This window comes from Amblyomma americanum, chromosome 1 (genome assembly GCF_052857255.1).
Source record: "Amblyomma americanum isolate KBUSLIRL-KWMA chromosome 1, ASM5285725v1, whole genome shotgun sequence".
In the NCBI taxonomy this organism is placed as follows: domain Eukaryota; kingdom Metazoa; phylum Arthropoda; class Arachnida; order Ixodida; family Ixodidae; genus Amblyomma; species Amblyomma americanum.
The window spans coordinates 328,130,626-329,145,014 of NC_135497.1; the positions used below are offsets into that span (position 1 = coordinate 328,130,626).

At 47.5% G+C, this 1,014,389-nt stretch overlaps 6 protein-coding genes, 1 non-coding gene and 5 pseudogenes across 9 annotated transcripts; 4 read left to right on the forward strand and 8 right to left on the reverse strand.

Annotated features, from left to right (window-relative positions):
• Positions 1-26,532: 26,532 nt before the first annotated feature.
• LOC144120713 (protein argonaute-4-like) lies at positions 26,533-34,111 on the forward strand. The gene is made up of 4 exons (XM_077653372.1): positions 26,533-26,616; positions 30,162-32,201; positions 32,677-32,904; positions 33,800-34,111. The coding sequence occupies exons 1-4, from the start codon at positions 26,533-26,535 to the stop codon at positions 34,109-34,111; spliced, it is 2,664 nt and encodes an 887-aa protein (XP_077509498.1).
• Positions 34,112-73,796: 39,685 nt separating this feature from the next.
• On the reverse strand, positions 73,797-80,576 carry LOC144120722 (uncharacterized; annotated as a pseudogene).
• Positions 80,577-120,316: 39,740 nt separating this feature from the next.
• On the reverse strand, positions 120,317-206,404 carry LOC144120729 (sodium-coupled monocarboxylate transporter 1-like). Its single transcript, XM_077653393.1, has 14 exons — positions 206,358-206,404; positions 205,667-206,050; positions 203,062-203,127; positions 202,016-202,067; positions 201,488-201,555; positions 199,971-200,134; positions 198,700-198,840; positions 148,947-149,076; positions 146,326-146,414; positions 143,923-144,032; positions 142,336-142,403; positions 126,940-127,026; positions 125,783-125,940; positions 120,317-120,380 (listed from the first exon to the last, which is right to left on the reverse strand). The coding sequence occupies exons 2-14, from the start codon at positions 206,030-206,032 to the stop codon at positions 120,317-120,319; spliced, it is 1,563 nt and encodes a 520-aa protein (XP_077509519.1). The 5' UTR covers positions 206,033-206,050; positions 206,358-206,404.
• Positions 152,544-155,274, reverse strand: LOC144116463 (uncharacterized). The gene is made up of 4 exons (XM_077651192.1): positions 155,084-155,274; positions 154,244-154,302; positions 153,673-153,890; positions 152,544-153,399 (listed from the first exon to the last, which is right to left on the reverse strand). Exons 1-4 carry the CDS (start codon positions 155,272-155,274, stop codon positions 153,277-153,279), a joined length of 591 nt encoding a protein of 196 aa, XP_077507318.1. The 3' UTR covers positions 152,544-153,276.
• On the forward strand, positions 158,100-167,587 carry LOC144116464 (protein argonaute-4-like). The gene is made up of 5 exons (XM_077651193.1): positions 158,100-158,171; positions 159,574-159,854; positions 163,638-165,677; positions 166,153-166,380; positions 167,276-167,587. Exons 1-5 carry the CDS (start codon positions 158,129-158,131, stop codon positions 167,585-167,587), a joined length of 2,904 nt encoding a protein of 967 aa, XP_077507319.1. The 5' UTR covers positions 158,100-158,128.
• Positions 206,405-238,565: 32,161 nt separating the features above from the next.
• On the forward strand, positions 238,566-291,574 carry LOC144115482 (polycystin-2-like). Of its 2 annotated transcripts, none has more exons than XM_077649883.1 (16): positions 238,566-238,968; positions 247,370-247,483; positions 248,726-248,856; positions 249,639-249,889; positions 251,842-252,066; positions 257,459-257,621; positions 258,727-258,792; positions 259,268-259,498; positions 263,898-264,019; positions 265,293-265,413; positions 267,308-267,406; positions 272,727-272,857; positions 274,490-274,723; positions 280,779-280,926; positions 281,468-281,572; positions 289,740-291,284. In XM_077649883.1, the coding sequence occupies exons 1-16, from the start codon at positions 238,725-238,727 to the stop codon at positions 289,758-289,760; spliced, it is 2,406 nt and encodes an 801-aa protein (XP_077506009.1). In that variant the 5' UTR covers positions 238,566-238,724; the 3' UTR covers positions 289,761-291,284. The 2 variants fall into 2 exon arrangements, with proteins under 2 accessions (XP_077506009.1, XP_077506010.1); XM_077649884.1 differs by lacking the exon at positions 238,566-238,968 and adding an exon at positions 246,521-246,822 and having other exon boundaries at positions 289,740-291,574.
• A 20,046-nt stretch (positions 291,575-311,620) lies between these two features.
• Positions 311,621-318,544, reverse strand: LOC144120739 (uncharacterized; annotated as a pseudogene).
• Positions 318,545-319,316: 772 nt separating this feature from the next.
• On the reverse strand, positions 319,317-319,884 carry LOC144120747 (translin pseudogene; annotated as a pseudogene).
• A 19,625-nt stretch (positions 319,885-339,509) lies between these two features.
• TRNAS-CGA (transfer RNA serine (anticodon CGA)) lies at positions 339,510-339,582 on the forward strand. The gene has a single exon. It is a non-coding gene; the product is annotated as a tRNA-Ser (tRNA).
• A 2,450-nt stretch (positions 339,583-342,032) lies between these two features.
• On the reverse strand, positions 342,033-946,536 carry SLO2 (slowpoke 2). Of its 2 annotated transcripts, none has more exons than XM_077649885.1 (28): positions 946,301-946,536; positions 499,352-499,431; positions 436,944-437,118; positions 435,330-435,378; positions 419,347-419,406; positions 405,020-405,094; positions 402,311-402,394; positions 401,455-401,549; positions 400,360-400,708; positions 399,057-399,193; positions 394,391-394,454; positions 393,903-394,011; positions 389,925-390,033; positions 384,479-384,628; positions 382,840-383,057; positions 381,754-381,970; positions 380,037-380,142; positions 378,736-378,908; positions 377,500-377,571; positions 377,273-377,407; positions 374,967-375,096; positions 367,311-367,412; positions 364,654-364,737; positions 363,695-363,826; positions 354,580-354,697; positions 353,522-353,606; positions 350,986-351,220; positions 342,033-348,929 (listed from the first exon to the last, which is right to left on the reverse strand). In XM_077649885.1, the coding sequence occupies exons 1-28, from the start codon at positions 946,399-946,401 to the stop codon at positions 348,861-348,863; spliced, it is 3,513 nt and encodes a 1,170-aa protein (XP_077506011.1). In that variant the 5' UTR covers positions 946,402-946,536; the 3' UTR covers positions 342,033-348,860. The 2 variants fall into 2 exon arrangements, with proteins under 2 accessions (XP_077506011.1, XP_077506012.1); XM_077649886.1 differs by lacking the exon at positions 946,301-946,536 and adding an exon at positions 505,767-505,897 and having other exon boundaries at positions 350,983-351,220.
• On the reverse strand, positions 585,397-586,163 carry LOC144116465 (uncharacterized; annotated as a pseudogene).
• On the reverse strand, positions 763,431-795,110 carry LOC144116466 (uncharacterized; annotated as a pseudogene).
• Positions 946,537-1,014,389: the final 67,853 nt, after the last annotated feature.

The following is a 1,014,389-nucleotide window of genomic DNA, read 5'->3' on the forward strand; positions in this document are numbered from 1 at the left end:
ATGCCCTACTGCATTTCACAGCTGTCGGCAGTCAAAAAGATGTCATGTAGTTTTTGCTGTGGACGACACATTAGCAGGCCCCGGCTTCTTCACCGCTTCTGGGGATGAGTGATATTGCTTCCTTACTAGTAGACATTTCTGGACTTCCATCTGAAACCTGTAAAATCCAGGAAGTTGACTGATTCTCAGCAGAACTTAAAAAAGAAAGCTCAATAGACTAGGCGCATTATACTATAATTTGGGTAAGAATGTCGCAGAGACACCACTGAGAAGCTACGACTGTAAAGGAAGAAACAACAAAGAAATAACCGCATGAAAATGGCATAGGTTTGGGGATCATAATCATGGTGAGCGAGTTGTAACTCGCAATCGAATCATGACCTGAGTCATGAGTGAGTTCGGACTCTCAGATATTGGTCCGAGTTGTGAATGATTCCGAATTCACATTCTGAGTCATGTGTCCGGGCTCAGACTCAGATCATGGTCAGTGTTTTCTTGATGACGGTGTGCGCTTAGTTCTTTTTTCTCCTGGTTTGCTGACAATGGAGGGGAGGAAAAATTTGCTGCCGCAACCAAGGTTGCTTGAGGGCGAGGCACCTGTGGGCGACCGAAGTAGAGGATTCTCCGGAAGCAAGGAAAATGGCGTTTTTGTCCCTTTCAGGTGTTTTTGTCTCTTTCCCTTTGCTAGTTTACTCGGGTGCAGGTGCGGTGATTAGCCATGTTGGGATGTGTTGGAACCTATGACCGAGTTCCATCATGTCACTGCACAGGGGTGGTCCCTTGTCACGTGTCTCAGACTGAAGGTTTATTTCCACTACGAGGTGTTGTGAAGAAAGCCATGGTATTGCAAAGAAAGCTAAGGAAAAAGCTGTACAAACAGCTTGAGATGTTCAAACTTGAGAGGTTGGCTCGGGGGCATGCCACTTGGGCGCTTCTATTAAGCCCGTGTGTGTCTTGAGTCGAAACCACTGAGTGAGCCCAATTGAGTTGCGAGTTGATATGAGTGAACTCAAATGGGTTGTGAGTTGAAGTGAGTTGTGAATTCTAACGAGTGGCTGATCCTGAATTAATTGTGAGCTGGAGTGAGTACAAATGAGTTGTGAGCCTAAATGAGCTTGATTTCTTGACTTGGGCCTGTGTGACTCTCCGTTTGAGTGTGTCCATAGTTTGAGCAAACTTTTGTGAGTGAGTCTAAGTGGGCACTTGTGATTTTGGCGAGGTATCTTGCATGTGAGATACGCGAAGATGGTGTGTGTTAATCAGCACGCAAGTTCTGCCGTAGTTCTCATTGGTTTTTTTTAGGCAAACACGGGCTCAATCCTAGCCATGGCAGTTGCATTTCGATGGAGGCGACATCCTAGAGGCCCCTGCACTGTGCGATGTCAGTGCATGTTAAAGAACCACAGGTGCATAGTTGAAATTATCGGGAGCCAGTTACTATGGTGGCTCTCATAGCCTGGGTCGCTCTGGGACGTTAAACCCCATAAGCCATAGACTGTAAACCAAACAAAAACAGTTCGCTTTCGGCATATCTTTATTTATTTATTTATTCAAAATACCTTACAGGGCCCAGAAGGGCATTGAGTAAGGGGGGCAAAACAATAGATTAAGCAAATAGGAAGAATAAATTAAAAACAACGCGTGATACAAGGCAAAAATTAAACACAATTATAAATATACAGGGCAAAACGTAACTAAAAGACATACATCACCGCGAGCAACAAAAATTAAAATCTCTTCTGCGTCCCAGTTTACTGGTTTGTTACGATAAATAAAAAGCTCTCTCGTGCTCTGCTGTGACTAGTCAAGATATTAGCAATGGCAGTAAGTACTACAATGACCTCGGCAAATGTTCTCTCATGTGAACTTTGTATCTCTCGTACTCGAAAACATCCGAAATTTACACACCAGTCAGAGGGACCTTTAGACAGGTTGCACAAAAGGATTTTGTGAATATATTTGCAAGAATGTCAGTATTTCACACAACCATACTTCACAGCATACAACCCGGACTGAGAGCAAAGCCTACCATAATATGACCGCATTCCAAACGAACGTGCTCAGTGCCGCACCATATCGGGTGTGGTGGTCATGAGCATAAGGAGAGACGCAAGAACTGTACCTATGTGGATACTTGAACCACGCTGTGATAAACAGAGTGAAAGAAGTGACGAAATGGTGAAAGAATTGCTATAGTGGAGGGTTCCGGACTGATCTCTGCCATTGGGGGTTATTCATAGTGCAGTGGCATTGCAAAGCACATGTGCATTTTTGCATTTCGACAGAGGATGAAGCTCTAAGGTAAGAGATGCTTATGAGCATCTCTCTAGAAAAAAGCCTAACTTGCGCCCAGACACGAAGGACTTGTTTGCTGGACAGTTGAAGGCTTTTGTGGACCCCTCTTCACCCTCCTGGAAATTTAGCAAACACTCATCTGGTGGTTCAGACTTTCTCTTCATTACTTCTTGCATGCTTCCTTTTGCATTGCATTCCTGCAAGAAAAACCAAAAACACATCCGCGCTAGGCGAAGCAGTAGGTCATTTATACAAAGAAACTGCCATTATTCAGGTTTTTGTAATAGCACGATTCCAGCAGAGCGTTATGGCATAGCTGCAGTGCATACACCTCTTACGCCAGCCGCCAAAAGCACAAGGGACGCCTAGCACGCTGCCCAACTTGGAGGGCAGAAGCGAGCGAAGGCGGCGGTATGTCCAACAGCCAAAGGACCTGGCCAATACCCAAGTGCAGCTGCCGCTATGAGTTGTCGCAGAATGTGCTACAGCTTTCCTGCCATGCACTGCCACTTGCACTTGCACTCTCGACGACGAGGTAGACAAATTTTTTTAGTGAGGATACACAGTGAAAAAAGTCGTTTTTGCCTGCATTCATGAGGCAAAGCTTTTCATGAAGCTTTGTTCATTACAATGTGCAGCAAGGATAGAGGCGCTTCTGATCAGTTCATTCACGCATGATATGCAAATGAGGATTTAGGGAGGCAAGAGGAATGTATATGGATGCCATCTGTTCGTCATGGGTGGCGAAGACTTGTTATGAGCTGAATCAGAATGTGCGCATTAATTATGACATTTCATACGTATGACGGCAAATATTTCTGTGATGGCAATATCTATATTTCTGAAGTCATATTTCTGTGACTATTTCGGATAGGGTCTGTATTACTGGTAGTAATCCGACGGAAGTTATGACATTATAAAGGCTGTCCTGCGTATTGTCTGACGGTATGTTAAGGGTTGGTCAAAAGTCCCCAGGCCACACGGTCTGCATTTGAACAGAAGGGTGCGGAATTTAGGGCGTCTATGAACCTCCTCACCAAGGTTCTCAGGAGTGAGATTGAAACTTCACCACTCCCTCCAGGTAGTTAGGGCTTTGGAGGTGTCGTAAACGCCCCACTACAAGGCAGAAAGGTGGACACTGGGGGCTGTGGTCTGAGGGCTTTTGACAAGCTCTGTACATATCTGTACCCTTGTAAAAATGATCAAAGTATTAACTGCAGTTGTTTTAATCACTTCTGGAATCAAACAGAAACAATTATGCATGGCTATTCGCAATTTACACAAGTCTATAGAACTTCAGAGAAAGCTCAGCTCTAGGTAACAGTGCATTTGTACAAAAAACCGTTGTGTGGCAGGAGTGAAATCTGCTGTTGGTTCAGTGCGCACAGCAAAAAGATCTGCATGATGAAGGAGTGGCAGGGGTCCGCACCTGTGACCAAGCTCATTGTGCCCATGATAGATAAAATGATGACGTGCACCAACGTCAAGTGCCGAACCGCACTGCGTGGCATACGTGGTCCGTAAGGAAAATGATGCCAGGCTTCGACAAAGAAGGTTACGCAACACTTTCACCACCACGTATGATATGCATACGACAGCTGTTATGTGGCACCGCGCACAGACGTGTAGCAGACTAGGTGAGCACACATCATGCAGATAAGGCATTGTGAATGACGCTCAGTCGACGATCGCCCACACACAAGAAACGGCTAAAGAGAAACGCTGTTGAAAGTTGAGAGTACTTTCTGTTGGTGTCCTAACCTACAGGTGGTGACTTATGCCTCTAGTGCCTTGTGATTGTTAAAGTGCGCCGAGACTGGCTCTCACTGAATGTCCTTGGCAGTCGACTTGGCAAACACAAGGTCGCTCTGCAACACAGCGCGTTTTAGTTGCCATTCCACAGCGCGGGTGGACATTTAATTATGACAGCGGAGTCCTCGATTGCGCGGGGCAGCTGCGAGGCAGCTGTGCCGACGTCAACGTAGCGCCTCTGTCAGCCGACACAACTGAATGAGCGATTGGCATTGCTGTCCCTTTCAATTCTAGCATTTATTTTTGTTTCTGTTAACGCGCTTCGATATAACTCCTGGTGGTGAGTGTTCCTTGCACAATGAGTTAACGTTCGCTGAAACGCCGTCTACTGCTTAGGCATGCCTTAAATACGTGACATGAAGGGTTTACTTCTCAATGCTGGTGTACGCTATTACATTATCTGGATATTTTTCTTCGCCATAAAATAGAATAAAAACTATGGAATATGCCACAATCAAGAACTAAATTTGTCATTTGTCAGTACCATTGCAATACAAAATCGCATTTACATGACCTTCCGTAAAATATGTTAGAGAATAGGTTTTGATCATTTGTACATGCCATCAGAAACTTGCGACTGATGTAATTATTTATCCTCCTATCATGCTGCAAGCAGAGGAAATGCATATCTGAAAGAGTTGAAAAGAATACTTTACGCGCATGGACATGCGTTTGAAACGTCCGTTATCTATGCACTAGGTAAACTGCCAAGGACAGAACCTATCAATGGCTTTTTGCGGTTGTACAGAAGCGGCACTTCATAGCCTATAGTTAAGCTCAAATTCTTAATGGGGTAATTTACAGTATCGGTGAATACGCGCGAAGAAAAGTTTAGCAGGGAAGGCACCTAAAAGCAGCTCCCATGCACAGATAATGACACAAAATGCATACAATGAACAGAGTGAATAAATTTGCAAAGTGCTGTGGCGAATGATGACAAAGTTCTGACCAAGTGAAATAGAGAGTGACAATTACTGTTCTTTTTATCCGCGTTTTATCTGTTTTAAAAACAACAAATGTAGGTGGATGTTATTGGTTTTTTTTTTTTTTGAAGCGTGAAATGCTTTTAGCTCCCATTCTCGACAAATTAAGGCGAACATCATCCGTTAACCGCGGCGAACCTGAGGCCGAACTTTCCGAACTCTTCCGTGAGAACGGTAGCCAGCAGCAAAAAACCTCAAAACTGAGTGGCCTGCGAACCAGCGCCTGCGCCAACAGAGCAGCTTTGTTTTCCGACGTCCTCATCGGCTATCGCCGCAGCCTCTCGCGTGTTGTTGTTGGCCTCTATGTACTAAGTGATAGTCGTTGTTGTTGTTGTTGTTAGCCTATCAAAAGATGGCACATACCCACACTGGGGGATCGACCAAGAATCGGGTGGCTATTCACCTGAACGCAGTTAAAAAACGGAAAAGCACGTGGGAGCGCAACACCGGTGAATTCTTCGTCATGAACAGAAAAGGGATGAGAGTTTTGATTTCAAAATTATAAGAATAATAAAGAGAGGGATTAAATAATAATGATTTAGTCAAAATGTAATAATTGATAGAAAAGTTTGGAACACTTAGCAAGGCAGTCGGTGAGATTCTATTAGGAAATTTAGAACAGCGGTACAAACAGATCTGTGGCTGAACCCAAATGTGGTGGCACCAAACAATAGCAAGAAGCGGACTGCTCAAACTAAGGCCAAGATGCTGAAAGGGCTCCTCCTGCAACCTTTTTCTCAGAGAGTTGAATCGGCGACAATACAGCCAAAAATGTTCTGTAGATTCAGGCTCACGGCAAAATGCACAAAGGGGAGAGAGCGCCAAACCCGACTTGTGTAAATAGAAATTTAGAGGGGGGATGCGGCAGCGCAGCCTCGTCAGTGATACTTCAAGCTGCCGAGAGCAACAAATTTTCCTGTTCCAATAATATTTAAGGTGCTCATAATCCGCCGATGTTAAAAGTGATGTGTCTTGCATGCTTAAAAACGCACGTAGCCGAAATCTAGATGCTGTAATATAGGCTGTAGCCGGGATGATTGGCAACACGGGGCCGCTGAGGGAAGCCTTTGCGAGATTGTCAGCAATCTCATTTACTGTCACACTGCTGTGACCGGGAACCCATACTAAATGAACAAGGCTCAAATGCGGAGGAAGTAGGGATAAGAAAGTTGTTAAAATGGGACTGTCAACATGTGCAGCGAGGGACGAACACAAAGATAAAGAATCAGTAATTACTGCAACTGCTGTAATAGAGGGGTCTAGCTTGCGTAGAGCAAGTACAACTGCTAGAAACTCTGCTTGAAAAATAGGGGTGAAATCTGGAAGGCGCAGTGAAAAGGACCAGTCTAAATGCGAGCAAAATATTCCCACACCTGCCTTTTCATTGCATTGCGATGCGTCAGTGGCTATTGCTGTATCTGCAGGTAGGGTCCTCAGATGATCTTCTAGAAGACCATTCAGAATACTCGGTGGCAAAAGTTTTGCATTTTTTGGGAATATGTCATCGAAAACAATGTGGATAGCGGGCCCATTGCGAAGCGCAGGAAGGATATCATAAATGTTTACATCTAAAGGCTGAAGTAATCTTTGCACAAACACTACCTGAGGGGAATTGAAACGAGACCAGGGGACACCAAAAAAGGAGGTCGGCTGAGAACAGAAAATGCTTTGTGAACGATGGAAATGGGATTCATAGATCCTGAGGTAAGTTTGCACAGTTAAAAATTGAAGTCGTGATAAGAGAGATGGAATGCGGGCTTCAAGGTACAGCACATTGATAGACACAAATTTTGGAAGGCCGAGGCACATGCGAAGTGCTTCCCTCTCTAAAAGGACGAGAGGGCGAAGTTTATATGTAGCCGAGCCTGAAAACAACACTGATCCAAATTCTAAAATTGGCCTGACATACACACTGTAGATCATTAATAGCGCATCTTTGCGCATGCCATACCGGTGATAGCATAATCTCCGTAACATGCCCACGGCACGAGCCCCTTTCGCCGCGACATGGTCAATGTGAGGTCGCCAGGTGAGTTTGTTGTCATAAATGACCCCTAGGTATTTTAGGGATTGAACCTGCGGTATTATTTTTAACTGGCAAGTGAGAGAGACCACTACAGGAGTGAATAGAGGGAAAACAAGAGTGGCGCACTTGCCAACATTTAACTTCAGGTGTAATGCGCTCAACCAGGGCTCAAGTGTATTCAAATATGACTGCAACAGGCCATACAGAGAATGTATATCCGGCGCAGCAGCAAAAAACGCAGTGTCGTCTGCATAGACGTAAGTGCGTACATGGTGGTGGAGAGGAATTGAGCTCAACAGAATATTAAAGAGCACAGGAGAAAGCACAGCTCCTTGCGGTACACCTCGCGTTTGTCTGTACCTCTCTGAATGAACACCATTATGGACGCAAAAGAATTCCCTGTTATAAAGAAATGCAGATATCCATGCAACTATATAATCTGGAAATTGAAGAGACTGTAGCCTATGTATCAGAATGGAGTGTTCTACACTGTCGTAAGGTTTAGCGACGCCTAACGTAACCAAAGCCGCGACGAGGCGTTGACGACGAGCAAGGAGAATTCTGCTCTCAAGATCAGCACGTACATTCCATATCGAACACCGTGGCCGGAAACCGAGTTGGCACGGGCTGAGTATAGTTTTGCGGTCCACAATGGCTGACACCCGAATTAGTAACCCCCTTTCTATCAACTTTACCACGTTTGATGTTAAAAAAATTGGCCTAATATTATCCAATTCATAGCCTCCACCCTGATTTTTAAGTAAAGGGATCACCTTGGTCAGCTTCCACTCGGAAGGTATCCAAGCGTGTTTGAGAGAGTAGTTTATTAGGTGCAATAAGGAGTTGGGAGACTCTTCAAATAGAATCTTGAGCATCTTTGTAGTAACACCATCAGGACCAGGAGCAGCAGCTGGCAATCTCTGGACAACTTGTGAAAGCTCTGATAAATTTACTTGTGAGGCATTATCATTTGGCACGACTGGTGTAAACAACAATGGTCGCAAAGGTAGTAAAGACGAGAACCGCTTTTGCAGGCCTGTGGCAATTAATTCAACCGCCTGGATAGCTTCTTCAGGTGACATAACTAATGACTGAAAATTATGAGAGGACATGAGCTGTTTCCGAGACCGTAGAAAACCGAATAGTGCACGTCGGTTGCCCGCCTTTGAAAGATAATCGAAGTGTTCTGAGTCATATTTTTCCTTCGCGCGAGAAACTGTGCGTTTAAAGGTGGCTGCAATAAATTTATAATCACTCCAGTTATTCGGGCATTGGTTATGAAGAAGCTTTTTCCATGCTGCCTTCCTCCGCCTGTAATCTCTTGTACAGTCCGCATTCCACCAGTTAAAATTCCCTTTTGTTGGCCCCACGTACCAGGAACTCCGACTTTACGGCTTTCCTCTATAGCCAGACATATGCTTGCTGACTGGTGGACTTCGGCGATGCTAGACACTGAAGCAAGGGCAAAGCGCAACGCCGTCTGAAATCTGTCATAATTTACATGTGACCGCAACTGAGAAGACGCCGGAGTAACACGACAAATGATATCAAAATAAATAGGTATATGGTCACTTGAGGTGCCGCATATCAACAGTCGACCAATTCGTTACGCCAATTGCAGGACTAATGAACGTGAGATCTAAAACATATTGAGTGTGTGAGCGAAGATAAGTGGCCGATCCTGAATTTGAACACATCAGGTGGTGATCAGAAACCCAGTCCCAAAGGCGCTGGCCGCATGTATAATTAGTCCTAAAACCCCACGACACATGGTGAGAATTGAAGTCCCCAGCCACGAGAACTGGGTTTTTACAGTTAGCATGTTGTAAATCGTTGTCTTCCTCTTCTTTCATCCGTTCGTGCTCAGAGCGGATATAGTGCTGCCGCGCGTAGCTGCGCCATTGAACTGGCTGCGTCAAGAGATCGAAAGGCCGCACTGCGCGCTATTGCGCGCCAAACAATTGAGGGACGCTGAGTTGAGGGCGCTGCCCATCACGAAAAGCAGAAGCGACTGAACGCGGCGGCACTCAAAGCTCCAAAAGCAGCGAAGCCAGCAGAACACACTGTTCAGTTACGAACAGCGTCTGATGGCAGATGCTGCTCAAGCAAGAAAAAGAGCTACAGGCAGATTATGCGCGCTTTAAGCGGGCGAGGTCAGAGGCATGTTCAGCAGTCAGTGACCCTGCCCATACTATAGTGTGCGCGTGTTCTTTTCGCGCTACCTTTCACCATTCATCAACAAAGCTACACTAAAACACGCAAACAACATGCAGTTTTTTTCTTCCATCGGTACGCAAAAATGTATTTCTATGCGGTCGGGCAGATGAGTTCAGTAAAAAGCATTGAAGCACAAGAGGGCATGTACATATGTGTTCCGTCCTCCGGATGCATACCAGCTGACTGACTAGCGAGGCACCGCGGTCTTTTTTTTCCCCGCGAATCTGTATCCCACAAACTTCGGCCATGACTGCACGATCGGCGTGGCAGCGCGAAATGTCCGAAGCAGGAAGATGGCCGCTGCATAATAATAATAATAAAAAAATATGAGATAACTGCGGCACCCGCATTGGAGGAATGCGTCACCATTGACGCCTCCTCGACCCTCTTTGCATGAATTAAGTTCCATCATTGCACAGTTTCAGTTTTCAAACTTGGCGCCACGCTTCGTTTTCAAATTTGGCGCTACGCTTCGCTCCGCCCACACTTCCGGCTTTTCAAATTTGTTACGTTTTAGCTCCGCCTATCTCCGGTGTTTTCAAATTCGGGGCCACTTTTGCTCCGGCCTCGCCCACTTTTTTGACATTTTTGGCTCTAATTAATTAATTACCCCGCATGCACCTCATAATTTCCGCCGCGACATTTTTTGATGCTCTATCTAATCCAACGATTCTTTTTCTTATAACTCAGTTCCTTCGAACGTTATCGTGATGACAAGCTCGTGATGATACGAAACCGCGAACATACAGTCACACAATGCTTACACATTAAAAAACGCGCAGAACAAGCTTTCACAGGTGATCACGTAGTGCTTAGGTGAAATGTGAGGTAAGGGCCATGTTTCTACAGGAAACAAACGCATTAATTGCCATCGATTCCAGGCTTCAGTGCCTACATGTCTCCTTCAATGATAGACCGTCGTGTACAAACTGCTGCTCCCCCGGGAAAAGGAGGGGGTGTATGTGGACTCACGTTTTCCGCATGTACGCCTTGCTCTCGAAAACTGGTGCACGTCGTATCAAGAGGTAGTGGCAGTGGCTGCGAAATTTAGGAAGGGAACCGTTGTGGTCGTTTTATTTTACGTTAGACCAGCCGGTGGTACTTCCTCCCGTATTAATCTTGGCTGGTTTATAAGTGTCCGTCGGCAGTATCCCGGGTGTCCGATTTTAGTCGGAGGTGACTTTAACGCCCCTCACCAGGATTGGGGGTACCCCACTTCGAGCCAGCCGCCGCGGTGGCTGAGTGGTTATGGCGCACGGCTGCCGGCCCTAAAGACGCGGGTTCGATCCCGGCCGCGGCGGTTGAATTTCGATGGAGACGAAATTCTAGACGCCCGTGTGCTCTGCGATGTCAGTGCACGTAAAAGAACCCCAGGTGGTCGAAATTTCCGGAGCCCTTCACTACGGCGTCCCTCATAGCCTGAGTCGCTTTGGGACGTTCAACTCCCATAAACCAAACCACTTCGAGCCCTCGTGGCAGGCGTGTACGGGACGCCTTCACGGACGCCCAATTTGTGCTGCTCAACCATCCTGGGACAGCAACGTACACGACCAGTGCGTCAAACTCGCAGTTCTTCCTATGCTGCAGACTTGAGGTCGTGGTCGGGTCCGGGTACTCCCTCCTGGCACATGGAGACAGACTGCTGGGGAAGTGATCATCACCCTATCATCATCGGTCTTCACACCTCACATTTCCAACATTTACGCTACAAATGTTCTGTGATCAACTGGTACAGTTTTCGCTCCTGTCTGGACAATCTCTCCTCAGATTCTTCGCCAAATCCTTGTTGAGCGCATACAAACAGCGATCAACAGTTCTACGACTACCACCTGGACTGATGTTGGTCGACCGGCACCAGACCTCGGCCTTCTTAGCTTGTGGGCGGCACGCCGTCAAGCCGAGCTGGCTGCTGCGCGAGACCCTTCTTCGTCGCAGGCACGTGCGCGATTGCACTATCTTACAGCTAAGGCACGGAAATATGAACGCGACCTCTCTCGACGGCAGTGGCATGCGTGGTGCGAACAGTTTTCTGCAAAATCTTCGAATGCCTCTCTCTGGCGAACATTCCGTACAATGGAACGTATGGCTGGATGGCGTCGTGCTCGAGAGCTGGAAATCCGCTGTCGTGATTCCTATTCCGAAACCAGGAAAGCCTCCGACGGACCTTGCAAACTTGCGACCTATTTCCGTAACTCCTACGCTGTGCAAGCTGGCGGAGAAAATGCTAGCCACACGATTGTCATGGTGGCTAGCTAGAGCAGCACGGTTTTTATCACCCCGCACAAATCGGCTTTTGTCCATATATTGGTACAGAGGACGGGTTGGCTGTCTTGGCATCTGCAGTGTTGTCATCTACCCGCAGCCGCAATGTGCGTACCGTTTTACCAATGGACGTTGAAAACGGATATGACATCAGTCATGCAGCCATTCTGAACTCTATTGTCATGCTTCATCTCCCTCTGAGAGTGCGTAGTTTTGTCCAATCATTTTTGGAAGGCAGAAAATGTGCAATACGCCTCAGCGGCGAAGCGGTCGGATCATTTGTTCCTCTCTGCGGCGTGCCCCAGAGATCAGTATTGTCACCGACGTTATTTAATATTGATTTCATCCTGTTGGTTTGGCGCTTACATGACATCCGTGACATAAAATTTCTTCAGTACGCTGACGACATCACGGTGTGCAGTACTCACCCAAGATCTCCGTACTCAGGAGGCTGGCCTTCTGCCTTGGATGTTACCTGTAATTACGCATCATCCATCGGACTTCAGCAATCCGTGCATAAAACAACATACAAGTCTGTCGCCAACCGCCGGGAACGCCGTTAACTTGCTGCAAGTCCAATCCGTCTTTGTCTATCAGGCACCCCACTACAAGAAAGTCCGAGTAAAAATCCTTGGCTTAATGATTCACCAATCAGGATCAGCGACTGCATGGCTTTCTCAGGTAAAAAGGCAAGCTATTCAGACTTTGGGTTAGATTAGAAGAATTGCTCCTAAAATGGGCGGCGCAGGTTCGTTCGTTGCAACGCCAATTGGTGAGGGCAGTTCCGCAGTCACGTATTGTTTGTCAAGCCCAGTTTCAACATGCTACAAGGGCCCAATGGGATCGCCTTGAAGCCGTGAACCGAGAGGCTATGAGGACCATTACGTGCCTTCCACGCATCACACTGGTCATAGCTTTACAAGAGAATGCGCAGCTCAATACGATTGATGAGCTGGTACAGCAGCGCCGTGATGCGCGCAGCCTTAAGGCCAGTCTATCGCACTCCACGCATGCACTGAGCACTTATGCAACGTCACACATCATTCCTCAGCCGCCAACGCCAGTTCTTCCCCCATGGAAGTTTGTACAGCTCAGCGACAACAAGCCAACAGATAATCGCCAGCCAACATCTGCTAATTCGGCATCGTTGCTTTTCCAGAAATTTGAGGAACAAGGTGCTTGCCTGGCTGAAGGATCCATTGTTGTCTACGTAGACTCAAGCATGCAAGCCTGCGAAGCAACAACAGCAATTTACTGCCCGTGCAGACCTTCCCTGAATCAAACCTCTAGGTTTCAGCTTACGGGACCCCCTTCGTCCTTTTGTGCTGAGCTCGTTGCAGTTCAGGAAGAACTCTGCTCCGTGGCCGGCATAACTATGCTCCCTGCGGCCCGCGTTGACATCCGCACTGACGCCCTTCAAGTTGTCCGGTTGCTACGACGTGTTAGCCGCTGTCCAACGATATGTCAGGACATCCACCGGCTCGTGGCACGCATCCCGCAGCCAGTACGTATTGAGTGGGTCCCACGGGATCTTCTGACCTATCAAAGCCAGGCAGATTTAGCGACCCGCCTTGCGAATCCAAACTCATCACTGCCTCGGCTCCTTCATTTGAACAATTTTACCCTCCTTTCATCAAGAAAGGGACTCCTCCGGCGCCGCACACGTGCTCTCATACCTCCGTGTGCGGTAACCCTCCCCCGCGGTCTTACCCGTGCAGAGGAGGTTGCGCTTAGTAGGATCCGGGTCGGGCCGGGTTGCCCTCACACCTGCCGTCACTCGGAAGTGGCCTCAGTACCGAGATTTGTTTCCTCGGCCAGGGTATCCGATATGCAAACACGAGGACATTGAAGCCGACATTCATCACTTACTGTGGGACTGCCCAGCTCTCAAGCCTACAAGGATCCGGCACCTGAAGGTAGCGGGTCTTTCACCAAGCAACCCTACTTCATACATTGCCTGGACACAGTGACCGTACCATCGTTCCCTACTGGACTTCATCAAATCAGTTAGCCTTTTTCCATTCAGTTAATCACTGATTCATATTTCATCACACCTTCACCCATTATTGATGCCCTGTGGCAATAAATTTCGCTTTAAAAAAATGTGGGGTCCATCGTGCAGCAGACCAATTCATTTCGTTGAGAAGAAAAAAGTTTTGAATAGTTAGCGTTTTGAAGTACCATATACATGTGAAGGGTCTTTGTCCCGTAATGTCCCTTGGTACCCCGGCTTAGTTTTTTTAGGTTTTGACTAAAATTACGCCTTTGATTAAAATATGTGACTCCAAGCTTCGTGAAGGCAAGCCACAGAGTGACTAGCATCATCGCCACTCTCCTCACTAGCTCGTGCACTCCAGCGCGTGGCGCATGCCATCGTCGCGAGGAGAACACTGACGTGTGTCTTCCTTATCACGCCAGCTCTTCTCAGCCACGTCACTTGTACGAGATCACGCCATGGCAAGGGCGCTGCTCCCCGCGGTGTTCTTCCAGAAGTGCGGCACCGTTCTCGCTCGTCTGTGGGAGTCCTGCGCCATGGAGACCCTACTCCGGCTCGTGTGGAAGCTCTGCTGGAAGATCAGCGTCGTCATAAAGTCCAGTATTGCGTTTTCGCGATGCCAGCGGGACAGCTGCTTAGCTGCCGCAGAGATGGATGCAGAAGTCGAGCGTTCGTCGCCGGCAGACAACTGTATGACCACGGAGGATGAGTCAACAGCGCGATCCAACGACCTGGGGCCCCGGGACATGACTTTGGTGCCCGCCGCACAACAGCACAGCGAGCTGGCCATCTGGAAGAACTACTACATGAAGGTGAGGACCACAGTCGAACGCGAGGACAGGCTTGGAACGGTGCGCGAAAGCCCGGAGGAGTGCCTAGCAGTCAACGAGGCCAGGAATACACGGCGACACCACTTCTCGTCAGTCAGACCGCTAGGAAGAGGCACGGATCTCCCCAAGGAATCCGGTGGTCCGATAAAACGGGTAACAACAGACACATCTTACGTCGGTCCTTCCGAAGGCGGGGACGTCGGTGACTATGCGACCAAGCGTGACTGCAGGAAAACTCCTACTGAGCTTCTTCGAGACAAAGAGACTTTGCGCCCGTTCCAAGTGGTTCAGGGGTACAAGAAGAGAGATACTTCACTGCCGCCCAAAGTCGGGAAGCCGTCTGGACCGCAAGTGGAGGCGGCGTGTGTTGCTCGCAAGGCGACGTCACTTGAGTCACGAACCAATAGGTGTCCGTCCAGTGGTCCAGCCAAGCTTAAGGAACCCAAGGCGTCTTCCCGTCGCAGGAGCCGCGCGGGACTAAAGCCGAGACCTGTAGATGGTAAGGTCTCAGTGTTAGGTGCTGAAACGCAAGCACGGAGGCCAGTCGTTGCAGTGAAAACGCCTACTTCGAGCCCAGGCACTTCAAAACGGAACACTAAGTTGCCACGAAGAAGCAGCAGGAAAGGGGAAACGAAGAACGACCCGCTAGCAAATACTCACTCCGAAAGAAAGCCCGGACTGCGCCGGTCTTCCGAACAGCAGAGTCGTCCCGGCTTTACGCTGGCGGAAAAACGACAGCGTTCTTCAAGAGGTGAGTGCCTTCTGGAATCGCCTCCTCCTCCAGCTAGATCGTCGAGGGCCGGATATTCAGGAAGACGGGCTAGCAACAGAAACAAGAAAGCAAAAACTAGGTCCAGACCCCCATACCGCAACGTACAGAAATCATGCGAGTCCACTGATGACGGTTCCGTAAATGAGCCGAGCACTAGGAGTGAAAAACCGCTGCGTCAAAGGCACCCAAAACGACGGGATCGGTCGCAGGCTAGCGGATACCATTGGGTGAGCCGCGATACGGCGAATTTGCCAAGCAGTAACTCACGAAACGTAGAAGCAAAGACCACACGTGGCACGGGATCACAACGGACAGCGCCAGGCGCCAAGACAACCGAGGCCAACAAACCGGGACCTGCGTCCGAGGCAGTCCCGCGGAGGCGTTGTGACCGACGATTTAGAAGAAAAATCAGCCAACCACGTCGCGGACCGACCACTAAACGGCTTACTGGGAAATCTCAAGATAATTCTTCTGTTCTGCCGGGTGTTGTTGAAGAACCTCAGTCTCTGACAAGTCAACCTTCTGCTCAGAAGCCTTTGGCGGTGCGCAAGGATACCGAGGGACACGAAGACAGTTCACAGCCATCGAGGACTTTCAGGGTCACCCCTCTCGCTTCTAGCATGCCGAGCTGCTCCACGTCCGAGTGTTCGACAAGCCTCGATGCACAGGATCACAAAGCCATTGTCAGAAAACAATGCCAGCGCAGCCGGAATTCGAAGTATTCGAAGCACGTGCAGGAATCCTGGGAGCAGTGGTGTAAGGAGCGTGAAAAGACTTTCCGAAACGATCCCGTAAACGCTACTGCCTCAAATTCTTTGGCTAATGGCAGGGAAGCTTCACTGGCTACAACGAAGAAAGCCACCGGGTCTTCGCTCGCTTCCGCGGCTTCCATGGCGACCTGTGCTTCGGGAACCGGTGGACTGGCTCGTGCCGTCAACGATAAGCTCCCCAAAGAGCCTGTTGCAAGCACAAGTCTTGCGGCATCAACCCAGCGAACCTTGATGCGGCCGTGCCCAGAGAATGCCTCCTGCAGCTACTCTGGAACCCTCTCCTCCTGTAGCTGGCCCGTGTCCCAGTCGTCCAGCTGCTTCGAAGCGCTGCCCTGCAGCTGCTTCGTGGCTGTGTCCTGCAGCTGCTGTACGGACCTCTCACGAAGCTGCTTCGGACTGCATGGCGTCAGCCAAAAGAACAGGAACATTGCACTCGTCGAGAACAATGAAGTGGCGGTTATCCTGGACCTGTCCGGTCGTAATGGCCCATCATTCTGGCCCTTTTGCCGAAAGTTACACTAGGAGAAGAAAGAGGAGCGGTCATTGAGCGGTGCTACTCATGCCGCATGGAAGGAGATGCTTTATAGTACCAGTGTTCCTGCGTTTTCGGAAGTTCTGCATCCTGAGGAGAAAACGCAGCGCCACCGGTTAATAAAACACTCTTTGTTCAGGAACCTTGTTTGATGAGTACTGCTTCGCTACGAAAGGTGCACGCACAATCCGAAAAAAACCTTAGTACACTGCGCTGTTCATGGGTGCCTGTGAGTTCAGGATGGATGTGCAGAGGCAGTTAGTTATCGGGGAAATGAGCGAGAGGGTCGGGCGTCAGGTGGGAAAGCGGCGACCAAGGCTTAAGAGTTTCAACACTTGTTTGGAGAGAAGAGTCTTTCTACACCAATGGAGCTTGCACAGCGCCGCCGCCACCGTCGGGCAGGCGTCATTCTCACAGCCGGTTTTTCCCTTGCTACGTCTCCTCCATCGCGCCGCCAGCTGACGGAGGGGGGCGTTTGTGGACCGGCTACTCCCCGAAATCGGGCGGCCGGCGCCGCTTGGTCCTGCTCTACGTGTCAGTCGAGCGGGGGTGACGGAGCCCCACGGAGAACGCGCCAGTCACAGCGCGAGCTCGCCTCACGTGATCCACGGCTTACTTGCTGTGAGCGAGAGATGGCGCCGGCGAGCGTCGCGGCTTCGGCGGCGACGCGCGGGTGCGCGGACCCCATGTGGGCACGAAGAAAAAAAGCTTTTTTTTTCTCTCTCTCTCTCTCTCGCCTGATGCACACCGGTCTTGCGCCACGAAATGCGCCAGCTGCCTAGGAACAGAAAGCGGATGGTGGTTTTATTTCATTGGTCATTATACCAGGTGCTCCAGATAAACGAGTCTCCAACCGAGTTTTGTGTTTGCACTGGGCGCGATATATGCGATAACTGAATTTTCATATGGGGCGCTCAAGTAGGACCACAGCTATGCAGCCGTGGTGCTACTTTACTACAGCTATTACGAATCCCGCGAGTTTTCTTTTACATTTCTTAAATGAAGCTGTACAGACGGTACCTTGCCAAAAACACTTCAGCCGGCTGTTTTTCAAGGTGACCAACAACATTTGAAATGAACCTTTTTTCCGAAGCCAATATTTAAATAGCTAGCGAGTTAAATTAAACTAATTAACCAGCTATGCAATACAAAAAAGTACTGCAGAATATGCCACACTACCCTCAACATAACCGAGTTTGTGTTAAGCGCCCAGTACACCGTCCTTTTTAAAAACTTGGCCAGATTTTGCTGACACCTGGTATATGTACATATACGGGAAGAAAGAGGTGTAATGCAGAGAATAACCAGAAACCATACCAAAGACAAAACATTAGAAGAAAGGCGCAAGCAACCGGCCATGGGTAGACCACTTTTTGCCGCTCCCTGCTATGAAACCGTGTTCAACAGTTGCTAGCTTTTGAGGGACTCGAATTGTTTTATAGCTTTATTCTTGAATGGTTTATGAAGGCGAATCTCGCAAGTTCCAGGGAACCAATGTTTCTATATTGATAACAAAGTTCAGTATCTCCCAAGACATCTTCGATTTCGCTGACTGGCCAGAATAATGTGAGTGCAGTTCCCATGTCTGTACCGATTTAATACTTGCTATAATCGTACTCGTTAGTTTTAGCGCCTTACACGCGGGGTGTTTTGCAGTAAACTGTGGAGTTGCGCATAGTTTTTTAAAAGCGAGATTTATTGCATCAGGGCATCAATGATGGGCGAAGGTGTTAATGAAAGATGCAGTAATGATTAAATCAATGGGAAAATGCTAGCTGAGTTAATGAAGTCCGGTACGGGAGTAAAAAAAATAGGAGGGCGCTTAAGCTTCGTCTTTAATAGTGTTCCTGTATATGATCCCGCAGGGAGCAGAGTTGCGCGAAGGTCCGCCATTTTGTTCCAAGCTGTGCGGGAAAGCAGCTCCTCGAGCGCACAGGCGCTGGGATCATGACGGGGCTGGCGTTGTAGAGCAGTTCGCTTTTTTTTTGAAAAGCTTACAAACTGCGCTTGATTGCGGGCATCCTTATTTCCCTTTAATGTATCAGTGCTCAGAGATCGATGCTAAGCCCATCATACTTCGTTGAAAAAAATGTCGGAAAATAATCTGATTTGCCGAAAATGCATGACAGAAAGATCGCGGAATGACAGCGATAGCTCGCAGTACGGACAAAATGGGGCAGAAATGCTTGGAAATGAAAAACCTGCGTGAGTTGTGCGATGAAGAGAAGTGTGGTATTGCATCTCCCTGCAGAACCACATTGAAATACATTATTCTATAGGGTTGCGACCGCCGATGTTGCACGAAGCTTGTGAAACCACGCTGCATACGATGTGAATGCGGGCAGTCTAAAGCGATGCATTTTGCACGCAAGTATATCTAACCAACCAAAGGCACGGATATCGCAAACTCGCGCGCTTATCTTTCACAAAATATACGTATCATTTGTTGCTCTGACTTCTAGCCCTCCATTGCATTTTTCCTATGCCATGGTCATCTTTTCAAGCCAAACTCATCACGTGCCGTACTTCTTTAATATCCAAAAATTAGAGAAGCCTGCCTTAAGTCACTGTAGCTGAATTGTGGCATACGAGTTTCCAATGATCTCGAAAAGTGATGTGTATCTCTTTCTGGTGCTGTTATTTGCTCGTTTTTCCCTAAGCACTATTGCGTTTTCTCTTGACCTACTTGAATTATATGTACCTTCACTGCATTCTGAAATATCTTTGTTTTGGACTGCTTCATGCTTTTACTCCAGGAAAAATAATTATCTGAATATCCAGTTTTGCTTTCATGTATTTCATGCTATTTTTGTTCCCCCTCCTCCAGTGTTGACACCCTTGTCAGTAGAACCTTAAGGGTAATCTTAAATAAAATAGTTAAATAGCCTAGGCAAAGCTTGATCACGGCGTAAAAAGCTTTGCCGCTTTCAGTAAGGTTCTTGCAGTTTGGCGCACTGCACCCCGTCATAGTTGGAGGCTGCAGTCACTGCACACTATCAAAATGTATACAACTGGAGCGCACGTAAAAGGCGGGATCACACCGCAGCCGACCGCACCGGACGCGTACGATCACGATGGCAATCGAGAGGGTACTGGGGCTTGCGAGGAACCGGCATTGCGCCTGGAAAGTCGGCTCCTCCACTCCCAAATGGAACAATCGTCGTCAGCAGCATCACGTGACGGCCGCTTAGCGAATGGCGTCAAGAGCGGCGTGAGGAAAACAGTCGCGCAACTCTGCTCCCGGCGGGAGCATATACAGGAACACTAGTCTTTAAGAGTGAGACGCGACAGCGTGTCGCAGCGTTGCCGAGGTGTACACGGAACGCCATTGCCCGTTCGGCGCGACGCGTAGCCCATTGGACAATTTAAGGAAAGGACGCCTGTGTCACATATCTCGGCGGATACCTGAACCGGGCGGAAAGGGAAGGAAAATGAAATGAACAATTGCTTTTAAGGAAAGGAAATGAGGCTTGTCACATTTCTCGCTGGACATCCGGATCGCGCCGCAAGGGAACAAAAAATCGATCGATCAATCATTCAATCAATAAATGATCAATCAATCCATCAATCAATCAATCAATTCTTAACGCTGTCGCGTTAAAATCTCTTCCCTTACGGCGCGGCGCGGTTCAGGTGTCCACCGAGATGCGCCATTTTTCGCTCACGACCAAAGACATGACCGATGCCGACGACACCGACTTTTCTGCGACACGAGCTCGTTCGTTAACGCTGTCGCGTTAAAAAGTATTGACGTAGAGCCTCGTGGGAGCAGCGAGCGCCCACCCAGACTGGAGGAGAAGGAGGTAAACTTTATTAAAGAAGAGGTCTTAGGCGCGGGTGGGGTGACGTTCCCCTCCCCGCGGTGGGCTCCTCTTCTAGGCCGGACGCCAGGTGGCCGACAGACGATGTCGTTGAGCGACTTCTTCGGCCCGCTCCGTGTCTCGGAGTTGAACCTCCGGGTCCGAGCTGAGCAGCGCGGCCTCCCACTGCGATTGGGTAGAGAGCTGCAGACTGTTCGACGGCTTCTCTTGATTACATGAGTATAGGATGTGTGGTGTGTCTGCCTTATGGTGTCCACAGAGAGAATAGACGGGGCTAAACTGCTCTGAGAACCATATAGAGTACATGTATGGATTAAAGAAAGTGTCTGGAGCTGCCGCCAGCTGACTTGTTGTTACTGTAGAAGCTTGGGCAAGTTGATGTGACATGGTTTTTTCAGCAGCGCAGGGGACAAAGGACGTGACAAGTGTCTGCGCATCAGCGCCCTGTCTGTGCACTTGTCACGTCCTTTGTCCCCTGCGCTGCTGAAAAAACCATGACTTGTGTTTTACTTAGAGATTTATGTGGTTCTGGGAAGATTTGTCTTTCTTTCTTGAAGTGGGTAGTAATTTCTTTGTAGGTCGTAACTCGTTCCTTGGCCGACCTGAGCTCGCGGTATCGCACCTCCCGGTTAACTACGCATACTCGGGCAAATTGGTGCGCCGCCTCGTTTTCAGGATGGCCCAAATGGGCGGGACCCAGATCATGCAATGTGATCTGGTGGGTATTGGAGATTTTTTTGTAATATTTTGATGGCTGCGGAGTGGGCCCTTCCTTTGGCAAAATTTCGAATTGCGGTTTTATAGAATCGCTGATACCCGCCGCGGTGGCTCAATGGTTAGGCGCTCGGCTACTGATCCGGAGTTCCCGGGTTCGAACCCGACCGCAGCGGCTGCGTTTTTATGGAAGCAAAACGCCAAGGCGCCCCTGTGCTGTGCGATGTCAGTGCACGTTAAAGATCCCCAGGTGGTTGAAATTATTCCGGAGCCCTCCACTACGACACCTCTCCCTTCCTTTCTTCTTTAACTCTCTCCTTTATTCCTTCCCTTACGGCGCGGTTCAGGTGTCCAACGATATATGAGACAGATACTGTGCTATTTACTTTCCCCAAAAAACCAATTATTATTATAGAGTCGCTGATGATTTATTTAGCAGTGGTGGAGGTAATGGCTAAAGCTATGGCAGCTTCTTCGGCCTCCTCCGGAAATTTTGTTTTATCGACTGTTTCCGATGCGAGGGGAGAACCTCGATGATCGACAACTGCTAGAGAAAAAGCGTCTCTGTCCGCATGTTCAGCCTCGTGCACATGCGCCGTGGCTTGAAAATCTTTCATGAAGTTTTTCTGCCCTAGCCTTTCTTCTGTCCGTATCGTAGTGTGGATGCATGTTTTCGGGCAGAGGATGGGCTATTAAGTGTTCGTGCGCGTGTCTTGGAATTGGCAAGGTGTGTGCGCGAATTCCTTCATATTGTATTCCTGCCTTCTTTAGGATGAAACGTCCCGTTTCATTGCCTGATAGTTTTTCGTATTGTGCGGTGAGGTGTGCTTCCATCATTTCCGCTGAGGTGTTATAAATTCCTAACTGTAGTCGTGTTTCATTTGGCGTATGACGGGGGAGGTTGAGCGCAATTTTGTAGGATTGTCTAATTAGAGCATTCAGGTCGTCTCTTTCTGTGACTGTGAGGGTGACGTATGGTTTAGAGTAGATGACTCTGCTAAGAACGAAGGCTTGGATTAGTTTCCTGGTCTCGGCTTCTTTAACTCCTCCTCGCCTATTCGCGATGCGTCTGATGAGGAGGGAAAGTTTGTTGACGGTGTTTCTCAGCTTTTTAATTAGTGTGTCGTTTTTTTTTTGTTTGACTGTATCAGCATTCTCAATATTCTGTGTTTCCACTTCTGTGATGGCTGCCCCTTCCACGTATATTTTGATCTCAGGCGCTTTATTTCTTTGACGCTTTGGGTGTAGGATGAGGACTTTGAATGGTCCGTGACCCGCCACGAACAGTGTCCGACTTCATCAAGGAGGCAATGGGTATCGAGCGCTCTCTGCAGGAACGAGGCGCCCACTACGGACGTCAGGCTACTGTAGCAGCCGCTTCCCAGTGCACGCCTACGTCGCTGCCCGCCGAGGATCTTCGGGAGCTTGTAAGAAGCCTTGTGCGCGAGGAACTGGCGAAACTTCGCTTTGAAGCTCAACAGGCCAGCGTCGCTGCCGTAACGGACGTGGTCCGCGAATAAATCCGACGAGTTGTGCAGCCGCCCCCAGCTCCACACCCGGCGCCCTCCGTTTGACGTACAGCGAGGTGCTACGAAGTCCCGGGCCAGCGATGCGAGCCTTTCCCCCCGTCTCTCCTGTGCCATACCTGCAGGAGCCAGTCGCAACTGTACCCTCCGTGCAGCAGGAGTTCAGGCCACCCGTGAGCAAAGCGCACGTTTCGCGTACGCCAAACAATCGGCCGCTCTGTTACCTCTGCGGGGAGCCCGGCCACATCCTCCGCCACTGCCCTTACCGCAGAATGGGTTTAAGGGGTTTTTCACCTGACGCACCTCGACCACGCTACGGTGAAAGACCACGGGATATCGAACAGTACTTGGCTGATAACGTGCAATATTCGACCTCGAAGCGACGCCAGTCCCGATCGCCATCCCCAAGGCGGTTCTCTTCGCCCGGCCGCCCGTCATCCTCTGGCCAGTTCAGAGGCACGTCCCCACGTCGGGAAAACTGAAGACGGCGTCCTCCGGCGGTAGGGCTGCCGCTACAGGACCGAGTCAAGAGCCTCCACCCGATGATTCGCCGCGACGCTCCGACCGACGACGACCTGAACCGACGACCTCGACGACGCGCACCGACCGACTGGTCTCCGCCGAAATGCCGGTATCCGCCGACAACCACGACGTTACCGCACTCGTGGATACCGGCGCCGATTTTTCTGTAATGAGCAGACGGTTAGCCACGGCCTTCAGGAAGTTTCTGACCCCTTGGTCTGGGCCGCAGATCCGGACAGCTGGTGGCCACGTGGTAACTCCGATCGGTGTCTGCAATTCGCGAATCCAGATCCGCGGTGTTACTTTCCCTGGCTGCTTTGCTGTGTTACCCGAGTGCTCCAAAGACCTCATGCTCGGTTTGGATTTCCTTCAGGAGTACGGTGCCCTTATCAACCTCCAGGAGCTAATAGTGTCGTCGTCCACCCAAGGCACTGTCGACGACGATACCGAGCCACGCAGGGCTAAGTTATGCGTCTGTGACGACCACGTATTGATCCCGTTCAGAGCCAGCATGTTTGTTACCGTCGAGTGTGATAACAGCCCCAGCACTCGTGGCATCGCTGAAACCAACATCTCACTGCTTCTGGGTCGGTAAGTCTGTGTAGCTCGCGGAATTATTGAATTGAACTGTGGGCGAACCGAACTTTTAGTGACCAATTTTGGTTCTGAACCCCACTGTTTGAGTGGCAAAACAGCATAGCGTATTTCGAAGAACTTAGCGAATTCGCGGGACAGCGAGTGCTGTCCCGCGAATTCTCAGAGAACACGGTCTTTGAAGGACTGTTCTACAGCCCCGCCGCTTACACGTATGTACAGTTTATGCAATTAGTAACCAGAATACATGGTTTGCCTCTTAGTTGAACATTTGAGAACTTCTCTCATCCCGAAAGCTCTAAATCGCTGTAAGGTAAGGACAGCCCTAGTCTTCACCGTTTAAGACTTGATCTTTACGGAGGCTGTAAGAGCTCTAATATATAGGAGCGAGAAGCAGGCCATGCAGCCTAGCTATTTTGGCAGAGACTATACGTACCCTCGCTTGTTCCCCTTGGTTATAAGCTTTAATCGCAGCTTATGAAGACGTTTCCCTCCTCCACCCGCCGTGACGCCATAAGCGAAAGTGCGGAGCCACACGGGACCGCGCCGGCCGGCCACTACGTTTGCAAGACTTAACCGCGATCCGAGCGCTAACCGTTCCAACCTCACTTCTTCTTACTTGACCAAATTATACCTCCGAGACGAAGACGACGAAGCGCATACCGCGAGCTGGTGGCACGACCGCGCGCGGTCGGCCCTGCTCCGCTCGCTCCCTCGTCTGTGATGTCATCAGCGCGGGTTCTACACTGGCTCGCTCCCCCATTGGCCCGGCCCTGCGGCCGCGCCCATCCGGGCCGGAGGTTAGGCGCGAGGCACGTTCCGCCGAGCTCGGGCCAGAAAGGGCTCCTTCATCGGCCGGCCGGTCGCTGCGACATCGCTGCTCGAGTGCCCTGCCCCCCCCCCCCCCCCCCCCCCCCGGCCAGCTGTCCAGGGGTCCGCCTTCACGTCGCAAACCGGGCCTCCCTCAAACGCTTCTTGAGGCCAATGGAGTCCGCCCCGCGGTCGCAACGACGAAGCTGCGGAACAGGTGAGCGCTTTCCTTGGCCCGCCATTGCCTGTGATAGAGCGCAGCGCTCCGGCGGAGCCTATCGCGCAGGCGCTTTCCATGGCTCGCCGTGGCCTCCGTGGTAGAGCACAGCGCCCCGCCGGGGCCTACCGCGGAGGTCACGGGTCAGCCATCCGAATCGCTGGCTGTAGGGAAACCCCTCTGACTGGGTGGCTTAGGATGACGCCACGACCGCAGACTGTCACCACGCCGCCCGGTCCGTTTGGTACGGCGTGGCGGGCTCTGGGCGTGGCGAAGTCATGATGTCCCGCGCGCGATGCCGCTTTTAGCTTGAGTGGCGATTCGCTTTGGACCGAAGCTGATTAGGTCTTCGGTTTTCGCGATGCCGATGTTCTTCCGCGAGATTTCTTCAGCGGAAATGAAAATTGCAGATGGCGTTTTTTCTTTCGCCACTAATTCTTGGTCGGCTTGCAGGAACGCACTAGGCCTAACCCCTAGGTTTGTGCTTCTGGCTTGTCGCGCGACGCGTACGCGATTACACCTTGCCTAGAGGCGCATGATCCTTGTTTGGTCGCGGTGAAGCGATCAGCTTTGCCGTGCACTTTTTCGTTTAAATTCGCGTCTTTGCCGCTGCTCCTGTGCGAGCCCGCTACAATGGGTGTAAAGGGAGTAGCAAGTCCTGTTATTTGCGCTCGAATGTAGCCGAGGTAGCAGTTATTCCGACGCGTCGGATGGTGTTAATTGACGCATATTGGTTTTTGGATATAGAGCATCTCGAATCGCCGAGTGGGTTGGTTCACAATGGCTGTGTCGACTAGTCTTGCCTCCTTGCCATACATTAACCACTGCGGGGCGTGTCGCCCGATACTTCCGATCAGGACCCTGCTACCTTGCTCTCAAAGCCATAATTCGTTCGATAGGCTTACCTCATGGATTATCTCAATCAGTTTCAACAACCTTCTCTCGCCTTTCCCCGATTTTTATTTGGTTTTCAGAAAAATATTCATCTCAAGCCAAAGTGCGCTTTGACCGAATGCAAGATCTAGTGTATTTCCGATGTGTCTCTTCAAGCCCACAGCGACAGGATTTGAGGGCGCAGGCTCCTTTGTCAAGCCATGCAAACCTAGCAATCCGAGCACCCTGCCGGGGCATAGCTTCTACTTATTTTGAGAAACGGCTGCGTAATCATCCTACAGCAGGAGTCGAACCCACCACCTCCAAATCCAAGGCGGGTGCTCTACAGAAGGCGGGATTATCATGGCTTCAGCGACGTAACATATACATAGCCCATTCTTGCAGGTGCGCAATAGTGAATCGCCTGTTAGTGCTCGGAGCTGTTCGGTCACGCCATGTTGGCAAAACTGGTCACGCATCGGTAAGCCTTGTCGATATCGTTGACGCTAACTCCTTCCCTTTGGTCTAGGGCGGCCTACTGGACGCTCGCCGGGCGCCCCATCGGCGCTTTCGTTCGCGCAAGCCGTGCAGCAGCGGGTGGTCAGAGCAGCCCCACCCCAGATTCTCTCCAGCACTGCCGCCGGAACAGCCGTCATCACCCGCGCAGAGGGAACCAACGGCAACGGGGCTCACACTGTGGCGCCCACCGAAGGCGTGCCCACCACCTCGACTTCGCCGACGGCCGCGCCCGTGCAGGCCCGCAATGGTGTCGGCAACACCAAGTCGCAGAATGACGAGGTCAGCATTCAGGTGAGCGGCGGCTGCTCCTGCGTGCCCCCACGGACGTGTCTGAACCCTGTGGATGGGTGTGGGCGGCAATGCCGTCGTAGCATGCCAGCAGATAGTTTGCCAGACCGCGTACCGCTACCGCGCATGCGCAGTTCGCCCTGAGTTCGCCAGATGGCGCCACATTCTCGTCAACAGCGCGCCTGCCTGGGCACGTTTGCGGCTCTTGATAGTTGCCAGACTGCAAGCCATGGCTTGGTGAGTGGTGTTTTCAGTGACCGTGCATGCACCGTACTGCATCGAGCTTCCATAGATTCCATCTCAGGTTGCACAGATTGCGCCCAAGGCGCGTCTCAAAAAAAATTCAAGCGCAGGCGTTACGCTGCGCAGCAAGCGAAAGTGAATCTTTGTTAGCAGCTACCGCTGCCTTTTCACGTGGGTGCATTTCCCATGAGGCTTTCCATTATACGTTTTATGACTAGGCTTCAGAAATGTCACGTGATGCTAACTCTATTAACGCCCCTCAGCGGACAAAGGTAGCGCACAATCCCCTCTCTTCTGAGGCAGATTGCTGGTCACTGGCCAGTCAAAAGATGAAAAGACGTTTCGGGAGCACTACGGCTCCCTTGTTCACTATGAAGCAATCGGCGCACGGATACGTTCTTTTGTAGCACCCAGTAGCGTTTTTAAGGATTTAGCATAGATAGGATGTAGAGTTACGTCGTTCCTGTTTAATGTGTTAGACGATGTCTCTATGATAAGGGACTCAAGATTCTGCCGTGCTGATGTGTTCTTTTCTGTTGTCAATATCTTTACTTGATCCCAGTTAAGCTCGTGGCCGGATTCTTGCACGTGCTCGGCGATGGCGTTAGATGCTGCTTTCTTGTTTAGGACGTCGTTCTGGTGCTCTCTCAGGCGTCTCCTGAAGTCCTTTGTTTCACCGATATATATTGATGAGCAACCGGCGCAGTCAATCTCATACACAACACCTGGAAATCTCTCACGAGGGAGCTTGTCCTTCACAATCACCAGTTATGTTGGCAACTTGCCAGCGGGGACGTGCGCGATGTTGACGCCATGCTTGCGGAAAATACGAGCAAGCACTTCGCTAATTCCCGCTACGTATGGGACAGCAGCTCGTTTTTCTTTTGGTTTTTCTGTGCTCTCGCGTCTGTGTCTACCTCCGAAGAACGCGATAGCAAAAAACCAAAAGAAAAACGAGCTTGTCCCATACGTAGCGGGAATTAGCGAAGCGCTTGCTCGTATTTTCCGCAAGCATGGCGTCAACATCGCGCACGTCCCCGCTGGCAAGGTGCGAACAGAACTGGTGAATGTGAAGGACAAGCTCCCTCGTGAAAGATTTCCAGGTGTTGTGTATGAGATTGACTGCGCCGATTGCTCATCAATATATATCGGTGAAACAAAGGACTTCAGGAGACGCCTGAGAGAGCACCAGAATGACGTCCGAAACCAGAAAGTAGCATCTATCGCCATCGCAGAGCATGTGCAAGAATCCGGCCACGAGATTAGCTGGGATCAAATAAAGATATTGACAACAGAAAAGAACACATCAGCACGGCAGAATCTTAAGTCACCTATTTTACAGACATCGTCTAACACATTAAACAGGAACGACGGAACTCTGCATCCTATCTATGCTGAATCATTAAAAACGCTACTGGGTGCTACAAAAGGACGGATCCGTGCGCCGATTGTTTCATAGTGAACAAGGGAGCCGTAGTGCTCCCGAAACGTCTTTTCATCTTTTGACTTTGGCCAGTGACCAGCAATCTGCATCACCATGATTCCTGACCAGACGGTATGCCGTCAAACCCTCGACTACATCCCTCTCTTCTGCTTTGCGGCTCCTCTTCGCTTGTCGACTTTGGCTCCTACGCGATGCTAAACCTGAGCACTCCCCGGAATAATCGCGCTACGTATGACATCGGTGCTTGCATGCGCCGCTCGCGTTTTTTGGCACCGCGAGGGAAGAGAAAGGAAGAAATGGCGTGAAAGTACGTGACGGCGTCCCACCATTGGGAGGGCCTGATGTCGAGAGTATGGACAGTATTGGAGGTGAGCGGCGTGCTTCAGAAGTTAATGGTGGAAATTATTCCAGAGACCTCCACTACGGCACCTCTTTCTCTTTTTCCCTCCCACCTTCCTCCCTTCTTTTACGGCGCAGTTCCGGTGTCCCCCGGCACATGCGATTCAGTAAGTGCAGTCCCGCCTTATATCATGTGAAGGTACCTTTGGGGAAACCCATATTTTCGCGACGTATGAGAGACAATTACTGCGCCATTACCTTTCATCAAAAAACCAATTTTCAATTTTTTCTTCCGAGGTTCGCTTTATTTTCAGCTCATTGAGGGGATTCAGATACAACGTGGAGAATGATTATACACGTCTTTACATTCCTTGATCGGCACTCGGCGTTGCCTATGCAGCTACTTGACGAACGCCACTTGATGGCTTCAACGAAGTACGGAAATTGGAATGTGGTTGTGTAAAAGCACTACGGGCTCGCTTAATGTGCTCGCCGAAATTTTTATTGTGTATTTTTGCTTGCGAATGATTGCGCACATTATGAAACAAGAAAATCTTTGTGAATGTGGCGTCCGCATTTTTTCATGCAGGAAACTCGAAATTTCGCAACAAACGCGTCCCTTTCCACCCTTGCTTGCTCTTAGGAGAGAATACACTAGGAAACCTGACACGAGTAGTTAGTTAAATTCCTAAAACAAGGAAATGTGACCAGGAAATTGGTTTTTAAAAGAAGTTGTCCGCCAGCACACCAGTGAGATCTTACCAACCCTGTCCATGATAGCCTCAGCTGCTTATGCGCCATTAAGTGAAACAAACAGACACGCACACAATTAGTTAAAATGAATCACCACGTGAAATCTTGATTTCTGCAACAGTTCAGTGTAAGTTTCAGTTAATTAAAACGACAAAGCAGAGTTCATACTGCAGTTATTGTGTGCAGACCAAAGGCACAGTGCCAAAAATTTGGCGCCTTCACTCCATCAAAGAAGGCTTGGTGCTCTCGCTGGCGTGTGTTAGAGTGCTTCGAGTGACGCTGCAAACTTGAGGTTGCCTACAGCTGTCACTTTTCCCCGCAGGAATCTCTGAAATTTGAATTTTTCGCATTTCTCTCGTAATTCGAGGTATTTTACAAGTAAAAGATAAGAAGGCGTACTGCTATCGATTAAGAGCTCACTGGAATGGGTTCCGTGCTAGTAGTCCACAGGCGAAAAAGTATCACCGAAACAAAATCGCGAGTTCTCATCCGCGGCGTGGAGACGCGAAAATCTGACCAATGCACTCCATTCACTCTCCTTACTTTACCGAGATAATTTTGAGCTCTCCATATCAACAGCGTGACGCGCAAGTCAGATCGTCAGTGTGGAGGAGTTGACTTTTGACTTTTATCGATTAACCAATGTATGGAGGAGTTTACTTTTAGACAGCTAACGCAGAGGTCAGGCGTAGTTTACGCGCGGAATTTGTGCGTAATTCAACCGCCTAACCGACAATTCTGGACAAAATATCTGCCGTCGGCAGGCTTGCATGTTTTCATTTATGTTCTTGCTACCGTCAAAAGCGTTCCTCATTGTTTTTCTATGGCAGTCTGAACAGCGTGATGCCAGCTAGTAAAGAAAAAATCGGACTATGACCATTACCTTCAATATTTCCATAAGAGTATCTTAAAATTTTCAAATTTTGTCCAAGAATGTTGGACACGAGTTGTGCGCTGTCGGAATTTAAACCTTAGCCGCGGGCTGCCCCGGCGCGCTCTGCAGGAAATCGAGCGGACATTGCCGTCTCACTTCCCGCGCCGGCCTACTCAAGGCAAACTGGGCCGGCCGATCCAGTTGACCGCCAACCACTTCAGCGTTGAGATCCCTTCCGGTAACGTTTTCCACTACGACGTGGAGATATGCTCAGAGTCGCGCAAGGAGACCAACAAAGTGCCCGAGAAGCGCAAGTACCGCTGCATCAGCACCAAGATCAACCGCCTGGTCATCGAGTTGCTCGTCAAGAAGTACCGGGTCGACCTGAGTGGCTGCATGCCCGCCTTCGACGGCCGCAAGAACTTGTACACGCGCCGTGAGCTCAATTTCCGTGAGCGCACCTTCACGGTCGACTTCGAGGAGGACCAGCGGATTCAGAAGTTCATCGTGAAGATCCAGTACGCGGCCACCGTGAATCTGGACGCGCTACAGGCGGTCTTCGACAGACGCGTCAGCCATGTTCCTCAGGAGGTCCTCCAAGCCGTGGACATCGTGCTGCGGCACGGACCGTCGATAAAACTCACGCCCGTCGGGCGGTCCTTCTTCAGGCCGCCGGCCCCAGGCGAATACAACACCCTTGGAGGTGGCCGCGAAGTCTGGTTCGGCTACTACACTAGCGTTCGACCTGCTCAGTGGAAGCCCATGCTCAACGTCGACATTTCGGCCACCGCCTTCTACGAGCCTCTACCCGTGACCGACTTCATGTGCAAACTGTTCAGCGATTGCCGGCGCGAGATGTCGGCCGGAGACTTCAAGAACCTGCGCGACTTCCAGAACGTTCGTCTCAACAAGGAGCTCAAGGGTTTGCGCGTCAAGGTCACCCACCTTCCATACCCTCGCAAGTACAAGGTAATTCGCGTCACCAAGGAACCAGCCAAGAAGCTCTACTTCGAAATGGAAGACGGCACCCGTTGCTCGGTGGCCGACTACTTCCAAAACCGTTACGACCGCCTCAAGTACCCGAACCTGCCCTGCATCCAAACCGGCAGCGAAAACCACCCGGTCTACCTCCCGCTGGAGGTCTGCGTGATCGTCGAAGGGCAGCACTGCAAGAAGAAACTGGACGAGAACCAGACGTCCGAGATGATCAAGCGTACGGCCCAGCCACCGGCCAAGCGCTTCAACGAGATCCGCCAGTCGGTGCGGGATCTGGTCAGCAGCAGCGACCAGTGCCTGCGCGAGTTCGGCATCAAAATCAGCACCGAGCCGACACAGCTCAAGGGCAGGGTGCTCGATCCGCCGTCGCTGGTCTTCGAGAACAACAACATCGGCAAGCCCCGCGAGGGCACCTGGGAACTGCGGGGCCGTCACTTCTACAAGTCGGCCACGCTGACCCGCTGGACGCTGCTCAACCTGAGCCAGTTCGCGCAGCGAGACAGCCTCGACAACTTCGTCAAGATGCTCATCCGCGTCGGCCAGGAACTGGGCATGAGCATCGAGCAGCCGCTGGATGTCACCACGACTGACACGAACCGCAAGCCCGTGCGGAATATCCTGCTCGAGGAGCAGCGCAAGACCGCCAACCTCGAGATGGTCATCATCGTGCTTGCCAAGAACACGAGCTACGCCGATATCAAGCAGGTAGCCGAGACCGAGATCGGGCTGCGCACGCAGTGCGTAATGGACAACAACGTGATCAAGAAGTGCAACGCCGCGCTCATCACCAACCTCTGTCAGAAGATGAACGCCAAGCTGGGCGGCATCAACAACAGCCTGCTGCCCAAGGAGAAGCCGAAAATCTTCCAGAAGCCGGTTATCATCATCGGCGCGGACGTGACTCACCCGGCGCCTGGGGACAAGCTGAGGCCGTCCATCGCGGCGTGCGTTGGTAGCTTGGATGCCATTCCGTACAAGTTCCACGCCTCCGTTCGCGTCCAGATGGCAGACTCCGCTGCCACTTCGCGCCTGGAGATCATCAAGGACCTCAAGGACATGATGAAAGACACGCTGAAGGCATTTTATCATGCTACCAGGCACAAGCCAGAGCGCATTATCTTTTACCGGGACGGAGTGAGCGAGGGGCAGTTCATGGAGGTCCGCAACCGCGAGGTAAGTTTCGAATGCAAAATGATTTATCCCCGCATCTTTTTGTGGGTTGGTTATGATTGAAAGGGGCAGCAGCATATCGTCTCGCGGATTCTACATCGAACATCATCGACCGCGGTAACTGGCGGGTCTCAATGTAGATAAAACACCACACCACAGCGCTGGACACCACAGCGCTGGTGTTCATCGTACCCGTCTTGCACTGTTGCATTTTTAGCTGTCATGAATTACCTGCAAGCCCGATCAGAGAAGCTTCCAAGTTACTGTGGATTCTACCAGTTTTCCATATACGATAAGAATTTACTCACAGCGCCATTACCTTCTCCTAACTTTGTTCGAAAGACGACGGTTCGTTGCTGTTGGACTGTGCACGAAATGGTGTTGTCCTGCCCATCCCTTGTGTCAAGCTCCAGAAGCAGTGTTTAATCCATTAGGCGACCAGTTCAGGGCTACAACTTGGCCGTGATCTTGTTTCCAGGTGAGCGCCATCCGACTGGCGTGCCAGGAGCTTTCCCCGAACGAGACGTACGAGCCGGCGCTGACATTCATCGTGGTCCAGAAGCGTCACCACACGCGTTTCATGCCCGCCAATGACCGGGACGGGGTTGGCAAGTGCCGCAACGTGCCGCCCGGCACCACCGTAGACTCTGTTGTCACGCACCCGCTCGACTTCGACTTCTACCTCTGCAGCCATTTCGGCATTCAGGTGCACAGTAATGGAATGCAGTCTGGGGCCCAGTAGTCGGTACTTGGGTCGCAGAAACTCCCTAATGACGCAGAAGCGAACTGAACGTGCTCCGAACTTTTCAGTGCAACATTAAGCAGACCACTATAGAGGCAGTGACAGGGAGTTTGGGCGCATCTTACACATTATAAAGCACAGGATGACTGTTAGCTGTGGGCCCGAATAGCAACTGCGCATGGGCCTACTTTGATATTTCATTGTGCAACTGCCAGTAAAGGGTTCCCGCAAAATGGGATCTGTTTGGTTTATGGAGGTTTAACGTCCCAAAGCGACTCAGACTATGAGAGATGCCGTAGTGAAGGGCTTCGGAAATTTCGACCACTTGGGGCTCTTTAACGTGCACTGAGATTGCGCAGTACACGGGCTTCTCGAATTTCGCCTCCATCGTCGAAATTCGTCCGCCACAGCCGGGAACGGGATGTGTCCCAAAAAGGGGGCCACAGGATAGTAACAAACTTTTAAGGCACCCAAATTCATCATCATCATGATTATTATCAGCCTAACTATGCCCAGTGCAGGGAAAAGGCCTCTCCTATGTCTCTACAGTTACCCTGTCCTTTGAAAGCTGCGGCCATCGTATCCCGGCAAACTTGCCAATCTCATCCGCCCACCTAGCTTTCTGCCGCCCCTTGCTACGCCTCCCTTTTCTTGGAATCAACTCCGTTGCCCTTAAAGACCAGCGGTTGTCTTCCAATTCGCATTACATACCCAGCCCAAGCCCATCTCTTCCTCTTGATTCCTAAGCTAAGACTGCCTAAGTGTTGGCGGGGATGTGACGCGAGGTCTGTCGTCTACAACCAGGAGATCATGCTGCGATTCCGTGGGTTGAACCGGCCCCGTGGTGTCTGTGGTGCAGGGCACGAGCAGGCCGTCGCACTACTACATTTTGTGGGACGACTCGAGCTTTACTGCGGACGACGTGCAGTATCTGAGCTACTACCTCTGTCACACGTACGCCCGCTGCACGCGGAGCGTTAGCATCCCGGCGCCCGTTTACTATGCTCATCTGGCCGCGTACCGGGCCAAGAAGCACCTGATGAGCAAGGTGGATGTGTCAAGCTCGAGCAGCGACTCGTCTGGGGGCAGCGCCGACGCCGTCTCAACCCGTCAGTATGCGGAGGCTGTCAAGGTGCTCGAGTCCCTCAAGACTGGCATGTACTTCGTGTGAGGACCAACACTGCTGGGTGAGCGATGTTCAGTACACTGAGCTGTCATGACGTCATTGTACCATACTAAAGTATGGCATGGTGGGTGTGTAGCGTACCAAAGCGGCTCATGGGATATGGGGTATTGTTGTGAAGGGCTCCGCATTGGACTTGAACACCTGCTGGTTCCATAGCGTGCACTGCGATCGCATGGCACACGGCGGTCTTCCCATAGCCACTGTGTCACCACGGCGGGTCAGTTATAGGAGCTATGTAGGCTATGTGCATAAGAACAAACGTCTCGCCATGAGGGCTCATTGACAAAAAACTGCGCTATACAGTGCCGCTAAGGAACTTGTCTCCGGCAAAAAAAAAAAAACGCGGAACCTAAGGCATGGACAGGCTGGTTGCCCAAAGTTAATGCCATCAAAGCTCCTCCATATCCCCAGCATTCTGGCCCATGCGCCTCAAGAAACCGGTCGCGCCATCTCGCGACAGCCGGCGGCGCGTAACTCAATGGCGATGAAAAAATAAAAATTAATACCTCGTCGCGCATAAGTTAGAGAATAGCTGTCTCGCCAAGATGTTAAATGCTTCTTAAAGTTTCTTTTAGTAGAGTTTCATAATTATAGCTTACATGCTGCGTTTACCATACGCAATAAGCTACGATAGCATGGAGTTTATGACGAAGTCCTGAAAAATACCCCACTTCACTTTATCGTTCACCAAAGCTCTAAATTACAATATATCGACAAGCTCATTGGAGCTTCAGGAAGCGTAATGTCCTACCTTGAAAGAAGTATAAAGTATTTTACATTTGAATGAAGCAAAAGATTTCCTACGCTGTTGCTCTCTCATGCATCCTCAGCATTGGCAAGAAACGTGTGGCGCCCTCTCTTGGTGTGTTGGCAAGGCGCACGTCCCCGCTGCAGTGTCCCTGCTTTGGTAGTTTGCTTTGTGAGGTTGAGCCGTGCTGTACGAATGCGCACTTTTATCAAAAGTGCCCCCATCGGAGTGAGGCTATGACCATGGGCTGCTACATAAAATGCTACAAGAAAGCGCGTGCCTTCTATGAGGTATACAAAGAAAACTATAAGGAGAATCTTTTGCTTGACAGGTATATTTTTTATTAAGCGCGTACAGTGACCACACGGGCATAGGTGACAGTGGAATTGCGTGCGCATTAACAGTGCAAAGCAATGAAACTTCAAGGTACTTTGTTCAAGCAGTGAAATGCGTAATTCCCAGACGCTAATACTTAGAGCTCACTCACCGATACTTGTATATGGGTCTTGCATTGTGCGTTGGAAATATTAAAATAGTGAATTAATGACTACATTTTAACAATCATATTATTAGGCTCAATAGCAGATAGCTCTTCGAAAGTTTTGTCGATGTGGTGGAAGAGCAGCACGGATGCGTTGAAGTGAATGTCGTAAGTGCCAGGCGGCAAACCTGATGCTGCGTTTTATGGCAGTAGGTGATTTGTCCAATGTAACAATTAGCAGTGTGGTAGCTCGCAACATTTTTTTCTAGGTTGGTAAAGTGAATCTCGTGATTCGATCGTTCGCCGTCGATAAGGGCTTTGCCACTGCTGTAATCGATGCTAGTTTCGGCAGTTATATGTCAACCGCTAACGAACACTTCATAGAATGGCATGCTGGGAACTATTCTGAAGAGTGTGCCATCTCTTCGGCATGCAAGTAAATACGCCGTTACACAAAGCAGCAATTAAGAGTCAAACGTGAATTAAATGTTCTTGATTATGATTTAAATTTGGTGAAGAATGAGCGGAAGATACTGTCGGATAACACGAGGTTTCAATGCTTACTGCGTTTCTCCAGCGCGGCTGCTGGGCGCTGCACCCAGCCTGCTTGTGCAATGTGGCGGTCACATGATTAATTAGCGACAGGGCGTTACATGAGCGCGGCCCTGAATATGCAGTGAATTTACCGTGTTGCGAATATGTGCAACAGCACCTACAGGCACTCTCGGACGAGTGGCGCGAACATATTCATTTTTTTTTGCATATGAGGTGTAAACCTACCCCCACCTTTTTTTTTGCTGTCGCTCTCCTGTGTACTTCTCGGTATCCTCTCTCTTTGCCTTTAATTCCGCCGGTTGCAGTTCCGGTACTTGAGCGATTAGATAACAATTGCCGGGCCAGCGACATTTTTAGCGTCCTTTTTGTATTTTCGTCGGTTGTTGTTGCCTCTCAAGCGATTGGCAAACTACTACTTCTTCGACGTGTGGCTCCGGGGGGGGGGGGGGGGGGGGGGGGGTTGTTCACAGACCGCGGTTGTAAGAAGAGGGCGCCGTTTCCAGGGATCGATTAACATCCTCCCGCGACTTTTAAATTTGCCTTGATTGGTTTCCACAGCCTACGACACCTAGCACTCGAAGCAGGGTATTTTCCATACCACGCCTTCGGCCTTTTCTGTCGGATGACTGTCTTTGAAGGGGCAGAGGAGGCGTCCGATAATGGTGGCCGTCTTGTGCATAGTTTGCATCCCTTGCTTCTGAGAATACTGGCCAAGGTTCGGCTGACACCTTTTGCGTACGAACTGCATGCGCGTTTTGCCACTGGCGTGTCCTAAGCGTAAGCATATAGAGTTGTTTGTATTGCTTCCTTTTCGGTTTTGGATGATATATCGAGTAAGAATCTTGGGTATCCATTTCTTAGAAATGTTTTCTTTTGTTAATAGTGCAGTGTTTTCTTCAACACAAGGTTAGGTGACGACCATTTTCCGAGCACTTCAACTCAAAGAACCAAGCGCCAGGTTTCGAGCAAACTTGTGCCCATTGGGAAACCAATGGGTACACGGCGGCACTGGGGAACGAATCACACACCCTCCTCGAGCAGCCTGCTTAAAGCGATAAGTCATTGCTGTTTGTCGCGGATTTTAAAACAAATAGCAAGAATTGGGAAACCGTCTTAACCAAAACTTGCTTGAATTTCACCCTTTTTTTTGGCAGTGTTCCTCCCACAAAGGCTACGAGAACAATACCCACTGCTCGCAGCATTAAAACGGATGAAGAGGAGGAGGGGCGGTAACGTGAAGGGCCAAAGATGTGAGCAGATGCATAGGTAGGGAAAAATTCTTTTTCAAGAGCTACACGGGCAGCCGGTTGCAGGTTGGTAAGGGGGAGGAAAGAAAGGACAGTGGGGTTGCGGTCTCCTGCTGTGCCTTTCTTCTTCTTCTTCTTCACCCCAGGTATATGGAACATACCCCACGGGGGGATTGGTCAAGGTGTAGTAGAATAACAAAGAAGTTTCCATGGAAGATGACGACAAAGTGTAGCCCCAATCGTGAATTTTGAAAAATCAATGAATAAAAACAACAGAACAATATTGACAGTTAAATAACAGTCAGCATTTTGGTGAGAAGAGAAGAGCTCGTAGTACTTTAAAAGAGTTAGCACATCAACCTACCAGTTGCGATTATGTAATCGTGGAGAAACCCACAATAGAACCCAATGCAAATCCCTTGGCGTTCGCACCAAACGATAATAATACTGGCAAAGATAAAGGGAGCCCTAACCTGGAGAGAGGGACCTCCAGGTAAATCTTTCTCTGAAGTGCGAACCTTGGGCAGTAGAGGAGAAAATGGTCTAAAGATTCAACTTTCCCACATGCGTCACATAGGTTCGTCGGTGTCAACCCACACCTGCGTAGATATAAATTCAAACTTGGAATCCTGCATCGCAACCGCGTCATTGTTACCTCACACAGCCTGGATTTAGACGAACGGACGTTCCAATTATGTGCTAAGGGCTGATAGTCAGTGGTATTTAGTAAGGGATCTCGTAACCTGGCTGATATATGTAGGAACCGCTGAAACCTGGAAATCGCCAGCAGGCTGAAATTCGGGACGGGATGTGTCACTGACCCGTCAAGAGCCGACCATGCTAAGTAATCAGCCACCTCATTTGAATGAATACCAGCATGGCCAGGGACCCAGACAAAAAGGACCACCTTCAAAATGCTTGGGACAATAATCGCAGGATACGGCGCAAAAAATCTTCTTGTGAAGTGTCAAGGGAGACTAACACCGACAAACAATCAGCGAGAATAATAACATGAGACACATGGCATGGAATTTTGTGAAGGGCCATTCCAAGAGCCAAAAATTCCGCAAAGAATATAGGAATATAATCTGGGATGCGGACAGAATAGCTCCATGCCAAATCCTGCGAAAAGATGCCAACTGCAGCTTTCTGGCAGTTGACGGAGGCATCGGTAGCAAGCACCGTATGATGGGGGTATTCCTCTATGTGATCCGAGAGAATACCGTTTAAAATGTTTGCGGGCATGCGTTTCGCATGAGATGGGAAGATGTGGTCGAAATGGAATTCCACTGCTGCCGGCGTGCCATCAATCCACTGCAAAGAACTGAGATCAACACCAATCGGTGTTAAAAGGTTCTGCGTTAACATAAGTTCTGGCATTTGATACCGTGGCCAATGATGAGAAAAGAATAAGGCCGGATGAGACACAAAAATAGGAGTACTGACATCAGACACTGGGTCCATCGACCTGAGGAAAGTTAGCACCGTGAGTATTTGAAAACGGGAAGTTAGATCAGGGATACGGGCTTCCAGATAAAGCAGGACGTTTGAAACTGATTTTGGGAGACCAAGGCAGAGGCGGAGAGCGCGCCTTTCCAGTAAGATTAAGGGTTGAATCTTGTAGCTTGCGCTACCAGAGAACAGAATGCAACCAAATTCAAGTATAGGTCTTACGTAGGCTTTGTACAGTAACAATAACGTGTCGCGGCGCATCCCAAACTTTTTATTGGCGATTCCTGTCAGCCGGCCTAGTTCTTTACATGAAGGCTCCAATCTAATGCTGGGTGATAAGTAACACCCAGATATTTTACGGATTCCACATGTGGAATCTGGAGAGAGCGATGGACTAATGAAATGTGCAAAGGCCTGTCTGGAGGAAATACCAAAACTCCTCATTTGTCTACATTCAGGGATAAATTAATACCCTGCAACCATTTTGGGTGGAAAAAACAGCGCGAAAGGGACGGAAGACAAAAAAGAAGGAAACTACACGGACGAGCGCTTCTTCTTTGTCTTCCGTCCCTTTCGCGCTGTTTTTTTCCCCCCAAAATGAACGCATACCAACTCGCCCAACTTTCCATTCTACTACCCTGCAACCATACTCCAAAAGCATCCAAATATCCCTGCAGAATGTGGTAAAGGGAGTGGATATCCCTGGCCGAGGCGAAAAAAGCTGTCATCTGCATACACAAAAACTGTTATATCAGGACGAATGGGGATGTCACTGAACAAAATATTAAAATGCAGAGGGGATAGCTCCTATCCTTGCGGCACACCTCTTGATTGATAATATGTATTTGAACATAGGGTTCCCTCGGCGCAGTAAAAGAATCTGTCCTTCAGAAATTCAGATATCCACGCATAAATGTAGGTTGGAGGATGTAACTGAGCAAGTCTGCTAAGTAAAATAGTATGCTCTACACTGTCATAGGCCTTTGCTACATCAAGAGTGACCAAAGCTGAAACTTCTCTTCTGCGTAGCGAGAGCCGGATCCTGCTCTCTAGATCCACATGCGCGGACCATATAGAGCATCCACGACGAAAGCCAATTTGGGCTGAGCTGAGACCGTTGATGTCATGAACATGTTTTGTGAGGCGACTGTGCACTATTCTTTCTATTAATTTGACTAAATTTGAAGTCAATGCAATTGGCCGAATATTATCCAAGACGTATCCTTTTCCTACATCTTTCATTAATAAAATAATTTTCGCCGTCTTCCAAATGCTTGGAATCCATGCATTTTCCAGAGAAGCATTGGTCATATCTAAGAGGGCGCTTGTAAACTCCTCGGCTAAAATTTTAATATCAACAGTGACACCATCTGGTCCAGGAGCTGCAGGATGCAACATTGCCAGGACTGAGAGGAGCTCTGATGCGTCAACCTCGGTATAATCCGAAGAGGGTGAAATTATGCACAAAGGGACGTTTCTCTGCGTCTGGAAGCGTAACGCCAATCCCTGAGCAATACACTCCAGGCTCTCCTGAGCCTTTTGTGGTGATAACACTGTTGAACTAGTGAGAAGAGGGACGGCAGAACTCTTGTTACGTTCCATGAATCTATACAGGGATTTCCGATGACGAGGATTTGAAAGATGTGTGTTTAAATTTTGGTTGTACTCCTCCTTGGCTTTTGCAATTGTTCTCTTGAAAGATGCAGAGAAGAATTTGTAATTTAACCAATTAGCCGGACTCTGGTTGCAGGACAGCCTCTTCCAGGCCGCTTTTCTGCGACGATAGGCCTTCTCACATTCTTCTGTCCACCAAGGAGACGGCTGTTTATTAGAGGCTGCTGCGGGCACAGCGAATATTGAGTGGTCTATTGCATTTTGCAAAAATGAAACCGTCTGCTGAGCTCTGTCATCCCGGCTTGTATTAACTATAGAAGCAAGTGAGGCGGACATCAGATTTTTATAAATTTTGTGGTTGACAAATTTATGGGTTACACAACTAGTTTTAAGAGGAGATAACCGGATAGTGAAAGTTATGGGAAAGTGATCACTAGACGTACCCGAATCCTCTGTCGACCAATCAGTCGCATCTAGCCTACCTGCAGATAATGTTAAGTCAATGGCTGAGCGAGCAACCCCTCGCATAAAGGTTATTTCTCTAGAATTGCAGCACCGTACAGCATTTGCAGACAGCCACGACCAGAGAAGCTGGCCGCAGGAATCAGTGCGACTTCCCCAGTAACTATGGTGAGAATTAAAATCTCCTGCGATGAGTGCACTGTTTGTGCCAGTCACCAAGCTGTCTAAACAGTCTGTCCTGTGTACACCTAAAGGAAAATAGACATTAGCAATTGTAATATCAGCACAATGCGGAAATGAAAGTTTGATCGCTAAAAGCTCACAGTCAGGGAGAAGAATTTTCTTAGAGATACATGCGTGATGACATAAATTTTTAGATATCATGGTTAGCAGTCCACCTCCCCTGCCAACATTTCGATCTGACCTGAAAACTCGAAAGTTTCTCATTGAAAATGATTTATACGGTGATAACCACGTTTCTTGTAAAAGTACAATATCAGGCTTATGCTTGTGAATAAGTATGTCTAGATCTGGAAGAGAAGACAAGACGGAACGGCAATTCCATTGTAACACTTTGATACCTGCCATGATTATTGACCAATTGAAGAGGCCGAAAAAGCCTCTTTAAGGATATCAACATGGGGATGAAGTTTGGGTGGTCCAGTTTTAGCTTTCACCTGTGGATAACTAGAATTAGATGATGAGGAAGCACGGCGCTTCTGCGTAGGGCACGACATTTTCGACATCTGTTGTGCAGATGTCACTGCGACATTCACTGCTAGGAACAGAGATGTGAGGTGGGGCCTGGGGATCATCAGAAGGTGATGTAGAGCGGCTAGCACTAGCTGCAGAAGCTGAAACAGATGCAGACGTTGCTGCCAGGACGGGTGTTGATGGTGACGCAGACTGAACTGCAACAAACTGAGCCAACACCTCAGAGAAAGTGTTTAGCATTCGCTCAACCACATTATTAAGAGCTTTTCTACTGTGGTCACAATTGAGGCAGCCAAGTTGAACTCAATGTCCCCAACAGAAGCGCGCACACGACTAGCATATGAATCTTTTTTCCTGTTAAGAACAGCGTAAGGATCGGCTCTTGAGAACCGCTTCTCTTTGATAATGTCCAACAAGCTACGCTCTTCACTAAGTTTTGCGCTGTTGGCACCATCAGCCGAGTGATTGTTGCTGCAGAGGCAACAATGAGGCTGCTCTGAGGTGCAGTTATCAGCAGAATGACCTTGTCCACATAAACGGCAGCGGGACTCCGACTTGCATGCTTTGCCGCTATGCCCGAACCGCCAACAGTTGGTGCATTGAAGAGGGCGGGGTTCAAGAGGGTCCACATGGTATACAATCGGCCAGATTTTTAGTTCAGCAGGGCAGGAAGAGCCAGCAAAAGTTGTTATTACCGACTCAGTAGCAACGCGCGAGCCGTTTACCTCTCTACTGCAGCGGTAGACTGAAAGGACCCCAACGCCTGCATCCTGATATTCCTGTAGAATTTCTTGCGGGGACGATGCTGGGTCGACACCTCTTACAACACCCTTGACACATGCAAGCTGTTCGGGAATGAATGCTTTCACCGGCAGCGAGCTGAAAATTGTGCACTTAAGCAAGTCTGCAACACAAACGATGTCCGAGGACTTGCACACAATTTTTCGACGGCCAAATGGACGCACTTCATAGATCTGCAGGTATTGGGCAGTCAATGATCTTAGCTCCTGTTGAATTAGTTTTGGGGATTTCATTTTGATCGCACCCTCACCGATTGGGACGATAGCCACGGGAACCGCATGAATGCCATTTTTGTGGAAGGACTAAAGTGGCAGCCTTTGGGCTGGCAAGCTGGCAAACCAAGCTGCCGACCCTCCACCTGGGGAGGTCAACGACATCTCTCAGCAAAACGCGCTCTCAGGTTCACATGAACTGCGTCTTAAACTACGCCTTGGCCAAAACCCCCCAACGTAGTACGGGCTCACCAAGGATGATCAAGCCGGAACCACCAGAAGATGAAGAAAACAGCAGCGGCCAGCAAGAACACGTCAGCACGTCTGTTCTAACTTCTTCTTCTTCTCCTCAAGTAATATGGCACACGGTCTTCTTCTTCTTCTTCTTCTTCTTCTTCTTCTTCTTCTTCTTCTTCTTCTTCTTCTTCTTCTTCTTCTTCTTCTTCTTCTTCTTCTTCTTCTTCTTCTTCTTCTTCTTCTTCTTCTTCTTCTCACTGCTGTGCATTTGCTTGCCTTTCTTTTTCTTCCTCCTTTTACTTTTCCTCGAATCGTGGAGCTCAGACCGTGGTTGCTTTTTCAATGAAAAAATTGAAAACAACATTTTGACAGATTTGCCTGTCTAAGTTGGGTTTAAAGACTTATAAAACTGCTAGTCTGCAACCAAAACTGGTATTTTAGGACGCAGAATGTTCGGCTGCGGCGGTGTTGCAGTTGTCTAATGCAGTAACCAGCAAAACTGATGTGTTCTCGCCGTCCCAGGTTCGAGACTCACTCGCGGCCGGTAAACATTTCCTATTATTTTATTTTAGGTCAAGTAAATTTCAGACGTACAGACAGGCCACGTCAAAATCCAAAATTGAAGCCGGAGCGCCAGAATAAAAAATGCGACCCCGTAAGCCCGCGGTTGTTCTACCAGCTTGTGGAGGCAGCGGTTGGTACCAATGCGGCCGCTCGATGGAACCGCATCATCGAGTGGCCGTGGTTCTCATCTGCTCACTCACTGAAAAAGGCGGCACGCTGAAAGGCTTTTGCTTAGAGCCTTTACTTCGTTCCTTGTCATGCAACGTGAGCGCACTGTGCTTTTATGGCCTGTGTACAGTACAAAATAAAACCAACCATCGTGAACGGGCGACACCTTTCCGCGGCCCCGTGATTGGTGAAAGCTTCAAAAACCACGTGTTTTCGGCTTGTGTGGCAAAAAACGAGTCAAATAGAGCACAACTGTCCAACTGTCCAAAGCTGGCTCAGCATTGCATTTAACGTCGGATGAATGAAATTCATCGAACAAATATACGGGAGGTGAAGAAAGCCGCCAAACGATTTCATTAATATTGACATGAAGATTCTTCCAAAGTCGGCAAAACATAGCAAACGTTAGGAAACTATATTCTGCTAAGCGATAATTCGAAACGCTTGGCAATTTCCAGGCTACTGCTGACAAGAAAAATCTGCAGAGATTGTTTACATCCCAGTCATTGCGAAAGCACGGATTTGTGCTACGTAGAACACGACAATGAGCGGGCAGTGCCGCGGTACGGAGCGGATAGAAGTTGACGAAGACGACGCTCTGCAATGTACAGAGCAAGAGTGCGGTGGAATTTAATGCGAGGCATGTTCGGCTGCGCAGATAACCTCAGTTGTAGCATCACAGGCTACAACTTAGGACGTTTATGACCGAACAGACTTTCTGCAGGACTGGTTTCAGCTGTTGAGCCGGTGTCTATATTTGCCGCCGTTTTAGTTGTGTTGCCTTTTGTCAAGCTAGTGCTGTGCAGCTACTAGCCGAGTGCTTAGTAAATAATCTGTATATAGCCCCTTTCTATACATACATAACCTCGTGCAGTAAGTGCCATGTTGAAAAAAAAGCTGCGATCTATATCCAGGTATTCTTGCGCAGCGGCCGTTGTTCGTGTCTCCGCGGGCTCGACTCCCATTCATTGATATTTCTTATTTCCTTCCGCTTTTTTTCTATGCTCGGGAAGGAGTGGACATACATTGGGAAGAGACGATCTTTCTAGGCTCTGCACCTCCGGATTAGTGCTTTCGCAGATATACATGCCGACGGAATAATTTTAGACAGCCCAAAGGAAGGCTCAAAGTAAGAATTTGTAGAAATCCGCGTATCGGGCATGGCTACGACTTGATGTGAGAAAGTATCTATAGCGTCACGCATGATTTATCGAAACGAACTGCTGACGTAGCGATAACATTTCGAGGACAGTTGGTAATTCAGGAAGAGCTCTGTTGGGATTCCAGCCACAAGTTTAAAACCTGGACCCAAGACTAGGTTCTCTGAGTTCGTTTTACTGAACTCACAAAGGAAATTATTCAGTGATCCTAAACATCTTCACAAAAACAGCGCGTACGAAAGTACGGATGGCAAGAACACGCTGTATGCTATGATCCCGTCACTAAAGTTGTTTGAAAGTACACAGACATACTATCGGCTAGCAAAGGACAAAAGAACAACGTAAATTCGACAGCGGCACAATGAAACACGAGTAAAACTTAAAAAAACTCATTTCCGGCAAAGGTTATCGCGACTGCGGCTTTCAAAACCGCTAATAGATTTCTGTGCTAGGACAGGCTTAGTTAAGCTTATTTCTGGGCGCTGTACACAGTGACACTGAAAGGCACGTACGAAAGGTGCCACTGTTCCCTAGTCAAAGGAGATTCGGCCATGTCCGGGAAATCAGCGTCGAATGCGCAGCAAAGCTGTCTGCATTGCTGGAAGGGAGGCAATTTTCAATTCTTAGAAAATAAGAATGCTTGGCCGCGTCGCGCACATGTGCATGTGCATGGAAGAACAGCTCTATTCCTTCCCCAAGGGCACGCCAGAAGCGGAAAAGTGCATTCCATACGCGAAAGGCGTGAGCGAGGCGCTGGCTCGCATTCTCGGTAAAGAAGGGGTACTTACAACGCACAAACCGACTACCACCATCGGACGCTTCTCCCCCCCCACCCCCCCCCCCCCCCCCCAAAAGACCATCACCCAAAAGAAAGGGCCCAAGGCGTTGTATAGAAAATCCCCTGCTCGGTCTGCCTGGCTTCGTGCTTAGGGGAAACGAAGAACTTCGCCGAAATAATGAGGCAACACAAACCGGAGGTTTGACAAATTAACCGTCAGCGCAGCGCTGCGGCCGAACACTGCGAGGCATGCGACCACCGAATTGACTTTGACGGCACTATTGTACTGGACACCGAAGCTAACCAACGAAGGAGGCTTCTACTCTAGTCGTGGCACATCCAACAGACACGGAAGAATGTTAATAGCTCACAGGAGACACTTCCCTCTTCTTACATCCATGGTTTGCGGATGGTGCCCCCCCCCTCCCCTCCCTCGTCATGGCTCTAACCATGACGCAGTTTGTGAGGTGTGAACACTGTACCCTCGAGAGAGCTGGGATTCTTGCTCTGTGAATTCCGCACAGTGGAAGAAGAGACTGCAACGCATAACGAGGCACTATTAAACGGGAGAACAGTGGTGGCGGAAGAGCGTTCCCGAACCGGCTCCGGGGGAAAGCAGTTCTGAACATTTTTAGCATACCGTAGACGTACTACCGGAGACGTATACCGGTTTACCGGACCCCTCCTGCGCATGCGCAGTGGCATTGTTGGGGTGATGGGCAGCCACTGCGAGTGCGCAGCCGGCCTTCCGGTAAATCGGTATACGTCTCCGGTTGCACATCTACGGTATGCTTTGCAGTCTTTCAACGTCACGTTGTTTAGACCGGTGGAAAGTTTTTGCGGAAAGCACATGTGTGCTCGGAACCGCTCTGGGCGTTGTGTGAACAAGGATGCAGACTTGATATCTTGTTAGGTGAAGATTTTTGCTAGAAAATGATGTCTTTTCGCAAAAATGAAAAGTATTGGCCGGGTCGCGTGTGTGTACACGGGTTGACTCATCCCCACGTGCAGGTGTTTAACAGAGCGGTTTCCTGGCTAGCAAAACTAGGAAGTGTGTTTCCGTGCATATCCGCCATCACCCAAAATACCCCTTTTCCTCGGCTCCTGCACCGTTTAAATACGGCAGGACCTAACTGTCTTGCTACTGTCTGTCATCAGCTGTATCTGGTTGGCCAGTTCCCTGGGTCCATTGACTTTATTCTGCTGAAGTTTTGATGTATCACCTGGTCGAGAGAGTCATTACCAAAACGGTAAGTAACAAGCTTCCCAAGCTATTTATGTAAGCACCTGGGTCCATGTTGTGTTTTGTGTTTGCGTGTCCTGATTACGCAATTGAGGGTGGTGGATGTGGTTTTTAGTGCGAAAGCAAATGTATTATTAATTCCCGAAGGTTATGCAAGACAAGAAAGCTAATTTACCGAAGCTTTAAGAGTTAATATGCATAGGTCCGTCTAATGCAGAAATATAGCAGTGGCCTACGGCTGGTCATATTTCTGAAGTGCGTAATTAACAAGCAGCGCTATCTCTTTTCTTTACATAATTTGATCTCATCATTTTCAACATAAGTGTAGACCAAGTGAGAACTTTATTTACATATGTACACATGCCAAGGTTAGCGGATACATTGCCATTCACAAGTATACAATATGCTAAGCATGTAAGGCGAGCGAAAAGTATGAGTAACTAACAGGAATTGCTCGTGGGCGATGTAAAACGGTATAGCATACCTATTGACAGAAGACTGAAGCGACAATACTTAAAAAAAAAGAAACCTGCAGCTCTTTCGCTTTGACGAAAACAACTGAAGTTTACATTCCCATGTGGAGGAATAAAAATTACCGCATAACAATATGTTTGTATAGAAAAGATGACAACCTAAACCTTTCAAGTGCCGAATATTTGCAGAGTGCGCGGTTAATTGTTTCCTCAAGCTTTCCTAGGATTAGCTGAGCGACTCTGTTTACCAGGTGTTACAGGGAAGAAATTTTTAAAGGTATGCTTTTTGGCTTTAAGATGTGACTTTTTCGGCACAGTATTACTACTGTTGGGCACCAGAAAACCGGTGAATTGTTTTAGTAGTAAGCTGGTTAACTAGATTTTAATAATTAACTTTTAACGATTGGTGTAAGGCGCTTAGTTGCAATCATAGATTTGTAGCCGGTCGTTAGTAATAGCCATACAAGTCTTTTATAATTTCGAAACATGGCTGTCTTTGGCGCTCTGCCTCGACAAAATTTGGGTTTTTTGACTAGTTACGTGCACCGGAAAGGTTTCTTTGTCTGCATGCTTTCGAAAGCGCATGTATTTTGGTGCTAATTGGTTCTTGGCGGTAAGTGGTTTTTTATTAATATAATAGTAAAAAGGAATGAAAAGATTTTTGCTAGCCCCGGCATCTGCCATCGATACTGAAGCACCTGAGCTGGGGCAGCGGAAATAAAGGATAGTAGACAGAAGGGAGAAATGAAACGAAAGAGGAGAGGGGACAGGAAGAGAGGATAGGGGGATAAGTAATATATACAAACTATTTACACAATAAGAAATGTGCTATTTGGTTCTTGAAGATTGGTTTTCGAGGAAAGGAAATGACGCAGTAACTGTCTCGCCTATCTCGGCGGACACCCGAACCGCACCGTAAGGGAAGAGATGAAGAGAGTAAAAGAAGAAAGCAACAAAGTGGCGCCGTTGTGGAGAACTCCGGAATAATTTCGACCAACTGGGGATCTTCAAAGTGGACTGATATTGCACAGCACATGGGTGCCTTTTGCGTTTCACCTCCATAGAACCGCAGTGGCTGCGGTTGAGTGCCAACGCGGGTACTCCAGCTCAGTAGACAAGCACCTTAACCACTGGGTTATCGCACAGTGTGGCCAAATTTTGTCGAGCCACTGCGATGAGGGTAATCGCGTTTTCGAAATTACTATCGGTTACTTACCGGTTAACTACTGAATAACTAACGGTTAACTACCGGAGCGATTACGCCGTTGCCTCACGTTTAACCTTGAACGTCTTTGCAGCACCGCAGCCATAGCAAGGAATCACGTGACTTCGCCGCGCAGCCAAGCCTAGTCTTTGCCGTCGTTGCGCAGGGGCTCCGCAGCTGCGGAGCGGCTGCTTCCGGACCACGTGATTTAGCCGAGCCTCAGCTGGATAAACAAAAAATTAGTTGTGGTTCAACTACTCCTGAACATTGTTAGAGAGCGAGAGCTGTGACGTGTTGTGCAAGTAGATGCGGCTTGGCGTCTGTAGCATTGATTGCGTTCCGCTCGCTGGATAGGCAGCGCGCCCACCCTGGCAGGTGGCAGGTAAATTAATGGTTGATCGCGAGAGGTTGGTCGCCCAATGAACGCTGTGGCCTATTGCTGCAGTGCCGCGTGTCTCCCAACGCGTTATGAGCGCTAATGCATGCGGCCCACATCTCTCGCCACCGCCACGTACCTCAAAGCGCGATTGAGGCGTCCACTGACCCAGGTGGCCAGTTATATGCGCCCTTCCTTTCCACAAAATCATCGGAGTCTAGAACGTTGTCAGCGCCAACGCTAATGAACACAATGAATGCCGACAGCTTTCGCTTTGTTAGTTTATACGAGAGCCCAGGAAAATGCAAAGCTTTTTGTTTTGCCTTTTTTATTCATGTTTGAAATAATGTCGCTAGCTAAAATATATATAAGCTGGGAGGAATACACATTTTAAAGGCGTCTTGAGCCCCGCCGCGGTGGCTCAGTGGTTAGGGCGCTCGACTACTGATCCGGAGTTCCCGGGTTCGAACCCGACCGCGGCGGCTGTGTTTTTATGGGGGAAAAACGTTAAGGCGCCCGTGTGCTGTGCGATGTCAGTGCACGTTAAAGATCCCCAGGCGGTCGAAATTATTGCGGAGCCCTCCACTACGGCACCTCTTCTTCCTTTCTTCTTTCACTCCCTCCTTTATCTCTTCCCTTACGGCGCGGTTCAGGTGTCCAACGATATATGAGACAGATACTGCGCCATTTCCTTCCCCCACAAAAAAAGCAATTATTAAAGGTGTCTTGATCAGGTTTTCTTTAGGTTTTTTCAGGTTTTCATTGACGAACATGTATCACAGAAATTAGTGGTTTGGGAAATTTGGACAGTAGGAGCTCCAAAACACAGCAGTCAGGGACACTTCTTATAACAAAATGCCTCCGTAACTATTTGTATACCGCCAGTTTTGAGTACTCGATTTCCAAACTTAGCGATGATTCCAAAGACAACGCATTTTTCATATATGTATTTTTTCACGCTGAGCGGGCAGTCTGAGTTAGGTAGATAGCGCGCGGTCAAGATTTTGAGCAAAGCCTCCCAGTAACTGAAGAAGGCATACATTTTGTCACAAATGGATATGTTAACATTTGCATAAATTACCGTTCAATTTCATTGTCTCTCATTTCGTAGCGACATGTCTTTCCTTTGTCTTTTCTTTGGTTCACTTGTGCTTCGCTTTTTCGTTCCTCGGCGTGTGTGAGTTTTCTTGCGCTAAGTGTTTCACCATGCCATCTTTGGCTTCTTTCTTACAGAGCAAGGGATACCTTCTTAAACGGAAAGGATATTCCAAGTGGCATTGCTCCGTTGAACCAAGAAAAAGTCTGAACGGCGCCTGTCTCCGGGAATTTAAGCACCCAAGCAAGTCATCACCACAACGACTGGAAGCTGCTGCTGAGGAAGTCATTTACGCTGTGCAAAAGAAACTTTCCAACAGCCGTCGGTCCAGCGGGCTTGTCAAGGTGAACATATACCTGGACATCTTTAGATGGGTTTTCAGTAGGAAAGGAAGACGGCTAGAAAGGGTTTGGATTCTGTGCAGTGATCATGATCGAGGCAGACTTCTCGAAGCTGAATTTTCTCTTTGGGTGGCATACTCGATTAGTACGTGGAAAATAACGAGAGACCTGAGCGAGAAACGAAACTTGCAGTGCAGTGGCGATTGAGTTTCCAGTGCGGGTGAAGGCTACTGTGACACGACAGAAAGCTTGCAAGCTCTTTCCAAACGGCTATCCTGTGGAAAGTCTGCAAATGTTCCTTGTGTCGAAGGTTGTTGCAGGCAGAACCTAACCCACAGAAATGTCCTGATTTATGTTTTAGTGAGTCCTCCGCCTTTCAAATCTGTGTTTCCAGCGCATACGTTTTGCAACTTTGTTTTTGTTTTTTTATATAGTATTGATTCTTGCATTTCAATTTGTGTTGTTTAGTATTTCTTTTAAAAATGAGCTCGGGAGCTTTGCGCTTAGAGATTTCTGAATGTGGCATTTCATTTACATTGACAAATCAAACAGTTCTGAAAATCTCTAGCAACAAAACGCTTTTGGAGAAATCGTATTTTGAGACAATAAACTCTTTGACTCCACATAGCATGCCCAGCTCAGAGAGTTTAAAGGTTTGTTGAGACAAGATCTAGAAGCTTCTGCACCCCGGTAGCCACTCAGCACCGAAATATTAAAGGCAGAGCAAAAGAGGGGCTCTTTAAAAAAAGAGCCATTTAAACATTCCATTTGATAAGGAAAGTTCTGTCCAAAATCCAAATAACAATATCAAGGACACGATTATTCAAGCGTTACAATAAGAAATGAAGCTAATGGAGGGTGTATCAGAGCGGTCTCTTTCAGAGCTGCGTAAGTCCATTCAAGATTTTGAGGAAAAATGCCTTCAGCTGCAAGACGAAAATAAAAGCCTGTCATCACAGGCAAAACAGCCGCTTGCTCAACAACCGCGGAAAAAGGGTCGGGGAAGGTTCGAAAAGCACCGATAGAAGAAAGCTGCATTCTGCAGGATGTGTGATAGTTCAAGTGCTAGAAGAAATTTTAGAAAGCTATGGGTTGAACTTATGCCTGTTGGTTGTAGAAGACCTTCAAGGGCTACTGCACAAAATAATTTTTCTGACATTGACGGCATCTGTGTAGAGCGAAATATCAAAAATAATACCGCAGTAATGGTAAAACTGACTATCGGAATCCATCTTCCCCCGAGAAGAAAAGCGTCCGTGCAATCACCGCGCTCTGAAAGAACCACTTTGTAAGCAATGTTCTTTGGGAAAAAATGTCTTCAACTGTCCCTAATTTACCCTCGCTCCGTGTCATCAACTCGTACATGCAAAAACTAGACGAAAGCACTGCTGTGTAAATTTAAAACCCCAGGAGAGGTAACTGGCGCTCAGGTGTCTTTTGTGCACGAACTGGAAATCCGTTGGGGAGAACGCAGTCAAAAGAGGTACGACAGGAGAAGAGCTCAGGTCGCAGTCAATTTTGGTTACAGTAGAAGGAGATGGCTGTGTTGTCAGCAAACGAACAAGCTGGACAACTCTTTTGCTGTCAATCATACTCAATCAATCAATCATACAGCCATACTTTTCAACGCCTGCTCGCAGTCGTCGCAGTTTCTGACAACTATTTTCAGATTACACAAAGTCTGAAGGATTTGATTGACGAAGTTACCAGTGTTGTGAAAAGGGGCAGTGTCATCTTGGAGGGACAGGAAGTTCCTGCCTTAGTCTGTGTGGGCTCCGATCTAAAATTCTTGCTCATAGTTCAAGGAATGCAGTCAGCGTCTTCTAGGCACCCATGTCCTTTCTATCGTGCAAACATAAAGGAACGAAGCAGAGCTGGGGCGAACACAGAGCTTAATCAGCCGCCTCTTCTGCGCACTCTAAAAAAAACGAGAGAGGACGGCCTTGCTGAAGAATACGGAATGAAAGTAGTTCCCTTATTCAACATTGAACCTGCGTTCGTGGTTCCAGATATTTTAACACATGCGCATTAGAGTCGTTAATCGTCTGGTTGATGGATTGATTGTTGAAGCAATGGACAAAGACAACCGCGATACAGTTACGAACTTAAACACCAAGGGCACTCACGTAGAAGTGATTGTGCAGGCAATTAACAGCTGTGGTAGGACGAAAGAAAAGGAAAAAAATTACCGGCATTCAAGGAGACTCCTGCGAGCGCCTGCTCGAAATGCTGCCAGAGAGGCTCCTTGGAAAACTCAGCCCGGAAACAGAAAAGAAAATCATCTCACTTTGGAAAATGCTTAGTCGCGTTTTTGATCATATTGAGCATAACATGAGCGGCGAATGCATCGAGCAAGAAACGACAAAATTTCATAAAACCTACTTAGAACTTGGAGAACTAGGGCATACGGGTTACGGGGCTGAGAGAATGACGCCATATATGCATATTCTTTTCTGTCATGCCTCAAAGAAGCATAAAGAATTCAAGTGTTTGGGGTGGCGTTCCAGCGAAGGCATTGAGAAAAAGAATATTCTGAAACAATGGCATCATGCAAAATCCAATAAATGGAATGCTGCTGCCGCCGACGCACTGAAGCTGGCAAAATGCCTTGAGAATAGCGCACACGTAACAATAAGTCGCGCGTACAAAAAACACGGTCGTTTATACTGGGTTGAAGGTATGATTTTAAGAGAGTCGCACAAATAGGGCTCGAATCGCTCCCGAAATGGAGCACGAGGATACACCTCCCGCTTGCATCGAGGATATGGACGCGGTTGAACTGCGGACCTAACTGAAAGCCGCTGGCATTTCAACGAAACTAAAATCAGTTCCCAAACTGCGTGAGATGCTTCGCAAAGAAAGAGAAAAGCGATGTGTTCAGCAGCCGACTTGACTTCTAATGGCAAAAAGTTCCCTTGCCTGTTCGCGACGTTCCACAAGTCTGTATGCCTGTTTTCGCTTTTTTAAGGAAATATTGACCAAAAATTTTTGTACTGCAGTATGTGCACACTTGCAGCTTGTTACGGTTCACTACGTCTCTTCACTCAGTGCTAAAACTCGCAGTATCGCTTGCACGACTAAGCGAATGTGAAATTCTTTGTTTATGCTTATATATAGTAACTTATATGTGCACTAAATGTTCTTCGTTCTTCTCCATATTTGTGATAATCTGTCTCGATGTGCAATATATTCCCGCTGTATGTGTATTGATGTATGAGATGTTTATACTTTTTCTATATTGTCACGCTGTGTTGTTTTGTGTTCTTTGTGTTTCATGAAAATTAGGCCACGTATGTTTTATAATTAGTGCAGTGCAAGTTTGAAATGCCACCGGAGTGCACATATGGCTGCCCATGTTCCCTCCTAAACAGCGCGGTTCATGTGGCTGACCTGATTGTAGCGCGGCTATTGCACCTCTCCTTTCCTCACAACCAACCTAGTGATGTGTGGCAGTTGCAAGTGGTACACGTCTATGTAAAAAGTGTAAAGTTTTGTCATACTTAATATTTACTACTGACACTTTCAGAAGCTGGTTCAGTGCATGAGTGATATTGTGTATTTCTAGGAAACTGTCGAAATGTATCATTTAGACTTTTTCTGCGCCATGATGTGATGCGAAAATAAATGTATTCTGTTATGTCAAGTTCCCTTTTGAATTTTTTGGACGAGTTTTTGTAGCGATAGCTACATTATGGTGGCATTTCGTCCCTTCAGCGTGGCGGCGCCGTGGCAGTGGCGGCGCCGACACCCTGTGGCTGCGCCGCCATGCTCTCACGTGGTTGGACACGTGGTGCGGACAGCTGCCGGCGGCGCGGCGCCGTGGCTTATCACGTGGTTCGTCACGTGGTTGGTCACGTGACCAAATTTCACTCGGCCAGCTGTAGAGCTATAGCTAGAGCTGTAGCTATCGCGTCACTCCAGGTTTAAGCAAAGCTAAACCACCGCCTATATTTTTCTTGCAACTAGCTGGCACAAAAGGACAGGAACAAAGAAGTGAGCAAAACGCTCAACAGGTTAGGAAATTTGGTAGGCTGTAGAGCCACGTTTAGGGTGCTGTTGCTAGTGCAGGGAACATGAATAAGTGCCATACGCATTGCTACATTTAATTTTCGCTATTTTCAACTTCTCTCCGCAACTGAATGTGGCCCCCTTTTGGATATTCTCATTTGCGACCATATTCTATTTGAGAGCCTGCATCCGCAAATGGGTGCCGTCGATCGCACCGACGACGCAAGGAAAGCCGGCGACCGCGTAGAAGCCGCCTTGGGCTTCCCGCAGTTGGATAGGCGACGGCCAGCTGGAAAGAAAACGGGGGTGTTCATCTTCCGTTTCACACCGATGTCATGCGCGGGCTTGCACACACTCGATCGCACGCGCACATATTAAGGGAGTCACATTTATAATGATATTAATCTCACCTGACCATCACACAGCCTCGCACGGTGTCGGCTCGAAAGAACAGAATCAAGAAATATGCTCTTGAACACCAAAACATTCACGGCCAGCGATAACTATACACACTGCTTGCGATCCTTTCGCGTGAAAAAGAACGCATTTGAGACGTCGGACGTGCGGCAGCTGATGCTCAAGCCGCGCAACTGGTTAAAATTCATGCGAGAATACGCAGAGCCAAAGAAAGCAAGCGGCAGTAACAACATAGAGGGAAAGATAGAAGGCTGGAGACAGGCTTACCAGATCCAATCTTTGCTGCGGCGGACGAGGGCGTCAGCAACTCGGCGTACTGTGCGGCTTGCTGTAGATTCGTGGGCGCCGATCACACCTCCGGCAGTAATCCAGGAAACAGCCGGAGGCAAAAACTTCAGTGCCAGCATCAGCTGCAGCTCGGTGCACAAAGCGCCGCTCCGAACGCTCCAACGCGTCGAGGGCTCGATCTTGGAGCGAAGAAGCTTGGCTTGGCTCGGCGAGAAATGCCTTCACGCCCGAGCCGTAAGCGGCGCTGCAGCTGCTCCTTGCTGAATGTGTCAAGCCGATCTGTCCCGTCACTAAATACGCGTTCGCGGTGCAACAGCCGATCGGCGAGCAACTCGAGGCGGATCAACCGCACAGCAGCCATGTTGGAGAAGACTGCAATATTTTTCGTTGAGACTGCCCGAAGCAGGCTAGGTTTCCTGCCTATTGAAAGCTTCACTTCCTGCCTTGTTGCAGGCTAGTTTCTTTCGTGCAAGCAACTTTTCGGCTAGGGAAGATACTCCAATGAGCTGCGATTGCGTCTGAAGTTTAGAGTAAGACTGGACTAACGAGTTTTGTGCAAGCGGGCCCTGGTATTTTTGTTGTCGGCGTCGGCGCCATGAGAGAAAAAAAAAAAACTCACGGGCATGGCTCTGGCAGGTGGTTTCAAGGGAGCAACGTGTTGGAGGCTGGTGGGCCACCTAGGTGACGTTAAGGGGTACGCTATCACGTCATACCTTTAAGGCGGATATTGCGTCCCTCCAATTTTTCCTAGCACTGAATGCATAAAATCCGCGAGTATTAGAACATGTAACATCTGTCCTGGGCTAATTTGATCATGTACAGATCACGAGAATATCTTTCGACGTAGTTGTGTGCAGCCTTCGTGTGCATGTCTTATGTTATTCGTATGTTCCCACTAATGTTTTGTTACCGCTTTAGTTGGCGATGCTCCCTGCGCGGGAAGCTGTGTTGTCAGCGTGCAAGCTGGCAATTTGAATCAGTGGCATAACTCTATGCTTGCATGTTTTTTTTTTCAGGTCTTCAGCAGCAGGGCTTACTGGTGGCACCCTTTCTTCTTTCATTTTTGTGTGCAGTGGCATTCAAGGATACTTGATGCTCTTTGTTGTTTTTGTTTGAACTTTGAAATAAAGTGACTTCTGCTTGTTGCATCACTGCGTTGTTTTATTCTCAAATTAATGACAGTAAATGAAATGACTCCAGTTCGGGTGAGCGATAGCGACAGGGAGTAACAGTATGTAAATAATGGAGTAATTATTCAGCATCCTCTGTAGCCATATGGCTGCTCTTGTGTGGATGATAATAGGCAAATTGCCTAGACAGCTACTACGCCATTTCCTTTCCTCAAAACCAACCTTACTACACCGTTCCTACAAACTCCGTTCTCTTCCCCCCCCCCTTTCCCTGCTGTCCTGCTAGCAGTCTAGGTTAGCTCTGAACACCGGATGTTTCTTCATAAATAGCGGGGTTCCTTGGTTTCATTACTTCCTTTTTACCCGGAAGGATGCGCATGGGCGGATACTAATGTGCGATTAAACCTCCAAAACCTTACTCCACCTTTGGGAATTGGGCCTGCAACTATGTACAACCTCTGTCAAGACTGTTGCTTTTCAGCAGTTTACAAAGGTCTGTTGTAGCACAAGTCCACACAATGTGTGCTGCTCCCGCTTCCTCCAGGTAAGTGATCTACGTGCACAATATTGCTACGTGGCCCGAAGTCTATAGGCAGGCAGACGGACGACCGGAGCACAGGGCACAGAGAACACTGAGCGGATAGCGCGCACACACCCGGCAATTCCTCCACGTCGTCTTTACGAAGATTATCCGTTGCGCGGACTCCCGGTCGAAAAGGCACCGTCCCGGTGTACATCAGTGCAGTGAATGGGATTGCGAGACATATCACAATATCAGGCTCATGCTGAGAGGACCTGGCACCGAGGAAGGCCGGAACGATCTCATAAGTGTCTGCGGTGACTTGGCGCAGCACACGGTACGGTCCGATATAGCAGGACAGAAGTTTTTCAGAGAGCCCCAAGCGGCGAGATGGCGAGGGAGCCAGGGGAGAAGGAGACCACACGGTGAGAACGGTTGTAGACTTCCTGCTGAGAGCTCTGGGAAGCGAGTAGCCGGGAAGCGAGTAGCAGTAGAAGTGGGAAGCAGCGTCTCCAGAGGCAGTAGGGGCTCGCGGCAGTACAAAAGATAAAAAGGGGAGCAGCCGGCAGTGTCATGGCGGGAGAATTTTACGCGAAGGTCACATAGGGTAGAGCGATATCCAAGTCGCGGTAGTCCGGAGAAACGTACATAGCCAACATTTTGGTGAGTGCGGTTGAGGCGTTCTGTGAGGCCGTTTGTCTGCGGGTGGTAGGCAGTGATGAGCTTATGTTCTGTAGTGCACGGCCGAAGAATGTCCGCGACAACTCTGGACATGAAGCATCCGCCTCGGTCGGTAAGAAGTTGACGGGGAGCACCATAATGTAGGATGCGGTCAGTCAAAAGAAAATCGGCAACATCAATAGCAGTACTGGTGGGAAGTACCCGCGTGATTGCGTAACGAGTAGTGTGTCTGTGGCAACAGCTACCCATCTGTTACCCGAGGTGGATTGCAGAAACGTTCCCAAAAGGTCTAAGCCGAGGCGTTCGAATGGTTTGGGTGGGACGTCAATCGGCAGAAGCAGACCGGCCGACAGAGTGGTGGGGCGTTTCCGGCGCTGGCACTCCTCGCAGGCAGCAACATAGGGGCGTACACAGAGGTACAGAGGTAGAGGCGGGGCCAAAAGAATCGACGACTCACGCGGTAGTAAGTACTGGAGACACCCAAGTGGCCAGCAGTGGGAAGATCATGCAGCTCTCGGAGGACAGCAGTGCGGAGGTGTTTGGGCACAACGAGGAGGAGGCCAGGGCCTGCTTGATTAAGGCTCCTACGGTATAAAACTCCATCACGGAGCACAAAGCGGCACTTCGGAGGGTCTAATAAGGTGGTATGGAGGTGGTCGATAATTTAGCGCAGCACCGCAGCGTGGCGCTGTTCTTCGGCCATGTTGGCGAGGGCAGAGAGAGAGAGCACAGGGCGTCCTCGCTGTCAGTGCCAGGATTGTCACACGGGCGAACAGGGTAACGGGAAAGGCAGTCAGCATCGGCGTGCAAGCGACCAGACTTGTAGAATACAAAGTAATCGTACTGCTGCAGGCTCAGTGCTCAACGACCTAGCCGTCCTGTAGGGTCTTTCAGGGAAGAGACACAGCACAACGCATGGTGGTCAGTGACAACTGTAAAGTAGCGGCCGTATAAATATGGGCGGAATTTCCCAACCGCCCACACAAGGGCTAAGCACTCACGTTCCGTAATTGAGTAATTGCGCTCCGGGGCAGAGAGGAGGCGGCTGGCGTAGGGGATGACACGGTGCTGTCCGGATTGCCTCTGAGAGAGGATAGCGCCGATGCCGTAGCCCCTAGCGTCAGTGCGGACTTCAGTGGGAGCGGTCACACCGAAGTGTGCCAGAACTGGCGTGGTAGTAAGCTTCAATATCAGGGTGGAAAACGCTTGTACTTGGTCGGGACCCCAGATGAAGGTGGCGTCCTTTTTCAGGACGTCGGTGAGGCAGCTAGCGATGTCGGCGAGGCCTTCAACAATTTGACGAAAGTAGGAGCACAGCCCTAAGAGGCTTCGGACGTCGTTACAGGAACGTGGCTGGGGAAAGTCTGACGGCTCGGTTCTTATCAGGGTCAGGATGGACCCCGTGTGGTCGACCACATAACCCAAGATGGCGAGCTGACGGCGCGCGAAACTGCACTTAGACGAGTTGAGGTGCAGGCCGGAACTTGACGGAAGAGGGAAATGATTTGGGAAAGGTCAGCGAGATGAGAGGAAAACGTCGGCGAAAAGACAATGACTCATCGAGATAGCACAGGCAGGTGGACCACTTAAAGCCTTGCAAAATGGCACCCATCATGCGTTCGAATGTTGCTGACGCGTTGCATAATCCGAAAGGCATAACTTTAAATTGATAAATGCCATCAGGGGTCACAAAGGCGGTCTTCTCTCGGTCCTGCTCATTTACAACAATTTACCAGAAGCCCAAACGAAGATCTATGGATAAGAAGAATTTGGCACCATGGAGCCAATCAAGTGCGTCATCGATGCGCGTCGGGAGGTACACGTCCTTTATAGTGATTTTATTCAAGTGGCGATAATCAATTGAAAAACTCCTTCTTCTTGACAAGTAACTTCCGCATTGATTACCTGACGCCCGGCGTGAGAGACCCGGTAGGGGCAGCAGCGGATGGGAGGGGCATCACCGGTTTCAATGCGGTGCCTGACGGCGAGAGTTTGACCCAGCGTGGTGTTGTTCACATGAAAATCAAAAAATATTCGAAAAATACTCGATAAGGGCACGAAGCTGGGCAGTTTGGTCGGGACGGAGGTCGGTAGCCATCATTGTCGTGAAGGCGTCTGTCGACAGAGGATCCTGCCGGCGCGTGGCGGCGGTGTCTTGAACAGGGGTGGCGGCCAACGTAGCGACGTGGCAAGGAGCGATAGGGGATAGCGTAGCCACGCAGATGCCGGACGGGAGCACTTAAGAAGAGACGCCGAAGTTGAGGAAATGCAGCGAGAGGGCGTTGTCTAAGACGATGGCGATGGTATGAGGTAGGGCATCGTTACGGGTCAGCAAGAGGTCAAGATTGGGACTGGGCGAGGTGGGGTCAGTGGAACGAAAGAGGCGGTTCGGGATGACAGGCGAGAGTATTTGGCCCTGAACAGTCGTAGTGATACAACGAATGGTTCTGAATCCAGCAGTGGAAGTTGGAGGTCTAGGACACCCCCCGATCAGTCAATAAGGGCGGAATGTTCAGTCAAAAAATCCAAGCCGAGGATAAGGTCATGCGCACCAGTGGTCAGCACGGTGAACTGAACCGGTACACTCTGGACGGCAATAGTAACGCGCACGGTACACATACCGTCCACAGCAGGCGTGACGCCATCCGCAATACGCACACGGGACATGCCAGGCGTGAGGACTTTGCGGAGGCGACGGCGGAGGGCAGCACTCATCGCTGATACATGGGCACTGGTGTCAATCAGGGCGCGCACAGTAACACGGTCGATAGTGACGTCCATGAGATTAGGTCGAGTGGTCGATAGACGATTTGTGTATTGTATGGTATTGTATTGTATTGGGATTCTATATGGCGCATAAGCTACTCAGGCTATCATGCGCCAAACACATGGTAGGATTTATTTCAAGCATTGGTTGTCCTCAGTGAAAGTCCTTGTCCGGACAGGGACTCCAAGGAGACCAACTAATCAAATGTAGACCTCAGCCGCCTTCTCAGGTCTGAGAAAATGAATGAGGTGTATCGTAAAATGCGTCAAAGCATAGGGTAAGGATTTTTAGAAATAATAGTTATGTGATATTATATGTTATTTAAAATCGCTGCTTCTTTCAGAAAACTAAAAACACATGAAATTCTTACAGATGAATTATCTCCTAAAAGTAAATTGGGGTGGAAGGGAATGCGTTCATTGTAAAATACGGTAAAATATTTTTTTTCTTTGCCGTTCGAGTTGTGTGCACGAGAATAGGATGTGATTTATTGTGAGCTCATCTCCACATTTCTACAATAAAGGTCTGTCTTGTTTTGTCATTAGAAAGTTGTGTTAGGTTTGCGTGTCCATTACGGAGACGGCAAAAATAACTTCGATGAAAATGTTTTTGCTTTGAGCATGACTTCCATTCTTCTATTAAGGGATTTACTAAGTGTAGCTTATTATTTCTATCAGTGTTCCATTGAGACTGTCATACCTGATTTTACACTGTACCAGCTTCATGCCATCTTTGTATCGAATGTTCACGTTATTTCTTTGTTCCGAGCTTTTGCAGCACATGCATCCGCCTTCTCATTGCCTGTGATTCCGATGTAGCTTGACACCCAGCAAAATTTTTGTCTTCTCCCTGTGTTCTAGCTCTTCTTATGATATGAATGATGTCACCGATTAGTGGTCTAACTGTGTTTTTATGGTGAAGTGAGGTGAGTACGCTCAGAGAATCAGTGTAAATGATGCTATTCACAATGTGCTCATTTATAATTTTTTCTACAGCTCACAGACTGCGTAACACACTGCCTTGAAAATTGATGCGTACTCAGGCAGCCGTACTGTTTTTCTCAATTATTTTAAACCGCAGAACTTGCGACGTAGTGTGGAGATTTTGATCCATCAGTATAAAATGCTGTATATTCCCTGTATTTTTCGTTTACGGTTAAGTATTCTTGTAATATTGCCACAGTACCAAGCAATCCAGTGGCGCCATACCGCGGCCGAACTGTTTTAGATGGGACTTGTCATGCCTTGCGAACTCGAAGGGCTAGGGGATTCGTCTTCTTCCTCGCTCGAGATCCCTGCTGTCTTGCAATCCCAGCACGTCGAATTAAACCTGGTTTGAGTGCTTCGCCCGTTTGTCGGTGACATATTTGATGGAACCGCTGGGTAACGGTCCATGTACGCTGACCTCGAGGACGCTCTTGACGTCAGTTCTCAACGCGTGTCTACAACACCAGTCCACAAGGCGAGCCGCCGCCTGCGAGGTCTACAGCCAGAGTTCGAACAACTCGCAAGACCAGCAAGGGCCATGACGTCCGCTACGGCTAGCCAGACAAGTCCGCATTCCGGGAATGCCCCGCCGTTCGTCCTTCACACGCCTCGGTCGCCCCCATCATTCCACGGTAAGAGGTTTGAAGACGTCGAAGACTGGTTGGCCAGCTTTGATCGTGTGGCGGGCTTCAACGAGAGGGACGGCGAGCGCAAATTGCGGAACGTGCACTTCGCACTACAGGACTCGGCCAAGACGTGGTATGAGAACCACGAAGCTTCCTTCACTAACCGGGAGATCTTTCGCCGAGAGCTCTTAGCCACGTTCAACACCAGCGAACGAAAAAAGGCTGAAATCGCACTGCGCTCAAGATCACAGCAGCCGAATGAGAGGGTCGCGATGTTCATAGAGGACATGACGCGACTGTTGAATCGGGCCGACCCGGCTATGCACGAAGCCCAGAAGGTACGCCACTTCATGCGTGGCGTAAAAGAGCAGCTATTTGCCGGAATGGTCCGTGACCCGCCACGAACAGTGTCCGACTTCACCAAGGAGGCAATGGGTATCGAGCGCTCTCTGCAGTAACGAGGCGCCCACTACGGACGTCAGGCTACTGTAGCAGCCGCTTCCCAGTACACGCCTACGTCGCTGCCCGCCGAGGATCTTCGGGAGCTTGTAAGAAGCCTTATGCGCGAAGAACTGGCGAAACTTTGCTTTGAAGCTCCACAGGTCAGCGCCGCTGCCGTAACGGACGTGGTCCGCGAATAAATCCGACGAGTTGTGCAGCCACCCCCAGCTCCACACCCGGCGCCCTCCGTTATGACGTACAGCGAGGTGCTACGAAGTCCCGGGCCAGTGATGCGAGCCTTTTTCCCCGTCGCTCCTGTGCCATACCTGCAGGAGCCAGTCGCAACTGTACCCTCCGTGCAGCAGGAGTTCAGGCCACCCGTGAGCAAAGCGCACGTTTGGCGTACGCCAAACAATCGGCCGCTCTGTTACCTCTGCGGGGAGCCCGGCCACATCCGCCGCCACTGCCCTTACCGCAGAATGGGTTTAAGGGGTATTTCACCTGACGCACCTCGACCACGCTACGGTGAAAGACCACGTGATATCGAGCAGTACTTGGCTGATAACGTGCAATCTTCGACCTCGAAGCTACGCCAGTCCCGATCGCCATCCCTCCCCAAGGCGGTTCTCTTCGCCCGGCCGCCCATCATCCTCTGGCCAGTTCAGAGGCACGTCCCCACGTCGGGAAAACTGAAGACGGCGTCCTCCGCGGGTAGGGCTGCCGCTACAGGACCGAGTCAAGAGCCTCCAACCGGTGATCCGCCGCGATGCTCCGACCGACAACGACCTGAACCGACGACCTCGACGACGCGCTCCGACCGACTGGTCTCCGCCGAAATGCCGGTATCCGCCGACAACCACGACGTTACCGCACTCGTGGATACCGGCGCCGATTTTTCTGTAATGAGCAGACGGTTAGCCACGGCCTTGAGGAAGGTTCTGACTTCTTGGTCTGGGCCGCAGATCCGGACAGCTGGTGGCCACGTAGTAACTCCGATCGGTGTCTGCACTTCGCGAATCCAGATCCGCGGTGTTACTTTCCCTGGCTGCTTTGCTGTGTTACCCGAGTGCTCCAAAGACCTCATACTCGTTTTGGATTTCCTTCAGGAGTACGGTGCCCTTATCAACCTCCAGGAGCTAATTGTGTCGTTTTCCATCCAAGGCCCTGTCGACGACGATACCGAGCCACGCAGGGCTAAGTTATGCGTCTGTGACGACGACGTATTGATCCCGTCCAGAGCCAGCATGTTTGTTACCGTCGAGTGTGATCACAGCCCCAGCACTCGTGGCATCGCTGAAACCAACATCTCACTGCTTCTGTGTGTAGCTCGCGGAATTATTGAATTGAACTGTGGGCGAACCGAACATTTAGTGACCAATTTTGGTTCTGAACCCCAGTGTTTGCCTGGCAAAACAGCTATAGCGTATTTCGAAGAACTTAGCGAATTCGCGGGACAGCACTCGCTGTCCGAAATCCCGGCATCAGTGGAGGCACCGACCACTCCCATAAAAACCGACGTGAACCCGAACCTCCCGTCTAATCAGAAAGGCTGCCTCGAGAGCATTATCGAATCTTTACGCGACTGTTTTGCCTCGACCTCGAAGGTTGGGCAGACTCCGCTAATGAAGCACCGCATTATAGTTGACGCAAACCAACGACCGTTATGCCAGCCGCCTTATCAGATCTCTTCGAAGGAACGGGATGCCATTCGCCGCCAAGTTCAAGAAATGCTCCAAGACGACGTGATACAACCGTCGACGAACCCGTGGGCGTCGCTTCTAGTAGCAAAGAAAGATGGAACCATACGGTTCTGTGTTGATTACAGGCGTCTGAACAACGTCACCATAAAAGACGTTTATCCTCTGCCACGCATTGATGACTCCCTGGACTGGTTACGCCACGCCACGTACTTCTCGTCTCTAGATTTACGCAGTGGCTATTGGCAAATCGAGGTGGACGAATGCGACCGGGAAAAGACCGCCTTTATTACACCGGATGGTCTGTACGAATTCCAGGTACTTCCTTTCGGCCTGTGCTCGGCTCCTGCTACCTTTCAGCGGATGATGGACACCGTGCTTGCCGATCTAAAATGGAAGTCCTGCGTAGTGTGCCTAGATGACGTTGTCATCTTCTCCGCCACGTTCGAAGAGCACCTGAGGCGCCTGCGCGCTGTGTTCGCACCAGTTCGTTCGGCCGGTATTTCCCTTAAGTCCGAAAAGTGTCACTTCGCCTTCCAGGAGTTGAAGTTTCTCGGCCACAACGTGAGCGCTAAGGGAGTCAGCCCTGAACCCGATAAGGCAGCCGCCGTCGCTGCTTTTCCCGTGCAAACCGATAAGCGCAGCAGTGTGCGCCGCTTTCTGTGTCTCTGCGCCTATTATCGGCGTTTTGTGCCGAACTTCTCCCAGATCGCTGAGCCCCTCACCCGCCTCACGAAAGATGCCGAATCGTTCCTCTGGGGCCAGGAGCAACAACAGGCCTTCGAAGACCTCCGTACTCGTCTCCAGAGTACGCCCATCCTTGACCACTTCGATGAATCAGCCGACATTGAACTGCACACCGACGCCAGCAACATCGGCCTCGGTGCGGTCCTTGTGCAGTGGCTGGATAGTATCAAACGTGTCATCGCATACGAAAGCCGCACTTCTTCACGCTCGGAGGCGAACTATTCCACTACTGAAAAAGAATGCCTGGCAATTCTGTGGGCAGTGACCAAATTTCGCCCGTATTTATACGGCCGCCCTTATAGAGTCGTCAGTGATAACCATTCGCTTTGTTGGCTGGCGAACCTCGAAGACCCCTCGGGACGGCTTGCACGCTGGAGCCTTCGCCTTCAAGAGTTCGATGTCACCATCGTTTATAAGTCCGGTAGGAAGCACAGTGATGCCGACTGTCTGTCTCGTGCTCCTATCGAGGATAACCGAGTTTATCCCGACGACGATTCTATTTCTCTCTGCGCCATCTCTACGTCCATCCTCACGCAACACCAAATGGACGACATTGAACTACGGCCTCTCATTGAGTATCTTGAAAGAAGCGCTGCGTCGCCCCCGCAAATCTTCTCACGTGGACTGTCATCATTCTGTTTTTGCGATGGCGTTCTGTATACGAAAAAACTACAACCCGACAGAAGCTGCCTATCTACTCGTCGTACCTGCGGCATTGCGCGACGAAGTCCTGCAGGCGTGCCACGATGACCCATCTTCTGGTCACCTGGGTTTTTCCCGCACTTTGGCGCGGATACTCCAAAAGTACTACTGGCCCAGGGTTGCTGCAATTGTCCAGCGTTACGTCAGAACTTGCCGCGAGTGCCAACGTCGCAAGACGCCGCCGACTATGCCAGCCAGACTACTGCAGCCTATTGATCCGCCTCAAGTCCCCTTCCACCAAGTCGGCATGGACTTACTCGGCCCATTTTCTGAGTCCTCGCTGGGTAACCGTTACATTGTGGTCGCCACCGACTACCTCAGCCGGTACTGTGAAACTTAAGCTCTCCCTCGTGGTACCGCTGACGAAATTGCGAACTTTTTCGTTCAAAATATTGTGCTTCGTCACGGTGCACCCGCCATCGTTTTAACTGACAGAGGAACGGCCTTCACCTCGGCCCTTACGCAGGAGGTTATGCGCCTGAGCGGCAACAGTCACCGCAAGACAACCGCTTACCACCCTCAAACGAACGAACGGCTCAACAAGACAATCGCCAACATGATTTCCATGTATGTTGACGCAAACCACCGCAACTGGGACGCCATTATCCCTTACGTCACATTTGCCTATAACACTGCTCTACACGCTTCCCTCCATTTCGTTTAGCGCATGGTCGCGAAACCACAACCATGCTGGACGCCATGCTGCTCCCGACTAGTAGTACCTCATCTGTTATGGGTGCTGCCCAATTCTTTCGTCACGCCGAGGCCGCCCGGCAACTCGCCCGACAGCGCATCTGGCACCAGCAAGCCCTCGACGCTCGCCGCTATAACCTCCACCACCGAGCTGTTAGTTACCAGCCCGGCGAACAAGTCTGGGTTTGGAGCCCAATACGCATGCGTGGGTGCTCCGAAAAGCTTCTACGTCGATATTTTGGCCTCTACGAGGTACTCCGCCAAGTCAGTGAGGTGAACTATGAGGTTCTTTCAACAGGATAGATAAGCGGGCGAGTTGGTGATACATAATGCAAAAAAACAGCGCGAACAGACGGGGACTAGACTGTGTATTCTTCGTCTAGTCCCCGTCTGTTCGCGCTGTTTTTTTGAATGAGGTTCTTTCCCAGGGTACAGTTCGCTCCTCTAGACGGCCGACCACCGAAGTCGTCCATGTCGCACGGAAGGAGCCGTACCATCCCGCTAGCTCTTCAGGCGTGTCTACACCAGCCGCCGGAACATTCGCCGTCCCTTGCCTTCCTGCTTCTCATTGTTGCGGCACCGAGTCGTTGCCCTTCAGAGAGGGGCAGTAATGCCACAGTACCCAGCAATCCAGTGGCGCCATACCACGGCCGAACTGTTTTAGATGGGACTTGCCATGCCTTGCGCACTCGAGGGGATAGGGTATTCGTCTTCTTCCTTGCTCGAGCTCCCTGCTGTCTTGCACTCCCAGCACGTCTAATTAAACCTCGTTTGATTGCTTCGCCCGTTTGTCGGTGACAATATATGCTCATGTGGTGTTTCTCTTTGAAAAGGATTTATAAGGTGATAACCACGTTTCTTGTAAAAGCACAACATAGGTTTATGTTTGCGAATAGGTAATTCTGGATCTGGAAGAGAAGAAAATATGGAGCGGCAATTTTATTGTAACACTTTTATACCTGCCATGATTATTGACCAATTGAAGAGGCATAAATCGCCTCTTTAAGGATATCAACATGGGGAAGAAGTTTGGGTGGTCCTTTTTTAGCTTTCATCTGTCCAGAACTAGATTTAGATGGTGACGAGGAAGCATGGCGCTTCTGCGTAGCGCACTACATTTCGACATCTGTTGTGCAGATGTCGGTGCGACACGCAATGCTAGGAACAGAGATGTTAGGTGAGACCTGGGGAGCATCAGGAGGTTATATTGAGCGGGTAGCATTAGCTGCACAAGCTGAAACAGATGCAGGCGTTGCTGCCAGAATGGATGTTGATGGTGTCACAGATTGAACTGCAACAAACTGAGCCAACGCCTCAGAAAAAGTGTTTAACATTCCGGCAACCACATTATTAAGGGCTTTTTCTACTGAGGTCACAATTGAGGCAGTCAAGTTGGATTCAATGTTCCCAACAGAAGCGCGCACACGGCTAGCGTATGAGTCTTTTTTCCTGTTAAGAACAGCGTAAGCATCGGCTCTTGAGCACCGCTTCTCTTTGATAATATCCAACAAGCTACGCTCTTCACTACGTTTTGCGCAGTAGGCATCATCAGCTGAGTGGATGTTGCTGCAGAGGCAACAATGACGCTGCTATGAGGTGCAATTATCAGCAGAATGACCTTCTCGACATAAACGGCAGCGTGTCTCCGACTTCCATGCTTTGCCGCTATGTCCGAACCGCCAGCAGTTGGTGCATTGAAGAGGGCGGGGATGTAGAGTGTCCACATTGTAGACAATCGGCCAAATTTTTAGTTCATCAGGCAGGGAAAAGCCAGAAAAAGTTGTTATTACAGACTCAGTTGCAACATGCGAGCCGTTTACCTCTCTACTGCAGCGGTAGACTGAAAGGACCCCACCTCCTACATCCTGTATTTCTTCTAGAATTTCTTGCGGAGAAGGTGCTTGGTCAATACCACGTACAATACCCTTGACACATGCAAGCTGTTCGGGAATGAATGCTTTAACCGGTAGTGAGCTGAAAATTTTGCACTGAAGCAAGTCTGCAACACAAGCGATGTCCGAGTACTTGCACACCATGCCTCTACCGCCAAATAATAATAATAATTAATAATTGGTTTTTGGGGAAAGGAAATGGCGCAGTACCTGTCTCATATATCTTTGGACACCTGAACCGCGCCGTAAGGGAAGGGATAAAGGAGGGAGTGAAAGAAGATGATGCACTTCAGAGATCTGCAGATAGTGGGCTGTCAATGATCTTAGCTATTGTTGAATTAGTTGGGGGTTTTCATTTTGATCGCACCCTCACCGATTGGGACGACAGCCACGGCAATTGCATCAATGCTATTTTTTAAGGACTCAAGCGGCAGGCTTTGGGCTGGCAAGCTGGCAAACCAAGCTGTCAACCCTCCACCTGGAGAGGTCAACGACATCTCTCAGCAAAAACACGCCCTCAGGTTCGCATGAACTGCATCTTATCCTACGCCTTGGCCAAAACCGCCAACGTAGTACGGCCTCACCAATGATGAACAAGTCGGAACCACCAGGAGAAGCAGAGAACAGCAGCAGCCAGCAAGGACCTGTCCCCTTTGCGAACCTGCAAGAGCGTTACAATCACCGAGGATGTTGTTGTTTCTTCAAATACGATGGCACATACCCACGGTGGTGGATTGGCCAGGGTTTGGTGCAGATCCAAACACGAAAAATCTCATCCAGGTTTATCTCAAGCGGCTCATAAATAGGACTCTGAGAGAAAAAGAAAATCAAGAATTTTGAGAGAGCTTGAGGAATTTGGAATGAAAATCAAGGAAACAAAGCGGTGCGAGTAGAATAACTAAATTTTACGAATTGATCAAAAGAAACTAATTTTGAGAGGAAAGTAAAGGCATCGAGAAGTTAACACAAAAATCTCCCGGTTTCAATGATATACTTGTGAAGAAGCTGACACACCTGCCTAATGGCATGCCCTTTGACGGTTCCACCTAACGGGAGGAGGACGGAAAGAGTAAACGGCAACCTTAATTGAGCGAGAGGATTTTGCAAAAACTGAATTCTCTGCCGTGCAAACCGCCGGCAACACAGGATGAAATGATCTATCGTTTCAACGTCCCCGAATGACACATAGAATCGACGGCGTGAACCCAGAACGGCCTAAATATAGATGAAGGCAAGGAATCCTACAGCGCAACAGTGTCATGGAAACCTCACATTGTCTTGATGCGCAGGAACGTATGTTCTATGGGAATTTCAAATGTTCGAAATGCGCTGTACCAAGGATGGGCTCAGGTAATGGTGTATTAGGTAAAGTTCATAACGGGACGTGGCCAGAAGGGTGAGGTTCGTAACGACATGGGCAAATGGCCCATTGATGGCTGATTTCGCTAAGAAATCGGGCATCGAATTTGAAGTAACGCCACAGTGCCCTAGGATCCACTGAAAGCGCACCTCTAGGACATGACGTGGCACAAAGTACATTAGGAATCGGTACAGGAGACTAGTTGCCGAACTTTCTAGTGCAGCCAAGACTGAGAGGCAGTCCGAGATAATGATAACTTGAGAAATATTGCGGGGAACTTTTTGAAGGGCCGAACCAATAGCGAGAAATTCAGAAGCGAAAATTGGTGTGTAATCAGGGGTCCGGAGAGAATAACTCCAATCTAGTGTGTGGGAATAAACGCTTACTGCTGCCTTTTCGCCTTGTTGAGAGGCATCTGTGAAAATTGCAGCATGGCTCGAATACTGAAACAGATATTCCTCCAGGAGACCGTTTAGCACATTGGCAGATAAGTGCTTTGCATATAGCGGCTGCGTATGGTCGAAGCAAACAGCTTGGTGCAGCCTGAAAACTGCTGACGCATTGCACAGACCTAAGCGAGACTGCCATCCTGGGCAAAAGGTGGTCAGTAAACACAAATTGAGGCAGTTTGTAAAGCGGCCAATGTTTATCTATAAACAAAGCTGGGTTAGTAAAAAAAACTGGAGGAGCCACTCCAGGCATTGCCTCAAGTCCCCGGAAGAAGGTGCGCACTGTAAGAAGCTGGAAGCGAGAGTTCAAGTCCCGTATGCGAGCTTCCAGAAAGAGGACACAACTCGCCACTGATTTTGGTAAACCCAGACAAAGCTGTAGAGCGCGCCTCTTCAAAAGAACCAGAGGTTGGATTTTGTATTTAGGACAACCGGAGAACAGAACGTAACCGAACCCCAGAATTGGTCTTGCGTAAGTCTTATAGAGAAATAAGGGAGCGTCTCTGCGCATTCCGAATTTCTTATTGCTGATTCGCCTCAGGCGACAAAGAGCTCGCTCACCTTTGATGATTATAGTTCTGATATGAGGTCGCCAGTCTAGATGAGGGTAGTAAATTACACCTAGGTACTTTAAGGACTCAACTGGAGGGATTTGGGCGCCACAATACTGTAGACAGATATAAAGAGGAGACGCTGGAGGAAAAACGAGAACGAAATATTTGTTCACGATGAGAATTAAATGAGACTAAATTAAATGAGGCCTGCAAAAGCTAGTAAAGCAAGTGAATGTCTCTAGCAGAAGCAAAACAGGCGATGTCGTCCGCATACACTTACACTTTGACGTCACCTTGAATTGGTATATCCCGCAAAGTATATTAAAAATAAAAGGAGACAGTACCGAACCCTGAGGCACGCCCTTAGTCCGTGAAAAAGTCTCGTAAGTAAAGGAACCGTCAGAACAGAAGAAACGCATATCTTTTAGGAATTCCTGAACCCATGCAAGAATATAAAACGGCGGCCGAATTTCGTCAAGCTTGTTCAATATTATTGAATGCTCTAGGCTGTCATATGCTTTAGCGATATCCAAAGTGGCTAAAGCCGCGACCTCTTCCTTCTTCATTGCAATCCTAATTCTTCTTTCCAAATCTAAATGTGCGATTCAAATCGAGCACCCCGACGAAACCCCATCTGAGAAGCACTGAAGGCTTCTATTGCAAGGACGTGATCTGTAAGACGGCTGTGAACAATGCGTTCAATAAGTTTAACTAAATTAGGCAAGAGGGAAATCGGCCGAATATTATCAAATACAAAACCCTTTGTTGTATTTTTGAGAAGTAAGATTATTTTCGCAATTTTCCATCCAGGAGAGTGCCAAGCTGTCTTCAGGGACATATTAACCATATGCAATACATCCGAGGTAAATTCATCCGCAATAGACTTCAACATACCGATAGAGATCCCATCGCATCCGGGAGCTGGAGGTTTGAGGCCAGGAGCAATGGAAAATAATTCAGAGGGCGCAATCGCAATAAAGTCTGCGCGCGGAGGGGGTAGGACGAATGGAACCACCAACCGCGCTTGAAAGCGCAGAGCAAGGCCTTGTGCTGTCTGGTCAAGTTGTTTTTTTGCATCCTGGGGTGGTAACACCACTGACTCTATAACATGAGAGGACGGCGTATTATGGTTTCGTTCCATGAATCGGTATAAAGCTTTGCGCTTATTTGGGCTTGATAGATAGCTGTTCAAATTCGCATCGTACTCCTCCTTCTCCTTACCAATGGTCCTTTTAAATGCAGAAGCGAAAAATTAGTAATTTATCCAATTCCGCGGGCAGTGGCTATGACCGAGGGTTTTCCAGGCAGCTTTTCTAAGTCGATATGCACTCTCACACTTATCAATCCACCCCAGGGAGGGTTGCTTGTTTTTGACCGTAGACTGCACCGTGAACACGCAATAGAGAACTTGGTTAGCGCGATCCAAGTTAACAGATGATGCAGTGAAGGTGAAAGAGGACTGCACAAGTTTTTTAAAAGTGTGCGGTTTACGAATTTTTGTGGGGAAGCAGTCACACTGAGGGGAGAAGCTGCTATTGTGAAAGATATCGGAAAGTGATCACCGGAAGTACCACACTCCACTGTAGACCACGAATAAACCCCGTTCACTGCTAATGTTAAGTTTGTGGAGAAGCAGTCGCCCTGAGGGGAGAAGCTGCTATTGTGAAAGATATCGGAAAGTTTTCACTGGAAGTACCACAATCCACTATAGAAAACGAATAAACCCCGTTAATAACTAATGTTAAGTCAATGACAGACCGAGAAAAGGAACGCAAGAAAGTAACTCCTGGACTTTTGCAGCAACGCACGTCCCTTGCCGACATCCATGACCAAATAAGCTGCCCAGCTGCCCACATGCATCAGTACGAAAACCCCAAATTGCGTGATGAAAATTGAAATCACCAGCAAACACCCCTCTATTGTTAGACCGCAAAAGATCATTTAATGATCTGTGCTTTGACACCTGAAGGAACGTAAACATTAGCAACGGTAAGGGGAGTACACTGTGGAACTGCGATATCAACAGCCAACAATTCGCAGTCAGGTCTTTGAATTTGATGTGACACATGCACCCGATGAACAAATTTAGAAGAAATTAATGTTAGCAAGCCACCACCCCGGCCGCAATTGCGATCGGCTCGGAATACCCGGAACTTTTTGAGAGATAATGACCTAATAGGAGTAAGCCAAGTTTCTTGAAGTAAGATTATGTCTGTGTCAAATTGTGAGACAAGGTTCTGTAAAGCGTGAAACGAAGATACGTCTGAACGGCAATTCCACTGTAGTACTTTTAACCTCGCCATTGTTACTGTAAAAGCAGAGAGGCTGTGACAGCCTCCTTTAACACATCAGTTTTATGTGGATTACTGGGGGAACCTTTCTTGCTTTTGTTGTTTGGGAGGGCAGACTTCGACGGAGAGGAAGGAGCTCGACGCTTCTGGGAAGGATTCGCCATCTCGACGTCCGTAGTGCAAACGGTAAAAAGGCTTGTATCCCCGGCGCCACGTACAGGCACAGACTAGGACGCAGCAGGAATAGGAGCCAGGGGAGAGACACCAGGGAGGCTATGGGAAGGACATAGTTCATAGAACTGGAAGGCCAGCAGTTGAATGAGCAACGTGACTTGAAATGCCCTGGGATAGAGCTTCAGTGAATGTAGTCAGCATACGGTCCACAATAACTGCAAGCGCCTTCTCGACAGCTGGCACCACAAACTTTCTCAGCAACCCCTGTGCCTCAGAACCAAATGACCTTGCAAGACCCGCATAAAATTGCCTCTTCCGGTCTAATTGTGCATAAGCATCAGCTCTAGAGCACCTTCTCTGTTAAATGATGTCCAGAACATTCTGCTCATCTGAACGTTTGGGACAGCCAGCATCATCAGCCGGATGAATGCCGCCACAGAGCATGCAAATAGGACCCTCAGATGAGCAGAGGTCTGCGGAATGGTTCTACCCGCATAGTCGGCAACGCGTCGCAGATTTGCAAGCTTTGCTGCTATGACTTAAGCGCCAGCTGTTCCTGCATTGCAACGGACGAGGATATAGCGGGTCGACTCGGTACACTATGGGCCAAACCTTAAGCTCAGACGGGCATGAAGATCCTGCAAACGTTGCAGTCACTGACTCTGTCGGCACATGTGAGCCATTAGCATCTCTGGTGCAGCGGTAAACTGATAACACGCCGATACCAGCGTCCTGAAAGTCGTCAAGTAGTTCCTGAGGAGAGGCCTATGGGTCCACGTCGCGGATGATCTCTTTTGAACATGCCAGTTGCTCTAGAATAAAATGATTTAGTGGAAATGATGCGAAGGATGTGCAGCGCAGAAACTCCGACACGCACTGCACATCCGAGGATCGGCACAGAATGCCCCTACGGCCGAAAGGGCGCACTTCAGAGATTTCCAGGTGGCGGCTGGTAACAGCCTTCAACTGCTCCTGGATAATTTTAAATTTTTTTCAATTTTAGGGCCCCGTCTCCAATGGGTACAAGCGCCACTGGGATGTCACTGACGCCATTTCGACCGAAAGAATCCAAGGGCAAACTTTGGGCCGGCAGGCTATCGAACCAGGGAGCCGGACCCCCACCCGGGGAAGCTAAATATATTGCACGAGGCCTAGGGGGACATTGACCAATACATTGACTTTGACATTGAGGAATAAAAAACACCTGGCCAAACTCCCAACACGTGCAACGGCCTCACCGTGTCACCGTAGAAGAAAGAAGGGAGCCCTGAAGAGGCAACAAGATCTGCCACGGTGGGCAGATTGTGAAGACGTCAGTAGGTCACATGACCTGTCACGTGACACCACGTGAAACCTGTCACATGACTGAACTGACTCTGCCCCGTTGAAAACCTAGCGTAGTGAAGCTTTCGCTAAAAAAAACTCTGATGACAATGCCGACAGATGGTCGCACCGGGGTCCTTATATTCATGTAACAAGAAGCACGGGCCCTCTTTTAATAAATAATAAATCCGAGGAGAAATGAATCCAGCAATGACTGCTTAGGAACAGCCATGCACAAACCACGTCGATGCAAGCACACGGTATACTTTGACCTGTAGGCCTCAAGGATATGCACAATTGTACTTTCGAGCCTCATAAGTGCAGAAGCAGAAGTGTAACTGAAGAATACTCTCGGAATTCGCTCCCTAAGGATGTCGCAGAGGATGTCCGCCAACAGTCTGCGGACAACGGTTTGAGAAGCGGCGCCGTATTGGCATTGACCGGAAGCACCTAGTTGTCGCACCTGTTCCATGTAGTTCAGGGGTAGGACGGTGCCCCCGCAGAAGTTGTGCGTGTTCTCGAGGCAAAGCAGCGAAATCCTGGGGCAGTAGTGGAAGTCCCTGTATCTGACGCGGGGCTTCAGGTCCTCCAGAAGGAGGCGGCTGTCCTTCTGATGGGTACATCCCAGCTATGAACCCCCGCCACCTGTGGGGAGAAACTCTTTCTAATAAAGCGACTCACAATCCGAGCTACAGTGGCGACGTGGTTATATTGAAGTGCAACAGGCGGGGGGATCTGCTCCAGCAGGTATGTACGGTAATGCATTGGTCAAGTGGCCTTCTTCGGTTTGTCCCCCTTGATTAAGTTCTGAATATCTCACTTAACTGCTGGAGCGTCCAAGGGTGCTCAATTGTCAAAAGGTGATGAAGCGAGGACGGTGAGGAGGGTACATCTAAAAAGAAGAGCTCAAGTCCATAAAATAAAGGGGACACCTAGTTTCATTGTTGTGTGTTGGCAATGTGTTAGCGCTAGCAGCTGTTGATGCTTTACGGTATCGATGCCACTTCCGCTCTGATGACGTCACTTCCCTATAGCCAGTCTGAACGCTCCCGTCTGGTGACGTCATCTTCTTCCTCCCAATGGGAATGCTCCGGTCTGGGGACGTCGGTTCTTTCCAGCAAAAGGGAGAATTTTACAACCCAAGACGAATGTTGGCCCTGGCTTCTAATGCTACCAACACTAAAACATTGTCCTGGGAACCGTCTTAGACTAGCACTTACACGAGGAGGATATAATCCGCCGCTTCCGACAGCACTGCTTTACATATTCAAAACGCATCCGCTTTTGACCTATATAATGGCCATCAAAATGCTTGCCCGTAGAAGAAAAATACGCTCAAGACGTGCACACACATACACGAGCGAACACGGTGTGGATTACAAGGTAGCGACTCGGCGACACTACACCAAAGGGAGCGGTGCAGTCCTACATTTTGACTCTGAAGATACTAGTCTCTGCTATCAGAGCCATTATTGTTATTGTTATTGGTCATTTACACTGTAAACACGTATACGTCTGTATACACGGGAGTCAAAAGGGAGTAAGCACTCTAGTTCGCTCCCTTTTGTGCAAGGGAGTGCGCTAGAGAATTGCTTACTCTCTTTTTGCTCCTTTCTGTTTGAAGTGTGGGGCACCGAAATAGACACCGAGAGAAGGCAAGCGTAGCAGAGGGCGGCAGAAGGTCAGGTGGGTGAATGAGAATAAGAAGTCTGCCGGGATAAGGGGGCCACAGGCAGCACAGTACAGGGTTATTCATTGGGATAAAGGTAAGGCCCTTGTCTTGCAGTGGGCGTAGTTAGTCTGATGATGATGATGATGATGATGATGATGATGATGATGCTTCGAGCGCCCCTTGCACATGCATGTGCCGCGCCTCCTTGCTCATTGATAAAGATGCGCGAGACGTCGCCCACCAGAATCTCTTGTCTCCGCTGGTCGCAGTGGGCCATCGAAATGGCCTCGGAATGAACGAGAAGGGCACAGGGTAAAACGCGCTGGCGTTCAATAAAACACACCATGCCAATTATTTCTCTGCCTAACTCTTGTTGAACAATCAGCTCGACTGAGTGAAACTACTAGTTTTACATTGGACGTCATTTTTTGCAGCAGCAATGCGGGTGACGGCAAGCTCCAAGGAGATCAGCCAAACCCGCTCACCACTCAGTTTTGCGATCCGGGCTATTTTTGTCCTGCTAAATGGCATTAAAGCGTGCCCACTCAAAAGATATTCTCCAAGGTTTTGTCATTCAAGATTGGTAGAAAAGTAAAAATGATTTTTTTCAATTTTAGCTTACCCCGCTTATGGATCGGACCCCTTTTTTGGCCTAGATAATTTATTAAAAAATGCTGTTATACCCTTTTTGGTACTTATTGTATGGGCCGCAACTTCAATATTCCCTCCTGCATTTTAAAAACAAAAGTGCGGCCCTTACACCAGTTTATGCGACATGTACTGCAGTTCTTGAACTGTTCCTTTTGCAGTGCCTTCGTTTTTTTACTGGTTGAGGAAGTTACTCTTTCTCCCCCCCCCCACCCTTTGCTCACACTCATCAACATGTGACACATTGATAGACTTGTGTAGAGGGACATTGACTTCGTCATCTACAAATTAACGGAGCGCGACGCGGACCAAGCGAACAGGCCGGGAACCAGGAATCAACTGTATTTATTCTACGCCGCACGTGGCCCCACGTAGCCAGCGCGAGCGCTATGTTACGAGCCGAGGCGGCGTAGCGCTGCTGACGATGATAGTGCCGCTACAGGCCACCCCTCCCCCCCCCCCCCCCCCGGCGGAGAGGAAGGAGAATGGCAGTCAACAGCCCGGCACCCATGAGACATGCTTGCTGACGGTGCGGACAGAGTCAGTGGAAGGAGTGAGGCTTCAGATTTCGTGGTGGAGGGTGGAAAGAGAAATTTCGTTCATAAACTGTTCCCCGCTCAAAAATGCCTTTGTCCACAATTTTTGGGTATGAATACTGGGTGACGCTTGAAGTGTGTCACAGCAAGAGCCTGTGTATTTGTTCCATGAAGGAAGGATTCGTTTTAACGAGTGTTTTCGTCCTGTTTCTCGCTGACATTGTACAGAGTACGTGAATTTCGTGTTTTGCTTCCCCCGAGAGGCCGCTTGCGAAGAGGCACGTCTTTGTACCTGCACCCGCGCAGCTGGTGGAGAGCTTCGACTTAGAGAGAGATGCGAGTTCTGCGTTAAGGTAAATTAGTTAAGGTGAATTCCAAAGATCGGCTTCCTGTGCCTTAATATGTATTTTTTTGAAGCGAAAAGCTTCACTTCTGTAGGTAAAGCAGTCGTCGCGTAGGCCGGAGAATGACCTTCAACTACCTTCAGCCCAACCACGTTAGCCGTGTATGACCATATGTGGTACAGTTACGGCGTCAAACCCTTGACCATTGACCTTTAGTTGACCTTTAACTTCTGACCTTGAAATGACCTCTAATTTTTGATCTTGGCCTTTGGCATTGGGTGACCTTTGGGATGACCTTTGACCTTAAGAACATCCAATAGTGGGATGTGAGGTCACGTGATGACATCCGATAGGGGTGTCGTAAGACCCCGTGATACCACGTCATAGCCACGTGGTCGTGTGGTACATAGAACGGCTGTCGCGAGCGGGCAGCGGAGTCGCCATGAACGAGCCTCAGACGCTTAGCAAGCGTCCTTGCTTTTCGCTGAATTCCAGGCTTAGCTAAGTTAAGCCACTGCCAATTTTGTTTTCTCGGGGATGGAGAACGCAAGCCTGTGTGTTCGATTCGAAGCAAGGAAGTAAGGTTCCTTTGTCAGTTCAGACCGACTCGCTTCGAGTCTACCAGCGAAGCATGCCCATCGTGCAGCCAAAGATACGAATGCTATTTCATACCCCTGAAAAAAAAAGTAATAGCCGTTGCAAAACCAGCTCCAGAATTCGCCACTACACAAAGGGGAAGGCATAAATCTAATGCGCGTATCAACGTCAGCGACCCAATTGACAGCATTAGTATAAATAGATTGAAAAGCTTACACAACAGCACTTAAAGGGACACTGAGGAGAACTCTATCATTTTTTTTTGTTAGCAAAATCTGATTCCTCGGCATTTCATGGCATTGTTGCCGCTTGTCCGGGCGCGAAAGACGCATTTATTTGAAAGAAGTTTGAATTCGAAGACGAAGAAGTTTTTCCCGCCGCTCTGATTCAAACTCAGGGAACTCTTATGACGCCACGGCAACTCTTATGACGTCTCAGAACGGAGTGACGTGACACGTGACGTAAACGCAGACTCCGTGATTTCTGACGGCTAGCGGTGCGGTGCGCAACCTTCCTTTGCCAGCCTCAGAGATTCACGACTTCCATGAAGTAAGGAAAATTCCTCCAAGGTGGCGCCTCTTGTCCTAGGAAGTCATCACGCTTGTACTTGCGAGATTGGCCTGTGGCGGCGATACCTGTATTTTGGTTCTTGCTATTTTCTACATTACAAGAGCTTTGTTTTCAGTAAGAGTGGCGTTTTTGTGATCAGGAGCTGCTATTCTATCGATACAAGCCAACTTCAATTTCTCCTCAGTGTCCCTTTAATCCTGCGCTTTACAGGGCAGCGTGTATGTCTGGCTGTCTCGAATTGAACACTCAATAGCATCTGCCTAAAGCCCATGGAAGATAACGCGATACTTATAGTCGATGAACTTTCATAGTATAGACCTTGTCGCAACCCTCAGATCAAGCTTTATTTTGGGATGTGGGGAAAGCGGGAGATCCCCTCGTACCTCAACTCTTTCCTGTTTTACCAGCAAATGTTCGCAATTTCCTCGCCCAGCCCGTTTTATTGCTACCGCATTGAATGGTTGATTTAATAGCGAGGTAATTTCGGTCGAATTTTTTTCTTGCTGTTTAAAAAAAAGCTCGGCCACCGCTTAACATACCCTTAAGAGTATAATGCGAAAGCATTGTAGATCCCTCCCATGCAAGTACTCTTTCCCCTTCACAGATCATGGGGTGTCCTCATACCACTACTGGCGGAGTGCTGTGGCGGTTAATGAAACCCAGGCTGCTCTTCCAAGGCTCCCATCAGGCTCATTGTCGCACCAATAGTTCTCCAGGGCGCTGTTTATCCCTCGACCAATGTACTGATGCGCAGTGCCTCGGTGGGCAGGCAGCATGTGCATTGAATTCATTTGAATTAATTTCATGGTCACCTTCCATGGTGGCTAGGTTGCCACCTGCCCAGCATGGCAGGTTTACGACCTGTTTTTTCGTTACCCGGACGGACGGACGTACGCCGGTTTTACTCGAGAACAGGACAGGGCCTCTAATGCCATCGCATTAGTATTTTACCCCGCTGCGTTTCACCCTGCTTACCGTAAACGGTTGGGTCCTCCTTGTAGACATCGTCCCCCACCTCAGCGTCTCTCATAGCCTGACGCATCTCGGGTGTCCGCTTGGTCAGTGTCCGACCGCAGGTCCACTACGTGCGGATTGTCCAGGGCTACCGTGTCTGCAACGACCAGCATAAGCCATTGAATTAGCTGGGACCGTCACTAAATTGTTTTTCAGTCGTTTCCCACTCGCTGCGGCGTAAGCACTCTTAAAGGGACACTGAGGAGAAATTGAAGTTGACTTGTATCGATAGAATAGCAGTTCCTGATCACAAAAACGCCACTCTTACTGAAAACAAAGCTCTTGTAATGTAGAAAATAGCAAGAACCAAAATACAGGTATCGCCGCCACAGGCCAATCTCGCAAGTACAAGCGTGATGACTTCCTAGGACAAGAGGCGCCACCTTGGAGGAATTTTCCTTACTTCATGGAAGTCGTGAATCTCTGAGGCTGGCAAAGGAAGGTTGCGCACCGCACCGCTAGCCGTCAGAAATCACGGAGCCTGCGTTTACGTCACGTGTCACGTCACTCCGTTCTGAGACGTCATAAGAGTTGCCGTGGCGTCATAAGAGTTTCCTGAGTTTGAATCAGAGCGGCGGGAAAAACTTCTTCGTCTTCGAATTCAAACTGCTTTCAAATAAATGCATATTTCGCGCCCGGACAAGCGGCAACGAAGCCATGAAATGCCGAACTATCAGATTTTGCTAACAAAAAAAATTGATAGAGCCCTCCTCAGTGTCCCTTTAAACGACCCAAACCATGTCCCCACGACTTGACTAGACCCTTACCTGTTTGGGCACAGTGTCGCCATATGTGTGCATAACCCGTTTCGCGTCGGTTTTGGTTACTGCTAGGATATCCTCAGCATCAGCAGCAGCGGTAGCATCGACCTGACTATGCCCACTGCAGGGCAAAGGCCTCTCTCATATCTCTGCAATTAACTTGATCATGCGCCAGCTGTGGCACATCACATCCACTTCGACGCGTAAGAATTAACAGCTCTGTACGGCCATCCGTATGTTAAATCAACTAACATACCTGCTGCTCGTATATAATGTGCCGCTAATGGCTGGAGCTTTTGAAAAAGTTAGGCAGGGTTTAACCACGGTTATACCCAAGCTCGAGCGATAGCATTTTGGCAATGGCCCGGGCAAAACTTGGGGGTTAACATCGTGTCGGGCACGGTCAGTTATGGTTGGACATAGATTTTGGTCTAAATCGGCCAAGGTCAAATTTCGGGGATGGCGCGGGCCGTATTTTTGGAAATGACCCGGGCCAAATTTGGAGGTCACTATCGGGTCGGGCATGCTAAATTATGGTTGGACATCGATTTTGGTCCAAATCGGCCAAGGTCAATTTCTGGGGTGGCGCGGGCGAAAATTTTGGAAATTACCCGAACCAAATTCATTGGTCGCCATCGTGTCGGGCACGGTCAGTTATGGTTGGACATAGATTTTGGTCCAAATCGGCCAAGGTCAACTTGTCAAAGCCATTCTGTTGCTATGTTGTGCTTCTCAAGGTTAAACCAAGGTCAAATCAGCCACGGAACGGTGAGCGACTTTTGCATTGAGTAGAGCTACTGCACTAAAAGCAGCCACACACACTGTATTGTTCACAGTGTCGAGAGTGTCCCACCCGTGCTGCACGAGCGAGGGTGCACGAGATGCACTGCGCAAGCCCCTTCCCGCAGCTCGCTGCCGATGCTCACAGGATGTTCTACATAGCGGTAAAAAAAAGTGAAAGCGGAAGGTGAGGCGTCCGCTCATTCGCATTGTTCATTTGCTCCGGTTGCCGCTCGCCAACATCCGAATTGTCTTTGCTTCCCACAATGACCACCGGGAATATAAGCAGCCTCCAGCAGCCGCCCCTGCGGGGCACGACACCGCATTCAGAATGGTGCACTCACCTCGCCTCTTCTTCCAGGTCAGTTACCTAAACGCTTGCCGTTGCGTTAGATCCAGCAATCGTTGTTTCTTTGCGGTGTCGTGCCCTGAGCTGTTGTGTGATGTGCTAGGATTGCTTGACGGCAAAGCCGCTCACGGCGTTAGTAACCTGCTCTTGATGCTCTGCGGCGACGTGGAGACAAACCCTGGTCCCAACCCCGGAAACGAGGATGTACTGTCAACTGTGCTCGCTACGGTACAAAGAATAGAATGAGGTCAAAACGACATTCGGAGCGAATTGACTGCGCTTAAGCACTGGCGTGCCTGTGTTGACGTCGAGCTGAAGCAACTATCTGAAAGGATTCGCACAGTCGAAGTTGATATGGCGGAACGTAAGATTGAGCAGGTTTCGGCAGCATCCGAGTCCGGACCGAATATGTCAGGTACTATTGGCGCACAGCTTCGAAAAATCGAATCGAGGTGTGAAGACGCGGAAAACAGACTTAGGCGATCCAATCTGCTGTTTTTTGGCATTCCGGACGAGATGTCTGAAACATGGTCGACAGCAGAAAATAAAGTTATAAATCTCTGTTCCGAAAAACTAGGGGTTAATCTTCAATCTACACAAATTGAAAGATCGCATCGTCTAGGGCAGTTTCAGACTGAGAAATGCAGGCCAATCATAGTAAAACTTACATATTTTAAGGATAAACAACTTATTCTCGAAAACGGAAAGAAGTTTAAAGACACCGATTATGCAGTGCGTGAGGACTTTTCACTACAAACGCGGCTCGCCAGGAAAAAGCTCTTGGAATTTGCCAAATCTAAAAAAACGGCCTACAAGCTCAGCGTAGACGAACTGCGCATGGGTGATTCAGTATACATGTACGACTCTGACACTGACCAAGTAATAGAAGTCTCACGATAGCTAAGATGCCGAAGCAATGCACGTGTTACCAAAAACCCGATCCAGTCGCCTATAGATAGCATTCCAAGCCCACCTCTCCATTTGACATTCACTAACATACGCAGCCTTCTTCCTAAACGCACCGAACTCTGCTCATATCTTGATAATAGCAACTGTAATATACTACTTCTAACGGAAACGTGGTTGCGTCCAGATATCGCTGACGAGGAACTTCTGCCTGATAGCAACGGATTTCAAATTTACCGAAAAGACAGAATAAGCAAAAGGGGCGGCGGAGTATTAATTGCAGTTAATAATAACATTTTGTCTTTCCTTGTGGATATTCCATGTGAACTGGAAATCATATGGGTAGCAATAGCATCCCGCCTCGGTAACACTGTCTTAGGCATCTGCTACAGGCCCCCGGACTCCCCTGCCTCGTTTGTCGCTGACCTACATGACAATATCACGGCTATTCGAACCAGATTTCCTAAATCTGACATTTTCTTGTTCGGGGATTTTAATTACCCAGACATTGATTGGCTGAACCTATGTTCACATTCATCTGCCTCTAATGAGTTCATGCAGCTAACACTCGACTTTTCTTTTGTTCAACTAGTCAATGCTCCAACACGCGATGCTAATATTTTAGACCTTATTTTATCATCTGCTCCCGAGAGGGTTAGTGATATATCTTATAATGACGGGTTCAGTGATCATCAGCTTCTTCAGTTATCGATTAATGCCCCTTATTACTCACGCCGCACCCAACCAAAACAGATTCTAAATTACAGGAAGGCTGACTTTGACGCTATTAATCGTTGTCTCGAGCATTTCTCCGAAATTTTTGTGCGTGATTTTTCATCCCGGTCTGTTAACGAAAACTGGACTTTGTTCAAAGAAAAAATAGCGAAACTGGTGCGCAAACACATTCCGAGAATAACATTACGGGTCAACATATCTAAACCTTGGTATAACAATTCCTTACGAGCATTGAAAAACAAGAAAAAACGTCTTTTCAGAGCCGCGAAATGATTGCGCACTGATTCTGCGCATGCTGAGCACAGACTGTGTGAAGCATCATACTGCCATGCCATCCGGAAGGCCAAACATAAATTTTTATCACAGGACCTTCAATCGCTCATAAAAAAGAACCCCGCAAAATTTTGGAAAACAATTTCCCCGTCACGCACGTCGGACACCATTTCATTGCTTGATGAAAACAAATGTCCAATACCCCAAGAGAACTGTCCAGTCACGTTTAATGACTACTTCACATCAGTATTCACTACCGAAGACTATTCCAACCTACCTCAACCCCAAGAACTCAATTACCCATTCATGACTACAATAGATATAACAGCAGAAGGCGTAGCGTCTCTAATTAACAGTCTTAAGGTATCAACTTCCTCAGGGGTAGACGGAATAAATACAAAAATTCTCAAACACACCATACATCCCTCTAGTATCATTCTGTGTCTTATTTTCAGGCAATCTTTAGCAACCGGCGAAATTCCTTATGACTGGAAGATTGGCAAAATAATCCCTGTTTACAAATCTGGCGACAAAAACACAGTTAGTAACTACCGCCCCATATCACTAACGAGTATTCCATGTAAGTTACTTGAACACATCGTTGCATCTAACGTCGCGCGCCATCTCGAGAACAATGATTTCTTTTTCCCACGCCAGCACGGATTCAGAAAAGGGTTTTCCTGTGATACACAACTAATTGAACTTACCAGTGATTTATTCAAGAACATGGTTGAAAACTACCAGACTGACTGCATATTCATTGACTTTTCCAGAGCATTTGACCGTGTTGCCCATTGTCGCCTTATAGCTAAAATATCGTCGCTTAATTTAGACTCGCTAACTGTCTCCTGGATCCGGAACTTTATATCTTTTCGTAAGCAGTTCACGGTAAGAAACAACTTTTCATCACCCCTTAGTGACGTCCCTTCTGGCGTCCCTCAGGGAAGTGTTCTCGGTCCCTTATTATTTTCAATTTTCATAAATGACCTGCCATCGCATCTTACATCATCGGTCCGACTGTTCGCCGATGACTGCATAATTTATCGCCAAATCCGTTCAACCACTGACCATGCAATTCTTCAGCAGGACCTTGAATGTGTAACTAACTGGTGCACATCATGGCAAATGACACTTAATGCTGACAAATGTAAAATCATGACAGTTAGCCGGAAGCATTCAAACTCGCTATTCACTTATTCCCTTAACAGTGTCACACTATCCCGCACGTCTTCCTATAAATACCTTGGCGTTTATCTGACTTCAAATCTTTCTTGGGCGGAACATATTCAATGCATAACTGCTAAAGCATCGCGCACGCTTGGATACCTGATAAGAAATCTTCATAGCGCACCTGTTTCTACCCGCAAGCTAGCATACTTAACATTTGTCCGTCCCCAACTCGAATATGCATCAGCCATCTGGTCACCACATCAGGCTTATTTAATTCATTCACTCGAAGCAATTCAGAACCGTGCAGCGCGTTTTATTTCTCACGACTACAACCGTCATTCCAGCGTAACAAGCATCAAGTTATCTTTATCGCTAACAAGTTTACAGACACGTAGGGATATCGCACTTCTTTGCTTACTACAGAAACTAATATACAGTCGTCACGCGTCCACACTGCCACTTACACGCCCAATGCGCACTTCACGTCGCCTACATAATAATCTTAGCTTCCAACGTCTATTCGGCCGAACACTCGCGTTTAATTCTTCTGCTTTGCCACGTGCTATCAAGTGTTGGAATGGCCTTCCGGATTGCACTGCTACCATACGTGACCCATTAATCTTCAAAAACGAATTGACCACCTTCATGCATCCATGATATTGTACATAAATTGTTTTCGTATGTGTTGTCAAATCCATGCAGTGCCACTATTTGTTTGCTGTTTTTCCTCTGTGTCAATATATTACGGTTTTTTTTTCATGTACGGTGTAATCATTGTTTGCAGTCCAATGTATTTAATATTGTTTATTTTTGTTCTTTCCACTTTGTACCATCTTTTGTCTGCTAAATATTGTAACCCCTCCCCTCACACAATGTTCCAAGTGTGGAACCTGTGAGGTATTTGTATAAATAAATAAATAAATAAATAAATAAATAAATCCCAACATTCACCTTCTACGAAGCAAAAGTTTCGATTTTTTAGTTCATCAGAGAAACTAATTTAAGATTTGATGTAATTGCCGCGCGGAATATTCTCGTCTTTTAACAGAGTATACTGAGGGGCCAGTTGGTAAGACATGTTATAAACAAAAACGTAGGATATGGACGGGACGTAGAAGGACAGGACCGTCCTGTCTTCGCCCTTCTATAGACGTCCCGCCCATATGCTACGTTTTTGTTTATAATATTCACGTCTGTAGTAAAAAAAAAACTCATCTCTATCATTGCATCCTCAAAAAGACTAGCAGATCTTCTTCTAGAAAGATTGCTTATCATCACTCAATGTCTACCGCTGGCACCGTTGAACCGTGGTGACGTCAATATCGCACATGTAAAAAAACTTGGTACAGAAGAGCCTCTACGTATGCAATAATATTTCGATGCGTATACAAGCTTGCAAAAAGTGTTTCTCAAAGCATATAAAAAGCTGAGAGGGAAGAAAAGGAGTGTTCAGCGAGGTATAAATAAATTCCCCATACTTCGGCTTCTTCAGCCGTTCCTATCATGCTGCTTCTTCTTCAAACCACACAGATGAGTGGAAATGCCAGAACAGTGATGCCGATAGCAACAGGGATCCAGGAAGACAGACAGACGATAAAAGTGGCTGCGGTTCAACTCAGCTGAGCCAGGATATACAGAGCGAAAGCTTTGTTCACCGTGGTTAGACACGGTGTAGCCTTGGTCCATCTTTAATGTTTCAAGACTTCAGCGAGAGCAAATTGTTTCAGCGAGAGCAGATCACGTTAAGCGTCACGTTCCACAAGTGCAAAAGCGAGCTTCCGGGAACGGCGGTCGACGCGACAGCGGCGGTGACTGCCAAGCGCAAAGCGAATCACATGACAAATCACGAAAACATCTTCGACGGAAGTCCGTCTGGTTGGGTTCTTGAGATAGCGGAGAGAAAACAGACGCCCACCAATATTTTTAACTTTACCCAAGTCACCCCTGAAGAAGGGACCGAGTTGGTCTCGATACGTTGGGTAAAGTTAAAAGCATTGGTTGGAGTCAGTTTTCTCTCAACTATGACACATCGCATGCCACAACTGGCGAGGAGGAGCGGCCGAGCAGCAGCCAACACAGCGGCGGGCGTGACTGCCAAGGACGCAGAGGAGGAAGATGTAGACGAATAACAAGATGAAGACTGAGGCAGATTAAATTAGATTAAATTGGTTTTTGGTGAAAGGAAATGGCACAGTATCTGTCTCACATATCGCCGGACACCTGAACCGCGCCATAAAGGAAAGGATAAAGGAGCGCGTGAGAGAATAAAGGAAGAAAGAGGTGCCGTAGTGGAGGGCTCCGGAATGATTTCGACCACCTGGGGGTCTTTAACGCGCACTGATATCGCACAGCACATGGGCGCCTTTGCGTTTCGCCTCCGTCGGAAAGCAGCCACCGCGGTCGGGTTCGAACCCGGGAACTCCGGATGAGTAGCCGAGCGCCCTAATCACTGAGCCACCGCAGCGGGTACCTGCCACGCGCGATTTTGCACACGCGACGCGCCTCCCGTTAGAGGTCAAATCTAAGAGCCAGACGAACTTCAGGCTCTGCATGGGAGCAGTATAGCTTTTCGGTCTAAAACGTTATTAGCTGATTGGGAAGGGCAGGGCCCCTCATAACACAGCACGTCAGCCCCGCCGGATGGCCAAGAGCTTATGCGCCATCCCTGGAGCCATCTGCTCAAGTGATCTGATACCTGTTCGAGTGGACTTGGTGGCACCGACCAGAGACCAATGCTCAAATTCTTTGTCTTTGTTGTACAGGTTGTTCTGTGGCCGTCCAGCCTGATCACCAGCACGGAGGCACATGACCTGCTGGAAGGCAGTTTATCGGCGGATGCGGCAAAGCAGCTGCTTTTCCAAAAAGATGCGTGTAATCTGCGCTACATCGAAGCAAGCCCGGAGCGCCACTATCACCGTGCTGTTGCTGGGACTTGAACGGAACCACGCCTACCCGGGAATATAACCAGAATCCCGCCAGCTGGATACTTCATTCGACTTGGTGGCACCGACTAGAGACCAATGCTCAAATTCTTCGTCTTTGTTGTACAGGTTGGTGGCAAATACTCTGTTTCCTCAGTGAGAGACAATGATGTAACCCTGATGGTGCTACCAGGTCCACAATTTCTCCTTAGTATGCTTTGTGATTGTTATAGTGTCATTGGGCTTTTACTGCTGACATCGGGTGACATTGAACTCAACCCAGGCCCCAACTCTGACTCTGATTCTGACGGTCAACCTAGCAATGAACTACTGAAAAAGATTCTGAAAGAACAAGCAAAAACCAAGAAAACTTTGAGGGAACTAGTTACAAACCTAAAACACGTCGAGAAAACGGTCGATAATATGAGGCTGAGAATTGAAACAATTGAAAACGATTTGGGTAGGCTGAAGAAATGCGATGAAAGAATTGATGAAAGTGAAAGACTATTCAGGAGTACGAACAAACACATTCAAGGTATAACTGCAAAATAGATGATTTAGAAAACCGTAGTAGGCGCAACAACTTAGTGACTTAGTGATTTACGGTGTGATCGAGAAACCGGAGGAGGATGCTAAATCACTTGAGGAACACGTTAAGCAAGAAATATTCAAACACAAGCTGGGCATGGAAGTAGAATCTGTCGAAAGAATTCACAGGATAGGTAATCCTAAGAGCAAAAAAAACCACGTCCAGTCATAGTTCGGCTCTTCAATTTTGCAGAGAAAACGGATATTATGTCAAGCTGTTTCAAACTAAAAGGTTCTAAAATTTCCATATCTGAAGATTTTTCAAAAAGGGTACGAGACTTACGCGCTAAGCTATGGCGCTCATCGGAACTCGAGAGGGCGGCTGGGGCGAAGGTGTCGCTTTCCTTTGACAAGCTAAAGGTCAATGGCAAGGTTTTCATTTGGGACGAAACACAACAAACCAGGGTCGACAAAACCAGAAGGACCGATGATGCAAGGCAAACCCAACCAATTTCCTCTCCAGGAACAGCAAACTCGAGCAGCAATCATATCTGACCAACCAAAACCAAAACACGAAGAATCCTTTCATTTAATGCTAGAAGTATAGCAAATAAATTAGGTCACCTTGAGCAGCTAATTCTGGGGCACCATCCTCACATTATAATTATAACGGAAACATGGTTACAAGCAGGGGTACGTGATTCCGAAGTTGTCCCATTAACATATAAATTGCTACGTAAAGATAGAGGATCACGAGGGGGAGGAGTAGCTATAGCAATTAAAAGCAACATAAAATATTCAGTCCTGAAGGGTATCGATGACCACGAAAGTGTATGGTGCAAAATAACATATTCCGGTAAAAGCATATTACTGGGAGGCGTGTATCAACCGCCAAACGCCCCTCCAGATTATCTTGAAAAAATGTACGATTACCGGTCCCAGCACACTAATTCAAGATCTAAGTTGATTTTATCGGGTGACTTTAATCTGCCAGGGATAAATTGGGCGGACTTTTCACATGACGGAAAAAATGCCCAAAGCGCGGAAACACTTTTATTTACTGCATTTGGGTTTTCTTTAGATCAGCTGGTTGCCGATAACACCCGAGTTCTATCGTCCTCCTCTTCACTTCTTGGTTTAATGTTCGTTAGCAGTACACTTCCAGGGTGTTCAGTGCGTATCTAAGATGGCATATCTGACCACAAATTGCTAGTACTATCATGTCCCATATCAGTCACCTGCAAAAAAAAAAGAAAACACCGCCTACCTTTGTCAAGGACTATGAGCGTGCAGATGATCCTGCAATTTTAAATGCACTTGAGTGCAGCTTTGCCGAATTCAGCGGATTGACGGATGTGCGTGAACTGTGGTCTTGTTTCAAGAACATTGTACATACTTGCGAAAAGAGATACGTTCCGCTCCGAAAAAAACGTATAAACAGAGAGTACTCGTGGATAACGCGTGAGATAATTCAAATTAAAAGAAAAATAAAACGACGGCGAAAAAAGGGAAAGGAGAACGAAATTGCAAGCGTTGTTAACTGTTTACAGAGCAATGTCCGAGATGCAAAATCTCGTTTCTTTGATTTGACGCTGCCTTCCTTCATGGCCCACAACCATCATAAGTTTTGGCGGTACTTATCTGAGGACCAGTCAACTGGTTCCATCATTACAGATTTCAGTGACACCACAAGTAAACCTGATGCTATTGCAAATAAATTCAATAAGTTTTTCCAGTCCGTTTTCACCCGAACAGCCTCCCACGCTTCGCTACCCGCTTACACAATCAAGCAACCCATGACAGAACTAGCCATTAGTGAAGTCGGAATCCTTTCTCTTTTAAAAAACTTGACACAAAAAAATCTCCGGGTCCAGATTCCATCTCAAACACATTTTTAGCCCGATACGCTGAATGGGTGTCCAAATACCTGCATATAATTTATACAAGATCCTTAAAAACACTCGTAATCCCAGATCACTGGCGCTGTGCCAAAATAATTCCTATACACAAATCGGGTTCTAAAACTGAACTGAATAACTATAGTCCAATATCGCTAATAAGTACAAGCTGCAAAATGATGGAACACGTTATTTTTAAAGCCATAGTTTCATATCTAGAAAATAATAATCTAATTTACGAAAAACAACATGGTTTCAGAACAGGGCTTTCAACAGTAACGCAGCTTGCTGAAATTACTCATGACATCGCTAACACAATTAATGAAGGCAACCAGATAGATGCAATATTCTTAGATTTCTCTAAAGCGTTTGATGTTGTTCCTCACGATTACCTTAAAACAAAATAACTATCTTTTGGAATTGATTGTAACATTGTGTCTTGGATTTCTTGCTATTTACAGAACAGAAAATAATGTGTTAAAATAGGTGAATACGTCTCGCAGAACCTGGATGTGTATTCGTGTGTACCCCAGGGATCAGTTCTTGCGCCTCTTTTGTTTCTCATTTACATAAATGATATTAATTCCTGTGTTAGTTCATCGATCCAGCTTCGTCTTTTTGCAGACGACTGTGTCGTATACATAGCTGCAAAAAAATTAGAAGATCAAATTCTCCTTAACAATTTTTTAGAATCAATCCACACTTGGTGTAAGACCTGGGGAATGAAACTTAACGCGAAAAAGACCAAAAGCATCACATTCACTAATAAGAAGCAGCCTCTAAGATTTACATACACACTTGGCGACACACAGGTCAAAAAATATGATCAGGTGAAATATCTAGGACTCATCCTAACATCCAACCTGCGTTGGGAACCCTACATCAAATCAATTTGCTCTCAAGCTGAAGGTAAATTAAATTATTTAAGGAGAAAGCTGCGTAACACGCCGGCCCATATTAAACTCAGTGCCTATAAAACTCTCATCAGACCTACCCGAGAATATGCGGATATAGTCTGGAGCCCCCATCAAAAAATTTTAATCAACAAATTAGAGCGCATCCAAAAACTAGCAGTAAGGTTTGTATACTCAAAGTATTCTCGCCAGACTACCGCTACCAGTCTAATAATTCAATCAAATTTGCAAAGCCTGTCACAGGGAAGAATCATTTCAAGATTAAAGTTTTTGTTCCAGCTTCTTCACGGCCACTTCAAAATAACAAATTCACAATACTTAAACCCTCCTTTCGAACACTCGTCTAGAACTAACCATAGTAAAACAGTCCGTCAACCAGTCAGCCGTGTAAATATCCACAAGTACTCCCTGTTTCCAGATGCTATATCCTATTGGAATAAACTGCCTGAAGATGCGGTGAAGTGTACGTCCGTGAAATTATTTGTTAATTATATTGATAAAATTGACTTTTCTGTTTATTATTCTTTATTATTTTTGTGTTTAGATCACAGAAGATCTGTATTTTTGTGTTTGATCACATTGATGCCTTGTTAACACTCCTGCATGGGCCCGAAAAGGGCCTGCAGTATGCTGAAATAATTATAAATAAATAATAACCGAGGTGGGGACGATTTCATTTGATTTAGCCATGGTTTAACGCCATAGAATGGTACATACGTGTGACCGGACGTGGGGGCCGAATTAACGGAGGTCCAATTAACGAGATTTTTTCTGTTCTTGCGAACTTGCAGTGTTTATATTTGAAACTTCTCATTCAATCAGCTTTTGTTTTCTGTGATGACAAGAAGAATAAATGGCAGTGACCCATCCACGTCTAACTGACGGTGCCAATTTTCAATTTTCTATCTCTCTGGCACATGGGATGGTGCATCTTTATATTGCCCATGAAGATCATACTTACGGCGTTCGAAATCCGTTTCAGTGGAAGCCTTAGCGTTTCGATAGAGGCGAAACGCTAAGGCGCCCGTGTGCTGTGCGATGTCGGTGCACGTTAAAGATCCCCAGGTGGTCGAAATTATTCAGGAGCCCCTCCACTACGGCACCTCTCTCTTCCTTTCTCCTTTCGCCCCCTCCTTTGTGCCTTTTTTACGGTGCAGTTCACGTGTCCGCCGATATGTGAGACAGATACTGCGCCATTTTCTTTCCCTATATTAATAATAATAATAATAATAATAATAATAATAATAATAATAATAATAATAATAATAATAATAATAATAATAATAATAATAATAATAATAATAATTGGTTTTGGGGGAAAGGAAATGGCGCAGTATCTGTCTCATATATCGTTGGACACCTGAACCGCGCCGTAAGGGAAGGGTAAAGGAGAGAGTGAAAGAAGAAAGGAAGAGAGAGGTGCTGTAGTGGAGGGCTCCGGAATAATTTCGACCACCTGGGGATCTTTAACGTGCACTGACATCGCACAGCACACGGGCGCCTATAAACCAATTTTCATTTTCATTTCTTTATACGACCACAAAAAAAATTGCGGCATGTGAAGCTGATGCGCCAGTGTTACTGAGCCCGCCGAGTAGATTTGCGGGCGCAAGTCAGCCCAATAAAGAGTTCATACGAGGGCTACACCTACCTGCCAGTTCATTTGTTGCCTGCGGCATTGTCACCACCACGTGACATTATAGCATTGACAGCAATAGCATTGGTTGATGACTGCCGGACATGTTAAACTCAATGTTAATTTCTCACTTTTCTGCATAACTGCGTTCTTGCTCCTATGCTTATTTAATGTATCGTTGCGACAGCAACTTAATTTGGTTATTTTACCATGTGGTGTCCTATGTCTGCACTAAAGTTTGCTTTTCACTTCTTCAGAACTGTCAGCAGTCTCATAAGGATCATGACGTCTGTTTACAGCGCAAAAATCGCATCCAGGCTCTAACAGTGTACAGCAAATCAAGGACTTCCTGCAGCTGTTATCACGCTGGGAAACGCATGCAAATGGTGCAGGATTCAAAAGTTTGTCCACAGCAGTTGGCTTTAAGGTCACACTTTCTACCACCCTCGAACTATTGGACTTCCCGAGTACACAGGGCTTTAACTATTTAATGACATCGCGCTTGAGCCAGGACCAATTGGAGAACTTTTTCGGTATCGTTAGGCAGTCCTGTGGATCTAACGATCACCCTAAACCAACCCAATTTTTTATTGTAGTGAATTGTCTTTCGTTTTACAATCTAGCGAGCGTAGTGAGATCAGGCAACGCCGACAGCAATGAGCCACTTAGTTCCTTGCTGGACGCATATGATGCCAATACTGCAGAGGAAGACATTGGCAAACTCATAGAGTCCGGCAATCTCTCATTGGCTGAAGGCGAACTACTCCAAATATCTCCAGATCACAGCGGTTATGTTACTGAAAACAGCGATGACCGGCTAATACACTACATGGCGGGTTATGTAGCGCGCAAGTTCACTGCACCTAGTGACTGTGTCGAATGCAAAAACTTGCTTCTACAGGCGCCAAATCAGGAAAGACAAGACAGTGAGTTTATTGCAATTTGTGACCAAGGAGGGTTGCTCTACCCGTCCCGTGGGCTTTTTTTTTTTTTGACGGTGAGAAGGCTGGAAAACCTTTACACAACTTTTTTTAGTCAGGAAAAGCTGTGCAGTAACAGCATAGTAGATGTTATGGTGCTGGGCAAATCTCAGATTTCATGTGGTGTAGAGTGCAGCCAGCACGCAGAAGCGCTCACTGCCAGCACTGTCATGTTTTATGTTTTGACAAGGCTGTATTTTTATGTTAAAGCAATCAATGAGTCGCGAGAAGCTCGCAGGAAAAAGAAGCTTCATGCTAAGATGGGCAAGTGTTCATAGTGGCGCGGCTAAATGTACTGTGCAAACAAGAAAACACGGCATTCCTTTGAGAAATTCAAGAATATGTTTCACACTGTGCATAGTTGGCGCGCTGCAATAAAGGAGTGCTTTATTTTATAAAAAGTTATTTTGCCTTGTCTTGCATTCATCAGCCTTTATACATCGGCGGCAATTGACCCTTCGTTTTGAAGAGAAAACAAATGCATGCATCGGAACAACAACTAAAACAGGGGCATGCATACCCCACTTAAAGTTATCGCATTCTCATATAGTTCGTGGTACACACAACGCTCTCTAAGTGAAGCGTTTTTTTTTTATTCCAATTTCTTGTTGCCCCGTCCCTCTACTAAAACATTTCCGATAGCTCAAGCTGGAGTACGCTCGGCCACGTTTGCCGACAGCTTCGAGTTGGCCGCTGGATAACCCCGATGATCGATAGAATGTTTACCCCTCTCCCTTTACTCAGCCTTTCCTAAGGGCGGCGATAATACTGCTATGCACTAACGTTGAAATATGGGAGCCTTACCTGCAAAAGAGCACGATCAGCGTTGCGAAGCATTAACGGGGCCGCTCGTCCGCACCACCGCGCTACCGGCTGCTGGCTACTACTACATCTAATTCTCTTGATTCGCCGAGAATATCTGTGTGCAGCTTCACCTATTTGTAGGTCCTGTTTTAAAAGACAGAGCCTTGTTTATTTCTCCGACGATTCTATGCACAGCGCGCAGCCACGCCGCGGCGCGCCGCATTTCATACAGCCCACGCTCTGGTGGCGCCATCTGGTATCGTCGACACAAGTCGCCTCACCGGCGGCCGCTCCCTGAACCCACTACCCATATTCTAGATCACTGTAGCAGGGGTGCATCACGTGACCACTACACCAGTGATCACATGACTATAAACCTAGACAGCTATCACTGAATCTCGCAATACATAGTCGCAACCGTGCAGTGAGGTTTTTTATTTTATTTTTCAACTCTGTTTCATTGCAGGTGTTCATCACGGTGTCTGTTTATTCGTTCGCGTCGTGTAATCTGTAACTGCTGTCACACTCCTGTATGTCCTAGTGGCAGTCATTGAGCTGCGATGATCCTGTTCCAAACAGCTACCCAATTCATGTAGTACAACACTTCCCTGCGCTAAGTGACTGGGAGAGAGCAGATTGCTTTAGCGTACAAATGCCTGTTAATGGTTACTGTACTGCGGTAACAGCTGGAAATAGCAAGTCACATGCCGGATGTATGGTGTGTACCCAGCTTATACAAGTTTGCACTCGATGATTAGCTTCTTTGTACAGTTACTGTAGAATTCGCGGACGCGGACTACACCACTGCAGCAGCCACACATCCACATTTTAAGTTGGCGTGGCTCCAGGACGAGAAACTTCACCATAAACAAATGGCAGCTTTCCACTCCTGTTACCAGGGTCATTTCAGAGGTGATGAGTCTGAAGATCAAGCCACTGCACCGCCCACAACTGACGCTGATGACAGTTTGTTCAAAATAAAGAGGGCACGACCACATGACGCAATGAACGATGACTTTCGCCAGCGGATGAAGAACGAAGTAGGTGATTGTACAGCTTTTGAGTTGTAATCAAGGGTGAAAAAGTCATTTATGATGTAGAACCCTGAGTTGCCCTCATTTGCCTCTGCAGAGAGGCTGTTCAGCATGGCGAAGAACACCCGTTCTTCAAAGCAGGGCAAAATTTCCGATGGCCATTTTGAAGCTCAGTTGTTCTTGCAATAAAGAAATATGAAATGCTTGACAGCTGTAACCGGAGTACTTCTTTAACACAGACTAAGATAGACAGGTGCTCCAGTTCAGGCTTGCTGCAATGCAATCAGCAGGCACGATTTTGCTACACGAATGCCCAGTGCACGTCGGGCACTAAGCTTTCAGCTTTGCACAGTACTCTTTCCTTCCGCTATCCTTCGCTCACTGTTGCGGCTATGTACACATTTTCCCTATTTCGCTGTTCACCTTGCAAAAATAACCTCATCGATGCTCCACGTTTCGACAATGCTATGAAACGAAATGCTGTTTTGATCAGTGGTTGTGCCGTTGCAAGCGGTGTGCTAGAGCGGCACTGTGAAGCAGATGACAACCACGACGCACGCGTGTGCCTGCAGAATAAGAGGGAGAGAGTTTCCAGCACCAATGACCCTGGAACCGGTGGAGCTGCAGTGCAGTGGGAGTTTTCTACCCGCGCCAATGCCAAATCTAAGCACCGCCAATCAGATGGCCCACTGAGGTTTCACCAGTGTGGTAAAGATCATGTCCTGTTATCAGCCAAACAGGCGCTCCTTTCTATGTTATTCCGTGGTCAGAAACCAAAGGTAATTTAAAAGTAATTGCTATACTTTTATGAAGTAATTGTAACGTAATTAAATTACATTTATGAGATTTGTGAGGAAGTAATTGTCAATATAATCTGATCAAAAAATTCGTCATGTATGCCGCATTTGTTGAGCTACCATTACAGGGTATTATCCGCTAAGGTATGAGGACACTCGTGAAGGAAGAATGTTTTTTTTGTAATAAACATTAATTAGTAATATTAATAAAATAGTAAATATAAGTCAATTTACTATTTCTAATTTATAGGCATACCATGTTGATGTCATCAGTGAGTATATTTTGTTTTTAATTTTTAAACATGATGTTTTACTTTGAAATGTGCTAAATTTGCCTCTAAGTCAACAGTGATAACACGGAAACGTACCATTGTTAGCCATATTGCTTCGGAATTTATGCGGGTCTATCTATTACCTGTGCAGTGAACTCGAATAAAGAGCCTGTGATGAGTTTTCAGGCAGTTATCACAAGAAAATTAAACGCATACACAAAAACTGGCTTTTCACAAGCATGATCGTTCAGATAACAGGCTACAACATAAAAAATATTAGCGGATTTCGGTAATCCTTGTTCATTGGTCCCTTGATACATAATTAATGAGCGTACAAAGTTTGAAATTTTCACTGAGTGCAGCTCTATCCATATTGGAAAAACACAACAAAGAACTTCATTTCTAGAAAAACAAGATTTAAACAGATGCGTTATAGACACAAGCATGTTGCAGGTAACAATGTAGCCTGTAAATTTTGAACACCACAAGACCGAATCATAGTTTTTTTCGTAAAAGGTAGAGGTGTGTTTTTGGCTACAAAAAGTTTAAAAATTCATACCATTTTTTAAGGCAGAGAGAAAGAAGTTCTCTCTCCCTCTTCAAAAAATGATAGTTTGCATTTTTATATTTTTGGTAACCTCAAACGCCCTTATAACTTTTGCCAAAAAAGTGCAAAATAGCATTTTTTAAGAAAACTGGCATTTCAGGAGTGTCCTCATACCTCAGGGAGAATAATGGTTATGAATTTGAATTCGAATTTGGTGCATATAGTTGCATTTTGAGTCAACACAGGGAAGAATCTCGGAAGGTAACTTGGAAGCATGTTTTTGCTTGTTGGCTTCATTAGTAAGTCATAACATGAATAAGTTTGCTTCTTTGCGAGGAGTTTGTAGTTCTGGCCTATGCAACTCTGATTTTTGCTGGGCTTCTTGGGTATTTGAAGGTAATTTGGCTTGGGATTAGTTTTATAAAATGTCTTGCAATCAAGTATAGCCACTTTAATGCAACTTAGACCAAAGGCGAAATATTTCGTAATGCTTTATGCTTTTGGGACTCTAAAATCCACTAGGAAAGCCCTTTAATGCCAGATATTTGAACTGCCTGTATATGTTGGCAAGTTAAAGCTGCCTGTGCCCTTGGCAAGTGGAGGCGGTGCTGAGCAGATGTAATTTGCACCACAAAAACATTTGAATTCAGTAGTGGGCACCAAAAGGTAACGGCAACTTGGGAGTCAGATGAGATGCTTAAAAGGCTCTGACTTTGTAATTGCTATTAAATAACTGTAAAGGAAGGCCACAGAATTACTCTCCACAACTACACAAGATATGTCCCAACAGGATGTCGTAAAGGAAGGCGGAGCTATCTGAAGAAACCATTTTTTGCATTGTCACTTTGTTAACAGAGTACTGAACAGGTGGGTGTCTAAATGCAGTCAAAGTGTACCACGCGGCGTGCCAAGGATAAAGGAGTAAAATGCAACAAATGCAAGGGACGTAAAAGATGCAAAAAGGAAGACGACGGACGTACGCGCGAGCCGCATGGCCATCGCCTGGTGGACGCTCCTGGCTGGAGTAGTTGACCTCGGACTGCTGTTGGCCCTGCTCCCGTTAAGAAGCTTCTCCGAATTAAACCCATCTTACACTTAGCGCAGGTGCCGGGTAATATGGTCTCGCCCTGGAACTCCGCAACCGAACGCTACCCCCTACCGCGATGCCTTCGGATGCAAACCACTAAACCGTACAAGTGAGCCCGGCCGCCGTCGTCTGTGCTGGTTCTCTCCGCCAGAAAGACGCCGCAATCTTCAGCGGCACGGACGACCATGATGTTGAGGATTGGCTCACATCGTATGAGCGAGTGAGCGCATACAACAAGTGGGACGTGGAAACCAAACTGAACAATGTGATTTGCTATCTGACGGGCGTGGCGAATATGTATCGAAACCACGAGGCGGACGTTACAACATGATCCATTTTCAAAGCAAACTCCTCAGAGGTATTCGGCCTTCCGGCTGTCAGAAAACTCCGTGCCGATCAGCGCTTGTGTGCGCGGCCGCCGCAGGTAGGAGAGACCTTCACGAGTTACATCGAGGATGTTGTCGATCTGTGCAAGAGGGTGAACGCGCAGATGTCCGAAGCCGACAAGATCAGGCATACTCTCAAGGGCAATGATGACGATGCCTTTCATATGTTGTTTGCGCGAGACCTTCGCATCGTCGCGGAAGTCGTAACCCTGTGTCAGAGCTTCGACGTGTAGCGGCGCTGAAGATGAAGCTGGGAAAGCGACCTGAAACGCGCAACACAGAACGCTTTGGGCAACTGGCCTGGCCAGCGACGTCAACAGCCCGCTCCGCCGGCTCACCAGCTGCGGCTACCGGGACTTCAATAAATGTGGTCTTCCCACCACATCTGGTGACACTGGACGACAGCTTCGACGCACGCAACGCCGCTCCCACCGGCTCGGCGCTCCTGCCCGTTCTGTCCCTCCACTTGGCCTTGCCGCTGCACGCCCACTGTTCGCACCCGGCCTTCGGCAGTTTCTTTTCTCCTCGCCACCATGCATGCGCCTATCATCACATCCGGTGAGCTTCTCCCGCCGTATCAACGCTCCTTCCTTCCTCGGGTGCCGGGCCTGCCCGCGTTTTATGCCAGGGACCCCGTTTTGTGGCTGGCGTTGCTGGACTCGCACTTTCATGTCAACAACGTGTCCAGCCAGCTGCTGCGCTATCAGCACGCCAGCCGCGAACTCCCACCCGGTCCCCTGGCACAGCTGCGGTTGCAGCCTCCTGGCCCCGACATATACGCCGATTTCAAGAAGGGCCTGACGGGGTATTTTGGCTTGGAGCTCCCGCCGCCTCTTTGCGCTCATCTTCCCGACTCATAGGCTGCGGCTCCACTCGACCCACCACCTCTGGCCACATTCCCTACCCGAGCTGTTTCGGCTTTCCCCCCGCTCGCTCCTGCGTCGGCGCCCCTTCCCACACCGGTCTCTCCGCTATCGCCGCCACCGCATGTACCCCCACCCACGGTTCGGCAAGTGCCACGTGAGCGCGCGTCGGCCTCTTGCCCATCTTCACACCCAGCTGCCTCGTACTACATCCCGGTCTCTCCCAAGTTTGCTGCAACGGCCCCTACGGACGGCCATACACCTGCGAGCTCCCGTCCCTGGGCGCCTCCTGCCCAGCCCTGCTTCCCAGCTGCGGCACCTGACCTTGGGCCATCACCGGCAGCACCCTCGCTCGACCCGGGCCCAGACTCCCTTCTAGTCCCAAGTTCCCTGCTCCTTGAAGCCCAACCACAGTGAGCCCAACTGTCCTTCCTGTCGCGAGGCGCGCATGCAAGTCACACCGGAGCCTTGTCGCGCAAAACGCGCCACCCGAACCGCCTGCCACGGCTCCTTTCCCACTTGGTGCCTTCCCACGTGACTGTCCCTCTGTGACAGACGAGACGGCCACCGAAAGTGGTGGAATGCTTACGACGCATTACAGCGGGCTCCATCCACCACCTGCTATGGACTCGGCACTACCTCATCCTTCCGATTCCGATAGCTACGCCCCGGACTTGCGTCCTCTGCCCCAAGCCACATGTCCCAATGCCACAGTGAGTTCGTTTTTGCAGACAGCCGGTGCACCCCGTCGACCATTTTGACCACTTCCTACACGGCAGGCCAGGCCCCACGAAGCAGATCTCCAGCCCCGTGTCGTGCGCCATCGTTTTACCGTCGGCAGTGGGCGAGGCATCCCCTTCTCTTCTATTGCTGCGGTTTCCGCAAGCCATACGTTCGTCTCCACTCACGGGACCAGCGCACATCACATACCGTCCGTAAATCCCGCCCGCCCGATCAGCTACTTCTGCGGTTTGCCAGTTCATGTGGCGCGGCTGTGCCGTCGACGCATGAACGTCTCACGAACACCTCCTGAAGTTCCCGGTTACTGGTCCCAGCGTCAGTACCCACCTCCTGCTGAGCCGCCCCTAAGCCGTTCTCTGTCTCCTGAGCGCACTGCTTTATCTGGACGCCGTTCGCCTTCTCCACGTCGGCGCTCCATCTCTTCGATGGGACGGCGTCCCTCGACCCCTCAAGAGGAAAACTACGCGCCGCAGTTCCTGAGGCGAGAACTGGGCAGTCGTCGAAATTTCAAAGTCCTCGTTTGTCTGCCACTAATTTAATTGAAGTATTTGTAGAGGGCGTATCTGTGTTGGCGCTTGTCGACACCGATGCTGCGGTTTCTCTCATGGATGCAGCGCTTAGCCGCGCTCTTTGAGGAAAGTGAAGACGCCCCTTTCTAGCCTGTCGTTACGAACTGCAAGTGCGCACCTCATCCAGCCGTTAGCAGCGTGTGCTGCTCGAGTAGTCATAGAAGACATTTTATATTTGGTTGAGTTCATCTTTCTGCCCTCATGTTCGCATTCGATCATCTAGGGCTGGCACTTGCTATCGCTCCACGATGCGGTCATCGACTGTACTCGGGCTCAAGTAGCCCTCTCTACATTGCCGAATCCCGTGCCAGAGACTGAAATTTGTGGCGCTCCTGTTTCTGCCAAAGCTTTTGTCGCCGACAGTACCGATTTTCCTGCGTGCTCTTCCGTGATTGTGCCCTCTGTCCTGTGCTTGTGTTCGCGATGTCAGTGTCATCTTCACGCCGTCTCCTACTTTTCTACGCCGCCATTGTCTGCCGCTGCCTTATGCCCTGCTCACTTTCTCCGCCGGCCTAACCGCACTATGGGTCTTCAACCCGTTTTCAAGCCCCTTCGCTTTGCGCCGCGGGGAATGCGTCGGCACCGTGCAGCTCTTTGATTCTGTTTTCAAACACCCCGACGCTGCCGCAGAATCAGCGCCGGTCACCATGGACGCTCTCAGCTCACCTACTCCTGCGTACGCCCCGTTGTTGACCCACCTACTCCTTCGCTCTATAGACGCCACTCTTCCTCCAACTCAGCGCACCCAGCTTCTTGCGCTTCTTGAGGAGTTTCGCTCCTCCTTCGTTTGCCACTAACGCGTTTTGGGGCGCACGTCGACAGTCGAGCATCGCATTGAAACCAGCGCCGATGCCCCTCTGCGACAGTGCCCATATCGTGTTTCCGCCAGTGAGCGACGAGTTATTGAAGAACAGGTAGACACCATGCTTCGGAGCGGCGTTATTAAGCCTTCCACCAGCCCCTGGGCCTCCCCGGTTGCCCTAGTCAAGAAGAAGGATGGCTCCGTTGGATTTTGCGTCGATTGCCACCGCATTAATAATATCAAACGCAAAGACGACTACCCTCTGTCTCGTATTTATGATGCTCTAGACTGTCTACAAGGCGAGGAGCTCTTTTCTTCTCTTGATTGGCCCTCTAGTTATTGGCGAGTGCCAATGGCAGCTGCAGATCGTACCGAAACCGCGTTTGTGACCCCAGACGGCCTCTGCGAGTTTACCGTCATGTCTTTCGGCCTCTGTAACGCTCCTGCTACTTTCGAGCGAATGATGGATACCGTTTTGCGTGGCCTCAAGTGGAAGACGTGCCTGTGTTACCTGGACGATATCGTTACCTTTTCACCCGGCTTTCAAACGCATCTATGTCGCCTGAAGCACGCCTTGACATGCCACACAAACGCAGGCCTGCAGTTGAACTTAAAAAATGCAACTTTGCTGCCCGTGAACTGCCAATTTTAGGTCACGTTGTGTCGAAAGACGGTGCACGCCCTGATCACGCGAAACTTCGTGCCGTGACTGAATTTCCCAAACTTTCCACCAGTAAGGAACTTCCTTACTGTGCAGCTTCCACCAGTGCAGCTTCCTAGGGCTCTGCTCTTATTTTAGGCATTTCATTCGCAACTTTGCCTCAATTGCTGCCCCTTTGACTCAGCTACTCGGCATTGATTTATACGGGCCCCTCCCGTACACTGCTTCTGTCAAACGATGGATCATTATTGCCGTCGATCACCTCACGAGGTATGCTGAAACCGACGCGCTCTCTGCTGCCACGGCACAGGATGTGGCGTCCTTTGTTCTGCGTCGGTTCATCCTTCGCCACGGTGCCCCTCGAGAACTCCTAAGCGACAGAGGCCATGTCTTCCTATCTGATGTCATCAAAGCACTGCTCCGTGAGTGCAACGTCATCCATCGGACTTCCACCGCTTACCACCCTCAGAACAACGGCCTCACTGAACGCTTTAACTGCACTCTGGGGGACATGCTGGCAATGTACGTCGGTTCGAACCACACGAACTGAGACCTTATTCTCCCGTATATTACGTTCGCGTACATTACTGCTACTCAGTCTACAGCAGCATTTTTTCTTTTTTCCTCCTTTATGGCCGACACCCCTCCGTTCCCATTGATACTTTTCTGCCCTACCACCCTGACGCATCTGAGTGCACTACCATTTCCGAAGCACAAAGGCACAGCTAAGGCTGCCGCCAGACCGCCCGGTCACTCACGACAGCTACCCAGTCCCTTCAAAAAATCCGCCAAGATGAAGATCAACCTTCCCAGCATTTCTCGCCCGGCTCTCTTGTCTGGCTGTGGATACCTCCCCGTACTCCGGGTAACTACCGGAAACTGCTCGCTAAATATCAAGTGCCCTATCGCATCTTGTACCAAACATCTCCAGTCAGCTATATTGTTGAGCCCCTTACGTCGTCAACCGATCTCAGACGCCGCGGCCGTAAGGCTGTAAATATCTCGCGCCTCAAGAGATACTACGACCCCGCTGTCTTATCCGCGCCTTAAGTCGCCAGGATGGATCTTTTTCTGTTCGGGGGCCATTCTAAGGAAGACGACCGGCATACGCGCGAAACGCATGGCCATCGCAAGGTGCACGCTCCTGGCTGGACTAGCTGACCTCAGACTGCTGTTGGCCCTGCTCTAGTTTAGAAGCTTATCCGAATAAACCACCATCTTACACATGACAAAATCAAGAGCGAGCCATAAAAGCCAGCCAAAGTAAAGCGAAATTATTTGGCAAAAACTATCAAGCAACTGCGTGTGGCAAAAGGGAAAAACATAATCCTAAGAGCGTGGGAATGTTGTGCCATTTGCGCCAACCTGCGCTAACCTGCGCCATTTCATTAAACCTGCTGCGCGCTGGTACAAATCCATGATTTTTGATGAAATTGCGCCAATGCTGCACCAAAATGCCATTTCAGAAACCAAGAACTATGGCACATCCGAGGTGGCACAGGTAACCTCTGAAATACGCAGGCATCAGTCTGGTTTCTTCTCTCAATTTATGACGAGAAAGATGAACTACAGAGTCCAAATCCGCCCCGTTTCACTTGTTAGTCTTTTACCGCCTACTGTGAGTATACGGCATCCATACATTTTGCACATCTGCCTCGACGACGCTGCCAACATTGTCCGAAACGAAAACGAAAAGTGCATATTAAAAAAAAACGCTTTTGAAGAACCTTATGTAGTGCTTGCCCGACACCATCCCCTCTCCCACAGGGTAAATGTTTGCCCACGAGTAAGGTTTCGCACGTGTTACGGCTGATACCTCTATTACACCGGACCTCATTCATGCTCGCTGTAACCCCGGACCAGCACTAATTTTTCCTCAACTGCAAGGTTTCTGTGAAATCTGTTTGGCTTTCCTTTGTAGCTTTATGGCTGTGCTTGGGTGGATGCAGTGAGTAATTGCTTTGGTCTGTTAGCACAGGTAAAATACTTAATTGAAACTTTCGGGGTAGAAAGTCAGTTCGCTTAAATAGGAGTTCATATTGTATTACTTACAATGACGGGGCGGACATACCGCGACCACACTGTACGCTCATGATCTCGAGCTTGTGCCATGTGAGCTTGTGAATTATAAATTCACCATGGTGGCTCAGTGGTTAGCGTACCTTGCTACTGAACCGGGGTACCCGGGTTCAATCCTAGCCGTGGTCACTACATATTAGTGTATGCGAAACTCAAAGGCGCCCGTGAGTTGTGCGGTGTCATTGCACGCTAAGGAACCCCGGGTGGTCTAAATTACTCCGGAGCCATGCACTGCAGCGTCCCACATGGCCTATTCGTCTTCGGTATGTTAAACCCCAGAATTAACAACTTGAATTATAGTCTCAGTTCAAGAAAATCATCCGAACGTAGCCTCTTCATTAGAAATACGATATTGTTTTTTTCGTAGTAAAGCTCGAATCTCTTTGTGGGTGTGTTGCTAATCGTCCAACAGCAGAACACGTTTTTATTGCTCGGGAAATTGTATTTAAATGTTTTTCCGCCACTCAGTCCAAACTCATCCCCTATACTCCGTTATCATTGTTCTAAGGACTTGGTGTTGTACGCGTAACCTTTGAGATCTGTGCTCAAAAAACTGACGATGCACTGTTTAGTTTCGAAATCATCTGGTGGTGTCTACACCTGTTTTTCATTTTTTTTTTGCCTCTTCCATCTTGTAAGAGCTCTGTTCTCAGTGAAATAATTTGTCGTTAGAACAATGCAATCTGTTGATACAGGCCAAATTCTCAGTCCTCAATGTCCCTTTAATAAAATATAATGAGAAGTAGTGAAGCGCGTGGTATACGCCGGACAATTGCGAGACTATGAGCGGACGAATATGGCGCTGTTGTTTGAGTCAAAGGCCATGCATGTGCGACAAAATGCTTCGTCACGAGAGGCACGGTCACACTGGGGTGCAGGAAATTACCTGTGTTATACGGTGTAGTTATGGTGGCTTTGGTGGCTACCATAGCAGGAGCACTCTATGCAGCCTCATAATGCTACGAAATCAAAGTGCCCGTGCTCATCCCGGAACAATCACTGTGACCCATGCTGTGACTGGTGGTGCCCTCTTTATTAATTGTGACTTTCCGTAACCGATCTCATTCCATCAGTGCAGGTTTGAGGGTGCAAGTTAAAATTGTGGCGGGAGAGTGAACTGTCGTCTGACACTTTTTAAATCTCGCAGGCATTATTTTAAGCTTGAATAAAAAAGCGCTAAATTTAAACTGGACAAATCTGAAATGGTCATTTGTCAAATTTCTGTACAGCTTTCAGAAATAAAGTTTGGCACCAGCCTTAATGACACAAAGGTTAGCTAATTTATCTTTCTTGGGCATTTTGGTAAGTTAGGTGCATTGAAAAATATGCGGACCTGGACAAGACGACTGCCTACAACGCTCCAGTATTGATTCAGATCTGCAGGCAGTGCGTTGTCGTTTTTTAAACATTGGCCTCATTTAGGTGAAACATCCTATATAGGTAATCGCATTTCTGCCTTATATCTCAGTTTGGGGCTCTTGCTACTGAACACGAAAAAGCAGCTCCTAATGGAATTTTCGCCTGTTACAAAGCCTGCTTCAAAATGTTCTTGGCCATTGCATTCAGCTTACGAAGTTCATTGCACCAGACCATCAGGGCGATGTCTGTCAGTTTTTCTGACTGTTCTTTTCAGCGCTTGCACCGTCTCTTCTATCCTTTAGCCTCGTCTTTCTGTGCTACTTTACTACGTAAAGCGCTCGAGCACTTCATTATAACAAAACAAAACCCATGTAACGGAAGTGTTCCTGATCGCGCTGATAATGCGATGAAGGCAGCAACCTCCATTCTTTCCGCTTCGGCTCAGACGACACCACTACCCATAGAATTTTCATCGGCCAGAAAACAAGATATCCGAATTTCACCGCGTAAACCTTTGGACATAAGCGTTAACCGACATATTGCACGTAGTAGAGATTTTTGTGTACTTGAAAAACCTCCAATTTCCCCGATATTTCGGGATATGCGAGTTCGAGTTAACTATATATAGGTCTGTTTATTGTAATGACAGCTTCAAGGTGCAGATTTCGTAGTGATTGGGCAAATGGATGGGGCCAAAACTGCGAATTTTCAATTTGGATTAGGGTTGTTCCAAGTGGCGCACATTCGGTCTGACATGCAAAGGCTAGCTGTGCAATGTCTTGCGGAGAGGAGAGCAAAGCGGCGAATCGAATTTCCGCGGTCTTTCTGTGGTAGTGCGACAGTATTCTTATACTGCCAGACAAAAAACTGCTGAGCGCTACCTTAATATAATGGCCCTGCACGGTAAAAATCCCCAGAAGGGTTATTATAGTGACGTGCACATACGATGTATCACTCTATCGTTGTAGTTTGGTCCGAGGAATTCAAACATCAACGTCAAACATCAACATTGCAAGCGTCAACATTGCCGAAGTCACAGAATCAATTTTATGCAGAACAATAATTGAATGGAGTTGACCTCAATGTCCCTTTAAGCGCAGAAGGGAGGGTCTGTGAGAGTTTACGGTATGATTGTAAACGAATGTTTCTGCAGCGAACAATGTCATGACATGCCGCATCGATTCTGCTATGGTAACGTTCACATCAGGACATCCTGATTCAAGAGTGAGTGAAATCCGCTGCCGCAGCCCACATTCGAGCGGAGACCATCAGTACGAAACCAACTTCTTCCGACGGAAAAACTGGTCGCTCGCTGCAAGGCGGGACTGCACCAGACGATGCAGTGAATTTCTCCCTGTTTGCAAACAATATGACGTCAGGTGAGCGCGTAGTCGAATGGGCGCGCCGGCTTGGTTCTCAATACCGTCATTTTCGGTCCACTCTCTCTGCTGTGCGGAGTGTCGCGGAACTGTCCAACAATGTGTATTTTCTGCATTAGCGATATTTAGATAAGACGCAACACTCCAGTACCCAGACCAGTATGCAATTTCCAGTTGGAAAAATTGCCTCAAGCTGGAAAAGTGACCCCAGCCATTTGCCACTGCGGGTGCGCCGGAGGGGTCTGGCAAACTGGTATACGCCTCCGGTGTGCTAAAAGCCTCTGTTATTGTGTACCTATATAACAGCCTGGCCCATAGAGTGCGCCGGCACTGAAATCCTACCAATGGCTTGAAATGTATAGGACCTTGCAGTGGTAGGGCAAGTTTGTAACAGGGCTATTTCAGACCTCGGCATCGAGTACTGGTTTCTAAAGGCCTTTCACAAAAGTGACTGTCGAACCCTACAAAGTGTGGGCGCTCGTGAGCTAAGACAGCAGCGTACGCATGAGTGCCATGCTTGGCTGGGCGATTGCCTCTGTCAGTTACGATCATTTCAATAGAAATGTTTGCCTCATATGATGACGTTCTGTTTGACAAACACGTGATATCGCGGCTAGAGTGTATACTATCCACGTTAATGTAATGGGGACAGAAAACGCGATACGCATCGGCAGAAGAATGTCTATGTGAAATAACGGGCTAAGTAAGCGCGGTTTATATCGGATCGCATAATTTTCATGCAGAGCGTACTAATGTTCAAGAATGCAGCCGAAAGGCAGCTGAAAGTGCTGCCTTTCGCAATAAAATTGCTGCGGCGCAACACTGAGCCCCTCTCCAGAAATGGTGTAGCTGTCGCAGCCTTGAACTTTGGACTCGGCATTGAAGCACTCCAGTTAACCGCAAGGGGCTTTAGTTAACCGCTTTCCAGCGTGCCGCCGAACGGGCGAAGCTGCACTTGTGTTACACCGACGCTCGCATGCGCCCGAAGCATGGCATGTCAGCTAATAGCTTGATAGCTTGTGGTAAGCAAGAATTTGTGCGACGAGAAGGCTTCATGGTCAAGCACGAAGAACAAGTCTATGCTTGGTTTCCTCCTTTGCCGCGTATCAGAGGTTCTTAATCGTTGGTCTGTCTGTTTTCAAAAACATTGCCAGGAATCCGGGACAGCGGCCAGACAGTGCCACTAAGCCTAGAGGCCTATAATGCTTCAATAGGACGCGATTCGGTTATTCTCTTTCTTTCTTACGCTACGGATGACGTCACCGCGCTGTTATTTAATGTCCAAAACCATGTGCCGCGTGGTGGCAGCCAAGGGAACCAGAAGCGCTGGTTCCTAATTCCTGCTAATGAGCATAGAAAGCGAAACGGGCGAAACACGTTGCGCCGTCAGCCGCCGTAGGGCCCCACTGTTGCGCTTGAGGCCGAAAAACGCAACTCGTGCTTCAGGCTCGTTTGCATAAACGTTCTAGCGGCGGCAACGGAAGGGGGGGGGGGGTGTTCGCGGGAGGGGCCCTTGTCGGGACTTTACAGTATCATTTCATTTTGATTTACTTTTGTGTTCCGGGCTTTTCGCATCACCTTCTCTCTCTATTTAAAGGGGCGTGTGTTTCTTATTTATCAACACTTAGGAGTGTGTAGTTGGTCGAAAATAGCACTGCTGAATCACAGCATTTACTCGTATGTCATGGTATAGTGCGTGAGGCTAAGTCCTAGCGTACGCCACTTTGCTGACGATTGCGTTATGAGTTGGCAGTTAACCCCGCCGACGTGCTTACCCTATACCATGGCCGCTTGATAAGCAATGCTTTGCATCAGGCGGCCGTGCCTATAAAAGCCTGCTTTGAGCAACTGAATGAGCCATGCCTGTTGTAAATAGAAATTAACAAAAAAAACGCTTATCACATTTTGCACACTGTAACGTTGGCATTTCATGTTTTTGCAACTTCTGTTATGAGGCCAGTCATTCGTTTGCTAAGGTAATAATCAAAACTCGGGTCTGCGATACGCATGTGTTAGGTGGCACGCATGAAGACTTTCAGCAGCTGCAGTGTCGACTTTATAAGCATGGAAAAATGCAGTCCTGCCTTATGTAATGACAGCAAGAAATAATTGGGCCCCTGTAGTTGAGGAGTTTTCCGTAAGCTCAGTTGTTCTGCACTAAAGTTTTCACCCCTAATAGGCTTTTATTTTTTAGGCTACGAGGAGCTCCAGGAGGCGGATCATCAGGAGCGGGAAATATTCGAGTGCTTTGAAAGAACTTGCGCTGGAGTCTTATTTGAGCGCAGTCGGACACCGAAGGACCCCCCGCTTCAACCTTCCCTGTGCAGCTGTCACGCCTGTGGACTCGCGGAGTCTCCCGAAGACCAACAACAGCATAGAAGTATGGCAGTCTTATCGCTGCATGAACTCAAACACGAGCAGGCCCCGAAAGGGCTGCGTATGCGAATACTGCCAGGCGCCAGCAAGGCGTCCTGGAAATCTGCACGCTGCTCACGTCCTGATTTGCATATGAGATGCGACTTGCATTGCGCCACTTGATGAGTGGGCCTTGGAATTGCAGCCCTGTTAATGTGGGCAGTAAGTGTCGACCACAGAATAAATATTCTCTACTGCTGGTTCTTTGTGCTTGTTCTGGATTGAGGTATGCCTGGGTTTCTCTGGTCCAGCTGCTGGCTCACTAACACTACAGCTGCAATTTACAATAAACAGTTCCCGGAAAAGAATAATGTGCGAGTTTGGCATGCCTCGGAGCCCACGGCGTTGCTTTGGCTCATAGAAATGCATCAACAAATCCGACAGCCTATACTGTTAATGATAAAGAATTAGCACGTGTCAGCCTCTGGTACGTAGGAAGGGCAACATGAGGCGCTGTAGTCACGCATGCGGACCAGTCCCTGGATTGCTATGTCGTTCTCATTACTGTAGCCGAGCGGAAGTCTGTAGACAAGAGCCGTCCGCAAAGCGCTCTATCATGCATGTGACCTAGCACCCAGGGGCGGATTTATGGGTCACTGTTAGAGGAGGCTGTCCCGTTTGCTGCCATGCATTTCTTTGTCTCTTTTTTTTTGTCGAAAAATGGGGAAAATTTCTGGCCGGGGTGCGGAAAAAGACAGTGACTCCCCCGCCCTTGCGGGCAGCTCCTCAAAGAATAAATTTTTGCACCTGACCACCAATGGACCCCTTCCTCTAAAGCTGTGAAATGGGAACGGCTAAGGCTGCTATTCTGTACTAGAGTTCCTATACCAGCTATCACCACCACGTGTGCAGACATTGCATCTGCGACCGTCGATAACTTTTCCTATTTCTCTGGCCTCATAAACCTGTGAATTACTCAATCCTTTGTAGTCTCTTTTGAAGCACCCACGTAGCAAAGCGCACAATATTTATTTGAAAGGCGGGGACCGGACATGGACAATCTTCCTCCTTGTGTGTAACAATTCTGTCGTCATACTGAAATCTCAGTACAGGTGGTGTACAGAAGCGGACATTCTGTACACCGTCAAGGGGCAAAAGTAAATCTATGCAGAACACGCATAGCGCCCGTAATAGTGCCTGTCATTCAGAACAGGCACTGGGCCAAATGATGCTAGGCATTATCCATGCAATGGAAATTTGCGTAAATTTGAATCCCTTGCAGTACCTCCAGTGCGGGTGCACAATTTCGTGCACCACAAAGTTCAACATCGGTAGTGCGCTACACTCAAAGTACAGACAGCAAAGGCGTTGCTGTCCGCTTTTGCAGTACCACTGGCTCGCTGCGGGCTGTCTATCAAATGGAATAGTCAATATCTATGACCACCTTCCAATACGAACATACAGGCTATAGGGAAGAAAAAGGTTATTAATTGATTTTGGATAACTAGGAGATTGATGGTGACAGTTTCCCTCTCACTTTCCATCCACTCGGTCCTAACATGCGTGCAGAAACAACAGATACGTATGCATAAAGAATGAAGACGTTGCGAAAAACGAGCTTTATTTGATACAATAACGCTTAGTGGAGATCGGTGCTTGCACTTTACTTCAGACGAGTGCACCTGGAAGTTCCCATTTATATTACAAACACCTTGCACATATATTCGTCTCAGGGGGCAGCGGTCACAGGTGCTGGCAGGTATGCCGGTGATCTTACCAAACTACCTAATGTGTATGTTGCCTATAGGCAGGCAGCATCTGGCGAACGAACGCCTGGGAGCTCGTGGTGTAGAAATCACTGGTGTCGTGCGTTTCTGCACGGCAGCCAGCACCATTGCTCCTACAAGGTTGTGCATGCGAAGCGCTCAATCAGTGCCACCTTCTAGTCTGCATTGAGCAGGCGTGAAAATGGGCGACATATTTCTTAGATTGTTTCTATTAGCCCGATCAGTCCACATGTGAACGCCGAAGGCGAAGATTGGAATAACTAAAATAGTTGCAAAGCTTATAGACCGCAGTCGTCTCTTGGTGCACAAATGCGCCTATAATCTACATAGATGAATTCCTTATGGCCAAGGGTACTGAAACTCCGCATGCCCTACTGCATTTCACAGCTGTCGGCAGTCAAAAAGATGTCATGTAGTTTTTGCTGTGGACGACACATTAGCAGGCCCCGGCTTCTTCACCGCTTCTGGGGATGAGTGATATTGCTTCCTTACTAGTATACATTTCTGGACTTCCATCTGAAACCTGTAAAATCCAGGAAGTTGACTGATTCTCAGCAGAACTTAAAAAAGAAAGCTCAATAGACTAGGCGCATTATACTATAATTTGGGTAAGAATGTCGCAGAGACACCACTGAGAAGCTACGACTGTAAAGGAAAAAACAACAAAGAAATAACCGCATGAAAATGGCATAGGTTTGGATATCATAATCATGGTGAGCGAGTTGGAACTCGCAAGCGGATCATGATCTGAGTCATGAGTGAGTTCGGTCTCTCATTCAGATATTGGTCCGAGTTGTGAACGATTCTGAACTCGCATTCCGAGTCGTGTGTCCGGGCTCAGACTCAGATCATGGTCTGTGTTTTCTCGACGATGGTGTGCCTTTAATTCTTTTTTCTCCTCGCTTGCTGACAGTGGAGGGGAGGAACAATTTGCTGCCTCGGCCAAGGAGGCTTGAGGGCGAGGCACCTGTGGGCGACCGAAGAAGAGGATTCTACGGAAGCAATGAAAACGGCGTTTTTGTCCTTTTCCGGCGTTTTTGACCCTCTCCCTTTGCTAGTTTACTCGGGTGCAGGTGCGGTTATTAGCCATGTGGGGATGTGTTGGAACCTTTGACTGAGTTCCACCATGTCACTGCGTGGGGGTGGTCCCTTGTCGCGTGTCTCAGACTGAAGGTTTATTTCCACTACGAGGTGTTGCGAAGAAAGCCAAGGAAAAAGCTGTACAAGCAACTTGAGATGTTCAATCTTGAGAGGTTGGCTCGGGGGCATGCCACTTGGGCGCTTCTATTAAGCCCATGTGTGTCTTGAGTCGAAACCACTGAGTGAGCCCAATTGAGTCGCGAGTTGATATGAGTGAGCTCAGATGGGTTGTGAGTCGAAGTGAGTTGTGAATTGTAATGAGCGGCTGACTCTAAATGAATCGTGAGGTGGAGTGAGTACAAATGAGTTGTGAGCCTAAATGAGCTCGATTTCTTGACTTGGGCCTGTGTGAATCTCCGTTTGAGTGTGTCCATAGGTTGAGCAAACTTTTGTGAGTGAGCCTAAGTAGGCACTTGCGATTTTGTCGAGGTATCTCGCATGGGAGGTACGCGAAGATGATGCGTGTTAATCAGCACGCAAGTTCTGTCGTACTCCACATTGTTTTTTTTTAGCCAAACACGGGTTCAATCCTAGCCGTGGCAGTTGCATTTCGATGGAGGCGACATCGTAGAGGCCCGTGCACTGTGCGATGTCAGTGCATGTTAAAGAACCGCAGGTGCATAGTTGAAATTATCGAGAGCCCTTTACTACGGTGGCTCTCATAGCCTGAGTCGCTCTGGGACGTTAAACGCCGTACGCCACAGACCGTAAACCAAACAAAAGCAGCTCGCTTTCGGCTTCTCACTTCGGCGTCTCAGTTTACTGGATTGTTACGATAAAAAAAGCTCGCTCGGGCTCTGCTGTGACCTGGTGCGACTAGTCAAGATATGAGCAATGGCAGTAAATACTACTATAACCCCAGCAAATTTTCTCTCGTATGAACTTTGTATCTCTCGTACTCGAAAACATCCAAAATTTACACAACAGTCAGACGGACCTATAGACAAGCTGCACAAACGAATTTCGTGAGTATATTTGCATGAATCTCAGTATTTCACTCAACCGTACTTCACAGCTTACAACCCGGACTCGGAGCAAAGCCTGCCATAATATGACCGCATTCCAAACTCAGTACCGCACCATATCGGGTGTGGTGGTGATGAGCATGAGGAAAGGAGAGACGAAAGAACTGTACCGAGGAGGATACTTGAACCACGCCGTGATAAAAATAGTGAAGGAAGTGATGAAATGGTGAAAGAAATGCCGTATTGGAGGGTTCCGGACTCATATCTACCATTGGGGGTTATTTAACGTGCAGTGACATCACAAAGCACATCTGCATTTTTGCATTTCGACAAAGGATTAAGGTCTAGGTTAAGAGATGCTTACCAGCATCTTTCTAGAAAGAAGCCCAACTTGCGCCCAGACACGAAGGACTTGTTTGCTGGACAGCTGAAGGCTTTTGTCGACCTCTCTTCGCCCTCCTGGAAATTTAGCAAATACTCATCTGAGGATATAGACGTTCTTTTCATTATATCTTGCGCGCTTTCAATTGCATTGCGCTCATACGAGAAGAAAGCAAAAACACATCCGCACTAGGCGAAGCAGTAGGTCATTTATACAAAGAAACTGCTATTATTCAGGTGTGCGTAATAGCACAATTCCAACAGAGCGTTTTGTCATAGCTGCAGGGTATACACCTCTAGCGCCAGCCGCCAAAAGAGCATGCGCAAATGGCAGCTGATGGTAGCGGTGTCTGGTAACGCTATGCAGAAAGGCTCCTTTGAAGTATTTGTATAGCCGCAAGGGACGCCTAGCGCGCTGCCCAACTTGGAGGGCAGAAGCGACCGAAGCCGGTGGCATGTCCAACAGCCAAAGGACCTTGGCAATACCCAAGTGCAGCTGTCTCTATGAGTCGTCGCAGAATGTGCTACAGCTTTCCTGCAATGCACTGCCTGCTTGCACTTACACTCTCGACGACGAGGTAGACAGTTTTTTTGTTAGTGAGGATGCATAGTGAAAAAAGTCGTTTGTGTCTGAATTCATGAGGCGAAGCTTTTCATGAAGCTTTGTACATTAAAATGCTCAGCAAGGAGAGAGGCGCTTCTGATCAGTTCGTTCACGCATAATATACAAATTAGGATTTAGGGAGGCAAAAGGAATATATATGGACGCCATCCATTCGTCATGGGTGGTGAAGACTCCTTATGAACTGAATCAGAATGTGCGCGTTAATTATAACGTTTCACACATTTGACGGCAAATATTTCAGTGATCGCAATACCTATATTTTTGAAGTTATAATTCTATAAATATTTCAGATAAGGCTGCTGTATTACTGGTAGTAATCCGACGGAAGTTATTATGACATTATAAAGGCTGTGCTGCGTATTGTCTGGTGGTATGTTAAGGGTTTGTCAAAAGTCCCCAGGCCACACGGTCTGCATTTTAACAGAAGAGTCGGGAATTTGGGGCGTCTGTGAACCTCCTCACCAAGGTTCACAGGAGTGAGGATGAAACTTCACCACTCCCTCCAGATAGTTGGGGATTTGGGGGTGTCGTAAACGGCTCCCTACAAGGCAGAAAAGTGGACACTGGGGGCTGTGGTCTGAGGGCTCTTGACCATGGAGCCCTGTGCATATCTGTACCCTTGTAAAAATTATCAATGTATTTGCCGCGGTTGTTATAAAGACTTCTGGGATTAAACACAAACAATTATGCGAGGATATTCGCAATTTACACAAGTCTATTGAACTTCGGAGAAAGCTCAGCTCTGGGTAACACTGCATTTATACAAAAAACGTTGTCTGGCAGCAGTGAACTCTGCCGTTGGCTCAGTGCGCACCGCGAAAAGAGCTGCATGATGCAGGAGTGGCAGTGGTCCGTACCTGTGGCCAAGCTGACGACCAGCCCAGTAGCAATGGTAAATAGGACGCTGAACACGCTCATCCAGTTGGCGCTGATGCGGTAGAAGGGGAATACATCCAGCCTGCGAACAGAACACCTTTTATAAAACTGAAGTAAGGATTGAAGACTGCACACAGTATGGCGCGTTCGAGCTCATTGTGTCCGTGACAGATAAAATAGCGACGTGCACCAACGTCCAGTGCAGAACCGCACTGCGTGGCATACGTGGTCATTACGGAAAGTGACGCCAGGCTTCGACAAAGAAGGTTACGCAACACTTTCACCACCACGTACGATATGCAGACGACATCTGTTATATGGCATCGTGCACAGACGTTGTGTAGCAGACTAGGTGAGCACACATCATGCAGATAAGGCATTGAGAATGACGCTCAGTCGACGATCGCCCACACACAAGAAACGGCTAAAGAGAGACGCCGTTGAAAGTTCGGAGTACTTTCTGTTGGTGTCCTAACCTACAGGTGGTGACTTATGCCTCTAGTGCTTTGTGATTGTTAAAGTGCGCCGAGACTGGCTCTCACTGAATGTCCTTGGCAGTCGACTTGGCAAACACAAGGTCGCTCTGCAACACAGCGCGTCTTAGTTGCCATTTTACAGCGTGGGTGGACATTTAATTATGACGGCGGAGTCCTCGATTGCGCGGGGCAGCTGCGAGGCAGCTGTGCCGACGTCAACGTAACGCCTCTGTCAGCCGACACAACTGAATGAGCGATTGGCATTGCTGTCCCTTTCAATTCTAGCATTTATTTTTGTTTCTGTTAACGCGCTTCGATATAACTCCTGGTGGTGAGTGTTCCTTGCACAATGAGTTAACGTTCACTGAAACGCCGTCTACTGCTTAGGCATGCCTTAAATACGTGACATGAAGGGTTTACTTCTCAATGCTGGTGTACGCTATTACATTATCTGGATATTTTTCTTCGCCATAAAATAGAATAAAAACTAAGCAATATGCCACAATCAAGAACTAAATTTGTCACTACCACTGCAATACAAAATGCGCATTTTATGACCTTCCATAAAATATGTTAGAAAATAGGTTTTGTTCATTTGTACACGTCGTTAGAAACACGCGACTGATGTAATTATTTATCCTCTCATCATGCTGTAGCAGAGGAAATGCATATCTGAAAGAGTTTAAAACATTACTTCACACGCATGGACATGCGTTGAAACGTCCGTAGTATAAGCATTAGGTAAACTGTCAAGAACAAAACCTATCAATTTCTTTTTGCGGTTGTACAGAAGCCGCCCTTCATAGCCTATAGTTAAGCTCAAATTCTTAATGGGGTAATTTACAGTATCGGTGAATACGCTCGAAGGAAAGTTTAGCAGGGAAGGCACCTTAAAAGCAGCATTCATGCACAAATAATGACACAAAATGCGTGCTATGAACAGACTGAATAAAGGCGCAAGTTGCTATGGCTAATGATGGCAAAGTTCTGACCGAGTGAAATTGAAAGAATTTAAAAATATATTGTCAATTACTGTACTTTTAACCGCGTTTTACCGGTTTTAACAAATGTATGTGTTATTGTTTTTTTTTTTTTGAAGCATGAAATGCTTTTAGCTCCCATTCTCGGCAAATTAAGGCGAACATCGTCCGTAAACCGCAGCGAACCCTAAGCCGAACTTTCCGAACTTATCCGAAAACTTCCGTACTCTTCCGTCAGAACGGTAGCCAGTAGAAAAAACTTCGTAACTGAACAGGATGCGAACCAGCGCCTGCGCCAACAGAGAAGCTTTGTTTTCCGATGTCCTCGTCGGCTATCGCCGGAGCCTCTCGCATGTTGTTGTTGGCCTCTGTGTACTAAGTGATAGTCATCCGCGCTGCATGTTGTAAATCGTCGTCTTCCTCTTCTTTCATCCGTTCGTGCTGGGAGGGGATGTAGTGCTGCCGTGCGTGGCGTCGCCATTGAGCTGGCTGCGTCAAGAGATCGAAAGGTTGCACAACGTCACCAATGGCAGCTTTTTGTAGCCGCACATAAAGGTGAGAAAAAGGCCAGGGCGGCCAAACGTGCCGCTGATGCCGATGAAGAGAGGGCGAGCACTATTGCGCGCCAAACAGTGAAAGGAGTGAGGGACGCTGAGTTGAGGGCGTTACCCATCACGAAAAGCACAAGCGACTGAACGCGGCGGCACTCAAAGCTCCAAAAGCACCGAAGGCAGCAGAACACACTGTTCAGTTACGAACAGCGTCTGATGGCAGATGCAGCTCAAGCAAGAAAAAGAGCTACAGGCAGATTATGCGCGCTATAAGCGGGCGAGGTCAGGGGCATGTTCAGGAGTCAGTGACCCTGCCCATACTATAGTGTGCGCGTGTTCTTTTCGCGCTACCTTTCACCATTCATCAACAAAGCTACACTAAAACACGCAAACAACATGCAGTTTTTTTCTTCCATCGGTACGCAAAAATGTATTTCTATGCGGTCGGGCAGATGAGTTCAGTAAAAAGCATTGAAGCACAAGGGGACATGTACATATGTGCTCCGTCCTCCGGATGCATACCAGCTGACTGACTAGCGAGGCACCGCGGTCTTTTTTTCCCCCGCGAATCTGTATCCCACAAACTTCGGCCATGACTGCACGATCGGCGTGGCAGCGCGAAATGTCCGAAGCAGGAAGATGGCCGCTGCATAATAATAATAATAAAAAAAATATGAGATAACTGCGGCACCCGCATTGGAGGAATGCGTCACCACTGACGCCTCCTCGACCCTCTTTGCCTGAATTAATTTCCATCATTGCACAGTTTCAGTTTTCATACTTGGCGCCACGCTTCGTTTTCAAATTTGGCGCTACGCTTCGCTCCGTCCACACTTCCGGCTTTTCAAATTTGTTACGTTTTAGCTCCGTCTACCTCCAGTGTTTTCAAATTCAGGGCCACTTTTGCTCCGGCCTCGCCCACTTTTTGGACATTTTTGGCTCTAATTAATTAATTACCCCACATGCAACTCATGATTTCCCCTGCGAGATATTTTGATGCTCTATCAATGCAACCATTCTTTTTCTCATAACTCAATTCTTTCGACCTTACCGTGATGACAAGCTTGTGACGGTACGAAACCGCAAACATAGCCATACAATGCTTACGCATTAAAAACGAGCAGAACCAGCTTTCACAGGTGATCACGTAGTGATTAGGTGAAATGTGAGGTCTTTCGTGAGCAGACCAATTCATTTCGATAAGAATAAAACACGTGAATGGTTAGCGTTCTGAAGTGCCGTGTATATGTGCAGGGGTTTTGTCCCGTAATGTTCCTTGGTACCTCAGCTAGTTTTTTTTAGGTGTTCACTAAAATTATGCCTTTGATTAAAATATGTTTGACTCCAAGCTTCGTAGAGGCAAGCCACAAAGTGACGAGAATCATCGCCACTCTCCTCACTAGCTCGTGCACTCTAGCGCGTGGCGCATGCCATCGTCGCGAGGAGAACACTGACGTGTGTATTCGTGCTCACGCCAGCTCTTCTCAGCTCTTCTCACTTGTACGAGATCACGCCATGGCAAGGGCGCTGCGCCCCGCGGTGTTCTGCCAGATGTGCGGCACCATTCTCGCTCATCTGTTGGAGTCCTGCGCCATGGAGACCCTACTCCGACTCGTGTGGAAGCTCTGCTGGAAGATCAGCGTCGTCATAAAGGCCAGTATTGCGTTTTCGCTATGCCAGCGGGACAGCTGCTTAGCTTCCGCAGAGATGGATGTAGAAGTCGAGCGTTCGTCGCCGGCAGACAACTGTATGACCACGAAGGATGAGTCAACACCGCGAGCCAACGACCTGGGGCCCCGGGACAGGACTTTGGTGCCCGCCGCACAACAGCACAGCGAGCTGGCCGTCTGGAAGAACTACTACATCAAGGTGAGGACCACAGTCGAACGCGAGGACAGGTGTGGAACGGTGCGCGAAAGCCCGGATGAGTGCCTAGCAGTCAACGAGGCCAGGAATACACGGCGACACCACTTCTCGTCAGCCAGACCGCTGGAGAGAGGCACGGATCTCCCCAAGGAATCCGGTGGTCCGATAAAACGGCTAACAACAGACACGTCTTACGCCGGTCCTTCCGAAGGCGGGGACGTCGGTGACTATGCGACCAAGCGCGACTGCACGAAAAACTCCTACTGAGCTTCATCGAGACTAAGGAACTTTGCTCCCATTCCAAGCGGATCAGGTGTGCAAGAGGAGAGATGCTTCACTGCCGCCAAAAGTCGAGAAGCCGTCTGGACCGCAAGCGGAGGCGGCGTGTGTTGCTCGCAAGGAGACGTCACTTGAGTCACGAACCAATAGGTGTCCGTCCAGTGGTCCAACCAAGCTTAAGGAACCCAAGGCGTCTTCCCGTCGCAGGAGCCGCGCGGGACAAAGCCGAGACCTGTCGATGGTAAGGTCTCAGTGTTAAGTGCTGAAACGCAAGCACGGAGGCCAGTCGCTTCAGTGAAAACGCCTACTTCGAGCTCAGGCACTTCAAAACTAAACACTAAGTTGCCACGAAGAAGCAGTAGGAAAGTGGAAAGGAAGAACGACCGAGTACCAAATACTCATTCCGAAAGAAAGCCCGTACTGCGCCGGTCTTCTGAACAGCAGAGTCGTCCCGGCTTTATGCTGGTGGAAAAACGACAGCGTTCTTCAAGGTGTGAGTGCCTTCTGGAATCGCCTCCTCCACCAGCTAAATCGTCGAGGGCCGGATATTCAGGAAGACGGGCTAGCAACCAAAACAAGAAAGCAAACACTAGGTCCAGACCCCCATACCTCAACGTACAGAAATCATGCGAGTCCAGTGATGACGACGGTTCCGTAAATGAGCCGAGCACTAGGAGTGAAAAACCGCTGCGTCGAAGGCACCCAAAACGACGGGATCGGTCACAGGCTAGCGGATACCATTGGGTGAGCCGCGATACGGCGAATTTGCCAAGCAGTAACTCACGAAGCGTAGAAGCAAAGACCACACGTGGCACGGGATCACAACGGACAGTGCCGGGCGCCAAAACAACCGAGACCAACAAACCGGGACCTGCGTCCGAGGCAGTTCCGCGGAGGCGTTCTGACCAACGCGTTTGAAGAAAACTCAGACAACCACCTTACGGACCGACCACTAACGGCTTACTGGGAAATCTCAAAATAATTCTTCCGTTCTGCCGGGTGTGGTTGAAGAACCTCGGTCTGGGACAAGTCCACCTTCTGCTCAGAAGCCTTTGGCGGTGCGCAAGGATACCGAGAAACACGAAGACTGTTCACAGCCATCGAGCACTTTCAGGGTCACCCTTCTCGCTTCTAGCATGCCGAGCTGCTCCACGTCCGAGTGTTCGACAAGCCTCGATGCACAGGCTCACAAAGCTATTGTCACCATTGTGAGAAAACAATGCCAGCGCAGCCGGAATTCGAAGTATTCGAAGCTCGTGCAGGAATCCTGGGAGCAGTGGTGTAAGGAGCGTGAAAAGACTTTCCGAAACGATCCCGTAAACTCTACAGCCTTAAATTCTTTGGCTAATGGCAGGGAAGCTTCACTGGCTACAACGAAGGAAGCCACCGGGTCTTCGCTCGCTTCCGCTGCTTCCATGGCGACCTGTGCTTCGGGAACCGGTGGACTGGCTCGTGCCGTCAACGATAAGCTCCCCAAAGAGCCTGTTGCAAGCACGTATTGCGGCATCAACCCAGCGAACCTTGATGCGGCCGTGCCCAGAGAATGCCTCCTGCAGCTACTCTGGAACCCTCTCCTCCTGTAGCTGACCCGTGTCCCAGTCGTTCAGCTGCTTCGAAGCGCTGCCCTATAGCTGCTTCGTGGCCGTGTCCTGCAGATGCTGGACGGTCCTCTCACGAAGCTGCTTCGGACTGCATGGCGTCAGCCAGAAGAACAGGAGCATTGCATTTGTCAAGAACAATGAAGTAGCGGTTATCCTGGACCTTTTCGGTCGTCATGGCCCATGATTCTGGCCCTTTTGCCGAAAGTTACACTAAGAGAAGGAAGAGGAGTGGTCATTGAGCGGTGTCACTCATGTCGCATGGAAGGAGATGCTTTATAGTACCAGTGTTTCTGCATTTTCGGACGTTCTTTATACTGAGGAGAAAACGCAGCGCTATCGGTTAATTAAGCACTCTGTTCAGCAACCTTGTTTAATGAGTACTCCTTCACTACGAAAGGTGCACGCAAAGTTCGAAAAAACATTAGTACACTGCGCTGTTCGTGGATGCCAGTGAGTTCAGGAAGGACGTGCAGAGGCAGTTATTGGAGAAGTGAGCGAGAGGGTCGGGCTTCAGGTGGGAGAATGGCGACCAAGGCTTAAGAGTTTAAACATTTGTTTGTGAATAAACAAGAGTTTTTCTACACGAAGAGAGCTTGCATAGTACGCCGCCACCATACGGCAGGCCTCATTCACACAGCCTGTTTTTTTCTTGCTACGTCGCGCCGGCAGCTGACGGAGGGGGGCGTTTAGGAAACGGCTACTCCCCGAAATCGGGCGGCCGGCGCCGCTGGGCCCTGCTCTACGTTTCCGTCGAGCGGGGGCGACAGAGCCCCGCCCCACGGAGAACGCGCAAGTCACAGCGCGACCTCGCCTCACGTGACCCACGGTTTACTTGCAGTGAGCGAGAGATGGCGCTGGCGAGCGTCGCGGCTTCTGCGGCGGCGGTGACGCGCGGGTGCGTGGGTGCGCGGGCACCATGCGGGCGAGAAGAAAAAAGTTTTTCTCTCTCTCTCGTGTGAGCACATCCTCTCTCTCGCCCTATCTGCCTCCTCTTTCTGCCTCTTTGCCTTCCTGATAGAGACGCATCGCCTCTTCCTTGCTTAACCCTAGCTTGAGCGCCTGTTCTAACGTTTTTACCAAATCCATACTTTCTGCCGTCGAGAGATCGGAAAAATCCGAGACAAAACAAGAAAAGAAACAAGGAAATGAATCCTGGCATAGGCTCGCCACCCATCTTTGTCACGGATCTCCCCGGAGATCACTCGGACCGAAAGAATGAACTAGGCGACAGGTGTAACCACACAGACGCACATTTAATACACCCTACGTGACACAAACACTAACACACAAAACTAACAAAACTTACACAAAACACAAAGACTATCAATACACACGACCCGGAAACACTGCCACTAGCGTCTACTACTAAGTCGGCGTTCGTGCTCATGGTTGGTTCGGTGCGGATGTGGCGTTGCATGGGTCCAGTAGCCGGCGTCGAGGTGGCGTTCGAGGTGCTCAGGCTGGCGCCGCTGGCGTCGTTGCTGGCGGTGTCGTTGGCTGCGCCGTACAAGCTCTTGGCCCAAGCGCCAGTGGAGGTGATGCCGGTGTTGTTGGCATTGGGGGCACCACCCGGATGGGTGGCAACAGTGCTGGAGACACACCTGGCCGTAGCAGGTGGTAGCGTCCTCCGTTGACTCCCCGGAACGTGCTCAGGAACGGCTGGAAGTGCACGGTGTGAACCCGTAGAACTCGAGCTCACCGGAGCAGTAGCCGGCGTTGCTCTCTTCCAGCCAAAGTGTCCCTGACCAGCTAGAGCCTCCGCTTCTCCGTTTTTCCCCCGTGCCTCGCTCTCCCTCGCGCTTTTATAGCATTGGCGTTAGTCCATGTGATGGTGATGACGATGATGATGTCCTGAGGCTGAAGTAACGTCAGTCCGCGTAATCTTTGTCGTCGTCCTCTTCTTCTCTTCTCCACCAATCATCTCTTCCCACCTCACCGCATACTTAATCTTCTTGATTCTTCGGTTATCCCACGTCATCCTTATAGCCATCCTCGTCGTCTTCATCAAACCTCTCTCTTTCATACTCCTATTTCTCTATATTATATGTGACAAAGCGATCATTTTACTATAGCATTAATCAGTGCTGCTAGCGATGGGCCACGTTAGGAACACTCGAGCGTGGTGGAGATGCTGGAGATTATTAAGGCAGAGGGAATTATAGTCCTTGATAGCCTTTTGAAAAACAAAGCCTAGCTATACACAACAAAAAAAAGGCCGGCACCGTCTGGACGACGTCGAAGTAACGAGCGTTAGCTGTTTGGTTTACTAGACGAAGAAGGGAAAAAGAACCCGCAGCTCGTATCGAGAAACGGAATTTAGTACCCTTTGAAACGGGGTGGACTGCCACCGTGCTTGGCTAGGCGTCCACGCACGCCGCCTAGCGCCATCTGTGAGAGAAATTATGATGCACGTCTACCTGTTGTTCATTACACCTCCTCAAGATATGTCCCAAACGGAATTTGCTTCGCTTGGGGGTCAAGGTGGGCCTAGAATTCGGCTTGTGTTGCGATATGGTAAGGCTTCAATTAGTAATTGCATGTATACAATGTATACCTATTATTTAATTGTGGTTTTATTTTTATTTTTATACCACAATTCATAGGGTTCTATTTGCCTACAAATTCGGTTCACAAATGTCCCCAGATGGGTGCGCCTTGTTGTCGGAGCGCATATATATATATATATATATATATATATATATAGCCCGTAATGGGACAGTTTTGCTACCCGTTATAGGGTATTTGTTGGTGAAGGAGGAAATCGATGGGAGGGCACAACCAATTTTCATGGCCGCCATCTTGGATTCGAGAAACCCAAACTATGCCAACATTTCGTCCCCTGACGACATAATCACATAGTTCCACCTCTATCCACCATATTGGACCGTGACGTCGTCATTGGCACGTGGTAGGTGGTTGTTTCTACAATGCAATTGTAGATGGCGCTAGAAGCCTCAATGCGAGATGTGCTGTTGTCTAGTTGCTGCCGCAGATGGCACTGTCATCTCAGTGTGGTAGCAGACCCCACTAAATCTCGAAACGTGATGAGTACGGGCTAACGCTCTTTAAAAAACAGCAGTTGCTAACCATGAGCCATGGCTTGCCCGGTCATGGATTGCTCCGCTTCCTAGTCATGACAGCAAATGAAATCAGCTTTTAAATGCTTGTCTAACTTGTATCCGAAGTGGGGCGTATGTCGGAGGATATGCTCCGTTCTTTCGAGCTGGGCGTGCTCCAAGCGCGCCGCCTGAGGTAAACACGGTCAGCTGAATGGTTAATTGCAGACATCTCTTTTTAGGTGTGTGCGCTCCTGGGCGAAGCTATTCTTAAACCGCAGTCACGAAGCCGGCCAAGACCACAGCGGAAGTTAAAGCCGCCCAATGGTTAATCGGGAGCGAAGGCAATGTCGACCATGGTTAATCCCTTCGGTCACGGTGTCACCATGTGTATACATAACTTGCTTTGTGTGAGTTTCGGTTGGTGTTGGGTAATAACAGGCTGCGATGAATGCATTTGGAACCTTTTACAAACCCCGTGGTATCATATTAAGCCAGGCATGTGAAATGGGCGCACAAAACTTCTTTCATATGGAGGCCTCTGCGTTTTACGTAAGCGCTGATATGGTTACGGATAGTGCCTGTTTTTGTTTGTTTGTTTTTGTTAGGAATGCTTCAGCGCTTTAAAATGCTTAAAGCTAGCTTAACTGTTTCACCAAAAATTATGTGGAGTCACGTTGTGGGCGTAAGAAGAAGCGGCAGAAATTGTCATCAGACCCACCGTCGTGGCTCTGTGGTTAGGGTGCTCGGCTACTGAGCCGGAGTTCCCGGGTTCCAACCCGACCGCGGCGGCCGCGCTTTCACAGAGGCGAAACGCTAAGGCGTCCATGTGCTGTGTGATGCCAGTGCACGTTAATGATCTCCAGGTGGTCGAAATTATTCCGGAGCCCTCCACAAGGCTCTGCTTTCTCTCTATCTTCTTTCTCTCCCACATTCCTCCCTTTCCTTACGGCGCGGTTCGGGTGTCCACCGAGATGTGAGACAATTACTGCGCCATTTCGCGTCCTCAGAAACCAATTTTAAAACCAAAAACCAATTGTTAAAGGTTGATTTCTTTTTCGTGCAATCATGGCGTGTTTCTAAAAATAAACCTGAAGATTTGCAAGCTTTCTACCTACTGGGTAATATCTGGTGAGTGAAAGGGTTACATTGAGCTCATGCGAGCATTTCAGGGTCGGTTGAACAGCACCTACTTTCGAGCACGGAATAACCGCCATCATAAAATGCTTAATACGCTGGAGATCTATGATGCATGCTTTAGTGCAAACGACTGGTTATTCGAGTTTACGTTACACGTGTCGACTGAGCAGAATTATCGGAAGTTGATTATACTGTTTAGTAATCCTAGTCGCAGCAGTTTTACTGGCGGAAGGCTGAACGTGCTGCTTAAAAATTTAAACCAGAATAACTCATCTTCCAGTAATTAGCGGAAGCATTACACCGTTTTTTTCTGTATACGTTTTTGGTGCGACTCAAACAGCGCTCTTTTGATTAACCATTTTGCAACTGCGGCAACGCAGCGTGTGAAAACGCAGCTTCTGACGAAAAGTGTCTGAACGCCGACATTCATAGAGAGCTGAATAATGACATGTACTGCGCAGCAAACTCATAGACAATTAAAGGTAGCAAATTGAGAGGCTCGTGGGGGCATACGCATTAAAGAAGCCGGCAGTCATCGAAACCAAGGGAAGTAGAGGGGAATTCCATTATTCTTATGTTTCCTCAGTGGGGAAAATTAGCTATGTAATTATCTTAGAAGATAATTTAACACAGGGCAGAAGAAAAGACAACTACACGCCGACGATGGGAGCCGAACCGAAGACCTCTGCATGAGGCGTGTAGCGTTCTCCCAAATGACCAACGGCGGCTGTCTGTGCTGCTTTTGGGTGAATTTTGATTCGCTTGACTACAAACCTTCACAGCCCTTCTGCCGACCATAGCGGCGGACGTGGATCGTCTTGTGATTAAGTGACCGAAAAGGGTGGGCGGCGTGGGAGCCGTCTTGTTCAATATACATATATGGCCTTCAAAGCTGCCAGAGATGCGCGCGGATGTTCGATAGTCAATTAGGTGTGCGTGCTGCGGAGTGTAAGCGTCGTCGACTAAAAAAACTTAAATAGCAACGCGCACTTTCCCTGTGCAAAATTTTCAGTCTTCATACGTTCCACCTTGCTGCTATAAAGAGAAAAAGCAGGAACACACTGCATACTTTTCCTTCCGCCGCTGACTTCTAACGGTATGAAAGTCATTGGGCCGGTTTCATCAGCTGCGACGACAGGAATTTCTTTGGCTCCCACCAACTCAATACGGACTGTGAGCACTTCACGCGCGCCTGCTCTTCGGAGTAGCGCCGGTCGCTTATGGATGCGCCCCCCCCCCCCCCCTGTCCGCATCTTCAACGTCCTGACTAAGGGAGCATGCGACGTATACGCACCTGACGTGGCGCAATGCACTGGTGGATACTGCCGTGACGTTGGCCAGACAGCCGTCGATGCTCACATCCATCCTGGGCGGCTCGATGCCGGAAAAGCTCCGGCCCACGGAGTGCCACAGCAGCAGCGCCAGTGACACCAGTGTCGAACTAGCAGCACCCTGGAGGCAGCGCGCAAGCAGGATCATCACTGAGGGATAAACGTTGAAGCAGGATCCACATACGTTGAACTGTTGATGTTGCACGCATGCGGTTTCGGCTAGTTTAGAGGGGAGCCCGCAATCGATCACTAAAATACCGTTGCTGGTACTACAACTTTCATCACACCTGCGCCCATTGATGCCCCGCGGCTATAAATCTCGTTTAAAAAAAAGCTTTCGTTAGGTAGTAATTACTCACTAGCATGCACCATTTGGGACTCCCCTTTATACGTTGACCAAATCGTATTGCATGTCGAGTCACTCGCTGAAAACTCCCCGTGCTGTTCAGACAATTCTGTAACCAGAGCCGAAACGTTATTAGACCCTGAAACTACCAAAACACGTCTGAGGCTCGACCGGTTTCTGCAGTGACCGCCAGTAGCGATATACTGTGCTGTGCGAATACATTTGGACGGAAACGATTCTTGTTGTCTCCGCAACGCTGAAGCGCCAGATGATTTCAACAGTATGGTGACTCTGAGATAACAAGCTCAGCTCAGGAAGATAACCTCTCTAACTTCAGTTATTAAGCATCAACTAAACAAACGTTACGAATAAATGCGCATTAAAAAATTTCATGAAAACCTGTTTAGAGATGAATGGGAGGCTATTCAAGCTTGTTTTCGTTTTCATACTCAAGGAAAACGCGTCGCCATCTCTCAGAAGTTGCCTTATAGAAACCACAACAACACCTGAAGAGTCATTTGCGCGTTTGCGTGAGTTTTAGGCGCTCGCGTGATTAATAGCAAGAATTGTAATCAATACATCGAAAAAACAAACCATTCCGTAAGTTTCTTACTTAAAATGAAGCGCTCTTGTAGGCAGGACCGTGTTAGCACGCATTTAGAGAAGCCCAACGTACCAGACACTTTTACAAACTGTCACCGATCAACAACAATCGTTTAGTTTCATCGCAGGACTCTCAACTGCTTTCCCTTTTAGCTACCTTTGAGCACGTACCTTTGTGTTAGACCACGGAAACAAAAGTGCCAGGAGGAAAAGTCCGCACAATGGACCTGATATGCTGTTACATATGACCATGGTCACCTGTAAAAAAAAATGCCGGAAAGCCTCGTCGTTAATGGTGGTTCTATAATGCATGAAATTTTCACCAGGAACCCCGAGGCGTCAAAGAAAGCCATAGCCACCACTCTAGTGTACCTTGCTCATGTGGGAACATCATCACAGTTTATCAGTCATGGCGTACAAATCACCTCCAGAATGGGTCGTTTAAGAAGCACACCTTGAGCTCCCTGGGAGTAGCCTCCGTCCATGCTCGAGCGGGTTTCAAAACAACCTGCCTGTCGGCCTTTAGTTCTTTCCGTGCGCCCAAGCCTATGGCCACTCCTTATACGAGCCTTCTTGAACACAAGAGGTGTTTAGTGAAATGTAAGTGATGTAACAGTTTTTAGGTTTAATGTTGACTTCTTTAAATTCGATTGCCTTCGACATAAAGCACGGCTTTCTTATGCGCACAGTAGCACGTGGAGCATTCACGTAGGTGCTATATGCATGCGGTTATTCAGCATTTCCCGTGGATTCCTGCCGCCGTCATTAGATTTCTTTGAATGTTTTGTTGATTTCATTATGTAAACTTTTTTCATGGGTGCACTTAGCTTCAGTCAGCTGCGTTATCTTCCACTGCACAGAAAATGAGTTGCTAAAAATGCTTCGTTTTTCATTTTCTACTTGAATTTAAATTTTCCTACTTTTCTTACTTTTACTTGTGACTCGCTTTAACCGCTCCTTCTTTCTCCTCTCCCCTTGGAAGCTACTGGCTCTTGGGGGTCAATAGTTCGTCAATGTGGCCCGCGTGGCGCAATGAGTTCGGAACCGCTGGTGTAGAAGGGTTCAAGTGAAGCTCTGACCATGACTCGCAGCAAGCAGACTGTGAGTTTGTGATATGAAAGTATACTATAAACTGCTCCCCCAGAAGGCAGAAAATAAGAAAATCGGTGTTTGCCAACAACACCAACACCAATGACGGCAGCAACAGCTGCAGCAGCAACCACACCAACAGCAACAATAACAATTCTTTAACATGACAGTTAATTTTTGAGGATGAGTGACTGATCGATCGATGTTGGTGACCGACAGATCGATGGTGTTGATCTTGAAGTCTTCTGATGGTTCGGTGATCCGGCGACACGTTGCGGAACAGACTGGACAACTTCTTCGGGACACCAGCTCTTTATTGTACGGGCGCTCACAGGCGACCTGCCCTCCGATCTCCAATCTCCCGTTCGCGCCAAAAACTCGCCCTTAAATCCCTTCGCCCAGCATTCTGGGGACCCTTTTTGTAACCAATAGGAAATGCGCTTCTCGGAGCCAATCAGGAGAATTTCGTTCAAACTGAAGGAGCCAATAGCACGCCGATGCTCACGTTGTTGTCGCGCGGGCACCGCGCGAATTCCGCGAAGACGTTGCACATCTCCGCTTGGTTACAGCACAGAGACACAAAATCACTAAAAACGCCAGCGGAAGCTCAGGGAAACCGAACACCCAGTCCGAACCACGCACACTGCCCTGGTCGCGCTCCCCAATTCTGCTGCCTGCTCCGAGGCGTCCGGCCCGTCCCGCGGCCGGTTCGCCGTTGAAAGCAATAAATTTACACGCGACCCCCTCTCGAAACCCCAGGGGTCCGCGCGTCGGCCGCGTCTTGCGGCCCGAGTGCGACTTTACCAGGACGGGCCTCCTCACTGCCGGTTAACTGTAGTTGCCGCCATCTGCCGCGTTTGTCTCAAAACAAACCCATTTCGGCGGCGCCTGGATGGCGGCTTCTCGAGGAGCCCCAAAAACAGCTAACACACATCAACCAAGGGGGCCAAGTCACCGGCTTCGGGGTGCGCGCGCGATCGGTCCCTGAGCAACAGCTCGAGAACTTAACTCCTCCTTACCGAGAATGTTGTGCGTACACTCGCTGTACGCACAACACAAAGCGCGTTACACCAATGGAAAAGTGCGAAGGGACGTACGAACCAAAATATACTAAAAAGCACATCGATAATACACACAACTACCACATCTAACAAAAGCAACTTAAGTCTTAACAATGGTCCCGATAGTTTTCGTACAAACATATACACGCAAATTGCAACACACACTTTCAACGCATTCGTACAGTGCGATGAAGAAATATGTCAGGGCATTGAATCGCGGTTCCAACTTAACCCCGTTTAACTTGAAGCATACCAATGCAGTGAATTACACCGACATGTCACACCAAACGAGGAATAATGAATCAGAGCCAATCACGCGCACACACACATCAAGGCAGGGCCCTGTCCTGCAAGCACTCAGTCCGCCATGTCGGTCGCTACCACACATGAGTTAGCTCTTGCACTTGAGTACCATGCTGCAACAAGGGCACCCCTTTCTCTTTCTTTCAGCTTCCAATGTCGCTATCCAGCCTCGAAAGAGCATCTGAACTGGAGGACATAACTGTCCAGCCGCTTTCTCTCTTTAACCTTAGCTGCGCCCATCCATTTGGGTTGCGTGTTACTGTGCTGGCCTGTATCCAGGACTACTTCCCCATTGGTGAACTCTTGTACGGACGCGGCGTTTTCGCTGTCCTCGTGAAGCGCGGTTTCACTCTCTGCCCTTATCGTTCTATCAGCCAACTCAAAAGCGTCCTTCTGCACTCTGCTCAGCCCCTCGAAAACATCGGGGGTCAGTAACGCGTCTACTCCCTCAGCCAGCTCATCTGTAACGGCACAGAGTTTGAAAGTTTGCGGGTTCGAGCTGCCGTCTCTCGTGACCAAACTCAGGGGAACATACATGAGATCAGCCGGGACCGTGTGGCTGAACGCGCCGCGCAGTCGCACCTTTCCCGCGCCTTGCGCTTTGACGTTATCGGAGACAACCTCCTTCCTCAGTACCGTTATGTCTGCACCTGAGTCCAGGCAAGCCTTGAACGGGCGCACACCAGAGATCAGCTCCACCCAAGTTAGTCTGGAGTCCTGCGCTGGCTCACTTGCCCCGATCTCTGTCTCCGCCTCCAGCTCACATGCGGCCCTCGCTGTTAATATCGACGACAGCTGCGGCTCCCCGCCTGACTCCTGACCAGCCACTCCCTTTGATCTAGTCTGCGGACAGTTCCGCCGCATATGACCGAAGTCCCCGCTGCCAAAGCATTTCACCGCAGGTCGGCGTTCGTTTTTTTGCTCGCCGCCCCATGTCTGGCAGCCTGCCTCTCGTGGCTGGCCATAAACTTCATTCGGCGCGTCCATCGTTCTCCGGCAGTGCACGACTCTGCTCTCCTCAAACCTTTCTGCAAGCTGAGCAATCTTTGTGGGCTTAAACCACTCTCCTGTTTCGTGTTGCAGAACATATGCGCGCAGCTCGTCTGACATCATCTGTTTGGCGCGGTCCGCGACCAACAACTGGCTCAAATCCTCTAGCGTCGCGACATTTCGGCTACGCAGGTAATAATCCAACAAAATTTCCCAGCTTAGTCACGAACTGACCCAAGCTTTCCTTGCCCTTACGGTATGCATAGAGCCTGCGCTTGTACTCTTCGGGGGTTAGTTTCAGCTCGGTGAGCACCAGCTCTCTGATCTCTGTATAAGGGAGCACCCGATCGTCCGACTTGTTGGCGACCAGAGTGCGGCTCTTCTCATTTAGAAAAGGAAGTATTACCTGGCCAGAAATGCTATCAGGGATTGAACAGCTCCGGAGCATACTTTCCGCTGTCTTAAACCATGCAGGCACAAGTTCATCAGATTTGGGCATCGGTGCGAGGACTGCCCTCAGGTCATCCGCGTACTGCCCTAATTTTGTCCTACCGCCTCGACCTGCACCCTCGATGGTTCTAGCTTCAATTTCGAGTCGCTTCAACTCGACCTCCAGTCTCAGCCTCTCTATCTCCAGCTCTCGTTCCCTGACTCGCATAGCAGCGTCACTGCTGCCCGTGGCTGCTCTGCCCTGCCCCTCCTCCGGAGCGCGCTGCTCTTCCGAGTTAGATACGTTCTGCGGGCTTCCAGCCCCTGATTCCAATCCCCCAGATTCATCTGCCCGTTGAGATTGCGACCGTGTGGTGACCGACATGATTGACCCGTAGCAAGCAGGAAGAGGGCCCACCTGAATTCCTCCGTCGCTGTCGTCCCGCGTCGACCCTGAAGGATGGTGCCCCGCTTGGACCGCACAGGGTGCCGGTACGAACCGGCTCAGTAGTCACCTCGCGCTGTCACCTGGAAGTGTTCTTATAGACGCGTCCCTTACTGTCTCGGACGCCTGCACCGAAGGGATGTTGTCTCGCCGCAGCCGCAGACGCCGCCTCGTCCTTTCCAACGGCTGCAGCACTCTCTTGCTCGGAGACCTCTCGTTGCTTCGCAGATTTGCACCAGTCTTCGTCCAAGACTCTCCTCAACTGCCGTCACCTCTTCGACTCCAAAAGCTCCAGAGCCTTCGCACCAGGATGTCGCCTCTCTTCGCTAACAACAGCCTCCGAGGCCCGTCACCAGGAGCTCGCCTGCTTCCTCCGCAACGGCGCCCACTTCTCGCGATGATCAGCCGCAGCGCCGGGGCCTCTCACGAGGGTGTCGCCCTCCGCTGGTGTCCCATTGTGCCCGTGTCCGTGTCAGCTCCGCAGAAAGCCGCCGGAATCATCCTGTCGACTGCGCCAGTTAATTTTGATGATGATGATGACTGATCGATCGATGTTGGTGACCGACAGATCGATGGTGTTGATCTTGAAGTCTTCTGATGGTTCGGTGATCCGGCGACACGTTGCGGAACAGACTGGACAACTTCTTCGGGACACCAGCTCTTTATTGTACGGGCGCTCACAGGCGACCTGCCCTCCGATCTCCAATCTCCCGTTCGCGCCAAAAACTCGCCCTTAAATCCCTTCGCCCAGCATTCTGGGGACCCTTTTTGTAACCAATAGGAAATGCGCTTCTCGGAGCCAATCAGGAGAATTTCGTTCAAACTGAAGGAGCCAATAGCACGCCGATGCTCACGTTGTTGTCGCGCGGGCACCGCGCGAATTCCGCGAAGACGTTGCACATCTCCGCTTGGTTACAGCACAGAGACACAAAATCACTAAAAACGCCAGCGGAAGCTCAGGGAAACCGAACACCCAGTCCGAACCACGCACACTGCCCTGGTCGCGCTCCCCAATTCTGCTGCCTGCTCCGAGGCGTGCGGCCCGTCCCGCGGCCGGTTCGCCGTTGAAAGCAATAAATTTACACGCGACCCTCTCTCGAAACCACAGGGGTCCGCGCGTCGGCCGCGTCTTGCGGCCCGAGTGCGACTTTACCAGGACGGGCCTCCTCACTGCCGGTTAACCGTCGTTGCCGCCATCTGCCGCGTTTGTCTCAAAACAAACCCATTTCGGCGGCGCCTGGATGGCGGCTTCTCGAGGAGCCCCAAAAACAGCTAACACACATCAACCAAGGGGGCCAAGCCACCGGCTTCGGGGTGCGCGCGCGATCGGTCCCTGAGCAACAGCTCGAGAACTTAACTATGACCATTGGAGACAGGCATATGCAGTCGCCAATGTAACACACGATTACGCGTGCTCCAAAAAAAATGTCGCATATTCAGAACTCGATTTGCGGCAATGAAAATCCAAGTTGCGAGGAGTGCAGGGGAAGGGTAAGGGCCTTTAATTTACTTATTTAGAATATGAGAACGCAACAACCGCCTGCTTCGAAGACTATACGTATATTAATACCGCCTTGCATGGCGCACCTGTAAGCTCCTGGGGGAAGTACCTTGTACGACGAAAAAGCATTCGTTGAGTCAAACAACGCTGATGACTGATTGCACTTGTCACCTGAAGTCTCCACTGACTTGCTCGAGTGCTATCCAGACTGGATCGAACAAGTTTTGGCGAAGCAATGAAACCACGAAATTATGGCATGCAGTCCATAGACAGCTTTCGCTAAAAGCAGCATTTTTCAGAGGGAGTGGTTTATTTGAGAGCAATGTAGAGAGGTCGGCCTGAAGGATCGTCATCTGGCCTGCTACCCTGAAGCGAAGAAAGGAGGTTAAGATGGGTGACGAAGTGGACAAAAGAGATATGTGAATATATGCAAGCACATCAAGAACGCGCTTCAGAAGTGTGAGTCGAGACCACTGTTGTACAAGAAAAGCAGGAGTGATTGTGTAGAATGAAGAGATTTCAAAATCTGCGGCCAAACATCCAGTAGAAAGCCCTCCGAGAATGGCCTTCTCTCGAAACGCGCCAAGGAAGCGCCCGACGCTAGTCTTTGGTGCGCACACAGAGGGCATGCTGCAAGTACCCCCATTTTCAATAGCTTAGAGCCCAGGGGGTTTGCTTCTGGGCGTGTGGCTTGCAATGTATCCTTGGGGATAATTTTGACCAACTGGGGTTCTTTAGCGTGCACGGACGTGGCACAGTACACAGGCCTCTAGTATTTCGCCTCCATTGAAATGCGACCGCCGCGGCCATGATTGACCCCCTCGTCTTTCGAGTCAGCAGCCGAGCACCATAACCACTGAGCCCGGGGCTCTGACTCCGGGTGCTGGTGCTGCTGCCACCTCCACTGCGGCTGCTACTTCCGCTGCGGCTGCTGCTGGATCCGCGGTCCAGGGACGGGAAGGAGCTCGAGTGGTCCTTCCTTTGGGTGGATGCTGGGTCGTCGCAGGTCCGGGATTTATATCTTGACTGGTGCTTCGATGTTTTCGCTTGGGGCCGTTGAAATCGTTTCTTGCAGCTGTTATCGCCTGTGCGGTGCCCTCCTCCGCAGACAATGCAAATTGGGTCGCATATTTCTTACTTTAGGTGCTGGTTGCCGCAGTACGGGCACCGTTGTAGCGGTGGCTCCGGACTTTCGTCACTTTTGTGTCCGACTCTTCTGCAGTTCTTGCACGCCTCTACTTTTGGAATGAAGGGGTAGACTGGGTACAGGACTCCGAAGTATACGATGCTATCTGGAAGTTCGTCTGCATCGATGTGGAGCAGAAGGGACTTTGATGTTCTTCCCATGGTTCTTGCTTGTATGATCTCAGGGTTTCTTTTACGGAATTCTGTCATCATTTCTGTCAACAGGTGTGCTGGGCGGGAGTGGCCTCTCACGGAAAGGGGACGGAGCTGCAGTCATTAGTCTAAACTCGATCTGGCACTCCACCACATTCAAACGCTCACAGACCGAATCAAACACTTGGAACAAGAAAATAGTAAACTAAAAGCACCTGCCAAGTCTAAGGACTCTCCTCCAAAACTGCTCCCAATGCCGGAAGTCACAGAAGTGGAAACTACTGTGAGCGCATCAGTCGAAACACCAGTAAGCGTAGTAAGGAAGGAAGAAACACCTCGCAAAAAACGAGCAGTAGCTGACATAAGAAATCCCTCATTGGAGGATAGAGTCCCAAAATTCGAACAAAAAGTGGAAGAGCACAGCCAGAAACTCGATAACCTACCACAAGGAGTTGACAATTTAACACAAGGACTCGAAAAACGCATACAGGATGTAGATCACAACTTCGGAGTAATCGGCACCGTTTTACAGGAAAATTTACGTCGGCTTCCCCCGTCAGCTCAATCGGCGCCAATCGATCTGTCCCAGCTAATTGGCCAATCCTAAAACAATAAAAATTTGGCAGTGGAACTGCAGGTCTATGCGCAACAAAAAAAACAGATCTGCAGTTGCATATTCAATCGCGATCCGAAAAACCTGACGCAATAGCGATCCAAGAAACCAGAATGTCTCAACTAAGACTGACAGGGTACCAGGCAGTTCTGCCATGTCACATCGTAGGACAGCCTTCAACCACTACGATGGTACATAGAAACCTTACCGTGGTTAACCACGAGATTGAATACGTAAAGCTCGACTGTATATTTATCGAAATTCTACCTAGTGAAAGAAACTCCTCTTTGTTCACACTGAACGCATACAGCCACCCCAGGGCACAGGCTGCACCAGCGAAAACCGCTATACTCAAAGCCTTAGAAATCGCAGGCCAAAGCCAAACCCTAATTGTGGGAGACTTCAACGCTCAACACGTGCAATGGGGACACGCAACAACATCCATGCAGGAAAGACACGGCCCTGATGGATTTTATGAAGCAAAGAAGGCCAACCCAAAACACGGACCCCAAGCTACCTATCAGGATAGGCAACAGCGAGAACAGGGACACGTGCCCAGACCTCACGATAGGCAAAAATTTCCCAGACATAAGCTGGAGCAACACCAGACAAAATATAGGAAGGGGCCATTATATCATGACGTTTAAAATCGCCATTGGCAATCTCAAACCCAAACCCAGAAAAGACAGAAACATCGACTGGGACAAATATAGGATGATCCGCGACCAAAATCAGGAACCGATTACAGACCTAAAACGGTGGATACAAACCCTCCTATCGGATGTGGGAAAGGCCGCTAAAGAACTAGTACTTGACCTAGGCGTAAATACGATTGACAGCTGACTTACGCACACGTGGGAGGCAAGGCAAAGACTGGAAAAAGGATGACTTAAGCAAAAATGCAACAAAAACTTAGAAACTGGATAGTCATACTCGCGGAAGAAATTCACCAACACTTTGTAGAACTCACGAGACAGCAGTGGAACCATATCTGCGAAATGTAAATGGCAATCTAGGCACGACAGAGACCTAGAATCTTCTGCGGCGTCTCCTTGATCCGGAATCGAACAAAGCTACAACTCAAAAGGAAATCACCAAATTTTTAAACATAGGCCCAGGCACGGATCAAGATATTATAAACACGCTAAAGCAGAAGTACTTCTGCACAACCCGAGAGGCGAAGTCCCTCCCCGATTATAAAGGACAACCTAACCCCCTTCTGGACGCTGACATAACAATGGCGGAAATCAAAGCAGCCCTCCTTAAGATACGCAGGACATCCGCTCCGGGAGAGGACGGCATTAACAATAAGACCCTCAGAAACCTAGACGACGCTTCTATCACAGCCCTCACGGACTTTGCGAACGAGTGTTAGAGGGAGGGAAAACTCCCAGCGTCTTGGAAACATGCCATCGTTAAATTCATCCCAAAACCGGGCAAAAAGCTCGCGCTCGAAAACCTAAGACCTATTTCCCTTTCTTCTTGCATAGAAAAACTGTAGAGCACGTCATACTAAAGAAGTACTTTGATTTGGGCTAGTTGGTTCATATCTTGAAAGAAGTTAGGACGGCGCTAAAACGACAAAGACAAAGAGGCACGAACACAACAGGACGGGCGCCAACTTGCAACTGAAGTTTATTGCACCAAACCCCTACATTTTATGCATCAACTGAGCCGTATCACAACAAGCTTATCACACAACAAAACGCAATTTCTTCAATAGTCAGAACATCGGAAGTAGGCGCTACTTTTACAGTCCAGAGACGCCTTCTGCACTATCCACTTGATAACAGCATTATTCTTACTTTATAAGTCCCCAGATTAAATGATTGCGCAACCCACATGAAAGCAATTGATCATCCAAATGATACACACACGCTTGGGCAAGGCAACCAGCGCGCAAACTCAACAATCGTGATTTAACACAAAGAGAAAATGAAAGAATGACCAACAACAAACGCGGAAAATTTGGTGGACATGAAAACTTAAACCTTCGGGGGAACCTCCCAGCGTCAATGTACTATAATTATCGTCAAAAATTAAAAACCTTTGAGAAAACCTCCCAGCGTCAAAGTGCTACAATATTGGTTTCTACACAAACGTCTTTTCGGTCGATAAAACACATCGATGAAAAACAATGTATGCAGAAAACTTGCAAACGTTGAAACCTAAAGACAGCCTTCGAGAAACGCCACCTCAGCGTCACTAATTGAAATGGACGGCCTACTAACGCATGCGCTTCCCGCTTTCTTAATAAAAAATGCCTCCACAACTTCTCGCTCAAATCTGTCTTTACCGCTCTTCAAAAAAGTTGTTTTGCTCAGATCCGGACTACACCCCTTGCACGTCTTGCAGTGATCTGCAAGGAAACTTCCATGATGTTGGCGCACATTCCGCAAGTGTTCACTGGCACGTTCATTAAAACAGCGACCGGTTTGCCCTATGTAAACTAAACCGCAGCTTAGAGGAATCTGATATACAACTTGTGATCTGCATTTCGTGAACAGTTTTTGATGTTTAATAGGGCAACCCGGTCGTTTCTTATCCGGTTTTGACATTGTGCAAATCTTTGACAACTTTGATGGGGCCGAGAACACAACCTGCACCTGATGTTTGCTTGCGACTTTTTTTTTATATACCATGGGACACCTTATGCATGTACGGAATCACAGGGACCAATTTTTTTGCTTCCGGAAGTTTCTCATCACAAGGCCGCTTGAATTTCTGGATTAACATTTCAGAAACAGCCAAAATCAAATGGGGCGGGTAACCCGCTTCGTGCAACCTCTGAATTTGGGCGCGAAAGCTCATAGACATCGTGTGATGGCACGACTTTCTTAAGGCATTCTGAAGGGAATTAGCGATTATTGCTCTTTTTACAAGTTTAGAATGAGCACTATCAAACGGTAACAGCCCTTTCTTAGATCTGGGATTGTACGCCCAGCATAGGTGATCCTCCATAAAAACCAATCTAACGTCTAAAAACTGCAGCTCGCGATTCACTGGTAACTCCCACGTGAACTTGAGGCCCTGGCTGTTACTGGTGAAGACTGATAACACACTTCCTGCCGCCGAAGCTACATCGGACTCATGACCATTCTTCATGATAACCAAAAAATCGTCCACGTATCTAAAAATGGATACTACACGTGGATCTCTAAGTTGAACTTTGATTTGATTCCCAACAGCTGACAAGAAAATATCACAGAGTACAGGTGCCACTGAAGACCCTATGCATACACCTTTTTTCTGGACAAAGAAGCTACCTTCAAATGAAATGGCTGTCGAGCCTAAGTAGAATTCTAACAAGGCTACAAAACTATCACTGCTAATGCCAGCTGCATTTTGAAACTGGACGTTTTGCCCTCCCTCGAGTACATGGGTTTCTCCATCGATATTGAAGATTTATATTACTCTGTTCCTCATCACGGACTTCTAAGCGCGGTCAGAGATAAGATCATAACAACAGGTGAAGTTCAGTTTCAAAATGCAGCTGGCATTAGCAGTGATAGTTTTGTAGCCTTGTTAGAATTCTACTTAGGCTCGACAGCCATTTCATTTGAAGGTAGCTTCTTTGTCCAGAAAAAAGGGGTATGCATAGGGTCTTCAGTGGCACCTGTACTCTGTGATATTTTCTTGTCAGCTGTTGGGAATCAAATCAAAGTTCAACTTAGAGATCCACGTGTAGTATCCATTTTTAGATACGTGGACGATTTTTTGGTTATCATGAAGAATGGTCATGAGTCCGATGTAGCTTCGGCGGCAGGAAGTGTGTTATCAGTCTTCACCAGTAACAGCCAGGGCCTCAAGTTCACGTGGGAGTTACCAGTGAATCGCGAGCTGCAGTTTTTAGACGTTAGATTGGTTTTTATGGAGGATCACCTATGCTGGGCGTACAATCCCAGATCTAAGAAAGGGCTGTTACCGTTTGATAGTGCTCATTCTAAACTTGTAAAAAGAGCAATAATCGCTAATTCCCTTCAGAATGCCTTAAGAAAGTCGTGCCATCACACGATGTCTATGAGCTTTCGCGCCCAAATTCAGAGGTTGCACGAAGCGGGTTACCCGCCCCATTTGATTTTGGCTGTTTCTGAAATGTTAATCCAGAAATTCAAGCGGCCTTGTGATGAGAAACTTCCGGAAGCAAAAAAATTGGTCCCTGTGATTCCGTACATGCATAAGGTGTCCCATGGTATAAAAAAAAAAAGTCGCAAGCAAACATCAGGTGCAGGTTGTGTTCTCGGCCCCATCAAAGTTGTCAAAGATTTGCACAATGTCAAAACCGGATAAGAAACGACCGGGTTGCCCTATTAAACATCAAAAACTGTTCACGAAATGCAGATCACAAGTTGTATATCAGATTCCTCTAAGCTGCGGTTTAGTTTACATAGGGCAAACCGGTCGCTGTTTTAATGAACGTGCCAGTGAACACTTGCGGAATGTGCGCCAACATCATGGAAGTTTCCTTGCAGATCACTGCAAGACGTGCAAGGGGTGTAGTCCGGATCTGAGCAAAACAACTTTTTTGAAGAGCGGTAAAGACAGATTTGAGCGAGAAGTTGTGGAGGCATTTTTTATTAAGAAAGCGGGAAGCGCATGCGTTAGTAGGCCGTCCATTTCAATTAGTGACGCTGAGGTGGCGTTTCTCGAAGGCTGTCTTTAGGTTTCAACGTTTGCAAGTTTTCTGCATACATTGTTTTTCATCGATGTGTTTTATCGACCGAAAAGACGTTTGTGTAGAAACCAATATTGTAGCACTTTGACGCTGGGAGGTTTTCTCAAAGGTTTTTAATTTTTGACGATAAGTATAGAACATTGACGCTGGGAGGTTCCCCCGAAGGTTTAAGTTTTCATGTCCACCAAATTTTCCGCGTTTGTTGTTGGTCATTCTTTCATTTTCTCTTTGTGTTAAATCACGATTGTTGAGTTTGCGCGCTGGTTGCCTTGCCCAAGCGTGTGTGTATCATTTGGATGATCAATTGCTTTCATGTGGGTTGCGCAATCATTTAATCTGGGGACTTATAAAGTAAGAATAATGCTGTTATCAAGTGGATAGTGCAGAAGGCGTCTCTGGACTGTAAAAGTAGCGCCTACTTCCGATGTTCTGACTATTGAAGAAATTGCGTTTTGTTGTGTGATAAGCTTGTTGTGATACGGCTCAGTTGATGCATAAAATGTAGGGGTTTGGTGCAATAAACTTCAGTTGCAAGTTGGCGCCCGTCCTGTTGTGTTCGTGCCTCTTTGTCTTTGTCGTTTTAGCGCCGTCCTAACTTCTTTCAAGACGTCATACTAGACAGACTGCAGTCCCACAAGCACAGAGAGAATTTATATCCAAACACTATGGTAGGCTTTAGACCACATTTATCAACATAGGATAGAATACTCAGACTAGCAAACGAAGTTCTATCTCAGGAGCAAGAAAGGAGCACAAGGGCACTTCCAGCTCTAGATTTAACCAAAGCATTTGATAACGTCAAACGCAAAGCAATCCTAGGTTCTCTTTCACCATTGAATGTAGGCGAAATAACGTTTAACTGCATCAAGGGCTTTCTCTCTGATAGAATGGCTAAAATTCAAATTGGCACAATCAAATCTCACACCTTAAGTTTAGGAAACAGAGGAACTCCACAAGGATCTGTCCTGTCCCCCTTCTTATTCAATATAACCCTCATCAAAATGGCACATGAACTCGCCAAAATCCCAGACCTAGAACTCTTTGTACGCGGACGATATCACCTTTTGGACCACCAAAGGGAGTATCGGCACGATACAAGATACGCTACAACAAGCGGCAGATGTAGTAGTACAGGAGGCACAAACCGCGGGACGTGAGTGTTACCCCCAAAATCTGAAGTCCTCATCCTAACCCAAATCGTCAAAGAAAGAATAAAGCGCCTGAGATCCAAATATATGCGGAAGGGGCAGCCATCGTAGAAGTCGAAACACTAAGAATATTAGGAATGCTGATACAGTCAAACCAAAAAAAGCGAGACACTAATGAACAAACTGAGAAACACCATCAACCAACTTTCCCTCCTCATCACACGCATCGCGAATAGGCGAAGAGGAGTTAAAGAAGCCGAGACCAGGAAACTAATCCAAGCCTTCGTTCTTAGCAGAGTCATCTACTCTACACCATACGTCACCCTCGCTGTCAGAGAAAGAGATGACCTGGATTCTCTAACTAGACAATCCTACAAAATTGCGCTCAACCTCCCCCGTCATACGCCAAATGAAACACTACTACAGTTAGGAATTCATAACATCTTAGCGGAAATGATGGAAACACACCTCACCGCTCAATAAAAAAGACTATCAGGCACTGAAACGGGACGTTTCATCCTACAGAAGGCAGGAATACAATATGAAGGAGTGCATGCACACACCTTGCCGATTCCAGGACATGTGCACGAATACTTAATAGTCCATCCTCTGCCCAAACACATGCATCCACACTACGATACGGACGGAAGAAAGGCTATGGCGGAAAAACTTCACGAAAGATTTACTGTTCAGAAAGACAGGGCGCATGTGGACTTGGCAGAACATGCTGACAGACACGCCTTTTCTCTGGCAGTTGTCGATCATCGAGGTTTTCCCCTTGCATCGGCGACAATCGATAAAACAAAATTTCCGGTGGAGGCAGAGGAAGCTGCCATAGCTTTAGCCGTTGCCTTCACCACTGCCAAATACATCATCAGCCACTGTAAAACCGCAATTCGAAATTTTGCCAAAGGAAGGGCCCACTCCGCAGCCATCAAAATATTACAAAAAATATCCAATGCCCGCCAGATCACAATGATCTGAGTCCCCGCCCATTCGGGCCATCCTAGAAACGAGGCGGCGCACCAATTTGCCCGAGTATTCGTAGTTAACCGGGAGGTGCGCTACCCCGAGCTCAGGTCGGCCAAGGAGCGAGTTACGACCTACAAAGAAATTACTATCCACTTCAAGAAAGACAAATCTTCCCAGAACCACATAGATCTATAAGTAAAACACAAGTCAGCTGGCGGCAGCTCCAAGCAGACACTTTCTTTAATCCGTTCTCTAAATGGTTCCCAGAGCAGTTTAGCCAGGTCTGTTCTCTCTGTGGACACCATAAGGCAGACACACCACACATCCTATACTCATGTAATCAAGACAAGCCGTTGAACAGTCTGCCGCTCTCTTCGCAATCGCAGTGGGAGGCCGCGCTGCTCAACTCGGAACCGTGGGTTCAACTCCGTGTCACGGTACCGGCCGAAGAAGTCGTTCGGCCACCTGGCGTCCGGCCTAGAACAGGAGCCCACCGCGGGGAGGGGAACGTCACCCCAACCCGCGCCTAAGACCTCTTCTTTAACAAAGTTTACCTCCTCCTCCACTGAGCCACCTCGGCGGCTCGAGGGAAAAAGTTAATGCCGTTCAAATGGCAGCGCCAAAGAATGCGCACAAAGTTTCAACATTGATAATTTCTTTCCAGCAGCAGTACACGCTGCAAACGGATTAAGCTGAACTTATCGTTTTGAATAACTGCGCCTCTGGTCACACATGCCGCCATATTCTCAGCACCGCTAGAGCGACACCACCACATCATTCAAGAAATGAAGTGGCTGCAGAAGGCGATGTCTTCCTGACAATGGGCGCACTTCTTCCGAAAAAAAAACAAACAGGCGCAGGTAATCTAGGCGTCATGTTTCTTGGTTTCTCCTTTTTAACCAACTATATATCTTTAAGTGCACCCAAAGCCTAGAGAAGTCGCTGAAATTCATGAGAATTATTTTTACAACATGTTTAAGATTATCACATACATCGCGCTTACCCTTGCAGCTGTTCCCATGTACGGCAGTAGAGTTGCAAACCCGGTCATCATCACGCCGCTCGCAATGGCTGGAAGTAGAATGAAGTATTTTGTTGTACAGCCGTTGTCAAAAACATGCAGCCTACCGTGCTTGCTTCTTGGTCTTGAAGTGTGGTCATTTTGCGTATTCAGCGCTCCAAATCTCATTTCGTTCAGGTGAGATGAACTCTGGTACTCACCCCTGCCAACCTTGGAACTTCCAGCGGCAACAGAGAGCTCCCCTACACGGCTTTGAAGGAAACCCTTTCGACTGAATATTTTTTTACGAAGAGTGTACACTGTATAGCCTTACCGCAAGACAGGAAGATGGACGGTGAAGTCTCTGTTCTCCTTTTGTTTTCGCAGTCAGGGCAGTCACCACTTTATTGCAGAGTTCAGTTAAGGTTCTAGTTCTTCATTTTATCTAAGTCAACCCAACTTGTATTTACCCCCCCCCCCCAGCTACCCGGATTTCGTTTTGCTGAGTTGGTGTATTTCTTTGTCACAGTTTTGCAGGTCTACCGGTCTAATCCTCTTTCAACCATCCTGCCTGGAGAACAGATCTTCAAGTTTACATTCCCCATCCCACCATCCTTCCCACATCACATCCTCCTCCCGAACTCATGCTAAATAGTTATAGTAAGTGACCAACAGTTTACGATAGGCAGCGAGGTATTGTAGTGGTAAGAAGCTACATCTACTATAGAGCAAATGGTGACCGCACATCCGGACCCCGAGAGTGGAATAGCTGAAAGGAGAAGAATGGGGTGGAACGCATTTTGGAGGCAGGTATTCTCAGGTGAACAGCAGCTTACCAGTATCTCAACATTTGACACCTGTGTCTTGACATTACTTCTATATGAAGCAGAAACTTGGAGCCTCAGGAAAAGGTTAAAAACTAAATTGTGGACAGCGCAGCAAGCTGCAGAAAAGAAATTTACCAGGGAAACGTTAAGAGACATGAGAGCACAATGGGTCAGCGATCAGACGTGACGTGACGATACCCTAGTTGAAATCTAGAGCAAAGAATAGACATGTGCACGGCATGTAATGCAGAGAGTAGGTAACCGATGGTCACTTAGGAAAATAGAATAACAGAGTGGATTCCATGAGGAGGTAAACACAGCAGGGGGAGCAGAAAGTCAAGTTGGTGGATGAGATTGGGAAGTTTGAGGAGGTATTGGGTGGTCGGAGCTGGCACAGGGCACATTTAACGGAGTGAAATGGGAGATGCCCTTGCGCCACAGTGGAAGTTACGAGAGCTGATAATAATGATGGATATGACAAATGCCCGACCGACATGATTTGGACTTGTGACTGATAGATCGCTACGCCGGAGCTCCTGCAGTAACCTTTGAACTAAAACAAGCTCTGTAACAGGACGCCAAGCAACAGACTCTGTTACGTCGGCTACAGGTCGCAAGTTCCCTTTGCGAGACCGCACACGTTCACGTCCCTTGAAGGTCTGCCTTGCATAGGAAGAAGCATATCATGTCATGTCGGTCTATGGGGCCAGTGCGTCGTGCTCTTTCGCCGGACGTGCAAATGCAGGCTTCCGTGCGCACGTACCTATGATGGAGATGACGTAACTCGGTCGTTTTTTTGCTTTGGAGAAGTAAGGCGTCACCACATCGACGTAGAATACAGCAGAGTGGGAGTTTATGATGGAGGACACGGTGCTGGAAAATAAAGGAAGTCATTAATCGCGAAGCAAAAGAGATGGGTTTCGCACTCATGTCTCTTTGAACTCAGCAGTTAAGCATATATTCTGCTCGCAGACTGGCATTGGTTATAGCAGATTTTTAACTGCCGTGCTCGAAAACTCGAATTTTACTCGAAGGGAGTGCGCGATGGGGAAAGGCCACGTTTCGACGCATGGCGAGATGCGCATAGCCACTTCATTACGTAAGTGCATGCACCCGCCAATTGAGGTAGCTCATTGGCTGTGTCGATTGGCTGCTGAGCCTAAGTTGGGAGGATCGAACCTCAACCGCGGTGGCCCCAATTCGGAGGCAGCGATATTCCAAAGCGCCCGTGTGATGTGCGATGTCAGTGCACGCTAAGCAACGCCAGATGGTCTAGATCAGAAGGAGCCCTCCACTAAAGCATCCCTCATAGCTTAGGGGCGTTAAAATCCATGTTCGGTGCCAGTGCGACTTAAGTGAATGTTTTTAATAACATGCGCATGGACGAAAGAAGAAGAGTGCACGGCAGCTTCTAGGTTAGAGCTTGAGTTCGCGTCTCAATCAGTCGCCAATTATTGGTATATGCGCTTCGCGCGGTAAACGGTAAAAGCTCAGTATCCCGACTCCGGTGTCCAGATGTCACTTCCAAGCCGTAAAACGAAGATCTCGCATTTGTGCGATTGACTCTTGGAGTTTATGGATGCGTATTCGTGCACCCGCCAATGCTTGCATGGTGAATGCGCGCACACAGACAGTGTTGAGAGCTGAAAATTCGAGCCATTTGGAGTTCGTTAATAAGTGTAGAAATTCTGTGGACAAGCAAATTTGAATCTCGCCTTCGTGACAAACACGGTATGCGGAATTGGGGACCGAACTCGCGTTCTTGTTTTCAGCGCCTCAGTGCGCTCGCCGACTACCTTTGCCCGCAGGGCCGGTGCCTAACGCACGCTGATCGTGACCGCGGCGGCTCGACCTCTGGCCTGCACATGCGCGACATTTCAGGTAACTGAGAAGCAGATGGTGACCGCAATGCATTCGGGGACAGTCTTTTAAAATAGAATTCCTGCGTAAATATACGTCGAGGTAGGCGATGGCATGTAGCTGCGTAATTCATGTCACAGCTGAACTGGAATGTAATTCCCTCTTGCGGAAGGCACATGAGCCATTGCAACGTTTGTAACTCTCTCGCAGTCAGAGTTTTTCTCATTGTGCCTTGCGTATTTTATGAACTGTACGATCCTCCCCTTCGTACATCGAACGAGGCATACTTTCTTGTGGATTCGAATGCGTTACAAGGGACGAATTAAAGTGTGGAGAAGCGTCAGGATAGGCGCTGTATTTTCGTTTTCCTTCGACCTTTGTGCATCGTTAGCCGTTGTGATTGTTCGGAACACTGCGGCTACTTCGAAGTAGAAACCCTCGTCGGAACGTAGTGGAAAACATACGCCAAAGTTGAGCTGAAGTTTAACTTGCAATTTACTGTGAAAGCAACCCGGAATCCAGTGTCCGGAGCTGCTGGTGAACTTGACCAAGCGACGCATAAAAAATACGCAGTACAGCTGCACATCAAAGGAGGCCCTCCAGTCAATGGCGTCCCGATTGTAATGCGTCGCGATTGATCCCATTTCACGGAGGCACCTGTCGTTCATGTGCGGTGTCACGCTAAGGGATCAACCGCTACGTCATGACAAACGCTCGACGCCATTGGCCGGCAGGGCCTCCTTGAGGGGCCTCTGCCGCTTCGTTCTTGAGTTGTATCCGACTACAGTTGAAACGCATTGATCTGTTTTTATTTTTAGGTTTTTACAAGTGATCAGTAAATAAACTCATGTTATCTATTCCTCTAAGCCGAGCGCGAAAAAACAAAGGAAGCAGTCTTTTTTCTACAATGATACTAGTGGTCTGGGCCCACAGATGCATAACATGGCGGGAATATTAGCGAAAAATTCTCGCGCAACTTTTTTTCCCGCGAAGTGTAGTTCAAGAAAAACAGCGATTTATACCAACGCAACAAGGCTTAATTGGGACCATGAAAGGCAGCACCGAAGCTGCAGTTGTTGCACTCTACGTCGCTTCGTTTTGATACACGTCTGCCGGTAAGGTGCGTTGTGTGGTGATGCGGCATAGACGCTGGATGAGTACCATGAGCCCTCCGAAACACACCCTTTTCTCATTAACCAGGCTGTCCCTTTGTAACTCCACTGCAGCTTCGGGATGTTAAACCCCACACCCCACACCAAACGCCCACGCTCACTATATATACTCGAAAAGCAATGGCAGCACATACCTCATGGAGGCGCCGACGACGCCAGCAAGGAAGACACCGCGCATTCCTGGCAATATAGAAAGATTCTCGTTGATGTAGTAGGGCACAATCTAGAGAAACGCACCACAAAAGAGGCTCATGCCAGCAGAAGTACTTGCAGAAGCACTCGTTTAGCGCGTTTTTTTTTTCACACGCTGCTATCGCTGCATGCATGCTTCAGCCAGGTGAGACGAGATTACGGCGAGCACATTTTTTTTATCTTCACAAGGTTAGCATCCAGTATTGACATTGTGTACACACTGGCAAATAAATGTCCCCATATTGCGATAGCGATTAAAATAGCTGGGTTTAGTGATGACCTTGGCGCGCAGCCTGAAATTTAAGGGCGCACCTCAATGCGCACGGAAGCCTTACAATCAGCGATGCTCAATTCACAAGGGTAGCTACTTGGGCGTGTCGGTAGCAGTGATCCATGGTATGGGAGTGTAGCGCAAAACGGGACAAGGGACAAAGAAAGACGCACACAACACAGGCGCTAACTTCCGACTGACAGAAACCTGAGGCGACCAAGACGAATGTGACCCGTGAAAGCAAACAGACTCATGCGCCCGGAAAAAAAGAATGAAAATCAGTAGAACGAGGAACTACAGACATGTACGAATCAGCGATTGTTTGAGAAGGCCAGCTGTCTTTTGGACAAGGAGATAGACGGCTTGCTGGCACAGTTATCTTCCAATAAGCGATACGCGCTGCTTCAATAATTCCACGTGTTAACTGATCCCGGTGTCTGGCCGCGGTCCAGCACTTATCCAAAAATGGCAGACGACCACACTCCTTAAACTGCAAAGTCAGATTACTACCAGTTATAGTTCTCAAGTTGTTTTTCTGTTCACGAAGCCTCTCATTCAATCAACGACCAGATTGACCGACATACCACTTGCCCCAAGAAAATGGGATGTCTTAAACAATGCCTTCAGTACATTTCACGAATTTTTTCCTGTGAGTGATGGTGCACTGCAGCTTTTGGGGGCGTTTATCTGCGTGGGCAAAGTTTTTTTTTTTTTTGGCTAGCGCACTTAGTTTTTCAGAGGCTGAAAAAACCACGCGAACATTCGCTTTCGTCCCAATTTTCTTGAGATTGTGGGACAGGTAATGAATGTATGGAATGACGGCAATTATGTCTTTCTTTCTGAAGGCAAAGACGGTAGTTGATCTTCCTGGCGCTTCTTCTTCAGTAAGCCGGCAGCGACAGAAACACAGATATCAGCTGGGTAGCCTGCTTCATAAAACCTTGCAGGTTGTCCGTGAAAGCTCAGGCTGATGAGGTGAGGGCATGGCTTTTCTTGGGCATTTTTCAAGCAAAAATTAATAATCCCTTGCTTTACGTGTTTCGAATGTGCAGATGTGTAGGGCAGTAGAAGTTTGTTAGCGCGAGGTGAATAGCTCCAACACAAGTGGTTGTCCAGGATTTTAAAACGGATATGACGCAAGCGGATCTCGTTGTCAGTAGGCATTTCGTTAGTCAATAGCAGCGGTGAAAAAACACTTTTGTACATTAGCTAAAATACTGGATTCAACGTGCTCTAAGCACGATGGCGTACGCTCAACCAGAAAAAGGAAATCCTCAACAGCACGAGCACGAAAGACTCTCACCACAAGTGGGCTGGTAAGCCGCTTTTGGAGGCTCCTGTCAAGGTGTGCCACATGCAGGTCACTAAGTGCAAGGGCCAAACAGGAACCAATGCATATTCCCTGTTTCTGAATGTGCGCAGCGCCTTGCCAATTTATGAAGGTGGAGCGGAGATAAAAGTGCAACAATTCCGAAAAATTGCTGATCGACAAACCGGATTCATTCTGAAATGACAGCGCCGAAATGATGAATGGAATCTTCGACTACGGTAAGCAGGTTATGATGGGGCAAGGGGTAATGAAGATCCTTCACAGCGATGGAGAGACCAAGAAGGCTCTTGTCAGAAAGCGATTTCACAGCAGTTAACACTTCGGAACTGCGTACTAGAAATGGGTCATTTATCGTCAAGAAATTTGGTGTTTCTTTTAGAAACACACCTCGGTGCACCTTGAGTAGAAGAAACAACCTTGTGCCATGGCGGTCTTTCGCCGCAGATGCCCTTGCGCCATAAAAATCCATCATCAGAAACACAGCGATAGATTTCTCCCAAGTGTCCTGTTCGGAAATGATTACCCTTAAGGGTACGCCAGCCTTATGTGTTTTTGCGCTGAAAAACACTTCTAAGAAGAGGCGCTTACTACATGCTACGTGCCTCAGGCTATATGCTTAGAGCGCTTTGAAATCAGATTTTTTTTTTTGCGACCGCCAGCTTTTGCTCGCTGGTCCACAATCAGCGCTGCATTTTTCATCTGTGCATTGTGCTCCTTTAAAACTTTCCACACTTTAAATTGAAAAAGGTCCTGAAAAGTAATAATATTTTCGAAATTTTTAACGTTGGTACAATTCTATTGTGCAGAATTGACTACCGTCATTACACAATAATTCAAGTGCTAACATTCAAGTTTGTTCTTCAAATACTAGACGCAATGAGTGACCATGCGCGAAACTAACGGAATTTAAACTGCGTGACTGACGTCATTTCCGGCATTCTAGAAGTCATAAGACTACTCACCTGGTCGTACCTCGGGATGGCTCCGGCCAAACGTGGGTCGCAGTCCCTGTACCAGTAGATGATGGACATCGCCATGACTCCCACCACCAGCAGGAAGATGGCTCCAAGGGCGCACCCTCTGTACGCCACACTGTACGCCAAGAGTATTTCTAGACAAAGAGTGGCAAGCGTGCTGCCGACGCCAATGAACGTGTTCTGGTTCGCTAACAGCACATATTTTCATCAATACTGTACCAAGCGCTAAATTGAACAAAAAAATGGCTTCTTGCTCCGGGCCACGAAGGAACTCTATATAGAAGTGGAAACTCCGCTGTCTGCAGCGACCAGAAAAGGTCACAAGCCCGCGGAGCCACTATCAATGCTGGCGGCGCCTGACGGCCTGGAAAGAAACACACTGAAATACAACGTCATGGCGTGCACGCTGAACCAAACACCCGTGTCGTCTGCTTGTCGTCTGCTTGCGCTGCATTTTTTTTTTCGCAGTGGCTTCTACGAAGCGCCGTATGGAGCCGCCACAGCATGCGACCCCGTCGGCGCATACAATTGTGACTATCTGCCAGGGCCCGGATTACGGAACTAGCTCCGACCGCTCTACAATTGAGAGCGCTCTAAAATTCCCGCTCCTATTGGTCACCGGCGCCATTTTGAAAAGTTGCGTCACGGGAAGCTGCAATGGCGTCACGGACAAGAAAAAACGCATGACGTTGCACACCTAACTATGCCCGCGGTTTTAGACTGTTTTTTGCGACCGCTTAGAGTCGGTCTAAAGTGTTTTAGAGGGAAAATGGCGGCGGCGGCGGCGTCTGCTATTTATTTGTGGCGGAGGCGGCAACGTCGGCGCCAGCAACGACGAAGGACGGTGCACGAGGACGCGTATGACTTGCCGGACGAGCTGTTCCGTCGGTTATTTCGACTCGATAAGGAGAACTTGCAGACCAACTGCGAGGCGTACGGACGAGCGCTTTGTCGGTGCGGCGGCAGGTGCTGTGCGCTCTCCGTTTTTTTGCCTCCGGGGCTTTCATGTGTGTGTCGGCAACGAGCAGACCGTCGGCCTCGCACAACCGACGGTGAGCAAGTGCGTGCGGCGTGTGGCTGAGGCCATCTGCAAAGTCGGCGCACAGAAGGGATGGGTGCGTTTCCCGGCGCACCCCGAGGAAAAAGCGGCAGCGAAGGCGACCTTCCTTCCCCGCGGCACCATCCCCGGCGTCGTCGGCTGCGTCGACGGCACGCTGATTGCCATAAAAGCGCCGCGGGGTGACCCAGCAAACCGGGCAGCATTCTGGAGCCGCAAAGGATACTACGCGATGAACACCATGATCGTGAGTAGTCTGGTTTTCTGACCGCATGTGTTCGAAAGCCGCGACCTCGACAATGGAAGTTCACGTCCAAGATTGTCTGCCTGTGAAATTTCTCGCAGATCTGCGACGCAAACATGAAGATCCTTGCGGTCGACCCTCGCTGCCCGGGGTCTTGTCACGATGCCTTCTCTTGGCGCTACTCACGGCTGCGTCGGAAGGTGGAGCACGGGCTGCTGGAGGATGGAGAGTTTCTTCTGGGTAAGCAGCCTATTGATCATCGGGCCACTTCGACAGCACGTATTAAGCTGCAGCAGTGGCTCATACCTAAATGAGGCGGGTTATAACATAGATGACATGCAACAGTATGATGTATCGTATTTATTTTTGTGTATTTACTGTTACTGCTGGTTCAGGGGCACAAGAAACATTGTTATAAAGTGAATCGTATTTCAAGCGTAAAACACCAAGGCCAAATATGTGTGCACATCGTTATTGTCGTGTAGGATATCACAGTACATCATTAACCTAGAAGGCTGTGCTTACAGAGGTACCCCTTAGTCATGGATCTTCTGCATGCCTATGAATTCTGGTTCAGTATACTGGTTTTGAGCTGCTTGGTATGAATCATTTATTACATAGGCAACAACACACTTCACTGCAAATTTTGGTCGTGCAGGAGACAGTGGATATCCACTGGAGCCGTGGCTGCTCACACCAGTGTCAGGGCATCCTGGTGCAAATACTGCAGAAGGGCAGTACAACGCAGCACATGCCTTAATGCGATGTGCTGTGGAACGCTGCATGGGTGTTTTGAAAAGCCTCTTCCGGTGCCTTCAAAGGTACCGGACACTCCACTACGAGCCGGAGCGGGCGGTGGTCATATTTGCAGCATGTGCTGCGTTGCACAACATCTGTCTTGAAGAAGCCCTGGCAGCAGACGAAGACGACACTACTGATGACCCTGACAACAATGGGCCACTTCTGCTTGCCGGGTACTTGGCGGGGACAGGATCCCGCATGGCCTACCTGCGTGGTAGAGCCATGCGAGACCGTATTATTGGCCTCTTTGGCACAACCCGTTCGCAGAGGCAAGCACACCTGCAGATGGTGCGGCGACAGCAGCAGCGGCAACAGCAGCACCACCGGCAGTAAGCCCTACACCATCTGGCAGCTGTGGCTGCAATGACTCACCGTGCTGGCATGGCGAGTTGTCGCAGCCACTCTTGCTACGGGGCAGTGCCATTGCCCTGTATTAGTGCGTGAGCCCCTGTGTGATATGATGCCCTTGGCCACTGGTAGCCACATTCCAGCATTTGTAAATTACTTTTTCTTACATGTGCTTGAAAGCCTCCAGTGGCAAGATATGAAGTGCACACACCAACTGCTGCTCCGCCGACAGTGGTCACCAGTATGCCTTTCAGTGCATCAGCAAGCTTGTCGCACAGCTGCTGCACTTTCTCCTTCTCAAGTCGAAATACACTCCGAAACAGCTCGTCCAACAAGTGAAATGCATCCTTGTACAGCGTTTTTCGCCGTTGCTTACGTCGACCTGCCCATTTAGGCAAACAGTTGCTTGCGGTAAATATGTGTTTGATGAATGTGCACGAGGGAAAAGTGTGCTGTGGAGACTGCTAGGCACCAGTAAAGCGTTTTTTTTTTGCACCACGTTTATTCATTGGTCAAAATGATTTTTTTCGCCACAGCTGTTCATACTAGTTTCCCAACTGTAACACACAGCAGGGAAACAAATGCATGCAGCATCAACAGTGATTTGCATATGCCTTGTCGAGTGCTGCGCAGAGATTGCACAAGAACAGTTGTATCTTACACTGTGGCCAAACGGTCGAGTTGGCTGTACATTTTTAAGGCGAACAGTGCGAAAGACACAGCCGGAAAGCAGAGGAAACACAGGATGAGCGCTCGTCCTATGTTTTCTTTGCTTTCCGTCTAAGTCTTACGCGCTGTTTGCCCTTAAAAAAAACTTCATCTTGACTGCCAGCTTGAATGCTAATAATCACAGGTTTGGCATGTTGTGCATACTTGTAGGCCCGATGTAGCCCTGGTTTGCACTTTGCTGAAACACATTACATAACTGGTGGAATGCACAGCAAGTGCTAGACAAGACATTGCTCTTCGTAGATTTTACTGGACCAAAAAACCATGTTACGTATACAAGACACACGAGTATCACAGACGATGATGCCAACATGGCTGCATTTTAAGTTGTAAAGGGACCCACAAACGAGAGCCATTAACATTGTTGCATCACACATTTAAAGGTGGAGCTCAAGCGTCCCCCAATTTTTTTTTTTGCCTGCATTCAACACTAGTTCAGAAGTGACTTTGGACGAATGCTGGCAAGCCTCATTTTTCCTCGGGTCTATTGAGGATAGAACATGTTACAATGCACACAATGGACACTATACGGAAAAGCAGGAAAAGTAATGCGAAAAAAAAACAACTCAGGAACATGCGAACAAACTTAACAGGCACAAAATCGAAGTGTTCAAAATGTATCCAGAATCCCCATATTATGATGCCCTTCATAACTACAGTCACTTCGGAACAACTTTGCCCCACATATTGCACTTGCCCACATATTGCAATGAAAGAAAACAAGCACTAGAAATTGCACCTTGTGCACCTGCCACAGCTGCAGGTAAACATTTGAAAGGAATGGAAAATAAAAGAGTATAGGAGGCTTTCACACCTGGCAGAACTTAAATTACATAACTGGAAGAAAATAAACAGTGTGAAGCATCCTAGCTGCAGAGCTTACAAGAAATAAAAAAATGATGGTATGGCACATGGCAGAGATGATCTTGAATAAATACAGAAACCTGACAGAGAAGCAAACAATGTAAATAAATATAAACACATAAAACGGAAATTTTAACAAGCAAACTAAAAATAGTTCAAGGAGTCTGCACATGGCAGAGAAGTAAATAATGTTCTTGAATAAATATAAACATATGAAGCTGTTCTTTCATAAATATAAAAACACGCAAATAATGCAAATAAATATGAACAATTCAATGTGGTGCAGGTGGCACAAGCTGCTTTTGTAAGATTAGCGTCGGTAGGTTCACGTTCCGGATGAGCAGCTCTTGCTGCCCATTTGACGCCTGCACAGCATCTGCCACCTCCCGTATGGCCTGCATATAAAAATACATCCAATTACAAATTATTACTGACAACCAATTTTGAGATCTCGCTTAAGCTTTATGCAAAATTTCAGGGGCTGAGATATTTTTGACAAAGTATGGTTGTAGAAGACTCGTGTCAGTTTCATAAACTCAGCTGTCCCAACCACCTCCCACAAGAGGCGTCAAAACAGAAGTAGAGGTGCTCAAAAGAGAATACTGATATTTATGCTTCAGGTGACGGCTTCGACTCTGCAAAGTGCAGTGTGCGCAGCGAGTACACACCTCCAGCATGCTCTGCTGAAAAGCAGCGTCCTGGCGGTTCCGGGCCTCAGTAAGGGAATCCAAATGATGCGATTCATACAGCGTCTGGTGCAGCACCTCATTGGCCCCATCGTCTCGCCGTCGCTTCCCAAGAAGGCTAGGCGTGGCGCGCGATGAGGGCTGCAGTGGGGGCTCTGGTGTGTGCTGCTGTGAGGGATGCGGCGAGGGCACCGGTGTAGCTGTCGGGAAAGAAAATGTGCTCATCACGTGGTGGAATACGCAAAACATTTGGTACAATGTGTTAGAGGACTTGCCATAAATATACAGGACAGCAATCTTGGGCAGCATTGTTATAGCATATTTCATGTGCACATTTGCTAGACTGCTAGGAGATATCACAGCCTCGCTGCAAGGGAAATAAACATTCTGCACTGCGTGGCAAAGCCAGAGAGAGATAGTTTTGTGTATACTGTAGAATCACTGCAGTATTTTGGCTACTGCTGCAAATGCTGCCAGAGAGTATAGTGCTATTACTTTCAAGCAGCTGCCAGAAAGGGTAGTATGGAGCTTGAATAACGGCAAGCCAACTCACGGTCTGTGGGGCTCAGTGTGTCTTGTCGACAACTTGCTGAGGCTCCCCGTTCATCTCCTCTGTTGTAACAGGGTAAAAGGCGCGGCTGATTGGTACTGGCAAACCATGAAACTAAAAGAGCACTAGCAAAAGAGAAGCAATCAATAATGCTCAACCACTTGTCTATGCATTCCTGCACCTCCTCCGAGACTAAAAAACACCACAAATGGAATAAACAGTGCTAGCAAGGCGCAAGGCACAGACATCATGTTTTTAAACGGCCGATCCCTTGTTGTTGAGAATCGACGCAAGCTGGTTCCACACCTCACCTTTTCAACAGCTCTGTATGAGTTTGTTAGGTCGGCAGAAGCCCGAGCCAAGAGCGGATGGCTCTCGATAAACTCTATTATGATTAGCTCTTGCTCGCTCGGCATTCTTCGTGTTGGCGCCATTTCGAGACTATAATTCCCGCTTAGAGAATTGCAGCAGCGAACACAGCGGGCAAAACAAACAGGCAATAGTTTCTGTTCCGCTTTTCGAAAGCAGGAAAACACCTTTGCTCTGAGTTGGGGCTAATATGTTTTTACAGGAACATATGCGTGTGCTGCGCTGCAGCAACTTATAGCACAGCCAAGAATGACCGAAAACAAGCAAGGTTGTTAGCGTGCGCCCAACCGCCTTGCTTGGTTCTTGCTCCTTCCCAACTGAATCATTTGTGCCAGACGTTTATGAATCCAAAAAAGTTGATTGTATCCAACAAGCCGTGCTTCGTGGACGTCTTGTATTTGCTAAAGCAAAAGAAACAGAACCCCAATCTTATGCTTGGCATGTGGCATCTTTAAACCAATCACACAGGTTTACCTCAAATTGTCTTCGTCGATTTTCGGGCCCGACGTTGCGTGCAGGTTCCTTTCTGGAGGCCCGTGACCTTCACTGACTTCGATAATTGTTATCCGCGCACTCTGGACAACCAAATAGAACCCTGATTTCAGACGACGCGTAAAAAAGCAGGAACTAGCCGTGGGATCAGCTGTTTTCTTGAAGGCCGCCATGTTCACTGTTTACATCTGCCAGCGCGCCCTCATGACAACAAAACTTACCCACGAAAGCAGTTATTTGCAAAACTGAATGTCCTTGTTTTGCTTCATGGCTGTGAGACTGAAATACACTTTTATGAAAGAATAAAAGAATGTTTATTTTATTCACTGCGTGTTCTTATAAAAAAGTTAGCATACGGCCCCTTGCCGTGCAAATAGGCCTCTTGTCCTGCAAATAAACTCTTCCGGGGCGGCACCCTAATAGCCATAGATTTATTCCGCGTTCCGTCACGCGTTGACGTCACGCCTTGTCGTCATGCTGTCGTCATTTTGACGTAACGCTCTACAACTTTAGAGCGAGTTCCGTAATTCGGGCCCTGGCTATGCCCGAAGCCCAGAAGGTATGCCACTTAATGCGTGGCGTAAAAGAGCAGCTATTTGCCGGAATGGTCCGTGACCCGCCACGAACAGTGTCTGACTTCACCAAGGAGGCAATGGGTATCGAGCGCTCTCTGCAGGAACGAGGCGCCCACTACGGACGTCAGGCTACTGTAGCAGCCGCTTCCCAGTGCACGCCTACGTCGCTGCCCGCCGAGGATCTTCGGGAGCTTGTAAGAAGCCTTGTGCGCGAGGAACTGGCGAAACTTCGCTTTGCAGCTCCACAGGTCAGCGTCGCTGCCGTAACGGACGTGGTCCGCGAATAAATCCGACGAGTTGTGCAGCCACCCCCAGCTCCACACCTGGCGCCCTCCGTTTGACGTACAGCGAGGTGCTACGAAGTCCCGGGCCAGAGATGCGAGCCTTTCCCCCCGTCTCTCCTGTGCCATACCTGCAGGAGCCAGTCGCAACTGTACCCTCCGTGCAGCAGGAGTTCAGGCCACCCGTGAGCAAAGCGCACGTTTGGCGTACGCCAAACAATCGGCCGCTCTGTTACCTCTGCGGGGAGCCCGGCCACATCCTCCGCCACTGCCCTTACCGCAGAATGGGTTTAAGGGGTTTTTCACCTGACGCACCTCGACCACGCTACGGTGAAAGACCACGGGATATCGAACAGTACTTGGCTGATAACGTGCAATATTCGACCTCGAAGCGACGCCAGTCCCGGTCGCCATCCCCAAGGCGGTTCTCTTCGCCCGGCCGCCCGTCATCCTCTGGCCAGTTCAGAGGCACGTCCCCACGTCGGGAAAACTGAAGACGGCGTCCTCCGGCGGTAGGGCTGCCGCTACAGGACCGAGTCAAGAGCCTCCACCCGATGATTCGCCGCGACGCTCCGACCGACGACGACCTGAACCGACGACCTCGACGACGCGCACCGACCGAGTGGTCTCCGCCGAAATGCCGGTATCCGCCGACAACCACGACGTTACCGCACTCGTGGATACCGGCGCCGATTTTTCTGTAATGAGCAGACGGTTAGCCACGGCCTTCCGGAAGTTTCTGACCCCTTGGTCTGGGCCGCAGATCCGGACAGCTGGTGGCCACGTGGTAACTCCGATCGGTGTCTGCAATTCGCGAATCCAGATCCGCGGTGTTACTTTCCCTGGCTGCTTTGCTGTGTTACCCGAGTGCTCCAAAGACCTCATGCTCGGTTTGGATTTCCTTCAGGAGTACAGTGCCCTTATCAACCTCCAGGAGCTAATAGTGTCGTCGTCCACCCAAGGCACTGTCGACGACGATACCGAGCCACGCAGGGCTAAGTTATGCGTCTGTGACGACCACGTATTGATCCCGTTCAGAGCCAGCATGTTTGTTACCGTCGAGTGTGATAACAGCCCCAGCACTCGTGGCATCGCTGAAACCAACATCTCACTGCTTCTGGGTCGGTAAGTCTGTGTAGCTCGCGGAATTATTGAATTGAACTGTGGGCGAACTGAACTTTTAGTGACCAATTTTGGTACTGAACCCCAGTGTTTGCCTGGGCGTATTTCGAAGAACTATAGCGTATTTCGAAGAACTTAGCGAATTCGCGGGACAGCACTCGCTGTCTCGCGAATTCTCAGAGAACACGGTCTTTGAGGCACTGTTCTACAGCCCCGCCGCTTACACGTATGTACAGTTTATGTAATTAGTAACCAGAATACATGGTTTGCCTCTTAGTTGAACATTTGAGAACTTCTCTCATCCCGAAAGCTCTAAATCGCTGTAAGGTAAGGACAGCCCTGGTCTTCACCGTTTAAGACTTGATCTTTACGGAAGCTGTAAGAGCTCTAATATATAGGAGCGAGAAGCAGGCCATGCAGCCTAGCTATTTTGGCAGAGACTATACGTACCCTCGCGCCCCTTGGAGAGGAAAGAGAATCCCAAACGGACAAACTTCCAAGTCAAACTCGCTTGTTCCCCTTGGTTATAAGCTTCTAATCGCAGCTTATGAAGACGTTTCCCTCCTCCACCCGCCGTGACGCCATAAGCGAAAGTGCGGAGCCACACGGGACCGCGCCGGCCGGCCACTACGTTTGCAAGACATAACCGCGATCCGAGCGCTAACCGTTCCAACCTCACTTCTTCTTACTTGACCAAATTATACCTCCGAGACGAAGACGACGAAGCGCATACCGCGAGCTGGTGGCACGACCGCGCGCGGTCGGCCCTGCACCGCTCGCTCCCTCGTCTGTGATGTCATCAGCGCGGGTTCTACACTGGCTCGCTCCCCCATTGGCCCGGCCCTGCGGCCGCGCCCATCCCGGCCGGAGGTTAGGCGCGAGGCACGTTCCGCCGAGCTCGGGCCAGAAAGGGCGGCTTCATCGGCCGGCCGGTCGCTGCGACATCGCTGCTCGAGTGCCCTGTCCCCCCCCCCCCCCCCCCTGCCAGCTGTCCAGGGGTCCGCCTTCACGTCGCAAACCGGGCCTCCCTCAAACGCTCCTTGAGGCCAATGGAGTCCACCCCGCGGTCGCAACGACGAAGCTGCGGAACAGGTGAGCGCTTTCCTTGGCCCGCCATTGCCTGTGATAGAGCGCAGCGCTCCGGCGGAGCCTATCGCGCAGGCGCTTTCCATGGCTCGCCGTGGCCTCCGTGGTAGAGCACAGCGCCCCGCCGGGGCCTACCGCGGAGGTCACGGGTCAGCCATCCGAATCGCTGGCTGTAGGGAAACCCCTCTGACTGGGTGGCTTAGGATGACGCCACGACCGCAGACTGTCACCACGCCGCCCGGTCCGTTTGGTACGGCGTGGCGGGCTCTGGGCGTGGCGAAGTCATGATGTCCCGTGCGCGATGCCGCTTTTAGCTTGAGTGGCGATTCGCTTTGGACCGAAGCTGATCAGGTCTTCGGTTTTCGCGATGCCGATGTTCTTCCGCGAGATTTCTTCAGCGGAAATCAAAATTGCAGATGGCGTTTTTTCTTTCGCCACTAATTCTTGGTCGGCTTGCGGGAACGCACTAGGCCTAACCCCTAGGTTTGTGCTACTGGCCTGTCGCGCGACGCGTTCGCGATTACATCTTGCCTAGAGGCGCATGATCCTTGTTTGATCGAGGTGAAGCGACGAGCTTTGCCGTGCACTTTTTCGTTTAAATTCGCGTCTTTGCCGCTGCTGCTGTGCGAGCCCGCTATAATGGGTGTAAAGGGAGTAGCAAGTCCTGTTATTTGCGCTCGAATGTAGCCGAGGTAGCAGTTATTCCGACGCGTCGGATGGTGTTAATTGACGCATATTGGTTTTTGGATACAGAGCGTCTCGAATCCCCGAGTGGGTTGGTTCACAATGGCTGTGTCGACTAGTCTTGCCTCCTTGCCATACATTAACCACTGCGGGGCGTGTCGCCCGATACTTCCGATCAGGACCCTGCTACCTTGCTCTCAAAGCCATAATTCGTTCGATAGGCTTACCTCATGGATTATCTCAATCAGTTTCAACAACCTTCTCTCGCCTTTCCCCGATTTTTATTTGGTTTTCAGAAAAATATTCATCTCAAGCCAAAGTGCGCTTTGACCGAATGCAAGATCTAGTGTATTTCCGATGTGTCTCTTCAAGCCGACAGTGACAGGATTTGAGGGCGCAGGCTCCTTTGTCAAGCCATGCAAACCTAGCAATCCGAGCACCCTGCCGGGGCATAGCTTCTACTTATTTTGAGAAACGGCTGCGTAATCATCCTACAGCAGGAGTCGAACCCACCACCTCCAAATCCAAGGCGGGTGCTCTACAGAAGGCGGGATTATCATGGCTTCAGCGACGTAACATATACATAGCCCATTCTTGCAGGTGCGCAATAGTGAATCGCCTGTTAGTGCTCGGAGCTGTTCGGTCACGCCATGTTGGCAGAACTGGTCACGCATCGGTAAGCCTTGTCGATATCGTTGACGCTAACTCCTTCCCTTTGGTATAGGGCGGCCTACTGGACGCTCGCCGGGCGCCCCATCGGCGCTTTCGTTCGCGCAAGCCGTGCAGCAGCGGGTGGTCAGAGCGGCCCCACCCCAGATTCTCTCCAGCACTGCCGCCGGAACAGCCGTCATCACCCGCGCAGAGGGAACCAACGGCAACGGGGCTCACACTGTGGCGCCCACCAAAGGCGTGCCCACCACCTCGACTTCGCCGACGGCCGCGCCCGTGCAGGCCCGCAATGGTGTCGGCAACACCAAGTCGCAGAATGACGAGGTCAGCATTCAGGTGAGCGGCGGCTGCTGCTGCGTGCCCCCACGGACGTGTCTGAACCCTGTGGATGGGTGTGGGCGGCAATGCCGTCGTAGCATGCCAGCAGATAGTTTGCCAGACCGTGTACCGCTACCGCGTATGCGGAGTTCGCCCTGAGTTCGCCAGATGGCGCCATATTCTCGTCAACAGCGCGCCTGCCTGGGCACGTTTGCGGCTCTTGATAGTTGCCAGACTGCAAGCCATGGCTTGGTGAGTGGTGTTTCAGTGACCGTGCATGCACCGTACTGCATCGAGGTTCCATAGATTCCATCTCAGGTTGCACAGATTGCGCCCAAGGCGCGTCTCAAAAAAAATTCAAGCGCAGGCGTTACGCTGCGCAGCAAGCGAAAGTGAATCTTTGTTAGCAGCTACCGCTGCCTTTTCACGTGGGTGCATTTCCCATGAGCCTTTCCATTATACGTTTTATGACTAGGCTTCAGAAATGTCACGTGATGCTAACTCTATTAATGCCCCTCAGCGGACAAAGGTAGCGCACAATCCCCTCTCTTCTGAGGCAGATTGCTGGTCACTGGCCAGTCAAAAGATAAAAAGACGTTTCGGGAGCACTACGGCTCCCTTGTTCACTATGAAGCAATCGGCGCACGGATACGTTCTTTTGTAGCACCCAGTAGCGTTTTTAAGGATTTAGCATAGATAGGATGTAGAGTTACGTCGTTCCTGTTTAATGTGTTAGACGATGTCTCTATGATAAGGGACTCAAGATTCTGCCGTGCTGATGTGTTCTTTTCTGTTGTCAATATCTTTACTTGATCCCAGTTAAGCTCGTGGCCGGATTCTTGCACGTGCTCGGCGATGGCGTTAGATGCTGCTTTCTTGTTTAGGACGTCGTTCTGGTGCTCTCTCAGGCGTCTCCTGAAGTCCTTTGTTTCACCGATATATATTGATGAGCAACCGGCGCAGTCAATCTCATACACAACACCTGGAAATCTCTCACGAGGGAGCTTGCCCTTCACAATCACCAGTTATGTTGGCAACTTGCCAGTGGGGACGTCCGCGATGTTGACGCCATGCTTGCGGAAAATACGAGCAAGCGCTTCGCTAATTCGCGCTACGTATGGGACAGCAGCTCGTTTTTCTTTTGGTTTTTCTGTGCTCTCGCGTCTGTGTCTACCTCCGAAGAACGCGATAGCAAAAAACCAAAAGAAAAACGAGCTTGTCCCATACGTAGCGGGAATTAGCGAAGCGCTTGCTCGTATTTTCCGCAAGCATGGCGTCAACATCGCGCACGTCCCCGCTGGCAAGGTGCGAACAGAACTGGTGAATGTGAATGACAAGCTCCCTCGTGAAAGATTTCCAGGTGTTGTGTATGAGATTGACTGCGCCGATTGCTCATCAATATATATCGGTGAAACAAAGGACTTCAGGAGACGCCTAAGAGAACACCAGAATGACGTCCGAAACCAGAAAGTAGCATCTATCGCCATCGCAGAGCATGCGCAAGAATCCGGCCACGAGATTAGCTGGGATCAAATAAAGATATTGACAACAGAAAAGAACACATCAGCACGGCAGAATCTTAAGTCCCTTATCATAGAGACATCGTCTAACACATTAAACAGGAACGACGGAACTCTGCATCCTATCTATGCTGAATCATTAAAAACGCTACTGGGTGCTACAAAAGGACGGATCCGTGCGCCGATTGTTTCATAGTGAACAAGGGAGCCGTAGTGCTCCCGAAACGTCTTTTCATCTTTTGACTTTGGCCAGTGACCAGCAATCTGCATCACCATGATTCCTGACCAGACGGTATGCCGTCAAACCCTCGACTACATCCCTCTCTTCTGCTTTGCGGCTCCTCTTCGCTTATCGACTTTGGCTCCTTCTACGCGATGCTAAACCTGAGCACTCCCCGGAATAAACGCGCTACGTATGACATCGGTGCTTGCATGCGCCGCTCACGTTTTTTGGCACCGCGAGGGAAGAGAAAGGAAGAAATGGCGTGAAAGTACGTGACGGCGTCCCACCATTGGGAGGGCCTGATGTCGAGAGTATAGACAGTATTGGAGGTGAGCGGCGTGCTTCAGAAGTTAATGGTGGAAATTATTCCAGAGACCTCCACTACGGCACCTCTTTCTCTTTTTCCCTCCCACCTTCCTCCCTTCTTTTACGGCGCAGTTCCGGTGTCCCCCGGCACATGCGATTCAGTAAGCGCAGTCCCGCCTTATATCATGTGAAGGTACCTTTGGGGAAACTCATATTTTCGCGACGTATGAGAGACAATTACTGCGCCATTACCTTTCATCAAAAAACCAATTTTCAATTTTTTCTTCCGAGGTTCGCTTTATTTTCAGCTCATTGAGGGGATTCAGATACAACGTGGAGAATGATTATACACGTCTTTACATTCCTTGATCGGCACTCTCGGCGTTGCCTATGCAGCTACTTGACGAACGCCACTTGATGGCTTCAACGAAGTACGGAAATTGGAATGTGGTTGTGTAAAAGCACTACGGGCTCGCTTAATGTGCTCGCCGAAATTTTTATTGTGTATTTTTGCTTGCGAATGATTGCGCACATTATGAAACAAGAAAATCTTTGTGAATGTGGCGTCCGCATTTTTTCATGCAGGAAACTCGAAATTTCGCAACAAACGCGTCCCTTTCCACCCTTGCTTGCTCTTAGGAGAGAATACACTAGGAAACCTGACACGAGTAGTTAGTTAAATTCCTAAAACAAGGAAATGTGACCAGGAAATTGGTTTTTAAAAGAAGTTGTCCGCCAGCGCACCAGTGAGATCTTACCAACCCCGTCCATGATAGCCTCAGCTGCTTATGCGCCATTAAGTGAAACAAACAGACACGCACACAATTAGTTAAAATGAATCACCACGTGAAATCTTGATTTCTGCAACAGTTCAGTGTAAGTTTCAGTTAATTAAAACGACAAAGCAGAGTTCATACTGCAGTTATTGTGTGCAGACCAAAGGCACAGTGCCAAAAATTTGGCGCCTTCACTCCCTCAAAGAAGGCTTGGTCCTCTCGCTGGCGTGTGTTAGAGTGTTTCGAGTGACGCTGCAAACTTGAGGTTGCCTACAGCTGTCACTTTTCCCCGCAGGAATCTCTGAAATTTGAATTTTTCGCATTTCTCTCGTAATTCGAGGTATTTTACAAGTAAAAGATAAGAAGGCGTACTGCTATCGATTAAGAGCTCACTGGAATGGGTTCCGTGCTAGTAGTCCACAGGCGAAAAAGTATCACCGAAACAAAATCGCGAGTTCTCATCCGCGGCGTGGAGACGTGAAAATCTGACCAATGCACTCCATTCACTCTCCTTACTTTACCGAGATAATTTTGAGCTCTCCATATCAACAGCGTGACGCGCAAGTCAGATCGTCAGTGTGGAGGAGTTGACTTTTGACTTTTATCGATTAACCGATGTATGGAGGAGTTTACTTTTAGACAGCTAACGCAGAGGTCAGGCGTAGTTTACGCGCGGAATTTGTGCGTAATTCAACCGCCTAACCGACAATTCTGGACAAAATATCTGCCGTCGGCAGGCTTGCATGTTTTCATTTATGTTCTTGCTACCGTCAAAAGCGTTCCCCATTGTTTTTCTATGGCAGTCTGAACAGCGTGATGCCAGCTAGTAAAGAAAAAATCGGACTATGACCATTACCTTCAATATTTCCATAAGAGTATCTTATAATTTTCAAATTTTGTCCAAGAATGTTGGACAAGAGTTGTGCGCTGTCGGAATTTAAACCTTAGCCGCGGGCTGCCCCGGCGCGCTCTGCAGGAAATCGAGCGGACATTGCCGTCTCACTTCCCGCGCCGGCCTACTCAAGGCAAACTGGGCCGGCCGATCCAGTTGACCGCCAACCACTTCAGCGTTGAGATCCCTTCCGGTAACGTTTTCCACTACGACGTGGAGATATGCTCAGAGTCGCGCAAGGAGACCAACAAAGTGCCCGAGAAGCGCAAGTACCGCTGCATCAGCACCAAGATCAACCGCCTGGTCATCGAGTTGCTCGTCAAGAAGTACCGGGTCGACCTGAGTGGCTGCATGCCCGCCTTCGACGGCCGCAAGAACTTGTACACGCGCCGTGAGCTCAATTTCCGTGAGCGCACCTTCACGGTCGACTTCGAGGAGGACCAGCGGATTCAGAAGTTCATCGTGAAGATCCAGTACGCGGCCACCGTGAATCTGGACGCGCTACAGGCGGTCTTCGACAGACGCGTCAGCCATGTTCCTCAGGAGGTCCTCCAAGCCGTGGACATCGTGCTGCGGCACGGACCGTCGATAAAACTCACGCCCGTCGGGCGGTCCTTCTTCAGGCCGCCGGCCCCAGGCGAATACAACACCCTTGGAGGTGGCCGCGAAGTCTGGTTCGGCTACTACACTAGCGTTCGACCTGCTCAGTGGAAGCCCATGCTCAACGTCGACATTTCGGCCACCGCCTTCTACGAGCCTCTACCCGTGACCGACTTCATGTGCAAACTGTTCAGCGATTGCCGGCGCGAGATGTCGGCCGGAGACTTCAAGAACCTGCGCGACTTCCAGAACGTTTGTCTCAACAAGGAGCTCAAGGGTTTGCGCGTCAAGGTCACCCACCTTCCATACCCTCGCAAGTACAAGGTAATTCGCGTCACCAAGGAACCAGCCAAGAAGCTCTACTTCAAAATGGAAGACGGCACCCGTTGCTCGGTGGCCGACTACTTCCAAAACCGTTACGACCGCCTCAAGTACCCGAACCTGCCCTGCATCCAAACCGGCAGCGAAAACCACCCGGTCTACCTTCCGCTGGAGGTCTGCGTGATCGTCGAAGGGCAGCACTGCAAGAAGAAACTGGACGAGAACCAGACGTCCGAGATGATCAAGCGTACGGCCCAGCCACCGGCCAAGCGCTTCAACGAGATCCGCCAGTCGGTGCGGGATCTGGTCAGCAGCAGCGACCAGTGCCTGCGCGAGTTCGGCATCAAAATCAGCACCGAGCCGACACAGCTCAAGGGCAGGGTGCTCGATCCGCCGTCGCTGGTCTTCGAGAACAACAACATCGGCAAGCCCCGCGAGGGCACCTGGGAACTGCGGGGCCGTCACTTCTACAAGTCGGCCACGCTGACCCGCTGGACGCTGCTCAACCTGAGCCAGTTCGCGCAGCGAGACAGCCTCGACAACTTCGTCAAGATGCTCATCCGCGTCGGCCAGGAACTGGGCATGAGCATCGAGCAGCCGCTGGACGTCACCACGACTGACACGAACCGCAAGCCCGTGCGGAATATCCTGCTCGAGGAGCAGCGCAAGACCGCCAACCTCGAGATGGTCATCATCGTGCTTGCCAAGAACACGAGCTACGCCGATATCAAGCAGGTAGCCGAGACCGAGATCGGGCTGCGCACGCAGTGCGTAATGGACAACAGCGTGATCAAGAAGTGCAACGCCGCGCTCATCACCAACCTCTGTCAGAAGATGAACGCCAAGCTGGGCGGCATCAACAACAGCCTGCTGCCCAAGGAGAAGCCGAAAATCTTCCAGAAGCCGGTTATCATCATCGGCGCGGACGTGACTCACCCGGCGCCTGGGGACAAGCTGAGGCCGTCCATCGCGGCGTGCGTTGGTAGCTTGGATGCCATTCCGTACAAGTTCCACGCCTCCGTTCGCGTCCAGATGGCAGACTCCGCTGCCACTTCGCGCCTGGAGATCATCAAGGACCTCAAGGACATGATGAAAGACACGCTGAAGGCATTTTATCATGCTACCAGGCACAAGCCAGAGCGCATTATCTTCTACCGGGACGGAGTGAGCGAGGGGCAGTTCATGGAGGTCCGCAACCGCGAGGTAAGTTTCGAATGCAAAATGATTTATCCCCGCATCTTTTTGTGGGTTGGTTATGATTGAAAGGGGCAGCAGCATATCGTCTCGCGGATTCTACATCGAACATCATCGACCGCGGTAACTGGCGGGTCTCAATGTAGATAAAACACCACACCACAGCGCTGGACACCACAGCGCTGGTGTTCATCGTACCCGTCTTGCACTGTTGCATTTTTAGCTGTCATGAATTACCTGCAAGCCCGATCAGAGAAGCTTCCAAGTTACTGTGGATTCTACCAGTTTTCCATATACGATAAGAATTTACTCACAGCGCCATTACCTTCTCCTAACTTTGTTCGAAAGACGACGGTTCGTAGCTGTTGGACTGTGCACGAAATGGTGTTGTCCTGCCCATCCCTTGTGTCAAGCTCCAGAAGCAGTGTTTAATCCATTAGGCGACCAGTTCAGGGCTACAACTTGGCCGTGATCTTGTTTCCAGGTGAGCGCCATCCGACTGGCGTGCCAGGAGCTTTCCCCGAACGAGACGTACAAGCCGGCGCTGACATTCATCGTGGTCCAGAAGCGTCACCACACGCGTTTCATGCCCGCCAATGACCGGGACGGGGTTGGCAAGTGCCGCAACGTGCCGCCCGGCACCACCGTAGACTCTGTTGTCACGCACCCGCTCGACTTCGACTTCTACCTCTGCAGCCATTTCGGCATTCAGGTGCACAGTAATGGAATGCAGTCTGGGGCCCAGTAGTCGGTACTTGGGTCGCAGAAACTCCCTAATGACGCAGAAGCGAACTGAACGTGCTCCGAACTTTTCAGTGCAACATTAAGCAGACCACTATAGAGGCAGTGACAGGGAGTTTGGGCGCATCTTACACATTATAAAGCACAGGATGACTGTTAGCTGTGGGCCCGAATAGCAACTGCGCATGGGCCTACTTTGATATTTCATTGTGCAACAGCCAGTAAAGGGTTCCCGCAAAATGGGATCTGTTTGGTTTATGGAGGTTTAACGTCCCAAAGCGACTCAGACTATGAGAGATGCCGTAGTGAAGGGCTCCGGAAATTTCGACCACTTGGGGCTCTTTAACGTGCACTGAGATTGCGCAGTACACGGGCTTCTCGAATTTCGCCTCCATCGTCGAAATTCGTCCGCCACAGCCGGGAACGGGATGTGTCCCAAAAAAGGGGCCACAGGATAGTAACAAACTTTTAAGGCACCCAAATTCATCATCATCATGAATATTATCAGCCTAACTATGCCCAGTGCAGGGAAAAGGCCTCTCCTATGTCTCTACAGTTACCCTGTCCTTTGAAAGCTGCGGCCATCGTATCCCGGCAAACTTGCCAATCTCATCCGCCCACCTAGCTTTCTGCCGCCCCTTGCTACGCCTCCCTTTTCTTGGAATCAACTCCGTTGCCCTTAAGGACCAGCGGTTGTCTTCCAATTCGCATTACATACCCAGCCCAAGCCTATCTCTTCCTCTTGATTCCTAAGTTAAGACTGCCTAAGTGTTGGCGGGGATGTGACGCGAGGTCTGTCGTCTACAACCAGGAGATCATGCTGCGATTCCGTGGGTTGAACCGGCCCCGTGGTGTCTGTGGTGCAGGGCACGAGCAGGCCGTCGCACTACTACATTTTGTGGGACGACTCGAGCTTTACTGCGGACGAGGTGCAGTATCTGAGCTACCACCTCTGTCACACGTACGCCCGCTGCACACGGAGCGTTAGCATCCCGGCGCCCGTTTACTATGCTCATTTGGCCGCGTACCGGGCCAAGAAGCACCTGATGAGCAAGGTGGATGTGTCAAGCTCGAGCAGCGACTCGTCTGGGGGCAGCGCCGACGCCGTCTCACCCCGTCAGTATGCGGAGGCTGTCAAGGTGCTCGAGTCCCTCAAGACTGGCATGTACTTCGTGTGAGGACCAACACTGCTGGGTGAGCGATGTTCAGTACACTGAGCTGTCATGACGTCATTGTACCATACTAAAGTATGGCATGGTGGGTGTGTAGCGTACCAAAGCGGCTCATGGGATATGGGGTATTGTTGTGAAGGGCTCCGCATTGGGCTTGAACACCTGCTGGTTCCATAGCGTGCACTGCGATCGCATGGCACACGGCGGTCTTCCCATAGCCACTGTGCCACCACGGCGGGTCAGTTATAGGAGCTATGTAGGCTATGTGCATAAGAACAAACGTCTCGCCATGAGGGCTCATTGACAAAAAACTGCGCTATACAGTGCCGCTAAGGAACTTGTCTCCGGCAAAAAAAAAAACGCGGAACCTAAGGCATGGACAGGCTGGTTGCCCAAAGTTAATGCCATCAAAGCTCCTCCATATCCCCAGCATTCTGGCCCATGCGCCTCAAGAAACCGGTCGCGCCATCTCGCGACAGCCGGCGGCGCGTAACTCAATGGCGATGAAAAAATAAAAATTAATACCTCGTCGCGCATAAGTTAGAGAATAGCTGTCTCGCCAAGATGTTAAATGCTTCTTAAAGTTTCTTTTAGTAGAGTTTCATAATTATAGCTTACATGCTGCGTTTACCATGCGCAATAAGCTACGATAGCATGGAGTTCATGACGAAGTCCTGAAAAATACCCCACTTCACTTTATCGTTCACCACAGCTCTAATTTACAATATATCGACAAGCTCTATGGAGCTTCAGGAAGCGTAATGTCCTACCTTAAAAGATGTATAAAGTATTTTACATTTGAATGAAGCAAAAGATTTCCTACGCTGTTTCTCTCATGCATCCTCAGCATTGTCAAGAAACGTGTGGCGCCCTCTCTTGGTGTGTTGGCAAGGCGCACGTCCCCGCTGCAGTGTCCCTGCTTTGGTAGTTTGCTTTGTGAGGTTGAGCCGTGCTGTACGAATGCGCACTTTTATCAAAAGTGCCCCCATCGGAGTGAGGCTATTACCATGGGCTGCTACATAAAATGCTACAAGAAAGCGCGTGCCTTCTATGAGGTATACAAAGAAAACTATAAGGAGAATCTTTTGCTCGACAGGTACATTTTTTATTAAGCGCGTACAGTGACCACACGGGCATAAGTGATAGTGGAATTGCGTGCGCATTAACAGTGCAAAGCAATAAAACTTCAAGGTACTTTGTTCAAGCAGTGAAATGCGTAATTCCCAGACGCTAATACTTAGAGCTCACTCACCGATACTTGTATATGGGTCTTGCATTGTGCGTTGAAAATATTAAAATAGTGAATTAATGTCTACATTTTAACAATCATATTATTAGGCTCAATAGCAGATAGCTCTTCGAAAGTTTTGTCGATGTGGTGGAAGAGCAGCACGGATGCGTTGAAGTGAATGTCGTAAGTGCCAGGCGGCAAACCTGATGCTGCGTTTTATGGCAGTAGGTGATTTGTCCAATGTAACAATTAGCAGTGTGGTAGCTCGCAACATTTTTTTCTAGGTTGGTAAAGTGAATCTCGTGATTCGATCGTTCGCCGTCGATAAGGGCTTTGCCACTGCTGTAATCGATGCTAGTTTCGGAAGTTATATGTCAACCGCTAACGAACACTTCATAGAATGGCATGCTGGGAACTATTCTGAAGAGTATGCCATCTCTTCGGCATGCAAGTAAATACGCCGTTACACAGAGCAGCAATTAAGAGTCAAACGTTAATTAAATGTTCTTGATTATGATTTAAATTTGGTGAAGAATGAGCGGAAGATACTGTCGGATAACACGAGGTTTCAATGCTTACTGCGTTTCTCCAGCGCGGCTGCTGGGCGCTCCACCCAGCCTGCTTGTGCAATGTGGCGGTCACATGATTAATTAGCGACAGGGCGTTACATGAGCGCGGCCCTGAATATGCAGTGAATTTACCGTGTTGCGAATATGTGCAACAGCACCTACAGGCACTCTCGGACGAGTGGCGCGAACATATTCATTTTTTTTTTTTGCATATGAGGTGCAAACCTACTCCCACCTTTTTTTTTGCTGTCGCTCTCCTGTGTACTTCTCGGTATCCGCTCTCTTTGCCTTTAATTCCGCCGGTTGCAGTTCCGGTACTTGAGCGATTAGATAACAATTGCCGGGCCAGCAACGTTTTTAGCGTCCTTTTTGTATTTTCGTCGGTTGTTGTTGCCTCTCAAGCGATTGGCAAACTGCTACTTCTTCGACGTGGCTCGGAGCCGGGGGGGGGGGGGGGGGGGGGGGGGGGGGTTGCACAGACCGCGGTTTTAAGAAGAGGGCGCCGTTTCCAGGGATCGATTAACATCCTCCCGCGACTTTTAAATTTGCCTTGATTGGTTTCCACAGCCTACGACACCTAGCACTCGAAGCAGGGTATTTTCCATACCACGCCTTCGGCCTTTTCTGTCGGATAACTGTCTTTGAAGGGGCAGAGGAGGCGTCCGATAATGGTGGCCGTCTTGTGCATAGTTTGCATCCCTTGCTTTCTGAGAATACTGGCCAAGGTTTCGCTGACACCTTTTGCGTACGAACTGCATGCGCGTTTTTGCCACTGGCGTGTCCTAAGCGTAAGCATATAGAGTTGTTTGTATTGCTTCCTTTTCGGTTTTGGATGATATATCGAGTAAAGAATCTTGGGTATCCATTTCTTAGAAATGTTTTCTTTTGTTAATAGTGCAGTGTTTTCTTCAACACAAGGTTAGGTGAACGACCATTTTCCGAGCACTTCAACTCAAAGAAACCAAGCGCCAGGTTTCGAGCAAACTTGTGCCCATTGAAACCAATGGGTACACGGCGGCACTGGGGAACGAATCACACACCCTCCTCGAGCAGCATGCTTAAAGCGATAAGTCATTGCTGTTGTCGCGGATTTTAAAACAAATAGCAAGAATTGGGAACCGTCTTAACCAAAACTTGCTTGAATTTCACCCTTTTTTTGGCAGTGTTCCTCCCACAAAGGCTACGAGAATACCCACTGCTCGCAGCATTTAAAACGGATGAAGAGGAGGAGGGGCGGTAACGTGAAGGGCTAAAAATGTGAGCAGATGCATAGGTAGGGACAAATTCTTTTTCAAGAGCTACACGGGCAGCCGGTTGCAGGTTGGTAAGGGGGAGGAAAGAAAGGACAGTGGTTAGGGGTCTCCTGCTGTGCCTTTCTTCTTCTTCTTCTTCACCCCAGGTATATGGAACATACCCACACGGGGGGATTGGCCAAGGTGTAGTAGAATAAACAAAGAAGTTTCCATGGAAGATGACGACAAAAGTGTAGCCCCCAATCGTGAATTTTGAAAAATCAATGAATAAAAACAACAGAATATTGACAGTTAAATAACAGTCAGCATTTTGGTGAGAAGAGAAGAGCTCGTAGAACTTTAAAAGAGATAGCACATCAACCTACCAGTTGCAATTATGTAATCGTGGAGAAACCCACAAATAGAACCCAATGCGAATCCCTTGGCGTTCGCACCAAACGATAATAATACTGGCAAAGATAAAGGGAGCCCTAACCTGGAGAGAGGGACCTCCAGGTAAATCTTTCTCTGAAGTGCGAACCTTGGGCAGTAGAGGAGAAAATGGTCTAAAGATTCAACTTTCCCACATGCGTCACATAGGTTCGTCCGTGTCAACCCACACCTGCATAGATATAAATTCAAACTTGGAATCCTGCACCGCAACCGCGTCATTGTTACCTCACACAGCCTGTATTTACACGAACGGACGTTCCAATTATGTGCTAAGGGCTGATAGTCCAGTGGTATTTAGTAAGGGATCTCGTAACCTGGCTGATATGTGTAGGAACCGCCTGAAACCTGGAAATCGCCAGCAGGCTGAAATTCGGGACGGGATGTGTCACTGACCCGTCAAGAGCCAACCATGATAAGTAATCAGCCACCTCATTTGAATGAATACCAGCATGGCCAGGGACCCAGACAAAAAGGACCACCTTCAAAATGCTTGGGACAATAATCGCAGGATACGGCGCAAAAAATCTTCTTGTGAAGTGTCAAGGGAGACTAACACCGACAAACAATCAGCGAGAATAATAACATGAGACACATGGCATGAAATTTTGTGAAGGGCCATTCCAAGAGCCAAAAATTCCGCAAAGAATATAGGAATATAATCTGGGATGCGGACAGAATAGCTCCATGCCAAATCCTGCGAAAAGATGCCAACTGCAGCTTTCTGGCAGTTGACGGAGGCATCGGTAGCAAGCACCGTATGATGGGGGTATTCCTCTATGTGATCCGAGAGAATACCGTTTAAAATGTTTGCGGGCATGCGTTTCGCATGAGATGGGAAGATGTGGTCGAAATGGAATTCCACTGCTGCCGGCGTGTCATCAACCCACTGCAAAGAACTGAGATCAACACCAATCGGTGTTAAAAGGTTCTGCGTTAACATAATTTGTGGCATTTGATACCGTGGCCAATGATGAGAAAAGAATAAGGCCGGCTGAGACACAAAAATAGGAGTACTGACATCAGACACTGGGTCCCATCGACCTGAGGAAAGTTCGCACCGTGAGTATTTGAAAACGGGAAGTTAGATCAGGGATACGGGCTTCCAGATAAAGCAGGGCGTTTGAAACTGATTTTGGGAGACCAAGGCAGAGGCGGAGAGCGCGCCTTTCCAGTAAGATTAAGGGTTGAATCTTGTAGCTTGCGCTACCAGAGAACAGAATGCAACCAAATTCAAGTATAGGTCTTACGTAGGCTTTGTACAGTAACAATAACGTGTCGCGGCGCATCCCAAACATTTTATTGGCGAGTCCTGTCAGCCGGCCTAGTTCTTTATATGAAGGCTCCAATGTAATGCTGGGTGATAAGTAACACCCAGATATTTTACGGATTCCTCTTGTGGAATCTGGAGAGAGTGATGGACTAATGAAATGTGCAAAGGCCTGTCTGGAGGAAATACCAAAACTCCGCATTTGTCTACATTCAGGGATAAATTAATACCCTGCAACCATACTCCAAAAGCATCCAAATATCCCTGCAGAATGTGGTAAAGGGAGTGGATATCCCTGGCCGAGGCGAAAAAAGCTATGTCATCTGCATACACAAAAACTGTTATATCAGGACGAATGGGGATGCCACTGACCAAAATATTAAAAAGCAGAGGGGATAGCACCTATCCTTGCGGCACACCTCTTGATTGATAATATGTATTTGAACATAGGGTTCCCTCGGCGCAGTAAAAGAATCTGTCCTTCAGAAATTCAGATAATCCACGCATAAATGTAGGTTGGAGGATGTAACTGAGCAAGTCTTTTAAGTAAAATAGTATGCTCTACACTGTCATAGGCCTTTGCTACATCAAGAGTGACCAAAGCTGAAACTTCTCTTCTGCGTAGCGAGAGCCGGATCCTGCTCTCTAGATCCACATGCGCGGACCATATAGAGCATTCACGACGAAAGCCAATCTGGGCTGAGCTGAGACCGTTGATGTCATGAACATGTTTTGTGAGGCGACTGTGCACTATTCTTTCTATTAATTTGACTAAATTTGAAGTCAATGCAATTGGCCGAATATTATCCAAGACGTATCCTTTTCCTACATCTTTCATTAATAAAATAATTTTCGCCGTCTTCCAAATGCTTGGAATCCATGCATTTTCCAGAGAAGCATTGGTCATATCTAAGAGGGCGCTTGTAAACTCCTCGGCTAAAATTTTAATCATATCAACAGTGACACCATCTGGTCCATGAGCTGCAGGATGCAACATTGCCAGGACTGAGAGGAGCTCTGATGCGTCAACCTCGGTATAATCCGAAGAGGGTGAAATTAAGCACAAAGGGACGTTTCTCTGCGTCTGGAAGCGTAACGCCAATCCCTGAGCAATACACTCCAGGCTCTCCTGAGCCTTTTGTGGTGATAACACTGTTGAACAAGTGAGAAGAGGGACGGCAGAACTCTTGTTACGTTCCATGAATCTATACAGGGCTTTCCGATGACGAGGATTTGAAAGATATGTGTTTAAATTTTGGTTGTACTCCTCCTTGGCTTTTTCAATTGTTCTCTTGAAAGATGCAGAGAAGAATTTGTAATTTAACCAATTAGCCCGACTCTGGTTGCAGGACAGCCTCTTCCAGGCCGCTTTTCTGCGACGATAGGCCTTCTCACATTCTTCTGTCCACCAAGGAGACGGCTGTTTATTAGAGGCTGCTGCGGGCACAGCGAATATTGAGTGGTCTATTGCATTTTGCAAAAATGAAACCGTCTGCTGAGCTCTGTCATCCCAGCTTGTATTAACTATAGAAGCAAGTGAGGCGGACATCAGATTTTTATAAATTTTGTGGTTGACAAATTTATGGCTTACACAACTAGTTTTAAGAGGAGATAACCGGATAGTGAAAGTTAGAGGAAAGTGATCACTAGACGTACCCGAATCCTCTGTCGACCAATCAGTCGCATCTAGCCTACCTGCAGATAATGTTAAGTCAATGGCTGAGCGAGCAACCCCTCGCGTAAAGGTTATTTCTCTAGAATTGCAGCAGCGTACAGCATTTGCAGACAGCCACGACCAGAGAAGCTGGCCGCAGGAATCAGAGCGACTTCCCCAGTCACTATGGTGAGAATTAAAATCTCCTGCGATGACTGCACTGTTTGTGCCAGTCACCAAGCTGTCTAAACAGTTTGTCCTGTGTACACCTAAAGGAAAATAGACGTTAGCAATTGTAATATCAGCACAATGCGGAAATGAAAGTTTGATCGCTAAAAGCTCACAGTCAGGGAGAAGAATTTTCTTAGAGATAGATGCGTGATGACATAAATTTTTAGATATCATGATTAGCAGTCCACCTCCCCTGCCAACATTTCAATCTGACCTGAAAACTCGAAAGTTTCTCATTGAAAATGATTTATACGGTGATAACCACGTTTCTTGTAAAAGTACAATATCAGGCTTATGCTTGTGAATAAGTATGTCTAGATCTGGAAGAGAAGACAAGACTGAACGGCAATTCCATTGTAACACTTTGATACCTGCCATGATTATTGACCAATTGAAGAGGCCGAAACCGCCTCTTTAAGGATATCAACATGGGGATGAAGTTTGGGTGGTCCCTTTTTAGCTTTCATCTGTGGAGAACTAGAATTAGATGATGAGGAAGCACGGCGCTTCTGCGTAGGGCACGACATTTTCGACTTCTGTTGTGCAGATGTCACTGCGACATTCACTGCTAGGAACAGAGATGTGAGGTGGGGCCTGGGGATCATCAGAAGGTGATGTAGAGCGGCTAGCACTAGCTGCATAAGCTGAAACAGATGCAGACGTTGCTGCCAGGACGGGTGTTGATGGTGACGCAGACTGAACTGCAACAAACTGAGCCAACACCTCAGAGAAAGTGTTTAGCATTCGCTCAACCACATTATTAAGAGCTTTTCTACTGTGGTCACAATTGAGGCAGCCAAGTTGAACTCAATGTTCCCAACCGAAGCGCGCACACGACTAGCATATGAATCTTTTTTTCCTGTTAAGAACAGCGTAAGGATCGGCTCTTGAGAACCGCTTCTCTTTGATAATGTCCAACAAGCTACGCTCTTCACTAAGTTTTGCGCAGTTGGCATCATCAGCTGAGTGATTGTTGCTGCAGAGGCAACAATGAGGCTGCTCTGAGGTGCAGTTATCAGCAGAATAACCTTGTCCACATAAACGGCAGCGGGACTCCGACTTGCATGCTTTGCCGCTATGCCCGAACCGCCAACAGTTGGTGCATTGAAGAGGGCGGGGTTCAAGAGGGTCCACATGGTATACAATCGGCCAGATATTTAGTTCAGCAGGGCAGGAAGAGCCAGCAAAAGTTGTTATTACCGACTCAGTAGCAACGCGCGAGCCGTTTACCTCTCTACTGCAGCGGTAGACTGAAAGGACCCCAACGCCTGCATCCTGAAATTCCTGTAGAATTTCTAGCGGGGACGATGCTGGGTCGACACCTCTTACAACACCCTTGACACATGCAAGCTGTTCGGGAATGAATGCTTTCACCGGCAGCGAGCTGAAAATTGTGCACTTAAGCAAGTCTGCAACACAAACGATGTCCGAGGACTTGCACACAATTTTTCGACGGCCAAATGGACGCACTTCAGAGATCTGCAGGTATTGGGCAGTCAATGATCTTAGCTCCTGTTGAATTAGTTTTGGGGATTTCATTTTGATCGCACCCTCACCGATTGGGACGATAGCCACGGGAATCACATCAATGCCATTTTTGTGGAAGGACTAAAGTGGCAGCCTTTGGGCTGGCAAGCTGGCAAACCAAGCTGCCGACCCTCCACCTGGGGAGGTCAACGACATCTCTCAGCAAAACGCGCTCTCAGGTTCACATGAACTGCGTCTTAAACTACGCCTTGGCCAAAACCCCCCATTGTAGTACGGGCTCACCAAGGATGAACAAGCCGGAACCACCAGAAGATGAAGAAAACAGCAGCGGCCAGCAAGAACACGTCAGCACGTCTGTTCTAACTTCTTCTTCTTCTCCTCAAGTAATATGGCACACGGTCTTCTTCTTTTTCTTCTTCTTCTTCTTCTTCTTCTTCTTCTTCTTCTTCTTCTTCTTCTTCTTCTTCTTCTTCTTCTTCTTCTTCTTCTTCTTCTTCTTCTTCTTCTTCTTCTTCTTCTTCTTCTTCTTCTTCTTCTTCTTCTTCTTCTTCTTCTTCTCACTGCTGTGCCTTTGCTTGCCTTTCTTTTTCTTCCTCCTTTTACTTTTCCTCGAATCGTGGAGCTCAGACCGTGGTTGCTTTTTCAATGAAAAATTGAAAACAACATTTTGACAGATTTGCCTGTCTGGTTGGGTTTAAAGACTTATAAAACTGCTAGTCTGCAACCAAAACTGGTATTTTAGGACGCAGAATGTTCGGCTGCGGCAGTGTTGCAGTTGTCTAATGCAGTAACCAGCAAAACTGATGTGTTCTCGCCGTCCCAGGTTCGAGACTCACTCGCGGCCGTAAAACATTTCCTATTATTTTATTTCAGGTCAAGTAAATTTTAGACGTACAGACAGGCCACGTCAAAATCCAAAATTGAAGCCTGAGCGCCAGAATAAAAAATGCGACCCCGTAAGCCCGCGGTTGTTCTACCAGCTTGTGGAGGCAGCGGTTGGTACCAATGCGGCCGCTCGATGGAACCGCATCATCGAGTGGCCGTGGTTCTCATCTGCTCACTCACTGAAAAAGACGGCACGCTGAAAGGCTTTTCCTTACAGCCTTTACTTCGTTCCTTGTCATGCAACGTGACCGCACTGTGTTGTTATGGCCTGTGTACAGTACAAAATAAAACCAACCATCGTGAACGGGCGACACCTTTCCGCGGCCCCGTGATTGGTGAAAGCTTCAAAAACCACGTGTTTTCGGCTTGTGTGGCAAAAAACGAGTCAAATAGAGCACAACTGTCCAACTGTCCAAAGCTGGCTCAGCATTGCATTTAACGTCGGAGGAATGAAATTCATCGAACAAATATACGGGAGGTGAAGAAAGCCGCCAAACGATTTCATTAATATTGACATGAAGATTCTTCCAAAGTCGGCAAAACATAGCAAACGTTAGGAAACTATATTCTGCTAAGCGATAATTCGAAACGCCTGGCGATTTCCAGGCTACTGCTGACAAGAAAAATCTGCAGAGATTGTTTAATCCTAGTCATTGCGAAAGCACGGATTTGTGCTACGTAGAACACGACAATGAGCGGGCAGTGCCGCGGGACGGAGCGGATAGAAGTTGACGAAGACGACGCTCTGCAATGTACAGAGCAAGAGTGCGGTGGAATTTAATACGAGGCATGTTCGGCTGCGCAGATAACCTCAGTTGTAGCATCACAGGCTACATCTTAGGACGTTTATGACCTAACAAATTTTCTGCAGGACTGGTTTCAGCTGTTGAGCCGGTGTCTATATTTGCCGCCGTTTTAGTTGTGTTGCCTTTTGTCAAGCTAGTGCTGTGCAGCTACTAGCTGAGTGCTTAGTAAATAATCTGTATATAGCCCCTTTCTATACATACATAACCTCGTGCAGTAAGTGCCATGTTGAAAAAAAAGCTGCGATCTATATCCAAGTAGTCTTGCGCAGCGGCCTTTGTTCGCGTCTCCGCGGGCTCGACTCCCATTCTTTGATATTTCTTATTTCCTTCCGCTTTTTTTCTATGCTCGGGAAGGAGTGGACATACATTGGGAAGAGACGATCTTTCTAGGCTCTGCACCTCCGGATTAGTGCTTTCGCAGATATACATGCCGACGGAATAATTTTAGACAGCCCAAAGGAAGGCTCAAAGTAAGAATTTGTAGAAATCCGCGTATCGGGCATGGCTACGACTTGATGTGAGAAAGTATCCATAGCGTCACGCATGATGTTATCGAAACGAACTGCTGACGTAGCGATAACATTTCGAGGACATTTGGTAATTCAGGAAGAGCTCTGTTGGGATTCCAGCCACAAGTTTAAAACCTGGACCCAAGACTTGGTTCTCTGAGTTCGTTTTACTGAACTCACAAAGGAAATTATTCAGTGATCCTAAACATCTTCACAAAAACAGCGCGTACGAAAGTACGGATGGCAAGAACACGCTGTATGCTATGATCCCGTCACTAAAGTTGTTTGAAAGTACACAGACATACTATCGGCTAGCAAAGGACAAAAGAACAACGTAAATTCGACAGCGGCACAATGAAACACGAGTAAAACTTAAAAAAACTCATTTCCGGCAAAGGTTATCGCGACTGCGGCTTTCAAAACCGCTAATGGATTTCTGTGCTAGGACAGGCTTAGTTAAGCTTATTTCTGGGCGCTGTACACAGTGACACTGAAAGGCACGTACGAAAGGTGCCACTGTTCCCTAGTCAAAGGAGATTCGGCCATGTCCGGGAAATCAGCGTCGAATGCGCAGCAAAGCTGTCTGCATTGCTGGAAGGGAGGCAATTTTCAATTCTTAGAAAATAAGAATGCTTGGCCGCGTCGCGCACATGTGCATGTGCATGGAAGAACAGCTCTATTCCTTCCCCAAGGGCACGCCAGAAGCGGAAAAGTGCATTCCATACGCGAAAGGCGTGAGCGAGGCGCTGGCTCGCATTCTCGGTAAAGAAGGGGTACTTACAACGCACAAACCGACTACCACCATCGGACGCTTCTCCCCCCCCCCCCCCCCCCCCCACCCCAAAAGCCCATCACCCAAAAGAAAGGGCCCGAGGCGTTGTATAGAAAATCCCCTGCTCGGTCTGCCTGGCTTCGTGCTTAGGGGAAACGAAGAACTTCGCCGAAATAATGAGGCAACACAAACCGGAGGTTTGACAAATTAACCGTCAGCGCAGCGCTGCGGCCGAACACTGCGAGGCATGCGACCACCGAATTGACTTTGACGGCACTATTGAACTGGACACCGAATCTAACCCACGAAGGAGGCTTCTACTCTAGTCGTGGCACATCCAACAGACACGGAAGAATGTTAATAGCTCACAGGAGACACTTCTCTCTTCTTACATCCATGGTTTGCGGATGGTGCCCCCCCCCCTCCCCTCCCTCGTCATGGCTCTAACCATGACGCAGTTTGTGAGGTGTGAACACTGTACCCTCGAGAGAGCTGGGATTCTTGCTCTGTGAATTCCGCACAGTGGAAGAAGAGACTGCAACGCATAACGAGGCACTATTAAACGGGAGAACAGTGGTGGCGGAAGAGCGTTCCCGAACCGGCTCCGGGGGGAAAGCAGTTCTGAACATTTTTAGCATACCGTAGACGTACTACCGGAGACGTATACCGGTTTACCGGACCCCTCCTGCGCATGCGCAGTGGCAATGTTGGGGTGATGGGCAGCCACTGCGCGTGCGCAGCCGGCCTTCCGGTAAATCGGTATACGTCTCCGGTTGCACATCTACGGTATGCTTTGCAGTCTTTCAACGTCACGTTGTTTATACCGGTGGAAAGTTTTTGCGGAAAGCACATGTGTGCTCGGAACCGCTCTGGGCGTTGTGTGAACAAGGATACAGACTTGATATCTTGTTAGGTGAAGATTTTTGCTAGAAAATGACGTCTTTTCGCAAAAATGAAAAGTATTGGCCGGGTCGCGTGTGTGTACACGGGTTGACTCATCCCCACGTGCAGGTGTTTAACAGAGCGGTTTCCTGGCTAGCAAAACTAGGAAGTGTGTTTCCGTGCATATCCGCCATCACCCCAAAAAACCCCTTTTCCTCGGCTCCTGCACCGTTTAAATACGGCAGGACCTAACTGTCTCGCTACTGTCTGTCATCAGCTGTATCTGGTTGGCCAGTTCCCTGGGTCCATTGACTTTCTTCTGCTAAAGTTTTGATGTATCACCTGGTCGAGAGAGTCATTGCCAAAACGGTAAGTAACAAGCTTCCCAAGCTATTTATGTAAGCACCTGGGTCCATGTTGTGTTTTGTGCTTGTTTGCGTGTCCTGATTACACAACTGAGGGCGGTGGATGTGGTTTTTAGTGCGAAAGCAAATGTATTATTAATTCCCGAAGGTTATGCAAGACAAGAAAGCTAATTTACCGAAGCTTTAAGAGTTAATATGCATAGGTCCGTCTAATGCAGAAATAAAGCAGTGGCCTACGGCTGTTCATAATATTTCTGAAGTGCGTAATTAACAAGCAGCGCTATCTCTTTTCTTTACATAATTTGATCTCATCATTTTCAACATAAGTGTAGACCAAGTGAGAACTTTATTTACATATGTACACATGCCAAGGTTAGCGGATACATTGCCATTCACAAGTATACATTATGCTAAGCATGTAAGGCGAGCGAAAAGTATCTTTGAGTAACTAACAGGAATTGCTCGTGGGCGATGTAAAACGGTATAGCATACCTATTGACAGAAAAGTGAAGCGGCAATACTTAAAAAAAAGAAACCTGCAGCTCTTTCGCTTTGACGAAAACAACTGAAGTTTACATTCCCATGTGGAGGAATAAAAATTACCGCATGACAATATGTTTGTATAGAAAAGATGACAACCTAAACCTTTCAAGTGCCGAATATTTGCAGAGTGCGCGGTTAATTGTTTCCTCAAGCTTTCCTAGGATTATCTGAGCGACTCTGTTTACCAGGTGTTACAGGGAAGAAATTTTTAAAGGTATGCTTTTTGGCTTTAAGATGTGACTTTTTCGGCACAGTATTACTACTGTTGGGCACCAGAAAACCGGTGAATTGTTTTAGTAGTAAGCTGGTTAACTAGATTTTAATAATTAACTTTTAACGATTGGTGTAAGGCGCTTAGTTGCAATCATAGATTTGTAGCCGGTCGTTAGTAATAGCCATGCAAGTCTTTTATAATTTCGAAACATGGCTGTCTTTGGCGCTCTGCCTCGACAAAATTTGGTTTTTTTGACTAGTTACGTGCACCGGAAAGGTTTCTTTCCCTGCATGCTTTCGAAAGCGCATGTATTTTGGTGCTAATTGGTTCTTGGCGGTATGGTTTTTTTATTAATATAATAGTAAAAAGGAATGAAAAGATTTTTGCTAGCCCCGGCATCTGCCATCGATACTGAAGCACCTGAGCTGGGGCAGCGGAAATAAAGGATAGTAGACAGAAGGGAGAAATGAAACGAAAGAGGAGAGCGGACAGGAAGAGAGGATAGGGGGATAAGTAATATATACAAACTATTTACACAATAAGAAATGTGCTATTTGGTTCTTGAAGATTGGTTTTTGAGGAAAGGAAATGACGCAGTAACTGTCTCGCCTATCTCGGCGGACACCCGAACCGCACCGTAAAGGAAGAGATGAAGAGAGTAAAAGAAGAAAGGAACAAAGTGGCGCCGTTGTGGAGGGCTCCGGAATAATTTCGACCAACTGGGGATCTTCAAAGCCGACTGATATTGCACAGCACATGGGTGCCTTTTGCGTTTCACCTCCATAGAACCACAGTGGCTGCGGTTGAGTGCCAACGCGGGTACTCCAGCTCAGTAGACAAGCACCTTAACCACTGGGCCATCGCACGGTGTGGCCAAATTTTGTCGAGCCACTGCGATGAGGGTAATCGCGTTTTCGAAATTCTAAAAGTTGATACGGATATTAGTAACCAAGAGCTACATATCTCTATTTGCAACTAGGCGCCTAACTTATAGGTCAATAGTTAACTTCAGAATTAGTAAACCAGCTTACTATCGGTTACCTACCGGTTAACTACTGAGTAACTAACGGTTAACTACCGGAGCGATTACGCCGTTGCCTCACGTTTGACCTTGAACGTCTTTGCAGCGCCGCAGCCATAGCAAGGAATCACGTGACTTCGCCGCGCCGCCAAGCCTAGTCTTTGCCGTCGTTGCGCAGGGGCTCCGCAGCTGCGGAGCGGCTGCTTCCGGACCACGTGATTTAGCCGAGCCTCAGCTGGATAAACAAAAATTAGTTGTGGTTCAACTACTCCTGAACATTGTTAGAGAGCGAGAGCTGTGACGTGTCGTGCAAGTAGATGCGGCTTGGCGTCTGTAGCGTTGATTGCGTTCCGCACGCTGGATAGGCAGCGCGCCCACCCTGGCAGGTGGCAGGTAAATTAATGGTTGATCGCGAGAGGTTGGCCGCCCAATGAATGCTGTGGCCTATTGCTGCAGTGCCGCGTGTCTCCCACAACGTTGTGAGCGCTAATGCATGCGGCCCACATCTCTCGCCACCGCCACGTACCTCAAAGCGCGATTGAGGCGTCCACTGACCCAGGTGGCCAGTTATATGCGCCCTTCCTTTCCACAAAATCATCGGAGTCTAGAACGTTGTTAGCGCCAACGCCAATGAACACAATGAATGCCGACAGCTTTCGCTTTGTTAGTTTATAAGAGAGCCCAGGAAAATGCAAAGCTGTTTGTTTTGCCTTTATTTATTCATGTTTGAAATAATGTCGCTAGCTAAAATATATATAAGCTGCGAGGAATACACCCGCCGCGGTGGCTCAGTGGTTAGGGCGCTCGACTACTGATCCGGAGTTCCCGGGTTCGAACCCGACCGCGGCGGCTGCGTTTTTATGGGGGAAAAACGTTAAGGCGCCCGTGTGCTGTACGATGTCAGTGCACGTTAAAGATCCCCAGGCGGTCGAAATTATTCCGGAGCCCTCCACTACGGCACCTCTTCTTCCTTTCTTCTTTCACTCCTTCCTTTATCTCTTCCCTTACGGCGCGGTTCAGGTGTCCAACGATATACGAGACAGATACTGCGCCATTTCCTCCCCCCCCCCAAAAAAAACAATTAATAAAGGCGTCTTGATCAGGTTTTCTTTAGGTTTTTTCAGGTTTTCATTGACGAACATGTATCACAGAAATTAGTGGTTTGGGAAATTTGGACAGTAGGAGGTCCAAAACGCAGCAGTCAGGGACACTTCCTATAACAAAATGCCTCCGTAACTATTTGTATACCGCCAGTTTTGAGTACTCGATTTCCAAACTTAGCGATGATTCCAAAGACAACGCATTTTTCATAAATGTATTTTTTCACGCTGAGCGGGCAGTCTGAGTTAGGTAGATAGCGCACGGTCAAGATTTTGAGCAAAGCCTCCCAGTAACTGAAGAAGGCATACATTTCGTCACAAATGGATATGTTAACATTTGCATAAATTACCGTTCAATTTCATTGTCTCTCATTTCGTAGCGACACGTCTTTCCTTTGTCTTTTCTTTGGTTCACTTGTGCTTCGCTTTTTCGTTCCTCGGCGTGTGCGAGTTTTCTTGCGCTAAGTGTTTCACCATGCCATCTTTGGCTTCTTTCTTACAGAGCAAGGGATACCTTGGAAAGGATATTCCAAGTGGCATTGCTCCGTTGAACCAAGAAAAAATCTGAACGGCGCCTGTCTCCGGGAATTTAAGCCCCCAAGCAAGTCATCACCACAACTACTGGTAGCTGCTGCTGAGGAAGTCATTTACGCTGTGCAAAAGAAACTTTCAAACAGCCGTCGGTCCAGCGGGCTTGTCAAGGTGAACATATACCTGGACATCTTTAGATGGGTTTTCAGTAGGAAAGGAAGACGGCTAGAGAGGGTTTGGATTCTTTGCAGTGATCATGATCGAGGCAGACTTATCGAAGCTGAATTTTCCCTTTGGGTGGTATACTCGATTAGTACGTGGAAAATAACGAGAGACCTGAGCGAGAAACGAAACTTGCAGTGCAGTGGCGATTGAGTTTCCAGTGCGGGTGAAGGCTACTGTGACACGAAAGAAAGCTTGCAAGCTCTTTCCAAACGGCTATCCTGTGGAAAGTCTGCAAATGTTCCTTGTGTCGAAGGTTGTTGCAGGCAGAACCTAACCCACAGAAATGTCCTGATTTATGTTTTAGTGAGTCCTCCGCCTTTCAAATCTACGTTTCCAGCGCATACGTTTTGCAACTTTGTTTTCGTTTTTTTATATAGTATTGATTCTTGCATTTCAATTTGTGTTGTTTAGTATTACTTTAAAAAATGAGCTCGGGAGCTTTGCGCTTAGAGATTTCTGAATGTGGCATTTCATTTACATTGACAAATCAAACAGTTCTGAAAATCTCTAGCAACAAAACTCTTTTGGAGAAATCGTATTTTGAGACAATAAACTCTTTGATTCCACATGGCATGCCCAGCTCAGAGAGTTTAAAGGTTTGTTGAGACAAGATCTAGAAGCTTCTGCACCTCGGTAGACACTCAGCACCGAAATATTAGAGGCAGAGCAAAAGAGGGGCTCCTTAAAAAAGGAGCCATTTAAACATTCCATTTGATAAGGAAAGTTCTGTTCAAAATCCAAATAACAATATCAAGGACACGATTATTCAAGCTTTACAATAAGAAATGAAGCTAATGGAGGGTGTATCAGAGCGGTCTCTTTCAGAGCTGCGTAAGTCCATTCAAGATTTTGAGGAAAAATGCCTTCAGCTGCAAGACGAAAATAAAAGCCTGTCATCACAGGCAAAAACTGCCGCTTGCTCAACAACCGCGGAAAAAGGGTCGGGGAAGGTTCGAAAAGCACAGATAGAATAAAGCTGCATTCTGCAGGAAGTGTGATAGTTCAAGTGCTAGAAGAAATTTTAGAAAGCTATGGGTTGAACTTATGCCTGTTGGTTGTAGAAGACCTTCAAGGGCTACTGCACAAAATAATTTTTCTGACATTGACGGCATCTGTGTAGCGCGAAATATCAAAACTAATACCGCAGTAATGGTAAAACTGACTATCGGAATCTATCTTCCCCCGAGAAGAAAAGCGTCCGTGCAATCACCGCGCTCTGAAAGAACCACTTTGTAAGCAATGTTTTTTGGGAAAAAATGTCTTCAACTGTCCCTAATTTACCCTCGCTCCGTGTCATCAACTCGTACATGCAAAAACTAGACGAAAGCACTGCTGTGTAAATTTAAAACCCCAGGAGAGGTAACTGGCGCTCAGGTGTCTTTTGTGCACGAACTGGAAATCCGTTGGGGAGTACGCAGTCATAAGAGGTACGACAGGAGAAGGGCTCAGGTCGCAGTCAATTTTGGTTACAATAGAAGGAGATGGCTGTGTTGTCAGCAAACGAACAAGCTGGACAACTCTTTTCTCCTGATTGACAGCAGCAGGCTGCTGTCAATCATACTCAATCATCAATCAATCATACAGCCATACTTTTCAACGCCTGCTCGCAGTCGTCGCAGTTTCTGACAACTATTTTCAGATTACAAAAAGTCTGTAAGATTTGATTGACGAAGTTACCAGTGTTGTGAAAAGGGGCAGTGTCAGCTTGGAGGGACAGGAAGTTCCTGCCTTAGTCTGGGCTCCGATCTAAAACTCTTTCTCATAGTTCAAGGAATGCAGTCAGCGTCTTCTAGGCACCCATGTCCTTACTATCGTGCAAACTTAAAGGAACGAAGCAGAGCTGGGGCGAACACAGAGCTTAATAAGCCGCCTCTTCTGCGCACTCTAAAAAATATGAGAGAGGACGGCCTTGCTAAAGAACACGGAATGAAAGTAGTTCCCTTATTCAACATTGAACCTGCGTTTGTGGTTTCAGATATTTTAACACATGCGCATTAGAGTCGTTAATCGTCTGGTTGATGGATTGATTGTTGAAGCAATGGACAAAGACAACCGCGATAAAGTTACGAACTTAAACACCAAGGGCACTCACGTAGAAGCGATTGTGCAGGCAATTAACAGCGGTGGTATAAAATTTGAACTGTGGTAGGACGAAAGAAAAGGAAAAAATTACCTCATTCAAGGAGACTCCTGCGAGCGCCTGCTCGAAATGCTGCCAGAGAGGCTCCTTGGAAAACTCAGCCCGGAAACAGAAAAGAAAATCATCTCACTTTGGAAAATGCTTAGTCGCGTTTTTGATCATATTGAGCATAACACGAGCGGCGAAAGCATCGAGCAAGAAACGACAAAAATTCATAAAACCTACTTAGAACTTGGAGAACTAGGGCATACGGTTTACGGGGCTGAGAGAATGACGTCATATATGCATATTCTTTCCTGTCATGCCTCAAAGAAGCATAAAGAATTCAAGTGTTTGGGGTGGCTTTCCAGCGAAGGCATTGAGAAAAAGAATGATATTCTGAAACAATTGCATCATGCAAAATCCAATAAATGGAATGCTGCTGCCGCCGACGCACTGAAGCTGGCAAAATGCCTTGAGAATAGCGCACACGTAACAATAAGTCGCGCGTACAAAAAACACGGTCGTTTATACTGGGTTGAAGGTATGATTTTAAGAGAGTCGCACAAATAGGGCTCGAAGCGCTCCCGAAACGGAGCACGAGGATACACCTCCCGCTTGCATCGAGGATATGGACGCGGTTGAACTGCGGACCTAACTGAAAGCCGCTGGCGTTTCAACGAAACTAAAATCAGTTCCCAAACTGCGTGAGATGCTTCGCAAAGAAAGAGAAAAGCGATGTGTTCAGCAGCCGACTTGACTTCTAATGGCAAAAAGTTCCCTTGCCTGTTCGCGACGTTCCACAAGTCTGTATGCCTGTTTTCACTTTTTTAAGGAAATATTGACCAAAAATTTTTGTACTGCAGTATGTGCACACTTGCAGCTTGTTACGGTTCACTACGTCTCTTCACTCAGTGCTAAAACTCGCAGTATCGCTTGCACGACTAAGCGAAGGTGAAATTCTTTGTTTATGCTTATATATAGTAACTTATATGTGCACTAAATATTCTTCGTTCTTCGCCATATTTGTGATAATCTGTCTCGATGTGCAATATATACCCGCTGTATGTGTATTGATGTATGAGATGTTTATACTTTTTTCTATATTGTCACGCTGTGTTGTTTTGTGTTCTTTGTGTTTCATGAAAATTAGGCCACCTGTGTTTTATAATTAGTGCAGTGCACGTTTGAAATGCCACCGGAGTGCACATATGGCTGCCCATGTTCCCTCCTAAACAGCGCGGTTCATGTGGCTGACCTGATTGTAGCGCGGCTATTGCACCTCTCCTTTCCTCACAACCAACCTAGTGATGTGTGGCAGTTGCAAGTGGTACACGTCTGTGTAAAAAGTGTAAAGTTTTGTCATACTTAATATTTACTACTGACACTTTCAGAAGCTGGTTCAGTGCATGAGTGATATTGTGTATTTCTAGGAAACGGTCGAAATGTATCATTTAGACTTTTTCTGCGCCATGATGTGATGCGATAATAAATGTATTCAGTTATGTCAAGTAAAGTTCCCTTTTGAATTTTTTCGACGAGTTTTTGTAGCGACAGCTACATTACGGTGGCATTTCGTCCCTTCAGCGTGGCGGCGCCGCCATGCTCTCACGTGGTTGGACACGTGGTGCGGACAGCTGCCGGCGGCGCGGCGCCGTGGCTTATCACGTGGTTCGTCACGTGGTTGGTCACGTGACCAAGTTTCACTCGGCCAGCTGTAGAGCTATAGCTAGAGCTGTAGCTATCGCGTCACTCCAGGTTTAAGCAAAGCTAAACCACCGCCAATATTTTTCTTGCAACTAGCTGGCACAAAAGGACAGGAACAAAGAATTGAGCAAAACGCTCAACAGGTTAGGAAATTTGGTAGGCTGTAGAGCCATGTTTAGGGTGCTGTTGCTAGTGCCGGGAACATGAATAAGTGCCATACGCATTGCTACATTTATTTTCGCTATTTTCAACTTCTCTCCGCAACTTAATGTGGCCCCCTTTTGGAGATTCTCATTTGCGACCGTGTTCTATTTGAGAGCCTGCATCCGCAAATGGGTGCCGTCGATCGCACAGACGACGCAAGGAAAGCCGGCGACCGCGTAGAAGCCGCCTTGGGCTTCCCACAGTTGGCTAGGCGACGGCCAGCTGGAAAGAAAACGGGGGTGGTCATCTTCCGTTTCACGCCGATGTCATGCGCGGGCTTGCACACACTCGATCGCACGCGCACATATTAAGGGAGTCACATTTATAATGATATTAATCTCACCTGACCATCACACAGCTTCGCACGGTGTCGACTCGAAAGAACAGAATCAAGAAATATGCTCTTGAACACCAAAACATTCACGGCCAGCGATAACTATACACACTGCTTGCGATCCTTTCGCGTGAAAAAGAACGCATTTGAGACGTCGGACGTGCGGCAGCTGATGTTCAAGTCGCGCAACTGGTTAAAATGCATGCGAGAATACGCAGAGCCAAAGAAAGCAAGCGGCAGTAACAACATAGAGGGAAAGATAGAAGGCTGGAGACAGGCTTACCAGATCCAATCTTTGCTGCGGCGGACGAGGGCGACAGCAACTCGGCGTACTGTGCGGCTTGCAGTAGATTTGTGGGCGCCGATCACACCTCCGGCAGTAATCCGGGAAACAGCCGGAAATTCTCTTCGGCATATTAGAACACGTAAATGTAGGTTCGGTGATATTGGAAAGCGTTAAAATGTCATATGCCGAGAGTTTCACGAGCCTTATTGTCAACAAGTGTGTCACAACACCCTTTCAAGTGACGACATCGGTGAGGCAAGGATGCCCACTATCTCTTGTGTTGTTTGCGATATACTTGGAACCGTTTTGATTGAAGGTTATTCAAAATGAACAACTGAGGGGTTTCCGCCTGATGGCGAGTGAATGTAAACTCTTAGTTTACGCTGATGATGTAGCAGTTTTTTGTACAGACAGGGTCAGCATCAACGAAACAGGGAGCATTGTTAACAAGTTTTGTAAAACGTCAGGAAACAGTGTGAGTTGGGGTAAATACTTGGGTTTTTGGCACGGGCGCTGGGAGACCAACCCTTTATCGTTCGAAAACGTGCAATAGACAGAATCACTAGGAAACTATTTAGGGTTACCTATTGAACATTACAAGGACGCTACGAAATATTGGAATTGCGAAAGTGACAGAGCGAGCGAGAGCACCATAACTGGAGAGGAAGAGAGTTGTCAGTGTTTGCTCGGGCGACAGAATGCAACTTGTTTATAATTGCGAAAATTTAGCATGTGCTGCAAGTTATGTGCATGAAACGTGTAAATGTTCAAAAACTGCACAGAGTTCTCGCAGTTTTTGTGTGGGGCTCTACATGGGAGCGAACGAGTCGTACCAATTTGTTCCAATCGGTGAAAGAGGGAGGTGTGCGGATTTCCTATTTGTTTTTGAGACAGGTCGTCCCCAGATTTATGTTTCTGCGGTACTAAAGTGACCCTTGCTTAAGAAGCGTTATACAAGATAGGCTGCGTGAACTATTTAATAATAATAATTGGTTTCTGGGGAAAGGAAATGGCGCAGTATCCAATTTCGTTGTGTCGACGAGTGACGTAAGAAGCACTTGCGTTCGCGATTTCCTATTTGAGGTTGTTGCTGCTTTTCAGATTTGAAAGCTCATTTTTCTTTACAATTTTTGTGTACTGTCTCTAAGAAGCAATTGTACAAGGATATCAGTGCCAGCATCAGTTGCAGCTCGGTGCACAAAGCGCCGCTCCGAACGCTCCGACGCGTCGAGGGCTCGATCTTGGAGCGAAGAAGCTTGGCTTGGCTCGGCGAGAAATGCCTTCACGCCCGAGCCGTAAGCGGCGCTGCAGCTGCTCCTTGCTGAATGTGTCAAGCCGATCTGTCCCGTCACTAAATACGCGTTCGCGGTGCAACAGCCGATCGGCGAGCAACTCGAGGCGGATCAAACGCACGGCAGCCATGTTGGAGAAGACTGGCAATATTTTTCGTTGAGACTGCCCGAAGCCGGCTAGGTTTCCTGCCTATTGAAAGCTTCACTTCCCGCCTTGTTGCAGGCTAGTTTCTTTCGTGCAAGCAACTTTTCGGCTAGGGAAGATAGACTCCAATGAGCGTGATTGAGTCTGAAGTTGAGAGTTAGACTGGACTAACGAGTTTTGTGCAAGCGGGCCCTGGTATTTGCGTTGTCGGCGTCGGCGCCATGAGAGAAAAAAACTCACGGGCATGGCTCTGGCAGGTGGTCTCAAGGGAGCAACGTGTTGGAGGCTGGTGGGCCACCTACGTGACGTTAAGGGGTACGCTATCGCGTCATACCTTTAAGGCGGATATTGTTTCCCTCCAATTTTTCTCAGCACTGAATGCATAAAATCCGCGAGTATTAAAACATGTAACATCTGTCCTGGGCTAATTTGATCATGTACAGATCACGAGAATGTCTTTCGACGTAGTTGTGTGCAGCCTTCGTGCGCATGTCTTATGTTATTCGTATGTTCGCACTAATGTTTTGTGACCGCTTTAGTTGGCGATGCTCCCTGCGCGGGAAGCTGTGTTGTCAGCGTGCAAGCTGGCAATTTGAATCAGTGGCATAACTCTATGCTTGCATGTTTTTTTTTCAGGTCTTCAGCAGCAGGGCTTACTGGTGGCACCCTTTCTTCTTTCATTTTTGTGTGCAGTGGCATTCAAGGGTACTTGATGCTCTTTGTTGTTTTTGTTTGAACTTTGAAATAAAGTGACTTCTGCTTGTTGCATCACTGCGTTGTTTTATTCTCAAATTAATGACAGTAAATGAAATGACTCCAGTTCGGGTGAGCGATAGCGACAGGGAGTAACAGTATGTAAATAATGGAGTAATTATTCAGCATCCTCTGTAGCCATATGGCTGCTCTTGTGTGGATGATAATAGGCAAATTGCCTAGACAGCTACTACGCCATTTCCTTTCCTCAAAACCAACCTTACTACACCGTTCCTACAAACTCCGTTCTCTTCCCCCCTTTCCCTGCTGTCCTGCTAGCAGTCTAGGTTAGCTCTGAACACCGGATGTTTCTTCATAAATAGCGGGGTTCCTTGGTTTCATTACTTCCTTTTTACCCGGAAGGCTGCGCTTGGGTGGATACTAATGTGCGATTAAACCTCCAAAACCTTACTCCACCTTTGGGAATTGGGCCTGCAACTATGTACAACCTCTGTCAAGACTGTTGCTTTTCAGCAGTTTACAAAGGTCTGTTGTAGCACAAGTCCACACAATGTGTGCTGCTCCCGCTTCCTCCAGGTAAGTGATCTACGTGCACAATATTGCTACGTGGCCCGAAGTCTATAGGCAGGCAGACGGACGACCGGAGCACAGGGCACAGAGAACACTGAGCAGATAGCGCGCGCACACCGGACACTTCCTCCACGTCGTCTTTACGAAGATTATCCGTTGCGCGGCCTCCCGGTCGAAAAGGCACCATCCCGGTGTACATCAGGGCAGTGAATGGGATTGCGAGACATATCGCAATATCAGGCTCATGCTGAGAGGACCTTGCACCGAGGAAGGCCGGAGCGATCTCATAAGTGTCTGCGGTGACTTGGCGCAGCACACGGTACGGTCCGATATAGCAGGACAGAAGTTTTTCAGAGCCCCACGCGGCGAGATTGCGAGGGAGCCATGGGAGAAGGAGACCACACGGTGAGGGCGGTTGTAGACTTCCTGCTTAGAGCTCTGGGAAGCGAGTAGCCGGGAAGCGAGTAGCAGTAGAAGTGGGAAGCAGCGTCTCCAGAGGCAGTAGGGGCTCGCGGCCGTACAAAAGATAAAAAGGGGAGCAGCCGGCAGTGTCATGGCGGGAGAATTGTAGGCGAAGGTCACATAGGGTAGAGCAATATCCAAGTCGCGGTAGTCCGGAGAAACGTACATAGCCAACATTTTGGTGAGTGTGGTTGAGGCGTTCTGTGAGGCCGTTTGTCTGCGGGTGGTAGGCAGTGGTGAGCTTATGTTTTGTAGTGCACGGCCGAAGAATGTCCGCGACAACTCTGGACATGAAGCATCCGCCTCGGTCGGTAAGAAGTTGACGGGGAGCACCATAATTTAGGATGCGGTCAGTCAAAAGAAATTCGGCAACATCAATAGCAGTACTGGTAGGAAGTGCCCGCGTGATTGCGTAACGAGTAGTGTGTCTGTGGCAACAGCTACCCATCTGATCTCCTAGGTGGATTGCAGAAATGTTCCCAAAAGGTCTAAGCCGAGGCGTTGGAATGGTTCGGGTGGGACGTCAATCGGCAGAAGCAGACCGGCCGACAGAGTGGTGGGGCGTTTCCGGCGCTGGCACTCCTCGCAGACAGCAACATAGGGGCGTACACAGAGGTAGAGGCGGGGCCAAAAGAATCGACGACGCACGCGGTCTTAAGTACGGGAGACACCCAAGTGGCCAGCAGTGGGGAGATCATGCAGCTCTCGGAGGACAGCAGTGCGGAGGTGTTTGGGCACAACGAGGAGGAGGTCAGGGGCAGCTTGGTTAAGGCTCCTACGGTATAAAACTCCATCACAGAGCACAAAGCGGCTCTTCGGAGAATCGAGAATCTAATAGGGTGGTATGGAGGTGTTCGATAATTTAGCGCAGCACGGCATCGTGGCGCTGTTCTTCGGCCATGTTTGCGAGGGCAGAGAGAGAGCACAGGGCGTCCTCGCTGTCAGTGCCAGGATTGCCACACAGGCGAACAGGGTAACGGGAAAGGCAGTCAGCATCGGCGTGCAAGCGACCAGACTTGTAGAATACAGAGTAATCGTACTGCTGCAGGCTCAGTGCCCACCGACCTAGCCGTCCTGTAGGGTCTTTCAAGGAAGAGTCCCAGCACAACGCATGGTGGTCAGTGACAACTGTAAAGTAGCGGCCGTATAAATATGGGCGGAATTTCCCAACCGCCCAGACAATGGCTAAGCACTCACGTTCCGTAATTGAGTAATTGCGCTCCGGGGCAGAGAGGAGGCAGCTGTCGTAGGTGATGACACGGTGCTGTCCGGATTGCCTCTGAGAGAGGATAACGCCGATGCCGTAGCCCCTAGCGTCAGTGCGGACTTCAGTGGGAGCGGTCACACCGAAGTGTGCCAGAACTGGTGTGGTAGTAAGCTTCAATATCAGGGTGGAAAACGCTTGTACTTGGTCGGGACCCCAGATGAAGGTGGCGTCCTTTTTCAGGACGTCCGTGAGGCGGCTAGCGATGTCGGCGAAGCCTTCGACAATTTGACGAAAGTAGGAGCACAGCCCTAAGAGACTTCAGACGTCGTTACAGGAACGTGGCTGGGGAAAGTCTGACGGCTCGGTTCTTATCAGGGTCAGGGTGGACCCCCGTGATGTCGACCACATAACCCAAGATGGCGAGCTGACGGCGCGCGAAACGGCACTTAGACGAGTTGAGGTGCAGGCCGGAACTTGACGAAAGAAGGAAATGATTTGGGAAAGGTCAGCGAGGTGAGAGGAAAACGTGGGTGACAAGTCAATGACTCATCGAGATAGCACAGGCAGGTGGACCACTTAAAGTCGTGCAAAAGGGCATCCATCATGCGTTCGAATGTTGCTGACCCGTTGCATAATCCGAAAGGCAAAACTTTAAATTGATAAATGTCATCAGGGGTCACAAAGGCGGTCTTCTCACGGTCCTGGTCATCTACAACAATTTCCCAGTAGCCCGAGCGAAGATCTATGGATGAGAAGAATTTGGCACCATGGAGGCAATCAAGTGCGTCATCGATGCGTGGCGGGGGGTACACGTCTTTTATAGTGATTTTATTCAAGTGGCGATAATCAATGGGAAAACTCCAGGAGCCGTCCTTCTTCTTGACAAGTACGACGGGTGAGGCCCAGGGACTGTGTTATGGTTCGATAATGTTTTTCCCTAGCATTTTAGTAACTTCCACATTGATTAACTGACGCCCGGCGTGAGAGACCCGGTAGGGGCGGCGGCGGATGGGAGGGGCATCGCCGGTTTCAATGCGGTGCCTGACGGCGAGAGTTTGACCCAGCGTGGTGTTGTTCACATGAAAATCAAAAATATCCGAAAAACACTCGAGAAGGGCACGAAGCTGGGCAGTTTGGTCGGGACGGAGGTCTGTAGCCATCATGGTCGTGAAGGCGTCTGTCGACAGAGGAGACTGCCGGCGCGTGGCGGCGGTGTCTTGAACAGGGGTGGCGGGAAGAGACGCCGAAGTTGAGGAAATGCAGCGAGAGGGCGTTGTTGGCTTAGACGATGGCGATAGTATGAGGTAGGGCAACGTTACGGGTAAGCAAGAGGTCAAGATTGGGAGCAACGAGATAGTCGCCATCAGTAACTGGGCGAGGTGGGGTCAGTGGAACGAAAGAGGCGGTTCGGGATGACAGGCGAAAGTATTTGGCACTGAACAGTAGCAGTGATACATCGACTGGTTCTGAATCCAGCAGTGGAAGTTCGAGGTGTAGGAAACCCTCCGAGCAGTCAATAAAGGCGGAATGTTCAGTCAAAAAATCCAAGCCGAGGATAAGGTCATGCGCACCAGTGGTCAGCACGGTGAACTGAGCCGGTACACTCTGGCCGGCAATAGTAACGCGCACGGTACATACCGTCCACAGCAGGCGTGACGCCATCCGCGATACGCACACCGGACATGCCAGGCGTGAGGACTTTGCGGAGGCGACGGCGGAGGGCAGCACTCATTACTGATACATGGGCACCGGTGTCAGTCAGGGCGCGCACAGTAACACGGTCGATAGTGACGTCCAGGAGATTAGGTCGAGGGGTCGAGAGACGATTTGTGTATTGTATGGTATTGTAGTGTATTGGGATTCTATGTGGCGCATAAGCTACTCAGGCTATCATGCGCCAAACACATGGTATAATGTATGTCAAGAATTGGGTGTCCTCAGTGAAAGTCCTTGTCCGGACAAGGACTCCGAGGAGCCCAACTAATCAAATGCAGACCTCAGCCGCCTTCTCAGGCCTGAGAAAATGAATGAGGTGTATCGTAAATTGCATCAAAGCATAGGGTAAGAATTTTTAGAAATAATAGTTCTGTGATATTATATTTTGTTTAAAATCGCTGCGTCTTTCAGAAAACTCAAAACAGATGAAATTCTTACAGATGGATTATCTCCTAAATGTAAATTGGGGTGGAAGGGAATGTGTTCATTGTAAAATACTGTAAAATATTTTTTTCCTTTGCCGTTCGAGTAGTGTGCACGAGAATAGGATGTGATTTATTGTGAGCTCATCTCCACATTTCTCACATAAAGGTGTGTCTTGTTTTGTCATTAGAAAGTTATGTTAGGTGTGTGTGTCCATTACAGAGACGGCATAAAATAACTTCGATGAAACGTTTTTGCTGTGAGCATGACTTCCATTCTTCTATTAAGGGTTTTACTAAGTGTAACTTATTATTTCTTTCAGTGTTCCATTGGGACTGTCATACCTGATTTTACACTGTACCAGCTTCATGCCATCTTTGTATGGAATGTTCACGTTCTTTATTTCTTTGTTCCGAGCTTTTGCAGCACATGCATCCGCCTTCTCATCGCCTGTGATTCCGATGTGGCTTGACACCCAGCAAAATTTTGTCTTGTCCCTGTGTTTTAGCTCTTCTTATGTTATGAATGATGTCACCGATTAGTGGTCTAACTGTATTTTTATGGTGAAGTGAGGTGAGTACGCTCAGAGAATCAGTGTAAATGATGCTATTCAGAATGTGCTCATTTATAATTTTTTCTACAGCTCAGAGACTGCGTAACACTCTGCCTTGAAAATGGATGCGTACTCAGGCAGCCGTACTGTTTTTCTCAATTATTTTGAACCGCAGCACTTGCGACGTAGTGTAGAGATTTTGATCCATCAGTATAAAATGCTGTATATTCCCTTTATTCTTCGTTTACGGTTAAGTATTCTTGTAATATTGCCACAGTACCAAGCAATCCAGTGGCGCCATACCGCGGCCGAACTGTTTTAGATGGGATTTTTGTCATGCCTTGCTCACTCGAAGGCCTAGGGGATTCGTCTTCTTCCTCGTTCGAGCTCCCTGCTGTCTTGCACTCCCAGCACGTCTAATTAAACCTGGTTTGAGTGCTTCGCCCGTTTGTCAGTGACATATTTGGTGGAACCGCTGGGTAACGGTCCATGTACGCTGACCTCGAGGACACTCTTGACGTCAGTTCTCAACGCGTGGCTACAACACCAGTCCACAAGGCGAGCCGCCGCCTGCGAGGCCTACACCCAGAGTTCGGACAACTCGCAAGAACAGCAAGGGCCATGACGTCCGCTACGGCTAGCCAGACAAGTCAGCATTCCGGCAATGCCCCGCCGTTTGTCCTTCACACACTTCGGTCGCCCCCATCATTCCACGGTGAGAGGTTTGAGGACTTCGAAGACTGGTTGGCCAGCTTTGACCGAGTGGCGGGTTTCAATGAGTGGGACGGCGAGCGCAAGCTGCGCAACGTCTACTTTGCGCTGTAGGACTCGGCCAAAACGTGGTTTGAGAACCACGAAACTTCCTTTGCCACCTGGGAGGCTTTTCGTCGAGAGCTCCTAGCGACATTTACCAGCTGCGAAAGAAAAGAGAAGGCTGAAATCGCCCTGCGCTTAAGATTTACAGCAGCCGAATGAGAGCGTCGCGATGTTCATAGAGGACATGACGCGACTGTTCAATCGGGCCGACCTGGTCGCCTGCGCTCGCTCGCGCTGACGGGAGTTTCACCTCCGATATAGTCTTGCTCCGTGCTCCGGGCGTACCTGCTGCAGGCAGCAAATAGACGTAGAAAGGAGGACTGGTCAGGCATCTAGGGCATCGTATCCTGCGTAAAATTAAATGTCTGCTGTTGCTTAATTTGATGACTGCAAAAACACGTGGAGCAGGACTCCGCGCCACGAAGCAACACCGTGCAATGTGCACGCTATAGTCGGATACAACGGTGAAGCTCCGCCCACATTCAGGACCACCGTACAGAATTCCTCCACGCCAAAAAAGGAGTCCGTTGTTAAAACTTTTCTTCTTGCCTAAACCAGAAGCTAATCACAAGAAAAAATTATAACCTCTTGAATTATGAAACCTGGGTTGTTTAATAAAGTCAAACATTAAAAAGCTGATTTCGTTTACTGTTGTGATTGGCTAGCGAAGTAATACAGGACGCTGCGGACCGTGGCCCAGTGTTAACAACTCTTGTTTTTTTTTTTTAAGTTGTATCCTACTATAGGCGGTGTGCATAGCCACTACTCCATGGCATCAAAGTTGCCTAAATGTATGTCTAACGGATGGGATAAGCTACAGTGTAAAAAAAAAGATTTGAATGTAGCTGATGCGTTTGGGGTTCCCGAACCTGTGCCCATGCGTGCGGTGTTTTTTTGTGTCTAAATTTGTTCGAAGGACCACATTTTGCAACGTTTTATTTCGTTTTCATTTAACTTGCTCCTCTGCCATTAGTCACTACTCTTGGTGACGTGGGCCACACTGGTCGCGGCAGAAACACGCCTACAATGCCACCGACTTGCATATACGCGCCCCACGCACAGGCGGACCGACGCTGACGCATAGAGGAGCATGATGACGCACTTGATGTGCCCGACTAGCTTCCCAGGCGCTACTATAGTGCTCGCGAGCTACTTCCGCCTTTGTAAAGAACCGACGCAGTGGTTGTGCGACGAATTGACGAAGAGTAGCCTCTGTAACACGGCAGGGCTGGATGCGTCGAGAGCTAGCGGCGGCGCCGCCACCACACCGGTCGTAACTGTGATCGCTCGTTTGATTCCTCACCTCTTGGTGCTTTCCTTGTGCTCATCGACGCCACCAAACGAAAGGAAATCGAAACTAAATGTTAAAAATGTCGCCCCTGACCTCTGCAGTGCATCAGTTTCACTCGCACTTGCGTTTGTACTAATGTGACTAATTTTTTGAATGCTTTATGGGCGTATAACTGAACATTCCTTAAAAATCGAAGGCTCTATGTTTCTGTATCCGTCCAGGCAATTTTTTCGCCGTAATTTCCTCCCCGTGTTGAAAGCTTCAGCTATGGCACCTATGAAGCCGCTCTCTGAATAGAAAGGAGTAAAAGGGAGTAAGCTGTCCTCTAGCGCCCTCCCTTTTATGAAAGGGAGTGAACTAGAGAGCAACTTACTCTCTTTTTACTCCCATATATGCACATTCACGTTTATATTGAAAGGGGGCATTCGCTTCAGCGAGCTGACGCATGAGAGATATACATGAAAGAAATTGCGCAGGGACGCAAGGAAGAAACACAATCAAATTAATTGTGCATGCGCTTCTTTATTGCGTGCCCTCGTACAGCTGCGCTTCTTCTTCTATACGTCCATGATATGCAGAATCAAAAACGCAGCTCGAGAAAACGCCAAGCAATATTCCGGCGTCGTGTGTCTTGATCGTGGCCATTATCTGTTCCAAGACCGGGCGGAGATTCACTCAGCTCTCTTAGCGCGCGGGTGCTTCGAGATGGGTCTGCGAGTTCCGCGCCGGCTGCCATGATTGGTTCAGTGCCTCGCTTGTTACCAGTTGCTAGCCAGCAGTGCTCGGGCCCTTAAGGCAAGTGTTGCGGAGGCGGACTGAAATTATGTGAGTTTTGCATCCGCGGCTCGACTTACGCTTGTGCAAGCGTGACAGTCAAGGTGATTTAAGCATTCCCGGGAAACATAAACGTCCTCCACGACGGCCTATCATGCCTGATTGACTATTTCTACCCGACAAGAATGGAAAATACTTGCGTGCCCAAGCCAAGACTGCGCTCTGTGAGGTGCGCCGTGGTGGAGGACTTTTTTGCGAACACCATGCGCTTGACCATCTAAATGAGTGCGGGGCGAAACCCGCGAACCTGCGCTCAGCACCCACACGCCAAGGCCACTGAGCCAGGGAGGCCGGTATCACACATCACTGAATCCGCATGCGTACCATACCCGTCAATCGCCTTCCCGGTGTGTACAATAGCGAAAAGTGCGCTCCTCTTCTAAAACACTGAGACTGCCCCGGCGTCTTTCCGCGTAAATAAGCTGTTTTATCGCATACTCAGAAAATGAGGGGGGGGCATAGCGTACCTTTGAGCGTCCCGGAGACTCCTGGCGGAGAGATATCGCTGCGCTACGATTTGGTCGAAGCCGTATCGAACGAAGAACAAGGGCAGAAGGCCTAACGTGGCTGCCCAGATGGTCTCGTCATTTGACAAGTCGAAGTCAGTCCTGTAATCGTGCAGAAGAGGCACATAAAAGTTTGCTTCTTTCAATCTGCGTGCCGCTGAGCTCCGTGACGTTCGTGGCTGTATGACATGCTGTGTCGGCTCACCACAGCAATGGGTATTAATGTGGGCGGACTCTGAAGCGCCGCCCGCGTAAGTAGATCAGTCGGCAGAAGAACAGGTAGTTTGATCTCTTTTCTAAGTGCGCGACCGACGTATGCAGCTTGATAGTTTGATTCTACTCTCTTTTTAATTAGGGCTGGAATTTTCCCCCGCACCCGGATGCAAGGCTCCTGTTCATGTGTTTAAAAGTTACAACGCAACGTGATGAAATAACAATATACCTTGCCAATTGTAGTAGATTTTCTTTTTTTATCGTGACATGTTAATAAAAGAACTCAAGGCCCGAAAATCATGAAAATGGCGACAAAAAGAGCCGCAGTAGTGCCGTCACACTCGGTCGACCCAATCACGGTGGAATAATTTATGAGCTCACTCTAGGCGGCGCGAATTCAACAGCTGTGGCGAGAAATGTGAATTTATGCATTCAAGCGCGGGTTTCTCATTTCGAAAAACAAACGGACAAGGAGTTGCGATGCACCCAGTTAGCTGCTCGACTGCGCTAAGAATGAAATTCTCAGTAGTTGAGTATGTTATCTCCTTTCAAGTGAAATGTTATTTAGCACTGGTCGTTGGAGAAGAGCGGGCATTTCTTAGTTTCGACGCGGCCGAAAAGTATAGTGCTCTCTGCTTCGCTTGTTCCGCCTGGTTCGCTTTTTTTGTTTGCCATGTATGGTTTAATCTGCGATGTGAAATTGTGTATGGTGTTATTGCTTTTGTATTTCACGAGCTAGTCTCTATTGCTGTGTCATCATATGTATCCGAAACTAGTTGATTGTGCGTTACCTTTTTCCCCATTCAATTCTGTTTACATTGGCCAATTATCTTTGTTTAACATATCTCGTTGTCCTTTTTGTACGCTTATGCGAATGTCTCTACCAAAAATCTGCAGTCTTCTACCCACTCCTGTAAAAATCCCTGAAAAAGGGATTGACAGTATTATCAAATAAATAATAAATAAATAAAGGAAACTGCTTCAGTGTACGTCCAGGGCTCATTCGAAAGCCGTCTTACCGGAATATGAATCTCCTGAAGTCAAAATCCCAGATGGGTCGGCGCCGAAGCGGGTCTTCTTCGTTGTAACAGTCATAGACGACCTTCGCCACGACTGCCACTGGCGAGGCAAACATTACGAGTCCCTGGACAGTGTCCGCCCACACGACGCCACGAATCTTGCCCTTTAATGGAAGCGCGCGCTGGACGTTCTGATCGTATATCGATGCTATGGCACCACACGAAACATTGTTTTTTTTTTAATAAATATGTTCGTTTGCTGCTTCAGAGCAGCTCATCCAGACGAAGTTGGCTCCAGTATGAAGGTCTCAAACGGACGAAGTACTAAAGGAAAGTCTTGTCACGCGCGTTACAGGTTACAACAGCTTTTCCAACGCTGGAGACCATGCATGCAGTGCGTCTTGATAGCCTCTACAACGTTCATAGATATTCAATAGAATATCAGTAGCTCTGTACTGACATACCATTCGAAGGTCTGTAAATGCCTTTCAAAAGGGAGCCCTATTCTTTTCTGTAGCGTGTGACGGTTGAGGGCGTCCCGTGTCAAAAATCGCACAACGTGCGCGTCTAAATTCACAGAAATCTTGCACGAGTATGTCGTGACTTCATGTCACCAGCCTGCAAGAATCACTTCTTTCTATACACGCTACCGAGCTCATTGTACGATCTACATACAGCACGCAGCTTGCGGTCAGAACTCACTTCACGAAGCGACCCCGGCTCTAATGAAAATTATTCGACTTAGCTGCGAATGGAAGGCTTAGGGTTCCCTGCAGCGTCTCCACATACTTGGTGATATATGCATCGAGGTTAATTCGTTTGCTGTAGGACGCGAACCTACTGCCGACGTGTTGTACGGGTCATACTGAGCCCTGTAGCATGCGACTTTGAGCAAAGCATTGTGAGGACGAAAGTCGTGCACCATTGGAAATATAGGCCTCGCCATTATGATTCTGTGTCGCTCAACATGTTGCCGAGAGACCCAACTGAGGCATCTGCACACAGCCGTCAACTCTGCGGTGTACAGCGAACACGTCTACTGCATCAATGACGACAATCGGCCGCTTTGTACCACAGCGGACGGCGCCATGCCATTTACTCCTACCTCGGCGCGCGGGCTGTGCCCAGTGTCATGGCTGGAGTCCGTGACTGTCATGCGCCGTTTAAAATAATATGTCTTGCAGATACTGTCTCAAATCACGGCGCTTAGGGCCCTAACCACGCTCGTACCTACGCAGACACGAAAAACGAATCAAGCTTACCGCTCGTCAAATGTTCAAGCGTTTGACGAGCTCAGCACCTTCAGAGCGCCAAGACCACGACTTGAAATTCTGACAGCACATGCTCGCAGAGCCTGCTATTGTCTCAAGTGGCATTGCGGGCTGTGCAAACCGATGAAAGCATTAACAGACGAACAGCAAAACTACGAAGTATATCCATTGAAACGTGACATTGAAGACGCCGACCCCAAAAAGTTTGCGGATTGTGAACGAGGCACTTGAGAAAACGGCGCTCACCAGCACTGTGTACGCAGTTCCCGCGAGGCCGATGACCAAGTTCCACATAATAAAATTCGCACCAAGTACTGGAAGAAAGCAGGAAACGCAAAACGTTTGAGGGTTTGGCGAAGTGGTGGAAGCACACAAAAAGGAAGAAGTTTCAAAAAACACTTTAGTGCAGGTCCCCATAAAACGAAAGCTCGCAAGAAGTCAATAAAAGAAAAAAAAACTGAAACCAAATTGGTCATACAATAAACATTGGCTGAATAATGTACAGAACAATGTCTTTCTGTGTATTAGCTACACATTAATAATCTTTTACGACTCAGAGTCATCCGCTGTTTCCAATCCACAAAATATTATGGCCATATGGAAACATTGGTGCCCATATGTTCTCTAGCTGGTGGAATCGTCGCAGTTGGAAGAAAAGCCGACACATTACCTTTTTTTTTAAATCTTCAGTGATCCTTACTGCATTCGCGCTGACATTTTTGATCTAACGTGAGCTTCGAGTAGAAAATGAAAAGCGAAGAAAACAAAACGTACTTGTTGAAAGGGCGAGAGAACAGGTGCATATAGAGAGTCCACCAAATATCACCTGCGGAACAAAAATATAAAGATTTAAAATGCTGTAGAATATATGAGTTGGACAGTTAGTTTCCCAGTTTTTATTCATGGCAGCGAAAACGTCCAGCGGTTTAATGAATGAGTAAATGGTCTGTTAATTTAATTTAATTTTAATACCCTAAACACCCACCGGGGGTATTACATAAGGGTGGGTACAAAAACTCAATTTGAACAAGTTTTATGCTAAAAAAAAGGTCGATTACAGCTTCGGCGAATGTGGATGGGCATGTGATGGTAGCGATGTCCTTGGAGAGAGTCATTGATATCTTGATTTCCCACCAAGGAAGCGTCTTTAATTTTTCGCAGATTTAAGGCGCTTCTGTGGGGTTTTAGAGCCCCCCCCCCTTTCCAGAAAAACAACAACAAAAAACAAAAACATGCTTCGACCTCATGCCATCGCTACATTTTTATGAATTAGATACGAATTTGCGACATCAGAGGCACTAGTTCACAAAAACGGCGTCGCTCTTGTCACACAATTCTTCATCTTTCAATCTATGTAGGTTCTCTACAGACAAACAACTGCTCACCAATAACTTCAGCAACCTGTGCACAAGTTTGTGGAACAGTTAGCTCTTCAGCGTTGTCGCCAGGCTAGAAAACTAGGCTGGTTGCGTGGCAGTGTTGTGAAACAAGGGATACAAAGATACACATAAGTGGCACACGTGATGATAAAAACTGTGCAATTACTTCACGCTAACTGGAATTCGGCAAGTTCAACCAGTGTCTCGTCCATTGCGCGCCCTCAGATGCGCATAGAGCATAATATGTAGATGTAAACTTCAACTACTGTTCACTCCACAATGTCTGAGTCGCACGTGATTTGCCTCTTAAAACATACGGCTTATTTTCATTCTTACATAATGTTCATCCCTTCGCTTGTTTTGTATCCCTTTCCTGTGTAGGATCGTATTTTGGCGATGTTCCATAACGCAGCCATCTCACGAAATCCGCTGTCAACTTACGCTGAGAAAGAAGTAAATGACGCAGGCCGTGACCCCGAGTCCATCGTTGTAGCGCATGCGGAGGTACTGCACGCGCAATGGGAAAGACCAAGAGAATTAGCTCAACACTGCGTGATCAGAGTTCATCCAAAATACTAAATTGGTACGAACAGAGACAAGAGAACCATGAGTATAATCATACATTACCGCTGTTAAAAACATTATTTTCACATAAAGCTTGCATCGCGTTCTTTGGGCGAAACGACAGGCGATGGTGAGAGGATATACGTATAGCGCCTTAGTCCAAAGGGGCACCTGCTGACGCCAGCCAAAGCTTGTGCCAGCGCCAACAGATTCTGCTGCGGGTACACCTTATGTAGAACTCACTTAACACGTAGTACTGCTGGGTGAGTTGATTTGATTTTTTTTTTACTTAATGGAGCCAGAAAGAAACGGCAGACAGAGAAGAACACAAAGAGAAATTCACATAGGTGCAAGCGTTCCTAAGGCAATGTCGGTAGCCAAAAACAGTCAAGACCATTTATGGCCGTAAAATAAAACAAAACAAAAAAACTTTCGCCGCGAACTTATACAGCAGGGTAGATGTGTAGGCCAGTTGGTGAGACATGAAGGAGCTCTGTCCCGTGTCCGCTGCGGTGTCTAGCTCCTTTATACAGCAGACTTCCTCAGCTGCCCGCCGGCTGATTCGAAAGAGGCCCGACCAAACTGGCTGCCTCAGTTACCGCGCCGGCGTTGGTGGCGCTGAACGCGGAAGTTGGGTGTTGTTTATGACCGTATAGGTTTTCTGGATGTTTACCGCTTATTACGAGCATCAAGAACTAAACTGCCAGTTCGCACCCTATCCACCATGGCACCGCATGTATGGCGATCAGCTGCCTTTTTGCCTGACCTCAATGGGCAGATTGTGACAAACTCAAGCTCCGAACAGCCTCCAGCCTTCCCTGACAACAGTGCCTGCATGACAGCCTCCGACACAAATGAGCCGCGCCACAACGTAGACGCCAGAAAAGAGGGCGCCTTCTAAATCGATAACTGTGGCTGTGAAGACTTGCGGCAAGTATAGCGAATGATTATAATTATTTCTATTTTGCAATGATCAGGAAAGGAAAGGCGCAGTAAACTCTCGGTAAACACCTCAGACGCGCGTCGTAAGAGAAGGGGTAAAGGAGGCAATGAAAAGGGATTGAGAGAAAGTAGCGCGACTGCGTATCACGCGCGGTCTATAATGCATGAGTGGGTGGGTCCAACCGACTCGTGCTCGGCACTCGCCTGCGCACTACAGGCGCCCCCTGCGGAGACAGCCGAAGGCTGCACAGAAAGCAGGCATGCTGAGCCCGCCTACTTCACCACTCGCCGCTGATCTCGAGCTCGGTTACAGACGCCCCGAAGCCAGCACGTCTATAGGAGGCGCGGAACTACCAGTGCTGACGTCACCTATAGTCGGATTATTGTTCTCTACTCGCCTCCTCCGCCGCGCTCTGCGCGCAGCAGAGGGCGAAGCGACAGCGCAATTTTAGTCGCCAATTACGACGCTGTTATAAATGGAATCACTAAGAAGGTTTTCCTCCGTGGATTTATAAGGTTCATATGTATACGGACGCCCTCGGCTTCTCGAATTCGAAATAATTCTGAAACTTCCCTGAGGTGGAGCATTCACCACCGATATGCAGTGAAGGCTTGATGTGACCCCAAACCTCGCCAGCTGGCCTTAAGTGTCGTAAAGAGCAATGAAAGCTATCAATGCATGCAGTATGGCTTTATTTCCAGTGCTGTGACTGAGAAGCTGTGCACAGTTGTTAACGAACGTACTGCCGGCTGACTTAATAGCAAAAAACCCAGCCCTGCATTTACAGCCAGTGTGCAGAGCTGGAATCGTGCCCATGCATTGCTCTTGCTGAATGTATTGGACTAAACGGGTACTAAAAGGAATCACTAGTCCAGGCTATATATTATGACATCAGTGTGCTCAGATAAGCATGTAACTTTGTCCGACGAAAGAGCTTTAATATACGAGTTGCGCAGCGGTGGCCGAGGCGAATCGTGACAGGGGACAGCAAATTGGCTGCCTTCCATTGTGGCGGGGCCGGGTGATGGAACCGACAATCGCACTGCCTCTCGACGAGGAGCCATCCGCAAATGCCAGCGGGTGATCGAGCCCTTGGAGCAGGACGGCTCTCGTGCACTGTGTGACAGCGCACTTCGAGCTCGTTCAGCGCGCGGAAAACACTTTCGCTGGGAAGCTACGCTGCTACGCAAACTGGAGCGTCTGCAGCTTTCTTTGACGCTCTGTACAAAATATCTAATCGATAACTTTTTGTATCTCTAGCTTATTAAATTTGAATGACATTTATATTAATATTTGAATCATTAAAAAACAACAACAAAAACAGACGCTTGTTCTAAACCGTCGTTAAGAATTGCGCTCTAATAGTTTCATACTGCATCAGCGGCGTGTAATAATTTTATCGTAAATACCTGGTTGACCGTTACGTGGCGCATACTGCACGCATGCCGAACCTAACTGGCACTCGTTTTCCTGCACTCCGTTGCACTGCGGAGCAGGGGTGCTGCAAGCAGAAGGAGGCGGCAAGAGAAAGGGTCTCACCTGGAAGACCGACGTGAGACGCAGGCCGTACACCACCGGCACGAAAGCGTGTGCCATTATGGGCGCCACCATGGCCTTGGAGACGGCACCCCATACGACATGCAGGCCGTACACGTAGAAGTGCGCCGTGAAGCTCACCACCGACGTGGACGTCACAGCCGACGCGAACATGGACACAGCCAAAGGGATCGCGTACAAACGGCGGCTGCCCAGAAACGCCTCTTCCTGGTCATTGTCCTGGCTCGTCGCCGCCTCAGCCTTCGGCCGTCGTCCAAAGAATGTGGCAGCCAGACCGACGCCTATCCCCAGCGCACTGATGGAGCCCACGGTGAGGTAGTCCGCAACGTACAGCGGAGGAGCCGCCATTCCTTTCCGGGGGAATTCCTGCGCAGAATTCCGACCAGCAAAAAGCAGCCCTTTATCGTTGGGTTTTGGCACGACGAACCACCTCCAACGGCTTCTTTAAGAAAAAAAACTAAGAGAAAATACTTGAGAGCAGTGAAGGGGGACAATTAAAGGAGAAAAGAATGTGAAAGAAAGGACACCCGAAAAACAAAGCAAGTGAGAGCACGAGCTCCTCCCTTTTACGGACCGATTTATAACGATCAGGGCGACTGTTCACGCTTGAAAGGAAACAGGCAGTAAGAGATTTCAGAGCGAAGATCCAGCGAGGCAGGCATGCCGAACTCACTCTCGTATTCGGCTGGCGAGCATGTGCTGAATTTGCGATGTTGTCGAGTGCCGCTCTTGCAGTGAGCTCGCGCGAAACACCGCGCTCTGGGCTGCCGGAAGTTCAATTCAGTTAACCAGACACCACCGCTTTTCTTTTTCCTTTTGGCTGTGTATAAAATGTCGAATATACATGTTCTGTACGCAGTCCTCTATATGTGCGCGCGTCTGTCTGCTGTCGGGAACAGAGGGTCCCGCAGGGTGTGATCCCGCGCGGATGGATGAGTGTGCAACTGACAGCTGCTTGTTCAGCGAACTTATAGCGAAGCGCGGAGCTGTAGTGTACTCCGCGTATAGGAACACTTCTAATAGGAGTGACTGCAGGTGGTGTGGAGAGAACCATTAATACTGCACCCCTTATAGACACATTGAAACCAATACACGGTTTTGAGCGTACACGTGTGATATCTGCGGTGTATCCGAGCTGTCTGAAGAGCTCTGATGAGAAATACAATACAATATAAAAATGCTGCTGGCGCAACCTGCAACATTTTTTTATGAAAAGAAAGAAAACAAGCGAGTCGGTACTCCTCAAGCGGATCGAAAAGAGAAGATTAAGAACATTATACCGGTATGCATGAGCACACTTACGGGTTTCATTTGCCGATGATTAACATTTTGCTTACGAAACTTCAGCAACTGTACTAGTGGAATTAGCGCGCAGTAAAATAATGACCTAAGAAAGGCGCTATTGAACGCCAGTACGAGTAAAATGCATTTTAAGCTTCCGTCTTCGACGCCGATGCAGCCACTGTGTCGAAAATTATAGACACAGACACGGTGATCGATTTTTAAAGGAATTCGGTTCTTCATCAAAATCATTTGCCAAATGTACCGAGAAGCAGGGCGTTTGACTGCTTTTCGTTCATCACTTTGTGACTGAAATTATTTGCTGGCTTGTGTGTTCTGGTGCTGTTTTACCAGCACAATATATTTGACTGGCCATGACGATGATTTCCTTAGTGCTTGGAAAACTTGCAATAAATGTTGTACCTCGTCGTATTGCAACACACTGCCTATCGTGAAGGCTCTCTCATGCCATGAATGTGGTCGGTGTGTACAACCCGTGCAAATTCAGTAGAGGTAGAGTTACTGTATAAATACCTTGCACAGTTACTACCTTCTACAGTACAGCAAGTACGTTAGGTACCATACGAAGTAACTCTATGTAGAGGCGCCAGTGATAGCCGCTTGACGCCCGTTTTCGAAGGTATTCTCAGCGAGTAGCTGCATGTCGCTTTTCGTCTGGCGCTGGAGGATGCATGGTCCAAGCTCACGGCAGCAATCTTTCGCATCTTCATAAGCTTGCCGTTTACTGCTACAACAGGAGCAAATATCGTGTTGCCTTCTTACAAGTGCTGTCGTTGCAACAGTTCCGGAGAACGTAGTGTTCATACGGGTCAGGTGCCTCCCGCAGATTATAGGTACCCAGGTAAACCTCGTGCTCCAATCAGGGTATTGTTACTTCGCACGAAAATAAAAAGTGCCTTGAAAAGCGCCTCCAAAATATGCACTACTGTAATGTACAAGATAACTTTTGACAGCCATGCAGTGAACTTGCTACCTATAGCAGTTTACGCGCGAGTGGCCGCGAAAATTTGAGACGATTTACGGTGACAGAACGATCACAAAATACACTTTCTGATATCATGAAAAGAAACGTGGGTGTTAAAACATGACGCACCAAAGCGAAATTCAGTTTTTAAAAAATTCCTGCCTCCAGTCGTGTTTCCGGTTGGAAGAGTAAAATCGCGTCTCCGTAAAATTGTGTCTCCCGGCATTTCCTGTCAGTGTTCTAACATTCAATCACCAACCAATCATTGCTGGGCATGCCTTGAGGCAGCTTGTAGCAATATAAAAAGATAAAAAAGAATTCATGAAGTGATAAAGACGCTGAAACATCCTGCGGCGCGTTCGCTGCTTTTCCACGGTGCCTACACCATCGAGCTGCGGTGATTCCTCCGTGCGCTGTCGTCATGTGTTATCACTACTGTGTCCTCATGCGGTATCAGTACGCCCCATCAAAACGTTTAAAAGCTTCCAGGAAAGCGTTTTGTTTTACTGGATGTGGATTGTATCGTTTACTTTATACTCCGTCACTGTTCAATCGTGGCTGACTGGCTCCCATTCCCAAGGAGCGATGACCTCGGCGAAACAGCAAACATCCGTTTGGAGAGGATACAGGTCATGAGCCCATAAGTGGCGAACAAAGTCGCAATGTCGCCTAATTGTACAAACTGCGATTTCTGGCGAGATTTTCAAAAGCGTGTATGGCAGCTTTCCTGGTGGACATTTCCACCTTGCGCCATCAGTCGACTGCAAGTAACGCGCACTGCGTAACTCAAAGGGAATATTTTTACTCATGTAAGTTAGAGAAAACTAAAGAAAGCACGGCGGGATGGTGCGCGAAGACGTCTGTGTACTGATGGCCTGCCCTTCGTCACCTATACAGTGCTTCCCGCGCTCGAACCTGCTGCAGTTCTGGAGGCCACCATATATGAAATTAACAGCGTGTAGGAAACGTTCAATATTCTCGCGGCAATTTTGGTTTTCAGCGCTACGCAGCGCACGGCGGCAGTGGGGCAAACTAGGAGTGCTTGCCCAGATTTTCTGGGCTTGGTTTTTTAGGTAGCGAGGAGCACGGCTATTCATCCGCCAGAAAGGACGTGGGCGGAATACGAGGTTCTCAAGAGGGCACGTCATATTTAGGGTGCAACCTCTATGCACAGTTCATATAAAGGCTATCGACAATTAAGGTATGCACGGAAGGGGCCAGAGTTAAACAGTGGTGTTGTCCTTTGCGGTGTTATTGAAGAGTTGTTCAAAGGCTTCTTCTTCGATGGGCAGGAAGAATACGGATGAGGTTCAGGTAAGAGTGGATTCACGACAAACTGAGGCTGCGTTATACGTGAAGATTTGTTTAGTTTTCGTTTCATTTCATTCCCTATCATTGGTCGCTGTTCCCGGTGACGTAGCCCATGGGGGATGACATCACACTGGTTGGTGACGGAAATACGCCTATGATGCCACTTCCTTTCATAAACGCGCCACATCAACGCCCTCTGCCGTGCCGCGCTGGTGGAGCTGCGCCGACGAGTGACGGAGCTCGAGGGCTCGTATGACACAAGTGTGACGCGCCTGACGAGCTGCGTGGCGGCTGTGCGACAAAACGGCGGAGAGTGGTTCCTATGGCTCGGCCGCACTGCATGGAGGCGGCGCTTGCAGGGTGGCTAGCGGTGGCACCGCGACCACACCGGTCGTGCTCGTGATTAATCACTTTCTCCTCCACCTCCTGTTGCTTTTGTCACGACTGACCTCACAATTAAATGAAATGAAAACTAAATGAGTCGTAACGGTGATTACGCTTACTTACATGAACATCAGGCTGTGCAGGCACGGGTAGCTCCAACATGAATGGGTGTAGTCAGTTTGCTCACAAGAACGAAATGTGTTGTTGCTTCTGGGCTGATATTGAAAATGTTTCATGGGCGTTGTCCGGGCGGAGGAAAAAAATATACACAAACAAACGAAAAATCGTGCTTTTCATTCATACCAAAGGTGTAATCATTGGCTGAATAAGGATAACGTTTTTCCTTTCATGTTGCGCCTGCCTGTAGATAGAACTTGGGGTACATAAAAATTACCGAGAAACTGACGTGAGTGCGTCCGACCCCCCTACGCCGTCTCTATCGTGATTGTCCGTTCGGTCTTGCAGCGTCTTTCCCTCGCCGAGAAATGGAGAGGGAGGGTCCAAAGGCATCCGCCCCTCCTGGCGTCCGCGCAGAGCACCGCCACAGCCCTCGGTGATACATGGTGTTTGTTGCATTACTGGCCGACTGTATAAAGTCTGTTTCCAACTGGGACTTGAAATGTGCGTTTTGTTAACTATAATGTTAGGTTTTCAGGACGCGGCCACCGACTGCCATCTTTACTAGGTTACGTGTAGAATACGGTATCTTGAGCCTGTGCCGCAGGTTATTAGCGAGTTATTTGCAGAAGCCCTTCATAATAAGAGCTTTACGAATTTCGGTTCCAAGTATAATGAGGTAGTTAAGCGTAAATCCTTTTCTCAAGCGCGGCGCTGCTACGAATCGAAGTCCTCCTTTCACATGAGCTTACAATTTACCATCATTTCGTGACTTCAGCACACTCAGCTCGCAAACGATATAAGTCGACAGCTTACGAGGTCTGAGGAATTCTTTCCAAGCTTTAACAAGGACACAACAGCAAGTAGCTTCCACGTTTCAAGCATGTACTTACTCGACGCGAAGATTTTGTAGCATAGTGCAGTGTGTACCGTCATAGCCTAGAGATGTTGATTTACATTTCCCGTCAGTTTTCCTCAGTTCGAAAAGTAAGAATGGACAGCCGTAACGCTCGTATCCAAATCCCAAGGAGACGGGATTCTGAAGAATAATTGCTATGGGAGCGTAGCGTGCTGGGGCGACACAAAGAAAACACGCGAGCGCACGGCGCCTACGCTCTCCGCTACTAGAATTTATTTTCATCGCTCTTTCACCTAGGTGGTCATAAAAAGACGCTAGAATGGTCCATTATTTTATCATAGACGACTCTAGCGTATCACCAGCTAGGTACAAGCGTGACGAGTATAAATTCGAACAGCAGAGCGCGTAGGCGTTGATATTTCTCTGTATAACGAGAGTGCGTTGGCTACTTCCGTCGGGGCTGCAGGGGTTCCAGCCCCAAGCTCACTGCGCATGACGTGGTCAGACATCGAATACTGTTGCGGTGCCGCGCCTTTGCGCACCACATCGGTGCAATTACTGTACTGTGTTATGAAGAACTGCTTTTTGGCTCCGTGAAAATAATCATTTCTTTTTACATTGGATTCTGGGACGTTATTTTGTTTCTTCCAGGTCGGGCATGGCCACGAATAAGCCGGCTGCACACAACAGCAGTTGACACGGTCCGGTGCAGCGCAACATTTCTCGAAATCATGGCCGCGCGGAGCGCATTTCGCACAAGTCGGCCGGCATCGGCAGCTCTGGGAGCCATGAGAACAGTTGTACAATAGCGCAGAGCTTTTATGTACTTTACCAGGCACTTAAAAGGCTTTAAAAAAACAGCTTTGCAAGCATTGACGAAAAAAAAAAGTGCATTCTTCTCTCTTCGAGCAACCAAAATGTGGGCAGCGTGAGCCTTCTGTGTAGGGCCCGGCTGTAATTATGCCTGTCACCTGCGTGCATGAAGGCTTCTCGGCCTGGCCACAGCAACTGAACCGAGACTAACTCCTCAAGCAAACATTTGCCATCTGGCGTGTATTCGGAAAGCTTCCTGATGGCATATCCATCTTTTGATATCCATATTTTTACCTACTGGACTGAATTTGACAAGGGTGCACTTCGCACCAATCCAGTCTGCTTCGCTGCCCACCATGGTCGAATACAATAACAGGAAAGGTGGCCGCCTTCACGAAGCGCAACGATCGGCACGAGCAAATGGTTCTTATTCGCGACAGCCGTGCGTTACTGGTTGGTCGGCAGTGAATGCCATCTTTGATAAATGTTTGGTTGGAGCGTGCGCCTTCACGAAAGCATTCATCCCTGCTGTTAAATGCCTTCGACGTTAGTTGTGCATTTAACGCCACATGCGCTGAAACCACGATACATTACTCGTTAACAAAAAATGAGCTCGGATAAAAGGAATGGTGACGCGTAGAGGTACTTGTAATAATGAGATGTGTGAGTGTACTGTCCTGACATGCAAGGTATACCGCCAACGTGGCATCGCGGATGAACGAAATAGCGAAAGAATCGAAACTTTAGAATCAAGCCAGCAAAACCTGCAGCTGACGGAGATAAAATAGCGTCTCTTTCCATTTTCATTTACAGCATAGCGGTTGTCGCACGTCAAAAGAGAAAACGAATCGCGCTTTTATTCATGTTACTGTGCGTAAGCGACTCCAAGGGTTAAATAGCAATCTGCTCTACGCAGCGGGGATAAAAACTGAAGTGTGGTCGCTACAGTGACTGCTGTAAGCAGCTGCCGCAAGTAGGGTTGTCTTTTACTGCTGTACAATCTAAATAATTATTTCGTGCAGTTTAAGCCTTTTCGACCACCGGCAATACCCGATAATGCTTCGTTCGCAAAGTTCGATAAATAATCAAAAGAAACCGCTAATCGAGCTATGTTTTGAATTTATATTTCTGCTGAGCATTTCCTCAGGGCTGCCTTCTCGGGCTGTGTACTGCAGCTCCCTTCTATGAGCAGGATGTGCAGCGCGCGCGCGCGCGCGCACGCACGCACGCACGCACACACACACACACACACACACACACACACACACACACACACACACACACACACACACACACACACACACACACACACACACACACACACACACACACACACACACACACACACACACACGCACGCACGCACACACACACACACACACACACACACACACACACACACAAAGATGGTGCTAACAAAATAGACTAACCACAGAACCGAGCACTGCTACGGTTGTCCGTCACGTTTACGTGTTTCTTCATTTCTTCGTTTATATGTTCTTGTCGCAATTAAAAAAAAATATTAACAGATAACGCGCACGTGTGAGCAGGGGGAGCGCGAACCCTCGAACCGTTTCGCTCCTGTCGCGCGAGGCGTCGCTGCGTTCAATATATTCTTACTTTCATGCTTGAGTTCACGGTGGATTCTCATCTGAGCACACAATACTGTGGAGGGGCCATTTTCGATTATGTGTTGCACTCACGTGCATGGCAGCCCTGTGAATAGCAATGGCGTGTCATGACAGCCTCTCGATTTGCGCCATTCCGAATCTAATGCGGGAGGCAGATAGGGATTGGCTTGACATCAGAAGGCGTGCCTTTCGCTGGTGTGCGTGTTCGTTAGACGCACGTATACGTCATGCTCCGGACTGCTTCTGCAGGTAATCGTTGCATTCGCATCATATGCTCTAAACACAAGTACGCCTGTATGGGAGTAAAAAAAAAGAGCAAGATGTCATCTAGCGCATTCCCTTTTATAAAAGGGACATCTTACTCCCTTTTTACTCTTTTATGTATAGTGTGTGCCCTTCAGCTAGCAACCATCAGTGTTATCGCCTTGTATCCATTGGTGAGTTTCTCCCATCCACGTGGCTTTTTATTGAGCCAGAGTGCGCTTTAGAGTGCGCTCATGAGACCTAGGCACTGCATGCGTTGTGATGGTAGATGCCCAATTGCGGTGTATCCCGATATTATAAGTGGATGCTCTGTCTGCTTGGGGCTTTTGTTTATTGTCTTTTCAGACGCTCTTTTCAGACGCTGGACGCTTGAGGACGTAATATTACTAGAAGAAATTTGACGTCGTAGACAATAGCTGATGCTGCTTTATACAAGACAAGGAAATGATAGAGCATATTCGTATTCAGTGTATAGCTTTCCAGCCCCTAGTACTTCAGTCCATGAGGAAAACCCGGATATTCGTGATGCTCAGATGAAAAGCACGGTGTAATCACTCTTCTGATAGTGGGGATAAGTGAAAAGAAGACTATTGACCTGTGAAGGAGAGCGACGGAGTAGTTTAGATACGGAGAGATAAAAACTGGCAGCAAGGACTCTAAGTAACATTAGCAGTTACACTTATTAGCTTGGTGACGACTGTCGCCGTCCTGATACAAAGGTGTTGGCAAAATACCTGTCTATCTACCTGTCAGCTAGGATTTGTAATTCGACATCGCAGACCACGACTTCGAATCCGAGATTACATACCGCCTCACCGGGCCAGTCGCGCTATCAACTAATGGCGGCTATAGAGGTTAGTTCGCAGGCTGAGGCTAAAGTAATCAACAGCTCGACGCAGAAGCGAGGTTACTGCGGCGTGTTCAGGGAATCACCCAGGCCTCGACCTACTTCGAAATGAGATCCGCAAGTGCGAGCAGAGGCACCTGTGTATGTGACTGGAAGAGCATTGTTTCCTCTCACCTTCGATGCACGCACGTTCGTTCGCGCAAAACCGAGGCGACTAGCTACGGTTCTTAACTGCCGGCTTTTTCGAGAACGCCGTATACACTTTAATGAAAGGGCGGATTTATGGGCGCCCTGGGGACCAGTTCCATTTGAACCATGTATTTCCGGGACTTTTTCATTTAAAAAAATGGGGCTCAGCATGGTTTTCCTATGTGAAATTTCATGCTTGCGGTTTGGGAGAACAACGCCGTCAGCCTCGTGCCTTTAAACCCACCCCTGCTTCAATTACGATGCTTGTTCGAAGGCAGTCGTTGAGAATAATTGAGTTTTGTTGGACTCAGACCTCTCATTCGGGTGGTATGCTCAGTGACCTTTTCGCCATCTGCGCGCTGCCTTTGCGTTCACCTCCTGGCGTTGAGCTGACTGAATTTAATTTCTCTTTTAGAGGTGTTCGCTGAAAGCCGGAACTGTAGTCGAATTCAGAAAGCTTTTCAGCTGGTTTTATGAGTGGCCCTCAGCGTACGCTGGCCAGTCGCGACAGCTGAAGATGCGGTAGCCAGTTCTCGGGGCAGTCACAAATCGGCCATAAGTGCTGAAAGCTTTGTGAATCTCATTGAGCAGCGGAACTTCATTTCTGCAGTGTGCTATCGTGGCGCCATTTTTTTAATTGGTTTTTGGGGAAAGGAAATGGCGCAGTATCGGTCTCGTATATCTTTGGACACCTGAACAGCGCTGTAAGGGAAGGGATAAAGGAGGGAGTGAAAGAAAGGAAGAAGAGGTGCCGTAGTGGAGGGCTCCGGAATAATTTCGACCACCTGGGGATTTTTAACGTGCACTGACATCGCACAGCACACGGGCGCCTTAGCGTTTTTCCTCCATAAAAACGCAGCCGCCGCGGTCGGGTTCGAACCCGGGAACTCCGGATCAGTAGTCGAGCGCCCTAACCACTGAGCCACCGCGGCGGGGCCGTGGCGCCATTCCTGCACCGGGATGTGGGTGGAAGCGTACCTGCTGCAAAAAGTTAGCGTGACCTTTACTCGCGTTCGCGCATTCTGCATATACAGCATTCTCTGGCAACAAAGGTTCGTGCACGCTGTAGTGTTTTAAAGAATCTCACTGTATTTGAAAGCAGCACCCCGCTAAAGTTCTGATAGACAGTCCATGCCAGGAATATCAATGCACTGTCCATGAACTGTCTACTGAAATTTCTGTACGGGACAGTGCATGATTGACCAGGTCACTCCGCCAGCATCAGTGCATGGACTAATTAATCCGACGAATTTTCACGCGGAAGTCAGATTAGGCTCGAGACGTGGGGATTATTAGAATCACAGAAAGTTTGCGAGAAGATTGTACCTTGTCACTTAACAGCGCCGAGGGTGAGGCGTACACTTACGTGCTTCATAATTCGTTGAGCTGGCCACAATTCGATCATTGTAGCTCAAAACAGTCTAAAACCCTCCATACTACTGAGGTTGAAAACAACGACACGCAGCCATTGCAATGTCCCTGTTTCGGTTCATCGTTCTCAGCGACATATGCAGAGTCGTCAACAGTTGAAACGCGACGCCCCAATATTTCGTCTGGTTTAATGTCCCGAAGCTGTACCTGGTCTATGAAAGACATCGTTGAGAGGCTCATGATTAATTTAGTCCGCCTGGGGCTCCTGAGGGACACTGAGGAGAAATTGAAGTTGGCTTGTATCGATAGAATAGCAGCTCCTGATCACAAAAACGCCACTCTTACTGAAAACAAAGCTCTTGTAATGTAGAAAATAGCAAGAACCAAAATACAGGTGTCGCCGCCACAGGCCAATCTCGCAAGTACAAGCGTGATGACTTCCTAGGACAAGAGGCGCCACCTTGGAGGAATTTTCCTTACTTCATGAAAACTACGAATCTCTGAGGCTGGCAAAGGAAGGTTGCGCACCGCACCGCTAGCCGTCAGAAATCACGGAGTCTGCGTTTACGTCACGTATCACGTCACTCCGTTCTGAGACGTCATAAGAGTTGCCGTGGCGTCATAAGAGTTCCCTGAGTTTGAATCAGAGCGGCGGGAAAAACGTTTTCATCTTCGAATCCAAATTGATTTGAAATAAATGCATATTTCGCGCCCGGACAAGCGGCAACAAAGCCATGAAATGCCAAACTATCAGATTCTGCTAACAAAAAAAATGATAGAGTTCTCCTCAATGTCCCTTTAACGTGTCCTGACATCGCGCAGAGCACGGGCGTTTTTGTATTTCCCCTCATTCGGAATGCAGCGACCTCGAGTCTGCGGCACTATACCGGTGCACATTTGGCGCCGTGCGTGTGATGTCTGCTGGGAAGGTATATCAGCCGACTCGCATGTTTCAGGGCGCCTCCCAAATCATATAAATCTTCATTGATTACAAGTCTTCCTGTCACGTGGTTTACTACTCAGCCGTGTAGTCGGAAGCTTAAATAGGCACTGAGGACAAATTGAAGTTGGCCTGTATTACCGTGTCTAATCACAAAAAGAGCACTGTCACTGAGAACGGAGCTTTTATACGCTAGAAAAGAAAAAAAAAACGAAATACAGGTGTCGCCCTCACTGGCCGCTTTCGCAAGTAGACTGCGGTACGTCGACAAATTTTTTCCTTCGCGGATCCCAGAGCCTAGGTTGAACCGCCATTCACTTCGAAACGGTGAATCACGGAGTCATTTTTGGTGTAGTAGTCACAAGTTTCAGTCGAGTGGCAGGAAAATATTTAAGCACAATTTTCACAGCAATAAATACGTCTTTCGCTGCCGGATAAAAGTCAGCACACTCCGAGAGAGCCATAAAATTAACTTTTACTCGCAGAAAAATGGGATGGTTTTGTCCTCAGCATTCCTTTAATTTATGGTACTTCTGAAGCTCCAGACATCTTGGGAGTGGGGATAATCCTGTTCCTCCCATTTTAAGAATGAAGACTTGTGACGGAGGCAGTATACGCTCCACCACGGCGCATAATTCGGCTATTTCGTTGTAGCGGAAAGAAAGCGCACAAGACAGGCAGGCTGTCTGGCACAGAACGCGAAACTTTACACTGCGCGCACCTGTGCGTATACTGGAGAATGTTGGGGTCGCTCAACCGGCCAGTGGGAAGATTACACAGCAACTGTTAACGGATCAGCTGCAGGCATAGTTAGCATCTGTTTACATATGCATGCACTAGAAAACGCATTCGCCGCATTCGTTGCGCTGAAAGAATCGAACTACTACCCAGAAATTCTGCACAAGCGCATTTTTTTTTCCAACGGGGAGTTGTTTATTAGCGCAATTTCTTCGCATATCGCAAGATTGCCCCGTAACAATCAATATGTCCCTCCTCGGGACACTCTTAAACGCTCGAAGCGAGCGAAGGACATACTTTAAACACAAGATTTTGCTACGCATCGGAAGGTTAGACCATTCCCATCAATATGTTTACGTCAGTATTTTGCAGTATTCCGCAGTTGCCTCACAGTTAAAAGCGACGTCCAAGAGAGTTGGACTTGCATATAGTGGAATGATCGTGCACAAAAGCAGCAGCGTGTCCCATGACTTGCAGAGACGTCTTTATCAGTGTTGTACCAGGCACTAGGCATCCACCGGGAAAGCATATTAAGCGTTGATTCAACGAATGCTTTTCACTCCAAGGTTCTGAACAGGGTGTGTTTGCTGCGGGAGCCGCGGTTTAACGCCGCTTTCTGCTGCGGCAACGGGCACGGAGATAGGAGCTCGCTCCCGTCAGCGTCGCGCCGATGGAAACAGCTGCGGGCTGTCCGGACCCGTGGCGGTATAGGAAGCCCAAGTGCGCTCCGCGATGATGCCACAGCGCGAATTTCATTTCGTGCCGCTGATATTCCTGGGATGCATGCTTACGCCTTCCAGCTAGAATGCGGGCTCGATCGCTCACATATGATTGAGTGGTGCAAGCAGTCGTTCTCACGGGACGGATAAATTTTTCCTGTTGTGATTGTCAGTTACTCTCCAATACTTGCATCAACCCGTCAAAGCTTTCCATTTGTGCAATAAGCTTCAAACTGCAGCACTGGGCGCCGCGCAGCGTCGCTGAAATCGCTATTTTTGACCTTATGCATTCCGGGGGTTTCACCTTAGATGTTCTGAAATATTTAGGAATAGGCTTTTTGAGTTAGAAGAACGCTTTCTTCGGCATAGCATTGTCAATGGTGTAGTGCATCAGAATACAGCTAAGACATTGTAACTAGTAGTCTGGTTAACTAATATTCAATAGTTACCCTTTTAACTATGACTGTTAGTCTCCTTATTAATTGAGAGGCGTGTTGCCCACCGTAAGTAATTCCATATCAGTTTGTAGAATTTCGAAAACGCCGTTACCCTCGGCGCTGTGGCCCAACAAATTTTGGCTATTTCGACGAGTTACATGCACTGGAGGGGTTGCTCTGCCGGTAAGCTTTCCGAAAGCGCATGTATTTTGGCGCGATGCAGGCAAAACTTGTTGGACCACTTCGAAATTCTAATAACTGATATGGATATTAATTACGGTGGGCTGCACGCCTCTCAATAAATAAGAAGACTGACAGTAATAGTTAAACGGGTAACTATTTAATATTAGTTACACTTGAGCAAAGTGGAAGCTTGGGCTAGTTGGTAAGTGAATGTTTGGAGGAGGCTTAGCGCGAGAGAAACAAGGACATAAGCGGAACATGAGAGGGAAGGGATGAGGGGACCAAATCAATATTAGTTAACCAGCCTACTAGTTAGCGAGTCTTAGCTGTATTCTGACGCGTACACCGCTCACAATGCTATGCCGAAAACAGCGCTGTTCTAAGTCACAAAGCCTATCGTTAAAAACAGTAAAACGTCTTAGTCGAAACGCCCGGTATATTATGCACATCCTACCATGCCCTAGCAGCTGAAACGGTGCTGTAGCGTCGCTTGATAACATTGTTTAACTTTTTTGTTTTTCTTCGTACTTTATTAATTTTGTTTTCAGTGCAGTGTGTATTTTGCAGTGCAAAATACTATCGGGCACAAATGTCTCCAGGACACGGGAGCGGCAACCGAAGCTGCTAGCTCATTTTTTTAGACTGTGGCTCGAGTCCACACTTTCGGAGGTAGAAGCTGAAATTGTACGCTGCAATACGTGGTAGTTAAATGAGGTGGTCGCTGGTAAACACGGCACCAATGCACCTAGATCACTACTCGTGCGTCCTGGATACTTGTCTGTGTAGCACGGCGATAAGGGATTCTACAAAGAGCGTGTTTCAGAACCCGCATGCTCATGTCCTTGCTGTCCCGACTGTTTGGGATCTGAAGGGCCGTCGTTAGATAAAACAAAAGAGAGTGCAAAAAGGACAGGGCATAGGATTAAGTCTGATCCACAGTTCGCTTCGGGGGCACTTACACAAATAGAAACATATTAAAGACAGGGCACGCACTGTCGTAAGAAATGCTCGCCACTCTCCTCGCTCTAATCTTTCAATCGATGGGCTCTCTCTGCATTCTCCGCCATGAAACACTGTAGACAACGGTACATCTAATTTGTCTCTGAGACTTTAGCTGTCTTCGAACTTCTGGTGTACTGTAAGATACATAAGCAAGCTTTGCGAAGCACGGGCAACACGCGCAAATAGCGCCCCCCCCCCCCCCTTACCCCCGGCATGCCTGAGGTGTTCACAATTTTTATTCTATTTTTATTTTGACTTCTTTCCTTGAGATACGCTCGCAGGTGTGCTTTTCCTCTTTGACCGTATTCTCTAAGCTTTCCATTTTAAAATTGCTATTTCGCGTCCGTCTGGTCCTCTGTCATTGGTCACTCAGATATACCCGCGGCTTTCACGTGACCCTGGAAAGCGACCCGACCATTGGCTGGAAGGCGACCGGACCTCACCGTTGGCTGCATATCGCAACCAGCGGCAGCCAGTGGTCAGGTCCTGTCGCCTGGTGCTGACAGAGTGTCTTCGATGCACCTCAGCAGTGGCTACATGCATATCTCAGTCAAATGGCAGCCAATGGTGAGGCCCGGTCACCAGTCACGCAATGACCGGGTCGCTTTCCACAGACACTTGAAAGCCGCGGGTATATCTGAATGACCAATGACAGAGGACAAGACGGCCGCGAAATGGCCATTTTAAAATGGATAGCATATAGAATACGGCCCCAGTTTGCTTTCTATGATGCAGCACGCAATATGTGGGGCGCATTTTGGCTAGCTACAGATTTACGAACAGCACCTTTTCAAAACCAAATTGAATACGAATAGTGCAGCTATAAACCGAATCGAACACGAATCGAATAATGATAAAAGCGAATCGAATATTCGCACCAACATTCAAAATAACTCATGGAGTTATAGCAGCAGCTGTCAAAAGACGCAGCTTATCTTCTCTAGGAGGTACGATACACAAAGTCAGTGTATGACCTTCACGTACCAAGCATAACACCACGCTTCATGTACTACGCATTGTACCACGCATGACCTCTGTTACCTTCATGTACCGGAGTAGTAAAATTACTTTTTGCCACTGATGACGACAGTGAACATATTAACGCCACGTCTCAGTAGATGAGAAAGGCGAGAGCTATGAGCTGTGGCGTCCTATAGACCGGGCATCAAGGGAGGACTTACAAAACCTGCCTGAACCCTGCCACGTCGTCCAGCCTTGGACGCCATGTATGAGCATTATGAGCGCTGTCTCACGAATGGACCGCGTCGCGGCGCTGAAACCTCCGCCTCGCCCAGACCGATCGGAGCCGTTTGCTGTGCGGCGCACCGATTTGCGAAACAGCCATCGAAGAAAACTTTACGGCATGCCTCATTCGAACTTCCTGCCAGTTATTCGAAAACTATTCGAAAACTTGCGAACATATTCAATGAGTTTCGAATAATTCGGAATATGCACTGTTTGATTCGTTCAGCAAATCGAATAGGATAATATTCGACTCGCTATTAAAAAATTTTGAATATCAGCACACCATTAAGGCTATAGTCGCCGCAGCTCCACTAATTCACAACTACTGGCAATACCGTAGCGCAACATATGCCAATTAAAAGGGGAGACAGAAACGGGCCAAGAAAAGTTTCTTGGGCGGGAGCGAGAACTTAAGGTAATGCTTAGTTGTCGTAGTTTACCACTCCGTTCTTTATATGATGAATGCAGATGAGGGCAGTTTTTCTACTCTAAGTTTCATCATGGAAGAAGCGCCAGCTTACTACTACTCTGTCTTGCGCACGAAGAAAAAAGCTTAGTAAAACCGTGGTATAGTACTTGTATAACGTCATAAGAGCTTCTTTGATTACGGAGGAAGTGATAACATTATAAGACTGCTTTACCGTGTTCTTTATCTCAGTTGACCTCGTTCTACTCAAGCTGTTGGTTTCAGTGTCGTGACCAAAGAATTGCAAAACGCGGCGCATATCCACTCATGATTCTGCACTGCACACCACGACTGTTGCCCGCATGCTCGCAGTTCCATGCTCGAGTCAGCGTCGGTGCCACTGTACCGTGGCGGCCCCTGCAGGTGCGGTGACGCACGGCGCGCATGCCCCTGCGTCAGCGGCGCAGCGGTGAGTCGCAGAGCGCGCACTTGACCTTCAACTCGCCGCTGCCCACTCACTCAGCGTTTCCTCCGGAAAGCGCTCGGCGAGTGAGGCCCTGGTCCGTGCAGGTACGGAGCGCGCATGCCGATGCGCGGAGCCCAGACCTCCGCCCACGCTCGGCCACGGGCCGGCTACCGCGGGGCGCGTTACGCTCCGCCGACCGCTTTGTCCGGCGACTACTTGCATGGCTGCTGCCGCTGTCCCGGCAGTAGCAGCGCATGCAGCACGGAAGGTGCACTGCGCAACGTCGGAGTGGCAGTGTGACGGTCAAATGACGCGGGATCACCGCAATCCTTATTTGAGAAAGTTTAACCGCAGAAGTAACGATTGCCCTTTCGCTCTCGCAGAATTAATACCTCGTGCAGGCTAGAACAGCGTCATGAGGTGCGAGGGCTGTAACGGGGGTAGTTTTTTTTTCCCTAAGGTAGTACCGACCTTGCCCCCATTAGTTCAATTTCCTTTTTTAATCTGGAAGCCTGCTCAGATAGTTACATGGAGCGGCAAGGCGCATTTTTTTTTTTTGCCTGTAATAGCTACTTTCATCAGTCCGAATTCAAGTTCAGGTCTCTTTGCAGCTGAAACTATGCTGAAACTAGCAGCAACAAGACCATTTGAGAAACGCTCTTTGCCCTCCTTCAAACCCCTTTTAGTCTCAAGGCAAGCTTCCACTTCCGCATGGGATCCCACAGTTCCCAGTAGAAGCTATAGACCACGGAACACAATATTGTACGAAATGCTTTCAGTCGCTTGTCTACACGCTATCCTAGCTCTTTTATCCTTGCGCGTAATGAAAGCTGTGACGCTTAAAAGCTGTTTTTGTAGCTCCTAGTAAAAGTTAAGCCAGAGAACAGTGGTTGCCTCTTTGCAATAAACGCTATCCTCGCTTGCCCACGTCCCTCTATATAGTTGTTGTGCTCGTGCGCGATGCCAGCTGCGCTGATCAGAATTTGTTTGACCTTCTCTGTAAATGGAGCACAGAACAGCGGCTTGCATTGAACGCTATTCCTCGTTTTCCTATTCCACTCATAAAGCCGCCGTGTTTGTCCGAAATGAAAATTTTTTCTTTTTAATTACAGTGCGCGCCGAGATCCTGCAAGTCTAGAATGACCACAGAAATGCTTAAAATGTCGATGGTGATTAAAGTGGGAAATTGTTCCTAAAAAACAAAACAGCAGCATAAAAGTTTTGAAGAATTTTTTATTTATTAAGACCTTTCTTTTACAACTGCTTTATGGAATGAAACTATTTTATGTCCCTACAGCGATGCTAGTGCTAATCGCTGTAAAAGTAAAAAATGTGCGAAAAATGCATAGTAGACCAGTTTCAAGAAAAATGTTTTTTTTTTCAGCTCATTTTTGAACAAACACAAAGAATGCCCAATTTTGCACCCTCCTCCGAATTCTCAAAAATCTAAACCAGAAAACGAAGGGCCCTATGTATACTGTCAATGTCAATATGAAGGTGACGACTTTTTGTGAGCCGATAAAACCAATAAATTATTTTGTGCTACGACGACCACTTACTCTTCGAAAAAGCTGGCGCTGTGAGGAGCCAAAGGACCAGCTATATGCATATATCTTTTGTTCGGCCTTCTTGCAAATATGGATCGCAGAAGAGGACTTGATGTGAGTAGGTTAAGCCTAAAGTGATCCCCTTTATATCGATTATGACGGTACGTTACGACCTTCCAGTCTGCCGAAAATTGCGCCATTCCAACGTAGTCCTCTGCAAAAACAGTAGACTCTTCATTTCTGAATGTTGTCTTTTGTCGTCAGGCATGAACAACTGGCACTAGGCAAAGTACGGTTGGAAGCCACCAGAGTTGGTGCTCCCCTGCTCCGCATGTCCACAGGTTGTTGCGGGACGGTATATACAATCTGAGGCCCGACAGCCACTATCGACGTCTTAGACGATTCCTTCTCGGTTCCTTTCCAGCCGCGTTGCCAGCCTTCCTTTCTAGACTTTCTTCTATCACCCTGCGTTTACGGTACATCCCGGTTCATTCCGCTTCTGTGAACCTTTGTTACAAAACACTAACCGCAAAATGTTGAATCCAATATTCAGTCACTGTTGCACGAGCACAGATTAGAGTGCAACTAAAGCGAAGAGGAAGTACATCGGAAGGAAAGTGTAGGTATAAAAGACTAACACGTGCTCAATATGGTATCTGTATTTAAAGAAATTCTTAGCCCTGGCATTCATTCACTATTTTGCAGCGTACCGACATCTCGGAGGCTCCGTTTTATTGTGCTGCCAATTTTCTTACAGCAACCATCATATACGTAACCCTTTTCTGCGCGTATAGGTAAAAAATAATCACTCGTTTAATTTTAAGCTCTGCCTGCCTTCCGAATTGTGGTGTCGCTGGGAATAAACAAAGTCAACATAAGTTTACATTTCTTTTATCGCCCAAAGGTCAACACTGCAGTAAGGACGAATGAACATCAAACTTGTATCGGTCGTGTCCTTTCCTACGCAGACTATTGCAGTTATTGACGTGGCTTCAGGTTAGGTCAAGTTACGCTTCGTGCTCTTTTCTTTTTCTTGGGTAAGGGATTCCGCTAATCGTGACATGAACACGCATTCTAAATGTTCTTCAATCTTAGTGCTTTCCATAGTGGCGAGAAGTTACATTGTAGCTTTCTCTATACATAGGAGAGATGTTGGAAGACTTCTGCAGGGGAGCCGCCGCGGTGGCTGAGTGGTTGTGGCACTCGGCTGCCGGCCCGAAAGACGCGGGTTCGATCCCGGCCGCGGCGGTCGAATTTCGATGGAGGCGAAATTCTAGAGGCCCGTGTGCTGTGCGATGTCAGTGCACGTTAAAGAACCCCAGGTGGTCGAAATTTCCGGAGCCCTTCACTACGGCGTCTCTCATAGCCTGAGTCGCTTTGGGACGTTAAACACCCATAAACCATAAACCATAAACCAAACCAAACTTCTGCAGGGAGTAGACATATAAGTCTGCGAGTACAAAACGCCATCGTTTCGCTCCCAAGTTTATCATCCACACCCAGCATGCAAACTGGTGAGGCTTTGCTATGTAATAAAACATATTTTCCACGGTGTTTGTTTGTTGTATTGACACTTTTACATGCACGTCAGGAATGATCAACTTACAATCGCTTATGTGGAAGCGTGAGAATATGTTGCCTCTAATGATTAAAAACACTGCAAACGCTTCCGATACCTGGTTGTGTCATGCTTCCTCTAGGAACTTGCGAATTTAAGTTTGAAATCACCTAAAGCTACCTAGTTTTTTTTTTCTTGTGAAAGGAAAGCTGTAGCGTGAAGCATGCGGAGGATTTTATGGCTATAAACATGCTCAATTTGCGCATGTGCTGCGTAGCAGGTCGTGATGCACTTTACGCTTTACGTCTTCCAACCCCAGCAGCTTCAGTCATACTTTTATTCCTCAAACATTCTACGGTACACCGTGCAGTTATGTCGCCTATTCCCAAGATAGCCAGCAGTTTTAACCAATGAATCGAGACAGTCGGTATAATATGCTGGTTTGATGGCGATAAGTAATGATGGGCGGATTTAGCTGACCTTGCTGCCATGATGTGTGAGCTCCAATCAAATATTGCATGCGTTGTCGATAAAACATTTCACTTGCTCGGGCACGTCATATTATAATCTCAAGCGTTGACTGAAGACGCGAGATTCCGAGGGAACCTGTTTTGCCGGGTGGAGAAATGCTAATGGGCAAAAGGTGAGGTTAAGGACCGAAAAACGTCCTTGACCTCCTCTACACAGTGAAAGAACGAGGGGTTCAAAACTATCCTTCACTGCATACACAGGCGGCAGGGGACGATAAATTTGGAATGAAGCACATGTGCTCGAGTCTGTACATCCGCTGTCGCTGCCATTCAACAAAGTAGTATTCCTAACAGCAGCGTCAAGTGACACCTTGTACCCAATGGGAACGAAAGCATAACAGAGCGATGCACCGCATCCGCTCTTCTTATCAGGGGATGGAGCACTACACCTGCCGCCGTTTTTCTGCACACGCTCGTAGTAAAAACAAATGCAGATGCAACGCCGTTACCTGGGACCAAGTTTGTTTTTTTCGTCTTCTTCAAAAGGGACGCAGTAGTAACTAAAATTTTGCAATATTTTGCCCGCGGCAAGAAACCGGGCAACAATATGGGCCAGTTTATTGACGGCGATGGCGGTGGAACTAGCGCGAGCTGCAGAAGGGAAAAAAAAAAGTTGAGGCATCATGAACGCTGTGCTTGATCTGTGCGCAAGGCTGGTCCTATATTTGTCATGTTTTTTCCTTTCCCGGCTACAGCGTCTCTTCATGAACACATGGCTGTTCTGCATAGCCTTCACCGCGGAGCGGCTGGTAGCAGACTCGTGTCGACGATGGAAGCATCACTCTTGGTTCATAAGTCTAATAGAATCCCCCAAAGGTAGAGCAGATTTCTAATAACGGAGTAATTAATCATTAGCATCCACCGTAGGGGATGCCGCGAAACCTCGGCGGGGCATAGAGAAGACAAGCACTGTTTTGTCTATGCCCCGGCAATGTTGCGCTGTTTCCCTACAGTGGAGCAATACCAACTCGCCCAAGTTTCAGCTTTACTCATTGCTATCCACCCTGCGCAGCCGTACAGCTTTCACAGACACTTCGCAGTTTAAGGAAAATTCCCCCAAACTTATCGGGCCGACACCGTTCCCGCTTCGAATTGTTGATCAGCTCTGCCTCGCCCTGCCGTCTGTTAGCTAACCCGGCTAGCTCATTTGGTAGAGCGACTACCCCTGATAGGCGGTGGTCCTGGGTTCCATCCACGCACCAGGATGAATTTTTCTTCAACTGCGAAGTTTCTGAGAAAGCTGCACAGCTTTCCTGTGCAACTGCACGGCTGCTCTTGGATCGATGTCAATGAGCAATTAGCGTATTGGTGTGCGAACAGCATTTTTCGAAACCGAATCGAGCACGAATAATGCAGCTTCACTACCGAATAAAATACGGATACTGTAAGTAAACACTGAATCGAATACGAATTGAATAGTGACAGGACCCATTCGAATACGAATCCAATATTTTTTACGAATTTTCGTACAAGTAGCGAACATAGGTACAAAGCCATAAATCGCTTGAATCAGCGAGGCGCCAGCTGGGGCGCTGAGGCGTAGTGTTGTATACCTGACGGAGTTATAGCTGTAGCTGTTAAAATGCGCAACATTGATATCCAATTAGGGAGTACGCAGCACGAAGTTCGGTTTTAACTCTATGACCTTCATCGCACAAGTACAGGAAAATTACCTTTTGCTGCGGATGACGACGACGAATTAACCAGCAGCCACATCTCGGTAGACCAGAGGGGCGGCAGCTACTTATGCGCCAGCATTTGCCACCTCAGCGATCGGGCATCAAGGCGGAATTTGCTAAACCTACCCGAGGCCTGCCGCGTTGCCCAATCTCGAAGACCGTACGCCTCAGTATTACGGGCGTTCCCGCAAGAGTAGACCGCGTCGCGGCTCTCTACGCCCATCCTGCGCAGACCGATCGCCACATGCTGTGAGGCGTCGGAGTGGGCCCTGTTCTTGATACCGTCATCCAAAGAATTACGGCATGCCATACTCGAAGTTTGTGCCAATTATTCGAAAACTATTCGAGAACTTGAAAACATATTCCATTCATTTCGGATAATTTTGAACCCACACTGTTTGATTCGTTCAACGAATCGAATGGGATATTAGATTTGCTATTCAAAATTCAGAATATACGCCCACTCCTAGTAATTACTTGCGTATACTATCGCTTCTGGTTATTGTAAAGTTCCATGATGCCGAACTGGAAGGAAGGAGATGTCACGTGTCATGAGTATGGCTTCAGCCCGACTTTTTCTCACTTCATTGCTGGTGTTTTTCTATGGAATACAAAAATTACTTTCGCATTATGCTATAGGTTCACGCCACGGCCATGATCACGTGTTGCAAGCTTAGCAACAAGTGACATCACCACGCGTGCTGACCAGTAAGCACCTGCGAATCGATGAACATTTGTGTACGACGGCCCCGTAACGACTTAGGTCTCAGCGTAACCTTGCTGAGACCCCCGGCACTTTCTGGAGACTGAGAAAAAGTGGAGTCGCGGTGCTTGCTCGGTGTAATTCGGGATGATTCCAAATGATCCTTACGGCCTTACAGGTGGCTACTGGTAGCCTCCTCTGGAAAGCCCGTTTTCCATCTCGGGCTTTGAAACATGTCTGAAACATTCTGTTTTACAGCGAGTCACGCCACGTTTTAGGATGTACCGTTAATAAGTTAACAGGCATTGTCTTGCGCCTCCATTGTTGCGCAACAGCTGAGCTCGTACGTTACACTGAGTTGGATGACTCTGTTCGTCCGCAGACAGTTTTCTTGACACATCGGTGGCCCAGTGGTTAGTCGTTCGGCTGCTGAGCCCAAGGTCGATGGATTAAAGACCGGCCAGGATGAGCACGTTTCTATGGACGCGAAATGCATAAGACGCCCGTGTGCTGGGGCTATGTGAGAGCATGTTAAACAACCCTAGGGGGTTGAAATTAATCCGAAGCCCTCCACTAAGGCTCCTCTTTCTCCCTTCTTTATCTCACTCTCTCGTGTATCCTCTGTCTCAGGGTAAAGTTAAGGTGTTCACCGAGTGAGACAGTTACTGCGCCTTTCCTTTCCTTGCAATTCCCCATTAATTCGCCAGAGCATTACCAGCCACTATTTTACAACTTGTCGTTTCACGGCTCCCAACCACTCGCTGACAGCAAGGTAGCGTTCAGGTCGAACGAACGCATCGATAGTGGATCACCGCGCATTTGACAGTCTAATTGTACAGTTCGACTGGTAATCGCTGTTTTGTTTTGTCGTGAGCTGTGTATGCATTTCAGCAAAAACGTACGCGCATAGTTAGAACTGGGCAAAGAACGAACCACGATGGGCTAAATAAATATATAATTGACGAAATTGCATATATTGGCTGACTTTGGAAACGTTGCAAGCGGTCGTCACGGATCATCGGTCTTCGTATTGAGCATAGAACAGCAATAGAAAAGTCGCGCTTGCACGCTTAAAGCGCAGCTACTTTCAAGAACAGTTTAGACAAAGCTCCTGAAACTCTGCATGAGCCTAGTAATTATATGGTTTATGGTTTATGGAGGCGTAAGGTCCCAAAGCGACTGAGGCTAGTCATTATATGAACCAGTTTCGCGGCAAACAGGATTCGAATAGTCCCCCTTACAGATTCATTTACAGGTGATCCGACAGCCGTTGCAAGAGCTTTTAACAATCACTTCGCGCACGTTGCAATCGTTTCGTCGGGCTCTATGCTAAAGTCGTGTTCGTTACGTCACTCGATTCCAGCGTCGGCGTTTTCGCCCAGATTACCACCCAGTGAACTGCAGCGGTCAATTCATGGTTTTAAATGAAATAAGCCTGCGGGTATAGACGCTACATTAGCCGCTATGTTACCAAAGAAAACAAAAAAAAAAGAAAACAATAAAAACTGTCATGTCCTCATGGATGTAGTCATTTTTATGCTCAACTAATCTAGATAGAGGCTCCATCTCTGAACCGCTGTAAACAGCTGTCATAAGGCCACTTTTCAAGGGAGGAAAGAAAAAGCGTTGTAGAGAACTACGGGCCAATTTCCAGTCGCCCTATCCTGGCACAAATTCTGGAGAGGTTTCTGCTAAAATGCTTACCGCTTTTGTCAACAAATTTTCTATCCTATCGGATAGGCAGCATGTTTTCATTCTGGGGAGGGGCACAACAGACCTTCTGAAAGGGTCTCCGACCATCTCTATGATGCATTTTAACTGAATCTATTTAGCTGTGCGCTCTTTTTTAGATATTTCTATAGCTTTTGCCTCGGTCAACCAAGAGCTGTTATTCTGTTGATGTACTGGTGCAGAAGCGCTTCGGGTCAACCTTCTCGGCCCAGCTGCGATGTCACAATTAAACACTCTGCAAGCGGTCAATAAATTGAAGGAAATCGACTTAAAATCTCATACTTATTGCGATCCGAGATGGAAAGAATTAAAGATACATTTCTTTTTCATTTTTATAGAAAATCACAAATTTTGCTACCTTTCGGCAGACTGGCGTACCAGAACATGCCTGAAGTTTTTTAAAAACTCTATAGGGCTTGTTGAAACCGTGCATTTTTTACTGCTTAATATTTATCAAGAAAGGAAAAGAATTCGTTAGTGGGAGCCTCATATCAACTCTTCTCTCAAACAATATTCCAGTTACCTTTGGTTCTTTATTTTTTTCCCTTCATCTTCACGTTTCGAAATTCTGACCAGCTCATTTTATTCGTCTGGTGCTTCGGCGATGTACTGTAATGAAATCAGCCTATAACGTACTCGGATACAGCAAATTTTGTCCTATACCGAATACCCACAGCTGTATGCAATATAAGACACTGCTTATTTCAGACTGTAAATTCAATATATTCAACTCGCATGGGTGTCGGCTACATCAGAAATGCGACTCCTTACATTCCTTATGAAACGCGATCTCTTATTTCACGATGATTTAGCACCGGCGACAGCGTCCGCAAGTTTTTTGACGAGGCAGACGCTCTCCTCGGCCTTTGTTGTGCCCTTTACTAACGCTTCTTTGGGCCTCATCAGCCTTTCAAGTACCACTCACGGAATCGTGCGCATGCGCTGGATCTTGCAGGAAAGCCATGTAGTTCGCAAAACTTTCTTTACTGAACGTTACACTTGGTGCACGAAGTTTTGCTTGAGTGCGACGTCATGCATGATGCAAAAAATTCGTACAAGCGTCTACCCGCCAGACGTCCGGCTTCCTCGGGGATGTGCGCTTGGAAGAAGAGGCTCCGCAAACCCCGCTGCGCCTTTTCTGGTCAGACCCAGTTCCGAGCACCTCAGCCTGCAAAGGTGATTCTTGTTAGCGTGTTCACACAGGGCTTCTCGCTGCGAGTTGAACGCGTCGAGAGCGCTATCCTATTAGAGGGCCAAACCCCAGCCGTGCTAACTACGTACTTAATGTGAAACGGGGCCACACCGATCGCAAGAAACGGCTGCCTTCTAGGCTTGTTGCGCATTTATTCTTTCTTTCTATTTATTTTCCACTGGAGTTTAGACGAACGTTTGAACAACGTACAATTAAGAGGGGTCCTTATAAGTTCGCGGGCCGCATCAAACACATTTGCGCACATTGTCCAGTAATTTGTGGGAACCTAGTTTCAGTGTGTTAGTAAAGCTAACACGACCTCATTGAGCTGCCTGCAACTACTGGTTACAGTGATTATTAGTATGAAGTTCCATCTTAAGACCACTTGAACGCTTCCAAAAAATTCATAGGGACACCGACTTACCTAATGTGTTGCCGATTCCATAGCATTAGAAGCTGTGGATGCCCTCACATCGAGTTTTGTGACATTATATCATGGTTGTGTTTTCGGACCCATGAACTTCTGTCTGCACAAAGACATCTGTTCGGCTCATCTAGCTGGTGGTTAGGTGTTGCCCCAAACGTGTCTAGAGGTGGCGACACGAATGCAATGAGCATACACAGAAATGTATAGTGGTCCCTTCCCTCCAGCCAATGAATGAATTTTATGAACATCACATTTTTTTTCCCCCGATGAAGGTTCGGATGCCAATTTCGAAAAAAAGGGCAGCCAATCAGATAATCTGACGCGATGATCCAGCGTAATCAGTGGTGATTTTTTCTTGATTCGGAGTTTAGACGAACGTTTGAACAACGTACAATTAAGAGGGGTCCTTATAAGTTCGCGGGCCGCATCAAACACATTTGCGCACATTGTCCAGTAATTTGTGGGAACCTAGTTTCAGTGTGTTAGTAAAGCTAACACGACCTCATTGAGCTGCCTGCAACTACTGGTTACAGTGATTATTAGTATGAAGTTCCATCTTAAGACCACTTGAACGCTTCCAAAAAATTCATAGGGACACCGACTTACCTAATGTGTTGCCGATTCCATAGCATTAGAAGCTGTGGATGCCCTCACATCGAGTTTTGTGACATTATATCATGGTTGTGTTTTCGGACCCATGAACTTCTGTCTGCACAAAGACATCTGTTCGGCTCATCTAGCTGGTGGTTAGGTGTTGCCCCAAACGTGTCTAGAGGTGGCGACACGAATGCAATGAGCATACACAGAAATGTATAGTGGTCCCTTCCCTCCAGCCAATGAATGAATTTTATGAACATCACATTTTTTTTCCCCCGATGAAGGTTCGGATGCCAATTTAGAAAAAAAGGGCAGCCAATCAGATAATCTGACGCGATGATCCAGCGTAATCAGTGGTGATTTTTTCTTGATTCTTGCGAGAGAGACGTTATCCAAGCCTTTTGCGCTTTCTGTACTTGTCTCGCGGAGCCCCGGCTCTATCGCTATCTCCTCTGGAGAGTGCCAGTGGGTGAGTGGGCAGCTGCCTACCTAGGGGGATGGGGTGGGGAGGTGGCTGGTGGGTGATGACGGGTGGTGGTGCTGGAAGGCAGGTGTCCCTGCGTCTTTTAATTCGATTTTGCCGTCGGTTTTTAGTTCTGCTGCGTGGGCTCTTAGCGGGTGGAGGCCTTGTGTAGGGATGAAGTAGATGGGTTGGTGGTAGGTGGCGTTTGGGGGCGGGGGGGGGGGGGGGGGAGGTGCTGTGGCTGGGGAGGGGATACAGTAGTACTGGTTACGCAGTAAAAAAAAAATAACAGGACGTAGATTCAACGCAAAAAATAATAACAACAGCAATAGGTGCCCATTGGCAACTGCCATTCTGGGAATGTGCGAATTACCGGACGTCCCTTCCAGGTACTCTAGCTCGCGGCCATGCAGCAGGACCTTATGGACAGCCCCATTCCTAAGCGCCAAGAGTAGGCGGATCCAAATAACAGGTAAATGATTCCCTTGTAGCGGCCAGCTAAAACCGCATTTTCCTCCCCCTCCTCTTCCCCCTTTCATTCCGGCAACCGGGACGACGCTGTCGCACTTTTTGTGGATTTTTAGGCGCCAGCGTCGACACGGCTTTGCCATGGACTTCACGTCTGCCGCAATCGCGCCTAATCTACTCCGGACCGCGGACTCACGGTCGACTCGCGCGCGCTGCTTGGCTTGCCATGCACCCTGGGCCGATCCATTAGCGGAAATGGTGCAGCCAGCGGACCCTGCGGGCGCCTGCTTCACTGCGACGGACTGTTAGTTTGCCGCACTCGTTGTCTTTCAGGTGGAACGGTCACCTTGGTGCCGCTGGTGTTGCTGCGCTGGCCGCGTGGCAGCGGTGGCCCTTGGCTGCGCGACCGTGTTGCGTTTCGCCGATCCGCTCAGGCTCGCTCTTTCGACCGCAGTCACCCCCCCCCCCTTCTAATTGCCCTCCCCTCGTCCTGCCTGCCTTCACGCCGCAGCCTGGCTTCTATTCCTTGGTCCGAGTGTACACGGAGATCGTACGTGCGTCTACACCTCATTTCACGCGCAGTTAAAATGAAACGAACAAAAATGTACATGAGGCCAACGTATGCGCCGCTAGACGCGATTTGGAAGGGTATATTGGCTTTGCTTTTTCCACGAGGTTGGCTCACGTCTCATCTCTGTAGGTGAAAGCGCTTAATAATTTGTTTTAATTTTCTGAGCTTGAACTGGGTCACGCTGCCCCGTTAGTTGTTCTCGCCTTAGTGAATGAGGCACCGCCGCCATTGTGTCACAGGAAGCACAACGATCTTCCGGCGAGTCTTTTCCTGTTACGTGGCCGGTGTGTGCTGCAGCGGACGATGTTCGCAGCGATATGAATCTTTCAACGAGGGCCGCTGAGGCCATAAGCTTGATCCCATTAGGTGTAATAACATTGACCAGGACGAATCAGTTTTGTACTCTTTTCCCGTTTTGTCACACAGATGGGCAACACAGTGCATGTTTGGTTGAAAAAGAGACAGAGAGCGAGGAGAAAGAGGGAGAAGATTAGAGAATAACAAAACTGCGCGAAGAAAGCGAGCACAAAGCGAGACACAAGTACAAACGCACGCGATGGCGCATTCGTGTATGCACCTGTGTACTTACAATGTGTGTCGCTTTGTCCTCGCTTTCTTCGCGCAGTTTTCTTAATCCACCTCCGTGAACCAATAAGCCAGTCAATTTTTTCTGATTGAGAAGACTCTCTCAGTGAAGAGGTATTTCACCTGTGTCGTACCATCGAATCACGGGACACCGTATTCTATAGAACTCATAGCGCAAAGCGTCGCCTTCGTTTGCAACACTGATTCGCCGGGGGCAGATTTAACGAGGTGGGGAGGATTTGTGACTCCCTCTCTCCCCTAAGCGAAATTTTACATAAGAAAACCATGCTGAGCCCCATATTTCGACGAAAAAAGTCCAAGAAATGCATGGTTCAAATGGGGCCACCACTCACCCCCAGCCGCTCCCTCCAGGAGTGACCCATAAATCCACCCCTGTGGTTTTCAGTCTATCGGATACATATAGTGTATTTCTTATCGAGTTCCACATTCGATATCTGCTGATACTGGCGCTACTATCTAGTCTGTAGTAATGCCTGCTGCGAAGCGTTCTTTTTTCTTTTTTTGAAGTTAGACATATTTATCTTTTTTTTTTACTTTCTACGACTGTATACCTCACGAAAAAGTTTAGCACACTCACGACGAATGACAAGGTAGACAAGGCAACACGTACAGGCGCTTACTCGAAAATGGGCGTTTATTGCAAAAACGCTGAATATAAAGGCAAAGATACAAAACACCCAAACCAAAACAGGCCTTCACACAGGCGCATAGGAGGTCAAGCAGGTGCATTTGCTTCGTGAGTCGTGAGTGCGCTAAACTTCTTCGTGATGCATTACAAACTAGCTCAAATGTCGATCCTTCGACTGTATACCTCTATCAAAACATAACGCAATGCCATTTGGTTATAGCATGTGATGCCAAACAGGCTGCGTACAGGACTAAGATATAAACGCCACTAACTTTTTCTCAATTGCGTACCCGCACTATTCGACATCATGCACAATCAACTCGCAAGGTTAAAAATTTATACGTAGCCAAATTTTTGGTAAGGCTGAAGCTGCAGCTGCTTTATTTCACACTAACTAGCCCAACTACTTTTCTTGTGCAGCTTGTAATATTTTACTAGAAATCCAAAAATATCCATCCTCCAAGTGCCGCGCCGCACAAACCAGCTGGACAAGCGATAGCCTGGCATCATGTCCTTCGTTCTCGACCGATCTAGTGATGGTATATATACCTAGGACGCAAGTTGATTGGCTGTGTAATGCGAGAGCATTTAGGCCATCTCACAAACAATTTTCCGTGTTCTCTGTCGCGAAATTCCCTGATTGTTCGAGAGAGGGCCCGTGACCTTGTGACGTCGTCACAACCTGCCGACCGGGACAGGTGGCAGCCTGCCCACCGGATTGTGAGCAAGCTGCCAACCGTGGCAGGTGGCAGTTAAATTATGAACGGTCGAGAGAAGTCACGTGACCTTGCGTCGTCATCTCAACCTGGCCACTACGGCACGTGGCGACCTGCTCACCGGGTTGTGAGCTACCTGTCCGTCATGAAACGTGGCAATGAAATTAATTAAAATAAATTCAATGCAGTCGTCGCCTGCCCACCGTGGAGCTGCGCACGAGCCTTACGGGAGTTCGGGAACGGCAACCTAGGTCGAGGCCTCACAAGCCACACCGGTGGCTGCAACTGTTTGAAACAGCCAACTGCCGGGACAGTGGCGTATCGCTTAACCGCTGCACCACTGCGCCAGTAATGGTATGAGGACCCGCTGTGACCTATGAATGCGATTTAGAGGGTCGGGACGTCATCAACACCACGTGACCACCAGTGGACCAATCATAGGGCACCTCAAAACTTGGAAGTTGGCCCACCCCCACAGATACCAAACGACCTTCAAAATTTTAGAAGTAGGCCTAACCCAGAAAATAGACTAAGGTAAATTAGTAGGTCGGATAAGTATAATCCCATATGATAATCCAATTGAAGGTACTCGAACATTTAAAGTACACTTTGGCAGTTGCAACGTGTGAGATGCTGAGCCTCTATATGCTATAGTCAACGAGGTCTACAAATTCAGACTTTCTGGACGCTCTAGGAATCTTCTTTTATTTGTCAGAAACGATGCTGGGGGATTTTAAATTATTTTTAAAATTATTTCATCTGGATCCTAATTTTGGTGCGCAAAAAAAAGAATTCGCCAAGAGCTCCTTCAGGAACAGGGAGCTAAAGGCGAGGATGGGGACGAATCGTCTCGAGCGCTAACGTGCAGTTCGAATGGTAGTCAGTGAGGCAAGTGTATTTTTTAGCTAAATATTCTCTAATGTTCCAGTAAAAACAATGGTTCAGAACAGAAGAGCGGTATTAGGTCAAGGTGTGTACAGACTACGTGCTGTGATGCGACGCGACAGGATTTTTACACTCTCCGGTCTAAAGGGATTAATTTTTTTTCTCCCCGGAGATGTCTGTGCTGTTGCAGCGTCAAATTTAGGAAGTGTGAAGTTTTGTCCGGTATTAGGCCATAATCTGTGACTGAAGGAGTTGAGTGTTGTGTTCCCAGCGAAAGGAACATAGAAGAACTGCGTACTGCACCACCAGCGCGTCCCAAACTTACCCTGGGGTGCGAAACTTGAACCTCCGACGCTTGTATAAACGCCGGGCGGCCCTGCGCATTTCAAGCTCGCCGCTGGATGCGCCTAATGCGCGCTGCTTAGAACACTCCTTAGAGATTCTGTCAGCATATGTGAGCTTCTGAAGTTGAGGTTACAACTACATACCCGCGGCACTATATATCCTTACGTCACTGCTGGCAATCTCTTCGCTATTACGACGCTTCAGGAAAATGTTGAATCAAAATCTTTCTGTTACTTCAAAGCTTTCTGTCACTTCATGAAGAGACTATATCGGTCCTGAGTTCTCGGTCGATGTGGCTACACCACTTAGCATTTGGAGTTTCAAATACTGAAACAGCTGTCGAAAATAAATTATGCTGTCGGCGCTGGCTGTAATGCAGCGAGAGCGAAACTGCCCCTTTTTTTTTTACTGATTTGGGTGAAAATATGGGATCGAATTTTTGGTAAGAACTCCGTAAAAAGGGAAGCAAATGTGGTTTTAGGTTTTACATCTGACTATTGCACATGGAGAGATTTATTTACGCTTCGTTTTCGTGGGGCACTTCGCTGGCTAAAATTTTCTTCAAAACCAGATTTTGGCGTTTTGTATGAGTGGCACATATACTCTTGAACGCTGCAGGCGGGTGAAAACAGACGTCTATTGAAGGCTGTCACCACTGAGCCACCACGGAAAATTATAAGTTGGCTCCTGCTTATGCACAAGCAGCCATGATTCCCACGGTTTTAATCTTCCTTTTTTCGAGCAGCAACTTTAGATATTCTCACTCATTGCAATGAATAATTCTAAATCATCATGCGCCACCCACTACAAAACGTAATATACGAATGCTTTTCACAATGGTAGTTTTTCAAGAGTTTAAAATTAGCTATAGAAAACAAGATGTGTGGTTGTTACATAAAGCCTCAATGGCTCGAATACGGTAACAGCACCAAGATTTTATAGCAGCAGCAGCAGTCAGTGGATCGGTTATTAATGTGAGTTTTGTCCACGTTTCCGCACCATTTTTGCCCTCACAGAGCACATTTCTCGGATAATTTTGTTCGGCAACACGCCATAGCTTTGCATGAAGATACTTAACTTTAAAAAAAGGAGGGAAGGGGGATTTTTTTCGCGCGTATATTGGATGTTTAATACTAATAAACGTCCAAGGTTAATATAACTTCAAGTTTAATTGAAGATTTATATTTGCACACCAAAAAGCTACACTAATAAACTAAAATCTATCTATAGTGGGCCTTGGAAGTCGATAATTCTGATGCATTAAACTATGCCGGAAAGTGTTGCACAATTTTCCTGAGAAAAAACAACAAACCTGGCAATAAATATGACATACGGCAGCTATAAGGTGCCAGTTTCTTCCACTTAATTCTTCAATTGATGAAGTTCTTATTATTGCTTTTAAATGTGCTTTTAATAGTATAGTAAGTGCTTCCAAATTTTTAAGTGTGCATAAAATTTAATCTCACAGACCTCATTCTAAATATTAAATTTCAAGATCGTAACTCTGCTTGCATCAGTCACGAGAATGAAAACGTATCCTTAAAAAGCAACAGCCTTCGAAACAAGAAGGAACTGTGCCTGAACAGGACATTTCATTATTTCCATATGCTTGAAGGCAGGCTGGCGATGTACTTTGGGAATAAATTATTTTTTCTCTTTGTTTCTCTTATCTTGCTTGTCTCAAGACAAGTTCGTTCGGAGATCTCGAGGCACGGGTTACCTACCCTTGTTTGGCCGACAGTAATCTACTTGCTAGTGCTACGCAGCCATGTACGCAGCCGACGCCAGTGCATTTCTAACGAAAAGAAACCACGAAGCGCAAGTTGACCTTCCCCCTCACTCAGCCATGGAAACAACAAAAACAAGCTAGAACGTGCGGCAAACACTCTCACTCTGACTAAATTGTCCTCGGCCGTGATCCCACTCCTAACAAATACCGCCAACCGCCCTCTCGAATGACGTCATCGCGGTCCGAGCCAATCGCTAGGCGAGGTCAGCCAACCTCGAAGGAGCGCATGTCGGCCGCTCTCTACCGCTACGCGTTGGTTTTCTGTCGCAGTACTCTGCTGCTCCTCGGACTCGACACGAGTTGCGCGCCGAGAGTTGCAGTTTCTACGTACGAAACGCGGATCGCCTTCCGTTCAAGCGCCCAGTATTGCAGCGTTACAGAAGCGTCCACAGCTGTCAGCAGCGCTTTGAACGGGGTATGAGCAACCCGGCAAGTAACCTAACCGACTCTCGGCCGAACAGCGGACGGAGACCACGCAGCTCGGTCAGACCTACCAGTGCCGGCCGTCCGGCCTGGAACACGGCGCAGCTTACGCGCGAAGAGTCGCGAGACCTGGAAGCCTTCGGCGCGAACGACCAGTTCGAAATCGTCGACGACAGCGAAGTCGTTACCGTTCCCGAGCAGAAAGGATGCCTCGCAAGCTGCCTGAGAGGGCTTCGGGGTGAGTATATATGTTCCGCTGTTGTCGCTGCCCGCACGCGCGGCCAAGAAGCAAATTGTCGTTCGCTTCTTGGCCCCCGTGCACTGTCTTTCACACGCTGAGAGGCCAAGACAGCAACACTTTTGTGCGAACCGCGAAACGGACGCCCACCGCGCGGTTAGAACAGGCGCGTCGAGCCTGGGACACACCCGCAGTCGCTGATTGGCCTGAATGCAATTTCGGTGCCGACGGCGCGGCGTGACGTCATTTAGCGCGGGTTTTGAATTTGGAAAGCAGCACTGATGCATAGCGCTTGCGAGGAGTTTCGATCATAAGTAGCTGCTGTGCATATGCCGCTTGGTAGAGCACTTACCGGTCTATGCTTGTTAGCTAATGTGCGCTTACTCTGCTGGCACGTTGGAGTCGAACAAAGGATCCTGATGGGGTTACACTGGAAATCATACAATCACCTAGTTTAGAGCGGTAGCAATATTTCGAAAAAAAGCTTTATTTTCTTCGTTCAGCATGGGTTTATTGCGAAAAGTCCCTTGAACGCAAGCGCTTGTCTCGTCCCATGTGTGATAGGCCAAAATGTTGACGCTCAGGACTGCATTTGTGGCAATCTGGGAGTACTGCCACATATATATTGGCTTGCGTGCTTCACAAAAGGCACAATACTTGCGCCATAGAAGGCGGTCTTTATTAATAATTGCCTGCATTTGTACTAAACGCCTCCAGTGCACTAAACGAAGGCCGGAATCGGTAGGCGGCCGGGAAACTTGTGGAAATGGTGTACTTAGCCCATGTTGAAAACGTAGTCAGTTTTCCTTTAGGCCGTTCGAACGGTTCAGAAGAGCATGGTGCAAGGAGTCGCTCCTTCTTCAGGCGCATCCCAGTGTCTTCGTTGATGGAAGAAAACGTAGTGGATTTTTGCGGGCAAAACTCAGAGTTGTAGGCTGCGAGGCAGACCGCTGTGTAGGCCTCTAGGATAATTTCGACTCTTTGTGGTTTTTTTAAGGTGCAGCGAAATCTCAGGGTACGAACGTTTTGCATTTCTCCGCCGTATACATGCGTCCACCACCGCTAGGGTCTACCCTGTGGCTTGTGCTCAGTAGCAGACGGTCGTATTCACTAAAATACCGCGGCGGGTGGAAAATTAAGTGACCCCTTTGGCTACAAGGTGCGAACAAAAATAAAGCTTGGCCTCTGGTGCGAGCCTCTACCAGAAATCGAGCTTTATTTTTCCTTCGGGTGCGATTTAGGTCACGTGGGGTTGGTGGCAGGATTATTGGCGGCGGCGGTGTATTTCGAGACGAAGAAAAGAGGAGGGGAAAACACTTTGGAGCCAGTGACCGCAGCCACTCGAGACGTCGGGAGCAGCCTTTATGTTGTTGACTCCCTCCTTGCATTCTCGGCCCAGTCAGGCCACCGTTCGGTGAGACTGAGACTGCTGAGCAAGTGAGCTTTCCTGGCAAGTGAGGGGAATTATGTTTTGCCAACAGAGGGGCCTGCCTCATGACTCTTCTTGTTACTCCCACCCTGGCCACTCGTGTCGCTTGAAAGGGCAAAGCACTGCCCGGGAATCTCAACTACCTCCGACACAGAGATTCATCCGTTTTTGGCTTCAGCAAAGAAGCCATGGGAAATTCCCTAACTGGTAGAGGGAACTGTAGCTTTTCCTCGTATAGGCGCACGCCTGAACGGTACTGTACGGCTGCAAGCGGCCTCCGAACGATTTTCTCGTGTGGACCTGAAGCTTATGCGGAGCGGCTGCAACACTTTAGGATATTAGAAGTGCCACTGGTTCGTATAATTTTGCAGCCACGATTCATAGTTTTAGGGCGCACACGCGCGAACTTCGCAACTCGACTGCGCAGTAAAAGTATCAGATCGTCTACTAGACGCCTTAATGCACAAACTGGCGAGATTTTCAAAATATCACTGCGCGGTTTGCGGAGCAAGTGTGATGACTATATACCTGGCAATTCGACACTTCCAGATCCGCGCTATTCAACAAAAAATGCCACAAAAGAAACTCCATAATGTCACTCAAAATCACGGCTCTTCTCGTAACCGCAGCTACACTTCCTCGATTAAACTCTGCTACTTTCATCACATGCAGCTTCTGCATGCCTACCCGAAGTGTTCGCACTGCCATGCGTTTTGGCTGCATATTGCCTGAAACTTGCAGGCTTCACGAGTGGAAACTATATACGACCTTTGCCCATTTGTTCAACTGAAAAAAAAAATATCACAGGCCATAGTTATGTTTCCTATGATAATGTTCTTTATAGGCTGACCGTTAAATGTCCAAAACTATTACTTAGTCTTTTTTCAGGGTCGTTTTAGGATGTACTGTCTTTCTTTAAAGCGATGTTTATTTCCCGAGGTCGGTCAAAGAAATGGGGATGGCGATATATGAATGAAAAAAGACTTGCAGCTCTAATGCACTCCAGAAGAGACCGATGGTGCCGTCCCTGCGTCCAAGCAGTATAGAACCTAGCACTGTCTGGCGATCGAAGGACCCGCTGCGGCCAGGTGCCAGATTCTGGTCGGTTTCAACGCGCGTTGAGGTAGAGGCTTCCGGATCAGTTTGAATTACCCGCGGTTCTGTCATATGCACCGAAATTTGGGACACACGGGAGTTGTTGCATTTCGCTCAGTAGCTACAGTAGCTGAACCGTCCTAGCCGTTGAGACCCCTCGGCGAGTTGAGAACAAACGTTAAAAAAACAACCCAAAAGGAACACGTTTGCGCAGTGATGGTATGGTTCGAGCGGAGATATTTAAGAAAAATATATATGCGAATATTAAGGAACTGTTTGTTCACACTAAATCTGAAAAACGGTGCAGTTATAAAGCTGTACTACGACAAAGAAATGCCTGCACTTCAGTAATATTCGAGAGTCATCTGCTAAAGTGCAGTAAAGTACGATCGCACGTAACCTTAGCAAAAACACCGCGGTTTGGTTTTATGGTTTTAAAATCAAAGCATCAACCATAATCATAAACCATAAAACCAAAACACGATCATACGAATTTCTTTGCGTCGCATAGAATGCATTGCCAACGCCCAAAATTCATTCCATCCTAAGGAAACTGAAATAGGAATGCGAATGCAAATGAGCTCCATATATCCTTGTTTGGTTCATGGTAAACAAGTCCACAATGCTCTGAGGCTAGACCATATCGTCAGCCGGTTTAGCGGCGTTCGCGGAATCTAAAATTCACTCGACGTCATCATCAACGTCACCAGTTTGAATCGAGTGGCAGAAGTAAAATATTTCATTTTCAACTCCAAATTTTTCAGCTATAAGTGAGTATACTTCACTGCCGAACACACAACACAGTCACAAAAGGCCTAACAGTCGACATTCACCGAGATAAAAAAATGCATGGAGTTGCCCTCAAGCAGTGTCCCTGCAAATGTTCTTACTCAGTGTGACCGTGGTTGTCTGAGCAGCGGATAGGAGCTCGAGCGCCAGAGACTGCATCATGATACAGTCCGGCGGCTCGGCTGTTCATATTACTGCCCGGCACAGGCGTTAATCAACGGGAAACGCAATGTTTTATACGTACTTGTAGAATTGGTGTCAGTGCTTGGCACAAAATTCTCATCACCCCGAAATTCGCATCAACCGTGATCACACCATCGAGATTTGCATATAGGTTGCAGAGTTCGTATGCCATATATGGGCTTATATGTCTGAATTTTGATTATGATTTGATTTCTTAACGGTATACATATATGGACAGCTTGGACAAAGAGTGCCATGACTAACGAGTTTGGTCCGCACAAGGTGGAGTCAAAGACCCCCCTCCCCCCATTTTTTTTTTTTCAAGCATTTCACCCCCAGAGAAAGCTAGGCACCAGGCCGTTGAAAAATCGATGGCTATACACGGGGGCACTCGTGACTGGACCCCACATTTCCCACATACGAGGAGGGTGCTCAAACGCGTCCTCGAGTTCTGCCCTCTGTTATCACCAGACGCGAGTGTAGGGGAAATCGGGCGCTTTCTTTTATGTTGTTTTTCGCACGATACTACGAGCAACTGATCTATTTTTTTTTTTCTCTTTTAAAACATTTTGAAATGGGATCATATTTTTCGGTCATATCTAAATCGACAATAAATGTCACTTATCGGTTCAGGAACATAAATTACTTTGCCGTGACGTGCGTTTCTGAGCTAATCGAGGCATGTCGTGAGGCTAGGCAGTATACTGACAAACTGTACCAGGAAAAGCAGACAGCGACAGGCGCTCGCTTACACCTGAAAACAATTTATTTCCAAAGCGCAATAATGAAACTCCGGTCAGGACAGAGCAAGAGGGAAAAACACGATTGCTTTGTTCTGCCAAATTACTTCGCTCTAACGGAAGGGATAGATAATTGTAAACTATACATAGAAGCAGTATTTTTAATTTCTTTAGTTATATTTTTTCTTCTGCATTGCTATCAGTCGTGCACATGCCTAACCGCTCACATCCGGAGCACCTCTTCAAAAATGTTTAGCACGTCCGGTCTTCGTACACAATTCCACATGTCTATTAATCCGCAAATATTTTCGTAATTTAATCTTCCGCTTATATAACACTAAATGCTGGCCGCGCAGCATTATCTTGGCTCAGAGCAGAGCGAAATGCGCGTGCACGGGCACTCTTCCTTCGTAAGAAAACAGCAAAAAGAAACGTATTGTGATGAATTTGAGAGCCCCGTGATCTGGCACTCTCCAGATCGGTCATTCTGGCCAGTGTATTGCCAAATTTTACAGCAAAAGGTGTAATAAATTTGTACAAGCCATATAGTAAGAGCCATTCAGGGGGTACAGACGGCAGACATGTAACGCGTTACGTGTTATTTAGGTGGACACCACCGCCACCTCACAGCGCGACTGAGGTGTCCACTGACCCTGTGAGCCAGTAATACGCAATTCCTTTCCAAAAACCAACGGAGGGTTTAGGCTGCAAATAAGAAAATTGGTTTTGGGGGAAAGGAAATGGCGCAGTATCTGTCTCGCATATCGGCGGACATCTCAACCGCGCCGTAAGGTAAGGGATAAAGGAGTGTGTGAAAGAAGAAAGGAAGAAAGAGGTGCCGTAGTGGAGGGCTCCGGAATAATTTCGACCACCTAGTGATCTTTATCGTGCGCTGACATCGCACAGCACACGGGCGCCTTTTCTGTTTCACCTCCGTTGAAACGTGGCCGCCGCGGCCGGGTTCAACACTGGGACTAATTTGCTTCGTGCAAGCGGGCCCCGGAGTCATTAGAGAGTTTTAGTTTCACGTACGTAGAAGCTTCACGTACGTAGAGCTCTTACGGGTGACCAGTGCGCATGCGCAGAACGCAAAGGGTATGCGCGAGTCTCACGTACGTACGTGAGATTCGGATTTTTACGTTGCGGTCTTTGCGTTGCTTGCGTACGTAGCGTTGACAAACATGGCGGCACCCTGCCCGCCGCTTCACGGCGATAACAGCTTCGTCGCTAATCCCTCGAGGCGATATGGTGTTCTAAACTGCTGTATTCGGCTTCGATTTGCCCATTCTTACCCTCGCATAAGGTTTCAAGCGACAAATAGCTTTTGTTTTTCAGACAGAAGGGCGATTTTTCAGCTGCTAAGCCTGACGAAGCAGCGTTGGTCGTCGTCATAGCAACGGTCTCGCTATGAATGACTTCGCTTAATGACTTGTCTTGGATGATTTTGGCTACAACCAGTGTCTGTGTTTCTTAGTAGATGGCGCTAGGCGTAACGCGCGGCGTGTTTGGCGTACGTGTAACTATAAGGGTTTCAAACCACCTCTGTGCACGCTACGTAGACCTCTCACGTTTGCGTACGTGAACCCTCTACGTACGTGAAACTAGAACTCTCTATTGAACTGCGCCGGGAACGGGATCGAACCTCAGATCGCAAGCGGAAGAAGGCCGAGTATGCACTTGAGCGTAGAGAAACAGGCCAACGAGACGCCCAACCGGGGAGTCGCATGTGAAACATCAAAACAGGCCTGCCTCTCCTGCAGACCTCTCGGCCGCCAGTCAGATTTCGCCCATTAATGCACTAAGCCGATAAGCTTAGGTCTTCTATTTTTTTGTTTGTTTGCTTGACCAGGCTCCTGACGTATGACTCCAATACCCATATCCACCTTAGTAGCCGCGCTTATATGAATGTGACACTCAGCGCGTCGCATCTATGCAAACGGGAGCGATGCGCTAGGGGAACGCGTCGTGGTAATGCGCCAGACGGGGGTAGTCCGAGCACGGTAAATCGAATTTCGCAGTGCATGTGAGTGCTGGCGCATCGCTCCTTACCTTGGAAATTCAAAATCGCGTCTCCCCCCCCCCCCCCCCCCCAAATCCTCAGAAAAGAAAGGCAAAGAAAATAATCCGGTGCTAAACACATCGCGACCTGTAACACGACTGTAAACAGAATTATCCAGATTACCATTAGCGTCATAGAATTTGTTAGAAGCGGAACCTTTGGCTATCAATGTAAAAAGGGGCGTACAAGTGAGACACCTCAGAACAGAAAGAAAGTGAGAGATTAAAAATATAAACTCAAAAGAGCGGCAGCAGAAGTCACGCACGCAAGCGTTAATTACGGGTAAGCAGCGGACACTCAGGGATACAAGAAATAAAACAGTAGAAGTGTACAATGCAGCGTCATAGCGGAATTCAGTTAATTAAGAAATGGGAAAACATGATAGATTTAGCACATCTCATTTCGGTAATTTCATGCAGAGCTGCGCGCTGGAGCATGCAAAGGCGCACGTACGAGGTCCGAGAGAAAATAGTTGTATCACGTGGAATTAGAAAATGAAAGCACTTTTGCGCGCCCCTTTTAACCGGGGAATTTTTGGTGGTTGGCTTGACAATAACCGCGCTAACGTGAAAGAGAATTAGCGCACATGGTTAATTTGCAGCATTACTGTGGCGAATTGTATTTTTGGCATAGTGAAGTCAAGAACTATGTACCGCAGAAGAGTTAACTGTTGGGCTAGTTGCTGCTGTGGATTTAAGGTCATAATGCCACAGTGCCATATGGTCAAGGAATTAAGACGGGCAGAAGAAGGAGCAGGAAGGTCGGAACACAGCGTTGTGTTTCGTCCTTTCTGCTCCTCCTTTTGGCTCTGTTCTTTCAGGATAATCTGGATCTGAGCTAGTTGGATCACATTTCACTTAAAATTGTAGCCAACAAGGGACAGCACACGGTAAGCCTCGTGTTATCGTGCCTCCATGCTGTGTGCTGTCCCTTGTTTTCTATTCTTTCGCCGTCTGTAACAGCCTCTTGTAACAGACACCTTTTCGACCAGTCCGGATTTTTTCATCACGCCGGCAGCAACGCCAACACCGGCTTTCCTGCGACACGGAGCCTTTACGCTTTCGCTTTAAAAAAATTGAATTCGTTATTTCTGACATTTTGTACTGCATATCGCCAGCTAGCGAGCGTACTGAACGCGGCTCCTGAGCGCCAGAAGTGATTTCCGAACTTTCGATTTCGGTTTTAGCTCGCACACTGCCCGCTATCGAATGCAGCGCTGCCTGGCGGGCACGTGAGCAACTGCGCGCGCTGCCTGGCGCTGCCGCACGCGAGCTAATGGCCGCGCAAGGATGAATTAAATTCGTGTCTCGGTTTTGCGCACAACCTGGATGCCTCGCTTGAATCAATCCGAATAGCTAGTTATGACGTGTCGTAAAAGTTTGTGGGTGTGGGACCCGGACTGGAAAGGAAAGCCTTGGAGGTCATCTGTTGAACGTGTACACTAAGTTGTGCATCGTCACAGGGGTGATTTCAGTATGATGGCCAAAAGCATGGTCAAAAGCATGTTAACTTGTTTGCGGCGTGATGTCCTGGCGATACCCCTTGAAACTGGAGATCTGGTAAAGTACTGGATTACGGAATTTTTTATATTGTTCGCAAAGGCAGCTTTAATGTAGAGTAGCAGCTGAAACAGGCGCCGTAGGAAGGACGAAAAAACGTGGTGGGCGAATAATTAGAAGTAACGAGTACCTGCCTTGTTTTTACATCTTGGCTTGCCTGTAGGACTCGTACTTAATTATGAAGAGACAGATGCCGAAGCCACTAGTTAGAGCATATCCACTCAAAAACAAGGTATTGTGGAGGAGCAGCCATTCTAACTGCCACGACGTATGCTTGAACTATTTTTGAAACAAGCATTGAGTAAGATGCAACATACTTCACTCAAGCACATAGTGGCTGTGTGGTCTTGTGTATGTTGCCAGTAAAAGGAGAGACTGCAATTTATGTATATGTGATGGCAGGATTGCAGCAGCAAGACAATGGAGAGCAACCCTCGGAAGTGGCTGCAGTCCAGAATTTGCTGTAATATCGTTAGCATGCAAATGCATGACTTATTTTTTTTAGATGAACACTGGTAATTTCGACTTCTCTGAATGTGTTTTGCAGGACTGTGGTCCACCCGTCAACTGGGCGGGGCCAAAGCAGACCGAGAGTGGTACATTCGAACGACCCTGCGAGAACTGTTGATTTATGTGGTCTTCCTGGTAGTGCTCTGCATACGTAAGTTGCAGACTTTTTTGCGTCTTGATTATTGTAGACAATATGTTGGAAAATAAGGGATGTTCAAGATTATTTTCATTTGACATAAACACCCGTTTGGTGAAAATTTTTAGAAATATACTGGATACCTTATGTTAGCTAACCATTGTTAATGATGCATTTGATGGTGCCAGTTTAATATACACATTCTTAAATGCATGTTGATGTAATTTTGTGGAGAATTAGGAGCTCTAAGCATTGCTTGAAAGGAGGCTGTTTGTTATGGAACCTTTTTTCATTTATCTGACATGTTTATATTGTGGTAGAGACACTCAAATATGAAAGTAATGATCTTGTATAATTCTGCTGAGGAGCTTGTTTTTTATGTCCAAAATATGTTCAAATGTGTAAAGTTTTAGTCTGCACTTAAAAGTGTTACTCAGGATGCACCGTGCAATATTGGCAGCTTTCAGAGTGTAATGGCCAAAAAATAAATGTTAGATCGAATGTCAAATGCTAAATGCTGTTTCAAAAATAATTGAGTTGTCAGGGGACTCTGTAATGCCAAACGGCCCTGAAGGTATTAATAAATGAAATGAAAAGGAACCCATTTGTTTCTACCACCTTGCGCTGAGAAAAAAAAGAAACAAAAATAAAGCCAACTCATGACAATTTAAACTAGTGATCAAAGTACTTTAGAACAAGTTGGACCTTTTTTAATTTTTGCTTTAGTATTTTGCTGATATCACAATATGCTTATCTACTGATGTTCTATGTTGTGATCTCAAGTTGCCACGTGTCAACATCGGAAGTCACGTGTGAGTTTGAGTGATGTGGCTAACAATTCCAAATAAAAGGGGTTTAAGTTTGTGAGGCCGTATACTAGTAGACATTGTACAGTTGACATCAGTATAATCGTTTGACAAAATTAAATGTACGTTAGTGCCCTTGTATAGATTTACATGAGTGAAAACTGCGACACTCCGACCAAAGTTGCATGAGAGAACAAGTGATTCGGCACCAACTGAAAAAGGTGCTGAGTTGATGCTGACACGTCGTTTCTTTCATGAGACTTTGGTAGGAGTGTCAGAGTTTTTTCTCTCAAATTTTCCTCTCGACCAGGCAGATATTTGCTGAAATGTTCACATTCGAAATTTTACATGTAGCATAAGCGTTCTGGTTTCTAACTTTGGCTGACTAGCAGATGCCAGCCACAACCTCAATACTGTTGTTGAACATCTGTTGTATCGTTGCTGTATGCAGTGACATTTGGGATGATGAGCCCAACCATGTACTACCAAACAAAAGTTATGAGCGACCTCTTTTTGGATTCCACCTTCAAGGACAATACCAGCAACCTGAGAGGCTCCACTAGCCTTGACAATTTCTGGTCGGTACGTATACATGGTTCCCACTTAATTCATGTTCCACTGTATGGAAGTCACCTCATGGGCAGTTTGTGCCAAAAGTAAGGAGCACACTGTGTGCTATTGAATGCGGAAGCAGTGTGTGTTGTAGGGCTCATGTAACACTCCTTGTGTCCTGAAGCCCTTAGTGTGGTGTGAACTGCTTTAAAACTGCAGACTATTTAAGCACCAGGACTGCTACAGAAGACTCATTGCATAACATGATGTCAGCTCCTGTCCAGGCTCTTTGATTTTGGCATTGGCTGCATGAAAAGAATGAACTTTTGCCCGTCGCACAAAGGAAGGGGAATGGGGAAAGGGAAGACATAAAAGGCAGGCATACTGAAGAAACTGATGATGCAGTGAGTTTTTGTTATGAAAGCAACAATACTGGTTGCAAAGGATGCCTTAACAGAAAGTCCTGTGATCTAGTCAAAGAGCATTGTTCATATGTCTGGTCTGAACCCCTTTACTGTCAGAAGCGTGGCAGTTTTGTAACGATTCTTGTGCCTGGCTTGCTACTTCTTTTTCCGGTGGGATAAATACTTGAAAAGGGGGCCACCTGATCTGCCAGACCAAATCATTGGTTGACACAGAGCATATCATGGGAACCTTGGTTAAAAATTCCTTAATGTGCACATATCCGGTGTACATTATAATCAAGATGTGCATCACCACTTGATGTCACTGACAGAAGGTCTCTGTGTAATGTTAATTTTACCATTCTTTCAAGACACTTTCATTTTCTGTTGGTCTTCTCTTGGATGCAGTTCGTCGAGGATGTGATGTTGGGTGCTCTCTACTGGGAGAACTGGTACAACAACCAAAGCACCCTAGCAGATGATCGCAACATCCTCTACGAGAATCGCTTGCTGGGCAGTCCCCGCATTCGTCAGTTGCGGGTTCGCAATGACTCGTGCAATGTTCACTCGGACTTCAAGAAAGCCATCACCCAGTGCTTCGACAGCTACTCCCCACACTTTGAGGAGAAGGGCCCCTTTGGACTCATGAACGGCTCTGCGTACGTCTTTCTATATACTAGTTTTACCACTTCTGCCCTGTACTTAGCTTCTCTCTCCTGCTGTGTGCATGTGAGATCAGAGAACTTGGGTTAGCTGCCCTAGGGATTACTTTTCAGGTTGAAAAGCACTAGGAACAACTCGGTTTTAAACATTTTTTTTTTGTTTGCAAACTTTCAAACACATGATGTGACTTACTGGAAGAGTTGTGGAGAGAGAGGGCCTCACTGTCTTTGTTTTGTTTTTTTGTTCTTGTGATGCCTGTGAGCGTTTTCTGCAGCCATTCTGAATGGCTCAGGATGAGGTGCATTTGCTGCAGTCTGTGGTAGACAAGCAAATTTATCCCCTAGGTTAGTCCAATATACTGAGGAGAATTACTTAAGGTGGAGCAGATTTCATTCAAGGCAGTATTGCTCATTAGTTGCATGGTTATGCTCAGGCGGGTGTTAATTTGTTTTTACTACTTTAATTGAAGACCTTAGATTTAACGAATGGGTAAATTTGATGAATATCGCCAGCTCCCAAGACATTCAAGATGATGTTTTAGAAATCCTATTTATTAGGAATGTTATGCTATGTCATATGGAAACTGAAAATTTTGTATGTAGTGAAAAGACTTTTTGTGGTTCACTTTTAAGTTTTTGATCTGCCTTGCATTTTTTACACTTCTCCAGGCTTATGAAAGGCATTTTTACATCACTGTTTAATGCCATTTTTGTTGACAGAAACTTTGTTGACAGCTCAGGTAGAATTCAATCTGTTGTTCTTTAGCATGAAGTGCATAATGATGCTGTACAGCCCCTTTAGTGGTAACTTAACTCTGTGGTTGCATGGCCTATTCATAGTAGCCATGCGGAGCATTATACACAAGTGTGTACATGTTGGCTCACTACAGATGCTTTGCAACTACTTTTCACAGCACTTGTCATGTTTGTCTCTGGTCTTCGATCTGCTGCGACTGCTTACTACAACAGACATCACACGTCTGTGATGCAGAGGCCGCTTCTTTCCACAGAAAATAATGCAGCTATTTGCACATTGGTTGCTTGGGCAGTTTGTCCTACTTTCCTTCCTAATTCATTGGTAGCGGTAAAATGTACAACTTAAAGAATAACGCAGAAGAAAGCCCCGTGTTTTTTTATCTTTTGCAATAGTTGAGCCATATTAAAGGACAGTTCCCTTGCAGATACTGTATACTGCTAGCTGAGTGAAATGAACCTCCAGTAAGTTCTGTTGTTAGGATCGTTAGATCTTGGTGCCTTTTGTGTAGGAAAATGAGGACAGTCCTGTTTTTAAAGACAAAGCTAGCAAATTGCCATTTGTGCTGCCCATTTTAAATATTGCTGCTTTATTGCCAGGTCGTGCTGTAGCCACTGCTGTTGTGTAGAGTCTTGGCTGATATCTTGTTTTATTCCCAATTATGTCATTGTAATTACTGTTTTCAGCCCGTTTGTGCACGTATATCATTTATTTTAGACCGTTTCCCTTTCTGCTGTGCTTAGTAGCTGTCCGAACAATCATTAATCAGGCTGGCCTCTGAGGTTTTTTTCCGTAAATCCCCTCTCTTTGCTGATAATCAAAAAGACAAGGTGATTCAGAATATACCAACATGTCTAATAATAAAATTTCTTTGCTGTAATTTAATAATACATAGGTGTGTAAGTGCCTGCAAGGTTTCTGAGTGTGTGGGTTTCAAATGACCTTGCTTAATTTATTCTGCCCTCACGTTACCCACCTCGTATTCTTATTAACAGTGCTGAAGAAGCAAACTGAAAACAGCATGAGGGCTTTCTTGCTCATTGTGCTTTCATGCCAATAATATTGACCATGAACTTGTCCATTTAGCTATTCTAGACACCGCGTGCTTCATGCATGCCTAGGAGATGTGAGTTCAGAATGCAACCTAGTTTGAGTGAGACTCATGGGTCTTTATTGCCTATCTTTTTCTTCTCAGCTGGACCTACCACACTGAAAAGGAGCTTAAGGGTGCAGACCACTGGGGCCTGCTGTCATCTTACAGTGGGGCAGGCTACTATGCTGACCTGGGCATTACAAAGGAAGCAGCAACGCAAGTCATGGCTGACCTCAAGGAGAACCTCTGGATTGGCCGTGCCACACGGGCCGTCTTTCTTGACTTTACTGTCTACAATGCAAATGTCAATCTCTTCTGTGTTATCAAGTAGGTGGCTCTAAATTTGTTTTCTGTATACCGGAAATTCCTGGGATTTTTCTTGTTTGAAGTTTGGGCCTTGGGTTGATTTTAAGTGATGCATTGCCCTTTTACTATGTGGGTTCTTCTCAGAGCATATTAAATGTGTTAGTATTTGTAGCCTCCATAGCGATACTGCCTTAGTGATGTTAATTGGATATGAACAGATTAGATACTCTCCAAGGTGGTCAGTAAAGAACAGGTTTTCTGGATTTTTGTTGGGGTCAAAATATTCGTAGAATTGTCTAATATCAGTATTGAAAGAACAAAATGTGTTTGCATTGGTAATTGACGGCGTGTCCTCTCGTGTGTGCCAGTTTCTAAAGACTGGCTAGTTATTACAAAAGCTTGGTCCGAGCTAGTTGGTCCATCACCAACATAAGGCGAGTATAATACGGTGGACATTAAGGAAGACACAAAAGTAGACGGGGACGAGTGCTATAGCGCCTGTCCGTTCTACTTCCGTGCCTTCATCCAATGTCTTTATTGCGCTCTCCTTACGTTAATGGCTAGTTATTTGGTCTGGCATATTGAAAGCATAATTTCTTTTTCTTAGCAGCTTGCTTGCCAAGCAATATATAATTGCTTACCTAGGAGCAGCAACGATAGACATGGAGCAGGCTCACTTTGTGCATGAGCTAAGGTTTTATTTGAAAGCACTGACTGTTAATAATATTTGCATGCATAGTGGATGCCACTTCATGGTGTAAAATAATGTTATGTCTAAAATTTTCCCCAACGGTCACCACTTTACTTTCAGTTAGAATTTATTAGCCCCTTTTTAGGTAAAGCGGACTTGTCAATACGGCTTAGGTTTATTAGGCAGTTGTCTGTATCATACCATGTAACATTTCTATGATGGTGTAACTTCGGAAATGGCTATGAGTATTTAGGTTCTGCAGGGGGGGAAGATGGGGAGAATGTTTGCATATTACCCTATAATCATGGTATAATGCAATTTATTTTAATTTTTAATTCTAATTTTAAGTACAGGTGGAGAAGTTGTGAAACAAAAATGCTGCCAGTGTACTGTGTAGGGTCAGGTGGTCTGCCTTGGCCAGACTGAAAACAGCACAGGAGGCAGAGACAATGACCACTCAGGGCAGCACTCTTGTGATCACTGTCTCTGCCTCCTGCGCTGTTTTCAGTATAACCATAAGGGTGTTGCTCTTAAAGAAGTGTGAACGCCAAACTTTTTCTTGCGTATTTTCTTCTTTGAAATAATGCTTTAGACATTAGTATACACGGATCACCCTGTCGTATTCCCCCATGACCACTAAGTAATTTATAATTGCATTTGTTGATGCTGTTTTGGTTCCGCTTTCAACAGCTGAATGATGGCTGTTGCGTGTAAGGTATGTTTAGGTCACTTAAGACGTGAAAAAAATGGTCATATGCAGTTGAGCCTGGATATATCACATCTGGAGGTTTCGAATTATTATCTGTATCAAACACGCAGATTGCCATCTTGAAAATCCTGTGTAAAAGTATAGGAAAGTCCCGTTGTATATTGAAGTGAAATTTCAATGGTTATTCGATATATCGTACTACGCTGCGCGTTCCTAGACGAGTCGGCTGCCTGGCCTTGGGCGTGTGTTGGCAGCGCTAGCACTGTAAAACTGCGTGACAACGTAAAAGTAGGGTGCACTTGAGGGCAATCTTTGGTCTCTTGTACTCAATCTCCGCGCCACACCTCTGTCATGCTGTAGAGCTGACCTAACTATAGCCTAGCAGTGACCCTCGCCTGGAGTGCTTTCCTGCCGAAGGTGTTGTGGAATCCAACTGTACCGTAATTTTAATGGGGTTATTCTATTTGTAATGTATTGGTAACAGAATTAGACATTTTATGATACGCAGTGGCTACTTCCAAAGCACCATCGGCAGCGACTTCATTGCGAAGCAGGCTAGACCTAGCAACGCATAGAGAGTGATGTTCTGCCAGCCCGCTGGCAGGTGGCGCGTTGCTGCAAGAAGCATGTCACTAGCGTGGATGCATTGTATTGCAAAAGGGTACTTGTGTGGGCTAGTCAGTACATTTCGCAGGAAAAGGTACAGCACAAAATTAGCCAGGGCTAAAATAGCGGACAGACAAAGGCGCTGACTTACGACTGACGATTTTATTGCTATGATGGCGCAATAAATAGGAGAACCTAAGCACGACCAACACGTGGCATTGCATCGCTGATTGACTATCTGATTGAGTATGTCGACTAAAGGAAAGAGGTAAAACCAGCACTAGTCACTTAGCCGCTAAGTTAATCAATTTCTTTTTGAGTGAGCGCAAGAGATGGTTTGCTCACGCACTTGTCTTGCTTTTGATGAATCAGGAACGCTTCAACTATTTCCTGCATGTTCTGGTCTCTATGCTTGTACAAAATGATTGTCCTGCTGAAAGATGGGGTGCATTTGCACTCAAGCCAATGTAAAGCAAAATTGGTTTTGGGGGGTGGTTTCAAGGAGTGTTCATGTTCTCTTAAAGGGACACTGAGGAGAAATTGAAGTTGGCTTGTATCGATAGAATAGCAGCTCCTGATCACAAAAACGCCATTCTTACTGAAAACAAAGCTCTTGTAATGTAGAAAATAGCAAGAACCAAAATACAGGTGTCACCGCCACAGGCCAATCTCGCAAGTACAAGCGTAATGACTTCCTAGGACAAGAGGCGCCACCTTGAAAGAATTTTCCTTAATTCATGGAAACCACGAATCTCTGAGGCTAGCAAAGGAAGGTTGCGCACCGCACCGCTAGCTGTCAGAAATCACGGAGTCTGCGTTTACGTCAAGTATCACGTCACTCCGTTCTGAGACGTCATAAGAGTTCCCTGAGTTTGAATCAGAGCGGCGGGAAAAACTTTTTCATCTTCGAATCCAAATTTCTTTGCAATAAATGCATCTTTCGCGCCCGGACAAGCGGCAACAAAGCCGTGAAATGCCGAACTATCAGATTTTGCTAACAAAAAAAAAATGATAGAGTTCTCCTCAGTGTCCCTTTAAGTGGTCATTCACACATCTCTCTGTTTGTCCGATGTAGCATAGTCCATAGGATAGCTCAGTTTTGTACACTACATTTTTTCAGCGTGGCACATAAGGAAATTCATGGTTCTTCTCACATTCGACAGGTGGCAGTCTTTCACATTTGATTCTCTTGCAAAGATGCTGCAATTTTTTAGGAGCAGAAAAGCCGACTCGTACACCGGCTTTCCCTGCTATTGTTTTCATGTTGTGCGATACCTTATGTACATAAGGTATCGCACATGTACATAAGGTATTACCGCAAAAATGCGGCTCTGCACATCTTTACGGGAGGCACTTTTTGTTCTTGGTTGGAAGTCGGCAAACATCTTTTCCGCCACTGCGCGCATGATGTGTTCTGGAAAACTGGCCATTCCCAGCCTCATTATCTGGCTTTTGAAGCTAGCTTGCATTTGATGGCAGCATGATCAAGATACAGCATGTTTCAAGGCGGCTGTCACGATACCTCGTTGAACTAGTTTGGAGTGTGAGGATGAGTAGGGTAAAAACCCCATTTGCGCTCGAGGTGCGTAACGGCAGCACAGCTCTTCATTGCTCGTTAGTATCTGTAGATGCAGAAAACGAATCGCATCTTGATCAGGAACTTCCATCGTTAGTTGGAACGGGTCAGACCGTACTTGAGCAGGGAGAAAATATCATTGGCTTGATTTGCATTGCTGTAGTCATTCTTATTAAAAATCATCAGAAAATTATTGATGTAACGAAAAGCATGTACCACTTAAGACCCAGGTAAGGACTCTTGTAGTCTTTGGTCTAAGCTTGCTAGTGGGCAGTCGCTGAGGAAAGGGGTTAGCCCAGAGCCTATACAGATGCCCTCCTTCTGGAGGAAATGTCTGGCGTTGAAGGAAACGACGATAGAGTGTAGGTATAGGTCTAGGAGTTTGAGAAGGCTGTTCACGTCGATGCCACATTGATTTTGGAATTTCGTGATGCCATACTCGTCAATTGTTCGAACCACAACACTGTGCAGTGCGTCCTGAGGAATGGAATAGTACATGCCCTTAATGTCGACGGACAAGGCGCTGACATTTTTTAGTCGGTGCTCCTTAAAGAAATAGAGCACGACTGCTGGGCTACGCACTAGGAAAGGTTCCTTGATTGTTTGCTCTGAGAGACACGTTTGAAGATAGGAGCCAAGGGCAAGCTGCTAAATGCCCTTTTCGCTAACAGTGACCCGACACGGACATTCCTTCTTATGGGTTTTTGCTGAGAAGAAACGTGCAGGGTTAAGGCCGAGCTTTTGTTCACAGCAGCCGCAAGCTTGTCCAGGCCGAGCCTCTCACACTTTTGCAGCGCTTCCTTTTTTACCGTTTTCAGTCGAAACTTTCTTACTGGGAGGAAGTTTTCATTGATGGGATCTTGGGCTTTCTTGTGGTAAACTGCCAATGGTAGGGCAGCAAAGCCTCCTTCTTTGTCTGGCAAAAGTAGCTTGAGGTCTGCTTTCTTTAGAGAACCGGTTAGCTTGTGTAAATCCAAGCGGTTTTTGCTTACCGTAGTGGTGGGAAAAGATTCAACTGAGTCTTGAATGTGCTGTGCAATGTCTGTCTTATCCTTTGCTCTTGATACTGTCGTCCTCGCCATGGCAAGTAACTCAGGCTTGCTGGGTGTAAGCGCTGAGCAGAACTTTGGTCCGAGTTCAAGTACTTTCAGGTCATCCGCGTGGATGTCTGGGTTCCCTATCATATGAAGTACGTCCCTATCCTATGAAGTGCGATCTGTATTACCGCGAGTGTCACGTGACATGCGATCGAACGATGAGGGTGGAAGCTGTGCAACAACTCTCTAATGCTACCAATGGCAACAAGTCTGCCAGAGCTGAGGCCATCGTTAAGCTATTTAGCAGACAAGGGAAGGGAAATAAGGGGTTCATTATGACACACATATGAAGGAAGCCAACAGTGAACGAAAGCAAGCAGCATAGAGAATGTTACTATTTTAATTTGTAATGTTGATCAGTAGGAGATTAATATACTAGTGTAATTATTTTATCACTGCAAGATAACTGATTAGAAAGCAGAAGAAAAAACAACCACGTGCTGCTGGTGGGATTCGAAGCGAAAAGTGGCATTGAAACATATCTGACAGTGCACTTCCGAGTGTAATTTTTTTCAAAACTGCAATTTTATGTGCAACATTGTAGTCCGGCGGCATTGCAATCAGTCAACATGGCAGTAATTTAGGTCCATGAAATTAACTTTTGATTGAAATAGTGTTAGCTATAATTGTTTTTTTTAGTTACTGTGCATGGCATAGCTAAATTAATTTTGTGTGATTTGTGAGCATAACTGTGCTCTGGCGTGATTGAAGCTTTTGTATATATATGTGTGCAGGTTGGTGTTTGAGTTTCCTGCCACAGGAGGCATGATTCCATCTTGGAGTTTCCGCACAGTCAAGCTGCTGCGATATGTTTCAGTCAGTGACTACTTCATCATGGCTTGCGAGTTCTTCTTCACCCTTTTCATTCTTTACTACATTGTCGAAGAAGTGCTTGAGGTGAGCGTATTTCAAGAATACATCGTACAGTTTATTTTCTACTGCTTAAGAGAGTATTTACGTGAGTTGAGATCATGTGCTCAGAGCTGTGTTAGATTACTTTGGAAGTTGTTAATATATGAAGTAGCCTCAATGATTTAAAGTAATAAGGAAAGCCAACATGAATAGAAGGAAAGAAAATATATGAGCCAACATATCTGACTAATATTCATACATGTCGTGTTGTGCTTTCTCTATCCTTACTGTGACCTATACTCCGTTTCATACATCATGTGCAACGCTGTCAAAGCTAGCACTCCTCTTTGCGCTGCCTGCATCCGCGGCCAAAAAGTAGTGCGCTCTTGTTGTGAGTGAAACGTAGTGAATGCTTTGCCTGCAGCCTTACTACATGACACATTTGTCATGAGCTTGGTTAAATGCACTCTTACTGCTGACAACACGCTGTCGCTTTTTAGTGCCTTAGAGCACTTGGCCACAGAACAGGCGCAGAGTAACACGGCTCTTTTTATTTTTCCACGCGGTCTACTTCCGTACCTTTCACAGCGTTGCACCTGATGTATGAAACGGAGTATAGATTGTGGGAACTTATTGCCACTTATACCTTGGCCGCCGCGGTGGCAGAGTGGTTACGGCGCTCGGCTGCTGGCCCGCAAGACACGGGTTCGATCCCGGCCGTGGCGGTCGAATTTCGATGGAGGCGAAATTCTAGAGGCCCATGTACTGTGCGATGTCAGTGCACGTTAAAGAACCCCAGGTGGTCGAAATTTCCGGAGCCCTTCTCTACGGCGTCTTTCATAGCCGGAGTCGCTTTGGGACGTTAAACCACCATAAACTAAACTAAACTTACACCTTGGGTCTCGAAAGACATGATGGCAAGAACTCATTGTGCCATTTGTGTACAGTGAAAGGTGCATTTTGTGAAATGCAGTTGGAGCTTTTCAGCAGAGCACTGCCATGTTTCTTTGGCTGCAGACTGGGCTCGACCAGAAATAATTTTGTCGCATCTGCAATGTTAGGCATTAATCAGTTTCTTTTGTGAGCACTATGCAGTATGTTTTCAGTCTCTTTATAATTACATTTCACATCCTTTCTTTCATGTCTTTAGATCAAGAGCAACAGGACTAGCTACTTCAAGTCCGTGTGGAACATCCTTGACATTCTTGTCATTTTGGTAAGCCTTTGGCAGAATGCTTTATTTTTCCAACAGTGTCTGGTTGCCTGCTCTGCATGAATATCCCTGTCATGTGTAGATCAAAGCTTACATGCTCTTGCAGTGCGAGTGCTTTTAAAAAGAGAATTTATTGAAACAAAATAATTATGTTTGCGGTGTTTTCCTGAATTTTGCCAAAGAATAAATACTTGTATTTTTCAAGCATTCAGTGCATCACATTGAAATGAGCACTCATAGTACCATCGCCTTGTGCACTGTCAGCAGTGGTGTAACCATACTGTTATGCTGATTAATTGTCGTGTGGTGGATTGCTAAGTGGTCAGATCACATAATTATATTCTAGTACAAAAGCATTTGCTTGCAGTCATGCGGATCAGCACAGCCTGTAAAACCCTTGTGGCATTGTTAATATTTATTGTCACTAAATTAAATATAAGTGACTTAGTTGGAACATCTATTTGCATCTCCTTTTTAGATCTCTCTGGTGTGCATTGGGTTCAGCATATATCGCACCGTTATGGTAAACAAACTCCTGGCGGGCCTGCTGGACAAGCCAGATGAGTTTGCAGACTTTGGTCGTCTCGGCTTCTACCAGACGCAGTTCAACAATGCCGTAGCGCTGGCAGTTTTCTTTGCTTGGATTAAGGTCTTCAAGTACATCAGCTTTAACAAGACCATGACACAGCTGTCCTCCACACTCTCTAGGGTGGGTGCAGTGTTTTTTTTTTCTTTTTTTTTTTAACAGGCCCACAACTTCTAACATGCTCTGTACTGAATTGAAATGCTTCTTTCTCAGCTGCTCATCATATTAAATGCCCAGACTTCATCTTTCCTTCCTTAATATTGAATGATCTTCAGTCATCAAACTGTGGGTGATATATATTTATATATAATAAGGCATTCTAGTGTTCACTATGTAGTATAGCGGCAGCAAATAACTTGGACCTTAGACACCCCATTACAATCAAGTGACGACAGCATTGTGTGTCTTATTATAGAGTACTATCAGTACTTTTATGCAATACTATCTGTTTTAGAGGAGTTAAGAAGCTAGTGATGTTACAAAATGCTGGTGAGATGTAAAATAACCCCAACTTTGGGTACACTGTTAAGTAGGTACCTTTCTAATTTATGTTCATTTTTGTTTTGAAAGCCGCTCTTTTAGCATCTCAAGCTGCCTAAAAATAAATGCATAAAAGCATGCTTTCTCTTTCAATTTCCTGGATTTATGGCTCATGAATGTTTTAATTTCTTGGGGATGTGAGGTAAAGAGATGACTTAGTGCATTAAACACTAACATAGGTTTAATGCAGCAAAAAAACGTGCTTTCCGGTGAACACCATCACAATAAGAACAGACTGAATGTGAGACAAATTGTCTAATACACGTTCAGTTGTTGCCAGCATCCTGAGAACGAGCGAATATACTTCCATGTTTGGAAACATCATCTATATGTGAAATGCAACTTCAAATTCAAATTGAAATTATCTTTTATTTCAACACCAGGTGCAGTCATGGTCAAAAGTTTTCAGGCCAAAGGCCTTTCTCTTGAGCCTCATAATGGAGCCGTCGCGGCACCATTTAAGACCAAAAGCCTGGGCCTTGAAGTGCTAGGAGAAGGTTTCTACTCGCGGTAAAGAAGCTTGCTGCTTGACGTGTGCTTTGAATGCCATGTATAGCAAAGTGTTTAAGGGACATCATTCCACTACAAGTGAACATTGTGGCCTGAAGACTTTTGATGGGGGGGTGTACATAGATTCTGAGGGCCACAAACTAACAACTTGCATAGACCCATAGCATCAAGCTACCACTTTTACACCTTTTAAAGTACTCTGTAATTGTTTCAAGTCCTTAATATAGTTTGCCAAATTCACTCCCACATCTCTACTAGACTCTCAGATTATATGACATTTTATCAACTACCTTGCCTAGTGTTGAGCACTTTTCAAGAAGAGCTGATTGGCTTGTCTACCTATGGCAAACATGCCAATAGTACTGATAGTACTCTATAATAAGACATACAAGGCTGTCATCACTTGATTGTAATGGGATGTCTGAGGTCCAAGTGACTATATTTGCTGCAGCTCTGCTGCATAGTGAACACTAGAATGCCTTACTGTATAATATTGCTCACAGTTGGATGACTGAAGATGGATGAAGAGTATTCAATATTAAGGAAGGAAAGATGAAGCCTGAGCATTTTATACAGTCAAACCTGGATATAACGAAATTGAAAAAAGTTCGCAATTTTTCGTTATATCCAGGTTTTCGTTACATGCAGTTTTGGGTTAAGACTGGTAAGGATTATGCCAAAACGAAATAAAAATTCGACAGATATCAATTCAAGTGAACTCGCCATTCAAAGAATTTATTTAATAGAGAAAAACTGCGTAATTTTCACTTGCTGTTTTTGCCCGATCGAAGCCACTACTCGGCGCTCCAAGGAAACTAAGGCATCCATGGCTGCTTCATTGTCCTGCGAGCCGACGAAATGGCGCAGAACGTCCACCGCGTCCATCAGTTCCCTCGCGGTGGGAACAGCACAAAACGTATCAGGCTCTGACGAACCGTCACCTTCAAGGCTATCTTTAACGGTTTCGACAAGTGCCGCATCAGTCATCTCTTCCGTAGCCACGGCGCCGTTGTCCACGAACAAAAAGTCGCACAGCTCGACACCGTCGGGCACCCCACCGTTCATGCGTAGTTCATCCCACGCTTCTGCGACCTCGGATGGGCTTGAAGGTTCGTCTTCAGTGACTGTAGCTTGAATGGCCTTATTTGCCTGAGCCTTGGCGAAGCAATTGGCGATCACTTGTGATCCGACCTCTTGCCACGACGCAGCAAGCATTTCGATTGCTTGGTAGATATCCACTTTCGTTGGCCGTTCAAGTCGGATGTCTAGGAGCATCTTTTGTATCAATCGACGGCGGTAACAGCATTTAAAGCTGTTAATAACCCCTTTGTCTAAGGGTTGTACCAGAGAAGTGCAGTTAGGTGGCAAATACTGCAGCTCGACGTTCGAAAGCTGTAGGCCTTCCACATGGTGCGCGGAGCAGTTGTCAAGCAGCAAACAAATGCTGCGACCTTCTCGCTTGACATCTTGGTTGAGCTCCTTCAGCCAGTCGGAAAAAATTGCCCGCGACATCCAAGCTTTGGAGTTTGCCACATATTTTACTGGCATCCGCCTTGTTCCTTTAAAACATCTGGGCCGGGCATTGCGGCCAATAACCAATGGGATTCGCTTGTCGCTGCCATCAGTGTTGGCGCAAAGCAAAACCGTCACACGGAGTTTACTTTGCTTTCCACCGCGGCAGTCTTCTCCTTTTAGTGACAACGTGCGGCTCGGTAACATTTAATAAAACAGGGCCGTCTCATCAGCATTATAAATGTCGGCAGCTTCATAGCGGCTGAAAATGCCGGGAAGCTTCTCGGTCACCCATGAGGTAGCAGCATCACTTTTCCGACGACACCATGCCGGCTTTTAAATCCTTGTAGCCAGCCGTTACTCGCTTTGAAGTCGTCGTGGCCCAGGATGCAAGCAAAATCTATGGCTTTCTGCTGCAAAATCGCGCCACTTATGGGCACGTTTTGTGCTCGTCTGTCCAAAAAGCATGCAAACACGGCGTTGCCCACATCAGCATACGTCTACGTCTCCAGTCTTTTCTTCTGGGCACTTGTGCCCGACTCCATCGCACTGCGGATGCTTTGTTCTGCAGCAAGAATGGTTGACAGGGAGCTGGCTGGTATATTGAAGCGGGCAGCGACATCCTTCTTTTTTTTGCCGGCGGCAACCGCATTCAAAATCGAGAGCTTATCTACAAGCGACAAAACTTTGCGTTTTTTCACAGCGGAACTCATCGCAACGAACCGACACCGTAAACACACACCAGCACACGCACGTCAACACGCTGACGAAGGCGGCTTACCATAACTGCGCCGCAACACCACGAAGAATTTGTCATAGTAGTGCCACCTAGTGTCAAGCTACAAAATGAAAGCTTAAAAGTTGCTACGCTTGCCACGGAGCGGCGATAGCGGCGCTCAACATCATCATTATCACCGAGGTCTGCTTGTTTGCTGCGATTGCAAGCGTTCTGCTCGCGGTCTACTTTATCTTTTAATATAAAAACTTACTTAAACAATATTCATTAAAGTTGCGCACTGCCCGGTCAAATTTCGGGCAAAACATTACAAGATACAGCTCGATGATCAGAGCCACGAATTCGTTACATCAAGGTCAACTGCCGCAACGAGTTCGTTACATGGAGGTCGCCTATACATGGGCTTCAATGGGGGATGTGTTGGGGAATTGAGAAATTTCGTAAAATCCAGGAATTCGTTACATAGAGGTTCGTTACATAGAGGTTCAACTGTAGTGTTTGTACTGTCTTGCAGTGGTTCACTGCAACCACTACTGTTGTATTATTTTGTGGACAAACATGGTGGTAGACCATTGTTCAGTTTAACCTATTTTTTTTGATGAAATCAGCACTGGAACTGAATGTATTGTAGCTGAATTATTTGGAATGATAAAATATTTATCCTCAGTGATTGCATTTGCTTTTGGATTTAAATTTGTCTTCTAGTGGTGGTCTGAATGCTACTGTAAGTTGCATTCTATGGCGACGTACGAGCTTCCAGTGAATAACAGGCAGATCAAAATTTCTGAAGTGTGTTATATCATAACCCAGTGCACTATGCATGGCAAGCAGCAATGCAAATTGTAGTATTGCAAATGTAGAATTAATTTAAAATTAATTGGGCACTTGTGAAACCTGGAGGCTCTAAGGCATCATTTGCTTCATTGGGAAGAGAAAGCGATGTGAATTGTCACCTTGGTCATTAGTCAATATGGGAGAAGCAGCTGGAAAGGTGGTGGCATTTCATGCTTTGCAGCACATTTGTGAGTCACATGTGACTGGTTGGGCAAGACTTTCAAACAGTATTTGCCTGCATTGTTAGAGACCCACTTTGACACCCGTGCTGTTTTTATGAACTTCATTCACCCAGTAGTACTCAGCTCTTGACTTTAAAGTTTACTTTGTTTTTTTCATCACTGACATTTTGACCAACACAACTTTTTATCGCCATTTTCTACTTTACAGTGTTCAAAGGATGTAGCTGGCTTCAGCATCATGTTCTTCATTGTGTTTTTTGCCTTTGCCCAATTGGGCTATCTTCTTTTTGGCACCCAAATCCAAGGCTTCAGCTCTTTTGTGAATGCTGTGTGAGTAGAATTTTTCCTCCGCATGCATTGTTTAAATCAGTGTGCCTGTTTTCTGGCATTGATATTTTTGTTTTTTTCTTGCTTAGCAAGCCAGCAGAATTGCTCTTCAGAACTAGCGATAAATTTGTTTTTGTGCTAAATGTCTGATTACATCAGTTTGGAAGAAGAGAACACTGTGGTTTGTGCTCAACATTATGCTTAGCAATGAGTTTGTACTATTGTCCCTGTTTCAAAGACCCGCTCATTTTTTTAATTTGTAGTGTAGCAAACGAAGTTTCAAATATTTTTGAATAACTACTTCTAAACATACTTTGTTGCTGCATGTACAGTCTTGTTCAAAACTCTCCAGGCTGCATGCAGTGTTTGGTATCGATACATGTAGTAGAGCACTAAGGCACATCTGAAGCTCGCGACTTCTGGAAGACAAGAACTTTCTCCCACGCTCTTCTCGGGCTTTGAAGCTTCAGGTCATAAAAGTAATCCCTGTGGCTCAAAGATTTTTTACTGAAGCTGTACATACTGTACAGACTTATTTGTTTCTAAGCTATGCAATAAGTATGCTTTGTCGCTATATAAAACCACACCCTTAGCTGAAGTAGCACCAGTCAGTGCAAGGATAAACTTGGGTATAAATTTAACAGATGCTTATCAAGCAATTAAATATCACTGCTTATAAACCTGACACATAAGCTCAGAACAAGGAAACAAGATGATTTTTGTCACACTTAAGTGGTGATGTTTGCATTTAATGATGTGATGACTGTCCAACCCTATCATTTTGTCTTATTGAACCTGTGCCAATCTGTGCTGATAGGTAATGTAGAGAAAGAAAAAAGTACTGTAACATTTAATTAGGTCGTGTGCAACTCTGGAAGTGATTGGAAGCTTTACTATGAAACTACCTCCATGTTCATTGTGTAAAGTAGAGGACACCAGGAACGGACTTATATTTATATTGATTTAGGTAGCATAAGCTTTCATCAGCATTCTGTTTTAGTACATACTACTGCCTTATGTCAGGTCTGTCACCTTGATGGAGGGGGAAAAAATTGCTTTTGTTATGCTATATCTTTGCATTATCTCTTTTGAAAGCCCCCCATGGAATAAATACATGTATTTTGATTTTTCTGATGCTTTAAGTTAAGTGAAGGCCATAAATTTTCTGCTAATGTAACTTTCATATCTCATTCAGCTTATAGCTGAAGCATGAGCATGTCTGAACTTCATCTGAATAGCCTTGGCTGAATTTTTTGTTTTTGAATTGGTCAAACAGATTCACGTTGCTCCGTCTTATCCTGGGTGATTTTGACTTTGAAGAGATGGAAGCTGCCAACAGGGTTTTGGGTCCCATTTATTTCCTCAGCTATGTCTTCTTTGTCTTCTTCGTGCTCTTGGTACGTATTTTCTCATTTTGGAGCTTGAGTTTATTTGCTTTGTCTGCCAGTAAGAACTGCTGATTTCTCATGACAGTTGTGTGTGTGCTTTTCTTAGTGCAAGTTGAATTCAAACTATGGCTGTGGAATTTTCCTGACATTAGAGGCGGCATGTGCATTGACCAACTGCTTGAAATTGATTCCTGTAGGGTGCCTTTACAAGTTATACCCATTTTTTTATTAACAGTTCTGTTGATACTAGGTATTGTTTCAGAAGCATGTGCTCAGGTTTTTCGGTTTGACGTTGAGAGAAAAGTATATAACAGCACAATCTTACCGGTACTCACCTACGGGGCAGAAACGTTGAGGCTAACGAAAAGGGTTCACTTAAGTTAAGGACAGTGCAGCAAGCTATGGAAAGAAAAGTGATAGGCGTAATGTTAAGAGACACGAAGAGGGCAGAGTGGGGGAGGGATCAAACACTAGTTAATGACAGCCTAGTCGAAATCAAGAAGAAGAAATGGGCTTGGGCAGGGCATGTAATGCGAAGGCAAGATAACGAGTGGCTCTCAAGGGTAACGGAGTGGATAACAAGGGAAGTGAAGCTTTATAGGGGGCGGCAGAAAGTTAGTTGGGCGCATGAGATTAAAAAGTTTGCAGCGATAGGGTGGCCGCGGCTGGTGCAGGACGGTTGATTGGAGAGATATATGGGAAAGGTCTTTGTCTTGCAGTGGGCGTAGTCAGGCTGATGGTGATGTTTTAAAAAGTGGTGGCTCATCTTGCATGAGGAAAAATGATTCAATTTGAAGGTAACCTGACACTCTTGGGAGTACCCTCTTAGAACGGAGGTTCTCAAACTAGGTTCCATGGAATCCTTGGATTCCTTAGAGTGCTTTGTGTGTTCCTCCAGCCCCTAGATGTGTGCTTCAGCTCTCCCCTTTCCCTTTACCCACTTTATTTTTGGACTATTCATACTGTACTGGCTTATAGCAGACTTTGCCACTCTACAGCCACTCATTATTAATTGAATTTGGGCTCTTTTTTTAGAGGCCGTGCATCTGCATGCCCATTTTTATGTGCATGTTAGGCAGGAAGAGACTGCAGCCAAGGCACATTGCGTTCCTCAGCATTTTTGAAAAGCCGTTGGAGATTTTCCGAGGCTAACAAGATCGAGAATCACTGTTTTAGGGCTACATTACTAAGGCAGTTGTCTAAGATCAGTCAAGATTTTAACCGCAGTAGACGTGAGAAAAGCTTGGCAAATTGTAGAATGCCACCAAAAACTCCCCAAAGGGCATTGTTTTCTGGTATGGGTGATTCAATCAGAACGTGAAAAAACTTTCATGTAGTAGAACAAAAAATCAAGCTGTCTATTACATGAGCACGGAGTTTAAAGATCCTGCGCATTGTGGAACAGCGTTGAACTTCATAATTGCTTTGTTGGCGTCAACACATATACCATGTATATTGTTGTCTATGTTTTCATCAGCGGTTGAAGGATCATTGTTTTCATGTGGTATACTCCAGGGAAGCAAGTGATACAGCAAGCACCAAGTATAAAGTTCATATAAACACTGTTGTCGACAGTTTCTGTGCTTAGTCACTTGCAATATCTGGGCTATACTGTTGATGCATTCATAATACTAGAGTCTTGTTTCTTTCCCAGTGAATAAGACACAGCTACATTGTGTATCTTAGTTGGAGCCAATGTGTACTAATTGTGATTTTGTGGAAGGTCAAGTTTGTTTACTCTTTACTTAGTTGTAACTGGGGTTGCTCACAGGTCACAGGCTATAAATTTCTTCACTGGGAAAGCATATGAATCATAATGCTTTAATGAGGCTAGACTATGTGACTGCCGACAGTGTTCAGCTTTGCTTCATTACTTCACCACTGCATATCTTTTTGTCTGCAGAACATGTTCTTGGCTATCATTAACGACACCTATGCAGAAGTGAAATCGGAGATTTCTCAACAGAAGAATGAATTTGAGCTTGTGGATTACTTCAAAAAGGTAAATCTCCCAGTCTTTTTCATGCCCTTTTCTTCTTGCCGTCTGCTTTAATGCAGATCTAATGTGCTGCTTTCCTTAAATAGTTTTTTGTTGCCATATATCTTTTGTGCCTCAACTGAATTGGAATAGGCTACACATCCATGTTCTAGAGGGATGAGGAACATATAGCTGGTTGACAGCTGAGGCGTTTTTCTATTGCTATGTGTGGTACTTGTTGGCACTGTTACAATGACAGATGCCTGTGAAATATTCTACAATAGAACCTCATTAATTCAAAGCCCATTGGACTGGTAAAATAATCAGATTAATTGAGTGTTTGAATTAGTATCAGAAATCGAAGCAGAATTAAAAAAAGCAAGCGTGAAATATTGTTCTACCGCTTGCAGCATTTTCAGTTGCCATTGTACTCAGCAAAGCCGTGATCGATGTTTAAGGATTAATTCCTCCTACTGCGGGAGCTTGGTTTGCACTTGTGGTTGCCGTGCCACCCCTGTTTCGACGTCTGCAGAGCATGGTGCTACACCTCTCTCGGTGTAACTCAATTACCAGCAAAGTTTTTCGCCGTTTGCCGGCGCTTTTCTACTCTGACGTTCTCAGCGCACCCAAAGGCTGTAGCCAAGGTCAGATACGTCAAGTTAGTGGTGCGGCGCATGCACAGAAGGGCAGCTGTAAGTTGAAAAGTAATGACAGGAAAAGCCTGCATGTGCGGTCCATCTTTAGGTCCATCTGTCCAATCCAGGTGTGGCGTGGTGTATTTTGTATTGACAAGTTCGGCACAGCACGCAGCGCGTACAAAATGGAAACAATGGCCTGTGCCGGTAGTGGCACGGTTTGAGCACGTCTCACACTGCTGGATGACAGTCAGGTACCACTGAACTGCAGATGGTCGCTTTGTCAGGCATGATGTCACCGTGCCAAGCGCTAAGTCGATGTGCTGCTGCTGTCTGAGCGACATGTTTCTCGAAGCATCGAGGAGTCCTATTAAGTGTCACACAGCTTAATTCGGGCTCGCGCATCTATTATAAACGGCAGGACATGGCGTTACCAGTCCAACTCAGGTGTTCTCGATTTTGAGGCAAACTCTGCTGTTCGTACATAGCACCCCATGTTTTCGGATTACCTTGCTGCTGCTAGCTCCCAGTTCAAATTATCCGGTAAAATTTGCAAAATACAGGACCGCAGAAATCCTACGAATCATGTGTGTCACGGGTTCGGTGATCATGCGAGGTCATCACCGAGTCATGATAATAAGGGGGTGGCCGTTCGATGCCCGGTGTAGTTGGTAAGCAAACGCGGTGAATGAGACAGAGGCGCGTTAAAAGGTAACATCAACAACGCAACGTTTATAGAATCGATATTAGGAATGCGGCAGCTTTTACAGGAGAGGTATGGAAATTTTACAAAACAGTTACCACGGACTGCGGAAAAACACACATCGCATTAAATACACCGAATTAAGTTATACATATCAATAAGAGATTGTCTGCAGAGATCACGACGAAGGAGCGAGTCCAATTAGCGACAATTGAAAAGAAAGTTCAGAAGGGGAGCGAACATACAGTTGACCGGGGAGCGCGACGCCAGTCTATCCACAAAGACGCAGGCTAGGCGGCTACAAGGATGCTGTGCGGCGGCTCGGGGTCTCGGGAGTGTGTGGCGGCGGCTTTCCCTCCGCGGGGCGCTCTGAAGCTCGTGCCCATTCGGCCCCTTCTTAAAGGCTTAGGTCGTTAGCGGACGAAGCACTTGGTGTTCAAAAAAAAAAACACGCCAAAAAACGCACCGAGTAGTTCACACACAAAAAGAGTCGCGTAGGCACCCACACTTTAACACTGTATGGCTGCCATCTTGAAGTAGGAAAAAATTTACGCATACACAAAAGCAGCTCAAGACTTTGGCAGTACAGTAATCCCTCGTTATACGAAATCGTTTTACTCAAAATATCGTTTTATTCGAAATTTCTTCCGGTCCCGACCCAAACGCATGTATTTTAGGTCGCATTACTTGAAGCGCACAAAGAGCTTGACCAGCTTAGAGCGAAGTGGCGAGCGGAGGCATCGCCGCCGCGGCGGTGACACTTTTGCGCATGCAGTGTCAAATTAATACAGCCGACAAATTAGTCTCAGGCAGGCACAGAACAGGCCATAAAAGTATCAAACCTACGACCGATGACCTGCCTAGTAACGAGTAAGCGAGTGCCCCCAGCTGTTTACAGCGGATGCGAACGGAAGCGCGCCTGAACCGGTCGCAATCGCGTCGCTGGCGTCCCCCGTGATAGAATTCAAATGAAAATAAAATTTTCTTGACGCTTTGCGATGCCGGAAATCCGAGCTCTCTTGGATGCCGAAAAGTGGCCAAAAGACCGCGGGCAGACTTGCGACGTAGCATTCCATTTTACCGCTGTAAAGAGCATTTCTGGTGCTGAAACGTGCCAAAAAGCACAAAAGAAGTGTCCTTCCAATTATGAGCCCATTCACGCTTGCGAGTAGCAAGCGAGGTGAGCTTTCGGCAACGAACTTAGCTGCTCCCTGGCTGTCGTAGTCGTCACAAAGCCTAACCGTTTCACATCGGCCAAAGGAGACGAAATTCTCGAAAGCGTGCGAACAACGTCATTCATGAGAGTTTTCGCTTCAAACGAGAAGGCAACCTGCAGGTCGCCCTTGCAAGTGTGAACAACGGTGTTGTCGGAGGAGCTACGTTAAAGGCGCATTTATAGTCCGACGTGTTCAGCGCGCGGGCGCGTGTCGCTCGCAGTCAGTCGCGCTACGCCAGTTTCGCTGCGCCGGCCGAAGCACCACCCCCTCTATACTTCGATGCGCCCAGACGCCGCACGCCGCTTTGAAGCATGCGCAGAACGACCGCCGCCTCACGCGCCAATCGTCGACACGCGGGCAGTTTGAATTCCGTTCGTGCCTTTTTCTGCGTGGCCTCATTCGTTTCGTTCCATCCACGGCATTGCGGCCACTATATGAAACATGGCTAGGGTGTTATCTGCGTGACAGAAACTTGCTCTCGTGTTACTAGTCCACCGCTTGCGGTGAAAGCACAGGCGCTCGATGTATGTGTGAAAGATCGCTCTCTCCACGGGAACAACTCACCCGTGGAGAGACCGGTGCTTCGCCTTCTGTTGCCAAGCATTCTCATTGCCCTGGTGGTCTCTGAAATCCAGCCGTTTGGTGTCGTATACACAAGGGTGTTGTTTGATGGCTTCGATAAACTGTTCCACATCGATATCCGGCACAATTTCAATATTTGGGCAGCTCGCGCCACTCGCGCCGCTCGCACTGGCATCCGCCATTATTCTCCGCGTGATGCATTGTGGGTCGACGCGGTCGGCGGCGCCGGCGCGCAATTTGAGCAGGAGCCAAATCTGTGCCGGGCCCATCGGGGCACGCTGGCAGCCGCCAGTTACGTTGACCGCTGCAGTGCGTCAAACTATAGACGGATCTGTTTCACCAACACAGCATGCGCGCGCGCGCGCGCTCGCTTGCGTTACGTTGGACTATATTCACGCCTTAACAAATCGGGAAGACGACTTTGGGGAAGCCGGTCTAGAAATCTGCTTGCCGCTCGTCATAATCGGCCTACATCGCAATAAAACACCGCCCCTAGCTTCGTTGCACTTTTGACGGTGCAAATAGATCGATAACTTGCCGAAAACACGAAAAATCTGAGCGTCGCCAGCGGCGAGTCAGGCTGTCGACATGGAGGGTCAACGCAACCACGGTGTTTCTCCGGCGATTTTCTTGAGCCGGCCATGCTTGATTCGCGCCATCCGACTAGACAAACAGTTTAAATGCGTGGTAGGGTCATTGAATTTTGTTCCTAGACATCTGTCAATGGCGCAAACGCGATGCTGTGCGAACACTGACACTTGAACCTTAGAATTAGCACAGTGTTGTTGACAACGGTGCACCGAAAAACTCAATTGCAAACTTCACAGCTGTACACATCGGAAAAAAAAACTGCCGAGTAATCATGCGAAGCCCCTAATTGCAAAATCATTCAGTTTTCACGATCGCGCTGCGTACCTACAATGAGCGGCTAATCGTTTTCTGAGCACAACAAACGGAACCTCAGACTCGAGCCACGGCATTTCCGTGACCCCCCCCCGCATGAAAGTGGCCACTACCTTCGAAATACCCCAAAATACCACCATAAAAGCGGCCACTGCCTTCGTGATTCGAAATACCCCGAAGGTTGAATGCATGGGCGCGGTGACCGCAACCTCGTGCAGTGCTTGTTCAGATTAGAGCAGGGGTTGCACGCGCCCGGTAAGAATTTGAAACAGCCAAAGCTCACTGCCTTTTTTTGCACCTGAGTAAAGTTTTGCTTCACTGAATACATTTTATTTTTGACTTCCTCGCCGTTGTGGCGCAATTAAAGCTCTACTGCTTTAGGTTTTCTCGGGTGGTCGTTTATATCGAATTACCGCTTATAACGAATTTTTTCGCTGTCCCGCTGACTTCGTTATAACGAGGGATTACTTTAGTAGGGGTGACTTTGAGCTGCGAAAAAATACGAGATAGATGGAACAAGCAGCACGTACGCCCCTACATGTGCAGGGCGAAGGGGTTGCACCACTAGAAGAAACTACAACCGAAACAGCGTGCACGTATTCGTTTTCTTCCATAGACATATAGAGGCTACATCGACATACTATGTTTAACGAAACGCGGACACACCAGTTTTATATAAACATAAGTGAATTAAAAGATGCCGCCCCTTCTGTAACAATGTGGGATTTTGAATTAACTGAGATCGGATTATTGAGGTGTTACTGTATAAACATGCCTTAAGTTCGAAGAACTGCTAATATAATGAAACCTCAATTCAAATTCCCAGCAGGGGCGGCTGTATTTCAATTGAGGCGAAATATTAAAGCACCTGCATGCTGCGCGATGTCAGTGCACATTAAAAGAACCCCAAATGGTGGAGATTAGCCCGAAGCCCTACACTACGGTGTCCCTCATAGCCCATGTGCCGTTTCGAGACGTAGAACCCAAAAATTTACAATTCGTTTCAAATTTTTGGATAACTTGAATTGATTATCACAATCTTGCCTAGGTGCATAAAGCATTATTTGTTAAAAATTTTATTAATATGCAAATTGGTTTCACTACTATCAGTTTGAACTGTAGGCTTGCAAAGAACTTGCATGCTGGTGGTTGCATTCTCAGCCTAGTGAAAACAAACCTTGCAGCCATAATACAGCAACTTGGCATGGGACTTCTAAATGCTGAAGGTTTGAAAAGTTTGAAATAAACTTCTAAAGGCTTGCTAGTTTGGAGAAGTGGGAATGTATGGTGCTGCTTCTTTTCAGGGTTACAACAACATTCTGGGCAAACTTGGCAAACGTGATCAAATTGTGGACATCCAGAATGCACTCAAAATGGCTGACACTAACCATGACAACAAGCTGACCTTTGATGAAGTCCGCAAGACCCTCAAAGCGTAAGTTTCTTAAATCACTCGTTCATTAAGGTGGCTACTAGTTGAGCCTTGGCGTCTGCTGTTTTCAGTAGTCTATTAGAATCCATGTGAACTGATGGGAAGTAGAAAGAGTTGACAGAAAAGATAGGGAACAGTAGCTGCTGCAAGTTCTGTTTGCGATGCATAGCTAAGTAAAGTAAATTTAGGCTTCTGTGAGGGAGACAGGTGGTGAAGGCACTCTTGAGTGTACTGTGCATGTTGCATGGCAAAAATGTGTGCTGGTGGAGCACATCAGAGTTGTTGTGTTATTCTGTAATTAATGGCTTAGTGGCTTAAGTAGATAACCCTGCACTGCACATTTATATAAATGCATAAAAATAGAAAAACAGGGCAGCATTTTTTAGGTAGTGGTTTAACATTTCAATGGTGTCTGGAAGGTTTAGCTAAAAGATTCAGGGCCCCTGTACAAAAAAAAAAAGAAAAATTATTTGTACTTCTCCAGCGGTTGCCTAGTGAGTGCCTCTCTGAATTTCTACATGCTCGTTAGGTAGGAGAGTCATATACTATTCTTCCTGTTAACTCTCCCAGTATGATAGTATGATAAGGCTGAAGACCTGTGAGCTTTTAGGCGGGTCTTTTTTGAAGGGGATGTGAAATGGTGCACATAAAAGAAAAACTGCTTGTGCAAAAACTTCATGACACATATAGTGCTGTGCAGTGTTTGTATTTTTATGCATATGTTAGAGGCTTTGTAGATGCGTACAAAAAGGGGGTTCTCCTCTGTACTAGCCACCTTCAACATGACAAAATGCACCATGGCCAATTTTGAAGCAGCCAATAGAAGGGGAAAGACAGCCACTGCTCGTTATGCTAACGGGCCTCTTTAAAACTGTGACAGATTGAAATGGGCTATCAGCTTAGTTCATTCATCACTGCTTTCAATTTTTTTTTCCAATGTGCCCAGGTTTGTAATAACCAAGTGTGATTAATAGAAAGGACTAATACATCTGCTAAAATCTGAGGCTATCTTCTTCTGCTACTCTCAATATTATCTGTAACACTAGTCAGGACTTGTAGTATAGTCCAAAATATTACAACTTTGAAGGGAATGACTTCTTTTCATGCAATATCCGACAAAAAAAAAAGTAGTATTGGTGATGTTATTGTTTGTTGTTGCTGTTCACTTTGCAGCGTGACATGCATGTTTCAATTCACTTGTGCCCCACTTGCATATTGAGCACTTTGTTTCTCGCCTTACATTGGTGGTCTGATTTGTTGGACAAAGCAGATTTAAGCCGCCGTGAAGGCTCAGTGGTTATGGCACTCGGCTGCTTACCCGAAAGACGCGGGTAGGACCCCGGCCGCGGCGGTCGCATTTCGATGGAGGCGAAATGCTAGAGGCCTGTGTACTTAGCGCTGTCGAACCCCAGGTGGTCGAAATTACCAGAACCCTCCACTACAGCGTTCCTCATAGCCTGAGTGGCTTTGGGGCATTGAAATCGATAAACCATAAACCAGACAAAACAGATTCACTGTGATTGTAATGCAACGTGAGAATTTTGTACACAGCACTTGAAGACTGCAGCGCGGTACTGTGTATCCGAGTCGTGAACTGTGCAAAAATAAAACATTGATTCCTGGGTCCACGTGCAGGCAGAACTTCAGCGACATGGAGATTGAGATGCTTTTCTCCAAGTACGATGTGGATGGCAATCGTGAGCTGAACGAGCAGGAAACAAAGGAGATGATGGCACACCTCGAGGGACAGAAGGTTTTGCTCGACGAAGAGATACAACGCGAGAAGACCTCGGGCAATGACAATGGTGGCGGTGGAGGTGGCAATGGTGGCGGTGGTGAGGGTGGTGTCTCTCCTGACGAATTCAACATGTAAGTGCTGGTGGTTTTAGCATGCGAGCCAAAATGTTAAGCTACCTTAATATTTTAGCTGTTCATGACTCTATTCTTGTATTAGTGGGTCCCAAGTTTAGTGATGAAACTGTGTGGAAGCTGCGTGCATGTGATACTTTCTGATGTTGCTTGCAAACGAGTCACTACAAGAGGTAGTCTTTGAAAACAAAGTATTTAAAGTCCAAAATGTGTTAAAATGAATGAGATGTGATGTGAATGTGGACCATCTAGCATCATATATCGAGGAACGTTTGCAGCTTTTTTTTAGTGCCATTTCCTTTGCAAGATGTTAGATTCAAGCTTTGCATATGTCCTTTTTTAAGTTTCAGAATAATAACCATTGAACGCTGATTAGTACTGGGAGAGCTTTTAACAGTTTTTTTAGTGTGATCATTCAATTCTTGTAAAATATTTTCTGTTGCCCAAAGTTTTTGGCAAAAATTACTGGCCATGAATTCTGCTGCCCTACCTTTCATTTCTTCAAGTTCATTGACAAGTTGCATTCTCCCTAGATGCAGAGGTTGGAGTATGTTTGAAGTAGTGGTGTTAACTGGAATCCCTAAGTATTTCTGTATTCTTAAGTGTTAATTTGACAAAAAAACCTTATCTAATCTTGACAGGTCATTTAACATAATGGAAACAGGTTTGCATAGGTTGCCTAAGTATGCAGAGAAATGTGCACTTTCAGCCACGTTATAAACATGAGCAGGTTGTATATACAGTCGATGACCGAAAATTCGGATGCCTGATTTTTCGGACATGCTTGATTATTCTGACTTTTTCGCGGCACCACGACACGGCCCATAGAGCCAACGTATAAGAGCGCCTGAAATTTCGGATGCACCGCAACTGACTGCTTGATTTTTCTGACCTCTTTCACACTTGCCGCCAATACCCAAGCCGCCATATAATGTGTACAGTGGAACCTCATTCATTCAAACTTGAGGAGAGATCGAAGACTTGATCAATCAAAACGAAATTCAAGCTTAAAAGGAGCCTCTTAACTTGCGATGCTGAAATTCTGCGCGAGTCGGCACATTGCGCCTGCGTGGTTTCAAATTTGTACTGTTCTTTAATGTCTTCCGCTGCACGAACTTGAACAGTAGTCAGAGTTCGCGGAACTCATCTGTGCCAAGCCTTTCGTCTCGAATACGGGGAGAGGTAGCAGCAAAGCGCATGGGAGGCGTACGGTTTCCCGGAGACGGCGAGCACAGGACGAAATGGTGGGGCATTTGAAAGCGAGGCCAGCGTATCGGCTGCAAAACGCACTGCAACCCTGACTTTTCTATCGTAAAACCGTAAACAGCTGGCGTTTCGATGACAGGCAAGACTCCTCTCAATATACGCAAGCCACTTCAGAGTGCATATTGCCAGATATGATGCCGATTTTGGCTCTAGTCGCTAGGCCTAATGACGAAGGCCAACGCCGACGGAGTGCTTGCTTTGGCTGTTTTTCAATTCTTATTGTTTCGCCATCTTTGCCTTCTCGTTCCGGGCTCATCGTACTGCGGGCACAGCGCAGTTTCCGCACCGGCGTGTTCACTTCCCCATTGAGACTTTGTCCCAACCCATGTATTCATCGACGACACACCGAGGGCAGCACAGCTAGGCTGAGCTTGTGAAAGCAGTCGCCGCTCGTTGCCTGTGCTCATGTCATGCGGCGAAATTTAGTCATGAGGAGTTTTAGAATGTGTGCAATACAACTGACCTCCTCCTCCGGCATATTGATAATAAGTTTTCAATTTTTTCGGTGAAATTTGATTTTGCGGACTGCATGATTTTTCAGTCGTTTTCGCGGTCCCTAGAGAGTCCGAAAAATTGGTCGTCGACTGTATATTTGAGTACCTATCAAAACCAGCTTTTTTTTTTTTCATTATTGATTTAAGCTGACGCTGCTCAAGTGAAGACTCTGACATCTCACTATGGTGTGCACACCTGTCAGGAACAATTACATGAAGGGATAGCCTTTTCAGGCCTTTTGAGGTCAGGAACTTGCGTGTAACAGCTGACAGGTTGCTTTCTGTCGCCAAGTTAAAAGTATAGCATAGACCGCTTAACGCATGCCGCGGGAATGGGGAAAATCTGCATGATAAGCAGTACTGCACTGTAACCAAAACGCAGCTTTTTCCATGCATTCGTGCTTTCAGAATGGCCAGCGTACCTTTCGAAGTGCATCTCACAACGCATCAGATGCACAACACTGCAGTCACAGGCAACAAAGAATTTTATTTGACCTTTTTGCTGAAGCGTCGTAGTGAATGAAAGGACGATATTGTATTAGTCTGGCGCTGCGATTGAACTGCGTTCCTAATGGCTTCATCTTCAAAAACAGTGAGGCACTTCAGTGCTTGCTCGCTAAGGTTTCTCTGAGCGCAGTGTTGCAACAGTCGAGCGCATCTTTGCATGAAGTTTCTGCTGCACTTTCACTCACTTTGTCGGACTCATCCTCGGATAGAGGCTCATTGCAACCGCGCACCGCTGCCATGATGTCTTCATCTCTGGCGGTTACTTCACACACAACGCCGTCAGGGTCGACAACGACGAGCTTATCTTGTGCCAGTCCTTGAAACGCTGAATCCAACCGTTCAATGGGTTGAAACCATCATGCCCCAAAATGTTTGCAAGGCACCTGGCCTTGTCTTGCAATATCGAGCCACTCACAGGAACGCTCTGGGTCCGGACCTCGCGAAACCGTTCAAACAAAGCGGCGACATTCTCGTATTTTCACGCATGAATCCGCTTCCTTGCAAGCGACGTGGAGTCTTCCTGCAGCTGTTGTTGCAACTTGTCTATGCTCTTTCAAATGGTGGACACAGTAGTATCGGCGACACCATACTTTTTGCCACCGTAGCCTTTTTCAAACCGCTCTCGACGTCCCTCACAATGCTCTGGTTGGTTTCGAGAGTTTGCCGTTTCCTGGCTTTTGGAGGCGCAGACGCCTTCGGAACTGAAGACAGCCAAGGCTAGTAGACTTGCCTACATTGTCAACTTTTCGCTACATGCAACGACACATATCGTGCTCATAGGCTCAGGCGTGACAAGAGGCTTCCGCATGCACGCGTGGTGCGAGCAGCGCTTGCAGTGTCATGTCATGGGCTCGCCTCCGCTCCAGCATGCTCTAGTCTGGCCGTGCCATCACGTGCTTTCAAGTTTCGCCCAATCAGTGTGCCCAACGGAGGCGCATCGGAGAGTGAGAGAAAAAATGCCTGCTTTGCGACTTGTTTTTTTTTCCATCTCCTCTCCCGCCTTCAGCCTTGCCTTGAACCATGCTGACTACACTCCCCCACCCTGCCTGTTGCCCCCTTCTTGCACAATCTGGGAAGCACGCTCCTCGCGCCCACTTGTACCCACGGGCCCGCGCCAGTTCGCGGGCTGCCAGGTTTTTCTGAAACCGCACTATACGCGGCCTCCAGTTGCCGCGTTAAGCGGTATGCCAATACATTGAATTCTATGGGAAGTGAAGCGGTTGTCACAAAAAGTCGCTTATAATGCAGTCTTGCATTATAAGCCATTACGTTATAAATGTTCAGAGCTGTACTTGAGTAGAAAGCAGTTGGTTGTTGTCAGAGTGGTCCACTGCATTATTCGAAGTTAGAAGAGTTTAGTTAACCTGGTCCCATTCAGAACACATCCCAGTAGGGTTGGTCCTAGAACCAGTTCCAGCTGCAAAAATAGTTTTCTGGCTGTTGTGACCCATGTAATGTGTCTTGTATGTGGCATGCTGGTGTAGTCATTTACTTTCTGCATTATTGAATGCCAATTTTTTTTTCATGCAGTTCTCAACTTGCAGTTGTCTAGTTCACTTTCAGTATACATATACACTTCTGTCATTCGAAATGAGCTCAAATTAATTTTACCTAATTATTGGATTTTCTACAGTCCAAAATTTGTAATACTGTAAATTATACTGGTTAATTTATACAGCCAGGCTGCTCTTGACAGAATAAATTTTTACGTCTGTGCTTAGATATGCACTAATTAGGCATTTAAGCAGTCATCTGATTGACACACCCTCATGCAGACAGCATGATGATGTGTGAAGGAAATTTGTGAACACATTGTATGAATGTTTGACACCCGCTTAACCAAAATCCTGGTGACCGGGATTAATGCGAATGCTGAAAGCTCACACAGGCTTCCCTTGTAGCAGTAGTTGCTGTTACTTACTTAGTAAACACATTTTGTTGAGCACCACAGCTGTGTTGAGTGCAATGATGGCGGTTCCAAAGGGCTGTGTGCTGTTGACTTAGTAATGGAAAAGACACTAGGTGCCTTGAAACTACAAGATTGGAAAATCCCACATCGATGACTTTTTCGGGTAATTGTGTGGCACATAAATAATGGTGCAGTTCATATGTAATGATGTTCTACGCATACTTATTCTACTTTGCTTTTTTTTCCATTTCATTTTTGATAATTCACAAACTCATCCACTTGAATATTTCTTACTACCTGACATAGTTCAGATTATATACAAGCAAGATTCTACTCTGTTGTCTATACTTGTGCTTTTATGAGCTGAAAATGAAACCAGAAATTGGTGCTTATGCTTCAAATGTTTTGTTAGCAATGTTTCATTAGTGGCTTGAGAACCATGAGTGTTACCTGTGGTTCAAGATATTTACCTGCAAAGATCACATATTGAAATGTCTGCCGCCGTGTTGGCTCAGTAGTTATGGCACTCGGCTGCTGACCCGAAAGACACGGGTTCGATCTTGGCTGCAGGGGTCGAATTTTGATGGAGGCGAAATTCTAGAGGCCCGCGTACTGTGTGATGTCACTGCATGGTAAAGAACCCTAGGTGGTCGAAATTTCCAGAGTCCTTCAGTACGGCGTCCCTCATAGCCTGAGCCACTTTGGGACGTTAAACCCCCATAAACCTATTGAAATGTCTGTATAGTCTATTTATACTGTAAAGTATCTAACTAAGCCAGGGGTGCCTATTACAGTGGTTGACTTTTAATTAGATTGGTTAACAGTTGTATCTTGCCAGTACTATTCACCTATTGGGCCAAAACTGTGAGACTAATGTAAAGGCTTAAAATCAGGTGAGGACAGTACAGCAAGCTGCAGTAAATAAAATGATAGAGGTAAGGTTAAGAGGCTGATGAAAAGATTGCATTGTAGATTAGAGAGCATCCCAGCAGAACTTATGAGTGGCAATGAACTTGGATGGGACTTTTAATGAAGAATAGGTACATAGTCAGCAGTCTGTTAGTGTAACAGAGTGAATTCTAAGGTTTTAGAAATTTGCTGGGATAGGGTAGCTGCAGCTACAGAGGAGAGGGATGATTGGAGCTTAGTGGGGGAGGCCTTTGTCCTGCAGTGAATGCAACCTGGCTGATGATTTCGGTGGTGATGACAACAATGGTCCCAGCTGAGCTGGTGTCACAATGGGTCCAAGTAGGAGTCCAACTGGTCTTAGTAAAAGCAGAAACAGTTTCAGGTGGAAATATTGCTTCAGGCGCCCACTTTCTGGGATCGCATGGCGCCCGGAAGACTCTTGACTGGCCCCAGCTGGAAATACAAACTGTGCAATTTCACTCTAACTAATTGTTTCGGCTGAAACTGTACAATACCCATTCATTCTTTAAGGGTTTTAATGTCCAGTTAGCATGCAGGTGGTCCTAGATGAAATCATTGTACCTCTAGTTTTTCTCCATCAGAAAGTACTGCTTGCATCTGCTGCCAACACAGTTGGGTGTAAGTACCACTTGGTTCTCAGCATAGGACCAGCTGCTTTCCAGTAGCCGTAGTTTAGTTGAAACCAGTTGGATTACCATTTGAAGACATTCGCCTGGGTAGTACCTGTGGATTTCCAGTAGCAGGTACCTGCAGATTTTAGTTGTAAACAGCAGATTCCATTTGACCCCTTTTGAAGCCAGTTAAATTCCCAGTTGAAGGTTTGCACCTGGTTTGCACTTTAAAGTGGTACTACTTGTTAGGTTATGTGCACGCTACTGACTCAGTGGCTATGTTTCTGCATGTGTGCTCAGTTCCCACATAGGTTGATGCTTGTTTGCATTCTGTGCAGTCTGACCCGGCGTGTGGACCGTATGGAGCATTCCATTGGCAGCATTGTGTCCAAGATTGATGCAGTGCTGGTCAAAATGGAAGCTATGGAGAAAGCAAAAGCCAGTCGGCGGGACAACATGAGCAAGATACTTGACACCATTTCAGAGGTGAGTCGGAGAAGTCCTTGAGCCTATACAGACTTACATGTCTATGCAGATTTGTGATGAATGGGAGCATATTTGTCTTAAGGAACCTCAAGCGTTGAAAACTTTATTCTTTTGCTGGAGCCTGAAAAGGACAAATTTTAAGTAGAGGTTTTTGCCACGGGCACATTTGACAAGAATTTACTGAGGCATTTGCACATACCAGCTGGCCAACACGTGGTCTTGACGTGATAAGTGGTAGTGTGCCTGAATTCCTTCACTTTTGTGACAGTGGTTAATCTGCATTTGTTTTCTAGTAGGTTGAACTCAAGTTTTATCATTATGAGCATTGTTTTAAAGTAATGCAGCACTATTTCAAGCATGCTCAGAGATTAGACTGTGGCCATTATAATCTGCATTCTGTGTCTTTTTTAAGCTTTTATGCTTGCTGCTATTGGAAGTGTTGCCTACTCTATGGACTAAATCGTGCCTTCATGGTGTTGCAGTGGTGCCATGTTATCATATTACTAACTAGGGGCTGTGGTTTCATTGCTTGGCAATGCAGAATGAAGGCTTGGATGAGAAGGGAAAGCGTCAGCAGATGGAGAAACTGGTCCGTGAAGAGCTCCAGCATTGGGACTCTGACGCCTCACTGCACACCCCGCGAAGGGTGAGCATTGCCTTGTGGATGTGAAGTGATGTCAGACAACTGTTTTTTTTTTTCTTCTTTCTGTTCTTTCTGGTAATCCTGGATTTGATTGTCTTCTATATGTTAACGTAGTGTGTCTGCAAACACATTCCTTTCCTGCGACACTTTTAAACTGTGTTTTAAACCTGACGAAATCTATTTGTTTGGCTCACATAGTATTTGCTGATTTGATTACGGTGCAGTTCCACTAGCATGCTACAAGTTTTAAGAATCGTGCAGGCTAGTAAGTGCACATGATGTCAAACAGTGGCACACAGTGTAAGCAGTGAACATAAAGCACTGTACCTGGAACAACCTGAAAGTGCCACATAGGTTAGCTGGTTGAGATGGAGATGTGTCTGAAGCCTAACATTTGTGGGGGTGACATTGGGGAGATAAGTACTTTCTCCCCACTCAATCGCGGCTGACACGGTTCAAAGCCGCCCGGACCCCACCCCGTGATCGCGTACGCTACCGAGCGCTCGCCGACCACGGCGGGCCTTGCTCTGGGGGAACAAAGGAACGACACATTGGCTGACACAAACAGGCATTTATTGCTACAGAAACAATAACGCCAGCTAGCAACAAGGTACGCTAATGAATCAAGGACGTCCGACTCACCAGCAAGGTTCCGAGCGAATGTTCGCCCGCGCTAGGGCAAGGGATATAAACTCCGCAGGCCGGACGGGACGAGTACGGGAGCCTGTCTCCCCGTCGCTTCTTCGCCCCGTCGGCGAAGAGCGGAGACCCGAGCGACGCGTCCGATCAGGGTGATTATCCCGGCCCAAGAGACCCCATCTCCCGCGGGCAGGCTTCAGCAGTCTCCCGCGCAGCGACGCTGGCGCCCTCTCTTGCCAGTTAATGTAACTGACAAGGGAATCCGCTCAGCCTCGAGGCGAGACCGCCGCTGCACGGTGCCTCGCGGGAAAGCAAACTCAGGGGGCTGCAGGGCAGGTCCCCACATCCCCCCAACCTTAAATAGACCCACGCGCCTGAAAGTACATGCTATGGAGGAGTCTCCTGGTCTTCATGTCTTTGAGGCACGTCTTGCAGCGGAGGTCACGCCGACAGCGTCCACGCAGACTTCCGCGGTATTCCGAAGGCGGCGTGAAGGTCTCCGCTGGGACGACTCGTATGGCCCGCGGACTACCGTGTCCGCAGGCCCGCGAATCGAAGGCCGGTGGGAAAACTGCAGGCCAGGATCCTGCAGTAGTCGCCAGGGCAGCAGCAGCCGGAGGTGACTGCTGACTGGTCTCGCCACAGCTGCCCCGGATGGATGCGGCGAACAGGATACAGGCCGCTCCGTCGCAGCAGGTGGCAGCGAGACGATGTGCACCGGTCAGCAAGCCTGGGTGGCTCCACCGGATCTGCAAAATTGTCGAAACGCTCTCGGCGTGCCTTTAACGTAGGTCACGGGAGGGGAAACGGCATCCGCAAGGGCCTCGTGGCACAATGCCTAACTCGCTAGCAAAACGCGTCGGCGGCTGTGCAAACACAAAGTTCGAGTGAACAAGCCCTTTCTTGAGTTGAACGAGACTGCTCAGTTCGTGCGAGGTTGCAAAAAAAACGGACGGGCAGCAAAGTGCGCCCCCTCTCAACGTCACGGTCCGGTGGTCATGTCTCTTTTAATGTGGTGCAGGCAGCTCCGAAAAGCCTCAGGCCTAACGACCACTCCGACAACGACCGTGACCACAACAAAGACCCGAAACGGGTTTTGTGCGCGCAGCCGCGAGGAGACATCAGCTTTGTGGGGTGGTCCTACCCCGCTCACTGCACAAAGCAGCTTCTGAGCGGTCGGCGCCCACCGTATCGGACGGTGTCGGAGCGCCCGGTGCCGAGCTGCAATACCAGCGAGCTCGTAGCGGCACCCGTGGCCCCAGGCCACCCGGCTCCCGGAGCCGCGACTCCCAGAGTCGAAAAAGAGATAGTAGAGAAAATATATACAGAAACTCGGACCACCCACGCGGCTTCCGTACTCACTCGCTTCGGGCTCGGCGACTCCGCGGGCGCTAGGCCTCGAACTCCCTCGATGCGGACCAAGTCATTCTCACGAAGAAACTCCAGGGAAAAAAAATGTGCTGAGCATGTCGAAAAGTTCAAACATGCTGCAGCGCAATACACCTCGCACTCAAGAAAGCATGCCGCAGGTCCTAGCGATCAAAATTCACTCTAGGCCTAGCACTTGTCAAGTCCGGACAAAGAGCGTTCCTCGAACCGAACCGACAGTCGTCCAATGTTCCAAGAGCAGGCCCCACGTTGGGCTGCCAGATGTTGGGGGTGACATTGGGGAGATAAGTACTTTCTCCCCACTCAATCGCGGCTGACACGGTTCAAAGCCGCCCGGACCCCACCCCGTGATCGCGTACGCTACCGAGCGCTCGCCGACCACGGCGGGCCTTGCTCTGGGGGAACAAAGGAACGACACATTGGCTGACACAAACAGGCATTTATTGCTACAGAAACAATAACGCCAGCTAGCAACAAGGTACGCTAATGAATCAAGGACGTCCGACTCACCAGCAAGGTTCCGAGCGAATGTTCGCCCGCGCTAGGGCAAGGGATATAAACTCCGCAGGCCGGACGGGACGAGTACGGGAGCCTGTCTCCCCGTCGCTTCTTCGCCCCGTCGGCGAAGAGCGGAGACCCGAGCGACGCGTCCGATCAGGGTGATTATCCCGGCCCAAGAGACCCCATCTCCCGCGGGCAGGCTTCAGCAGTCTCCCGCGCAGCGACGCTGGCGCCCTCTCTTGCCAGTTAATGTAACTGACAAGGGAATCCGCTCAGCCTCGAGGCGAGACCGCCGCTGCACGGTGCCTCGCGGGAAAGCAAACTCAGGGGGCTGCAGGGCAGGTCCCCACACATTTGAGCAGCACTTGTGCCAATGTAATGAAGGCAAGTTGGTACAGTAGAAGCCCTCTATAGTAAAGTAACTTGGACAAGCAAGAATCTGTACTATATCAGTTGTCGGTGTTGGCATGGCTCTGAGAATGCTCTCTGGCTACTTACTAAACTCAAAGCGTTAGTTTATACAGTCGAGCCCACATATAACGGCCCCACTTAGGACAAACTTTCGCTTATAACGAACGAGACCAGCACGACCGTCAAAATATACATTGTTTCAATGGCACAAAATCACACATATAGTGAATGTCATTAAGCCCTGCTGATCGGTTACAGCAAACGGATGGCGTAAACCCGGCGCCGCGATGCGAGACAACCTGCCTCCGACCCCTTTGTACGCCGATTGCCTTCCCGCCCTTCCTTGCATCTCCGCTTCCTTCCCCTCATTCTCTTGCAAATCCGCGCGTGGCCTCCGCGGTAAACCGCGCCACCGCCTGTGCCGATTCGTGGAGGCCACGCTCCGTGAAGCAGGCCTTCCGTAGTAGCCAAGAGGTGGCTGCACAGACGCTCACGGACGCCCCTCATTAGTCTCTCCGCTGGCGCTGTGTGTCTGTATCTTTAGCTTGACTGGCTTGATTGCCGCCTGTGTGCGTTGCACGTCTACCCCATCGCGTGCTTTTGTCACTCTTGCTGCGGTGCGGACATTTCGTTGGCTTCGTTCAAATCTCGGGCCCTGGTTGTAATTCAGGATGGCGGACGGGAGCACCATGCCCATTTCCATTGTATCCAGCGGTAGAGATGATGAAAGTGGCCTGGGCGGAGGTGACGGCCACCGGCGAGCGTAACTGCTTCCGCAAGGCTGGCTTCATTGACACAGTGTCTGATGCCGAGCCTAATGCTTCGGAAGATGCCCGGCGGCGATTTGTGGCAGCGCGTCGTCGAGGCCGACATGAAAGGGCATGACATTAGTTGGAATGATTTTATTTCTGTCAACATGACGGCACTGACACCGCGGAATCGTGCACGGACGAGGGTATCGTTTCTGAATTGCGGGACGAGAGTGACGTGAAGGAATCAGATGAGGATGAAACTTCTGAGCCAGCACCCATAAGCGCGCCTGTAGCGATGGGCCACATAGAGAGCCTCAGGCAACTTGTCTATGCCAAGGGCCTCGGCGAAGAGCACGCTCCTGCTTTAAATAAACTGGAAACCTCCCTCATCGGATCTGCGCTGCAAAAACAGACGTCCATCACGGACTTTTTCCGAAAGCAAAAATTCTGTCTTTTGACAAACATTCTGTCTTTTGACAAAGCTGTGGTCCACTTACTACAAACTTGGGGATAAAACAAACGGTCGCCGCGTGATGCTCATGTTCGTTATAAGCGAGCTCGACTGTACAAGGAACATTCAGAAATTTCCATCCTGCTCTTATTGACCCTTTATGTAATGATTATTTACAGTTATCACATTTTATGTTATCACATTTTTTATTTCGTTTATGTCTTGTGGAAGCAGCGCCTTTGCATGAGCACAGCATGGCTACGAATATGCTGTATAAACGCGTGTAAGGCCCGCACATTTTTTCCAGATTCGGGGGCCAAATCTCTGAGTGTGGCCCACACACGCAATTTTTGAAAGAAAAAAAATGTTTTCATGTAAAAACACACCAATCTGGATTGCGCGGCATTTATTTACCGTGCAGTCATCATCACTCACCGAGTCTTCAGACTCCGAGCTGGTGCTATGTTCTGGTAAATGTTCACCCCACAAGAAGTCGTCTTCAATCCCATCTAAACTGTTTGAAATCCCGGTCTACTCCGGGTTAAAATGTCGGTTCACACGGAATTCTATGCGGACAAAATCCATCCAAGCACGGCGGCTGCTTCGCGCTGATGCTTCCTACACTCTCACTCCGGCGCTGCCCTCTTAAACGCGAACCACGTTTGAGACGGTTTTGCGTTGTCGTTTCCTATATTGCTAGTCCATACATCGGTCGGGTACATTTCGACACACGGCTGCGCTTTTCAAGCATACGTGCCGATGGTCATTCTGTGTGCATGTAAGCCAGCTCATAAATTGAGCACAAGAACTTATTTACAAAACGACCGACTACTACGTGAAAAATGTACCCTTAATCATCTTTCAGAGTTGCGACTGCCCTTTTTATGCGATTAGGCTCTGCAATGAGACCTTGCTTCCATTCGGTAAACTCGCCTCACTACTCGGATATGTCTAACTTTACCGGCGCATTTACTTGAAGGATGCCGCATGTACGTAGACCTCCTGGCTTAGAATTAAAATGTTCTGAACAGCTCGGAAGAGGCTTGTAATGGTGGAAGAGAAATAAGCTCAAGCTCAATTTCACTGCTTGAAACTTTATTAAGGTGCATCTTCATTGCACAAATTTCTTTCTTCTCTTTTTGTCGGAAAATTGTGGCTCTAATAACTTTCTTCCTTAAGTATCTTGCTTTTGAACGAAACCTTTGTTCAGGTTTGGTCCAGTCCTTTCCTTTCTTTTCGCGGTTTCGCTTCTCTGGCTCACGGAGATTCTTCCTTGTGCTTTTGCATGGTGGGCACAAGCTTTGCTGAGAGAGCCCAAAGCACTTTGTACTCCTCCACAAGTTGTGGCTCTTGAGAACAGTTGTTACAGCCGCAATTGACGGAAATAAACTACAAGGACAATCCGTGCACACATTTATGTTGTCAGCATAGTTTTGAAAGGATGACACTTTTTCAAGCTTGAGAGCTGTAGCTGGTTTCCCGAACCACTTAGGTGTATATACACATGAAGGAACAAGCTTTCCCCTTGAGCTGACAGCAACAGTGAAGTCTTTCTTCACAACCACTGCCCTCTCAATCACAATGATACCGCTGCTTACAGCAATTTTGAAGAAAATAACTTCTTCGGTCACCAGCTCCACATTCCAGGACTCAAACTTTGAGCTCCCTTAGAACGCAGAAATCCAAATTGGTTCATTTTACCACAATTCTGGTTCGAAAGAGGTCCCAGTTTCATCGGGAATGACATTTTCGCTGTTTACGCAGCACACACTGTCATCACACTCAGACAGGCGAACATCGATCGTGATTCACTGTATCCGTTTCAGAAGTTTCCTTCCAGAGTTCGATGCCTTGGGCTTTGAGAGGTGCACAGGAATATTTGGGAAAATTCGTGGCACCGTGCCTTGCTTAACCATCCTCATGGAATTCGAACACTGCTGCCGTTAATAATGTGCTCGTAGTAAGTGATGGGGTCCTCAGGTTCAAAATGTACATCGCAAATGTACGTCTTTGATGTTACCTTGAAGGCTTTTGCGGAATGTCAGCTGCCCACGCCCTGAGCACTTCGGGGTCATTGGAAAATTTGAAGAAATGCTGCATATTGCAAATGTTTTCTTCGGAAGCATATATATCCACTTCAGCAGCTCGGTGCGCTGCACGTTGGCATGTTGATAACACGTCAAGCTTTGCTACAGCACAACGACACGTGATCGTCACGTCACATTCCTATAAAGCAACACAGAAAGACACAATGAGAGTGAAATAACTATTTTGAACGCACACCAGCGATCGACACCAAAAAGACACACAGCAAACAAAGCACTGAACTCGGCTGGTGCGGTGGTAGCGGGCGACAGCCACTGTCCACACCAATCTCAAGGCAACGCCAGTGCCACTGCTCGGCTAGGATACGAGTTAGGGCCGCCTCTGACGCGGAGTTTTTCAACTGACCTAATCTAAAAACTTAGTTTGACAGCCACAACACAACAAAGTCGGACCTGGCGATACCGATGCCGATACGGATAGTGGAAATACAGTAGCGGAAGTTCACGGCAGAGGAAAATGATGGTGGTGGTGACACACGGCTTCTGGTGCCATCCACGGGTGGCACCTGGAAGCTCTTGTGTCCATGCATTTCGAAGGCTATTCTTGTGTGGGTCCTGGAAAGTTTGGGTGTGGCCCTTATATGGTTCTTTTTTTAAAATATTTCCTTTGGGAAAACGGGGTGCAGCCCTTACATCGGTGCGGCCCTTACATGTGTTTATATGGTAACATCAGTCTGATTCCATGTAGAAACCAAATCTTTGCGTCAACACGGCATCATCTTCTGCATCCACAGCGACATTTAAGAGGCAGTGGTTAAGAAACGTGCGCGACAATCAGGCACAGCAAAACTGCCCATGCAGTGCCGCAGCTCCCACCTGCTTCACGCTGCTATGCTGTGAAGGTTCACCTTTTTCTTCCCTTCCCTACTCCTCACTGCACTTTTACTAGTTTCTCTTTTTCAGTGTCCTGTGCCGCCTTCTTTCTACATACTTAGCCGCCGTCCTGCACCACCTTCTTTCTGCGTTCAATGCCAGCTTTACTTTTTTTTTTTCTGTGCGTGCCGCGCGCTTTGCCTCAAAGCCCCAAGACCTTTCAAAAGTTGCCTTCTCCTCGCGCTTCAGCTTTGTGGTGAAGCCATCTTGAAATAGTGCTGTTTTATTGTCTTCAGTATCTGTTTGCCTCCGTATGTCGGCCTCGTGATCATAGACTTCGCGCATGTTGCGATGTCATCATTCTGCAGGAGGTACGTCGCAATGGCGAGGCTCTCTTTTCTATAGCCGTTTCTTGTAAAAAAATCTACTACAAACGAAAAAAAAGTGTACAGTCGTCTATAGAAGGCAAAATGGGACCATAGTTTCACTTTACCATATCTGAGTTTATTATAGTGGGATTCTAGTGTACAGGGGCGATGGAAAGAAACACGAACTGAGCGGAGCTCGCTGTTTGCATTTCTTTTCATCACGGTTTTACTTCGGTAGTAGCGAAAGGATGCTAGAGTCGTCCCTGATGCATTCTAGGACAGCTCTTAAGTCTTTTTTTGCCACCCAAGCAAAAGTGCGAAAAAAAATAATTCCAACAGCGGAGCATGCAGGCGCCGCATTGTTCGTGTTTCTTTCCATTGCGATAGTACATTGCCATGAGAGTGTTTCATTATATGCGCTCAGTCAGGTTGTCTGGCAGAGAAGCTCTTATCTAAGGCATGTTTACTGTTTGCAGTGCAGTCCACATGGCCCACACTGTATAGCGTCCATGTGTTAACAAATGCAGACCACTGTATCCAGTTTTGGATGTCATCACGAAAAGTTATTTGCTGTTAGTCAGCAATAAATGCTTCTTTGTTGTGATTAACTGGGAACAGCTGTTTGGTAATTGTGGTGTGGGCCTTTTGTTTATGCAACATAATGCTGAAATTTCATGTCTTTTTAAAACCTGGTTTACCAGTGGGTAATGTGTTGATTGAACCGTTTGTGCACTTTCTTAGGAGAGGAGCAACACACCTTGAGGCTGCACTGCTGACTGCGGGCTGAGCAGCCGTGAGAGATGGCAAGAGGGATCTGCCTTTCGCAGGGTGATGTGCTTGCACTTGCACGAAGCGTCAACCTTACAGGCTTTGTTGAGACAGATTCTTGTATGTTGTGCTGGAACAACAACATTGTCCTCTGTCACCGCCAGCAATTGTATAACTCCAATGCACTGCTATATTGCCTCTGCACAGCCTCAAGAGGCAGCAGCGTTGTTGTTAGTATTTATTTGTTAATCATCTTGTTGGCTAAAAAGAATGCTGGTTTTGACTCGTGTTCGCTGTTTTGATGAGCACATGAAGTGAACTGTGTTGGCACACTGACAAAGCTTGCAAATGGGATGCATCGTTCAACTCGACTTTTGTCTGTGTGTATAGTTTCTGAAATTTATTTGGCTTTGCTCATGGCTCACCTATTTGTGCAGCCACACTGTGTGCGTGCATGGGCTGAAGGAGCCCCTTGGCTCCCACGTAACTGAGGCTTACACAGGTGGCACTCCGCAGTGTGGTTTCAGCCTGCATTGTGAATTAGTCTTGACTGTAGTGCACCTCTCATGTGATTTAGGTGGATGAGTGAAGGTGCATCACATGGCAGCTGAAGTGCCCTTTGTGATGAAGACTTTCAGCTTCAAGTGCAGTAGATAAGTCTAGAGTACTTTTCCAGCACCATTGACAGTTCTAGAACATGGCGGTTGGCTGTAGTGCATAGGCTTACATGCTCATTTAGATGCCACAGTTGCAAACTCAGAATGATTGTTCACCATTCCATTGCTTGAGTTGCCAGTGGTCAGCCGAGTACATTCTTGGATGTATGCTGGTTTGCCACAGGAAGAGGCTGAAAGATTAGGCAATCTCACCACGTGCTAAGCTTTTGCCCCATGTTTCCTCACAGATGCAATCGCATCCAGTACTGATGTAAGCAAAATTTAAAGGCATGATTACGGAGGAAGTCTGTGTAAAGAAAATTGAACCCCACTATGAAGTGAAGCTAGACTGACATATAGCTTTTCGAGAGTGCAAAATGCTGTAGATTGCTTTTCTTTATTTTTTTCTGGGGGTGGGGGAGGGGCTTTCTTTTTTGCTCTGCATTACTTGTTGCAGTTTGGGAATATTTCACTGGCAGGAAATTTCATGAGATTAGCACAGCTTTCACTGAAGTTGGCCTTTAAGAATGTAAATTAAATTGTTGTCTCAGCAGGTGGCTCTCAGCAGGTGGCTCTGCATGCTTGAAGCTAGATGACCTCAGCAATAATAGTATGTTATAAACAGCTGCAATGAACTGCCTTTTCCACTGGTATGCTGCATTTGTGCAAGGAAGCGCGGAGAAGGGACAGAATGCAACTGGTATCTAGATGGACTTGAGCAAGTGTACGCGCAGCACTGCTTGTTTTGGTTTTACAGATATGGAGACTCGTAGAAAAGCAATTGCAACAGTTAAAGTTTCACTGAATTGTCACACAGTGGCGACAGCAGGCAGGCAAGGGTGAACGCAGGCACACTTCACTGAAAAAAAAAGAAGAAATGACATGTATATTTGCGTGAAATTGTGTCCCCTAAAAGAAAAAAAACAGCTCAGCAGTGGCGATAGCAGCACATGCACTTGGCAGGACAGAATGCCCACTGTTCTCAGCTTCACTCAGTTTAAAGTTGGCAGTGAACCTTCCAGCTATGGTGTTTAAAACAACCACAAGTTTCAAACTTAGAAGAAAGTGCCACGTTTTACCATTGCTGTTCCTGGGTGCCCTGGTTACGTCTTTCGTAGCAAAGAAAGTGATAAGGGCTATTCCACTGGCGATGAACAAAGAATTAAGAAAAACAAACGCTTTGCAGCAGTATGATGTGAACAAAGCCATTCAGATAGCCATTGATTCTTCATTTGATCTCCATTTCAGGCATGTTAGTGACAGCTTTGTTATCCTAGCATGAGCACTCCTGAACACTTTTAGTGAATTTGGAAGGGAGGCATGTTGCTTTTGTGTTCAAATTTTACATGTGTGACTGTTCAGGCCACTTATAGGGCCAGTGGCTATCAAAATTAAGCCATTTACTGCATGAAGATTTTGCAAGAAGAGGGCATTGTTATTCTTCTTTGTGGTCAGACGCCGCGGTGACTCTGTGGTTGTGGTGCTCTGCTGCTGGCTTGAAAAACGCGGGTTTGATCCTGGCTGCGGCAGTTGAATTTCGATGGAGGTGAAATTCTAGAGACCCGTGTACTGTGTGATGTCAGTGCACACTTAAAGGGATCCAGAAAGGTGGTCTCAATAAAGGTGCGATATGTCTGGGATGTTAAAAGACGATGGTTCATAATTATTCTCCAGCAAGAATTATTTTAATGCGTTTTGTGGAAGCTGAGTTATATGCAGACAAAATTTGAACTTCCGCGTCTTCGCGCCTTTCCCTCTCCTCTCGCACGCCAAAACGGCGGCGCTCCTCCGCCGGCCGCACTAACTCTGCCCCTCCCCAACCTCCGCTGGCTGCGGTGCGCGTGGAGTGGCCGCGGTAGCGCGTGACGTTTGCAAGAATTTGGCGCTGTGAACCAATGATAACCCCCGGCTGCTGACGTCATTTGCAAGACGTGACGTCGTCTGCCAGGTTTTCACGCGGAAGCCCGGCACCGCGCGTCGCGGCGAGGTGCAAAAGCCGGAATTTAAAAAAAATTATTGTAAATTTCCCGCTCGCTTTTGAGGTCTCGTATGCGGCATGGACGCTCGGTGGCCTGTACTCTACATAGTGCAAGCATTTTAAAACCAAGCTCAAACACCCCTTTCTGTGGCCCTCTCAGAACCCTAGGAGGTCGAAATTATCCGGAGCCCTTCACTCTGGCGTCCGTCATTGCTAGGGGTTGGACTTTTTGGTTTTTATTTCTTGAAAATTCGGCGGACTTTTTTCAGTTTTTATTTCAAGATGCTGCATTCGTTTTTTTTCTGTGAATATTATTTTCGACGATTGAAATATTGACTTTTTTTGGTGACTTAATGTAGCAATTCTGTGTGGTCAAGTCATTTGAAGTCTATCTCTCTATTTTTGTCACCCTGAACAGTTTATTTACCAGTACTTAATGTGCAGACGGTAGTACTTGGAGCTATGCTTGAAGAAAAAATACCTACCCTCATTAAAAGATTAACTCAAGAGATAGCCGGCAAATAAAAACGGGAGCAGAAGTTTACTTCTAAGAACTACGTTGGCATGTTATCATTGAGTTGTCACGCTGCATTGAGTGGGAGGGCGGGGCATCCTGTGGTCTTTGTGTTGATGGCAGCAATGGAACTGTTGTGCAATCATCGCGGTAACCAAAACATACTTTTTCGTGATGCCCATTTGCGGTTTCGTGTCAGTGTCTCACATGCATTTGATTAACGTAATTAACCGACTATCTGCTCTAAGCAGGAGATGATAGTGAAGAAACAGTGCTTAGCTGAAAGACGGCGAGGAGGTGATGCTTCCCGGTCTGCAGAGGCGTGTAAGCTAATGGAACAGTGCCTCAAATCGCACAACTGCACTGTTTATCTTATAATACCGTCATCGCATCATGCCCCTGGCTTCCCTACCTAGTCCGTTTTCAACTTTAAGTGAGTGTAACTCGCATTCAGCAGCCAGCTAGCTATGCCTCGCAAGCCAAAAGTACTATTTTTAATAGTGACCTTTTTTGTTAAAGCCGAATTTCAAAAAGTTAATTCGGCGTACTATTATCTTTTTTTCCCAATTTAAACCAGAATGTCCAACCCCTACTCATAGGCTTGGTTGCTTTGGGACATTAAACCCTTTAAAACCAATCTTCTTTGTGGTCATGGGTGTTTAACTCATTTTGTGGTCGTTGTAGGAACTATTTTTAAAATTCCAGATGTCAGGATGAAGCTCACTGCCATGTTGAAATGCTTAGTTAAAAAATTTATTTGGGTCACTCTTCTATGTTACTTGGTCTTTCGTCGACAGTTTTACTCTGTATGGAAGTGCTCAAGGTAATCTCCTGAATTGTGGATGAGTTGCTCCTCATATTTTTCTGCTATTCTGCAGAAAAAAAAACAGAAGTGTAAAACAGAAGCCGTGGCCTAGTGGTTTGGGCGCCCGTCTCGGCTGCGGGAGGTGGTCGGTTCGAAACCCACCGCCGGACACCCACCGGTAAAAATGGGTAAAAGCGTCCCCCGGCCTGGCGTCCGGCTTTCTTTAGGGGTGTCCGCTTGGGAGAAGCTCGCAGGCGAACGGCGAGGGGCGAACGAAGCCCCAGTGTCGGAAGAGCTCAGTTCCTGCTAAAGGTGGTGTCGCGGCCAACGTGGCTCGAACCTTCATCACCTGCAGCAGCAGTCATACAAAACACAGTCATGTAAAACAGAAGTGTTGAAGATGTTGCCACAATTGGCCGCAGCACTGAGTTACTGGCCAACGTGGTGCAGTGCTCCTTTCTGTAAACGTATAGTTCAAACCAAAGCTGGGAAAAGACATGCAATGGACAAGTCCTCAAGAGATGGCACTGTGTTTTCAGTAAGAAAGGCAAGGAAAAAGGCTTGGCAGCTGTTACCCGACCTTTGACCACGAGAGCTGTACTCTGGTATCAGATGGGACCCAACTAATGATTGTAAAGGTGTAAGAATGAATACATTGTAACTGTTGAGTACTGGCAAGGGCTCAGCATACACTTTTCTGCACTACAAGCTATGATAATTTTGCATCAAGGAATTTGATGTGCCCCTCCTCGTGTGTTGCTCGTAAGAAATAACACATAGAGAAGGATTAAGAAAGGCCAGCACGGCTTTCAAGGGGCCTTATTTTTAATAGGTGTGTATGATTATTACAATGCAAAGCATAAAAAGGATGGAAATAACAAGACCGAGACTTGCTGCATGTGGCTGGCCCCGCTTTGGCATGCTAATTCAAGACATGCTCAGTGCCATGAATTCGGTCATTGTTGTGAAGTAGTACAAACTTGTCACTCAGTTCTTAATTTCTTGGCTGGAAAACAGCTTTTCACATCAAATGATGTTGCAATAATTTTGAGACGCCTAGTTGTTTGACTGCACTAAAGAAGTGAAGTATTGATGAATTGGTTTCATGGTAGTTTCCTTGAATTTTCTTTCATTTGGCATTTATTTGGCCTAAGTGTGAGAGGTGTTCACTTCATGTGAGTTTTCCATGCACTTTACTTTCCATGGTCAAATTCGGATATGACTTTTCACTGAATAGCACCATGGTGCTATGCTTTAGCAGTTTTCTTGTGCTAAGTGATGCTGACCAGTAGGTGAGATGAAATGAAAATTATGCATCTCTCTGGCCTATATTGGATGCCTTGTCCCCTCCCTAGATCTACCTGTGCAAACGTCTGTCTCCCTGTGGCATTCTCCCTCATTTTGTGACCTTATGGCAGCCTTGGTAGTTCAAGCCATTTGCATGGAGCAGCTCTACTTGTTTTTCTCTCTGCTTTTTGCAGGTGCATTGCAGGCACACGACATAGAGCCGTTTTACTCGATGCAGGCCCCTTCAGTAAACATACCTGCGTGAATGTGAGGAAGGCGCATGTGTCAAAAGCTAGCTGCCACATCATTGGGTACAAAACATTCTCAAACCACCAGGATGTCAGGTCTGAAGTGGGTACAGTGATGGTGACTTACAGGGATGGCTTGCCATTGCACATCACATTAGTTTGGTTGGCAAAGTGACATTGTTAGTGGCACAACCACCAGCTGCCAGCACATATTATGTTAGCAGTCTCTGGAAATGCTGCTGTATATGGTATGTGTTCCCTCTAGACTGAATGTTCTCCACAGAGGTCATGAGGTGCATTTTGAACTCAAGGCTAAAGGCATCCTCTTGGGCAAACTGTGCATACGATTGGGCTAGCTGTCTATCAGTGCGCACACGTCAGCTATTGGATTGTACAAGCTGTCTGTGCTGGCGTGCTGCCAGACTTGACTGTAAAGCTGCTAATCATGAATGGCAGCCAAGCAGGCCTGTACGAATGGCTATTGCATTTCACAATAATTTAGTTTTGCCAAAGGACCTTTTTTTTTTTGACCGGTTCATTTTCTTGCTCGGATGACTTTTTCACGGTTTACTGTCTTTTTGAAGCTGCCTATCTAAAAATGTGGTTATTCTATTGTGGCCTTTCATTTTCGAGAACTTAGGCAGTTGTGTATGACCTTGTTAACATAATTTTTAGTTTGTGATGTTGGTCCTGGCCATAGCCATATTCTGACAGAAGCAAAAACTCAAAAAGCCGGTGTATTTATATTTTGGCGGGTATTATCATTTGCATGGTTTACATCGTTTGTCTGCATGATAATTTTATATGATATTTACACGGTAGTTACATATTTTTTTTTCATGAAATGACAGAATAATAGATTTAAGGAACTGACAATGAAAAGCAGTGCAGTGCGACTGTTCTTTCTGCAACACTCTGATCGTGTTTCGTAAATGTTTATGTTATATATTCCATTCGTCATGAACGCTTGCCTGTGCTAAGACATACTTGCTGCTTTTTGGCTGATATGTTTAGTAAGGTTAATGTTAGCAGTCTGCGAGTCTGGTTGAACCAGTTTTGTGGCCTGCACAAGTGCTTTAACAGCGCATGTACGTTTATTCAGCAACATTACCCTGGAATGTTATCAGGAAGTTTCTCAAAGGACTGCTGAAAAAAAAAGAGTTGCTGGTGTTTGCAATGATAATAAGAAGGATGGTCTTTCTAATGAGATGTGAAAATAAGATCATTTGGTACATATTACGAGGTAGCCAAAATTTGTAATCACGGTGCCTCAACTGCTCACATGAATGTTTATTGCGGTCTTTGATGGCTGTGCCAGTGACCATTTTAGGTATTTCGTGTTATACTGGAAGTATATGAAGTCATTTGATTGGAATGTAACCATATTTTTCACAGGCTTCTTTGGTATAGGTTTGGACAGAAGTAGACAGATATAAACATAGCATACTGAGACACTCTAGGTTCAGTTGTACATTGCTTAGGGGAAATATCAAGGGTAGGGGGGGGGGTGTTCATAGGGTGACAGTACAACCAACATGGTCTCGCTTATAGACACCATGGTTCGTAATTATTGCTAGGACAGGTTGGAGTGCAGTTTAAGCAGTGGAATCACACTGCCCTTACTGCTGTCCACACCTATATGCTTTTCATGATATTATATGCCTTTAAATTGAACAGCATGCTATCAGGCAGCAAAAATTGGCTGAAATAGACAAGAAGCATAAACAGGAATGGGTGTCAGCAGTCGGCTTTTATGTTAAAGAATTCATTATGTGCTGTACCAGGAAGGTGTGGTCAGCTGTATGGGGTTTTGAATTATTAATCTTGCTGTTTGTTCACAGCCAACGAGTAATACGAGAGATATGCTGTGGTAGTGCTGCTGGCAACAAAGCAGTCGAAGTGAAAAGTGTAGTTCTAGTTGCATCAGTGTAACTAAATGAAGCCTGTGCTGCAAAATACTCATGCGGTATCAGCGCACGTTAGTGATGTTCCATTCAGTGAATCTTTTTTTTTTTTCCTGGGAATATAATGGGTATAGTTTGGAAAAAAGGGAATTTTTACAGAGTTTTGGAGAATTTTATAACCAAAATTTGCTTCTTTTTCTAAATTGACAGAATTTCAACCTACTGCAATGAAAAAGCCTGAATAGGGAGTGTTTGGTTATCACTGTCCTTCGTTAAAGAACCTCAGGTGGTCTAATCTAATCTGGAGCCGTCCACTGTGGTGTCCCTTATAGCCCGTGTTGCTTTGGGACATTAAACTTAACAATTCACAGTTCACTTGTTTAGACCTTGATATGCTCCTAAAGTCAAAATGGGAGGCTTGGTGTGTTCTGCCAGTGAATTTGCTGAACCACATGTTCATGCGAGGTCCTCAACTTTTGATAAATTATATATGGAGCACATGAAATGCTTGACTGAGGCAAACAGCTGGGTCTTCTACTGTTGCCCTTGCAGTAAACGAGCAGAATGAAATATCAGAAGAGAGGTTGCCAGCCATTAAGTAACTTTCTGTCTCTCTCCGCTTAGCTGGTTGTACCTTTTTGTATAATGGTTATGTTTTACAGTGGCTGCCTGTAGTTGTAGATTTGTTGCTGTTGTCGTTGTAGATATGGAATGAAATGTTTATTTTGCATTGTTACTCTTTTATTACCAAAGGACTTTCACGATGCTGTGATCATTGTATTGCGGGACTCTTGTAGCCTCATGGCAGTTGTTTAATAGTGCAGAATGCTTCAAAGTAATATTGTAGCAACATGCACTGAAAAATGCTAGTCAACCACGCACAAACGCTGTCGCCCAAAAATATAGCTCAAACTTGCATCCCCTGTACATAGAGCTGATTTGATAGTCATATGTGCAAACATTTTACACCAGCTGTACATGTAGATATGTCAATATGGCACATCACTTACAATAAAGTGGCTCTTCACTGCAAACCTTCTATTGTTTTCTTTACTTTTTCTTTTTTGTCTGCTGTAGACTTGCAACCATCAATGATTTGTAGAACACCATACGACTAGCGCTAGCCCAAAAGCTTTGTTCTGCCATTTTTGTATCTTAGAACTCCAGAGAAATTCAAGAGCACAAACCTCGCAGCCATGCTCAATTGGAAGACATTCTTTTCATCAACATGATTTAAGGCTACACATCTTTGGTAATGCATAAAGCTCTTTATGAGGATATGTTTGTTTTCTGTAATTTCCATGTCATCAACTTGGGTATGAGTAGGGTTTGGAGTTTCCTAATTACGCTGTACTCTCTTATGGTGAACTCTGCTAAATTTTTGAAAAACAAGTCATATGGTTTGGGGATGTTGTTTAGTTTCCCATCAATGCAATGAAAGAAGAGGGTGTGGCTAACAAATCATTCAGTTTAATGCATTTGTTAATGCAAACTCTTGCAGTGCTGAATGAGTATGTTTTGGTGAGTTTATATGTGTGGGTGTTCTCAAAAGCCACAAAAAACGATGCTAAATTGAATGTAGCATGTAATGTTAAGGGGCACATTCTTCTGTTTAGGTGCAGTAACAGTAGGTGCATGAAGGTTGTGACCAATGTTTTAACAGATGTGCGCATGCCCTCTTGTATGTCATAATAGCTATTAGGTAATTTTCAGAAGACTAAACAGTCCATAGCAAATACAGTAAAACCTCGATAATTCTAAATCCCGAGTGATTCGAAGAATTTATGGGGTTCGTAATTTGTCATGAAAATCTGATCGAGTAATTCAAAGCGGCGGACTGCACCACAAAGATCTGGGGTGCTATGCGGGAATGCCCGATCCCGATTTTGCCGCAAATCGGTGAAGTGGTGGCGCCTCGGAGCCGCGAAGCGGCTCTACAGAGCAATGCTGAATTGCCGATGCTTGACATGCGAAGCATCCCAGCCTGAGTACTCCTATCACAGAAACCAGTCCGTGGTGCGGTTTGCGGACTGCCCTAGCACGCCTGCAGAGAAGACTTGCTTCGCTGCAACGGAGCCATAGATACAGGTTTCAAAGTAACGGGCTCTCGGCTGTTAATTTGTCCAGGCACGGCCGGACTGGAGGTAGCAGTGTGCGCGCTCGTCGCTATGCAGCCGTGGTTAAGGCAACGCAGAGGCAACATCTAGCGGGGTCGCTTGCTTTTGAGCATCTCCCACCTAGGGCCTAGCAGTGTATAGCTCCGTGCCCGTGACAGGTTGACTGTGTGCAATGCCGGCGTGCGCTGTTTCTTGAAGCGGTGCGCTGTGGTTACAGGGTTAGGTTACAGGCACTTTTTAGTACGTTAAGTACCGTCTCGAATAAATCGACCATCGTTGAGCACAACCATCCCAAATTGGGGAAGTGACCTATACGCGAAGCCAACCTATTTGTTGGGTCTTAGGTTTTAAACAAGCGGCAGGTAGTACGCTTCCTGTGCCGGTGCCCGTTCCAGGCAGGACGCATGGGGCTTCAAGGCCTTCGATTTAAGCATGGAGGAACGAAAGAATTAAGAAGGAGCCATTATGTCACATTTTTTTAAGCCGGACGTGCGGGCTCGCTACCTCCCCTTCCCCCCTAGTTGGCTGCCATCTCAATGATCTCATCATGTTTTCGCATGCGCAGCAGACATTGAAGCAGATGACACCGTTGCGCCCAACATTACTATTGCCTGCGCCATCTGCCAAAGGCATGGCCGTTGCGAAAACATGACTTCCCGCTCATTTTTTGTCTGCAGCTCGGATAGTGAGGGCCTCTGCTAAGCTTTCCTTCCGTCATGGATTTAAGGCATGTAGGGCGTGTCCAAAGCCTTTTTTATGTTAACCAAAAGATGGCAGCAGGGGTACAAAATTACCATTTTGATGCCATTTTCGGAACAAAATGGGTACATTAGGGGATTAATGGGTTGGACTGCTGTGCCAGTCTACACCAAAACCAGGAGAGCCAGCATCAAGTTCTGACTACACTGTTTACCAGTGAGGATCTTTGGCTTAGCAATGATTCAGCTGTATCTATATTTGTTGAACAAATGGGGTGGAATTCTGGTTGCTGTAGGTTTCATGGTTGTGAGACACCTCAGAGCTCACTGAAAAGTGAACAATTAAATGTACCATTTTGCTGCTTCATCATTGTAACTGCAATATATTTAGCATGCTGCAAAAGAAGAGCAGTCATACTGTCGTGTCTGGCTTTCTGTCAAAGCATGTGGTAGGCGTTTTTCCCGTGCGTAGGTTCCCACAGTAAAATGGAGACACTAATGCAGCTGGAGTGGCTGGAAATGTTTCCTTTTCACTTGTAGCTGTAAGCGGAAGAAATTCAAGTTGGAGCTAGCTGGAAGCGTTAATTTTCCAGCTAGACACGATTTCCGGTTCCATAATTCAGCTGGAAATGACATTTTCCAGCTGGAAGCAGAATATTTCCGGACAGGATTGTTTTCATCAGGAAAGGTGCTATTTCCGGTTTAAGACTGCAGCTTGAAATGGAAGCATTTTAGAGCGTTAGCTCCTATTAGCTCGTTGCTCAGTTTCGCGCCGTCGTCGGCGTTCGCAGTGCCGTCTGCCACCTGCATCGGTTGGCGGGCAGCCAAGTGCAGAGAGGGAAATCCCCATCTCCACTTTTACGGGATATGAGGGAGAGGCGTAGAGAGAGAGGGAGATAGCAGGGAGGTGACGGGTAGCCTTGGCGGGCGCACTCCTCGGCTGCGGGAGGTGGTTGGCTCGAAACCTACTGCAGAATATCGCTGCAGTCCTGAGCAATTCCGGATTCGTATCCGACTGTTTGACTTTACGAGAAGAAAAGACAGAACATGTGTGTGAACAATTATTTCCTGTCGCACCTCTGCTCACGTCTAAACATTCGCGTTACGCACTTGTAACTGTCCTCTGATTTTTTTTTTTCCATCAAGCTATTCGCTCACCTTTTTGTCCGTTCCATCACAAGAAGGGGCAATAATCGGGGGTTTTAATAGAGCACTTCATGTTCTCAGATCTCCCCGAAAGCCCGGCACCGGAGAGGTCCGCTTGACGGCCTGGCCAAAAATTGCGGTGTTCCGTCGGGCCCAAGCTGGTCTCGGGGCCATACATAGATGAGCCTGTGTCGGGCTCCTGATACCTCATGGTCAGGCCAAGTGGAGTATACTTGGGGAATTCTAGAGCCGAATCAAGCGACAAAGATGAAAGAGAGCTAATGATCTGGGCAAGCAAGAAAGCTACTTGGTATTTTTTTTTTTGTAGTTTCATGGCGTGGGCTGGTTGTCCTGTTCCTGCGCAGTGGAAACTGCAAACACTGTCAATTCAATGGGTTTTCCTTCCTGTTACCCAAAACGGTTTGGAAAAAAGGGTTCTAATCCTGCATTTTAAAATTTACTTGTTCCCGGCGGTGTGAAATCCAAATTCGCGCACTTATCAACGTGATTCTATTAAAGAAAACATTTTCCTGATGTTTCACATTATACCTCCTAATTTATTCAATACTTGTCCCTTCTGTCAACCGCCGTTTCATCAAACTGCTTGCGAATTCATGTCTCTTAAAGCGGCATTTCTCCCGTCTGCATTGCACTTCGCCATTTTTGCTCGCTTTCTTGCCCATCAGATTCGTCTATATTTTTATTCGCTAAAACTTTCGGCGAGTCGGCCTTCGATGTTCAAGAGACCTTAAATTCGGGCCCGCGGCTCACGAGTCCACAATTAAACTGAACGCCAGTGCGCTTTATTGGCCATATCGTTTTCCATCGGATGAGGCCCAAACCGTTGCAGAGATCACGTGCTCTCTTCTTTATCACGGCGATGTCTAGCGACTAATTCGTTTGGCTTGATTTTTTTTACCTTTTCCGGCTTTTTAGGCAAACAACGCGGTAGTTTTGTTTTTCCGTTTCATTCCAATAAGTGGTGCAGGCAGGGGCATAATATTTTCCATTCTTTAGGTTGCTCAACCTACTGACTGTTTCATTCCAATGTCGGATACACTGCCCACCATTCCAAGGTAGACATCTGCGTGGCACCTTTTGCGATCGTTGCACAGTGAGCGGTTGTGCTGCTGCCGGATCCGACCCTCAAGTCGAGTTTATCGGGCTAGCTGGGCTGAGAATCGAGACAATTTGGCGGCCCCGGGCCGCGCTCGGGCCTTGAGCCTCCACCAGCGGCGCTGGTGACAACTATCGAAAAGCGATATGTGGTCCTGGGAAAGTGGACATCCCAAAGTTCCATTTGAATACAACGCCGTTCAATTGCATCTCTAAATAAAAAAGGGGCAAAACTTAACACTTTATTACGAGACTTTATTAACAAAGCGAACTCGCAGCTTTTGCTGAAGGTATACACTACACCTAGCAGTGATTTCTTCGTTCCAGGCGAATTTAGCATCCTTCATGTCGCGACTGGGACTTTTTATGCCATCTACCGAACGCAGTAAATAATAATTCACGAAATATTTTGCCACTTGTAATAATATCGATTTTTCGCTCTGATTTTCAAAAGTCATATTCATCTTCGAAGCAGAAAGTGATTCTGCTTCCCCTCGGGCGTTTATTTGACAAATCGTGGCCCCCATTTCGATGTTACACTTTCGAATCTTATGACATTTTCTACGAAATTTTGCACCTGCCCGTGAAAAATAGCCGTTGGTGTTTTACTTTAAAATACTAAAGAATTCGCCTTTCTTGGGGCATAGATATGCTACTTAACGCGGAAAAATATTGATTGCGAATATAAGCAGCCAGCGCAGCGTTGACTGAAAGTGTTCAATTCGTGAGCGGGCACTGTGCTTCTCAGCGGGTGACGAAGGGGCCGGTCGCAAGCGGAGCGCTGTCAGTGTGTGTGGTACGTGTATTGAGCATGGCTACGCGGGGGAATTCCCTCCCGGGAACTTGAGCAGTGTGCTGGTCAAAGCCGAGGCAGCCATCCGCACCTGCAGGGGACATGGGCTTGCATTGATGCGATTGAGGAAAGCGCGAAATTGGTTTCGACAAATGCAGGAGGAGCATGAATGGCGACAGACAGGAAGTGTTCTTGGTCGCGCAAAAAGTATTGATCTACAACCGAGGAAGTATCGAGTGCATTGTCACACAATAGGATCGAGGCATCAGCGACCTTGCGTGTCGATCCGCGCGGGGAAATTCTCGTTCTCTCTTTAATGAGCCAAGCGCAAGGAGATGCGTGCATGCGGTACTTCTCATATATCTTAAGCATTTGTGCCAGAAGGCCCGAGCATCAAGCTGTACGGCACTCGGCGACGGCAGAATCAGCACTCGCCTCGTCTGCCGTAAGTGGCAACTTGTGGCCACATATATGCCCGCCCAGATGCCTCGAGCAATGTGCTCGTGAGGGCTTTTAATAGGGGACATGTTTCAATCAGTCAAGCATATCCGCCTTTCCACTGCGCAGAACACAATGAAGACCGTACGCTCTTGTATCGCGCTCAACTAACACCTCGCCACACACGTTCAGCACATGCATAGTATATGCGCGCGTCTGAGCGCGTACTCGGTCCCATCTGTGATCTGCGGCCGCTCTCGTGATAGGCCTCGGACACCATCGCAATATCAGCCGGGCGCAAGAAGTTACCAGCCGAAATATGTTGTGAATCAGAACTACGCGACCGTAATATGAAGCGAGCATTTGTGCTTCCGAGGTGGTGAGTCGATAGAACTGCGATCACACACACGTGCGCAAAACAAACAGCGATAACTACCGCAAAAGGCGCCATTGCAGGCGACGCAGACGATATGCACCGCGGTCTAGTCGAAAAAAGCGCCTGCGTCGCGCAAAACATTGCATGAAGAACTGGCGGTCCTTCTAGTCCATAATAAAAATGGCCGCGCACGCTCTCCGCTACCATACCACCCCTCCGTCGTCAGCTAGTTGCCCGAGCGCTGCCAGCCCAAAAGCGTCCTGGCGAGTCTGGCTTCTGCTGGCAGCCCGAAACCACCCAGCCAGAGCAAAAAATTGTGGCTCCAATCCACGCTGTGAAGGTGGTTGGACAGCGAAGCTATGCTGTTTGCATTCAATTTTTAGCCTGGCGTTTTTTGCTGACCACAACCACATGAAAACGCTACCGTAATCTTTACAGGGAAGCACACGCGGGGAGTAGCAACGTACTTCGCACTGAACGCGTAGTTGTAATTGTCAGTGCCGCTCGTAGTAAATATTCGTTCCCTTACGGTGCGGTTTGGGTGTCCACCAAGATATGTGGAACAGGCGCCATTTCCTTTCCTTAAATTGCCCTACGTACGGGCCTGGCGTCGCGCCGGGCGGACGATGGCATTCCGCGGGCCCCTTGACAACGCTGCAATGCGCTGTCGCGTCCCGCTCTTAAAGACGGAGCAGTGTTGTTTTTTTTTTTTGAAGTCTTTAAGCTGATTTCGTTCTTTTATTTTTATTAATATTCATTTTTTACACTTTATTTTTCTACATTACGACTCCTTTATGATTCGTCTTTAAGAGCGGGACGCGACAACGTGTTGCAGCATTGCCAAGGAGTCCACGGAATGCAATCGTCTGTTCGACCCGCCGCGGTGGCTCAGTGGTTAGGGCGCTCCGCTACCGATCCGGAGCTCCCGGTTTCGAACACGACCGCGGCGGCTGCGTTTTTATGGAAGAAAACCGGTAAGGCGCCCGTGCGCTGTGCGATGTCAGTGCACGGTAAAGATCCCCAGGTGGTAGAAATTATTTCGGAGCCCTCCACTACGGCACCTTTTTCTTCCTTTCTTCTTTCAGTCCCTCCTTTATCCCTTCCCCTACGGCGCGGTTCAGGTGTCCGCCGATATATGAGACAGATACTGCGCCATTTCCTTTCCCCAAAAACCAATTATTATTATTATTATTATTATTATTATTATTATTATTATTATTATTATTATTATTATTATTATTATTATTATTATTATTATTATTATTATACGTATATCCTGGCATAACCGAGCTAAGCCACTGCCAATTTTCTCTCTCTCGCTCTCTAGTCACTACTGCACATGCGCCACTACAGTATTTCCCGCTCAATTTAATCCAAACGCCAGAATATTTAATCTGAGTGCCACAGAAATTAATCCAAGCGCCAAAGCATTTAATCCAAACGCCAGTGAATTTATTCCTCATGCATTCTCACACTGGACCCCTCAAACTTAAAACGCGGTCTACAAATCCCAGACGCGTTATCGATGAGTTGTTACTGACGAAGCATTAGACACCCAATGAGCAAGTAATAATAGCGACTTTTTTTAATCATGACAAATAAGGGCCGGGTATTTATACCACCAACCACATTAACCGAAGTACAGGGTGAGTGCGAAGCATATTGCAGATATGCATCGGCGGTGTCCTGCAACTCGCATCATCATGTCACACCTTTGTTATCCTGATAAGATGAGCGACTCACTATAAGGTTATGACTAAAATAAACTCTTTGTGATCAGCCGATAGTCCACTCACATGACTTCGCATCACTTGCAGCCCACTGCAGGGTTGCCATAACGTCCCGTCATGATGAAAGTAGGCTCCGTGTGACGTCACAATTTGTAATGACGCAACGAAAGCGTTTAGAGTTAGTGATAGCGATAACATTGCAATAGCGACTTGATGTGATGCATGATACTGCAAGTCGCGTGAGACCGGAGAGTGGACTCAACGAAATAGCTGTGTGCAAATGATAGCCGTATTGTCCAGGGAAATCCGATACCAATGTTGTTGGATCGCGAAAGTGCCTCCCCTTTCCTGAAAGTCACGTGACTTTATAAGCCGGGAAGAATTGCACATCTTTGAGCAGTTTATTACTGTGACGTAGGAACACAGTGAATGTGCTAGCTAAAGGTGTGTCGAAGTGATAGCGTCATTACATTCGACATAACGTTTCGTTCCATACCCCTCATGACGTTGGTTGAGAATGTGGGACGTCAGGTTGTAAGTGATGCGAAGCCATGTCAGTGGACTATCGGCTGATCACTGGGAGTTTATCTTAGACATAACCTTAGAGTGAGTCGCTCATCTTATCAGGATAACAAAGGTGTGGCATGATGATGCGAGTTGCAGGACACCGCCGATGCATATCTGCAATATGCTTCGCGCTCACCCTGTACTTCGGTTGATGTGGTGGGTGGCATAAATACCCGGCCCTTATTTGTTATGATTAAAAAAGTTTTTATTATTACTTGCTCACTGGGTGTCTAATGCTTCGTCAGTAACAACTCATCGATAACGCGTCTGGGATTTGTAGACCGCGTTTTAAGTTTGAGGGGCCCAGTGTGAGAATGCATGAGGATTAAATTCGCTGGCGTTTTGATTAAATGCTTTGGCGCTTGGATTAATTTCTGTGGCACCTGGATTAAATTGAATGGCACTCAGATTAAATATTCTGGCGTTTGGATTAAATTGAGCGGGAAATACTGTAGTAGCACCGAGCCACAAGTGGTCTTCCGCTGCACAGTGCCTCACCTTTCCTCAAAATACATCTTTCAATTTTCAGTTTTTCTTTCTTCTTTCCCTCCCTTCTTTATCCCTTCCTTTACGGTGTGGTTCGGGTGTCCACCGAGATATGTGAGACGGTTACTGTGCCATTTCCTTTCCTCAAAAACCAAACAAAACAAGTGAGCCGACGGCGTTCATAGAGTTCATTGGCGTTGACAACTTTGCAAAGACCGTTCATTTTCACGAAAGGAAAGGCGCACACCGGCTCCGTGGGCCAGTCGGGACCCCAATCTCGCTTTCGCTTTGTATATCCCCCCCGCCGCGGTGGCTCAGTGGTTAGGGCGCTCGACTACTGATCCGGAGTTCCCGGGTTCGAACCCGACCGCGGCGGCTGCGTTTTTATGGAGGAAAAACGCTAAGGCGCCCGTGTGCTGCGCGATGTCAGTGCACGTTAAAGATCCCCAGGTGGTCGAAATTATTCCGGAGCCCTCCACTACGGACCTATTCGTTCCTATCTTCTTTCACTCCCTCCTTTATCCCTTCCCTTACGGCGCGGTTCAGGTGTCCAACGATATGAGACAGATACTGCGCCATTTCCATTCCACCAAAAACCAATTATTATTATTATTATTTGTATATCCTGGATTAGCTGGGCTAATCCACATTAATTTTTTTAAAAGAGTGACATGGCATGAGAGTGATGCTGGGTTTAAGATGCCGTGTAAAATATCCTTCGTTATAATACAGTTTCCCGACCTCTGAAACATATGCACCATTCGGATATGGCTACGTACAGTTTCGCTAAAGCCGTCTCGTTAAAACTGCGCTTTTCATGCCTTCCTTCTGAAACACCGTTCAAAGACTGATTCCGGTTCTTAAGCTCTCCCTAAATTCATCTGTGTAGTCGTGTAAAATGAGTCAACTACGCACAGGTAACATCGACTTAGGTAACAGCGTATAACTTTTAATTGACTTTATTTATGAACGCATCTAGAAAATAAAAAAAACGAAACATATAACCGCGAGCTGTCAAAGAGCATCTCCTCTTGCTGGTGTACGCTAAGGCAAAATAAAATTAATTCCGATTAAAAGAAAGGTGCAGCAACTGACACTCTCTGTGGACACCTCAATCGCGCCTTCAGGGAATGGCTTAAGGAGGGAGTGGATGGTAAATGGGGGAGAAAATTTTTTGCCCCCTTGAGCTGGGAAGGACCCTCAATACAGGGCTGGAAGAACTTTTTTTGGCCCCCTTGAGCTGGGAGGGACCCTCACTACAGGGCTTTCCTGTAGTGAGGGTCCCTCCCAACTCAAAGCCCTTTAGTGAGGGACCCTCCCAGCTCAAGGGGGCAAAAAAAGTTCTCCCCCCTCCCTTTTTACCACCCACTCCCTCCTTAAGCCATTCCCTTTGGCGCGATTGAGGTCGTAACTTTGAGTTCGGTTGGATCACTCCACTTACCAAATTCTGCCGTCCCCCTGCGCATTTGCCAAAGTTCGCAGGGGGGCGGCGCCCGGGAGGGATAAGGTCTCAGTCAAACTGTTGGCAAACCTTCCGATCGGGCATACGAAACCCTACGTGAATATATCAACGCCATTTGGACCGGAGACACTTCGTTGTCACCGGATTGGAAGACATCTTTGGTAACCTTTATCCCGAAGGCGGGGAAACAGATAAACACAGACAATCTTCGGCCCATCTCCCTCACTTCATTCGTTGGGAGGAGGAGGAGGAAAAAACATTTATTCAGAGCACAAAAACTGGGTGGGTTCAGTACGAGAACCCATTGGTCGCCATCATAATCCGGCCCCTCTCAACCAGCAATTTCTGGTCGAGTGGGCTGTGGCTATGAAGGGTTGCCTCCCAGCACTCATGAGTCGGATCGGGATTGCTGTCCAAGTCTGAGTTTTCTTGACAGTCCCAAACCGCGTGAAAGAGTGTACCAACTGCTCCACAGAAGGGGCAGGACGAATTGTAGGTTTCTGGGTACCATTTACTCATTAGGTAAGGAAACTGATGAAAACGATGGTCCGTGACCGCCTCTCAGAATATCTCGTGAGCAAGAACACCTTCGCCGACACCATTTTCGGCTTCCGACCTCATAAGTCCGCACAAGACATCCTTTTACAGCTTCATCGCGAGGTTCTCGAACCCATATAACACCCACAAAATAACAAGATAGTCCTAGCGCTCGATCTGAAGGGTGCGTTTGACAACGTTAAACACGGCGTCGTATTAAAACATCTTAGCGAGACCAACAGCGGTCCTCGTACATTCAACTACATCAAACATTTCTTAACAGACCGCTTGGCCTATATATGCATACAAGAGACCGAGTGCGGCCTGTTTGAGATGGGAACGTGGGGCACACCATAATAATAATAATTCGTTTTTGGTTAAAGGAAATGGCGCAGTCTGTCTCATATATCGTTGGACACCTGAGCCGCGCCGTTAGGGAAGTGATTAAGGAGGAGTGAAAGAAGAAAGGTGCCGCAGTGGAGGGCTCCGGAATAATTTCGACCACCTGGGGAACTTTAACGTGCACTGACATCGCACAACACATGAGCGCCTTAGCGTTTTGCCTCCATAAAAATGCAGCCGCCACGGTCGGGTTCGAGCCCGGGAACTCCGGATCAGTAGCCGAGCGCCCTAACCACTGAGCCACCGCGGCGGGTACGCGGGGCACACCATGCACAAGGCGCTGTGTTGTCCTCGCTTCTCTCTAATATTGCCACGATGCACCTCCCGGCACAGCTGGCGGGTGTCGGCGGTGTTCAGCATGCACTGTACGCCGGTGACATCACCATCTGGGCTACTACGGGAAACAGGAGAGATGGAGGAATGCCTGCAAGCAGCGGCGAGCATAGTAGACCACTATGCTACGTACTGCGGCCTCCAGTGCTCCCCGTCCATGTCTGAATTTGTGCATATTCGACATTTTCCGAAATGCGAAATCTTCGTTCAGCTTTACCCCCGCCGCGGTGGCTCAGTGGTTAGGGCGCTCGACTACTGATCCGGAGTTCCCGGGTTCGAACCCGACCGCGGGGGCTGCGTTTTTATGGAGGAAAAACGCTAAGGCGCCCGTGTGCTGTGCGATGTCAGTGCACGTTAAAGATCCCCAGGTGGTCGAAATTATTCCGGAGCCTTCCACTACGGCACCTCTCTCTTCCTTCTTTCACTCCCTCCTTTACCCTTCCCTTACGGCGCGGTTCAGGTGTCCAACGATATATGAGACAGATACTGCGCCATTTCCTTTCCCCCCAAAACCAATTATTATTCAGCTTTCTCTCTCCAGCGGCCTCATCCGTGAAGCGCAGGAGCTCCGAATACTCGGTCTCTTCATTAATAAGCATCGCAAGGCACACACAACCCTTGCCAAAGTCCGCAAAGTCGGCGACTATGTGGGCCGGATGGTTCGCCACGTTTCCAACAAGCGAGGAGGGTTGCGAAGTAAGGATGCGGTGCGGCTCGCCCATGCCTTCGTAACTAGTCGATCGAGTAGTGTACTCGACTCCTTACCTCCGCTTACGGAAACATGACTGAAGATTCCTTGGAGGTTGTACTCCGCAAAATTTTCAAGAGAGCCTTCAACCTCCCGATCTCCATTTCCAACGTGCGACTACTCGCGTTGGTGGTGGTGAAAACTTTAATGGACACAGGAGAGTTTAGGACACGCAGGTCCTTGGGCCCCCGCACGGCCCCACTGCACTAAAACGTTCGTGTCCCGGAGGCTCGACGCTGGCAGCCCGGCTTGTGGCGATGGTTTGCTTGGCTGGGTCCTCGGAGCGCAGTAGGGTCTCCCAAGCCACCCAAGTGGTAAGGTGCTCCAGGCCCCGCGGGGGAGGATCCGTCGGGCAGAGGAAAACGATATGATCGAAAGTGGCTTTGGGGTGGTGGCAGAGGGTAAATGAGAGATTTGTGTGGACTTGGTGATAGCGCGAGCGTATATATATAAGGGGAGGGTAAGGTGCGTGTTTGGATCAAGCCGCCTCCAAAGTGTCTGGTGATAATTGTCGAGGGAGGGATGGGGTGGGTTGTAGTGCCGACGCTCAGCTTTGCAGGCCTGCGTCAGTTCACTGAATGAATGCATGTGCTCCCGTGAGAACCCCAGATCGGAGGCCGCCGGTGCCCGGTTGAGAGAACCTCGGGCTAAAGTGTTGGTAGCCTCGTTTCCGGGATTCCCGGAGTGGGCAGGCACCCATATGAGCTCCATGTGGCGGGGCGGGTGTGCGGCGAGGGAGTTCAGTATGCGAAATGCAGGGAGGTGAACTCTCCCGCGCGCAAAATTTAGTATGGCAGTTTTAGAGTCTGATAGTATATACCGGGCCTCCGTGCGCGTGATGCCTAGGGCAATGGCGGCCTCTTCAGCCTCCTCCGAAGTGGCAGTGGGGGATATGTGAAGGGTGGCAATCGGTAGGAGGGCGGGGTTCGTGATGGCTACAACCGCGTCCTCGCATGTGCATGCAGCATCCACCTACACGGCATACGGTTCCGTGCCATAGTGTTCGTGGAGCGCCCGTGCGCGAGCTCTGCGGCGGGGTTCCTAGCATGTTTTTGGCATGAGGTTTAATAAGTAGTTCGCAGTGAATGTGGTGGGGGACCTGGAGCTGTGTGGGATGCGTGGCTGGTATCTTGATACCGAGGGTGTGTAGGATGTGTCTGCCGGTGGTGGTTCTCGCGAGACGTATGTTTTGTGTCGGTCGGTGGGCCTCGATAAGCTCACCTCTCGTGTGACGCATCTCGTTAACCAATACACGCGTCTCGCCCAGACCGTGTCCGGTCTCCGCCTCTTGGGACGGTTACATATCAAACATGACAGTTATGCGATGGAATGGGTTCGAGTGCCTCAACTAAGTTCCCTCTATAATTTTAAAGGTAGAGACAACTGCCGCGCGCGCCACCTAGAAAGTTCCTGTGTAGCAGACTAAACCATGGCCCGCGGGAACCTATCTTCACATGTGAGGGAACAAAACGTTCCGGTACCTTAGTCCTTTGAAAAGCGAAAAAAAAAGAGACCGAGGTAGAAAGAACATGTCTTTCCTTCAATTTCAAATGCGTACTAAAATAAAAACACGAGAGAGGATGAATGCTCCGTAGCCTGCATTCCGGATGTTTCGGTCTTGTTTGTTTGCGCTTTTCGAAATAAGTTACACTTTTAAGACTAAAATTAGCTTCAAAGAATTTTGAAAAAGCGAAGAATATTGATTTCGTAGCATTTTAGACAATAGTCGAAGTCTCTGACGTGGGGCAACACAGTCGCAGCCGAAGACGACTCGAGACGAGTTTGTTTTGTGTTATCCGCCGTGGCAGTTGGGTGCGTTTGGTTTCGTTGCTCTGTGACTCTTTTTTTTTTTTGCGTATACGTGTGGTGGATACACATTGCGGTTACTATGAACGAAAAGTTTACGTAAAAAAGAAGTCTTATAGACACCTGCACTGGAAAACTTGCTACATAACTTCGCTGATCCTCGCGGAAAGTAAACAACGTCGCCAGTGCGTGTGTGTGCAAATGAGTGTCAACAGTGCTTCTTGCCGTTCACTGTATGGCGTATTGCGGTTGTTACCCAACCATTAGACTGTTTTTCAGCCCCTGTGTTCAACTGTGCAACTATCGCGAAATTTTACATCGGCCGTATGGACCGTGCCATGGAGTATTCTTGCTGCTAACACGATCTAATCGCGCGGCTCAGCAACTGAGTGAAACTTCATCAGCGTGACCTTTTTGTTTGTTTGCTCGTGTGTGTGTGTGCGTGCAAGTGACCGGCGGTATTACAGTTTTCTTTTTATGATTAGTAACTTGGCAGCAACGATTTCAATGCTTTTATTGATTGAAATATTGTCACAATTTTTATATTTTGTAGCTGTGACTATAGAATAATTGTTTTTTAAACAGAGTAATGTAGGCACCTTATAATAAGTTTATTGACATGCGCAGTGCACAAAATACAGTTAGGAGATCCTGCCAAGTGCATGGACAGAAAATTCTGCATACAATAAAGATTTCTGCTGAAATAAACAAGTTCATGTAAAGCAAACAGTTCAAATTGTCAAACTCTTACAGTAGTAAGGCAAAGTCCATATTTCTGATACATTAGACTTATGAGCAAGTCAAAAAAAATGGTAGAGGTTTAACATAGGGCAGAGCACATAGTAGGGCATACGAAAGCACGCCTTTCCTTTTCTAAACTTCCTCCTTTTTATTTATTTTTTTCTAATGAATATACAGTGCAATTCATGAGGCCACCTCCTAAAGGGGTCATAACACCATGACAGAGACGCACATCTTCCCTTTCTTCGACTTCCTCCTTTTTGTCCCACTAAAGGACATAGCAGAAGTTGTTGCCAGTGGCCACGTGACAGAGATAACACGGGTAGTGCTTTCACATCAAAATTAGCAGTGAGGAATCGCAGTGCACTACCTGATGCTACTGGCAGCAACATGCATTCCAATGCTTCTGCTGCCACATTTCTGGGAGCTTTGAACTTTTTCTAGGAGGATAAGGCATCTTTTTTTTTTTTTTAAGAGGATTGAAATTCTGGTTTTCAAAAATGTTGCAAGCAGTGCATCTGATATGCCATGGCATGTAGGGAAACAACTGCCTATGTGCAGAGCAGTTTGAATGCTACTTTGGAGCTTAGATGTAGACAGCCTGTTTGTTATTAAGCCATCCTCATTCAAGCGTACATAACTTTCAGCAGTCACTATCAACTGCAAAACAGCTGATGAGGGGACTGTTAGTGCCGACTTCTCTTTGTTGTAGCACTTCAGCATGGTTAGCTTGTTGCCCTCGGCTGAGCTGCTTATTGCTTCAAGACAGGCTTGGCAACTGTTTACCTTCTTGATTTGTGCGACAACATACCCTGCAAGGTACTCGACAGATTCATGTTCCAAATTTTCAATGTCAAGCAGGTCAGATGGACGGGCAAAATACATCTTGTTTTCGTCTGGTTTCTCCTCCTCCATGCCAGTTAACAAAAAGCAGTCCTCTTCAGCATAGCTGCCGTCCTTACTTGGCCGCAGAAACTGAGACATTGTAGCAGCTCGAAGTGTACACTTTAATTCAAAAACATGGGGCACAGTGTTTTTGCACCAAGTGTCGAGAAAAGATTCTCAAGGGCGTCTTGGCTAAACCTGCTTAGAAGCAGGAACTTGAAGTTGTAGTTCTCAAGAAACAGGGCTTGCAGATGTAACACGGATGATGTTGCTAGGGTGTTGCTAGGGTGGCTTCCAAACAATTTTTCTTTCATCATCACTAATAGAAATTTTCTTGAAAAGTGCAATTGTTTCCTCGAAATACTGAAGAGCCTTTCCATACTCAATATTATCAAAATGGCTCAGTGCCAGTTTTGTTGTTCTTGAAGTCATCAGACGGAACAATCGAAGCACCATCTCAATAAACCATGCAGTTGTTAAGGCTGACTTATCCACTGATCCTTTCTCTACAAGCAAGCGTAACGCAGCAGCGGTGTCACTGTTCATGAGGCTGAAAGCTGGCCCTACCTTCATTTTGTCATAATGGCTTGGACCTACTGAAGAAGCCTTAAGGTGAGGCGCTAGCTTTAGCTCTGCATTGGCGTCAATTTCGATCAATGTCTTGATAGGCTCGATTGACACTACATTTCCTGGCAAATTGTTTTTTTTTTTCACTAATTCTTCAGGCAGATATACCTTCTGGCCTTTTGTTAAGTGGCTCCTCAGGTTCTTAAGGAGATGAGGAATGTCAGCCATGAAAAAAAGCTGCCTAGATGCGTCACATGGGTGGGGACATGAGGTTTTAGGCTTGCTGTGTTTGCCTACGACTATACCGAATAATTTCCAAATGGCTTGGTTTCCTCCTCCCATGTCTGTGACTATGACATCTACTTTTTGAGAAATTTCCTCACATGCTTTTATGATGTCAATGATTATGTCCTTAACTGTTTTGGCATGGAATGAATTCCCAGTAAAGTGGTAAGCAACTGTTTGCTTCCTGCGGGTTGTGATGCCCCCGATCATAAACACCAGCCCATGAGTGGCCAGGCATTCAAGTGGCAGTGTTCCATTTGCAAGCGGGATAGTGGGGGCTCCAAGCACTCTACCTAAAGATGGGCTGTACACCAAGCCTGGTGTAAGCTGCATTTCATCCAGCATTAAAGTGGCATGCCGCTCTTCAGGTGACATGAGGCTGCCCTGTGAGAAGGAAAGGATTAGTGAGTGTGAACAGAGCTACTCTAATAGTGACATAGGTGAGTGATCATGAGCATGTGCCTATTTACGTTACCTTAAGTGCAAGTGACTCCATGATCTCCTGCAGCAAATCTGGTGCAAACTTGTACCCTTCCAGGTGACGGTTTAGAGTGCGTTCTGTTGGCTGAGGTTGGCCAAGCTCCCTGACCGCTTCATAGCCACGTGCTCCACAGGAAAGTCTCACTTTCAGTGCCTTTATAATGGTCTTCTTGGTCCATCGTGTTCCCTTGATTGTTGCCATTTTTAGACATTTAACCTGGTACTCATTCAGATAATTAGTCAGGCCGGCAACGAGGTGCTTATTTGCTTTTAGTGCCTGCAACCGCTGCTTTTGAGTAAGTCGAAGCCTTCGTCGTGTCGCCTGGAGTTCAGCTTCAAGCTACGCTATTCTCTTTTGCAGGGCTTCTTGTATCAGTTGGGCTGCAAGAGCGAACCAAAATTTGATGCAGAGCAGCTGTATACAGCGTTCGAAATAATACGTTGCTGACAGTGAATGAACTTATATGAAAGAAAAGAGAATGCATATAGAAGCGTACTGGACAAGTTGCAGTATTCATGGATGTTATTTTCGGACCGTGCTCTTCACATAGTTTACTTCCCTCACTTTGCACTAATGTCTGACAATCAGGGTTGTTAAAATGTAGTGATGATTACATCAGAAAGGAAATGTTTTGACTGCAGGATAATAACTTGCCAGAGAAAAAAAAAAGCTTGTGTCGCCTTGCATACTTCAGTATGCAAAAAGCAGTGGATGATTGAACACTGCAAAAATCGAAGAAGAATATTTAACTCGCCAGTTTCCATACTTTCTTGTGGGAAAGCGACACCCATCTCTGTGGCTGATTGCACGTCAGAAGTACCTGCGAGAACACGGCAATATAACAACCCGCATTATAGCGGTGCATTAGTATTTCATATAGAGAAAATAAATACAGGATGTCAAATGCTTTGGCCCACACTCAACTGCAGCCTCTGTGCTTGGATGGCCTGTGGATACAGGTGCATGAAACATGCGAGTTTGCAGCATACACTGGACGAGAAAAAAATTAAGTACAGAATATATATTTTGCCTATCTCTGTGCTCTCTGTACACATGCTTCATCTGCATGTGAACACAAGAAGAGCATGAAGACAAAAATGCTAACAGGAAAAATTGTGAGAGTACATGTAAGAAAGCTTACTAATTTCAGTGTCCACAGGTGGAGATCTGATGTCCACCTGTATGTTTGCCTCGACTATAGTGGTGTCTGCGCAGGATGCATGAAAACCATGAAACATAACAACTGAAGAATAGAACTGAAGAATAGTTTGTACAGTGAGTTTGGCTTGAAGGCTATAAGTTCTATTCAAAAATTTGACCCAATGAACACCATGTGATACATACCAGCACTATCCACTCTTATTCTTCTGGGGGGTGGCTTTCGCGGCTTGGCAGCTGGTCGGTGCAAAAAGATGTTTGGCGTCGCAAATGCTTTAGCTTTTTTTGGCCGGTATAATAATTGGCTCGAACTGATCTTCCAGGAAGTGGTCCTGCAGCAGAAGTGAAAACGACTTCTAAGTTTGCTAGCAGTAGTATCCCATTCGGATTTTGGCCAGATCTGTATTTCACATACATTCACAGCACACATGTGCTAAACTGCAAGCCTCTCGGGCTATGCTCGAGATATCGGCGCCTTCTTCGACTTTAACGCGCGATCGAATCAGTCCACAGACGAGAGCACTCCGTCACGATCTCGTGCGAGGCAAAATTAAAACCCGGCCCTTCACAATGCTAGCGCATTTTATTCGCATTGGATTACTCACAGCAATTTTGCGTCGATTTTTTAAAATTTTTTATTGCGCATGGAAACACAGCTGTCAAAAAACGCCAAAAGTGGAAATGAATGCTGAAATTTATTTGTATTATCTCAATAAACGGAATTCGCATATTTGTTAGCGACTTTTTCGCGCTCCCGTAACGCCTTACTTCCACGCTATATAATACCCCTGTCACACGGACACAGTAAAGGTACTTTGAACTAATGCTCCATTACTCTAAGGACGAACGCGCGCTGCCACACGGACGCGCCAAAGGACACCTAGCTCAAAGGAGCTTCGAAACAAGGCAGCTCGAGTTCGTCCTTTGAGGCTTCAAGGGAGTACTCTCTCTCCCAGCGAGTTAACAGCATAAATAAATTGAGAAAAGAAACGTTCAATTTTAATTTTATAAATTCACTTCATAAGATTAGTGGCGTTTTAAAATATAAGATCATTTGTTTTGCGGCAGTCTCACCACGCCATACTCTCGTTCCAGATATACGAGCGTCACGGTAGCCACGGCTCAGTGTGGCCAGCACTGTGATGTTATGCTCTGTACTTAGAAAATCATGCCATTATTGCAGTTAAAATGGCGTTGCTTTAACATAATACGGTTATAAAACTAATTTACTAAAAAAAATGTGACATTTCTGTATTTACATGTGCAGTGAGGTTTGCAATTTTAATAACGCTTTTCGCCGATGAGGGCGCTAAAAACTTCTTGCGAAGGTCGTTCCGCGACCGTGTAGCACGGACGAACTCCCTTGAAGTAGTGCTCCTTTGGGAGCGTAAAGGAGCATTAGTTCAAAGTGCCTTTAGGGTGCCCGTGTGACCGGGGTATAAGACTGCGTGAGATACGTTAGAATGCAGTGGTATTCACGGTGGACTTTGGTCCTCAACACGTGCGCGCGCGAAATACTGTCGCAGCTCGGCACGCGCACGTGTAACCTCTCTCGAACCTCTGTGTCGCGAACATTGCTTACCTCGCATAGTCGGGCAGTTGCCGATGGTTCAAAGCCTTTCCGGCCGATCTGTGTAGCCACACTTTTCTTCTAGCCAAGTTTTGCTTCCCGCGCGGGATGCAAAATAATTTCTTGCCGTCATTGTCCGGACTTGGCACCCAACCGCACAGCAGCAAGGCATTATGGCTTTTCCAGAGCCTAATTTGCACAGCATTGTGCGTGTACTCCTATCTCGATCTTTCAGCGAAAAAAAAACGAATTCTTTGAAGAGAGAAGATTACGGGCCGTTGGCAGAACAGGCGATGTCGCTGCAGCCCTAAGCTACTGCACGTGAGCTCTCCGCCCGCGCGCGGGAACTTTCATGGCGGCGGAAGGGCGGAGCAAGGTCACGTGCTGCAAGTGAGCCTATCACTGACGTTGGCGGCGGGATCAAAGCCTTTCTTTACTTCTATATTATTGAGGGACTTTAGCCTCAACTATGGAGACGCGCCCTCTATGTTCGACCCCTTCCGACTAAGATGAACAAGGAGGACCATAATGGCCGGCGCCAGGCGTGGGCGGATGCCCTGCACCGCCACTATAGCTCAAAGGAACAAGTCTTCTACGTCGACATCGCAGGCCCCTACCACTCCAGGGTGGAATGGTACATGGCTGCAGTCATACACGAGGGAATACAGGTGGATGGCCTCTCGTTCAGAGCGCCCAGCTCAACTCATGCGGAGGAGGTAGCGATCGCCCTCGCAGCCTCCCATCCCGACTCTAAATTCATCCTCACATACTCTCGCGGAGCCTGTCGTAACTTAGAGTTCGGTTGGATCACTCCACTTGCTCACCAAATTCTTCGCCACAATACTCGCGACAGCGATCCAACTCATCGCTCAATGATATGGGTCCCCGGGCACCAAGGCATGCCAGGTAACGAAGCCGAGGCAGCCCGCGCACTCACCGGGCATCAGGCGTTCCTTGGGAGGACCTTAACCCAGATCACAGCCTTCTTCTTTCTTTTAAAGATATTGCTGAGCACTATCGTGCCGAACACCGGTGGTACCCGGTTCCTATGAAGGGACCGGGTAAAGCTGGCGAACGAACTCTCCTTAGGCTTTTTACAAACACCCTGCTCTGCCCGGCGGTTCTCAAGCACTTTGATTCTTCTTTTGACGGCCGCTGCTCATTCTGTGGGCAGGTGGCCGGCACCTTTCACATGGTTTGGGCGTGCAGACAAAATCCTTCTCTTCCCCATCACCCCTTCCCCTACCCGAGAGGACTGGAAGGCAGCTCTGCTCAGCTGCCAGGAACTATCGGCCCAGCAGGCTCTGGTTAGGCGGACCTGCGCAGCGGTCAGGACTAACGGGGTCCCGGGATGAGGGACTCCGCCCTGTATTGTAAGGGGCGCGACCCACTAGGGGCCTCTCCCTGAGCATCTCTCTGTATATATAGCTAAATAAATGCTTTTCACCTCAACAGGGTCCTATACGGCTCTGCTGTCAGATGGAGAGGCTAAGAAAGCAGTAGGCGTTGGTTTGGAGCAGTTGAAATGATGCGGGCTGAAACAAGCGGCGCGCGCGCGCTTAGTGAAGCCAGCTGAGTAAGGGGATGAGCGCGCACGTTCGTACGATTTAGGTCGACATGTGGCCGAGACAGGAAATACGCCATTCGAGAGCTTGTATTGTAAGTTATACATTGCTCGCGACAACGCCAAGAGTTAAAGTGCACTCAAAGGCACTGCTACGAACAAGCAACAAGGGATGGAACGGTGCCAAGTTTGGTAAGATAAAAGGCCGTATTAATTGCAAGCTCCAGATCCAGGTGGAAGCCCTTGTCTTGATCTACGCACAAGCCCAGCACATCAGCCACCTGATCACGTTGCACGAGACGCTCTTCCTCCAGGTAGATGCTGAGGGCCACCAGGAAGCATAGCCTCTGGGTCACAAACCGCCAGTGGTCATGGAACCTGTAGTACTGCCTCGCTGGAATTTTGGACTTCAGCACTTGGTACTGGTCTCGGACGGTGACGAACTGTGCCTTGCTCTTCTCACACACCTCAGGGATGGTCGTAATGCCTGTCTGCTGGTGGATGGCTTGCAGCAGGGTGAGAATGCCACGAGCTGTCTGTTCCAGATCACGCACAGCCAGGCGGATCTCCTCACGGAAGTCTTGCTCATTGTCCAAGTACTCCTGGAACGAAAGGAACACGTCGCTCACGGACTGAGACATTTTAGACTAACGTGCTGAGATTATCTACGAGAATATGCGAGTGAAGCACAGGCAAACTTCTGACCGGCAGACGAAACGCAAACAGCATGCGAAACACGACGCTAACGGCGCTGCTCAAGCTAAAAATGTCTACAGCATTGGAGGTGCCCTATACCACGCGAGGTCAAAGAAACTGACACAGTACAGTGCCTGGTCTAGGGGCCGGCCGGCAGGGAACAGCTATTGGGTCGTAATAGTAGGCGGCCGAGGGGACAACGTGGCAGCCGGCGAAGAGACTGTTGATTCGGTCGTGGATGATACCACTTAAGGGGCCGCGGTGTCAATACCTGTTACGTGGTTCTTCGGTAGTGGGTTGAACCACCAGTGTTGACGAAGTGACGAAGGTGGTAGGAGTACTCCCAGGCATAGTGACGGGCTCCGGAACAGGCATCAAGGTCTCAGCGCTTGTAACCTCTACTGTAGAGGCGAAAGTACTAGGTTGAATTGAGGCTACTTCGGTGGGAGGCAGGGAAGAAGCTGTAATTTCGGTACTGGAGGACGTAGGGGCAGACCGCGTAAGGGATTCCGTGAAGGAGACAGAAGTGGCACTTGTGGTGGCAATAGGAGCCAACGTAGTGTCCGCCATCGGGAAGAAGGTACCAGACCTGGTCGACATGACGTCGGTGGGAAGCACAGAAGCAGACATCGTAAGGGCGGTGTTTGCAGACGGAGGTGCAGACTGCGGAACGGACCCCGTGAACGATATAACAGCAGCGCTTGTGGTGTCAAAAGCAGTAGCTGTGGCTTCGTCCGCGGTCGTGAAGATGGTGCCATACTTGAACGAGACGGCTTCGGTGGGAGGAAGAGTCGGAGTAGGAGTAGGCGACAGGCTGCATCGTTAACACTGCAGGGGAGGTGTTGTCGAGAGGAACAGTTGTGACGCTGGCGGCCGTTCGACCTACATGAAAAACGGGTGTGTCTGCAGAAAAGGAAGCAGTGGAAGAGTCGAAGCTTGGGACCGTGGCGCCGAGGTTGAGCCGGAATCCCAGCAGTGCTAGTCAGGACCTGCACAGGCACGGCAACCGTAGTAGCTTGGCTGGAAGGAGTTGCTGCAGAGGTCGGAGATGGGCTTGATGTGGTGACTGCAGGGCGAGAAGCCGTGGTGGTGGCGACTACGGTTGTCCGAGAGCTAAGGGGCACTGGCTGGCGTTGGCGCTTCTCCAGGGCCAAGATGTTCTCGTGCAAGATATTCGTACGGGAGGATACAGATTGCTTAGGGTGGTGCACACTGTGGCCGTTATTGGAATGGGAGGTACGGTTGAGCCAGACGGAAGCGTTGTGCAGGAGGCGACTAAGGGGCTGACTACCGTGCAAACGACGGTTTCAATCGACGAAGTGATGTTGTTCAAGACATGGGGCACGAGAGAACCAGAGTGGGATGAGCCTGGAGCGGTAGCATGAGCAGGAAGAACGAGGACGACGCTGCAGGCCTTGACAGGCACAAAATCCACGTTGGCTGCAACGGGAAAAACTGCAGCAGAGGATGCCGAGGGATGCTGCTGCTGATGGTTGTGCTGGTGCTCGCGGCCATGGCTGGCGTGATGCTGCTGGCCTGGTAAGACGTGTCCTCGACCCTGGTGATGGCCGTGTCCATGGACATGATGGCATGATCACCGAGAGGGTTGGGGAATGGCAGTAAGTGGTCGTGGTGGCCATTATCCTGGCAGCTCTGGGAATGGCTTGCGTGGACTGCTGCATGGTTGTGGTCATGATGGCTAAGCGTTAAACCGTAGGTTAGGGCTTTGAGGTTCTGCGCTTCTACCGCAAGCACGCAGACGGCCAGCACCACTGCTGACGCGTATTTCGGGGTATAAGGACGGTTGATCCTGCGAAACACACCGGACATAAACGTTATTCCATCGCAAAAATTTAGCAAAAAAAAAAAACACTCCAACACGAACGGCAAAGCATACAATTCAGTGCACGCACCTTGCTGCTGTCACGCGCTTTCCAGGACTGGCGCTCGCTTGTCCTCCGGCGGGTAATTTTATAGTGGAGGACGGGCTAATCGCTAAGCTCCTATTGGTTGATCAAAAAAGCAGTACCAACCGGAGAGCGAAGCCGTAACTTGCCGTCACGTTTAAAACAAGGACTCGCCAAATTCAAAGGCAGACAAAAACCACGCGATAAAAAAAGTAAAATGTACGTTCTACATAGGGCGCTTCAAAGTGTGAAGAAGTCATGTTTTTCAGCTGTTAAAAAGGAAGTTCGTGCCAAGGAAGATGATGCACGCGTCGCAATGCAACATAGCGACACGTTTCTGAGGTTTCTCTATTCAATGCCGCAACGATAGGCGCCTTGTACATAAGCCTAATCTCTTGTGGAAGAGCCTGCTAGATAATTTCAAGATGACGAAGGATGTTGAACCTCAGCCGCTCACGAATTTTAGACCACAGATGCTTAAGCGTGGTCACTGATCCCACCTTACTATGGAGCAAATTTTCAGCATTTCCGTAGTCTTCAACAACATGGAGCGAGAAAATGCTATATATAGCCAGGCATCTCACGTCATAGAATGCACATTGCAGAATGAATGACAGATGATGCTTCTATTTGACGCAGTGCTTATAATGATAAATTTCATATCAGTATAACTTGGTGTCAAACGTTCGATGTCGCAAGAGGAGAATGGCGAATCAGTCGGGTTTCTCTTTTGCAGGGGTACTTACAAGATCAGCCTCCTAGATGGTTTTGTACAAAGTGGCTCGCCCACGTCCTTCATGAAACATATTTGATTGGGGAGTGCGAACTGTACTTTTTCGAAAGCGAATCGAATGTGAACAGTGTAGCTCAAAATCTGATGGAATACGAATCTAACTGTGATAGAACCGAAGCGGATGCGAATCGAATATTTAACAAATATTTGGTACTAGCGCGAACATTTATAAAAGCAATAATTACGCGACGCCGCTAAGCGCTACAGGCAGCGCTGCTGTACGGCGCTATAGCATGCGCAGTTGTAACTAGAGCCGTAAAAAAGATGCAACACTTATATCCGTAAGAAACAAGCAACGCGAAGTTAGTTCCGCTACGCGCATTTGATTATGACGCGGTAGTTAACACATACAACCTGTGGCAAAAGTGCACACACCATTCAGCCTATGGCAGTAGCTAACTGCGGGCTAAGCGGTGGGTTCTGTGGCACCTGCAGGATGAGCGGCCGAGAGCTCTGCACTATACAGAGTTTTAATCGGCCGTGGGGGCTCAGCGGTTAGGGCACTCGGCTGCTGAGCCCGAGGGCGCGGGTTCAATACCGGCCGCGGCGCCCGCGTTTTGATGGAAGCGAAATGCAAGGCGCCCGTGTACTCTGCGGTGTCAGTGCAAATTGGTCGAAATTTATCGGAAGAGCTCCACTGCAGCACCTTTTTTCCCTCTTCCTTCTTTCTCTTCCTTCCTTCCCTCACGGCGCGGATGAGGTGCCCACCGTGAAGAGGAACAGTTACTGCGCCATTTCTTTTCCTGAAAACCAATTTTCTCTGCAGAGCTTTGGAGCTCCGCGGTTTCAACAGTAGCCTTCATACATACCAGAGTCACCTTTGGTTACGCTGTAAGGTCCTGCGTACTTTGGACGAAGGATGCACAAGCACTGCGTGCGAGACAAAGATGCTTGCCGAGCATTAATTTTTGTTTCATCGTGAAAACGGAAACTTTTCAACTCACCGTTCAAATGTTACGCGCAAATCTCAAAGCTGCAGTCGAAATGAGGTAATTATACATGGTGTCCCAGCTAGGTTGGGCCAAGGGTAAAAGAATGACAGGCGCTTGCTTAATTCAATGGTACGGCGAGTGGTCAGCTCTTATGGTCGGATACAATTCAAGGCTGGAGTGGCGATTGCTCCTAAAAGGTGGCCGTCCCGCCAACGGAGTGGACGGGTTCTATGGCGTCATAATTAATCACCTAGTGCAACATCGCAGGTCGACACATTTGGCTGGAGGGTATCTTTTGAGGGGTACATACTATTATTTTCTGGAGTTGTATCCGACTATAGCTGGCTCGCGACGCAGTGCATAACGAGTTTGGTAATTGCGAGGGGTGCGTCCGTGGATAACCATTAAACGACGAGAATGCGTATTGTGTTCGACAACCGCGTTTACTGCCTCTGAGTCGTTTCCGTTTCTTGCACCGTGATGATGCTTGCTTTGCGGTCATAGAAATGCGTACTTATGTGCGTAATCGCTTTTACGCGACACTGCCTTCTGAAAACCAGATCGATGCACGTGTTTCGTGGTGTCGGCCGTGCCGGATAGGTTGGGGTCTTGTTGCGTGTGCGCTCCCCACCGGATGACAGCGATGGTAGCATGAGTTCACATGATCGCGGGCGAGCCTGTGCCGTGACTGCGCATGGGACACTGCCGACACCGACGGATACGCCAAAAGGGGTAAACTACAAGATAGCTAGTGCTGTAAAAAAACTGCTGGTGGTTTAGCTCTGGTTAACTCTAGTCGAAAGCAAAAAGCAGCATCTCCCTGGCTACGCTTGTGGTCGAGCGACTGGTGATTTCCACACACACACACACACACACACACACACACACACACACACACACACACACACACACACACACACACACACACACACACACACACACACACACACACACACACACACACACACGCACACGCACACGCACACGCGCACGCGCACGCGCACGCGCACACACACACACACACACACACACACACACACACACACACACACACACACACACACACACACACACACACACACACACACACACACACACACACACACGCACGCACACAGTAGCAGGATTTTTTCTGATTTCTTCGAAACGACAATAGAGGCGCTCACACAAGAGAGCGTACATTTAATATAGCTTCGGTGATATTGTCACTAAGTGGTGACTGCACTCCGGAGACAAGAAAGGCTGCGAAAATTGTGTCTAAACAAAACTCTATTTTGTCTGTCTTGCGCCCACAATGGACTGAGTTACTCGGCGGCGTCGTAGCAACAAGCGTGCTCGGCGGTCGTCGAACCGAATGCCCACCGCCGTCGGTCGTGCTAAATTTAATGCTGATAGCGAACTTTCGAGATATAGTGAGCAAAGTTACTGCAACATTCCGGAACAACGTAGAATCAGCTCTGCCTGGCTGCCATCAATCAAGATAAATCTAGTCGCGTCTTGCGTCGCAAACAAAGCGATAAAGTGGTGTGGCGGCAGGTTTGAAAAAGGAACAAACACTGCAAATATTCGTGGCAATATTTACAATTGTATTATTGCTTGTTGCATGCGCATATATGGAACCAAATCCACTCCCACGTGATGTGGTAGGTAAAAATCCCCAGGTGGTCAAAATTATTCCGGAGCCCTCTACTACGGCACCTCTTTCTTCTTTTCTCCTCTTATTCCCTCCTTCATCCTTCTCCTTACGGTGCGGTCCAGGTGTCCGCCGATATGTGAGACAGATACTGCGCCCTTTACTTTCCTCAAAAACCATTTTTTTTATTCCGGAGCCGTCCACTACGGCACCTCTTTCTTCCTTTCTTCTCTTAATCCCTCCTTTATCCCTTCTCTTACGGCACGATGCAGGTGTCCGCCGATATGTGAGACAGATACAGCGCCATTTCCTTTCCCTGAGTCGAACAGGTATTCGTGGGAAGAGTTTCTGAACGCTGCCAGGGCGGAACTTGCCCAAGTGAGCTGATTTGTTCGGTGTGCTTCTGTAAGAACCAAGTTGTTCGGTGCGGTTCTGTAAAGCCATAACAGGCGTAAGGACCAGTATAAGAGCTTGTGAGACGCCGATCTGGAAATGACCAGAACCATCCGGTGTTAAAACAATAAGCGAAGCAGCAGCATCACGTGATATCTGACCCTTGTGGCCGTCAGAAGCTCAGGCCAGGTTGTTACGGATGTGATGTCTTGGTTGTATTTCACTTATTCTGTGCAATTTCTGCATTAACAACCAAACTATATACAACTGTAGACGAGCCACTTTGCTGGTGAAGCACCTTCATGCGAGCGACGCACCTACGCGCGAGGGTCCGCTTTCATCGCCAGAGCGTATCGCGTTCCCCGCCGCAGCGCTCCGAGGCGTGCGCTCTCCGCGATATTATTCGGATATAAATAAAGCACTTGTGATACGCCTGCCATGCCGGCTGGTCATCCCTCCTCGTGGTCCATGCGAGGCGGCACGCTGAATGCCCTCGTTTTTTTTTTTTCTTCTCTTGGCTGCCCCGCACCAAAGCGGATCTGTTTGAACTTCGAAAGCGAAAACGATCTCGTTTATTGCATACCATCGGCCGAATGTCACTCGGTATCTTCATTAGCTTGAGCCCTAAAAATGTACGACAGTGAACGACGGCAAACTGGAGTGGTTATCTGGCCGTAAGTGTCGTGCCGTACCAGGTGCCGTGCTCTGCGGTGAAGAGGCGCTACGAGACGACGTAACTTGCGGCGCAGGAGCTCAACTTAAAAAATTATTTTCTCGCTTAAATAAAAAAGTACCTCAATAAAATTTTCAGAAATGAAAGGCAATAAACTTTTCGACGTAACCAGCTATTGTATGTATTTTCACTTACAACACCTCATGGCGAGTTTTTGGCTTATATAATTATAATTGCTTTTGGGGGAAAGGAAATGGCGCAGTATCTGTCTCATATATCGTTGGACACCTGAACCGCGCCGTACGGGAAGGGATAAAGGAGGGAGTGAAAGAGGAAAGGAAGAAGAGGTGCCGTAGTGGAGGGCTTCGGAATAATTTCGACCACCTGGGGATCTTTAACGTGCACTGACATCGCACAGCACACGGGCGCCTTAGCGTTTTTCCTCCATAAAAACGCAGCCGCCGCGGTCGGGTTCGAACCCGGGGACTCCGGATCAGTAGTCGAGCGCCCTAACCACTGAGCATCCGCGGCGGGTCGAGTTTTTGGCTTAAAATGCACTTTTTGCAACATTGGTATTTTTTTTACTTCCCTATACGCAGTTTCGTCACCTGTAACATTTGTTATAGGTACTCGACATCAAGAACAAATAAACGGCTATTTCCGAATTTCCAAGAGCAATTTGATATTTACAACAAAAAAGTACAAAAACGGTATATGTTTATACTTTTTGTCGATTAAAAAAAATATTTACGCCGTATAAAGCTGCATGCTCTGAATTAAATACAAAGCCAGAATCTGTGCAAATCCCAATGAAAAACAGTGTTCTCTAAAAATTTGATTTTTTTATTAATTATTGAGCGCTGCCTGGTTTCTTGCCTTTTCTAAATATTCAAACTGCCCTCACCTCACGAATAAATTTTTTTCGGCAAAAATATTTCAGCGTTTGATTATGCACATTATGATAAGCTTCCATGACTTTTCTTTTGACAAATTGGGAGGAGCCCTGCTCAGAGCGCAAACTATGAGACTCCGAGGCACGCCAACAGGCCGGGCGCTACTGAAAAGGATGAGGGTGGATACACAAGGTCACATGGACAGGTGCCAGGACGTCCCAGACGGAATCAGGGGAATACTTAGGGTAGCCCCCCTGCCTAGGAATATGGATCCGAACCTGCACGAGGGCAGACGGAAAGCGAGAGCCGAGTATGTGGAACGGGGACTGGCCCAACTGGAAAGCACAGTCTATACGGATGCGTCACTGTACCTAGCCGGGAGGAAACGCACGGCCGCAGCGGTGGTGGTCAATCACAAGGGAGACCTGGTTACATGCGCAGCAGCCGGGGTTGCGGATGCAATAGAGGCTGAGGAGATCGCCATAGCCTTGGCGGTAGCTAATGGGTCCAGGGAGAACAAATCCCTAAATATACTTGCTGACTCGAAGGAGGCATGCAGAAACTGCATTAGAGGGAGAATAGGTAGCGTGGCCCTAAACATACTCAGAAAGGTAAAATGCTTGGATAGAAAACACATACACAACCTGATATGGATACCCGGGCACGCAGGCATTAAGGGGAACGAGAAGGCGCACGGCCTCGCTCGCGAGTTGAGTTTCCGAGCGGGGCAACCGGACGACTTCTACACCCAGGCCTGCGACGGGGGGTACGCGGAGCACTTGGGCCTATACAGGGGCATGAGATATAGGTACCCACCGCCACACAGGGCGCTAACAAAGGAGGAGGCGACCGGGTGGCGCAGGCTGCAGACGGGTGTTTTTCCCAACCTACACCTACTGAACAAGATGTTTCCAACACAGTACAGAGCCACATGCCCTTGGTGCGGGGCGGTGCCGACACTCTACCACATCACGTGGGAGTGTGCGCGAAACAGAACATTCCACCAACACGAACACCCGAGTGCGGAGCAATGGGAGAGCCGGCTCGTCAGCAGCGAGCTCACAGTCCAAAGGACCCTGGTGCAGCACGCTTGTGAGGCAGCGCGGCTCAGCGGAGCCCCATGGAATAGGGGCCCGACCTTGCGAGGACAGGACCCGGGACCGCCTGAGACGAGGACGACGGGGGTCCTGCAGCCGCGAATTCCTTAAAAGATCCAATAAAATTTGCTTACCTTACCTTGACAAATTGTAGATGCTCGTTTGTAGATGCTCGTTGTAGATGTAGATGCTCGTTGTAGATGGGACGTTTGGCGTGAAATGAACCTTTGAGGAAAGGAATAACATATAACTGGCTCCCTGGGTAAGTGGACGCCTCAATCGCGCTTTCAGGTACGTGGCAGCGGTGATAATAATAATAATAATTGGTTTTTGGTGGAAAGGAAATGGCGCAGTATCTGTCTCATATATCGTTGGACACCTGAACCGCGCCGTAAGGGAAGGGATAAAGGAAGGGGTGAAAGAAGAAAGAGAGAAATAGGTGCCGTAGTGGAGGGCTCCGGAATATTTTCGACCACCTGGGGATCTTTAACGTGATAATAATAATAATAATAATTGGTTTTTGGGGAAAGGAAATGGCGCAGTATCTGTCTCATATATCTTTGGACACCTGAACCGCGCCGTAAGGGAAGGGATAAAGGGGGGAGTGAAAGAAGAAAGGAAGAATAGGTGCCGTAGTGGAGGGCTCCGGAATAATTTCGACCACCTGGGGATCTTTAACGTGCACTGACATCGCACAGCACACGGGCGCCTTAGCGTTTTTCCTCCATAAAAACGCAGCCGCCGCGGTCGGGTTCGAACCCGGGAACTCCGGATCAGTAGTCGAGCGCCCTAACCACTAGGCACCGCGGCGGGTTAGCAGCGGTGAGAAAGATGAAAATGAAAATTGGTTTTTGGGGAAAGGAAATGGCACAGTATATGTCTCACATATCAGCTGACACCTGAACCGCGCCGTAAGGGAAGGTATAAAGGAGTGAGTGAAAGAAGAAAGGAAGAAAGAGGTGCCGTGGTGGAGGGCTCCGGAATAATTTCGACCACCCGGTGATCTTTAACGTGCACTGACATCACCCAGAACGCAGGCCCCTTAGCGTTTCGCCTCCATAAAAACGCAGCCGCCGCGGTCGGGTTCGAACCCGGGAACTCCGGATCAGTAGCCGAGCGCCGTAACCACTGAGCAACCTCTCGCGATCAACCATTAATTTAACTGCCACCTGCCAGGGTGGCAGGGTGGGCGCGCTGCCTATCCAATGTGAGGAACGCACTCAGCGTTACAGATGCCAAGCCGCGTCTGCTTGGCTAGGTCACGTGGTCAGGCAACTGCCGCTCTGCGGCTGTGGGGCCCCGGCGCAGCGACGGCGAAGACTCGGCTCGGTGGCGCGTCGAACTCACGCGATGCGTTGCTATGGCAGCGGCACAGCAAGGACGTTCAAGGCCAAACGTGCGGCGACGGCGAAATCGCTCCGACGAAAGCAGGAAAAGCTTTCACTTCTAAAATCCTGTCCTGGTTACGCAGTTGCTTCGCGCGAGTCGTCCAAAAACTCTCAGGGCTTCGCTCTCTTCTTTCAGTGCGAGGGCAAAAAAGTTCTGAATAAACACTTCGGTACCGGAACGTAAGTTCTGCCGTCGAATAAACTGCGCACCAAAAGCAGAGTTTGTTCCCACGAAGCTGGACATGGTACACGAGCGTCCACTAATTCAGGCAGGACACGCCCCGGCGCCCGGCACGATAGCAGAACAGACTACCCTCGAACACATACTGTGGGAATGCTCTGCGGCCTCAGTGCTATTCGTCAGCGAGTTCTTCGTCACCTCCCGAAAGAACATCGACCGCAATTTTTCCGTAGACCAAACATATCACGGAAAGAGCTCCGAAGCGCAAAGTGATGCTGTACACCCTTGTGGACTTAGTTCGGAAGGCGCAACTCCGGCGTTTCATTTAGCCCCAACGCTCTACCGCCAAGGTGAAATAAATAAGAACCACGTGCCTCAGAACTTTGTGAAGTCCGTCAAGAGAGAACAAAGGTATTTTGTCCCAATTACACGCTTTAAGGATTATTCTGATGCTATACAACTTTCAAACGAAACTTTTCGCCTAGCTACAGCGGTTTTAAGTTAAACCAAAATAAAAAGTGCATAAAAGAAAAAAAATGCGCTTGCTTTCTCAAGATAAACACCCGCAATGCTGGTTCAGTTTAATTATCACTACCTGCCCCTGTTTTCGTTCGACCCTTGGTTCAAATAGCTGGGAAACCACGTATGCAGTTGGAGTACTACGACCTGGTAAGACGTGCATCATTTATTACTGCTTACGTACGCTTTCCTCTTCCTGAACTGCTAGAATTCAACGTGGAGGTCTACCGTAGAGTCATCGCGCATACTTCTCCGTTATACACGTCAAACACGGCAATGTTCCGACCCTTTGAATTTCTTGCAAGAGAAGCCACGGAGTCAAGTGAGGGTTGATCTCGTGGCACCGATGGTGCCACTATGTGCACTCCCCCAAAGTTTGTCTTTTGCTGGACGTGCAGTGTGCCAGCTCACGACAGCATTGTCACAACCACCGTGTCATACTGCAGTGACCCAGCATCCTTGTATGTGTTACTCCGGCTGGTCGAAGTGGATGAATTGGAGCACTATCACGCCGTATGTCACGATGGCGCCTAGTACACGGAACACGAAACCGCGCGTCAGCACGAACACCTTCCAGGCTGTCAGCCGGGCATACGGTCTCGAGAAGCGAGACAGCAACGAAAGCGCCCGCAGCTGGTACTCGGATGATTCGGTGTCCTCTGCGTCCAGCGTCAGTATCTCGACCTCGGGTAGGGCTAGCGCTGCCTCCTCGTTCACTGCTGCTGCTGACGTCGAGAAGAGGACAAAAAAGGCCATGCCGAAGCCGAACCTAATGTAGACCGCCCAGCGCCTGAACCAGTGCACGCGGTGCGCCGGGCTTGAGAAGTTGTTGAGATTGTGGTCGAAGAAGTTGTACAGATTGTTACAGATGTCCGCCACGCAGGCAACGCAGATCCAGAAGACCATGGGCGAGAAGACTTCTTCAAAACGTGCGGTCGCTTGGGCCAACCGCGAGTGCAAGCGCTGCACGCGACGTAGTTCTTCGCTGACAAACCCGCCGCAGTGGTTTACGCAGCGATGGCGGTGCCATTGGAGGGACAGCCGAAAATCCAGCATCCGGGCCTTGAAAAGTGCGCAGAATACGGCGTACAGCATTGCCGCCTTGAAGATGTACAGGTCTGCGCTGATGGCGTACACGACCGATTCGGCGGCCCACAGGAAGTCCGCTGCCGCTGGCTCCAGCCGACTGGCATTCAGGCCGAACCACATCTCGGCGAAATACGCTTCGCGTGCCTTGACGGTCATGTCTGGCAGAAAGCTGTGGGCGGCAGCGAAGAGAATGTTGCAAAGCGAGAATACTTGGACTATCCGTCGGAGCGCATTTATTTTCCATGGCCGCAGGCTAGGAGGACCCAACTGCGGAAGACCGCGATAAAGGGAAGCCAACTGGCACTTCGTTGCTGCCATCTGGGCGTCACGTTGGATCGTCAGCGCCGCGACAACGACGCTGCACCCGGTGCGCAGGCACGCGAGTGCCCGGCGTATGGAGGAGTGCTCCTTGCGTTTGAGGACGGAGAGGAAAAACAAAGCAGCGTGGTATACCAGGACAATCGTCAGCAGGCAAGTTACCGCGTACGCCTTTACTTTTCGTTTGCACCGATGGAAGGGGCGCTCGGACGTCAATCGCCGCATCGTGCAGGAGTTGCAGGTCACGGACTTCAGCAACGACTCAACGCTAGGCGGCAGCGCAGGCCGTCCCTCGATGTCGGGGAAAATTTTCGCTGCTCGCTGCCTCATGTAACTGCTGTCGAAGCCACTTGCTTCTCGCTTATCCGGCTTGCATCTCCTCGTATTCGAGGTCAGCTTCAGTTTTATAGAAGCACATGACGAAAGCGGCGCTGCATGCTGCTGCCTACGGAAGGCCTGATTGTAGTCTAAGAACGCACGGATTCTAAGCTTTGCCGGCAGCTGGGGCAATGCGTTATTGTTGCCCGAGCTTGCTTTCGTGACCTGGCAGTCAGCCCATAGCTGACAAGGGGGTGGAGCAGCCGTAATGACATGCGTTGCAAACAGGGCAGGTCGATGCCGATAATTTATTAACACTGCCGACTCGTATTGATTAGTCCGTGTGAGACGAGAACAGTGGTAGCTTCGGTCAAGGTAAGTTGCCAGGCCTGCGATGATTGCAGAGTAGCTCCGTACGCGGAGGGCTGTTAGCTTCGTACAATAATAAAAAAGGATACCGGCTGCTCTTTCTTACAGAGTACGTGATGTTTAGACCAGCTGGACGTGTTGATGTGAGGTAAAGGCCAGAAAAATCATGATGTTGGGCAAGCTTGTGCCAGATGAATGCCAAATGCAACTGGGTGGTACTGACGTATGACAAGAAGAGGAAACGGAACTTTCGGTACTGCCCCTTGCTTAATAGAGTAATGAGGGTGCCGCACAGCGCAGCATTAACAACTTGCAGGCCTGCCACAATACCTTTAAGCATACGCATTGTCACACAAAGATAAGGAATGGAGGGGCTCGTTATGGACACACATATCAAGAACGCCAACAGTCACTGAAACCGAGGTAAACAGAGTAATTGTTTTTCCTTCTCATTTTTTCATTTGTGGTGTTTCACCTGAAAGATAAATGATTGGAAAGTAGAAAAAATAACAGCCACATGCCGCCGGTGGTGTCCGAACCTACGACCTCCGCATGTCGCGCGCGGTGCTCTACAAATTGAGCTACGGCGACTGCTATCCAAACTGCTACTTTCGAGGGTATTTATCTTGCATGCAACCTAAGCTTGAGAGTGTTCACTAGCGCCACCCACGAAGTTTTTTTTTACCCATGAAATGCTTTTAGCTACCGTTCTCGGCAAACTCAGGCGAACGTCATTCGCGGCCAGCGGCGGACCAGAAGGAGAACATGAAGCAAACTTTCCCAGTGCACCATGGGGGAAAGAAAGAATGCCATGCAGTGCACCGGGAGTGGGAGCGCACAGTGCGGCCTTTTGAAGGCTTCTTTATCAAGGCGAAGATTTAGTTGCCAGTAGCAACGCTGTAACACTGTGTGTGCTGCTGCGCTTCCATTTTGTGATCAGTCCTTACTCGAACAGAAGTGCTCTGCAGTGTGGTGTCTGGAGAATTCGGCTAGCACCATCTACACACACACACACACACACACACACACACACACACACACACACACACACACACACACACACACACACACACACACACACACACACACACACACACACACACACACACACACACACACACACACACACACACACACACACACACACACACACACACACACACACACACACACACACACACACACGCGCGCGCGCGCACGCACGCACGCACGCACGCGCACACGCACACACACACACACACACACACACACACACACACACACACACACACACACACACACACACACACACACACACACACACACACACACACACACACACACACACACACACACACGCACGCGCGCACACACACACACACACACACACACACACACACACGCACGCACACGCACACGCACACGCACACACACGCACACACGCACGCACGTGTGTGTCGTGGGTCGGAGGTCGTGGGTTCGGATCCCACCGGCGGCATGGTTGTTTTTTCTGCTGCTTTATAAGTAATTTTCTTTAAGCGATAGATTAATCTAAGTGTTATTATCCCACTGTTAAGCACAACACATATAAAAAATTAAAACCTTTCCCTATGCACCTTGGTTTCGGTGACTGTTGGCTCCCTTCATAAAGTTTGTCAAACGAGCCCATTTCCTTTACCTTGTCTGCTAATAGCTTAACGGGTGTCGGTTCTGGCAGTGTTGATGCAGTGTTCTGGCAGTGTTGATGCCATAGGTAGCATAAGAGGGCTCTCGCACAGTTTCCGCCCTCGCCGTTAGATGACGTTCCACGTCACACTCGCGGTATTACAGGACGTGCTACGTCCGCCGCTATGGACGAGGGTGGCGCTGGTGAACACTTAGGCGACATGAATGCACACATAGAAGACCTGGATGGGTACACGGATTCGACAGGAAGCATGCTGCAGGACATGTGTGACAGGCATGATTTAGTTGTATGCAACAGCACCGAGAAGTGCGAAGGGCTCATAACATGGGAGGCGGGGAGTCTGCACTCGACGATAGATTATGCACTAATGTCACAGAGGATGTATAACAGATTAGGGGTAATGAGCATAGATGAAGATGGTTCCAGAAGTCTAGGTAGTGACCACAAGCGTATCAAGTTGAGCTTCAGAAGAAAAAACAATGTAGGACTGAATCAAGATAAACAATCAGGGGGACATTTTTACTCAGAAAAGCAATTGGAAGTAGCAGCCAAACAAATCGAGAAAGTAATTTTTGAGGATAGTGAAACAGAATGGACTTATACCAAATTAACTCGATTACTGGAGCTAGAGCTAGCTAAGGTGCGAGTAAAGCTAAAAGAGAAAAGATGCAAACCCAAGAGTTGGTGGGATGAGGAGGTCAAGAGGGCAATAGAAAAGCGCAAGGAAGCATCCAGGGAACACAGATATTCCAAAAAAAGGGGGGAACCAAAACCCGAAGTAGACAGAAAATGGGATACCTTCATAAAGTGTAGAAGGGACGCATCCTATTTGATTAATGAGAAAATTAGAAGAAAGGGTGCCCAATGGATGTCAAAAGTAAATAAAAAGGATAGAAAAGCAGCCCAAAAATTCTGGAAACATCTAAATGCAATGAGTAATAAAACTAGGCTAGAACAAAGGCTTATTGTTACAGATGAGGGTATTCGACTAGAAGGGGATGAAGCAATAAAACACATAGGAACAAGGATGACGGAAAAATTTTCAGCAAAGCACGTGGTACATAATTTATCGAAGGAGGATAGACCGGTTACAGCAATAGCTTCACTTGAGCAAGGAGAGTGGGAAAGGGCAGAGAAGAAGGTTCCTAGTGGCACATCAACAGGACCAGATGGTATCCCGATTATGTTGATAAAGAAGTTAGGACCAAAATCCAAGCAAACATTAATACAGGTAGTGAATAAAATGATAGTGGATGAGAAAGTTCCCGATGAATGGCGATTAAGTAGAATGAACTTGATATATAAGGAAAAGGGGGACAAAGCAGACGTAAGTAACTATCGCCCCATAACAGTGACATCTGTGGTTTACAGGGTGGTGATGCAAATTATAAAGGATAGACTGCAGGCTTGGGTGGAGAACGAGGGGGTGTTAGGGGAACTACAGAATGGGTTCCGGAAACAAAGGAGGTTGGAGGACAATCTATTTTCATTGACACAGTGTATAGAAATTGCGGAAAAGGAACATAGGCCCTTATTGCTAGCATTTCTGGATATTAGGGGAGCCTATGACAACGTTACTCAGGAGCATTTGTGGGACATATTGGGCACATTGGATGTGGAAAATGGAGTAATTAATCTTTTAAAAGATATATATATAGAGGTAACAGAGTGCTCATAAAATGGGAAAAAAAATGTATCAGGGCCTGTAGAGATACAGCGGGGGCTTAGACAAGGATGTTCTCTGTCCCCTTTGTTGTTCATGTTGTACCTGCAAGGTTTGGAGGCCAAGCTAGAGGGGAGCGGACTAGGTTTCAACCTATCTTTTTCAAGCAAGGGGAATTGATTAAACAGACATTACCGGGACTAATATTTGCGGACGATATAGTGATAATGGCTGACAACAAGGAAGACCTGCAGAAGTTGTTAGACATATGCAGTACAGAGGGAGATAGATTAGGCTTCAAGTATAGTAAGGAAAAATCTGCAGTCATGACATTTAATGAAGAGAGCGGCGAGCATAGAATACAGGAGTTCGTGCTAAAAGTAATGAATGAGTACAAGTATCTTGGGGTGTGGATAAATAACAGTGTTGAGTATCTGACAGAGCATGAAAAATATGTAATGAATAAAGCTAGTAGGAATGCAGCTGTTATGAAAAATAGGGCACTGTGGAATTACAATAGGTAATGAGGTGGTAAGAGGAATCTGGAAAGGGGTGATGGTCCCTAGCCTGACCTTCGGGAATGCGGTCCTGTGTATGAGGCCAGATGTTCAAGCAAGGCTGGAAATTAGGCAACGGGGAGTAGGGAGGTTAGCTTTGGGAGCACATGGCAATACACAAAATCAGGGGGTACAGGGTGATATGGGATGGGCGTCTTTCGAGAGCAGAGAGGCTAGCAGTAAGATAGCATTTGAGGAACGATTGAGAAGGATGGAGGAAAAGCGGTGGGCTAGGAAAGTTTTCAGATACCTGTATATAAAGAATGTTGACACGAAATGGAGAAAGCGAACTAGAAAATTGACAAGCAAATATCTGGACAGCAGTAAGGGGGCAAATCAGCAATTATCGGTTAAGAAAAAGGTTAAAGGAACAGAGAGAGCTTTGTGGAAAACAGGGATGCTGACGAAATCGGCACTAGAAACATACCGGACCTTTAAACAGGAAATTGTCAAAGAAAATATCTATGATAATTGTAGGGGAAGTTCTTTGTTGTTTGAGGCCAGGACTGGAGTTTTGCGGACTAAGACGTATAGAGTCAGGTACCAGGAGATAGACACTTTGTGCATTGCGTGCGGAGAGGAGGAGGAAACAGCTGAACACTTGATACTTTTCTGTAAAGGGCTTCACCCTACAGTGGAAGGCAGCGGGGCTGACTTACCCAAGGCATTGGGGTTTAGGGATAGTGAAGGGAAAGTGGATTTTAAGAGGTTAGAAGTAACCAAGCGAAGGTTATCTGATTGGTGGCTAAAAGCAAGATAGGAGTAAAATTTCACAAGACATGGCTAGGTGGCTTGAGCCACCGACCGATGTAAAGGGTTCAGCCGTATCCATCCATCCATCCATCCATCCATCCATCCATCCATCCATCCATCCATCCATCCATCCATCCATCCATCCATCCATCCATCCATCCATCCATCCATCCATCCATCCATCCATCCATCCATCCATCCATCCATCCATCCATCCATCCATCCATCCATCCATCCATCCATCCATCCATCCATCCATCCATCCATCCATCCATCCATCCATCCATCCATCCATCCATCCATCCATCCATCCATCCATCCATCCATCCATCCATCCATCCATCCATCCATCCATCCATCCATCCATCCATCCATCCATCCATCCATCCATCCATCCATCCATCCATCCATCCATCCATCCATCCATCCATCCATCCATCCATCCATCCATCCATCCATCCATCCATCCATCCATCCATCCATCCATCCATCCATCCATCCATCCATCCATCCATCCATCCATCCATCCATCCATCCATCCATCCATCCATCCATCCATCCATCCATCCATCCATCCATCCATCCATCCATCCATCCATCCATCCATCCATCCATCCATCCATCCATCCATCCATCCATCCATCCATCCATCCATCCATCCATCCATCCATCCATCCATCCATCCATCCATCCATCCATCCATCCATCCATCCATCCATCCATCCATCCATCCATCCATCCATCCATCCATCCATCCATCCATCCATCCATCCATCCATCCATCCATCCATCCATCCATCCATCCATCCATCCATCCATCCATCCATCCATCCATCCATCCATCCATCCATCCATCCATCCATCCATCCATCCATCCATCCATCCATCCATCCATCCATCCATCCATCCATCCATCCATCCATCCATCCATCCATCCAAGGTTTGCTTGCACCAAACAAACATAAATACCCACGAGAGCAGCAGATTGCACAGCCGTCGCCGTAACTCAGTTGGTAGAGCACCGGGCGCGATATTCGGAGGTCGTGGGTTCGGATCCCACCGGCGGCATGGTTGTTTTCTCTGCTACTTTACAAGTAATTTTCTTTAAGCGATAGATTAATCCAAGTATTATTATCCCACTGTTAAGCACAACACATATAAAAAAAAATAAAACATTCCCCTATGCACCTTGGTTACGGTGATTTGGCTCTCTTCATAAAGTTTGTCAAACGAGCCCCTCATTACATTTACTTTGAAACGAGCCCCTCATTACATTTACTTTGTCTGCTCTCTCTCTCTCTCTCTCTCTCTCTCTATATATATATATATATATATATATATATATATATATATATATATATATATATATATATATATATATATATATATATATATATATATATATATATATATATATATATATATATATATATATATATATATATATATATAGACAAGGGATATGAAATTCTTCGCGGCCACTGATTAAAAGTATAGTAAGTTGGGGAAGTCACATTGAAAAACGTAACGAGTTTATTCAACGTTTCGACCAGGGACTGGTCTTTGTGAAGAATGATCATACAGTACATGGACGCGTCTTATAGCATGAGACACAGAGGGCTTATAAAGAAAAGAAATAAAGAAAAAAAGGCGGGGGGGGGGGAGAGTGGAACACAGCATATACATCTACCTCATGTTGGGGAAGAAAGGCGCCACGTCGCGTACGCACGAACTTACTGCACACACACGAGGTATAAGAGCGATGCCGGGCTGGGTTGGCACGCGGTTACTTCGAAAAAAAAAAGAGAGAAAAGCAATAACAAATAAAGAAAAACGTGGTGGGGGCTTACTTAAAGAAGGGAAGTGTCCGCCAATTTTGGGCGTCTGTACGCCTCTGGCCACGTTTGTGTGGCCCCGTGCGACTCTAAAAGATGGCCCAAGGAGGCAGCACAGGTTGAGACTGCCCACATGGTGACAAGTGAGCCGCTAAAACCAGATGAGGTTTCCATACGAGGACCACATGGAAAGGCTTGCTTACAGGAAAACAAAAAAAAAATAATGCACAGAGAAAATTGCAGAGCAATGGCCGAGAGAAAGAGAAAAAAACATGGTTGTTTTTTCTGCTGTTTTGTAAGTAAATTTCTTTAAACCGATTGATTGGCACTAAAATGTAAAAAAAATTGAAACATTCCCCTGTGCACCTTGGTTTCATGACAGTTGGCTTCCTTCATATGTTTGTCAAACGAGCCCCTCATTTCCTTTACCTTGTCTGCTAATAGCTTAACGGGGGTCTCGGTTCTGGCAGTCTTCATGCCATAGGTAGCATAAGAGGGTTCTCGCACAGTTTCCGCCCTCACCGTTAGATGACGTTCTACGTCACACTCGTGGTATTTATTACAGGACGTGCTACGTCCACCGCTATGGACGAGAATGGCGCTGGTGAACACTCTCAAGGTTCGCTTACACGCAAGACATTAATACCCACGAGAGCAGCAGATTGGACAGTCGTCGCCGTAGCTCAGTTGGTAGAGCACCGGACGCGATATTCGGAGGTCGTGGGTTCGGATCCCACCGGCGACATGTTTGTTTTTTCTGCTTTCTTGTAATTTTCTTTAAACCGACTGATTGGCACTAAAATTTTAAAAAATAGAAACATTCGAATGTTTCTATTTTTTTTAAATTTTAGTGCCAATCAATCCCCCGTGCACCTTGGTTTCGTGACAGTGCTACTTCAGAACTTCAGAGCATTTCATGTTTACATCAGCTCTCGACGAGCAGCAGCAGCGGAGTTGCTTTGTGCCAGCGTGGCGCCAAGTGCCTATATTTGTCATAACCCAGCGGCTGCTTGCGATGTCGTGCTGTGACACTTTTTAGCACCAATTAGCTGCCCATCCACTGTCAGTGCCAGTACGTATCGCTTCCCATGGACTATGTCTCGTGCATGCCTCGGCATTTCCTAATCACAACAGGAAACGAACTCGATATCCTCGCTGTTCAGCGAATGCACCACAGTGCTGGGAATTGGAGTACCGCACGGGATCGGGGCCATCCCAGCCTGCGGGCCGGGCCGGGAGAGCAAATGCTTTGTCTGTGTCGGAACGAGCTTGAAGCTGCGGGCCCGTGCCCGGCTTTTAATATATTATTGCAGCTTGCACAAAAGGCATTGTAGCAGAGACACGCCTGAAAAAAAGGGCCATAATGTGCGCTGGGAGTAAAGATTTCTCAATGCTTATTTACTTACAGTTTGTGGTGTATGCTATAATTGCATTTTGTTCACGAGAGAAAATTACAATAGTGCTTTTTTTTTTCTTGCCATGCTGGCCGGAACGTGTCGGAGATGAAATAATCCCGGCTGTACAATCTGCACAGAGAGTTCTTTGTTGATGCGGAATTAAGGAAAGTTTAACTACGTCATATGTAGCGTAGATCGAGTTTAATAAGTGTCACTCACAGTGCAATGTGCAAGTAACTTCGGGCGCGCACACTCGGGCGCGTTGAATGATACTAGGCAACATAAACGGCACTTTTCAGTGACTGAGTAGTGGCAGCGAAAAACTGCTCTCGCAGGTTCTAAACCGCAAAATCCAACAGCGGGGCGTTATTCTATACACGGGGGGAGCTTTTAGTATTACATTGTAATGCCGGACACACGTCTAATTGGTACGAGTGCGTTCGCCTACTAACACAGCACTATTGGCTTAAGCTTTTTAAGCTCTCAGTAAGCACGCATTGTCACTTCTATCAAATGGCGCTCTGTATATGCTCGGTTTTCTGTTACCGTTCGCGGCTGGACATTTCAAGCCTCATGGAATCCGCTGGTGAAGGACCTTAAATCGACTGCTCGAAGGGCAGCGGTTTCTTCTAATATCGTCTTCGATTGTGTATTTTCATCTCCCAAAAACACCTGTACGTTATCAGAAACGCCTTTGAGAAAGAATATATTGTCTCAGGCCACTTCGGGTCTTTCAACTTACGGAGTAAACGGGAGGTTTTGCTTATCTTATCGTCTCCATTGAAACGCGGCCAGTGCGGCGAGGAATTCAACCCACGAAAGTATTAATAAGAAAAAAAAGGTCACTGTTATGTCTTCGAGAGCGTTTTGATATTTAGACATCACGGGCTGTAAAAAAGTACTCTCGGTAAACATCTAGAGGTAACGCAAAGTAGTTTATTACACGTGTACGCAACCCTTTACATTTGGCTCTCGTAATGTCGGACCTACTCGGAGACGAGGTCACTGTTCTAAAAGACGAGCTGGCGAACCCGCCTCATATCTGCGGATAGAGTTCAGACATCCTCCACATGGTTTGGAACTGCTCCGAGCAACGTACAGTTCACAGGAACTCAGCCATGGGCAGTGGGAGGCGAAGCTGGCCCACACAGAGCTCCCCCTCCAGCGCCAGCTTATCGGTCAGGCCTGGAGGGCCGTATTCGCCAATGGTCTCCCGGAACTTGGTGAACCACCCGCGTAATTACTCTATACTTATAAAATTTATTCTCTCTCTCTCTCTTTTTGTGTTTAGCAAACATGCTGTGTGTTTAGTAAACAGTCGTAATCATGTCAGTTCATTCACATTTTCCTTCGGAAGTTCGTGGCTGCGCCAGCAGGCGTCAAACGCATGTGTGCCTTGTGTTTCCATTTGTGTTTCTGGAGGTACGTTTGTACTGTGCTGGACACCGAAGCCATACGGGAGCAGCGCTTTTCAAGTGTGCTTCGCTTCAAGATTCTTAACTGACCACGCGTGTTGCCGACTGAAGAGATCCCGGTTTGACCGGGCCAGTACAGAGCCGCTTCTCTTGCGGAGCACTCATGATCCTGGGAGTACTCATGTGACCTACTGCCTCGTCCCTACTGGCTCGCTCCGCTCTTAAGACTTCACAGTTTGCCAGGTTACGATGAGACAAGGCACACGGCAGGCGCATGGGTATCGATCCAAGCCGGCACCACGTGCCTCTGAAAGGAGGCGCCAGCATGAAATAACAAACAGACCAAAGACTACGGATAAGGTGTATCAAAATGTTTTATTTTACACATGGAAACATGATACACAGTCAGTACATGATATGATAATATCTCTCAATCTCACTCTATCAGAGGATGGCCAAAAATAGTCATTTAGGTAGCACAAGGCAAATATCGACACATGCGTGGTGAAAAATGTAGCGCGCAAAGCGCAGGGCCTGCAGTTCTCAGACTCTCACGTACGGGAGTACATGCATCCTACGCGTACGTACGCACACACCGAGCTCAGAAGAACAAACGATCAACTGCGTGTCCATCACATACATTAGCTAAACTTTCTCAGAAACCTCTGGTCTGTCAGTACATCTCTACTCTCAAGGTCAAAAAAAATTACACGGCGCGTGTTTAGAACATGTATACCATCTCGTCCAAATAGTGAACTAAAATCACCCATTAACTACAGTGCGGTGTCCTGCAGAGAAGAGCAAACCTAAAAGCACAGCATACAACAGCAGTCACGGCGTAAAACTGCGTGTAGCCAGTCCAAACACCACCTCTTTAATAGAATCGGGCGTAACCGCTCCTCGCTCGCCGGCTAACCTATCTAAGAATGGCGAGGCTCACGTGTGTAACGATATCGCAATGGCGGCAATCGCCCAGATAGCGATTATTAATTTGGAGCGCGGATTCTGTCTGGATGTGGTGGCCTATACAAATAATTTATTGGCCTTTTTCAGAATTTATATGGGCAAATTATGTCATCATCAGCCGCATGGAATGTTGCATGAGATATCACGCTCGTACTTACACAAGATAAAATAAACCTTCAAGGGTTCACCCTCAGCAGAAATAGCAGAATTAACATTTACGGGTAAGGGGTAGCTAAAACGAGTATCAAGTAAAAGACGAACAGGCAGATAAACCGCAGGCAATGAAGAAAAGCCTAGATTCGTCTCGATATCACAGGTCTCCAACCAAGCCTGCAACCGATCGACCAATAAACGAGTAGCGACTGGTTGCTACTAATATGAGCTTAGTTGTCAACTATGCTCCCCAATGAAGTTAAATAGCGACACAACAGGTGGGGGGAAGTGAGGGGCAGGGTGGATGCGTTGAGGTAGCTGACAAATTCCTAAAATAAATAGGCTAATAGATAAACTACAAGGTAGAGACCGTGAAAAGACATTCAGTCATAATAAAACGATGCTAGGAAGGACTAAAACTTGAGTAATGTTTCTTTTCGCATCAGCGTCCCAGCCGTGTGACTTGATGTGGTATTATGTAACTTGCGTAACGCCATGGTTGTGACGCTTCATTTTCCACGTTGAGCTCTCTTTTGCAAGTGCAAATTGCGACGCCACTCCTTGCACGTAGAGCGCAACGCGAAGACATTTTGGCTCAAGAGTTTGTGAATACCAAAAGCTCAACACGAACTATTCCAAGTAGGTCAGACCGAAGTTATAAGCGAAGGCAAAAAAAATGGCGTGTACGTTAAACCTGCTATCACAATGAACATACTACCTGGTGTGCCCGGAAAGCTGTCTAAGCTAATTTGTGCTTTGCGACAGTATTTTTAGTCATGACCGACTTTGTCGGCGAAGAGCAATGGTGAAGCCACAGCTACGTGAGCACCATACTGCTATACGTGTGTGCCTTGTCTGTCCGCAAGGCTACGTTGAAGCCTTAACTCCGACCGGACGCCCTCAGACTTAGCTTACTTCCGTTTTTTTTTTAGTTTTCATTGAGCGGAGCTAAGGGTCGAGGCATCAAAGAGGGGCTCTAAAATTCTCTAACTTATTTCTGCGTCCTCCTTTCGGTCGATATGGGAAATAACAATTCCTCCCTTATAAACCCGGATCTCGTTCGTTGCCTAAGCTTAATGTTAACCCGAAAAAGGACTTCAAAAGAATTCACAACATACGCAATCAAATAGAAGTGCGGCGAGTTGCGAATAAGCCCTTTAAAAGTATGCAGAGGCACATGCCAGAGGAAATAGGGAGATCGTGGTCTTGAATTGAAAAATCGTTAATCTGCATCTTCTCGGCTGAAAAAAAAAAACTGCCTTGTTTCGACAAATGCCGCGGAAATAATAAATGCTTTCCGAACAAAACAAGAAAAAGAAAAGGATGAACACTGATAATAATAAAAGCTGCAACGTTGTGTCATGGTGGAATCATTGAAGGTAGAATTCGCTTGAATACTTCCAGAGGTGGTCGTTCAGCGACTGATGTGGACTGGTGTTCTTGTATGCTGTGAAGCTTTGCTGATCGCGCAAGTATCGTGTGTTTGTGCTACCAGTTGCAGACAGATGCACAGTAGGCAAGAAGGAAGATTGGATTCTTAAGCAAAGCTCGAACAAGGGAAGGTCGGGAACTAAACCTCAGTTTGCTGGCCAACTTTTCGACAAGACGACATGTCTTCTAAACTGTTGATCTTTGCACTCTGATGCATAAATCTCGGCTTAAGTTCACATGTTTCAATAAAGGACGCTTCAAAATGGTTACTAACGCGTTGCTTACGACACGATCTCTATACTTTTTTTTTGTACCCGCATTCAGTGATGGTCTGCGATGAGGCGCACCTCTGTATGTTGGAGTCAAAACTGCCCTTTCCAACAGCTCCGGCAGGTGTGACTACCAAATGGAGGCGCCATAGTAATAATCAGGCAACAGCGGCGTAACACATGCCAGGTGACGTGTGTTATACCGGAGGAAAGTCAACAACGGCAAGCAGGCCCTCAGTGAGCACTTCGTCGTGTGTCGCAGCACACAGGACCACGCTTTTGCCTTATACGTCGAAGAGTTCAGGAACGGGCGAGAGCTGGCTCATTACCCCAAAAGAAATTGTCATAATAGGCAGGCGTTCGGTCCCAGCGTGGCGAACACTCCTGGAAAAGACCGTGGCTGACGTTCTCAGACTGAACCATCGGATGCACAACAAAATGTACGCCGGTACATAGCGACGAGATTCACGCCAGTGCCCGGTCACTAACGTCACCTCAGCATGCAGTTAGCCCAGTGCGTTAATAGTGTACAAGTTGATAGACGTTACCTCGAAAGGAAGTATGCGGGCCATAAAAGTTTAAAAACGACGTCATGCTACGAGTGTGTCCGTAAATGGATGTGTGAAGATCGGTAGTTACCCTAACGTACACGCCATCTACGGTGCGCATAAATGTCAAAGTGACGTCCGCGGGGAGAAACCCTGCATCTCGGAGTCATTTGTGAGAACAAAGATAAACACGTTTTCTCTGACTTGAAGAATGAATAAACACGCGGGGTGGTTGAAGAACACATCCATGGTTTTGACTATCGTCTACTGATGCGTACCGTAGTCTTGAAGAACGTCTTAGAGTACACGTAAGAAAAAAAAACATCGGGGACTGCTGCCTCGTGCAGACGTATGGCGTTGTAAGGACGAGGAGGAGGATACGGTGGAGATTCACGTTGGAAGGAAAGGCGCGGAGGTGACGGAGACGAGATGAAAAAACAACAACTAATAATGCTACGGGGGTTTGGGGGGGTTTGGCAGTCGGTGTGTTTCTATGTGATAACAAGAAAAAACCTTGCGAGCGCGTGCCATGATGATGCCATTAGAAAGAGTGCTGTGCGGGAAGTGGCGCTGCGCACTAGAGCGCTAGACGCTTTGTTCCAAGGCTCACGCTCCGCATCTGGTCCGGAATAGAAGGGTGAATATTTCATGAGAGCGATGCACGAAGATTATTTGTACGGATAAGTGTTTTGTCTAAAGTGACGAAAAGCAAGTCACTAAGCCGAAGTCGACAACTTGCCGGCTCGCTCTATATATAGTCTTGAGAACTGGTTGCCCATTCGGTCACAGAGAGGGGGGGCAAATTAATAATTTGGATGAGTTTCAAGTGGAATGGAGGATCTCGTGTGTGGAATGGAATGGAAGATGAAGGGAATTGAAATTCGCCGTAGCGGGTGCATGCCATTAGGTGCTGTCTGTCCTATGACATGGTAACGCGTGCGCGGGAACCTCTCACTGAGTACTGTACTGAAAAATTTAGGCTAAGTGAAGTAATGGAAGGAACTGATAGAAACGACTCTTTCACGAATGCATACGCACTGTTTTAGGCTTGCTTTGACAGTGGCATGCTGAGCAACTCAGGATCTGACGAAAAGTGAGAAGGAGGCAAAAAAATGTCCCAAAGAACGGTCACTGCAGTAAGAGACTCAACACTCAACTCCCAAGAATTTTTTTTCTAGCAGTAGCACTTGCTGACGCCGCGAAAAAAATAGCAAGTTTTTTTTCCTTTTTGTAGTTCTCAAGCGGTTGGTGAAAACATTTCTGCAGTTTCTTCAGGGAAACTGTAAGACACCCCCACATATTTATATCCCGGAAAGGGAAAACGTATTTGTGTGACGCGCTAATATGAATAAACAGCTTCAAAGCCTTTTCACAGACAAACGGGTTAATTGCAATACAACATGCAGCGGATTTCTTAGTGGCTGCTCTCTCGAAGTAATCATTTACGTGACGTAACACGCACACATTGACGTTGCGACAGCGCAATATACACAGTGTGTAGGAAGCAGAATGTACATGCTTTTGTGCTGGGACTGTCCACGAAAGATGAACGTTCGGGCAAAGAGCTTTTTTTTTCCCTTTTCTTTTACAGCACGACTACAGCTACCATGGCTTCTTACGAACAGTGTAAACAAGGAGCCGAAACACAACGCGAGCACAAGACGCAACAACAACTACGGACTTGTCACTACACGTTTCGCTCCGGCAAGCACCGAAAAACTGTATCACTTACACAAGGCAGGCTGAGAGACTCTATCGAAAGATGCAAAGGCTGTGTGTGCGTAACATATCCTCTCATTCACTCGCTAAGTACTTGTCACATCACTATAGTTTCCTTTCTTTCTCACAAGCCATATATCACAAAGGCGCCGTCCATTTATAGCGCAACACAAGTAGCTGCGGCAAGAAAGAAGGAAAGAAAAAAAATGCGGCGCACAGTCGTGGTTTGCGTCGCTGGTAAAAAGGGGTGAAATCGTCGGCTTCGCGAGAGATGTCGCTGGTGCTCGCGTTCGGCAAAGAACGACTTATTCGAACTCGAGCAACGGCTTCGAGTAGTGCAGCGCAAGCTTCAAGACGGGAGTATTCACGCGGCGTGCAAAGGAAGCTTGCCGCCAAAATTGAGCACACGAGGAGCCGATCTATGATTTCGAGTGGTTGGCTTCGCATCAGGAGTCAAGGTGTCAAGATGGTGTCGGGGGTATTCGCGGATATCGGTATGGCTACCGTTACTGAGCGCAGCGCGCACTGCGAATGCCCCGAGATTAGAATACGACCCCGTCCCTTCGTTTCGGCAATTATTTTCATTCCATTCTGCCGTGCCATTCTCTCGGAGAGAAAAGGTAAGCTATCCCAACTACTCGGATCTCACATTTAGCGAAGCCGTTGCTGTGAAGGCGCTCACGGAAGATATATACCGTGCGCAGCGTTGGTTGCCGTTTTCCGCAGCTCGCGCTAACTTTAAAAATTAAGCCTGGCTGCCGCAAACGAAACGCAACTGCCGGAAATCATGCTTTGTGCGTCAGGTTGTGACTGAAGCTAATGAAATTCGACAAAAATATTGCGGCGTTTCGTAACAGAGTGTAGACTGTGGCGGCGTAAAAACTAAAATGCCACTCAAACAAATAAGGACACGCACAACACAATGTGAGTATAATAATTCGGTCAATACTTGCTTATTTCTGCGCAAGCGTAGACTGAATAAATTGTTTCTCTGGAAACAAGATTCCCTAAGTATTCTGCGACGTCGGTTATACGCAAAGTACGCTTCTCGATTCGTCTGAACATGTAAAATTTCAAGTCGCTTCTTATACTAACTCATGTCTGTCCACATATTTGTATCTGTCAACGGTGCTTCAGTCATGCGTTCATTAAAGCCGTAGGTCCTTTGTTAATACTCCAATGCTTAAATCTAGAGCGCGAAAATTATCTGCAGCCAGCATTGAAATTCTACTCAGTGAATTTAAGATGAAAGGCGCAAAGGCCGCTTTCGCACTTGTCGGCTTTAAGTAGATGGCCTCTGTGACTTAACTCCGAAGCGTGCCGGGTACACACAAAGCTACCAACGTTACCGTACATGCTGAAGCTCGCTGGTTAGGAAAAAAAAAAGCTGCGTTGTTCCACTGAAAGTCGTAAGGACATAGAACAGTGGGTCTTGGAGGTGGTCAGGCGCGCCTTGCTTTTCACGATGCGATAATATCGAACCTGCGACATCGAGCAAGTCTTCGCCTATGGTCTGCCGTCTCGAAGCGCCTGCTCCGTGGAGGATGCGCTGCGTCCCTGGTGAGTGAGGATACTGCTCTGGTTAACAGCCGCAGGGCTCCGGTTACCGCGGACGACGGAACAAAACAGAGCCAGTCGGCGGAAACAGATACGGATGCGGAACAAAATGCCTTCAAGAAGGTTGAGTTCGGCTGACGCGTACGGGTCCGGCTTCACGCTAGAACCGTGCACTTGCCGCATAGGTCCGAATGACAGCGCACGCAGCAGATCCGCAGGGTGCCGCAAAGCACGAAAGCTTAATCCGTAGCGGCTTCTCGGGGCTTGTATGCATTGCTTCTCGTGCGCATGCGTGTGTCCTGGAATGAAAGGTTTGCGCTCGACTGCGAGTCTCAGCGGCAGACAGGTGAGCGACGCCGGCGCTCTTGAGGGAGGCAGGCACATCACGCCCTGTGGCGCAGTCGGTGCACGCATGCACGGGATGGGATGCGCTTGGGCCCGCGCGCACGCCTGAGCTTGTGGTTCAGCCGAGGCGTGTGCAAGCATGCGCGAATCCTGCGACGAGGGTTGAAGCTCTTCAGTTGACCCTGTGGCGTGCCCTCCATGCCAGAGGGAACCTCAGCTGGCGTCATACGATCGTCCCCTGACCGGTCGATGAGGGAGTCGCGGCCGTCACGTGGACACTGCACTCGGACTGCTGAAAGAGATAAAGCGCGAGGAAGGGACATCAGCGCGGGAACAACGACATGCCGAATAGAGAACTCCGATAATTCCGCCCGCGCGTTGTGCCCACCTTAAAAGCAGCACCAGCCAGATGCGTTGTGCAAAAATTGACCGAGGAAATGTTGTCCGGAGTCGTCTCACATGGTTCAGATTGTTCATCTTCTAAGCACGGAACCAGTTAGGATTACCTAACAAGTTCTTTAGCAGACAAGGGAAGGGGAAAAGGGGCTCGTTTAGCGATACTTGACAGAAGCCAACAGTTCCCGAAACCAAGGAGCATATAGGGGGTTTTATTTTTAATTTGTGGCGTTCATCAATGGGATATTATTGGGTGATTATTTTAAAGATAGTTGAGTAGAAATCAGAAGAAAAAACAACCACATGCCGCAGATGGTGTTCATCAACCTTCCAATAATGAACACCACAAATTAAAAAGAAAAATTCCCTATAAGCTCCTTGGTTTCGGGGACTGTTGGCTTCAGTCATGCATGTAATATAACAAGCCCCTCTTTTCCCTTTCCTTGTCGGCTCAGTGGCTAATGAGGGCCTCGGTTCTAGCAGCCTTGAAGCCGTAGATAGCATAAGAGGGTTCTTGCACAGCTTGCGCCCTCACCTTTCGATCACGTTCCTACAGGGCACTCCGGTAATACAGGACGTACTAGGTCCGCCGCTATTGACGACGGTGGCGCTGGTGAACACTATCAAGGTTCCACTACACATAAATGCCCCCGAAAGCAGAAGATTGGACAGCCGTCGCAGTAGCTCAGTTGCCAGAGCACAATAAGCTCTTCAGTCAATGGGGATGAAAGAGGAGCTTTGTGTCATGCGTCGACATCTTTGATTACCACTGCTGTCTCATGAGCAGTCGGTATGAAGCAAAATATGTTATGGTACAATGAATACCTACAGGAGACCAAACCTCTTCGTGGTTCATGACGGCCCATATATTGCAGCCTTGTGGCTAAAACGACACATAAGAGAAAGAAAAGAGACGAGTAAGCTGTATACACATCGGGTTCCTACATGATACCATAGTCTGCTGATACCCACTCGTCTTTCGTCGCATATTGTGCCTTGCGTCCTAGCCTTCTGGTGCACCCGCAAATGCACCACTCTGCGTACCTTATCCGCTGCCAGGTGAGCAGAACTCATCGCATTTAACCGAAACGTGCGAAATTATTAGAGCCGCTGTGATTACAAATTGCACTAAGAAAGGGTTGGGGCTGGTGGGATAAGCTGCGCACAAGTTGTATGCGCATTCCACTGAAATTTGAAGAGGTTTCATTTCGTAAACAGGCAGAGGGCCTATGCATTCCATGCGTGACAAAATCTGTGAGCTCCATTTCAGGCTGTTTTTGAAATTCTTATCTGCCATGACAAAGAGAGACCACGCGCAGAAAGGGGTGTAACGACGGTGAAGGGCAAACTGGGTTAAAGATCTTTTCGAAAGGCGGTAGTTCTCATATATAATAAGTAAGCAGTGAGCGTATCTTACAGTATACCTTAGCCTTCTACTTAAGTGACTCCGGCAGTGACGTAGGGTGAACGATACCTACGAGCAGTGATCTTAGAAGCATGTATTTCCTCTCTAAAGATGTAAAAGCATTTACTGCACTTTTCTCTAAAGTCTTCGACAATCCCTTGTTCTCAGGCGTTTTTGCATTTAAGCTTCATATAAATTCGGCAGTTGCGGCCGGGATTCCAACCCGCAGCATCGAGCTCGGCCCTCAAACACCGAAGCCCCTAAGTCACCGTGCTGGGTGAAAAGTAGGCAAGTTTGAGGCATGACCCACTCTTCATTTCAAATTGTTTATCCCTTCAACTTCCCGCTGTTCTTTTGAACATCGATGTCGCGATCCTATCGTGAAGTGACTGGCTTCGAACCAGGGAGCTAGGGGGCGAAGTTTGAATCGCTAGCGACAGAAAGCCGAATGTTCCTTTCACGCCGTGCACATTAACGGCGCACGCAAGCAGGGGCGCCCGTCAAAAGGGCAGGCATATACAACATGGAGGGAGAGGCATACAACCACCTCGATCGCTGTCTCCTGCGGCGGCTTGGGCGGGGTGAGGCCGCCGTTCTCCTGGACGGGCAGCGAGTCCGCCTTGTGCGCGCCGAAGTTGAGGCGGAACGAGGGCGTCTTAGAGCGGCCGCTGCCGCGCGACGACGGGTTCTCCCGGCGGCTGGGCCGCGGCGTCTTGATGCGCACTGAGCCGTGCTTGAGGAAGATGCGCTTGCCCGAGATGGGGCTCGGCCGGATGAGGAAGCTGCGCACACGACGATGTCCGCCAAGGAATAGATTACGACGATGACAAATGGAGGGGCAGGAAATTGCCCTCCAAGCTCAAAATGGGTACGGCGGGAATATCGGCACCACTCATTCGTCACGATTAGCATGCAGGGAGACAAACTGTGGCTGATTCCCCCTTGCCGCTGGTCTCCAGGGGAGTAATGGTTACTGTTATGGTGGCGGCAACGCACTTCCCTAAGGACTAACCTCTGCAGCGCACTTAGTCCTTTCTGGCTTAAAGTGTAAGCCGCAATGTAATCGGGCTCACTCCCTCACGCTGGAGGAAAACTATGGTGGAATTTAAGGCTGCCAGAAGAGAGATATAGGAAAGGCAGCGAACGTACTATACGTAGGAACAACGTAGGGACGTAGGAAGACGGTATCGCCGTTCTTGACAAGCACTCCGTACCTCACTGCACTGACTTTCGTTCTCTCCATTTCGCCACCGGCACGGATCGCGACATTAAACGCGGAGTAGAGCACCGACATGAGCACTTGAGCCTATTTAACGCTTAATTGCGGACAAAAAGAAAAGGCAGTGAGGACGATGGCAAACTAAAACCAGGTGCCCGAGAAATGAGGACATAACAAACTACTCCATCCCCCTCTGCTACCTCGAACAGTGCTGCTGATTGGCGCCACGATACAACCTCGGACAGTGGTAGGTCGCACGAGACGAGCAGCGTGCGTACACATCGCACATACTTACTCGTGCAGGTCCTCACTTTATTCTGAACTGCGCAGTCAGCAAGCGTTTGCGCTTGAAAGGTACCTAGTTAGCGTCCTTCGCAATGGCGTGGCAATCCCCTCCAGACAGTGACATGCTGCTTCAATGCCTAATTGCGCAGCGCCTGTGGCGATTGAGAACTGCCGTTTTTAAATGCGGCCGTAAAACTTCAAGGAAGAGAAGAGGGAGGTAAAAGGGACGCACAGTAGACGTTGCGATACAGTAGACATGTAATCAGAACAGTAGACAGTGTAGGAATGCACTTAAGGAATGTACAGTCATGGACAAAAGTTTAAAGGATGCGGATATGAGGGGGAAAGTGGTAGGGGTTTAATGTAGTTAAACCGAGCAGACTTGCGGAAGCCTGTGTTCATTCCCACTTAAGCTCCGCCTTAAGGGTATGGCGCGATAGCTTTAGTGGGTTAATTCCCAGGTATGCAGAATTGCTCATTCTCTACTTAACATTCATATATTGGCGAGCCCTCATACCACTACCAGCGCAGTGGCGTAGCGGTTAAGTGATGCACCACTGCACTGGCAGATGGCCACTGCACTGGCAGGTGGGTGTTCCTGTCAGAGCCACCGGTGGGACTTCCGCGATCCATGTTGCTCTTCCCGAGCAACCTCTCGCGACCAATGACTTACCGAACCAATCTTAACTTACTCGAGCTTCCTCCCATTGGCTGCAGCTTGCGCGACGCTCCTCCGAACTTACCCGAGTAAGCTAGGGTTAGTTCTGAGCACTGGACAAGACAAGATGACAAAATTCTTTCTCGGGGTTGGTACGCCTGGAGTAGTGCTTTCGCACTAAAAAATTCTTTATTGGCTCGCTAACCAGTCAGCTGCTATACGACGACACCAAGGAGCACGCATATCCCCTCATGCATCTATGCTTTTCATTCAGCTGCTTTGCTTGACCGCGGAGAATTTTTTCCCCCGTTAAGTCGCATCCCATAAACTTTTGTGCATAACCGTACCGAATAGGAAAACAAAGTAGTACAGTCGTCCACAGACCTCTCTAGAGCACTCGAACTCCGTGCCGTCTGCGCTCCGCAGCGCGCAGAGCGACGTCTAGCGGCAGCGCCCGGTTCGAGATAGCGCATGTCTGATGCCAGACGATACTCAAAGATGCGCTATCTCTAACCAGGTGTTGCCGGTAGAGCTCACTCTGCGCGCAGCGAAGTGCAGATGACACGGAGTTCGAGCGCTCTAGACAGGCCTGTGGACGACTGTACTTCATTTTCCCGGGGAACATCATTCTTCGTTGAATACAAGTGGCTACATCGGTGAGGCGGACCCGCAGTTTACGCTCTCGATAATTCTGATGAGCCATACCCTTTTCTGCGCACCCATAAGCATATACAACGTTATATGGACAAATGTGGCTACCCGATACGCCAAGTGATCTTTGCATGTTTGATTCCAGAAAAAGAGAAAGCTATGGACACAGACGTGCTTTGGAAGCCTCGAAAATCTTTTTAGGCAAGTATTTTCTCAGGTTCACAACGCTTCTAAGGCTCGTGCACCCGTAAGACTGTAGAGACGACTTACATGATGTCACCCTCCTCGAGCGGCAGGTCACAGTTTGGGTTGATTATCACGTACGACAAACTGTGCCGCTTGTCCGATACCTCATCTGGAAGAGAGAGCCAGTGTCGACACAAGAATAAAGTTCACTTGTCAAACGCACAACACATGTTCCGCGACGCGCTGGCTTCACGTTGCGCAGTGCGCATGAAAAGTTCACTCTGCGCATTTGGCTGAAGAAATTTGCCCTTGGAGCTTCAAGAAAGTTTCTTGCTAAGTGACATAAGGGGGCACGCAGATAGTGATTTTCCTTTTGATCACAGAGATTTTGTCGATTTCTTGAAAGCATATAAGTTCATCTGCTCTAATAGATATGCATAAAAGGGCTACCGCACATTAAGCAGAATGCGTATGAAAATTTCACCCTTACACTTCTACTTTCATATCAGGACGCTGTAACGAACTGTCCTTGCTACAATTAACCAGGCTGCATGGCTTGCTTGTGACTCATACAGTGCAGCCCTTACGGCCTCCCGAAAGATCAAATTGTCTAAAAAAGTGAATGTGAGGTTCTCCTTACTTTACAGAGATTTGGAACTTAGGCGTTGGGGGGGGGGGGGGGGGATTAGTGCTCCAGTATACTACTGAGATGCAAACCATGCAGCCTGGTAACGTATGGCAAGGGCGGTACGTACACCACGCGCAGAAAATAAACGGAACATGGTTCTTTAATAAACGGAACATGGTTCTTTTATCAAGGTGCGCCGGCAAGTGGCTGTTTACTAAATTTAGCTGGTGCACTGTGCCTATCCGTCACTTCTTGCGTCCACCATTTACTCACCAACGTGCACCACAATCCTGAATTCCCACTACTTCGGACTCCAGCTCAGAGAAATCACAAAACCGCGTTGCATTTAACTTTCACTCAACTCGCGATGGTCGGCAATCATAAATAATGGCACACGTGCTGCTTTCTTGTACACTCAGCCAAACAAAGTATAGCACAGACATATGTGGAGCATTTCAGCTCATGCGGGCGCACAACCGTAATCAGTGAGCGTGGCTGGCAGCGGCACACTCACCGTAATCCTGAACGGGCAGACCCAGATCCTGCATGCGCGTGCGCACCAGCGTGCTGATTTCCTGGCGCTCGATGTTCTCGTTGAACGTGGCCTTGTCGTCCAGGAGGTCCAGAGAGACCTGCCCCCGAAGAGGAGGACCCCCGCTTTAGACAGGGCAGTGCGCGTGCTGGGATAACAAGCGGAAACCCCCGACGCGAAGCTCGCGTGCAAGCTCCAAAGGTCGTTAACGGTTTCGAGCTACAAATAAGGCCTCCATATTTTGAAGCGCGCGCCTAACGCGGTAGCTTAATCAGTTTAAAGGAAAGAGTGAAGAACGAACGAGCTAAGAATTCAGATAAAAGGCCTGAAACGAAGCACGTCGTTTATGGTTATGTTTAGACAGAGGTTAACGAAACGTGCGCTGGCTGAGGAGCCACGGCCGAACACGGAATGAGACGCGAGCTGGCAATGTAGAGCACATACAACGAGAAAAATGCTGCGAACAGACAATGACGACAAAAAAAAAGACAACACAAGCGCTTGTGTTGTCTTCTTCTATCGTCCTTTTCTGTTGCGATGCTTTTCCCCGCTGTAAAATAACCCAATAGCCCAAGTTGCTATTCTTACGCGATAGAATACTCACTGTGAAACTCAAAGCGGACGCAATGTCCGGCGTTAACAGCCGGCGTTCACGCGCCGGACGCAAGTAGTTGCCGTACTCGATGTGCTGGTTACGCCAGATGCCTGATGGTATCCCTTTATTCGATTTGATATCGAGCGGGAAACTTTGACCCGCTTTTTCACATTTTCACCACGTTTTTAGGGCGCCGTTGAACGGCCTCAGTGATACGGTACGAAGTGAAGTGTATGTCTGGTTAGAAACCGCCTCGGGGTACTCGGCACCAGGTAAGGCACCCGTACAAGTCGACCATTTCATGTCGACCTAATAAAGTAATGCCAAGAAGGACGCTTGCATTACTTCCATGAACGCGGCAAGATAAATAAGTAAATGATATAAACTTTGCGCCTGACATGAAGTCAACATTTGTAGGAAAATGTCGTGTGATCCGACTTGCAAGCAAACGGACGTGCGCGCATGCAACGCACAGGTATCAAGGACAATGTGCAGGTGACGCTGCAGAGCCTTTATGCACAAGAGAAAAGAACAATACAAACGGTTCAAATAGTCCGTAGAAATTTTAGTCAGTGCATCAAGAAAATAGGCCTACTGATAACTTATTTCTTGCACATGCAGTTTATCTATCGTAATAAAGACACAAAGAACAAATACAGCGACTCCGCAGTTAGGAAATGTATGTACACTGCACCCTTGCAGTGTGGTTCTAGGGGACTGTTATAGCCCTGCGTTACCGGTGCGACATGCACTGCCTCAATGAAGTTAGAATGCAGCACAACCTCAGCGTATTCTCCCGGCGCCAGCGCGATTCCATGTGCACCAGGTTCAGCCCCTACGTGTCACTTTCAAGACGCCAGGTAAAATTTCGGAGTACACTTCCTAGGGAAGCAAACGGGGTTCACCTGCGTTTCTAGCGGGCTTCACCGGTGCAGCTGAAATCTACGAAACAAGATAATCACCCCACAGAAGCAATTTTTATTCTCTTAACCCTGCAATATGCTACACGTATCATCCATGTGAAACGTGTATAAATTTCATTTCTGAGTCGCATAACTACATGAATTGCCAACATTTTTGCAGAAACAGTCTACACTAACATATTTATCAAAGAATGGTCAAAGCGCCAGCGGCCAGAGAGGCAGGTGGCTTAACGAAAGATGAAATCATGCAAAAGCTGACTCTAATGGCAAAAGGGGGCGAGCATTACTGCGACCGTATAATGCTGCGCTGACATGGGTGGAGCAGCTTTAAATATGTCTGTTCCGTATGCGCGTGCGCATTTGCCCGCAGCGGTGGTGATAGTAGTGGCTTTTATTAAAAAAAACATAATAAACAAGAAACGGAAAAAAATGGGTGTCGACTGCTATCTAGCCGGCTGATATATAAAAAGAAGACTGCGGCGAAGATAGGAAAGGCCAACGGAGTTGGAAGGGATAACGAGAAAGGAAAGGGGAAACTAATATATACAACTATGCACAGTATGTGCCATACTTGGAGGGAAGATGAGAAATGATGAAATCGCGGGGAAAAGTAGTCTTCACTGCGAAGCAGGAGCGCGGCTTCAGGCTCCTCCTCTTGAGCTCTCGCGCCCTCTTTGTTTGTCGCTTCGCGGTGATGCCTACTTTTTTCAGCGTACAGACAGAGCCCGTTTAACCCTTTCTCGCGTTTCCTCTAGGCGTGACACATACCGTATAAGGTCACATTCACACACCGCGTACTAATTAAGAAAAAGTAACACCGCTCGCGCACCTGGTGGTCTCGAGACCAGGAGTGTCAGGTGGCGCCCGCCACCTCATGATGCACAAGTTCTGACGGTTCACAACTTGAAGGAGGGGTCAGTCACTTTTGTTGCCGATGTTATTTGGGTAGACCCTTTACCCAGAAGCATGACTCAGGCTAGTTGTAAAATGCACATGAAAGTACGCAGGTGAAACATTTTGTTTTGTTTGCAGGCGCTGCTCGCGTTTCAATCCGGTTTGACTGTACAGCGGCGATGAAAAGAAATGCGAACAGAGCAGAGCCCGTGCGATACGCTGTTCGCATTTATTTTCTCCACGCTTTTACTTCGGTGGTAGCAAAATGGCGCTAGAGTCGTCCGTGATCATTCTAGGACTACACCGAATATTATTAAAGCCCAAACTGCCAGCGTGGGGCTCGAATGCTCACTCGAAACATCAGCCTACGCTGCTGTTATCAACAACGTGAGGAGGGCGGCTAATGCCTACCGCTCTCTCATTACTTTGAAAATTGACAACCTTCATATTCCACGTCAGACACATATTCGCATCCTTCGATACATCTGGCAACAGGTTGGCAAAATCACGGTATGGACATCAACAGTCGTACGACAAATAAATAACCTGCTCCACATGCTCAAACGTATTACCCGTACCAGCCATGGACTGGACACGAGCTCCACAAGATTGTCGAATCAACCATGTTCTCACGTGTCATGTACGCTTACCCATACTTCCACCGAACGAAAACTCAGCAAATTTGAAACAGCTGTCCGCAAATGATTACGCACGAAGCTAGGTGTCTCGTAATACGAAGCTATCTCATACAACAAATCGCCTTGCGCAACACGCTAAAGGAGAAGGCTGCCGCGCATGGTGAAGTACAGCACCAGCGCTTGGCCACCTCCCGCCATGGCCGTGCTGCACAAGAAACACGGACACAGCACATCGCACCCCCGATTTCTGACCGCCGTGGGACCATCTATCTCGCGTCGCCATCCACAACATGGGCCCGGCACGCCGAGAAGCAAGAGCATGCGACCTCAAGACCCCATCACATGGCACCTACTGCAGAAGCAACCTTTGCTGACTCCAACACTACAACTTCGTCAATAGGTCCCCGCTTTCAGGAAGTCAGTCATCACACTGGCGTTCCCGATCCGACCTCAGCTGAAGTACAAGCAATCGCAGAAGCGATCCTTCACCACCCCCGCCAAACTAATCCCTTCACAGTGCGCACGGACAGCCAGAACGCCCTCCATGACATACTCCCGGGATATATCCACGCCCTGCTAAGCACCTACCTTCACCAACACTCTAACCTGCACGTCCTTTTGGAATGGGTCTCCGGTCAAAAGGGAATAGAAGGGAACGAACGGGCACATGTCTCCATGCAACCCTGCCCCTTGGCAGGATGGTAACAACCCCAAAGATGAGCAAACCGTGTCCCGAAAACATCGAAGAGAAAGAATGAAAGAACTACGACACCCCCGTCGTCTCCCCCCCCCTCCCTCTTCTTCCAAATCTTACTCGCCGCGAGTCTATTTCTTTTATGAAACAAGCACAAACAAATTATCTACCATGTCACCTATACAACCACCACATACTCAAGCAAGCCGCCGCGTTGGCTCAGTGGTTATGGTGCTCGGCTGCTGACCCTAAAGACGCGGGTTCGATCCTGGCCGCGGCGGTCGAATTTCGATGGAGGCGAAATTCTAAAGGTCCGTGTGCTGTGTGATGTCAGTGCACGTTAAAGAACCCCAGGTGGTCGAAATTTCCGGAGCTCTTCACTACGGCGCCATTCATAGCCTAAGCCGCTTTGTAACATTAAACCTCCATAAACCATAAACATACTCAAGCGCTCTGGCCGCCCCCCGCCGTCAGGTTATGTGGCGCCTGCTCTGACAACACACCCACACACATATTGGACCTGCCCATGTGCCCCACAGTCACCACACTACCTCCAGCGCAGATTCCTATATACCCACCCTATCCTTGCGAGAGCTCTTCCTGCTGCACTCGGCCCAATATGCTATGCTGTGGCCACTGCTCGTTGCCCATATCAGCCACGCGTTGGCCGACATTGGCTCTGACTCTCCGCCTTGAGACGGTGGCCCGAGCCAGGGTCGGAAAATAAATGTTTCTCTCTCTCTCTCTCTAACGTCTTTTTCTTACCAGGACGGTAAATAATGGGCGATAATAAGAAAAAAATACGAACAATGGAGCGCGTATAGGCGCCGCGTTATTCGCATTTATTTTCATTGCGATTGCACACACCGCATATAAAAGCTGCGCAGGTGTCGTGGCCTGCAGTTTTATCGCCCTTAGGCATTGAAAATTAAGAAGTAATAAAATCAGCTAAATTCAGTTATGCTCTAGTAATCTTTTCCTTAATATATCTCTAAGTTTTTTTACATTTGTGCAATTCAAGTACCATTGGTGAAGAAATCCTGGGAGTCTATAACTTTTATGAACAAAGTGTTTTAAAAGGGTGCGTGCCCTTACAAAATTTCTTTAGGCACTCTACAGACTGTCTATAGACTTCTGTCTATAAAGTTTGTAGACTCTCTATTGACAATCCCTGGAGAACAGTCTATAGGCAATATAAATGATGATGGATTTTTGTGGCGCAAGGGCATCTGTGGCCAGAGAGAACCATGACACAAAGCTTTTTCTTTTTACTCGAGGTGGGGTCACAGACACATTTCCCAAGCATTTCACCCTAAAGAAGCTGAGCACAAGGCCAGGGGAAAGCTTGTACCCACTATATCACCGGTGGGTACCCGGCGGCACTCGGGATCGAACCCCGCACCTCCCGCATGCGAGGCGGATGCTCAAACGGCTAGGCCACCGCTGCGGTCTGCAATAAAAATCCTATAGACAGTCTATAGACAAGCTATAGATTTATGGCCATACACTTTTAGTAAACTTTTGTCTACAGACAGTCTATAGACTATGAATAGACAAAAGAGATATCTATAGGAAGGAAATACAGTTTATGAGAAGTCTATAGACTGTCTATAGACCGCTTTTGTAAGGGCGATTTGCGGCGTTCTATGTCACTGCGAGTTATAACTGACAATAGTTTGTCGCGGACACATCTTTCCTCCTGCTAAGCTGTTGAAGCCCGTTCAAAAAAGCCGCGAAGGTCGTTGGGTAGGTGCGCTTTAATGGTTAGCTACGAATGCGCACATAAGCGACCGTGAGATACCGGCATGCTACTTGGGTAATGGACATTATAGTCTCCACCCCTTTCTTAACACATGCAAAGCCGGTGAGTAAAGAAGGAGGATAACAAAACTGACATCTGCCCCGTATCCTACGGTGCGGTCAGTTTATTCATGTCGTGTCGCGTTTCCTTTGTGGTAAGACAGGCTCCGACGAATCGCACACAACATGGATCAGGTCTTGTGCCATACAGTGTGCCTTCCCCCCGCGAAAGGAAGCGTACCTTACCGTTGTACGTTAAAAATTGACCAACAAGCACATTACAGTACGCCTTTTTTTGCCGACGACCAACACCGTGCAAGCTTGGCGCGTCCATATTTTGCGTTTCTGTCATATCATGGAAACATACCCAGTACATCCCGACACTACCTTAACAAGCATTCCATGGAGTTTCAAGCATTATAAAAGGAATAAAAAATTATTATTCGATCGGACTACCTTTTGCATGCCATTACTTTTTGTACTTGCCCTCTGCTACTACAGCTTGCCTGTGCCCATGTCTGGAAAAAACTGCTCGACACTCGGCGATCGAGAGTAGATGGTGTGCAGAGTGGTACAGGTTGGCTTTTCACACGGGGCGATGTGTTCTTCGACAATCTTTTATTTTAGATTGAAAATGAGAGAAGTCTTTGCAAGTCGACTGCACACTGCTGTCTTTCATCAGGTCCAAAATGCAACCTGGTATTACGACAAGCTGACTGGAGTACGCCTGTTTACGTTATCCTTTGGTGACATCACGAGACACTGAATGATACTACAGCTCCTGTTCTGAAAAAAAAAAAACTGACAGAACATTACCCAAGGATAAGTCAGGCAAGTTACCAACGCGCAACCAGATGCGGGGTGCTGATGTGCGTGCTGTGAATGAGTGGTGGTGTATCTGGTGGGAGAGGTGTAACTGTCACACATGCGGCACTCTTGGGGCCTTGTGAGGTGTTAAATTCGTTGAAGAAGGTGCTTCAGTGGATACCCCGGAGTGAAAAGGATGTGCTTGTGAAGTATAGCGCCCAAATGCAGGGTGAACTCATCAATCTCGCCAGTGGCAAAAGCTTCGTCATAGTTATTTCGTCTAGAGAGAACGCGACAGTGAGTGTTTGCTCTACTGTGCGGCTGGTGAAGATGGCTCATAGCAACGCACAGATAAACGCGCGAACTCAGCGGAGTAGTGCCCACACTTCCACATAGCGGATAAGGTAAGGCTGCGTGGTCAGAAAAAGGTAGGATGCCTATCTTCGTAAGTCGCGTCCTGTGCTTCCACCTAAATATGTGCGCGGTTTGTTTCACATTTACTGCAAAGCAAGAAATATACGAGTTTCACTTCTTGTCTAGGGTCAAGCGCCACTCAGATTCACACGAAACACTGTGGACAACGTGTTAGGGCTCAGCACCTGCCTTATTCCCGGTTTCACTAGGGTCAAGCTTTATCCAAGAGACCTAACTGCACAGCCTCATGAGAACGAAAAAACAAACATTTTGGCTAGGAATGCTGCATAGGCCCTGCGCACACGGACTTGGCAATTTCAGGCGGGGTTCGCTTATCCACTGGCGAAGAAGGAGGAGTCGCGAGCGCGTCGTGCTAGCCGCAGCGACGTGGTCGTCCCGTGAGGTCCATGCGGTGCACGACGCCGCCGTGCGAATGCATGCTGGCGGTCGCGTGATTCTTGCGCGGAGTTCCGACCGGTGCCTGAGTGCGGCGAGCGCGCTCACCTCCTCTGCCGAATGGACGAGTATGGGCGGAGGGTACTGGGGCAGGTAGGGCTTTCGCCGCACCGAACCGCCCCCCAGGAGCGGGTGGATCTCGTCGGGGCAGACACAGGGCAACCCCGCCGCGACCCCCGGCGCGCCGGCCGGATACGAAGTGCGGGGGTCGAAAGGTCGACGCAACTGCGGGCTGCCCTTGGACGCTGATTCGCCCTGGCAACACAACGCCGTTCACGCCCCTTCCGAGAGCGCCCAAGAGCGCGCGCGTGCCCGCGGAAGCACCTGGCGGGCCGGGCCAACTTAATCGCTGCTGGCCTGGGCAACACGCTTGCCTGTCGCAATCAAGTAGGCTGCGGATACAATTCCACACGCCCGTACGCAAGGGTTTACGGGCATGGTTCATAGCTTTGGACGCATTTCGTGCGCTTTATTCAGCGTCATTTGTTATGGATACTTATCAGTCTTTCTTCAGGGAAAAGGTATAGTATACTGAGTACCGCTACCGTGTATACTTGCTGTGCAAGTCCAGTGACTGTACGCCTGGGCACACGTAGGGGTTTTTAACAATTACCAGACGCTTTGTTGCCTAACTAGCGGCGTCTCTACCACGTGAAGCCCTACGTCAAATGCGCAAGTGAATTGCGTAAACGGATTTACTCGCATCCATCAGTACACAAGAAAGCTTTCATGTTAAAATATTAAGAAGTGACAGCTGTGGGCAATGTCTTAACAACAATATTTTGTGTAACTTAAGAAAGGGACAGGGGACTTTGGGATGTACCAGCACATTCTCTGCATGACACTGTGCCCTGTACTCCCCTCATCTAGGAATTTTACTCCGCAGCCCATTGTAGCTGACAATTAGGTCGCAAATCAAAAAGCGTCAGAGCAGTCGCATGTCAAAGATAAGGAGCTACAGATTTCGCAGGAACATAAAAATTTGACGAAGGTGACTCGCGCTGTGGCTTCATCAGAGCCCTGTGCGGGCGACGTTTTTATTTTTTACGCATGTAAAACCAACCTGAGCAAAACAAAACTTCAACATTATTTAGTTGGCCTAGCCGGCGATAGTGTTTTCTTGGATCGACTGCCCAGCGCACTGACGTGTGTCTAAGAAACCGGTCTCTAAAGCTGTGTTGAAAATAAAACCTAAAATGAGCATTCATCTCGTTTGTTCCATACGCACATACTGGTACGTCTTGCTTCAACGCCATTTGTTTGGTAAACTGGCATTTTAGGTCAAAATCTTACGGTTCGTGTCTGTTTTCCGTCTTAATAGACATGTTTTATGCGTGCCGCTTTATGGTTTCTTGAAAAAAAAAATCACTTGGAATTCATATTAAAGGGGCCCAGCTGTCATTAACAAAGGAAACGCTTCGTGCAGAAGACGGACAAATACAACTGCAATAATCACAACGGAAATTGGCGCATGCAAAGTACGAACTAGCGCTCTACAGAAAAAAAGAAAGAAAAGAGCTAGCTATCAGCGCAAGCGAAAAGCGTCAGATGAGCTTGCAATGGAAAAGTTAAAATGCACAGAAGGCAGACGAAACGTGACAGCAAAGGTAGAGCACACCTACAGTACAAATATCTGACGCGATCACTGTTGGCAAGGCAGCTGGCAAAATAAAAAGAAGGTATAAAAACTCCTTACGATACGGCTGCTGCGTTTTAGCTTTAACAGACGGCGAAGTTACGCCAACCTGGAAAACTTCGAGTCCATTTTCGCTTATATACAAGCGCTTCCGCCAGCTAAGCTGAGAAACTTTGTTGGCATTGATATCTGGGAAAACTGACTGAATGGGAAACAAAACGCATACTGAGCGGTACCCACCGTTGATCCTTCGGGGTTTGTCGTGCTTTGTGTCCTGTAGATTCCAATGGGAATCTCGCACGTGGTTGAGCAAAGCTTCTGGTACAGGCGTCCGTACGTCCTTATCCACAGGTCGTCTTTAGTAATTCGCATCTAAGGATGACAGACACGATGATCTCTCTAAGCCGACGGCCCAGCAACGCAACGTCTAATTTGTTCTCGAAATGGAGGCGGCAACATTTTTCAGCACAGGTAACAAAAAAAAAAAGAATATCAGAATACAACATATAGGCAACACATGAAGTCACAATTTTTGTGTGCAACAGTAAGCACTATGCATCGGCTCTATGATCATGCACGTTATTTCTGTCTCAGAGCTGCATTAGGCACAAAAGGTGAAATTGACGGCACAAAGATGTGTTTATGAACGTCGCCATTACCACTGGATGACAGGCAACCCTTTGCCTTCGGTCGTTACACGCATCTAACTTATGCTTTTGATTTTGTGTACAAAAGTGCACTCATTGTGTGATTATCGATCACTGAAAGATATGAGATTCGAAACAAGTTTCATTTAGCGCAATTCACAGCTTTACCTCCTTACATTCACGCTCCACCTCGGGCTACCGTTAAATGCAAAGAGCACGTGTGTGCAACTCAAGCTGTTTCTGCTCGCACGTACGTGCACGGCGCGTTAGAGTTCGTGCACATACGTAAGCTTGTTAGGGCTGTAGACGAGCAGACAGCGCAGCGTCCTTAACAAAGACCATAGCGGCAACAACCTATCAACTATTGCAAGATGGTGCGGGTGTAGGGGATGCCTCAACCACCCAGGTATAGTAGCGTGTTAACGCCGGAGAGTACAACGCTAGTTACGACGAGGCAGCAGCTCTGACACAACACCGCCACGTTCTAACTCGAAAAATATGAGAAAGCTTGCACAGCAGGTCATTCTGAACATCGCGGGAATGTGGACGTACCGAAGATAAAAATCCTGATCCCGGAGCTTGGTCAACGCCCAGCAGAAGACGCACAAAGGTTATCACATAGTCTTTGACAAATGCCTGTGGAACAGAGAAAAAGTGGGCATAAAACGTCACAGTCAGCGTCTCAGTTGAGTTCTGCCACGCTGGAGCACGTGGTAACATCGACAGAAAAAGTTTTCGGGATGCGAGTTCTTAGGAAAAAAAAATATTGTAGCGCTACCTAGGCCACTCAGTCGCATGGTATTATTACCAGAGTATGGAACATGCACGTCCTCTCATACTCTCAGGCATTTCAGGCGATTGCCTTACGTGAGTGCAATGAAATAATTTTTTATCCCCACACCCGCACCCCGTAAAGTTTTGCTGCTGATGGTACATGTAGTATGTTGCTATTAATATCAACCTAACGAACTTAGTGCTGCACAAAGTTGCTAGCAGACAATGAACTACAAGCTCTCGACGCAAGATTTTAGACTTATTGATCACGCTCAGAATACGTTTCGGACAGATTCTAACGATAGTGAACTCTCAGGAAAAGGAGGTGAGAGAGAGAAAAAAAAAAGACGTGTGTGCGCTGCTGAGCGAGTGCAAAGGTTATTGAACTATGACGTACAAATTACGTGCACATTCAGACTAGAAGCACCATGAACATAAATTTCTGATAATTTGGTAACTATCAAAGAGGCGACCGAACAAGAATGATATGAGGACCGCTGGTTAACATACCGGTCGATGTGTCGATCGGGTGACCGTGGTCGCAAATGATCAGCCAAGAATGAATTTTTCATGCTAAGTTTCTCGTGTGTTGTCTGACATTTTCAGCGTTTTCGCTGGGCACAGAGCGAAATGGATACCAGACACAAGCGCAACTAGCGTGCAACATTCTGGCCCATGCGGCCGTCCAACGCTGCAGCACAGCTCCGCCCAAGTTAGGCGTTGTCGGAGAAAGCTAGCTATTTGATGCAACTTAGCTTTGCTTAGCATTTTACTGGAAAGTCAGCGTCGCAGTTGAAGTTGGTGCACAAAATATACTATGATCCCTGAGCAATATCTCACTGTTAATCCGGCAGCGCTTGCTTATGGGCCAGTTGATTGTTTGGCAGTTTGCTGACTAGTTAATCTGAATAGTAAGAATCATTTTTCTGACAGTGTTGTGCATATGTTTAGCTGCAGCTGATTATAGTAAAAAGAAGGAAGACGTTACAAAATATCATGCCAGTTTTGCTCTCAAACGAAAGTGAAAGATCTATGTAGCTTGTACACAAATAACGTGGCTCATTGAATTATTACATGGTGTTTTGTTTCCAGTAATATATTTGGTTTGGTTTGTTTTTCGGGGTTTAACGTCCCAAAGCGACTCAGGCTATGAGAGACGCCGTAGTGAAGGGCTTCGGAAATTTCGATCACCTGGGGTTCTTTAACGTGCACTGACATCGCACAGTACACGGGCCTCTAGAATTTCGCCTCCATCGAAATTCGACCGCCACGGCCGGGATCGAACCCGCGTCTTTCGGGCCGGCAAGTCCGTTTCCGGCTGTGTGCTCGGTCAAGAAATAAGTTATGCGGTTACCTTCCCTGTGCAATGTAGTCCCCGAGGCGCCTTAGATACTATACATAGTGCTCTACTGCAGCATTTTCACTACTGTGTCGTGTTGTGTCCTTCCGCCAAACACAGTACGTAAGCATCTAGCTATACTCGGGCATAATTTTCTGCGGGCACATAGTATAAGCTACCAGGGCCAGGCGAAAACTTCCAGACTTGCGTCGTTGGCTCGTGAGCGCGGGATAACAGCGCACTTGTGGGCGATGCCACCTGACTTTCGTGGTGTACACCAGGTAGCGACCGAAAGTTTTTCCCGAGTAATACAAGATAGCAGTCGACTGACCCGTATTGTGCCTTGCGGACATCTAATGCAAAAGTAAACACACGCGAACAAGCATGGATAATAAATAAGTGAAAGTAGGCTTCTTCTTGAAAAGAAATTTGCTTATTACTCAGCACAGTCTGCTGCAACCTCGTGTAGAAGCTTGCGCAGTATGACAAAGCCGATATCTTTTCATGTTGGCATGCTAAAGTGATGAAGCCTCTCAAAATTTGTGCCTCGTCTCGGAATTTAACGTCACTTTCTTATAGGCGTAATTCCTACGCCTGCAGTTTACATATATACACAGACAGCAGCTCCACCTTGAATTATCTTTTCTTTTCTGATAGCCTTGGGCGACCACTCCTCTTGGGCGAAACCATTAACTCGCCCTTGCTCATAGCTTGCTATTGGGAAATTTTTCGAATGCCCCAGGAATTTAACACCACTACCACAATAGTAACACCACTACCACAATCCTAAAGCTTACCCCCAAATTGGAAACCAGGTATTCTTATAATCACGCGACGGCCGGCAAGACAGCAAGGAGTTTCCACACATTGTCGCAGCACTCTGGCAGTTGAGGTGCCCGGGCACAAGAGAGGGAAGAACAGACGAAAAAAAATTATAAAGGCCGCTGGTAGGCCCCTCCAACTAAACCAAAACAAAACAAAAATAAATAGAAGAGAGGAAAGGGGCTGAGCACACCCGCATACGCAAACATGTGCGACTTATGCAACGCCCATAAAGACATTTGAAAAGTGCGTTATCGCCCGCACCAGCACGTACCTGATACAGGAGTGTGTCCAGCATGCTCGCGCTGAACACATTGCCGGCGGCGAATGGGAGTCGAAACATGTACGAAATGTGCGAACCACGATCCCTCTCTCTCTGCATGGTATTCGGGGAAGGGAGATAATACGGAGAAAAGAAAGTGCATTGAAAACCTCCGGCAGTCAGCGGCAATCGCGGATAAGAAGCGTGCTGCACGATATTTGCATGTGCGTGTTCAGGGATCAGTGCCGACACATTGGCGCCTGACAGTGAACATCTTGCAGCCTATTATTACAGTGTTTCTACCTTATGTCGCCTGATGTTTGGCACGCACAAGACCTAGTGTGTACACGTAAAAGCAAGCTCACAACACAATTACGTTATTACCAGCCCCGCACGCTGGCACTGCAAAAAAAAAAACAACATTCACACTGTCGCATTCTTCGTTGCATGTCAAATGCGGAAAATGTGCACACGATAACGCACTAGAGACTACGCGAGATGTTAGGCTGCACAGAATAGTTTAACCAAGAAAACGGTTGCTGGTAATAACGCGAACCATGACATAAAATGGCTGTACAAACACTGGCATACTTGCATGGCTGGCAGTTTCTCTCATGGTGTCTGACGACGTTGCTTAGCGTCTGTTAAGCAGAAAGGAGCGAAAATTTGCCAAAATAGAGGCAGCAGAGAGAGAAAAAAGGTAAAAAATGACGAAATATTACGTTTGTCGCCGGAAGGCATGAGAAAGATTTAAAAGAAAAAAGTAGCAGGCTTTCAAAGCGCTAGTAGCATTCAAGAAGCAGTCTGTTAAAAACAAGAGTGCGGCGTCTTTCCCGGCCTCCCTGCGCAACAAACGCCTCTGCTCAGCAAAAACGTTCTAATAAAAATTATGCGCTGCAAGCAGCAAGGGCGATAATAAGGCTCCAACTTCGAAGCCGCGGTGGCCACTGCGTTAGCTGCCAGCCACATACGCTAACTAAAACGCTCTGCCAACTAAACAAAACTATCGCGCGGTCAGCCGCACATGAGAATAATTACGCACATGCACGGGAACAATACACAAATACCTAGCAGAGCGTGTGCAGCCAAATTTGAAAGCATGCAGCAGCACGTGGCACCTTCCATTGGCGTCGGAGGGAATGCATGAGAAGACATTTACGGGGTTTAAAAAAATGTATATTAAGGCACTAGAAGAAATTTTTTTCTTATGTGACGCCTGAAAAGAAAAAAAATGGCCTCGTTCGAATACGTCCGCTGCTTCAGCTACCTAAACAGAACGCATATTTTGGAGTGTTTTGTATTTAGAGGTCCACTGGCACGGGCCTTCTAGCACTTTTTGCAAGCGAGGCTCCAAAATGTGCAAAACCCCTCTCTGTGTAAACATGTTTATCTTTAGGAGCGCGAAGGCAGATTCTACTTGGTTTGGTTTAGGGGGTTTAACGTCCCAAAACAACTCAGGCTATAATGGACGTCATAGTGGAGGGCTCCGAACAATTTCGACCACCTGAGATTCTTCAACGTGCACTGACATCGCACAGTACGCTGGCCTTTAGCATTTCGCCTTCGTCGAAATGCAACCTCCGCGGCCAGGATTGAACCCGCGTCTTTAGGGTCAGGAGCCGAGCACCATAACCACTGAGCCACCGCGGCGGCTGAGATACGACTTCGGTCTTCATTCAGAGTGAGCTGTCGAAAGAGTTCCTGCAAAGCTGCCGCAGTACTACATTAGCGATCTGTTAAAACCTATAGTCAAGTCATGCATGTCTAATTACACGCGCTGCTTTAAAGGAACTGTAATTCCCAACCTGAAGTGAGTTTGTAGGGAAAGTAAGTAGAAACACAAAAAGCACGAAAAAAAAAAAGTCAGGACGGTTGCCACTGCGTGAACCAAGATTCAACGACAGCTGGCAACGTATTTATATATTACGATATGCTGAACAAAATATGAAAGCGACCTCACGTTTTTATAGTTCCAGAGCGCGCTTTTTAGCTTTCCATACATACTCGTCGTTCGACTAGCTCCCTTCTCCAGACCGCCGCTCTGTGCGCGCGGCGCCACCGAAAACCCGCTCCTCGGGCAGCGCGGTTCCGCAGCTGATGGACCGTGCTACCTTCCTCCGTTCTCGCCATACCATCCCTCCTCTTAATACGGTAACGCAGCTCCGTTTACGCATTCCTCCATACTCCTTTCATGCCTCCTCCTCCTTCCAGGGTAAGTACCCTCTGAGTGGTTCCCATGACGACCACCCTCCACAAGCCACCTTGCGCCGTTGCCACATCCTCCTCCGTCTAAGGTAACTGCCGTTCGGACGGTCCCCGTGGTAACCACCCTCCAGTTACGCCTTCCAAAGCTCTCGCCATACCCTCACCTTTCCACCTCACCTTCCTTCCACCGAGTAGTTCCCATGGTAACGTATCCACCATTTGCGCTCACGACTACGACATACTAATACTGCTACTGCGACTACTCGAAACCCGGGAACTTAACAGCTGTCACTCTAAAACTGGATAAACTAGGAAACGGTCCAAGTAAACAATGGGCGTGAGCCGGCGGAAGCGGCGGCGGCTGCTTCAAGCTGACGCTTTGTATGTTCCCACTCCAGCGCGGCCTCCGAGCACGAACCTCGCCCGAGACGGTAGTTTCGGAACTAGGTTCGCCCACCACGCGTTGTCGCCGGCGCCGCTCTCCCTGCTGCGAGGCCCGCGTCGCGCGCCGTTCCTCGGTCTGGCTACGTAGCCGATGAGCTTCACACTCGGCGGCGAGCACAACTGGCCCTTGTCAACGGCAAACCTCGCGAGAAAGAGCGCGACGAGCATCATTTTCTGTTATTTTGTATTGACTTTAAGCCCAGAAAAGCTCGGCCGGTCTGGGTTCCCTCTTTCTTCCATTTACGGTTTCTTTTGATCTTTCTCTTGAGAGGGCTAATAAAAGGACAGCTGCTGCGATATCCGCGCGCGCTGATTTTTTTGGTTTGTTATTTGGTTTCTCCGGACACCCGCTCCGGGAATCTTGGCGAGATTCTCACCAAGCACTTCGCTTCTGAGCTGCAGCCGCTCGGGGGTAGAGAGAAACACAGAACCGATTAGACCGGCTCACGGGGACGGTGGCATTCGCGGCTCTAATACAGAGCAGCGGGCGGCATCGTTGCCTTGATCTCTTCTTTCAAGCTCTCTGTGGGCAACAGCATGCCTCTATTTCCTCCCCCTACTTCTTCCTTTCTTTCTCCCATCGTCACCCTTTAATTGGTTACTTCGTCTTTCTCTCTTTGTCGCTTCGATCGGTGGTCTTAGACGGGCTTCATCCACGCGACGGGTCGAGGTGGGCTCCATATAAAGGCTCACACCGTAAAACGAACTACTCTGTATATTGGAGCTGTCTGACATAATTATATCTGAAAAATAAAATTCGAGGCATCAAAAGCGTGAAACCGACCACGGAATGAAGCTCCTGGTTGTGTCGTCACAGCCGGATAGCCCAGTCATGGCAGGCGCCCCTAAATCGCCACATTTAACTTCACAATTCCGTCGTTATGGTGATAAATACACGTTTGTTTATTCATTGTGCGTCTTTCTGAAAAAAAAAAAGAAAACGGCTTTCGGCGTCCAACAAAACGATAGCGGAAAGCAAATGCAAGGGTCCGCAACTATTCGGCACTGGAGAAATGCTGCCGAGTTGTGTTTCATGACGTATAAGTGGCTGCCACTATCATGCGCAAAGCATAAGGTAAATATGTCTGTTTTTTGGAGTAGGGGGAATAATTGTCCATCATGTTGCAGTTAGCTTTAGAAATTTGTTTCTTTTTGTTCGGTATCTACCACCGCATTTTCTTCGAGAATCAAGACGGGATTGAAAAGAATGTGCTTTTCATAATAATGCGCCATATAATTTTGTATTGTGAATGCCAATGGATTCAGTTCGCACTGAAAACTATACATCTTGACATATTTGACTGTCTGGTTGGGTTTCAAGACTGCCCAGGGACTTCGTTCTCTAACACAAAGAAAGCTCGCCATTGACATCCTCCTCGCTGTGCGACAACGTGACACACAGCCTTAACCCCCTCCCTCACGCCTTTCGCATCCAGCTTTCGTTCTTTTGTAGCGAGGGCTACACTGGGCTACCCGTCGAGCATCTCGCGGTACATGGGAGAGGTAAGTTGTGCGCATGCGCCGTTACCGTGGCAACCGAAGAGGAGCAGTAGGTGCGAAACGCGCTTCGCCATCGCCGCGGCCGCGCGCTTCGTCGCCGCCTCGCCGCACGTCGCTCTATCACCCGAACCACGCTTCGCATGCGCAGCATTGCGTATAAAGAAGGAATCGGAGAAAGGATCGCCCAGCTACCGTCTCTCCTACCGCTTAGGAGAGACGGTAGCTCGGCGATCCCTTCTCCAGCGGCTCTGCAAGAGATATGAGTCGAAGGCTTACTTGGCACTCAATACTCTTAGTTCTTTAGGCATTAATGTCCGAAGGCAAAGGAAACGGTTGAAACCCCCCGGGTCTTTTCCGACCCTCGACTGTAAGGTCACAATTCCCCATGTGAGCGCAAAGCGCAGCTCTCCTTTGGCAGCAACGCGTTCGCTTGTACTGGAATACTTGGAAACAGAGTATGCCTGCCATCTTCAAATTTTCACGGATGGTTCTGTGGACAAGGTCAAACAAGCTAGCGCAGCGGCTTTTTACATTCCTTCTTTGTACTGTAAGTGGTCCGTACGCTGTACTGCTGTCGTATCCTCCACAACGGCTGAAAGTGTTGCTATTGAGGCGGCTTTACGGAAGTTAGGGTCTTGTCCGGCTCAACCTGTTGTCATCTAACTGATTCAAAATCTGCCCTTCAGAGGTTAGAGCGCGGATTCCCTACTGACGCCTTGTCTCTAAGCTCTCTGCGCCTGGTGCAGAACTTGCACAGCAGATGCTTTACTCTACATTTCCAGTGGGTGCCCTCTCACATAGGAGTCAACGGTAATGAGGTGGCAGACAGCCTCGCCCATAAAGCTCTCTCAAGGATTCCGTCAAAAAAAGTACCTCAAGATGGGAAAAGTCTCTGCAGGAAAACGGTGCTCGATCACTTTAGTACCCTGTGGAGTGCGTCCCACAAGCCATGTGTGACCAAGGGACTGAGAAGATCTCAGGCAACCCTTCTACATCGAACTCGCACGGCCTCTGCTCGCACTCCTGCATGGATGCATAAGACCGGCATAGCATCGTCTCCGCTCTGCTCTTTATGTGGTGTGTGCGGGGATATCGAACATTATATTATGTACTGCCCAGAGTACAACGCGGAAAGGCATGTGATGTTCGCTTCCTTCAAGAAGACAGGAACCCGTCACAGCACAGTGCAGGACATTGTCTACCCGAGTGGAAACCAGACATGCAGAAGGGAGGCTGCACACCTTCTTTTAACATTTCTGGAGAACACGGATCTTGTTTTTAAATGGTGACAGCAGGAACGGGCTATGGCCTACTGTGATTGAATGTGTGCGTAGATGGTGTCTTCCGGAGTGGACTACTTTATACTGTAAGTGAATGTGTGTATGGAGTGTGGCACTACAATGGCCTATGTTCTACTGTGACTGAATATGTGCATAGATGGTGACTTCTGGAGTGGACTGTGATGTGAACTGTGTGGATTGATTGTGTGCATAGATGGTGACTGTGGGAGAGAATGTGTGCTATTATAAGAGACTGTGCGCTTAGCGGGGTAGATGCGGCATTGTTAATATCGAAGGGACGCTGCGGTGGAGCAATTGCCGGCAGACAAAGCAAGGCTAACCCCACCTGTAGCATTCAGCACCTCAACCTCAACCCTTGCGTATAAAAGGCGGAGATGTAATGGGCGGCTGTATCACAACGTTTGACATGCATGCACAGAAGAGCATTGCGTATAAAAGGCGGAGATGTAATGGGCGGCTGTATCACAACGTTTGACATGCATGCACATAAGGAGAGTCCAGGCGCTGCTAAATGGTGGTATAGACAAGAGAAGATTAACTATTCTAATCCTGAGGTTGTCGCCTGGCACTTGGCTACTCAACAATGAGACAATGGGCGTAAGAAGGCGAAGAGAGAGAAGCGGAGACGCCCGAACAGAGAGGAACGGCTTGCCAAACGGAGATGCCAGACTGCCGAGCGTAATAGACGGCTCATAGCCTCCGAGATGGAGCCCAATGTCTTTCATTGATAAACATACAGTGACCACAACAAGCTCAGCCAGGGAAACATACCTCTCGCTACGTATATCCTGGCATAGCCGAGCTAAGGCACTGCCCATCTTTTGACCTCCTGCGCCTCTCCATGCATACTTAACGACGCTAGCTACTGGCCCCAGTCACCCCTTATGAAGGAGCCGAGCCGGCTTCGAAACGTTGGGTTTCAAATTAAAAGTTTTTGATTGGAGATGTGTAGAGCTTATTACAAGTTCAGCTCATAATTCCTCGAACCAAAAAGGTTATAAAAAAAACTGCAGAGACCCAGATGGGCAAAAGCAGCGTTAGGGCACATGAAACAGCTGGCGTAGTGCGCTGGAGGTTCTTGAACAGGAAAGAGAACAGCTGAACTTGAAAAATAAAAATTTAGAACGTATACCTGCAGTGAAGTGGGTGCCAACCGTAAGGAGATAAAAAAAGAAGTCGGCATATTTTTTTCGCGAAAGGCTGTTTTTGTGACGGACGCAGTGGTGACGGGCACGGTGATGGAGGGATGACTGCAGTGACTTATCAGCGTGTTCATGCATCGCGATTACCACACGAGCGCTGTAAATCTTGCATGCCCTGTAGTAGCCATCTACAGGAGCGCTAGAATCGCTTCTTCATGCACAAACATTCTGAATCAGGCGTTTGCACAAACCTGCAAGTTGGCGTCCGCAAGTGACGTTGCAGCTAATGATTCAGACATGTTAGTGATTGTGTATGACGACTTGTATGGTTACTGGTGAATGATATCGCATCAGAGGTATGACAATGTAGTTTTGCAGCCTTTATTGTTCACTCCTTAATCATCTACTGTTTGTATACTTTTGCAAAAAAAGACGTACTTACATGACAGTTGTCCGACTTTTTTTTTCGGCAGTAATATCTACTTGTTCTTGCTTGCGTGGAGGCCTCTGATACATGTTCCAAAACACCTAAAAGTCAGGGCCGCAGAGGTTTTGACTTTGGTGTTTGCCGCGAAATATTTCCCCCTGTCGCAAGATACTTGCAGCAGCGCGGACAATTCTTCACAGGTTAAAGATAGTCGTATACTGATTGCTTGCCTTTTTGGACTGATTGGCCGATGCGTTCATTCACTGACTGATCGGCAGAGTGACTGATCGGATAAGCGGAGGCTAAGCAGACGATTTAAGAAGCATACCACGACACGGGCTTGGTCTCTTCGGGCGTTTTCTGAGCTATGAAATGCAATCTCAGTTCAAAGCTGCTTTTTTCTTTTCAGGTGTCATTATTAGTGTCATGAAAAGGCATATACCTATGTTGCGCTGGGACAATAGCTGCGAGACAGTTTAGCGCTAAGCCGAGACAAAGCAGGCGGTAAGATCACGTTCCAGATGCAGGAGTAATGCGAGGGGCAGCGGGCGCAGTCATTGGGCGCCGTCTCTGTCGCGTCACTGCCGCCGGTGTTTTGAGGCCGAATGGAAGGCGCCAGCCACGTAAGCATAGGAGCCGGCCACATTACCTGGTTGAGCAGGCTCACCTTCTCCATCTTGGAAAGGTGGAGCGCGTACGTGTCGAACGCCCTGAACTGCATGAATCGCATGTTGCTGCTTTGACTCAGCTCGGTGATGATGCGCACACTCGGGAAGAATCTGGCCCAGAGAGAAAAGGGAGAACACACATCAGTGGGCAAACGAGCGAAGGAACGACTTCACTGCTGTAATATCCCGCGACGCTTTTTTATTATTTGTTTACTGATAGTGCCATTCTAGGAAGGGATTCTCGCAGGGTGAGCATACAGAAATCAAGAGGCAAGTACAACATTCAGAAAAACAAAACGAAGACCACAAATGATTAAAAAACGAATCAGCAATAGAGAAAAAATCAATGAACTCAGTACTACAAAACAGTAGCCATGACAAACTAACAAGAACACAGCAAATCTTGAGCGAATAAATTAATACTGAATGAAGTAATACTGTCAGCGCACGCAGTGGCAGAACCGGCTAGAGGAAGGTAGCTTGCGATGTAAAATAACGCATGCTATAGACCGTGTGCCCCAGCTAAAACAAACGAAGATCTTAAAAAAGGCGGAATGTCCCAGGCGAGTAAAACCAATTCGATGCCGTTGAGACTCGCACAGCGTAGTCAGCAGTATTTTTTTTTTATTCTGGAAAGTTTATTACTTGGTAAAGAGTAACTAGCCAACTATTTTAAAATGCTGGTGTCAGGAATCGAGGGAAAAACAGCCGGCTGAAATGTTTGCACCAAGATGTTTGCACCTGAAATGTTTGCACCGCAAAATAAAAAAGCTGCCCCGTGACAGCGGTCTTACTTCAGGGTTCCAAGACGCGTCTCTGGGAACAAGGTCCGCGCTTTCCTTCGCGGCGCTGTCCCCGACGGCACTTCGCGCGTGCACAGGGCGAGAGACATGCGGAGCAGCTGTCACGTGGAAGCTTTTGTATTTCACGGGCTTTCTTTTACTGCCGGTGAATAAAAGCTGAGTAAATGGTACCCTGATGCAAACAATTTAGCCAGCTGTCTTTAAACACGATGTACGACTTGTGAACTTACACTATTCTTGGCGCCCATATTTAAAGAGTTGGCCAATTAATATTTACTCCTTAATTATTTTTGGGGAACAAAAAAAATGCAGGAGACTAGGACACCCCGTCCTTTTTAAAATCAAACGCGGCGCGCCAAGTAAGGTGAAATATGTATAATGCAACTAATTCGAAATCGTTAAAAATGTCATCTGTCTGCCATAAAGTCAGACAAAGTAGGGCGAATTGGCGTAAATTTCAAGCAACAAGATTCCGCAAAAAGAGAAAGCGTCAACATTGAACGCGTCGAATGGAAAAGCATCATCCTAAAAGCGCATTCTGCTTTTGCAGTTCACCCGCCGCGGTGGCTCAGTGGTTGGGGCGCTCGGCTACTGATCCGGAGTTCCCGGGTTCGAACCCGACAGCGGCGGCTGCGTTTCGATGGAGGCGAAACGCAAAAGGCGCCCGTGTGCTGCGCGATGAGAGTGCACATTAAAGATCCCCAGCTGGTCGAAATTACTCTGGAGCCCTCCACTACGGCACCTCTTTCTTCTTTCACTCCCTCCTTTATCCCTTCCCTTACGGCGCGGTTCAGGTGTCCAACGATATATGAGACAGATACTGCGCCATTTCATTTCCCCAAAAACCAATTATTATTATTAAGCCCGAACGAGGAGGGGAGGGGCAGCTTTTGTCAAAAGCACAGAGCCCAAAAGGGTTTGCTGCGCGGCCATGCTGTGCACATCGTCATGCATTGGCAAATATCTTCAAATTAGGAGGAACGTTCGTCTTTGCTACTCCGAAAAATAAGGCTGCCACGGATGCTACAAGAGAGCCCCACTAGACGGCTTGGAAGCGAATCCCTTGGGCTGTTTACTTTTGACAAAGGCTGTACGCACGAAGACTCAAATGTAGAAGGGCACATGGTCTATAGAACTTAATGATGTGGTGTGTGTTGACTTACGTGTGTGAAGCGGTTACGCTAGGTGGCACCTAACCATGCCAACTATATGATACGCAAAATGCTAGGTAATGTAATACGCGCTGGATAATTCTAAACACTCAGCAGCTTGTTTAAAGAACAAACTCAGCTCGGCCTATTCCATTTACGCGCTCGTAGCTAAAATTTATGCCCCGGCCGTGCCTGGTCTAGTCGGCCGCCTATTCAGATGACGCTGTGGTGGCTGCTTTATTCAAGGGACAATGCCTGCAGCGCTCTGGCGACGACCGTTTGAGTCCTAGAACGCACTCGTGCCGTCAAAGTGCACATCCAGAGTGGCCTTACTTGAACATAGTCTGTACTGCGACGATGGTGTTGCAGTCTGCCAGGTAGTCTTCTTCGGCTGAGTTGGTTGATTCCTTGTTGACTACAACGACGCTGTCGGCCAGGTTGATGCCTGCTCGTAGCAGGTCGTCCAGGCTGAAAGGGGCAACGTGGATCGTTTCAGCGTGATTTCTAACGCTATATATATATATATATATATATATATATATAAGAGCAGATTCACTTACTCGTCTATAGAACCCTGCATCCAGTACACCAAGGGGAAACATGAAATGGCATCTAGAAACGCCGCGTGAGGTCTGAAAAGGAAACATTGCGAAGAAAGTTACGATATGCGATATGCTCTAAAGTTGTAGCATGTTTACGAAAAAAACGAAACAAAAGTTCCCTAAAATGAAGTCCAAGCAAGCAAGGAAGTGAACTTATCTGCATGTACAAGCGGCTACACTCTTTAGCAGGGTTACTTGCAGTTTCCTGCTAAAAGTGGACACACATCTGACGTTGTTGGAACATCGTATTCATAAAAAATAGCTTTTTTATTCTTCAGAAGTTCCGTAGTGTGTAGCTTTTGAATTTAAGTAGTCCAGGTCACAGCCTTCTAGAATTTCGTTGCACGTTATGTCAACAATGAGTAAGAAACAAAAAAAAAACGATTATGGTGAATTACCAGTGGGCTTTGCAATATTTCAAATTTTCAGCCCTTCGGAGCACGCGTAGAATTCGAAGTAATTAAGCATGCAGCAAACCGAAATAATTTCAAAGCCCCAAAAATAAAGCAACTGCCGCTTGTCGTTCCCGCAGTCTGCAGTGCTAATTTCAGGGTCTCTCACCGCCTTAGCGAATACGGCCATGATTGCCTACAGGCAGCCTATGCAGTCATTATGGCGCTATTCAAGGAACAGTAGAGCTGGTTTGAGAGTCTTCTCGAACGGCGCTCGTCAAGACAAGGATTCGCGTCTAGCTAATTAGACACTTGAAGACAGCGGCGTACAGCATTTGCCTGTAAAAAGACGGCACGCGAAATCATCCCAAGTGGTCATTTAGAGCGCCCTGCTTTATCATGACTTTTTGGTTTATTTAAGTCAAAGCCATCGCCGTTTTCGTAAGACTTGAGAACACTTGCAATCGCCAGCTTGAATTTTCCTGCCGACGAAGCTTGAATTTTTGAGCGGCAGCGTCGCGCGTACTAATCACTAGGTTCACTTTCTTCGCGAAAGACCGACCGCGTCTTCGTTTCACGCCATGTTTGCTGCGTAAGTAATTGAATGACTTTTCGTCGGCGTGAAGAATGACAAAAACCTGCATTGAATGTTTCAGAGAAGAGCACTCGATTCTCGTACAGTCTCTCCTGAGACTGAGAGCTCTTTGCCGTCGGATTAAGTCCGCGCAGTGACGCTCAACATTTTTAGGCTCCCGATAAGGAAATGAAAGACAGAGAAGAGGAGAGAGAGTCAAGTAGTTACTTCTTCTCCAGGAGTAGCACGATGGGCCTTAGGCTGTTGGGGCTGTGGAAGTGTGCGCGCAGGGGCACAATGAAGTTGTAGATGCCCTTGCTGGCGAAGTCTGCTGCCAGGATAACGCATCGGTTGGGCCAGTTGTACTGCTTCGCGTTGTGGAACTCGCAGTGGTCGCATTGCTGCGCGGCAACAGAGGACACGCCAGTCGGAAAATCGCAACGTGGATGACACAGACAATATCCCTTGAAACAACGCTGTCGCCCAGAACGCAACTGGAGCAGACTTCACAGCGAAATAAAGAGCGAGCTGCGTAATGCTTGCCAGCGACATAGCTTTTCTTTGTCAGGGAAACGTGTACACACGCTCAGCCGATCCCTGCTACGATCATACTAGAGAACGTTAAATCGTGTAATTCTTGTCTGTTTTGCAGAGAATTACAGACGCAGTTTTGCTTTGATGTTGCCTATGTCGCTGGTCCGAAACTCGCGGATCAAGATGGCGAAGCGAGCAGCATGAAATGCTTTCAGAAACCTTGGCACTCAGTGCTAACTGCCTATTAATAAAACTTCAATAGAGCTTTTGTAGAGCTTTTGTTCGTGCGGTTAATGAAGAGTAGCGTTACTGAAAATTCTATTACCAAAGGAAAAACGGCAGCTGAAAGCGACCGTTTAGAACGTGTACGTAGGTATATCTATCAGGTTGGATCCCGGCCGCGGCGGTTGAATTTCGATGGAGGCGAAATTCTAGAAGCCCGTGAACTGTCCGATGCCAATGCACGTGAAAGAGCCCCAGTTGGTCGAAATTTCTGGAGCTCTCCACTACGGCGTTCTTCGTAGCCTGCGTCGCCTGGGACGCTAAACACCCATAAACCATAAGCCAAACTAAGCGTTTTTCCTCCATAAAAACGCTAAGGCGCCCGTGTGCTGTGCGATGTCAGTGCACGTTAAAGACCCCCAGGTGGTCGAAATTATACCGAAGACCTCCACTACGACACGTCTTCTTCCTTTCTTCTTTCACTCCCTCCTTTATCCCTTCCCTTACGGCGTGGTTCAGGTGTCCAACGATATATGAGACACATACTGCGCCATTTCCTTTCCCCAAAAAACCAATTATTATTATTATTATTATTATTATTATTATTATTATTATTATTATTATTATTATTATTATTATCATTATTATTAGGTATATTTATGCACCGAGGTACATGATATGCAATACGGAGAGTACATATGAAATGTGGAAAGTGCGCCACAGTGCATATAATACTGAGTACTGAGACTTTGCAGCGTAAGACGAGCACTTGCCTGGGCAAGCTGCATGCAGCAGAGTGGTTTCTTGTCTCTAAGCAAGTAGCAAAGCTTGGGGCTGACGCCAATGTACGGAGTCACAGGAGGGAACCCTTTCACAATCCTGCAAAGAGAGCGGCATTGCCATTTCAGTACAGCGGTTACCCAAGGCAGTCTTCCTTGCGTGTTCTCCTTCTCTAAGCGCACAAAGAATCCTATCGTATTAAAACAGCAAACTGATGAAATTAGACGCTAGACTCTTTCATGTAATTTCCGATTAAACCGCTTAAAAATCGCTGACACTCAGGTTAGTTGGTACGGATACATGACGCGTATAAATGCGCAAATACAACACAAGCGCGAAGCTCGTCTTCTGTCGCATTTGTGCACTAAAAAAAAACTACTAGCAAATAACGAATGCCATTAATTCTCTGTAGTGCACTTTACTTTTTCTGCACGAAGTCCAGAGTTCACTTGACCAGAAATCGCCTTGCGGAGGCGACAGAGCTCTCACTCTATTATAACCCGCAGACAACTGCAATGGATGCTTTGACGGGGTAGAATTAGTTCTTTATTATGTCAACCATGCTTCCTCTTTCCGCCCGCATTTGAATACATGCTGACATTCCCAGCGAAGCTGGCAGTCCACGTGCCACAATCAGCAAACCACCGGAACCAGCAGCTTTATCACTCGCTTGGAAAAAAAAAAACATTTGAGCGATAAGTGGTTGTTGCATACAATCGCAGATTCTCACCTACATCCAATTTTCCAGCCCATTCAGTTGGCTATAAGCTTTCTGACGTTAGCGATAGTGTTCAGATCTCTCCGCGTTTAGGTAATGTTCTCGAGTGGCGATTTGCGGAGCAAATCGAGTGGCATCCGAGAGCCCCTGCTGTGTTCGGAATACGGTGCTCATATCTGCGAGTCTTCTATGTCCAAGTGGCGGCCCTTGTGCACGAGCGTTATCTCTGAAAGCCAGCTCCTTGCTCCGCAGCTAATCGCGGGAGTGCCCTTGGTAAGCCTGGCAAAGTCTGTTTAATAATTGGCTTTGATGAGCTGTAGACGATACATAAAAGAAGAGCCTTTCACGGATCTTCTTCGGATGCTTTCACGCGTCACGAATGAGCGGTAGTGCGTCGACGTGTCTGACATAATATGCGCTTTTGCATTGGCTACACAGGAAAGGCAAAAATCTGCAGGGAACACTTACGATCCGCCTTAAGGCTATGATGCGATAGCGTTAATGGGTTAATGCCCATATATGCGGAATAGTCTATTGCTAACTTTACATTCATAAACACCTGGGAGTCCTCATATCACTCCTGGCGCAGGGATTAAGCGATGCGCCACTGCCCTGCGATGACAGGTGCTGCCACCGTGAAGACTATGAGACCCAGGTTGCTCTTCCCGAGAAACCTCTGGCGGCCAATCATCAAATTAACTGCCATCTGCCACGTTGGCCAGTTCGCTCACAATCCAGTGGACAGGTTGTGATGGCGTCACACGGTCACGTGGCCTAGGTGGGCCACCTGCCGCCTAGGTTGCTTCTCTGGGATTCTTCGTGGATTTTTCGTTCACAACCAAACGATGCCTGCCTTTCTGCGGCACACGGGGCCCTTAACGCCGCCGCGTGAAAATACGGAGAGAGCTTGTGCCACCCTCTCGCATAATGGCGGCACAAGCAGTGAGTACGGCGGCACCGCCCTCCAGGGGGCAGTCGTTGTCCTCACTCACTCGGACTCCTCGGCGGGCGTGTTCCAGGAGTTCTCGAGGTACTTTTCTTCCTCGATGCCGAGTGCGTCGTCCTCGCTGTCCAGCTGCGTGCCCTCGTCGCTCTGGCCGAGGTCAGGCACGGGCGCGATGCTGGGCCGCCGGCCACGCGCCTCTTCGGGCTTCGGAACCTCCAGGTGCTGCTTGCGGCTACGGAAGTCGAACCGTGACTTGCCGCTCTCTGCGACGGCGAGGAGGAACATAAACGGAAATAGCGCTGCTGTTTGGGATGCGAACTGCCGGACAAATTCACTGTACAAGATAATCGAACGCCCGACAACGGCCGCTGGTAGCCACGATGAGCGATGCGGCTTGGACGCCAATTCTCTACAGTGGGGTGAAAATCGGAATTGCGCTTGGTCCTAATAAAATTAAATAACCCATTCAGCCTTTCTCTCATCCACAGCCAAGTGCGGCTGTTTATTTTGTTATGAACAGACTTTTTTCTTACGAAAAACCTCGTAGATCGTTCTCTAATACCGTGTCGGTTTCCTTTTGCACAGAGCAAATGAGCCAACACCGTAACAATGAAAAATATGAGTAGTGATTCCTAGTATGGAAGATTACATGTAATTTCTTGATTTCAGGGCCTGCACTACCCTGTTATGGGCAAATCGAGAGCACCGCTGAAGCTGAGGGTGAAACTGCGCACGTCTTACTCGAGGATCGGAGAGCGCGTTTCATTTTCATTGTCATTTCGAGAAACGAGAGACAAAATTGGCAGAAAGATTTGAAGTCCTCTAGTTTATCGGCAAAAATGACAAGAAGTTCACGCCTCCCACTTGAGAAAAAAAAACGTCAAAAGTAAGCAACAAATAACTTTAACAACGGCGCATAGTGAAGGTAACAGGAAAATGCGCACGACAAAAAGTGAATTAGTTTTTCTCTCCAGCTGCAGCCTGGTACCGACAGCAGTTATGCCCGTGTCCTCACAGAGAGTTGATTGACGTTGGCTTTTTGCCTGGCGAGTGACTGTCATGCACAAATGTCTGAAGTGGACTGAGTGTTCCCCAGAAGGAGGTGGCCAAGGGTTAGCGTCTGCATAAGGACCTGTCTTGGCCTTGGCATCGGCGGCGGCTTTGTCTGCGGCCTCCTGTGGCTTGGCGTCATCCCCGGCGGCCGGAAGGAAGGCGCTGTTCTCTTCCTTGGTGATGTTCATGTAGAAGCAGATGTCCGATCCCTTCATGATGTAGGCCGGCCCCGGGTTCAGTAGCACGGGCCACTGGCCGTGCACGTCCGTCTGCACCCCCACCAGGGCCACCCCGTACCTGCGAGAGGCGGACGCAGTAATGGGACCAGGAGTCGACAGCTATGCCCGCTTCTCTCTGAGACATGGGACCCTAATGGGGCACAGTGTGGTACGATACAGATCCAGCAAGTCGGTAGTGGATTATGCAGCTCCAGTGGTCGTACCGTGACGAGCAAAGTGCTAAGAAGAACAGCCAGGTACAGCGCTACAACTGTACAGTGAGAACTAGAAGGAATTTTTCCAAGAGCAAGCAGCTAAGCACCTCTATTTGCTAACCTTTCGGTTTGTTCAAGCAGAATGACATTCTTCCGTACTAGTTGGCGTGATTCCATTCGTGGGGCCAGCTTGAACATTGGGATGTAGGAAGACACGCAGAACACATTGTTGACTTCCAACTTTAATGAAAAATGTTCAAGCTGGCCCCACAAATAAAAGTCAACGTGAGAGAGGTCCGTGCTTGGCTGCATGCAAAACGCCGAAATTAGTCGTCGCCCCTTGTTTCTGCATGGTGCTGAGATCGACCATGCGCGGTGTGTCAGGGGCTGTGGCGATTGGCTGCTCGGACTGGGCCACGGCTTAGATTTCCGGCCCCGGTGGCTGCCTATTGATAGCGAGAAAATGCAAATGTGCCCGTGCGCTAAGATTTTGGCCCACATTAATGAACCACAGGTGATTTAAATTAATCCGCAACCCTCCAATACTGCGTCTTCCATAGCCGACAATGTTGTTCTGGCTCGTAAAACTCCATTATTTAATTATGGAGACTGAGGACACACTGAGTTTGTTTTATTGCCATGATTTCAGTTAGAGGCTATGGGTTTGCGTTAAGAGTTCCGAGAGCCGAATACCACTGACGTCGTAACAACTTGATTGCAGCGCTGATACCTTCCAGAAACTTCCAGACAGGACTGTGTGACGGGCTTTCTCCGCATGTGCTGATGCAGGTGATGTTATCCCAAAGCAGTGTCTTGCGTCCGGTCACACCACAGCTTGCGAGCGAGCATCACCGGCTTGTGCAATGCCGGAAAGTGCTCGACCGGTATGCGTGCTCGCTAGACACCGTTCACGTTAGCGCTCGAGCCAAAGGGAAAGTTTTGCTGCGCGCTTGACACGAGTAATCAATAATATACCGAGTACCTTTGAGCGTAACATAGCCAGCACTAGAAAGCAGAGGATAGCAAATTTGCGCAGCGCCCTTCGTGGCGTTCTTTCATGCGAAGCGCCGACCCAGATTTTATGTTTGTCAGGCGCAGCCGCAGCATGCGGTCTTCCGAAACCCAAGAGCAACCGCGAGGCGCCGCCATCAGCTGCTCTTTCAAGCCTGTGGCTAGAAGAAACGTCGAGCGGTCGCTCTATGGAGCCAACTGCGCTCACATGCGGGAGGCAATGGCTGGAAGAGAAATGAAAATAAAAACGAAAGCAAAGCACACGCGCGCTTACTTTCTGTGCGAGTGGAAGGATGCGTAGGTGAAGCTCTTTCCCTCGTACTCGCCGAAGAAGCGGCTGTCGGCCAGCCGGATGTGGTAGATCTCGTTGCCCGAGCACTTTCCGTACAGCCGGTGCCACTCTTCGGCCGACGTCTGGCCCTCCCTGCGACGGGGCATTCAGGGAGGAAGACGCAGCTGAGGAGAAAGTGCAGCGCGTTCGCCGAGCGCTGGAGTAGCACGGGAACTGCTACCGCGTTATGGAACTGTCGGCTGCGCCAAGTTACGACGGAAAAGGGAAACAAGTAAAAAGAAAACGGGAAGGGCCTGGTGGCCTATGTTGCGAAAGAATTCTTGATGTCACTATGAGTCCGGAAACTTTAGAAAGGCTTAAAGTGGTATAAACTGTTGGACGCTGTCTCTGTTACAGGGTGCTGCCTCTGTTTGACACAGTTAAGCACCGCTGACAACTCTAACAATATGGCCATGCTACCTGCACTGCAAATGCTGATTAATGTGCACGCTTTGCGCTTGTAGACTACTGTTACTTTGTCGATTGCAGCTGCAGTTGTCTTTATAGTTGCATTAAAAACTATATTTTGACGCTGCGCAACGCAGCGCTTGAATGTCTCTCTAACATGACGTCTAGTACGACCAAAACAGATCAAAACAATTCGCGCGAACTGCAGGGCGTTTGGCCGCGGAATACTCTTAATCTACCCATATTATCCCTTTCTTAACGGTATGCCCCTCACCTACCGTTCTCTGTATAACCTTAATATTTCCTGTCCATAGCTTCGTGCTCCTGCTCACTGCTTTCTGATCGGTCACAATATACAGCCGAAACCGAAAGCGCCTAGAGATATTTTATCAGCCAGAGATTATGCAAGCCGACATTTCATTTCACCCAGTACAGCCACTCGTGCATCCTCCAGTAATCTTGCTCCAGTTGGACGCAAATGCATCAAAACTCAGTTCTCGTAGAACCTATCTGCGACCACTAATGCTGTAAGAGTCTCACAGAACAGGTCTGCGGCGAAACAACAGCACACAATTTACGTACCGGAAAACAGCTCCAGCAAAACACGGGACCATCTGCAGCGGTAAAATTATGTTTGTACGCTGGTAACAACCTGTGCGTGCTTTTTAACAACAGCAGCACCGAAGATTATCCGTCAGTGGTTTTTGAAAGGAAGCCAACAATTTGCAAGAGCTTTCGTTGACTGTTTAATTTCCGGGAGCGTACGAATTCGTTGCGGTGGCTTACAAGGTTGGGCAGTCGTCCTCTGAGAAGGACGTGCTTGTCGGAGAGGACTGGTTTATTTTTCTTTCGCATTATGTTGCGCAGAGTCGTCTGAATTGTCATGTGTTTACGATGTTTGCAGTTAATTCATCGTCTTTCTGGTGGAGAGTAAGGCCTTGGCCATGCATTAGCTTCTTCATGAGGCGCTTGGTTCGTTTCATAAAAACTTTTTGCGCGAGTCATTGAAAACAGCCGGGTCCCATGAAAAGAAAACTTTTTTTTTATTGAGCGAAAAATGAAAAAAATCGTTTCAACCTTTGCAGCCTCCTACCCGATGCACACTCGCTGTCAGACGCGCGCGCAGCTGTGCATGACGCTGCGCTTTTCGCTTGGTCCACTTAACCGCTGCGAGTCCATCCACCGCACGTTGTGACGCAACAAAAGCCTTCCCTCCTCCTCCCCCTTCATACACTTGGTTTATCCCAAATTACAAGGGCGGCAAGTAACTCAGAGCGACACGAAGAAAAAATGAGAAGGAAAAGAAATACGTTTAGGCTTGTTGCGTAAAACGCGAAATCCAGCGAGAGCTGGCGTAAACGATGTCAGTTTCTTTAAATCTCTGCTCCTTGCACCTCCTCCTTGCTGTTCTTTCTACGGTCCCGGTGTTCACCCACTGTAAGTCTGCTGCCGACCTTTCTTTTAACCTCCTTATAAGCCCTACGCAGACGCGCACTTTCCGGCTTCAGCAGGACAAGGACACTCGATCGTACGTTGAGCTGTGCTATGAATTACGCGTGAAGCGTCCACAGCGCAGACAGGCGATGCTGATATCGCTGAGTTTGCAGCATTGCGCTGCCTGGCGTAAACGTCAATTTTTTTTTTGTTATACAGGCGATTACATAACCCGCTGTCGACACGCGACCAACCTTGCACCGCGAGCGACGCCAGCGCCATCCATCGGACGCAGTGTGCAACGGAGCGAGGTGACCTGCGTGTTAGGGGTGGTCACGTGACTGCGCGGATACAGCTACAAGTCGGCAACCGCTGAAGATGTTCGCTATAGAGCGAAAGAAGAACCAGAGAGTTGCTGCAATTATACTGCAACAGTGCTTATTTGTGTGTGCGTGTGAAGGATCTTAGTGGAACACTGAGGAAACACTGAAGTTTGCCTATACTGCTTACCTTTTTGTAATGATAGAGGCAACTCTCAGTGCAACCGGGAGCCTCTGCAAGCCAGAAATGGCGAAATCGCCACCACAGGTAGTTTTCAAAGGCAAACAGCTGTGACATCGAGAGTAGATTTATTTGAGGGTCCCGGAGGCTAGACCATACCGTTCGCCCTTCCCTGGTTAGAATTTACGGAGTCCCTGGCGCAGCCAACGTCGACGGGAGCTGTACCGTCTCGTGATGTGTGTTATTGTGTCCGTTCGTAAAAAGTCGCCGTGAATTTCTTCTCATTCGAACGCACTTTACCAACTAGCCCCGCAACGTGTCAAGAGAAGACGTAATAATGTTTGCATGGTTTGTGCTTGCGAAAAATGAAAAGGAAAGATGCAATACAGGAGTAGCATATTGCCGTACGACGCCGAAACCTATTAAAACCCCCTCTAGACTGCTAGTCATCGTCAGTGTACCTAGTTAGACAAGTAACCTCTCGGGCACAGAATACCTCGTGTAGCTGCTGTGCATAGGTTTTGAGTTCGCAAGCGGACAACGTTCGGGTAACGCAAAACACGTCTGCTCACCACGCGTACGTGTCATCCCACCGACGTCGAGCGAGCGCCTTTCGATGTTGGAATTACTTCGAACAACTGCCGCATGTGTTCCGGTCGCGGTTCTTTTCCCACCAGCGAAGACTCGGAGTGCCTATTTCGTGCTGCCTGCCAGCCAGAACAGCGGCGAAGAGAAGATCTCGCGAGCATACGACGCAACCTTTCGTGGCTCCTTATGCAACGCTTTGCGATAATACAGGACGAGCACAAAGATGTAAACACGAAGGAAAGGCTCGAAGTTTTTTGACAGGAAGCTTCCGGTATTTCAGGTAAGCAGGAAGCTCGGTAAGCAGTGTCAAGTGTGCTGTACCAGAAACGGGGTTGAAGCCTTCGGCGTTCTGGAAGCGGCCTAGAGAGGGCCACTAGCGGAGAAAAATATACGCAGTCGAAGCTATTATTGCCACTCGCTACGGCAGGCACGAAATCCGCCTCGACTGTGGCGTATTCCCCTTGAAAACAGTGTTCGCGTAATTTATGTATGCCAGCATTTTGACTGCTAGCGCACTGCTGCTCGCAACGGCCGCACAGAAGCGTTTCAGTTTTTTCTTCCGCGGGCCCGAACGAGAGCGTAACGCCTGAGGCTAATCTTGCAGCACAAATGTTATTTTATAAGCATTACAAATGGACGTTGCCCGTACCCATCAGGGCGTGTGTCCATTTCTGAGACTACAATAATAATAATAATTGGTTTTGGGGGAATGGAAATGGCGCAGTATCTGTCTCATATATCGTTGGACACCTGAACCGCGCCGTAAAAGAAGGGATAAAGGAGGGAGTGAAAGGAAGGAAGAAAGAAAGAGGTGCCGTAGTGGAGGGCTCCGGAATAATTTTGACCACCTGGGGATCTTTAACGTGCACTGACATCGCACAGCACGCGGGCACCTTTTGCGTTTCGCCTCCATCGAAACGCAGCCGCCGCGGTCGGGTTCGAACCCGGGAACTCCGGATCAGTAGCCGAGTGCGCTAACCACTAAGCCACCGCGGCGGGTAACTCTATGACTACAAGGAACAATCATTAAGTATTAATGGCTAATAAAACGTGTATTGAATCGGATATGTGTTCTCAAGCGTGGAACGTGCTTCCCGGCTATCGCCAACGGCCTCAACGTAGATGGACAGATACATTTTGCATTGTCCTGGGACCTTTTGCTTACATTTCATTATCGTTAAATAATTAACGAGAAAATGAATTCTGCACGTGTCACATGTCTTTCTCTGGCACTTTTTTTTAAATTTCTTTGCAGCATGAAGGAAACGAGCACAACTGGAAGTGCAGCATCCCGCGGTATAGTTTAATATGACATTAATCTGGTCGTTAAGGAAGGCTTACTTTCGCAAGGCTTTTGCAAGGTTAACAAAGAATGATGTCTCTCTGGGACTATAATGGTAGTGAGGCAACTAGAGCTAAGAATAATGAAAAATCAAGTACAAAGGTTAAAATACAACCGAGCAGAAATTGTTCAGAGTAGGATCTTCAGAGTAGAAATTAGAATCTTCCACTGCGATTTCTTCCTTACTGACGTCACCACAGAATACAAGTGTTTCGACCACGACACGCTAAACGCAGCTCAAACTAGGATGGAGAAAAAAAAATGACGCAAACGTAGAAGAGTGCGTATACGTATTTTTGGTTGGTCTTTAAGTTCTGCTGTGGTAAGCCTGCAATAATGAACAAAGTCGCCAAAGAAAATACGCAATTTCAGCCACCGAAATACCCGATATTTGCTGAAGTAGTTACAAAAAGCAACAAAAAAAGCGAACTTTATTTCAGCCCATAAGCTGGCGAAGGTTTATAACTGTTGATTACATCAGCTTTGATGGTCACTGTCTAGAGGTCCACAGAGTGATGACCAAGTGCATATGCGTTCTATATTAGTTGCCACTGGTACCCGTAAACAGAGCTTTGAACCTTTAACGTAAGCTTTCCTCTCTCACATATACAAGGTGTGTCAACGAAGATTTTCTGCAATTTTTAAAAACAGGCTTTTTTAGTTAGGCGAGCGCTTTTTCGGCATAGCATTGTCAGCGGAGCATGAGGCTGAACCATCTATAGACGTAAACAATTTCTGTTTCTTGCGCGGCGAAAGCGTTTGTTGTCAACTGCTGACTTCCTTCGCTGAATACACGAAGCGCCGGCTGGGCCAGAAGCAGGGCCTTCTGGCCTACTCGTTGAGATTTCTGAACAATTTGTCCGGCCCGCGTTTGTTAAAAAACTTTCGAATGAGGCGCTTGCGCGCGGCTTAAATTCCTACGAGATGTACAGTGTTTTCGCAGGCCCTCAGCGTTAACTGGAACTGCAGTATGCCGTATGTTCTTGGAGGATGCCTTTTCGACATACAGTGCCAAATAGAGAGAAATGAAAACTTCAAGAAAGTAGGGCTCCATCTTCGGAGGTCTCCTCCCCCTCCTTCCCTCAAAATGCGAGCTTGAGAGAGGAGCGCACTCACTGTCCGCGCGACGTGTGCAGCAGGAGCGTGACCAGCGTGGAGGCACCGGGACAGAGGCAGTTGTTGGCCAGCAGGGCGTACTTGAACTCGTCCTCACACACCACATGTTCTGCACGGCGAGGGAAAGGGAATAAAAATTGGCGGTGGGTTAGCTCTGGCTACAGCTGGCCAAGTGGAACTTGGTCACGTGACCAACCACGTGACGAACCACGTGATCAGCCACGGCGCCGCGCCGCCGGCAGCTGCTCCGCACCACGTGACCAGCCACGTGAGAGCGTGGCGGCGCCGCCACGCTGAAGGCTCGAAACGCTAGCGTAATGTAGCTATCGCTACAAAAAAAGGGGGGGGGTGGCAAGTTAGGCTATTCGTGCACACTAGGGGACTGCACTATCGCGCACCCACTTCTGTAGGCGCATTCTCGTCATCAGATACTTTTAGTCGGGCGTACAAAGAAAACAATGGTGCAGGGAGCGCTGCAGTACTCAACCAGTTCCGACTGCACTCGGCTTCTCTACGCGGAGGAATGCAAGCAGAGAGATGACAACATGACGGGGGTAAGGAAAGAGAGATCGCAGGGGCACGCTCAAGTGAAGAGAATCAGCTCATATATCATTGTAAGAAAGCGTGTATTGCAAGCCAGTATGGGAATGCGTGATCCAAAACCTGCAATAAGGGAAAATAATTGCGGGAATATTATATACAGTTCCTTATTATTTTTTCCCTCTGCAGACATTTCTTTCACCGCTATGGCGCCCTTGCTTTCCTTCACCACATGGCATTGCAGCTTTTGTTCCAAGTTTTCCGGCATTATGATTGCCACTGCTTGCGGAGTACAGATCGCCACTCACTAGACCTATAACTAGAAGAGCCAAGCAGTATGTTATAATTTAATCAGTCATAATAGGACCAGTCGCATGAGGTGCATAGCAGCCGATCAAAATGTAAGCTGATGCTGTAAAAAATTAAAAATGAACAGATTATTCATTAAAATTTGATTTATTTACCTTACTACAGATCAGCACTACGGTTTGCGTTCTTTTTTTTGCTTCGAACGTCGTTATACCCTCCGTGCCTGGCGGCTGGCGAAGGGGAATTAATTAGTCGTCCGCATAACGCTTTTATTGCATTTCGCGCTTCCGGTTTTACGTGCCTAGAGTTTGGACTTCGTACAGCGAACGGAATAACATGGCATTCTGGTGCGGTCGCTTTTTTTTTCTTCAAAAATACAACGTACGGAGAACAAAGCCCTAAGAAGATTCTTGTTATTCCTAGCCGCGGTCGAAACATACGCGACATTTACAACGGATAATTTTGAAAAAAATATGAATTAGATTGGCCAAGGGACAGTTCGCTTTCGCCTGTCAAGGTTAAAGGTTCGTTTATTGCATGTTTAGGGTACAAGATTAGAAACACACTGGAATACAGTAGGAGGTCCCAAAGTCAGAGACTGTGGACGGGACCTTCTGTGAGAAAAATTGTAAAAAAGAATATACAGACAGCAGATGCAAAAATTTTGAAGTTGCTGGCATCAGTAAAGAGCAATGAGTGATATACGAGAAAGAATGCAAACACTTATTTGAATGAAAAATGATTAAACACCTAATAGCGTAGAGAACAACACAAAACACAAATCATAGAATGATATAAATGACAAAAGTAGTACCATTTACCATGTGAAATACTATACTATATATACTGTTATGCGACTTCAGACGCTCCATAAACCTGAAGAGAACAGTGGGGTCTTTAAGTTGAACAAGGTTGGGAGTCTGCGTGAACCTCCCTGGTTCCGGTCTATCGGGGCGTTTCCCGCGACGCTCTTTAAAGGGGCTCTGAGACACCTTCCGAGGAAAGCACATCCTCTCGCTTAATCACTGCATTGTGTTGTCATGAACACCTGAGCCAAGTAATACACTTCTACACGCAGCAGAGGACCCACAATCACGTGTGAGAAAGTTTGTAAGCCATTTACGGCGACTCTTTCAAGCTCGCATCCTCCTCCGTCGCTCGCATCTACGTACATGTTGAGAGGTGGCTACTGGTTAGACTATTTTAGCCGACAGGCAGCTACCATGGCCGCGGCCAATAAACAGCGTAGCTTCCGCGGATCATGAAGCTCTTTCCCGGTGGTGGATCCGGCGGATGAACGTCGATCTTTCAGAGTGCAAAAACTGACGAGAGGAGAGGGAAAGGCGAGAAGATGCTGAAATTCAAATTTTGACTACAGGTAACTCAGCTTCCACAAAGCGCGTCAAAAAAAATTCTTGCTGGGGGATATTCGTGAAGCGGCGTCCTTTAACATCACAGGCATACCGAAACTTTACTAGAGCCTCTTTCAGAATCCGTTTACGTAATATGCGTAGTAATCACTGATGAACCAGTGTACGTTGTAGTAACATGCGGAAATGGTCCTGAATCGACAGTACACAACGGCATAGAGAAGCTGTGTTAGGTGGTCATATACAAGGTGTTTCACCTAAGACTGTACACAATTTTTAAAAATAAGCTTTTTGATTTAGAAGAGGGCTATTTTTGGTATAGCATTTTCAGCGGTGGAGTGCATCAGAATGCAGCTAAGACGTGCTATAACTGGCAGGCTGGTCAAACTAATATAGAATAGTTAATTTTTGAAATATTACTATTAGGCTCCTTAAATATTGAAAGGCGCGTAGCCCACTATGATCAATATCCATATCAGGTTTTAGAACTTCGAAAACGCGGTTACTCTCCGCGCTGTGGTTAAACGAATTTTGGCTATTTCGACAAGTTAGCGTGCACTGGAGAGGTTGCTTTGCCTCCAAGCTTCTCGAAAGCGCATGCGTTTGGGCGCGCTGCAGCCAAAATTTGTTGGGCCACAGCGCCGAAGGGAACCACGTTTTGGTAGTTCTAAAAAAATGATATGGACATTACTTACAGTGGGCTAGACATCTCTCACTAATTAAGAAGCCTAACAGGAATAGTTACAAAGTTAACAAATCAATATTAGTTAACCAGCCTGCTAGTTAGCCCGTCTTAGCTGTATTCTGATGTACGACACCGCTAACAATGCTGTGGAGAAAAAAGGGCTTTCTTAACTCAAAAAGCCTATTTTTTAAAATTGAGTAAAATCTTAAGTGAAATACCTTGTATATGTAGTTCTCTTCCCATCACAGTGTCCCTCAAACTACTAGCATGTCAGTGTGCTCAGGCGGCTTTCAGCCTTCGTTCCTTCTGTACAAATTTCTGAACTTGACGTAACTAAGTGCTGATATTCATTCACAAAGTCAGTTTCACAAGAAAAATGCACTTTGGTGGTGAACGGCGCTATAGTTTGAGCTGTGCACACTGCCTGTGTCAGTCTACTCGCGTCCTGTGGTCCTGCACTCGGCTTTCGCAGTGCGAATCACTGACTTCCTGAAAAATCTTCATGGTTAGAGGCCGCTTTTACTTACCACATTTTGCACTTATTAAGTATCCACTTTCTTTAATTGCACAAGAACATGGCGTCAATAGGCTTAGCATTTTGAGGGATTAGCGAGTCGGACTGGCTACGAGAAAACTTAAGACACATGGCAGACTGGAGAGACGAAGCGTGCACTCAGAAATGATTCATTTCGCGCAAAATGTTTCATGCACGAACGACCATTTTCTGTGCAATAAATTCGGTGGTAGTACGCCGTCCGTCTGTCCAGTCGTTTATGTGTCCTCGTTTATTCGTAGCTGGATTGGCACGTTATACTTCTTCAAAACCATCTCTTTTTTTTAGCGCTGCTGACGTTTTCAGGTCGTCACCACGTTCGCGATGCAGGAACTAAACTAACGCCATTCTTCACGTCATTTTGCGCCGTAGTAGAGCTTATAGGAGTCCAGCTGCTCGAGCGGAAGAAAAATAAAGTACTACATAATGAAATATTGAAATACGCTCTCTGGCTACAGAGTGACATATGCGCATGCGCACACAGTCGTGCAAGACTGCGAAACACTGACGCTCGCACTTACCCGCAAAGGCCACGTGCACTTTGTTTTCTGGACGGAATATTTGAATGTACTGGGGAACATTGGGTGCGAAGTCGCGTACGGCCCAGGATCGCAGGATGGTGTGCTGGTCCTGAAAAAAAAGGCGGCAGCGCAATAACCTCATCGCCGTCGTCTTCATAATAATAATCATCAATTTAGTTCTGAACATCATCTTTACGAACGCCGTCATGAGCCACCGTATATCTCGCTACGTACGCTTGGTTAAGCATGCGCAAAACCTTGAATTAGTCTTGAGCGCCGTGCACTGGAATATTTCCGTCAATTTACGCGAAGAGCTTATTCCTGCATCCGCTACTTTAGTATTGAAACTTATATAGTTCAACGGTTGGCGCACACACAGCTCCAGAAATGAACGAAATACGCGTGCACTTCCATAGTCGCTCGGCAAACACACGCTCCAGGACATAACGGCAGCGAGCAGGGGGAAATGAAAAATACTCTTCGCTTACGGCGGCTGCGAGGTCGGCGTAATTTCGGGCTGCCAGCATGAAACACGCCTCAGCTGCGTTCATTCTGCGTGAAGGGAGAGGGGGAAAGGGAGCGGAGCAGAAACAAGGCAGAGTGTGAGCATGGCCCTCCATGGGGCTAACGCTCAGCAAAGACAGCATAGCGCAAGCCTCATTTCTCTGGAAGTTTGCGCTGCGAGATTCCCGGTGAGGCGAAATAAGGAGAAAAACAGGCATTTTTTTTATTTCATTGTTGTCAGGGACGTCGTAAAAAGAAAACAGAAACACGCAGGGAGCGAGATTGCCCGCAAACGCATCAACTCCATATGGCGGTGTAGAGCAGGGAAGCAAACGCACACTGGCGCGCAACAATGTGTCTTATTCGTTTTGTTTTTCTTTCAATGCGGTTTTGCTGTGCGGTAGATGTTAGCAGGAAAAAACAAGTCGCTCAGTCGTCTATGTAGCCCGAAAAATCAAGCGTAAGAAGAAAACAAAAAGCTTAAAGGGCACGTGCACAGAATTTCTCGCACAAGCGCCGTCGGCTTCCTCTCGCTAACTGCTTGCTAACGCTCGCATAAGCAAACAGTGAGTACAGGTGGCACTCTGCTGAAGCTAACGTGAGGATGATAGCATGCAGCATGAAGGAAACGAGATAGCGTTCTTTAAGATTATTCGTAGACAATATTCCGAGCACTTCGCAAGTCTACTGCTGCCATATTTTGACTGTCGTAGTTACCTCGACTGAAGCAGTACTATAACTTACAGATTAGAAGCACTGACTCTTGGCCATTCGCTAAAGGCGTCTTGGTAAACTAAGCGAAAGTGTAAGTTATATTGCGGACCCGATGTGGGAACTTATGGAAGTACTAAAAACAACACCGCGTAATAGAGCGCTTCGCTCAATCGCATATGGCAAAGCCGGCAGCATACGTTAGGGGCTTGAAGGCAAAAGAAAAATCGCTAAAATGAGCACCCCTCTCGCAACTACGTCTCAACCATAAAGAAACTGTAAACACAGATCATCAACATGCCATATCTTAGTGTAGCTGAAAAGATAAGGCCGACAAAGAGGCAGTTAAACTAATATATTTGTAACGGCTACTTACACCATTTACACGCTACGACTGGGCTAGCTGCTTGTGGCGACATCATATGGGCTTTTTTTTTATACCGTTTATATGCCGTTTGTTTGAGGTTTCACATATTGCTATCTAATATAGCACTGAAAAAAGCACTCGAAAAATACCAAAACATTTTATGATGTTCTAAGTGTTGTTGCTTTTTGCAGCGTACGATGCCTCGCCAGTCAAGAGAATTGTCAGCACTCGTAGTACGAAGATGTGTACACGGTGGCTCGCCACGGATAATTGACGTTTACCCCATTTGCTTTTTAATAGATTTAGGTTTTTGCTGAAGCTGCATATGCAGCGTTCTTAAAAGGCAATCTTTGCGTTTAATGTCCGTTGAAATAAAATATGTGGCGCTGTATATTCATTCCAACCCCTTCATGTCTTTTGCACCGCAGCCATATTAGTCTGATGATGTTTTAACGGCCGGATCAAAAAGCGCTGCTGCCTCATTCGACAACCGAATATTTCAGTGCTTAGCTGCTCTTTACATTTAGCACAGGCGAAAATTCAGCTTGAGGCCGTTATCTTATACTATTTCATTTGTGTTGTGCCCAGACATGAACAGCGCAGTTCAAGCAGCGATCTTGAGGCTGATTACGTGGCTGATATTCGAGCGTGAAAAGCGTATTTTTCGCTGAGCTAGTTTTGTCACCGCTGAACAGCGCAATTCACAGCCTAGCTAGCTGAACTAAAAGTACCCATGTGCAGTCGCATGCTAAGTATACAATCTGCAGCGCCTCTTCGCAGACGGCGTTGTTCGTCCGACTGGCGCAAACATAAAACGAATAATTGAAGTTTTTTTGTCACGAGGTTCTTTTCTGCATTCAGTCACTTTGTCATGAGATTTCGTGATTTCAGATCCCGAAACTAGTTGGTAAATAGATGGTTTATGGTTTACGGGGGTTTAACTTCCCAAAGCGACTCAGGCCAAGGGAGACGCCGTAGTGAAGCGCTCCGGAAATTTCGACCTCGTGGGGTTCTTTAACGGGCACTGACATCGCACAGTACACGGGCCTCTAGAATTTCGCCTCCATCGAAATTCGACCCCCGCGGCCCGGATCGAACCCTTGTGTTTCGGGCCAGCAGCCGAGCAACATAACCACTCAGCCACGTTCGGTAAATAGAAGCTTTTCGCACTTGTATCCTGCAAATGTTACATAGCACGAGGAAAGATTAATGGATGCACGAAATTAATATTAAGGATTTCAAAAGTGCACAATCATCATGTCTTTGTGAGAGCGGACGGAACTCTTTAATAGCACCCCATCTTACTTTGACCCATGAGTGCCGCTATGTACGAATGTTTTTTTTTGTCTTCTGATACAGCACAAAATGTTTTTTTTCTTCTGTTCCTCGGGTTGTAGGCCGTTTCATTTCATTTCGTTTTGCACCTAGCATAGTAAGCGCTATCATCTGGCCCGAAGTTGGCAGCAATGAGGTTTCTACTTCCAAGTCTACCGAAATGCCAGGGGCACGCTAGAGAAAGAGAAAAGTAATGTTTGCAATAACTCTATGAATAGCTAAACTTAACAAGATGGCCTCGTAAATGAAGACAGTGGTGTCTCTTCTAGCCGTGTTTGCTACCCTGGGCCTGATTATTTTTATTGCCTGTATTTTCATAATGCACTCACTACAAAACTTAAGCACGCAGTGCTTTTGGGTGGCCACATGATTCATAATTATTTGCTTCACAGTGGAAAATAAATACTTGAGAACTTCTGCATACGTGTTTATAAAAGGAGTTTTTCATTCAGCTCTAAGACCATGCGTTCAAAAAAAACTGTGTGGACCCAGACCCAGTAGCTCGTGCGGGGTTCTAAAGATCGCATTGTGGCTTTCATTGAAGTCAGATTCAAGTGTGCAAGTTGGTAGTGTCACCATTAGAAAATTTAAAACATTTATTTTCTTTTTCATTTCGACGAAAGATTCCTTAAATGAATTTAATGGGGTTTCACGCATGACACAAGGCCTGTGGTGAGGATAAGCAGAAGCATCACCTTGAAATTGTTGGCTGTATGCACCTATTAAGGTTTACCCTTCCCGGCGCAGACATATTACCACTGGGTTGTGGTAGCTGCGTTCTGATTGGCGGATTTTACAGGTGCGGCTTCCTGGGCAGGCGCGCACAGTCAGGAAAGCACGCGAACCCATGCAAGTTGTTAACAATGAAAATGTCTACAGGCACCGATGGTAGCTGCAGAGATGGACGGAGAATTGCAGCCAGGGCTCACGGACTCAAGCAGAAACAAAAAAAAATGCTTAGGTTTCATCGCCATATGAATGGGCATTTGCTTTGCATGTATTCTGCTCGAACCAATGTCGCGGGTCCTCTGATTTGCGCGAGCTTGACTGACATCACACATCCGCCATCCATGATTTGCATTGGATGCATCCCTCGCCAGACGTCCTGAGCGGTACTGCTGGTTTAAAATAATGGTCGACTGGTACTGTCATGATGTTTCTGTGTATATCCAATCAGCACATCTCTCGCAAAGAAAAAGGTGTTTTTGCCAAGGTATGCAACAAATTTTTGTCCCGTAAACTGCTTGAGGCATGTGCTAAGGCCGTTTGGAGGTGACAGTTATTTCAATGGCCCACATGCAGGGGATGTAACGTGTGATGTGCATTGTTGGCATATCGGTGTACTGACTGAAATCGCGTCAGTAGTGAATGAAAATCGCGTCATGCGCCCTTCATGCAAAGTTCAAGTCCTTTGCATTAAACGCAATGCAAGTTGAGAGGCGCGTGGGGACTAGAAATAGATTGTTTGCGCCAATGCATACCAGTATGCGTTAACTTATTCTGTGTCGCCTGCTAATGCAGGTTGAATTCTCACGAACAATCTGTGGCAAGACTGACCACGCCGCCATTAGACCAAGTTTTACGCGATTGCGTGAACACGCAGCCTCACAGGCCTCACAGGCCCCACTTTTCCGTATCGATCGAAGGCATCAACTATAGGGCGCCAGGCGGTTTCTGTAGATAAGGAGCGTCCAAGTTAGGAGCACCTCCTGTCCTTGTAATCGAAAAAAAAACCTCCACTGGTGTCCTAAAATCCAGTATACTTTCTTCTTGAAATGTGGTCGTAGCGCTTGATGACGCAGTTGCATGTTTATAGCATAGCATCGCACGCTCCACTTTTTGGCGGCGGCTGACCGATCCAGAGAAAGCAAAAATGCGAAGGTACTGGCTAGCCAAAAGGTTCCGATGATGTGAAAGGAGGCAGTTGACATAAATATACCCGGAGAGCAAAAGTACGACGCATTGCATAGGTTTCTGACGGGTTTGATATATAAAGGGCAAATTTATTCATAATCTTCGCTCGCTCGATTTCAAGCAGTGTAAAGTACAAGGGCCCTAGCCGGCACTGAATGGGTTACGCGCATTAAGAGCGCCATGCACAGAGGTGGACGCCTCGGTGACGTGCGGTCTGTCGAATCGTCGCTAATATTACCCCTCTCGCTCACCCTTCAAGGCCAAAATAGAAGAGAAAGAGGAAACACGTGCTTTTGAGCCAGCCTTTATAGAAGTAACCGTACCTGGCCCTGGTGAGGTCGGTGTCCTTGAGTGCAGAGCCCTGGATGTAGATGACCCTTTGCGCCCACATGGGAATCTGAAGAATCATCTTCATCGTCGCGTCCACTTCGCACGGCGATAGAAGTACGACGTAGTAGTCCTGCGGGGACACAGTGCGCGCAGTTCAACTTCGTAACGCAAGTAGGGTCTACGAAAGCACGCGATGAAATTCCTGGAATGCGACTGGAGGGGCACATCTGCCAGCTCCCTGTCGCATTTGCAAGAAATGCTACCAGAAGTTCAGAGACATCGAAATTATCGGAAGAAGGAAAGCACAACTTGAAAGGGAAATTGTCGAGGCAGTCGCCATCCTGCGTTTGGAACAGGGTGAATGAGCAGCCCGCCTTCCCTTACCATACTGCAAGAAGAATGGCTCTTTTCACGTGACAGTCTGTTTTCGGCTATCATTCCTCCGATGTATAGGTTGTCATGTACATATTCTTGGACAATTTTTCTCGGAATTTCATTCACATTTTCACCCTCACTTATGGCTGTTTTGCCGGTGCACACGCGCATTTGATCTATAAAAGCCGCTGTGTCGGTTCAATAAACGTTCAGTTGCTAGTACCACCTTTTCCTGTCTTTGCCTCAATCTCCTGTATTTTGCTGTTATTTCACTGCTATTAAGGAGGGTCGCAGGAGACATGCAGTGCTGGTTGTGCCTGAGAAGCATGTAATAAGTTACAGGAATAATTTTTTTTTCGTAGCCGGCACTTCCCTCGTCACGGTGGCGAGATCAGGCGGCGATGGCGCCCCTCCATCGAAGAAAGGAATGATTAGAGTCAGTGGCAAATCTATAACGCAGACATTATGAGTATATGGCGCTCAATAGAGAGGGCAGCAAAGCCCAAAACAAACAGCCGGAAGTTATAAGCTGCAAAAGCAGTGCTTCCGGCATTCCTAGTGTCCACTGACATCTTGCGGGACTGCACCGGGGCAGAGCGTAGTGCCCTCGCCTCTCGACCTTGCAGACTGTGAAAGAAACGGAGCGATGACCAAGCCAGCGCCACGGGTAAGACGTCCTTCTCAGACACGTCCTGTCCCCACCAGATGAAAGGCAATACTTGAAGCGCGCTGCCTTAGATGCATTGGCACTGAGTGACGGCCGCTTGTTTTACTGAATGAAGGTGGTTTAAAATGGAATGCGTGACAGTGTGCGGGTCACTGGCGTGCATGCTTTTGTGCAGTCTCGAATCACGCACGATCCACCACGGCGCAAAACGCATCAAAAAGAACGTGCCCTCGTCATCCCTTCCCCATTCGTACCTGTAGGAGCGGGTGCGCGTAGAACTCGTTGAGGAAGTCCATGACAGTGTCGGCGCGCAGCGTGGTGGAGCAGACCACCACGTGGCGCTCGCTCTGGGCGCGGTGCATGCTGTAGGTGCCGCCCAGTTTCTGGCGCTCCATCCAGGTGTAGGCGAGCTGCTCGAACTGCGTCGGCAGCACGATGAGCGCCGCGCAGATCATGCCCACCATGAACAGCTGCGAGGGCCACACGTCCGGCTTGAAGTCACCGTAGCCCACCGTGGATAGCGTCACAACGACGAAGTAGAAGCTCTCGAACAGGTCCACGTGCTCCACACCCGCCCGCTGGAAGTGCTGGAACCCACAGACGCTGCGACCAGGCAAAACGACTCGGGTAACTACACTGGGTGGACTCTTGCATCGCACTGAGGCAAGTGTGGATGCGGCTACGAGCCACAGCCCTTAAAAATGGTCTATTGAGGCTGGACAGTCTATAGACTGCTTATAGACTCTATTGCCTTCCTACAGATATTCCTTTTTTGTCTATTCATAGTCTACAGACTGTCTATAGATAAAAGTCTACTAAAAGGGCATGGCCATAAATCGATAGATTGTCTATAGGATTTGTATTGCCTATAGACTTTTCTCTAGGGTTTGTCTATAGAGAGTCTATAGTCTTTATAGACAGAAGTTTATGGACAGTTTATAGACTACCTAAATAATTTTTTGTAAGGAAGAAGTAGCCACATGATAGAGGCATTGATGTAAAGATCATTTAATACCACCGAATAAAATGTTTTTTTTTCTTTAACACCCCGCGACAGCCTCTTCGGGCGCCCTGAAAAGATTATGAGCCTAGGGGACATCGTTTCGCCGCGACGGCTCCCCGTATTACAAGAGACCATGAATCACTGGGTGACTGCGTAGAATATGTGTCATATTTTAGCTGGTGGCGTTATTCAGGCGAGAAAATAAATTGTCCCACAGGCGCTTTGAAAAAACAGCTGACAACAGCTGATGCGACTGCTTCCATGTAAAAGCCGAGTAGTTGACTGCCTGCTCAAAGAAATGGCAAGCCGATAATGGAAGCATGTGCAAACAGCAGCAGTCGCTCACCTGGTAAATATGAGGCAGAGTAAGGTGGCTGTGAGGATAAGCAGCCGCTGTGAGAGTGCGGACTGGGACTTCTGAAGGGCTCGATGTAAATCGTTCTGCAAAAGAAGTTCATGAACGATGTAACTTCCACGCACAAGGCTCGTCAAGGCATTAGGAAAAACTCTTCGCTGGTGGTCAACGCAAAAATACAAACGAAGCGCATTTGCGGGAAACGAAGCGCATTTGCGGGAAACACGCGACGTGCACCTCTCCTGGGTACTTTTAAGCTATATTTTCTCAACGTCTACCGAAGATCAAGTGGGTTCGGAAAGAATCCAGCGTGAAGCAAGCGGTGCGCGCACTCATAGTCCATTTTTCTACTTTCACAGAAAACACGACAAAAAAAAAGAAAACTGCAGGTAAAATTTTTTTGAACGAAACTGAACTAAATTTTCATCCACCTACGCCAAAACTCAGGTAGTGAAGATTGCCGGATTGCTCATCGGATCACTGTACAATCCTGCGTTGTCAGATGCTAAAGCGTGAACACGTACGTCGTAACTAGTTCACTAAAATTATCACTAATTATTATCAGTGCAATTAGCAGTACGATAACAGAACCTTAAGTGCGTTGTTGGTGGCATTCGCACTTGGTACCTGTGAACAAGGACAAAACTTTCATGCACAAGAGGACAATGACGCGAATGTTGGCGTCTACGATGCCGCGGTTGTTGTTTTCTTCGCGGCAATAAATGTAGTTAGCTACACGATTTGAAAGACGAATTATGGTTATTTGCTCCGCTATCCCTCACATATGCAGCCGATTAGTAATACATGAAGTTTTGTTTAAGAAAAGGCAAAATTTTGGTATACTTACAAACATGTTCTCGAGTACAAACTTCGCAAGCCAACAGTTAAGAAACACTGGTATAAATACATTCCGTAAAGGTGCATAAAATATCTGGAAGAAAAGAGCAAAAAGATATGCGATGAGAAAGAGAACTCTCCAAACAAAAAAGGCTAACTATAAAAAAACTACAGAGTTCCATAAATGTCCGCTCCTCTAACAGCAGTTATGAAAGAGTAATACGCAGAAATAAAAAAAAATAAGTTTTTTTATTTAGCTACCAGTATTTACCGAGAAAAGATGTTACTAACCCCCGTTTCATGTAGCCATAAAAGACCGCAACGCTTTAACTGAGCTAAACAATTAAATTATCGTTATTAAACTACGGTTGCATACCGTCCATTTTGTACGCACACAATAGGCCACGAAAGCATGTCGGACAATAAAAAATTTTCACATGGGCCACGCTTATGAAGCGAAACCATACTTCGAAAGAGGATTTTCACAAGTTGAAAATTATTACGAGCTTTCCGCAGCCCTTCTGGACAGGGCTTACAAGAAAAACGTCTAAAATTATATCCTCCTCCCCCTCTTTGTCTCGTCTCTTAGGGTGACACTTAAGCTACGCCTTAAGGGTATGACGCGACAGTGCTATTGATTATTTGCTGTTTTCTTTCTTAGTTTCGACCTCTAGATAACTACGCACACTCATTAGCATACATCAGTAGGCATACTAGACCACGTGATACGCCACAAGACACACAATCTCTCCCTTTTAACCAAGTTGAACGAACGTGCCTCAGTGGCCTATCAATAAACAAAAAAAATACCTCAGTGGCCTAGGTTTTATCGTGTGTGACTCTCAACTCAAGGCTCACGGGTTCGATTTTCAACTAATTGCCATGATTTTCTTTTCCACGTAATTAATTTACTTTACATCATTATATATCACAATAACATTTCAGCCATGACGCGACCTCATAGTTACACTTTGCCTACAGTTTTAATCATTTGCATTTCACAGCTCAACGTGTGATGTCATAACCCTCTCGATCAATCCTGAATTATTGTGACAACGCGCATGGATTTTCCTTCGTACGCCTGCTCTAACGCTGTCGCGTTAATAGCGCGTCGGCAAGCGTGGTGTATGGGTTGGTCACTCTGATGAAGTAATGAATGTGCACGAGTTTGAATTAATGTATAGCTTGCTCCGTGACATGCGTCGAGCGCAGTACTTCCAAGCGATACCTAAACGGTAAGCATCCATGCATTCAAAGGGCCTCGTGTCGTTTCGAAAGCATCCATAGGCAGAAGCCAAATACGCACTCACTCTGTGGGCCAGTGCCAGAGCGAGGGCGCCTTTGACTAGAAGGCGGCGATTTTTCTTGAGGAGTGAACGGGTGTTCTAGTATTTGAATCAGTCAGAAGTCACATACGCCGCGTCTCATCTGCCTTCGTCTCAGCATGTCGTGGTAGGAACGCCTCAAAAGCGCTGGTCAGACAGGTGCAGCTGAGGAGACCACGGCGTAGTGAGGACGGCTGTACTACGCAGATTGCGACGATGGAGAAAGCTCTGTTCGGCCTGACCTACAATCACGTCCGAAATCGCGTGTTCACCTACTGCGAATCGTAAAATAATAAATGAAAATAAAAATTGATTTTGTGGGAAGGAAAGGGCGAGTAACTGTCTCAGTTCTCGGTAGCGGCCGGGATTGAGCTCGCGTCCTCAGGCTCAGCGGCCAAGCGTCCTAACCACTGAGTCAACGCGGGTGGGTGCTCAACATAGTATATTCAGTCCACAGTGACAAATCGCAAGTAAAACAGCTGTGGCACTAAAACAGAAAAAGCTGCGAAGACGGCAGGAAATTGCGAATAATCGCGTAGCCGGGCTACACTGCAAGCGTAGCTGCACAACTGCAAAATTGGTAGAGGGTAAAGGAAAGAAAGAGTGCCGGATTGTGTCTGAATGCAAGATTTCTCATGACAACCGGCTCACTAAGATAGCGGTGGCGGCCATGAAGCTTAGTCTGCTTGAATTCACTGCAAGACTGAGCAGTGCATTTACTTTGGAGGGGAGTGCCATTTTTCACCCCGGAGGTTGAGACAAAATGGGACATTTTGAAATTTGGAATGTCGTAAAATCTTTTTGTTCCCATCCAGGCGGCATTTCCATATTCACTAAGATCGATGTCAGGATGACAGCAAATAATTTGGAATACCTGCTTGCTGATGTTTGTTTAACACAAAAAGAAGGCGATCTCTTGCATATATGCGTCGCGTTTATTCCCTGCTTCACCCGTTTACAACGTTTCAAAGTGAGGGCGCTACAAAGTCGCGCAACGGCAGTCCCTCCGTGAAGGCCAGCACTCGTATAGAGTGTAGAGCTCGGCACCACAAGGTTTTTGTTAAGCCTTGGGGGCAAAGTTCGTAGACGGCATAGCTTCCTGAACCATTGCACACCCGGCATGACACCCGGCATTTCCTTCAGTGATACTGGAAAGGCGCTTTTAGCGCAAAAGCCATCAATGCATTGTGCGAACTGTCAATAAAAAAAAAAGAACCAAGGCTTACTTTTACAGGCTACATTTGACTTTGTAACACGTAAAATGCTCTGGTAGCTGGTTCGTGGTCTTCTCTAGCGTGTTCCACTTCAGCAGTGGAATAAACATGAGACCAACTATGCGCGCGAAATCACATGCTATACAAAGCAGGAATCGAAAGCGAAAAGTTGTTACTTACAGTGACTATAAATGGTACATTGTTGACAATCTCCAGAAGGAAGCGGAAAGACAGGAGTTGTCTCCAAATATTTCCCTGCAAAGGAAACGAAGAGCCGAGGTGAAGGTTTAGAATCGGCAAGTTACACTGAGGCAAGGAAATTAATGAGCCGATGGCGTTCGTATTAATGCAGCTTAAGAGCATTCAAAATTTCGGCTTCGTAAGATGCTTGAACGCGCACGAAAGACTTAGTACGCGAGCGTTTCTGCATTTCAAGTCCACCGAAAATCGGTCACACCGCGACCGGGCTCGAACTCGAGGCCTCGCGCTCTGTAGCAGAATGCAACAGCCACTAAGTCACCGCGGAGGGATACAGCTCCAGCTTCTCCGCACATACCAGGAAGCTTCAGTTAAGCACGTCAGAGCTATTCCGGCTTCATAGCGCCGGTCTCTGGCTTCTGTTAAAAGCATTTTCTTTCTAGAGTCCGTTCAATTCGTCCTGAATTGTTAACGAAGAGACAATAATAATAATAATATTTTCAGTGCCATTTCTTTTTTCATGACCAGATTTTCTACCACACCTAAACATATAGAGTGCTTGTCTGTGGATATCCAGGTCAGCAGGGACGAACCGCGAAAACATGCGCTACACAAAGATAAAATCAGAACAACAAGACCCAACGTGGGTGTAAATCAAGATGTGGATACAATGTGTACAAAAAAAGTAAAAGCACGAGAATGGTGATTTCACAACGCTAGCAGTCAACACAGAAATGACATAAATACAGCAGTGCACATCGAACTTGGACTGCCATGACGAACGATTTTCTTTTCGAGCCAAAGCTTAGCAAAACATTCAGCGTTTTACATTAAGTACACTTTATGAATGAAGGCACCAATTCCTGAACACTTTTTAACTTCTTCGATGCTACCAAATTTCATGTATTCCTTGCATAGTTTGTTAAAAAGATATGGAACAGACTAGTTTCGTTGAAATATCATATCTTTGTATCTCTCACAATGTTTTTCTTTTAATAACCGATATTATGAATTCACTGTTATACGAGCGCATTATCGAAATGCCAGTACAACGCAGGCATACAGTTGACAGAAATTTAGCTAGGATATTTCTGTCATTATATTTCCTGTGTGAGCTTCGCACAATTTTGTTCCATATACTATACTTTTACATATTCTATATAGACTAAGCGAGTACCTCACAACGTGATTGCATGTTTGCCCCACCACCCAACTGTAAATATAGCAGCTACTGTTCTCAACCTCATGCATATATGCATAAAAAGTTCTTCCGAACTCAAAAATTCGTAAATATATAAACTAAAATATTTAACAATTGAGGTATAAGCGAGACGAGGGCATGCTATGGAGGAAGAGATTCCAGTCATGTTTGTTCTGTTAGTGTAGGCTTCTATACACATAACTGTGGTTTTATTTCGATTTTAAAAATAAGGTTTCTGGACATATTTCTCGGCAACAAGGTTAATATGTTATTTAAGACCGTCTCTGTTTTTCCGATGGCGTATTTGTATGACGTACTTTTCCGCAAGAATTAGCACACTGTCATCAACACACTGAAACAGGCGCGATGACAGTGTAATGACATTTAGGTAATCTGTATAAATGGTAAGGAGAAGTGAGGCAATAGCATAGCCTTGCGCCACTCCACAGTCTACTGGCATTGCACAGCTTGCTGCATTTCCACCTCTTACCGAATGATATCTATCTCTAAAATAATGTTGAAACGAATCCACAAATCCTCTTCGAAATGTCATTGCTCATAGCTTTTTCAGGAGTATTCTGTGGTAAACTGCACAAAAGGCCCTAGACATGGCCAGAAATAGTGCTATAGCAATTTCGTCTGTATAAATAGCAGTACTAACAACATCACTGACGTTTTCTAGGAGAGTTGCAGTGATTTTACCTTTACTAAATCCAAACTGTAACTTACAGATTAGCGAATGTTTTTCACAAAAGCTCATAATAGCATGTGACTTGTGCCTTTCCATTCTATCTGTAAGAGCTGACGAAGCTACTATTGGCCTGTAGTATTAACTGATCATATAATTTACACTTTCGTTTAGCATGGAAAATCTTCTGGAATTAAATGTGGCATTTATAATGCGAAGAAGAGCGGACCCAATTTCGTTGCTGTTAGCTCACAGGTCGTAAGGCCTTATACGATCATAAGCTGATGGTTTATTATCCCGGAGAGTCGAAATCATGTTGAAGAGTTATCTGTCTGATTTCAGGCAAGACTGCTGAGTTTAAAATCCTCGGTAAGGATAAATACACAGTTATTTGTGCCTTTAATTTAGTATACAAGGTTTTATGGTACAATGAGAAAAGCAGTGTTAAATCTTTCGCACGGCACCAGTGAACCGTGCACAACTAGTTGGGAGACCCTTTTGCACTGAGCTCTCTGAATTCTTGTCGATCTTACGCCTCATTCTTTCATTCAGGTAGAACAAAGTCGTTGCAGTTCCTACCGCATGATTCATTTTAAGGCGAAAGCCTTCAATGGCTCATACTCGCTCGTCTGGTGTAAGGCTCGCTGTCTTCCACGAATAACGCGTCAACTAATCAGGATGGCAGAAAACGAATGGTAGCATCAGATAGAGGGGAAAAAATGTAACCCCTACGCCAGATTGGAAGACTATAGAGCGTTTAGTTCATTATTTATAGCCAATCATAGCGCAAATAAAACAAAGAAAACAACAAAATGCGTCGATATAATAATAATAATAATAATAATAATAATAATAATAATAATAATAATAATAATAATAATAATAATAATAATAATAATAATAATAATAATAATAATAATAATAATAATAATAATAATAATAATAATAATAATAATAATAATAATAATAATAATAATAATTTATTATTATTATTATTATTATTATTATTATTATTAATTGGTTTTGGGGGAAAGGAAATGGCGCAGTATCTGTCTCATATATCGTTGGACACCTGAACCGCGCCGTAAGGGAAAGGATAAAGGAGGGAGTGAAAGAAGAAAGGAAAAAGAGGTGCCGTAGTGGAGGGCATGTCGTCGATATAGCGCGGACGTCGCTTTAGCGACGGGAGAGGGTGACGTCACACGCAAGAACGTCATGGTAACGGCGCGCGCGCTGGTGGCGCCACCTGCGCGCCACCACCAGAGAAGCCAGAGAAGAAGGCCAGAGAAGCAGACCGCAAGCGCCAACAACGTCGTCTAGAACGGAAGTGTGGCAAGGTAGAAGCCTTCGGGAGAGCCACTGGTATGGGAACCTGCGAAGCTAGAATTGCAGACGGTAAGGCCAAAAGCTTTACGCCTTGCCGCGCTTTAGATTGGCAAAGTGCTCCCGTAATTTCGTTTTAGAAATATTCTCGTATTGCTAATTTTATATCTGCCGCTACTTGATTGCGGAGCATATGAAACTGCTTCTAAATAACATAAGCGTTTTGCTTTTACAATATTATGATGACTACTATTTCTTCGTTTTTGCAGTAAGCTTGGACTGAATCGGCAATCCAACAGTTAACAAATATAGTGACCGCCCTTCCTCTGCTAACTTGCCCACAGAAGTACAGACACTTCACTCTTCTCAAGTATTAATGCACGCAGATGACGCCGCTCTTATAGTTACTGGTGAATCTCTCCCCGTTATTCAAACCACATTAATGAGTGGACTGAAAATCTTGTCTTCCTGGCGCTTAGAAAACCGCTCGGCGCTAAACATAGCCAAAACTCATGGGAGCTCAATAATAAAGCCGGTTTCTTAATTTCAATATTTGAGGGGTTATCTTTGCCATTTCTATTGGAAAGAACAAATCAACAACGTACGCAAAAAATTAGCTTTCGGTTGCCACACCCTCATTAGGGCGAGATATTACTTTAATTACGATATGTATTACGCTCCATCAACTTCACATTACGCCATTCACATATCAGTTACTGTTGTGAACTGTGGGAATAAGCATACAAAACCTACTTATCGCCTTTATTCCGCCTCCAAAAACGGGCATTAACCGTGATAACTTCTGATTTCGATGATTCTAGCAGCAATATTTTTTGTTAATCATGTGCTATCGTTCTTATCCTTGCGCAACTATAAAAGTTCAATTTTGATAAACAACATAATAAACACTAATTTTCCCCTCCCATTAAGCCTCTTCGTTCTACCTTTTCGCAGCACAAGGCAAGCATCTAACTCTAATTTTAACCTCCCAAAAATAGCAGTGTATATGGTAAACGCCTGATGGAGTTCAGTGGAGAAAAAAAAAATGGAATGAATTGCCGATCGAGGTAAAAGTGGCCAGAAACTTTAAACTGACCTGTAAATTGTATTACAAGTCTAATCAAGTTTTGCCTGAAACTCTCGCTTTGAGAATTCTGCTTTGATACCTTGTTCTTTTATTTGTGTTTTATATATTTGCTGTGTAATATTTATGACAGTGTTATTACCCGGCTGCTCAATGGCAACGAAGTGCGTTGCCATTGGGCGGCCGTGGTTATTCTATGTGCTTGCATCGTTTTTTGTTTATTTTGGAGTCTCTTATACTTTTTTCATTTTCGTTGTGCATTTTGTAAAAGCGTACTATTAATTTGGCACTGTTGCGTGTACATTATCATTTATTTTTTCAGCCCTTTACTCTCTGCGACTGAACCTGTTAGTAAGTTTTGCACTGGACCGGCCAATATAGCCTTTCAATTTATCGGTCCAAACAGCGTTGTACATGTTTCTTGTTTTGACGCAATAAAGTTTCTCCTAAACAAAGAACAGGGATGACAGCCGGACAGCTTGCGTGTCTCACACTTGTGTTTAGCAGTATTATTCTCAGCCAAGATGAGTAGATCTGCATCTTGCTGAAACTCGGATGGTGATAATAACAATTATAACTGTTACTAAATTTACTAAATTTTACGGCGCAAAGGCAGCCTTAGCCAAAGAGCGCCATGGCACAAGGTATTTTTGCCTCCACAAGGTGGGGTCAAAGACCCATTTCACAAGCATTTCATCCCAGATAAGCCGCGCACCGAGCCAGGAGAAAGGTTGTGCCCATTGCACCACCGGTGGGTACCCAGTGGCACCGGGGATTGAACCCCACGCTTCCCGCATGCAGAGGTGGATGCTCCAACCGCTAGGCCACCACTGCGATACCTGAATCTCGGAGAAGTGAACAGCAGTGAATGATATATTGACTTGCATGAATTGAATGTATATGAATACCAGGATTAATGCTGGTCTAGTTGTAACCCTGCTATTTCACGACGATGGCCCAACTATTTAGGCGCCATTAAATCGTTTTTGTAGTCTAGAGTTTCATTCATTCATTCATTCATTCATTCATTCATTCATTCATTCATTCATTCATTCATTCATTCATTCATTCATTCATTCATTCATTCAACCATTCATTCATTCTCTTCCAACTCTTCAATAATCATCGCAAGGCACTTTAGAGCGCTTTAGGACTCCCACAGGACGGCCCCGTGCACCTGGAGCATGTTCTTGGACCCTGCAGGGATGCGGCTTCGGGTGCGCGCGGGACAAAAGCATTATTAGTTTTCCTTAGATACACGGGTTTGGTGGACATTCTTTGAGAATCATGTGTTTGTATGTATGCTTGTGAGTGCGTGAGTGTGCTTGATTTCACCATTCACCCTTCCTTTTTCCTTTCCCTCTCTTTTTCACCCTCCTCTCCTCTAATCTTCTCTTCTTTCACCCTCGCCTGGAGTAGCATGCCAGACCAAAAAGCAGGAAGACCTCCCCTGCTTCATTAAAATCTCTCTCCTCATTCATTCATTCATTCATTCATTCATTCAATATCTTTCTTACGTTCTTTCTTTGTCGGTGCTGACAAATATTGTTACGAACATCTGCGCCTCATAATAAAAGAAGCCTGAAGTGTGCATTGTCGTCATTTTCATTCCAAAAAGAATGTTGACTAAACGAAGTGACTTTTACATGCGCCTCATTGCCAGTGAGTTTGTTTTATATACTTCCGGAAATCCGCACCTTGGACGTGGCAAACAGCTTTCTGAGCAATCTTAGAGACAGCTCGCATATGATGCTGAATTGAATCTGATGCTTCAGCCGGGAATGCATATCCACGCCAGTATGCAAACAATGAATAAATACGGATCAGTTTTCCGTGCTTTCCTCACGGAATCACACCCGTCCCGTTAAAGCGGCTTTAGAACCGTGGGGAGGAAGAAGTGGTCAATCGTAGCTGTGAGGCATGTGCTCCACGGTGAAAAGGTTTTCTTCCTTAGGGAACTCTGCACCGTCAGGTTGCGGCTCGAGCTGTATTCCGGCGTCAGTTTCATAGCACTGATTCCCCGCTCAACCCTGAGCTAAACGACCTGGTATGGGTTAGATTTATGGACGCAAGCAGTTTCCAAAACTGAGTTTGGGATTCCTGCAATCCGTAGTACGAAGGGGGAGGCCTAGTGAGAATGTCAATAACTTTTAGAAACACGCTCTCCACCTCCCTTCTTGGTTTTTATTGCACTAGAGCGCGCCAATAAGACCGAATTCACTGCTAGTGTTGATTGTGAATTCTCAGAGGACTGAAGGAGTGCGTCGATTACCTGGTTTAACAATTTGTTGCCACAGACGTACGTACAAGCTACAACCTACAGCTTGCTCCAACGTAATCAGGGGCCGAATGCGCAAAGCTCGCCGCACTCTGGGATTAGCCGGTGTGTATTTGCTATCGTGCGCGGAGCGCAATACAAATTCTCAATATGAACGAAATTATTTGACCACGTGCGAAATTATTTGACCACTTGGCCCGTGATTTGCGGCAGTGAATTGTAGGTTCCCCATCGATGCCAACAAGCGGATAGATTATTAACAAACGTATGTTCTATTTTAAAGCACCGAGTCACGTTATAAGCGCGAGTACTTCATGCGTTACGATCACGGACATGAAGCTCATGCTTCACACACAGCCCGCTGACCTAACATCGCGATGCAGTGTACCAACATACGCGTAAAATTTATGGCCCTCAATTCAAAGAAAACTTTGGCCCTCTTGCCCCTTGCCTTGGACGTGCGCTCCTCCAACAAACTTCATTCGGGTCTCCATCCAATTTCGCGTTTCTTTCCCACGGACACTTCCATCTCGCGAATGCACTCAATCTTGAGCGCTTCAATTTTCTCTATTCCGGAAAAGAGCAGCCGAGCACAGCGGATGCTGTACCGCGGCAGCAGCCATACCATAGGGGTTGCAAACAAAAGACTTTCCTCGCGCTTCTCTCGGCTTCGGGGAAATACGCCAGTCCCCGTCGGGCTGCTTTGATCTTTACGTGCTTGTTCTCGGGGACGTGCGCGCTTATAATCTAGGAGTGCGAGCCGGTCGAGAAATTTAATTAAACGAGAACTTATTTCAGAGAGATAAAACGCCACGAACAAGAGCCAGGGCATGAAATGACACGCGTATTTTGCTGTAACACGGCGGATGCTGCGCATGGTCTTTCAGCAGATTTATAGGGGCGAAATAAGCCTCGAGATGAATATAGTCTTTTTAAATTAGGTTTCACTGACCTTTCTATGCGCCTAAACTGTTCGTTACACTTCGCGGCTCGAGCTTTACGAGGGCTCTTCGCTGTACGCATTTAATTACCTTGCAGCGAAAGTGCTTCAAAGGTGGCGTATTTCTCGCACAATTTTAGTACATTCCCCCCACCCACTCTTCCTCTGTGCTGATTGTACTCCCACGTCGCAGTGCCGGGGTGCTCTTTGGGCCTTGCCTTGCTTCGGTGCGAATGCTTGAGATATCGGAGTTGATGAGAAACTAAGAGGTTCTGTGTCTAGCTGCCCGCTTAGTTGCTCTCTGCTTTGAGTTTTCTGTCGCCATAGCAAAAACAAGGCGTGAGCAGCTGCCCGGTTGTGACAAATGACAGTCCTTATGCTGTGCATATACACTTACACGACGTGACATTATTCCGAGGGTAGTGCAGACATTCCTTTTTACCTTACGGTTCATGCCTCTCAATTAATTAACCGCTCTGCGTGCTAGTTCCAAGATCCGCCCTGCCATAAGCGCATTCAATTAGAAGTAAGGTGACAAAAAAGCTGACGTAGTCATGATGAAAAGTGCTCTAGCTAGACTGTTCCCTGAAGACTCTTCTGAAGTAGACAGGGAAATATTCAAGCCTCATTTGTCAAACGGGCCAATGGACCTTGCTAATGCGTCATACTGTGTTGCGTGCACTAACGACAAAATTCCAAGCGAGAAATTACGCTGCGACACGGTGCGTTACACTGCCAATCAGCACAGGTATCTGGTCTGCTCCCGAAAACTGGCAAATACACTACAGTTCAACGCTTGCGCCGATTGGAGTTCGGTGGCCCGCCGGCTGGACAAGACACCCCGGGTCGGAAGAGCTGCCGTCGAAAGAACACGGCTCCTAGTAGTCTCTGCCCATTCGCCTACGCCCAGCTACCAGTCGCATAAGCGTGTGCGTCAGCTTTCATAAATACTCTGGCGGCCCACTTGCGTGTAATTTTCTTCACGCTTCACAAATAACACCTAGGCAGCGCATTTTGTCCGAGACAGCCCCCTGATTTGCAGAAACCTAAGCCACTGCGGCAGTTCCAGTTCGATGGGTGACGTTTAGTGGTCATTCACCGCGTCTCAGTCGACCAAGAAGACATAAAACGAACGAGCGTGAGCAGTGCGATCAATAAAATTAGCTAAACAAACAACATCGTGAAAACGAAGACATTATTCGGGAAAAATAAAGAGATAGCGATAAAACGAGGAGGTAAAGTAAGAAAGCACACAAGCTCAGTGCGCGAGGAACCGCGTCCGCGGCCAAATGGTCAGGCGATGAAAAAGTGGGGGGGAGGCGACACATGCAGCTCGGCGGTGAAAACCTGGCGTCGCCATGAATTTAGCGGAAGTCACGAACATGGGCTGATGGCATCTTGTGGAGACAGCCTGCGCTGAAGAGGATAAATGACCAGCCAAAAATGGCGTCCGTTCATGCACGACGCGTGACGACACCATTCGTTACCGCCCACCGATAGGCTCCATATTTTTTTTTTCGTTGCGTCCCTGCGCTGCACGGATCCCGCACGTCATGCGCACAGCATGGCTGTCTGGCGAGGCCGCGGCGCACGGGAAGAGACGCCTCGAGCGCGCGTCCAACCACTTAGCGGCGCACTGGCACGTCTGGCACGGAGTCGGAACGTCAGGCGAACGCCGTGACGCTGTCGTGACGGGCCGTCTCTCTCTATTCCACCCATGGCAGTGGATAGCAGCGGCCATGGAAACGTCGGAAGCTGAAGCGGCAGCCAGCGAAGTAAGCCGCGTAGGCGGTCCAGCTGGTTAACATTGCACCGAACAGCGCTGAACTAGGGCATAATTAAAACAAATGCACAAAACTCTCTTGAGTGCACCAGTACCTACTTTAGCTGATTAAATTTCCTCTTCTTCTCAGACAATTTTTGTTTTTGTTTTATGGGGTTTAACGTCCCAGGGCGACTCTGGCTATGGCTATGCACCGTTGTGCAGGGCTCCGGATAATTTAGACCACCTGGGGTTCTTTGACGTGCAATGACATCGCACAGCACACGGTCCGCTAGCATCTCGCCTCCATCGAAATGCGATCGCCGTGGTTGGGAATGAACCCGAATCTTTCGGGTCAGTAGCCGGGCGCCGTAACCACTGAGCTACCGAGCCGGCTCATCTGCGGTTGGATTTTGTGTCAGTGGCGAAGGCACATGAAAAGCATCAAATATGTAATTAGAATGTAGTAACAACATCAGCACTAGCAATATCCAAAACACCGTAAGAGGAAGAACAGCAGCTGAAATAGACGCTGGAGAAGAAGCAACGTAGCTATAGATTTGACAGTCACAGCATCTGAGCAAATGATTCATCGGTTTCCCGATGTGCACGGCACCTTGGTAACCGCAAGCGTTCCGTATCTTCTTGTTTTGACGACTCCCCGTTTTTTTTTCCTCGTCGCCGACGCTTCCAACGAAACAATTCGCACTAGCACAAATTGTTTGACACGAACTGTCCATTTGTTGTGGCGCAGTATGAACCATGAGAGCCTGGTAGCTATACTGCGTGGGCACTGATTTTCTTCCATGGGTGACAGTGACAAAACGTTGCTCGCGTGTCCAATCTCGCGGTCTGCAATTCATTCTTTTTATTTTAGTTGTGCAGCGCTAACACCGTATCAATTTCTTTCTTTCTGTAGGGGTTTCTGGTCTAGTTAGAAAGTTTAGAGCGATTGCCCAGCCCACTGAGCGTAGCCGCGCTTTTTTGAATGCTTGTTTAGGGCTTCATTAAAGCTGCCGCTAGTAATCCTTGCAGAACATTAAAGAAGGCAATCTCTCATCACGCACGCAGCATACAAAAGTAAGGTAGAGCTCTATGTAATCCCTGCACCCGAAATTTCGACCAGTGCCAGCAGCAATGCGAGCCCTTTGTAACAAGAATGACTGAAGGGTAATTACGGCGGCTTACCTCGCTAAGCTGAATGAGTGAACCGGCGAAACACGGCAGTTTTTCGGAGAGAAGCTCAGACAACGGACGGCGTATTTCTCTTGCCTATATAAATCTACAGGCATATACGGTGGAGCTCACTCGCTTTAGTTAGCTTAGCAGCGGCGGGATCCAAGCACACGCTAATGAGCGGAATAATGGAAGGAGAGCAGAGTTACGGGGCAGAGTTGAACGCACACGTAGCTCTGTCTGGTTTTGATCAGTTTGGTGCTGATGTCCGGGTTAGCACACAAATTCTTGCCGATCGGGTATGCAGTTAGATTGATCCTTTCCCGACAGGTGCGAGAAGGTGGCCAACTCAAAGTGGTACATGGTTGTGCAGCTGACGGATATGCTGTGGTACAGTTGCACTTGTAAATCTGGGAACTCTGTTGTTGCCCTTACCTTGAATAGCGATATTCTTCATGTGGTGCAACTAATCTGGATGCTCAAATTTAATCCCAGCCTTCCCTCGTGGCGCTTCACTAGATTCACATGAATGCTTCAGTGCATTCACAAGCATCCATAGTATGGCATCAAGCGACAGGCAAATGTTTACTAGGTATTTCTTGATCATTTGAGGTTGTGAGTTGTGCACGTGCTTGCTGAAAAACCCACTTAATGGGGCATTTGTCACAATAATGCACCAGCTTGCACTTCACAGACCATCAAAATGTTTTTCAAGTACGGTTGCGCAAACGAAATGATCACAAGAGACAGGGCTGGTGCAAGTCGTGCCCTGTCTTGTTTTTTTTTTTCATAAAATGCCAATTGTAGCGCTTTCACATCCATTATAAAGTCCAGGCCGGACTTCATGAACATAAATTTTTTTTCCAGGTAAGCATAAGCAATATTCAGAGAGAGAGAGAGACAGGTTAACAGCGGCCAATGCACCAAAGTCACTCCAATGGCTGCCAACACGATTACAGATTAAGACCAGTAAGGCTTCCAAAAATTATGGACTGGCTGGAAACACTGTCAGCACTTTCAAGGGCTATTAGAGGGACATGACGTAAAATAGCGTTTTTGAAAAGTACTGTTTTATGAATAATTCTCATTACTTTCCCTACACACCTAGCAATATTCAACGCTGTTTCTATTACTTAGGCGCAATGAAAACGGCTGTCTCAGACGCCAACTAAAAACTTAGCCTAGTGTTCAGCTTGCCCTGTCAGCCATAACATGGGCGGAACCTACAAGTGAATTTATTCTGCCTGGGACCTTGTTCATTATGAACAAGGCCCCCATGCGTAATCATTTTTACTTAGCTCGTCGGCGTCTGCGTTCTTTGCGATGTAAAGGCTTAAGGAGATAGGTGCTTACGCACACTGCTTATACTAAGACAAACTTACACCTTTTAGCGCTCGTCTAGTGCCTTCTTGTCCCGTCTTTCTGAGCAAAATTTCTCTCTTAATGCGTATCAACTAGCCCAACCTTCACTTTTCTTGCACTCAATATTTATATACATCCCCAGGAGTTCATCTAAACGTCAATGAACTTCGCACTAAAAGCCTACACAATCCGAAAGTACCCTATCAACGTAAAGACCCCGTTTCTAGGAATGAAACCGCTCAAAGAAATGTTTCGTTAATAGTTATCGTTACGCTCTAATCCGGCTATTGATTATGCGTCGCATCTCAGTACTCGTGCGGACGGAAAACAAAAACCTGGCTTGGAGCAAACGTGGCGCTGTGTTTTAGGTAAAAATAAGCTAAAAGCTACATAAGCAGATAGGCATCACCCTTCACACAAAAGCATGCTGAGCGGGTGACTCGAAAACTTGCCCAGGGTTCCGCAAGAATGAGAAATGCTGTTTTAAACCTCTGAAAGTGACAGGACACTCAGTCAAGCCTGTGGGCACCCTCCCACTGAAAATTGTTCAAGAAGGCACCGAGAAGCACGGTGTAAAAGTGCGCTACAAAGAAGAAGCGACAGAAATAAATAAATGAACAAGAAGTTTTCCGGGATGCAAAATCACTGGGGAGAGCCCGCGATAGCAACCACTTCTTTTCATAAACCTCCCATGGCAGAATGCCTCAATATTTACTGCGAACTATATCGGCCGAGAAAAGGTGTATTTTAGTGACCCGCAGCATTTTTCTTGTCACGAGATGGCGCTAAGCCTCAAGATTCTAGAAGATGCTTTCACGCCAGAGCTGTACATCGCGGCTCTCTAACGTTCTAGAGGCTCACGTTTTTTTTTCCTGCTCCATGAAAAATCTGCGCATTTCTGTTTAGTGACATCGGCGAACAGAATTCCGAAGGGAGGTTTTCGTTTTCTTTATTTACATGAACATATAAGGGGAGGTTGGTGCCTGACAACGGCTCCGGTTTCTTCTTTTAGCAGCGAAGAAAAAAAATGACCCAAGAGAGGTTCTTGGAAAGCTGTAGATGCACCGCCTGAATGTAGTGGCGCTAGGGTAAAAATGCGGGCACAAAGGCGCTGTCACGAGGCGTAAAAGCCGGATTTGCGATTGCACAAGGGGCTCATTGCTCAATTCAGCGGCTGTGTCCCTCGCTCAAGACGCCAGGAACACACGGCGTTGCTCAACAGTTGCTCGTGCAATTTGCTGGTGAAATCACTTTTTTTTTCAGTGCATGTTGAACGGTAAACCCAAGTATATGAATAAACTGTCAGACTCAATTTTTCCTCTCTCTCCCTCTTTCTATTGTTACTCCTTTTGAAGCTGGTACTGCGGGGAATAATTAAAAGTTAATCCTTAGGTTTCAAGCAATAATTAATCCAATTAACTGCTGCAGGGCCTCCCTCGGAGTGAGCGCCATTTTCATGAATGAGGAAATGATGTAAAGTATGGTATGAAATCTCATTCCGACGTGGTACAGCTCACAAGCCCTTCCCTGCGCCTGCTTTTAAGATCGCAGCTTTAAGTTACGAGTATCTTTCGGTTCCTTTCTTTTTTTTTCGTTCTTTCTTGCTACTCAATCTTCTCTGTGAGCTTTTTTTGATCCAATTTTTCACCTCTTATAACCTTCATGAGTCGATAATCTGAACTACGACTGCGATACTCGCCATTATATTTCCCGCTATCTGATGTAGGCGTTGTTTAAAACGTGGATTTAAAGCAATATAAATCGCTGTGCATGGCTCAGCAAAAAGTTGATTTGTTTTTAACGAAGGCACACTGTTTCAACGCCATCATTAATCTACTGTATTCGGCTTTTAATCTTTTCATTTCCTTACCCTAGTTCCCTGGCTGTCTATTTTTTCTGCCGTTTAATCCAGTTAAATTTCTTTTAACTCCCTGTCTCTTTCTACCGTTTTATAGAGCCACTGCAGGCGAGCTATCTAAACAGTCATTGCACAGTGTTTTCTGTTTCTTTAGTTCAACCCTTTAATGATGCGCAGGGGTAGACGACATTTGTAAATGTGTACTGAAAATACCGCATAACCGAGCGGCATGGACAATGGGGCCAGCTCGTGTATATATTCCCGTTCGGTGATGCGAAGAGACGCCGTGGCCAATTTATTTTTGATTACGCCGAGTGTCAAAAAAAGAAAATCAAGATCTTGTAATTCACCTCTGTTTTAAACCAGGAGCAAGGCATATACAGAAGGTGTAAAAACGGTCAGCGAGTGAACACCGTGACGCCATACACGCTGCAGCATTATTCGTCGCCTGGCATATAGCTTACCATACTTGGAACTGAATGAACGTCTCGGTTCTTGCCAGTGGAATTCAGATTAGCTGGTATTGTCACCCAGAACTGAGACCAATCGCATCGTGCTTTTATTCGTGGGTTTCAGAGGACTTTGTATCACAACTCACGCGAGGGCAGAAAAGGGAAGGATTGAAACTCCAACTTACCTTGTAGGTAAGGTATACAACCAGACAGGCCTCGGAGAAACTTATAATAGCCAGGATAGTCTGAAAGCGAGACAGAGAAAGAAGACGAGGCTTGAAAAAGTTGTAATATATACGCATAGTTCAGGCACACACTAAAAAGGTAAAACACAAGGGGTATTTATATAAGAGATGATGCATTTCTATCGTTTATTCTTGCGAAAACTTGTGTATTTATGAGAATATAAGAGAGGGTAACCTTGTCACCTTGCTGATGTGCGCTGTGCTCACGGAAAAGTTAATATGTTGTAAAAATATCGTACAGTGCGATGTAAAGTTGAAGGTGACTTTTCACCCGCTGGAAGTCATTACCAGCGGTTTCGATAGGGTGGAAGCTCAAGTGTCCAACCAAGAAATTTAGCTGAAACTTCCATTCATTCTTTTTTTGCGCTTGAACGTGAGCTTCAAGCACAGACTGTGAAAAACTACGAAAAAAACAGACTTTTTTAAAAAATATTCGACCGCAGCCCTCTCACTAGGGGGCCGTGGTCTCAGCTCCACAGCCCCAGCTGCGAGCTGTGATAAGCCATGATCGGCGATAAGCCATGAGCCATGACAAACTGGCGTTTGCATCAAGGCTATTCGTAGACCAGCAAATGAAACATGCTGTACAACTTGGTCAACCTCGTAGCGAAATCCGTGGCCTGGATTGCCTTCGCTGCAAGAACACGCTTGACGTTTCTTGATTGCATTAGAGCTCTATAGTCGTTCAAGAAGCTGCAACAAACCTGGCCAGCAGCAGTGACTCGGCGCTGGCGAAAAGCTAAGTCGGTGCTGCAACATCTTCGCTCGCCGAGGTCTTGTCAGAAAGTACGAATATTTTCAACAGCTTGTTTCTCGCGAAATTAGAGGCTGCAAATAGGCATGTTCTCTTGGAAGTGGGCATACGCTGATCTCACAACGGGAAGAAGCACACATTTGCTGGAACGTGCTGTAAAAATTGACTGTGCCGGATGGACGCACGAAGAAAACAATGCTGGTCACATAACAGACGTTTTCTCGAATATTTTTGTTTGTCGACTGTACAAAGCAAACGTGTCAAATGCGCACTTCAGAGAGATCATATTTGCGACTGTCCTTTAATAGGATTTATTACGCTCGGCTTGCGAAGCTAGGGCACACCAATCCTGTGAACTGTAAGCAAGCGACCACAAGCGTAATTACCTTAACTGCGCACTGCGCTTGCAAAATGTTAAGTGCACCGTGTCTGTCCTTAAAGACGGGTGAAAGTACTGCAAGGCACCAGCCACCGTCCAGTTTGACAAAAAGTACAAGGGACTCTCCTTCGAACCGCATTTGCACTGCCCAGTCATGCCTTCAACTATTCAGCGACTTAGAGGGCTATGGGCGGTGACGGCAACTCATGCAATAAAAAAATTGCTTCCACTGCAGAACGCACTGCGGTACATTCTGCAGTATAGAAATGGTCTTGGACTAATAGAAATGCTCCTAGATGAAAAATCGAAGAACAGATATATTGTTTCTATTCCTGAATATATATTATGAAAGTAAACTTAAGACGAAAACACTTGCACTGCCGACTATAAGCTCGTGATCATCTGAACTGACTGTGCTTTATGAACAAGAATATGCTCACGCACACGTACGAACATACTTCACTATACTCTATAGCAGCTACAGAAGCAAGCCAATATTTTCAAACACGCGATCAAGAGAGGAGTTCATAATTAAATTCTTTTCGAAGACTTAGGAACTATAATATGCACAATATATTTTACGAGCACGATAATATTCATGAAGTGACTCTTCTCTACAAGCAGGCATAATTCAGGCAGTGATGTAATAGCTCTGCTCTCGAGCCGACATTCCGATCTTTCATTCAGCAATAACGCAACGTGACGTGGCGTAGCGGCACATTCATTTCATTCATTTCATTTCATTTATTAAGTCCTCAAAGGCCCCATTTAAGGGGTATTACATGAGGGGTGATGATGATAAATCCAGGCGCTAAGCTAAGGCGGAGCTGGACGCGAAGAAAAGAAAAGGAGGATGTGCTGTCAGACATGTATCACCGTATGTCACGTGCAAAGTGGGCACAGTGTACAAGATCCCCATGTCGTGCGGAAAAGTGCACATAGGCCAGAGTGGTCGTTGTTTGAATGTGCGGCTGATGGAGCATGCCGGAGATTTGCAAAAAGGTAACACTTCAAACAATATGGTTCTTCATTGTCGTGACTGCAGCAAGCGCAAGAAGAAGTGTTCTCCCCTTTTTTCCAAAACATGTGTTCTTTTTCGTCACCGAGGTCGTGTAACGCGGGAGATAGTTGAAGCCTATCGTATCGCGGAAACGGGGCATACATGTGTTAGTGACCCCTCAGTTGGCTTGTCTGATGGGGAGATAAGTTTTTTGAAAGAGCGACTGAAAACCGCGTGTTAATTTTTTCCCTGCTCATCGGTCGGCATGTGGCGTGCGATTACTCTGGGTTTGTTTTGGTTTTTGTAGTATATATATAGAAGCCTCTGAATAAAAATTCTTGTAGTTGCGAGTAAGCGCTGTGTCCCCTCTGTGTCGTTGTTTGTGAGCGCCTGGATTTATCATCATGAACGTACATCGACAAGCTCAGTTTTCTGCCCTGTTGCAACTGCACATGTCATTGTTGAGAAACAATGACATATGCTCCTATCAGAAACAAGCATATATCATTGTCGGGAAATGCTTTTCCCCTCTGCAATGTGCTCTGTACCTTGATAGTATAATAAATTAACAAATAAAAAGCAAAAGTGGATATTCAGATAAAACAGTTAACGGTAATAAATAATATAGTATTTACCACCATTCTGATCCCCACTTCTCGTCTTTTATGCTTATCATTAAACCTCTATGAGCCTATGCAGGTCTTTAGAACCATTAGGCAACATTCATGGCTTTACGTGACTTCGTGGTACAAGAACTGTAATCATCATTATCTAAAGTATTCCAAATCGTCTGATGACGGGTCGGAATTTTGGGCGCCATTTTTGCTTCCATCACGCTAAGATTTTCTCAGACGACGGCTTGAGTGCTCGACGATTCCTGGTTGTACTGAGGGGAATCCTCGCGATTAAGCTGCGATGAGGAATCTTGGAGGCTTAATAACGGGCTTTCTAGGCGCCAACAAAGCAATAATCTCCAGCCATATTGTCGCCCGAAGTTGTGTAGATTTGCTGCTTTCTTCATCGTACTACTAACATACCCGGTTACTTCTGTGGAAAAAACGCAATGCTTTTATGCGCCACATCACGCCAAATCTTGACTAAACTTGCCATAAAAGAAGTAATGATGCCGACGTAAAGAAACAAATGAAGTGGTGCACTCTCTGGCTATGCACGATGATAGGTGTCGCTGTTAATGACAATGCTGTTGTAATGGTATTAGTATGCTGTTATGCGGACATAACGACGGTAGTGTCTAATGATGTACTTACGCCGGACCGCAGCAGTCGCTTTTAAACAAATGCACGTGTCATTTGCGATGGAGAAGACGGAGATTAGCACTACCGAAGCGGACGGGCCTGAGACAAAAATTAAAAGGAGGGTCCTTCATTCATTGGAAGTGTCATTACAAGTCATCGTCATTTACCAGGACCGTGAGTCCAGCCGCATACAACTGCGGATTTGCGTGTGCTGTCCAGCGATTGGGAGCTTGAGTAGTGCAGGCCAAACATATTCTGTAGGCCAGCGACCACACTGCATAAGGGCCACTCGGACAAACATGAAGCTATTAGTTGAAGCGCTGCACTTTCAATCAGCGCGAAAAGCGCTGATGGTTTTGTTACCGGGCATAATAGTAGAATAACTGGCTCACAGAGACAGAGAGGCTTATTTAGATAGAAAGGCAGGGAGGTCGGCCTGGCGAATTATAATTTGGCCGGCTACTCTGAACACCGAAGAGGCGAGGGAAGAGAGTGGTGATGGGTGACGATGTGGACAGAAGAGAGACGCAAATATATACGGCCACATCAGGACGCGCCTAATTACAATCACGAGTCGAGACTCGTGTTGCGCAATAAACGAAAGAGCGACTGCTCAGCCTGGAGAACATTCCTTGTTTCCGGCCCAGCGCCCATTACAAGGTCCTCCGTGAGTGGCCTGTTTTCGAAACTGGGCATAGAGCGATCACGTGGTTCATTGTCTTAGTGATGGGATGGATAAGAGCAGTCTGAAGAGTCTGCGAGTTCAACTAAATGCAGGTACCATCGCACGAAAGCAACGCCCGATTTCAGACTGTAGGAGGCTTGCCTGCATGGTTACGCTGAATGCCACGCGCAATGGTAAAAGTCATGGTCGGATCCAAGCTTCGAAGACGTCTATGTCGAGTGCCTGGTTGCGCCCAGTGTCCCGCTTTCGCACTTCTTTCACAACCGGAAGGAAGGCAAGTGGCGTGCGTTTTTGAAAACGGCACTACTGTTCGTACGCCATTCCCGCGATTGGGAATTGAGTAGTGCAGGCCAAATATATTCTGTAGGCGAGCGACCGCGCTCCATAAGACTGCTCCAAACACAATCCCAACGCATGGCTGCGGTTTGCTTTTCTTGGGTCGCGAAGAGGCTCGATGGCGCAACTCTGAGTTGCTTCTTTTCGTTTCGGGGGTAAAATGATGCATGCACGCTTCGTCACACGTCACGACTGATTGCCGCAGAGCGTCACGCTCCGTACTCACTGCGGTGACGGCGATTTTACGAACGTGCAGTGCGGTTCATTTGTGCCCGGCTTCCGTACTTCACCCTACTGTTCGCATTATTCGTGCACTCGTGCCCGTGACAGAGCTTCTTCCCCATACTGTGCCGCCAATCTCTACATTTCAGGCGGTTTCATGTTTCTCTTCGCAAGAAATGGTATCCCACTGCACTGTTCCTACAGATACGCAGCTTTCCGCCATGTATCTTTATTCTACCGCGCGGACGCATGATTCTAGCGAAGGAGAAGAGTACATTCTCTGGAAGTTATACCGTGCTCCACGTGTGAAAAAGTCTAGGTCAAACTTAAACGACCTAATAGTCCCTATATTTTGACCAGGTTGTAAGAATATGCTGTGTTTAGTCCAGCGACTGGTGCCGTCGATTTTTTTTTCAGTGCGCCTGAAATATGTAATCTTACTCAAGGTTTAGCCATCCCACACTGTGGGTTGATGAAAAGATGTGGGAGAGAAAAGCCTGAAGGTATGTGGAATCATGACAACTTACATCCGTTGAAAAGCTGCTGTCAGAACGGTCGTCGGGAAGCATTGGCAGTGAAGAGCGACAGCTTGGGCTAGTTGGTTCACTGATTAAAAAGGGCAAAAGCAGCGCAACGAACAAATCAGAGCGTGTGTTGTCTTTCTTTCTGTCGTTTTTGTGCTTTGCGCTGCTTTGCCTCTTATTCTACAGTGGGTGACGCTCAATACGCTCATAGTTGTTCGTACGATAAATAGGCTGATGCCAAGAAGGCACGAACTACCTCAGTTGTGTCTTAGGATGAACACCGTAGAAATCATACGTACATCTTTAGTACCTGCGCTTGAACGCTTTGCAATGTGCGAAAGCAGGAATGAAGGCTTGTATTAGTACTGTGGGGCTGTACCGATTGTAGCTTATGGAAAGCGTTTGGTATAGCCGGAGTAAGGAGCACTCGGACTGACTCCATTTGATGTTTGCAACTTAGAGAAGAACTTGGCTAGAATTAACAAGTATTTTTTTTAACACATTAACATGATTTGACCGTGAAAGACCGCGGTCAATGACGATACATAAAAATCTGCTGGGTGACATGAAATCGAATTTCCGTCGACCGTTATAGGGTAGCGGCAGAGGAATTCTCGTGTGACTACAACCACAACACACTCTCAACTGGCTAAGCGCAATCCCCGGCTATGTAGGTACCCTGATGCATATAGGTAACACCGCCTGTTGCAGTATTGCACGCATTTACGAACGTGTGGCACCAGAATCATGGATGCAGATGATGTCGTCAGCATATGCACTGATGTCGACATTATCCGGAAGTTCATCCGCAACTCCAATGAAGGCAACGTTAACTAAGGTTGTAATAAGGACTGCTCCCTGTGGAAAACCATCGCAAAACTTGTGACAGCTAGCCTCGCAATCAGCCGTCTATATGTAAACTGGGCGGCCACTCAGGCCGCTGACAATCCCCAGGTAGAGCCGGCCACAAACGCCTAAGTCGTCAAGGGAGACAAGAATCACGTCAAGCCTCGAGGACGCTGCCGTAAGCAACTCTGATGCCCAAGAAGACGGCCGCTACAATCCGTCGAATACTTTTTTTTTCAACAATTGATGCCGATGACAATGCCGATGACACTGTTAGTCGAAGAACGTCGGCGCCGAAACCAGTCATCACGCCCGCAGGAAGGTCACTCATTTTTGAGAACCCCTGAAGTCTCGCTAGCACCATTTCCTCCACTCCACGACGTTGTCAACGCAGCTGGATAAAGCTACTGGTTGACAAGAGGCAACCTTGTAAGGGGCATTCCTTGATTTAAAAGGGCGACCGAACGCTGATGTTCCAGTGCTCTGAAACAATACGCGAAAACCAGGTGTTTTTGAAATACGAGAGTAGCACCTTTCGAGCCCCTACACCCAAGTGAAATTGCGTCAAGTACGAAACCCGATCATTATACCAGGAGCAGATGAGCGCTTGATGTGGTAAGTGTGGCGCCTAATTTGGGCAGTGCAGAGAGAAAGTCGATGCGCTCACCTGACAAAGTTAACGCATATGTATTCGGAGAGGGTGATACAGATTGAGCTGAGCTCAAGGTTCCCTTGCAAAAATCTTCAGCAACCTGTACTTCAGGGTAGTGTGGGCAAAATGCCTGCACACCAAAGGGTGCATTGCTTAAGGAGTATAAAACGCACGTTTCTAACAGTTGGCCAAATTCGAGAGAGCGGCTTGCAGAGATTCAAGGAAGAGCAGAGCGTTCTCTGGCGCTGTCTTCCTAACTTCTGGAGGTGGTGTTTTGTTTGGCTTTGTGCTCGACATAGAGGGCGAGGTCGCATGTAGACTTCGTTTGTTCTCTCGTACTTTCAGCACGCCGACGAACCCATCGAAGCCTTTCGATCTATACATCGATGCAAGTCCCCAGCCTAGGCACATCTATAAGCTTTGTTGTCTCGTGCACAGAAGATGTGACCAGATCCTCTGAGTTAGATTGTGAGTTTATGCCTGCACAGGACGCGTCCATGGATCTCCTGAGTCTGTGCACCGTAAACGAGGCAAAGCAGGGGGGGGGGGGGGGTGAGCCATTTGACCCGCACATATGGTGCAATGCGGTCACTCCATGCGTTCCTACATCAAAACATCAGCTATCAGAGGAGAGGAGATTTTTTACAAAAAGGCGCCAGATCTAGACAGCCGCTACAGGATGTGTCATGGAGACAGGTATGGGAAGCATCGCTGACTGTGATTAAATCTAGACTGTGCATGAAATAGGCCAGGTCTCTTCTTCGATTGATCATCATAGCACTTTCCCTTAGAGGGTGATAGAGACTGACGTCACCAACAATGATGTGAGGATCCGTAAAATGTTGAATCACCGAAGAAAAGCTGGAACGATCAATGTCTGCACTGAGAGGAATGCAGCCGCCAGTGACAGAAAATATGTCCTCTGTGCGAATTCAGCGACAAGCAAGTGTAATGGTTATAGCGGTATCATGTGGTATTAGCTCCCGGCAGACGTGTGCTATGTCATGTGTATGCACATTAACGCTATTCATAATTAGCAGCGCAAAAAACGAGGACAAAAGCGAACGAGGAGACACAACACAAGCGCAGACTATCAACTGAATTTTTATTTACAGAAAGGAAGCTTTATAGGTGTAAGAAAACACAAGAAACAACAAAAGGAAACACAACAACCGATTTCCACGCGTGCAAAAAAAAAAACAATGACATTTCATTCCTGCGTGATATAGGAACACAACAGCAACAGGAAAACGAAAGCAATCGCATCAGGCCAACCCCCCGTACTGTCTGCTCGCACTCAAGAAACTGCGCAGAAAAGGAACTTTCTTATCCTGCAGTCTGACCGACGGTGATGCGGCACGCGCCTCTTTTTTAATCAAGTAAGCTTCTATCAGCTCCCAGCATACTTTATCACTGTGCCTGAACAAGATACTTGTCCTGTCCAGGTGAGGAAAGCAATCTTTCCAACCCCTACAGTGCATTGCAAGGTTGGAGGACACAGCACCTTTTAATGATCTGCGGTGTTCGGCTAGACGCTCATTGATACATCGACCAGTCTGGCCGATGTAATTCTTACCACATGAAAGCGGAACACGATGCACAACACCTGGGTCACAATTTGTGAGTCTCTTTCTGTGGGCTATCGTGCAATTACTCTTTGCGCGGTCACCACCATGCTCAAGCTTTTTGCGCGCAGCACTGCACACACCACCGAGCTTGTTCTTCGCGGTGAAAACAACTTGCTGCGCTTGTGTTTTGTCTTCTCGTTCGCTTTTGTCCTCGTTTTTTGCGCTGCTAAGTATGAATACACACCAACTTGCCCAAGCGCTTACGTACGTTATACGCAAACTTTTAGTGGGAGGTTACATTGAAATTAGCATGAGCACTTTTATTTTACCGTGTGTCAAACCGAACGCAACGATAGCGCTGGCCGCAGTGGCGTCCTCTGGTGTTAAAATGTGAAAATATTTTGCGACACATTTTTCGCACTTAGCCAACGTTATATAAGTCGTAGCGCGCAGATAGCCAGTTCATCACCAGTTCAGTCGAACCAGGGCCTAATTTCTTTTAGGTAATTGAACCGAGCAAGGTTTTAGAAACGTCATGTTGAGGCCTTTCGGACCCTTCTGCCTACCGCCGAAACAATTGGTTTGGCAAGTCTATGACTACCTTGTCGTAAAAATCCAAAACTCAGCCAATCCACAGCCGGCGGTGTCTTGTTAGGGTTAATAACGGCGGAATCGTTGCACCGAATCGAAAATTAGGCAAGTCTATCCCTCATTCGTTATGCTGTTGGCGAGGGGAGGCAACGCGAAGACCACGTGTGCCATTTAAAGGCAATGAAAATGCCTAAAAACCCAATAGCATTGACAAATTCTCTCCGAAGCGGGTGACATGGGTGCCGCCATCTTGACAACGCTATTTTACCTAGCGTACGCAAGAGCACGCACGCTAAATTCGTTAAACAGCGTACGTAACGCGCACGTAAGTTAAAGCTAGATTTGGAACAGCGTTTGGCGCATGCGCGGTACGAAGCACGCTAATTTATAGCGTACGCTGTGCCTTTGCGTATGTCTGCGTACGCTATACTAGAACTCTCTTTTGTCTGTGTAGCGCGAGCTTCTGAGAACCATGTGACTTCGGCGAGAGCCGCCCCACAATATATGCGTTGTACGTGCACGCGTCCTTGACACGCCTTAGCCAGTTTCTTCGATTCTGTTTAATATGCAATTCATCAGACGTGCCCTGGGAGTGCAGAAGGTTAACGCGTTCTTTCGTAAAGGGTCCATCTTCATTCAGTAGATTTTCTCTAGTAATTAATGAGAATATCGTGTTCGCGCGCTGTGCTGTACCATTGGAAGAATCGCGGTTCAGGGACCCTTTTATTACGAATAGAGTCTCTTCCCAAGAAAGGGACCTCGGGTTCAGGATCGACCTTGAGTTTGCTCGACTAATATTTGGTGCCGTTGACCCGTGCAGCGGACAGACGATAAGCGCGGGGGACTCCGCTGGGGCCTGTCGGCGCTTCGGGACTCATGAGGCCGATGTCGTTGCAAACAAAGGACCGCACTCTGAAGGCGCAGCACGTGAGGCCGCATTCCAGTGTGGCAAGTCTCCGTCGGCGCTCGATAACGGCTCCTTCGAGGGCGGTCTGCCTCGCCAATGGCCAACTACCTCTTGACAACTTCTCTCGGTGACAGCAGTGACGTGAAGCAACTCACAAGCTGTCTCTGAAGTTGCCTGAGCTCACGTTATAAGGAGCTACAAAGGAAGCGAGATTGCCTTCCTCATGCCCGCAGACCAAACCCGCTGAATTTCAACAAGCCAACGTAACATAACGCTCAACTAGGTAATTAAATTATCACTGCAAAAAACGATAAACTGCATCACTTAGGGCATCGTAGAAAGTGAAAGGCATAGGGACTTGCCAAAGAACACTCGATTTTATTGCAAATGATGATTAAAATTGATCGCATTGATATGAGAATTATTCGAATGCTGAGATAAGGTACTGAAAATTTTCTATGTCTTCTGATCACCTAAACCCCGATAGAAAATTAATTTTAGTGCGAACGAACTTCTAGCCACACTCTCCGGGTTTCAGCAGTGTGTGTCTGTGTGTGTGAAGCCTTTAGTGAAAGTGGCTGACTCGGTTTGCGGAAACCTCAATCGCGCTGTGAGTAGGCGGTGGCGTCCACCTACAAATTGAGGAAGTTATGCGCCTTTAAATGCCTCAAAACCAGCGGAAGCTTTAGACTCCGTTGATTTTGAGAAAAGGAAACGCGCATAACTGGCTCCCTGGGTCAGTGGACACCTCAATAGCGCTTTCAGGTACGTGGCGGTGGTGTTCAGTTGCAAAAACCGTGGTTTCGCACAATATGTCGTGCTTAGCAATGCTAAACCACCAGCCATTTTTTTAATGGTGAACATATTATGTGAAATTTGAGAAATTGCGGCCCGCGAATTTAAAATGAGGCTCAACATCAGATATAAATTCTATTACGAGCAGACACTACAAAAGGAAGTCGAAATAACGCAATCAAACGGACGCACCATGTCAGAACGCAGGCACTTGATGCAGAAGCCTGCATTTCACGAAGCTAGCCGTTGCGCGTTGCGCCTTCAGCCACCTGAGAACTATCCAGCGAATAAAAGGCTAGGACGTCTGAGCACTATCTTAAAGAATGGGCCGATTCTTTTGAGACATAATCTGCCTGAAGGCTCGCCCTAAAGTCGTAGGACAGGATGTCGACCTTGAATAGAGGCTGCAAATATAGCACCAGCTGTTCGAAGCCAAACTGGATCGCTACTACTGGAAATGGAAGCAGAATCGTGTTACAGCACAGCAGCACGGAAGAGCTAATGAGTGTAAGTCTTTGTCGCCACTGAAGGTCACTGAGGTACCACACTCGAGGTGACGCAAAACACCTACAGGACACAGCAGGCAGCGTAGCGTAGAAAGAAATAACTGAGAAGCACACGAACGCACATAATGGGTAGCAGACAAGAGCAAAGCGTACCCGCCCACGGTTAGAAAAAGTAGCCAAGTAAGCGTAACTCTTCCCACCGTGACAGCCGCACTAGCATTACACAAGCGGGAGGCTGTGGACGATTTGTAGCCGTCAGTGTGATACTCACGAACCATTAAGCTTGTTTAAATCGTTCCTACGCCCGAGAGTGCCTTTTATGATTTCCCGGTATTGTCTGGACTCACCAAGTTTTGTTTCGAACTAGCTTGCGTTTTTGTACTTGGTAATCTCCTGTTTTTAGCGACCACTACATTTTTACCTCTTTGTCAGAACAAAGCACGAACGTTCCGCCATTTATTGTAAAACAAAAAAAAGGAAAGATTAACATCCAGATAAAAAAGGAGGAAGGAAAACTTAATTGCAGCTCTGCAAGACAAACCAAATGGTACGATTTTAGGCCGACTGCCCATTTTATCTAAGGCGCGCTCTGCCGTAAAGCAGAACGCGTTTTCCAGTAGGAGGGATAAGACTCGGACTAGACTTGCGAGAGCAGACGGCAGCTGCGGCGTTCAGTACTTCTGCCCATTAGCGCCTTTTGTGGGTTAGTGTGTGTTTTACTCGAGCGGAAAGGAAGCTGGAAGGGGGTGAAAAATATAGCTGGGAAGGCAGCGAGCTCTGGCAGCGCCGACCTCCGCCTTTTTGGCAACGAGAGGTAGACGACACCGCAAGGCGGTCCACAGAACCAGCTTCTCTTCTGTTTTTAGGCTCTAAAAGTTTTGATTTCTTACACTTTCACCAGTAATATGTTGAGGAAGTCTGTAGCGTAATATAACAACGAAAGCAAATGTGCTTGGCGATCAGTGTTAGTCGGGAATAAGTATCTCGTTCGCGGCGAATTGATGTCGTGAAATTGGCAAACTTAGTGCTTTTTGAGGAAAGGAAATGGCGCAGTATCTGTCTCACTTCTTGGTGGACGCTTCAAACGCGCCGAAAGGCAAGATACGAAGGTGAAAGTGAAAGAAGAGAAGAAAGAGGTGCCGTAGTGGAGGGATCCGGAATAATTTCGACCACCTGAGGATCTCTAATGTGCACTGACATCGCACAGCACATGGGCGCCTTAGCGTTTTGCCTCCATAAAAACACAGCCGCCACGGTCGAGTTCGAACCTGGGAACTCCGGATCAGTAGCCGAGCGCCCTAACCACTGAGCCACCGCGGCGGTAGGGTGGCTAGACTGCCACCCTAGCGGCGGGTAGAAAGAGAAAACTGAGAATTGAAAGTTGGATTTTGAGGAAAGGCGCGGCGCTGCGGGCGCTGCGCAGCGGCGGAACACCTATGGCTCGGTGCTACTAGTAGTGACTAGGGAGCGAGAGAGAGAGAGAGAAATATCGGCGGCGAGGCGCGCGTTGTGACGTCATGTACCTCATCGGAGTACCGCCACGGCGAAATCGCTAGTTTGCGGGCAGTAAAGCTTTTGCTTTAGAAGGCATTAAAAGACAAGGGGGAGGGGTAAACTAGCGTTTCCTTTATTTTATCCAAGCTGACTACAACCAACTTCTCATGCCCACGAAACACCGACCTTGCATCGCAGACTCGTCGCATTCCAGGATAGAGTCGCACTTTTGGAGATTAAACTACCACAACAAAACACCATCGCATATTACGACCCTTGTAGTGCGATATCCCTCATTGCTCCAGCAGCGGTGCGTAACTAAGTACAGTTTCTTGAGTCAGTCTCGCAGCAAATGTTGCAGTAGTTGCTAATATATAAACTGTGTACGTAGAACCAGTTGTTTATACATGAACACATCCAAAAACGCATCCCATTATTTCCATGGCACTCGCCTAAGTGCCGTCCGCCATGCAGGCGAACCTCCAGCCCTGCGGTGAACACTGGAATGTCCTGAACGGCGTTACGCGGCTTTTCTGTGCAGTTCTTGTAAGCCATGAGGTGAACTCGCCATCGTACATGAAATACAGGACAACCGAGGTTTAGGCGGCACACAGCACTGCTTGCGTCAAACGGTCAAATTTCTTGCAGTCGTGCCTCCGGAGAAGGACGCTAATCAACGCTAACAACACATCGAAAAGGAATTACGAATACCAGACGTACGCTTTACTTCTGCTTTTGTAATTTAGGGCTGTGCCAAGACACTTGCAAAGTTTCTCGCAAAGGTTTACAGCCATTAGTTTGCATCCTTTACACGTTGGCGGCTTTAATTATTTTCAGATGCCTGCCGCTCACCAGCCCCCTATGTTGGAATCCTTTGCAGCCGGCGTTTTTTTTTTTGTCTCCTCATGAGTGTGTGCACCAGCAATCCTGCAGGCAACGGCACCAATGTGCTCGAGGATTTTTTCGCGATACGCATGTCTAGTTGAATTCTCCCTCTGTACTCCGTGCTACTGACAAGTATCAATTGTGGCGTTCATAATGCAGTGGCAAAGCGTCGAGCCACCTTCAGTCGTGCCACGCAGTAATTTTATTTCTCTTTGCTCCGTGAGAACATCAAAGTTTCTGACTTCGACATTTGTCTGATTTACCCATACATATATTCTCCCGCAAACTGCTCTTTTAAGACGAATAAGTTACACTACAGACAGGGTGTAAGACCATAAACGCTGCAACCTGAAATTAGGGAAGAAATCCGACAGCAAAAGCAGCTAAAATGAGCCCGCAACTGCAGATCGGTGTGGTAACCAATGGATAGGCAAAAATGACCGAGCCATCCCGTCGACAGCATTTTAAACGACAACGAAGAGGGAATCTGGGCAGAGCGCCATAATAAATTTTCGAAGCCATTATTCGGAGAACCACGCTTACCTCGCTGCTCACTAAGTCGGCCCGGACTCCATCCGAAGTGCGCTGCTACCTGCTTCAATTTCGCAACAGAATCGCCTAAATATAGACGCGCCCTACCGAGTACCTGACTCATCTTGTCGCGCACCTCCGCGTATCCTCTGAGCTTCCTGGCATAAATGCGGGTAGGCCCAAATTTGTCGAGACTCAAGTCCCCCACTTTTTTCTTTTTCTCCACTCCCCTTTCAGCTCGGCGGTACGGAATGACTCCAGCCATCAGGCACAGTGCAAGTGTGTTAGCGCACCGGATTAGATAAACGGAGCGAGTCGCGGCCGTCTATAATAGAACTGGTGGCGCCCGACTGGACGGAAGTTCTATTATGCGCTTCTGTTCTATTACAGAAGTTGTGCGATGCTTTTTTCAATCTATTGTGCTTCTTTGTGGCCCACGCGTGTACTGCAGATAGTCCCGTTCAGGACTGAAATAGGAACGAAATAGGAGGCGAAGGTGAGAGGCGGAGAGACAGAGAGGAAAAAAAGGAAGGCAAGAAAAAGGTAGAGCCAATAGCTGTAGTTTCCGGATAAAGCAACACGTGAGCGCAAAAAATGGCGATCACGAGCGTCAGCGCCAGCCCATGCGTAGGCCGGCCCCAGTCGGGGGCCCGATTGCATCCGAAATTTGCGCAGCTCGTCCAAGCAGGAAATTAAGCTCTCCGCGCTCGCGGTTTTGCGAGGCTAATTCATCCGCGCGCGCGCGGCGGCGCCCTAGCTCGCCCATTTCGTCCTTGCATCTTCCGCGGGCGATCCGATTAATAGTGCAGGGAGTGAGGCTCAGCACCCGTCACAGAAGCAAGTCCAAGAAGCAGTAAGCCGGCGCCATTCTTCGCACTATTCAGGAAATGCCATGACAAAAAAAAATATTGTAAAGGCTTCGCACCACTCACTTGCCAGTCGTGTACTGGACATAACATACAATGGTTATCACCTAAAGGAAAAATTATACCTGGCCTAAAAATGCTATGCAGTGAGCAAAAAAAAAAAGAGAAAGGAAGATAGACAGAAAGAAAGAGAGAAATGAAAGAAGTAATGAAGGTCGAAGCTAAAGAGACAAGGAATGAAATGCATAGAAAGGAAGGAAGAAAAGAAGAAACTCGGTGACAGAGTTCGCAGAGCGGATGCGCTGAAATCAGCGCTTGGGCCCGATATGCAAGCGAAGTTCATCTCAGTACTCGGTGCGACGAATGAACCATCTTGAAAAGCAGGGCTATCGTCGTCGCTGCAAAAGTTATTGGCAAGACCGGCCGTGTACGGTAACGAATGGCCAGGGTATACATAGTGAGTTTGTCAGCATTTTTTTTTCCGCAGTGTGTATATACGTAGCCGGTTCTGGTTTGATCCATGCCGTCTCGTAGCTCCAGTAGATTCAAAGCTAACGAGCACAGCGGCCGCTTCTCCATTTTCCTTTACCATTACCAGTAGTTAGACACACTGCATGGGCGCCGTGAACAATCGGCGTATTTTGACTCCATTTTCCTTATCCTCCCCACAGGTCGCCTGTAGGAATGAGTGCGCGTGATAAAAACAACAGTAAAAATGCTGCGTTCCTCAGTCGATGTCACACAGAAGGCCGCGAAGAAAGGCCAGTCGCCTATTTTCGTCGTTTTCTTAGACTTCACGCTTCTGCGTGTCACGCCCGCGAGACGCTGGCTTCCAACCCGCGTAGAAACGCCCTTTTCAATATCAAGTTTCCTAGTGCCTAATTACGCGCGTGTAAAGCAAAATAATTACGCGTAAGCCTCTAAGGTCCACGCCCACCTTTGTTTTTATAATTCGCGTGCGGCGCTTGGCACGAACAGCAAAATATATCCATTCAGCGGCCCATTTACGCCCATCTGTGCACAGAAGATTACCACGAAATTAATAAGAACACAAAAATGGCGAACCACGTTGAAGAAATAAAAAAGCATACGCGGAAAGGACGTGCAGCAGTAATATGATACCCACCTGGATGCACCAAAGCGCGAAGGGACGCTCCACCCAAAATATGGCATCCCTGAAAGAAAGAGGGCAATAAAAGATATAGAACGGAGACCAGCGATAATCAGAATTTCTGCATTTTTGCAGCCACCAGGACAGACAAATACTAGAAAAAGTTGGCGGCCATTTTAGGGTACTATGAAAGGCGTGCTGCGAGCGTTGACAGGCGAGCGTTAAAAGGAACGAAGAGCAATTCAAAAATGAAGTGGTTGACTTCCATGCCCAATGAGCTAGTTACTCCGGCATTTTTTTTTGTTTCCAGGGCACATGCATACCTTTTGTACCTCGGTCATCAAGAGGAAAAGTTGGATACCACAAAGAAGGTAACAAAACTTATCGGGCTGCTTCGTCGCTATAAAACGGAAGCGTAACGACGCACAGGTTTGTGACACACCGACAAGAGATAAGTGAAAAGCAAGATAAGCGCTAACTCGCCAGTGATTTATACGCGTCTATAGGTACGAGGCTGACGTGCATTTCCTCCACACTTACTTTGCTGCCAATTCCCTCAGGTCCGAATATCAAGACAGAGGGCCACTGCTTTCCATAAATATTCATTCTCTCTAGTTTCTAGGCCGAAGCATGAACAAAATACGCGTACAGTCGCGGAAAGAATAATATGGACCACGCTTCGGCGTTGCGACTTATTCGTTGCGTTGCATAATGGAAATAGAATGGTTTGCTGTCTTTGTGCGGAAGCGCACAAGCGGCATTTGTTTGCGTAAGAATCAAGCTTCCATTCATTTTGGCTATGTAGCGCGCTATATGAGTCTGACCGCCGAAGCACGGTCCAAATTATTCTGTGCGCGACTACACTGTACTACTCAGGGATTTTCGTTGTGTTTGGCGCATGATAGCCTCAGTCGCGCATGCGCCCCACCCCACACCCCTTATTTTAAAAAAACAAAAACAAAAAATATAACCATTTGTGCTACACAGGAGACAAAGATTAAAAATAGAGCTGAGATGAATTTGCGAAAGTTTCACCGTCATCGTCTTCTCATCTGAAGCAGCGGCTCTCATACGCGGGCAGTGCAATGCGCACTGAAATAAAATCACAAGAAAAAATTATAAGCTCTAGAATTTTGATATCTGGCTTGCTTTATATAGTCAAATATTAAAAAATATGATTTCGTTTACTATAGTGAATGGCCAGCGGAAAAACACAGTACGCCGCAGACCGTGGCCCAGTGTTAGCCACTGCTGTTTTTTTTTTAAGTTCTGTCCTACTATAGTGCTGACGCTCAGTGTTCTGGCTGAAATCTTTCTTTTCTTCCTGGTATGTTGAGCGCATTTAATTCTACAGGTCACTGACGCATTTCATTGTCATCGGAGACCTCGCGCGGTTTAGTGCATCGACGGCGCAATTTGTGCCCTAGTGCTGACGTGCAAGGAACTCGCGACCGAAGGCAGACTACGCAACCCGTTTCGCGAGACTACTGACAAGAACGCCAAGGATGGGGCCGTCGTGTTTTACCATCATTCCCCTAGATACACTCTACACTCTGCTTATTCGCTACCACCAAGACCGGAGAAAAAAGGCAACGGGTGATCACAAGAAGAGGCACAATGGCGGCGTACCAGTTGATGGCGCCGTTCCGCACGGCCTCGTCGGTGTAACGCGAGCGGTTCTCGAAAGGCAGGGGGCACTGGTAGCAGGTGGCATACCGCGGGCCTCTGTCCAGTGCCACCCGGCCGACGTAGAGCAGGCAGGCCACGATCTTCACCACGAGCCGGATCACCCGGATGCGGAGGCCTGCGGGAATGAGTCGAAGAAAGGTGCACGCACAGAACTAAGAATGAGCTACGCATTTTCCATTGAGTACTGGAGTTCGCATGCAGCAGGCAGTCACCGCGCTGCCGCAGGTAGGTCATGAAGCAAGTGCAGCCACAGGTCTGAGAACAGGCGTTTATTTTTGAAGCGATAAGCTTCACTACGCCAGCTTTTCGAGACGTCAGCGGGGCCGCAAGTTTGACCTTGAATGTAGCTAGATGTCAAACCATGGGCATAACTGGTGGTAGTAAGGTTCGACACATGACGTCAGCTACAGCAGCGACACCAGCGGCTATTACACCATCTATCTAAACTTTGACTTTGGCTTTGACTTTCGTCAAGCGGGAAAGCGTCTGCTGGCATCGCATGCGCAGGTCGTGAAAGTGGGTTCTGCATCAAACGCCGGTGCACTTTGATGCGTTCAGTGGAACGCTAGGTGTGATTAATGCGATACCTGCCGTAGAGAGCGGCAGATGTGCGCTCCGTCACCGCTTTGGGGAGAGGAGGAAAGGAGGCATCCCAAGCATGCTGCCTACTCCGTCCGTGTGGTCACACACCTTGACCGAGCGGAGCAGGAAAGTGTTTACTCGAATTGCATGCGCAGGTCATCAAAGTGGGTTCTACATAAAACGCCGGTGCACTTTGATGTCTTCAGACTAACGCTAGGTTTGTTCGATGCGACGCCTGCCGTGGAGACCGCCAGTCACTCGACCCCAAACGCAGCGAGGGAGATGGAGCTTTTCGCTTTCGACCAGGGTTAACCCTAGCTAAACCACCAGCAATTTTTTCTTTCTTTAATACGAGAAGCTCATACATATTTTTGTTTTATTTTATTTATCACATACTGAGGACCAAATACGGTTCAAACAGGAGCGGTAAAACACAGAGTATGAAACAAAAACTGCTGCTTCGAAAAAATGGCATTTCTGCGTACAAAATAGATACTAAAAAATGCACAACGCATACGTATAAAAAACCAAATGGGATGCAGTCACGCATAAAGAACCGACAACACGACAACGTCGACAACAGCGCATTATGGGCAACGCCAACTGGCGGTTGAAATCAGTCATGGGGGCAAGCAGTAGAGAATCGTGCGGCATAATAATAACAATAATTGGTTTTTGGAGAAAGGAAATGACGCAGTATCTGTCTCATATATCGTTGGACACCTGAACCGCGCCGTAAGAGAAAGGGATAAAGGAGGAAGTGAAAGAAGAAAGAGGTGCCGTAGTGGAGGGCTCCGGAATAATTTCGACCACCTGGGGATCTTTAACGTGCACGGACATCGCACAGCACACGGGCGCCTTAGCGTTTTGCCTCCATAAAAACGCAGCCGCCGCGTTCGGGTTCGAACCCGGGAACTCCGGATCAGTAGCCGAGCGCCCTAACCACTGAGCCACCGCGGCGGGTGAAACGTGCGGGAGTTACAGTCTGTGATCGTCTTAGGGAAAATGAATATTATAGATATTCTTACGAGTAAAAATAAGTTCAATATAGGCAGTGTTCTGCTTATGACAGTGATACAGTATACAGTGGTAAGCCGGCAGGTTCATTTTACAAATGAAAATGAAAATTCGCTTTTGAGCAAAGGAAATGGCGCAGTAACTGTCTCACATATCTCGGTGGACACCAGAACCGCGCCGTAAAGGAAGGGAGGAAGGTGGGAGCGAAAGAAGAAAGGAAGAATGAGGTGACGTAGGAATAATTTTGACCACCTGGAGATCTTTAACGTTCATTGATATTGCACAGCACACGTGCGCCTTTGCGTTTCACCTCCATCTACACGCGGCCGCCGCGGTCGGGCTCGATCGAGCAGGGGTACTCCGGCTTAGTAGCCGAGCGTCCTAACCACTCAGCCACAACGTTTTCCTTTTCATAAAATGGAAATAACTACTATGAGGGTCGCTACGAAAGGTTTAATAGGGTTTACGTTGCGAATACTTTTATCACTTACGAGAAATGCGGTCGAAAACGGACCACATTTCTGATTCATCCGAGAAGTTCCAATGTGCCCTGCCTGTTGCTGGTCGTGGCAGGACTGCGTTTACTGTTTGTAGCGAGACTGACATCCACTCGCCGTCTATAAAACAGCTGCAAAACACCACAGTCGTGGGATGCTTCAGTATGATTTTACAAGGCATTCAAGCGAGCCTGAAATCTTGGAGTGTTTTGAAGTGGGCATTCCGGAACCTTTGTTCATATCCACGCGACAATTTTTCATTAGTGTCGAGGGTCTAAGACAGACGAAAGTTTACTGACAGACAAGGGGTAGGAAGTGGGTACTCGGCGTCGTATTGAAAACGTCCCTGGTGTAAAAGAAATCGCGCGCGAAAACAATCCAGTTTTTTGAGGAATCGGCTAAAAAGATACAACGCTCTTCCTCGGGATGCGTTCCGCGCATTAGGTAGAAAAGAAAAAAAATTCGAAAAGCAGCTCACTTCACGTACTGAGGTGTCAGACATTGATATACATCCATTCGACGCAGAAGCACGCGCGCGCGCACACATACACACACATACACACACACGCACGCACGCACGCACGCACACGCGCACACACACGCGCACGCACACACACACGCACACGCACAAGCACACACGCGCGCACACACGCGCGCGCACACACACGCGCACACACACGCGCACACACACGCGCACACACACGCACGCACACGCGCACACACACACACACACACACACACACACACACACACACACACACACACACACACACACACACACACACACACACACACACACACACACACACACACACACACACACACACACGCGCGCGCGCGCGCGCACGCACGCTCGCACACAGACACACGCACGCACACGCACACGCGCACACGCGCGCGCACACACACAGAGCGTGGGGCTGGTTCGGCACCAAGGACAGTAACCTGGGTATTTTGTAGGGATAATCCTGTTTAAAATGTGAAGATTTAGAAATGTGTTAGTTTGTATTTTCCAGTATATGGCGTCAGAAGAAGACAGTTGTTTGTCTGGTGGTGAGAAACGTGTATTTTTTCTAGCCTAAGGTGTTCTAGCTTGCCACCGTGTTGTCCTACAGAAGGGGGGGGGGGGGTATCCGCCCAGTTTGTGAGAGCTCGGGCTAGATCATTCGCTACCTCCTTTCCAACTAGGTCTTCGTGTCCAGCTGTCCATGTTAATCTGAGCGAGTGACGAGCCTACTTAATGGTGTGCTGGCTCTATCGTGGGGTTTTCCAGCAAGGTAGTCACGGCAGGCTTGTTGGGAGTCCGTTACAACGTGCGATGACTTCACCCGCTGGTCTTGGGTCTTGATGGTAACGACTATAGTAAGTGATTCCACTTTCACAGGATCCTTGCCTTATATTGAAGCCCTGATAATTGGCCTCAAAGAGAGGAGAACGCGAGAAGTTTGAACCTGCATACTATCTCGGTCTTGACATTGACAGCGATGACGGCGACGATGATGAACGAAGCGGTAACGCACCGGCGTCGAAAGGTGAACTTGCGTAATATGTTCGGAACAGTGCTAGTCAGGTGTTTAGGGGAATCCTCCAAGGTGGAGCAGATTTGTAATAAGGGAGTAATTACTCATGGACATCTACCAGAGCGCAGCCATACGGCTACAAAGGAAAGAAGCTCCGCACCAGGGAGAATTTTTCTTTAACTGCGAGGTTTCTGAGAAAGCTGTATAACTTTAATTTGTACCCGTATGGCTGCGCTCGGGTGAGCGTCAATTAGTAATTACTCCCTAATTACATGTACAGAACAAATGCTTGTGTGGGCGCAGTGTGACAAACTGCCAAAAAGGGAGAAATTCAAAGAATACGAATCTCCCCTGCAAGAAGCGCCTTCACGGTACGAATATTTAAAAATTCCTGCGACGACCCAATATTCGAGACCATCGCGTTACAAGCTTTTACTCCGCGCAAAAAGCTGGGCATTGCGAGCCCCGAATGCAAATTGCCTTGTCACTCTTCAAAGCAGACGTGTTGAAATAGCGCATTGTTTTCCTGCTTCCTACACGCCGGTTTCCAAGAGAAATAGCGCTTCCATTTCAAAGCACTCCTGATTTGCGCACGGAAAAGATCGTGCACTGTGCACACGGTGCAAGCTGTGCGTGATTTCATTGTCGCGTATTCGATGTCAGGAGTGAGGCACTATATGCAAGAACTACTTTTTACGAGCAATGAAACTTTAATGGAATCCTTTCGACCGCGGATTTCACACTTAGTCTCACGGCTTCTTTTTAGAATCATTGCATAAATTTATAACGAAAAGGCAGAATGCGAGAACATTTAAAGTGCTTAGTCATACTAGGTTGCAGAATGAAAATGAGTAACGGCTCTGACTACGAGGAATGACTATGAATGCTTTGTACAAAGATGAAGTTTTTTGCGAAGCGCTCAGTCAGGCTACGTTAAGTGCTGAGTCATGCGTCACGGCAATGACTACGCGCGATGACTACGATGCTTGTAAAGTGCCGAGTCATGCTACGTTGCAGAATGACTATGGGTCATGAGTCATGGCTATAACTACGAGGCATGACTACGCATTTTCTGCACAAACTCTATACACCTTACATAACGTTACTTGCAAAGTGTTCAGTCATGCTACGTTGCAGAACTGCTGAATCATGACTTTAATAGGTCATAATACGTTACGTTCATAATTAATGGCTATATCCTCGCCCATTAACAGATCAAAAGATCCTCGGTCCGTGGCCACAGCAGTCGACTGCCCTCAAAGCATACAAGGCACTCTTTGCCTACTTGAGAGCGACTCGATTGAGTGACAAATTGTGACAGCGTTGTGCGTGTGTGTGTTATGCCTTTTTCTCTTCTCTCTTCCTGCTTTTAGTCCCCTAATCCCTCTTCCCCAGTGCAGGGTAGCCAACCGGAACCCCTTTCTGGTTAACATCCCTGCCTTTCCCTCCTCCTCTTTATCTATCTATCTAATGGCTATATACATGTTCGCCTACATGCGTTGGGACATCGCACACCGGCGTACTGCATCATACGAATTTCGTGCCACGTACGACGACGAACGCCGGATTTTTGGGCTAACGGGACATACCTGTAATACTTTCGCATTAATAACATTCCAAACTCTCAATTGCCGCTAATGAGCATGTTATCTACCGAGGAATATTTTGCTATCACTTTCATCGCTCATTTATCCTTTGATGAAAACCTTTGTGCCAAACTACCGAACGCTTCTTTCCTGTGTGAAGCTTGTCAGTAGTGGTGATTTAGGAACAGCTGTAAACGGAGCAAATTTGGTCGGTTTATGTATGCTAGGCTCTTGTGCTCGTTGGAGTTCTTCCCATTAAAGGGGTACAGACACGAAGTACGTGGGTGTCCGTTTTTTTTTTGCCTTGAAATAGGCCTACGGATCTAGCCATATTGAAAATGAGCTCAAAACAGCAGTACTCAACGTTAGTAATTTAGTACGAACGATTTTGTACCGGCAGGTTCGGTCCCCGTCGGCGCCACCTCTAGAGTGCATCTTCACGTCGCGGTCGATCCGCCAACCTGCCCTACCACGTTCTGGTGAAGTTGGCGTCGCCGGCAAGCACTGGTTGTTACTGAGAATGACCACTAAGTGCGGTGACATCAAAATAATTGAAACAAGTGCACTTTGACATCACTCGATTCGGGTGGAAGTGACATGCGACTGCTCGGACGGCATTCAAAATGATTTAAAAATTCGTACCACTCAACGGCTGCGACTGAAACTTGCTTGCTACAAGGCCTCTCCTTACGCCTATAAAATAAATAGTATCATTTGCATTCGAAGTTTTGCGTCTATACCCCTTTAACAAACTACTGCCTGGATATTTTGATGTCCTTCCCGGGGGTGCGCCTAGAAGCAACTACCTGTTTCAAGAGCTCGAATATAATGAAAAATTGTGCACGCACAAAAATCAAAGGAAACAAATACATAACCACAAAAAACATTTGACTTATTTCTGAGAATACAGTTAAGATACCACGGATAACGCAAGCAGTTATCACGAGCGTACGAAACATTGCGAGTCAGTATAGACTAAGGCATTTCGCAGCGCCAGGTAGCGTTAGCAGGATTGTACGTACGCGTTCGCAGTGAAGTCTAAATTTGTCTAAATCGAAAGCGAATGAGCATGCTGGGAAGAGAAAATCGTCACAGCGCTAAAAAACGACCCTCAAGAGCAACGTGTGGTGGCACAGCCCATGAGCGCAGAGGTGGCACGAAGCGCAGGAATATCGAGGTTTAATGTTAAATATGTTGCATGTATGCAGCATATACGAAGCCAGCTGTACCAACGTACTGCATGGTGAGGAGCGTTGCACAACACTTAACGGCTCACACTTCAATGAAAACAGCGGAAATCACTCATACATGAACGCATCCCTCCCCCTCCACCCTCCCCACCCCCCTCCCGCACACACACACACTTACACACACTTTTGTTTCGCTAAGTTTAAGCTAGGTCGCGCGTGGCCCCTGATGCTCTATGCGAAGCATCTATAGAGCCTGACGGCCGCAGGAAGTGAAGTGCGATTTCTTCACTAGCCTTAAAGGGCCACAGAAAGGAGTGTTTGAGCTTGGCTTTAAAATGCTTGTACTATGTAGAGTACAGGCCACCGAGCGTCCATGCCGCGTACGAGACCTCAGAAGCGAGCGGGAAATTTACAATACATTTTTTAAAATTCCCGCTTTCGCACCTCGCGGCGACGCGCGGTGCCGGGCTTTCGCACGAAAACCTGGCAGACGACGTCACGTCTTGCAGACGACGTCAGTAGCCGGGGGTTATCATTAGCTTTATTCGATTCAGAGCTGGCTCATGGCACCATGTCCTGAAAAAGTGTCGCTGGTGCCAGCGCAGTGCAGCACCAGTTCTGTGGTGCAGGTGCAGCGCGTCAGCAGCGCCGCACCTTATGTGCGACAATTTTCAATCGAGCGCGTGCAGGCAGCTCTTGTCGTCTGCTCGCCGTGGAGGTGTTAAGTGGTGCAGTTCTCGCGTGTTTATTGTGCGCGGCCGCTTTCATGCATAACGAGACTTGCGTCGTCTATGGAGTTGGTCATGGTCGACGATGGGGACACCACACAGTTCATGTTGTGGAGTAGTTCTACTCTTACGACAGTGAATACCAGGAAACCAACTCCGTGCTTTCCTTAATTGCCGCAACTCACGTGTTTGGACCGATTGCGGCCGAATTCCGAAGTACTGTGAAAGCATGGTTGCAATTGCTCCTTCAATTTCCCATTCATAAGTCTCTTCAGACTATCTAGAGAGTCGTTCGAAGAACTTTGGGCGCGCTTCAACGCCCTGCATATTTTCCGGCGCCTATAGGGGGGCGCCCACAAATTACCGTCGAGAGCCCGCCTCGCTCATTTAGCTCTTTATAAGCAGTTTAAAAGCTACCTCGCTGCTTTGCGTGAGCCCCGGCATCCCCGTAGCCGCAGCATAATTAATGTCCAGGCAGCGGCGAACCAGCAGCATCTGCCTGCATACTAGTGCAGCAGGCAGAGGTACCGCCGCCGGCAAAACACGCCCGCGATTCGCCCTTCCCGTATTTTTCGAACAGCCCACTGATCATGCATCGTTGCGCCGTCTGCAAAAAAAAATGTCGTGTGAACTCGCACGCACACGGACGGCTATGTGTTACAAGTAGCAGGTACAACAAAAAACACAGAAAGTTACCTGCTGTCGCGTATATTTCAGCGTCATTTTCTAGCAAAATGGCATAGGACCCGTCGAAGAAAGTGAAGACCTCCCTCAATTCACCTTCAATACTTACGAGCATGTTAACGTCGTCTGCGCGTCGTCTGCTCAAAGCTGTCTGCACATGCACAACTTTCCTGCACCTCCTTCGCGGATGGTGCCAAGGTTCCTTGCACCACAGCGACCCCCCGGCTGCACCCAAATCAATCGCGGACAGTGGTGCAGGGGCGCTGTCAATCGAGGGCTTTGGTGCAGCGCACCGTGAACCGGTGCCGGCGGGGCGGAGTAGTAGTAGTAGAAAACATTTATTCCAAAAAGGTAGGAATAAATGTTTTCTACTACTACTACTCCGCGTGGTTCTCCGGCGGTGCGGAGAACCACGGCTGAATCGAACAAAGCTGCAGGCTCACAGCGCCAAATTCTTTCAGACGTCACGCGCCACCGCTGCCGCTGCCACTCCGCGCGCGCCGCAGCCGGCGGATGTAGGGAAGGGGCTGAGTGTGTGGGGCCGGCGGATGAGCGCCGCTGTTTTGGCTTGCGAGAGCAGAAGGAAAGGCGCGAAGACGCGGAAGTTCAAATTTTGTCTGCATATAACTCAGCTTCTATAAAATGCAATAAAATAATTCTTGCTGGGGGATAATTATGAACCGTCTTCTTTTAACATCCCAGAAATATTGCACGTTTAATGAGACACCCTTTCTGCGTCCCTTTAAGCTTCACCAACTCGCCCAGTTTTCTGTTCCGCTGAACTACAATATCATGTGACACGCAACAACATTCAAATCAAATTATCGCCTGATACCCTAAAGCCTGCGTACTGCGATAGGTGCAATTACAACAAGTTCTTACCATACATACATTAGCAGAAAACCCACGTGCAATCAGCACGCAAGCAGGAGAAGCTCCGCTGGTGCTTCTCAGGAGCAATCTCCAGCGGTGTAGCATTCGCTGTTCAAATCAGTGAATCCGAGAGGTGTCTTGGAAGCGGGTGAGGGATGTCACTTAAAGCGGGGCTTATAAGTGTTAAGAATAGGCTGTTCCATCCGAGCTTGAATGCTACTCACCAGGAGAAACGTGTCAGGCACGCAGGTCCCCCCTTTTTGCCTACATGTCTCAAAATGCGTTTCATCTAAGCGTACTTTCACGATTCATCCATCGTTATTCACTACACGCAAACGATTCAAATTGAGCGATTACCTAAAGTAAACTTGTATTACAAACGAAAGAATGAAATCATGACGTGGATGACTGTGTTATGCAGAGCGATTTGCTGGGACATGCGCGATCTGCCCTCCACTAATCACCCTAGACGTCAGAAAAGCCAAAATGTGACCTGTGATGTTGCCACGAAAATAAGAAGAATGTCGCGACTTGATGCAACTTTACTCGCCACAAATACACGCAAGCGATTCCATGTTACTACGAGTGTACTGTGCAGTCACGCCTAGGGAAAAATGCGCAGTCAGGACAATATCATGCAGATATGACGTCTCCGGCTGATACAAGCTATAACAAATTAGTCCTGGAGGTCTGCTGAACGATACGTCAGTAGTTTCGAACAAATGAGAAATTCAAAAGAAGACGCCGCGGAGAAGTGTTGATTTCTTAATTTCATTGCAAAGAAAAACTTAATTTCAGTGAAGATTGCCTAGACGGCACTCCGCGATTTCTCGTAGTAAGAGGCCCGCAGCAAAGCACACAGTGATTGCCTTTGGAATCAGAGGGTGGAGAGCGTTTAAGCGCAGCACAAGGCTACCTGCGTATATTCTATGGATATTGAAAATTGGAACAACACCAAGCCAAGCAAGTTCACGGAGAATGTGCATAGATTGTGGGGTGACCATGATTTTGCCGAATAAACGCAACTCTTGACCTTGAGGCAACTTTGTGGCAAGCAAACAATCCGGTCACATTGTGGCTTCGAAGGCTTTGCCTGTTTGTGCTTTTCCCGGCGCACTAAGGCACACTGCGGATTTTAGATACGCCATTTTCTCAGCAGTGAGATAAAAGAAAAGGGAACCAGACTATATTGTTTTTGAGGTTTAAAGTTTCTTTTAAAATTTGCTTTCAAATAAAATAGTTTTGGTAGAAAAACAGACTGCCGCTTAATAATTTGCGTTTCGAAGCATAGATCACGTGCCATACCGCGCCGTTAATATTTTAATAGCCTGATCGTAATTATAGTTGCCGTGCAGAATCCGTTAAGAACCGGAACAACCGGCAACCCTCGCGGCAGCGGTAGCATAGAGAAACTTTCGGTAAACTGGTCGACTGGCATAGCCTAAACCAAATTACCGCCTAGGTAGAGTCGCGGAGAGAGGAATATGGACCACGGTTCGGCGGTCATAGTCCTCTGATGCGTTACCTAGCTAAAGTAATTAACATTTGATACATATGGAAGTAATGATAATTTTTTCTCTTCCACATCAATGCAGCAAACATTTATATTTGTGCTACGAAACGGGACAGAAGATTTTGAAAGCGGAAGCTTGCCCCGTAATATTCTGTCCGCCACTGTGCTTTAGGCTCACGCACACATGTCTTATACTGTGCGGTGTATGTACTTACAGCCAATTCTTCCTATCTCAACTATTTCAAACTTTTCATTTGAGCCGTCACGGCCTTGTTCATGTGTTCCTTCGGCGCGAGATTGATCGGGACTTTTCTTTCCTAATACCCTCCTTCTCATGTCTTGAAGCACTGCTCACGGAGGTGGAGGCGAAATGCAAACGACGCCCTCGCGCTTTGCGATGTCAGTGCACGTTGGAAAACCCTGCAGGTGGTCAAAATTGATCCCCAGAGCAAGGCAGTTACTACACCTTTCCTTCTCTTTTAAACTCGTCTTTCAGAAGCGGCCGACAGTACTGTGAATTTCACAGACATACTGCTGAATGACACTAAACGCTAGCCAAGGCCTGCGTCGAACTCTCGACACCGTTGTTGATAAAAGTTTCTGCGTCTCATAATGCGAGAGCACTGGTTCGCTTTGACTGCCATGACTTTCCAAATTGTTCGCGCATTACGGCAGGTACTGCGCATGCAACCAGTACTACAACTCGTGTCTTGAGAGGTGACACAGGCAGTACACCGGTGGTTTGGCTCCAGAGGCATTTGCAGTCGAATGATCAAAATGTTTCATGTTGGCATTTTTTAATTGGATACTAATGTTACGTATCTTCTCCGTTTCGAGTACTGGCCTCCTTCGTGTCATTGTCAAAATAAACTATTTGAAGTGAATAGCGTCACTACGCTAGTCAGCACCGCGTTTTGCGCTAGCCGGCGTATGTCGGAGCTCGACTGACGTCACGCACGGCGCAGGGGGCCGCCGCCGACTCCGTCGCCTGACGTTTCCCCCGCTGCCGCGCGTGACGTAACGCACGGTGCAGGTGGCTACTGTCGCACGATATGCGTCATCGTTTGACGTTCGCCACAAGCGCGTGTTTATCGCGGAGGCCGACTATATAACCGCTTGCCAGAAAATAGGCGTGCGCATCCAACATGGAAGGAGAAGAGAGCGATACTACCGATACAGAAGTGCTACCACATGAGTTGGCTGAAAAGGAGCGAAGAAATGAAATGCTGAAAGCTCAACGAGCGCCCGAGACACCCGAACAACGAGAAGAACGTCTCGCTAAACGAGGCAGCAAAGCATAACCATAAGCTAAACCATAAGCATCACCGAACCTTTTCGCTTCGAGATATCCAGGCTTAACCTTAGTTAAGCCCCAGCCAATTTTTTTCAAACAGAGAAGTGCGCCTGTCAGTGTTTACCTCTCACCCTTTTAATCTAGAACCCGCTGCGTGATAGCTCAGCGGCTTTCACTTGGTGGAGGTGCCGCGATCCTCCCCACCAACATGCTGCAGGCGATTTCTGCAGTAGTATTACAATCAGAACCTGTCGCGAACTAAGCGTTCTTCAGTCGCCGGTGACGAATAGTTGCATCTGTTTACTACCTTACAGAGTTCTCATAACCACTTCTCAATATTTCGCTTACCGATACGCCAATTGCATAATGATTTTCAAGAAATCAAGAATTAAAAACAAGAAAGTTTGCGGAGAAGCTGCTTTAATTCACTGCAGGTGGCAATAACTTTGCTTTCTTGTCTGAACGCTTCAGAGCTATCTCTTCGGGGTGATTCGACTTGTTGGTTTCCGCCACAAATGTTGCCACAGATGACTGCCCCCCGCCACCCCCTCTCATACCCACGCGCGCACGCACGCACACACGCGCACACACGCGCGCACACGCACGCACACGCACGCACGCACGCGCATACGATGGCGGCAAGGTTAGGTTGATGAAAAATAAAGGAGCGGTAATTGTGTGAGGGAGCGCAAAATTATATAATTTGTTTTTGGGGAAAGGAAATGACGCAGTATCTGTCTCATATATCGTTGGACCCCTCAACCGCGCCGTAAGGGAATGGATAAAGGAGGGAGCGAAAGAAGAAAGGAAGAAAGAGGTGCCGTAGTGGAGGGCTCCGGAATAATTTCGACCACCTTGGGATCTTTAATGTGCACTGACATGTAAAGTTTGAAGGATGCTTCTTTCCCGCCACCGGTTGGACCGGTATTGCACTGCCTCCGGGATCGGCCTTGTCTTTAGCGCGTCTTTACTATCCTGTCTTTCTGTCCCATCTTTCAACTCTCCTACTATCTGCACGTGGTAGCGATTGTGGCTCGGCTTGAGCCGGTGAGCAGGCCTGTGCACTTTCCTTTCTTTCTTCCTGGCAGTAACAGACAGACATCGCACAACACACGGGCGCCTTAGCGTTTCACCTCCATCGAAACGCAGCCGCCTATCGAGGCGAAACGATAAGGCGCCTAAAATTGTCTTTTGACGAAAGGAAAGGTGAAGTAACTGTCTCATTTTTCGGTGGACCCTGAGAGCCCCATGAAAAAGATTTGTTTTTAGTAAAGGAAATGACGCAGTAATCGTCTCACATATATCGGTGGACACTCGAACCACGCCGTAAGGGAGGGGATAAACGAGGAAGTGGAAGAAGAATGGAAGAAAGCGGTGCCATAAGTGGAGGTCTCGACCACCTGGGGAATGGATGAAGAAGGGAGTGAAAGATGGCCGAGAGAAAGAGAAGTAAGTGTAGGTACATAAAAAGGTTGTGAGGATGGGAAAGACATGCAAAATCTGCACCATCTTTCTCAACTTCTTGCCGGAGAGTTGTGAGGAAGGGAAAGGCATGCAAAATCTGCCCCATCTTTCTCAACTTTTTGCGGGAGAGTGGGAACTACGAGCGCGTGGAGTTGGCTTTTAGGCCTGTGTGATTGCGCAGCGAGCGCGTGAGAGCAGCGAACTTATGCACGACGTGGCCTCGCGCCCATAGCTTCCATTCTAGGTCAAGAAATTATGAGATGGAATGCAGGGCGTGTGCTGGTAGGTAAAACACACGTGCGCGGAACATGCTTTCGTTAATACCATACATGCCTGCACACTGCAGAGCAGTTAATTTTCGGACAAAACTGTTATTCTGTAGGGAAGAAGCTAACGAACACTTGGAATGCTGCGCCTCATCGCCAGTGCGCGAGACTAGCGCTGAAGCTGTTGCCGTCCGCAGGCTGTTCTGTCCCGCTCCGCCTTAACTGCTGCCTATGTTTGTCGCCGCGCCCGGTCAATAAATACCCTCTTCACTGTGCAGAGTGTGGTCGGCTGTAGATTCTGAGCGTTGCTGCTACGCAGCGATAGGCTGGAAAGAGTGGTCGTCACCTTGCAGATGTATCAACATAATTTAGACTCATTAATATTACGGCGGCACTAGTGTCGACGATCGCAGCGTGCAAGAAATTTCAACGATGGCGGCAATAACGTTCGAGAGAGAAAGACGATGACCTTGATATTCAGAAGAATACGCAGTCTATGCCTCGAGAACGTCGGCGCATGCGCAAGATGGAGCCATGGAGTGGCAACGAGATGAAGGAGAGTGACAAGACGGGAAGGCCTGACGATCAGAAGTCGCTGGTGGTGGGCCCATGAGTGCCCGGAACTGGGCTATTCATAAGCTGTCTCTAGTGGTGCCGGGACGAACATGGCCATGTGGCATCAACAATGGCGTGCGACGTGCCCGGGGATGCAGCGTACGAAAGAAATCTGGCGGTTGTCCGGTGCGCGCCATGGAGCTGGGTGCTAAGCCGCACATCGAGCAAAAGTCGTGCGTGGCGAGCGCACCACGGGCGAAGCAAATGAATGCGCCAGTGAGGGGACTCGGCGAGCCACGGCTTCGGCATAGGTGCGGGGCGCCGCCATGAACTCGGTGCGTCATGAAGTCGTCGGCACAACTAAGATGCGCAGCAGCGCCTGGGGCAGGTGGAGTTATATATGACGGCCTCAGAAATATAGGAATGGGCCAGTGACAGGAGATAATGGATGGCCGGAAGGTATAGAGCTTCCGAGAACTTTCACTGGATTTCGTGCCTTAGTTCCGAAGCAAGCAATGATGTTGACGCCGGGGTCCAGGGCAGCACAGACAGCTGGCGGGCTACCTCCTCACGCACAAACTTCTAGATTTTTGCAGGGAGGCAAGTACTCGCTCTCTGTGTTCAGTCCTGCAAACGATGCTTAAGCCGGACGGCGAAGCAAAGCACGCTGCTTGAGCATGCAGCTCGTCAAAGCTCTGGCAGAGTAGGTAGACGGTCACGATGCAAGGTCTTAGCAAGAAGGGCGAGGAGCACGTTGCAGGCGCCATCTTCGATTCCCTTCAAGACATGTGCCGGATGTTACCTTCTTCCGCCAATATCGTGCTTCTAGTGGTCGCCACCTACCAGGTGAGTAGTGACGCCTGGTGGGCGAAAGAAAAGCCGTGTAAATCACTGGCAGTTCTGTTCTGGAGCCCTGTTGTTGGTCTCGCATTCTCGACTGTCCGTCGTGTGCCACTCATGAGCGGAACGCGACTCCGTGTCAGATGTGGCAGCAATCTGTAACGCTTGAGTCTTGAAGCAGCTATCAACGACCGTCAATGGCAGGATGATCCTCGAAGCAAGTGCCCAATTGGTTCAGCGGCTAGGTCTAATTTTGCATCCAAGGGACGCGTTCGAATTCTAGAACCCCGCAAGCTGGTCCTCGTAGGAGTCGCGCTTTGATGAATATGGCACCGTCTCCGGACTACAAAAAAGATTCGCAGAACGTCAAAGTACGAATTCTTTACTGCATGGGCCCGGACTCTCGCCTGCTCCTAGACAGTTTTTGGGGCGAAAAGCTCTACTCCCATGCTGAGCCTGAAGATCATCTAGCTCTTGGATTTGACCTCTAACGGGAGGCGCGCCGTATGTACAAAATCGCGCGTGGAAGGCGCCTAGATCTTTTTCTTCATCGATGCCATAGCTGCGCTCTTCCATGGCAGTCACGTCTGCCGCTGCGCCAACCGCCGCTCTGGACGCTCGCTTTTGCACTTGAGGCACGTGATGAATCACGTGATTTACTCTCGTTGAAGTCTTGAAAAAATAAATACGAACCTGGCTGAGGTGAGTTGACCGACAGCCTCTTTTCTTCACTCGATGCAGCCTCGTTAACGCTGTTGTCAATCGATTCTCCTCAAGCATACTTTCGAGGAAGCTTGAACATAGGCTCGTCGGTCCAAGGAGGAGGAATACTACTGCAGAAATCGCCTGCAGCATGTAGGTGATGAAAATCTCGGCACCTCCTTCAAGTGAAAGCCGCTGAGCCACCAAGCAGCGGGTGCTTGATTAAAAGGAAGCTGAAGCACTTTTCGAAAAAATTGAGTTCCATGCGGCATTTTATAGTTTTTACTCCGCTGAAAAAGAATATCGCATTCGAAAGGGGCGGAAATAAACGCAAAAAGCTGTTTTTTGGAAGAAAACGGGCACCAGCGTCTCAGGGCGCCGAGCGAACGCCGCGAATGGCCGGGATCGTCGTGACGTCATCCACGGGGATCTCCGGCCAGTACCGACTGTGTTGCTGCGTAGCGCGTTGGTTCGGCTGGCTTGAGAACAGCGTTTTGCAAACTATGGATCCGTCGTTCACCAAAGTGCGGGCCGAAAAGCAGCAAACAAACCAGGACGACCGCAGACTACCCGTCAATGCGTCACTTCCGCCAGTTCCGTCCCCCCATTCGGCGCTTCCGGAAGATACCCGCCGCGGTGGCTCAGTGGTTAGGGCGCTTGACTACTGATCCGGAGTTCCCGGGTTCGAACCCGACCGCGGCGGCTGCGTTTTTATGGAGGAAAAACGCTAAGGCGCCCGTGTGCTGTGCGATGTCAGTGCACGTTAAAGATCCCCAGGTGGTCGAAATTATTCCGGAGCCCTCCACTACGGCACCTCTCTCTTCCTTTCTTCTTTCACTCCCTCCTTTATCCCTTCCCTTACGGCACGGTTCAGGTGTCCAACGATATATGAGACAGATACTGCGCCACTTCCTTTCCCCCAAAACCAATTATTATTATTATTATTATTATTATTATTATTATTATTATTATTATTATTATTATTATTATTATTATTATTATTATTATTATTATTATTATTATTCCGGAAGCGAAGAGGGCGTGTTCGGAGGCGGGTTTTCAACAAGTGATTGCGCCTCATTTTGAGAACAGAATCGAGAAAAAATTTACACACATGATTTTCAAAGTTCCTTCTTCCCAACCACAGCGTTTCATGCAATTTGAAAACCGTTTCAGCTTCCCTTTAAGAACATTAGGTAGGCACTGAAAGGCGCACCTCTGTCTTTGGAAGAAGTTTATTTTGACGATTACACGAAGGAGACCAGGGACCGTATTACAGAACGATCACAAACCCGGTCAAAAATTATTGACAGTGACGTCAAAATGACGAAACGATAAAACGTCGCCGCTTGACACGAGGGCGGCTTTCCGAGAGCATTTATTTGCACGGCGAGGGACAATCACTTAATTTTTGTAAAAAACACTTAAGAAATACGCAGCGATCAAAATAACTAATATTTTATTTTGCCATGAAATTGATTTAAAGTTGGGTGGTGGTGGTAAACTTTAATAACAAATTACGAGACACTTTGGCAAACAAAGTGCTGAGAGGCGAAAGCCTTTGCTTGGCTTGCTGCTATTGCGAATGATTGCGAGTGATAGCTTACTGTGCGCGAGCGCTGGATTGCGATTGAAGTACGCGACAACTGTTTCTGAGTGTGCTAATGCTTCATTGAAGCGCATGTGTCGCTGGAGGCACCTACTCTTTGGTGACTTCTGTGGTGTTCATTGCTTCGATGTCGTCTTCTGGGAAGGTCTCTGCCTGGCGTTCATGGCCGGTGAAGGTCATGCTTGAATGGGTCGACGTCTAGGATTGCTGCTTTGTGATCGCTGAAGAGTAGTGATAAGTAGTCGAGATCGTTTACGGTGCCGTATGTTTGGAAGACTAAGTCGAAGCAGCTGGCATACTTGGTCCTTGCCTTGCTTGGCGTGGTGACTAACTTCAGTGCAAGTGAGTATTGCATTGCTTGCAGGAAGTCTTGGGTCTTTGCTTTTTTTTTCTCCGACACTCAATCACACACACCGCAGCACCTGTCAATCAATGCCAGATTTTCAGAAAGTGCCACTGCTTGTCACACGTCACACCTTTCACGTGGCTATATCGATACCCAAATTATAAATCTTTTGGGAGTATTAAGTGTTAATTACAATTAATTACGCATTTTCATCTAATTTGACGCAAATCCGACGTTTTCCCGACCGTTATGTGAAAATTTTCACTATGCCGTGACTACTTCTGGTGGATGTGACGTCACACCGTTGCCGTGGCTATATCGACGTCTGCGCTATTTCGACGCAATTTCGACATTTTTGTCTGCAATTAGTTAAACTAATTACTCTACAGTTATGAAACTCGGCTTCTAGGTTCATTTTTTACTCCTCAATCTGAAGCAACCATTGTTTTCTGAAATCTTTTTTAGTTCCCGAGTTACACGCGGGACACCCTCTGCGAACAGGCGACAGTATGAGCCATTACATGCTTTCGCTTTAAAGCCGTATCTTAGGCTATTCTTGGGTTGGTTATTTGTCTGTTGAAGTGGCCGGCAGTCGGTGACGCCCGGCGACTTCCAAAGCTCAGCCCATCAGCTGCTTTTGGACATCTGGGTAGGAGCTGGACACCGGGACCTCCCATCACTGGAGGTCAGTGAGTTGCCACTGTGATGTGGGCTGGAAGTCAGAGCATATGTAGAGTATGCGATGGAAATCAGCTCTTGGGGCTGAACATATGAGATAAGAGCTCTGGGTTCATTAGTGATAAATGGGCGGGGGAGAGAAAGGTGCGAGATTGTAGCTGGCGCTACGTCACCTGCTCTAATTTAGTGAGTGATTCGTGAGGCGGAGGACAGTGGAATTGTTGCTCCCTGTAGTGGAGTGAAATCTCGTGGTATGTGATCAATCTATTTCGGGCGCTCCCTGGCTCGGAGAATTGCCCTGCTCGGTTAACGTACGCTCGACGGTGTCATGGGCGGCTTCGTTGCCTGGATGGCCCGCGTGCGCGTGGACCCATATGAGTTGAATGGGCCTATTGGGGGGCTGGGATGAATTGAGAATTTTATGGCGACGGCATGCGTCCGCCCTTTGTCAAAGTTTCTGATCGTGGTTTTTGAGTCACTAAATACGAGTGTGGCAGTGGTGGTGGAAATCGCAAGGGCTACTGCAGCTTCTCCAGCTTCTAGAGATATGTACGTTAGGAGCTATACAGCTGCTAGTGGTGGAAGATTGTGGATGATAGCGCTAATGGCAAAGGCCGGTTGAGTGGTGTATGGAGCTTCATCTACGTAGACAGCCTGCGTGTTGGTGATAACGTTTGTGTAGTGATTGTGCTCTTGCTGCGCGTCGAGCTTGGTGGTGGACTGGGCGCATGTTTTTCGGGAGTGGATGAAGTGTTAGAAGCGGTGGCCCCGTGGTGGGGTATATAAATCGAAGAGTGTTGGTTGGGTTAAGGCCTAAATTGTTAACGATGCAGCCTGTGTGGGTGGAGGAAAGGTGGTCAAGTTGTGCCGTACGGTGAGCTTCTGTAAGCATGGCTAGTGTGCTATGTATGCCCATGAGTAAGACCCGTTCGTTGGAGGTGTGTCGAGGGAGGTTGAGTGCGGTCTTGTATGCCTAGCGAATCATGGCGTTGATTTTTTCTTCTGCTCTCGTGAGGAAGAGATATGGGAGCGAGTATACTGTGCAACTGACGACGAATACTTGAACTAGGCGACGGAGGTCATGCTCTGTCATGCCCGTGTGTCGGTTGGCAATTCGTCGTATGAGCCGCATGGTCTGATAGAGGATGTTTGTGCATTTGGTTATAGTGGCGGTGTTCTTACCGTTGCTCTGGAGTAGGATGCCTAGGATCGTACCTTTTCCATCTCTGGGTTGGGTGCCGTCCAACGTGAATAGTATTGGAGGCGGAGGGGGGGGGGGGGGGACCTAGGTCCGTCCTACATCAAGGTGGTCGAAGAATGAGCAACTCGGATTTGGTAGGGGAGCAGGCCAGGCCGACGTTTGCAGCATGCGCTGCTAACAGGTCGGCACCGGCCTGCAATGTTTTTTCTATGGCTCCGGCATTTTCTGTGGTTGTCCACAGTGTAATCTCGTCGGCAAAGGAGTGCGACAGATTACTTACTGCGTTCAACGCCTTGGCCATGGGAATGAGTGTTATGTTGAACAGCAGCGGCGAGAGGACTTACCCTTGCGGGGTGCCTCAGCTGCCGAGCGCATAGGTGGGGAGGAGAGAGACCCGAAGCAGATTTCTGCTGTGTGGTGTCTTAGAAAAGCTGAGATATATTTGAAGGAGCGCGGGCCGGTTCCTAGTGCCGAGAGCGCTTATAGGAGGGCGGAGTGGTTAACGTTGTCAAAAGGTTTGGTTAGGTCCAAAACTAGTATTCCTCGCGTGCGTTTTGCATTTCGGCACTGGAGGGCCTCTTCCAAGATCTGAAGCATAACGTCCTTTGTGGACAGGTGACTGCGGAAGCTAATTATCGTGTGGGGGACTAGGTCGTGGTTGTCCATATGGTATTGTAGGCGTTCCAGGACCATATTTTAAAACAGTTTGCCTAGACAGGATGTGAGCGAGATTGGTCGTAGCTTACTTAGATCTAGAGGTTTGCCTGGTTTCGGAATAAATATTACACGGGCGTGCGTCTAATGGGCTGATAGAGCTCCAGCTTGCCAGCACTTGTTGAAGAGGTCTGTTATGGCCTGCACGGAGCGCTCGTCCAGATTCCTGAGAAACTTGTTCTTGATTTTGTCTGCCCCCGGGGCCGAAGTGGTGTGTAGTTTCTGCATAACGGCTTCAAGTTCCCATCTGGAAATGTCCTCATCTAGTGTGGGATTGAGGCCGCCGGTGTAAGTAGGGATCGGGGTACGTGGAGTTGTGGTAAAGTATTGTACTTTTAGGGCGGTTAACAAGACGTCATCCTGTAGACGGAGCTTGTGTAGTATGTATTTGACATTTTTCCTTTGCATTTTTTTGTGTCTCATGATTCAAGCAACCATCGAAGAAATGGCCACGTGTGTTTGAGGCCGTGGTTGCCGCTCATAAGATCGCACAACTTTCCCCATTGCTGGTGTCCCATTCGGCTCGCATGTGCTTCAGTCTCCTTTACGAGCGCAGCTATGCGCCGCTTGGGTGGCCCATTTTGTTTGTGAGCGAGCAACCTTTTTTGAAGGCTGGCATGCGCTTCCCAAAGATGTAGTAGGCGACTGTCTGCCATCTCTGCATTTGCGGTGTCAGGGATTGTGGACGTGGCCTCAGCCACGTCCTTTGTGAGGGTTTGTGTCCAGGTGTCCATATCTGTGATGGTGTCTGGGACGTCTCGTCGGATTAGACGGAACTTGTCCCAGCCCACCACCTCGTCGTTTTCTAACCTGGGCTAAGGTTCTGAGGTTGATTCAGTGCTGAGTATATAGTGATCACTACCGAACGAGTGCTGCGTGTTTGTCCAATGACTGTTGGGGAAGTGTTTTGAAACGGTTAGGTCCGGACTGGTGTTGCGTTGAATATTTGTTCCGAGCCTTGTGGGTTGGTCTAGGTCGTTGAGCAGGGATAAGTCTTGTTGTAGATGAAAGTACTAACCGAGGTGCCTTTACTTCAGTTTTTACGCTACCCCCGACTGGTGCAGTTGGCGTTAAAGTCACCAATTATCATTAAGGATTAGTGCGCACTGGTGATGAGTGCCTTGCGCGTTGCTGCAATGAGAGCTGGCGGAGGGACTTTTGGCGGGCTGTATGTGTTTAATATGAAGAGGCTGCTGCCCTTGCGTATGCGGGGTAAGAGTTCTACTAGGAGGCCGTCTATGTCATCAAGCTCTAAAGCTTGCTCAATTGCGGTAAATTTACGGTGGACCAGTGTCGCCACTCGTGTTCGTGACAGCACGGTGGTTGACTCAAATGCATCTACGTTGTGCAGCCATGTTGGGGGCGACTGATGGGTCTATGAGATTTGGGCTGTTTTTGCTGGGTGATGAATGTTCCTTATATGTGGGGCTGGATTTGAGCCGTTGAGGCTTCATGTGCGCCTTGGCAATGTTCGAGGGCAATAAGCCGGCCTGCAATGCTTGCCATCCGTTCTGCAGCATGAGTGCGTAGGGCGTTCACGTTTTGTTCGATGCCTTGAATTATCGAGGTTAGCTGAGTGAGCTTGGTGATGTCTACCGAGTTGTGGGAGTCATTTTCGGCTCGCGCCTTGCGCTTAAGGTTGCGGGTAGGTGACACAGCGCGTGAGGAGGAGGTGGAGGCACGGGAAGATGTGGGTTGCTTAGGTGTGATACTTTATACTGGGCTGGCGAGGACCGAATTCTTCGTAGGCTGTTCTCTCTTGAAAAGTAGCTGTAATTGTTGGCGGAGCTCTGCAATATCTAAGCTCTAGTGTCACAGTTGTGCTCTAAGCTCTTCATTCTCTTTAGCGAGCGAGGGAGGTCCCGGGAGTGGCGGGAAGGAGGAGGACCGGCTCCTGTGCTGGCTTTTCCATGAGGCGGGCCTGGACTTGGTTCTGAAGATGCCCCAAAGGCGGCTGCGTGATGACCGGGAATGCCGAGCCGTACGTGTTCTCGGTGGATGAAGACGCGGCAGGGTCGCCTGTGGTGGTAGCTTTGGTGTTGGATTTCAGGTTGCCAGCCCGATCGAACCGGACATTGCATTTTTTATCCCGTGAAGTGATAGCCACCGCACAGAATAGATTTGGAGTCGCACGCTGGAGTTGAAGTTGCCGGACGGGTGTCGCCGCACCTGTGACATCGGTTGCTGACAACTTGCGGGCAGGCGTCCGATCGAGGGCCCGGTCTCAAGCAGTTAAAACAGGCCTCTACCTTGGCTTTGAAGGTGTGGCAGTTATACACGGCTCCGAACAAGTTGAGCCGCTGGGGAACCTCCTTGGTTTTGATGAAGGTGATCAGGATTGATTTAGTGTGGCCTAAAGAGCGCGTGCGTCTGCTATTGTGTAGGATCGTCTATGATTTAGTGCGACGAGGTTGTTGAATATGTTGTAGATTGCGTTTTAGAGAATATCATGTGCGGCACCGTCGGGCGCGGTGATGCAAGCCTTTACCGGGAATTGCTTGCCTTTGAGTTGGAACGTTTGCTGCCGCACGTAGTTTTTGGCACGCACCTCGGCAGGGGTGCTGATCGTGAATGAGTTCTTATGTGGGCTAACTCTGAGTCGGTCGTGCTGCCGGGCGTCATGGTGGTTGAGCTTCACAGCCGCGCACACAATAGGCACCAGGGCGCCGCCATTAACATTGTCTAAGATCCAATCTGCCACCACGTCTGAAAATTACTTCCGTAGCCGGGAGTTTTGGTAGTGGAGCATGATGGTTAGGTTTTTGAGGAATGGTCTGGCCTTGATTGGGCGACGCCGACGTGGCCGGGCCGGGCCGGCGGGTGGGGGAACTTGGGCGGCCTGCTTCAGAGCCGGATTCGAAGCGGCTTGGTTGGGGAAGACATTGCTGGCTTGGATTGCTCTCAACCAACGCGGGTTGTTAGCGAAGTGCTCGGGGTTGATTTCGTCGCCTTCTACGCCGTAAACAATCATTGCTGAGGTGAATACAGAGGCGAGGCGAGTCTAGACGCGCCGGTGGCCGTAGGCCTAACCGGCGGCAGCACTGGCGGGGGACCTTGTTGTGCTAGGATCAACGCGAGGCCTAGTGTTCCGTACTTGGTGCGGAGCGGTAGTGTCCTTCTCGGGCAAAAAATGGTCAGAATTACACAGAAAATGGTGGGAACGGGTGCCGAACACCTTCGCTGATCGATAATGGGTGGTATCAGTCCATTTCACGTCGAAGATCCGCCGTCCCGAGTGAAAATCCACGGAGCCGAGGTGAGGAGCGTCCGCTGGCTTCCCCGGCCACGCGGCGTCTGAAATCAAGCTACTCTACTGTTGACCTAAGTGCGGAGAAAATTTTGAACGAAGGCCGTGAAGGCTACGTGTCTGCCGAGCAAACTTGCAACGGGCGCTTGGTACGCAATTGACGACGATAACTTGTTGAAGTTGACGAAGGGTGGTGTTTCAGTATTTGATCCGTTTTTGATCGCTCCGTAATAACATTATATAGTGTCTAAACCAGAAATGCCAACATACGCCAAACCCCGAAAACTATACAGCAATGGAGTGCTCTACTGCCATTGGAGCCAAGTCACTGGTTTACTGGCTCTCCGTCGCCACCTTGCAGGACGCGAGATGTAGTACTGGTTGCATGCGCAGTATTTCCACGAATGCGCGAACAATTTTTAAAAATCCTACAGTCAATGCGAACCAGTGCGCTCTCATTATGAAGGCGACCAAGGCATTTTATCATCAATGATGTCGACAGTTCGATGAAGGCCTTGGTGGGCGTTAAGTGTCATTCAGCGGTATGCCTTTGCGCATCGCAGTGTTCTCCGCCCCTTCTAGAGGGCGAAGTTACGAGAGAAGGAAAGGGACAGTAACTGCGTCTCTCTGGATGCAGTCCGGAACTGCGTCTTGAAAAAATAACAGTAATAATTGTTTTTTTTGGGAAAGGAAATGGCGCAGTATCTGTCTCATATATCGGTGGACACCTGAACCGCGCCGTAAGGGAAGGGATAAAGGAGGGAATGAAAGAAGAAAGGAAGAAAGAGGTGCCGTAGTGGAGGGCTCCGGAATAATTTCGACCACCTGGGGATCTATAACGTGCACTGACATCGCACAGCACACAAGCGCCTTAGCGTTTTGGCTGTATAAAAACGCAGACGCCGCCGTCGGGTTCGACCCGGGAACTCCGCATCGGTAGCCGAGCGCTCTAACCACTGAGCCACCGCGGCGGGTCGCCTTGAAAATTGAAAATGAATTTTCGCGGTGGCTCAGTGGTGAAGGCACTCGGCTACTGATCCGGAGTTCCCGGTTAAAGAAAGGGAGGGGTAAAGGAGGCAGTGAAAGACGAAAGAAAAAAGAGGTGCCGTAGTGGAGGACTCCGGAATAATTTCGACAACCTGGGGGTCCTTGACGTGCACTGAAATCGCGCAGGCGGAGTGCTTGACTTTAAGCACTCTGGCACGGGTCGGCCCGTAATTGCACTGCCTCCGGAATCGGCCCGGAGCATAGTAGCGTACGCATTTTCTATCTCTGCTCTCCTATCCTTGCCCCGCCGCGGTGGCTCAGTGGTTAGGGCGCTCGACTACTGATCCGGAGTTCCCGGGTTCGAACCCGACCGCGGCGGCTGCGTTTTTATGGAGGAAAAAACGCTAAGGCGCCCGTGTGCTGTGCGATGTCAGTGCACGTTAAAGATCCCCAGGTGGTCTAAATTATTCCGAAGCCCTCCACTACGGCACCTCTTCTTCCTTTCCTCTTTCACTCCCTCCTTTATCCCTTCCCTTACGGCGCGGTTCAGGTGTCCAACGATATATGAGACAGATACTGCGCCATTACCTTTCCCCCAAAACCAATTATTATTATTATTACTCCTATCCTATAACTCTCCGGCTATGAGCACGCGGCAGCGAGCGTGGTTCGGCTTGAGTCTGTAGGCAGGCCCGAGCACTTTCCTTTTCTTTCTTATTATCACCAACATCAGCAGCAGCAGCTGCACAGTACACGGGTGCCTTAGCGTTTCGCCTTCATCAAAACGCAGCCGCTACGGTAGGATTCGAGCCGATTCCTCGAACACACGGGCTTGACGTCCCGTCTGTTCTCCGTCAGGTAGTTACACGCAGTGACCGAACGCTCCGCGAGTTCTACCTTGAACGATTAATAACTGGACGCCCCACTCCAGTTGTAACCTACACAGTGCTGTGCGCGTGTGTGATTTAATTCCTCTTAAATGAACTAATCACGCGCACAACCTGGACACATTACTTATTGTGTAAATAGTTTGTACATATTACTTCTCGCCCTGTCCTCTATTCCTGTCCCCTCACCTCTTTCATTTCATTTCTCCATTCTGCCTGCTGTCCTTTATTTCCACTGCCCCAGCTCAGGTGCTTCAGTATCGATGGCAGATGCCGGGGCTAGCAAAAATCTTTTCCTTCCTTTTTACTATTATTTTTAATAAAACCACTACCACCACCACTCCGAATCAGTGGGCGACCGCCTTAACCACTGAGCCACCGCGAAGAGCCACTTTCGTCTTGAAAATTGAAAATGGCTTTTCGCGGTGGGCCCTGCCGCGGTGGCTCAGTGGTTAGGGCGCTCGACTACTGATCCGGAGGTTCCCGGGTTCGAACCCAACCGCGGCGGCTGCGTTTTTATTAAGGAAAAACGCTAAGGCGCCCGTGTGTTGTGCGATGTCAGTGCACGTTAAAGATCCCCAGGTGGTCGAAATAATTCCGGAGCCCTCCACTAAGGCACCTATTCTTCCTTTCTTTCACTCCCTCCTTTATCCTTCCCCTTACGGCGCGGTTCAGGTGTCCAAAGATATATGAGACATACTGCGCCATTTCCTTTCCCCCAAAAAAACCAATTATTATTATTATTATTTTTCGCGGTGGCTCAGTGGTTAAGGCGCTCGGCTTCTGGTACGGAGTTACCGGGTTCGAACCCGACCGTGGCGGTTGCGTTTCGATGGAGGCGAAACACTAAGGGACCCGTGAGTTGTGCGATTTCAGTACACGTTAAAGATCCCCAGCTGGTCGAAATTATTTCGGAGCCCTCCACTACGGCACCTCTTTCTTCCTTTCTTCTTTCACTCCCTCCTTTATTCCTTCCCTTACGGCGCGGTTCAGGTGTCCACAGATATGTGATACATGTACTACGCCACTTCTTTTCCATCAAAACCAATTTGATTTTATTTTTGAGGAAAACCCGCCGCGGTGGCTCAGTGGTTAGCGCGATGGGCTAGTGATTCGCAGTTCCCGGGTTCGAACTCAACCGCGGCGGCTGCGTTTCGATGGAAGTGAAACGCTAAGGCGCCCGTGTGCTGTGCGATGCCAGTGAACGTTAAAGATCCACATGTGGTCGAAATCATTCCGGATTCCTCCACTACTGCACCTATATCGGTGGCTATATTGATACCCAAATTATACATCTTTAGGGGGTCTTAAGTGTTAATAAGCTTAATTACACATTTTCCCCGTTTAATCTGACGTAAATCCGATGTTTTTCCGACCGTTATGTGAAAATTTTCACTACGCCTTGACGACTTCCAGTAGATGTTACGTCACACCGTTTCCGTGGCTATATCCATACCGAAATTATACATATTCTGGGGATCTTAAGTATTAATTACGCTTAATTACCTATTTTTCATCTAGTCTGACGCAAATCCGACGTTCTACCGATCATACTTTGACTATTTTCACTGTGCCGTGACGACTTCTGGTGGATGTGACGTCACAATGTTCCCGTGGCTATATTGACGTCTGCGCTATTTCGAAGCAATTTCAACATTTTTGTATATAATTAATTAACTAACTACTCTACAGTCATGAAACTCGACTTCCAGATTTATTTTTTACTCCTCTATCTGAAGCACCCATTTTTTCTGCTATATTTTTTAGTTCTCGAGTTACACGCGGGACACCCTCTGCGAACAGACGACAGTATGAGCCATTACAGGCTTTCGCTTTAAAGCCGTATCTTAGGCTATTCTTGGGTTGGTTATTGGTCTCGTGAAGTGGCCGGCAGTCGGTGACGCCCGGCGACTTCCAAAGCTCAGCCCATCAGCTGCTTTTGGACATCTGGGTAGGAGCTGGACACCGGGACCTCCCATCACTGGAGGTCAGTGAGTTGCCACTGTGATGTGGGCTGGAAGTCAGAGCATATGTAGGGTATGTAATGGAAATCAGCTCTTGGGGCTGAACATATGAGATAAGAGCTCTGGGTTCATTAGTGATAAATGGGCGGGGGAGAGAAAGGTGCGAGATTGTAGCTGGCGCTACGTCACCTGCTCTAATTTAGTGAGTGATTCGTGAGGCGGAGGACAGTGGAATTGTTGCTCCCTGTAGTGGAGTGAAATCTCGTGGTATGTGATCAATCTATTTCGGGCGCTCCCTGGCTCGGAGAATTGCCCTGCTCGGTTAACGTACGCTCGACGGTGTCATGGGCGGCTTCGTTGCCTGGATGGCCCGCGTGCGCGGGGACCCATATGAGTTGAATGGGCCTATTGGGGGGCTGAGATGACTTGAGAATTTCATGAGCGACGGCATGCATCCGCCCTTTGTCAAAGTTTCTAATCGTGATTTTTGAGTCACTAAATACGAGTGTGGCAGTGGTGCAGAAGATCGCAAGGGCAATTGCAGCTTCGCCGGCTTCTAGCGATGTGTACGTTAGAAGCTATACAGCTGCTAGTGGTGAAAGACTGTGGCTGATAGCGCTAATGGCAAAGGCCGGTTGAGTGGTGTATGCCGCTGCATCTACGTAGACAGACTGCGTGTGTTGGTGATAACGTTTGTGGGGCTCTAACTGCGCGTCAAGCTTGGTGGTGGACTGGGCGCATGTTTTTCGGGAGTGGATGAACTGTTGGAAGCTTTTTGGTGGCCCCGGGGGTGGGGTACGTAAGTCTAAGAGTGTTGGTTGGGTTAAGGCCTAAATTGTTAACGATGCTGCAAACTGTGGGGGTGGAGGAAAGACGTTCAAGTTGTGCCGTACGGTGAGCTTCTGTAAGCACGGCTAGTGTGATATGTATGACCATGAGTAAGACCCGTTCGTTGGAGGTGTGTCGAGGGAGGTTGAGTGCGGTCTTGTATGCCTGGCGAATCACGGCGTTGATTTTTTCTTCTGCTCTCATGAGGAAGAGATATGGGAGCGAGTATACTCTGCAGCTCACGAGGAATGCTTGAACTAGGCGACGGAGGTCATGCTCTGTCATGCCCCTGTGTCTGTTGGCAATTCTTCGTATGAGCAGCATGTTCTGATAGAGGGTGTTTGTGAGTTTGGTTATCGTGGCGGTGTTCTTACCGTTGCTCTGGAGTGGGATGCCTAGGATCGGACCTTTTCCACCTCTGGCATGGGGTGCCATCCAACGCGAGTAGTATTGGAGGCGGGGGGGGGGGGGGTGGCTAGGTCCGTCCGACATCTACGTGGTCGAAAAATGAGCAACTCGGATTTGGTAGGGGAGCAGGCCGGGCCGACGTTTGCAGCATGCGCTGACACCAGGTCGGCACCGGCCTGCAATGTTTCTTCTATGGCTCCGGCATTTCCTGTGGTTGTCCACAGTGTAATATCGTAGGCAAAGGTGTGCGACAGATTACTTACTGCGTTCAACGCCTTAGCCATGGGAGTGAGTTATTTTGAAGAGCAGCGGCGAGATGACTTACCCTTGCGGGGTGCCTCAGCCTCCGAGTGCACAGGTTGGGGAGGAGAGACCCGAAGCAGATTTCTGCTGTGTGGTGTCTTAGAAAAGCTGCGGGCCGGTTCCTAGTGCCGCGAGCGCTTATAGGATGGCGGAGTGGTTAACGTTGTCAACGGGTTTGGTTTGGTCCAAAACTAGTATTCCTCGCGTGCGTTTTGCATTTCGGCACTGGAGGGCCAATATTTTAAAACAGTTTGCCTAGACAGGATGTGAGCGAGATTGGTCGTAGGTTATTTGGATCTAGAGGCTTGCCTGGTTTCGGAATAAATGTTATACGGGCGTGCGTCTATTGGGCTGATAGCGCTCCAGCTTGCCAGCGCTTGTTGAAGAGGTCTGTTATGGCTTGCAGGGAGCGCTCTTCCAGATTCCTGAGCATCTTGTTCTTGATTTTGTCTGCCCCGGGGCCGAAGTGGTGTGTAGTTTCTCCATGGCGGCTTCAAGTTCCCATCTGGAAATCTCCTTATCTAGTGTAGGTTCGAGGCCGCCGGTGTGCGCGTAGGAGACCTTTCTGCGTCGGCGTAGTGTCGTTTGTTTCTGAGCACGTGTGATGGAACAGCAAACGTCTGAGTGCTAGTGTGGAGCAGCGTCTGTGTTGTTTTCAGAGGTCTTCAGAGGGAGACTCCGAGCGATTTGTCCAACAGGTAAGGCGATGGCGTTCCGTGGACTCCCTGGCAGCGCTGCAACACGCTGTCGCGTTCCACTCTTAAAGGCGAAGCTTAAGCGTCCTCCGATTTTTTCATACTTTTTTCTTTATTTTCAATTTCGTCATCCTATTCTGCGTTTACGTACCCTGGCATCGCCCCGATGTACTCGTCATGGGCACGCCTTGCTATGGGCGGACTGGCGAATATCGAGAATCGGGCCCAGCCGCGGCCGAAATCGGCCGACACGTGACCTGGCACGCAGTAACAGAACGATAAGGCTCAGCCATCTCACATGTTGATATATCCAATTTCATAATCAGTATGAGCAACCTACAGCTCTAAGGCCGTGGAATGCGCATAAAATGGGGCATATTTTTGGTATCCAAGCCCGTCATTAGCGGGTTTCATTGTGTCTCTGCCCCATATTTAGTGACAACTCTGGCGGTCTATTGGGGGTTACGCATTCTCTGCATGTTCTGGCCTCTGTCCTGATCATTTGTCCGAAATTACACTGCCAGCTTTGTTTATATGGATTTTCAAAGTATCTGCTGTGAGCAGGCAAAACATACTGCTTTTTTTCTGCGCATAACAAATGAATTATGCACTCTAGGTGTAATCCTGGGTATGCACGGGGAAAACTTCGGCAGCCACAGTGAAATTTGGACGCATTAAACCGAGCCTCATTGGCCCAGGTGTAGGGTAAGAATGCCAAATACTAGCGCTTTGTAGAAATCCAAGTTTCACCCAAAGGGAGTCATGCTTCTTTTGGGGCGTTTTCACTACCCACCATTCCCACAACACAGCGCCAAGGAAAAGGACATAAACAAGGAAAACCACACACGATTATAATAAGAAGGCATCTATACGTTAAGAAAAGAGAACTTCATATGGGACGTAATTATTGCAATCTCGAATTAGAGCTTTTGAACCAATTTCCACAACTGATTGATAGTGCATCGGGTGTCGATTACTCTCTACTTAAAAAAAATTCGAGTAAAAAGTCTTTCTTTAGAGGGTGTAAAATGACTTCGGTTTTTAACCGTTCTCATTTGTTTTAGTGTTTTGCTCATGCTGCCGTGTTTCTTCTTACAGTGTGATTATATGTCTCTTGTTCTTGCATTTTTGATAGTGTAGTAATTTTACTGCCGATGCAATGTTATCTTTCTCTTGAGAACACTTCCCTGTGTATACTGCAGTACCTATCATTTTAGTGCATACCATATAGTGCAATTATTACATTACGTCGCCAGTTTCTTTTCTTTACGCGGTGAGATTCACAGTGTAATTTATGTATTCTCCTCTACAATGGCCTAGTAAAGCAACTGGAGTTCATCTGTTTCTCGCCAAAAAGCGAGGCCTTGTCAGGCATAATTCAAACGCTTTTTCCCTCGTCTATCTTACTAGAATGGTTCACTTGTAACCTTCCTTATTCATTATTTGTACCTGTATTCTGCCAAAAATAAATACAAACAAATATAGCCACCGCAGTGGCTCAGTGGCTATGGTGCTCGGCTGCTGAACCGAAAGACGCGGGTTCGATACCGGCCGCAGCGCTAGCCTTTCGATGGAGGTGAAATACTGCAATAGAGGCCCGTGAACTGCGTGATATCAGTGCACGTTAAAGAACCCCGGGTGGTCAAAATTATCCGGAGCCGTTCAATACGGCATTCTTGATAGCATGAGTCGCTTTGGGACGTTAAACCCCATAAACCCACAAATAAGAATACAAGCGCACTCTGCACACAGCAGTTTTTCTGTGTGTCTCTTCTTGAATTTTGCGCTGTGCTGTGACCATGCAGCACTAACTCGCCCGTCAGCTCACCCTTGCATAGCCTCCCATGCCAGTGGGTTCTTTGCTTACTCGCTCTGGCGGGCTTTGGCACTCAGCCAAGAGCAAGCCATCTTAGCGCGCGCTGCAGCGCAGTGCTGTTCTCCGTATACTACGCGTCTTCTTCGCTCGCCCTCACGCGTACAGAACGTGGCGCGACATCATATCTCGCACTCTCGATGGTGCCCCTCCTCCTGCTCCATAGGCATCTGTCGGGGACGCGGCGCGTGGCCCCTTTCCATTCGTTTTCCGCAAGCGCATGCAGGCCGCCTCGCCATATCGACCACGCCGGTGCGTCGCACTCGTATACTGGAGAGAGGCCCCGCACTCGGATGTGCACGCGAATGAAGTGGAAACGAACGGGACGCCTTAAACGGCGTCGCATCGACCGCGGCGACGGAGTTTTTGTCATTAGGCACGGGGCGCTTATGGGAGCGATCTCCAAACGGGGTCCGCCGCAGCCGACCTTCGCACCAGGCGCACGGGACGCGCTAACTTCTCGGGGCTTTTATTGCGGGAGTCGGAGATGCGCGGAAAAATAAGGGGAGGGAGGGCCACTGCGACATTCTTCGTGGTTTCTGAGCGCTCTGGAAACGGCGATTAAGCGGGAAGTCCACCTAGCGAAGATGGGAGGCGAGTGGTAGAAGAATAAGTATAGGTTCATCTGAAGAGTACACATATAATCCGTTACTACATCTGGAGACCGCGGTGGATGCGCTTGAGCGAGGGTTATTGACGGGAACTAGACGATGCCATATCATTTCCAGCCCAAAAGGGGCTGCGTGGCGGTCTGCTACTTTGCTCGTCGTCTCGGAGCCGACGGCGTCATCGCAAGCCCTCCCGGTCTCGCTCGCGTTTTGCAACAGGAATATTCATTGCGCGCAAATTTGTGTCCAAACTTCGGCTGCACTGAGCGTAAGGCTCCCTCTTCGTCTTCTTTTTCTTCGAAACGGAACCCGAAGCGAGCCCTCCAAAACGGTTGCGTGGAGCTCGCTACAAAAGAGTTATCAACGAGTGAAGAATTATCAACTTTTTTTTTTTACAAAATGCATTGCTCTTACCTAGTTTTGAACTGTACAAATGAAGCACTTTCATACGTTTGCGTGTTTTACCTTTTTGCGATTTTCTTTTTTGATGTTTAGAAATTCTCAAGTTTCTTAAATGTCTTTTTCTTGTCGTTTAGACTCTTCAATTATTAGAAAGATTTCGCGGTTTTATGCGATATATATCACACTTTCGTTATGTTTCAATTATATTTCCAATTATATTTCCAAACATGAGACTGAACTAGCTTCGGCTATTGACCCAACTATTACTTGCACGAGTTGTACGTCTGTTGAAATTATTTGGTGAAGGTGATGACGATACCAAAAAAAATTATTTCGCTAACAATTAAGCAAAAATCGCGCGCATTGCCTTTGCCGAGGTGTGTCTGGAGAACGCTAGTTTCTTCGTAACCTTAAGTACGGAGTTGCCGTATTATGAACCGTGTAGAAAAATGGCACAAACTCTTATTGTGATGCGTCAGTTTACAGCAACCTTGAATTTCTTTTTTTTTTTCTGCGCGACATAAAATGCATCTTCCTGGTCGATCCGGTGCAAAGCGGCATATTCATTTCTCGCTTCCGAGGAGGTTATTCCGCTGGCGGCTATGCTTGTCTCGCTACACCACAAGGCTTTGGCACTTTTGCACTGCAAAACTACATGTTCTCAGTTCAGCGTGTCACGACAGATGGCCGCAAAGCCAATAGCATTTCAACGCGAAGTGGCCACAGGCCGCCGCTGATGCGGAACTGCAGTTTCTGGCGCCAAACCCTTAGCGGAAAATAAACGAGGGATTCTCGAGCAACAGCCTATTTAATTTTTTTTAGTGACGCGCGAACCTTACAAAAATGGAGCATCGTGATAAAAACCATCATGAAATTCAACTACTGGCAGCTGCTCCTACGCAGAGTACGGCTCAGTTCCGACGTAATTGGGGCGCTGCCGTGGATTCAAATTCTGAGCTTCAGTGGGGTCGTTTTGGACTTCGCAGCTTATTCAGCTCGTCCCAGGTCAGCGCTTTTGATAGTCATTCGGTCGAAAGTATTTGTATTGTGCTTGGTCTCACTGTTCGCTCGTCCTCACCTTCGTTAGTTCCCGCATATCCTGCACGTGAAGTCATGTTCACAAAAGTAGCGCTTCGCACTCTGATGCTTCCGTTGAGGAATGAAAATCTGCTCACCTGCAAAGTGAAATGCTAACATCACCGAGGTAACCGTGAAGAACATTTGCTCCTTGTATATATTCAGCGGACTGCTCTGACACGTCCGTGTACATTGAGTTGAGGCGCGGTGTTTGAACGTCGAACGGCACTTTGGCTTTTGCAAAAAGCTGCGTACAGCCATCCTGTACAGTGCTACGCCTGCCACACACAAAGCATAACCATGGTTTAACCTCCCGTTGTGGATCTAAACATGTCCTTCGTTCGATGCCCTTTGGTGACTTAATCCAAGTGCAGCAAGGACATTGTGTGGCCCCGAGCGGTCAAATGTGTTCAGTTAGTCAATTTAAATTACGCGCTTGTTCTGGTGGCATGTGTGGCTTAGTGTCCCGATGCTGTGCATGGGCTAAAGAGGCACCGCACTGAAGGACTCTGAATTAATTTCGACCCCCTGGGTTTCTTTGATCTGCACTGCCATCGTACAGTACAAGGAGTGCGAACAGTGGTAAGCCAATGAAACGAAAACACTCATTTCAATCGATACAGTTTTGCATTGTAAAGAAACGGTGATGGATGTGAAGGGCGACGTAGATAACGATACGACTTCCCCGCAATTCCCCCCCCCCCCCACCCCCCGCACCCTGCAATACCTTGACTGGCTCGAATATAACAGTTTCAAAAGGTTTTTCCGCTGTCACGAAAATAGAAGCACGGCTGTCACCGACCAATGTTACATCGATGAGCCTACGCACGGCGAAAGCAGTTCAGCGTTGTTTTTGCCGCGGCGGTTCTGTGCCTATGGCGCTCGGCTGCTGAGCCCAAGGACGCGGCATCGAATCCCAGCAGCCGCTGGCGCGTTTCGGTGGAGGCGAAATGCAGAAACGTCCATGTGCTGCAGGGTATTAGCGTATCATTAAGAAACCAAGATGGTCTTAGTTAATTCAAAGTCTTCAACAATGGCGTCCCTCATAGGCCACATTAACCTTTGGGACGTTATTTGTAGGTGGTAAGAAACGACTGTGCACGTACTTTGTCCGTACCTTTGCTTGACAAAGAGTGTCTTGGAACCAGCATTCCGCCGCTTGGACTTACATCCTCTAAAACAGGTGGCAACTCATGTAAGCGTAGCCTCAACCATCGCATTTCGAGAGCGCCAAGGCACTCCTCAAATTCTGAAGAGCCTACAGTCTGTATACAGCGCCAGACTGTAGACACACTGTGGGCGTCGTCTTTTGTCTTTATGGACAATGACACGCTCCATACAACGAACTGAACTTTCCTGCGCTCTTCTCTTTTGCTCCTTTTATCCCCCTCGTCAGGCGTAGAGTTGCCAACTGGGCATTGCCTGGTTTCGCGCCCTGCTTTTATTTTCTTTTGTTTCTCGCTCTCTCTCCCTTTCTATTCGTTCGCAGCTCCAGCTTCTCATGACTGGAACAATGCACCTACTGCCTGACGTGGTATCAGCAAGGGGTCACGACCTTTTCCGTGTGCTCGCACGAATATTTTATCCATGTTGTACTTAACTGTTTTGTTTCAATTTAACGCATTTTGTTCTTTCATCTGCCTTTCTGTAACGCTTTTCCGAAAGAGGTTGTAATGCAGTGACGAATTGTGGCCAAAAGGGTGCCTTTTGAAGCTACAGCCGTGGCTCGTCTGCAGTATTCGGAAAGAGAACAAAGAAATGGCTCTGAATATCGTGAATATTTATGGCGCGACGACATATCTGGCCGAAGAGCACCACGGCCACATGGTGTTTTTCGTCTGCACAAGGTGTGGCGAAAGCCCATTTCCCAAGCATTTCACTCTAGATAATCCGAGTAGCAGCCAAGGGAAAACCTTGTACCCATTGTATCACTTGTGTGTGCGCCCGGCGGCACTGTGTATGGAACCCCGCATCTCTCGCACGCTAGGCGGATGTTCAGATTACTAGGCTACCACTGCGGTCGATACCAAAATGAAGCGGCGCGCCGAAGCGAAACGTTGTTATTATACGATGTCGAACAATTTGATAGCAATGAATAGAAGCTGGAGCTAGGGCTACAAAATCGGGAGCCGAAATGTCAAAGTTCTTCGCGCTTCATAACAGTCCCTGAATATCCGGAACCTTTATCATCCAATCACGAAAAACTAATCTGATCGGGCGAAGCGAAGACCAGAAATTACTGGTGGCTGCGCGCAGACACTAGGATACGAACCAGTGATGAGATGATGATAAGGAATTTTTATGGCGCAAGGGCATCTGCGGCCAAAGAGCGCCATGGCACAAGGTTTTTTCTTTCACTCAAGGCGGGGTCGAAGACCCGTTTCCCAAGCATTTCACCCTAAATAAGCCGAGCACCAGGCGAGGGGAAAGCTTGTACCCATTGTATCACCGCTGGGTACTCTGCGGCACTGGGGATCTAACCCCGCACTTCCCGCATGGGAGGTGGATTCTCAGCTGCCGTGGCCAGTGCCTAACGCCCCCTGCTAGTGTTTCTCTCGTTATTGGTTCACATTCACGTAGATGTCCGGCGCCTCCGGCAGTTGTTGGTCGTAGCTCCGTCATTGCGCTATATCCGCGACTGCACTCCAGGCTAATACGATGGCCGTAGTCCAGCCACTCATCGCTCTTAATTAAGTGAAAACAACTTTTAGAATGCATCCTCTCAAGCGCTTGAGTCAACTGTATAGCTTCCAACTCCATTTCAACAAAACTGTGAGACACAGAACAAAGGGGCATTGGCATCAAGTTGCTCGCTGCATGTAACGGAGATGTTCTCACGTGCATTGCGCTTCCTGTAAACAATATTCGTCCTTAATAAAGTCTTTTTAACGCTTCCTGCTCTTCTTTTTCTTATGTAGGCCTATGCTCAACTTATACTGTAAAGCAGCGCTCCCTAGACGCCAACAATTAGAGCGGGGAAACAAAGGCAGCCCGGCCAAGATAGAGGCAGTTGCTCTTTGGAGCGTCATGCTTGCCGAGTAAACAATGCACTGATCTATTACTCCTCGCGAACATGTGGCAAGCTAAGCCGGCGGTCGCACTTTTCCACATTAAAAGGTTATTGTCTTGCAGCGGTTGCGCTTATTCAAGATTTGTTACTTCTGCTGGACTGCAGGCGTTATCGCTTCAACATAAAGCATCTCCAGCGAGCAGTGAGTACGGGCCAACGACAGGGTTTCGCAAATTAAAAAATATATACTTTTTAAACTCTTTTCTCAGCGTTATCAATGCAGCCGGTAAAGGAATAGAATGGTTAAGCGGCAAACGAAGGGAGCTTTTCTGGCAAGAAGGCTTATTAGTTGCTGCACGCGCCGCCGCGGTGGCTCAGTGGTTATGGCGCTCGGCTGCCGGCCCGAAAGACGCGGGTTCGATCCCGGCCGCGGCGGTCGAATTTCGGTGGAGACGAAATTCTAGAGCCCCGTGTACTGTGCGATGTCAGTGAACATTAAAGAACCTCAGGTGATCGAAATTTCCAGAACCCTTCACTACGGCGTCCCGCATAGTCTAAGTTGCTTTTTTACGTCACCCCCCCCCCCCCCCCCAGAAAAAAAATCTGTAGGCTCAGCTCTCTACAGCACAGCAAGTTTTGTATCACAGTGACTAGTCATACCTCTGATATCGTCAGGATGCGCCAGATAGCGTAGCGGAAGATAAGGGCAGAATATAGTGGAAGAGAAAAAAAATTCCTGGTGGTTTAGCTCTGGTTAAGCTTGGTCGAAAGCGAAAAGCTGCATCTCTCTGTCTACGTTTGTGGCTGAGTGACTGGCGGTTTCCATAAATAGCCATACTGACACACACTCAGTAGTAGGAGTTTTCTTTATCTGTTAAACATCTTGCTTTCTTCCAAATGACATTAAAGACGCCCACACAAGACAGTATATGATAATTGGTTTTTGGCGAAACGAAATGGCGCAGTATCTGTCACACATCTCGGCGGACACCTGAACCGCGCCCTGCTAAGGGAGGGAAAAAGGAGGTAGTGAAAGAAGACAGGAAGAAAGAGGCGCCGTAGCGGGGGCTCCGGAATAATTTCGACGACCTGTGAGACAGGCGTCATTTCCTTTCCATAAAACGAAGTTTATTTCGCGTTTTTTCCCTTACGGCCGTGGTTCGGGTATCCACCGAGATATGTGAGACAGGAGTAATTTCTCATGGTTTGACCCCTACCTACATTCAAGGTGAAACTTGTGGCCACACTGACCTCCAGCTACATTCAAGGTAAAACTTGCGGTTCGCTGACGGCTCGAAAAGCTGGCGTAGTGAAGCTTTTCGCTCCAAAAAAAAAAATCGTAATACCAGTTCTGGTTTGTTGGCGCCTGCTCTATATGTTTCAGTTCCGCGTGTGTGCCAACATATCCTGTGACGCAGCCGCTCACTTCCTGCTCTCATTTTGACCATCGGCTTGGTGGCTCATGAGGTTCGTAGTTAGGTTTTAAAGCATTGCTCTCACATTATTGAGTCAGCTAGTCATTCACTGCAGTATACGTGTACCGCTAAAGAAAAAAAAATGGCCGTGGTTTAGCTCGGGTTAACCTTATTTGAATTGCGAAAGCTTCGTTTCCTCGGCACTTAGTCTACGCAGCATCTCATTCCGACGCTTATGGAGTCGTGCGGCGCGCTCTTCTGGCGTCTCTTGACCCTTGAGCGCTTTGTCTCTTCCTCGCTTCGTTCTGTCGTTGTTGTCCGTCTCTTTCGCACTCTCCATAACGACTACAATACGCTGTGGCGAAGTGCATATATATATATATATATATATATATATATATATATATATATATATATATATATATATATATATATATATATATATATATATATATAGCCGGCGATGCCGCTCTCGAATATCGCGATATTCGGAGGTCGTTGGTTCGGATCCCACCGGCGGCATGGTTGTTTTTTCTGCTGCTTTATAAGTAATTTTCTTTAAGCGATAGATTAATCTAAGTATTATTATCCAACTGATCAGCACTACACAATTAAAAAAAAAAACAAAAAATTAAATATTCCTCTATATACACCTTGGTTTCGGTGACTGTTGGCTTCCTTCATAAGTTTGTCAAACGAGCCCCTCATTTCCTTTACCTTGTCTGCTATTAGCTTAACGAGGGCCTCGGTTCTGGCAGTCTTGATGCCATAGGTAGCATAAAAGCGCTCTCTCACAGTTCCACTCTCGGCGTTAGATGACGTTCCACATCATACTCGCGGTAATACAGGATGTGCTACGCCCATCGTTATGGACGAGGGTGGCGCTGGTGTACGCTCTCAAGGTTCGCTTACACCTAGTAAACATAAATACCCACGAAAGCAGCAGATTGGACAGCCGTCGCCGTAGCTCAGTCGGTAGAGCACCGGACGCGATATTCGGAGGTCGTGGGTTTGGATCCCACCGGCGGTATGGTTGTTTTTTCTGCTGCTTTATAAGTAATTTTCTTTAAGCGATAGATTAATCTAAGTATTATTATCCAACTGATCAGCAGTACGCATTAAAAAAAACAAAAAAATTAAACATTCCCCTATGCACCTTGGTTTCGGTGACTGTTGGCTTCCTTCATAAGTTTGTCAAACGAGCCCCTCATTTCCTTTACCTTGTCTGCTATTAGCTTAACGAGGGCCTCGGTTCTGGCAGTCTTGATGCCATAGGTAGCATAAAAGCGCTCTCTCACAGTTCCACTCTCGGCGTTAGATGACGTTCCACATCATACTCGCGGTAATACAGGATGTGCTACGCCCATCGTTATGGACGAGGGTGGCGCTGGTGTACGCTCTCAAGGTTCGCTTACACCTAGTAAACATAAATACCCACGAAAGCAGCAGATTGGACAGCCGTCGCCGTAGCTCAGTCGGTAGAGCACCGGACGCGATATTCGGAGGTCGTGGGTTTGGATCCCACCGGCGGTATGGTTGTTTTTTCTGCTGCTTTATAAGTAATTTTCTTTAAGCGATAGATTAATCTAAGTATTATTATCCAACTGATCAGCAGTACGCATTAAAAAAAACAAAAAAATTAAACATTCCCCTATGCACCTTGGTTTCGGTGACTGTTGGCTTCCTTCATAAGTTTGTCAAACGAGCCCCTCATTTCCTTTACCTTGTCTGCTATTAGCTTAACAAGGGCCTCGGTTCTGGCAGTCTTCATGCCATAGGTAGCATAAGAGGGCTCTCTCACAGTTCCACTCTCGCCGTTAGATGACGTTCCACATCATACTCGCGGTAATACAGGACGTGCTACGTCCGCCGTTATGGACGAGGGTGGCGCTGGTGAACGCTCTCAAGGTTCGCTTACACCTAGTAAACATAAATACCCACGAGAGCAGCAGATTGGACAGCCGTCGCCGCAGCTCAGTTGGTAGAGCACCGGACGCGATATTCGGAGGTCGTGGGGTCGGATCCCACCGGCGGCATGGTTGTTTTTTCTGCTGCTTTATAAGTAATTTTCTATCAGCGATAGATTAATCTAAGTATTATTATCCCACTGTTAAGCACTACACATAAAAAAATTAAACATTCCCCTATGCACCTTGGTTTCGGTGACTGTGAGCTCCCTTCATAAGTATATATATATATATATATATATATATATATATATATATATATATATATATATATATATATATATATATATATATATATATATATATATATATATATATATATATATATATATATATATATACAACACGACGACGGCGCCATCTGTTGGGGTGCGGCTGCGGTGTTGCTAGGCAACGGCGACTCAAGGTCAGGTCACGGGCATACGGCGAGGCATACGCTATTCACTAATGCCAGACGTTCCGGGCGTCGAAGCAGTCTGGTGTAAGGTTCAGCTAAGTCAGAGCTCTGCCTGCGTTGGCGCTGTGTACAGACCCCCAAACGCAGAGGCTTCCAATTTTGAGCCGCTTCTTGAGTATATCCAGAGGTACATGCTGGGAAGCGCTGCAATAATGGCAGGTGACTTCAACCTTCCAGACGTAAATTGGAACTTGTTAAGCCCGTCCACGGCAATAAACAACCTTCTGGTAAACTTTTTATTTACTCTGAATCTAACACAAGTTGTTTCCAAGGCTACTCGGGTGCAGGGTACTTCAAGCTCTATACTGGATCTTATTTTCCTAAGCGACCATTTTCTGAAGGAAAAGGTTAGTGTGAATATTTTTGATGGTGTTTCTGATCATATTATAGTTATGTGCACACTATTGTATCCAGCACGGTTTCGCCAGAGTGGCTCTACAAAGCGTGTGTATGCCTTTAACAAAGCTGATGATGCAGCTATCATGACATACCTTGCACACGAATACTTCGATTTCCACAAGCTATGCACAGAAGGCTCTGCAGAAATCGATGAAATATGGCTGTAGTTGAAAAATCATGTACTGCACTGTATGAGGCAGTCTGTTCCCCTAATAAAAAGGACCACAAGAAAGCACAATCCATGGATAACTCGCAAAGTAATTCACTTAAAACGTAGAATTAAAATGTTGAGAAAATCCAACAAATAAAGCCCTCTCAGACTACTGCTAAAAGGTTAATAAAATGAACAAATAACTGAAGGAAGAGATAAAAGAAGCAAAGCAGCACTTCTGTAAAACAACTATTAGCAACTTTATCAACGAATCGCCCCACAAATTCTGGCGCTATAATGGTGACAAAGAAAACCCTCGAAACCATTTGCCATCTTACGAAAAAAAAAAACAGGTGGTTGCGTTTAACGCATTTTTCCAATCCGTATTTACACTAGTCAATGATATTACGCATCCTTTTAGGCAAGAAAACAGAGAACAATATAGTGTATTGGATGCCCCAGTCGTAACTGAAGAAGGAATACTACCATTGTTGTTAAACCTAGATGACAAAAAGCGCAGTGGTCCGGACGAAATTCCAAATGTCCCCTTGAAACGTTATGCCGAACCCATGAGTAAGTACATATGCCGTGTGTTCAATAAGTTCATATGCGAGAGCTGCCACCCAGCGGAATGGAAAGTTGCAAGAATAATACCAGTTCACAAATCAGGTGATAAGACTTGCCAGTCAAATTACAGGCCTATTTCTCTTACGTGCACGTCCTGTAAAGTTTCAGAACACATTATCCTAAAATAAACAACAGAGTTTATTGAAACAAATAACATTCTCCATCCAACACCATGGCTTCAGGCGTGGTCTGTCTACTGTTACATAACTTGCCGAGACTTTACATGACTTCGCAAAAGCAATAAACGAACAAATGCAAACAGATGTCATCTTCTTAGACTTCTCAAAGGCCTTCGACCGGGTCTGCTACGCCAAACTGCTACAGAAGCTAAGTCATATATTAGGGGGTGGATGAGTAGTCCAATGGATAGCCAATTATTTAACCGGCCGTCGCCAGTTCGTGCAACTCGGCGACCCCACTTCAGATACTGTCCCGGTACTTTCCGGTGTACCACAGGGCTCTGTTTTAGCCCCAATTCTCTTCCTTCTCTTTATAAATGACATTGCAGACCATGTAGAAGCGAAACTGCTACAGAAGCTAAGTCATATATTAGGGGGTGGGTCAGTAGTCAAATGGATTGTCAATTATTTAACCGGCCATCGCCAGTCCGTGCAACTCGGTGACCCCACTTCAGATACTGTCCAGGTACTTTCCGGTGTACCATAGGGCTCTGTTTTAGCCCCAATTTTCTTCCTTCTCTTTAAAAATGACATTGCTGACCATGTAAAAGCGAAACTGCTACAGAAGCTAAGTCATATATTAGGGGGTGGGTCAGTAGTCCAATGGATTGCCAATTATTTAACCGACCGTCGCCAGTCCGTGCAACTCGGCGACCCCACTTCAGATACTGTCCAGGTACTTTCCGGTGTACCATAGGGCTCTGTTTTAGCCCCAATTTTCTTCCTTCTCTTTATAAATAACATTGCTGACCATGTAGAAGCGAAACTGCTACCGAAGCTAAGTCATATATTAGGGGGTGGGTCAGTAGTCCAATGGAGTGACAATTATTTAACCGACCGTCGCCAGTCCGTGCAACTCGGCGACCCCACTTCAGATACTGTCCAGGTACTTTCCGGTGTACCATAGGGCTCTGTTTTAGCCCCAATTCTCTTCCTTCTCTTTATAAATGACATTGCTGACCATGTAGAAGCGAAACTGCTACAGAAGCTAAGTCATATATTAGGGGGTGGGTCAGTAGCCCAATGGATTGCCAAATATTTAACCGACCGTCGCCAGTCCGTGTAACTCGGCGACCCCTCTTCAGATACTGTCCAGGTACTTTCCGGTGTACCATATGGCTGTTTTAACCCCAATTCTCTTCCTTCTCTTTATAAATGACATTGCTGACCATGTAGAAGCGAAACTGCTACAGAAGCTGTCATATATTAGGGGGTGGGTCAGTAGCCCAATGGATTGCCCATTATTTAACCGACCGTCGCCAGTCCGTGTAACTCGGCGACCCCTCTTCAGATACTGTCCAGGTACTTTCCGGTGTACCATATGGCTGTTTTAGCCCCAATTCTCTTCCTTCTCTTTATAAATGACATTGCTGACCATGTAGAAGCGAAACTGCTACAGAAGCTAAGTCATATATTAGGGGGTGGGTCAGTAGTCAAATGTATCGCCAATTATTTAACCGACCGTCGCCAGTCCGTGCAACTCGGCGACCCCACTTCAGATACTGTCCAGGTACTTTCCGGTGTACCATAGGGCTCTGTTCTAGCCCCAATTCTCTTCCTTCTCTTTATAGATGACATTGCTGACCATGTAGAAGCGAAACTGAGGTTGTACGCAGATGATTGCGTACTATATAGAGAAATAAAAAGCCGAGAAGATCAAATAAGCTTAAACAATGATTTTGGAAAGATAGCAGAATGGTGATCGAAGTGGCCAATGGCTCTTAACTTAGACAAAACAGTTTCAACAACTATAACGAAAAAGAAATTCAAACTTAGCTTTCCTTACGGCTATAGCAGCTCTGCACTCAAGACAGCCACCGAGCAGAAATATTTAGATATCATTATATCAGACAATATGGGGTGGACAGCTCACGTAGATCACGTAACAAACGAAACAAAGCGGAAGCTCAGGTTTCTGAAACGAGCGCTGCGGTATTGTACGAAAGAAGCCAAACTTTTGGCGAATACAACTATCATTCGCCCAATACTAGAATACGCAAGCCTGGTTCCCGTTCACGCAAGATAACATAGCTACGATTGAAGCTGTCCAGCGAAAGAGTGTGCGCTTTATCTGGAACAGATATAGGCGCACCGATTCTCCGACGCTGATGCTATCTGAGACTGGGCTTGACACGCTAACTAGTCGCGCGACGCTTCACCGTCTGAAGTTTCTGTACATGATTTTACATAACAAATTAAAGTTGGTTCCGCTACGTGCATTACCCTGAACACTTCCAGGGAAACGCGTCACAAAAACGAACTCACCATACAAGAATATTTCTGCGCAAATAATACCTTTGTGTTCTCTTTTTTTTTCCGCGAGCTGTGCGCAAGTGGAACTCTCTTGATGATTCAGTGATTGCACAGCCAACTATTGATAAATTTCTGGCTCTAGCTGGCAAAAGTGTATTGTCAGGAAAAAAACTAATTTTTATTTACTTTTTGTACCATTTTGGGGGGTTTTCCATGTTTTTGTATTTCAATGTATTTGTATATTCCATATATTAATATTGTATTTCTTGCGATCATGTTTTAATGGAAAAGGAGACGATTACTTGTGGGTTATCTTTGCATTGCCTCTTCGAATGCCTATTTTTATTGTCCCCATAATATTTACTGTACTTTTTGCATACTCGAAATAGTGTTTATGCCTCGTCGACTGTTTGCCTGCGGCCAGAACCCACTCCTGTAAAAATCCATGAAACAGGGAATGGCAGTATTGATAAACAAATAAATAAATATTTTTTAAGTGGTGGACGTTTGGGATGATGAGGCTTGCATGCAGTTTTTAATTATTCGCAGGGTTTTGTGCTGCAATGAAATTAAACTAATATAATTTTGAGTGGCTGTAGTTCCGAATGCGCAGTAAGAGAACCGAGAGTAAAACAGGGTATAATACATGTTTTTAAAATCAGAGCGGAACGTCGTTTTTAATATTATAGAGACAGCAAACTGCCTGGCTTAGCGACCCTGCTAGCATATCCGTCATCAGCAAGTCCGAGCTTACTAAGTTATTCTCCGTTAAATTTTATCCACAAGTCTTCCCAATCCAGTTCTCTGAATACCTCCTTTAAACACGCGGTGAATAGTGCTGGAGAGATCGCGCCTCTGCCTGGCACCCTTCCTGATTGGGATATCTTCCCTGTCGATAGCTATGTTCGCTGTACAGCCGCTATAGATACTAGTGCGAACGCACTCATACGCTCAACAAGAATCTTGTCACTGTACGTAGTACGTTCCCCGTACGTACGTACGTATGTACGTACGTACGTACGATATTGTATCGCTGCCTAGCAGCGATAGTTACTAGCCAAGTTTACCCAAGTTACTCGGATAGTCAGTCGGGTCAGTTCGGAGGAGCGTCGCGCCAGCCGCGCGAGAGGTTGCTCGGGAGCAGCAACACGGCCGGGTCGCACAATTCCTACCGGTGGCTGTGATGGAAACAGCCACCTGTCAGTGCAGTGGCGCATCGCTTAAGCGCTGCGCCACAGCTCCGGTATGGGTATGAGGACTCGCCACGATCTATGAACGCTATGTAGAGAATGAGCAATCCTGCATAATGACCAATTCTGCATGTATGGGCATTAACCCACTAAAGATATCACGCCATGCCCATTAGGAGGAGCTTGAGTGTCCCCTCCAATTCAAGAATGAAGACCTGCTTTCGCACGTCTGGTCGGTTTAACTACATTAATTCCCAATTAATTGAACGCGACAGCGTTAAAGGCCCCGTTACGCAGAAAATCCGGTGTTGGCATTGTCGGCGCTGTGAGCAAAAAATTACGAGCACGACTCTGGCAGGTGGTCCCCAGAGAGCAACCTAGGAGGCAGGTGGGTCACCTATAGGTCCCGTGACCTTGCGGCGTCATCACAAGCTGTCCAGCGTATGGCGAGCAAACTGCCCACCGTGCAAGTTGAAGTTAAATTAATGATTGGTCGCTAGGGATGAGCAACCTGGGCCGCGCAAGGCTCACCTCTCGGAGCACCTGACGTCGCAGGGCCACCGCTTAATCGCTGCACCACAGCGCCAGGAAAGGAATGATGACTCTAAGGGATCTATGGATGCATAGCCGAGAATGACCAATACCGCATATATGGGTATCAACCCACGAAAGCTATCGCGTCATACCCTTAAGGCGGAGCTTAAGTGCATCCTCCCGTTTTTTTCCCGATACCTTTACTTATGCCCATTCTACACCCTGATTACGCAATGCTTGCCCGACTGCTCAGGTTTCCACTGAGTCAAATGCTTTCTCTCGTAAACTGTAAGCGTCATTGTTATTTCTTAAACACCTCAATGGACGCGGACAGTGACAAAAGTACACACACGGCACTGACTTTCAACATTTCCATCTGTCGCTCATCAAGCCATGTATACATGCAAGCTTGTGCAATAAACGTAGCTGAAAGTCAGCGCCGTGTGTACTCTTGTCACTGTCCGCGGCCTTTCAGCCGTTTTAAGATATGAAGAATCATCTAGCCTCTACACTTGTAAGTTAGTAATGTTATTATTATTATTATTATTAAGGTTATTTTCTGCGCATTTCTCTATCACATCACTCATGGTGTGAATATGGCATAGTCGCCTTTACGAAAGCTTGCCTGGTCCTTTGTTTCCCTGAATTCTATCAGGTTGCTCCAAATATGTTAGGGACTAGCTCAGTAAACACCTAGAAACAGACAATAAGCTGATTGGTCTCTAATTTTCCAAGATCTTCCAAGATCCCGGCAAGAGGCCGTGAGGCATGCGTGTACTGTGTGGCACGTTCTCCTAGCACAATATACCCACCGTCCTTCAATAGATCTGCAGTTACTTGACCCTGACCAGCCATTTCACCCCCTTTGCATTGCTTGTAAGACATTCATTACGTCCGCTTTAGTTACCGGCGGGACGTCGAACTCCTTGGCATCACTGTTGCCGCCAGTAGCGGCAAGATTGTCGAGGTAAAAAAAAAAGTTGACAATGGCCGGCGTATTTGTCCATCATTCGAACATTCTGCTAGTTTTTCCAAATCAAAGTTTACTGCCACACCTTCGCAACGACGTGAAAGCACTAACCAAAACATTATCTCGCCGTATCCCTGCCTGCACAAATGTATGAACATCGCACACGGTGACCAGTTCAATAAAGTGTGAAAACGTTGCGTCTGGGGCCAATGTTTTCACTGCTGTACGGTGCAAAGCAAAGGCAGTGTTTGAAAGCAACTTCAGCCGTGCCATAAGCAACAGAAATCATGCCAAACGGGAACTGAAGTAAATGTTTACATGACAGGAGTGAGCATGTCAAAGGGGAAAGCTAGCGCTACTACTGCATGGTACAAAGCGCCGCAAACAAAGAACTAGCCCAATAAATTGTGTCATAGGTGTTATCTTTCATTGAGCCTTTTCGAAAAGGTTACGCTTGTGCAAATATATTTTTAAAGACAACGTTGTCGACGCTTCGCGGCATTCAGAGGGGACACTTAACCACCAAACGTTTGCGGTCAACTCTGCGGCAAATCTTTGTTTGTTTGTTTGTTTGCTTTTGGTTTTGTTAACCAGTGTCTTCAGGTTACAGAGGATGAATCGAAATGTGTTAGCAGAGAAGGATGTCCGAAAGTCAAACTGCCGCGCGGAACTCTTGCTATGAAGTTCTTGAATAACAAAGAACAATGGTGACAAGTCAAAGGAGCTGATGGGTACCACTTTCTCGCGAACATCGCTTGCACAACTGATTATGAATTTGTCCACCATTGTTGTTCAGTTATTCTGCTTGTGCTATTGTGAGTTGTGGTTCTGAAAATAATGTTACTTGCACTTAATCTGCAGTATTTAGTCAATATTTTATTTTTCCGCATTTGGGATTTCACTTTTTGTGTAATGTACGTATTCCCATGCACTGTCCTTGCCGTTTCTTTTTGTAACTTTTCATTGTTTTGTTTGCTTCTTGCGTTCCCGTAAGGAAAGCTGCGGCGCTTGAGAACACGAGAAATAAATAACTACTAGGAGCGAAGAGTAAACTCAAATTATTTCACAAGCAACACAGTGTTCATTGTGAGCACTATACACGTTAAATGTGTGTCTTAATTAAACGTTTGTTTCATAGTTCGTCGTAGAACTCGGCTCTATACTTTTATCTACGAAGAGAACTACACACCGCTGTGAAAACCACTGTTTCTCTCGTCCACTACTTACTAAAAGAAAGAACAAAACGGAACAGTGATTAGAAAAATAAAACCAATACAGCAGCGTATACCCCGCAGTCAGTACACACTTTTGCGTCGCATTCCGGGCGAGCACCAGTGAGCTGAAAGGGCGCTGTTGTAAGCTAATGCTCGTACATTAGTGGTGCCTTTTATTTACTTGAAGTACTTTATTCGGCAAACTCATTGCTCATAAAAATTCGCATCTGTTTCAAGCTGGGACGGCGTCACCGACACTAAAACAGGCCACGTTAGAATTTCTGCACAACACGCATGGACACTGAATGCGGGCCCATGCAGATGGCTGGAATAGCTAAACCAGCTCTTCAGTTACAGTGGGCGTGTAGGCAAGCTGCACCGAAATCACGGTGAAGAAAGCCTGGCAGATGCCTTCTAAACAGATCACGCTACTCTTCGTGCAGCCATTGAGCTAATTAACCAAGAGCACCCTCAACAATGACTCGGGAGCAGCCCTCTAAGGTCTACAAGCTGCCTTGCATCGCGGATTCCACGAAGTGGTCTTTGAAATCTGAGAACTGCATGCTGTCGTCTAATCACAGACATACTATACCAATGGCTGATACGAAACTGAGGCAGCGCAGTAAACAACCCTGCAAACGAAGCCACCCGATCTGCCTGTATAGAGAGTCTACGTACACCCGTCCCTATTTCAAAAGTGGACGTAGCCGGCGGGCTTCGCACTCTTGCTCGGAAGCTCACGTTGGCTACGTGGAACCACGCGGAGTTTCCTGTTTCATATCAGTGTTTTTCCCGATCCTGACGAACTACGCTGTCTTCCGCGAGGTGTATCCCTCCAAGTGGAGGAACCTTGCTGCGTACTGTGTGGTTCGAAGTTTCTGTAACAAACCTTTATTCATTGCTCACCGGTGAGGCCGACTGACCAACCTGTGGCGCCTCTGACTGCGACAAGACAATCTAATCTTTCTTGAGTGTAAGACATGCATTTATCGTCAAATCAAAAGCACTCTATTGCGCGCTCAGCCGCCCCTAAACACTTCCGCTGACGTTGAAGAGAATCCCCTGAATCTGGCCCCAGCGGTAGTCAGTCCTGAACGTTTTCCAGGCACTTTTCCACCTCCTAGGATGCCCTGTCACTCCACAAGTATAGCGACAGTGCCGTATGCGTCTTCCGTGCGTCATTTCCGCACAGGCGCGGACAGAAGTAAATGCAACACGTGAGTGGTAGTCCCGATAAGCTGGGATCCGAGCACCTTGCCGGGTCGGGAAGATAAGCGACCACGGTGCGTTCGCGCGCTCTCCTAAAAAGCCTGCCCTCCCAGTGCCCCATGCGTCTTGATTGTGATGAACCAGATGAACCTTACACGCCAACAGTGCATGATCAAAGGCAAAGGGCGACACCTTGAAATATACGGCGCTACTGCAGCTTGACAGTTTCTTCGTGCACATAGTTATGCAAAATATAGTTACTAGTCAGTCGCGTTGCCATAGAATCGCCCACCTTTCTTCGCGTGGGCATGTCTACACGAAATGGAGCTAAGTGTCATTAAAAGAAATGCAGCCAGCGCGCACGAAGCCAGGTGCGTCACCGTTCGAAAAGCCGCTGCATCATTCGCATGGGAGAAATTCAGGCATGCGGTGGTGCCCTGACAGGATCATCGCTAGTTTGGGACGCCTAAGTTGCATTTCTTCCATGCTCGGCTAGATGGCGCTGGGATACAGTTTAGTCATCGCTTGCGTGCTCCGTTTACTTCTGTACGCACCTATACGTCATCCATCTCTTATATGTTTCCTTTTTATTTATTCGTTCCCTTCTCTCTACGCAGAATAGCAAAAAATATTTTTCCTTTAGTTAGCGTCCCAGCCTACTTTTGTCTTTTTGCCTCTGGGCTGATGTCCATGCCGCGCGAGGGTCAACTGTTGTTTTTGCAATGCTGAAATGAAATAATGTGCGCGGATTTTAATGCAGTCAACCGAAAGGCGTATTTTAGTAAAAAGGTGTATTGTGGCACTGCTCCATTACTGTTTATTACTACTAAATTTGTGTCTTAGAACAATTATGTTGCTCCCAAACACTCGTCGGACGTCAGCAAAAGTTAGGAACGCCAGCGTCAATAAAAATACACATTTCAAGCCTTGGTGGTTCTGTGAATGTACACACAAAAGTTCACAGCTGTATGTCCAACGATTGTTCCCTAACAAGTTTTCTTCATGCTCCCTGCTACGGACCTCTGGGCCTACATAAACATGCAACAATGTTTAATGGCGTATATTTAGATAAATAAGTGCGCGACAAAACGCGTATTTAATTAGATCTCATGGAAAAGTAGGGGAGACTTTGGAGCTGTTTGTCAGCTTGGAGCAGAAATGTGGTTCAGAGAAATCAGCTCACTTGGAAGGCTGCTCAGAGCGCCCCATAGTTAAACATTTCTTGAAAATCTGACTACCTGGAAGCACAGTGAGTATTCTCTTACTACCAGTGGCACATAAGAACTTCGGAAAAGATAAATTTGCATTGCTATGTGCGCTGGAGCTGACGAGAATATAAATGAAATTCGTGTCGATGAAAACAAACCAAGCTCGCAGCCTGCTTGGTGAAATGCTCGTTTCAAATAATCATCACCAGGCCAGCTACAAGGTACACGGTAGGGCAGAGCTACAGGATATGATTTCGTTCATTTCGTTCATGCAATTCGTTCATTTTCCTGTTGTTTTCCACATAGTATCATTTCTTCACAACTTCAAAAAAGCTGTCAGTTGAACATAACAAATTTTAAGGAATATTGCTGCTCAAGCAATGCGAGAAAAATATCGCAATCGTATATATCAAACAAATATTCAAATCATATCGCTTATGAGTGGGTATGACAAGTGTTTGTGCTTGAGATAAAGTAGAGTACTACAGAACTTATCGGCTCGCAAAACGATTGATACAAAACGAGACGTTCTGTGTCATTTTTATTCGTTTTTTGCAAAAGTAAGCCTGGTTCTTGTTACCACGTCTGCAGGCGCCGTTTTGCACGGCTGATTTTAGATACAGGGTTCAAGAACGGTGAGACTACACGAGGCTTGTGCACGCACAAATTTCCGTTTCTTCAGAATTTTTAAACAAGCCGCTGTGTTCCCGATTGCGCAACCTGACTGGGTTAGTTCTGTAGATGGCATGCTTGTTACAAAACCTACCGCAACTGGATTTATTACGCATGCCGTTCGAAAATTCCCTAGAAACGTGAAATCTTTCCTTTAAGTGGACAAAACCATAATATCCCTACATTAAACGATAAAATATGCAGGTTACCAACACTGCTGGGGAAACACGTGACTTAGGTCAAGGCAAAGGAAATGGCATTGTTTTCAACCGGCTACCAGCTCGCTGCTGTCTACCTGCTAACGACGAGCTCGGCTAAACTTCGCAGCCAGCTTATTGAGCAGTATGCAGAGGAAAAAAAACTTAATTGGGACCAGTAATAACACCCTGAGGAAAGCACCGCTTAAGGCCCGTTGTTGATCTGCCGGGGCCGTTGAAGCCAAGCACTCCAGGAGGAAGGTGGAAGGTAAGGGAAATAAGAGGAAGTAATGGCAGCGTTACATGAGTATGGGGCGAGTTGATAACATTGTGCTCTGCAGTGGTTAACAAGAACGGACACTGCTAGAGAACAAAGTTTTATTCTCTAACAGTTCAGCTGAGCGGAACACCCTCCGATCTGCGTGTCGCTCGGAGGTGAAAATCGCGATGCCACATTTTGTAACGATTATTTTTTCTAATCCATTCCTTCGTCCCTCTTTCAACACTCGCTACAGCCTCTAACGTCAGGACTAGCGGATGGCTCGCTAAGGCACGTCTTTAGCTGAGGTATATCGAAGGCGGCCGCGAACAATGGCGGTGGTGCGAAAGAAAGTGTCGGTAAGAGAGTTGGCGCGAAAGGCGACTCCTGGAAATTTGGGATTACCCTTTCAGTGGCGCACAAAGCCACTCGGCTGTCGCTGCAGTTTACGAGGGTGACAGGATTTGCTACTCGTTTACACTCTCAACGTGCACTTTCGTACCTCTCTCTGTCTCTTCTACTCTGTCTCCTCTCTCCCTTTGTTCTCTTTTTCCCTCTTCAGGCCCTTCAACTCTACTTAACTTTGGTCAGGTCCCTTGCCTTTGCTTTTCCGCTTTCTACTTTGCTTACAAAGAGCCATCAGTAAATCTTGATTCATCGTGGCAACAGTAGTTATGGTAACGTAACTACCAACAAGAAACTGGGCAGCCCCTCTCGAAATCGAACCGTGATCACGCGAAAGGGGGATTTGGTTAGTTGCATCGTTGCCGAAGCATCCGTCGCAGAGGCTAGTTACAGTGGTTTTCGCGCTCAGTGAATGGCGTGCGTGGTTTCGATACCGAGCCCCTTCCTCGTATTGAGCGAGGACGAACTTCTCTGTTTTTTCAGCCATGAGCGCGCCTGCCCGCTTGCAGCGGTAACCTGTTCCAGAGCGTTGAGGCTCGATGAAACGCAGCCGCACTGGCGGGCTCTTTTTTTGCCCTCGGTGCCACGCTAGAGGGCAGCTGGCACACTGCTTCGGCCTAGCTGCGATGCTCTGACCGCAGTCGATGTTCGCACCGAGAGAGGGAGAGATGGGCGAACGCGCAAAGACGGACGAAAAGCAGTTGGTGAATGTCGCAAACAGCGAACGCCGCATGCACTCAGCACGCGTCGATCGATTCAACGATTGTTGCTGCATCGATTGAGCGCCGGGGGGAGGGGGGGGGGGATGACGAAAAGGGACGGCGTCTCAGCGGCGAACGACGGCCCATGCGTCGATCCCATCACCGCGAAGAGGCCGACGCGGCGCGGAACGCAGGCCGCATTCCTGGCATCGTTTGTACTTTATTTCGTCTTTTTTTTTGTGTGCGGAGAGAAAGCTCCTACCTGCTAAGTACATATTCAGTTTCCTGACGAATTCTCAATATGGGACAGAGAGCAAGATAGGCTGAGAGGATCACACTTTCTTCATTGGACATTTTGTTCCGGTATCGACAAACCAGCTTGAGCATTAACGTTTCCTGTGTACTTTGCAAGTGATCTTGCCCTTACATGTCGTCGCAAAGAATATAAAGTAACGTGGGTCCATGCTGAGAAAAAGGTGCTTAAACTTTTGGCAAACACATGGCACATAATTGCAAACAGATACATGAACCCAAAGTTGGTCATTTGTAGCGGGACGGAAGATGCGCAGAACACGGAGCGCACACTGAAAAAATTCTAGTGGCTCCTAATAGTTAGTTATATCCTCTAATTCGTGCGCGATAAACCGGTAGAAGTGATAACCGACAGCTTTTTTTCATGGAATGGGAAAACGAACGAAGGCAAAGGCCATGCCGGACACATTTGCGACACACGATTAGAAGAAAATTTGCGTTCATGAAAGTCAAATGCGACGAAGGTAAACCTGCTGATGCAGGGAGAAAGAAGGAAAGGCGAACTATGGACTGCAGAAATACGAACTGCCTCTGAAGTCGATGTTTTTTCGGCCGCACCTTTAACAGGTGCAAGACAATTGTGCGTTGAGCTATCATGTGCACTTTACGCCGACAGTAGAATAAAAAGCTCTAGGAGGGGTGCGAGGATGGTATCCATTCGTGCAAAATACACATAAAATTGCGACAAAATGCAACTGGGTTACGTTAATTGCTGCTACATGCCATGCTTTACAAGCTTCAAACAACTTCCGAATTTGCAAATTAGTAATTTTTCTATTACCTTGCGAGTCTTTTTCTAAGGAACTATCGTAAAGGGACATCAGTAAAACTTGTTAGCAACCTGCTTTTGCGCTCTTCTATGGCGACGAACCACAAGAACGCCCGTGCACAGGGCGATGTCAGCTCACGTTAAAGAACCCCATGTGATCGAAATAAATACGGAGCCATACACGACCGCATGTCTGATACCCCACGTGTAACACAACAGCTTGAGGTTTTACCCAAACCTCGAAGCTCCCAGTCATTACCTAGTCGTTACCCCGCACAAACTCACCCCCTTGCACACTTACCTACCCCGAGGCAATCGTCAATGCCTACACAAGACATCTCTGTTGAAACCAAAGGCGCTTTTGCTAACCAACTGACTGTATTAGCAGTGTAGTCAAGTAGCAGAAAAAGTTCATGTTTCTTCTTTGGACTTTTTCGCTTTTTATATTCGAGCTCTTACTCTAAAAGCACGTATTTCTTCCAAGTCCGTACCATTCTATATATTAACGGCGCTAGTTTTTCCTGTCGTTTTAGTCATTTCTTTCGGTGCGCGTAGGCCAAGCTTGAAGCGACGCACATAGCCTGTGCCCCAATCCACTCCCGAGCGAGATGAATAGAACAAACAGGCTCGAGTTGTTGAAGCCAGGCCCGCTGATGAACAATTTATGGGGTTTATGAGCCACTGGAGTAATGGCGATTTTGCTCTCATGATGCAGGTGCAAGTATACGCCCGCTGTTTTCTTAAAGGGCCTAAATTTTTAGTGCGGGTTTTCGTGTTTGTAATGATGCGTAATACATTCTTATAGATGGTTTAACACTTGGTATGCTCCTATGACCGATAAATAATTTATAATCGCATTTCTTCCTCGTGCTGTTTCGGATTCGGTTTCAACAGCCGAATGAGCACTCTGATGTCGAAGTGCATTTACAGGTCACGTGAGAGATGAAAAACGTCCATATAATCGCCGCTTCCACATTCGTTGTCATTCCGACTCTTGAGGAAGGCTGGCTTCACCACTGAAGTAAATTAAAACTGTAACGCAGCGATTATATGGACTTTTTTCATGTCTCACGTGACACAAAAGCACTCCGACGTCACAGCTATAGTTCGGCTGTTGAAACCGAAACCGAAACAGCACGAAAGAAAAAATTCGACTATAAATTATTTAGCGGTCCTAGGCGAATACCACATGGTGATTCATGCGTAGTAGTGTCTTACGCATCATTGTAGAGAAGAAAATATGCCACCAAAATTAGGTGTCAAAGTTCTTTTAGCCCAAGACTCCTCAAGACTGGACGCGCACGCAAGAAGTGCACGCGGTTTTCGCATCAATTCTTAGGAGGATTATGGCCCGAGCGGCATGTTCCGACAAACTTTGTTTGCCCGCAGTTTTGAGCTTACTTTTTAGCAGAATCTGTGAGCCGATGTAGGTCAATTGCAAGGGGCATGTAATTTTCACCGTGTTACAGTGGGAGGGTTTAATCCCTCGATATATTTTTATTGCGAATGCGCGCGAAGCGAGCTCATAAAGCACGCCGCTGTATGGCGCAGTCCTCACTGGAGAAGGGATGTGATGACCGCCGGCCACGGCACGCCGCCGCCCACCGGTACCGATAAGGCTGCTCCACAAGCAACGACATGGACGCCCTGTTTATCTGCAAATAAAGTGTCCGCAAGCATGTGCTTACGCCGGTGTTTGCATTATGCAAACACCGAAAAAGGCCACTGACCGTAAAGGCAGACGTTGCCCTTTAACGTTGAAGGCAGCAGCGGCACCCCACAGGGGTCAGTCCTCTCGCCGCTGCTCTTCAATATAACACTAATTCCCATGGCCAAGGCGTTAAACGCAGTACCTAATCTCTCGCACTCCTTCTATGCCGACGACATTAAACTGCGGCCAACCACAGGAAATGCAGGAGTGCCGGAGCCATAGAAAAAATATTGCAGGCCGGTGCCGACCTGGTGGCAGCGCATGCTGCAACCGTCGGCCTGGCCTGCTCCCCTACCAAATCCGAGTTACTCATTCTTCGACCACCTAGATGTAGGACGGACCTAGCCCCCCCGCCTCCAATACTGCTCACGTTGGACGGCACCCCCATCCCAGAAGTGGAAAAGGTCCGAATCCTAGGCATACTACTCCAGAGCAACGGCAAGAACACCGCCACGATAACCAAACTCCCAAACACTCTCTATCAGACCATGCGGCTCATACGACGAATTGCCAACCGACACAGGGGCATGAGAGAGCATGACCTCCGTCGCCTAGTTCAAGCATTCGTCGCCAGCCGCATAGTATACTCTCTCCCATATCTCTTCCTCACGAGAGCGGAAGAAGAGAAAATCAACGCCCTGATTCGCCAGGCATACAAGACCGCACTCAACCTCCCTCGACACACCTCCAACGAACGGGTCTTACTCATGGGCGTACATAACACACCAGCCGAGCTTACAGAAACTCACCGGACGGCGCAGCCTGAACGTCTCTCCTCCACCCCTACAGGCCGCAGCATCATTAAGAACCTAGTTCTTAACCCAACCAACACTCTCCGGCCTACATACCCCACCCCCGGGGCCACCCAAAAGCTTCTGACAGTACACCCACTCCCCAAAAAACATGCACTCAGTCCACCACCAAGCTCGACGCGCAGCAAGAGCCCAGGAACTACACAAACGTTATAACCAACACATGCAGGCTGTCTATGTAGATGCAGCTCCATACACCACTCAGCCGGCCTTTGTTATTTCCCAATCGGCCACAATCTTTCACCTCTAGCAGCTGAATCGGTCCTAACGCACACCTCGCAAGAAGCCGAAAAAGCTGCAACTGCCCTTGCGATCTCCTGCACCACTGCCACACTCGTATTTAATGACTCAAAAACCACGATCAGAAACTTTGCCAAAGAGCGGACGCATGCCGTCGCCCATAAAATTCTCAATTCATCCCAGCCCCCCAATAGGCCCTTTCAACTCATATGGGTCCACGCGCACGCGGGCCATCCAGGCAACGAAGCCGCCCATGACACCGTCGAGCGTACGTTAACCGAGCAGGGCAAGCCTCCGAGCCAGGGAGCGCCCGTGACAGATTGATCACATAACACGAGATTTCACTCCACTACAGGGAGCAACAACTCCACTATCCTCCGCCTCACAAATCACTCACTAAATTAGAGCAGGTGACGTAGCGCCAGCTACAATCTCGCACCTTTTTCTTCCCCGCCCATTTATCACTAATGAACCCAGAGCTGTTCTCTCCAGAGTGTACCCTATGCGGAGCCCCAAGAGCTGATTTCCATCACATACTATACATATGCTCTGAGTTCCTGCCGCCATCAGAGTGGCAACTCACTGACCTCGAGCGATGGGAGGTCCGGTGTCCAGCTCCGACCCAGCTGTCCAAAAGCAGCTGGTGGGCTGGGCTTTGGAAGTCGCCGGACGTCACCGACTGACGGCCACTTCACGCGACCAAGAGCCAACCCAAGAATAGTTTAAGATATGGCTCAATATTTATTAAAGTTTACCACCACCATGAAAGGCGGCGGCAAAGAGAGTGCCAGGAATGTTGTTCAAGGTCACGTGATACGCAGACAGACGAGGCCCTATTGCGAGAGGCCGCGGTGGAGGAACGGGTACAACGACCAGAGAGCTACGCAGGCGTCAACTTCGCAAGCAGTTTCCATCGCCGCTTCGTCAATTAGCCGTTACATTTGTGCACACCGCGCTGTGATTGCGGTGGGAAGACTCCGTTACGTCTACAAGCCCGTTTTTGGCGTAGTTTTACGTGAAGCGAGACACTAAGTTGTCGCAAAGAAAGGTACGGAAGCAGCTAATAATTAGCAGCTCATGAATGCTCATGCAGAATATAGCTTAACAAAGTGAAATCTTTGTAGCCTAAGATCTATGGCGTATTCTAGTACTGAAAAAAATTTCATGTTCAACTACTGTTATTTACGTGTTTAATTTTCCTTCATCTCAGCGCATACCTCGGTAAGCATATTCTGCAAGGCAAAGGTCTGGACTAAACACAGTATTCGTTAGGTTACTTCGTGCCTATCCGGATTAATGTACACTTAAGGCCACTAAGAAAAACTCATTACTCAACTCAAAACTCTACAGCAATCACTTTTTTCTTAATTAAGCAGGCTTCCAATATAACTGTACTTAGCTTCGTGCTTCCCTTTCCACAGACTCGTGTGACGTTTAACTATAACTAAGTTGCGGCATTTTTGCTATGTTCAGCTAGGTGACCAGCACCCACTGAATTTTACACTACCTCACGTTACTTCCGCAACCCTTCGTTCAAACACCTGCCATTTCGGCCGGCGCAGAATTCTTCACAGGACAAACCTCGTAAACCACTCCTCTTTTGCATGCTGTTAAACGATTGGCGGGTTTCGTTTTGTACCCAGGCTGTTCTCTTTCACACTTCAGAGCTGGGCACATTTGTGCTAGCTTGTTAGATGCTGAAAAAAACAGATGGGTACCCCTCGCTTTTCGGTCGCTTTATAAAGCTGGTGCATTGCATTATGTATGTAGGCTATGACCGCCGACACTAAAGCATCGGTCCCATGTACTCGCGTCTTCCAGACTTGACCTCATGCACGATGTTTTCCATAAGAGATGCAATGTATGTGCAAGCGTACACTCGTGCATACGAGCGTGCATCTACAGGCATGTTGTTTTGACCGCAGTTTCCAGGCTCTGTGGCGCATGCCCGACAGTTATGTTTAAAATGTCAGTTTATCATTTTCTAGCTATAACGAAGTAATGGCCAAATCACAAAATATATCCTTGTTTGGGTAAGGAGACTGTATGCAACACTGTGCTACTTTTGTCCGGTTAGGTCGCTCGAGATTTCCTCCTTAAACTTCGGCCGCATTTATTGTTGAACACTGCAAAGGAGCATACGAAATTTACCGCCTCGAATCAGCCCTCAATTAAGCTATAAGATGTGCAAAAGAGCCAATATTGGTCGGTGTGGGACTACGTGGGTATAGGTTCGGCCCTCCGCTACAGTTAAATCTAACAGCCTGAAATCTCCCACAACTGAAATTATCCTCGAGATTTTTACGTGTTGAAACCTTCTCGAGAATCATTTCAGTAAGTGTGGTTGGAAGTGCTACATCATTCAAATTTTACGTGTCATAGCTACGTTCCCGATACGATGCACGCCGTAATTAGAGGGCTCCGTATTAATTTATGCCGCCTGGGGTACTTTGACGCGCAGTCAAATGTCAGCACACACCGGACTGTTTGAGATTGGGCCAGTTAGATGACGTCGTCTTGAGAAGCCAACTTTAAAGTGTCCCTGAATTACGTTTCCTATAATCTAACTTCTCTTTAAATACGCTCTCAATCTCCAGCGGTGCGCTGGATCTTTCTGCCTTTCTGTCCGTTCCTCTTGAACATCAAGAATACGTTAAGACTGACTCGCCAGGACACTTCAGCACATCAGGCTTTTTCGCGTTTGCTCTCTATCGAAATGCAGCAGCCGTGGATGGGAATCTAACCTGCGACTCTATGCTGGACAAGATACAGTACGCTAAAGCCACTGACTCATTGTGCCGGGTATTTGGTGTGAGTGAACGAGAGGGAGAAAAAAAAAGAGGAGTAGAGGAAGGGAAGGGGGACTCCAGGACTCCAGCTCTATTAGCTTAGCTTCTCTGCCGGGGGAAGGGTGATAAAAAAACGTACAGGTGAAGGAGGGAAGAGAGCAAACACAAAGCACGAATGTATGAGTGGGTGCAGGTAGAGGGTGGGCATCAGAGAGAGAGCGTTGCCAGGGTGGAATGCTTCTTTGAACACCCCCTCAAAAGACTACGTTAAAAAACTGTTACCTTAGGAGGGTTATTCAGCGCTATCCGCAGTCTTGCCCCCCTGGAGCCTTCGCATTACCCCTCCCATGCACCTCGCAAACACCCTTCCCCTTACTCGGTTCCTTCGCGGCTAGGGAGCAACTAAATGTTGTCATGCTTAGCAACAGCATCCAAGCGAGTACGGCTCAAAGAAGGATAACAACTCACGCAATAAGGGGAAAAAGATAAAGTACAGTGGCAAGAACCTCAGGGATCATACGGAGGCAGGGCCATCCAATCCCTTGAAAAACCATACATTCAACGCGAAACATAATCCCCGCAGCGATTTTTCTTTCGCTAAGCCTACTGCGGCCTACAGGAGGGAACTGCCGTGCGTAATCCGGTGCCGGATTCCTGATACGCAGGGAGCTCATCCACGGCGAGGCACACCAATGCGAAGAAGTCGATGCTTGTCAGCCCGCATTAGCGTGGCAACTTGCTACCGTTCTGTATGGATCATTAGCAGGCGCAGTCGCGTCTATATCGGGACGTGTCTCACTGAAACGACCTTCTGAAAGGGCTCTTTGAAAGGGCGGTCTGAAAGCCAGTGGCGAAAGGCCGCACTACCGATGGGAACTCGTGCGCAAAAATGCGCAGAAAGCAGACTTTCGCAAGCCGTGCACATGGGAAAAGAGAGGGCTGGCAATCGCGCTTTTATAATACACCTGAGTTCCTCCAGTGATAGGATGTCATGAATAGGGTGCAGCTTTCCGGGAAAACACCGCAGACACCTTATATGTAATGATGAATTTCGTGTCTCGCGTTCCTCGGACCGAGTTTATCAGGGGATGCTGCGGTACGTGCTCCTAAAGCTAACGAAAGCGTACTCTTATAATTTTACTATGGTGCGGTTTGCGTTGGGGCTAGTACGGATGGGTTCCTCCTGACCGTTAGTAAGCAGACACGGAGGCTTAGACGCAAGTATAAGAAGCCTCAGTAACTTTACGTTGCTGACGGATATGGAGCCACGCTAAGCGCTGGCAGCAGGAGTCGCCATCGCGAGTACCGCGAATAAAAAATGGCTGGCGCTCAACGTGGCTTGAACCTAGTTATAGGAGCGAAAGCTCTGTGAAGCATAGTCTCCGTTGCCTCAAATAAAATGTCAAGATCAAGGGTCGAGGTCAAGATCAGGTACCCAATGGTCATAGGCACATGATGACGTGGTCATACTACCATAGCTTGGGCCATACCATCACGCAGTTAAGTTCAGTTTGACCTTGTTAGGCATTGAAGGTCACTGTCGTTGTGGTGCCCACTGTCCCAAATAAAATGTCAGGGTCAAGGATTAAGATCAGGTACCAAATGGTCATAGTCATATGATCACGATACAGCCTTAGCTTGAGCCGTAACCATGCAGTTAAGGTCGGTTTGACCTTGTGAGGCATTGAAGGTCATTGTCTCATCCACATCGAAATCGGACGTTGCAATCGGAGGAGTGGAGCTGTGGCTCTAAATAAACTGCAGAGAATGTTTACTACATTGAAATCAGTGCGAAAGCGCGGATTTTGGCTACGTAGAAGAGGGCGATGAGCGTGCAGTGCCGCGGGACGGATGCTCTCGCGCTAGGCCAGCTGCGAACAGACTATGGAACAGACAACGGACGATTTTGCTCGGGGCTGTTACCCACTGGATTGTGCTCACCCACTAGTATGAGCACAGAGGCTAAGGTTACGGTTGAGGCTGCTGCAGTTGCAAATTGCTGGTGAGACTAGCTAGCCTTGCGACGTCCCACGTGACAAGATGCCCCGAAAGCCTCCTGCGCACTCGGGTGCCTACTGCACAAAGTGCACGTTGCACAAGCGTGCCGTCGAAACATGACTGATCCTCATTAATATGTTTCAATGCCATAGGGCACTGCTACGGTATGCAGCAGTGCTCTTTGGCGAAACTTACTGTGCACAAGCGGCTGTGGACGCTAGACGCAAGAGCTTACGAATGCGTTTTGCTTGCGAGCACCCCATGATACAGCTTTTGTTGCCTTTATACTCCATGCATACACCCATCTCGCAATCGGGCATTCAGGAAGGTTTCTAGCATGGCCATTTTTTGGTCCGGATGTATCTGCATCACACATTTCGGTCAGACAGCGATATATCCGGTCCATATTCTCAGCCTGGTGTCCTGCTAACATTCAGTTGCTAAGTCCAGCACTGGACCGCGTGGGTAGTGAACTACCCGCATGCGTGTGCTCGAATAGATGTTGCTCGAGCGGAAAAGCGTGCAGTTCTACGGGGCTTCAGAATGAACTAACCCAATGACAGCAATCGTGTATGAACGCGATGGCGGTAACGAAAGGACGTCTACATAGCAGTGGTAGTGCGAGGCGATTATGTGGAACCAGAATGTGAAACTGCAGTGCGACTAGGCATTCAAAGAAAAAACTTTTGGCTGCTTTCCTATCTTTTTTTTCTGTTCAGTAATGCTCTACTAATATATTTTTAGGACCAGGACCATCACTGAGTTACCTTGACGGTAATAATATGACCATCATTTAAATTTCGCTATTATAGTACGACAGGAGCTTCGCTGAAGCTCCTTACGCGAACAAAAAATTGGCTCTTGCTAGCATCAGAATGCGCCTCCGTTCACTGCTGGCACGTGGTTTCGCCTTGCTACGGACGGGCAAGATTTGCGACGGAAAACGTGCTTGACATGTTTGAGCTCATAGAAGCTCGTCTGCTGCTTGTTTGACCTGCCCTCAGTACTCGCACCAGCCATCTATGCCTCGCAGAAAACAATGCGCCACGGCCATACCGAGCGTGCTATAAAAAGTAAGTCGGACATAATTTACTGCATCAAGTTGCGTTTATGCAAACAAATTACAACAAAAAAGAGAAACAAAGGGCAAGAGAGGACACACATATGACGATTAACAACGTCTCCTCCATATATGTTTCCTCCATTGTCCTTTGTCCCTATTTTTGAGCTAATCTATTTACGCTAATTATGCAACACCAACTAGCCAGAAAGCATGCCCTTCTGATGTTGCGCTTCAGGCCCTATGTCGTGCACAGCACGTTCATTCCTCCAACTGCCTTATTCACACCGCCCAGACCTGCTCTTAGCTGGCATATTTTCTTCACAGCTCAAACGAAGTAACCGGCGTAAGACCAATCTTTAACAAGGCCAGTTGTGAGGGTGAAGAGAAAGGAAAAGGATGGCTTAGGCTCTGCAATAAAATATTCTACAAACAAAGTGAGATTGGGATGAAAAAAAAAACAGAACACGAAAGCAAGCAAGCGCAAACTGTAAAGACTCACTTGATCGCTGGTTCTTGATAAAATAGAGGTGAAGCCGCTCCTTTAGTGTGTTCTCGTTCACGTAGAACTCTACCCGAACCCTGTGAAGAAATAAACGAAAATACGAACAGTTAGCAGCTCGTTTATCTTCTTCAAGACACACAATAGTCTACCAGCGGTTTGGAGAGCAAAGTACACAGGTACAGGAAAGTTGAGCGAGAACGCCGCTTCGTGCCATCAGCTTTTTTTTTTTCTCAGGAAGCTCTGAATTGTTGCTGTCCTCTACTCTCGTTTAGAAAGGCACAAAGTTATTTCGCGGTTTCTGCACGAAGGAAGAAACCAGCACACAAAAGCACACACACACACACAAAATGAACAGGCAAGGAGTTGAAACCTTGACCATTTTCTGCTGCTCAGGACAGCAATTAGACAGTTTCTCTAAAGCGCCTAATAGATACACAATCAGCGCTACTTAAAATAAGCTCGCTATTACGCTCACAATTCTCCGCTGGTTTGCTTAGCATTGATGACAAGGGCCCTTCAATTTAATGCTTGGATGCGACTTCATTTTGTAAGAAAACAAGAAGTTTCTTGTCTTCCTTCTTTCGTGGCGCCGTTGTTCAACAATGCCGTGCAAGTTTCTCATCTGCACTACTTGCAAAGAGATGTCCTCGACAGCGTTTCCGTGCTTCGAGTATCCGTGATAGGCGCCAAATTAATCAGCTAGCTTTTTTTCTTCGCAAAGTAAAGGGGAAAAGTTCAGCATTTCCTGGCACACTGTTATGCTGTTGTTTAAAGTCATTATAAATATTGAATGGTATTGTTGGTTTTTAGACGTCGCGCATGAAAATCTCTTCAGCCAATCATATGACCTAATACTCAATTAACAGGGCTAAATTATTCGATGCGCAGTCGTAGCATGCACTGTTTACCATTGCAAACTGCCAACACTGACACTTCGGTATTCCATGGGCTGCTCTAAAAATTTCGCAACTACACTCGCCTCGTAGCTTAACTATGTGCGCGGAATAACTTCACCATGAGTAAAGGGCTCGGGAGAACCACTGTTTAGACTGGCGACCAAATGCAGCGCCGCCAAAACGTCGGCTGCATTCGAGAAAGAAGTGCCGACGTGAATGACAGGTGACAAGCAAGCACCACAAGCGCGCTCAGTGTGAAAAGTCCAGAGGGAGCGGCCTTCTACTGCAGGCCCGGAAAAAACAGCCGCTGCCCGAAGCAGGTGCCAAGTGTTTCGTGGCGATCATCAGCGTCTTGATATGAGGCTTAGAATGCCGTGCGGTTAAAATCAATTCAGCGAGTACGATATTTCCCATCGGGTCCCGGATCATACTTGTATTTTCCGAACGTCAGATATCGAACGGTCCGAACGGCTCTTATTATGCTATCTTTATCACTTCCCAAACGCCCACGACTGAGAGTGAAGCTCCGCTCTTTTCATTTCGTATCGTTAAACGAAAACTCTGATTTTTAGGAGGGCAGGACGAGGCACGTGGAGTTCAGTTTCGAGCAGTTCGGCTTTGCGAAATGCACAAAAGCTCGTTTCATCCTGGGTTTGTGGCCCGTTGAGTGTTGCAGCCTAGTAGGTGACACTGCCATTGCTCAGAGGAACGACCTACGCAAAGGGTGAAAAAAAAAAGGAGGCAACCTGACGCTTTAGGAAATGAACCACGGAGCACAGCAGAAAATAGCTCCGATGCACGATGTTTACCGCAGTTTTCGTGGGTATTTATTTTGTAAACAATATTTCAAACGGCACGCCGCATCAAAACAGACATTCCTTGCTGTTGGAGCCCGCCGCGGTGGCTCAGTGGTTAGGGCGCTCGACTACTGATCCGGAGTTCCCGGGTTCGAACCCGACCGCGGCGGCTGCGTTTTTATGGAGGAAAGACGCAAAGGCGCCCGTGTGCTGTGCGATGTCAGTGCACGTTAAAGATCCCCAGGTGGTCGAAATTATTCCGGAGCCCTCCACTACGGCACCTTTTCTTCCTTTCTTCTTTCACTCCCTCCTTTATCCCTTCCCTTACGGCGCGGTTCAGGTGTCCAACGATATATGAGATAGATACTGCGCCATTTCCTTTCCCCAAAAAACCAATTATTATTATTATTATTATTATTATTCCTTGCTGTTTGTTCGACGAACTCTCTCGCGCGTGGTCCATGTAGATGCTGCGTGGCATACACGTGCAAAGCAGACATGGACAAGAAAAGCTAAACACACGCATGCAGCGCAGACATTGAGCGGTTTTTGTGCGACCCTGAGCACCTGCTGGAATGGGGAGCTTGCTGACGCGCAAGATCAGTGCTTCTCCGGCGGTGTGACTCCCCTTAGCGTCCCTGCGAGCACGAATGCACCTGGCAAAGTCGATTCACTACTGAGAATATCAGGTTTCTCATTTCTTCTTTCCTACCTTTCATTGGCGCCAACATCAAGCGCGATACCCTTCGATTAGTTCCTTCGTGCTCCCATTTCTCTCCTAAACTTTCCTTCTTTTACCATTCGTTTGAACGAAAGCAGCGTACGGACATTTCGGCGGCAGTTTTCAGAGCTGAGAAGACAACTCTGAACAAGAACACATAAAATACTCCATCGAGACGATACCGAAGAAGCTTCTCAAAAATGGTTCGGGGCAAATTCCCAAGCGCACAAGCGTAGGAACCGATGCTTGTGACGGAACCGAAGAGGACGCCAACAGGAAGCGAGAGTGCGCGAGACCTCTTTAAAGCGCGCACGTCTCGGGAATGGCGGTGTACGACTGCTGCATTCCCTACGTCTGCTCGAGAAAAAAAAAGACAGAAAGAAACGGAACAAAAGCAAAAAAGACGCATGATAAAGGGATGTGGCAGCCGCCTGAAGGCAAGGTGAAATCCACCGCCGTAAATCGGAGTGGCAACGGGCCACAACCTTCAAAACGCATCCTAAAACAAGAGGAAGAAAGAAAGAAGACTAGACGAAAGAAAAGAAAAGTAAAAGAACGACGAGACGGTTCCTGTCCCCCCCCCGTGCTGCCTATAAACCTGCTTGGCTGCTTCGATTGAAGTTCCTGTTCTGCCTCTCCTCACGCGGAGCTTCGTTTTCCGGTTTTCCTCGGACATTCTTGTCCGCTCTTTTTGTCCCTTAATTTCCATCCGTGCAAAAGGCAGGGAACACAATTCCGCCGGGACCCTTATCTCCAAACGGAGTTTGAGCGAATCTAGCTCGGCGGGGAATCCTTTCTTTCTTATACATCGGAATGTGCGGGATGCGGAGTGCTCGGTGTTCGTCGCAAAGGCCGCAGGAGGAGCAGCAGGCACGCACCGTGGATGCCCCAACCTCTGTAGATGCCGAGTGCGTCCGCATAACGCCGCCTCGCTTCTTTACGCACGTGCGTGTCTGTGTGTATAATCAACGTCAGCACATACGTAGATTTCTCCGAGGAACGTGAACGTTAAGCGCACATTAAAGCGATCCCCTCACATGTACGCACACAATTATAGCACCGACTAAGTTATGGACCTCAAGGGCTCTCCTGGTTGAGTTTCCGTTTCCGAGTAAGGCTTGCGGGGTGCCTCGTGTTCCAGCCTTATTGTTGCTGGAAGGGCTAAATAAAAAGGACGGCCCTCCACTTGTGTCGTTCTATGCATTCAATGTAGCTGAGTGTTTTTTGCCCGGATAAAAGACAAGAAAGGTATGGAAACGCCGGTGACACACTGGGTGATCACTGAAATTACCCAGCTTGGTCTGATCAAGAGCACAGATTGGCATTTTCGAAGGCGAAGCTTTGTGCACCGCCTAAAGATAGATGCGCGTTAATGCTGATTTCTTGAACGTTATACGTAGCGCGTCGATGTGTATAGCGAGTTTTATCAAGCTGTGCCCATCTAACTATTTTTTCGAAATTAGTTTGCATACTTGGGTTGTGTTCTTGTCAAGCATTCGCTACTCTTACGAGCTCTGCGGCAATGACGAAAAATCGCCGTCCACATTCAGGATAACCCGTTCTTTGTCTCCTCTTTCCGCGGAGCGCACCCCAACAGCGTCTCCCAGCGGCATCGCGCTATCCTCGAAGAACTGGTCTTCCTCTTTTCCAGAGAAAAGCTGGCGGCGTCCGGTTGGGGCTCACTCCCATTTGTCCCATTACTCCCCTCCACGCTTCTACGCTGGATCCGCAGGCATCTCTCTCGGGGTACTCAACTGTATACGTGCATGCCCCGTCCCGTCGAGCCTTCCGCTCCCTTTCTATCTTTTTTTCCTACGCTTCGCTGTTTGCGGAATGAGATGTTCCCAGGCATTTGCTGCTCCTCCTTCAATGCTTGCCTGCTCTCGCTTGTTTCCGATGCGCGCTTAAGGGGTTTCATTTTTTCTTCTCCGTGGTGTTCTCTTCTGACGCTTCTTCCTCCATCTCCGCCAGGTTGAGGGAACCGAAGCTGCGAGGATCGACGGTGTGCTTTCCTTATTCTTCCCGATTCGGATTCATGGGCACAAAGTATGCTACAGCTGATGAAGTCGCTTCCGCTGTCCGAGAGAACAGGCGGGCTCTCCCTTTCTTCCTCCGCGCATCGCGAGGAGCGAACTCTCGTGGGAGCAGCCCGTGTTCTCGCTCCGACTTCGAACACGTTCCCTGCCTGGCCTAGCGTGGGCCCGCGTGTTTCCGTTCGCGCCGGCCTGCGAGTTCAATCACGACAGGGATTCGTTCGCTTTCTCCCTGTCAGGGGCGGGCCTATGGAAGCCAATATCGTCGCTGGCGTAGCCGACTAGCTCTGGCGTCGAGCGCGATGTGACAACTTTCTTTGCATATAGACCTTCGGCGGCTTATCGAGCGCCGCCTTCACGCGCGAGCACTCCTTTCGAGAAAGGCAGACGGCTGAGACAGAAGAGGAGCGAAATAAGAAGGAAGCAGACCTCGGGGTAAGGAAAAGAAATGCGAAGCATAAAACCGCGAGCGCACGGTTTAAAGGCAGCGTTCCGGGTGCGGCTGGTTTTTCTAAAGTCGCATGCCTTATGGGTCGTACGCCGAGTGAGACGCTTGCTTTGTTAGTAAAAAGGCCAGGATAGATCAGTTTTTCGATTTTTTAAAGTGCGAACTTAAGCGCAATAACACTCCCAGCTGGGATAGTTGGTTTGTGCTGCCTAGTACGAATGAATGTACAGCGCACGACAGATGCGACGAGATAAAGGGACAGGACCAGCGCTGCTCTCACCTTTAATTATTGATGGCCCGCTCGCACACACACTTCTATACAGTTTTCATATGTCCAATAAGTAAATAAAACAGCAGACATTCGTGCTAATGAGAATGCAAAAAAAAAGTGAAACAATATTTGATATACCAGGTGTTTCAGGGAAGGTAATCACTAATTTTTAAAAAATAAAGTTTTTGAGGTAACAAGAAGCAATTTGCTGCATAGTAATATGAGTGTTGGCGGACGTCAAAAAACAGGCGAATCATCTTAACTAGCTAAGTGGTTAACTAAATTCTAAGCGTTAACTTTTTAACTATTACCAATAGGCACCTGATTGCAATTGGAGATTTGTAGCCGGCCGTTAGTAATAGCCATATCAGTTATTAGAATTTCGAAACCGCCATTACTCTCGCCGCTGTGGCACGAATGAAATTTGGCTATTTCGACTAGTTACGTGCACTGGAGGGGTTGCTTTGCCGGCATACTTTTCGAAAGTACATGTATTTTAGCACGATGTCTAAAAAAACCATGCTTGCTTTAGTAGGGTACAATTTCAAAAAAAGAAAAAACAGCAGTTAACACTGGGCCACGGTCCGCGTCATACTGTGTTACTCTGCTGGTCCATCGCAAAAGTAAACGAAATCAAGTTTTTAATATTTGACTATAATAAACAAACCAGCTACCAAAATTCCAGCTCCTATATTTTTTCCTTGTGATTAGTTTTTTTGTTTAGGCAACAAGATAAGTTTTAACAACGGGGTAGTTTTTTGTCGTGGCGGAATTCTGCGCGGCGGTCGTGAATGTGGGCGGAGCTTCACTGCAGACTTAAGTTGTATACGACTACAGTGTAGAGATTCACCAATGCGGTACTGGCGCAATCGAATACTTTCTTCGGGATGTGAAGTGCCTCTACGAACTCCTGCGCTACAATGGCATTGCTCCTTCCATGTACGCGGACCATATTTGTTCTGTCCGCCTGTCTGGGCGTCGCAGTCGTGGGCTACACGTATTCGTAGCAAGTAGCAAAGGAAAGCCTCTGCTGTTCCCTCCCATTTCTAACCTCGCTGCCCAGCGTGCCTTGCAGTTTCTGGCGGCTGTTTCGCTGCTGCTGTAAACAACACTGCAGCCACGATGTTTTCGTATGAGGCGTCATATAACTATGAAGCGACATGCACACACGCACGCACGCACGCACAAGCGTCTCGTCCATCTAGATGATCGAATACCCAACGAAAATGGCACAACCTCGACTCACATGAAGCCTGCTTCCCGGCGCACAGGAGCGACGCACAAACTAAGCGCCTGCCATAGGGCGCTCATTGAACGTGCGCCCGGCAGGACGCTTGTTTGCGCCCTATAGTCGCTACATATAACGGGGAACCGCGCGTTGTTCGTTCCCAGTGTGGAACGCACGCCTCAGCTCCGTGCAAGTGTCACAGAAAACGAAATGCATGACCCTCGACAATCTCGCTAGCGGAACCGGACGTCGCACGAGAGCTGATACGAACTGATAAGCGACGCGAGGAACACCCACGCTGGCGCAATTGAGGGAGGGGAACCTGACCACAAGCTGCGTGAGAAGTTATCGCTTTATATTCGAATTGCCGGTATCATCTTGTCTGTAAGAAGTAAGGTGTATCGGACACTACTTTCGAGGGTCTTGTGCAGGAACAAGGCGAGCAAGTTTATCTCAGCGCTCTCACCGATTAAAGCCGGAAACTTATCATGAACGCATCCTAGGCGAAACCGGCTGCATAACCGGCGGCATCTTATCGCAGGCTATACAACGTGTGCCGCTGTATGCCCTATGCTCCGTTTCTTTGTTTAGTGACCACGCTCCCCCCCCCCCCCCCCCCCTGTTTTCTTTAGCGAGGAGGGTACTTTTCCTTTCACAGCAGTCGGCTTCAAATCACCCCCGCGCCTGCTACGCGGAACAGCCAACTTACGAAAGTAGTGCTTCCGCGGCTGCCAGAGGAAAAAAAAAAAAAGGAAAACACATTGCTCTGTGACACGTGCCAGGGCGTCATAAAGAAAACAAGAGCAAATAAGAGAGGTAAAATAACACTCCACCTGACAGAACAGTGGAACGTGAAACAATGTGATGTTTTACAAGGCCGAAGGGTTGATCCTTATCTTATATTAAACGGCTGCGCACAGCTTAATCCTGTAAAGAAGCAGGGTATTTTTGAATGAAGCTTCAAATTTTTTTTTTTTTTTGAGCGCGTGCGTCTAAGGTACAGAGTAGATTATGTACGGCCGGAGAAAAACTGCACTTGTTGGGCTGTTCTGACTCCCTCCTCGGCTGTCCCCACCCATATAAATTTAGGCGTCGCACACCGCATTCATGCGCAACCCCATCAAACGACAGTAGTGTCGCATATGCACCCACTAACCTGTGATTCGATCCAGTGTGGCCCACGAAACGAATGAATTCAGTCAAAGCTCGCAGCGTGCTCCTCTTACTTCTATTTGCTGCATTCATTCGTTTATACAATAAATGCAAAAGTAGGGCACATGTCACTGCACGCGTTTGTGCATGCGTGTGCGCTCATATCGTTTCAGGAGTATACGCTCTGTTAATTCTGAACAAACTAGTTCAAAGAGAGGGCCATATTATGCGCGAACGACAGTGAAACGGTATTTCTTGCGATACAAATATTTTTCATTCCCTAATTGACTTTGTAATTGTCCTTGACGTCACGCAGTTAAATTTGCAGTTTTTGAGGAAGCGCGAAAATTTTAGATCAGAAAGCTGCACGCTACCATCGCGTTAAAAAAAAAAAAACCGAACCAGAGAGAAACTTCTCGCAGAGTAATCTTTGTAACGGCAGCGATATTCAAAGCGGGCCAGAAACGTTGAGGACGACTGCAAAAATTGAAGTGTCCGCAGCATGAGAGCCTGCATCGTAAATCCAGCTCCGTGCTGTGCACACACTGTATTTAATGCAACCGCTGTGGCGAGCGCGTACATTTCGCGTGGGTGCAGTGGGTATGCGCCTTCGGTGTTTCACGTAATCTGTGCGCACAGAGGGCAAAATTAGCACTGTTAGCTAAAATATTCGTTGAATAAAGAATATCGAGTGTCCAGAGTAATACATATAAAGCATTAATTAACAGCCGAAAGGAGACATGCTACTCTTACCCCTGAAATTATATATGGTCGCTCAAGATGCACGCTTCTTTTCCCTTTTAACGCAGGAACAAGCGAAGAAGTAGCTGACCAGCCATTGCATATCTCGCTACTAAGAGTGCAAACATTAAGAGCTCTCTGACCGAGTTTCGAGGAAATTATCGGTCGGCTCTTGGAAGCGAGAGCCCCAACCTCCGCCGGTGCACCCACTGGTCTGTTGAAACACTCGACGGGGCCGCGGCCGGCGAAGCTGGAGCGGGCGGCGGAAATCATTTGTCACTGCTCCTTCTTCACCTCTTAGGCCTGACATTCTTCGAGCAACGGTTATCGCGGTTCTCCAGCGCTTTTTGACAAATACTAGAAAGTGGGCTTTATTGTTTTGCGTTTCCGACTCGGTCATTTTTGTTCCAATAACGTTCCTTTTTCCTCTCTTGAAATTGCCTCGCGAACAGCGCGTTTTTCTTTGCATTGGCAGTGTTCCCGTAATAACCTCGTGTTTTTAACAGTTAAACTAATGTCAGGTTATGCACGGAAAATGAAAGAAAGCAGTCACAAGATTCTGGAAAATACTGCCCGCCTCATCTCTGGCCACGTCTGTATACTCACATTTTGCCTCGTATATGGGGGCATTTCTCGCGCACGGTAGGCGTTGCGAATGAATAAAACACGATTAATGTACAAACAAATTTCTTCCTGCCAGGACAAGTGACATATAGCGAGGTCGTTTAAACTTGTGCAACGCTGATACCCACGTACTTTTTCAATAAATACTGCGTTGGCTCGCTGACTATGGTGTTCTGCTCCTAGGCACAAATTGGCTAGTGCAGATGGCAATCGCGACGGCTGCATGTCAGTGAGAGTTAGAAGCAGAAACATGCGGGTCCTGCGGTGTAACTCGTGTCTAGTAGTGTGGCCATGTCATGCTAAAATAAGGGGACATAAACGAACAAAAACAGATTGTTTTCGCTTTAGTGTTCGGGACACGAGTTGCCCTGGATCACGCAAATAACGGACTAAATCAATAGTTTTCGGGGCCTCTAGAAATTTTTACATAAAAAATTTTACTGCGGATTGGTGTTAGAAATAAAATAAACGTTTTTGTTTGCGATGTACTTTCCTTCCATGTGGTCGCGTTTTATGCACCGCCGTTTTATGCACCGCCGTGCACTGCGCCACGTGATATGTCATGTTTTTGAACAATTCTAATATTGATTTCCTTGTGATACATTAAATCGAATCAATTTTGCGTTTCTGCATGTTTGTATTCCTGTATGTTTCATGTATGCTCCTGTACTGCCTTGTAGAGGGGACCGTGGGCTCTAGTCAAGCTGTTCAGCAGCTTTTACCCACGGCCCCTCCATCGTTTTGATGGAAATAAAGCTATTATTATTATTATTATTATCGAAAAGCTGTGCTGAAAGTTAGACTGCCTTAAAGCGAATACCGACATGCACTGAAGGAGCTGATGTGTGTGGTTTCCAAACCTTTCAAGGACGCGTGTTTCTTGTAGTCAGGCGTAGCTATTCTAACCGACGATGAAACAGTGCTACACCCAAGCCTGGCATCACAGGCCGCTCAATCAATCAATCAATCAATCAATCAATCAATCAATCAATCAACCAATCAATCAATCAATCAATCAATCATGTTTATTTAGCAAACTTCCCTTCTCCAAGTTCTCTCAGCTGGAACGTTTTTCGGGATATGCCTCTCTTTTGAAAGAATGACATATGCGTTTTGCAAAAAGAAGAAAAATTGAAAACCCGAGCATTCGGCATTGTGCCAGGCGAATGTTGCGTGTGCACGGAAGCCCGGTCATACGTATTTTGTTTTACTGAAGGAATAAGCAAGACCAAGCACAGGCGAGCAAGGAGTTTATTTCGAAGAGTGGTGGCGCAAAAAGTGCATTACACGTTTTTGCTGGCCTATTAGTTTTCCGCGTCTTCTCGCTTTCCAGGTGTACCTCACTACGTCTTCTGCCATAATCCTACACAATGAGAATCTTCACCACCGATTAGAAGGCGGAGAAGATACTAAAGGTGCATGATTGATTTGATATTCCACCGTCCGGATTTGAGAACATGGAAGCAAAAAAAAAAAAAGATGGCGAAGTGAGCTTACGCAACGTATTTCTCTTGCCTCTACTTAGAAGAATTGTAGTTCTTCCACTTGAAAGAACTATAGTGCTGTCTATAGGAAACACTGGCTACCACGTTTCTGTCAACCATTTGCTCTTTGCGTTCCTTACTTCGCTGTGATCGATGTGCGCGAGCCTGGACCCAGCCAACTAAGGATATACAGCTTGCTCTGATTTCACATCCTTTCAATTTCTGCTCATCGCATCACTCAGGAATTTCAAGTACGGTGAAAGAAATCGGGTGAAAAAAAAATACGACAAGCTTCGTGTTTTCAAGAAATAAGTTAAAACTTTCCACGTTTAAAATTCCTTCATTTTTCAGCAAACAGCCCAAGATAGGCTTGTTTTTTATTGTGTTATTGGAGTTCCTCAGGCTTTCTATCAAGCCAAAAAATAAGAAAGGAATGCGTAGAAGGAAAAAGGTGCGAGTGTTACCGCAAAAAGAAAACTTTAAGCAAACGCAGTGCAGACTTTCCCAGGGGCGCTTTGTCTTTTAGCTAGGCTGTGCACACTGGCCGCTGCCAAAAAGCGGACAGAATTCTGACTCACACCTGTTTACTACAGCATAGCACAAACACGGAGAGAGAGAGGGAACGGGACGCACGCTATACTCGCAGCCCAAACTTCACTGACCGAAGGGTTGTACATTCTTTTTTCTTTTAGCAAATTTCTTAGCAGAAGAGGAGCTAAGGAGAGCCTTAGCAGAATTCTTCCATTTGAGCAAGCAAGCAAAGCAGCGTTAGCGGGCGAGTTGCGCCAGGAAGCTGCAGCAGGCACACTGGTGGCAGAAGAGAAACCGCGACCTCACGAAGACGGCCACGCGCAGGAGGGAACGGGAGGGGCAAGATGGCTACCACGCTGGGGAAAACTAGGTGCCAAGAGCGGGGAGCAGGAACGGAAGGAAGCAGCGCCGGTAACAAGCAGGGCTTATTTGTCCCCATGGGCAGCTCCTCCGCGGGGAAGAGAACACGAGCATCCGAAACAAGGTGATAAAAACGAATGCTAAAGCTAAACCTATGAAATTACCGAGTGTCAGTGAATGTTTCTGAGTGGCTAATTCTATTGCTATTATTGTTGACTTTTTGACGACGTCAAGACGGTGAGAGATACTGCCGCAGCCGGATGAGGAGGAGGAGGATGCTTATAGTCCGCGGAGCAAACAGGCCTCGCGTCCTTTCGCGCTGTGATGCGCAGGATGAAAGAGAAATGCGAGACATCTGGGGGAGGCTGCAGTAGGTGCAAGGCACCTGCAGTGCACCCTGCGCTCTGTTTACCATCTGTCCTCCCGAGGAAGCCGGAAGAAGAAGGGGACTGCGTGCCGATGGGACCATATAGTGGGTAGTGAGCGGTAAGCGCAAGACAACGTTGAAGAAACAGGGCGGGCAAAATGACGAAGGAAGCCTAGCGTCGCAGAGGACTCTCCTCTCGCCCGCATCTGAGGGTGAGTGGGATGGCGGGCGCGAAACCAGCAGGAAGAGGGTGGCGACCAAAAGAGAGGAAACGGAGGAAGGAAAAGAAAGCCGGTCGCCCAGGCAACCGCGGAACGTGTGGAGGCGTCGGCCGGACGACAAGGGCGACGACAGAGTCGTTACGAGAGCCCACGAAAATTAAGGTCGCGCGCAGCAGTGGTGGGGAACACGCCAGGCAGCCGCCCGGGACGAGGCTGCGTATAGTGCGTCCTGCACTTCCCGAGCGAGCGGGCGCGCGCCGCATCACATACGAGCGCTTTCCCGGCGACCAGAACGCGCACTACAAGAGCACCCCCCTCCTTCCCCCCCCCCCCCCCCCCCCTGACCGCCTCTTCCTTCATCCCTCTCTCACCCGCACATATTGCCCACCTTCATCCTCACTCTTCTCTCTCCGCGAGCGTCATTGTCGATAGCCTACGCAGTACCTTCCCTTGCGCTGCTCTTTTTTTTTCGGGGGTGTATAAAAGAAGAGGAGACACCTAAAACGAAAAGAGGACCCCCTTGGTGTTTTTCTCTCCGTCTCTTCTTCCGTGCTCTTACCCCCGGCACTCCTTTCTATTACGTCTGCGGTCTGGCCTTGGCGCCTGGAATTCCCGATTTTATACTCTCCCTCCTTTTCCGTGCTCGGAGATAAAAGCCGGCGTTGATTTTTTTCCCCCCTTTGCTTTCCCTTCTCTGGCGAACTTCGCTCTTTCACTTATATCGTCATCTTGCCTCCGTGCTGCGGCGTGGATAAGGTCGAGTGCGAGTGCCCCTTCCGCCTGTCACTCCAGCGGATTACAGGCTCTTGCGCCGCTTCACGTGTGAGTGGAAGCTTCTTCCCTGCCGAGTTGATTCCCATTAATTCGCGATTGGTCAGTTCCTCCTGGGGTTTGTTTAATCTGAACACATTTAAACGTCTCTGTAGGCGCCCATGTTTTTATACGGGAGAGAAAGAAATAAACGTAGTTATTTAGAGCTATTAACTCCATACGTCGGAAAATTTGATCTAGATAAGCTTGCCGACGGGTAGATTACATCCCGTACCGACAATTCCTTGTTAGAGCGACAGCGACGAAGATTCTTCTGCAAAGACACTTTCCGTATAAACTGGACGTGTTCCAAGCACCAACCCAAGTACCGCACCCGGGGACCAATCAAAACGAAAAAGCGACACGTGCGTAGTTGAAAATGCAGAGAGTTGAGGGAAGAGTCAGAAGGGCCGGATGGGTGGGTTGCTGATGATGAAGTTGCTCAATTTCTTCCCCAGAAAAACCGTACAGATACGTGGAAGTAACGTTAGCCAGCCAGGGGGCAGATACAATCGACCCAAAGAAAGTTGTCAGCGCCATGTGACAACCTTTTTCGACAGGTCGGTCGTTGAAATACTTGGTCAGCGCACCACCAGCTCTGACCACCCCTCGTGCATCAAAACTCGCGCCAGAACGAGTTTGTGAGCCCTGTTCGCGACTAGATGACGCAGGCTTCAACTGGCACGACGTTATGAAGCTAAGAGGCCGTAACGACAGCGGTGCCCAAACCCACGACCGAAATGAGATTTTCTAGAGGCTACACCTTGCCTAGAGTAAAACAGTTGCCAGCTAAGAGGATGCCGAAAAAACTTCACAATGAATGTAAGTATTGTAAGGCTAGCTGCGAATCATTACTTGGTGCCAGTTTAAGGATTTCGTTCGCTAAACCGAATTTCGTCATAACTCGAACTTCTTTGTCATGTCGAGACTAAGACGATATATTATAGTGGAAGTCAAGTGCACACACTTTTTTCTCCGACCTACTACTGTCCGTGAGCAAATAAAAGTGACCTATTTTCTGCGCTAAATTTATATTTTTGCCTTCACTTGGCTGGCTTAGATTAACAGCGTTTCTCTTCTGTTCCTTTTTCTAATGTTGAATTTATGGCTGAGCTGATTGCGCTGAGTGTGATTGTGAAGCAAAAGTCTTCATGCTGTGCGAAAGTTCAAAATGTGGCACACCGAGCGGTACAAAACCTAACTGAGTTCGGTAAGAAGTATTAAAGCGCAGCATACTTTATTAATGCTTTAGAATTAGAAGGGTTTGTGCAAGAGGAAATGGCGGCCGCCGTCACGTGTGACGCGTCGGGTATAACGAACTTTAGTATACTACCTCGTATATAACGAAACTTAGTTTTCCATCGCAATTATAACGACCATTAGTGTGCTAAGCTCGCATATAACGAATCTAAGTATGCCACTTCGGATATAACGAGTCAACTTTGGATATAACGAACGTTGGCTGTTAACGCATTCAAAGAATCCACCGAGGATCGCCTAAGAGTTTTTTCCCGAACAGCTGAGCTTAACAGATGCAAGCGAAAGAGGAAAGGCGCCGTGGAAAAGCCGGGAGAGCTGTTTACACAAGTGTGAACCCTTCGGGAGACAAAATCCAAGCGCCCTTTTAAAACCGAAACTAAAACTGAGGCTGTTTTGCAAGCATCAGCGCAGTTACGATTGCTAGCAGAGGTCCGAATTTGAACGACGTACTCTATGAACTCAAGCAAGCTTGCTCCAAGGTTAATGAGTGCGTAATACGGATAATTCGGTGCGTAATAACTTTCATGGTATTTCGGAAACAATTCGGCTATAAATTCATCGTGTTTTCAAAAGTCCTCAGACCACCCCGCCAGCGTTTGGGCCACCAGTAGTGAAGCTGCTATAGCTTCGGCAGCTTTCTAAATTGATAGAGAAACAGAAGAGAAATTCGCTCCTCCAATTCCGCTCCCTCGAGTTCCAATAGTGCCACTAAAACTGCGCGACACGCTCAAGCGGCCAGCCCGGTAGCCTGGCATCACTTAAAAGTGCGGTGCATTTGCATTTTGCTACAGCCTTCGAATTCGCAGCTGCCACTCTTCGAGGAGCACTTAATCCCATTGCAAAGTTCACAACTCGCCATTCTCTATATCCTTCTTGCAGCAGGGACTCGGGCTATGTTAGGCAGATCCGTTTCTGTTTTGTTTTTCCTTCTCATTCTAATGCAAATTAAATGCGGCCATTCAATGCGCCTTAAATTGATCGGCGCGGTCTGCAGCACTTCTTCCGCGGCATCCTCGTCTTGTGCGCTTTGGCGGCCACCAAGCCAGCCGCGGCGCGCCTCGTTTCTGCCCGACTCTGGGCGCTCCCTTTGCGCGCTCGGCCGCCCATCAGGCGCCCGTTCCGAGGTTATAGCGGCTCAAAATTCCTGTCGCGGTCAGATGGACGGCGCCGGGTGGCGGCGGGGTCTGTGTGTGTACGCGTGCCTCGCATTCCACGCCTTGGCGGCGACGCACTGCGCACACGCCTGCTTGTACTTCGAATATATATATATATATATATATATATATATATATATATATATATATATATATATATATATATATATATATATATATATATATATATATATATATATATATATATATAAACGTAGGAGGAGAGAACGCTTCAAACAAGGAGCGAAAGATAAAAAGAACGAGTTGACTTTGCAGCGCGCGCGACCACCCAGGCGTTCGTTTCTTTTTTACTTTTTGCACTCAATTCAATTTAATTATGTAAATGAACCCAGAGCACACAATTAAAACGCGGACCGAGCCTTTTCGAAGAACTGCGATCGCTTAGCGGTCAAACGAGGGCGCGATCTTCCGGCGTGCGAATTATTCAAACGAGCCAGCGTGGGGGAACAAGCGCGGCGTCTTGCGCCAGGGGCGCCGTTATTAAAGGGCTCCTGCTCGACGTCTCGACGCGTTCGTTTGGCCGCACTAAACAGCGTACATGCGAACGGCGCAGCAAAGCAGGGAGCGCCGCTTATGTTTGCCGCCCTGGGGTCCTCGCACGCGAGCACGGATGCAAATGGCCTCCCAGCAGGCTCCTCCGCTGCGGCGCGAGTCGACGGCTGCACCTCCGCGCTTAGCCTCGGAGGAAAGAACTCTGGCTTCCGGCGCAGCCCAAGGCCGCTTTTGTCTTTTCGAGCGGGTGCAAACGAGAGCGCCCAGTTAGTTGTCGGGCTAAGAATGGCGCAAGTTAGGTCCGGGCTGGTGGTCCAGCGCTGCGCGTGGCATGTGGTACTCGATCACCGAGTACCTTTCGACCTTGGGTCAGAGACACCCGGTGACTCTGAAGGTCTCGCTCATATATTCGCTGCTATGGTATACCTTCGGATTGTGGAGAGCTTGTGAGCTACCGCAGATGTCAACGCCCAGAAGCTCCAACAATGTTGAGCTGAAGGTCTTGCTCCTTTTCCTCGATTTCGCGAAGCTGCATTGGTTTGGCAGACCGGACGTGACACGAGGCGTCGGTTTATGTTGAGGAGCGGTTAAGGCGCGGCAAATGCCGGCAGATGCCAGCCGCATACAGTGCGTAATGTTAGGTCAGCTTGCATCTATTTAGGGATGCATGTGCGCCCATGCCCAGAAACATTCTGATACACAAAAAGCAAGCAGACGATCGCGCGCGAGGCTAAGGAACTTCATCTAACGCTTCACTCTTTCAAGTGGATGCTCACTGAGGCCTGAACACGGCACGGAGTAGTTTTTCAAAGCAAGCGAGGCTTCGGTGAGGAGGGCAGAAGGAGCTACAGAAGGTAAACTCTTTTACGTGCACTGGAAACATTCAGAGCCGCCATCGTAATTAAGTTCGGAACCGGGAAACTACACACACTTCGGTGTAATTAGTAAGTCATGCAGTTTTATATTGTTCTTACTTCTGTACTTCAATTAATGCCTTGTAATGTCTTCAATAAATGAGATAAAATTATTTTAATAGTTCTTATGTATGTCTATGCTCGATTTTAGGCAGATTATATTTTGTCAGACTGGTCCTGTGTGCTCTGTGCACGGCAAGTTTTCAATAATGCGTAAGATTTTTTTTTTGCAAAAGTTACAGTTTGTTGTGGTGCCCTATGCCATGTCGTGCCCCATGCCAAATGTAATACTGTATCGAGGCGAATAATGCATTATAAATAAAAAGGAATTTACGAAAAGTTTTTCAGAACCTTTGGAAAATATTAGAATTGAGATTGGGCACTAATTTCGAATCCTTAATTTGTTCGCAATCTGGTGTAGGCCTGCAACTATTGCAGTTTTAATTAGAACAGGAAAGGTTGGTGTAGAAATGCATAATTGTGCGTTAAAATGGGAGCTATACCATGAATTACACTTTTGGTTGGTCGTGCCTGCATGCCGTGAGCATCGCAACTGCACGTGTTAATAAATTGATGGAGGATTGAACAAACTTCTGCAGCATTTCATGGCTGTACAAAAATGTGTTTTAGTTGAAAGGCAAAAGAATTGCCAGCGAGTGTGCAACGTGTAGAAGGTTTCTTTGGGCCGAATAATGATTAAAAGCATAAACCACGTCGCGTCCAGCTTTTTCAAAGCCATTTATGCAAGTCCTTCATTTGCTTAACAGTTTCTTTCCGGCCAATAAATAGCACTTATCTTGTTCCACAATTTATCTCTGTTACCTGTAATAGACAAAACTTGCTCTAGATAGCACAAGTTCTTTGGACAGCTTACTTAGGCAAAGCTAAATTCTTTGAAATTTAATGGCTCGAGTGCTTTTGTAAGCCTAGAAAAAATTTTTCGCACTTCAAAATTTTTCTTTAGCGTTTATTGAGCCACGCCGTTGTAATATTCATATAGTATCTCCTTTCCTCACAGACAAATGACAGTGTTTACTTAAAGCTTCCTAAGCATCAATTTCATGAAAAATTTCGTTCCTATTAAATGTTAACGATTCAGTTCGAAGGCTTGGAAAAGCGACTGCTCAGGCTAATTGATAATTCATGCTTGACCATGACAAGAACCGGAGCTCTTGTCATGGTTGTCCTTTATATTTTTCTTCTCTGCGTGATTTTAGGAGACAGACAGCGTGCTAGCTGAGCCGTAGCTGCAGGAAACAACAGCACGACAAAATGACATTAGTTATATAAATTTAGTAACGAAACATGTATCTATAATGCACGAAACAGCAATAACAGTTGCACAAGAAAACCTGCGTGGACAGCCTTTGAGGACTTTGCTCTGTCAGAACGCACAAAACTCCAGCAGTGCAGAAAGTGTGCAATAATGAAAGGGGAATTTGAAGGACAGTTAGAGTCTCGCAAGGGTTTGAAAAAATGGGAAGCGGGTACTTAATTTTCATTTCATATTAACACACAAGTTCAACAACGGGTCACCTAGACGGGAACAGAGGGGAAGAAAAAAGGAAGCAAAAACTCCCCTTAGAAAAAAAAAAGCACGAGCAGCGAGAACACTGAAAGTAATAATACGCGTACGCCTCTGTTCGCCGCAGTCTTGGGAATAAGATCCTGCTGGAACAAATCACCATTAAGGAAAGTTCGGGCCACTTTTTAATGTTGTAGCTTTTTAGTGATCTTTCTTCGCGTGGCTAACAGAAGCACCGAAGCTGCATTAGCGGCAGCTTTGCAAACACCGTTATAAGGGTGGCCGAGAAGCGCGCCACGGAAGCTCTGGCCTTCCCCCGATCTCTAATCACGCTGTCGGAGTTTCAACGCGGTTAATCAAAATTACCTTCACTGCGCGCCCCAGGAGAAACGACGCTGCTGACGCGCGTGAGAAGGGGCACTGCCGGAAGAAAGCAAACTGAGAATAGTTTAATGCCGGCGCCTATATGCGTGCTCACCCTTCTCGGGCAGCATTTCAACGCGCACTAGCTGGAGCCAGGAGCTGCACTTCAGACCGGCCTTCCGCACGTCATATCATTTTACAAGAACTGTCGCTCCGCTTCTCTCTCCCGGGCTTCTGCTAATCTGTCTTGCTCAGAAAGGGAAGCGAGTGATCAGCAAGAAACGCAGTGCGACGCGATGCGGCGCAAACGGGAAGCTCCTCCCACGCACCACCACTCTTGCGTGAAGCTTACTTATAATCTTTGCTGACAGCGAATTAAGGGCGACGCACAATATGAGTATTTTCGGTAGTTTTTTTCTCCATTTATGACGTTTTTTTTTTCTCAAAGAAAGCATTGGGAAGACCAGTTTTTTTGGCCCCGACAGCCTCCGGCCCTTCATTTGGTTAGAACTCTTTAGTCTGTTATAAATGTGCGTGTGTATTCTGTTATAAATGTGCGCGTATAGTCTGCTATGAATAAAATTGTGTGGCACGGCCAGACTGCACAACTTTCTAGTTTTCTGGTTTAGCCAGTAGTGAAAAGTTGTAAATAGTAATAGTCGTTTTTTGTTTTTTCTGTGCGTCGAACCATAATCCCCAGGCGAAAAAGCGGACTTCGTGTGTTCCCAACTTTTATCTCTGGCGTGCAGCTCAGTTAGAATAACGACGGTGGCGCGACGGTCGTATTCACGTTTGAATGCGCATAGCCGCCGGCTTGCTTCTAGACTCGCGATCTTACACGCGTTGAAGACAGTTCCTGTATACCTTAAGACTCTTATACGGAGACGTTCGCGTGTAAGCAGTTTTTTTTTTCTAGCTTTGCCGTCGTCGCAGGACTGCCTGGTTCTTTTCTACTGCTTGTCATCGTAACGTAGCGGGCCATCCCTGCCGACCTGAGTAATGCGTTCCACGTTCGCTTCTCGAGAAAGGCGCTCAACTTCGTTGTCGCTCGTTCGGAGTGTAACTATAAATATCGACCAAGAACTTCTAATACCATATCCGGAGAGGGGCCATTCTGTTCTTTCTCACTCCCGTCAAACTTTTCATGAACATGCCACATCTGTTTAGCGCAACAGTGCGTCCCTAACGTATCCCCGTCTCACCTTCATAATCTCTATAGTAGGGGTGTGCTAATATTCGATAAAATATACAGTACCGAATCAAATATCCTCTTTTCGATTATTCGAACGAATCAAATAGCTTGTGTTAAAAATTATTCGAAACGAATCGAATATGTCCTTAAGTTTTCGAATACTTTTCGAATAATTAGCGTGAATTTCGAATAAGTTTTCCCGTGTTTCTTCCGCAGCTGTTTTAAAAACAGAGACCGTATATACGCCACGTATCATGCTGACGCTATTAGTATGCGCGGGATGGAGGGTTCAGCGCCGTGGGGCGGCCCATTCGCGTGGTGGTGTTCACAATCCTCCTACATGGCCTCAGAGGCTGGACTACGCGGCAGACCACAGGCAGCTGCGTTCAGCAAACCCGGTCTTTACGCCTGAACTCGTATAGTACATATGTCTCATACGTAACTCTCGCCCATCTCATGGACTGAGATGTGGCGCTAATTCATTGTCTTTCGTTTTCATCAGCAAGAGGAACTTTTCCTGTTCGCATAACGTGACAATGATAAATTTAATACCCTGACTTCGTGTTGTGACGCCCAAACAGGGATCGGTGTTGCGTCTTTTAACAGATACAGCTATAACTGCGAAAATAGCGCTTCGCTGTTTCTCACGATTCGATTACTCATTGAACATTCGAGCAAGTAGCGAATATTCTTAAAAATATTCGGTTCGTATTCGATTCTGTTTTAGGCTAAACCATTCGTATTCAATTCGGTAGCAAATCTACAGTATTCGTATTCGATTCGGTTTTGGGAAATACTGTTCGCACACTCCTACTTGACAGCGTGCGGTGTGTGTTCTGTTCGAACACTGGGATGTGAGACCTGACGATTACCAGCCACTTATATCTCATTCCAGCCATACAGCTTACGATACTTAGATTGTGATATTCTTTATATAGCTTGGGGCTTAATTCCCACTATTGCTATGCGTGTAGATGTCATAATTGTCATCGGTCGTCAGTGCGAGGAGCATAGTAGTTCCAGTGTTATGAATTAATGAATGGACTAATATTCTATTGTTTCTATTTTCATTTAAAGGGCAGGCATTATTAATGAAGAAAGAGAAAAAGTATAACCCTCGAGAATTCGGTAAGTAGCGGAGAGCCTACGTTGCTACCAGAGCTGGTCAGTTTTACGGAGAGCCATTAGCACATCAGCCCTAAGCTATTCAGCTGATTAGAGATGTCGTTAATTGCAGCGCACGGCTACGCTTTTGTCGTAGAGCAAACAGTCGTCTGAAATAATTATCTACCGAGTCTTCATGCGATACAAGATTTGCGAGCGAATCACTGCGTGAAACTAGCGACGTTTCCCGCGATTAATAAAATCAGCCAAAGCGGACACGCCTTCGGCGAGAGGGAAATCTCGGCGTGCAGTTGAACTTTTAGTTGAAACTGAGCCAAGAAGGAGGGCTAGCACGTAATATTTTTGTCCACATGTCTTGTTAATCTTACTTCTTTTCCCGATTTCCTCCTTGCCTCTATCCTTGCCTGCCTTCGCCCACGCTGTCCTACGGTCCCCGCCAGAAACATTTAACGACTCCTGATAACCAATGACAAATGGACAAACTGTGTTTGTTTCAGAGCGGCACTTTTTCTTTTGTCTCTCTTTCTCTCCGTTGATTTCTCAGCTTGTCATTGTTCCAATACAATTACGGCTGCATAGAACGCCAGCTCCACCATACCACAGACTCTTCTTTTCTGAAGGGAGTGAAAAAAATCGTCATTCTGACGATACTATTTGTTTTATTGACTCGAAACTTCAGAGTACTGAGCTTATTTTCCTCTTTTGCCCTCTGTTTCACGTAAGGTTGAATATTCTGTTCTCACGCAGTCGCATGGAGGCCGGGCAAAATGTTCGTGCCACGACAATTCCGGCACTCCGGCATGCACAAGGATTATACTGACGACAGTGAGTTAACCGGCCCCTGTGGCGCCCTGTAACTGAACGCGAGGTCTCGGGTTCGACCACGTCCACGACGGCTGTTTTTCGATAGAAATGCAGAAAACCTCGCGTGTTATTTCGGCGCACGTTATAGAACTATGCGCGGTAGAACCTAATTCGGAGGCCTCCTCAAAGGCAGCCTCAAAGACGCTCGTTCGGTTTTGATATGTGAAGTTCATTATTTTAATCAAATTTAAGTTAACCACCTTCGCGGATATGATGCAACACAGTCATGCACACAAATGGGAATCGGTACTATGTCATAATCATAACGCAAGAAAAAAATTCAACGACGAAAAGTCAAACGCAGCACTACTCTCTCAGTTAAATGGTGTTTCGTGATTTATGCTCTACTTGCTGCGGTTGGAGTAAACGCCCGGTTATCGGTTTTAGAAAAACAAAACAAGTCCCAAATTGCGGCATTCTTTTTGTTGGTCCTAGGCTCAATTTTTCGGTGCGTAGGTGTGCGCCATATCTCCCCTCCCTTATAACATGCGCTAGCGTTTATATGGTTTCATTCAACTTATTGCCTGGTTGCTTCCCAGCCGACTTTCTGCGTATTTGCACTGAATATTCCCCCGCTATTTCGTTGCAGTTGCAACCGAAGTATAGCGACATGCATAGTCTGGCAATCCTCCTTTGATGTTCTGTGCCACAGCCAAGGCAATATTGGACTGCGAAAATTTCGGCTGAACACAAAGGCTAAGGCGTCACAAAAGCATCAATATCGTCATAGTTTCGGAGTTTCGCAACTTCCCCCAAAAGTTCGACCGGTATGGTGCGCAGGATGGAGTATGTATGCAACTAAGGAGGGAACACAAATTGATTGTTCCGGCTCTCCCGCAGTGCCAGGAGGCCGGCACACAGCACGCTTACAGCCCGACTGAAAAGCTCCCGCGGAAGAGCTATCCGGCAGAAAGCATGGGGCTCAGAAGTGAGAGAGACAGGAAGGTGCGTGCAGCTATGTGGGAGAACCAACTCGCTAGCGAGTCTCTGGTGAAGCAAAATAATACGCTAAACTTGCGTGGCCGGAAGAGATACGGCGATAAAGAGAATAGACGGCGAGCAGAAGCGAAGCTTGCACTACGTCCAGGCTGGGGTGCCCGCCAAGTGAGCGCTTTGCAGGGACGCGGCATAGATCTCGTTTTAAGCCGTGCTAACCGCGGAAACAGCCGCGTAACTGCATGGGCGACGAGGAGTAATGTTCAAAACAGCGAGGCTCCGAGGGAATGGGTGATACAGCAACGCTGGCTTTTAAACCAGACCTAGACTGCTCTGTGATGGCGCGGTAAATATGCGCAGTTGGAGGCTGCTGCAATATGCGCCGGCAGAGCTCAATTTTTCATCGCAGGCGATGAGAAAGCTGCCAGAACTCCTGAGCTTGGTTGCCTATGCCTCTCGCTCCGTTATGTACTCGCGACTGATTTGAACCTCTGGTTTTTGTGCTGGCCAGCTCCCGTCTACATAATGCAAAAATAAATAAATAAAATCAAGATGGGCCATAGCCTTGCTCCACACATTCCATGAATTGGCGTTCCCGAGCGTAGATAACGCCCGAAGTTGTTGCATTTTCTTGATTGATTTTTTTCCTTTTCCTTTTCTATTGCCGCCTTGTTCAGCGGGATTTATGACGAAATCTCGGGCTCTGGGTCGTTTCAAGCCGGGGTTGTTCTCTGTTCTTTCGAACCTGCTTTCAGAAGGCAGGTGTCTGTTATGGGCTTGTTCTCACCAAACCATCGGCCAACGCCAATTGAAGTCTCCTTTTTGAGGCCACGCGGCGTCACAGTTCATTAACCTAGTTAAACCAAGCGTGTTTTCCGGTTGTTCTGAGCTGCATTGATTAAACATCGGCCTAGTTTCTTTTTCATTAAAACGCAGCACTGCCGGTGCAAAGAATGCTCCCGGGCACCGTAATAACCAGTCCACTGTGTGCAACCGTCCGCAAAAGCGACAACAAGAGCAATCGTTAAATTAAATCTGCGGAGAAGCAGAAAATTTCTACGCAGCCTGTCGTAAAAAAGCGAGAAAGGAAAGGCTAGAGATGTGAACCAAATCAGAAGTGGTACAGTAAGCCATAAAAGGTGCAGAGCCAGGTCACCATCATACACAGCGCCGCCGTTATCTATGGCGCTCGTTAAGCTTGTGGGTTTGGCAGATAGGAGAGTTATAAAAATTCTTTTCTTCTCGAATAAAGCTGAGGGTTGTTGCCACAGACTTACCGCCGCAGCAGACTTCGTGTACACGACCTCGTCAATCTGGTCCATGTGCCTATGCTTTTTTTGTTTTGTTTATGAGGACAAGCATGTTCCCGCGGTGAAGCAATGAGTTTGTGGGTCAGTGACAAACGGCTTCATCTTTTTTAACGAGGATATTGGTCCTTTGGTTTTGCCTTTCACCTTAAGAGACGTAAAGTTTATGCTGTTTTAGTTCATTTTTTTCTTTAGCTCTTGCCCCTGCACTAACAAAACAGGGCATATTTCCGCCCTAGACAGATATCCCGCTTACGCGGCTCGCAAGGCAGCACGTTATGAGCCACAGTTCGGCGTTGGGAAGGCAACTGTCGCGTGAAATAGTGTGAACAAAATGGACGAGAAACCAAGAGAGCCTAATATTTGAACTGTCCTAATTCCTTCGTCGTTCTATCCCTTCGCTAATGTTTGCCGTTTGCTGCGCTTCACTCAGTGCAAAATTAGATATATCGGCCTGCAACTTGAATAACACGAGTTGACCTTGAAGTTCAACGAGCAAAGCAGCTCGGCCTGCCTAAAGGTTCCAGGTGAAGTGCACATATACTGAGCTTGGTTTAAGTGAACGCTATAACGAAGCCATAGTAGAATCTGATCGATCACAACGCAAAGTTTTGAGCAAACGCAGCTGTATAGGAGACGTAGTGTAAAGGAGCACGAAAGATTTTCGTTCACGTCCATTGCCTCTGAAAAATCTTTCGGAAGGAACCCAAACTGAAAACAGCATGGTGCATATATTCGCTCAGCTCGTATCTCGGCTCAGAACGACCCCTACACAGGAGAGGGTAGCAGAGTGATTAGAAGAGGACATCGTGGTGAGCCTCCACGCACTCCTCCAAGTACTCACGGCGCTGGAACGCGGACCGTTTTGTTTTGAAGCAATACATTGTACCGGCTATGCGCAAGAAATACTCGCTGCTAACTCGACCCATGGGTGTCGTTGCCTCCCTTTTACGGCGAACTTGCTCCAATAGGCGTTGTCTTATTCGGCAGTGCGCGAAGTAAGCGCCGTGGAGTAGAGACGTGCGTTGCCGTAGGCATACGTGTCTCAGGTCTCTCCCTCGAGTCTCTTTAACTGCAAGTTGTTTCTGCGGCAACGGTGAACGGAGTCCGGTCTGGTCAATCACGCGGAAAGCCATGGCCGAGCCAGTCGATAGAGACAGAGGGGGAAAAAAGACGCCTTTCGTCCAGTGTCCATGCACGACCCGTCGTCTTGTACTCGGGTATCGGCATCGACCGGGAGCCCAACGACGCACTGAACCGCTGCTGTCGTAGGTAAAACCACGCCAGACCGCATCTCCGAAAAGCGTGGAGCACGTACCCGTGCACTTCGAGTGCGCGCTCATTGTGGAAGGGTTCTGGATGGGAAAGGGGATCGCATGCTGTGGATTAAGGCCAGCCGGCCGTCTATAAGGGACATGCGAATGGTGCGTGCGGCGGCGGCAAACTGCCATTGCTTCTTCCGGAGTCTTCTTCGCGCTGGCCCTGGCGCGCAGGGAGGGCGGGCGACGGCACTGCATGCGCGGGCCAATTTGGCCGCAGCTAATGGACGCCTACGCCCCAACCCTTTCCGAGCGTTGTTTCGAGTCAGCCAGGGGTAAGGAAGAGAGCGGCTGGGACGCCCGCTCTGCCGAATTGGCCTCGGAGGAAAAGGGAAACAGTTGCAAATGAAAACGGCAGAAGGGAAAGACAATCCACCGGAGAAAGTCGGCCGGGATAGCCGGGCGCTGAGTATGCTGTATATACTCCAGAGTTGCGGGCATGATTCCATTGGGGCATCGCAGAACCATGAGGTGGCAGCTGTGGAGGAAGCCGCTCCTTCTTTCTCTCACTAGCTTTATGGGTGGGTCGAACTGTTCGGTCAGCGTTCGCTTGTTTGAACCAGCCAGTAAGTCGCGTTTTCAAGGTGTTACACCTTGGTAGCAGCTAGGCGGACTGCCCAGATTCAAAGAAAACGCCAATAGGTGCCGCTTCGACCACTGGATATGAATTTCATTCTGTCGGCTTGAATGTGCGATAAGAATCAAATTTGTGAAATATTAACTAAATGGATAATCACCGAAGCGAGAAATTTTCCCGCCAACCGTTTTGCGCATAAATTTTCTTATCATATGGCAGATCCTCTAATCACATCCAGCGACTGCGCCAATCAGCATGTTTTGCCATTTTTCTGCAAAGAAATCTGCGTATTTGGAACAGTTGTCACTGTGTTTGAAACTCTGTATTCCGGGCTCTGTGATTCTTGGTATTCGCACATCTTTGAGACCAGTCAAGAGCTATAGCAAAATAGCAGAGTCTTCGTAGTTATCTGAAACCTGGTTCCGCGGCGTACGAGTCTAAGCTGTTTGCCGCCAGCCATCTGTTTATCATTGAGCTTTTGTCAAGACGGGGCGCAGCGTTGTCAACCCTTGTTCGTACACAACCCAGACTGTCTATATATATATATATATATATATATATAAGAAAATGAGAAGCTTGTTTGATAAACTTATGAAGGGAGACAACAGTCACCGAAACCAAGGTGCATAGGGGAATGCTAAATTTTCTTTAATGTGTAGTGCTGATCAGTCGGATAATAATACTTCGATTAATCTATCGCTTAAAGAAAATTACTTATAAAGCAGCAGAATAAACAACCATGCCGCCGGTGGGATCCGAACCCACGACCTCCGAATATCGCGTCCGGTGCTCTACCAACTAAGCTACGCTATATATATATATATATATATATATATATATATATATATATATATATATATATATATATATATATATATATATATATATATATATATATATATATATATATATATATATATATATATATATATATATATTTAGCCGACACTACAGCGCCCTTAAAATACTGCGCTGTCTAGCTAGTTAAGGCAATCCCAGGGACATATCCTGAGCACAATAAAACTCTCGAGCAGCCGCTGCCTACTTGGCATTTGTGACTTGCTCACTCTAATTAGATTGCACTAGTCCTTATAGCCTTGCACACAGATGACAAAGTATTGTGGAAACCGAGGTCATTCCATGCCACAAAGCTGCAAAGAAGTGCGGTCTTCACAGCAACTGCAGACAATACTGGGCAAGGGGCAGCACTCAGAGTGGAGAGGAAAAAAAAATGCTGGCGAGCAAACGATAGAACGTAGGCGTCTTGTCAGCCGAGGAAGGAACTGAGAGGAGCCTTGCGGCACGTGCGCGGGCAGTAATAAAAGGGCAGGCCCCATCCAGAGAGCGACAGATTGTACCCTTGGTTTCCGCAGAATCACCGGCTGCTGCAAGGAAAAAGAAAAAAAAGCGAGACTGAAAAATGGCCGCATCTTCTTGTCACGCACAACGCCCGTTAAATTTGAAGCACCTTTGCTCCTCTTTTTAAGCTTGCAGCGGCCTGTTACGTAGGTGCGCTTTAAGCGCCTTGGGAGCCTCCCTGAGCTTAAAGTGCAAGAGAAACCGTCGTATAGTCACGACGAAACGAGTGCACATCGCTCATAGTCTTTATTTTATTCCTCTTTTGTTGATGCAGCTAGGAGCGCTACCGAGTGATTTTGTCCAGGCTCCTGCTCTCCGTCGAAGAATACGCCCGCCGCAACCATGTTGTTTGGATACTCAGGTGGATACAGATAATGCCTGTAATCGTGTTGGTCATGTCGGCTCCCATTGAGATGGCTCGCGCTTGCACTGTGCAGGAACTCACGGGGTGCCCAGTTCTGTTGCTGTTTCCTCATCTACGCGCGAAAACAATTTTCGCGCAATAGTGCTCCTTCGGCGTATTGGAATTAAGGCACTCTCCATTTCACTCTGAGGTTCCCGAAGAATCACCTGCAGCGGTACTCTCTACGTCAGTGTGTCACGTAGAGTTTTATAGCAGGAAATGCCTGATAGAAAACGCTAGATTCTTAGCCGTCTATACGCCATGCCCGGCGCAAGGCTTAAGCAGATGGCCACAATATATTGTGAGCGGTATTATGCTAACAGTATTTGTTTCACCGAAAGGAACGAGTACTGTGCAGTATATGGGCGGCATGGACAGCTGCTGATTATTTTTCATGCGTTAGTTGCACTACGTTGACTTAGGGTTACCCACTGACCAACTAAACAGTAGCACAACCGTCCCACAGTTCCGTTACCCAAATGGCAAACGCACCACGTGTGCAGCTTCCTTCCTCCCAAGTTACATCACTGCCATGCGGCTAGCTCTCTACTGTTGAGCGGAGACTCAGTGGACAGTGCATGCAAATACGCAAAAGGCGGAATTAACAAGCTTTCATGATCGTATACGTTTCATTTAGTCTTCGTCAAAAGGAAATGGCCCCACTCGCACCGACCGTATGACGATTCTGACTTTCAGGGAAATGCTTAAGTCACACACACACATTTCCCAAACGGGACAATTCCTTCTTTCTCCTTTCGGACGAAGCCCTGTTCTTCACCACTGGCTGAAGCCACATCGAGGCCCCTGTTTACCTCCGGCTTGAGGCACGCGCATTAATCATGTGTATAATGTTTCTGCTAGAGCTCCGTGTACTATATACACCGTTGCTCAACACGCATGTCACGCTTGGTGCGCGGAATGCCACGAGACACACGGCCATAATAACCGCGGCGCCCGGCCAACGTTGCCGCAGCTCTATCGGGCGAATTCTGACAGCGGGAACGGCTAGGGGAAACAGCTCCGCTAGATTTCGGGTAGTTGTGCCCCCCCCCCCCCCCCTCTTTCTGTGCCTTCCCTTCACTCGTTTTCTTCCTCACCCTAATGAGAGGTGGCCGGTGCTGCCTACACCAAGCCTGTTCGCACTCGGTCGATACCGACAGCAACAGCAGTAGTAGGTTGCAGCGGTGACTTTGCTTCCGCCGGAAGTGGCCTTACCGGGGTTGCGGAAGAAGGGCAGGGCAGCGCGGCTGAACTTGGATGCAAGCTTTTACCGAGGCTACCGATCTTCTTCTGTTTTGTTTAATTTTTATGGCTTCTCAGTTCACTTCTTTATTACTTTGCAGCAAGGTCAAAAAGCCTGTCTTCAAGTGAAGTTCTCGCAAAGCTAGCCATAAAACGTTTTTTTTTCCTTCACCATTTTGCTTAATGGTCAGCGGTTCTCACTAGGACCTTTCAAACCGGCAGATATTGTTATTATTCCTAAGCTCTTCATATACGCGCCCCGTTCTGAACGCATTCTACAAAAATAAGAAAAGGAAACACGCCGCTTTCCAGTGAGGTGAAAATTCGGATCCACAGAATCACAAACCGGAGAACTGTGTAACCAGCAGTCGCTTTTTGAACACACTTCGGGGTCACTTATTGGGACGCTTAATGCAGTGAAGTTTCCGAAGGGAAATTGGTAGGTAACTACAACGCTTCCGTCAAATAAATTAACATACGTCCGGATAAGTTGCGTTTCTTTCTCGCACCATCGAATCGTCGAACGTAGCACGTAGCACCGTTTTGCTTCGCCTCCTTGCGTCATTAAGTCTGACACCGCGTTTTTTACTCTGGCGCTTATCGTCGCTTTCTGCTTCTTCAAGAAAAAAAAATAAGTAAAAAGACCCCTATGAATCTTCTTCTCGCATAGGTGATGATTTATATTACAGCTTTCACCTGCTTTGCCGCCAATGAAAGGTGAGCGAACAAAAAAGAAGTAGACAGGAGCTAACAGCCTCACCTAGCAGCAGCACTGCGAGTGGGTCGTAAGAACCGGTGTGAGTGATGCCATCTTGCGCGCCCCACTGATGCCGTGACTTATCTGTGCGAGCCCGACGTGTCAGGTTAAGAAATAATGCAGAAGGCGAAAGTAACTGGACTCTTAGAACTGAATCTTTATTTGGGAACACAAACCCAGCGTGACTGATTCCTTTATCACAAGAGTTTATTCCTGCGCTATAAAACTGTAAATATAAGTAGGGTCAACTCCATAGCTTATTCTATAGAGGGTCGACCGTGCCGGGTCACGGAGCCATAAACTTCTTGAAATGTCTCAGAGATGTGATGCTGTCTGATGCGGATAATTTTTTGCGCCCATGGTATATCATCTGCAAAGCTATTACCCTAAATACGTCCGTCTGTCGGCGTACGGAAATCGACCGCTAAAGCTTACTGTCATTTTCCTTTAATCGCAAAGCGAATATTCGTTGACTTCAAAGTGTGAGTATCAATGCCCGTGGCGTGCCTATTCTGTGTGCATCAACGTTTTCTCCGCAGCTTTTATCTTCCTCATGCCTTAATCATCCCCCCCCCCCTCCCCTGGATAATCAACCCAGCCTCCCCTCAACATATACGGCACCCTTCATTTCCGGGTAAAACCCAATTATCGCACCGCGACCGAGTTTCATACGGGTAAGACAAATCCGATTTCTATCCGACAAGCCGCTTGCGCTGAATGAAGCTTGCCAGTGGAAACAGCTAAACGCCCAATGAGGAAACTGGCGGCTAGCCAAAACATGTGATGAGACCTCGACGAAAGGCGCTTCCAGTCATTTGTTGATCTTTATATACTTTTTGAATTCTCCGGGAATGAAGATAGAGAATATTCTTTCTGTCCCAGAGAAAAAGTGCGGACCTGATATTTTAGTGATATCACATTATCAAACGCTAAGTCGCTCTAGCCAACGCTGCCTTAAAGTTGAAGCGCATGCCGAATGGACGCTGCAACATGGAAAGAACGTTTTCAGGCTTGAGTACTCATAAGGGCAGGTCTAACATGCACCGCACCCAGAAAATCTCTGATTTAAAAAAAAGTAAAGAGCGAGTTGGAAGAATTAAAAAAAAATCCAACTTATTCTCAATAGCTGGTTTGTAAAAACCCGAAAAACATCAAATTAAGGAGATACGTCCGGATAAGCTACATTTCTTTCTCGCATCATCGAATCGTCGAACTCTGCAGATAAGAAAATATAGAACCTCCCTGTCTTCACTTTTTCCCTTCACAGTAAACCCCTCGCACCAGTTTTAAACCCCGCGAAAGATTACACGGTTTTCCTGTGCATTTCTTTTAGCCCACTGCTCATTCTCTTTCTTAGAACGGAACAAGGACCAACACATCGATTACGTGCATCGAAGAATAGCTGTCGCAGTGCTCCTGTTGGGGCCTACAAGAACGGTGCGCTGTCTAGCAGACCTTTTTCTAGGCGTCTGATCGATAATAAGATCTTCCTAAATAGTTAAAGAACGAGGGGATCTCTATGCTCACTTTGAGAGTGATTGAGCTCCCTGTGGCACAAAGCGTTTAGACAGAGAGGCAGCACTGACTGCCGTTAAAACCAGATGAAGCTGAGCAACAAAGCAATGCTGCGATGCTTCGGCATCCCTTCGTTTATGTGTAGGAAGCAGAGTTTAGACAAAAAATAAATGCCAAGCGCAAAGCAGTGCCCTGCGAAGCCGATGGTAGGCTCCGGGTGGCTTGCACATATTTCGCTGTGAAGCTGTTAAACATCCCGCCTGACTGCGGCTTGACACCAGGACAGCGACCAACTATGAAAAATGTCACCCGTCATCCCGTGATGACATTTTTCTTGAGTATACGAACTGTGTCGTTAGTTCCTGCTGCGCTACCTTCCTTACCAGCCGCGCGAAATGGATACCTTATTGGGCTGACAGAAAGTGGAATTACTATTCGCGAAGCGACTATATGGGTACTGTATACTACCAAAAGAATATCAATAAGCTACACGCGCTTCGTTTAGTCCACATTCGAAATTAATTAACGAGAGAACCTAGATTTGTAAATATATGGCGTTTCTTCGTGGGAACAAATCGAAATTCTGGCCACACGTCGTACTGCATATATGCCACATCTGGCGGCTCACCGGCGATGCTTCCCGCTCGCTCCGCAACGTCGTGCACGTCGCATGCGCCCAACGCGTCGATTGCGGGTTGCATAGTTGACCTCTGCGATTTTTGAAGACCTCCTATATCAATGGATACGATGAATAATTAAAGCAAATCACAGCCGCCGCGGTGGCTCAGTGGTTGTGGCGCTCCGCTGCTGATCCGAAAGACGCGGGTTCGATCCCGGCCGCGGAGGTCGCATTTCGATGGAGGCGAAATGCCAGAGTACCGGGTACTGTGCGATGTCTGTGCACGTTAAAGAACCCCAGCTGGTCGAAATTTGCGGAGCCCTTCACTACGACGTCCCTCATAGCCTGAGTCGCTTTGGGACGTTAAACACGCATAAAAAAAGCAAATTAGAACAAAATGAACATTGTCTACACCAGCCCTGGCCATCTAGACCACAATAGCGTAAACAAAACGACGTGGAGAGTTTTCTGGCAATAATTTGAAGGTCTAATAAGACACTGCAGAGTGAGCTAATATTTGTGACCACAGAGGTGATAATTATGATGCGGTGCATGGAGAAATATGTGATGATAGCGTACAATAATAAACGTTTCTAAAAAGAAACACGAATATAAAATTCTGTGTGAATGGCGACATGTCCATGAGCATTTCATACCGCACCATTCGAAAACGGAGGCTCGTTAATAATTATATAATATTGTCTTCGGAGAGACAAAAAGTAAGTCCCCCCTTTCGACCAAATGTGCATTTGAGCGCCGAAAGATATTTTTGTTCTCTGGGCTCAGAACGCTGTTCGACAAATGAATACGCAACGCAGACAAAACAATGATAAACATTGAGAAATACAAAATAACAAACGCAATGTACAGAATGTTCTGTATGTGTGCGAATCTGCAAAACAGCGGCAGGGGGAGGAGGCATCATGTACAGAGTGGCGCGATTTCATTGAAATCGCTTCAAATTTACCCTACTCAGACTAAAGGAGCATCACATTTTCATGAATGGTGAACGAAATGCACAAGCTCAGTAAGCCCATTCAATCCTCTATCCTGCACCACTATTTTGATTCGAGAGTAAGTAACCGTAACACTAGGAAATGTTTATGTCTTCTGTCCAGCCGAAGACACCGCCACACTTTTCAGATCGCGCTCGACTGCACCATGCTGAGGGATTCTTGGGCGGGCGTCATGATCTGCGCATAAGAACGTTTCGTATCCGTTAATGTACGCCCTTTGAAATTAGGCACCGTTTATTGGCAGCAATCGAACCAGCGATCTGACGACCACTACCAGCACGCGCTAGCCTTTGCTGCAGCCCACGGCCAAATACGAAGTTAGAAATATTTTAACCCTTCCAACCTTGTTGTAATGTATATAGTAGCTTCTTTTGAATATAGCGATAATGCTACAACTTTGAACTTTAAACATTTTGGGATTCGAATAATAGCGGATAAGTCACACGGGAAAAAAAACTGTTCAACGATAACAAAAACATAGTCTATATTCAAGAGGCATTACACACGTCTTCTTCCGACGACTCTTCTTTTTGCACTGGCCCCGTCCGCACGCTTTTTCACGCTCAATGTCCACGAGGCACTTTTTCTCTCTTTCCCGCACGTGCACATGGTTTGGTGGTCGCGTACCCACCCCTACACTTGCGCCGTGTTTGACATCTGGAGTTCATTCGGGAAGGAGACCGCTTGCAGGCGTGTATAGCTGAAGCGCCGTCTGTCGCCGACCGCGCGGCACTCCCCTAAGTTGCTGCCAATTAAAGGTGCCGTGCTGTTGGTGGTCTTTTGTCCGCTCTCTTCGGGGTGCCGCCTTTCGGGTGTCTCCAAGGGCGCCCAGGTTTCTGTTGCCGTCTGTTTCTGCTTTGTAGCTCTTTACCACAGCTTGGCGCTTCTTTCCGGTGGAACTGCTGTGTCTGCTTCTTCGTTTCCTTGTTTCCTTACACTTGTAGTTCAGCCATCTCGCGTTCGCTGTTCACTAGGTTATCCTCTTTCCCCTCCTCTGACGAGGACGAGAGAAAAGAGTAAACACAAGGATTATTAGGTGGCGTTCCTGCAGAGCCAAAGACAATCCCTGCGCAGCGGCCTACGCCCTTCTGAGCGGAGATGCGGCTCGCGTTGTCTGCTCCGAAGCCCGGCAGAGGGAACCACCGCACGAAAACTGGAGATCGCGCTGCGCGCATGTGCTCGAAGCGCGTTCAACATCGCTCGCGGTGCCTCTTCTTCCGACGAGGCATAATTTAAAGGCGAGTTTTCAGGAAGCACGCACATTACGTCGTCGTCCCGCAGCCCGTCTATTTGTCATAGTTTGCTCATTGGCACGCATCATAAGTGATTTCCTTTTTTTTTCCTTTTTCAATGCTTGCCAACTTCGCTCCCAAAATGATAAGTTAGTACATTAAAATTCTTTTTCGTGGTTTCTTTTCTCGCACGCTCTAATTTTACCGCTCCCTCTTGCTTTTCTTTTCGGTCTTTTCCTTGTTTATTTTTTCCCGAGCCTGACTCGGCGTGAGCAAAACGCTTCTCCTTTTTTTTTGCGAGATGGGCCCCGCGCTTCAAAATCCACTTTTCCAGGAAAAAAAAATGCCAATAAACCTATCCAATCTTTCCAAATTTTCCCTATTTCGTCTTCTCCGCCGTGCCGAATCCCGAAAAGGTTCAGGCTACCGGAGCTGAGCGCAGCGAAAGGTATTCGCCTCCGCAGTCGGAGCCACGCCCTTCTCGTCCCAATTTCTAGGGAGAAAGTTTGCGCGCGCGCGCGCGCTCGATGGCGGGCTCCGAGCATTTCGAAAACAAAGAAATATTTTTGAAAAAAAAAACTTATAAAACGAACGGAGGAGAGTGCAGCTCAAGGCGTCGAAGGAGAAACGGGTAGAAAATAAGAACGCGCGAATGAATAGCCACGCACAGGCGGAGCAAGGTAAACGTAAGCAGACATATAAGAGCAGCTAGCGGATCTGAATTCAGCGCGCAAATGGGGTGAGCGCGAGAATTCGCTCTGCTCTTCTTTTTTTTTCTTCTGGGGGTTGTTTTTCTTCGCCCACGCTAGACAAGCGATCAGCGGGAGTGGTTTGGCACAACAGAATTGATTTCGCCCGGGGAACTACGCAGCCCTCGCGGATATTGAGAAAGAAAAAAAAAGCCGTGGAAACGAGCAGCGTCGAACGTTAGGCAGAGGAGTTTCACACTCATTCTGGTGTTTAGTTTTTTTTTCTGTCGCGGGAATGGAAAACAGGCTTCACCTGCTCACCTGCCGTCGTGACGATAAAAAGGGTGAAGCAACAAACTGTAGCTTCATGCGTACATCTTTATCTGTTTTGTTCTCTAGCGGAATAAAGAAAATGACAGCGGCCTTATTTATTCGCGAGGCGTCTGTCAGCTCTGCTTCGCGCGTCTCAGACGAATATTCAACGCGAAAGGCTGGCTGATTTGAGAAGGAATACATAGCACGGGGCGAGAGACGAGTAAAAATAAAAGGAAAAAAAAAGGAAATCAAGGAAGGGAGAAAAAGAGAATGAAGAGAGCTATTTTGCATCGTCAGACCGGCACAAGCGCGGATTGAGGCTCAAGTGTTTATACAAAGCGCTGAGAAGTATATCGCGGCGAAGAGAGGCTGCCGACTGAGATGGGTACTTAGACGCGTTTCAACATTGTGCTTGCCTTCAGCGGTTTTGCGTGGCTTGGGGAAAAAAGAAGGCGATCTAGCGATTTATTAAAGCCGCCACCATTGAGATTAACCTGACAGACCGTGCCTGGTAGTTGAGTTAGAAGAGCATCGTACGCGACCCGCGGACGTCGTGGGTTCGGATCTCACTGGCGGCATGTGGTTGTCTTTTCTTCTACTTTCTTGTGAAGTATCTGGTATCTAAAACTAATTCAGTAATTACTTTTCAGTCATCCGCAAAAGCCACACTAAAAGAAGCAGTAAGAAAAGTAACAATCCTTTATTCCTTCCGTGACATGACGGGCTGTTGGCTGCTTTCCTACCCTCAACTCCTCTATTCCGGTGTGGCAGAAACGCACGACACGATGCCATTTTGCTGACAGAGGCAGTTGGAACAACTTTTTTGCTTTGTCACCTTTCCAGAGTGAATGACTCCCTACATCATCGCGACCGCCTTTCTGGCTGCACTAGCGGGTGTACAGATCAACCTTATTGAGCAGGCAAGGCTGAAGGGAAACGCCAGAGGGCTCTTGGACTGAGCCGCCCTCCCTGCGAGGTCTTCACTTCTCTACAAATAAAGTTTATTTTCTCTCTCTCTCTCTCATGCGTTGTGTTTGGGCATTGCGCGTGCTCGCGTGCTTCCATGCCTCATGTCTCTCGAAAAAAGAAGATAAATATAACGACTTCCGACGAAACCACTCCTGCCAATTGCAAATTGGCGATTTTGTAACGAAAAACGCAACGAGAAACGAAATCCTAACAAATGCAGCACGAATTACAGCAGAAGCCGGCCAAACGAATACAGTACATTCTTACTCACCGAGCCGGTCTGCAGAAAATAAAAACGCTAGAACACTCTATAAACGCGCGCAAAAAAAACAAAGAGCACCAGCAAACTAGCACTGCGCTAGAGGGAAGTGAACGGGGCTAATTTTTGCAGTTAGTATACAACCGGTCAGAGCGACGAGTGGAGCGTGTGCAAGGTTGCACATCGTCAGCGAGGCGCTACGTGCACGCCACGGATGGTGAGTAGGACTCCATGGAAGCCCTTTCGCAGTGAGCCTCGGGGCGGTTAGCGCTGCGGAAGCGCCGGCGCAGGCAGGCATGCGGAGCGCGCCGCGCGCCTGCTTCCCCTTTCCTCAGTGGACGGTCACACTCCGGTGTTTTTGGCGCCCGTGCTTTTGCGCGCGTAGGCAGGTGGGTGTGTTGTTTTCGCTGGGTGACGGTAGAACGCCGGTTCTAAGTTGAGCTTTATCTTTTAACTCCCCGATTCTAGGCCTTTCTCTCGGGGGCAGTTTGCTTTTAGCGGTGGGGAGTCATTTAGGGTAATTCGTCGGAGTCTCGTTGGTAAACGCAATGTTTGGCTTAACAAGCGCACATTCCGTGTGTTACCGTGCGTATACACCCTGGATAGCGCAGCTAGCTTGTATGCATGGTCTTATGAGCTGAGGAAATAAAGGCACTTAAAAAACGAACATTAACTTTACCGAGCCAGGCACGTGCGCGGGGTTCCCAAAGGAGTCGTTATTTGGAGTCGAGTTGACCACAGAGAGGAATTTATTTTTATTTGAATGAGCGTGCAGCGCCGCAATGGCATCATCCGGACAGAAATTCGAATTGAAGCTTTTTTGTTTTTATCTCCATCTTCAGCCCCGCTATTCATCACCGACACGCACTTCCTGGCGGTCGCTTTTGTTCGAATAGCGTTTTATTTTATCTCGCGGAAATCTTGCTACATGTCGTTTGAGCGGTTTTCTAAAACTGGTTTCACAAAGGGTAAAAATGAGATGATGAATGTCCCTGCAGCCCCCGGATGCATACAGCAGCAAACACAACCAGAACCTAATGGTTGTGTCAGTTGCACCTCAAACTGCATGGAGCCGTGTAACAAACCTCTCAGCTACTTGTTTGTTTTGTTTTTTCCTGAACGGTACTGCCTCTCAGTGCTGCACCGTTTTGGTTGAACGCCTCTTTACCGAGAACGCCCTCCCCTCCCCCTCCCCCCTCCCCCTCTCCTCCTTCATCCCCACATCGGCTCTTTTCGCTATTTGTCGCCCCATGCGGAAAAAAGCGATCGACTGCGTGGTCGGGTGCCAAGTATCCCTGTTTTCAGACTTGGGGTGAATGGAAGAAGCCTAAGAAGGACGCTGACTGGACGAATTCATTAATTTTAAAGTGGTTGGAAACAATGACTACTAACGTCGCCGGTCTCTCGGCAACGTTAAAATGTAAAATGATGGGTGAAAAATATGTATTGCAATGAAGCCCTTAGAACAATCCAACAGTAAACCTGGCATGCCTGAAGAAATTAACGCAAAGAATTTCTTCTCGCAAACTCTCATTGGCTATACTGGATACACACCTCCTTGTAGTCACGACTCAAGACAGTATGAATAGTACGTTCGGCAAAATGTCTGCGGCTACGCGGCATTCTAAGACTTAACTCAGCTTTGCAGGCGTAAACAGTGGCCAACATGAACAGCACAGGTAACCTTAAGACCCCAGGCGAACAAAAACTGCATATACGTACACACAAAAACAAGCAAATCGGAAGTGCGAGCCGAATGTTCAGAATTACCAGCAGGTACCGATATGAATCTAGAAATAGCGCAAAATAAATACCGAAAACTTTTTGTAAGTGCTGCATTAACTGGCAAATCTGAGAAAAAGGTTTGGTAACGGTAGTTTCCCAGCTTATTAAGGTTTAGTACCTGACAGTAGAAGGATATGAACCAGATGCTTCAGGAAAGACTTTAAAAACTTTCAAAATTAGGCTTTTTGGGGTAAAAATATGGCTTTTTCCGGCATAGTATTACCGGTGTTGGCGAATACCGGAAAAAGGTGAATTGTCTTAAGTAGTAAGTTGGTTAACTAATTTCTAAAAACTAACTTTTAAATTATGACAGATAGGCAACTTGTTGCAAATATAGATTTGTAGCCGGTCGTTAGTAATAGTCATATCAGTTTTTATAATTTCGAAAGCACGAATACCCTCGCCACTGTGGCTGGACAAAATATGGCAGCATCGTACGAAAATACATGCGCTTTCGAAAGCATGCAGGTAAAGAAACCCCTGCCGTGCATGTAGCTAGCCGAAAAAGTCATCAAATTTTGTGGAGCCACAGAGCCAAGACTAATCACGTTTTCGAAATTCTAAAACCTGATATGGCTACTACTAACGACCGGCTATAAATCTCTAATTGCAACCAGTTGCCTATCTGCAATAGTTAAAAAGTCAATTAACAAAAATTAGTTAACCAGGTGACTAAGAAGACTCACTGGTTTTCGGCCGTCCGCCAACACTGGTAATACTATGCCGCAAAAGCCATTATTTTACCCCCAAAAAGCCATTTTTGAAAATCTTTGGAACTTCGCTGAAAAGCCGGTATAATTTTGCAACATTCACAAATAACCCGTTCACAGACGGTGGTGGCAGCGTGGACCTTTTGACAGAAAATATAAATAAAATCCCCACGAATGAGTCCTAACCTGGCTTGAGCGTAAATACTAACCGGCTGGTTGGTTGGGTGAAAGTAAAAAAAAAAAAACACGGTACATCGCGGTATGGAGTACTCACAAAGATCTCCGCACTCAGGAGGCTGCCCTTCAATCTGCCTTGGATGTTACCTCTAATTACGCATAATCCATCGGACTTCAGCTATCCGTGCATAAAACAACATACACGTCAGTCGCCAACCGCTGGGGACGCCGTAAACTTGCTGCAAGTCCAATCCGTCTTTGTCTATCAGGCACCCCACTACAGGAAAGTTCGAGTGTAAAAATCCTTGGCTTAATGATTCACCAATCAGGATCAGCGACTGCATGGCTTTCTCAGGAAAAAAGGCAAGCTGTCTAGACTTTGGGTTTCATTAGAAGAATTGCTCCCAAAACTGGTGGCGCAGGCTCATTCGTTGCACAGCAATTGGTGAGGGCAGTTCTGCATCCACGTATTGTTTATCAAGCCCAGTTTCAACATCTTACAATTGCCCAATGGGATCGTCTTGAAGCCGTGAACCGAGAGGCTATGAGGACCATTACGTGCCTTCCACGCATCACACTGGTCATAGCTTTACAAGAGATGGCGCAGCTCAATACCGTTGATGAGCTGGTGCAGCAGCGCCGTGATGCGTGCAGCCTTAAGGCCAGTCTATTGCAATCCACGCATGCACTGAGCACTTATGCAACGTCACACTCCATTCTTCAGCCGCCAACGCCAGTTCTTCCCCCATGGAAGTTCGTACAGCTCAGCGACAACAAGCCAACAGATAATCGCCGATTAACATCTGTAATTAGGCATCGTTGCTTCGACAGAAATTTGAGGAACAAGAGGCTTGCCTGCCTGAAGGGTCTATTGTTGTCTACGTAGACACAAACATACAAGCCTGCGAAGCAACAACAGCAATCTACTGCCTGTGCAGACCTGCCCTGAATCAAACCTCTAGGTTTCAGATTACGGAACCCCCTTCGTCCTTTTGTGCTGAGCTCGTTGCATTTCAAGAAGCACTCTGCTCCGTGGCCACCATAACTATGCTCCCTGAGACCCGCGTTGTCATCTGCACCGACGCCCTTCAAGTTGTCCAGTTGCTACGGCGTGTTAGCCGCTGTCCAACGATATGTCAGGACATCCACCGGCTCGCGGCACGCATCTCGCAGCCCGTACGTGTTGAGTGGGTCCGACGGGATCTGCTCACCTCTCAAAGCCAGGCAGATTTAGCGACCCGCCTTGCGAATGCAAACTCATCACTGCCTCGGCTCCTTCATTTGGACCACTTCACCCTCCTTTCATCAAGAAAGGGACTCCTCCGGCGCCGGACACGCGCTCTCATCCCCCCGTGTGCGGTAATCCTCCCCCGCGGACTTACCCGTGCAGAGGAGGTTGCGCTTAGGAGGATCCGGGTCGGGGTTACCCTCACGCCTGCCATCACTCGGAAGTGGCCTCAGTACCGAGATTTGTTTCCTCGGCCAGGGTGTCCGATATGTAAACACGATAACATTGAAGCCGACATTCATCACTTACTGTGGGACTGCCCAGCTCTCAAGCCTATAAGGATCCAGCACATGAAGGTAGCGGGTCTTTCACCAAGCAACCCTACTTCATACATTGCCTGGACGCAGGGACCGTACCATCGTTCTCTACTGGACTTCATCAAATCAGCTATCCTTTTCCATTCATTTAATCACTACTACATCTTTCTTCACACCTTCACCCATCATTGATGTCCTGGGCAATAAATTTCCCTTAAAAAACACACGGTAAAGGGCTTTTTTTTGTTTCAGGTGCCTTCAGCGACGCAGAACAATGATTATAGAAAAAGGCCCAAAATCGTGTCGCATGTCTCTGGCGCCGGCGTAAGCCTCCAGAGGACTTGATTGAAAGTCTTGGCCGGAAGTCCTACCGACTTACTGCGAGGAATCCAATAGCTAGCAACAAATACACCTCACCAGGAGTCGAGGGAGCCAATTGCCTCTCGCGGGATTTTCTTTGACAAACAGACTGTGTGCGACGCGCGCTGACAGCGGCGCCCACATCGACCAGGCGGGAGTGCGTGCGGTGGAAAAGGCTTCCGCGTCGGCATCGACGCACGTAGGCGGGGCTCTTGCGGTAAGCCATTTCGGCACGCCATTGCGATCTCCATGAAATACCCATCGGTCACCACGCAGATTAATCAAGCGAGGAAATTTCAAACTACGCAAGGGATTCAACGGTGTAAGCGGCAGTCCTGTTACACTGTGCTAGAAGACACGCGGCATCAACGAGTAGCGACAACGCGCACGCTAGTCTATGACGACTGAAATTTCATAGCGAAGCGAAATAAATTTGTGCGAGAGCTACCGAACGACACGGGAGGCAAGCGGTCGAAGCTGAAAGACACCAATCGATACAAAACCGTGCCAGCACATCGGGACAGCGCATGTTTTGCGAACCTTTTCCCAGCTGTAATAGTATCAACGTATTCGAACTTGCGTGTTGTGCTTGCTTCGCACATCGGCCTTCGAGTCGCCGGCGGTGGCGTGGGTTAGAACAGTTCGTGAGTAATCATGCCGGCGGCTCTTCTCCAGACACTTCTTTCATTCGTAGTGGTCACAGTTTATGGATTTTTAAGAGCCGAAACAGCACGATGGGCTGTGAAACAAGCCGTTATAGAGGACTCCGGAATAATTTGCAGTGTATACCTGGGATTCACTAACCTGCACCGTGAAGTCAGCAGAGGTATAAATTGAAGTGCTGAGAATTCTAAGAAGTAGCAAGAGCAAAATAGAAATAGAAAAGTTCCGCCCTGACTTTCTTAAATATGCCCACACCAACATTGCCAGAATTGTAAACAAAATACCAGACATGAAATAAAATCACAGATGAAGTTGCCAAATTGCCCATATTATGCAACTAGCTTCGAAGAAAAAATCGCCGATCTGAATGCCCTTGAAGGAATGCTTAACTGTTTCCTTCGTATTGTATTATTCGTTATTTGGCTTTGAAACGATGGTTTCGGCTTCCATGAAAACGGGTGTTCACTGCACTACAAGACAAGACGTTAGGGACAGAATTGCACCCAACAAGGCACAAAAATCAAGCGGAAATTGACTCTGCATGGGGAATTCTTAGTTTTGGATGCTGACTGCAGGCGGCAGGTGTCACTAAATTAATAAAAAAAATTGCCCCATAAGGATTTTCGAAGAAGCGCGCAGACGAAGCCGTGTTCTTAAGTTCACAGGCCATCTGTCTTCAATTTTTTTTTCAGACGAAAGCCTTATTAGACCCATTAGACGAAATTCCGTCGGTGACCATCGTTATTGAGGCCGAGAGATGGTGCAATAAAGATGGCGTTGCAACAGCCGTCGTCTAGCCACCGTAGCGGCGAGTGCGACGAAGGCATATTGACAATAATATATAAAAACAAGTTCAGTTCCTAACTACAGAACTCCCACTAAACAGCTCTTTAAAACCATGAATAATTTTTGGGCGTACTGCGTAGTTTCTAAGATCGTGACAGCATCCAAGTAGCCGGCACGCATTAGCATAACCCAATAACCCCCCCCCCCCCCCCCCCATCCCCGTGCGCACAGTGGCGCTAGTCAGATTAGTTTCAGTGTTTTTCCACATTACTCTGTGCCGGCCGTGAAAAACCACTTAGCCATGGGGAAAGTCCTATTTTTAGAAAAGCAACAGAGTGTGGGGTGGGTTTTGCTTCCTTTTCATTCACGCGTTTAGGGTGGTGCAACTGCTCCAGTTCTCATTCGCACCTTATGCGGGAGCAGGGTTCAATTGGAGAGATATGGGAGAGGCCTTTGCTCTGCAATGGGCTTAGTCAGGTTGGTGATTATGACGAAGATTCAGTGCATACCCAACGCTATCATTTTGGTTCGAGTTTGTGACCAGCGAAAAATCGTATGCGACCTATATTTCTGTGCCGTCAGTGCTGAAAGTGTGTTTACTGCCACTGCTCGCGAATTTCTCACGAGATAAAAACAAATTGCAAGTGGCATGTAAGTACGCGTTACTACGACGAATTGAAGTTTAAAAAAGCCCCTTGGTAAGAGAATGTTCCTCTGTCTTAGCTTCCTCCAATAATTTAGCGGTCAGAATTAAGTCTAGGGCGTCTGAACCCTGCCCTGAACTGAGTTTTCTTTTTTCTAAAATCAGACGCAGAAACGCTCTAGAGCTTATCCACCGACGCGTAAAACTGAAGACAAAAGAATTAAAAGAAAAATAAAACAGATCAAGGCTTTAGGGCAGGAATTAGCACTTCCCTGTCGAGGAGCAGCTGGCAGCAATAAAGTGCGAGAGACGGGCAAAACCAGCCTGCTTAGTTCCGAAAATTGGCGCCTTATTTAAGACGGGCTAAAACGCTCGAAGAAAAACAATATGCCAAGAGATGTCCCAAATAAGGAGCCCAAATAGGGACGGTCGAACAGTCCGGCTTAAGGTTTGAAATAACAAAAGTAAAGGCTGCCATGGGTACGGGTTTAAAATTCCGCTTTATATAGTATTCTCGAGAACAGTCAACGTAATGCTGCAGTTCAGCCCCTAGTGCTCTCCAGGTTTTTGCACGCTTCCTTGCGAGCTGCTAATGAAGCCCTAAGCAGATCAGACAGGGGTGCGGAATCCAAAGTGTTTTATCTGCATTGAAAGGGAAAGAAAAATAAACGTAGTCATTTTCTCCTGGAACAAGCGAACGAAGAAAGGAGTGAGAGCCATATTCGAATTTGGCTTCCTCACCTGCACCTTCTAAGCACGAGGAAGAAAGGAAGAGTACTCATTCTACTTCGAATAGGAAGATAAGCTGAGATTTTTTTTTTCTGCAAGAGAAGGCGGCGTCCTGACGACTGAATTCAACGGCTCTCATGCAGTGCACCTCTGTGAGAACGCGTTTCAAAGAAAGCAAGACGAAGGAGTGTGCCTTTGTCACACCCAACAATTCTGGACAAAAGCATCTTTGAACGGGAAAGAATTTATGAACGCAATTTGTTCATTTATTTTAAGATTTCGCTATAACAATCAATATATCCGCAAATCACCCGTCGGCAGGCTAACGTTTCTTTTTTTGCCGTTATGAATAATTTTTATGGCTCAAAGGCACCTGCGGCCAAAGAGCGCGATGTCACAAGATTTTTTCTTCTTCTCCAAGGTGGGATCAGAGACCCATTTCCCAAGCATTTCACCCTAAAGAAGCCGAGCACTAGGTAAGGTTAAGGTTGTACCCGCTGTATCACCGTTGGACAGCCGGCAGAGATGGGAATCGAACCTCGCACCTCTTGCATGCGAGGCGGATGCTCAAACCGCTAGGCCACCGCTGCGGTTATTTTTGCTATTAACGTTTTTGCTACCGCCAAAAGCGTTCCCCATTTGTTTTCTACAGCAGTATAAACTACACGATGCGAGAGGTGGAAAAACTATAAAAGAAAGATTTTGCTACGAATCGAAAGAATGACCATGAACTTCAATATTTCCATATCAGTAAATTACAATTTTCCAATATTCAAAATTTTTGTCCAAGAATGTTGAACATGAAACCACTTTCAGTATATTTCCTTTTGTGTATTCCCGAGGGTGCTGCACTTCAGCGTAGTTTGGTGGTGGAACTTGTTTTTATTCGGCTATCTCACGCCTCCAGGTCCGTTCTATTTCTTTTTTTTTAGCCGATGATGAGGCAAATGACACACACGAATTCATATTTATTTCCAGTGTTCAAGCAATAAAAATTTTAGATGAAAGTCAGCGCCTGTCGTTGAGTGCCGTCTTTCTATTCCTGTTTGAGTTGACGCAGCTTATTTGAAAAAAAAAAGCAGTAGCGTAGAAAAGGTCCGAATTATATGCTTTAGCACACTTATTATTAACGTAATAAGGGAATAATTACTCATTTGCATCCAGCCAAGCGCAGTCATACGGCTACAAAAGAAAGTTATACAGCTTTCTCAGAACTTTCGTAGTAAAGAAAAATTCATCCTGGTCCGGGGTTCGAACCCGAAATGTTGGGGGATTCCCCTAAACATTTCACCAACAGTGTTCCCACTTCGAGTTATTGATCAATTCGCTCTCACCCTACCACAAGCTTGCTGTCCCGGTTAGATCAGTTGGTAGAGCGACTGCTCCGGTGAAGCGGTGGTCCCGGGTTCGAACCCCGGACAGGACGAATTTTTCTTTAACCACGAAGTTTCTGAGAAAGCTGTATAGCTTTCATTTGTAGCCGTATGGCTGCGCTTGAATGGGTGGCGATGGTTACCTTACTCCCTTATTACAAATTCTCTCCACCTTGGGGGATTCCCCTAAACATTTCACCAACACTGTTCCCACTTCGAGTTATTGATCATTTCGCTCTCGCCTTAACATAAGCTTGCCGTCCCGGTTAGTTCGGTTGGTAGAGTGACTGCTCCGGTGAAGCGGTGGCCCCGGGTTCGAACCCCGGTCTAGGACAAATTTTTCTTACTACGATGTTTCTGAGAAAGCTGCATAGCTTTCCTCTGTAGCCGTATGGCTGCGCTTGGGTGGATGCCAATGAGTAATTACTCCCATATTACAAATTATCTCCAGCTTGGGGGATTCCCTTAAACATTTCACCATTTACTATTAACGGTTGTAATGAATAGTTAAGGTTACGCGCGAAAATTTTCTTTGTTACTGCTGTACAGTGTGCATACCCGCCATATAAGAAAAACCCTTGTTTAGGCCGTCGTTTCTTTTTTTTTTGTACAGAAGGAAGCAGAGATCAGCTTCCAAAGAGCATTACAGCAAAATCTCCCATTCGCCGATCGTTTCTACCAAATTTTACGCACTTTAGCCGCGATTAAACAGACAGGGAACTCCTATCTAAAGAATGCTAGGAAGCCAAAGTTCAAAGCCTCCCGGTAACCCATGCGAAATTATGGTTATATTGCAGGCATCTCGAACAGGACATACAGCGCACGACAGAACACAGGAAGACCGAAGGCAAAGCATGCATTAATCGAAATGCCCTGACTGTGCGCGCTATTGAAATTTTCGATGCCCGCCCTTCTTCCCGGTAACTAGAATCAACAAGGCCTCAAATATTGCAAGGGTGCTATTTTCCTGCAGCCCCAGCGAGCACTGTCCGCCCCGAGCAAGCTTCGCTGCTACCTACGTGGTGCACCTGCGCCTGCTAACGCGATCACTCGCTTCAAGAACGATTTGGGACCGACCGCGGGCGTGCTCGGGATATTGCATTCCCGAGGTGAAATAAAACAAGCGGCGGAAGCTGGCGAGAAAAAATGTCAAGATTTGGGTGATCAACGTATCGAAGTCGGAGGGCTAGAGGCGATGGCATCCATAGCTGGCTTCTTTCCCTCGTGTTACCTGGCCGCCGTGCACCCGACCTCCCAGCGATATTGGACATCCATTCAACATTGAGGGTCGAGGCTCGTATGCATGTAGGTTCGTGAACCTTAAGGCCTTCCTCTATTTTCCCGTTCTTCATTTCGCTCGATTGCAATATCACGCGTTATGGAAGCTGTCAGAGACGAAGGGGGGGGGGGGGGGACAGTATGTTGCCGCTCGTGCGCAGCCACTTCGCATATATTACCTGCGTTATGCAAGCTACAGGGATGCAATATGTAGAGCGTAGCCCCTGACACGCACCACATATGGGGCGCTAGATACTGAACGATGAACGTCAATAATTCGCACATTTGAATAAAACAACGAATTTTTTTCTTTCCTCGTTTTTTTTCCCTTCTTAGTTTGCCAGCAATATTAAGATGGAGAAATAACTTCGAGCACCAGCACTGTCCCATTATCGTACATCTTTACGGACAGAAAATGCTTGCACTAAGATATCCTCGCCTATTACGCGATGCTCTAAATCGTCGGACATTTAAAGGCTTATCTTGCATAAACTTGGGCTTCGTGTAGAAAAAGGCAGCGCCTAGATTAAATGCGAGTTAATTTCTCTACTCTCGCTTTTTCAGCGACCGGAAAATGCCTGGTTGTCTATCTGACACGTTAAAAAGCCGATACGCGAAGCGGAAGAGGCGAGAGCAAGCAAGACAGTTAACTTGGGCAAGTTTCACGCTAAGCATGCCACCCGCGAATGCATTTTATCACAGAGCGGAACATTAGGCCGCCGTCACAAAGTATGCGCTACACTCGCAGATTTGCATTGAAGCCTACATTTGCCATGTACCAATCGTTGTTCTATTTGCATGCTGGTATAGAGCAGTGGCGTGTACAAACACGTATACTATTTGAATGCGAGAGATTATTGAAGCGACGCCTGAATCCGCGTAGTTTTCGCACCGTTTTACTGATCGAAACATTCGCACACGCTTCGCCCCTTAACTCGTTTATTCGATAGCACCACGGTTATGAAATTTTTCCCGGCTTGTGTAGAATGCTCGCAAAGTGCGCTGCGCACCTGACGGCATGCGGCTGCCCAAGTTCGAGGCAGGCACGTACACTCGACCTTTATTTATGGGTTAGCGTTCTTTCTGCGAACCGTAAGTTACGGCGACATTTCGTCTCGTTGGTCCGCAGCGCGGCGGTCGATCATTCTGTGCAACTTGGACAATTGTTGAAACCTGGCGGCACAAGAAGTTGCGCTCGTAGCAAAAAAAAAAGTAATTTACGTGCCATTAATTTTAATTAAATTTCGCCGGGGGAAGAAATAACCTACTGCCGACAATCGCCCCACGTGACAACTAGTCGGCGGCACACGAGAGGTGCGAGTGCCACTCGGTCGCGGATGCTAACGAGCGCCTACCATTTACGCAACTTTCGCAGGCGGGCTCCCGGGGCCCGGAGTCGGCAACGCAGCTCTCCCTCTCTCTTTTCTCACTCCCTCGCCCTCCGGCCCACCCTTTAAAAACTGCTCGTGCAGCGACGTGGTAGGCGCGCGCGAGTTTTCCGCCCATTAGTCGGAAGGCTGGCACGAACACATTCGGCGGAGAGCAATTTTCACGAGCCTGGGCATTAGGGGCTCTCGCGAGCGCTCGCCGGCCGGCACCAGCTATCTCCTCCGCCCCTCTCTTTTCGGCGTGCGGCTTCCTCCGCATCAGCCGCCCGGGTGGGGGACATCGGTGACGCGGGTCGCCGTGATGAGCGCGGCGGTTCTGCGTGCTCGCTCTTGACAGCAGCCTCACGCGACAGGACGAAGCCTGGCGCAGCGCTGATTCGCCGGATCCAGGTTCACGAAGGCGCTTGAGCGGCGATGCATGGGTAGACGAGAAGGTGATGCGCGATTTGAGGTGCGCTGCTCGCGCTTGACGGTAGCGATATACAGCAGAGTAATACCGGAACGCTATATTGCCACCTTCGCGTGCAGCCAAGGGGCGGTTCTCAATGCAGTAATCTTGTGGGATCGATGTACCGAGCTGTTACACCTCACAAGTACATCATTGGTTTTTGGAAGCCGCGATGTGCAGTTGCGGTGCGGAATCGCGGATGAAAATGAAAATTCGTTCTGAAGAAAGGAAAGGGAATAACTGTCTCACTTGTCAGTGGGCATCTCAACCGCGCCGTGAGAGAGGGAGGAAGGTGGGAGTGAAAGAAAAGAGAGAGAGAGGTGCCGTAGAGGAGGGCTCCGGAATAATTTCGACCACCTGGGGAGGTCTTTAAAAAGTGCCCTGACATCGCACAGCCCATCTGGAATCGCGGATGCCGGTCTTCAACGCTGCCACAGTCGCAGTGCACCAAGGGAGAGAAAGAGGAGGACCAAGATAAATTACTTTGTGTCCCAAAACACAGCGCCAAGTGGTGTTCCCGATATGGGCGTAGTTTTGGCCGGTCTTTTCTTCGATAAGGAAAGGTTGGCCAGTATGTTGGAATGTTCACTGCCAGCTCTGATATCATGGGCGGTGTTCATCAATGTCAAAGAAGGAACGTAATGAATCCAGAACTTGGGCAATCGCAGCACGGTACGGCGCCTACACTCGCGCCTGACATTAACCTTCGTTTAGCCCGGAAAAAGGCATACCATTCGCATTATACTCTATAGCTGAGCACGTCCCCAAACTCATTTACGCTGAGTTTGTAGATAAACTGTAAGATAACTGTAGATAACTGTAGAAAAACTGTAGAAATTCTGAAAACAATAAGCAAATGTCCTGCATTTAGAACGGCTGTTAACGCCGAGCAGATGATAAAGTAGAGGCATTCAAAAGGTGGGACTAAGGCAACGACCACAACAACTCTACGCTGTGCATGTATGCACAAGTTCAAACATTGGATGTGTAGAAAAAAGTATAGTACTGCGCGAATGAGGCACGACAGGACCACGAGGAACAAAAACGCGCCTGCGTTGTCGTTTTTGTTCCTCGTGCTCCTGTCGTGTCTCATTCGCGCAGTACTAACCTTTTTTTCTGCAATGAACCAACTAGCCCGCAAGAACGTTCTACTTGGTCACATTGGATGTGTGTACAGACCATCTGGGAAAAGCAAGCTAGAACAAAAGAAAAAAAATAGCATTTTAAAATGGCCCATGCACCTAACCGTGCCCTGTGCTTGCCTATATGAGCTTCAAACGCATCTGAAGGGCTTGCTTCCGACAGTTTTCAGGTTTAAAAGTTGCAAGTCACCACGTTTGAGCCCACTAGAAGCACCACCACCATGTCTCAACTTATGAACTGAGCTCGAGCGATGAACTTAATTTGTGAAAGCCATGCCAAGCACAGAAGAAAATAAATACAGGGAACTAGCTGCGGAATGTTAGATAATACGCCGTCTTTAGTGTATACAACTTGCACGACGTTAAGGCTGAGGGATCTCAGCGCGTATTTAATAATAATGACAGATGCCGCTCAAGGGGTGCACAGGCCCGTAAAGAGGCGAAAAATACCATCTCCGCATCCGTGCCGCGGTAGCCACGAAGTGGGAAACTTGAAGCCTCGCAGCTGCTAAACTCGAGGAAGCCGCCGCTCAGTCATCATCACGGCGCTAATTAGAAGACATTAAGCGCTTCCGATGCGCAGCGTAGCAACATTCCCCTTCCACCACGCGAAAGCGTTGAAACGCGAAAGCCGCAGATTTCCATCAAAACCACATCGTTCACTTCGGACAACAATACTCGCTTCCGTCTGAGCCAGCCTCCATTTTACGAAGAAAGAAAAGAGAACGAGAGAAAAAAAGTGAAGCCGAAATTCCCGTCTCTCACTCACGCCCGCCTACCTAACAATTTTTGCCCGCTGCACGGGCGCTCCCGTAAGCGACCGAGCAGAGAACACTGCCGTTCGGCTGCCTCCCCTTCTTTCCCCTGATGGCTTCATCAGTCAAAGCGGCAGCCTTGGGCGCCGCACACTGCATCACGGAGGGGACGAGACGGGCACGTAGGATGGAGTGCGCGATGGGGTAGAGGGGGTGCCTGAGAGGATTCGAGCGTGCACGTGAATCCGCTACGCCGACCAGGCTCGTTTGAGCGCCTCCCAGCAGCGAAGAACGAGAGCCGTATCTGAAGCAGGCGCCAATTAGGAGCTGCTCGTACGGCAGCGGAGGACTCCGTGTTTCCTGAATCCGCATCGCGACAAAGGGGCTAGAACAGGGGCTTTTTTTCGATGACGATGCGCGAGGGTGAGACAACAGAGAGATTTTTTGGAGAGCAAAAAAAAAAAAAAACCGCGGAATCGACGGAAACTGGCGAACGCTGCGGCAGCCCGGCTTGAGTAGTTTTTGTGCGAACAGCCAGCCGCCCGCGTGCGTGGGAGTGGCGAACAAAGCGAGTAAGCGATATACGGGCGACGGCATGAGTGGCGCGTGGAAACAGCCGCGGCAAGCTGCTGCCGAATCAAGCGATTAATTAGTGCGTACGTATACAACCACTACTCGAGCTTATAATGAGAATGCGCACGGAGAAAAGGGGCATTCGTTTGCCCCCTTCTCTACACGCGCTCGTTATTTGTACCACTGACCTACCAGCGCCCAAGCCTGGTAACAAACGGGGCGAGGTGGATGCAAGATGCTCCTCGAACTATGCACTCGTTGTTCGGCGGCTGATTCGCGTGCGCTGTTCGGGAATACTTCTTGCGGGCGCCGAATTGCGGTTTTCAATTCCTGTTTGTCCCCCTTTCCCTTTATCATCCCAACCCTTTTTTTTTCTAAATACATTAACTCATTAATTTTTCTACTCAGTGTTTCTCTGTGCAAGCCCTTCGGCGATTTATACCACGGGTCGGCCTTCCCACGTTTATGGGTAAAACGAGGCAACTGCTTTAACGTAAAAGCGTACCAAGAACGAACTGAAGTTTTCCTGCATCGATAGATTATCCCGTTGCAGTGGAAAAGGGGCTATTTTCTCATGAAGACTATAGGGACGGCAGGTTCGGGTATGATTAGAAGAGACGGTGAAACAGAACGCTAATGCGTTTTTTTTATGTCGCGCGAAAACAGCCGCATTTCTTCATTACCCTATGTCAGCACGTTCAGCAGCAAAACACGCTCATTACATGAATTTGCGTAATATTTCTCGGCTTAATACACGCGTCATCCGTCTTAAATAAGGTCCCGTAATAAACGAACGCCCGGTATTTTTCTTCGTTGCGCACCCCTATATTAAAATGGACGAGGGCGAAGTTGCTCGCAGCTAGAGCACTTTAACTTGCGCGCGCCCGCAGGCAAACGTTCTGCTCAAGCGTCGCAATTTCGCATGGCAGTGAGCATTCAGCGAAGCTTTGAAAGGTCACAAACCTGTCCAAGAAAGGGCGTAATTTTTGCCGCCACTTCGCGCCGCCTCAATAAACGCAACCTGCTCTTAGAGACTTGCTGCAACCAACCGCACTGTGTCGCAACTTGCGCCCTGCTCCTCGTAAAAAGTTAGAAGATTTAAGAAGCCTTATTTACCCGTCTAGGCTCAGCTAGTGGGAAGTGCAATATGCAAGGTACTGTTATGACAACCAAAAATTTGGGGCGATCTATATATATATATTGATGCTTCTTACGCTGACCCGGCGCTGATGAAATCGTCTCGGGAATTGCAACAGCGATCCTATGCACAGGAGCTTAGGCAGGCTGCTGTGTAGCTGCTGCGCGTGCTCTGAATTATGCGCGATCGCTACTCCGCATGTGGCTGCCAGCTGAGCCGCTGTACGGCGCATAATTTAAAGCGCCAGCCTCGCAAGCCACTCCTTGCATTTGTAAAAAAGTAATTTGTCCAAAGCTCCTTTCTTTACTCCTCCATTAACCGAGCAATTCAGCTATTGAAGCCATAAAAAAAGTCGTACTTTTCATCGTATACGCGTCAGCGCGTTTCTATATTAACGCGAATATAAACGAAAGCGTGGGCCATTCGATTTGCTCGTGGAGCTATTTCCGCGCTATTAATCTTGCGAGAATTCGTCCGATTATTGGCGAGAAGTGAACTGAAAAGATGAGCCCATGAAAAGAGTTTGCTTTCAGCAGTGAAGGCTGGGCTCTGCAAGACGTGAAAGAAGCTGCTAGGCTGCTGTTAAGCCGCCGTGAAACGTGACGTCAATCTTCCGTTTTTTTTTTTCAAGATCCAAAATTAACGATGACATGAAAGGCGAAAACAGTGCTGGGGAAAATGAGCTCCATGGTTCGATCACTAGAAAAGAGCATTCAAGTTGCGGGGTGTTCCGTTCTTGGGCCCTATTAATGAGAGCATTGCCCATGCCTGTCTTTTTTTTTTCAGACTGCTGCTGGTCCAAGCTCACGTCGCTTTAAAGGGTCAAATAGGGGTGAAGCTGACCTTTGTTTAGACTGCAGCTACTATTTTCCAGTTTTTTATTATTACTGAAGTGCGCTGGACCGGACGCCGGCGAGGGTAAATTGCCACGATGCGGCTGCAACTTGAACCTCTACACTAATTGTGAGGAGCACTGCCTGCAGCGTTTCAGTGGCCCGAACTGGAGCATTCTGAATTTCTCAGAATTCATCGAACTTGGAAACATTTACGCACTCTCTCTCTCAAAGATAAAATTATTAATACAGAGCTCTCTCCGGATAATGGCGCGGTTTTCGTATGCGCAGAATGCGCGTACGAAAGATGCGAACAATACGGTGAAGTAATCTGTGGTTGTGTAAATAAAAAAAAATCTTTTAACACCTCAGTCTTTAAAGAGAGAGGGTGGAATATGCATAATACAAAAACCTTAATAATGTCTCTCAACGCATTAGCTGTGGCGCTTAGCGATTGTCAATAGCTGCTGTTTCCGCATACCCACTACACATTTCAGGTGTGTCGCGTAAAGCAATCACGATTGGAAATAAGCATTAGCTCACCATTTCGTTGCTTAATAGCAGTTTATCACTAGCTGCGATCGTATGTCAAGACGAATTGAAGCACGATTTTAATTTAGACCTAAAAAGCGAAGAATATATAGTTTCATCATTTGGGATAAAAAAAGGTTAGTAATAAAAAACAAGTCTTCCCTGAGATGACCGGCACATGAGCCGAGTTATCTTGATGAAGCAAAATAAAAAAATAGTAGAGGCAATGTCTGACATGCTTTAACCAACTTTACTCATAACAAAAAGCAGCAGCAGTGGCCCCGCAAATTTATTGTCACTTATTCATTAATCTTGAAAAAAAATAATGTGTCAGTGACTTCCCATTATCTCTATATACGTCTAACTCGAGGCACTTAAGTGCGAGCTTTGATTGCTCGCGGTTTTGCACCGTCAGTGAATGCAGGTACCAAAATTCATTTAGCGAAGCGAATACTACTATGCTTTAAGTATTCATGTGCTCTCGAATCTTGCTTGCTGGTCATTACGGTTTGGGTCTATGGGGGCTTAACTTCCAAAAGCGACTCAGGCTATAAGGGACGCCGTAGTGAAGGTCTCCGAAAATTTCGACCACCTGTGGTTCTTTAACGTGCACAGACGTCGCGCAGTACACGGGACTCTAGAATTTCGCCTCCATCGAAAGGTCATTACAGGCGTGGAAGGCTATTTAAGTAAGGAGGAGGAGGAAAAACATTTATTCAGAGCATAAAAACTGGGTGGGTTCAGTACGAGAACCCATTGGTCGCCATCATAATCCGGCCCCTCTCAACCAGCGGTTTCTGGTCGAGGGGGCTGTGGCTATGAAGGGTTGCCTTCCAGCGCTCATAAGTCGGATCGGGATTGCTGTCCAAGTCTGGGTTTTCTTGACATTCCCAAACCGCGTGAAAGAGTGTGCCAACTGCTCCACAGAAGGGGCAGGACGAATCGTAGGGGTCTGGGTACCATTTACTCATTAGGTAAGGATTTGGCAGAGTATTAGTTTGTAGTCGCCTGATTATGTGCTCTTCATATTTACTTATGGTTTTGTGAGGAAGAGGATATTTCCTTTTTGTGATATTATAGTACTCCGTAATTTCTGCGTAGCTTAGTAAGGGTGAGGGGTTGTCAACTATGTCAGAGAGAGGCTGCGTGCAAGATGCTCGGAGGAGGAGAGCTCGAGCAGCTGTTGAGAGGTGCCCTGGCGTCCAGAAGATCTGGATGTTGGAAGGATTAGACTTTTCCAAAATTTCCCAATACGGAGCGCCAACACGGCCTCTGAGGTAATTGCGTACCGCTGCTTGTGAGTCGGACATAACCGTTGCCTCGCTGTTCTCTGATATCGCTAGCGCGATAGCTGCTTCTTCAGCCGATGTGGTATCCACCACTTGGATAAGGCTGCTTGCAATGATAACCCCCCGGGGTGAAACTGCTGCAATTGCCGCGACTCCGTTAACGGGTCCAGCCGCATCGACGTAGATCGTGTCCCTGTTTTCATCCCAGCGCTTAGAGAGGTGCCTAGCTCTGGCTAGTCTCCGTCCTCTGTTGTATTCCTCATCCATGCGTTTTGGTATGGGGTGAGTCGTGATGTGTGATCTCATCTGCATGGGCATGTCGATCTTGTCAGCGACTTCCCGGGGTGGACTGATTCTCAGCTTCTGTAATATTTTCCTGATAGGCTTAGATGTTGAGAGCCTGAAAATTTGATTTACACGGTGGGCCTCTATTAGTTCGTCGATGGTGTTATGGATCCCCAGCTGTAATAAGCGCTTAGTGGATGTGCATAAAGGGAGTCCCAGCGCCGTCTTAACTGCCTTTCGAATAATAACATCTAGTTGGTCTTTCTCCTTTTTGCTAAGCCGTAAGTACGGGGTGGCGTATGTTAGTTTGGAGAGAATGAAAGCTTGAACTAATCTTAGGACCTCCTTCCCTCTTAGCCCATTTCTTTTCTTGATTACCCGGCGTAGCATTCTAGAGACTTGCTCGAAAGAGGCTTGGAGCTGTCTGATTGTAGTGGTGTTAGTGTTGCCGCTGGGTATGATGGCTCCCAGGATCTTGATCTCTTTCTTGATCGGAATGCTCATACCCTGGACCGTAATGGCGACAGGAAGTAAGGAACTGAATAACACTTACGGCTCCGTTGGTGCACTGCGTCTGGAAGGTATTCTGCCGCGATGCACTGCGCACATGAGGAGCGCGAATTACCAGAGGTTATCTGGCACATCACATGCTGCTCGTAAGGCATATATCTCAACACTAGATAAAAAAAAATGATCGTTGATGATCTAAACATCTTCAAACCCGTGTTTTCAACAGATTTACGGTAGCATTCAGGGCATGTGTGATCATAGTTTTTATTTAATTTAAATAAAAACTATGATCACACATGCCCTGAATGCTACCGTAAATCTGTTGAAAACACGGGTTTGAAGATGTTTAGATCATCAACGATCATTTTTTTATCTAGTGTTGAGATATATGCCTTACGAGCAGCATGTGATGTGCCAGATAACCTCTGGTAATTCGCGCTCCTCATGTGCGCAGTGCATCGCGGCAGAATACCTTCTAGACGCAGTGCACCAACGGAGCCGTAAGTGTTATTCAGTTCCGTACTTTTTTCCTCGCTGATATCGTGGTGCATCGAATGTTTTGCAATTCCGTTAGCATTATTGGATCACTGAAACTGATGCCGGCCGAAAATTGAGTTAAATGTTTTAAAAATATTGGGGAACAGCAGGTGATAAAAATAAATTGTTGAGCAGATTCCCTCTCAGTAATGCGGTTCAAAGTGCCCTTGCATATCCCGGGTGCCAGTTGGGCTTCAGTTGAATAGGAAAATACTTTATTATGCAGAGCAAAGTTTTTCTTTCGCTACTTATATATGTGCATAAACGCTGGAAGGCTGTGGAATTGAATTATGTTGCGCAGATTCAGGTACAGCTTTTTACGCTTACATTTCTTTCTTTTTTTGTGGCTATTTGGCTGGCCTTGAGCTGTTACAGCCCGACTGCCGGACTTTTCAAAACACTTATGCGCGTTCTGCGTAGCTGTCGCAAACGTGAGGATCAATATATTAAATTCACAAATTTATTTTGCTCACGGAGAAACCGCCAGTGTGAAATTACGCTGAATATATTAATGACCCTTCGTTTTCACGTTTTATTTTTCTCCTGAATTCTAGGGGCGAAAATCGGGTGATGTTTTTTGAGGTGAAATTCAGGTACAAATCGGGTTATTCTGCTAGAAGTTCCATATTTTGATTTTTTGGGCTGTTTTTTTTTCTTCTTCAGCCAAATTTATTTGGCTATTAGCGCTCGTTTTTGCGCGGGAGATAAAATGCGCGAATGTTTTATGAATATTTTTGTAAACAGAGTTGAAATGAAATATGCCGCAAAAAAAAAAACCGCTTACCAAGGCAGCCATGCAGTTATTTCTTCCCCTTTATCACTTTTATTTTTTCGCATATATCAACATTTCCTACGCAGTATTTCTGTGTTCGTGGACACCTATCTGCCTTCGTTTATGCCCTGCGGAGGCGTTCATTCACGATCCCAGAAATCATTTTAAACGCTTAAGAGCCTTAGCGCAGAAAGTTATTTGCATGGATAGCAGACGCGTATAGTCGGTACCCTAGCGTTTGGCCTCGGCCTTCTAAAACGAGCTTTCTGAACTTATCCTCAAATTAAGCTGCGTCATGCATAACAAGCGCTGAAAAAGCTTAAAAATCAAGTCAACTGAAAACACCTCTCTTTAATAAGCACATAAGATATCCGCTAATTTTCGTGCGATGCCCTCAGCTTTGAGTTATGGAATATTACGTTCTCAAGAAGGCGCATTCTAGCCTTGAAATCGAGTTTAATCCGATTTTCGAAAAATCAACTCGGGGCGGTAGAATCGGGTACAATCTGGCTTTCGCCACGAAAAGAAGGGCCCTAATTGCATGCAGTCAATAAAAAATGTTCAATTTGCAGCGCGATCGTTATTCCACAAAAAAATTTGAAAAGTATAGCAGGGAAAAATAGCAGTCTAATGCATGGAGCCACTGGGACACGGGTTGCGATGGAAAACGAGAAGCATTGATCTGACAGCCAGGCATTGAGCTAGAAAGAGCTTTACCTTGGGCTCAACTGCAACGTTTTCATTTAAATAAGTGAAATTAGTGGGTAATGCCGGACTGACCTAGTTAGAAAAAGGCGTTAGGCACCACGGCAAGTCTCATAAAGAAAGGGCAGGCGAGAGGGGTTAAGAGAAGCGGCAAACTTGATTCGTTATCTGGCAGTGAGCGACTATAAAACAATTTAAACAAGCTTTCACATTGGTTTAAATTTCGTCTTGGAGCATAGTTAGTGCCCTATAAATGCCTGTTAGACGCCAAAGACAGGCGAATTGCGTCCTTGACCCGATAAACTGAAAGCGCATCATGCCGCTGTCTCGACCTCCTCCTTTTTTAGTAATACGCTCCTGATAACTATCTCTACTGATCGAATGTGCGTACAAGCGTGCCTCACATCGAGATGCGTTGCAAACATGCACTGGAGGTACTGGAGGTGCAAACACGAAATACGCTTACGCGCAGTAACGCAATCACCGGCGTGATTAAAGCTGTAGTCTCAATCATGGTTGCTTGAATGCTTATTACGAGCTAGTCCTAAACTCTTATATTTGATCCGTACAGTAAGCGATTGCTGTGTGTGAGCTTCCTTGAAAACTGCTGCTTCCTTTAGCCAACGCTACTCTTTTTCTTTATACAATGACTCGCTTTATTTTCTTCTGTAAGAAGCCGCCTCTTGCATTTTGGGCGGATGCGCCCTCGACGTGCTGGCGGCATCTTGACTTTCTGCACGCCCACTGATGCGAAGTAAAAGGTTGCGCGTTCACGACTCCCTCCGTTTTCTCGCTGAACTCATTCCTCACGCGCCGCTCGTGTCTCCTGTGGGGAGGGACAGACGAGAACGCTCGCTCATAACACACCCCCGCTTCTTTCTCCAAGCTCTGTAGGCTGCTTAGACGACGTCACAGAGAGCCAGGGACAAGTAAATAAGACCGCTCTCCTATACAGTGTCCCGCGACAACACACACCACACATCCGACAACAGACACATAAGGATGACGAAACGCAAGATAGAAAGACGGGATTGAATGGCGAGAAGGGGAATGGATTCAATTGAAAAGAAATCTTCCGAAGAACACCGAGAACAGGGATCGCCAGTGCCGCCTCATTTCTTTATGTTTGCGTTTAACGTTTCTACGCGTTTCTTCCCAGCGCTGGAAGAGGCGGCAGACCTTTGGCCTGGGCGTTTCGCGTTGTGATTGATTTATTGGGCTTCTCGTCGAGCGCTCCCGGGCGAAACCTTGTCAGACGGATCAGAACAAGCGGAGCCGACGTTCCCCTTCCTTGTACCTCCAGAAAAAAAAAAGGAGGCGGAAATGAGGGAGGGCGAGGCTTTGGCATCTCGATATCTTTCGATCCACCCGCCTCTCAGTTCGTCCGTGGTCGACTCGCTGTGTCAGTCTCCCTAGCGTGTAACGCGGCGTCTGCGCGCGCCCCTGTTTCTCTCATCTCTTCCCTCGGACTGCGTGACAGCATCTCGCGATTTCATTCTGTGTTCTTAGTGCGATGGCGAGGGCACGATAATACACGTTCCGCAAGAGTCGCGCATTCTGCGCCCACGCACATATTAAGGCGAAAGCCTTTAATGGCTCATGCTCGCGACCGTGTCCGTCCGTGCGTCCTTCCGTTATGCTCTTCAGCAACTCGGTAAGAAGACCTTTGTGCACGATGGGATTCGAACCACCATCCTTCCGTTCCGCAGCCGAGCGTGCCAATGACTACGCTACTTCCTGCCAACTGATATACAGTTCTTGTCAAGGGCGCTGGAGAGAGTTTGCAGAAAGGCGTCGAATCAGACGGATGCCTCCCAAACGCCCTCCTGTGTCTCCAGCATTTAAGATTCACAAACAATTGTGTGCTTAATCAACATCTTAACCACACATCAGTGACACAAACAACAATACCGCTGCTAAAGACTTTAGCCTCACCGCACTTCAGGTCAACAAAGTGGCCCCCTGAATTTTTGAGATGAGAGCTTCGTTGTGGAATTATGTCGCGGATAATCGATCCACCGAAAGCGCGGAGCAAGCTTTTCGTGGTGCACACACGTGTGCGGCATCGAGGATTTCCAGCCAATTAGGAGGGAATTCCCTTCATGAGCGGCCCTTTTGTGAACGCGCCTTTCATGTTCGGCGTTGTAATACTCGGAAGTGGAAACTGGGGGCATCTTTCTTATTTCTGCCGTTCATCCTGGCGGGCCTCTCGCTTTCGCGAGCCACGTGACAGCATAATGAAACAGATAAAGTGGTCTCAGCTGTTCACCAAAACGGCATGTATTGTAGGCGCCGAAATCACGCGGAGGAAAAGCAAAAATAAAATTACGGAGGGCACTTTAGACGGCTTACGTGCTGTGAATGCAAAAGCATGCGCGCGGGGTACTATTGTACACCGTAGCGTATTATTGTATTGTTGTAATAGCGCACTACTGTAATGCAGCGGCCAGCGAAGCTGATCTCTTCGCGCCGCCCGAATGGATCTTCATGAAGACGAAGATACCCAAGCGCAGCACGAGAGACTGGCAGTTTAGAGCGCAGGAAGTTCGGCGGCGATGGCGCAGTAGAAACAACAAACTCACAATGTCGGTCAATCATGCGCGTTTTACAGAGGCTGTGCAGTCCAATCAGGAAGAACATGTCTAAGGGCTCATCAACAAATGGCAATACATTGAGATATCGTATACAGAAAGCGGTGTCAAATTAAGTCTCGGACGACTTCTGCAGAATGATTGTTAATCTAAAGGAATGGCATGCCCAGACTGAGTATGAACCGGAGTGGTAACCACTTAAATATAGTGCTGTGCTCTTCATTGCTCTTTTTATAGTGCGTCGTTGCTTAGGAGTGTCGTATTATGATGTAGTAATGATGTACCCTGTGTTGCGTCTTTTCCCGTACTTGGTTTAGGTGTCGTATCATGCATTGTGTTGATTTGCGATTTTTTTCTTCATGGTTTGTACATAGTTCATGTACATAAACATTGTTTCACTGTAATATGTACCAAGTTTAAAAAAAAACTGTGATTACGCAGTGCTCTAATGAAGTGACCAGCGAAGATTATCTGTTCGTGTCGGCCTGGGTTCAAAACCCACTTAGGGAGAAGAAACTTTTTTTTTTATTTCCTGATGAGTTTACGTGGGTTTTCGAACCATCTGGCGTGGACACAACAACGCCGGATTTTTCGACTTATGAGCCACATAACGCTTTCGCATTAAAAAAAGTCGGCAGACGGCCTTGCTGACAATGTATAGCCTATTAGTACATTGTTTGTGACGTGCGAAACAGGTGGCAACCAATGTCTTTCCGAAATGGAGTCACGTGGCGGAATTCAGTATACTTGCAGGACTTTCGTGTCCCGAAGCTGCACTGCTGCATGCCGCGTCTCCTTTTTCAGAAGTCAGCAAGGACTGCTTCATAACTTCAAGGTGCGTATGTTTGTTATGGCATCGTTCAAGCGGGAAAGCCGATTCTGGCGTTCGTATCGACTCTCAAGATCCTCCTCCCCCAACCACCACCGCCAAAAAAAAAGTGTAAGAAAGTGCATGCAGGCTCCAGACACTGCGTAGTCCCTTTTGACGAAAAGTTGTGTCACCGGATTCCGACACCCGATACGCCCGAAGGGCTCGAGGCGGAATTCAATTTCCCGGCCTTTCGCCCGACGCGACGAAAGGCTGGCTCCCGGCCCTGGTGCTTCCCATATATAGGCCGTCAGACATTTCACTCACTCTCGGGGCTGTTATTTCTTCCTCGTGGGCATGTAGATTGCAGACGGGACTCTCCGCTTCGAAAACTGCCGCGAGCACAACCGCTGACACAGTGCCACATTCGAGTGAGTGTCCAACACCCTGTATTCATTACAGCCACCCGTCTTGTATCTGCAAAACGCCTGGCGTGAAACGCGTGCGAAGACGGCCAGGCCAAAGGAGTGAACAGCGGGCGAAAGCGAGTTATGCATGTTATGTTTACTTCGCGCAGCGAAGGGTTTCGGTGGTGGTCGCGTCGCCATCATCTGTAATTCGGTGCTAGTAAAAAAAAATATTTAGAGCTAAGCTTACTTGCTTAGCGCATTAATCAGCGAAAGCTGTTGCAGCTCTTTAGTTTAGGGTTATCGTCCTGCATTTGGCCGTGGAATCTGCATCGTCAGCGGTAAGAGAAAGCCTAGCTGTGCTAATGCGAATCATCGAAATGTGAAATTGTAAAACTGCGCGAAGAAGGCAGGACGGGAGGAGACAGAAAGACGCATACACAAAGCGTCTTTGCGTCGCCTCTCGTCCTGTCTTCTTCGTGCAGTTTTACATTTGCTGAATCTATGAACCGACTAACCCAACATCATGTCTTACATCGAAATCTGATCTGCTCACCCGTCGCCTGCCACCCCCTCTCTCTTTTCCCTCGAACTCCTTTTCCCTATATGTAGAGAGCTGGATTTCTCTGTAATTTGTCACCTTCCAACTTTGGCAGATGACAATTTTGATTTATTTCAGTTGTATTAAATTTAATTAGATTAGTTAAGTTAAAGACAATCAATGCGATTGATACGGAAGAGCATGCGCTAGGTTTAGTGCTTCTCCCAGACGGAGCAGCCTCTGCTGCTGACGGGTGCGAGCGGTCTCCCACCCCTCTTTTCGTCTTCTCTCTCCCCGCTTCCCTCTCTCTCTCTCCCTCCCCTGAAAGTTTCGTTTTGATGTTTTCGTTTTAATGTGGTTTAACGTCCCGAAGCGACTCAGGCTATGAGAGACGCCGTAGTGAAGGGCTCCGGAAATTTCGACCACCTGGGGTTCTTTAACGTGCACTGACATCGCACAGTACACAGGCCTCTAGAATTTCGCCTCCATCGAAATTCGACCGCCTCGGCAGGGATCGAACCCGCATCTTTCGGGCCAGCAGCCGAGCGCCATAACCACTCAGCCACCGCGGCGGCTCCTCCCCTGAAAGTGGAGAACGGGAATTCTCCTTCTCCACTCTGCTACCTGCCCGCCGCGGTGGCTCAGTGGTTAGGGCGCTCGACTACTGATCCGGAGTTCCCGGGTTCGAACCCGACCGCGGCGGCTGCGTTTTTATGGAGGAAAAACGCTAAGGCGCACGTGTGCTGTGCGATGTCAGTGCACGTTAAAGATCCCCAGGTGGTCGAAATTATTCCGGAGCCCTCCACTACGGCACCTAATTCTTCCTTTCTTCTTTCACTCCCTCTCTTATCCCTTCCCTTACGGCGCGGTTCAGGTGTCCAACGATATATGCGACAGATACTGCGCCATTTCCTTTCCCTAAAAACCAATTATAATTATATACACTCTGCTACCTGCCAATCAAGGCTACAGACAGGCAGAAGGACGGACAGATCTTGTCGACGTGAGGGTTCTAATACATCCGAAAAAAGAGGGGAAACCGACACCATTTCTGATGGGACAAAGGCTACAATCAGTGAGCATTTCTACAAAGATAGGCAATATAAACGTGGGCAGTACAGAATAGCCATCACGCCGAAGTCCTCCGGGAGGATCCTATACACAAGGCATGCTCTGGGTCAGTCCCTGTTCAAGAGCCCAAATGGGCACCTGCCCCGTTCTGTTTCCAAACCTATCTTTTTGTACGGCGCACAAAACGAGGTGAAGCAAGGAGCCCTTGTTCCGGAGGGAGCCCCACGAGGCCATTTTATTTCCCTTCCAACACTTTTTAATCTCTCTGCTTACTTTCTCCGAGCGAATGATTAAACTGAGCGGATGAAAATGACAAGGCTTAAGGGAAGGCTAGGAGGAGCTATCAGACGCAGCGAGGGGCCCGTTCTTGCTTGAATGTTTAATCACACATCGCCACGCCGTGTTAGAACGCGACCCAGGACGAGCGGGCTGCGAGTGCTGTCGCGGCTCGTGTTTCATTAAACATGCATTCGACACGCGAATCTGCACGCCTTCCTTGCTTAGGACCTCCCGTACGAGCTTTTTATTTTCTTTTGTGCCCCGACTTCCTCTTATTTTCCTTGTCCGCGGGAGTGGGCGATAAGCGCAGGCAGACACGCCGGGTATGCTTATTCCTGCTGAGATTATCTTCTCCTCTAGGAACTCTTTCGGCGTTGTCGTTACTTCATTTTCTGAGTAAAGCATCTCCGAAGGTACAATGCGAACGTACGGGCAGACAGAGAGAGAGAGAGAGAGACACAGGGTAATTAAGACACAAGCGCCGGTGTCAGAAGTCCAGCGGCACTCACGAAGGAGAGAATTCATCTCGCAGTGCTTGGAGCCACCTGGCCATTGCAACTAATTGTAATGCCACCACCGCCTTCTCGTGCGGTAGAAGCGTGCTGCCCGCGTACTGCGCATAATTAGAGTTCAGTTTTCTTTCCACTTTCGCCAGTGTTTTTATTCGTTTTGTCGGCAGCCTATTTAGCGTGCGCACGCTGTGGGCGAGTCTTCTTCTTCCACGAAAACAATTTTTTCAATCGCAAGCTGGAGCCTTCTTCTAAACGTTTAACGAAATACTTTTCACGAACTGTAAGGCTTTCTGAACATGGAAGACCGTTGGGACGTTGCCGGCGCCAGCTAGAGTTGAGTATTTCACCAGCAGCATCACGAAATATGCCACTTTGTGAAGGAAATGGAGCCAATCACACGCATTTTAGTAAAGTCCGGCAATACACAACTGTCATTACATTTTAGGCATCTTTTCAGGCCCAGATATGCCCGCACTGCTCATTTCGTTGCATTTCTTAACTATCGGGTAGGGCATAAGTCGAAGTAGATTTCAGCCATATTTGTTCTTGCTTTGGATCACCTTCAGTGGCTTTCAATGCGGGTAAAATATATATATATATATATATATATATATATATGAGTCGACGTGAGAAAGGACAGTCTTCAGAATGGACAGGCTCTGTCCGAAACGTCCACTCAAAATAGATCTATGGATTAATGAAGCGGTTCACAACTTTGCATTTTGCCTCTAGCAAACCAAATACATTTATCTCTTTCTCTCTCTCTCTCTCTCTCTCTCTCTATATATATATATATATATATATATATATATATATATATATATATATATATATACACACATATATATATCATTGTCATCATCAGCCTAACTACGCCCACTGCAGGGCAAAGGTCTCTTCCTTTGCCAGCTGCGGCCTCCGTATCATCACCTAACTTTCTGCCGCCCCCTGCTACGCTTGCCTTCGCTTGGAATCCACTCCGTTGCTCTTAAGGTCTAGCGGTTATCTTGCCTAGCCGCTGGTCGCTTTCTTTAGTTTCATCAGATTCAAGATGTTTATTTTTAAAATTACGTCAACTGTGCACGGTTATGTTGAGGCAGTCACGCACAACTAACATAAAAATTATGTGCATGTTGCGAAACAAACAAAAGGGTCAGAAACGCTACACAGATGCGTATGTCGACAAAACTAGCCACAAGATCAGGACAAGGGTATTTTCTCTCCATGTAGAGCAAAATTATGATGTATCGAGAGTAGAAAAATATAGTGCCACAAAAAACAACATCGCAACAGGTATAAATACAAGAAACTGTGCTGACAATTCATCCCTGACGTTTTAAGGGAGGATGGGAATAAGAGGGAAGAGAAGGAAGGGCACAACCAATTTTAATAGCCGCCATAATGGATTCGAGAAACCGAAACTATGGCGCCGTTTCGTCCCCTGACATCATACTCACATAGTTCCAAGGCTCAGTAATGTCATCACTACTATTCAACGTAGCGAAAATAGGACTCACGAAAGCACTCAATGAAATAGAAAACATCAGCTACGCAATGTATGCAGATGACATAACGATATGGACAACCACAGACTCTCTAGCAGCAAAAGAAGAGCAGCTACACAGAGCGATCCACCATATTGAACAATACGCTAGGACCAGATAACTATCGTGCTCAGCGGAAAAATCAGAACACGTAAGAATAAAAAAAGGTACACCGAAATACGACTCCCAAATCATCCCGAAACTCTGAAACGAGACGATACCTGAGGAAACGGAAGTCAGAGTGCTTGGAATGTGGCTGCAAAACGCGGGACGACGTAGCAAAACCATCGCTCTCTTAAGAATACAACGGAGCAAGTCGCCAGCATCGTGCGAAGAGTCAGCAGTAAAAACAAGGGGATGAGAGAACAGGATACCCTAAGACTCACAGACAATCTCATCACGAGCAGGGTAACGTACAGTCTCCCCTACCACGAACTAAACAAGCAAGATACTCTACAAATCGACACCATCAACACCAACCGAAAAGCTAATGGCTCTGGGGGTATCAAACCCGTTCGACGAACTACGAGAAGCGCAAGCAGTGCGCAACTAGACAGGCTCACTCAAATCAGAACGGGAAGACACCTAAGGGAAAAATTAGGGCTACCCCTGGGCGCGCAAAAAGACAAGGAGCAGATTAATAATGAAGACAGAAACAACATCCGGGTAAGACTCATACCCAGACACATGGACCCCAATATACACCATGAAAGACGACAAGCCAGAGTGCGAGCACACAGCAGGGAATTCAGCTACAATCCCGGCGTGGTCTAAATGGACGCAGCAAAGTACCGATACCAAAGCAAACGATTGCCAACGCAACGATAAACAACCTAAGCATACAGGTAGCTGAAGAGGCCGCCATTGCTCTGGCAATATCGCACGGCAACGCAACAGGACAGAACCTCACTATAGTGACGGACTCTAAACAAGCTTGCAGAAACTACACCAGAGGCAGGATCGACAGCATCGCCAATCATACTCTACACACGACTAGATGACACATAAACACTAAACATAATATATTATGGGGTTCCGGGACATGAGGGGATGAGGGGCAACGTGGCAGCAGACGAATTAGCTCGACGGTACGTCAACCGAGCAGACTCAACACTTTTGCACCATGGGCACCTTTGACCTTGTTACCCTCGCGTACTCAGACATACACGATCATTACAGGGGTCAGCGGAAACGCTACCCAGCCCCACACAAAAGGCTATCCAAAGAGGAGGCGGTAGACTAGCGCAGACTACAAACCGGTACCTACCCGCACCTGCAAAAAACTACAAAAGATTTTTTATACACAATATGCAGACAAATGTCCGTGGTTCCAGGGTAAACGTACACTAGATCATGTCACATTGACCTGCCCTAAGGCAGACTTAGAGCCTAAAATAGTGTGACGTAATGGGAGCACTTGCTGGCCAGCCGGGACGAGGAAGCGCAAAGATTTCTCCTACGCCGAGCCACGCTGGCAGCTGTCAAGTGAGGCATTCTGGACCGAGGATCGACCACGGCGCCCAGTGATCCGTAAGGGTCAAGAACATTTGAAATTTGTCGTCAATAAAATTTTGTCCATCCATCCACCTCTATCCCCCATATTGAACCGTGACGTCCTCATTGGCACGCGGCAGGTGGTTGTTTCTACAATGCTATTGTAAATGGCGCCACAAGTCTCAATGCGAGATGTGCTGTTTTCTAGTTGCTGCCACAGATGGTGCTGTGATCTCAGGGTCGTAGCAGACCACACGAAATTTCGAAACGTGATGAGCAAGAGCTCACGCTCTTAAAAAAACACACTAACCTACATTTCAATTCTTTTGTCAGAGAATGCTAAGTAACAATGAAGAATACAATTTTTCAGTCGCGTGCGCACGAACGCGCGCGACTGAAACGTTGCGAACGCACGAGTGCGGGGGTGCGCCCACACACACACGCGCGCGCACTCAAGAACACACATACGCACACCAAACATGCGTTCCTCTGCATAAAAACACAGGAAACAAGTGCAGGCGGCCGTCACATAATATCAGCAGCCCTGAGCTGCTAAGTCACTCTGCCACTTGCGAAGAGGTGTGGTCGCGGTCTGCAGAGACGCCACGGTACAGCTCTCGCCGCCAGTTCCCCTCAATTACTGCTGTTGTTGCAATAGAAATTCTCAGTTTCCCACCGATAGGCGTTGGCATGCAAGAATAAATAGTTCGAAGGACAAACGCTGGGATGGCTTTCAGTGGGCACTCACGGCGCACCGAATTTCACTGCCTCTTGCTGCGACAGTGTCGTTCATTTTGACTGCGTGTCTGTGCGTGCACACAGTTTTCTTATATCCACAAAATATCTGTGGCTCCTTTACTATCTATTACAAAACAAGCGGATAATGGTAGGCACGTACAGGTCTCTTAGTTGGGCTCGCACTGCGTCCCAACGATAAATACTCGCAGAATGTAAAAAAAAAACGGATTGAAACAGCGCTGAGGAACGGCACAGCCTCTACAATTCTTAACTGCCTAGCGAACGGAGCTTTCAAGTACACGTTTTCGCAGGACGTTCAAGCTACGAATGCATAATTCTGAAGTGCAGATAAAATTCGAACGCAACGCGTAAAACCATGCATGCGTATCTTCGCCCTCGCATGCATCGCCCACAACTGCGTTAACGAAAAGAGAAAAAGAGAAAAAATAAATAAATAAACCAAAACATTTTTTTTTTCATGATGCGCGCCAAGAAAAGATCAGAGAGACCTCGCACCAACTTGCCAAAAGGTGGTGACTGTATAATGCCGCAGCTTTTTCAAGAGATTTCACTGCTTCAAAAAACAAACAAACAGCAAAGTGGTTTTATCGCGAAAGAATTTCACTGTTCAGCTCTTTTTCACGCTCAGGAATGCGACGCACCCCAACAGCTTGCTAGCCGCTGACCCAAGCAACGAAGCATATATAGGCATGTAAGCTCAGTTTTGCTTGCTTTTGGCGCGTTTATTGCGGCTAAGAGCAAGAGCTTTGTTCGCCAAACACAGCGCATTGTTTGGATGCCGGAAGCGCGCTGCGCCGTTTAGGAAGCCAAAATTGACATTCACGTCCACGACACGTGTCACGTTCACGGGGCTAAAAAAAAAAATGAACGCGCTACGGGTTCGCGACGGAAGGCTGCGCAGCAGCTGCTTTGATTTCCATGCATGCAAGCGCGGAAAACGATGATAGTCGTAAACCATGCATATACGACATTCTCACCGTTTTACGGTCGCGCATTTAGGACGGCGGCCAAATTGTGGGAGGCTTTAAAAATATATATTGCACGATCTCATTCAACAATGAAGCCGCGCTGAAACACTGCTTCGCCCGCTTTTATGGGCGCAAATAAATATTTTGGGAAGAGCCAGATGAGGAAGTCGCGAGAGCGTTTGAGAATCTCCGCTTGCTAGTAATGTTCTCAGGCCCTGAAAGCGCTACTATATTGCTGGTCTGTGCTGTTCTCAATGCCTCTGCAAAGCAATGCATTGGGCACTGCACGGCACTGCAGTGCAAACATACATTAGTAAACAGTGCATGATGTGAAAGTAGGCATCATACGCCAAGCCGTTATCTTTGCAAAAATGACTGACTCGGCATTCAGTACAAGACATTTGAAGCGGCCCACAGCACTGATTGTAGCACTTACACGGGGACCACAGCCGCACTGTGACATCACGCATCGTTCGTGTTCATGTGCACTCGACAGCAGAAGCGTCCCGTCGTGCCTTTCGCTAAGTTGCGCATGTGCGACTAAACGGTATTCATAGAGGCGAGATGCACGAGAAAGGGTTAGAGGTTGGACAGGGAATACGAAGCTCCAAGAGGGATCGCGGATGACTATCTTTTGAGGTAAAGTTTCGTTTTAGAACAAAAGGCATGCAATCAGAGAGCGTTGATCAAACTTAGCAATGACTCGCTGGCCCGATCAGTCTGATTGTTTTCGTGGTCAGTCGACGATCTCCTGCGGGAACTCAAGCAATGTAAAAGCAAACAAAAATGACGCCGCCGAAAAGATTCCCATTGGGCAGTGCACACACTGAGGCGACACCTGAGGATGCAAGGCCCGTCGAAAACTATAAAAAAATCTATCTTGTTCTTCTCACTTTTATTAAGCCAACTACCTTTTCATAGGGCGAAAGTTGGGCAGCAGTAATAAAACCTCGAGCCGTCCTACCTGAGAATAACTTTCAATAAGGCCTCGTATGCCTCCATCCCAATCTCACGCTATAAGCGCGCACTGTCAGAGAACCTTAAAATGCGAGAGACGGTCTCGTTCACTTGCAAAAATAAATATATATTATTGACTCACAGCAACCATTCATTCAGAATCGAGCAGTGATTCAGATTCATTTAAGATTTTCAGATTCAGATTGCAAAAATTACTTTGCCACGGCGTGCATGTGCGGAGAGAATACGTACGTGCTGCTTTGTGTCTATACCGAGCATTCGCTTCCAGAGTACAAGTTTACTTTGAATAGAAAGAAGAACAAATGAACGCGCCTGAGTCTACGCGCTGTTTTTATAATTGCTGCCATAACTCCTGGACCTAGTATGCGCACTATGGGTTCATGGCACACCGCCGCAGAACATCGTGGATGCTTCCTTGCTTTTACAAGCACAACGAGCTGTTAAATGCCAATTTGCGGCTGCATTCTGTTCTGACTCACACTATAGAGGCGCGAACCGCAACGAAGAGAAGCGGTGTTATAGAGGATGATATTAACTTCGGAAATATCCTTTAGGAGCATGAGGGTTTATAGCCCCGAGATAAATCATCTGCCCACGATATTTTGCTCATGAATGACGGTACTGTGCTTCTGTTCCTAATTAAATCTTCCCGCAACCTAATAGCCTCGAATTGAAAAAGAAAGGTCAACATTCTGTTTTATATTTTATAGCGGATTGTTTACTAAATGACGTGCGTGCAAACTGCTTATGGCGCGGGCAACACGCATTAATTCCTGATTTTATTTGTGCGTTGGCACTGGCCGCATCCAGTGCTTCAGAACAACGTAAAAACTTTTTTGATACGTTGTGGCGGGCAATATGTAACAATATAGCAATGTTCCAGGCCTCTGATCCCGCGCAGCTCCTTCGCCATTACCAGATCTTTTAAGGGAAGAGGTAAAAATTTAATTTTACGGCGACAAGAAAGGAAGCTTCTACACTCTTTCACCCTGGTACTCTGGAACGCATGAATAACGCTTTTGACAACAACTGGACCGACTGTTATAAAATGCGCCGCAGTTGGGGCACGCAAAAAAATAAAAATTGCGACGATTTTTGTAGAGATTTTTTACTGCAAGTTAAAAAAAACGAAACACGCACCCAATACGGGCTTTCTGAAGGAATGCTTCAAATAGCTCTACGAAAAGAAATGGGGTACTTTAGCCCTCCATGTAGAAAAGCATTAAAGGTCACTGAATTGGTAATTGCAGTCACAAAAGAATTAAGGGTATTTTTTGGGGGAATGAAAATATTCTCTTATTCCGCGAACAATGCTGCGCGTGATAAACAGAGGCGAATCTGCATTCTGGATGATAATACGTGGCTTGCGAAGTGTACACGTCCAATAAAATGAATAAACCCCGCGAAAGGGCAATGACTCACATTGGCAAGCAAGCATAATACAGACGTCTTGTACAGTCACGTATAACGGATTTTATAAGCGGAATAAAAGATACCAGTCACGTCCCTGCTGCTCTCTAGAAATTGGTCAGAAAAATGGGGCGATTAGGATAGGCAAGTAGCATACCTGCGCTTTGCTTTGTACCTCTCAAGATGACTTTGAACTTGTGAAATAAAAATGATTCTCAGACTTCTCGGTCGCAGTGTGATGGAAACCCAGATTTCAAGAGGGTGGCATTTAATTTATAAAATAAGTGACGCCAAACATTTGCACAATTAGATAACGGCAGGTCTGGTAGACTTGCGCTGTGAGCCTTATTTTTTGCTAAAGCGCAATCTGCCTACAGATGACGTCACATGCAGCTGTTAGCACTGCTTCCTGCTGCAGTGTAAGAATTAAAGGCAACTTCACTTGCGACAGTGGAAACGTAATTTATCTACTAGAATGTTCTTTCTGCTAGCTGCGATCAAACTGCGACGTCTTTCAGATTGTGCTTCAACCACCATAAGGCTCACAGCGCAAGTCTACACAACCTGCCCTTATCCAAGCATGTAAATATTTCGCGTTCACTCTTAGCGCGTTTTACAGAGTGAAATTTTGATTACCGGTCCAGCAAAGAAGCTGAAAGGCTTAACCAGAAACTCACACCTATAACCTTATATACAGTGAATTGCCTTGCTTGAACCTTCCCTCACACTCTTTTTCTCTTTTTCGTATTATTAAATTGTACTCAAACAAAGGGGTCCAAACGCTATTTTGGCTTTGATTTTCGACAGTCTGATCCATTAAGTGCGAAAAGAGCCCCATTATTCTTCGTGCAACAAAGAACGGAAGTCACATATGAAGTTGCTTCAAGCGAGCCAAAACAGCTGCCAATCGTCACTGCCGTAAAGCGCCAGCTGCAGCGAGAAAGGGTCCGGGAAGGAGGGCGATGCGAAGACCAGAGGAAACGCGCGCGAATGGCCCGGAAACAAAGCGACAAGAGCACAGGCTTGCCCGTGCTTCACTTATTTCGGCATCCCGCTCACTTTTCCAGCAAACTGAGCGCTTGTTTTGTTTCTGCCTGCGTCAGTCGGGTGCAGTGCGCTGCTTACCATCGGCGCCACGGGGACAACGGAGAAAAGGGAGTGGAAGTGAACAGGAACGTTGCGCAGGAAGAGGAAATAACGTTTCTTCTCCCTCGCGTTCGCCTGCACGCTATGTATCGAATGTTTGCAGGCGAGGGGAGGGCGAAGGCCGTCTTGCTGTGGGAAACAGGCTGTCTCCTGTCAGCGCCTGTGCGAGACCGAAATCCGAAGCAGCGCGTTTCTGAAAGTTATGGCACCCCTGGCACCGAGTCTTCGTGCGCTTGGTCGCCGCCACTTTATCCAACAGGTTCTTCCATGAGAGCACCGGAAACAGGAAATATGACCATCTGCTGTCTTGTCTACAAGGTACTCTGCCGTTAGGCCGCTTTGATGAATGCGGGAGATTCACGCTTTCCCCTTCGGCACGGCCTTTCCGAACGAAATTTATGGCAACGTTAGGTATCGTGACGTAAAACAAGTGATCATATTGATTGGCTCCCTTTTTTCTTTCCCGCCCTCCACTGCATGGTGAAAGGGGGTCGCCGGGCCTGGTTTAATTAAAGTTCTGTTTCTGATGGGCCCCCAACGCCCAAAAGACACAATTTTTCATGGATTGCCTATTGCTTCTTCGTTCCTGTGCTATTCATGTGATGCGAAGCTCGCTGTTTGTTACAGAGCAACGCTTATTCTCTACGACACACGCCTAAGTCTTGAGCTGATTGTCGAGTGCGTCTTTCAGTATTTTGGTTTCGAATACTAAAGATCCTGTACGTTCCTTGCCGGCGACGCTGAATTGGAGGAATCTGTAACCAGAGCGTGCGCGCACAGTGCGTATGCTTTATAAAACGCGGCGGGTCAGGTTGACACCGAGATTCACCCCAAACAGGACAAAAATATAGTTGCAAAAAGACCTTAAGAATTCATTCTAAAAGCCACAGCGGTGGCTGAATGGTTATGGTGTTCGGCTGCTGACCCGAAAGATGCGGGTCCATTCCCGACCGTGGCGGTCGCATTTCGATGGCGGACGAAATTACCCCAAGTGTTCGAAATTAGCCGAAGCCCTCCACTAGGGCTTCCCTCACAGTTTGAGTCGCCTCGGAACGCTAATCTCTATAAATTAAGGTAAAGCGAATCCATTATAAGCGTAGAAAATTAGCGAAAGGCATAGTAACACGGCAGGTGTTTTTCTAAGAATAAAACTGAGAGCCATGGGCTCATTAAATTTTATTAAAACTTATACTTGTACACGATATGCGCTAAGCTTAATCAACGAGTCAAAATTCGTCCCCGTTGCCTTATACCCCCAGAATATTCTTGCTGGGTCAGCAACCAACGTGAAAAATAGCTCATGCTAAGATTCAGGACACGATGTTGACGAACTAATTTGAGGCAGCAAGCAACTTAATAGAAACTACACTTGAAAAAGATAGAGAAAACGACACTGTGGCATCTTTTCATTATAGGGGGGAATAGGGCGGCTCAAGAAATTCGGACTATTTGGCTACATTTCAGCGGTATCAGTGGCTTAATAATGAAAACAATTCAAAAATATTAAAGCTGCGTATTGGTTCAAATCGGCCATTGATTTGAAGTCGGTTCTTGTGCACCTGCAATACTGAGCAGCCCATCCTAAACCTTTGGAGCACAGTGTAACAATGAGCTCCACAGCACACTCGGTTTCGCGTCACTGAGCCCCAGCATAACGTTGCCAGAACTCCCGGAAAGCTTCAAGCGAAGAGCAACCGGTTTTTTTTAAGCCTGTATTCGTCACGCGTTGACCGAACCTTACATGCATATATTGATGGCACCCCGAACAGCTCATGCGATACCACCTCACGTTCACCTTTTCGCCTGTAAAGCATGCTCTGCCTTCGTAACTATTAACCAAAGGCGAAGCCCTCTTTTTTTTTTTTTTTTAGTGCGCGAGTGTTGCAGACACTAACAGTCTTGTGTCGCGGATGTTTGGCGCAGTGTTCGGTATAACAGTTAGAAAATATAACAATGCATATTGCCAAGTCATCAAAAACGGGGGCGCAGTTTTCTAGTAAAACGAAGCAAAGTCAAAAGCCAAGTCAACAGAATCCAGAGGGAAATGCATACGAAGTTTTAGTGGCCATTTTATTGTAGTATTTTGGAACTATTGGTGGAGCTTAGACGCAGTGAAAGCGAATGAAAGATTCTATGCTGACGAATTCCGGCGATGCAACCTTATTTTCTTCTACGGATTGTTCGATGAAGAATGTTGGCCTTCTTTGGCTAAGGCCTTCTGCGGCGGCTTCGAAACGGGTACTATACTGTTATCTTTCCACGTTTCGGCGAAATGGTGGAGCTGGCGGTCGGGGTCGGATTTCTTTCTGACCGAGAGGCACTGAAATAAATATTTTTTTTCTTCACGCAGCCAAAACATCGACAACCGAGAGATAAAATCACCCCAAGCTCATTCTTGGTGTATGAGAGATCTGTCTTGAAGAATGAAAACCCACCCATTAAGAACCCAGTTGCTTGCTCTGAAGCCCTTTCTAGAAGTTGGATTCGTCTAGATGAGGTGCACTTTTCGGCCTGCAATTTCACGTCTTCAAATTTTTCGCTGTCTTCCCTTTTTCTGGAAGGTGTACGCTATAAAAGAAAGAGCCAGACAGATTGTTTTACCCGCCTCGTGTTCGTACCCGAAGAAGGTTACCTAGGGCTTTCAGCCCTAATTATAGTGCAGACTGCCACTGCACTTAGGCCCTAAAACGGCAGCTAAGCGATTCCATATAACATCGCATCACGGCCGAGACTTGGATAAAAAGCTCGGACTGACTCAGCGCAGCGAAGTCGGTGGCCGAAGCACTTAAAGCAAGAACAGCGGAAGCCCCAGAGACGGCGGAATTCCGAAGGCGCAGCCGCGGCCGCAAACCCGTAAGTGATGCAGTGGAAAGCAAACAGCAAAGCCTAAGCGCAGTCAGATGAGATGTGTACGCGGCGGAATGAAGATTACGAAATGCCGGAGTTATTTCAAGCGTTCCTTTTGTTTTTACAACGCGCTCACTCTGAGATGCAAAAGGGACTCGATAACTCGGGCACGCGAGATATAAAAGAACGGTGGTGATATATTATACTATATATGCTCTCTGTTTACTTGTCCGTCCATGGTTTTTCGAGGGCCGATTTCTGACGCGAAATCTTGTTCCGCCGGCGGCGTAAATATTGCCTTTCGCTGGACATATCGGGCTAATTTGATGTTTCTCAAAAGTTGATATTTTCCGCCTTCCGCCAACTTTAGTGCAGTCCCTTCATGCCCTAATCAAAACAACAGTTTGGCCCCTTTTCTTTTTTTTTTGAACTGAATGACTTGCTAATTGCTCATTTTCTGGCTTGATGTGTATTAGGTATGGCTTGAGATAATGAACACAGGTTAAATTGTTAGTAGAATCACCTGTCAAGCTTCTGCGCCATCAAATACGGATGGGTATATTTTTAGTTCAAGTTTTGTATATTTGCTTCCACTCACTCTAATTTTACTGTGTCAGAACGTGCATGAAAGCTTGATGAAGTGGAACTCCTATTTTTTTCCTCGCGCCGTCTCCCCGAACGAGCGTTTACAAACTTTTTGTGAAAATACTAAAAAATTACGAAACCTCGGATATATCTATGCACGCTCGTATGGGATGCCGGGTGTATTGTTGCTTTTTTTAACGTCTCCGCACAACGTCCATTAGGTGGTTTTAGGATAATCTTGTGCTTAATTTTGTGAAGAAAAAGAAGTAACATAACGAAAAATGTTAACTTTGCAGGTGAGTACTAGTGCTCCCTAAGTCTTCCTTTGTTATTTTTACTCTGACGATCACTGTAACTTTGAGACTACCTCGTAAATTGACGTGACTCTGAACGTGATTTCCATATACCCTCAGGAAAAAATGTTTTATTGCGTAAATTATCCAACACTTATCTTATTCGAGATATTTTTAGCTCGTAGATTAGGATGAAATTTCCTTTAGTTTCAGTGCTGCAGAAACCAATAAAAGGGACATTTCGAAATGTTCCGTAAAAGGTACAGGAATCTTTAATCATGTATTAGAGAATGCTAATCAAAACGTCCTCTCTCTCTCTCCTGAGCCATTTTCGCAGCGATCTCAGCACATCCTGCGGGCCTGGAAGTGCTTTGCCGCATCAGAAAGCAGCCGCATTCAACTCACAAAGCTTCTTGCACGGCCAACATTGGCCAGGAACCCCCGATGAGAAGCTGGAACCTACCCCTAGATTTCTGAGGTCCTTGTTTTAACACAAAGAAAGCGCACAATTCACGCGCATACGCGCGCGGACGTTGACGCTTTCGAAACGCGAGTATTTCGGTTTTCAAACAGCACGCCATGTTCCCAGCCTAGCTTACGTATTCAGCTCTTACCGAACTGCAGTTGTTCCATCTCATAGCCTCTCCTTTTCGCGGAGATGGTTTCTCGCAGACCCCTCACCATTTTGCCATTATTTACTTTCCGCCGGCGAAATCGCTGGACTCTCTCACTCTCGGCGAGCAGCATAATATTTCATTGTGCGCCGTCTATCGTCAGCCCCTTATCTCCATGTGAGTTGCTTAACGCTGGCAATTAATCAACATTTACCGAAGTGGCCATCCATTACGTTGCCGACAATACGCGCCGAGCGTCATCGTGACGTTAAACGGCGAAATTCACCACCATTCTATGCGTAGTGGCTAACGCTTTTTCACAAAGCTCGCCCCGCCTCAGTCGTTTTTCTTTTAACGACTTTCATTTGCCTTGAAAAGACCCGGGGAGCAGCGGCGTGCTTAAGACAAATTAGGTCGAAAATTCCTCCCTTCCTCTTCAGCTCAGGGCTAAAGAAGCGCTCCTGACGAACCCAGCGATTGTATTTTCAAAATATTGCCAGAGCAAAGAAAAACAATTGCTCAACTACCTTAACGCACAGATTACTCACTCTTTAAAATTAACCGCCTTTCAGTGGCCTGCTAGCGCTTTTCTTTTTTCAATTTTCGTCAGAATTGATTGTAAAAATCAACCTCTGCCGAAGCGAGCGCCGGTTTAGGTTAAGGAAAAAGAAGTAGAGTGATATGGACGCATGTGTTGTGTCAAGGCTTAACATTAAACAGTCTGCAGTGTGCAATGAACCCAACCTCTTGACAAAATCAAGCTTTCCAGGACAGATCACAAAATGTCTTGCATAGAGCGAACAGCTCAAGATTCAATGAGCCAAACTTACAAAACTATATATTAATTACACCTCTAACAAATAGACGTGCGCTGCGCGTATTACACACGAGTTAGTGAAACCTGAGAATGCGCACGTCCGCATGTTTTTAGGCACCAGCCACCTTTCAGCTGAGGGGAAACGGACACAGTAGCTCACCCTTCCCCTACCCTCTCTGAAGGAGCCCACTTCCACCTCACAAGAAAGTGGATTGGATGACATGGCTACAGGTGGACAATTCTCAGCGACTAGCACTTGTGGTTGAAAATGCGCCATTTTCATCGGTCACGAAGAGACCACCGCATGATCCTCGAGTGGTGATGTCATTGAGTTTTTCTACGACAGGCGTGCAACGACGACACCGTAAATTCAGGGTACGCCAGTGTGGTACAACTATTGTTATGAAAAGAGAAATAGGATGACAACGCTTCGATTGAGTTTCAGACCAAGCTGTGTTGACCGCTTTCTTACCAGGGAGACCATCAATTTTGTACAAATGTTTAGAATAAACTTCATACTCAACTCTCACTTTTCAATAACCAAGGGCACATTATGCGCCTGACGATAACTCAAACGCACTTGGAGTGGACCGACGAGTCGAGCCGCAGAAGCTAATGCGTAACCTCGAGCCTTTTGTAAGACTGCTCGGGTGAGTGTTTCCTGTTTTACAATGAAACCGCTTTCATTTTTCTTCGTATTTCGCGACGCACACGAAGTATGTTGTTTTTTTAGGGCAACTCATTTCTCTCCATCTTAAGCTGAAAGCAAAATTTTGTCACCGCTAGCCCCAAACCGCTCCCACGTTTGTCACCGCCGCCCGTCCTGGGTAGTGGGTAGCACAACGGGGACCCAGGCGACCTGCGAAGACCCGGTGGCTCACTGTGACGACACCCTGCTGTCCCCGGATGGGCAGCGCTGAGGACACTCAAGATGTCAGAGCAATCTTCTGTAAGTGCCGGGTGCATCCTATCCCACGGAAACAAGATTGCCTCCAATATGCGACGAGCCGAAAGAGGGGTGCGCGCGATTGCGTTATACCGAGTGGGGCACGCGAGCCCTTCCGGTGCGGGGGACTCAGCGTACCGGTGGCGTTTACCGGATAGCGGAATTGCCAGCCCCTTACACGGCCTCCCCCTCAGCCTCATGCCTGTCGACGTGCGCAGTTTTGCCTTCCTGGACGCCAAGTGGGCATGCCGTTGTGCGAAGTAACAGCACGCAGTCCGAGCAACAACCCTCTGTGACGTGTTCGAGTACTGAGAGTGAACTCCGTATAGCGTGTTACCTCGAAGAACGGCCCCAAGCCTGTTCCAAAGAAAGGTCCAAGTTGGACAAAGCGCACGGCGAAGCAAGCCCCGTTCCTTTGTTCGCTCGGCTTTCTCGACGAGTCTGTAGCGACGAAAGTGGCGGCCTCCATCTCTTCGATCATCGTGCTCTTGCAGCGAGGCATACGTGGATTACACGGTTGCTATGGCGACAACGGAGCGAAGATTAGGCAGCCGACTGAACGAGACATCCGGGACTGATTATCATCTGCTGCCCACCGGCAGAGAGCGATGTAACAATTAGATTCCTTTTCCTCTGCCCCGCATCTAAGCTACAGAGTTGTGCATTGCATTTTCTTTTTGATACTCTTTTTTTTTGTCTTTGCATACCTCCTTCTTCTCGTCCCTTTTTCGTTGTCCTCTCTCATGCGTTGATGTCTTTTCTCTTTTTTTTCTGTGAATTCTGTCTTTCCTTGTATACTATCATGCCATATTAGGTTCCTCTTTTTTCTCTGGCATGCTGTTTGCTCACACAGCTGGTCATTTTTCTTCTGAAACAAATGCCCAGATCAAAATCTTCCTGATGTGCATCTTTCACACTGAAGGACTAGTTTGCTAGATGTTGTTGTCCCCAGGCCTAGAGCTCTACCTTACAGAGTCCATGTACTCGTAATGTATAACCCTGGAAGTGCAGTTCATGTGCTCACACACTACATCGCCGCATTCAAGTCTAGTCCCTTAATTCGGGAGGCACAGAAATCGTGGTATAGAAGTGCTGCAATGCCTAACACATTAGGTGCCCAATGTGCAGCTGGGAAAGTTCATAAAAAATGCTGGCTAATTTCGTCGAGAATTTTTAACCCAAATATCCAGAAAGATAAGTTGCTATTTTTCTATGACATGATTACCACAACGTCCTTACTTGTCAAAGTGTTTGAACTATGGAATAAAAGAACAGTCGACAGCTCCAAGAGACATCATTGGAGCACGCACTTCAAAGGTCCAAAGAGAGAGAGAGAGAGAAAAAGATTTGAGTAAAGTTTAGTTTTGAGCAGAAATAAAAGTTTCCGCTTCCGGGGTTCAGATAGACCACCGTGAGCTACCTTTTTTTTTGTTTAAAAAGAAAGAGAAAACACTGTTTCAAATCCCACAACAGACCGGAAACATTTGTGAAGAAAAACCTCTGTTGTGTGGCGCGCCAGCGTTTCATTACTACTCAATCAGAACCACGACAGCAACTTCCACTTCTTGTCTTTTCCGAGGAAGGATTTAGGGAATGTCTGACAGCCACTGACGCTAACAATAAGTGACGGGCGAGGTTCACCACCTTGTTGTCGAGCGTATAAGATGGTGCGGGCGCCGACGCGTCCTTCCTGCAATCTCAGGCGGAGACGAAGCCACGAAGAAAGTATTGTCTCGCTGTTATCATGGATCTCATGGTTTTCACGTTACGCGTGTCGCATTCGCGCACACACTTCCCGCAGACCATTAATCAACTCACACAGTTTACCACTTTGCTGTGAACACCAAGGAATAAAAAAAAAGCTCCTTGATGGCCATTTCATTCCTTCCATGGCACGCCGTTCAACATCAACGACAACAAGTAATCTGGTTGCCGCGGCCAGTATTGATCGTAAAATAGAGTCGAGCAGTGGAAGGCTTAACGTCGTTGCGCTCTTACAGCGCGTGTTCCTTGGTGAGGCACCGCCGCCATTCGAGTCGAGATTAGGACCGTGCTCGGTAATGACGGGGATGACGCCGCGATACTTGGCTCGCTTTTTTTAAGTGAAATGCAACCACCGGCCGCCATCATTGCCCCAAATCCCTAAATCAGATTCAGGAAACTGCCGCAGGAATTTGCTGCGGCGTCGAGCGCCACGGAACACGAAGCGGCCGTGACCAGAATGCGTTGCGTCGCGACGAAGTGTGCCCAATGAATATTTTTGGTTGAGCACACAGTCTGTAAATCGTAAATAAACATGCCGTTTCAGCGGACGGTGGCTCCAAATGGATTTCCCTGATCTCACTTCCTTACAGTTTCCTCTCGTTGAAATCATACGGCTTAACTTCCGCTTGAAACTTTGTAAAATTTCCCACATGCAAGACGCTCAAGCGCGCACCCTTTTCCTTTACACAAACAAGCTTGGAGGCTGTGCACCCACTGTCCGCGCTTACGTGCCGACAGCTATTTTTGCCTAAATGCGTGATAAACTACGCAGATTTTAATCATTCTTTCTCTACTCTGAAGTCAAGTATAGAATGAAAAAGAGGGTTTGCAGTAAATTGCTTTCGTCGAGCCGTCCCCATGAATGTCTGCCGCGCGCATACAGAGCAGGAACGGTCAGCTGCTTACGATGCGGTAATATATCCGCCCGTCCCTTTCGGCAGCCCCACATCACAAAGCGCGCAGGGCTCCGCTGAGTAGAATTAACGACTGTTGGCATGCGCTGGCGTCAGGCAGTGGGGCGCCTTCTATTTATATAAGCCGTCCACGCGAATGCTCCTCCCGAACCCTCACCCCTGCCTCCTCTGCGTCTTAGGCTCATGCTACAAAGAACCGCCAGAGGTACAGCCGGTTAATTATGGAAGCCGGCGAGCCCTACGCATTAAATGCCCGACCTACTTCGAACGGCCCGCAGTGGCTGCGACCGGAAACTGCGAATCAAATTACGTATGTGGCGACAGTTTAAGCCACTTATTACACTCGTATCTTTAGCGCTCCCCTTAGCAAGAAATTCGATTAGGCTTAATCTGTCATAGCTGATGCGTTGCGCCCTGCGTACCGATAACTGCGTACCGATAGCTACGGACGAAAACGAGAAAAACAAAGATGAAGAAATGGATAACATTGAGGCTGCTGACGAAAGGCACCACGAAACCTTAAGTGCACTCGTTTTCCCTTACTCGGTGTCCAAATTGATTCGAAACACCTCATGTTCCACAAAAAATTTCCATAAACAGTGCACTCGCTGTGAACACACAAAAAGCGACGGGCATAGCACCTCAGCTATGCCTATTCGGATATGAGACTCAATCTTCAGCGCTTCACGTGACGTTACAAGCAAATAATCTGACTAGAAAATATAGAAAACTAGAAAACGTTGCATAGAACATGGTAATAGGTACAAAAAGCTCCAGTAGAGTTCTAGTCGTGTAGACGGCTCCACTAAAGATGAGATTGTCGGGTCACATTCTCAACTTTTAATATTGCATCCTTTAGGTACAATACGCGACCCTGTGACACGGAGAAAAAGAACAATCCTTCAGAAAACTTCCCTCTTCCCTAGTAATTACCTTCCTTAGAAGGGTGGAAATCTGGGTGAGTTTGCAGACATTCATATTGTTCGAGCACCATGAGAACGGCATGCGAAGAAAAGAAAAGACAGGACCAGGAGTTCACTGAAAATTAAACGATTTTATTAAACAAAATGTGTACGATCGATCGTTCAGGAACATGACGCTCATGTTGTGTTTTTGGCAAATAACAAATTGCGATGGTACGCCGCTGAATGAAAGAGCGGACACGGCCCGCAGAGGAAAGGACGGGCGGGGTGTGACCCACTCCCCTCAGTATGTGGCCTGTGTTTGCGGGCAGTATATGATATCCCTGCGTCTTGCGGGCATAATCACACGGGACAGGTGGGACGCTGTCTAAATGGGCGTTTCAGGGAGCCCGAGAATTCACCTGATGGCGGCCGGAGGTCGCACTTTTGTGCCCACATCAAAAGCCATAACTGTGGACCTTTGTTTCCTGAAACGCGTGTTCCGTGGAAAAACAAAGACCAGACAGCGCGCGAGCCACTGGAGGCATACCAAATAACAGACCACGCTATCGTTGTCACTGCTAGAAGCAGAGCTTGCCTATCTCACAAAAAATGCATTGTGCGTTCGGTTGATCTGTCGATTCTACAAGCGATTCTGCTGGTAGTTTCACTTTTTGCTTTTCGCGATATGGTTTAGTCTGTTTTGTACCTTTTTTATATATTTTGTGTGTTTAATAAAACTGTTTAGTTTATAGCGCTGCGATTGTTTCTGTATATTGTTCTTTGCGTGTGTGGTCTTCGCGGCGCTCGAACAATACGAATCGCTTGATTTGGTTTATTAGGGTTCAACGTCCCGAAGCGACTCAGGCTATGAGGGACGCCGCAGTGAAGGGCTCCGGAAATTTCGACCACCTGGAATTTTTGAACGTGAACTGACATCGCACAGTACACGGGCCTCTAGAATTTCGCCTTCATAGAAATTCCGCCGCCGCGGCCGGGGTCGAACCCGCGTCTTTCGGGTCAGCAGCCGAGCGCCGTAACTACTGAGCCACCGCGGCGGGTCCAATACGAATCGCCTGCCGACGCACAGTATAAGCGTGTTCTTCACAAAAAAGTACATTTTAGAATAAAAATATGTTTAAACATTGGGCTTAGCTTTCCATTCATTCCTGCTGCATGTAGATCTGCTAAGAAGCATGCGGAGAAATACAGTTTTATGCTTGTGTTATGGAAGGTACGCCGAATCCATCAACGCAACACTGCCATTCTGAACTGGCTGAGACTGTGGGCTACCGCTTGCCTGAAAATACGTCATTATGTCAGTGTGGGGAGTACGTGAATAGATGCAGCGCAGACGGTAACGTGCCATTAACACTGTTTTCTGTACACGGGAACGCACGCGAGTGCCGTTTATGTGGGAAGGCTTGGTGGGGAATAGCCCCTGGGAAGACGGCGGGCTACCGGAAGAAAAAGAGTAAATTGTGGGGTTTAACGTCCCGAAGAGAGACATGGGCTGTGAGGGACACCATAGTGGAGGGCTTCGGATTAATTTAAACTCTCTCCAACATTAAGTCTTCGAGCGCCATCACAGCTTCGGCGTAGACACGCCACGCTTTTATATCGACTTTGGTTGGGTGTTGCCTTTACTAAAGCCTATGCCTTCCGCATAGGGATGATCGACACCGCAACCTGCGACCACTGCGGCCATGAAGAATCAATTGGCCATATATTGTGCTCCTGCCTGCAGTACAGTCCACAGAGGGCATGCCTTAGCCACGAATTTGACCAACTGGACGACCAACCGCTATCTGAAAAAAAGAATTCTACAACAGAAGAAGGCCGTGCAAGCGCTTTTGCGCTTCTTACAATCTACCGGCCTGTGTGAAAGACTTTAACTGGAACGCCTTGTGTGTGTGTGTGTGTGTCTACATGTGTGCACGTTCCTTTTTTTTGCGTTTTCCTCTCTGTCATCTTTCTAACCCATATCCCCCATCCCCAGTGTAGGGTAGCAAACCGGAGACACATCTGGTTAACCTCCCTGCGTTTCCTTCATTCTCTCTCTCTCTCTAGGGTTCTTTAATGTGCGCTGACATCGCGAAGCACAGGGATATCTTTATATTTTGCCCACATTGAAGCAAGTTTGGTATTAAATCTATTGTGACTGTTGTATTTGATTATATTAATGATGACACAGTCATACACACTGGGATTGCAAAGTGCAGCTGTTTACAAATGGGCGTCAGATACGTGCAGAATGGACGTGTGCACAGAGGGAAGTATTCTAAAAAAAGGCATGATACCAGTGTTTTGTAGCGATAGCTACATTACGGTAGCATTTCGAGCCTTCAGCGTGCCGGCACTTCCACCCTGTGGCTGAGTCGCCACGCTGTCACGTGGTGCGGAGCAGCTGCTGGCGGCGCGGCGCCGTGGCTGATCACGTGGTTCGTCACCTGGTTGGTCACGTGACCAGCCACGTGGTCGCGGCGCTGTGTCAAGTGGGACGAAGATGAAGAAGGAACGCCCAGCGAAACGGAGCGGCGAAAACTGACTTTGCAATTCAACAGAGCAAGTTCCACTCGGCCAGCTGTAGCTTTCGCGTCACTCCAGGTTTAACCAGAGCTGAACCCCCACCAATATTTTTTTGCTAATATATTCCTAATGAGACCGCGCATATTCTTATCGCATTCTCCGAAAAATTAGTTGCTTTCTCTTTAGCATGAATGAGCTCCCATAGGAGTGTTCCTGGCCACTACTTCATGGCCACATGATGCAAATGCAGATTATCATTGAATGCAAGTTTAAGTCTCGCCCCGCGTTAAGCGCGTTCCTTTTACCATACACCGGCTTAGTTCCCTTTTACTATGCGACCGTTTTAATTTCCACCTTCCCTGAGCGCTTTGATGGAGTGCCACACCTGTCACTCGAATTTATTTTTGCTTGAAAGATTTTGACTTGGGCAGCGATTTTTTTCCTTGGGGCATATTATTTTTTCTGGCTCATCGTCACCAGCATGTAGTACACAAAATAAGCTGTTTTCGATGGAGGCGAAATTTCAGAGGCCCGTGTACTGTGCGATGCCAGTGCACGTTAAAGAACCCCAGGTGGCCGAAATTTCCGGAGCCCTTCACTACGGCGTCTCCATAGCCTCAGTTGCTTTGGGACGTTAAACCCCCCATAAAACCAAACTAAATAAGCTGTCATGCAGCCCCGACAGACATGAAAAATATGGCTCTATTTATTCCTTGCTTTTTAACCCCTCCGGAACGCGCTATTTTCGTCAGCTAGAAGCATGACACGGGTGAATGAAACAAACGATAGCGCGTGTGCCGCATAACCATGGCTTAAATACGACAGCGGCCGATAGTAACAGCTGAAGACACTATATCCGAGTAAACAGAAAGAGGAAGAAAAAAAACGGTTTTAGTTCAAAGCACATGCCACATGAAAAACATCGATCACTTCCTCCCGCGGTACAGAGAAGCCGCGAAAAAAAATGTAGACGACGCCTTTTACCACCGAAGGATTATTGCCGCCAGTCAGAGAGACAGTTTGGAGCCGCATCACGACCGTGACAGGAACCAGCATTAAAATGAAACGGTGCCGCCATGCACCGAAAATAAGCGAGCGCTTCTTGAACAAGCTGTTACAGAGAGGACGAAGCAACAAAAAAAAAAACTGCTGCCATGCGCCGCCGAGGCTGCTGTGGATGACAGCTGTTCCTTACCTTTTCCTTGTCTGCAGTCTAGTCAGGATCGAAAAGTGACAAGAGCGGGAAAAAGTGCAGACGGTATACAAACCGGTGAATGCTTCTGTGTGGCACACAAACAGAAGGCGTCAAAAAAAGTTACCAGGACTAGCCAAATGTAGTCAAAACAAGGCAACGGCTTAGAGAAATAGACCGAAAGCTTTAAGGCAGGCCATGTGGCGGAGCTTGCTCATCTCACGCGTCGGTGCGCTGAATCCAGGCCCTTGTCACAAGGAGAGCCCGGAGTGATGAACGAGTTGGCCATTTAGGTCTCAGCGCGCATGCGCCGTCGTCATCGTTCTTCTTTTTGTCGGCAAAAAGCCAACTCAGAGGGCGCCACACACACTGCGCACTTCCGTCAGCTGGGTGCCAGCACGGCCGCCAGGAGGCGACTGTCCACTCACTCGCTATAACCGCCATCGTCCGCATGGTATAGCACTGAAGTAGAATCGACATTGGAGCTAGTTGGTATTGCATCTTGAAAAATATATGAAGCGCACTCTGGACAACGGACAGGGAAGACCAAACAACACAAGCGCTTTTTTTATAACTGCCGGTAGTTTATTAGAGACTAAAAAAATTGCGCACAGCAAGAAGAATTAGCACGCTGGAGTATATGGCGCATGGAATGCGTATATATGCAACCGCGATCATGGAAACTATACACATGCAAACGTGTTCGAGTAAAAGTATTTTGCCGTTGCGAACATCAGAGCGAATAGGGCATAAATTTACGCTGATGCTGGCGGGGTCTGTGCGATGTCGCAATCTTAGTCGAAGGCTACGTGTCGTGCGGCATGCAATGCGCTTCTGTGAGCGCCGCAGAGATACGGACTTGTTAAGCCGAGGTAGTCCCTAGAAGGGCGTAGTTGTGCCATCCGGGAAGTCAGAACCATCACTGGTAGCAAGGGTAGACAAAGAGAATCCCGCAGTGCTTGGTTCCGCTGCGGATAGAGCCGAGGAAGTAAAGTTGGGCACCTCTTCAGTGGCTGATTGCTGGAAGGCGGTTGAAGGGTCCGTAAGTTGAAATCCACGAGCGGCGTTTCAAAGGCTGGCGAAAGGCAGACCAGAGCCAGCGTTCACAGCAGGAACCAGGACAGGAAGCGAGACCACCGTCATTGGAATTGCATTTTGCGGGAGCGTGCAGTCTAAGTGCAGGCCTTGAGTGACTGCATTGGAGTGGCGTGCATGTGCTGGTTGGACTGATGTTGGTGTATAGGGTGGTGCGGCTGCTGGTGAGAGTGTTGGTGCGCCAAGGCGTTGTGAACGAGGTGGTGCGGCTGCTGGTGAGGGTGGTGGTGCACCGAGACATGGGGTCCGTGCTGTTGCTGGTGCGGATGGCGGTTCATTTGAGCCTGCAATGTGCTGTTCAGCCACTGAGACGCATTTTCAAGAGCAGAAACCACGGGGCGATGTATGCTGTCGGCAGAGGTTCGAACTCGAGAGTTCAGCGTGGACAGCGCCTGCTGCGAAGTGGAGATTACAGATGACGCTACGTTCGCCGGAAGCCCTGGACTTGCGGCAGCTTAGTCGACATGCGTTGGTACGGCAGGAAGTCCAGCAGGTCGGATAACAGGAATCTCGACAACCTGGCATACAAGCGCGGACCCTGAAAGATCGCCGCCGATGGAGGCCTCATGCTGGCTGGAATGGTCGTGGTCGGGAACAGCGGATTGGTGATGAAAGCCGTGGTGATGATCAGGAACCGTGTGCTCGTCGTGCGACGATCCGAAGGTGCGTGCTGAAGGAAGCGAAAGACCTTGCGCAGCGACGGCCAATGTGGCGCTCAGTATCAAGGTGGCAAGATGCATTTTAGTACACCAAGGAACCTGCGAAGGACAATCACCTCGCAACTCTTCTTTTCCGGCACTTGGATTCGGATTGCAGCCCGCGACCTCTAAACTGGCTAGGAGATAGAAGCGAAAGACGCGGAAGGTCCGAAGCTCGGAGTGAAATACACAGTACAGCCGACTCAACTGATCTAGCCGGAACGCGCTCGGCGGGCTGGGGGCGTTTTACCAGGGCCATTGATTAAATCGCGACGCCACATGTCGGACGCGTCATGAAACTCCTGTTGAGATGCTGTCGCACGCATGTCGCCTGTTGCTCACGCCAGTGTTTTGTTTCCTGGTTATGTCTACAGGTGGCGTGTGAGCTCTGTGACTGAGAAGGGGGAGTACAAGAGAAAGAGTGTGCACAAAGGCTAGTCGGTAAAAGAAAGGGAACGGAGGAAGAAATCAGGGGTCAACGCGGCATTACCGGCGTGTGCCAAATGCATAGCGGTGCGCTCAAGTCGACGCTTCTATTTTACTCTGTGGTCTATCCGCAGTATAGTGATGCGCGGCAATGATCCCGAATCGCCGAGCATGAATTCGTGGTAGTTCGCCTCCCGACCAACCTTGCAAGACTGGAGAGAGTGGGGAGCAAGAGATTTGGTCACAAGTACGTGAAAAACAAAATAGTGTCAAGTCTGTCACTTTGGCTGTGGTATAGCCTGTGAGACTCCCATCCGCAGCGTTGAACGCATTGCGAACGAAAATATTCGCCACGTACCGGAAACGAATTTAAAACACATAGAAACTAAAAACAACAGGGAAAGCGAGGAGACCGCAGCGTGTGTGTGCAGCGCGAATGATCGTCCCCAAACTGTACGAGAAGAGCCAAGCCGAGCACTAACCAATTTCTGCGGAGCGCAGCTCTCAGCAACCAATTGTATATAAACAAAAAGAGGCAGAGAATGCCTGCAACAATGGAAGCGTGAAGATCTACTCGTCAGATTGGACGGTGAGCGAACATCTGCAGCCGCTCCGCCATTGTAGCTAGTTCAATGCACTGTTCACGAAAGGGTGAACAACTTTTCTGCTCGTCTGCTTCAGAATGCGGGCTCACACGGGACGGACGTTCTAGCAATCATCACAAAAATTCACGGAGAGGCACTTTTGCGTTTCGCGCTCGGTGCCGTTTGAACATCGCCACGGTGTTCTCAGAGGTGAGCTTCGAAGTATTGTGACACATTGCAGTACGAAGGAATCGGTCTAGCAGAAGTAGGGCTCGTCTTTATCGCACGTGAAAAATAGAGAAGCCGTGAAAGCAGTGCGAGAAAAAAAAATGTAATGAGCGCCGTCTTTCTGGAAAATAAATACCGTTCAATTAGCCCCTCTCGGGGTTTGTTTAGTGAACATTAATATTTTCGTAAGGACTTCAAGGCTTGAATTATAAACGCGTGGACTGTATACACTTCGAAAGAGTACATACATGGGCGTGTTAGCGTAGTTCAGAACATGAAATACGCAGCGCAAATGCGCGAGGATAGAAAAAGAACGCACAAAGACACGGCGCTATAGTGACTCTATAGTGCCTGGCATTCTGCAAAGCTTAGAATATAGCCCACTTTGAGACCATTTTTTATTAGCTGTTATTTACTTAGCTTCTTTTCTCCCCAGAAGACACGACTGGGACGCATGGCAAGCGTTCGTGAATTATTAAAACAGTTTTGCCTGCGAGGTTGGCACTCGTTTCTATTCATTTCATGCTTTTTTTTTTCAGGGGCTTTCTTATCTCCATTTAATGGAAACTCCGCCGCCGCGACCCTGCGACAGCGCCGGACCACTGGAACCAGTAATTTGTCATGCGGGCTCAGAGCGGAGAATGATCCACGCAAATAAAAGGTTTTTGTTTTTCTAGAATAAAAGACGTTGATTATCAGACCCCTCTTTTCACAGAACGAATACTGGGCAAAGAAACAAACAAATGCAGCATGAGAAAAAGGAAACGAAAACGCCCGGGGCGATTGCTCCTCGGAGGCAGGAAAGTAGGGTTACATACGTGGCCAGAAATAACCGCCATATACGCTTCAACTACAAAGAATGTTTGTTTACCAAGAACAAACATCAAAATTTCAAAGGGCCGCTGCATCGGTCGTTTTCGCGCTTTCGGCCTTCGCTCTGAGAAGAAAATGCGCGGCAGATGTGAGAGCAGGAAGCACTGGAGAAAAAAAAAAGAAGATATAAAAAATTCGTAAAGGGGCGAGAAAGCGCTGGCGGCGCAGGCTAATGAAGGCGGTGAAAAATTGAAGTTTCAGCTCGAGAGTAAATGCTTTCTGAAAGCCACATCTGAACGATCCATGAAAAAGAAAGCTGTACACAAGCCCGTGAGTTAAAAAAGAAACAAAAAACAAGAAACCAAATGGAGCTGAGTGCAGACCGTTTTCTTGGTTATTCTTTATTTTACAACAAGCAGTCAGAGTGGCGGTCATATTGTTCCAACGAGCTCCGCATTGGTGCATCTTGCGGTTTCCCAAGTTTTCTTTTTCCTGCTTTTTCTCATTGTTTTTTTTTGCATTCAGAAATGTGGCAGATATAACGAAAGCAGTGCTACGTAAAAGCGACAACCTAGAATTCTGCCTGCAGCAATGTTGTTGATCCGCCGTAAGTTTGTGGCTTTGCACGTGCAGCGTTCACAGCACGACACTCCGCCTCGGTTGCACCCATGGCCCTCCTGTAACGCGCATGTGGCCGCATGCCGCTTTACCGTGGCTGCGGAGGCAGCTACTGCGCAGGCGTGCAAAATGACTCACTCTCTCCATAAGCGGCGCGCTTTCCTCTCCGCACCTCCTCGCACTTCCACCTCTCGCTTTCACATGTGCATCCCTTGGCACGTGTCCGGACGTTTGATGTTGACGGTGACCACTACAGCTAAGGACAGGCCGGGACCCTTTGCCTCAACAGCTACCGCTGCAAGCTACAATACGAGGGATTGAAAGACTAGACAAACACATTATGCTAGCACTGCTATGATTAGAAAAAGCAAGGACTATGTCCCATATCGCTAGATTCGGTGCTGACTGCGTGAGCTCGACTTTCATCGCGTTATGTGAAAAGCAGTTTTCCTTTTTTTTTTTTGCGCATGCGTCGCTGATAGAATTCGCCTCGGACACCCTATAAACCACTCGTGATCAAGTACTGTAATAAAGTCGGTGCTTGCGGTTGTCTCGTTTTTCCGTCCATCGTCTTGCCTTTCGCGCTGCGTTTATCAGAGTCACAAACATCTGCTTGCATTCGAGAGTTGCTAGTGGATACTGTCTGTTTCTCGCCCAAAATGGGTGCACCATGCGTGGAGCGAACGAGGACTGCAACATCATGTACACGGGGCAGGCGAGAAATTAAAAAAAAAAATGGGATGCCGCCGATGGCCCCAGAATCGAGTCCAACTGATAGAAAAAGGATTCGTCAAATAAGACAAAAGTAAAAAACGAAGAAAAACGAAACCTGACGGAAGTGAGCAAATTTACAGAAAAGAAAATTAGCATGATGTCCCTATTTCTAGTTGCCTGAGAATGGGAACGATGCTGAACGGACAAAGGCGATCGTCGAATAACATGCACGGTGCTAAAAAAATCAAATGAAACGACTGGCTTATTCTTTTTCATTCTTTTTTTTTTGCGTGTTCGTTAGTACCACAGAAGCCCCCCCCCCCCCCCCCCCCTTTTTTTTCCAGAAAAAAAAACACGAAATAATAACTGCTATTGCGCAATGGGAATGAGAAAAGTTCACCCGAGAAAGCTGACTACGAAACTTAATAGTCCGTGAACGAGGTACAGTGTTAAGACTTCAGGCGAAGAAAAAAGAAAGAAAGAAAACAGTTGACTTACTGCCTCATAAAAAGCATGGGGTACGTGTGTCTGTTGATAAGCCAGAAACGAGGCGACATCATGAGCCCTCCACGATGACTGTGAATGCAGCCAAGGACGAGGCATTTTGCGGGATTTGGCAGTCGAGCCTCTCCCCATTCGCGCTGCTAGAAGAAAGGCTGCCGAAGCTTTCGCGATGCGCGGCTATCTCTTGCCCGCAGGCCAAAAGCGATCTGCGTTTGGACATCAAGCCCACAGAGGAAGCTGCTTTGCCCTGAGTGCCCATTTGAGTTCAAATAAAAAAATATGAAGCTCCGTTCGAGGATCCTAGATAAGAAGCAACGATTCCGTGTCTTTCGTAGCGCTACATAGTCCTAGAGTCTACGGCGTTCGTAAAGCACCGGCGCTTATGTCACTTCTCGTGATCCTTTCGATAGCGTGTCCGCGGCGTTAGGACTACGTGGTGAGCGAGGACGCAGCGTTTATTTTTTTAGTATCCATTTGCTTCATATTTGCCTGAGATAACGTGTTAAACAAAGAAAGCACGCCTTAAATGTAGCTTTTGAGTGCGGTGCAGCGGTGGTTCTCCTGCAGACAAGCTCAACAGTATCGTCAGTGTAGCTGCGGAAGGCAGTGAAAGAATATGCGCAATACGCTTCATCGCGTGCTTGTCCCGACTGCTTTTGAAGCAACTGTACGCACGGATTATTTGTTCCACAAGCCTCCTTGAAAGGCAGATTGCGTCTTTTACCCTTGAAAGCCTCGGGCGATCACCTGGAGCGCATCCTGACAATTATGTTTAGGAAGGACACGAAACGAATTTCTAATGTGAGGATATGTTACCAGGATAACCGTATACGTTTTTGATTTCTTTTCATAAGCGTTCGGTATTTTAGTACGCCTGCACATCAATTCATTTATAATGGCGGTAGATTCGTGGCCATGATAGGCGTTACATTTATTAATTTACAGTATCAACCTAAAGGCGGATACAGAGTAGAAGTTGAGAAATTTATTTTTTTATTTAAAAATACCGCAGGCCAACATTTTTGGCACATGCAGGAGGGCTAATGCAAAGAAAGGAAACAAAGAATGGCACTAGAAAAGGCAGTTCACGAGGCTGCGGTCAATGAAACAAAACAAAATACAACACTCAGTCACTCAAACAAATGCTATTAAAGAGCTTTACCAAAACTAGAGGACTGTAAAATGGCCCCCGGAAGACAGTTCCAGTCGGAAACGGTCCGCAAAAAAGAACTGTGCTCGAATGTTTCAGTCATTGAAAAAATTGGTTTAAAATTGAAAATAAACATATTTCAGCTGCTAGCACTATAAAATGCAAAAGAAAAAAACGCACAGTCCAGAATTACTATAGATGCTTTGTAATCCCAAATAAAAACACTGATTCCAGCGCAAGGACACCTCAACCCTCAAGTTAGTGCATGTCATTCATTGGATTGTGGCCTAGAAGACCACTGGAGTCGTTAAGTTCACAAAACATGACCTCCACTTGGTACCAGATCCCTATTCAATAAAAAAAAAACTCTTCTCTTCATGCGGGAGCTTTGCTGCCATGTTGAGTTTGACAATGTTGACGGAAGCCACGCGGAAGTCGCGGGCGACTAGTCCTGGTCAAAGGGAAGTTCTTGCGAAAGCTCCCCAGCGGTACACAGAGCTCCTGATTTCGCCACCTTGCTTGGCGCCGTCTTTAACGTCGCATTGTGTTCAAGAAAAACCAATTACAGCCTACCCCTCTTAGCGTGTACCCCTTTAATCTCCCCCAGCAGGGACTATAGTTGATTCTTTGAATACAGCACGACGCCTGCCTTCCCATAGAAGGAGAAGGGACAGGAAGAATGAAGAAAACGGAAGTGGCAAAATTCACTTGGTGAAGTAACTGCTGCTGTTGTTGATAGGAAGAAAGAAAAGGAAAGTGCACGGGCATGCCTACTGGCTCAAGCCGAACCACAACCCCTGCCACGCGCTGAAAGTAGGAGAGTCAATGGATAGGAGTGCAAGGAGTAAAAGAAAAGACGCGCCGCGCAAATATAACCCGGGCCGATACCGGAGCCAGTGCAATACCGGGCCAACCCGTGCCGGAGTGCTTCAAGCTAAGCACTTTGCCTTATTCTAAAGATAAGTTTAATATCTTGGGTCCAAGGACCCGCAGCAGATATTAAATCAGGTATCAGATAAGACGGCGGTGGACACCATCCGGGAGTCCCTGAAGTAACTGCTACGTGCGTGCGAGTGTGGTACCGGATGATCAGGACTCCTGCGCAGGTTAGAGCGTTTGATAATTGAACACACAGCACCTGTTCACTACATGCGCTTTTTGCCGAACGTGCACACGCTTCACAGCTAAGTATTCACGCAGTAGTATTACGCAGTGGCGTTGCGTTCGATGTGATCAGTGCGCTGCCCGCGCTCGCCAGGGTTGAAATGATGCCTGTTTCGGAATAATGGCTGATTGCTTTCTCACGCAGTCATTAACCCTGTTTTTATCACTACGCGGCACTCATCGTGTGAGTTGTGGCGCCAATAATTATGCTGCATGTCTGCGTTGGCGGCATGCCTTCAAGTTTTATTCTTTGAGGATGATTTCACTTTATTCCTTAGGCTTCTGCTTTCTTAGCAGCCCTTCTTCGTACATGATGTGTGTCTTATCCGCATCACATATGCATCAAGTGTATGAACAAACAATAATTATGATTTGCAGTGCTTTCGCGTGTCAAAACAAAACTCAATGCTCTGAGCTAGGCACAGCGTATAGTGGAAGGCTTCGAATTAATCTTGAACACCTGCGCTTTTTAAACCTCCACCTAAATTTGAGTATAAGCTGGCGTTTTCTCATTTCCATTTTCAAATAGGTCATGTGAACATGTGGTAGATTTATTGTGAACGTATTGCCGGTTTATTGTGATATAATTGTCAACGTATTGTCATTTTCTGCCTGCACTAAGTAGCGCTTCTCTGAGCGCTTGAAACAATGAAGCGCACCGAATCTTAATTTGTTGAAGATCGCACGCCCGGAACCAATCGGGAGCCGGTGACCGCTGGTGAAAGGAAAAGATATCTGTGCCCGTGTACAACCGTACGTCTAAAGATTGAAGGCTAGAGCGTCATACGCCGGGGTCTCGGGAGGACGCAGCTCATTTCGACCGAAGAAGCTCCAGGAGTAAAAGACCGAATTTGATTTTTGTTTCAGGGCTTGATCATATGGTCCATATGGTGCCTTAACAGCGACCTTTCATGAGGTTGCTCATGTTTTAATTCCATATAAGATATGCCATGTTCGATAATTCCGGTCTAGTCTTAACTTACAAACTGATTCGTCACACTGAAGCATTCCCTTGAAAACGCTCACAAATTACCCACAAATACCTACACTCCGCCCAGCTTCATCCGAAACGCTAGCCGTGCCAGTCATTCGAACAAATGAAGGATCGTTCTCATTTTTGTTACCTGCAACAAAGCTGTGGAATAAGTTACCCCGAGCTGTTACGTCAGATATGACGCTTTGTTCATAAGAAGAAGCAAGGAAAAAAATTTGACCTTAGTAGAATAACAAAAAGTAATAAAATTTGCACCCATATTTTTGTTCTTTTTATTGTTCTCACTTCTTCTACAATCTTTTTAGTGATGATTTGCATCTTAAAGGATCACTGCTGATGTACCAACCTTGATTACTTTAAGACCCGCTGAGACAACTCCCGCACCGAGTTTTTAGGTCCCTCCTTTATAAAGAATGCAATGTGAAACCATGGAATAACAAATATTGCTGATTTTCATTTCATCTTCTTACCGAGTGGCACCAAAAGACTGCTGAAATACTGAGACTGTGCCACGCAAATGAGACCCCACAAAATGCACACGGCACTCAGGGGCTCCATTCAGCAAGTATCGGCGTAAGCAGAGAAGCTTTTGCCTGTTTCGACGCTGGTGAAGTCTGAAGAAAGAGGAGAAAAATTCGTATGTGATAAGTTCGTAAGAATGTTTCCATTCCTTGGGCCTTTTTTCTTCTTTGCGTTCGAGACAAGCGCCGCAGTGATATTCTCGGCTGATACGGACTCGCCAGCTGGCAATAACGAACTATTAAAAGAGCGCACTCATTTTTCTGCAGAGACCGATTGGAGCCGAGCGGACGCCGCCTGTATTCCCTGTGTACGAAGCGGCCCAGTCATCGAATAATGCAGTTGCCTCCGATTGCCCCTTTTCATCACTACGTCCTTCAGTACAGCGGCCGGTCGACCTTATTAAGTACGCGTGACGCAAGGCCAAGTTTCTGCGACATGGAAGGGCCGGGGAAATTGAAAGGCTTAACGGGGGGGAGCTCCATTTGTCATCTGCAAATCCAGCCTGCCCATATACGCCCTTTGGTCCGCGGCGCGAAACATGCGAGTGGAAAGCACCCCCCCCCCCCCCCCCCCCCCACCGAAAAAAAAGCAATCACCGACGCCGTGAGATCTGGGAAAAAAGATTTGGGCGCAGTTCGAGCATGATAGCGAGATAGGAAATGACCCGAGCACTAATCAACCCGGCCCGTGTCTCGAGCGAGATCAGGCTTACACATTTGCACACGTAAAAAAAAAAAGCAAGGAAGAAAAAAACCTCGGCAGCTGCAGCAAGGAACGACCGAGGCGACGCAAACGGGAGTTGCGAAAATTGTCCGGAGAACAGCCATCAACTATACTGCGGCAGCTACTGCTTAGGATGCCAGCACAGAGCGCAGTTCTCGGGCGCGGGCAGCGCCCGCACCCACCCCGTTGGGCAAGGCGTTCGAGATCGACTCGTACACAGCCGGGCCACATAATTCCTCGCCGCAAGGCCGCGGTGGCCCGCTTAGCCCCGTAATCCTGCAATCTGGGTATCTGCGGAACGGTTTGCCCGGGCTTCACGTTATGAACTAGTGGTCTTCGCGGTGAAGCTGGGAGACCTACGTGGGGACGATCGCTACTGCCGGACTATTAGGTGCGCGCAGCCGCGAGAGAGTGTGACTTCTGCCTCACCGTTGATAAGGAAGTCTCGGAAATCCTCAGTACGTTAGCTTGCCTATCGTTAATGGACCCTTAGAGATGGGCGCATGACGGACGATTAAACGGGCACTTATTCGGGCTTTAAACGGGCCGTCCGTGACTACTGGTGGTTGTTTGGTTGCTGCCAAGTGAGCTTGAGTGATCCGTCTACGCTATAACAGAAGCTCATGTCGCATTCTGCAATGCTTGAAGCATTGAACGAGGGTACGCATCTTTGAAGCATTGAGGTTGTTAGTCGCCTCAGTGCTTCGCCCTTCTTTTTGGATACTGCAGCGCACGTCGGTCGATTCAAGTGTTCCGCTCACGAATTTCGTAGCTACACTCTACACAGAAAGGAGTAACAAGGGAGTAAGCTGTCCCTATAGTGCACTGCCGTTTATAAAAGGGAGTGTGCTATAAGACAACTTACTCCCCTTTTTTACTCCCATATGGCGTATTTGTGTTCTGAGTGCACTGTTTTATTTGACAAAAATTGTCAGCTGAGGTGCAATCGATCACAAAAAAAAGAAATATATCCTCCACGCAAATATTAACGTTATGTCTCCCGTTGCGAGGAGATATGTCGACATTGAAGCTTGAACGTGTTTTCAAGGGCGTGATAGAAAACGCTGTAAAATGAATTTCAGACGTGAGCATAAGCCTCTCTGAATTTTGTGGAGATACTGAAGACAAATATGTCTCACATAGCCGCCTACTTCAGGCTGCATTCAGCTTGTGCCGAGTATAAGCTGGGAACTTGATAGTCGCACAGAATTTTTCAGGATGTGAAAGTAAACACTAGCGAGAAGTAAACGAAATGTAAAAATGATCTTAATGAAATAAAGATGAGAATATATATAGAGTGCAGTGTTTTACTTACAACATGAGATACGTTGGCTTGGAAGCAATGCGCGTTTTTTTTTTAAATTTTTGCCTTTCCTCGTTTATTTCCGTTCTTTTCTGCGCCCTTGTAAACTTTGTGAACGAAAAAGAAAAACGACCAATTAATATAATTCCGTCGCTACTGAGTTTTTTTAACGCGGTTTTAAAGACGCCATGCCGCAGCTTCCCGACTAGACAAGACAAATTAACGGAAGCATCCGCCTTAAGTGATTACGATAACACCAAGGGCGCACCGCAGGGCGAATACCGACCACCATCCGCTATATCCAATATTGACGCTTTGGTTTAGTTTTATGGGGTTTAACGTCCCAAAGCGACTCAGGCTCCGAAGGACGTCGTAGTGAAGGGCTCCGAAAATTTCGACCACCTGTGGTTCTTTAACGTGCACTGACATCGCACAGCACACGGGCCTCTAGAATTTTGCCTCCAGCGAAATTCGACCATCACGGCCGGGATCGAACCCGCGTCTATCGGGTCAGCAGCCGAGCACCATAACCATTGAGCCACCGAGGCGGCTTATCAAGATTGACTTGTTGCTTCAAATACAAGAACAACAAAGTACGCAGACCAGATTACAGGACGCATTCCTTTACCTAGTCGTATTTCATTGCGCCTAAGTCGTTGTTTTTCATAAATACGATCATAAATAACGTGGCATAAAAATCCAGAAATGCAATGAATCGTCTCACAGCGCTTGGCCACAGTCCGAGCGGAAGCGTTCAGCCGACAGTTCCTGCCGCCGAAATAAAAGGCACATTTTCGCATTTCCCGCTCTATGTGCGAGCCATCACGCTTCCGTCGCATCAGCCTTAAAATTACGAGGTACGTAAACTCACTAAAAATCTTCTGGCCGTATTTTATGCGAGCAGAGATTCCGCACGGGTGCGAAATTCGGCATTTCGACGAACGATGATATATATAAAGGAAGCCAGAGGAATGAGCGCACATTGTCAAGGGACGTTATATCCTCTTCTGGTACGTGTGAAAATAAAATAAAAACCCTCTCAGAAAAATAAAAAAAGGAATGGTGTGGGTAATCGCTGGAGGAAGGAACAAATTCAACATCTTTTTTTTTTTCATTTTCGCGCCGCGCAGCTGTTATGTTCCGGTCCGGGAACGAAACATTATTCGCGGATCATTTTTCAAACCCTTAATGCTCTTCCGTCATGACGGGTGGTCTAATACCTCCAACTCTTTCCGCCCTTCTTTATTCTTTTATTGTTTTTACCGATCGACAAAGCACACCTCCTAGGCTTAGTTGGAAGGAAATCCGAAGAAAGAAAGGAAAAGAGCGCGCGGCCGGCAAGATATAAGCTTTCCTTTTTCTTTTGTTTTGCGCTTCACATCTTTGCCGTGGTTCGCAGCATCCTCCACGTCTTGCACTGCTTCCTCCTCTTTCTACCTGCGCCCTCGAATTCTCCTCCCGCCCTAGCGGTGGGACGAAGCAGGGGATCAGCTCGGAAAAGAGCTTCGGGCGAAGCAACTGCGTCCTGTTCAGAAACATTAAGGAACAGGTAAAGGCGCAGGACATCAGGAAAATGTTTTGAACTTCAGGCACGCTAGAGACAAACTCAATGAAGAAATAAAAAGAAAACTCTTGAACCACCTTCGAAAAAAGGAGGCTATGCAACCACACTCAGCGCAGCCAAACACTCTAAAACAACAAACAGAAAAACAACAAAAAATACCCACGCCGTTTTCTGAAAGCGGACAACAAAAATTAAGATGCATTTGGGCTTCACAGATGTGATGCGAACATTGGCAAAGCCAGGCGTCAAGACATTAACATGAGAGCTCTGAGGTTCCCATATCCGTGCATTGCTCCAGCACTGCGGCGCATTGCCCTATAGGCAACGGCGCAAACGCAGTCTCGAAAACAGCGACTATTTCAGATTCCTCACTTTTAGTCGGATTGCCTAAGAAGAGAATAGGAGCCCAGTACTAGCTCTCGCCTCCACCGCTTCCCCGAACCACAGCGTTCCCCGCGTACTCATCAGCTGCCTCTGTAGAGACGCCGCAGATTTTTCATCACACTGAAAAATATGTATGGCGTATGAGAGTGCTTCCAAGGAGACGCTCAAAGATAAAGCCGTGAGAAGGTTTTTCTCGAATGATCGCAGCCAAACGCGACTGTTGCCACATTATTAGAGGTTTGTTGTAGCTGCTTTTTGGCGCTTTATATCGAAGGTTCTTAGCCAGCTTTAAGTTGAGCTGTGCCGAAAGTGGCGGGGATTCTGTTCTATGATTGCCGCCGCCGAGCTGTGCAATTCTTTGTGAGCGCAAGTCTGCAGCAATAAATAGTTCGAATTCTGCGCCACTCTGCTCACCCATTGTCCACGACGTTGTCATCACCATGTGACAATAATATCCTGTCTTGTTTTATGACTTGTGTGGGTTTAACGTCCTGAAGCAACTCAGGCTATGGGGGCGCCGTAGTGAAGGACTCCAGAAATTTCGACCACTTGGGGTTCTTTATAGCGCTCTGACATCGCACAGTACTCGGGCCCCTAGAATTTCGCCTCCATCCAAATCGAACCCACGTCTTCCGGGTCAGCAGCCGAGCGCCATAACCACTGAGCCACTACGGCGGCCCAAACCAAGGTGGTTCGCTTTTGCGCCACGCCGTCTAGTTCGCCATGCAACCCCGGTGTTCCAAATCGCTTGAAGGTAAAAGGCCTACTCTGTTGCTGCCCCCTCCGAAGGTAAGGAATTCCGCGGATGCTACAAGATTTCCACTACACGGCTTAGAAGCAATGAGCCCCGGGCTCTAATCGTTTATGGCGAAGGCTGTACGGCGCACATTACATCTTGAACGCACGCTGTCGCGGGGAATCGATCCACGTAGGCCAGTATTCAAGGGACACTATTTAAAGAATGGCACATTTAGATGAGCGGTGACGGTAATTGCAGGCTGTATTCATATGCAGCGAACAGTTGCACGATAGAGTAGAAAGAATTGACAGACAGTTACGGTAGCCGGTAACGCGAAATCTGAACGGGCGCCTGAGAGCTGCGCTCTATAACTGTCCTCGCTTGATTCGAAGGAGCTGAATTTACTGAGACAAGAAAGTAATGAAGCTACGAATAACGGCGGACAAGTGACCAAGCTTTTCTATACGAGACCATGTCCTTAGTTGCTGGGCAAAGCAGGCAGCAAGCAGCGACTCTCAAGGCTAAATAATTTGTTTGTTCTAATACTTCATAATACCTCAAGACATTTAAAATAAAGTTAAAAAAGGGCCAAAGAAACTGCTTTCAAAACCGCTTCCTGTCAGAAAATGTAATTGAGCCATTACTCTCGGGTAGAGATTCAGTTCTGGCGTGAGCTGTTTTCGAAAAGAGGTTCAGGTTTAGCAAGGCAGTGAGCATAAATATTGACAAAGAAGTATGTAATTGTTAGAGGAGCTCTCTATTTAACATGCGAAAGGAGAGCATAGAAATTATTCCTGCCTTCTTTTTTTTAATGGAGAGCTATCCCTCAAGCCGCTGAGAGAGCTAAATGAGTGGGAAGAGCAGGCCGGCTTCACTATACCTCTGTCTCACGAGCACGCTTCAGTTCCTCATCTGCCATATAGGCGCACGCACGGAGGGACAGAAAAACACTCGTTAGAGAACGGCCCGCTGACAAAGATGAAGCTCGTTGCATTCTCAGAAAAGAAAATTAATTTCCGGAGATTGATGGGCGGATGGGTAAAGGCAAGTTAACTGAAAGCTTGCTTTTCTTTACCTTCTTTCAGCCAAGAAAACTTTATAATGTGAGAGCTTCAAGTTTGGTATAACGCACCTGCTGTATGGAAAACTAGGAATTAACGCGGAAAAAAAATGTTTGGGCATTTTTAGCTGACAGAGCCGAGAGAAATTTTATGTGGCCGAAGAAGATGCGCATAATCAATCGAAATTGAATTTGTTAACTGGGAGCAATGTTCACCATTGCTTACCCGTATCCTTTATTTGATTATATATTGTATCGAAAATGCGAATTAAGAATTCAGTACGATTTAGAGTTCTCCTCCTCCTGCGTACACGTTGTGCGGGCAGAAACTCGCTGTAAGGAAACTTTTAGTACGAAACCAAGATTAGCTTCCTACCCTGCGAAATCCCAATGCTCGCGTGAAGCTTCTGAGAGAGTCATGAAACGAAAGGGAAGGAAAGGCGCCTAGCTCGCTCCCTGGGTCAGTGGACACCTCAATTGCGCTTTGCGCTACGCGACAAAAGTGCTTGCGCGCCTCGGATTTGTGCTTATATATAGCATGCGCTTTCACTCAGCACTAAGTTGGAAGTCTGCACACGTGCTATCATTTTTGTTTCTATGACTTTTATCCTATCTTATTCGCACAGTTCTGTTTTTGTTGGTGTGTTGACCTCGGATATAACAAGCTTTAGTGTATCAACATGGAATATAACGAACATTTGGCTGCTAACGTATTCAAACGATCCACTGGGGATCACCTTATCCTTTTTATTTCTAATCATCCGTGTTATCCAATCACGGCCGCCTTAATTTAGTAAATTTTTATCTCTTCTGCCAACCTGGCCTCTCTGCTGCCTCGGCGACATTTCCCTTTCCTACCTGCATACCCAATTAATACACTAATAGATTACCCGTAATCTATTTTGGTAGTCCCCCCCCCCCCCCCCTCCAATTCATTTTAGCCACGTTTCTGTCCTCTAATCCTGTCTGCCTAAAAGTGAACCTTACCGTTTCCAATATTTGTAGCTCTCTGCGCTTTCGTTTTCCTCATTTCCTGCCTTTCTGATTTCTTGCCTGCAAGTTTCTACACTAAAGGCCACTACTGACAGGATACAGGGGATATACACTTTTTTCCTAGAAAATGATGAGGTGAACGACTCTTGCTTGAACTGATTTACATAAAAAATTAAACAGCGTTCCTAGATGATTATCGCCAAGGCCGGAAGCCAGTAACCTGACAACTTATCGGCTATGGTCAACTAGCGAGTGCCCGACCATAAAGAGAGAAACATTTCACGCTTTAGAGGTGGTTTCAGTAACGATGTTATGTGGAATGTTTTCTTTAAGCTTGTTTTCCCCTCTTATAATTCTTCAGACTCCGTTGGATAATTGCTGGCTTCCTAAATTTTTAATCAAACTAAATTAATATCCGCAATGTTGCTTTAACAGGCTTGGAATGCTCTCGAAAAGTACACTGTGTTTTACCAAAAGATCTTGACGAGAAAACATGAAGTTGTTTTTTTTTTATCATGGGCTTACTTTTCTGCAAACTGGAGAAATGACGCCAACACCAGAGATAGTAAAAAGCAGCATGTTCAGGAACCAAGAAGCAGCAAAATATAAATCGTCGCGTTTTTTCCCGAATTTTTTTTTTGTAGCGATGTTTATTGCCTCAGGGCATAAAAACTATGAAGTGAGAGATGAGTAAGATGCTTAAATAAATGAAAAAAGGTGGGCTGATTCTGCGGTTCGCGTGTCAGGGCCACCGCTTAACGTCCTCAATCGAAGTTAATCCCCAATGGCTTAAATTCTAAAATCAAAATAAACACCGCCACTCCTCGGCCCTTGAACGTGGTCCATGATGTTACTGTCTAATGCTTACTAAAATACAGCAGAACAAATGCTAGGTTAGAGCCACCTGCTTGGCGTATTCTTTCATTACATAAAACAGAAGTGAGCACAGTCTCTTACAGCATATATAACCCGCGGAAAAAATTGGCAGCATTCCTTTCTCCATACAAGAGGCTTGCTAAATGTACGCACCCTTTCGTAACACTGATCCACGACGAAGATTACCAAGACCAATGCAGCATGCACATGCAAGTAGTCCGTATCTTTCAAGTGAGCGCAGAAAAGAAACAAAACCGAAGAACCAGCAGCGCCTCCGTGTTAGAAGGAAACAAAAATGTACCGCATAAATGTGCAACGAAATGTAGGCCACAGCGGTGCTGTTTCTCTCTTGGGCTTCTCAGGTGCCTCTTTATATGCCTTCAAAGCCTGCATTGCTTCCAACAAAGGTGAAGTACGACGTGTAAACACGCAACACCAACTAAAGAGGAAGAGCAAGAATACGAGAAACGGGACTCGGCCCCACGCATCGTGTTCTCTGTCCCACGGGACACAGCCGCGCTCGCTCCGTTTCGGTCTGCTGACAAGTCCGACAGCGGACACGCACCGGCAGCTGCGCAGTTCCCGCGGCCATCGAAGGCGGCGCTGTGCAGGTTCTTTTGCGTGCGCAGGTGCCAAGCGTAGTCGAAAAAGGCTCCTCCATTCTCTGGTCGCGGTCGCTAACAACACCCGAGCCGAGGTTTCTGAGAAAATATAAGGACTAAGGAGAAGGCGACAAACTGAACAACGCAAAACCTTTGCTCATTCATGTAATCAACGATTGCGGCATGAGTAATCTAAATTTATCTAAATTTTACCTAAATACCATTCCACCATTTACATAAATCCTACGTTACGCACTCGAGAGCTGCATTTTTCTCCACCGAGCCCGCGTCTCATGCGAGTGTATGCAGATGCGCTGGCTCTCATAAAACAGTGAGCGACGCAGTTGTTTGAGCTTCACTGGGCACTTATCGTCGCGGGGACACAGTCAGCATTGAAACCAGAGATTTCCACAAGCGTAATAAACCAATTAATACGAAGAAAGACAACACCAGTAGAACAAGAAAACTGGGCGAAACGACTAGCCCCCCCCCCCCCCCCCCCTGAAGTGCCAGCTCTATGAGTAATGGGGTAAATCAATAAATTAAGGAAACGACATCAGAGCGTGCGTTGCGCACGCAGATGTGCGCAGCCCGGGATTGCGAAGAGGTTTGGTTGCAGCTTCCGAGGTGCCGATGTTCGGCACTGTGCCCTCGTGGCTGTTTCTGTATACCTGCACGACTCCCTACGGAGCGATTTATGGTGCCCCAGCTTCGTGCTGCGATACTTATTGATTGCGGGTGGAGGGCGCAATCGCCTCCATTCCACCTTTGCGCGCACGCCGAGACGCAGGCTGCTTTTGCGGCGATGTGTTCTGAGAGCGCTCATGCCCGGCAGAACGCTGCGAGCGATGCCAGGTTCCTCGCCAGAAGAAGGAACAAGGCCTTGCTGCAGATTCGTTTCATGGTCCATATTTCAAGGCTCCCAAGCTACAAAGGCGAGGGTTTTCTATATACATCATCTTTTTTTTTTTTTTACGAAAGCCGTACTATAGCAGGAAAAGCTACACAGCTCCCCTCATGCGGTCCTAAGCGCTTTTCGATAGCGTTTGCTCTCTTCCGCGTCTTTGTCGTTGCCGTTCAAGCTCATCGCGTTAGCAACTTCTTTGCGAGCACGCTACCCTATAATAAGTTCTTCGCTACTCATGTAACGTTGAGTGGTCAACGCGACCATTTCTTTTGAATAAAGGAGAGAAAAAACGAAACCAGTGTAGCCAATCCCTGAGCGCGTCGTGAGTGCGTTGCGGTTAATGACATCGGGCCACATGCAGAAGTGCCATAAAAGTGCAGTATTGAGTCAATACGTAAATATTACGGAGCGAGAAGGACGCGATGTTGCCCATATTGCCCAGAGGACGCCGTGACATGGTTGTGCGGACAATACGCCGCATGCAGATATCTATACGCAACCTCAATCACGGTGTGAAAATTTCGTTCACTCCGTCACCTGTAATTACGATGACGAGTGATACCGGTGTCGTCAAATCTGCAGCAGCCCAAGGAATGAGCCCCTCATGAAGCGGAAATACCCTTGCGCCGCCGGGCACGCAATGACCTTAAAGTGGGCACAAGCTTTGTCTGGCTGACCTGGCTCTTGGCTTCTCAGGGGTGAAAATTCCTGGGCACACAGGTATTTAACTCCCCCCGAGCATGCAGAATAAAACCACTTTAGCCACGACACCGAAAAATTGTCGCCAGTGGCTAAAAATCATTTGACTAGGGAGGGATAGCCGAATACAACTCAAGATTGAGGCGGGAAATTCATCTCAAAGAATACCTTTCAACCAATGGCGTAACGACATCGCGGTTGATCGCATTCACTTGCTATAGCCGCTTGCCAGCTAGCAGGTGCAGCTTACGGGTGCAAGAGTGATGACCGCGATGTCTTGACAATAGATCGACGCCAATGGCTAGAAGGGATTATTTAAGGCAAATTTTCCGCCTCGTTCTTGAGTTGTAACACACTACGAGAAATTAGCGGGCATATAGGTTGCCGCTGTTGTCGCTGGAAAATATTATTCGAGATGACTGAAAATTGATCATACCGTGCCTGCAGAGGACACCACTAAGCTGCGAATAATAATGACAAAAATTATTAAGCTAAACACATTCGAAATACGCCACAAAAATTGTGAAGAAGTGAGGATGCCTTCTTATTGCTTGGAATTCGTAGGAGTGCTTATTTTACGGCTCGGCCCACACGACACGGCCGGCTAATATTCTCGCATTTACTTCTCTAGCCGCATTTATTAATGAGCAGAGTAGCACGCAGTCCTCGGCAGACAAATCTGAGAAATTGTATTATTGTGATGTCGAACTCAACGCATTCGATGTGAACAAGTCGCACAATTTAGTCTCTTCACTCGTGCTTAGGACCACAAACAAGCGTCGTGTAATAAGAGGGAGCGCAGTACGGATCAACTATAATTAAGAGCGCCGCAAGAGGACCTAAAGAAACCATAACGCGCTAGATGCTTCGTAAAGCCTACAAGTGAAGCGAGACTACTCAAGATAACCGCGCTAAGGGTTCTCTTCACCACAATCTCGCAGACTGAATGCCCCCTCCTCTCGTTCTCCCTCCTTTTCCTTTGAAGGACCTATCGTAATTGGGCTTTGTGTGCGCAGGGTGAGGAAGACCCTCGTAAAGCGAGAATCAGCAGCAAACCACGACAACGAGGCGAGACGAGACTTGATGACTTCCGAAGAAAGTGCAGCACATGAGGACAGAAAAACGCGTCCAGTGCGCATAAGCTGCCCAAACAGGTTCGCACGCACAAAGACGCACAAATGCGGGCCCACGCAAACACGCACGGCCGCCCGGGTGCGGAGAGAAAGGTCTGCCAGCCGTCACATCTTTCTTTATCCCCCCGCGCCCGCCGTCCTTCCGGGCAGAGGCACTGCGCTATCGGCGGCCTTTCGCCGAGCATACGCGGCCTCTCCGGTAGCGGCAGGAGGAGAGCAGCAAGACGCGGGGCCCTTTGTCGAGGAAGCGGGGAACAAAGCCGCGGCGTTACTTATTCAAACGGCGAGCAGCGGCGTCCGCGAGGAGACGGTGGAACTGATCCTCGGCGGTAACGCGAAGAATGCGCCTCGGAGAAAGCCCAGCACGCTACGGACGGGGAGAAGACAGACCCCGGACACGATGCATGGCAGCCAAATTCCTCTCCCCCAACCTTCCCTTCCCCCTTCGTATCCTGGCTGCGTTGAGCCAGGCTGCTGTGCGCAGCTGGGCAGCAGCGGTGTAGTAGTAGTAGTAGTAGTGGTTTATTTAAAATAACATAAAAGGAAGGTAAAAGATTTTTGCTAGCCCCGGCATCTGCCATCACGTGCGGTGGCACCTGAGCTGGGGCAGCGGAAAGAAAGGATAGCAGGCAGGTGGGAGAAATGAAATAAAAGAGGTGAGGGGACAGAAGAAAGACATGGGGGGAGGTAAATAGTACACTACATAAAATAAATATACACTGCATAAAAACATTAAAAGTGAACACTATAAATGCAAAATAAATATACTATATACATTATTTACACAAACAGTCAAAAAGTCAGTTGTCTTCGCGGCGCGCGTGTGCTGATGACGGGAAACTCGGCAGTCAATGGTCACACGCGCGCCGCACTTTGCACACAACAGCTGGTGTGGGGCGCCCAGCTGTTAGAGCGTCCGAGGTAGCCCACACGAAGCGTTCAGTCACAGCACTGTACTACCTGGCGCAGAACAGGCGGGACGTCAAGCCCGCCTGTTCGAGAAATACACACAGGCTCACCAAGGTTCGCTCGCGGGTGCGCGCACTGCCTTGCGGCCACAGGAGCGTCTCGAGCGAGTCCGGGAAGATGCCCAGCGCTCTGTAGGCCGCGAGCATATCGAGCGGTGTTTGCCTCTCTTGTTTTCGGGTCTCCACAGCGGAAGCCTCAAGCGACCATTGTCACGTGGATGCCGCCAAAGCCACGCAGTGTGCTTCTAAAGCGTTCCCGGGCTGCTTGTAATCATACAGGGAGGTCTGTGAGTCACGCACTGGGGCTCCTGACGTGTGGTCCTGGTGCGCTTCTAATGTTGTAAATGCATCTATACTATCACGAAACTGGCCCGAAAAAAAAAATCGGCCGACAAAAGAACACATATTTAATGGAGGAGCGCTGTGCCACCCGTGAAGCGTTTATAGTTCACCCGCTGGGGAACTGCACTATTAGGAGCGATTCTTCCCAGCTTATTCTAAAACTCTTTGAGGACATTGAACTGGTATTCATATGGTGACCACTATAGTGTTGAAGACTCTTATGTCTGCTTGTGTGCGTGGTGATAAGATACCTGTTACGTCGCAGAGCTGCGCCGCAAACTCTCGTCTTCAGTTTTTATTAAAGCGTCAGTACTGTGGTGAAGCAATTTCCGGGAAAATAATCCAAGGCTAATGCCACCTGCAACTCACGATTACCTGAACCTCAACCGTTTGTTTGGTACGGCTGGATTTTAATTTGATTAACCCGTTCATTTACTCATACTATAAGGCTTCAACTCTAGCTGTTCTACAGAGCAACCTGCGGTTTAACTGAGCATTTGAAAAGAAGAAAATACAACAACGTGCTACAAAGAAAAAAAGAAAGAAATAAAGGAGTTTTCTTTTTTCTAAATGCGCCAGATTATGAACCGAAACTAAGCAAAAATAAACTGTATTAATCAGCTAATATATACATCTTTTCTTAGCAAAAACTATAAAAAATAAGCGGCCAAATAACGGATGAAAGACTTGTGCACCGAGCCTATTCCAAAATCGAACATGGTTTGCTGTGACCACCCAAGCAAGACACTGTCGTCAACATCGTGTCATGCTTGGGTGGTCACAAAGAAAGATTCCAATTCCGTCGGGCAGGAAAAAAAAAGGGGGGGGGGGGTCGTCGCTTGCTTGGGTGTCCGGGGAGGTAGCGGTTGTTCAGAGAAGGCTTTGCACGATTTTCAGATGTTGTGTCACACTGAGGGTATGCATTAATTAAATGAATAGAACATAGGTGGCAGAAGCGATGAGAGTTATGGTGTGGCCTGGCATGGTATGGTATGGTATTTATTTATTTATTTACACACACTGCCGTCTCGGCGAGGCTATTGCAGGAGAGGGGTAAGATACAATTAACAACAATGCAAAGAAACAAAGAAAGCAATAACAGAACGTTAGGAACTGGTTTGTAAGAATTCTGCTAAATATAATGAATGGATGCTACCTGCTAAGGAATTCCAAACTCCAATTGTATGGAAGAAAAAGCTGTGCTTAAAGAAGTTAGTGCAGGCATAAAAGGGCGAAATGTTTGGTACGTGGTGGCTCCTTGTAGATGAAGGTTTGAAAATGTCGGATTAATATCTATAGAACAAAAGCGAGGTGAATTGACTAAAATCTCTCGTGATTTTGAGGCATTCAAGACGACGACGTACGGCAAGAGTAGTGAGGCCTAGTTTGGGAAGAAAAGTAGATGGCGAAAAATCCATGTCAAATCTCCTGCAAACATTGCGCACGGCCTTCTTCGTCGGATCCCCCAGGCACTCCCAGATTTATTATTTTTTTTCCTTTCGTAAAAGAGTGCAGGAGTGCTACGAGAGATTGATACCTTCTGACGATGTTCGTGCTGAAGTTAGCTCGTCTTGAAGCTAACCGCACAAAAGCATATTCGTCATGTTTGCCAGAATTCACCTCGAGCAGGCTCGCTGCGAGCTGCCATGTCATCGTCTAAAACTCATTACGGGTATACAGACCACTGCGCGTTTCGCGACTTGCTCACCGCTTCGTAAGGAATGTCCGGTGGCTCACGTCCTTCCACCTGTGGACGTTTTCAAACGCGGCGATTCCGCGGCAGCGCTTGGACTTAACGTGTGGCAGGGATGAAACTGATACTGTGCTTGCCGGAGTTTCTGGGGCCAAACTAACGAGGCTGTTCATACGTTTTGGTACGTTCGTGATTGGCCGGCACAAACTTGCCAGTCGACCGTGATCATCGCCAAGAAGAAATCCAGGGCGCCAGCAGGTCCCATGCGCACTACGTATACGGCGACGTACAACGAGATTAGCTTCATGAACTTGGACCCCTGATTTTACAAAAGTAGTCACTGCAAAAACGTTGATGCAGTCGCCATGACGCTCGAAGTACAGCACGCCTTACTGACCCATTCTTGCACGCCGCTCTTCAGTGAGTTAATAAAACAAGATCATGTGAGAAAGGGGTGTTTTGCCATTAGGAGACAGCGCACGCACAACGCGCACACATGAGTCCGGTCTAGTGGGGCGAAGTTTCTTTCGGCGACAGTTTATTTAGGGAACAGAACGCACATTTGCCTTGTTTTCTCCCATAATTTTTTTTTTCAGGACAAAATTGCTTCACAACATATAATCTTCGCCCACTATAAAACAAAATAATCTCATTAATTTGTATGAGCGCGTGAGCTTCACAAGGGGACAAAAAAGCGATAAAATTCTCTTTCTTTAAAACATATCGTAAGAAACACAACACAACAGCGCCGTTTCCGTGTGTTGTGTTCGTCCTTGTCTTTCTTGGGCTGTTTCCAAGAAATTCAAACCAACTAGCCCAAACTAAGCTTTTCTTGCATCAAAATTTGATTCCACGTGACAAAATTTAAATGCCGCGGCTTTTCATCAAGAGCATTTTGTGAGAGCTAAAACACCCACTACTTCACCGAACGGTCATTACACCATCACATATGAGGCACCGCAGATAGAGCACCGTTGCAGCGATGTGGGTGTCCACTACTTCGCGTCGTTTGAGCCTACAACGTTTAGAAACAACGACAAAAACAATGTAAAAGAAAAAAAAAAGAGCGCACAATCAATGCTTCCATGCTGCTTATGCCAGACAGCGGTCGGCAGGTAGCGATGTCAGCGCCTCGAGGCAACAATATATGCCTATACTTCCTGCGATGTACAACTCTATTGAGCAAGAAGAGCGCCCTGCTTGTTCGCACTCTTAACACTTCATTGCTGGGCGCTGCTTTGAGCGCCGTCACTGAATGTGCTTTCCTCGAAGATCGACTGAAGTGTCAACGCAAAGCGGTGCCTCCTCTGCCGAGACATCGCGCCGTCCGCATCAAGGCAGCAGCGCGCGGAGAGCAACCGCACCTTCGTTGTCTTCGTGTCTGACTCAATGGTGGGCGGACCGGCACGCACCAAAAAGGTGTGAAATGCACTTTATTTGACTGCACCACTTTTCTAGTCCTTTTGAATCCTTTTTTAGTCCCTTCCAGTTCTTAGGCAGAGTTACAAAGGGCGAACCAGAAAAAGAGCAAAAATTATGAATGGTTTAAACATAATAATTAAGGCTGAGCGAAGCTGCAATAAGCAGCACAATTGATGAGTGGTATCTGTATCTGTATCTATATAGAGACCGGGGTAGCTAAAACTCGAACTCTCCATTCGTTCATGCACGTTCATTCAATCCGTATTATAGTTTAGTTCGTGCGGCTATACTTGAGCGGTTACTTCCTGCTTTCACATCGATTTAGACCTCTTAAAATTATCTCTGAGTCTGCTCAAGACGGTGAGGCGAAACATAGCAGGGTAAACGGTCCTCATTGTTTTAATATAGAGATGAGTAGTAAGCTCATAATATGTATTTTTCCGCGTTATCGTGTCCTTTGTTCGTCATTATAAACTCCGCTGTTTTTCTCCTCGTTAGGGCTTGAACGCTTGACTGAATAAAGGGAGTCAGTCGCCATGTTATGCACAAAACATGCATATTTATTTCTTGTTTGAAATTAATGTTTCACATCGTATGACAACCCCTGAATAAGCGTCGCGTTTTGCGAAGCGGAAATCCTGACTTATGCATTCATACAGACGTTCTCGCAATATCCAGCGTCCCCTACAGCGACTGCTGTCTAACGCATGTGGCTCTATGGACATCAATGACAAGCATCCGTGTTCCCATATTTCATTCGCGACAGTGTGTGGGTTTGTTTGATGCCCTATTGAATCTAGTAAAGCAACATTTTTTTTACTGTTTGAATCAACACTGTTTCATTGCGCGACCTGCCACACGGGGCAGCAGAAGTACCACGTGCGCCAATGGGCGTAGTTAGAAATCGTAAAAGGGAGGCTGGGGAATTTATCAGAAAATGGGGCTGTGACATCTTGTCAGTACGTTTATTTTCGATCCCGAAGTTTAATGATGTGCGCGAAATTCCAGCAATGTTGATTTATGGCTTATGGGGGTTTAACGTCCCAAAGCGACCCAAATTCCAGCAAGGTACAGGGAGCTATACTTATCGTGTTTGAAGCCTAGCCAGTGTTTCCGAGAGCCTTGGCCACCGCGGCGCAGCTCGACACCATTAGTTGACGAGCAGAACATTAAAAAATGGGCTAGAAGTGAAAGACTGCATTACTGCATTCGTGTGAAGGACACAAAAACCGGTATAACAGCGCCGTGTTTGCCTTGCCTCGTTATTTGTCTCCGTCCTTCGCGACGCTACAGTATGAATTCTAACCAACTCGCCCAACTTTTAGTCCTCGTGGAGAAAGGTCTATGCCGTAACGGAGCAAACGGTTATGCACCACGCCGACAGCATCCTGCAGCTGGTCGCATGACTGTTGGGTTCGATTTAGACGTCTATGAGCAAGCATATCATCCACTCTTCCATATCGATTGGGAGTGACGTGGGAAGTAGGGATGAAAGTCATGCTATGACAGCGCTAAAGGAGACCGGGTGCTGCGGCACCCAGTTAAAAAGAAACTAGGAAGAACTTATTATTTTCCTTTTTTTTGCACGTAAAATTGGTGACCACGAAAGATATTTTTAATTCATCGAATAATTTTGTCAGCAAAACAACAATGGTCGCACGTCAAATGGAAGGCTGAAAGATTCAAAGCCGCACTATACGTCAACAAAAGTTATGTGCATTACTAATATTGCCCTGGACGCAGATAATCCCTATCTATTCAGTGATGAACTCAATTCCACTGAAGGACGTGCCTCGTGTGTGCAAAGCCGTGCGGAAACGTTCGTATAGACTCAAAAATTGGAGGCATGTGAACATCCATTTATGCACGAAACTAATGCAAATTTCAACGCCGTCGTACACGCTGCATTTCTATTCAAAGCCTCCCCTTCCCCCATTTTGGTCCCAAAGTTGCAGTCATCGTCTGATGTACCACCACCAAGGTGCGCATATCTTAGTATAGCTCACGCCAACGAAACAGCAGACTCTATAGTTCTGTAGGTATTGGCTGTGACGCACGGAATCTCGTCCGTATACTTGTCGCTTCCTTCATTATTTGTTGAGCCTTATTCCAGCGCATTCCTTGCACTTCTTTTCTTCATAATTTAATGCGCAACGCACGAGTACAAGAAAAAGACTTTTCACAGTGGCAGCGGATCCCTTCTAGGTCAGCGTTCTGCTGTCGGATATAAAATGCAGCATGCGTAAAGCTCGGGCCGAATCATTCAAGCTGCTCGTGCAAACGAAACCGCACCTCGTGTCAAAAAATAACGCTGCTGGCATTGCAGCACGCGCCCCTCGCTTCACGGTCCTCGCCGAATCCCTCTTTTTTGTCCGCACCTTACACCCTTTTAGTGCCTCATGGGAAATCATGAGAGCACGGCGACTGCGGCTGGATTTTATTATTTTTTTCTCTGCTGTTCCCTTTCTAACTTTTCTGTCAACCTCCCACGCGAAGCATTGTGTTAGATTTGGAAAGTCCGAGAGAAGCTGCCCAGTGATGCAGGGCTGCTCTTCTTCCCGTCGTTAGCCTTGCACCGAGGCGGCGGGGATTAATGCTTCCGCTCCGTTCCGCGCATTACGGCCATACGGAGCCTCTGTCTGGGGATTGTGTAGCGCGGCAGGCAGCGTTATCTGGCTCGATGGTTACGTGACAGCGTAGGCGGCCGCAAGATGTGCGGGTAAATATAAAGAGGAAAATAAAAAAGGGGAAGAGTTGGAAGTAGAAATAGTCGCGTACATAAAAAGTAGATTACGCTCTTGAGGGTGACAGCCTTGGCTAGCATTTTTTTTATTAAATATTAGTAAGTTAGGGTGAACCTTCGTCCTTTCTTTCTATTTTTTGCTCCACTGCCATTGTCACGGGGATTTGAAGTAGGAATAGCTGAAGCGTAAATGCGCACAACTTGCGGTATCGTCGGAGCTTTTCGAGTGTTTCGTACGTATAGTTTTTTTTTTAATCAGGCGAGATCAAAGGGAGACAATCTGAAGCGAGAAATTATGGAAAATTGGTCTAAAGGTTCAAAACCTCATCAGTAAGTCGGCTAGACTGGGCAACAGCGTTGTCCACTCATTTCGGGACGGATAATTTCTTTTTTTTCTTTCTCGGGGTGCTTGCTTTACTGTTCTGAACACTAGCTCGCTTATTTTTATTTTTCACGGGAATACTAATGATTATCTTCGGAGCCGCCGCGGTGGCTGAGTGGTTATGGCGCTTGGATGCTGGCCCGAAAGACGCGGGTTCGATCCCGGCCGCGGCGGTCGAATTTCGATGGAGGCGAAATTCTACAGGCCCGTGTGCTGTGCGATGTCAGTGCACGTTAAAGAACCCCAGGTGGCTGATATTTCCGGAGCCCTTCACAACGGCGTCTCCCACAGCCTGAGTTGCTTTGGGACGTTAAACCCCCATAAACTAAACTAAAATATTATCTTCGGGATGAACGGGAACGTGCACATAATGACAGAACGGAAGAAAAAAAAAAACAAACTCGCTTCTCTTTAAGATGTTCTCTAAAACGTTGTCGACTCAGCCACCCTTTGGAACAAGTAGCTCTCACACTTTCTCTGGTTACTGAATGTGAGAAATGCACGCGCTCACCCGCCACACGATATGTCGAACTTTTGAGCGAGAGAGTTGTCACAAAGCGTCCATGTCGACAGAGAAAAAAAAAGTAGCGAAGATTTGTTTGCGAAAAGATATTTCGAAAAAAAAGGAAAAGAACTCAGCCCACAAAGCTGTGCGCTAGAAGCATTTTTGCTGTCGAACAGATAACGCGAAGCAGGAAACAGCTTCATAGTACACGAGTGCGCCTGTCGATTGTGCAAACATCGCTCGGGAGACTTTGATGGACAGTCTGAAGAAAGGCCACATATTGCTTTCCTTCCACGTGCATAGACTGCATTCACAGATTTTTTTTTAAATTTTGTCACTTTCTGCAGCAGTTCTCGATACAGCTTGGCAGCATGTGTATCGCAGGACCACGCCCATTTCTTGCCGTATAGCCACAGTTACGGCGAACACTATGCTAACCGGAAGCAGAAACGATGGTGAAAACTGTTTGGGTACATGCATCCGTCCGGTAGCCAAAGCAGATCAAAACCTGGTGAGTTCACAAACGCGAGCTGCTCCTGCACATTTGTCTTTAAGATGGGATGCTGAATTTCATCAGGCGCTGCCGCTTCTCTTTTCTTCCCGCTCCTTACTAGAGCGCTGCTGCAAAGTTCTGCGTTACTGTCGCTTGCGCTTGGAAGTTCACAGTCCCAACATTATTGTTAAGCATCGGGCCACCGCATAAACGTGCTCTGCGTAAGAAGACGAAGACAAGTCCTCTTGTCGAAACGTTGGCTAGCAGACTTAGACTCCGCCTTCAACTCTTGTTCACTTTGTTTTGTGTTGTCAAGGATCCAATTTTCCCGCCTTCTTCCATATCGCGTCTGCGCCACTTAGTCCCGTGAGGCATGCCTGTGCGTTTACTGAGCGAAGACGCTTCTTAAATTTTGATCGAGTTTTCTTTCAATTATTCCGTGTGAGATCGGAATTTTTGTGAACATAATTTCTTCAGCGCCGGCAGTATCTTTACTCCTCCTCTACTTATAAAACCGCTGCCGACACAGGAAACCTAAATCACAAAAAATAATACGGCGGTGTACATCCGGCTGGACAACTACGGAAGTATTTGCCCAGCCAGTGCTTCCAGGGGTAACGCTGAAGAAGAAAAAAGAAAAAAAAGGCACGCCAACAGAATAAACTTTTAATTCTAGTAACGGGGTTTCCGTTTTGATTACCCAATCCGTCTTATCCCTTCGTTCGGATGTTGTAGAAATAAAGGCTCTGGAAATAATGCGCGTAGGCTGTTCCTCTCTTATCTTCGCTGACGAGCCTGCAGAACATGATCACATAGGGCAACCACAAGAAAAAAAATATCCAATTTACAGTGTCAATATTTGCAATGATGTTCCAGCTTATTAAAAGCATGTCGCTCCAACGCTCGTTTCCAGTCATGCCCCATATTTGTAGTTTTCATCGTTTTTTTTTTTTGCTGAAGGAAAGGTTCGAAATTTTTTCTTTAACCTGGATTAACCGGTAGCGTGCAAGAAATGTTCGTAAAAGCGCAGTTACCATTACTATATTTTAAGACGACAGAGCTAAGGTTCGTGCTGAATTTAAAAGAAGCAATAAGAACTGAAAAGAGGCAGCTTCTGCCCTTTGCAAATGTTTACTTAGTGCGACCAATACTCAGGCCACGAGGGCACGAGAAATGACACTGTCTTGAGCGTGGACATTTCTTTACTACGGGGCCCGCGTCACATGTAGATGTTTAGTTCCATTACACGACAAAACGATGACACAGACTTCAAAAACTTCCAGAGAATTTTGACCCAAACTTTTCTTGTACGTAACATGTCAGTATTGTTGAGATGTACCATTAACGCTTTCTGCAGACAGGGGATTAGCTTCTGCTTAATGAGTGGGACACGACATCGCTTTAGTGCAGTGCATTTCGTGAGATTCTGAAATTTTGAAAGAGCGGGTACTGTGGGGAATCAGCCCCGAAGTTTCCCTTTGTGGTTTGCTTTTCCGCGATGCACCTAGCAGCCTCGCCTCGAGGAGGGGTACATTCCCTGGTTAGTTACTTTAACTAACAAGAGAGGGCGCCAGCGTCGCAGCGCGAGAGACTGCTTGAAGCTCGCGCGTGGGAGAGGGCAGGCTCTTCGGCTGGCATCGTCGGCGCGAGCGGACGTATCGCTCGTAGCTCCGCTCTTCGCCAGCGGGGCGAGGAAGTGGCGGGGAGACTCGCTCTCGTATATCGTCCCGTCCGGCCACGGAGTATCCCTTGCCCTAGAGCGGGCGAACATTCGCTCGTAACCTTGCTGGTGAGTCGTACGACCTCGATTGCTAAGCGTGTTTTGTTGCTAGCTGGCGTTATTGCTGCTGTAGCAATAAATGCCTTTATGTCAGCCAGTGTGTCGTTCTTTTGTTCCTCAAAGCAAGGCCCGCCGTGGTCGACGTGCGCTCGGTAGCGTACACGATCACGGGGTGGGGTCTGGCAGATCTGAACTGTGTCAGCCACGGTTAAATGTGGGAGAACGCATTTATCTCCCAATTCAACCCTACAGTACAGAGTATGCGCATTCGTATCACGCCACCGCGCACACTACGTTAGCGTCCGTACGCAATTATACATGCATTCGCATGAATAGTGATAACGAAGTGTATAATGTGGGCCTTACACGACACCTCTGTGTTATGCAAACCGCACGTTCCTTCACAGTAGCGTGATCACCTTGACCACTCGTTTTGCTGAACGTACAAACAAATCAGAAATTATTTTCGCGTCACGAGAGCGTATAATTACCATTTTATACTCACCATTCCTGCGCGTTATCCTCTAAAAACCTGGCGAAGTTGTTTTATTTTTGACCTCCTCCTTCGCTAAACAGAGGCCGTGACCAAACGCGAGAGGCGTGGATATCTCGTAGCTCGGATAGGAGCGGAGAGACTGCATGTTTCTGGGCACGTTTGAAGGCACTGCGCCTTTTTATCTCTTGTCCCGTAATGAGAATTTCGCCCATTTCGAGGAACATTAATCGCCGGCACCCCGAGCCTCCTTGCGCAAACAAAGGGGAAAAGTTTGGAGCGGGAAGTAATTCTGAATTAAGTACGGCAGAGCACACATCGCTTTATCCATGAGGTTAATTCTGCGCCCGTCGCGATCGTGCTTAAGGAATTGAAAACAATGAAACTACGAGAAACTAATAAGAAATGAAACCGGAAGGTGCCGGTCAACAGGCGTTGACTAATTAGGTGCGATATTTAAAAGGGGGGCGCTCTTTTTCAAAAACTTTTGTTACGGAATTCTACATGTGCGAAGCACTGCTCTTTTCAAGCGGTGGTGAGATTGTGAGGCGTGTTGTGTTTTCCTACTAATATATACAAGGGCGTCCAGCGAGCAGTTAATAGCGCTTCTTATTTCAAGAAAAAAAAGTTACTACAGGCAATGCGACATTTTTTTACCTCTTCCATATGCACGATATTGATTTCGTGCAATCACAAGTTAGGACAGATCGACTTCTGATTTGCTCATCACTGACAGTGTAAATATTGTGAAAAACGGAAGAGTTACAACGTAGTGACGGCATCCGCAGCCACATAACCGCACCAGACTGCGTAATGATTGTAAAATTGCAGGTAAATTCCCCAGAATGGTGCAACGTGCCATTTAAGCACAGGATTTCGCGGGATGGATGACTGGTGGAGATGAAATAAGGGTCACAGATGGCTATTGAGGGAGAACGACATAGTCCACGAGTGGGTGGAACAGCCGCTGTGCAATTTATTCTTTAACTGAAGGTGGAAACAAACGCGGGAGTGATTGCTTTATTTGCGCCAGGGCCTGAAATCGCTTTCTGTTAAGCACTAGCAGTTAGCACAAATCGCTCAAAGTCCGAATTTCAAATGCCGGAAATATTGACGCACGGCAATAATCGTTCAGGAGCTGCATTGTAGGATTTTTTTTCCTATCGTGACAGAGCAAGGCTCAATATTTTCTGCAGGCAGCACTCTAAGATGGGCCATCACGAAAAGAATAACGGTACGAATGCAGACGAGCGAAACGTAAGGGCAAAATTAATTTTATACACGATTAAAAGAAGGAATGAAAACGACGTGGTCTAATTAAAAGCAGAAGTGATCGCACGGCCAAAACACTCATGAATAGCACCGAGCTGTTGGCATTGGTTTTCTTTTTTTTTTTCATGAAACTTCTCAGTTTTCGACAAAGACCGGTTTTAATTTCTTGCGCTCGCGGGTCTACGACAAGACACATTTTATGCACGTTGCAGCTTTTACTGTGAATTTTTATTGCCTTCATTTACGAACAAGCGTAATACTTAACGCAGGCGCTTATAATCGCCGCCCTCTGCTACGTCGCCATTGTTTGAGTCTGAGCCTTAATTAAATATTTCTTCACGATGGACTTTTCGAACACTTTTCCCCAACATGCTCGTCGTTCGCGCAGAAATATATGTTTCGTCACGGTGCCGGCAGATGGCGAGGAGACCTATCATGCCTCTTTCGTGCTGAACGCGCCCACTTAGTTTCGCAGAGCACAGCTTGCGAGAGAAGACTTTTAGATTATTTTTCTTAAAAACTTTTTTATCTCCTTGCCTCGGATGCAATCAACCGAGTGTCATGAGTTCACCATATTGGCGTCACATTTGCCCACCAAATGGACTTTTGTGCCCATGTTTCCTCTATTGTGGCCCCGTAATTGGTTGTGCCTGGTGCTTTTTCAAGCTTTACAGAAAAGAACAGGTATTACGGCTACATAGTGGACTTGTTTCGACGCCTGGTGAGACCGCGCATTGAATTTGCTCCATTAATTTATAATTATACTCGGCTGCAACGTCGCAGATAATAGAGCGAGTCCAACATAAACTAGTTCGTGTAGTTTATGACCGATACGTTAGTAGGCGACATTTCTTTGATTACGAATCACTGCTTTGTAACCTGCAACCTATTGTGTTGGTATCGCGCAGAGAAGCAGGATATTGCTTTCCTGTAAAATGTGTGGCACGGTATGTAGTATCGACCTGAAGTTCTATCAGCAGATTTTATCAGAGTGCCTTCACGTGCAGTCTTGAGACTGCAAGCTGCTTTTTTTTTCTGCTATACGCACTGGCCATGGTAATCATTGAACGGAGTTCTTTGTCTATATAGCTCTAAGTACACCGTTGTGGTATTTTTTTACCATACGTGTCATTACGATTTTGCTCGTGTGTGCATTGATATTTGTCGTATCCACCGACCCCGTTACTTGAAATGGCTGCCTCTAATATTTTGCGTTTCAAACAAACAAACCTCGTACCACTTCCTCTAAAAGCAGCATAAGCTTATAATATGCACATCAGGGGCTCCGTGCTCGAGGTTTTCAAACCTTTAGCGCGTTCCATTTGGACTGTTTCTATGTAAGTGGAGGCCCCGTAGGAGTACTCTACACAAGAATAGCGTGAGATTCTTTTATGTGCTCCGCCCCTTGGAAACGGGTCCTCTGCCTGGCATACCGAAAGTCAGTTACATAGACTCTCGTTGAAGAGGAACAAAATAGCAGTCAACCCGAACAAGGTTTACAGGACGTTTCCTGCTTCCCCAGCGATGTAAGTGAAGGTTTTATAACGCCTTAAAAACCTCAGTGGAATTGGTTTGCTGTGCCCTGCTCTTTTTTTTTTCGACAAGTAGGAAGGTATCACTCGCAGATATTCACTTTCAAGTCACGGACGTCATATACCGCCGGTGTAAATGATATTTGCTTCCAATGCAGGATAGCGCTATGGTAAAGCAACAAGTGGTGAACGCGATTAGCGTCTTTTCTGTTTTCGGCAGCGACCGGATGCCACGGAACGCAGGAAAATAGTCCAGTCTGTGAGTTAATCTGCCTCGCGGCGCAAGCGGCATATCATACCGTCACCACAACTTTCTCCTTCAGCCAGTGAAGCTAATGGTCTCCCATCCGCATCATCTTAAATTATTCGGCGTTAATATTATGATTAACTAACGAGGAAATTTTTGAAAGATTCCGCGGAAAGCGAAACGTGCACCACAGTCCTGGAAGTGACCCCGCACGACAAGCCTGTTCTGTGTTCCTGCGAATTCTTCTCAAGTGACACATTACTTGCAACTAGCCCAGCTATGTGTGCCTCTGTTGTGAAGCTGAATATATCATGGCGTTAAATATGCACGAAAAGTTTAGCGAGAAAAAGCGAACGTACTATATTCAGTGTCTGTAGCAAAGCTCCTTAATACGTTATCATGTACACAGAGTACAGGAAGTGTATTGGTGCATAGTTTGTGTCCCGATTGTAATTTGAGCACAAAACGCCTAATGCTCTTATCGAGGGTGTAACGTCCATGCCTCTAAACGACGCGCCATATCATACAAGCGGAACTGAACACTGGAAAATTTGGAACTACGTCTTAACTCGGGTAGGTGATGGCCCGAAATATTTATTGCGACTTTCAATCGTCTCCTATAATAGGGTCATAAATTAGTCACCGTTATTTGTTCGAAAATAATGTGCAACGTTTTTAACTTTAGAAATTTTTTTCCAGAGTATTGTCTGTACAGCGCATGTTGATGTATTGAAGCACACTCGTATATTGCAGCAATTTCAATCCTGTTTAAAACGAAGCCCTTGTCTTCTGCAAGTATTTCTGCTCTATCACTGCTTCAGCCTCTTGGGGGCTAAGTTTACAGAAATGAATTTCTTTTGTCTTCCCTTTAACTTTTTTGTACGAATTAAAGACTGAAATGAATGCGAAGTGGTTGGTAGTGATGAGACGAGCTCAAAAGCCGCAACGCTGCAAAGTCATTGTTATTACGCTCGAAGCAAATTCCCGTTAGGATGCGCAAATGGACTGGCAAAGGAAACACTAACCCGAAGTGAATATTCCGGTTGCCTTCCCCAACTGTGTCGCTTTGACCGCTAACCGATGTCGATGTCCTCCTTGTTAGAAGGTACAATTAGTCAATTTATAGCGGGCTGCCTCCTCAAGAGATGCGATATTGCAACTGTCTTGGTTCCTCGTCGCTCGTTTAGTGCTCAGAGATTCGGCCGTCAGACGTACACCATCAAAGGCGTCAAAATTCATGAAGGGTTGTCTGTCGCAAGCCTGAGAGGAGGACTAGACTTCCTCTCCGTTTTGCTCTCGCTATGAACCTCGTTTACTTCTGAACAATCACACTCAAACGGCCGAGAAAGCAACCCGAAAGAGAACGGCCGTGTCGTCTGCTCTCTCTTCTGCCCGCGTGGAGCTTCACTTGTGACCGCTGTCAACACAGCGGGCACATTGAGACATGGAGACAGCAGTGCAAGGAAAGAAAAAAAACAACTCCACGCGGGATAAGCGGTCGCTTGTTCCGGCGCGCGCCAGCGACTTCGCTGTCTCCCGTGGCGCTTTCATCGCCGTCGCATCGCTTCGAGGGAATCGATGGACGCGGCATGCCGTGTCCGGATTTCGCTCCCTGGCTTCTTTTCCACACCCATCATTTCACTGGTGACGTCAAGCCACTCCAAGCGTGCACACCGACAAGGCTTCCGAGCCGGGACGGTGAGAAATTATTTCAGTTTTGAGGCGCCTTTGTCTTTATGGAGTGGTCTCGCTATAACGTGCTGGGATCATTTTTTTTTTTGTGCGTGTCCGCGCCTAAATAGCTGTCACTAAAGAATGTGCTTGCGTAGTCACGGAGTGGAAGTACGCCAGTAGAGCACTTTCAACGCTCTCTTTATGTATTACACGGATATGTAGAGTCTTTCTCAAAAGTATACGGAGCAAGCGCGACCATGGCCACAGCGGCAGCGTTGCCAACTCTAGCAGCGCTGCTATTGGCGGCGCTTTACGGTAACCAGGCTGCACCGGGCGAGCAGGCACGTTCCGTCCACTTTCATTAAATCTCGCTATCAACAAGAGCACGAGAGTGAGATGGACACGCCTCCTCCCCTGGCGCACCCTCGTATTGCTGCTGTTTAATATAAAGCGGTATTGCCTTTTCCAAACCATGCGCGATATCGTGGTTCATGCAAGTAAGGCTGTCCCTTTCTTTGTCTGTCCCTTTCTTTTTTTTCTTTTTCTGTCCCTTTCTTTCAAATTTGCTGAACCTGTTAAGAAGCCAAAGTCTTTAAACAGCGCAGGCTGCAGGCTGTATTTCACTTCTCTTTCATTTGCCCACATGCAGGTTTTGCTTAAAGTTAGTTTCGAGCAACTGCTTACAGCTTTAATCTTCACGGCGGTCCATTACCTCAATAAAATTGACGCCCTTTAAACGCTGCACACTAATATTTCGGGCTTCAACCCTCGAAATCGAAAGAATTACATAGCCACCGGAGCGCAAGCCAACGAATGCTTGTTACTGCTTAATTAAGGAAAAACTACCTCCACAAGGGGACAGTCAATCGCTGATAATGTGTACGTGACAAAGCGCTAGCATTGTCGCTCCCCATAGACACCCGTATTGTGACCTATTCAGAGGCACCCATGCATGTTTTTTTTTTTTAACGTTCGACTCCAAAACGATGCCTGTCTCATGTCGTGACTAGCAATTCTGTGCTAGATTTCACGATTAGATCGCTATTTGTCCCGCACTTGTGCGACAATTTGGGGGCCCACAATCTTTTCCCCAGAAACCGCCTCCTCACCGAGTGTGTTAACGACATAAAGGCTCAAACGTCTCCTTAATCCCGTAATAATGCCAAAACAAAGCATGCGATGACGAGACTTCCTTCGTGTCCCGCGATCTATGCCTCTCTGAACGCTATAGGGAGAGCTCTCGCGCAAAGAAAGGCGCGACAAAGCAAGCAAAGTGATGACATAAGTGCTGCGTGCGATAACGACGCAGTCCTTCAAACGCGTCTTCAACGTCTGCGCGTGGGAACAGCGCCCTTCCAGTGCACGCAAGGAAAGAGCGACTCCCTGGGGCCTCGTGTACCTGAACGCCGACGAAACAGGGAAGGGGGAACGTGCGCCGAAGCACTCGAAAGAGAGAACTGCTTTTCGAGAGACGATGCGTCTCTGGCGCGATGCCACGCGCCGCTGCGGCCGAGAGCGGCGAACAGAACAGCCCCCGGCTGGCAGGCACGCGCGCACCCATGGTCCCCGCCGGGCCGGTGGCTGAGCCTTTCCCCCACCACCCTCCCCTGATATGAGGACACGCGACGGTGCCTGCCCGGCCTGCCCCAGCCAGCGAGGTGGCACTGTCTCGGTTGTGTGCCGCGGAAGCCTTGCCGCTTCTGAGAGCAATGCACGGGAGAGCGGCGGCGACATCGCCAGGCCGAGCACGCTCCGTTTCACACTTGGCGAGCCGCGCTGCGAAACGCGCTGGCGCGCTTGCGCCATTTCAGCCATCTTGGCTGTTAGCATGTTGTAGCGCGTTAAATGCCTCGAAACACGCTCAGCATGCCTAGTGCTTTTTTTTTTTTACTGTGTGTTGGCGCGTTTTCGGTCTGTTTAGTTTTACTCGTCTCCATGCTGTTGCCTCGGCGACAGGATGCAGCTGAGTGCGCATCAAACCTTTTTTTTTTTTTGGCGTCGCGTTGCAGTTCTTCCGAGACACACATCGCCGAGCATATACTAAACACAGTGCCGCGTGTCCGCATCACGCACCGCTGCATGCATATGTGATGTGAAACGTAGTGCTGTGCACGTGACAAAGAAAAAAGTGTCGCACAATACGTGGCACCCGCCAGACACGACGCAGCGATGAGCTCGTAGAGCGCACGTATATAATTAGGCAGACGAAAAGTACGCGGAGAGTTAGTCGCGGGTTACGAGCCGCAACAACCCGACCTGGCGTCCTTTTCGAGCACAGCAACAATTTTTTTTCTCTTTTCATCCCAACTGCTTGGTCCGTCCAGCGTTACTGGTGCTATACGTCCGTAAGTGCACGCTTCAGAGAAGGCAACATGCTGGTTCTTGCATTTCTTCGCGTTCAGCGACCCGCCCCGGTGGCTGAGTGGCTGCGGTGTTCTGCATGTTGTCGCGGGTTCGATTCCTGCCGCAAAAGCCACATTTCAATGAAGACGAAATTCAAAACCGGTCATGTTTAGTGCATCTTTAACAATGCCCAGGTGGCCGAAATCAGCCGGCAGCACCCCCTCTCGTCTTGGACAGGTAAAAATAGATATATTTTACTGCATTGTCGTTGTTTGCGTTCATTTGAAGGATATAGATGGCGTTTCGGTGAAACTTGCTCACAACGAGAAGACAATCAGCAACTGTATGCGAAGCAAGCACACATTTAGTGTTTTCCGGAGGGCATTGGATGCGGGCCGCCTGATGGGCACGGTTGCGCGCAAGATTCGACGCATTTTGAAACGGTTCGAGGAGACCCGTGCTAAACCACTGTTCGTTAAGCTCGACGGCTGTTATCTTTCGGAACGGACGCAGCTACCAGAGGGATGAAAAGCGACGATGAAAGAGGCGTTGTTCAGAGGTGTGCTTGCGTTTAGTAACCAGAGGCATGCTGCTATGAGTGCTAGCGCCGAGGCTTGCGAGCCCACAAGCGCCACTGAGGAGGGACCGACATCGTTAAACCGCCGCTACAGGGACAGCGCGCACACGCTATTTTGTCAATGTTGTCTCCATGTCGCGATGGGTGCCAACGCCACCCAAGTGCCGTCTTTGCCAAGTCAGCTTGTCGTGAAAAAAAAGGGAGGGGGGAGGGTGCAGACGAATTTGCTGAGGCCTTACGATTAGTTGTGGTTCACACTTGTAGTTAAGTGGTAGTCGTATTGTACCACGCAGCTGCGGAGTATATCAGTGTTTTTTTTTTTTTCGCGTGCTTTGAATATCAAGTTTCAATTTCAGGTTGGCCGAGGGAAATAATATACAGCACGGGGCATTCTTTTGCGCCCAAGGCAAAACACACACTATTTCGAGAAATCCGCAACACTAACTAAACAGCGAAGAATGCATACTACAGTGAAGAAATGCAACGTTGGAGAGCGGAATATCGGCCTCAGGCAGATGCGCGTGGCAGTTCCTTGGACTCAGCAATCAGACCATTGCTGCACCAATGAGGACAGGTAACAACACGAGATAGATAACAGTGCGGATACTCTTTACAGCTTGCTTGCCGCAAGGCCTGCCTCTCCGAATGGCCGATGAAAGGCTCAGAAAAGCGAGGACATGCGAGACCACCAAATGGGAACTGTCGCTCGTGCATGAACAGGAAAGCGTGAATGGAGACGCAGGAGTCCCGGTGTGCTTGCTTTTCGCTGTACAGTCGTGACTAGTATCGATTCACGTGACGCAATTCGTATTGTCGCAAACCGGCACTGCGAAGGGACGCCAGTGGAAAAGGGAGCAGAACGTTAAGAAAAAAAAAAGCAAAAGTTTTGCATGAAATGCAGCTCGTATTTCTGCCTGCAGGTGAACGACTTAGCGACGACCGCATACTCACAAGGCCCTGTTAAAGTTTAGGAAAAACAAGAGAAACAAAAACAATAACCACACGTACTTGCCTACAATTCTCGCTGTTTTCAGACACACACTCGCCAAATAAAGGAGCGTTTTACTTATTTCTTTCCACCTGTTATTAGCGTCAATTGAAATGTATGCCAGAGAGCGCTGTACAAATGTGCACTGTTTTCCGAAAAACAAGAAAAGACGACGGTGCGAGAGCAGTGCGACCATTGGCCCTTGCCCGTTCCTAAATAAGAAGCCCATAATTTTGCTCCATCAGCAATGTCCACGGTACGTGAAAAGTGGGCCAGATCCTCTTTTTCATGACGCTCCATCTCTGTCACCGCCTGCTCTTCCCTCGTGAGACAAATGCGCGCAAACAAAAAGGGGGGGGGGGGGGCGCCTGCCACGTCAACGAAGCCATATATCTGCATATTTATTTTCTCACTTCACCTGCTGTCCTAGCTGACAAATCGTGCATACGAGACGAGCAAACCAGCCGGCTGCCAGTGACGCCATCTATCGCCCCTCCCGTTCGTCCGCTTACCCTCCGCAACGGGTAATGGGTGCCAGACTTCGTTACCCTCGCCCGCGGAACTCGTGTCGCGCGTCAAAACTGCCGTCGTTTCCCAATTCGCACGGGGTCCTGTACTTCTTCTCTCGCCTCATTCCACATTCCCGACGCACCGCTGTTGTCAGCGCTGCCGGTTCTCTATCCCAAAACCACCTTCACGCCAGCACGTCATTAAAACTTGACGTTCATGCAAACACCGAGATAGGCCGGCGTCGTTCGGAGAAGCTAATAAAATGGACGGCGCTTTCGTCGCCACCAGAACGGCCCAAGAGGCGACGAGAGAGCAACGACGTTCGTTGCTTCACTTTGCGAGCGACGACGGACTTTTTGCAAAATTACGCAGTCAAGACGGATGGGCGCTGCACACTTGACGGCGCGCGACAGCAACTAGAAAGAAGCGTCGGCTTCACCCCAGCGCTCGAGGCACCTGCTCCAGACGGGGGCGCCCGAAAATATTTAGCCTACGCTTCTCAAGGCGTAGCAAGCTCGCGGCGCTCAACGGCAAAAGAGCAACCGCCATCGGTAGGATCTAATTTTTTTTTAATGCGAAGAGCCCGCCACGAGTGTCATTACCAGGTCGCATTCCGGAAATGCGTCGCGAATGGGTTTTTAACTCTTAACTCGAAAAGCCTATGTTTAGAAATTACAAACAGTCTAAGGCGAAACATCCTGTACGAAACAACAGGTGATTCATGAACTTGAAACGGAGCGCAGGGTACGCTTTCTCTTGCATGAACACGCGTTTTGCTTTTCCGCTTAAGCACACTGTGCCACAGACGCAGTTGACTGATTACCGCATTCCAAAGAAGCGCAAACCTGCATCAAAACGCTTCTTGTCCCACGCGGACCATGTTTATAGTTCTTACGGTACACTGACTGTGAAATTGCTCTATCTCAGCGAAATGCTTTTGTGTCACTATATCACAAAACAGGCAAAAGTGGTAGTGAGCGTTGCTTCAGCCATCATTCAAAAGTGTAAACAGCACTTCTTTTGTGTGTGTGTGTGCGTGTGTGTGTGTGTGTGTGTGTGTGTGTGTGTGTGTTTGTGTGTGTGTGTGTGTGTGTGTGTGTGTGTGAGTGAGAACTTAGGTTATAGCTATTTTACTTCAAATAGCTATTCGGAAATATTCTGCTCCCACTAAATTTCGCGACCTGGCAGGAAAGAGATAGCTTAGCGCCGAAGGCTGGCATTGCATTACCGCGTTAGTAAAGCCCTCCGGATAATCGCCGAATCTTGTCTTTTTTTTATTGCGAAGCAATACTACTTTAGGTCGCACTTCAGCCCGTTCCGTGGCGAGGCGGTGGTAGGCACCATTGACCTTTAGCGTGACCTCGCTGCGTGAGGTCACACCACGCGACCTAGAGTGACGTCACACCAGCTGTGTAAAAACGGGGCCCCATCTCACGCCGTCGCGAGGCGAGGCGGTAGCCACCAACGGCGGCCTAACTCCCGCTCCTCTCACCAGGGGCGCTACGGTCAGAGTGACGTCACACCAGCTGTATAAAACAGCTCCGCTCCTTTCGCCAAGGCCGTCATACAGCCAGATGTTACGATGGTGCCTACGAACAAGGCAGCTCGGCAGAATGCAAAGAGGAAGCATCAGCGAGCTACGGAGACGGAAGAAGAACGACTTTTCTGAACCTGAACCTGACGGGGCCTTAGCTCCGCGGCATCGATGGTGAAGGCGAAGCCTTGCGCGCCGCTGCTGCGACACTACCGAGAGAGGGCGCTCGCTGGTGTGACGTCACGCCAGACCGAGAGACGGGGCCCCAGCTCGCGGCATCGATGGTAGAGGCGAAGCCTTGCGCGCCGCTGCTGCGGCGCTACCGAGAGAGGGCGCTCGCTGGTGTGACGTCACGCTAGGAGGATAAATGGGGCTACAGCTCGGCTCCTCGCAGTGGTCGGCGCGCTGCCTTGCGCTATGTCGGATGATGTGTACAAGGCGAGGCTGGAACGATCTGCTGCGGCCAAGCGACATAACATAGATAAGCCATAACACAGATAAGTCATAAGTGTACCAAGGATATCAATAGCAGAAACCAAACAAAACAATGTATAGCCATAAGTTTAACAAAGGGCAACCATGTCCACACCATCAGCCGAACCAAGGCGCAGCCAAGGGCATTGCTTTCGCAATCATCCAGGCTTAACCAAGCTAAGCCTTCAGCCTATTTTTTTGATATCTGTTTAGACCTGCAAATGGCCGAAAATGCATGGCCGTAACGGGATAACCTTAGCATTGGTCTTTGCGATTGTGAGTGCGAAATTATGTCCGACGCCAAACGAAGCAAAGCAGTTTGAATATCCAAATCCCATTTCTCTCTATGCGCGAGTTGTTCGCTGGACAAATTTTCGCGCGCTACACTATTCGCGAAAGTCTCTAAAGCCAAGTCCCCCTTAATATTCATTCGGTTAGAGCTTACGAAGACGCATGTGGTGCGGCCGTATTAGTGAAAAAATAACACTTTACGCTCTACACAGAGAGGAGTGAAAGGGAGTAAGCTGTCCTCTCAACACACACCCTTTCATAAAAGAGAGTGAGCTAGAGGACAGCTTACTCCTTTTTTACTCCCATATAGGCGTATTCGTGTTTAGAGCGTGCCAAGGAATGACGTAACGCAACGTTCATACTGCTGAAACATTATCATGCAGATGTGACGGGGTGCGAATCGATTCGAGGAGCCCGGTGGCATGAACGAGTGCGTCGTGGCACCGAGCTTCGATAGCTGCTGCTATTATGCAGTCTTTATGTGATAAGCTGTTGTTTTTAACACCAGACCACTCAATAAATATAAGCCGCCGCAGTGGCTCAGTGCTTATGGCGCTCGGCTGCTCACCTGAAAGACGCGGGTTCGATCCCGGCCGCGGCAGTTGAATTTCGGTGGAGGCGAAATTATAGAGGCACGTGTACTGTGCGATGTCAGTGCACGTTAAAGAACCCCAGGTGGTCGAAATTTCCGGAGCCCTTCACTACGGCGTCCCTCATAGCCTGAGTCGATTTGGGACGTTAAACCCCCATAAATTAAACCAAACTCAATAAATATCCCTCCGTGTCCACATGCGCAGTTGCTGCGGGAAAGAGGAAATAACGTGTTTCTTTGCACAGCTGATACTTCTATTGGCCTCTTTCTGTTCGGAAACCCCTACCTTAGGGCACTGAGTCAAGGCCCCGGTATGTTTTCTCATGGAAATTTGCGGTGGTGAGTGAAACTGCAATAGACGCAAAGGAAAAAGAGGGAGCACAAAAGCGCTAAGGACGTGACGGGTAGCGTCAGCACGTGCCATCGTTGGAAGAAAACAATAAGTCGCATTTGGCTCCCGCTGAATCTGTTTCGGAAAGCATTTCGTTCAAGCAAGCCGCCAGTATTGTTGTTATAAGGGAGTTCGTTAGCATACACCCAATCGCAGTCTAACGGCCACAAGGGAAAGCTGGGCAGCTTTTTGAGAAACTTCGCCGTTGAAACAAAATTCGTACAGATCCGGGTTTCGAACGCCGGGTTACCGTCTCATCGGAACAGTCCCTCTACCAATTAAGATAACCAGGAAGGCTAGCATATGGTCGGGTGAGAGCGAATTGATGAAGAACTCAAAGTGGGAATAGTTATTCGCTCTCGCCCTACCATATGCTATATCCTTCCTGGTTGCTCAGTTGGTAGGGCAACTGTTCTGATGAGGCGGTGGTCGGGGGTTTGAACCCCGATCAGTACGAGTTTTTCTTCAACCACGAAGTTTCTGAAAAAGCTGTACTGCTTTCTTTTGCATTCTTTAGGCTGCGCTTGTGTGGATGCTAACGAGTAATTACTCCCTCATTACAATTCTTCTCCACCTTCGGAGATTCCTCTATACATTGGACCAACAGCGTAGTTGATAATGATGATCATCAGCCGCAGAGGTGTAAAAAGCAAAAAAATACAAAAGCAGTTCAGACGGGCCCGCTTTTGGGAACACCAAACAAGGCTCGTTATAACTGAATCGCAGCGGCGCCCCCTTCAGCGTAAATCCAATTTTTCTTTTTTGCGACTTCCCCCCATGAGGGAGGGATGAAATAATTCCGCGCGCGTGCTCTTTTAGCGTACGTCGTCAACGAGGCCGAGGCCTTTCAGATGTCGCTCGAAAGGTTCTCAGATGATTTTAAATAGTTTTTTTAGCTCCTGAGAGGTATTTGACGAGCGCGTTCTGAGAGGAGCTAAGCGGGAGCGCAGTGCTGATTGGCTCAGTTTTGGGTTCAGTCGCCCTTCCCATTAAAATGCCGTTGTAAGGCCCCACACTCCCTCCATTCCTCCACCCCAGCTCGGGTACGCTGTCAGCCCTCCCGGATTGAAAAAGGCAAGAATATTCGTTCAATTCGCGATAATTTCGAGCAATCCGCAAATAATAAAAAAGGCAAGCGCTAACATTTCAACGCACGCATTGGCAATGCTCTTTTTCATTCCTTTCTTGAGGACATTCTCTGGCACGCCACACAATGCGGCAACAGTGTGTCGTGCGCGTGAGCTCTTTTTCCTTTTCGTTTATAGATATCCTGCGCGCCCGACCTGTACATAAGTGAATTTTTGTAAATACTTGTATATAGTCCCTAATCTCTGCCCCCCCCCCCTCCTCCTATTCTTTCTGGTTGTCCCCTCACCTCTTTCATTTTAATTCTCCAGTAGGCCTGCTATCCCTTTATTTCCGCTGGCCTAGCTCACGTGCTTCCCGTAGCGATAGCAGATGCCGAGGTCAGAAATTTTTTTATTATTTTGAATAAACCACTACTACTACTACGCTACACAATAACTGGTTCTCGAAATTTCAAACGTATACTCTTTTGAGCAGCTTCGGGTACCGGGTGGCATTGGAAGTGCGATCGCTGACGTCACCATGCAGGCGGGCCTGTATTCGGGCCATGAAGGAGGCTCCTTCTGCGCGTATCTCGCTGCGAAGCACAGGAAAGCACAGGCGAGTCCCTTTCTCGACCTCCGGGCCTTTAGAGAAGACGCAAGGCCCGGTATGCGAGTTGAAAGACTCGCGTAAAAAGAAACAAGTAGCCTTACACGCAAAATCTGCACCTTGGGTGTGAGACAAGCCGCAGTGGAGGGATTTGGACTGACTTTGATCACTTGCGACTCGTGAAATTATTAACTCAGGGAGGGGGTTAACCAACAACTATAAGAAGGCGGTGGCACTAAATATTAGTACGAAGAAGACTTAAATAATTTGGAACAGTCCTGGACGGGAAGAGCAGCTTACGATAGACAGCGAGGTATAATCATAATATAAAGGGAGTTTGACCTAAGACTTTACACAATTTTTAAAGATGGCCTTTTTCAGTAAAGATGGCCCTACTTCCGAATACAGGCAAGACGTGCTCACTAAAAGGCTGGTTAACTAATATTGAATAGTGACCTTTCTAACTATTACCGTTAAGCTCCTTAATTATTTAAAGGCGTGTAGCCTACTCTAACATCGATATCAGTTTTTACAATTTCGAAAACGCGATTACATCCGGCGCTGTGGCCCAACAAATTTAGGCTATTTCGAAGAGATACGTGCACTGCAGAGGTTGCTTTGCTTGCAAACTTCTCTAAAGCGCATGTATTCTCGCGCGATGTAGCCAGAATTTGTTGGGCCATAGCGCCGAGGGTAACCGCGTTTCCGAAATTCTAAAAACTGATATAGATATTATTTCAGTGGGCTACACTCCTCTTAATAATTGAGTCTAAAAGTAATAGTGAAGAGCTTGACTATTCAAAATTAGTTAACTGGCCGGCTAGTCAGCACGTCTTGACCTTATTCTGATGTACTACACTATTGACAATGCTATGCCGAAAATAGCGTTCCTCTAACTCAAAAGGCTATTTTTAAAAATTGTGTAAATTCTTAGGTGGCATTGTGTGAAAAAAGTAAAAACAGCGCTAACTTTTACACAAACCACACAGAAAGACCAGACAGGACGGGCGCTGACTCCAACTATGTTTATTGAAAGCCACATGTTGCATATATATCCTCCTGAGACCCGTATTTGGAGCATTTGTCTAATATAATGGACAGTACGTATTGAGCTAGTACTGTTAGTTAGTTATATTGATTTTAATGGCGCAAAAGCAACTTAGGCTATGATGCGCCAAAAACACGGTTAGAGCTTTTGTTTAAGGTTACGTTTTTTTTATCTAAAGTTTGTATAAAACATTGGCTTCTCTGAGAAATTTAAAAATGCTAGAAAAATCAACCATTGCTTGATCTCCTAAAAGTAACATGGGGTGTAGTGGGATGTATTCATTGTACAATGTTGTGAAATATTTTTTCCTCAGTTGTTCCAGTTTTTTGCATACAATTAAAATGTGGTTTACCGTGAGTTCATCGCCACACATTTCGCAGAGAGGTTTGCCTTTTTTTGTCAGTAAGAAGTTGTGAGTAAGGTGTGTGTGTCCAATGCGTAGTCGACACAAAATAACTTCTATGAAACGCTCCTGATGTGTACATGATCTCCATTCTCCCAAAACAGGTTTTATAGAATGTAGTTTGTTGTTTGTTTGTTCGTCCCATGCAATCTGCCACTTATTCCTGAGTTTACTGTGCAGTAATTTAGAAAAATCCCTCTGTGGTATGTTAACTTGTTTTATATGGTCAATTCTAGCTTGTGCTGCGCAAGCATCTGCTCTCTCATTACCTAAAATTCCAACATGGCTAGGGACCCAGCAGAATATAATGTTATGTTTTTACTTTGTAATTTTAACTATGTTATGTATGATTTTTCCTATTATGGGTTCAGCAGCGTTTGTAGAATGCAGCGCTTTTAGCATACTGAGTGAATCGGTGTAAATAATAATAATTGGTTTTTTGGTGGAAAGGAAATGGCGCAGTATCTGTCTCATATATCGTTGGACACCTGAACCGCGCCGTAAGGGAAGGGATAAAGGAGGGAGTGAAAGAAGAGAGGAACAAATAGGTCCGTAGTGGAGGGCTCCGGAATAATTTCGACCACCTGGGGATCTTTAACGTGCACTGACATCGCACAGCACACGGGCGCCTTAGCGTTTTTCCTCCATAAAAACGCAGCCGCCGCGGTCGGGTTCGAACCCGGGAACTCCGGATCAGTAGTCGAGCGCCCTAACCACTGAGCCACCGCGGCGGGGCGAATCGGTGTAAATGATGCTATTTTTTATGTTTTGTTTTACTATTTGTTCTACAGCTACAAAGATGGCATAACACTCCGCAGTCAATACCGATGCATACTGTGGCAATCGTATCATTTTTTCATTTGTTCCTTGAATTACTGCACTTCCGACATGACTTTCTGTTTTTGAGCCATCAGTGTAAAATTCGGTGTAAGTGTCATATTTTTCTTGTAGTGCAAAAAACTCTTGCAGTATGTGCTCGTGTGGTACTTTCTCTTTGTTTACGTGTGTCAATGTGAAGTCACACACTGAAGGAAGGCTGTACCATGGTGGTAGATATTCATGTCTTTGTGCAATATTAGGTAGGGCGTCCAGCACTGCTAAGTCTTCACATTTATCTTCAAAGCGCATTATTAGTGGCCTGATAAAATGTGGTTTATTATTGAATAATCTCCTAGATGGGCACTTGGTAACAATGGGATAGCAGAGATGTTTAGGGAGAGAACGGGTTTTTAGGATGTACGTGCATGTTAGTGTGACTCTTCTATCCTCTAGTGTGGGCTCATTAGCTTCAACGTAAAGACTCTTTACCGGGGATGTTCTATAAGCTCCAGTTGATAGGCGCAAACCAAGATTATGAACAGGGTCCAGTCGTTTCAAGTAGGATGCTCTTGCCGAACCATATACCACACACCCGTAGTCCAGCTTGGAGCGCACCAAAGAGCGATATATTTGCAATAGGCATGCTCTATCGGACCCCCACTGTTTTCGCGAGAGTACCTTTAATACATTGAGGGCTTGGGATGCTTTCTTTTTCAGGTTGTTAATGTGTGACAGAAATGTAAGTTTCTTGTCAAAAGTGACGCCTAAAAATTTATGTTCCTGTTTGACTGGCAGTGTGGTTTGATTCAAGCACAGATTGGGATCGACCTGTAGGCCTCGTCGTAATGAGAATAAAACAGCTACTGTTTTTTGAGGGGAGAACTTGAATCCATTTTTCTCTGCCCAAGCAGCCAGTTTATTTAGTGTGATTTGTATTTGTCTCTCGCAGGACAGTATGTTGGAAGAAGTGTATGCTATCTGTATGTCATCTACATAAACTGAATACATTACGGACTTAGGTATTACTTTGGCCAAGGAATTCATTTTTACTATAAAGAGTGTCGTACTTAAAATGCATCCCTGGGGTACGCCATTCTCTTGGGCGAATGTCGTTGATAGAGTTGCTCCCAGACGGACTCTGAATGTGCGGTTAGTCAGGAAGTCGTTCAAGCAGTTCAGCATCCTGCCGCGGATCCCTAGATCTGCTAGGTCATGGAGGATGCCGAACTTCCACGCGGTATCATATGCCTTCTCCAAATCGAAGAAGACACCGATACAGTGCTGTTTGTGGATGAACGCCTCTCGGATGGTGTTTTCTAGGCGGACAAGGTGATCAGTGGTCGAGCATGCTTTCTTAAATCCACATTGATGTAAATCTAAGAGTCGACGAGATTCATGTGTGAAGGTCAGTCTAATGTTTACTATGCTTTCGAAAGATTTAGCGATGCAGCTGGTGAGGGCTATCGGTCTGTAATTGTTAGGACTTGTTGGTTGTTTTCCGGGTTTCAGAAAAGGTACTATTATTGCTTTCTTCCACTCCTCAGGTATATTCCCAGTTGTCCATATTTTGTTAAAGAAGTTCAACAATGCCTGCACGGCAGCCTCAGAGAGATGGGCGAGCATAGCGTAATGCACATTATCTGGGCCTGGTGCTGTCTTTTTACCAGAAGATAATACCCTGATCAATTCCTGGAGTGTGATGGGTTGATTGTAGTCCTCGTGCATACCTGCTGCAAATGGAAGTTTTTGTTTTTCTGCTATTGCTTTGTACTTCTGGAACGTGTTTGTGTAATTGGACGAACTGTAAACTTCAGCAAAATGCTCACCTAGTATGTTGGCCTGTTCTTCTAATGATGTTTGTGTCCCGGGTGTAGTCAACAGAGGAAGTGTGAAAGGGGTATGGTCACTACTGAATCTTCGAACTTTTTCCCACATTTTTTTTGAGGTTATTGAGCTGTTTATAGAGGACACATATTTCTGCCACGAGGATTTCTCGGCATTTCTCCGAACGAATCGCGCTCTGGCCTTGGCCCTCTTAAAGGCAATCAAGTTCTCCGCTGTGGGATACCGACGCAGAGAGCCCCAAGCTTTATTTTGTTGTTTTTTTGCCAATGTGCATCCTTGTGTCCACCATACTTTATGTTTTTTGTGTACGAGTCCTGTTGTTTGTGGTATGGCTAGTGTAGCGGCCGATATTATGCATGTAGTAAATTTTCCATTAATTTCGTCTATGCTGAGATCTTCACAAAATTCTTTTTCTAGTGTGGCACTTGCTGTAAAAAGTGACCAGTCGGCGAGGTGAAGTTTCTAGCGCCGTGGTCTTGTGGGGATGACTGCAGTAGACGATGAGAGGCTGATGATAATAGGTAGGTGATCCCTTCCCAGGGGGTCATTTAAAACATCCCATTTAAAATCGTTAAAAAGCGATGGTGATGCGAAAGCTAAATCGAGAAAGCTCATTTTTGCCGAGCTTGGGCAACAATAAGTTGCTTTTCCTGTATTTAAAAGACAGATGCTATTTGAGAGGATAAAATCTTCGATTGTTTGCCCCCTAGAGTCGCAGCGCTCGCTTCCCCAAAAAGGGGAGTGAGCGTTAAAATCCCCAACTACCAGATATGGCTCTGGAAGTTCATCTATCAATTCTTCTAGATCATGGACTGTTAGTGTAAAATGTGGAGGAATGTATACGGAACAGATTGTTAGTGTTTTATAGCTGACGATGCTGACTGCAACCGCCTCAAGTTTTGTATTGAGCTTGATTTCTCGAGCAGGGACGCCGCTTGGGACGACAATTGCGACGCCTCCTGAAAGTCGATTTGCCTGCTCGCGATCGCGTCTAAAAGTTTGATAATGTTTCAGGATATGTACATGTTGTGGACCAAGATTGGTCTCCTGAAGACATAAAACTATGGGTAACATTGACCCTAAAATATGTGTTATGTCACTATAATTCCGCATAAGTCCTCTGCAATTCCATTGAATTAAAAAAGCCATGCTTGTGTTTTTGAGTGAAAATAAAAGGAGATTTACTTATGTGGTGGGCCCGTTATGAGGGGCCTGTCTTTTTTCCGCTCAAGAGAGCTGTTCCGCCTCTGTAGTGGAGGCGGAGTGGGTGCTGTATTCATCACCTCAACCGAGGTGCTGGAGAACCGCGGAGGGCCCGCGGTTGTGTTAGTTTCAGGCCTCTCCCGACGGGGGGAGGTCCTGCGGGATGCCGACCCATGGACCGGCGCTCCCTGCTTTGAGGGTGGCAGAGCAGCCTTCGCTGTCCCTGCCCGGGGCGTGGATGGCCCTGCCACTGGCTCTGTGAAAGCAGCCTCAGCAGGTGCCGTAGAGCTGTGTGGTGCTACGCCCCCGCGCACCACATCAGCGAAGTTGGGTTTTGCTGTGAAAGAGAATGTGTTCGTAAGCGCAAAACGCCTCCTTGCTTCATTGAATGAAATGTTTTCTTTTGTCTTTATGGTAATTATTTCCTTTTCTTTTTTCCAGGACGGACATGCCCTGGAGTACGCTGCATGGTCTCCTTCGCAGTTTGCGCAGCGCAGTGCTGCGTCACATTCCTCAGAATGCTGGTCTTTCGAAGCGCATTTCGCGCAGGTTTTGCGGCCGCGGCAACTTTGTGAGCCGTGGCCAAACTTTTGACAGTTGAAACATCGGCGGGGATTGGGTATATAATGTCTGACGTTGACTTTCAAGTATCCAACTTCGATTGTTTCGGGCAAGGTACTAGTATTAAATGTGAGGACCATGTGTTTGGTATCTATTTCTTTGTTATCCCTGCGGATCTTGATTCGGTGAACGTCGATTACATTCTGGTCGGTAAGCCCTTCAAGCATTTCAGCTTCTGTGATATGGATAAAGTCTGATTCCGAGATTACACCTCGGACTGTGTTTAGAGATCGGTGGGGGGTTACTGAGACAGAGATGTCCCCTATAGACGCAATGTTGGAGAGTTTTGAGCACTGAATGCTGTCGCACAGCTCAAGAAGTAAGTCGCCGCTGGACATTTTTGAGACCTTGTAGCCAGGGCCCAAGGTATCGGTTAAGCATTTTGACACAAGGAATGGGGATATTATTCTTGCCTGTATTCCGTCACTTTCACTGTGGATTACGTGGAACTTTGAAAATGTTTGTCTCTTTTTTGAGAAAAAATCAGCTGCTTCGTTCCGCCCTCTTTTTAGAGAGCGATCAGGTTTGGATAAGGGTGGAGCCATGAAAAAATTTAGTTTTTCGGTCATGGTGCCAGCCACCCACCACGGAGTCCAACAAGGGGACGGGACAGGAACTTGAAAGCAAGTCCTGCCCACGCCAGCTGTACACCTTAACTATAACCAAATATGACTCAACTCGGGGTAGTTGGTCACACAAGGTTAACCCTCCCCGCCAGGAAAACAGGAAAAACCAAGAAGTGAGTAGGATATAGGAGAGTTGTGAGACAGAGATAGGAAAGTGAAAGATGGAGAGGAAGATAGGAAAAGGCGACTGCCGATTCCCCCCGGTCGGGTCAGGCCGGAGGTGCCGTCTGCAGGAAGCTGGGGCCAAAGTGGTGTGTTGCTTCCGCCAAGGGGCCTTAAGGGTCCAAACGCTCGGCATCGGCTCAACCACCAGGATCCCCTTTTCCCCGGACACGGCGATGCCTCGCACGGCGAGGCGCGGGTGCTCGGGTCCGTGGTGATGCACAGTTCACCATCATCCCCTTGCGGAGATGTCCCTGCGTATGCTCGGGAACCCGCGGTGTCGCCACTCACCGTCGCGACGCCTGCAAGCTGCAGGCGCCCCCCTGCGGGATTATTGAGCTAGTACATCAATGCGAATGCATTCATCCCGCAAAACCACGTTGTCCAATATATAGGACACCCACTGGTGCCATCTATGCAGGATTAATGAAAGTACACCATTCAAATTCCCGCCAAAACTGTCCAAAAATGGCGGGATTTAGCGCCGCAGCGTTTTACGGGAGCTGCCGGAGAAGTCAGTACTGTTTCTAGTATTTCTACCTCCTTTCAGATTGTAACTTTTGTTTTATTCGAACCCTAATTACACAGCGAACGCGCAGAACTGAAACTTTAAACTGTACACGCGCTTCCTTTTATGAACGGTTCGTTTCATTTCGTGTGTCCAACACGTTGGACGCCGGGGCTGAACCCGGTTATTACGACTGTGCTTTCGCGATGGCCTCGTTAGGAACAGTAGACGGGAAATATTATTATTTAATGGCATGTAGACTAAATCGCGCCACTTTTTTTTTTCTGTAGAAAACCGTCCTCGCGTGTTTGATGAGACGGCAGATGCAATTTTGCAACGAAATGCTCCAGGAAACTGTTCGACATTGCCCTCAGCAACTCGTGAGTGCAGTACGCGCAGAACATGCGAGCGCGGCAGAAACAGGGGAACGAAATCCTAAAACTCTTGGACTTCCGCCTTTCTCTTGCCGAGACACTTATGGCTCAAAAGAAGGATGAAACAGGGAGTGACAGCGAAGCCGAGTTGCATCCTCCATCAAAACGTGTTCGGTGACCTCTAGCAGAAGCAAATGATAACAGCACTGGCTTTCAAGGCTTCCGAAATTTTAAGGCTTGCAGACGTACCACACGCTGCCCGTTGCAGGCTACGGAGCTGCAATATGAAAACAAAATTCTTCTCCGCAAAATGTTAGTTGTTCTTCTGCATCACAAAAGATAGAACCTGTTTAGAAATTGCACACAGGAGCTAACAAGAGTGAAATTCCTGTTCAGCAGAGGGAGGCTGCTTAGTGTTTTAGTCACTACTTTTTCATTCGTGATAATAAAACGTTTTTGCACTGGTGTTTGAGCAAGATAGCTGTAGTACATCAATGCAGGCCAGGTGGGTCTAAAACCACTGGGTAGAATCCCACTGTCCAATATATTGGACATCGTGCTGAGCGAGAGCAATAAGTGCTATTGGCTAAATATGTGACACTTTTCTCATTCATAATTCCACTGGCTTATTTTGAAAGCCTAAGCAAAAATTGCGGACCCCAATACACCCCGGGTCTCAGGAGGATATAGCCCGAAGAAGGTGAATGCATGCGCATTTCTTACATGATAAAGAAAAAAAGGAAAAAAAGAAAAAAAAAACAACAGAAAAAACACACGCAGACCAAACTTACTCATTATCGCGCATTCTTTAGCATTCTATGCCCATTTTTTAGTGATTTTAAAGAGACATGACACAGGCCGCTATGAGGAAACTGCCATGAAAATTTTAGAAATTTTCGCACAACATGGGAAGGGGCTCTCTTTCACATTTGAGCTTCTTGAACAGGACTGACTGCCTTCAGTTGTTGGACCTTAGCATTAAGCTGGGCGACGGAACTGTTTGCTGGCTTTACCTTCCTAGGGCAAAGAAGGATTTTTTTGCCGTTCGATTCGGCTCAATCAAAAACTGTTAAAAGGGCTATTGCCACCCTTTCTATGAAATCAGCACTCCTCAAGCCATGCCCTTACATGATGCGGGCGAGCTTCCAGGGTGAGGTGAATTGACTGCGTACAGCAGGGTTCCCTAACCACGTCTTGGCTGCCGTGACCGAGGCACTGCTGCAAAAACTTAAGGGTAAGCTAAAGGGGCAATGCCGGAAAGAAGTCTTTGGCGAAGCCAAACCAGTGGTGATACTATACATTCACAAGGTGTTCCACAATTTAAAACGAGTCGGCAGCAAGTACGGAGTCCCCATGGTCTTTTCCACCCCCTGCAAATTGGCCAAGATGTGCCCCAAGGTTAGAAGCGGTGCCAAGGCTACATCTGGGTCACGGTGAAAAGAAGCACTCGAAGCCCTACGTAAGGTGCGCCACGGGAGTGGTCTGCGATATCCCCCTTGCATGTGGCAAGGTGTATGTCGGCCAGACTGGACGCTTCGTAAACGAGCGTGCAGGAGGACATAAAAGGTCGTTAGGCAACGCATCAAATTCGTCCGAAAACCTACCCGCCCATTGCCGCTCCTGCATTGATAAAAACGAAAAAAAAAAAACTGTGAACCACGACTTGGCGAGATTAAGATTCTAGCTAGAAGCAAAGATAGATTAGCTCGGGAACTGGCAGAACCCTTTTTAACAAAGAGAGGTGGCATGTGCGTCAGCACCACTTCTATCTCCCTACGAGAAAGTGAGCATAGATTGGGAAAGAATACGCGATAATGAGTAGGTTTGGTCTGAGTATGTGTTTTTTGTTGTTTTTCTTTTTTTTTCCTTTTTTCTTTTTTACCATGTAAGAAATGTGCATGCGTTCACCTTCCTCGGGCTATATAAATGCAACATGTGGCTTTCAATAAACATAGTTGGAGTCAGCGCCCGTCCTGTCTGGTCTTTCTGTGTTGTTTGTGTAAAAATTAGCGCCGTTTTTACTTTTGTTACACAATGTTACGCCAACTAGCCCAGCAAGAGGTACTCTTAGGTGACACGCCCTGTATATATATAGAGCAACTAGCGACTGCAGATCTCGACCAGGATAGTGAATGGCCGTGAGAATAAGAACTGGGTTGAATATAGTTGACAGGCACTCGCAGGTCACGGATAGCAGCTTACCGATATCCCTAAAGAGGAAAGTTTGTAACAGCTGTATCTTGCGAATGCTCACCTATGGGGCAGGAACGTGGAGACTAACGAAAATGATTGTACTTAAATTATGGACAACACAGTGAGTGAGCTATGGAAAGGAAAGTGATAGGTGTAAAGTCAAGAGAGTTACGGAACAAACCCGAGTTGCAGTTATTCTAGCTGAAATAAAGAAGAGGAAGTAAACTTGGGTAGGTCTCGCAATGCGGAGAACAGATAACCGATGGTCGTTATGGGTAATGAGTGGATTCCAGGAAAATCAAACGTAGCAAGGAATGGCAACAGAGAGTCAGATGGACGGACGAGATATTAGGAAGCTGAGGAGGATAAGGTGGCCGCAGCTGGCACGAGACCGGATTAATTGCAGAAATATGGGCGACGTCTTTGCAGTACGGTTGGCGTAGCTTGGTTAATGGCTATTAGCCTCTTCCGTGTGAGCATGTACAAGGGCTCTAATAAGTGAATGTAGCAGCACTATGCCACTGAAGGCGCAATGTTTGGCACTGACAACAATAATTGATCCACGGTGAAAGGCAACTGATATCTCGACGGCTAACGCATAAATCAGGGATTCTGTGATCACGATGTATCAGAGCCATGTGATGCCTTGATGAAGAGTGATTACATTAATTAGCGCCCACCTGAGCGAAGCCATACGGCTACGAAGGAAAGCTGTACAGCCTCCCGTTTTAGTCAAATGGCGGCGCTTGGGTGGGCGGTAATCATTCTGTGATAACTCGAGAGGCAGTGCCCTCCTCGTTGAAGCTAGATCAGGGTGCTAAGAACTCGCAGCTACAAAGAAATTTAACCAAGAAGATGACACTTGTGCAGTGTATGGAAAATCGGAAGAAACAGTTAAACATCTTATTCTCGAATGCGGCGGTATCCATCCGGATGCCGATGCAGGAACAGCCACTCTCTCTGAGGCTTTAGGGTTTATAGATAACACATGGTCATGTGAATGAGTATTGGAGTATGAGTATTGGAAGATTGGTGGCTCAAAAGCAGAGAGGTGATATAAGGTTAAAAGTGCAGGATTAAAAATGTATTTAAAGCAAATGGCGAATATATAGACCGATTTGTAACAAAGTTAAATGAATATAAAAAAAGAATGAAAAAAAAAGCCGAGCATGGTGGCAGCTTGAGCCACCCCGTTTCAAAGGGGACGCTCTTTCAGTCCGTCTCTTCGTGCATCCATCGATGAGTAATTATTGTCCCTAGTTGAAATCTGCTTACACATCGAGGGTTTACCCAGTACACATGGGACTTGAGGATAATGTGTCTTGCATGCGCAGTGCGCCTGTAGCGCTATCACATGCCTATAAATACGATACCTCCCAGCAATAAACAAGCCGCCTTCTTGTTCTGGCCAGCATGCTGTCGATTTCGGAACGTCAGTGCACACACATTTAAAATACACCTGCTCCCCTGGTTACTCTGGCTATACCTAAAAGCCTGTTAAGCGAGAAGATTGAGTTGTCACTCACTTTTTTCATTAGGAGGGACGCCGTGTTCACTGTAAACGCATTTCACTGATGAGTCTATAATCGCAGTGCTTTAAAAAGATTATCCCGTTTTTGAAATTCCGTCTCTATCGTATAGCGCACCTGTTTTCCACGGTGTTCATTCGTCGAAATTGTGGAAAACCTTTGCGCAAGGGAAGAAATAAAGTCATCAAGAATGAGGCTGAACATTTGTTGACGGAAGTGTCTCTTTTTGCGAAGCGTTCCGACTCAGGAAACACACATCTATAGAGAAAAAAAAATAACTCAGGATTCCTACCTGCAAAATTCCCCACTTTTTGATGGCACGAGAAGGAGGAATGAGCGTACTGCGATGCACACACTCCCAAGAATTTCATCACTGCGAAGCGACGTTGAGGAAGAAACACCGATAAACCAGCTTCCCAGGTTGCATCCGCTTTCATCCGGGAAAAAAATGCGGAAAGGAATGCTTACCAAATGAAAAGAGGCGTGAGCGAGCGCTTTCCCAGCGTATATAGTCTGAAGTTGGGCAAAGTCGAACAATAACGATAAGCTCAGAAATGTTATCAGGTCTTAAGCGCAAAGCACGACTAAATGCCGTACAGTGAATGTAAAAACAAAAGACAGTGTGCAGCCGGGACAAAACGCGCGAAAAAAAAAAAACGACTCAAGGAGGAATAAATGAAATAAAAATATCAAAGCACTGTTTATCAACGCAAGTTCAAGAGAGGAAATTTGAAGATCCTAGTTTCTCGCTCTCGTTATAAAGCGTAGTCATAGAGACGTAAAGAAGCCGTCGATAAATCGATAAGAGCGAGCAAGGCATGCCGGCGCCTCGTGCGGGGGCCTAGGGACACCGCGGTAGGCGCGCGGCCAGACGCCTAATCATTTTAGGTCCAAGATATATTCCAGAAATAACAAACAGAGCAGCGACATCGAACGACGGCGGTCATCGACGCCCCGGAGGCTTCGCTTTTAAGCAATAAAAATATCGCACGGAATGATAAAATCAGCCGACCGTGGGCATATATTCAGAATACTGATCGTGTTATGCTTGGCCCCCTGGGTCTAGGTTTTAAGCTGCCGCATAATATATTGGTTCATTATTTGTTTTAAACGCTTGAAATTCGCATGCGTGATGGTGAACTAAAACTACGCAACCAGAACGATAAATTTAGTTAGATTACAGATCAATACCCCTATCCCAAAGGCACACTGCATGGCACCCGCGGCGAAGAATTTTGCGAAGAGCCACGGTTATACGTTTTTGCAAATTCGAACTTTACGTTAGGTACGGTTCGTGTGAAATGGCGTTCCAAACGTGCAAAAAAAAGATGAATGGCGCAAACGTAAGTAGGGCCTCGTCGACATTTTTCCATAACTACACGAATTTGGAGACACAAAAAAGAAGACACACAACAGAGCACAGCGCTTTGTTGCGTCTCTTCTTGATTCTCTGTTTCGTCAAACGTGCTGTAGATAAGGGAGCCGAAAACCAGCTCACCCAACATATTGTATTGTCACAATTTTTGTTCGATCATTGCATTGCTTCGATACTTCGTCGTTTATAACGACGCGATATTTGTTCAATACTAGTACAATCCCTGCGTTGGAGAGCAAATAGGAGGGACCGAACACCATGCGACATTCGGCTTTCCAGATAGTCTACCGCAGATCACCATCAGGACGAGGAAGCCGAGAATTAGTTCATCTAGAGCCTCATTTTTCTTCATTTCGCGGCGACGTGTAGCAAAATATAAGCGCGAGAGCGTGCTGCCCCTCCTTTTATGCCACCAACTGACCTGCCGCTTCTGCGATCCGCGTTCAGAAAGTGAAAAGTGAGGATGCGCAAAAGAAACAAAAGCCTTAACCGCCAGTTAATATCCACAGGCGGAAGAAAGAAACATTACAAAAGTTAAAAGCGGTGGAATTAGCCACAAGACGAACTCATGCAATTAGCCGAACCTTCGCGAAGCAAGGAAGGAAAACATTCCCGGGTTTCATTAATGAAAGAAAAATAAAACTTAATTAACGTTGCTTGTCACTACTCTCGTACGCTCAAGATTTTACACAAGCTTGAGGTTGTATTCGACAGCTGACTCGACGAGGAGTATTTTAAGCCCCACTTTATCCTTCTTATAGCCTCACCAGTAACTTACAAAAAAGCCGTTGTCATTCACGACATAATAGCGCTTGGTCCTTGCTTCGTGGTTTCTGTTTTACTCTGGCTTACCAATACGGACGATAAGCGAAGCTTTTTTTTTTTAGTTAAGAAAAAAAGGCGAGAAAGTACAACCGACTGCGATTACCTCCGCAATGCATGGCTATAGGAATATATTGGGCGTTTCACCTAAGGGGTTCTTAAATTTTTAAAAATTGGGCCACAGCGCCGAGGGTAACTGCGTTATTGAAATTCTAAAAACTGATACGGGTATTACAACTTACGGTGGGCTACACGCCTCCCTCAATAAGTAGACTAACAGTAATAGTTTAAAAGTAAACTACTCAATATTAGTTAGCCAGCATACTAGTCAACACGTCTTAGCTGTATTGTGATGAGAGAAAATGTTTAGTTTTCAATCGAGAGAGAGAGAGAAGCTCTGTAATTTAAAAAAAACTGAATTTAGCCGCCGTTTAAAAATCGCTAACATGCTACTCTGCGTGGGGATGGGAACGTGGGAGACAAAGACGGATATAGAGCGGTACGGGAAATGTTAAATTAAAGAGAAAAAAAGAGGAAGAACATAAAATGCGGCCACTAAATGCGTACTAAGGTGCATCGGCGAATAATTATGTAACATATGATATGATGACGTTCATAGTACGACAAATGGGCTAACAAAGTTCACTGCGTGAAGAATGTATGAGGATAACATGCAAGATGAAATTTCAGCTTTTCAAGATGTCCAGTGTCCTTTAAATATGCAAATAAAAAGTTCATTCCATGTCTCTGTTGCCTAGCGCAGGCTAAGGGACCTAAAACACTGTCCATTGTTAGAGGCACTGGGGAAAGCTTCTCTATGCAATGTTCATAGTACGCTGACGCCGCTGATAATGCTGTGCCGAAAGAAAGGCACTCTTTTTACTCAAAAAGCCTATTTTTAAACAGTGCAGAAGATCTCAGGTGAAGCACCCGGTAGAGCTGTCCCTGCAAAACATACAGATGACTTGCGGCCTCGTCCGCAAAGTTTCCCGCGCTCGAGCTGGGTTCGCGCAGTGATCGAGACTCTCACGCTGGCCACTTGAGATGGAGGTGTTACAGCCAGCCAGTCACGAGCGAAACCCACTTGCCAGACTTGCAGGTTCTGCAGGCAGCACACGACACCAGTTATTCGAATAGATGGACGATATTGTCTTGTGTTCCCTGAGAAAACAATCACTCTTCGCTTCAGTCTTTTGCAGGGATATCTCATTGGTCTGCCTCGATACGCAGCTGCTGACGAAGGATGTCACGAACCCCATCGCTGACTTCCATACCGACTTTCGGGTTAATTGGGTTTTGATGGCTTCGTACAGGCGCGCCCTGGCTCCATGACCGCCTTAACATAACGACGCTTCACCTTCATTATTGCCTGCGTTCTTATCGGCTGCGGCGCCACCGGCAGGTTTTGGCGATAGCGGACATGTGGTGCAGCTAGAGTCAATGACAAAAGGCGAAAAGAATAGAAATGAAATTGAATTATGAAGGCATCGTTATTGCTCCGGCCCGGGTCTTCCTAATTCCACTACGGCCGTCTTCATTCCCGACCAGCATTTTCGTCGCCTGTCACGACCATCTTTCTAAGTTATTTTTCTTGTGTTTAGCAAGGCTATATACATACGCAACAATTCTAGACAAAAGTATTTTTGAACGGGAAACAGTTTATGAGCGCAATTTTTTCACATATATGTAAGATTTCACTAAAACAATACACATATCCGCAGATCTCCCGTCCACAGGATCGAATTTTTTTTTTCTATTAACGTTTTTCCGATCGCCAAAAGCTTTCCCCATTGATTTTCTATGGCAGTCTTAACAGTTTCATGCGAGCGATGGAAAAACTCAAAAAGAACGATTTTTTGGTACATCTGAAGAATGGACCATTACTATAAATATTTCCATAACAGTACCTTACAATTTTCCATTATTCCAAATTTTTACACAGAAATGTTGGACATGATCGAGCCGCCACTGGCCGCCGCCAACCGCATTCACTTCCTGTTCCCAGCGTACAAGCTCTCCGTCTGTCTAGCAACGATCGTCGCACATTCGCGATCGAAAGAACACGCAAGAACATCCGACGCAGCCCCCGTCTAGGAGAGTGTATACGCCCATGCAGGGACACCGACGTCCCGTCGCACCTCGCATCGGTCCGTGCCGAATTACGGGCGAGTCGAGTGGGCATGCTGTCCCCGGACGAGGAGTTCGGAGAGAGACCCACCGCGCACACCCTTCCCTGTCTCGGTGAAATTTGAGCACGACAGAATCGACGCGAGTATTGAGAAAACAACCGTTTCCGAATACCGTATTGCGAAACACCCAGCACAAACTCTGGATAAGCGTGGGTATCAGGCGTCGATGATTGTCCAAGCGAGCAGTTTGTGTTCAGTATAGGGGGGCACGCTGCGGTATGGGAAAGTTAAGCACAGGGCACACACCTGCTGCCCCCCCGCACCATGCTAAGCGCTCGCCAAAACTGCCTCTTTGTCACACAACCGGGTTGCTTGGGTAGCATGGTGGGCTTTTTTGGCGCTGCCGCTGCAAGTGGTGACGAAACGAGAAACCGCCTGCGGGGACACGGCGCATCATGCGTTCTTTCCATTCTTGAAAGTGAGGCTGGGCCGGCCTCACGTACGCCGCGTGTGGGTTGGCGCTCGGGCATTGTCATGCCCGCGTCGCTCGAAGGTCCCCCCCCCCTCCCCTCACCACGAACCTATGCATACTGGTCACCCGCCGAAACCTGCCGGAAGTTCAGCCTGTAATATTCGCCACCTAAGCGCTGACGCAAGGCGTAGAGCTGCAGTAACGTGGCTGACGCTGACAGGCTCTGATTACTCAGGAAAGCGAAGTGTCAGGTTCGTATGTCGCTCCTGCTGGGAGTTACTCGTTTACTGTAATTACGCCGCGGGAAGATGGATACAGCCTCGCGACGGGCTTCTGAGAGTAGCGGGAGCGCCGAGGGCGACTAAGCGCGCCCACATCCGGGCACTTCTTATCTTTCTCTTCCAGCGCCACTCGGTCCAGACGCAGCTCTCCAAATTAAGTCCCTCGTGGCACGGAAAAGCAATAGAATCCAAATGGCGCGCGCTCAACCTGAAATAAAGAAGCGCATGGAATTACGAAGGACAACATACGGCCGGCACCGCGGACCGGGGATTAAAAAATTAATCACATTTAAAATGGTTCAGCTATAATCTGTCCTCGGGGACGTCGCTAATAATTCGCGCAGATTACACGCGCCAGGGAGCATTCGCTGCCAGTCCCGCTCCTATAGGTTATCCTCTATACAGGACGCTGAGGCCTGCCGCGCGTTGCGTCGTAGCTACTGCCGTTCTTCTGGGCTACCTAGTTGTGCGTAATTGCGGTCTCAATCTCAATCATTCAGAACTTGGCAACACTGTGCTACACTGGCGCTTTGTCCTCACTTTTTTTTTCGCACTGCGAGGGGTTTGTTGAAGACTGATTTCTCATCCGCACCGGAGACGCGCAACATTTACTGAGCTTGTTTTGAGTTTACGGTGACGTTTAATATCCGTGTGCAGGCTGACAAGATGGGGCACAGCATGCGTGTGGAGCGCATGGGGCGTTTAAAGGCGAAGAAGCGCTCATACATCACTACGAAGTCTTTTTTGCGCCTGTTTTTCGTCGTTGTTGCGCTCTTTTTATGGCCGCTTTTATCCGCGAGTGATCCAGCAACATACTTCTGTAATCTGGGTCGAAACTCCGAGATTACCTTCTTTTAGCGTAGTTCGTTCGCTATGTAGTTTAGGCAGTTTAAGAGTTGCTATGTTGTAGGTGTCAGCCATTCTTTAGTACGATATCCGCAGCCCCAGCTAACGCGGTATCAACAGGAAGGGTGGAAGCATCAGTAGAGCTGGTGTCTCCCCGATTCTTTTATTGTAATTTTAGGCAACATAAATAACGATACATCAGTAATTCCGAGACACAAAAGAGAGAATTAATGACAGAGACAGGGTATGATTGCTAGAACATTCAAAACCTTTTTCTGGCGATGTGTCTTACGGCTGGTACGTACATGCTACTTAAAGGAGCTCTGAAAGGGGCTCTAATAAAGTTGCAGTATGCCTGAATTGTTAAAGGACGCCGCTTCACGAATATTGTCCAGAAAGAATTGCGCTCTGTAGAAGCTGAGTTACATGTAGTCAAAATTTGAATTTCAGCGTCTTTGCGCCTTTCCCTCTTCTCTCGTCATTTTTTACACGCTGGAAGGTCGGCGCTCCTCCGCCGACCCCACCTCCGGGGTGCGAAGCTTCCCGACCCGCCGGACTACGAGGCTAATTGGCCGCGGCCATGGTAGCTGCCTGACGTCTGAAATAATCTAACCACTAGTCATCTCTGAACTTGTATACGCAGGTGCGAGCGACGGAGGAGGGTGAGAGCATGAAAAAGCCGCCGGGAAGGGCTCGCCAACTTTCGCGCGTGATTGTGGGTCCTCTGCTGCGTGTAGAATTGTTTTATTTGGCGCCGGTTTTCATGGCAACACAGTGCAGTGATTAAGTGAGTTAATGTGCTCTCCTCGGAAGGCGTTTCAGAGCCCTTTAAGAAAACCGGGCAATAAAAGATACGTTGTGCTACAGCACATAACACAGCTTTCTCGATGGAGAAGAGAGTGCGTAGATTTTTTTTTTTCCTCACTTGCTCAAGCCACGTCGTCCGATTTTACGCCAACGTTCCCGGTTTGACAGAAGCAGCTGCATGGCTGCTGTAATATGAAGATAATTTCATTTCACCAGCTCAGCTCGTTAGCCTCAGCGTTGTTTCCTGCACATGCATTTTTGACTGCAGTGATCACTGCAGTCGCCTTTCCTCTTCGTTTGCAGCGATGAAATGAAACCTCACAACAGTGCGCTTTCAGCAATTCGAGTGTTTACTGACCGCCTCCGAGCGAACTAAGCAAAGGAGGCCCTGCGTAAAGCACAGCGGTAGAGGTGCTCGTTTGGCAGTGCCTAACAAAGCAGAGTACCGAGTCTATATACACACCCCCGAAAACCAACTTCACTCAGCTGAAGCGTGCGGAGGTGCGCCCCAGCAGAAGGCAAGCCCGCGGCCTGGTAACGCAACACACGTATGCACGGCGGTGCGATGAGAGAAGCCGGGCGTTGCGATCACGAGGCCAACATCCGGGCCCTGATTAGGCGCAGGAGCCTTCCGCCTCGTGCTCTTCCGTCCAGCCGCTCAAACGAGGCCTCGACTCTGACAGCGCGGCTCCGGCGCCGCTGGCATCGCGGAGAACGCCTTTGATCAATTATGCGTTACCGCCCTAATCGGGCCGCATAAGCGACCGAGCGGTTAGGAATGTCCCGAGTGCGCCCCGTTCCGGTTGCAGCCTCTCTCCTCTGCGTTCTGCTCGTTAGTTTCGCCTCTTTTTGCTCACCACTTTCAGGCGAAGATGCAGTGAGGGTCGTTTGCGACGCTCATCGGCTGCTCCACGAGAGCGGCCGTCTTTTTTCGCCGACGGCGGCAAAGATGCGGCGCTTTGCATTCGCGTAGCCGAATGGTGTTACGTGGTTTATTACGCAAATCAGTTTGTCTTAAACGCAATTAGAATGAATATTGGGCTCACGAGATTGATTGCATTAGATAAATCCAAAGATTTCATAAAAGGCGTTACTCGCGAAGCGTTCCGGCAACTCGATGGATGGACTCAGGGAAGGCGCCTGGTTGAATAGGATCGAATGACTTGACACTGCAGACGCGAGCTGCTTGTGTTTAGAAGGAAACGTCCCTCTTTAACGTAGCTGTTTATTCGAAAGAAAGTTCTGCCTGACCAAAATGAACGTATTTTTAACTGGAAGAAGATGTACAACAAGAGGTACAGTATAGGGAGTGGTCGAAACGACAGCGTCCTACCCTGTTTTTAACACGACTTTTCTTTTTTGCAGCGCAGTTCGATTCCTCTCTGCAGATTCGGTCAGCCGAGACGGCAGGCCAGCGTTCCGAGCTTCGCATGTGGCACACAAGTGTCAAACGGTGCACTTCAAGCGTGCACCGGGCACGTTTCGCCAAACTCATTCTTTCTACTAATAGACCAAGTGGGCCACAGTGTGTCAGAGGCAAGTTTTACGTATGCGCAAGACAAGAATTGCGAATCACTGCCTTGGATTTTTTTTTCATTTACAGCGTTAGCTGCCCTTAGCTCTTTCTTCAGTTTTGCGCCATTAGCGTCGGCATCCGCAATCTCACCGTCGGACAGCCACCGGCTAAATTGCTCCTCCGAGCCCACCTCCCAGCCCACGCCTCCGGCATAGGTGTTGGAGGTGATGGGAGCAGTCACCGCATCCAGGAAAATGCACATCGCCCATGATTTTGAAAAAAAAGAGCTCAAATTTAATATACGCAACTCATAGAAACGAATTTCAGAAATCACAAAGCCGTTACTGCTACCTTAAATAAGCAAGAACACGAATTCTGATATGTCTCCAATTCTTCGCGATCACACGCCAGCTAACGCTGGGCCAATCGCGTTACAATATCGTGACGAAATTAAGCTCCGCGTGTCGCATTTCTCAGTGCGCAGTAAACTAAGCTGGGGACGAGTGTGTCCAACCTTGAATGGATGCTTTAGATGTCTTCCACAAGGAAAAAGAGCAATGGCATTCTAAATCGACTGTACCGTATACAATGTTATTTAGACCGGGATTTTGTACGACATTCCGCGCGCTGTAATGCAGCGCGGTTGATAGAACGGCTTGCGAGGCCATGCAGATGAAACTAATCGGCAGCGAGACCCTCTTCTATGGCGTCGGCTTATTCTTTTTATATTTTAGTTCTGACTTTCAAATTTTCTGTTGTGAACCCAATTTACCCGCTTTAGCTCCTCTTAGTGAGCGTATAATGAACTTGCCGCACTAAAAAGAAAATAAAGTCGTGTTCGGTCACGTTTCTCCAAGCTTCATGCTCGGAAAGCTCGGAAGCTTGCCTAACGTGTCTGAGGTGAAGCTTTGTGTTGAGGAATTATTGGAAGTTTGGTACATTTCCATAGTTGCTAGGTGTTATCCATTGCCTCCCCCTTTTTCCGTGCGCACAATCGTTTCACGAAGCCATAATGCGTAAAGGAATGAACAAAAAGGAAGGAAAAATTCCTAGTATTTTTTGCCCCCGTCTTGTGGGAAGAAGTGAAATAGCTAAGCTTCTGGCTTACAAATTTACAGACATCTAAACCTCGCTCCTCGCCTGAACTCAAGGTATCACAACGCACGCTACTGCGCATAAGTCATTGGCCGCGGTCCTGGAGATCCCCGAGAAAGGGCGCCTTTTAAACCAGCACCAATCCAATGAGCGCCGCCAAAGACCTACCGTGAACCTGACACCTTCACGAAACGTGGTGCGAAGCTTTGGAAAAAAGTGCGTAGGAAAATGCACAAACATAAGCCCTAATACGCGCGGAGAGATGCTTTTCTGCAGCCGCGTCGTGATCTATTTTGAGTTGGGTTAAACAAGGGCCGTGTTTATTGCCGGCGGCACCTTTTGGCGCGGGCAAAGCCAAATAAATACGGCCGCAGAGGGGGTGCCGGGTATGAAGGCGCGGGCTTTGAGCTGTCAGTCAAGAACCCAAACGAAAGAGCGTAGCTATATATCTTGACGTATTCTGTATGCGAGAGATCTAAAGAGGGAAAATTATAAAGCTGTATGACCGATGCACTAACCGGCATCTCAAAACTTGCTGAGGCCCACTGAGTTCCTCTTCAGTTGTCGCAGAGTATTGTGGAGATAGTTATTATACGTTTGCCTAGTAGCTCATTTTAAGGTACACCGCATAAAGAGCCGCCGCGGTGGCTGAATGGTTATGGCGCTCGGCTGCCGGCCCGAAAGAAGCGGGTTCGATCCCGGCCGCGGCGGTCGAATTTCGATGGAGGCAAAATGCTAGAGGCCCGTGTACTGTGCGATGTCAGTGCACGTTAAAGAACCCCAGGTGGTCGAAATTTCCGGAGCCCTTCACTACGGCGTCTCTCATAGCCTGAGTTGCTTTGGGACGTTAAACCCCTACAGACTAAACCAAACCAAACACCGCATAAAGGCACATATGGTCGTTCACTTACGTCCATTTACTGTTTTGTTTCGCGCTGGTGATGCATTTTACCTGATGTTCCTATTTTATGCGTTTTTTGCGCGTTTGTATCGCATTTAATACCCTTAGCGGCATCACGGTCGCGATCTGCCGGACCACGTCTACTGCAGGACAAAGGTTTGGTGCTCTCCAGTTACCCATGTATTAAGCTTGCCGATCCCATCCCAGCAGTTTTTTTAATCTCACCTTTCCACGTGACCTTCAGCCGCTCCCGGCTACGCTTTCTGTATATTAGTATGGCACTATGTCAAAAATGGAGTTAGCAGAATTCACTCAGAAATTATTTCTTTATCTATTGTAGACATAAATTGATTTTTCCTGTGGATTTATTTAAATATAAATTCCGTCTCTAACGACGTTAAGCCAAATAACACAGGAAAGAGGACACGCGAATCGGATTGGTTCCAAGTCATTAAACAAAAGTGCAAACGCGGCGAAACTCAACTGCGCTGCAGACAGTTAAATCAACGACAAACTCCGAACATCAACTGAGCCACAAGATATTCGGTGCCGCAGTGTGAAAAAATCTCATTAAACTTGGCGGTGATTTTTAGCGCCCCACAGCGAGTGACATTAACATGTGATAGCCTGTGTAGGCTTTCTCGAGGCAGCGCCTTTAAATTTTAGGATGCATCTGCTCATTAGAGATAAACTCCGCGTCTAAACCAACTTCGAAAAAGAGTTCGTCTGCGTCCAGCTTACGGCATGTCACTATGACCTCTTGCCTGGCTAGTGCGACTAATTAAAGCTTGAAGAGCCCGTTTGCCGAAAATTTGTAAATCCCCAGTCGGCTGTAATTTAACACATCAGCCAACGGGCCTATTTGTTTTTTACGACTATGAAGCTGAGAGCATAGCCACGCCACGAAGGACGCTAAGGCCAAGCGTATTCGTCTGCTGCCTCCGCTGCCGGCGCACATCATAGATAACCCGTGACAATTTGCGCCCAGTGCTTCCACTGCGGCTTGTCGCGGCATTCGGCCATAAACACCAAGACTGGACGAGGAGGATTTATGGGAGGTTCTTCCAGGAGACGGAGGGAGAAGGGAGGATGGGAGCGCCCACCCCTTTAAATGCGTATCCGAAGAGTGAAACCTTATACGCAACATCAAGACACGCACAGACCGCTTTGCACTTTTGGCGAAAACTGAAATGTAAGCCAAAACACCGCAAAATATTAATTCATCGTATTATCTCGGTGCCAGCAGCGAAAGAAATTGTTATCGACTCCCTCCGAAATGTGCAAGTCGCATGTTGCACGTAGCTTACCGCATCTTATCTTCTGCTCCGTATTTATGTCAACAAGAAAAAGAAAAAGGAGAACATCTGACGCCTGTTTTCTAAGCAGAACGCGCATATCTCTACATTAACACTGCAGTTATAAGCCATTTCTTTATTCATTTTTTGCCCACATTGAAAGCTTTCATTGAAATTTCGATAGGACTGGATGGTGGGAAAGTTGGCGCATAACTTCTTGAAACAAATCGCACGACCAGCACGCCGCTCATTGAAGGAAATGCCCTGACGTATACGTGAAGATCTCAGCAGCAAGTCACAATGGCTTTGAGTGCGGGCATGTAAGTGCGTTCTACGCCTGACGATAGTCCCCTGCAACTGTGGCGTGTTTGGGTTCCAAGCTTTGTGGACAGCAATCTGGATAGCTAGATAGAATGAGCTAGATGGATAGCTAAAGACACAACACGACACCGGGTAGCGCCATGCAGGATAGCTGGTCGCCGTCTGAACATCTGGCCAGCTACTGTACTGTGCACTCCTCAGTTTCTTGATGCGGCTGCTTAGCTGGGTTTACCTTCCCCAGCATGTTACACCAACGGGCCCGACAAGCAACCTTATGAGCAAGATCCTCTCAATACTAAAATAAGTGTTAGTTCTACTGCTCTTTCACCACAAAATATCGTCCCCCTCCCCCTTTCACACACGTACACAACACCCTTACACTCGACGACCACCGATATACCCTGCTACGATTCCTTTGTTGCCAGAGGATACCTGTGGTAGATGCACAAAGGAATGAATCGGCAAACGAATCGCTACAAATTATGGCCGCAAGTTGCGCAGGTTTTTGCCGCTTCTTTCTTCGGCAGATGCTCCGCTGCGGTTTATAGCGGGCATTTCGTTCGTGTTAGGATCAGCAAGCGACTTGTCTCACAAAATGCGCTTTCCACCTAGCACAAGCAAAAACGACTCTTTAAAAAGCTTCTAAATGATTTTTCACTTTGTATTTTTTTCATGAAAAGAGAGAGCCTCAATACCCTTTTGCTGTAAACATGATGCGGCAGTATGCGGGGCATTACCCAGAAAAATAAAACAGCACATTTTTTTCTGCTTTAAGCGACAAGTGCAAGAACATGAGCATACGAAGATAAATTTTGGCTGACAAAAGCATTCGGCGAGTTTGAATATAAGAGAGCGTTTTTGCATAAGTCGTTGTCATCTGAAAACGAGAGACTTGCCATAGGCGGCGGTTGGCTTGCTCGGCTCTCCTGGATGAAGTATTTTGAGCTCAACCCTGGCAACCACATTTGAATTTCGATCTGCGGACTGCGTCGACGCTTGTACGCGTAGACTGAGCGGTTCAGTATTATGAATGACTCCGATCGAGAGTGAGCTCGATGTAAAAGCAAAGGAGATTATATGGACGAAAGAAAGGTCTTAGATGGAATCACCCTGCCAAGTCTCACTACAGGCGCTCAGGAAAAAGACTGCAGCAGAAGTGGAGAAAACGGTACACCTACGATAGTTCCGCCAGTGTGTGTGACTTCCGTGAACGCGTTTTGTCATGGGGAGCAGAACATTCTAGAGACTGTCTTACACAATATATCCGCATTAGACTATATATATATATATATATATATATATATATATATATATATATATATATATATATATATATATATATATATATATATATATATATATATATATATGGTAATCAGGTGAATCAGTCAGTGCGGACGGCCACAATGTTTAACTCAAATTTTGCTGCTGCGTAGGCCAGCGCTCCAGAAAGAAAGCCCGAGCTCTGTCATCATCGTTCCAGTTCTAATCTTCCTTTTCCTTTGGGGCTGGCCATTGGTGCTTCAAGCGCAAATTATGTGCAGTCGAAATGCCAGTAAACTTTTTTTATGTTTCTAAATTTGTGTCAGTCCACTTTATAAGTATAACGTGTCAGGTTCATAGTGCCTTCTTGACTTTATTATATATATATATATATATATATATATATATATATATATATATAGAGAGAGAGAGAGAGAGAGAGAGAGAGAGAGAGAGCGAAGTATACGCTTTAAGGCAACATTTTTATTGTACTCAATATTTCGATCGGAGGACCGATCTTTTTCAAGAATGACCATGCAGTGCATGGACGCGTCTTCTTATAGCATGGGACTTGGTAAACAGAGGGCTTAAAGAAGAAGAGAAAAAGATAAATAAAGAAAAAAAGGGTCCGGGAGAGCGGAACACAGCAGAGACACCGACGCCATGATAGGGAAGCAAAGGCGCCGCGTCGCGTACCCATGAACTCAATGCACACACACACACACACGCACGCACACACGAGGTGAAAGTGGGAGGCCGGGCTGGGCGGGCACGCGGCTATTTCAAAAAAAAAGGAGAGAAAAACAAAAGCAAAGAGAAAAACGTGGTGGGGGCTTAACAAAAGAAGGGAAGTGTCCGCCAATTGTAGGAGTCTGCATCCCTCTGGAGGCGTATGTGTGGCCCCATGCGCCGAACGAGGAGGCACAGGTTGCGACTGCCCAAAGTGGCTCCACATGAAGACAGGCAAGCCGCTAAAACCAGATGAGCTTCCCATAGGAGGACCAGATGGAAAGGCTTGTTGACAGAAATGCAAAAAAGAAATGCACAGAGAAACGTCCAAATAAAAGAAAACATATAATGACAAAAAAAGAAGAAAGGGAAGGGGACATGCGGCCTTCGCGGGACCAAAGAATGAGTTGAACGACAGATGGAAACAACTAGCCGAAACTGACATGCGAAATACGTTTATCTTTCTATACTATCGGCCGCTATGGACGAGGGTGGCGCTGGTGAACACTCTCAAGGTTCATTTATACGCAATAAACAAATACCCACGACAGCAGCAGATTGGACAGCCGTCGCCGTAGCTCAGTTGGCAGAGCAGCGGACGCGATTGAGGTTTCCACTGACCCACGGAGCCAGTTATGCTCTTTTCCTTTCCTTCTGTGACTTGCGCACAGATGGAAGTTGATGAAGACGGCGATGTGCAGTGCCCAAGAGTGTGTTGCAGTTAAACACGAGGCGTGATCGGCTGCGGCGATAGCCTAGTTCTCTCGTGCAGTAGCCAGCGAAGCTGATCTGTTCGGTTGACGAAACCCCCAGTCCCCGGCAGTATTTATTTATTTGATCCGACAAACATCGGCTTTTCCAGGATTGCTAGTGAAGTAGTGCTTTCGCGCTAAAAACAAGCATAAAAGCATGCGTTCACAAGAATAAGGAGCAGACAGGACGACGCTACTTTATTGCCGTTTATTTCGGAAGAATGGAAAGATGAGCTGGTTGGTTAAAATACATTTTACACTACGCGGACGCAAGAGAGGCGCAGACAAGGCGCATCTTGCCTGTTTCCTTCCTGCGTATTGCGCGTCCTAGTTGTGATGTATCTACCACTCAAAATGCGGGATACACTTTGGAGTTCACGCGGATTGTTAAAAATCTTGCCCTGTATGCTTATTTCAATTCGCTCACGGCCGTTGCAGTTTGGGGTTTCACTTTGTTCAAAGCTTACTCGCTTCACACTGGCCGAGGTTTGTGCAAACCTCCGGAATCGCAAATCAGACACTGCGCACAACATCTAGTACCAATCTGCGTTGTCCTGTGTGGCATATTCTTCACTCATCCTCGCATCAGTAGCGTAAACCGGAACAAGGTATCGTATAGCCAAGACAGCGGATATTGAAATTCAGTTCCCAACGCGCGAGGAGTGCAATGAAAGTGAAACGCTGCGAAGAAAGACGTGTAGAAACTCTACCTTTCTGACACATCGTTACATCGGACAGAGCGTCATAGGCGCACTGCGAATAGTGTTGAGTGCGAAGTTGCAAGATGTTCCCACTTCCGAAGCGCAAACAGGGCCGCCGTGTCTCTTCTGTAATTGAGCTGAGGAACTCGGCTGCGCTACACTTGCGAGGATGCAGGAAGCAGCGGTGGCACGCTGAAAGTGACTTAACCTAGTTTGCTGCGCTGGGCTCCGTCGAAATGTCTTCAAGCTATCGCTCGTCGGCTCGTGATGGACGCAGTGGTGCCGACATCCTCTCCACGTTAGCTTGCAGAGCGAAGGCCAAAGATTATCCGGGGCTTTCTAGGACTTGGGCTGCTCTCTTTGTGCTCCCACCTCGAGAAGCTTACTCTAAAAGTGTCTTACGCCGTCTCGTTAGTTTCAAGCGGCGGTGAAAGCATGTGAACGCATGTGAAAGTCCACGTGCGCACGCGACAGTAGCATGAAAGACAGAATTGGATAGTTTCGCAACTGAACAAGGAACGCACACCTGCCTGCTTGTAGCGGTAATCGCTACCTGTAGCCGCAAGTGAACAGAGCCAGGCCTTGGTTAACTTGGCTAATACGGCAGCGCTTTCCTGTGACATGCCTCAAAACCAAACTGAGATCATCTCGGCCAAATCGAACCATCAACCTCACGCACGTCACGGGAACATTCTCTAGTAGTTTAGCTGCGCGACATTTCCAGTTTCCGTGCTCTGCTGTATAAGCTTTGGAAGTGCGAACGCTGGGTGGTGCAGATATAAAATACGTAGAAGACGACAAAAAAATAAACAAACACACCACCCATTCTTTTATCACTGTTTGAACCACAGTGTTATGCAAGCACGACCATTTGAATTTTGCAGACAAATATGACAGTGCTTAAGTGGGCGAAAATTCCATCTTGTCGGAGCCACGCAGCTATTCGCGCAGCATTCACGACCCTTTCCCATTTTCGCCTCCTGGAAAAGGTCACGTCGGAATAGAGAAGGAGAAAAGAAGAAAACAAGCGCTCGATCGCACCCCGCATCAGCCTTTTCCTGCACCCCCTTCAATCTCGCCAGGTGGTCTGTACCGGTTGCCTTAAAACTTACTTTCCGAACGCCCAATGAGAGGTTACGTAAGAAAAATTTTCGAAGTGCATAAACTCTGTTGTGGATTGCAACGCGTTCTCGTTGTCTGTTTTAAAATGAACTACGAATTCTCGGAAAAAGGTCGTGCATTGAGAAACGAAAGCTAGCTTCCAATCGTTTCTTTCAATGCGAAGGACGCGTTATGAAAAGAGGTAGTGCGCCATCTGTTGTTGAGGACACTCGCGACCCGAGTGCTCGCCGGTAAGCGATTTTTCGATCCTGTAAAGTTCAGAATATTGATTTCAATTTTTTTTGTGTTTCTTTACCTTCTCGCGAGATTCTTTTGGCCTTCGCCGCTCGATCCACGTGCAGAAGGAAGATTCTGTTTTTTGCGTTACACAACCAAGCGCGGCGTGTTTTCGTCGCCAGGTGGTGGCCGCTGTGATTTTGTTTCTGAACCGCCAAACGTTCCCCAAGATTTCGCTTCTTTCAAAGCGCGCGTTACTATGGCCGCCACATATTAAACGTGAGCGATGAAAGTGAGAAGCCCGCCTGGATATGCATCAGCACGAACAGGGCCGTCCTGAATTTCTTCTGTATTTATTACGAAGGGGCATAGCGGAGAAATGATTGGCGGGCTTCTAGTCGACCTCTTACGCAACAGCATACAGCCACTATTCAGCCTTTTTCTTCCCGTAATAATGATGCACTGGATGTGAAAATCTCTCGTTCAAATTTTAGGTGCCTACAGCTGCACTTTGAGCAAAGAGGTATGTATACCGTTATGAAACCACTTCCAATATAGGGACGTGTGCGTGTCCGACCTCCGCACGCAAAATTAAGAAAAGCAATATACAGCAAATCATTTCCAAATAAAAACTGCCGCTTGAATGCGCTACATTTCAGTGATGTAAACATTTCTCATAGCAATAAACCAAGGTTGCGGGCAGAAACTTTACATTTAAAAAAGCGCAGTTGCCATGCCCCTGGATAAGCACACGACCCCGCAGAATCGTTCGAGCGCCGTTATTTCTAATAGAGATTTTGTTCAAGACGGAGATGCTTCGTTATATTTAAACACAGGGTTTTGACCGTTGTAGTGCACAAATTACAATTATGAGGACAAAGAATAATCAGAGGCTAAAGGGCACAGGTCCTGTCACTAAGTCGATAAAGAAGATAATAGTTATTTTCATGATTTTATGAACCAATGAACCACATTTTTTCCTTTCCACATCAAGCGAAAGAACCCAAATCAGATGCAGCAAAATGTGCAGGCAGAAAAAAAAGAAAACATCTGGAGCCACTCTGGACATTCGAACTTTTATGGCAGATATACATGAACAAATCTTTTGAACGTCAAAATTCATCAGGAGTAGCAACGAATGACTAGAAAAATGCTGTAAAAAGAGCAAATATCCACAAAGAGTGCCATTATAAACATAGTGACATTTATGTGAGTACAAGAAAGAAGCGAACAACATGATTTATTTAACATATTTGAACAAGAAACCCAATCTGTTCCTTACACTGATGCCCTCCTAAAGCGACGCTGGACACCCTCCCTATAATAACTATTATTCAGGACCTCTCCTGGGCACCCGCTAACTGCTCCCGATATACCATACACACCGATTCAATACAGCTATACGCGCAGTTAATACGGATTGGATTCCTGCACAGCTACTCGATGACCTACAAACAGCTGTCCCCAAACTACGTCTCCAAACTGAGGTTGATTCGTGGCTACGATGGAATCCCAGGCAATGAGGTGGAGCATCGCCTCTTCCGCGACCAGTGTCCACTTGCATGGGACACTGTTCTCTACTACAAAGCAGAAATAAATATTCAGTATGACAACATTACAGAAATGCTGCACACTTCCTGTAAAAATCTCTCACCACCTCCAAATACGCATTCTTCGACGCAAACACCAAAATACACTCCTTACTCGTGGGCGTTCTTCCCTCTACCGTTTCGGACACACCCTCGCATTCCCCAATTGTCCCGAATCACATGCTAATTTGGACCATTCTTTTTCCCTTGCCCCGTTTTCATTTTGCCCCCTCTTTTTCCATACCCTTCGGCCCCAACGTGACGGGCTTGACGAGCCTCGGTCCAGCTGACAGACCAGTTGACTTTGGTGACCTTTGCCCAGGACTTCATCGAAGCTTAATATTACGTGGAAATAAAATTTGCTCTCTCGAAGTGGCGTTACAGTTTTCACCGCGGCAGTACAATGCTGAATGGAATGGCTTCGGTTGCCCACTGCAGCTTTTTTTGTAGCGGGAGCTACACTACGCTGGCACTTCGAACCCTTGAACTCCGTGGGGCCCTGTGGCTGGTCACGTGGTTGTTCACGTGGTGCAGAGCAGTCATTGGGGACAGTAATGTCAATCACAAGCCAGTCCACGCGGGATTAGAGGAAGTCAAACAAAAACCACAACAGGTGGCAGGCACAGCATTACTCTTTTTCCTCTTATTTTGTTTTTCAATTCAGATCGAGGCATGAAACTTTGCAGTTTTTTGGCTTCGTATCCGTACATCTGAATCACGGATTTTCGAATCTACCAATCTTATCTATAGAAAAACATCGTAAGAGTGAGTAAATAAGCTAGCAGCTTGCGTTGTTGCTGTATGAAGGACCACAGATCGCTTTCACTGATAAATCAGCCTGAAATTCAGTCGAAGCGAAATCCTTTCATCAGTCGCAGCTGTGTTCAATAACGTTAGAGTGCACCGATATTTGTCCTTTTTTTTTCGCCATATGACTGGCTTGAATACGCGCTTTATTCACCCGGAAAAAACATGGCTCAGTGCAAACCATTTTGCGCATGCTGATGAGAATGTATTGAGGGAATTATTCGTTAGTCGTTGTGCGTTTCTTTGTGGGTTGTCGTAGTCGCTGTTTGCGCACAAATCACATTCTTCTGAGCTGCACACAGATGAATTTTCCTGTAATTTCTTCAAGATTTCCGAAGCACTCATTTGCAAAGCGCGGCCAAAAACATGTTGCTTCAGATACTGCCACCTTTACAGTGAAGGGTGATGCTGCTCGTTTGGACGGCTACAGACGAAGATAAAGAAGAAAACTATATTGCGCCGTAGCTGGCATCGTCTCTTGCTATCGCATCTCTCGTTTCTTTATAACATTACTAAAACGGTTAACAGTATGACCACATGCAAACAAACTGCGAGAATATTAAGTCGTACATTTAACTCTCGTTTGCTGAGAAAACCTACGATAACCATTCGAAAAGCTGTTGGCACCGCTTCATTTGAATAACTAATGTCTGTAAACGTTTGCGCAGATTAAATATGACCAACGCGCCGGAGCTTTAACGGGCCAGTGACTTCGGCTTTGCAGCTGACCTAGATGGCACCGCGTTCATTTGCCCTCGCGGTATACACTAAATGTCGCAGCGCATTAATGTTGAGCATACATATTGTGGCAGTTCCTGGAGTGAAAGCTCAAGAAGGCAAATCCCTGCGGCCCAGGACAAGCGGGACGCGCCGGGAAGTGCGCGTTGACTGTGCGGTCAGTAACCGCGGTGCTTCACTCGCATATGAAACACCGCGGCTGCGGGCTGCAGCTACAGAGCGGCGGATCGGGCTCTCTCACCTTTCCTCGGAGCGTGCGATGGCCCTTAATCCCACGCCATCCTGGGACATGCTGCGATCCATGGTGCCCATTACTTCCTGTGATCGCGGTGGTTCCAGCACTTAAAGGAAACCGACGCAAAGCGTCCAGCGACGACAGTCAGTTCCTATACTTCAGCGGCGACTTGAGATCAAATACTTGGGCGTTGACTACGGTGGTTCGCAGTGATGACGGTGACACTGGTCTGTGTCCGCTGGACAGCTCTTCGACGTCGCAAAAGAAGGTGAAAAAAAAAGTGGCGCACCGAAAAACGGGGCTTCTTGTTTACGAAGCAGTCGGACGAAGACACGATCACCAGTGAATGCGAACACGAAGATGGGAACTGGCCTGACAGCGCAGATAAGCTGGTCACGGTGCGGATAAGTCTTCGAAGAATCGGACGGCGGACGAGAATGACGAGGTGTATCGCGGTTTCGGCTGGTCCTGAGTTTGGGGCGGGTGTAAAGTCGCGGCAACGGGCGGGAGCTCGGAGACGAGTGAGTGGTTAAGAAGTGGGGAGGGACATCGATGAACAGGAACTAAAGGGCTGCTCGCACCACCTGGTCCCGCCGAGGTATGTAGTACCGAGAGGCGCTAAGTGCGCGGAGGAAACAAGAGAAGCGTCGTCGCACTGGAAAAAAAGCAAGCAAACGGTGTGAATGTATAGACGCGGCGTGTGTGAGTGGTCCCTGTAGGGAGGCGACGGACGCCTGACGGTCAGGGCCGCGCGCGCGCGAGCGAAGCCGGCAGCCCGGCAAACCCGGGTTCAGCGCGAGACGCGGACTGGCACCGAGGACCGCGGAAGAAGCGCTGCTCGTGTCCTCCTCCTCTCCCACTCCCCAACCTTCGTCCCTCCCCCCGGTCCCACCATACGGAGCCTGGACCCGGGCTTTTCGCGCCACGAGCCAAGAGTGAGAATGCGCTCCCCTCTTGTTCTCCCTCTGCTTTCCCCCCTCCCCCTCAGCTCCGATGCGAGCAGCGCGCACCTAGCGACGCGCGCCGGAAAGTCCTTCGGCCCGCAACCACCCGCATGTCTCTTTCGTGTAGAGCAAAACTTTCGCCATGCCGGTGGGCGATGCCAAGCGACACCGCGCTTTCGTTGCTTTTCGAAAGGGGCCCAAGGGGGTAGATTAATTTCAAATTCAATAATTTTTTTTAATCATATGCAATGCTGATGGACGCCCTTGTCAAAAAGCTTTTTGAACAGCTTGACTAGGCCAGGGCACCAGCAACTGTCAGAACAGCAGGTGCTAAGAATGTTCAATGATCAAAACTTTAACATACTATATAGCAGTAGCATGGAAAGTAGCACTTTAAAGAAACAATGAAACAGCGTGTGTTTACAAGCGCGTAATAAACTTGTTTTGTACTCCTGTTTGTGAAGATATGCGCGACAAAAGTGAATGTGCAAGAAAAATAAATACTGGATAAGGAGTTTTACCACGCGTGCACAAATGCATAACACGGCAGATGAGTTAACGTTCGTGCCTAGCATTATATTCAACACTTCCATATTGAGCATGTCGGCATAAGGAGGTGAGGAGCAAGGTTACGAAGAAAAATGAAACAAAGCAGTGCGGAAACGTGCGTATTGTGGTGCAGAATCGAACAGCAGCAACGTTTGCCATAGAGCATGGACCCACTAGTTTTATCTAAATGAGGCTATGGATGACCATGCCACGCAGCTTTGCGCGAGTCAACGTACTGTAGTCCGGGCAGCACCTAACTTATTTGATATATTGTAAGGCTAAAGAAGAAGATGCGTCTGATGATTTTGAAAAGACGAAGACGAGGTGACAGTGTTCTCGAGAGTTTTTGCCAGCGCTACGCTTGTGTGTCTTTTGCCGATCTGATCCCAGACTGCTGCCGTTGCCGTTCCCGTCGCCCCAGTACCTCGTAACAAACCCCCCGTTACATTTGGTGGAGGTGCCGGGTAAAAACATCGGCCCTGGAGCTCCGTAGTCGTGCTCTCCCGGCGCGCACGATGCCTAAGGACGTCCAACACCAGGCCGTACAAGTGGGCCAGGCTGTCATCTGTGCCGGCTCTCTTCGTCAACGGGACCCAACCATTTTCAGCGGGACTGACGAGAACGATGTGGAAGATTGGCTCACATCGTACGAGCGGGTGAGCGTATACAACAAATGGGACGATGTGACGAAGCTAAACAACGTCATCTTTTATCTCGCCGGTGTGGCTAACCTCTGGTATCGCAACCATGAGGCAGATATTCAAACCTGGTCCATTTTTAAGACTAAATTTGCAGACGTATTTGGTCGACCGGCTGTCAGGCAACTCCGAGCCGAACAGCGATTGCGTGAACGATCTCAGCAGGCTAGTGAAAGCTTCACTAGCTACATTGAAGATGTCGTCGACTTGTGCAAGCGGGTCAACGCTCGTATGTCGGAAGCCGACAAGATCCAACACATCTTGAAAGGCATCGATGACGACGCTTTTCAGATGCTTCTAGCGCGCGACTTGCGTACCGTTGCTGAAGTCGTCACGCTGTGTCAAAGCTTTGAGCAGTTGCGCAAGCAGCGGATTCTGACACGCCAGCGGCCACAGCAGGTTGAGTCGCTCGCTGGGCTCACGCCTGCTCCTGACCCCTCGCTGCTACAGCAGATTAAAGACTTCGTGCGGGAAGAAGTGGCACGTCAACTTTCCTTTCTGCCGAGCGCTCACGACCGACCATCATATCTGACTCCAGCGCTCCGACATACAATTCAAGAGCAAGTTGCTGAGGCTCTTCCACCGGCTCATCCGTCACCACCTGTCACGGTTCCGCTGACATACGCTGACGTTGTCGCCAGACCACAACCTGTGGCGGCTCCGCTCACATATGCCGAAGCCGTCGCGAGACCGCCTCCTGTCGCGGCTCCAGTGACATATGCCGATGTCGTAGCAAGACCGCAGCCGCCAATCTATAGTGCGCCTCCGGCGCATTTGCGAGGGCCAGTGGCTTACCGACGACCTACTCCAAGGGTCAGCGATTCCTGGCGCACAACGGACAATCGGCCGATTTGCTTCTTTTGTGGTCTCCCAGGTCATGTAGCTCGGCATTGCCGCCGTCGTCTCCCGGACGCGGAAATTCCTCCCCAAGCTCCTGGGTACTGGCCCCCACCGAGTCAGTACTCTGTACCAGCTGCGCCGCCGCAAAGTCGTACTTCCTCGCCGGACCGTTCTACCCTCTCCAGCCGCCGGCCCTCTTCTCCACGACGCCGGTCTATTTCGCCTATGCGACGTCGCCCCACCGCTAACCAGGAGGAAAACTAGGCGCCGCAGTTCCTGAGGCGAGAACTGCGTCCACAACGAACTTCGAAAGGCCTCATCCGTCAGCCGCTAACCTCATTGAAATTTCCGTCGACGGCGCTTCTGTCATGGCGCTTGTCGACACTGGTGCTGCCGTTTCCGTCATGGACGCAAAGCTGTGTAGTTCTTTAAGAAAAGTAAGGACGCCAATTGCTGGACTCTCACTGCGCACCGCCAGCGCTCAGAACATCCAGCCGTCAGCAGCGTGTACCGCTCGCGTTGTAATCCAGGGGACCATTTATGCCGTCGAATTCGTCGTACTGCCCTGCTGTTCTCATGCTGTTATCCTGGGCTGGGATTTCCTATCGCGCCATGCTGCTATCATCGATTGTGCTCGAGCTGAAGTCGAGTTCTCTCACCTGCCCGAAGCTGTCTTGGACACTGCCCCTCCTGGTGACTGTGTTAAGGCCCTAGTTGCCGAAGACATTGACCTGCCTCCCTGCTCTTCAGTCCTCGTACCCCTCTCTTGCGGCCCTCTTCGCGACGACACTGTCCTCTTCACTCCGTCCCCTATCTTTCTGCACCGCAAGTGTCTGCCTCTGCCATACGCTGTACTGACTATATCCGCTGGCCTCTCCGTACTGTTCGTGTCTAACCCATTCTCGTTCCCCAACGCCTTGCGCCTAGGTGAATGTCGCGGCACGGTACAACCATTCGCGTCTCTGCTCATCCGCGAAGAGACGGACGACGCGCCGCACCTCTCCATAGCCGCACTCAGCCCACCTACTGCTGCGCCCGATCCCTCCTCAACCGAAGCATTCCTTCGCTCCATCGACGACAACCTTCCAGCGCCGCAAAGGGCACAGCTTCTCACTTTACTTAATCAGTTTCGCTCATCATTTGACTCACATCAAAGTTCCTTGGGCCAAACTTCCACTGTCACCCATGCCATCGACACAGGTGACCACGCACCGCTGCGACAACGTCCCTATCGTGTGTCTGTCGCCGAGCGCCAAGTTATTGAAGACCAAGTCGACAAGATGCTCCAGAGCGGCGTCATTCAGCCCTCAAGCAGCCCATGGGCGTCGCCTGTGGTGCTCGTCAAAAAGAAGGATGGCTCCATACGCTTCTGTGTAGATTACCGCCGCCTTAATAAGATTACGCGCAAAGATGTCTATCCCCTCCCGCGCATAGACGACGCTCTGGACTCTTTGCAGGGGGCCGAACTCTTTTCATCTCTTGATTTGCGTTCCGGGTACTGGCAAGTTCCTATGAAAGAAGCCGATCGCCCCAAAACCACCTTTGTGACACTGGATGGCTTGTATGAATTTACGGTGATGCCCTTCGGGCTTTGTAACGCCCCCGCGACTTTTGAGAGGATGATGGACACCATTTTGCGCGGACTTAAGTGGAAGACATGCCTTTGCTACCTCGACGACATTGTGGTCTTTTCCCCGGACTTTGACACCCACCTCTCCCGTTTGAAGCACGTCTTGACCTGCCTCTCTGACGCCGGCCTGCAGCTGAACTTAAAAAAATGCCGTTTTGCCGCTCGTCAATTAACCATCTTAGGTCATGTTGTCTCTAAGCAGGGCGTCAGTCCCGACCCAGCGAAACTTCGTGCTGTGGTTGACTTTCCCAAACCTACCTCCATCAAAGACCTGCGCAGCTTCCTGGGTTTGTGCTCATATTTCCGCCGGTTTATTCGCAACTTTGCGTCCATTGCTGCGCCTTTGACTCAACTGCTGTCTGGAAGTGCGGATTTATCACTGTGGTCTCCAGCGTGCGACGACGCATACACCACCTTGCGCCGTCTCCTCACGGCGCCGCCCATTCTGCGTCATTTCGACTCGGCCGCTCCTACCGAAGTTCACACGGACGCCAGCGGTGTTGGCCTCGGCGCTGTCCTCGCCCAACGAAAACCTGGCTTTGACGAATACGTCGTTGCTTATGCTAGCCGCACACTCACACCAGCAGAACGCAACTACTCCGTAACTGAAAAAGAGTGTTTGGCGATTGTATGGGCCCTCGCGAAGTTTCGACCGTACATTTATGGGCGCCCTTTTGACGTTGTGACCGACCACCATGCGCTCTGTTGGCTTTGCAACCTGAAAGACCCCTCAGGCCGCCTCTCTAGGTGGGCCCTTCGCTTGCAAGAATATGATATCCGCGTCGTGTATCGCACCGGCCGCAAGCATCAAGACGCCGATGCACTGTCACGCTGCCCCCTTCTAGCCGAGATCGCCAGCCTTTCCACCTCCGACGCTTCTCTGCCCTTGCTTCGCCTCAGCGACATGCCTTCAGCGCAACGCATGGATCCCTGGATCGCTTCCCTTCTCGACTTTCTCGCCAACCCGACGGCTGCTTCACCGTCACGTGCGCTCCGCCGCCAAGCTGCCCATTTTGCGATCCGTGACACCCTACTTTATCGCCGTAACTACAACTCCGAATGTCGCAAGTGGCTGCTCGTTATTCCACGTCACTTACGCTCGGAGATATGCGCATACTTCCATGCTGCCCCCCACAGCGGTCACGCGGGCGTTTTCAAGACCTACACCCGCATACGGCTGCGCTACTACTGGCGCGGAATGTACACCTTTATCATGAAGTACGTGCGCGCATGCATTCCCTGCCAACGTCGCAAGACACCTCCCCATCGTTCTGCTGCTGAGCTGCAGCCGTTACCATGCCCTCCACGCCCGTTCGACCGCGTTGGCATTGATTTATACGGTCCGCTTCCATACACTGCAGACGGCAACCGTTGGGCTATAGTAGCGGTGGATCACCTTACACGATATGCCGAAACTGCTGCCCTTCCGGCTGCCACAGCGACGGACGTCGCCTCCTTCATTTTGCACCGATTCATCCTTCGCCACGGTGCACCTCGTGAACTGCTCAGTGACCGAGGCCGCGTGTTCTTATCTGAGGTGGTGAAGGCGCTTCTCAAAGAGTGCAACACGATTCACCGAACTACCACCGCCTATCATCCGCAGACCAATAGCCTCACTGAGCGATTTAACCGCACACTCGGAGACATGCTCTCCAAGTACGCCGCTTCTGACCACACGAATTGGGATCTCGTCCTTCCGTACGTTACTTATGCGTACAATACCGCTACGCAGTCTACCACCGGATTCTCTCCTTTCTTCCTACTTTACGGCCGCCAACCCTCTGCTACTATCGACACTATCCTCCCTTACCGCCCTGATGAATCCGAATATCGGCCTGTTTCCGACGCCGCGCAACACGCCGAAGCCTGCCGCCAAATTGCCCGGTCACTCACCACTGACACCCAGCATCGCCAGCGCTCCCGCCTCGACCAAGACCAAACCCCACCGAACTACACTTCTGGTGCACTTGTGTGGCTCTGGATCCCTTCAGGAACTCCCGGTCTCTCCTCAAAATTTCTTGCGAAGTACCATGGTCCCTACCGTGTGCTGGAGCGCACCTCTCCGGTTAATTATATCGTGGAACCCCTCACGCCGTCTCCTGATCTCCGCCGCCGAGGACGGGAGACCGTTGATGTCCAGCGCCTCAAGCCCTACTACGACCCCGCCGTCTTGCCATCATCCTAAGTCGCCAGGATGGCTCCTCTTGTCCCCGGGGTGATTGTAAGGCTAAAGAAGAAGATGCGTCTGATGATTTTGAAAAGACGAAGACGAGGTGACAGTGTTCTCGAGAGTTTTTGCCAGCGCTACGCTTGTGTGTCTTTTGCCGATCTGATCCCAGACTGCTGCCGTTGCCGTTCCCGTCGCCCCAGTACCTCGTAACAAACCCCCCGTTACAATATAAATAAAAATTCTGTCGCGATCCTTCATGTTCCAACTGTCCTCCCACTCATGCCAACCTCTCTCACTGCTTATTCTCCTGCCCGGTCACACAGCAATCGGGTTTATTTCCCAACCTCTGCTACACTGCCGAGACCTCGCAGGACAGGCTGAGAGCTGAAGGTGGAGACAAACCGCATCTGCTTGTGCAGCAGACCATCGGCGTCTCAGGAGCGTAAGTTTTGCGCCCGAATGAAGTACTATATCCTATTACTACTTGCGCGCCAGCGACTGCCTAAACTAAATCATTCGATGACGTTGCATTAGACGCTTCGTTGAACCTCGCGTTTGGCATGCATTATTTTGCTGTGCGAGACCTGGTAGATCACGCAGAAGTCTCGTGTACTTATCGTTCGAACAATGCAGCTGGCACAGCTAGCGGTATTCTCATACGTGTTCGATATTAATTATCCTGTGATGAAAGAACAAGTCTTCAGTTGTCAACACGTAAAGCACATTTCAAACACAACAAATAGCTAATTTAGCGCGAAAGCACCATTGATCTAGCAGTCATGAAAAAGGCGAGATGTATTGGAAACCTCTCCGATACCCGCAGATATAAAATAAGTACTGCCGCGAGTGGGTTTCGAACCCGCGGCGGCGCGAGCAGATCGGCTTCGCTGGCCATTGCACGAGAACACTTTGCTATCGCCGGCGCCGACCACGCCTCGTGTTAAACTGCACCACGCACGCACTGTACATTGCGCGTCATCGTCTTCATCAACTTCCAACTTTGTGCAAAAGCCACGAAAGGAAAGGAAACGCGCATAACTGGCTTCCTGAGTCAGTGGACACCTCAATCGCACTTTGAGATAAGTGTGGTAGTCACAGAGAGATGTGCTCTACTTGCGCTTGCGTTCCCAACGTTTTGGAAGAAAAGCGGCACTAGAGCAATAAGCCGCCGGTGTTGTTTGGGTTCGTTGGCGTTGACAGTGTTGTAGACTCCGTTGATGTTGAGGAAAGGAAAGACGCATATATCGATCCCTGGGACAGTGGACACATCAATAGCGCTTTGAGGTACGTGGCGGTGGTGTCCGCCCGCTAAAAACCTACTCTCGCACATCATTTCGTGCTTAGCAATGCTAAATCGCGAGAAAGTTTTTGCTAACATCAGCAATCTTAATTCTTTTTTGGGGGTTGTTCTCTAGACTAACATACATATAATATGGTGGAGCTGCCATAAAAAGAATGTAAACCAATAAGCTCCTGCCTGCACCAGACTAACATACAGTAGTACAAATTTTATCGGAAGAGTGCATGATAGATTTTTAAGCTTGACACTGGAAGGAAAATAATGATGGCATGTATTAAAACCGCCGATGGGACAGGATTGCTGGTTTCTTGAGAAATCCTGGTTTCTTGAGAAATCAACTTGCCTTTCCCAAGTCATGCGAGGGGGAAATATGACGTCTAAAACTTTGTTCTTTTATTATATGTAGGTTGTGCTGACTTAATTTTAGTTCACTATTTGTGGCACCATATTTGTTCTTTGGTGCGAATAACACGCCTTTAGACTTCTTTGTGTTGGTTTTAAGATCGTTACGTGCGACCACACAAGTAATTTATCAAAACACCATTGGTACAGGCAAACAGGTTATTTGGGTTGGCGAATGGTAGAAATACGTGTGTGTCATCGCCGTATAATAAAAAACCTGCATGTTTTGCAACAAACCTGGCGTAGTTCACGTATACATTGAACAACAAAGAGCCTAAGATGCTCCCCTGGGGCACCACACTGAATTGCTTGGAAAGCGGACCGGTAGCCATTGATAACCACGCACTGTGATTACGTTTCGTGATTTGTCATTACGTTTCGGCAGGCGGAAGCGTTCATTCGGTGAACTAGTTCGTAGGAAACTCTGATTTCAGGTGCTAGGCTAATAAGAAAGTAGCCGCCAAAGATAAGTCTGTCTTTTATATAACATATTCTAGAAGTGCGTCAATGAAATGTAGCAGAAGACGGTCGATCAACGACAGTAACTATACTAGCCTGGACACACAGAGATTTATAACCAGGAATAACGCCTGTAAAGAGATCCAACTGCTCGCTACAGAATTCTGCATCGTAAATATAGGTAGCTCTCCCGCCACCTTGTTCCCCACTTCGGCCCAGTGAAAAGCGTTTGTAGTTGACTAAATTCAACAAACCATTGGAGAAGCTGCGCCACGCTTGAGTGAGCTTAAGAGCGGAGAACTCAAGACAAAGCTGTTTTAGGAAAAAATGAGTGATCATATTTGAGATCGTACATTAATACGAACCACAGATATCGTTGCTTCCTGATTAAGGAACACCTCCACTTTTAGCATTGAAGAATCAGATCAAATTTATTTCACCTCCATAGATGATGTAGGCGGCACAGACAAAAAGTCGAAAGTTTTCGGCTTGGCGGTTTTGTATTGGCGGTTTCACGAAATCACTCGAGCTATAAGATTGGCAGAAAGTAACAAATTCCTGCGTAAGGTACGCTGCCTGGCTAGTTGATGCTGCATGATTAATTAGAATGAGGCGCAACATAGACGTGACACAGGGCGCTTGCGGCCGCCGTCTCGTCCTATGTCTTGTTTCCGTTGCTCTAATTAGTCTTGTATCTGGTTTTCGGAGACATTGAAAAATGCGGGAATGCAGGAAGAGCGTAGCCAAAGTGTAGAAGAAGCATAAATAAATATGTAAAAGATAAATGTAGAAATTGAACGGCCATCAGATCCTTTCAAAAGAGGAGTTAGAAAAAATCGACTGGAATGACTGTCAAGCTCAGAGAGACAATGTATGCCTTATTTACTATAAGTCTCCGATAAGAAGCGTTCAGAGCGTTGGAGTATGATTAGAGGCGTACCGTAGCTGCAAAACGATGCCTTACACAGCGCATTGTAGACAACATGTGAATGCAAAATGTATTCGGAGGCTCAGAAATTTTTACGAGGAAAACAAAAGTATTGTTCGGAATTTTGGCGAGGAAAGAACAGTTTGGAATATGCAGTGAGGTACAAGAAGTAGTGAGGAAATGCATCTAGGCCATGCAGTCATGACATGTGCAGACCATGAGAGAGAATTCAGCAGGAGGTCAAGAAAAGGTTTCAGGGAACTGTAACGGCACTCTCAGGTTAAGAACATGGGTATCGATATAATTCGAAATCAAAGTATGTCACCACTGCATCCTGCCAGTACTTCCTCGCGAGGACGGAATTCGGAGCACAGTGAAATAGTTGAAATGAGGCACAGGACAGGGTAGCGATGGAAGGGAAGAAGAACGATAGGTGTTACGGCATGGCACACGAACACGGCAATGCGGATGAAAAAGCAAGAGAGTTATTATGTTATAGCGGAAATTTCTATGGAGAAATAGACTTTGACAAGACACACAAAACGCGCAGGAGAGGTAACCTGTGGTGTGTTAAGCGCCATAAGGGACAGAGAATTGTGGGTGGAAAGAGAACAGAAGCGGATGCGCCACAAAAGCAAGCGTAGTGGTGACGTTGGAAAATTCGAGGGTATAAAATTTTCTGGTAGAGTGGTGAGGAGCGTACCCCCGGCTTGGCGCAAGACAGCGGCAATTATAGAGCACTGCCTGCAACTTGCAGTGCAATAAACGGGGCTGAAGATCACGGTGCCGACGCAGACACGGTTTAGATGGCGCTATACTTTGATGCTGTTAGCCATACAGCCGATCGAAATTTCTGCGAATTTAACTTGTAATCTGTTTACACAAGTTCGAGCACTTGGATTGTAGTTTGCCGGCATGCTCTCGCGCGTCTGCTACTTTGTTGAAACAAATAGTGCATATTTTTCTACGAGACAAGAAATAAGGGTGCTGCTGGCCCTCGGTGTCACTCTCTTGCCTTACTATCACTCGTCTCATAAGTTTTGATTTGCTCGCGCGAGTGCAAGACCGTGGAAGACAGGAAGTTACTAACGAGCGCACCGTGCCCAATAACTTACGATTACTCTTTTCGTGGTTAGGTAACATGAGTGCAAGAAAAAGGGAAATGCCGGATTTTGGCAGTGCGAGAGAAACTTACCGTGCACAGACGTTAAAAAGGAAGTGGAGAAGACTGCCGAATATGAATTTCTGCGCTCGCCAATTTTTTGAGAAGGTGATGTGAAATGAGGTGAACAGCCGAAGAACAAAAGAGGAAAAAAAGTTACAAAGAAAGATGGGAAGAAAAAGAGACAGACAGATATAATGGAAACGCGAAAAACAACGTTACTACGGCGTTAAGCTGTCAGCAGTGAAGCAAGAAGAGAAAAAGAAATAAGGAATGAAGGAAACAATAAAAAAACAGCAGGAAGAAAAGAAGCAAGAAAGATAGACGGAAGCAAAAGAAAAGAAGTAAGAAAGATGGACGGAAGCAGGAAGAAAAGAACCAAGAAAAATGGACGGAAGCAGGAAGAAAATAATCAAGAAAGATGGACAGAAGCAGGAAGAAAAGAAGCAAGAAAGATGGACGGAAGCAGGAAGAAAAGAAGCAAGAAAGATGGACGGAAGCAGGAAGTAAAGAAGCAATAGAGATGGATGGAAGCAGGAAGAAAATAAATAAGAAAGATGGGCAGAAGCAGGAAGACAAGAAGCAAGAAAGATGGACGGAAGCAGGAAGAAAAGAAGCAAGAAAGATGGACGGAAGCAGGAAGAAAACAAACAAGAAAGATGGACGGAAGCAGGAAGTAAAGAAGTAAGAAAATGGACGGAAGCAGGAAGAAAATAAGCAAGAAAAATGGATTGAAGCAGGAAGACAAGAAGCAAGAAAGATGGACGGAAGCAGGAAGAAAAAAAGCAAGAAAGATGGACGGAAGCAGGAAGAAAAGAAGCAAGAATGATGGACGGACGCAGGAAGAAAAGAAGCAAGAATGATGGACGGAAATAGGAAGGGGAAAGAAAGAAAGAAAGAAAGGGAGAGAGAGAAAGGGAGGAACGAAGGGAGGGAGAGAGGAAAGAAAGAAGGAAGGGAGGGAGGGAAGAAGGGAGGAAGGAAAGTATTAACGAAACAGAAAAACAAAGAAAAACTGTAGCGAGCAAGAAACGACAAAGAAAGGAAGAGAGAAAGTAAAGAAGGAAGGAGGGAAGGAAGTAAGGAAACGTCAAGTAACGGAAGAAAAAAATGCAAAAGAACAAGTAAGGAGAGAAGGAATCATTGAATGAAGAAAGGCAGGAAGGAACAGCAAAATAAAGAAAGGAGAATGGACAGCAAGAAAGACTCCGTCCCAGGCTCGTTGCACCGGCTGACAAAAATGCACTTACCATGAAAGTAGCTCACGAGCTCTGCGCTACCATCGGCCCGAACAACTTGACACAAATGAGAGCGAACACTGCTGCCAGCTTTGCCCCGTTTAATAAGTGTGTTTTCAAAATTTTGTTTATCGTTTCCACTTCAGTCGCTATTTTTTTCAGTTCTGCGCGGACGGAAGCTACAAGAAAGTATTTTGTCGGTATTTTGAGGCATAATTATTTCTGCGAACTTCAATTAACCACTGTCTGCTTGACTCCTTCTGGTATCTATGAAAGGCTACTTACAAGATGTGCGACACTGAGCTCCATTCCCTTGAAATGAAACTGCTATGGCGTCCTTCAGTTCCTTTCTTGCATGGCATTTCAATGTGAGCGCGTCGAAGGGATATTGCTTTATTTGCAATAGCAGCAGACTTCTTCGAATTTCAAACGCACCGGGCAAGTGGGGAGGAGGATGGGCGGCGTTGGGCTCATATTACACATAAGCCCCACGTTTAAAATTACATATTTGTGTAAGTCATATTTGCTGACGAACGCATTATTTTATTCCACGTCCTGACGCAAATATAACATCTCTGCGCTTCAGTACAGAATTAAGCAGCGGATTTTGCCCGGAAGTTGTCGTATACGACATGGCATTGTATTACACAGTATGATACGCTACGGCACGGTATGATATGGCATGGTACAGTGCAGGTATTGTACAGTCATGTGTGGTGTAGCTTCCCGAAGCTCCACGCCGGCTATGTGAGACACGTTAGTAGAGGGCTCCTGATCAGCAAAGCAAATACCGGGGCCAGTTGGTTGATCATTATGCGAACGTACCAGTTCAGACTACATGGGGTTCTGGGACGTGCACTCACATCGCACGGCACACGGTCCTGTTTTGCATTTCGCCGAGATCTAAATGCGGCCGTCGCGGCTGCAATTCGATCTCATTCGATTTGATTTCATCTGTCGTCATCCTTTAGGTCTATGATAGAAGGCACTGCGCTACTGAAACAGAACGATCACACAGTTAATACTCGCAACACAGACACTTGGTTAGTTCCCAATTTTCGCACTGACTATAAGTTCCAAGCACTACAGCACAATCTTCCAGTAATTTTAAATAGATATAAAGACATAAATAACCCTACTAAGAAAGCATTGCGTGAATTATTTCTTCAAAAATAATTCCTGACGTATAATTCGCGCCCAAGTACAGCTGCTCCCTTGTATCTTATGTAAATATGTTTTCTGTATTTCGCTATTGTAATTTATTGATAATTTTGTGCTTTCTGGCTGTCCTGTTTTTTGTGAAAACTGTAACCTGACTATGTGTTCGTTTTTTTGTGTGTGTATGTAAATGTTCTCAACAAAGTCTGCTTCTATGCCTTGTAACGGCTGCCTGGGCCTCGTCAAGCTGTATATCTACAGCTTTTAGTCCAGGCAGCCGCCAGAATTTTCTGGAAAATAAATGGAATTGAATTGAATTGAATTGAATCTCGTGACCTAGGGCTCGGCAGCCGAACGCCACAGCCACTGATCCACCGCGAGAGGTGCTGCATTCACGCTTTTCCCTATTTCTACAGGCCCGTAGATAAAAGCTTCCGAAATAAGGCCAGCCATGAAGGCCTATCCTTCCACCACGCTTGCTTGCTGGTTTATTTGTTCTTGCAGAAAAAAAAATTGAAAGCGGCGCTGCTAAATCTCTGCCTTGGATGTAGTTCCTGGTAGAAAGAATGGAATAGAAAACAGAAACGAGATTAGGGCGCTCTTTATTGCTTTTGTTTTCATTCCAAATCAAATTTTATCGTCTTTTCTTGGTCGCGAAAGGAGCAGAAAGTTGAGTGTGTTCTTGATAGACGAAACAAGAAGTACAGACGAAAACAATGTGAACCTTTTGTACGACATCAATGTTGCTGCTTTGGTGGAGATGGACAGAAGTGCTGAAGAAAACCAGCGTGATGATATCACAAAAATACCTATGTCACCATATTGCATGAGCTTCTCTCAGCTTATTTATAACGAAATGGACTAGTTGGGGAAGTCTGGAATAGAAGCGATGGACAAAGTATAGTGATACATTTCGAAGTGGTTAGCGAAGAAGCAATCTTAAACCCTCTATGATTAGGCACAATGAATCGGTAATAACAACAATAATGAATGTCTTTTTTTCCTGTGCAGAAGACAAAAATTCGGGCCTGGCAAAGACTCATAACACTTCAGTGACAGTGCCTGGCAGCAGGAAACATATCTGACACCTACTGTCACAAAAACAAACTAAATTTGCGACTTAGAAGGACTTGGTTGTAGGCCAGTTGGTAGTATATCGTGAGGAGCAAAACCGCAAAACAGGACAAAAATTTTTCCAGCGCCTTATTTCTAAGCTTTGTCCGAAAATATTGGGAGCTATTTACTATCTGAACAGTACCAAAGAGCATAATGCTAACGAACACTTTTGCATATTGAAAGTGCAATTACGTCAGCTCATTTTTTTCCCACCTCGACCCCATCGTTCAGGCTCTTTAAAAAATCAAATATTTGCCACGCCGTCTAGACAGCTTTGACGGTCATAATGAGAAGGAAGACGGAACAGGTGGAATTAACGGGGGAGATGGTGAATTCGCCCTACATTAGCTTGTCGTCATGTCATTTGCTGGTAGCTCTGAAATAGCTAATAAGTGTACGCGTCCATTTTTTCTCTTTAGAATATCTTTTGCATCGAAACCACAATGCAAACCATGAAGCGACAAGCTTAAGTGCAACAAAAATTTATATTTTTAGGCGTTAAAATTTCTGACTTTACTTCCACTTTCAAGATTTCTCTACGTCCCGATCTTTTTCCTTCTGTTTGTATCATGCGGAGACAAGAATTACCTGTTGTTCTTCCTCCAGTTCCTGTCAAAACGTTTTCGCGCCCCGTTTGCTTAATAACCTAGCATTTTTTTAATAATCGTGACATCATAACACTTAACAAACAGCTTGGAAGGACATCTGAACTGCGATCTGCGGGTATGAATCACACTACACGAGAACACCCTGTCGACGCAGTACACCTTCCTTCTACATCACTGTGGCATTCATATGGCGTGCATATTTTGGAACAGTGCAAAGCAAGAACAGCAAAAGCCTGAAAACCTACATTCACGCAGACAGTTTGATTACAAAATTTGTTCTTGTAAGGCACAAGCGCCATCATTGACATGGAAGTGTTTTTCTCGTTTCGCAGTAATTATTTTCTACTGGCTCGAGCGTACCAGTCTTGACCCTATAGACGGGAGCTCAAGGGACACTGAGACTTCATCCAATTTTTTCTCCTAGTAAAAATCGGTTGTGTTTTTTGCTGGGCATGTTGATGTGTGTTCGGCAGCAAAATGCACATTTATTGCAGAAAAATTGCGGCTCAAATAAAATTCGTGACATTTACACCGAGAAGGACTCCGCGGACAGTCTTGAAGTGCATCGTGGCGTAGCCTAGCTTCTGGGACCCGCGTCAACACGGCCGTGTATACACGCACCGCAGTTTACTTGCGAATTAAGCAGGTGATGTCTACACACGTATTTCATTTTTTTATTTATAGCTTATACAAGCTGCGTATTCAGTTAATTTAGTCTCCTTCTAGGGAAAATGCGGTACGATACGATGCAAAAACGGGGCAAATTGGGTACATTGGGAGCAAAACCGCCTCGATGAGAGGCTTAGGCACGAATTTTAAAAATGCGGGGCAATTTGCGCTGCTCTGCTACGGCTGATTACCACGGCTAAAGGCACATTTTGTTCAGCTTTCACCTCGCTAAACGAGAGCTTGTTTTCTTGGCCAGGTTACGCGATTGCTTGTATCTCAGGGTGTTCGAATTCAATTTTGCAGTAGACATGATGCCAAGTGATGGATAAATAGAGAATGGCCTGGTGATTTAATTTCTCTCTCAAACGCAAGAAGCGCACGCATATACGCGGTAGTTCTTTGTTAAATTTACACATTTTTATTTTAAGGGCTATAAGAGATACATTGGCTGGTTCTGAGAAGCGGAATTGTACAGCAGGGCGGACATTACATACTTGATATGGATCAGTAATTAGACGTAAATTTAACCAAACTTAACTAATCAAATTTTGTTTCTGTTTTATGGCGCAAGGTCAAATTGCGAAATTGAAGGCCGTATATATCGAAGGTGAGCCCAGTTTTGAAATTTTCTTAGTCGCCAATGTGGCTAGAAGTATCGAGCGACAAAAATGCGCATTTGAAAGCTTGTTCTGCTGGCTTTCCCGCATTGCATATTAATCGAATGGCCTTGTTTGCATTTTTAAGCTATCTAGAAACGAAGTTTGTGTATTTGATGGTGCAGAAGAAGTTAACCTAATTTCGGCGACAATATATTGTCGCCGAAAGCAATCTAACTTATTTTACGAGCAACAATGCCATTTTGTAAATATATTCAGCGCGCGAAAGCAAACCTCCAAAGCTTTCAAATGCGTATATTTGTTGTTGGACATTTCGGACCCCATTGCCGATTAATAAACTTTAAAAGCTGGGCTCGTCCTCTCTTTTGAGGGCCCTAAATTTCGCAAGGAAATCTTGTGTCCTAAAGTCATAAATAAAAAAAAAGCTGGTCGGTTAATTTTGGTTAATTATTCTTGTAATTATTGAGCTCTATCCCGTGCATATCGGCCTTGCTGTACAATATGCCTGCACAGACTGCACCGATGTATTTTTCGGAGTTCTAAAATATAAAGCTGCAAACGTTAAAAAAACCACCCTGTAGAAGCTATTGGCGCCTATGTTATCCGCCACAGTCAAGATCAAATGCAAAAATAGCTTTAGTACATCAATAATTAAGTATTTTATTACGTGCGAAAGCTATACCTGTGCGAAGATGCTAGCCTTATAGCAGAATGTTCCGAACACCTGAGATTCTTGAAAACACATGGAAATAATATATATAGTGGTTTACGTATTCACCCCACTCACATATGCGGCCGCCGCGACTACGTATAAACGTTGGAGCCATAGTGAGTAAAAGAAGTCGGCTGACCATCCGAAACACACCTGCTTTTCGACACTAAGTTTTGGACCATTGGTCGACCGAGTCTAGGACAGTCATTGCTCGACATCTGTCAGTATTTTATTAATAAAGAAAAGAACTGAATTCGGTGCTTGCGTCCTCGAATTCAAGGCACCTATTGAAGAAAAGGATAAAACAGAAAGGCGCGAAAAGCGTGAGAAGGCAGGAATTGGACCTGAAGTAAGAGTATTAAGTAAGGCTAAGTTAATCCTGGAGACTACGCGAGGCGTTCGTTTCGTTTTATGGAAAAAGACTGTGCCCGTAAGTTCTAAAGTTTGCTGACAGCCTGCTTTCACGAAACGAAATTTGTTGTTGCCGGGATAAGTGAAAGGTTCCCCCACGGTCTTTCGACTTCATCCATCTTCGTTCGTAGTCTCTGAGCACTTGTTGCATCTCATTTCATCTTCCGCTGCCGAGCCAAGCTGAACCAATGAGGCGTCGAAGGCAAGCAAGAACCAGAGGAGCCATGAAGGTGTTTCACAAGCCGCCAGTGGTTCCGCAAAGACCTCAAGGAATTAACATCAGCTTGTCAGTCTACCCTGCAAGAGGTCTTTCCGAATGCTGCCCTGGCCGCATTACAGTTGTACACCAGCTCTCACTGAATTGCGCGTTACGTTGCCCTAACGATGGCTTTAATTTCATCCAGCTTTCATCAACGTGCGACTCGCGCGGCACAGATAGATTTCGCGAACACGCACTCAGTGACATAGCAGCACAGCCAGTTTGTCACCATAGCTAGCTACTACCAGTGATACGAAGTAATTACAGCGCTGACAACCCAACCTGAAATGACGCAGCGACGACCAGAAACTACGCATGTCTCCCTGCAGACATGACAGCACGAACGAAATGCGAGAGCGTCTTTTTATGCATGCTATGACTGCTGTTTCAACGCTTGTGAAGCCTCACCTCCAAGACTAAGCGACAGAAGCAAAACAAGTTTTGAGGCATTTAAGAGCGATCAGAGACTGACGGTAGAAATTTTACAGTCAGTCCTAACAAAGGCGCAACAAAGGTACACCCCACGGTTCGCCGAACTCCGATTATGCTGATCCAAGCGAGCTTGCCTGTACTCTCGGGCCGGCGCTTATCTTGTTGCTAATTCATGTCCCCGTAGCAGCATGGCGTCATCGGAAGCACTTGGTCGTCGCTCCGTGCTTTCAGGTTATCTTGTCAAAGGGTGTATATGCAGTGGCAATGTGGCTTTTTTCTTTGGTACTCTAATAAAGGAGAATTAAGGACAAGGCAAAAAAAGAAACTAACAATTGCGTCAGTAAAGCTGCTAATGGGCCTGGTTGGTTCTCCATGCTTGACTACGTTATTGCGCTACTCTCGTACTCAGATTAGCGCTATAACTAAGTAAAGCATGGAAAACATTTGCGATAATCTGAACTTTCTAAACAAAGGGCACCTGGGGTTTCTGCGCTGTAAATTTTAGCCCTGGAGACCGTCCAGTTTTCTGGTGAATAAAGAATTGAATTGAATTGAAAATTTACGGTATTACCAGTGTTACGCCTGGACTACACCTCCTGCAGGAATGAATACATGCTGCGCCGTGCTTTGTTGTCATGCGTATACACACTGAGCATTGTCAGTAAGCACACCTTCATTTGCACGTGTGGTTGCGCTTGTATTTTGTGCCGATGCCTAGGGCAGTGATGGTGAAGCTCAACTTCAAGCTAAACATCGTTCACCGATTCCTCCGCGGCCCAGCACGCAAGAGCTTCGTTGATGCTTGTCTGGAACGCACGCTGGTGCCGCCGCCGTGCAAGGTGTTTGTCGTTTCTGGGCTCTCGCCCGCTGCTTGCACAGGCGATCCTGCTGTTGAATCGCTGCGTCGGGGGCTCTGGCCCGTTGCTGTTGTCCTGACGTTCGTTATGTCCCCCGAATCTCTTTATGCCTGTCCTGACCTTCTTTTTTTTCCTTTCACCAATGGGGCCAACTTTAGTGGGTGCGCTCTCAGATCAATCAATCAGAATCATCGAGTAGCCACGTGATCTTGAAGCGAGGAGCGCGCTTCAACAGCTACATGCTGATCGTAACATCGCAGATCGTAAGTCACGTGAGCGGCGCTGGTCATGCGATAGACTTCGACAATGCCGGCCTACGCCGGATGCGCCAGAAATAAGTCTTTAACAGCTGCGCATAAAACATGCGTCGTTTATGCTGAAGCGAATCGATTCAGACGAGCTCCAGCTTTTGCGGCGCTGGCTTTCCGCCAAAGTTTTTCCTAGAATGGGCAACACGTGAACCACCCGCGCTGAGCCGATTATTTCCGTGCCAGCGCGCACTGGGCACATATCTACGTGCGCAGAGGTAACAGCCATGCCCGTCATAGACACTGTGCCGCATAATGTCGTGTCCCAATTTTTCATAACGACTTCTGCTTTTTTTCTCTTCCGTCTCTCCTTCTACATTTGCTGGCTGAGGACGCCAGCAGTGAAGCATGAGTGAGGGAACTTCCCGAACAGTAAGACAGAAAAGGCGGGCTCTCCCGTGCCACACATGGAAATGAATACGGACACCCGGCCAACGATGTGTGCAGAGCGCGCGACGGTTTGTACTCGCAAGCGGTCGATAACGAGCTGTCCTCGTCCATTGCCACGGTAGCGCGCAAACTGCGCCGTCGGCGCTTTAGGTGGAGGTTTTCGTTTGGTGTACGTATCGGGTGGCTACCATAAAATATGTCGCTCACGCGCTGCCAGAGAGATAGTAAGACCGTAATTTCGCACAGGGCAAGCGCACGTTGTGAGCGTCAACAACGACAAATGATGAAGCGACCATCACAGTTGCAGCAGTGCTCTGTCGTACCGGACTAATTCAGAGTCGGAAGTTTCGGATGTTCATGAACATGCAGGTAACAGCGATGGCCTATCAAACGCGTAAAGTTCTACTCGCGCATGCGCCTCAGAGATGAGTTCAGTCATAGACGGTGCGAGCTCATTTATAATCACTCTAAGAAATGCCAGACAAATTCCCTATTCCCACAAATTAAAGAAAGCTATTCTAATATCCGCGTTAAAACAATAATTTCCGGACGATTAGCGCTCCTCATATCTCGAGGAGAGTCAGCATTCTTGCAAGGTCAGCGTGGGAATCAAATTTCCAGCAGCGAGCTGACACAAATTTTTAGTCTGAACATATTCTCCTGCCACAGTCGGTATAGTGTTTTGCTCGTTACCAACACGAGTTTCGGCATCCCGGCCCATTTAATATTTCAGTTCTAGCTCCAGAACCGTCACGAGCAAATTGAACCAACAGGATGGGCGGTGGCCTCAAATGCTTGGGAGGGATTAGAATTATCCCTGAGCAGTAGTCTCGAGAGCTGCAGTGATACTCAATGTGGAGATTTAGCCGGGCGATGGATCTGGTGGGTGCATTGGTTGCCAGTGTTTACAAAAAAACATTTAGAGAACAAACCTAAATGGTACTACGGAACCCAACCCAGTGGATTCTAATAAAACACGAACGCTGTACTTTATTTCACTAGATTCTTGTAACACGGTGGAAGCCACAACTATCGCTACCTCTGATTGATGACAGAAACTCAAAAATCTTCTGCATTAATAGAAGAATGAATACATTTATAATCACGTTTCATTGTTCTGACTTGTTATGCGTGAGTATGGACTGATATGGACGTTAACATAAGCATAGCACTAGCCGTCGCCGTGGCTCAGTGGTTATGGCACTCGGCTGCTGTCCCGAAAGACGCGGGTTCGATCCCGGCCGTGGCGGTCGAATTTCGATGAAGGCGATATTCTAGAGGCCCGTGGGCTGTGAGATGTCACTGCACGTTAAAGAACCCCAGGTGGTCGAAACTTCCGGAGCCCTTCACTACGGCGTTCCTCATAGCCTCAGTCGCTTTGGGACGTTAAACCCCTTAAACCATAAACCATAAGCATAGCACGCATTAATGCACGCATTCATTCACGTATGCGCACGACAATACGCTCGCTGTCGAAAGTGATTTGCACAGAGTTGACATCAATAACATTGATGGAACTGAGGAATCTTCTCGCGCAGCGACGGTTAATTGCTGCTTGAAAGTTACGACGCCCGGATGGGAAAGCCTGAAGAGATCGGCTGGACTCACCCAATTAATCCAACTCCTCCCGAAAATCGCTAATGTTGGCACAGGTGCATTATTCACGCCTCCTTCGGAGCGCGCTGTCTTAAAGGAAGCACGAGCGGGTAATAAAGCCTCGGCACAATGACTCCTTCAAAAATATTGTACGAAAGGTTTTATCTCCTGTCTCACTCGTTATCCTTCCGCCTATAGAGCTGACACGTGCTCGCGTAGTACTCGGTGAGTGCTGGCTCGTTGAGTGACGACACCACTCACTGGTACTTGCCGCCAATTTACGCTCACAAACGACGGACTTTCGGTTTTTAGGCGCATTCTCGCACTCTCCTGCTACACGCCGCGCCTCGTGAGCGTGTCATTCCCACTCGTGTTCGCCCTGCTTCTCGAACGCCTCTAATCTGGTGCTATACGTACTTTTCCGAGGCACTACGAAAAAGTGCCCCGATATCCTGTGCGCAGCTAGATAAGGGGATTAGCGTCCCGAAGGTGTACTTGAGTTGTGCGAGAAGCCGTATTGGAAGGCTGAGGCTGAATTTCGACTCTGATGTCGCACAGCTCAGGGGTGCTTTTGAATTTGGGCCTCCATCGAAATGCAGCCGGGATTCAGTCCCGGAACCTCGTGCTCAGTAGAAGAACGCCTTGGCCTCCATTCTACAAGCGTGGTTTCCGCGGTTCCTACCCTCGTCCCTCGTTTCCTCTTCCGACTTCCAGTGCCTGGCCTACTGCCAGGAACCTATCTTGAACAGCTCATCTATAAAGTGCGTGTATACATACACCCTGAGATGTGTGAGAGCGCAACAGTTAAAAAATCAGAAAAAAATACCGCCTATCTGGTCGCCGAGAGTAAATGTCAGCACTAAATGCTTTGCAGGAGCGGTGTATGATTGATTAGTTATCAATGCGTCCGCATAGCTTGAAGCGAGTGGTGCGTCTATGCTGCCGCTGTTACCGTCCCAAAAACGCGTGACTGCTGTTGGGGCGACGGCCAGGTGCACTGAGACCGCTGGCCAGCCTCTCGCTCCACGCTGGCGTTAGTTCGAATCCACCTCGGCGCGAGAGGATTTTCTCTCCCTATAAATAATACATCTCTGACCGAAGGTTCTGTGTTTGCTTCGGTATCAACTAGGCCGCGATATCGGGACGATGATGAAAAGAGATTGCCGAAAATGGAACTGAAAACATTCCTTACTAGCTAGAGAAAAGGCACGCATGACCAGTGATAGCAATCACGCCCCTGCTCTCGAGAATAAAAAAAATACTCAGGTAGTTTGAATAGTAAAGTAGCCGCTCACGCAGGTATAAAACATGTTCGCTTGCTTCTGCACTCTGTTTACACGCCCTAAAGCCAACGTATCTTAGCATAGCGCTCAATTTGCAACCAGAACAAACATGACGACGGCAAGTCACCAAAGCAAAACGGTCATTGTAAATGGATGAATGGAGGCAGCGGATATCGACACATAAACGAAAAAAAAAATAACTGCTTGAAAGGGTCGTGTATATCAAGAACGGTTGATGTACAAGGTGCTCAGGGAGAACCGCCTCACGAAGGGAAGATGAAATATTCCGACGGCAATACCAGTTCACTCGACAAACAGTTGGCACGCGCCCACACCTAACTATACGTGCTAACTGCTAATAGACATGCGTTAAAATGGTTACGGAAACTTTATGCTGGTCGGAAAAGTAAACTGAGGTGTGAAGGGGAGGGGAGGTTACGCTACGAATGCCATGAAAAACGCGAAAAAGTAGGGGTCTGAGAATCGGCGCAAGATTCGACAGGCCAGCCGAATATTTCTATTCGACATTCGCTTCGACCCGAATTCAGCAATCCAAACACATCCAATCTTTCGACATTCCTGAATACTTTTAGATGTAGGAATAGGCAGCGCGAGAGTGCAAGCTCATCCATCCATTCGTCCCTGTTAATATGCTTCTATTCTATTTAGGCATTGTCGCAACAGTCATCACTGGACTGAGTGTCAGCATGTTCAATACACGGTCTCCGCGTTACCAAAAAGGGGAGCCAAAATGGCGGCTAGCGCGGAAAACGGAACACCGATGACAAGGCGATTCAGGGGGATTTGCTACACAAAAGAAATGAGGAGAGTTGGGAAAATGGTTCAGCCCACACCTTGAGCAGCAGAAAACGCGCTGCCATAGAAAAAAAAAATCATGACCAACACATTTTATAAGTACAGGCACAGGGCAGAGTACAACTGGTATCTGTCTTCAACCTAACCTCCAGCGCATGACGCAAGATGGAGCACCAAGACGCTGCTGAAAAGGTAGCCGGCTGCCTGTTTTTTTTTTACTGCCTCTCAGGAAAGAAACCGTTTGATGGAAGCACGGCTCTAGCAGCTTGCATCCTGTTTTAGCCAAAGTTGCCCAGAAGTGTGTTGGAATTCTTGCCACCCAAAAAGTAGGCGAAATCCTTTCCAACAGTCAAGCAGTGTGATAAGCAACCAGCGGGAGCTGTTTTTCGCAAAACATATTGAACAACGTGTTTTCGTTTAAATGAGAAAATCGCATTCTTTGGTAATGAGGTTTTAGCAGAATGCGTGCCAAGCCTCGGTAAAATTGCGTTAACTTTTGTGACTGTTTTCTAGTCTTTATGCGAAGCATGACGTTTATATAACGATGGGCTCTGACTACCTGTTTCGTGTGGCAATTGTAACCGTCACAATATGGAAAAGGTGGACGTTGTAATTTATACTGCAATAAATATATCAGCCTAATAACCAGGCTTTACAGTTAAAGTTAACATTTTGGTGCGACATTCATTTTTTACAACAGCACAGGTTAAGTGAGGTTTTGTGTAATCGAGCTATTCGATTCAAAATTATTGGGCGAATTCTATTCGCTTCGAATTCATCTCGACATTCGAATTCACTATTCATTCACGCCTCAAGGGGAAAAAAACAGCGCTAGTTCGCTTTCTCATACACTAATCCGGGAAAGAACAGGCTTCGCAGCCATTGTTTCGAAACAAGGGAATGACCGTTTAAGGATTCCAGTTGCTTTCTAAACAGTCTCAACCCAAATACCAGTTATTAAGAGCAGTACAGAACCCAGACACATTTATGAAAGGTGGTATTGTGTTGTTGAAGGTGGCATCAAAAATATATACGTTCCGGTTATTACTCTAAAAATTAAACCCGCTGTTGCACTAGATTTAAAAAAAAAATGCGCAGTTTTATTTATAACCATGACTACAGGTCATATAGTTTCTACGAATGCGCGTATACGCGAGCGAGGGAAGCGCTGCTAATCGGAGTAGTTACCTACGCCAAACTCTGTTCATACATAATCTACCACTCCCAAATGCGGAACACAGCTTGTCATGTGAAACTCACTAAACTGTCGTGACTGATCGCGCAAGTCGATAGGCCCCGCATACGCGGGATAGGAAATTGAGGATACTCTCCTCCGCATACCGAGTCTCTGAGGATGCTCGAGAAGTGGGCCGTGAAAGGGAAGCCAGGGAGGGGGGGGGGGGGGGGGGGAAAGGTTGCATCGTCACAATCACAAACCAGAGCCGGCCGGATCGGAAGCGACGAGACAAAGCCCCTCAGGGCGGACCTCGTCAAGAACGCACTCATCGCCGCCGGTGCGCGGCACAGTAGACTCGCGCATAGTCGGAATCGCTGGCGGCATTAGCGAGCGGCGGCGGTGCAACTTGCCTCGTGAATAATGAACCCGGCCGCCCACGAGATCGGTAAATCCGACAGCCGGAATGCGCGCCACGGTGCAAGCACCGGCGCCAAGACCGCGAATGCGACGGCCGCCACCCGCACGGCGCGGGCGCCGCGATTGCAGGAAAAACGCGCTGCCGTGTCGCGTGTAATTAGTGCAGCAGCTGCATTATGACGCGCGCCGCACTGACCGCACTCGCAGCGCGGCACGTCGCGCAGATGAGTCGCCGAGGTCAGGAAAACAAGGTCTTCCCACGGAGGGAATGTGAGCGCCCTGAAGTGAATGGGCTGCTTTATTTTTACACAAAATATAAACCTGCAAGCCAGCAGAGCGACACTAGCGGAACGCGGAAAATTTCGGCCACGAGCCTGAAGATGTGGAATTGGGAACAGTGCGACGACTGCGCAGGTGCTTTAAGCCTGATCCTTGCCGAGTCCAGCGGGAGGAAGGCGATTTTCCGGCTTAGCGACTAAGGTTGGCCGGTGGTTTTTCAAAACAACTACAGCAGTGAGCCACTGCCAAGAATGTGCATTTGAAGAGGCAATAAACGCATTGCGCTATCTCTATGTCTTCTGAGCGTTTCCCACGACAACAAAATGCTCCTCTTTGTGATGCGTCTTCGATGCTCGCGTCAGGTTAGTGGTGATCCAAACTTCCTCACCCGCTATCCAGCAACTAATTAGCCGCGGCAGAAAGGCTGCGAACTCACATGCGCTAAGTCGCCCGAAACACCTCTTCCTAGGAGCCGAATGGGCTACAACTGGTGACAGGAGCAGCGCAGTATCTAATCCAGGCTCTTGATAGCAGCTAGAATTGTGAACCGGGCCTCATTAGAAACGTTTTCCACACACAATGCAGCTCGCAAGAAAAAAAGCCCTGATATGTTTCAAGTTGATTGAGCCCCTGCTGCATGAATCGTGAATGCTAAACGACCACCGCTGTGATGTAACACACAACATAGGGAATTTCTGTCCTTGCCTATACTATATTACAGACACGTGTCTCGTCGGTACGGCCAGTGAACACTGAAAAGTTGTACTACCTATAAGCATCTGTGTATCCCGCCATGTGACCGCTTATCGAGGCGTTGGTAAAAGCTGGATGCGTTCCATATTGTTTTGAATAGCAACTGATCGACGTTAACATACCGAAGGCGAGGGAGCTGCTATCAGCTATCTTGTGTAAATGGGAAGGGGGGGGGGGGGGGGAGGGCTCCAGATCATTCCGGCCACAAGGGAATCTCCTAGATGCAGCGAAATTTCAATACTCAAGCTTTCACGCCATTCGCCTCCATCGAAATGTGATTGCCATTGCCGGGATCGAAACCGCGACCTCTTTATTGGCCGTGAAACGCAAATGAGTTGGTTTCTTCCGTAGTCAGTACACTCCAGATGGTTCGTGAACAGGAATAGCCGCAGAAACGAAACGTTCTTGGGTGCTGTCACACTGGCCTCCCCGATCGCCCCCGGAATTGAATTTCTGAGAAAGATGGCGTGATTTCCTATTGCCCCGAATTAAGTGTATCGCCAGTGGTCAGGAGAGGAACACGCGGCCGCCATTACACTGAAGTTCATGAGGGACCCGACTTAAACTCTGCCCTATCCTAATTGGTGCATATATAAGCCCTACTCTCAGCACATACGTCAGCACATCACTTGATTCACTTCAGGGCGATGTCTTCACCCACCGGAAGTTGCTATATATGGCCGGGTTCGAGTGCACAGACGGTGAGAGATACGCGGCAGGCATCAAATGAGCACAGCCGGAAAGAAAAAATTAAGTGTAGCTGGCGCTTCGAGTCCGGCTCCCAGGTTTGGGGCATTAATCCGCAGCAGCGCACCGAAGCTGCAACGCGGCCGCATCCGCTGGCCGATAACGTCCCTAGCCGGACCGGTGGGTGGACGCCCAGAGGGGCCCTAATGAGACATTACGGCGCGGCTCCGCTTATCCCCGGGGCCGAACAGGACCGCGCTGCGCCGCGTGCGTATACAGCGAGCGATACCCGCTGGCCGTCGTTTAAGCGGAATAACTATATCCTCGTTTCTCGCTACTAATTACTGTCCATTTTCACAGACTGCAGCCTGCTGTCGCTTCAACGATGCATGGTTAATAATAAGTAACGGCCCCGTTCCGAGGACGGGGAAAAAATAGGAAATAAAAATTTACGGCACCTTAGCAACAACGCGGAGGCTAGCAGAGGTGACCGTTATTGTGAGACGGCGGGAACCAGTCCGCTCGTTTTAACCACAGCGACGCAGGTCACGATTCATCGCCATCTACTTCCTTCTGATCCGGTAGAAAAAAAAAAACTGAATCATGAATTCAAAGCAAACAAAGTGCAACGTCAGTAACTCGCTCAGAGAAACGAGCATTTTCCCCGAAAGGCGGCGTTCCATCGCGTAAAAGTGGTAGAAAAAAGACACCTTCTTGCGCATTCCGGTAGAGCTCTGCGCGGACGTTCGCTGGCGAAGCTGCGCGCCTACTTCGACTAGAGACTAGAGTCTTCCTCCCACTAGAGAATCAACAAATCTCATAAGTCGAAAGAATCAAGATTCTAAGGCTATTCATTAAAAAAATCAAAGGAGACGAGGGAGAAATAATCAGGAAGCTAAACAATACTACGGACAAAGTAGCACGCATGATCAGCCGGGTGTCGGGCTTGAAATTCGTGGTCAAGGTGCAAGAATAATGAGACTGGTTCACGTCTTCATCGCAAGTAGGGTAACGTACTCAGCACCTCACCTAAGCTGGAAGAAGACTGACAAAGAAAAAAGTAGACAAAAGTGTGCGGAAGGGGGTCAAAAAACCCCTAGACCTCCCAGCAAACGCCAGCACCACTAAACTCATGAAAATAAGAGTTTATAACGCCGTAGACAAAACCATTCAAGGCCAAATCTCGTCGTTATCTAACAGTAAAACCGGCCATCGGGTACTCGAACACCTCCGCATAGTGTCAGCCTACACATTTGCAGAGAAGCGACATCGACCCAAACATCTTACAAGCCATCTCAACCCTGCCGATTCCTATAGGAACATGCGCCCCGAGTTCAGCACCAGCAGAAGATTAGCCAGAGCAAAATGTTATACAGGAAACCTGGAGGTCCCAAGAAGAAAATACGCAGCCGGGCCCATCGAAGGAGCAATTACTCGACACGGATCGAAGGGGTAAATTCCTAAGTGCAGCCTCTATCAAATACACAGATATAACACAACTTGATGAGGCAGCGGTGGCGTTCGCCATCTCAGCGAGATGCCCCTTATGTAAACAAGTATATAAGTACAGGCCCCCGAGAAACATGTCGAAACCACAGGAGAGGGCTCCTAGGCAAACATGCATCCTCCATACAACGCAGGACACAGGCACGCTCTCGACCATCATATGGACTTGAGGACATCCCTCCGACGGAGGGAACAAAGACGTTCATGCGCAGACCGCGAATTCCTCCACCAGGCGCCCTCCCGCTCTGAGAATACCACACTGTATCCAGTGACAGGGTACAAAGGCATTCTCCAGCAGCACGGATTAAGAGAAGATGATGCACTTCCTCGGACCCCTGCCTCACCAGGGAGCGAGAAATATCATTAAGACTCTTACAATCGAACACATACCTAAGCCCAGCTGGACTAGCTTATAGCATGTACCCAAATACATAGACACACACTGTATATCATGCGGAAGGATGGCCTCATTTTACCTCACGGTATGGGAGTGGCAAGAAAAACATGACCTAGGAAGGAAAACAAACCCAACGACGGAGGACCGGGAGGCAGCGTTGTCCAGCTCCAACCCTGAGAGCCAGCTACAACTGATGTGCAGTGCCAGGACGGCAGCCGAGGCCAACGGATTCCTAGACTAAGGAACCGACCAGTCACCATTTACAAAATCAGAAATAAACGTTTTCAATCAAGAAATCAACAACCACAGAAATGCAATGAGTTGTCCGCTCCTACATAATACTTCCATCGACGAAATCATCTTCGAACCGTCATCTGCGCGTCACTTGTTTTTGTTCCTCGGGCATGCGCCTGCTGAACAAGACAAAGCAATAAAAACATTTTTTTTTGCGATCTTAGTGCGAGCGACACCTGCCGGTTCTTGCAGTCCAATACCTCTTTTACTATCCATCCGCAACCTCTCTCATTCGCTAGCATTCGTGCCTGATCCACAAGTGCAATGAGAGGGCGAGTGGTTCCTGTTACTAGCGATGCACCTTGGGAAATGGGCATCAAACGTCTGCTCTCATTTTCTTCGGGAAAACTGTGCTTTAAAGAGGAGCATTATCCAGCCATGCCAGCAGCTCGAACCATGACGTAAGCCGCCCCTCCCTATACGTAGCGCCACATCGCAGCGAGTAATTAAGAACAGCGGCGTCCGAAGGGACCACGTGGCTAAGCGAGTGATGCGGCTGCCGTACACATAGAGAAGGCGTTGACCTGGGCTTTATTTTGAAGCACGTGGTAGGAGAGGGCTCGGGTGTGATTTGGCAACCATGGGATCATTAAGCTGCACAAAATTTTGTCAGAATGTGTGAGGAGATCATCCTTTTGCATCATGTCATTTACAGCTGAACCAGAAGCAGAACTATTTTATTAAGACCTTCATTTTTTGAAATACACGTGGTTCTGAGGTCGAAGACTGAAATGTGACTAATGTGAATAATTAACGGCTGTTCCATTGAAGTAAACATTACGCTTTATTTAGAAGTCCTCAGCTTTACTTCAGCGCTTTCAGCCATCTTTGTCCTGCTGTTGGCCTTACCCTGTATTCAAACTACAGAATTAGCATATTTTTTTTTCTGCAGTACTATACCTCAGGATAAACCCATCAGGCACCAATTAACTCTACCGCGAGGAAAAATCATTCATCGCATAAATCATGATCAGGAAAGCTATCGGAATCCAAGCGCAGATACGTGCGCAAAAAGTTTTACATTTCCGCGCATTTTAGTTGTTTTCACATATGTGGCCATCGCGCCTCAAAGCTGCTCTGCATGCACAAAACCACAGCAACATTGTTTTCTCTATGCGAACTCGGTGTCAGGTATTGATTAATGCCTATTTATGGCACTATGTGCTTCACAGGGCTGTTTTTTAGCGCCCTACTTGTGAAAGAGATAAAAACTACTGTTTTACCAGAATATACAGGAAAAGATTTCACATTACAATGAAGTATTACAATGCGGTCCGTGCTTCTATGTCTGCCGATGTAGTAGATAGTTTTTTTAGTCCTGTATACACACGTGTACACACATGTTGATGTCCTTGAACGTGCATGGTGTTATTAGTGATTACAGTATAGTGCTGGTCTCAATGAGTACATGTCTGTTAGTTCCGTTCAATAAGTATCAGTACTGATTTTCAATGTCTCGCCTTGTATCATAATTACTGTGTCTAATGTCTGCTCTTAACTTAGCAACAGTTTCAATCGCAGCTGTTTTTTACTGTACGCTTAGTTATCCATTGTCAAAACAAAAAACGGGGTAAGAACCTTTGTCAAGCTGCTCAGGATGCAGCTTCTTGTTCTCAGCCTTGCATTTATTTCTGCATAGTAAGAAATACTAAATAAATCCTATGTCTACGTCTAAGATTTCGCACTTACTGTAACGAATATGGCGCTTTGACGCGCAGCCATTCACAACTGCACCGTTGCGGGTTTGGCAAGCATAAATTCTGAGGCCACTGATTGCCCCAAGCATAGCGCATTAGTTTTTCGGTAGTGGTTCAGTATTGTGAAGCTTTTTTGGGGCTCTCAGTAGTCTCTCACTGCTCGGTCGGCTGCATTTCTTAGGAGGTACTTTCAACTTGAAAGGCCAGAACCTTTAATGCATTTTTCCGGCGTTTTTTCTTGGCACATCAGAGGTTTTCTAATCAAGTATTGTAAACAGCAAATGGAATAAAATTGCGAGATGACCCGGTGCAGCCGTTGCCTATTGCTTGTGCGCAATGGGTACAGGGAAAATAAAAATCTAGCTGGTCGACGCCCCCATGCACTTGTTGTATTCGACGCTGACTATAGAGCTTTGGTACAGGTTTTGCAACTGTACTCCACCTTTGAACTGCACCAGCTTCACGTGCGGCCATGCCGGTATAAGCTATGTTGGCAATGTCATTGCCTGAGAACAGACAATAACAAAGTATCCTTTTTCAGAATCCCTCTCGTGAGAGCTTCTCCCTACTCCCATCTACAGCTACTTTTTCTTCTTTGTTGGACAACCGCGACAGCGATACACACTGATAGCGCCACTCGCTAAGATAAAGTCACCGTCAAAGATATCTCCATTGGCTGTCTACACGAGCAGCGCTTCAGAGGTGAAATCATTCAAAGTTCTCAGTTCAGGTTCATGAATTTGGACACTTACGATTAATAAGAGCACTTAACATAGTGCTTGCTCATAATAACGGCACACAGACGTCAAAAAACGATAATTGCAGATTTTAGGGATTAAGGTGCCATTTTGTGGACCAAAACATCGAAAGTCCACCGCATCACTTTTTCTTCCTCTATCACAATGAAAACAGGAAGTTGGTTTGCACATTACCGCATCCACACCTTTCGCAAGTTAGATTGCTTCATAAACGAGAAATCGAGAAGAGAGCATGCGAAAATAAAAGCTACTTTTTCGTCCCGCCAATAAATGTGCAGATGACCATCATTAATTTTTTTTCGAAATACATTTCGTTCTATCTGCAAGAAATGGTACCAAAGACTTGAAAGCGAGGATCTAAGTGTCTGGGGCACGCGATTCAACTGAAGCGGAAGTTCGCCTTGTATATGAGATTATAATTAAGTGTAGGTCGCGTCCACATAAGTGGGCACCGTGCTTAAAAGGGTCATAACTGACCAAAGCACGATAGTCAAGTTGGTTGCCGTAATTCTTCACATCGTTATCCACCGCTCTTTCTTTTGTACATCGCGTAGCATGCACTGCTGCTTACTGTGTGCTTATAACCTCATAATGTAAAGGGCGATCATTTCTTAGTTTTTAGGCTGCATAAAAACTTGCTACAATACTACATTAAAGCAACAGTCTCGGCGTGCTTTATTTTGAAAATAGGATTCTTATGAAAACAGACATTACATACCACACTGAATGTGGCTGTACTATCAGCAATGAATGAAACGCGAACAAGGAAACTGAGGGGGCAACACCAAAACACCATCATATTAGCTCCTGGAGAGGAAATACTAGCGAGGTTGATTAACACTTCTGGAGAAGAGCACTCGCGCTTTCGAAGTGAAATTACCCTATGCTAGTATTGAGCTGCTCCTAGCTAAGAGCTTCTTATTTCTTTTATGGTGGCTGAGTTGTCTCGTTCGTGTTTCATTTCTTGCTGATAACACGTGATCGGTGACCTAGGTCATACTAGAACGCCTTAAAATGCAGCTTGAGAGAGCCAAAAAATTAGAAAAAACGAAAAACTACAGCGACACTCTCGAAAATTTCGGCAACTGCTCGTGATCAAGTGAATTTTTCGCCGGCCGCTATTCGCTCATCGGCTCATCGCTGTCACGTACACCACTATTTCGACAGGAAGCATACCGTCGAAATAGGAGACACGGAAATGCACCTTTAAGGGTGTAATTTTTTTATAGTGTATAGATGACCGTTCATCCAGCTGATATGCGCTTTTGTCGAGATTGTGGTATGGCGAGTGCCACTGAATTTCAAGAATGCTTGGCGTTGCTAGCGTCGCATGCCACCCAGTCGGCTTCCATGAAACCGTAGTGTGCGGAAACTTTAGAAGCTCATGTTAATCGACAACCTCTTTGGCTTTGTTTTTCAGCAGCGCAGGGGACAAAGGACGAGACCAGTGCACAGACATAGCGTCGTGCCTGTGCACTAGTCCTGTCCTTTTTCCCTTGAGCTGCTGAAAATCAATGTCACACCAACTTGCCCAAGGTTCTACAGTATCAGCTCTTTGGCTCGTTCGCGCTCTTTGAAAACCGTGAAAAAAATCATAAAGACATCAAATGGGGTTTAGGATAAAATGTACTGTATTGCCATCTGTTGATAAATATGGCAATTAAGCAAAATGGTTTTGCTTCCGTTCTTTGCTTCTCACTTGACGACACTCCGGTGGAACGCACGTCTGAAAAATGAGCCACAGCGTTGTCCCCTCCTTTTGGTTCCTACCTGGTCGTTGTCCTTTTCAATGCCGCAGTAGACCCAAGAATAAGGACGTAACACCTCTCGCGTCCGGCAGGGGGATGTGAATGGGAGAAACTCGGGAACTTGATGAGTGCGTGTTTCTGAGCATTGCAAACACCTATTTCCGCAGGAAAAAAAAAAGGAAAAGAAACGCCGGTGATGTTCTCGAAGGGTAATGTGTGCAGCGTGGCTTCCTTTTCCCGTTAATGTTTCCCTTCAGTTTCCCTTCAGGCTCCGTCCAGCAGGCGCACAAGTTAGGCGCTGCAGGAGCGCCGGGTGGACCGCTGTTACATTGGGTCGGAGAGTACAGCGCCCTGTATATAGCCATATAAGCGTAGTGATTTAGAGCGTCATTTGGGACCGGTGTTCCGTTTCTCGAGATCGCCACATAAAGCTACAAGTGATCGGAATGGCCCGCCCGCGCCGCCTCGCTATGACAGTGACGGACCGTATCTTTGATTGCAGTGCTTGAAGACGAAGATGACTATGCGGGAGCACCTTTGTCCTCTAAGCACGCCAGATGGCAATGAATCTATGGCTGCACCCGAATGATGGCAAAAATGGCTGTAAAGGGTCGGCTGCCTCAGGCAGGGCTGGTCGAATACAAATTTTTTTTCCAGACTCTATTCAATTTTCATCGCCCGCTGCACGTCCGGGCAGCTGATCTGGTGTCACTAGAACTAATGACGGTGGTCGAAAAGAACAGTATTAAAATAAAACTGCAATTGTGTCGTTAAATGAACAGCTTGCAGCCACATGATGAAAATCAAAACTCGCTAGGTGGCTTACCGAATAAAAATAATGTCGTCGACAGCTCTTTACATGCGTTCATGTCGTTATAAGAGGTTGGCGGAGGCTGGCATTTTGAAGCCATTTAGAACAACACTTCATGCCTCCAGTTTGTCACTCAGTTCTAGTTAAATGCAGGTTTGAAACAGCCTACAAGCTCTAAGAAATTCCTTGACCGAGCCAGCTAATGAAGGTATTATGATTACAAGCGCGAAGAATGCAATATGCCATGAGCTTTGCTGCATATTAGCTATGCTCAATGCGCACTAACTAGCACATGTAGTAAGAATCAGCGCCCGCATGCGTCTAGATACATATCCATTCTCGTCATCATGTTTGTGCGAGCACGTTGTTCTACACATAACACGCACAAATGTCGCCTCGAACGGAAATAACGTCAGTGAACTTTACCAGCAAATAAATAGCTGAATAAAAGACGCGTTCTGACTGCACCGCTACGCAATTTATATCCTTCTGCTGTGACCTTTTTCATAACTCTCTTGCCATTTTTTTTTACAACAGCAGGAGGATATTGTGTCTGTGGCAAGACCTCGAAGGCGGATACGGCAACGGATAATCAAGCTGAGCGGCACGTTTTCCAACAAAGTTGAGAGCCCACATGCTCGTTCGCAGATCAAAGGAGAGTGCGGTGAAGACAGAGGGGTTACAGTGCAAGCAAGAGATGAACCGACCGGTTTTTCTATCTCTCTCTGCCTATGAAAAAGCCAGTGCGTGGTTTCAGCTCGAGGCAGCAGTAGTTTCTAATAGAATTGGTTCGCAAAGTTTCACGCAGCTTTCCATAACCCAGCTTCTTTGCGCGGGGCAAGCTCTACATTCCAGCAGCATCGTCAGCCGCCATTTTGTTTGAAGCAGACACTTCTCCGTTTCAGTCCCACATTTCGTTCCGCCAACCAGCGGTGTGATTTTATTTTGTATCGCGGCGATAAGTACACCACTGCCCGGATGGATGTCTTTTTGCGTCACAGTCGGCCCTAGCAAAACGGAAGCAGCTCAAAGGATGGCACAGTCCCGAGCAAATCAAAACCAAACAAGCCCGCGGGGCACGTGCACGAAAAAAAAGAGTCGCGGAGACGCTAATACCGCCACACTCCCGCTTATTGGCGGCGCCAGGCGGCGGCAACGAGTCGGCCTTTCATATTTTGCCGAGCACAAAAGACCTATATACTCACCGACGAAAGCGGAACCTGGGCCCCTGATAAGGGTGCTTCGGTGGCTCGATCGAGACGCGGTCGATGCGGGATTTTCTTCCTGCGAGTTCGCACTCTGTCCCCCGCCCCCACAATCTTTGTCTTTTCGCCTTTCTCCACCCCTCCCCCTTCAGCCCAACCCCTTCCTTTATAGATTCCCGTGTTCCCGCGATTACACCCGAGTGGGTTTCCTCTTTTCGCCCCGAATGAGTCGCCACCTACCGTCCCAGTTTTTCGTTTCGTTTTTGACAGGGACCCCTTGATCTTTTGTACCTGGTTCGTGGGCCGCGAGAAAGGCGTCCCATTGAAGGAGCGCCGGGGGACTGGTCACGCACGGGAAGGTCCCCAAGCTTGGCTATCAGGGTTCACGCTCAGTGAGCGGACTCAGTCAGGTTCGCTCGTATAATAAGGGAGACGTGGAAGCAGGTCGGTAGGACCCGGGCGGAGACCGGAGAGGCACGAAACAAACAAAAAGCGTCAGCAGCACGCATAGTTCGGTCTTCGGTCCCCGCCTGCGCTGCTACGCTCGCTTCGGAAGAAAGAGTAATGGTCCGACGCGATGGCCCCGTGCGGAAGAAGCGTGGCAAGTTAGGCGCTGGACGCACCACGATTGGCTATTCAGACGCCTGACGACAGAAGGACAGCGCCTAGGGAGGCAGTTACCTCGGCAATAAAATAGCAGTGACCGCACAAATGTGGCCGCGAAAGCCTCTGATGTGATTTCAACCTCGAGGCGACGATGCGGCAGCGTACCTGCTTCCCGCTCGTGCAGTCGTCCAGTACGCATTGCTCCTTTAAGATAAAGGGAGGGTTTTCATTTTTTAGCAATATATTAACTGAACGGGGTCCGTCGGGTTAAAAATTGTTCTTATACGTATTATCATTGTTGTACTATACTAACAATAATGATAACCGAGCTCCTATCTTCAAACCTGCGATGATTGGGTTGGTTGGTTTGAGTTTAATGGTGCAAAATCATCTAAGGCTATCATGCGCCAAGGTCAAAGTGCATTAATAACAATAATTGGTTTTGGGTGAAAGGAAATGGCGCAGTATCTGTCTCATATATCTTTGGACACCTGAACTGCGCCGTAAGGGAAGGGATAAAGGAGGAAGTGAAAGAAGAAAGGACGAAGAGGTGCCGTAGTGGAGGGCTCCGGAATAATTTCGACCACCTGGGGATCTTTAACGTGCACTGACATCGCACAGCACACGGGCGCCTTACCGTTTTTCCTCCATAAAAACGCAGCCGCCGCGGTCGGTCAAGGTGCAGGAAAAATTGTTTTGTGGTGAATTTTACAAGCATGTGAAAAACCATCTGTGGTCTAGACGCACGAACTTTAGTTCGTGCTTGTTAGTAATGAGAAAGGAAAGGAACTTTAAAAATAGCTATTAGTGAAAGCTTTAAAGAGGGTCAGGTAACCTCTGCGACCATCCGTGCCTGGGCAAGGGTTTCGAGGCCCCGAACCTATCAATTAAAATGACCTCAGCCTTCTTCTCAGGAACGAGAAGGTGGTTGAGGTGTATCACTATATGTAGCAAGGCGCAGGATCGGAATTAATAGCTTTTCAAGGAGACATTCCTCCCTTAGAAAGTTAAAAGCACTTGGAATATCATTAAGTGCACCTTGACCTAAAATAAATGTTGGGTGAAGAGGGATGTGTTCTTTGTAGCATGGAGTAAAATCCTTTTCCTCAGTGATTCAAGTTCTGTGATGAGAATAAGATGTGCTGTACTGTAATTTCATCCCCGCCTTTGTCACTAATTTGTTTTGTGTTCTTTTGTTATTGAAAGTTGTGTGTAAGGTGTGTATGTCGAATACGAAGCCGGCATAAACTTACTTCTATGAAACGTTTCTAGTGACTACATGTTTTCTGTTCACCCAGTATGGGCTTTAGCAAATGCCGTTTGTTATTTACTTCATTGTCCCGGGTTTCTTGCCATTTAACCTTGAGATTACTATGTATTAATTTCATGCAAACTCTACGGGATATGTTGACTCTCTCGATTTCATGACAGCGAGCTTGTGCAGCACATTTGTCGGCTCTTTTATTACCACATATTCCAACTGGCTGGGCACTCAGCAGAATTTTATTATATGTCCCTGTGTTCAGAATTTTTCTATGTTGTGTATTATGTTTCCCACTTAGGGTTCGACTGCATTTCTGGGGTGTAATGCCGCGAGCACACTAAGTGAATCCAAACCTGCGTTGATATTGCGTACATTGCTTCTTGCTCATAATTATTATCGTTGCACCCTACATTCCTTATACGTCCTTATGTGGATCGTTTTTTGTGTCTTGCGGTGCACGTGCATTCATCTTAGCACTTTTGCTGTGTCGCTCTTTTTTGTGTGCTTACTTCGGCTCTGTATGCAAGAATTCAAACCAGATGCCTGTTCGTTTGCACGCAATTGATCGACACTAATTGACTAAGCGATTATTATAACCCGTACATTATTATGAATAACACAACAGTTGTACGCATATTCTTTAGTCTAGTGAGAGCTGGCTTGCAACCGAAGCGTGTCCACGGTGGTCTAAAGAGAGGAAGATCGTTTTCTAGAATCGTAAACTTGAATAAAGGGTGTGTTAGAATTTTATGCCCGGCTGCATCAATCGGCTCGTGTGTCAGCATTTACAATCCAGAGGTATTTCGGAATTTTCTTGAGTTCATGTGCAGTCAACGTACTTCTCTTCTCCGCATTTATGTCTGAAGGAAAAAAAAAATATGCAACTGTAGAGGGAATACCTGACCTGAATTCCAGAATAAAATGATACATAGGATACATTTACATCAGCAAATGTCTTGCTTCATAGATGCAGCAACAATGTAATCATCAAAGCTACAGAAATGAATACCGAACTAAATCGACGAGATAACTGCAGCACAAACATTTAGAATACCAGTAACAAAATGCGGAAATCGGAGTGTTTTATCGCTGTTTCGTATGGCGACTCACATTCATCTTACTTAGCGCAAAGGATAGCACAACAAAAAAGAAGCCGAACAGGGCGCTAAGTAAGATGAATGTGATGTGAGAATATCAACTAGCCCAACAGTTAACTCTTGTTCGGTGCGCGGCTGGGTTACCGCTGAAATGTGAGCGCGACTTAAAGACAAAAAGGAGCAGCGTTACAACTTTCATATTGTCCTCTATTATGACATTTTACGTTCTAGACCTTCGTATTCACCTTCATGTCGGCTATCTTTCTCTGAAAATCAAAAGGTGCATTGGACACCTGTACTGAGAGTGAGGTGTTGGAATTTGTGCTTTCATTAGAAGTAATTATTGAATGCAGTGGCTATTCGTTTGAAGTTGCAAAAGTTTCCTCCATGAAAGATATTTCACTGGATACGCATTTCTGCTTTTAGTGATTATCTCTGATTCACTTTTCTAAAATCAGGCGCTATCCTTCCTTAATAGGCATGCACTGCTTTCACATGCGGTAGAAATTTTACTCTCATTCACAATCGGAACACTATCGAAAGCAACGCGGACGTTCTTTCATTCAAGCTTGACCTTTTTATATGGGGCACAAAACACTACTTTTTTTTCACTGAGCGAAGCCTTAAGGATACCCACAAACTGCACTCTTTTCAGTTTCGCCCTGTAGTTCTCCTTTGAACCTCTCCATCAAGTGCCGGCCCAAAAACTAGCCGGCGATAAATTCTTTCCGCCTCGTAGACAGCTTAAAATTGCGCTCCAGGAAAGCCGGCCGCACCACGTCAAGCTTATCACCGCCTGGCTATTCATTTGTTTCACTCGGCCGCCAGCCCCATCTCGTCGAGCCGTCGTCCAAAACATCGCATTGTACGACGCACGCGCATCGCTGAGCTGGTATCTCGGCTGATGCATCGCTAGCGGCGTCAGCAACGGCGATGAAAGCGAATCTGCTCTGCCGTTACAAGCCGCCCGCGCCGTGGCGCTGCTTGCTGGAGGGGGTAGAAGAGGCGGTTGCGATATGCAGCGCCGTCGGAGCGGCTCCCCTTTGCGACGTCCCGAGGATTTGTGCGGCGACGGTGTCCCCTTAGTCCCCCTCCTGCCGAGGCATCGCGGGTGTCTACTGCGCGTCTGAGCTCCTATAGTGATACTCGTCCTACCTCGGCGACATCCGACAATATCGCCGTGACAGTTAGGGGCGCGCATCCCGCATCGCCTGCACGGAGCTCTGGAGGCGAGCTAAATACTACGTCACCACATCGCAAAGGAGAACAAGAGGAAGAGGGCGCAAACAGGTGCGGCGGACGGTGTTTGCAGCACGGAAGGAGCAGCGGAAGTATAACAAATGGCGCGGCAGCTTTTGCGAAGAAGACCGGCTGCGATCTCGGATGGCCACCATCAAGTTCTACGAGACGCTTACGACGCAGCCCAAGCGCGCGGCTTAGAAAGCCAGCCGTTGCGGGCGTCGTCTATGCGTCCTTCGAGAATGGCCGTGGCAAGCAGTATGCGGGCGTAGTAAACATTCGGCGTTGGGGTCACGGAAAAATTACGACCGACACTACATGGATAACACTTACTAGCCAGCGTGCGGTGAATATTGCTCCGCTGCTTATATGAGATATGGGTTCAAGTCCGACTGCAATGCTCTTGAAGCAATACCAGTCAAAAGCTCGTACTGGTTCCCCTGAACCACAGCGTGCTTTATTATAAGTCCTTCGTTTGTGGATCTGCTGCAGCACTCCAACAAAACCTAAAGCACCGTTCTTGTGAGATGTTCTTTAGCTTCCTCACTGTACTGGTCCATACTGTGCGCCGTATATATTGCAGTGATCGAACGATTTATAAGTAAATGAAGTTGGAAAAATTCGGTTTCTTTTCTAGGATATACATAGGTGCGAGCATATATGATTACTCATGGGTGCCCATGTAATGAGACACAAAGCCCAATACTGGCGGAACCACACGTTCATATGTAGGATTCGCCCACCTGCTCTTGGTGCTAGGTGTATAGCGATACTCTGAGTATATAGAGGAACACGGTGGTGTGCGCGTCTGTCTTCTATCGGTGAATTTGTGTGGTGTCGACGCTGAATTTCAATGGCGCAATGGATATAATCAGTGGTGGCTGGCAGAGTCATGGTGCCAAGTGTTACCCGCGCCGTATATACGCTGCTATAAACTTTGCTTGGCATCACTCAGCGTTTCAATGGCTAGGAAACTGCGTAGACTTCAGTCTGTCATTCCTTCTTATATCTGATACCGTGTCTAGATCGCGCGCACCAGCTGTCCCAAAGTTCGCTTAACGGTTGTTCTTCGTCCAAGCATTGGCTGGTTCATCCGCAATGTACAGAAATTCACCTTCTGGCGCAGCAGAGCGAAGCGCTGTGCAGAACAGTTATTCTGTATGCCCTAACCCACTGACTGCACGACCGGCCTACATTCGTGATATGAAGCACTCAGAATATCGGGGAGCGTAGTAGATGAAGCAAGCTTCTGGACCACCCTTCCCAAATGACATTACAGTACTGATACTACCGTTCACTATACGCTTGGGTCCCTCGGGAGTACCTTAGATCAAGCGCAACGAAGAAACGCTAAACGCACCGGCTGGCCGGGAGACAAGAGAACGCAGGGGTCTTCAACTACAGACACCACTGGAACGACACGAATGCTCCATGACGGCAAAATAGGTCACCTGATGCCACATCGCCTTTTCCAACAGGCTTATTTTAAATTTTAACGGCCTTGCGGAGGACGTCGTTTGGCACTTCCGCCACGAGAAAGAATTGCACGCGCTTGGCCGGAAAGCTATATGAGCACCGCGAAGGCTGCGCTATACGCGGGTGGCAATCATGCACTTTAGTCTGTTTAGTACGAAGCATGAAATCTCAAAGGAGCATGAAATTGTCTTATAGCTCAGGATAAAGCGTACAGAGGGCAAAAAAAAGTCTAGAACGATCGAAATGTGTGTTCCGTGGCTACCAAAGCCGCTTCGACCAGGAAAGCAGAAAATGACGACGAAATCCTATGAGGCTATCAACTGCATATGCTTACATTCAGACCATTTTCAACCAAACGCTACCGCTAGATATCGTGTGTTCTGGCAGAAACACGCCGAGAACGAGTTCTTGACAAGCGTTTCGGCCTCTGCACGTAAAGAACGCGAAAGCACCTATCAGGAAACAAAATCAGAAAATTAAGAAAAAGCGTACTTCTCGAAGGAAACACGAGACAGGTTAAGCCAGGTCTTGAATTGAATTGAATTTATTGCATTTTTTGTGTACGTACTGGATAAGTACACAAATTCGGTACACAGGCAGTGAAGCGGTGATAAATTAACGACGAAAACCTTTAGGCGTCTGACTGCAGCTGAAGAAAAAAGAAAGAAAAATCAGCACATGCGCGTGACCTCCTGAGATGTAAACACTGCCATCTGAGGTCGCAAGAAGGAGGGTTAGGGGCTGAATTGCCACATTCGTTTCCAATATTTGTAGCCTCACTGAAGGGACTGCCAGACAGATTGTCGACATTGCACTCTGCTTTACACAAAAAGAAGGTAAAGAAAAAAAAGGGTAAGGAGAAGAGGGCGGCGTTAATTCTGCGAACGCCGAGGTGAGCGTACGATTTATGCGATCTGCCGTCCCAGAGCAGATGACTGAGATGGGTCTGGACGCTCACTGACGCCGCGTGCAATGCACTCAGCGAAGTAAACACGCCGTCTGCAGACCCTGCACAGTGGCACTCATTTCAGACGTCGAAAGAAATCGCCGACCAACTGGCGCGCCTCTTCAGCCACGCGCTCGTGAAATGTTCGTAATATGAGAGGTTGCGAAAGCTGGAAGATGGGCAATAGCGCGCGATAAATGTGCGCCAGGATTAGAGCGCTTTCCCGTCGCTCTGCGGCGCCCACTGCAGCCCTCGACGATGTGCACCCCGAACGCTGCAAACACGGCGATGCGCAGCACGGAGCTGCAACTCGTGTTTGCCGCCTGATCAAGTGAGACAGCGCGCTTAACTGCGGGGAATGGGAGGTCGGGGGCAATTGATCTGCGAGGCTATTTGTTGCGTGGCAGAAATTTACGCTTATTGCGAATTTGCACGCTAAAGCTTGACGCGGCGGCCGTTACTGAGGGTCCGATCACGTGCCCCGTTGTTTATTTTACTCGTACAATGGCAGCTTCCCCGCGGCTTCGGAAGAAAATAGTGCTGCCGGCGTCGCCTAATGTTGCCCGGATGGCCTCAAATGGGCCGCCCAGCGATCAGGTGATCTACGCGACCCTGGATAACACGAGGTTCATCCTCGATGACGCCAGCAGATGGCTCTTCCGAGTCCGAAGAAAGATGTATCTCGGCCCACTTCGGAAAATGCGCCCCGGTCGCGAAGCACTGACACGGAGGGGAATATGCAGTGTAGTTGCAAATCGTTATCGGATGTGGTCGCCTTCGCTACCGTTGTGTGCAACGCTGATGCTGCAGCCCTTCCCATAGCTACGCCAGCCTAAGCTTGTGGCACAACGTTCAGAACACCCCGCCGGATCCTCTCCATCTCGTTATCGTTGGCGAGAGCTCAATGCGCTGCCACTCGTTTCAACCATGTAGAACGGTTGACGCTTGTTATGCTTTTTTTACGATTTGGTACGTTCTGAATATATGGAGTGAGCATGCCCTATACGAGGAGAAGCGATCTTGTAAACGCTGAAAAATGCAGCTGGGCGTCTATATTTTACGTGCTCACTTGCGCATGCTTTAGGGGGCTGTAGCTGCATACTGATGTATGGCTGCTGAAAAGCACTTTTCGTATGCCTCGTTTTCCCGCTCCTGCCTTCAGGACGGTTATTTGTGCTGACAGACTTTCTTTACCTCCTCTTCAGGAAAGAGGGCGGCCATCTATAGGCTTAACAACCACTCCACTTTTTATTCTGTGAATCACAGCCCCTTATCTTTTCCCTGGTGCATATTTCAAGCCGTCGTCCTGTATACAGATTCCTCCACGTCAGCGCTCATGAAAGTCTATCGCATTTGTTAGAATGCGCTTCCTATATTGCTGTCATATAGGATTTATGCGTAAAACTCTACGCAGAGGAGGTAAATGCTTGCGTTTCGAATATATGCTAAATAAATGCGCTGGATGCATGCTGAACGAAGAAATTCGTTCCGAGCATGCGGCTGACCATATTTGTCGCTAGTTTGACAGGGCCAGCCATGAAACAAACCGCAAGTAACCGCAGAGATATAGTTCATTACAATAACACGAAACGACGAAAATGACAGCATTTCCTTATTATTTTTTTTTATCTGGTAGGACGGCGAGATCCGTTGTAATCTTGACAGAACGCATTTCCGCCTCTTGCATGCGGTCTGGGCAAAGTTTGAGCTGTAGGCGCGTTCTTAAGTTTTTGGTTTATTTTTCTTCTAACTCGTGACCCAGCGGAGGCAAACCCTTTGGAATTTTTTTTTGTCGTTGAGTGCATGCGTATTTTTTATTAGGTGCTGGAGTTTGTCTGTGAGCACTTGGGTCTGTGCACCTGAACCGCAAGCAGCTGGTAAGACGTTTTACGGAAAGAAGACACGAGATATTCCATAAAAGTGCCCCAGGGCGGTTCTACCTTTTTTTTTTTTTTGCATGCAGGGACTAAGGTTGTCGGAAACACAACTTAATAATTCCTCCCTCCTTTGTTTTGCAAAACAAGGCACTTCAATAAAAGCCAACGTCCACTTCTCTTCGACAACTATGGAGAAGAGCGGAGAAAAACAGAAACGCGCTGATAGCGCCCCCTTCATTTTCCTTCTTTAGTTGCTCTGTGAATAGGACTACAAAGGAGAGGCTCCGTGGAAAAGCTGCCACCCCTTTTGCGAGCACTATGAATACTTCCGGCTATCTCCCAAGAAACTTCCCGCACAGTGCCGATAAGTAACAGGACCGGATAATCCGCTCTGCTATGTGTCATCGCTTTTTGAGAGAGCCGCTGCGTGTCCGTGCACTTGCGTTTTACCGTTATTGCCGCTGGCGCGTCAAGGGTGGCGGCAGCTAGTGACGCGCGGTGCCATCCATGATTAATGGCGCCCGCTTCATGCAAGGCGTACTCGACGGCTGCATTTTGTGTCGGTGCGACAGCGTAGGTAGTTTTCTTTTGAGTCCCCTCAAGATAGATGCGAATGCAAACGCATCCCTGGTGTCCGCATCTTTCCGTGGAAAGGAGTGTGCTAACAGATATCTTTCTTACAAGTCGTAAGCTGCGTCTGGCTGGACTGCGTGCGTGTGTTAAAACAAAACAACAGCAATAAAAAATGTGAAGTATGTGAACTCGGCGTATGGCTGAAAAATTCATCTAGATTTTACGCTGCATTCATGAATACGCGGAGAGGGTTCTCTGGCGTTTCAGCGCCTTCAACAGAAAGATAAATCAGTAGGATAGAGAAAAGAATGCGTTTTCTAAAAAACAAAACAAAGCACACTTCATGCTGCTACGATGTACACATAAGTGAGTTGAACACTGCGCAATGTAGGGTACTTAGCTTTCTCAGGTTAGCGAATTCGACATACGACGCTATCCTCTGTGTCGAGACTGATATTAGGTGCAGGAAGTATTGCGTGTGAACGCGAAAAATTACATAGTTTTTTTAAACTTTAGCTGCTGGTGACGAGGCGCGCAGGTTAAGTTTAGTTTGCAAAACAAGCTGAAAAAATGAGGCCGAAAGAGAAAAGCCGGACGATGAGCGCTGAACTGAGTGGGCAGATCGATTTCTTCTTTCCGGGTCACCAGACAGAAGCACGTAAACATGCGAAACATGCCCGACCAATGCGGCAAGCTTTCCTGCGCCTTAGAGAGCCGCGGTAGTTCTGCCGGTCGCATGCGACTTCTCACAGGGTTCGCTGTGCGCGCTGGCGCCATGAACTGATTGATCTTAGCCTCACGGCTGCTTCTGAAGTGAAGGGGGGGGGGGGGGGGGGGGCAGATGAGGGGAGCGATCTGCTGAAGGAGGAGAGTTCCTCCAAGGGAAGACAAGCGAGACAGTGGAAAGCACGTGCGCCACTTAGGCGAAGGTCGATCTCGCTAACGCGAATGCCGTTCCGCCATTCGTGGAAAGACTTACGGAAGGCCGTGGCGTGTTTCCGATGGGCTCTCGCACGCGAGTGATTGTGTGTACAGTCCCCGTAAACGATGTCCCGTCGGCCTCGCGCTGGCCGCGTGTGGTCGCTCGTTGTTTACGCCATTTGTCTTCCTGCAGGACCGAGTTGCCAGCAAAGACATACCAAGAGCGTGCAGTCCCGCGACCTCCCTTCCGGCAGCGATGGCTCATTATGCAAAGTGCGATACTAAGGTCGGTCTCGCGAGAAGCATAAACTGGACTTGCTGACAGAAAGTGGTGTCATATATGAGGCGCGCACGCGATACATGCTGTTAAGGTGCGTGTGTGGCATTAGAAAGGAGAAGAGGTGATGAACTGAACACGTTCTAGGTTGCTGAACATGTTTTTTCCCTCGCTTTTTTTTTTCGGAGTTGATGGGGAGGAAGAATGTGCCCACGAAAGAGCAGCTAATTCATTTTGCGGATAACACCAACTCAGGTTCGAAATGAAAAGGCGAAATGCCGTTCCAATTCGGCGCTGCTGCGTGTCTAGACAGTTTATGGGGTTGGGCCGTAGACTCCCCTTGCAGCGCTAAGTTTATTTTTTTACTGTCAGTCACCACGTGAATTGGCGGCGCTCTTGACTTGTTTGCTTCTTTACTGTATCAATTGCTGCCTGCAGAACTACTTTGAACACTCTGCGTCTATTCGCGAGCAAAGCGTGATGCCTTGTGCGCCGTCGCACAAGGCATCGTAGGCCATGTGAAAACAGCAGTCATAGTTTTCCAAATAACGCATGCAGTCATCATCAGATGGCAGCACTGGCCCCAAGCAAAACTTCATACAAAAAATTCCAAGCCAGTACAGCTGCCATTTGTTTTTATAGATGGTCGATGACATTCGCACTGCAGACAGTGGGACTCACTCGAAATAGACACATTTTGCAGCACTGACTAGTGATATCGGACGTGCGATCCTGATTAGTATTTGTGGAAAAATTGCCGTTTTTAAGATTTCTAAAGTTCGAAGTATTTAAAAAAAATTGTGTCTTTCTGAACAGTCCTATCGAGTTCGAAGCCGGAAGTAAACATGGGCCTATTCGGCCCTGTAAGTCTGAAGGTTCGATGACTCATGAAACCCTTTGTTTGGCGGGCACGGCAGATAATTCCTGCCATCTTAACGAGGGAAGCTTGATGTGATACATAGTATGCCTTGCCACTTTTGGGGCAAGTGGTGAGAATCAATTTCAGAGAACTGAAGTCTAAAGCGCGAACAACGTACCACGCTACTAGATGATAAAAATAAAGGCATCAAGCACTCAGCCTTCTTGGTTAAAAAGCACTGACGCCGAGTTTCATCCGTTCTACTGCTTCTCTCGTTACGGCAGTTGAGTGCTACATGGCCTACTGGGCTTAATTTCGGTATATACCTAGCGCAAACAGCACGCTGAATAAAAAGAGTTGTGTCTTGCTCCTTTAGAAACCTCTTGAAGACTACTTAACATAATCTGTCATTTTCTGCTCACCTGGACAGCGGCAAATTTCGTCCATGGTGGCCTGAAATAGAGCACTCATAGTGAGACAATTTGGTCTTCTCTCCAGTAACTTTCACCTGCGCATCCGTAATTGGCCAGCTTACTCACAGCACTCACGGCCAAGGGGATTAAGCGTAAAGAAAAGGAGCGCAGAAACGAAAGGGAAGGTTGCTGTGCAAGAGCAAGCTTACGGTAATCTTATTTCCACCGTCCGCCGCTAAGCTGTCAGCTCGCACGTACACGTAAACGAAAGGGTTCAAACTCAATCAACGCCAGCGGAGAAGCAACGAGAGCGACACTGCACTCGGCACGCGAAGGCCGTCTCAGGCGCCCAGTGTTTACGCCCCCTGGACGGGATCAGGCCGGGTGCGCGCGCACGCACGCACGCCAAAGGCCGCAGAGCCAAGACCCCAGCGGGGAAAGCCGAGGTCGTCCAAGCCGTTCGCCGCTTGATATCTCGCCACCCGGACGATGTTTACGAGGTCAAACGCAGGCGTATTCCGCGTATACATTTGCTCCCAGCTTTGTTGCAAATCTTTGTGCGCTACAGAAAGATTGTGTTTGACGCCACATCTGACAGAGAATGAACACGACAATATAAGACCTGCGCTCGAGACGAAACTTGATTAACCGATTGCCTAAAGAACGCCGTCACCCTTATCAGTACAGTTCCCATTGACAGAGCGGAGCGTTCGGTTTTTTTTTTTATTCTCAACAATTCTTAAATAAGCTATACTATCTTCTCGCTCGTAATATGGTGCTGTCTCATGAGTAGTCTAAATTCTTGTCTTGCCAGCCGCCCCGTGGCTATGTGGTTATGATGCTCGGCTGCTGACCGGCCCAAAAGACACGGGCTCGATCCCGGCCGTGGTAGTCAAATTTCGATTGAGGCGAAATTCTAGAGGCCCGTGTGCTGTGCGATGTCAGTGCACGTTAAAGAACCCCAGGTGGTCGAAATTGTGTGGAGTAGTGCACTACGGCGTCCCTCATAGCCCGAGTCGCTTTGGGATGTTAACCCCCCCCCCCCCCACCTAAGAAAAAAAACATGAATAAATGCTCCCACTAGGCCTAAGGATTGCTTTATGGGGGTTTAACGTCCTAAAGCGACTCAGGCTATGAGGAATTCGCCTGACATGAGCTTAAGTAAATAAACAAATTATGAGTCAGAATATTAGACCTCATGGCGGTAGAATCAAAATTAACAGTTGTTATTAAGGATTCTGATACACTGTTGGTTTTAATTAAACAATAGTCTCAGATGAAAGAGGAAAATCGGAAGTCTTCAAAAAAGGAAGCCACAAACCTGGAAGGGGAATGCCACAGGAAACGCAATTCAAGAAAAAAAAAACTTTAACGGGCACTGGCAAAGTATGCTATGTTGTGTTATGTTATGTTTTGTGATCCATAAGGAGTTAAGGCTATTATGCGGCTAACACGCTTAAAATGTCTCTCTGTTTGTTAAATGGACTAAACTTCCTCAAACTACACCTCGTGTAAGACATTTGCTTTATTTTGAAAGCGCGAAAACACACGACAAATCAAGTGCATTTTACCTAATAGCAAGGTTGGGTGAAAAGAGATCAGTGTCGGGAGTGAAAGAAGAAAGGAAGAAAGAGGTGCCGTAGTGGAGTACTCCAGAATAATTTCGACCACCTGGGTATCTTGAACGTACACTGACATCGCACAGCACTCGGGCGCCTTGGCGTTTCGCCTCCATCGAAACGTGGCCGCCGCGATCGGGTTCAAACCCGGGTACTCCGGGTCAGTAGCAGTGGCTAGGGCGCTCGGCTACTGATCCGTAGTGCCCGGGTTCGAACCCGACCATGGCGGCTGCGTTTTTATGGAGGCAAAACGCCAAGGCGCCCGAGTGCTGTGCGATGTCAGTGTACGTTCAAGATACCCAGGTGGTCGAAATTATTCCGGAGCCCTCCACTACGGCACCTCTTTCTTCTTTCACTCCTTCCTTTATCCCTTCCCTTACGGCGTGGTTCAGGTGCCTGCCGATATATGAGATAGATACTGCGCCATTTCCTTTATTATTATTATTATTATTATTATTATTATTATTATTATTATTATTATTATTATTATTATTATTATTATTATTATTATTATTATTATTATTATTATAAAATAGCGCGAGTTGCTTCGAGTAACAAAAGATTCTCTTTCGCATGTGCTTCGAGGCGCGAAACCGATAATAGCGGACTTCGGGCCGCCGCCTTACGTACTTTCGCACTCATGAGCGCAGCGGAGAGCTGACATGAGCCATGTGCTATGCTCTCGAACCTTGCTTCTTGAGGCAGACTTGAGAAGACGGGGCCATACGCGTGGATTTATACCTCGAGGCATTCCATGCCTCATAGTAATAAATAACGAAGGCAACTGAAACACAAAACCATACATGCGTAAGGCCGCAGCCGGCGGCGCTCGTTTTGAAAGGAAGCCAAAAGCGGTTCTGGTATGACCGCATGGCGGTCGCAATGAGCGGAAAATTGGGAAACAAAGGACGGAAGGCAGGCGGGCATAACGTGTACCCGCTCCTCCCGCAACAAAACTCCCCCCCCCCCTTTTATTTTTTTTCCCTGGCATTCTTGTACGTAAGGGTGTGCAGGCTTCCCGGCTCGAGAACGGCCGCGGGGTTGCAGAGCGCATTCCATGCTGCACACGTAGGCGCTTCCTCAAAGCCCGCAAAACAATGAATGGACGAGCGTCGCTTTTCCCTTCTCGGAAACGTCCCTCGGAAAGAGGGGGCCGACAACGAAGCGAGTACCGAGAACGAAAGTAAAAGTAAAGAAGAAGAGCCATCGCCGAGGTTGTGAAATCCGCTGCCCCGAAGTATCAGCGATCGTGACCCACGTCTCGGGCGAGCGCGAGCGGCTGGAACGCGGTCAAAGCTCGCTATGCTACCCGCATCGGTGAAACCCAACGCAGCGATATGGGTGGCCCAGCAAATAGGGAAACCACCCTTGCTCCCACACGCGATTGGGGATTCCTATTGTTTTTCGGCATGTTTTGCGACGGCGTCTGCTCCAACTCAGACAGTCAAAAACAAACTATAAAAATAAAAAGTAATGAAACAAAAGAAAAGGAAGGTCCGATAAGCCTCTGAGAAAACAGCATTCGCGGAAAGCTAAACGGAAAGCCGCAGGCGGCTGTGCGTTGATACCTGCGTCTGCAACTTTCGCTTCGTGGCAAAGGGGGTCGCGGCACGAAGGCACGCAAGCGTCGTTGCTTGGAATTAGAGGGACGCAGCTACAGGCCGCGCTTTTTCAAAGCCCCGAGAGAGAGCTCTAAATTTATTTAACAACACCTGGGAATTCTGATGCTCGCATTTCGCGAAGTTTTCGCCAGACGCTGAAAAAGCGAGCGTCTCTTTCTGTAATTTAAGACTCTCATAATTTAACGATGGTTCCCGGGTTGCACCCTGCGCCCCTTCCTTCATGACGAGGGAGTTGTCTGCTTTTGCAGCGTACCCCCTTTTAATCCGATCCCGCAAACTTTGCTACTTAGCAGCAGTCACTATCGTGAACCGAAGTTTCCGCTCAACACTGGTATCATTTTTTTAATGGAGTTAAAGATTATGCTTTCTACGAGGAAAACATGGCCCGGAGAAAGCCGAGCGGCTAGAAAAACCTCCAATGAGACGGCTGTCTGGCGTCCAGAGAATACGAATTCGATTTGGACCATCTTCAATCTTTGATCACTTATTTGTTCGGCTTGCAAGTTCAGACTGTCTGACTGGTTTCCCTGATCCAGAGCAAGAAGGCAGGGGAAGCAACTCTCGTGTTTTTGCCCTCTACCAACGTGTTTCGTTAGTGAAATTGAGGACGAAAAGAAATCTCTTGCTTGCTTACCGAGGGACAGTTGGCAGTTCTACACCTTGACATAGAAAAAGAAGCTTTCATTAGAGGGAAACTTGGAGTCAAAGTTGGCGTGTTCTTTCCCAAACTCGTGACGTCGGCCGTCATGGGCTTACTTCCTGCATTTTCTAAGTTTAGTTTTTCCTTTCGTCTTCCTCGTGTAATGAAAGTGCAGAGCGCCTGTATTTCCCGTTCTGGTAAACAAAAAATCTCCCTCGACGTCACCACAACGCACTTACGGAGGCGGTCAATAGTTTCGACGCTTTTGTGCCATTTTTACCTCCCTGCTAGCTTGTCACAGCTACGCTTTCAGTGAAAATGACCGCTTAACCATTAACAAGTACGAATAAAAAATGTAGGCAAACTTCCATGTGTCGTTTTGGATCGTTAAACCACAACATGCTCCAAAATACCACCACAAACTTCAATATGCCCCAGCGTTCCTTTTACAGCCAAAGCATTTTTTCAAAATTTTGTCCCTAAAGAAACTAAGACGTTTCTTTCTCTCTACACGTAAGGAAAAACATAAGAATATAAGGAGTAAATAGAAACGCAACATATCCAATACTCGCAACGAAATGTGGGAAATTTGAAATGAATCCGAGGTTGGATACTGAATACTTAAGTGGTTAAAGAGCAAACAGAAAGCCAAACGAAAGACAGAGCACATGAAACGATGCCTAAACCTCTGCGCTTAATAATCCACATCCCCTGCACAAGTCCAGTGCGCGCATTTACTTCAGTGCGTGATGCGGACATGTTTACTTAGACCGCGTGCTTATGAGCCGAAACATTGTGCTTCCAACCTCCTCGGTAAAACCTTGGGCAAACTCGCCGATTCGAACCTCTACGTCGGTGCCAATTTAGTGTATCTCAGGTAAACAGCTTTGCGAAACCTCCCTGAAGCCGGTTTTATTCAGCCGCAGTAAGCACAGTGATGCGATGGTTCCACTAACCTCACAAGCGGATTCATTTGCTTACACAGAACAAGTTGGTCGAGGAGGCTCGCAATCCCCAGAAATTTAATTAGAACGGCAAATGATGTATGCCACCCCTGTAATGCAGGGGCGCAGAGGCGAAGCCAGCTGGCCTGCGGGCCTCTCGAAAGAAATTAGGCGCACCCTGGTTTCGAGAGTTTAAGTCGAGCTGTTCGAGCGAAGCAGATGCACCGAATAATTAATTCTCCGTTGCGCTTAAGCTCGAAGATTCCGAGGCACGTTGCTAAATATCAAGCGTGCGGAACAAGCGCGCTGGTCGCAATCCGGCGTGCGCTGCTCTCCACCTCGTATGCAAACGATTTTCCCTCCGCCGCGTGTATAATGAGGACGCTCGCGTGTTTATTTTTCCAGCGTGCAAGAAACACAGTCGTTGCAGCTCTAAGGGCAATGCAGTTCTTTTTTTTTCGTAAATAAGCCCGCTCAGCAAGCCTGATCAAATTGAGCGTCGTTGTTACTGCTGGTGTTCAGTGGTGCAGTGGTTACCTCATGTCTGCTTGAAACCAGCTGCCAGAAATCGTTCCTGCACTGTCTCTTTCTCTGAATCGGAATTCAAGCTGTTCTCTCTCCAGCGCTGAATTTTATTTCTATGAGGCGCACAATTAATCAGCCCGAATGTGAAGGTTGCTGATTCGAGGGATGATAGGGGTACATCGCAACTGCACACCTAGCCATTCCCGAGAGCAAATTTATCCCCGGATACTGCGGAACTTCATATATCCTTTTTTTCTTGTAGAACACACATTATGCAAGTTCTGCAATAACGAGATAATGGATGACCTATTCTTGTAAATGCCGTTGCTAACAATTGAGACGACTTCCTTTCAGTTTCGTTCACATCGCCTTCACCTTGCTGCGCTCAGCCTCGCAAGAAAAATACTCCCAACATCTAACTAATCAGTACAGTCACCGATGTCTTCGTTTATGGGGATGAATATCTATAATAATATCCCCCTCTCTACCTTACATTCTTATCATCCCAGTAAAGACGTAAAGAAGTTTTTGAATTTTTAGAACTGCCTTAATTAGTCGCCTTGAGAACTCGAAGTTTTTCAGCGTCTGACATGGCCTAATAGTACACTAATCAGGCACATCTGGCAAACTTCTCTTATGTAATTATGCAACACGTATCTTGGAGGGAATTTTTCGATGGCGTTTATATTCGTTATCTTTCCGTAGTTCCTTCATTCATGTAATACTGAAAATCTGCTTTTCATTTGTATAATTATTGCGAATCGTCAGGCACAATAGTTCTATCCGATATTGGATCCATGACTAGCCGCTGACTGAAGGTCATTGCAGATCTTTTGAGAAGTAAATAAAAAAACTCGTAAAAACCTTCAGTAATTAGAGCTCTAACATTGGCACCTCTATTTTAAAACGCTGAGGCCATTTTCACTCGTTAGCTGACACCACATCTGACCAAAAAGCCCTGCAATGATCTTTGCTGCAATATTTCAACAAATGCAACAATATTTCGCTTAGGCCTTGCAAATTCATGCTTTTCTCGACAATTTGTTTAAACATTTTAGTTTCTGTTGACTGCTGCAACACAAATTAGGGGAGGGGCTATGTACCGGGCATGCAGAGTATTGCGCACCTAGTTATTGACTTAGGTATGCACACAGTTATGTTATGTACCTAGGTACGTGCACCTACGTATATACATACCGCTGTGCGGTGCCCTAAAATGCGCATCACAATTTTGTAACCTTTCTTAACTAGTTTATGGGGAGTCATTCTTTTTCCTGCATCGTAGTTTAGAACATTGGTTTCTTTCTGCCCTTGTGGCATACGCTCCTGGCCTCTGTGAGTGTTCTCCGCTACGCAGCTGTGTGCCAGGCGGTGTTTTTTTCTCTTTCAGGCCTTTTTTCTTGCTTCTTTTTGTATAATCAGCCTCCGCGGTGGCTCAGTGGTTATGACGCTGGGCTGCTGGCCCGAAAGACGCAGGTTCGATATCGGCCGCGGGGGTCGAATTTCGATGGAGGCAAAATTCTGGAGGCCCGGGTACTGTGCGATGTCAGTGCACGTTAAAGCATCCCAGGTGGTCTGAACTATCCGTAGCCCTTCACTCCGGCGTCCCTCATAGCCTTTGTCGCTTTGGGACGTTAAAACCCCATAAACCTGAACCTCTTTTTGCCTTTTTGAATCTTGCTTACTCCATGTGTGGTTGCTAGGTGGCACTAGTGAGCTTCGTCTAGTTTTAAAAATATTGGGCTCATTGAGAAAAATAACAGCGTGTGCCTACATGAAGGATGACAGATATTCGCATTTTCAATTAAGATTTCTCTTAATGAAAGGCACCGTGAGACGGCAATCAAGAAGCCGCCCTAGTGCCAGTTTTCGCGTAGAGTAGCGCTCAGGTAGAGATAGGAGGAAATGTGACTTCTTTCTGGGAAATAGGCGAACAAAACAAAATACACAGGACATAAAATAACCTAATGCACGACCCAATAAGGCGAACTGCGGCGCTGTGTGGCAGCATCGTTCCTCAGGAGGAAAGTTATTCGGCAATTAACGCTTACTGCGCAACGCACGCTACTTTGTATTCCAGCTTCTGTCATGATGGGGCCGATCTTTACGACCATCTAGGAAGATGCCGTTTCTCAGACACCTTTCCCACTGCCTTCTCGACTATTTAGAGAACAAAAAGAGAGGCAATTTCGTCTTTTTTAACGACGAGCCTCGTTTTGCGTAGGACATCTAATTACCCTGCAAACGGTCATAACTTTTCAGTAACAATTTCGGAGGTCGCATACAACCCATTACCATGCTGTTAGAAAAGAAAACGCTTATATCTTGCTGCATCGTTCTCTAAACCGCGTACTACGCAAGCATATTATGCTTTCAACATTAACTGCGTATGCTGGTTGGCCGCCCCGAGTGACAGCCTGTTAACAGCAACGTTCCACTCTGGGTACGTAGTGCTGGAACATGCCTGCAAATGTTGCAAGAAGGATTGCTTCCAAGTGCTAAAAAAAGGCCGCCACCGTCTGGAAGACGTTGAAGTAACGAGCGTTAGCTGTTTGTTTCACTAGACGAAGAAAGCAAAGAACGCGCCCGTTATCGAGTTACGCCCCCTCAAGATACGTCGCAAACGGAATTTGCCTCGTTTGGGGGGGAGGGGGGTCAGGGTGGGCCTAGAATTCGGCTTGCGGTGCGATATGGTAACGCTTTAATTAGTAATAGCATGTATACAACGCTTACCTATTATTTAATTGCGATTTTATTTCTATACCACAACCCATAGGGTTTTATTTTCCTACCAAATTCGGTACACAACTGTCCCCGGATGGGTGCCCCTTCTTGTCGGAGTGTGTGTGCGTATATATATATATATATATATATCGGAACGAATGTATACCGATATAGCGGTCCCGTGACGGGACAGTTTTCCTCCCGTTATAGGACATTTTTTTGGAGGGAAGGGGGAGAGAGATGGAAGGGCATAACAAATTTCAATGGCCGCCATCTTGGTGGTCACATAGTTCCACCTCTATCCACCATATTGGACCTTGACGTCGTCATTCGCATGCGGCAGTTCGTTGTTTCTACAATGCTATTGTAGATGGCGCTACAAATCTCAATGCGAGATGTGCTATTTTCTAATTGCTGCCACAGATGGCGCTGTGATCGCAGGGTGGCAGCAGACCCCACGAAATCTCTAAACGTGATAAGTAAGAGCTAACGCGTTTAAAAAGAATATGTTCGCATTCCCGTGCCTGCTAGCATAAAGCTGCTAAAATGCGTCTTTAATTGAATGGGTGTGCGAACTGAACTGTAAATTTTTGATATCAATTCCAGTGCCGAATATTCTATGTTTTGAAGTATTAAAGAAAGAAAGCGAATGAATAGGCAAAGTGCCCGAACGAACCTGATTTGTATCCTTCAGCGCACGGTGTCCCTTTTCAAAGAGGAAGTAAACAAAAGCGCGCTAAACTGGGAAAGCAAGTTAGTAAACAAGCAGTCAAAAGTAATGGCGCTTACAGTCATTCTGACGCAACAGTAATGTAGCAAACTAACTGCACTCTAGTATATAAGCATATAAGTTTTGTTTACTACATCCTAATGTAAAGAATAAAATGACGATCATGAATTTTCAAAACTGCAAAGATACGGAATTCTACGGAACCTCATTGTGTATTTGCTGTGAAAATGAGGTGAGGTGTACCGGAAAATAAAAAAAAAACATACTTTTCTTCAGGCACAATAATCATGTTACGCCTGAATTTTATGGCATAAGGCGACATTCGAAGACGCCAAATATCTAAATATTCAATCCGACGGGAATCAAATTTAAAAAAAATCTATACTTCCTGGATGTCTGGAACATTCGTGCACGCCTATTTTTTCTCACTCCATGTATTGAAAAGTATCTCAAAGAGGTCTTATCTAATTAGGTCAAAGGTGAAAACAATTTTTTCCAGAAGAAGAGTATATGATTCATTCGTTGTAGACCTACTTTGATGGCGTTATTGAATTATACTGAAAACTGGCCCAACCTAAATGTAATGACGTTGAACGTTACAATTAGGTTTCGGGAAGAACTTCGGCTGTTTCTACTGCACACAGTAAATGACTTATATTTCGCTCTTCCAAAATATTGTAATTTCCATCTTTTGGTCTTACTCAAAGCGCCCGTCCCTGTGCTTCCATGTTTGACTTCTGTCCTGTTCTTAGCGCTGTTCCTAGACCTCAGATAAACCCTAACAATTTCGTATGCTTCGGACATAACTGCAGCGCAAAAAACATAATCACGTTGGGATGACACACACACACGGACGGAAGCTGCACAATGTGACCGTGATATTTGCGCTGCAGTTATGCCTAAAGTATCAAAGTAACTGATCGAAAAGCTTCTTTTACCTCAGCATATTTTTGCATGCACTGTTATTTTGGCCCACTTTTAATAGGCTTTCAAAATGCGACGGAAGAACAGTGCATTTTAAGGAACTGCGGTGTAATGTAAGAGCATACAAATCAGAATGAAAGAAAAAATAATATCTGCGCAATAATTTCTTGGACCAATCAATTAACGTCAGAAAAGCCAAGCGAACTCCTTTTTTGGTCACAGCAAGAAGTAGTAACATTGCTCTTATTTTACTACAGCGATGCCACGATGACTACCCTGAAAGTTTTTATGAAATTTTTGTCATAATGAGTTCTTGCAATACAGGTTAATTTCGAAAGATTAGACATAGATGCTCTTCGATACAGACGCAACAATGTGCAGTTCAAATGATCTGATAGCTCGCCCTGGAAACTCTATGTTTGCCATTTGCTTGCTATTTATTTCCGTTTGCATAAACTCACATGTGGGTTCGGTGCAGTGTCATAATGTAGTTCTTATTCGCGCATCTGCGATAGTAACACATAACTTGACTAGTTCTTGCCACTGCGACAGGTCACTGCAAATACCTATGAACTGCGTCAATCTTGGATTTGAAATACATAATTCATAGGCCCAATTCTACCAAGACCCGATGATCTCCTCAAGCCGAAGTCATTTTATTTTATTATATTATGGGGGCTGTTACTTCAAAGAAACAATTCACAAGCCGGGACCAATAAGCTTCCTCTTCGCTAAACAGTGATCACTCTCAGTGCGGAAAACTATGCAGCGAGTCGCCGTCGGCCTGATGTTTACATAGTTCAAAAGGACACGTTGTTGGGAAAGTTGGTTCAAGACGATGGAAAGATAGTTTGCGCAAAAAAAAGACATTCTTAAGTGAGGACAGGACCGGGCGAGCGGAAGCTTACAACTGAAGTTTATTCGAAGAACAAGAAAGTTTACATAGTTTTGCCAGCACAGGCTCAGTGCGTTATCAAATAATAATTGGTTTTTTGGGGAAAGGAAATGGCGCAGTATCTGTCTCATATATCGTTGGACACCTGAACCGCGCCGTAAGGGAAGGGATAAGGGAGGTAGTGAAAGAAGAAAGGAAGAAGGAGGTGCCGTAGTGGAGGGCTCCGGAATAATTCCGACCACCTGGGGATCTTTAACGTGCACTGACATCGCACAGCACACGGACGCCTTAACGTTTTTCCTCCATAAAAACGCAGCCGCCGCGGTCGGGTTCGAACCCGGGGACTCCGGATCAGTAGTCGAGCGCCCTAACCACTGAGCCACCGCGGCGGCAGATATGAGAAAAGGTGGGACCCCAACACCGTGCCTTCGAGGAAACGCACATCGCTACTATGAAGTCTGATTGACATCTTACTGATACAACCTTTAGCTCGTTTCTTGATAAAATATGCTTCGAGAAGTTATTGTGCTGTTTTATGTTCGCACCTGCGCGGAATTTTGAGTTTTAGTAAAGGCTTGCATTTGTGTGCCAGGCAATGTTTCGGTAGGTGACATTACTCCTGGTCTCGAATTGACCTTTTATGCTCACTAGTGCGAACATTAATACCGCGGCCTGTCTGCCCTAAGTAGACTTAGGCACATGTCAGAGCAATTTTATACGCTGCGCCCACTTGACAGTCCACATAAGAGCACCTGGTAATACAAAATCAGTCTCTTTCTACAGAAACACTTGAACGTTCTGCAAATCGAGGACTCTTTTGCGACAGAAAACTCTAAGGACGTATTTCACTCCTGCAGAGAAATGATTCCATTGTATTTGGGCTTTCTGTTGATGTGGAACACGCCATTCTACATCAACAGAAGACGCCATTTCACATCAGCCACTTTTTGAACCTGTGGTTACCTGCATTGAAGCCAATGGTGCAGTAGGCTTTCAAATCGCAACAGGCATCTTGGTAGGTAGTTTTATGCCTTTGTTGGAATATTACTTGAGTGACACTTCTATTACGTTTGGCAACCAGACTTTTCTGCAGAGACAGGGAGTGGACATTGAGTCGTGCGCAGCACCAGTTTTATGAGAAATATTTTTATTCAGTGTTGACCACACCTTATTCAGTGTACTAAACAGTGAAGACACAGTCCATAATTTTAGATACGTTGACGACTTTTTTGTGCTGTTATTGAAAAGGAGCGTTTTAATGTATGGCGATGCCATTGCTGATATTTTAAATTGCTTTGAACGTAATGTCTTCGGCTTAAATTTTACCCATGAACTGCCTGTCAATAGCATTCCGCAGTTTTTAGATCTTACGCTAGCCTTCTGTCATGACATGTTTGTTGGTGTTTCTGCCCCCGTTAAAAAAAGCAGCTGTTGCCCTATGATTCCGAACACTCGAAAACCGTTAAAATGGGAATTGCTAAACAGATTTCAGAGAATGCTCTCAGAAATCCTGTACGCCTCCCATGCAGTCGAGCTTCGATTAATAGATTTCAAGGTTGAGCAAGGCTGGTTTCCCTGGTATGATCGTGCTGGCAGTTGTTGAAGCACTGGCGAAGAAGTTAAAGGCGCCTCTTAAATACAAGGTCGATACAGATAACAAAAGGCCGGTAGTAATTCTTAATTTCCACAGAACTGCACGCAACTTGAAAAAAGTAGGAAGTATATAAGCACAGTGTGCGGCTGGTTTTCTCGGCGCCTTGTAAGCCCAGCCATCTGTGTGCGCGATTTGGATATGACTCCACAAAAAGAAACAAAACAAAGCAAAAGAACACCTATGCGGACTGCAAGTGGATGCAGTTAAACAGGTTCCTCTGACATGTGGCAAAGCCTACGTAGGGTGGACAGGCCTCTGTATAGAAGTTCGCATTGGTGAGCATAAGAGGTGAATTCGAGAACAGGAGCAATATCACCTACAATAACATTGCCTGGTATACAAATACAAGCCAAAAAACAAAACAGCACGAGGTCATCTCGAAGTGTATTTTCTCAAGAAACGGCCTACAGGCTGTATCACTGGCAAGCCGATCAGACTTCATTATAGCGATGTGCTTTCCTCGAAGGCACGGTGTCGTGACTCATATCATTTTTTCATATATGCCTTTGATACCGTTGTGAGCCTGTGCTGGCAAAACTATGTAAAAGTTTGCTTGTTCTTCGAATAAATCTCAGTTGTAAGTTTGCGCTCGTTCCGTTTTGTCCTCACTTGTGAATGTTATTTATTGCGCAACCTAAGTTTCCACCGTGGCGTTTACGTGCTTTTATTCTTAACCAAGCTTTTTGCGAAATCTGCATATTTGAAGGCTTTCAAACGATCGATCTGGGCTAATCTCATGTCAAGGGTCACGGACCATCTAATTCGTTGAATATATAACTACTTCACTTTTTGTTTCGCCTCAGAGGATGTAGAAAGCTTTTTTTTCCGTGTTCAAAAGTTTTAACCCCAAAAAAATTGTAGCCACAGCGTCATTTCAAACTTTTTCTCGGCGCCTTCCTTTTCTCCGACACTGCTAATTTAGTCCACATGGGCTGAAGAAGCTGACACACGCACACACATTCACGCCCGCATGGCCAGGATAGAGTTGCAAAGAGACTTCTTTGCACACGGAGTGTGATGAGGCCGGAGAATTAATATTCAATTTTAACATTCAGCCCATCAGTGTGTAAAAAGTTAAGTTTTTTTTTATTTTCTGCAAAAGAAAAGTAGGTATGTGTAAAAAGCTTGCATTTGCAAGCTTGTTTTGTGCCCCCCCCTCCCCCCCCCCCCCCTATCTTCCTCATTCTGAGAAGCAGCGACTCGCCGCTTTTGAGAGCCGGGCCATTGAAGTGGAACTGACCGTTCAGCGGGCCCAGTCGCTTTGGAGGAGCCGAAGAACGATGTTCCTAAAAACTCCCTCAACTAGGGCTCAATTTGAGTAACCAAACTGAAAGGAACCGGGGAAGGGAACGGGTTAAAGCTCCGACATACACGGACCACTTTCGTCAAGCACGTTCATGCAAATAAGCGACACCGAGGCTGAGGGGCGAGCAGTGCGCGCTACGTGTCCGAGATCCCCCCGCTCATCACGGAGCCCTGCACCGCTTGCATCGAGGAATGCTAATGGCGTCGCCGTGCCTTCCATCGCCGTCCGGATTGCCGCGAGGTCGCCTCCACGCCTTGTGCCGCGGGCGGGAAGCCTGGCGTTCGCGGTACGTGACTGGACAGAGGTTCTCCAAACACTGCGCGGGAATGCTGCAGCTGCGAGCAAAGTGCGCACTCTCCTGGTTCGAGCAACTCGCCTTTCGCGGCCGGTACAGCGTCGGCGTTTCCCGGTGCGGCCAGCCGCCGTTACGCAGTGTGCTTTCGGGCAGCGTCTCTGGATGCGGCACGCGGCTGGGTTTCCCCATGGCAACGAGCTGATCTCAGCTCTCTCGCATCTTTTCCCGACATCCGGTATGTCTGGTCTGAAAACTGCTTTTAAAGGAGGCTGTGTGCGCTTGAAGAACAGTCTGCCCGGTCACCAGAGCAGCGTCGTCATAGCAACTTGGAAGGCCGCAAGACTCAAGCGAATCAGCTGTTACCCACCTCATTTTGGTAGGGGTTGGAGAATGACGTGCGTCTTTCGTTTAACCCTTTCAGTACCGAATTAAAACTGATTATTAGCAAAAACTGACACCCAGAGACTGGCATGTGTGGGAAGAGAATAATTAGCACAAATCATAAGATCAAAGTTCCGCCTGTTCATTACAGATTTTTTTTTGCATTATTCCTAATGGAATCTTGGGACTTCGTGGGCGCAAAATGCATAGTCGAGTGATTTCTTTAAAAAAATTTTGATTTCCTAACAAATACCGTGTACACCCCACTAGGGGAAGCGAAAATGTATGGGACCCTCCTCCAAATTCTGGAGAAAAGAATTTCGAAAACGAAATCCGCAACGAGCAACTACATTTCACATTCGTATAAATTTCCTTCCGCGGCACGCTTCCCGGGGAGCTACCAGATGACGACAGCCGCTGGCTGCTGCCGCCATTATTATCCTTTTCCAGCGTGCACCGCTATGAAGGTGTGCGTCATTTAAAGCAGGTGTGAAAAGCCTGCACTCAGAGTGGATTTCAACGACCGAAGAGGGGTTGACGTCACCTGGATGGCTGAGAGCGTCACTGCAGCTCGTTTGCTCGTGGGTTTTCGCTTCGTGGCGTGCGGTGTTCTCGGACTTATATTTTAATTTGCTTAAATTTTATATGCAATGCGCGGAAGCATAGACGACGTCATTTACTATGGTAGCGAGCAGCCGGGCTCGAGCAGCAGCGAACGCGATAGCGATGAAGAACCTAGAAGTTATCTGGAGCTAGGTGACCGATATAGTGTCAGACTGTCTGCTACAGTAAAGTAGTTTGCCTAGATTGGTTTATGGTTTATGAGGGTTTAACGTCCCAAAGCGACTCAGGCTATGAGGAACGCCGTAGTGAAGGGCTCCGGAAATTTCGACCACCTGGGGTTTTTCAACGTGCACTGACATCGCACAGTACACGGGCCTCTAGAATTTCGCCTCCATCGAAATTCGACCACCGCGGCCGGGATCGAACCCGCGTCTTTCGGGCCAGCAGCCGAGCGCCATAACCACTCAGCCACCGCGGCGGCCGAGTTTGCCTAGAGTTTGGCTGGAAAATTGAACTGAGCAATCGCACTTCCGTGTAAGCGTCGCACACCACCATAATCGCGGAAGAAAGCGCCGCCCTTATTCGAGTGTATACGGTACTCTGAAATCATGCTTGGCTTTGTTGAGGTAGAGTGCGCACTGTAGTTCTTGCCAAGAATAAGTGAGTATGATATCACAGACAGCTTGTATCTCTGTTTTTTTTTTCATTTTGTACGGACCAGTGCGTGGTCCTATGCAAGCGCAAACCAAGAGTTGCTTGAACGCAAGCACTGGCTCTCTTGGGAGGCTGCGCTTAACGAGCCCAAAAACCATGCTTACTTTTAACACGTGGCCGTTAGAACGCAACTAAAGAGGTTTCAGAATTTTTAAGCTTGAAGGGATCAAATGTGTGGAACTTGCAGGGTAAGCCCGTTAACTCTTTTTGTGCTAGCATATCAAATGGTGACAAAATCGTCGATTGGCACCGAAGCCGCGTTCAGGCTTCTCTGTACTGCAAAGCACCGGGTAGGATGGGATAGGGTGGGTGGGGATTGATGACCTCATCTTGAGGAGGTAGTGCATTTCCAAGGCAGGAACGCTTGCTCGAAAGAAGACGTCATCGAAGGTAAAATGCGCGCAGAGTCGCCTGGCGGTATTCAACGATGCACGGAAATCGGTGAGCGAAGGCACCGTAAGTTTGAACTTACTCATCACGATGCAATCACCGAGCTTCTCCGCATAACACATAATTGTGAGGAGAAGCCTGTAGACTGTCGAGGCTTTAATCGGCTATTAGGACGTCGTTTTAAATGCTAGAGCAGAACAAGTTTTGGATTCTATACCTACAAGCTTGATACATTCGAATACTTGAACGTCGTCCAATTCTCACAAAAGCTCTTCACCTTCTCTTCAAAGAGGGCCTAGGCAATTTGCATTCGGAATTCGCAGTGTCCAGTTTTTACGTAGACTAAAGGTTCGCTAAGCGATGTTCATATGGACTAAGATGTAACACAAATTTATTTCGGTGGAGGTTCGTATTTTTCTACAACTTTATCGGCTTTTGGCAGTTTGTCATTCTGCACGCCCCAAGTGTTTGTTCTGTAACAATAGGCTATTATTGAGTTACACATACTGCAGTCATACAGACCAAGCAGGAGGGCAACATTCTAAAAGTTAAATTAAGAAGAACAACATCGCAAATTCAACACTCTGAAGCAACAAACAATGGAAAGAAACCGGAATTATATGTGCGGCCAGCACTAAATTGACAGCATAAAACAATTTCTTCAAAAGCAGCAACAACACGAGCCGAAAAGATGTCTTCAGACAGTGCATTTCGCGTTGTGATTGTTCTCGGGAGCAGTGAGTATTTGATTGTGTTGGTGCGCGCAAAATACGAGGAAAGGTTATGACTGAGGCTATAGCGACTCTATCGAGTGGGTCGGGAACTTAGGTATGGATCTAGACTAACATTTAATTGGCTGAAATAGAGTGAGTAGGATTATGAAGACTTTCAACTTTGCAATACGGCTTTGTTCTTCATGGTCGTCGCAATCCAAAATCTCGAAGTCAAGGCCGAGATCGCATGCAGGTTCGTATAAATTTCGCGTCCTGCTCTCCTGCTGAACGTTCGTGTGACGACTTCGCTGTGGAATGAATCGATATTAATGTCTGACACGTCACCAGGTCGGGTGAGTTATTCTGGACCCTTTTCTTTTCGTAAACAAATCGCGTGTGCTGAACGTACTTCGAGGATGGAAAATTTCTTGTCGCAGAAAAGGTGAAGAAGTATAATATTCATACGATGCACGCTAGCACAAGTAGTTGAAACACAACCGCGGTGCGCATTTTACGATAGGTCTTCCAGCTCCTTGTGATTCCATTTGGTACCATTCGTTTTACCTTTATACCCTAATGCCCTAAAATACTTTTCTCCAAAAGAATCACTTTTAGGAGTAATCTATGGCCTACTATCACCCTCGTCCTTGATCAGAGAAAAAAAAATTAAGCGGTTTTCCTTCCTGTGCACACTGAAAACAAGGCAGTGCCAACCGACAATGGCGGCAGCAAAGCGCATAGATTTTTCGTACCCCTTTTCTGAATAACAGCCCTTGTCTATTAGCTACATGACGGAGGCTTATTTTTCTTCTGGTTTTATTAATCTCCCGTTGATGAAAACTAGAAATTAAAAACAGAAATTCCCTATGCTCCTTGGTTTCGCTGACTGTTGGCTTCCGCCATGTATGTCATACCACACGAGCGCCCACGCATTCTCGTTCTCTTACGCACAGTCCCTGCAATGTCCTCTTTGTTTTTTTCGGACATGGTCGCGTGTCCATTCGTTCAATTCACATATGCGCCCATGACGCCCATAGGCAGCCAGATCGACGAAGGATGTACACCAGTCACATCTGCGGTGCTCCGAGTACCGAACAGTATCTACTTACGCTTGCGCGTTTGTGGGCGTGACCTGCGGGCACTCAGCTAGCGCTTAGTACGGGTACATCGCTGCGTGAGCTGCATTCAATTATTGTTAGACTACGTCACATCTTTGTCGCAGTGCATTTCATTTTCTCTCTCAGTACATTACCTAGACAAAGCAGCAGAAAACTTTCGCACGAAAACGAGCACTTCGCCGAGAAAAAAAAATGATAAAAACAATTTCTTCAGTGAAGTAAACCGCAGCAAATTCACATTTTTTTGCGCGCTCTCTTTAATTTAGAAAGGGCAAATTTCAAGGTTTGTTTGCTTTATCGACTGCGACTTTTAGAGCGTTGTAGTTCACCTGAAAGCGTCTTCGAACATGTTCAAGGAAATTACAAGATTAGTCTAATATGTTTCACAAGCAATACTCTAAAAACAAGGTTAATTTTCTAGCAGGGGTACAATTACCATTATTTACCATACCATCGCAAGTTTTTCAGCGAAGAAGATTGAGATAATTGTATAACTTTCTCTCACAGCCGCATGGCTGTGCTCAAGTGAACATTCACTGTAATTATCGCATAGAACACTGTGTGTGTCGTCACAGTATTATTATCATGGGGTCTTATTATATGTATAGATACAGTACCAGCTGGGCAATATATATATATATATATATATATATATATATATATATATATATATATATATAAGTACGGCCGCTCACCTCTGCGTTTCGCGCTTACACTGGTAAGGAATACTTTAAAAACAAGCTATACATTCGTGCCCTGTTAACAACACCACTATTAACATTGACGACTTGAATTACGGAAACTCTTTCTGGGGACCAAACATTTAACTCCATAGCGTTAACGGCCCCCTTGTTCAGAAAATTCAGTGTCGACGTCGGCGTTGTGAGTGAAAAATCACGAGCATGATTCTGGCACGTGGTGCCCAGAGAGCAGTCTAGAAGGCAGGTGGTCCACCTTGGTCTCGTGACCTTCCGGTGTCATCGCAACCTGCCCATCTGATAGTGAGCAAAATGACCTCCGTGGCAGGTGGCAGTTAAATTAATGGTTCGGCTCCCGGGAAGAGCAGCCTGGACCGCACAAGGCCCACCGCTGGGAGCACCTGCCATCGCAGGGCAGTGGCGCATCGCTAAACCGCTGCACCACTGCGCCAGGAGGGGTATGAGGACTCCCATGGATATATGAATGTAAAGTAGAAATTGATCCTTTGCATATACGGGAATTAGCCCATTACGCTATGTTATACCCTTAAGGCGGAGCTTAGGTGCCCCCGCAATTTTTTCTATCTTTTTTTTATCTATTTCACTTTGTTAATATGGGAACTCGCTGTTTGGACAATGGACAGGGAGAAAATGCTCAGAGACTATTGGGGCCCATGAAAACTTGTCGCATTAATTGGACAGCGATGAGAACAGAATCTCGACTTCCCCCAACAGATATTTCTATTCATGTATTCCGAGTGCTGGACACCAGTGAAAGGCAGTGCAAAATTGCGAATGCCAGTATAAGGGCTCTTTTTTTTTTTCTGGAGTCATGCTTTCCAGCGTCATGGTGCCCGACCGACGGGCCTTACCATTTCTCATGTTGCGTGATTTGGTTGTTAAGCATGCTCTCTCAGCAGCTTGTGTTACCTTGAAATGAGCAGCTGTCCGCCGATTTAGTACAGATATGCAATCGCGATTTGTGGTATGTGAGCAGTCTAAATAGGAGGCATGTCATCACGCCATGAGGCGCCATCATGCTTCTCACAGACCGCAAGGCGCTTCAAACAGCACCTATTAATTTAAAAATAATGGCAACCAGGATAACAATTTGGAGGTCTAAATAATTGGTTGATTTCCGCTTCACTGCCCATCACTATGCACAGAAGCAGACATTAATCACGAACATCTTTTTTTTCTGAACACCATTTTTTCTTTTCTGATTAGTTATCACGGACGGCTCGCTTTATGAACCATTTTGCTTGAGAACCAAACTGTCCGTATAAACGAGGCACGACTGTATACTGAAACCATCCCAAGGCATCCTTTTCTTGACAACACAATGCTTGCTTCGATTAATGTTTACAATTCCTATACATGTCTCTGAAAACTCAGTGTGGCCATAAATTTGAGATTTGAGTAAATATCTTCTATCGCGTAAGCCTTAGCAGGCAGCGTTCCGTGCTAGCTCGGGCTTTCCAGACATTGTGGCGACTACCCAGAATCTCCCACTACACCTTGCTTGACATGCTGCCTTTTGTTGGGATGCAGTGCGGTCTAGAATCTCAGCACAAAACAATTTAGTTTATTTATCGTCCTTGAAATTTAGTAATGCTAAACGTTACCGCTCTTGTACTCAGTATTGTTTCCGAGACCACCAGTGTTTCTTAGGGAGGGAAAAAGAAACCAGCACATATATCAAGCTGAAGGAGTCGCTAAGCGTAGACAGCTGGGCTAGTTGGTTCACAGTCGCATTATGATACATCGTTCTGGCGCACGAAAAACACGGACGAAGGAAGAACAGACACACAATCGCCGGTGTGTGTGTGTCTGTTCTTCCTTCGTCCGTGTTTTTCGTGCGCCAGAACGATGTATCATAATGTGAAGGAGTCGCACCCGTAATTCGCGAGTGAGAAACGGCGCCAGCGATGGTCATATTACCGCGGAACGGTCAACGCTGTATATACAAAAGGGGAATCAGTGCAGGTGTAGGGTAAAAGGAAGGCATACAGTGGCAAGGGTGACGGGGTTGTCTTCAGGATGGGTTGATCGGCAACAGGATAAGAATATCAGAAAAGCGATGACACAGTGAGTGGCCGCTACTGGCGCACACAAAATTGTCAACCTACTTCAAGAAAAGGCCGCTCTCACACCACGTGACAGCCACGCGCGATCCGCCCGGCTCGCGCGGTTTTCCCAGCGCTCGGCGCTGGCTACGAGAGAGAGGCGTATCGCGCGAACTGCGTCTCGCAAGCCCGAAAACGCGAGATTACACGTGCTGTCACGGACACCCCACCCGTCGTGGGCTTCACGTTCGCTCATAGACGTTAGACGCGCCGAACGGGACGCGCGCCGCGCGCTGGGGACAAGCTGACGGAGTGAGGCCGAGCGGGAGCGGGTCTCACAGTAACGCACCTTGCCACGCTGTGGGCGTCCGAGAGCTTCTTCATCGCGTCCGGTCTAGAGAGGCGATGCCCGAGGGACGACGAAGCGCAGCTTGCGAAGACAGCAGCCGGCGACGACACTTTGGGGGACGCGACCAGGCCTCAGCCTGCCGCCTACGCCAGGAAGTCAGTGAAACGCCGTCCTCTCGGAGGCCTCTCCGGCTGCTCGCTCAACTTTGGCAGCCACCGAGAAATGCGGCAAAAAAAAATGCAACGAACGGCTCCAGAGAAGTGCAACTGGCGTGCGAAAGGCAGAGGGAGGACGGAGGAGGGGAAGAGCCGTAGGGGGGCCTTGGGACAACTGCTAAATTTCGGCAGGAACGCGCCTCCTCTCTCGCTCTCTCCCTCCTCTCTCCTCCCTTTTGGTCCTAACATCCCCCAAACACGTCGATACTGTAGCGGGATCCGCGCCTGTGGCGCCGACCGTCGTTGGGAGCTGAAAACAGCGTTGTCATCAAACCTTACGCGATTGCGGCAGGGATTTCGCACCAGAAAAGTGTCATTGCGGAGCTGCCCAGTGAACGTTCTTAGTCACGGCTTATCTTTAGCGCGTTTTTTCGTGGCTCCTCGGTGACGTTTACTATACGTCACGTGGTCCGATTTGTGAGCCGAGAGAAAGGAACATAAAAAAAAATAAGGCCAAGGACGCGCGAACCCCGGGACCGTTCGAAACTGTGTCATCGACCGCCCGGAGTTTTGGCACCGAAACAGCAGAGAAGTCAGTCTATTTGCCTTCTGTTCGCGGCGTTAAATAAAAGGCGACGGCCGTTAGGCTTGTGCAGTCGGTTGGTCCGAAACCCCATATATACTGGCCCTGCGAAACCGGAGGCACCAACATGCGTCCTGAGTACTTATTAGCAAATGCTGCTCGACATGCCATGATAATGTAGGACCGGTGCTCGATAAGTCCGGCTTTTACGCACCGAAGCCTGTGTACGGCTTCTGTACTATGCGGTTTAGGCATGTGAGCTGCCGCAAGTGAGCGCAATAGACGAAATTTGTAGATGAACGCCGGCCATTGTGCCCGAGGATATGTGAAGCTCTTTTGGTGAGTATAGCGATCAGTAGTCCGCGTTTCTTAAAGGAGAGTGGCCTGCCCTATTATCTTCAACCATATTACATGGTTCTTTCACAGGCACTTGGCACAGGCACTCGGTACGTTACGCGAGAGAGTGGTCCCCTGTTCCAACCTCTTGGACTTGAAAACAGGTAACACGAGGATTTGCCGTCGTACCATCTGATCCTCGAGTACTAATCACGCACCGATTAAAGAAACACGGTGGTCGACTGATGCATCTACACACTCCCCAAACTTGAGATCTTCGCGGGACCGCCAAATCGCGCTCTTAGTACAGTGTAGTCACTTTTACTGAAGGCCGTAACTGTCCTCCTTTATAATAGAGGCGTCAAAGCAAAGTAAGGAATAGAAAAAAATTGTCTCTTAATTAACATTGCGCGACGACAATGCGTTGACGTAATGTCTTCGCCTTACTTTTAATTGCTTCTCTCATACTTCTCATTTTTTATAATTTATTATTTTTTATATTATCACAATTTTTTATAGAAATTACATTTTATTAGTGACTATCAATTTTGCAAATTCCTTCCCCTTATTGTCCTCGTAGCTGCCACCTTCCGGTCTCTCCCCTTCAAGTGGAGAGGGCTATTTTTCTCTCGCCTCTTCGGCACCTGCCCACCGTGGCACCAACCGTGGAAGGTGCTGGCAGCTGGCTCATGCTAACTGCCCGATGGCAGGTGTACACATAACTACGCCGCCGGACACCAGAAACTTTCTCTTTACTAACGCGTCATTAACACTGGCGTGGCTGCTTCGGAAACGCGTAATTTGGCGCTCTGAAAGGATGGAACAATCGTTCGGTTCCAGAGTAACGCATAGCTTCTCAAATGGTCTCACCGCTCAGATTTCTGTACGACATGACGCACACAACGAGGCTCTCATAATGTTGCTAGTTGCCACTATCGCTAACACCTGCGGAATTGGGGTCCATAAGTATGCGAACATACCACGACAGTTAGCTCACGCAGAAAATGAACACACGCAGCGGGCAGAAAATAATAGAAATATGAACACCCAAAGAGCTCTCTTGTTCTGAATCTCATTTATTCCTCGTAGTGGGCATCGTCATCGCCAACTCTAGATGTCGGGTCGCTATAACAAAGGCACGCCGGAGTGAGACGCCAGCTGAATGCCGTCTGAATCCCGCAGCGCGTGTAAAGACGATTACGTCTTCAAGAACAAATGAAGTCTCACCAGGGTCATGGCATAAAACTAGCCAGCAAAAGGAACGCACAAGCAACCTCTCTTTCTTTCTCACAAGCACACGCAAGCACACAAGCAAACCCAATATTGGGTGTGACCGCCACTTCTGGACGTATTGGCGATAATGTCGATTTGACGCTTTGGGTAGGACTACGCGACAGCTTGCCGAGTAAGAAGCTACCTGCGGCTGTCAGAAAACCAAACCGCCCGGTAAAACCACGCACAGGCAATTAATTTATTTTCCATAACTCTCCTTAATTACGACCGATCCACCTGTTTAAACGTTAATATGACACTGCTACGGATAGCTCAGGAGCTGCCACATGGTTCTTTGAAGTGCACAGAGATCATTGTATACAGGTGTTCTCGCATTTAGCCTCCATTGAAATGCAGCCACCGGGGCCAGGAACCAAACCTGTTACCACGGGTTCAGCAGCAATACACCACAGCCACTGAGCCGCGGCCGCTGAACCAGTGAATACTCCTGCGGGTGCCAGTGGGTGGCGCGGGTGTCAACTGTGTTTCAGAAACAGCAAGAAAACGGTGTCTGCTGACAGAAAAAAAAAACCTTATCGGACATTTGTGGTGATCTGTAGAGTCCGTTAATATTCCTCACAACATGCAGCCGGGGCAATGTTTTTTTATTGGGAGCTTCACCACCCGTGCGCCGTATTCCACGGGAATAATTTATTTTGAAATTTTAAGCTTCAAAGGAAACCTTAAAAGCCCATTTCGGTCGGTTCGCTAGGAAACCATGCACGTGCGTAGCATGATTCTCTCACGTGCATCCCCTTTTCATTGCAGCAGTTTTAGACTTATTGCGAGTGTTGTTCTTCAAGTTCCTGGTCAGAACCAGATGCAAAACATAAGGGGTGAAACTGCGAAGAATTGACGACCGTCTAATTCCCAGTAAAACGAACCTTGCAAATGAAAAATCCGCTCCGTTTTTGTGCTCTGTCTGAGCTCCAGACCTAGGTGTGAGTTCAGTGCGGTTGCTGCCTGTTTCCCTCCGCGTTGAAACTACTTGCGGTGTCAGCGCTCTTTCCAAGTGCGAAAGCGCTGCCGTTCTGAAAGCTTCGGTGTGTGCGCCGGCACGTCCGGTTGCTTTTTCTTCTCAGGCCCAGACGGGAAAGAAGAAATAAGGAGCAGACTGAACTCAAGCATCCGTCTTTCAGCGAAGAAGCTCCGTCGCCGCCTGTATTGTCAAGTTTGGTGCCAGAACGCAAACAGGAGGCGGTCGTTTTTCAACGCGGCGCCGGAGTGGTCAGCCTGCTGAAAATAGCCGGTCCAAAAACAAATAGGACGAGCCGCGAAGCCTCACTTAGTCACGCAAGGACCCTTCTGGTTGAGACGCAAACGTCTCTGCCTTTTTTTCTTCTGCAAGCATGTCAAAGACACGTATTATAAATATCTTCCAAGTGGCCTAGTTGTGTGCGGACAATATCAATGGTGAATAATTGGCTCCAGCGTAGTAGAATTTTTGAAGGATGGTGACTGATTCAACTGTGAAAGGTTTTATTCACGCGGTTTATTTACAGAAGCATTGATCTGTTGTTTTTGTTACATTTTTTTGCTTGATCACCACAAATTAGACGGGTGAAAATGTATGGATTCTTATTTGCTCCAGTATACGCAAAAGAACAATTTCTATTCCAATTTATTACAAGTTTTCGTTTTGCAGCGACAAGCACCGAGCATGCGATGACGCCTGCAAAACACACCTGGTAATCTAGGAGCTCTCACCAAACCTTTGACATGTTACACACTGGCGTCCCATGAGTGGATTTATATCTGTTTATATCGACTAAATCAACTTCGTTACGTCGATGTGTAGGTAACGAATGCTTCTGTTTTAAATTTGTCATGAGCCAAGTGTCCATAATTCAGTTAAAATACGGTATAGATTTCTCAGGCTCTCAGGAGAGATGCACAGTAGAAGTCAGAATCAATTTCTCAGCACTTCAAAAAAACACGTGCAGAATGTTTCATTTTGATTTGCTGAATTTAACACAAAAATATCGCGTTTATCGATGAGCTAGTGGTGCCCACAACGCGGCACCAGTGCAAATACAGCCACGAACACCCGCGAGCACAATTTCCGAAGTGAGCTAGCCTATGGCTCTAGACCACTGCCGAAGAATTTGAAGCAAATTTTAGAAGAATATTTTTTCTAGGCAAAATTTGGAAGTGCCTTTCAGCAGGTGAACTCTTAAAAATAAAATGAGCCCTTCTTCTAAGTTTGTTTCAGCTCTTCTCACGCGTTTTTGATTTTCAATAGGACACCCACTCACGGTACAATACATCTAAGATAATAATCTAGCGCTCTATCTGGACTAGTATTCTGTGAAGAATTGAAATATGGGCTTGTTTATCGTGATTATCACTGTCTTCCAACTGAACAAGATAACATTTACGAATAGTACTCATGCCACAAAGTAAGCGCAGGCAATTCAGCGCATTTTTGAAATTACCATACATTTTAAATACATTGACATGGTGTAATGTCTGTAGTCGTTCAAGATGTATTGCGTAAAAGTGAGGAAATATTTGACGTCCTCAGAAGGGCAGCCTGTTTTTAGAAACGCTCACTTTCCTTTCGACCATTTATAACTTTCTCTAAAACCGCGCACTAATAATTAAAAATTTCACAAACATGGATCTCGAGCTAATGCATATCAGACCTGAAATTTTGATTAAAATCGGGAAATGGATCAAATTTTTGCCTTGTAGCTTCTCAAGTCTCCTCAGCGCACGGGAAGCTGTTGGAAAGCCCTGAATGTGATCTGGAGCCTTTCGTGGAGGATGTAAGCTATGATGAGCCGACATCGGTCAATATTTTTGCAGGAGATTAAATTACTCGGAGCGGGCAACAAATTATCGTTATAATATATATATATATATATATATATATATATATATATATATATATATATATATATATATATATATATATATATATATATATATATATATATATATATATATATATATATACCTACATTTGTGAACACTGGGGTCGCAGCGCCACCTCTATGAGTTCTCGGCAGTGAAACGCGCTTGCTGCAAACGATCGACGTGCCTTCATCTGAAAACGAGACAACCGCCTCACCTGGCGGCGAGGCCGCGCAGTGAGGGCGCATATCGATCGGAGAAAGTCTTGCTTTAACCTCTAGATGGCGCGACGGGGGACAGGTGTACGTCTGTTGCCGGAAAGAGGCGATGCGAACACGATATGCCCAACTCTTGTTTACGTGTGTCGGGAGGCGCACCGCGCGCAGAGAAATGAGTGTGCCAGAAAAAAAAAGCTTCTCGAACAGATAAAAGTGAAAATTGTAAGCTTGGTAACTTCCCGCGTCTCAACATTCGTGCATCAGTTCCCTTTCTTTCTTTCCTTGTTTTGTTTTTATCGTTACCAACTTCCACGCCCTGAGCTCCATTCTCCAATACCTGAGCCCTGGAGCGCGTGAATGGGGGCTTGCGTGCGCGCGCGTGACTAGCGTGTGAGTCGGGCCGGCGTGGATGTCTACGTCACGCCAGACGTAGACAGGCGGACTAAAAACAGCTTCTGGCAAACGCTGATGTCTTTCTGTGAGTGAACAACAAATCGGGGTGGTCTCGGCAGCGAAGGTGCACCTCAAGCATCCAAAAACTGCGTACACAGCGTTCTTCTGTCTCCCTTAGTGATTTTTATATCCAAAAGTTGGCTCAGTGCGATAATTTTCCGCAAATAACATTGCTGTGTTCCAAACTGATTGAAGTCTGTAGTTGTTGATGTTATTAATTAACTCATGATAACTTTGCGCGGTTGTTTGGACACGCGCTTAGGCTAAAATGAATTTCTGCAGTCCACTCAACAGGTTTGATTTTTTAGTTGTAATAAAAACTGGAAGTTGCGGCCGAATCGCACCGCACCAAATGCATCTTTCGAACAGGTGCGGCCCCTGTAAAGCTGGCTTTTTAAAATGATTTTCTGCAAAAGGAAAAGCCACTTGCACTTAGAGAAGGAGCCACCAGGTGCACTGGATACACTTGAAGGGTCACTAAAATGGTATACGAAGCCAATCTACATTCAAATGCCAGAGTTGACTGATAGGAAACATATCATTGTTAACGAAAACAGAGCCTTCACAAGTCAAAACAAGTGCTATGAGAGTTTCGTTTTCGAATGTGAACGGGACATTGATTCATCGATGAAAAAACCCACACCGTAGGTGGGACACGCCTGACCACGCATAATCATGGAACATGAGAGCATTGACGCACGCACAAAATGCAACCCGCGATCCAGCCGAAGATGCATCAGCCGCTGCAGCCGCTGTCGTGAGAGGCTGCCGATGAGGCGTGACGTGATGCACGATCAGTATTATCGGGGCTCTCGCCCGGATCGGGTGGAGAGCCGGGCTCACGTCTGCTTCACAAAAATGACGTAGACGCAATGAAACTTCGCAGGAGATTTAAAGGCGTAAGGGTTTCGGGAATTTGATTCGAAAATTTTTTAGCAACGTGCCCACCTTCGAGCTCTGAAAAAAAATGGCAGGGCTTCTGACGAATAATCTATCCAAAGTTTTTATTGGGCATTTCTCTTTAGTGCCCTTTGAATACAAAAACAGCGCTACGATAGGGTACGAGGAAGGAATGACAAGGCTTTCCTGGATGCAGTATTGATTTTTGTATTCAAAGATGCATTAACTAACTCAACTTTCCATTTAGCTGCAGTTTCTTTAGAGCTCCTTTAACACGTCTTGGATGTCCATGTTAAAGTGCGCCATTGCGAATAAGAATGAAAATTTTGTGGGAAGTCAGCTTAGTCTTAAAGGAGGTGCTGTGCTTACCATCCTAGTTCGTTAATGTAAAACAATAAGCGGTAGATTAAGGGCCGGGTTGAGCCGCGAAGCAAGATAGTGGTCCGGAAATAATTAGCCGAACCAAACCCAGTACAAAAAATACTCCTCAGTTGGTCCCAAGATACGGGAGTTTCTTTTTTCTTTTTGCCGGCCTTTAACAACGGCAGATGTTTGTGTAGTATTGCGAAGCAGCCTGCTGTCGCCACAGAACTTTCTTTTTCGATACGACAAGAGACTGTGCAATACTAAAAGAAATTATGTTGCTACCACAACAATTTTTGTGGTTACTAGAGAGCCAGGCTCCATAATACTATATGAAAATCTGTTGGGACGACAAAAAATTTTTCTGTTGTGTTTTTCTATAGGTAAATTATTCGAGGGACACATTCTTGAAGTACCTGTGACAAGAGCAATAAACTGAAGACTTATGACACAAATGAGTATTTTTCGTTGGTCTTCATAGCGAGGGGGATTTTTTTTATTTTATACTTCGCATTATCGTTCAGTTTTATGTGAGCCGCAATTGTTGGTGTTTTGGCTGCAAAATGGCATCAGCTCAGGACAACAGCACTAGGCGTGGGATCTTCAAACAAAAGCATCAAATCAGCAACGAAGCTAGTTGGATGTGCATGGTATCTTGGTTTCTGTTTGAGAAAAAAAATAGCCCTGGCGGAAACATTTAGAATCATTACAAAATTTAGAAACATTTAGACCAGACCCGAATATTTGATAACAACTCAGTATTCACCACGAATGCAAAATGCTGCATGAGTGAGCGTGTTTTCGCGATGCCGCACGTCAATGCAAAGGTAGTCTAGAACTTCACATATTCATCGTTCTAATCGCAAAGGCTGCTCATTTGTATCAAATTACAAACTAGGTGCTTCGCTGGGCGCTCGTAAGCGGTAAATGCGTTGAAATTTGAGAATTTGATTTTTGCGCTGCAGTTCTCGCTAGTGATTGAAAGCAGGGCGCTCCAGAACTTCGTGCGATGGGTGTTATTTTCGAAACTCCCCGCGGCGCCATATTAAAAGCCGGAGTATTAGGTAGAGCTTGTTAATAAGCTAATTAAAAGAAGCTGCTGGCGTCCACCACCGGTTGTCGGTTTTAAGAGCTGAGCACCATGCTGGTTTATCTAATTTGGCTCTCGTTTTTATCATAATTTTGTGACGTCAAAGCCAGACGCAATTCTGCGCAACTAACACAGTGACAGCCACTGACTATGTAATTAGTAAAACGGAGTCACAAAAAAAGAAGAAAGCGCGTCACTCCTGGTAGAGGAAGACGAGGCTTAATATTCGCTGTATATTAGACGCTGAACTTGAAATGCTGCGCTATGGAAAAGAAAGACAAAAAGTTTTCCCCGAACAAGACTAGATGAAAATGACAGGGAATGCGTAAGAATGCGCTGAAACAGCGGGCAATGAATGAAAAAAAATTAACAAAGGAACAGCGAAGGATAAGCGGAATACAGAGAGAGCACATAGACGACAATCATTATCAGGAACGCAGTATTAAGCACGTGCACCGATGCACTGTAGCTTGTGACTTTTTTTCTCGAGCATCTGAGCGCAACCGAACAGCTAGCGAAGAGGCGCGGCTTCCCCTGAGGAAACTATACGCGTCAAAGCGACGTCGCGGAAAAAGTTGCAAAATACTGGACTCAAGGTTTCGAAAGGGAGCTAGACGTGAAGAAGAATGACCGCGTCAGGCTATCGAGTGCCCGCTTCATTTTTAAGGGGTGGCAGTGATTCGCGCGCACGGCGTCGGTAGAACGGAAACTAAATAGCAATGCTATTTTAGATCATACACCAAAGTATGCAACCACCAGTGTGTTACACATCGTTCAACGGCAATACCGAATTATTCGCTAAAAATACCTAAAGATGAGGCCATGTCGCAGTTGCAATTTACAAGGTTTTTGATGCTGTTACTCATGATTTAACCACAAACTGCTCTTCAGCCCGAAGTAAAGTTTTGGTGCATAGAAAGCACGACATTGTTGTTCTTTGAAAGGGCTCTGAAGGAGTTAAGCTAGACTAATAGGGCAGTGTCACGTGATAGCAAATATGACATTTTTACGAAGAACAAAGCTATGATAAGCCAGAAAGTTGCCTAAAAAGAAGGGAAGCAAACATGGCTCCGCCACTTGCGGGTTCGTCCAACGCTATTTCGCCGTCAATGGGCAATTACCGTCGAAATACGAAGAAAGCAGCTCGGCGAGCGTAGCCAAGAATGCGAAGAGTCGCGCAATTAAAAGAGCGCAACACAAACGACGGATAGAAAGGCTAGACGCAAAAACGAGCACTGAATCCTTCGCCACTCTCTCTGTGTACTGAGGCAGCGTGTGGCCGTTGTAAGCCGAGAGTTCAGGACCAGAAACTCCGAACGACATTTGCGCTCTGGTGTGCTTGCTAGGCGGCCGATGAAGCGGTTTCGTTCCCTTTCGGCCGTCGAATCGGCTACTTTATGCAGGCTGCGGGCTTTCCGAAATTGCACCGTCTGTTGCTCCTGTTTTTTCTTTAGTACGTCCTCATGCAGATGCGCACATGAATGCACGTCATTAGTGTGTGAAGCACGATGCGAGCACGTGGTCTTCCATACTTTCTGAACGGTGGAAATCCGGGTATTCTTTGAGAAATGCTGAAAGATATCTATAGATGCATGCACTATCACCTCTCATTTGATAAAGGGAAGTATACCAGCGCGGGTCATCATGCATGCTGTACGAAATGCGCCGCCACACAAGGCCGGATTTTAGCGCCTTTCATTCGAGTGCTAGTTCTCTACGGCAAAGGTGTAATGTACAGATGAGATATGCAGCTAAATTGGTATCATCGATACGCGCGCTTCCGCTAGAAAACATTCAACCAGCTGATGTGTGTTCGTTGAGATTAGGTGTGCATTCCCTGCCGGCAACTACAGACGGCAGGTGATAGACTAGACAGAATTAGACGGAACATGCCCTGATGTTTTTCCCCTTGCAACCCACAGGAAGAAATTCACGAACGCGCCGTGATCATGATGATGATGGGTTTTTATGGCGCAAGGGCAGCTTCGCCAAAGAACGTTACGGCACAAGGTATTCTTCGGCTACCCAAGGTAGGGGTCAAGGATCCATTTTCCAAGCATTTCAAACCCGATAAGCCAAGCATGAGGGAAATAAAAAGCTTGTACCCAATGTATCATTGGTGGGTACCCTGCGGCACTGGGGATCGAACCCCGCACCTCACACATACGAGGTGGACGCTGAACTGACTAGGCGACCGCTACGGTGTAATTCCCGTACGTGGAAATCGTAACGGCTACAGAAGAGTCAATCACAAGGGTAATCTGCGATCATACTGCGTAGCTAGGCAACTGACACAGGATAAACGACAGCACAGCGCGGCGTTTGATGCGCAATACTCCTGGATTTTTCACTCAGATGTGGTGTTGAATTAAATACGTTAAAGCGCGACTACTGCTCGCATGCTTTTGAGGATCCCTCGAAACTTACGTGTAAACTTCACGACATTACACAATGCACCGAAGGCCCCACGATCGCTTCCTTATCGTCGATTCATACGCTTGTGAGCGCAGTGAGCAGTTTTTTTTTTCTACAGCCTGCGGCTGCCATCTAGAACTTTAAGCAAGTTAACTCGCACCCACGGAGCCTATTTTCATGCAGCAGAGAGCTTCTGTCTTTCGGAGGAAACGGGGGGAGGGGGGCTCTCGTCGCCATAACGGCTGACTCGGCCGGCAGGCCAGTTAGGTTCTCGGCCGCGTTTCCGGTCTCTGGAAGTGGCGCCTCGTATTGGTCGGAGAGCTTCAGTGCAAATACGCCATAGAAATGACGCAACTGCGCTCATTTTTCGCGCATGGTTTGAATGTGAAAGGGCCTCGGGACTTCTGCGAATTTCTCAGCAGAGCAGCAACCTTTCCGCTCAGAAAAAAACGTCCGTACTGTTCCAGATGATTAATTTATCCATCTTGCTAAGCTGGATATTTCCCTTTAGCGTTCCTTTAAATCCTGCAGCCGGAGTAAAACTACTTCACCCGCTTAGACGATGTTACGTTCCATGACCAAACTTCCTAGCTTTTGCAGCAGGTAATAAGGATTAAATCGTGCCTGGCATGGAGTCACAGATAAGCCAGCGCGGCGCGACAGAAGCGTGCCCGCACACGGAGTAAAATGTGCGAGAACAATGAAGAAAAAGGCCTCCGAAGACCGGCAGAGAGTGCTTACTTTTGCGCGTGTTAAATGAAGCCCTATCCACTTCGCCCAGATGCGGCGGCATCCAAACAGAGAGGAAGCGTTTAGGGCCTTTTAGAAAGCTGCTTCTCTCTAGACCAATTCCCACTCGCTCCCCGGCGGGAGGGCGAGATTGCGTTTGTACTTTGAAATTTGTGTATGTGCGCGAAGTAACTAGCAGATGCTGTGCACCTATTGGCGATTTTCACGAATCAGATGTCACGCTGAGTCAGAGAAGTCTGAGAAGGATCGGCTCGTACTGAACCACGTTGTTTGCTCCGATGTGTAAACGCTTAGCCGGCACATTTGCACATTGTAGTCAGGGTTTCGCTGCAAAACTGCATCTTAGCAGGCCTGCTTCCATCATAACGAGACAGAATGCTCCTGTTGGTGTCGTTGCGTGTGGCACCAATACACAGAGAAAATGGGAATATACTAGCTTTCCACGCTGTAGTGGAACCCTTGCAGGACCACGACAGTGTAGTTGACACCAGACACCGAGCCTGTAAAGATGATTTCCTCGTTAGGACACCCTATGTGAACATGGGGCCTATTTCCTTAACAAGCATTACCTCGCAAATTTCAAGCGCGAAGAGCTTTGTGGAGGACAGTGTCTGTAATGGCAGGCTTTATGACGGCATACGTATGTGGTGATAAGGCGCTTCGTTATCGACGAAAAACGAGGGGTGATATAGTTTTTTCACTACGATTCCTTCATTCCGATCACATTTTTTCCACTTATTTTTTGCTCTCTAACGTCGCTGGATCTCACTGGAATCAGTGGATCAAACAAGCGGATGGTAAGAATCAAATTGCATCGGACGAATGGAATTGCACTGCAGCAACTTTAGATCTCTTACGTGCCTAGCATCCACTAGTTCCAACCAAACCAGCCCGTGGCGTAGTTCGGTTGCTTCGAAGAAAGCGCTGCCGCACGACCTTCTAGGATTCAACACCGATGACGTCCAGTGACGGACCAGTGAGGGAGCACGCGGCAGTCTTCGGGAAGGCCACTTGCGTTATCCTCCTGAAAGTCGGACTGTCGCAGTGTACGTGTGAACAACTCGTGTTTCTCTGTTTGCCTCGCTCGTGTATTAGTGCACCATTTTTGTAAGATTTCTCTCTATATTTCAGCATCTCACAAGTATTGCATTGCGTGTGTTGCTCTATTCTGCATAGCTATTTGCATGTGCCCTTACGAATGATTTTTAATTCCTACGCATCGTCTGTCTGCTGTGTAAAATTTATTGTTCAGCGAACCTTCGACTCCGACCCATTCTCTGCATTTCGACCAGCGAAAGCTGGCCACCAAAAGGCCCCTACTTTTTTTCACTTCGCAGCTGAATTCAAGCTGGGCTTGTCATGTTAATCGAGGACACCTCCTGTGAGACTGGAACAACTGGCATCACTCGCTCTAAACGTGTCCGGATATGTTCACTACCATTGGCACCCACTGCGAAGGTGCTAGAAAGCTAGAGAGCCCCCCCCCCCCCCCCTCCCCCGAAGTTTTTCCGGGGGCCAGTGTCCTTCCCTTCCTTGGAGATTAAGCAATGACGTCAGGGGGCAGCATGTCCTCTTTCGTACGGTTTTGGACAAATCGACTAAAGGACTACAGTTGCCTAACAGCTGGAAGAACAGCACAGCCCTAAGCACAGCCTCAAACTTCCGCGGGTACATAAATATGCCTCCCGCCAACAATGGAGAAGGATGACAACACTGAGTTTTAGATACGTTCACCAACAAAGAATCCGACTCGCAACGGGATTTTTCCGAACGTGTTTTGTTCTAGGTCTCTGTGCGGAATCAACTGGATGGCACCTTGATAAGCGGAGGTTTTTAGTTAGTGCACAGTCGTTTCTAAATCTTCGAACCCTCCCCGAACACACAAATTATGTCTTAACTCGAAACATCAATCATGAATATACCTTTAAAAATTGGATTCGGAGATCAACTGCGCGAAGAAACACATTTTCGATTTTGCGATAGCCTTTGTATAAAATGAAGGACAGAGTACTTTGTCACAGTAAAATACGCCAACTTTATTCAAGCTATCAGAGCCCAGAGCTCAAATTAACTTCTCGCATATTATTGGCATTCAATGCCTTGTTTTGTTGCTTCGTAATTACCACCTTTGTCTTTGACTGCTGTTTCTGTATGTTTGTTTTGGGTCCAGTTTGGCAGTTAATTTACATTTTTTAAAGACGAAGAGTTTAAATCCGTCTTCATATTTTGAATTGTTAGCTTATTGTGGAAACGCTTGTACTGCCCAGCGGTTTTAACAATTGAAGAGTTTGTAATAAGTTTGTAATATTTGAACAGTTAGCTTGTGGAAATGGTTTTTGTTGCCCAATGTTTGTTTCTCTCACTTCGACTAAGGACGTTATCAATGTCGACCAAGAGTTCACAAATGTTCAGTTCTTTTTGTTCCTTTATTTATTTAGTATCTTAAGAACGATGCGTTTTTAGCATTAATCGCTCTACTAGAGAGCAATGAAAGTGATGTTTACATATAGAGCCTAACAGCCTGTGTGTATGCACATTGCTTTCCGTCGCCGTGGTGGTTTAGTGGTTGCGGTGCTTGGCTGCTGACCCGAAAGACGCGGGTTCGATCCCGGCCAAGGCGGTCGAATTTCGATCGAGGCGAAATCCTAGAGGCCCGTGTACTGTGCGATGTCAGTGCACGTTAAAGAAACCGAGGTGGTCGAAATTGCCCGGAGCCCTCCACTACGGCGTCTCTCATAGCCTGAGCCCCGCTTTGGGACGTTGAGCCCCATGAAACTAAAACCATATTCCTTGCCAAAAAGCATGCGCGGAGGGGGGTGGAGGAAGGGGAAGAAAAAGAGAGAGGACGCTAATTAGCCCCCCCCCCCCCCCCCCGACCGGTTGAAAACTGGGCGCCTAATGCCGACCACTTGTGTTTATGGGACACATGGTGTGCAATGAAGCGCCGATAGACATAGGCGAAACGCATTTTGCTCCCATTGCGACAAAAGTTGTTTTCAGTTGCACAGTGCAGCATATTGATAGCTTTCAACTATTGATTACAAGCAGCGCAGAAAAGAGTGCCCCTCAAAGCGAAGATCACGGTTCTTTGTCACCTTGCTTCTACGAAGTGCTCGTTTATTTGCCGTTGCGCACATGTAGCAGGCAGCCAGACCTGGCCAGACTATGGACGAACGATGACACGCGGAAGAACAGAGGAACTGGACTTTTATAAAACTTAAAAATGGTGCATAAACTAACACACAGAGAACAAACAGGAGCTTTGCACTCAGCCACCAAGCTCATACAAAAAGTACCACTGGAGCTTCTCGCTCGTTCATCACGATTTGCCGAAAGCGGGGGCCCGTCTACTTCCTTTGACGAACCCTGACCAAGAACCGCAGAAGAGCATGCAACACGCTCTTAAATAACCAACTGCGAAACTTCGAAGCTGGCGGAATCGAAGAAGCGAGCGGGGGCGCTGAGAAAGGGAGGATGCGTCGCAGCACGTGTCAAGCTGCGTCTCCCTTCCCCTGTCTTCTCGAAAAGGATCGAACTCGGTCGAAAGTCTACCCGCACGCGTCTCTATTCGCCAAGGTCGTGGGGAGAGGAGGACATGTGCCCTGCGCTGGAATGCGTCTAAGGGCGCGCGCGCATTCGGGAAAGTCCAAGAAAGTTCTTTTCTTTCTTCGGCGTGTGCGCTGCAACCACCTAGCGTTAGCTACAGGTCTTACAACATCAACCGAAGTTTGAAGTTGAGTAACCATCCTTATGCCACTTCCAGCCGCTCACAAGGGAAAGGTTTTATTAGGTACACCTTTTTATGGCAGCGACTAAAAACGAAGAGCAGCTCGCCGACGCATAATGACGTCAATAGCGTTTATCTCATTAAGGCTGCGAACTGGGCGAGTTGGTACTGATTCATATTTGAACAGCGTAATAAAACTACGGGACACAACGAACGCGGGTTCAGGCCGGTGGAAGCGAAGGCAAATGCAACAACCGCGAAGAAAAAGAGTAGAGGCTGCCAGACCAACCATAAGAGCCCGTTTGTGCCCTGTAATGTCGGTGTGGTCTAAAGGATACCGTGCACTTGCGGGGTGACTTATATTGGGCAGACTAGGCATTGCGTTAACGCTCGTCTAAGTAAGCACGAGAGGTCCCGGGATAATGGGTCATTTTGTAACCTTGCCCGTCACTGGAGAGAAGGTACATGCACCCCTCTGTTTTCTAACACTGTCATCTTAGGTAAACATAATGACAGCCTAACGCGTGAGATATTGGAGGCTTTTAACATCCGTTTGGAATCAGATAGTTGTATTAGTGACCCTTCTGTCGCACTAACTGATAAAGAAATGATGTACTTATCCGGCCAAGATGTGTAGCTTTGCGCTCGTGCCGATTGTCACCGTTGTGGACATGTTGATTAGCTTTTGTGTTCTTTTGTTTTCTTTTGTTTTCCCTCTGATTTGTGTTTGGCGTTCTTGGTGTTTAAGATACCTTTGACGTGAATCTAAATATAGTTGCGAGCAGCGCTTATGGTGTCCATTCTTCGTTGTGTCCCGTAGTTTGATTGCGCTGTTCAAATATGAACGTTTATCTCTTGCATCCAGCGACAATTTCGCAGTGAGGTCTCGCAGCTACGATTGTGAATGGTTAAATAGAAAGTGGCTGTTTCTGCGGTATTCCCCGAAGGGTTATAAATGCTAGCGTTTATGCTGCGTCTGGTAACTCCACGTATATAAAGGATACTGGAGGATCGGCTTTCAGAGACACAAGAGATGTATTTTACAACTACTTTGCTACGTCGAACGTCGAGCCCACACATAAGAAGCGTCGCAGGATGTCCTCTGAGACTAGAGCTGAGCGCGCCGAACCACTACCGCATGGTCTAGCCCGTGTACTTCGCTAGCACTGGCTGCGGCAATGGCACTGCGCCACTAAGCACAATCCTTTGTGTCGGCTTGCGGGAATTCACACAGCAGACGTTTACTGCATAAAGGTATTGCGCTTTGTGGGTGAGTGCGCTTGCCTACTCGACGGTACAGGCTCTAAGCAAGTCCAACAAGAAAGAAATAGCGTGATGTCATGGGACACAAGATGAGCCCTGTACACTGTCGGCTTCCGTCGGTCGGCTTGAAGGGCGCAACTTTAACGCGTGCTCAGCTACGGCGGGCAGTGATGCACAAGAGGGCGCATCATCCTAATGAGGTTCTCGTGATTCTACCCTTCACCTTTTGCCTTAAGCCTCAACATGTCGATAGCGCGAGAAAACAAGCTTTCTTTTCTTGGCGTGCACAAGAGGCCAGCACACTTTCTTTACCGCGCTGTATACCATCAGCGCCTCCTAGCGTGTGGGTAAAAAAAAGAAGAGCAGGTTTCAGCTGTGCTGATGCTGGGGCTTTGCTTTATTATGAGTTTGGTATTGGCCTAAGCTGACGGTTGGTGTCGTCTGGCGGCACGCGGATAGTGACAGCCGGTAATGATCGACTGTCCGTTTCCTAGAAGCTTTCTTGGGATCACAGAGACCTCAGTGGTGCGGCAGGTACAACAGCACAACGGTGCCTAGAGTCTGCAACGACCCGACGTGACTCGAGATTAACTGTGACCTCTTGGATAAAACGACAACGTGACATGTGGGCCACACGGCACGGCGTATCTCAGAAAAACCGCGCGTGTGCGGAAATTAACCGAAGGAATCCAACCCAAGACATCACGCCGGATACTGTAAAAAAGGATCACAGAGATTACAGAAATCCTTAACAGTGCAACACAAGCTAAAAAAAGCGAGACGATAATATAATACGCGGTAGAGACCATCAGCCATTGAGAGTGCAGGGCAAGTGGCAATAAAATTGGTCCCCTTTCTTGCCTGTAAACTCTCTACGCGTTTCAGTTTATAAACAGACGTCACATGTTCTTTGCTTGGCAGACCGATTCGTCCTTTCGTGCAGCTTTTCTCCACAGTTTCAGAAGTGCGTGAGCAATAGAAGAGGTGACCCGCATATTGATAATTACCCAACATTTAACCAATCCTAGTACAAAGCAGGACGAAACCTCAATCTTTTTCTTTTCCCCTGGTGTATTATGCTATACGTTTTGAATTCCGTACATGACGTGCACAATGTAGCCTTATCAAGTGCACGTGATGTAGTGTTATGAAGCACACGGGCTGATGTATAGCATGAGCAAGGCGGTTTACACGTTTCGCACTGTTGCGTATCATGACCAGTCGTGTGACCCTTGGCGGTTTCGTTATAAAGCGAGTACACCAAGCAATAAACGTTCATTCTTTGGTCCGCCACTACCCGCTGGCTACGTTCCGTTGTTTCAGTGGCGACGAGGATGGGATAGCTACACGATGACAGCCAGACCACCCGAATTTGACTACGCGACCAGTAGCTGGAGCCCTTACCGTGTTCGTTTGGAGGCCTTCTTTGAGGGCTACCGCATCACAGATCGCAGGGAAAAAGCGTGCGCTTCTGGTGTCGGCACTGAGCAACAACGTGGTTCGCGTGCTTCAAGGCCGGTGCCAGTCGGAATCGGTGAACAGCCTGAGCTACGAGACCGTCGTACAGCGCCTGGACAACCTTCGATCCAAAAGCAAATGGGATAGCAGTAAGCTACGCTTATTTTTTTTTTTTTTATGCGGAACCAAGCGGAAGGCGAAAAGGTACGGGACTACATCACCGACCTGAGACGTCTCGCAAAGGACTGCAGTTTTTGGAGTGGTCGAAGATTTTCTGGAGTGGTCGCGCTAACCCCTCAGGAACATACGCGGTGAAGGAGCTAGACGGCAGCGACTGAAGTGGCGAAGAAATGTTGTACGCTTTGGAGGCTGACAGCTGCAGTAGTAACAAGTCCGCAATTCGAAAGGGATTTCATCTGGGAAGGCCGGAAGCTGCGCATGCTGGTAGATGCAGGGTCCACTATCAGCGCCATTCCAAGGAGGGTATTCGAGAATAATCGCGAATGGTGGCCGCCACTGGAGAAGGCTTTACTGCACCTGACGTGCTTCCTGGGGCCGCTGCCGGTCCTTGGCCGAGTAGCCATGAAAGTCGAATGCGGTAGCACGCAAGTGGACAGATCGCTGGTTGTAATGGATTGCAACGGGCCTCTTTTGTGCGGCCAGAACACCATCCAAGCCTTCCGGAAGGCTGTCATGGCACTACTGGAAGATTGCACGCCGCTGAACGTACATGCCGCACACGGTGACGCAGCGGCAGCGAACCTTTTGGCGGAATTTCGAGAAGTTTTTGAGGACAGGTTAGGTTGTTGCAAGGGGCAACCCGTGAAGCTTCATAAAAAAGAAGCCGTTGTACCTCGCTTCCTCAAGGCTCGACCGATTCCCTACGCGCTTCGGGAAAAGGTGTCGGGCAGAAATTGACCGCCAAGTACAGGAATGAGTGCTTTCCCCAGTGAGAGTTCCCGAGTGGGGGGCTACCCCCGTTGTGCCTGTAGTGAAGCGAAATGGGGATATTAGGCTGTGTGGCAACTTCAAGATAACCGTGAATCCAGCGACACATCTAGAAAAGCACCCGTTGCCGAAAATTGAGGGCATCTTCGCATCTATCCACGGAAGCGGGGAGGGGGGTGGGGGGTGTTCACCACTTTAGATTTACGACACGAGTATAATCAACTTCCAGTGGACGACAAAGCCCGTAAAATGGCCGCGTTGAACACACACAAAGGGTTGTTTGCATACAACCGCCTCGCTTTCGGCATCGCATCAGCTCCAGCTTTGTTCCACCGCCGCCTCGAATCCGTTCTTCAAGGCCTCCCTCGCGTCAAGGTGTACTTGGACGACATCATTATTGCTGAAAAGGAGAACGACGACTCAACTCTCCGGCAAGTCTTCGAGCGGTTGCGCGACAACGCACTCAAGTTGAACCTTGACAAATGCAGGTTCCGCGAGAAGCAAGTTACGTTCTTGGGACACAAACAAGATCGACGCAACTGGCTTACACCCCCCTCAGAATATGACAGCCATCAGCGCCGCACCAAAACCAGAGACGGTAAGCCAGCTAAAATCCTTTTTGGTATTGATCACATATTACGCCAAGTTTTTGCCGAAGCTTGCAACAACGCTGGCTCCACACCATAGGCGGTTGGCTAAAGGAGCACGATGGCAATGGACAGCCGAGCACGAAAAAGCCTTTCAGGCAGCCAAGTGCGCTATGGAGGAAACGGAACTTCTCGTGCACTACGACCCCGAAAAGCCGCTGCGGCTTGAATGCGACGCTTCGCCAGTGGGGGTCGACGCGGTGATGTCAAACCGAATCGGGAACAGGGATCACCCCATCTCATTCCGTTCGAGAGCGCTGACACCGGCTGAGCGGAATTATTCGCAACTGGAAGATGAAACGTTGGCCTTGGTGTTCGGTGTTACCAAGTTTCGAGATTACTTGTTGGCGAAGCATTTCACTCTGGTCACGGATAATAAGCCACCTGCCGGACTGTTTCACCTGGAGAGACCAATTCCGCACATGGCCGCAGGAAGAGTTCAACGGTGGGCATTGCTACTGTCTGCTTACCATTACAATCTCGATTACCGCCCAGGACAGTTAAATGCTAACGCAGACACGCACTTAAGATCACTTCAGGAAGTCAGATCTGAAACGCGACAGAGTGGACTGCACTTGGGGAGCTTCCTTTAAATCGCATGCCTGGAATCGTAAGAAGAAAGCGAGAGAGACAAGAAAGAAGGAGGAAGAGCTACGCAAAGAAATGTGAAAGCGCGCCTAGTCTATGTACTCTCCTAAACACTTCATTAATAATAGTTTGCGCTTTCACAACCACTAAAAGTTGGTCGTCTGGTTTCCTTCATGGAAGCGAGAGAAGTCACGCCAGCATTCTACCATTGCAAGCCAACAGAGCTCAATACGAACTGTCTGAAAGCACTATCGCGGGAATGCTCGGTTCCGGCCTGAAAACTTTACTGCGAATGGGCTTGGTCGCGTCTATACCGAGGCGCACAGACAAATGGAAACTGCGGCGCGCCAGGCGTTCTTATTTCATCCAATAAGCAAAAATTATACTTTTTATGTCCCTGCTCCGCTGCTCCGGTGCGCAATCCGAGTTAAACACTGATGGTTGGCTCTTGCTTTACTTTCTTGCCTTTGAAGTTCACGGTGGTCGAATTTCCAGTGCGCTCTCAATCTTACGTCGAAATGACAACAATAAATAATACCCGTGAAAAGATAACACTGTACTGAAAAGCGCAACCTGATAACTCAAAATAAACCATACGCAGTACACAGCGCGCTTTGTCAACGCACAGCAGTGATGATGTACACAAACACAGACACACTGTGGTAATGGTGTTGCAACCACTGCGGTAGAAGAATAATAGAAACGCAAGTGCTAGTGAAGCGTAGGTGCCGGAACTGTAATAACGCGAGATCAAGGGAAACATTAACGTACAGCAAACACTTTAATACCATTACTGTGTTTTCTTACAGGCTTGTCTACTGCTTCTCGTCGTCAGTGTGTTTGTTTCTGTCAAATCGATGGAGGGTCCAATACAGGAGCGGCTACAGAAAAATATGAACACGTGCAATGCAAACAACTGCTGGTAGTTTTCGTCTGTGCAATGCGAAGAAAAGTTCAGTGGAGACGAAAACCGAGCATGTAAAACATGTGAGGTAAGAACGACTTATATGTACAGAGCGCAATCTTCTCGTATGCACCAGGACACAGGAAAAACTTTGAGAGCAACTATGCGCTTTTCTTTTTTCTATTCTTTCATTCTTCTACTTGTACTTAATTTTCACTTTTACTCAGCCACTTACCATGTACCGTCAAACACCCGACCGCCACTTTTCGGACTTCGAAGGTGCCAGTCGACGATCTGTAACTTTTGATGACGTCAACTTTTTTGCAAGTCATCCTATGTCACGTGACACGTTGTTATATACGATAAGTTCGTTGCATCCGGTTTCTAGTTACGACATACTTTGATACTTCGTTATATTCGGTTTATAGTTACGACATACTACGACACTTCGTTATATCCGGCATTATAAGCCATCCTGTGCCACGTTACAGTCCGTTATATCCGGCATGTTCGTGATATCTTGTTTCTAGTTACGACATTCATTATATCCGGTCTTCATTAACTGCCACTACGACATATTACATCGGCATCAATTTTATAAGCTTCACCACACCTACTTTACGATTATGAGGTCACTCGACTTCCGCTGCCACGGTCTACGGACAATTTCCGGCGGCAGATTATGCGGACAGCTCTACGTCTCGTGAGCCATATATAATGGCTTAGCATTAATAAAGAAAACGGATACAAGACAAAGAGAAAAATAGCACGAGAAGTGGTTCCAAGAGCAGTGGTTAAGGCCACCTTCCTTTGTTTATTGCATATTTCTCTGCAGAGAGAAACGTTGCACTATTTCTTCTCTGGTCAGTAAGCGAGATTCCATGTAAAAAAAGAATACTGTTTGATTATGTTCGACATTGTTATTTCGCTACTCAAGGTTTACACAGACAATAACGACACATACAGACAGGGCGCAAACTATTACTTGATTATGAGAGCGACGCTCTTTCCGTGCGTAACATTAAAGCAGTTCTTCAAATAATCCGCCTTCCGCCAGAAGACATACCACGCGAAAACCTCATATAGAGCCTCAAAGGAGGCAGCAGCGTCCCTGAGCGCTTTGGCATACCCTCAATTTGCTCAGTTCATGCTCAGTCACGCAGTCAAATGAACGGCGCAGAACAAGGCGTGCCCTGTCGCACGTCATCGCATTTAATATTACGAACGTCTTCCGCTGTCAGCGGTGCGACAGTGGTGTTGTGCAGGGTAAACCAGCACCTATTGTTCGCCTGGCGTTGGATGTTCATCTCGGCTCGCACCTGGGGAAATCAATGCAAGGCGCCGACGCATTCGCGCAAGCCGCTTTCACGCAAGAAGGCGACAACGATGACGCTGTCGTTTTCTTGCGCAGTGGACCCGCCCATTCGATTCGCCCGTGAGCCCCAACGGTCCTCAGATGACTCTGGACGGCTGCATGTCCTGAAAAAGGTCGCTGACTAGCGTTTTTTTTTTTGTCAACGAGGTAGCAGGCTGCGGCGAATTTACTACCTGGAAGTGTCCAAGCAACGTCTACCGAAGTAAAGAGGTCAGCAGGTCAGTTTTTTTTTTCTCTTGACATACAGCGGTGGCATTCTGTTTTTAACCCAAACGAAAGCGGGATAAAATAAATTTGCTGAGTAGACGACGTAATTACCAAAAGGAATAGAAAAATTATAAGAAATTATAAGAAAAAGAACATGAACAGTCAGTCTACATAGCCCCTTTCTCACTGAGTAAAGCAAATGGTTACCTGCGCCAGACCGGGGTTAAAGACTGTCGTCGTTTTTTGAACCTGCAGTGGCAAACTCGCCCAGAATCTCACCACGCATTCAGCAGTGGCGCGGCTTTCATGGCCGTACTGCTGTCCTGAGTGGCTGTCATCGATCAGAAGGCGTAGGAACGTACCTGCAAAGAAAGTCGAAAATCGATTAATATGAGATAAATGTCATTCCTGCGACGAGAATGAGCAAGTACAAGCAAAAAAAGTCGTTTCTTGTTTTTAATTTGCGAGGGCTAAAGAAAATAACTTCCCAAGAAGCAAGAATTTCCACACAGCGATATTTCTTGAAGCAACCTTCGGATCACTGCCAACGAAGGCAACCGAAAAAGTTCCGGTGAGACGTCTCAAGAAGCATTGATTTCACGCGCTTATTAGAAGCCCCATGGGGCGAAAATGGGTGACTGGTCATAAAATTCGCCCATTGGCTGGAGGGAGTGACGTCATCAGACCGGAGCATTTTCATTAGCCAGAGGCAAGTGGCGTCACCAGACCTCAAGTTCCGTCACTTCCAGTTAAGGCATCAATAGCTGCAAATGCTATCGCATTCCAACACATAATGAAATTAGGTATTATTGTGAAATTTTGCATAAAGAAAAACATGATCGTTGAGAGCGTGCTGCAGCCACTTTAGCCAAACTAACAACAACCGCAATAAATCACATTCTTATTGGGATGAGTCTATGACTGTTAGTGCGATTGCAACTGCAAACGGCAGAGAAATGAAATTAAATAACAAGTCCACTTGAATTTTGTGTGAACCAGCTTCAACTCCTGTTGAGCTCTTTGCGTAAACTACTGCACCTAGACAGAAAGTAATAACTGTGCAGTTTTCATGACCTTGTTTCGGAATTAAGGCAGTACTTTCGAGCTTCCAGTTCAACATATGATGTATTCCTGAGACGATTTGCTTTTCTTGAAATGTATATTCTTCCGGGTAAGCTGATATGTAAAGTTGCATGTCTTGGATTAGCTTGACTTCCAAGCAGTGATGAAATATACTGTTGTAATAAGCAAGGTGTAACTTATTTGAGTTATGTGCTGCAATGCTGTAATGCGGACCTCCATAAGACCGTAGGCAGTCGTGAAGAGAGAGAGCAATAGAATTAAACGGGTCCGGTTTATTTTGACCTCAGTACAGCGCAATAACCAGAGAAAAACCATGGTTAGGAGAGGAGCAAAAAATGTGGGATTTATTCAGCTTTACGGCCCTACCTACCTATTGACAAGCCCGCAGAAGAACTAAAAAGCAACCAAAACAACGATTTTGGTTCCAACGCGAGCAGAGAAAAAAAGGAAGAACATGTGCTGCATCAAACATATGTGTACCCCCTTTGTAAAAAGTTTAGAGCACAGTGGGTTCGCTTCCCAGGCACACCCTGTGGCTTGTAATGCGTCCTTAGCGGTCAAAATCTCCTCTAGGTAAGAAGACTTTTAGTACTGCCCCAATCAACGGATAGGACTTACACGGGTGCTGCAGGAGCTTTACCGCACAGCATCGAAAAAAAATCCCCTGGGCTCCAAACTTTTGACAAAGGCTTACGTCAGGTCGTGACATGGTGCACCTCAATGATAGCACGAACAAGGCACGGAACCAACGAAAATCAACGATTGAAAAAAAGAGAAAAACTTGGGGACCTTGTTAACCACATCTTAAACAAGAAAATTCGAGTGCATATAGGTTGCCTCCTATGGTGTCTGAAATGAGTGTGTAATTGCAATAAATATTTTGCCCTTTCCTCAATTTCGGTTTCTTGCGTGTTTGCACTACAATTCAGCTACCATCCCCGGCCACTACTCGACCACACGCTGCCACAGCAGGTATGGGGTGTGGTGGGATGAAACACTGACCACATAGAGTTCTCAGACGTTTATACAAGTAAAAGAGTCGAATGCTGCCAAGGAAACCACGTCATTCTTTATAACAAGGACAGAAAGTCGCGCTGCACTCCTCGTTGCTTATGACGCTGTGTGGAAACGAGCATTGAAAACACAAGTGCTGCCTGGACGGCTGAGGTCTGCGAATGCCTTCCACCGCGTTCCTTACCTGCTGGCGAAGGCGGCGCATTTACCCAGAGAAAGGCGCTTCGCTTTCGTAGTCGCACATTTAGTAGTTTGGAGCTGACCTAAAAAACAGAGAAATAATGGGCCCCAGCCTGCGCTGCTCAGAACACAAAAGGCTTAATCCCATAGATACATAAAATGATCTGGCCATGGAAAGCTAATAGGTCCTTTTGCAAAAGAAGGCGAAAACTCAAAGAATGCGAGAAAATGCTATGAGTAGTGGCAAAACTATACGCGCCGGGGTGCGGGCCCGGGCAGACTCCCTTGACCTCACCTGAGAAAAGATGGATGGAGTGGGATGTGAGAACTTCATGTGGGCTATCAGGATGGGCTTATGGAAGACGGAGCGAAAATGGGAACAGCGTGGTTTTAACGCGACAGCGTTAAGGCTCCCGTTCTGCAGAAAACCCGGCGTGGTCTGCGTAGGTTTCGTTAGTGTTGGTGTTGTGAGCGAAAAGTCTCCGGAGAAGGAGTCTAGGTGGACCGCCTAGGTCATGTGACCTTGTGGCGCCATCGCAGCCTGCCCACCGGATTGTGGGCAAAATGACCACCGTTGTACGTTGCAGTAAAATTAATTATTGGTAGCGAGAGGTTGCTCGAGAAGAGCAACCTCAGTTACACAAGCCCCACCGGTGGCATCACCTGAGGGCAGTGGCGCATCGCTTAAGCCCTGCACCACTGCGCCAGTAGTGGTAGGAGGACTCCCAGGGATGTATGAATGTGAAGTCGAGAATGACGAATTTCGCATGTATGGGCATTAACCCATTCACGCTATCGCGTCATACTCTTAAAGAGGAGCTTAATTGACCCCTCCAATTTTTTTTCCAAATGATCCTGATACAGGCCTCCATAGAGGCCCGAGTACTCACTATTAGCCAGATATGCAGCCCTTGGTCTCCAAGCGCGCTTCCATGCCACAGAAAATGTTTGCCGGTGCCTCCTACCCTCCGAGACAGGTTAACCAAACAGGGGCGACGATTAAGGTCCCCTCCCTCAAGCCAGAGTTTTCGGACCACCCACTTGGTTCTTCGGCTCTTACTCCAACATACTCGCTCGCAGAGGAAACCCTTTCACAGTGTTCGCCCCGTACATAGTATGCGAGACGCCTACCTGCAGTCTCCAAAGGTTTGACGTCTCGTTTTATGTCCACAGTTCACACCTCACGCTACCACAAGATATTTTTGCGTGCCCCCCCCCCCCCCCCCCCCCCCCGCTATTTAGGGCTAGGTGTTGTTCTTCGATTTTGTCAGGTCTGCTCATAGTTGCAACGTAGTGGCCACCGGGGTTTCCCGCGTTTCGGTGCTCACTGGCCTCCCGAATGGGCTCTGTATAGTTTCCACCGCTGCAGGCCTGAGAGTGAGTTCCCCAAAACCTAGGCTTAGGCTTATTTCGCCCAGCCCCCGCGAGCCGTCGAGCTCTTCGGAATTCCAGCCAACGCGTACGCGGCTGGGGGGTGCGCTCTTCGCACCGAGAGGAAGATCGTGCGGCTATGTGATTTCTGACGTTTTGAATTTGTTCTGCCTTTTTTAATCGGATTCTACTTGCCGAGTACAGACCCCTACATACCTGCTCCCGTACGCGGGCAATGGGCTACGTGGGCTCACAAAGCCACGGAGAGAGCCCTGCAACCTCTCCTGGCGATTTGCAACCCCTGCAGAGTGGGGTCCGGCACTCCCACTCCAACCACTGGTGTTGTAACAGGACAAAGCCTTGCAGCGGAAACCGCGTTGACCCAGATGTGCTGGTGGGGGAGAGGGGAGGGCCTCAAGCAGCCCACGTAGTCTGATTACCTTCCACCCCTCCCCCACACTTACACAAAATTGATGCACTGGTCCCGTTAGTCCACGTAAAGGTATGCAGTTGCTTCGTCCGTGGACCCACGAAGTTTGTTTTACTCTGCTTCTGGGTATTTAACGCTCTTCCGAGTCCCGTCCATTACACTTAACTGCCCCCCCCCCCCCCCAGCCCCTTTCTTCGACTGTTCGACTCTTTTCGCGGTCTTACTCACTTTTCACGACCGCCGAGCTCCGTTAATTTTGTCAGCGTCTTAACACTGCCAAGTGTTCTCATGCGCCACTAAATAGTCACGTCTGAAAAAAAATGTATGAATGACATCGCCTTGGTTATAATTAAGGAATGCGATAAACAGCGAGTGCGAGGTTTTGGTGTCTAGCAACTGCATCCGGTTTGACGACTGCTGCTTTAGGTGCCGAACTCAAGTCGGACGTGCACGGATTGTGCACGTAGCACGTAGTCGCTGCGGGTTGGGCTGCCATTGCATGACGTTTTACTGGTATATTCTTTGCTTCGGCTAAAGTATTCGGCTTCGGTCTTTTCCTGAAATGTCAACGCAATAAGTTGAGGGCTCGTTACTGTTAGCAGACAGTAAAAAAAAAAAAAAGGGAAGTGAAGTGAAGATGAACGCAAGGGGAGCACGCAAATTCGGGGAAACTATAGTCGTGCCAGCGAATCTGAAAAACTGGAACCACCAAAATTTGGCGATACAACACTGAGTCTCAAAACGTACAAACACACATGACAACGAACAACTAAACAGAAAAGCAAATACCAGTACGAAATGTCGGTTCTTCACTCACAGTGCCTCAAAGCGATAAAGGGCGTCGTTGCGGCTCCTGCGAGCGGCACTGCCACAAAGGCGCCCTGCTGGCCAGTACGTTGCTGGTAGCAGTGCACGGAAGAAGACCGACCGTACAGTTCCCAGCAAGATTTGTTCCCGAAAGGAAAAGAGGAAGCCCCGCAGCATTGCACACTGCCGGGCTGCTTGTAGCGAACAGAGCCCCTAGGAAGCGTGCGGGAACGCTGTTTGATCCAGTTCTCGAACATGTACTTTTTTTGTTCTTTTCATCTTTCTCACCACGTACCGGAAACCCGGACGTCGGGAACAATGAGGAGCAGCCTTTCAAGAACAAAGAGCCGTCACTGGCAGCGTCACTGGAAGCTAAGGCCCTTTGGCGGCAGGTTTATGGGACACGCGAAGTTGGAAGGCACCTCACAACAATCGATCCGAAGTGGATCAGCGTCAGCTGAATGCTAGGCACCACTGACGGCGCAGAATGGATCTACTGCGCTAGCGACATTTACAGCTTACTTGTTCGGGTCCCGAAGCGTTACAATGAATATAACGCAGTAAATAATGACATCATAATGGTGTGGCATGGCATGGCATGGCATGGCATGGTAAGGTAGGGTAAGGTAGGGTAAGGTAAGGTAAGGTATGACATCGTATGGTATGGTGAGTTTGACGTACGGGAGGTGCATGTGGGCGCAAGTGAAACCATAGTGAAGTAGTGGAGGCTGCGACTTGGTTTAACCCCCCCCCCCCCCCCTGGAATTTTTACCGTCCACTATCATGGTACAGCACAAGGGTGTTTTCTGCATTTCGTTTCCATCGAAATGCGAGAGCCGGGGCTGGGGTTCAAACCCGCGACCTCGAGCTCAGCAGCAGAGCGTCAAAAGCTCAACGCGTCGAAGCCACTGCGCCACCACGGTGCGCGCCCAGCGCAGCAACTAAAGACGTGCAAGGTTATGACAGCTATCTATGGTGCCAACGTTTTGACATCGCGAGCTTTCTTTGTCAGCTAGGTCAGGGCCTCTACGGTGATGCCGCTTTGTATTGGTGCCGTTCCTCGAAGGTAGGAAATACAGGCCAGGGAAAGCAGGTGTGGGGTGACAGCCCGAGTCAAAAGTATGAACAGTACATGTTGCTTCAGTTCATCGAGGGTAAATTAGAACAGTTCTTCCATTCTTTTCCCCTCGGTAAATAAAAATATTCGGTGGAGAGGCATTACTAGACAGCACTGCATCGTATCCCCCCCTCCCCCCACAAAAAAGAAAAGCATGACCAGTCAATAGCCCTATACAAAGAAATAAACTCGAAAATATAATCCCAATTTCAGATTTCTAATTTTAGGAATTGAAAATAATCAACACACCGCACTTCTCTTCTCCCGTATTTTTTTTATCTCTATTTATCGCTGTTCCCTTTTACCACCTAGAGCGCACAAGCAGCGTGAGTAGGAGGCGCCGCATTGGACAGTACCACAATTTAACGACCACTCGGAGCAAAGAGCACGCAGTGCACCAATACGACGCAAGCGGGGAATCGCGGCTCGCGTAAACAGCACTCATAGCTCTGACGTCAAACCCCCGTTCGGAGACATCACGCTTAGCAACGCTCCTGGCAACGTTGTGACGCCAGTGAGCGAATAGGATCGACGCGCAGTCATCAACAGCGTCTTTGCGAGGAGCGCGTGGGCCGAGACCGCCGGACGCTGGGGCATCTTGTTTGAGGTGCTCTGTGTACGCGGCATCTGCCGAGCTGGCCCGAGGAGATTATGGCCAGGGAGCAACGGATGCTGCCGAGTGCTGGAATACGACGGCCGATGATAGCTCGGGAGCGAGGCAGCGATGCTAATTATACGGTACAGTCTTAGCACTACGCCGCCACCAAAGCTAAACTTGCTCTCGAAATAGGCTTGCCTAATTGCTTTTGGTCCGAGTAAGCCCGTGACGGCCTGTTGGAAGAGAACATATCGAATAAACCCCAATTAAAACAAGCTTAGCTCCATGCAGTACGTTTAAAGCATGTGCAATTACTCTCTTATTAGGCCGAATAAAACAAAATCTTTACAACAAATAACACTACTTGTAATACCTCTGCTGACTCACCTCGTATTTTTTACGCACTGCACGGAACTTGCGACAAGCCAATTGACCGGCTGTGCCTCGTGCACTGTTTCTAAGAGTAACATCAGTCGTGAGCATGATTGAGCAAAATACTTTAAAGTATAGTGTACGATAGGAGAAAGTAAAGCCCAAAAAGTACGAAAATTACGAAAAACAAGCGCGCAGTAGTGCCGCCACTAGCGGCCGGCCCAATTGTGCCGGGTAAATTTGCGACATCACGCTTGACGGCGCAAGTCCAGTAACTGCGGCGAGAAATACGAATTAAATAACTATATTTGGAGTTGCGTGGTTATGAAGAATAATACCACACCAATTAGACTCGGTGATGATTGCGATGGGCAAACAATTTTCGGCTCTGAAATATCCGAAGGACGAGTTTGCTATTGTTTCTTCAAGGAAATTAGCAGTTGTCTGCGGTGAGATGGCTCCTTTCGATTACGAGCATGCAGGGCCACACGCCTAACCAATTTTTATTTTTCAAATCTTTTTTTTAAATTTCAAGCCTTGCCATGTGGTATCTGCTGGTGCTGCCTATGTTCTCTAGCCAATCGTGGAGGCTATTGTCATGCAGGAACCTCAGCAGGCGCTGGCCTAACGCTGCGTATAACAGCACCTGCTTTACGACCTGCTGCTCTCGCTTCCGACCAGGCCGCCTCCGTATAATAGACGCTGCGGTGAGAAGTTGTTCCATCGACCCCTGGGCGATGCACCGTGCCCTCCACGCGCTCTCCATCCTTCCTTCCTCCTCTCTTCGCTTCCTCCTGAGCCAGTGGCGAGCGTTTCTGCGGCGCTTGCAGCGCGCTCATTCGCGTGCCCTGAGGCGGACATAACAAATTTAGTTACCCGCCCAGCGTGTGTCGCCGGCGCGCGCCGGGACCCTCGGCGTGTCCTATGCACGCGGTGCCGCCATAGGGAATAAACACATGTGCCGAGGAAAGTATCAATCGCGTTAGGGAGCTCGCTTGCGCCCCTTAGTTTCCCTCCACCGCTTCTCTGTCGCTGTCTTCGGGGAAAACTTGCTCACAAGAGGGAGAGGCGAATAAGTGGACGCTGTCCACGCCGCTGCCTGTGCTACCCCTCTGAGTGTCGGGCGACGCTGCATTGAAATGATCGATGTCGAATAACGCAAACAGACCTGATTCAGCTTATACAGAACACGGCTCGTAAGCGAAATATTCGCCTGATGGCCTTATAGTATACCACTCACGTAAAAACCTTGTAACGCGACTTAAGAAAATGCTGGGAGGGTCTTTATTGTTCGCTTTCTTGCAGATACACACTGATAAAGTTCTTATCGTTAATTTTTGTACTCTTAGCTCTGTGGTATAAACATGGAAACATTAAAAAAAGTACGCTCAGTGTTTGTGAGAAACCAATCAAAACTGAATAATTTTTACAGAGATTTGTGACGGTTTCATTTCTTTTCTATTTTATTTTCCAGCATTGATAAAAAAATTCAGGTGTCGCCTCTGGCACATCATTTTTTGCGCGAAACAAATGAGCGAACTAGCCACCTCAGTGGCTCAGCGATTACGGCATATTGCACCGCTGAGCAAGGAGTCCCGAGTTCGATCCCGGTCACAATGACCACATTTCGACGTATGTGAAATATATAAAAAGAGAAACACCTGTGTAGTGCAATAGCGGTATATTCCAAAGTACCCCGGGTGATCTCAACCAATCCGGAGCTATTCTATTACGACCTGTCTCAGAGTACAGAAAACCTGATTGCTTTGTTTTCAAAGCAGCTAAGAAGCAAGTCATTATGCTCGAAGGTCTCGTGGCACGGGAAGAAATTGAAATAACCTACTTCGCTGTGAGCCGGCAGGCATACAAGGGCCCGGAGATGAGGGTCTCGTTAAGATATGATTACGTAAGAAGCCACGACACTGAAACCAAAGAGTGCGTAAGTGAAAGTTATTTTTTTATTATTGCGGTTGTGTCGATTAGGGTAGAAAACGTGCTTCGCCATAATTTTAGATACGAGGTAATTTTTGCGTAAATTAGAAGGAGAGACAACCACATGCGGCCGGTGGGTTCCGAACCGATGGGCACACAGAGTGTTGAATACCTTTTCATGTAACTGCACTAAAGCCAAATTGTTGCCGACAAAGCGCTGTAGCCTTTCTCTTCAAGCGTAGGCTATCATAGTGCGTCGGCTCACGTTGAAAGCCTGCATCACGGGCTCAATATGACACGGAAAGCTGCAACAGACTGAGGAGGGGTGCACTGAAAATTGATTTCGACTTAATTCATACGCGGCAGTGGTTGCATGTAATGTATGGAAGATCTTGATTTTTTAGGATGTCTACAGTGCGGTTGAATGAGGCTGATACGTAAGCCCTCATGAAGAATCGCCCATAATGTGACCAATTGGTAATATGATTTGTAACGTGCCCAGTTTATTTCCGCACACTATAATGTGGTGCATCTAATGAAGATATACTAAGCCAGTTTACGCTACTTTCACAGTGCATGTTCTCCCAACTTGTGTGTTCCTTGCACACGTGGATGTTATGAGCGCCCTCTTAAGAACACGGCAATGGCGGGTACCACTAACAACGTCCCTTATGTTTTTTGGTACCTTCCCAATCTGAGGATCCGTGGTTCAGGGTACTTATAAGCACCGCGTGCTTTATTCTATCCCTTTTAAATGGCGGAAAAGAGGGTATATCTTTCAATCTTTCCAATATCTTTCCAAGAGCTCCTTCCATGTATATGGTAAAATAAAGGAATTGAATTGAATGCGCGTTCTCTCTAGTTTTACGCCACCAACCATCCAGCCGTCACGTATTGCATTATACTGCTGGTGCGTTCACTACTTTTCTGCCACCCCTAAATACCGCACGGCCTTGGGGTGGCTAACTGGGACCGCACCTGCACCTGGGTGGATAATGCCACATAGTCAGTGAATATGTTCGATTATTTCACTGCCCGTTCCCACATGTCATGGGGTGGATGCAGCTGGCAAAGGATAGGGTCAATTGGAGAGACATGGGAGAGGCCTTTGCCCTGCAGTGGGTGTAGTAAGGCTGATGATGACGATGATGATGACTCCCCGCCTGTACAACTATCACTCGCCATATACGGTTCTGTTGGCAATCTAATTATCGACAAAATTTACCTGCGCTCGCTTCCGCAAAAGTTCAGAAATACGAAGTTCGACGCCATTTTCCTGCTGTAAACCCGGAACCTGACGGCTTCCGCTCTCAGCATAAACTAGAACCCGCGCAAAAGTGTCGCTCTGATAGCTTTCCTCTCTTTTCTGCAAGACTGTCATATAGCACAGCCAACGCGCACTTCTGCAGCTGCAAAGCGGGCAGTGCAGACTGTAGCGTCTACCTGCTCGCAAAGCGCGGGGTAGTGGATGAGGGGCGTGGAAAAGGAGTCGGTGAACAGCCGAGGCTGTCTAGGGTCCATGGGCTGAACGCGGCGCACGTGCATGGCAGCAATGAGGCGACGTTACTTGACGGCGAGCGCAGTGCCTTCGCTCACGCAGGGCACGATGCTTAACCGGCAAAGAGGCACTTTCCAAGCGCGAACCTGAAAACACAGGTCGCGTACAGTAAAATGGGGAGCGTTGCGATCGAAACCATACAGTGGTTACATGGTTTCAACTCAACATGGAGCCTAACTCGGGTCTCCGCAAAACGAAATGCTTGTGTGTTGCTGATTAAATGCAGTGACTCGCTGCGTCTGTTCTGCTTTACTCGCAGGCGAACGCGGTTTCTTTCAGGCGCAGTGGCCTCCAGTTGGTGCAGATGGGGCGCGAATGGGCACGACCGCGTGTAAGGACGCAGTCTCTTTAACTGTTCGCGCTCTTGTTGTCGACAGCTAATAAATCAATGCGACAGCCTAGCAGGTATTAATCGAAGGTGTGTCAGCTGGCAGCGCGCTATGAATTCGGAGCAGCGAAACGTAAATTGCAACGCTGTATGAAAATGTCTGCATCGAGGGTTACATCTTGTGCAGCCTGTCGTTCTTATACTGTATTGCTGCCGCTGCGATGCCTTGCAATCACTTGATGGATCCGCTACGTTTTTGATGGTGTGTCGTGACCGCTTCTAATACGTGCCAGTTTTTACTGCTGACTTCTGAGGTTGAATATGCTCGCTTACACTAAACAGGACTCAAATGCTGATGATGATGATGCAGTTTAAATGGACTGTGAAAGGGGTCTTAACAAAGGTGCGATCTGCCTAGGATGCTAAAGGACGCCGCTTCACAACTATCATCCAGTAAGAATTTTTTTAGGTGCATTTTATGGAAGCTGATTTATCTGTAGTCAAAATTTGAATTTCCACGACTTCGCGCCTTTTCCTCTCCTCTCGTCAGTTTTTGCACGCTGAAATGTCGGCGCTCCTCTGCCGGCAGTTCGCACTCGCCCCCTCCGCCGGCTGCCAACGCGCGCGAACCAATGCTAGCAGTCCGCTGCACCGCAGGTCGCCGCTAGGCGCGGATGCGGAAGTTTTTAAGGTGTTGTAAATTACCGACTCGCTTTTGAGGACTTGTATATACGTGCGGCATGAACGATCGCTGGCCTGTACTCTACATAATGCGGTGAGCATTTTATAGCCAAGCTCAAGCACCCTTTTCAGGGAGCCTTTAATGGCCCAAGGACGGACGGACGGACGGACGGACGGATGGATGGATGAATGGATGGATGGATCGATGGATGGATGGATGGATGGACGGACGGACGGACGGACGGACGGATGGATGGATGGATGGATGGATGGACGGACGGACGGACGGACGGACGGACGGACGGACGGACGGACGGACGGACGGACGGATGGATGGATGGATGGATGGATGGATGGATGGATGGATGGATGGATGGATGGATGGACGGACGGACGGACGGACGGACGGACGGACGGACGGACGGACGGATGGATGGATGGATGGATGGATGGACGGACGGACGGACGGACGGACGGACGGACGGACGGATGGATGGATGGGTGGATGGATGGATGGATGGATGGATGGATGGATGGATGGATGGATGGATGGATGGATGGATGGATGGATGGATGGATGGATGGATGGATGGAGGCTGAACCCTTTAAATCAGGCGGTGGTTCAAGCCACCTAGGCATGATTTGTGAAAGTTTACTCTTGTCTTCATTTTATCCGCCAATCAGATAACCTTCGCTTGGTTACTTCTACCCGCTTAAAATCTACTTTTCCTTCACGGTCCTTTAGCCCCAATGCTTTGAATAAATCAGCGCCGCTGCTTTCCACTGTAGGGTGAAGCCCTTTACAGAAAAGTGTCAAGTGTTCAGCCGTTTCCTCCTCCTCTCCGCACGCAACGCACAACGTGTCTACCTCGTGGTACCTGACTCTAAATGTATTAGTCCGCAGAACTTCCGTCCTGGCCTCAAACAACAAAGAGCTTCACCTACAATTATCATAGATATTTTCTTTGGCAATTTCCTGCTTAAAGATCCTGTATGTTCCCAGTGCTGATTTTGTCAGCATCCCTGGTTTCCACAGAACTCTCTCTGTTTCTTTAACCTTTTTCTTAACCGATAATTGCTGATTTTCCCCCCTGCTGCTGCCCAGATATTTGCTTGTGAATTTTCTAGTTCGCTTTCTCCATTTGGTATCAACATTCTTTATATATAGGTATCTGAAAACTTTCCTAGTCCACTGCTTTTCCCCCATCTTTCTCAATCGCTGCTCGAATGCTATCTTATTGCTAGCTTCTCTGCTCTCGAAAGACGCTCATCCCATATCACCCTGTGCCCCCTGATTCGATGTATTGCCATAGGCTCCCAAAGCTAGTCTCCCTACACCGCGTTGTTTGATTTCTAGCCTTCCTTGAACATCTGGTCTCATGCACAGGACCGCATTACCGAAAGTCCGGCTAGGAACCATCACCACTTTCTAGATCCCTCTTGCCACTTTATATCTACTGTAATTCCACAGTGTCCTATTTTTCATGACAGCAGCATTCCTACTAGCTTTATTCAGTACATATTTTTCATGCTCCGTCAGATACCCAGCGCCGTTATTTATCCACACCCCAAGATACTTGTAGTCATCTACTACTGATCAACTAGGCAGCGTGGCCAAGGAGCGCCATCTAGAGGAGTTTATGCTAATCAACAAAGTTTGGTTTATAGTTGGTTTATAGGGGTTTAACTTCCCAAAGCAACTCAGGCTAATCAAGAAAGTTTAGTGATTGATAGAAATAAAGTCGTGTTTACAATTAAAACAAACCTCGACTTCATCAGTCGCTTACGTGCAGCCTATGTTTTGATTATCACTCGACAGAGCCCCTTTTGCCAACAGAACTGTGCCGCGAATGGTGGCAGTATAGCCCGTAGTGCAATAAAAAAAACTAGCCCCGAGAATGGCCAGCTTTTGCGGTCACTGTCGGTTCTAACCTGTAGGGAATAGGCCTTTGGCCAACTTAAACTTCAATAGTCTTGTTATTAGCGTGGTCTGAAAAAACGTTTAACTTATATGCACTCTCACTCTCTTAAGACGCGCAGCGGACTCGGAGCACTGTGCCTAAAGCACTCCGGTAGCGAAGGGGGCTAGCCCAGGTATGCAGAAAATTCCATAGACGCGATGGAATGGTTCAAAACACCTTGTATCGCGCAAGCGCTAGCAACAGTATGACGCTGACAGGCGGCCACGACGTGAAGCTATCCAAGGTGCTGTTGAGAGCTAGTCTGTATAGTCTCGGTCAAAAACTCTTCAGGCCACCGTGACCGCGGTCGGGGAGGCTGGTCTTCAGTATCGAGGCATACACCGGCGAAGGAGGCACCGCGACGGTAGAGCGCAGCCTCTCCATCCACGATCACAGCGGCTTGGAGCGCTCTAACAGAGACCGTCTGCGACTTAATGTAAACAGCGCTAATTAAATCGGACAGAGGGAGATGAACAAGGCAACAAATGAAATAACAACGCAGTCAGACGCAAATAATCTCAGAGGTATGACGTCATCGGAGTCTTCTGTCCCCCGCGGGCGCGAAGAATCCTGCGCAAAGCGCAACATACATTCGTCGTTGTAAATTTTGTCTCGGTTTCGTGAGTGCAGACAATTGTCTGTGTGTCGGTTAGCGCTTCGCAGCAACATTAGCAAATAGAAATAAAGCGTTATACTGGCTTGTTTTAGTAAGGGGTGTTCTATAAAACTTGCTTAAAGCAAAGCTTAATCAATGCAACGATGAAACTGAAGTAATATTCTTCACGTTCGTCAGGAGTACAGATGAATATTTTAATCCTTAATTAATTGGTAAAGTCTGCAGATTAATTATTCAATCTTTTTACCCGGAAGATGTGTTAAGAGTTTCAATTAAAACGTCGCATGTGAAGGAACACACGGCAGCCCCAACGGTATTATACTTACAGTAGAAGCTTTATTCCAAGCGTGATAAAAGTGCCTTCCTGCCGGCCCCTCCTCTTCGTAAAGAAAAAAGTGCATGAAAATAAAAATGTACGCAGACCTGAAAACGCCTATCTTGAAAACCCTCCAGGGTCGCTGTAAGCGCGTGTGGGAGGCCGCAATCTCCGGCTCTCTCAGGGTGGACTCAAAGTGGCGGACAGGAAGATTTCGAAATACAGCCACCTTTTCGAAAATTGCGCCATGGGGCGTGTCTTTCCCCGCTCTGTAACTTTCTAATTTAAGCTGTTCGCTTGCCTCCAGCCGTTAAAGAATTGCTTTTTCTCCGAATAGACTTCAGTCTGTTAGTTAAGAAACAAAATATGCCTCTCGGTGTACTGGTCGATATGCAGGCATAACACTTGTGTAAATACTTCGATGGCAGTCGCGACCACTGACATAGTTGGAAGGAACGCGATGGAAAAACGCTGGTAACCTTTCAGCAACAGAGAATTAAACTATACCTAGATCTGCTGCCAGTTGTTAGCCCTAGTGATGCCTAAAAAAAGAAACACTTTGCTAACAGTTTACTCGCGCCAAACAGTTCAATGCCACGCTCCAATAATGTAACGCCACAATTGTTCCGTAAATCATATATAGGAGGCCAAGATATGAAGGAAAGCTAAACTGCAGTGTCTCTATCGAAAGACGTTAGACTGGCCTTCATTTAACCTCTATATCAGTTATTTATGGCGCAAAGAAGAGGTCGCCACGAATGAAAGTTGTGCCTTTATGAAATGCAATGTGCCGCGCCGGAGCTTAGAGCCCCTAGGGATGCGATGGCTCCACTTCAATTAATCCGCGGACCACACGAACCAAGCGGCTGTTTTCAAAGCGCAATACTGTCCTCCCCCCCTCCCCCCCCCTTTCTAGCCCGAGGCACCGGCTGTCCAGTTCTCTCACGAGCTAGCTAGCCACCATTAATTGGATTAGAGCTAACTAACTGTTTTCGTCAGCACGCGGAACAAGGTGGAATGTGTTCATGGGAAGAAAAGCGCGGAGCTGACGGCGAAAATATTGAGAGGTTCGCAAGGTGCAAAGCTCTTCGTCGCAAACGACGATACCTGCCGCAGGATGTTGGCTCAGAGGGATTACCTCTGACCGCCCGAAGAAAAAGCGTGGCGCCCTGAAAAGGCGGAGGTTTAATTTCCGGAGCCATTGGCGGCCTTTGCCAGCTCTGGGGATAGGCCGAAGCTTAGTTACGGCTCTCAGGACCTTGTCGCCTTAGCCCCTACTGGAGGCGAGAGGCCACGAGCACCCTGTTCGCAAACCGTATCTTCACATGTCGTAAGAGTTTCTCGGTGCAAGGGGACCAGTTATAGGGATAAAAAAATATAATTTTCTCATTCGAGCACAAAGAAATGAACGACTTTCAATTGGTCATGCACGCGTTCTCCGATTCATGTAGTTTTTTTTTTCTTTTTGAGAGGCACAGAATATCCTAGCACGAGTGCGGTTTCGGTTAAATTCCTCTTGCTCATACAAACCTAATACGGAACACTGTTTTTTTTTTGTTCATCACAATTCGTAAGCACCGATGCCTCACTCGGGTGTGTTAAGAACTTCTCTTATGGTCCTCATGCATCCGTCATTACGTTACCTACTGCAGATAAGTCTCGTGATAAACTCTATTATGAAACTCATCAGATATCCTTTTCAGCCTGCGTTCGCGAAAAAAAAAACAGCAGTTAATGGAACTTCCGATCCCACCTCTTTGGTCTGTGCTCACGAAGCCGAGAGGTGAAGGCGTTTCGCTGCAGTGGAACGAAATACATACTGATAAATGCCTCTGTTTGTGATTGAGCTGTGTGATTGTTACTACAACTGTGGACCTCTTCACCTAATCGCGCCCCCTCCTCGCACCCCCCCCCCCCTTACAGCATCCTCTAGTCCAGCCTATTCGTTTCAATTTGCTTCTTCAAGCAAAGAAGATCACAATGTGTATTTTTCTGAGGTTGTGCTCGTGCCCTCAGGTCTTGCTTTGTCCGTCGTTGTTGTGTCAAGAAATATCGTATGATTATGATGCAAATGAAAGGGTCTTGCGTCATAGTGAAGAATTGGCATTGTAATATCAAAGAAAAGAGGGTTCCTTATTTTATTTTGGCACTGAACAGCGCATAAAATAAGCTGGTACGACATCATGCGATGAAATTTTGCTATAATCAGAAAAAGTGGTGTGCATTTACATTGCCCAAATTTAAATGCACACCGTTCTTTTCGAATACCCCTTTTCTATTTCATCATCAGCAGGAGATGACCCAAGATGTAATTGAAGCCTTTTACACTAGGAAAAGCGCCAACCGTTGCGTCAGTCATTCTCCACTGCCCCTGTCCGATAAGGTATTCATATACTTGGGTAGCCGGCTAGCCTCTGCTCCTGATTAGTGACTTTTGGTGCAACCTTTTATGCCACGCGGTTGAACCATTTTACCACACGGTTGGGAAGTGTGCCGTTTACAGAGGTTCCTGGAATGTATACCTTCGTCTTTTCATTAAACCTTCAGTTGCAAGCTTGTGCTCATTTGCACCATTAAGTCGCAGTTAACTGTTGATAAAAGATGACCTCCAACTGACAGGTATTCCCTTGTTTACAACATAGTGATAATGTGACAGCTTCACAGCTCACTCCATGCGCAGGTTACGTTGCAAGGCACCTTGCCCTAAGTATGTCTCCTCTGTCCAAAGAAGGCTATAGTCTTTAGTGCGTACTGCCCCTTTTTCGCCATATCTACATTCTCACGGTAACGCACAACTTCGTCGTGCCCGACGATTTCTTTTTCTTCGTGGGGCGACTGTGGGAGAAACCGTACGTGCATGAGCTCTCGGCATATATGCCAGATCAGGAGTGTGGATTCATTCATATTCTTCCTTAACCATAGTGCCGCATGATGGAAATGTACAGCGCAAATAAAGACGAGGACACAAGGCAGACACATGGAACACACGAGCGGTGTCTGGCAGAATTTTGTTCCGAATGCAGAATGAAAGTGACCGGGCTTTGCAGACTGCGCTTGCGATGAAAGCCACAGTTGCGCTGTACATTTCCATCATGAATCACCAACATACCCAGACTGCCACCATAGTGCCACACCTGCCCGCGTGACGCTTTAGCGCAGTTCGAGCGTGGTTAAAACGGGAATACGCGGGCTGTCAGGGGCTGCAGCGCGTAAGTATTCCAGATAAAAAATTATCTGTCTCGACGATATTACTCCAAGGTACACTTCGCATATCACCGGGCACATTTATCATCTCATTCAAATGCGTGCTTCACATTAGTGATTCTGATCGAGAGGCAGCGTTTAAGTATGCGCCAAAGTCGGGCACGTTCAGAATGCAGCTTTTCGCATCTAAAGGCGCTCTGTTTTGTACAGTTAACTATTCTTGACGCTCGATATAAGCCCTATAGCAATGCCCCGAAGCTCATATAGCGATAAATGGAAGCAACACGCACACAATAGGGCGGCATGTTTCCCTGCTGCCGCTGCGCCAGAAGCGTGTATAGTAATTTCTTTGTGCATCTAAAACACCAGATGTTGCGGACATCGAAAATAATGAAAAAGGGGCCTCGGGTAGGGGAAGAGTTTTGCAACAAGCAAAACACGTAGAACAAGCTCGGGCACGTTTCGAGAACAGCGCTTAAAACAGAATTAAAATAAAAAAAACATACTTCGCAACCCGGTGCGTTCAGGTTCGTGTGATGGAAAGGTTTATTGGATTTGTAAGCTAGCTCCTTCATTGCGCAAGCTTCGTTGTGAGTGCATCTGCACGCGAGTTATTCTCTGGCCCTTTCCTCCATCCTTCCTGCGCACATCTGCATATCGACACTCCTAACGCGCTCCTGTAGACTCCATCGGCGTGCTCCAAGCTGCGCTTTTGTAACACGGTGTGCTGTGCCTTATTTTCAAAAAAAAAATGCACGGCATTTTCGAGCTCTCTGAAGAGAACGCTGGAAAGAGAGAGACGGCCTGGAATTTACGTAACTCATAGTACGACAAATTCAGGCCCGTCGTTCGCTGCGCATGCGGCTCATGGATTTAACTTGCCCATTACATGTGTGAACGACAGGAGATCGCACAGTCGAAAAACACCTTATTCTGTGAACTCCCGCTGGTGGCCTATACCTGCAAACGCAGGTTTCAAGCCTGAAATTGCGATGCATAGACTGAACGAATCATCCCGATCGTCACGCAGAAGAACAGCCAATGCTTTATTCTTGTTGCACCGCTTTTAACAAAGCAATAAGCCACGGGGACTCTCCGAGCGCCTCTGTTTCGTTGAGCGTAATGTGTTTGTGTTGTGTTGGGTTTAATGGCACATAAGCAGCTAAGGCTATCATGCGCCAGGCTCAAGGTATATGAACACGTTTCTGTAGGTGGGAGGAAACATGGTTGTGTAGAGGACTTAAATTGCTATTTCGTTCTGGTAGTAATAAGAGAAAGAAGAAATTTTATAAATGGCTAAAAATAAACGCTTTCAAGAAGGTCAGATAACCTCAGTAGCCATCCTTGGCTGGGCAAGGATCCTGAAGCTCCCAACCATTCAAATAACCACCTCAGCCCTCTTCTCATGGAATCAGAAAATGGCTGAAATGCATCTTATTTTAAAGCAAAGCTGTGAATCAAAGTTTACAGTTTTTGAAGAACATCTGCTTCTTTTAAAAAGCTAAAAACGGAAGATATGTTAACAATGGCATTTTCGCCTAAAAGCAGCGCTGGGTGTAAAGGAATGTATTCATTATAAAACTTCGTAAAGTGCTTATTTCTTAGTTTTTCGAGTTTTGCACAAGAGAATAAAATATGGTTTATTGTTAGTTCTTCTCCACATCTTTCACAACGAGGTTTGTCTTGATTCGTTAGTAAGAAGTTATGTGTAATGTGTGTATGTCCAATGCGGAGACGACATAAAATTACTTCAATAAATCGTTCCTGGTGCCTACAGGTCTTCCATTCACCCAGGACAGGTTTTACAAAGTGCAGCTTGTTGTTAACCTCCCAAGAGGCCTGCCATTTTTCTCTCAATTTATTCTGGACTGACTTGATGCAGTCCTTATGCGGTATGTTTACTGGTTTTATTTTTGCGTTAAGGGCAAGTGCGGCGCTTGCATCAGCCCTCTCATTTCCGCTGATGCCCACGTGACTGGGAACCCAGCAAAACTTTATTGTATGTCCTTGTGAATAAGCTCGTATTACATTATGTATTATGTTTCCTATTAAGGGTTCAGTTGCATTTCTGGGGTTTATTGCTGTAATTACGCTGAGGGAGTCACTGTAGATAACACTGTTCTGTATGTTTTTCTTCAATATTTGTTCTACAGCTAGAGCAATGGCGTAGCATTCTGCTGTAAAGATTGAAGCGCACTGAGGCAGCCTGACTACTTTTTCCCATTTCCCTTGCACTATCGCGCTCCCTACATAGAGTGCTGTCTTAGATCCATCTGTGTAGAAATCTGTGCAATTCTTGTATTTTTCACTTACTCCAAGAAACTCTTGCTGTATATATTCCAGTGGGGTATGTCTTTTTTGAATGTGTGTCAGTGCGAAATCGCATACACCAGGAAACAAGTACCAAGGTGGCAACCTATCGGGTCTCTGGGCAACATCAGGAAGTGCATCTAGTATGTTTATTTCTTGGCATATTTCTTCAAAGCGGAGGAGCAATGGTTTTACAGCTTGAGGTTTGTTGGTGAACAGTGTTCTGGATGGGCATTTTGTAACTATGGTGTAACAAAGATGTTTCGGTAGCGACCTTATTTTCAGTACGTATGCACAGGTAAGCATTGTTCTCCTGTTGGTGAGGGTCGGTTCATTTGTTTCTACGTGAAGGCTATTTATAGGTGATGTTCTGTAAGCACCAGTTTAAAGGCGCAACCCGAGGTTTTGTACTGGATCTAGCTTTTTAAGGTATGATGGCCTCGCAGACCCATACACTATGGATCCATAGTCTAACGAAGAGCGTACTAGAGAGCGATAGATGTGCAATAGGCACCTCCTATCGGATCCCCAACGCTTCCGAGAGAGTACTTTGAGTATATTCAGGGACTGGGTGGCTTTCTTTTTTAGGGTGTTTATATGTGGTAGAAACGTTAGCTTTTTGTCAAAAGTTAAGCCTAAAAATTTGTGTTCTTGTTTTACTGGAAGTGTGGTGTCGTTCAAGTGGAGGGTGGGATCAATCTGCAGTCCTCTCTGCAGCGAGAAAAGAACCGCAACAGTTTTCTGTGGAGAAAACCTAAATCCATTTCTGTCTGCCCAAAGTGCTAATTTGTTTATTGTGAGTTGTAGTTGTCTCTCACAAGTTGCCAGGCTTGAAGATGTGCATGCAATTTGAAGGTCATCAACGTAGACCGAGTACATAATGGACTGTGGAATTATACTGGTTAAAGAATTCATTTTTACTATGAACAATGTAGTACTTAAAATGCATCCCTGAGGAACGCCGTTTTCCTGAGTAAAATTATTTGAGAGGGTTGCGCCGAGACGAACTTGGAAAGAACGGTTGGATAAAAAGTCGCTCAAATATTTCAGCATCCTCCCGCGGATACCAAGCTCTGCCAGGTCGCGAAGAATCCCGAACCTCCAGGTCGTGTCATATGCCTTCTCCATATCGAAAAAAACTGAAAGGCAGTGTTGTCTGTGTATAAAGGCCTCTCGGATTGTGTTTTCCAGGCGGATTAAATGGTCGACTGTGGAACATGTTTTTTTAAAACCACATTGGTGGGCATCAAGAAGCTCTCGGGATTCTAGAATAAACATTAATCTAATATTTATAACACTCTCAAAAGATTTTGCAAGACAGCTTGTAAGGGTTATAGGCCTGTAACTGTTAGGGGAGGTTGGTGGCTTTCCTGGTTTTAGAAATGGAACAATAATGGCTTTTTTCCAAGCAGCTGGTATTTTCCCTACTACCCATATTTTGTTAAAAAATTTTAACAGAACTTCTACAGATTGCTCAGATAGATGGGACAGCATTTCATAATGAATTTCGTCGGGGCCTGGTGCAGTTTGTTTACCTATAGACAGTACTCTCTGTATTTCTTGAAGTGTAATCAAATTATTGTAAGGCTCGTTTGTGCTGCCTGCCGTAGGGAGTCTTTGTTTTTCGGTTGTGTTTTTGTATTTTAAGAATGACTGTGTATAGTGGGAAGAACTAGAAACTATAAAAAAATGTTGCCCCAAAATGTCTGCTTGTTCTTTAATACTTGTCTGAATTCCAGGATCCGTCAGCAGAGGAAGGGTGAATGGGGAAAAGCTGCCATTTATTTTTCTGACCTGCTCCCACAGTTTTTTTGATGTTACCGAGCTGTTTATGGACGACACATAGTTTTGCCAAGACATTTTTTCCGCGTTCCGCCGTATATATCGGGCTTTAGCTTTTGCCTTTTTGAAAGTTATTAGATTTTCGTGAGTAGGATACCTACGAAATACACCCCAGGCCTTATTTTGTTGTTTTTTGGCTTCCCAACATTCTCGCGTCCACCATACCTTGTGGTTCTGGCGCACCACGCCTGTGGAGAGGGGAATAGCTAGCCGTGCAGCATCGATGATACACTTTGTGAGAAATTCATTGATTTCATCTATGCTAAGTGTTTCTGAGTAAATGTCCTCTAATCTGGCCTTTTCTCTAAACAACGCCCAATCAGCTAGATGTAGCTTCCATCGCCGTGGTTTGATCGGGATGACTGCAGGTGAGGATGATAGGCTTTTTTAAAAACTGGTAGGTGATCACTCCCAAACGGGTTGTCTAAAACGTCCCACTTAAAATCACTAAAAACAGAAGGTGAACAAAAAGACAGGTCTAGACTGCTCATTTTCCCAGACGTTGGGGAACAGTATGTGGCCTTTTTCGTATTTAAAAGACATACATTATTCGTCAGGATAAAATCTTCGATTATTTGACCTCTAGCGTCACAGCGTTCGCTTCCCCACAGGGAGGAGTGAGCATTAAAATCCCCAAGTAACAGATATGGCTCCGGAAGTTCTCTGATCAGTTGCTGTAGATCATGGAGTGTTAACATAAAATGTGGAGGAATGTATACGGAACAGATTGTTAGTGTTTTGTAGCTTACGATACTGACTGCAACCGCCTCAAGTTTTGTTTTGAGTTTAATTTCTTGAGCAGGGACACCGCTTTGAACGACTATCGCGACGCCTCCCGATAGCCGATTTGCCTGCTCTCGATCGCGTCTAAAAGTTTTATAATATTTCAGGATATGTACATGTTGTGGACCAAGAGTGGTCTCCTGAAGACATAAAGCTGTGGGTAACATTGACCCTAAAATATGTGTTATATCGCTGTAATTCCGCATAAGTCCTCTACAATTCCAATGAATTAAAAAAGCCATGTTTATGTTTTTGAGAGGAAATGAAAGGGGATTTACTTTAGTAGTGGGCCCGTTATTAGGGGCCTGTCTTTTTTCCGCTCAAAAGAGCTGTTCCGCCTCTGTAGTGGAGGCGGAGTGGCAGTTGTATCCATCGCCTCACGAGAGGCGCTGGAGGACCGCGGGGAAGCCGCGGGTTTGTGGGTTTCAGTCCTCCCCCGGTAGGGGGAAGTCCTGCGGGATGCCGGCGCATGGACCGGCGCTCCCTGCTTTGACACTGGCAGGGCAGCTTTCGCTGACCCTGCCTGGGGCGTGAATGGTCCTGCCATTGGCTCGATGAAAGTGGCCTCGGCAGCGACCGGGGTGCTGTGTGGTGCACCGCCCCTGCGCACCACATCAGCAAAGCTGGATTTTGCTGTGAAGGAGAACTGGTTGGTAACGGCAAATCGCCTTCTTGCTTCTCTAAATGAAATGTTTTCCTTGGTTTTTATCGTGATAATCTCTTTTTCCTTCTTCTAGGACGGACAGGCCCTGGAGTATGCAGCATGTTCTCCTTCGCAGTTAGCGCAGCGCAGGGCTGTGTCACATTCCTCAGAAACGTGATCCTTGGAAGCACATTTTGCGCACGTTTTGCGGCCGCGGCAGCTCTGTGAGCCGTGGCCAAACCTTTGGCAGTTGAAGCATCTTCGTGGGTTTGGAATGTAGTGCTTGACATTTACTTTTAAGTATCCTACATCGATGGTTTCTGGTAATGTACTTGTATTGAATGTTAGAACCAAGTGTTTTGTCTCTATTTCTTTATTGTCTTTCCGGATTTTGATTCTGTACACATCTGTGACATTTTGGTCAGACAGGCCTTCCAGCAATTCTTTCTCGGTTAGGTGTATGAAGTCGTTTTCAGAGATGACACCACGGACTGAGTTTAGGGATCGGTGCGCTGTTATGGAAACTGGGATTTCTCCGATGGAGGCAATGTTTGCGATTTTCGAGTTCTGGGTGTTGTCAAGGAGTTCTAACAATAAGTCTCCGCTGGCCATTTTAGAAACCTTGTAGCCAGGGCCCAGGGTATCTGTTAGGCATTTAGACACAAGGAACGGAGAAATTATTCTTGCTTGTTTTTCATTACTTTCGCTGTGGATTACATAGAACTTGGTGAATATCAATGTCGGTTTATTTTTTGAAAAAAAGTCTGCTGCTTCGTTCCGCCCTCTCTTGAGAGAGCGATCGGGTTTTGAAAGGGGGGGAGCCATAAAAAATGAAGTTTTTCAGTCATGGTGCCAGCCACCCACCATGGAGTCCAACAAGGGGACGGCACAGGAACTTGAACGCAAGTCCTGCCCACGCCAGCTGTACACCTCAACTATAACCAAATCCGACACAACTCAGGGTGGTTGGCCACACAAGGTTAACCCTCGCCGCCTATGAAAAGTGAAAAATCTAAGAAGTGAGTAGGAGATAGGAGAGTTGTGAGAAAGAGATAGGAAAGTGAAAGACAGAGTGGAGGATAGGAAAAGGCGACTGCCGATTTCCCCCGGTCGGGTCAGGCCGGAGGTGCCGTCTACGTGAAGCTGGGGCCAAAGTGGTGTGTTGCTTCCACCGAGGGGCCTTAAAGGTCCAAACGCTCGGCATCGGCTCAACCACCAGGATCCCCTTTTCCCCGGACACGGCGATGCCACGCACGGCGAAGCGTGGGTGCTCGGGTCCGTGGTGATGCACAGTTCACCACCATCCCCTTGCGGGGATGTCCCTGCGGATGCTCGGGAACCCGCGGTGTCGCCAATCACCGTCGCGACGCCTGCAAGCTGCAGGCGCCCCCCTGCGGGGACGTTGAGCGTAATGGAAAGCCTGTGTATTGCCAATAAAGTTCGTTAAAAACCGGTTGCAAAATGTTCGTAATAATTCCACCTCTCCCGCCGCTCACAAGTTAGCGAGTTTTGCTGCCCCAATATGAGTAAGGGCAATATTAATTGTCGCAACGTGTGTTGCCGGCATGTCCTGTCCGCAATGCATGAAGGTGAAACTCCGGTGAAACTCCGTTTTGGCTCCGTTTACGCTGCTGGATCATCGGCATCCAGATGGCGCCAGCTCGACGCAATACTCCCAGCGATGTGACCTAATGAAGAACCCCTGAGTCGTAACGCTTGTGTTGCGAAATTTCGGCGGACGTCAGGCAACCTCAGCGGCCGTAATTAATCTGAAGTCTTCCCCTGCGGCTCTCCTCATAGCTCCAGTTGCAGTTTTAGCAGACAATAACAGTCAGTTATTAAACGCCCCCGGAACACCGCTGGAACGCTTGCAGTGATCATCACCAGCGAACGCAGTGCGCTGTCTTGAACTTTCAGAAGCAGCGTTGCAGTGCTACAAAACCCGTAGAAGCTAAAAACTGACCAGATCCTCGATACTTTCAGTGCTTACCTTCTGGCATGCCATCGAGACGTTCTCAAAGGCTTCGTAACATCCAAACTGGAAAACGGGCACGATAAATTTTCCAACGCCCAGCGAATTTGAACTTGGCAGTGAAAAAGAGAAAATAAGCACGCAAAGCAAAGAAGACGATGAATGCTATTACTGATTGGTGTGACTTGTAGAAAATGGACCTTAATACATCCAAATGTAAAGCCTTACGTGTCTCTCGAAATTCCTGCAGTCCTAGTGTCTATTACCTAAATAAAAGTGCGCTCGAATCCGTCACTTCCTATCGTTATCTCGGCATTGAAATCTCTTCTGATCTTACTTGGTCCCTTCACATTAACACCATAATTAACAATGCTAATCGCATGCTTGGTTATTTTCGCCGTAATTTTTCTTCTGCCCCCAGCTCACTTAAAGTTCTCCTGTACAAAACACTAATCCGTAGCAAACTAGAATAAGCTGCATCCATTTGGGACCCTAGCTGTGCTAACCTAACCTATGCCCTGGAGCATGTCCAGAATAACTCCGTTCATTTCATTCTGCATAACTACCATCGTATGCTAGCATATCATCAATGAAACGCATGTTAAACCTTCCTTAATTAGCTTCTCGTCGGAAATTTTCTCGAATTTGCTTATTCCATAAAATTTTTCATATTTTCCCCAAGATTCGTAGCGCACTCATCCCTTCGCCTTCGTACATCTCATCTCGTCTGGACCACTCACACAAGGTTGGAATTGCTCCACTCAGGACGAAAACATGCAGTAACTCCTTCATTCCTCGAACACCCAGGGACTGAAACCACCTTCCCGGACCAATTTCCAGCATTGTAGACATTACTCATTTTAGAACCGCATTAGCCACCATTGTATATGTCGATCATTAATTTTTCTGCTTCGTGTTATCTTTTCTGTATTGTATCTCATTCAACCACTCCCCTCTGTTATGCCCCAGGCCTTAAGTATAAAATAAAAATAAAAATAAATAAATAAATGAGAGAGAGAAAGAAGATGGAAGTAATATGGTCGTTAACGAAGCGTTTACACTAGTAGAACAAATTGAGCCTTGTGTTTTTTTTTTAAGCATATGGGTCAAATGGCTGCATTGGTTAGCGCACCGCCCCACCAGATCCTGCCACCAGAAAGAAGCTGCGCACGGAACGAAAATTACAGAACGAAATTTAACACAATGAGTATAGAATAGAATTCATAATAGCTGGTGGTTTCAAATATTTTCTGTTGCCGGTTTTTTGAGAGCGGCGTCCTGCAATTTTAGGCGTTTTAGTATAGCGGCTGTTCCGGGGTAACTTAATGCATAGCTCTCACCACGCAGGCTTTATTTTTCCTACTTAATTTTTATGACTGTTGTTTGCTGGGTCCTCTAATTTAATGGGAATTAAGTGAGAACTGTCCATCACTCTAAATTACAAAGGTGCACTTTTTGCTCTGTGGTTCGCCAACGATTATTAGAGCACAACATCAACTTATACCGGCTCACTTTTAACGCCGTCGTGCAATTCTTAGTGTATCAATTAAAACAAACTGCACAGGTTGAAAGGCCACTTAATGCGTAGCTTCGGACGAAGAGACTTTATTTTCTATTTTCTTTTTACTTGCACAAAGTATTTTGTTGCAATCTTCTAATTTATCAGGAATACAGAAGTGTATATTGCATATTCCTTTCACTCAAAACAGAACATCTTTTACAATTTACAACAGCTCCAAATTCTGAAAGTCTAAAGCCTGTTTTTTTTTTTGTCTACCTAAACAAAAAATAAAACGAGGAACAAGGAAGGAAAGGAGGGAAAAGAATGAGAGTAAAAAAGTGAAAAGAAGAAAAAGTTCAGCTTTTCCTTTGAAAACACGGAGCGCAAATTGGCGAGTATACCAAAATCAACACTGGAGGTTTTAACAATATAGGTTAATGATAAGTCGTGCTCACAAAGACCACGGGAGTTAATTGAAGAACAGCAGCGATAACATCGATAGCGCATTACTTTATTAGCGCGTAAGCAATATAATTGCCATTAGGTGAAAAGGCCGGCATGTGTCTCTGCGTGGCCGCGAAGTGAAGCCTGCGGCACCTGCAGCGGCGAAAAGGAAAATCTGCATCCGTGGAGGCGGAGAGGCCGGCGCAGCGACGCCCCCGAGCGAGCGGCGAGTGCGGAGAGATGGGAAGCGGAGGCGAAAGAGGGGGCGTCATCGGCTGATATGGCTTATCTAGCGCGGAGTGCCAAGGCGAAACGCCTATAATGCAACAAATGTAAAAGCATAAAAAAATTGCTAGTGCGGCCTTGAGGTCAGCCTAAATAAAGCCAAGTGTAAATGCAGCAAATGTGAAAATCATGATAACATTACCGAGCCATAAAAGTCGACAAAAGAGATCGAAATTAATTAGCAGAACTTTCAGGCTGTTGCGGTAAATGGGAAAACCATCAAATAGAACAGCATCATCCTGAAAGTGCATTGTGCGTACGCAGTTCATCACAAAAGACTACCTGAGCGTCTGTCTACTTTTTGTTTCCGAGCCGTGAGGCTGCACACATGCAAATTTTGCCGCTCGAAAGTTTTCCTAAAGCAAATGTATGTAGAACATAAGATAACTCAATGGGATTTAGGAAGAAAATGGAGCTTTTGAAACAACAAAAACTATAACACACGGCATATTGTGTTATGCACTTCTGTTATAGACCTCACTATTGAGCGTAATGTTTAAAAGGAACACAAGGCCAACTTGAAGGTGGCCTGTGTCGATAGAATACTGCAGACGAAAAACAAAAGAGACCGCTCTCATCAAAAGCTAGACTTTCATAAGCTAGAAAAGACAAAAAAAGTGGCAAGGTTTTAATGTAGTTAAACCAAGTAGACATGCGAAAGCATGTGTTTACCCTAGTATCGAAACGATTTGAGCAAGAATCTCAGCAGCTGCGCCACCACCGGATCGGCGCATGGGTCAGCAATAGCGTCTTCGGAGTCTCGTAGTGTGCGAAGCCAGTGCACGGCGCGAAGGAGGCCCGAAAGGCGCACGCGGAGTCTTCATCCGGTAGCGCCATCTGCCAGCACTGCCAGTAACCAGCTCCGGTCGCGCGGGTCGCCCTCAAGCTTGATTTTTTTGCTGGGGTTCGACTCCGCTAAGGAGTGCTTTCTCACTAAAACCGAACTCCACGTGTCGCCACCACCGGCCAATTTCGCAAGTAAACTGCTTGCGTGCACACTGAATTGTGTGCGGATCCCAGAGGGTATATGCTACTCCCCCACTCACTTCAAAACGGCGGCAGCCCGTCCTTCGAAGTGTGGATGGACGTCGCGAGTTTGAATCAGGCGGCTAGAAAATTGTTAAATGAAATTTTCTCAGTCATAAACAGCCTTTATGCTGCCGGACAGATGTTAGCACACCCAGAAAGAGCCAAAAAAGCAATTTTTATTGATGACAATAATTGGATGGCGATGTCCTTAGTGTCCCGTTAAGCAGTTTCCAAAGGAGAATATACTACTGTGACTAAGAGTGGGTATATACTGGTTAAAAAGAACAAGCGACGCCCAGGCCCTCGAGTACAGAAAACATGCGTGGATATAACAAAAATTCACCCAGGCCGCAAGTACAAATATGTCAAATCATCATAATAACTACGACAGCCTCACTTCTTTTGTTTTGTAATGTGCCAAGGCAAAACAAATGTTTCAGATACACGAAAAGTTTCTGCAAAGGCAATCTACGACAGCATCTCAAGCTGAAGAAGAAGGAAATGATTCCAAAAGCAACCGAGAGCAGTATTTAACGAATACCATCCCCCTCGCCAACTCCTGGTAGCTTAAGATGCTGTTTTTTTTTTTTTGCTGCAGTGATTACACTAGCAGAACCGATAATAAGCCCTTGCAGGAAAGCTATGAATGGACCGAACTCGCCAGACTCTACATCATTAAGATAGCACTGAACCAAGTAAAAATATTCGCTTCATTTGTGACATGGCTCATTAAATACGCATAAGGAAGAACCTTAGCTTTGCTGACCTTCAATCCGTACTAAGCAGTATTAATCTCCGAGAAGGACTACGGTGAGCTGAACATCTTGCTCGCTGTTCCTTTTCTACTGGCCACCGAAAGAGTCGTTCGCCCACTTCCCGGATCATTTGCTGCATTGCCTCTGTGTTGTGCATGGACTAGACTTCTGGCCGCTAACAAGGCTAAGCTGGGAGCTTAGCATCAGTGCGTGGGAACGCGCAAAAACATATATGATATTACCTTGGTTGTCAGAACCTGGCAGTGGGCACAAAACACTCGTTCGTTTATCAGTATTTGTGTATCAGTATTTGTGTTTATCAGTATTTGTGTGACAAGCACAAGAGTGCTTGTCACACAAGAACACGCCGTGCTTGTGACAAGCACAAGCACGATGTGTCGAAAACACTCTGCAACCAGCGCGCAGTTGCGTCCTGCGGACTCCAACCCTGCGCGGCCTGCTGAGGATATGGGTCCAGCTGCTCTCAGTCAAAATCCCCGCATTGTGTACGGCTGTTTCTGCTCCCTATCTGCAGATAAAAAAGTACGCCGCCTTTTATCTGAACGAAGCAAACCATGCAGCGGTGGTCGAGCCGAATATCAAATATCGACCTCACTGTTTCAAAGTTAGCGACTGAGTGATGACTAGACCGCAGCCACGCGCTCAGAGAAACAAATTCTTATGGCGGAGAGATGACGTGTTTCGAATGACGAAGAAGATCCACGTGCTGCTTCACAAAGAGAGAAGACGACAGTGGCGGTTAGTTGTGGAGGAAACGAACAGAGCGCAAGGGGTCTCTCGTGCAATTTGTTGCCATTTCTAAGTTATGTCTACTGCCGGCTACGGACCAAGGAGGATTTACATGACGTCATTTGCTTTTTCTCCGTTTTCGCTAATAAATCGCATCAATTATCTCCATTAGCCTCTCGCGAGCGGAAATACGCCACACTGACGGACAGGTAACGATGTGTGCACGCCAGGTCCGAGTAAAAACTGAAATATTTTGCGGTTCGCTGACGACAGAGCGCGGCACGGTAAACTGGAGGCATCTAGTATGCATCCCAAACGCTTTCCACTGCCGGCTGCCAGCCTGCATAATCACCACGTTCCGTGGTTGCCAAGATACTCAACACGGCGGGGCAGTATACGCACCGCATTCGCACTCTCCCTGCAGCGAAAACAGATCTTTCTCCAAGCGATTCCCGTAGGCGCTTCATTTATGCATACTGAGCGCCTCTGTAGCACCGATATATGCAGTTAACTCTCGGCAGTAAGGAGGCTTTACATTGTTCAGAAGACATATTGCGTTATTTATATGACATGTCCAGTTATGCCGCCTTGGGTCACAGTCCTGTCACCGGTAAATAATGTATTGCAGCACTATAAGGTCACGTAGGAATGACTAGTTACTGCGGAACAGAGATCCTATAAGCCTTCGCAAGACAGCAGCTTATTATTAGAGATATTGGTGCCGGGTAAACCGAGCGTAGTCATCACCCCAACTCTTGAACTAAGCACGAAAACTCATCTAAATGAGATACACAGGTTAAACCGGAGACAAGAACTCTATTATCCCGAGTTATCATGGTATGATTACGCATAGAAGCGTCAAATCGAACGTGTTTTGAATTATTCTAAATTTTTGCTGAAGTATTCGATTCAGTTCTGAAAGAAACATAGTATCCCGGGTTTTCTGGCCACACACACGAACGAAAGCAGAAGACCGGATGTGCACTATACTGCGAACTGACTTAGATCTTGGCCGGAGCACTGCATATATAAAGAACCCAGCGCATGCGCGCTGAATTCAAAGCAAGAGATTATAAAAGAAAATGCAATTAAGTTCTGAAGGTCGAAGAAGACGCGTCACCTATGCAGGTCATGACTTTTTGCTTAATTTAATAAGCGTCCGAAAGGCGAGTTCATTTCATTTCCCTCTAATGAGATCTTTGGAAGAGAACTGCTCGATTTTGATTCTTTGTTTTGAAGCCATTGCGCACGTGTCCACTTCTCCACATATGCAGTTCTTAGACCGATAAATAAATTAGCTGGTGGAGACGTCCGTTCCTCCTTTTCCTTTTTTTTGTTCCTGTGTCCAGAGAATTCGCGTTAGTGTCGTTTCTTTGGTTGTGCGGCACGTTCATTAGATATAATTGGCGGGTCACGCTTTCGCTTTCTCGCCTATATATGGATGAGCAATAAATTTATCCCGTTTTCACGATTGATCAGCGAGTCCTCGTGATTAATCAGATGGAACGCTATGGTAAATAACGATGAAGTGTCTCGGATCGAAAGCACTCATCCGTATGATTGTAGAGATGCGAATTAAGTTTACAGTGCGACATGCGTGTAGAACACATAAAACGCAAAAGAAAGACGGTATTCGTGACAAAAGCAACATCATTTTTAATACTTGTTCTCGAGCATTTTACCAACGAACGCTGCAAACAGAAAAAAAAGATAAAGTTCCCATTTGGTGTGGCTGTAGAGCAACGCTTTGACAAAGCTCTTGATGTTTCAAGCCATCTCGACTCAGCGCGCGCAACGTGTGTTCCCCAGCTTATTTCTTATGTCCGCTACACCAGAGGTGTCTATAATAACGTCAAGAATCGCGAAAATGGACAAAATGATGAAAGGAAATGATTCCCAGCTCAAGAAAGTGCCCAAGTAACAAAACAAATGCATTGTATTCACTTAGAGATAAATAAAATGCATTGTAAGGTTTCTGGCGACAGCCCGTCTGGTTCAGCTGCGTAGTCGGCCCGGGACGCCTGCAGCCGGGGTCACTGCACGGCGATAGGCATCTTGGTTCCCACGGCCGGTCCCCGCTTGGTTTATTGGATTCGAGACAGAGGACTCTGCTGCCGTTTGTAAACAACATTGTTCCCGGAAGATCGACCGTGCGGTACGGAGGCAGTTAGCGACCGCCAAAACCGAGCAGGGGTGGCGCACCCCTTCAACTGTGCCTGCTCGCCGGCGCCTCGCCCATTCGGACTTTCCGGAAGACGTGTTCGGCTTGACAGCGTGAGAACTGTCGTTCGGACGCGAAGACAACGCTCTCTCTGGTGGGGGAGATGGTCCAACGGCAGCCTCTCTCTCCGGCGAGGCATGTGACGGGGGCGTGTTCCTATGTGATGTGTGTGCATACGACCGCGCAAGTTAGGCCACGCCCAACCTGGCGAGGACCTCCTCGAACCTGAGGAATCCTAGGGACCGGACCCTTTTAAAACCGGACGACGAGCGCCATGAGAAGAGGAATCCTCGATCATCCTCAGATCTTCTCAGATCCTCCGACCTTCCCCTATCATTCTCCAATGGGTTCCTAAATCTTGTAAATAATGTAAAATAAACCCCCTGTACAGTTTCCTTCATAACCAAGTCCGACAACGTCATTCGGAGAAGGGACCAGCGGCGATGAAAGAGTCAGCTCACTCAAGGACCCCTCATCTCCAACAGCATCAAAGACGACAAAAGATCTTAAGCAGCTTACCAAAATCTGGCTGAGACAAGCTGGACGTCTTTGGATTATATTACGCAAATAATCTTAATGATAAAGCACGCACGACCCTGTCAAGATGCTTCTCCGCTACGTAAGTCCTCCCAAAACGAGTTAGCTATTCGTGCCGTTGGGGTATTCAACCAGGACAAACGTCCCAGAACTATTCGAATACCGACCATATCACCTGCAGCCCGGTATTGAGGAGAGTTTTAGCATAGCGGCGATGTATTAGCGCGGTATGGAGGAAGGTTGGCTGTGTACTTGCCACTGGGTGTTCACAGCAGGCATGCGTTATTCCGGCATACGTCAACGATAATACATCTCCATTTTGACAAAACTCTCTATAGCAATTCAGTCGGCATTTTCAACGGACACCTTACCACGCCACGTGAGAGACATCTTGATCCAGATATGAGTTTTCTCACTTAGAAAAACGCATGTTTAATTGGCGTAAGATTCTGATTAGATAAGTCGCATGTTCGGAATTTTTCTTCCCGCCCGGGTGCAAACGCTGAACAATGCCAAAGGCGAGAAAAACTTATGCTATTGTCTACTCAGGGACAACGTCCAAGCCCTGTGACAGACGATGCGCCATGGCACTTAAAGAGCAACGCCGGCTACCACACTCTTTTGCACACGGCAGTTGCTCTAGGGTTAACGTTGTCGTCACGCCAAAACGCCCGTAGTAACGTGACCAGTGACAGCGCTGCCACGTCATCAGATGCATACTCCACGGCGTGACTGCTGCGACTAGCGCGTCAGGGATTCTTCGGTGATTAGCCGTGGTCGACGTACCGAACGACCGCCACCACTGTCACTCCTTTTCCGCTGGCACTTAAACTACATTGGAGATCTTCACGCCGCTATACAAGCAGCTTTTTAAACATTATTATGCCCATGGCTGTGTAGTGTTACAGCCGCGAAGTAACGCATCGATGTGTTCATGAAATTGATGTGCATTTTATACATCACGTGATGCGTCATATCTAGATAGCTTTAAAAAAAATGCAGGCTTTGCATCCGTCGAATCTATCGAATTTTTATTCCATCGAAATGCGGCTGCTGCGGCAGCAATAGAATCAAAGGCTTCGCGCTCGCTATAAACACTCTAGTGGGTCGAAGAGCCAGTGCAGTAAAACCTCACGCATGTCCTTTGATCTCTCAATGTTGCCCAAAGCCTGTCTGGACGCGAAAACATTTTACGTCGAACGCAGACGATGGCCAGCATCGACGATAAATATCGAACTAAACGGATTGACTGGGGCCCATACACTGCTCTGGCAAACATTTGTGTGGTTTCCGTTCGAAAAACGACGCTGTCCAACCGAAAGCGTTTGTCGGATACTAAACACTTTCGGTTAGGTTTAGCACATACATTCTAAGAGAAAAGTGACAGGTCGATTGCTCAGGTCTTGTTCGAAAGAGCACGTTACTGACAAGAAAGTACGAGGACAACTACATGCTAAAGAGAAAACCGAGCTGGTGATGAGACATGCTTTCAGCCCTGCGAGATAAACTGAAGCGTTCACGTGAAAAAAATACTATGTCGTTACGCTCAGTGCAAAGCTGAGAGTGACAACCCCAGTGCATACGGTTCCTAAAATTTGGGCAGTTGACACGATAGCCTCAAAACTATGTTATCATTGTCATGAGCCAATTCAAGTTCACTGCAGGCCAAAGGCCCCCTTGATAAAGATGACAGACGCAGGCATACTAAAGTGCAGCTTCTTAGGACCCATCTGCTCCTACTAGCCTAGACCGCGTCATAACCAAAACAACATTACGACGTGGTGGCTGCGGTCGGTAATTATTACAGACGACAGCCGGTAATGGGAGGAAGGAAGGGGGGGGGGGGTTGAAGGCGAGCACTGAAGCACGTGGACCTGTTCAGAGGTTGTGCCCCTAACGCTAAAAGACTGCAGACTGACCACCGTTTGCCGGCTTCCTTTTACCAGCGGCGGAGAAAGCGCATCTTTCAAAAAATGAAAAGATGCAAACGACGGAAATGCGGTGCCCTAGGCCGAAGATATGCCTCATGGCGCTTGCTCCTTGAACGGAGTGTGCATGCCCCTGCACATTAAGCAAGGGGAAAGGAAAGTCTTATTTCTCAGAAAAAGCGGTTCTCATTCATCGAGGCGGACTCTGCTTGATTAAGTAATACCCGTAATGATGTCGAAGCGCTATCAGGGTGTAATAGCAGGAAGCCTAACGCAGACGACGGTGAAGCAAGGCACCGCGTGCTCGCCGGGTTTCTCAAGCGCAATCGCCAGACGCTCACAGCGATGGTGTGTATACTTCTCGGGCCGACAGCACCAAGGAGCCAGAGCTCCTATGCCTGTTTCACATGAAAGCGAAAACGCTAGCAATTCCTGCCGCCGCGGCTCCAGCGACTCAGTCGCTTGCACGTGAAAGAGCCTTTATTCTGCAAATTCTCGTTCGCGAAGCAAACGTACGGTGGTTGTCGGCTGAGTATTTCCCTCCGCGTCTGATGCGTCAATGAGGACATTGACGCAAAATGGTACGGAATCGATTTACAAGAAAAAGAAAAAAAAGTAAAGGCATGAAAAATATCACCGTGAAGAACACTGCTCAAAAAGTCGCCAGCCCACGCGACCGCAGCTTTTAACGACCCTATGAACCGCTTCTTCTCCGTGTTTGATAATGCCCCGAGGGTTCGGCGCCCTCGCGTGACAGTGAAACAATGCGGTGGCTGGCTCCGGCCCCCGGCGCTGACGCGCTGTTCGGCTGGGTGAGAGGCAGGAAGCAATACCGGATGGGGCCACGTCCGGGAGAAGAACGGGGCATAATGAAAGCGGGGAAGACGCCTCTGACCACGGGCTCGACAAAATGGGTGGAAGCTTTCAACGAGCGCAGAAATTGATAGGCGGTGGAGCGAGGGCAGATGGGAAGAGGGGGAAGTACCCTCACAGAAGCGTTGTCAAAAAGATGAGAGTAACATCAAGAAAACGGAAAGAATCGCCGTGTACCGAGCTTTGCTTTCAAAGAACACTCCATGCGTCGTCTCCGGTTGTAGTCTTCGCGTTGCTTAAGCCTGAATTCCTGTTTTTCTCTTTGACTTTTGCGTAGGTTCCTCGCAACGATTCGCTTTCTCTTCTCTTCTCTTTCTGTTCTCTCCTCCTTTCTTCTCGCTCTCTTGCGTCAGTCTTGGCAGCTTCTGTCCTACGTTGAACTCGCATGTAGCTTCGATAGGTGGCACTGACGTCTCTCTTGTTCATACTTTAAGCTAAAAAGCTGCCAACTATATTATTCTTTACTCAGAAATGAAAATGGTGCTTTCTTAGTTTATCTTCTTTTTCACGATTTAAGGAGGTCCATATCTGCGCGTGGAAAACCTGCTCCTGCGGCTTTCAACCGTAAAAAAAAAATCTGTCAATGAGGAGCAAGAAACTCGCAAAGCTTTTGCTGGAGGTGTCCAGTGTACCAGAAGTCGCGATACTAAAAGTTGTGCATTCAGCGTCCGTTCTGTTTAGCAGTGTAATTCTGCGCATCCCTGCCACAGAAGCCTCCACGCTAGCACGCTTCCCTCGAATACTGGCCCATTTCCCGAAGTCAGCGCCCAGAACAAGCGTTAGCACTGAGCGCCGTGACCAGCGTAGCGTGCGCTCGGTCACGCTGCTCGTTGTGCGTACTTTGGTGCCACAAGTACACCACCCTCAATAACATTTGGTCCTTATTATGTCCGCGTATCACCCGCACATGCAGCAACGTTTTCCTGCCGACAACACTGGAGGAAATGAAACACACCTGAGCGCTCCATCAATTTGTAGCACTTCCAATTTGTGCTAGCGTGATGTGACGATCGGCACACCTGCTTAATGATTATCTGTTTGCAACTTTTTCGCCGACGTCGTATAATTTCGTCTTTCCGATGAGGCACAAAGTACAGGACGGTTCTACTGAAGCGGCGCCCAGGACAGCTGCACCCAATTTTTGTTCTCTACAAAAATAAATCGCGTGGGTCCTTAATGACTGTATTGATGTTTGTGCGGCAAAAAAGACGCATTTCTAGGGAAGGAAATTGGATGTCAGAGTTTTTCCGCCACTCGGTTCAAACTATTCACGTCTACAACGAAAACGACTCTGTGATCTCCGCAGGGGGGATGTAGGCAACCCTCTGGGATCTGCGCGTAAAAAAGCTGTGTCGACGAGCCGCAGTTTACTTGTGGAATCGGCCGGCGGTGGCGATATCTTTATTCTATTTTTTGGCCTCTTCAGCCTTATACCGAGTTCAGCTAAAGTGCGATCTTTGTCGCTAGAACACGGCAATATATCGCTACAGCCAACTTCAGCTTGTCCTTACAGTGTCCCTTTGTAGCTGCTAGCACTCATAAACTTGATTCTATCCTACGGAATCACCTGCACTTGTTGCCACTGCACCGTTTTATCTGTGCATAGCTGTGCATCGTCTCCTCACTTAGGGTGCTTCCCTGCGACGTCGCACACTGAATTCTCGAGATTCAATAATGGATTACCACTGAGATATTCTGTGAAGCCTGCTGTGTATGAGAATTTTCCTGAACAATTCGGAAAACTTTCTTCCCGATTTTGTTTTCAGCTGGTTAACACGATGGGAAATACCGCTCAGCTTTCAACTGAAGCTCTCCTTCAGCTCACGAATAAAATAAATCCCTCATTGCTGGTTCTGTTTACACAAGATCCCGTGAAAGCGTTCCTAGGGAGATTTTCTTGAACATCGTGCCAGCAACCTTCGCTTTGATGTCACTACTATACGAAACAGAAAGGAAAAAAAAGCAACGCTCAGACTTATTCCTATCCTTATCCGTCGGGTGGCGCTGATAGCCGCAACGCCCTGCCCCTCATACGCGAAGAGTGCTTCCGATCCTGCACCACCCGGGTATAAAAGTTGCTAAAAGCGCTAATGTCGCGTTAGGTATTTTCTTCCTCTGTCCAGTTGTTTTTGCGCTACCTCTGTTGAAGTATGACCCAACGGAGACAGTGGTTTTTAACGATCGTCATATTATATAAACAATAAAATAAATGTGTATGTCGACATGTTAGGTGTCATCTTACAGACACGTGTGTGGTGAAGATCATCATGTGTGTTTTGCCGCTGCTGTTCAATGTGTATAATATGATTCTTTATAATCGCGTTTCGGTTCGCTTCGCATAATAGCGTTATTTATGTAATGTTCGCTATGCTATGAACGAGTTATTCGTTTAATTCTTTTTTACTCGTTTTTGTGCTTTCATGAAATGTGAAATCATTTTTTGTATTCGTGCGTGAAATCTTTCGCCCAACTCATTCATAGTTTTGTCAACAGATCCGAAACTAGCCTTCGGCTATGGATACGTTGCACTTTGTATATTGCAAGATTTTAGAAACCAATGATAATAAATTGAATTGAAATGAACTGAATTGAACTATGCCAGTTCTGTACCTTGGCGAACTTCGCAGCCCGATCCACGTTCTATTTACGAGTGAGGCCCACCTACTTAGCATTCCTTTCGGCGAACAAGTGCGCGCTGGAATTTTCGGTTTCGGAAAGTGACGATCATGAAGGCATTGTTCGTCTCCAAAGAGGGCCCCCTGTACATGCAGTGCTGTAAATGAAGGGCAATGACCACACAAAAGAGATTAACGTCATGCTCGAAGGCTGCAGGCCATCAGCTACAGGTGGAAACAGGTACCCAAGGGCACGTGCGCGAGACAAAATTCAGGGAGCTCTCACAGAATAGAAGAACGCGCATACAAACAGAGATAGCTTTGAAGGGGGACAGCTTCGATACAGGTGAAACAGGCGCACCTGCTCATACAGTGTGCGCGCTGGCGGAATACAAAAAGGCGCCAATTAAATAGATGACAGGTGTTTTTTTTCTTTCATTCTTTCCAAGGTTCACAACACAAGGGCGCGCCATTAACGGCGCAGAGATTAGAAGAGTGGATAATAGTAAAAGCGACGCCCTTAACAGCCGGGCACTGATCTTGTGGTGGAGCAGCACAGCATCGCCACGCAGGTGTAGCTGCGCTGAATTATTCTTAGAAGGAAGGGCTGTGCATTCAACATGCGTCTAATATAGCTGTCATGTAGTGGCGAATAATAATTAAAATTTAGGGGAAGTAATCGTAAATGTTGATCGCCATATTTCATGGTGAGCATATTTTTCAATTCCACAGAGCGTTTCTGCGCGCTGTAGAGAGAGTGCCGCACACTGAACTCTGGAGCCCGTTTCATGCCTGTCGAAATTAGCAGCGGTCGTCAAAAAGCAAGCGCGCACAAAATTTTAAGACCGACTGGAGAGTCAACTGCATGACAGCGCGGCGTATATGATTTTGCGCACTTCTTTGGGGGTCATGGTATGATCTTGTCGAGATCGAAGTATATTACATCCCTTCAGTGGGTCTACAGGAACACTCATAGAACTTATATGGTATATTAAGACACCCAGTCGCTAGGTTGCGTTGTCATAACTATTGGAGTCAGATATCACAGATACACAAACTCCAGAGAAGAGAGAATCCCGGTCGAGACTTGGTTTGCTCTTTTTTCCTCGGTCTGCCCCAACCTTTTTCATGAAACGCGTGTGCTACCGGGCCGGATTTAAATGTGCGAATACTCGCATAATACATCGCGTGCGCAGCGCGGCACTGATACGTAACGCACCGAGGGACATGCACTTCATTGTACCGTCATACTAGCTCAGTATGCCTGAGCGTAAAAAGCGTAAAAAGGCGGAAGATTCTACTTTTAACCGCACCCTGTAATTTTCACGGGTGCTGCTCACTTTGATCCCGGCCTGGGAGTACACGTGTGTCGAAATGGCTACTTCTCATATTGTCTCAAACATCACGGAGTGTCAAGAAAACAAAATTAAAACGGTTTATGGGGTCTAATGTCCCAAAGCGACTCAGGCTATGAGGGACGCCGTAGTGGAAGGCTCCGGATTAATTTCGACCACCTGGGGTTCCTTAACGTGCACTGACATCGCACAGAACACAGGCCTCATTAATTTTGCCTTCACTAAAATTCTACCACCGCAACCGGGATCGAACCCGTGTCTTTGGGGTCAGCAGCCGAGTGCCATAACCACTGAGCCACCGTGGCGCCCAGAATTCGAATGAATTTTATTATTGCTGTATTTTAATGTGAATAAACAACCTTTAAGAAACGCAGTTATTTGTCTCTTTTTTTTTAGCTGCCGCACTTCGTTGCATTAGTCGTGCATATTCAACCATTTCACTTACAAGACTGTCAAATACAGGAATACGCCGGTACGTACTTCGACGTGCGCATTTTCTCGAGGTAAAACTACGCGCGTGAAGTCGCAATCGCCCTCGGTTGTGATAATTAGCGTAATTAGCGTAACATTTGAACCTTTCTTTGTCTGCAGATTTTTATCTGTCCGCCTGTCCACAGCACGAGATAAGATAAAAAAAGAAACACGCCGGATATGCACCGACGCGAGCAGACAGGGTTGCTGCTTTCACCTGGCATCCAAATCGTGGAATCTTATGCAAATGAGACTTGTTCATGCATTACTTTGTCTTCTAATTAGTGCGACAATAACAACAACAGCGCTGCTAAAAAATGGCATACGCAGCGAAGCACAAGACAAGGAGGCAAGCAAAGATTTCTATAAAAGATAAAAACCAGAGATATATTTTATCCACTCATGAATGCACAATACTTTCCCGAGATGACCAAGGAGAGGCTTTTTTGAAAACGTTGCAGCTTTTTATACTTTTGGAACGTGCAGGCAGAGTGTATTTCTTTGTGACGCATTCTCTCTTGCGTTCTAGCAATTGAGCGCTCATAGCATCTCGCACGTGATCTTATCCGCGCTCGCACATCAATCAATCAATCAATCAATCCATCAATCAATCAATCAATCAATCAATCAATCAATCAATCAATCAATCAATCAATTAATCAATCAATCAATCAATCAATCAATCAATCAATCAATCAATCAATCAATTTTGCACTGCAAAAAACAGCTTACAAGTTCAGGCCTGCCAAAGCCTTATTGGGCCTGTACGGCAGCGGCTAGAAGAAAGCGGAAAGTCGGGGCCAGCGCTTTATAGAAATGTCTAAATGTCTCTATAAATGTCTATAAATATCAACGCTACCGCCCTCGTTCCTTGCATCCGCCAGATAGGCCCGACCTGAAACGCGTGGGATTATTGAAAAGTAAATGAAATGAAAAACAAATGCTTGCGCCGAGACGCGCCGAGAACAGGCGAGGATCCTTTAAGTATAGACGTGCTGTACACGCTACGCCATCGCTGATATCACGTGCGTGCTTACAGGTGACGTAACCAAAAGAGTTCTAAATGTTTCTTAAGTGACAACCAAGAAACCTTGTGTTGTTCCTTGTTTATGTAAATGGGATCAAAACACTCAGCAGTATGCATTAACTCCTGCAGTGGGGTTACCTAGGCGTAGCTCAATTTAGACCAATTTTTTTCAGCCTTGTATACACGGTCGCATTGTTACTCTGAGTAATGCATATGGCAGACCTTTCCCGAGGGGCTCTCAAAGAACACTTTGTCTGAAGGGCGTCTTTCGAACGATGACGTCCCGAAAGTACTTCACTAGATGCCAACAGGAGTGGAGGAATAAAATACCCTAGGAATGTTCCGTAAGCATTGTCTCTTCGTCTGTAGCTAGTTTTTTATAACCAACGACGCGAGATCCCGAACATAAGGTGACACAAAAGCCATACTAATTCTTCTACAGTGGTCTTTTGTGACCAATACGTTGGTTGAAGAAGTAAAATGCCTCTGGTGATGGTATATCGAAAAGTTATATCCTTCTGGTAATGATAAAAAAAGATGTACTATTGCAAAAGATGACATTCCACACTCCGATTTGAATATGACATCTTTCGATTATACCGGCTATACAAAAAGTCGCAGCCCAGGAGGCAATACTTACTATAGACCCCCACAAGTAAAAATTAAAGTTTAGCTCTTTCTTTTAACTATATAATTCTCTTTTCCTGCGTTTGTTCCTCCGCTAGCGGTAGTGCAAATTAGAGATGTGGATGACACCTTTCGCTCCCCGCCCTACATGCCGGCAGCAGCATCATGCCATGAAGGCTGGCAGAGGAGCCGTTATAAGGGAAGGCGATTTTAGATGGACTGTATGCCTCATAGGACCATACAATGTGCGTGGAATTTCATGGCTGCAAGGTGCGTGTGGTAATAACTTTGCTCGAGGGGGATGTAGTGAGACCCTTTAAGGTGACAGCGGTGGCCTTATACTTGACTATCGTGATCATGTCACCTTATCTTGTTGCATCTAAGAAAATGTTGGCGCAGCTTTAAGTATATATTACTTCTTTGGGGTTGACTGCATAGGTACCTACGCGTACCTAGCGCCTTTGCCACAAGTAACCAGGATCCATGGCTTCATTCCCTCTCGTTTAGCGGAGCCCTGACCGCTTCCATAACTAATGAAAAGGCTTTGAGAGGTGAGGCTAAGGGCTCTAGTTACCTTACGGAGATTTAGAGATTGCAAGGCGGCTCAACTATACGACTGAGAAGCAAATCATGCCGCATAGTTAATTTTGGAAAAGATGGCACATGTGAAAGCGAAATACAAAGGCGAATGCGAGGCTAAATGCGAAAACACTTATGTGGATCATAATCATTACATAGACGTGCTTCATTTAGGTTAGCACTGGAGGCTATAGTGTCTGGGCGAGCCCCCCCCCCCCCCCCCCCCCCCCAAAACGCACAACCTTTTCACTTTTATTGCTCTCACTTTAGGAAGGGAATCATCACCAATAGACAATGCGGACCTCATGTGCTGACGAGTTCCCTTGCCTGAGTTGGGCTGAAGGGAAGAGTACGGCACAACAGTGGTTTTTGCAGCGCAAGCATTATGAAAATAGAGATGGATAGAGAGAAAAAAGTAGAAAGAAGGAACAAAAATGTCAATCGATGCGGACTAAGTACACCCCTCCCCGCCCTCCCCCACCAAGCTTTGGATGAGTCGCGTTCAGCCATAAGTCATGTCAGGTAGGCTTCCGCCATCCAATCGAACTTTCGCGAGGAGCGAGAGCGAGCGAGAACGGCTTGCAGCAGCGACGGTGTGCGCCCAGGCATGACTGCTGTGGTATAGGCGGTGGGAAAAGATGGCACGTTGTGCGGTGCCGGATGCCCTTACGTTAGCTTTCTGCACAAGCTTTTGCTTCTGTACTGCGATCACCTCAAGCGTGGTATTGGGAACGGTTCTCCTCGAAAAACGTCAAGATGGACTGACGTGAGCGAGTGCACAACCAGGTAATAATATAACCGTAATAAAAGAAAGAAAACGAGTCGGGCTGGTGGATGTGCTATCATAGTTGATGCTGTCGCAGTGAGATATACAAGCCACCGGAAACAAAACACCAAAAGCTCGGCAATAGAGCCCAACTTTCTCCACAGCCCTCCCTGACGAACAAAATAGAAGCTGAGGGCACAAACCAAGCGAAGGCCAGTCAGGTGCGTGACGGGCAGTCTGTACAGGTTGGCGGTGCCTTCGGACGCCCGGTTCCCGCGGCCGATGAGACTATGCATGAACCTTCTGGAGCGCTAGAAAATTCCGCGCGCGTCAGAGAGCACGTCTGTGCGATGGGCGCTTCGGGCGCTCCCCGACGAACGCGTGGGGTACACGAGAGTGCGGCTCCGGCCGTGGCGCTCGAAGCTCAAGATGACAAGAAAGGCACCGAGCGAGTAGTGCACGGCCAATAAATCCCTGCAAAGTTTCCCTTTTTTTTAATCATGAAATGCTTTTAGCTCCCGTTGTCGGCGCGCCGCGGAGGACCATGGTGCCAGGACGGAGCACAACACGGAGGCGAACCTAAACGAACTTTGGCGAAATTTTCAGCTCAGCTTCTATTGCCTACGTGCTGCGCTGCCGCCGGTACAACGCATGCGTCAGCAACAGTGTCTTCATAGTCCCGTGCGGGGCGAAAGGAGCCCAAGTTCTGCCCCCCAGCCCGAGAGGCGCACGCGTAGTCCTGGAGGCACTTGAGAAGCGAGGTGTCAGTGCCGCTTGAGTTGCCATCATTACAGAATGCGCGCGAGCTCTGAAGGGCAGGCCTCTAACTGTTGTTCTTCGACGTGGTGGTCGGCGGAGGCGGAGACTCTGGGAGACAAGAGTCCCAGAGCTCCGTGTAGCGCGTGCTGGCACCATCCCTTCTCCTTGGGCTCATAGCGAGCGCTGGTCGCGCGTTTTTCCGTACACGTATATGAAAAGCCGCGAAGAAAGCCGGGCGCACTCTCGCTCGTGAATAACAGCTAAGGACAGAAAAGTGGATGATGAGGGACGCTCCCCGAATTCCTGTGCGGCTACCAGCATCTATGATCCGTCATAAAACACGGTAGGCCTTCCCTGCAGCGCATTTCATGCTTGCATCAGCTATCGACGAGGAGATGGTTTGTAAACTTTTTATTACCCGTATTTCATCCACCCTCTCCTCCAGCACTACCAGCTCAGCACTCGACGGAGCGTCTTTCCGTTCGGGGTTGCATCGGCATTTTTCTTCTTTCACGACAGTCGTGTATAGGTTACAGTTGCCCTTTCTATCGGTGGCTTCATGCGTGTCGATTTTAATATGCACGAAAAGTAGCCCGCAGAGTTGTGGCGACGAGCGTTCACATGCCTGCGATCCTGAGCGCTCCGTTGCTGCACCCAGGTCGACAACGGCGCGCACTGAGATGGAATGCCAGTGTGTCCGTGCGCTTATTTGTACGACGTCCCGGGCTGCGCTGAACTACCGACGCAGGAGCTCTTAACGCCCCTGAAGAACGCATCTTGGTCCCGTATGGTCATTTAGAAGCTCAAAGAAGGCTCGTTATGTGCCGTAAAAAACAGTGGTGCATAGCGCAGTCTGCGCGCAATAAATCCACCGGGACGTTGGAATGCCAATGTCGCGAATTTTCCGGAAAGGTATACAGGCACTATTTTAGACGAATGATCCATCTTTTGTGTCATTCGTTAACGAGGTCCCATTCACAACTCTTCTCATAAAGTAATGAGAACAAGAGCGGATAGGATTCTGCGAGAAAGGAGAGTCCAGACCACAAATTGTTTTCTACACTGTAGTCTGATCAGTGGGCTAAAGATACGATGACTTAGCGACACCCACCGCTGGCTGCCGAATACCGGATAGCTTGTGCCTGAGCGCGTACGGAGCGTGGTGCCTGACCATTTCCCGTCCCATGGGCTGATCGTCAGCCGCTGACAACTCAGTTCAGTGCCGGCGGTGCTGTTTTTAATGCGCAGTGCCTGCGGTCTTAAGACGCACGCTGCAGGCGTAATATGTAGCTCTGTATTTGCGTTGGTCTTCGGCGAATGGTATTCATCACTTAATGGCTTTGTGTCCTTTAGCGGCATTTCGTTCCCTTACTCACGTTATCAGCCGCGCGCATTCATTGCAAAATGAGGCCCGAAAGCTTACAGGATACGTTCATGCGTAGTAGCACAGGCATAGAGAACACTTCGAAAAAAGACCGGATTTTAACTAAGCTCAGGCCCCGTTTGGCACCGTTCAAATTAAAAAAAAACAGAGAAAAAGGACACGAATAAAGAGGAGTTTCACTTCTTGGCGGTTCATACAGCGCCTCTTGCCAGGAAAGAACACGTAAACCCCATCAGATAATGTTAATGTAAAAGGAGATGCATTCCCTTGACTGAAAAGGCGAGTACGTCATCTTTACTTCTCATCAGGAACGAACGTAAAGAACGAAATGAAGACGGCGACATCATGATGCTAACAAAACGGTTTTTTTAAAGAACGTCGTAATTTCAACAACATAATGAAACTAGTTCTACGTTTAAATGTAAAACTACGACCGGCAAGACCGCATATTGTCACGAAGACGACGACGCTGGCAGTGGCACGGGACGGAGCACTCGCGCTAGGCCAGCCGCCATTAAAAATCATCTCACTGCCATCGTACATCTAGCCTCATTCTTCGGCTGGTCGCCACATAACAATATAATTCAAAATTGCCTATTTATTCAATAACAGTTTATGAAGTCATCTTGTCACGTTGCATGCTGAATTCTTTTCGTCCACCTGACGCTGGCTGTTTTTTTTTTTCGCATCCGGTCTCAAAAGCTATAAGTGGGAGCTTTTTTTTTTACAGCATCGAGCCTGCGGTTTATCCCTCCTGATCCCGACCCAATTCTTCTCTAATCACGAAAGTATGTTGTTTCCTAAGGCAGGGTGGTGAAACACACCATTCTCTTAACGTCAAAAACATTTTTAGGCCTAAGGCGGGTGGTCCGTCAAGCCGAGAAAAAGAGGAAAAACGCCCAGGCAGAATGGTGACATGTTTTCCTTTATAATTCCCTCCTTATACCCCCCCCCCATCCGCTGACCGGAAAAGGCTGCGCCGCTGGCCGCCTTCCATCGGTGTCATCGCTCCGTGACAGTTCCATCGTCACTTATCGCGCCATCCCTGAGGCGACCGCGGCCACTGCTCGCTTTTCCCCTTTGTCTCCCTTCCAGCTCTTATAGATTGAGAAGATCGCCTCGGGCCTTTGCGACAGATAGTGCGGCGTGCCGAGCTGACCACATCGGGAGTGCACGATGATGTGATCCCTGTCGGCAGTAAACTCTAAACCGCAATTCACAGACTAGCCTATAAGTATAGTGTATTGCACGACTCAGCGGCTCAAGAGATATTTTTTAGCGTTCAGCCTGCCCGCAGCGGGAAGCTAAAAGCTAAAATAAGCTAGAAGCTAGAGTTTTTCTGAAGATTATTGCTACTATATAGACGGCATCCAGTCATCTTTAGCGCAATGTTTAGCGCGCGCAGTAAACCCTTTCTTAATGAAATCTCAGTTTATGTCTCGTTTAGGAATATAAAACATAGCAGTACACCCCGGCCTCTTTCCTAGGTATTTCATGTCAAAATAGTAAAGCTTAACCGATTTCCCAACATGCAGCATTTAATTTGAATGAACCTCTGTACTCAAGAATGTTTTTATGATCGGTTTAAGTTTTTGGCTCCATACTGCCTGCGTGCCGATTCAAACCACTCTTTAAGCAGCTGTAGCGCCAAGACGGATTGGTCGAGCAGAAGGTGAAACCAGGAGAATGTTTCTTTGTTCTCTGCTCCATTAATTTCATGGCGGCCAATCATTTCCGCGGTGACAGCGACTGTGGTTGACCATGCGTGTATGGAGTTCCTAGAAAATTGGCATCGGTCTATATCATAAAAGCTTGAAATTATTCACTCTCAAGAATCGCCGCAGACATGTGGCTGCTAAGCAGAAGTGTTTGTATCTTGTATATATGTGTGTAGTATGCTGAGAGGCGCGTCAACGCGTAAAAAGGGTTTACTGACGTATCCACTGGGCATCTGTTATTATAATTACTTCTGGTTATATATACATCAGAAATGGTTTCACTGCAGCTGATTAATAATTGAAAATAGGAATCATCAAAAAATGAAAAACAGGCGCCTGTGTGCTGTGCGATGTCAGTGCACGTTAAAGATCCCCAGGTGGTCGAAATTATTCCGAAGCTCTCCACTACGGCACCTCATTTGTCCTTTCTTCTTTCACTCCCTGTTTTATCCCTTCCCTTACGTCGCGGTTCAGGTGTCCAGCGATATACGAGACAGATACTGCGCCATTTCCGTTTCCAAAAACCTATTATTATTATTATTATTACTATTATTATTATTATTATTATTATTATTATTATTATTATTATTATTATTATTATTATTATTATTATTATTATTATTATTATTATTATTAACAGTTAAAAAACTTAACGCATTAATTCGACATCACCGGGCCCCGACTGGCCCCCGGACGAAATGTCAAATTAATGCCCTAATTTTTAAGTGTAATGTTTTTCATTGATCGGTGATTTTTCATGCTGAACGTAAAAGCGCGAGAAACAAGGACGTAGAATAAGACAGAATACACGAGCGCTTTTTCAACACGACACCACAGACACACAGACAGCACGAGGGGATTTTTCTTTCTAATATATATATATATATATATATATATATATATATATATATATATGTGGCATGTGCGCCTAGAAATGCGTCATATAACACATTCGAGGGGCACATGCTTCCTAGCTTTCCTCACTGTCCCCCTTCCCCGAGGTAAATCACTTATGCGTGGAATACATAGCGCAGTGTCCGGTGTCGCTACTCACGAATCTAGCTCCGAGTTCGAAGCACTGTTCGGACCGCAGATTGACGCCATGATCACTGAACAACACAACTGTGCACCTTACCTCGTTGGCTCAACATTGGTAGGCTTTATTTTCGCACCTGAACCGGCAGTGCGACAACACGCGAAACACGTACCGCATTTGCCCCCCGTCGAGGAGGACGTGACCTGCGTGCCCAAAGTGTTGCCACTACCGACGACGTGGACCAAGGGTCTGCGGCACTTCCTCTGTCGACGCTGTGTGCGCGTGTCGGTGCCTGCACATGTGTCGCTTTGTTGTCTCGTTTCTACGAGTTCCCTGTTGCTAGTTAGCGGGCCGCCGGACTGAACCAACGTCAATGGATCCTCTGTGCCGAGCCGGACATCACTGGCTCAATTTCTGACCGTAAATTAATAATGTGTTCGCTGGCTACCAGCGTCGGACAGTGCCAGAGTAACCCGGATTTCCGTCAACGTTGGGTGACTTCAATTGCGGATGGAATAGTTTTGGTGGCCATGAGGTTACGTATGATTGTTACTTGTCAAAACCAGACCTAAACACAGCGTATAGAAGCATGACTGAGACACAGTTCTCAAACTGTCTCGTACGCTAGAGATATTCTCTCCAGGACGTAGTTCCCAACGTAATAGCCAAGGCGCTAGGCTATCTTCTGTGTTTTTTTCTTTCTTTTGGTCATCTCATCGTAGACACTGACGTCACGACTAGGTGCTGCCGCTCTCCGACACGTCTGTGACGGACCGCCGCCGCCGACGATAGGCACTGCCGAAGCGGCGCGCTCACGTATGCTCGTGCTGGCGCCCACTCGGCTACGCTACGCTCGGCAGCCGCATCTCGCTGCGGTGGTCGGCGTGTCGGCCGCTGCGGTCACCAAGGCAACATCGCCAGCGGTGGCCAACCTAGCGTCGCTCTTCATTTCGTAATGCGTGGCCGTGGCACTTAGGTGCCGCCGCTTGGCCCCGCTGCTCTGTTTTCGCCGCCCCGTATACGACGGCGTCTTTTTTAATTGTTCCTTCTCTGCGCAAGGCTGGCGTGGGCGCTTCCCAACGCCAGGGCCGGCTCCACCCAGTGCTGAAGTGCGCTGTCGGAAAAAGCTCGCCTTCCGTGCCAGCGCGCCCGCTATTGTTTTCTTCGCGGTCGCGACTTTTGCGCGACACCCGGCGTCTTTCGTAAATAACGACGGCCTGCCTGGGGAAGCGCGCGTTTCGCTGTGCCAGATCAACAAACAAGGAACAGAATGTGACTGTGCGAGTATGAGAAGAAGAAGGAGTCTGTATTATGGTTGAGAAGTCACGAGAGAACCTATACACGGGATGATTGTCACGTGATGTTAATCTGTGTCACTGCAGTGATTTTCTTTTGCATGTTCCACTAACGTTACCTGACCTGCTGAAGTTGTTTCTAGAGTCAGCCATACCGTTGCGAAGGCGAAGAGACATTATTTGTTCCCAATGTTTGCAATTAACTTTCTTGATTTCTTGACTGTGAACGATTCCAGAAACAGAAAGTTAGGCCCCGACAGGGCGCCACTACTCTCGCTTCTCGAACCTGAGAAGTTCGTTCCAGAGTTGTAGTGAATACAATATTTGCTCAAGGAATATCAGGTCTCGTTGGGTTGTCGCCTATTCTTTATTCTCAGACGGGTTATGATGAAATAAAGGCTGTTAAAAATGTGAACTAGCAGCGTTCGTAAGTAAGAGCATTTAAAGTGAAGGCCTCAAATAACTACATTGAGTTTACTAGTGCGTACGTAACTGATACTATCACTCGCCAAACAAAAAAAGGGCCATTAGGAGCTGCTTGATTTCATTCGCAGTTAGCTAATTCCGCAATGACGCTTTTTAGCTTCGTTGATATACCAGATGGCGCGAAGTTCGTACGCGTTCACCAAGAAGCACGAGGAAAGTTCGCGCCCTCGCAACACCTCATGCGGCGCCAGCGAGTAACATCAGACTCACACTCATCGCGTACTATAAACTCCTTATTGTTTTGGTATCTGAGCACTGTTGAAGGTTTCTTAAAGTGACTGTCTGAGCACAGTTCTTCATTGAGCATGTTTCTGCTTCGTCTTCAATCCCTTCATGCAGTTCAAGGAGTCCGCCTGTATTGTCCTTGCAGGGTGGGCAGACCGATTGGAGCGCTGCACTAGTAATGAAAAATCTTATATGAATCTCTTTGAGCGCGTGTTTTGTTTTGCTACAAACATTTATTACTCCACTTCTATGCGGAATAGCAATATCAATGCGCTTCTGAGGTGGCGGTGCGCTTACAAGGCGCCGCTGAAGAAGTAAGGTGTCATTAAGTATTTCATGATTTGATTTGGTTTGTGGGTGTTTGACGTCCCAAAGCGACTCAGGCTATAAGGGACGCCGTAGTCAATGGCCCCAAAATTTCGACGACCTGGGGTTCTCTAACGTGCACTGACATCGCACAGTACACGGGCCTCTAGAATTTCGCCTCCATTGAATTTTGACCTCCGCGGCGCGGTTCGAACCCGCTATTTCGGGTCAGCAGCCGAGCGCCATAACCACTGAGCCACTGCGGCGGCATTAAGTATTTCAGGTGGGCACTTTATCCTAGTAAAAGATGATTCCGAGCGCAAATTCAAGGACATGCGAAACTTAGGTACGGCAACAACGAAGTTTATTATGCCTTTCATTCCGGCTTGCTGCTATCATTTCCTAAAAAAAGTGGTTAGAACGCCGTTTGAAGTGCTTGGGCTATTTATTTGCAAGCGTTTAACAATATTTGCATTTCTGACGCAAGGAAAAGTTTAGCGCGAAAAGAAGAAATCCATTTAAAAGACGATATTAGCCCTTAATTTTCAATTTTTAATGTCGCTTCTGGCTTGCGGCTGATCCGCTGTTCTTCCTGCTCCCTCTTTTATAAGATGCCGACGCCATCGAAACACGCTGGACTGGGAGATTAAATGCGCTATATCAGAACGCAGAGCCGAATTCCGCTCATGGTAGCTCGTGATTTATGCTAAGTGCACGACGCCGTGCGCACGTCAGGTTTAAAATTACAATTCTCGCAATTACGCCGAGAAAGCATCTTTTAAATCTTCGTACAGTTGCGACGACCATCGAAAAGCGAACGGGTAGTAGGAAGTTCATATCACAGGAGCAATGTATTAAAGTTGCACCAAGGCCACGAGGAGCATGCCAGCGCCGCTGAACACTTCATTATCGGCTCTCCGGGTCCAATTCCGAGAGCCCATTAGCTCGTGCGCAAAGAGTGAGCTCGTTAATTGCCCCGCTTTAGGGGAGCCAGTTTGCCCCTCCCGTGCTAGGTGTGGCTTCGTTTTCTACCTCTGCACGCGTGCGTCGCTTGCCCATTTGTGCTTCCTCGAATTCTTGCTTGATGCTAATATTGTTTCAGGGAACGAGTGCTTCGCTAAATATAAAGCACAAGAGGACAGGATTCCTGTGTTTATTTTCAGTACCTTCTCACGTGCGCTTCGCGAGCCGCTGAAGTTCCTCCGCGGGAGTTTTGGAGTTTCTTTAGTATATGGGCATGAACGGGCGTAACTGCATTGTAACCTTTTATATGAGCCATTCCGTGCAGTTTGCGTCACTTTACATCGCATTATTCTTGTTCTTTTTCCATTTATTCTATGCCAATTCTTCCTTCTAATAGTATGCGCTATGGAGGAGACATGCCCCTAATCACTAAAGGCTCTCTCCTGACCGATCAGGCTCATACGTCCTGAATACCTGAAGAAAAAAAGAAGGAAGGCGACATTGCTCAAAGCCAGTAGACGGCACGTAGAGGCCAAATTCATGGAGATATCTATAAATACAGGCTGCCAGCCCGTCTGGTTAGCTCAGTTTGCAAAGAGACTGCTTTGGCGAGGTGGGCGCGTTACAGGTTCGAGCCCCGAACCAGTACAGCCCTTTTTATAGCTGCGGAAATTGAAGAAAGCTGTATAGCTTTCCTCTGCAGACCTATGGCTGCACTGTGAAGAATGTTACTTGTAATTATTCACAAGTGAGAAAGTGCGGAATAAAACACTGCTCATTGGTTCAAATTGAGCATGACCGATTCCTCCGTCGGTCCCCTTTCAGGACCATCACTTTACGCTTACTCCTATAATGGTTGGCTAGACGCGTCAATTGTTCCACCCTACCGATCTCAGAATTTATTACGGGGCGAAACATAGCGCGTTTTCACACGCCCGAAAAAGAAGGCAAACATGACAAGCATTTAAAGAAAGGCACTAGGGCTTCAAACTAGTGAGAGAAACGCGTTGTCGACTACGCCTGTCGCAATTGTCCTGAGATGGTCACCGGTCGTCTTTGGTCGCTCGGTTACAGGTGTCCACGCAGTTGTCCAGAGCGTTCAACTTCAGCGTTCCGTTGTTCGTCAATGCCACCTCCCGCTTCGGGCCTCCGGTTTCAAGACTGCTCTCACAAACGTTTTCTTTTGGAATGCTTGAGTAAGCTATTCTCTCGAGCCACTACCCTGCTTCCTTGTTGCGTTTGCCGCGACATCCACCGGATGAAATCAGCTGCTTCACCAGAGAGGCTTCTCGCACGTGACTCGGCACAACGAAACCAGCTAGAACTACATGCCACGTGCTCTGCACGTGCTGCATCCTATTAGGTGCGGGCGAGGCCATCGAGAAAAGTAGCAGCCACTTAAACCCTCAGGAATTCACGTAATGTAATGGCAAGCCGTCTCAACGGAAGATCGTCTTGTTGATTTAGGTTTGGAGGCGGCTGGAGTTGACAGGTCAAAGTGATCGACACAGATAGTCAATTCGCTGCAGTAAAGCACATTATCAAGGAAGACCTTAACGAAATTATATCTCTTGAATATACACTAATAAGCATAACGTGATAGGAGATCTAAGCTTTGTATTCTTGTCTCCCTGTTTCGGAATGCGCTTAATTTTGAAATATTGACACGCCGTTTCTTTGAGGACCGCCTGCTTTCAAACTAGCTACCGTTGGCCGTCCTCCCTATTCCGCGGTGACAACGATGGCCAGAGGCGACAATGAACTTCGAAGTTCATAAAGCTCCAGCACACAAACGCTACGCGGTTACTTAACTCAAGAAACAGACATAACCTAAAGCTTTCTTAGGCTTTTTAATACCGTCGTCCTTGAATGAAAATTAAAACCCTTTCGATGTGTAATACATGCAGGGATCGTGTCACGCGCTCCCCGTTTGTCCCAACGCATATTCCAGAGCGGAAAAAGAAAGAAGAAAGAAAACGTCGCAGCTAATATGCTGCTACCTTGGTTACGTCGGAAATCCTCGCACTCTTTCTCCTTTGAGTCGTATCGCCATTACTTCCTGCCCTAGCGTTGAAGGCAGCCCATCCGAAGGCCCGTTTCGACTTCCAGTGTTTACGTTCAGAACGCAACGCTTTCCTTTGCCCTCACACTCATACGCACATGCGCTTGCACACCCACACAACACAGGCACGCACTCACACGCACACACATTGAACTGGTTCGTCCCTGGCACACGGTGTTCTAGAAGGGCAAAGGCGCTGAGAACACACACACACCGCTCGGGGAACATGAAAAGCGCCAGAGAGGAAAGAAAGTGAAAGGCTGTTGCCATTGAACGGGCGCCATCTTAGACCGTGTCTTGGCGGATCAGGAGCCCAGATCTTGTTAGCTTAAACCGATCAGCTGGCCCGTTTCTTCCAGCGCCACTTTGTCAATAGTCTCGCTCCTGCACGTTATCCTCCTTCCCACCTTCCCCCTGGGAATGACGGCGAGATTGCGTGCAGTAATGCTAGCATTCGCCAGAGCAATGGGTGCTGCATCTGTTCGTTTCCACCTTTCTTTGCTTTATCGCATCGTTAGCGCTTTCGGAGCTTCAGCTAACGCTTACGTGTGGCTTGGTTTCCTTGCTGTGTGTGGACACAGAAGAAAAAAATGCGGGCATTGGAGGGCAGGGCAGATTAATAACAGCAATGGCGACGGGATAGCCAAGAAAAGAAAGAGGATTCACCTCTGTTAGTTAAAGTATAACTACAATTGAGTGTGAGTATCGATGGTTTGAGCTCTTTTCATGCGTTATGCGCCAATCCTGCGTATTGACTGCTCTCTCACTTCTCACGCTAGTGTTCTTTCCTTATGGTCTTCATTTTTCTCTTCCACCTAGCGTAAAGAGCTTCACTTATTTTATTTCTTGTCCGTAACGTGCGTGATTTGTCGTGACTTGACGTGCTATGCCATTCCAGTGCTGCGGCGATAAAAAAAATATAATTCTAATTGATATTCATTTTGATTCTTTGCAGCGATTCTGGCAAATCCACGCATTCGCTATAGCTCGAGTTGATCACTCGGCCTGGCGGACGAAGCATATAAAAGGACGGGAGTAAAAGAACCGTTGTATTTCTCCCACGCCCTTGCCTTCCGGTATCCTTCAGAACCGCAAGAGCGACTCGGCCTCTCATCTGAATGGGATACAACGCGGGAACGGTTTGTTGTTCAGGCACATTACGCCGACAACTTATTATGCTCGTTTCGGTCCTTGCTCGCTACGTGACCGGCGTCGCCAGATAAGGAGGCCTCTTACTTTCCTCCCACGAACTGCTGAGCACAATTCCGTGCCGTATTGATTGACGCTAACGCGGAGACATGGCACAGAGCCATAAGTATGGGGCTGGAACGTCATGAAGAAGGAGCATATGATGGCACTCCTTTTGCAATTAATAGCCTTAATGGCCGTTTCGAGAGCTGGTGGGTTGTACATTATCGTCCATTCAAATCTGGACAATTACTGACTGGTTCTGACGGATGTTCGCAGATAGCTGAATGGAAGAAAATAAAAGTAGTCGGCCTTTTTCCTCCATATGGTGCTTCGAAATGGACAGGTCGTTTTTGTTTTGATATACGACTCGTACTCGGCAACGCATCGGCAACGCTTCCGTACGCACCCGGCAACGTCTGCGGCTTTTTCTGCGCATTATTGATTTACGAAAAGCTGAAGGCATCCTAACCCTTCTACTCGCCAGTTCCCCTCGGGTAAGAATCTTTTCTCAGAGTGGAAGTATTGTTTTGGAGCACTGCTCAAGATTTGACGGTACAGCACAATACATACACCTCTTGACCGTTGAGAAAGTGGGTTTGTCTGCATAATTTTATTTTTATTTGCATATACTGCAATCGCCACTGGAGATTTTAGCAGCTTGGGATGAACATAAGTCAACAGAATACAATAACACAGGCAATGAACACAAAAATAAAGTACATTATTGCCGCTTGAACATTTTGCAAAATAAGCATAGACAACCAATTTTTAAGCAACACTGGAAACAAATCTCAATAGAGATGATCTTGAAAGTTCGTCATTGGTTAGGAGATTCCATTCAATTACTGCTCGTGGAAAGAAATAATGCTTAAATTAGTTATAACGCGTAATAAATGGGATTATTGTGAGGCTATGCCTTTGCCTAGTGGCATAACCAGTGCATCGTGTTCAGTCGGAGATTTCGCGCAATTTCTCGCTCTCTGGTCCCTAAGAACACGGTTTCACGCTTCGAGCCGGTTACCGTGCCTCGCTTCAACACATACCTCTCGTCACTCAGCAGGCCAGCGGCGCGTGGCACGTTTCTGGGCTGCAATACCTTGAACATCGCCCGTCCACACTGAAGCAATGAATAACCAGGAGAAACGCATTACGCATACCGTACCTGCCCTTATAACTGCCGCTGTACCGCAGGAGCGGATCTGTTTAGGAGCTACGCTCAGAGGGCAACGCGCAGGTACCGTTCGTCTTGAAGCACAGATTTAGCGCATACGTCTCTCTTCGAGCAACGCGTACTGTCATATGAAGAGAAATTTCCTGCAACGAACACTTACTCCTGAGAGTATGTGGCGTGACCCGGCGCCTGCTAAGATTGAACTGAGGCCTCCCTTCCTGACACCATTAGGTTTTTAGTTTATGCGCGAAGAGTGTCGCGATGTAAAAGTGCGTGCTTCGCACTTCTCTCCCCCCTCCCCCCACGCGTTGCTCGCAGCTCACCGAGCACCAAGCCTCCGACGTGGAGGCCTATAGTGTGCGAGGATGCGACGGACGTAGGCTATACGTGACCGGAGCGTAAACATCGTCGTGCAAATACAGACTTTCGAAGACGCTGTCACCTTGGTTCGTGTGCTGTTAGGTTCGCTTTCGTTTTGTATTTGTAACTTCAAGATTAAACGACAATGTCGATGCTGTCGCCGAGTCGTGTTTGCCGCGTCGGAAGAAATTCTTTTGAGCTGCTTTTCACTTTAGATGGCTCGATCACGTTGATATTTACTTTTCGGGCATACCAATACTCTCACATCTGAGGCCGTTCTTTGCAGGAGGGCCACAATGCATATCAGGAACGACAACCGTGAAATAGGCATGCACATTAGGAAAAACTTCGACTAGGCAGCGCACAAGGTAGGTATCGAACAGTCGTCTACACAAGCGGAAAAAGGTATATCGAGAGATTAGGCAAGGTTAACGACAGTATTGTCAGTTGGCGGACGACACAATGATAATTGCGCCGGCCAGCGTCGATAGAGAATGAACGGTGACAGCAGCAGCAAACAAAACAGAACAACCGGCACAAGAGGTGGCGGGTATTTCAAGCTTCCTCGTGCAGCTTTTTCCACGTCCCTTGCTATGCTAGTTATCGGAAGAATAAAATGAAATCAAATGAAATAAAGGCGGCTTTATTATTATGGAAATAAAATATGTGGTTGGCGTCGATGTCTTTGTATAAAATTTTCGTATGAAAGTATCAAAGAGAAGTGTGAGAGAACTAAAAGAGAGAGACAACGGAGAGAGCAATTCAACTGAGCGAGTCGCAGTAACTTGCGAGCGATGTCGTGCGGGAGCAAGAAATAAGGCGGAAGGAGGGGGAGAAGGGCAGAGAGAGGGAAAGAAACGCTGAGGAAAAAAAACGCAGAGCGAAGCAGCCGAGAAAAGGAGGGCACACAAGGGGCATGCACACACAGGAGCCCGACGCGCGAGAACTTTTCAGAACAGCTGCTTAATCTCGCACAGTGCACTTTTCATCGTCCGAGTAAATATAAACCCGCATGAAACGAAGGTCCTTCTTAAACATGACCCGCTATTCCGGGCGCTCGCTCCGTCGGGCGCAAATATTGGTAGAGGCGAACGAGTCCAGTTTGTTGGAATTCATGGGATGCAATACTGTTGAGAGAGTTTGAATACACGGGGTAAAAAAAAGAACAGGAAAGGTGTGTAACAAGTGCAAAGAAACTACTGCTGCTGGCCCTACTGTTCATGAGCTCGGCCCATGGTAGTGAGAGATGCCTCCAATTGTGACGGAACGGACGTCGGGCTTTCTGTTCTTCTGGACATCAGTTATTGCCAACACTAATTACGTTGGTACATCTTTGCGGAAGGTTGTTACACATGAAGACTGCATATTAATTGAAGTTAGCGTATAGGCATGTCCGCGCTGCGCCATGGTGAAGAAACAAGGCTGGGCCGGATCTGCTGCTTTAACCTATAGGCAAAATGTTTCACAAAGTCAGCGAAGGGGTCACATGAGTAGCTGAGGTGCGTGAAAGCTGGGAATCAAGGTGGCAGGTGTACGAGAATGAGAGCTTTTTATTTAAGAACGGTTATGCAAACCGAGTGGCATTTGACTTCCCGCGAAAAAATCGCCGCTAACAAAGTCCTAAAAGAGAGGGCTTCCAACGACGTTTATGCGTGATTCCCCGCTGGGTGTAACTGCAGGTAATTAGTGGCGTCTACATTTAGGGGTATTGCTAGTAAGCACCTCTCTTTTTTTTTTTTTGAAGGTAGATGGTCACGAAGTACTGCAAAACTGTGCCCAACTGACAACATTTTCAGGCGTATGAGAACTGTCGAGAAAAAAAGATATTGCGCTATTACTAGAATGATTGAGTGAAGGCGCAGTTTCGTGATGGCAGATGTTGCAAAAAAATGAGGGCCGCCACCAGTGATTACACGACATTATTGTGTCCCTTTCATTCGCGCGGCGACCATGACGTTAATGCCACCTTCAACGTAGCTAGGAAGTTGTACTGTTGAGTAAATAAATTGCGTCTCATTTTCACATCGTATTTTCATGCAGGCGGAAGATGAAATGCATTGTATAACGGCATTCTGGCGCACGTAAGTGGCCCGCATTGTTATAATTATACCGCAGCATTTTACTTCAGTCTGCCTCACAGTTTAGGGGTCAGCTAAAGGCAGCAAATACTTGTATGTCTTGATTTTTCTCCACATTCAGGGATACTGTCACGGACTAGAAGACGACAAATTGAGCACTGGCACGGCACGGAGCGCTCGCGCTTATCCCACCGCCTTTAAATCGTGCCACATCAATCTGTCATGTAGTCCTCCCTTCATCTGCTTGCCGTCAGGTAACAATATTTACACGCAGTAGATCCGTACTCTTGTATAAACTGCACTAGCAGAAATATCCGCTTTAATGATAGCAGGAAACGCTCAATGAGTAAGTTGTGTAGAGCACTATTTACGAACACCGATGAAGGCTGACATTAAGGTTTGTGTAGTGGAGGTATAATTAATGGCTGAGCCACAAAGAGGCTACGCTGCAAGCTGAAGTGCGGTTGGTTCCGAGTGTCTGGCAGGAAAACACAAAGAAAAATAAGCAAAATGCTTTTTGCGCGGAATTAGTGTGTACATGTTTATACATTTAGATTAAAATGGCGGAAGGCAAGCTCCAACACTCCTATATTGGCTCAGGAAGCATAGAAGTAAACTGCTACTGGTACCCGCATAATCCAGCGAGCAAATACACGTATGCCCATGCAAATATTTATGCAAAGTTTTCATAAGGGCTGGACATTTTTCACGCCGTATGTAACAGAATAATAGGGTTCTTTGAAGTTCAGCAGCTGGCAATGGTTCTACTCGTGATAACAAAAAACGTCTGTGTGCTGCGCGATGTAAGTCCCAGGGGGCCTTAATTAATCTGCACCTCCCTGCACTATGGCGTCCACCATAGCCCGTGCGTCGCTTCGGCGCGCTAAACCCTGCAATTTAAAATTTGCAGTTTACAATTTACGTTTGCTAATCGTGAACAGCATTGAAGATGCTATGCCGTAATAACCATCTCGATACTGTTTCTGCGCATAAATAGATTCTCTTTATGGCATCAGTACAAAAGCCTATCAGTCTTGCAAAGGAAAAGGCCATGCATTACTGTGTGTTTATTCGCGTGAATGTAACCAACAATGCGTCACATTTTTTCACGCTAAACTTCTTTTCTTTTCGAAAGTCGCTCGTCTTCCATTCATGTAGCTTTGTTTCAATATGGCCATGCAAAACAGTACATGAAAATAAACAGTTCAAAAGATACTAAAAGTTGCAGTGGCACAATAACCTGCACCGAAAACTTCGAAAAATAAAAAAAATCCTCTGATACAAAGCGCGTGGGCAAATAGTAGAAGCGAGGAAATGCAATCTACGGTCGGCTCTAGTTCGAGTTAGGCAAAATTCACACATTCATATGAGATCCTCACAGACCTCACATGCATAAAACGCACAGGAAAACAGAAACACGTGGAGAAAACGTTTCGCACACGCTGTCGACGAATTTGTTTTAACTACCTGGGAATAATGTCAGGCGTTCTACGGTCGCATTTACTCCGCAAATCAGACTAAAAGAAATAATCGATATAAACACACTTCCGGCAACCAATGGAACTGCCTTTACGCTGTTTATACGCATAAAAGACGCGTCAGCATAAAGAGCGTAAAAAAAAGACGTGCTCGTGTCCCCCTCGGTCCTCTTCTTCTCATTTGAATGAATCGACAGGGGCAGATTCGGAAGTGACACGAAAGCACTTTTCTCTACGGCGATGCATAGCGTCTTTCCCGCGAGGCTAATGGTCCATTAGGCCTAAGGGTGCGTCAGTAGAAACAAATCGATGCCGAAATGTTTTCCGCCGCTCTGTGGCTATCTCGTTCTGGTTGACACGAGGCCGCCGTGCCCACAGCCTAAGTACGGCTGCAGCGTACACACTTCCCATGCTAAGCTCGGCCACATAAGTTTCGAGACAGACAACACTTCCTCGGATCCGTTTTCTGCTGGGAGCATTCGCTTACGCATTGTTTTGTTCTTGCACACACACACACACAAAAAAAAACCGTATTTGAAGTAAGCATTCTGCTATGTACCTTGAACGGCTACGTTCCTACACGACAAGTGCCGTTCAAGGTACATAGCAGAATGCTGGCTTCAAATACGTTTTTTTGTGTGTGTGCAAGAATAAACAATGCATAAGCGAATGCTCCCAGCAGCAAACGGATCAGAGGGAGCAGATGAATCAGAGGGATCAGCAAACGGATCAGAGGGAGGCTACGTTCCCACAGGACAAGTGTTAACCCGCAGCGGTGGCTCAGTGGTTAGAGCGTTCGGCTACTTATCCGCGGCGGCTGCGTTTTCATGGAGGCAAAACGCTAAGGCGCCCGTGTGCTGTGCGATGTCAGTGCACGTTAAAGATCCCCAGGTGGTCGAAATTATTCCGGAGCCCTCCACTACGGCACCTCTTTCTTCTTTCATTCCTTCCTTTATCCCTTCCCTTACGGCGCTGTTCATGTGTCCAACGATATATGAGACAGTAACGTGCGATGTTAGTGCACGTTGAAGATTCCTAGGTGGTAGAGATGTATCCAGGCCATTCAATACGACGTAGTACCTAGACGCGTGTGCAGCTTCAAGACGTCAAACTCCACCTGTTATAAAATGCCCATTCTTTCACCAGTCACTCATGCGTACCCTCGGAACACCAGGCATATTTGACAAACCAAACGAAACAATACGAGTGCTCCAATGTGTCTTCACCGCTTTCATATTTTGTTTTAACCTTACCTGCAAAAGAAATCAACTTGCACCGAGTAGCCCTGCTTCGAACTCTTCTCAGGTAAAAAGAAACATCGCAAACTTGCGTGGCCGACTTCTACCGGCCCACTACTGCGTCAGCTGAGCACCTTGGGCCCAGGAAACTATTTAAAAATTGTGTCATAGCACGCACAGCAATTAAGACGCGTGGTGAGATATGTGCTGGACTTTTATCCGGCGAAATGGGGGTAAAAAGCCTCCGCCTGACTTTATTCAAGAGAAGGTGGTTAAGGGCACGAATTGTAGACTTATTTACTCCTAGAAGAAAGGTTTATGGGTTTACGGGGGTTTAATGTCCAAAAGCGACTCAGGCTATGGGGGACGCCGTAGTGAAGGGCTCCGGAAATTTTGACCACCTGGGGTTCTTTAATGTACACTGACATCGCACAGTGCACGGGCCTCTAGAACTTCACCTCCGTCGAAATTCGACCGCCGCTGCCGGGAACGAACCCGCGTCTTTCGGGTCAGCGGCCGAGCGCCATAACCACTGAGCCACCGCGGCGGCCCTTCGTGGAAAAATTAAAAATTTGTAGATACAGAGGCAAAAGCGCTGATTAAACCAGCCACATGGCCCGGATGTGTGGCGGATAGCTGCAATCGTCTCTATTCGCGGTCCTGCACACTGCACAGCTGCGAGCGACAAGAAGGCCACGGTTGGTTTGAATTGCATCGTACGCTGAACCCATTCCATGGGCCTGCTGTTTATAAACCTACTAACTTCAACTGTTTTCACACGCAGATCATTTCTGTCCGGTTCAGTATGTTGCTATATGCGAAAAAAAGAAAGAAAAACGCTTAAGACATGCCTAAGACAATTATTAAGACCAGTGAATTTGAAAGCGGAAGCAGTAACTGCGGATCCAGGCCATGTGAATTAAATAGCTAGAATAGAAACGGGGCTGAGTGCATTTAGTAGGTACACTCAAACCATGAATAGCAGGTCGCCTTAAGAAGTGGGGCACCTTTCTAACGACGAAGACTAACGAGAAGGCTTGTATTAAATTCAGGACAGCGCAGCAAGGTACGCAACATAAAATGATGGGTGTGACATCAAGAGACAAGAATAGAGCAGAGTGGGTCAGGGAACAAACGCGAGTTAATGACACCCTAGTCGAAATAAAGAACAATAAATGCGCATGGGCAGGGCACATAATGTCGGGAGCCGATACCGGATAACGGAGTGCATCTGAAGGGAAGGAAAGTGTAAGCATGGGGCAGGAGAAGGTCAGGTCGGCAGATGAGATTAGAGAATTTGTGGGGATAGGTGGGCCGCAGTTGGCGCAGGACAGGGTCACTAATTGGAACCATATGGGGGCGGCGTTTGTTCAGCAGCGTGCGTACCTGGGCTAATGATGATGATGATGACAACGACGAAGGAGATGATGCATATTTCGTGGAAGCCACTCTCGCTTTGCCTTTGAAGGAATTTTCAGATGACTTTGATCAATGCCGTTTTTGTAGTTTGTGTATGTTTTGTCTCTTCCTATCTCATACGAAGCTGCAGCATGTGCAAAAAAAATAAGTACAGTTTGGGCACGACGGCATTTCACCTGCGATGAAACGCACATGAATTTGTGATTAAGTTAAATGAATTTGAATGCCGCGTAAGTTCAGCGCAAGGCCTGAGGTAACTTATGTCAAGACGATTTTGCTGAACAATGCTCAATGCGAAGTACCAACTGCGCCAAAAAATAAACGGCACATGCGGTCGTGTTAAGTAAAGGGGATGGCGTGCGGCTAATAAATGTCAGAGGACCTAATCTTTTGGGACAAAAATGCAACACAACGTGCCTCCTGCAATCGGCAAGACCACGCGTGATTGAAATTTGATGTCAGAACTGTTTGTTTGGCTTAGATTTTCTCCAATTTTAGTGACTTACGAAAGGAATGCATTTATTACACCGGTGCGTTCGTTATGGGAGTTATTACGGTACTTGCCAGCATGCACTATTCACTGATGCTTTTCGGCAATTATGCTCATTTTGAGCAGCCAATAATGAGCAAGAACCTCACTTACCGGAGATGTCTTTTCACTTCGCGAACAGCTCATTCGTGGCCGTGCGACCATTGCGAAAGGGATGAAACCAACCGAGAACTAAACTAATTCTTTGTGCCCTCTTTGACGCTCAACGACCTTATCTTGCGCAGAATGCGCTCCTGTCCATGCGAGGAGGCCGAGGTTCTGGGAACTTTGCTTCACTTTCCATCGGCCAACGGGGCGGATGAAAACGAGCTTGAACAGTTATCTACAGGAAGATAAGGTTTGTTTTCTTTTGTCAGTATTCTTATTGCACGCTCTAATGGCTCAATGTGCTCGACTTTTTTTTTTCACTATCTCCCCTTTCATTCTCTTCAGTCCTTTCCGCACGTGAAGTACAGCCAACCGGACCTCCCGGCTTTTTCTTCGTCTTCATTTGCACCCTTGGCCTCGACGGACTGTTTTTCGCTACAGCGTAACTAATGCTTGCGAAACAACAACAACAACAACAACAAAGCAAGAACAAGCACACAGAGAAATGAAAGGGAGCGATAACCGGCCAGCATGACGAAGAAGAACGAGCATCACCGCGTGTGCAGGGAGGCAAACAACAACAACAACTCTGTTACAGTTCTAGGTTAAAAGCGTCGCGTTGTTCGATTGCTGACTGGGCTGTTATTCTCTCCGTTGGTTCCTGCACAGGGAAGCTGCAATCTGGGACGAAATGGGTTGTGAGCTTGGATCTCCAGTCTCATTTCCGCCATCGTATCTCGACTCCCCTACCTCCTATGCCCAACCTCGGCCGAGCCTTACAACCTAATGAACAAACACGATGAAGCTGTGCAATATTTTTTCCTCTCGTCAACAAGCTTTAGGCGAAAGTTACGCAAGTAATTAGTTCAAGATACATCTCTAAGTTCAAACATTGTATGGAAGATTAAGAGAACTCCAAACACGCCTTGTAAGTGGGAAAAGTGGTTCACGGCCGGGTGGTGATAAGGGGAACCGTAGCAAACGAGTTTCATGCTGCAGGCGACGGATGGCCACTTGAGAGCGTGTTTTATTAGTTTTTCTAGCGTCTTCGCGGAAGGACATCAGCGAAGCTCGGCACTCACGCTGATTTCGGGCTGTAACGCGGAGGCACTGCCTCGCAAGATGCGGGTTGTCAGAGCGAGCTGCGCACCCCCTCGAGACGCCGCGGGGATTCGCTGTAACGCTAGACGCCCCAGTCGGACCTAAACCGGCTCGCAATCATCGTACACCGCAATCATTTCAATTGCAGCACCTGATAGCGAAGAACAGGAAGCAGACGGGGCTTGGGAGAAGGCGGCGGTGATACGAGTAAAGGAGTCGTTCTCATGGAACGTTGCCGTATATAAATGTTCCAGCGACAATGATTACGTCGCTTGTGTACGTCGCGATTTCGTCGAATGCGGTTCTCGCTTTTGCGTTTGTTCCAGTTGTGGCTTTGTTGACAGTCTTTCTGTTGCGCAGAAAGGAGAACGGCAGACAAAGAACGTTAATACCATCGCTTCTAGACCACTGGAAATGGGTATTTGGAGGCTTATCTATATAACGCCCTCTTCACCACCGACAACAGTGAGATGTCTCCAGACTTTTCGCTGATTCGAGTACTGCGTGTGATTTGATTCACGTTACCTTCAGCCGCCGCGGTGGCTGAGTGGTTATGGCGCTCGGCTGCTGGCCCGAACGACGCGGGTTCGATCCCGACCGCGGCGGTAGAATTTCGATGGAGGCGAAATTCTAGAGGCCCGTGTACTGTGCGATGTCAGTGCACGTTAAAGAACCCCAGGTGGTCGAAATTTCCGGAGCCCTTCACTACGGCGTCCCTCATAGTCTGAGTCGCTTTGGGACGTTAAACACGCTGAAAACCAAAACCGAACTTTACCTTCAGGGTAACGTACAGAGAGCAAAACGCTTGTCTAAAAGACGTTCTGGGAGTGTTTCAGCCTGAACACGCGCTATCTAGAGATAACATGTGGTAAAAATGGTCAAGATTTAAGCATGTGCAGTTGAACTCTTAAGAGCTCATCGTCAATTTTTGCCTTCCTGGCCGCAGCGGCTTTGTAAGCTGCGGAACACACAGTTTGGTCGTTCTAGACATGTGTTCTGCCTCTGTATAAAGACGAAAACATGCATAAAGTCTTGGTGTTTTATTTTTCAAAGATGCGGAATTGCTAACTCCAAAATATGACTTAAACGCTGAAGTTTTTCTTTATTCTCACTTAAAGGAATGCGGGGGACAAATTATTGTGCTCAGCGAAAATTGGTTCTCCGGCTGATTCTGGGGGCGCTGACTTTCTTCCGGCAGTCGAAGACACTTCCATGTCCGATAAAAGTGAATTAAAAATATAGTCGCCACTCAATCCAAACCTGTGACGTCTACACCGAGAACTGGTTGTCATTGTTTTGAAGGGAATGACAACGTAGCAGAATCTCTGGGATCCGCTCCCTAAATTCTGTGTTGACGCACGCAGTCTACTTATGAAATTGCTCAACGACGGCGACACCTGTATTTCGTCTTTTTTAGTGTTTTTCTAGCTTATAAAAGCTATCTTTTCATTGAGGGTGATTGATATCTTTCTCGTTAGACTGCCCTAGTCTATTGATACAGGCCAACTTCAGTTTGTACTTAGTGTCCAATCAAGCCGTCTCGATCATTGCATGCAGACGCAGGTAGTCAGGTAAAATGGCGTCCACTACATGGAACCTTTGCGCTGATAGAATGTGGTCGCATAAATTTACCAAGAGCAGTGCAACCCAGATTCTAAGCTTAACTGGTTTATGGTGTATCGGCGTTTAAAGTCCGAAAGCGGCTCCGGCAATGAGGAATGCCGTAGTGGAGGAGTCCGGAAATTTCGACCACCTGGGGTTCTTTAACGTGCACTGACATAGCACAGCACACGGGCCTCTATAATTTCGCCTCCACAGAAATTGGACCGCCGCGGCCGGGATCGAACCCGCGTTTTTTCTGGTCAGCAGCCGAGCGTCATAACCACTGAACCACCGTGGCGGCGCCTTAAGTTTAACTGTCGATATAGTCACTCACTAGAAAAGCGGCCGAGAGCTGGATGAAAACGTTCAGGGTTTAGCTCTGTCAGTAAAAGCAAAATCGCTGGTCTGCTAGCTCAACTTCTGCCGCCAAGCAATGGCATAGAAAGCGGACCAGGCCTTTCACACGCATGTTCTACGCATTTCGTACTCAGTACGTGACATGCGTACAAAATGAGCAAATTTATTTTTTGAGGCACTGCCACAATACAATATGCTCGTATTTATGTCCTCCACTTCGACAAAAAATTGCTCAATTGTAGCCGCTAATTGCCACAGTGATGCCGCTCTTTACACTTCAGCCTTAAACACAGACGTATCTCAAAATTCGCAGACATTAATTGCACATGAACTGCAAACGTAATGCCACATAATTTTATCTGGATACGCCGGAAAAATTATGCGCCGCTAAATCCCGCTAATAACACTTCTAGGGCTTGTAGTACACGCAGGTCTGTGGCGTTTGTTTCCACTAAGCTTTTAAATTTGCAGGGTGGTGGGAGACTGCGAGTTTTTTTTTATTTCTTCGAGCACTAACCTGGGCCATCAGTTGATTTTCTTCGTTTTTCATTTTTCGATTCCGCTCCAAGCGTTTTTTTACTTTTGTTGCATTACATGTAGAACCATCGCTAGAGGCATTTCGCCTTTTGATACTGTTACGTTTAATATGTAGTACTCTATTTTCTCCTTTTCAAGCTTATGGGGTAAGTGCAATATCGCCCTCGCTTCGTTACACATAGCCGTGTTTCTCATTGAGACTCACGCTAAATATCATTAAGAGTTCTCAACATCCTGCGCCTAACCTTTTGCTGAGCTCCCTGTAAGTTGCAACTATTTTCTTTTCAGTGTGAGCAGGAATCTACGTTCAGACAACCTAGTTCCTTGCTGTTGGACAAGTTTCCAACTAGCAGCTTTCTCTTTCTCGGGGCTGCAAATTTTTTGCCGCCAAAAATATTGTTTTCCGCAGTGATTTTAGCCATGCGCCTTGCTAAGGTGCTCATAGCACTGATACACCAACGCGCCTTCTTTCGTCAAGTTTTTTACATTGCCTTCATCGCTACGTGTATAGCTTTGCACGCTTCCTTGTATAGTAGACTGTGACTTGCCATGTCATCGTTGTAGGAGAAAGGTCATTGAGACGCATATATTAACGCAATAAGTTTTATTTAATGGCGGGCGACAAATACGATCCGCAAAACCCGCTCTTCCGCCCCCCCCCCCCCCCACCACCCGCCCCCGCGCACCCCTCCCCCTTCTGATTTAACTGAGCATTAGTTTTACTGCCACGGCAGGGGAAGATAGCTGCTTTCAAATCTTCAGTCATTTTACCGTTATCTAAAACAGTATCACGACAGAACTATCAAGCCATTAACGACCGCTGTCGAAATTACTCCCGAAGGGCATCTGCCATTAATTTGCGCTCGGCATTTCGGGGCCCCAAGTAAATGCGGTGGTGGCGCCGTCCCTGTATATAAAAAAAGAAGCGAAACGGACGCATCTTGTGCGAAATCGACGGCGGTAGTAAATGCGGAGGAAATAGCCGTCCAGGTTTTCAAATATTTCTGCAAAGGCATTTTCTTTCTCCTGCCCGTCAACGGCGGCAGGTTTAACGATGTACGGTTTAACGCTACATTTTCTTGGCTCTTCATCAATCACCGGTTTTAAAAAATCGAATTTTTCATCCGTGGTACACGTTCGCGATAATCTTCTTGCAACATATTTCCGATCAATAAGAAATTTTATGCGTTGCCTTGCAGCCTCGTTCTCTAGCATGCAACTGGCGCTTAATCCGCTGGCGTAATGCAAGGGCGTTCTTCACACACTGGCAGGCATGCCACAAGCCATAACAGCCTCATCGAAGCGGACTCCGAGAAGTTTCTAGAGATGCGTGGGCAATAAAAAGCAAAGCAAAAAAAAAAGATTAGGATTTAAGACTGAATAATAGGTGATTGTAACCACCAGCTCAGTATTCTGAGCCAGCGACTGGTAAAAGACGTGAATGTGTGTGATTTCACGCACAAAACAACAAAGCTTGAATCCCGCACTCCTTCTGCCCAATTACTTGGTGCGACTGCTTCTTGACACTTTTCCCCCCTTCAAGTTCTTCCCTACCTTGACGTATAAAACCCGGCATTCTAGAGACCGTGCTATCTTAGTTTACTTCACAAGGTACTGGACTGTCGTTGCCGAAGCCAAGGAGCTGCTGTTAAAAGTTCCAATTCAAGAAATGAGCCCTACTAGTTCTTCCTAATCTAGCAGCTCGGAAAGAGATGTGACGTATCGCCCAAAATAAAGGTCATAATAACAAACTAAATGTTATCATACTTAAGCTCACTAAAAGATTGGCAGCCCTCATACCTTCCAGCAGTTGTTCATGAAAGCGCTAAATGTTCAACTGACCTGCTAATGGTATACAGCTTAGGGTACTAATCACTAGCTCAGCTCGACGGACCGCTCGCGTCGCCCCGAACATTGCAAGCGAGATCTGCACGTTTGCGCTAATGGCTCATGTAATGGTTCCTCCGTGCGTCAGCCTGACGTGCCAGTGCTGTAGTCCGGCTGCGGCATAAAAATATCACCTTTGTAATCGTTACGCCGCTCCATACTTCATCTAACGAATTTGACCTAATGTCATTACGCCGTGAGGGCTGCAAAAACGGGAGAAATGCCTGAAAGCAGACTGAAAATTAGATGCGGAAGTGCCTAAACCTGTATCGCATGTCAGTTTAGCGCGAAGAGGGGGAGGTTGTGAAAGTAACGCAGTCCTAGCTTTACGAAGTGATACCTGCAATGCCTTCGGCCGACCTGCGTCTAATTTCAAAGAAGCGAGTGTGCAGTGCGTGAAAAACACAGCAAGTTTGTACCACATCTCAGCTCGAGCGTGTGAGGCGGAGCAGGCGAGCATGATCGTCATAAGAGGACCGAAGTGAACGGACTTTGCATTGCGTTCACTCACAATTCACTTCTGAGGTTGTTTAACCACGCAGATCCTCATCATGCATGCACTCGGCCAGCATGTCTACGTTGCTAAGAGATTTACAGAGCCTGGTCGCTTCTTCTTTTAGACTCCAGAGCCTTTGGGGGAAGTCTATATCGACCGCGCTTTTGTGTCCGGCCGTTCTGCCCTTCAAGCCATGAGGGACACAGAGCCTTGCCTGCTGGAACCACTTGAGGGTAATCCATATGTTTCAGCGCTTTCTCGACACACGGTAAAACCCGCCTCTGTGTCATCTACTATGCCATTGGATGAAAGAATACCTTGTTGATTCAGCGAGATGTCGGCCCCATTTGTGGAAGGACTTGCTACTGTGAAAAAGCCAAGACAATGGAAGAAGGATGCGAAAAAAAGAGACATGAGAAAAGGAGGGAAAAGCAAGAGAAAAATGACAACAAGCAGCACAAGATAATTTAAAACTGTGTTGAAATCGCCACAGACCGATCGGCTTACGGTTCATTATTTGCAGGGTATTAAATACGGTAATTGTTCACAGAATCAGAGCAAACTTAGACTTCAATAAACCAAATGACCCACCTGGCTTTCGTAAAGGCTACTCGACGACAGACCACATTCACGCCATAAAACAGGTGATAGAAAAATGCTCAGGATAGCACCGCCCTATGTATACAGGTTTCATAGATTACGAGAAACCGTTTGATTTAGTCGAAACCCCAGAAGTCATGCAGGCATTGCGTAAGCAGGGTGTAGAAGAGGTGCACGTAGAAATACTGGACAATACCTATAGCGATTGCACAGCGACCACAGTTCTTAACAGGGAGAGGAATAAATATATCAGGTGTTTCAGGGACGACTCTATGTAAATCTCAGAAATGCGTTTTTTGAGGTAAAAATATGGTTTTTTCAGCATAGGATTACCAGTGTTGGCGGACGACAGAAAACCGGTGAATCAACTTAAGTAGTAAACTGGCTAACGAATTTTTAATAATTCCTTTTTTAACTAGAAAAGTTAGGCGCCTAGTTGCAATTAGAGACTTGTAGCTGGTCAATAGTAACAGCCAACTCAGTTTTTAGAGCTTCGAAAACGCGATTACCCTTGACGCTGCGAGTCGACAAATTTTGGCTTATTTAATGGTTACGTGCACTGGAAAGGTTGCTTTGCCCGCATGCTTATCGAAAGCGCGTGTATCTTGGCACGAGAATTGAGTTGAGTTGAAAGTCGTTTATTAGGTAAGGAAGGGGCACGGCCATGGGAGGGTTTTGGCATGATGTAGCCAAAATTTGTTGGTCCACAGCGCCAAGGGTAATCATGTTTTCGAAATACTAGAAGCTGATACGGCTATTAACGACCAGCCACATATCGCTCATTGCAACCAGTTGCCTAACTGTGATAGCTGAAATGTTAGTTAACAGAAATTAGTTAACAAGCTAAGTTAATAATATGATTCACTGATTTTCCGGTGTCAGCCAACACTGGTAATACTATGCCGAAAAAACAATTTTTTTTCAATAAAAACGTCTATTTTTTGGAAATTACTTTGTCTTCCCTGAAACAACTGGTATATATAATAGAGGAAGGATGTCAGGCAAAAAAAAAAAGACCTCCGCAGTGATATTCACCGCGTATTCACAGCTGGTATTCAGAGAACAAGGTTGGGAAGAGCTGGCGATAAAAGCTAATAGGAAATAACTTAGCAATCTCCGTTTCGCTGATGATATTGCCGTATTAAACAATCACGGGCCGAAATGCAAAGCATGATCGACGACCCGGACAGCCAAAGCAGAATGGTTGGTCTAAACATTGATATGGTTAAATCTAAAGTTGCGTTCAACAGTCTCAGAAAAGAACAACAGCGTGCGATAGCTTGCGATAGTGGTTAAGGAATTCAGCTATTTAGGGATGGTTGTGACAGCAGATCCGGACCATGAAAAGGAAATAATTAGGAAAATAAGAATGGAGTGGAGTGAATTTGACAGCCACTTTCAGAGGGTGAATGGCAGTTTGCCAACATTCCTCAAGACGAAAGAAACTAACAGATGTATCTTACCTGCATTAACCTCTAGGGAAGAAACGTAAAAGCTAGCGAAAAGGGTTGAAGTGAAATTCAGGAGAGTGCAGTGACCAATGAAAAGGAAAATGTTAGGTGTAACGTTCAGTACCGGAAGAGAGCAGAATGAGTTAAAGGTCAAACGAGAGTAACAACAGCCTAGTCGAAGTCAGGAAGAAGAAATTGACATGGACAGCGTATGTAATGCGAAGGCAAGGTAGCTGGTGTTTCCTTAAGATAACAGAGGGTGTTCTAAAAAAATGTTCAAAATATAGGAATGCCATCATTTGTAAATCTTATGTACCAACCACAAATACACTATAATTGAGGCAGTAAAAACTAAGCCTACAGACAAAGTGCCAGCGACATTCCTGGCTGGTTTCATCGATCCTCAACCTCAGAACCTCAGTCTGATCGCCTAGGTTCACCATGAGGTTTACTGCTGCTAACTGATCCCGAAAAATAGAGGAACGACAGAATCCTAATATTTAATATAAAACTGCGAACACAGCCGTGTTCAGGGCAGAAATCATGAATGCCTGAAATAGCGGTGTGATGACCCCATAATGCGCAGGTCCACACGGGACGGAGAGGCAAAGAGACACCGTATGGCTCAGTTTAAACAAACAGATATATTCAATAATTACACATGATTAAGATTATACATCAGAGGCTGGGGCGTCCGAGCTTACGTGCCGACGACTTCATGGGGGCGATGGAGTGGCTCCGGAGTTGGGCTCGAGTGGTTGCTGGCAGAAGCTGCACGCCGTCGGGCTTCGGCGCTGAAGGCCCTCTTGGCGAACGATGTCGTCCTCAGCTCAGACTGGCTGGACTGCATCCGTTTACATGTGCTTTTAAGCACTTGATTAACAAAGGACTAAGGGCGGTCATTTCCAGTGGCCCGCCCAAAGCATCAATTCTCCAATCAAAAATAACATGCGAGATGGGGACAACCCCTTGGGTTGGGCTTAGCCTCGAACCCAGAGTCTGTTAACAATACAAACTAAATAAACAACAAAAACGCCACCACTCTCTCTCAAGTGAGAGTATACACAGGCTCTCTCTTCGGAGCTAATCCTTGCCTCAGGCATGCATACCGCCTCCCACCATCGGTCCGCGTCGCTCGTCAACAACAGAGGAGGGGGGCGAAAGGGCCCACGATGCTGCCGGGCTACCGACGGCGGGACACAGCTAAAGCATGAAGGGGTTCGTCTGTCGCTCCGGGAAACCAGATTAAGGGTCGCCCCTGTCTTCCCACATTCTTGGCGAGTCTTGCCTGTCCGCCATGACAGGTGTCCGTCACGGCCATTCTGGGAATGCGCTTTTGTTCACGAGGCACGGCGGGAAGCTGTGGGTGCCTTCCCGGCGATAGCCCACGTCGTAAGGGGAAGGAGGGGGGGCTAGGGCTTTCACTTGGGCGCACAAACATACCACCGCATCGTGGTCTCGCCCCCCCCCTCACGTGTTGAGTCCGAGGGAAAGAATGTTGTCTTCGCGGTAGCGCATAGCGTCGGCTGTGGTACGGCGCGCTCTGGCCCGCTGACAGCTCCCTTGTCCTGGAATGTGCCCGGGAGGGCCGCACCTGGAACGGCCACGCAAATTGGGGAGGATAAAGCCTGTTTCCCCGCGGCGGCGGCGGCGGGTCCGGTTGGGTCCGGTTTGGCTTAAACCACTTCGTTCTGGTTGTCACTCTCAACGAGCATGGCTGGGTAATTGATGATGCCTGTCATCTGGGTCTCCGTCTACGCCGCGCCGTCGAACGTGGATCCTCGTAGCACACACAAGGAATGTACCTCGTAGCACACAAGGAATGTCACACTCGCTCACCCTCCAGAAGAATGTTCTCCGAACATTTGAGTCCCTGCAGCTCCCCTTGTCTTTCTGAATCGCCTCGCACAGTGCGTCCGACAAAACACTTTTCGCTGCACTCAACACCACTGCACAACACCATATGCCTCCGCTGTCATAACTGGCGTCTCCAGGGGCAGCACTGATCTTCTTTTACAAATAAACATGACACTCAGCACCCAAGCCTCTCCTTTCTAGTCCAAACTGGACGAAATAAATTTACCACAGTTACAAAGGAGCTCCCACTTCTAGCACGATCACGGCACAGACAAAAAATAGATAACGAAAGGAAGTAGGGCAGGTTCTGCATGCGCTCCGCATGCTCTCCTGTGAAGGTGTTACTTAATGACAGAAAGGTTTAACTACCAACTCCGATAACTTAACACATAAGCACATAGCAATGTTATGAGCTGCGGCATTACACAATTCTAACCAGTTCACAACTCCGCTCTGTTTACGCCATTAGTCCGACTTAGCTTTCCGATTTCGCAGCGGATATCGGCCTTCATGAGTCATACTAAGTAAGTCTGTGCCCCTTTGTCTGCTTTGGGACTCGCGAGGGCTCGTGGCAGGAGCCTCTCCTGGCGTTATCTGCGCGGCAACCTCGCGCGCTTCTTCTTCTAGCAATGCATGAAGTAAATCCGGTGGCATTCCGGCCGTCACCTCGGGCGCCTGCCGAACAAATGCAGGAGAGGGCGTTTCTTGCGAACTATCTGCGCGCTCCGCTTCACTTCTGTCCCCATCAAAATCCGCGCTTTCCCTTTCCTCATTTCGTGAATACTGAACCGGTGCCGACTTGAGGCGATTTGCGTGTATCCTTATCAAACGCCGGTTCACGTCTCGGACTCTGAAGTTTACCGGAGAAAGCTTCTCGACAACCTCGCACGGTCCTCTCCACTTCGTCTGGAACTTACGAGCTAGCCCAATCTGCCTTTGGCAGTTTTCAATGTACACGCTGTCCCCCACATCAAACGGCGCGTCTCTAGCACTGCGATCGTGCACCTCCTTCCTGCGCTTCGCCGCTTTCTTTAAGGACTCCTTTGCGATGTCCCTCGCCACTTGCAAGCGCGATTCTAGCTCAACCTTATAGTCGTCCAGTGAAGCGTATGGGACACGACGGGGGCCCTCTGGCACTTCACTAGGCTGGTCCGGGTCTCGGCCGTAGAGAAGAAAGAATGGCGATTCGCCCGTGCTCTCGTGTGCTGCGGAATTGTAGGCAAACATTGCATACGGGAGCCACAAGTCCCAGTCCCGCTGGTCGCGCGAAACAAAAATGCGACAGGAACCCGGCCACGGTTTGGTTCAGTCGCTCCACCGCGCCGTTGCAAGCCGGATGGTACGGTGTTGTCTGCTTCTTAGCGATCTTAAGCAGCTCGCAAACTCTCCTCATTAGCTGCGACACGAAGTTCGTTCCCCGATCTGTCAAGAGTTGCCTCGGGGGTCCATGTCGGAGCACGATCTGTTCGACAAATGCTCTTGCAACCGTGTCTGCCTTCTGATCTGGGAGTGCTACCGCTTCCGCGTATTTTGAAAGGTGATCGACAAATACTAAAATATACTTGTTTCCGGAAGTGGTCGTGGGCAAGGGGCCCATTATGTCCATACCTGTCCGCTCGAAGGGAGCCGAAACCTCAGGGAACGGCTGAATTGGAGCTGGTCTTCGTCCCTTGGGTGTTTTTCTTTCGAGACAGGAATGACACTTCGCACAGTAGTCTCTAACATCCTGTCGCATGCCACTCCAAAAGTACAAACGCTCCACACGCCTTCGTGTCTTCGCTACGCCAATATGACCGGCGCATGGCGCATCGTGAAACGCGCGAAGAACCCTTTCTGTCCACGACCGAGGTATGACGACTCTCTCCCAAGCGGTTTTCTCTGGTCTCCCTTCCTGGTTGGCCTCGTGCGCCGACCCAGGGTGCCGTCTTTGCCAATGAAATAACCTAGCTGTTCGGGGTGAGACGGTGCGCCCTCTAAGCTATCGATTATTCGCTTCAGGTCAGGATCTTTGCACTGCTCTGTGCGTAATTCGGCGGGGTCGACTACGGGGACAAACTCATCTATAGCTGCCACGGCAGCTGTCCGGCTGAGTGCATCAGCATTCAGATGTGTCTTTCCTGACTTGTGCTCAACTTCAAAGCAGTATTCCTGCAGGAGTAGATTCCATCTAGCGAGTCGCGAGCTAGGGTCCCTGACACTCATCACCCATTTCAGAGGATGGCAGTCTGTGACTAGCTTGAATTTGCGGCCGTAAAGGTAGCATCTGAAGTGCTTTACTGCCCAGACAACGGCGAGGCACTCCCTTTCCGTAGCTCCGTACTTTTGCTCTGTGGGGCTCAGCTGTCGGCTAGCAAAAGCAACGGGATGTTCTTTGCCCTCGATAACCTGAGATAGCACGGCACCAACTGCGAACTTTGACGCATCTGTGGCCATAACGAAGGGCAAACTAAAATCCGGGTGGCGCAACAGCGGTGCACTCATTAGCTTCCTTTTCAGGGCCCCAAAAGCATTCTCCGCGTTTTCGTCCCAGCGAAAGGCGACATTTTTGGCTGTTAAGGCGGTGAGCGGCTTAGCGAGCTTGGCGAACTCCTCTATGTGCCTTCGGTAGTAACCGATCAGGCCGAGAAACTGCCGGACCTGGCGGACGCTAGTCGGGGATGGAAAATCCGAGACACACCTTAGTTTCTCAGGGTCCGGTCGCACGCCGTCAGCTGAAACAACGTGCCCGAGGTATTTCACCTCGTTTTTGAGGAATTGGCACTTAGAGGGCTTCAGCTTGAGACCCGCTGCTCTTAGTCGCACCAAAACCTGCTCAATATCGCGCAAATGGTTATCAAAACTGTCACTGTATATGATAATGTCATCCATATACACGAAGGCCAGCCTCCCCAGAAGACCTGCCAGGATAACATCAGCGGTTCTCTGCCAGACAGCAGGGCTGTTGGCCAGACCCATCGGCATTCTTTTCCATTCATAGTGCCCTGAGGGCGTGTTAAATGCCGTTTTCTCGGCATCTGCCGGATCCATTGCTATCTGCCAGAATCCCGCCGCCATGTCCACTACCGTGAAGTACCTGGCAGAGCCCAGCTGAGAAAGCGTCTCCTGTATATTGGGGATGGGGTATGGATCGATGCGAGTTACGGCATTTAGTTTGCGGTTGTCCACTACCAATCGATACGAGCCATCTGGCTTTTCCACCAATAGTGCTGGTGCTCCCCAGGGTGACTTTGAGTGTTCGACAATGCCGCGATCAATCAGGTCCTGCACCTGCCGCTCCATCTCCTCACGTTGGGAGTAAGGAACCCTGTACGCACGCTGGTAAACGGGCGATGAAGTGCCGGTTTCTATCCTGTGCTTTATAACGCCACAGCAGCCCAAATCCAGGTTGGACGCGGCGAATACCTCCGAGTAGTCGTTCAGCAAACCAGCCAGAGCCTCCCTCTCCCTGGATTTTACGTGAGAAAGATCGAACGACACCTTTGGAGCAGCCGAAGGACTAGCATGCTCTACAGTTGCGAGTACCGTATCGGTGGGCTCACGTTGCTCTATCGCAGAGGTGAAGAAAGCCAATGTTTTGTTCTTGGGAAGGCTCAGTGGCTGCTGGCTACAGTTAACCACCCGTAGGGGCACTCTGTGGGCGTCATTAACTGTCACGAGGCACGCGGCTGCCTTCAGGCCATTGCTGAGAGAGTCGACCGGCTCAAGCACTCCCACGGCGCCGCTCTCTACATCTGAAGGCACAAACGCGTACAAAATGTGCTCCGACCAAGGAAGGACGACCGCCTCCTCGACCAGCCGAACGGCAACCCGCGAATATACCTTCTTCAATGATCCCACTGTTTGACGGGTGTCAATATCGGTAATGCGAATCTCAGCCCCTCTCCTGTTCAAAAACGGAACTTTTGAGCCGCCCGCATTAACCTCTTCCTCAGAGAATGAGACTACTACCTTCCCTTTTCTCAAAAAATCCTGCCCTAATATACCTGACACTCCGTTTGGCAGAGACACCGTGTCCGGGCATACGTAGCAGGGGTGCTCCAATGCAATTCCGCCGAGAGAGAAGTGTAACCGGTAGAGTCCACTTATGCCAAGAGGATCCCCCGTTATGCCTACAAATTTGGTTGCCATACCACCAGACGCTTCCAACACCTCGCGGTCCCCCTTCCTTCGAAGCGTGTTAAAACTGCTCTCCTTAAGCAATGTCACCTTTGACCCCGTATCTATCAACAATTCCATACAACAACCATTTAACTTGCAACGCACAACAGGGCATGCCTCGTCGGCCACACAAACTACCACCACCTCATCATCTACTGCTCCCTCCCCACGCTCCTCAGGCTGGGGAGGACTAACTAGTTTTTTGTCTCGGTATCTGGAGCCCCGCTGTAGGCTTGCTTAGGGCGTGTCTCGCCTGCTTCTCTTTGTGGCTCCCCACGGCGCACGTTTTGGCAGAACCTGGCGATGTGTCCGCGACCCTGGCAAGCGAAGCATACGATTTCTTCAAACTCTCGCATACCGCGCCTGTAGCTTTGTGGCGGTCTCCGGTTTCCAGCGAATGGGCGCTGTTGAGCGCGCGCTTCAACCTGGCGTTCTACCTGCTGAGATAGCAGCTGTTCTAAGCGATCTAACCGCTCTGTCAAGAGAGCAACCTCAGGGTTGAGCACCGCTCTCTCTATGACGCGTACTCTCGCTGCGGCTGTCGTTAACGCCTCTTTTTGTTCCTCATCAAATGCGGCCTCCACGGCTTGGTCGAAATTGCTCGGCTTGCGCGAGAGCACGAACCGGTGCACGGGGTCTTGCAGACCAGCCACGAACAAAGCGGTCATTTCCTTTTTAAGTATATCCTCCGCGTATTTCTTCTTAAGCTGGTCTCCTTCCTCCTCCCTGCTTAACGTATCGCGCGCTAAGCGCTGAAGCCGCGACGCAAACGTTCGCACGTCCTCCCCTACCATCTGTCCGGCGTCACGGAACCTCTGTACTCGCACGTGACGTGGTTCAGTGTCAAAATGCTCAAACGCGAGCTTCTTAAATTCCGCAAATGATTTTGTGGATTTTACTTTTTCGTCTCGCCATGCAAAATCATGAGCAGCTCCTGCCATCTTACACCTCGCCATTCCCAGCATTTGAGCATCGGACCATCCCCCCATTTTCCCAATCTCTTCTAGCATGGAAAAGAAATCGCAGATTGGAACCCCTGTCTTATCTCCCGTAAACGTCGGAATGACGCTTCCTAATGCCAGCATGCTTGCTCCGAGCGACGGCTGTGGAGTGGGAGCTCCCTCAGATAAAGACATTTTTTTTTCAAGCCCTCCGGTGCCTCAAGCCTCTCAAATGGGGGTAAAAGTCCCACAATCAGTCCCGTGATTCCCTTTTGATTACAATTTTGAAGTCATGAATGTCACAGCATTAAGAGGACATTTGCTTTTGAGACCCCACTTCTGACACCAGTGTGATGACCCCCATAATGCGCAGGTCCACACGGGACGGAGAGGCAAAGAGACACCGTATGGCTCAGTTTAAACAAACAGATATATTCAATAATTACACATGATTAAGATTATACATCAGAGGCTGGGGCGTCCGAGCTTACGTGCCGACGACTTCATGGGGGCGATGGAGTGGCTCCGGAGTTGGGCTCGAGTGGTTGCTGGCAGAAGCTGCACGCCGTCGGGCTTCGGCGCTGAAGGCCCTCTTGGCGAACGATGTCGTCCTCAGCTCAGACTGGCTGGACTGCATCCGTTTACATGTGCTTTTAAGCACTTGATTAACAAAGGACTAAGGGCGGTCATTTCCAGTGGCCCGCCCAAAGCATCAATTCTCCAATCAAAAATAACATGCGAGATGGGGACAACCCCTTGGGTTGGGCTTAGCCTCGAACCCAGAGTCTGTTAACAATACAAACTAAATAAACAACAAAAACGCCACCACTCTCTCTCAAGTGAGAGTATACACAGGCTCTCTCTTCGGAGCTAATCCTTGCCTCAGGCATGCATACCGCCTCCCACCATCGGTCCGCGTCGCTCGTCAACAACAGAGGAGGGGGGCGAAAGGGCCCACGATGCTGCCGGGCTACCGACGGCGGGACACAGCTAAAGCATGAAGGGGTTCGTCTGTCGCTCCGGGAAACCAGATTAAGGGTCGCCCCTGTCTTCCCACATTCTTGGCGAGTCTTGCCTGTCCGCCATGACAGGTGTCCGTCACGGCCATTCTGGGAATGCGCTTTTGTTCACGAGGCACGGCGGGAAGCTGTGGGTGCCTTCCCGGCGATAGCCCACGTCGTAAGGGGAAGGAGGGGGGGCTAGGGCTTTCACTTGGGCGCACAAACATACCACCGCATCGTGGTCTCGCCCCCCCCCTCACGTGTTGAGTCCGAGGGAAAGAATGTTGTCTTCGCGGTAGCGCATAGCGTCGGCTGTGGTACGGCGCGCTCTGGCCCGCTGACAGCTCCCTTGTCCTGGAATGTGCCCGGGAGGGCCGCACCTGGAACGGCCACGCAAATTGGGGAGGATAAAGCCTGTTTCTCCGCGGCGGCGGCGGCGGGTCCGGTTGGGTCCGGTTTGGCTTAAACCACTTCGTTCTGGTTGTCACTCTCAACGAGCATGGCTGGGTAATTGATGATGCCTGTCATCTGGGTCTCCGTCTACGCCGCGCCGTCGAACGTGGATCCTCGTAGCACACACAAGGAATGTACCTCGTAGCACACAAGGAATGTCACAGCGGTCTTACAGCCCGCTTGTAAATCACCCTCCAGAAAGAGAGAGAAAAAAAGGCCTCAAATGAAACTACAGCTTTAAAAAAACAAACTGACCATGAAATGTCCATCAGGCATGAAGGTAACTTTCGAATGGTTCTCCGCATCAATCGAATCGCAGGATCGGAACTCTGTGAGCTGGTCGCAGAATTGTTAAGAATTATGAAAGTAGTTTGTATAAAAGCTAGAATCTCCGTCTCGCCAACTGCAGCAGCAATTAACCGCCAAATTACTCACGTGTCACTTAAAATAGCATAGCTGTTGCAACGTGTGGAAGTGGTGGTGAACAGGTGCTCTAATCTTATTTAAATCCTAATCTCGCCTCAGGTACGCTAATCTCACCTTTCTATCACCTAAAGTCTGTATACCAAATGGCGCAGAAATAAATGGGAACACATTATGACGGGACCATCTGAGACTTTGAATACTGCTATTTAGTGTTCCGATAACTGGAGATATTCCTTAATATCAATATCGCGGAGTAATGAAAGCGTTAAACAGGCAAACAGACCTCGAAAGTGCTTTTTCCTGGAGGTGGGCCCTTTTCCTCCACATGCACATACACTTGCAGCACACTTCCCTAGAAACGATCTGTGTTCTTTCTGCGCTGTCATAGCGCAGTAACCGACACACCTTCAGCGAAGCGAGGTTATCGGCAGGACCTGCGGCGCACAGCAGGTTCGGCAGAGAGTGCGTTCTACGACACCTTCGTGGACGCCGGCGTCAGGGATGTCCACCGAGAGATGGCCAATCCGCATTACGCACGCTCAGTGGGCTCTCTCTGCCATCAAGAACGCGCAAACGCGTTCATCGCAATGGCCTCCCGCGGTGGGCCACTCATCGAATGATCGCCGTGACGCCGGACTTGTTCTTCGTCCCTGAGCCCTGTCCCGCGTCGCGTGCGACCACCCCGGCGGCCTAAACGAATAAGGCGCGCCGCGCGTCTTCCTAATGGGTGGCGGCGCATTAGCGCGACGCGTGCGTCCATTCGTCGGCATGATTGTCGTCGTTTCTCAACCCTTTCCTCTCCCTTTTGTTTTCCCCGCGGGTCGCACCCCCTTTCAGTGTCCGTGCGGCCCGTGCTGCTCGCTGTAGTTGTGGGCATCACTGCGGTGAGTAGGTATGACGATCCAATCATCAGAGCGAGAGCTGGTAAGCGATGAATCCTTCCCCCGGCGGAACGGAATTTCCTCTACTCATTTTGGCCACTAAGGGCGGGCAATTTGAATAAATTGGCGGTAGTAGAAGTTACAATAACACTAGCAATAATAGTAATAATGTTAATGTTGATGACAACAATAGTGATGAAACGCTGTGCCGCCGCACTTCTGATGCCACTTGTGCGCGCGTGGGACGACCGATAAGTATGGGAGCATCTTTCTTTATATCGTTTTTCATGCAATGAATCCAGCTCTCTTTACTTGTGAAGCAAAACACAGCCTTTTCCCCGAGATTTGTCATGCAGAGGTTCATCACCCTGTCCTCCGGCAGTCACATGTCAACTAGACAGATGAGTCTTTAAGGGCAGTTGTACAGTAGCTCCGATTTTTTCTAAGCTCTATTCGCTCCTGCATATTGTTCGTAGTATACAGAGCTAGTCTCCGCTGTGTGGCATTTTTCTGCGTTTTTCATAGTAAGCAATTTAGAGCACAGCATGTTTCGTCGCCGAGAATTCAGCCCCAGGATCTCCAAAGCACCTGAGTCGCGCATACAGCACCGCATGCTTTGCACATGTTTGCAATTTCTTCGCAATATTTGCTTCTTTCAGGAACATCGGGATTCGGACGTAGAACTTCATCCCGCGAGTACCGCGAAAAATAGTGAGTGATGAGCACTTCCAAAGCTTTACTTTAACAATGTAAAGGAGAGGCCTGGTGCCAGCAAATGCTTGAGGGAACTGGCGACAAGAGCGGAATGCGGTGCATGTAACACGAACTCTCCAGCAAAGATTACCTGCGCTAGCAAGTGACGTGTCGAAAATTGCCATATATGGTTAAAAAGTATCTGCGTAATCCCCAGCCTCTTTATCGATATCTATAGAAACCGTAAGCGGAAGTGCACTCGGTTTGGTGTAGGTGTTTTTGAATTGAAAGATCCCTAGACGCGCAGAAGTCAAGAAAATAAGCTGAGAAATCTACAGCGCGACGTGACTAACTTATTAAAATCCACTTTTACCGTTAGTTTATGTTTCGATGTAAGTGTCGAAGTTTCTGTTGGTCAGTACTGAAAATCATATTAAATGACGTTCGACTCAATGTCTGTGACTGAACTTGCCCGGCGACATCCTCCAGGCTGAGGAAACGAACCGCATCATTTGCTGGACTTTAAAATTTTTCGTCGGTACCCCTTCAAGGACAAGACGTGCGCTCTGTCAACTTTTGCAGTGGATTATGAACTGGCCTGCTGAGTGTAATAAAACCGACTGTACAGTTTGTTTCGTCATTTAAGAAACAATATTCTCGAATGGTTGGACACGGTCCCGATGATTAAGAGGACGACAAAGTGTCGGGGCCAATGAATTTGCAGCGAAGAATTCAGCGTCATTAAGTATAAAATTGTGATGAGGGCATCAACGACGATAGTTCCATGAGAGCGCGACTTTAACAAGCACACATGCAAAAAGGAGTGCGCTGTAAGACACTTGGTAGAATTCTTTGCCAGGAAACACCGTTGTCATGTATCTTAGGTGATCCATGCGAACCTCAAGTGTCACCTTACGCATGCAAGCGTTTCATGCTCGGTTCTGTTTTGAACATCAGATTTATTAGTAAATTCTGTATGTTTTAAAGTTCCATCTTCATGCTCACAGAATCTGGCAGCTGACACCCGAGAAGATCAAAATAAAAACAGAAGAACATCCTGGGACATTTTTAAACCATTTTAAACCAGTCCGAACACATGTTGTCAAGTTATGTCGATGAATGAGCGTTAAACAATAAAAACACGTAATGAAAAAAGATATGTGGAACGTTAAGGCTGCGGGAGAGCCGCGTGAATTAGAGAAAAAAAACGATGTCAAGGAAATTAGTTAAATTAGAGAAATAAATCAACAAACAGGTTTAAGTTTATGGGGGGGTCAAACGTCCTAAAGCGACTCAGGCTATGAGAGACGCCGTAGTGAAGGGCTCAGAAAATTTCGACCACCTGGGGTTCTTTAACGTGTACTCACATCGCACAGTACACGGGCCTCAATAATTTCGCCTCCATCAAAATTCGACCGCCTTGGCCGGGATCGAACCCGCGTCTTTCGCGTCAGTAGCCGAGCGCCATAACCACTGAGCCACCCCGGCGGCCTAAATCACAGCTGATGTTATATTAGCCAGGCAAGAGAAATGTACTCAAGTGCGGATAAAGTTCGCAGTATACGTTCGCCGGACAGGGCATGTAATGCCAAGAGAACATAACCAATGGCCCCTTAGGCAACGGAATGGATTTCAAGAGAAGGCGATAGTTGAGCGTGGCGTGGCTGGCGCCGTACAAAGTTGACTGGGGGCCAGTGGGGAATGCCTTCGTCCTGCACTGGACGTAATAAGCATTATGATGACGGGATTCGTCGGAGATGGCACAAAGCAGGAAAAAGCACCGTAACAATGGTCGAAGCTGCGGTGCTCCCCTTAGACGAAATCCAGCGCGCTCGGTCTACTTTCCTGCCAAGTTCGCATCATTGTGAACGTAAAACAACAAGCCGACCTTTTCTTCCGGTAGTGGCTAGAATGAGCGACAGTTCTTGAGATCTATGAGACTAAACTAAATAATGCAAGCAATATTTCCAGTCTCATATCAAAGTCGTTTCAAGGAGGTAAATCGCACCGGTCTAAACGAGCCAGCTACAAATATGGGCCAACGGCCGAAGACGTTCCTTACCAGAAATCAGTAGTGATTAGTTAACAGCGGAGTAACTCACGCAGCGACTGAAAACAATCCTGCCGTTGTGAGTACGATTTAAATAAGGAATGACGCTGCTTAATTACTCCCAAAAAGTTACGCGAACAGCTCTTGCAGCAGCATCATTGCACATTTCACAGAAAAGCCGTCTCTATGCAAACAACTTGCGCTTTAAGCCCAGGCATTTAGACCAGCTTAGCTCCAGCAAAAAGTTTTGCTTTTAAACGCAAAAAAATTCTCTGTGGCTAAAGACTATTTAGGTTCCGCACATCGCAATTGAGCGTAAGCTGAACCTCAGTGGACCGAAACTAACTAGGGGTGATTTCCGAAATCACCAGACAAACCTAGCTACTAGGCTTGCCATGCCTCGAGCTGCTACGTGGGTGGCAGTTCTGCACACTTTTCACAGAGTTCGTCCAACGAATTCCGCATGAAAGCTGTGTCGGATCCAAAGCAGCAGGTTTGATGACCGATTCAAACATTCCCGCTTCCTTCAACCGCGTCACGTTTACGTTTCGGTGCGAAGGCAGTTTAAATAACACACCGCTTGTCGCCCACGCATACCGCTCATCCCGAATGCGAAGGGCGAAAACGGTGCGAGTTTTTCGCATTAACACGGGTGACAGAAAATTTTCGTAAAAAGCGAAAAAATAAAAATAAGTGCATGGTAGAGAGCTTCAGCGCCACAGCCTTACACGTGGCTGCGAATCTTTTTACGGTGCCGTGCGAGTACACATAGCTCTACGTAGCCCTGCTAGCGAACTATCGAGCCGCGTGGAGGGCGACGAAATGCAGGGAACTGCGCGAAATGGCATTTCAGTCACATAATGCGATGGCAATGAATGCGTGAGGACACGTGGGCCGGGACCGAGTGGTCTGAAGCCCTGAGTTGAGTGAGCGGAAGCCAGTTCCACGCCAGCTGTGTAGAGAAACGAGGCCCCTTTTTTTGTATCATGCGGCCGAGACCCGACGTCCTGAGCGATTGAGTTTACCGTTGAATGCGGTGCTGCGAGAGTCCAAATACAAATTTCACTGCGCAGCACCTGACAAAACCGTTTCGCTTCCACACACGCACGTGCCCGGAGGCAATGAACAGCCTTGTTATGCGCCAGCAGTTGGAAACGCACCCACGTAAAGCACTTGCTTTTGCAAAGAGCTTGCAGCGATTGAATACGACGCCTAAGCACGCTCAATTCGCCTGAGCCTCGTCGAAGCCCCATTTGCCGAGGCCTGGCGCAGCGCCGTCAATACGGCACCGTTAAGCGAATAGTGTACGAGGCGTTATTTTGTTCTTCGTTCTCCCTGTCAGCTACAAAACGGGGTAATGCTCGCTAATACCATTGCCCAAGGGAACCTCGCCGAGGAAACAATAGCGCCTGAAGAAAGCGAGTGAGGCCTGTATGCCCTTCTCGCGATAGCGCGCAGTAGCCAGAGATGCTGCGCCGCGACCATGAAATACCGCTTACGACGGCAGCGCGATCGCGGGAAATCGAAAATGTTTGCCGGGGGGGGGGGGGGGGGGGGGGGATACATATAGCCCCGCGATTTCGGAAGAAGTTGGCTGCGCGGCATTTGGAAAAGGGGGCAAGCGTCTGTGCAATGCGCCTTCGTCTAGGGAAGAGGCTGTGCAACTTTACCTTGTCAGCAGTTTTGCTTCCGGCCATTCGATACGATATCGCTTGCCCGTCACGTAAGTTCTTGCTTATAAATCTCTCACTGCTCGTTGGTTTAGTTTTGCGCTTTCTCGAAGGCAGATAACAGTCGTTAGCTTGCTGTTTTGTACCTTTCTGTTGACCGCATACCATTTTTAATTGTTCTCTTCCACGTCAAATGGAAATTAAATTATTCTTACAGCTTGTACGGGCTTGACCACGATAATCTTCAGCTCCTTGTCCGTCGGTGTCGGAGAGGTATGAAGGGGCCCTTAAGACTCCTGACCATGAGCAGTCACATGTGAGAAGTATAGGGCAGAGGATGAGTTTCTCAGCTATGGAGAATCGAATCGAAATAGAATTCAGTCGAAGGTAGAGTCGAAACAGGCCAGCATTGTATAGGAGGTATAAAGGCAAAATCTCAGGAATGTTGAAAGCATTCCGAGTGTTCTGTGGAGCGAACCAAATCCAGTTGGAAGTAAAGTCTGCAGCTCGCCAAAGACCTCGAAGGTAGCGCTGCGGAAGGCCGCACAAAGTTTGAATTATAGGCAGCTGTCAGTGCCTATTAACATATTGTGAGCCTTCCAGGGATCTTCGTCTTTCACTTGTACATACCATCATCATCCCGCCGCTCCGCCTGTGGCACGCGCTTCGGGTCCGCCATTAGAATAAACGCCAGGCACGGCCGTCTTGCCGTCTCGGCCTAGCCTTCTTCCACAAACGTCCTGTCGTCTCGGCCTGGCCTTCCTTCACCAGTGGGGGAGGAAACTCGATCCCCTTGCTGCCTTGTACCCTGCCTCTCCCTGGAGCGGCGTTCCGGTCGCCGTTTCGCACCTCCCACCATCGTCATGCCAACCGTAGACAACCCCGACCCTGCCGGACCGCCTTCCTCGGCCTCACCTGCAGCGTTCCCCTCGACACGCCGATATTATGTTCGCTGGTCGTCGCGACGAAGACGTGGATGACTGGCTCGACACCTATGAACGCTGCAGTGCCTACAACCGTTGGGACGACGGTTTAAAATTCTTCAATGTTTCTTTCTACCTTATTGAGGTCGTCACAAACAGGTTCGTAAATCGCGAACCCCACACCACTGGCTGGCCCACCTTCAGACAGCAGTTCCGTCAGTACTTTGCCGACCAGGCTGTTCGAACTGAGGCCGCCAAGAAAAAGCTCGCTTCCTGCTTTCAAGGTCCCGATAATCCTACGCGTCTTGCATCGAGGACGTACTTGCGCTTTGCCGGCGTTTTAGTCCCACTAAGCCGGAAACTGACCGCGTCCACCACGTACTCAAAGGAATCAATTCTATGGCTTTTAACACCCTAATTGCCCAAAATACTTCAAGTGTCGATTCAATCATTACCACCTGCCAACGCCTGTTCATTAAATCTAGAACGAACCATAACCAAGATATCCAAGATGCCCAAGAAATAGTCCCTTCGAGTTAAAGAAGTGAAGACGCACACAAGCTAGGATGAGACAGTCTGGAGAATGAACTGTCTCGCGTACCTTTGGAGTAGCAGACTGAATTCTGTTATTTATTAACCATTTCCTGCATGGGCCACCGCGATGCCTCAATGGTAATGGCGCTCGGCTGCTGACTTGAAAGACGCGGGTTCGATCCCGGGCGCGGCGGTCGAATTTCTATGGCGGCGAAATTCTAGAGGCCCGTATGCTGTGCGATGTCAGTGCACGTAAAAGAACCCCATGTGGTCGAAATTTCCGGAGCCCTTCACTACGGGGTCCCTCATAGCCCGAGTCGCTCTGGGACGCTAAACCCCATAAAACAAATAAAGCCATAAAACCAAACCATTTCCTGTGCGTATTTGCGTTATATATGTTTCCTGTACTCTATTATTCAACTGCAGTTAAAATGACTGGACGTCACGCAGCCCCCCTCAGGTGACCAAATTTTAGTAAAATTATCACGTAAAAATAGTAAAACATTCATTTCGCCGAGCGGTCCTTGCGACACACATAAAACCTGTTTTTCTCGTTTTCATAGGTTGAGACCTGGCAATGCCTGAACATCCAATGTGGGGGCGGAAATCGTAATATTCAATAATTTATTCGGCCCATAAATGCACCTTCTTTTTTTTGCTAATGCTGTCGAAATGTGGCGGCGTTTTAGAGCAGTAAATATTTGGCGGCGAACGTAATCAGTCGCTGTCTTCGAGATCGGTTGGGCGTCAAGTTTACGTTTCGTTGCTGTGTACTCGGCTCTGTGATGTATAGCTCCTTCCAATAAGCACAAACTTTATAAACAAACAGCAGGAGCGGGCGGAAATCAATACACATGACGCCAGGGGTGGCGTTAATGATATATATATATATATATATATATATATATATATATATATATATATATATATATATATATATATATATATATATATATATATATATATATATATATATATATATATATATATATATATATATATATATATATATATATATATATAAAGATAAATGTATTTGGTTGCTAGAGGGAAAATTCAAAGTTGTGAAACGTTTCATTTAGCCATAGATTTATTTTGGGTTGACGTTTCGGACAGAGCCTGTCCTTTCTCAAGACTTTCTAGCCAGTCCTTTCTCAAGACTCCGAAAGTCTTGAGAAAAGACAGGCTCTGTCCGAAACGTCGTCTCAAAATAAATCTATGGCTATATATATATATATATATATATATATATATATATATATATATATATATATATATATATATATATATATATATATATATAGCCTGCTGAAGGTCAGCACGAAGAAAAAAGAAAAACAAGTGGACAAGGAAGAGGCAAGACATGGTGTAAAGAAAAAGCTTTCCAGCCTCACTTCCTTAGATCGAGCAGCACAGCTGTCATAGAGCACAGCTGTCACAGATGCTGCCCTACTAGCGTTATCATAGCAGGTGAGCTTCCGCTGCATGTATGCAGAACACCATGATATTCTGCAGCGGCATATTTCGTCTCATATTTTCACGCGTCTGAGTTCTGATAATCGCCACTTGCAAAACAAATACAATTCCACTTACAGAATTCCGAATTCTTTCTACATGTGTTTTCGTGGCACATGAAGAACCCTTTTTGTGGCTGTGCGCAAACGGGGCTAAAGTCGTCGTGTTCTGCAACATCCGGATCGGGGCCCCCCGATTTTACCCAAAGCAACTTTTGTGAGCACACGGGCTGCGCAGGCAGCTCGCATTTCTGTTGCCGCACGAGGCTGAACGCTTTGTGAATAGAAGTTTAGCTCCTTTTTACTTGCGTAGCTCAGAGTCACAATGTGTCTTCCATTCGTGCAGCGGGAGGAGTCGAGGCGAACACGAAGGCTGCGCTCGTGTTCACAAGTGTTTTAGTCTTGCAGCTGTCAGCCAGAATGCGCCGGCGCAGACGTTTCTCGGTGCTCGACAGTCAGCGCGACAGATTCGCTTTTAATGCGAACGCATTACTAGGCTATGTCGGCACCGAAAGTGTCCTCAAAATGTGTCCGTAAAATGTGTCTGCAAAATGTGTCGGCAGATGTGGCGTCCTCAGTAATGACCTGGAGAGTAGTGTGGTGAAGTATATAAAATGAATAATTCAATATGGAGTCAGAGTCATCAGTCATCAGGCATCAAAAGTAGTCAATAATGAATTACCCGAATTAATGTGTACAGTTGATTATTCTAATTATCGAGTATAATTAATGGTACTAATCAATGACACTAATTAACCACATAAATTAATAATTTCAATCACGAGGGCAATTGATTGGTTTAATTAATTTGTTCAGTAGTGAGATAGTGTGGCGTCATAAGAGTGTGACGTCATCCATGCGTCAGATGACGTGACGCCTACAACCAATCGGAGTACAGCAACAAAAAAAAAACACATTGTCGAGTGGTAGCATCGGAGATAGAAGTGTGGCGGTCGGATCTTAACGGTGTGGACATGTAGGCGTAGAAAGGCGTCGACTATAGGAGCCACCAACGTCACGGCAAACGCTAATGCTTTATCATTTCTACAATGCACTCTCTGCAGTGATCTCTAAGTTTTTATTGTTCTTAAAATTCAACGTTCTTCCAAGGCAGCGATGTCTCCAATGGATGCGTATATTCCAAGAAGACTAGCGCTAACAATCAAGGCACTTTTCTCTTCTAGTCTTTTTCTTCTCGCTGTTACTTCCGTTGGCCTGGGGGAGGAAAGAAGTCCCTGGTTGAAAATCGAAACAAACGTAGCCGATTGCCGCTGAACTACGCGTCATTATTGCCCCGTTTCCATTTCACCCATTCAAAAGTAATCGGAATGTCATGCCAGCGTAATAAGGAATTCTTTTCCGTGCCTTTACTGGCGATGTCAAGTATACGAACGAAATGTTTTGAGACGCGCTGACGGCTTCAAACAGTGCGTCAGGCCTTGCCAATAAAACGCGACCTTCGTTTGAACCTTCCGTAGAATTTAGTCACGCAGTAGGCTTGAAAACAGGCGCAACTGCACCAATGTCAGCTGACCGGCTATAAAGCCAGCTGCGTTCGCCAGTTAGCCTTTGTTGCTGCGTAGCGATATCCAGAGGCAACCGAGCGGGCTCGGTCCCAGCAGGCGTTGTAAACAGCCCCGTAACATTCTGTGCAAGCTCAGGGCCCACGGGGCTCGATGCACGTGTAGTATACGCTCCGCTGAACGCGTGGCGGCAGTCGTGAATGCACTTGTTCCCGAACGCAGCATTTCCCGTAGCAATCTTGGCGCGGCACCGAATGAGTTAGACGCAGAATTTCATTTCTGCATTCCTACTTACTTCCTTTTTACTTGCGAAAGCGACCGTTTATTGATTCCACTGTTTTTATAGCCCATGGCATGTTTCAATTTACTGACGTGTTTACGAAAATAGAAAAATACAAGCAAGGTTGAGGAATACGTAATCGTTGCTTCAACTTCGTAAATACGTGATACATGGTGAGTTATTTCTTCTTTTTTATTTACGTACAGTTTTTATTGTCCGGTGTGCATCAGAATAAAAACATCTTTTAAAATGCGTGTCATTTTATTTCGAAATATCTTTTTCTTTACTTCTTCGACTAATTCCCTTCGCTGAATTTTTCCTCACCGCACTTTATTTTTCTTTTATTACAGCGCTCAGAACCAAATGGCCAGTCTGGAATATTCTGAGGACTGTCGTTCCCGTAAAACGTGCGTTCCCACGGCGCGACCCGGCTGACCAATTGTCGCATCGTGCTTCGCCCGACATCTCGTGAGCTCCGCTCGCGCTCTCGAAACTTCCACGCCACCGTGTCACATTTGTTGGTTTTTCAGATTAGACACGAAGGCGTAAATGCACGCATAAATGGCAGCGAAACCTAAGCCGGTCGGGGGCGCTCGCCCCAAATTTACGGCGCCCATGCAAATCGCTCAGCTATCCTCGACCAGAGGCGCTTTCCTTCCTTCCAATCTTCGAAATGCTGGGCCAGTTAAATCGCAAGAAAAACTCGTTCGCGTTGGCTGCTTGCTTCCGCATCTGCGAATCAATTTCCGGCCAGAACTGAAATACGAAAACTAACAAAAAGAAAAGAAAGAAAGCAGTCTTGCAAGCACTTGCGCAGTAACGCGAGACATTGTTGGTGTATACGAAAACCGAGCTGGCCCTGTTGTTGCTGATGCGGAGATAACGGCTTCCGTTTCTGGCATATTCTGTTTCTCTCACAGAGGAAAAAACTGTTTCCGCGATGAGAGTTTTTCCTGTAGTCGCCTTAAGGGCTTAGGACGCTTCGCCGTTTTCGCCCCCTATTTCGCGCCGCTTTCTCTAAAGCGCTCACGATTGACGAGTAGCGCGCAATTTCTGGCTCCCAAAATCGCTGTCTATTTACCCCACGTCCTTCAAGGCACGTTTAGTTTTCTTTGTTACTGGCGCGCTCAAAACGCGTTCATAATTGGCCGTCGCCTTCCTTCGCACTTTCGTTTCCACCTGGAGAAACTCCGTATCGAGCCGTGCAACAAGCACAGCGTTATTTGAGAATTTGGGGCTCAGCGTATACACGGCTTAATGACGACGCGGTCTTTCGTCAGCCTTTGCGGCCCCCATATGGACGCCTTTGTCCTGCTAATTGTTGTAAACAGCTGATCTAGAGATTAAGGGGATCCATAAAAAGGTAGCTTAAAGTGAAAAAAAAGGAAGCGCCAGAGGGGTGGCCTGTGTAGGAGAGGCACGGAGGGTCTGCTTGTACATACTTCATTCCTTTTCATGCATTGCTGGCGCTGACTTACAGCTCGTTTACTGTGCAACGTGACGCGCGCGCGGCACAGCGACGTCACGCCAAGAAAAACTATGCTGTCCATAGTTTGGCGCGCCATCGCCGAAATAGAACCTACTCTATCTCCGCGTCGGCTGCGCCGCCCATGCTACCCAGTATGCACTGCGCGTCCTGCATCGTCGGCACCAGTGACCGCAGACGAAATGGAAAAGGCGGCCTTCGTTCAAAGAGTGACGGTACATTAAGCAAAGTAGGCAAGTATATGCTTGCGCAAATCCATCCATAACGATTCAGGAAGACACGCAGGGTGTCTATTCATTTATCTACGCGTTCCAGCAAGTCAGGCTGCGCCAGCCATGCGCCAGCCATGTGCCAGCATTCGTCCAGGAGCGCTGGACTGTGGAGGGGCGGAATTCTGGCGCGCGCGGCGTAGCGAGTTCGACGCAGCTAATGCAAAGCGCGTCGCAGTCGGTGCACCGAGAACGTCGGACTCTAAACAACCCTTTACTTCGCCATTCTGGCTATGCGGTTTCCCTGTACTGCCGCTAGGGGATACAATGCTGCAATTGCAGCGTGTGTCCGTTTGTAATTTCTGCGGCACGCATGGTGCAGCTCTCAAAAACGCTGGAAAACATGCGAATAGCACAGGTAAATCTCACTAATTTTCTTTTAAAGGTTTCGACATTTTGTCTTACTTTTTTATTCAGTGAAAATGTTCCCACTAAGCATACCAGCCGTGCCAAATGCCCCTAAGACTGCCCGCTCGGAATACTCGCGTACCCGTCATTGGCGGCTGTATTGCTAACTCGACGAAAGGGTGCACAGCACCGCATATCCCAAATACCCTCGAGCCCTACTTGAGGCTATACGCAGCCACCATGACTGAGACACTGAGGCTGAGGCACGGGCACAGGGGGTACCATACAGCCATTTACGAAGTGATCTCGGGCGTGTCGAAGGGTTCTGCCATTGGGCCGCTGGTTTTCTTCATTTTCATCAATGATCTTCCCTCCAGCATATCATCATCCATTCGTCTCTTCGCTGACCCGACTGTGTTTTATATCGTCGCCAATAAAAAAAAGTGTTTTAAATCATCGCATTTCTTCTCACGAAGACCAGCTAACCTTACATAATAACTTGCAAATAATCGAAAATTGCTGTCCTGAATGGATGATGGAGCTTATTATCACTAAGCGCAAGTTCGCACAAATCTACGACCTATCGTTATTCTCTGAAGTCAATTGCCATCACAGGATGAATAATATAAGTACCCAGGTGTTCTAATCAGCAGCAAACCAACGAGGGATAAGCGTATCAATCAACTCGGCTGACACTTCAAGAACACCAGGCTTCGTTAGAAGGTCCGTTTCCTTGACTCCGCCATCGATTCGTAAACTTGCGTACGAGACTTCTGTTCGCGCCGAACTCGAGTACGCATCAGCAATTCAATCCCCTCATCAGGCATACTTAACGAATACCCTTTAATCCATCCAGAATCTTGCGGCACGTTTTATAACTCCAGATTATGATTTTCTCCACAGCATAAGCAGTATCAAGTCATCTCTTGTTATCCACCCACTAGCCCTTAGATGCAAACTTCCTCGCTTATATCTGTTTCATAAATTATACAACAACTTTCCTAACCTACGCGAGTCACTTATAGTGCTAGCTGTGCGCACTTAATCCCGTTTATTCAGTTCCATGAGCATCCGACATAAACATAGATCAAATAACGCCCTTAACAAATCTTTTTTTGTCAATTGCAATACAGGAATGAAATCAACTTCCCGACTCCGTTGCCATTCAGCGTGATCCCGTAAGATTTACGCAGTTTTGATTACTTCTCTTGTTTGCCCACTCAGCGTTACTTTTTGCGTACCCCCCCCCCCCCCCCCCCTTTATGATGCCTCATCAGGGCCCTTTGAGGGTCGAATAAATGATAATGATGATGATGATGATGATGATGCCAGAAGGATGCGATCGTGTCACTTTCCGGCACTCCCTCCGCGGTTGTCGAAACTGTGGACGCAACATCACCATGGCCAACTATCTTCACTCGAGACCGTGGGCTCTTGCAAAGTGATAAACATCGCAGTTTTTCTTGGTTGATGGTTATTCTTTAGCGTTCGTCTGATAAACATTGCATTGCTTTCTTCTTGTTTTCTTCCTGACTTCTTCTTTCCTCCAGCATTCTGGCAAATGCATCCTCCTGTTGAGCTGCGGCACTGCTGAGTCGGACGCGAAGGGAGACATTGCACATACTTCTGTCTATCCTTTTTTTTCAAACACGGCTTCCACGTGTCACCGCATGCACAGGTCGAGGATATTTAGCATGCGCTGCTGTGCTCCCTAAATCTCGTTGTCCTTGCAAGCTGCGACATCTCTGTGAACGGGTCTTCAGTATTCTGAACATACACTTTTTAATGCACTGAAACTGCATCAAAACGTAATTGTTTTCTCACTGGTTGTAGGATTATCGCTACTTTTTACGCAACACAAGTCTAGCAATGAGAGCCGTTACGCACATTCATGCCCTTTAGGCACCGCGTCAATAATGCTCGAAGGAACAGTGAATTCTGTTACGTTTGACAGAAACTTCGTTAAAGGACAGTGCGATTCTAGAGAATATAACTTCATTTAGGAAGGCAAGCAGCTCTTAATGCAGTGGGGCATTAATAAGGTCATCGCGTCCCACCAAAAGCTTATTCGATAGGGCGGTTAAAGCGCCTTCGCTTCACACTAAAGCAAATTTGCGCGCCTCTAAAGTAGTCTGAGAAGGAAGGCGAATTATTGCCACCCTCGACCTCACGCATGCCGCTGCACGTTTCTCTTCGTAAATTCAACAGAATAGAAGCGCGAGCAGTATAGAGCTGGCGATGAATTTCAAGTAGCTGGGCGAACCATAGTCAACTCAAATTTTCGAATCTCATCTTTAAGCACCATTTTTTTTCTATTCCGGAGGCAGGACACTCGACAAGGAAAAAAAAAAGGGGGGGGGGGGGGCGTGTAATTCTAGTGAGAAGGAATAAGTTACTTAAGCAGCCGATTATTCACTATCTTACAAGCGATCAAAGAAGGACGAATGCGATAACTGAATTCGATCGCAGCGCGTACTGGCTTATTTACACTAGCTTTTAGAAGCAAGGAATGACGCAGTAGAGTAGCGAAAAATTCTGATGGTCAGTTTTTCAGTCGGCATTAAGCTTGCTATAGCTCACTGGTGCGGGCTTCCTCTCGAATGTCCATTTAAGTTTTTAAGCATGAAACGCTCTTAGCGCCCGTTCTCAGCAAAACCGCGCCAACTTCCTTTCTTTCACTCCCTCCTTTATCCCTTCCCTTACGGCGCGGTTCAGGTGTCCAATGATATATTATACAGATACTGCGCCATTTCGTTTCCCCAAAAAAAGCAATTATTATTATTATTAACCCGAGGGTGAACATGACGTCGAATCTGAAGCGAACTGTCATCTCACCCCCATCATCGCCCTTTTTATAAGTCCGACTCTATTTCTTTTTCTTCGTCCTTCAGCACACACCTCGCACTCTGCCAGCGGCACGAGCCCCTTCGAGCGCACTGGCGCCGCAGATCCTGGCTACACCAGTGCAGCGTCGTGCAGGTGCCGAGTCGAGTCGGAAGTTTCATTTCCGTCCCGGTTGCCGGTGCACGTTTTCTCGCAACGTTCCAGCTTACCATTACCTCACCGGCCAGGAACAAACTGCGCATGCACAGAGGACACCTACGAGCCAGCTATCGGCTGGAGCGGGTCAGTGTGCTTAAACGCTCATTTGACTGATGCAAGATAACGGTTAGAGAGAGAGAAAAAAAAACATGATCGCGAAACATAAGTAAACACCTAAGGGAGTCTTTCGAGAAGGACCTTTGAACGCAGCGTCTTGATAGATTTTAGACAGCGGTGATAAGGGATACAGCCAGTTCTGCCAGCAGGCTCGCGTTGCCAGGAACATTCATAGGTGGAAAAGGGGACGAGCGATTGTACGAGGATGCATTTAATGTGGGGGCAATCCCAGAACATAAACCTTCGGTTGATGTGAAGTACGGAGTTGCTCCTGATGATATGTATACAATGCGGAGTGATGATGACGATGATGAGGAGGAGGACGAGGACGAGGAGGAGGAGGAGGAGGAGGAGGAGGAGGAGGAGGAGGAGGAGGAGGAGGAGGAGGAGGAGGAGGAGGAGGAGGAGGAGAGACTTTAACCAATACAGGAGAGGTCTGCCTGGTTGTTAGCCTAGCATGCTACTCCAGGGAGTGAGAAGGAAGAGTACCCTATTATAAATCAAGAGTACCGATAAGAGTACCGATTATAAATTACAAATGTCTTACAATCTGCCCCATGTTTTAAACACATATCAACATAGAACGGGATATACAAAAGTTGAACTGCGGAAATATTTTGTTCAAATGCCATTCTATGTCTCCACTTGTGGATTGTTGAACGTTTGCTTGAGTGTTAATTTATTTTTCTTTCAACATATGTATGACCATTTTAGTGTTCTCATTTTAAACATTATTCGAGTCATTGTATATATGTGTCGAGTGTTTTCTTTATTTATTCTACTACTGTATATGTTATTGTATATGTGACTGGTTTTGCAAAATATCCTGTACCGCTCGTGTGCTACTGCTTGTAGGGGTTTCCTGAAGCCAGTCAAGCTGCCCAGGCAGCTTTTAGCCAGGAAACCCTCTAGTTGAAACTGGAAAATAAACTTATTGACTATTGACTATTATACTCAATATCAATACCTCACGGTGGAATGAAAGAGAGAGTTACAAGCCAGGACTTTTATATCATGCTGCAGAATGAAATACACCCATACAACGTTCTAGCAGTGCTTTTACAACCATTTCTTTGTGTTTATCGCTTGGCCGCAGGTATTTATTTGTGTAACAAGAAATAAACTGCCAGTTGTTAGTGCGCCTAATGTGTGCGCTGTCCTTATTATTCTTTATCTAGCGAAAGTTGCTTGAATCATAGCGAACCAATTTGCCCAACAGCACGTTCTATGCGAAGTGTAGAAAAGCTTGAAGCAAATTCGGTGACTGTATCAATTATAGAGCGTTTTCGTGAAAAAAGACTGTTCAGCACACAGCTTCTCAGACAAGGTCAGTGGTAGTTGAGCTGAAATAAGACTGATGACTGTATCTATTTGCTTGTTTAACAGCGATAGTTCTTAATTCCTCGTATTTCGAGATGGCGGAGTAGCTTAGTCGGCGCCCTAAAAAAGAAGAGAAAGGGATGGTCCACGTCGGAGAAGAGAGCAAGAGGCAATGAGGGATGGAATGCGTTGCCCATTGCTCGGCAGCAGGCACCTGCAAGCGCGCGATCCTCTCCATCACTCTCTTCCTCACTGCTCTGCGAGGGAAAAGTGGCTGCACACTGATCCGTGCCTGTGAGTGCGAGCCTCTCTCCGTCTTTCTTTTCAGAGCGTGAAGATGGTCGGCAGCGCATCGTTCACTGCGCTGGAGTGTCACGCTAGAAATAATACACCGCTTGTGTAACGGTGAACGTCAGTCATTGACTCTCAATGTCTCAGGCGTCATGGAGTGGAGATACCGGACCTTGCTGACACAGAAGCAGTGCATTGAGCACGACATCGCAAACTGACGCACCGAGCCTGGAAAAATCGAGCAGCACGTGCAGTCGAAATGAAACATGCCGCCGATATCGAGGGAAAACAACTTAGAGGCGCTAAGACATAGCAGTGCGTGCCGCTGAAGTTGAAGCTGAAACCCGCGTTAGAGTTAAGAACCGTACTATGAAATGTCCCTGCAGATATCAATTCAGTTGTTATCTGTACTTGAAATAGTCCTTGGGCAGTTGCCGTTTTAACACTTGCAATGTTTTCCTGCTCATATCACCTTTGAAATGCTCTCACAATATCTGAAATTCTTTTCACGCTGCTAGTCGCCGCATTCATACATGTCTTCAAAACGCTGTCATCTTCATCTCTTGGGTCTTTGTTAAAAAGACAAATTTCTGAGGTTTTGTTTTTCTTTCTCAGCTAATATCAACATGCAAATTCACCAGATTGGTTTGTCAGGCAACTGTTTTCTGAAAAGTATGTCATATGGTATGGAGCGAGGTCAGCAGTGGAGTGAAGAACGGCGATAGTGCCGTGCAGTGGAAGAGGTGCAGGTGACCCTAGCCAGCAGCACGTGCACTCGAAAAGAAACATGCCGCCGACATCGAGGCAAAACAACTTATAGGCGCTAAGATATAGCAGTGCGTGCTGCTGAAGTTGAAGCTGAAATCCGCGTTACAGTTAATAACCGTCCTGTGAATTTTTTTCGGGCGAAACAGAATCGCTTTCGTTATTCTGACATTTATAGTTAACGCGTTCGCTTCGCTCCAGTAGTTTAATCGCGGCAGCGCATCATTTTTTTCTTGTTCGCAGTTCAAATACCGGAGAATAATAGGCTTGTGTCATAAACATAAGCAATCAATTTAGTCGAAATAATCATGTGCGCCAGAAGACCAAGTCCTAAATCTATGCTGTGCGATTATAAGATTGTAGGAGCTTCGAATGACTATTAGAGTGCGCATAAAATTTCAGTTTACACGTGGCACTCGCGGGAAGCTTGCAGCGAGTTCGAATTCACCTCCAGGGCCAAGAATTTTACTGCTGCCCCAAATTGTGGATTGGATAGAAAGAGACAAACAACGGAGATTAGTAGCCTAACTTGGCCCAGTGCTCAGTTCCACATTGGGCCTATAATCAGGCGTGGCATTGGGACACTGGGTCTCAGTGGCTCTGAGGTTTCGCAATAAGAACCATTTCAAGCTTAGACACGCTGGCTGGCACCTGCACTCAAAGCCAGAGCAATAAGCGAATGTGATGAACCTTAAGCGAAATTCGCCAGGCTGCTCTTTAATCCATCTATTTTACGAGACCGGGTGGGCCAAGCGTGGAGCCCCTAAGTCGCCCTTCTTCGATAAGCCGATTAAGGCGGTGACCAGAGCGTGGACAGAAAATGCGCACTCGGTTCTGGAATGGGCGAAGGCAAGAAAGGATAGGAAAATCGAAAGCCAGTACACGTCTAAATTTGTTCCGAGAAGGATGTATACAGAACAAAACAAAAAATACAGGTTTTGGAAACTCGAGCTTCGGCGCTTTTGAAGAGGCGCCGCTCTTCTGTCATGTCGGCTAGCCTTTCGCTGTGCTGCGCGGTTCGTTTCGCGCCGCGCACGTGTCCTTCCCTTGCTTTTCCTTTCTTTTCTATTCCACAGCGAAGCCCAAACTTTCAGCTCCAAACATTCCTCCTTTTTTAAAAAATATCTCTCCTTGTAAAGAAGAAGCAAGAAACAAAATTCACTTGCCGAGTGGATGACTGGTCGCTATATAGACATACAATATTCCCATTAAAAATCTTGTTTTTTATTAACTCTACATATTTTCCTTCCTAAAGGTCACAGGATGTTCGTGTCAGTTAGAAAGGTAAGTACAAACTAAAGAAGATTAGGTTTCACGGCATCAAGCTTTGCTCAGCTTACCTCAGGCACCCGAGTTGGGAGTTCCGGTTTTCGTGCGGCCATCTAGGGGGTCCTTCATTAGAAAAACATCAGGAAATGGGAGACTGAATTGCCACACAGCTAGCGCCGGACTGAACTTCTTCGAGCTCAGCATCCTGAAGCTAGGGACAGAATCTTCTACCTCCAGTACGACCATGGAAGTTGAAGTTACTGAACATAATTACATGCGCATATCGCCAGGAACGATCGTTCGCGGCAAAACAGCGTTCAAATTGTCCCGCCGGGAACGGAAACGTCCACCATTCGATTTCCGGTCGTCGAATCTTAATTTTAGCTCTGAAGCAAGCTAAATTAAAAGCAGGAAAATTGAGTATTCATGAGGAGCTCGCTTCTAACGACGATGGTTCACTATAAAGCTCCGCGTTTGATGATAAACGCGGGAATAGTGACGAACCTGTGTAGCAATTTTTTCCGGGCCCCAGCAGGTTCCGCTCCGTCTCCTGAACGATAATAAATTTTATTCATCTGCAATGCATATTTTTGTTTAGAAAGGTGCGTTTTTTTTTTCAGTGCGGGTCTCTGTTAAAAGGACGCTGAGTAAAAGTTCATAAAATTTCCTTCTTGGTTAAAATCGATTCTATGGCTAATGCTAGGTATGTTTATGCTTGTTATGCTTTATGGTTTGTTGTTTATGGGGTTTTAACGTCCCATAGCGACTCAGGCTATGAGGTACGCCGTAGTGAAGGGCTCCGGAAATTTCGAACACCTTGGGTTCTTTAACATGCACTGACATTATACAGTACACGGGCCTCTAAATTTCGCCTCCATCGAAATTCGACCTCCGCAGCCGGGATCGAACATTTACTTTCGGGTCAGCAGCCGATCGGCATAAGCACTCAGCCACCCTGGCGGCTCCTTGTTATAAAAGCACATTCATGATAAAAGCAATAATGTTGATGCTAGCTCATAAAAACTGCGTCTTCAGTGAAAGTAGCGTCCATATCACTATAATGCGGCAATCTATTGACAGTGCGGGAACGAACATGTTGCTTTTTTTTATTTATTCCATTCACCATCTTCATCAATCTTGTACGGGGCATCATGGAATGCTTCTTTTTCTGCGCGTCTGTGAGTGCATGTGCGCGCGCGTGTGTTATTCAATAAACGACCAAGCCTAATACTACCTGAAAGGAAAACTTGCTTTGCTGCTATCATGCGAGAAAAGGCGTTAGGGAGTTTCGAAACCGTTGTTATTCTCAACCTTATTCTCTGTGTGAAGGCGCTTTGCTTCCAGACACCGATCCTCTGCAAGAAATTACGCTGTTCGACGTATACAAACCTGCGCGTTTCCATAAACACGAGATCGACATGGTTGCACTGACATACTATCAAGAGCAAGAGAACGCCGCAATAAAATTGGAGTCTCGTTCTTGGCCCAGTTTACTGTATTCTTTGACCTTCACAATTGCACAGGCCGGGAAGTGTTTCGTCGCATGCTTTACATCCCGGAACACGTTTCCACTCAAAGCAACGGAAGCTGCTGAGGAGCTCCTTTCCAGTTGTTTTCTTTTGGTTTTGCATGGTGCACAACGCATCGTTGGGAAGCACAGAAAGAAGGATGACAGAAAGGTGAAGGAAAAAAAATCTGGGTTTTCGCTCCTGCAAGTAATTCAGAACTACGGACACGCGCCTTTTGCTGCGAACAAAAGGAAACAGATGCTAAATTCTGTTAGGACTCCACCACTAGCCAGATAGGGGAAAAAAATCACTGCCGCACTAGCCACCGAATGTTTCTAACAATACCTTCATCGGAAGTTCGCGCCCTTTAAAGTCTACACTAGCGCCATGAAAACACAACCGAGCCACATGCGTTACTTCCATGCTGTGAGGCTTGGGCAGCGCAAGCTTTTAATGCAGTTGTTTTCACGGATCCTCTGGCACTGCTCATTAGCCAGTCACCGCGAGCTCTAAAATCAAAGGGTTCTTACGTTTGAATTCGCAGGTCTCTGTTTTGTTTAAAGCAGCTCTAAGAATGCGAAGTGCTTCGCCATATCTGACAACGGTGGTGAGACTGCCGAGTACTCCCAGCCTAACAGATATACTACGTAAGGCTGAAAACGTGAAAAAAAAATACTACAACTTCGGTTCAGAAATTCTGGCTACATGACAACAAGGTTGGACAGATATGCCTAGAATATGAATGTCGAATGCGAAAGCGATGCTTCCTATTTCATCATACTGGACCAAGAGGCCACTGACGGATGTAAGGAAGACTACAGCGGTGACTAAACCTTTCAGCAATATTCGAGAAATTTGGTGGCGGGATCACAAATGGTAGCACAATGGAAGTACCGCAAAATTTTACCTGGCATTCATGAACGTAGGAAGCAAAAATGTGAAACTAAAAATTGCGCATTAGGAAGCATTATCACCCTTTGATGAAGGTCGCACAGTGATATGCACAGCGCGTAAATGGCCAGCGTATTTTAGGACTGGCGGCAGCGGCTGTCAACATAGACCACGTTTACGACCGTCTTGCACAGCTGTGATACCGTAAAATGAAGTACCGATAAATGAAGAGCGCCCCTAACATCTTATCAGCACAAATCGGCACCTTGCGACCAAACAACTCAGTACAAAGCTGAATATCGGCTTCATGGTGTTGGAAACATTGTTGCGTGACGTTAAACCATCACAACGACTGCGCCAGGGAGTTAGAAAGGGCGAATATGCTCGTGCAGGAGCGGAGAGAGCACTTTTCTCAAGTTTGTAAGGAATTAGCCCGAGGTGAAAATTGCGCAGCGCGTAACTGAGACTGGATTGCAAAGAAGAGCGCGTTATAGTTATCATTGTGCACCTGGAAGATGTCGTGCAGTTCCTTCCCTTGCAGTTTTTAGGCATATAAATGGGACGCGTAACTTTAGTTGCGACTCCCGTATTTCCGAGGGAAAGACCCGGCAGTTTTTGCTCCCTACCCGCCACAGACGACGACAAATTTCTGCGTTATCCCCACGGCTGGTGTGTCTTTGCAATCACTGCAGCATTCTTGCGGCCTACCAACCCACACAGGAGCATCACCGAGATGCGGCTGCAGATGAGTGTTTGTCTAACACTCGTTTTCGGCTGGGTCTTGCAAGGAAGTTGTAGTGTAAATGAGGATGTGGGGTGCCGCATAACTCAAGAAAGAGAAAGAAAAAGGAAAATAAAAACAAAGTGGGAAGGGGAACGCGGGGCTCAGTACCAAAATGAGGAGTCACATTTATTTCCTTTTTTTTCTTTTATTTGTCTTTTTCTGCCTTTGTCAGCGGCCAGAAATCTTGAAGCACGCTGTTATGATGCCAGGAGGTGAGCCGAGCAGACTGGTAGGCAGTGAAATCAGTCGAGGAGATTTTTACATAGTCTCTTCTTCTCACGCGAAGCTTCTTAACAGGCCAGACAGATGCTGCACACGTTGTTAGCAGAAAAAGATCACGTTAGGCTTGGGTTAACTGAAATTCATTCTTGGCGCGCGTGTTTATAAATGCCTGCTCGGGAAAAGAAGGGGGTTGGCCAAAGGCCGCTGGTAAATCTCTTCTTCAAATCTAAACCTCGTCAATTCGCTTCAAATTTTATAGCCTAGGCTCATTTCTTTATCAACGCATTTGCGTCCTATAAGGCTATCTTTAAAGTCGAGAGAAAACACGTAAAGGATTTTAATGCAGCGCTGTGGCCCGCGGACTGCCTTTGTTCAATTAACCTACAACGTGATTACCTAGTAGTCAGCTCCTAAACACGTATATGCGCGCAACCATAACACATTCCTTGGACAAAAAGAAAAGAATGCTGTTGCAGTTAGATCATATAAAAAAAATGACTGCAAGGAAAAAGAGCTTCCTTGCAGTACCTGGTAAAATCTAACATAAAGCCAACTTTTGTGCATTCGTACACGCCGCGAAAAAGGGAAGGAAAAAACAGGTGTCGTTTTTCACACGTATAAAGTATAAAAGAACTGGCTGTGCTTTGTTTAAAACGCTTAAGCTCAATAAAAGACTGCCTTGATATTCTACGAGCTAGGCTACAGCTGGTATTGTGGCACAGCGTACTTGTTGAAGCCAGTTTTATTATTCTTATTTTAAGCATTGTCATAAAGGATATATTGGTAGTCTCGAAAGGGCGGACATGAGGGAAATCGACGGGTTGCAGAGACCTGAAAGACATAAACCTTGCATAGCTAATAGCTCCTTCGTCATGGAGGCCCGGCCTGTTTGGAGAGCGGAGATTGGATGCAGCGCTGGAGATTCCTGATCTCAGAGAAATATCGCGCGTCTTCCCTGCGCTCTCGAGCCGCGCGTCGCGATAAAGAGATTTGCCCCCGTGATGTACAAAATTGCATACATTGCAAATGCGCAGCTTTTTCTCAGTGTGCGCTATACCTAGCGCCCATTTCTTCATTTCACGTGAATTTAACGTCCATTTTAATTTTCAAAATACAGGGTGCTTCTTTTATGCCAACTAGCGAGCGCAGCAAATATTATTTCTGAAAAGTGAGCTTGGTACCGCGACCTCCGTCATTTTCCTGCTGACAATTTTTGTCGCCGCTATTGGCGCCATTTTTTTCTGAATTTATTGCGTTTCGTGCATCTTCGAAACACGGAATGAATGTGCTATCCTTAGATTGTTAATTTCATAACTATCGGTGGTTTAATATTACATTACTCAACTGTTTTTACAGCTTTGACAGACGAGTGTAATAAACTCGCCGTTGATGTTTTCCTTTGGAAAACTAGCGAATTGGCTTTCTTGGGGCTGAGACATTCTATTTAGGCGGGAAATTATCTGTTATCAATAAGAATAATAAGGGCACTTGCCTAGCCAAGCCTGCGCCTCTGCAAAGCCACTGCTTGGTAGGTGCAACAGACCTGTCGCTCATTCCAGTTGCAACGGATGACGAAGCGCAGTTGTGCCAACCTGCTGTTATGGGCATGCAGAGCATAAGATTTGCAACAGAAATCTCCAGCACTGCATACAATTTCTGCCTGCTTCTCAGCCGTTGTGAAAGAGTTTTTGATTTGCAGGGTAGCTGAATACCACAATTCTGCAACTCCTCTAGACTCTGTAAACCTTTATGCAGGTAAAAAGACGTTCCACTAATTTTTCCTTCGTCTATACATGTCGGGCGGCGGACATTCTGAAACGAGCCATCTAACTACACACTAAACAATTTCTCACCGTTTGGGGTATAAATCAGCTGTCCCCAGACGAGTACCCTTTTGCAATAGTTCTGTGCTAAAAAAGGGTGCAGAGATCAGCACCCCTAAGGAAGGGTGCACTTAATGATACTTTAGAGGATGTATTGGTTGCACCCTCATTAAAGGGTACTATTTTTCCATAACACCTCTACGAATGCATGTTGAAAGGGTGCTCCACGTTGATCTACCCATGAAGCAAAAGCCTTGGACTGATGCACGCCCTCTAAACTTTCATGCTGTGCACCCTTTATAGCACCCAAAACGGTGTTCGTCTGTGGACAGCTGATTTGCACCCTTAAGGGTGAGAATTTGTTTAGTGTTTCCACCTATATGTGGAAAGGCGCCACTGTTTTTCAACACAAGCACAGTGAAGAACTCGTAGTTGCCACAGACAAGCTGAAAGAAATATGAATGAGCCGCAGTGCCGTTTGCCACATTTAAGGCAAAGCTTTTTACGTACAGCTGCATAAACACTTCGTACAGTAATAATTGCGCAAAGCTCGAAAAAAAAAAATCTAGCATTACTTGGTATGAGAATAAAACAAGTTTCCACATTACAGGCCTACTCAGCTTCTATACAGCCTCAGCGCGAATATGCTCCGCTGTCTTTAGTCTCAAATTACAGGAAAGTAATTGTGCATGGTCTAGAATAAACTGTCATCATCGTATAGGTGTCAGTAATTTGAACTTGCAGGATACGACCCGTTTCGCAAAACGCGTAGCAAATTCCTTTTTTCTTGTAGACAATGAACGTTCTTAGCGTCATCTCTCGGCCAGTGTCGCGTAATTACATAGCGGCTGCAGTTCAGCCCTGTGACTACGCTTGCGGACTCTTCTGTGGTTACCCCTTAATTACCGTTGCTGCTGTGGGACCTGGTTTTGGACGTGAGACGTTCACTTGCATCCTCAGTTCCCGCTAGTACTAGCTCTCTGTTTAACCAGTGGCATATCATTATAATGCACAAGATACCTGATGCTGGCCTTCCTGGAGCATGAATGTTTCGCGCGGTAGCGTGTGCTGCGACGCCTACAGTGCCGTTTATAAAAGCTTATCTCTGTAGAAAGCAGAACAGTGCATCTGGAAACGTCATCGTGTGTACCTACTCGCCCTGCTCTCAGTACATCACATTAGGGCTTAAAGCAACAAATTATGCCCTGCTAACTTATTTTTGTTGCACAAAAGAAGTTATACGGTGTGTTCTTGGAAGAAAATTGGCCGTCGGACGGTGTCACAACACAGGAGGTCCTTTCCATTAAGCATGATCGAACTACTCGAGGCACTGTTCCATTGTTTAGAGGTATACATCCCCCCTCCCCCTATTCATGCGGAGAAGATTTTTAATAACTGCGTAATTACTCATTAGCATTCCCCTAAGCACAGCCATACGGCGACAAAGGAAAGCTATACAGCTTTCAGAGGAATTTTGTACTTGAAGAAACATTCGACCGGGCACAAGGCTCGACCGGCATGTCCGGGGCGACTGCTCTACCAACTGAGGTAACCAGAAAGGCTAGCAGGACAGATGGTAAGGCGACAGCGACAGCGAATTTATAAACAGCTCGAAGCGCCAACGGTGTTGGTCAACTCAGTCTGAAGACGAGTTTTTCTTTAACTACGAAGGTTCTGAGAAGGCTGTATAGCTCTCCTTTGTAGCCGTACAGCTGCGCTTGGGTGGATGCTAATTAATAATTACTCCCTTATTACAACTTCCCCGGGAGTTTGAAGATAACGCAGCCCACCAGTGAGCGTTGGCGTCTCGAATAAGGGCTCCTTTTGTATAAGGAGTAATTAAAAGTCTCATTCAGATGAATATTCAGTGTCGCTGCAGCCATAGCACTTTTCTGTCGGGGAAACTGCGGGATAGTTTCACTTGAAAAGTTGCAGAGCATCAACTAAAAAAATTAACGATGCTGTTTCTAAACGAGAAGTACCTTAGTTTAAAAAAAGTCATTTTTTTTTCCTGCAAATAAATGTAATTATTTTTTTGGTTCAAGGGCATCGTTTAAACTCGACTCAATTGTCGGTACCAGCTGTTGGTTGATTACACGGAAAAGTTGGCGCAGTCGTAAGCGAGGCGCGCATGTGTCTCAGCACCCACCACGATTGCGCAAGATTGGAGAAATAACTCAGTGGAAAGTTGCGTCTTTTATTATTTCAAAATAGCGCCATGATACGTTGGGTATGACACCGTGCAATTTTCTGAGCGTAACGTTCAGTACTTGGATATGTCATTGACAAAAGGTAATTAATTTTTGTGGCCAATTAGAATTTTGCGACCAAAACAATAAATATCCACCTCCAGAGACGCTGCATTTATGTAGCATCTGTTCACCGTTGATACTATGGCTCTAGGCTGCTCCACTTCAATGGAAACGGTCAGGTCGGTGCGATCATGCATTTAAATTTGAAAGAAAACAATTATTCTAAGAGTTTATCCTGAAAGCACCACGTACCCGGAAGACCCAGAAAATTGTTCAAAGTTTACAAAACGTCTTCCCATCACTGAGATCGTAAGGTTTCTGCATTCTCTTGCAGCCACAATTAACGGTCGATAATCGCTCATCTGTGGCCGCCCATAAATAGTCACGTTGACTTCAAAGCGTCAGGCCAGGTAAATGAGTTGCTTAAGGCCGCGTAACGGCAGCTGCCTCACAAAGGAGTACAGACTTGGGTTGTCGGGAAACTCTTGGAGAGAGCTAACATACAGGTTATACTTCAGCGCTGCTTTTATTCCAGAGGTACAGATTTGAGTGTTTGTATTTTCTTTGTTTACGTCCGGCCCATCTTTTTTCATCCGCCTACCCTTTATTTTCCCATCCGCTCATGCGTTCAGTGCTCAGTCGAGTTCAGCATTAACGAAAAATCCCGCACAAATATTGTCGCTGCATATGAGCAGCGTAAGCATCAGCCTTCCCTCTACTCACGGGGACAGTGGTCTCCGTACCAGGGCTGGACTGATGGGGAGGCGCACGTGTCACGCACAGACGGAGCACCCTCTCGCTCCTGGTCACAACCGTCTGGGATTGGGGCCCGCAACAAGCAACGGGGGAGAGGAAGAGGAAGTGCGACTGAGACCGCAATGTAAACGCTGCATGCCCGGGGAAAAGAAATCACGGCGCTGCATCGCAAAATGAGGGGCCTCCTGGCCGGGGCAAAAGGAAGCAAAGCGGTTAGCTCGAAGGAGCGCACGCGCGCACGTAACCGCGCCGACCAAATCCAAGCGCCCGGCCTCGCCTCGTGAATAATCATGAGCTAAAGTACACAGCGCTATTAGGGCGTCGGGAACACAGCCGGGACTCCTCTCCCCCCATCATTCATGGGAGCCGCCCACTCTTTCGCCTTTTCGGTCTGCCCATGTGTGAGCCTGTCTAATGATCGCCGGCAGTTAGTTATGTATGCAGCACGGAGAGCGAGGTTATACGGACGCGACACCTATCGGCGAGGCATACCCCTGGCTGCGAAAGCTCCAAGTGGTGGCGCCACCAAGCGTTCTTTAATTCGGTGTCCCAGCCGCGGAAAGAACGTCCAGTGCACCACGGCACAGCGGCAGCACGGCGCAGTATTGGCCGCTAGAGTCCGTGCCACCCGTCTAGCGGAGTTACGACGGAAGGCGCCTATCCCCAGAAAAAAAACACCAGGAATTGCGCTAACTCGCTCCCCACTATCGACGGCGGCAATAATTTTCGCACGCGCAGGTCGATTTATTTTCAGCTTCGATGTTCGTGCTGCAACGACGTACAGCAAGGAAAGAACGAGTGTCGTTAAATGAACTCTTTCGCGGGAACAGTAAGCGAGGAGCGGGGGAGATGTTTGATGTCACTCTCTTTCTTTCCTCTCTTTGTCTCCTGGCGGCTATACTCCGCGCGTACAGTCCAAACGCTGCGCACAAACACACACGCGCACTCAAGCTTTTTGCCAAGGCTGACACCTCTTCTGTGTGTTCAAACAAATAGATAGCGCCACAGAAGCCAGCCTGCTGCTGTATATAGTGGAACGGACCGACGCTACCGTTGCGGGTCTTTGCTCAGGGTTTGTTTCGAACTGCTGTGTACAAACTTCGGTGCGTTCTGCAACTGGCAACATCCATTCTGAGCAGTCACGTCGGTAACTTTTTCTTTTTGACTTTGAACCGCAAGCGCGGCATCCTAGACGATTTATGTTTCGCCAAGTGCAGAACTTCTTTTTTATTTTAAAAAAGTTGAAGAAGGGCGATGCAATGCAGGACGTAAAGTTACAGGTGAAAAATTTTTTCCAAGAAACCCGCAAACAAATGAGCTAACACTGAGGCAGCGATCGGATATCGAGCGTTAACACACCTAACATAGGTCGCCAGTTCGAATCCTTGCCGTGAGCTAGGCTCTAACTTAACTATTAAGTCTATCCTGCACAAAACGCTGAATTGTATGACGCCATCAAGAACATTCTGCGGCAAACGGTTGGCCCACACATTTTACACGAATGCCGCGACTAAGTGGCCTGACTTTGACGCCTGCCAGGCGGATATATATACCGGAACGACGTAAAGTATGAGGTCGTGGTGCTCGAGCATCGCGCTGCCGCCTGTTGTTATTTTATTTCATTATTTAACCAGCCCGCGGTTACCATGGCAACCACTGGGTTACGATTTGCGTCATAACGCATAACGCTGAAACCCGGAACGCGAGAAGTAGTGCTTAATGCTCTAAAAGAGAATGCTTGCATAGTGGCCGCTTATTGTGGTCACATGCGCTTCTCCTCCTTTTTAATATACTGCACCTGATGGCAGGCAGAGTTGAAATGCACGACTTTTCATCCTTGCAAGGCCGATCGTCTGAACAACAGCACGATAACTGCCGCCAGCGCAGCACGTCTTGCTTTTCTTCTGTGGACTGCTGCTGACAAACTACCTTCTGCTCGAGCTTTATTCAGAAATTTGGCGAACGATTTCCAAATTTAAGGACTGATTTGAGCACCATCTGCTTAAATCGAATGTACCGAAGCCGATCGCCTAAGCTATCTCGCATAACTGTCCAGATGCATCGTGGGACGCTTGCGTTGTAGTGAGACGATTTTAGCTTCAACTCTAGTAGCCTGGAGCCGTACTTTGAAACGATTCTTACCCGGTCCACTCTTTTCCCCCTATAAATATTTGTAGCAGTCGCCTGTGACGTCAGAGCTGATATACCTGGCAAGCAATGTCATTCGCTTGCTTGGTTTTAAGCGCAGGGCCAATCCACTAAGAAGGAGGCACAAGGACGGATGGAGAAAACAACCATTAATAAACACCGTCCCTGCGACAAAAATTCGGCAAAAACGCAAAGATCACGAAAGCTATACGTGTCGTTTTAATTAGCAGACACAGCCTTCTCTCAAAGTCCACCTGGGGCAGATAGTTTGCAGCAGTGTTACTGGTTACTGGTTTTCGGTTTGGTTTATGTGGGTTTAACGTCCCAAAGCGACTCAGGCTATGAGAGACACCGTAGTGAAGGGCTCCGGAAATTTCAACCTCCTGGGGTTCTTTAACGTGCACTGACATCGCACAGCACACGGGCCTCTAGAATTTCGCCTCCATCGAAATTCGACCCCCGCGGCCGGGATCGAACCCGCGTCCTTCGGGCCAGCAGTCTAGCGCCATTCGGGCCAGTAACCAGCGCTGGCTTTCGTCAACGCGCTGGTTACTGAAAACTTCCAGGAAATTATCTTGAAAAAAAAAATTCACAGCCACTCTAATTAGTTTGAGTACGCCGTATATTCGTTCCCCAATCTCAAATAGCATGGTTGTGTTAATGTGGCTGTATGTGCGTTCGCTTGTGTGGACAAATAACCTGCTAAGTATGATGCGGTAATCAGGCGGACATTGCAATATGAAGAACACGGTCGCGGAATGAGGCCGCATACGTCCAGTTTTAACGGACTCATCGCCTGCTAAACAGTGCTCAGTGAAGAAATTTCTCCTCAAAATGTAAATAGCAGAAAGGCAAAACAAGTAAACAGAAAATAAAAGAAAAATGGAATGTGTGTCATCTGCTAATTAATCACTACGAAAGGGTGCGACCTTGATATGCTATGTTGTTTTCTCGTCTTAGTACGAGGTTCTGAATGCTGTTTGTTCCCTGCGTATAAAGACATATACTTGCCTGCAGCCCTCCTCGAAAGGCGCGCTACGGTGTATTTTGGTAATATTAGCCTTCGCCTACTCGGCACAGAATGTGTGTACGCATGTACAAATGTGTAAGCACCATAGGATACTGTTTCCAACTCCGGGCCACTCGTAGATGACGGCAACAAACTCGGCAGTGCGCCGTTCGCGTGGTCCCCACAAACATATGGGCCTTTGCGTATAAATTAGCCTTTGCGTATTTGGGATGCTCCTGTTATCGCTCCTCTGGCTTCGGCCTCATTCGGGGTCGCAAGCATTGGTCGTCCACAAAGAGCCGCTCGCTTTGCGGCGCCGTGGGATCCATTTGCGGGGCTTCGCTACATCTCGCCGAGACCGCGCTATGCCAGAGCGACGGCAGGAACGATTATGGCGGGGCAATATTGCAGAGTAACGCCGAACGGCGCGAATGCTTTGCCGCGAAACTCGAGCCGCCGCGTCACTGAAATGTGGGCGCTTCTTTTTTGGACAAGAACAACTCCGGATATGCCTGAACGTATTATCTCCTATTTGAACGGCGCAATAAAACAACGGGACACAACGAAGAAAGGACACCACAAGCGCTGACTCGCAACTAGATTTTTAATTCACGTCCAAGCATCTTAAATAATAAGCATCTTAAATACTGCTGTTCAAGTATGAATCAATACCTACTCGCCCAGTTCGCAGCTTTAATGTATTATCTCCTGTTACACGAGAACTTTTTCCTTTTGTTTGAAAGCGAACGTCGCAAGCGTAACCACGAGGGTCCATTTTTTTTTCGCTCTTATTTGTACATCGCGCTAACAGAGCAGCAAACAAACAAACAAACTAACTAACTAACTAACTAACCAACTAATTAACTAACTAAAAAACAAACGAAAACAAGGCAATGTATCTGCGCGTAGCCCCGACGAAATCTGATTAAACAAGCTTAGCCGAGTTTTTTGCGTTCGTAAGTGCCACGTCTTGCAAACGGTAATGCGCGAGCATACGCAGCCGGATTTAGCACACGCAGTCGGATTTAGCACCAGGCTTAATAATAGTCGCGATGCTCACTTCGCAAATCCAAACGCACCTCAGAAGCCTGGGGGCAAAAACTTTCCCAGTGCGTTTGTCCGACGGCCCGCGAGCGGCTGTTTGTTTGCCGCCATTTTAGTTGCAACTTTATTCAGGATGCGGCTTGCTCAGTAGCGCTGTTCGCATAGCTCCGCTGCTGCCATCATCATAATCCCCGTTCGGGCTTCAGGTTTAGCCGCTTATCTAGCAATTCCCGCTGCCGCTGTGGTCCGTGGGAAACGCGAAAGCGAGCCGCGTTTTGCCTCAGCTCTTGCTTGAAACCATTTCATTTCATAGAAGGGGGAATGAAAAACTTCTTTCGCGGCACCGCCCGATGGCAAGTAAAAAATATAGAGTGAACGAGAGGAACCGAATTGAAAACGACCCCGCTTGCGCGGCACTATGCGCACTGCGAGAAATATATAAAGCATCATATAGCCACCTATGCCAGGTGCTCCACATAACCCGAGTCAATCTTCAAAAACTTATCACTGCTATATAGCAGAATGCGACTGTAAGCGCGCTGTGGCTCACTCTAAAGAGCAAGCCGCGCGCGTGTGTGTGTGTGTGTGTGTGTGTGCGTGTGCGTGTGTGTGTGCGTGTGCGTGTGCGTGTGCGTGTGCGTGTGCGTGTGCGTGTGTGTGTGTGTGTGTGTGTGTGTGTGTGTGTGTGTGTGTGTGTGTGTGTGTGTGTGTGTGTGTGTGTGTGTGTGTGTGTGTGTGTGTGTGTGTGTGTGTGTGTGCGTGTGTGTGTGTGCGTGTGTGCGTGTGTGTGTGTGTGTGTTTGCAAGTTTATTAATCAATTAAATGATCAAGCTCTCTTTCCTGAACTTTCCAAGTTTTGAATTAGAACAAGCATCCAGTTATAAGGGTGCAGAGCGTCCTATCAGAGGTCTAACCTCACGATTTCCGCCTGCTTTAAGCTCAGCTTTAAGTCTGCCAAATAAACCGCCATGGCAGTGAAGGTGACTGGTCAGGGAAATGCGAACCGGTGAGCTGTTTGCACGTGGCGTAAAGATCGCCCTCGTGGCGGTCCGCGACTATAAGCAGAGTGCGGAGGATCATCTATCGATGCGCCATGAATCGGACGATGCTCTAACAGTCGATAAGCACGAGCTCGCGGCGAAGCTCGCGCCAGTGCTTGGCGTCACCTTGACTGCCCGGCTAATGGAAATCCTGGAGCGGGATTCATCCATGTGCCTGAGACATTTGAGACAACTGGTATGTGCCATGGTTATATGCCATGGGGCATATAACCATGAGGATTGGCATCATATTTCGCGGTTTTTCTTTTGGGCTCAAAAGAAACGCGATCCGCAATGAACAGCTAGATAGCGATGTCTAAATTATCAGTTCTCCAGTACACTCCGGGCATTAATAACTGGAAGTAATGCCGCAGATGCAAAAAGAATAAAGGACATAAACATTGAAGCCTGATTAATAACTTAAAACAGAACAGAAGAAAGAGGTCGACAAACTCTTAAAGTGCCTCGCATAATGCTTTAAGTCGCGTCTTTCTAGAGTGTAGGGGTGTCGACGCTGCTCATAATGGTAAGCGCAGCGCTCGCCGCTTCATTTGATCCACCGGAGCAGGCTTCCGGGTACGCTCGAGGACAAACACGTGAAAAAGGAAAAAAAAAAAGGGGGGGGGGGGGGGGAATGCTGCAAGGCGCTCTCCCAGCAGTAATGGGCCGACGGCGAGCCAAGAGCTTTCTCGGGAAGGACAGGAAACGAAGGTAAGGGGTTCAAGTAGTGGGAAAAATGATCGAAGCAGAGCCGGGAGGTACACGGAACTCCCTGTTCCATGTAGCGGAAACGTGCTCACTTGAACTGAACCAGACTGATCATTACAGCCCGGATCGGGTGGCGTGGAGCTCGACAGACGCGAAAACGCCGCACGAAGCCTGAATTGCTCGGAGGGGCCAGGTTCCCGGGTCAACTTGCAGGGCTCTGAACGGCAGCAAAAATGACTCGGGGGCAGGTAAGCAAGAAAGCAAGAATATACCGGAGGGCAATGCTGGCCTTTTATTCTCTATATTGCGGATTCTTTGGAAAAGAAAAACAGATTCAAGAAGCCCCTGCGTAGTAACCGCGAGTCTCAAACTCCGCTTTTGAAAGTGACAAATTTATCGGTGAAGCTCCTTGCCAATAAATCCAGCAGCCATTTTATCCCCAAAGTGCGCCGAATTACCCCTGGCAAACGTAATCACAGCGTGTATACGCTGTGAGCAACTCATGTGACAGCCACGATGCAGTGGCGACATGTGGTAGAAGCCGGTCCCTTAAAATCATAATATGCTGATGTGCTTCGACGTCATTTCAAACTGCGTGGAACGGAGTGAGTGGCTGCAGTTACAGTCATTCGGTGATAAAAGCCGGGAATCCCAGGTTTCGCGCTGATGTCACCCGATGATGATGAAGCCTGTAAGCAAGACTACGGAAGAGAGACACTGTTGCGCAGCCTATATGAGAAAACATCCATAGACGCGCTGTACTTTCAGTGAAAGATCGCACTCAAGCACCCCTGGGACCCATCATCGCTTCGTCGTTGCAGTATTGTGTGCTCCAGAAGACTTCGCAATTAAAGGTCAAGTTTTTTTTTCTTCATATTTTGTCTCGCCTCAATCACTGCCGCTGATGTCCAGCTCAACATCGAAGAAGGGAGCTGGACAGACTTGTATACACTATACGACGGGGGAAGGATAGGATAGGATACACTTTAATGCTCTAAGAAGGTGTTTCGGTCAAACAGAGTTCTTCATCTTCAAGCAGGTGTCTCCCTCCGTCTTGCAGAGGTCGGCGCCCCTATTCCAGGGCACCGCTGAGTCTGGCCGCTCGCTGGGCATGGATGACCAATCCTCTTTGCATCGCGTTGCACAGCGAAGGAGGAGCGCGGCGCGAACGGATGTGCTGGTGCGGTCTTCAGCGAAGAATGACAGAAGGAGAGAAATAAACCAAAGAATGCTGACCTGCTGGCATCAGTACTTACGACTCAAGTGCGCGCTCCTGAACACCGAATGCCGTGCCGAGCGGTCGTCTTGAAAACCTCATGCGTACAGGCGTACCACGGCTTCCCGCGCCGAATCGCCGTCCATGCCATCACTGCGCCACGAAAAGTTACAAAGAGCAACAGACAGGCCGCCCACCACTCTACAATATTAAAATACAAGGCGCAGAGCGAAAAAAAAAAACAAATAAAGTGGAAAATCAGAGGGCGCCGAACTTTTTCCTGAACATTTGCGTTATTGCCTTTTGTAATCCTACCATCGTTTTTTTACGTTTTGCTTGGTGGACAATAAGTAAACAAAACACTACAACACAAGGAAAAAGACCTGAACTTGAGAAGGGCTTTGTATCGCTTAAAGTGGCACTTTCGCCAGCCTATATAAAGGTGATATATCAATGTAGATGGACATGATCTGGCGTTCGCAGTCACCGGCAAAGCTGTGCTCTAATGGCTACACTAGGACACTAGGCGAAGGTTGAGCCTCGGCCTCTTATAATGTAAACTTTTTGTCCTAAAAAAAAAACAACACGCTATTGCCTTGGCAGTCTTTGACGTATACTTTATAGCGCTTTTACTTCTGACATTGGCCGCAAAAATGGCAAGCACTCCTATCGCATACTATACGGCACAGGTTACCTACCGAAAGCCCCGAGTCGTCCTGTAGAGATCACCACAGGAATAACATCCCACGTTTTCTGCCAAAAGAGACTGCAATCAACTCAAAGTCGATGCGTCGGCCGCATGACGTCTTACGTGGCCCACCGTGCGTATTTTAAATCGCTGTCCACGTAAAAGACGCGGAGGCACACAGCTAGCAAGTGAGTTGACAGTTTTACAGAGAAATAAAAGCAAACAAACGCGGAGTTTGTTTTTCTCGACGCCGAACAAAGAAAGAAAAGGTGAGAGCGCTCCCATGGGAGGAACGCGCAAGAACAGTCGTTTAGCCGTCAAATTGCAACGCCTCGGACCTGCAACGATGTTGACAACGGCAACTGTAACGGCTGGTTTAGTTCAGTTTTCTGCGCCGTCGGCACGAAACAGGTCTATTTCCAGGTAGGACTACCTTTCAGCGACGAAGAAAAAAAAACAAATATAATTCGGCGATGAAGGGCATTTCCAGCTCTTCCCCTCCCCTCCTTTACGAATAATGCAGATCAAAGTGATGCCTGCCGGAGCGCGTCTGCGCCGAGGGGCTTCCCTCGGGCCATTCGTCTTGATTTTCCAGAGCACTGAAGCCAACGAGACGCTGCCATACGCTGTCCTCTATTGTCGGGCTTCCCGGAGGAATAGCCTGTCCGTGGACCCGCGTCCTTTTGGAAGCCGGACGCCGACGCAACAGGAGCAATAGCCGGCAGATGGAGAAAAGAGCGCGCACAGAACGCTGGCCCGTGCAGGTGCCGATCGTGGCTGTGCGGGGGGCCTAGGCGAGGGACGACTCAAAGCACCCTGACAAGGCGACGAAGGGCGTCAGCCGAACCTATCGGAAAAATTCCGTGTTGTCCCTGTTCGCGATGTCGAGGTGTACAATACGGAGAGCAAAGCGCTACTATAAGGCGCCGGTGTGCTCAAAAGAATGTTGAAATGACACACTTCTGGACGAACTCTGGACCATTCTGGCGACCAACGCGGAATTCGACAAGGGACAGAAAGGGACATATTTTCTTTTCTTTCTTTTCTTTGTCGAATTTCGCGCTGGTCGTCAGAATGAACACCAACCAACTCGCCCAGCATAGCGTGCATCTAACTCTAGGCCGTTATGACACAACCCTAAAGCCCTGAAACACTCTCCTGAGCGAGAGAGCGACGTAGGCTCATAAAGAATGCGTCTGGCGCTCTTTGGTTACGACGAGAGATAGAGGCTGTCCCTGCCATGCACTGAGAGCAATATAGCGAAAGTGTAAAAGTGAGCAGGGCGGCACCAACATTAAGGGCCGACGCTGGTTTCAGGGCATAGAGAGGGACCTTGCCCGTAGCGTTTTGCGACACCACCTGCCGTGGCATACATAGGCCTATGTGTCGTGGTAGGAACGCCCGCTTTCCGCAGATACAACAGGTACCACCGTCCTGCGCGATCGAACCGCGCTGGACGAACTATGATTTGAACGCTGCGAAACTGGCGCGCGTCTCTTGTCGTTTAGAAAGCGCCGCCGCTCACGTCGAAGCAGAGCGTCCCATTTGATACACTGCAGTTAGAACGCCCCAGGCGCTTGCTGGGCCGAGTTTTATTGGTTTAGCCATATATACGGCGTTTTAACTAAGGCTGTTAACAATTCATAAAAACAGGCTTCTTTGAGTAGAACAGTGTCTTCTTCGGCATACCGTTGTCAGCGATCGTGCGCATCAGAATACAGCTAAGATGCGTTAACTAGCAGGATGTATAACTAATTCTGCATAGCTATCTTCTATAGTTCCAAGCACCTCATTTATTCAGAAGTTTGTAGCCCACCAGAGACGTAATATCCATATCAGCTTTTTAGGTTTTCAGAAATGCCATACTCGTCGCCGCTGAAAATCAAGAAATTTTAAAAGCCTTGTTTTTTTTTGCTTAATTCTTAATTGCATAAGTCTTAATTTAAATCTCGGACTGTTATATTTTCAAATTATTCTTACTGCATCTGTTTCACTGATTTTCTTGCCAAGCGGTTGTGCGTTTATCAAAAATCTCGAAGTTTGCAACTTGAAAACAGTTTGCATTATTGACTACCGGCGTCGCGAAAATCTCTAAACCCCCGAATTTTGGCCCACTCAGGCCGCCGTTTTTTTTTTATACATGGACCCTATGGGAACGTGCCGGGTACCACGTGTGCCTCACTTCCTTCCCTCCTCAAGGGAAGCTGCTCTCTCAAGCTCTAACCTGTGCAATCAGTAACGGCTGATTGCGCGGGCCCGCAGGATAGCGGAAGCTATCGGAGTTCTGGACTGAGGACCCCTCTTACAAGGGCTGTCTCCCTCCATCGTTACACTTGCTTTTAATAAAATAGAAGTTTTTCACCATCACCACCATTACCACCCGCGGGAAGTTTCGCTACTGGTACGATCAAGGAGCTGTGGTCAGCCAGAAAGCCCAGTTTATCGCCTTGCGTGCTAAAGTCGGTCTCACCGTTCCTTCCCAGCACAAAACTGAGAGTGTGCTCGGATCCCGCTTTTGATTTTACTGCTCACTACGGCTTCAAGCAAGCAGACTAGAAGTCATGCGAAGCGAGTGACACTTCACATTATTCTATCTTAAGAGCCAATCGTGGCCGGTCACAGCTACAAGAGTTGCCGATGGATAGCCGCAGCCTTTTGCTTTTACGCAATTTTCTGGCTTATAGAAGCTCGCTTAATTATCGGTAAAAATGACATATTTGCAATCGTGGCACACAACCCTCCCAAGCTAGCTTAAAACTGTATTCCCCCTTCTGTGCCCGTTTAACTAAAATCAAATAATAAACTTTGTAGTCACTGCTGTGTGCGTGCATGCTTTTATATTTAAAATTGGGAAGCGGTCGTATTCTTAGGTTACTCCATTCTATAGAATACTCGCCGCATGTCTGTGTTCCGAGATATTCGTCTCAAAATTCCGTGCAGCCAACTAATTAAATCTACGAGGCGGTAAGGACTGGCCCAGAGCTGCTCCCGCCATGAAGCAGATGTTTTGCTTTTGGACGCGGAAGGTTTTGCAAGAAGCCGTCAGTCAATATTAATATTACATCGACGTCTTTGACTGTACTTTGAAGCAGAAAAGTGCTGCTGCAGTCGTTCTAACGAAACTCGATTAAAGTTTGTTTGACCCAAACATCGGACAAATAATGGCAGAGAAAAATTCCCTCTTGTTCTCGTTCTCGCTGAAGGAAATCTTTCCGCAGACCAGAAGAAAATCTCCTAGTTGTTACGAATGTCATTGTGCTTGAGAATTTCGTTCAGCGGGCCGTTGTATCCGGACGCTTTGCTTTTGACTGTAGTTCATTATGTGCGCTTTCACAGAAATTTTGTGAATGACTGCAATGTATGTTTCATGCTTTGCTGCCACCACTGGAATGGGATATGAAAACTCTATGCCACTGAGTGCCGCCTAGTTTTATAGGACCTTCGATAAACGACACCGGTGCGCTATTTTGTTTTCAATAATTGCAGCCGTGCGCACAGGACTCCATTATACCATGGTCCTCTGCGCACCGCATTCGTTTTGGGGCAACCCCGGCGCAAGTTTATCCAAGGTTCCATTCGAGGAACAAAAGGAGAAGATGATTTTATTGGCGTAATGGCAGCTTGGGAAAAGAACGTCATGGCTAGCACGTTTTTTGTTTGCTCGACTTGGGGTCAACGAGGCCAAGAGAAAGACCCTTTGGAGAAAGAGTGGGTGACCGCAGACACGGGGATCAAACCCGGCTCCTCCGCCATACGAAGCGGATGCTCTAACAGTGAAAGACTAATGCCAATGATTGGTATCCTGAACAGAAGGCACGCATAAGAAATATGACACAGATCATTAGAATAACCAGCGTACCCGACTCTACTTCTGCAGAGAGGATAGTGGGGCATGTCTTTTTGTAGAAGATTAAGTTCAGTGGCGCGCAGTGAAGGTTAGCTAGGACGCAAACTCTGGGACTACCCATGCCGAATGGGTCGCACCTTTTAGGCAGCTCTTTCTTGAATAATCTTGTTGTTTATAAAAACGATGATCTCGATCTATTTACATGAATAGCACCTTCAAAGTGGAAGGCAGTCTCTGGTCGCTTTATTTCTCAGCAACATACTGCTGTATACTCTGTTATGAATTTCATGCTGTGTAAACTCATATGTACCCAACAATTAGTATTTGCACTATATAATGTGGACCTCCCTTGTTACTCACATGTAACTGTATGTTCGTGTTCTTTATGCGCATATTGTATTTTTTTTATTCAACCAACTTAGCTCTTTAATGTCTCTGCTCTGAGGAAAAAATAAATAATAAAATAAATAAAATAAATCTGAACCTCCAGCCTGCGGGTTGAACCAGCCTGACCGCTCGGGCACCCGTTTGGTCCGAGACCCCGCCACAGAACGTGAACACTGCCATCGTCTTGCTGAGAGCAGTCAGCAATGCAAATTACAGATTTACTTTCTCGACTTTCTTCTTTTCTTCCACTTGTGTGTGCACCCTGTCGAGATGCAAGCACAGGCCCGACCACGTGCACCAAACCAGTCGCTTACTGCCGTATGCCGCCGCGTTGGCAGAGTGGTTACGCCGCTCGGCTGCTGGCCCAAAAGACGCGGGTTCGATCCCGGCCGCGGCGGTCGAATTTCGATGGAGGCGAAATTTAAGAGGCCCGTGTGCTGTGAGATGTCAGTGCACATTAAAGAATCCTTGGTGGTCGAAATTACCGGAGTCCTTCACTGCTGCGTCCCTCATAGCCTGAGTCGGTTTAGGACGTTAAACCACCATAAACAATACGCTTACTGCCGTCTATATAATCTAAAATACATTTAAGAGTTTCTTTGCTATTTTTTTTCTAGCGTATATTACGCTCTGCCAAACCACGCGCACGACCAATTGCACGGTAGAGATGAGCGCAATGATATATGCAACAATGCGGTCAAACGGCGCGGCCTCCGCGCAGCACGGCTTCAAAAGGTGCACAAAGACCCCTGGCCACACGCGCCCGCAAACGAAGATCGACGTGCCCTGGTTGCCAGCTGCGTTAGCTGAATGAAAAATGACTTTTTTATTCCTACGTTGGCCGCCGCCTATTGGCCTTCAGCAAACAACGAAACAAGACGAACTCACTGGAGAAGACCACCGCGGAGAGTTTCTTCCAACAGTGCGCTTGAATCACGGAGGACGAATATAAGACTGCGGCAAGAGAATAAAGATGGCAGCATGCAGCATGACTGAAACAGCGAACAATACAAAATTAGAAGCCTGTCCTCTCCCCTAGGCGGACAGCGCCTACAGGAGTGAACGAGAACACATAAAACACAATACGCCAGACAAGAGCGCAATCAAGGCGGTCAGTAATGTAGCTACCAAAGCAAGCAGGGCAAGGAGAAAAAAAAACAGGAAAAAAGAAATTCCAGTTGGACAAGGAAGAGGTGTGTGATTTCGTATTGACTGGTCTGTAATTCTTTTTCCTTTCTTTCGCCCTCACTCTGTCCTTACAAACAGTGCCGCAAGAGCTTTGCTCAAGGCATCACACCGCCTATAGCCTTGCACGACTCGCCGCAACCAACATGAAGGAACAAGCTCTGGGCGTGCGTGTACTCTCTACAAGACTAGCACCGTTCACAAAGCCAGCTCTCCTCTAACCAACACCAAACAGAAGCGAGGAGTAAAAACCGCGCATTATTTTTCAATTCATTTAGCCATTTTTATTAACCCACAAGCCCGTGCCAGGCCTTGCTTTTACAGGATTTAAAAAACAACCGTACGAATGATCGAGTTGTGTTGTGTTCTTTTTTTTTTGTGATCGTTTCGGGTATCTTTCCATTTATGTGAACTTGAGTCTGCCGGACCGTCCTTTTCATCTTCAACTGCTCTGACAGGGTAGGGCTGTGACTGGCAGTTCTCTGCCTCTGGCCATCTCAGTGAACTTTTCTACTACTACTGCCTCCGGCCACAAGCTATTCGCGGTCTCGTGGACGCGAACGCTTCATTTAAAAGGCAACAACTACAACAATAAAAAAAAGACCCAGCAAGAAGGCGAAAGTCTGAACTTGCATTAACCCGAAAGCAGCGCTCGTTCCGCACTTCAGGACACGCCAGGTGTGCCCACTTTAGCTTCGTGCTCTTGGGAACCCCTACTTTTGTGGCAGCGCGATGCGGCTACTCGAGAATGAAACCTCGCTGTTATCTGTTCGCTCAGAGCAGTCACTCTGAAAGAGCGTGCAGAGCATGTTCATGAACATTGTGCTGCAAAACCATTTCGGAACATATGCCGTGGCAGGTATCACCGGTATTGTCATTGTCCTTGTTGCCTTTGGTTCCTCGTTGTTCCAAGGAAGTATAATGTGCGTACGTTTTTATTTAAAGAATGATGTTATTTGCCATTTGGGTAGAATGTAATACAGCGAACAGCGATTCAAAAGTAAGAAGCTGGCTCCTTTTTTGTGTGCGCGCAGTCGACAGAGCACTTGATAGAGAAGCGTGTCGTGTCGTGTCGTGATGTGTTGTGTTGTGTTGTATTGTATATTGCATTATATTGTAATTTATTTCATTTTATTTTATTGCGCTGTATTGTATTGTATTTATTGTGCTGTGTTATGTTGCATTGTGTTGTATTGTGTTGTGCTGTAAAAGTAGGACCATTAGGCAAATAAGGCCGCTAAGGACAAAGGCAAATAAGGCCATTCTGCGCCAAACGCAAAATTTAATGGCAAAGAAGCGCCTAATAACAGACCTAGGATCATGGAAGGAAGGTTTGACTGGCTGTTTACGTTCCCGATAGACGTCGAATTCCGGTTTCAGACAGAATTGTTTCCTTATTCCTCTTGTTCGATCGGCTGGGTCACGATTTTCACTGAGCTCTCAAGAAACCCCGTCTGTTTTCTCCTTGTCCTAAACATCGTTCTCTTGTATTAGAAGAGAGACCGTGCTCACTCTTCACATGCCGCGAATATCGGGCTACGCGTTGGAGAGTGTTAAACTAGTCCAATATTTTTGAGCACACATTTTCTATCTAATTTGCGTAGATCAACAAAGACAGTAATAGAAGGCGGAAATACACCATGTATCAATGCCAGAGGAGTTGCGTAGCGACGAATTTTGTCAAACTTCTTGCGCATATATGTGCGTGTTTCACGCACACAAACACCCACGTACGCACAAGAGATTAGATAAGCTCCCACGTTCGCACGAAAGTGCGGCATGTTTTTTTTTGCTTCTTAATCCATATTCACATGTACACACACATGCGCCGACAACGAGAAAGTGCGCTGTCAGGTTTGCAAGAAAGGCCTACTTCAACGCCATTGCTTTATGGGGAACTCCGCAGGAAGGCCGGGCGGCCCTATGCTGGAGAGAATGGGGAGATCTCACGGAGCGCGAAGGGCGCCTGATTAGTCCAGAAAGTGCAGTCTCCTCCGCTCCTAAGCTCGAGGGTGACTGTGATGGAGCGGTGAGACAACGGCGAGGCACAGTGGGCGATTCATATGTGTTACGTAAGTTGCAGGTCGCCTGCGGCGACTCAAATCCCACGCACTATATACAGCTGCATGCGGAGCACCACACGGCCTACTGGTCTCCGGCTGTCATCAAATCAGAAAGGAAGGAATTAGAAGGAGATGCAGCGAAGAGAAATGGGTAAGTACGTGCGACGTGCGGCTTCCTGGTTCACGAGCATCCCTCTAGGAAACGCCCGAAAGACTGCGTATGCGCCTTTGCGGCTTTCGCAGCAGCCTCGAAGGATTAGGACAAATCAGCGAGGTTACGAGCACAAACGCGCAATGTGTCCTCTTGTGCAGGCTACCGAGCGCTGACGTGGCACTGCACGAATGCGGGCATGGCATTTTCCAGGAGTAGCATGATAATTACTATTAATTATTATAAAAAATGATAATGCATGCACTTGTCTACAGTGTACTCAGATACGGAATCACAGTATTCGTCTTTTGCTCTTCCGAGTAGGAAAGAACGCCTTGACAAATTGCTCAAGAAAATGATATTAACTAGCGCTTTTAACTCCTGTATTGTACAATCGGATGACCTGTTCCGAACAATAAAGCTTCTTTCGTTTGCCGCAGTACTTTTCCAAACGGCTGTCATAAGACGTTGCAGGAACTCGGGGTTGATTGTCTATGCTGCTCCCCGCGTTTTGCGTTGTAGGTTCGAGGTCCCCAAATCCAATACCAGACTTAGACGAGAAAGGCACTCTGCTTGTGTTCCTGAATTTTTTAATAGACGTTGAGAAGAAGTTCTGGTGGCCACTTCAGTGAGTACGTTAAAGCATCTGTTAAGGACTTCCTGTTAAGATCTTAAAGTGTCTTTTCATTTCCCTGATAAGTTGCTAGAGAATGACAGGTTATGTTTATTAATGTGGTAACGTTGTGAAAATATGTAATATACTATTCTGGCTCAGCAAGCAATTTTGACGTAGGTGCTTGTGTACAGTTCGAACCGTATAGTCAACGTACCAGCAAGTTTCTGGCGTTGCCTGATCTCGTCCAAGCCCTTGTAGGCTTTGACTGGCCCACAATATTTGTATTTATATTTTTGTTGGCAGTAAACATTATTATTATTATTATCATTAATATTATTATTTATTATCATTGTTATTATTATTGCTGTTGTTTGGTTTCATAGCATGCGTGCAGGCAGACACTAGACAATGAAATAGAGAAAAAAGCAGCCGCACTGTAAACCCGATGCTATACGCTGTGTAGCTGACCAAGTTGGTAGCTTCGTTGGTAGCCAAAGCAGCAAAGACTGAAATATCTCTTTTGCTCCATTCCTTCATATAACTTGGCAGGTACGAGTCAATGTCGTTCCTAGTCACGCATATCTTTAGTGGCCGTCGAAGGAGAACGATGGGGCCCGCCAACGTAATTTTTTGTTCTGCGTTGTACAGAATACGAGTCTACCCTTTTTGCTACAGTCTTCACATACAAGACAACACAGGAGATAAAGACTTGCAGGAGGTATAAGAAGACGGTAAAATTAACTCAGGGCAATAAAAAAGCCCACGAAAACTCTGATACGTAGAGTTACAAAGACAGCACGAAAAATAGCGAGTTGTGCGCAGATTCATTTCTCAGCAGCAGAGGTGGGCAACCTCATGAGCTTTCAACGTCATGAGGTCGAATTCAACCTCAAAATGACCTCAACCTCACGTCGTGAGGTGAGGTTGAGGTAAGGTGGGCGACGGCTCGAAATTTTGTGAGTGAGGTCAGAAAACCAGACCTCAACCTCACTCGTGAGTTTGAGGTTGAGTGAGGTCGTCATTCAGTGAGGTCTAAATTTTGAGGTCGAGACTTTTTGCAGTTGTCGCGGCTTACTACGACGAGTGTCACTTCCGAAGCGGAGTTGGAGCGCACCACCGCAGTGTTCATGCAATAACGCTTCGTGTTCGGTTTCCCTTATTTGGATAACCAAATGCCGCAGCCCGCTCTTAGCTTTTGGTGCTGCGCCGTAATGCCCGTTCAGCCCGAGCCTACAGGAGGACGCATCCCTCTGGTCTTCCTGGAAAGAGTGCTGTTGTCACGGCCTGCCACTCTCCCTCCCACTTCCCCCATTGGCGCCGCAGCCGTAGCTGCCTGCCGGTTGGTTCGAACTCCCGGGAGCGCCCAAAGCACATAACTCACGTTGACCCGCGGTAGCTCTGTCTGAAGTCACAAACAAAGAAGTTCAGTCCAACAAGCATACAATAAATTCGTCGGATCGCGGATGGCCTCAAGCAAGACTGCTTCGTGTTCATGCTCGTTGCCGGCGCGGACGTCACAGCTATTGCCTTGCAGTCGAGTAAAGGGGATCCTGCTGTACACACTACACGGTAACTTAACAGAAACTGGAGCACTCGGCACAGGCGAGAGAATGGAATTCAGGCGGTTACTAACAAGGACACCTCCTGATTTGATGAAAGATCACGAAGCCAGAAAAACCTGCATAACACCATCGCAGATCTGATCAGTGTGTTCCCCTTCCGGATCTCATACTACTTCTGTATATTCTCGTCTCGTAATGCAAGCATATGCAAATATAAGTTCATTTTACATCATTCCGAATAACCTCTCTTTGCCCTCCTGTACCTTGTTCCTTCTAAAAAATTTACATATTATGCCGACACCGCAGCACGAAATGAACGTACCAGCATAGTGGTGTTATAGCGGTAAAAAAAATTGAAAACTACAATGAGTGTATGGCAATGTGGTATCTGATTTTTTTTACTTTCTTTTTCAATTATGATGTGTGAATAGAACTGATTACGTGCTGACGCTGTGCTGCTGAGTCACTGTTTCATACCTTCTGATATAACGTTTCATGGGGCACTGTTGTTCGCTTGTTTTAGTGTGCGATTTGTTTGTAAGTTTGTAGCCATTGCCTTTTGTTTTTTCTCGTATGGGATCAGAAGTAGGTTGGCGGCATGCCTTGCAGACGACCAGGCACTACCCACACCGTTATCTTTCCCTTAGCTATTTTGCAGAGACCCATCATTCACCTTAAACGGCTTCGCGGAATGCTCGCGCGGTGCTCGCGGGTAACAAACGTTGAAGATGCCGGTGTACCATTGATTAGTTCAGTTTTGAAGGAAAACAAGTGACTGACTCAAAACAGCTTGTCTCAAACTGGATGACGAAATGATGCCCAGAATTCTGTTCAGGCATGTGAGTATATCGGTGTTTGTTTTTTTTTTGTCTAGTTGGGGGGGGGGGGGGGGGGGGGGAGGGGGGGGGGGGGAGGGAAAAGATTCTGTGCTACGGCGAAATTTGAGCCGAGAGACGTGGTGCTGTTGACAAAGAGAGCGATTCACGCTGCCCACTCTAGGCCAGTTGATTGGCCCGTGTGACTTCAATAGTTGGCACAGTGTTCAAAGATGTAATCTAGCCCGTTCTTGCAAAGTGCCATAGGATCACCGAGTCACCGGAGAACTCCCAAGATTTCCAAACCATAACCATCCCCACCTGCAGGGAAGTGGCGAAACAGAGGAGGGTCTTGACCTTCCAAGAGCATCAACATCATCATACTTAATTATTAGCTGCGGGTATTGCTGTTTTCCCGCAGAATTATTGTCTTCGGCTGCTGGGTAATGTACAATATTTAATCAATATTCTGGCAACGTTTAATTTGGTAGCGGTATATCACATTTCCCTGGGCTCCTAAAGATGCACCATTCTCATCATCGTCATCCCCGCCACCATCTCGAGAGTCAACGTCACGTGTCGTTTCATGCCCGTCGCAGTATGTCATACACGGGAGCTGCCGGGTTTACCTGCTGGGCAATCCGAATGTCATTAATGTGGACCTGGTTGTGGGCACTCTTTGTTATGCGTCATGCGCGCATGTGTAGTAATGTGGGTGAAGGGGGTGGGTGGGAACCTGGCCCTGGTACGACGTGACATTGCATCGTTGTCACGTGACCTGGTATGACGTCCCACTCATATGATATCATCAGTAATTATGGTAATTGTTCAGCTTTACTCAATTTCTTCAATCACTATCAATTAACGTACTAATTCGTGTGTGTTAATTAGTCTTATTATTGATGTGGCATCATCATCTTCGTCGAGTAAATCTCGGCTCGTGAAGTCACATGGTGCCATTTCTTGCGGACACTTTTTTGCGGATATCACCTTGAAATTGAGCCATCTAATGCTTTTGCATTAATAAAAGAAGCCGCTCGATTCTACACAGACATAAATACAACGCGCCTCTGTTGAAGTACTGCAGTCGCAGCTTGTTAAGTGTTTTCGAAGACAGCATACAGAGGACTGAACAGAGCATTCTCGCTATGCCGGGTAGAGCAAGAAAATCGAAATATACTGATATGCGTCTGCATAACTGTCGCATAAGAAAGTACATCGACGACCAGTTTCTTTATATTCGGTAACTATTCTCAAGACTGAAAAGAGCATCGTGAATACCTTCCCCCTCCTCCCAACTCTTGACAGATAGTGCAGAAGGTCTGTGTTTGTCAATTGCCGGTTTGTGCGTGAATGAGCGAGAGGCTTCCAATACGAACAAGCATACGGGAAGCAGGTTGCCGAATATTGGCACTGATATGCTTAAAAACCGCTAGTGAAGCGAACTTAATGAAAAAGTACCCTCGGACGTACTGGTGGTGAACGCGTAAGGGACACCCCTGTCCGCAGGCCATAAACTCTCCGAGGGTTGATCCCAGATTATAAGCTTCTCCTATTGCGTGCACATCAGTGTCTGTACACGCCCTATAAAATAATTACAGATCGCTTAGGGCCACTAGCTTATACCATCATCATTTTGGCTTTCCTGTCTCTCAGGATTCTGAGAACTGTTCTTAACTGAAAAAACTTCTTCATCGCTTTTTTTTTGTTTTCTGAGGTCGACAATCCGACCTCAACATCAAAATTTGAGGTGGAGGTGAGGTTGAGTGAGGTCGCCAGTGGCCTCAAGAAAAGTGAGGTGAGGGCGTCTCAGGAAACCTCAACCTCGACTGATGAGGTTGAGGTTGAGTGAGGTGGGCAAATTTTTTTGAGGTTGAGGTGAGGTCGAGATTTTTGAGGTGAAATGCCCACCTCTGCTCAGCAGTAGGTTGCCCTCTGGCTTCGCGTCAGATTACAAAAAAAAATAACTCCAGGGTAATTAGGTGATCACGAGTGCCTCCTGGCGGTGAAAAAGTGAACTAACTGAGAGCGCCAGAAATGGAGAGGTCGGCGAGAAAGAGGACTCGATGCAATCACAGATGGCACTCGAAAGCAAAACACTAACACTCTCGCCTGTCTGTCTTTAGCGCTCGTCTGTCGTCTTATGTATTTCTTCTCGGTCTCTGTCTAAGTTTTGCGCTAAGTTCTTCCATATCATGCACCGCTCTGGCAAGTGGAACAAAATAAAGCTAGGCTTTCTCAGCCGTATTGGGGATTTCCCCGACCTGGAGGATATTTTTAATCAACAAATATCAAAGAACAATCAATACGTTTACAAGTGGTAGTGAAAGAGGCTGTTAGCATTCTCGCAATTTATGGAAAACAACGATGTGTTTTGAACATTTAGTTCAAATTGTATCGAGGATCGTAAACAAAAGAGGCCAATACGTAACAGACGTCAATAATGAAGACAAGTGCGGAGTACAGACTTTATAATGAATAATTCTGTTATGCCCGACCTCGCTCAATTTATCCACGGTCCTGTAATTTCAGAGTTATTATTCAGTTTGTTTTCTTTTCTGAACCTGCGGAAGCATACTGATTGCAGAATATGCCGCGCTTTTGTACTTACATAACGCGGCCTACTTGTTTTTATTTAGTTTTTGGTAAATTTCGTTTTATTCCCCTTATTGCTTCTCTTACTTTCAGCTTTCGTGTAGAGCGCAAATGGGTATTTGGGTGCCTGAATAAAATAAGGTACGGCGCACGCGGATTGTGTGCGCAGGCTACTGATTCAAAATGTCCTTCTGTAATTTTCTTAATGGAGTTGTAGTTCTAGCAATACAATGCTTATTCGATGAAGCGAAAAACGCAAAAAAAAGAAACATTAACAAAAGCGAAGACTCAGCCATCGCGTTAATGCCGCACTCGGCCCCCCGCACGTCGTCTTCCACATGGCATCTCTTAAAGGGAACATATTATTGTTCTTCTTCATTCAACTGAGTTTGGAATAGACGGGGTGCTGACACAATGATTTCTCCATCGCATTTTGTTACTTTGCGCCCAAGAGCTGATTAAATAAGCTTCTTAAAAGCTGAAAAGAAAAAAAATCTCCGTACTCTCCGGCCTTATTATACCGCGCAGTAGCGCAGCAGTAAAGCCCGCCTGCAGTCTGCGCAGTTCAACTGAGCTTATAGCGAATAAAAAAAATTTATGAAGGGTACGTCCGCGCCGTAATTTGCAATTTAAATATGCAAAACGTATAACGGCTGTCTTCTGCGCGTGTTCTTCAGTAGCAGCGTTCAGTATTCTTTCCTCTTTCCGCCCCGTGATCAGCGATTGGAAAGGGCCGGGTCTGTTTGTGTGGCGATAGCGAAAAAAGGGGCAAGTGCCGTCCTAACTTCGCCGACAGGTAAGTCATGAAACAAAAATGCGCCATTATTTGGCCTCGTAAACTGCACTAAGCGTGCTTCTAAGGCTTTTGGTGTGCTATATAATTTCTTCTTGCGACCGGAACGTTAGTTTATGAGATAAAGGTGTTTCCGTTAGGTAGCGCGAACGTTGGTAGACGTTATTCTTTAGTGAACCGTCACTGGCGGCTCTGAACGCGCGGTATTAAAACGCTGCGATAAACATGTACATTGCACCGACTCATCAATGAATGCTATGAATTCATTATGATCAATGCATGCAGCGCTCACTATGAAAATGCTTTGCAGAGTTCTCCAAAGTCTCCCAGAGTTCTCAAGTACTTAGATAAATTTAATATTCTGTCCCCAAGTCACTATGGCTTTTCCATTAACTTTCTCCTATAACAATGAAACAAATTAATAATTGCAATAGATGAAGGAAAACTTCCAAGAGCGGTTTCACAGGCTTATCGAAAGCTTTTGACACAATTAATGATCTAATTTCGTTCATTAAGTTTGAAGAACTTTGATTTGTAACCGGTACCGCCGCTGTTATTACGTATAAAAAATTACTTGCCCAATAGATCACGAAATTTTAGCATTTCAGGTGTCTTCTTTGACGTTGTCTTTACTAACTAAGGCGTAATACAGTGTTGCAGTTTAGGTCCCCTATTCGTAATTTATATTAATGCATAACCAAAGTGTCTCAGTTTCTCCAATTGTATATTATATGGCGATGACATCACAATTTATAACTCTGACACACGCATTACAAATTCCGTGTCGGAACTTATCCACGACATAGACAACCTTCTCTCTTTGGGCAATCAACAATAATTTGCCCATCAATTACAGGTAAACAAAGTTCGCTGTTTTCAGCTGAGACCAGTGCAAGTCAATATCCATTCCTCCTGTCTCAATTGGTCAGCATCTCATACGAACTAGTAAATTATCCTCGTTTCTGGGTGCGTATTTGGACAGCAATCTAAAGTTAACTTAACCAATATAAAGAAGATAGACTATGGTCTGTGAAACCTTGTTGAAGCCGCTGCTTACTTTTCTAGCAGTGCACTATATTTTTATATGAGACATTTATGCACCCACACATCTATTACTGTGCACCGTGCTGGGGAACCACGTATACTACTCATCTCGGATAATTGCGTAGAAAACAAAATCAAGCCACTCGAGTACCTACCTACCGTTCTTGTTACACCAGGGCTGCATTTCTCGCTCGCAAACAGAACACCCCCACAGTATCAGAGCTTATTAGGCATTCGTCCCTCCCCGCCCTTATGGTATTCTCGTAACAATCAAATCTCTCTCTGCGTAAAGTACGAACTAATTACGGGAACAGTCAATTAATTTCTCATCATTTCATGTCTGGAGCACTTCATCGACTGAACTAAAGAATGTTAACTTACTCAGTAACTTCAAAGCACGCTTTAAACGAATAGCTAAAAACCCTCAGCGTGATTTATTCATATTTGTTTTCCCGCTTTTTCTTTTTGTATTATGTACAGATCCCTATATCAGGAGCACCTTTTTTCAAATTGCACTGTGGTATTAACATGGCTAGTTGTCTGCAATGGTACATAAATTCTGTTTTCCTTTTTAATTGCTTTTACTTTCCTTCGATGTGTCTGCACTATAATGTGTACTCTCTGTATACTGAGTTTTCATATATTCATTTTATGTAGCGCAAGTTGCCACATGTTTAATTTTGTAAATTTAATGAGGAGCCCAATACAGCCGCTGACATCGCGGTCTCCTTCTGTAAGTTATGCTGTGCACATCAGTTCCATTCGTAAGCAAAGACTGGTTCTGATTTTCCAGGGTTGTATTGATGCTTTCCGGGATAGGGTGATGTGAAGTTTCGTCTCCTGAAATCAAAGCACTGGCGAGGTTAATTATTGCAGATGCCAACGGTATAGCACGTGGACGGAGTTGTCACAACTTTTGCTGGCGGTCCCATCAAAAAGTAGTGCAGTAAACGTTTATCCGTTTTTATTTCCTTTCATTTGCTTTATGGCCGCGCACCAGTGCTCCGGTGAAGAGGGTGTGCATAAAGCGCAGGCTACTCCCAATTCTACCACACGAAATCGTAGGCTAACGTGCACACTCTAGAAGGAAAAGAGTAAAAAGGGAGAAACCTTTCCTCTAGCGCACTCCCTTTTATAAAACATAGTGAGCTATAGGGCGACTTTCTTTTTCATTCACATAAGGCGTATTCCTGTTTAGAGTGCACGAATTCCCTGCAGTGCTACTGCGCGTTTAAATCTGCAAGAAACGGCGCGCTTAGGCCGTTCTTTCAGAGTACACACCGTTAATAGAATGTCGCAATTTGTACAATGCCTTTCGCATTTACCGCAATGAGCGACAAGCAGTATGCATCGTGCATGGACCGCTGAAAACTCACTGGTGTGCGCAGATGTGACACGGAAGGGTGCACCATGCCTGGCTCTTCCCCACATCATGACAGAGAGATACAGAAGAAAAGAAAACCAGACACACTGCCACCGGTGGGCAACGATGAAAGTGAGAGACAAGTATCTTCATCAAAATGACTACGCCCACTGCAGGGAAAAAGCCTCTCCCATATCTCTCCATTTGACCGTGTCCTGTATCCGCAGCGGCCACCCTATCCCCCCAAACTTTTTAAACTCATCCGGCCACCTAACTTTTTGCCGCCCCCTGCTACGCTTCACTTCTCTTTGAGTCCACTCCGCTACACTTTAAGGACCAGCGGTTATCTTGCCTTCACGCATTACATGCCCTGCCCAAGCCCATTTCTTTCTCTTGATTTCGACTAGGAAGTCATTAACCCGCGTTTCATACCTGACCCACTCTGCCCTCTTCCTGTCTCTTAACGTTGCACCTATCATTTTCCTTGCTATAGCTATCTGCGTTGGCCTTAACTTAGGCTGAACCATTTCCGTTATCTTTCACGTTTATGCCCCATAGGTGAATAGCGGTAAGATACAGCTGTTGTATTCTTTTCTCTTGAGGGCCGGATAATGGTAAACTTCCATTCATGTTCTGAGAGAACCTGCCAACTGCGCTCTGCCCTATTCTTGTTCTTCTAGTTATGTCGCTCTCGTGATTCGGATCTGCGATCGCTACCTGCCTCGATGCATTCCCTCACCACTTTCAGCACCTCGCTACAAGTGTAAACTGCTGTTCCCTTGCGAGAATTTTGAACATTAACTTAGTTTTCTGCATATTAATTTTTAGACCCACCGTTTTGCTTTCCCTGTCTACCTCACTGATCATGCTTTCCAGCTCATCTCCTGAGTGACTTAACATGGCAATGTCATCAGGGAATAGCAGATTAGTAAGGTATTCTTCATTAACTTTTATCCCCAACTATTCTTATTACGGGCTCCTGAATACCTCCTGTAAACTGGCGGTGAATAGCATTCGAAAGACGGTAGCTGCTGCCCTCAGTCACCCCTGATGAAGGAGCCGAGTCGGCTTCGAAACGTTGGGTTGAAATTTAAGTTTTTGGTTGGAGATGTGCCGTTTATTATATAATGCCTCAATTAATAACGCTCTCTCCGCGAATAAGTGAGATACTACGAGGCGTACTGCGATTTTTTTTACATGAGCATCACCTTGGAAGGTACAAAATCTATCAAAGCAACTACGAAAAAAAAAGGCCGCTGTGGTATCTTCATACGCTGCCTATCTAAATAATGCCAATGAATTTGTGACATCCTATGTTACGTCACCAGTGCGACCACCCTGGTCGAAATTAGGAATCTATTTGTTCAATAGAGAGTCTCTGGAGTAAGAACATTCCATCAGCGCCAAAAAAAATGACAGGAAAGTTATTGCGAGGGGTCCGATTATTCGACTGGCCAAAAGAACATAAATCCTTAGCAGCTGTGTCATTTATTTTCGGGCTTCTTTTTTTACCTATTCTGCCTTTATTTTTGTCTATGAATATATGGTTTGAAACTGGAGCAATCCGGTTGAGCCTGCTTAAATCATGGAACGCTTAGGCCCACCTAAGCTGACCGGTCGGTGCGAAAAGAGAGGTAAATTCAAATACATAAAGTATTTTATTTGCATCAAACTCAGTCTCCCTAGTTTATGTTAACCTTTAGAATGTCCCGTTTGTGTACCATTAGTCCACGAAAATATTCGCTTTGTGTTGTAGGGTAATAGACTGCGCCGGTCTGTACAGATTTATAAAGAGTTCATGACCTAACACAACAACTTCAGAGACTCCACAAGCTCTCACTTTCTCTCATGGGGCATATGCTGTCATTGCCTTCTTGTTGTCTTTGTTTCGGTGCTACAGTGCAAGCGACTCGCTACACTATCACACGTAGAACATTTGTGCTTGACAGGCTAACAAAAAATAGTGGACGAAACATAGTCGACTAGTCCCGTGTTAAGCCTCCTAACGGTTCGAAGTTAAGCGACAGGAGGAAATTCATTTTCGCTAGCACTTTTTCTTATCTTTTGCCTTCCATTAAAAATTACAAGAGGGAATAGACCGTTTCATATGTCTGCTATGAACGACGCACACTCACCAATGCAGAGGCTTAAACCTTGTACAGACCGCGGGTGTTTCTTATATTTGTGCGTTTTTCAGAGCTCACAGTATTCATTTTTCCCCTGTTTCGCAGTATGTCATTTTCAGAGATCAGTATTAAAAAAAAATATCAGCCTCTTTATAATGCTTTCGCCGTAAATTAATTCTATTGTGTTTTATTTCGGTTTTCCCCTTTCACATGCGTCCACACCACTTGGGTTGCGGCTGATCTTGCATATACATGAGCCTCTTTTTTTAATTTTTACTGTTATGCTTTCACATAAACTGGACTGTTGCTTTCTGTCCATGCGTTTCTTTTTTGTTGTTGTTGTGAAGTTTTCACTTAGCCTACACTTGCTTCAAGTCTGTTTGTATACATGCTTCTTTTTTAAATTACGTTTAGCTAACCATTAAAACTTTCTTTTTACGTACATTCTGGCTAAGGGCTGTCGTAAAACTGGCCTTCGAGTGCCTTTCTTCACAGTCAGTGTGTTTTGCTTTGCCCTGAAGACTTTGTTTTCCTGTCATGAGAATTTTCTCCCACCGTCTTTTAATTTTTTTTTATTTTCCCTCGCCTTCAAAATACTCCGAGCAAACGTCTGTTCCCGCTCACGTTAGTAACTCTTGATTATGATTGTCAGGCTTTCTATATCGTTGCTACTTTGAGTACAGAAAAAACTACCAAAGGAAGAGAGTTTCCATTGTCCATGCAGCGCATATCCTTATGCCGCGCAGCTCTTCTTTGCCAGTTTTTCGTGAGACACATGGCTGACGTCGACCGCATTTAGTAGTCAATATGGCGGTCACATCACAGCGAAGCCATAACCGTACCCAGTCTTTTTATAGAGCAGGCTGCCATTCAATGCAGCACGATTTCACCCGTGCTCGTCCCTTTTCCGCCTCTACTGCGCGGCACGACCGCGCCGACACAAGGCCGAACGTGAGCTCGAATGGCGTGCCTGGATAGGCTTCCTGACCGCGAGCGCAAAATCTTGCGCATCACGCCAACTTCCTCGTCAACGAGGGTGCCACCCACTTGCTTTATTCAAGAGCGAGGCCCGGATGCGCGGACGCTCGATGCGTTCAATCTTTCAGGCCGTCCCGATACTCACTCTTAGCCTCCGTCGGCTTTCCTTTTTTTTTCTCGCTCTTACAGTCTACCTCTAGGCGGCGCTTTTACTCTGGACGGCTGTTCATTTAGTTTGCCGCTGCATCGTACTGCTGGTCTCCGATGTCGCCGAAAGATACCGGCGAAAATAAGGAGGCACGTCGAACGAAAAGAGGGACTGTCTCATTGGGTATATTCCTAAGTGACACAGAAGGAGACAAGGGAGAGGGAAAGATGTCTGGAAGAACAAAATCTTGTTGTTTATGGCGCTAGAGAAGCACTGACAGCAAACATCAAGAAATAACTTGCAAAAAAAATTAGAGACAGAGAAAGAAGAAGAGGCAAAGGCAAGTGCAAAAGTGCACGAAATACAAGAGACTGCGCTATTACGGGCTGCCAGAGAAGCTACGGCGTGCCGGAGAACCCGTTTCGCTGCTTCCTGTGCGCATGCCACCTGAGCTCATCGCCTGTTCAGAAGCCCGGCGCTTGCCAAATGCACTTTAGCGCTGAACGTCGACTTATCTGTAAATTGAAGCGAGCGAGGTAGGGAAACAAACTGTCTGCTCTGCGTCACTTTGAATATCGCCGCCAGTCGATCTCCTGCGACGGTAATTTGTTCTCGTGCGCTCACTTAATTCCCGGAGCAATAACGCAAATCTACTTTGCTTGACAGGACTGAAAGCTGAAGGCGCAGAAAAAGCTAGAGCTCGTTCAAGCTATGGACTCTTCGAATTCAAATCAAAGCTCCATCTAGAATGACCAAACTTAGTTTCTAACCGAGTTTAGTTTCGTTGAAGTGCTCGCTCTGCAAATCAACTTTAAAGTCAGCCAAATGAACTCCATCATGAGAAAAGTTATTTACCAGAAATAATAAACAGCAGCATGGTAGCAAACAAAGAAGCATATGTAAAACTACTGCACGTCAACTCTGATTATTTAGTAGCACAGCTTCCTTGCTTTAAACTCTACACACCGGTACAATAGAGTGATCAGCCTATTCTAGACTCTGGGTGATCTTTTCTTCAAACCTCAGAGTATAGACGCTTTCAATGACCGTTCTTCGATGCCGATTTCAACAGCGCAGTGTAAAACGTTTAGATTTCGGCATGTTTTGTGCATTTTATCATGCAATATAGTTTGTTTTTTATTTTTGCGCATATTTCCGGCTTAAACACTGTCTCAGCTGATCTACTGGATGCTGCAGAGTCACCATCGCAAACAAGAGCGTGACAGCTGCTGAAATCGCGAAGTATAACGGGCGTTCAGTATGCGCTGCACCATGGCTGCATCTTTCCAATAAAATCATGAAAGTCCACTAGGTCGCATCCAAATCAAAATTAGGATCATCCTCTTACCTAGGCGCACATGATTTTTAAATATGCTCCCCATAAGCGATGACGCACTCCCTGCTGAGCCTCTGCGGCGTGTCATTAAAGCAATGGGGTGGTTTTTTCATCCCTCCTGCCTTGCGCCCGGACCTCAGACTTTGTGCCGTCGGACCTCAGACGTTTACCGAGATGAATGAATACGTCGTGTACGGTATGCATTTCGCCTGTTGCGAAGATGGCATAAAAGCAGGGTATTTACTTTGTTGTCTTCAACAGCAGCCGCCCTAATTATTCTGCGACGACGTTCACACCAGTGCATGGTGACAGAAACGCGTCTATGTAGCTGAGGCTACTTGGAAAAAAGATGTGCTCCTAGGAAAGAGGATATTTCTATTTTCTGTTTAAAAGCAGCTTCTGTTGTCTTTGTAACTTGATAAAAAAGTTGCTGCTCGAGAGGCAAAATGTAAGGAGACCCACTTGTTTGGATTTCACGAACATTAAATGAGATTGTGCTTTTTCATGGAGTTGTAACATTAACATCTGTCCAAAGTTGGCGAATGCACCAGAGAGCAGGCGATGGTTTTGGTGCTAGTGTATCAGACGTATATGGAATAAGGCATCGTCGGCCCTGGCTATACCCGAACACGTGTACGCTAGCGATAATCTGCGAAAATTTTCGCTAGCTCAATATTTATTTTTTTTCGTGGATTTATCACCCTGGATTAGCCGCATTATCTATAAGGTTTCTAACGACTTCGTCAGAACGATGTGCAATTCAGAACAGCGCAGTAGCAAATATGACTGCAATGAAGTTACATCACCCGTGTCGAAGAAACTGAAACCAACAGAGGAACTAAGCATACATCTACTATCGTCCCGTTGATGGAAAGTGCTCAAATGCATTCTGCAAAAGACGGATTCACCGAGACCAAATCGGGCTGCAATTTTCTTTTTTTTTGTCATAAGACCGAAAAAAAACGAGATGAATGTCAATAACCTGGGAAATGCTGACTAGTCTTTTAGTATTCCTGTTTTTACTCGCGTTTTATAAGCTGGAAGGGGAAAGAATACTGTTCTGTTACCTGCATTAAATCGCAGATAGTATAGCGTGAAAAACGACAAAAATTTGTTGGTCACTATTTTTCCGAAAACCTCTGGTAGTCGGCTCACTCGCCAACGAATAGGGGCCGTTTTTTGCAATAGTTTAGCTCTCGTTATTAGTTACTTTCCTCTTATTGGTAGCGGCCTCCTGTCACGTAATGTCTGGCAGCTACATAAGCAATGCCATTCACTGGTTCCGGTATCTCAAAGACGAGACTGATCAATGGTGAAGTGGGAAAGAATGAAGTTGGGAAGAATCGTTGCAAAATACGGCTTCTCGGCCTGTCATATACGAACGCCCGGCATCGAAAGACAATCTTCAGTGGGCATTCATAGGCTAGACGGACAAGTAGGAGTGAATCCAACCGCCGCTGAGTTCGCCGTCTCAGTCTGCACTCCTGGTCAGTAAACGCCAGTACGGCGGCGTCCTGCGCTCCGAAAGCAGCCTCTATCTGAACGAAATGCCGGGAAGCCGCCATTGTTCTAACCTCTCACTGCGAGCGATCAGCTGCACGTCCGCTCGGCTAATGCTCCTTGTCAAGTGCGGCGCAAATGTTCATTGGCTCCTGATTACTGGCTGGGCCTGGTCAAAATTAGGACGTTGCCGGCGTCTGTCGACATCAGCGATGGCAGCCTTTCGGCGTCAGCTTGCCCCTAGTGATTGCCCCGGTGATTGCGTTCCGCCGTCATATGGTCTCCAATTCGGCGAACGTATTTAAAGCTGTCTCGTGGGCCTCGAGCTGGACGCAAATTGAGGTAGTGGAACCTGCTTCCCGAACTCGTTCGCGCTGCAGTGGAAGGGCAAACGAAAAGGTGTACCTGTTGAAATATTTTGCTTACGTGCAAAGACCTAATTAAGAGTCATTCTGGTCAACGCTCTATTTGGTGACACTGCTGCTTGCGCATAATGTACGCAGCATTTTTGCATGTAGGCTGTGAAAATACTGAAATAAAGCATGTAATCATCAATACATTATTGACTATAATGTTAAAATTTCTCCTCAACCGCTGGAGATACGCGATAAGGTTGTACCAAACTGCTATAAAGTGTCAAAAGAAGCCACAAAAGGTGCAAATTTAGTAGACCTAACTGTGTTCGTGCAGTGTTTTTCGCCGACCTGTCACACCCAAGTTAGTGCCGGTGCATTCGGTGCAAGCGTGCGCTAGGCTACACAACCCGCCCTTCCGACATTTTGCTTCCTTCTGTCACAGCGTGAGAAATGCGTTTAGAATAACGCTGCCTGCTTAAAACAAATGTCGCATGCAAGCTTCCTTCGACGCTAATCAATTTTCGAACTCGACATTTTCGCGCATATCTAGTTCTGTAAGCATTAATGAACTGAAATTCGCTAATCATTAGTGTTAGAATATGAAGGAAAGAGCGTGCATGTTCGCCTCACACTGCAATTAACAGTAATGACAGAGTAGGCTCGAACCTGGAGAGAACCTGCGATATTTCTCAGTTTCATTTCTATGCCTCCAAGCTTCGCCTCCTTTCATTCAACGACTGAGGCTACTGGTTCAACAATTATTGCAACCTTCCTCGGAATTTGCGCTTAATTCGAGAGAACATTAAGTTGAACGCGGCACAAGCTCGCCATGCACTGCGCCGAGAGCTTAGACTTCTCTGCCTCCGCTTCTCGAACGCTGCCAAAAACAAGTCTGTGGGGTTCAGTGGTTAGAGTATGCACTCGGCTCCTTAGCACAAGTTTGTGGGTTCGATGCCAGCCGCGGCGTCAGCATGTTGCAGTAGGAGAATTGCAACAACGGCTTTGCTCTAAGATTTCACAGCTTGATGAAGAATCCGCGATGTTCACATTGCACCAGAACCCCACTACAGCGGGCGTCATAGTCCATTGTATTGATTTGCCTCTTTATAATCTACTAGTCAGTTATTCAAGTAGTTATGCGACCGCCAGGAGTCACATGACGGTGCGCGTCTGGAACCTCTCCCACACTCGCCTATTACGCCCATGTTTGGTTTCCCTCTTGCTCTCAAATAGGTGTCCCCAGCAGTTCTCGGCGCTGTGCGCATATGCGCAAACAACTTTTCAGGCGCACAGCGACGGGGTACTTACGGTGGGTGTAACCTCAGAAGTACGCCAACTTTGTCCTCGATAAAAACTCCACGCCTTTCTGATCACATAACCTGAACGACAATGCAGCCGCAGTGGAGCCCAGTTTGTGCAGATACAGGGCGTCTCAGCTAGCTTGAGTGAAGTTTCAAAATTAAATCTGCTGCAAGTTGCGGAAACAAAGTTATATATATATATATATATATATATATATATATATATATATATATATATATATATATATATATATATATATATATATATATATATATATATATATATATATATATATATATATATATATATATATATATATATATATATACTGTTGACGGTTGCCTATAGAGGAAGCAGGGAAAAATTTCACGTGCCTGTGAAAAGATTCGTTTGAAGGAAATCAGTCAGCTTCCGATAGCCACGCGATGTACGCGGAAGATTTGCATCAGAAATTTGTCCAACGTGCAAAGTACAAATAAAAGGCTTAATTCTAGGCTTTGGAGGAAGCGCTCGAAATCCGAAATGATCGCGCGACAACAGCCCATGTTTTAAGATCTCAATGCCTTGACCGCGCTCCGGCACTGTCCGCCAACATGAGGGTCCCAAGTTCGCGCGGCTGCAGTGGAAGTCAGAAGACGCAAACGTCCGAAATCCCATTACCCCTAGCACTTCCTTCATAGGGTAGAAGGACCACCTGAGTGAATCATTATCTTCAGAAATCACGTCTTTCAAGGTTTTTTTATATGACACTGTTCAACGTTTAAAACTATGTGCTGAATGTCGCTGTGCTACTGGCACACAGAGTTGCATGCAAAGCCCTGCGGTAGCACCGACGCCAATTTGCGCTGTTGACGAAGCGCCCAGATGCAGGCTGTCGCACGTGAAATGGCCAATTTACACTGCTAGCTTCAAGCAACGAACAAAAAATTGCCAAGGCAGACTTCCGTGACATAAGTGATGGGCGCGCTGTTTGTAATTTAACGCATCAGTTGACGTGCAGGCACCTCTCTCAGTTGAAATGTCGCGTTCATGTTGCTAAGCGCCGACTGCGTACGTCTGTGCTAGCCTTTCAAGGCTTCACACAAACATCGCTAGGCATCATTTTCTGAGAAATCCTGCATGCAACGGAGGGTTGAAAAATTGCGTCTGAAAAAGTGCGATGATCGAGTGACTGCTGCTGCCAGTCAGGTTGCGTAGCCTAAGCACGCCAAGTATTATCCCGGGCTCACACGGAAGTGAGAGAGGAAAGACTGTGATCAAGAAGTACTTTGGTCTGGGCTAGTTGGCTGATAGCTATAGTTGATGCCAGGACGGCGCGGAAGGGTCAAGGACAAGGGTCCTTGTGTCTCTCTTGTCCTTGTCCGTTTCGCGCCGTCCTGACATCAACTAAAGATTGTGAAGTGTTGACGGAATAATATGCATGCGGACACTGGCATGGCAGATTTATTCACTGAAACACGACCTTTAGTGTTTGCAGACACATTATTCAGCACGGATATATGCCCAGGCACATGGGAATATGCTGAACCCCATGGATATCTAGATACCACCACCGTACAATGGCAATTGCCAAGTAAAAAACAAATGCAAATCCTGAACCTGTTTATGCGGAATTAACACTCATACGTACGCGCGTACACGCACGCACGCACGCACACGCGCACGCACGCACACACGCACGCACACACGCACGCGCGCGCACGCAAAGTGCACTGGCCCCTATCTCATACAAAGCGTAGCCGCTGTCATTGTTGTGACTACGCACTTCTGCACTCTCACATATCATTTCATATATCTGTTGAGTCGCTGCTACGAAACTGAATTGCATTGTGACATCTTATTGTTCACTTCCACGATAACAGCCTAAAACTGTGGTTCCCGTGTTGGTCGCGCGCTTGTTGTGTTTGTATGTGCTGCAGAATTATAGGACTGGGAGTAAGAATGGTGTCATTATACAAAAACGTTGGCGAGCGCCGCAAAAAATAAAACGTACTGTAAGAAATATACTTACAAAAAGAGCCTAGCCGCCTTCTCTTCATGTCTCGGCGGCGTTGCAAAGACTCATCTTTTACAGGGCTGGCGGGAACTGCTCCCATCAATGAAACCATAGGGTGGGCACTAACGTACACAGCAGAATGTTCTGAACATACACATATAACATACATTTCTTCCAGTGCTGCCTTTGGGCCGCACTGCCCGCTTAGCCGTCTTTTGTCCCGTAATAGATCTCAGCAACCAGCGGTCGTGTGCTCTTCTTCTTTCAGGCCCACCTTCATAGCATTCATTGCGCTCTCTCTTCCTTTTCTTCCTCTTTGCGCTTACCTGGCCTGGGCATCAAAATATGTTGTGTGCTGGCCCATAAATGCTTCGCATTTTAAATCTGCCGTTTGATACTGCCAGTTACTGTTTTCTGTGCATACACTTACACAGTGCACATATCACCGTATCCCTCAAAGCGGCTTCGTGTCAGTCTTCGATACATAAGTGAACGCATGCTTCTTTGATGCTCACAGTGTAGATTGTAGACCAATATCCTACATTCCGTATGGAAACTATCATTTGATTATCGAAATTTTGCTCATTTGTTTTTCCGAAGGAGCTGGAAACACTTCTGCTCAACTAAGTCGTGTCTTGCTATGTGAACCGAACCTGACGTCCCTCATTTCTCACACTGGGGTGACTTCTATAGCATGGGTACAAGGTCTCGCAAGAAATGGCCATGCGCTTTGATTCTCTGTCGGCCTATATTGGTACAGTGAAATGAACTGCGTGCAATTGCTTACTGGTAGTAGGATCGAGACTATATTAGAGGAAAGAAATCTCCTATCACTTTTAACATTAATCAACTAAAGCAAAGTGAGGTTTTGAATGGGCAAAGATTCTGCCGAAGGGGAGATGTTTACAAAAATACGCTTGTGCGCGCCGCCATTGTTTTCACGCTTGAGAAGAGAAACCAATTAGCCTAAAAGACGACGCCAAGCCTAGCGTTAGTAAGCTCTAGCCCCCAGAGTGCATGTGTGGTTCCCAAGTGGACAAAGAAAGGTTTCGATGCGAGCGTGAGACTTAATTTTTCTCTCACCACAGCGTCGAACAAAAACAACATGGATAGTTTGCCAGGAACTGAAAATAGCAAGATTAGAATGGGCGTCGGAGAAAGCGAGATGAAGCTTTAGCGAAAGGCAAAGAAAAGCACTAAAGTGCCCTTTTCCACCACGCGCCTTTCGCCGGTGGGTTTTCGGCTTCCTCTGCTGAGGCTAGTGTGCACAAGACTTATTGCTTTCACTTCTTTGGCAGCACTTTTGGTCTTACCCTGAGGCTTGACTTCAAGGAAGCGCACACATAACCAAACAAACAAACAAAGAGGGAAACAATGGAAGGAAAAAAAGTGTCTGCATAAATAAAAGAAGGAGAAAGAAAGAAAGAAAGAAGGAAGGCAGGACGAAGGAAGAAGAGAGAAAGAATAAAGGACGAATGAAAGAAGAGAGAAAGAAGGATAGAAAGAAGGAAATGGAGAAACAAAGAAAGAACGCAAGAAAGAAGCTCGAAGAAGATTATAGTTAAGAAGTTCGGTCATTAGTGCATGTGGCCGTTTGCCCTTTCTGCAGAATTGTAAGCAACGAGATAACAATTACTGATTTCGTAGAGAAAAACATGCATCCCAAGAACTGTCATCGCGGTTGTGGTCGCACACGATGATTCGCGATGTATCGATAGTTACGTAGGTATGCGCTCTCCCCTCGCTTTCGGCCAACCTCTTCGAGGGAGAAATTTTCTAAGGAAAAACCCCATCGTTTTTCATGCTTTCTACGAAAAAAGTCCAAGAATTGCATTGCGCAAATAACCCCCCTCCCTCCACCTCTCCTTCTTCTAGCCTCCCGTCAAAGAGACGCCCATTAATCTGGCCGTGTGTGAATGGCGCCATTTCCTGCGAGCCCATGTGTTAAGCGCGCTTTCAGGGCATGCGCCAATGCCCCGCAGCTGATCCCGACTGAAACTGCGATGCCTTCGGCTCGGAAGAAGAAGACGTCGTCTTAACGTCAGCTTCTTTGCTTTGCGCCCCCACTGCGCTTTCCCCGTTTCGTTACCGCGAATCGCTCCAGCTTGCGCGCGGTGCGCTACCGTTGAGAAAGACTTTTTGGGCGTATACCGCTCAAGAGGTGCGCTGTAGGAAGCCCAGCGGCTCGCCGGTAAACATCATAACGAGGAAGACTGGGGAGGACAGGAAGCGCTTGGGCCTCATTCCAGCCATCATTCCCCGGCCAGAGACGACGCTAATTGCGAAGTCAACTGCAGGTTCGTTATCCGCCATTGTTCCGGTTGCAGGCGTCAATCTCTGACCGAGCAAACGGTGCCCGGAACTCAAAGCTTGCGCCGAATAATTCTGGGCGTAATAAGAGAGTGGAGACCCTGCTCCGGATGGAATGCCGACAACACGTTGGAAACGTGGCGACCATTGTTGGGTGTTAATCAACTGAACCCCAGCGGCACGACTCATTTGCACTTTCGTTTTTTAAGACTTTTCTTTTTACTTCTCAACTATTCTCGCCATTTTCTAAGCCAAACTTTGGCGAAATTGGCTGAAAGGAGTGTGCCCGGTTGCGTTAGGATCAAAGAACTGAAGAACTTTCTTCAAATAAGCGAAGCGAGACGCACGAGACGAACTCCCTTAAGTTTCTCTAAGTCACTATCGCTATAGGGATTGAACTACAGCCAAGTTACGGCTGCTTCTTTGACAGTGGCCCGCGTTTATGGTATGGGCTACCTCTCAAAGCACACTAGAAGCTTTTTTTTTCCTTTCTCTCAAAATTTCGTGCTGTAATATCATCGCATGTGCACTTGAGCACAAGTAAAAGCATCGCGAAGACATTTTAATTTTTGTTTCTCAATGCATGTAAGGTTGCATCGCTCACGTCTTACGAAAACGCTGACGGACGGCAGAAACCGAAGAACGAGTAAGGAGACCGCGGCGGGTGTCAGGCTACACGGAGAAGCACACAGAATGAGATCGAGCCCTGGGGCAAGCGTCTCAGCAGCCGGCCAACGCAACGGCTGCAGGTAGATCGATGTTTGTTAGGGCAACCTTGTTATCCTTGGCGCGTATTTCTATCGCTGCCTCGGCTCGAGTCACGGCTCCTAGAGCAAGTGGAGGGTGGCGTTTCTGACTGTTGACCTCACAAGAAATACTGCGCCGGCTACAATGATAAAAGCAACCGGCCCACCGGCCGCCACACTAGTACGCACATCGCTATGTTGGGAATGTCAAGCTGCTTTTTCTTGATGCATTCTGCGGCACCAGTGCAGAAAGCACGGTTTTCCTTTAGCAGCGAAGGCAAGTGCCGGTGTCACCGATTTCTCGCCCTCGTCGCTCAAAGGAAACTGTGTATTCTGTGCCGTTGAAGCTGAAAGCGCATGACGGTTGCGTTGTACCATAATGTGCGACGTCATATGAACCGGATGGGGAAACGTAATAGCAGATCTTTGCGTCGCCACAGTAAACCGCGCCATTGTTCCTGCGCACGAAGCCGAAACGCATTGTTCGCTTCTACGCGGCCCGGAGGCGGCTAATGGTGTCACAGGACGGTCTTCTTGTCGCATCCGCGGCGCAGTTCGAACAATGCGTCAAAAATATACAACGAAAGAGGTGCCCCAGGGCCACAGGCTGCTCACCGGCTCGCCACTGCTATTGGCGATTTCTATGAAATTAACGCCACGCTGCAATGGCGCCGCGAACTAGACTAAAGGAAGGATCGAAGCGGGAGGAACCAGGTCGTCTCCCCGTTGCTTAAGCGATCCGTCAGCACAATCAGACGCCGTTGTTAGATTTCTTCCTGTAAAGAAAAGTATATATCTATTGGAGCGCTGTTACACGGAATGGATGTTTGCACGGTAAGTAGACAGAAGAGCTGCTCAGTTTCATTGCGCGAGTTTTCTGGTCGTAACAATACTCAACAAACCTCGGAACAGGAAGTTTCCACGCTGTGGTGGAACGTTTCCAGGAGCATGACAGCGCAGTTGTTATGGACGACACTGCAGGCTCATGGACGAATCTGCAGCCTTCCAATTCACCACGCACGTGTATGGTGTGGTGTGCTGCGCTGGGAGGCGTGCATGGTATGGTGTGTAGTTGTGGTGTGGAATGGTGTATATTTGTGGTCTGGTATGGTGTGTATATAGTTGTGGTGTGGTATGCTGTGTGGCTGTGGTGCGGTATGCTGTGTGGTTGTGGTGCGGTGCGGTGTGAGGGTTTACGCGTATCAAAGCTGCACATTTCGACTCGACCGAAACGCAGCCGCCGCGGTTGGGATTCGGTCTCTCTACCTTCGGCTCACAGCCGGGCGCCATAAACCCTAAGCAACCGCAGTGGGTGTACCATCCGAGTTGTGGGTATATACTGTGACATAATTTATTTCCGCCCAGGCATGGGTAATAGAGGGGGCGGGAAAGAAAACGGGCAGAGGCTTGACAGGGTGCGCGCTTTCTTTACAGCAATAGGCACCAGCACTTTTTCATGACAGAGTAAAATACATTCGCACGCATTGAGAGTGAAGAAATGAGATCAGCTAAGGGGGGGGGGGGGGGGGGGGGGATTTAGTGGTTGATAGAAAGAAAGTGCGCACCAGACGTTCTTAAGGAAAGTAGGAATACTGTATAGAGGACCGACTCTAAAAGGTTCGCGTTAGTTCGGACTATTGCAATTAGCGATAAATGCCGAAAGAGACGCAGAAAAAAAAACACTCTTCGTGCTAATACGCCTTGAGTGCTGAGAGTGTGCAGGAGAAAAGGGGAAAATGATAGATGGAAACTGGAGGTTCGAAATTAATGAATAAAAGAGACAATATCAAATAGGAACTAGCAGCGAGATAAAAATAACTTCAGGGCGGTTTTCGAGAGCACGTATTCACTAGTGTATCCCGGCCAAAATTTTACCAGTTTTTCTTTGCACGAGCTGGTACCCAAAAGTTCAGAGAATTCAATCGTAAAAAAAAAGATGTTCATGCACTGTTCCCTTTGAGGTGGTCCCCTTGATCATGTATACACCGATCATAGCCTTTCTCCTATGATTCGACGCGACCGTGGAAGTCGCCAGGTGCCAGTGTGTTGAGCTCCTGATCATCCGACTAGATCTCTTCAATCGGGTCAAAGCGACGCCCGTTCAGCCTCACTTTCATTTTAAGAACACGAAAATGCTACAGGCGGCAAGTTCAGACGAAAAAGAGCAGATGGAGAAGCATTGTGATACTCGGGAACTGTCGGGAACTTAAGTGGCGAACTGTCAAAGAACGAGTGCCGTGTAGAGCAGCCCGCTGCTGTTCTTCCAGTTTTCTGGACTTTTGCCAAGAACTATCCCGGAACTTTCCTGTATGACTGTCCTAAAATATCATAGACATCGTGGATAGTTCGCCTGCGATCTGCAAGGATAGCCTCGTGAACTACTGCCATCGTTTTTGGTGTTATCCTTGTTGGCGATCATCGGCAATGCTCATGAGCGTCGACAGATGCTCGCAATCTTTGAAGCGTTTGAATCACAAAAACGTCTTGCTTTGGATCATGCAATTAGCTCCAAAAGCTTTCTGTAGAATGCGATGTTTTTCTGCAGGAGTTATAAAAACTTGAAACAGAAGTTGATGAAGATTTATTTGCCCTTAAAGTCCGTCATGTTGGATGAATGAAAAAAATGCTCCGAACCACTGAAACATGCCGTTGTAAAATCTAACAGAACAAAATAATGTGTCCTCTCAGCTGAACAGCTGCCGGAACAATGATACCTAAGGCAGACTTCGCGCCATATCTACCAGCGGGAAGGCGTAATGCACCCAGTTTACGCGCGCTATTTAAGTTCCCCGAACATTTAGGTTGCACTTCGTAATACTGTATGCCTACTGCAGCAAGACGGATAATAACTGTGTGACAGGGTTCATTAAGATTCTTATATTCCTTTGCATATGCGCCCGTTTCCCTGCAACAGCAATAATGCAAAAAAACAAAGAATGTTTTATTTTCGTTTTAACGTCCCTTCCGCATTTCCCGTTGCACATTTTCCTTCCAGAATCAATTTTTTATATATTGATAGCTCTCAATGGGTGCAACTACTTTGCGGATAGTTTTGATTGCTTCATGCATAAACCAGTATCCTCGAAATAACCCTTCCTGACCTCACGCTTTTCTTTCCATAGAAGAGCCTTCAAAAATAATCAGATTTGAACGAAAAATTTCTAAAGAGAACATTGCGTGCTAATATTCATCTGTTCCACATATGATTACACGATCGAGGACGCGTACACACAACGACGAGGCACCCCCCCCCCCCCCCCTTCCATTTTGGGCAGCTCTTGCAGCAACACTTCTATTCACAGTACTGACGGCTAGTAAAAGCGCTCTTTTGCCCATAGAGCTTCTGTAGCTGCCCTGATTTTCAGTGCAAGCCACGGATTGCGCTTGTAGCGCCGGGCTTCACGCTTCATCGTTACTGCTTGCGTACAGCCCCTCCCGTCGAATGCCGATATTATATAATCTGCCACTGGTGTCAATTAAAGCAATCACAGATTGTTATTGGCTTTACGATCATATAACAATGTAATATAATAATCATATAATAACTTGTAAAACTATCTAAGGACTACATGCCCCTTATCTCTTAGAGTCGCGCATAGAAGTGCTAAACTTTTTCCAGCTAAACATAAGTACAAAAATACAGTGACTAATGTGTATACATATTTAGTGTATTAATGTACTTATATATTACCGACGCGCTACGCACTTGAAGTGTGTCTCATTAGCGCACGCAGTGTTCATATAGGATAACTTAATTTCGCTTAGCCGGGGAGTCTTCATAAACCACTTGCACCATTTATAAATTTTGCGCCTCGTTCAAGTCTATTACTGCCCTTGCATTAACTCGCTTCCTGCAAAAAAAAAAACCTTTTTTTTTTCGCAACCGTACCGACGACCGTTTATTCGGTGAAACTTCCGGATCATGCACAAGCCCCTCGAAATTACATTTTTTTCTTAGTTTTGTATTTATGATTTCACTGAGAGCCGCCAAAAAGATTTAACTCTTATAAAACTGCACTTTAAATGGTTCCAATGTCCTGATGCAACGGTAGGCCGCCAAGTGAGCGGCCCTAAGTAATAAATCCTGGTTGAATTTAAAAGATAGGGCAGAATATGCACAGAAAGAAAGATAGAGCAAAGCAAGGGCGTCTAAAGGGGAGCTCGAAATCTTGAGCACCTGCCGCCCGTAATCAGATATAGTAAGGCTCAGCAGTTCTGTGCAGAGCTTTCAAAGTCGCAACCAGTGCCGGTACAGTAATAAATGGAATGGAGGGGCCATCATACGATCGCTGTGACTCAGTCCATGACTAGGCATGACCATGTTTTTTACAGCGAAAGATGTTAAAGCTTTGGCTAATCCATACAGCCCTTCTTTCTCCTTTGGAATCTACAGAGCATGCCGGAAGATCTTAATTTCTTAGTTAATTGAATTTTTAAAGTTGGCTCCCATGGAAAGATCTCAGAGAGTGGCTTCCGCGGAAAGAGGACTTTGAAACGAGAGCGTTGGAATGCGCAACCTGAGGGTTGCTGCTACGGCAAAATGCCGGACTAGATGGCTAAACCAAAGCTATGACAGATTTCGCTGATTCATGCGCTAAGCCGGTGAGCTTAGCTCGACATTTTTTTTTCTTTTATAATCTTCCACGTTTTATAACCTTCAACGCTGAGCCTATTCGATAAGGAAATTAAATTTTTAAACTCCTTAGAGTAACCGTGATGCAGATTGAATGCGCTTCTGGTGGTTGTCTGTTATCCTGCAATCTGCCTTTTCTTGTAAATCTGTCATGTGTGCGCAAGCGTGGTTTGATACTGAAGGGTATAAATGTGACCGTTACTGAAATAAAAGCGGTCGGCAGTCCAGCGTCGTCCTGGGTTCCTGTTCTGTGTCATCGTCCTTTGCGCTGGTTTTCTGTGTACAATCATGTACCGACTAGCACAGCTCTCCACTCTACTGTTCCATCAGCGCCAACTGCGAAACTACCTCGGACCCGAGACATCTTGAAACTACGCTGCCCGGGTTCCAATCAAACATGACCGTCCAGAAGTCGACGCAGCATATGGAAGGAAGAGATCCCCGTACACAGTGGACTGCACCGAACTCCGCTGGGAAAAGGGCGCGGCGTTTCAAGGCCCAGCAAAACTCCGGATCCGCATATATTAAAAGAGCCGCTTCCTTCCTGGCTGAGTGAAGAGAAAAAAAGAATGAAAGTAAGATGGGCACTCGGTAATTTCTATGCCCGCGAGACGTCTTGGCTGGAAGGGAATTCGACTAAGCCTCGTCGCTCCGTCGTCGCCTCTGTCGTCGCCGCTGTTCGCCACGCGCATGCATTACGTCCTCGAGCGTAGATCCCCCGGAGCACTGCATAGGCCGCTGCGGCTGGTGAGAGACGCGTGGACGAACGAGGAAAGCCCAGCGATTTTCCCTCAAAGTGGCTGCTAAACGGAATGTCCCTGGGCACGAAGTGTGCGTTCGCGCTTTCTTGCGCGCATGCCCATGGCCGCGTGTACATGCATCCAATGCACTGGAGTTCCGCTATCCTGAGTGTCCGATGTGAAATCTTCGGATTTCGTCGGACTATGTGCAATGAGGCTCTACGAAATTCCGCAAGCAGGCCTTTCCACAAACATCTATCGGCCTAAACAAGATGCAAGACCGTGCGCTTCGAGAGATCACAGAGCGATGGTGCTCGGATTTTTAAGCCGACAGCGTTAAGGGCCCCGTGTCGCAGAAAAGCTGGTGTCGACGGCGTCGGCGGCGTTGGCCGTGAGCGAAAAATCTCTATTTCCCTCCTCCTCCTCCTCCTCCTCCTCGCAATGTGCGCCACTGCCCCAACAGATAGCCCACGACGGCAGCGCCTCCCGCTCGTCTCGTTCGGGCGCAGTGGGGCCGTGCGGGCACGCAGGAATCACACGGTGAGCGGCGAACAACGCAGCGCACATCCAAAGCGCGTTCATCACGAAGCTTGCGGCTTGCTGCCCGTTCGTTCGGCGCGGAAGCTATGCTGGCGTTCGTGGCGTCGGGTTTGTCGAGAACGATGTGTCGACGAACTGCGACTGCAACTTGAGTCCCGCGCCTTTCGGCAAGGCGCCTGGCAGCGCTTCTACGTGGTTTGCCGCTCCGTGCGTCCGTTTCACCGTACGTAGCAGAGCGACTTGTCTAACGGGCAAGGCGTCGCGCCGAACGGGCGATGGCGTTCCGTGGACTCCCTGGCAGTGCTTCAACACGCTGTCGCGTTCCACTCTTAACGGCGAAGCTTAAGCATCCTCCAATTTTTTTGTTGATGCATCTTGTTTTTTTATATATTTCTCTCCGTACCTACATCAGTCGTCGTTATATGCTTACAACCCTTACATCAAGAGCCCTATCGCTTTGGTGAACTCTGATGTGTGGCAAAGTCCGCTCGCGAAATTTAGCGAGCACAAGGACCATTCCACCATCAATACGTCGAACACTAATCCAACGATCAGAATTTTAAAGCGACAGCTGCTAAACTCCTCAATCTGTTTATGTAGCGTTTGCAAATCGTTACACTGATTGGTCAGAATGAAGTGACATCCAACATGACGTCATGACAACGCACCACGCTGACTGAAGAGAACGGAAGTCACTGATTAGTCAGAACAGAATGCCGCCAGACGTGTCCCCTCAATCCATATATCCTATTTATATGCAATACACAGAGATACGAGGGGGTATCCAAAAGAAACCGAACTAAATTTTTTGGTGGGCGGAGCTTTTCTCGTACCGCGTTTGCCGCTAGGAGCGCATAGAGTGAACATTCCATAGTCGGTAAGCCGAGTGCCGTCGCTGATGGTCAGACTAGGTTCGGCAGAGTTTATAGTGACAATTGTTTCTTGTGAGTATCGTTTTTGCAATGCCTGATTTTCGTGAAGCGTGCGGAGTTGAAATTATGCTTTTTCCTCAGAAAAAAGTGGTATAGAAATGTTGAATTGTTAAAAACTGCGTACAAAGACGATGCTAAGGGGAAAACTCAAACGTTTGAGTGGTTTTCTCTTTTAAATATGGTGAAATGTCTGGTCGTCCTTCCACGGCCCGAACAAATGAAAATGTTGAACAAATTCGTGCAATCATCAACGAAGATCGACGACGGACCACTGAAGAAATTGCGGACTGTCGGGGGGGCTTGGCAGTTCAGTACAGCGAATATTTACAGAAGATTTGGGAATGAAAAGGGTGGCACCCGAATTCGTGCCACAACTGCTGACTGCTGAATAAAAGCAAGGTCGCGTGAAAGCCTGCTGTGCATTGAAAAAACAGTCCCGAAGTTATTCAAACTCTTATTCAAAAATTATCATAGGTGACGAAACTTGGTGCCATGCTTACGATCCTGAATCAAAGCAACAATCACGCCAGTGGAAGACTTCAAGTTCGACTCGCCCCAAGAAAGCTATTCAGGTGAAATCAAATCTCAATACAAGGCTGATTTGTTTTGTAGCGATAGCTACATTACGGTAGCATTTCGAGCCTTCAGCGTGCCGCCACGCCGTGGCTGCGCCGCCACGCTGTCACGTGGTTGGTCACGTGGTGCGGAGCAGCTACCGGCTGCGCGGCGCCGTGGCTGATCACGTGGTTTATCAAGTGGTTGTTCACGTGACCAAGTTCCACTCGGCCAGCTGCAGCTGTCGCGTCACTCCACGTTTAACCAGATATAAACCACCACCAATTTTTTCGATCTCAGAGGAGTCGTCCATTCATAGTTTGCTCCGCAGGTCAGACAGTTAACCAGTCTTTCTACTTGGGAGTTTTGAATAGTTTGCGCACAGTGTGCGGCGGAAGCGGTCTGATTTGTGACAGTCGGGTGACTGGTTTTTCCATCATGACCATGCCCCTGCTCGCACAGCCCTGTATGTGCGACAAACCCTGACCAAAAGTGGTATGACCCCTGTTCCTCACTCGGCCTTGCACAGAGAGACTTTTATTTTTCCTAGAATGAAAAGACAGATGGAAGGAAAGAGTTTTGCTCATGTTGCTGAGGTGAAAAAAAAAAAACGATGGAGGCGCAGTCAGGCATCGCAAAAGATGAATTTCAACAGCGTTTTGAATAATGGGAGGAAAGACAAGTGTATTACTGTAAGTAGAGAGCAATTTGAAAGGGATTTAAGGTTTGTGCTTAAAATCTGAATAAATAAGTTCAAACAAATACAAGTTCGGTCTCTTTTTGGTATCCCTTCGTATATCAGGTGTTTCAGGGAAGGTGATCACTAATTTTTATTAATAGGGTTTTTGAGGTAAAAAGAAGCTTTCCAGTCTGTAAAACGCCGTCTGTTGAGCTCGCAAACAAAGTGCCTTACGATGCCAAGAGGCAGCCCACAGAAAAGGTGATAAAAGATTATAGAGCATTGTGGTCTCCTCGGAACCAGCATAGTGGGGCCAAGGGACTAAATAGAGCAGACGCCAGGTTATTATATCGCATTCGCACGGGCCTGGCTAGGGCTCCAGCAGCAGCTCGAATGATTTCCATTTCTAGGTGCTATTACGGCACGTGAGAGACACTGCACACGTCACTTCGGCAAAACAGTTGCTGGCAGCATCGAAAGGTGAGTCCCATCTGTAACTTCAGCAACCACTTCAACCTGAACTCGCATTTTTAAGTCGGTAGTGGTATCGTCACGTGTGTTCCCTTTGGGCAATGTTTACGGCGATTTACACAACTAATGACGTGCTGCCCAGAACATAATGGAAACGGAGTGAGAAGACAATGGGAATTCCAATGTAATCTCCGTCACCCAGGCTTCCCACAAAAGTTAGTTTTGGGATTCCTGATTGTTATTGTGTTTATTAATTAAATATCAGAAAACGTTAGCTCTGCATGTGACTGCTCGCCGATGACTGTGTTGTCTACAGAGAATTGCGAAATGCCTATGTTTCACATGCATTACAGGAAGGCCTGGATATAGTGCACCAGTGGTGCGAACAGTGGCACATGAAAATAAACTTTCAGAAAACAGTGCACATGTGTTTTGCTCGAAAAAATAATTCACCCTATTATATGTCAAGATAAACGGACACGAGTTGCAAACTGTCACCGAATATAGGTATTAACGCGTGCTTGTCAATTCGAAATTGTTTTGCCATCGGCATGTTGATTACTTTTCTGGAGAAGCTTACAGAATATTGTTTTTTTTTCGGCGTACCACAAGGATGTTTCTGCAAGATTCTAGGGATTTATTGTATAAAACTTACATTAGGCCTATGCTCGAATATGCATGCACTGTATGGGTTCCTCCTACAAGAGCTGATAAACCTAAATTAGAAAAGGCCCACAACTTGGCGGCCCGTTACGTTTCTGGAAATTTAGCAAGCAGGCCAGTATGACAAGCGTAAAACAGAAATTAGAATGAGAACTTTTTAAAGCGAGGAGAAAAAATAAAGCGGAAAATGTTCGATAATATCTATTATAACAGACTTGCTATTCCAAGAGAAAAGAACATTTTTCGCCTACACTTCAGATCTGAGCGGGTTTATCACAGTCTCAAAATCTCAAAGTGCGTGAATTCAGGGCAAGAACCAATTTGTTGAAATCATCGTGTTTTCACCACACTATTAAATGGAAAGCCTTATCTCCATCTTTCATTAGTATTACTGCCAATTAAATGTTTGCATATTTATTGTAATTTGTTTTTATGGACATTTTCTAGTGTTCGTATAACCATAGCCGTATAACCCTCCCCCTCCCGTAATGCCACAAGTGGCGCTGCGGGTAATCTAATAAATAAATAAATAAATAGGCACGGTTTCTAACTTTTGTCAGAAGTACATGAGTGGCACATAGTTCTCTGTAAGACGTCGTTTTCTCACGGATGAAGTGGATCATCCGGAGGGAGGCTTCCCGACTTCTTCGATATCTCCGTAATGCGGTACTGGGAGAATAATGATGATGCTGGCAGCTAGAAGCGTCTCTATTTATCGGTGCTTAATCGACACATGAATTAAACAGAACTGTGTCACTAATGGCGACCCGTTCTTTATATTTTCTATTCATCTAAACTCTATCTGCAAGGAGCCATCAGCGACCTTAGCATCAAAATGCCATCGATGCCTGCACTTAATTTGGCGTGAGGACTCTACACACTATCAATAACGTGAGCTCAGGTCGAGCTCTCTGTCTATACAACTGAACCACTTTCCATTTAGCGGCGTATCTATATATTCGAACCACAGTGCTGCCTGTTATTTTGCTTTATAATAATAATAGTTGGTTTTTCGGGAAAGGAAATGGCGCAGTATCTGTCTCATATATCGTTGGACACCTGAACCACGCCGTAAGGGAAGGGATAAAGTAGGGAGTGAAAGAAGAAGGAGGTGCCGTAGTGGAGGGCTCCGGAATACTTTCGACCACCTGGGGATCCTTAACGTGCACTGACATCGCACAGCACATGGGCGCCTTAGCGTTTTGCCTCCATAGAGACGCAGCCGCCCCGGTCGGGCTCGAGCCCAGGAACTCCGGATCAGTAGTCGAGCGTCCTAACCACTGAGCCACCGCGGCGGGGCTTATTTTGCCTTCCTTAAGCCGTTTTCGCAGCACAGCGATATTCGTTTCACTGCACTCAACTCAACGACCTTCCCTCTAGACTTAAAACAGCGCACACGAGCGTGTAAGCACGCGAGAGAGATCACGTAGCGGCGCCCAATCTGCGAACGAATGATCATGCCAAACATAAAAGGAACGAACGCAATTGCAATGAATTCTCTGAAAATATAGCTGGCGAATTGAGAATCACAGAGCACAGACGCACAATTCCCATAATTCCTCGTTAACCTCGTTTTTCACTCCGCATAGCGCCGAGGCAGCGTGCAATGTCCGCATCAAAGTATGCGCTTCTAGCGCAAGTGGCATAACGCGAATCGTACGCAAAGCATACAGCCGCCGGCCCAGAATGTGTAGGCCGCAACCGCACAATCATAGAGGACGCAGCTGAGCATGCAGCGACGGGATCCGTGGAAACTTTTCGATCGGAGAGAAGTTGAGGCAATCTGCATGATTAACGAGCGCACTGAGAGTGGTCGAAATCTTCGATTTTTCTATCCGGAAATAAAACGCGAAGGAAGAGCGCAAATAACTTTCTGGCCTGCTTCTTTTTTTCAGAACGCACTGTAAACATAAACACCGCTCGTTTCGATTGAAAAATTTAGGGAAAACTGCTTCTTCGTGGCGATGTGTTTCCTAGCGTTACATTTTATTCCTTTGAGATTGCGCACGGTTCAGAGGATGCAAGAAATGCGAAGAGTTGATGAGTGCAAGAAGAATGAGATAAACAGAGCATGGCTGAACGGGGTAACAAACAAAAGAAAGCATGCTTGCGAACAATGGTCTGCAAAAAGGCCTGCACTTATCAATGGCTTCGAGCATAGTAGAAGGCCTTATGAGTAGGGCATATGGGCACCGTTCTCATAGTGGCGCATCACAATGATAGTGGCACAGTGACCGCACTGCTTTCAGTAAAAAAATAATCAGAATAAATCACAATTTTAATGCCGCATCTATTCATTCTAATCAAGCTAATAAGCGCCTATGTAGAGGTTAGAGACAATTATTAAAGAATAGAGTCGCGAATTACTCTTCTCGGGAGAGCAGAGACAATTGTCGCCACCATTTACAATCTCCCACGACGCTTAACACCATGCACCGAAACATTTATTTTCTGTAAAGCATTGCTCTACATTCAGAAAACAGATTGGCAGTGGTGCCGCTGAAAAGCACGGGCATTTTAGCTCTAAATTTCTGAAGCTGGATCCAAAACAGAACAAGGGGTATTCTTAGTTGTCCAAGCAGACGAAGGCGCCGTGCGCATCATGTGAAAGCACGAAAGAAAGTAGTTAAGCAAATGAAGTATGTGAACTTGTTCGATACTTATTGGCACGAAATCGATTACAAGTATAAGCAGTGGCACGACACGGAAAATCGAAGTTGTCTATGACAGTTATGGCAGCGACTGTGCGCACCGGGAAACTCACCTGGAGTAACGGATGACAATTCTAGACTTTCTAGAAAGGTATGCAGAACCAGCTTGTAAGAAGAATTCCACTGTCTTGCCCCTAATTTTTCTCTTCGGGTATTGAGGACGAAACAGTCGCGGGTTGGTTGGATACGAATACTTAGCAGAAGGACCTGGTGAGACTGATTTTACAGACCTCCTCATGTCGTCCCGCCAACGGGGCCACTTGATGCCCCACGCAGTGCGCGAAGCGGTCTGCAAGCACATTCGACGCAGATACCGCATGTAAATGATCAATTTTTTGCACAGTTATAATTGGATGCGTACAAACAGAAACATGTGTTACAACAGTCAATATTAGAGCCAGCGTGTGCCGTTATGCTTACTGCCACGGCGACATATCCGGCCGGCAACGAAAAATAGCGCTCAGCGAAGCCTAACCCTAACCCGCAGTTTTGATTTTCGTCTACAAAATACTTTATGTTCGACCGAGAGCGCATTCGGCGTTTGAATCGCTTTCCCGTATAAATAACCGTGGGGGAGGAAAAAATGGTGCCATTTTTGCGAGCCATGTACTATTCGGCAAAGTAGCTTTCGCGCAGGCCGGTGCAGGGCGGGAGTGGGGACGAGTGCATCGCAGATGCGCCACTACGCCCCGAGATGATGCGGAAAGAGATGCGAAGAAGAAAAAAATGTCGCATGTAACGAGCGTAAGCGGATTGGAAATGCCTCGCTGGATCTGTAGGCAGTAATAATAAATAACACATCAAAAAAGGGTTAAGATTAGACTGCTGGAAAGTGACGGATGCCGCGCTGTGTAGAGCTTAGGCTTACGTGCGGGTGTCACCGTATGTGGATGCAAAGAAAGGAGAAAAATGAATTAACGACTCCGCGTGCCTAGATATGAGAGCGTGAAACTTAAGTATAGACTCCAAAAGAGAGAAGACTGTGTCGCTCGCAGTATTTAACGCATACTATCTGTTTTTCGAATGTTAATTCCTGCGTTGGGTCGACGGAAAGAAAATAAAACAAGACAGCGAATGAAGCTTTCAGTAGAATCTGCAATCATCAATTGTGCAGGGCGTTTTCCTATACTTCCCAATCTCGCGCTAATGTGCCGCAAATTCGGAGGAACTGCTCTTTTACCCGTTTGGGCATATTTCGATATGTGTAAATCACGTGAGTTTGATTCCAGATGCCAGTGTTAGTTGTAATAGTACACCATGGCTTTCTGAAAGAGCAGTTTCTTGTAAAGGGTAGCAATAAACGCAGGCAAACTGAGGTCAGATAGCAGGCGTCTGCTTTGCGCACAGCACTCTCCGATAACACATTTATTAAAAGGAAACCAGCAGGGAAGTTCAGATCAAGATATTTGTTCTCTTTATAATACGCATTGGTCATAACTGAAAGGCAGAGTAGCGCGCAAGCTGTTTTCCTACGGCCGGACGACACGGGCCAAAACAACAGTGGAGCGCGGAAGTACAGCGTTGCTTCCAACCGAACCGAGCCAAGCGAGTATGAACAGATCCAGAGTAAACTACGCTAGCAGGAGTAGCATCTGCGAGCCCCGGAGGCGACAGTGGTAAAGCGTGCTCGGAGAAAGTCGCTTTCCGCCTCCGCATTAAATACGATTAGCGAGCACCTTTGACGAACGATACGTCCGACCATAGCAGCTGAAAGGCGTTGGTGCCGTGAGCAAAGGAACAAGCTTAGGCAAAAAGCGCTAACCTTCATTCACTGCACCTGCCAGCTTTCAAAACGTCAGCCTATGAGATGGACGTAAAAAGCAGAACTAGGTGCCTTCCATGCACGCCGACATGAATAATATGAGCCATATGAGTCGCATATAAGTAATATGGGGCTGATAACGCCGCAGCCAAGGTGGGTTCGCTTGAAGTACGGCGATATTGTTGGTATACGCGAAGTGCTTCATTTCATATTGAAGGCCCCGCCAAGCTTTTTCGCAAACCTGAGCTTCTACAAGAGCCCACATCGGTTCTGAATAATCAGGCTGAGTGCTTAAACCGCTTATCATACGGAACCAGATACAAATAACTTACACTGCGTAATTAATTTGTTACTGGTCTTAGTCACTTCCTACTAAATACTAGAAATATTTTTTTTTCCTTCAGGGGAAGTGATATTCAGCGCTCTTCTAACATGAGGCGAGAAAACGGCGTTGTTGCTGCTCTAATTCCGATTCAGTTGTTCGCCTAAGCTTGGCATCATCGAAGCCACACGGAACACCTAATGCGAGCACTATGAAAACCGAGCGCGAATGTTCCTGCAGTGTCGTGTCCGTTACCGCCGATGGCCAGCGCCCCGATTCTCGTGAAGCGGATTTCCGCAATTACTTCCACCGGGCGCATCTGCTCCATCCCCATAGCGGCGAGCGGACGCTCTCGCGGAAAAGGGGTGAAAGGCAGTCCTGCGGCGCAGGCGCTGTGCGGTTTCCTTAAGGTCGTTCTTCGTTAGCCCCTACTTTATGTGCTTGGAAAAGATGTGCACGTTTCTCGGCAGAGGCAAACGAAAAAAGAAAGGTGAAAGAACGCAAGAGAGGGAGAAAAAGAAAGAAGGAAAGAAAGTAGAAAAAAGCATGGAAAAGGGAAGAAAGAAAGGAAGGAAATAAATAATGAAATGAAAGGAAGAAAGCAGGACAGAAAGAAATATAAAAAAGGGAGAAAGAAAGTTAAAAGCGAAGTACGTAAGGAGATGAGTAACATGGAATACGAGGGCCGTATTCTACCGGGTGTTTCAGCGAACACTTTCAAATATTTTCAAAGATAGGCTTTTTGGGGTGAAAACATGGCTTATGCGGCATAGTATTACCAGTGTTGGCGGACACCAGAAAACCGTTGAATCTTCTCAAGTAGTAAGCTGGTAAACTAATTTTTAATAATTAACTCTTCAACCAGTAGAGTTAGGTGCCTAGTTGCAATAGAGATTTGTAGCCGGTCGTTAGTAATAGACATCAGTTTTTAGAACTTCGAAAAGGCGATTATCTTCGCCGCTGTGGCTCGACAGAATTTGGCTGCATCGGGCGAAAATGCAAGCGCTTTCGAAAGCCTGCAGGCAAAGCAACCCCTCCACTGCACGTGACTAGGCTCTATCGGGTGTTATTCATTGTTAACGAGCGCAAAAAAAAAAAGACGGAGATGACAGAGAAGAAGACAACAACGCAACACAAGTGCTCACTCGGCGCAGAACGTTTATAGGAGAAAAGGAACAGCATTATATGCACAAAAAAAGCGAAGGTACAAATAAACAAAAAAAAACTCAAATTCATTGAAGCCGCACCAGGGGTCCTAATCATGAATGGGTTGCATGCGCATGAACCTAATGCAACGCAGTGCACAATGGCGCAAAAAAAGAATTGCACGAGGCAAAATCAAATGTCATCAAGGAAACCTATTTCATGGCATGTTAGGGCGACTGAAGAGGCACTGATGGACGCCTCAATAGATTTTTCGATCCAATACGCTTCCTTTAACTCAAAGAAGGGAATTGCGCTAAAAAAAGACACGGACGAGAAAAGACAAGGACGGGCGTGTCTTTTTTAGCGCAATTCCCTTCTTTAAGTATGTACGACCGACTCGCCCAACAACGTGCTTTCCTTTAACTCACCCGTGAGTTGGCTATGGTGTGCAAAAATAAGTTGTTTTTTTTCAAATTTAGGCGCGCATCGCTTACGTTATCTTAGTCGATCACATTCCCAGCTGTGGTTTGCCAGGTTAGAGCGGTCTTGGCTAAAGGAATTCTTATGCATGCTCCATAAGGCGTATGTTTAAGCAGCGGCCGGTTTGGCCGATGTAAACATGGCGCAGGTCGTAGCAATTTTGTAGACAACATTTTTTCAGCATCTGACATATCTGTTAACATGCCTGACGCCACATAATTTACTGACGGAACGCGATGTTGCGTCCGCCCGTTTCTGGGCGGCCGCACACAGACGGGAAAACTTGGCGAGAGCGGAGAAAACGACGTCAACATCATAATGCCCACCAACATTTTTCAGCAAATGTGAACGCCGGCGCCTACTGCTGGCCGTGTAGGACCTGATGAAACATGCAATCCTCTCACGTAGGCTTTAGAGGGGCGCTTCAGGGAACCCGATGCTCTCAACCCAACTGTTAATGAAAAGCTTTTCGAGCATTGTGCGGGCATGATTTCACGAGGGCCGATCTCAGTCGGCTACACCGTGCTTGACGGTTTCTGACTGTGCAGAAGAATGATTGATCAACGGTTTTGAACTTCTAAGCGCGAAAGACCAGGTGACATGATCAGGCGAAAAGTAGAAGTCGAGATCTAAATACTGAAGCTTTTTCTGTTTCGGCACTTCAAAAGTGAAGGACAGTCCAGAGCTATTTTCTCTGAATGCATTTAAGATATCAACATCGCGCCTATTGACGTTGCCTGTTTTCGTGAAACCAGAAAATTATCTACTACCTAAATATACGATGGTGAAGCCCACTGAGGTTTGTATCTACGTTTCTGTCAATACGGCTCAGAAAAGTATCGAAAAGAGTGGGCGCAACCCTAGAGCTTATACATACACCAGAACTTTGAACATAGAAGTTATTGCATCATCCCAGAAAGGTAGACTGGAAATAAATAGACAGTAATTCAAGGAACTGTTCAACCGACGTGCCACAATTTGATCTGAAATTGTTTTCATCATTTGCCTCAACGATACGGCGCTGGATGCATTCCAGTATAGGCGTTGTGCGGGAGAGAATAGAATACCTCTTCAATATAAGAACTTCAATATAAAATAAAAGCACTTCACAATCAAGCCCTCAAGCACTCCTTTTTCATACTGATCCGTACTTGGGAAGCCACCCTATTTACGGATATATGCACTGCGTTGTGATGTAGAGCAGGCAAATGGTTTTCATCTCTCTTAGATGCGTTCTATTTTATAACGAACAGAGAACTTCACGCGATAAGCAAAGCTGTTTTAGCGAACCTTGTATAACAGTCTCCGATAATTTCTTTTATAAGGAAGATCAACCTAAGGAATTAGGCATCATTTTTAAGAGAACCCCTACGCCTGTTTCCGAGGCCCGAAGCACAAAGGATCTCGATATATTTCTCTGTTATTACCCAGCAATAAAAAACCGTGAGCCTCGATTGCTTTTATCGCTTCCTTCTATGTTCTCACTTCCCCTGCGATTGAAAAGCACGTGCACAGTTTGGTATTAGCGAGTAACGTGGCGCATTCAATCTTAGTGCTTCATTTAAGACTTCTCTCTCTCACTAAGATAACAGATAACTTCCGCTCTGCTGCGCCCTGCCTCTCTAAGCATCCGCTTCTACAGCGGGTTCTCGAGAGGGCAGCTCAAAGCGTAGAAACGTCTTTCTTTAACAAGTCATCGGCAGTGTATAAAACTTCCATCACATATATCACCGAGGAATTCCTAATTTAGACCCCTTCTCTTGAGGGTCACGCAATCTTTGTCGCAAACTGAACAAAAAGCATGGTTCAAATTTCATGCCCTTATTATTACCAACGTTTCTTTCCATTCGGTTGATCTGTCCACACAATCTTCCCAAACTTCCCAAGACATCTGCGGGCAATTTCATAGCTGCCCTGATAAGACACACGGGCTCAGAAAATTTAGGAAACCGGTCGATTTAAGCTCACCGTAATACCTCTACGCTGTATCGCGACGCTATATATATACATACCTTTATTATGCGGTTTATACGGTGATTATATCGGACCCGCACTTTTACACTGTTTTCAGGGCGTCTAGTTTAGTTCGTCCGCAATTAAGAATGACGTTACTCTCACAACTATCCCACCAACACTATAAACTATACTGGCGTATACTGGCACACTTTATATAAACAAAACAATAAGGGCTCATCTGTAACATAGTTGCTGTGTCTTGCCCCACCCGCGGGTTCAAGCGACAAACACGACACAAAAAACTATACAAACACCCCAAAGCTCCCTGGCAGTCTGCTGCGTTATAGAAATTCATCGCCTAAAGGCCCCACCATAGGAACAAAAAACTTCGGTCAGGAACTTGTTTCAACAGCGCACACAAAGTAAGCCACTACTAGAGCCTCGTGGCGAAACAACTTCCCCGCGCGGTTCCGAAAGAGGAACGCGCCGGCCGTCTCCCATCAGAGCCTTCCGTCGGCTGTGATCGACCCTGCCAATCCGCGACGGGCACTTTGTTTAAGTTGATGAAGCAGAAAATAGCCGTGTTTCTTCCGCAAGCTTGCTATACCGTCGTCTCTCAGAAAAAGCAAAACGCCCATGCACACTTGCGTGCCTATATACTTACTGGCGCAGCGCGAAAGCGCGCCAAGCCACGACTTGCGCAGGCGCGGCTGCGTAGCCCATCAGTTATTGCCGATGGCCCCTGGAAAAGGCCAACGAATGCGGAAGAACCCCAGGCAGGTTTCCGAGCCGCCCGTTACGCTTCGCGCGGCGCGCGAAGCGGCCCGCGAACTCTTTATACTACGGCCTATAGATATATTTGTGCAGCGCAGCTGAAGTCACGGGTCCCGGGTGCGAAAAACCGAACGCGCTGACGCACTCAATGCAGCGTGCTAAAGAATAAGTGCGTCGTTGTTTACGTACATGTACGGAGGACGTGCCGTCATTCAGGGCATAGCAAAATACTGAAGCAAGTTTACACACCTTCGCTGCTTCACTCGAACGCTTTCTCTAAACACTTGAACCGTCTTTCGCTACATACCCACCAGCGCCGCAGAATGCCCGCCAACATCTACAGCACTGCGCATGTGCTGGTGAATAGTTGTGCAGATTCGCTTCATCTTTATTTCCCCTTCTTTCCGTTTGTTGTAACGTTATTTACTCTCTAAACTCCCCAGCCATACCGGTCTGACTATGTATATTTGTCAAGCCGCTCATGGCGGCTGCCGCGTGAGATGTGCGCCTTCTCTCCGCACTTGCTCCCTCTGACGACTGCCGCCGTAAATTTTGTTGTCACCCGGAGGAAGAAGCATTTGGAAAGGAGAACCGATGAAGGAAGGTGGAGCCGCCGCCGTTGCAGCGCCTGCGACGCTCGCAGTGGGCACCTAATACATTGGGACAGCGGAGTGCATTTTACGTCGGTTCCTATTACGCTTCTGTGTGCGGCTGTTGTATGTAGGCAGCAATGGCAGGCGAACATTGGCAGCCAGCAGTTTAGTTCATATTCTCACAAGGTAGTCCGTTTCGAAAGACCGGTGCGGTGGCTGGCGAGGATGCTAACGCGGCTAATAAAGTCCGTTACTAAGCCCCGCATGAGGCCTATATTCCTGCTTTGTTTTCGCTTCCAGCAGCACGACCTGCCCTCTGATGCTGGTTCATCTTCTGGCGCCACCACGGCTGCTTTCTTTATTCCTCGCCCTGTGTACGGTGGCAGCGGGAGCAAAGACATCCCGCTCCAAAAACGAAAACTGAGTTGCGCGCCGCGAACAGCCACCGAAATTTGTATACGCGGGCGATGCGGTCGTGGGCCTAGGCGGTAAACTGAAACTTTTCATCCGTGCTCACGCGGTATGAATGGAGCGCGCAAGAATGGTTCCCACGAGAACACACATGACGGCGCTCGTTCAACAATAACCCCTGTCGCGCACGACCCAATGCTCCTCCTCAAGCAAGGCAACCCCGCGAATCTGCCAGAAGCACACACCCGCATAGCAACGCTCTTTATGTGTCAGCCGCGTAGGCCTTTTTCGGGTATCGTTCTAATGCGAGTGTGTGCGCGAGCTTCCTGTAGCGCATTTATGAAAATGTACCTCGCGGCGCAACCCCAGCGGCGAACCTGTTGAAGACTCCCCATGTCCCCATTTTGCTTTTAGTCACCATAGCAGCGACGAACAGAAAGAGCGAAAGGAGAACCAGATAGACGGGGCGCGTACTGATGGTCTGGTTTCACTCTGCCGTGAATGAAGGGAAATAAGACACGGCGCCGGGTCAGCGGTGTGGTGCAAGCGCGCGTCGTACACAATCGGTAAAGTGCCCGTGAGGCTAAGAATGTGGTCTGGATTTCATCACGAAGCAGCCAAAGCTGTTCGGTCTGTTCCACGAAGCTTGCGAAAAAAGAAGGATTCGAAATTTTTGTGCGACGTTGAACGCGAGTGCTATTCCATATTTGGTTTGTGCTATCTAAGAGAGCTACTTCATCGAGCTGGTTCCATTACGTTCAGAGGGAAAAAGACAGTGCTTTAAATATTAATTCCCTTGGGCAACCTCCGGTTTACAGCTATAGGGGTCGTACTTTTCGGCATTGCTGCTGGGCTGCCGGGCTAGTTGGATATGCGCGTTACACTTAAAGAAATACGGCGCTACAAAACACACGAGACGAGACAGGACTGGCGCCTGTATCGTTGTCCTGTCCCGTGTCGTGTGTTTTGTAGCGCCTTACTTCTTGAAGTTTCGGCGTTTATTTTTTTTTAGATTCTTCGCACTTGTTTCGTTGTTTACTTCAGCGCGCACTTTTCGGTATTTCTTGGCGATTATTGGGACGAACAATGGGTCTTTTTCGGTGCCACTATGTAGTGTTCCTGTAGGCTCAAAACTCACCTACAGTTTGTCTTGGCTTTTCATCAGGCTGAGAATTTTGTCGGTGGGTCCTTCCTCATTACGGGTACCTTAAAAACACGTCCCACACCGTTTGCGCGCCTCGTGTTTGCCGAGATAAATCGAACCCTCTCATAACGAACCGGATGGTCACGCGGATTGCATCGTTTATCCGAGGTTCATAGTGAATGAACTCTTCATTTTACAGCCAGAAATAGGACGTCTGACAAAAGTGGTGTTTGTTAATTTTTAGAAAATATCGTTATGCGTGTCGGCTTTCTTTGAAGGAGACCACGTCACGGCGCTTTCCAAGCTCATGCGCACATTTCTCGCCGAGGGCAAGAAACAAGCTGCCTCAACAACACGAATTTAACCATCCACGGTTAAAGTGCTCAGGGCAACCGTTGGCAGGACGCTCTTCTGGTCATCAGACTACTGGCAGTCGAGGAGGGCTCGCACTTCACGTACTATGGTTTTGACAGGGCATCAATATGCAAAGCCGACGTCCAGATCCGCACTTCACGAAGTCATCCCAGGCAAAATCATGTCCAGCCTTCTCTTAATCAACGACGGGTTGTTACTAATCCACATGTGTATAATCACGCGGATGTTCAGCAGCGTCATCAGTTGTTTTGTGGACTATAAACTGTGCCTTACGGAAGCAATTTCCGATGCACTCCGCCGTCAGTTCCATCCACACGGCCTTAGTCATTTCCACAGCGGCGAACAAAGAAATCCGAACCGGAACAACGCCACCTGGTGTTTCAATTGATGCATACCATAGCATGCACTGTATGGTAGCGTTGATGCTACGGCATCTTGAGCGCGTGAATAACGCCCATCTCCAGTGGCTGAATCTTGCACTTTCCATTCAGTGGTGAGAAGAGCATTGCCACGTGGTGCGTCGAAAAATTGTCAAACACGAGCAGGAGCTCACATTCCCCCCCATGTCATGCTTGAACTCAACAAGCCACTCCAAGAGATAATCGTTCATAGGCCTTATGAAACGCATGCACGCTCCTCGATTAGGAACAAAAAATAACACATTGTGAAGACCTTTAAGTTCGGCCTTTAGCGCACGAAAGCTTACCTCCCAAATTATCACAACCTGCCAGACTTGCCGATCGCAAAGGACAGAGGCCGGTAGCAGCCGTTCATCGTCGTGCACAGAAGCGCGTTGAGCGAAAGCTTGCGGCGCCTTCCACCAACGTAGGTGTCCAAGGCATTCGTTTTTGACGGTGCCATTTGGTAAAACTGTGCCGTTTTGCCGGCGATGTATCGCCTTTCCTGCTGCAGTTTTAGGTCTCCCACATTCTTTTCAAACGCGGGTGCCAAGGAGGCCCGGAGGAGCTCCTCAGACTCCGCGCCTGCCGAATGCGTGGCTTTCTGATAGCGAGGAAGAATTCACTGCGCGCCTTCGTTCGTTATAACCGGGTTATCACTGCCGCGATTGTTCGTTGCATCTGAAATGCGGTCCCACTGCTCTAATGCATATTTTGACGGTATCACCACCCTCATACGTAATAAGCCAGTGTTCGTTATTACTGCAGCAGTTACAATTGGGCTGTACTGGATATGAGAGCTGTGGTTTCCAATTAAGTGGCTATCGAACCCTTGGCACTGTTCGGTTGCAGTGAGTTTCGACCACGCAGTACACAATCGATACAAAGGCAATGTTATTTGTTTATTTATTATTTCATTAATTTTGCTGTCATTGCCACTCGGGCACATGAACAGAAGTGGTTGGTAGGTTGCAAGTCCGAATTCCCAATACATTTTTACACCTAATTTCGCTACAGAGTGGGCACTTTGTACACTGCATCGTGTTCAGATGCCCGAACATCAATAACGTTCTCGAAGAGACCCGAATAAACAAAGTAATTACGAACGCCTCCATTAGTTAGAGTTCAGGAGTCAAGGGTAGCTGAGCCCTTCCCTCCCAACCAATCTTTCTCTTGATCTTCTTATAGAATCAGAAAATACCAAAGTTGTGAATTTGAAAACAGAAGTCAACAATTGCCTGTTCTATTGGTGTTAACGGCTATAATTTTTTTTCCAAGAGAGTTTTCCCTATTGGATAGCAAAAGGCGGGTGCCGTGCACTTAAAGACGTGCATTTAATGTGAGTGCAACAACATCCTCCACGGTCTCTGATGCATCACAGCAAATAAGTTAATCGGGAGTACTATAAGGGTTACTGACAGCAGCACGCACGTTGAAAGAAGTTGTGTAGGGAAGTAGCTAAACTTAAAGAACATTGATTGCTGTACCCTACTTATGGCACCTTCTCTGCCGCATGACAGCCCTCCGGGATGAATCCGCCTAATATTTTCCTATTTTTTTTCATATTACTGTGTTTTATCAACGCGTGTGGTGGGTATAAAAAGAAACAATATCTATTGTCTCACCTGAGAGAGAATGGTTGTTTTGTTTTTAGTGCTCTCCAACCGAACTTGCGCAGACCGGCCACGACATAAAAGTTCTCGTTTAGGCTCCTTGAATTAGAGCGAGCGCATGCCATATTAATATCTCACAAGAGGTGTTTTCTGGCGCATTTGGCGGTGGATCAGGAACGTGAACGGCTTACAGATGCTGCGAAAAGCAGCGGACCACCCACAACGTCCCCACCCCCAGCCTCTTCCGGAGAAACTTCGTAAGGGAGCGAGACTTCGGATGTTTCTCCAGGTATTCAAGGCATCAGGAAACCCACGCGAGCGACCGCACGGGACTGACTGCGGAGCAGCAGGAACATGTCAGAGGCGGCGCTGTTTCTCGCTGACCCGGCCGTCATGCCTGTCACGTCGCAGACGTTGTAATGTCCGCCTCCCAGACGTACCCAATAAACGCTGTGGCAGTACAGACGAGAGAGGCCACGTACCTTCCTCTTCTATAATGGTCCAGGGAGCGCCAGGCGCATTGCACGTATGCCAGCCTGTATTTTTTTCTTTCTTTCGTATTAACTGCCACCGCTAATGTCTCCCGTTTCACGTTTGCTGTTGAGCCATCTTTCATTTCTTTTACCGTTTTCCCTTCCCCTGCGCTTTCGAGCGACGAGTTTCGAAGACAAATACTGCGATGGGCCGCGGGTAGTGAAGGTGGGCGTGTGAGTGCAATAGAACGAGGGAGGGAACCCAGGGGAATCGGGGCCGTACGCTAAGCGAACAAAAATTGAAGCGACTCCTAGAGTGCCACGAACACCCGGCCTAGCATTCTGCCCTGCAGGGTAAAATTCGTGTAATGTGACAGAAAAGAAACTAACGCCACGTATAATAAGTTTCTTTCGCACATAGAGTTGACTAAGATACGAAAATGAATTGATTAGAGAGGGACAATATTTATGCTTCCATCCGAGATAATTAGTGCTGGGGAGCTCATACTGAATTCAGCCTTGGGAATCCTTTTCTGATGCTGTCGTGGCAACCTACTTAGTTCGCTGGACGTTTTAAAAGCATGCAACCTAATCGACTATGCTTAGCTCTAACCTGCGACCGCGGATCGCGGTTTTCAGCGCTAGTTGTCCGTATTTATTCAGCTCGACGACGCCGGCTCCTTTGTTCGTGATGCCAAGGCAGGATAACCAGCGCCTCCCTTATGTCCTGATTTCAGAATCAATTTATTGGTAAAAAAAGAAATTATAAAATGGACAAATTCATACCGAATGAGGTCCCGTAGTCAATACCTGTACCGGGACTTTATATATCTTTAAGAAAAACAGTAACAAAATCTCAATTAACAATTTTTTATTATGTTTATAAAGGTGTATGCAAACAAATAAAGGCTGCCTGAGCCTGGATATTAAGCAGTGAGGATTACTCTATAATAATAACGAATAATACTAAATAATAAAACTCTCAATCAGTTTCTGTTATTTCTCCGCACAGTACTCGCAGGTTAGCGCTGATGAATGCGTCAGCCAGTCAGGTTGCGTCTCTATAAATATGGATAAAACTGAGGGGCATCTTATTCGATTCACTGATGCTCGCCCGGTTGACATCTAGCCGCATGTTCTCACAGAGTAGTCCTCCGAGCCGTATCAGAAAAAAATGGGGGGGGGGGGGGGGGGGGAGAACACCACGCTAAGAAAGCGAAGCAAGTGCCACCAGCAGAATAACAAAATGGAACAGAAGCACCTCCTCAGTTCTGCGTTCCTGCACGCGCCACTTTCCCTGAAGCGACGACCTGCGGGCACAAGCTGGGCGGACGCGCTGCCAACTTTGGTTGCGAGTCACGCAGAGAGCGATGCAAAAACGTCGGCTGCAAGCGCCATAACTGCCCGGTATAGACAGCAGCCGACGCCGCTCGTGAAAAGACGGGGCGCCCCGCTCCGTTAGCGTAGGACACGCTCGATCGTCGGGCTCCTGTGCCTAAAGCGGCAGCCACCTTACGGCGAAACGGGTGCTGACCTGGTGCCACGCGCCCCTGGTGAGTGGACGCTTTCAGAATGGCGGCTCCCTTTTTTACATTGCCCTTGATTCAGTACGCGGGGCCCTGGGAACAGAATGTCATTTCGCCGGGACCACTGGGCTCCGGCTGCAGCAACCATTCCAAGTTCTTTTCTTTTTTTTCTTTCGCACACACGCGGAAGTCGGGGATCAGGTGTGCCGCCCGGACGCGACGGTATCCCGAAGGGCGCACGGATGTTCCAAGGCGCAGCCTCCTGAGCCGGTGAATTCAGGTCGACGCACACTCGCACAGAGGAACATGCGCGGGCCCACAGAAGCACAAGGAGACAAAACAGAAGCTTGCCGCACGCACTCAGTCCCAAAGAAGGCTTACAGATCGGCGCGGGATTACAAGAGTCCTGGCACCGAGTTGTTTCTTTCATATATTCGCAGCACTCACCCTGCACTATATGGCCGATGTGAACGCGCCCTTTCGCGGAGCAAGGAGAGGAACTGTCTTTCGGTCCACTCGTCGGATGTGCGCTCGCAGTAATGAGCGTCGGCGGAGGCTGCAGTGCACGTGGCGTCCGAAACATTATTGCTCACCATCGCGGCGCGGCCTCGCAGGAGGCGCCTGGCGCACGGAAGCCGATGAGCACTGGAGCGGAGCCAATGGCAAGAGTACGGACCATCGGACTGACCGTGGAGAAGTCGAATGCGCTTGTCGGAGACCTAGTTAGTGGTTCGATAGACTAGTCCGCGCTGGAATGACCGTCTCTTGATTGGGCGTTCAGCCCAACGTGAGCAAGCTTTCCTTTTCTCTTCGTGAAACCTTTTATGTTGTCTGCCCGCGTATAGAACCGCGCGAGGATTTTGTTGGACAACTTACTTCGTAAGTAATCAACCTTCCTTTGTGCTTCTGAACATTTGTTCGACGCTGTTTACGACTGACAGATTAAATACCACGTAGTCGTATTGCGCACCACGATTCCTAACCATCACAACAAATCATGTACTAACTATTAAAGGCCCTATAGACGGGTGTTACACGAAGGGGAAGCGTGAGCGCCAACAGTTCACTCCAGTCATGCGGCATAAAAAAACAGTCTGTTTGATCTTTCCAGTGCGCATTTCATATCCATGCGGCTTTCAGTTATTTTATTTTTACATTATTCAACAAATTTAACGGAGGGCTATCAGCACTAAAGAGAGGTGACTGGGAGTCAGGGCATATTTATCCCCAAGGATACTTCATTTCGAAGCATTGAAAAAAAGCGATAAAAAATCAGGAGTCGGCTATTTGATTTGCGCTGCCGTTAAGAGCGGCGGTTGTTGATTTGTTGGAACATGTGCATTACTTGGTTTATCGCATGCATCGCGCGAGGGCCCGAAAACGTTGTCCGCGAAGGCTTTCTGAAACGGGCGGTCGCCGCAGCGAACGGAGCGACATCCGTACAGGTATACCTTTTCGTCCGCCTAGCACTAAAAACGTAAGACGCATACCAATCCATTTCCCGCCATTTTACGTCGCAGGCTATCGCAGGACATGGATGCTTCCCATTTTACCTATACCGTTTAATATAAAGAACGACAGCATTCGATTTCTTAAAAGAACATGCGCGCTAGCAAGCAACGAAAAATAAGAAGTAACAAGAACGCTAGCTCTGACCCAAGTTAGAGAGCAGAAAGCCAGAAATAATCGCGATCCAAGACACAATACAATTGATGAAAGGGACAGTAAATATGGTTTCGAATATCTCACATGACTAACAGCATGCGTCATTTCTCCCCTGAGCCACAACTGCGGTTGTAAGACGAATAACTAGCACGCTTATGTGGGGGCAAAGTGGGGGTCGGAAGTAGAATTCCATACTTACTCGGCACAATAAAACATATGCCGGAAAATCGAATAAACCTTACATACATGAGAAAACATCGACAGGGCAACAAGTGCAATACCCGAATTTTCGGCCACACACCTACTCAACGTTCAATGTTCTCATCTGAAGTTACTGTCAGAAGCACAGATTGCCAGCATGCCATCCTTTCGCCGAGGTAGTCCCGCTGTATTCCACACTGTAATATCGGCAAGATAAAGACCTGAGACGCATTAGTTATCCGAGTAACCAGCCACATTACCGTCAACAGCAGAATGCAACCATCATCACATATCACCCTGAAAGTCACCGGCTTCATCAAGACCGACAACTACTCCCTCACCCGGCCTACGTCATCGATGTCGTATAGAAGGAAGATGGAAGGGCATGCACTGGCTTGGTTGGCAGAACATTCCGCGGCTGGCGGCTTGGTGCTGCGGATCAGGTCTCGTGCAGTGGCAGTTCTCTGTGCATTTCTCAATGCAGTCGAGTTGTTGCGCGGTGTAATGCGCGCTTACTGATCGAAGAAGACTACCGGCATGTATTTCTTCCCCTTTCTGAACAGGGAAAGCGGCCGAAAATAGATTTTGGAGCCGCGCAAAGGGCAAAGTGGCAGGCGTCACGGCGTTGGTGGGATCTACGACGTAAACAAGGTTTCAAGCACATTTTCTGGATTTGCTCGTGCGTTCGCGTATTTCTGAGTGAAGGAACAAGCACTCAGTTTGCGTTGTTGTCCTCCCGAACGAATCGCATTGGAATAATGATCGATGGAGCGCTCAGAGGCCCGCACGGCATGCGATCGCTGGGAGTATTCTGAGAACTTCTTGGGCGTTTAGTTTGCAGTGCATCATGTTGCGTTCAAGGGGCTAGCTTTTTTTTTTAACGAGACAGCTCGCAAGGGCACATGTACAACGTTTTCGGACAAAAATTTTGAGAACTGGAAACTTGTAACGTACTCTTATGGAAATTATTGAAGGTAATGGTAGCAAATGACATGTAGCAAAATCTTTATTATACAGTGTTTCCATCGATCGCATCGAACAGTTTAGGCTGGCATAGAAACCAATGGGGAATGCTTTTGACGATAGCAAAAACGTGAATAGAAAAAAAAAAACAAAGACTGCAGTCGGGTGATCTGCGGATATATTGATTGTTAAAGTGAAGTTTTACATTATATGAAAAAACTGAGTTCATCAATAGTTTCGCGCTCAAAAATGTTGGCTATGTGCCAGCAGTACGGTCACTCATGTGCAGCAGCAATCCAACACGGAATCGCAACATATCGCAATCTATTGACCGCTGTCGTTTCAGAGTCGAAAGTCGACTTCGCTTGCGTCATTTTAGTGCACTCTTGAGTATTAGTGCGCTCTGCACGAATGCAGTTGTTTCTACCGATGCGCACCGAATTCGAAGTTACGCATTACATTTACCCAGGATATGGCATACGCGTTATAGCAATCATGTCATGTGCTAGTCAGGCAGAACGTAATGAAAACGAGAAAAAGCCGGAAATATCAGTGCTTGAGGAAAAAAATCGCTCGGCCAAGCACGGCGCACGTGCGCAGCGCTGCTGTCTTCGCTCACGAGCTCCCACGCTTCATACGGCTCGGCAGTTGCTTTTGTAAAGGGCCTTTAGGAAGCAGTACTCGACGCCGAGGTATAAAATAACCTCTTTGCCAACATTCCCCCCTGCACTGGAAGGCCCTATACGTTTCAAGCGGTTGGTAAGATTTCATCGCCTGCGACTTTGCAGGACAGGCTTGTTCTATAGGTACCCGGAAATACGTCCTATAGGTGTACATTTGTCGGACACTTGAGATCAGTTTTCCAGTCCCCAGTCGCTTATGCGTCAGGGCGCTGGAGTGCCACGTACTTGTACCTGAACAGAGCTAATGGACAATTTCGGGAGAAGATACGCATCGCCAGTCAGCGGTACGTATTTTGCATGCACAGCAGGAAGGCCGGTTCGGAAAGGGCGCCTTTGCCAACCAAACCGCTACTTGCCCACGTGCTCCCTTTACGTCACATTGTTTGCAAACAAGGAGCGGCCTATCCACTTCTTGACAACCAATCAAGCACCTTCATCTTAGAAATAAAGAACGGAGCAAGATGAAAAGAAGGAGGAGAGGGAAAAAAGATATCAGCAAAACACTCGAGGACCAGCTTGTTCCCTTTGATGGCGTTGCTCGTGGTGGAAGATACTTTTCTTCCATTTCCTTTTTACCCCCTCAGCTTCCACCTTTCAGCTTATGACATTTTTTTTTCATCAATCAGCTTTCGTCCCACCGCATTCATTTAATTAACAATTGGCCTCCTCCTCATCCGTGGTACTTAATGTACAGGCAAAGTCTCTATTCTTATAGGCGTCACTCTACACTGTGTACTGCCGTGGTGTATGTATACCTACCGTAGCTCCTGACTGGACCATCTCCGATGCTTTCATTGTGCCCCTTCCTTGGGTGTCTTGACGATTCTGGCGCATGACATGTCCTCTGTTCTCCGCTCTTCTCGCGCCGCTGCGGCAGCTCGATACGGCGTGGCGAGCTCCTCCTTTCTGTTATTCGTACGGAAAGCAAGCCTTGCGTGGAATGGCAACATTTCCTTCACTGGAGGAAGGAAGGGAGGGGAGGGTGGTAACCCTTATTTCCATATATCACGTGGCTGCCCTAGGGCGTTGGCCAGAGAAATATAATGGCGTGTTCGCGGACGCCTTTTGTGACCTGTGTCGCTACCCTCTTTTCCGACGTTCGATTCCTTTGTAGTGCTGTATTCTCTGCTTATTTCTTATCCGCTCACTAAGACAGCACTCTCATGCAGTCCGCATTGGTGGAAAACGCACTTAACCTTAACAAGAAAAACCGTAAGACGACCTAAATGAGAAAAATAATAAAGAAACAAAGCCTTAACGAGGACACTGTCATCCAGGGGCGCAGACGCAGCAGTGATCGATGCAGTGTCAGCGGCCCCGCAGGTACGCCAGAAAATGGTCTCTCCTCGAATAGAGCGAACTAACCGGGTGCGCAGCCAGGCCAAGGTTTACTTACACTCGCCAGAAACAACGGCCATACAAACACGAAGTCTCAGGAAATAAGCGTACAAACAAAACCAAAATTGTCCTTAACAAAACAGGCACCAAAGAAGGAACTCGACAGAGGCGATCGACTTTCGCTACCGCCATCGATTGTATCCTACACCGCCGTCGGGCCCACGAAGGCGAGAAACAAACAGGGCGGCCGCGGTTACACGCTCCGGCCGTCTTCCAAGGCTTGTGCCCACTTTTCCCCTTCGCGATTCCTCAGTGGCATCGAAATAAAAGAACCGCCCGCGAGTGGCGCTTCGTTGCGCCAGCGGATGTACACAGAGCGGCGCGCGGGCAATGGCGCGCGTCGAGGGCTTTCGGGAAGCGCAAACCGCGAGGCACGTGGAAGGACGCCGCCAAACGACAAAGTGGAAGAAAGTTCTGCTCAAACGGGGATAAAATGAAGCAGGACGGGGGAAGGAATCTACCCTTGTCTGGCATAGGGGATAGAGCGCGCCGGAGGGAAAGGGGGGGGGGGGATGCTCTCACGCTGCATGAGAGAAGCTCGAGGGAACCGCGCTATGGAAAGGAATCCTGTACGTCAAGGGGCGAAAAAGCCACTGCGGGGCAAGGGCAAGCGGCGTCGAACTCGCCTGCGCCTGATCGAAATTGCGGGGAAGGGAGGATGAGCAAGGCGGCAAGCGGTGGCTGAGAAGGAGTATACGAGAAGCCTTAATGAATGAAAAAGCAAATGCATCCAAGTCGAAGGCTACGAAAAAAACAAAAAAAAGTATGAGAGGCTGAAGGAAACCGGCGACTCAAGCGCAGAGTATAGTTCCCCACCCACTACGAACCTGAAAGCTTTCTGAGCATGCACTGCCAGTTTCCTAAAGTTACACCCAAGTGCAGATTGTAACCTTCCTTTCTTTCTCTCCTTCTCTCTTCCTCCTTTCTTCATTTCTTTCGTCCTTTCTCCCTTCCTTCCTTCCTCTCTTCCTTCCTTCATCTCTTCCTTCCTTCCTTCATTCCTTCCTTCCTTCATTCCTTTCTTTCTTTATTTATTTCTTTCTTTCCTTCTCTCTTCCTCCTTTCTTCCTTTCTTTCGTCCTTTCTTCCTTCATTCCTTCCTTTCTCTCTTCCTCTCTTCCTTCCTTCATCTCTTCCTTCTTTCATTCCTTCCTTCCTTCATTCCTTTCTTTCTTTTTTTATTTCTTTCTTTCCTTCTCTCTTCCTCCTTTCTTCCTTTCTTTCGTCCTTTCTTCCTTCCTTTCTCTCTTCCTCTCTTCCTTCCTTTCTTACTTTCTTTCTTTATTTCTTTCTTTCCTTCTCTCTTCCTCCTTTCTTCCTTTCTTTCGTCCTTTCTTCCTTCCTTCCTTCCTCTCTTCCTCTCTTCCTTCCTTCATCTCTTCCTCTCTTCCTTCCTTCATCTCTTCCTTCCTTCCTTCCTTCCTTCCTTCATTCCTTTCTTTCTTTATTTATTTCTTTCTTTCCTTCTCTCTTCCTCCTTTCTTCCTTTCTTTCGTCCTTCCTTCCTTCCTCTCTTCCTCTCTTCCTTCCTTCATCTCTTCCTTCCTTCCTTCATTCCTTTCTTTCTTTATTTATTTCTTTCTTTCTTCCTTCCTTCTTTCCTTCCTTCCTTCATTCCTTTCTTTCTTTATTTATTTCTTTCTTTCCTTCTCTCTTCCTCCTTTCTTCTTTTCTTTCGTCCTTTCTTCCTTCCTTCCTCTCTTCCTTCCTTCCTTCCTTTCTTTCTTTCTTTCTTTCTTTCTTCCTTCCTTCCTGCATTCTTTTCTTTCTTTATTTATTTCTTTCTTTCCTTCTCTCTTCCTCCTTTCTTCCTTTCTTTCGTCGTTTCTTCCTTCCTTCCTCTCTTCCTCTCTTCCTTCCTTCATCTCTTCCTTCCTTCATTCCTTCCTTCATTCCTTTCTTTCGTTCTTTCTTTATTTCTTTCTTTCCTTCTCTCTTCCTCCTTTCTTCCTTTCTTTCGTCCTTTCTTCCTTCCTCTCTTCCTCTCTTCCTTCCTTCCTTCCTTCCTTCATTCCTTTCTTTCCTTCTTTATTTCTTTCTCTCCTTCTCTCTTCCTCCTTTCTTCCTTTCTTTCGTCCTTTCTTCCTTCCTTCCTTCCTTCCTCTCTTCCTTCCTTCATTCCTTCCTTCCTTCATTCCTTTCTTTCTTTATTTCTTTCTTTCCTTCTCTCTTCCTCCTTTCTTCCTTTCTTTCGTCGTTTCTTCCTTCCTTCCTCTCTTCCTCTCTTCCTTCCTTCATCTCTTCCTTCCTTCATTCCTTCCTTCATTCCTTTCTTTCGTTCTTTCTTTATTTCTTTCTTTCCTTCTCTCTTCCTCCTTTCTTCCTTTCTTTCGTCCTTTCTTCCTTCCTCTCTTCCTCTCTTCCTTCCTTCCTTCCTTCCTTCATTCCTTTCTTTCCTTCTTTATTTCTTTCTCTCCTTCTCTCTTCCTCCTTTCTTCCTTTCTTTCGTCCTTTCTTCCTTCCTCTCTTCCTTCCTTCATTCCTTCCTTCCTTCATTCCTTTCTTTCTTTATTTCTTTCTTTCCTTCTCTCTTCCTCCTTTCTTCCTTTCTTTCGTCCTTTCTTCCTTCCTTCCTCTCTTCCTTCCTTCATCTCTTCCTTCCTTCCTTCCTTCCTTCATTCCTTCTTGTTTTATTAAAGGGGTAGCATTTTTCTCTTTAGTAGCATTTTCGAGACAAATGGCTTTCTCCTATTTCAATCCCGAGCGCGGAAACACGCCATCAGTGCGGCGCCACTGTATATATGTCAACGCGGCCTTTATTTGCAAATTGCTAGCCCCACTGCGCCACCGCTTCGTACCGAAGTCGGGAGAATCTACGGAGGCCGCATGCGCTGGCGACTGCATGCGTTCTGCGTTCTCCGTTCCGTCAACCATTTCTCCAATTCCTTACGCTAGGGTGGAGCGCTGCTGCCTCACCAGTTTGGACACGCCGCTATCTGCTTTGCTCAGGAGGAAACACAGTTGCTCGCGACCTTTTTGTGTTGTATTCAGCAGCGCACCCGAGCTTTTGAATTTATTGTTCTGCGGCCGAAAAATATGGAACAAAAAAGCAGTCGTGGAGCAGTCGTGGAGCAGTTGGCATCATCTTTGAAAGTGTACTTTCCCCTGACGTCATCACTTCTTGCTCTTTTCCAAAATGTTTTTGTTCTTCCTGCAGTTATGGTACCTGTCTTGTCCTTTTTGCTAACATCGCAAAACAAAACCGGACAATATTGTACGCGAAGCACCTCTCTTGTAATGTGCAGGCGCAGACATAAGTAAACTGAGCAGGCTTTTCAGGAGCAGGAAAAAAACAGTGCTTGCGATGAACCGCACCAGCCATCACTACCAGTCTGTTTGGTGCCATAGCTCAAAGTTTGCATGACAGAAAGTGTAATTAGTGTTAGACATTAATCTTGTGACCCGCACTTCTACGTTGATCAACAGCAGCTTATCATTTACGACGCTATGTAGCCGCCATTGCATGTCATCTTTGAAAAATATCCTTTTTAATTTCCGCCCCAAGCCTCGCTTCCGGTCTCTCTTCTTCTATTTTTTCGCCTCAAGCGACTTGCCAATAAAAACATGGAAAAACTTAGCAACAGTCTCAAGTAGAGTCATTCAAACATGCCTAAAAAGACAAGTTATATATTTAGCGCCACCCTCGTAGGTTCGCTTACACGCTAAACATAAATACCCACGAAAGCAGCAGATTATCTCAGTTGGTAGAGCTCCGGACGCGATATTCAGCGGTCGTGGGTTCGGATCCGACCGGCGGGGCATGGTTGTTTTTTTGCTGCTTTATAAGTAATTTTCTTTACACCAATTGATTGGCACTACAAATTAAACAAAATAGAAACATTCCCTTATGCACCTTGGTTTCGGTGACTGTTGGCTTCCTTCATATATATATATATATATATATATATATATATATATATATATATATATATATATATATATATATATATATATATATATATATATATATATATATATATATATATATATATATATATATATTAAGGCTGGAGGACGAGACACTCGAAAAAGGCTGGTCATCCAGCCGAAACGTCGTGAATTAAATCCTGTTATGTTTCTTCAATTTTTGGTGATTTTATATTATATTGACCAAATCAGCTGCCAGAAATCACTTTTGGTGTATATATATATATATATATATATATATATATATATATATATATATATATATATATATATATATATATATATATATGTATATATATATATATATATATATATATATACCGGGTGTCCCAGCTAACAATAGCCAAGGGTTAAAAAATCAATTAGAGGCAGGCGAGTGAAACCAGTTGCATATTAGTGACAGCCATCTTGCGCACCACAAACAATTTTTGTTTCACAAATAATTAAATAATATAACTAAGTTTATTAATTTAAATTAATAAATATTGATATTAGGCAGCAGATTGCATTTAAAGAGTTTTCGAGCGCATTCAGAAACCCCCATTTCACCATTTACGATTAGGAAATCCTCGCGTGCGTCTTTTTTTTCCCATGTCCAAATAGCGCCCGCGAAATACAAAATAAACCACGTGACTAACGCACTTGCGCGCCACGATCGTGCTGCTCTCAAGCGTGGTTTGAGCGAACGAAATCGCTGCAGCCTTGGCTCGACGGCGCCGCACCAACGGCAGGCCGATATGTTGGCGGTGGTCTCTCGTCTGCGTCCGCCAGTGGCACACATGACGGTGCGAATATATATATATATATATATATATATATATATATATATATATATATATATATATATATATATATATATATATATATATATATATATATATATATATATATATATATATATATATATATATATATATATGCATCCGCCTCGCATGCGGGAGGTGCGAGGTTCGAGCCTCACTACCACCGGGTACCCACCGGTGACACGATGGGTACAATTCCCCTGGCCTGTTGCTCGGCTTATATAGGGTGAAATGATATATATATATATATATATATATATATATATATATATATATATATATATATATATATATATATAGATATATATATATATATATATATATATATATAGTAAGAAACCAACGGTAAAATAAGTTAAGCTAGGGGCTGAAAAAATACACTTCGGCGTCTTTTAGAGCGTTAGCTCTACTGGTCGCGTTTCGGCCCTCCGAGTTATGCTGACTCCACAGATAGAATTCAAGATGGCGGCCTCCATAGCAACGACATTGCATCCCCGAGCTTGCAGTGGTAACCGACTGGGTACATATTAGATTATTCCCTAGTTCTAAGCACAAAAAAGACAGAAGCTGTTATTTTCCACGCGCGACATAGGGGATCATGTCGGAATTGCAGTTTACCATGGGAAATTCGGTCATAGAAATTGTAAATACCGTCAAACACTTGGAGTGTTTTTCAATAAGAATATGGTCTGGAACGCTCACGTTAGTGCAGTCTTGTGTCTTTTTGCAACATGTGTAGGAGTGCTAGCAAGATTTCGGCATTCTTTTTCGACGTCTATAAATATGATGATTTACAATACACTGTTTCTACCTCACTTAAATGACTGTTTCTTGGCATGGGGCAATACAGGGCATGCAAACATGAATAAAATCTTCATGCTCCAAAACAAAGCTGTCCGACACACAGCAAATATGGATTACCATGTGCACACAGAAAAATTATTGTTCGCTCACTTTCATATCACACCAGTTCATGACCTATACGAATATATATTAGCAATGAGATATAAAAAAAATGTATCGGTTACCACCAGGACAAGTTTCTAGAACTATCCTGCCTCAAAGCAAACACTCCAACATATGCATCTCGCAATCAGTCATTTTGGTGCATTCCCTTCTGTCGCACAAAATGCGGACGTTCTGTGATGCGCTTTGCGGTTCCACCTTAATTAAACAAGCTTCTGAGGGAAGGCATATCTGTGGAAAAGAGCAGCCCGCGTGAAATTCGTGACGCTCTGATATGGGGACTCTCATGCATTCTTCGAGTTCTGTGATAAGATGCACGGTTTTTTTTCTATCTTTTTGCTTAGCTAAAGTTTTGTGAGCACAGTTTCTATCATAATATGGCGTGTAAATAGTCTTGGCGATCTTCTTTGTCTGCGTATAGTCGCTTTTTTCCTAACCAGATATACCCGCCCTTTGAAATGTTGTTGAATTCATGTTGCTTCTTTCCAAGCTAATCTGTGGTGCACATCAGTTATGCAGCTTGCTTTGTCGTTTTCTTTTTCATGGCATTTTGTCTTCTACAAGGGGGCCCGGAATGCTTCAAGTGAAATGTGTTTCCCTTTCTTGCTCCGCATGACCTGCATCGTCCTGATATAAACACAACTTGAAAATAATAACAGGTGGTGGCGTGATGGCCGAGCACCGGTGCGAAGAGAGTTAAGGTCGCCTATGATAACCCAAGGGCCACGTTTGTAGCCACTAGCAAGTCGCCCAGTCTTTCGGCGTCTAAGCCACTTGATGGCGACATGTGCGCCCCCACAAGCATAAAAAAGGGCACGGCTCTTCACCGTTAAGCAAACTTACTGGCTGTCGATTTGAGGGGCAGGCGGATAGAGCACATAAGTTCACTTCGAAAGATGAAGCCACGATTTTAGGCATTGGCTTCCAGGAGGAGAAGAGGGTCCAATCAGGGCAGTGCTCGCTTGGGAGACCGAGAAACGTAGAAAATTGCGTGCCACACAAATCCGGGCGATATTTTAACTTTACGGAAATACAGCGCAGCGTCCGAACACTGCACAAAATACTGACAGCGCGCGCGTGTATGCTCAGCTACCTTCGCGTTTCACTCATACACCGCGACCACAACACCGCGCCAGGTCACAAATCTCACGGCAGAGGAAAAACAGATTGCATGGTAGCGGAAAAGTAAACTGCTCAACCCCACAACCGTAATCCCGAATGAAGTTCGAACGCTGGCAACGCCCCGGTAGCCGCGGTACTCAAAGCCGCGCACTTCAGCCACCCGCTTTCGCCTCGCGATTCCAATTCCAAGATTTTCGCAGCCGCGGCGACGCATCCTATCACAGCGGGATTCGCAAAACATTTTTGTGCGTCTCTACTTTTACGGGAAGACCGCCTACGTGTAGACGTGCGTCAGTTCCACATGTCGAGGAAGCTCAAGAAATGGCGGCGGGCTCACAGAGGAAGTGTCGCCCAAGTGCTCGTGAAACGTGTCAAGCAAAAACGCGAGAATGCCAAAGTGCGTCCCGGGCGACGCGCCGCGCGCCTCGGTGTTGCACTTTACTTCATCGCCATTCGCGTTTTCTTCGCGAAATGACGAGGTATGGCAGCTCCGTGCTTACCTCATGGGGTTCCGGTAAGCGTGTGTACATGCTGCCTTAATAATTCCCGCAACGTTTGCGTGACCAATTAGCTTGCAGCAGTTGTCGCGTTCAGCATAACTGAGACAGATTCGCAGTATTTGAGAAGGCCCTCGCCCATTTTTTCTTTTGTTCTTGAGTCATTGCTTTAATTGATCTTCATTTGATAAAACCTGCCTTTTTTACTGCTATAGCTCTTATAGTGTGGTTAGCTCAATCAAATTGCACTTCAACTTAAAATAATTACACATGCACGCTACAGGTGTGCCGTCGGTCCAACGTTGACAGCCGGCATTTTTTTTCGGCACTAAGCTGTATTTCCGATTAAGCTATGTGGCTCTTATTTTGGGACGCTCTGCTTTTACAGTGCGTTATTGTATAGCATTAAAACACTTTGATCTGTTTTAATAGCGCGCAAAATGTGAGCTGGGCAGCTGTCATACGCGCTGCACCTTCGGCGCTAAGGTCGTGTTCGGCATGTGTTCTATCTGCTCTTTTTCTTTCCAGCCGCTGCATGCCAAAGATAATTTCGCGAACGACAAACAGAATGTAAAATTTGTTATTGCAGCCACCGATGCAACCGTCTACATCAAAGAACGCTGTTTTTCTCTGTTACGGTAGCAGCATAGGAAAACAAAACAAGCCACCAATCAGCAAGAAGGTCAGCCACAATCAACGACAGACAAACGCAGGGTCGTATAGGAAAGAATACAATGAAAAAACTATGCAGCCATTGCAAAAAAAAAAAAACTAATCAGATGGCTGGAATCCCGAATGGAAAAATCAGGCATGGAAGTACTATAGTGTAACCCAAAGAAAGGAAACACAGATAGCAATTCAGAGGGCTGTAATTGCTGCCCCATAATTAATCATGGGCGAAGTTTGCCGAATATATTTGTACTGAGCACAGCGAACTCTTGTATGAGAAAGAACATTCTGAAACTTTTCATCAATGTCATATCGTCCTCGGCTTATTACGAATGCAGTTCTGAGCTTCCTAACGCACAAAGTTGTCGGGTTTAATACACTGGCTTCGGAAGCATAGACAAAAAGAGTCTGAAGAGCGCGTATTACCACAAAGGACGACCGCGTTCGCCTGTGAAATTAAACGACGTATCTACGTCGTAATCCTCGCGCTCTTAGAGATAAATATATCCTGAGGATAAATTGAAAATGTGCATTCTTTGCTGCGCAGTAAGAGCATAAATATTTCTTCATCTTTCAAAGATTACGAGGTGCCTTTCATCGCTATATTCGTCGACAAATTAAAACTGAGTTGGAGTGAAACAAAAAGATGGAGAATGCTTTCTTCCATAAGATTCGCGTTTAGTGCTGTCTTATCTCCCATTTCCTAGCGCGACCAGATAACTACACAATACGGATTATGTCTGTGAACATCCTTGCAATATAGTGCAATTACAGAACCTGGAATTCCAGCATTTCGCAGCATCGATCTAGCCGAAACATTTCATATACTTGCTCGCTGCGGTAGCAGTGTGTCAGCACATGGTGTTTGCCGCTGGTTTCACTTGTTGTAAGTCCGCATTAATGCACAAATTCCCAATGCTAGACCGATAATATCTATTCTAAGCAACCCGAAAACGTCACCGCGTTTACAGACTCAGTCGAAGTGCTATACGATTGCGCTGAAAGGCTTAATCTGGAGCCCATACATACCACAAATGCAGTGGTGGTGCGCACTGTGGGCGCAAAATGTCCAGTGCAACTTGGCCATGCAAAGCCTTTAAAAAGAATCGTCTATTCCTGCTCTTTTTTTCTGTAAGGAAATTTCAAATTTAACCCCTATAAGGCAATTAAAGTCATCACGAAAAGCATCTGAAATTGGCTAAGCCATTCGAGTGACCATGCTTGAGAAGAACGCCGCTCAACCGCGTCCTCGAGGGGTTCTTTGTTTCTTAACTTTCGGACCACAGAAGTGGCCTAGTGGTTTGAGCATCCGCCTCGCATGCGGGAGGTGCGGGGTTCGATCCCCAGTGACGCTGGGTAACCACAATGGGTACAAGCCCTGCCTGGTGTTCGGCTTCTTTATAGGAAGAAATGCTTGACAAATGGGTCTCTGACCCCACCTTGAGAACTCGAAAAATACCTTGAGCCATAAAAATCCTGAATAATCATCATGATCTTTCGGCTCTCCAGCATATTCCAGGAAGTGAGCAGCCGACTATCTGGCAGCAGGGTTCAAGTTTGATTCCTCAACTTCGCTCATAATTTTTGCTTTAAGGCTGATAATGAAGCTCCGGGCTGACGTTCTAATCGCTTACATTGCTTCTTACGCAAAATATTATTTTTTTCGGAAACTCTGAACAGGAAAAGGGTATCCTTTTGAATCAAGAACTGTACTTGAGATAAAAGAAAGCAAAAAATTTCTCTTCTTTCCCGGCTCTGGTAGGAAACACTTTCTTCACAAACGTATACATGAGCCGGGTTTCAATAGATTTCCTGACTTTTTGTGCGTTCCTTTTCATCATTCGTTGCTAAGACTTTGCTCACAATGATAGCAGGTTTCTCGCGTATCCTATCACAACCCACACACCGATGTTGACACACATACGGTAAAAACCGCAGGCATAAAAACACTTACATATGCTCCCAGAGTCCCAGATTATGCGCAGCGCCTAGCCAACGCACAGGAGTGAATACTGGACACGAGCTATGCGAGCAAAAGTTCAGAGACCCCGTAAGGTGAAAGCACGCGCGTATGGCCAGCCAGACCCGGCACCCATAGCGCAAGCAGTTTGTTGTCCGATTAGGAGGGTAGTTAGCACATTCTTAAAGAACAAAGCGCGGTAGCATTTAGATTGACTGCTGTGGTGTCTACAATATGCGTCTAATGTTCTTTTTTGCGCTTTTCGTGCCAAAACTCCAGTCGGAGCCGGACAGTACGCAGTGAGTAAATACGAAGCGTTTCTCCCAGCGAGAGCACTCTGTGTGTGCCATCGCCTCCTTGTCCCGCCCAGATATTGATTTTCAAATTCCTACGCGATGAAACTCTCCACTGCATGCTGACTGATCAGCGGGGTGCCGTGTTTGCATAAAAGAGGTTATGGCGTTGTCGTTACACTGCGTAAGCTGCTTTTCGGGACATGTGCCAGCTGGGATTCCCATAATCGTCCAAGTCCGAAGCTCACGCATTGTTCTGAACCGACCAAACTTGCCTTTCCCAAACAATTATTTGCACAAGCAAAAAAAAACAAACTTCGGGGCATTTTTAACCACATTCTTAAAGAACAAAACGCGGCAGCATTTACATTGACTGCTGTGGAGTCTACAATAAGTGTCTGAAGTTTTTTTGCGATTTTCGTGCCAAAACTCCAGTCGGAACCGGTACCATCGCATTATTGGTATGCTGGAGTCATCACCGTGTAGAGTGTTCGAGTACCTACCATTGAATTATCACATGGGATTATATTCATCCACCCTCTAATCCCTGCTATTACACGTTAATTCAATTTTTGGGCAGGCCTACTTCCAATTTGATTGTCCTTCGAAATTTTGGGGGGTGGGCCAACTGTCAAAGTTTGTGGGATCTCAGATTTTCAAATTTGGCGGTGCCCTATGATTGGTCCACTGAAGGTCATGTGGCTTTGATGATGTCACGACCCTCTCAATCGCATTCACAGATCGCGAGGAGTCCTCACGCCATTGCTAGCGCAGTGGTGCAGCGGTTAAGCGATGCGCCACTGCCCCTGTCGGTGGCTGTTTGAAACACAGCCACCGGTGGGGCTTCGATCCAGCTTGTTCTTTCCTAGCACCCGTAAGACTCATGCGCAGTGTCACGGTGAGCAGGGTGTGATGACGTCACAGGGTCACGTACCACTTTCTACCAATGAGGTAATCTTCCTGGCAGAGAAGTCTCAATTTTTTTGTCAGACGACAACGTATATTCTATCGCAGTAAATACATCTATCTTGCTGAAGAAAAAAAGTTCCTGGAAGGCATGCTTCGCATGACTCTGCCATTCGTCCTTATGCGTGCCGCAGAAATTTCGTTCCCACGGCTGATAAAAGCTGAAAAATAGAGGCTGGCGGAAAGGATCTCAAGTGCGCCTTTTTGGGGATGAAAACAGGCCGCCTCGAGATAAAGAGCTACTAAAGAAAAGATACTCCGGTTGAACCGGGCTTTAAAAAGAAAAGATTATCTATAGCGTAAGTGCGAAGCATCCGTTCTACGATACCGACGTAATCGCCGCTCATTCACCAGCGCCCACAGCTGTGCACCAAGGCTTTATTGCTCTCGAAAGACTCCCGAGCAGGATCTTTTCCGCGCAGACATCGCACCGCACGCAAAGGAACACTGCGCGACTCGAACAGAAACCACTCTAGTTGGCGCGACCTATCAGCGAAGCCTGTCTGATCGTTTGTAATATGCTTCTTGAACGGGCGTTTTCCTTCTGCCGAGGGCGCACGGCCTCACGGCGTCCCGTTCGCGAGAGGCTTCATTGGAGGTTGTTGATCGCCTCGGCGCCCGGCCTGCCAGAGGCTTCGGCAGAGGTCCACGCCCAGCCTAGCTTGCGAGAGCCGCTGCTCGCAGTCGGCGCACAATTAGGCTTCCCGCCGGCACCGCTCTGCCCGGGGCCCCTGACATGCAGCTTCGCCCGCCGACACCGCTGCCCCTCGGTAGCGCTTTACGAGGCGGCGTTCTTCTGCGGTCGCAGTGCGCACGATGAAGCTCGCGACGCTTTCCAGCGAGCGGGCGTCCATCTTGCTCACGGCGAGCCCCAGAAAGCCCGTCCCGGATGGTACAGGTCTCCACACCGCCGCTCGTAGGCGGTGCACGTGCACGAACCACTGTGTTCATGAGCAGTTTTTCGTGCACTAAGCCGTTGCAACTACGGCGTTAATTTCCGCCGGCATTGTTCGGCAGTGGTGCAGCGGTTAAGGCGCATATTACGTAATCATGACTCCATCACAGTTTCCCTATCTAGACAGCGCAGATTCTTTTGAGCGGCTCAGAGGATTTCGCTGAAGCGCGCATGTGGGACAAACTTTCGCTAGAGCCAGGCAGGGAACGCGCTCATGGTGAAAAAAAAAAAAATGCTGGGGACACTTAAGCACCGCCTTAGGGGTACGACGCGATAACGTTAGTGCCCATATGTGCGGAATTGGCCATTCTCAACTTTACATTCATATATCCCTGAGAGTACCCCTCCTGGCGCAGTGATGTAGCGGTTAAGCGATGCGCCACTGCCCTGCGATGGCAGGTGCCACCCCGGTGGGGCTTGCGCAACCCAGGTTGCTCTTGCTGAGCAACCTCTCGCGAGGGGTCATTAATTTAACTGCCACCTTTTCAGAGTGGTCAGTTTGCTCACAATCCGGCGGGTAGGTTGTGACGGCGCCACATGGTCACGTGATCTCGGTGGCCCATCTCTGTTGCTTATCCGGGAATTTTTCGCTCGCAGCGCCGTAGACGACGCCGGATTGTCTATAGAACGGGAGTTTTAACACCGTCGCGTTAAAAAAAAAAGCTATATGCGGCAAGACAGGGTTATTCCGTGTGAACACAGGGATGAATTTAAGGGCGGGGGGGTACCGCCACTTCCCTCTTCTGAGCGGGACGTTTTTAATTGCAGAACGGCAGAAACTCCCGTTTTGTGCGGGGGAATAAAGCTCCGAAACGCATGGAGCACAAACGCCCTTTTCCAAATTTGCACATACATCCTCTCTTGTGAGTACACGTGGTTTTCGAGACACGCAAGCACAGCACATCTGCTTGGCGAAAAGCGCTTGCCTGGATTTTTCTTCTCCATTGTAGGGCCCCCAAGAGTGTCTCCATGAACAAGAGCGGCAACCCGTCGCGAGCCATGGCCGAGCAGGCTAAAATACTAGTTGCATCAGCTTACAACCATGAACCATGAGGGCAGTGATCGGAAGCCCGCTTGGTTTCTGGAATTGAGTTTCATACGGGAATACTAGTGGGCAATCCGGCGCTACGCTCGTTCAAGCCCCAAGTACATGATGAGAAAGTATGTGGATCGTAATAGCGTTGCGTTAGCGACTTAATTTGTATCTAACCACTCTAGTTGTATTCCCCCTCTACAACACTATACAATGTGTTGAACTGTACCGTCGGTGCAAGGTGAGAACCGAATCCGGTGAACACGGAGGTGACACAGCTCACTACATTGATTAACTCGTAAAGCTGCTAGATTTATCTTTAATTGTTACAGTTGGAATATTTCCCCAACAGCCCTACTGCAAACCGCAGGACTTGAACACCTGGCCATGCGTCGTCATCGAGAAAAATTAAAGTTATTCTACTTGTATTATCACAATAAACTAACAATAGAGGAAGGAATTTTAGTTGAGCACACATCTCGACACCCTACACGCTCTTACCATACTAAGAAAGTTGCCGTGTTTTCATGCAAAACTAATGTATTTAAGTACTCGTTCTTTCCCCATACTATCATTAAGTGGAATGGTTTACCTGATGATGTTGTCAATTGCGAATCGGTGGATTTATTTTTACAAGCTCTGAAGGATGTATAGGGCTCTTATGTATCCTTGTTTTGGGCCAAGTCCGATGCCTTCGTTTGCTGCCAGGATCGATGTCATTATATGTTCTGTCTTTGTAATCGATTTTATGTTGTATGTACTGGTTTTTGCTCTGTTCGCTATCTGCTTCTTTTGCAATGTACTTGTTATTTTTATCAATATGTTTGTACCCCACTCCTGCCTAAGGCCTGTAACACAGGCCGGCAGTATTTGCTAAATAAATAAATAAATAAACTAGCCGCAGTCCCCAAACGAAAATGACTTGTTAATCTCTTTACGCCGCTGCCTTAAAAGAGTCTCGCACCACTTCTTCTAATTTCGTGAACAAACGCCGTAATCAAGATTGCGTTACGTTGACATCTCAGCTAATTATTACAGCTCCAAGCAGAATCACTCTCGGAAGCTGATTTGCTCTTTTCTTCGGCGTTTTAAAACTCGCGCCCTCTTGGTGTAACTTATCTGCGTGTATACGTTTCGGAACCGCTACCCGTCGGATACATTTAGGCGTCACGTGAATGCCATGCAACAAGAACGGCGAAACAAAAACTAATATAACGATTAGAAGAAGAGTCGTCGCACATCGCTCGGCAGCCCGGCCAATCGCGTGTTCCCTGAGCTGCCTCGCTGGATAAACAAAACATAAATAAAAATCGAGAGAGCAAATGAATACGTCAACGATGTCATTTCACTGGGTGGTGTCGATAGGGAGGCGCCTAGCTTCTGGAGTGCTATAGGAACCACGAGCAAGGAAGGGAAGGTGAGATGACGCAAAAGGGTAAATTTCAATTCTCGAGAACGCTGCTTCTACGAAACGCATTGGAAAAATTCTTGCTGGAGAATATTCATCAAGCTGCACCTTTCATCATCGAATTCATATTGCGCCTTTTATGAAAAGTGCTAATAATTTGGTTTTTTTTGGGGGGGAAAGGAAATGGCGCAGTATCTGTCTCATATATCGTTGGACACCCGAACCGCGCCGTAAGGAAGGGATGAGGGAGTGAAAGAAGAAAAGAAGAATGACATCCCGTAGTGGAGGGCTCCGGAATAATTTCGACCACCTGGGGATCTTTAACGTGCACTGACATCGCACAGCACACGGGCGCCTGAGCGTTTTTCCTCCATAAAAACGCAGCCGCCGCGGTCGGGTTCGAACCCGGGAACACCGGATCAGTAGCCGAGCGCCCTAACCACTGAGCCACCGCGGCGGGTTTATGAAAAGTGCTCCAGGGCTATTTTAAGGCAACTTAAGGCAACAAACCACAAAATAAAACTGTGCAGAGGGTAGATTAAATCAGTCCTGGCTGAATGTACTCGCTGTAACTGGGAGTCGTGGAATATAGCGATTCTGAAATTGATTATTGAGTTTTGACCCCACGCTCCCGATATCAATGGGGTTGAGCCTACAACGAAAAAATAGCGTGGGGCGTGGCTTGGCTTCAGGCATCCACCAAAGGTAGGAACTGCAAAAATGGAATCGAATCGATTTTAGAACTGCTCTGTGTTTGGCATCGCATGCCTATCGACCAGGGTGGAAAAAAAGCATCAAAAGTGGGTTTGACAACAGATTGCTTCCCTTAAACTAGAGTCCAAATACAAAAACAACACTACAATATACTTATTTCGCAGCTGGCACTAGTTCCCATGGAACACAGGTAACATCACTTTCTCGATTCCGACAATTGTAGGCGCAGGCGACAAGCGCAAAACTACATTGCAGCCACAAAAAAGAGGACCGGCAATAAAGGAAAAATTTATTGTGCTCATAAAAAAAAGGAAAAGATAAATAGTGCACATTAAAGCACAAATATATCAAGAGGTTCAAGCAGTCATCATCTCTTCATCATTTGTTAATCTAATAGCAATATGTCAATAAATTCATTTCGTGTAGCCGGTAAGCCACAACGTAACATCTCTCTTGTGTAGTTGATGTGTACCCGAGGTAGTATTCAGTTGTCATAATGTCAGATATTGCCTTCGATTTCTCCTGAGTTCAGATGTTCGAGAAAATAGTGCTGTTTTTTTTCGCCTTGGTCTAACGCTTCAGTAAAGTGTCATGGTGCAAGGAATATACTGAATGCATATGAAAACACGTAAAACCATGCGCACGGTAAGAGTTATATGGCGAATTTGCGATCGCGTGAACATTTTTCCGCAGTAGAAAACGCTTGTTAATATCCGTCACCCTAGTCTTACGTCAAAGTACGTGACAGTAGCAGAAGTGTGGTATTTAAAGACAGTTACGTATATTAGTAATTTAATGCGGTAAGGCGACGAAGAGCGTATATCCTTGGAAATACACCGCGGGAATAGAAGTTTTGCAAGTAATCGCATTGATGCGATAGTTCTATGATGTGATTTGTTCGAGAGCTGCATCCACGAATGCCTGCATCAGAATTGCACTGCACTGAAACATTTCATAAAACAATCTTATAAATTGATGTTCATGAACACTTTGCGAGCTCATTTTCGAACCGACAGAGGCAAAGGAAATGCAAGGCAGGGAGGTTAACCAAGCGCAGTGCTTTAAGAAGTATCGAATTACCTCGGGGCTTAGACTATTCAAAACAGTTATTATAACTTCTGTGATGTAAAAGAAATTGATGCACGCAACAGCGCGACGTGGCAGATAATTCTGCAAGTATCTGCGCTGACAGCACAAAGACCACTCAACCCTGTTGTTGCGTACTCGAAGCATATAAAAAACCTAGCAAGAAACGCAATGAACCGCAGAGGTAGACGCACGAGCTACGCATAAGCGTGCTACACCTTCGTCGTGCTGCTTCTGGCTCTGTGTTTCACGTGCTTCCATCTATAGTGGCCATGTTTAGCGAAGCAGAAGCACGCGGCCACTCAGATGCAAACCTCGTTATCAAAGATTCGCATAAGCATATGACACCAGCGCCACTGTCTCCTTTTTTTTTTTACCCTCCCTTCTTGTCTCCTCAGATGAATACCGAATAGCGTCCGAATTGCGCCAGAGATAACACTTCGTTGCAATCCAGCCTACGTGGTGGGGTAAAAATTAATTAACTTCTCTGCACATAAATATCTATTAAAAGCAGAAACACCGATATGTTACCGAAAACAACTTTGTTTTTCCCTGTGCTCCCTCCCTCAACCTCCGTTTCCCCTGTTCCTTTTTCTTTTTTTTTTCACCTTCCATGCTGCGGACCTTCACAATTTACTCTACGCTCGCTTTTTCCTTTGTTCTCCAAATCACGTCTTGCGAACAAACGAAAGAAAAAAAATACAGTTTGCAAGCACGTCCGCTCATAACCCGATTTAATAAAATAGATTAGAAGTGTTTTTTCCGCGGACACGCTACTTGTCATGCGCATATATTTTCGGGAGAACACTGCCCCAGGAAAACCGAATATTCTTCGGGTCGCAGACTCTCACTCCCGGCTTCGGCTTTTTGGTATAGCATTCTGCTAGAAGTACGCTTGAGTAAACGGAAGTCAGCGCATGCTTATATCATCCACACCTCGCGTTTCCTCAAATATTTCAAAATCAGTGTCAAGATCGAAAAAAAATGGCGGTGTTTCAGCTTTGGTTAAACCTGGAGTGACGCGATAGCTACAGCAGGCCGAGTGGAACCTGGTCACGTGACGAACCACGTGATCAGCCACGGCGCCGCGCCACCGGCAGCTGCTCCGCACCACGTGACCAACCACGTGAGAGCGTGGCGGCGCAGCCATAAGGTGGGGGCGCCGCCACGCTGAAAGCTCGAAGTGCTACCGTAATGTAGCTGTCGCGACAAAATGTTTTCGACATCGAGTTCACTAACTGAAGAGAACAAAGCACGACTGCACTGAAGGCCGCTTGCATCAGGTTGCCACAATGTTTCCTATTCGTTCTTTTTTTTTCCTTTACTCCATTGCGGACAGAATCGACCACAGGTCGCAGGACCACAGAGTATTCAAAAGTCTATTGATTTTGTACCCAGTGGGAGCTAGCTTTAAAAGCGGGCAGACCGAAAATGTGTCGCCCCCAACGCTGGCACGTAGAGCCTGCACGTTTAGATGCGACGAAGAACCAAACCGGGAAGCAGGACGCAGAAAAGGGAAATTACACTCTCTATAAGCGGGAGGTTAATTTTACTCGAACAAAGGGCACAGTGCTCCGTGCCTGGATAGTCCGGCTGGCCCGTGACGCGCACCAATAGAGTAGTCGGGTGGCTTGCCTCCGCGTTCGCTTTTCCGGGCACAAAGCAGGAAACTCCTCGTCAGAACCTATATCTCCCGGGGCTAACGTTTCATCGTAGCCCCATAGGAGCATCGTGGAAAAAAAAGATAGCAGAAGTGCCGGATTTTATTCCTTGGACGCGCGCATATAGCCCTACAAGAAAACGGGCATGGGCATTTTGCAAAACTCTGCCAGCAAGAATGCGCTGTTGTGGAAGTCGTCTAATGTTATACGCTGAACTTGCTTGTGTGTTGCCTGCGCAAAGCAAGGCTCCGATGCTAGAAATAATAGCAAAGCAAAGCGTCACGTATCTTATATTTCACCTGCCGTAAAGGCCAGAGGAATGGCAGGGTATTTTGTATGCCTGCTTCAGCCTACGACGTTAGGTGCGTGGTTGTGCTTGCTTGTGTGGGTGTGTGCGTTTAGATAAAAGATATTACAATGCGCTCGTACTGACTGGCCCGCATAGCTTAAAAAGCGAAACGAATCTGCAATCAAAGAGTCAGGGTCGATAATTATATTGCATGTTACAAGCTTATTAATCGCGAAATCGTGCCATTCTTCAGACCAGTCCTGTATTTGTTTTCTATCACTCTTTCCTTCCTTGAAGCGTACTGACATGAAAGAATTCAGTTACAAAAACAACTTAAATTTCCCTGCAATGGCCGCTCCCGTGTATGGATAGGCCGCACCCTCTGTTTTGAATTAGATAATTGAGAAAAAAAAAACGGTTATAAGTGTTGTTTTTTTTAATTCGTGTATGGGCCGAACCTTCATAATTCACACCTGAATTAAAAAAAAAAGGTGCGGGCCCTACAAAAGTTTATACGGTATATCGATGCTGGCGTCATAAGCTGCTCTGCTGAGCCCTAATTCACTCTCAGGCACCGGTCAAAAAGCATACCGGCACTGAAGCATGTAACAATTATTTGTCAGCCATAATTCCCTCCGGCAACGGTTACTTTCTCCATCTTTGTCTGAATAAAAGGCAACAGCGTACGTTGCGAAAACAAGAAAAACAATGTGAAAGGGGGACAAAGCTTTCGCGAACGGGAGATACATGTGCAGATAACCAGAGACTGACAGCTGAAAGAGGCGTTGCAGGGAAGGCCGGGTCTCACAGTTCGCGCAATTAAGCCGTTGCCATTCGCTTGAAACATGTGTGAGAGCAGCGAATAAAAGAACGCTCCAAAAGCATCCTCGTTACTCTCAAAACAATATAGAGCACGAGGTTGACAAACACGCGCCATGCGGCGCTGAAGGAAGCCGCGAAAAAAATAATGCCGCGAAATTGCAAAGTAAGCGACGCTAGCTGACTAATGACGGAGTAGGTGTCCTTCTCTAGTTTTTACATCTCCGTAATTGCGTGAGTTCACAGAGAAAATGTTTGAGCTGAGCTCCGCGTGTTTCGTCCCGGACTTCGGTAATCAGATCTTTTCGACTTCATTGTTTACTTGTAACACAATTGGTTTTATGAAGTTGCTTTAAACTGGACATCATACAGGAATATGAAACAGCGCTGCATTTTAACAAATCTCTTCCCAGCAGCAGTTTAAAAGGCGCTTTGAAAGACGCGCAACACACAAGCGTCAGGAAAGTGAAATTACCTCTTTGTTTTTTCCCACGCCCACGTAATAAATATTTTTTACCGCTACACTTCCCGCACACGGGTGCTTACAGCGCAAAGGTAGCCAGAGTATTACGTAATATCTTACGCCTTCAATACCCGGCATGAACGTTTAGCTTGTCCGATAAGGGCGTGCAAATCAAGTGAATATAATAATAGGTTTTTTTGGGAAAGGAAATGGCGCAGTATCTGCCTCATATCGTTGGACACCTGAACCGCGCCATAAGGGAAGGGATAAAGGAGGGAGTGAAAGAAGAAAGAGGTGCCGTAGCGGAGGGCTCCGGAGTAATTTAGACCACCTGCGGATCTTTAACTTGGACTGACATTAAAGATCCCCAGGTGGTCTAAATTATTCCGGAGCCATTCTGGAGCTGTTTTTTTTTTTTGAAATGAGCCCAATCCACCTTTATAGAAAAGCAAAACACGCTCAAGTTTTTTATCCGCAGCAACGCTCGAAAACTACTCAGTGATGTGTTATAGAATGCTGGTTATGTGGCCCATTTAATTTTGGTAGTTTTTCAAAGGAAAGATCTATGGGTGAACTTGCAAATGCAGTTGAACTGCAATTAAATTTGGTCTCTATATTTGGTTCATTTCGAGAAAAAACTCCTCCATTTTCTCGCCAACGTATAATGTGAACTGGAGCGATTAAAAAACTAAACACATAATTAAAGTTCACTGACCCATAACTGTGGCAGAATTCATTGCGTCATCGGTTACAAGAAAAACAAATATCAGAAACAAACTCGACGACGCTTGCAGCCGCTTACTATCATGTTTAGTAAAAAGAAATTAGATCTGGTTCCCAATACATCAAAGAATAAAATTGTGCTTAGGCTAACATGCCAGGCCGCCGAAGTGTCCACAGTCATGGCTACTTTTTGTTTGTTTGTTTGTTTGTTTGTTTTACACTGCTCCACGTGTTCCAGGTCAGTAATTATGCATGATGGGAGAGAAGCGCTCGTCTGTTGAAGTCTAAATATTCTCTACCCGATGGAAGATAGGTAGTGTCCCATTTCCAATTTATTATTTCTTCACATACTGTGAAGCGCCTCGTACCTGCACGCCGCTCTACTTCATGTCGGAAATCTTGCTGGGTCCAGAGTTAAACAAAACTACTACGCATGACAGGCTCCGCAGCTGATATTTGATACGGAAGACCTAGAGAAAGCACCTGTACCGGCAAAAAGAGAAAGAAAGCGGGCTACAGCGAACGCAACGCGTACAAAATGTGAACTTATAAGGTTGCCGCCTTGCAAAGCTCGACGATAGGACAACGCCAGGGCTACCCTCGCGTACTTTCGTTCTTCCGTGACGGTCACGTAAGAAGAAAAAAAAACAGTTCGGTTTACATAGTGGACCGGTACGGAGAAATCGCAAAGGCAGCGCTGTCCAGTCCTGCTGGCATCTGCCGATGCCATCGAGGAACAGCCCAGCCGTCTGTAGACGACTGTGGGGAAAAACTCGGGCCTGCAGGTCCGGAGAGTAGCGAGGCGGAGGTGAGGGAGCAAACCGGTAAATTGTAGCGCCCCTCGCTCTCTCGCACCGAGCGGTCGACGAGGGAGAGAGAGCGAGGAAGCGACGATGCGTGCAGGTATATACTTGTTCTCTATACCTGCACGCACGCACACGTGGAGCGCGCGCGCTGGCAGCCAGGGCACGCAAGGGCCCGCAGCCGTGGCATGGCAGGAGGCGTACCTTGTGCCGTCGTCGCCGTAGGCAAAGTCCCCCAGGATGAGGTCCCTGAAGCGGTAGCGCGGCGGCAGGGGAGCCACGCCGCCAGGCGTCGGCGCATTCATCGCTGGCGTCGTCGCCGAGCCGAGCAGCGGCGAGCGCGTGGTCGACGACGTCGAGCGGCCGTGGGGCGTCTGCAGGAGGGCGCCGGCGGCAGCGACACCAGCACTGAGACCCAGCGCGGGACAGGCGGGTGCCTCGGCTGCACGGCGCCGCGAGCACGACTCGGGAGAGGAGCCGCAGCCGCGCGCCCGGGAACCGGCCGCCGACGAGGGCACCTGCGGGCCGAAGCGGCAACGACGATCTCACTGGCGCTGCCCCCACACGCGCGAGCGCTCACGCCCGGCCGGCCGCGCGGCGCTGGGCGCCCTTCCCCTCCTCTGGGGGAGGGGGTCTGCGGCCTCGTAATGCCCGAGCCACGGGTCGGGTTTACCAACGCGTCGTTTAAGTTAACAGCCGCACGGGTAAAGGCAGCCGAAACACTGCCCGCATGCAAACTCGAGGAAAAAGAAATCTGCGAACATGGGCCACGCTCGAAGCACGTCATTACACATTGGTGTTCCAAAGGGTTCCTTTCGCTAATATTTTTCGTATTTTTCATGACCTTGTGAACAGCCTACGCAGCGAGATACCCATTTCGCCTGAATAAGAGGAGGACCGCCTTAAGCCCATCGGATCCCTGAAAGTGGTATCTGGCTTCGCCCCCACCCCCCGGCCTTTTTTATATTTTTTTTTGAAGATTAACGTAAGCGCGTCGTTCCTACGCCCTATTGCGTAGGGGCAGAAAGCGGGCGGCTACTGCTCGAGTTGGAAGCGAACAAAGGCCTGCCGTACGTTGTTCGAAATGAATTAACCGGCAATAAAACTATGGCCGGCGCTTTTCTGTGCCCCTAATAAGCTTTTATTTTGTTTGATGACTGGTTGGATCAGCGGCTGCCAATTAGGAGCTTCGCGGCAATTACCCTGTTTGCGGATCTCCGCTCCCTATTCCCTGCCGCCTGCCTAAATGAGCTGAAAGCCAGGCAGGAGAGCTGCTTCGCTCTCACATCAGCCGTGCCTTTGCCCCCTACAGCGTATTCTCCACTTACGCCCTTCTTTGGAAGTTCCGTCTTTCTTTTTTTTCTTTTCTGAGGAATGCAGAAGGAAGCAGTTTTATTCTATTGAAAAATTCCAGATTTCGTCAGAGAACTAACATAGACGTGGCATGGAAGGCATGCTACGAACTAAATCAAATTCCGGTTGTTTTAATCCAATCATTGTAGACTTGTCTTAAAAGAACCAATTCAGAAGTTAATTGTAGCATCCAATGTATCTTATCAATCATTATTTGGAAGTGTTAGGGAGTATGATAACCACTTGGCGACATAACACTGCTTTAAAGGCGGAACTTTGAAGTTATTACAGAATTTTCCACGAGAGATCAGTGCTGAACAAAAGGATAGAGCCTTCATACATACGATTTCAAGAAAACTGTCACATTCTATTCAGTGTTCAGTATTCTGAACATGACATGGTTTTACACAAGGAAACTTCCTACCACCTGTTCCAAAAATATGTCCCGCCAGTCGATTTGCAACGTTTTCTTTATATACGACAAATGGGCATTCTAAGCACCTCTTATTCGGACTTTGCCGATTAGGCAGAGATAAAAAAAAAAATAAACTTTATTGAAATTGTTAATTTTGGTTGGTAGCCACCCGGGAGTACTCTTGAGTCCAGGCGGGCTGTCAACATCCTCGCCAAAAATTACTCGCAAAGTCACAATACATAAATGTTTAGTATCAATTGCACTCGATATGAAAAATTCAGACACCTTAACGTATGTGAAATCGTACATGCGTCGACAACAGCAGGCTTTTTACAGCGGTTTCCTACAGAAGTGCAAGGTGCTTCAAAAAACTGTGGGCTAATACATAGAGGTTTCGTCAAAAGCTCTTAGGCCACACGGTCTGGTTCTGAGCGGCATATCTACTCAAATTTGAGAGTGACACTTCGTCTATCTTCTATAGAGATTCTGGGCGTCGGTGGTGCCGTAACTGGCTGGCTATAGCGCTAGAAAGCAGACCCTGAGGCCTGGGAACTTTTGACCGACCCTGCGCGTTCATCAAGAATGCGCAAGTGTGTTGCGGCGTAACTAGCATGAATGTCATTTTGCGACCGGTTTACCTGCTGGGAAGCAATAGACGTGTGCTTGCAAAGGAGACGGCCGCTCCGTGAGACACTGCATCGCACGACTTGCTATGCAACCTCATTACGTTGACGCCCAGGTAAACGTGGTTCGAGTCTGACGTTGGCAGGCTGATGTAGCTTCATTCGTAATTTAAAGCCACGTGCGCTTTACGCTACGCGAAACTGTCACATTTTGCGCTCATGCGCGAGGTCTTATTCGCCGGTGCATGCGCTGACGTCCCTTGCCAGACAAGCTATACGGTGGTTTTGGCCGCCAATGTGAACCCACCCACCTCGCTTAAATTATAACCACAAAAATCAAATTAAGGTTAAGCTACAACCCTGTAAGCAGCGCGCAGCAAAGGGAATTCACAACGAAGCTTGTGAAACGCGCTTTTCGTTTTAACGTCACCATATCATCCATCACCACTTGGTAGCATGAATTTTTGGGCAGGCTTAAACGGATATGGACACAAACTATTGGTGCATAGATATTTGCCCCTGATATTTGGGAAACATCATCAATCATGCAGGCATGTCGTAATCTATATGGCGTGGCAGAAGCATATGTAAGGGTGCTAGAAAATACCCATAGAGTCTGCACAACGGCCACAGCCCTTCACAGGAAAAGTGATGTAAGGTCAAAATGACGCAATCTCTTCCGTCTCTTCACACGGGGTATCCAGGGGTTGGATCGAAAAAGCGGAAGAGTTAATGGAGAACGCCATAGTAATCTCCAATTTGCTGATGACAGCGTCCTCCTAATTAACTCGGTGGAGAAATGGGAGTTCATGACCGATCACTATAATACTCAAATTTGAATGCTGGGACAAAAAAAATAGAAAAAGAAAGTGATGTTCAGCAGTCTTGGAAGTGCAATGCAGTTTACGGCAACAACCGAGGCACTGGAAGCTGCGGGAGAATGCATCTATCTAGGCCAAATAGTAATTGCATATTCGAGCCATCATAGTTAAACAGCTCGAAAAATAAGGGTGAAATGGAGCGCATACGGCAAGTACACTCAGGCCATGAACGGCTGGTTTAGGTTTTACGGGGTTTAACGTCCCAAAGCGACTCAACCCAAGGGACGCCGTAGTTAAGGGTGCCGGATAATTTTGAGCACTTGGGGGTTCTTTCATGTTCACTGACGTCGCACAGTGCACGGGCCTCTAGCATTTTGCCTCCATCGATATAAAACCGCAGCGGCAGGGATCTTACCCATGTCTTTTGCGTCAACAGCCGAGCACTATAAACACGAAGCCACCGCGGCGGCAGGTCATGAATGGCAGATTACAAAAATATTTCATGAGGAAAGTATGCTATACTTGTAACGTAATAGTATGAAAAGGTTGCATCTTGTCAGTAGTCGCCCGTGGGGCAAAACTTTGAGGAACAAAAGAAATGAAATTGGAGACCACTGCACGAAGTATTACAACGACGAATTGAAATTGCAGACCACTGCACGAAGTATTTAAAGAAAATTGGTAGGGGTGAGGTTAAGTATGCTTGGGCCTCGAACTCAAGCCAGCTACCAACCTTGACTGACTAGCACACAGATGTCATGATGCGTTGTTTGCTCGAACAGCTCGTCATCGAATTTACGCGCGAACATAAATGACGAAGTTCTTCAGTAGCCAGCGAATATCGCATTAAATTTTGTTCTACTGAATGCCTGTGATTGAACCTCGATGGGAGGCATCTCAGACGGCGAGGGAACAAATCGCATTCATGTTGGTGTTTAAAATTTCATGTCTCCACCTCTTTCCATTCTCACGGAGTTCTCATTTTACACGACGATGAAGAACAGTTGTGTTGCAGAGTAGGATGCCTAGCAGCAAAGTGCAAATTACGCGTCTAGATATCATAGCCACAGCCTCCCTGAACCGTTATTGTGCCTCTAGTCAGTATTAACTTAAACGTCAGTTCCGGCGTCTGATGTGAGAGCTTGCCTTAATGTCACGCCTCGAACATAAGACATTCATTGCAAAAATAATCTACGCTGTTTCTTCGCTTCAGTCACGGAAGTTATAAGAGCATATTATAGCAGCAATGTTATTCCGGATCCCCCAGTCAGTTTATTCGTGGAGTAGTTGTTATCACTGCCTTGCTTATAATGTTTTATTGCATAACACCTCATCGAGGTGGAAATCCGTCACAAGACCCTCTCTCTCAATGTATTGCTCCAAGGAACAGAGTGATGTTTTTGTTGTTGTCAGGGGCCCCGGAACAACGGGAGGGGGAGGAACGGGGCCGGCCGCCCCCCCCCCCCCCCCCCCCTCAACATTTTTCTAGAAAGGGCAGCCCCCCCCCCCCCCTACAACTCAGTCTCCAATTGCTAGCACTTCGATCAGATTTCTGAAAATTGAAACACTTCAGTTCTAAGACTCTTTTAAAGCACAGTGGAGCTGAGCTACTTGGCTTCGTAGCCAGTCGTAAAGCATTTCGCATATGTGTAACCTGAACCACTCATGTCCCAACAGAAGTCGACTGTTTGACCCGTGTACATGATCATGATTACCAGAATTTAAACAAATTATGCACAAACTATTTTAATCAATTGATCCCTTCTCGTCCGCATATCTATAAAGCTGCCCATTGCAGTCCGTTTTATATTGCCGTGAATCTTTGTACCGTTTGATCGTTCGCATTGAAAATCACCCGCACACGGCTTTATCATTTTGTTTTGTAATGCGAGATGCGACCAGACCTATCTCCGTTGATCATGACCACGTGGGAATGCTTCCACCTTTTTCCAGATTGTTGTAGTTGCTGTTGGTTCTTTATCTCGAAGGTTCCTTGCCAGCTTTAAATCGAGCGCGGCTAAAAACTGCAGGCATTCAGTTCGATTAGCGCCGAGCGCGCTTGTGGCTATTGAAGCCGCCGAGTCATTCAGTTCTTAGTGAGCGGGAGTCAGCCCCTTAAAGTTTCTTTAGGAAGCCTTTTCGTTGTCTTCCTGACTGCTGGAGTGTCGTCACCACAACGAGCAGTTTGCATCAACCTTTGAACCATGAAAAAATTAAAAAATAATGAAGCAAAATTTGTTATGTAAACGAGCATTAAATAAATAAATAACAAAAGCACGAAGTTTTGCCCCCCCCCTCCCCCTTCCTTAAAAAGGTTGTTGATATTGCAGCGGGTAGACGACGACGACGACATTGAGCGAGTGAACGAGTGGACGAGGAAGAAGACGAGAACTCATCTCTGGCTGTGTTCTGAGTGCCGCCTGTAGCTGTTCATTCGTTTTTGTAAATAACTGTAAATATATTCTTTCCCGCAACATATTTGGTGGAGGTGCGGCTTTCCTCTACGCCTACCGAAGACGGAGCTCCGCAGCGGCCGCCAGCTGACTTCGCTCACCATGACCCAAGACGCCTCCCAGCAAACATCACAATCGGCAATGCCATCGCTCGTTCTTTCTTCCCCTCGTGACCCTGGGACGTTTTCTGGCACCGACAACGTTAACGTGGACGACTGGATCAACATGTATGAACGCGTGAGTTCGTACAACCGCTGGGATCCGACTCTTATGCTCGCGAATGTCATCTTCTATCTAAAAGACACCGCCCGCGTCTGGTACGAGACTCACGAAGATGATTTGACCAGCTGGGACGTCTGCAAGCAGAAACTGCGCGAGCTGTTTGGACGGCCGCTCGGCCGAACACTCGCCGCTAAGAGGGAGCTTGCGTCCAGAGCTCAAACGTCTACGGAATCATATGTTTCCTACATTCAGGACGTGTTGGCCCTCTGCCACAAAATTGACAATAACATGCCCGAATCTGACAAAGTGGGTCACGTGTTGAAGGGGATCGCCGACGACGCCTTCAACCTGCTCGTCTGCAAGAACTGCACTACAGTCAACGGCATTATTAAGGAATGTCGCCGCTTCGAGGAAGCTAAAAGCATACGTATTAGTCAGCTGTACACACGCCTCCCCAACACGGCTGCGACTTCCTCATGTGAAGACCTGCTGCACCGGCAAACTCCTGCGCCTCCAGAAAATGTGACCCGCATCATTTGACGCGAACTCGAAGCTATGTCCCCTGCCTCTACGTGATGGCGACAACCACTTGCCCACCATCTCGATGGTACAAGCCGTCGTCCGTCAAGAGCTTGCAAACCTTGGTCTCCAGCCCGTCAGCCCTGTGCGTCCTTCATCACCATCCGACATCACTGCGATTGCTCCTGAACGACCTTCCTACTTCGCTCCACGTCGCCGTAACCCTAACGACTGGCGGACACCCGACGACAGACCCATTTGTTTCCTCTGCCACCGCATTGGCCACATCTCCCGTCACTGTCGCAATTATTGGTCTCGTCGTAGCACATACAGTCATCTAAGCTCTCACCGCAACGATGACCAGCCCCGCCACTTCACGCCCCCTCCAGCCCAGCAGAGTGCTACCGTTGACGGCCAGATTTCCCGCTCCAGCCGCTCCTCGTCCCCCCTGCGTCGGCAGTCTCGTTCGCCCCTACGCCGTCGCTCCTCTCCTGGCCCCTACGGACGCTCGCAAGCGGAAAACTAGACGCTGCAGTGTCTGGAGGTGATGCTGCAGTACAGCCCCAGTCCCAAAATCCTCGCTTAGCCCTTCGCGCGCACCAAAATTTGCGCGCTATTCATGTCGATGGAGTCCCTGTGAGAGCCCTGATCGACACGGGCGCGCACGTGTCCGTCATGAGTTCCACCCTACGACGCCGCCTCAGAAAGGTACTGACCCCTGCACCCACAGCCGTTCTCCGCGTTGCCGACGGCGGAACGCCTCCTATGGTTGGACTATGCACAGCCCGTGTGACCATATCCGGCCGCCATACATCCGTTCTATTCTCTGTTCTGGACCAGTGCCCTCATGACGTCATTCTTGGCCTCGACTTCCTGTCTGAGCATTCAGCCCTCATCAACTGCGCCGCCAGTGTTGTCCAGCTTGACCTTCCTCTTTCTGCTGAGTCGCCGTCCCAAGTTGTACCTCGTCTTTGTGCTGTCGACTTTGTCCGTCTACCGTCTCAAGCCGCAACTTACATTTCTTTCTCATCTGTTCCCCCTGTCCCTGATGGCCCCTACGTAGTCACTCCGGACCTTAACGTTGCCCTCACGCGAAGTATTGCGCTTGCGCACACTGTCTGTACAATGTCGGCCAACCGAGCGTACCTTCCGGTTCTGAACTTTGGCTCGTCTATCCAACCGCTCCCGCAAGGCATCTCACTCGCCACGCTGTGCCCTGCTGCCGAATGTGTCATATCAGTGGTGGACAGCTGCTTACCTTCCACTCACCAATGCCTGTTGCCTGCGGCAACATCACCAGAGAAACCAACGGATGACTACGCCGACATGATCTGTTCTGACCTACCAGCGATGCAAGCTCACGATCTTAGGTGCCTCTTATCATCTTTTCGCGACATCTTTGACTTTGATGCCCGTGTTTTGGCTCGTACCTCTGTGGTGACGCATCGGATAAACACCGGTGATGCCGCTCCTCTCCACAGACGTCCGTACCGCGTGTCCAGCGCTGAACGCACCGTCATAAATCAAGAGGTCGATAAGATGCTCGCAAAAGACATCATTGAGCCCTCGTCAAGCCCTTGGGCTTCTCCAGTTGTCCTGGTAAAAAAGAAGGACGGCAACTGGCGCTTCTGCGTTGATTACCGGCACCTAAACCGCATCACAAAAAAAGACGTATATCCTCTCCCGAGGATCGATGATGCATTAGATTGCCTCCACGGCGCCAAATATTTCTCTTCAATTGATCTTCGATCGGGGTACTGGCAAATTGCCGTAGATGAAAAGGACCGTGAAAAGACCGCCTTCGTGACGCCTGATGGCTTATACCAATTTAAAGTCATGCCATTCGGACTCTATAACGCGCCGGCTACCTTTGAACGAATGATGGACTCCCTTCTTAGCGGCTTTAAGTGGTCTACCTGCCTCTGCTACCTAGACGATGTTGTGGTTTTCTCGCCTACTTTTGCCACGCACCTCGAACGCCTCTCCAGTATTTTGACAGTGTTTCGTAATGCCGGACTCCAGCTGAACTCATCGAAATGAAAAATCAGTCGCCGCCAACTCACTATTCTCGGACACCTGGTTAATGCTTCTGGTGTACGCTAAGATCCAGTCAAAATTCAAGCCGTGAAGGAGTTTCCTCTTCCTAGGTCGTCGAAAGATGTGCGCAGCTTTGTCGGCTTGTGCTCGTATTTTCGACGTTTTATCAAAGATTTCGCCGGCATCGCTCGCCCCCTCACCGACCTTCTTAAGAACGACACCCCCTTTATCTGGGGCCCTGCTCAAGAAAACTCATTTTCCTCCCTCGTTCATTTGCTAACCTCTCCGCCCATCTTAGCCCATTTTGACCCGTCGTCTCCCACAGAGATTCGCACCGACGTCTCCGGATATGGGATCGGTGCCGTGCTAGCCCAACGTCAACAGGGCCAAGATCGCGTCATCGCTTATGCCAGCCGCCTACTTTCCGCCGCAGAGCAAAATTACTCCATTACTGAGCGCGAGTGTCTCGCCCTTGTCAGGACTCTCGCTAAATTCCGCCCGTACCTGTTCGGCCGCTCATTCATTGTCGTCACTGATCACCACGCTCTCTGTTGGCTGTCTTCACTAAACGATCCCACCAATCGCCTTGGTCGCTGGGCTTTGCGCCTTCAAGAGTATTCATACTCTGTCGTGTACAAGTCCGGTCGTCACCACCAGGATGCTGACTGTTTATCCCGATACCCTGTGGAGCCACCTGACCTCGAAGACGCTGAGACCCTACCCTGCCTCTTAGCTATCACTGCTCTCACCGATATCGCCAACGAACAGCGCAACGACTCATCTTTACAACCTATCTTTGATGGCCTCCGCTCTGCAAACCGATCTCCGTCTCTGCAACTTTATGTGCTCCAGAATGGCATTTTGTATCGCCGCAACCTACGCTCCGACGGTCCTCCGCTGCTCTTCGTCATACCCCAACATCTACGTTCTTCTGTCCTTGAGGAATTGCACGATCTGCCGACAGCCGGCCACCTTGGCGTGTCCCGCACGTACGCTCGAGTGCGGCACCGCTTCTTTTGGCCTGGTCTGTATCGTTCCGTCAAGCGTTACGTTGCCCTTGCGACCTGTGTCAACGCCGGAAAAGGCCCTCCACTTTGCCTGCCGGTCTTCTACAACCCAACGACGTACCTCCGGAACCTTTTCACCGTGTTGGCCTCGACCTTCTTGGCCCTTTTCCCACGTCCCTCTCTGGTAACAAGTGGATCGCTGTCGCAACTGATTATACGACTCGGTACGCCATCACGCGTGCTTTGCCCACCAGCTGCGCTACCGATGTCGCCGATTTTCTTCTCCAAGACGTAATTCTTCACCATGGCGCCCCTCGTCAACTGCTCACCGACCGCGGTCGTTATTTTCTGTCCAGAGTGATTGATGACATTCTTCGTTCGTGTACCACGAAGCACCAGCTCGCGACAGCTTACTATCCACAAACCAACGGGCTTACGGAATGGTTCAACCGCACGCTCACCGATATGTTAGCAATGTACGTCTCACCGAACCACCGCGATTGGGACGCAGCCTTGTCTTATGTGACATTTGCATATAACTCTTCACGGCATGACACAACAGGCTACTCCCCTTTCTACCTTTTGTTTGGTAGGCACCCCCTATTGCCTTTGGACACACTCATGCCGCCTTCTTCAGTCCCCACCACTGCCTACGCTCAGGACGCCATCGCCCAGGCCACGCTGGCTCGCCAAATAGCCCGTAGTCGGCTCCGTGCCTCTCAAGCTTCCCAGAAGTCCGCCTACGACCGCCGGCACCGGGCCGTCGAATATCACCCCGGATCACTCGTCCTTCTCTGGACGCCGTCGCGCAGCGTCGGTCTCTCCGAGAAGCTCCTTTCTCACTACCGTGGCCCTTACCGTGTGGTGCACCGAGTCACCGACGTGAACTATGAAATTGCTCCCCTTGCGTCCTCGCCATCGTCCTCTGGCCCCTCTACCGACGTCGTCCATGTATGCCGCCTCAAACCTTATCACGACGCTCCTACGCCACCACTCTAACGCCGAGACGGCGTTTCATCAGCCGGGGGTCCTGCAGCGGGTAGACGACGACGACGACATTGAGCGAGTGAACGAGTGGACGAGGAAGAAGACGAGAACTCATCTCTGGCTGTGTTCTGAGTGCCGCCCGTAGCTGTTCATTCGTTTTTGTAAATAACGTTAAATATATTCTTTCCCGCAACAATATTTCCTCAAACTACTCTTCTTCCTCTTCTTGTTCGTTCGTGCTCTCCTTCCTCCGTAGCGGTACTCTTTCTTGGCGGCATGATGTTACCAGTGCAAACGCATTCATTTAAGGGCCTCTCATATTACATGTCCCGATAATTGAGTGACGGCGATGATACAACTCTCAATCTGTCTTTATGCTAGTCGGGGGCACCGGCTGATTGTGCCACTAAATTCTTTTCAGCCTCTTTTTGCAGTTCTTTCTCTTAAAGCCCGCATGGATAAAGCACCTTTTTTTTTTTTTAAATCGAGCACTTGCCTAGTGGCTTAAGTTCGGGCTGCCGATATATTGCAGAGTAGCTCACTCTCGTGCAGGAAACTGAGCATGCTTTGGCTCTTATTGTTGTGCGTCAGTCACCTAAGCAGGTTTTCCGCCATTATGCCTGCAAGTCCAACTTCCATTCCATCAAGGCTACACCAAACATAAAAAAAATTATCAGGGTTATTCCTATACGCGCTGCACATTTAAAAAAGGAAAAAAAAAACAGCGCGCTTTCATATATATCCCAGTCCACTGTTTGGTATGCCGCTGGTGCCGCGAACCTGCTTCGTCGCCAGCGTTCCTGTGCTTGCCGTCTTTTCTTGGCCAAGCTTAGTCTGTACGCCTCTTCTCTCACACTCCAAGTGGCTCTCGCAGGCCTAGAGATCTTCAACTCCACGCGTCCGCGGCAAGCCATGCTTGCACTTGTCTCCACTTTCCAGGAAATGCTATAGGTTACATATTGACGCCCGAATCGTATCGCCCATCTCACACGCAATCTGCCGCCTGAAAAAGGTCTGCACCGCCACCTGGCAGACAGCTGTGTGAACATGCGGACGGTGCATGTGGAACGCTAGGCCTTCGTTGATGTCTGATAAGAGACAACGTGACTAGAGAAAGTTCACATTTAAAACGCTAGTGCAGATAAAAAGAGAGACAATCGATCATGCCGTTTTCTGTATACGTGCAGCATGTGCACACATATTGAACAATTTTGCAGTTGCACAATATGTGAAGCCTGTTTTAAAAGCCCCCTCACAGCCCATCATTAAAGGTTGGAGGACGTATGCAGCAGGCGCTGAGGTTTCATTCTCATTAGGTGCCTTAATGAAGGGAAAACGTTCCACAGCTTTTCAGGAGTAGGCACTGGTTCAGTCAAAAAAGTTCAGGTTCCTTTCTCAAGGTTTTCCTGAACATCAGGTTAGCGCATGTATGCAAAATAAAATCACTCGACTCTCGGGAGCATTATAAATAAAGTGGTAACTACGCGTAAATAAAAAAGAATTGGGCTGAAAGGATGTTCAGGAAGAAGCCTCCAAAGTGCTTTATAAAATCAATTTGTGAAAAAGGGCAAAGTTGGAGCCTCTGAGCCTTCAGCGTGGCGACGCCGCCACCCTGTGACATGGTTGGTCACGTGGCGCGGAGCAGCTGCCGGCACCGCGGCGCCGTGGCTGATCACGTGGTTCGTCACCTGTTTGGTCACGTGACCAGTCACGTTGTGCGGAGCAGCTGCTGGTGCCGGCGACGCGGCGCGCCAGCGAAACCGAGCTGCCACAGCTTTGCGCATGCACCGTGTCAAGTGGGACGAAGATGAAGAAGGAACGCTCAGCGAAACGGAGGGGCGAAAGATTGACTTTGCAATTCAACTGAGCAAGTTCCACCCGGCAAGCTATAGCTATCGCGTCACTCCAGGTTTAACCAGAGCTAAACCACCGCCATTTTTTTTCTTCCAGCCTTTTCTTTATTAAGGACATCCTTAAATCCACCTGCTGCGCCCGAGAATTGGTCCTGTGGTAGTGGGCAGTGTGGATTATCTCAGTCTCTTAATTTTTGTTCTCGTGCTTATTCAACTGTTGCGACTTCCAATGAATGCACGTGCGGCTACCTGCTTACTGCCTCAGAGTATTTCACTGTCAACAACAGGTTGCCCAAACCAAGTTAACAGGCTGTATTACGATTCCTCACACACCCAGTCATGCTCCTTTAATGTTTATAAAAATGCTCATGAAATAATGAAAGCGTCAGATGGTATATAGACACGTGTTTACGAAGACTTCAAAGCAGTTAATTTTATTTATTGTTTTTATTAACATTTAATAAGCGGCGCCCTACACTTTACGTTTACTTTTCACAAGACCCTTCATTTCTACTGTTGCCGCTGCACGCGCCCCTCTCTTAAGAAGAGCTGCTGCTAGCCTCAAAAAACAAAAAGCCGCTATACAGTATCGCCTACTGCCGCTGGAAAAGTTAAGTATGTATAATTAGTCTCTCTGGTTCACCGGGCGAAGCGAACACCTATGGCCTCAGGAGCCCTCTACTACGCCTCCCTCCGCACCCCGCCTTGTAGTTCTGGGGCTGACAATCTCCTTATTGAATTAAATCTTTATCACCACCCCCGGCACGCCCGGGCGAGAAAGAAATATTAAATGCGCAGCTAGAGTGCCGGACGGCGCTTTTTAACCAATTGAATAATCTCTCTCTTTACCTCACCCCTTTACTGTCTTTCAAAATTTTGTTTTTTCTTTCATTTTCAACTAGAGGCCATTTCTCAGCACAAATTGCCGCCACTATCTTTTCCAGCACTACGCCGGCGTCGAACGTTCTACGCGAATAGTCTTGGCTACATATTGCGTTAGATTCAAAGCCCCCTTTGCAGGTTGCTGGCCAGCCAATTCTTTTGTGTCTTTCTGTATGCATGCGGAGGAGCGTGCGCGCATGCGCGCACATTTAATATATAGCGCTCATCGTGTTGAGTGTCAACTGAAACACACAATCTATATTAAATGTTTGAAAAAGACTAAAGACAATTTAACGACAAATAAGTTGCCACATGTGGTGCCCAGAGGTTTCTAGAAACCGCAAGTTATTATAGGATAATATAAATGCACAAAATCTACAGATTATTGAAGCGCAGCTCAGAGAGCTGCAGCTTTAATGGTGTGACATAATTTTTCTTTACCTGTGTAGCAGTGATCTCTGTATAGCTTGGTATTTCTAGAACGGTAACTATAATGGCTTGTACTTGTAGGACGACGTCTATTCCCTCCTTTGGTATTTTTTGCTGTTACAAAAAAAAAAAAACTAGTGAAGAAGAGTTCTTTTTCCCTTCAAATCTGCGGCCTGCCGCAGATTTCTTTTCCTTGTAAGCTCCCTTTTTTTCTGATCATACACGGATAAATGCATGCTGATATCGTACGGTTGTATCAAAAAATAAATAAGCGCAAAAGACGAAGGATGTAGAAAAAACAGACACTACAGGCGCTAACTAGCAACTGATTGTTTATTTAAAAAATGCAAAATAAATACGTCCTCACAACACACACAAAAAAAGAGAAGAAATGAGTGAGGCGCGTCTAGATATGAAAACTTGCTTTCATGGAGGACAACTGATGGGTCGCTAACACATGTGTGCTCGTTCTTGCAGATATGATAAACCTCAGACACCTCCCTTGTTAGTTGTCTAGGATGCCGAAACAAAATTGGGGTTTGGTCAAGAAATGGTTCACACCCACGGCATTCCTTAAATTTTTTCGCTGGATTTCAAGAAGGTGGTTTTTTTCAGAGACAGCTTATGCTCTTTCAAGCGTTACATTCAAACATCGGTCAGTTTGTCCGATATACGAACTACCGCAGGAGAGCAGAATTTTGTAGGCCACCGCTTTTGAACACGTGACGTACTGGTCTACATGGTTCGCTACGCTGTTAGCCCTGTCACGCACATCACTACCACAGCGTGTGCTGACCATGGCGCAGATTCCGCCAACGTTTTCCGGGGTCGAAAACAACAACGCATAGATACTGTGCCTATTACTGACATTTCTAAGATCAGAGAAACGATGAACATACGGAAGATCCTCGACTTTTTTTATTTTTTTTCCCTGTTCAGCAAGCGTGGCTGATACCGTCTTGGTATCTTAAAACTTTCGTAAGCACCATATATTGCAGGCGAGGGACAAGATGTCCTCAGAAAAACCACCAGCCTTAATCTGCCAACTCGTTCACGGAAACTGTAATTCATTGGATCAATACATGACTTGTGCAAAGTTGATCCCAGGCATGCCCCAGCAATGCCACATTTCACAAAATTCTAGAATGTCCCGACTGAAAATTTAAAAGCGGCTTTACCGACCTTGAGAAATACTTCCAGCACACGTGATCCTGCTGAAAACGAAGTTTGATGTCTAGGAACTGCTCTGTGTTTTTTTTTTTTCAAGATACTGTACTAGCTCGCAGAAATGTCAGTTGTATGGTTCTATATTTAAAAAAAATCCTACGCCCTTCTACCTCAGTGCCTAAAACACTCTACAAAAACTGCATAGATAGCTTTAAAATCCCCGTTATCCCCCAAAATCACGCGAAATCCCCTAAAGAGCTGTTACTCGTTGAACTATTCAGAAGACAATGGAATGGAAACAAGTGTTCGTTATGACATAAATGACGGAAGCTCACAGTCAGCGAAACCAAGGAGCAAAGGGGATTTTTTTTACTTGTAGTTTTCCTCAATAGGAGGTTAATAAAAGCATAACGAAAACAACCACAAGCCGCCAGTGGGATCCGAAACGACGACCTACGAATTTCGCGCCCGGTGATCTACCCACTGGGCTACGGCGACGGCTGTCCAATCTTCTGCTTTCGGGGGTATTTATGTGCAGTGTAAATGAACCTTGAGAGTGCTCACCAGCGCCACCCTTGACCGTAGCGACGGACGTAGTGGGTTCGGATCCCACCGGCGACATGTGGTTGTTTTTTCTTCTGCTTTTATTAATCTGCCATTCAGGGAAAACTACAATTTAAAAAAAAATCCCCTATGCTCCTTGGTTTCGCTGACTGTTGGCTTCCGTCGTTTATGTGATAACGAGCACCACTTTCCAATTCGTTGTCTGCTGAATAGTTTATTGAGGGCGTCGAATCTAGCAGCCTTGGTGCCGTAGGTAGCATTGGAGGGTTCTCGCACAGCTTCCGTCCCCACCGTTCGACCACGTTCCTACGTGGCACTCGCGGTATGGACGAGGGTGGCGCTGGTGAGGGTGGTACGGCTGCACTAAACATAAACACCCCCAAAACAGAAGATTAGACAGCCGTCGCCGTAGCTCAGTTGGTATAGAGCAGCGGAAGCGAAATTCAGAGGTCGTGGGTTCGGATCCCACCGGCGGCATGTAGTTGTTTTTCTTCTGTTTGTATCAATCTCCCACTGATGAAAACTACAAATTAAACAAAAAACCTAATGCTCTTTGGTTTCGCTGAGCGTTAGCTTCCGTCATTTAGGTTAGTTGCTGAATTAGCCTCGTCTTTTACCCCTGATCAAGCTCAAGGTCCGCTAGGTCTAGTGCAAACTTTTCAACCTGGACATGCTGTTAGTGGTCACCATTGACAAGCCCAATCTCATGTCTTCGTGCATATAGCATTGGGCACTGCGTCTATGCACGCGACAACTGCTGCTCCTATATATGAGCACCGAGTGCTAAACAAGGGGTAATAACACTGTGTTCGCCTCATCTGGCCCTTCCCCCTGCAGTGCTCTCTGTGACCCGCGGGCATTGTAGGAAATAAAAAAGGAATCCGCCTTTCTTGCCTCGCTCCACTTGCCGAGAGCCGCCAGACAGACAGTGGGCCGTAGAGTTTGCTTTGTCCCGAGTGCTGGCTCTTGTACGGCTCCACTTGGTGCATAGGCGGCTCAATAGCCGCCGTCGTGGCCCGGTGGATCAGGCGTTGCGCCGCCGACTCCTAGCTCGCGAAATTCGATTACCGGCCCCGCAGGCCCCTACGAACACGAAGGCGGGATGCAAAAACTCCCGCGCGCAAGGATTTCGGAGCACCTTGAAGAGCCCCAGGTGGCCCGAGCTAGTCCGGAGGCGACCTCTGTACGGCGTCTCTTTTGGCACGAGTGTTGTTTTGCCACTTTCGAAAAAAGTCGGCTTATGTGATTATATCAAAAGCGCGGAGTAGAATCTTTATGACCTCGCCGAGGGAATAAAGACAGCGCGACTTCATCTGGTGCTAGGTACCTGTGCCGAGAACCGAAATTTAATCGCATGAAGTCAGGCAATAAAGCAAAACTAGCAGGCAACAAGTAACGAAGAAGTAACCATCTGGAGGCCACAGAGCCAGTTTGGATATGTTACGAAACAATCAGCCGTTTGGCTGTTGAAACTTGACACCATGACAGAGAAAAAAAGGCTTTGTTCATGCTATCCGTGTTTAAGCCCTGGTGCCATCGGGTGAAATCAGAGTGGCCTACTCGCGGAAACATTGAGCCTGACAGGGCGCAATCTTCCCAGGCGGAAAACCTCTTGCGTACGACGTGCGTGGCTTTTTAATAGAGGGCGCGCTACGTTGGCCTCGGGCCAATTTATAATGCGGACGTGTTTTTTTTTTCTTAGCAATGACCTCGCATGCGCTCAACAGCTCCAGAAGCGGTAACTGAATGCATTTTTCGTGGCGACTTTACTTCCAGCCCTGAAAGAATGCAAGTACAATGAACATCAGCTCAGTGCGTGCAGGAAACAAGGCAGTGTGATTTCGTAATGTCTGCGGAACAACTACGACCCTCAGCCTTGACCATCTACCCTTCTGTAAGTTGTCATTCAGCCGTTCAGTATGTTGCAAAAGGACCGCAGTGGTGGCCTAGCGGTTTAAACACCCGCCCCGCGTGCGGGAGGGACGGGGTTCGATCCCCAGTGCCGCCGGGTACGCACTGGTGATCCAATGGGTACAAGCTTTCCGCTGGTCTGGTGCTTGGTTTATTTAGGATGAAATTCTTGGAAAATTGTTCTTAGACCCCACCTTGAGAAGGAGAAGAAAAGTACCTTGTGCAGCATTAGCGCTCTTTGGCCACAGACGCCCTTGTGGCATAAAAAATCACATCAGCCGCATGAGGGAGTGTTTCAAAGTTCGCACAAAACCTGTAACACGGAGTCATCGCGCAAGCACGGTGCCCAAGGTGGCGTCCATCTATCTACTCGCACTGACACTGTTAAGCAGCGATGGTGGACTTTTTAGGTGCAAGGGACAGCTTTGTGCGACGTCCATGTATCTCATTTTAGTTCGGACAGAGATTATTGCTCCTCCCAGCCCGGACTACCGACAGGTGCTATGCGAAGAATGACGCGGCAGAAGTTGCCGATGATGAGAAGAGCACATGCACACAAGCCCCAACTTTAAACTTCACTGCGCGGCTTCCAAAATGCCGAATTTATACAATACACCTCATAAGAGAATAAAAAATATGGTAAAATACAGAAACACGAGGAAGCTATACGCAAGTCCTGTCATCGTGCACGAGCACTGACATGGATCCAGCAACCACTCAAAGCCGAACCACTGCACGTGCTGAATCCGTTTAGCTGAAAGAGGTCTAAACGATATCGAAGGGAAATGTACCGAAAAGTAAAAATCAACATGGCAAGGACAAAGTGCAAAACAACAGGCGAAAAGCCGCAACAATTACGACAGGACCACTGAAACCCATCAGGAGCTTGCCCCCAGTGAAAAAACCAACGAGTAAAACACATAAAAAGTAACCCCGAGGAACACCGCGGCACAAAAAAATAACATAACCACGCAGAAAGACTAAAACCAGATGATAAGCAAAGCATGTAAATAAAATAAGAAAAGCCAAAAGAACATGCTAGCGATGAAAACCTAAAAAGCCACTGAATAACAGGACAGAGATAAAAACATTAAAACCTAAATGGCCAACTATAACACGGCTAATGAAGTGAAAAAGACGAATAAAAGACAATGAGGAAAACCAAAAAGATAAAAGCTGGTTAAAACGAGCCCGGGCCCTGATTCAGGAGGGCAAAATCTACCCCTAAGTGTGCCTCTTTCTCCGAGAGCGCTCGCGTTCGGCCAAGAAACGCAATTATTTTTTCATTAGGCAGATACCAGGTGTTTCAGTGAAGACTTTTCAAAATTTTCCAAAATAGGCTTTTTGGGTTAAAAAAAACCTGACTTTTGCGGCACAGTATTACCAGTGTTGACGGACATCGGAAAGCCGGTGAATTGCCTCAATAGTAAGCTGGTTAACAGCCGCCGCGGTGGCTCAGTGGTTATGGCGCTCGACTGCTGACCCGAAAGACGCGGGTTCGATCCCGGCCCCTTCGGTCGAATTTCGATGGAGGCGAAATTCTATAGGCTCGTGTACTGTGCGATGTCAGAGCACGTTAAAGCACCCCAGGTGGTTGATATTTCCGGAACCCTAGCTTCACTGCGGCGTCCCTCATAGCCTGTCGCTTTGGGACGTTAAACTGCCGTAAACCAAACCGAGCCAGTAAGCTGGTTAACTAATTTCTAGTAACTAACTTCCCAACGAGCACAGATAAGCAACTGGTTGCAAATAGAGATTTGTAGTAGGTCGTTAGTAATAGTCATATCAGTTTTTTTGAATTTCGAAATCGAGATTTCCCTCGCCGCTGTGGCTCGACAAAATTTGACTGCATCTCGCGAAAATGCACGCGCTTTCGAAAGCATGCAGGCAAAGAAACCCCTCCAGTGCACGTAACTAGACGAAAAAGCCAAATTTTGAAGAGCCACAGCGCCAAGGGTAATCGCGTTTTCGAAATTCCAAAAACTGATATGGCTCTTACTAACAGCCGGCTACAAATCTCTAATTGCAACTAGGCGCCTAACTGTGCTAGTTGAAAACCTAATTATTAAAAATTAGTTAACCAGCTTACTACTTAGACGATTCACCGTTTTTCTGGTGTCCGCCTACACTGGTAATACTATGCCGCAAAAGCCATACTTTTACCCCCAAAATCCTATATTTGAAAATTTTTGAAAGTGTTCGCTGAAACACCTATTATATTCCGCGCTAACACATTTCTTTTCTCCCCGCACTACCTCTTGCTTTTCGACTATTTCGCGGGTTGAGTTGTCTCTGTGCTTGTAAATGACAAATAATTTCTTGAGCAGCGTTCTGCATTTGCATGACCTGCAGCTTCAATTCCATGGCGAAAGTTCCTGCGATGTTCTCTCAGGCGGACGCTGACGCGCCGGCCACTCAGGCTTATGCAGTAGGCACCCCACGTTAGGGGAATCTTAAAGACGACCCCTTCAAAGCTGGCTAAGAATTCGTTCTGGAGGTTTGTCGTGCGTTTCGGTCTGGCTGTCTTGACAGAGTTCAAGCGTCAAGCGCCGAGACAAAGAGTGATGGGGACAACGCGCACGTAAGGCGCACTAACAACTGACAGTTTATTTCTTTTTGCACAGATCAAATACTGCAGCCAAGCAAAAAACATGAGAAAGTGCAGTCATAAACAGAACGTGAGGACACGCCGTTCATGATCTGAACTGTGGATATGCCAACTCCTTTGCCGACAGCGATAGTGGACGACTACTGACGCATGATTCTCCGGGGCTTTTTGATTTCCATAGCCTATATCATTTCCCTTGTTATTTGGTTTTCCGCTACTGCCAGTAGGCAAATCATGCTGAAGTCAGATTGGCATCTATATTTTTTGCAATGAATGCTTATATGCCCAGAAGACTGAATGTCCGTCTTATATTGGTGCTCATACACATCTTCCCGTTTGCTCGGCGTTTTTCCATAGAGGCTATGAAAACCAGAAAGCGCGGAGAATCATGCCTCAGTAGTCCTTCAGTACCGCTATCGGCAAAGGAGTTGGCATATCCAGGGTTCAGCTCATGAACGGCGATGGTATTTCGCGTGTCCTCACGTTCTGTGCACGATTGTACTTTTTCACGTTTGTTGCTTGGTTACAGTATTTAATCTGTGCAACAAGAAATAAACTCTAAGTTGTTACTTTGCCTTACGTGTGTGTTGTGCCCATCATTCTTTGTCCCGGCGACGGACGCTTGAACTATGTCAAACCAGCTTGCCCATCAGCACATTCCATGCGATTTCTTGACAGGGCAACTGTCCTTGCATAGTGTTGACAGCATGACAAGAGCCGTCCGTGACTCTCGTTTCCGCCGTTGGAGAAGAGGTGAACTGCTTTCAGGGCGTCTCTAAAAGTACCGGGCATGTTCTGAATGATTCCGGGCCACCAGCAGTGTAGCGCGCACAGTTATCTGCAAGACAGCCAGGAGTCCCCCTTGCCACTGCACTGCGGTGTAGCCCAAAGCGCTGCCCCAGGGAAATTGATTTTTTTTTTGCTGCTCTGAACGTTTAGCATAAAGAATCCTGTAACTTTAAACACTCATTTTTGACATAGTAACGAACAAAACTTATACAGAGAGACATGATCTCGCCTACGCTATTCAGAGCCTGTTCACAGGAGATATTAAGAGGCCTTGATTCGGAAGAGTTGGGGATAAGAGTTAATAGAGAATACGTAAGTAATATGCGATTCGCTGACGACATTGCCTTGCTAAGACACTCAGGAGACCAACTGCAAAACATGATCAACGAGTTAAGCAGGCAGAGAAGAACGGTGGGTCTAAAAGTTAATATGCAGAAAACCAAAGTAATGTTCAACAGCCTAGCGAGGGAACCGCAGTTCACAATTGGCAGCGAGGGGCTGGAAGTGGTAAAGACTTAGGGCAGGCAGTGACAGCTGTTCCGGATAATGAGAGGGAAATAACTGGAAGGATAAGAATGGGGTGGAGCGCATATGGCGAATTCTCGCAGATCACGAGTGGCAGTTTACCAATATCCGTCAAGAGAAAAGTGTACAACAGCTTTATCTTACCGGCACTTACCTACAGGGCAGAAACGCGCAGGGTAACGAATAGGGTTTAGCATAAGTTAATGACAACGCAGCGAGCCATGGAAAGGAAAATGGCAGGTGTAAAGTTAAGAGATCCGAAGCGGGCACAGTGGGAGCGGTAACAAAAGCGTGTTAATGACATCATAGTCGAAATCAAGAGGAATAAATGGCCTTGGGCAGGACATGTGAGGAAAAGGAAAGACAACCGCTGGTCCTTAAGGGTGACGGAGTGGATTCCAAGAGAAGGCAGGCGTAGCGGGGGGCGGCACAAAGTTAGGTGGGCGGATTAGATTAGGAAGTTTGCGGGGATAAGGTGGCCGCAGCCGGCATAGGTCAGGGTAAATTGGAGAAACATCGGATAGGCCTTTGCCTGCAGTGGGCGCAGTCAGGCTCATGATGATGATAATATTCTGACTGGATATGTTTATTTTTTTATGACTTTGGTGCTAGTTTTACATTTTACCAATCAAACATTTTTTTCTAAAAATATGTACTTTTCTTTTTGTATGTTTGGAACGTTAATTCATTTAGCTACACTATAACGTGTTACCATAAAAAAATTTAAAATTAATAAATGAAAAGAAAATTATGCACACCACCCTGAAACTGCCTGTTTTCCCGCGGTATGGGAAGCGCCAAACAAGCTTTGCAGTTGAAACAAACTGGATGTACGATACTCATTGCGTAAATGAAATTTCTGTGTCGGGTTGCTCCATCTGTGGGCAATACGCCACAAATGTGTTAGCCATATGTAGGCTATATACGCTGCATAGCTTTTGTATTGTCCGAATGGTGGCTCTAGGATACAGGAGATTACTTACTCTGATTTCTTCTCCGAACCACCACATTGCGTATGATTCCGTATTAGGGGTGAAACCCATTTTCATAAAAGTATTATTTCCAATACTGCAAGATTTATCGCGCTGTTACACGGTGGGGTAAATACATGCAACCAGTCAAATAGAGCAAACTTCACTTATTTTCAAAGCATTATAGTGAAGTCATCTTGTCAGGTACGTGCGGGTCTGCTCAATTGCAGCCAAGATGTAGTCAAGGCAGAAATGAAAATTTATTGCCCTGAACTCTGGGAAACAACAGCATTGGCATGATTCGTACGAGACAATAACATTCCATGCAAGCTGAAATATAGATTATCCTTATTGTCAAAACGTTAAAACGGACATAAATGAACCAAAAATTTTCCCTGGGTAGCCAGTGTTCCTATTTTGGTTGTAAAATGAGTAGTGTTCCTACGTTAATTTATAGAAATAGACACCATAAGCCTGACTGCTAATCTCTGAATGCGTTCAAACGTGTTTATCAGATAATTCTTATCAGGATACCAGACTATGATTATATTTTCCAAACCTGGCCATCTAATTGATTTGTCGCTTTGAACGTAACATCCTCTGGGCTGGCTATCTTATAGCTTTCCTCCTAATGTTCTGCTCGCCTGCTCCAAAAATCTTTTCAATATACTCATCCCAATTCAGGTGATGAGCTGCCCGAACTTTGTATTCCAGCGTTAATGAGTGTATGCGAGAGCACTGATGGCTCCTCCTTGCTTGACCCAATTATGGAAGTTCACTTGTCCTTTTAAATTTTATAATGACTTCGCACAACGGCCGTGCGCAAATTTTAAGAAATTGAAGAGAACATAGTCTTGCACGCTTCTTAGAGAAAAAAAAAATGGCACGTGATCATCGGCGAAAAAACGGACTTTTACAAGCGGGAGCAAGCATTTCGAAATATAATTAACTCTGAATTGCAGACTGTGTGTTTAACTTCCCGAATCGACACATGGGCTATGAGGGACGCCGTAGTTTAGAGCTTGGGATTATTTCGTTAACTGGCATCGCACAGCACGTGGGCACAGCACGTGGCCGGCACCATCGACCGCCGCGTAATTTATTGCTGTGTTTATTTTGCGTAGCAAGAGACAGCGCACCTCAGAAACGCCCGGTGCCCCGCAGGGACACGCACTTCCTATTCCGCGTGGTCGCCGAGCGGATTTCAAAACCGCGCTAAAAGCAGCATCTCGCTTCGTGCGCCCGTGTAGACCAACACCGTGTTTACAAACGAAGGGGGAGTTCGCGGCATGCGGAGTGCTCGACTGCGGTGCGGAATGGGTGCGCGGCCCATAGAAACACATGTAAGCAAAACAGCAATATTTTTAAGGCGAAAGCCTTTAATGGCTCATCGTTGCCTTTCCGTCCATCCGTGCGTGAAATATGTCACACTATGACGTCGTCAATGGCATAATTGCTATAACCCGCATACTCTCAGCAATTATTAAGTAAAGGGTGATTAGTAATTAGTTAATTAGTCATTGATTAGTCATTAGAGAAAATTAAAAAAGAAACAAAAAATAAAAAATAAAAGCAAAATAACAATAAAACGTATACAAAAATTTAGATGTGAAGATAAAGTAAAGAATAAAAATAAAAGAAATGAAAATTTAAAAGATGAGAGAAAACAAACAAATATTACACAGTGAATACAAATAAAACAGAATAAAAATAAAATATATGATTCGTTAAAAAGAAGGCAGAAAATAAACAACAAAATGAAAGGTCAAACACAACAGAAAAAATACAACGCCTACAGGCACCGTAGAAAAAAACTGGAAAGCTCCATGCGTTCGCATTCCTGCACGTAAGGAGACTTCAGTGCCCTCGGAATTTTTTTCCCGTTTCACAGAGCACCCGTAGAGGCGGCTATTTGTTAACAGTTTGCGAGTGCTTTAAAGAAAAGTAGTTCACGAAATTCTCTATTTTAACAAATCGTTGGCGGTTCCCGTCGATTTCGCGAAGGCAGACTTCAAGGCAGACGCACGCACACGCAAACACAGTCAAAAGGAGGAAGTTGACGACTCGTGATTCCAAGTTCTCGAGCGCACCTGACCTCTGACGGCGGATACGTCTGTCTGTCGCTCATGCCGCGTCTGCGCTTGCTAACTGCCAAAAGCTTTCAACAGGAAACGGCTGCATTTCGAAACTGGTGCAAAGTTATAGTACGCGGCGAGTGGGTCGGAACTACGACAGGTGTCGCAAGAGCGCTCTTTCCCAACGCGCGTATCTCGCCGTGATTGCCTCGATAACCGCCCAATATCGCCACTATAGTACTGTGGGGCGCAGGATTTGGCGTCGAGTTTGGAGGAGGCTGGTTCGCGCAATCCTTTCGTGATAGAGGGACGCTTACGGCGCAGTAGAGCGCAGAGGCTCGCATGGAGCTATGCACGGCTGAAGAAACTTGCGTGGCTTTTTGTAGCCTGAAATCATCAGAGGCGTTTCGCGGCCCGCCCCTGCCTACGGTCTGCGGACGGCTGATTTTCACGCAAGAGGGGGCGTGCATGGCACGTTATAGCGCTTTTAAGGGCCTCGAAAGGAAGTTTATGCCTGCGCCCAATTACTTTACATGTCACTAATGCACACAGCATCAGAACACTCGCGGTTTCCTCGGGTTCAAGTTGGTTCGCGTAAGCGCGAATTGTAATGTGAACATAATTACCTGACTGTAGCGTTTAATTCGTAAAAAAGTGAAAAAGGAAAAATATTGCTACGGTTGTGCTTGTGCTTGGAACGCTCGTGCTTGGTGCGCTCGCGCTTGGAACGCGAAGAGGACGAAGTGCGTTTCTGCGGCTGGGCTTCGCGTGCCCGGTTGTTCGGCTGCGTGGCTGTAAGCTGTTTCCCTGTAAATATATTTTTCCCTTTTGGTGTGCACATCTTCACGTTACGTTATTGGTGTGAGGTGCGGGGTACAGCCACAGCAAGCACGGAACTCCGCAGCGGTCGTCAGCTCGCCGGCTCTTCAACCATGACCAGCGAAGGGGCCGCTCCGTCGGCGTCCGCCAACCCGGCGTTCATCATTGCCCATCCGAGAGATCCTGGGACCTTCAACGCAACGGACGGCGTCGACGTGGAGGACTGGCTCGCAATGTACGAGCGCGTGAGCACACACAACAGGTGGGACCCGACCCTAAAGTTGGCCAACGTCATCTTCTACCTGACGGGCACTGCCAGGGTATGGTTCGAGACCCACGAGGATGAACTCACCAGCTGGGATCTCTGCAAGCGCAAGCTTTGTGACCTGTTTGGTAAGCCATTCGGGCGTCAGCTCGCTGCGAAGAAGGAGCTCGCATGCCGTGCACAAACGTCCACAGAGTCCTATGTATCATACATTCAGGATATATTAGCTCTCTGCATGAAAGTCGACGCCACTATGTCAGAGTGCGACAAAGTAGGTCACGTGCTCAAAGGCATCGCAGATGACGCCTTTAACCTTCTTGTATACAAGGACTGCGGAACGGTTGACGCAATCATCAAGGAATGCCGCCGGTTCGAACAAGCGAAGAGCCGCCGAATTTCTCCGCACTTCACGCGGTTGCCGAATACGACTGCGACGTCGTCCTGTGTAGACGACTCCACCGAGCCGTCTGCCGACATCTGAGAGCCTGACACGACTTGTGCGCCAAGAAGTAGAGGCAATGTCCCCCGTTGCGTTTCATCCACCCGCAACAGACAGTACTCCAGCAGTATCCCTTATACAGGCTGTCGTTCGCAAAGAATTTGCCAATCTTGGGATTCAACCTGTTTGCTCAGTTAGTGCCCCATATGCTCGCCGCATGTCCCCGGAGCTCGGTTCTGAACGTGCATACTACCCTCGACGCAGCCGCAATCCAGATGAATGGAGAACACCTGATGACAGGCCCATCTGCTTGAACTGCTCCCGAGTTGGCCACATATCTCGACACTGCCGAAGCCGTCCGTCCTCGACCTACAGCCGCTACCCGCCGGGTTCTGCATATTCCCGCCGCTCTCCCTCGCCCTCGGAAACGACCTCTTCTGGCCACCACGCTCAGACCCCGCTTACCAACCGTTCGTCGTCACCTCAGCGCCGTCGATCTCCATCGCCCCGACCTCGCCGCCCTTCGTCGCCGGCCCCATATGCCCGCTCCCGGTCGGAAAACTGATGGCTGCAGCGTCTGGGGGTGATGCTGCTCTGACGACCCTTCGAAAGAATGATGGACTCCTTGCTTCGCGGCTTTAAATGGTCCACATGTCTATGTTACCTCGACGATGTTGTGGTTTTTTCGCCCACGTTTACCACGCACCTCGAAAGACTGGCGAGCATTCTTTCTGTCTTCCGTAGAGCCGGGCTACAGCTCAATTCGTCGAAATGTCAATTCGGTCGCCGCCAACTCACCATTCTCGGACATCTAGTCGACGCTTCTGGTGTCCGCCCGGATCCTGTTAAAGTTAAAGCCGTCAAGGACTTCCCTATTCCCCAGTCGTCTACGGATGTGCGCAGCTTCGTCGGCCTCTGCTCGTACTTCCGCCGTTTCATCAAAAATTTTGCCGGCACCGCTCGCCCCCTGACCGACCTTCTAAAGAAAGACACCCCTTTTACCTGGGGCCCTGCCCAAGAGGAGGCCTTTTCTTCGCTAGTCGACTTACTCACCTCCCCACCTATTCTGGCCCATTTTGATCCGTCGGCTCCGACTGAAGTTCGCACAGACGCCTGCGGTTATGGGATTGGCGCCGTGCTAGCCCAACGTCACCAAGGGCAAGAACGCGTTATTGCATATGCCAGCCGCCTCCTTTCTACAGCTGAGCGAAATTACTCAATTACAGAGCGCGAGTGTCTAGCTCTTGTTTGGGCTGTAGCTAAGTTCCGACCGTACCTGTTTGGCCGTCCATTCTCCGTAGTGACCGATCACCACGCCCTTTGTTGGCTGTCTTCACTGAAAGACCCCACAGGCCGGCTCGGACGTTGGACGTTGCGCCTCCAAGAGTATTCTTACACTGTTCATTACAAGTCAGGGCGTCTCCATCAAGACGCCGACTGCCTGTCTCGGCACCCTGTAGAGCCGCCTGATCCTGGAGACAACGACCTCGGCCCGTGCCTCTTCGCTATCTCCGATCTGGTTAACATCGCGGACGAGCAGCGACAAGACTCTTCCTTGCGTATTCTCATTGATCGCCTCAACTGTGCCAGCCGAGATCCTTCATTGCAACTGTTCGTCATTCAGGATGGCGTCCTATACCGCCGCAACCTTCGTCCTGACGGACCTCCGCTCCTGCTAGTCGTTCCCCACCGTCTCCGTTCATCTGTCCTAGCGGAACTACACGACCTACCGACCGCAGGCCACCTCGGCGTCTCCCGCACATACGATCGGGTCCGACGCCGCTTCTTTTGGCCTGGTCTGTACCGCTCTGTTCGGCGTTACGTTGCCTCCTGCGACCTCTGTCAACGCAGGAAGAGACCATCAACGTTGCCTGCTGGCCTTCTACAGCCTATTGACGTACCTCTCGAACCATTCTACCGTGTTGGACTCGACCTTCTCGGACCTTTTTCGACGTCCTGCTCCGGCAACCGTTGGATTGCTGTCGCGACCGACTATGCGACCCGGTACGCTATCACGCGTGCGTTACCAACAAGTTGCGCAACCGATGTCGCCGACTTCCTATTGCAGAACGTAATCCTTCACCACGGCGCTCCACACCAATTGCTGACGGACCGCGGCCGCTACTTTTTGTCCCGAGTAGTTGACGATATCCTCCGGTCCTGTGGCACGCAGCATAAGCTCACTACAGCTTACCATCCCCAGACGAACGGGCTTACCGAGCGCCTCAACAGGACTCTGTCCGATATGCTATCCATGTATGTCTCGCCCAACCACCGCGATTGGGACGTTGCCTTGCCTTATGTAACATTTGCTTATAATTCGTCGCGGCATGATACCACCGGCTATTCTCCTTTCTACCTTCTGTTTGGTCGGCATCCTGCGCTGCCATTGGATACATTACTACCGAGTTCTACTGCCTCGACCTCAGAGTATGCACGTGACGCCATCTCCCGAGCAACTATGGCCCGTGAAATCGCCCGAGACCGGCTCACCGCATCTCAGACCTACCAGAAGTCAGTTTACGACCGCCGGCATCGCCCAGTACACTATCCGCCGGGCTCACTCGTCCTCCTTTGGTCTCCTTCTCGCCGTGTAGGTCTCTCTGAGAAACTTCTACGTCAGTACAGTGGCCCTTATCGAGTTCTCCGTCAGGTGACCGACGTGACCTACGAGATTACACCTCTTCATGCTCCGACGTCGTCCACTAGCCCTTTGACTGACGTCGTTCATGTAGTCCGTCTCAAACCGTACCACACGCCTGCTACATCATCCACTTAGCACCGGGACGGTGCTTTTGCCGCCGGGAGTTATGCTACGGTTGTGCTTGTGCTTGGAACGCTCGTGCTTGGTGCGCTCGCGCTTGGAACGCGAAGAGGACGAAGTGCGTTTCTGCGGCTGGGCTTCGCGTGCCCGGTTGTTCGGCTGCGTGGCTGTAAGCTGTTTCCCTGTAAATATATTTTTCCCTTTTGGTGTGCACATCTTCACGTTACATTATCAGCCCGAAAAGTTCGGGGTATCAAGTTTTTTTTTCTTTTTTTGAGTTTCTGGTGTTCCAGAGCGGTTCTGGTACGGGAAAGGAGGACAGTAGTTTATATCTCGACGAGCACTGCACCCTCGATTGCCGCGTTGTACCTTTTACATACACTGCACAAAAATCTCCACGCAGAGGAAGTTCAGAAGAATAATGCCGAGATTAAAGTGTCGCTCATCAAACCAACGAACACCACAGACCTGAAACAAGTTCGTCTATCTTTCTAATTCTTTTTTCTTCTTTGAACGCAACGCTCCGATCAACTTCGAATGTGCGTGCGGGCGTCTGTAAGTTTTGCACTGCATGGCTTTAGGTAATGTGTTCCAGAACTGATCATTCACGCGCGCAATATTAAAATGTTTTGCAACAAAAGGCGCACTCTGTGGTACAGCACATTGGCTCTTCGTTCTTACTCTGCTAACCTCGTTTTCAGGTTCCACTGGTTTACGCCGAACGTCGGCTTTCGAATTGCGCCGTAAGAAACTCGATCAGTGCCTGCGTCTAAGGGGCATACTTGGAGGCTGATATTAAGAAACAACCTAACTCTTTCGTACAAAGTTGAATTGGGCACCTATTACATTGTGTCATATCTTATCCACGTTGACTTCACTGCACGAAACAGACAAAGACGAAAGGCACGAAACAACAGTGACTGGCGTTTTCCTGTCTTTCGTCTTTTGGTGAATTCCAATCGCAGGCCCGGAGCGGTCTGCACGCTCTGTGACAGAGCGCCCGAATCCGGCTCAGAGCGCGCGACCTGAAATTGCGATTGGAGTACACTTGCTCTAGCCAGAGCATGCAGGCCAGAGCATGTAGGGCGCCGCTGAAAAAGAACGTCACGCAAACTTCCGGTCGGATCCGCCGATTTCGGCGGAGCAGTCCCGACTGCTCCACGGAGCAATCACGGCTCGGCAACAGCTCCCTGTCTACGATTGGAAGACGCGATCCGTGCCTCATATCTGCGTTTGGAATACAGTTGCTCCGAAAAGAGCAGGAAACGTTGCTCCAGAAGTGCTCCAACTCTACGATTGCAAGTCACCATTTGTCTGTTTCGTGTTTTGAAGTCCACATGAACGGTCACCAACTTACCCAAACGAGAATTCTGATCCAACATGTATCTTATCCGCTTATCTCCGTCGTATATCAAGGAGGCGACCGGCACCAATTGTACTGCTGTTAAAGGGTTCATTATGCTCCTAGGAAGATTTTGTGTGCTTTTGCCGTTCTTGGTGGACCGAATTAAAGGCGTATGAAGTCAAGCGAGAGGATGAGGAGGGGGAAAATAAACGCAAAGGAGAGGGGGGTAATTCGCTTCCTTGGCGTCGCGCTTGCATTGCGAACACTACTGCTGCGAAGAAAATGTGGTGTGAAGAACATTTGCGCCTGCGCTTCGTGTAATAATGGGCGTGCAGACAGGTCTCTACCTCATTCCGACGTCATAAATAGAAATGAAATGCCCGAACGAGTTTGCAGGCGTGGGCACAGGAGCTGGGTATGCGCTGCATAAACTTCCCTTACAAAAATTTCTTCAGAGAGCCTATAGTCTGTCCATAGACTTCTATCTACAAAGTATATAGACTCTTTGTCGGCAAACCCTAGAGAATAGTCCATAAGCAGTACAAATTCTATAGGCAGTCTATAGACAATCCGTAGTTTCATGGCTGTACACTATTAGTAGACTTTTGTCTATAGACAGCCTATAGACTATGAATAGACAAAAAGATCTAAAGGAAGAGAATAGAGTCTGTAAGAAGACTATAGACTGTCTATAAACATTTTGTAAGGGTTAGCAGTGAGGATATGACTGAGTAGTGACGTCACAACATAGATACAAGAAGCGGTGTGAGGCATTGTAGACAACAGGGGGCACAGCGCGCTAGCGCTCGGACCATGCGGACCAAGTTTTAGCCGAGTTGAACCATTTGTGCAGTTCAAGCGTAAAGCCCCGGTGAAATCTCACGAGCCGGGGCTTCACTTTCTAAGCAAGCTGTACATTTCTTCTTCTAAAAAAAAATGAAAATTGGTTTTTGAGGAAAGGAAATGGCGCAGTAACTGTCTCACATATCTCGGTGGCCATCCGAAGCGCGCCGTAAGGAAAGGGATAAAGAAGGGAGTGAAAGAAGAAAGGAAGAAAGAGGTGCCGTAGTGGGGATCCCCAAGTGGTCGAAATTATTCCGGAGACCTTTAACGTGCACTGAGATTGCACAGCACACGGGCGCATTTTGCGTTTCGCCTCCATCGAAACGCTACCGCCGCGGTTGGGTACATGAAATGACGTTTCGGCGGGCTTGTTGGATGTGAAAAATCGTGAAATGAACAGCCCAATGCGAGGCACAGAAAGTGGGACGAAGAATGAGAACAGCGCTGTGTTCGCTCTCATGTGTCAAAGATTTCGCTCTTCACTTTATGATGCTTGTAAACGAGCTGTTGTGGCCCCGCACTAATAATAGCGAAGATTTAACAGCTGCGCAAAGATAGAGGCGCCGATGAGAGAAACTCAAAGAGGGAACAGACTGCGAGACGGCAGAGTAGTGAGAAAAAAAGACCAGGCGCGCAGTGAGGTTGCGAGCCAAGAAGATCAACAGTGCTGCGTGGCAAAACAATACCAAGCTACCATTGGTGTTATTCGGCAGCCGACCGGGAATTCGCAAAGAAGATCATGAACAATAGCTTTAGCCACACACGTGATGTGTACCTACGACTGGGGTCTCAACGAGATCTTTGGCAATCGTGGGAAGAGTAAGGTCTGTCACAAGAGTACGCTTAATCCATAACCAAAGACTGCCGAAGTCTTCTCACTGTGTGCAACCCGCCTGCAGTCACTGACAAACGGCAAAGGGCCTGCTATGTCTGCCTGTACCTGCATCACATATCCTAAGTACCCAAGAGCCGCTACATCGTGTCTGCCTGTAACTGCATCACATACCCTGAGTACCCAAGAGCCGTTACGTAGCCAGAATGCGTTTGTGCCTCCTACTTAGCGTCCTCCAAGGCTGTGCTTGCAACGTCGTCAGCAGTTTTCGGCATCGTGGGACGAGTGGCGTACACATCCCCTCTGGTGACATTCGCATTCTATTTTTTTTTGTTGCGTTAAAGGTCCCGTTACCCAGAAAATCCGGCGTCGTCAGTGTTGCGAGCGAAAAATCACTAGCATGACTCTGGCAGGTGGTCTTACAGAGCAATCTATAGAAGGCAGCTGGGCCACCTAGGTCACCTGACCTTGCAGCATCCTGACAACCTGCCCACCGGATAGTGAGCAAACTTTCCACCGTGGCAGGAGGCAGTTGAATTAATGATCGGTCACTAGACAGAGCAACGTGGGCCGCATAAGGCCCACCGCTGGGAGCACCTGCCACCGCAGGGTATACTGGCGTACCGTTTAACCGCTGCCACCCTGCGCCAGGACTGGCATGACTACTCTCGGGGATCTAAGAATGTAAAGTAGAGAATGGCAATCTGCATATATAGAAAATAACCCATTACGCTATCGCGTCATACACTTAAGGCAGAGCTTAAGTGTCTCCTCAAATCTTTTTACATTTCTTCAAAAACAGGGAATATGTCCAATCCTGGAACCTCCGGTTGGAAGCCAGGCGCGTTACCTTTTGGCTACTGCAGGAAGAAGAGATGAAACAAATCCAGACCATCTCGTCGTCGAGAGTAGATGTAAGCACGAAATGCACCGTATTCTAGGACGGCTCATAAGATACTGATAGCTGCACACGAGCCTTGGGGAGCGTCTCTCATCAGCCGCTATTCTCTCCTTTGCTTTTCCTCGCGAGCGACAGCGTGCCCTGCTTTCTTTGCCGCTTTTATGTGCGGCGACCCGTCTGACCAGCACTCGCCACGTGCCGTAGAAGCTAGGAGGAGGTGCTCGCATGGTTTACGCACAACGCTGAGACTCCGGCAACCACCGCGTCGAAAAACAACAAATTGGAGCTGGTTACTGACAAGGCCAGTAGGTGGCGCCACGGCACTTGTGATCAGGTGCTCATAAACTGATCAGGTACTTACAATACAAGGCCATGAAATACCCTGATTGGCTGAATACAAGTATCTCGGGGTATGGGTAAACGAAGGGCAGATGTACACGGAAAAGCACTAACAGTCTGTCATAGCAAAAGGGCGAAGAGATGCCGGGATAATGAATCATAGGGCATTAAGAGGTGCAACAAATATGAAGTACTGAGAGGTATTTGTAAAGAAATAATGTGCCGGGGCTTACTTTCGGCAAAGCGGTTCTGTTCTTAAGGGCAGAAGTTCAGTCGAGATTAGAGGTAAATCAGAGAGCTGTTGGAAGATTAGCGCTAGGTGCCCAAGGGAAAACCACAAACGAGGCTGTACACAGGTATATGGGCTGGGCATCGTTCGAAGCACGGACAGCTCAGAGTAAAGTACTATACGAAGAAGGCCTGAGGAAATTGGACAATAACAGGTGGCCAGCTAAGATATTTAAATACCTATACAGAAAGAGCGTTGTGGTGGGAAAGAACTAGGAAACTAACCAGTAAGTATGCCAGACACGAGGACGGAGAAAGAAAGAGCATTAAACGACAGGTTAAAAACGCGGAAGGGAAAAAAATAGATAGACTCAATGAAAAAGAAGCATATTTTAGAACAATATCGATACTGGAAAAGGCAGATCGGGAATGAAGCGTTTTATGATAACTCAAGAGGCAGTGCCCTCCTGTTTGAAGCTAGGTCAGGGAGTCTTAGAAGGCGCAGCTACAAAAGTAAATTTAACGAAGAAGACGACATACGTGCTTTGCGTGGTAAATCTGTAGAAACAATAGAACACCTCAAAATAAAATGTGTTGGTATCGATCCCGATGTCGATGCACAGTCACTCTTCCTGAGGCCCTATAGGGTTTAGAAATAAAAATGGTCATGTAAATAAATGTGCAGTGGAAATTAGCAAAAACGATCGGAAGATTGGTGGCTCAAAAGCAGAGAGGTGACATAAGGTTAAAAGTGCAGGAAGACGTATTTAAAGAAAATGGGGAATTTTAATTGCCTACAACACAGTTGAACAAAAATAAAGGGAAAAAAGCTCAGCATGGTGGTAACTGCCGTCACCCTGTTTGAAAGGGGAAGCTCCTACCTTCCATTCCATCCATTCTATTCCATTTCATTCTAGATTCGAGCGTAATGCGTAATGATGGCAACCCAGGCGGCGCTGTTGCCTCGCCTAACATAGGGCTTTACAAGTGCCACCAAGATATCCGCGGCTGCAGGACAGAACTCAGGCTCCTTCGCGGCACGCGCTGGCTTTGTCCATCACAGGGCAATGAATAAGCTGTCGTTTACGCATGTGCTGCTCCGGCGGAAGCGCAGCGCGTATGGGGATGAACTTTTAGTCTCGCCAAGTTCGTTTAGGTTCACCGCTGTTTTCTTTTTGCGTCCTGGCGCCAAAGTCACCCCGTCATGCGACAACGGGAGTTAAAAGCACCTAATACTTAAAGGGGCCCTGAAACACTTACCGAAGAAAGCACATCAACTCCCTCGATCACTGCACTGTGTTCTCAAGAACACCTGAGTCCAATGATACATTTTACATGCAGCAGAGAGCCCGCAATCACGCGGTAAAGTTGGCGCGCCCTTTCCGGCGACTTTTTCATGCTCGCACCCTCCTCTGTCGCACCGCTCCTGCGTATACCGGTTCAGAGATGGCTATTGGTTTTTGTTCTTTCCGACGTCATGCAGCTACCATGGCGGTGGACAATAAGCGGCGCAGCTCCGGCGGGTCAGGAAGCTCCGCTCCCGGCGGTGGGTCCGGTGGAGGAGCGCCGACATCTCATCGCGTAAAAACAGGAGAGGTATAGGCGCAAAGATGCTGAAATTCAAATTTGGACTAAATATAACTGCTTCTACAAAGTGCATCAAAAAATTTCTTGCTGGCGGATATTTTAAAAGCGATGTCTTTTAGCATCTCAGGCATACCGTAACTTAATTAGAACCCATTTCAGAGCCCATTTAAAGCAAGTGCGGAAAGTTGTTCTGCGCCTGTTGCTTTATAGGCTGCGCTTTACTGCGCAATGCATACTCGACGAGAAGGCGGAGAAGGTTCAGATTACTTCGTTTGTGTCTCTTGATGTTCTTACTTGATTGTCCCTTGGAGGTGTAACACTCCGAAGCCCTGTAAACGTCATGCAATTCGACCGTCTCTGAGAGATCCAAATAGACTGCCAGGCTTTCTTTATAAAAACAGAGGTGCATATAAACATGTCGCCGAAAAATATTGTGGGGCTTATCGACTTTCCCTGGAGCGAAGAACAGACGCTGATAGTGGATTAAAACTACGGCCGAGAATAGTAAGTGAAGATCGTGAGGGCAGTGATTATAAAATATGACGCACAACATCAGGAATGCCCTTTCTCTAGGAAAAATCGTAACATCAAAAAAAAAAAAAGCTTCCTTGCATTGCCTGCTCCGTGGGGCGAAACCTGCGACAGGTATGCCTTTAACGTCGTGATGACTGTGACTGCTTCAATGACTCCCAAGCCCACTCACAACGCATGACCACAGGGTGGATCCACAGCAGACCAGTTGCGCTGTGAACCGCTTCGCCGAATACATCTCCCGTTCCACGAGGCGCACCGACTGCGGACAAATATCTATACACAACACTGCAAGGACAAAAATTTATCAAAACAATCTGCTGATATAAAAAAAGCTTCGATGCTGCGGTTAAAGCCATACCTACTCAAAAAGCAAGCGTACAAAAGCATATCGTTTACAAGAAAGGAGCTGGGCTAATACGACTTTTGAAAAGCTCGTGCGAAAATGGGCACAAAGAACTTTTAAAGGTGCCAAGCAGTGAGTGCTGTGCGCATTCTGCAGCCTATGTAGAGGACAATCATTGCTGAACAAAGATGGCAAACGAAAGGGCAAAATGCGCCAGCGTGGATTTCGCAGAAACGCGAAGATTGATTAGAAGGGGTTGGAAGTGAAAAATGACGCGAAGGAGTTTTTACCTGAAGGACTTTTACACCGCTTCGAAGTCAGCCCGCGGAAGTCGGCAACTGAGACACAGAAGCAGGAAATAGTCTGACGCGCTGCTTTTAACTGCAACGTTTTGAGACACCGAATTCAGTTATAACTGATGGACTCTTTTTACACGTATGCAGTGAGGCCTGCAAGCTAGACTCTACACAAGAGAAGCATGCAGCGCAACTGTGGGAGACCAAAACTACGAGGACAAAAAACTAGTCATTTCAATTCGCAGAAACTCCGCAGCGTCACGCCATGGGTATGCAGTGCTCGGCAAGCCATATAGGCTGCGCATGCCTAGAGGAACTCAGAGTGCAGTCAGACTATCAACCGAGATCTCAGTTCTTCCACAGTGCGAGAAAGAGCTGCGCTTACATTGCAGGGGAGGGCAAACGTTGCACGAATAGGACACATTGAAGTGCTTTGTAGCCACAGACATCAAAAATTTCTTTAAAGGCAAGCTGGAACATTTTTTTTTAATTCGTCAAGATTCAAGGATTACAACGTATGGAGCTTGTGGGCATAGTATGCAATGAATTTTTGCACTAACGACGATATACGTAGGCGTCTTCTTACTGCGTCAGACAAGTGCGGAAAAGCGCGGTGATGACGTCATCATCGCTAGTTATTTCATATTCCCGCTGCCTTCGCCTACATCCTGCTGACCGTGAAACAACGCTTCCTGGGCTTTACACCTTCGCTATAGCGCTGGTTTAATTTTTCCTTTTAGCAAACGTTTCGGCGTTGGCAGTGCACCGCCGCCGCATTGACGTTATTACTGCGCCCTGTACCCAGCGCTGCGCGCTGCGTACAAGCCTGAACGACGTTGCGGCTTTTATTCAGTTATTACGCAACCGTTACGAATGCTAGCACAAGAGGACTCCGCATGCTTTACCTGCACGATTCAATCATGACCTGTGATAACTTTCGATGAGGCAAAAAAAAAGACTTGTAAGACATTTCAATAAAAGTCACTGTCGAAGCAATGTCGTCTGGTGCGAGGGCCACCTACGTACAGCAGAATATAAAAAGTTAGGGAAAAACGTAGCGAAGAAAAAAATACAAGGGCTGAGAAATACGGATACACACAGCGCTAACCCACAGTACACGCAGAAGGGCCCGTTGTACTAGGAAAGTCTTTGCTGTCGTCGGCTTCTTTTTTTTTTGCGCTGCGTTTTTTCCCGGAATCATGAACCGGCCAGCCCAAGTCCAATCTACCCTCCTGAAAAATTAGGCTTAAGGCTAGGCGATGGAGCACATTTCGTAGAAATGTGGTGCTGCCGGAGGTGCTGCTGGTGAATGGCAGTAAACGAAAGCGTCGTTTTGGTCTCCACAGTGCTTGAGCAAGTGTCTCTCCGCGTTAAATTAATTCCTGACGCTATGCGTTGCGTGGGAATAGAGGCCTGCTGTGCGTGGCTAGAGTGCTCCGCGTGCGACGGAGCTGCACCGGCCCGCGTTCCTTCATGAGTGCTCTGTCACGCAACCCAGCCGAAACACGTCAGCTAAGGCGCAGTGCTCTCGAGCAGCGCTGCTTGGCCACACCTCGGCTCATGCACCGCGGTTACTGTTCTTGCCTAGTGCTAGCGCATGGCATCAGGGCTTAGGAGGCGATAGGCGCCGCCTCTGCAGCTATCCTGCGTGGGTTTCGGAGTCAAACAAATCCGCTCTTGCGTTACGCGCTATAGTGCAACGTGGTGAATGCATGGGCCATAGTGTTCTAAAAAAAGCTGAAGACACCATTTTCGAAGCACTTGAGTAGAAAAGGGGTACGGGGTAGCGAGTGGACACGGAGTACCACACCGCTTGAAATGCAGCGCCAGCTTGCCTGAACCGAATTAAATGCTAAAGCAGATTTCAGGTTAAGTTGGCACGACTATTTAAAAAAAAATAGACACAGATGGTTTCTTGTCATTTATCCGTGCGGAGTACCTATTTTCAACCTTTGTACCATAAATCGCGAATCGCTATTGCACCCTCCCGTGAACGAGAATGGAAGCGTTACTGTGTACCCAATATTGCGGCATCAGCCTCACAGTATCGAGCAGGGGCGTTAGACGGAGGTAAGAGCATCACTGCAGGATAACGGTACTGTTTAGGAAGGACTCAGTACTAAGCATAAAAACAGCACAGCTTCAAGCAACAAAGAAAGTATGGCTTGCGCATCCTCTCTCTGGTCTTCGAAAGCTGCCGCCAAGCGGCCGAGCTCTTCAGAAACGCGGTTCGACACGAGATGTGTGCTTTGCACTAAGCTCTACTATCGGCCGGAACAGTAAATGCACCACGATAGCTTTATTGCAGGACAATCTCAATAAATAGTATTTTTATTCCATTTTTGCGGTTTATTTAAATTTCTTGCCAATTTAAGGGAGTAAGGCTCACTGAACAAGAACCTATGCCGGTATTGCATCTGCAGCCTGCAACAAAACAGGGACAGAGACAAGACAGGTTCCAACACATTCGCTGAGGCCGAAAATTAGATATTGAAGCATATTTTGAACCCTGTTGTATAACCATTATCGACAGTAGAAGCACTTTTTCAAAAGGCCACTTGGTGTCAACTTGGGTGCACGCCAAGACAGCGTAATCTCAATTTGCGAGAGCTACGGTGGCATTCCTCCATGACTAGGGTGCGAAACAAAATAATGCAACAAAGTAAAAGCGAGCAAAGAATTTAATGGTCGTAATCGCTAACAGCCACACGGATGAGAAATTAAAGGCATAAAAATGATTGTATAGTAAAATCAGTGTCAGAGCACGTGACAGTAAAGTACAAAACTGATAATATAATTCACGGTTAAAAGCGCTACACTAACACGAGTACGTACACCACTGTGCGGCAGACATGTGTGCTATCTCTCTCGAACACTCCCCGGCCACTGCTCTTGTCGCCGCAGTGGAAGTGACAAAACGCATTCATTAGGTTAGCTTCACATTAGTTTGCAAACACCGCAATTTCAAAGCGAGTTCAACTTGCGCTTTCAAAGAGAGGGGCTCCTGATTTACCGCTGCTTGTGACAAGTCGCACAACGAGACTGCGTACAATGGGCCAATAGATCTAGACAGCAAAATTTGTAGAGAGTAACTCCAATTTCGCTATAGAACCGAATGGTGATAACGCCGACGAACTTTCTCTGTCCCAACTCGCAGCTGATAGGCGACGGACGCTCTATAGCGCTTCGTGCCATCGGCGAAGAATCGTATTCAATGTCTAGGCAGAACACCGGCGCTCCTTCAAATGCGGGTTTCGCCTCTAGTGTGACGGAGGTTAGGAAGAAAGGCTCCGTGGAAGTCTTTGTCCGACAAGGAAGAAGGTCGCGTGTTGTTCGGCACAGGACAGTGCAAGATGTAGGCTACAAAGCCGTAACCAAGAAAATGCCTCATTCCAAGAAGAGCGGAAAAACGGCTAGCAGAGACAGGGCAAAGAAGTTGGGTTGCTCCTAACCAGGAAAGGACACGGTAGGCCCAGCTCCGAAAAGAAAGGAACCAGGCAAGCAAGACCTGCAGTATAGTTATTTCGAGTTCTCCGTTCTTACCCCTAGTCTTGAAACGCAACACCTGGTACGGCCCCTGTCATTCTTTCTAGCAAAAGTATCTTTCGCATCTATAGAGGTGCAAGACTCTATACAAGATTCTAAGCAATATAGGATAACGAAAACAGGAAGACAGGTGGGAGTATTCCTCTTCTTCATGAAGCAATCAAAAGCCCTCTCCCACAATCAATGCAAAAGAAAAAAAACTGTGGCATGCAATAAGCTTGCAAGAGCAAACTCATGGGCATGGCTTGCAGAGAATGATAAACAACGCTTGACAGCTGCTCGCGCTTCTACGATATCGAGGAGTGGTGAACAGAAGAAGCACCTCATAAATGATGTTTTGAACGCGCCGTATAACAAGTACAACCGTTTGCAAGTTTGCACTCGTACGACATTGGAAAGCACGACCACAGTGGCGGTGACTAAGTGCGGCATTTTCAGTTTTTGCTTTACTCAGAAAGCATATCCTTGATAGCTCACCATCCCTTTTATTACACTTTTCTTTTTGTCACGCTCCTACTTTTGATTCATCCAGCTACTCGTTGTGTGCATGAATTAGTTGCGCGCCCACCTCCGGATTTTAATGTAACCGCCCTGCATCCCTTCAGCCATTCTGCTCGCCTTGACAGCGGAAAACTATTACTCCGTGCCGTCCTCATTTTCGAGAGGAAATGGTTTTGAACACAGGCAGGAACGAGCAAAACACGAAGCCCCAAGATTGCCTGCACATAACTGGCCTCAGCGGCCGCCCTTCGGTGCATGCACGTCGCGAACAGTTGTGCGCTGTCTGTTAATTTGCGCCTTAAAACACTATTTCTGCACCATGCCTAGTTTAGGGAGGCATCCTAGGGGGCAGCAGTTGCCTCCCAAGCCATTGCCACACCTCCATGCCCCTTGTTTAACGCATTTTAGTTTTCCTGCTCCACCCACATGATTAATATACTTTCTAGTAAAGAGTCGATCACAAATGTCTAGAGTGCTCGAGCGGTGTGCTGCGGAGCAAATGAAGTGAAATCTTTTCGCAGCTGCTTTGCTAGCGTTAGGGCGCTGGTGCCTGTGCGGTTCACGTGTCTATTCTGCTGCTCTCCAGCGCAACCTTTATCAGCGAAAGTCAATACCTGCTTTAGAATTCCGCTTTATCTCCCCCGGATGGCACCTCTCGAGCACTCTAGACAAGTCTGATTGACTCTAGTTTTTTTGCGGTAGCTTTATATCCCGAGCAGCAGCATCAAAGTGCGTCTAGTAATAATCCTACTTAGTGTTTTCTGCTTCTACTATTAAAGCTTATTCAATTCAGGTGTCTCAAAATTGATACATCACGGGCGTTTGAACTAAATGCTCTGTTTCCTGGCCAAAATCTGCATTTTTTGTTATTATTATCTTGTTGGAAACTGAATTACGACCGCATACTAAACCGAAATTGAGCTACGCAAGTACAATGCAAGCGTTGCTCTAGCCGGCTGCATGTGGCACTGACTATAGTGCCAATTAAGTTTTGTGCTGATTAGCAAACCACGTCAGCATTGCAACGGCACCTTTTTATTCCGCATTTAATTGCTCAAGCGTGACACAATACAGCGGAATGTTTTTACAGTGCTAATTTTTTCCCACAAAGCTGCTTGCGAAAGAAGTGCCTTCGCAATCCAGTGGGGTTCACATGCGCAAATATAATTCTGCGGTGTTACGAACGGAGAACGCCAACATGCCAAGAATGTTCAAGAGACTGGGAGTCATCAATCGACAGGTGCTTTAAAGGGGCTGTGAAGAGGGCTCTGATAAAGTTGCGGCATGCCTGGGATACTGAAGCACGCCGCTTCAAGAATAGTGTCCAGCAAAGATTTTTTAAATGCGCTTTGTAGAAGCTGAGTTATCTGTAGTTAAAATTTGAATTTCAGCGTCTTCGCGCCTTTCCCTCTCCTCTCGTCACTTTTTGCACGCTGAAAGGTAGGTGCTCCTTCGCCGACTCCCCTCTGGGAGCGGAGCTTCCCGACCCGCCAGAGCTAAGCGGCTTATTGGCTGCGGCCACGGTAGCTGCCTAAGGTCTGAAAAAATCTAACCAATGGCCACCTCTCACCTTGTCTACGCAGATGCGGGGGGGCGGAGGGGGTGCGAGCATGAAAAAGTCGCCGGGAAGGGCTCGCCAACTTTGACGCGTGATTGTGGGTCGTCTGCTGCGTGTAGAAAAGTATCATTTGGGTCTGGTTTTCATGGCAACACAGTGCAGTGATTAAGTGAGTTAATGTGCTCTCCTCGTAAGGCGTTTCAGAGCCCCTTTAAGGAGGCGTCGGCGTGGCTGCGGCGCCACGAATGCAGGCGGCGGCGTCAACGAGGGATCCCCCTGTTGTTTACGGTGGTTGAAATGGGCATCCACTGCCTGGGAACATTGCTCGGGACCGTGGTTCTCATTAGTTCACGGCGCCGGATCCACCGGGGACGCAACGACATGGTGTCGGGTGTCGGCGGAGGCTGCGAGTGATTCACGTCGGACGCGGCTGTGTTTCTTTAAGGCGAGCAACGACGCCGGAATGCTCGCGCGTCGGAAGAGAGCTCGTCTTCTCTTAAGTGTCTTCCCCTGAGTGAAACCATCTGTGCAAGTGCAGCGGCGGCCTTTCGTTCCGACGGCGCGCTGTGCAGCGCAGGTGACTGACCTTCGACGGTGCTTGGGGCCCCCTTCGAGCTATTCATCACCGCTGCCTGGACAGCGCGGACCATAACCTGCCAGAAGTGGCAAGAGTGTGTTGTTGGGGGCGTCCTGGAAGGCGGAGCCTAAAGACTGGACACATGATCTACATCACAGTGATTGGACGCATTTTTAATGAACTAAATTCCCCAACTAGGGACCTAGAGACCGGGGACCCTATTTAAGCAGCGATCTGGCGTGTGATCAACCAGCTCCCGACTCACTCTTTCGAACGATGTAAAAGTGTAAATAAACCCTTTTCAATCTCTTCTCCACCTGGAAGCCCATCTCGTCTCTTCGTCACCCCATAACGGCAGACTCCCGATCCGGAACCCGTGGACCTCGACCTTGGCGAGAGACGGCCCAGGCGAACCAGGGGCACACCTCGAACAGTGGCAACGAGTGCGCAATTCTGCGAGGTGGAGTGCGTAACCTAACTAGGTGAACTGTTCTTTGAGTAGGTTCGGTGTTTCAAACACAACTGGCGACACGAAAGTGTCGAGGAAGAAATGTTTTTGAAAGCGGCGGCGAATCATATTCACGACTACACGAATTTCTCGCTTCCCTGCCACCGGACAGCTCTTCACGTGACTGTAGACAAAAATAAAACAGTTTAGCGCAGGGTAAACACGGTAGGATAATCAAAGTTCGTACATTGCTTATCTTAGAAAAGCAAATCTAAAATGAATATTTATGTACAGTCATGGAGAAAAGTTTACGGGTGGCGGTTCCAAGGGGAAAAAAAACTTTTTGTGTAGTCGTGCAAAGCAGACCAACAAAGAGCACTTCAGCACAAAGGAATAAGCTTGCCCCATTCTCTGAAAAAATAAAATGTGAGTATTTGTCCTGCGAACTTTTGTCTACGACTATAGATTTGAGCGCCTAATGGTTCTCCACAGAAACACAAGAAGTCGGATAAGTTTGTGGATAAAGATAATTAAAAAAACACAGATATGGCGAGTGTTCTGCGGCGAAATAGGGCGAACATTTGCAAGGCAGTAGCAAGGAGATACGCACGGACATTTCAAACACATCGATACATTCAGAGCGAACTGTCCAGTGGGATAAACCACGAATGCAATATCCCAGTGCCAGCTAACGATTACGGGCTATGCGATTTTAACATATTCTAACCGCATGGCGTAGAGAATTCCTCACTTTACACTGCTGTACTGCCTATGTCCTTTTTATTGTTGAGTGAAGTCATGATAAAGACATTGCCAGTGGGCTAGCTGTTATGTTATTTCTACGTTTTTTCTCCAAGTATAATGTTCATTTTGGAATTGTTGGTATTTCAATAAATAAATCAGTAAATAAATAAATAAATAAATCGCTTTAAGCATGCTGAACCGGCCAGAAGTCAGCACAAACAATAACAACACCGATATTCCACAACCGCCACTCGTCGTATCTCAGAAACAGGGACTAGATAGACTTCACTCACGCAAAGAGATTCTTTCTGCGTCGGTCCCACTCGTTCAAGTTTGCACAGATGAAGAAGCCAGCGAAACTGACGCTGACGAAAAGTTTCTTGCGCAGGTTTCGTTCTCTGCTCTCACCCCTGCGTTCAGCATATATCCCATTTCCTGGAACGAACACTTCCCCGAACTAGCGGTTCTGGGAGACCCTATACAAGCCAACTACGTGGAAAAGAGTTAATAAAACACGCTGTATGAAAGAATCCAGATTTAAGCGACTAGTTTTGCCGATAAATAAAGCCACGATGTTAGAAGCATCGCGTACCGCCGCAGCCTGTACGTATAGTGACATCGGGAAAGGGATGGCGGAGCCAAGCGAATCAATCCGTCACCGCACCGTTCTGCCAGGATGGAGGGCCTCTCGTCGGGCATAAACTGAAGCGCGACACACGCAGCGAGAACAAGAAAAAAAATCCCAACTTCCTGGCCGCACTTTCTTTTAGTGTCCCACCCTCCGCAAAAGGAAGAAAACTGCGCGGAACACAGGTGCCACTGCTCTGTTTGCACACAGTTCATGAAGCCAAACAAGCAAGCCGACATCGAGCGTAAGCGGGCACTAGCCAGCTGTCGAGTTGCTTTTTTTCTTTTTTCGCGTTTCGCTAATCAACGAACATCGGCCGCGGGAACTTAATGACAGCACATGCAAAGCCACGCTGTTCTGGTTCGCTCACGCACGCACGCACACAAACAGATGGCTCTGGGGGCCACGAAAGACAGCGCTTTCAAGATCGCCGCGAGGTAACAGAATACAACAAAGGAGGCGCGTAATACAACGTCAAGACTAAATTGGGAACAGTCTATGCTGACGTCGGGGACTTTGACTGATGTGCTGCTGCACTCGCGTGCATACACGCGTGCACGGAACAATTTCCCGCGCCGCACTATACGCTGTGCTGCGAACACTGGTAGCAACGGAGGCGCAAAAACAAAAAACAAAAACAGAGAAGGGATACGGGTTGGCCCACAGGGAGAGTCACCACAACGGGGACAAGAAAAAGAAGAGGGCCGAGCGCGTGTCCAGCGAGTGTCCATTGTGATTTCCTTCTTGGCGCGTCCCTTTGCGCCTTTTCTATGTTCGCGGCTGCACCGCCAGAGAGGGAGGGCGCTGGTGACACAGAAGTAGCGTGGACCAGAGGCATAGGCCCGCGAAATTGCCCGGCAGAAAGAAACGAGAGCGTCGCCGCGAGAAGAACGATCGCGGCCAAACCTTGGTGAATAACAAGAGGCGAGATACAGGTGACGCGGCTGCGGTGGCGCAGCGGCGTCCGCGACGGACGGGGCGCGGGAGGAAATGAGCTAATCCGACGCGCGGACAGCATCATGTGGTGGGGAGCGACCCGCGGAAGGGGGCATTTTTGATCCGGAAGGAAGGACGCCCATGTCCGGTCGCACTGGGCGCTTACTCGTCCAAGTGTGCACGAGGCCGCAGCAAAGGACTCCCCGCGGAAGGCAGTTTCACAGTCCTGAAAACGCCGTGCACTGGCGATTAGCTTTGCGTGGCAAGAGGAAAAACGAAGGGAAACACTGTTGCACCGAAAAAACAAACATGCGAGTGCACTCGGCGTTGCCTCGCGAAGGGGTCGGGGCATATGACTGAAGTGGGGACAGGGAAGGCCGCTTTGGGTTAATATGCCAGATGTGGAATCATTCCGTTTAATGTCCACTGTTCGTGCAGTTCGCAAAAAACTGCAGAAAAGAGGCCACTTAGACTTAAACAACACGCGGCCTTTCATGACTGCAGCACGCCTTCTTTCTTGTCTTGGTAAATTGGCATTCAACACTACTACCCGTGAAAAAAAGGTAGGTGAGGCAACTCGTGGGTATGGGCTACGGTCTTGCATATTCTGCTCAATGGCGAGTCCTTAGACTTCCTCAGACCACTTAGTTTTCTTTTTGTAGCGACAGCTACACTACGCGACCTCTTCGACACTACTTGAGCTCCGTGGCGGCGCCGTTGGTCACGCGGTTGATCACATGGGTTGATTTCGTGTTGCAGTCGTTTGGCACGTGGTTCAGAGAAGCTGCTACTGCCAGGACCAGTAAAGCATCACCTAAACGAAGACGCAGGTTAGACTACTGAATGCTTCGTCGACTCGAAAATATGCAGTCATTGATAAAAAAAAAAAGAGGCGTGAAAGTTGTGTTGCGTCCTGGCTTTCCGTGAACTCATTTCAGTTGTGGCAAATCTGTTCCACCTAATTTGACATACCTGTTGGTGCAATTTTGACATTGTAATGAGCCATAGCAGTGAACGAAGTAAGTGCGGTGCTGGTTGCATTAGCCTGGTCAATATTCTCAAATTGCCACAAGCTATGCCCGCCAACATTGTCACTCGGCGCACCTGGCCTGCTGCCAACAGATTTGTGCGCTATAAGGGCGTATTTCGAAACAATCGCTTCGTGGGCAGTGCCTTTTGTACTGCCTCACAGGGTATATTCACGCTTCGAAGACCCTGATGACCAAAATAACCCGTCTACTGCAACACTATCAACGCAATAATGCCAACCAATAAACGCGTTTTCATTCATTCATTCATTCATTCATTCATTCATTCATTCATTCATTCATTCATTCATTCATTCATTCATTCATTCATTCATTCATTCATTCATTCATTCATTCATAAGACCGAAGTGAATGAGCCGGGCTACCTTTATATGACTGTGCCGCCGGAGCCCAAGATTAATCCGTCAGTGACGGGCTGTATTGTTTGAGCAAAACTAATGTCATGAGCCCTGCAGAAATTCGGCTTCCTTTTTGCACGGTGCGAATCTGTACTTTTCTACAAGAACGGAAAGGAGCAACAAAATGTACTTTCTAAGGACAACCGCAGATACTGCGCAGAAGTAGCCGCGGCACTTATTTGCCATGAAAATAATGACAATGACAAAAGAAAGTAATAACACTCATAGTTGATACTAATTTTCTTGATACTGCAATCCAGCAAGAGATTTTCGCAGGGTGGGCATACAGAAATCAAGATACAAGTACAGTATTCGGTAAGCAAAACAAAAGCTAGAGATTATTATTACACAAACAAAGCAGATAAAAATAAAGAAAAATCAATCATGAACAGTCGCACTGCCTTCACTGAAAAAAAAAAAAATCAATGAAGTCTGAGCAACAAAACCGCAGTCTTGGCAAATCAAGCAGAACACATGAAATCTTGAGTGAATAAATTATTACTAGTCGCAAAGAGCATAAACTCGATAATATTATAAAATTCAGAGCAAGGTTGGAGTCAAGCGTGCAATACAATACAAAAGTAGTAATTAATTAACACCCAGTCTTCCAGTGAATAATGTCAAAGATTGGCGTAGAACTGCAATCTTTCGCGTCAAGCACGCAGCCGGGCTTTTGAAAATGATTGTCTTCTATTTTTACAGGCTACCTGATAGATCGCGTAACGCTCCTGAGACCTTAAAGAAATGCGATTTTTATGATCAGCAGATGGAAACGTTTCGCACGATGCCACAAAGAGTGAAATCGGAATTGTTTTTTTCCTGCTTCATGTTCTGAGGGCGCCATTCCTGCCGGCGTTTTACGCTAAAAGCAGACCTGTAAGCACAGTGGGAGCTGCGCTTTGTCCTTTCTTTCTCCCCATTTGCTCCCGACCGGGCTGCCTGCGGATTTAAAATGGTGACGCAACCGCTGATTAAAGCCGCGACGGTGTTCAAGCTTCTCTGCATTGTGCAGTGCCGAGTACGAGTTGCTTAGTGACGCCATACTGCGAAGGCGGTAGATATCCAAGGCACGAAAGCTCGCTCTCAAAAAGAAATCAACCACCAACAAAGGTAAAACCAGCGGAGAGTTGTTTTTTTTTTTGCGGCATTCCATGATGACAGCGATAGTCTAAAATCTTGAGCGCAACATGACACAATCACCGAGCTTATCCGCACAACACAATTATGTGCGGAGAAGTCTGCACATTATCGCGACTTTAATCGGCGATTACGACATCGTTTTCAATGCTAAAGAAAAAGTTATGATCAATTTTTTTTAAGAATAAGCTTCATAGATTCCACTCCTTGAGTCATGTCTGGCAGCCAAAATAAACAACAAAATTGCCTCAGCGTTCATTTAACGGATGTATACTTGTAGCATAGTTAGACATTCTTCACTGCGCAGCAGAAAGTCTTTCGTGAGCTGCCGCAGCTAGTTCAATGGCTCGAAAACTGATATGCTCCTGTTCTACACATTTTCGCCCGTGCCGACAAAGACAAAACTGACCCAATTCTTAAGTCGATTTAGTTCGTGTAAGGTGCAAAGGAGTATCTTCATATCATCATCATCATCATCATCATCATCATCATCATCATCATCATCATCATCATCATCATCATCATCATCATCATCATCATAATCATCATCATCATCATCATCATCATCATCAGCCTTACTACACCCACTGCAGGGCAAAAGCCGCTCCCATGTATCTCCAATTAACCCTATCCTTTGCCAGCTGCATCCACCCTTTGCCTGAAAACTTCTTAATCTCATCCGCCCACCTAACCTTCTGCCGCCGCCTGCTACGCTTACTTTCTCTTGGAATCCACTCCGTTGCCCTTAAGGACCAGCGGTTATCTTGCCTTCGCATTACATGTCCTGCCCAAGCCCATTTCTTTCTCTTGATTTCGACTAGGATGTCATTAACCCGCGTTTGTTCCCTCATCCACTCTGCCCGCTTCCGGTGTCTTAACGTTACACCTATCATTTTTCTTTCCATGGCTCGCTGCGTTGTCCTTAACTTAAGCTGAACTCTTTTCGTTAGCCTCCACGTTTCTGCCCCGTAGGTGAGTACCGGTAAGTTAAAGCTGTTGTACACTTTCCTCTTGAGGAAAATTGGTAAACTGCCACTCGTGATCTGCGAGAATTTGCCATATGCGCTCCACCCCATTCTTATCCTTCTAGTTATCTCCCTTTCATGATCCGGATCAGCTGTCACTACCTGCCCTAAGTAGACGTATTCCGTCACAACTTTTAGGATCTCGCTGCCAATTGTGAACTGTTGTTCCCTTGCTAGGCTGTTGAACATTACCTTGGTTTTCTGCATGTTAATTTTTAGACGCATCGATCTGCTCTACCTGTCTATCTCATTGATCATGATTTGCAGTTCACCTCCTGAGTGACTCAGCAAGGCAATGTCATCAGCGAATCGCAGATTATTCAGGTCTTCTCCATTTATTCTTATTCCCAACTGTTCCCAATTCAGGCCTCGAAATACCTCCTGTAAACATGCGGTGAACAGCATTGGCAACATCGTGTCTCCTTGCCTGACGCCCTTCCATATTGGAATTTTATTGCTGACTTTATGGAGGACTATAGTAGCTGTGCAGTTGCTATATATATCTTCCAGTATTTTGACGTAAGGCTCTTCTACCCCCTGATTACGCAATGCCTGTATGACTGCTGAGGTTTCCGCTGAGTCGAATGCTTTCTCGTAATCAATGAGAGCTATATATAGAGGTTGGTTATATTCTGCGCATTTCTCTATCACCTGATTGATAGTGTGAATATGATCTACTGTGGAATATCCTTTACGAAAGCCTGCCTGATCATTTGGTTGATTAAAGTCTAACGTTGCCCTTACTCTATTAGCGATTACCTTAGTAAATACTTTGTAGGCAACGGATAGTAAGCAGATCGGCCTGTAATTTTTCAAGTCCTTGGCGTCTCCCTTCATATGAATTAAGATAATGTTTGCATTCTTCCAAGCTTCTGGTACAGTCGAGGTCATAAGGCATTGCGTATACAGGGTCGCTAATTTTTCTAGCACGATGTCCCCTCCATCCTTCCACAGATCTGCTGTTACCTGATCTACCCCAGGTGCTTTTCCTCTTTTCATTGCTTCTAAGGCTTTCTTTACTTCATCTTTCGTTACTGGCGGGATGACGCATTGCTGTGCACTGCTGTCTTTCTCATTAACGCTCTGATTACATTGGCTACTGTACAGGTCTGTGTAGAACTCTTCGGCTACGTTAACTATCTTATCCATATTGCTAATGACATTGCCCTGCTTGTCTCTTAATGCATACATCTGGTTTTTACCTATGCCTAGTTTCCTCTGCACTGCTTTTAAGCTACCTCCGTTCTTTAGAGCATGCTCGATTCTCTCCATATTAAACTTCCTTATGTCGGCTACCTTGCCCTTATTTATTAACTTTGAAAGCTCTGTTAGTTCTATTCTGTCCGTAGGGTTAGACGCCCTCATGCTTTGGCGCTTCTTAATCAGATCTTTCGTCACCTGAGATAGCTTCCCGGTATCCTGTTGAACTGTCCTACCGCCTACTTCTACTGCGCACTCCATAATTATTGATGTCAGATTATCGTGCATTGTATGAACATCAAGATCGTCTTCCTCAGTTAAAGCCGAATATCTGTTTTGCAGTGCTATACTAAACTCCTGTGCTTTCCCTCTTACGGCTAACTCGTTCATGGTCTTCTTCTTCACTAGCTTCTTCCGTTCCCTCTTCAAGTCTAAGCTAATTCTAGACCTTATCTTTCGGTGATCGCTACAACGCACTTTTCCGAGGACGGCCACATCCTGAATGATGCCAGGTTGAGCGCATAGCATGACTTTGATTTCATTTTTAATTTCACCATTGGGGCTCTTCCAGGTCCACTTCCTGTTTTCTCGTTTGCGGAAGAAGGTATTCATGATCCGTAAATTATTTCCATCCACGAATTCAACTAATAACTCTCCCCTGCCTAGAGCCTATCCCATAGTCACCTACCGCGTGGTCGTCAGCCTGCTTCTTGCCCACCTTCGCATTGAAGTCGCCCATCAGTACAGTGTACTGCAATTTTACTTTATTCATTGCCGATTCTACGTCCTCATAGAAACTTTCAACGGTCTGGTCATCATGGCTGGATGTGGGTGCGTAGGCCTGCACCACTTTCAGCTTTTACCTCCTATTCAGCCTAATTACTATAGCTGCTACCCTCTCGTTAATACTATAGAGCTCCTCTACGTTGCCAGCTATATCCTTATTAATGGGGAATCCCACACCTAGTTCTCGTCTATCCTCTAATCCGCGATAGCACAGTATGTGTCCGTCCTTTAGTACTGTATACGCCTCACCTGTCCTCCTAACTTCGCTAAGCCCTATCACATCCCATTCAATTCCCGCTAGTTCCTCAAACAGCACTGCTAGACTAGCCTCACTAGCTAAAGTTCTAGCGTTAAACATTGCCAGGTTCAGATTCCAATGGCGGCTTGTCCGTAGCCAGAGATTCTTAGCACTCTCCGCTGCGTCACAGGTCTGACCGCCGCCGTAGTCAGTTGCTCCGCAGCCGCTGGGGCCTGAGGGCCGAGGGTTAATTGGTTTGATCATAGAAGGTTGTGGCCAAGTACTACACCAGGGTGGCCAAACCGTGCTCTGGTGAGAGAGTGCATTGTCGGTTCTGGTCACCGAGATCAGGCCGCACTCCAGGCCTGGTTATGCAATTCCATCGACACGCTGATTTTCTTTTTTTTGAAACCCGGTGGAGAATTGCGCGGCACCAGAATTCGAACCCCGGTCCTCTTGCACGCGAGGCGGATGCTCTACCTCTACGCCATCGCTGCTCTCTCCAAGTACCTTATCTACCATTTTAGCCGCAAGAAGGAAGATTGAGGGCAACACCGAGGACGCTATAAAAGCTGACCGTAAGCGAGTTTGGCTTTGCCATCACACGGATGTGGAAGCGGCTTTGCTTTCATGGTTTAAAGACGTGAGGGCACGAAACTTGCCAGTATCAGGAGCACTTCTTCAAACGAAGGCCGTCAGCCTGGCCTGCGCACTAGGGCATGACGATTTCCGTGCAAGCAACGGTTGGCTGCTACGTTTTAAAGACAGGCACGAGATCGTGTGCCACACATTGTATGGCGAAGGAGCTGCTGTCGACGCGGTGACATGTGAAAAGTAGCCGGAGAACTTTCAGCCTCTGCTCCAGGAATACAACGAGCGCAATGTGTACAACGTTGACGAAACCGGCGTGTTTCTCAAGTTGTTGCCAGAGCGGTCACTGGCAGTAAAGAATGAAACCTGCCATGGAGGAAAAAAGAACAAATACCGGGTGACGGTTGCCGTTGCCGTGAACATGGATGGCTCAGACAAAAGACGACTCACCGTAATCTGCAAGTCTGCACGTCCCAGGTGCCTGAAAGGAGTCCGTAATTTGCAGGTTGCGTACTTGTCTAACAAAAAGACCTGGATGACGTCCAAGCTTTTCGAAGACTGGCTCAAAGATTTCGACCAGGAAATGGAGAGGCAGCACAGGAAGGTCCTGTTGCTCTTGGGCAACTGTTCGGCGCACAAAGTCTCGATCGTGCTGAAGGCAGTTCGTTTGGTGTTTCTGCCACCAAACGCAACTTCTGCTTTGCAACCGTTGGACAAGGGCATTATCCGTTCGCTCGAGTGCAATTACCGGAAGTGTTTGGTGATGCAACTGGTTTTCGATATCGATCGACACAGATCAACAACCATTAACATCAAGCCGACGCTTGAAATGTTGTATGAATCTCGGAATGAGGTGAGGCAGTCAACAATAAGGAACTGTTTCGCGGATGCCGGTTTTGTTTTGCCTGCCGTCGAAGACAAAGTTCAGCCTGATGAAAACCTGATAGAGCTGGAGAAAACTTGGGATCGACTGGCACTCCCAGGCATCGCATTTGACGATTTCGTTTCGGCCGATGAGAACTTGGCCGTGGCGCCTGAGCTGACGGATCAAGAAATTGTGGATCGCATCGTGGTCCCCAAGGATAACAGCAGCAGCGATAGCGAAAGTGACAGCGAACGTAATGAACCACCAGTAAGCAGTGCGGACGCCGCAGACATGGCCAGGAGGCTGGAAGGCTATTTGGAAAAACTGCCGACGACCAAAACTGCTGAGGTTGAAAAGGCCCTCTTGTGCATGGACACTGTGGAAAACTTTATTCTGTTCAGTGCTGTAAAAATCCACCAGACGAAGATCACATCCTTCTTCAAATAAACAAACGCAGACCTATTTTGTCGAACTTTGTTCTTTTGTAATTCGACTTTCCCATACTACGCTCTATTTTGTTTTAAATGCCACAAACCACACAGAGACAGGTCGGGATTACCTTGGGTTCGAAGCCCAGAGTAATGCATTTTTGTATTTAGAATATTTGCGCGAGCCAAATTGCGGATTTGTCAGAGCCGATATTTATGCATTCTGTTACAACGAATATTGGGTATAACGAACTAATTTACGGTCCCGATGATACTTCACTATAACCAGGTTAGACTGTATAAGTTTAACACTGTGCAGGCCGGTATGAATGAGAACCCTGGTACTCTCTCCAGACTTCAGAGGTCAGAGTCCTAGCCCTACTACATTCCACCCGTCTATGGTTCTGGCCGCGGATGGGGTCCATCCAAGTTTCGGGAGTGTCTCCATACTAGCATGGAATATCCACAATCTCCTGCTTACCATTCGGCGGCACAACATGACCCTATGGCTGGACCATCTTCCCTTCTCGGATAACAGCGCACCAGTGCCTCCCACCTATGCCCTGGTTGTCGGTGACTGGAACACAACGAACACCCTAACAAGTCGCTGTTTCTCTACCATCGCCGAGGCACGAGATAGGGATGACGGTCAGAGGCCTGACGCACGAGTCTTCCGCCGGACGCTCCCAGCGGACAGCGTAAGTACTCGGTCAGCGTCAGACCTACATTATGACGGACGAATTGGGTCCAAAATTCCGAAAAGCTACCACTCCGCTCCTGGACCATCCACATCAGCACAACAGCAACCACCTCACAATATGGACCACAATGTCAGTCTTTCAGCTACGCCAAAATCCCAACCAAAAATCAAGGCCAGCGAACCTAGGGGAGCACCATGGAATTCGGCACCGTCACCTGCCAAGTTGATTGCCAGTGACCACAATCTGGAATACTCCGCTGCACCAACGACTCCCACAAAGGTTCCGGTTCAAACGACTGAAGGACGTCAGCAAACGCCTGTCACTGCGAACAACCGTGCGGAGGGCCCTGCTACTCTGAAACCAAGATATGACCGCAGGCGACGCTGCGGCTCCGCCCAGCGGGTGAAACAGGATTGATGGGCTGGCCGAACTCACCCGCCTGCTCCCCCCTCGGCTGATGCTATACACTCTCTGAGTTTCTTAAAATTAAGAAAAATAATATACAAACGAATCAGGCACGAGCTCCACATAAAGGTTTATGGGGGTTTAACGTCCCAAAGCAACTCAGGCTATGAGAGACGCCGTAGTGAAGGGCTCCGGAAATTTCGACCACCTGGGGTTCTTTAAAGTGCACTGACATCGCACAGTACACGGGCCTCTAGAATTTTGCCTCCATCGAAATTCGACCGCCGCGGCCGGGATCGAACCCGCGTCTTTCGGGCCAGCAGCCGAGCGCCATAACCACTCAGCCACCGCGGCGGGTTTAGCTCCACATAAAGTCCCTGAAAATATACTTCACAGAAAATACGGTACCCAATGGCCTTTCCGTGTCTTTAACTCCGTCGATGAATAATTTCTCGAAAGCTCATAGCCTAGCTTGGAGCCAGGAACTGCTTGACGCATCCCTAAACCTGTTGAAAATAACTATAGATCATTGCGAAGAGGTGTTGGCATCAGTTAGTCGTGAGGAGAGACAGGCTCGTCACAACATGATACTTTCAACAATACAGACGGACGAGCTTGAGTTTTTCCAGTCCAGCAAAACCACACAAATCTGGGCTAAAAAATGCAAAACATTCTCCCGAGATTACATCCAGCTTGATGGGAGAAGAGGGTGGGGCGTGGCATCACAATCACAAAAGGATATAATGCAGCCTGACTACACTCATAAGCCTTCAAGAAACCATCCAACCTTATTAAATCAAACATTGGATGGTTCAGACCTTCAGGAGAATATTATTAACCTCTCAGACGTTCGTCTAAACAAGGAGGAGAAGTCAGTCTTGTCACGCGGACTGAAATTCTGCCCAAATACAGGCCGCTATAATGAATACCAATTAATGAAGGATCTCAACAACTTTTCTCGAAGTCTGGGACTCCGGGAATACTTCTCCGATAAACCGAACCAAACCTGCAACTCATTCCCCCCTTCCCAGGAACAATGGATACCAATATCTAGCAGGAATAAGCATCTGGGCATGTATATAAAAGCAATACAGTGAGACATCATTCAAGCTTTCGAGACACATAAACCCGGACCACCAAACCTTTCAAGAGAGGAACGCAACGCCTTAGAATCACTCAGCAAACGAACGGATATCGTCATTAAACCCGCGAACAAAGGAGGCAGCATAGTAATTTTAGAGAAAGAAAAGTACATCCGGGACGGATATCGTCAGCTCAACAACTCCAATTTTTATAGGTTACTCCCATCAGATACCACCGTTGAACACCGGAAAATCATATCATAAACCTTAAAACAACTTACAGTTGAAGGCAAGTTATCATCACGAGTAAGTAAAGCACTGACGGCACTACATGCTTCTCCAGGCTGCTTCTACATGCTCCCAAAAATACGCAAAGAAAATCATCCGGGTCGACCGATAGTTTCTGGCACTGGCACACTAACAGAACCAATCTCCAGCTACATTGATTCTCTCATCAAGCATATCCCTCCCAAACATACATCTTACATTCGTGACGCTAATCATTTCCCGAAAGAATTCTCAATTTGCCGCTCCAGAAGGTGCCTTTTTAGTTACCCTTGATGTGGTGTCTCTATGCACCAATATACCGCATGATCAGGAGTAAAACCAGTCAAAAAACGGGACACAGCGAAGAGACGAGGCACACACACGACGACTGGACTAGCAACTGTGCTTGTTAGAAGAGAACAGACTCCCAGAAAAACAGACTCCCAGGAAAAATGGAACATGTACCAACTGACCCAGATTTCAACACTACTGCAATACCGCATGATGATGGCATCCGAGCTCTGGTCGCATCCTATGGAAAACACAAAAGCGCTGATGCTCCTAGCCAAAGTAGCATCGCTGCACTTACTAATCTGGTCCTCAAACTCAACTCTTTCGAATTCAACAACTCCTTTTACCTACAAACGAGTGGTACCACTATGGGAACGAAAATGGCGCCAAACTATGCCAACATATATATGCATAGCACTGAATCGGAGTTTCTGCGCTCATACCCAGCAAACCTGGCTTTTTACAAACGCTTCCTAGACGACATATTCATGGTATGGACGAAAACCGAGGACACACTCATCCAGTTTATTTCAGCATTTAACAACATACATCCAAACTTCTGTTTCACACACACATACTCCACCAGTCAAATTAACTTTTTGGACATCTCGATTCGAACGGAGAAGGGTAGCTTAATCACCAGTGTCTACAGAAGGCCCCCGGATAGGCAACAGTACCTTCATTAAAAGTGCTGCCACCCACGCCACTGCAAAAAAAAAAGGCTTATTGATATGCCAGATATTTCAGTCCCGCCGACATCTGAATGTCTGCATGATTACTCTCTCTTCTCAAAACATGTAATTTAATAACCATCATGGAAAAGAAGCAGACATGCATAAGATACCAGGATTTAAAAAATTCGAGGCGCAATTTAGTAAACAACTGAGAACTGACTTATTCAATGAATTTAAAAAGTACAAAATTATCGTGGCGCAGCGGGGCTCCCCCCCCCCCCCCCCTCCTTTTTAATGAAAGAAGACTTGTTTCCGCTTCGCTGGGAATGTAATACTTCTCGACCATAATCCGACAGTCTGGGGCATTTTACGTTTCCTCATTTAAATCTGATATCGCATTTAGTATTCAGCTCACGCAATGCATCGCTCGACTCCAGACAGTCCAGCCGGAAAATAGTAAAGTTTCTGCAACAACCTGTAGTGAGGAAGAAACACGAGCCTTCCGTACCAGCAGAAGTAGTTGGAATTCCATTCTGGCAAGTATACGAGCAAATAATTGCGCTCTTGGGAAATCCTGCATTTAGCAAGCTGAGGTAGCCAAAACACCTTGAGCGGAATTCTTCGAATACTTTGGGGACGCTGAAGTCACCTTAAGAGTGGAAGGTGATAGCATCAGACTTCACATATGTCGCAGGTTCTGAAGCAACTTTTGTGTGCGTTTGCGCCAGTTTCTTTGCAAGTGTCACTCCAGCAGCTACCATATTCAGACTTGTTGCTGCAGCAGCTGGTATTCGCAAAGCTGTAACGGTATCGACATTTGCATATATCATACTTTCTTTCTAATTTTGAATTCGATTCTCTATCTAGGTTGCTGCCTAGAAATTAGGTTGCTCACAATCCCGTGGACAGGGTTGTGATGACGTCGCAAGGTCACGTGTGACGCCAACTCTAATGTTATCGCATTATAAACTGTTACAAACCATCTCCACCTTCCACATTTTGCTCTTCAAAGGCGACATATTTCGTACGGAGAGGCTCCTGCTCACCTTCCACATTTTGCTCTTCAAAGGCGACATATTTCGTACGGAGAGGCTCCTGCTCAGGTTGCCCAACAGAAACTTCCGGCGCGGCTATAGTCGGACACAACTCAAGAACGAAGCTGCAAATGCCCTCCTGCCAATGGCGTCGGCCGATTCGCCGCCTTCAGCGAACCCCTTGGACTTGTTAACGTGATATCGCAGAGGGTGGCAGATGAATGGGGAATAGCCACGGCTCAATCGGATTAACCACGGCCGCATTAAAATCGGTCGATGCCATAGAGGGGCTTCTGTCGCTTCGTTCTGGAGTTGTATCCGCGTATAAAGTGCGCGGAACTAGCGAGGACGAGGCGAGCCACCTCTCCTACCATGTTGCGTCCAACGAAATCGGTACGGCAATGTGGCGCGCTTCATCGCTGTTCGCAGAAACTGGCATTTAAGCCTGGTCCATTCAAAGGCCGTAGAGGCGAATGTGAACGCTAACGTCAAAGGAAGAAAGACGGACTTTATTTTTCTTTTGTTTGTGTTTAGAAAAAAATGAACCTGCGTTCGGCCGGAGAGATGACGTGCTTTCGGAAGTCGGAGCTTCCGTGCAGAAATATCGCTGGGAACATTTGCACATGGTCACCACTACCAAGGCAGCCGCGGCAGCCCCGGCGATAGCCTTGCCATAACAGGGCAAGGGCGTTGCATTCGGACTAACGCATCCCTAGAGAGCACAAAAAAGCAAAACCCACTATAAAAGCGCTGCAGACGTGTCTCTTAAGCTGTGGCCGCTATAATGATTTGATGAGTACAGTGCCATTGACAAAGAATACATTTCCAGGAGGCCGCATAAGCAGCTGCCTGTGCGGTCCCAGGCGAGGATAGGGACCGACTTTATATATTGAGCAAAATGACGATATCTTAGGTGCGCTACATGACGTAGGCGCTGTGCACATTCCCGGGCTGTGTTAATAACTAGGCGAAGTCAGATGGTCTTTGACCCCTGTTGTACACGTTACAGAAAATTAGTAGCCGATTACAGTTGCAATTACTGCATCTCAAATGTAACCTATTACAGTTTTCAGCTACAGCCACAGAAAAGTAAGTAAACAATTACGGAAATATAAAGAATTGTTAGCGCGTTATTTTCCAAGTTTTACTGCCGTAACACAAATTTACTCAGACTACAATGAACTACTGCGGCTTGCTTGATATTTTTTTTACACGTTGCTAATTTTAAAGAGGACTTGTTTTTCCAAGTTGCCATCGCTAATTTTCCAACGTTTCCTCGTGAACAGGTCGGCAGCTACACCGACCACTCTCTTAACGTATGCACTGGAGTGAATGGCGGTATTATAACGTATGAACAGCTTGCGCATCAGCTCGTAGCTGCGCACAAAAACTAGACGCTTGATCTCGAATGCTCGGTAGCTTGTACCACAACAGAGCAACCTGCTTGTGCGAAGCTGCGCTAGAGCACCGGCCTTATTTGTTTTAGTAGCTTTTTTAGTTGGCTTAGGCTCCACTGCTACTGCCGCCACTAAGGCTATCCTTTATCGTCCCTTTGCGCCAGCGTTTACATGTGTCTGGTTAATTGTGGTAGTTTGTGGGCGCGTGCTTCACATGTTTTAATGCTGTGGGCGGCGGCCAACGTGCTCCGAAGTTGTGAATGAGCTGTCAACGATATTCTTCAAATAGACTCTTCGGACACGATCTTTTTTTTTTGTTCTGCTGAGTTCTGATATACCAGCTCAACGCCGGTACAGTAATGTGATTCTTTTTTCACGATTTTCCTCGCACTGTCATGCCCATCCAGGGATAGGATATCTAGAGAAGCAGACAGTGAGTTATAACTGAAACATCCCTGAGTCACGACGCCCGCACTAGGGTCGCTCACAGGGGCGACATTTGAAGGCGCAGGCACTCTCCCATGCCGTACACCCAGGAAAACCAAGCGCCACTCCGGGCCGTATCTTGTACCTATTTCAAAAATCCGGTGGATAACTATTCCACTGGAATGATGAAACGGCGGCCATAATTGTGGTCAGAGCATACGTCTCGCATTCGGGACGCGCTGGCTTCGATTCCCAAGTGCCGCCGGATACCCACCGGTTTTCTAATGGGTAAAAGGTTTCCCCCGGCGTGGTACTGGACTCTCCTGGGCTGAAATGCTTGGGAAAGATGTCCTGGGTTAACTCAAACTAAGTGGAAAAATTTAATAATGTTACCTCTCTCTATAGGGCGGAAAGACGACCGAGAGTGCCGCGTGCCTAATAGTTTTTGAAAAGTGTTCTGAAATTGCTGCCATTATTGACGTTTGTTCCGCATATCTTTGTGTACTAGTGACAAGAAAAATGGATGTACAGCGGAAGCAGAATAAAATTTTTGGTCTTTGCAACTTGATATTAAAGGGCAAGTTGACTCTGTAAGTAGACATATGCTTGTTTGACGGACGGCCCTTCCTGATTTCTTGGTTGCATTGTTAGGTGCTTCGGCAATAGAATCTTAAAGGCACCGAGTGTCGAACTTGAATCCAGTTAGTTGCAAATACTGGGGAAAAAATGTACAAGAAAGGCAAGGACGAAAAGACACGGTCGCGGTTACTTTTTCGACGAAAGAATTCTACGTAGTTCACGCACTTTTTCTTCTGATACAACAAAAGCACTGCAGCAGTAGTGCCACTTTCAACAGAATCCTTGCTTTACGCGCCTTCTTGAGCTATATCCTCGCCTCAGTTCTCTGAGTGGAAGCCACCGAGTTGGGTGTAGTGGGAGGTAACTTTTGGTGCTATCTGGCATAACGGAGGGGGGGGGGGGTGTAACTACACAGTGGTATAGTTATATTTTTCGGGACGCTAATTGTCATTGGAGATACCGGTGACCCCCGCTTGTGACTCGGAGAGGAAAACACACGATGATTTTCCGCAGCTGGTCCGTTGTCCTGCCCGTTAGCGCCACTGTTTGCCATCAAAGAGGTTCTGAAAATTGTACAGTTGGCTACTTGTTTTTTGGAAAAAAGTAAATGCTTACCAGTGATCGATTAGATAAAAAAAGTAATTGCATTACTCGGAACGTTACTCTCTGAAAATAGTGAGCGATTAATTAAAAATTACATGAAACTAATTTATTACAAGTGATCAATTACTTGTAGCCCGTTACGTACAACTCTGACTAACTGCGCGACCTGCAAGTACCCACTTCTAGTCGAGGAAGGTGACCGATCTGAATATACGCAAGAAGTGTGCATTTTGTCGTTCTTACTGTTTGAGCAGCACCTCAAAAATCTTTCGAAAAATCTGCTGTTTATTCATCCACGAAGTTGTGTCTGCTACCGATCTAAAACGTGCCTAAGACGCCATCCTGGTGTTGATCTTTTTATTTTCGTCGATGCACACGTGAACGTGCATACCTCTCCTGACTTATACAGAAAGAACGAAAAGCAGCCAGTTACTTCCAGGCATTTACGGGGCACGGGGACACACCAGAGGCCATGAAAAAAGGCGGTTGGCAGAAATAAGCGCAATAGTCGGTCGACATGAACATTTCGGGGCCCAGTTTCCAGTTTTCGCAATGACTCCACCCCATTTCTCACTAAAGTCAGTTTTTCAGAATAGGACGTTGATGGCCGTGCGAAAATTAGACTCCCTCGCATGCCAAGAGCTAACGGAAGAGAGAGTCGCCGCTATCACCGTCTATCGCCAGCTATACAGCTACCACAGCCATTGCTTGTCCCTGGAGACATTGCTTGTCCCTGGAGAGCGCATATAGTCGGAAAGTGTTTACCTCACCATTCAACCCGTTCGTGCTCTTCCGGTAAAGAGAACAGCTGTTCACGGGCCACTGAACCGCAACTATGAAAGGTGCCAGGGGGGTGCGCCCGTCGCCCCGTAATCCACCTGAGAGAGCGCAAGCTGAGAGTTGTCCTTGCATGGTGGCTCAGCGGTTATGGCGCTCCGCTGCTTACCCAAAAGAAGCGGGTTCGATCCCGGCCGCGGCGGTCGCATTCCGATGGTGGCGATAAGCTAGAGGCCCGTGTAGTGTGCAATGTCAGAGCCCGTTATAGAACCCCCGGTGGTCGAAATTATATGGAGCCCTCCACTACGGCGTCCCTCATAGCCTGAGTCGCTTTGGGCTGTTAAACCCCCCTAAACCAAACAAACCACGTCCTTTGTGTTTGTGCTCTCCCTCTCTTTATCAGCAATATGTAGAGGCATAGATAGCAAAAAAAAAGAAATAGGCAGCAATATTTCTCATTATTTGAAGATTTTTCTACTGCAGACGGCTTGCTCCTCTCTTTTTTACCGTAAGTAGTGTTCTGACATCCACTGGTATACCACACAGTAGCCAGCAGCAGTCGTCGACTGACGTAGATATTCAGTACCTCAGCCCAACTGCTAATTCCAGTTCATGCTAGAGTGCGTTGATAGAGGTGGTTGAGTTAGTTTAAATGTAACGAATGAAAACATTTAGTTTTTCTTGGAACGGCATCAGTGCTTGCTCTTCGATGGCCTCCATCGCAAGGTTGGCAGCAGTCACCGAGATCGCGGTGCCCACGTCAGTGCCGCTGATCTGCTTATAAAATTCTCCTTTGAATGAAAACGCTGTGCTGTTTAGGCAAAACTCCAAAACCCGGCAGAGTTCTTCTGTGTTCAGGCTCGTTCTCGTACCTAGGTCAGCGTCCGCTTCGAGGGCTTGCTTCGCTCCGGAAACCAGACGGACTTCCGTCGAAGATGTTTGCGTTCATAGGTAGTTGAGTCCGCAGATACAGGTCACAAATTTTTGTGGTAACCGGCAAACGTCAGGAACGGCTTCATTATACAAGGCATGATGTGTCAGTTGCCCCAAAAAAGCATATCTCTAGGTTTAAGAGGGCCTGCGGGAAAGTCAGAAGAGGCATCAGCGACTGTGTGCCTCCGTTAATTATTGGTGCTCGAATGACACAGAAAAAAAAAGTTGATGTGTCCCGCTATAAGCCTGTTATCCTTCTTACTCATGTCAGATGTGTGTACTATAATTCGAAGTTCCAAGTGAGCGCAAAAAGGCGGAGAGAGAGGAGGACGAGAGGCTGGGAGGTTAACGAGAAGTGAATTCCTGGCGTCTACATACCCTAGACTGGTGGAACCAAGTAAGACCCGCGCTGTAGCTAGGCTACCTTCGAAACTCAAGGAAGGCACTGGACTGTTATTAACTTTATTTATTTTTTAGCCTAAAAGCCCAGAACTGGGCGTTACATAGGGGGCGAATGTTTCAAAGAAAGTAGCAACCGATAACAAATGATAGAAAAATGAACAACAGGCAAAGTTGAGTTCATAACGTTTAGGCATAAGAGTTCATTCAAGAACTGTGCAAATAGGCTGGTACACAAAACAAGCTCAGACCCTCTTCTGCACAGCATAAGGAATAACAGAACATAAGCAAAGCAAAAAGATACCGGGAAAATTTAACGGCATTCATAACGCACACAGGAATCAAGCACTGCATGACACATTTTCTTTGTTCAAAAATGCTAGTAAAGCTGCTTGAAACGACGATGATTTGGTATGGCTGACGATGCTGGATGGCAATGCATTCCGTTCATTTATTGACAATACCAGCGGTGACTTCTGACATTTTAGTGTGCGAGCGAAAATCGGGCGAACTTCATGCGCATGATCCAGGAAATCTGAGCAATGGGGCGCCGGAAAGATAGGATTTCGGGAGAATGGCTGGTCACTACGGTATAACGTATGAAATAATTACAACCAAGCAAACTTTCTGCGTGTAGCGAGAAGCTGAATATTCAGGGGGTGCTTCAGTGCTGATATTCTTTGATGACGTGGATGACAGTATGAATCTGGCTGCTTGATTTTGCACTGCTTCCAGAGCATTCGTAAGAATCGCGTGAGGTGGATGCCATATTATATAGACGTATTCCAGAGATAACCTGTTCAGGCTGATGTAAGCGCTGTGCGTTGTTTCAGTGTTCGTGAGGGGTAAACGGCGTTTCGAACGGCCAATTTATTTTTAAAGCTTTCTTAGTTATGTATTCTATGTGAGCATCCAAGGTTGGGTTATGACTGAGAAATACTCCCAGATATTTTATATATGACGCAGAATCACTTCCCCGCATCATTTAATCTGTAATTATTTTGCGACGTTTGTGCTACGCTAAGGAAACTTACATGTTTAGTTTTGCTTACATTAATATCCATCTGCGAGCGTAGTGGTAGGGAATATATTCTGCTTATCCTATGATACACAGGCGGAGCCACTGCGGACATCATAAGTGCTAGACTGATCCCGCCTGCCCTTGACACCAGTGCAAACAGGAGTGGTGGAGTAGTTTCAGACAGGCCTAAAGTTGTGCGCACCCGTAACAAAGTAAAAAAAAAAGGCAAATGTCGAGGCGCTACAATCAGCCATCCAAACGAAAGAAGAGCAGGAAAGCGCTGAAGAAAAACTCTTCGCTTACGAGCACCTTTGACACGCAGTCACGTACTGAGGCCTTCTGCACCCTCAAGACCACGGCCCTCAAGAAGAGCGTGTAGTGGTTCCCACCGGCACTCTACTCAAAATTATTTATTTAAACTCTTTTCGCGCAAGCGCAACAAAAGCACAATAAATCTGAAGGGTTGGCCGCGCACTCAACACTGGCTTTGCTTCAGCCAGCAGTGGCACTTGTCGTTTCTTTAGCGGCCGTTACCTGTTTCATTCTTTATTTTAGCTGCAACTGTGTGTTCTGTATTTTTATCGCCGAGGTATTTTATGGTGACGGCGCTCCGCTAACGTTTACTACTCTTTCTCCACAGAAGCCACTTGCTTCTTTCCTTATTGAGCACAATGTGGCACCAACAGTTTCCTCGCAAGCTTGGCTTGCTGCTATTCCTTCTCTCCAGCAACATCCTCGCGCAGAGCCTCGTTCTGCTTCTACTGACGGTGGCCATGGGAATACGGCGGCGCTAGTCTAATTGGAAGTGCCGACTCCATCAGTGCCGATTGGAGAGAGCACATTGCTTTCCCTAATGCGGAGCAAACGTCATTCCTCTTATTCCGTGCTTGCACAGCTGCGTATCTTACCAGCCACGCTTCTGCAGCGACTCTTTCTCCCCGAGAAACGGTCTTTTTCTATTGGTTCGCTATATCGCCGTTGAAGTGAGCAATAGTTTCCCGCTATACCGATATTCTTTATTCCAGCCAAGTGCATTCACGTATTGTGTTGCACGTACTTCGCGGAAATCCATTCATTTGCAGCAGCGAAAAGTCTGAGATGACGGTAGCCTATCTCAGTGACGACATTAGAATCGCCCGTTGTGTGGAAAGAGGTGTACGGTGACAGCGCGCCGTGCAAGCATGGCGTTTTCGACGCATTTTTCGCGCGTTAACGAGCGATCGCGGAGGTACGGCGCTTCGGGCGTGTTGGGGGCCCGTAATCCGCCCCTAATGCGCCACCGTGGGCTCACCCCTCGCCGCGCCGTAAATGTCGTTAACGGCGCCCTACGCGAACCACGGCGGGCTCTGCGTCGGAGCCCCGCGTCTGCCGCAGCGCACAGGTTGTGAAAGGATGAGCGGCGGTCTGGCCGAGGTTATACGGCAGGCTTCGTTGTGTCATCGCACGGTTACCGCCGTCTGAAGGCTGGGAACGGCACCTTGGGTGAACCGCCGCGATTGTGAAAGTTCTTTTACTACTGGAAGCCTTCCTGGGCGCTATCGCGTACGGAAAGAAAATTAACGACACTTGAGGAGCCCCAAAATTTTGCTCTTATAAACAAAAAAGAACATTTGATCAAAGATTGGTTATCCATCTGCTACATACTCTGACTTCTCCTCAGTGTTATCTGTTATGGCTCGTTCACACTTGGGCATTCGGCGGGGAGAGTGAGCGAAATCTGCTGCCATTGAAATGCTCCCACGTTCACACTTCCGCGTCTACCAAGTCACCGCTTTGATCGCGAGTTTTCTCGTTAAACGTGCTCCTCCAAGTCTCATTGTCTGCGTGTCGTCTGCTTGCGAAATGCAGATATGGTTACAAAATACTATAAATAGATACTGTATACGTAGCATAAGCGTATGAACACTTACGTACACTAAGCGCGGGCATTTTATGGGACTTTACGCCATTTGTTACCTTCCCGCTTCAAGTTCAACCCATGCAAAGACGAAACTATAAGCTCAGCCTAGTGGCTCCATCTGATTGATAGAACAGGAACCATTTTAGTCAACAAACTGACGTTCTTCGTTAGGCCTAAAACCGGCGCAATGGTCACTTTACATAGAAAATAGAGCAAATTTGTCACTCATACGTTTTTCAATAAGTCATCAAGCTGGAGCGAAAGACCGCTTCTCCATTCATGGCCAGTGAGCGTACTGAAAAAGGCAGTAACCACGACGAATTCAATCTGAAGCAAGGGGTCCTCCATCGAAGGGCACCGCCATGGATTTCGCCGCGAGAACACCACTCCCTCCTTGCCAGCCTGTTGCCCAATGGTATTCGGCGGAATTTTTCTAGCGGCACAAACTGGTCCTGGACCGATTGAGCTTTCCGCTGAGTATTCCGGCGGAATCTCTGCCTCGGTGGCAAATTCCGCTCGCTCTTCCTACAGAATGCCCAAATGTGAACGAGACAATATTCTTGTTTCGTACGTTCCAAGTCGCCTATGTTCAACATCGCAATCAACAAAGACCTGGAAGTATTCGGTATTGTGTGCCGATGAAAGTGTATAGTGAGTGTTGCTAATGCGCTGTTACCCTTATTAAATGGCCGGGCTTTGACACATCCTCCGTGTTGCAAAAACTCCTGGCTGAGTTTGGCTCCATGCAACTCACTACGCATTCACTATATATATATATATATATATATATATATATATATATATATATATATATATATATATATATATATATATATATATATATATATATATATATATATATATATATATTAGCAGACAAGGCAAATGAAATCAGGGGCTCGTTTCACAAATATATTAAGGAAGCCAACAGTCATCGAAACCAAGGTGCATAGGGGAATGTTTTTAATTTTTTTTTTAATTTGCAGTGACAATCAATTGGTTTTAAAGAAAATGACTTATAAAGCAGCAGAAAAACAACCATGCCGCCGGTGGGATCCGAACCCATGACCTCCGAATATCGCGTCCGGTGCTCTACCAACTGAGCTACGGCGACGGCGGTCCAATCTGCTGCTTTCGTGGGTATTTATGTTTTGCGTGTAAGCGAACCTTGAGAGTGTTCACCAGCGCCACCCTCGTCCATAGCGGTGGACGTAGCACGCCCTGTAATACCGCGAGTGTGGCGTAGAACGTCATCTAACGGCGAGGGCGGAAACTGTGCGAGAGCCCTCTTATGCTGCCTATGGCATCAAGACTGCCAGAACCGAGACCCCCGTTAAGCTATTAGCAGACAAGGCAAATGAAATGAGGGACTCGTTTGACAAACATATTAAGGAACCCAACAGTCACCGAAACCAAGGTGCATGGGGGAATGTTTCTAATTTTTTTAAATTTGCAGCTCATTAATAATACATGGTGCATTATTAATTCATAGTGCCCCCCCCCCCCCCCCCCCCCCCCTCTCGGGAAAACGCATCATGCCATTCGCGAAAAGAACGGTTGTAGACGGAACCCAACCCTGGCGGCAGGAGCAGAGCACGTTGCACGCACGCGACGTCCAAGATCTCTTGGAAAGGCATTTTGAAGTTTGGCGGCGTCTCACAACCGCCTGTCCCACCCGATGACAACGCAAAAATTAAGTCAGTTGTTGAAAGTAACTGCAAGCACGAGCTAACAGCCAGCAAAACAAAATTAGTTCGGAACTGCACTCTGTCTCAATAAAATCGGCCTTCACGAGCCAACAGACTTATCTGAGAGGCGATGACTACCAGCTTTGAACTATTCTCCTGCATTTCTGCAGACTCGTGATCGCTTTCGATGAACCTCCCGAGAGCATGAACTTTCCTCACGTCATTCAGGAAACGAAATTGAAGCCCAGAAAGAAGTTTTCCGCAACCTAACAGGGCTGCACTAATAAATCTCACAGCAATGTGCGTTATGCCAGCTGGCTTAGCTTGCAATGTAAGGAACTAAAAATTAATATTTATGATGCTAACATACTAATAAAAGTCCCTGAATTTAATAAAATAGAGGGCATTGGACATTCAACGGCAAAATCTGAGATTTTTTACCGATATACTTAAACCAAACATTTTGGGCCGCTTCAGGACACGCCGAAGGTTGAACATACGTGAACAACAAAAAATGGCGCTCTTTATGGTAGCTGAAGTTACTCATTGAACATACATAATTTCTGACATTGCAATGCTTAGTATGCGTCAGTATCTGTGGCAGGCTGGCAGCATGCGCTGCTTGTACTGGTTGCTTTTGTTACGTTCTGGTAACGTTATTCAGTCCAGATTGACTACAAGAAAGCTTGCGTCTAACTCTAAAACTTCATTGGACGAACTCGTGTCTCAAACACAAAGCAGTTCAGCGGCGCAGCGATAAAACAAGTGCTCGGTGAACTAAGGTCAGAAGGACAGTCGCTCTCGGTCTTGAAAAATTTAAAGGTGGCAAAGAATTTGAAACTATAGACGTCTGCCTAATGTGCTTACGACAATTTTGCACTTGAAGAGCATTTTGCGCGCGGCTACACTCATTCCAGACAAATCTGGTGGCCTGTCGTTTGAGAAACAAAAGCGGGAAGGCCATTGGCTTCGACCAGAGAATAGTGCATCGCAATCCTTATTGACTCTTGCGCGCACATTAGTAGTTGGCATTTTTTTAGGCCTCTCGTTTAAGGAAGTTGTGACGTATATGATTGTGAAAACTAGTACATTCAGGACGTGCGAAAAGTGATATCGGCGTAATTAAGTACTATATACTCGTATATATATATATACAAGCAATCAATTTCTTTCACAGTTCAACGGTAGTGTACATGAGTCTGACTTTCAACTCTAGAAGTATCGTCTCAAGCCACCACCTACGGCATTATCGGATTTACGGCTCACGCGTAGTAGAGAATTTTCTCCGCGATATAATACATTTCTATGGGACGAGCGCAAAACTTTCGGTCTCTGAGTTTTCATTCTCTTCCCCTTAGAATTAACTCGTCATTTAATCACTGACCATGAGACATACGAGAGAAAGTGATCAGAGTATTTCCTTCTGGATTTAAAACCTCAAATGTTCGACATAGTCTGACGAATGGGAGAGTGATTCCTCATTTTAAATGTTTTCATCGAGCCAAGTTTGTGAAGAAGAATCTGTGCACATGCGGACTGTGTTGCAGATACTTAGCTTAAGCATCTGCATTTTGCTTTCCTTTATCTCGTTGCGGCGCTCACCATGCACCAGCGGGCTACTGCGCGCCGCCGAAAATACAGGCGTGGAGCCAGCGGTTGGCACTCTAACAAACCTCCGTTGCGTGGCGCCACCAGTCCGCGTTCAAAGAACCATA

Bases quoted from the DNA above. Each gene is read 5' to 3' on its own strand.
- LOC144120713 (XM_077653372.1), top strand. From the start codon at position 26,533: ATGGCGCCACATTCTCGTCAACAGCGCGCCTGCCTGGGCACGTTTGCG. The intron at 32,202-32,676 runs GTAAGTTTCGAA...TCTTGTTTCCAG, and splicing joins TGGAGGTCCGCAACCGCGAG to GTGAGCGCCATCCGACTGGC. The intron at 32,905-33,799 runs GTGCACAGTAAT...TCTGTGGTGCAG, and splicing joins GCAGCCATTTCGGCATTCAG to GGCACGAGCAGGCCGTCGCA.
- LOC144116463 (XM_077651192.1), bottom strand. From the start codon at position 155,274: ATGGCGGCCTTCAAGAAAACAGCTGATCCCACGGCTAGTTCCTGCTTT. The intron at 153,891-154,243 runs GTGAGTTGGCTT...CTTTCCCGACAG, and splicing joins CACACTGAGCCCCACAGACC to CTACACCGGTGCCCTCGCCG. The intron at 153,400-153,672 runs GTGTGTACTCGC...TTTTATATGCAG, and splicing joins TTCAGCAGAGCATGCTGGAG to GCCATACGGGAGGTGGCAGA.
- LOC144116464 (XM_077651193.1), top strand. From the start codon at position 158,129: ATGGAGTCCACCCCGCGGTCGCAACGACGAAGCTGCGGAACAG. The intron at 158,172-159,573 runs GTGAGCGCTTTC...CCTTTGGTATAG, and splicing joins ACGACGAAGCTGCGGAACAG to GGCGGCCTACTGGACGCTCG. The intron at 165,678-166,152 runs GTAAGTTTCGAA...TCTTGTTTCCAG, and splicing joins TGGAGGTCCGCAACCGCGAG to GTGAGCGCCATCCGACTGGC.
- LOC144120729 (XM_077653393.1), bottom strand. From the start codon at position 206,032: ATGGCGGCTCCTCCGCTGTACGTTGCGGACTACCTCACCGTGGGCTCC. The intron at 198,841-199,970 runs GTAAGACGGCTT...GCACGATTACAG, and splicing joins TTCAGGAGATTCATATTCCG to GACTGACTTCGACTTGTCAA. The intron at 142,404-143,922 runs GTACGTGCGCAC...TTCTACTTCCAG, and splicing joins TTACGTCATCTCCATCATAG to CCATTGCGAGCGGCGTGATG.
- LOC144115482 (XM_077649883.1), top strand. From the start codon at position 238,725: ATGAGCAACCCGGCAAGTAACCTAACCGACTCTCGGCCGAACAGCGGA. The intron at 247,484-248,725 runs GTAAGTTGCAGA...TGCTGTATGCAG, and splicing joins CCTGGTAGTGCTCTGCATAC to TGACATTTGGGATGATGAGC. The intron at 248,857-249,638 runs GTACGTATACAT...TCTTGGATGCAG, and splicing joins GCCTTGACAATTTCTGGTCG to TTCGTCGAGGATGTGATGTT.
- SLO2 (XM_077649885.1), bottom strand. From the start codon at position 946,401: ATGAATGCGCCGACGCCTGGCGGCGTGGCTCCCCTGCCGCCGCGCTAC. The intron at 437,119-499,351 runs GTGAGTCTTTAC...TCATTCCCGCAG, and splicing joins TATCAAGAACCAGCGATCAA to GCCTCCGCATCCGGGTGATC. The intron at 377,408-377,499 runs GTAAGTGAATCT...TGCCCCTTTCAG, and splicing joins ATGCAGGGTTCTATAGACGA to CCTGGACGACCTGCTACGAG.